We start from the raw sequence: 1,152,126 nt of genomic DNA on the forward strand, positions 1-1,152,126 counted from the left end.
ATCTCTGCCTTGTTCAGGTCAGCTGTTTCTGTGGTTTTCACCAGCCTGGTCTTGACCCCTTTGTTGATCACTCCTCCTTCTCTGCAACTGCATTCCAGTTCATTTCAGTGTTTAGCTGTGGTGTAGGCTTCTACTTCCACCAGCTGCTGGATGAAGGCTATAGGATAGCATATAAGTTAGTCATCAATCTCAATATCAGGGTAGGACATTTAATGTAGCCTCTCCTCTGTTGGTTAGATTGTTAGTTGGTGTCGTCCTTGTAGATCTCTGGACATTTCTCTAGTGCCTGATTTCTCTTTAAACCTATGTCTCCCTCTATTATGGTGTCTCTTATCTTGGTCTCCTCTATTTTTCCTCATCTCAACCTTCCTGCTCCCTCATGTCCTCCTCATCCCTTCTCATTCTCCTAGTTCCTTCTCCCCTCCCCCCAATGCTCCCAATTTGCTCAGGAGATCTTGTCCCTCTCCCCTTCTCAGGGGGACCATGTATGTCTATCTTAGAGTCCTCCTTGTTTCCTACATTCTCTGGCAGTGTGGATTGTAGGCAGGTGATCCTTTGCTCTATGTCTAAAATCCATATATGAGTAAGAACATACCATGTTTGTCTTTTTGTGATTGGGTTACCTCGCTCAAAACAACTCTGAGATACCATCTTACTCCTGTCAGAGTGGCTAAAATCAAAAACACCAATGACAGTTTATACTGGAGAGGATGTGGAGAAAGGGGAACACTCCTCCACTGCTGGTGGGAATGCCAACTCATATAGCCACTTTGGAAATCAGTATGGCGCTTCCTCAGGAAAATGGGAATCAGTCTACCACAAGACCCAGCATTTCCACTCTTAGGCATATACCTATAAGAAGCACATTAATACAACAAAGACATCTGTTCAACTATGTTCATAGCAGCATTATTTGTAATTGCCAGAACATGGAAACATCCTAGATGCCCCTCAACTGAAGAATGGACAGAAAAAAATGTGGTACATTTACACAATGAAGTACTTCTCAGCAGGAAAAAAAACACAATGGAATATTGAAATTCGCAGGCAAATGGATGGAACTATAAGATACCATTCCCAGTGAGGTAACCCATTCACATTCTTAAGGAAGATAAGAAACAGGTGCTGGCCCCATGGCTATAACAAACCAAACAAACAGCCTGTGTTTGCTCTCATCCTTAGGGTCTTTGCTTTCTTCCTAAAGATTTCATATTTGATTATGTTTGACTTATTTCACAATCATATTTTATGTCCTATTTTATTTTTATGGACTTTAGCCCCTTCTGGGAGACCTTGAAGCAACCCTTAAATCTGCTTCCAATATGCCCCTGCCAACTCACACTCATTCAGCCACTCTCCAGCAACCTTCTCCTCCCTTACGGAGGGCTCCAACCATAACACATGATGAATTAAATCCACAGAGTGATTAGTCATCCCAATTTTTCCAAAAATATAACTTTATTAAAAATGAAAGTCCTTCATCCCATGAAACTCTCCAGCCGTTAGCAAAGCTGGACAGTAAGTTAACTCTTTAAGTCTTTAATTTGCTATGTATTTCCAATACTTATGCCCTGTAAATGTGGTTCCTTCTAGCATGAATATTTGTCTCACTTCTCACTGACAGTATATAGACCAAATACACTTCTTTTAATTTACCAAGACCCTGTCTAAACAGTCATTCCTGGGCAAAGCCTCTTTGTTAGCATTCAACAAGAATTCTTTGCACCCTACTGCAAGGAACACTGAAGTATACTTTTTCATAGATGTCACCTAGTATAGATGTGATCTGGTCATGGTGGTCTGACCTTCCAGACAGTGGATTTCCCAAGAGCCAGTAGTGTGTTCCTCCATTACTGTCACTACTGCTCCCAGCCCATGTTTGTCTATTTCATGAATAAATAGACTGGTGACTTAGCATGTATGTTTTCAACCAATTGAACTTTTCTTTAAAGTCAAATCCTAAAAGTCACAAAGTAAGACAAACAGACAGGATATGTACACTAGAGCTTAGGCATCTTGTAAGAAAATAATGAACAATTAATTAAAACTTATTATCCAGAATATCTACTTACCTCAATCTGGGTGGTATTGTCCTGCCCATCATCCAGTAGTAGGTCAGTGAAACCTCTGGACTCTGGTGAGTCTTGTCCCATACTGGCTCTGTTTGTGTCTACTGCCTTAAAAGGGTCCAAATTTCTTTTCCACCTGTGGCTGTATGCTTGTGAGTCCACATCCACCCCATCTTCTCCTCGAGGAAAGGTCTTTGAAATATCATACTTCCAATCTGTAAGAGAAACATGCATGTTACCTCTAGGTGTGACCCATGTAGTTAATACCTATTAGAGTAGAAAATGTACCTAGGTTGGTTATTAGAATAGGAAACAAACCTTTTATAATAAAACCGAATTACATGTCGTATTAGACATGGTATGGAAATCTGAGTATTATGGTTAAAAAAAAACGAAATGTGCCCCCAATTCATATATAGGATGCTTGGCACTAGAGCTGAGTGTCTTGCTAGAGGAAGGGGGTGATGGGGTGTGTCTTTGAAGTTTACACTTCATCCCAAGTTTCCTTCTTGCTCTTTCTGCTTCCTATCTACTGAGAGATGAACAGCTTCTTACCACACATGCTCATAGCGCCATGATGCTATATGCAAGTGCATGGGTAAACTTGTATGGAGAACCTCTGAAGCAGGACTCAAACAAGCTACGTTGCTCCCTGCCCCCAGCTATTTGATTCCAAGTGACATAAACATAACTGGTGTGCTGAGTACAGTACAACTACAAGGTACACCAAAAAAATGAACCAATGATTTCTGTGGTGATGGCTAAGCAGCCCTCAAACAATCAGCTGTACACAAAGGCATTTATCTTCCCTCTACATGTACACACACACACACACACACACACACACACACACACACACACACACACAGAGAGAGAGAGAGAGAGAGAGAGAGAGAGAGAGAGAGTGCAGGGGGAGCTGTTCTGAGAAGGCAAGTTAGAATCCTAAATTAAGAATGAAAGACAGGCATTTTCAGCTTATTTTAAAATAAATCACACAATGAATGTGAGAGCTTTGCTGATTTTACATGTCTTATACAAGGCTGTAAAGACACAATATGGTTTAAACCATAGTGGCATTTTCCTCCTGTAAATGTACTAACCTGCTTGTAGTTTACAAGCCAGACTTGGTTCATTGCCTGACTCATTTGATAAGCAACACTCTCAAGGGGCATCACAAATGTGCTTGTTCATTTGCACTGTCCTCACCTTGGGAACTTGTCAGGGTGGTAAAGGATGACATTGACAGGCACTTACAGAAATGGTTGGGACAGCAAGGAGATCAAATCACAAAGGTATTTTAAAGCCATCTGCAAGGACTGGCTCTGCTGACCTCGATCATTCTGCTACTACAGGAGGGAAAATTAGATTTAATCATGACTCCTAGTCTTTCATTTTAGTAGGTCAGTAGGGGACGGAATACCACAAGGATTGAAAATTCATCCAAGCAAGAGGAATCGCCTTCTACCCAAGCATTACCAAAAGATAGGAATCTGTAGCCTTTATAACTAATCTGGTATAGGTTCACAAAGGGCCCAGAGAACATTGATTTAATCATGGATGTGATGTTCCCCTCAATACAAGAACATTTTGTGAAACCTAAAGGTGTTTGATGCTGAGTATTATTGAGCAAAATGCAGTATCAGCAACTCATGACTTCAAAGCCAATAGGCCAACACCACCACCATTTTTCAACAACCACAATGGTTGGGCATGCCTTGCTTTCAACTCAGGAAGTTCCCGATAATCCTTCCAAACAAGTCAGGGCAGTCTAGTTCCCTTAAGACCTAAAAGATATTTAAAGTCTAATGTGTAGATGAATGGAGTCCTAAGAGAAGCCTTACCTGGCAATAATAGCATATTCATTGAACTCCATGAAGAACAATGTGTATCAAATTCACCAAATTTCCACCAGGATAAATCTTGGATCCAGAAAATGGAAGGGCTGTGGTCCAATTAGTGAAATTCCCACCAAAAGGGACCCATATGCTTTGTGAATGGTTTCCCAGCCTCCCTCAGTCGCACTCCATGCATTGAATGTTCAAGATCATTTAGTTAGTACTGTTGATTCCATCGTGGAAAATATTTATTTGCAATACCCTGTCTCTCCCTGATATTTGACATCTATATTCACAACTGACTGAATAAAGGGACATAATATGAATGTATGATAGAAAAGCTATAGGTCCAGGCAAAATAAGTAAGATACCAAGGCTGAAATGCTTTCTGATCTGTTTGCTGGTTCTGAGTCCAGAGTAATTTATAAAATTCTCTAAGTTTTTGTTACCCTGTATTTTAAGCCACATCAGACATAGTTACCTCAAAAGGCAAACATCTTTTCTTAAGGATGTGTCTGGATATAAGAACTATGGTACTAGCCAAAGCTACATGAAGCAATTTGTTTGCCTCAATTGCATATCCAGCCTCATTATCGAAAATATATGAGGCAACCTACAACAAAGCTAAACAATAAAATTCGCTAACAACCACAAAAGACCTTCTGTCACAAATCTTAGGCTAACCTCAGAGATGCCCATCCACCTCACAGGTAGCATGGTAGGTCTCAGTGAGCTATAGCAGGGGAAGCTGTGCCAAGTCTGCCTCAGCCCTTTCCATTCCCTCTCTTTCTCCTGCCTTTCATCAGTTCCCTTCTCCTCCCTCTTCTTTCTTTGAAATTCTTTTTTATTTTTTTATGTGGTAAATTTTGCCAAGGTATATAGTCTGGTCTGGGGCTCTGCTATCTTCCTGCCTCAGCTTCCCTAGTGTTTGGTAATAAGGTTGCATATCATTGAGCCCAGCCTCTTGTTAAACTGGTTGGGTTCACTTCTCTGATATTAGGGTTACAGCATAAACCAACTCTTCCCATGAGCCTCGGCAGGTCCACTAGCCTTGTTCTGGGATACAGAATCCAGGTACGAATAAGAAGATGGAACATCTATCAGTGCAAGAGTCCCTTTCATTGATTCTATTTCTCAACCCTGCTCAGGTGCCATTTATCATTCCTTTCAACCTTTTTAGCTGAAGAATTCAAATTAGAAGGAGCTTCAGAACCATGGAAAGATAATATCCATATTTCTCATTGTAGTTGAAATCTGATTAATGTGTTAAGTTTTTGTTTATCACTCAATTTCACTCCTTTAAAGGATTTGGGTGACAGTAGAAAGAGCAGACAGGCTTTTGGTAAAACAAGCCTATATGATCACATGACTTTGGAAATCAGGGCTCCTGATAGTCTTGGTTTCATTTTTCTCATTGTTTAGTGATATCTTCTGATTAAAGTGTAAATTGCTCTTAATACTTTAAAATAGTTCATTTTTACTATCATATATTCATTATGCATATTAGTTGGGTTAAATGTGATATGTCATCTATTGCTACAGCATGTAGAGACCCCATCATACAGACATCATGACCAATCTACAGCCACACAGCACTGTGTTGGCAAATGCTTGCTCTTACTAGAATCCATTTCTGCAAACTGAGAAAGCCAATTCTTTGCTCACTCTAATTGGATTCACAAAAAGTAAACAGACCCTGAGGAAGGCCTGAGAAGTTTCCTAATGAGAAAATTTGTGAGTTTAAGGTCTGGACTTGCAAAATCCTGTTGGGTTGCAATTTTTAGTGAATTCTATTTTCTCTGATAACATTATAAATAAGCAAGGATACTCAATCATGCATATAGAGTGCATCACTCTAGGCCCATAATTCAGCTGGTAGATGGCTCAAGATGGAAGTATGAAATGGGCTTGGATGCTAATCCTATTTCAGAATGCATTTTAGAGAATATAACATAAATCAAAATGGATGCTTTACAGAAATAAAGGAAGGAAAACCAGAAAAGTTAAGTTGGGTTATCTACATGGTAATTACTTATCTGCATTTCACAGGCCTTCAAAATGCAAGCAAATATCTTAAGTTATTCTTTAAATTGGCAACCAAACAAGTCATTCAGAGATAAGACAGAGGGAACTATGGGACACAATGTTTCCCTTCCCAGCTTCTGTGAAAACACACACAATAGGACAGTCTTTTCAACACTCTACCGAGCAGATTATCTGTGGTCTGCCTACTGCATGCCACTTAGACCATCCATGGAAAATATTAAAAGAGAATTTACACCAGCACTCCTTACTTCTGTAATTACTCAGCTCATGGAAAGACTAATTCTATTCAATAACTTCCATTTGGATATAGGGAGAGAAAGTTTCACAAATACATATTTCTGTTATATCCAGTAAGCAAATTGATATTAGTAATCTTTAGATAGTTTATTAGGTTGAAATAGTAGAGATAGTGTCATTAATGAAAGTATTTCATTATATTTCCAGTAAGACATGGCCTTGAAGAGACAAGAAAACTGAAAGGACTAAAACAAACCTCAGAGCATCCTCAAGATGTTCTATATAATATCTAAAGTCCCTTCTATGCCCTTGGGCTGGCTCATATTTATATTGCCAAATCAATGGCACTTGGGATCATTTTGGAAACAAATCTTTTGGTATGCCTGTGAGGGATTATATAGGCTTAATTGGTAAGGCTTGGAGACATCCTTAATGTGGGTGTGACAACAATATGTGATAGGGTCTCAGACTGATTAAAGGGGCAAAGCAAGGTGAGCACCGGGACTCAGCACCCTCTGCATCTCCACAGGGGGTGTAATGTGACTAACTGTCTCCTGCTCCTGCCACCATAAGTTCTCCATCATTATTGATAGCATCGCTGGAAACACAAAAGAAGATAAACTCTCCCTTCTTTCTTAATTTGCTTCCATTTTGTCCTTTTTTCCAAACAACACAAGTATTAAAAAAAAAAAAAACTCTCTTATGCCAGGTAGTAAATAGGTCAAGAAAGTGGTACTGGACTGAATATATCTATTTTATTTTGCATCCTAATGAATTTGTTACAATACTTTAAAAGTAACTGACAGTTGTGTATTGAAAAAAATTAACAGCCTTTCTTGACTACTGTACACAAATGATATTCATAATACATATACATCAAACCACCAGAAAGTAATTGTATGAATGGACATGAATTGGACAAAGCTAGAATTCATCATGACTGTTTCTATTAAAAAGGTTCTCGTTATGTACTTTATATGTGTTAAAGTATGCACATGCTTCTCTCTCCCTCTCTCTCTCTCTCTCTCTCTCTCTCTCTCTCTCTGTGTGTGTGTGTGTGTGTGTGTGTGTGTGTGTACATGCATGTGAGAAGTTGTGTGTGTTTGTGTGTGGGTGTGGGAGTAGAAGACAGAGGCTGACATTATATTTCTCAATTGCTCTTCAACGTATTTTTGAGGTAGATTTTCTCACTGAATCAGAGCTCACTGATTTGGTTAGACTGATTAGCCAGCAAGTTCTAGAAATCCTCCTGGTCACACATCTCCATGGCACTGGCATTACAGATGTGAGCCATTGCATGCACCTTTTTATGCAGGTCCTGGAGACTGAAAACAGGTGTCACAGTTATGTAGCAAGTAATTTACTGACTGACTTGGCTAGCTCTGCAACTCAATTCTGTACTTTACAAGTGAACCATGCCATCACGGTGAATTCTCTGTAGAAACATTCAGACTTTCTGCAGGAAGCATATTTTCTGGCTGTAAGCATCTGAGAAAAGATTGAAATATTGGGCTAAAGTAGACTTCTATGTTACCTTGAATCTCAATTTATTTCAGAACTGGATAGGAAAATTGTATTAAATTAATTATATCCTTGGTTGTGTCAATAATGAACTCACTGATGCAGTGGATTGGAGGTTTTGGCTCATGGCATTATTCAACAAGGTAGCTACAGAAGATCAAGTTCAAAGCATGTTCTATCTAGATGAATTAAAGGTTTTGAATGGGATCTAGCAGTCATATTTTATATAAAGTCCTCAGGAGAGACTCTCTGCCTCTGGATGTGCTAATGGTTCCTTACTATCCACACAAGTGTAAAATACAGAAGGCTCATGTCCTGAATATTCCTCTTTCAATTCTTTCAACAGCAATGTATTTTGTTCCCACTACAGAGAATTACTCAATGACCTCTTTATGAACAATACACACTTTATATTAATGGCAGTCAAACCCAACCCCAAATCTTCAGGAAATCTTATATGTCTCCCTAAAATCCCAGCTCAAAATGACCCTTATAAATGGACTAAGTTTTCTTCTGTAATATAGTCACTCCTTAAATACTACTATTATACCTCTACTTGTGTATAGCTTTGTATAGCAAGTATTTAATACAGTCAACCTGATACTTGCTCCCTTTAGAAAGGCCTTGAGTATGCTAGGTCCTTGCCTGTCCTCTGGAAACTTCATGGGGGAAATGTTTCCAATCAGTCCCTGACACAGTGCATCAATGTGCCTAGATTACTTCAGTAAATTATTTATGCTCAACACCTGCCTTCATGTTGGGCATATTGGATTTGAGTATATGCTAGACAAATACTAGCTACAGGAGCAGACTTAAAAAAAACCTAAAGAATTTTTGTTAGCATAATTTGTCTATGGAGGCAACTGTTTTAAAGGCTTAATCCCCAATGTCAGCAATGTTTAGGGATGACTGGATCAGGAGACTCTGACCTCATTAGTGGATTATACTACTGGTGAATTCATAGTTGAATTAAGTATTAAGAAGTGGTAGAAATGGTAGATGATAGCATCTAATTGGATGAAATAAGTCACTAGGGGCATACTCTGAAGGGCAAAACTTGCCTATGAATGCTTGGAGTCCCCAAACTCCATCTCCTTCTCTGTCTCTTACGTTGCTCTTATACCTTCTTTCTCTTTACCTCCCTCCTCATTCTTCCCATTCTCTCTCAAAAATTTTCCTCTTTCCTCCTCTTTCTGCTTCTAGACAACATGAGGAGAACAGCTTTGCTCTACTATACTCTCTACTGTTACTGTACATTAGCATGTATTACTCATTTGTGCTTATAAACAACAAATAAGTATTTTTTGTTTGGGTTATTTCTCACCAGAGACAGTGCTCTTAAAATTTATGTATTTCACCTTTGGCGACTTTCTTAGGATTTTTATCTATGTTTGTGCAGCATCCGAGAAAGGGTAGAAGAAGAATACATAAAGACAAAATCATCTGTAAAAGCTTTATTTTTAGTAAATATGTGCTTGAGACAAAGCCAGATTATGTTTGAGTTGAGGAAGTTCTACAACACTGTGCCTACAATCATACCTCTATGTATACCAGACATGGTAAATATAACATGCCATTGAGGAAGGTATACATGATGTTTTAAGATTCAGAATCAATGAAGCAGATAAAAAGAGAACAGTTTTAAAGTAGAGGGGGGAAGTAGGTAGAGGAATTCTCCAGTTATTAAGTTCAATCTGGGGCAGGAGGAAATGAGGACCTGTGGCCAGGCATACAGTCTCTATGTGCTGCCTCTTTCTCTTACTGAAGCCCATTGCTGGATTCCATTTGAATGAACAATATTTGAAAATTAAGGCCTAATAAAAAATGAATTAGATTAGAAAATCTAATTATCAGGAAATTTATCTAAAATATACAATGAGTATATATAATGAACACCAGATATTTTATTACTTTACTGTGAAATAAAATAATTAATAGACATACTAATTTCATAGATATAGAAGGCAAATTATATCTGGGCAATAAAACTGAAGACAACTTTATGTGTGGGTAAGCTAGTCCACAATGCAATCACAATACTTGGTAGGTTAAGGCAAAAGGATTGCAAGTTTGTAAATGACTAAAAACACATGTTGAATTTCAAGCTAGCCTGGTGTATAAGAACTTATTTAAAAAAAAAAAAACTCACAACATTAGGATACTTATTGAAGTGTAAAATATAGAGTAAATCTATACTAATAGTTATGAAATAAAAAGCTTTGTGAATTGTTTCTATCAACTTCCAGATAATAATTAATAATACTAATGTACTGTTATTCCATTTTACATATGAACACATTTATGTGCATGTACAGGTATGTGTTCTACTGAGGAAATCATTAGAGATAGGTCTAGAGACTCTGTCTTAACTGCTATCCAACATTTGAGAAATCTTTCATAGGATCAAGATATCAATATTTTTCACAGGTTAAATGATAAACACCATAAAATAATCCAAAATATAAGGTAGGCAACACATGCTATTGAAATCAGCCAAAAAAGGCAAACAACCCTTCACATGAATATAGTGGGGGAAGAGAGTCTTCCATCTTGCCAGCTATGATAATACAGGAAGGTGAGCCACTTCTAGTTTAATCATAAGGCAGAAATAGTATATGTAACCAATAGTTTCAATATTGGGAAATACATTGAAAGATACTCTTCTGATTATTGAGAAATGAGGATTTCTAATTAACTAGATAATAATGGTACCCCTCATTCAACATAGTAAATTTCAGCATTGACTTTACTATGAAGATAATTTTCATCAAAGAGTAAAAGTAGACTTATTCAATAACTTAGGGCATTTTCTAATCTTTCAAATGCATTAGTGGGACAGGGGAAATAGGCTCATTTCCACTTTGGTTACAACCTATAGATAATCTATAAACAGGTAAAGAGTACCTGATTAAATAAAAAAAAAGTCCATGTTTCTAGAAAATCCTTGTGTTTTTCCAGAATATGTTAAATCATAAGCCCCAGAATAACAAGGCCATTTTGGTCTGTAACCTCAACCATCAGTAGTATGAGATTATGTGCATTTACAGTCTTTTTCCTTTCTTCCAGCTATAAAAGCCTAATATACTACTACTATATAAATACCTTGTTAACATATTTTATTATATTGGGGGATTCTACTAGTCCCTATTTGATTTCAGTTTTATTTTTGAAAGTATAAATGTATGTAAATATTTATATATGAAATAAAATTAAAACCATGTGTTAATAATACCTTTCCATTTCTGTTCATCATTAGGTATTTTAAACCCCTGTGTTTCCTGTGCTATGAATGACTGATTATCAAATGAAGGCCAGCCACTAGAACTAAATCCCAAGGCATGAAAGGAATGACTGCCAGCAAAGGAAACAAAAGATTCTGTAAACAAGGATCAGTCACGGACAATGACACCTCCTGGGAAAATGTAAACTTCTGAACCAGAACAAGCCAGATGGAATCTATTGACATAATGGTACCCAAGGTCAAAAATGATGTCTAAATGCCCTGGGCCCAAGTTTCAGAGGGACTTCTACTAAATTCAGGCTGCCAGATGTCTGTTCAACTCAATCGCATCCCATGTTGTTATCACATCATTCTCCATGTGTGAAAGGAAAATCCATAATGGCCCAGTGTAGAGCTCAGAGTTACTCAACCATTGACTACAGATGTTATCCAACACATGCCTTTCTACTTGTAAATTGCATCTGATTAACTCAGGTAAATCATACCAGTGTCATTCCAAATTTATACAGGTTAAATATCCTTGGTAGATTTTAGTGGATTTAAACATTTTCCAATAAACTTAGTTCATTAGCCACAAAGTTTATCTTTGTCATTGATATTTTTCTAAATAGTGTACTTCTAAGTTTATAACTACATGGTTTCAGGAAAGTTCATCAACTTGAGTGACCATTTAAAGATAGTTTTAAGAGCTAGAACATAACATATATTCTTAGACTCAAACTTGATGCTACTTTTCTGAAATTTGGCTATATGATTCTGCAGTCAAACCTGAATAACTTCTTCACTCATCACTTTCTAAAAAGAAAGCAATATTTTATGTTATTGAAGAACTAAATTATGGGGTACTCCCTGCCTGACCATGGAGAACACATATTAAGATCTCAAGCAGCTACCTGAATTCATCAACACTACCGAACCTTATAATGAAATGCCTTTTCTATCTTTAATGTTATTTATCAAATACCGTGACCCTAACTTTTGAAGTTCTTAAAATCAATATTAGCAATTATCTTTTTAAAAATCCAGTTTAGAACTATCTACCTTCTCTTAACATCTCTAAATAGTCAGCAAATTTTTGTGGTCTGGTAAAGCAAGGTTACCAAAGTTAAGGACATGATTCCACCCAGGTTCCTTGTCAGATCATGACACAGTTGAGATGACCCACACTACTGTCCCCTACCACCTTGTTATTCAGACAATCTTGGCTTAAAATTCATAGCCTTAACTATTTGGGTAAGTTAAATCATTTCTCAAGAAAATTAGAACCTGCCCTGAAAATTTTGCACAATTTCCTATACTTTTCTCACCTCTTTTTTTATAGATGAGTTCCATTAACTGAACGATCAGAATTATAGTGGTATAATTTTAAAGTCCTTTGAAAGGTTCAGAGAGATTAGTGCAGCAAGAGAAAGCAATTTTCCCCAAGTTATTCTACTTCTCACATTTGATTCATATATTTAATGAAATAAATCTTCACACAGCCTTAGAACCATAAAGCAATGGACAAAGGCACTTAGCTTTGATTTTTTTCCAAATAACTTTACAAAGAAGCTTTATGAAAAAAGAAATCAAAGGATGTGTGCTTCTGAATAGCAAAGACAACTGTGAAATGAAGGATCCAGAATGATTTATTAGTTACAGTAAACAGCCTGTAATTATGTGAGTCAAACTGGTACATTGCTTTTACACTTCAACTTGAAATACTTTACAAAAAAAAAAAAAACTGCTCTCAATATTTACAAGAAAACACATCAAAGTTATTCATTTATCTGATCACATTTATGATTTACTCAAGATAATATAGATGAAATATTTAATATGACAAGTTTCTTTATATAAACCTATGATTTTTATTTTAAAAACAAATCATCTATTTGTCTCATTCCTAAGAGTTGGAAAAGGCCAAACCAAATGGTATGTCGAGGAGCAGAAAGCTGAAGATCTGTATAGATGGAGTCACGAATTTTTGTAATTCACAAGCTGTGCCATACCCTTAATACTTTAGTTTATGTTACTGAGTTTCTGAAGATTTTCCCACTGTTAGTGGAAAGAAAAATACTTATATTTTAATTTCAACTAGCATTCATGCAAAAACTCAGCTATAAAATGAATATCCAAAAAATGCCTAAAATGCTGAGTATCTAGATTTTCCCATTAATCTTCAGAATGGCAACTCCTCATTAAATTGCATATTGCCTAGGTTTAAGATGATTACAGAATATAACTAAAATTGCAAATAAACTACAATCAACAAAATCACATTAAGAAAAAAAGAAATCAAGACAGTAAAACCACTAATAAAGTTAAATTTAGATTTTTTGTGATCTACTCCTGAAATACATAAATCCTTGTCAGAGTATAAAATTTTGAAGATGACATCATATATTAAATTTTTCCATTTATCATATTGTTATGAGTTGGGAATATGCTAAAATTAAAGTCTTTGAGTTTAATTTTTGTTTCTGATACTTCAGATATAATTCTACATATTTACCTTGAGTCAATATTCCCAAAAAGAAAACAGCAGTAGGTTATTTAATTTTGAGAGCAAATTTTATAACGTACAGATAGACAAAAAAATACTAATGTTAGTGGAAAAATATGGCAGGAAATTATTAGTAAATCTGAGAGAGGACTAAAATTCTTATGCACTATTGGAACGTTCTCATCTTTCAGGAAGATATGCATAATAGCAATTTTTGCATTCTGTACTTTTTAGTTATCAACAAGGCCACTGAACCCCCCAAAATTCTAAGAAATACTCAGCTCCCATGGCAGACTACTACAAGGATTAGAGTTATAAAAATGATGAATATGACCTAAAACCAAGCACAACAACACTAAATTCATTGACCACAGTCCACAAGAAAAGTGTGCACAATTATCTGATACAAGAGTCTAAATTTTGAACAAGATAGAATGAGGGTGGAATAAAAAGAATAGAAAATGAATTTAAGATTCTCAACTATTCGACCTACTTTCTCTCAACAGTAACTTAAAAATAAATACAAATACATAACCAGACAAAATTCAGAAAACCAATGTGATGGTGGATGTCTACATTATAATTTTACATTATTTGGCATCCTGATATGGATGCACAGTGCTCCAAGCTAAAGTCAGAGGACTAAGTTAATGTAGAAATATGCTATGGAACTGTGATATACACATGCCATGAGGAGCTAGCAAAGTACGGAAAAATGTGAAAAAGCAAAACAGAATATTGTATGTGTTTGTATTCGGCACAGAAGTGCATAAAATAATTCAGGCAGTTATTTAAGCTGGAGATAAGGGTTTCTGAGACAGTGGGTAATATGAAATGTATTCAGCCTTTGAAAATGCAACAAGCTTTAGGTATTTAGATACTCTTCCTTCCTTCTTTCCTTTCTTCCTCCCTCCCTTCCTTCATTCCTCCCTCCCTCCCTCCCTCCCTCCCTCCCTCTCTCCCTCTCTCCCTCCCTCTCTTCCTCCCTCTCTCCCTCTTTCTTTCTTTCTTTCTTTCTTTCTTTCTTTCTTTCTTTCTTTCTTTCTTTCTATATTCCTATCAAGGGAGATCAACATTACTCGTCCTTCCATTTAACGTTGAATCCTGGGTGATGATTTTATTGGAGTTTAGTTCAATTAATCCGGGCTGAAAAATAGTTACCATCTCAAAAGAAAGCTGAAGAATAATCGTGTGTGTGTGCGCGCGCACACACACACACACACACACACACACACACACACACACACACACACACACACACAGACACACACACACACACACACACACACACACACACACACACACACACACACACACACACACACACTCCACTTCCTACTTTAGATGCCATAATAGTGAGAAACACTCCCAAACTTCAATATATGAAAATTACTATTTATCTTGAATGCTAGTCCCACTCTAAAGTAACATTCCAACTTTTCTGCTAGAATAAATGAGTATACATTAGAGGGTTTTTTCATTCTAGAGTCATAATTTTCTTTCACATTTCCCCTGAGGAAAGGCAAAATTAATGAAGACAAACCTTCAAGTACCTTGCTTACAGAGGATGGCATGTGAATAAAGAATAGAAAACACAGCATTATGTTCTTCTGCTAGTTTTCATAATGTCTCTCATCTCACAACACACATCTCAAGAGTGTTTTAACGTGCCTTTTGTTGGGAATTACTTGGCTAAGTGTTACTTGGCAGACTAACAAACAGGTGGATTATATAATTATTTGTTAGGTCATCAACATCTTTTAATGTTATTTGGAATGCTTACAGAATATTTTTTCTTTCCTTACTCATGGATCAAATATTTCATGACGTTTAATTAAAATTAAATAAAAAATATTCTTCCAGTTTGTACAAACATTAAATTTGTTAACCTCTTATTGTGAGTTTCTTTTTAGATATCTTGTGTTAATTTTCTATTTATATGTAAATTTCAGCTTTTAAATTTGGATTCAGGTCTACTCTGAGAAAGCTTACCCTCTATCGCATTTAAATTTATGGTATATGCATCATGAAGGACCTCTCACCAGTTCCAGATCATGTGCCGATATCAAATGCTTGAAAAAATTCAACATACTCTGTAAAATGTTTATCAAATTCCCCCTTAATTGCAGCATGTTTTTTTCCTTCAGTTTATTGTAAAAGCATTCATTCACCCATTTATGAATCAAGTTATTTCACTTGCCTGCTTCAGAGACACTAAGGATGTGCAAGAATGATACCAAAGAGGCTGCCATCTCCCTGCACAGGCAGGAGTGACCAATCTGCTGAGAAGGAGGGAAGCCTGAGAGGGAGGGAAGGGAGAAGGACTGGGCAAGCAAGGGAAGCAAGCTAAAACTGCATCAGCAAGGTGTTGTATAATACAGACATGGAGTTGAGTCTTCTTCCCTCAGAGGGAGTTTGAAAGCCATCAAGAAGATTTAGGAAGGAAAAGGCATGATCCAGGTGGTTCCTGCTTTTAAAAGATTGCCTCATTAATCACTTCAGAATGGTCTATAAGAGTATATGTTTCTAGAACCTTAGGCTTAATTGATCAAAATAAAAAAGCAAAATGTTTTCTCCTCTATACATGCTCAGCGATCACTCTAAAGTACCAACAAGTTCACTCAATGAGGTCACAAATTCCCATGGGAAATAACCCATGTCCACAATTTTACACTATGAAAACAGGATATACAAATTTATATCAAAGTATGGAAAGGAAGAACAATGTAATCTAATGTATTCCAGACCAATTATCATTTTTTACTCCAAGAGAAATATAACAATAATTATAAATAGAAGCAACATAATTATTCATTAAAATTGAAGACAAGAGATGAAATACCTCAACTGGTATAGTGGCTAAATGATCACTAACAGAGACCATGTATGGTTGATACTTCTACCAGAAGTCTGACAAAATATTCTACTTATTGGTGGATTCATTTCTCTAAAAGTTTATAAAAACCAAGAGTGAGGGCTGTTTCCTGTTCAACAATAAGACACATTTGTAACAGATTTTAAAGAAATTTCTATTGAATGAATAAGGAAACATGGTTTCAGAAAAAAACTGACAGATACAAGATTGACTTTTACAAACATGAAAGGTAAGTTAAAGGTGATAAAGCCAAAAATATTCCATTGATTAAAATTTATTTTTAATTTTTTTCCTGACATAAATCATAAAAGTATACTTATATTAGTGCCTCAAATTACAGGATGTATCAGAAACGAAGTGTTCCTGAAATTCTTCGAACACAGCCCTTCTTGGAGATTCGGAGGACACACACAGACAGATCTGATGGCAATACTTGAGAAACATTGATGCTCATAGAGTATGGAATTATATTTTCTGTCTCTGTAGACAAAGAGGGTTCTTTCCAAACACATTGGATACAAGAAAACATAAAATGGTTGTGGATATTGAATTTGGCCCTATTCTCAAAATGGAAAACACTAATGTACACCTTGGAGACTTGCATATACCACCTCTGAAAAGTTCTTTACCATGTAATCCTGAATTTATTTTTTCAGAATATATCTTGAGTTACATAGGGCAACATTATTGCTCAATTTTCCCAATAAAGGAGATCTAACTGCAAGTGGGTAAAGAACTTCTGCAGCCCCCTCCCCTTGCCCACCTCCAGCTTCGGGTGGCATGATCCTTGAGCCCAGGGTTTCTGATGTCAGGCTCCATTTCAGTTCCCACAGAAAAGGTAAGGGGCATTCAGCTTCATTATTCTCTCCTTGTGGGGATGATATTATTATTTTATTATCTCTATCCCAATCCATGATCATCTACTGTGGCTTGCAATGTCCACCTTGGAGATGGAACCATAGCGGGAATTAGGATAATTAGAAGCAGAATTATCTTTGGAATGTGAATCACATCAACAGAGGAGGTACATATGGGAAGCTCAAGATAGTACTGTTTGCTTTTCTAGCCTGATTAAAATTGAATTGACAACTCACATGAATATGTTGCTTTTGGGCAAATTGCTAGACCCTGTCACAATAGTAAACTCATTACCTGACAGTTAAGTCTTGGATTTTGTAATGTAAATTCTGGGAATAATTGGAATGATGGACTAGGTAAGTAAAGAACTAGGGAAAAATCTAGGGTCCATTTCCCAAATAGTTACCTAATTTACCCAATAGAAGGAACTTGGGTGTTAAAATGCAGTTCTGACTCAGCATGCTCAAGATCAACTTAGGAGTTTGGCACATGGCAAAGCCCTGGAAGATGCTGTTGGCAGTCTAGTCTAAAGGCCACATTTTGAGCATCCAGACTAGAGATAGATTAAACACAAGACTTCAAATAATAATGAGAATCAAACGACAGCTCTGGAAGCAGAAGAATGCAGTAAGAAATAAAGCTGCATAATTATTCTGGGCATTAGGGTCTCTGTATGGCCTAAAATTGCTGGAGAAAAGTAATTACCACAGCACTTAAAAGCTTACCTTCTCAGAGTACACTGGTCTAGTCCAGTGGCCACTTGATCTTTACCTTCAAATATCAAATTGTCATTTAGCCGAAATACCAACACAAATAATAGATGTTAGAAAGCCATGCATATTCCTTTAGGTATGCTCAGTGGAAGAGAACACTACTTCTTCTTGTTTGTTTTATACAAGATAAATAATATGCTTTTTTCTTACGTTAGCTAGGTTAGTCAGAAAAATGAGTTGGATTTCAACTATTGCAGAACTGATTAGTATCATATATACCATGGTCATGTATTAATATCAAGTGATTCACTCAATTCAGGATAAGGAATTAAAACATTCCTTTTGATTAAATGTGGGTTACCTAAAGAGATATACTACTTCAGGGCAGTATTATATCATTAAATGTGATATTAATACGTTTACACCAAAACTTTCCTATCAAAATACCAATGGCATGAGACTATGCTAATATTGGAAAGTCAATGACTCCTAAGAGGCTTTAGAAAAATGGTTGAGTGAACTTCTTATACATACATATATATATATATATATATATATATATATATATATATATTTTTTTATTTTTTTAACCAATAGCTCATCCCAACTCCCCCTTCACTCCCCAGGGAGGGTGTGTCAAATCATCTGGGGCAGGGCCTATCCTCTCCCTCATGTGTCCAGGATGAGAGAGCATCCCTCCACATGGAATGGACTCCCAAAGTCCATTTGTACACAAGAGATGAATACTGATCTACTACCAGAGGCCCCATAGATTGCAGAGACCTCTCACAGACATCCAGGTTCAGGAGTTCTGGATCAGTCCCATGTCATCAGTCCTGGGTCCATGAGCTCCCCTTGTTCAGGTCAGCTGTTTCTGTGGGTTTCACCAGCCCAGTCTTGACCCCTTTGCTCATCACTCCTCCCTTTCTGCAACTGGGTTCCATGTGTTCAGATCAGTGTTTATCTGTGGGTGTCTGCCTCTGTTTCCATCAGTGACTAGATGAAGGCTCTAGGTTGGCATATGAGGTAGTCATCAATCTCATTATTAGGGAAGAGCAATTAAGGTAGCCTGTCCACTATTGTTTAGATTGTCAGTTGGTGTCATATTGTACGTCTCTGGAAATCTCTCCTCAAACATATAATGACTCCCTATATTATTGTATCTCTCATCCTGCTCTCCTCTATTCTTCCCCTGACTCAACCTTCCTGCTCCCTCATGTCTTCCTCTCCCATCCTCTTCTCCCCCTCTCTTTCTCCCAGCTCCCTCTCCTGGTCTCCCATGCTGCTAATCTGCACAGAAGATCCCCTCACCTTCCCCTTCTCTGGGGAACAATGCATGCCACTCTTAGTGTCCTAGCTGTTTCCTAGCCTCTCTGGCAGTGTGGATTTTAGGCTGGCAATCACCTGCTCCATGTCTAAAATATATATGTGAGTGAGTGGATACCATGTTTGCATTTTTGTGACTGGATTAACCCACTCAGGATGGTTTTTTCTACTGCCATCCATTTGCCTGAGAATTTCAAGATTCCATTATTTTTTTCCACTGAGTAGTACTCTATTGTATAAATGTACCATATTTTCTGTATCCATTCTACAGTTGAGGGGCTTCTAGTTTGCTTGTAGGTTCTAGATATTACAAATAATGGTGCTATGAATATAGGTGAACAGATTTCCTTGTTGTATGAATGTGCATCTTTTGGGTATATGCCTAAGAGTGGAATTGTTGGATCTTGTGGTAGACTGATTTCCATTTTCCTGAGGAATCTCCATACTGATTTCCAAAGTGGCTGTACAAGTTTGCCCTCATACCATGAGTGGAGAAGTGATCCCTTTTCTCCACATCCTTTCCCGCATAAACTGTCATTGTGCTTTTGATTTTAGCCATTCTGACAGGAGTAAGATGGTATCTCAGAGTTGTTTTGATTTTCATTTCCCTGATGACTAAGGATGTTGAGCACTTTCTTCAGTGTCTATCTGCCATTTTAGACTCCTCTATTGAGAAATCTCTATTTAGTTCTGTACCCAACTTTTTAATTGGATTTTTGGTGTTTTGGAAACTTGAGTTCTTTGTAAATTTTGGAGATCAGCCCTCTATCAGATGTGGGGTTGGTGAATATCTCATCCCATTCTGTGGGCTGCCGTTTTGTTTGTTGACTTGTCCTTTGCCCTACAGAAGCTTGTCAGGTTCAGGAGATCCCATTTATTAATTGTCGATCTCAATGTCTGTGTTACTAGTGTTATGTTCAGGAAGAGGTCTCCTGTACCAATTTGCTCAAGGGTACTTCCTACTTGCTCTCCTAAGTGATTCAGTGTGAACAGATTTATGTTGAGGTCTTTGATCCATTTGGACTTAAGTTTCGTACAAGGTGATATCTGCAGTTTTCTACATGCCAGCATCCAGTTATGCTAGCACTGTTTGTTGAAGATGCTTTATTTTTTCCATTGTATAATTTTAGCTTCTTTGTCAAAAAGCAGGTGTTCATAAGTGTGTGTGTTAATTTCAAGGTTTTCAATTTGATTCCCTTGATCTACCTGTCTATTTTTGTACCAATACCAAGCTGTTTTCAGGACTATGGCTCTATAATAGAGCTTGAAGTCAGGGAGTCTCCAGAAGTTCCTGTATTGTACAGGGTTATTTTGGCTATCCTGGGTCTTTTGTTTATTTTCCATATAAAGTTTATTATTGTTCTTTCAATGTCTGTGAAGAATTGTGCTGGTATTTTGATGGGGATTGCATTGAACCTGTAGATAGCTTTTGGCAAGATTGCTTCTTACTCTGTTGATCCAACCTATCCAAGAACATGGGAGATCTTTCCATTTTATGGTATCTTCTTTAATTTCTTTCTTAAAAGACTCAAAGTTCTTGCTATACAGGTCTTTCACTTTTTGGTTAGTGTTACCCCAAGATATTTTATGTTGTTTGTGGTTATTGTAAAGGGTGATGCTTCTCATGCCTTTATTTTCTGTATATAGTAAGGCTACTGATTTTTTTGAGTTAACTTTGTATCCTGCCACTTTGCTGAATGTGTTTATCAGCTGTAGTATTTCCCTGGTAGAGTTTTTCAGGACACTTATGCAAATTATCATATCATCTGCAAATAGTGAAAGGTTGACTTCTTCCTTTCCAATTTGTATCCCCTTGATCTCCTTTTGTTGTCTTATTGCTCTAGCTAGAACTTCAGGTATAATAATGAAGAGATATGGAGAGAGTGGCAGCCTTGTCTTATCCCTGATTTTAGAGGAATTGCATTGAGTTTCCCCCCATTTAGTTTGATGTTGGCTGTTGGTTTACTGTATATTGATTTATTTGCTACTTATGTAAACAAGGTGCTTGTTTTGCAGCAATGTGAATGAACTCATCTGTTGAATGTAGGTTGCATGATGTATTTCCTTGTAATACTGTGTTATGCATTCACCAAATGTATAAAGAAGTTGTCTTTTATAGCAGATAATTTTATTCATTTTGATGTAAAACTCTGCTGCTTATATTTGAATAGGTAAGTGTGGTAGTTTCAAAGAAAATGGCCCCCATGGAAAGTGGCTTTCTTGGAGTAGGTAGGTCCTTGTTGGAGGAAGTGCTTCACTGTGGAAGTGGGCTTTGAGGTCTCCTATGCTCAAGCTTTGTCCAATGTGGTAGAAAATTCGCTTCATGTTTCCTGTGGATCAAAATGTAGAACTCTCGGCTCCTTCTCCAGCACCATATCTTCTTGCATGCCACCTGCCATGACAATAATGGACTAAACCTCTGAAACTATAAGCCAGCCTCAATCAAATGCTTTCCTTTATAAGAAAGGGTTGCTGTACTCATGCTGTCTCTTCACACCAATGAAAACCCTAAGATAGTAACAAACAAAATAAGCCAATCTGTTATTGTCTATCAAAACTTAGCCAGTGAGCATTATTTCTGTTTCTTAATAATTCAACAATCACATTGCCAGTCCTTTCAAGGACTAGAAGCATTATTGTCACTCAGTGGAACTCTATCCAGCAACTGTAATGCTAGTATGGTTTTCATTCAGTGCTAACTGGTAGCAATTATTTCTTTTACTGATTATATTATTTTAAGTACTTGTTGTTAGATTGGCAGATAGCATTCCTAGTTGTTTTGTAAACTAATAAAAAGACCCATATTTAATTAACCACAGCAGAGAAATACAGAGGAAATGCAACCAATCTTACTGTCATTCAGCAAAACCCACTTCAACCTGCAATGCTGTACAGACATACTGCCTAGTCCTGGCGAAATTTTAATGAGAAAAGAGAGGTAAGGAGTGAGTATGATTCCAAGAGAGTTCTTTGAATTTGAACTTTCTCTTACTCAATCATGAAATCATGTCCAACTGGGTAAAGTTTACGACTCAACTATAATACAAACTCCATAAACTGATACAAGAAGAAAATCAACTGCAGATGTCAGTATCAATGCTTGTATATTGCTCTCTGAGATTCTGTTTCTTTATTTGTAAAAATATATGTGAATTATATTTTCTTTAATGTCTAAGATGTCAAAAAGGAATTGGGAGAGGCCCTTATAATATTATCCAAAGTGCATTGCCTCATCAATAAAGCAAAGTAGGTTTTAACTTAGTTTAAAACAGAAAACATGTATCATCATTGCATAGTGCATGATTCATACACAAGTAAGAAACAAGCAGCACAGCTTCCGTTCATAATACTTTCTAGTGCTTTCAGCACCGAAAGTTTTCACATGCCCATCAACCCTCTGAAATCAATGGCTGGTTTGTATTTTTAGACATTTGGTCTTAATGAACTAATTAAAATCCTGTCAAGTCAAAATGATAGATGCAACAAATTTTATGAAACCAAATTAATGGGCTGAATGTTTGGCTGTATTTGGAGATGGAGAATCTAAGGAAATGATTAATGTTAAACAATAAAGTCATAAGGTTGGAGCCAACCATACTAGGTTAGTGCCCTTATAAAAATACCCATCTCTGCCTCTCTGCCTCCTCATCTAAATTTATATCAAAGAAAGGCCATATAAAGGTAGAACATCAAGAAACAAACTGGTTACATTCAGGAAATATATCCTTGCAATTAAGTTTATTCGTTGACACATTGTCTGTAGCCTGAGAATTATGGGTTACTAAATGTCTACCTTGTGAGGCATGGCCTTCTAGATATATTTTTAGAGCAAAACAAGCACGCTAACACACTAGACAACATTAAGGTAACTGATCCTTTTCTATGTGTTTAACATTTGATTAATTTTAGTGAAGAGTACTCAAGAGTTTAAGACTTCCTCCCAGAAACAACTTTCTAGAATCTGTCAATATGCCAAAGCCATCAACTAAAATAAACATACTACAAAGACCCATTGATTTAGTGTGAAAAAGATGAAAATAAAATCATCTTGCTATTAAAAATAAGAAGCCATGTCATCAAATTGACATTTATATTCCTCTCTTGTATGTCCCATGTGTCAGCAGTTTAGCAAAATATAATTGAAATAAGAGGCATGAGACACTATTAAAATCATCAAAGAAAATTTGAATAGCTCTTAAGTTACTTTGATATTACTTCAAATGGCACAGAGAATATGATTCTTCCCAGGAAATGGAAACATGTTTTCTTAAAGAGAGATTTTTTCATGATAAATATTCAACAGGAGAATAAAGCAACCAAGTGCCGGGATCCTAAATAAGATGGATTATCAAGGTTTAGAAATTTCTCTGCAGTAGACATTCCAAGTGGTTACTTTAATTTAGGAACTGGGGATAGGAAAATCACATTGGCACAAAGTGAGAAACTTCACATTCACCTGGTTAAAAACTGGTTATCTGTTATCTTCTGATTATACTAGTGTGAATAATAAAACACATTTTACCTCAAGGCAGGCTCCTATAACAAATCATCTAAGACTTTGAAACTTCTAAATAAGAGATATTTATTTCTCACACTTCTGGTGACTGGGAAGTCCACAGGGCAAGTTGCTAAGAGATTCTGTGGCTTCAAACATCTCACTCTGTTCTTCCTAGATAGAGTTTCTCCCTAGATCCTCACATTACAGAAAGTCAAGTTTAGTCCCCTCAATACCTTACAATGACGTTTCTCATGAGACTGCCAAGATCACTTACTTCTCTTAATATCTTGTGATTTAAATTTCTGCATAGACACTGAAGAGCAAACTCCAAGCAGCTCAGTTGATAATTTAATTTTTTTAATGCATTGTTGAAGGAGAGTCACTAGCTATAAGAGCCTAAGAATACACCAGCTTGGGCTCTTTGGAAATGATTTACGGTGTCCATGTCAAGTACAGAAATAAGCATAGGACATAGTAAATTGCCATCACACATGGATAGCATAGGGGCTTTCATCTCCAACTTTTGAGTTTCCAATGTAAGCATTTTGAAAATGTTATGAATAAAACGAGGATCCCATAGTAAACAAAGTTTCAAAAAGGTTTTTTTGTGTGTTTGTTTGTTTGTTCCAACATCAATGTATTTTATGTAGAGAAACTACTGTTATTCTGGAGAACCTGGTAGTTGGTGGTACTTTCTACCCACAGGCATACACACATTTATGAATGTATACATACATGTAAACAAATGAATGAAGGAAAAGGCAGCCAATGTCACCATGTCCACTCCATCTCGTTTGCAAAGAAGGAAGAAGTAAATAATTATCCTATGAATTTATTCACGACAACAATTTCTAGGTTCAGTAGTCAATGATATGTCCTTGCAATCACTCAACTGTATCCCAATTCTGCAGCTTCCTTCACTATTTACCAAAGAGCAGATCCAATAAACTTTTAAAATTTCTATGTTAATGTTTTATGGGAAATTATTATTATTCACTTCTCTTAAGATCTTGTATAAAGTCCCCTAATCACACTCCCTTCAGTTTCTGGCCTGCATTCCTTTGAAAGTTTTTCTCACCACATACATATTTGCTATGATGTTACTTCCTGATACAGTGAGCATCAATTTATTTTTCCTTTGACTCAGAGTCAGGGAAGGTGCAGCCATGGGTATGTGAAACATGGCCTTTCTGTGACTTCATATTTCCGAGTTGATATTGCTTTCTGCCAACATTTGAGCCCACAGACTGGCTGACAGCCCTGACCTAGCCACACAACCCACTAGCTGGTTGAGGAACTAACAATTTGCATCCCATGGTGCAATGAGGAGCTTGTACTAAGTTGATGTTGAGGATTGTGGAACTACATTAAAATCAGCCACTTACCTACTTCTCCTTAGAAATAAGACATGCAGCCTACTTAAAAGAACATTCCTGTAGTGTAGGCTAATTGACTTCTTCTTTGGCTTCTCAAGAAATCAACTATTGATATTCTGCATCCCTTTTATTATCTTAAACTTAAAGCATTCAAAAGTTTGGTACTAAAAGTTTGGGCACTTAAATGTAAATATCCAACTTTTACATTTTACAAGTTCATCAAAGGTAACTGATCATTATAGTTTTACCCAAGACTTGCTTTGAGAAAAAAATAAAGTGTTCTAATTTTTAGTTATCTTTTGCATTTAGTCTGTTTCTGCCATCTTGTGAGTCTCATTCATTCTCTTGCTGGCTGTTCTGAGTGAGGATAGAGTGGGGCTCTCCCAGGGAGCTCAGGCCCCATGATGATAGGGCTTCCACAGACAGTACTTATTAATGGTTGTTCTCTGCCTTTATGGCTGAAGGGCTACCATTCCCAAACCACTTCCTCTCTGCCTGGTAATTTTTCAGCAAAGGGAAATTCCACTATTGAATTTTTTTTTCTGTCCTGGTCAGTCAGCTATTTTCCTAAAGGCAAATATGAGCTCTTTGCCTCTGACCCACTGGATAGTACAAAGGGATTTTGCCAAGTGATTTTGCTTACTAACAGCAGGTGATAACAGCAATAAGAAATTTCCATTTAGAAATGAAGATGCCTTGAAAAGACAGCCGCCTTCTTCTACCAGAAACTTCTATGGTAAAGACAACAATGACATAATCCTTGCACTGTCAGTAAGTGCAGGAGCAATGACATTGTTTCTCTCTGAAGATGTAAATTCTCAGTTCTAAGAGGTTGTCAGAAAGTAGAACATCTCCATTAACTGCAGATATGATTTTCACAAAGATACCGTAGCATGACTGATGAAGAAAATCAAAATTAAAATTCAGACTCATTTAACTAATTAGGGTTCTGGCTATAATTCTAAATTTTCACTAGTGAACGGAAAGAGTCCATGCATTGCTCGTTACACAGAGGTAATGAAACTTAAGCAAATATATAATATCACTGAATACAATTTTAGTATTTTTTCTTAATTTTGGTTAGTCACTGTATGTAAACATTGTTTTAAAATGTATTGCTTCATAGATGGTAGAAAAACATCTACAGGACATTAATTAACACAGAGTCTTTAATCAATCAATTAAATGCTACTTCCTTCCTCTTTACTGGAACATTAAGTAAAAGTTCAGGCCACTGTGATGTCTCTCTTCAATTGTAGAAGTGTAACTCTGCCTCTGCATCTCTTCTTTCCTTAATTACTTCATTCTTGTCCACTGTTGATAGACACATCAGGGTAATATTCAGTGACATGACCAGAAGGTTCTAGAAGGCTAGTGCTGAGACTGATGCTGATAATCAAGGCGATAATCATTTATGTCTCAGTGCAGCATCTTATAGCCAGAAAGAACTGCTTCCCAACACTCCATGCAAGTACTGAAGATTCTTCCCTCAGTGTCTTGTTCACATATTTCCCTATACTTAGCATGCCTCCCTTTAACTGTTCTGCTTCTTAGGCTCCAGGTCAGGATGCCGGGCTTGATTACACATTCATAGGAATTTTTTCCTTGTCATAGCAATTAACATGCTGACTTATATCAATGTAATCAAACCTTCCCTGACTTTGTGGATGGACTGAGTCAACTTGTTACTATCTCAATATAAGACATGCCACTACATTAAATTCCAATAATGTTTGTCAGGACAGGAATAGGTAGGAAAGACATATGACAAGCAAAAGTCCAGGACAACATAGGTTTTCCTAATAAACCCTTGATTGTGGAAACTCCCAGTGCATCACCAATGCCTAGGTATTCATTTTTCTTTATCTAAATCTTTCTAAATTATGAGAAGTGACTTCTAGTTCCTGTCCTAGCTGCCAGGGAATATTCACCTTTTCTCTTTTGTCTATGAGACCACAGGACTCTCATTCCATCCCTTCACTTTGCTTTTAAGGTTCATTATGTTTAATTATTTTTCTGTTTAATTGGGGAGTTACATTTCAAGGTACATGGCTCTGAAGGTCAGAGGACAACTTGCCGGACTTGATGCTTTCCTTCCACTGGGTAGGACCCAGACAGAACTCGGGTCTTCCTGCTTGAAAACAAGCACCTTTACCTGTTAAGGTATCTTCCTGGCCCTTTAATTTGTTTATTTTGTGGTTTAGTGCATAACAATCTTTCTGGCCAAAGATGAAATGATGACCCAGGGTAATTACAACTTATCTATACTAACAGAGAACCTAGATCAGTGACTAGAACCTCATATATAATTAATTGTGAAGCTTAGGTTTAGCTAATGACTTTCATCTCTTGGAAGTTCACTCTTCATTAATGATTAGTATATGAAAACATCAGCTCATGATTCCTCAGCCTCTACAGCACGTTAATGAAAAACGGCCAATAGATGAGAAGCAGAATATACAAAAATGATGGATTGATATAATTCAACAATTTTGTATACAGAAAATAACCACAAGTTATTATACTATGCCTGAACCACACACTTAAAAAACAGTATATAAAATCCATGGGGAAATGCCACTACTCTCTGCTAATTAGAAAGAGTAAGCCAAAGTAGTTTAATTGGCAGAATTGGGGGGCATAATTACTCCATGTGCTCCACAGTTAGCAATGGCTAAGTCTAACAGATTAGGAGAGAGTTAAGCAGAGTGTCCTATACAAATAAAAGAATTAAATCCATATCAAGAAGCTGAGTTTTCCAGGCTTGAGTATCTGAGTTCAATTCCCAGAAACTACATAAAAAATCCTGGCATGTTGATCTGCACTTGCAATCCCAGCACTGAGAAACTAGAGACATCAGAAGCCCCCAGGCTAGGCAAAGAACCTAGCCTAATCAGCAAAATCCAGGGCAGTGAGTCACTCTCTGAAGATGGGTGGGAGCTCAATGGGTAAGAGTGCTTGCTATGCAAGCATGAAGACTAGTGCTCACAACCCATGTGTAAGTCCAGGATGGCACAAGGCACTGCTAACGCTAACCCCAGCATTGGTGTTAACAGAGATAGGAGGATTGTTTGTGAATGAATGGAGCACACTTGCCATCCAATTTAGGAACCCCCCAAATTACTGGCAAGTTTCAATATCAGCAAGAGAATGAGAGATATTTAACAGACGGCAATATCTGACATCCTCTTCTGGCTTCTACACACAAGCCCATGGACACTCATACCCTTGCATGCTCATTCATGTACACACATGCTTATGCCCATGTACACACACACACACACACACACACACACACACACACGCACAAACCAACACAGATGGCACCTAAGGTTGCCCTCTGGCTTCCGCATGCATGGGCCCACATATGCATCTGCACATACACACAATTCACAATCACATACACACAATCCACAATTAAATACACACTCAAATACCCAAAATAATGTTCATACAACAGCTAAAAAAACACACACAAAGGTATCCATCTGCTATATTGCTTACTCTTCTTTATCTCATATTAACTGACCTGAAAATGTTATTGTCCTTTGTCAACATACTCATTGTTCCTGAACTTTAAGTAGAAAACGGCTCATGATTGTTATTTTGATTAGACAAGTGATACATGAAACACATGAGGACTATCATGAACAGAATGCCACTCTCAATACAACAGCCATTCCTTACCTGAAAAAGCTAAAAAGACAAAAGCCAAAGGCTTGACCAACCTGGAATGCAAAATGCTTCTGGCACTTTAGATAACAGATTAATTCCTAGTAGGAAACAATGCAGCAAGTGTAGATAAAATTTACCCTGGAGTGGAGGAGATGTGGTGGGAGGCAGAAGCCATCTAATGTATAAAAATGGGAACAAAATTTAAATGCTACCAACTCCCCTTTGTTTAGATTACAGTTTTAGGCTCTTTCTGTAGCAGACTTGCACCTTGGCGTGCTCTAAGTAACCATGCAGAAAGTTAAGGTAAATAAACCTTTGAATTGCATGCAGCCTATTGTCCTTTGACTTTGTATACTATGGATTTTTCAAAAACAAGGTGTTTCAAACCAATTGCTGTTTACCTTTATATTTGTATCTTGTTTCATGGCCCGTCTTAACTGTTATAAATGCTGTAACTTACTGTTTCAAGAAAGCAAATGCTCTTCTGTCAAATTATCCAAAGTATATTAGGAGGATAAACTACTTACTATACTAGCTGCCGTAGTCACCAATGTTAAAAAGAATCCACAGCAATTTCTCCATGCTATGCTGGAAAACTATAAGCTATTCATTTTTTCCTCCAATATAATAGCACTGACCTTCCAGTAAATTCTCACCTTTTGGCACATGTTCTAAAGAAGCTTTGAAATAACAAATCCCAAGGTTTGGAAACTACTACTTTTGGACAATCTCAGCAATACATATCTATCCATCAGCTCTCTATGATTCACGAAAGTTGACTTCCATATCCATTAGAAAGGATGGTGTTGCAATAAAATGTCAGTAAGGCTAGTAACATACTTTGAAAATGAGCATTTTCAGTTCAAACCACAGTTTGGTTTTTGTGGATTTCAAATTCCACTGAACAGAAACCAAAACATATGTATTTGATTTCTTCTTAAGGGTTGGTTATGGATGAATGGAAGAACCAGAGAAAATACTTGCACAATATTGACAAATAAATATATTTTCCTTCCATAGTGTTCTGATGATCCTTTTGTTTTACAGAAAAACAGGTATGCCATACTGCAGCTTAGATGAACAACATAAAAGAGAACCAAACAACTGGCAAAGGTTACCAGCTATGTGTACATTGAAAACTGTGATTCTAATTGAATAAGGCTGTGAGGTCCTTGGGCTATTAAAAATGTCATCAGCAATGAAGCTAATTTGTGTCTGACCAGGACTTTTACAGTAACTGATTACTTACAGATGCCAAGTCCTCCAGGGAACTTTTGCCAGCTGTTGCCAATTTGTAGATTGGCAGCCTTGTCCTGAGCATGTTGACTTGATTGAGACTGCATTCTCCTGTCCATTGCAAGATGCTAGTATTTAATCAATAGGTTTATAGGACACCATCTCTATCAGTTAAAGATGTTGCCTTGTAATCTTCTCTACATATAATGCCACAATTTACAATACAGGAAAAGACAATGACCCAGCCAAAGGACTAGCATCCTGCAAATGCTAACAGTCCTTTGCAGTTTATTGAATGAGATCTAAGTAATACTTGCTCTATCCAGAAAGACATTCATCTTTAAAAACAGTGAATCTGTGAGGTCATTGTATCTAATCACTTGTTCAAAGGATACCTTCTATCATGAATTGGCTCCACCTTCCTTTTGAACAGGATGATCACAAAGAAGTTCATTTCTTCTTTAAGTCTCCAGCATTGTAACAAAATCCTGCCTAGGATTTCCTAGAGTCCTGTTGACTTCTAACTTCAACTTGCTATTTGTCCTTCTATCCATTGCAGTTGCAAAAGCAAAGCCATGTGACAGCTTATCAAATATCTACTGTAACTATTGTCCTCCTTCAGGCTTTACTGGGCTAAATATGCCAAGTTCTTTAAGCATGTAACAGTTTTCCTTTTTAACTTTTTGTATCATTTTAGTTGTTATAAACAATTGATTCTAGGGTAGTATGTATCCTCTGAGAACATGTCAACAAATAATAGTTGCAACTAGGAAAGATCCTTTGACGTTTCCAGAAGCTTAACTAATCAATATAACATGATACTTTTAAGTCAGGCATGATGGCACTTGCAAAGATCCGACAGAGGCAAGAAGATCATAGGAAGTTCTAGGTCAGTCTAGATTATCTAGTGAGTTACAGGCCATCCAAAGACTTAGTGAGATCACATATTAAATTCAAAAGTTTACCATAGTGTCTACCAATGCAACATGATACATTTTTTGAAATGGTGAATTTTTTCAATGAAGAAAAATCTGTTTAATGAAATCAGAGAAAGATAGACAAAAAGAAGAAAAAAGGGAGGATGTTTTTGAATACTTAAATTTTTTCCTGTAAAAACAATTCTTTCTTAGCTATAATGTTAGTGGACATTAGATGTTACTTGCTTTTCTTGATATGTTGGAATTTCATTCACTGGTGGTATACTTGATCTAATACTAGTTGGATAGTTATTAATTTAATATAGTCTACTCTTTCTTAATGTGTTTACTACAATTATCAGTACTTAGGCTGTTTTCTCTTAATATGTTTATTTTCCCATTTTGAGAATTGTCTTGCCTAAAAATAAGTAATAAAGTAATAAATTCTAAGGGTCTTTTGTGTTTGAGATCAAATAACTGAATAACATGTTTTATTCATTAATTATTTGTGTTTCAACTGTTCACATTTTGGGACCTACAAGACATGATTTGTTCACGTCCTTTTCTTCCCTCTTATACTATCTCTTTCCTGTCTCCTGAGCACAGCCTTTGAAAATCTTTTTTCACTTGAGAATCTCAATTAACTCATTCTAATCATTTATCTGACTATTTTTTGCTCAATAATCCTATATATGATTTTGTAACCTAATCAAAATTCAAAATTAGGGCACTAATACACTGTTGAAAAGTGTGTACTAAATAAACAACCTCCTCAAAAAAAAAAAAAGCAGAAAGTGTGACAGTATTGTAATGGTTGCATTTTCCACAAGGGAAGATGCTTCAGCTGACTGTAAAATCTAAGCCATAAAACAGGTCTTTCCATGAGGTTGCCATCTGTCAAGACAGATGAAGACAAGCTGGGATTGATGCTGGGATGGAGCTCTCAGACCTCCAGAATGTGACTGGGCATGTACCAGCTGCCAGCATCTCACTGCTGGGGCTTTAGGACCAGGTTCCCAAGGTTTTCCTTTTCTTCTGCATTGTTAGCTGGTTCATGGAAAGGATACTCAGAAGATCTTGGGGAAAACACTTAATACAGTCAATTCCTTTCTCAGGGATGTCCTCTAACCCACTGAGGACTAACCTGGCTTGGAGTCAAATCCAACATGGATGAATTCCGTGCCATGGTCTTACTTTTGTTTAACCATATAATAAAAGATTGAAAGAGATACAAATTACAAATATGCCTGGTAAATACATCAGACAAAAGAATTTAAGAAATTCATTCCTTTTAACAGATTTCAATTACTTGTTGACAATGGCTTTTATTAAAACTGTAACCTTTGTTATATGACATGTACATATTCATTGAGAGAGAGAGAGAGATTACCTTGATTAATGACATATTAGTATGACAGCACTCTGTAACCATGCATTCCTTTTATGTGAAATTATGATGATCCCAATGTGACTAAAATAGTCCATCCCACTTTTCCCTTATTCAAGAATATTATTGACATTCTCCTTGTCCCATTTTACTAACATCGAAAAAAAATCATCCTCCAGAATAGACAGTAGGATCATATTAAAAAGAAGGGCATTGCATACCCATCCAAGGGCTGCTGGGATAAAATTAAATTAGGAACTTCATTCAAAAACCAGGGCAACGAAGCACAGAGTTAATGATGGTTGTTCTAGGGCATGATTTTTACCATCCTGATCTAGCAGAGTCATGCGTTTGGATGCAGTTACTTAATCACCTAACAAAGGAGGGGGAAAATCAGTGTTTCTTAGGAAAATGTGTTGCACTGTCCAGCAGTTGTTCAGTCTCAGCATCCCCCACCCATTGGTTTCCTGTCTCACCTAAGCCAATGTGTTTTTTTGTGGTCTCATGGCTCTAATTCTGTTATTTCAGATGTAGGTGTCATGTGGGAATTGTCTGGTCTATGGACACTCATATGATACACCAAGAAATCCAGCTAGTAAGTTTGATTCAAAAGTCTGATAGCAAAGCATTTTGGTGGCTGCCTGGGGAAAAAGAAAAAACATCCTATATTGTCAATAGAAGGTCTGCACTGGGGCCTCTGTGTACATGTTAAGGCTGTGACCTTGAGGCTTCTGTGGGGCTCCTAACGTGGGAGCAGGTGTATCTAAATCTTTTTATAGGCTATGGGGGCACTTTTCCTCCTATCTGGTTGCCTTATCCAGCCGTTATTTGAGGGATTTTGCCTTGTCTTACTTTATCTTATTTTGTCCTGTTTGGTTGATGTCTCTTGTTCTGTTGGCTCTTCTTTTCTGAAGAGGAACTGGAGGGGCAGTTGTTCTGGGAGAGAGGGAAGGTGGGGGTAATTAGGAGGAGGGTATTGAGGGGAAACTGGGGTTACAGAGTATTATATGAGCGAATAATCTACTTTCAATCATAAAGAAAAAGAAGTGAAAGTAAAAACCAGCCAATAATTTTTACTAATTTCTCAGACCAGCCTGGAAAATGGCCTGGCATCAGTGGTGTGTAATTCCTTCTTGGAAGCACATTCACTCTGTCTTGGACTTCTGCAACTTGAATCAGCCAGGTCAGGAGTTTTGCTGCAGAGTGGTAAAAAGATTGCTAAGAATTCCAACAATCTCAGGGCTCATCTAGTTTAAAAGTGCCTTCAATAGGAGGCCACTGAATTATGTGACATTTGTTGTTCTGAATAATGCAAATTAACTAATGTTGCTCTGCAACTTTTAAAACCTACACATCAAACATTGTCTCAGAAAGGGAGATTAGCAAGCAAGCAAGCTCTCTGTTGTCCTCTATTTTCAGAAAGAACTTCTGGAAAGAAATGGGGGCAGCAGGATGAAGCAGATGGCACCATTAACCAAAGAGCAGAACCTGCAAAGTCCAGGCTTGACTACAGAGAGAGTTGGAGGTCCCTTCCTTAGATGTTCCCCAGGGAGGCAGAGAACTCACCAAAAATGTCAGGTCTTAGCCAGTCTGCAAAGGCTTAGAAATAATGAAAAATATGGATTGCACTCAGAAAGTACAGGGTCTAGTGGACCATGGTGGCATGCAGCAAATATGTAGCATTGGGATGACAGGTGCTTACAATAGTGGAGTGTAACATCATGCCAGAACTGCACATGCCATCAAAAGATCAGACACTACAATGAAGATAGCACTCCGTTGCCTGTGCACTCATTATTTTCCCAGTAGCAACGAGCTTTTAGTTCCTTGTAGTGTGCTGCTCCTTTGGAGTAGGAGTTATTTCTGCAGTGATGAAAGATGGGAAGCTGTTTAAAGAACTACGTGGGAATTGGAAAAAAATCCAAGCTTGCAACTTTGTGCTCATATAAAGTATGAATAGTAAAAACCTGGATATCCTTTCCTCCTCCAGTGCTTATCCACCTATAAACCAACCAACTGACATCAATAGAAGTGCACTTCATTGATTGCTGACTCTGATCCCAGGACTTCACTGTTTGTAGTTCTGCTGTCAGAACTATTCCCAGAGAGGACTACTTGATAGCCTGACATCAGAGACATGGTAGGAGTGGTCAGGAAATTGGAAAGCTGCCAATTATGGCCTTTCCATTCTCTTTGGGAGCAAATAAAATAAATGTTTACACTAAACCATTTTCTAAACAACTGATATTATTTTGAAAGTAAAAGTTTCTATTGTCCTGTTTTATTTCACCCAATAATTACTTGACCATTTTTGCATGTATACACTTGAACACCATTATATGTAGAGAGAGATACAACGTATCTGCCTTCCCAATAGACAAGAATCCGATTCAATTTCTTACGTTAATATGGCTTGTTAACTTCAACAAATTACAACATTGCTCTCACCAAATTATCACAAGAGCTCTTCAGATATTTTGGGAAATATCCTCCCAGAATCTGTGTTAGAGGGTCCCATATATAAAATGCTAGGGGATAGCTATAATAACAAGAAGTGCTGAGACTTTTGATGTCTGGCAGAGTGATCTATGTCTAATTTCATTATGAATACTTTCTGGCATGTCTACCTCTGAAATACTGTAAAGCCCAAAGTATAGAGTTGCCTACTGGCACAACAGAGAACCAAGTATCCCTCAACATGGAGAGAGACATTCTGAGTCATAGCCTACCACTTCAGGAGTGGTGGGGGGAGATCAAAGAATACATTAATGAATACAAATAGGAAAAGAAGAAGTTAAATTATCCTGACTTGGAGACAATAGAATAATATGCATAAGGGATCTCAGAAACTCAACTAGTTCACAAGAGATATTTAATCTCTAACATGGCTTCATTAACATGGCACATGTGTTAGCTAAATGGATACATAGAATAGGGAAGTTCATGCATTATATTATTCTACTTAAATTTGAGCTATCAAAAGTTTCTACACCAAAATCAGGGTCACTAAACAATGCCTAGCTGAAAAGACTTCCTGCAGAGTTTTAACTGATTATGTCAAAAAGCTTTAGACTTTGTTACCTTGGAAAAAATTTAATTTTAGCCCTGTCTCAAAAATGAATTTTGACCATGTCTTGACTTATTCCTATTAGAGACAGAATTCTACCTCAGGAAGTTTATCTAGACTCTGTTCTTTCCTTCACTGTTAGGATTCCCAGGGAACAATAACACATCCAAGTATTGTAAATGCAAGATTTCACATGCAATCTTCACATCTTCATTTCCTTAATTTTTAAATAACTTTGTGAGCTTGAGTATTTTGCCTGAATATATGTATGTACTCCATATGTGTACCCACTGCCTACAAAACACTAGATCTCCTGGAACTGTAGTTACAGATGATTATGAGCCTCCATGTGATTGCTTGTAATCAAACCCTGGTCCCCCATGGAAGACCTCTTAATAGTTGACCCATTTCTCCACCCCTTTGTTTCTTGAGCAAATTATTTTTAATACAAAAAATGTTTGCTAAATATCAACTTTCTATCAAGACCCAAAACAAGCAAATACAAACCTAATTTATAACTTGCTTAAGCACATAAATAATCACTAGTCATACAAAAGAGCTCCATTTATAGTAGAAAAATGTTTTCAGTATCAATTGCTTTGAGAAAAGGAAAAGGAGAGGTCATGATTATATAACACTTTAGTTCAAATATACAATTTCCAGAATAAAAAAGGGGGCCTGCAAATTTGGAGAGAACTGCTTCTCTGAAAGTTCATAATCCAAGAAACCATGTGTCATCATTTGAGGATCCCCAGTGTGATGAAGGCATCCTCTATGCAATGCCATCAAACTTCTACTATGAAGTCAGGAAAGTGGGATAAGGCTGATCAAATTGACTCTATCCCTGGGTCACTGCAAAGCTCCTAGAGCAAAACTTTCACCAAGATCACTGTGTTTCATGTGCCACCCAAACATCAACTGCAGAATACAATTCTCTGCACCATTTCACTCATTTAAAGGAAAACAAGCATCATTAATGAAATTGTCTCTGATACCTAACATTACCTCTGGAATGTAACCCACTAATGTAATCTCACTAACTCTAGAACTGACCATATCATATTACAAAAACTTCTATCATTCTTGGAAATTTATCTGTTTTGCTTCAGTTCTCAATGCAATTTTTCTCAGTTCAGCTGTATGAGATTTTACTAATGCCTTTTCTCTTATAATACATTATTAATACAGCACATTCTTCAGAAATTTAACAGAATGTTAAGAACATGCAGTGTTCCAGCAAAATGCACACAGTTCTACAACAACTCAGCTGTGGCCAACATTGAATCACCATGAAGCTTGTTAATACACGCATACAAAATGTACAGATTGTATTTAAATCTTGAAAAGAGACATAACAGTATACATTACCTCTACCCATTTCTATGGAGCCAAGAAAATAATTATTTCAATTGAGACTATTCATTGGAGTGAAGAAAACACAGAATACTATTCAAAGCATTGAATAATTCCTTTGTAAAAATCAACTAGAAAACATTTAAGTAATAACATCCAAGTGAATTCAAAAAGCCTTAAATAATCAGTAGCTTCTAGAATTGTTCAACAAAATGTTAGTGCAATTTAACACAACACACTACAGCCCCAAAACAATGACTTATTGACTCTCAACTTTAAAAGGGGTTAAAATAACTTGTTAACTTAAATCATCATTAGTTTTCATTCCCCCATCTCTAGAGACAGAAAGCTATGTGCATGGAACATTTGTAAACCAATTGATCGTGGAAAACATGACAGCTGAGAAATGAAGCCATAAAACCATCATGATGTTTAACATGACACTTTCATTGAAATGCATTGGGAAAATAAAGAGGTAGAAATGGAACAACAAACAACAACAACCACAAAAGAAAAAGAAGAAGAAAAAAAAAGCTCCCCCTCCAATTGCTTGATTCACATTTGGAAGGAAACTGCCTTTACTTGGAGATACTTTGTAGTTTCAGTAGATGTGAAATAATATTAATTGAATGCCACTCACCTTGAGAACAATAGGAGAAAGCATTTTAACTTTACAAAGAATAATATACAAGCAGGAAAATGGAGAGGACTGAGAGGAAGGCAAAAAGGGAAAAACCACCATGATGATAAGATCCCCCCTTTGAAGAGTCATGGAGTAGGAATACCCGTAATTCACTGCAAGAAGAGAAAGTGAATGCTTCCACTTCTTCAGTGTGTGTTACCACTATATAAATCACTTCTCCAGAATTCCCCTTCCATAAGTGGTACTCATGAGGCTGAATGCTGTAGGGCACTTTTGAGAATTGTTAGTAGAGGCACAACAGTCTCAGATATATGCTACCTCATGACATAGAAAGAATATGCAGGAACTTTAAATTCTAAACATCAGGAAGAGAAAAAAAAGGAGTATTTTCATAAATTATGACAATGATTCTATAAATTTACAGGTCACAGAATTTGAGATAAAATATTGCTTACACTCAAGACAGTCAAGTTTCCAGGTCCTGTTCTTGTTTCTGGGTATTTCTATAATAGTTCTGGCATCCCATTCCACAGAAAATTCCTTATAGCTGATATGTAGACCTTATGTTTCAAATGACTGATTGTGATAAATTCTTTGGCTGTTCAACTCTACACTGAGATAGATTTCAGATATTAATTTTCCTAAGTTTAATTCAAGCAAGTACCAAGGAAAAAGAACATTTCAAAGTTCTTAAATTAGATATGAACTTTTAAGTTACTTTAATTATAAATTTAATGAAAATCTGGACATCATCACTCTAATGCTGTTTTCCTTTCCGTGATGAATTACTTTGTAGTAATTTCTCATGGAACAGAAATGTAGACTTATTCTTATATTCAAGTTGTTCCAGTAGCAGTGTATTTGATTTTGCCATTTGTTTTTAACCTGAGAAAAATCCACATGTTGCCATTGAAAGAAGATATTTACGTCATAATATTGTAATAAAGTGGCATAATTGATGGATTTTTGTAAAATTGTATACATAAAATCAACCATAATCAACATGCTAGTTGAAATACTGTCCAGAAAAATATTTCATGCAGCTTCCCCAGGGTTTTGAAATCTCAGATATTTTTCCTTTTACAGGTTTAACATCACTGATACACAAAAGTTTAAACGTGAAATATTTCAAAATTTCCAAGATGCTGCAATAAATGGAAAATTCCACACCTGATCATATATAGTGAGCTACAGTTAAAATTTTAGTACCCTCAAATTGCTGTTTTGAAATCAATATATACAAAGCTATGTATATAGAGTGTACATAAAAATGGAAGAATTCTGTGTGCAAATTGAAGTCTTAGCCTCAAGGTATCTCATTAAAATTAAACAAATATTTCAGAGCCTGAAGAAATCCACAATTTAAAACATTTTAGTCCTAAGCATTTCACATTGGCATTACTAATCCTCAATTAAGAATTTGAAACCAATTGACCACATGGCAGGATGATGACAGGATTGAGTTTAGCCTGGGCAGCATAGCAATTTGGAAGCCATTCTGGATTTGTGATAAGATCCTGTCTTAAGAAACAAGAGTCTATGCCCCAACTCACAAACTAAGCAATAGCCGAGAGGCTACCTTAAAAGCCCTTCTTTGATAATGAGATTGTTGACTACCTTATATGCCATTCTAGTGCCTTCATCCAGTAGCTGATGGAAGTAGACACAGACACCCACAGCTAAACACTGAACTGGACTCTGGAATCCAGATGCAGAGCATGAGCAAAGGGGTCAAGATCAGGCTGGAGAAACCCACAGGAAACAGATGACCTGAATAAGGGGTTGCTCATGGACCCCAGACTGATAGCTGGGAAAACAGCATAGGACTGTTCCAGACCCATTGAAGGAGGAAGTCAGTTTGGAGGTCTGGAAAATCTATGGGGCCACTGATAGTGGATCATTATTTACCCCCAGTACACAAATGAACTTCAGATGCCCTCTCCAGGTAGATAGATAGTCTCTCAGCCTAGACACACTGGGGAGGGGCTAGGCCCTGCTCCAAATGATATGACAGACTTTAAAGATCCCTCATGGAAGGCCTCACTCCCTGGGGTGCAGAAAGGGGATGGGATGGGGGGTGAAGAGGGGGCAGGGGAAGAGAGGAGGAAACTGAATTGATATGTAAAAGAAGCTTGTTTCTAATTTAAATTTAAAAAAGAATATAAAAGAAACCAGAGTCTATGTATTTTACATGTCTTTACAGTACAGTGGCAGCAAAAAATTTCTAGTCACAAAAGAAAAACATATAAAGAACTCAGTGATCTTCTAAAATGTGACACTAATCTTTTATAAGTTGTATACTTTCTCTTCTCAAAAAAATAATTTCAATGCAGTTGCAGTTGAATGACTAAGAGTAGAAATGCACGTTGGTCATAGTTTCCCTGAAAACCTCTAAGGTCTTCACACTTGAATAAAGCACACAAATCTTTCTAATGATGCTAAATTTTCAGATTGTTTAATAAATTAAGTTGCCCTCTTTGAAGACCAAGAAATCAATGTTTAAAGTTCACGCCAATGATGACAATAACCAGGGAAACATTATCTAAAATTGATCTTTTAATTAAGGAGAATGGTTCTTGGTTGCACCTGTTCATCACCAACTTAAGTTTTCACTTTCTGAACTGAAAAATGGGGATAATTACATAGGCCTATGGCAATATGGCTATCTATTAGTAAGTCCTATGTATCAGTCTAGTTATACTCAAAATATTCTTCATGAATCAAAAGCTCTCCAATACTACCGAGCAAGGCCACATGTGATCTATGCACACTTTAAGAGCTGTTTCCATTCGCTATCTGATTATAATTCTTTTTAGCATATTCATAAGTGTAGATCCATGGATGCCAAGAACTGCCACTTTTCCTAGTGCTTAGCAGGTGTCATGCTATTTAACTATTTTTAGGACAAAATTCTGGGACTGGGAAGCAACCCAAAAGATTTACATACTCCATTTCTGTTGACATAGTGCAATGGCAAGAAGGAAGAATACAAACTTTCACCAGTTATAACCAGGTGGCTTGGTTTCCTTGGAGATTAGGCATTTTTGCAGCAGAAGAGAGTCTATTACTGATGACTGCAAACAAGAATGCCAAGAGGAAAATGTCTGAAGTCTACTCAACATAAAGCTAGGTAACCCTAATAACATATGATACACAGAACACATAAGGAATCAGGTGAATACAATTTGCACTATTTTTGAGAAGTCAGGCATTATATATCAAGTCATTTAAAAAATAATGGACATCAGTTAATTTAAGCGAATTACCAAAAACCACACTTTACCATATCCTGACAAGAACAAATGGCAGCTGTGAATCCTATGAAGAATAGGCAGACAGTCATCATTTTGAACTGATACTGAACATGCTGTAAGTCTTTTCCCGTTTCCTCATTCTGAGCCCACTACTTCCTTGGTCATCCACACCTCAACCAAACACAGTTACAATACAATCTTTGCTCAAAATATCACAAACTGATATCATACTGGAAACATTTGATTTAAAAAGCTTGGGTGTCTGTAAAAATGCTCCAACCTTTTTCCTCCCTAAGGTTTTGGAAGGGCAGAGACTATCATCTTCATTTTCTAATGCTTTAACATAAAAAAAAAACACCCAGTGTCTTCTATCTCCCTAGAACCCAGAGGGTTTTGAACAACCCATAATGTTGACAGCAATAATCCTACTTTAAATCATGTTGTAATTATTTGCACCTTTCAGTGATTAACTCATACCAGAAATTTCATACATTTTGTGAAATTTGTATATTTTCATACACAGAAAATAGTCAAAAGGTATAGATTTCCCAGATTCAATATATATGGGACTGGCAAGCCGGCTTAGTGAGTGACTGTAACTGGAGTTGACTCTGAGGACTTGCGTTTGATTCAGGTAACCCACATGATGGAACATGGAGAGAGTAAAAACTTCTGCAAGTCGTCCTCTGACATGCATAGGTGCTCCATGCTATGCACATTCTCACCAGTCAGATAGAAGGGTAAGAGTAAATGACAAGAGATATGGCCGTGTTCTCATTAAAGACAAGGCTAGGCAGAAGATCTAAAGTGAATGTCTTTAATGGAAGGAAACTATCAACCCTACTGCTAAGTAATAATCATCGGAAAGCAAATGTTTCTTTAAAATAATTCCAAGTAAAAATAGACTTTAGAAATTGGAGAGATTGTGATTCAAGCGAATAGGAAAATTGATGCTAGATAGATAAAAATCAGATCTACCAGGAAGAATGAGAAGAAGGATGCATGAAATAATAAAGAAATGGCTGAATGTTTTTAAAATAGTTCCCCTATTAATGTATCTAAAAAACAATGTACATAAAGCAAAAAATAACGTACTATGAGACTAATAATGAACCCTAAAATAAAACCTCTGATCATTACTATGGGAAGGGCATACAGGGAGAAAGTGAACTTATGTATGCATAAACTTCACTTTCATAGTTAATCAATGCATTCACCATGGAGTTTAATCCATTATAAATGCATGCAGTAAGTTGTTAACCAACTGAAAAGGAGCAATAGATGAGAATATAAATGGGACATATAAAATAGAACACCAAAAAAGTTAATTGCAAATATGGAAAGAAGAAAAAGGGCAAGTAAGAGCAAGTATACTGGGACACAGAAAACTAGCAAAAGTGTGGACTTAAGCCCACTACAGGTATACCAATTGTTAAATTTAAGTGTACTCAATATAAAAAAATAATAAAAGGCAGATATACAGATTGAATTTTAAAAAAAGAATCAACTATGTGTTGTTCATGGGTGCTCACCTTAGATATAAAGATGTAGATAGGCTAAAAGACAGAATAGGAGAAAAACTACAGTATACAAGACATTGGGATTGGGATTCAACCTGCAATTCAGAATAAATATGGTCAGGGAATAATAGATAAATGACATTTCATCTAAAAGGGACAATATGCTCAATATCTGTGTATCTATAAGAAAAAATAATGTAAAAATGCAAGTATCAGAGGGGGGAATTATATTTTTTTTTCAAGACAGGGTTTCTCTGTGTAGCTTTGGAGTCTATCCTGGCACTCGCTCTGGAGACCAGGCAGGCCTCGAACTCACAGAGCTCCACCTGCCTCTGCCTCCTGAGTGCTGGGAATAAAGGCATGCGCCATCAACGCCCAGCAAGAGGGGGGAATTATTGAACCATACATGGATATACTAATATATCTTTGGTATTTGTTTTCAACTAGTAAAACTAACAACACTATTAAACAAGTAAATATAATCACCCACAATAGAATGCATACAAGCTTTTCAAGTATATGTGGGGACATTCGATAGAATATCCTATATGTTGGCTATGAAATAAGTCAAATATTTTGGTAATTAAACCATGAAGTCTATATTTTGAACATATAGAAATACTTTAGGAATAAAAATTCATGAGGGTCTATGAAGAAATAAGAAGGGAAATTTGAAATGTTAGACATAAAATACAGTTAATATAGGCTTCAAGGGGAAATTTGTTACTTTCAGTACTTATTTATGAAAGAAAAGTAAATACAGAAATTTGGCAACACATGCTTCCAAGGAAGCTGGAACAGAGAAGCCAAATAAACAAAAATAATAATAATAAATAAAGGGGCTAAAAGAACTTTCTTCTAGGGAAGGCAACCTATTTTAACAGTGATATTTAAAACAACAATTTTAACATGAAAACTTTGTAAAATACATAAACAGGAAGCCGGTCCCTCTGTGCACCTAATTACACTATAGGATGACTTAAATAAGGTAATGGAAATCTGAATTACAAATGAGCAAATTTGATTAGAAAAATCCTTGCATAGACTCTGATGCCTCTTAAATACAGCAAAATACGCAATAACTGCTCTGATTCTGCATTTATTTGAATGATAATCATTTAGTCTGTCTGTAGCCACTAAGCCATTAAATGAAGGACTATTACAGAGCAAGCAGTGGTGGGTTTAGTGGGATGCTTCAGACCCACTGAAGTGAGGAAGGAGAATTTTGTTTTATGCAGCCTCCATCAGTGTCTCAATACTGCACAAATATTCTTCTGAAAGAATGAAATTTAGCATTGGATTTGAGAATAACACCATTCATAACACAGGATAAAAACATAAATAATGGTTCCTTTAACAAAATGCTTTAAATGCAAGCCTTATGCATACCAGTAAAATGTGAGTTGAGAGGAAAATCTTTGACATCCACTAATGGGATAGCTTTATTTCAAAAACATGAAAGAGAAATTAATAAAATGCAGGTGTAAGGCATGATTTCAGTAAGAGATCTTATGGAACTGAGGTAGTTCCAGATACAGAAATGTACCACTAAAATGTTTAGATAACCCTCTAGGGGAGGACGAATTATCGTACAGTTTCATACATAACATTATACTTGGATGGCATTCTACCATTCATCCTTTCTCTCTCCACCCCACCAACCCCCCTTCTTCTTCCCAACAAGACCCCCTCCTGCTTTCATGTTTCTTTTTCCACATCATTTAATTAGGGTTGTGTATATGAGCACCTGTAGAGCATTATTTATGTGAGCAAGGGCAACTAGCCAGTAACTGTGCCACTGAGGAACACGACTATCTCCATGTCAACCTTAACTTCCCAGGACAACTCGAGGAGGACTGAGGTCTTAGAGCTCCTCCCACAAATTCTGAATTTTCTTAAAGATATGGGCTATGTTGGTATTTTTGTTTTTGATGATACCAGGAATAGAATCCAGGGCCTTTCACATGCTGCACAAGCACTCTACACCTGAGTCACACTGACAGAGAAACTGCAAGATGGTGAGGACTCAAAGAGTCTACAACAAATACAGCTATGTCTGTATTGGTCATTTGTATTCTATCACTTTTGTCTCTCACTCTGTACAACTGTCCATCATGTACCAAGTCACCCAGACTGACTAATGTCTATTATTAATCAGAAAATATCAAATCTCCAATTAATACATTTGAGAACAAGTATCTTATGAATGGTGCTAACACTAAAATTCTGGGAACAGTAATGTACAATGAAGGTAAAATGAGAGCCACACTTGAAATTGAGAATTTATAACAAGCATTTTTAGAGATAGAAAGAAACATCAAATTATTTTCATTATTTGAGGCTTCACCCCTACTGACTAGTGTTCATGGTACTGGATGATACTCTGCATGCTGCCAGAGAAGGAGGGTAAGCATTAACAAAAATACAAGTGCTGTGATCTATAATGCTGCCCTGCCTGAATGATACTTTGGTGCAATAGTGGCATAAATGTGGGAATAACCAATACCTGTCTGATTGGATTTCTGCTCACTCCATAAGATGGAAAACATGCTCAGATGGCCAATAACCTGAGACTAAATAGGCCAGAGACCTATGGGAAAACCAAATACTATTGTTCCACTTAAGGAATATGCACAGTATGTCTTCTAATTCTGATTTTTTTTTGTGTGTGTGTGTGTGTGTGTGTGTGTGTGTGCGCGGGCGCATGCGCGTGCGTGCGTGTGTGTATTCTCCTAATTGTGCTATACCTGTAGATCAGTCTCTTGCTCAGTCATCATCAAAGAATTTTCTTTCTGCAGTAAGGGATGTAATCATCAAACCCCTGGCCTTGTGGTATAGATAGGCAGAAAACCTGTAAGAGCCAGATGGAAACACCAGTGTCTTCTACACACAACAGAACTGACACACAGAGGAACTCAAGGGTTTGTGGCAGCAATGCACAGGACCTTCAGAAATCTAAGCACCAAGGGGTTCCCAGAACTTACAAAGGGCAGTAGATATGAGCTCCCTAGCATAGCCAATATGCCATCCCTAAATGCCAATCACTTATAAAGGAAAAAAATAGTTTTCTTGAAATTCTCACTGGGAATATAAACCACACTTAAGGACAGGCCCAATGCTTAGCAATAGATGGCCAATACAAAATTAACTTAATGGTAGTTTTTGGAAATGTTTTTAATGTCCTGTTGCTTTGCTTGGGCTTTTTTAAAAAAACAAAAAAAATCTTTACTGGTCTTCTGCATGTATATTATGGCTTCCAATTTTGTGTTTATATGGGTTTTGTTTGTGTGTGTGCACACTTGAGTGTGAATGTGTGTGTGTTTCTCATGCTTTTTCTGTCTTTTTAAAATTCTGGTTTTTGTTATTTTCTTTTTCTTTTTGTCTGTTTTTTTTTCTAAAGAGAGAGAGAGAGTAAAAGGAGACATAGAACTGGATGGGTAAGTGGGTGGGGAGAATCTGAGAGAAGATAAGGGAGAGGAAACGATAATCAGACTATGTTTTATAATTATTTTCAGTAAATAAAAGACAGAATATTGTCATTTAACATGTAACCAATATAGAAAAGATATGATTAGTGTAATATTTTTGTATTCCTTAAAAACCTGTCTGCTCCAGTGATTGGAGGCCCTGTGTTAGATTATCATCCAAGTATTAACCTTCCCAGTTGATAAAGGCTCCTCATAAAAGTCACTGTTGGTTCTTATTTTTATTTTCTGTTGCTGGAGATTTTGTTCTATGAAACTGAAAACATAAATAAAATCTTTACTTTCAAGGAATTTGCAGCTTAGTAGAGGCTGCCAAAAAAATCAGACAGAATTTTTATTAATGAACCAAACAAATGTATCTTTATTCATTAAAATAATACGGGAGCCCCTAGTGATGAGCAGGCCTGGTGTATATGTACATTGTGTCATGTTTACACTGCAAGTAATCTTACCAGCACTGTGCTGCCTTTTATCAGTGAGTAAACTGATGTTTCACTCTAGGTGAAGGCAGCCTGGAAACAGAGTCTGTTAACTTAACGTCCTGCTTTGTCCCTTTTTCTAGATGCCACCAGCAAAAAGCAACAACAACAAAATGGCATGTAGAGAGATGAGCATGAGAACATACTAAAGAGTGAAAGTTCCAGATCTGCTAGTGCAGACATATAATCCCCAGCTTTCAGGAGGCTGAGGCAATAAGATTACAAAAACAACATGGGAAATTTAGTAAGATCTATTGTTTTCTTGAAATTAAAAACAAAATTCAAATGGGAAATGAGCTGTAATATATTTTAGTAGTATGATACTTGCCTAGAATATTTGAAGCCCTGTATTTGATCCACAGTAAAAATATAGATGATAGACAGACAGACAGATAGGTAGACAGAGACAGAAACACAGAGAAAGAGACAGAGAGGGGAGGACACACACACACACACACACACACACACACACACACACACACAGAGAGAGAGAGAGAGAGAGACAGACAGACAGACAGACACAGACACAGACACAGACAGAGAAGGAGAGAGAGACACACCAGAGATGACCAAAGTCTATCTTCAGGATAGAAAAATGTGTTGAATAATATTGAATAGGATGACAGAGAAAAAATCATTTGCAAGACAGTATGTTTTATTAATTGCTTTAAAAGAAATTGTCTTAAAAGATAAGACTATATATTCACTCCAATGGAATCAAATCTCTCTCTTAATTTTTCTCGTACTTTCTGCCTGATCCTGGGTCTGCCCATCCATTTTAACAGACTCATTTGGCTTTGTTTCACTTGCTCTAAACTGCCAACGTTTCTATGGTCGAGTCACTTTTTACTGTGATTTACCAGCCACACTCCATCCCCTCCCACTCTGCTAAAAGTTCTCAGCTACCATTTCCTTCCTGGACTCCTTGAAACAACAACCAAAATGTGAAAGGCCATCATTTTGTCAGCAAAACAATACATTCACTACCGTATCCAATTTCATGAAATATCAAGAATAATGATAACCGAAAGTTTTAATCTACTCCAGTGATCACTTAAAGCATGACAATCATAATCCCTTTCATGAAAAATAATTTAAGTGTTCAAAAAAGATAGAAGATTGACAGTTCTGAAATTGAAATTTGAGATATTTTTCCCTTCCAATATTTATGGCTTAAGCCAAATTAAAAAAAAATCTATTTGAATGCTAACATTCATAGAATGACTTGAAATTGGAACTTTTGTTCAGACTGTAACCAAAATTGGTATTTTTGACATTCCTATTCTTTTTGTTTTATTGTTTAAAAAATGAGCTTATTATTGACTTCCTTCTGTCTCATCTTCAATTGCTCTACACAATTTTCCTTAACCAGCAAGGGAATATACAATCACATACACAGACACTTATACTAACAGACTCTAAAAGTCATACACATCTAGTGTCTAGATATGCTCTTTTGCTTCTGCCCCCATTATAATGCACAAAGGTTCCTAGTTCTCATCTGTCCACCCCACTATTCTGGTTCAGTCACCACCAGTCCTGTCCTGACTGTCCACAGCAGCTTCAAAGTCATTCTATTTTCCTTGTTCTCTCCTCCAGTTATTTCCTATGCAGAGCCTCAATTCTACAGTCACATAAATATCCTAAAATATCTGGAAGTATTTATCAGAAAAATATAGAGAAATTACAGAACTCTGAATTGTGTGTGTGTGTGTGTGTGTGTGTGTGTGTGTGTGTGTGTGTGTTATAAAATCAAGCATAAGGATACAGAATTTATAAATACATTTTCTTTTACTGACTCTCATTCATCTCCAACAAGAACAAGTTAAACTGTTTGATATTTAATATGTATTCCTCAGTCCTGTTCTCCCTTGGAAAATGTGACCAATCTAACAACTAGTCAATTCTACAGACTTCACTTACAGCTAAATATTTCTCCAATACCCAGTTTTAATAAGCATACACTGAAGCAGTTATTTTACCAAAGCAATCAGACCAGATGTTTATACATTCAGCAAGTCTTTGTTTATTCTCTGAACAAAACTTGCAGCAGTACTCTGATTGAGCATGGTGTCCTCTGGGGTCGAGTGCTAAATGTAATTTCCTGCATTTCGCCTCCTATTAGTTTTAGGCAGCCAATGGCTGTTTGATTTTAGCTGTTTTGGTTTGGTTTTGTGATCTCGTGGGAAGGATCTATATAGTATTTACTTAGTTACAGCTGAATGAATTTAGGCAGCTGACAGCCATAACTTCTGTGGGGTTCTTAGGAAACCAGCATTTCCCAGAAAGGTCAACTAATGAATAACTTGCTCCACAGCCTACACAGCAGCTGCTCATGAAAACCCACACAGACCAGGTGACATTTCTTGGCAACTCAAGGTTTTGACACATCCGTTTGTAACAAGGAAATTCTTCTATCTGGATCAGACTCTGGTGTTGATGAGAACATCACACAAAATGAGCCTCTGGCCTTGGCAGGGACATGACTATGAGCCACAGGGAAACCATAGATAATAACTTTCATCAAAGGCAGAAACAACAATTTAAATCTGTATGTTTGAGTTGATACAGTAAAATCATTTGCATATGACTCCATTAGCTGGTACTCTATATATGTCAGTGCAGTAATATTGTGTGTGTGAGAGAGGGAGAATTTTATTTAATTTTTACTAATTAGTGAATAGTAAAATTCTCTTTATTTGTGAACTTAAAGAGAGACTTCATTCTGCTTTCTAGGTTCATACTCATTTGGAATTTTCAAAATCAATAAAGCTTGAACACACAGAATTGATTTCTGTAAGTTTATACCAAGATTCCTAATGGGGGTAGCAGACTTAAAGTGCCCCCTCCAAACACAGTATGATCCTAGATCCCAACATGATGGTGGTAGCACATGGAGCCAGGGAAGGTAAATGGTTCTGAGATCAGAGTCCCTCTTGTGGTGTTAGGAATTCTATCAAGGATTTCCCATAGAACTCTGTGCCTATTTCTGGCATATAAGTACATAATGGAAGTCCACTGTCTCCACAAAGGGAGATATGCCTCAAAATCGTGGAACATGTTGGCAACAACATCTCACATCTCAGACTTCCATTCCCAGAACTTTACAAAGATATTAAGCTGTCCAATATGTGCTATTATGTTGCATTAGATTAAGCTTAGCCAGAACAGCACAACAGCACAGCTGTAGAAATATCTTAAACTGAAGGTATCTAAGTGCAGACATGTCTTTGTAAATACACTGCCCCCTTTGTTTTTAGTCCAACATGGCATCCATTGCTTATCTATGGCCTCATAGTTGAAGTTACCACAGGTTTCTACAGATTCAATTTTGCTCTTTACTAGCTACATCACTCTAGACATACTACTAAAGGGATTCCTGTGAAGAGTTATGATGTCAGTCTTCCACTCAGAAGCCACTAGGTTCTGGGCTTATGTAAACTCCTCATGATAAAGTCCTCACTTTGGGCTCTCAATGATCCAGCACCACCCGCCTCTGTCCTTTCTGTCTCTTCTCTGCCTCACTCCTTCTGCTCTGGCCACTCTGAATCCCTACTATTGTGTGACCAGGCTGGGCCCACCTCATATTCTGAGCTTTTTGGGTTATTTCCTCTTCCCAGAATTCTGAGACCTAGACAAGCTGAGCTATCCTCACAATTTCTTTTCATTTTTAATTGCTTTCCCTGAGCATTTAAGCTAGGCAGCTGTTAGTGTGACAAAACACCCGAGATTATCAATTTCATAAATAAAAATGCTTATTTTGTCCAAGATATTCAGAATTTGCTGACTATAATGCTTAACATTCTTTCTCTGGGTGTAGTATGTTAATCTTAAACTTTGGTGTATAGAATTCAAAAGTATCAGTGTACCCTGTGTGACCCAGTATACTCTATTGAATGTGTGTATGTAAGTGTGTGAACATTTGTGGGTGTGCATGGATGCCAATCTCAAGTATTTTCCTCTAGTTCTTGCCATCTTAGTTGATGAGGCAAGGTCTTTCAAACAAACTGGAATTCAGCATTTTTTAGACTGGCTGTCCAGCAAGCCCCCAAATTTGCCTATCTTTGTACTCACTGCAACACTGGTGCGAGTGACACACATGCACACCCTAAGCTTTTCTGTGAGTGGTAGATCCAAACTCAGTTCCTTGTGCTTGCAGAGAGCACTCTAACCTCAGAGACAGTTCCCTGGCCTGTTAATTAATGTACTTTAAAATCTACTGTTGCGTATTGCAAACAAGACACATGTGTGCTATCCTTCACTATTATATTACATGAAGAAAGTAAAATTTCTCTGTTACCACATCCTGAAGTGTGTGCACTCACTTAAGGAAACATCCCCACTACCAACTGAATTGCCATTTTCATTTAATAGCCACACAGTGTCTCTACAAATGCTAGGAAATGAATATTTCTTTTATGTCCTAACATAGGCATCATCTCTTTTATTTTATCCCCCTGACAGTAACTCTGAAATGATAATCTCATTTACCACATTTCAATTGAGGTGAAGGGTGCCTCTCTGATTTACCCCCTACTGTGGGCATTAATTGTTTTAGGTTTTCAAGAGGGTAACCCCTTTTAATTCTAGAAGAAATGCAGATCCCTCTGCTCTGACAAGCCATGGAACTGCTCATGTCAGAGCAGATGTTAATTCTTTCATCTCTGCATATCATATTTTTCCCTCACTAGATTATTAAAGGTCAAGTTTTCAACTAGCTTCAGTCCTCAAACACTCAAAGACTAGGACTTTGACAAGTAGAATGCTAGGATAAGAATCTAGAGTATTCAACAACCTTACAGAATACGTATATGCTGTAGCTTTTCTATAAAAATTAAATAACAATGGGATGCTTTGTTGTTTTAAAATATAAATTATCAAGAAGCTGAGTTTTTTTGATATAACAGCTACCATTATTTAACTAAATCTGTGAAAAGAGAAAGTTGAGGTATTAACATGGTTCCACAGCAGAAAGATTTCCAAGACTATAGCTGGCATCCCAGTCAGTGGCTTCTCTTATCAGAGCAGAGATTAAAGTAACTACCACACACGACAGCATTTTCTTCTAACTCTAACCATACCTTTGCAGTGAGACCATCTAGTAGTATTTGTGGAGAAAAATCTTGTCCTAAAAAGAAATGTGAGCTTAGCAAGTGCTGACTCTTACAACACGAAGTAAAACAGGGTATCAGAATCATTGTTGGACTTTAGGTTGGGCTCAGGGATAGGTTTGATCTTGAGACAGAAAAAAACTTCCTGCAAATCTTTGCTCTGTATGCTCTCTTAAAATTTTTATTTCTCCATTTTTCTCTCTTTTGATATGTGATAAATAATAACAGTAGAGATCTGGGGTATTAGAAAAGAACATGTCACTTAATTTTGAGTATAATCTGATGGTCTCATCATGATGTGCTTACTAAATGTACTCCTTACTACACTGTAAACACTAAAGATACCCTTTGAGTATTGATTTAATAATGAATTATTACACAAAAAAACAGTTAGTTCAAAGTTCATGTCTTAAGAAGAATAAGTTTATTTTACCACTTCATCCTTTAATGTTATGTAAGTACCTACTGGGCAAACAATCTCATTTAGGCATTAAAAGGAATAGCATGCTCTGTAACATGAAATACCATTATGTCAAGAGCTAAGTTTGATTCGAAAGACATCGAGACACATCTGTAACAAGCCTTTCAGCTTTTTAGGTCTTGAGTGGTGCAGCACTCAAATATGAATGAAATTTGCCCATGTTGTCAATGAATTTTAATGTTAACAGCATGCCCAAGCCAGATCCACAGACAGATAAACTAATCCTGAGAGGAACAAAGAAAGATTCTAGGAAAGAGGCAGTATCAATGTTGGATTCAATGATATATGTATTTCTTCCAAGAATTATGGCCATAGCATAAAGCATGGGTGTTGTTTTAAGGAAAGAAATGTTGAGCTCTCTGAAATATCAATAAGTAGAGAAAGGGGGTTGCCTCAGAAAACACTAAATGACTTGTCTAAGGACAGAGAGTGTAAGTCTGGGCTCTCAGCCTGTTGACAGAACAACTGCACCATAATTAACCAGCTTCCCATTGCTACTGTAACAAACTACTGAGAACTGGCAGAATGTCTGAAAAATCCCTGGTTTATTAGCATTTAGCTTTAGAGGACAAAAGACAAATTTGTGTCTCACTGAGTTAAAATCAAGGCTTCCTTGGGGCTTCCTTCCTTGCCCTTCTCAGGCCCCTAAGGGTATATGCCTTCCTCAGCTGTGACCACCTTCCTCCATCTTCAAAGACAGCAATCTAGCATCTTCAAATGATTGGACTCTTGTTCTCTTCCTCTTTCACTTGCAAAGACCCTTCAGATGATGCTGGGCACAACAGATGCATCAGGGCTAATCCTTGCATCTCAAAAATTCTGATTAACAAATCCAATTTCTTCTGCAAACCTATGCATCACAGCATAGGCAAGGCTCTGAATAAGGTATTAATATGAGAAATGGGACAACAGCATTTTTCTCCCCAAGGATAATTAAATGTGGATGTGCCAAAGATTTTAAAATGTTTAGACTTTAAACAACAAGAAACTTCCTTTCACCCATCATCATTTGAACTACATTTTAGGGCACTCCTCATTCAGACAGCAGCAATTAATGGCGGTGGGAGATTGAGGCAGAGGATTCAGCTAGGCATAGGCAGATTCAGTTGAGCTGCCAGGAAAAAATTCTTTAATATGCCACAACCAATTCATGATGATGTTGACAGTCTTTGCAAAATGGAAAGCATTTTGTCTCATCCATTCTTATCCTTAATCGGCAGAGGGAATTGGAGTAGTGCACAGTATCAGATCCAATTTGAATTCAAGTTTTCTCGCATGGTCTTGTCCCAAATTATAACAAGGGATTTGGAAGCTGGTGTGAAAATACATTTCCAGTCCTCCGGAAACATTTCAACACAACAGAGAATAGCATAATATAAATCCTTTCTATCTGATTGCAGTGAATTGGAGGCCTTGTCACATTGCCTGCATGGAGTTTGTTGGAGTTAGAAATGGGCTTTTTTTCCCACTCCCTGAAACTCTGTTAATGCATGACTATCAAGAGGCAATTGAGTTTACTCTAAGGACATGAGTGTCCTTGTGAAGCACAGACAAGATGACAGAGACACATTGTGAAGTCTGAAGCAGGTCCAATAACCTGAAGGCAATATAGGTCACAATTCAAACTGTTCACAGTAATGGACTGTACCAATACTGTCAGCCCACAGTCATCGTTCATGTCATTCAGGCCACAGTGGGAAAATAAAAGACCAAGGCTGAGAGAACTGAATTCAGACCACATTTGTGACATCATCAAGGTTGACCATTGAAGAGTGATGACAATATGATACCCACCTCTGAACAAATTGACAGTTGGCCAATGGCATGTCTTTCATTACCAGAACTACTACATGACTTCAGTCTGTTATGAACCTACCAGGATTTTTTTTAACTAGTTCATCAGACTGTCTTATTAACTCCAAGGGATATTGACAGAATGACAATGCAATTACTAAGCTATCAGTGGAGATACAAACAATAAAATGAGTACAGTGTCCACAGGATCTAGATGATAGCATTACTACAAATGTCAGAACAACACACAGAAATCTGAATGCCATTATATTTATTTATTTACTTACTTATTATTGAGAAAAGATATTTTCATAGAACATACTCTGATTATTGTTTCCCCTCCCCCAACTCCATCCAGAGCCAACCCACTTCCCCACCCACCCAATTCTGTACCCTTCCTTTCTGTCACTAGGATACAAACAGGCATATTTTAAAAATAGAATAATAAGATGCAATTGGATAAAAACAAAAACAAACCAAATTAGGACAAAACAAAGAAATAGAATAGAAAGAGTCAAAGGAAATGTTCAAGAAACATATACAGATGTAGAGATGTACACACTCACCCACACAGAAATCCCACATAAACACAAAATTGGAAACCATAATATATATACAAAATATCTATAAGATTAAAAAAAAAGGAAAAATGACCTGGAAAAGCATTATGAGGCAAAGAACTCTGAACATGCCATTGAGTTGTTTATATTGGCAATCTACTGCTGGCCATTATCATTTTTAAATGAAAAGTTGCTGATTCCAAGAGTTCACAGGAACAGAAATACATATCCAAAATGTATATTATCTGGCATATCCTGTGAGAAGCCATGGGAGTTACAGCAGGTGACAACTAGTGTTCAGATACCCACCAGAGGCTTGTTTCTCTGGTGGAGGAGAATCCCATCCAGGTAGGCTAATGGGACCACTAAATCTGGAAACTGTTGCTCCTGTCTGTAATTTCATATATGCAAAAGCAGCTATGGTGTCTCCCCGATACCTGCATTGTAGTGTGTAATCTCATTTGATATGTATATGTAATCTCATGATTGCATCTCAATCTTATGGGTACACACACACACACACACACACACACACACAGACACACACACACACACACACACACACACACACACACACACATATATATATATATATATATATATATATATATATATATATACATATGATCAGGAAGATTACTATTCATTAAACTGGATAATTCTGAGATATATATAACATCTACTAAGATAATGTTCATAACTAGATCTATCGTCCCAGGAGGATTGTAAGTCACTCTTTGTTGCTTTTACTCAAACAATACACAATTAGATCATTTTTACCTCAGAGCAAGTTCAAACTAAACTGAATATTTCTGTAAATGGATCATAAGTCAAAAGCTTTACAGATATGCACAAGGTCAGAGTTGCAGATATCTAACCAAGGTTATTAACACAAAGCAACCTAAAACATCATGCCAATTCTTCCCTTGCCAAGTCTAGTTGATACAGACCCATGTCTCGTAGTAGCTTGTCTCACTGGGCACTGGGCCCCTGGCCTCAGGTCACAGTCTTACACCAGAAACCTTGAAACCTTGTGTTGCCATGACAAATGGCTCTGTCCTTAATCTTTTATACAAGGAATGTGCTATGACCAATGAGATGTAATTCTTGAATTTTTTTCTTATTGCCCCAAGACTCCTGTGGGGAAAAATGTATTTAAGCGAGGTGGACAAAATAACAAGTCAGGATTAGAACACAGAATTGAAACAAAGGAGAAATAGAAAGAATTAGAAGAAAATAAGAGGACAGAAAAATAGACAGAAGAATAAAGGGCATGACTTCAACAGCATGTCTTTGAGTTTATTCCTTTCCTCCTCAGAGTAGAAAAAATCTAAATCCAGTTTGCTATTCTGTGTAGTTTTTCTTCTATCCCTGGGAATAGCCTTGAGAGATGGTGTCTGAGGCTACTAATAATATCCATGTGAATTACTTCACATTCTTGAGTTTTTCAGTTCAACTTGGAGGAACAACAGACTCTTTAACCTGGATGTGATCTCCATCTCTCTAAAATATGGAAGCCAGAGGAAATTATGCTTTATCGGGTTCAAACCACTTATTTCTTTGCTCTCCATTATAATAAAATCTCTCCAAAGAAATTCTATATCCACAGGAAAAAAATGTATCAAACCTATTCAGAAATATGAAAACACTCAAGGCTAGTACTTATCTTGTGTTTTTATATTCTTAAGAAATTTACTATGTGGTAACTTCTGCATGGTTGCTATGAGAAACTGGATGCACATCCCACATTTCTTAGAGGAAGGCAGTAAGAATTGACAACAAACCCTTTTAATTGCACAAAAGGGGTCATTTCAATAAATTTGGATAATGAGGCTTCTGATGGATCTCCTTCAAACTAAGGCACAACTCTCTGTCTTTAACATCTGCTTGCCAAATAAGTTGTAGAAATAGGTCATTTCTTAGAAGAGGTCACTTGGGTTTAACACACTCCCTTAAGAGTTTCTTCTGATGAGTGACACTATATATATAAGGGGAAGTGAGAAAGATCTCACCAAAGAGCATGTGACTTAGGGACGTTTGTCTGGTCTAACAAATTACAAAGCACACCTATATTATGTGGCAATGCTTCTGTGCTACGGCATTGTATGAAGTAGAACTAGCTTGGTGGCTACTGCTTAAAATAGCTTTTCATTCTGATAAAGACATTGCCTCATTTCCAAGAGAAAAAAAAAAAAAAAAGCAAAGACAAAGACTTCCAAATTAGAATTTGAGGTTAATCCCTTAGGATTTTATGAGGTTGCAGAGAATGTCTGAGAAATGCTTCAATTTGGCAGCTGTTGGTGTGAAGTTGCCTGCTTTTAATGAAAAGAGCCTAATGTTACATGGCTTCTGTAAATATGGAAAGTGTTCTGTTAATAAAGAAAGAAGCAAAGGAAGACTAGGAGCAGAATATTCCTGGCCAAGGACATCAATGTGAGTTGAGCATCTGTAGAAGGGAAAACAAGCCAAACTCAAAATCTCTATAACTTATATAAACAACTGACTGGGAAAAGGGCTTTTGTAGAGATATAGTGGTTAAAAAATATAACTATTTAACCATAGGTGTAATTATTCACAAAAGATATCCATTATTATAAATATGTTTCACATTCCCCTATAAATAAAGAAATTTTAAGACTTACTTATTTAATTATATGTGTATAAAGGCTTGTCTGCATGTATGTATGTGTTCCATGGTACCCATGAAGGTCATAAGAGAGAATCCTATCCTCTGGGACTGGAGTTACAGGTAGCTATTACCTACCAAGTGGACACTGGGAACTGAACTGGGTCCTCTGCAACAGCACAAATTGTTCTTAACTGTTGAGCTTTCTAATCATGCCCCTTCCCTATAATGGTTTAAATTTAACACCTAGTCAACTAAGGGTGAAATCTATGATTTACATTGAATTAGAAGAGAATAAACTGGTTCCAGCAATTTCTGGTAATACTTTTGGAAAGCCTAAAATTAGGATTAATGAGAAGTGTTTTGAGTTATGGAAAACAGTAATTGAAATTATAGAACTTGCCATTCATGCAGAAAAACTTTTGGAATTGCACAATACAACTGCAAACAGCATTCCAAGAATAATTTAGGAAAATAAACACAAACAGAGGCAGGTGAACATTTAGGTTTTTAAGACATGGTAGAATGGGGCACTTGGTGCTGCCGGGAACAACATGGTTTTCAACTGTGTTTACAGGCTGGCATTCTCTATAATGTGCATCTTTTCAGAGGTATCTTCTAACATTCTACTTTGAATTCCTTCCTTCCTTGTCTGGCCTCTGGAAAAGATGCAAAATGTCTGTAAAGTTACTACTGCCATTACAAAATGGTAACTGTGTATAGTTATTAAATCTTGCCCAGAGTTTGAGATAAACAGTACCAGGCTGCTGCCTTTGTTCCAAACTCTCCCTTCACTCTGGAAGCTGTAAACTAAAAGCCAAAGATGCCTTTTTTGTTTGCCAGGTTTTTTTTTTCTTCTGTATTTCACAAGAATGCAGAGGAAAGCACGGAAGTCTTGCATGTAAAATCAGTGAATGTAATTTATTAAATGCAAACGCCATCCAATTTGTTTGAATTGCAGTGAGAATGAGTGTGAGTGGAGCTCAGGAATGCAGGAGTGTGACAGATAAAAGTTAAACGAAGGAGGAATGAACCCTGGCTCACTAAGTGAACTTGTATGACTACAATGTTCAGTTTTTGTGATGTTAATGGTAACAAAAGGAGGCCATCTTTCTTTGGTAAAGATGCTTTAAGAATAAATATGGACATATTAGTCCACTTTGTGTCATTATATCAAAACATCTATGACTGAGTTCCTCATGAAGTATAAATGATGAGGATCTTTTGGCTTATGACTCTCCTGGCTGAAGGATTCAAGGAGCAGGTGAGGGCAACCTGCTGGCATGACAGCATGATGAAGTAAGACTTGCTACTTTCACAAGAGAGGAAATGAGTGATGCTGGCTCTGTCAACAACCTGCTCTTCTAGAACTAACTTGGTTCCCTGAGAATTGTGTGAATCCTCTTTAAGGGCAGAGTATCCTGAACTAATTAGCTTCTGCTACATCACACCTCTTAAAGGCTCTACCACTTGATCCCATAATACTGGAGACCTTGCTTCCAGGACATGAACCTTTAAAGAACACAGAGGCCACATCCAAACATCAAACTGAGTAAGCTATCATTTCCTTTCACAAGCTTGAACATAGATATAAATATATTCATTATGTAAGATGTCGACAACACCAGTGGATTCAGTCACTCCAATAATGACCATAAGTTTTTGTCATGTCCTGCTGCATTGGCCCAGTAGAAGGCTGGAGTAGAACCTGGCAAATACTGGCTCTTACTCATCTACTGTACTGACTTATTATTCCCACATATCAGCATGTGTCCTTTTCCCAAAGGGAGAAGATACTGGAGAAAAATCTTGGCCCTTTGGAACTCTGTTTCATTACCTTTCAGGAATAAAATATCACTGAACTATGACACAGTCTTAAACTTCTGCTAGATAAAATTTTGGAACCATATGACATTTGTTTTCCTTTATTATTTCGGGATAGTTGTGCCCCCAAATACTAATCTGATGAAATGTTGTCATCAATGAGAAAACTCTAATATGAGTTTCCACTCCTTGGTGGACATGGCTCCCTAAGATTCTGTCTTTTACAATACTGCTTTCTATAGATTTTATTACATTTTTGGAGAGAGAGAATAACCTCTTGCCTGACTCAAACAAGTATCAATGTCAGAGACAAAGACCTTTATAAGAAGTCATCTGAGAAATGGCTGTCCCATCCATTCATAAGGACAGTTCCTGACAGAGATATGACAGGAAAAGCACTGAAGTCTGTTAATTAGCTAGCTATGTCAATCAGCAGGTTTGTACCAATTTATCCTGCCCTTGTCTTTCAATCATTTGAACCTTTTATTCACTCCTCTATGAAAAGTTGAAGTCCTGTATAATCCTGCTTTTCAATTCCAGGAGTATTGTTAGTTGTTAGTGTACTCCACAGAATGCTGTGCTCAGGAAAAAATGGCTATCAATGCTCTTCTTCATATCCATTCTCTCTTAGCTATCAAGTCTTACTGCCACTGCTCATCTGAGGATCCTCATTACTTCCTTTCCGAACGGTTACAACAGTTTTTTTTTTTTTTTAAACAAGGTGTCTAGTTCTGTTTCTTCCTGTCCATTTTATTCTCCACATAACTGCCAGCTTGATCTTCTCTGACCGAACTCTGATTACAACACTCCCCTGATAATCAACTTTCATTAATGTCTGATTGCTTATCCAGCAAAGGACCATGGCTGAAGTTTTACTTCAAGGCCATGCAAAACTTCGTACTTTTCCAAATGTCTCTTCCTATGTATCTAGTAACTGAGATGTTTGCTAGTGAAAAATCTAGCTCCTGTTCCCTGGAATTCTTTAATTCTTTTCACTTTAGTTACAGCTCCCAGCCTTCCTACTGTGCTATATAATGGAAGATAAGCAACAGCTATTATACATAATGCATTGCAATGTTTCAAATATGGGCATGGGGTTTTCACATCGGGAAGTCTAGGATTGCTGTTATGCAAAGTGGAATTTTGAGTTTTAATAAACAAAGGTTTGGAGAACAGACAGATGTGTTAGTGATTATTACCCTGTTCCTAAAGTCACAATGGCAATGGATGCCATCCAAAGACAACATGACACCCCATAAGCTCACTGAAAGCCAAATGTGTGCTGAGGACTTGGTAGCTACCAATAGTTGGCCATTGCTTCCCTCACTGTCTCTTTTTCTCTCACAAGTCAATTTGACCAACAATTTTCCCTCAACCAGAGAAAAAGTCTTGTTAGAGGAGCACTCATATAGATGGCAGGGTTTCTCAAGAGATTATGGCAATAAAGTCCACACTATTATGTATTTATTTCCCCTTGTTTTTCTAACTTATATTCTGTAAGTCTATGAGTACGTCACAAAAGTTAGGAAGGGATGGATGATATCAAGATGGATGATATCAAGACAAAATATGTCCTAATGGAACTGAAAGATTCAAGGAAAGGCAGATTCATAAACAACTTATTATAATATGATAGTCGTTATAATATCAGGCTCTGACACCCATGGGAAAATAAATGGAGATGAGAGTGAATAAAGAGATGACAAATTATGGAGATAGCCTATGAATTCTAAAATCCAATGTAATGGTAGTCTGAGAAGTTGCCCAACCTAAGGTTCAGCAAGACCAAAGTTCTGACATGGTCTGAGAGTAAGACAGTAGGAACAATCTGCAAACTATGTTGATGCAGGATTAACTGTGAAAGAATACAGGGACAGCTCCACAGTGCTACCCTCAGCAGCCTGGGGAACACTCCTAAAATTTTAGAGACTTTGCCTCAGGCTAAATCAGGATTGGCAGCTTTGACTGATGCTGAAAAGACTTTCAGGATTAGCTAAAATGATGAAGCAGAGCTGATGGCTTCATTAAAGACCTTTTAGTATAGACAAAAGCATGAAGGTTAAGAGACAAAGAGATGCACACACCCAAAATAGACAAAGAGGACACACCCAAGAACAAGAGTGTGGGTTTCTCAAGGAAGGAGATGTACTTAAGCACAAGGTTTGGGCTCCTCCAGGAAGAGTCACATTCAATTGCTCTTGCATAACTGTATATACTTTTGATGAATCTCAAGTTGCTAAGAAACATCATTTTCTTTTTGATCAGAAAGATGACTGACATTCTGATATCAAGAGAAATTACAGAGGGAACCATAATTTAAGAAAGTAAAACCAGATGCCACTAGAAGTGCAAAATGACTTTAGTAGACACCCTTTCCCTCAGAATGAGGTTTCTGGGAAGATCTCCAGAAAATTGAAGGCTATAGCCAGGAAGAGAAAGGGCCCTTGATTAGCATTATTTTGGGATTATGTGCCTCTGCTGATGAGAGGTTTCAACCCAGTTTACAGAGTAAGGGTCCCCTCTCATGCCTGACACTCCAGTACTCCCTATCTTGTGTCCTGCATCAGTCAGTTATCACCTGTGACCTGATAGATAATGTAGAACCACATTTGTGAGCATGGGGAGTCTTTCACTTGCCCCTCAAGCAGAGAAAGGTCCCATTTTGTAAAAGACAATCCTGATGACAGCTGTAGATGGAATAAAGGCATAGAAGACGAAAAAGACGGGATATTGCCCATCATATCCAAATCTCAAAGGAAGTAGAAGGCAAATGCAGCAAGCATTCCCAAAGTCAATAAGAACATTGACACCCTCCAGAAAAATGGCAAAAAGTGCTAAGTGGGGATCGGCAAGATGGTTCAGCCCATAAACTTCATGAGCACCTGAGTCTGTCATTGTGGACCATATAAGAAAGAAAGCACAATGCAACTGTGTGTAATTGGTGATGTAATCTCTGTACTGGAGAGAAAGACCAAGAGGATCTCTGAGGCTTGATGGTCAGCCAGTCCAGCCAAACAGTGAGCTTCTGTTTTAATGGCAGTTACTATTACAGAAATTAAATAAAGAGTAACTGAATATGAAATAGCATGACAACTGACACCTTCCAGATGCAGCGACACTCAAGTGCATGCATAGTCATGCATATTTGAGCACACACATAAAGTGCTAAGATGAACAGTTACTATTTAGCATATATTGAATATTTTCAAATTCCATCCATGTATTTGAAATTAGATATATTTCTAAGGACCTTTTCATTATCTTTCAATAGTCCCATATCTCCTTTATAGATGAATAAAGTTTCATAAACATTGAAACCATTTCTACTTGACCTATTCTGTCGAATTTCATAGCAAATAAGGGGAGAAGTGTAAGAAGGGGAGGAAACTGACATAGTTCACAGCAGGTACCCATAGTAGAGTTAATACACCTTGGACAACTTCCAATCACTAGGAAAATAGAAAAGAGCTATGTCTACATGATGGGGGTAAGCCAATCTGAGTTACCCATAGTATACCAGTATATAGATCTCACAAACATATTGTTAGGCATTTTGTAAAGCAGACATTAGCAAACTGTGACACATGGGCAAGATCTACCACCAACTCATGTTTTGTGTGTGTGTGTCATCAAAGCTTTATTGGAACCCATTCATACCCATTTGTTTTTATAATGCTTAGTACTATTTCCCACAGCAAAGGCAGGGCTGAATAGTTGCAACGAGACTGTCCAGTCCCCCAAAGCCCAACATCTTTACCATCTGGCCTTTACAGAAAACATTTGTCAACCCATGCTGGAAAGTATGGAATGAGCAAAACCCATCTCGGCTCTTAGAATTGAGGACACTGGAGTCTTTGAAAGGGAAGAGATGTTGTAGTAGTCAGAGAAGAGCAGAACCTACACAGGTTTTTGAGTACCAGAGGTATTCGGCTGCTTTTACTAAGCTTACAATTAAGGTTTGTGCTTGCTTATACAAGCAATTCATATCTCAGTAAAAATGGTGCTTAAAACACTATTATACCAGGAAGACGGCTCAGTGGGTAAATGTGCTTGCTGCCAAGCCTGACAACAGAGTTTGATCCCAGGAACCCAAGTGGTGAAAAACCAGAATTGACTCCCACAAGAAGTTCTCTGGCCTCCACACAAATGCTACCAGATCATTGCACTAAATAAGCAGTAAAACGAAACAATACAGAGGTGATTCACAAACCAAATTACAAATTCCACTAAGCCATTTCAATAGTCTCTTTTTGAACATGAAATGAAGATCATGCTATGTTTACCTGATTTACAGCAGATGCTGATAAAATCTACAGATAACAATTTGTCAAAGCAGCATGCAAGAGGACCTGTTTATTGCATGTGATTCTTGCCAAAACCTTCATTGTTTTGTATTAGTATTTCTCCTATCTTTTTTGTGCTGGTAGAGATATCTAAGTGGTTACCTCAATGTTCTTAAACGTGCTTTTCGAAACCCAGTTTCTTTGAATATCATGAATGACTCAATCTGTTTATCAGCTTAGTGCACTTAGGGAGGTGATTCTTCATTGACATTATCATAAACTCCACTTGAAAATATTGTAGGCAGGTCAATCACACCATCACACCCATGTTTAACATCCTTATAGGTGCTAAGCAAAGATAAATATTCTCTTGCTAAGAATCTATAGCAATGACAAGATATCCACAACAACAACAACAACAACAACAAAAATAAGGTTGCCATCTTCCATGTTCCCAGAAGTGTCCCTCAAGACTTGTAGCTCTCTGGTTGAGTCTTACTGTCCATAATTCTCTCTAAGATAAAATGAGAGGAACTGGAGCTCATAAATCTTGAGCTTTTTCATGTGCTGTGCTTCAACATGGAAACTTTCCAAACTAGAAAATGTTCCTTTCGCATACCACCTGGCACCTTCCAGGACAGTGTGTAACTCTAGCTCCAGCCATCAGCCAGCTTGTTAACCTGTTGTGATGCACAGGAGCACCCGGGTGCTGGGGAAGTATCAGAAGCTTTCAGTCTTGCAAAAGAGCACTGGCTTCCCCACAGGAGTTCCCACTATGAGTAAATTTTGAGGTGGCACAGGAACAAGCAGTGCATGTGTCCAAGCCAAGGAGAGACTAATCCCTCTCATAAATAGCCAATGATTTGTAGAACATGAAAGTGAATTTTCTAGTATTCTAAGCCATTTAAAGTGTATATATATATATATATATATATATATATATATGCATATATATACATGCATATACACACTTACTTACATATGTATATATATAGGGATGTATGGATGATGGATGTGTGGATGGATGTATGGATGGATTTCTGGGCAAGGAGCAGCTGTAGAATATTAGCAAGAACAGGTTTGATTAGGAAATACTGGGAGACATAGGAGTCTACAATTTTGAAAAGCATATGAGTCATTTTCTTTGAATTTTTATTCCAAAGTTTATCATAATCGAATTTAAAATTATCATATATGGACTTAAAAAATCAAGTGCTCAGACTAGAAGAAATATTCTTCCCAACAGAAGAGCCACACAAACTAACTGCTCACCACTTATAACAACTGGGCAGTTCTTAAATATACATACAAGTAATATTATAAGACTGAGCAGATTATATATATTAGCATGTAACAATGACCAATTTAAAAAGAGGCCATTATTTGAAAGAGAGCAAGGAAGGTTATATGAGAAGATGGAAGGAATGACAAGGAAGGGGAAATGTTTAATTGCATTATAGTTTTAAAAATAAAGGGGAAAATAGAAAAGAAAAACAAATGAAGTTTTTGGAACACAAATGAAGAAAGAAAATTATTTAGTTCAGGATATAGATTCCATAATTATAGAACAGGAAGGTCTTCTATGATCTGTGTGAGTTTATGAAGGAAGATTCTAGACAATGACCTAGCTATGTACTACCTTGAATAGGAAGCACATCTAAGCTACATTGATGTACTGCTTTGTTTTCATCTAACTAACCCAATCTTAAATGAGAGGTATAAATTGTGCACCCAACCCTTTAATCAATGAAACACCTAGCAAAGTCCAGGTGTCTTGAGTGGGCAATGGAAACACAGCCACCCCATAGCTGTGACCAAGGGCTATCTTTGCTTTCCAGTCTTGGTGACCAGGATCATTGTCACAAAAAGAAAGCTTACATCATGAACATCTGTCTTGGTCTAGAAAAAAAACATGATCAAACACATGTAGAAGGTGTCCTCTGAATATAGCTAAATAATCACCCATAACTAATCACCGATCTGAACTGGAACCCTGATGCAGAGAAGGACCAGTGAAGAGCACAGAGGTCCAGACCAGGCTGGTGAAACACACAGAAACAGCTAACCTGAACATCCAGGAACTCTTGCTCCCCAGTCTGATAGCTGGAATACCAGCATGGGACTGATCCAGACCCCAAGAACATGGGTTTCTGTGAGGAAACCTCAGAAATCTATGGAACCTCTGTAGAAGCCCAGTATTTATCCCTAGCATAGGTGTGGACTTTGGGAGCCCTTTCCATATAGAGGAATACTCCCTGAGCCAAGACACACAGGGGTGGGCCTAGGCCCTATCCCAAAGGATACGAAAGACTCTGATGACACTCTATGGAAGGGCTCACCATCCAGGGGGAGCAGAAAGGCTATGTGACAGATAAGGTTTTAGTTGGGGGTAGGGGAGGACAGGTGGGAGAAGGGAACTGGTATTGTCATGTAAAACAATCCTGTTTCTAATTCAAATAAAAAAGTTGGAAAAAAACAAAAAGAACCTTAGCTTAATGGCTATACCAGCTCAGCTTTGCCTAACAAAGTATACTGTAAATTTGCCACCATTCTCTACTCTTACATTTCAAAGAGTTTCTTCTTCAAATCTATCATCAAATATTTCCCAGTTTATCTTTGACAAAGGGAAGTCATTTATATGACTCTACTGGTGTATTATATTTTAAAAGACAATCACAAAAGACAGTTGAACATGAAAAAATTCCTCTCTATAATTTTCCCATCACTAGCTGCTTGACCCAATATCTCAGAAGTGATGTATTTTAACTAAGTTGTACCCAATGAGTTCAGAATATTTGGTTTGGAAAGTTTATTATTGAAGCATGTTCTCAAAGAATGTAATTTTTATTCCCATAACAATCTAACTTTGGGCTTTGCAACACTGTACAATGTCCAATACGAGATATGAAGGTAATCTGTCAAAGACTGCATTTGACCTAAAAGACTGTTAGGTAAAAGCTGTCTTTTGATGTCTGTCTTGAACAATGCATATGGTGGGTATCTCATCATGTAGAATCAAGCTGAATCCTAAAAGCAACAAATAAAAAATGTAAGAGAAATTATACAATGCCAAATTACATGCTAAACAAACCAAAATTAAGCAGAGGATGTGAAAACAAGCCTGTGAAAGTTGATGTTTAATGTTTGTTGAAACAGCTTTGGAACCCTGTCAGAAATGGCTCACTGATAACTCTAGCTGGCTGACTTAATGGTCTTTGTATATAAGAGCGGAAAACTAGAAGGTAACATAAGTTCAAGATCAGAAATGACAAATGATGCCAAGAGAAAGACAAAGGAGCATGCAGAAAGGCAGAAGGAAATAGACAGAAAAGTGAAAAACACAAGGGGCCTTTGGAAGAACCTGGAATAGAAGTAAACCCAGAGCAAAATAACAACCCAAATTGAGCTGGTGCTTTGCCAAAGCTCTTTTTTTCACAAAACAGTGGTCACTCTTTTGGCAAAAATAATGAATACTCTGTCAGCAATGATGAAATAAAGAAGGATGTTGATCTGAACCTGCCATGATGGATAAGCTATTTGAAAATCATTCAGTGTGCAATATCAATCTCTGTTTGTTCAGCCAGAAAAGTTCCTCAGGTCAGAAGTTTTATAAGATCTCATTATTTACCTTAAAACAAGCTCTCTCTCCCTCTCTTTCTCTCTCTCTCTCTCTCTCTCTCTCTCTCTCTCTCTCTCTCTCATATATATATATATATATATATATATATATATATATATATATATATATATGGGATTTTATAAAACTCTGTTTCCTGGATTGTTTTCATCCTTGAAGCTACATTACTTGATTAATGTCACTATATGATACCATATCAAAGTTCATTCACAGAATTTGGAAAACCGGCAAAGATTCATAGCAAGGTGGAAGAGTCAAACAGAGAGACCAAGGACCTGGCTTTGCTTCAGGCCAGATTAGCTGATCTTCCTGAAGGGTGAGTGATCAACTGATAAGTGAGTTGGTAACACTCAGTGTAGACCTCCATAGAACAGAATGGCCTGAAATATATACTCCATGCTTTTTGAAGCTCTCACATATAGAAAGGCAAGTCTGAGGGCAGGATATAGATCCCGACATCACAGAGTAACTCTTCTGCTTTCAAACTACATTTGCTGTAGACAACTTTTAAGCACCAAGCGGCACACTAAAAATATGTTTCACAATGATTACATGCAGCTTTTAAAATGCCTATTGATAGGAAAGCCCAGACTGGTGTGCACCTGTACAACCACGGTTGACCCGAAGCTAAAGGATGGAGAGGAAATCCACTTTGGTCCACAGCTAGTCTTGGTACCAGGAAAATAATTACTGACACAAAAGAGAGAGGCATAGAAGAAGGAATGCAGGACATGAAAAATAAGAGATGAGGGAAGCTGGTAGATTCTTATGACTTACAAGGAGCTCCGGCTGACTTGCAGGGGTCTCCGATCACTCTCAAACCTGTGTCAAATACTGCAGTTACACTCATGGTTAACCCGGTCACCTGAAAGAACCAGATGCCTGGGTCTTATCACTTGCAGAAGGAAAGTTGCTACTCCTCCATTCAGCAGGCACAGGGCCATCTCTGACTTTGCTTTCTAAGATACCTTGATTTTATCTTGTTTAGCAGTTCCTCAGACACAGCCAACACATTTTGCAAAATCAGCACACACCTCTTCTTCTCAGAGTAACTATTGCCCTCCCTTGCCGTGTATTTGGAACAGACCCAGCATTCCTGAAATAAAAATTCAGGATACGTATCAGCTTCTTTGCATTTCATTGATAAGAGTCAACATATCCTCTAAGTCAGCAAATATTCCTCTTGACAACCATGAATTACAGAGCTAAAGACCTTATTAGTGGTTTGCAGAGAGCTCAAGTGGAAAAGAATCCCAGCTGCTCTTCAAAATGGGAAGATCCTATCCTTCTGCAAACTGGTGAATGTTTGCAACTGAAGTTCTTGACTATATTATCCTCATTGGAAAACTAGTTTAGTACACTTTGTACTGAAATCATCTTTCAAATTCAAATTTTGAAACTTGGGTCTAAGAAAAGTACAATATCCCACATTAAAATGCATTAAGGGCATTTTGTAAAAATCATTTATTGAAAAAAACTTGAAAAATGAAATCCTAAGGGGGAAGAAGAAATGAAGAGTGAATACAAACAGATTCCAAATGCTGCATCTTTCTGGACAAAGGAGAGGTTCTCCTGGATACTCCAGAAGGCCAGCATCCTAGGAAAATTTCCTGGCTTAGCAATTTCAGAATCACAGTTGCTAAACACAGTTCCATCTACAAAGCAATGTCTATCACTGAATCTCACGAGTGTGAAAGAAGCACTGGAGGGTGATAGTGTAAGGTGTTCTTGTCACCTATCTCGGAGCACTCTCCTACAGAAAGTCCTTTCATATCTGAATGGAAGCACAGAAGTGTCATTTCTGACTCCCTGGCTCAGTTCCACGATGGCCATGACTTAGACTCTGCTACAGTTGAATATCCCTAGATGTTTGGAGTTAATGATGTGCTTGCCACATGATCTTATTGGAAAGTGCTAGATACTTTAAGAGTAGAACTGACTGGAAAGTTGTTATATCGTGGGAAGGTATGCCTTTGATTCTCTGGGACCCTTCATAATCCCTCAGTAAACCCTAAGGCAATGAGGCAAAAAAATTCTGGACTAGTTTCCAGTATCGAGGGTAATGTAAACCTTTCCCCTTTACTAGTTAACTTGGGTAATTGGTTTTAGCAATGGGAAGCTAGCACTGGCCCTGATTCTACACAAAAAGGGAAATTCATCTTAATTATCTTTCTGTGTATGTAGAAATAGTTTCGAAATCAGGAAAAATAAAACTGTCTAGAAGCACTTTAGAATGTGCTTTCATTTTTAAATTATTGTTAAAATTTTTTCAGTCACTTACAAGAAGGTGAAAACGAATGTCAACAAAATAATTAAAGCCTCTTGACAATCTATTTAGACATCTAGATAGCTGAAATGGAATGAGACCACCCCACTTACAGAAGGTGACTCTAAAACCTCTTTTCACTTTGGCTAACTCTCCAAAATAAAAACTTGAGGCTTTCTTATAAACCAAGGTGACTAACTGGACTTGAATTATCTGGTAAACCATGATATCCATTGGAGAATGGGCCCTTTGGTGTTCCTTTGGGTTTGTTTTTTGAGATAGCGTCCTAAAATGTGGCCCTGACTGGCCTTAGACTCCAAATTCTCTTACTGGTTTATACCACCAAATCATGTAGAAGGGTTTACAAAAACTGTAAGAGGCACCACAATCTCTACCTCTTTAAAGGCCTCTACTCTCTCTGAGGAAGAAAATAGACTTATTGGTCCCATACTACTTGTCTCTCTCTAAATGAAGCAAGGTCCTGTGAGTTAAGCCCTACCCAAGCCCGAAACTGTGACTCCTATCACAGCAAAATCTATCTCCTGGTAGCCCAGGTTATAAAGGTGGTATGGGTGCTCCTTAATTCTGCTTACTCCTCACTTCCTCCCACACACACACATTTAGTGATGAATATTATTTGCATTGTGAAAGTTAATATTTGTAGAAGCCTAATCACATCCCAACACCAATTTCTAGTTCAATATGCAAAGGTAAAGTCACAAATAGTGTGCAGTGCCTTGCATGAATCTGCCATTGCTTCTTCCCCCACAGCTAAACGCCCTTCACTAGGGACTATGACTTAAGACCTAGTGACTTTGACCTTTCCGTTTTCCATGGAGACATTCCAACTTCTTGCTACTAAAGAGGGCCAGATGAAAAGTAACTCTGCACTGCTGTATTTTCCCATCTTAGAATCTTGAGAGGGTGATTCAATCAGTTTTTTCCAGTAATACCTTATTTCATTTATCAGCCAAGATGATCCCAGCAGAGCAGTTACCTAGACTCCTGCTGGCTGATGAGTCTGGTAGACAGACATCCCCTTCTGCTTCACTGTTTCAGGTCACTTTCTAACCACATAATACCACAAACTATAAAAATCTACTGTCTGTTCAGGGAAGAATGATAATTCATATCAAACCAAGCTGGAATAGGAGCCTTCTCATGTGGACCCTAGGCTAACTCTGAATATACTCACTATTTTCAGTCTTGCCTTTATTTAGTATGATAGGAAGTCACCAGCTCCAAACTTATGGCTCTGCTGTGTCAGTCTCTAGTGTCTTCCATCCAGTGTTATATTAACCAGGTACAATTGTATTTAGTGTCAGATTTTCTGTTCTCCAAAATTTGCATTTTGTTTGCATTTGTCCTATATTGAAAATAGAGAAAAACACCAAGTTGACTTCTGTGATGCTGCCGCCAGCCAAGTGCAACCATGTGGATCCTTCCTGCTGCATGGGCACCCTGTAATCCCAGCACACAGGTATAAGGGTTTACTGTTTATCGAGTAAACTCCACCACAATAGTCACTCAGAAGTCCTTTGAAGGCTGCATGCTTTCTCAGATCATGTGTGGGAAGTAGCAGGCCATCCCAAATGGATGAGTATCATTTCCTCAACTAAGAACTGCTCTGTAGAGGCTGTGAAAGCCTGTTTGGAAATGGAAAGACAATGAACAGAAAACTGTGATCCCAACCATCCCTATTGCTATCTTTCATTCAAGAGTGGGGGATGTCTGTTTAAGTTGCTGACTTGTTTATTAAAATATAATTGGACATGAAATTCAATGAGAAAATATTCGCATATGCCTTATTTTCAATGATAGGAAGGTAAATGCCATTCCACAGCATCGCAAGCAAACAGAAAAAGTGCAGGCCAAACAAACACCTTCTATCACTGAGTCCATTGAAAGGAGTGATTGCTCTCCACCTTCCTTCCTCTGAGTAGGTCTGTCATTATGCCTCTCAGAATGTCCATCCAAAGCCCACTTAACACAGAATTGTGTGACTTCTGCAATGCCCAGGCAGCTTATAAACTCTCTGGCTTGCAGAATTCCTAGCCTTCAGCTGTCTGATGGTCCCACTGAGCCGCAATAAACCTGACAGGCTTTCCTGCAGGACCTGATGACACTCTCTGGTGCTTTGATGTTAAATACAGCTTGCTGGTGTCACCACTGGAGCTTAAGTGAGTTAGCTGTGTTGGTGCCAGCAGGACCACAGATTTAGATGCTATACAGCCACAGTGTGCAGACCTTTAACTGTGCCCTGACTTTGAATCCATTTTCTGTCAACTTCTCAAAAACGCATGGGAAGGTGAGAAATACAAATGCATTGTCATAGGAACGAGCCATTACTGTATCTCTAGAAGATGATAACAAAGTGGGTTCCAGAATATTTGTATGGCTTCTCAGGAGTAAAGCAATAGTGAAATCGTGAGCTCTGACTCTCCACCGTGCCACAGGTAAGCACATGGACACCAATATCATTAAAAAGTAAATACAGAAACCAGGGGCCTGGGGAGATGGCTCAGCCATTAAGAGCACTCACTGTTCATCCAGAGGACCTGAGTTTATTCCCAGCACCCACACAGTAGCTCACAACCCTCTGTAACTCTAGTTCCAGAGGACAGAGGACCGCATGCTACCTTTTGGCCACTGCAGGCTCCAACATGCATATGGTATGAATAAGCTCATGCAATCATATGAGCACACACATAAAAGGACTGAATGCCTACTATTTTAAAAATATAGAACCCGAATCAAATAAAGCAATTGAATTTCCTTTCCAAAATCTATTACTCAGTAGGAAAGAACAAAGATGGACACAAATTTTCTATCATTCAGTTAGATTTCCAAATGGCTTCCAAATAATAACAGAGGTTAACTAGATATGGAGATCCTGTTTTCTTTTAAAGGGCTGTTCTTGTAACAGACTATAGAAATGATCTTTGAAGGTATACGTTTTTGTTTTTTTGTTTGTTTGTTTGTTTGTTTTTGAGACAGGGTTTCTCTGTGTAGCTTAGGAGCCTATCCTGGCACTAGCTCTGGAGACCAGGCTGGCCTTGAACTCACAGAGATCTACCAGCCTCTGCCTCCCGAGTGCTGGGATTAAAGGCATGCAACACCAACGCCCAGTGAAAGTATAGGCTTTTAAAGGGCTCTTTTTTCTAAACACTGACACTCATATTACTGCTTAGCCAGATAGCTTCCAGTTTAATTGTCAAGATTTTCATCTACAAATTAATAAAAGTATTAATGGCTAACTAATAAAGTTTCTTGCTAAGGATCTGGTGATCTGTAATCACTAGGTATGTCGAAATAACTACTAATTAATATGAGAAATGTAAAGGAACAGGAAAAAGAATGTTTTGTTAAATAATAACTAAGGAAATCAAGTATATTTATCTTATACACACATACACATACACACAGACACAAACACACACTTGGGGGTTGGGGCAGAGATCACATGCTAGTGAGATTTACTCAGTTGCTTTTTTCACATCTACAGACTGCTATGAATTTTCAAAGATGTCTTACCCTGCCTCAGTGTGAGGAACCAAATGCAATGGGATCACAGATCACTTGCTACAGAGTCAGATCAAGCACTCAAGGATACAGAAGGGTAGAGACAGCCTTCTGAGCTATGCACGACAGCTTGCCAGTCTTTGGTGATTTATTATACCTCAGGAAGCATGGGGGAGGCCTGTAAGTATTCATTTGGGAAATCAATGCACTGAGCACATGTCCCAGGGAATGCTTGGGTAAGTAGTACATTTTGAGCAGGCTCAGCTTAGGGTCATAATGTAAAAAGGGAAGACAGTAGACACATTCAGGGGCACGCTTAACATCACTGAGCACAGATTTCACAAGTTAACAAGGTAAAGAGAAGTATCTCTGGGTAGGGTCAGTTTGCTTGATAATGTATTACATGACAATTATAAATGGACACTTCACAGATGTATTAAATTGGAAGTTTGCTTTTAATGGCATCTACCTTTTTTAGCAGCTACTATACATAGCAGATCATAGAATTTTATCTGTTAGATCAAGTGAATCGATTTCATTTAATGTATGTGAATAATAACAGTGGACAGCCATTGGAATAACATGGACACAATAAAACATTACATAAGTTCTTTGATTTTTTTTATTCTTACAAAACTTTGCTGAAAGCACTGAGTTGCATATAAATGCATTTATGTTTAAAAAATCTAGGGCTGGAGAGTTGACACAAAAGTCAAAAGCACTGGTTGCTCTTTCAGAGGACCCTGGTTCAATTCCCTGCACTCATATAATGGCTCAAAACCAGCTATAATGCCAGTCACAGGGTATCTAATGTCCTCTTCTGGCATCCCTGTGAAATACATGCACAGCATGTACAGGCATACGTGCAGGCAAAAACACCCATGGCCCCTAAACTAAAATGAATAGTAAGGCAGTTTGGACAGACATTATTCTGTGTGAGTATTTTCTGACATTGGATTTAAGAGGAATTCTAAGTCTCATCTGGGATTGGGGTCAGTCTGTTACTGAGAGGAATCTGTTCAGGAATATATGAAACTGTTCTGTTCTTCAGTGAAGTCTGAGCCCAGCGCCACACTTTCTGCTTACCACTGATAATCTGCAACTTCCTGCTCATAGAAAATAAAACACTGAACAAGTTATAAAATGACCCAAGAGATTTCTTATACATGAACCAGCCTTGGCCAAAGAGCATTTGGGATAAGTTGAGAATAAACAAAATAGACAGACTAGATTTTCTTTGAAATCATGTGTTGTCTCAAAGGAAAAAAAAAAAGTTGAAAACAGCTTTGCGTTGGAGAGGCTCAAGTCAGTTATTTTTTTTTAAGCCTCAAATATGTGAAGTACTATGTCTGTTAATAAGGAAATAGTTCCATGAGTCAGTGTCTGAGCTCTCATGGCCTTGAAGCCAGTCCAAACTGGGAAATTCTGGCACTTTAGATCAACTTTAGGAGCTTTAAAAACATGTTTTAGTCTTTGAATCTCTGAGCTGTATTTTGTAACCAAAATCCCCAGTAAGACCTGGTACATTTTCAGACATCCCTGAGCGAGGTGCCAGTTGTTTATTCTCTGTTCTTGAGTGTGCCCCATCCCATACAATTAAGACATCAAGCACACATGTTTCAAGCCATTCAAAACTTTATTAAGAGGAAACACAAACAGTGATGGTCACATGAGGGGCCTCCTCTGGCCACTTCTACACAGGTGGAGTCCAGGAAGCTCAAATCTATTTGAATGAGGGCTCACAAAGAGACATTACTTCAAATCGAGGCTTCTCCCTCAGATCCCAAGTACCAGGGCTTGAACAAACAGCCAGTAAATAAAGCCATCACTGAAGTGTGTCTAATTGCCTCTATACCAACATACACATAACTCTGCCCTACTGGAACAGCTCCATAAAGGATAAGTTATGACAAGCTTTTAAACACACTGGCAAACTGTCCCTCAATTCACAGTGAGGCGGCATTAGTCTAGCCCGAGGGACTCTGCTAGCTTGCAGAGTGTCTTTGTGTAAATTAGAATCAGATGTCCTCTGGGTGGGACTTTTAGCATTGTCTGGACTGCTCCTAGGGCACTGTGCTTGGCATATGGAATGTTGGCTAGACTTTAGCCTCTTTCCTTCCTTGGCTGACCAGGACTCAGACCACATCAGCCACCCCGAGTCACTCCACTGGTCTTTTTAATGATAGAGAGCAATCTCAAGAAAGGAAACCATAGGTAGCATGGGGTCTCCAACAGGAGAAAATATAGCTAAGTAAAGTAAAGTCCATAAGGCATGCTTTGTTTCATGACATAATGACGTATGAAACCAAACCCTCAGACTGTACACTCCGTGAAAGGAAGAACTAATTTACAGATATCTAAGTCTGTATCTTTACTTTCCAGAAGAAGAGGAGGGCTCATTGGATTTGTTGTAGTTGTTGTTGTTTGTATTGTGATAGGGAATGTGGACAACTGAGATTTGAAACTGATCCTCTGAAATATCTACATAATTACACATGGTCTGTACTTTGTCAAATGTTTCATTAGTATCTTATGACCATTTTATCTCAAATTAACACTTAAAATCATGATTTTCAAGAAGGGTCCTCTTTTCCCCTCCACTCCTGCTCCAGCAGCACAATGTGATCCACCGGCAAGGAAGGACGCCAATAAAGTGTCCGATAAGATAAGTCTTATAAAATATATAGGTTTATGATAATTAAGACTGAGCTAGCAGATGAGGAATCCTAGTCATTGGCCAAGCAGCATTGTACCTAATATGTCTCTATATTATTTTGTCCATCCACGTGGCGGGCAGAACTCGGGCGGCTGGCAGAGACAGCCCACGTGGTGGTAGGGCTTGGGCGGCTTTGGCGCAAAGATATTTCATAACATCAGACTATGTGGGAAACAGATGATAGGTGAATCCAACCATCCTTTTAAAAAGACTCATGGAGACAATGCATATGATACCATTTCTCTGCATTCTTTTTGTTTCTTGTTTATCAATTGAGTAGATTAAGCACCAGCTCAATTTGTTAATTGCTTTCCTTAAAACAATTAACTATTAATTATAGTCACTGTTTTTAGTCTCCCAAGCTGCAGATGTTTTTATAACAGGCTCCCAATGACATTTGGCAGTTTAGAATATTCTGTCATCAAGCTACATTATTTTAGCAAGTGCTTACATGCAGGATAATGTCCTTTCTTAATAAGGGTTTTGTAAAAATGAAAATGAGCAGAACACTGTAAATGTACAAGCAATGCCAACTAAAGCCAAAGAGTCTGTTAGATGGACTTTTATTTTCACTATTCTGGATAAGAATCTTACACATTACATTGATGGAAAGGAAGTTTTCAAAGGACACCATTACGAGTAATTAGGAATCTTTTTTTACAGCTACGTCATGTTTTATTTCCCTTTAGTTTGTAGCCACACTGCACGGTTCAATAACATTATATTTAATAATGGGCCACTTTAGTATTTTAAGTTTCCATTAGCAACACGGCACTCCTCACTTGTTATCCAAGTGCATCAAGCATGTTTGGTAGCTGACCAGATTGTCTCTGGGGAAAATATCTCACAGAATGTTCAGACACTGTAATGCACATTCAGCTTGATACAATGATGCCCCTAGGTGTCCAAACTCCACTGGATTCCGTGTACATGGATCTGCTTTTTAACTATTTTAAAGTGCCTGTTAGCATGTTTCCTGCCACTCTAAGCTACATCCACCTTATCTATGGCCTTTCAGGAAATATTATTCTTTGAAGAAAATGTTAAAATATGCTACTTACTCTCTCCTGCACTATACTTCAGGAGCCTGGCCATAGCATTAGAGTATAGGAAAGCAGGAACTACATTTACAAATTCTCTGACGTGTCCTCACACATGATTTTGTCCCCAGCCATACCAGGGAAAGCCTCTATCTCCTTTGTGTTAAATATCTGGTAGCTCAAATCTTTCTTTAATTAAAAAAAATAAGACACATTAATGTCCTTAGTTCATATTTGATTTATTTCATGACAGGAAAAAATAGTCTGCCCAATATCCCTTATGCTCATTGCTGCTTCCCCTCATTTTAGTGGCCTTCCTTCCACAGCCCATAGTAAATGCGGTGACCTTGAACTCCACTCATGAGCTTCTCATCACCTGCTCAAGTTGTTTTTCAACTACTGTTAATAGCAGCTATTCGAAATCTTTCTAAGATAGCAATGTGGACTTTCCAGCTCTGCCACAAGCCAAATGTGTGTCTTAAAACACTCATCTCTTGATCTCTCACAGCCTGATCTTGTGTCTTGAAAAAATGAAGGATAACATAAAAGCATCATTGCCTCATGCTGCTCATCTAAACCCAGCAATTGAACTATGTCAGCCTTCTGAGAACAACAGTATTTGAAACAACAACAACAATAATAATGATAGCCTCTATCTTAGGACCATGTACAGGTTAATCAGTGGCTGAACTAGAGTATGAAAATTTATCTCTCCATCTAAAGGACCTCAGGTCATCACTGTGCTGTACATCTGTGTGGAAAAGAGGAAGCACTTCATGAGTTTATCCATGCCCTGACAGAAGTACAGCCTATTTTCTATCAGTCACAGGAGCGCATGGGCTAGGAACTGTACAGAACAGGTTCACTGCAACCATGTGGCCAGGAGCAGAGCAGGAATCAAGGCTGTGCTTTTCCTCTGCCATCCACATTTTAATTGTGTGAGCTGTTCAGAAGAAGCTGAAACAGGATATAGGCATTTTCATTTTATTGTAATCTGTTAAGATGAGAAGATTTTAGATATCCATTATAAGAGTTTACTTGGCTGCTGACACAGACCAGGGGCTTTGGAGAATTACACGTCTCTAAGGGACCCATACCTTATCTGAATCCCTTTCTTACTCCTGTGAGAAAACACAAACAGTAGAAATGTAAAGACAGCCATTGAGACCCAGACTGAATAAGCACACGTAACAAAGAAAAACTGCATTCCCGTTTCATCACTAGGAGTTAACTGGGTATTTTAAAGACCTGTAAAACCATTGTGGAGGTGTGTGTCCAAATTTCAAAAGAAATCTGTAGCAGAGTAAAGAACATAATGGGAGTTGGGGTGACCTTTTAAAAGATTTTTGACAGTACTGGTGATCAAACCAAGTCCTTGAACATACCAGACAAATGTTGATGTTGCAGATCATAACGTATCAAAAACTCCCGGAAATCTCCTTTTGTCGGTTAGGAGGCCTGGCTGCACTTCAAGCACTCAGGAGCCTACAGACAGCACAACAGAGCCCTAACTATTCTTCAGCACTATCTGGAACCCTGTTTTTGTGCTTCAGTGGCTAGGCTCTCAGAACATGATCCATCTCCTATAGCGACACTGCCATAGCAGAGAACAGGAGGCCAAATGAAAAATATCGTTATCCAGTACATCCCATGATTTCCAAGAAGAGCTGGAGCACTGTAGTATAGATGATAAAGTGATATAGATGATAAAGGGATATAGTGACCCACACATGTCATCTCAACATTGGAGAGACTTTAGCAGGAAGATTGTTATGAATTTCAGGCTATGTAGCAAATTCCAAATCAGCCTAGGTCACGGAGTAAAGCCCTGTGTCCAAACAAAACTAAATTAAGCTAAACTAACTTAAATGATGAGAAATGATTAATGGTCACTCCTACATATGAGCCAATTATAAGGAAGTCTTCAAATAATTCTTTTGGTAATACTTTATTGTCAAGCACCCCTTTTTTAAATACTTGAAAGATTAAATGAAATAAGTGTTAGAAAGTTTTATTGTCATTATCTACAAGTGAAATTGTGAAATGCAGTTTCACTGTGTAGTCAAAACTAGGTTGAAGTTATGCTATGTAGCACATGTCAACTTCGGATTCATTCTCCTGCCTCAGTGTGCCTCATGCTAGGTTACAGGTGCACAACACCAACTGTTTCTACTCTATGTAATTTGACGTCATGATAAACATACTAAAAATCTACATGTATAGACAAAAGGGCAAAAAAAGGTATTTTGTGGGTTTTTGCTGTGATGTGTCATAAAAATGAGAAATCTTGTAGAAGAACAGGCAAAGTATGGAGAATCCCAGCTGTCCAGGCTCTGCGCATGCAGTTGAAATCTCAGTAGAGTACCAAACAAGTGAAATGCCACAGGGCTGAGCATTGAAGGATTAAGAGCCTGTGATTGAAAGAAACATGTGGAATCAGTTTGAGAAAAATAAACTAAGTTGGAAAAAATGACACAAGTAATAAACTAAGATGGACTCAAAAATGATAGACTTTTTTTAAAAAAAGGAAGGCAAGAAGCAAAAGAAAAAGCTCCAGGGAAATACTTTGAAATGCAACAGGCACAACTCTAAAAGCCAGAGAACTTACTTACATAGAACAGGCCCTTAATACTTGGCTCTATCTCTTATTAAGTATAACAACATCAAATTATTAAGTCCTGATCATGGTCCAAAATATGCTGAAATAGTGTATACTTGATGGTGTCCTTTCATGAACTGACAGCAAAAAAAAAAAAAAAAAAAAAAAAAGGCATGGTAAGAAATCTCTCCACTAGCAATCACAGAATTGGGTTTGATCTTGCTCCTCTTCCCAAAACTTTGGCTTCAGCAGGGATATCATCTTTTCTAATTTCCATATCTATAAGATGAAATAAGATGACTTCTAATGTCCCCCAGGTTCTATCTGTAAATCTGTAAGTCTAATATCTCCCAACACCTCCGACAGTGACAAAGGTTTTATTGAAGCTGACAGTCTACTTTTTCATCATCACAGGAAAATATAATGTAAGGTATGTGGAAAATTTGGAAGCAGTATGGGGAGTTGATGTAGAATATTATTATGCAGCCAAAGCTGGCCTTGACCCACTCTAAAACCTAAATAGATGCCATATAGATGGCATTAAACTCACTGTGATACACTTGTTCTAGTCTCCAGAGTGACAGGTTTACAGGCACAATCCACAAGTCCAGATCAAAACACACAAGAAGTTTTATAGAACACAATAATACCTTCAGAGAACTACAGATATTTAATTTACACTTGTTTCAAAGCAAATTGGAAACCATTTCAAGTTTAGCCAGGCATCAAACATTAAAATTAGGGGGCAGTGGTATTGACTAAAGATATTTCAAAGGGGTCATCTTTGAATTTTTTTATTATTCTATGTAGCAGACACACTTCAGGTTTTACTACTATGAGTCAACTATTGAAAATATTTTTCGTGTTTTATTTTATGTCTTCACGCTGAATTGTATACCCACACTTTACAGTTCTAAACTGGTGACAAGTAACACTGGCCTTATCTGCCACCTAACTTCTGCCCAGAGGAAAGTCCAGTTCTGAAGGATGGATAAGAACTGACTAAGATATCATTGACAATGGTGGCAGGAGATGTGGAAACCAGATTGTGGTTCTGACTCCATCATGCCTCTCCCAACACCAGCTCCTTCTTCCAAATGGGGAAGAAATAGCAAGGAAGTGGAACATTGAGAAATGGTGGCTTGCAAGTTTCAAGTGACAAAAGATGAAAAGGGAGGTACCACTTCTATGCTCAATGACAGACATCTTTTGGTGTCTCATTTCCTTTTCTGGATATTGAACATAAAAATATCTCCCCCATAAGGTTCTTATGAAGACTGAATGAAAAAATCCATTTCAAAAATTAGACATATATATTGTAGGCTCAGTGCACCCACAATATCTTAGTACTTAAGTAATTACAGACTGCACCTACTGTGCCTAAGGTCTGAGATGGCTATCCCACACAGACCATGGCCATCTATAGACTTTCTTTTCTTTATCATTATTCCCTAGACAATACACAGTGGAAACAATTTATATTGTTTGGCTATATATATTGTAAGTATTGTAAGGATGACTTAAAACACATGAGATGCTGTTTTCAGGAAACATGCAAACACTATGGAATTTTGTGTATGGAAAGGAAGCAGCCATAGTATTCAGTGTCTACAGGGGACACTGGAACCAACTCCATCAGGATACCATGGGCTAATTGAACCACATAAAATAATGTAGCTGTTCAAATACTTATTATCATAATATCAGGAACATTACTATTCCCTCAACAATAAAGAATGTGCAAACATGAGAGAAATTGACATTAAATCAATAAATCTATTGACAAGTACACAAATGAATAAAATTCTCTAAGCATCCATATATATCTTAATCTCTGATTTTCTGCTTTTTGTTTTGTTTTGTTTTGTTTTGTTTTTTTGAGACAGGGTTTCTCTGTGAGGCTTTGCAGCCTATTCTGGCACTCGCTCTGGAGTCCAGGCTGGCCTTGAACTCACAGAGATCTGCCTGCCTCTGCATCCCAAGTGCTGGGATTAAAGGCGTGTGCCACCAATGCCTGGCTTTATTTTCTGCTTTTGCAGACATTGGTACTACACAATAATTTCCAAAGATTGAAGGTTAATTTGATAGTATTCAGGTACCAAAGGTTTTTGGCTAATGAATATATGAAACATTCATTTTATTCTTTACATTAAATACTTCTTAAAAGAGGTGGTATTAGAACTACCAAATATAATTAGTACCATCCTATAGAATCTTCCAGAAATACTTTAAACATTCACTGGATAGCACTTGGGGATTATAGCATTTGGCTTGTAGAACCATGCCTTGTTCTAGAGAATGTTACTGAAGAGCCTGTCATCATTGGCATCGTTCTTATCATGATTTACGTATCTATTTGAAAGCAAGCCTCTCTAAAACAGAAATCATGGTCTATTTTTCTTGATATCCCAAGTATGTTGAATATATTACTTGGCCCCAGAAATCTTTATTAATGAATTAATAACTCCCATGAATACAAGAATGAATAATAAACTATTATAAGACAGTGAGTCACAAAATGTAGATCTGCTGGTCATAGTCTATTCCACCCTGGCCATCTGGCCATTCCACTGATCTATTGCCAAGCTGTTGTCAAGTTTGATTTGTGACTTCAGTAAAATATTTGCTGGCTTCTAAAGCCTTTATTAATCTCCTTCTTTCTAAATTGTGTTTGGATCACATACTGTTGAGGTGAAATATCCTTGAATGAGTTGTACTGTCTTATAGAATTTAAGATTAACTTGGGCTAAATGTACAGGAATCTAATCACAGAAAGAAGCTTTCTTTTCTACTTTCAAATTTTCTGTGTGTACCTGATAATGTGTGTGTAAATATGTGTAAAACTGTCACAGGATATCATACCAATGATATCATGTCAATGGTGTCACCACCAGCACTGAAATTTTGATTCAGGCACTTTCAGCTCTTGTTACAACTAGTTAACTCCTTGACATCTCCAGTGTTTCACCTCCTCCTCTTCCTTTTACTTCCCCCTCCTCCTTGCCCTGCTTTTCTTCATCTTCCTCTACTCTTTTTAAAATGTGAATGGATATTTTTGCCTGAACTATCTGCGCATCAAGTGTGTGCCTAGTACTGTAGAGGCCAGAACCTCTTTGAACAGGAGTTAGAGATAATCGTGAGTCACCATGTGGGTAATAGTAAGCAAGCCAGTTCCTATGGGACAGCAATAGTGCTCTTAACTAAGAGAAAGCAATTTCTCAGTCCCTACACTTCACTTCCTATTAATAGAAACTGAACTGTTAAGTAGTCACTTCAGCTACAACTTCATGACAAACTGATATATAAATCAGAACACCAATGGATGTATAATGCACACTATAGGAACAATTATAAACAGTGCTCTTCTAGTTCATTATTTACTTGATGACAACTTTATATTTATGGTAAAATAATCAAAATATCTCATGGTGTTCAAAAAGTCAAAGCTATGGAAAATTGATGGGTTTAATCTAACACTGGCCAGCAAAAGAAGAGTGAGGCTATCTGTTTGTAGGAAGAGAGCTCACTGCCCTTTCTTTAGAACAACACTTTCCTGGAAGTAGAGATAGGTGTATAGACAGTATTCTAGTCATATTGAATTAGCTTTACAAAATACTTGAGATAGCTTATAAGAGGAAAAATTTACTTTGCTTCACAGTTCCAGAAGGTAGAAGTGATGGATGCCTGGTCCTGATGCTTTGGCCTGTGGCATCATAATATAACATGGGAGAAGTATATGGTGAGGGGGCCCTGTTCATCTCACTGAAGCCAAGAATAAACTAGAAAATAGAAGACACTTTAACGACATTCCTCAGTGATTCAAAGTCCTTCCCTTAGGCCACACTTCCTAAAGGTTCCATTACTTTTCACAGTCTGGAGACCAAGATTTTAGTGCAGGGGACTTTGAGAGCTGCTCAATATCTCAACTATATCAGGAGGCTTAATTAAGGAGAACTGAGAAGAATAAATAAGTTAACACTCAGATGATGAATTACCAAGTAACCAGCTCTTTTCTTTACACTGAGCTCTGAGTGTTCTTAAGGGAAGACAGACATCTAAATTTCCAAGTTACTGTCTCACAACTGGTCTCACTAGGAGAAATGTCAATATCTTAGTATGATACTATTCTGATGCATGTTGAAACTTCCCCAGTGACAAGCAAAGGGTAAATCAACGTACCTCTATTAGGGCATCCCTCATTTGGCCTTTAATTTTCCATATCAGCTTTCCCCACCAGAAAATTACCAGTCGTATTTTGTTTCTGTGATTAATAACTGCTTTTCACAGTATAGAATGCACCAGTGAACTATTAGGTGCTTCTGATAATTATGCAAACTATCTCAATATAGAAAAATAATTCAACATATTGGGGAATACTATGCAGTATTTTCATAGCATTTAATTTCAATTTATATACATTTTAAGACCAAACTGTTATAAATTGATCAAATTAAAAAATTTTCATGCTTCAAATGATTATATAGGGATTAATGTTGTGAAGAAACAATTAAAATACTATTTGAAGAGTAAAATGAACTATTTACATACTGACTTTAAAATATTTTATACATTTATACTATATATATGAAAATATGAACAATAAATACATTTAAAAATTTTACACTAGTTTATATTAAAGAGGTTGTCAAACTTTTATAGCCAACATGTATACATTTGGAAGCCCAGAACTGAATCTTCTAGTGGAAAATTGTGCATATGAACTTTAAAATGAGTGGAAATATTGGTTGTCAAATTCTTTTTATGGATATGCAAGCAAGAGAATGGAGAACATGATATAAATTGGTTACTTCTTTCTCATTGAAAATATTCTATTATAAATATCACTGTCTTTGATTAAGGCATATTCAGTACAGTTAAAAAATTAGTTGTGCTATACATGTCTAGAGATTCATTTAATGTTTCATCTTCTCTTTCTACATACTTATATTTTACTGCTGAGATGTACTTAGTTGGTTTGTTCTGTTTTGTTTGGAAAACCAGAGATCACCAATGTCATTCATATTTGTGGTTTCCTTTCTCTAATAAAATTCAGAGAACTTCAATACTCTCCATGTTGGTAAATCATTTTGTTAATTGTCCAGACTGCCAAGGAGATGGAGACAGGATAAGAACAGGATTAGCAAGGATGGAAGTAGCTGGTAGAAAACAAAAACTTGGCAAAGATGATTTTTGGGACACAGATGGATTCAAGCCCATGCTTTTTTTTTTTAAATATTTATTGGAAGGAGTAACCTTTAGATCCTGAATGGAAAGAACAATGGAGATATCCCACTGGCACTCAAGCCCAGATTTAGCCTACTAGCTCTCTGGAAAATAAAACTCTCACTCCTTCAATAAAGACAATTTAATAAACAGATGTCCAAGGAAATAACAAAAAAGTGTTCACAAATTTTTGAAGCTGACTGCTTTTAATTATTGATTAGCTGGATATAGTATTTCTTAATAAGAAAGACAGAAAAAAATATAAAAACCCTATGTCAGGTGACAGACAGACCACATGTGGCTGTTTTTGCGTGTATGTGTGTGTTCACTGCCAAGCATACTTGGCTAAGAAACTCAAGTGAGGACTTGAAATCCAACTCATTTGCCTCCCATCAAAGTCTGATCTCCCAGACACTGGGGAAAAGGAGAGGGTACTCATACTTTATTAGTAAAAAGATGTACACAAGCCGATAGCACTGTTTCTCCCAGAGCTCTCATACATTCACATCTCACCTTCAAAAATACACTTGATGTATACTCTGCCTTGAAAACAGACACAAAATCCAGCCAGGATTCCCAATCTTCCCTGGCACCACTTGGGCCCCAGCTACTGTATCTTATGCCTGACATGTTGCAAGCTCTTAACTAAGTGCCCTGCTGCCACTCTTCCGTACTTACGGCTAATGCTCAGCACAGCCAGAATGATGCTGTGAAAGTGTCAGCCAGGTCTGGGCATTCAGCTGCTCAAATACCTCAGTAGTCCCCATCCCACCCTAGCAAAAGCCAAGGCCCCTACAGGGCTCTAGCACCTGTGTGATGGACCACCCTCCATCTTGCATGTCTCAGATTAAATCCAGCCTTCTCCCTGCACTGATCATGTTCCAATAATACTTGCTTCCTTTTTCTTCCCTCACCATACCAAGCCTGCTTCAGGATGAGGACATTTGCACTGACTATTGTAGCTTCATGTGCCTGTAGCCCAGATATCTATGGATATCATTCACTCCTACTTTGGGAGGGAACTTCAGCTAAATATTGTATGCCTGCAACTGACACCCCTGCTGCAAGCATTCTTATAACTGTATTTTTCCTGCCTTTTTCTGGCAGTGTTGATGATCACATCAATTGTACTAGGGAAGTGATCTATCACTGTATCAGATATTTTCGGTATTTACTTATTTATTTATTTATTTATTTATTTATTTATTTATATTTCTGGAGTCTTTCTCTAGGGTAACACCCTCCCGTACTCAGTCATTGCCTAGTCTATAAGCTTCTGGCTTATGTACATCTCATTATTGTGCACACAAACAATTCCAGAGCCTATACCCACAGCATTTATCATGCCAAATCAGGTGCCAGACAATCAGGGTCAGCCCCTGTGTCTAACCCACTGATATATCAAAGCTGTTAATCAGCTGACTCAGTCATTTCTTCCGTGGAAAACAATACAGCTCTTACTTACATTTCCTCTCAGCTGTCACTGCCTCCTGATGGGGCATGATGCTTTGCTTATGGGCATGCATAGTGCTGCATCCCCCATTATCTGGGGAATTGTAAAATAATAATGCATATTTTATGTCAGTTATTTCATATATTGACCTTGCCACTCGTGAATCATTATAGAAATCTACATCTTTTAACACACACACCCAAAGGGGACGTGGGGGAAAGAATGTCAGAGAGACAGAGATGCACACTTCACTGTCTCTGTTTTATTTTGCTTTGTCTCTTTCTAGCGTGGCGTATCATCTGCATTAGAATTGGTCTGTAGACTTACACTAGACTGTAAGTAGTGTGGAGGCATGGATTTGGGGATATTTTTCCACAGTTGTAGCCCTTGGTGCTATACAATGATTACTTGTTGGACAAATGAATGATCTGGGAACCAGCTCAATAAACAGTCACTCCTATTTGCCAGCTATTGTCAGAAAGATTGTCTTAAAACAACGTATTCAAAACTCAGAATTGTGATATTCAGAAGATAGGCAGCAGATTAACTTGGTTTTGATCGAGAGAAAAACATGAAAAAGTACATAACTTTCTGTCACTTCAGGTCATTTAGAGGCTAAGTAGCTCAGATGGTAAAGTGCTTGAGTGGATGAGCTTGGAGGAGAGCCCTAGATTTGGTTTCTTGAACTGAGTCAAACGAGGTGGTGATTCCAATACTTGAGACGTCAAGGCAGGTAGGTGACCCTCATCTGTGTAGCAAGGGTGAAAGCATCCAGGAACTACATAAACTCTGTCATAAACAACAAGTTCATCCAGGAGTATTCACAAGAACTGTTGACTCCAAATCAGCACATCATTGGGGGTATTACTGAGAATTTTATATAGCTGTTTGGTGGTGGTGATCTAAAACCAAGCAGTATTAGGACCATAAAATTTGGCCAAATATCACCAATTCTACAACCTTACTACACACTGTATGGGTCTATATTTGTATGAGTTTCCCTGTTTTAATTATACAGGATGTTGTTTTGGTCATTTAGGCAATTATTAGCTATATATATTATTTCACAAAATTTGAAAAGCTAATGATAAGACTAAAGTACAGATAGATGCAAGAAAGAAGATAGATACAGATAGATAGAAAGAAGAAGCCTTTAGCCTCTTCTTTCACAACATCAATCAAAATCTCAGCAAGAAACAGCAATATTTACAAAGATTTGTTCCAAACAGCAAATTATCTAAAGGCTTAATATCTCAATAAACTCAAAGCAGCAGATGGCTAGATGCTTAATCCATGTTTATTTTGGCTTCTAATTGAATTATTTCCATTGACTGACCTCTTTGATTCATAGTTGTGGCTACACTGAAAATAATCTAAGGACCTGTCCACACACTAATTAGAATAAACAGAGGAAAGGAAATTAGTTTTAACTATCAACAAGGCAAAAAGCCAAAAAAAGAAAAGCAAAAATACAATGACACATTAGGTTGTTTGGGGTGAACTTTGTGATGGTGCTTTTGTCTATTTATTTCAGCCAGCCAGGAAGTTGTACAAACCACAGGCTACTTCATGATCCGAGCTGAACCAAATACTATCACACAAGAATGAAGCTGAAACACAATACTAGTTGATTTTGCCAGGACTTCCCTGGGGCATCATTTCATTAGTACACTACATGTATGTTACTGGGGATTTTAATAACCTCACTTGGACATGAAGACACACTGCAGAATCCTTTCTTATTACGAAAATTTTTATTTCTTTCAAATGAATGGCATGATCTTTCTGGATGGAAATCGAATTAGACAATTGTTTGTTCCTACTTTTGTTTTCATCATCTAAAACATATAGTTCATTATGTTGTGGTGAACCCCAACCATAAAATTACTTTCATTGCTACTTCATAACTATAATTTTGCTACTGTTATGAATTGCAATGTAAATATCTGTGTTGAGACTCACAGGTTGAAAACCACACATCTCGAATATCAAAACTGAAATCCTAACTTTTCTAAATGGTTGCTTAGAAACATGTAACTCAAATATTACAATCTTAAAAATACCATTCCTCCTCACACCAAACAGCTACACTGCATTCATGTGCCTTTCTTAGTTCCTCTAGCCTCACTTGCATCTATCTGTACTTTAGTCTTATCATTAGCTTTTCAAATTTTGTGAAATAATATATATAGCTAATAATGAAGCAGACAGATGAGATGGCACGTCTTGGGATAGAATTAGTGAAGTTCTTTTTGGTGGACCTTAGAAAACAATAAGTTAATTTGACTAATTTGAAATCCACAAAAGTTAATGAATTTTTCATGTCATGATATGTTTATATATCTAGACGATGTAAGACTTTAATACAATCATATTTTAATCACCTAAGGAAATAAAGCTGATGAAAGTTTAATAGTCTGTTATTGGTCTAAGAAACATAAAGTTGAAAAAAATCTGAAACTGCTAATCCAGAGATTATACTAAAAATACTAGAATGTTATTACAGTATTTATGTAGTTCATACACAAGTTTTTAAAATAATATAAATCATCTGAGAAACAGTATTCATACATAGTACAAATTAATATTCTTCTATCTTTTCACATTTGGCAACAATGTGAAAATTATTTGAAGATTTAAAAAGTTCTACCTCCTTTTCAATAATGAGAATTTAATTATGCCTTCAAATTTTGTACATATACATATATTTAAATATATATTTATAGAAAAATATTACTTCTCTCTACCATTTGTGTTGACCTGGATTTCAGAGATTACTTCTGGGGCTGTTTAGTGATGTTCAAGAGGAGTTGTTCTTATATCATATGTTCAATCAAAAAACCCTGTACTCAGTTTGTAGAGACAATGGCTTAATTAGGCAGCAGTTGGTACATTAAAGGCCAGAGTGTTTAACTAGCAGAACATTAGCAGTTCCAGCAGCAGATGGAGGGCAAGTAGGTTGTGTGGTCTACATAAACACCTGATTGGAAAGAAAATTGGACAGTCTGCTAACTTATTTTCAACCCCTTAAGTATTTAGTATATCAAGGAATTATGCAAATTTGAATAAGCATAATGCACTACTGATGAGAGTCAACTTTTAAAGAAAACTTCAGAGAGACAAAGTGTCCTGAAAGAACTCAAAGGAGCCTGGAGTTCACTGCAGGGGAGTGATGGTAAGCATCAGGAGATAGACCCAGAAAAAGTTCCTCCACCAAATCCTAAATGGATTCATATGAGTAAAGGTCCAGCTTTTGGCCTCTTTCTTTTCTTTCTGTTCCAAAGTAGATATAAGGACTTCATAAAGGTAGTAAAACACCCAAGGGCCAGAAGCTTATAAAGAGATCCATGCCAAGTGGCTATATTATTATTGTAGTTGCTTAAGTATTCATTTAATTCATTCATGCATGTGTTAACTTAGTATGTGATAAATGAAAGTCTGCCATGTGTCATGGGTTGTTTTAGGTCAACCATGACTGAGAACAAAGAAAAATACAGTTCATTATAGAAAAAAAATTAACTCTAGAACAAGTAAAACTAATACAGCACATCTACTTTCCTACAGTAGCCATTGTATGGGGCATGGGGCGGGAGTAATTAAATACCATGTGTAACTTCACAAAGATAGGCATGCAAACCTACGAACATGAAGCCCAGGTCTGTGTCACTATTTAAACTATGAATTGTGATTTCCTGGCAGTCTCTGATTCTTTGCCACTTTTTAGTGCAAATTAGCATTTTTATTAAAATAGAATTTTAAAATCTCCCTCCAGTATTTTCCCTTCTTCCAGGTCATCCCATTTTCCTTACCAGGCCCCATCCCAAACTACTGGTCTCCTCCCCAATTGTGAACTTTATTCACACAATTGGTTCAATATTGAATTGGTTCAATAATTTTCCTACTTTTGTTACGGATATATAACAGTGGTAGAGAGATTTTTTTCTAGCATGTGAAAGTCCTTGGCTTTCATCCAGACTGTCACACACACACACACACACACACACACACACACACACACACACACACACACACACACCCCTATCATTATTCTATGAGAAAAATAATTGAAACAAAATAGTCTACAAAGAAATGTGAGCAAATGAATGGCCTCTCCCCCTACTTTAGCCCATGAAAATGCATGAATCTCTGTGATTCCAAGATTGTGGTTTCCAGGATCACTTCACACTGTCTTATATAAAAGTGTGGGAAGGAAACAAACTGCCTTAAGACTGAATGAAACCAATGTCATAATGGAAATGATGACCAGGCAGTCCTTGGTTTTTCCAGGGATTCCTGCAATCATGGAGACTTAAAGGACCTGTCTTCTTTTTTCACACCATGGAGAACCATCATTTGCCTAGGTGTTTTAGATGGTTTCTGACATTTCTGTCTCCTGTGTTTCTGCAGTCTGTGAGGCTGTGTCTAAGCTGGTGTTTCCTTTAAGGACATCTTGTGGCTGCTTCTCTAACCTCATTACATTACACTCCTGCCAGGTCCAGCTTCTGAGTATTGAGGGGGATTCAAAGGAACTCAGATGTCAGCATAATTGGCTCCCAATGGTTCAGGTCATTCACTAAACCAAATATTCAAGGCAGCTTCTTCAAAGTTCACTCAGAGGCATCTGCAAAGGACAATTTCTAGGAAGACCTGTCATTTTAGTTTCTGACGGGCTGCCACTTAGAATATTATTAAAATGACTATAAAATTCCAATTATAGCAATTCTGTCACCAATATCAGTTTCCATTTGTATTACTCACATGTCTAAACAGTATCCCTAACCTCATTAGGGTTGCTTCTTTTCAGAGGGAACCATTATTGTTTTGATCAAAGATATATCATTTTGTACAGAATTTCTACTTGATTTAAAATAAGCCTCAATTGGTGGTTTTCTCAAAACACGTAGGACTTTGAGAATCAGCATTACAAAAATGAGTGTACAGCAATTTGCTACCTAGGAGTTAAACAGTCCACTCCTTACTTTATTGTTCTTTCTTCTATGTCAAGAATACCTAACATTTATTACGACAAACACAAAGAACCCTAAACAGTGTTAGTACTTGTTGGTAAATCATAACTCACTATTAACAAATCATGCATAACAATCACAAACATTGTTGGATCAAAATTAAAACAGTCCCAATAGCCATAAGAATATATGTATGTGTGTGTGTTTCTCCAATAGATACACCTTTATATATTGAAGCTTCATTCCTTTAAATCAGTTTTTATTATAGAATTTTATGGCTTAATGAAATAGGAACTGCCTGAATTAAGAAGTCAGCAATCAAAGGGCTGGAGAGATGGTTCAGTGAGTGAAGTCCCTGACCCACAAGCATAAGCCCTTGAGTATGAGCTTCACCACACATATACATTACTATCAGGGCCATGTCTCAATTTGTGATTCCTAGGGATTGGGAGATAGAAAGAGAAGGATTACTAGAGCTTGCTTTCAACTAGTCCTGCCACATGGGTGAACTACGGGCTCTGTGAAAACCACTATCATGGAAAATGTAAGCCATGATATTAAGGAAGACACATAACATCACCCTCTGGTGCACACATGTACACAGACATGATCTTATCCATATCGCACATACATACAGAAAAAAAATCAGAGGAATCAATAGTCCTATTCTTAACTCATGGTTCAGAAGTGTCCCCAGAAGTGCCCTTCTAAGAGGAAGGGGTGGTGGAAGAAAGCTGGGATGGAGAGACTCCTGCCCTTTCTAGGCTCTCTTTGCTTCCTAGCCTTCTCCTGAACCAGCTTCCTCTGTCACATGCTCTCGACATGATCTGTGGTGCTGCTACAGGCCCAAAGCTGCAGAAGCAAGCAAATACATATGGCACTCCTTAAGCCATGAACCCAAGGAAATGTTTCCTCTTTTTAAATCAAGTATCCCAGCCCTTTGTCAACAGTATAGCATTCAGTATTTTTGGTTGGAGTCACAGGTGTAATGTTACATGAGAAAGCTTCATGAGTAAACTTCAAGCACCATTGGTGAGTGGAATTATGGTCAACTTTTATTTATCTGCAATGGATGGCAGTATCTTATAGTTTCCAAGAACAAAACTTAGGAACTAGACTGCATGGGCTTGAATCCAGTTCAGTGTCTACATACCTAAATAATTTTAAACAGACTTGAGCAACTCAAATTCCCTTATCCACAGCTTCATCACTGGCATGGAAACAATAAGAGCACTCACTGTTTAAGTGGCTGTGCAGTTTAACTAAGAGCCCTTAAGCACACTGAAAGAGAAATGTCTACATATTAACTCTTACAATTTTGAAGTATTTATCAAGTGCCTTTTAGGTATCAGGAACATATGACCTTGGTGTGAGGCACTTCCCTCTATAAATACATGAATTCATTAAGAGAACATTCTAATATGAGAATAAAGACGAGCTACCTTTGTTTCATAAAGTATCTTAACATATTCTATGAAAATGTAAAGTCAATATTTTTTAAATCAAAGAAGCAATTTCACATGAAATATCATTTGGTCATTTGCTTTGTTGAATACTTCAAGGCAAAAATACATTCTTTGGTTATTAAACTTGAGTTTTAATTTCAATCTGTGCTAAAACAGCTAAGTCAAATGTATCTAAAAGTAAAGGAGAATTTCCTTAATCATGCCTAGCTTTGTAATGACTCCAGAGGTTGCCAATCCTGAAGGTGGCAGGTCTAAATAGACTTAATATCTCCAGTTAGGGAAGATGCAGGAAGCTTTTAAGTATGAGGCAGTGCTGGGGACATAAGGCTTTCATCTTTTAATCCCTGCAGGAGGTACTTGAGAAATAGGGAGCACACCTCAGAAAATAACATTTTGTGTATTAGACTCTGTGGCTAGGCCACTCCAAAGTCTACAGGGCAATTCTGTAAATGTGAAGGGCAATCATAGCAGATTGTAGAAGAGAAACAGAAGAAAAGGGAAGGAAAGGAAAGCACTCAGAGAAAGGGAGTAAAATCTTAGGTAGGAGGGCATCTTAAATAAAGATGCAGAAAATGGAAGCTATGAAATAATGTGCTTTCACTTAGAGATTACACAAACTACCATGCAGCGGCAGTTGTGGATTGTTGCCGAGAGAGTGGAAAGCCTACCCAATCATTTTTAGAGGAGAATAAGGTGTATTGCCTTTTATACTAACTTCTTAGGGAGTTTTTATTTGGGGGTAGGTTGGGGTGCATGTGTGAAGGTGTGTGTGTGTGTGTGTGTGTGTGTGTGTGTGTGTGTGTGTGTGTGTGATGTTTATCTACTATACAGACAAAACCAATCAAAAGATAGACAACTGAAGATGGATGTGATAGATAGATAGATAGATAGATAGATAGATAGATAGATAGATAGATAGATAGATAAAGAAGCCCAAGGCAGTTGGTGAGGAAAATACAAGAGCAGGGACTGGTATTTTTGGTAAGAGAATGAGAGTTTGCCTAGCATGACATTCTATATTTGACCCCAAAAGTGAAGATTTAAACAAAAACAAACCGAAATCAAGAACCAATCACAGAAGAGGATCTAGCATGAAAGAGTCTGAAATATTAACTCAGTTTCAAACTGAGTTAAGAAAAAGACATGGACCATATTCAAATGCACACACATCTAAATATATTGAGCCAGTATCCGACAGAGTTAACTGTGCTACAAACTTTTATGATTATATTCATATACACAGTTGAGTTTTAAAGTGGGAATTAGGTGCCCAGCAAGAATGCCTGGTTAGTAAATTGCTTGTCATGAAAGTATGAGCAATGGAGTTTGGGTTACCTAACACACACAAAGACATGGTGATGTGCACCTATAACCCAGAACTACAGAGAGGAGGACATAGAGATAATCAGATCCTTGAAGCTTATTGATCAACCAACCTAGATGAATCAGTGAGTTTACAGGTCATTCAGTGAGACACTTCATCTCAAAAAGACAAAGGTAGAAAGTGACCAAAGAAAGATACCTGATGTTGACTTCGGACAACATATGTATACCCATGCACACATGTACACATACTCACACCATAAAGGACATAGACTATACACAAAAACATACTACACAATATTGAACATATCATACATACAAGCACATATACACATGCAATATACTATACACAAAGAAATGTTTAAGTGACAATTTGATGTTTGATTTACAAAATAGTGAGTACTCTATAATTAAGGTTATATATATAGTTAGGTCAAAAGGAACCCAGAACCATCCCCAAATTTGAAATTGTAGATTCATTTGTTATAAAGACTCAAATTGTTTTATGAGAAACCAGAGCCCCATAATTCCAAATGTCACTAGGAGAAAAGCCAACTACTCATTGAAGGGGAAATGGATATCAAGTTTAAAACCATGTTATATTTTAACCCATGCACTTGACCTGGAATCAGCAGAATTGCTCAAAAAAAGATGCTAAGAACATGAGACAGTGAATAAAGAGGCCCTAAGACAAAAATATTGGCTTTCATTGCTTTTGTCTCCCACTATGCTAATGGAAGGAAGAATGAATAAAACAATGAACTAGTGAATAAATAAAGACAGATATGAAGTGTGGACCGTTTATTAAAAAGTTACAATAAAGTATCCTGAAGTGACTGCACCCACTGGAACCCCAACTCTTGCCACCTACTCTTCTAGTCACTGTGCTAAGCCTTAATCATTTCATCATTAAATATGGACAAGTCTAAAAACATATGACACATTGTCATTGTTCTAAGATTTGAAAGGAAAAATGTTGACAAAAACTTGGGCCAAGTCCTGTAATCAATGAGCATGCACTTTCATTGTAAGGGGTGACCTCTGATACTGCCACCGAGTTTACAGCACAAAGCGTTTTGACAAGCTGTAGATGTCCAAACTGAGTATCAATTATGTCTTGAACTTGAACTATTCTGAAGTTGTTATGTCACTGGCAAATAGTTGTGATCAAGAATGAGAAAGTTACAGACAGGGAATGGAAAAGAATGCAAATCAGAAAAAATGACTGACTTCACCTCATAATATTGGCATAGCGGTGGCCACTTAATAAATTCCCTTTCCAAGTCTGAGCCATTAAATGAGGATACATTTTGAGGGCACTAGGACGCAATTTAATTACATGACTGCGGCAAGTCATTAAATGAGACCCTTGTGGTTTGAAAACAATTAATGAGTCATTTAATGAATTGGATACTAGTATATTTGGAAGGGCCCAAGTGGCTTGAATGAGTTAATGCATGTCCCCCAGTGCATGATTAATGACAGAAGGGACACAGCCATTTAGAGAAATAAAAACAACTGGCAATGAAAAGATAAAACAGAGGTTGTCACAATATAAATTTAAGGAATATACTTAATCAAAAGGGGTGTGTACCACTCTTAGGGATCACTCTCACATGTTTTACAATGGTGGTTAATTCACATGGGAAGAGATGATCATCAGTCCTAAATACTTTTCAATAAATGATTCAAAATTTGCCATCCATTATATTATCATACAAAGATTTCCTTAGGGTATATGGAACTTTTTTCTTCAGACTTCTGAAAAATCAAACCAAAGGCCGAACTTCTAAAATGTTTAAATCCCAGCTCGCACATTGTGGCTCACAATCATCTGTAATTCCAGTTGCAGAGGATCTTATTCCTTCATACGCCCTCCAAAAGCACTAAGCACACACATGGTGCACATAAAACATGAAGGCCAAACATTCATAAACACAATAAAAATAAATGCTAAAAATGTTTAAAAGGTATTTTGTTCAAATTACAAGATGATAGTGACAGAAATATACACTAATGAAAAACTTAAGATCTTCCAAGGAAAATCAAGCGATCTTGAATTTGAGTTACATACCCCAAACCTTGTTATAAATACTCAAATTGTTTTATGAGAAACCAGAGCCCCATAATTCCAAATGTCACTAGGAGAAAAGCCAACTACTCATTGAAGGGGAAATGGATATCAAGTTTAAAACCATGTTATATTTTAACCCATGCACTTGACCTGGAATCAGCAGAATTGCTCAAAAAAAAGATGCTAAGAACATGAGACAGTGAATAAAGAGGCCCTAAGACAAAAATATTGGCTTTTGTTTTCTTGCTTCATATTTTAGGAAACACCATACAGGAAGAAAGATAGTAACTCTGAAGGTTTTCATTAGCTGCTCTCTCACTGCTTGTATCTCCTATACCAGTGGCTGTCAACCTTCCTAATGATGTTCTGGCCCTTTAATGAAAATCTTCATGTTGCAGTGATGCCCAGACCACAAAATTATTTTTGCTGCTACTTTATAACTGAAATTTTGCTATTGTGATGAATCATAATGCAAATACCTGTTTTCCAATAGTCTTAGGAGACCACTATAGAAGGGTCATTTGACCCTGAAATGGTTCATGACCCACAGGTTGAGAACCACTGTCCTAAGTAAAGGGATCACCCTTTTCTTCATTATGGATACTACAGAAATTTGGATGCAAAGATTCTGGAATCTGGCTAATATTTCATGAGATGAAATGAGAACAGGGCATCCACGTACGCTAAGAACATCCAGGTTTAGAGTGTAAGTGAAAAATGAGGCATTTTCTAAAGAGGGCCAACATACTCTGATAAGATTTAAGAGTTTTTGACTTTATGAAAATGATATACATTCAAGAGATACTGCCTTTCAAAGTGTAAGTGAATTCTTCATCACACAGTAATAATAATAGCAAAAATAAATTTTGAATTCGGGTCTTTTCTGGAGTAGGGATGTGCAAAGTAGACCTGACACTAAATGATGGGCAACAGCTACCAGCCCCAGCCTTCAGTATGTCATGCTATCAGAGGAAAAAAGTCTAGATATAACTGGTTTTCACTAGGTAAAATGTATTCAATACATTTTCTAACACCTACTTTTTATGTCTATGAACATGTGTAGAGCTCAGAGAACTACGTCTTGGGGTCATTTTTCCTCTAATACCATGTGGATACCGGGGATTGAACTCGGGTCACCTGGCTCAGTAGTAAGAGCCCTTACCCAAAGATCCATTTCATTAGCGTGTGCTGTTCTAAACTAGGATTCAGTCAGAGAAATGTCACCTCCATCCTACATCTAGGAGGGGGCTATTTGTGGGGGTAAAAGTTGTCTACTTTCTCATGCAGTGACTCATGTGATACTAATTCTTAAAATCAAAATGCCTTGTGAGGGCCACTTCAAAATAGTATGACACCCAGAAATAGGTAGAACTCATGCAAGTCATATCTAACATGTGGAATGGCAGGTTAATTTAAACCTAAAAAATATAGGTGGGGAAAACAACCACAAAATAATTTTCTCTGCAACAAAAACAAATAGAGCAATGGGAGATATGAAATGGAATTACCAGCTTAGAAAGACCTTAAAGCATTGAAATCCCATGAACTAGAAAAGAGGATGGCTAACTGAAGTATTAAATAAGTCCCAATGGCAGGCCATATGTAGAAAGGTTAAATTAGAAATGAGTAGTTTCCTAAGATGTTTGCAGAGGCTTCTTTGAAAGAAAACTTTCCCATAGGAATGTACCACAAGGTAGTTTACTAAGTTTCTTGAAAAAAATTTAAGTTTGGATATCTAATATTTGTGAGAGTTTTATAAAGTCAAGCATCCCAAGTGGTTTGTTTTAAAATTTTAAAAAATCAGGAATATTTTAAATATTCCAGGCTTCTGTTTTGATTTGAAAAGACACCATAAACAGTAAGATGTCAAGAGACTGATGAAAATATATATATAATCTTCTTACTCTATTGCCAACATATTCATATGTCCATGCCATAAAAATTTATAGCTTATAAAGTAAAATTTCTTATTTCTAACCATTTGAAAAATCACTTTAGGATCCCATTCTCAGTGTCTTCACTACTATATTTTCCAATTCATCACTACAAAGCAGAAAATTGATTCTGATGGCACAGATTACAGCACTGTTGTTCAAAGCTTCACCCTGGGTATATGATGGAATTATATTAAAGGGTTTTTTCTATGCCAAGGATGCTAATCTATGCTCAAGACCAAAGAAGAGCACAAGGAAAATTGTAAGCAGGCTGTTGCAACAATGCCAGGAACAGAGGCTCAGTGAAGTAATGTTCATTTTTCTCTCTAGGTGCAGACAGCAAGAAAAGGTAAGGATATGGTTTTGCTTCATGAGTTGAAGCATGAACCATTCTCATTTTCCTATGAGAATGGAAGCTATATTCTTATAGGCAAGGATACAGGTTCCATATATTTAATTTCTCTTCTTTATTGGCAACATCCTTGTGGCATCGACATGTCTAGATGCATGGATAGTTGTGAAGTTAGTTTTCATTGCCAATTTACCTGAATTTGGAGTCCCCACAGAAACACACTCTTGAGTGTGTCTATGAGAACGTTTCTGAGGGAAGACACACCCTGAATATTGCCAGTACCATTCCAATGGATTGAGTCTTGGATTGAATAAAAAGGAGGAAATGAGCTCTGTCTGTCTTGCCAACATCTATCTGTCTTGTCATCTTTCCTCAACTCAGATGCAATGTGACCAGCTGCCTCACACTCCCGCTGCCATGCCTATCCTCTCATGACAGCTCATGCCCTCAAACTTTAAAGCAAAGTAAACTCTCCTTTAAGTTTTTTTTCTGCCAGGCATTTTGTCACAGCAAGGAAAAGGTAGTCAATGCAGTAGGAAAGAAAATCACCATAGGGAAGACACCTCCTGCTAAGGACACAGCATGCTGTGGACACAGAGCAACTGAGACGGAACTGAGATGGAATCATCTGTCCAGCTGGCAAGAGTTCATAGAACTGGAGAATTCCATCCAGGCATCTGTGTGTGATGATGGGGGGCATCAATAGCCTTACCTAGCTGTATACCCTGCACACAATGAGGGCTCTTTGGATCACATGTGTCTGCAGGTACAATGCTATCCTTACTGGTTCCCACTGAGTGGACTGGAGGGCAGTTCCACAGAGAGAATACATGCCTGTTACTGTGAACCTGGTCAAAGGCCTGTAGGTGGTGCAGTCACTAGCCTGTGTACCTTGGGGGAGGAAGTATTTACTTTTACTATATTACTAAGTGGTCACGTGGTCAAACTACCATCTATGTATTTATACTTGTACACTTAGGTTGCTGCTCTTGTCAGACTTTTTCTTAGAATCTTCCTCTTGCATTGGGCAACATTAACCCAGTACTCATTGGGCCTGAGTACTGAGAATAGCAACTGCTCCATGCCCAGCTCTGAAGAGGCCATACTGATAAGAAAGTAAGCCCTGGGCCTGTATGAGAAAGGGGAAGTGGTCAGTAGGTGTAGACAGGGAACAAGAAAGGGGAATGAGGGTGAATATTATCTCGACACATTATATACATATATGAAACTGTCAAAATTCCACGGGGGTAAAGAAAAATCATCATTGAGTCCTGTACTCGATTGTAAATTATAATTCTATAGAAGGAAAGAAGAGAGAATTGGAGAAGTAAAGGGAAATGCATGGAAGTAGATATAAGAATAATAAACACAAATGTCAGTTGTCAAGAACAACTGGCTGTCATTCTCTCTTTCCCCCTCTTTCTTTCCTCCATCTCCCCTTCTCTCTCCTCCTCCCCATTTTGCTTTTTCTCATCTATAGGAGTTTTTACCTCTGAATACTACTAACTTTATTCTGTGAACACAAAATTCAATGATCAATTAATATGCAGTGGGACTCAAACACCTTGCAAGCTTGTCTTTGAGTTCTTGATTGAATTTGCATTTTAAATAGGATCATCAATTTTTTTAGATTTCTTTCAATTTAGGCAATTTATGGTAATATTAATTTAGTTATTCAAGGATTAGATATGTTTTGAATTAGCTTTTTAAAAAGTTGCAATGTAAAGCAAAAAAAAGTAACTGACAGGAAAAATCTGAGTTTAAAAACTTTAAGTTGAACTGAATAGTAGTTACACTTTTAGGGGCAGAATTCTTTTTATGCTCTGCAACCTTGTAATGCTTGAGGGTTTGAGTGTGTCAAGGTTTGAGAAATAGTGTAAATTAAAGTGGGTGATTTGATTTTCACACTTTCATTTTTAGAATGGCATAATTGTCCAAAGGTACATTTAAGAAATATCAAAGACCCCCATACAAAGCTTCCATTTACAGACTTCCTTCTTCCAGATGATAAACATTGAAATTCCTCTGCTTAGTGCAAGATTCTTCCAGAAGAGTTGCCACTGAACACTCTCTACCTTGTCTCTGAAAATAATCCCCAGTCTTTACTTCTATTCAAGCCAGATCTTCCTCGTGTTCCACAGACAAGCACTCAGCTTCTATGATCTCATGGCTCCTTCACCTGAGATGCAATCTACTTTTACCTCTACTTTGCTGCTATCATATCAACCCTTTTAAGCTCAATCCAAGTGTATATTTATTTCATTTTCTCATGAAGCATTATTGTGTCCCCCCCCCAGGTCCCCAAAGACAAATTCTCTTTCCTGCATGTGTCGGTCTCAGTCCTTTGACAACACAGACCTTTGTTCCAGGACATAAAACTATAGGTCCCCAAGTGAGTGCATACAGGCTGCGTTGAACCCCACTGTGCACAGGACTTTGCTACCATGCCTCCATGTTACAGTCTTTACCAACAACTGACTCTATTCTTACTGACCACCATGTCAATGATTCATAGACACACACAGAACTCAGTTAAGACACCTTTCATTTCTTTCTCTTTTTTAAACAATATTTTTTTTTATTTTAGACTTCAATCCCATTCCTGTTCACCCTCCTGCTCCCTCCACCTCCCCCCATCCACCTCCATCCACCTCTCAGAGAAGGTGAGGCCTCCCATGGGGAGTCAACAAGGTGTCATATCATCTTGAGGCAGGACCAAGGCCCTCCTCGGTGAATCTAGGGTGAGCAAGATATCCCTCCATAGGGAATAAGCTCCAAAAAACAAGTTCATGTACAGTTCATTAAATCCTGTTCCCATGTCAGTTGTCCCATAAACTGTTCAAGTCATACATCTTGATTTATTTGCATTGAAATAAATCAATTTATTTGATTTATTGCATATCAACCACATTCAGATGGCCTAGTTCAGTCCTATGCAGGTTTCCCAGGTGTCAGTCTGGAGTTAGTGAGCTTGCACTATCTTAGGTCTGCTGTTTCTCTGGTTATCCCCAAAATGATCTTCACCCCTTTGCTCATACTATTTCTCCTTTGACAGGATCTTTAACAAATGGTGCTGCCATACTGGATGTAGACATGTAGAAGAATGCAAATAAATCCATATCTATCCCCATGCACAAAACTCAAGTCCAAATGGATAAAAGATCTCAACATAAATCCAGCCACACTGAACCTCAGAGAAAAGAAAAGTGGGAAGTACCCTTGAACTCATTGGCACAGGAGACCACTTCCTGAACATAACACCAGACACTGAAATCAACAATTAATAAATGGGACCTCCTGAAACTGAGAAGCTGTTATAAGACAAAGGACATAGTCAACAAAACAAAATGACAATGGGAAAAGATCTTTACCAAACCCACATCTGACATCTAAAATATACAAAAAACTCAAGAAACTAAACATCAAAATACCAGATAGATAGTCCAATTTAAAAAATTGGGTAGAGAGCTAAACAGAGAATTCTCAACAGAGGAATCTCAAATGGCCTAAAGACAAGTAAAGAATTGCTCAACATCCTTAGCCATCAAGAAAAGGCAAATCAAAAAAAACTCTGAGATACCATCTTACACCTGTCAAAATGACTAAGATAAAAAACACAGATGACAGCTTATCCTGGAGAGGATGTGTAGTCAGTGGAAGGAACACCCTTCCACTGCTGTTGGGAATGCAAACTTGTACAGCCATTTTGGAAATCAGTATGGTGGTTTCTCAGAAAACTGGGTATCAATCTACCTCAAGACCCAGCAATATCATTCTTAGGCATATACCCTAAGGACACTCAATAATACGATGAGGACACTTGTTCAACTGTGTTCACAAGAGCTTTATTCATAATAGTCAGAACCTGAAACAACCTAGATGCTCCTCAACTGAAGAATGCAAATAAAAAATTATGTGGTACATTTATACAATGGAGTACTACTCAGTGGGGAAAAAATGAAACAAAACAAAACAAAACAAAAAAACAATGACATCTTGAACATTGCAGGCAAATGGATGGAATTAGAAAAAAAATCCTGAAAAAGGTAACCCAAACACAGAAAGAAAAACATGGTATGTACTCACTCATAAGTAGATATTAGACATAAACCAAAGGATAACCAGACTACAATACACAACCTCAGAGAAGCTAGGTAACAAGAAGAACTCTTTGGGTTTTGTTTGTTTGTTTGTTTGTTTGAGATGGGGTTTCTCTGTGTAGCTTTGGAGCCTATCCTGGCACTCGCTCTGGAGACCAGGGTGGCCTTGAACTCACAGATATCCACCTGCCTCTGCCTCCTGAGTGCTGGGATTAAAAGTGTGTGCCACCAACGACTGGCAACAAGGAGAACTCTTAAGAGAGACATCATGGATCCCCCTGATAAGGGTAAAATACAAAGGTAAATTGGAAGCTTTGGGGATGAGGTGGAGAAGGGTGGAAAGGGGAAGGGAGGAGAGCAGGGGAAGGGGAGGAGAACAGGATGGAATGGGATGGTCAAGTTGGAGGAAGGACATAGAGGGACAGCAAGGAAAGAGAATCTTAATAGGGGGAGCCATTATGAGGTTAGCAATAACCTGGCACTAGGGAAATTACCAGGAATCCACAAGGATTACCCCAGCTAAGACTTTAAGCAGTAGTGTAAGGGGTGCCTGACCTGGCCTTCCCCTATGGTCAGACTAGTGACTACCCTAATTGTTATCATAGATTCATCATCCAGTAACTGATAGAAGCAGATGCAGAGATCCACAGCTAAGCACTGGGCGGGACTCCTTACATTTCTGAAAAGGGGAGTTGTTTTCTACATTATCTAATTTTCTAATTGCTGTGTTTGTTTTGGTTCATGGTTTCAGAGGGTTCCTTCCATAACATCAGTGGAGGAATGGTAGAAAAGCTCTCTGATAGCAGAATGTGAACTGAGGTTGCTCTGCCTTAGCAGCTAAGAGAGAAACAGGTAAACTATACCAAAATCTGGGGCAGTCACCAGGCCTGCCCCAAGTAGACTAATCAATCCCAGTGTCAAACTGAAGGTTCTACATCCTCAAAACACAAACAAACAAACAAACAAACTGCACCCAACCAAAGAGGACCCTGTAGAAATCAGTACAGACTTATATTACTACAATTTTTCTCCACATTAAACCTGTATTGCTCAATTAAACTTATTCACATTTGCCCATTATAAGTTACTTCTAAATATAAGTAAACTTTTTCTCAAATGCTGTGCATGTTTTCCAGTACATTCCATTTCCCTGTCTCTAGGACTGCACTCTTCCTTGAAGCCTGTTAGCAATTCCATTTTCTGAGAGCACATAGTCAACTAAGCACCAGTGCTGTTAAATTAGTTAGAACATGATTGGATAGAACTATTTCTGTTGGAAAGTGTTATACATTTCCATTACCACTGCTAAAGTTACTTCTCTGCCAGCCTTAGCCACCCAGAGCATGTCTGAAATTAAGAATATAAAAACCTGTAAGAGTTCCAGTATCAAGGAAAAAGGCTTGCTGGTCATTTATGATGTGTCTTGGTAAGAACTGGGAAACATGTCCAAGAACTTACTCCCAAGCTCTTTTCTCTCTGGACTTTTCCAGGAGTGTCAGATAATGCATAGTCTTGTATGGTAACTGAATCTTACTTAAGGTGGATTTCTTTGTGATATTAAGAAACAAATTAGAGTTTTTGCCATATATTTTTCTTTTAGTTTGTATCTCTGTTGCTGTGATAAAGCATTAAGCAAAGGCAACTTGGGTAAGAGAAGGTTGATTTTTAGCTTACAGGTTACAGCTCATTATTGAGGAAGCCAAAGAAGGAATTCAAGGCAGGAGTTTAAAGCAGAATTTACAGAGGAGCACTGTTTACTGACTGACTTCTAGCCTCATATTCATCCACCATTTTTATAGAGCCCAGACTCAGCTGCCCACAGTTTTGGCACTACCCACAGTGCACTAGTTTGCCCCACATTAACCAACAATCAAAAAAATGCCCCACAGACATCATCACCAATTGAGGAAATCCTTCAGCTGAAATTTCATCTTCCCAAGTGTGTCCAGTTAAAAACAAAACTATCCCAGACACACATCATATTTTGGGGGAGGATGTATTCTTGAGACCTGGCTTCATATAGTAGCCCAGGATGGTCTCACATAGTATTCCAGGCTGGCCACAAACTCGCAGTAATTCTATTTCCTCAGCTTCCCAAGTGCTGTGGTTTTAGGCTTAAGCTACCACACTTAGCTCAATATTAACTATTTAATGGAAAGGTAAATTTTATACAATGTTTCCGGATATATTAACAAAAAAACATTGACAGATTATGAGGGGAAAATCATGTGTGAAGTGACATTCAGTTAAGGAAGGGATGCTTCACTAGTGGAAAGAAATGTTAGATTTGAATTATTTCCAACTAAAAGCTATCATCTACAGACACTGCTGATACAATACACAAATCTGCTGATTGCTTAGCACAATAAGCAAAGGATGAGCCAGTGTTCCACACTGTTATCCTTTATGCTTCCAGCACTTCTTGAGACAGTATCACCCTAAACCTCTGTAGTGAGGAACACTGGGAGTTCCATAGACAAACATTAGCATTGAACTATGGTCCATTTTGGCATATGTGATAAAAACACAGCACGGACACCCTTGTTTTGATCCCATATGGACCCTCTTGCTTGTCTTAGGAGATTTTCTGTCAAAACAACTCTTTGGCATCCTGTAAACAGCCAAGATGTTTTGTTAAGAGTTTGTGCAATCATTTGCATCAGCATAAAGATTAGACATGTGGAAAGGGGGAAATAGCAAAACAATCCCAGACTCTTTCCCAAATACTGGTGACCTCCAAGTAGACCCTGAGAAACATTAAAAAGAAATCACAGGATGCAACAAAGGAAAATTTCTGCACTTCAGTTGATGTATTTCATTGAAATAAATCTATGTCCTATGACCAATGCCCTTTATTTTTGGAAGACAACACCCTAGATGGACATCATGGACACTTACTCAACTCCCCGTCCAACCACCCTGCTTTCAACTCCCTTCCCAACTCTCCCTCACTCCACCCAGTGCCTCAGCTCAAAATCTGACATCCCCTTTCCCTCTGGATCATCCCAAGGCTCCAAAACACATTTGTCTAGGTGTGGCTAAAGTACTTTTGCACTTACTTAATGACAAAATTGTTCAGGAATCTCTTTTAGATATATATAAGCAAAAACACAAAAATAAGTACATGAAGTTCTTAGGACAAAAGAATGAACCAATGACTGACCCCTGGCTCTATTGGCCTGATTATCTCTCTGTGAGGCCATAGATCCTGGGCAAATCAAGATGCTAGGCTGACCTATTGTATCCTTTAACAATGCTGTTACCCCACACAGTTGTGTTTTCTTTTCTTCTGGGTGCTCATCATCATGGTCCAGTCATTTTTACGTTGGGGAATGGAATTGACTGTGATGTCTTCTGAAAATATTTCTCTACTCAAGCTAAATTACCTCTGTAGAAAGACCCCATTTATGCCCCAGAGTATTTAAAGGGTAATGTCCCAGAACATTTCTCCTCAAACATGGTGGATGTTCTGAAAATTAATTCATTGTTCATTATTCCAGCAGTCAAATTATTCTGGAAAAGTGTCTCCCATTCAGTTGAGAACTATTAATTAAATGACTCAGGTACACCTTGGAGATAAGAAGTAAATGAGACACACAGAAATTCCAACCTTCCTGGGGCTTCCACTAAACAAAGGACAAGCATAAGCAACACAGATGCCAGTTCTATTGAAAGAGAACATAAATCAAGTGTTTCTGGGGATAAACAAAGCAGGAGGAAGGTATTGATGATGTAGAATCTACAATGAAATGTAAAATATCCAAGTTCCTCATTGTATTTGAACAGTGGCTACTTCAAAGTCTTAAAATATCATAAAATTCACCAGTTGGATGCAATTTGACATCCATGCAGTGATAGTCTACATTCTACTTTTTAATTTTCATTAAAAATGTTTAACCTGTAATTACTAGACACCCTCACTTATAAAATGATGATGTGACCACATATGTGGTTAAAAGGATGACTATTCCCTGTGAATGTGTTGATATATAACTCAACATTTCATGAAGTCCTACTTCCTTGATAAGGGAAGAGAGCATTATCTTTCTGTCAGCCGTGCTACCCTTCTCTTTGGGGTACACTAACGATGATGATGTCTCAACTTCCAATGGAATCTACACCTGACTTCTCTCCTCATTCCAGCTATCATATGGCACTAAGTCAGTTCCTAATGGTGAGGCATAGTAGGCTGGTCAAGATCTTGGGTGTTTCATGCCAAGCCTTGGTTTGTACATCTGTTTACAGAGAATGGTAATAGAGCCTACATCACAGGGTGATTGTGTATATTATACAACATAAAGTACATAAAGCAGCATGGAATCTAGCACATAGTCACCACTAAAGTATAGATAATAAAGTTCTCTCTCTTTATAGCAACAAACAACAAACAGCACCCTGAAAAAATAAATTCAGCATAATGTCAATTAGTAGAAACAGTAATTTTTATTGTAGCATATCAACATTCAGTTATTCATGCTAAGAAATTACCTGAGAATTTTATACATGATTTTACAGTTAATTTATCATCTTTAACATTGTGTATAGGCAAATAACAAACACATTGCTTTCCAGTTTCAGCATTACTGAAATATTCTAGAACTTTCTACCTTCGATCCCATGAAATCTCTTTTGCCCTTATATTTCCTTAATAGAAATCACATGCCACACATTATCCATAATTCCAATCATTAATACTAGCCACTTGAATTTGATGCCAGAATTGACTTCTTTGTTTAGTTTGTGAAAAACCTCACTAGTAAACCTCACTCACTCAAAGGGAGCCTTCCCACTTCCTTCTTCATTACTGTGTTGTTGTATGTAATCTCTGACCAGGAATTACCATCAAAAGTTATGTGTTTTAATTCATCTTTGATCTCAAATTGCTTTTGGAAATGACTCTAGGAGTATTATTATGAAAGTAAACTGAACAATATATTTATGATTGCATAGGAAAAGATTTGAAATCCTTTATTACATATTTCTTCACAATGAATCTTAAGATAACATTTTTTCATCTTATTAGCAGTGAAATAGATATGTGTCTAAAATGATTAATAAAATACTACATCATTCTATTAAATAAAATACAAATTAAATATTGTTGATAATTAAATGTAAATAATAACTATCCAATAAAATATTAAATATTAATAAAATTTTTAACTTGATATCAAGTGATACAATAACTAAACAGATTGTTTCTTCTCAATTTAATGCTGAGAAAAATCAACTACATAATTGTTAATATATTGTAAAAATGAGACAACATAGATTTAGAGAAATTGAATTAACTTGTTCACAGGTGTTACAAGAGAGAAGAAATTGGCCCTACTATAAATTCTGAATTATCTGACTCAAAATCCTTTGCAAAATTATCCTATTTCATCTGTAACAATCTACAGGATAAAGCAAATTTACTACCATATATTTAACCAAAATTACTGAGGATGTAATCAAATGAAAATAAACAATTTACACCAAAAAGTTTACATTTTAAAATATGCATTTTCTGTTTTAACTTGTGAAATAAGTGTAAATGTGCCTCAACCTGTTGTTCCTATACAGTAGGCACGTTTGAATAGCGTATGAAAAATAATACATATAACAAGGTAAAAAAATAATAAACTGGTACAATGAATAGAAATGTTAGTTATAAAGAGTTTTAAATAAAACAAAGTTTGGATTAAATAGAAGGGATACTGTTTTCATACTTACTGGCCATAGTCTGTCTTCACCCAGTAGCTGAATAATTATTTAAATATTAGTTAAAATGGTTGGTATATTAGTCATCTTTTTATCACCGTAACAAAAATCAACTTGTAAGGAGAAAATAATTATTTAGCTCAAAAGTTTGAAGGTTTAGTTCTTCATTGGCTAGCCCCATTGTCTTTGAGTAATGTGGCTTCAGGGGAAAAAAAAGTGCACCATTTAAGGAAGCATGTGGCAGAAAAAAACAAAAGCTTTTCACCTCATGGCTGAGAAATCAGAGGAGGAGGGAAGGCTATAGTATCACCGGCCCCTTTAAGAGTCATTTACATATTACTGGGGGGAGGGGAAAGAGAAGGGGAGAAGAGGAGGGGAGAGGAGGACATGAGAGAGCAGGAAGATATAGTCAGGGGGAGAATAGAGGAGAACAAGAAAAGAGATACCATAATAGAGGGACCCATTATAGTTTTAAAGAGAATTCTGGCACTAGGGAAATGTCCAGAGATCTACAAGGATGACCCCCACCTAACAATCTCAGCAATAGTGGAGAGGCTACCTTAAATGCTCTTCCCCTATAATGAGATTCATGACTACCTTATATGCCATCCTAGAGCTTTCATCCAGTAGGTGATGGAAGCAGAAGCAGATGCCCACAGCTAAACACTGAGCTGAACTCTGGAATCCAGTTGCAGAGAGGGAAGAGAGATGAGCAAAGGGGTCAAAACCAGGCTGGAGAAACCCACAGAAACAACTGACCTGAATGAGAGGTTGCTCATAGACCCCAGACTGATAGCTGGGAAACCAGCATAGGACTAATCCAGACCCCCTGAACGTGGATGTCAGTTTAGAGATCTGGGAAATCTATGGGGCCTCTGGTAGTGAATCAGTATTTATCCATAGTACATGAATGGACTTCTGGAGGCCACTACACATAGAGGGTTACTCTCTCAGCATAGAAACACAGGGGAGGGTCTAGGTCCTGCTCCAAATGATATGACAGACATTGAAGATTCCCCATGGAAGCCTCACCTTCCCTGAGGAGCAGAAAGGGGTTGGGATAGAGGCTGGAGAGAAGCAGGGGAGGAGGGGAGGAAGAGGGAACTAGGACTGACACATAAAAGAAGCTTGTTTCTAATTTAAAATTGGTCTAATTACAATTATAAAAATAATAATAATAAAAGAGTCATGATCCCAGTGACCTGAAGACCTCACCACCATATCCTAAGCACCAATTTCTGCTAGGATCATACTGGGGAGCAAGATTTTACCACTTGGATCTTTGGGACACATTTAAAATCCAGACTTCAGCAAACGTATGTTTTCCGATGGTATATTTTAACCCTTTCTTTTGTGTACATTTATAGAGATGCATCAACTACATGAGTTATATGTAGTGGGTGAAAGACTCTTTTTCCAAAGATATACCTATGACTTGCAGAATTGCTCAGTGCCAAGGTCTCTGCAGCAAGATTATCCAGAAAGACAGCTAGAAGAACTTTCAGATCTATTCGTAATCACCAATAACACATGAACGGTTTCTACAGTCCTTGAATAACCACTTTACATTCTCAGTGAAGTGTACAAATAGTACAAATAGTACATTGAAACCTAGTTGAAACATTTCAGTATTTATTTTTTAGAGATTATCTCTATTACTTGAATTCCATGTGTATGTGTATGTGCGCACCCACATGCATGTGAGTATGTGTGTCCAAAGACACCAGAGTTATCAGATCCCATGGAAGCTGGAGTTATACGTGGTTGTTAGTCCCCTGGCTTGAGTGCTGGGAACTTGAGTCTAATCCTATGGAAGAATTCTTAACCACAGAGACACCTCTCCAGCCCCTGACCCTTCAGGATTTTTAATGTTGATGCATTTGGAGAACATTTTATTAGGATCAGTATCTTAATACAGGACACAGGTTTTTTACAATGTATGCACTGGCTGGTAATGAAAGTGTGAACTTGCATAGCTGGCAGAGGACTTAATCATCTTGGCATTGCTGTAACTACCAACCAGCAGGGCTGTGACAGAAGTGCTGCACCTATTAGGAAACCCAGAAAGGATTTAACATCAATGAAGTGGAGTTGTTCAGCATGTGTCCAGAAGCCTGAAGCTAAAATTGTGGTTTTTTCCAAAACGATGTGAAGTAACGGCAGAAGCCTGCTTTATGCTATAGCCAAATAGATTGCTCCTGGCAAATGCCCCACTTTTTAAAGTTTCTATGATTTCTAGAGCTTCCTGACATAGCTGAGGCTTCAGTGAAAGGTAACAGCCTTCCACTAGAAGTTTCTTATCATCAGAAGTACACAGGATGCTATTTACTCGAAATACTACTAAAGAACCTGTCCTTAAGCTGATGGACCAGATCAAGCAAAAACTTGGATAGTAAACATGATTTTAAAATGCTATTTCAATGTTTTTCTAAGACTGTGTACCAGATAGTAATATATCTTAGTACATGAACACCAAAAATATAATGAATCATCACAAAAGTTCAAATAAAAGGATATTCCCAGACAAAACAAATAGTGCTTTTCTCCAACTCATACATTTTAGTCCTTTATTTTAAAGTAATTTGTCACATTGTTTATGAGTAATTGTTTTTAATTGGCCAGAGTCTGATGTATTTAATCAATTTTTATATATTTTCAGATTCATTGAGTTCACTTTTTTAATCTTAAAGACACACACACAACACACACACACACACACACACACACACACACACACACACACACACACACACACAAATCCTATATCTTCCAAACCCATGACCAATAAAACAGGAAGTTTCCCTTTCTCTGCCATCCAACATTTAGTTTACTTACTGCCTTGAACTGAATATTTTAAATGCCTGATAATTTTTAATATATGAACTAGGGAAATTACCAGACGCTGTTCTTTAAAAATAAAATAGAAAAGAGCCATCTTTTGCAGAGACAAATAATAAGAGCATGGAAACATTGAAGGTGGATTAAACCAAAGCCTTAGATTTTTAGGTTCCTAAATCATTAACTCAAACAAAAATGCCAGTTTCACTGACAAAGAGTGCACTGCTTACTGTGCCTCTCCAAGGCTGTTTAAGGGGAAAGCAATGCTCATCTGTAACCTGGGATGCCTGTCTGATGTGCTGCCCCTCATAGTCTGACAGATCATTTCTGAGCAGCCCAGCTCTCAGTTCCTAAGAAGGAAATGCAAACTGCTCTGTGTCCTGGACCAGCCCAGCAAGGGCTTCTATACTGTAGCATCATCTGGCAGCTGTTTCTCAATTATTCCCAGAACTGAAGATTGTTTTGAACTGAGACCTACACAGATGTCTTTGTCAATACAATTTTTGAGCAAACAAACAAACAAAAAATATCCAATATTTATCCAAAGAATGCCTAGCTGTCAAAAGGGAGTCTAACACAACAGCGCATTTATATCTTTAGCATCCTGGATTCATGAAAAATTGAACTATGACATGAATACGCAAGTATGCCAGAGATAAGTTCATTTTAATATCTAAAATAACAAAATCAACTCCTCCTTCCCTCAAAAAATAAAAGCAACAGACCAGGGCTTCTGTTCATTTCTTTGTTCATGTTTGTTAAGAAGGAAACAAGTTTGTACAATATTTGAAGTTGGTGAGATAGATTAGCAGTTAAAAGCAATTGTTCTTACACAAGACCTGGGTCCAGTTCCCAGAACACATTATTGCTTACAGCCACTGTATCTCCAGTTCCTGGAGATCCACTGCCCTCTTCTGGATGTTGTCAACACCAAGAACATCCATGATGTACTTACTACGTACATCTAGGCAAAACATTTATAAGCATAAAAATGGAGAGAGAGCCAGAAAGTTAACATAAAATAGAAACCACTCTTGTGGAGTGTGTCGATCTCCTCACAGCCTACTTCTATTGTTCTTCAAGGCAGAACTAAATAGTTGGAGCCCCAAATAGTTCATATCCTTACTTTAGATTTGCAAGAATAAAGGACCCAGAAATGGATGGCAGTTAAAAAAGATGCAAGATGTAAGCCCATAGTAAGTTTAAGGCTTACTCTTGGCAGGATGTAAATAGAACCTACAAAATTCTCTTTCCTTTGCTTAAGAAGTTTTTTTAAGACGAAAAGAAAAATGAATTCACATTGAAGAGGTGTTGTGCAATGTGGGCATTTTAAATGCTTTTAAAGCATAGTGCATAAAGCCCACAAACTTTCTTATTCACGATTAATGAGCCAGTTTCAAATTCTCAAACTCACAGTAAACACAAAGAAAAAAAACAAAGCAAACAGAGACTGCATTCTCCAGCCTCACAATTCTACATTATTCATTAGATTTCTGTTATTGTAACAAAAACATGTGATAATAAACTTACTATGAGGAAGGGTTTCTTTGGCTCATGGTTTTAGAAGTTCCAGGCTGTAATTGAGCAGGCACAATGGTGGGAGTATGTGGCAAAATAAGTACTTTGCAAAATTAAAGCAAGAGAAAGTGTCTGAGTACCCAGTTATTCTTCCAGGGCAGACACTTCAACAACCAGGAAGCTGTTCCTTCCATTTCCAGTGACACCAAGGTGGGACTAAGCTGCTAAGATATGGGATCCACTACTTTGCTAAATGGACATAACAAACTGCCTTCTAAATACGTATCTCCATACCCAAAGATTAGTGTCCCTGACAGATTTGAACAGAGGGACAATCTTATTCATTGATAGAGATTAATACAAAATCTTACAACTGATCAAAATGAATAGGACAAGTGTCTGTGAAGTGCTAAGGCTCAGATGAGACATTTATATCTCACCCTCTCCCCGAAACTCAGAGAATAAATCAGAAAAGGAAGCACAAAGTTTCTTGAGCCACAGGGTAGGGAGAACTGGAACGAAACAATGTTTCCTCCAGATGTGTGCTCTCCAGTAGGTTGACCATGGTCTATTGCAGGGACCCACACCCAAGGGTATGAGCAGTGTATAACTTTTTAAAAAGAAGATATGAAGTTGAGAGGGGATTTTGAGTGGAGATGTGGTGAGTGAATATGATCAAAATACTCTGTATATACTTAGGATTTTCTCAAAGACTAAATAAAGAATATTATATTTTTAAAAAGAAATGGGCCTTGGAGGAGCATTTAAAATATAAACTGTGTCATTACTGTGGAATTTGTTGCAAGCCTTAGAGACTGAATTGATGCCTGAAAAATAGAAGCTATCTAGGACACAGAGAGAGACAGGGGTAGGGAGGGAGAGAGAGGGCAAGAATGCACATATGCACACCTGTGTATGTGGGGACAACAGGTTGCGGTTAGGTGTCTTTATCTATTACCATTCACCTTATTTTGTGCCTCGGAATCTCACAATGAACCTTAACCTCTCTGGTTGACTAGATTGCCTGGCCAATGAGCTCTGAGTATCTACAACCTTTTTAACACTATTGTTATAGGTGTATAGGTGCATGACTTCAGATTGTATTTTTCCTAGATTTTTTTAATTTAAATTAGAAACAATCTTATTTTACATATCAATTCCAGTTCCCCTTCCCTCCCATCCTTCCATACTCCCCACCAATCCTCCATGGCATCCCCCTTCTGCTCCCCGGAGGGTGAGGCCTTCCATGGGGTATCTTCAAATTCTGTCATAGCATTTGGGGCAAGGCCTAACCCCCCCCCCCACCAAGTGTATCTAGACAGCATTCCTCTATGGGGAATGGGCTCCCAAAGTCCCTTCATACACTAGGGATAAATACTGCTCCACTACCAGAGGCCCCATAGACTTCCCGGGCCTCCTAACTGACACCCACATTCAGGGTGCCTAGTTCAGTCCTATGCTGGTTTCCCAGCTGTCAGTCTGGAAACCATGAACTACCCCTTGTTCAGGTCATCTGTTTCTGTGAGTTTCCTCAGCCTGGTCTTGATCCCTTTGCTCACCCCTCCTCCCTCTCTACAACTGGATTCCAGAAGTTCGGCTCAGTGCTTTGCTGTGGGTCTTTAGACATTTCCCTAGTCCTAGATTTATCTTTACACCTATAATGACTCCCTTTCAGATTGTATTTTATTTTATTTTTGTTTTTTGAGACAGGGTTTCTCTGTGTAGCTTTGGAGCCTGTCCTGAAACTAGCTCTTGTAGACCAGGCTGGGCTCGAACTCACAGAGATCTGCCTGCTTCTGCTTCTCTTGTGCTGGGATTAAAAGTGTGCACCATTGCCTGGCTAGCTTTTACTGTTTTAGTATTTTTTCCTTTAGAGTGTGTATATATGTGTATGCGTATGTGTCTATGTATCTATGTGCATTTGTGTCTCACTGTGTATAAGTGTGTACAGAGGTTGGCATGCATGTACCACAGTAGAATTGTTGAGATCAAATAACAACTTGAGGAGTCAGAAAGGATCAAAGCCAAGTCTTGAGGTTTGGCAGCAAATTCCCTTATGCCATCTGACTCATTTTTGCCAGCCCCACACCTAGCTTTTTAATTGGGCATTGGGGATCAAATTCAGGTGCTTTTATAACAGACACATTACTGACAACCATTTCTCCATCCCCCAATACATATTTTTAAATGACTAAACAAATATTGGTTGCATAAAAAGCTGTTTCTTAATTGAACGGATCTATGTAACACATTCATATTTACACTACATCCATCTCAAGGCATACACTTTGATGAATATATACTGATCGCAGGAATATTCATAAATGTTCTAATTGCTGTGGTGGCCAATGCCTGTGATCTCAGTACATGAGGAACTGATGCAAGATGATTGTGAACTCAAATCTACACTTGGTTACACATCAAGTTTAGCTCTATGACTTTGAATTACCCTGTCACACTATGATAACTTGAGTGGTCATATTCATTATTAATTTTTTGTCATGGTAAGTTATATGAAAATTAGGTATTTTGTAAAGACATTATCATCTTCTTTATATAAGTTATCACTATTCAATATATGTGTTATATTTAGGATTGAAGAAAATGGTCTAGCATTTCCCTAGAAGTCTGAAATCAACACTACCTACTACTATTTAATGTGGTAAACCTACAAGTAACATCTTTGTGTAGAGGAGCAGAGGAAGGAAGAATACCCTCTATTGAGTTTGGAGTGCAATGAATCTATTAGTGTGAAGCCAATTATCTTAGAATTCTGGAGTATAAATGATGAGCTCTCCCTATAGTGCTGGGACTCACGGGAGCTGCAGAAAAGGCCAAAAACATTGGACATTTGAACTGAGGCTTAAAAGATGTCAAAAATCACAAAGCAAAAAGGCAAGGCAGAAGAGCATCATAGAACAAAATAACCAGAATAGATATTAGAGAAGACAGTACATGAGGCAAAACTCAGAGCATTTAATGGGAGCAAAAAGCAGACTACATGCATTGAGGTTGAAAAGGTTACTTGCTCACTGGGCTAATTAAGAGGTTCAGACACCTCATAGTGAGTAGGGAGACAAAGTCTATTCAAGGATGGGATGTGTTGCAAAGTGAGATTTCATTTGAAATGCCAAGAATAGCAATGAAGCAAATAGACACTGACTGAAAAAAGCAAACTGTTAAGGGGCCACTGCAATAGGTAAGTCAACATCAATCAGAACACAAGGCCCCAGGCCCTATAATAACAGAGAACAGACATACAAGGAGAATAAATCCATGCCATCATTGTTCCCCGTTTAAGGAAGATTGTGCTGTTGGGCAGCATGCTTCCAAGTCTCTGCCTGTGATCAGTGTGTAGATAAAATGTCTCCAAGTCACAAAAATAGTGGTCTAGAAACAAACCAGCAACTAGGGAAGGATTTCATAAACAGTGGAGAAAACCAAGTGGCCATCACTACTATTTGCAAATGTTACCTGAAATGCTGAGAAGAATGTGTAAAATAATGAGTGATGCTTAGTGAAACTATAAGTGATGAATTCCTGTATGCCCACTTTGCCATATTGCAATTAAAAAGGCTTTCAGGAATCTGTACATTATTGATCTAAATGGGAGGAGTATAGACAGATAAAATTTAATTATGATTTAATTTAATTTTAGCTCACATTGTTTGTTTGCATAATTAAAACATAAGGCCTGCATGTTCTTAATTGTGCTAGGGAAAGCTGAAATGGAAGATAAAATAACTATGACTCTAGTGAGGGTCTGCCTTGCTTGACAAGCTGCAATCTGTGTGACATAGGGTGTGAGTCCTTTTTCTGTGAGCTTTACCATACTCCATAGTAAATTAAGTGATTCACAGATTTACAGTTTAAATGACAGTTTACTGGAACAATCCATGTGAAGTGCATGGAATAACACCCGACATATAGCAGCATTCAATAAATTATGACTACTATGTGACATATAGCATTATTTAGTAAATGACGATTACTGTTGTTTGTTCCTTTGATAATAAGTAAAGTTAGTGATGGTAGGAACCATGCTAAAGGGCCCTAGTTATTTTGTACATAGCTGTTTTTCCTGAGGATTTTCAGTACAAAAAGTAAACACAGCATCTATTTTATCTTTTGTGTTTATCATCAGAGTCTAATGTAGCTTGAAAGATGAATTAAACAAGATACTTTACTACTGAAATGTTTCATTGGACAATGACTAAAAATTCTTCAGAACTAGAAAGATTTCAGGACAAGGTGTTTTGATTTCTCATTTGTTCATTCATACCAGGGAACTTCGTCCTTTCTTGAATTTGTGTTTTCTCACATTAATTTTTTGGTTAGCACACAAAGGGGACTCATCATATGCTTGCATTATTATGCTTTGTTCACATGAGTTCCCCTCACCTGTTGTCTAGCTGATTTTCTTTCTTTCCAAGGGAGTCCACACTTCTGCTATCATGCCACATGTATGTCACTGCCCTTTCCTATCCCCCTCTGACCTCCTACCCCACATGGTCTCCTCCCTATTTGCATGAACTCTCTTCCAGACACACATGGTTTTAGTATGAGGGAAGCAGGTAAAGTGTAAGAGAGCCAGAGCTGAGATGGCAGAAGGCAAGATTGCAGCCTTGAAAAAAGCTGCAGCACGGTAGTGTTTCGTGTGACTGATGGCTCTCGAACTGCATGCCAACCCCATGTCTAAACCCATCACAGGTCACTGACCTCAAGCTATGTTTAATAAGAAGATGTTGACACACAGTGTGTGTGTGTGTGTGTGTGTGTGTGTGTGTGTGTGTGTGTGTGTGTGTGTGTGTGTGCCTGCGCCTGTGTATGTATGGTCTCAAACTTTTGAATATGATGCTATCATGTTGAAATCTAATACTATATGAGAATTACTGTAGTTTAAAGCAGTTGAAAAATGATGTAGTTCTGAAGAAAAGCATGCCAGTGAGTCTGGTGGGATAGCTCAGGCAAAGAGTCCATGCTCAAGTCTGGGGTTATATCCCTAGCATTTATGGGGTTGGGAATGTTGACTAGAAGAGGAAGAAAGAAAAAGACAAGGGAAAAAGGCAATAAAACATGTAAAACACACATCAAAATGTATAGCTCCCAAAAAAAGTGTCTTGCTCATAAAGTATATTGACAGATTTTTAGTTATAAATTTCAATATACCCATTTTAAATAGCATGCAATAAAATCAGTCAATAATATTATTGAATACTTTTTACATAGAGATGTTACCATGAGATGATTCTATTATTTAATGTACTCTTATACGTTTTATAATGGAGGAAATTGCAGTTAGAATACTTGAATGATTTTCTTGAAGTTACACAACTATGAGAGGCAGAACAAGAATTCAGTTCCCGTTTGTTGGGCTTGGTTTGTATCTATGATCATTAACTTTGATGCTCTGGACTCTACTCCCCAGCACTGAGATTAAAGCACATGTACCCCCCTCACCTAGGCTTAGGAGGAGCCAGGGTTCACAGCCAGGGTTCCACACATGCTATGTAAGACCCTACCAACTCATCTACATCCCTAACCACTAAAATATGAATGTGAAAGAAAAATAGTAGAAAATAACCATTTTAGGAACTTCAAAGGCTAATCGTTGTTGTTAAGTTAAAATTAAACCAGATATTAATGGTCCCAGTACCTCTGCCGAATTAACTAATCTGACTCAAAAGAAGAGGTATAGCATTTGAGTTTTACTAATTTCTGCAGTAAGATATCACTCTTGTACCAAATGGTCATTTTCAATTTTGCATATCCAAAATGGTATTTACACACTGATGTATGTTTTCTCCATAAACAATCATAATAATACAGACTGCAAGATTCTAGCCTGAATTCTTCATTTTGAACTCAGGCACTATAAAAAGGCAGAACAGAGCAAGAGGAATGAAAGACCAAAGTTTAAACTCTCTGTGCTGCCCAGTGAGTTCAGGACAGTTTTAAAAGTGTAATTTGCCCAGGGCTCTCTGCACTTGTTCTCCTAGGAGCTGCCGAGACTTCACTTGTCCTAAGGCTCTGACTGTCTGCCAAGGTAGTTTTCAAAAGGTAGACGAGGCTGGAATGTACAACCAAGGTTGAAGGGTGTAGAACTTGGGATTTTATTTAAACTGTTTAATAAAAACAAATTAACTTTCCAATAATAATTTTAAAAAATCTATGCCCTTTGCCTACATCACACTTGTCAACCAAGACGCTTTGAAGTGAATAAAACATTATTAGTGAAGACTGTCATATCTCCCCTGGGATGTTTCAGCAGTACTTCTGTTTCTCTAGATGTCAGAAACACCCCTCACATGGTGACCACCCATGTGTTTTCCACAGATTGTCACTGATCTACTGTTGGGCAAAAATGACCCTGAATTGATAGTCACTGACTTATCTAAAAAACAAAACAAAACAAAAAACAACAACAAACAACAATAAAACCCCCAGCCACCCATCATGTATGGATCTTTGCTGCCCTTTGAGCTATTTTGACTGTTGTGAAAAGACAAATGGGTGTTTTAAGTTGACTCTATTTTAGGCAACTATGCAGAGACTGGACTGGATGCACTTTATGTGATGTCACAGAGCTGTGTAGCATGCTGCTTTCCTAGCGACGTCCCTGAGTGGTAGAGTGGCATTGCTATTGGTTGACTTCATGCAAGTGGCTGCTGCTAGACTGGACTTAACTCATGGATAACAGGCTCATCTCCCCATGAGCATGGCCCAGGCTGATGTCTGGATTCTTCTACGCCCCAAACACCTGCATTGGCCAGGTCTCACACAAAACACATAGATAGTAGCTTGCTGCACCTGCTAAGGAGCCAAGCTGAAAAAGAAGCCCTGTGGGGTAAGTTTGTACCACAGAGAGACAAAAGGAAGGAAGGACAGGAAATAAACTGATGTAGACAGAATTCTCCTCTAAGACATGGTTATCCCCATACCAAGAGGCAGCTTGTGGAACCACATGCTCACTTACCGTCCATTTTCATTAAATTAAGGCAAGCCCTTATTCCTCATTTTAGTTTCAATCTTGCTGTCTATGATGGTTGGAGTCTGTAATGTTCCCAAAAGGCTCATTATTTACACACTTGTTCCTGAGCTAGAAGCTATTTGAGGAGGCCATGGGGCCCTCAGAAGATGAGGACTGCCTAGCAGGATGGGTCCATAGGGCCAGTCCTTTGGAGGTTATTCCTGTCCCTGGTTGCAGCAGAACTCTGTCTTCCGGTCCCTTGGAATGTGAACTGAACTGTTCTGCCACACACTCACAACCCTGATGGACTAAACAATTTAAACTATGAGCCGAATAAACCCTTCCACTTTTGAGTTGTCTCTGTTGAATATGTTGTCCAAGTAACAGAAAAGGAATGAATGTTCTATTGTTTCCCAGGCTTGACACAATCTCCTCATTTTTTTTTTTTTAACAGCCTCAAGTTTATTGTTCCAGAAATCCCAAACTAAGGTAAATTAGAAGGAAGGTAATGAGACAAGGGAACAGAAGGAGGAGTGAAATCCATCAAAGCAAAGCAATGAAATCTAACTGCACACATGTTTAAGAGAAAGAAACATCCACATTTTTAAGTTTCTATCAAATAAGCAATATAGGAATAAACAGAATCACTTCCAGTACTAACTGTGACACACAAGCTAAGCACAGAAAGATGTTATTCATTTTAAGCCCCACTGTGTCCTATAATATATGCTTTAATAGTATATATCTCATGGATTTCTTGAGCCTTTAAAACTGCAATCTTATTTTTTTTTTACACATTGTCTATTACTATCACTAGACTTTACTGGACAATTGAAAGAACCCATTTCAGAGCAGTTACACAAATGGCTGTCTTGAAATGGGTCCAAGATTCAAATTACTTTCAGTAGTTCAAGTCTGTAAAATTAGTGAAAGATATTCTCACTCTCAGCTTGCTGATTTTTGTATTGCTTATTTTATTGTGTGAGCCTAAGAATATGAATAAAAACCTACTGTAACATAAAGAGAGCAAGAAATATTTTAACAGGCAGATTCTTTTAGTTGGTAATTGACTGTTAATAATCATCCCGATTCCGAAAGACCTAGCAGAGGGTGTTATTTTGTATAACAATCAAAGTAATAAACTTCCACCTCCTCAAAATGTTTCGAATATTACCATGCCTGGAGCTAAAGCAGGGGTATTACATGAGTTCTAGGCTACAAGTGAAAAACTGTCACAAACACACACACACACACACACACACACACACACACACACACACATACACACACACACACACACACACAGTGTAGTGCAAAAATGCTGCATACAAAGTCTACAATATTGTTCAAAATGCAAAAAATTCTCTCTCCCCCTCCTTACATCCTTCTTCCTCCTCTCTCTCTCTCTCTCTCTCTCTCTCTCTCTCTCTCTCTCTCTCTCTCTCTCTCTGTGTGTGTGTGTGTGTGTGTGTGTGTGTGTGTGTGTGTGTGGAGTATGTTAGTGTTTTCAGTATCTACCCTGTGTTTTGATAACCTGACCATCCATCCTACATTCACTTTTTACATCTTACGTCATCTATAGTTAGCAATCCATGAAATGGTCACCATCCTTTTGTTTCCAACATCCCTTTACATTCTTCACTACCCAATGGCTTTTCTTGTGCTTTTCAATGTTTATGGACACCAGAATCATTTTCAATGCAGACTCTGGCTCACTGGGTTTGGGGGGACTTTTTTGCATCCCTCAAAAGCTCCAAAGTGAACTTGAAGTTTCTGGTTCAGGTAAAACACATTAAAGAACCAGACTGTTAGATGATTAACATTCCATAGCCTGATTCATACCCTCTTTCTAAATTTGAATATCCGGGCTATTTCTTGAGTAAACTAAATCATCATTAGCATCTGTTAGCCTTCAGTCAAGATTGGTTAACCAGGCTTCTTACGAATAGTGGGAAAAAGCTGAAGGAAGCTCTGTGTTAATCTCCTTGTCTGGGTCTTCCACACCATCTGGGACTACTCTGTATGATTATAGTCATATATTCCTATGAGGACATGAGATGCACAGTGGCAACCAAGTGTGTTCAGAGGGCATGGTTGTAGGAAGTAGAAACTTTGTCATCAACTTTTAAGTGTGACTACTTTTAAAAACACTGAAAATTCAATAACTATACATTCTTTACTTTGAGTCAAATGAATGTATTATGCATTAAATGATAGTTAAGGTATAAGCCATAGGCTGTTTTTGTCTTATTACTGTGGGTGATGACAATGAAGCTATAGAATACACACCATGGACTTGATCATTACTGGAAAGAGTTATTATTTCTCATCCAAACCCTCACACATGGTACTATGAGAATATCACTACTTATAACCCTGGTCAACATCATGAAATATTTTGTTTGTATATGTCTTAGCCCTGTTTATGTAGATATGTGTATATCTGTGTGTATTCACCCAATTACTATACAATCCTTTATTTTTTAATACTTTAGTAGTAATAAATAGGTTTTATTTTACTCGGAATGTTGTAGAGTTGTGTATTTGAATGTTTTCTATATTGTTGGCACTCAATAGATGCTTGTGAAATAAGTTCATTGATAAGGAAGGTCTGCTTCATTTGAATGTCCCATTTCTATGATTCAACAGGAAAGGACAGTGAACTTCCAGGAAGAGTTCACCCTTTTCAAAACTTTGGGTCCAGATACTATAGTTTGAGAATCCTACATAAGCCTCAAATTACTTTCTTGTCTGTAACTTGAAAATGCATTAACATTTATGCCTTTCTTAAAGTGCAGAATGCAGAGTGTTATATTTGAAATGTGTACTTTGGCTGTTCTTGTAAAGAATTCAGCAGATAGCAATGCAAATGCTGATTATCTGTTTCAGAGTCTTCCCGTGTGAGGTAAGCAGTGGTTGTGCTGGCATCAATTAAACTGGTCTGTCATGATGAAAAGTCCAGGAGATACTAATATTTTTAGCAGATTTGATTTGTATTTTGCCTGCTAATTATATTACCCTCTAAGAAAAGACCAGTGGATCCAAAGTTTTAGAACAATCACCAATAAACAACACGGCCAAATTCACACTGAGCATGTTGAAGAAGGAGAACTTCTAATAAAGACTCGTCTTAGTTACTGAAAATGACTTCAAGGTAAAATACATGTTTAATTTTCCTTATTCAAACAGTGTGAGCATGCACATGTGTATGACGAAAAGCCTATCAGCTAGGCAGGTATAGTTTTCCCCTGACTAAGATAAGGAGTGTTTCAAATTTAATCCTGAGGAACAAAAAAACAAACAAACAAACAAAAATAAAATAAAATAAAGGAAAAAGCAGAAGGATTATGTCAGTGAAATAGGGCAATGGGGTTAGCCCTGAACGCCATAATCTCCTGCCCTTTACTCTTATTTAGAAGCTGCCTAATTTATTGATGAAAACTAATAATAATAAATTGATGCCGATTACTAATCCCTTATTAGGTCTATTGAATTACTCTAATACAATTTAGGGATCAAGAAAATGTGGCTTGGAAAATTACAATTAATTCTATTGAGAAATGAAGCATCTGGACTGCTCCCAACACCCGAATCACAGGCTGAGCACACAGCCTTTCAAGAGAAAGGGTGGAAAAAATGGCTTCTGCTATTTTTTCTCTTGTGAATTCTATCATCAAATGCACATGTTCCTTATGTTCCTTTAATTTCACAATGTAGTAGGATAACATATAATATACTACATTAGAGTTGATTGTGTTGAAGTATTCTTTCATTTTAAAACCTTGACAATCATATCTGCTTCGTTTGTGTGAGAGAATACAGACAGACAGACAGACAGACAGACAGACACACACACACACACACACACACACAGAGAGGGGGGGGGAGAAAGAGAATTCATGCTTATACACATGATTACTGTTTAATAAATCAGAGCAATCAATTCATCACATTGAAAGGAAACATGCACAGGACTGACTAGATGGTTAAGAACACATGCTATTGTTCTAGAGGACCTACATTCTGTTCCCATCACTGACATCTGATGACTCAGCTGTTACTCCAGCTCCAAGAAATCCAACAGATGCTCTTCTGACATTCATAACAATTGCATACATCTATATAGGTAGCACAGAGTCACACTTGCAGACACAAAAACATGAGCAAAATTAAGCCTTTCAAAAAATCAGGCAATGTGATTCTTTTAATTTTTGTTTTAGATATATGGGTGCTTTGCCCGCATGTATGTCTTTGCACCACATTTGGAAGACAGGCAGGAGGACTTCCATGAGATCAAGGTCAGACTGAGCTATATAATGAGGTTTTTCTTTCCAAAAGAAAAATTGATACTACAAATCCTTATATTTAAACAAATCCATGGGTCCTTGATGGTCATTGAGAATTAAAACTTCTACCAATAAATATGATATAATAGGAAATCAATAAGGACTCATTTTTCACTCACTCAAAAAATCTTAGTTTGCAGTTTATATTTAGAACAATTTCACAGCATTGCCTCATTTCATAGCAATAAAGTCAAGTTGTCGCATTGGAAAGCTTCTTTCTTTGCTGTAAGTGGCCTCATATAAACAAACCAAACAAATCCCCTGCTAGCTGTCACTCAAACCCCTAGAAGCAAACCACTTGGTGGAATTCAGATGTAGCCAGAACAGCCTGTAGATGTAAAACTCACAACAAAGAGTAAAGAAATCCCAGGCGACATCTTTATCAGGACATTTGAAATCCCTCTTGAACCACGATGATGTTTACAGATTTAAGTTAACAGAGAGTACTTTCACTGAGTATTGTTTTTAGCTAATTCCTCCCAGTAATTTAAGGACTACACCCTCACACACAACCTGAATTTCATTCACATAGGAGATATCTTATAACCCTCTTTGCTATTCAACAGATCTTTGTGAAGGTACCCCATGTACAGAGCCCTGAGAGAAGTTCCTAGTTGTCTGATTCTCTCTTGAAAATATCCACAATTCACCTGAGGAATTAGACATGAGAGACATATACACAGTGAAAAACCTCCAAATATGGCAATAGATGATGTCAACCAACTCAGATGAGGAAAGGCTAAAGAAAATGTCCACTCCACAGAGAAAAATCAAAAGAAACTTCTAGATCCAGCATGGTGTGACTTGCTAGCACCCACAAAACTTGACTAATAGAAAACAAAACACAATTAACACATGTGAAGGACTTGGCATACTCCATAATGTCATTTAGAGCACTGTGTGCTATATAGGGCCAGAGTTTGGTTGAAATACATTGAGCTTCAGTTAGGAAACAACACTAAGAGTGGTAAAGAGTCATACAATTTCCTGGAGGGGTGACTATTAAGGAACAGAGTTCCAGGTCCTGAGATCCCAGATTGTGACCTAGTAGATCTTAGTGCTGGCTGTGAACTTGCACTTCTGATAAGTTCCCGGGGTAATGTTAAGGCTGGAAATTGAGAAGCACTGAGTTAGTACTTTCCTCCAAACACCAGCACAAAGATGGGGTTTTCAAAGTGTTCTCTATAGGTCTGCACAAACCAAGATATGCTGTTACCTTCCCAAAGTTGGGAAACAGTGCTTTTATAACAGTTTTGCTATCTCGAAAATCAATTGTTTGAAATAGTAAGATTTCAATAACCACCAAATATAGAAAGTGAATATTTGGCACAATAAGCTGAAAAATTCTTCATTATTTTCAAGAAGTACATGATAGAAAATACAAAAAAGTAACCAGTACATTCTTTTTAGACATATTTATACAACTATTGAAATCAGCAAATTCTGTTTGAGATGGTTTATCAGTCTTATCATATTACTACCTGACATAGGGTTCAAGAAATGACATGGGGTCTCTGTCTATGAGACTTTCCCTATAATGCCATTCTTTCTACAGTGTGAAACTTGACAATGGATTCCCGAGAAGTAAGTAATTTTAGACTATCTACAAAATAGAGTTTGGTGAGATGAATTAAGTTTTTCCTTTGGGAATTAGTATGGACTCATTAAAAAAGCAGTTATGTTGTGTGTACAAAAGGAGTTTGCATATGGGTTTAATCCTATAAAGAAAAACATTAGTTATAAAGATGATTAGACTACACCATTCTAGAAACACTGTCCTTTGAAAAAGTTAAAGACTCTAGGAGCAGCTGATCCAAATCTGAGACTTCATTTTCTGTTGTCCACTTTACAGATCTAATCACTTCAGAAAGCCCTGTGCCCCTAAGAGTTGATTCTTGACTGTCCTACAAAAGATTAAGAGTCAAAAGCTTATCACCAGAGTGGCATCTTGGGAGACAAAACAAGCAAACAAACAAACAAACAAAAAACCATTAATATCATGGGACCTAGTGGAAACTCTCTAGATCATTGAAAGTGGAATACAAAGTGGCTTGTGGCTATAATCCACACTGCCAGAGAAGCTAGTAAACAAGGAGGACTCTAAGAGAGACATACATGGTGCCCTGGAGAAGAGGAAAGGGACAAGATCTCCTGAGCAAATTGGGAGCATGGGGGGAGGGGAGAGGGAACTAGGAAAATGAGAAGGAGATAAGAGGAGGGGTGAGGACAACATGATGGGGCAGGAAGGTGGAGTTGAGGGAAGAACAGAAGAGAGCAAGATAAGAGATACTATAACAGAGGGAGGCATTATAGGTTTAAAGAGAAACCAGGCTCTAGGGAAATGTCTGGAGAGGTACAAAGACAACACCAACTAACAATCTAAGCAACAGAGGAGAGGCTACCTTTAAATGCCCTCCCCTGATAATGAGATTGATGACTAACTTATATGCCATCCTAGAGCCTTCATCCAGCAACTGGTGGAAGTAGAAGCAGATACCCACAGCTAAACCTTGAACTGAACTGGAATCCAGTTGCAGAGAAGAACTGATGATCAAAAGGATCCATACCAGGCTGATGAAACCCACAGAAACAGCTGACCTGAACAAGGGAGAGCTCTTGGTTCCCAGACTGATAGCTGGGAAACCAGCATGGGACTGATACAGAACCTCTGAATGTGAGTGCCAGTGAGGAGACCTTGGAAATCTATGGGGCCCCTTGTAGTGGATCAGTACTTATCCCTAACATAGGAAGGGACTTTGGGAGCCCATCCCACATTGGAGGGATACTCCCTGAGCCTAGACAAAAGGCAGTGGGCCTAGGCCCTATCCCAAAGGATACAACAGACTCTGAAGACCCCCTACAGAAGGCCTCACCCTCCCTGGGGAGCAGAAAGGGTATGGGATAGGTAGGGTGTTAGTGGGAGGAGGGGGGTGTCAGGGGAGGTAGGAAGAGAGAAGGACCTGGGATTTACATGTAAAATAATCTTTCTAATTAAAATAAAATTTAAAAAAATGGCTTGTGGGACTGTGGTCACTTTCTTACTCATTACTTTCTGGCCTCAGAGTGAGTGTTTTATTCCAACACAAGCTCCCACCATGATAGTTCTCTCACCACAGGCCAGAGTAAGGAGCCAAGCAATCAAGAACTGAAAGCTTCCAAACTGTGGCCATAAATGAACCTTTCTGCTTTACCAGTTTTAATTATCTCAAGTATTTGCTGTAGTGACATGAAGCTGATGAAAACACTCATTTTCTACTGTAGTCTTACCTCTATGTATCAAGACAAGGAGGAATAAATCAAGAAGGCTAATGGTATCTCCTCTAAAAATAGCTTCCCTGCTACTACCAGATTGGAATGACTCACCTTCCAGAGCAAGAATCAAGCTGATATTTACTTTTTAGGGTGGTTGCCATGACTACACCAAACAAGAAATGAAAGGTTTAACTCATGAAGTCTGGGGCTATTTGCAAATTTTTGGCATGGGCAGGACTGAAAGCTTTCACAATAGTGTCCCTTAGGTTGACTGACACTCACAAGAAGACTATCTCCCTCAGGTCCCAGTGAACACCTGGATTTCTTCTGGCACAGATTTAGTGTTATACTTTACATTGCACTCGCAATAAATTGTCCCTATTCTGCACAGCTTGGTTTAACATTTCAACTGACAAGAAGTCACCATAACAGCTTTCCTGAAGTTGTAGCATTCATTTACTGCCAGTTGTGAATATTTTGTGTTTGGTACAACCACTCAAATCCTAATAGAATAATTGCAAGTGCCTTCTTTTTTTTTTTTTTTTGTAGCTAAGAAAAGTGTTTATTATTTGAGATCTTGTGACTTGTTTAACAATATTTCAACTTACTCCAGGGTTACTATAAACCAAGGACTTCTTTAATGACACACATCATTAAATTCACTGTCACCATAACTTTTTTTTTCTGCTAACACTTTTTTTTATTAAATTATTAATATTTTCACATATACTTTCCCTCTCCCTCTCCCTCCCCCCACCCCCATTCCTTCTCCCCCACCTCCAACCTACCCCCCACCCCATCCACCCGCCACTCCCCAGGCAGGGTAGGGCCCCCAACCAGGGTTCCACCAAGTCCACCAAATCTTCCTGTGCTGGGCCTAGGCCCCTCCCCATGTGTTCAGAGACAGAGCGAATCCCTTCAAGTGGGATGGGCTCTCGAAGTCCCTCCCACCCACCAGGGCAAAACGCCAGTCCACCTCCCTCTGGAGTCATTCATGATTTCTAGTTTCCTTGGGGTAGAGGATTATAGGCTGGTAAACCTTTGCTCTATGTCTAAAAATCCCAGGAGTGCAGGGGCCTCCCCATTGGCATCCATGATCAGGGGGCTGGATTAGTCCTGTACTGTCCTCCCAAAGAGCATCTGGGGTCGATATGCTTTCCCTTTTTCAGGCCAACTGTTTCTGTGGGTTTCTCCAACCAGGTACAGACCCCTTCGTTCTTCATTCCTCCCTCTCTTCAACTGAGTTCCAGATTTCAGCTCAGTGTATTTCTGTGGATGTCTGTCTCTGCTCTCATCAGCCACTGGATGAGGACTCTAGAATAGCATAGAGAGTATTCATCAATCTCATTCTAGGGGAAGGGTTTCTAGGCCAACTTCTCCTCCACTGCCCAGACTGTCAGATCGTGTCATCCTTATAGGTCTCTGGAGATCTTCCTAGTTCCAGATCTCTTCTCGGACCTATAGTGACTCCCTCTGATATGGTATCTCTCATCCTGCTCTCTCTCCTCTATTCTTCCCCCAACTCAATATATCTGCTCCTCCATTTCTTCTCCTCTACTCTTCATCTTGTGCTCTTATTGTGGCAGCACCCACTCCCCTACCCTCATGCTCTCAATTAGCTCGGGAGTTCATGCCATTTCCCATTCCTGGGGTCCATTTATCCCTTAGAGTCATTCATGATTTCTAGTTTCCTTGGGGTAGAGGATTATAGGCTGGTAAACCTTTGCTCTATGTCTAAAAATCATATATGAGTGAGTACATACCATGTTTGTCTTTTTGTGATTGGGTTACCTCACTCAGGATGGTTTCTTCTAGTTCCATCCATTTGCCTGCGAATTTCAAGATTCCATTGCTTTTTTCTGCTGAGTAGTACTCCATTGTATAAATGTACCACATTTTCTCTTTCCATTCTTCAGTTGAGGGGCATCTAGGTTGTTTCCAGGTTCTGGCTATTACAAACAATGCTGCTATGAACATGGTTGAACATATGTCCTTGTTGTATGGACAAGCAGTATTTGGGTATATACCCAAGAGAGGAATGGCTGGATCTTGAGGTAGATTGATTCCCATTTTTCTGAGCAACTGCCATACTGATTTCCAAAGTGGTCTTACAAGTTCACACTCCCACCAGCAATGGAGGAGTGTTCCTTCTTCTCCACATCCTCTCCAGCATAGGTTGTCATTGGTATTTTTGATTTTAGCCATTCTGACAGGTGTGAGGTGGTATCTCAGAGTTGTTTTGAGTTGCATTTCTCTGATGGCCAAGGATTTTGAACACTTTCTTAAGTGTCTTTCAGCCATTTCAGATTCCTCTGTTGAAAAATCTCTGTTTAGTTCTGCACCCCACTTTTTAATTTCATTGTATGGTGTTTTGGTGGCTAGCTTCTTGAGCTCCTTGTATATTTTGGAAATCAGACCTCTGTCAGATGTGGGGCTGGTGAAGATTTTTTCCCATTCTGTGGGTGGTCGTTTTGTCTTACTGACTGTGTCCTTTGCCTTACAGAAGCTTCTCAGTTTCAAGAGGTCCCATTTATTAATTGCAGACCTCAGTGTCTGTGCTTCTGGCGTGATGTTCAGGAATCGTTCTCCTGTGCCAATTTGTTCAAGGGTTGTTCCCACTTTCTCTTCTAAAAGATTCAGTGTGGCTGGGTTTATGGAGAGATCTTTGATCCATTTGCACTTAAGTTTCGTGCATGGTGACAAGTATGGATCTATCTGAAATTTTCTGCATGTTCGAATCCAATTGTGCCAGCACCATTTGTTGAAGATGCTATCTTTTTTCCATTGTATGGATTTAGCACCTTTGTCAAAAATAAGGTGTTCGTAGGTGCGTGGGTTAATATCTGGGTCTTCAATTCGATTCCATTGGTCTATCTGTCTATTCTTGTGCCAATACCAAGCTGTTTTCAGAACTATGGCTCTATAGTAGACCTTGAAGTCAGGGATGGTGATGCCTCCAGAGGATCTTTTATTGTAAAGAGTTGTTTTGGCTATCCTAGGTTTTTTATTTTTCCATATAAAGTTGAGTATTGTTCTTTCAATGTCTGTGAAAAACTGTGTTGGGATTTTGATGGGGATTGCATTAAATCTGTAGATTGCTTTTGGTAGAATTGCCATTTTTACTATGTTAATTCTGCCTATCCAAGAGCACGGGAGATCTTTCCACTTTCTGGTATCTTCTTTAATTTCTTTCTTTAAAGTCTCAAAGTTCTTATTGTACAGGTCTTTCACATCAATTCCAAACAAATTTACAAAATAAATTATGACATTAATTTTTTTTTTACCACTGAGTCAAAATTTATCCTCAACAAATCTTTGCTTCTTCAACTAGGACATAAATGGTTCTAGAACAGAGATATTGAAACAATAAAAGCAAAATAAAACTTAAAAATTGTCTTTCTTCTGGAACTTTTTCATTTAACATTTTCCAACCACAATTAAATGCAGACATAAATGAGATTAAATGAGACATACAGAATGGAAACAAAAATAAGAAAGAACAGACAGGCATTCATAAGAATGAATGAAAGTCTATGAAGAAGAGCCTAGCAGCATGTTTTGATTTACAACCTTCTTTGAAATATGCAGTGGAGTTAGCCAACTTCAAATTTACCTTGGCCAGGCAAGGTAAGAGCTTCTTGCTGGATTAGGATTTGAAGACAGTCCCCAAGCTGTAGGTTGAAATTAATCTGGATTGAAGTCAGTTCTCTTCTTCCACCTTAAGTTCCCAGGATCTAACTGGGATCATTAGGCTTGTGACACAACAGCTTTTACCTGCTGAGCCATCTTGCCTGCCTTACAATTTCTCTTAAACTACAGTGGGTAAAGGTTCCTCACCAGTGTTTTCCTGGTGAGCTAAGGGAAAATATGTGCTGCACACAGATTCTGGGAAGGTCTCCAGAACGATGTCAGTGGGAGTAACCATGCTGTTATTATTCAAAGTGCTCTCTGACATATTTTCCTGTCATGATCAGTTCTTTAATGATAGCAATGACATGAAGAGTTCATATCCAACCAGAAATGCTCAATTCTTCTCCATAGTAGAATGCTACTATATACCCATTTTATGCACACGTTACCAAATTCTTTCTAATTGTGTAATGCCATATATGCATAACATATAGTACAGTTAAAGTTCCCCGCTCTCCTTTTGTAATAATTTATTTTCCATAATTTTATGACGCCATATAATTTAGAAAGTCTGTTATAGACTGGAACTTTGCATGAGTTAGGAATAAATGCATATGGTATTGCTCAAGGCATAATGATGGACAGTTAAGAAAGCATGTCTTTACTACATTTTTATTATCAAGGCTGCTATTTGAGGTCATCTGTTCTGGAACTGTTAACTTGTTTAGAAATCTTATAAATTTAACTCAGTAAGAGTATGATAGAGAGAAACACAGTATGTATTCACTCATAAGTGGATATTAGATGTAAAGCAAAGGACATCCAGGCTACAATCCACAACCCCAGAGAAGCTAGGTAAAAAGCAGGACCCTAAGAGGGACACACATGTAGGGCTCCAGGAAGGGAAAATAGTTAAGATCTTGGAAGACTGGGAAAGGCTGTAGAAGGTAGGGTATGGGGCCTGGGAACATGGGGTATCAAGCAGACTGAGTTGGGGGAGGTATGGAGCGGGAGAACAATGAAAGAGATATCTTGATAGAGGAAGCCATTATGGGGTTAGGGAGAAATTCTCAGGAATCACAAGGATGACCCCAGCTAAGACTTGTAGCAGTAGTGGAGAGGGTGTCTTAACAAGCCTTTCCCTTTAATCAGATTGGTGACTACCCTAATTGTCATCATAAAACCTACATTCAATAACTGATGGAAGCAGATGCAATGACTCAAAGCCAGGCAGTGGACTGAGTACTTGGAATTCAGTTGAAGAGAGAGAGGAGGGATCATACGAACAAGGGAGGGCCAAGAGAACAATGGGGAAAACCACAGAGACAGCTGACCTGAGCTAGTGGGAACTCATGGACTATGGACTGACATCTGGGAAACCTACACGGAAGTAAACTAGGCCCTCTGAATGTGGATGACAGTTGTGTGGTTTGATCTGTTGCGGGAGGAGCCTGGCATTGGCACCAGGACCTATCCCTGCTACCTGAACTGGCTTTTTGGAGCCCATTCCCTATAGTGGGATACCTTGCTCAGTATTGATACAGGGGGTAGTGGCTTTGTCCTGCCTCAACTTGGTATGTCTGACTTTGTTGACTTCTCAAGGAAGGCCTTATCCCCTCTGAGGAGTGGATGGGGAAGGAAAGGGAGGTGGGGGGGGGAGGTGAGGGAAGGGAAATGTGGTTTGTACATAAAATGAAAAATAAATATTTTTATATAAAAATAGAATCAGGGCAGGTGCTATCGAGGAAAGAAAAGAGTATGATAGAGAGTACTCCACTTGTCAAGATGTCATCATGAGCAACATCTGTCCCAAAAGCCCTATAAACTTCCTAGGTTGACTATGCAAACTGAACCAGATATCCTCTAAATCTTTCCGCTCTGAAAGCTTAATGCTTTAATTGGTGACCCACATATTGACCTATAGAGTAAATTCTTGAGTTTTCAATTCAGGATAATTGCTTCTTTTTCTACAGTCAAATAAATCATTTCTTTTAAATATCAACACAGGCATTTTGTGTGAATATTTTTAGTATTTCACCACAACATTATTAGCCATCAACCTGAAACCTATTGCCATCTCTGAGTTTTCTGAGACAAATTTAAAGATGATGAAAAGGGAAAGGAAAGGAGAGTTGAGAGCCACACATTTAAGTTCATGGCAAACATAAACTGTTATGTAGCTCAGGTTTAGTTAATAAAAGTGTGTGTGTGTGTGTGTGTGTGTGTGTGTGTGTGTGTGTGTGTGTCTGTGTTCATCCATATCAACAGATGACTTAAAGAGTTCCAATACCTTGACTATTCAAACTCCATGAATTTTTGTGTTTTTTGAATACCTAAATGTCTATTTTTAAATAAATGAATTAGGTGAATATTAGGTAAAACCTTTATCATCTCTGAAAGAATAGTCAATAAATAGAAAACCTTAACCCCTGGCAAAAGAATAATTGTGTGCATGTATGTATGTATGTATGTATGTATGTATGTATGTATGTATGTATACTGACATATATATATATATATGTGTGTGTGCATATGTATGCATATACACATACATAGATATATACATAGAGAGTGCGCCTTCTGTGTATGTGCATATACATATACAAATATAATATGTGTATGGATATATAATACATATGTATATGTATATACAAAGGACAACTTCTAAAGAGCCAATCATTGCACTGGAGAATCAGATCACCAGCTGAAATATCTGTTTAACAACCCACTACAGCTTCTACCACTCAGTTTGTCCTATGCTGTCAGTCAGGTTCCTCTGTGTTTCTTATTGCAGATCTCATAACAATCTTGTGAGCTGCACATTATTGCAATTTAAGAGAACCAGGAAAGTGAGCAGGAGCAATCTTCCCAAGGTCACTGAGGTTGTAACTCCTGGTCCTAGAAAGTAATCACAGCCCTATCATGTAAGATTTCCATGAGCTGACCCAAACCCTCCTCCTTTGTTTGAATGTCAAGGTGGCACATTTTTAAAAAGTATTGCTTCCAAGAAGTTACAGCTGAAACTTGCACTATCATGAGTCATCAGAATCCACTGGTCATCTCCACAATATAATTTACATTGGTTGTCCCTTTTCTCATCAATCAACAGAATGTCTGAGCTCAGCATCATGCTTATTTTTCTCTTCATTTCCCAATTGCAAAATGATCATGAAAATAATTCAATTTGGCACACATTAAATATAACTTATTGAGAAAACCCCAATTGTACCAATCTTTATATGCAATTTTCAAAATGAAATAAAAACTTGAGAAAGATGTCACTAGTGTTAAATGCAACATACTCAAGGTGTGAATTACAAATTTAAGAGTTAAATGACTCTCTAGAGTAACTGAGGCTTTTGATAATTTTTAGAGCCTTCTGAGTTTGTTTGTTTTCTATATGTTCTGGCTGCAGAGAAATTGCAAAGAAAACAATGAAATTTACATACTATTACAGTTTGGATCTTGAATCCCCCATGGGCCATTTGCTGAAGAGCTAGCTCCAACCCCATGGCATTACCTGGAGGTTGCAGAACCTTTAGAACTCGGAGCCTGCAGAGATTAGTCAGCTTACCAAGGACATTCTCTTAATGAAGGTATTAGGAACCCCACTCTTTTTCTCTTTTTCTCTTTTTCTCTTCCCAATCACCATGAGAACATGTGTGAATTTTGAATTAAAATCATCTTTATGTGGTGGTGGTGGTGGTGGTACTAGTGACTCAACCCAGGATATCACACATGCTGGGCAAGTGCTCTGCCTCTAAGCTACATGTACAGCTGTCATCATACTTTTCATTTTAAGACAAGATTTCACTAAGATGTGCATGCTAGCTTTGAACTTGTTTTGCAGACCAGGCAGGACTTAAACTTACACTCATGCCTCAGCTTCCTGATTACCTGAGAGACCAGGATTAGCTTGTCCCCCTCTCTTCAGTTTAATCAGTGCAGGTATTTCTTACATACATGGTAAGTTGAATGACACACAAAAAATTACATATGAAAAGTAAACATGATTGTCAAATTTTCTTAAATACCAGTCTGAAGGTAATTGTTATCTTTTATGAATCTAAATTTCACAATGAATCAAGATGTCACAATCAATCTATGTATTTTGAAAAGGCTCCTTTAGGGAAACATAGATGCTCATGCATGTTTCTGTGAGTGTGTGTGTGTGTGTGTGTGTGTGTGTGTGTGTGTGTGTGTGTGTCTGTGTTCATCCATATCAACAGATGACTTAAAGAGTTCCAATACCTTGACTATTCAAACTCCATGAATTTTTGTGTTTTTTGAATACCTAAATGTCTATTTTTAAATAAATGAATTAGGTGAATATTAGGTAAAACCTTTATCATCTCTGAAAGAATAGTCAATAAATAGAAAACCTTAACCCCTGGCAAAAGAATAATTGTGTGCATGTATGTATGTATGTATGTATGTATGTATGTATGTATGTATGTATACTGACATATATATATATATATGTGTGTGTGCATATGTATGCATATACACATACATAGATATATACATAGAGAGTGCGCCTTCTGTGTATGTGCATATACATATACAAATATAATATGTGTATGGATATATAATACATATGTATATGTATATACAAAGGACAACTTCTAAAGAGCCAATCATTGCACTGGAGAATCAGATCACCAGCTGAAATATCTGTTTAACAACCCACTACAGCTTCTACCACTCAGTTTGTCCTATGCTGTCAGTCAGGTTCCTCTGTGTTTCTTATTGCAGATCTCATAACAATCTTGTGAGCTGCACATTATTGCAATTTAAGAGAACCAGGAAAGTGAGCAGGAGCAATCTTCCCAAGGTCACTGAGGTTGTAACTCCTGGTCCTAGAAAGTAATCACAGCCCTATCATGTAAGATTTCCATGAGCTGACCCAAACCCTCCTCCTTTGTTTGAATGTCAAGGTGGCACATTTTTAAAAAGTATTGCTTCCAAGAAGTTACAGCTGAAACTTGCACTATCATGAGTCATCAGAATCCACTGGTCATCTCCACAATATAATTTACATTGGTTGTCCCTTTTCTCATCAATCAACAGAATGTCTGAGCTCAGCATCATGCTTATTTTTCTCTTCATTTCCCAATTGCAAAATGATCATGAAAATAATTCAATTTGGCACACATTAAATATAACTTATTGAGAAAACCCCAATTGTACCAATCTTTATATGCAATTTTCAAAATGAAATAAAAACTTGAGAAAGATGTCACTAGTGTTAAATGCAACATACTCAAGGTGTGAATTACAAATTTAAGAGTTAAATGACTCTCTAGAGTAACTGAGGCTTTTGATAATTTTTAGAGCCTTCTGAGTTTGTTTGTTTTCTATATGTTCTGGCTGCAGAGAAATTGCAAAGAAAACAATGAAATTTACATACTATTACAGTTTGGATCTTGAATCCCCCATGGGCCATTTGCTGAAGAGCTAGCTCCAACCCCATGGCATTACCTGGAGGTTGCAGAACCTTTAGAACTCGGAGCCTGCAGAGATTAGTCAGCTTACCAAGGACATTCTCTTAATGAAGGTATTAGGAACCCCACTCTTTTTCTCTTTTTCTCTTTTTCTCTTCCCAATCACCATGAGAACATGTGTGAATTTTGAATTAAAATCATCTTTATGTGGTGGTGGTGGTGGTGGTACTAGTGACTCAACCCAGGATATCACACATGCTGGGCAAGTGCTCTGCCTCTAAGCTACATGTACAGCTGTCATCATACTTTTCATTTTAAGACAAGATTTCACTAAGATGTGCATGCTAGCTTTGAACTTGTTTTGCAGACCAGGCAGGACTTAAACTTACACTCATGCCTCAGCTTCCTGATTACCTGAGAGACCAGGATTAGCTTGTCCCCCTCTCTTCAGTTTAATCAGTGCAGGTATTTCTTACATACATGGTAAGTTGAATGACACACAAAAAATTACATATGAAAAGTAAACATGATTGTCAAATTTTCTTAAATACCAGTCTGAAGGTAATTGTTATCTTTTATGAATCTAAATTTCACAATGAATCAAGATGTCACAATCAATCTATGTATTTTGAAAAGGCTCCTTTAGGGAAACATAGATGCTCATGCATGTTTCTGTGAGTGTGTGTGTGTGTGTGTGTGTGTGTGTGTGTGTGTGTGTGTGTGTCTGTGTTCATCCATATCAACAGATGACTTAAAGAGTTCCAATACCTTGACTATTCAAACTCCATGAATTTTTGTGTTTTTTGAATACCTAAATGTCTATTTTTAAATAAATGAATTAGGTGAATATTAGGTAAAACCTTTATCATCTCTGAAAGAATAGTCAATAAATAGAAAACCTTAACCCCTGGCAAAAGAATAATTGTGTGCATGTATGTATGTATGTATGTATGTATGTATGTATGTATGTATACTGACATATATATATATATATATGTGTGTGTGCATATGTATGCATATACACATACATAGATATATACATAGAGAGTGCGCCTTCTGTGTATGTGCATATACATATACAAATATAATATGTGTATGGATATATAATACATATGTATATGTATATACAAAGGACAACTTCTAAAGAGCCAATCATTGCACTGGAGAATCAGATCACCAGCTGAAATATCTGTTTAACAACCCACTACAGCTTCTACCACTCAGTTTGTCCTATGCTGTCAGTCAGGTTCCTCTGTGTTTCTTATTGCAGATCTCATAACAATCTTGTGAGCTGCACATTATTGCAATTTAAGAGAACCAGGAAAGTGAGCAGGAGCAATCTTCCCAAGGTCACTGAGGTTGTAACTCCTGGTCCTAGAAAGTAATCACAGCCCTATCATGTAAGATTTCCATGAGCTGACCCAAACCCTCCTCCTTTGTTTGAATGTCAAGGTGGCACATTTTTAAAAAGTATTGCTTCCAAGAAGTTACAGCTGAAACTTGCACTATCATGAGTCATCAGAATCCACTGGTCATCTCCACAATATAATTTACATTGGTTGTCCCTTTTCTCATCAATCAACAGAATGTCTGAGCTCAGCATCATGCTTATTTTTCTCTTCATTTCCCAATTGCAAAATGATCATGAAAATAATTCAATTTGGCACACATTAAATATAACTTATTGAGAAAACCCCAATTGTACCAATCTTTATATGCAATTTTCAAAATGAAATAAAAACTTGAGAAAGATGTCACTAGTGTTAAATGCAACATACTCAAGGTGTGAATTACAAATTTAAGAGTTAAATGACTCTCTAGAGTAACTGAGGCTTTTGATAATTTTTAGAGCCTTCTGAGTTTGTTTGTTTTCTATATGTTCTGGCTGCAGAGAAATTGCAAAGAAAACAATGAAATTTACATACTATTACAGTTTGGATCTTGAATCCCCCATGGGCCATTTGCTGAAGAGCTAGCTCCAACCCCATGGCATTACCTGGAGGTTGCAGAACCTTTAGAACTCGGAGCCTGCAGAGATTAGTCAGCTTACCAAGGACATTCTCTTAATGAAGGTATTAGGAACCCCACTCTTTTTCTCTTTTTCTCTTTTTCTCTTCCCAATCACCATGAGAACATGTGTGAATTTTGAATTAAAATCATCTTTATGTGGTGGTGGTGGTGGTGGTACTAGTGACTCAACCCAGGATATCACACATGCTGGGCAAGTGCTCTGCCTCTAAGCTACATGTACAGCTGTCATCATACTTTTCATTTTAAGACAAGATTTCACTAAGATGTGCATGCTAGCTTTGAACTTGTTTTGCAGACCAGGCAGGACTTAAACTTACACTCATGCCTCAGCTTCCTGATTACCTGAGAGACCAGGATTAGCTTGTCCCCCTCTCTTCAGTTTAATCAGTGCAGGTATTTCTTACATACATGGTAAGTTGAATGACACACAAAAAATTACATATGAAAAGTAAACATGATTGTCAAATTTTCTTAAATACCAGTCTGAAGGTAATTGTTATCTTTTATGAATCTAAATTTCACAATGAATCAAGATGTCACAATCAATCTATGTATTTTGAAAAGGCTCCTTTAGGGAAACATAGATGCTCATGCATGTTTCTGTGAGTGTGTGTGTGTGTGTGTGTGTGTGTGTGTGTGTGTGTGTGTCTGTGTTCATCCATATCAACAGATGACTTAAAGAGTTCCAATACCTTGACTATTCAAACTCCATGAATTTTTGTGTTTTTTGAATACCTAAATGTCTATTTTTAAATAAATGAATTAGGTGAATATTAGGTAAAACCTTTATCATCTCTGAAAGAATAGTCAATAAATAGAAAACCTTAACCCCTGGCAAAAGAATAATTGTGTGCATGTATGTATGTATGTATGTATGTATGTATGTATGTATGTATACTGACATATATATATATATATGTGTGTGTGCATATGTATGCATATACACATACATAGATATATACATAGAGAGTGCGCCTTCTGTGTATGTGCATATACATATACAAATATAATATGTGTATGGATATATAATACATATGTATATGTATATACAAAGGACAACTTCTAAAGAGCCAATCATTGCACTGGAGAATCAGATCACCAGCTGAAATATCTGTTTAACAACCCACTACAGCTTCTACCACTCAGTTTGTCCTATGCTGTCAGTCAGGTTCCTCTGTGTTTCTTATTGCAGATCTCATAACAATCTTGTGAGCTGCACATTATTGCAATTTAAGAGAACCAGGAAAGTGAGCAGGAGCAATCTTCCCAAGGTCACTGAGGTTGTAACTCCTGGTCCTAGAAAGTAATCACAGCCCTATCATGTAAGATTTCCATGAGCTGACCCAAACCCTCCTCCTTTGTTTGAATGTCAAGGTGGCACATTTTTAAAAAGTATTGCTTCCAAGAAGTTACAGCTGAAACTTGCACTATCATGAGTCATCAGAATCCACTGGTCATCTCCACAATATAATTTACATTGGTTGTCCCTTTTCTCATCAATCAACAGAATGTCTGAGCTCAGCATCATGCTTATTTTTCTCTTCATTTCCCAATTGCAAAATGATCATGAAAATAATTCAATTTGGCACACATTAAATATAACTTATTGAGAAAACCCCAATTGTACCAATCTTTATATGCAATTTTCAAAATGAAATAAAAACTTGAGAAAGATGTCACTAGTGTTAAATGCAACATACTCAAGGTGTGAATTACAAATTTAAGAGTTAAATGACTCTCTAGAGTAACTGAGGCTTTTGATAATTTTTAGAGCCTTCTGAGTTTGTTTGTTTTCTATATGTTCTGGCTGCAGAGAAATTGCAAAGAAAACAATGAAATTTACATACTATTACAGTTTGGATCTTGAATCCCCCATGGGCCATTTGCTGAAGAGCTAGCTCCAACCCCATGGCATTACCTGGAGGTTGCAGAACCTTTAGAACTCGGAGCCTGCAGAGATTAGTCAGCTTACCAAGGACATTCTCTTAATGAAGGTATTAGGAACCCCACTCTTTTTCTCTTTTTCTCTTTTTCTCTTCCCAATCACCATGAGAACATGTGTGAATTTTGAATTAAAATCATCTTTATGTGGTGGTGGTGGTGGTGGTACTAGTGACTCAACCCAGGATATCACACATGCTGGGCAAGTGCTCTGCCTCTAAGCTACATGTACAGCTGTCATCATACTTTTCATTTTAAGACAAGATTTCACTAAGATGTGCATGCTAGCTTTGAACTTGTTTTGCAGACCAGGCAGGACTTAAACTTACACTCATGCCTCAGCTTCCTGATTACCTGAGAGACCAGGATTAGCTTGTCCCCCTCTCTTCAGTTTAATCAGTGCAGGTATTTCTTACATACATGGTAAGTTGAATGACACACAAAAAATTACATATGAAAAGTAAACATGATTGTCAAATTTTCTTAAATACCAGTCTGAAGGTAATTGTTATCTTTTATGAATCTAAATTTCACAATGAATCAAGATGTCACAATCAATCTATGTATTTTGAAAAGGCTCCTTTAGGGAAACATAGATGCTCATGCATGTTTCTGTGAGTGTGTGTGTGTGTGTGTGTGTGTGTGTGTGTGTGTGTGTGTGCGCGTGTGTCCACGCTCATGAACAGAAGGTTTGAAAAACTAATGGCAACATTACATATGCACACATGCTATTGAAAATCAATTGGAAGCCCATAATAAGAACAATTTTATGTTTTTGTTTATTGGCTTACAAATTATTCCCAAAAAGTGATAAGGATGAAAACATTATTAAGTCAGTGGTATAAGCTATTGGTATTATATTACTAACATGGTATAAGTTAGATAAAATCCACATATCAAAGCATAAAAATGAACTGACTTACCTAAGAATATGCATTCATGTAAATATATGGAAAGGGGTTAAATTTTCAACATTGCTGTTTATAACACATCAAAAAGAAGATTCACATATTTCAATTATTTCTTAGAAGCCAATGACATCCTATTGTACTGTGTAAGCTTGCAAGAGTCAATCACCTCCCTAGAGTACATATGGCACAATTGTTAAAAGTCTATGGGTTCACATGAAGAGTAAGGTTCCACATATAGGGTGACATTTCTAATCTAAAATTCAAAAATCTGATGCACTGTAAGTCTAAAACTTCCTGAGTGATACAAAACAAGTGGAAAATTCCATACAACAAAACTATATTTCATGAATGAAACAAAAATTTTGTCTACAAATTATTCTCAGTCACAATAAACCTCATTATATACTATATATGTAAATATTACAACAACAAAATATAGGATGCCCAAACATTCTGGCACCAAGTATATCTCATTTATGAATTTCAAAACTATTTGACTCTTTGTCTTGGCTTATACTTTTGAAATCTCTTCAATGTTCCTATAAAGTTAAAAAGACTAAATCCTGCTTTCGTTTTTATTGTTGCTTAAATAAACAAATTATAGATTAAATATAAAGATTATAAATTTCAAATGCACTTTCAAACAGGTGGAAACACTTAAGGATTGAAGTTAACAATACAGAAACATTACAAGTATATGTCGTTCTTATCCATTTTTTATAAAAATAAATAAAGCATTAAACAGTTGATTTTATAAGAAAAGTTAGGATTTAGATCCTGGACATTTTAATGAGAAAAAAAGTTGTACTGATTAACTGAATCAGAAGTTAATGTTTTAACCAAAATGTAAATGATAGAGTAAATGGTTTTATGCTAGTGATTTTTCCCCCAGGTTAAATATTGAGACTCTAAAATGAATAAAAAATGAGAGAAACAGAAAAAGAGGCCTGTGGCTCTGATTTATAAGGAAGTATGTGACAAAAAAGCTCACACAATGATGAATAATCCAGAAAATTCAGCAGCAAGCTGAAGGACCACGGTAGACCAAGGCACATTTATATTCTCTGTTAACATTTTGACATGTCACACAAAACAACATTCATTGATATTACATTGTGTTGTTTTGGTCTTTGCAAAGGTTTACACAGCTGAAATAGCACAATAATTTATGGAAACAGATGCAACCACCTTATGGCAAATCCATAAATACTTTGGATATGGAATCACAACCTGGACTATACCTTGTCATTTTATCTTTTACTTTCTTTTCAACTCATTCTTTTGTGTCCACTCCAGTACACACACACACACACACACACACACACACACACACACACACACCACACACACACACACACACTAACACACAGGCATAAGCACACAATTCATTTGCTGAGAACACAGAATGATGACCCAGTTATTAAACAAAGCTATCTTATAATGCACCCTAACCAATGCCTCCAGATGAGAAAGGTTTGTGGTTATTAACATTTATTTTGGCTTTTAATCTGAAACTTGAATTATCATGAGTCATTTCTTGTTTATAAACTTCAACCTACTGTGGAATGTCTTATTGGGTAGCACATTACAGAGGTGACAATCTGTCCTTTCAGTCCTCAGACCATTTCATAAAATGACTGTTGACAAAAAAAACTGCAACTCACCTGGATGGGAACAGTAACTCCTTTGTAAAAGTTCTAGTTTCTTGGTGAGAAAGCCTTCCTAAGTTTCATAAAAGATTAATTTCTTGATTCCTAGATTCCATAAGTATTAGAAGGTTAGAAATGACTTTTTTCACATTATCTGTTCTCCTATTATGCACCAGCCAATGTTTGTTTATTATAAAAATCCATATTCACAACTGTCATAAAATAATTACAATGTGGAAAAAATAGACTAAAAATTAACCAGTGAAGAACAACAACTCCCTCATATTATTGTTTGAGTTCTTAAGGTCTCTATTGCATTTCTTTCTAGGCACTATGTTTTCTTGAGGGGGGGTGGATCCTGAGAGTAAATACCTTCTACATCCTTTCAAGCCACCTCTAAGCTCTTCATCATGTCCCAACCACAGAGTGGTGGACCACAGTGAACTGATAAAGCACAGCATTTAGTCATCTTTCCCACAGTCACTTCTGGAGACACTCCTTCCAACCAACCTCAGTACACTTGAGAGACTTCCTTTAGGAAACAACTTCAGGTGACATCAAACATGATAATGTCTAAGTCTGAATCACATTTTTGATCAGTTGTCACACAACAAACACAATGTCTCAAACACAATCAAGATTTTCTTGAAGTCAAGTTGCATTTGGGAAGAGCTGTGATTTTGTTCTTAGATGCATGGGTCAGAACCCTGCTTCCAGTACTTTGAGCATAGGAGCCCAGCCTGCCATAGGCTGCTTCCCCAGAACCAGTCCTCTATTCCAACTCCACTCACTTCTCCATAATTATTTTCCCAGAGATGTTTCCAAAATGCTTAGCAAATTCTTCCTCTCATGTTCGTGTTCTCTCCCATGGCCTGGCAGTGACAGTCCATCCACTGTCCCTCCATCTTTGCCAAACAAATGAACACATAATATTTCTGCCCAGGAACTCCAAGTTTCCTTGTACAAATCTGAGTCCTCTGGGTCACAAGCATCTTCCTCCTGGGCTTCTTCCTCAGTTTACCTCTCTCAGATCACCTTTCTTGGACTTTCAACCACTCTACTCATGCTGTCTATTCCTTCTCACTGCTGTTTTCTTCTTCCCACAGTGCATTGCTGACTCTGATTCTTGATCTCTTTGAAATCTCCCAGACCTGCCAGCCCTGGGAAAGTTGGTAGCTCCAGTAGAATGTCTGTACCATGAGTGTCCCAATTCTTAATACATCTGAAATGGAGCCATTGCCTGGTCCCAAAAGCACCTAGGAGCCAGGTCAGGTGCTCATCTGAGCCTTTGTCACCATGTTCCACCTTCACAGCACAGTAGTCTGTCTGTAATGCACTCTGTCTCCAAGTTCTCTTTCCTCTCTGCTCCTGCACCTAACTCTAACCTTTACAAATAGTGCAGCAGAGTTGGTCACTGGACCATAAAAATATGCCACAGCTAAGCTGTCACATGCAGGACAGCCTTCAACACCGGGCAAATACTTCTTCCGTCCTATCTTCCTACTCCTCTGCTTGGCCCTACACTTAAGCAATGGCACTTTACTAACAGTATACACTGTGTCCTTCTCTGACCTGAAGGTTCTTCCATTGTTTCTTCACCATTCAATTTCACTCACCCAGACATGCCTCCTTCTCTATGAAGCCTCCTCTGATTCTCTCTACTAATTCTCATCTGTCCATTTTGTGAAGCCTTATTATCACACTCACACATGTACACACACACACACACACACACACACACACACACACACACACACACTCACACATGTACACACACACACACACACATACACACATGCTAGAATACATACATACATACATACATACACAGAGAGAGAGAGAGAGAGAGAGAGAAAGAGAGAGAGAGAGAGAGAGAGAAAGAAAGAATACACATCCTCAGTCTCACAACATCACTGTTATTGACTTTCTACAACTCTGCATTAAAACAGGAACTGTGCCAAAGGCTTCTTTTATCTATCTGTTAGATTTTGATACTATACTTGCCTCTTTACTATAATGATTCTTATGCAGTCTTCAAACAGGAAAAGCATGAATGACCACTGTGCCTTCATGTGACACATTTTCTCTGCCCCACCCCCAATTTTGTTACATTTATGGGTGTTTTGTCTGCACATCTATGTGTGTACTACAGGTGTTCCTGGTGCCCAGCAAGGCCAGAAAAGGGCATCAGATCCTCTGGACTGGAGCTACAGACAGTTGTGAGCCCCCATGTGAGTACTGGATATTGAACTTGGGTTCTGCAACTAAGCCATTTCTCCAGCCCCAGAACTTATATTTTCACTATTGTATTACCAAAATCCAAACAAATGACTCTCTAAGGTTAAAGACTATATCAAACTGGTATGGGAGACACCTGTATGCTAGTTGAGCTGGCACTGCTTCATTGTGCTCAACTCCATGAATGCACCTATCTCTGCTATTTATATATGAGAGGATTAACTCACCTTAAACACAAAAGACTCTGCACAGTTCTGGAGAATAGGAAAATAGGAAACCATACTATTAGACTTGAATTCATTTTTATTTTGACATGTCTTGACTTCCATTCCTGGATGGAATCTTAGAATTTCTGGCTTTAGAACTCCTTCCTTTCCAGATAAATTCACTAAGATGTAGGTAGAATGTAAGACCTCCACATATTCAGAGCATTACCCAAGAGTTCACTTGTTACCCAAGGGAATTTCACAATCTCTAAGGCAGTGTATTATCCCAGAGGCAAGTTTATGAAAAAGATCAAAACATCATTCTCTTGCTTCACATTAGGTGATGCAGCAGAATTTTGTTGTGTCCTCAGTCTATGCCAAGAGGAGACAATTTCCAGGAGCCTTGTATCAGTTCTACAATATGAACTTGTTAAAAAAAATAAGTTGATTGTTATATTAGTAGATATTTTATAGGAACAATGAATGGTCTTTGAACTCAAATCTCACCCTAGGCTCACTGCATAAGGAGTGGGTGCTGTGAATAACAGAAATTCTTTGCATTCCAGAAGTCACATGCATCAGAGTCTACTGGAGTACATCAGGTTGCATGGAATTCATTATGTACCTGGCCATGAACACCTGTGATTCATGTGAGGTTTTCTTCCGCCTCCACCAGTATCACTGTACATGAATAAAGCTAAAGTCGGTGTGACAGGGCTTTATCTCTGCGGCATTAAACATGGAAAGACTGATGATTAATATTTAATTGTTAACGATGAAAATCTCTTCACTGTTCATCATTCTGGGTAAAGTTTCATATCTCTGCCTGTTTTACATTTTTTGCTACATGTTTTAGTCTTTATGGACATACCATTTCCAACTTCTTGTTTTTCTATGGAAACATAACTCTGTTGGTTTGAATGAGAATGAGCTCATGTGATTGAATACTTGGACCCCTTTTGGTGGAACCCTTTGGGAAGGATTAGGTAGTGTGGCCTTTTTGGAGGAGGTGTGTCACTGGAGATGAGCTTTGAGGTTTCCAGAACCTCTGGCTATTCCGAGTATGCCTTCTCTCCATCTCCTATTTGCAGATCAAGATGTGAATTCTCAGTTGTTCCTGCCAGCATGTTTTGTTCTATCATCATGGACTCTAACCTTCTGAAAATGTGAGCCAAGTTAAACACTTTCTTTTGTAAGTTGCCTTGATTGTGGTACCTAAGACGCCAACCAAACCTTCAGAAAAGGAAATGTTTCACAGCATCCTTCATTAAAACATGAACTGGTGATTTTGTTTTTATTTTAGAAATGAAAAAATGAGGGTCTGAGGGTTTATATTTTTGCTCATAGTCACAAAGCCAGTAAATGACAAAGCAAAGATGCTGACAAAAATCTACCTAGTGTCAAAGCATCATGTAAGTAAATAAAACAATTGAATGTTGCTATCCCTAAGAATTTTTCTTACCATGCAAGCTCCTGCACCACACTTACTGGACCTTGTCACTCTGTCAGGTCATGGATGACTAAATAGTTTGGTCCTCTAGACTCATGCTGACAGGCTCCTAGAACTACATTCATCTTTTAGACATTGTTGATTTTGATTTGAGATCTTCCGCAAAAGTTCATGGGCTGAACTCTAGTCTCTAATGATATGATGCGTAAAAGTTTGGCTTTGGGAGGTGATTCAATCATGATTAGTCTGATTTCATCCATGAGCTCATTCATGGATGGGTTCATAACTTAATGCTATCTCTATGAGAAAGGGATAGAAAACTTAGGAAGCAGGACTTACTTAAAAGGAGTGGATCACTGGGGACAGGACTTTGAAGGTTATATCCTGTCGCATAAACTTCTGTCTGTCTTATTCTGATTCCTTTCCTGTGTGCCATTCATTAGGTGAGCAGCTTGACACTACTGCATGTTCCCTGCCATGGCATTCTCAGTCACCACAACTCTCAGAATAATTACCTCAAGTGAGCAAAGTAGAAAACATTATTTTTCTTATGTACAACAATAAGGTCTTTCCCCTTTTAGGTATTTACTTTGGCATTGTGTCACAGAAATGAAAAGCTAACACAAACATGTCCATCTTCCTTACATATCACATTGACCACACATTTCATGTAAGATGTATTTTTTCATGCACTAAAAATATAAAATTAAATTGAGTTAATAGAAGCAGTTTAAAGAGAAGTATACAGATGGAGGAAAGATGAACTAGTATGAAAATTAAGCAAATTGAACTTTATGAAGGAATATCATATCATACCATGAAAATGTCATACTTTGATTATATATCACCTATAAATTCTAGCATGTGGAATTCTCTAGACTATTTCTAAAGGAAACTTTCTTTCATCATACGAAGTGTGTGAAACATTTAACTTATGAAGGTAAAAGGCTTCTTATTGGCTCATGGTATGTCTATGATCATTGCTTTTAAGCCTCTGTCAGTTAATGTTGAGAATGCATGGGAAGGCAACAACACTAACCTTGCTGTTCCATAATAACAGGAAAGAAGGAGAGCTCACTCCCAGTGATACAAAGATGTCCACTAAACTCCACTTAACTATCCTACCACCTCCTAGTAGCACTACCTTGACAACCAATTCTATAACAAATGATTCTTTGAGCACCAAATTGTTGAAACTTGTAGTCAACCTACAACAGTATTCTAATAAATACATTAACATATTCCTCCATGCATTTTTTTTTTTTTTTTTTTGGTTTTTCAAGACAGGGTTTCTCTGCGTAGCTTTAGAGCCTATCCTGGTACTCACTCTGGAGACCAGGCTGGCCTCAAATTCACAGAGATCTGCCTGCTTCTGCCTCCTGAGTGCTGGGATTAAAAGTGTGTGTCACCACCACCCAGCTCCTCCATCCATTTTTAAAAACTATCGGCTCATTTTTTTATAGATGGAGAGATGAGTCAAAGAATCTATACAAAGAATATCTAATAATTAAAGTGATGAGTTTGTATTGAGAACCTATATATGTATATATTTATCTTATGAAAATATCAGATATCTGGAAAATCCAAACAATGGTACAAAATAAACAAAATAACTGAGCACCAGATATGGAGCAATGACTATCTGCTTTTTCTCCCTCTTTCTATATGCATAAGATTGAGAAACTACCAAAAAATGCTACATCTTTTATTAAATAGCTAACTGTTTCTTCCTCATTAGCTTTGAGTGCTTATGGAGTCAATTTTTTAGGGGAAATAAAATAGTGATACAAATTTCAGAGCAAACTAAAGAAAAATATTAAGCACAAGGAAATATTAAATATTAAGAGTTGTATCAGATAATTTAATATTCATGTAGATGTCACATGTTGTTCAAGATTTGAATTATGTTAATAGTCACTGAGATTGCAATCTAACCAATGAACTAAAACAATTAATTTAACAAATAAATTTCCTTTATATATCCAGTTCTACACAAAGTATCAAAAATACAAATAAAGTTTTAAAAGAGTAGAGCAAACATGATTTCTATGCACAAAAAAACTTGTAAATCAATGGAACAAAAAGTCTATAACATTCAATTAACTACATTAAGAACAATAGAACTGAAAACTTTGATATATTTAAAAAGATTCATCCTTTGGGAAAAAATAACACCTCAGAATTGGAATCTGATGATTTAAAATACTGAGAAAATATGAGATTGTCTATAGATGGATTTGGAACTCCACAATCCCCCTGTAGTAATCCCAGAGTAAAGCAGATCCAGAACTCGTTCTCTCAGGGTATATACATATTAGTGTTCTTTCCAATGGTGTGACTAAATATCTAAACAATGCACTTCAAGGAGAAAACTTTTAATCTGGCTCAGGGTTTCAGAGTTTTTACTGTCCATTTGCCTGTCCCTACTGTTTTATTGGCCAATGAAAAACAATACACCACTGTAGAAACGTTTCAAGGAAACCTATTCACTACATTGTAGCCAGGAACGAAAGCAAGGAACCAAGGAACCAAGGAACTCTTCGTGGACATACGAACTCATTTTCCTCAACTATCCTCATTTTCCAACTAGAAGGACCAAGGTTTCAACCATAAGCTTTTTGAAGACTCTGGGGAAGCAGCATAGTAAGTACAGACAGAGTTCAGAACAGAGTCAGCTAGAGGACATTCTCATACACTAGGAGGGTCCTGTGTCCAGAACAGAGAAGAGATATCAAGCAGATAAAAATATCAGATGTTTGCAGCACACAATTAGTGTGGAGGATGGGAAGAACTTTGAAGAACATTCCAAGAAAAACAAAGGCAAAGATGAGAGAACAACCTCTGAGCAGCAAAAACAGGAGGCTGAGTGCAAGGGAGATGCTCACCATAACTGATCTAACATGGACAAGTGACTCCCACTGAGGATCTTGAAAGAGGCAGTATCTCTTATTGAGTGCAGTTCTAGAGATCTTCTCCACAGTTACTGAAAGCAAGTGCATTTGAAAGGCAGAATAGTTCTTAGCATTTATCTTTCAGACTCCTAGGAAGCTGGTTATACAAATTCCATATGGCTCAGATGGAAATCATTACAGGAAATTAAAATCTCGTCATTTTGTGACCTTTGAAATGTTATTTAAATTTATTTATAAAGCTCAGAAGTTGAAGACTACTTTTTAAAAAACAGTTAACTAGATGTCTGGTCCTTCTTCCTGACTTGTGTGATCACATCATTCATAAGCCCATCTTTAAAAAAAAAAAAAAAAAAGTATGTCTTCCCATCCAGGTACCAACCAGGCCCAACCCTGCTGAGCTTCCAAAATTAGAAGACATTGGGTATATTTCGGATGTGATAGCTGTAGACAAAATCAAGTCTTAATTCCTTAATTCCAATTTATCTTGCCCAACATCTGATTTGTATTTTATATTTTGGATATTAACATTTAAACCCAAGTTATCATGTTATAGAAACTGTGATTAAGAAAATTGCCTAAAATATGTAGAAGGCATAAAAAATCTGCCCGATAAATCTGAACAAATATATTTCTATTAAACAAGAGGAACAACACTGGTCAGATTATATCATTCACCAAAATTTCAAAGACAACTTCCTGTCTCTGAAGTCAGTGATTCAGTGGAGGTCAGTCCCAGATAGTCTCTAACCCCAACAGTTTATAGTCAATCACAAGCATAGGAATTACACTTAGGATGATACCTGATATGATGGTGTATAAAGTACTTTGTCATGAAGTTTCCCTCTAAAACTTAGGTCTGGAAGAGAAACACGAGCACAAACACGCACACACGCACACACACACACACACACACACACACACACACACACACACACACACACAATTTCACTGTGCCAGAAATCAATTATCCAAATAACAAAACAAGAACGAACGAGAGAAAGAATAAAAGAGAAGGAAGGCACAAAGCCAAAACCTGGATGAGAGATTACTCTGAGTGAAAGCAGAATTTTAGGAGACTTTGTGAAAAACTTGAGGAAGAAGAGGAGCAGGAAGTGATGAGTTTGGACCTAGAAATATAAAATAGCACTAGGTTGCCAAATGTCTTAATCATTACTTTAAATGCAACAAATATACATGAAAGCATTTCCAATATCCAGCCTGATGTGCAATTTAGAAAGACCTTTCCAGCTGTAAAATGAGTCTGGCATGTGTATTAATCTTTATTGCTAACATGTTTGGATTTAGAATCACCTAGGAAATTGGTGAGTCACTCCTTGGGATATATCTGAAGGACATTTTTCAGAGATTGGTTGAGTGGTTGTGACAATCCCTGAATGTTGGTTGCACCAACCCATAGGTGTGGAAGCCCACTTGGAATAAAAGGGGGGAAATGAAGAGCCAGCAGGTTTCCACCATTCCCTTTCTCTGCTTCCTGCCTGAAATAACATGCACTGCTTCACTCCACCACACCCTCCCCACCATAAAATTCCAAAGTCTCTGAAATCATTGGATGAAATACACCCTTCCTTTATCAAGTTATTTATGTCAGATATCCTGATCACAGTGACAAGAAAGCCAACTGTTCCCAATGGATTGCGGCAAGACAATTTTGGAGGCGAGATACACTTCTTCGGAAGTAACCCAAATAAGGATAGTGTCTGAATCTGGGAATGGAGGCATGCCATCGGAAGTCCTATTCTGGAACATAGATCAAAACAACAATCAGCTTCTTAGTGTCTGGGCCTGCTGGACAAATGTCTATTCTAAAAGCAACTTGACAAAACTGAGATTGCACAAATTTGGCTCCCTGGGTAGAGCTGTTTTGCAATGTCCACACAATGAGACTATCATCTGCAGAATGACTTTGAATCATGCTTGTTTTTAAAATATCTGAAATGAAAAACAGATGTTAAAAAGATAAGGAAGGCAAAACAATAAAGAAATAAAACCAGCTGCCCAGCTTGACCATTTACTCCTGATTACAGCACACTCAGTCTACTGTGTGTGGAGGACACACATAATATGGAGGAGGTGGAGTGTAAGTCATGGTACTGATACGAAGGACACATTTGAGCCTTTAATAGGAAATGTTTGCCATCTAAACAGAATCACAAATGTATTGTCTTTAGAAGGTAGCAATGTGACATGTCTACTTTCTTTCAATGTAAATTTCCTATAGAACTGAAATTAATGAGTAAAAAAATAAGAAGAACCCTAAATCTGAGGTATTTACTATTTTCACCAGACTTGTTATTCGTGTGTGTTTTATGTATGTGCACATGTGTTGTTTGCATTTATGAGTGTATTCTATGTGTGTATATATGCATGTGTGTGAGTATGTGTGCAGGTACACATGCTTATGCATAGATGTGTATGTGGTTGCAGATACCCATGGGGTTAGGATGCAGATGCCAGAGGTCAACATCACTGTCAACCTTAGTTTTGAGACAGGGTTGTTCACTGATCTACAGTTTGCCTCAATATTGGCTAGACAGCAAACCAGCCCTCCATCACTGAGGTTATAGACATGTACCATTGCTTTTGCATGGATGCTAAATATCTAGACTCTGGTCCCACTTTATCCTGTAAGACATCTTCCCAGCCCTAGGATGAAGTTCTTCTGTTAGGAGAAAATAATTTTATTGTTGTCTACTCATTGTATATAACACTGGGTTCAATGGAATGTTTGTTTGCAAGTATGATCACTACCATCCACACATACAACCTTTTTATTTTTTCTTCTTTCTTCTCTTATTATGTCCCTTCTTCCCCTAGACAGCTTCACCTTTATTTTCTTGTCATATATCCATTCATAGTTTTATATACCTATATAAAATCTAAGGTCCACAAATAAGAGAACAAATACGATAACTGCCTTTCTGATCTCACATTAATTTGTCTAAAATGATAATAGCCAATAAGATGTAGGAATATTTTATGTGGCATTCTCTAAGTTCAGGGGGATACAGTAAAACTGTCATCATTCCCACCTCCCATTTGGCTGGAGTTTGCTTTCTTTTGGGGGTAATTCCTGAGTCAGAAAAGAATGACTTTCCTTGGTTGTACTGGGCATTAGAACTCACCTGTGATTCCCTCTCTGTTTCCTAAGAATTACTTGGGAGCTATGGTGAGTTTGATGATGTAATCAGGAAAGAGCACCAGTCCTCCATCTTGGGACATTCTTTCAACAGAAAACAGTCACTGCCAAGTGGACACTATTAATAATTTCTGATGAGCTGTTGTGGCACTTGTTCTGTCTGTTAGTTGTTATAGGAAAGAAACTGCTTAGTTTCCCAGCTATTTAAAGCTTGAATTTTTAACAAATGACTCAAAATAAACCTAAAATACCAATAATATTATATTTTATAAATGGCTATAGGAAAAAAAACAACAAAAAACAAAGAGCCTATAAACATAGCGAAACATCTGAAGAGCAAGAACAAGCAGAATGGGCTTGCCCCATCAGATACCAAGACTTATTCTAACACTATAGTAATTCAGACTGAGTGGTATCAGCACAGTGATAATTATGAGTTTCCTCCCTTTATCTTTGAAGTTTATTTCCTTAGCAGGGATTACCCAAGGAATTATCTTTTATAGCAGGACATTGACTGGCCTAGGAATCCAGGAATTCTAGCTCCACATGTAAGATGAGTAACTCCTGCATGTAAGGAACAGATATAAGCAAGGACACACGGACCACTCTTCTCACAACAGCACTAATTATCCAGCCATGAACAATTACATAAACTACAAAGAGAGAATTAGCCCAGAAAATTACAAATAATTTCCAAAAATAAAAGAAAAATTAGATGGCATTCATTACCCAACTCAGCCTTAACCAAAATGGCTTCATAATATTATACCCATCAAAACTTGTCATATGAACCAATGTAGCCACAGTATTTTGATATGATAAATACATTTCCTTATACATTATAGATGTTGAAATGCCTTCATACAGTATTTTCTGACCTCAATGAAAGAAATCATGAAATCTTTGTCAAAATTTATAAATCAAAACAGACACAAATATATAGTCTGAAAAACATATTCTATAATGTTAAATTATAATGTGAACTGGGCAATAAGAATACTTTGAAATGAAAATGTAAAAGAGATTAATTTCAGTTTTATTAGCCAACTTTATTTACATAGGTTATAAGATGTTTACAGAATTCTTTAAGCCTCTGTGTGTGATTAAAAAAAAAAAAAAAAAAAAAAACTCTTCAGTATTCTTCCCTACTTGTACTCCAAACAAGAGCAAAATCTCAAACTTCAAAGACACAGTGGCAATTCTTTGAGTTCAATCTTGGATTCTTGGAATTACTGGGTAAAAATGCTAAATTATGAAACAAAAATCAACAGTCCACATTCTCAAGACCTATGTAGTAAATAGGCAGAATTTAAAAGCAAAATTAGAGGGCAGAACTTCTAAAATAATTGTATATATTTAGTATGCACTAGGTCATATTAATAAGACACAGACAAGCAATAAATAAGGGATTGACATTACTTTTAATCAAAAGTTCAGGATGCATTTTTCCATAGCAGGACCCCATATGTACTGAGAATATTATTCAATATACCACAAAATTATCTCACATGAGCTTGATGTGAGTGCTTGCTCACTGTAGATTGCATTTAAGTGGTCTGTATAGAGATCTTTCTCAGTTTATTGAAGGGAAGAGCAGAAATGGAGAAGTTGCATTCCAAAGACGGCACATGTAACACTGGGCTTGTGTCCAGTATGCTTACTATGCTTACAAGAAGGTTCAGAGGTCAGACAACATAAGTGCATACTAAATCAATACATAGTTTTCCAGGGTTGATGGCAGTTTCAACCTTGAGGGGAATGGGGCAAAAACACACAAAGATTCACCATGAGCTTCACCCACAATACATCTATATGACTGCTTCTTAAATTTCACATTCAAAAAAGTCAAATTCTCCCTACCTTATGTCTACTTCAGGAGAATAAATATTTCATTAGTTGTTCAAACCATAGTTCTGAACAGAGTTTGGTACTTTTATAAACAGGCATACGGACACACAGAAACCCAATATTTCCACCCCCAAATTGTCACTGCATACTGAAAGAACCCCATTCCAACTAAAGCTTGTTCTATCCTCACCCAAATAATTTACACACATGAAACTACATTAGTTTACTTTACTTCTCCTATCACATAATACCCAAGGAATATGCAAAAATCACCTTTAAAGATCCAGATTTTTACCCTATTTATCCACAAAGCAGTTTCTCAGTATCTTATGTATGTATATAATCTTCAGTGTTGCTTGCAAGGTAAACTCCTGTGCTATTCAGATTTTAAAGCAATTTTTTCAATTAAGTTTTAAAAAGTAGGTAAGAAAGAAAATGAGTAATATGATTTCGAAAACACTTTTTAGAAACTCTGTGTCTCTGCTTTTGTTGTCTTTTCTTGACAAGATTAAGGGACACTTGCTATGGTAACAGAAAATGAAATAGTGACAACAGCAGAGCTATTACTCCTGGATCTGCTTGGGGATCCACAGGAGGAAGAATTAGAATCTAGACTTTTAAGTATCCTTAGGATACCCTTTGCTAATTTCAAACAAGCTTACAGATTCTGTTTAAATGCAAAAACCTAGATAATCTTTCCATCATACTATCTTTTTCATTAAACAGTGAAAAATACAAGTCACCCAAAGAACAAATAGGAAGTGACATCACTGTCTTTCTAGAAACACAAAGTGGTATATTCTATGTTTGTATCTTTTCTCTGTTAGTATCCTGGCCATACATATCATAACACTCTATACATGGTAAAAAGAACCATGCTAACAAGGTATCCTTACTAGACTACTATTCTGTGGTGGCTTCCTCATTGTTTGGGGGTCAGAATGAAGGCACTCTACATGAACCTCAGTGGAGAAAGGCCTTCCAAAACAGAATGCTTTGGAGATAATTAAAATTGGGGGTTCTCAGAACAAAAGGACAGCTTGGAATTCATCAGATTAATACTAAACTGAAAAGCAGCTTACTAATGCATAACTGAATGTACTGTGGAAATTTGATAAGATTTGCTTCTTTCCATTTTCCAAAACAAATACAAGATGGTATTTTAAGTGAGAAAAGATCTTAGTCCATTGTCTGTTTCTGTAACAGAATACCCAATGCTGGCTAATTTAGAAAAGGGGAAAGGTTCACTTCGTTGGTTCTAGAGACTGAAACTCCCAACAGAGCAACATAAGCTTGAAGCCTTTGGGGAGGGTATCCTTGGGTGTCACAACACAGTGGAGAAACAAAAACTTATGAGGAAGAGGTGAACACTCAGGGACAGGGCTCAATTTACAACACCCTGTACTTGAACGAATCCTGCCCTGGAAAACAACTCCAATCTTCTAAAATGCCTAAGTGTTCTTAAAGGGACTACCATTTTTCAATGCTGTTTACTTAGGGACCAAATTTTAATGTGTAGTTTAGCTACAACAAATATCAGGGACAAAGACAAGATGAAAACAAGGTACATTCATAAAAAGGTCCAGGTGAGAAAACCTGTATATCTGTTGAGGCTGAACATAAAGTGGACTTTGAACTCTTCTAGGAGCCTCACATTTGACTAGTAAAGATTTGGGCTGGAGATGTAGCTCACTGTGGAGAGCACTTGCCTAGCATGCATGAATCCCTGAGTTTGATCCCCAATACCACAAATAACCAAGAACTAACAGGTCATAAATCTACAACATATGAGGAAATCAGTTTCAAAGAAGTACCATTAAGAATTCCCACAGAAACAGCTGACCTGAACAAGGGAGGAGATCATGGATCCTAGGATGACAGCTTGGAAACCAGCATAGGACAGAACCAGTCCCGCTGAACGTGGGTATCAGTTAAGAGACCTGGGAAAACCTCTAGGGCCTCTGGTAGGGGAACAGTATTTATTCCTAGTGTAGGAAGGTACATCAGGAGTGCATTCCCCCTAGAGGGATACTCTCTCAGCCAGACACACAGGGGAGGGCCTACTCCCTGCCCCAAATGATGTGCAGACTTTGATGATTCCCCATGGAAGACCTCACCCTTTCTATGGAGCAGAAGAGGGAAGGGATGGGGGTTGGTGGGGGCCATGGGAGAATGGGAGGAAAAGGGAACTGGAATTTATGTATAAAATAAGATTGTTTCTAATTTAAATTTAAAAAAGAATTATTGTGCTAGGCATTGGTGGCATGTGCCTTTAATCTCAGCATTTAGGAGGCAGAGGCAGGAAGATTCCTTTTTGTTTGATTTTGTTGTTGTTATTGTTTTGTTTTTAAGTCAGGGTTTCTCTGTGTAACAGCCATGGCTATCCTGGAACTAGCTCTGTAGACCAGGCTGGCCTGGAACTCACAGAGATCTACCTTCTCTGCCTCTCCCAAGTTCTGGGATTAAAGGCATGCACCACTATCAAGTGGCCTAGAAGATTTCTGAGACAGAGGCCAAACTTGTCTACAAATTGAGTTAGAGGGCTGTGCAATGAAACCCTGTCTCTAAACCAAAAAGTAAACAAACAGAATTTCTGAAGTGCAAGGGCACTCTGTTTCCTGTGCAGGGCACAGATAGTGTGAAGAAGCATTATCAGTGACCTCTTCCCCAGGAAAGCTACCACTACAGGTTTTATAAGATTAAGTCTCCAAAGCCTCCACGATCAATGGCAGGTGGTCTTTATTGTGGATAATCTTTGTGTACAATGTGAAGATTTGTCTCTCAGATTGGTTTAATAAAAATCCAAACAGCCAATAGCTAGGGCAGACAGACCTCTGGGTAAAAGAAGGGTTGAGACTCAGAGAGAAACCAACCAGATAGAGAGGAAATAACATTGGCAGTACAAAATAAATGTAATAAAGACACAAGGCAGAAGGCAAATTAACATAAACTGTTTAAGTTATAAGACCTAGCTAGAAACAAGCCTAAGCTATAGGCCAAGCTTTTATAAAATAATAATAAGTCTCCATGTCATTATTTGGGGGCTGGTTGGTAGGACAGAAAAATCCATCTACAAATGGCACCCAATGTCCAGCCATGCATATCCACGTAAACCCTGTGAAAGCTTTAAAAATGGTTCTAAACACACAAAAAATGAGCTGAACATGGCTTTCTAGTCATATGTCTCTCATGCTGGCTGCAGAGCAGAGACACATCTCATGATTTTTATACTGTATCCCCTTCTTTTCCTTTAGAAAGAGATCCTTGAATGTGACTCCTTTGATTAGCTTTTTCTTGGCCATGATGAATAACAACTTGTAACCAAAGGCTGTGACCAATAACAAACATCTATACCCCATCCTATGACCAAAGCCATTCACCCCACCTCTTGGAAATATGGGTTTTGTGTTCTCTAGACTGCTTCCTGTTTACTGGGGGTGCTAGAATCTTTAGGAGACCATGGGAAAATACAACAATATGCTTTTACACATCTGTGTAGGTATGCTCATGCCTATGTATACATGTGTATATGCAGCACTATCTATATGCACTGTGTTTGAAGATAGAAAGTCAGTAGTAATGTGAATGAATATGCAATCAGAAACAAGCAGTACAGGAGAACAATGAATGAACTTTACAAGTTTTACCCACTGATAAGAAGAATTAAAGAAGCTGATCCCAGCTATAGGGAGGCAGCGGCAGGTGGATCTCTGAGATAAAGGGCAGCCTGGTCTACAGAGCGAGTTCCAGGACAGCCAAGGCTACCTAGAGAAAACCTGTCTGAAAGGACAAAGAAACTGAAAATAATTTTTAAATAGTAATACAAAAAAGTAGAAGGCTTAAGGCAAGTAGGAGTCTTCCAGAGCACTGAGGAAGTTAGGTAGAACTAGATCATATACTCTGCCTTTAAATTATTGTCCTATGAAGCTAACTCTTAATATCCATTTCCATTTTACTGATTGAAAGCAATTTATTTTAAGAATACTTAAAAATCTCCTGGGGCTGTATTCAGGTCAGTAATCCATCCTGAATTACAGCTCTATGCTGTTCCATTCAGTTCTGCAAGTATTTATTACATTCCTATATGTTACATGCTGTGGCAGGGTCAAAAACAATGACAATGAACCCTGACTGCAGGGACCAGCCAGATGGTCTAATAGGATATATGATAGAGATGCACAGTACGTACAAAAGAAAACTAAATAACCAAGAGACTGGCAAAGCCCTTAAAGTGCTTCACAGGAGGCAATAAGTGGTTGCATTCATTTCTGGGGAAATATTGTTAGAAATAAGCTAGTAATAGAAAGTAGAATGTGTTTGGAGGGAGATAGGATTAGTGAAAAAAGAACAAGAGGGATGGCAAGAGGTAGGAACACGTGGTCCTCACTCGGGGAACATTTGGTGAGAATTCAAGAATATTGAATGTGATGGGTTGGGCCAGTGGCTCAGGCCTTAGGTCATGGTCTTCACAAAAAGTGGAAAACAAACTGAAATCTTTAAATCTCAAGATCACAGTTGTAGGTCAATCCACTTGTCTATAAAAATAGTGGTTCTGTAATAGCTCATAACATTTAGAAAGAAAAAAATGTACGTTTGCTACATCTCTACAGGGGCAGAGAAGAAACTTTGTAACACATTGCATTTTTAATTTCATTCAAGCACATTCTTAAGGATGAGAAATCAGCTTTGGTAACATGCATTTCTTAACATATGGGCAGCTTATAAATGATATGATTACAATGGTTAAAATCATGTTTATTATATAATAATAGTTGTAAGACTCCATGCAGACATCCATGAATGAAAATCCTACTCTAGACCACATTTCAGTGGCAATCCAAACTTATGTAAACTCAAGTTATAAAAAGCTTTCTCAATTCCATATGTTAAGAATTTTATGGAAAGTTATGAATCATTTCTGGAGAACATTAACATACTGGTCCAATAATCTGAACCCCTATGTCCTAATATGTTGGTATAGATAGTAATGCTAACAGAAACTTTAGTCCCAGTAAGTCAACAGGACAACTTACAACAAATGCTACAAATTAGTAATATCACTAGCTAAATTGTCTGAATCCACTGGAAATGAAACATAAACAGAGAAAGAACAGGTAAAATACAAGTAAATGACAGATTAAACATGTCCCTAGAACACAGAAATAATAGAAATAAGAATAGAAGAAATTAGTGGTTTCTCTGCCCTCTAGTGGCAGTAAAATCAACCACAGTGTTAGAGAACTAAAAGCACAATGAAAGTCCCTGTTATGAAATCAGATGTTTTTTCCTTCACTAAAATGCCTGTAATAAAAACCCTGTCTGATGCATGCCAAATTTTAACTTCTGGATTCTTGTATGGATATTTAACTTTCAGACCAGTTATCTTACAATGGAAAGTAGTTTGTTTTTCTTCTGTGACACCTTGCCCTGTGTTATATATTCAGTAAGCTAAAAGAGCTTACTTCCAAGGTGATTTCATAAAACTCCATGTAGAACACTGTTTGGTTATTTCAACTTGTAGTAAAGTCTCTGAAGAATTGACAATATAGTTAATTCCTCCACCCTGATCCTATGAGTACAAGGTTTCTAAGAGTTCCACCAGAAATAGTGAATTCCTTTACAATGCTGGCGTATTTATCTCGTCAACATAGGTATGTCATACTCCCCAAAGCAAAAGCTTTCCATAGCTGGTCAGTCTTAAAGTGCAATGAATTTCACTCTCCAGATGAAGCCTTAGAATAGCAAATTTAACATAGGTGTCAGTCATTTTTACCCTGGGTATTATAAAAATTAAAACTGCTAGTCTTTCTTTTATTTATTTTTGCTGTGAAAGCATTATTTACTTCCAGTGCCAAACAAGTTTTTAAACAAACAACTTGAGATGCATTTGGGACTCCCCCCAACACACATCTCTTTTGAAAAATTGCTTTACATACTTTTTTACTCCAATATGCTCATGAAGATGACACCTGCATCTTTTAAAGTGCTGCTTTCTGAAGAAGTAAAAGTAGTATCATTTTTTCAACTACTGAAATACATCAAGGAAACAAACAGTAGTGTGCTGATATAAGTTCTAGATGGCTAAGACCTCTGTCCATTGATTTTTTTCTAGGTGACCAAGAAACAAAATCCAGGGAGTCTTCATTTTAATCTCAGCTTTATCTTGTGGTCCTTGTGGCCCCTCCTCTTCTACACACACACACACACACACACACACACACACACACACACACACCTTTCCAACCTTAAATAGGAGCATTGAGTAAGTATCTTCTTTCTCTGTTAAAATGTATTCTGGTGGTAGACACTCTGCTTGGGCCATCCAATGTCTCTCACGGTGGTACAATCCTATTCAAGGCTTTTGTAAATGCACATCCTCACCTGGAATCCCCAGGTGTCCCTCCCAGACTTCTTTCTGTGATTCATCTGAGGTTGACAGCTGGGTACCTTATACATACTTCTGAGGATCCATTTATCACCCTCTCTAATTAAACACAGACATACAAAACAAAATAAAACAAAAGTGATAGTTCTAACTAGGAAGTTTTTCTTTCTTTTTCTCTTCAAGTACTCTTTGCTCTCACCCCCTCCGGGAGTCTACAGGACTTTAGACTCTTGCCCTGGTGTTTCACTGCCCATTGGTTTCTTTACTGATGGGCAGAAACCGGGAGCAAGCTGTAGAGAGCCACATTGACAGGGTGGTCTCAGAGACAGGCAGGTTAGCCAGTCCAACTCACTCTTAAGACACTGTTCACTGCAACACGCCTCTCCAGAGAGGTCACCAGGACAAGGGGTGCTGCCAATTGCCAGGATTTGGAGGCCCAGCCTCCTCCCAGTTCAGTGTCAAGGAACCCCAAGGAATCACTGGCATGTTTGGGCCTGTCTGTGAAACTGAGAGGCAGAGGACAATGGAGCCAGGGCTGGTCCTCACAGGCACGCCCGCCCCATCTTCACCTCTTCTACATCCCTGAGCCCTGCTGAACCTAAGGCATTCCACTTCCTAACCCCACACCGAGATAGCTATTGGAGATATTCTGAAGAAGGAATCTGCATTCACAAGGCATTTTCTATTGGCAGGGGGAGACCTGCCTTCCCTGCCTGTCATTACATCCCCCATTACCGCTTCTGAGGCTGGTGCAGAGGCTCTTTCTCCAAGCGTCAAGGAAAAAGAAGCCAGAGGGGAGACAGCCTGGTAAGACCAAGCTTCAGGGCTAGGTATCCACCACAGCTGGTTCTTACACTGGGGCTTCCTTTGGCTACTTGGGGCAGACAGGACCACCCCCTGGTGCCCAGGTGGAGAAAGCACCATAGCCTCGGGGACGTCCTGGTCTCCAACACCTTCTTTGGGTCAACACTTGCCCATTTTGGGAAACTCGTTTTCCCATAAAAACAACTAGGATAAGTTTCCCAAGGGCAGTGAAATTGGTGGGTGTGGATTGGGAATGGGGTACCAGGGCACCAGAAGGATCTTCAGCTGCACACAAAAACAATCCAGTAAAGTGCTTCTTACCAGTGATTTGATGTCCAGGCTCCCCGTGGGCCAACTGGAATCGGTCGGTTAAAAAGTGACAAAGTAACATAACTCCTGCGGCAGCCAGATCAGCCCTCGAGAACCTCGCCATGCCTCTGTCTCGCCCTCCCTCCCCTGCCCAGCGAGGGCTCCGGGGTTCTCCGTGGGGATAGCAAGAGGTACCGAGCTCTGCGGCTGGGTCTCGGGTGGGATCCCGAGGCCTCGGTCGGTTTCGATAGGCTTTCACTCCCAGTAGCAGAGAACAGCGGCGAGCGAATGAGGGGCAAGGAGCCCAGCCCTCTCCGGACTCCGGGGGCTCTCCCCTCAACTTGCCAACCTCGCAGTCCTCAGTCGGTACAGTATCACCAAGTGCGGCGAGGAAAGGTCACTTCAGCCAGAGCCCGCAAACTCCCGGGTCCTCGCAAGCAGCGCCACCCAGGCTCCCGCGGACGGTGACTTCCGAGCGCCCGCGACGCGCTCCACTGGATTCAAAACAGATCTAATTCCACAGCCAGCACCGGTGCCATGCAGATCCAAGAGGGCGCCGAGCACCAGAGGAACTTTCCCAGACTTAGGACTGGTCCCGGCGGGTGGTTGGGGTTCGCGGGAGGGAGGGGAGGTTAGTGGAGTCTGGAGAAACCCCTCCGACAAGTTTTTCTTCTTTGCTTCGCCCAATGCTGGGCGCGCGTCCTCACGGGCAGCGGAGGGATGGGCTGCCCAGGAGAGAAGAGCCTGGGAAGGTCCAGGCTGCAGTGATCAGAAGAGAGAGAGAGAGAGAAGGAACAAAAAGAAAAAAAAAAATGTTCTTTTTAAAGAAAAAGAAAAACGAGGAAAAAGTGAAGCCGCAAGCTGGTGAGAGGGCTTCTGTGGGCTAGAGAAGAGATGGATCCGAACAGCGCGGAGCCCCAGGAGTTTGGTGGCAGAGGCGCCGCCGCGCTCCCCCACGCTCCCCCGCGCTCCTGCTCTACACTTTGGGGAGGGAAGGAGGCTTGCCATTTGCCAGATCCGCCGCGGAACCCTCCTCTCTCCTCCCTCCGCCCTCCGCCCTCCGCCCTCCTCCCTTCCCCGGGTTCCTCCAGGCTTCTCCCACCTTCCTCCTTCCGAAACCAGCAGCAGCCCGCACCGACCTGTCCAATGGCTGAGCTTTTCTCGTGGGCGCCAGAAAAGTCTCCCACAGATAAAGCCCAGGAAGACTGGCTGGGGGGAGCCAGAGGGCCACTGCGGCCCCACGAGCCTCCAGGATCTCGAGGACGGATACTCGGGGCGGTGGCAGATCCTGATGGCCTGGACGCCATCGGCCCGCCCTGTTCGCACCCTCTGTAGTGGGGGTCAACGCTTTCTGCACCCACCAGGCTCCCCAGTCTTCTTGGTGCCAGCCTCCTGTTGGAGGGTGAGACCCCAGCTGGCGCCCACAATCTCCTGGGTTCAACCTGGGCGCTAACGGGTTAATAACATTTCATCCCTAGCAGAGGGCTGGTCTGGCAACTGCTGGGGTGTGAAAAAAAAGAAAAAAGAAAAAAATCAAACCTGAGTCGCTTTGGTTTCTGACATTCAACTCCCCCACCCCACCCCCATCCCAGTAAAAAGCACTTCTACCCCAGACCCGCGCAGAGGGTGGTGGAAGGTGGCTCTGCGCTGCAGGGTCCAGCGGCCACCACTGCAGTTTGGTAAAGTGTCCGCCGGGAAAGCGAGAGTTTAAAGGAACAGGAGGCCCATTGAATTTCCTATGGGGACTTTAAAGGGCTTTCACTAGCTAGTTTGTTTTTGTTTTTTCAGCTTGCTGATCTGCTTTGGCGTTAACCCCTTCAGGCCCTCTCATCAACTTACATTTTGTTTTGCATACAGTTCACCACCTTTTAATGGGGATAAACAGAGAGAAAAGAGACAAGGCATCCTTGGTGAAAAGTACATGCTATAGAGCACTCCCTGTGCTTGGATTTCGATTTTCCCACAAGGAGCAATTGGCTTAAGCTTTAAGCCTCGGGTCTCAGGGCATCAAATCAGGAGGATTCTATACCGAAGCTCATAGAAGGTCAAAATTAGCCAAGTGAAGTTCATTTTTGTTTAATTATCTCCTAGCTCGAAGAACAGAGGTGTTTCTTGAAGACGAAAGGAAAACTAAACTAACACACTTGAAAGTACTCTGGCTTCAGACTAGCCTTGTTGCCTGTTCTTTTCTTTGCCTTTTCATGCTCTGAAGACTTCATGGATATTATGGATAGATTCCTCAACTTGTCACACAATCTCCTGGAAGTGGGCCGAAATAATTGCAAAATTTAATACAGAAAGTTTTCCTTTCCCCTGAGAAACATAAACAAATGTTTTCCCTAGAATAAGACTCAGTTCTCTATTACAGAATAAAACATACTTGTGAACGAACGTTTAACTGCTCCACTCCTACACCTTTTGTTATCCCAAGATGCTTAACAAATCCTGAGAATTTCTCTCTGAGTGGGTTGATGTTGCCCAGCTAACCACACTTAAGAACTATATTTCTCTTATTACTGCTCTACCGAGAGTGTTTATAGTTCTAGATTACATCTCAATCTGAGTACCTAGAATATTTCCATGAAGTTTACAAGTGTGATCTTCCAATGGAAACTTCACGGGACATTAATTGATAGTGACTTTGCTTCCTGCACTTTGAACATCTGATACTCTTCACCTTGACCACCACTACCAAAAATTCATGTCAGAGGTTAGGACAGAAACCCAGACAGAAAGCTTCCTCAGTCATTTTGTACAACTCCTGTTCTCATAATGGCCAAAGCTGCAGGGAACCCAGGAAGATCAGAAAGAGTTAGGTCTTGGGTCCCCTGCTTTCACAGTAGGAGGAAACAAAATAGAAACTGGTTTCCTACTTCTTTGAAAAGAATCAAGCTTCCATCTCTATCATTTTCATACTTTGTCTCCTATTGTTTATGTAAATTGGTAATATTTATTTTTCTTATTGTTTGCTGTCTGTGGCCATGCTATAAATATACATTTGCCAGTCAAAATTGCTTGCTACAAACTGAAAGGAAACAAATCTCTATATATATAATATAAAGATAATTTGGTCAGTTTGCATATGTTAGTCTGTATCAGGGGTGCTATTTACTTACAATGTTTTGGTCCTATCTGAATCCTATTTTGCAAAGTTGTGCGTATCTATGTCCACTTGCAGTAGGTTTGTGACAGATTGAGTCTATTGATATGATAGCATCCATGAAGTCTTCAGAACATGGAATCACTTGAGCAACAATCTTCTGGTGAACCTAGAATACAATCAAAAAAATATTAAGTTTAGTCCTTCCTTAGCCAACAACTATAGGAGAATCTCAAAATGCTTGAGAGGTGAGCATCTTTGATGACATGATATTCAGAACTAAATCAAAATATAATATATCTAGGCTGTGGTTCTTTAAGTCTCCATCAAAAAATACTTGTAAAATACGTATTTTTGCCTTCTCATTACAGCAATATCAAATGAAGAAAATGTATCACACAATATGTCTTGAGTGTAATCATAAGAGTTGAAAACACATACAACTGGCTAATTCTAGCTTTTTTTTTTTTTTAACCTAAGAGCTTTCCTAAATTGAAACTAGGCTGAAAGTATGGTTGAGGAAACATCATACACATATGGATTAAAAACAAAACAAAACTTGGGATGCAATGTAGGCTAAGGATTATCGGCACTCCTTAAAATCGTTCTCAGGAAATAATTGTGCCCTTTTAACGTTATTTGTTGAAACGTTCTGCAACTGCCATCTAATGAAGGAACAAAGCTAGTGGGTATTTATTGCAGTCTTAAGCTATGACCTCTCCTTAGGTCAGTGGCATTTCCTCTTCCTCCTTATTTGATAGGGCCAATTTTTTTGAACTCTGCTCTGCAATTACAAGACTCATTTGTTCATCTTGGCTGACCTGCTCTCAATGTCAACTTGACTTTTATTGTACGGTTGGTGGTGTTTCAGCTTTCTGGGTTTTTTATAGTTTTAGGCAGTAAATTTTATGAATGGAACATTTTAAATTCAACAAGCATTTAAAATTTTACCTAGAAGCTGAAAATTACTCTTTGTTGATAGAACATTTACCATGCCAGAATACTCACTGCCTGCTAACCTTATATACATGTTACCTTTACTATTCTTGATGAAATTAATATGATTGGGTTTGGCACATTTTTGTGAAATAATACATTAACATAACATACACTTATAATTTTCAGAATCTTAAATTTTTAAAGGGATTTTGACCAATACATAGCAGTATACAAAATGAGCAGCTTAAACAGCAAGATGGAAATGAACAAAATGGAATAGCCAACTGTTTAAAGACAAAGTGTGAGAAACAGTGCAAAATGGAAACATACACCTTATTTAAAGCTATTAGAATCAAAGGAGAATTAGAGATCACATTTTGGGGGAAAATGCCTGGCACTTAGTGAGCTATAAAATGAAGTAACCACATTAAAGATGTGTGCATAGTACATAAATAACAACACAGTGAAAGGGGCCAACAAGTTCACTGTTAATTAAGTTATGTGGAACTTTCTGAACTAAAGACAAATACCAGTAGTACAGGAAACTTGTTTCTTGAGTGCGTACCTCAGGGGAAGCTGCACTCCTACAGAACCCCTAATGGAAGTCTCAACTGCCAAAGTGTGTCACAAGGCTTTGTGCACTTGTTGCTAGGGTGCCCTGAGTCACAGAAGCACAGTCTCTGCCAGAACTCAGCCCTGTGTGTATTTCTTTCCTCATCTTCATTTCCTTTGTTCCAAGTTTTCTTTTTACTTTCATATCTATGAATTCTTGATGTCTAATTCACACAGCTTAGGAGTTATCCTCTTAAAATACACAAATCAGTGGGTTTTAATTTATTCCAAGGTGGTAGAACCAAAACTATCATCTAATTCCAGATGGTTTTCATCATCCAGCGCCCATTTGGAGTCAATCGCATTCTCCTCCCCCCAACCCCGGCCCTAGAGAACACTAATCTACTGTCTCTGTGGCTTTGTGGACAGATGTCTGGGGACACTTCTGTGAACAGAACCATCTATGGACTTCTGTATATGAATTCTTCAACTTAGCATAATGTTTTCATGGTCCAGCTACATGTGGCATGCATGTATCCGAGTTTATTGCTTTTGATTTCAAAGTAGTATTCCATGGAATGAAAACTGGATGACATTTACATACATCAGTTACTTGGATTGCAGTTTTCACAATTACACAATTTGTGTGGTTAAAAGGGAACTATGACTATTTCATAATTAACTTTGTGAGCAAATGATAAACTCTTTTCCAAAGCAGTGACAACTTTTTGCATCATAAATAGCATGGGAAAATATAATTTCTTCTTGTTATACCCCCATTTATTTATTTACTCATTTGTTTATTGTACACTGTGCATGATGAATGTGAGGTGGTGTGCACAAGTGGGGGTTGGAGAATGATTTAGTGGAATCTGTTCTCGCCTTCACTTGGGTTACAGGGTTTGAACTCAAGTTTCCAGGCTTGCATGGTAAATGACTAACTACTGAGCTATCTCACCATTCTTCAATCTCTCTTTTTAAATTGGTGGTATCCAGGATGGTGTGAACTGAAATTCACTCTCATTTCGATTTGCATCTCTCTCATGACTGACTAATGATGCTGAACGTGTTCTCCTCTGCTTCTTAAGCATGGATTTAATTTTTGTGAAGAGTAATTCATGTCTGTCTTCCCCTTTTAAATTGTACCATCTTTTTCTTGTTGCAATGAGTCTAGTATATGATCTATAAGATAGATCTTTTTCATTGATATGATCTGCAAGCATTTTCTCTTTGCATGTCATTACACTTATTTGCAGTGCTCTTTGTAAATTTTTTATGTTGGTGAGATTAATATATATGTTGTTATTCTTGAAATCCATAGGGATGGGAAAATAGTTCAGTGGTTTAAAATGTTTGATCCACAAATGGGAAGATGCAGATAAAAGTTTGGATCCCCAGAACACAATTAAATGAACAGTGTGTGTAGTGGTTTGCCTGTATTTCAGATACAGAGAAATCTCTAGAGCAAGCTGGCTAGTTAGGCTAGCAACATCAGCTGCTGCATTGGCAAGCTCTGTATTCAAGTGAGGGCCTCTGCCTCATTAGATAACCCCAAGGAAAACTCAGGGTTAAGGTCAGTGCCTCCATATACATCTGCATATATCTACACCAACACACACACACACACACACACACACGTGAGCACCCAAAACTATATACACATATCACACACACATACCCAAGAGAGACAGAACAACAATAAACATTTCATGCTCAATCAGATTTACACCCATGTTTTGCTATTTCCTAACTTTATCTTTTACATTTAGAGAAGTGTGTTGTTCTCAGTGAGTTATAAAGGAAGAGGCCAAAATTGTTTTTTGCATAGGACTATGAATAGTTTCATCCATGTGTTGAAGAAAATGGCTTTCCCACTGAATAATCTGGGCATGGACGACAATGATCTGATGTGAGACACATACTCATTGCTGGCCTCTCAGTTCTAGTCTCTTTGTATCTAGCACTACACTATTCCAATTGTTGTAGCATGTTAGGAAGTGCATGAAGAAGGAAGTGTGTCTAGTTTGACTTGTAACAGTGTTGTTGAGCAATTCCTTTTTTTTATTCTGGACCTTTTCCACTTTCACACAAATCTTGTTTGTGCATGCAATAAAGGCAGTCACAATCTTCACAGGGACAGCTTTGCATATGTAGGCAATTTGGACCTGATTGCCATCTTGACAGTACTGAGTCTCCCAGGACATAAATGTGTGGTATTTCTCTGTTGCTTCAGGAACTCTTTCAATTCTCCCAGTGTTTTATACTAGGCTATTTTATGTTTTTGTTCTAGATGTAGGAAAATTCTACTTAGTTTTTTACTATTTCTTCTGGAGTTGATGCTGTTAAAAATGAAGTCTTCTAAATTTAATTTCTGGATTTCTAATGACTACAGGGTTAGTTTGCTAAGGTCATTGGAAGGAAATACCATAGACGTGGGTGGCTGAAACATGGGGTGGATGCTTCTTGGGGCCTTTATAATAGGTCTGTGGGATTTCTCTCTTCCTGTCACCCACATGGCCTTTCCTTTGTGTATGGACTCTCTCTCTCTCTCTCTCTCTCTCTCTCTCTCTCTCTCTCTCTCTCTGAGATAGGGTTTCTCTGTGGCTTTGGAGGCTGACCTGGAACTAGTTCTTATAGACTGGCTAGTCTCAAACTCACAGAGATCCACCTGCCTCTGCCTCCCGAGTGCTGGGATTAAAGGCATGTGCCACCACTGCCCTACTCTCAATTTGTCTAAATGTTATCTCTTACATTTATTATTTCCTTCTTTTGATTACATTAGTGTTTATTTCTAGCCATTTTTTAACTGTGGAAAGCTAGGGCATGGGTTTAGATATTTTTTGTTTTTAATGTTCACATTGGTATAATTTACCTTCTGTTTGCATTGAGTTTCATTAAGTTTTGACATGTCAGGTTTTTATTTTTATCAATCTCAAATCTACTTACTCTAACTAGTCCTGACTGTGAGATATTAAAATCTCCAACTATTGTTTTTCAATTGCATTTTTGTCTTTTTTTTAGGTGCTATCAGGTTTTGGCTCTTATATTTTGTAAACAATGTCTCTCCTGGTCTCTTGGCCACTGTTTACAAGGTGCATCTTTTCCCATCCTTAACCTTCACTTTATATGTATCCTGAATCTGACTTTTGTCTCTTCTTCTCTGCAAAAAGTTGGTATGTAATTATTTATGAGGGAGGACTCAACACTTACAGTTTTGCAATTGTGTTTAATATGTCTTCTTGTTTGTATATAAGTTTTATTTTGTTTAATGCATAATCTTCCAAAGTATCAATTTATTCTTCACTGATTCTTTTACTTTACAAGTAGAGTTGATTTCCTAGTGGTTGTTCTAATTATTTTACAACTAGTCTTAATTTATAGTGATGTAATTTGAATTAAACCAAATTAAATTTCATGTTCTAAAAAAATATCCGTCTATATAATTCTGTTACCCAATGCTGCTTTTAAAATGATTATGGGTTTATTCATTGTATAGCCATCAACACATTTTTTAGGTATTGCCAAACATACTTGTCTTTTAAATATTATAGAAGTAAAACAGAACACTCCTCTACTGAATTGATGTTTATTTATGCAGTCATCTTTATTCATGCTTTTTCCTATTCATGTAGGTTAGTGTTAATATCTTCTCTTTCTTCATTTCAGTCTGAAGAGACACATGTCATTTTTCTTGATGGACAGAAATTTGAGCAGCATTGCTTATTGTAAATATGAAAATGCCTAAGTTTCTCATATATAATTATTTACAAAATTATATTTATAGAAAATTTCACACATTATATATTCTCTTATAGCTCTCTCTTAATTACTAAGCCATTTCTATTAATCTGTGTATCTCCACGTGGTTTAGGCTTACCTGTGATGCCTGGGCCTCTTTCTTCCTTGGCAGCTATATGGTGTCTCTCCCCCGACTGCTTCTCTGCCTTTCCCCTTCCCAGAATTCTTCTAGTCTGTTAGCTCTGCTTATATTTCCTGCCTGACTACTGGCCAATCAACATTTATTCATCAACCAATAAGAGAAACATATATTCACAGCATACAGAAGGATATCCCTCATCAGGTATAAGAATATATAATATAATATATGTTATATATATTATATAGAATATAAGCTACACACACTCATACATGTGTGTGTGTGTATATTCTTTTCCCAGAACATTTCTGTTGCCATAGTTTTAAGTGAGAGTTTATGATGACCTCACCCTCAAACAGCATTGAACTGTTTCAGAAGCCATAATTAAATATGTGGCCCTCTGTTTTGACATAAATATTTTGAAAATTTTAAAATCCCATATGGTTATTTTAATGTCCAGGTTTCCCTTTGAAGCTAAACTTTTCCTTTTTAAAATTATTTATGAGTTGGAGGGACATTCATGCCACCATACACACATGAGAGTCAGAGGACAGCTTTGTGAGTTGGTTGTCTCCTTCTTCCTTTATACAGGGTCTGGGGATCAAACTCAGTTTGCCAGACAAAGTTGAAAATACCTTTTCTAGCTAAGTACCATTGCTGGACTTGTTCTGAGGTTTTTAGCATGTGCATTTCTCAGCTTAGTGGTTACCAACTCCCCTAGGCAGTCACAAGGTTAAACACTTAGTGTAATTATTTCTAACAAAGAGCACTGCAAACACCTCCTGCACATGCTGCATAAGAAGAATGCTTCCAGTTCTGGCAGCTGTAAGTCAGCCAGCTGTACAGTCATCCTGCAAGCCTTCAAACAGGGCAGAGGAGGACAAGATATTGGGTAGAAATCTTTGAAAGAGCTCTAGATTACTCAGCTACTTCCAAAGTTTGTCAGACTGTACCAGGACTACACTGTTATTCTTTCTGGCTACTGACCTGGAGAATAGGACTAGTAGGCAAAGTCTCCAAACTCTCACTATTCCTATTGAGATTTGGCTACTTTTTCTTCCTGTCTGGAAGAACATTTCTTGTGTTTCTGTAAGCCTTTGACTAAATCCAAAATTCTGCAAAACATGAATGTGATAACTTTTCCTGAGTGTTTTTACAGGAGATAATTTTTGGAGATTGTTATTCCATTATTTCTGGTAAAAAATCACCCCTGCACCTTCTTGATTATCATGAAAATATTTGGGATTTAGAAATAAATCTAAAAAAAACTAGCTTCACAGGGTAAAATATATATTTTGTAAATTTATTTTTTTTTAATTTTAATTAGAAAGAAGATTATTTTACATGTTAATCCAAGATCTCCCTCCCTTCCTCCCTGGCCTGCCCCCCCCCCCATCTAATACCCTACCTACCCCATACCCTTTCTGCTCCCCAGGGAGGGTGAGGCCTTCCATAGTGGGTCTTCAAAGTCTGTCATATCCTTTGGGATAGGACCTAGGCCATCCTCCTTGTGTCTAGGCTCAGGAAGTATCCCTACATGTGTTATGAGCTCCCAGAGTACATTCCTATGCTAGGGATAAGTACTGATCCACTACAAGGGGCCCCATAGATTTCCAAGGTCTCCTCACTGACACTCACGTTCAGGAGGTCTGAATCAGTCCCATGCTGGTTTCCCAGATATCAGTCTGGGAACCAAGAGCTCTCCCTTGTTCAAGTCAGCTGTTTCTGTGTGTTTCATCAGCCTAGTATGGACCCCTATGCTCATCACTCCTTCTCTGCAACTGGATTTCAGTTCAGTTCAAGGTTTAGCTGTGGGTGTCTGCTTCTACTTCCACCAGCTGCTGGATGAAGGCTATACAATGGTATATGAATTAGTCATCAATCTCATTATCAGAAGAGGGCATTTAAGGTAGCCTCTCCTCTGTTGCTTAGATTGTTAGTTGGTGTCATCTTTGTAGCTCTCCAGACATTCACTTAGTGCCTGATTTCTCTTTAAATCTATAATGTCTCCCTGTATTATATTATCTCTTATCTTGCTCTCTTCTGTTCTTCCCCCAACTCAACCTCCCTTCCCCATCATGTCTTGCTCACCCCTCCTCTTCTCCCCTTCTCATTCTCCTAGTTCCCTCTCCCTTCCCCCCATGCTCGAAATTTGCTCAGGAGATCTTGTCCCTTTCCCCTTCTCCAGGGGACCATGTATGTCTCTCTTAGGGTCCTCCTTGTTTATTAGCTTCTCTGGCAGTGTGGATTGTAGGCTGGTAATCCTTTAGTCTATGTCTAAAATCCACATATGAATGAGTACACACCATGTTTGTCTTTTTGTGACTGGGTTACCTTGCTCAGGTTGGTTTCTTCTACTGCCATCCATTTGCCTGAGAATTTCAAGATTACATTATTTTTTCCACTGAATAGTACTCCATTGTATAAATGTACCACAATTTTTGTATCCATTCTACAGTTGAGAGGCTTCTAGGTTGCTTTCAGGTTCTAGATATTACAAATAATGCTGCTATAAATGTAGTTGAACATTTGTTCAACTTTTTTATATGAATGTGCATCTTTTGGGTATATGCCTAAGAGTGGAGTTGCTGGATCTTGTGGTAGACTGATTCCCATTTTTCTGAGGAATCTCCATACTGATTTCCAAAGTGGCTGTACTAATTTGCCATCATACCAGGAGTGGAGGAGTGATCCCTTTTCTCCACATCCTTTCCAGCATAAACTATAATTGATGCTTTTGATTTTAGCCATTCTGACAGGTGTTAGATGGTATCTCAGAGTTGTTTTGATTTGCATTTCCCTGATGGCTAAGGATGTTGAACACTTTCTTATGTGTCTTGCAGCCATTACTCATTTTTTACTTTTAGACATAGAGCAAAGGATTTCCAGTCTACTATCTACACTGCCAGAGGAGCTAGGAAACAAGGAGGACCCCAAGAGAGGATATTATCTTGAAGAAAGGGAGGGGATGAGAACACCTGAACAAAGTGGAATCATGGGGCATGGGTGTAGAGGAAGGAGGTGGGAAGGGAAGAAGGGGAGGGGGGAGGAGAACAAGAGGCCTGAGAGAGGGGAGGAACAGAGGAGGGCAAGAAAGGAGATGCCTTGATAGAGGGAGACAGTACAGGTATGGAGAAAGGTCTGGCACAGGGGAAATGTTAGGGGATCCACAGGGATGACCCCAACTAAGAATCCAAGCAGTGGTGGAGAAAATGCCATTGATGCCCTTCACCTATAATGAGATTGATGTCTACCTTGGTTACCATTCCTAGAGCCTTCATCCAGTAGCTGTTCGAAGAAGAAACAGGCACCCACAGCTAAGCACTGAACCATACTCCTAGAATCAAGTTGTGAAGAGGGAGGAGGGATGAGCAAAAGAGCCAAGATGGTGCTTCAGAAACCTGCAGAAACAGTTGACCTGACCTAGTGAGAGCATGGAGACTCTAGTCATAAAGCTGTGGAAACAGCATTGGACAGAACCAAGCCCTGTGAATGTGGGTGCCAGCTAGGAGGCCAAGAATGTCTATGGGACCTCTAACAGTGGAGCCAGTCTTTAACCCTAGATCACAAATGAACTTTGGGAGCCCATTCCCTATGGAGGGATACTATTGCAGCCCAGATACAAAAAGGAGGGCCCAGGCCCTCCCCCAAACAATATGACAGACTTTGAAGGCCCCTGGTGGAGGCCCTCACTATCCCTGGGGAGGAGTTGGGGGATGGGTTGGGGGATTGGTGGGGAACATGGGAGGATGGCAGGGGAGGGAATGGGGGGATGGATATGTAAATATGAGTAGTAATTAAAGAATTAAAAAAACAAGACAAAAGATAAAAAAAATCTGTCATATAACTGTGAGTTTACAACCTCTAAATTCTGTACTTTGGGTACAAGTTTCCAAGTGTTTTGCATTTACTTGATCATACTAGCTTTTATTTTGTGATTACTATATTTAGGATTAATCTCAAAAAGTAATTTATTTTCTTTGTTTTATATAGCATAGAAATTCGAGAAATACATTTTCTAGGGCCTGACTCAAGCATATCTTTTGAATGCAATGTGTGAAGGATAATTGATGCCAAAATCCTATCAGGACATGCTTGCATGGACTGCCACAGAGGGCATGGGTGGCAGTTACTTTGATAGCATCTATCCATGGAGATTGAATGTGAAGGTAGAAGTAGCTGAGGAACTTCATGCTTAAGGGTGTCAGAAGGATATTCATGGAAGCAGAGAAATCTCGATGTTGCAATCTGAAACTGCAGGAGGTCTCTGAAAAGTTGTGAAGGTGGGGTATGTTCTGGATAAGGATGTGTACATTCAATAGACTGCATCTATCATTTCAACCAACTGAGGGTCTTTCCAAAAGGAAAATAAATGTGTCTATAATTAACATGTACAGATTTTCTTAACATGATTCTTGAAGAAGTACAATATAATAGACATTTATGTAACATTTATATGTAAGTCAACTTCAGTTTATATAAATTAGATGTGAAGATGTTTGTAGCCTTTATATACATACCAAATCACTTTATACATAGGACTTAAGAATCAATAGACTGGTATCTTAGGGTGGGAAGGTCCTGTATATATCCCCTGATGACTGTATTAGCTATGAATTATTAAGTATAACTGACACACGAAACAAAGTATAGAGTTTCTGGAGACAGCTTGTAAAGATAATTCTAAATACAGGACATAGAGATACACAAATCAAATATGATTAAAGTATTTCCAGAATAATAACTCTATAATGATCGCTTCTCTTTTCTTTCTTTTTTCTTTTCTCTCTCTTTTTTTGTTGTTGTTGTTTTGTTATAATAAATCTTTCCACCATAAGCTGTCTGAGCCCCACCACCACGTGTGTGCTTTACGACACTCGCCTGCCTGAGTTAGGCCCAAATGAATACACAGAAACTTGTATTAGGTTTAATGTTGCTTGGCCAATGACTAGGATTCCTCATCTGTTAGCTCAGTCTCAATTATCATACATCTATGTATTTTATAAGACTTATCTTATCAGACGCCTTATTGGAGTCCCTCCTTGCTGGTGGATCATATTGCACTGCTGGAGGAAGAGAGGAGGGGAAAAGAGGGCCCTTCCTGTTTCTCCTTCACTTAAATATGAGTCTCCTTGCTATGTTACTTCCTGCCTGGATCATCATTTCTCTACTACATTTCCCAGAATCCTCTTTGACTCCTAGTCCTGTCTAACTTGCTGTCTCATTGGCCAAACAATATTTTATTTAACAATCAATAAGATAAACATACACAGTACATTCTCCATCATTGTTTTGTTTTGTTTTTTTTTTTAGATAGGGGATAGGGTTTCTTTGTTAGATTTGGCTGTCCTGGAACTTTCTTTGTAGACCAGGCTGGCCTCAAACTCACAAAGATCTGCCTGTCTCTGGCTCCCAAGTTCTGGGATTAAAAGTGTGCACCACCACCACCAGCTGCTTTCTCTTTCTAAGTCATGCTCCAGAGTCTTAATGTCTTGTACTAACCTTATAGCCTATCCACTCAATCTTATACACTCTATAGTCTGGACCAAGATCAATAGTGACAACTGGAATCAGTATCTGAGTTTTTATTCTGAATATATTGTTTTATGTAAATGTGAATCTAGAATTCATTTTTACATCTTACAGGGTTTAGTTGCTTTGAGGAAAGCAGGGTATATAGGTAGAATATTATCTCTTATGATTTGGGGTTTGAACAAAGATTTTTAAGATAGACAATATGGAAATATAATAAACATGTTCTCAGAAACTTAAAATCTAGAAAGCAAATAAATAAATGGGGGCATAATGAACTTGGCATACCTTGGAAAATAAGTCTTCAAGAATATTTAGGAAAAAGGACAAATATTTTCATATTGACCCCAAGAAGACACAAAGTAACACAGGAAATATTTTGTATTACTACTCATCTAGCATTGCCATTCAGCTGTCAGTCAGGTTTTAAGAAGGTTTGAAGGACCTGGTGTCAGACTGAAAATTGGACTAAGTTATAATATATAAGAATGGATAATGATTGCTAGCATTTTGAAATCCACACGTTATCAAACATTAGTTTTGAAAAGGAAGCCTCATGGATCTTGAGAGATTGCTCAGTGGTTAAGTATACTTGCCACTATTACAGAGGCCAGGGTTCTATTCTCAGCTCTCACATGGCAAATCACTACTGTCTATAACTCTCTGTCACTGGTCTATGTGAACAGCAGGCACACATGTGCTACACTGACATATGTGCAGACAAAACACTCATACAAATAAAAATGTGAGAAAAGAAGCCCCACAAAACACATTTTACACACACACACACACACACACACACACACACACACACACACACACGCACGCATTCAGACTATATTGTTCTTCACTAAATAAGTTTGATAGAGCAAAACAAAAAAAACTGTGACATTAGCCCTTTACAATAGAACCACCTGGAACTTTCTCTACTAGTCTCACCAGCTAAACTTGTTTCATCCACAGATTTCTGAGCCACACCCTACCTCAGGATTCTGTTTCAATGATGTTGAGTTGGGTGTAATGTGGGAAACTAATTTTTTAATAAGCTCTTTAGGAGATTATATGATGCAAGTCATCCTAAGGCCAAGCATGCATATCATGCATGTGTATAAACTTTATGGTTTTGAAAACTCTCTCTCTCAAATGTCAGTGATGAATGATAATGAGTTTAAATGAAAATCTACTGTATAGAATAATACTACTTCATATTAAAAGACATCAGTCCTCTGATGGTTGTGTCTCTGGTGGGTTTAATTTGGATTACCCAGTAAGAATCATAAATTAAAAATGGAATATAAAACACATTCCTCTGAGATGAAATCCCCTTACATGAGGAGGAGTTGCTGTTTGGAGCTGAAAAAGTAACAGCTGAGTTGGGACCAGCTATTCTCTCTCTCCTGAAATAACTCCTCTTCGATTACGTTTGTACATTATATTATTAGTTCTTTTGGTTTAAAAACAATAGTTTCTGTCATAGAGGTTTTTAGAGGCATTTGTGGGAACGTTGCTTACACCCTACTTTATATAATAAGTAAAAAATTATTATATATAATGACATATTACTCATGTATCCATATTATTTTAAGGAGAATAATATTTCTACCATAGGAAAAGACTAGCCCTTTAATTATAAATACAATCTCTGATTGTATCTTACATATACTATATGAAAAGAAAAAATCTACACACAGATATGAATTATTAACATTTTAGCTTAAGCTTTAATTATGGAAAGTAATTATCACATTGTTCACAGCTCTATCTAAGAAAATACTATAATTACATTTCTAGTGTAATGCAAGAAATAAAATAAATATCTTGTTTTCACAAATGCTCATTTTTGCCCTTGCTGTAAATATGTTTACTTAAAATATTTTGCAGGAATTAATACAAAACATATGTTATGTAAATTATGGTGATTTTTTCCTTGCTATAGATTTGTTTATTTAAAATATTATAGGAATTAATATAAAACATGTACTGTTCAAGCTGTATTAATTTGCACTGTATCATGCTTGTGTAATTTACATTTCCCAAAAATTCAAGGGTTAAAATATTTAGATTGACAAGGGAGAAAGGATTATTCTTTTGGATCAATAACAATGAGTGAATGAAAACTGAAAGTGTCATAGACATGGGCTGTAAGATAAATCAATTTGAATGTTATAAATTTTGAGAATCTTTCTTTTGAGCCATTTTTATTTGTGGATTACATTAAGCTGTATCCTTGGTTTTGAGCTATAACACAGGAAGGAATCCTCGGGCACATTGTGTTTGCCCAAATTCTGACAAAGCTTGACAAAGGGAACTATTCTGAAGCTACATTGTGAAGTTTCCACCATCACACTCAATAAAACAATAGAGGTACAGTAAAGGAAACAATATCCCTTTTTACTGCCTTTCCTTCACAGTTCAACTCACAGGCCAATCTGCCTAATTTGGGAACATCGACAAAATTAGTAATGGCTTACAAATTCGTAAGTGAGGAGTTATGTTTTTAGGCTGCATTTTAACACTATGAATGTTTGGCAAATCAGCAGATCACAAGGGAACACAACTCTAGAAAAACACATTTTGGGTTAGTTCACTGCCCCACTCTGTCTTTCACTCTTGTTCTTTCTCTTACTATGCATATAATACTTTGTGAAAATTCATATTTTAAATACCAAAGGGTTATCGTTTCAAAGAACCTACTATTTATTACCTCAGCTATATGTCTTTAATTTTTTTGTTTTGGGGTTTTTTTCCAAGACAGAGTTTTTCTCTGTGTAACAGTCCTGGCTGTCCTGGAAATCACTCTGTAGACCAGGTTAGCCACCAACCCCTGGCTATGTCTTTAATTTTAAAAACAAACAAGAAACCCATGCAATCATTGATCAACAAGTGCACAGCAATGAAACTGGCTGGAAAGGTCAACATAGTCAATATAAAAATACTGTGAACTTTTGTGAATCCCTGGAGAGTTTCATCATCTCTGAAGTTAGGTGTTAAGGATGCTGGATGGAAAAGAGGACATGGATGTTTAACTTCCATCACAATATTTTATTTCATTTTATTTTTCGAGACAGGGTTTCTCTGTGTAGCTTTGGAGCCTATCCTGGCATTAGCTCTGGAGACCAGGCTGGCCTCGAACTCACAGAGATCCGCCTGCCTCTGCCTCTGCCTCCTGAGTGCTGGGATTAAAGGCGTGCGCCACCAACGCTCGACATCATAACAATATTTTAGTTATTCTGTTTTACAAAACACAAAAACACAAAGTACTCTTGAGGTACTAAGAGTTAATGAGGGCTTTGCTTGTGATAGAGAAGTTCTCCACCATGAGCATCATCTAAACCACTCAAATATTCCCAAGTTGTTGGTTGTTTGATTGATATGGTAGAGTAGGTAATGGCTTCTCAAATATCTCACTAGATTGATTGCTTATAATCCCTTCGAATATGTGATAATTTAAGCCACTCAAAACAGTGTGATAACCTGGATTATTTGGATGGATGTAGCATAATCACAATGGTTGTTAGAACAGGGAGGCAGGGTTAGGATTTGTAGCAGGATGCTGACAGTGGAAGTGAGAGGTTGGGGTCATGAGTCAAAGAAAGCAAGCATCTAGAGAAGGGGCAGAATCCTTCCCACCAGGATGCTGTACCTACTAATAACTCAGCTTTGCTCAGGAAGACCCATTTTACTTTATGTCACCTACTTACTTGTTTGTTTATTTGTTTATTTTGTTTTTTTGAGACAAGGTTTCTGTCTGTCCTGAAACTCAATTTGTAGACCAGTTTGGCCTCAAACTCACTGGGATTTTGCCTCTGCTTCCTCTGCTTCCTCTGCTTCCCAAGTGCTGGGATTAAAGGCATGTGCTACCACTCTACTTCTGACAGTTGTGTCTGAGTTTTCCACATATCTCCCTGTGGCCTTATTCCAAGTGTCTTCACAAGCTGCCCTGCCCTGCCTTGTCACTGCCTACTAACTGCAAGGCAGCCAGAGAGATCTGTTTAACACACACATCAGACCATGCTTCTTCTGCTGCTGCTCTAGATGATCTGTCATATTGTCCCCCAATTCCCAGGGAGCATAGCTTCAACACTGGAAGACCCCAAATCCTTATACTCTTTCCCCTTAATGTTACATTTCAAGCACTCTTCTATATTTCTACCCTGCCCCAGTCCCTCTGGTCCTTTGGTGTTTGCTTCCCCACACACTAGTCTTGTCATGAACTCAGGATCTTAGCCCTTGCAGATTCCTCTACCTGGAATATTATTTTCCACATATTCATTGAGCTCTCATCCCTCTTTCTTGAAATCTCTGCACACATATCAGCTCTCTGATACCTGTTGTTTCTGTATCACCTAAAGTCTCAGAAACTCTGACATTATTTTCTTCAATCCTTCTAACGCATCTTTGTTATTTTTCCATAGCCTTAACTTATTTGTATACTAAATGCTTTATTTATTCATTTTACTGGCATTATTTCTTCAGTGAAAATATCAATTAACTGTGATTTTACAAAATACTAGGTGAGAGGTAAATTGGAATAAGTTATTTAGTTTTGCTTTCCTTATACACAATCTATATTGTTACAATTCTTATGATCTGTCCCAATTACTGAGTACCTTCTCACTGATATTTGAAGAATAATTCAATAGATGTAGTTGTTAAATTAGGGCACTGTGTAAAAACAAAAACAAAAAATCATTATGACATAGAATAAAGAAATGAGAAGTTAGTCTGTATTTCCATTTATATCACTTTTTATATCCACAAGAGAGTCATAAAGACATAAAGACGTATTTGGCTACAGTGACTACAAAACAAAGACACTTGTCTGAAATGCTATTTTCTTAGTGACTACTATTTTAACTGCCTTGATGACTGTTATTTTTTAAAACTATATAGGTGTAAAATTCTATCCAAAGTGCACCCTTCTGTGTGTACTATGAATTTCTGACATGGTGAAATTATTGAGTGATATCTCTCAGCAGATACCCCATCTGCACACACACACACACACACACACACACACACACACACACCATTTTGTTGGATAACATGCAAATAGCTGCTTATTTCATTCTTTATTTACTTATGAGACAGGGTCTCATTCACCCAGTCTGTCCCCAACTCATTGTGTAACAAAGAAGGATTTCCTGATTCTCCTGCCTGTTGTACCCAAAAGCTAGAATTACTGGCTCTTGCCACCACCTTGGTTCAAAATCTGTTTTTGGAAATAAAGGAAGCATGGAAATCAACCATTTGTAAGTAAAAGTCCTGGTGATTATTATTAGAATAAAAGGGCTTGATTTATAAAGAGTCCTTTATTTATTAATATATTATTTGCAACAGGGTGCAATAGTATAAAAGTCAAAAGCTTATCTGCTTAATTAATTTTTCTCTCTCCACTTATCAAGTGTGAGTTGGCTTTTATGTATATATTTTCTAAGAGTCTTTATCTACTCATGAAATCTGACATGGGGAAATTATAGGGCACATTCCTGTAGAGATCTTTTGGGAGACTGCTTGCCATTGTGGGGAGAACTGCCTGCTTCTTCATCCTTCATTGTTTTCTGCTGTATGTGCACTTTTACCAGTCATTGCATGCAATGATGAGGCCCATGGTTACAGAAAAGAATCTATGATGAGCCCCGTGGTTATGAATAAGAAGCCCAATGCATGCTTTAATGCTACTCTGTGTGTTTTTGATGGCCAAAAAGGACTGCCCCCTACCCATTTCCCATTCTTAAAGCTCTATTTTCATAAGTGCTATCATCCTTTGATAATTAGTGTTAGCTATAGCAAACATGTGAAATGTTAACAGTATGGCTCCATGGTGCTCTATTCTGGACAGCATTGAGGGGAGTATCATGGACACCTTAGCCAGGAGGCTGAGCATAGTGGTTCAGCAAGCTATGTAATGGTGCTGTATGGAACAAAAGTCTCATTCTAGTGAATTACAATCTCCCATGGCCTTTCTGCAGTTCTTATGTACATGTTAGAAGCAACACTGATGCTATAAGATTCTGGACACCTTTTGAAATCAGAGAGCATGTGGCTGGCATGCAACTTTTTGATCTCATACATTGAATTAACAAAGACTGGGAAATTTCTCATATAAGGTTCTAGTTTATTGTTTTACTTTTTTTCTATATGATTGACATTACCAGCATACTAAAGAAGACTATGTGTGTGTTTGTGTGTTATATATACATATATATGCAGAAATACTACATGTGTGTATGTTGCTATGGATTAAACCCAAGACATTGCATTGGGTGATAGCCCCTATCTAAGTTGACTATAGTTTAAAGCAGAGGTTCTCAACTTGTGGGATGTGACTCCTTGGAAGGTCACTTATCAGATATCCCACATATCAGATATTTACATTATGATTCATAGCACTAGCAAAATTACAGTTTCAAGGTAGTAGTGAAATAATTTTATGGTTGGGGTCACCACAACATGATGAACTGTATTAAAGGGTCACAGCATTAGGAAGGTTGAGAACCACCAATTGAAAGATTCATTAGAAAAAAACATTAAAGAAATGTCGTCACATAAATACAATATCTAGTCATGATTATTGGTGTTTTCTTGTGTGAGTTTTAACAGGGAGATGTGAACAAAATCGTTCTCACCCAAGATAGAGAACCAAGCATAGACCAAAAAGAAGGAGTTCAAAAAATCCTCCCTTGGTGAACAGTGACATTACTGGGGTCCTTACAGGCATGATAGTGAAACATGAGGACACAACAGCCACAGAAAAGCCCACCGCAACATAAGTGATAACTCACTGAAACTGTAGGCCTGGCTCTTGGCCCATTTTACAGACAGTTCAACCAGAGCATCCTTGGGTGCTTTGGCCAATCAGTCAGTCTCTCCATTCCACCTGGTATTGACTACCTTTCTGACCTTGGAGAAAGGCCTTGTTGGTCTTGATAGCTGCAAAATCCCTGGACTTGTGACTTGTTTACATTCAGAGTCTTGCAAGGAAAGAGTTACATTCTGAAGAAACAGCTACACATGATGGTTTAAAACTTGGAGATAAATCTCCCCTTTCATTATATGCAACATTCTCTTTTAACACTAATCAAACATTTGGAGAAAGCAAATCTTTCAAGGACATCCATTTTGTTGGTTGTTTGTTTCTCTTCTCTGTGACCTAACCTGACAAAAAAAAAGCAAACGTAAGAGAGGGAAGTCTATCTAGTGCACTCGAGGATTAGAAAGGATTAGAGGCAGGGGTGGTTTTGTAAATAGAACTCATCTCGGTGTGTGGCAGAGAAAAGGGACTGTGATTACTTACGGGCTCCACTTTTTCCATTTTGTTCAATCTGGGACCCCAACCCGTAGGATGGCAGTGCCATATTTTGCGTGTGTCTTCCCCGATCAATTGATCAATTAAATACATACATAGACCACCCAGAGGTGTGCAGAACCTGTGGCCTAAATTTATATTTTTTAAAGGAGGTTCATTTTTATTTTATGTATACGAGTGCTTACTTGCATGTGTGTGTAGTCTGTTTGTGTTACAGTGCCCACTGAGTCCAGAAGAGGGCGCTGGATCCTCTGGATCCATACAGTGAGGGAAGGTTGTTAGCAGCTACATGGTTCCTGAGAACTGAATCCAGATCTCCAGATCGTCTAGAAGTTCATCCAGTGCTCATTAAGTGCTGAGCCATCTCTCCACACTCCTAGGTTTATCTTAATGCATTTAAGTTAACACTCAAAGTCACAATCACTTATCATTACATCACTTATCATTTGGACACCTGACACATCACTTTGGCTTGAAAAGTCTTCTCTTGGCCTCCATAGGATTATTGCAGCCCCATATTGCAAAATGCATTAGTTACTACTTCAAAGCTATCCATAGACTTAACAATTTCAACAGTCTTTAAAAATACAGTGGTTTTTTGTTTGTTTGTTTGTTTGTTTGTTTGGGGTGTGTGTGTTTGTGTGTGTGTATGTTTTGTTTGTTTTGTTTTTGGAGAAAGGGTTTCTCTGTGGCTTTGGAGGCTGTCCTGGAACTAGCTCTTGTAGACCAGGCTGGTCTCAAACTCACAGAGATCTGCCTTCATCTGCTTCCTGAGTGCTGGGATTAAAGGTGTGTGCCACCACCGCCCAGCTAAAAATACAGAGTTTTAAGATTTAAGCAATCTCCTAACTCCTTAGAACATAATAAACAAGTTGCATATTTCCAATGTCCAATGTCACAGAAGATATGCCCTATCCCCAAAAAGAAGAGAAACGTAGCAAACCTCAGATCAAAGCAAGTCTGAAACCTAGTAGGGCAAACACCAAATCCTGCAGTTCCAGGCCTGGGATCTAGGAGTCTTTATGGTATCACCTGGGAGGCAGCAGCCTAAGACTTGTTTCCCTCTGATTCTGCCCCATGTACCAAATGTAGCACTTCCCTCCAGTCTGTTCCTCTCCATGCCTGCAGCTTCCCCCAGCATGGTTCTGAAATTTCCAACATTCTGGTGTCTTTACTGCAATTTCTGTTTCACCTTAACAACCTTACACAACTGCCTTTTGGCTTCTCCTCTCATGGAATCCAGCTCTGTTACACAATGACTTTTTGGAAGCTTGATGCAAGTTTTTGTAACTCCTGCAGCGCCTATATCTGCAAAAACAGTACCATCAGTATTAGACACCTATACTCCTGTGGTACCTATGCCTGCAAAAACAGTACCATCAGCATAGACACTGATCACCTCCCAAGTTCTGCTGTCAGATTGACATGTAGTCTGGCTCCATTCTACCATAGCTGCAATGTCTTCCTTGTACCCTGGTGGTTTCAGGGTGTAGGGAAAATGTCCCCAGGCAGTTGTTTTCCAGCAGGAACTCCCTCTGTATCATCCATCATTTAGTTTCTCTCATTTCAAATGGAATAGATTTGTACTCTGGGACTCTCCATTGTTAAGGATCTTGCATTCAAGGCATCTTTCTCCTTTGTGGCCCATTTTTTCTTCTTAAATATTACTTCCTTTGTGCCTTGACCTCTCCTCAACTTAAACCAGGTATGAGCTTTACTCATCAAATTGTACACTTATGCCTGCAAGTTTATCCAGGTTCACAGCCCTTTCCTCAATAAATCATCCACTTTTAATGTTTCTGTTCATCATTATGCTCTTTTTGGTTAACCTGAGTAAATGCATTAAGCATCAACAAGGTCAGAGTCTAGATGCTTTGTTGTCATGAAACAAACAAATTCATTTACCACTTTGAATTTAACCTTATTCAAGTTGCAGGGCATGGGTGATACATAGGATGGTTACCAGAATATAACAAGAATAGCTCCCAACTGAATTTTTATTTCTCTATAAGGAGAGAGGCCTTCACTGCCCACTATTCTCTGGGCATCCCACTGGTCTCAACAACTACCAGAATGGCCTTTTAAGCTCTGTTTATAGTACTCTATGGCTTCAGTAGCTCATAAACCCCAAGTTTTCTCACAAATCAACTTAGAAGGCTCACAAGTGTGAGGGTCAGTTACTGACAGACCTGGCTCTATTTCTTGCTTGCAGGGGTCTGTATTTGATGCTTTCCTTGTGGAGATGAAATGTCTGACAAAAAGCAATTGATAAAAGGAAGCATTAATTTCACTTCACAATTCAGACAGATGTAGTCTATTATGTTGGAGAAGAGCCTTGTGGCCATAGCATCTTGGTCTGGGGTACTGACCAGGAGGTAGAGCAAGAAGAATTACTTGTTGTTGCTTTTCTTTCTCAGTCTAGGACCCTATGGCGTGGACTGGAAAGTCAGCCATTCTCAATGAACCGCCCTGGAAACAACCTTACAGGCCTATTTAAAGGTGCTCCTAATTAATTTGGTTTCTTAATTACACTTAACCACCCCAGGCACCTCCTGTCTTTGGCACTGTAGTGGGTGACAACCATCAACACTTTTTAAAAAATTTGGATTACTTTAAAACAGATTTAGAAAGTCATGTGTTGCAGGAATCCAGCTAATGACGTCACCTGCAACTTCATTGTTTGCACATAATTTCTGACGATATAGCCAAACCAACAACACGTGGCTTAATAAAGCACAATTAACCTCTCATTGGATAGGTAATTTCTACTTAGGCTGATTTTATAATTTCATGGAGAAATTATGTCTTGTTCAAAGCCAGAGATAATATCACACATCACTGATATTCTAAATAATTGACAAATCATAGTGATTTTTGCTGTTTCTTATCAGTGTCTTAAAATCTGCAATCAGGTCTTCTTTGTGGGCAATGTGTCCTGGAGTGTCTCACATACCCTCTAAACATAACCTCATTTGTGTGTAAAATGTAGGTGACAATTCACACCCTACTTCAGATGCACATTACGAATTACATATAGCACATCATACTGCAGCTGAGGCAATTGGAGGAACAGTGTTATTTTCTATTTAAGATATGCTTGGGTAAGGATCCTACGTTTATTACTTCACATATTTAAAACCTTGGTATACACTGTTAAGAATTACTGATGAGCTACATCTTTGCCCATGATAGCTGAGATAATTTTCTTCAAGCCATTATACTCTTTCTTTTCACCAAATATCAACACGTGTTCTACTCAGACTCACCCAAAGAGCCTCCTCCAACTACCTGCTCCTTTCTTCTATAGCCATGAATGTCCACAACTTACTCATCTTCTTAAAACCTGACTTTTTCCTGTCTCCTAGAACTCATTCATGTTTTTCTTTTGATTTTACTGGATTCACAACGGATTCCTTAATCATCTCTGCTTGTTAATCATCCATTACTGAACCCATCAGTAATGTGAGAGAAGGTCCAGTGAAGAATGTGAGCTTTCCTTAGAGTAACCACTGCCTTCCCTACACTCATTATTTTCATATCCACACAAGAGTTTGTATCCTCTGAGATTTACTTTCTGTGGCTTCGGGTCCACACACTCAACAGAAGTTGGTAAATGCTCTACAGTGTAATGAGACATTAGAGGGAGACAGGAAGAAATCAGAACTTCTGCTAGAGAAGATTGTCATGCTGTCTATTTATAATTGGGTTTTATTGTTAATGACTTGCTGTACCTAAATCAAGCATTAAACTTTATGTAAAACCATAACAGACACTGTTTATGCATGCATTTACTTGCCCACACATGGTTCAATGCTGACTGCAGTTTCAGGCATCCACTGGGTTTTTCTTTCCGTGTGCCCCCCAAAGATAAAGAGAACACAACTGTAAGTTGATTTTCAGACTCACGTTTTATCTATCCAATACTGCTGGTGCCAGAGGTCAGGCTAGTCTAGCAGATGAAATGAAAAGACTCTGGAAGAAAAAGGAAAAGAAATAAGTGTTTGAGATATTAAAGATAGGGAAGGTACTCTCTGGGTCAGAGAAGGGAAGAAACAATTAGGGAAGGATGAAAGAAAATATACTTTTAAAAAACCAAAAGTAAACCAAATAGGAACGGAAAAATTCACATTGTTCACATTGCTATTGACTTTTGTGTTTCAGTAGCTGCCCTGTATGTGCCCTTGAGTATTTTCAGGGTTTTACAGTGCTGGGAAAGGGGAAGACATAGTTTTAGATGAAAACTCTCAAATCCTATTTTTCCCATGGTTTTGCCCCAATAAAGGACAGTAAGAATCCAGAGCTTTCAGCACCATGTTGGAATTTTTATGCTATGTCTGCCATGACTTCATAAGGCTGCACTGATGACCTGTAGGAAATACCAACATTTCCTCAATGGTCAGGGACATATATGGAAGGATAACTAAATTTGCTTTTTATTTTCAAGGTTTTTTAAAAGAAGTATTTTGGATTCCATTTAATTATTTTCATGTTTTAAAAACAACAGTTTAGTTCAATGTAACATGATATTAATTTTAATTAACACCACAGCAATGCTTAAGCCCATCCCTTATCTAGTATAGCCCAGATGCTTTATATATGTTCTCTTTTATACAGTGAACCTTATCTAGCACTCAGCAGATGTGTTCCTAATCCTCACAACAATCTTGAGCAGCCGTGTGTTCGCACACATTTTGTAAATGAGGAAACATGAGTGCATAAGCAACTTGCTTAAAGTTGATCAATGAGAGCGAAGATTTTAATCCCCATAAACACACACACACATTTTTCACTGTGCTATTTTATGAAGTCAGCATTTTTAACTATGAAGTTCCTAGAAACCTCAGGAGACTTAAATAATCGCTGTAAAAAAAATATGCTTTATACCTTTGAATCCTCAACATTTATGGTGGAGGTCAACTCAAGTTTCTTTAGGTCTATCTTCAGGTGTGCAATGCCTGAAGATACCTCTAGGTGGCACTAGCAGGCCAAACGCATAGCAGAGAAAAGGGCATACAAGAAGGAAGAAAACAAGGGAGAAAAGAAGACAGATTTTTTGTTACAAATGACCAGAGACTCTCATTTCGTGAGCCTACTTTCACACTTAGCCTATTTATGAAGATGTGCATGAACACTACGTACACAGTAGTCAAATATATTTCTCCTTTTCCCTCGGAGAGGTTTTAAAAGGAAAGCTTTCTTTTGTTAATTCCAAAGACAAAATTTCAATGTTCCATTCCTGTGCTTAAAAATGCTTTTCTTTTTTAACTTAACCAAATATAGACTTGTTTAACTCTAAAAGGGGTCTTATTAAGATGTTGGTTTTTTTAACTTAAATTATTTTCAAAACTCTCCAAATGTTTTAAATTCACAAGTAGCATTCTTGACAGCAGAATCGCATGTGGTGTTTTCAGTTTCTGTAGTCTTCATAAAGTGATAACGACAAAAGTGGAATAAAATTAAAGTGATTTTGAAGCAATGATGATAATCAGTAGACAGCAGAGTAACTGACCTGCAAGTTCCTCTGTGTGACCACTGAACGTGGTTACCTTCTGACTGTGAAAGTCTGAACTCAAGAGTTCTCAAGGTTGCTTATGGACACTGGTGTATGATTTATGAAATTTAAGCTTCTATGGAAGATGGACATTTGACAAAAGAGAACCATGTGCGACTACCTACTTCAGTCTCCTTGCTTCAGTTTCTCAGAGGCCATCTGGAGTTCCTTTTAAGTACATCTTAGCAAGATTTCAGTGACCTTCAAACCTAAGGGGTGTAAGTTTCACTCTGTTCACCATTATCCTCTTTGTTCAATTATAACTTCATGTATACACATACCAAATGTATCTGAAAGCACATGCCTTTTTAGACAACTTGGGGAAAAGATACGAATAGGTAAAGCAGGTACGCTGGCTGACACCTATAATCCCAGTTCGTGGGAGTCTCAGGCAGGAAGAGACCCCAAGTGTGAAGCTGGCCTGAACTACTGAGTGACAGCCCCATCTAAACAAACAAACATAAAAGAAACATTCGGGTATTCATTTTCAAGTAATCACACACTCTGGAGGGATGATGAGGCAAGGGCACTTTGTGTTTGCTGATGTACTTAGGACAGTGGGTGCCACCCACCGTATCATCAGACTTTAGGGGATCATAAAATACATAACAACAAAGAGATAATAAAATAAGGAAATGAAGGAAGAAAGAAAGGAGAAAAGTCGGAAAGGAATAATAACACCAAAGGGTTTACAACTGGGGAACAATTACAGAGTCTAAAAATATGGTCTGCAGCACTCTGTTTATTAAGTGATAGAGTTGATCTGGCTAGAGATAGGGCTCAGCTGTTAAAGTTAGACTCGAAACCATAAATGTATATGAAAGAGTTGAGAGAGATATCTGAATACCTCCTATACTGGTACTTTTAATGTTTTCTCAATAGCACAGTAAACAAATATATATTAAGTACCTCTGATGCACTCATGCAGAATCAATGTACAAATGATATTGAAAAAATATATTATAAGTATTTATAATATATTATAAATAATCTTAAAATGATAAGTATCTTCCAGGAGTGGATGATAAAAGAGGAATGATCAAAGTGAACTTAAATAGGACCATAATATTGCTAAAGTTTGCAATGCATTATATGATATTAGTCTTGGTTCTTATAAATAAGCTGCTTATTGAGCATTTTCAGACATCACTAGGCACTTACTCTTTAAGATAATCTAAGGCCTCCAAATGCTTCTTCTAAAAAAATCAGAAATGCCTTATCCCTGGTGTTCTTTGGAGGCATTAAGTTTTTCTGCTTTGGTTTCCTAATGGTGCTTTTCCCTAAGGCTGCCATCCTCTAACAAAAGCAGACTAATCAAGCTGCTCACTGTCCCTGAAATAAGCTGAACAGCATCCCTAGTTTTGGCTAAGTGCTGGGAAAATATTTTCTTAATATCTGGGCCATGACAGCAGCCGTCCTTGGGAGCTTGCTTCAGAGTGTGGTGATTTTATTGGCTAATTATGTGATTTCTTTGTGTGTGTGTGTGTGTGTGTGTGGTTGTGTATGTGCGTCTTTCCTCCTTCGTTCCTTCGTTCCTTCATTCCTTCGTTCCTTCGTTCCTTCGTTCCTTCGTTCCTTCCTTCCGTCCTTCCTTGCCTGTCTGTCCTCCTTTCTTCCTTCCCTTCCCCCTTCCTTGCTTGTTTCCTTTCTTCTTTTATTCCTTTCTCTCCTGGTTTCTTTGTTACTTTTGATGTGGATTTTTTTGGATATTAAACAATGACAAAACATGAATTAGGGTGGAAAATTATTTTGTTTTATGAACAAGCAACAGCTTTTACTCCTCAATATAACAGTTAAACAAGGAATTGCCTGGGGTGGGGCATGGGACTTCACAGTGATAATTAACATCTGATTTATTAATTTTTCTATTATTCATCAAAGTTTGGATTCAAATACACAAATCTGTGCTCAATTCTTCATTCCTACCTCTGAATCATCGGCTTGAGGTTTTACAGTACATCAGATTTATTTTTTGCCAGATAGTCCCTAAGCCCACTTCTTTTCTTCTTTTATATTGTAGGTGCTGCACCAAAAACATTTAGTAATTTTCACCAATAACTTGACTTCAGACCTCATAATTTCCATCCTCATGGCTCCCCAGCAGTGAGGCTGGAAATCTCAGCTGGTTTTCAGTATATTCCAGAATCCAGAAGAAGTAGGCTCTAATGCCAGCGAAGGTATGGACTTGCCTATGAGCCTATGAGTGAGGGCAAGTAGGCACAGGGAGGAGAGGGGGGAAAAGGAGACAGAGAGGGAGAGAGAGAGTTCGCTTTCTTCTTTCACATCCTTTTTATATGCTGCCAGCAGAAGATGTGGCCCAGACTAAAGGTGGAATGTCCCACCTGAAAAAATCAGGATTAAAAGTAGTTCTTCTCCAGGCTAGCCTGGTCTCCAGAGCGAGTGCCAGGATAGGCTCCAAAGCTACACAGAGAAACTCTTTCTCGAAAACAAACAAACAAACAAACAAACAAAAAGTAGTTCTTTAACTTCAAGTGATTTAATCCGTACAAAATCTCTCACAGGTGTACCCAGCTGTTTGGGTGTTAGTTAATTCCAGATATAGTCAAGTTGCCAACCAAGAATAGCAATCAAAGGGGCTCACAGTTTTTGTTGTCATTGTTCATTTAATGGTATTGTACACCACCTTGGGTGAGACAGACCTTATTTTAGATCACACTCCCAAACCCCCAAAGGTAGACATGCTCTTTGGAATAATGATCTTGAAGTGGAAAGAACATTTGAGGCTTTGTGGCTGGAGCAGAGGGAACAGAAGGTGGAGTGGTGTAAATGTATAGATGTTCATGCAAGCCGTTGTAGAAAAACATTGTTTTTGTTTTTAGTTTGCAGAACCTTTATATAGGAAACAATTAAAAAAGGTTGGGGGTAGGGGAAAATCAATGGAAACAATCAAATCCAATTAAAAATTTAAATGCTACAACAAGCTCATAAAACTGGAAGAAAAGCAAGAACACAAGGCCATTTGTATAGTGTATATTTTCAAGACCTGTTGATGCCTATAGTGAGAGGTCCGCAGAAGAGAAGATAATGCATTCAAGGTGAAATTTTGGATTAGAACTGGGGACTCCCTGATGAACTACATGTGGAGAGGAAGAAGAATTGCCCAGGAATTTTATGTGAGTCACCAGGTGACCATAGGTTCTGTGCTGTGAAAAAAAGCTAAGCCAGTGGGCAGAGACCACTGCTGGTCTCAAAGGCTCTTCTTCCAATCCTTTCTTTGCTGGTAGCAGATGAATTTTATTAAAAATGGCAGTCCATCCAACCAAAGATGTCTTTGTCTGTTCCTCTTTGTAGCTCTGAGTGTAACTGGAGAAGGAGTTGTCTATAATGAGATATTGCTACAAATGCTATGTAAGATTTTAAAAGTAACTCATGTGCTTTCTTTGTCTTTGAAGCTGAACAAATATTTATCCTTCTATTCTCATATGCATATTTACAAAAATGTAGATTCATGTTTACCTAAAGGCATGTCCAAAGATGATTAAAACAGCAGTCTCATAAAATTAAAAGTTAGATAAAGACTGACATGTTCATGAAGAGGAGAATTGACAAACAACTTTTTGAATATTATATAGTCAGTGCCTTATGATAGTAAAATATGCTGCCCAGATATATTTATTTCCTAAGAATGTTGCTGAACATAGAACAAAATGTAGTATAATGCTCACAATTCAATTTATAACAAATATCCATAACTGACATACTGTGTGGGAAGTCAGATAATAGTTACCCTTAAGAGAAGGAAGGGACAATGACAAAGAAGCCCTGGTGATGTGTTTGGGAAATTGGGAATGTTCCATAGCTTGATGCGAATGCTGTTATATTGGTTTCTGTATTCATTTTTGCATTTTCAGCATTTATCAAAGTAACAGGCATTCATTCAATAGTTTGTTGCATAAACTAAGTTGAATAAAAGTCAGAAAGCAGGAGTTCTGCTAGGAGAACATGGCTGATGTGTATTTCAGTCATCCATAATAATAATTTGTAGTTCTCTGAGAAGAGAAGTGGTTATATTGTGTGTTGGATATCTTCTTTAAAGTAAGGAAGTGATTGTTAGCCATAGGTATTTTCTAAGTTTCAAATACTTAAATCAGTAGGTTCTTAGTTTCTAGAAAAATTTCATTTAGTGTATTACTTTCCTAGCAGTAACTAATTAGGTAGTGATAATGAAATTGGGTACACTTGATTTTATGTGGTATTTACCAAGGCGGGAAATGATTGTCTCTGTATTTCAGAGAGGCAGCAAGAAAGTGACTCTGAATGTTTTAGGATGACATGCCATATGAGAAAAATAGAAGCACTTAAAAATGTCGCTAAAAGAACAAGTCTTCTGAATACACAGTAATAGATCCTAAGGAAGCAATTGAAATGCTTGGCTATGGTTACAACACAGCAAATGAGAGCTAAAACATTGCCTGTATTTTAATGCATTCAGAAAAACAAACAAATAGCAAAGATAAACACTTCCCTAAGAATCAGCAAGCCAAAAAATTTCAAAGTATTTCAAATTTCTGCAATGTGAAAGCCAGGATGTGTTGCAGATAGAAGCAAAAGGGGTTTCCAATATTCTATTAAAGGATATTTAATATTCTATTAAAGGGGTGGGTTTCAAGGGGAAAGGGAAGAAAACAAATTTCCACTTCTACTTTCTTTTCCTGACAACTACATGTCTCTTGACTTTTTGTTTGTAGGAAAGGAGTGGGTTGCCTTTTCTCTGGTGAGGTTGAGCAAGACAGACTGTATCTAAACTTTGAGCTAAACTTTGAAATATATTCTGCTATTAGCACAATGCAAACAGCTACACTTCCCACCAAGGCAGAAAGACATAGTTGTACATAACAACAGAGATTCCTAATGTTCTCTTACTATGGACTGCATTTAAGACATAGTTGTATGCAACAATGGCGATCTCTAATGTACTCTTACTGTAGAGTGCATTTTTAGCTCCAGGTAGAACTAGTCCCATGAGGATGCTCTCATGAGGAGGGACAGATGACTTAGTTATTAGTTCAACACAACCTATTAAACTAATTGAGGAATAACCAACAGAATGCCCTATTTTTATTGTTACTTCAGAATACACATTGTGAGATGCTCCAAATCATCCCAGTTTATACAATTTATCGAGGCAGACTGGGTTTGTATCCTGCCTCCATAGAACTTGTAATCTGTGATTTAGGGGGAATCATTCAACTCATGTTGCTTCCAAGTAACAGAGGAGTAGGAATATGCCTCAGAACCATGGAGAATATTTAATTAATACATGTAACAGGAGTTTCATGTTGACTATTAAAAAAGTTTGAATACATGCTAGCTATAATTGTGGGGGTATTATTACTTCTATATAACTAAGAGTAGAAAAACTCAAGACTTACAAAAGTGGCCCTAAGAAAGATGAACAGACAGGTCATAACTGAATCCAAAAAGTCAAAACTTACCTTGGGGCAATTCTAGTTCAGCATGAAAGACAGGATTGTAATCCAGAAAAACTTTTACCACTGACCCTTCTAGGATAGCAAAGTGCCTTACTAGCGTGGGGCAATCTCAGTCATGCTTGGTGAGATGGAAGATAGTGGACATTCTGCCAGGCTTTTGAAGGGAGTTGAATATACTGTGAGGCTTGGAGCCCAGATGATTGGAGGTTCTGGGGATAAGGCTTGGAAGCCAGGTGATGTGAAGTTCCCAGGATCAATGAGGCACAGCAGAGAACCCAGGGAAAGCTAGTATAGTAGATCTCCAACATGTACTTCAATGCTGGCAACTCTGACAAGGATAAAAAGCTGTAACAACATTTGCCAGACTAAGGTGATCTTTCAAGGTCACAGCAGGTGCCTCAGGCACTCCACTGGAAGCCTTGGGATTTGAGGTCCAATCTTATTATCTACTCAACTCTTGCTTCCATGATTCAGCTTCTACCAAAGACTTTAGGTTAAGGACCTATGGAATGAAAAGCTCCCCACCAAGGGTGAAATTGCAAATATTTAGATTTAATGAGTTTTGATGTTCACTGAAGCTTGTGACAAACTGTGGAAACTTGGGCAGTTTATTTTTATGCACTTAGGGCGCAATATTCTCATTGATTATATATTTCTGCTGTACTTAGAATCAGCCACGGGGTAAAAGGCAAAAGTGAGGTAGAAAGCCTGGCCACAGTCCAGCATCAACCAGTGAGCTCCATTATTGGTTTTACATGTCAGGATGTCTTACTCATATGTAAAAGAAAATATTTTGTTCTTTAAAAATGCATGTTCATAAAAATGAGCATATTGTACAGCTGTGAAGTCTTCTTTGGCAGGATCCCCTGCCTCTTCTGTTCTGTACATAGTTCCTTGCTGCCAAGTTCTTTGATTTGATGTCACAGCTGTGTGCATTGTCATTAGTGAGGACTGCTGTAAAAAAAAAAACTCATAGCTTCAGAGACTTCAATGGCAACTATTTCTTCCTAACTGCTTATAGGTGGCAGCTCCTTTTCTCATTATGCACTCCTGATATGGAGAAAGGGAAGGGGGTGGGAGCAGGAGCAGGGAGAGTGAGAGAGAGAGGGTAGAGAGGGAAGAGAGGGACCAGAAAGAGAGACAGAGACAGAGAAAGAGACAGAGACAGAGAGGGGGGGAGAGGGAGAGGGAGGGAGGAAGAGAATATGAATAGCAGTTCTCTCTGGTCACTTCCTTTAAGACACTACCATCCTTATCTCATGATCCTACCTTCGTGACTTTATCAACTTCATCTAAATCTAATCATCCCTAAGTTCAGGTATGTGTGTGTGTCCTTGCATGCACATTTTTGTATGTACTCTACTACGTTTATGAAAGTATTTAGAGATTTTTTTTCTTAGTAGGGTAGAGAGGAATGTATTGGCTAAAATGTATCATTTCCCTTAAATTATAAATCAACTCAGCTCTTTAAGCCTCTCCCACTTTTCTCTCTTAACTTGTTTTGTTATTGGGACTGTTGTATGATACTATCAAGCACAGGGACAGACTGTTACCAAACACTACCAGCAAAGCCAATTCTTAGAGGACATATGCACACACTGGTGTTAACCTCTCACCATGAATATCTACAGGCCAGTGTTTTCTGAAATACATAAGATGGGTGTTTTCATAAAATCTACAAGAAAGAACCCATGACATATTTTATAGAGATACTGTGCTGGACAGTTCTCTATGTAAACTTGGCATAAGCTAAAATCATCTGAGAGGTGGGAACCTCAATTAAAAATGCCTCCATAAGATCAGCCTGTATGCCTAGAGGGCATTTTCAGAATTATGAATTAATAGAGAAGGGCCCAACTATTGTGAGTGATGCTATCCTGGGGCTAGTAATCCTGGTTCTATAAGAAAGCAGGCTGACCAAGCCATGGTAAGCCAGTAAACAGCACTCCTCTGTGGACTCTGCATCAGCTCCTCCCTCCAGGTTCCAGCCCTGTTTGAGTTCCTGTCCTGACTTCCTTTGATGGTGAACAGTAATATGGAAATGTAAGCCAAATAAACCCTTTCCTCTACAACTTCCATTTTGGTGATGTATTGAGGAATACAAATGTAATCAGAGACAGGTAGGTTATTAGCTGGTAATTTATTAGGGGATATATTCACACAAGGGAACCAGTGACCAGGTTGGCACTCCAAGTAGATCGGACCCAGAATGCTCCCCACTACAGCCTCAGCCCAGAGAGAGAGAGCACGTGTGCAGGCCCTCCTTGTTCTTATCTACACCATGTTATGTACCTGTGACCATGCCCATTTGGGTAATCAGGGTCTCTCCCTATAGTCATGGTGTTTTGTTGCAGCGATAGAAACCCTGACTAAGACATGCACCAAAGCCATAGGAATGAAAACTCTTTTCCCTCCACACACAGCAATGTAGCAAACTCAAAGGCAGAAGAGATGAGTTCCTTCCTGCTGTGTAAACTTCCATACTTGGGACATTGCCTGAAGGTCTCATTTTCCACTTTCATACAACATGATTGGATCAATGGGAGTTTAGGAGAAGGAGCTCTCTGCATGCTTCATGACAAGAAATTTGATTACTCTTGGCTTTGAACCCAAGAATGCCTCAATCAATGATACAAATCAATAAATAAATCTTCCTGATAGTGCTGCAATTTGTATATAATCTATCCTAAAGAAATACAGAAATATTTTACTCTGATTTATGAATATCGAATCTACCCTGATATATAAATATTACTTTCATTTGATAAATGTGTAGTGTCATTTAAGCTAAATTATATTGATTATTCCTAGTTTGTAAAAGTGACCAAATTTATTAAGTAACTATTTCAAAATATTTATTTATCCAAAAGAAGGGTTGAGCATATTGGAGGCCTTATGAGTGTCTATAAGTGCCATTTTCTTATTTCCAGAATATAAGGTATGAAAGACCCCCCGAAGAGGTACTTTTGTAGAGGGAGACCCACACCCAGGAATCAGCGAGGCCACGAACTTGGATGCAAAAACAAGAGGCTTTATTGGAGACTCGGGTACCCGGGGCGACTTAGCTTCTGTGTGGCTAAGCGCGCTGAGCCAAGGGAAAGGGGTCCTTATATAGGGAAAAAGGCGCAAGCTAGGAGCAGGGATTCTATTGGATAATTCTAATGAGGCATTGTACAGAGCTATTCCCATTGGTCAATGTATATGAGGCGCTATACAGGGTTATTCAAATGAGGCAAAGTACAGAGTTATTCAAATGAGGTGAAACATAGAGTCTTTCAAATGAGGCGAAATACAGAATCATTTCCATTGGATGGTTCAAATGAGACACAGAGCCATTCCAGATCAGCATATTCTCAAGGTCTGGTGTCTGGTGTCTGGTACAGCAGACTCAATTCCCCCCCCCTTCCTGATGGCTGACCTTGGGGGCGGAGACCTTGGGATGGAGTCTTTCTCTTCGGGCGGGGGCTTAGGGGCAGGGCTCCAGGCTGGCCCACCCGGTGCTCGTTCTCGGGCTGGCCCACCCGGTGCTTGTTCTCAGGCCGGGCGTGCGGCGGGTGGCGGGGAAAGGCTGCCGGGGGTGGGGATCGGGGAAGCCGCCAACAGGAGGAAGAGGAGACAAACTTGAGAAAGAAAGGGCTAAGGGACAGGGGTCTTTCAGGTAGTGATGAATTACACATTTCTTTGAGAAAATTTTAGGGTGCTATGAGTTTGCTGGAGCATACTCCCAATCTTACCAATACCCCTTAGATTTTTCTTGTACAAACAGCAACCATGGCGGTCACACAGAAAGCTGGATTCATAGTTCCTTCTCAGAGAATATGCTCAGAGAGAGGAAGACTGAGAACCGAGCTTACATATTTTCTGTGTCCTTCCTGCTTCTCAAGAATTTTGCTTCTGTAACTCATCTCAATGAATTATAAAAGTGCCTTCCAGTCTCCCACAAATGATGCTCAGTTCCAACAATTTAACCTAATTGTTTAATGTGAATATTAAGCTTTTATTTTAATTTTAACCCAAATTAAAAAATAAAAAAACATTTTTATTAATTCTTTCAAATGATGCATTTTGATCATACCCTTCATATCTATGTCTTTGGTTAGTATCCCCTTTCCTCCTCATCTTCCTTCTTCTTCTGTTTTAATTTTTTTAAGAAGAGAAAAGATGTCCTGATCCTCTGGTTCTTAGATCTTTCTTTTGTCTCTCTAAGATGTCCTCTGATCCTTAGGCATAAAACTTATATTGTAAATGTATTCACTGGGGATCAGCACCCCATGGTAAGTTGATCTCTTCATTTTGAGCAGCTGTGGTTTTTCTGTAATGATCTCTCTGTCTGATGCAAAGGAAGAATCTTTGATGAAGGGTGAGAGGTACAATTCCCTGTGGATATAAGATAAGATTTTGAGTGCACTTATAAGTTTTTAACACATATATTTATTGTGAGTATCAATGAAGATGGTTCTTTGGCAGAGTGTGAGATGTGTATGAAACAGGGGATACAAATGATTGGGAGAAATGCTGGCTGCTTGGGGTTCATGGACAGAAGATATTTCTCATTCTAGTGTCTTAAGTACATAATTTTAACTTCATAACAAAAACCCAAATAAATATTTTATAAGCACACTGAAAACAAGTTAAGTTCTTTACAGGAACCGCCATATCAAAATGAGAAGGCATGGTAGTTATTACTCTTTTTGAAGGCTACTAATGTGGAACTATCAAAGCTCAAAGTGTGGCAAACATTTCTGCTAATGGAAATCAAAAAGGTATTTCAATCATGACTTTTTCAGATTTAATATTTATCTTGTTTGGCATCTTGCTTCTCTTGTTTTAAGATTTTTACTCACTTTCCACATTTGACCAGCAATGTATTTAAATTCTTTAAAAAAAGATTTATTTTATTTTATGTGTTTGAGGGATTGCCTGCATTTTTGAATGTTCATCACATTCACACCTGGTGCCTGCAGAGGCCACAAGTAGGTCTTGGATCCCCTGGAACTGGAGTTACTACAAATAGCTGTTGAGTAACATGTGGGCACTGAGAATCTGAGTCCTCTGCTAGAGCAACAAGTACTCATAACTGCTACGCCATCTGTCCACTACACTCCCCATCAGCCATCTCTTCTGAACCCAAAGGCTGAGGAATCTGTGAACACTCCATAGTTTCAGGAAGGTCATTTGCATAATTCCTCACAGTCTGGTTCATTTCGTCAATCAAGTTGTGAGTTTTGCATATGATAATTCACAAAGAAAATCAAACTTTCTCAAATGTTGGGTACTAAAGGAAGATATATCATTTGATGCATTCCAAAAGCAAAGAAGCAAAGGGTCTTTCTCTTCTTTTCTTGTCCCAATGTCAGCTTGGTAAAGAAATGATTTTAAGAACATTGTTGGATTCAAAAGAAAACACCAGATAAAAGAACCCGGTTATTGTAGTTGCTGTAATGCATTACAACTCTAGAAAGTCTTCCATGTGAAATTTCAAAGTCATCACATTTATAGTTGATTCTTTATGTTATGAATAAGAAAAAAAAAACTGAAGACATTCAAGAACTTACCTACAATTAAAGACTCAGAGGGAAATATAGTCTCAGAGTGACCCTGTCATATAGATTTTTTTGCTGACTTGACTACAGGGTAGAGAGAATGTCATATTCAATTATGGAAATGTGAATATTTACAAAAGGTTAATCAATTATTTTACTACTTATGGTACACATCTGTTTTCTTTTGAATCTAGATCACCAGAGGTTTACATTAGGAATGCTTAGTCCCCAGGTACTGATGGTATTTTGGAAGACTACAGAGCCTTTAGATGATGGGGCCCCACTGGCAGGAGTAGCTCAGTGAAGGCAAGCCATTGAAGGTAATTCTGGGCTCCTGTCTCAATCTCTCTGCTTTCTGGTCTCCAGAGAACAGCCTCAAACATACTTCCCCCAGCATGAACCGAGCTATCCTGCCAAGTCTTTCCCACCACAATGAATTAACAAGTCCTGGAAACATGAGTCAAAACAGCTCTTTCTTCTCTTAGGCTGTTTCTGTTGGGGAGTCTGTCCATAGCAACATCAAAGCAACTGATAGAAAACTGAATATCTCTACTCTTCCCAAACCCATGCAGTGACATTTAATAAACCTCAATGTGATGGGATTAGGAGGTGGAGCCTTGGGAGGTATTCCTTCACAAGGGTAGAACCTCTGAGGCCAGAGAACAAGTTTCTTCAGTGTTCCCATTGTGCTAGGACACAGCAAGAGGACAGCCATCTATGAAGCTGATCTGCCAGTGTCTTGATCATGGACTCATCAGTCTCCTGGACTTCGTGATATACATTTCTGTTTGTATAAGCCCCTCAGCCTGCTGGGACTAGGATCTTTTCCTGTTAACATATAGGCCATTCCAGGGTCTGTGCTTAGGTCAAGTCCTGTGGCTACAATGCTTTCCCAGTAGACATTTTGCCAGAGACACCACAGAAATTATGATTAGAGACTGAGTTTTCCAGACATTTAAGAAAACATGAGAACATAGGGGAAAATGCACTTTTCCAGGTTGGCTGTGTCCCCCAAAGAGCTGATATCAAAGTCTTGGTCTTTAGCATGTGGCACTATTGGGAGGCAGTAGAACTTTAGAGAGCAGGCTCTTATGAAAGGAAATAATGTTACTGTGGCTATGTTTCAAAGTGGCTATTGCTACCCCATCCCCTTCCTGTTCTTTGCTTTTACTTCCCTACCATCACGAGGAATACACTTTCTCTGCCAGCCAGGTCTGCAGTTAAGTGCTGTCTCACCACAAGTGTAAAAGGCCAGTCAGCCATGAGCTGGAATGTCCACAGTTATGAGCCCAAATAACCCTTTCATTCCTTTAGAGTAACTTAGGCATTTTGTCCGAATGACAGAAAAGTAAATGTTACAATATTGTATTAACTGGATGAAAAATCCATGCAATCAAATTGATAAATATTTAATCCCGTATCCATAAAATGTAACATTTTAGCATCCTGTCAAATGTAGCTTGGTTAATAGCATGATTCATGAACTATAAAGCAAACTTTACTATCAGGACCAGGCACATTTTAAATGTGTTTGATGTGCTATTAAACACTTCCAAATGGCTATAAGAAACCTTAAGACTCCTACCTCTTCCCATCCCACCTAGAGACAACTATTCATGTGTCAAATGCCACTTCCCAGTGAGGCTGCCTACTGCTCTGCTTCCTCTAGGCTAAGCAGGCAGAGTTTGTGTCTCTTGGTTCTGGTGATAATTTACTCACAGGAATGAATTAGAGTTCTCTGTTTTGCTTGTGCTTCTATATTCTTCATTTTTGTATTTACAAAATGGGGCCAGGCCAGGTAAGATAGTGGGTGGCCTGTGGGAGTTTGATGAATGAAACTTCTTTTTAGTTCAGGACCTACAATTCGTCCAGTATGGTGCTAATTTTTGGAATTTATCTATGCTTAGACTGAGATGCATTTGATCTTGGAAGGCATACAGCTTTTTCTGGACCCTTTTGCATACTTTAAGTTTCTTCTGACTGAGTAAGCCCTAGTGTGGAAGAAATATATTCAATCACTTAACTTTTCATGAAGGAATGACTAAGCTGAAATTTCCCAATATGTCTTCCTGCCTTCCCTACTTCATTCCTTTTTCCTACTTCCAGAGCATAGTAAAATGTTTTCTCTGTGTTGTACATTTGAACCCATCAATAAAGGATTTTTTAAAAAAAAAAACAGAAGCATTTCAGGTGCTGAGAAAATGTCTCAGTTAGTGAAGTGCCAGGTAAGCAAAGAACCTGAGTTATTATCCCCAGAAGTCAAAGGCTTCAGAGGTTGGGATTGTTAGACAGGATTATTACCCTCTGAGACAAACAGCTGCTACCCTCAGGGTTGGGAGTTCCGCCATGCCCACTTGCAAAATATCGCCCCATGTGGAGTTGTCTGTTTCCCTCATTAAGGGGTGGGAATTGTCATGGGACCCTAGGGGCTAGAGTATATTGGCTGTCGAAAACTAGAGGAATGGGGCTTTTTCTATAGGGCTGTGGAAAGTCATCAACCCTTCAGGGTAAAGACTTTCTGGAGCAGCCTTTTGGAGGAAGTGCCCACACTCTTGTAAGTAACACCTTGCCTATGCTCTGTAAATAAAGTCCAATAAACTACATGTGGTTCAGCTGTGTGAACTTTTGTGGAACTGTGTCTCAGTTTCATACTAGGAATTTAGGAGGAAGTGTAGACATTATTTGTCTCTCCCCTAGGAAGGAATTTTAACAACAGGTACACAACATTCTCCTGTAATCCCAGCATGGAGTCTGCAAGCAACTCTAGATGACTGGTGTGGCTCCAGCCACCTTCATTCACTGAATTATCTTGTGGTCCCTAGAACCAATTTTCTTAAGGGTTCTTTAGATTTTTAAAAAGTGAATAAAAGAGAGAGATGAGCACCATACTCATTGTTCTCTTTTCTGTGGAAACAATGTGACCGAGAGTCACTGATGTTTAAAAATTACCTTAAAAATGATGGTCCAAGATGTTCTGTCATTTGAAACTTACTGTATTTTTCATAATTCTCTAATTTTTGTCTTTTGCTTTAGTGTGTGTGTGGGGGGGAGTAGAGGATGCTTATCCTAGCACCTAATATCTTTATACTCAGACATTCTTGATTAATTATTGCTAGATGCTGCAGATGTCGGGCATAAACTGGATCATTTAATGTATAATTGCACCTTTTAGATGAAGCTCAGATCTATTGCTGTGATTTTCCATGGGTTGCTGCTGTTCTGTGCCTGAACAGAATTCAGTCCCAGTCATCCTGTGACAGGAGGTATGACTTCATGGATGAGGAGAAAAGTGGAAACCAGCCTGAAGAGAAAGTATTCTTATAATAGAAGGGAAGGTGCTCCGAGGTCCTTAAAAGGGAGAAAGCTGTTAAGTGACACCATGAACAGCTATAAAAAATAAATTCCATTTCACAGGTGGTGAAACTGACAGTCGGTATGACAATAGGTAATGGTCCACATAGGAGTAAGTTTTCAAGAAATGCTCCACGGTCTTGGAAACCAAGTGCTGTTTATGTGCTGCAGCCAACCTCGTGAAACATGAATGTTTATCTCTGAGCTCTGTGGAAAATTAGAATACTGAAGGTATAAAAGGGAAAACAAGAGAAAAATCCAAAGCATAACTTTTGCTTTGCCTTGAACTTTACAGTTTTAGCATAAAACTTACAAGATGTGCTAGCTTTCTGTAAGGTTGTTTTTAGAAACAATAGCAACATTGTATAATTTGATTGTTTTTGTGTGTGATAGGATTAGACTTTCAGTATGGAATTGCACAAAAAACATTATCACCAAAATGAGCAAATTCTTTCATTGATAATATATAAACGTGTGTGTGTGTGTGTGTGTGTGTGTGTGTGTGTGTGTGTGTGTGTATGTGTGTTTAATATGCCTGGTAGTTTTGGTGCTGTGTCTCCTCCTGGAAATCTTTTTCCAGTGAAAATGACAGTCGACCTGAGAAGTGCATCAGAGATGCCCTGCAGATAAAATAATTCATAGAGCTGTTTTCTTGTTGTTCTGGAAAGTTCAGGAGCACTAGCATAAGTGAAAAGGCTCTACTCAGGGTTGTTTTACATTTTTCATTTTATTTATTGTGTTCTAGACATTAAAGTCTAGATTATTATAGTCAAATTGTCAAAAGGTCTTGAAACCTTTTAACACACACTCATTATTTCAATCTAAATCCACATACACACTAGTCCTTATGATACCCCTGACACTGGTCTCATTGCTATTAATGGTCCCATATCCTAAGCTATTTATCACTTTACAACCCGAGTTCATTTTGTAAAATGAGCATAATAAAAACTGTGTGGCCATGAAACTTCCTTGCTAAAATAACCTTCCTGGTTTTCTAGGAAATGCAGGCTACATTCCATGTTCCTTATAAAGACACACTGTCCTTCAACAAATTGCTTTGAGTCTTACTTCTGATCTTATTTCTGTGTTCCTATGTGTTCTCATTCTCTTGGGTATGTTACTAGAAGTAAAATTGCCAAGTCATCCAGTAACTTCATATTTAGTAATTTGAGTAACTGCCAGCGTTTTCCAAAGCAGATATAGTATTTTATGTTCTTCTCAGTAATGTGTGGGAGGGTTCTTACTTCTTGATATTCTAAACAATATTTACTATTTTGGAACTTTTTTTTTATTCCAGTCAATCTAATTTATAAGGAGTAGTAGCCCCTGGTTTTGGTTTGCATTTTTTCTGCTGAGTAATTATGTCAGGAATCTTTTCATGTGTTTATTCACCATTTGGATGTCTTCTTTGGAGGAGTTTATATAGAAATGCTCAGTTTCCTTTTAAAATGACATTTTTAATTTTATTGTTATGTGTCAGATTTCTGAGCTAACATACCAGTTTTCAATTCCTAAGCATAGGCTGAATTATGGTCATGATTCAGGGACTCTTCCCAACTTCCATCAGGTGTCCATGAGGAAGTCTATAGGTAGAGAGAGAAGGGGGGTTGTTGCTTGCTTTGTCTTGAGACAAGGTCACACTACTGGTTTCTGGTGGCCTAGAACTTGCTATGCAGCCCAAGCTGGCTGCAAACTCATAGAGATCCTCTTGCCTCTACCGACTGAGTGCTGGGATTAAATATTTGCACTGTCATGCTTGTGGAACTTTGGTGGTAACGATGATGATTTTCTACTGCTGGGGGAATTCTTGGTATCTTTCCATTGTGTATCCTGTAAAATACAAGTCTTCACTGTCAGGGTAGCCAAGATATTCCCCAGTCCAAGAGTACATCTGAAAAATCCTTATCTTCTAGGAAAGGGGAGGCTTGCAACTCATCTGCCTTAGAAGAAGAGTGGTCCTCTTGCCTCCCTGGATACAAGTAAAAGCCATTGCTGGGGAAGGAAGAATGCTATGTTCTGGTTTGCTAGATGGGTGACATAAATCACAGGAATTTATTCATTCATGTTATGCATAATGGAAGCCTAAAACTAAAGTCTGTTGAGGTTTGATTACTTTTGAGGCTTGTCTCCCTGGCTGGGGGTTGTTTGCATATTGTCTTTCTTCATGCCAGTGTGCATGACATCCATGGTGTCCCTCTGTGAGACAGATTGGATTAGAGCCCCTTCCAACTAACCTCATTTTTATTCAATCACCTCTGTAAAGGCACTGACTTCAGATACAGTTTCATTCTGAAGTCTTAGGGTTTAAAACTTTCATATTCAGGGACTGGAGAGAGGGCTCAATAGGTAAGAGTTCATATTCTGCTGTTGCAGAAGACTGGGTTCATTTCACAGCACCCATGTCTAGCAGCTCACAATTGCCTGTAAGTCCAACTCCAGGAGGATCTCAGACCTCATGGCTGTGGTCATATATTGTTTTTATTTTTAAAAAAAGTTTGCTTGGGGATCAGAATGCTACCATAAGCTGTAGAGGCCAGGCAATGGTGGTACACAACTTTAATCCCAGGACTCAGGACAGGACAGATGGATCTCTCTGAGTTCAAGACCACACTGCAATACCTGAGAGTGAATCAGTTTAAGAGAGTAACAGATCTCATACCTTTAATCCAAGCACTAGAGAGGTATATAAGGAAGAATCAAAGGGTCTCATGTGATATTTAGTTTCCAGTCACAAGGAAGACAGGATTCCCCCTTCCAGCCTTACTAGAGGGAAGAGCTTTCTAGTGGCTTGGCTGTTTTGCTTCGCTGGACTTCAGCTTGAACCCCAATAACTGTCTTTTGTTTTAAATATTTTGTGTTACACATGGCCACATACCCACATGTAGACGCACATATACATACAATTAAAATACTAAATATTTTGTAGCATTGACATTCAATTTTTCAGAAGGACACAATTAAGTTCACAACAGGGTAAAATCTCTGATCCTTGGAATGATCAGAGAATTCTCATCTAGGATCTCAACTGGTGCTTCAGAAATGATCAGGAAATGCTAGAGTGGGGTTAAGAAATTTTCCTCCTTAATTCCAGTGTTATCCATAGCGCTGAGATCCAGAACAAGACCTTGAACTCTCTCTACTACTGTTCATGAGACATAGTAAAGCACCAACCTCTCTCTATGCAGTAGGCAGGTATAAAACAGTGTTGAATCCTTTCAATCACAGCTAGTGTTAATGTAAGTTCTTTAAGTCTACAAGCACTTCTGATGTTTATTCTCCTATGAATAAAGACACTGGAAATGGAGTAATTTGACTCCTTAATCAGCTACTGGGCTCTCTTTTGTTTACTTTACTGCATGGAGCAAAACTGATATCACTAAAAGAGCCTGCTGGATCACCTTTACTCCTGCATCTACTGTCAACATTCCAAATATGCAGGTGATCTCCCCAACTCTAGAACTGTTTTGAGGGCTGGTGTGGAGTTGGGTGAGATTAAGTTTATTATGAAGGCAAATATTAGTGACTGTGGCCCAGGAACATGGATTCAAATCACCCTGGTTTCTATATTCCAGTGTGGTGACAGATTGATGAAGTCTTCATAATAACAGAGCAACAATAACTAAAAAATCACCAATCACTACATTTTCAAATACATTGGTGTAGAACTTAGATAGATGGTGTGATAGGTGTCAACTAGACTGTATCTGGAATTAATTAAAACTCAAATGACTCCAAGAGTTCTGCTGATAGATAGGCAGAATATGGGGACCGAGAGAATTCTGGGAAGAAGAAAGGCAGAGTTGGAGGAGATGCCATGAGATGCAGAGTGAGCAAGATGGCAAGCACATAGATGATGTAAAGGAGCCATGAGGCAGCACATAAATTAATAGAAATTGTTAATTTGCTATAGAGCTAGCTGAAAACAAGCCTAAGCTCTCGGCTGGGCATTTATAATAATATTAAGTCTCTGTGTGATTATTTGAGAGCAGCAGCTTGCAGGATGGGGCTGATTGGCTGTCCCAACCAAAAACAAAAACCAAACAAACAAAAAAACAAAAAAAACCCCACCTACAGGCAAGTTCTGATTGATGTTGTCCAAAATACAATGATTGTCAGGCAAATAGCTATGATTGGTCAAAATTTAGGAAGTTACAAGAGCAGTTGAAGAGCCCATATGATGATTAGGGACAGGAGAAGGAGTGACATGGAAGTAGAAGTGACAAATGCCTTATGAGCTATAAAGGCCTAATAGAGACAGTGAGAGAACTTGCAGGTCTTGGTTGTCAGGATTCCTGACAAGACTTCAAAAATCTCAAATGCTAGAGCTAGAGCTCTATCACTGGCTGCTGTGAATGGCCAAGGGTCTCCATACCTGAGGTCCACATAAGACAATGACATTTGTACCAGATAAATCTAGGGTCTCTAACATTAGAAGGTGCCACTTATTGATACTTCCTTGTGCCTTCTGTTTCCCTGACACTGTCAGGCACCAAGGAAAAATAACAGCTTCCAGAGACCAGCATCTGAAGGGCATCTTGCCTATTTAGTATTTCCGTCCTGGTAGCTAAAGAACTCTGAGTTAGGGAAGTATCAACACTCTCATACTGAATCTTGTACCAAGTGGGATACAAAAGTTGACTGACTTGATGTAAAAGTGGGGCATGAATGGTGAGAAACATCTTCTGCAACTACTCCCAGTCAAAGCCCAAGGTAAAAGCAGGCAGCTGTGCAAGGCATTTGAAATCCGTGGTGCACCAGCAATAAATGTAGAATGCTGACAGAAACATGGAATCCTAGTACAAAATGGAAGCTTCTCCAATTTGTGGGAACTCTTTTTGAGCACACAGAAATAGAATCATAGGACTTGTCTTAATACAGTTTGAAGAGGCTGAAGGAAACAAAAGTCCCCTAAAAAGCCAAAGGTATCTGAGGAACTAGAAACCCATGGATTGGACTACAAGTGAGGGAGCAAACCGTTTGCAAGATGAACTAGAATTATGGAGATATTGGAAACTTCCAACTTATAATGACTCACAAGATCAACTTGAACTATGCACTAGGACACTGGATATTCCCTCAAGACTGCCTTAGCTCAGGTGGCTTCAGTTTCTTCACTGACTGGGGAGACAGTTTGGAGCCTGCTTGCTGTTTCCTTGTCAGTGGACTGAAAACTGTCCATTTTTTAAAAAAAATATTTTTTATTATTTTGAGAATTTTATGCAAGAGTTCTAGTCACACAATTTTAACCCCTCTCTCTTCTACTTGCCATCCCCTTCTCCTGCTTGGATTTCTGAGCTCTTCTTTAATGATTATTGATACATACACAAACACACACACAAATGCACATACACAGACACACACAAACAAACATACAAATGCACATATACACACATACACACCCAAATGTGCATACACACACACAAAACCTAATGAGTCTATTTAGTGTACTCACATGTACATGCATTTAGGGTTGACCATTAGGGATTGCATAACGTATTAGGGTTATTTCCTCTTAAAGAAAACTGATTATTCTTCTCTCAGCAGTCACTGATTGCTTGTAACTCTGCTGAAATTATGGCAAAGGAGAAGAGACATCCATTTTTAATTATAAATATCATTAACTCTGGTTTGTACTAGTCCTTACAAGCTATCACTCTCCATCAGCAACAACAAACTACCAGACATAAAAGCAAGGAAAACAAGTCAGTCTGTCATGAGACACTCACAAGCTCTACTATCAAAATAACCCAGACATTGAATTGTCAGTTACATGCATATTAGCAATCTAATTAGACTGAGGGGAGGAAGACCTGATCTCTCTTTGTGATCAGAAATTTCTTTAGTGGCACATGAGTGGATGAAGCAGGGTGAGGGGACAAACACACCTGAAGTTAGACTAGTTGAGGAGCAAGAATAACACTACCATCAGACTGACTATAAAACCCATAACTTATAATAACTTGGAGTAGCATCTGTAGTTGAAAAATATTTCAACAACTCATTATTCATTGAAAATAAATATAAAATAAAGACCATTTTCAAGCGGAAGTCAAGAAAACTTGTTGCCTTTAGATATATGCTTGTTAAGAAAGTCCGACAGATGTGTGTGTGTGTGTGTGTGTGTGTGTGTGTGTGTGTGTGTGTGTGTGTATGTATGTGTGCTATGGTTCAACATTGGAATTAAGAATGCTCCAAGAAATAAAAATGGTGCAAAATCATGAAAACACATGATTTTTTCGTACTTTGTAATTGTTCTAAAGGATAATGCAAAAACAGTGATGTGATCTATAAAGTTTTGGCACAAGAGATTTATAAAATATTACAAAACAGCATATAAAAGGGAAGAAATGTTATTTTAAGGTTCTCACCATGAAATGACATTTGAAAGTTGCAAAGTGGATGATACACATTTTAGACTCTACAAATAACACTTGAAAAAATATAATAATTTACTAAAATAAATAAAAATCTTTAAATAAAGGGTTCTATTATCTTTTAAAAGCTTGCACAATTAGTGCAGACCTATTGCTGTTACAAAATAACTGGTGTGATTGCAAAAATTCAAGATTTTTTATACATTGTTAATTTTCAAAACAATGAACTCATTTTTTCAAGCTGTAAATTCTTTGAGGATACGAATAGTAACTCAAACTAAGATTAATATATTAAAGGATTGTGTGGGAAACACTCGATGTCTCTATGCATGCTCCCAGCCTTTGTAAGCATCAAACTACAAGCTTAGGAGTCCTCCAGTTTAAACAGAAAACAGTAAGATGAACCCTCCCACTTATCACTCCTTATTCTGGCAGCAAAGTAATACACTTGCATTATAAAATCACTTCCCAGGGTATCATCTTTCAAACATACCATCAAAAATCCACAGACAATGAAAAGAGATGAGAAGCTCCTGGCAAAAAAGAAATTTCTATGTACTAGTTTTAACAAGAAAAAAATACCATTGTTGCCATTTTCTTACTATTGTTCTTTAAAAAAATAACTTCATTTTTAATGATGCCTTGGATCCAAGAAACAGAAGGAAACTACTCTTGTCCTTCCAGTGACCATGATCCTATTGAATTCCAAAGAGAGAAAGCTGAGCTTTTAATTTTCATAAGCTGTGCTCTATTTTCAGCCTCCATATGTACACTGAGTGCTTTGATGTGATTCAAAGAAGCACACTGACCACTGACCCTTCCTTTACATGAACTGGTCTGTCCACATTTATCCTACTCTTAGCCCCATGGAGGCATCATCCTCTGCAGGGAAGTGAGCAGACACAAGGCTGGTTTTCTGAGACCGTCTCTCATCCTCCTCTTTTTGTTTTGGGTTCTGTTTCTTGATGTTGCAGTAGATCAAAGTGCCTCCAAAGCTGCAGCTTTCTCATTGTCTTTCCAGTCATGGTGTGATAGAGGCTGACGAAGAGGAACAAGAGTGTTTGAAGCAGCTACAATACTATCTATTATGCATCAATCATAGACAAGAGCTGAGTTGTGTAGGAAGAATATGTACCCATTGTGAAAGTCTCCTTTGTAATATCAGACAAAAATAATCATTTGGAGCCGGGCTTTCCTAAGGAAGATAGCCTCTCTGTGATGTGCATGTCCAATGTGGTAGGTGGGTCTACAGTTAAGGTATGGTGCCTCAAATGGGAATTAAATTGCAAAACCTTGGAATATAGGATACCATGCCCTGAAACAGCTGTCCTTTGAAGCAGACATAAGATACTTTATAGTTATCAGACAAACAGCTAAGGTGCAGAAACGCAAAGGCTTCAGAACTACAGCAGAGTCTCCCAAACAGACAGCTGCTGAAAGCTGAACATCCAGTGCTCTTGGAGGTCCATGAAATGTGTTTGGAGAAATCTCTAATTTGTGTGGTCCTCATTCTAGGGCATACCTTACTCTTCAACATTTTCTTTTATGAACATCTACAATTTTAAATGAAGATACTAAACATTTAATTCTAGTTAATTTTATAACATAACATTAGTGATTATGAAGATAATTATCAAATGTTCTTGAAAAGAGAAAATCCAAGGCCTTTTTCTAGTAACAAGTTTTTATTTCATCCCTTTCTACAACCCTGTTACTATCGTTATTATCATTCTATATCTATTAATAGTTTGTTTCCATTATCATTATAAAATTCCCCCAGAGTTTAGCTTTTAGTCTGTATGTGTAGGATAGCTTTTTAGATGGTCTTGAATATGCTATTTACCTATGTAGATGTAATAAATGCAATTTGAATTTTTCTTATATGGTATGCATATATATGTAGGGAGACACCCTAGCCCCGCCCAATAGATTAGTTTAGATTCTTCCACACATTGTAAGACAAACTCCCATTTCTGGAGTTCTTACCTTCTACACTGATGCTAACAAAACAGGTAAGGCTGGTTCTAAAGCAGGTGAGGTAAGTAAAGTAGTTCAAAGTCCATATACATCTGTACAGAAAGCAGAATTATATGCAATTCTTATGATGCTTATGGATTTTACGGAACCTCTTAATATAGTTACTGATTCCCAATATGCAGAGAGTGTCATCTTGCACATAGAGACTGCAGAATTTGTCCCTGATAATACTGAACTAACCTCGTTCTTGCAGTTACAGGAAACAATCAGAAACAGAAATAACCCACTGTACATTACACATATCAGATCCCATACGGGTCTGCCAGGCCCACTGGCACAAGGCAATGACGAGATCGATCGTTTATTGATTGGCACTGTGCTAGAAGCCTCAGAATTTCATAAAAAGCATCATGTAAATAGCAAGGGTTTAAAGAAGGGCTTCTCCATCACTTGGCAACAAGCCAAGGAGATAGTGAGAAACTGTCCTACTTGTTCCTTTTATAACCAAACTCCACTGCCAGCAGGATGTAATCCTAAAGGCCTTCGGAGGAATGAGATCTGGCAAATGGATGTCTTTCACTTTACAGAATTTGGAAATTTGAAATATGTGCATCATACCATTGACACATTCTCAGGTTTCCAATGGGCTACTGCTCTCAACTCTGAAAAAGCTGATTCCATTATTACACACCTACTGGAGGTGATGGCAGTTATGGGCATACCGGCGCAGATAAAAACTGACAATGCTCCAGCATATGTCTCCACAAAAATGTAACAGTTCTTCAAATATTATAACATTAAGCATGTCACAGGTATACCACACAACCCTACAGGACAAGCAGTCGTTAAAAGGTCTAACAGGACACTTAAGGAGATGCTCCATAGGCAAGCTGGTAAGTCGAAACCCCCCAAACATAGATTGCATAATGCTTTATTAACGTTAAACTTTCTTAATGCCAATGACAGTGGACAGACAGCTGCGGAAAGACACTGGACTACGGAAAAAACCAACCAGTGTATTTCAAAGATGTGCTGACCTCGGTATGGAAACCTGGACATGTGTTACGTTGGGGTAGCGGTTTTGCATTTGTCTCCACAGGAGAAAAAAATCTTTAGATACCATCAAAATTGATCAAGATTCAAGTTGAGGAAGACAACTCTCTCGACAAGGATGACTGACAGGTATTTTCTAAGGAACCCCCCTCTAGAAGCCAAAGGACACTACATGTATGGATACTTAAGGAAAGAACGTAGCTATAACCATCCAACAAAAGGAACGTGCCATACGGTAAAATTTACAGCTGTCTCTTGAATAACTCTATGTCTATTCATTTCCTAGTCCCTATTCAACTAAATTGATGCTGGATTTAGAGTTAGATTTGGCTTTCCTACTCTAAAATCCAAGCATGTTATTTAACAACATTTAAAAGTTTCTATGTTATATCAAGAAGCCAATTGCTGTAATACAGAATAAATAAAGAATAAGAGGACTATCTTTGTCTTTTCTTGGCTTTTTCTTTCACACCCTCTCATAATCGTTGTTCGTCAAGGTTTGCCTTTCCCGGTACACATACATGAACAAGCGAACATTTCTCTGATGACACTTATGTTTGAGTCCCATACAGCCAACAAGACCCAGCCTGACAGCAATCCCTACATGCTCCGAAAAAAGAATTGGACTACACCTCCCCGACTGCACTGGATTCAACTCACTCCATTTCGATTGACACTCCAACCAGAACCTCGAGTAATGACTTCAATCAAGTTGAGGATTTCAACGTAGATCTTCAATCAAACAAATCTCATCTAACATGGACTAGACATAACTCATTAGAGACTTTCCCTGTACTGGCATTTTTTTTTCCCACAGGGCTCCCACATGACTATCATCGTCCCATTTCAGCAGGAAGTAACCTAGAAGATGCTACGCCCCCGTTCCCCATTATTGTGTATTAGGGTAGTGTAAGTCTAGCTAAGAATAACCTTATTGTTTAGAGTTGGGATTGGTGACATAAGGGAGCTTCTTAAGGGGCTGCATGTGGGGACCCAGGCCCCCTTTTGTTCTGGCCGCGCTTGCTGGGTTCTATAACCTAGCTCTGGCCTGTGTTTTGCCTTGGTGTCTTCTTGAATAAAGAGACTTTAATCCTAACATATATATATGTACATTCATTTGTGGGCACATATGTGTGTGGAGGTATGAGGTTGATGTTTGGTGTCATTCTCAATCACTCTTTTCTGCATTCATTGACATGGGATCACTTAATGAATCCTAAAGATCATTAATAAGGCTAATCTGGCTAGCCAGCTTGCTCCAGGGATCTCCTGTCTTTGTCTTCTGAACACTGAAATTCCACATTGACTGACTGCCATGCCTGCCTGTCATTTGTGCTCCTGTCCTCACACTTGCTCAGCAAGCATCTTAGCCATTTCCATAGCTGCTTATATAAATACACGTTTATGTTATTTCAGCTGCAAGTGGTTACTACTTTTCAGGCATACTGATGTAAATTATTAATATTTCTGATATTAACATGACAATAATGTTAAATTTTCATAAGTCTGCTTTAATTAGGCATTAAATTGTTTAAAAATAGTTTTCATTAGCAGGTTAATAATGAATATTATTAAGAGATCTTCATAATAATACAGTTCCAAATATTATACATTCAGTACTCTGAACACATGTACCTGAAACAAAAGTCTGTGAGGAGCATCATATGCCATTCCTGAATGTTTTACTGCAGAGTGGTTTTCAACAAAGTTAGTCACATGAACTTTCCATCACAGTTTCTCTTGGTTTAGTATGTCTAATACTTCATAAGAAAAAAAAATGAAGACAATGTGTGAAGAAGGGCTGAAAGAATTTTTACAAACCAGAAAAACTATATTTTCCTGACACATTCTTCCTCTGTAATTATAGCCCCTGCTGCTAATACCAATATCTTAAGTTTGCATCCTTTATAATCATCTAGGCAATTCAAAACTTACCTCCAATGCATGTAATACATGAACAATTAAAGGCAAACAATGGCAGTTCTCATATAGCAATTCTTCACAGACTGAATGTTTTTATATACTTCATCCAATTCTACTACAGCAGCTCTAGTCCCATTGTGAAGGAACTCAGACATTGGGGCTTTCGGTAATTTTAACAAAATTAGCTTATTAGGATGGGTTCCTTGTGGTCATTTTTGTTCTCTCATAATAGAAGACACCAGTTCCTCAATCTGGAACTGCAAGGGGGTGTCATGTGTAATGGAGGCCTGTAGCACAAACAATGCAAAAACCAGAGACAGATATTGAGGGTCACGCTGAAGATCAGAGAAGCAAGGCATCCAAGCTCTAGGGATTTTTCACCTGTACCAATGCTCAGACTTAAGGGTCAATTTTGCCACCTGTTTGCATCTCCAGATTGCATTGTTCTCCACCGAGCCTCAGAGTCCTAGACTGCTGCCTCTCCTCAATGTGGCTGGAGACAAATTGCCTAAGACTGACTTCTGACTTTGCTTCTACCTTACATACCTCTCTAGTTCTGGGATTAAAGGCATGTGATCCCAAGTGCTGAGACCACTTTTGGGAACTGTTTCTCTTTAGACTGAATCAATTTTGTGTAGTTCAGTGTGGCCTTAAACTAACAGAGATTAGAATGCCCCTGAGTCCTGGGGGTAAAGGTGTATGCCACCACTGCCTGGCTCTATGGCTGTGCCTAGCTTTGCATTTTGATCTTCTGTAGCTTTATTAAATCAAACAATATATCACCACAGAGATCACCTGAAAGCCAGGATACCTTAGAATGAAGCAAACTTGTTCATTCACTCTTGTCTAAATGACAAGAGATAGTTTTTCTCTTGTTGAAGTCACAAATACTGTGGTATTTTGCTATGGAAACTGGAGCTGAGGAAATTATTAGTTTGTGTTTCAGTTGATATTTTTCGTTTCTAACAACAGCAGCTGCCTTTGACCCACTTATGGGGGACAGGGGACCTATTAAAAAGAGACCAGTAAGTTCACAGTATTAAAGGCAAGGCAGAATAATCAGAACCTGCAAAGGTTTCTCACATTTACACTGTGTCAAACATGCAGTTAAAACCATGTTATCATCCTTTCAGGGATTTCCACTAAATGCCCAGCCACTCTACAGGCTTGTGTATCTTTTCTCACAGCACTGGACCTCTTCAGAAAGAAATTAATTGTTCTTTGAGTTCAACTGAGTTGGTATATATAGTTTAGGACTTGCTAAAATCACTTTCAACAGGACTTTCAGCCAGAATTGTACTTAATTTTGCTGTCTTTTAGTTTTATTTCAGCACAGTTCAGGCATTCTAACTCAAAGGAGAGATGGTGGCAGAACACAGTTTAGGTAGCAAAAATCTGGTCCATATGCTTCTACAGAAAGTGCTTTTATATACCATCTTTGTTAGGGTTTCTGTTGCTGTGAAGTGATGCCTTGACCATGGCAACACTTATAAAGGAAAACATTTAATTTAGGCTGGCTTACTGTTTCAGAAGTTTAGTCCATTATCTTCATGATGGCATGCAGGTCATCATGGTACTGGAGAAGGAGCATAAAAAGTTCTACTTTGTGATCTGCAGGCAACAGGAAGTAAATTGAGTGCCACACTGTTCATAGCTTGAGCATAGGAGACCTCAAAGCCCATCTTCACAGTGACACCCTTCCTCCAACAGGGCCACACCTACTCTGACACAGTGACACCTCCTAATAGTGCCACTCCTTTTAGGGTCCATGTTCTTTTAAACCACCATACATACTGGGCCATCCTTCAAGCCTTTATTTCTACCATTTGAAATGCTGAGTTTTTGCAACACATGATTTTCTCAATTTGAAAGGAAAATTTTTAGAAACTGCATATATAAATAATATTTGTGTAAAAATACCTAAATTGCAAAAAAATAGTGCATTGCCACTACACTTTTCATGTATTTTTTAAGTACCATGACCTAAATCTACAACTCTGAATAAAGCATTCAGATGATGTGAGATGTTTTTGCATCCACTGTCTTCATTCAACATTTTATTATGAGATTGACAGCATTATTGAATGTAGCTGAACTGCATATATTTTCATTCTTATGCATTATTATACTTTATTTACATCTTTAGTGCATATGAAGCTGACAGATGTTTGCATGTTTGGTGGTTGCATGGATTAAAGTATGAGTCTAATTTCTAAAAGAAATTTGAGCATGTGCTGACCCATGGGACATGCACATGTTCACTGTCAGCATGAAAGAACAGCTTGGTTGATTCTTTTCCTTGTCAGCATTTCCTATATGTGATATCCTTGGGATTTGCTGAATGTCTTTGTGAACTCAAACCATTAACTAAAACATGCTGCAGACTGAGAAACTGGGTTCTGGAGCCTACAAGTTACAAAATAAAAATTGCAAAAATGTTAGATTTTTTTATAATTCTTCTCTTGTCTTGCATGCATTCACTGTCTTTTCTTTCTTTTGCATGCTCTCAGAAAGGGACTAAACACTTTGATATAATTTTGTGTAAGAACCACCACTTCAGGAACTTATTTACCTCTCAAAAGTCTATTTCTAAACACTACACATTGTTTTTTTTATAGGTTCATCATATTAATTTTGAGTATACAAAAACATTCAGTCTAGAATACAAGCTTTTGGTATTATCAACATTTTCAAAATATGAAATTCTCTGGTCTCTATTAATATGAATGTCAACCTAATATCACTGGTTTCTGGTTGTAAATTTAATTTTGAGTTTTCTGACAACTTCAAAGTTTGGAGATTTATTCACATATGTCATGGCTCCTTATTTTTGTGAATTTTGTAATGGTTATCAACTTTTCTGTTTATTTTTTTCTTGTGGCTTTGCAGTGTTCAAATTCTGTGTTTTAGTCACTCATTGGTTTCAAATAAAATTTCCCACTCTATAATTTTTTCTTCCATAGCTTACGGATTTCTTTTATTGAAAAGAAAGTTTTTAAATTCAATGTTAACCAGATTTTTAATCTATCCTTTCATTCTTTCGTCTTTTTTTTTTCTTTTTGGTTTTTAAGGACAGGGTTTTGTGTGGCTTTGTACACCAGGCTGGCATCAAACTCACAGAGATCTGCCTGTCTCTGCCTTCTGAGTGTTGGGACTAAAGGCATGTGCTACCACCAGATTTTTAATCTATTTCTATTGTTGGTAATAACCCTTAATTTGTATTTTACTCTCTTTGTCTCTGTCTTTCTGGTGTGTGTGTGTGTGTGTGTGTGTGTGTGAGAGAGAGAGAGAGAGAGAGAGAGAGAGAGAGAGAGAGAGAGAGAGAGAGAGAGAGTTCTCTTATGCCATGGCTAATGTATAAAAGTCAGATCACAACTTTCAAGAATTTGTTCTCTCCTTCCACCATTGTCAAAAAAGACTCCAGTTTTGCAGCATGGAACTGAGATCTCCCTAAAGATGACAAAGTGCCTGTGTCTGGTCTTTATCACTATTGGGTTACTAGGAACTTCCAAGTCCATGCTCCCCCACTCAGGCGGAACCTCATGGCTACCATGGCTTGGGACTGAGATATGCTGGGCCACAACACACCATATAGGTCTTGGTGGAACTCTAGTGGTCAGGTTAGGAAATAAGTCCCTTTATCTGCTGATCCATCTTACTGCCCTTTAGGGAGAGTATCACAGAGCTTGCTGTAAAATTGTGCCATGCAGAGATTATACAGGGACAGGGTTACCATTTCATAGCAGCTGGGAAGCAGCAAGAAACAAGACAGGATGTACTTGGAACAAGGTAAACTCTTTTTTGTTGTTGTTGTTGTTTTGTTTTGTTTTGTTTTCGAGACAGGGTTTCACTGTGTAGCTTTGGAGCCTATCCTGGCACTCTGGAGACCAGGCTGGTTTCGAACTCACAGAAGTCTGCCAGCCTCTGCCTCTGGAGTGCTGGGATTAAAGGCGTGCACACCAAGACACACCTTCATGATTCCTTATGTTCTCCCCCCTCCTCTCCTCCCCTCCTCTTTCTCCTAACTCCCCCCCACCCCACCCCCGCCGCATGCTCCCAATTTGTTCAGGAGCTCTTGTCCCTTTCCCCTACTCCAGGGGACCATGTATCTCTCTCTTAGGGTCTTCCTTGTTTCCTAGATTCTCTGGAGGTGCAGATTATAGGCTGTTAGGCTGTTAATCCTTTGCTGTATGTTTAATATCCATATATGAGTGAGTACATACTGAAAGGCTCAGGCATTATGCTGGCCTGCCCCGTTACCTGGTGGAACAGGCAGTACCTTGGTCAGCCCAAGGTTCCATGGGAACTAAGTCTGCACACAGGTGCAGAGGACCCCTTTAAAAGATAGGCCCCTGCCCATTTACCTCTCTGTTCCCTCTCTCTGTTCCCTCTCTCTGTTCTCCTCTCTCTGTTTCCCCGCTCTGTTTCCTCTCAGCTTCCTTTCTACTCTCTCTCACCTATGTGCTCTCTCTATGGCGACCCGCCATGGCGGTCAGCCATTTACCCCTGTTCCTCTTCTTAGTCTCCCCATTCTGCCGGGCCTTATAATAAACTTATAGTCAATATGTCTGTCTCAGCATTTCTCTTTTCTTCTTTTTAAACAAAAGAATAACACATACCACTTTTGTCTTTCTGTGCCTGGGTTACCTCACTCATGATGGTTTCTTCTAGTTCCATCCATTTGCCTGTGAATTTCCAGATTTCATTGTTCTTAGCCACTCAGTAGTACTCCATTGTTAAATGTACCACATTTTCTTTATCGTTTGGTTTAGGAGCATCTAGGTTGCTTCCAGGTTCTAGCTATGACAAATATTGCTGCTATGAACATAGTTGAACAGATGTCCTTGTTGTATGAATGTGCATCCTTTGGGTATATGCCTAAAAACGGAATTGCTGGATCTTGAGCTAGAATGATTCCCATTTTCCCAAGAAACAGCCACACAGATTTCCAAAGTGGCTGTACAAGTTTGGATTCCCACCAGCAATGCAGAAGCATTCCCCTTTCTCCATATCCTCTCCAGCATAAACTGTCTTTGTTGTTTTTGATTTTAGTTATTCTGACAGGAGCAAGATGGTATCTAAGAGTTGTTTTGATTTGCATTTCCCTGCTGGCTAAGGATGTTGAGCACTTTCTTAAGTGTCTTTCAGCCATGTTAAATTCCTCTATTGAGAATTGTCTATTTAGTTCTGTACCCCACTTTTTAATTGGATTGTTTGGTGTTTTGATGACTAGCTTCTTGAATTCTTGTATATTTTGGAAATTAGCCCTCTGTCAGATGTGGTGGGTGGAGGAGGTCATGAGGGATCAGGAAGATTGAATCAGGGAATGAATATAGGAGAGCAAGAAAAGAGATACCTTAATAGAGGGAGCCATTATAGGTTTAAAGAGAAATCTGGCACTAGGGAAATGTCCCCAACAAGAATGACCCCAACTAAGAATCTAACCATAGTGGAGAGGCTACCTTAAATGCCCTTCCCCTATAATGAGAATGATGACTACTTTAAATACCATCCTAGAGCCTTCATGCAGTAGCAGAAGCAGAAGCTGAGATTCACAACCAAGCACTAAGCCCAACTCCTAGAATCCTGTTGTAGAGGAGGAGGAGTGATGACAACACTGTCAAGACCATGCTGGGGAAACCCACAGAAACAGCTGACTTGAACAAGTGGGAGATCATGGACCCCAGTCTGACAGCTGGGGGACCAACATAGGACTGAACCAGGCCCCTTGAATGTGGGTGTCAGCTAGGAGTCCTGGGCAGTCTATAGGCCTCTGGCCGTGGAACCAGTATTCATCCCTAGTGCAGGAATGGACTTTGGGAGCCAATTACCCATGGAGGGATACTGTCTTAGCCTAGATACACGGAGGGGAGGGCCTAGGCCCTGCCCCAAATGACTTGACAGACTTTGATGATCCCACATGGAAGGCCTCACCCTCCGTGGGGAATGGATGGGGGATGGAATAGGGGGGTTGGTGGTGGGCTTGGGAGGGTGGGAGGGAAAGGGAATTGGGATTGATATGTAAAATAAGATTGTTTCTAATTTAAATAAAATTTATAAAAAAGACACACCTTCAGCATCTTAGTTAATTTTTTATTTTTTTATGACAGAGAATCAACTAAATTATCTAGTTAATTTTGTGTTACTAGAACAAAATGCCATGACCAAAGGCAACTTACAAATGCATCTATTACGACTCACAATTCTAGAAGGGAAGTCCACAATGGTGAGGAAGGTGCGGTAGTAGGCCACCAGAGTAAGACACTGAGGAATCACATCTCCAACCACATGTAGAAAGCAAAGACAGCAGGGGAGCCCTAAGCTCTAGTCTACTCCAAGTGACATTCATTCTCTAGCAAGGTGGTGGTGATCTAGCAGAGGAGAGCAAATGTTCAGATGTGTAATGCTATGAGAGACATTTTGTATTCCATTGCACTCAGTGATCCATTTCTTCTATTTATACCAAACTTTATCAGTGCAATTGAGAAAAACAAATGATTCTGAGTTCAAATGAGATCTGGCCTCTTAAGGCTAGTATGCCTATGGATGCCCCACATACTCACATGCAAGCAAATATTCATACAAAGTAAAAATAAAAAAAAGAATCCAGAGAAAACAATAACAAAAAATACCATGGCATTTCTTTTATTGGTTTTACTACATTGATATATTTACTCCCACTCCCTGTGATAATGTACTGGAAACAAATCTCTCTACAAATATTTTGAAAATCTCAGAGGGTTATTTCTAAATTTCTGAAGATTCATTCATATTGTTTCCATATTCTTGGGGGGAAATGTGTTTTTCAGAGCACTTAAGTCTTCCAGAGTGTTTAACAGCTTGTTTCAGTATGAATATTTAAGTGTCTACTCTGGGATTAGCATTGTTTACTTTGTGCATACTTTAAGTGATCAATGGTTATTTAGTCCTTTAATTCAAGATGTGTTGGGAACTTCATTTCATTGAAATTTCAGGATGTGGCTTATAGGAGTTAAGTCTTTCCACTGGTAAAGAAGAGCAGGTACCTTCATTTTCTTTCTCCTAGGTATTAACCCCCTACAGTGGTTTCCTAGATACATTAGCAATAAGCTTCAAAACACTTTGAAGTTGATGTAGAGAAAAATGAAATAATGTTAAGAATCACAAGCCTGGCATTAATTTGTCAGTGAAGTGCAGTTGAAGTTTTCCTTTTCTTTTTTCTTTATTTCTTTTCTGTTTAAGAAGCCTTTTGGGAAAGAAATTCCTTTAGTCCTCTTACACTTCAATATACATTTCCTCTGAGTTTTATTTATAAGAATGAAGTTTGATACTGTGAACTGTAAAAGACATTTCTCTGAATATAGTAGTTTGGGTTTATTGTGTTATTCTGCCCTAAATGCAGAAGGGCTCTTCTGTGGGAGGCACAAAGTGGTTGTTATTTAGAGGCAAACTTGAAACTTACTTTATGGTGTGATAAACACTGGGAAATGATTGAAGCTCAGGAAGATGAAAAGAGAAAACAAATAATTGCAGTGTTTTCAATGTACCATCTAAACACAAAAGAATGAAATGGGCAAAGATGATGTGGCTCTGTTTGAATTCTATGTAACATTTATATGGCAAGAAAGCGTTATTAAAAGGCATTTCATTATAGGCATCTGCTAGTTTTCTTCCAGATAAATACACTTTGTCTTATTCATAATCCATCATTATTCTGTGGAAATTGGCTGTTTCTAGTCAGAATGCACACATGATAAACCCCCATTAGTACTTTTTTGACTTATGGATATTATAACAAAATTCTTTATAGGAAACGATTTCAACATTGATCTAAGCCAGTGTCATCCAAGAAAACCCATTGCAATGATAGAAATGATCTTTCTATTGTCCAGTAGAGATGTCTCTACTGAACTCTTGCAGTGTTAGTTCAATTGAGGCAATATATTTTAATTTTTCATTAGGTTAAATTAAGTCGACCTTCACATTAAATGGCTACCTGTAAATAGTGACACTACAGCATAGTATGCAGGGCATTATTTATGTTTATGAAGTAAATTATGTAAACTACATACAACACTGTTTTGTACATATTTTCACTGCGTCTAGCATTTACAACTGGTATTATTGTTTGCCTAAAATACATTTGGTTAATATGATAATTACATGAGACAGATTACTAAAGAGACCTCTTACATACCCAAAGAATCAATTAGCATTAATCATTGTGATCCTTTCTGCTGATAAGTCCTAGATTAGAAAAAAATGTAACCAAGCTTGCCCTTAAGCTGAGTTAGACAGAATGTACACTCTCTAACTTGCTTGTCAGCTCCTCTTCCTTTACCCAATTTTGCAATCACAGTGGTGCAAGCTTCATCTTACACTAAATGTTTTCAGAAGAAGACACCTGCACAAAAAAAAGTAAATTACCTCAACATCACATTAAATTCAGAAAAATGTGCATGAGTAATTACCAATTCTTTTCTTTCAACTTCATAGAATTTCCACATATGTTTAGAATATCATACAAAAATATTAAAATGTTTTAAGATGAATGCAACAATTCCCTGCATGAACAAATTAGTATTATTGGTTGTAGCCTCATTTCTATTTTGTGTTAATTTTCTGTCTTCAATGTTCTGTGTATTATGAATTCTCTTAGTATTTATACAAAAATAGATGAGTTTAGGTTAGATAATTATTTTCTTTTGAAAATAATTGTATGTTGAATACACTTTTTATGTAGCAGCCTTAAATTCTTTGCTGAATCCATGAACACAACTTGTAAAGTATACATATGTCCATAGTCAACTAATAACAACTCCTCCTTATGTTCCCTCTATAAGCTTTTCTGGGGTCAGTAATTTTATTGTTGAAACAAAAGAAAAATTTAGAAAAATAATTAATAGAGAGCTAAACTATACAAGACATTTTAGAAGGTGGCTCAAAAGATGGATGACTCCACATGTAAGAGTATTTGCTTGTTTGCCAGAGAACCCAAGTTCATCTTACAACTCCCTGTGACTCAGCTCCAGTGGATCCAATACCCTCCCCTGGCATTATGGGTATCCGTACACACATTACATATATGTACCCCAAACACATGCACATAAAAAATAAAAATGAACCTTTAAAAGTTAGGTAAATAAAATGTAAGATTAACTCATTGAAAGGCCAATAAAAATGATAATTTTGACCAGGCTGTAATCTCACAAAACGTTATTAAAATTTATGCAGAAATTTATCTTTCCTGCCTCAGTTACTTTTCTGTTGAGATGATAAAATTCCCTGACACTTGTAATCAAAGGAGAAAGGACCCTTGAGGTATATAATTCAAGTCCATTTTGGCAGGGAAGCTGGGGTAGCAGGACTTTGAAGCTATTGGTCATGTCATACCCACAATCAGGAGATAGACAGAAACAAATGCATACTCAGTTTCTTTTCTCCAGGCTGGCATTTTGCTACTAAATGGCACAACCCGCAGTTGAGTAGAACTTACCATCTCAGGAAATGACAGTGATATAAACCCAAACCCATTCGTAGAGACCCATCTCCCATGTGTGTCTAGAGTCTGTTGAGTTGACAATCACTAGTAACTATCAGACTTTCTAAATCTAGTTTCATCCAAATAGTTCCATCTATTTGAAGCTATGCTGCAAAGATCTATTTTTAGCTTATATTATATAGTAAAGACTTTCAGTCAACCTTGGTTGCTTCCATCTTCTTTAGGGTGACTGGTTTAGCATGGGCAACATATCTATTCTGACAAATAACAAGTCATTGATGGAAAATGTTTGCTGACATGTACGCTAGAAAGGAGATCTGGAAGTGCTGAGAAGGATTTTCTGGTTGTTAAAACATGGCACACAGGATAAGAGTCATACTTTCCTATCTTAACCTTACTCTTTACACATGATGAAGCCATCATATCATCTGTAGTGAAACTAAACTTAGAAGAGAGTAATGAAAGTTGCAAACAACCCAGGTTTTTGCTGAGATAGCTGAACAATGAAAACCCTAATTCATGTAAATTGTGCACAACTAATTATCTGATAGACATATTTAAACTATTAAAGTGGAGATGTTACATTTATACAATTCCATGCCTCTTAATTTATATTTTGACATTTCACTTCTATGTAAAAGAGTCATGATTACTTGAAAAACATTGGTTTGGGATTAATTGTCATACATTTTCCAAGTGCAAAAATAACTATTGAATAGGGTTACCAGGATTTACCCACTCTCATGAGAGTTCGAAAGGAGTGAGCTTGTATTGTTTGTAAGATTTAGCAAAAAGATATAACCTTTAATAATTTTTTATATTTCAGATGTGAAGCAATCTCAACATAAGATTTAGAGAGAACATCTGAGGCCTATAGAAAAGCTTGCCCTATCTTGCTGTCACCATCTCCCTGATGTACTCACTGATGTATTTTAACCTTGCCTTGATTTATGACTGTCTTTGTTTTTGCAAAACCATAAAACCTCTTCCAATAACACAAAATTTGGGATAACCTAAATCTATGTTCCCATCCCATGGTCACTCCAATTTGGCTCTTGAATAAATTATATTTTAGTACCTTAAAAATAAATAATCAGCATAAAATAAATGGAACAAAAGTTGATTAGGCAGAATATTTTATTGAAGTACTCAGAAATACATTGGAGACAAGCATCTGTCTGTGATTCCATGTAACATAAAAATAATCTTCAAGTAGCTCTGCTTCAGTATGTTGTAATCATACTAAATTTGAATATTTTCATTATTACATCATATAGGATCAATTTAGTGAAAGAAATTTTCTATAAACACGTATTGGATGAAACATGGTTTGATGTTATGGTTTGAGATGATGAGACACCGTTTCCAGGCTTCCTGGTGTTGCACCATAAAATGGATTTGAGAAAGAATAGATGGAACTCTAAGGAAGAAACATAAGTTTAGAAGGTTAGAGTTCTTTAGAGTAAGATAGGAAACTTCTGACAGGATCATGAAGTATATTTCTAAGTGAATGTCGCAGTAGTGATAAATCAGAGTACCCTGAGCCTTGTTCTAGCTCACACTACCAGAATCTCTGATGTGGGGTTACATCAGGTATGTTTGCAGGACCCTGTGGGCATGAGTCTGGATGCCACCCCTCACTTATGGGAGCATAGAGAAATTCTTTGCAAGAAGAAAGCTAAGAGAATATAGAACACAGAGATTAAAACAGCCTTAAAAAGACATAGCTATCAACTTGTATTCATGTTCTTTACAGAAATTCTGATTTAAAAATAGAGTTTCAACAAAAGCTAAACCCAGCTACAAAAAAAAAAAAAAAAAAAAAAAAACTTTCTTACAGACAATGGAGCAGGTTGAACACTGAATATATTTGGATAATATCAAGAACACACTGCTACATCATTAGGTATGATACCATGGGTATATTTTAAATGTGTCCTTACCTCTGAAAGATACAACAGAAGTTTCATAGTTAAATTACATAATAGCTGTGATTGGCTTAGGAAATCAGGAGAGGGTTGGGAAACACATGTGGTAAGAAAAGTGACAAAAATGGCTAAAATGTTGAATGTATTGGATGGTGGCTGAAGGGTGACTGGCAGGTTTTTTTGTTTTGTTTCACTGTACTCCTCAAACAAAAGTACTACATGACATTTCTATAAGGGCTTTTGAATGATATTTTAGATAAATCTATTTTCTTTTATGTCAAAGAACTTAGAATATAGTTAATTTATTTTTCTAAAACAATAGAAACAGATGTGAAAGCATTTCTTCTCTGGTCACATTTAATGTCCTAAAAGTTGAATTTTAAAAAGACTGTGGAAAGGAAACAAAATAAAATTCTAAAGTTTTGCTTTGAGTGATCAGTTGTAAACTGCAGTGACCCCTGCTTAAAAGCATTGAAAAGTGGGTTCTGGGAAGCACACACCCAAATACTATAAAGGCTGTCTTCTCAGAGAAAGTAAGGAATGTGGAAATAGGAAATAGTTGCTTCTTAGCAACTATTTACTGACTACTGATTTATTGAGATACTAACATTCGTATTTTCACATCTAAAGGTTTTCATTTTAATTTCTTATAGAATTAGCACTTATCAGACAATAAAACATTATCTAAGTTGGGGGTAAAAAAGATCCAATTTTCTTATTTTCAGTTATGTCTTTCTTTTTCAATTGATTAAATATTGCATGTATATAGGTATTTATTACCAGTTGAGTAGGGATATGTTTGATTTCCTCACTGAACCATCCACATAAATCCCTTCACAGTTAGGGAAATTTCTTCTTTCTTTTTCTTTTTTTCATTTCTACCTAAACAAAACTAAAAGTGTGCATTTCATACTTGCTGAGGCAAATAAGGAAATGTAAAATTCCAATATTTTTAGTCTTTACCCACATCTACAATGTCCTGAAATGTTAGAAACCATCTGGCCTGACCTTTGGTGCTCATTTCAATGTCAAGACCAAAAATTTTAAGAAATTGTTGATAGATCATTTAAAAAAAATTAAGCAGGAGGGCTGGAGAGAGCTGGCTCAGGTCTTCAGAGCATATACTGCATTTAGAGAGAAGCCAGGTTTGGCTTCAGTATCGTGTCTGGCCCTCAAAGACACCCGTAACCAAGCTCTGGATGTACTTACTCCTGTCTACACCTGCACTCAGGTCTATGTATTCCCCACATACACCTGCAGACATATAACACACATAAAATACATCTTTAAACATGTAATCAAGAAAACAATCCAAGATTTCCATATACTTAATATTGAGGCTACAAATAAGCCAATAAAACACCCAATGAATAGTTACTGGGAATAGCTGACTAATACTCCTCTATGGATTAAATTGATGTTTTCCAGGTTTACCAGCTCTCTTGGAGAATATACAGTGACCACAAAGCCATTTAACAGTGAACTGACTTTACAAGCAGAATCAAACTGTCCTAAATAGAAAATATCACTCACTTTAAGAGCCTTAAATTCCTTTTTACACCAATTGAAATAGTTCACTAGAACATTTCTCTTAGCCATGATACAGAAATGGCTCCAAGTGTGTGTGTGTGTGTGTGTGTGTGTGTGTGTGTGTGTGTGTGTGTGTGTGTGTGTGTGTTTGCTTCTGATCTGAATCAATGTGATCAATGTGCTTTACCTTGCCACTTACCTCTGTTTTCTCTGGTTTGATGCAATTCCCATAAACTGGATTGACAAAGGCACAGTTGCCAACCCCGTCAGATTTCCTTGAAACAAAACAAAACAAAACACGATAACAACAAAAACAGGGTACAAAGACCCAAGTGATAGTGAAAGAGTACTGGTTGTTTTTTGTCCTTATACAGTCTTGCTGTGTTGCCCAGTCCAGCCTGAAACTCCTCTTCCTTCTCCTTAATCTTTAGTTGAGGGAACTAAAGGTATGGATCACCTTATTGGTAATTAATAAATTAATACATATTAAGTGCTTCATGGTCCATATTTAGGTCACTGTTAGGAATTTTTGATAGACATGTTGTTTCACCAGCACACTTACTTTCATCAATATTACCATAAAAATTTTTTTTGTCTGTAGGATACCAAGGCAACCACATTCTTGAAAACAAATATAATTTGCACCCTTGAGTATTTATATCCAAATAGATTCTGGCAAATAAAAGGAGCCAAAGTTGGTTTCAATGTTGATTTCTTAAATATTGCTCAAGTCATTCTAACAATGCAACATAAGAAAGAACAGTGTAATGTGAAACTGTATTATGGGAAGCCTGCCTTGGACTTCCTTAGACGTGAAGTGCCAAACCACATCCTGAACTATGTCTTCTGACAGTGTCTTTTGCAGAAATCTGTAGTCTGTGAGTCCACATATCAAGTAGTTTAGCCAACAATCTTACAGTTGAGTGTTTGAGGGTTTGGCTTTAATTATTTTTTAAATATATATATAGTGTGTGTGTGTGTGTGTGTGTGTGTGTGTGTGTGTGTGTGTGTTGTGTATTCACATTTGTGTGGGTACATGTATGTGTGATGCCCATGCACTTGCATGCACTTGTTTGAACATTGTATGGTGGCCTGAAATTGATATAGGAAGTCCCTTTTGATGACTCTCCGCTTTCTTTATTGAGGTGGGGTCTTTCTATTGACCCTTAAGCTCACTATTTTGTCTAGTTTATCAAAGCAGCTTGTTCCTGTGACTCTCTGTCTCCCTATTTTCCAGGCTGGAATTACAAGAATGTTGCCATGCTCACCCCTCTATATAGATTCTGGGGATCTGAACTCTAGTTCTATAGTTTCCATGGCAAGTCCTTTACCCATGGAGCCATCTGTTCAGTCTCTTGAAGAGCGTTTCACATGAGTATTTCTTTTTTTTTATTTGAATTACAAACGAGATTGAATTACATGACAATGCCAGTTCCCTTCTCCCTCCCTTCCTCCCCTACCACCCCCCAACTAAAAACCATACCTATCACATATCCTTTCTTCTAATCTACCCCTGACTCAACCTTTCTGCTCCCTCATGACCTCTGCATCCTTCCTTTTCTTCCCTTCTCATTCTCGTAGCTCCCTCCCCTTATTACTTTTCATGTTATTGACTAGATCTGTACAATTCAGCATAATTGAAGTGAACATTTTCTTTTTATACTTCCTATTCTTGTTGAAAGACAACCATCTCTGGAACAGCTGAATAAAAAATGGCACTTACCACAGGAAGAAAAATAATACAACCAATGACTTCTCGGTTACAAATAGAGTGAAAATCCCAAATACATGTATACACAAACACACACACACACACACACACACATACAAAAGTGAGGGCAATTCTGGAATGATTACTATTGTTTTAACAGCAACCAAGAGGAAAAAGTATAGGCTTTGATATTATACTTTTTGCCTAATCAAGGTACAATGTTAGTTAGAAAGTTTGTCAGTATACACCCCTAAATACTAAAGGAAAAGAGGAAGCTCTTACTGATATTCTGTTCAAAGTTTACAGAGGTTAGACCTTCTATTACCATCTACTAAAACCACATAGTCCTTTCCTAAGCAGCAGCAGCAGCAACATTGAAAAGCCTAATCCGGATGAATATGTTTGGCTGGAAACACATTTCCCCATGGTGTCAATATCATCTAAACCCCATTATGGCTTTTTAAACCACTGGGTTGGATGTGACATAGATCAAAGGTTTTACTGTTAAATGCTACATTTTGGTAACTGATAAATGTACCTATTATAGCTTTTTATAGGTCATAATTTGAAAAAAAAACAGTTATAAATCTACCCTTAAATAATTCAACAATTTATCTGTTAATTCCTTAACCTAAAATGGGATATTTGTTAATTTCTCTATTTAACCTGGATAAATTCATTTTGAATCTTTGTGTTTGTTGCTTCCCAAACTGGTCCATGGTACATTGTCAGAGCAGTAAATTGAGGGCATGTACCTAAGTAGGGGCACTCTCTAACTGGTGACTGGCAAGAGAATAAAGGTGGTTTTGAAATGTGTCAAAATGCTAAGGTAAGAACTGGTCCAGGACAGATTGAACATGACTTAGCAAGTATCAAAACAGAGTAGAGTGAGGAACTAGGAAATGTGAGACAGCCACAGACAACAAATACTGAAAACAAAAATACAGTCCAAGCTCAAATAGGGAATGAAACTCAGGAGTAGTAAGAAGCTTAATTCTAGTGCTAGACAGGACAGATAATCCAGAGACTGGGCAAGTGACTAAAAACTAATGAAACAGGCAGGGTAACACAAATGATGTTGATATAAGGCAATGGCTTTTGGCTTTGAACTGATTAGAACCACAGACACTCAAAGATTGACAGACAGAAGTGAGGAAAGTTGATAAAATCCCCAACCATCTAAATATGTGTAAGGAAGCAATTATTCTTCTGAAAAGATTCTTAAGTCTTAAATGATTTAACATTTTATTTTTTTCTGCTAAAGTTAAATATGTGGGTGAGGTCTGGATTTCAGGGGTTGGATGACTACCAGAAAAGATGATAATATGTGCTATGAGAGTAATAACAGGAAGTCAATGTGTGTGGTATAGGAAAGTGATTGTAAATTCTCATGTTTTGAAGTTCATTTTTCTTAGCAGCCTCAAGGTATTTGTTTTTCAACCAAAAGTATGGCTCCTATTCTTGAGAATGCTTGGTTCTTTTGCTTAAATATTGATATCTTTCCTGTTAATACAGTAAACATCACACATGCTCTACAGATAATGCTAGTAAGTTAGTTAATTCAAACACTGTACAAAACTTTTTAATGTTGATAGCCCAAACAATAATCTAAACATTGAGTATTATTAATGTTAATCTGCAAATATTGCAAAGGGGAAATGAAGAAAATGAAAAGAAATAAAATCAAAACCCATCTATGTTATAGCAACAAACATAACTGTGGCAAATGTTTATATTGTTTTAAACAGCATTATTAGGATATAATTCATATGCCCTATAATTCACACATTTAAAATCTTTGTGTCTGTCTGTGTGTGAGATAGGTAAGTCTGCACATGTTCATGTGTAATGGGAGGTATGCATGTATGTCTCAGAGTCTCTGTCATTCACTGTTGGGTACACTGGGCTAGCTGGTACACAGCTTTATAGATTGTCCTGTTTCACCTCCAATTTCACTGAATGAGTACTGGAATTACAGACATGGGCTACTACACATACCTGGCTTTACATGGGTGCCAGGGATCTGAATATAAATCTTTACACTTGATATGTAAGCATTTACCCACTGAGCCATTTTTCTAGTCCCCAATTCACACACACACACACACACACACACACACACACACACACACATATGATTGAATGCTTTATAATAATATTAATTTCATTAAATTTTAGTTACTAATAGGATTATGGTAAATATAGCTAACATAAATTTGTCAATGTAACCAATTTGCATCATACAATTCACTCTTACCAATTACATTCCTAATGTTATGCAACTGTCAGTATTGTCCATTCTCCAAAATGTTTCCATTACTTCAAATTGAAACTCCATAACCATTAGACAGTAACACGCAACTAATTGCTAGTGTGTTGGGTGAAATTATCCTGCTATTATAAAACATTAGAGTACCAAATGAATAAATCCTTGACCATGATGAAAGGAACAGAAAGGAGACAGTGACACAACGGTTATTCTAAATATTGAAGACTGGCTCTTGGCAGGCAACTGGGCAGGAGTGACAGGAGAAGCCCAAGTTAAACCACCTCATGTACTATAAATTTGTCAACTAATATTTTATACACTGTTGTACTTTCAAAATTTGTTTAATTACTTTTGTTATTAGCCAGACTATCATTTATAAAATTTATTTACATTATTGCCATTTTTTTCTCAGGCATGGTTTAATATCTTTGTTAGCCTTGGTTTTCTCCTTGTCATTTGCCTGTCCTTTTGCATGCTAGTGGAAATAGACTGGCTTCTGCGCCAAAGGCAGTAAACAACCAGCCCCACTACTATTCCACTTATACAAAGATGTGATATTAGCATCTTTGATATATACTATGTTTATATTATCATCAAAGATATATTTACTTGAAAAATATACTTAGGAGCTAGGAAGACAGCTTAGTTGGAAAAAAAAGCTTGTCAAATACATATGAGGATCTGAGTTCAGTTCCTACAATGCATGTGATAAGGTTTTATGGTAGATACTTATAGTCCAGAGCAAGGCAGGCAGAGACAAGTGGACTCCTAAGCTGACAGAACAGCCATTCTAGGCAACTATGCGAGTCCTAGGCAGTAAGAGAACCTGGCTCCAAAGGAAAGAAAAAATTGGATGGTCTTCTTTGGCCTCCATGTACAAGCATGTATGCGCTGACACGCACATCTAGACATATGCTTGCACACATGCACATATGCACCCACACAGATATATGTAACAGTGCATTTTCTGAAAATAGGCTTAGAAAATGCTTAGGAAAGCCTAGCTCAAAAACTTAAGTACAAAATTTAAAACACAAATCATTTCAGAGGCCATTGATCGTTTTTCCTGTTAATCTCCAAGTAGATTATATTAACAGACTTTCCTTTTCCTCCTCACTGCATGCAGGACCATACTTTCTTTTTATCTACTTCCATTTTTTAATTTACTTTCAGGTTAACATGTAAAGTAATGAGTTTGATCCTAGCATCTTTGCAAATATGTTATTATACTTTCATCTCATTTTCCCCTGACTCCTGTTATCTCTCTCCCCATCTAGTTGGTTACCTCCTCCCGTTTCCTATTACATGCATTCGATTGCCCTCCCATTCCCATTTCCATTAAAATGCCCCTTGCCTTTTTATGATCACATCTCATTTTGTGATCTACAAGCACATTTATAAACACAAAGACAGATATACCACACACACACCCACACCTCCCCCCCACACACACTTTTAAACTGAAACTCTTCATATAATATAAACATTATTATGGCTTGTTTCATTTGACATAATGATTTTTAGTTTCATCTATTTTCCTGCAAATGTTATGGCTTCATTTTTCTTTATGGATTCAGAAAATTCCATTGTACATGTTAACCACCCTTTCTTTATCTGTTCATCTGTGGAAGGACATGTAGGCTGGGTCTAGTTCCTAGATACAGTGAATAGTATAGCTCCAAACATAGATAGGAGTTATCTCTGTGGTATGGTGATTTACAGACAATTGACACATAACCAGGACTTACATAGTGTCATATGATGGCTCTCTGTTTAGTTTTCTGGATAATCTCAATGCTGATTTACATAGTGATTGCACAAGTTTATATTTTTGCCAGTAGTCAATAAGGAGAATAATACTTTCAGAAGTTGATATAATACAGACATGAAAATAATTCAAAGCAATTACCACAGTGATTTTTCTATTAAAAGTATTACCTGTGTACATTGTGTGATAGAACTAGCTTCCACTAATATGCTAACTTCTCTATATTGTTTGTGAGAATCCAAATTACCAGACATGAATTCTGTTTGTTCCCATGTGGGAGGGATTGCACTATGGCCATGTGCAATCTTTAAGATGCTGGAATTATGATGATTACTATACTATTTGTCATTATTCCTTTTCTCTTACTGAAATGCATCCAATGCTTATAAATTACAGAGTTCTCTATAAAAGTATATTCTCAAGATTAACTCAAAAAAAATCAGTAGTCCTACTATATACAGATGACAAATGGGCTGAGAAAGAAATCAGAGTAACATCGCTCTTTACAATAGCCACAGACAACATAAAATGTCTTGGGGTAATGCTAACCAAACAAGGAAAAGAACTGTATAACAAGAACTTTGATTCTTTAAAGAAAGAAATCAAGGAAGATACCAGAAAATGGAAAGATCTCCCATGCTCTTGGAAAGGTAGGATCAACATAGTAAAATGGCAATCTTGCCACAAGCAATGTACAGATTCAGTGCAATCCCCATCAAAATCCCAGCACAATTCTATACAGACAATGAAAGAACAATTCTCAACTTTACATGGAAAGACCCAGAATAGCCAAAACAACTCTGTACAACAAAGGAGGTATCACTATCCTTGACTTCAAGCTCTGTTATAGAGCTCTAGTCCTGAAAACAGCTTGGTATTGTCACAAACATACACAGGTAGACCAATGGATTTGAACTGATGATCCAGATATTAACCCACACACCTATGAACACCTGATTTTTCACAAAGAAGTTAAAATTATACAGTAGAAAAAAGAAAGCATCTTCAATAAATGGTGCTGGCCTAATTGGATGCTGACATGTAGAAGATTATAGATCCTTATCTATCACCATGCACAAAACTGAAGTTCAAATGGATCAAAGACCTCAACATAAATCCAGCCACACTAATCTTTTAGAAGAGAAAGTGGGAGGTAGCCTTGAACAAACTGTTATAGGAGATCACTTCATGAACATAACTCCAGTAGCACAGACACTGAGATTGACAATTAATAAATGGGACCCCCTAAAATTGAGAAGCTTTTGTAAGACAAGGACACAATCAATAAGACAAATTGGCAGCTCACTTAATGGGAAAAGATATTCACCAACCCCACATCTGACAGAGGGCTGATTTCCAAAATATACAAAGAACTCAAGAAGCTAGTCAGCAAAATACCAAATAATCCAATTAAAAAGTGGGGTACAGAACTAAATAGACAATTCTCAATAGAGGAATCTAAAATAGTTGAAAGACACATAAGAATGTGTTCCACATCCTAAGCTATCAGGGAAATGCAAATGAAAACAACAATGAGATACCATCTTGCTCCTGTCAGAATGGCTAAAATCAAAAACACCAATGATAGTGTATTCTGGAGACGATATGGAGGAAGGGGAACACTCCTCCATTGCTGGTGGCAGTGCAAAGTTGTGAGGCCACTTTGGAAATCAGTATGGTGGTTTCTCAGGAAAATGAGAATCAGTCTACCTCACAATTCAGCAATTCCTCTCTTATACATAGACCCAAAGGGTGCACATTCATACAATAAGGACATATGTGAGCCTAGCCTTTAACAGCTGAACCATCTCTCCAAACCATCCTGAGTGAGGTAACCCAGTCACAAAAGATAAACATGGTTTGTACTCACTCATATATGATTTTTAGACATGGAGCAAAGAATTACCAGTCTATAATCCATACTGTCAGAGGAGCTAGGAAACAAGGAGGACCCCAGGAGAAGATTGCATATTTCTTTGAAGAAGGGGAGGAGGGCAAAAACCCCTGAGCAAAGTGGGAGCACGGCAGGGGGAGAGGAAGGAGTTGGGAAGGGAAGAAGGGGAGGGGAAGAGAACAAGAGGACTGAGACAGGGGAGGAATAGAGGAGGGCAAGATAGGAGATACTTTGATAGAGGGAGATAGTACAGGTTTGGATGGAGGTATGGCATAGGGGAAATGTTAGGGTATCCACAGGGATGACCACAACTAAGAATCCAAGCAGTGGTGGAGAAATACATTGCTGCTCTTCCCCTATAATGAGATTGGTGTCTACCTTGGTAACCATTCCTAGAGCCTTCATCCAGTAGCTGTTTGAAGCAGAAACAGGCACCCACAGCTAAGTACTGAGCCACACTCCTGGAATCCAGTTTTGGACAGGGAGGAGGGACGAGCAAAGGAGCCAAGATGGTGCTGCAGAAACCCGAAGAAACAATTGACCTGACCCTCTGAGAGCATGGAAACCCTAGTCATAAAGCTGGGGAAACAGTATTGAACCTAAGCAAGCTCTCTGAATGTGGGTGCCAGCTGGGAGGTCAAGACAGTCTATGGGACCTCTAACAGTGGAGCCAGTCTTTATCCCTAGAGCACAAGTGGACTTTGGGAGCCCATTCTCTATAGAGGGATACTATTGCAGCCCAGATACAGCAAGGGGGGCCCAGGCCCTCCCGCAAATGATATGACAGACTTTGAAGGTCCCCTGTGGAGGGCCTCACTATCTCTAGGAGGGAGTTGGGGGATGGGTTGGGTGGTGGGGAACATGGGAGGATGGGAGGGTGAGGGAATGGGGGCATGGATAAGTAAATATGAGTAGTAAAAAGGAAAAATATATATTGTCATTTTTGTAAATATTTAAGGTGTGCAAAATGTGCAGTGAAAAAACAGTATAAATATGTAGACAGTAGGAGAAGTTTGAGGGAACTGGAAGGAATTAAACAGCACAAGGGAATGATATCATACATTTATTCACTGTGTGATAGAAGCATGACATGTGGATGCTAGAAGCCAAATGTAAGCAGGACAGTCAATTCCACAGTCACACTCTCAAAAGGAAACAAATCAGGCACTCGGAAGCACAGGCAACATTTATCATGTGAAGCTTGCTACTGTCATCTAGCATGAATAAGTAACAAGTTCAGAACATTATTTTAAGAAGGCAGCAGGAGGTTTTGCACAGTGTTTTAACATCTTTCAAAATACAATGCTGAGACTACGCCAAGACATGTTTTAGTAAGAAGTTATGGCGAAAAAGCAGCTGACAAAGGATGAGGAGAGGTTCTTTAGAGTTCAGGAGACATTTCATCTGTTCATGCTTATAGTATTTTTTAAAGTAAACATCAGGAGACGGGGCAAGGTCTCAGTGCTTGTGCTAGCTACAAAGCATGAGGATCTGATTTCAAATCCTCAGAGTGCATGTAAGACTGGAAGTGGTGTTACACTGAAATCACAGCACTCCTACTGTGAGATGGGAGTCAGAGACAGAGTACAAAGATGCTGGTATAATGTCACTGGTCAATGACAGGATACATGTCTTAAATATGTTAGCAAGTGAAGTCCATGAATGCAAGGTTGTCCTCTGACATACACATGCACACCATGGTCTATGAGCACTGGCATTCACACATAGGTACACATGCATTCAAAGATAAAACAAAGTCAACATCAAAAATGCAGTACTAACTCTAGTATGAGAAGCCAAAGGTAGAATAAAATTGCATGATGCCCTAAGATTTTAAAAGAAGGAACAGAATCCAGTGAAGATACCTTTCCTCAGTGAGCTACATAAGCTGAAGTCATCTGAGATTGGATAAAGGAAAATGAGAAAGTTTTAGGAGGAGAGAGAAAGAATCCATTATCAATTGTTGGCAAATATGGTGACTTTAATTTTTTTAAGAAATACTCTGTGTGCGAGAAAGAAGAAAGTGAAAGAAGTCAGGGAGGGGAGGGGGAAAGGGGAAAGAAAGAAAGAGGGATGGTAAAGCCAAATTCGATAGAAGAGAAGGCAAGGAAGAGGGCCTGTTTGAAAACAGCAAGATAAATGGGGGATAATTTCAATGAGCTAGAAGTTTTCATTTCCAAGTTCTTAAGCACAAAATATTTGGTAGAAAAAGTTCAAAGTGAACTACGTTTGCAAACACAACTAGAAGTGCTATAAAATGTAGAGGAAAAGGTTCATCATCTAGGATCATGGAACAAAAAACCAGAACACCAAAGTTGCTGAGCTCACTCAAGTGAGATAGCAGCTGCCATATTTCTTTCTCATCTTTTCATGCAGGAAATAAAGATGCTGACCACAAAAACTTGTGACTGTTTAAAAGCAATCTAGGCACGATGGAGCACTTTCATGGGAACATCCCCCGGAATATGGATGCAATTATAGTCATACAGCCAATCCAGGTTCCTGTAACCCAACCTTCAGTGAAGTGGGGCTGCCAGTGAGAGTTTGGTCATCACTCCACTTCTCAAGTTCAGTGTTAGCAAATTCACAGGCACCTAACTTAAACCAGATGCAAGGCAGGAGGCTCCCTATGGACATGAATTTGAAAGTATACTATAAAATATTTCCTGACCTGGTAAAATTACTAGAGGATAGTATTTAGATGATAATTAGAGGGAACTATCAAGATTTATGAAGAAAGAGATCATCAAGAGTTATCAAAATATTAGCTGCAACCTACACATCTAATAATCCCAGCATGATTAAATAATGATAGCATTGTACAGCCCTGTCAATACGTTAAAGAATATTTAAACAAATAAAGCAATATTTCTTAAGTATGGCCTATGAAAGACTGTGTCTGAAGACCCCTTCCAGGGATCTTTCAGTTCAATACTACTTCCACAGTAATGACATAATATTATCTTTTATTATAACCGATTTTAATTTGTTTTATTTTCACTAACAGTAACTGTAATGGAGATGTACCCTGATGATCTCTAAGCACTGCTCAGGGCAACGGTATGGAAATGTACAGTGTTTTCTTACCATGTGATAATTTTTAAGAAGTTGTTGGATTTTAGTAAAGCAGTAACTCTTGTTAATCACATCAACTCTCAATTCTTAGGTACATACCTGCCTTGCCATGTTGTTGAAAATATGACTTTGGGAGCCCATTTCACATAGAGGGATACTCCCTCAGCCTAGACACATGGGGGAGGGCCTAGGCTCTATCTCAAAGGATATGACAGACTCTTAAGAGTGTCTGGAAGGCCTCACTCTCCCTGTGGAGCAGAAGTGGTATGGGATAGGTAGGGTGTTAGTGGGGGCAGGAGAGAAGGGGGGGGGGGAACTGGGTTTGACATGCAAAACAATCTTGTTTCTAATTTAAATAAAAATGGAGAAAAATATACATAATAGGCACTTGGAGGGGAAATATACAAGTACAGAATACAGACATATGTTACCCTTTGGGAAGGAATTATAAGATTGTGTTGCATGCTAAACTGTCGTGGCCCAGCATGTCTCAGCCCCAAGCCACAGTATCCATGAGGTTTCCTAATGGAATTTTCCTGGTCCCTGACACTAAATTAGCAACTTATTTCACAGAACAATGTTTATTATGAAAGAATGACAGAAAAAAATATGAATTTTCCATGTAGCCAAACTTGCCCTCAAATTCACAAGCATCTTCCTTTCTCAGCCTCCTGAGTGCTGTAATTACAAGTGTGGGACTATGTGCCTGGCTTTTCAGTAGATTTTTGTTAGCTACATCTTCTGAGGATATTTTTCTCACCTTTTCCTTCTATAAGTGTGATGATTTAAGGTTATACTGTGTTTAAAATTCAGTTCTCACAACATGCTTCTGTTTTTATATGCACATTATATATTTTACTGTGTATTTTAATGTTTCTTTTGGTAATATGTAAGATATTGTTAAAATAAACAAAATACAGTCTTAAATATTTCTTAGTTTATTATAGCAAATTTTGGTAGATATAGTAAAAACCACATTAATTAAAGCTCTTGGGAGTCCTCAATAACATTTGAAAGTGTAAAAGCTAGACCAGTTGTCTGGTCTCTGAAGTGGCATTTCTTGATTTTTGTCTCCTAGAATTCACATGATAGGACTTCAGGAAAAATGGAGCCTCTATAAGCTCTGTAATTTATCTTTTTTCTTTCTTTCTTTCTTTTTTTTTTTTTTTTGGTTTTTCAAGACAGGGTTTCTCTGTGTGACTTTAAAGCCTATCCTGGCACTCACTCTGTAGACCAGGCTGGCCTCAAACTAACAGAGATCCTCCTGCCTCTGCCTCCCGAGTGCTGGGATTAAAGGCATTTATCATATGATTCACCAACAAGAGAGGGCACCAGTGGAAAACATCCTCTATAAGTCTTATAAAATAAATAGATTTATGATAATTAAGACTGAGCTAACAGATGAGAAATCCTAGTCTTTGGCCGAGGAGCATTTGTACCTAATATAAGTCTCTGAGTATTATTTGGGGCCCTAACTTGGCGGGCAGATCTCGGGCAGCTGGCAGAAAGTGCCCATGTGTCAGGAGGGCTCAGGTGGCTTTTGGTGGAAAGATTTATCATAACACTTTCCTGCTGTGGAATAACACTGTTCTACACTGTGAAGACTGATGATCCCCTGACCTATGCACATATGAGCAGCAGAAATTGCATGCAATATTTTTTTTTTTAAGGATCATGAAGTTTAGAGAAAAACATGTTGAAGGTGATGAGGAGAAATGGAGAGATGGAAGGGGAGATATTGGAGAAGGATATGATGATATTTCACATATAACTATGGAATTCTCAAGAAACAGGAAAAATGTAATCTAAAAAAGACATCATTTGAGAAAACAAAGAAATATTCTCATTCATTTCATACAAATTTCCACTAATATTTAGAGTTATTATTTCATTTTTCTGATGATCCTTTGTCTTATCAAGGCATTAACCTATGAAAGTTTAGAAATTAAAACCAAATCCCAGATGGTCCTTCTGCACATACAGTTTGAGTAGCTCTGTTTTACAGACTGTGTTGTCTAATATTAGGAAGTGGTCATTGTCCTGGCTGACTCTACTTTTCATTCAGTTTTTTGCTAATTACCTATTCTGAAAATACTCCTCCCTTCCCTTGTGACATCTTGAAGTCCCACACATGTGGCTTCCTGTCACCAGAATGGAGTAGATTCCTCTGTAAATTGCTGAATATGAAAATGCACTCTAATGTCCTTATTGAATTTTTTAGTCATACAATGTTTGATTGAAAACTGATTGCAGTGTTGAAGTTAATTATCAGCCTCTGTGATTTCCCTCAGCAATTACCCAGCAACTCCTTTCTTTGAAAAGTTTGCAGACAATTAGTTTCAGGTTGACAACAGTATGTAAGGAAAATAAGTTTTATTTCACGATGAGTTTTGAATATCCTCAAATTACTTTAAACACGTGCCATTTTGAATTTTTAAAATATACTTAGTTAGAATGTAGATGATGGGAGGCATCTATACCTAATTTCAGTTTGTAACACTTAATATAAAAATTAAAAGTAATAAAGTAGCATTTACTTATAGTTTTTTGAAATAATTTCTTTACAAGAAACATACAAAGGAGTCATAGGCACAGCAGAACACAGTTAGCAATAACGTAGATTGTTCTAACTCTGTGCATTCAATTCCCAGTTAATTGCATCCATTTCTTTTCCTATATGACCTGTGGATTCCTCACAATGACCATCTGTGTGGCTTCTGTTATTAGACAGGTTCTGTATTCCTGAGATGCTCTCCCTTTGTCATCTCATCTTCTGTGATGTCACCCCCTCACCAAATTCTTAGTCAACCTCACCATCCTATTGCTATTATCCTTAAAGCACTATGCCTTCCCAGTACATCCTAGAAAATAACTCTATGCAGTTGATAAGTATTTATTGCAGCATTGGGGTTGCTTGATTTACATATACCTCCCTCACTAGGATGTAGTCTATTATTTACTTTGAGAGTGTATAGTATTTGTGAATATTGTATGATGTTATGCATAGTGCCTATGTGTGTGTGTGTGTGTGAGAGAGAGAGAGAGAGAGAGAGAGAGAGAGAGAGAGAGAGAGAGAGAGAGTGCATAGAGGATATAAGGTTGTTAATATCCTCTGTTGATGCATTTACTTATTTATTTATTTATTTATTTATTTATTTATTTATTTATTTATTTATTTGGAGAGCCTCTCACTGAAGCTAAAGCTCACAGTTTTGAGGAGGCTGACTGTCCAGAAAACTTCCTGGGTCTTTTCTCACCAGTAGGAGGATTCCAAGCACAACTTTCCAAGACTACCTTTCTTAAAGTTCTAGGAGTTTGAACTCAGTTTGTCATGCTTACACAGCAAGCACTTCTACCCACGGATCTCCCCATTCTTATTGTTTTTTTTTATATTTTTCTATTGTTATATTCTCAGTTTCTAGCATAATTAAACATATATTAGGTCCATAATAGATGATTGCTAATAGTACATGAAAGAATCTTCTGAGAGTTATGATTTTGTGATTCTTCCTCCCCTCAAAGATGAAAGTAATGTGATCTCAGAAGGGCTGTTGTCTTTCTATCCTTTGATTCATTAGTGTGATTGAAATTCTAACTCGGAAAATAGACTGCCGACATTGTATGAGTATCTCCAAGGATGTTTCCCAAGAAATGATGTGAATGAAAATTTGCAAGACAAAATAAGTCTAACAAAGCAGTCACTGAGGAAAAAATAAAACTTCAGCCTTCCTAGTTTCTAGTGACATGAATAAATCTCAGTTAAGTTCTGGTGTCTACTCAAGAGTACTGGATATACTGTACTACTGACAAAATAGCTCATTTGCCCTCTGTGCCTTTCTGAGTTTCATTACTTAATAGGAGTGTTTCAGGTTCATTTATAGCACACTTGTCTAACCCAGTTGTTTGGTCAGGTTAAAACAAATGCAACCTGGAACAATGTCAGGTTCTAAAACATCATCTTTCTTGTATGAAAGATTTCCAATGACAAACAGAAGACAACCAAAAGTGCTGAAAAATGAATCCAGTCTAAGGACTACCTCTACTAACAGAGATAAAGGAACACTAATAATCATGATTATCTTTAGAATGACTAATTAGAATATGGGACTTCTAAAAAATAAAATGGTCTTCATATTTTATTGCAAATACTTATTTGTCTATCTATAGTCATGCCTAATACTAATATATTAGTATAAGTTTTAGATACTTAGCAATAACACACTAAGATGTGCACACACTGTGAAGCTTTGATATTTCTATACTGATATCATACTGATTTTATATGGTCAAGTAATATCTTAAATGATTGGAGAATTGTTTAAACAAATGTGAGATAGGAAGTTAAAATAGAAAATCATTTTGAAATCATGTAAAATTCTATTTTGTTTTATAAATATGTCTTATAGTCTTAAAATAAACTTTATAAAATCTTCTAGAAATCATCTTTTGATCTAAGAAAAACAAAACAGGGATAATATTATTTTTATAAATTACAGTAATAATTAATTTGCCAGATGTCAGTGTAATTTCAGGGCAAAATCTGTCACATATTTGACCATCCAAATTAAATAGTTTAATACGAAGACTGTATCATTCTCGCCAACACATCAGTTGATTTCCTGCCTTCCTAAAATGCCAAGATTTTTGTTGCTCGGTCTTTTTCATAGATTATGAAATTTTGGACTTGTATTTTTGAGACTCTCTTCATTAAAATTCTAATACAACTCTAATCAAGGATTGAATTTGAAGCTCACCAATGGCCAAAGGACACACATGTAAACATCATCTGGCATTCCTTTAAATGTCCTTTTGGCTTCCATAGAATAGAATGAAAGTCAGTCAAGATTAAAGAAAATTCTTCAAGAAAACAGGGACATTCAAGACTTTTCAATTATCTGCTAGAATTATTACATGAATAAATCATAGAGAAAGTGTAGTATTTATAATATGAAATCTGAACTCCAATACCCAAGGAAAGACAGGGTGAAAAATTAGATATAATAAACATTTGATAGAATGAATCCCTTTGCCATTTGTTGAGTTTAGAGGTATAAATATGAGTGTGAAGAGGTGGGATTCACCTATCTTGATGGCTGGGATCTGTTATGTGAGACACAGAAAAATGTCAGTGAGCCCAGTAACATCATGCTTGAGGACAGTGGTTCCTTTATCTCATGATGCCTTGGGAATGATGGCAGAAGATACCATTGTTGGATTTGGCCTTGATGAAAGTGTTCATTTTCCATTTTTTATTTTTACAATGAAGGAAGAAATAAATGAAAAATTTCTGAAAATTTGTTCTTTGTCCCAGCATTTCAGGAAATTTATTCAAGTCCATTTGATCAATGAATGTTTTGTGTCCACCACTCATCCTATATTTTGGTCTTATTTAGCCTAAAGAGCCCAGTGTTGGGAGATATTTGATTACACTGTATAAAGCACTGCAATTGTTTAATAACAAGCTAAATGGGCAATGCTTAGGTAGGATTTCTAGGCATAGAGGACACTGGGAAGAAGAAGGATGGACTCACCAGCTGACAATGAGGAAGCATGACACATAAGAGAAATGTTAACAAGCCATGAGCCATGTGGGAGCATATAAATTAACATAAATGAGATAATTTAAGTTGTAAGAGCTTGTTAAAAAGAAGCTTAAGATTTTGGCCAAGCTTTCATAATTAATAAGATGTCTCCATGTGATTATTTGGGAGTTGGCTGGCTGGACAGAAAAGTCCACCTATACAATGTTTTCATTTTGTTTTTTTTTTCACAAATTTTATGCCCTATCATTTTTTATTATAACTATTTTTAGTGAAATATTTGTTTTGTGTTAAGCAAGATGTAAGACAACTAGACATCTTTTTCCCTACTTTTCTCCCAGAAATTTGTCACCAAACAGAACAAAAACAATGAGTCCTAGACGTTTGTAAACAGCAGCTAGTTATAGAGCAAAATTTAGGTACTACAGAAAAATTTGGCAGGTGTCTTAATTAATAATAACCTATAAGTTAGATTACTTTTTAATCTTTTCAACATTCCACAACTCCTTGAGGGACTCACAACATAAAGTCATAAGTAGGACAATACTGTGTCAAATGAAAGGCACCTTAAGAGTTGAAAGGATTAATGCAGTTACATGTCAACCAGGGAATTCCTTGGCCCCCAGAGAGCTAAGCTTAATATCTGATTTAAACCAGGCAATTTCAAAGTAGGAAGAGAACTTTTAAATGATTTAATTCACATTGCAGCTGTTGTAACATCAGTTGTATAAAGGAATAATATAAGCAGTACAAACACCGTAACTATATAATTTCGTTTCATACTAATGTATATTAGAAAATGTTGTGAGTTGATTATCAAAAAGGCTGGCCCCAACCCTCATGGGAGAGATAGCCCAACTCCCTACCATAGGCAAGGGAGAACTGGCCCTAAGGCATAGGCATAGGGGAACTGCCTCCTTTGTCTGAGGTGGGTGGCATTAGTGACTGGGACTGAACAGCTCAGCTACCAGCCAGGCCCACAGGTAAGACTTGGGTTGGCCCACCCTAACATCTACCCCATCTAGGACCTGCTGGAGCTTGTGAAGGGACTGGTCCTGTGGCACCTTGTACTTGCAGGATCTCTTTGACTCCCAGCAGGTGTGGGAAATCTGAGGGGAGTTCTGGTGAGGATCCAGTGATGATGGTGTACCAGAAACCAGAGACCTTGAACTAGACCAATGACTAATTGCAACAAACATTTGCAAGAAAGGCTGATTGGACAATAGGGTATACTGTGTGACACAGCTCCCAATGATACCAGAGCAAATGAAGAGTTTTGGGGAAAATGGGAAAGATGGACAAGCAAAGTGAGTTTTGTTTGTTTGGTTTGGTTTGGCTTGTTTGCTTTGCTTTGTTCTGGTTCTTTTTTTTTTTAAATTTTCTTTTGGGGGGTTGCTGCAAGGGTGATGGGAGGATATGCGGCGACTTGAAGCTGAGTGGAATTAAGGTGCATGCTGTGAAATTCCCAAAGAATCAATAAAGAAATTACATTAAAAAATAAAAATTTTTAAAAACATGGTTTAATTCACTTTGCAGCTGTTGTAATGCCAGTTATATAAAAGATTAATTTAAGCAGCATAAACATTGTAACTATATGTTTCCATTTCATAATAAAGTATACTAGAAAATGTTGTTAGTTGAATATCAAATCTATGATCTTGTGAATATTTTAACTAATATTATGAATATTTTAACTAATTAAATAATATTAACTCTACTAGAAAAAATTTAAAATATGCATCAATAGCCTACTTTTTGAGGATAACACAATTGGCAGGATAGTTCAGTTTCACAATCTGACATATAAGAAAATGCCAGGTATCAAAATAGTTTATTTCTCTATTGTCCAAGCCTGCTTTCTTTCTAATTTGGGGATGGTCTCATCAGCAATGTCAGATAAACTACCATAGGCAGAGATTTCTGTTCCTCCAGGTCCTGCCAGGTCCTGCCACCCTTCTCATCCTCAAATAAACATACAGATGCTATATTAATTATTAAACTGTTGGTCGGTGGCTAGGGTTTCTTAATGGCTAGCTCTGTCTTAATTATTAACCAATTTTTATTAATCTAAGTATTTCCACGTTGTCTTATCTTACCAGAGAGGGGCCCAGACCTCTTACTCCTTTGGCAGCCACATGTCATCTCCTCTTGGTAGACTTTCTCTGCCAACCTTTCCCAGAATTCTCCTCCCCTAGCCCCACCTATCTCCCTGCCTCTATTGGCCACAGTGTTTTATTCATCAGCCAATAAGAGAAACACATATACAAAAGGACATCCCCCATCAAAGCTATCATCAAAGTCTGATACTCTGCAATCTGCTTTAATTCTTATTCTTTGTCACTTTATCTCCTGTATTATATAAACCCCTGCTTCTTAAAGTCAAGTCTTAACTTTGTCTCACCTGAACTTTGGAATAGACTTTTGTCAATAGACTGCCAGGCCTCTTCTTAGTCTCTTTCACCTAGTCTCACCTGTGACAGTGATTTTAAGTGTAATCTATTGGGGTTGGGCTCTAAATAAAACACACATACACTCACACACACACACACACACACACACACACACACACACACACACACAGAGAGAGAGAGAGAGAGAGAGAGAGAGAGAGAGAGAGAGAGAGAGAGAGAGAGAGAATTAATAAATTAAAAATAAAAAAAAACGCCCCATTTGGTACTAGAGAGTAGACCTCTTAGAAGAGACAGAAGATAATACTTTCTTTTCTTTTAAGAACAGAGTAAACTGGCATCTCTTTAGTTGGTGTTCAAGCCCTTTAATGTCTCTGCCACATACATTTTAAAGAGTAATTTATTCGGTTACCTTCCCATATGCTACAATCCACTGCACCATTTTTGAGCCCACAAGTTTCCATATTTTCTTTTCTTTTCTTTTTTAACTCAACAAGACTTCTTCTTTCTTCAGAGCTCAACACAAATGCTACCTCCTTTTTATAGCCCTCTTCATGCATGCATTTTAGTTGCCAGCTCCCATGTTACCTCCTCTTTATAGCCCTCTTTATGGGTTTGAGTTGCAAGCTCCCCAGATTGTATCACCTTTAAGTCATACATCAAGACTTGCCTTAACTACTTCTCTCTCTAGTGCAAATAGGGTGTAAACGAACAACAACTTATGAGCTGTGAGAATATGCTTTCTTCCCTTTGGGGCATCTATTTTAGATCTTCTTACCATTATACAACAAGAAAAAATGCTAGAGCTAGAATTAAGGGAAAAGTATAAAGGAACAGGATGCTTAAGTGTCTTCTTTAAATATAGATGAGGAAAAAGAATAGGGACATTAGAAAATATCATTTACAGCTCAATCAACCCTGTTTTTAAAAACCCTGTTCTCCTTTGGAAATTCAACATTGAGCAGGGCACTGGGGTTGGGAGTTTGCTTTTCCTGTCCTCAGGATGTGAGAATGGGCTTTGTGACTTACAAATGGATGCAAATGTGGACTGTTGGAGAGTGCATAGGTTTACTGTGCCTTATAACCACCTTTGTCACTGTGCTAGTGGCATTCTGGTTGCTAAGGATAAGTGTTCATTTATGGGACCTGCACAGGGTCACAAGAGACTCCCCAGCTACCAAAGGTGCTGAATGCCTTGAGGCAGAGAGTAAGTGAGGTTTTGCTTAGAATAAATATTCATTGCTGGGTTCAGATTAGGCCCATCAGAAGATTTTATACTTGAATAGTAGCTAAATTTCTGCCTTTAAAAATTCACATTAGTATACAAAGTGTTTGCACTGGGAATGGGTATGGCAAAGAAAGTGTAATACAATAGGAATAGATATATTATTTCAGAACCTGTGCCATTCATTCAAGAATCTCAAGGAAGTATCCTGGATGTTGATGGGCCAATAGGCAAATACAACTGGTCTGTGATAGGGGATCTTGAATGTACCTGTTTGTTCATTTTTTTCTTATATGAATTGTACACAGGTATAATCATCTTCATCATTCTTTCTCCCCATTTCACTCTTGTAGGATTATAGTTTGTATTCTATCAATAAACTCAACAGAATCAAACAAGTACCCTTCATGGTTGAGTAATCTCTCCAGCCCTAAGAACTCTTCATAAATGTTTGTGCATTTGAGTATGACTTGTCTACAATCACATTCCTAAGAGCAGCGTTACTTCTATTCAGCGGTCGCTCTGCTGCTGTTCATACTGTTATATGCTAAATGTTTTAAGTCCTCTAGTTTACATGATTAAAGTGATGGGATTAGGAAGTAATTAGGTTTATGTGAGGTCAAAAGAGTTGAACCTCCTTAAATTAAGGGATTAGGGTCATTTTAAAAGAGGGAGAAACACTTGACTTTCTACTGTAGGTCCTGTGAGGACACAGGAAGTTGGTGACCATGTGCAAGGAAGATAGAATAGGTCTCATGGGAAACACTTTGATCTTGAACTCCAAGAATCCAGTTTGAGTTAATCATAATATAATTATAATCCTATAAATTTTTAAAGAAACATTTCATGTCTAAACTTTTGTAGCAATTTTCTACAAGTAGCATGTACTTTTTATTTCCCTCTTTAGGTAAATAAAATGTTTATTTTTAAATCTTGATTTTTTTACTAAATTAATACAATATCTGTGGGTTATGTATGCTGAGGTTGGATAATAAACTATCATTGTTTTTATCCTTTTTACAATTTAAATTAGAAACAAGTTTGTTTTGTATGTCAATCCCAGTTCCCTCTCCCTCCCTCCTCCCTTGCACCCCCTACCCTTAACCCAAACCCTTTCTGCTCCCCAGGGAGGGGGAGGCCTTCCATGGGGGATTTTCAAAGCCTGTCATTTGAAGCAGGGCCTAGGAACTCTCCCATGTGTCTAGGCTGAGAGAGTATCCCTGTATGTGGAGTGGGCTCCCAAAGTCCATTCGTGTACTAGGGGTAAAAACTGATTCACTACCAGAGGCCCCATAGATTAACCAGATCTCCAAACTGACATCCTCATTCAGGGAGTCTGGATCAGTCCTATGCTGGTTTCCCAGCTGCCAGTCTGGGGTCCATGATCTCCCCCTCGTTCAGGTCAGCTGTTTCTGTGGATTTCTCCAGCCTGGTATTCCCCAACTTAAGCTGATACAGTTTAAAATAGAAAAGGAGTAGACACAACCTGGCCATAGCTGAAGAAAGGACCAATTGCCATCTGTGTACATGTACCTTTTGATCTTTAACTATTGGTGCAGATTTGATGCTGCCATCTACTTTCTCTTACTGGGAATCAGTTTTTCATTATTTCCAGAGTCAGTTCTCTCCTCCTGACATGTATTTGGGGACCAAATTTAACACAAGTTTCTGAGGCCAATATTTTTACCTGCCGAGACATCTCACCAGCCCCTCTGAACAACTATTGAAGCCCTAGTGACTACCTTCTTGTCCATTCTTACCACTATGAGACCTTAGCTATTCTGTATGGCATGTGTGTGTTATTGGTATGCCCCAAATCTTCCCCACTTGTGATTTGACCAGACAGGGCAGCCTGACTCACAAAGTCTAATTAGAAGTTTTTCATTTGGAATACATACATGGGAGCAGGGGAAAAAAGATTTCATTTCTTTACATGTCTGGGGAAAAAAAAAACAAATAAATAGCATTCATTCTCTAGTGGATGGTTTTGTTATTGGACAGAGAATAGAATATGTCTAGAGACAGAATCACAAAGATGGCAAGCAAAGAGCAGCAGAAATGATAGGCAATGAGAAGTTTTCTCAGTCTTGCTGATCCTCCACCTCATTTATTTTTATCCTTGAACCCCAGCAAAAACCCTGGGTCTTGAACTAAATTCTTCATTTTGATTAAGATAGCTAGTTCTGCTTTCTTTTCCCTGCAATCAAAAGGGCAAGTAGCTAATACAAAGGTCATGGAAACCATAACAAATTCCAGGAAATGAAATCTCTAACAGCAATTTTAAGAGCCTTTTCCCTGTCCTTAACATTGTCTGAGCACAGTCTCCATATTATATTTTAAAAGAAATTAATTAAATTTTTCTTTCAAGTTACTGAAGGGTCTCTTGTGCCACAGATTCTTTTTATAACATTTAATAAAAACCTTAAGTCAAGGCTTACTTCTAGAGGGTGATATTTTTTCTTGTTTAAATTAATTTTTGTGTACATTGGATTTTGGCATCATTTTCAAGTAAGCTATTGTTATTTTATTTAATCATCTCTTAGACAAATATTTCATATTACTTCAGGGCAAAACAACCTGTTGTATAATTCTATAGCAATATCTTTGTTTTATTAGATCTAAGTAATTTTGGGGGTTGTCATACCACCCAATAAAGCATAAATACTCACCTATTATCATGTATTGGGTACTAATTATGCAAGTAATGTTATGTGCTATGGCATAAAGACATGCACTAATATGAAAATGGCTGTTGCAAAATCATGTAATAAGTTATGTAACAGCATTGGTAAGAAAAATGTTTTGAGTAACTAATATTGACAAGATGGAAGAACATATTGGCATGATATCAAAACCAAATAGGATTGAATAGCTTATCTCTCACTCTGGTCTGAAACCCACCACATGCACTAGGATGACTAGTCAGTGAGCTGAGGGATTATCTGGATCTGACTCTTCAGCTCTAGGGTTGTACAGACCATCTGCCACACTGGGGTCCTTAATGTGAATTCTAGGAAATGAGTTTAGGTGTTCCAGCTCATTCGGTGAACATGCTTCTGAGAGATCTATTTCTCCACTCTTCAACATACTCTTTATATCTTAAGTTAGTATCTACATTTAAAATTTTGTAAGTTTAATAAATAAAATAGTTGGTATTATAGAGGTTCCTTAAAAATAATTCCATGAGAACCTGGGGTCATGTCTCACTTGGAAAAGTGCCCACCATGCAAACGTGAAAAAACTGAGTTCAGATCTCCAATAGCCACATATAAAATGGATGGAAGACAGATGGTTTCCTAATGTTCATTGGATAGCCACCTTATTTGAATTTATTTGAATTGATGAGATCCAGGTTATGGAAATACCATATTTCAAAAGATAATGTGTTGTGGAGCAGCTCTTAAATCCAATCAGAAAGAAATTAGTTCATGCAACTATTGAACCAATGAGCAAATCTTGATTAGTTTGTCAGGAGCCAGCCCTGGTTAGATATAAAAGTCTCCTTTACAAGAGGCCTGGCGACCTCCATGCTTGGCTAACCACCAATTTAGTCAAACATCCCACCCCCTCCCCGAAGGTTAGTGTTCTGAGATAAACCACAAGAATTATCCCAGACACCTGCCCAGGCCTGAGGGCATTAAACACCCATTCCCCCCTCCCTTACTTCCTCTTTCTTTACTTCCTCTTTCTTTCTCTTTAAGAACTCTTTGCTTAAGTTCAATAAACAGACCTTGACAACCCATTGCTTGGTCTGGCTCTTTCTTTCTCGCCCATTTATTTTCTGGCTTAGCCCCCTGGAGACCCTCGAATTATCAGCACCCCACTGGACGGGACATTGGTTGGTTGTTATTGCAACTTGAATGGTTCATTGCTAGGTAAGACTATTGAATAATTTTCTTTCTTCCCTAGTAGTGTTGTGCAAAGTATCTTCTGGCACTGTGACAATTAACCAGGAAAGATGATGCTTCCAAGTCAGTTCCAGCTTGATTTTTTTTTATTTCCTACTGAAGGGACCAGCTTCCCTTTTGGCAGCCATAATGGCCGAACACGTGCTTCTATGACCTTGTCCTAGAAACTAAAAAGTCAGATGCCTGCCTCGTGACAAGGAACCAATCAGAAGTTAGCTGGTGGTGCTATGCTTTACGACCCTGGGTGTGCTTTACGGACAAGCGCACAGCAATGACGTAGAGAGCATAGCAACCACCCTGGGAGGGCCTATGGGCCACAACAACCAGTTGACCAATCAACACAGGGCAAGCCCTCCAAGGCTGAAGGCACACCAATCGTGAGCCTGTGCATACCCCTAGACACTCCCCTTACGCTGCCCTATAAGATCTTTCGGGAGCCCCTAGGAGACGTCTTTTCTGGCCATCCGCCATGGCGGGTGGGTGAAAGACCCTAGCTAACATGGGGTTAGCTTGTTAAATTACAATAAAGCCTCGTGCAGTTTGCAGCAAGCTCTCGAATTCGCCTGGTGATTGGGGTGACCGAGAACGTGGCCTGGGACCCCGGATACTTGAGTTTTCGGGGGGGTCTAACACTACAACATAAGTAAGTATATGGTGTCTTCAACAATAAAACTTAACAAGAAATTCTAGTGGGTAGATAAGACAATTGCAATAGCTTGTATATATTGGAGTTCATTGAGACCCTGTTGATCAGCAACTTGAAGGGAGTCAACCCTTACCTGGAAATGTGTTTTTATTTCCTGATAGCCTATGACATCAGAGATAAGCATCACCAACATCATATATGGTAATTAAGACAGAACACTGTTAACTAGATCTCAAACCCTTGGTTGTGTAGGTCATGTGCCCTAGAGCAGAATCTATTACTATTGCTCTGGTAAAGGAACATAGTAATAAATTGCTCCCAAACTTCCCTAAATACCCATCTTTTAACACATAGCAGCTCTCTGTCCTCATCAGAGAAGTTACTTTTTATATTAGATGGTGATTAATATAGAGACACACAACTAGCAAAATATAGAGAATAAGATACTGTGGAGTAGCCAGTTGGGCACATTATCGTATTCCTCCCCAAAAGATTGAAGATTCATCCTGGAAGAGGGACTGAAAGATTGGAAGAACTTGAGGTAGTAGGTGACTTCTGTGAAAGTTTTCTCCAAACATGACACATCCTTGACACATGAACGCATAGCAGCTGTGATGGAAAGGACTGGACCTGTGCAAGGTCAAGCCAGTCTAAAACCCAGCAAAGGTGAGGAAGGGATTGCCAAGGCAAAGTCCTTCCCCTCACTGAAAAACTACAGGTCATTGATGACCACTGGAGGAGAGAGTCTGTTTTCCTTCGGTGTTGTCCTTGATAAACTGTCCATGTCCCATAGATGATGCTACACAACATTTTCACTGACAGCACTGAATTAATTCAGTAGATTTTAAAGAGAATATATGAAGTTCTGAGGGATAAGTACTGCTGTATGAGAGGAGCTGAAAGGTGGATTTGATTAAAAGAACACATTATACTCATATATGAAAATTTTTAAACAATAAAACTTAAAAAGTAAGTGCAGAGTTAGAGAAGAAGTCACCTAACATGGACCTCTGGCCTCTCCACACATGTGCCCACATATGCAAGGCACACCTACACACCCATGTGAATAGATACATAGCAGTGCCCACACCCATGTGAGCATATAATACAGTACCCACACAAATAATTTCATGAAATATCCAAAATGTCAAACTAGTTAAAATTACAGAGATTATATGATCATTTGGCCTAAGTAAAAGACAGTCCGTTCTCTAGCCAGGAAAGGCGAGATGGAGAGACAGAGAGTAAGGGATGAAATTGTTAGACCCCCGGAAAAACTCAGGTATCTGGGGTCCCAGGCCACGACTGCGGTCACCCTAATCACCAGGCAGATTTGAGAGCTTGATGCAAACTGAATGAGGCTTTATTGTTTTTTAACGAGCTAACCCCATGTTAGCTTGGGTCTTTCACCCACCCATCATGGCGGATGGCTAGCAAAGACCTCTCGAACCGGCTGCCGAGTGATTTTGTAGGGCAGCGTAAGGGGAGTGTCTAAGGGTATGCACAGGCTCAGGATTGGTGTGCCTCCAGGCTTGGAGGGCTTGCCCTGTGTTGATTGGCCAATTGGCTGTTATGGCCCATAGGCCATCCCAGGGTGGTTGCTATGCTCTGTGCGTCATTGCTGTGCACTTGTCTGTAAAGCACACCCAGAGCCGTAAAGCATAGCACCACCAGCTAACTTCTGATTGATTCCTTGCCACGAGGGAGGCACCTAACCTCTTAGTGACCAAGGCAAGGTCATAGTGAGCACGTGTTACTGTCATGGCTGCCGAAATGGGGGGGCTGGTCCCTTCAAAATAAAGGAGGAGGTGAGGGCAGGAGAAAGGAAACACGGTTAAAGAAGGGCTAGTGGGAGGGAGGGAAGAAGGAAAGGAAAATGAAGGTAGAAAAGGAGGGAGATAGAGGGGAGAAACATTGGTAAGATGTATTTCATTCTCTTCTTTCTTTGTAGTTTATATCAAATATTTTAAACAAATCTTCTTGGGGGTAGGTGGCTTTTGTCATGGCCTGGCATGTCTCAGCCCCAAGCCATGGTAGCCATGAGGTTCGGCCTGAGTGGGGGAGTGTGGACTTGGAAACTCCTAGCAACCCAACGGCGATAAAGATCAAACACAGGCATCTTGTCATCTTTAGAGAGCTCTCAGTTCCATGCTGCAAAACTAGAGTCTCTTGTTTATTCAGCATCTTCTTGGCTGTTTCCTAACCATGCTTCCCTGGCCACAAGGCCGTTTCTCTCTCCTCCAGTGGCTCCTCTCTGGTCGCTCCTAATTCTCTCTGTCCTCATTTGTTACTTACACACCTAGCCCTCTGCCCGGGTGCAGGCCTATTCAAATGTTTAGTTCTGTAGAGATGTAAACTAGGGGACATTCCCCACTGGGGCCATGCTATTCAATACAAATCAGGTAGCATCTGCTATTCAATGCAAAGCCTGAGCTCCTGTTTACTGGAACCACTGGAAATTTACTAATGGAATTTTCCTGGCTCCCAGCAAGTGGCACCTTCAACTCAGACTTGAAATTCCAGTTTGCCAGCCTACTCTAAAGGTTTCTAGTTTGCTAGGCCAACACCCTACTCCATCACACATTACACACACACACACACACACACACACACACACACACACACACACACACACACACCCCACACACATTCACACACACACTGGAGACTTTCAATTCATACACATATATATGTATTCCTACACACACCTACCCACAACCAAGGCTTCACGTAGATTTGTGAGTCTGCTTCTGCTTCTCTTTCCTATCCGTTTACAAATATTGCCTGGTAATATCTAAGAACATATTGAACAAATTGAAAAAAAAATGCTTCATGAATATAAACCCATTGATGAGAATAGATTTAAAATATATTTTTGATAATGCACACCATAGTTTTATTGCACATCCCCCTTAATTCATGACACATTGAAGATGGATATTTGCTAAACCAAATGTTTAGAGTTGGAGACCTGAGAGAATTTCTCAAAGTAGGACATAGGAATAATTCAAGGAAAATGGCTTGCCATCCATTGTTCTGTGACATATTGGTGTCATATGTCTAAATGACCTTAACTAACTTGGGCATCTAAAACAAGCTACATCTCTTAAAAGTGAGCCCTTATCTGATGAAGTCAGCTCTGCTTGCTGTTTGCGTGACCTGTGAAGCTTACACCAGTGAAGGGAAGAGGTGTAATAGGCTGGAAACTCAAAATATTCTTGATAGCTCTGGGCATTGTAAGAAGTTGTAAGTCAGGCATGAGGTCTGCTTTCCAGTCCAGCAGATCTTAGCCTCTGGCCTGTGTGCTACTTGGGGAATGAGGTTATTGACCAGGAATATGAGTGCCAAGAGGCCAGCCTCTGTGCAAGCTAGAAAAGGGTTTTTCCTACAGTTCTGAGGCTTTCTCTGGTCACCATCCAGGATATAATATAACCTGATCTTTTCAGTCTGAAGGACATCCTGTTTTCTTTCTTTTGTGCCATCAGAAATGATCCAATATAGATAAGAAGAAAACTCTTGATTAGAGAGTAGTTGCCGCTTCTGCTAGGAAAGGAAGCCCAAAAGCATGATAACATAAAAACTCCTTCCACATGACAAAGGGTGAAAGGAAAGCAAAAGAGATGAAATGTTTCAGGAATTTTCTTGCTGGGTTGTTGCTATCAGAACCAAAAGGCTGACTTACCTCACAGGTCCTCTTCTGTTTGCAAGGCAACACAAAATGGCCACTGCAATATGGGTCACCAGGAACCCGAATCCAATACCCAGTAGAGTCCATATGTCTGGAATTTCAAACCCATGAAAAAGATAAACATGATTCAAAAAACTATTAACGATCCCAAGCCTTTTTTCAAGTGTAATGTTACCTACAATTCTGTGTGTACACGAATCCTGCACTAGAAGGGTTAGACCTGATGTGGCATCGATTTCCTGCCCATCCTTGTCTGCACCTGAAAAAGAAGAATCATGTGAGAGTTGAAAACAAAACAAAGACAAAAAGGAGAAGCCTACTTAAGCAGAACTGTAGTGGCATTAATGATGGTCAAGAAATCTGGAGATATGAGACAAATGAGAAAAGTGGCTAAGAAACCAAAATATTAAGCCAAATTAAAACATTACACTTTACTATGTTTGTATAAGAAGATTTTGTGGATTATCTTGTGGATTTTAAAAAGTGGATCTTGGCTTTTGCATATTTCACTTTTTGTTTGCAAATATTTACTCTTTTTTTCTCCCACTTGTATCCATTCTCATTTTATCTTATTTGGCTCAAATTCAACAGCTCTCATACTGTGTCTGTCTTTATGTGTTCATGTCTGTGCATGAGGATGGGGACCAGTAGACAAATATCAATATTCCTTTGCTTCCATTCACCTATTTTTGAGATAGTTTCTCACTGGCCTGGAACTTGACAAATAGGCTCAGCTGGACAGCTAGAGAGATCCAGGATCCACCTGTCTCTGCCTCCTCAGTGCCAGGATTTTCAATACACCACCAAGCTCTATTTTTTGTTTAAGGTGGGGCAAAGGCATTGGCAAACACATTATTCCTTGCTCCTCCATCCTTCATATTTTTGGTAGTGACTAGATTGAGTTCTTTCAGATAATATAGTAATTCAAAGAATAGATCAGCATACATATAAACCAGAATACAAATGTTATTTCTTATAACAAACAGATGTTTCTTTAATAAGTTGGATTTGCAATTAATTTAGATCAATATCATTATTTGTACCTTAGCAAAAAAAAAATATTCAGATCCCACCAAACTTTCATCACCTACTTTATTCAGCAATATAAATGGTAAAATGTCACACTGGAATAGATTATCCTCAGAACACCAGAATCTGGAACCAGATTGACCTTCTAAAGGGCAATTTGTTTGTTTGTGACATGGTCTCTCTCTATGTAGCACTGGTAGACCTGTAACTCATTATTTAGACCCCACTAGCCTTGATCTCACAGAGATACACCTGTCTCTGTCTCTCAAGTGTTGGTACTAAAGGTTGGTGCCACCATGTCCAGGCAAACATTTTTATTTCTGAGTAACTTTTTCCTGGTATAATGAGTTCCCAAATGAGAGTGGAAGCTAATATCCATGTTCTTATTTAGCAGAAACGATGAAATAGAAACTAAGGTGGTTTGGGCTGGATTTCCTGCAAGTTTATTGTATGTGCTACAAAATTTTAAAATTAACTTTTGAATATGTGTTTAAAGCTGTGTGTCAGGAGCATTGCTCACTGTGCTGCCTAATTTTATGTCAACTTGACACAAACTAGAGTCATTGGAGAAGAGGGAGCCTCAATTGAGAAAATGCCTCTATAAGATCAGGGTGTAGGACATTGTTGAGAGAGCCTACCCTATTATGAGTAGGGCCACACCTGAGCTGGAGATCCTGTGTTCTATATAAAAGCAGGCTGAGCAAGCCATGTGGAGCAAGTCAGTAAGCAGCACCCCTCCATGGCCTCTGTCTCTAGGTTCCTGTACTGTTTGGATTCCTGTCCTGACTTCCTTTAATGATGAATAGTGATGAGGAAGAATATGTCAAATAAATCTTCCTCCACAAGTTGCTTTGGCCATAGCTTTATTACAGCAATAGTAACCCTAACTAGAACACTCTGTAAACATATTTTCTGTAACTCTCCCTTTTAAATTTGAAAAGTTAGATGTGTGAAAGCAATTCCTTCTCAAAAACTGAAATAATTAAATTTAAAAACCCTATTTACAGGTTGTAGAACATCATTAGATTGTTCTCCTTTGTTAATATTCAGTAAAAGTAAAACTCAAACACAATTTGATAATTCTGAAGTTTCTAAAATTCAAATGAAAATAGATATATTGAATTTGGAGTATTTAGTTTCTATTCTCAAAATACTTAAGATTGTGAGTCTTTTATGTTCCCTTCTCAGTCCTCATTCAACAGTATGAATGCTACTAGGCAATCTTTCACACGTGTGTGCTGATGTGACTTATAGATACTTTTGTGTTCTGTCAGTTCTGAGATCATTATTAACTGGATTACTTCAGACTCTGAAAGTTCCATACTCCTGGTGTCAGTACAAAATCTCTACTTTAAGCAAATACTACATATTTAAACTGAGTTCAGTTCTGTGGAAATATCTGAGAATGCAACTTTAAAAAAATATGGGGAAAAACCAAAGCACATGGAGAGATAACATGGATGAGTCTCATCAGCTGTCTGAATGTTCATCATCTTTCTGTGACTGCTGTCCATCTATTTGCATATTTAGTTAGATTTACATACAACCTGGAGAAGAGAATGGGGAGGGGACAAAAGGAGAAACATTTACTGGGTTGCAGAAAGAATTCAGGACACTTAATGTGTTTCCCAAAGGAAACCTTCTCTATGGACAAAACAGTGTCTGAAGTAATTATGGAAATTTGATCCCTAGACTTCTGTAACTTTTCCATGACAGGGTGGTCCTCTGCTTTTGAACCAGATTCTGAAGACAACATTAATACCATGACAGGATGGTATCTGCCCATCCTTCCGACAACAGCACTGAAGTAAGTTTCCCTGTTGCCTCTCCTGGAGAACTGCAGTCAGAAAGTGAAAGAAGAAAATACCCTCTGTTCTAAACACAGGAGAGTGGACTCATTTCCTCCAAGCTTACCATAAATCCCTGTTTAAAAACCATGAGGATGTTTTTAAAAGAAAATATCAGCATCACTTTCATCATCATTTTTATGGGAGTCTTTCTCATTACGGAGTCAGTAAGACTAGAATAACAGATGAAAAATGAAACAATGTCTAATACTCCAGGATAAAGACTGTGAATTTAGTGTTGTAGGGGTGATTATATGCTTGTCAGAGGTGAAGGGTTGAGGCCCTTGTGGGAGAAATGAGGCAGGAAAAGTGGACCCATTGTGGGAGTGGAACTAGCTTGTTTTGGTTCATGGCTGAGCACCAAAGAAGAACCACCCAGACAGGGACAGTCTAGTTACAGATAGAATCTGGGTGTACTGTCTAGTGGCTTGGCAGGCTTGGGACTGTTGCATAATGGCCTGAGGCTAGAGACTTGTTCCAACAGGGAATAGGACAAAGATTCATCATACACCTTGACAATTAAAGACCAAAATGTTCCTCAGAGGAAATTATTCAGCTACTCTATGTCTAGGCAAGAGGGAAAGCAAACACGGTTTTACCTGTTGTGCACTGAAGGCCATGAGCTATGCTAATATAATTTATACAATTCTAATTGAGGATGCTTGAATCTTGACGTCTCTCCCTGCTTCTGTTCTTCCCTCCCTTCCTTTGTGCATGCATAGCTCCCTATTTTTTTCATGCCAAGAAAAAAGGAAATGGGTTTAAATCTTTGAATTTTTAATTATGTTATTTTTAAATGCAGTCATTTTACATCCATTTACTGTGAATAAAGGTGGACATATGAATATATATATACACACATACATATATATAATTTATTTAGTTTTATACATCTGTTTTAACAGTTACTTTGCATATATATGTGCATTCTGATGTGCATATATATATATATGTGCATATATATAATCTATTTATTGTGTGTGTGTGTGTCCATGTCCTACATTTTAATCTTCTTCTTACAACTCTTAATGTTCCTATGACACAATTATAGTGAGCATCATAGGTAACTGATTCCCCCAAACCCCCTGACATTAAACTCTGTAGCTTTCCTTTGGTTTGGGTGGAGTGGGACCCATTTGATCACTGGCAATGCCATGTTCTCCTTACAATGCTACGGGCATCAGCGTACAGATTCCCAGCCAGCAGCGGTGGGTCTATAGATAGATATGAACAGAAGTCTATGCAAGTACTTGGTCACAGAGAGTTACACTTTGATGACTATTTATCCTTGCAGACTTTCTTTCTCAATTCTGATATGAAACAGGAAGCATGCTTGAAGCCCTTTTGCAAGCTCAGAGAGTCCCCTTGGTATTGTTTATCTGGAAAGGCCATTCTGAGGGTGGGGTTGACTAACAGGAGGCAGTCTGTGAAATCTCTGAGAGACAGGGAAATGGTGATTAACTCTGCAGTCTCCTTTCAGTTCAAGGTTCAATTCTCCACAGTTAGTCTTTTGTATTTGAGTCAATAAATGTATTTTTCATCTTGACCACTATAATTTCAGATTTAATTTTTAATTTTATTTATGTGGGTCTGTGTGAATATCTGACACATGTTTTCTGAACCCACAGAGGCCAGAAGAGGGCACTTAGGTCTCTCGAACTGGGATCATAAGCACTGTGATCCAAGCTTTGTCCTCTGGGAATGGGCAAGAGCTGTGTGCATTTTCAATATATCGCTAATTAGATCTGTGATTTAGCATTGTAAAAGGCAGGCCTGTGTGCTTTCATAAGTGTTTTTATACTAACAAGTTAGAACTATTAAAGGAAATGAACACCTGCCACTTTGGCTAGGAGGATCCAGGACCACTCCACATTTATAGTCCACACTTAGCATATTACAAACTAGGACATATCTCTCATTTCATCCTTCACAAGATGAAATCATGGAGAAAACGAGTTTAAATCCCTAAGAAAAGCATGTTGAAAAACTATCCACTGTGGCTTCTCAGACTGTTTTGTGGTGGCCACACATGTTTTCTTCCCATAGCCTATCTCAAGTTAAAATACGGAGTGTAGTTAATGCAGTAGTGCTTGGTACTATACTTTGTATTTGTTAGAAAATCACGATTCGGAGAAATTTCTGGTTTGGGTGGTCTGAACATATCCATTTGTCTCATTAAACCTTACCTGGAACATCTGGAAATACAGAAATATATAGCACCTGTAGGGCTGGGAAGATGAGGACAGAGAGAACACTGTATACCTGGTGAACATCTGCTGTTTCCTGGCTCCATGGCTTTATGAAATCCAGACTCAACAGGCTCATTCATAAAAATCCACAATGAGAACTTAACAGACTTTGTAGGAGAATTACACACAGAAAATACATGTGAAAGTACACTGCTGCTTTCTTCACCAAGCTGTTACACAAAAGGTATTTTGCTTTTCCATATTCATTCTAGTCATGACTCTTCTTCACTGAACTTCTGTTCCTTGTCCTAACAGTCTAGTCTTTTAACTAAATCCAACAAGTGTTGACTCCATTCCCTTCAGGGATGTTCAGTGAAGATGGAAGAAGAACCAAAACCATTGACACATCTTTTGATTTCAAGGGTTACCCAAACTGTCCCCAGACAGTTTAATATAGTAACAATTTTTAAGATTCTTGATGCAGGTACACAGGCAAGGAAAAGAGGCAGGTATGGAATATATTTCTACCCATTACATTGAAATTTCTCCCACAGAGAAAATGGAGAAATTTTTAGGGCTTTTCCTTAAAGTAAAGGTTTCCTGGATAATGGGCTGGGACTGTATCAAGAAAATGGGTGTCAGAAAATAGAGCTAATTGCTTAGCAAGGCACCTTAGCATTGTAGATGAATTTACTGTAATAGAACATGAGAAAGCAGGAGGAGCCACTGAATAATCTCAGAGACTCAGAATGCTGCAACTCCATAGTGAATTCCAGTGATTAATTTGCTTGGACTAATTTTCCCCATGAGTAATTAGCTCCAGCATGTTTTCCAAAATTTATAAGTATTAGGCGGAGCACACCTGAAAGAAAAAGATAAACATCCTGCTTCATTCATGCAAAAGGGTCTGTTTTCTTATACAAAGAGTAGAAAGGGAGAAATAAAATATAATTAGATTCTTTCAGCCACAGCCAACTCCCTAATCTTCTTAAATTGTAGTAAGTCTTCTGCTATTAGCAGATTCTAGCTGAGGTGTCACTGGAATAACTCATTTCTGGGTGTGCTTGGCAACACCCATTCATTACTTTCCCACACCTGAAACACAAACTCATCTTGTCCTTCTTGTCATTTTTTTTGTACACACCCCGGCTATTTGTCACAGTGCCAGGATAAATAAGGAGCAGCTACACACTTCCTAAGCTTGAGTTCATAGACTGATGCTATGGGACTTAGCAGAGGGTCTGCTCTAGCTATTTAAATGAATTGGGTTGTTGTCTTAAGAAGTAAAATCAAGTTTAGCTTATCTATATTTGTTCTAATAGATTTGAAGAAAGCAAAGGGAGTTCAGAGACAGGGTTACCTCATAAGATATTATCTGAATATTCAAATTTAGAAGATAGTGTATATGACAATGAAGTGTCATCCAATACTTGCCATAGGTCCAGTAAAATTGAGAACACACTTATTTGTATGAATTCTAATTATTATGAATCAAAAATTATCTTCAACTTACTTTCAAATGTCACATCCCATCAGGAAAAATAAATTAAATAAGAGTTCTATGTTTTAAAATATTGGAGCCGGGAAGACAGTCCAGTTGGTAAAGTGCTTGTTGCAGAAGCATGAAGACTGGAGTTCAATTGCCAGCTCCCCTGTAAAAAGCCAGATATGGTGGTGCCTGCTTATAATCCCAGCACTTTGGAGGCAGAGACAAGTGAATTCCTGGGGCTAGTGAGAGACCCCATCTCCCAGAGCAAGGCTCCTGTGCAACACCTGAGGTTGACCTCATGTCTAATCACTTTCACCTCCTAAATCACTTATGTCCTTCAGCCTCATTGCATTCCTGCCCTTGGGCCTGGCTAAAGTCCCCTGTCACCTTGGTATGGGAAGAGGTCCAAACTGGCTTTCTGGTCTCCAGACTGATGTCACATTGTATAATTTCTCTGACTCTAAACTTTTACTGTTTCCAGTGCTTGTAGAGTCCTGCAAGATAAGATGGCTCTGTGCAAAAGCCTTTCCTGAAATGGGCTGCACAGCTTTGCTCTCAGTTTTACTTGGGCTCATAGCTCCTATACATTTGTTCAAAGTCCATCCATTGAGAGATGCTCTTTTATACTCTAGTACTTTCCATGACCTCTTTTGTCAATGGCTAGAAGATGGACTCCTTTCTTTATCCACCTGGGTAGCTAGCATTTTCTCCTTTCAGGCCAGAGACCAATTGTTACTGACTTCCAGAGACTTTGTTATGTCTTAGCTTGACTTAGACATTTCAAGTTTGGAACCATGGTGCCATGATAGCACTTTAATCACATAGGACTGCAGTGGTCGGTTTCCTGTTAACTTCTTTCAAACTAAATTTATTGAAGGAAAGGCCTATATGTATTCACTCTTATAGGAACTAACTAGCAGCATTCTGCATGTAAATGTTTGCTGAAAATATTCATTACCATCACTATGATAGCAGCTAATATTTGCTATTAGAGTTATCAAACACTTCTCTTTTGTGCATCAGAATAGTGTTTAGAAGCCCCATCTACAGCATTAGCATCTAAGAGTCAAATGAGACACTGGCCCAAGCACTAAGTGACAAGTCCAGCTCTCAGAGTTTCAGAGCCAGTGGTCGAACAGTGGTACCTAATAGTTATTCAGGTGGTATTAACTCTTCTGTTCTGAGGGCACCATCTGAGAAACCCCTTTCAGAGAACAACCTTTGAGGTTAAAGCTAACTGTTCCTAATTTAGAGAAGAAATAAAAACAGCCAGAATTGTCTTTTTATGCAGTGAGTTTAGGTTCTTTAATCTACTTGAAGTTTTGTCCTCATTCCGTATTAAATCTAGTTCATCATAAAACATTTTTTAGATATTGTTAGATTCTGTTCTTTGGGGATGACAATTCAAAGACGCAAAATGTGTGCTCCTGTGTGACTTTTATTGCAACTTGAACTTGAATTGAGTCAGGCTGCATAGCATAGCATTTCACATGTAGGCAGGAAGCATGTTCATAAATTATTTCAAATCCTTATAATAAATAAAGAATCTTAATCACTTCTGAGTACAGGGAAGATAAAATTGTTCTTCTGTTTCCTATGTTCAAATAGGTGTGTAGTGAGCTGTCATTGTTGATGCAATAGTATAAAATATTTTTAACTTAAAAATAATATGAAGTTGATGTTTTACACTTTGTGTTTCCCTGGCTTTCTTTTTGCTGTTATGAAGTAGTAAGTTCCTGGAGTTTTATGGGAAACAAAACAAAACAAAAAGAAAAATGAAGGAAAGAAGAAACAGCAATAAAACTAAACAATTCACAAACTGGATAATTAAAAATGGACTAGTGTCAGTAATAACTAAACTCTTTTAAGACTGAATAAGGTGAAGATACACATGTTTGCTCTTGGATGTAATTATAATATGAAATAATTTGTGGGTGCCTTTTTTTTTTGAAAAATTCCTACTCCCCATGAAACCCAAAAAGAATTTTCCTTTAAAACACATATCTTGAACTCTTGGTTCCAGCAATACTTTCTGTTCTACACACTGAAATATACATGAACACATGAACACAATATGGGGGTGTTAAAATGGAGAAAGAATGAGCCACGAGCTGCTTAGTTCTGGAAGGAATTTCACTAGCTGTATTGCAAAGCCTGGACTAAGAACTGTAGGAGTCTCAGACTTGCTCTGACCTTTTAGTAAAGAAGGAAGGTTTTTTCTTGTAAAACATGAATAAAACCCCAACTCTTCCCATGACTGTATACCAAACTGAGGAAGAATTCCAAGCTCGACATTCTACTTTTTTTGAGAAATTATTGAACACTTTCTGTTTTTTAGCCTTGCTATATTTCCTTCCCTTAGTTTCTAGTAATCTCATTAACCACATTAGTTTTCTTTCTTACATTTGTTGTAACTATATATGAAAATGCGATTTTATTGTACATACATGCATAAGTAAAATACAAATATTTATACATTATATATATACTCATATATTCAATTTATACTAAATTGTATGAGCACAATTCTGAAGATCTGACTGGGGTGGATGATTTTTCAGAGACAATATAAATGTGAATGCAATTTAAGCAGAATATACATGGAATGGTTTCATGACAACTGTGGTAATGAAAGAGCCTTAAACATGTTTCAAATCAGGTATCTTGATCCTTCAAAGTCTTAAGAAGGGATGGTCAAATAGCATCCTCATCCAGTGTGTGCTGTTTCAGGAAGAAACCAGTGTTTGCTTGCTGTTAGAACATCACACAGTGTCATACACAAGGGAAGAGGGACCGTATGACTATTTATGAATGGGAAGTCTGAAGCAAACTGACTCCAACCTGAATGTAAAGGGCACAGCCTGCTGTGAGATTTAGTAAACATCGTCTTATCTCTTGATAAGTAGTTCTAATGCACAGGAAAAGGCAGGCGACTTTGTATAAGGAGCAAAGGGCCTTGTAGGTAGGAAGTGACCCACTGTTCTAAGAACCAACAGTCCATGTCCAACAGTATGTTCACCTTCCCTCCCCAGAAAACAGTTCTGGTGGCTTTCTTCTAAGTCTCCTTGAACAAGTGTCAACTTAAGTTTGTCTAAATATAAAATTAACCCAAACGATTTTCTTGTTTTTGTATAATCTTTTCAGATCTCTTCTGGTATAGATCATTTGCTTTGAAATTCCCTCAAATTTTTAATAACTGTCTCAAATTTTTAGTAATTCCCATATATATGGATATAAACACACATGGATATAAACAAATATGCCTCTAAATAAAAGAAAAGTTGAAAGTTAACTACATTGTTTCAGAAGGCTAAGTATCTTTGTTACACAAATCCAAATAACACATCCAAAGATCGTAGACTGATCTCTCTGGGAAATGTGTAAAAATTCCGTATTAAATATGTTGGCTTTCAACATTCATGTTTACTGCACTTGTGGATTTAGCAATATTCAGACAGAAAATATTTGGGAAAAATCCATCTGAACTTACATAGACATTTTGTCATTATTCCCTAAACATTTATAGTATGATAAAAATTTACATGGTATTTACACTGTACAAGTAATTTTAGTGATATAGAAATGGTTTAAAATATAGCCAATATTATAGTATATATACAAATACTAAACTATTAACATAAAAGGCTTGGAAGTCTATAGAGTTTGCAATACACATGTACATCACACTTCTATTGAGGGTTATACATAATATGGTCAGATATAGATTGCGTGTACCTCACAGAGTGGTACTTAGATTCTTTACATGTCTTTCATGGACAGATTACCTGCAGACCTCTTAGACTTCACATGCTAAGACAAAGCAAAGAATAATGGTCTTTACTATGCAGTAACTGAAGAAGAAACACTGTTGATGACCATGTATACATAGTTGGGATCTTTGGGATAAGATTATAATTGCTAAGGCACTGATGGAAGAAAAATAACCCTCTTAAGTGCTATTTTCTGAAGATCTTTTAATTTTTAAGGACAATATGTCATTTTGCTCTGTTGTAAATACTCTAGGTGTAGAAGGTGGGAAAGAAACTTTTCTTTAAAAAGCAAAGCAAAGTAAAACAAACACTCATGTTACAAACAGACTTTGTCATTTTGTCGTCTAAGGTTTCTGCACTTTCTGTCATGATCAGCCTTGATAATGATTTTACCACATCTCATATACAGAAAAACAAGCACTTCTTGTTCAACTAAAAATGTACATACTTGTATTTCCTGAGGGTTTTGCAGTGTTTGTCAAGAAGCAGATTCAAATTTGTAGGCAATAACAACTGGTATTTGGCAAATATTGCTTTTGTTTGTGTTGCTAAATACTTGACTTTTTATAGCATGTTATATTGGTGTATTTATAACACACAAACATACTGATGTAAATAGTGAAATATATTTGCATTAGTTTCACACATATGATTTGCATATTTATATTAATGCAAGATTTTTAAAGCTTACATTAAATAATTCAGATATTTATCAGACGGTATATACCACAAATCATGCACTAAAATGCCTTTTAAAAATTATTGTGGTGCTTTCAAAAATTTATAGTTATGTGTTCAAAAATATTTTGGATGATCTAAGGCTGTTTCCTGAGTGTTGGAATAGAAACACAATTAACAACTTCCCTGCGCTCATGAAATTTACATTTTATTGAAACAAATATAGATATAGGTGAGAGTATACTATGAATAAATATACAAGTGAGTATGTGCTGACATAATCAGGGTACAACTGAACACTAGACTGGAGATTATGAACCCAGAATAGATGGCTCTTTCAAATATTTTTCTTAAGATTTATTAATTTAAAATTTTTTTTATGAATACTGGTATTTTCCTGTATGTATGGCCTGCATGCATGTGTGTTCAGTGCCCATAGAGGTCAGAAGAGAATATACAATCCATATTACTGGAGTTACCAGTTCTCATTTGGGTTATAGGAACCAAACCCAGGTCTTCTGCAAGATAAGCAAATATTCTTAACCACTGAGTATCCTCTCCAGGCACATTTTCAGAAGTATTACTATTAAAAAGAGATGGATCTGCTGAGGACCAGCCAAGAAAGTTGGTTGCGTGGGGAAGTGGGGAAGTGGGGGTAACCATGTCTTTTTAAGGAGCTGGCTTCAAGAGTACCCTTGTAATTGAATGGGGAAGCTGGTTCCTGATAGACAAAACCAGCACAAAGCAATTCTTGGGGAAAGCTGAATGGGTCCTAGAGCCCTTCCCCTAGTAGACAGGGTCTTTTCAGAAAGATGCTGTGGAACATGACAAGTGCTGGCTCGTGTATAGAATTCCTGATAGAATTACTTGGCAGTTCTTTGATAAAGAGTATCTTAGGGGAATTTGAAGGAAAGCCATTGGCAAAAGTGGCCCTGATGGGTGGGAGGCATGCCCATCGTGATAAAAGCACAGGGATAGTTTCTGACTCTTAGACAAGAATGAAACCAGAAACCTGAATGTGTGTGCAAGTTTACCACATACATGTGTGCGTAACATTGCCCTGTGAATGTGTGTATAAGGTTACTACTCTATGGGTAGCATTTTGTGCTTCTCACTTTTTATTAGAGAATTACATGACTATGGTTAGACATTTGTAAATTGCACTAGAAGTGAAGCTCTAAAGATAAATGGTAACAATTTCTTCAGCTGTTTCTTGTGGTGTAGGCTTGAAACTTGCTAGACAGCCAAGGATGGCCTTATACTCCTAATCCTCCTGCTTTCACTTCTCAAACACTTAGAAAATAGGCATGGACCACCACAGTTGGATTCTGAACCTCTATTTTTAAGTAAATTGTATGTGTACTTTTTATTTATTTTACTGTTACAGATAATTTCTCTAGATTTCACAGACAGCACCTTCATACTGCCTCCCAAATAACTGTCTTTTCCACGTCCTTATGTCCAAATTCATACCGAACTATACACACATACACACACTCACACACACACACACAAACACACTACATGAAGTTATGCCCACTACTGAGCCAATGGTGCATGCATATTAATACTAGCTTATTTTCAATTTTCTGGAGTTAAATACCCAGTTTATATCAATTTATATTAGCTTCTTAGTCTAATTTTATGTCTAATTTTGGAGCTTTTGAACAAATCCTAAGTGCACTCACAGTAGAAAGTCAGGTAAATGAAAAGTATCCCTTTTCATTTGGACAGAGAAACCCCCAAAGGAGAATGTTAGAAAAGGATTTCCATGGTGCTTTCCCTTAGTGCCACCTTGGACTGGCTCTTCTGTCTACGATCAGCCAAGCATCCCTGACTCCATTTCTTCCTCTGCTCAGGACCCTCCCTGATTTTGGTACTCTACAGCATGCATGAGAGGTTACCATGTTCATGGTCAGTTTTCAGTTTGTTTGGATTCAGAAATCAGTTTCAAAACTTGTACATGCGATGCTGTCAATCATACATTTACTTTTAATTTTACTTTTCTTCATTCCCTTTCAGCTCCCATATATCTCCATTATAGTCTAGCTTCCAGAGATTTTCTGATCACTCGCTATATTTTCTGTAGAAGCTGTTACATCCCAGATGTCCTCAAGAAATAGTAATAGAAGAGGGCAATGGAATACATATAATGTTAAGGCAGGATGTACTCTCAGGGAAAGGAATGGAAACCAGCCTAATTCCAGGATATCAGCTAGTAAACCAAGGATGGGTGGAAAAATTGTTTCCCCTGATACAAAGGGAGTAAAAGTAATAAGTATAAGTAATTCTATGGTGTGTCTCTATTAATCAAGACCATTGGTTACTGGTGTTTGCTTAAATTGAAATGCTTAATAATAATGTTATTTTTTTCTGAGACAGGGTTTCTCTGTATTGTTTTGGAGATTGTCATGGAACTCACTCTTGTAGAACAGGCTGGCCTCAAACTCACAGAAAAGCACCTGCCTCTGCCCTCTGAGTGCTGGGATTAAAGGCATGCACCACCAACGCCCACCGAATAATGCTATTTTTTTAAAAAAGCTTTTTTGATAAAATATAAAAAAGTTTATGATAAAAGTGCAAAAAGAAGCTTCCCAATGTTATACAAACATTATAGTCTTATTGCTTTTTGGTGGTGGTATTTGTTTTAATGATGCATCAGCATACAAACTTTGGCTCCTTTGGAGATTTTAGGAATGAGTCTTGATGTGTTGCTGAATTTTTCTAAAAATATAGTAAAATAGTGATTTTCAATACAATAAGAACACAAGAGTCACACTCATCAAGCTGACACTGAAGGTCTAGCTGCTTTCCTCTGCCTTGCTCTGGAATACCTGAGACCCGTGGACTGCTCATGGCCCAGGATCCCATTTGGCAGGATCCAGTCCACCCACAGACTACCAAGGCACTGGTACCAGTCGCACCTCCACCCATGGAACTTGGTGGGCTTGGGCCTGTTTCCAGCTGCCTTCCTTCCTCTGTCCTCCTATGGGATGCCTGAGGTTGGGAGACTACTCACAGCAGTGGACCCCAATTCGGCGGGATCCAGTCCACCCAGAGACTGCCAAGGCCCTAGTACCAGTCATGATACCATCCATGGGAAGAGGAGAGATATCAGAGTATTGGACCTGTTTACACCTACCAGAAAGGAACCTTGGCACCGTACCTAGCAGGAGAGGAACAGATTCCTTCTACATCCACCTGAAGAATCAATGGGAAGAAGACAATATAAAAACACATTCAACAACAGAAAAACAAATATGACACCACCAGAGACTAGGGACCCTACACCAACAAGACCTGAACATCACTACACAAATGAAACAGAAGAAGATAACCTTAAAACATCTTCAGGAAAATGATACAGGTCCTAAAGAGGATATGAGAAAATCCCTTAAAGAAATGAAAGGGGAAAAAACCCCCCAAAAATACAAGAAATAAACAAATCTCTTAAGAAAAGCCAACAAAATACAACCAAACAGCTGAAGGAAAGAATTCAGACACTTCAAGACCTGAAAACTGAAATAGAGACAATAAAGAAAACACAAACTTAGGGAATTCCGGAAATAGAAAAGCTGAGTAAATGATCAGGAACTACAGATACAAACATAGCCAACAGAATTCAAGACATGGAAGAGAGAATCTCAGGAGTTGAAGATACACTAGGAGAAACAGCCTCATCGACCACAGAAAATCTTAAATCCAACAAATCCCTAACATAAAATATCCAGGAAATATGGGACACTGTGAAAAGACCAAACCTAAGAATAATAGGTGTAGAAGAAGGTGAAGAAACCCAACTCAAAGGTGTAGAAAACATATTCAACAAACTCATAGAAGAAAACTTTCCCAACCTAAAGAAAGACATGCCAATGAAAGAACAAGAAGCCTACATATAATCAAATAGAGTAGACCACAAAAAAGGTCTCCTCACCACATAATAATCAAAACCCCAAACATACAGAATAAAGAAAGAATATTAACAGCATCAAAAGAAAAAGTTCAAGTAACCTATAAATGCAAACATACCAGAATTACACTTGACTTTTCCATGGAAACTCTGAAAGCCAGAAGGTCCTAGATAGATAGATATTCTACCTACACCTAGGAGACCACGGATGCCAGCCCAGACTACTATACCCAGCAAAGCTTTCAATCAATGTAGATGTAGAAAACAAGATATTACATGAAAAAAAAAACAGATTTAAGCAATATATATCCACCAATCAAGCCCTACAGAAAGTATTGGAAGGAAAACTACAACCCAAGGAAATAAACTACAACCAGAAAAACATAGGCAATAGATAATCCCACTTTACCAACAGCCAAAAGAGAAATGGGGTGGAAATCCACACACAATTCCTCCATCACCACCAAATCCAAAATAAACAAGAATGAACAATCAATGATCATTAATACCCCTCAATGTTAATGGTCTTAACTTGTCTATAAAATGACACAGCCTAGCAGAATGGATAAGAAGACAGAATCCATTCTTCTGCTGCATACAAGAAACACACCTCAACTTCAAAGACAGACTGTACCTAAGAATTAAAGGTTGTAAAAAGATTTTCCAATCAAATGGACCCAAGAAACAAGTGGGGGTAGCAATCCTAATTTCCAACAAATTGGACTTTAAACTAAAATCAATCAAAAGAGATGAAGAAGGTTACTTCCTGTTCATCACAGGAGAAAACCATCAATATGAAGTCTCAACTCTGAATATCTATGCTCCAAAAACAAAGGCATCAATGTTTGTAAAAGAAACACTACTAAAACTCAAATCACACATAAAAACTCACACTCTTATAGTGGGAGACTTTAACAACCCACTCTCACCACCAGACAGAAACACCAGACAGAAACTTAACAAAGAAACAAAGGAACTAATATAAGGTATGGCTCAATTGGGTTAAACAGACATCTATAGAATATTCCATCCAAACACAAAATAATATACCTTCTTTTTAGCACCACTTGGAACCTTCTCTAAAATCAACCATATACTTGGTAACACAGCAAACCTCAGCAGATACAAAAAACATTAAAATAACCCCCTGTATCTTATCAGACCACCAAGCTTTAGAGTTAGAATTTAACAACACAGAAAACCAAAAACTCATGGAAACTGAAGAATGCCCAATTGCACCACTCCTGGGTTGAGGAGGAAATTAAAAAGAAATGAAAGATTTCCTGGAATTCAATGAGAATGAGGACACAACATACCCAAACTTATGGGACACTTTGAAAGCAGTGTTAAGAGACACTTAGTTCATAGCATTAAGTGCCAACATGAAGAAACTGGAGAACAGTCACACCAGACAATTAACAGAACAACTGAAATCTTTAGAATACAAAGAAACTAACACACCCCAGAGGAGTAGAGGCCAGGAAGTAATCAAATTGAGGGCTGAAATCAATAACATAGAAACTAGGAAAACAATACAAAGAATTAATATAACAAAGAGTTGATTCTTCAAGTAAATCAACAAGATAGACAAACCTTTACCGAAACTTACCAAATGACAGAGAGTGAACATGCAAATTAATAAAATCAGAAATGAAAAGGGGTACCAGACACTGAGGAAATCCAGAGAATCATTAGGTCATACTTTGAAAATCTGTATTCCATAAAATTTGAAAATCTAAAAGAAATGGACAATTTTCTGGATAGATATCACTTACCAAAATTAAATCAAGGTCAGATATGCAATTTAAATTGACTTATAACACCTAACGAAATAGAAGTAGTCATCATAAGTCTCCCAACCAAAAAAAGCCCAGGGACAGATGACTTTAGTGCAGAATTCTACTAGAAATTCAAGGTAGAGCTAAAACCAACTCTCCTCAAAGTATTCCACACAATAGAAGCAGAAAGGTCATTGCCAAACTCTTTTTATGAGGCTTCAATAACCTTGATACACAAAGACACAACTAAGAAAGAGAATTACAGACCAATATCCCTCATGAACATTGATGCAAAAATCTCAATAAAATACTGGCAAATAGAATCCAAGAACACATCAGAGAAATCATCCACCATAGCAAGCAGACTTCATCCCAGGGATGCAAGAATGGTTCAACATATGAAAATCCATCAAGGTAATCCACCATATAAACAGACTGAGAAAGAAAAACCACATCATCATCTCACTAGATGCTGAAAAAACTTTTGACAAAATCCAATACCTATTCATGATAAAGGTCTTGAAGAGATCAGGGATAACAGGAAAATACCTAAACATAATAAAGGCAATATACAGTAAATCACAAGCCGATATCAAACTAAATTGAGAGAAACTCAATGTGATTCCCTTAAAATCGGGAACAAGACAAGGCTGTTCACTCTCTCTATACCTCTTCAATATTTTCCTTGAATTTCTAGCTACAGCAATAAGACAATAAAAGGTAATCAAAAGGATAGAAATTGGAAAGGAAGAAGTCAAACTTTCACTATTTTCAGATGATTTAACAGTCTACATAAGTGACCTGAAAAACTCTACCAGGAAACTCCTACAGCTGATAAACACCTTCTGCAAAGTGGCAGGATACAAGATTAATTAAAAAAAAATCAGTAGCCCTACTATATACAGTTGATAAATGTACCTAGAAAAAAATCAGAGAAATAACACCTTTTACAATTGCCACAAACAACATAAAATACCTTGGCATAATGCTAACCCAAAAAGTGAAAGATGTGAAAGATGTGTATCATAAGAATTTTGATTCTTTAATGAAAGAAATTAAAGAAGATACCAGAAAATGGAAGCATCTCTCATGTTCTTGATTAGGTAGGATCAACATAGTAAAAATGCCAAAAGCAGTCTACAGATTCATTGCAATCCCCATCAAAATCCCAGTACAATTTTTCACAAATATTGAAAGAATAATTCTCAACTTTATATGGAAAAACAAAAGACCCAGGATAGCCAAAACAACCCTGTAGAATAAAGGAACTTCTGGGGCCATTACCATCCCTGACTTCAAGCTCTATTATAGAGCTATAGTCCTGAAAACAGCTTGGTATTTGGCACAAAAATAGACAATGGAATTGAGTTGAAAACCTTGATATAAACCCACACACCTATGAACAACTGATTTTTGACAAAGAAGCTAACGTTATACAATGGAATAAAGAAAGTATCTTCAGCAAATGGTGCTGGCGTAACTGGTTGCTGGCATGTAGAAGACTGAAGATAGATCCTTGTCTATCACCATGCACAAAACTTAAGTCAAATGGATCACAGATCTCAACATAAATCCAGACACACTGAACCTATTAAAAGAGAAAGTGGGAAGTATCCTTGAATGAATTGATACAGGAGACAGTTTGCTGAGCATAACACCAGTAGCACAGACACTGAGATCAACAACTAATAAATGGGACCTCCTGAAACTGAGGAGCTTCTGTAAGGCAAAGGACACAGTCAGCAAGACAAAACGGCAGCTCACAGAATGGAAAAAAATATTCATCAACCCCACATCCAACAGAGGGCTGGTCTCCCAAATTTACAAAAAAACTCAAGAAGCTATACCAAATAATCCAATTAAAAATGGGGTACAGAACTAAATAGATAATTCTCAATAGAGGAATCTAAAATGGCTGAAAGATACATAAGAAAGTGTTCAACGTCCTTGCCATCAGGGAAATGCAAATCAAAACAACTCTAAGATACCATCTTACTCCTGTCAGAATGGCCAAAATAAAAAACACCAATAATAGTTTGTGCTGTAGAGAAAGGGGAACACTCCTCCACTGCTGGTGGGAGTGCCAACTTGTACAGCCACTTTGGAAATCAGTATGGCGATTCCTCAGGAAAATGGGAATCAATCTACCACAAGATCCAGCAATTCCACTCTTAGGCCTATACTCAAAAGAAGCACATTCATACAACAAGGACATGTATTCAACAATGTTCATAGCAGCATTATTTGTAATAGTCAGAACCTGGAAGCACCCTAGATGCCCCTCAACTGAAGAATGGATAGAGAAAATGTGGTACATTTACACAACAAAGTACGACTACTCAGTGGGGGTAAAAAAACCAATGGAATCTTGAAATTCACAGGTAAATGGACTGAACTAGAAGAAACCATTCTGATCGAGGTAACCCAATCACAAAAAGACAAACAGGGTATGTACTCACTCATATATGTATTGTAGTCATAGAGCAAAGGATTACCAGCCTAAAATTCACACCACCAGAGAAGTGGGAATCAAGAAAGACTCCAAGAGAGACATACATGATCCCCCAGAGAAGGGGAAAGGGACAAGATCTACTGAGCAAATTGGGAGCATGGGGGAAGGGGAGAAGGAGCTAGGAGTATGAGAAGGGGAGAAGAGGAGGAGTGAGGAGGACATGAGGGAGCAGGAAGTTTGAGTTGGGGGAGAAATAGAGGAGAGCAAGATAAGAAATATCATAATACAGGGAGTTATTTTAGGTTTAAAGAGAAATCAGGCACTAGGAAAATGTCTGCAGATCTACAAGGTTGATACCAACTAACAATCTAAGCAACAGAGGAGTGGTTATCTTAAATACCCTCTCCTGATAATGAGATTGATGACTGACTTATATGCCATCCTGTAGCCTTCACCCAGCATCTGCTGGAAGTGGAAGAAGACATCCACAGCTAAACACTGAACTGAACTGGAATCCAGTTACAGAGAAGGAGGAGTGATGAGCAAAGGGGTCAAGACCAGGCTGATGAAACCCACAGAAACAGCTGACCTGAACAAGGGGAAACTCTAGGTTCCCAGAATGGTAGCTAAGAAACCAACATGGGACTGATCTAGACGCCATGAATATGGGTTTCAGTGAAGAGACCTCACATATCTATGGGTCCCTTTGTAGTAGATCAGTACTTATTGCTAGCATAGGAATAGACTTTGGGATAGAGTGATACTCCCTGAGCCTAGACACAAGGTGGTGGGCTTAGGCCCTATCCCAAAGGATATGATAGACTCTGAAGACCCCCTATGGAATGCCTCACCTTCCCTGGGGAGCAGAAAGGATATGGGATAGGTATGATGTTAGTTGAGGGTGCAGGTGAGGCAGAGGGATTTGGAATTGACATGTAAAATAATCTTTTTTCTAATTTAAATAAAAAATGGAGAGAAAAAAGAACACAAGAGTCTTTAAAACAATTGCATGAAGTCAATCTTTCCATCACTTAAGAGTGAGGAAGGCAAACATAATTGCTCAGCCTTCAACTAACTAAGTTTCCTCATCTACCAAACACACAGAGATAAAAGCTTGCAGTGATATTGCAAACACCCACTCATTAAATGCATGTAGGTGCTTAGAATGACACAGGTGGGTTGCTAGCTTCCTAATATCATAACGTTTATATCATACATATTTAGTAAGCCTTTTCAATGTACAGTGCTCATTGTTAGACTTCTAATGCCAAAAGTGACTGACAGTTTGTTTTTTTAAAAGTGTTTCAGATGACTGGTAGAGTAAATGTTAACAGACTGAAATAGACAAGGCGAAGCCCTGTATCCTAAAATAACCTTGATGCTTGAATATCAAAGGGAGGAAAAAACATAGACTAGTGACTTGGTTGTGGTAGGTCAATAAACTAGGACCTTTACACTTTGCCAATTAAAATATCTCCAAGATAATAAACCATTTGCCTTCCAAAGTAAATCCCTGGCTCCATTGATTCTTCATTTTTTTCTTTTTAAAATAAGACCCTGATTATTTTCTTGGCTTTGCCCTGGAGACCCCCATGCAGTAATAAGAATGTTATTAGAGGAACACAACCAAAAATACCACAGAGTGATTTTCACTATGGCCGACATTATACTACAAAATAAATTATAGAAAATTAGAGTGGGTGCTAAGTTGGTAAACTGTAATAAAAGATACAAATTCAGGATCAGAAGGAGAATGAACTGGAGAGAAATAACTCAACTTGTGGTACAGTAGCTGCTGCTCTTTATCGTTACCATCAAGTACATCATAAGCTTTATGCCTTAGATATTCATAATTAGAAAATGGAATATAAATGGAGGACAATCTGAGTGGTCCTTTTTGCCTGTTACTGCAACTCATTATGTCCCTAATTCTTTCAGTTATCCCTGACAGCCACATCTATCCTATCAATTTCTTCTGTAAATTGATAAGGAAATCAACAATATATCCCAAATATGCTTGTTAATTGGCCCTGGGTATATTAGGCAGTACTAGTATGATTATATGATTCTCAAAGCTGTTCTGATTTTCTCTTAAAAATATAGTTACTCATACCCTACTCAACAACCAAAATACAGAAGTCACCAATAGTGTGAATTCAATGAACATGTATCACAAGAATATTTCAGTAGAACAGGATAGCTTCCAAAAAGTATAAGAAATACATCTTAAATTAGCTGCTTATTCTACCAAGGTTTTCTTCTTCAAAATTAGGTGAAAAGAAAATTTGTTACTCAGTGTGAATTTCCTCCTGGGTTGAGAGTTGACTGAAGAAATGTGGATAATGACATTGCTCTCATTCAAAGCCAGCCTTTATATCCATTTCCATTAGTGCATACCTTGTACATTAGTGAAGTGCTGACAGAATAAAATGGGCCTTCACTCACTCACGGCTTTGAAAAATGACTGTGGCCGATTAGCTATGTTCTCCATATATCTTATTTATAAAATGCACTAAAAACTCACACTTTAGAAAAACATTTTTCTCTCCCTTCTCTTAATTTTAGATTAGTCTTTTATCCATCAGATGTCCATGTTCCCAGTGGACGGGGCTGGCTAGGCAAGTGTTAGTCCTGCCAGGAAGATGTTAGTGCATTTAGGAGGTGATAAATCACTTTGTCATTTTAAGAAAATCACAAATACATTTTCTCCCACAGAAGACAATATCAGGCAACAAATACATGGCTGAGTACTTTGAGTGTTGAATATATGAGATGGCACTCATCAATGATAACCCTGCTCACTGGTAACAAATGGCCCAATTACAAAGCTAATACTCATGATTAGAGCTCTTCTTGGTTATTCACATGGATGGCACTCTGATGGGCTCTAGGATTGTTTCTCAGCATCAACATTCCGGCCAAATTATCTTCCTATCATCAAGTACCAACATCTCTACCAAGGATTTAAAATACATAGAATAGGAGGAAAATGGACTACTGATAAAAAGAAACCTTTAAAGCAACCTCCACAAGCATCAAAAATGAATAGCATCCTAGAGTACATACAGACTTTTAGAAAATTGTCCTAGGTTTAGTTGTTTCCTAGAAGCACTCGCACGTGTGCGCGAGCACGCGCGTGCACAAACACACACACACACACACACACACACACACACACACACACACACACACACACACACACACAATCATGGGGGGAGTTGCATAAACTAATGAGTGTTCAAATTGAAGAAAAAGTGAACTTTAAATTTCCCTAAGCAGTTTATTCTACTCCTATGCCTATAGAAGATACTTATTTATCTCATCATTTTTCTAAAAGCATTTGTGTTGAAAGGCTATTTAAAACAGACTTCCAGGCAATAGTCTTACATGACTTCCATTATATAAAGTAAATAAGTTGAATTATTTAGCTCTTGTTAGTCTGTTTGGGTGCAGGAATGTGTCCCGGCTATGAATTGAGGAATCATTATGGAAAAATGTGTATTCTCTCCTCCTCAGTATTTTGTCAATGACTTTTCTTGTTACTAGAACAAAACCCATAGCAAGAAACAACTTAAGGGGATGGGGAGTATATTTGGGCTCGCAGTTTGGGATGGAGTTAATCAATCATGGTATGTGAAGTATGGTATTTGGGGCTGTTCTTTGCTAAGCCAGTGCTGGCATGACTCTGGTTTTCCATCTTGCTTAAACAGGGAGAAGATATGAGGAATTAAGCATGAGCATACTACAACTCTCAAGAATATCCTCACCCCAGATGCTCCTCCTTCAACTAGCTTCCACTTCCGACAGTATCTACAACCTCCCATACAATATCACTAGCTGGAGACCAGTGTTTCAAACACATGAACCTGTAGAGACCTTACACATCTACACCTTAAGAAGCACCCTCCAGGGTGCACAGTGATTTTTACAAATGAGATTCCAGTGATATTTCTCCATACTGGCTTCAGGATAAAACTTTAACTGCTCATTGGAAGATACAGGAACCTTCATGACCTAGATTCTGAATGCTTTAGCACTGTCCTTCCACTGTGCTCTTACAGGGGCCCCTTAGTTAGCACCAGGCTACTTATGATTTATCACATACATTTTTTGTGCATTTCGTTCCTCCTCAGAATAGGTTACCATATTTGGTAACTTTTAATTTATTTTTCAAGTTTAGCCATCAGATAACATTAAACAAAAATAAAATAAAATAAAGGTAGGTGGATGCCACCTAAATAGAACATACCAGAGGCTTGCTTTTCCAGTTTCCATGGCAGCTGGAGTATCAGTGTGATGCTCTGCTAGAGACAGTCTGTCACCTTGACTATGAATTTGGAGGAAGTGATGCATCATGGCCAATCCCATTGGCCACTATGATCCTAACATTTCTTGTCAGCTGGTGGGTACTATTGCCATAAGCTTAGCTCTATGTCGAGTAGCAACACTACCAGTGTGCCTTTCTGCCAATTCTGTGCCACAGATTTGGCCCTTGTTCCTGGATTCACTGTCCCCAAGTCTTGTTCTCTAGCCTTCTGAGGACTGTACAAAAGTTTATTTTAAAATAAATCTTTCCTAGCAAACCAATTTCCTTTGTTTGAAACTAAAAACATTTATTGCCTTGCCCAGCAAGACCTATTCTCTGATGTCATCACTTTCTACCGTCTATTATACTCATACCTCATTATATTGTGACTCTGTCGCTCATCTGTCTCTCTGGCTATATTAATCATCTTGAAGCCACGATAATTGCCTTCTTTATGTTTCTTTTTTCCCAATATCTGTCAGACATTGTGGTAAAAACAGTACTTGGAAAGTGTTTGTTTATTTTATATGTAGGAATTGCTTAAGGAATAACTAAATAATTGTCTTTTTGAAGTAACCATTTTCTACATTATAGTTTTTCTCCTAAAAATAATCTCACTACTGGAACTTGCTGATTTAGAGGGCTTTCTAAAGCCACACTGTTGGGTGGCCAAATATTTAGTCTTTTCCTGATTCTCAGAAGAGCATTTTAAAATACTTTTTATTTAAAAAGTTTTTTTAATTTCATTTTACATACCAACCACAGCTCCTGCTCCATTCTCTCCTCCTGCCTCCTCCCAACTTCTCCCTACCTAACTCCCCCATTCGCTCCTTAGAAAGAGTGAGGCCTCCCATGGGTAGGCTGACATATGAAGTTGAGGCGGGACCAAGCCCCCACAGGGAATGGGCTCCAAAAACTCAGTTCATGCACTAGGGATAAATCCTGTTCCCACTGTCAGCTGCCCCACAGACTGCCCAAGCCATAGAACAGTCACTCACATTCAGAGGGCCTAGTTTGGTCCTATGCATGTTCCCCAGCTATCAGTCCAGAGTCAGTGAGCTCCCACTAGCTTAGGTCAGTTGTCTGTGTGTTTCCCCATCATGATCTTGGCCTCTTTGTTCATGATCTTGACCCCTTTGCTCATATAATCCCTCTTCCTTTTCTTAGACTGGACTCTAGGAGCTTGGCTGTGTATCTCTGCATCTGCTTCCATCAGTTACTTGATGAAGGTTCTATGATGACAATTAGGGTAGTCACCTACCTGATTACAGAGATGACCAGTTCATGCACCCTCTCCACTATTGCTAGGAGTCTTAGCTAGAGTCATCCTAGTGGATTCCTTGGAGTTTCCCTAGCACCAGGCTTCTCCCTAACCCCATAATGTCTCCTTCTATCAAGATTTCCCCTTTCTTGCTCTCCTTCTCCATCCCTTCGCCAACTCAACCATCCTGTTTCCTTATGTTCTCCTCACCCCTGCCCTTCTTTCATTCCTCTCCTCCACACTCGCAATATATTCAGGAGATCTTATCTATTTGCCCTTCCAAGGGCATCCATGAATGTCTCTCTTAGGGTGCTCCTTGTTACCTAACTTCTCAGGGGTTATGGATTGCAGCTTGGTTGATTTCCAAAATATATAAAGAACTTAAGAAACTAGGCATCAAAATACAAAATAATCCAATTAAAAAATGGGGTACAGGTCTAAACAGAGGATTCTCAACAGAAAAAACTCAAATGGCTGAAAGACATTTAAGAAAATGCTCAACATCCCTAGCATTCAGGTAAATGCAAATAAAAACAAGTCTGAGATACCATCTTATACCTGTCAGAATGGCTAAGATCAAAAACAACGATGACAGCGTATCATGGAGAGGATGTGGAGTAAGGGGAACTGTTGATGGGAATATAAATTCATACAGCCACTTTGGAAATCAGTATGGCAGTTTCTCAGAAAATTGGGAATCAACCTACCACAAGAGCCAGCAACACCACTCTTGGGCATATGCCTAAAGCAAGCACACTCATACTATAAGGATATTTGCTCAATTATGTACATAGCAGCATTATATATAATAGGCAGAACCTGGAAACAACCTAGGTGCCACTCACCCAAAGAATGGATAAAGAAAATGTGGTACACAATGGAGTATTACTCAGCAGTAAAAATCAATGACATCTTGAAATCTGCAGGCAAATGGATGGAACAAAACAAAACAAAACAAAACAACAACAACAACAACAACAAAACATCCTGAGTGTGTGAGTGTGGAGGAAACCCAGACCCAGAAAGACAAACACAGCATGTACTCACTAATAATTGGATATTAGATGTAAATAAAAGGATAACCAGAAGAATTTTTGATGGTAGTAAGTTATAAATGATCCCGACATCTTCACAGGTATCCTAGTCCTAGTTACTTAACTCATTGATCTAATCGTCAGGAAACAGGATGTGCTAATTTCCTGACCATGATAATGGCTTAATAAAATTCTTCCAAGTAAAATGGTACTTGAAATATTTAAACTTGCGACCATTTGTTTATTTTTCAATAGAGGAAAGTAAATGAAATGGTTTTATGTGAAATGTTCCATTATTGACTTTAAATATTTGAATCAGGATCAGGAATGATCCTTCAATTTGAATGAAGGGTTCTAGAGATAATAGAGAGTTTTGTTTTCTAGTGCCTACCCACTGGCCTGGGAAAATATCCCTATTGCAGTCTTTGCTTACTTCAGTTACTGCTGTCAGGATTGATAAGCTGAATGACCTGTGCTTATAGATTTAGCCTAATAGGAAGTAAAGAAATCTGACCCTAAAGACATTGAGAAATGTGTAAGAACTGGCTGGAAATCTGGGATGTTAGGAATTAAAAAAATTAAAAGAGCTGAGAAGGAAATATGCTTTTATGCAGAACAATGAAGAAAGGGGGTTCTCTCCCTGGTCCCACAGCTGTCCCTTGTCTACAAGATAGGAGCATTATTGGACTTAATTGTTCATCTTTATATCTTTAGGAATAAGCAAAATACTTCATTCTTTAAGAGGTAATTAAGCTATAACAAATTTCATTAATCCTTATCAAGTAGCTTAAAAGTTGCATTCTACAAGTCGACTTGGCAATTTATTTCTACTACTTATTTGATGAGTTAAAGAGACCATTCATTTCCTTCCACCTTATCCTTTGCAGTAATTATCTTTTCAGTCAGTTTCTGTTTTACTTTCAAGAAATGCTAAATAATGTTTTTTTTTTGCTTTGCAACATGTTTAATATTGTGGCAATAAACTATGTCTGGGTTTTAAGTTATATCCCTGCCTTCTGTTTCAGTCTTTGATTTGGTAGAGGACCTTCATTGTCTAGGTTCGGCCAGCACTAAGTAGCTCAGGTTGTCCTTGAACTTGAATCTCCTACTTCAGCTTCTTCAGTTGTAATTGCATGAATATACCACCAGGTCTGTTCAATATGTTTAAGATTAATAGCACTATGATTATGGTTTCTGATAAATGTTAAAAAGCTTAATTTTTAAGCAGTGATGGCCAGTTAGACACCTGGTATAAGGGAAACTCCCAAAAATCTACAAGCTAAGGCTATGACCCTAGCTAAGATTTCTATTAATAGCAGACATGTAGTCTGAACTGGCTATCTCCTATGACCAGGCAAAACTTCCAGTAGAGGGATTGGAATACTAACCCAGCTTCATGGCCTTTTACCTACAGTCTGTCCTGCCTATAGAATATGCTGAGGTAAGGGTGGTACAAAGAATGAGGTAGTAGCCACCAACGACAGTTACAGCTTGAGATGCACATCATGAAAGTGAGCCCATCACTGGCAATACAACTTCTTTTATATAAATCTTCTCTTTTGTCATTATGACTGTCCTTGTTCACTTCCTGTAATACTTTGCATGATATCAATAGTGTCACACCAATTTGCTCATTCTTACTTTTGGTCTGCAGTGATTATTCTCTTATTTCCTACTACTTCCAATCAGTTTGTGTCTTTAAATTTAGTGAGTATCTGTTATAGATATGTTTGAGATGGTCTTGCTATTTGTTTTCCATTTATTGCTTAAAAACAACAAAAACTTTCCTTCCTCCTCCATAGCCTCGACCTCTGCTGATGTGAGTGTCCCCTCTGTACCCACATGATTCCTACCCAACTCCCACCATCACCCCATGGATCTCCCTGAGTCCTGAAACACCTCATTCTTCCTTCCCCCTCCACCTCCTTGACCTCTGCTGAGCCCTGACCTCTGCTGAGCAAGGAGAATACCAGGAGAGGCAAAACCATCCAGAGCTGCAGACACTGAAGTCTTGCATCACGTATACCACCGGGTGATAAAAGGAGATAGAGAGACCCCACCTGCACCCGCTGGAAGAAGACGTGGGAAGAAGACAGAATAAGAACATACTCAACAACAGAAAGACCAATATGACACCACCAGAATTTCGGGATGCCACAAAGGCAAGATCTGAAAAGCGCAACACAGAAGAAGAAGAAGAAGAAGAAGAAGAAGAAGAAGAAGAAGAAGAAGAAGAAGAAGAAGAAGAAGAGAAGGAGGAGGAGGAGGAGGAGGAGGAGGAGGAGGAGGAGGAGGAGGAGGAGGAGGAGCCAGAATTTAAAAACCTACTTTATGAAGAATTATAGAGTCCCTTAAAGAGGAAATGAGAAATTCTATTAAAGAAATAGAAGGAAAAACAAAAAAATCAAGAAATAAATAATTCTCTTAAAGAAGCTAAAGAAAGCCAAGAAAAAGCAACCAAACAAGTGAAGGAAATAATAAAACAGTTCAAGGCATGAAAGCTGAAATAGAAACAATAAAGAAAACACAAAATGAGAGGATGCTTGAAATAGAATGTCTGGATAAGCAATCAGGAACTAAGGATGTAAGTATAACCAGTAGAATACAAGGGATGAAAGAGAGAATCTCAGTTGTTGAAGACTCGCTAGAGGATATACAGTCATCGACCAAAGAAAATCTCAAGTCAAACAAATCCCTAACCCAAAATATTCAGGAAATATGGGACACCATGAAAAAGCCAAAACGTAAGAATAATAGGTATAGAAGAAGGTGAAGAAATACAGCTCAAAGGTACCAAAAACATATTCAACAAAATCATAGAAGAAAACTTCCCCAACCTACAGAAGGATATGCCTGTGAAAGTACAAGAAGATTACAGAACACCAAATAGACTGGACCACTAAAAGAAGTTGCCTCCCCACATAATAATCAAAACACCAAACTTACAGAATAAAGAGAAAATATTGAGAGCAGCAAAGGATAAAGGACAAGTAACATGTAAAGGAAGACCTGTCAGAATTATACCCAACTTCTAAATGGAAACATTGAAAGCCAGAAGGTCCTGGATAGATGTCCTACAAACACTAAGAGAACATGGATGCCAACCCAGACTACTGTACCCAGCAAAGCTTTCAATCACTATAAATGGAGAAAACAAGATATTTCATGACAAAAATAGATTTAAACAATACATATCCACAAATCAGCCCCACAGAAAGCTCTGGAAGGAAAACTTCAACCCAGCAAAGATAACTACACTCACAAAAACATAGGCAATAGATAATCCCACTTTACCAAACATCGAAAAAAAAGGAGGGCGAAATCCACACAAAATGACACCACCAAAAATAAATCCAAAACAAACAAGAACCAACAATCAACAGACATTCATATACCTCAATGTCAATGGTCTTAACCTGTCTATAAAAATATACAGGCTAACAGAATGGATATGAAGACAGAATCCATCCTTCTGCTGCATACAAGAAACACACCTCAACTTCACAGACAGGTGTTACATCAGAGTAAAGGGTTAGGAAAAGATTTTCCAATCAAATGGGCCCAAGAAACAAGCTGGTGTAGCAATCCTAATATCTAACAAATTAAACTTCAAACTAAAATCAGTCAAAAGAGATGAAGAAGGGCATTTCATACTCATCACAGGAGAAGTCCATCAGGATAAAGTCTCAATCCTGAACATCTATGCCCAAAATACGAAGGCACCCACATTTGTAAAAGAAACATTACTAAAGCTCAAACCACAAAATTGGGATTTACAGACATCTATAGAACATTCCTTCCAAACACAAAAGAATACACCTTTTTCTCAGCACCATATGGAACCTTCTCTAAAATTGACCACATACTTGGCAACATAGCAAACCTCCATAGATAGAAAAAATTGAAATAATCCCCTGTATCTTATCATACCACCAAGCTTTAAACTTAGAATTCAACAGCAACACAAATTGCAGAAAACCAACAAACTTATGGAAATGAATAACACCCAATTGCAACATTCCTGGGTTGAGGAAGAAATAAAAAAAAAGAATTTAAAGACATAAAAAAATTAATGAGAATGAAGACACAACATACCAAAACTTATGGGACACTTTGAAAGCAGTACTAAGAGGAAAGTTCTTAGCACTAAGTGCCACATGGAAAAAAACTGGAGCATAGTCACATTAAAGAATTGACAGAACAACTGAAAGGTTTAGAACAAAAAGAAGCAAATTCACCATGGAGGAGTCGATGTCAGGAAATAATCAAACTGAGGGCTGAAATCAATAAAGTAAAACTAGGAAAACATTACAAAGAATCAATGAAACAAAGAGTTGGTTCTTTAAGAAGATCAACAGGATAGACAAACCTCTATCCAAATTAACCAAAAGGCAGAGAGAGAGAGTATGCTAATTAACAAAATCAGAAATGAAAAGAGGATATAATAACAGACACTGAGGAAATCCAGAGAATCATCAGGTCATACTTTGCAAACCTGTCCTCCACAAAATTAAAAAATCTTTAGATTTTAGGAAATGGACAATTTTCTGGATAGATATCACTTACCAAAATTAAACCAAGAACAGATAAGTAGTTTAAATCGACCTATAGCCCCTAATGAAATAGAAGCAGTCATCAAAAATCTCCCAACCAATAAAAGCCCAGGGCTTCACTGCATTATTCTATCAGAAATTCAAACAAGATCTAATACCAGTATTCCTCAAATTGCTTCACAAATTAGAAGCAGAAGGGACATTGCCAAACTCTTTTTATGAGACTACAATTACCTTGATAACCAAGCCACACAAAGATATAACTAAAAAAAAGAGAACTACAGACCAATAGCCCTCATGAACATCAATGCAAAAATACTAAACAAAATATTGGTGAGTCAAATCCAAGAACACATCAGAAAAATCATCCACCATGATCAGGTAGGCTTTATCCCAGGGATGCAAGGATGGTTCAACATATGAAAATCCATCAATGTAATCCACTATATAAACAAACTGAAAAAGAAAAAGCACATGATCATCTCACTAGTTGATGAAAAAGTCTTTGACAAAATTCAAAATCCCTTTATGATAAAGATCTTGGAGAGAACAGGAATAACAGGAACATATCTAAACATGATAAAAGCAATATACAGCAAACCAACAGCCAACATCAACCTAAATGGAGAGAAAATCAAAGTGATTCCTCTAAAATCAGGAACAAGTCAAGGCTGTCCTTTCTCTCCATATCTCTTCAATATTGTACTCGAAGTTCTAGCTAGAGCAATAAGACAAGAAAAGGAGACCAATGGGATAGAAATTGGAAAGGAAGAAGTCAAACTTTTACTATTTGCAGATGTTATGATAGTCTACATAAGTGACCCAAAAAAACTACCACGGAACTCCTATGCCGATAAAAACCTTCAGCAAAGTAGCAGGATACAAAATTAACTAAAAAAATCAGTAGCCCTACTATATACAGATGATAAATACAACGAGAAAGAAATCAGGGAAACACCACCCTTCACAATATCCACAAACAATATAAAGTATCTTGGGGTAATGCTGATCAAAAAAGTGAAAGAGCTGTACAGTAAGAACTTTGAGTCCTTAAAGAAAGAAATTAAAGAAGATGCCAGAAAATGGAAAGATCTCCCATGCTCTTGGATAGGTAGAATCAACATAGTAAAAATGGCAATCTTGCCAAAAGCAATCAACAGATTCAACACAATCCCCATCAAAATCCCAATACAGTTCTTCACAGACCTGGAAAGAACAATACTCAATACTCAACTTTATATGGAAAAACAAAAAACCTAGGATAGCAAAAACATCCCTGTACAATAAAGGAACTTCTGCAGGCATCACCATCCCTGACTTCAAGATCTATTATAGAGCCATAGTCCTGAAAACAGCTTGGTATTGGCAAAAAATAGACAGATAAAGCAATGGAATTGAATTGAAAATCCTGATATTAACCCACACATCTATGAACACCTGATTTTTGACAAAGAAGCTACATCTATACAATGGAAAAAAGAAAGCATCTTCAACAAATGGTGCTGGCACAACTGGATTCATACATGCAGATGATTGCAGATAGATACATATCTATCACTATCAACAAAACTAAAGTTCAAATGTATCAAAGACCTCAAAATAAATTCAGCCACACTGAACCTTCTAGAAGAGAAAGTGGGAGATACCCTTGAAAGAATTGGCACAGGAGTCTGCTTCCTGAACATAACACCAGTAGCAAAGACATCACTGATATCTACAATTATTAAATGGGACCTCCTGAAACGAAGAAGCTTCTGTAAGGGGAAGGACACAGTAAGACAAATGTCAGCCCAGAGAATGGGAAAAGATCTTCACCAACTCCACATCTGACAGATGGCTGATATCCAAAATAATGCAATGAACTCAAGAAGCTAGCCACCAAAACACCAATTAATGAAATTAAATAGTGGGATGCAGAACTAAATAGAGAATTCTCAACAGAGGAATCTAAAATGGATGAAAGACATTTAAGAAAGTGCTCAAAATCCTTAGCCAACAGGGAAATGCAACTCAAAACAACTCTGAGATACCCTCTTACTCCCATCAGAATGGCTAAAATCAAAAACACCAGTGACAGTCTATGCTGGAGAGGATGTGGAGTAAAAAGGTACACTCCTCCATTGCTGGTGGGAATGCAAACTTGTAAGATCACTTTGGAAATCAGTATGAAGGTTGCTCAGGAAAATGGGAATCAGTCTATCTCAAGATCCAGCAATTCCTCTCTTGGGCATATATCCAAAGAATGCACATTCCTACAAGGACATAAGTCAGCTATGTTCATAGCAGTGTTGTTTGTAATAGCCAGAACCTAGAAGCAACCTAGATGCCCCTCAACTGAAGAATGGATATAGAAAATGTGGTACATTTACACAATGGAGTACTACTCAGCAGAAAAAAACAATGGAATCTTACAATTCGAAGGCAAATGGATGGAACTAGAAGAAACCATCCTGAGTGAGGTAACATAGTCACAAAAAGACAAACATGGTATGTACTCACTCATATATGAATCTTAAACATAGATCAAAGTATTACCAGCCTATAATCCACATAACGAAAGGAACTAGGAAACAAGAAAGACTCTAAGAGAAAAATACATGGATCCTGGAGAATGGGATGGGCAGGATCTCATTAGCTAATTGAGGGTATGGGAGAGGGAGCTGGAAGAATGAGAGGGGGAGAAGAATAGGGGAGAGGAGGAAATGGAGAAGCAGAAAAGTTGAGTGGGGGGAAGAATAGAGGAGAGTAGGATGAGAGATACCATAACAGAGGGAGCTATTAAAGGTCTTCAGAGAGATCTGGCACTAGGGAGATTTCCAGAGATCTACAAAGATGACACCAAGTGACAATGTAGGCAATGTTGTAGAGGCTACCTTGAATGCCCTTCCCCTATAATGAGACTGATGACTGCCTTGTATGCCATCCTAGAGCCCTCATCCAGTGGCTGATGGAAGCAGAGGAAGACACCCACAGCTACACACTGAACTGAACTCTGGAATCCACTTGAAGAAAGGGAGGAATGAAGAACAAAGGGGTCGGGACCAGGCTGGTGAAACCCACAGAAACAGGTGACCTGAACAAGGGGGAGCACATGGACCCCAGACCTCTGAATGTGGATGTCATTGAGGAGACCTTGGCACTCTATGGGGACCCTGGTAGTGGATCAGTATTTATCCCTGTTGTAAGAAGGGATTTTGAAAGCCCATCCCACATGGAAGGATGCTCTCCTGGCCTGGACACATGGGGAAGGGGTTAGGCCCTGCCCAAGATGACATGACAGACTTTGAGGAAACCCCATGGAGGGCCTTACCCTCCCTGGGGAGCAGAGTGGGGAGATGAGGTAGGGAGCTGGTGGGTAGTTGGGGAGAGGGGAGGGAGGGAGAGAAGGGATTGACATGTGAAGCAAGCTTATTTTTAATTTGAACTAATAAAAAATAAAAATAAAATGACTTATCTTTTTAATGCCTCATGTATGAATTCTCTGGGTGGGGTGTTTTTTAGAGTGATAAAAGTTTTCCTCTGAATAGTCTTTGACATCACCTCCATTATTGTTTTCATTGACTTGTACTTGTGCTAGGGAAACAACTGCACATCCTTAACTATCAACTTCTGATTAGGGAGCATTCTTTTTTTTTGACTCCTTATTCAAATTTCCCTTCTGTTACTTCACAAGCATAGTAAACGTTTAATTGTGTAAGCACAACTACTTAGCAGAATCTAGCATTTTTCTCTTATCTTCTCTTTCAGTCTACTTGTTTTTTTTTATTAGCAGTCAGTTTTCTTTTAAGCAAAATGAGAGGAAAAGAAAAATAGTCTTTCATATATTACTCAGTCACCTATCCTGATGCCTTTGTCTTATCCTCATAGATCCAAGTTTCTTTCACAAATTTTGAATATTTTCTTCTGCTATTCTAGAACACATGGCTTTGGTGAGTAATTTCTCTGGACTTTGTTTATCTGCAAATGTCTTGCATTTGGCATGAGCATTGAATGGTGTTTTTGCTGGAAAGATTTTTTTCGTTTTGTCACTTGAGGTGCTGGTTGATTGCCTTTTGGCATCTATCATCTGTGGTGGGAAACTAGCCTTCATTTATATTGTGAATCTCTGTCTGTGTTGTATTGTTTTTCTTCTCCAGCAGCTTCTCAGCCTGTTTTTTTTTTTTTTTTGTACTCCAGCAGTTTTCCTGAGATCTGAACAGATAAGGTTTTCTTTGTATTTATCTTGCTTGATGTTTCTTGAGTCTCCTAAATTTATGAGTGGGTGCATATTATGAAATTTGGTCAATTTTGGTCCTATATTCTTAAATAAGTTCACATTCTGTCCTTGTCTTAACCAGGACTCATTAGAAATATTTAAATGACTTTATATGTAATTATTATTATTATCTAACAAGTCCTCATATCCACTAACATTACCTCCTCAGACTCCTAATTCTTTCCTCTGCGTAATTCTTTCTTTTTGGTGTCAACTTTACAAATTCCAGAAGCCCTATCTTTAATTTGTCAGCATTTTTTTCCCTTTGAGTTTTCAGTGAGGGTAATTTCTATCCAATGCCACAGAGGATTTTTTAATGCATCTCTCTTCTTACCTTCATTCTATTATTTTATGGCAGTTCCAGGGCGTCCATAGTTTCTCTCTCTGCTGAGATACTGAAAGACTTTATAAAAGACAGGTTTTTTTTTTCTTCAAACTCATTTCTAATCCATGCATTGAAATCTTTGTTAAATGCAACAATGGGATACTTTCATTATATTGACCTCTCCCCACCTTGGTTGGGGTCATCTTTTTCTGCATCTCTACGAGTTTATTTACTTGGCCCCCGAAGATTGTGTGCTAATACACATCAGTCACTGCTCTCTGAGGAATATATATATTGCTTTCTATCTGAGAGTTCAATGTCTGGTCACTTACATTGAAATCTATGAAGGGTGCAGTTTGCAGATATGTGGGAGTGAACCTATAAAAACCAGAACTGCTCCTATCTCCTCTGACTTAGCAAGATACTGTCTCCCATCTTATATCTCTAGAAAAGAATTTCAAGGTTTAGTTTTCATCTTTGTTATATTCCATATTTAGAGATGCATGCTATTGGAACTAAAAAGATATTAGCAAGATACTTATGCTTTTATTAATTAACTAAATTAGCTAATTAATTTTGAGATAGTACCCCACTCTGTAGCTGAGGCTGATCTAGAACTTGTAGCCAGCCATCCTCCTGTTCTAGACTCTTGGATGCTGAAAGTACAAGCATGAACCACCTTGACCACTTACAAGATATTTCTACACTATTTGTGATAGGCTTTCAACCTCCCACAGTAATGCCTGGTTTACATAATTTTTGATCTCATAACAATAGTTCTTGGGTATCTTTGAATAGCTTTGCACTGTGTCTATAGAGCCTTACCCACAGACTTCTAGATCTTTCCTATGAATAACTCTAATTGTTGTTAACTTTGCAAAATCCAGAAATGTCACCTGCTCTAAGTTATTACCTACATGAACACAAACTTTCTATGACTAGTTGGGAAATCATCACTACCCCGAGACTCTGAAAGCTATGGGGGGTGGCAATTGGCAATTTCTCTCTTCTTAGGCATCACAGTATTGTGCTACCCAGAATCTAATGTCAGGAACAATTGCTGCATACAACATGCTCAGTCTCATGACTGATTCCAATGAGACAGTAGGCTGTAGTGGTTATATTATGACATATGTTATGACATTCCAGTCTCCTAATTATCTGTGGTTCTGCTTTCCAAAGTTTCATTTACATATTGTCAACCATGGTGAAAAATAGCAAATGGAAATCTATGTGAAAAGTCATTTGCTAATTGTGAATCTTAGATTGTTATGAGTAGTGTGATGAATTCCCAGGCTCTGTGCCTCCTGAAATGTGATTAGAACTTTGTTTCCTTAATCCAAAGTACATATGCAGCCCACTTGTCAGCCTCAAACTTGCCCTCTGAATTGTCAAATCTGCAGTCTGATGTTGTAATGCTCAGTTCAATCAACCAATAGTGGCAACCTAACACTGTTCCACGAGGTCTGTAGCATTCACTTCACTTTGTTTTCATGACATAAGCATTGCATCATATCACACCATCATCAGAAGGGTAACTATCTCACTGCAAGATGAAAGAGCAAACAAAACTCTTAAAGTACATTGTTATAGCTGTTGTACTTCATTAGTAACTCAATTCTTACAGTACCCTAGCTATAAAACACCTTTAATATAGGTACATGCATAAAGGAAAAGAAAGCCTATATAATTTTCAGTATTAGTTGTGTTTTCAAGCATTCACCAGGTTATTTGAATGAATAACCTTCAGATAAAGAGAGACCAATGCATTTGGAAGCAGAGTTCTCTCTATATATGTATATGCAATAAAAATTGGTGGGGGAAAGGGGCCATAAATTTGAAGGAAGTCAGGTTTAGTATATGGGAGGGAAATGGGGAGGAAGAAATGTAATTATGTTCTGAAAAATATATTAAAAATAAGAAAAACATTCTAATACTTTGTACTCTTCAATAAAATACTGCAACGACCCTTCTTCATGCGGGTATTTTTATTACACAGGTTATTTATATATCATGCTAAATCCTGCTTGCTTTAAGAGTTGCATGATTTACTGAGAAGTTATATATGTAACTTAGATGACCATATGTTCTGTTTTACGGAGGCAGTATTGCCTAGTTTGTTCTGGCTAAATGTACCTCCTTTCACTGCAAACACGTGCTGGTTTAGAAAACAAATTGTCACTGGCTTCACTTACCTGCCTATCCCCACTCATGCTGACACATCCACTTTAATTGCTCTCTTGTGGAAAGATTTATCGCCCTGAACTTCCAAAGAGACTGGGCATAAGAGACACCTCGAGGCTGGAATCACTCTATTAGGTTGGTTGGAAAGTGATAAGTTTAGAGGAGCACTTAAAACACAGTAAAGATGGCATATCTTATCTTAAGGTATAAAAATTAGATCACTGTTAGGTCAATATCTCATACCAAGAGAGTTTGAGAAATACTGCTATATAAAAAGAAATGCAGATGTAATTCAATGCACACTGAAGGTGTTGCTACCATCTCTCTTACAAAGCAAGAGATGGTCAAGAAGTTACAGAAATTAAATAAATGTTCTGCATGCAGAGTGTGACTTCAGACCCTACTACAGTGATACAAATTTATTTTTTTACTGCTATTTGTTTTTTTGACTAACAATACCACAAATTGTCTAATGCATGTTTCTGGATCACCTGAGGCTCTTTCCTAAATTTCTCCCAGATTCCAAAACTGCTCTATGTGTCTTTCTTTGCCTGATTATCTCTCCTAGGTCACTTAGTGTGCAACAGAGGACAGTTGTCCGAATTACATGCTCAGCACATTTCCTCCTTCCAAAACAACAACAAAATGCATTTTTCTGCCTCCTTTACTTCCCAGCCCAGTGAGGGAAAGTCTACAGAAGCAATTGCATTCAATACACAGACCAACTTTATGAAAATAATTATTATTTTCAGTATAATTTTTAGAAGCACCCATTTGTTTAACACTGTTCTGAAAGCTGGGACAAAGAAGTAAACAACATTTAGTCACTGTCATTGAGAAACCAAGAGGCTAACAGAAAACCATTTAGGAGCTACTTTGAACCTAGAAGATTTCATTTTATACAACTATTCTGGGCCATTGGTTAACCAGAAAATTGCAAACAATGTAGATTAGATGATGACGGAGTCAGTTGACCTGTTAATCTCATCCAGCACCACATGCCAGCATTTTCCCTAATGAGCTGCTGAAGATGGAAATGCTAAGCTTTGGATCATCTCGGGGTCAATAAACAAAGGAAGAAATGGTATTATATTTTTAAAAGCAAAGAAAGTTGGGGAAAACTATATCAGTGTTTAAGATTGCAAAACCGCCTCTTCTTATTTACATGGACAAATAGATTGTAAGGCACCAACAAGGAGAATGAAATGGGGAATTTTGGAATATATTTGTGTAGCCAAAAAGCCAAGTTGTTTATTGTATACGTAGGAGTTATGGAAATTACTTTAATAATACTCCTGTCTTGTATATTGAATTTATAGATAATCATTTAAGATTTTATAGGACAGAAAGACATCATTAACATGAGAAAATAATGAAAGTTATTTAATGAGGTCCTGAAATTAGGCTTATCACACGATTAAAGCTGGTTATGACAGCCCGTGCCTACAATTCCAACACTAGATTACAAATTCTATACCAATCTGAACTACAGAGATAGATAGATAGATAGATAGATAGATAGAGAGAGAGAGAGAGAGAGAGAGAGAGAATGAGAGAGAGAGAGAGAGAATGAGAGAGTGAGAACTATCTCTAGCAAACTAACAAAAGAAAAAAAATGTGTCCTACTCCAAGCTCTAAATTTTTACAGGTAGTATCAAGCAACTATTTTATGGGCTGTGTTATTTTAATCATCTCACAGAGAAATAAATGGTCATATGAATTCTTTCTTTTTATATCAACCAAGAGGCTAATGATGATAGTTAAGAATTAAAAGGATAAAAAAATTAAAAGAATTAAAAGGATGCTATTTTTAGTTAAATCAGACTGGTATTCCTGCTTTGCAGCTTATTGTGGTCTGATTCAGGAAAACTACAAGTGTCTGATATGGTGGGAAAATCGTATTTCTACTCATTCTTTTTCTGAAGATTAAATGAGAAAATGGTAGTTTAACCCAACTATTCAGCCACAGTGATCATTTCTATTATTAGATAACACGCTGCCATTAACAAAATTATTCTGCTCTTGTTATGAAATCTTATGAGTTAAGTTTCCCTAATCAGGGTCATCTATAAGACAAGCCTCATTTTTCATAGCTTGTACTTAGGTGCTGGTTGCCAATGAGTGTACAGTCATAGAAGTTAGTTCTTATAAAAGTGTAAGTTTCTTGTGATCTGTTTGAATGCTTCCTACTCATTTCTGATGGTGACAAGCAAAACATTTGTGTGTATATAACCCTTTTAATAAAGCAGAGAGATATGCACTGGGGTTAGCATGTCCAGAGGCTGAAAATAAATTTCATGTGTGTTTTCAAAAATGAATAGTGATTAATTCTAGTGAATTCATGAAAATTGCATCCCACAGGGTCCCTGAGTCCTGGACTTCATGGGCGTGTAAGCTTACAATGTATTATCTTTGTATTTTCTCTGCCTTGGTACTCAAGAGCCTGGAGAGGAGAAGTCTGGAAGAAAGCAGACAGCACAGTCAAGGTGGGAGACTGAGGGGTATCTAGTAAAGGATGTGTGACACAAGGGCAGGTGAAGTTTAGGTAAGGGTACAAAGACTGGAGTCCTGTGCCAAGGGACAATAACAAAGGGAACATAAAGGACAATAGGAGGTGGTGCTTTCCAGAACCAGACCTGTAGCAGAAGAGGTATCTCTCAGAATACAGTTCATACAAGGGAAGAGCCAACTCGAAGGGGCTTAGGAAGCAGGAAGTTGGAAATAACACTATCCTCCTTTGACCTCTGAACTCTACTAGTGTACCCCACAGACTGCATCCTGTTAGAAGTCAGAGGGCAAGAGGCCTCCTCTCAATATAGGCCAGAAAGGTCAGCCGTCTAGGTGTAGAGCATGGGAGCACAGAGGTAGAGAAAAAGGAGTGAAGAACACAGGAATGGTATGCCCATGGCAGGGAACAGAACACGTGATAATTCTATACATAATAAATAAACTTTTTTTAAAAAGCAGTCTTGTCTATCATTTAATTTAATCTATTGGTGCATAGAGTGGGAGGCTAAAGTTAGAAGTCAGAAAGAACACTGACTTTTTCTTCTAATGTTTGAATTAATAACTCTCATTATAATGTGTTGAAATTACTAGATGATTTAGTCAAATAATTAACTTTGGGTAATTGAATGAATAATGTGTACAGTCTTATTTACGTATGCTTAAATAATTTTTATTTTACCCAGATTACTAGTAATTACCTTATTAGTTGATAAGCAACATTGTTTTCCTACAGCAAAGTATATACCAATGAACTCTAAGGTGAATATTTATTTCTGCCTATGCGGGTATTAAGACAGCTATGTTCAAAAGAGTCCATAATTGCTACAATGACTACATCACACTGTAAGTCATTTTTAACAAGACCATGACGGCAGGAAGTTGTGTATTCTTCTGGGAAATGCCATGTACACACAAGCCTGTGTGATCTTTTTATACACATTTCTCTTATACCCTCACTCTAATCCAGTGGTTCTCAACCTGTGGGTCATGACCCACTTGGAGGCTGAATATTAGGTATCCTGCATATCAGATATTTACACTATGATAAATAACAGTAATAAAATTTGAGTTATAAAGTAGCACAAAATAATTTTATCATTGGGGGTCACCACAATATGAGGAACTGTATCAAAGGATCCCAACCTTAGGAAGGTTGAGAGCCACTGCTCAAACCATCACTTTTACTAGCAATGTATGGAGGACAACAACCTTGCACGCTTTCATTCTCTGCCTCTAAAGCTAAGAGAAGCAACCCCCAACTTCAATTATTCCTACCATCAGCACTGCAGAATGTGAGTTCTTAAAATGTTCTAATTTCTTAACAGTGTTGTATCTTCCTTTAGAAAGAGGTTTGTCCATAGTGTGTGTGTGTGTGTGTGTGTGTGTGTGTGTGTGTGTGTGTGTGTGTGTGTGTATGAATATGTGTATGCAAAGTTAACAGTTAATGTGTCAAAATGATAGCTAATGTCATATTTTTTTCATTTTTTCTCTTGTCATTCTGGTGAATAAATTTCAAAATTTCTGGTTTGTTTCTCATATCATTCATTTTTCTTTCATCTTCCACTTGGATTTAGTAGCAGTGTAAGACAGTCAGATAGACTAAGTTTCAGACAAAAAAAGACTATATTCTTCACTGCTTAGGTAAGCTGTTTGTTTAGTTTTCTTTCTGGTCCCGTGATAAAAAAAAACAAAAACCAAACAACAACAACAAAAAAAACACTGACTAAAAATACCCTAGGAGAAGGAAGGATTCATTTGGCTTCACTTGCAGGTTATAATCAGGGCAAGAACTCTAGGCAGAAAACACAAAGGAATGTTTTCTCTGGCCAAATCACTAAGATCACTGACTTCCTTACAAAGTCCAGAGATGGTTCTGCCTTCAGTAGGCTAGGCCCTTTTAAATCAGTTAATAATTAAGATAATTCCTCACAGATGCCATGGGCTACTCTGATAAAGGCAGTTGCTTTTTAAAAGGTGATTCTAGTCTGTGTCAAGTTGACAATTACTGCTACCTAGGTATGCTTCCTAACTACAGTCTCATGCTAATCAACCTGCAAAATGAGAGATATCAAGTCTAGGTCAAGTGGACCAAAATTGTTCCTACTTTCTAGCTCTGGGTATCAGTGAGAGGAAGTGATAGATGGCTTAATGTATTTTCTGGAATACCTTGACATCTTGTTTCTTCAGTACTTAAAGTCAACATAAGGCAATACATTAAAAAAAAACTGTTGCTGACACAACGCATAAAAACAAAGTATCTGCTCTCTCAATCAAGATATTTCTTTCACTGCTCTCCTCCTCCATCCCTCTGCCAACTATGTGAAGCACTACTTTCTTCTATGACATCATTAGTAAAAGTTAGCTTCCAAAATTAAATAAGTATAAATGGAATAAAGATGCTAACAATATGGGTAGGAAACAATTATCAGAGGGCTTCATAATGGATGTGTAATCAAGATGAAAAACAATTTTCTTCAAAAATAGACCTCTGAACTCTAGTATTCCAAAAAAACTTTTGTCTTTAAAATTTCATGTGGAAGGCAAAATATATTATATTATAATTTCCCCATTTCCTCCTTTTTGCAGTGTAATACCACAGATAGAGCTATTTCTAGATTCTAGAGAAACTAGGAAGTAAGATAGTTCAAGAAACAAAATGAAACTAACACTTTATTTGCAGTGTGACAATGACCCAGAGATAAACAAACTAGAAGTAGATACTCCAAAAATAGTGTGCTGTTAGGAGACACCATAAAATATCTGATACAGAATGAGGCCAGGTGAAAGGCATGCCTGCAACAGTCAGCTCCTCTTGCAATGTTTTAGTGGGATGTCCTGTTGATGTATACTTCCAAAAAATATATTCAAACATTCTTTTCTTTGTCTTTCTCCTATGGAAGGAGTCTAGGGAAAATGGGCTTTGGTACCTGCTATGGGCCTGCAATAACTACCAGGAACAGACTAACAGACTACAGTTGAGAATTTCCTGGGGAGGAGATGGGTGAGAGCAGGAGGGTGGGCTTCATAGACCATGGAGAATAGCTGCAAGCCTATGCCCTGGTGGGAGCGGGGAGGAGTTGTAACTGTTTCAGTTTAATCTGCACAGCTCTGCTGTGGGCATAATCTCCATCAACACTGTCACTGCTGTAATATACTGCGCGTATGTTCTGACATACATGATATATATATATATATATATACAAACCACACTGTGACTAGGAGGACAACAGTCACTCAATGCTTAACTAATGGAGACCAACTAACCTGGCCTGTTGAGTTAAAATAATATATCTCCTGAAAATAAAAAGTGTTTATCTGCTTCCGGGGACATATTATTAGAAATGTGATGATAGGAAATATTAGCGTGCAATCACTGTACATTTATGTTATCTGATTCAGTACCTATTCTCCATGAAATAATCTGTATTTCTTTTTATGATAATAACAAAGGAAAAGACTGGCAACGTCTGTTAATGACCCCAAGCACTGAAAGAAGGGTGAGATTCATATGACTCCTCTAACACCATACAGGGCACCTAATTGTGAAGAGTTAGTGCTATGCACTAATTTCTCAAAATGCATGCATTGATCTGAATACACATTGACTGTGAGGCTAGGGCATTTTCATGACTGCTGTCTGACATGTTACCTGATGGGACTCTGCAGGCATTGCAGGCATGTCTGCTGTATTGCACTTTCTTCACCCCCTCTGAGCCACTTTCTCTTCAGGACTATTCTGAGAGGGCTGCACCATCTCACAAGCTCCAGGGACAAATGCAGACATGTTTCTTTTATGTACATACTGGTTTGCCTTCTTTGAGGCTTCGACAGACATCACTTTAAACGGTATCAAGGCTGGTTTTCATCAGTGTATAGCTTTTGAAAGAAGAAATATACTGCTTATTTTTTATTTCCTTATATGTTTGTGTATCTGAAAGTTTGGAACATTTTTCACTTCTGTTTATGATTTTATTTTATTTATTTATTTACTTTGTATTTAGTTGTGTGTCCTATGGAGTCCTGGCTGGTTTCTTTGTTTTTTTGTTTTCTTTATTTTTTTTCCCTAAATGAAGAAGTTTGAAAGCGGAACAGTCACAAGGCTTTAAATTAAAGCAAGAAAACAAAAACAAAAAAAAGCCATTGCAGTTCCTCTGGTCACCCACATAACAAAAAGGAAGCAAAGCCAAGAAGTTTGCTGACATGCCTCTAATGGGTTGAATCTGAGCTTCCTTCACCAGGACTCTTGCCAAACAGTTTCCACAGACAGTCTGTGGGTTGTGACCTCATCGGAATCTGAGAGCAAAGGCTAAAAACTACACCACAATAATTGCAAACAAACCCTTGTTTTGGTGAAAGACTGGTTGGTAGATTTTTGGAAGTGGCTGGAAACATGCTTGCTGGAGAGTTTAATAGGATAGTAGGTCTCTCTTAAAATCAACAGTCTGTCCACACATTCTTTTGAGTCCCTTGCTTCCAACACCAGCATCTTCTGTGGCATTAAAATGTCTTATACACTACTTTGACATTTAATTCCTGTCCATCATCTCTATGAACGTTCGATCAATTAATTTCGTTTTCGTAGTTAATCATCTGCTGCTCCCTTAGGCAGTGTTTCTCTGACTCTGCATTTCTAACACTGCCTGGAACTCTCTTTTCCAGTCTAAACATTCTACCCTCACCCCTCATCCCATCTATTTTGTCCTGTGCCTTTAACCGACAAAAACGTTTTACAAACCATGGAGAGAAACCAAAAATGAATAAAAAGTGGCCTGTAGCACGTGACCTTATAGCCTCTGTTCAACTTGTACGTTTTGAGACCTTGTGATTCCTTTCGTTGACTAATTAGAACTCAGGCTTTGGCATTTCTCCTGAATTCTTGTGTCAGTCATGGGATTCTATGACTCTTTCTCTCCAGAGAGTACCTCAAACGTGTTTTGGGCACAGCAGCTCCTTCCAGAACTGCATACCAGTGCTCTGAGTCAGCCACAGGTGGTTCCACACATGCCTGCTATGTTTACTATTTTCCCTACTTTAGCAAGTGAAAAGACCTCTAGCAAGTCTAAACCAGAATTTCTGTAATGGAAGTAGAGCAGCTAGGGTCCCAAGTTGACTGTGATTCTGGATCAGGTAGCTATGCATCCAGAACTGTCATTAATGTGGGACAAAACTTTCTTTGACTCAGCTACTTTTTTATGTTGCTTAGAAAATTTATTATACAAATATATTTCTTTATACTAGATTTAGTATGTAAATACAGTGGAATAGTGTCTCATTCTCTTGGATACCATAGAAAACTTTTCCTTGACTCTAGGAGAGAGGATACCACTGCACATAAGGCAAGACTCCTCCTGTCCATTTACATTACATGGCCTTTTGGTCTAAGTTATTTTCACCAGCTTTACCTGATGCTAATTTTTTCAAGTAACATTTTTTTGCATTTATTTTACATCCTGGCCTCAGTTTTCCTTCCCTCTTCTCACCCCCATCCTTCCCCCTCTGGCTTCCCTTCTACCTCCCTTTCCACCCACTCCTCTGTCTCCATTCAGAAAGGGGCAGGCATCACATTGGCTTGAACAAAGCATGGCACATCAAGTTAAGGCAGGACCAAGCTCCTCTCCTTGCTTCAAGGCTGGGCAAGGCAATCCAGCATGGAGAACAGATCCCCCAAATCCAGCTAAGCTCCAAGGACAAGTCCTGATCTCACTGCTGGGAGCCTCACAGAGACAAAGCTACACAACTGTCACATACATGCAGAGGGACTAGGATGGTCCCATGCAGGCTCGCTAACTGTTTGTCCAGATTCCAAGAGCTCCCATGAGCTCCAGTCAGCTGTCTCTGTGGGTTCTAGAATCATACCCCCACCCCTCTACTTCCCCTACCCTGCCTCCAGGCTCAGACAATCTCTCGTAGCTTTCTTCAGGAGGACTCCTAGAGCTCAGTCCAGTGCTTCCCTGTTGATTTCTGTATCTGCTTCCATCAGTTACTGGATGACAATTAGGGTAGTTACCAATCTGTTTACTCTCCCCCTCCATCCCACCCCCAACCCACCTCCCTCATCTAGCCTGCCCAACCTGCTCCCACACGTTGCCATCCCTCCACCCCATCACCACACCTGCCCCCAGTTTATCCAGGAGATCTCTTCTATTTCTCCTTCCCAGGGAAATTCATGCATCGCTCTTTGGGCTCTCCTTGTTATCTAACCTCTCAGGGGCTATGAACTGTAGGTTAATTATCCTATACTTTACTCCTAAAATCTACTTATGAGTGAGTACACATCATGTTTGTCCTTTCTAGGCTACCTCATTCAAAATGATAGTTTTCTAGTTTCATCCATTTGCCTGAAAATGTCATGAGGTCATTTGTTTGTTTGTTTTTGTTTTACAGCTGAGTAATACTCCTGTAACACATTTTCCTTATTCATTATTTAGTTGAGGGGCATCTAGGTTGTTTCCAGGTTCTGGCCATACAAATAATGAGGCTACGAACATAGTTGAGCAGGTGTACTTGTGGTATGATTTAGCATCCTTTGGGTATATGCTGAAGACTGGTATAGCTGGATCTTGAGGTATTATATTGATACCTATTTTTCTGAGAAACAGCCGTATTGGCTGTACCAGTTTGCACTCTCACCAACAGTGCAGAAGTGTTCCAAGGGGCACTCTCCAAGTAAGGACTCCACATGCTCTCCAACATAAGCTGCCATCAGTGTTTTTGATCTTAGCCATTCTGACAGTTGTAAGATGGTATCTCTCATTTTTTGTCATTTGAGATAGTGTATCATGTAGTTACTGATATCTAAATCTTAAAAATTATTTTTCCTGTGGCTTGATCAATTTTTCTGTATACATTCATTTTGAGGCTATGTGTTTATATTAAGTTTATGAGAAATTGTTTTAGAAACTACTTTTATCTCCACATTATTCTTTTTATTCCAGTTCTCTTTAAGGAAATTTGATTTACTTTGTATTGTTTAACACTCTATCAGCTTTGTTTTGATTAGTTTTGCTTTTATCATTTTTCCTTAACTTTTCTCAAACTTGTTGTATGTACCCATTTAAGTAGCATATAGCTGAATTGGCTGAAACAATAATACAATGCCTTTATTAGAAAAGCGATTTGGGAGCCAGCAAGAAAAATCAGTGGGTAAAGGTATTTGCTGCATATCTCTGATGACATAAGTTTGACCCCAATATCCAATTGATGGTGAAAGAAAGAAAAGACCTCAGGAATTTGTCTCTTGATCCCGCATGTTTGTTTACTATGATACATATGACCCCACATCATATTCATTCTCTCTCTCTCTCTCTCTCTCTCTCTCTCTCTCTCTCTCTCTCTCTCACACACACACACACACACAAATGCACACATACAGATTAACAGTTTTCAAGGACTAAGGATACATCTCAGTGGTGGAGTGCTTGTTTAGCATGCACAAGACTCTGGGTACAACTCCCAGAATCTGAAACAAAAATTGTAATGAAAAATATTTTTATCTATTGAAAGATGTTACATTTTAATATCTCTGAGGTTTTACTATATCTATTTTTGATTTATTTTTCTGTTTTAATGTCATATTATGGATTGGATCTTAAATGTTCTGTAAAAGCTCATGTGATGATGGCTTGGTCCCCAGTTGATAGCACCACTGAGAAAAAATGGGAAATTTCTGAGTGCTGCCTAGTTTGGGAGACTAAGCCATTTGTGACAAACTTTGGAAGGTATATGAGGACATTAATCCCCTCTGTTTCCCTTTTGCTTTATTACCAACATGTGCTGAACACCTTTCCTCTGTCACATGCTTCCACAACAATTTGCAACCACAGATCTACAAGCAACTTGTACAAGGCAACATGGACCAAACCCAGAAACTGGCCCAGATGAATCTTTGTTCTATGTGTTGATTCAACTTAAGTATTTTGTCACCACACACACACACACACACACACACACACACACACACACACACACACACGCACGCACACACATATACATGCATGCACACTCATGCACACACACACACAAACACTCCCCAAACAGAAAGCTGAATAATACATTTTATGCACATGCGTTATGTTCATGTATGCATGCATATGTTCACACATGTGTAGAGGAATGCATTGTATGCCTCAATCGATATCAACTTTAGGATGTGCCTTGCCTGCTTTTCCCTGCATGTTCTCCAAAACAGAAGCTGGTTTGAATACCAATCACAGCTGCTGTGGGGCTGTTTAGCCAAGCTCTTCTGCTTGTCTTTTCTAAGGCTGCCAGTCTCTAGAAGCCCTAGTATCCCTTTGTGTTCTTATAACTATGACTAATTAACATGCTGTTTGTGAAAACTTTGTGATTCAAGGTGTTTTAGGTGTATTCTCATCATGCTGCTCCCTGCCGCCTGTTCCTGCTATATGATTATCAAATGATGCTGAAGCAGATTCTAACCCCAAGTGCAGTCTTCCTGCCCTGTACTTCATTATGCTTCATACACCTGAGCATCAGTGGAAGACTAAGATTCATAGATTGTGATATTTTTCATAAAACAAAGAAGCAGAATAAGAACTTATCAGTGTGTGTGTGTTTTATTCCAGTGAATTATGAACAGCAAAGATAATAAATCCTCACTTTTATCAACACATCCCTTTTATATCTATAAATCATGTTCCCTCAGCACAGTGAAATACATAAACACTAGCAAAAGGACATTAATGCAATTTACTTGGCTATGGGGAAATTCTTAAAGCATCATTTTAAATTCTAACAAGTGGAAAATCACAATGTATGTACAGCCTTATTTTTTAATTATTGGAGTCTTTATTCAAGGTAAACAAATTCTCATTCTGACCCTGTAATAAGAAAGGTGTTTCTTAATTTTATCTACCAAGTTAAAGTGTATTTATGAGAATATGTTGTTATGTAAGTTAGATTTCTCCCTGTACAATCAGAAAGCATGCTATGCCAGTTCTCAAAACTGCAGGACAGTGGTGACATCAAGACAAGTTTTTTCTAGGAAGTGATCAACTGTGTGCTTTAACTTTGTGTTTCAAATAAATTCAAGACTTGTATTTTGGAACTTAATATCAAGTTGTACATTCCTATAGATTAAATTTTTGGCCATTAATCACAGTCATTATTTCACCTTAAACTCTGGGATGGCCACTAGTCTCATGACCTCATTCATTCTCCTTGTGAAAGCAGAAAAATAAGCCCTTGCTTGAAGAATACACAGGGACTCCCCTCCATCTCAGAGTTGCAGACAGACAATAGATTTAGCATAATAGCAAACATAGACCATTGCTTTCAGGGACTAAGAAGAGTCCCAGCAGAGATTCAAAATTAAAATGCATTGAACTACTTAAGTCTGTCAACATTTCACTGGTCAGAGGTTAAGTTCAAAACATCTTACCCCATTTGCTGGATTTTTCTTCTGTATGGCTGAGCTCAGCCACCTAGCAACAGCACAAAAGCCTCCACTGTGACAAAGCTAAACTCATGCTGGCTGATCAGAAAGAAGCTGTGTGGGATCAGGACATAGCAAGATAGCCTACTATCCCACAGCTACCAGGGAGCCTGGTTTGGAAATTTTTGAAATTTTAACAGAGTAATGACTTTTTGTCAGATTCTTAGACATTCAGGTCTCTTAAGTGTCCCCACTGGGCTTTCTCTCCAATCCCAGGCATAAGAGTTCCTAGACACACACACACACACACACACACACACACACACACACACACACACACACACACACACACACACACGCAGAACTGAAAGAAAAGATGTCATTACCAATCAAATTCACCCATTAATGCTTCCTTGAGCTCATGTGCAGAAAACTGGTGAGAACTGTAGTATGATGAAGAACTTCCTATGCAGCTACCTGAAGATGCATGAAGGAGCTGTGTGAACCCTGATTCTTACGCCATGGACAGCTGTCTCTTTTCTGTCTTTTAAAGCATATCATTTGGCAGTAGATACTTTCCCAGAAACAAACTATCACTTTCCTTCTCAGAAATGTCTACTTAACAGTCAGGTCATAGCAGAGACCTTGGAAAACATCTAGATCACAAATCCCTGTCATCCATGTCCAGTGAATGGAATCTGGGCCATGTCCTTCCTAAGAGAATGCCATCCTTGAAAGGCGATAGGCCATGCAAGAGGGGCAGAGATGCAATTGCCAAAGGAACTCAGCTTTCTGCTCCAAAGCTCACTGAGCCTGCATGGGAAACCAGAATGTTATTTAGGACCCTAGGCTAAGTCTATAAGCATCCTGTAAGACTCAAGAGAGGCACAGCAAAAGAAAACTAGGCAACTGTACTTTTTTAAATTATTTACTTATTTTATTTATGTACATCGGTATAAGTGTGTCAGATCCCCTAGAGCTAGAGTCACAGACATGAGTGAAATGTGGGTGCTCGGAACTGAACCTGAGTCTTCTGAAAGGGCAGCCAGTGATCTTGACAGTTAATTGTAATTTCCATTATCATGGCTATGTACATATGATAAAATCAGACATCAGCTCCCAAGTGAGGCATGGAGGAGGCTCCATGTCAACGGCATTCCTAATAAGCCTTGATTGGCCCACCGGGCCTGGGGTAGAAAGTGTGTAATGCTCTCTGATAACAAGGAGAAAACTGAGGGATAGACATGTCTATCTGGGGGGATACATTAAAGCAGAAGTTGATTTGGCTTTCACTGCAGTTGATTATCTACCTACCTATCTATCTATCTATCTATCTATCTATCTATCTATCTATCTACCTATCCTCTCTTTCTATATATAAATATCTATAAGTATTTTTGAACAATCACTTTTGTAACTGACAAAACAGCTGCCCGTAAAACAAAATTGTAGAAATTAAAATGCGGACTCTCTTCTTCACTAAAGCAAATCTCTTTGAGATCACCAACTATTTATTATGGTTCAATATGTGTCATGGTCCTGTACACAGTTATTCACTCTCACTTCCAAAAATAGGACCTTAATAAATCTACTACTTAGAATTTCTGTATTTGCTCTAATAACTTTGGAACTTTCCTATGTCAAGATTTGTATTTTCTACTTTTAAAATATTACTCAGTGGTATTTCAGTATACTACATTGAACCCTTACATCTGTTTTCAATGGAGCCTTATAACTTACTAGGGACAATAAACAGAGTTGTGTTTCTATATCTCAAAAACATGTCAGTTTTAATTCTGAGGATTGAGTTTCTTGAGTTAGTATATAGTTTACCTTGAATTTTCTAATTGATGTTAGCATTTGGTTTTTCCAGACAATTCTGTTGTTTTTTCCTACTGTGTATTCAGTTTCTTAAGGATATTTCAAAGTTGCATGCCCACAAGCTGTGTATACAATGGTTAGTGTAGCTATCATTACACTGGTTTTGTGTACATTATTTCAACAGCACATGAAGCTAGGAATTCAGTAGGTTCATTGACTAATGTTTTGTTATTGATTGAACTGCTTTCAGACACATATTAATCATTTATATATTCTTTTTTGAGAATAACCATTGTCTAGTTATATCATTTTTGTTGTTTGTAATTTTTTACCTTTAAATTCTGTTTCTGGTGTCTTTCACTGTATTACAGTTTTAATTTGGCGAAACAGCTATTCATGGAAAGAGGTTCTTAGGGCTGCTAGTTGTTTTTATGTCTGCTTTGAAAAAGATATACTTAAAATTAAAAAAAATAATCTTTCATTATTTCTCTAAGAAGTTTGTTTCCCTCTTTATATCTTTAAAAAGTTTGCAACTAATCCTTATGTATGATGTCAGAAATAATTATAAGCAATATTAGTATATAAATTTTAAAAATAATTTATCACTGACTAACCTTTTTTCCTAATAGTAATTAATGGACTATTCAACTGATTCACTCTCATTAACTTAAATTTTTATCTTTTATGCTAGTTTCATGCAATTACAGTACCTATATAAGTAGATTGTTTTGTTCTAATAATTATTTGTCTACTCCTTTCAGCTTCCTAATATTTATTGTAATATTCTGGCTTTGGGGGCTTTTAAAAATCTTAATTATGGCTTTTAGTTTCATGCTATGTGTCCAGGTGAGCATTTAAGTCCTTTTATTTGTTTTAAAAATTGAGTACAGACACAGCATGCTGATTAGATTTATTAGCCAGACGAGTTAATTGATTTCCTTCAGCTCATTGTCATAGGGAAATGAAAGCTGAGACTATTAGAGAATGGTTTTTACACGTTTTTTCCCATATATTTTTTAAAGATAATCATTGAAATTTCTCTGTTTGTACTTTTTAGCTTTGTTTGGTTAATTATGCTATTTACCAACCTTGAAAATTGTAAATATTGTTCCTGTTTTTCAATAGAATGACAGTTTTCTTGCTCAATGATTACTATTATTTTTGAAAGTCAGCCCAGTCTTGTATATTTATTTGGTGTCTAGTTACTATGCCAAGCGCTTTTCTCATTCTAATTAATTTGTCTAGGCTGTCAATGTCTGCAAAATATTTGTAGATTACCTAACAGAGCTGTCTCTGTGGGTTTCCTCATCATAATCTTGACATCCCTCGCCTTGCTCATACAATCTCCCACCCTCTCTTCAACTGGACTCCAGAGCTCAGCCCAGTGCTTGTCTGTGGATCTCTGCACCTGCTTTCAGCTATCCTATAGACTTATGTTAAGTTCATATCATATCTTCAAGGCATATCAAAACACTCACATGGTACTTATATGTAATTATTCACAATATACTCTCTAGATTGTTATTTTCATCATTTTAAAAAGGAAAAATGGATGTAATAATTCTTGGGACAATTAGTCAATTTATAAACTTCTCTTTAGATTTCTGTGGGTGAGGTCTTTCCTATACCTGGCCCAGTAGATGATCTTCAACAACTCCCTATCCTCATTGCATTCTCCTGGGTATGTATCATAGCTTATGTAATGGCTTTGCTCTAGGCAGACACTTAGGTTATTTCTGATACGTATAAGTTATTATAAACCAGCAATGAATAGTCCATTTGGCAATGTTATTTTCATTTAACAATAGAAAAGTTCCAGGGATAGAATTGTTTCATTAACATGTAAATGAATGCGTAACATTTTAAATTTTTATTTCTCATGGAAAACAATGGGCTTCAATCTGACACTAATATACAGACTTTAGGATGCCCAGATAGCTGGCGTAAAAATACAAACTGAGTGTGACTGTAAGAGTATTTTGAATCAGTGGTCTGAGTAACAAAGACCTATCCATATCATGGAAGCTTGGCATCATCAGAGCTACTGAAGGACTGAAGAGAAAGAACAACAAGCAGGAGGAAAGTATGCCCCTCTCTTTTTGAGAGCGCCATCTTCACCAGCTCTTGATATCAGAAGTCTTGGTTCTCTAGCCAAGATGTGCATTTCCACCAATCCCAAGGCTTTCAGACTTGCTACAAAAGGTCAGCTACTATGTCTTTAAACATCAGCTCTGCATATTCTGCTTCCTCTGCAGGGTCTTCAAGGATGCAAATGTTTATCTTCCACCTCTGCTACTTCCTCTGACTCTTTTCATTTTTACTTTATTTTATTCACTCCCGATTATTTTCTCACTTTTCCAGTCATAATATTTTTGCATTTAAATCTATAGTCACTCAAGAACTGATCATTTTTATTTCTTTTAATTTACTTTTCCCAAAGTTTTAACAATTCCAAAAATATAAAGAATTTTGTTTTGTTTCAATTTATCCTTAGTATTTTATTGTCTATTTTTATACACAGACTTTGAATGTCTTAAAGTGTTGTACATGCTTATGTTTAAATAATCCTACATGCTTAGAAGTACTTTATTCTCTTTGGAAATAGAGTTGTTTGTTTTTAATTCCTTTTTGACCAATGACCCCCCCCCCCTTTTTTTCAATAAAATAAGGGTAAAGGAAGGAAGGGGCATGTGTTCCTAAACTGAGTTTTTAAGCAGTGGCTTTGTGGAAATGAAATTCATGTTCTCACTGTGGCAAGGGTCAGATGGCTGAGGAAGAATGGTATTCCTAGTTTAAGAGCACCCTCTTCTGTCATTGTAAGAAAGTTATAATTTCTGATCACAGATGAACATGTCATGTGCTTCTCAGTATGTTGTCTCTAGTGACTTAGAAATTCCTTAGTCGTTCAGTTGTGCTGCTATTGGGCTTATCATGACATAATGAATTCACATCTCAGTACATTTAAGAACATACTTTAGCATAATGGTGTATTCTGTGAAATTGTAGATAGGTCATTTGCATAAATGCAATCCATTCATTCATTCATTGCTTCATTTATTCTTTTGGTTAGCATACTATTCAAATAGCTGTTGCCACATTAGGTATGTGCTGTGTGCTTATATTGGAAAGATAATGAAATGTATGATCTTTATTACCCATGAGAAAATGTAATCTATCCTCAAACATTGCCAATCTTAAAGATAATAAAAGAGATGCTCTCTTTTATTTTTATAAAGTTGCGCACATGCGCATGCATGTGTGTGTGTGTGTGTGTGTGTGTGTGTGTGTGTGTGTGTGTGTGTGTGTGTGTGTGTGTGTGTGTGTGTGTGTGTGTGTGGTGCATTTGGAGGTGTGCAGGTCACAGGACAACCTTATGGAATGGATGGAGTGGATTATCCCTCCTTCCTGGGATTGGACTCAGGTGGTCACGATTATAGAACTCTTGACCGCTGATGCATTTCCTTAGCTTTCTTGTGTGTAAATTGTATGATAGACTTTTTAATGCAGGGTTGTCTAGGAATAATACTTAAAATGCCCAAAGGTTTTACCAACCCTTTCCCAATTGATGACATTTTATTCTATTTAAAAAAAAAAAAAAAGACACAAATACGCCAAGCATTAACTTCTAGCATTTTATTAAAGTTTCTTCTTTTGTCAAGTAAGGGCTTGATTACTTTGGTCAAACTACCCACAGGTCTCTACATTATGACAAAGCAATGAAAATGTAAAATTGTGTGAATGAATTTGCTGTGGGTATAGAGTTTTTTTGTTTTTCCTTTGAGAAATTGTGAATTTTTGACTTCTATATTTGGTTCATATAGTGTTTGATATATAAGAACTTTTGCCTGTTTTAGCATTTTATAGTGCTAATTTTAATTTCACAAGGTTTCCATTAAAATACATTTATAATATAATTTGGCTATTTGCTTTTATATATATATATATATATATACAAAACTAATATATAATATATATATATATATATATATATATCACTAATTATGTTCATTTCTATATGCCCAATTGTTTTCCATGATTTTTCAGTTTTCTTCTTGGCATGTTTCTTATTTACAATATAAATTAGATAAAATTATATATTATATATATACATAGTATGTATATATTATTTTTATGGTATGTGTATATTATGTACACAACTTCCAATTTAACATAGTCTGTGTTTTATATATAGTCTGTAATCATTATTTTTATAATAATGGATGGTAGATTTAAACATATTCTTTCTGGTTAGTTTCCACTAAGCAATTTCATTAGATGCCCATATCTAAATCTTCTTTTTGCTCATTTTTGTTCCCATACCCATTTTCTCACTTGAACCTGATTCCTGCTGTCTGGGATGTACTGATGGTCTTAGTGTACTTGAGTGACTTGCTTACCTTCACTAGATTAGGAACAATATACTTATTATGTACAAAGCACGTAAATACCACATAATTATAATATGATATAACTATATTATAATGTCAAAAATAAAAAAAAATATTATAAAATAGGTAAAAGTGATTTTGAGCAATTGTTCATAATCATTGTCCTTAAAATTGTTTTCTTTGAAAATGGTATATGATTTGCAAACAATGTATTAATATACTATTTGCATTGTTCCACCTATTTCCTTCCTGAAATTCCATATGCTTCTCTGTCCTGTTATATCTTGTTCCCCACCTTTGAGCTTTGCATTTGAGGGAAATAAATTCAGTTCTTCTCCATCTGGATTTCAATTGGCAAAGTTTATTTAAGTACATGAGGAGGTTGCCAAGAACGCAAAGCTTTTTGCTTGCTCAGCTGAGACTATCTAAAGCCAGGGAGCTTTCTAGCTCAACAGGGTTGAAAAGGACAACATTACAAACGGCCTTACTGTAAACAGTTGACATTAAATAGCATCATCCACTTAGCTGATTTCCAATCGACATCATATGGCAGCCTTCTCAGTTTCTTTGGGGACATCTTAGCAATTAATATAATACATCCCATCTCTGAATCAACAGTTTATGATAAATTTTCATGCTAATATGAGAAAAATTATAATCCTGAGATGTGAAATCAATTACATAATGGATTTAGGACACAAAACACGTTAAGAAACTCACTTGAAATTCAGTTTCATCACACTTAATGTTACACACACACACACACACACACACACACACACACACACACACACACACAGGTATACATAAAGAGAGGGCAAGAGAGAGAATGTGTGTATGTACACAAGCTTCTGAGTGGGCTCCCACATGCTGCTGCATGCCTGTGCAGGTCAGAGAGCCACTTCAGAGAGCCAATTCCCTTACCATGTTGGTCCCAGGGTTTAGGTTCAACTCAGGTTCTCAGTCTTGGCTGCAAAGCAACTTGGCTTTCTGAGCTATCTCATTGCCTGTGGGATTGTATTGTTTCTTGTTTGTTTGTTTTTAAAGTTTTTATTGAGTTTGTGCTTTGAGAATTTCATACATGTGTAATGTACATTCTGATCATTATAATCACTTCACTAATCTCCATCCCATTTTGATACTCCCAGCATATGTGTGCACACACATACACATCCTTCCCATATCCATGGCTTTTGTTGTTGCTGTTTTTAGAAACTCAGAAGGTTTAATCAGGATCATCCCTGTTATCATGGGTTTGAAACTATCCACTGGAGCCTGGTGGGATCACTAATGCATACACAACTAAAGACAGTGAGGACCCTGCCTCCAGAATTCCTAATATGTCCACAATCAGGGCGAAAGACCCCCCTAATCTCCTCCCAGAGATCGAAACAAGCTTCCTATTCTGAGTGTTGACTCGAAAGGTTTTAAGAATTTAAATAGATATTATTGAGTGGTTTTTTAGATATTTGTATTTTACTATAATTTGAATATCACAATTCAAAATTTGAATATGAATTCAAAAGATTTGCAATAAGCAAAGTAATATACACAGTGCTCTTCTAGATTAAAAAGTCATAAACACAAATATAATGCAATATGCATCATTTCCTTTGGAGTTTGTGAAACTTTTTGCACAATTCCCTACAGGCTGAGAAAAAAAAATCAGGAAACTTTGATATGCAATATGAGTAATTCCCCAAAGAACTCAGGAGGTCTGTTTTTGTTTATTTTTGCTCTGAGTATGTAAATAGACTGTTATCTGGGCCTTTAATCTTCTCATAAACATCCATGACAAGTCAGAAGACAGCCTTTTTTATGAATTAATTCTATCCTTTATTATTATGAAAGGCAAATATGGGATTTCAAATAAAAAAGAATGGAATTGCAGACACTTAGCTGCATGTGAAATTAGAGAACTGTATCAGAAAATCATCTTTTGAACTGAGTGTGGAGGCTCACACAATAAATCTGGCCCTTGGGAGGCTAAGGCAGGGGAATACAGCAAGTTCAAGATCAACTTGGACCACAGAATGAGACTCAAAAGCACCAAAAAACCTTTGAAACCATGTGAACATCAAAATCAGGTAACAATATGCATTTTTGAAAATGGTGCATCTTACGTGCTAGAAAATGTCAAAAATGTGTAAAATTCCATCAAACATACAATATTTCTTGAAGTATAGTCACTTTTTTATCTGACAAATACATAAAGTTGTATATTAGTTTCATAATCCACTATTTTCACCTGACTAATCATATACTGGTTTATGGTTCTACTGTCTCAAGCCTTGAAGCCAATAAGTAAGTAAGTTAGCTGACTTAAATGTTAAAAAAAATTAAGCAACATTCTTACCTACATACAGGACCAATCTTCTCTACCACACAAGTCCCACCATTTCTGCAGTAATGTATTGGACACTCTGAAAAAGATGTACCACACAGACCACAATTAATTAAAAACATTTTTATGAAGAAGGGGTATGTATTCGTATTAGCTATTGCATTAAACTTCATCTGAGGATAACTGGCTTATCAGTTACTAAAAGCAAATAATTCTTTCTTGTGCACCCTTCTCACTCCCAATTTGACCAGTGGTCCCTGGTGGTCTAGATGATTCTTACCCTTTGTGTGCCTGAGTGAACTGAAAGAGAAGATGTTTCTGCCATGCTTAGGCACAATATATTTATTTATTTGTTTTATTTTGGTTTTTCAAGACAGGGTTTCACTGTATTGTTTTGGAGGTTGTCCTGGAGCTCAATCTGTAGACCAGGCTGGCCTTGAGCTCAAAGAGATCTGACTGCCTCTGCCTCTTTAATCCCTAGTGCTAGGATTAAAGGTGTGTGCCACCGATCCCTGGCAATATATTTATTTTTTAGATGTCTGAGGGACATGTCGTTTGTCCACAGTAAAAGTTTGTGTTTACTGAAATATTTCTTACATACCTAAGGAGTCACTCAATGATGGCAGATTAATATTCTGCATGGATGGTCTTGTACCCCTGTGCATACATATGGCTTGCCTTTGTGTCAATGCAGATGCTGACACAATTTACTTTGTCCTACTTACCCAGGCACTACTATTTCATTGCAAGTGTCATTCCCTAGTTCCCATTTAGAATGGGCATCTATTTTCAAATTTGCTCTGCTTACAGGTTAAATATTTCAAAATAATTAAGCCATATATTCTCACATACTTTCTACTGCAGAGGTGCTTTGTGCTTTTAGCTCTTGTGGTACATGAATTGACTCTGTCTTCTTGATGCACCAAGGCAGGCCAGTGTTTCTGTTCCCCAAGGGTTCCCAGCTTGCTCCTCCCATCTTTCTTTCAATACAACCACTCTTTCAGAATACCATTCTAGCCTGCTTGGGCTATTGTAGCTGTAATATCTGTTGGAAACCTCTATCACTTTTAAGTTTTAATACAATAATACAATGTTGATACTGGCCACCTATTAAATGTCTGACATTGAGTTAGGCCCTGTGAATGTGACCAGTAATAATACCCGCAACTAAACACACTTGGTGAGGCTTTTGTTACTGGAGCCAGTTCTCTGAGTTGGAGTCTCAGCTCAACTAAGTTGCTGTGTAACATAAGGAAGGTTAACTTCTCTGCGTGTTTCCTCTTTACTAAACAGAGGTAAAAGAGAACCCTTCTTCTGTTGTGTTGAGGATTTTAGAACACTTCTTGATGAAAGATATGTAGGTATGAGCCTGCTGTCATTGATGTTCCAGGATTACAGAGGAGGCAAAAGAGTTAGTGAGGCATCAAAACACTGTCTAAAATAATGCAGCATCTTAGATGGGCAGAGAAAATTGATAGGAGTAATAGGGATGGGACCTTATTTAAATTAGGGCATCATACATTACACTCTGTACCCACTTATGTTGGCAATCAATCACACGCTTGTGTGAAGGTAAACATGAAGACTGCTGAGTTTGAGAACTGAATTCAGTATGATTGAAGAATGGAGGTAGGGAGTTCATCCTGGTGGGATTTGTGATAATTTGAAAGTCAGATATACAGGAGTTTAAAGCATATAGCCTCATGGAAGCTAGGATATTAAGAAGGTACCTGGCACTCCTCATGCTTAGAAAGAGAACATCGGCCATTCTACCAAGGAAAGAGAAACATGAAGAATAAAAATGACCCAGTTAAAGGTCCTTTGTAATAGTCTGCAAAGAAATGGTTTCTGCCTAAAGGAAAAAGCTAGGGTTGGGACGGAGAAGTAAGAGCTGTATGGATTTGTTAGCATGTAAAATTCTGAAGTTGAAAATGTTTTGTGATTACTTGGAAGAGTAGACAGTGATGTTCCAGTGTCTGGCTGGGACACTGGCAAGCAGATGGCTTCATTTACCTAGCTGAATGACTGATGGGGTAGGGAAAGAATGATGCTGTGTTAGGTTGGTTAAGGGATTCACTCCATGATTCTCCATGGCACTGAAATCTGTAGGCTTAGAGATATGAATTTGAAGCTTTCTTTATGGTCATTGATAAAGGTGCCAACAGGACATACCAACAGGTGTTTCCCAGATTTAATCGAGTGAGAGACAGAGAGGGCAAACTTTTACTAGGGACAAGAAAATGTTATTTATGAAGAGAATTAAACAAATAGAAAACTCATGCAGATATTGTGGATTAAAACAGAATACTGGAGAAAAAAGGTGGTTTGAGAAAGATTGTCCAGCCAACCACAGAACACTCCAAAAGCATTAAAAAAGGGGGAATGAGAGAGAAAGAGAGAGAGGGGGGAGGGGGGCACAGGGTGTCTGAAAATTCCATGTGTTTAGAATCTAGTGTTAAGTGTCATTTTGGGTTTCCAAATATTTCAACATTTTCCTTTCCCAGTAGTGTCTTTCCCATCTTGGTCTCTCTTGGTTTTATTTAACTAGCTAGAGGCAATAGAATTGGCAAGGGGAGTAAAAAAAAGCCATCTTTCCTTCTGGTGATGGGCCTCCTCGAACAGACAGAATTGAAATTTCCTTCAAAAACAAGAAACCAGATGCTCTGAGAAAAGCAGACCAGCAATCAACAGGACACAAATAGATGCAAACCTTTCCTACTTATTTCTCCTAAGTGCAGTTTTAGTATCTCTCACATAATGATTCTTGTTCTATTGCAAAAAGTAAAACCAACTAAACAGAAAAAAACAAAACAACATCCAAGTGTGATGCTGTCAGGCAACTCAATCCACTTGGCAGCCACTTCCCTCTTCCTTCAGGAGTGACAACCATTCACTGTGATCAAAACAAATAAAGCAGCCTTGCTGCTGCTCATCAGCATGGTGCTATGGGAACCTTCGGACATGTTTCCTTATGGGAGTCAGAGGACTACTTCGGAAAGAACATGGGTGCTGGTGGCATGCTGGTGGTAGTGGTGAATGCGTGTGTGTGTGTGTGTGTGTGTGTGTGTGTGTGTGTGTGTGTGTGTACACGTGCGCTCGCGTGCGCACGCAATGCATGCCAGCATGCATGTGGAGGCCAAAGTATAAGGTCAAGTGTTCTTCCACAAGTATCATCTTCAATGGCTTTGTTGTTTGTTGTTTAACTCTTGGTTTTAGTCAGTGTCTCTAATGGGTCTTGAACTCACCAACCAGGCACCAACCTGTCTGCTTCCCTAGGACTTAGATTAGAGGGAATCAGCATGCCAGGCTTTCATTTTTATTTTATTTATTTATTTTTGTGTGATCTCTGGGGATCAATCTCTTCTTGGGCTTTCAAAGCAAGCTCTTTTTAGACTGAACTCTGTCCCTAGCTTCAATTCTGGTATTTTCACAGAGCTGCAGATTTTTTCCCTGGGAAGGTTTTATAAATTCATAGTAGATCATTAAATTGAAATACAGACTATTTTCATTTTTAATCTTCTCAAAGCAATTTTGAACACTAAATTAAATGAGAAAGGGGATGGATATGGTTTGTTAGGAATGAAGAGGCCCATTATTTCTAGGACATAATAGAAGAATCCATGAGAGCATATTACAATGAGCACAAGGCCCCTTGTTCTTTGGCCACAGTGACCCCTCACTGGCCTAACCCTCTGTCCTTGGTTATTATGATACTGTGTCTGGAGGCCAACACGACTCACTGATACAACATTTGTGGGGGAATTTATATTTTATCCCATTCTGGTGTATTAGTTTGAATGAAGAGTCACACACATAAGCACAGATATAATCTTTACCCTTAAATATGCAACTAGGTACCTATTTATTACTCTGAATAAAATAGAGTTTTGAATCTGGCATCTGCTGCATTACATTTTTCCAGAAAGATGGATAGCTACACAAGCTCTGAGTTTAGCTCTGTGTCACCTTGCAACAGGCACTCATGTCCTGTGTGAGTTTGGGACTTTTGAGTGCATAATTTTCATCTATAATATCTATCACCTGTCTGTCTATCTATAATCTGTCTATATATTATCTCTCTGTATAAAAATAAATATAACATATAGATATAAATATAGATATACATACAAATAGATATATGAGAGTAGAAAGATGGAAATATTAATTAGATCATTTTTACACTAGTGAGTGACACATATAAGGCATTAAATAATTGTTCTCACTCATCTCTGTATTTGTTGGAGGAGTTTTGTGAATGACCAGGAAAATAAACTGCATTTCCATCACTGTGTATCTCCAGCTTCTCCTCATCCCTTCTCCCATTGTTCTAATCACCATCAGAAGTATTTGAAGGCCTGCTGTGAGACAAATACAACCTAAACAGTTTGGCATATGTTGCTTTTCTTAGCCCTGGGAACATTGTGTCAAAATGGAAGCTTCATGGGATTAACCAAATTTATTTGAGTTGTTAGCAAAGAAACACATAAACTATAACTAAATCTTGGTCATCTAATTCAAAGAGCTGCTTGTTTAAAAATGTCAAATATTTTCTTATTTAGTTCAGTTCCAAAATGTAGTGTCTATGGACTGTAAAGACAAGAAACATATGTATAATATCTGTATTAGGTTTAAAGAGATGTATGGATTCTAGAGCTAATTCAGGATGTTAAGCCCAGGTGATAGATACTCTTTCATATACATACAATGTGGTGTGTTTGTGTGTGTGTGTGTGTGTGTGTGGGTGTGTGTGGGTGTGTGTGTGTGCGCGTGCGCGCGCGCGTGTACACGCGCGCGCGCGCACATGCAACTGCTTGTTTATATGTGTATGGCTTTGAAGAAGTCATGTATTAGCCTTGTATTCCTCAGGAGGCTCCATTTATATTGATTTTAAAATGGGATATATCACTGGGACCTAGATATCACCATTATCTGGTAAGATATCTGGTAAGCTAGTCCTAGAGAAATATGTGTCTGTTTCCCAGCACTAGAATTACAAGCATGCACCACTATGCCTGGACTTATTTTTGCAGTAGTGCTGTGGATTGGAACTCAGATTTTCAGACTTCCATGAAAGCACTGCACTTGTCTCTGGAGCCTCTGTTTTCTGTACCTTAAAGACCCATCACAAGGGCCATAGGAGGGATTACTATGTCTCAGACACTTTACAGAGCAGCAAGATCCTTGCTGGGAAGTTTTAGTGCTTTGTTTTTTTTTAAAGCCATCTGAAACTTTATGAAGATATGTTATCATCACATTACATATGGCATTAAATTTTTGATGTCTCAATGTACAATTTTATATTTTGTTGTCATTTTCTAATTCTCTTGGCAGAATTAGATATCACCATAATTACAGCATTTCTTTCTTTCTTTCTTTCTTTCTTTCTTTCTTTCTTTCTTTCTTTCTTTCTTTCTTTCTTTCTTTCTTTCTTTTGTTTTTCGATACAGGGTTTCTCTGTGTAGCTTTGAAGCCTATCCTGGCACTAACTCTGGAGACCAAGCTGGCCTCGAAGTCACAGAGATCCGCCTTCCTCTGCCTCCCAAGTGCTGGGATTAAAGGCATGCACCACCAACCCCTGGCCCAATTACAGCATTTCTTTAGCACAAATTTTGCAAACTGCTATCACTGTACATAATTAGAAAAATCACCTCCAGTTTAATTTCAGTTGGAAGAATCTTGGTATTTTGTTTCTGTTGCAAAAGGAATCACAAGGTGAAAATATTATGGTTTTCTTATGCTACTGACAAAATTCTTTGAAATATCCTCAGAATGCCTGAGTTTGATGTTCTTAATGACCAAATTGAACTGAACCCTGAGGTGTGCAAAGCCAGATGCTGCTCACCATCTGCTGTGAGGCTGCTATGGTGAGTACTGGCTACTGCAAGGAGAGAGCTTCATAAGGCTGGCCTTAAAATCAGCTGATGTTTGGAAAAACAGAAATGTATGACATACATTACCAAATCTGTATCGTGGGCCTGTCTTAAAGGCATTCTTCAAAACACAGGCATTAACTATCATATTTGATAGAAGAGCTCAAAGTATACAAAATGTAATTAGAGCAAACAGAGTATGGATTTTATTTGTGACAATGGTTTCACTAGCTGTTTGTGTCACTCTAACCCAGAAGCTATGTCAATGTGACCTGCACTCTTTGAGTAGACTGTAAGTGATTGGTACTTGAATGAAATAAACAGTGTCTATCAGCCAGTATGAGTGGTAAGTCTTCTGTTTCTCTGACCTGATTTTTAATTGTACACTGTGTCAGAGCAGGCAATAAATCATAGCAAAGTTTGATTTGTGCTCATAGATGGATGTCCTGAAGAAAATCTCGCCCTCACATGGACATAAGCAAGGTGTCAAGAGTTCTAAAGAACAGAACTATATTATTACTACATTATTAATCTTTTATTCATTTTTCCAAGTCTCACTGTGTAGTTCAGGCTGGCCTCTAACTCACAATCTTCCTATCCCCGCATACTGAGTGATAAGACCTGAACCTCATCATGTCTGGTCCCCCTGCTTCTTTCTTACTATTTGTCAATAGACCAACAGGCTTCTTTTGTGGTCTAGAATGCTTAGTAGAAGAATCAGGGGAAACAACCATGGTTTTGTAGATTGTCCTTGTACATTTTGAATATAGGACTAGATCTGATGATGTATTTATTTCCTATTATACTCAAAAAAGTCAGAACTGGGTAAATAAGGCTTTTGTGAGCTACAACTGGTTCATGCTGATGACATATATTTCATAATTCCATGAGTGTCTTTAAAATATAAAGTATATTTTACCTATATTTGCTATAAAATATTTCCAAATTAGTAAGAAATAGTATCAAATATATTTTCATTACTGATTTATATTATCTTTCACTTTTGACAGAATTTAATACCCTTAGTGATCTATTACTTTAGAAATACCCTGTATGAAATAATCAGGAGAGAAGATAACAATGACTTATACCATGGGGTTTTACATAATATATGATAGAAATTTTTAGAGCAGTTTTTATACACACAGGACAACTGTACATTATCAGTTCTTATGGTGTATGAATGCTCCATGGTTGGAAAAATGAAGAGATTCAAAAGCAATCTACAATTTAATATACTGAAGGAAAAATATATCATTAACTTATGTTATCAAAAAGTAAAAAAGTATGCAATTTCATAAAGATACTAACATTATATTGTAGGCCTCCCTTATTACAGAAAAAAGGCAATTTTCATATATTATTAAATATTAAGGATCTCAAATTATAGTCCACTAAAATTGTATATTGTTTTTCTTTGTATTGTTCTGTATGAGTGGTGTTTGTTATTCTGTGTTCATGTGTGCTTGTGGTTGGTGCATGCATGTGTGTGTGGAGACCACATATTGATGTTGGGTGTCTTCCCTTTTCTCTCTTCAACTTAATTTTTTTCAGATAGTATCTCACTGAATTCAGGAGCTCACTGATTCAAGTTCCAGTTCCTATTTCTGCCTCTTCAATGTTAGAATTACAGTCAACTGCCGTGACCAGACTTTTAGCTGGATGCTAGGGATCTGAACTCAGGTCTTTATGCCTACAGGAATAGTGCTGCATTGACTGAACCATTTGCCCGATTCTTAGTTTTCATCATTTAGTGAACATGTTATGGAAGAATAGAGTCCATTATTCATTTATAAACTTCTTACTAATCTAAGATAGCAACATTCTTCTTGTCTCTATAAGTTCATGTCTATCATTATTTAGAAAACCCACTTTTAACATTTTATCACCTGAAGATTTAGTTAATAGGTCATATTGCAAAGAAAAGTTGAAAGGAAAAGGAATACCTGAGCAGCTGGACTCATCGAGTTGGAAGTGCTCACAGTGGGTAACACCATCACAGCGTTGGTGAGCTGGGGTACAGCTGCCGGAAGAGTTACACATCAAAGCTCCACTGGAGCAGCTCTGGTTGGCTGGACAAAAAACATTGATCATGGTAAATATGAGGAAGGGTAACAAGTACTTCCTTGTTTGATTTAGTTTCTCCTAATGAAATGGTTGTCTTCTTACCCTTTATTTTTTCATATTTTATTTTAGAAAACAGTTTCTTGATAGTTTTCTTTATTCTGGGCTGAGAAATAGCTCAGCAGTTATGAGCACTAGCCTCTCTTCCAGAGGACCCATATTTGATTCCCAGAATCTTCATGGTAGTTCAAACCGTCTGTAACTCCAGTTCTAGGGAATCTGATACTCTTTTCTGACCTCTGGAGGCACACTTGCTGTCAAAGCACCCAGACATATAAAATACTTTTTAAAAAGTCTTTATTCTGGAAGAGTTCATACATGTGTAGAGTGAAACATAATTACATTCCACCCACATTTTCAGCCCAAATTTCACCATATCCCATTTGACACATGCCCTTCCCAACATCATGTCTTATTAAAAACCCACTAAGTCTGCCTAGTGTTGCCCCTATGGGAGTGGGGCTTCTACTGGAATATGAGAATCCTCCCAGAGTCCACATCCTCAAAGATGAGTGGTCTCTCCTTTTCCATAATTGTCAACTGTCAATTCCTTCTCAGTAAATAGAGAGTCCTAGAAATCATCTGCCCTATCTATGCCATTTTCAACTGGCTTGATCTTGTGCTGGTATTGTGCAGGTAATCACAGCTGCTATGAGTCCATGAGTATACCACCTATGTCATGAGAAAACTGTTCTTTTAAATTGTAATTTGAATTAAATAAAAATTTTCAGCAAAATAAGAAAACATTGATGGAATAATTTCTCAAATATTGCCAGGGACTCAATTTTATGTCTCCCTACAGTGGGGTCTTAACCCATAACTGGATTGTATTTCTAGATAGAGACTTAAAGAAAGAAATCATAGCTAAGAGAAGCCATCAGGGTAAGACCCTAATCAGATGCTGTTAAATGTCCTTATGAGAAGAAATGAATAGGGAGGGAGAGGGATAGGGAGACAGAAAGAAAGGGACAGCAGGGATGGGGAGAGAGAAAGAGGGGTAGAGAGAGAGAAAGGGGAGAGGAGATAAGAGAAGGGAGGAGGAGGAGAGGGAAGGGAAGATCAGAGTCTGCATGATCAGAGGTAAGGTGCTATCTTCTGGATTCTTCCAGAAGATGATAAATACTGAAATTTCTTTGGATCTTCAATTTCCAAAAAGCTTAAAAGCTAGAAGTGGTCACTGTATATATGTTTGACAATAACTGTTTACAAAAACTTAGTATGTAGCATTCATGTGCCTGTTACGCACTGGCTTAGCATGATGGATGCAGAGAACTTCCTTGTTGAGATTTCTAGGGAGAGGTAGACCCAACTTTACAGCATATGGATTAGAGGTACTATGCTCACAACGCCCTAGATTGTCAGGGAAATAATGTGTTTCTTGAACCTCATAAGAACACTCTGAAGTTTGAAAAGCATAGATCCCTTCTGTCTCAGAGGGAACATTTTCTGTGGGTGAAAGAGTAGTACTTTAAGAGACAATCATTTTTGAGAAACAAATAAAATAGTACAAAGAGATCAGTGACAGAAACTTCTTCTAGAACATTGACATTGAAAAGGGATATAAGATTAATGGATAAGGTTATTTGTTCTTAGTGTTTAGCACAAGTATAAATGTTGCAAGAATAAGGACTCTGAAGTGTTTGCAATTTTATGTAGAAATATCAATAGCAGTTGTTATTTGATGGCCTTTTACTCTAACAAAATCAAACTTCCTAGCTATCAGAGTGCTTCCATGAATTTATGGTGAGATAAATATTTAAAAGTAATTCACATAAAGTGCTACACTACCAATGAAAATGTAACTTTTAAATAAACTGAAGTATGTATTTTCATTGAGAATCATCCCTTCCCAAAAAAAAAACTAATGAAAAAAACAACAAATACAGTTAATCTATAGGTATAGTCTTGCTGTGAGGCCTAGCACTAGCCTAGAACTTGTGGTCCTTCTGCCTCAGCTTCTTGAGAGCTGGGATTGCAGGAGTGTTCTACCATGTCTAGCTTGACATGATTTTAATTATACAGCAGGATAAAACAAAAATAGGAAGATTCTCCTTGCTGGCACTCTGACAGCAATCTATATTTCAGGAAGCTTTTGTTCTCCCAGCAATTGTTCCATCAATCAACATCTACTCCTCTCCCTCTAGAAGAGGTATTCCAATGATACTGCATGCCATGACAATAGTGATAAGGAGCTATTTCTCAGATAAATGGCATAAACTAAAAGCTGTGAAAGTTAGTATCTGTAGGACTGGCCAGAGACTGTGAGTTTACAGAACAATTTCTTGAAGCTGGAGTTTAAGAATTCATTAGGTAAAGGACTGAGTGGGAGGAAGAGAGGATGGTGAGAAGGTGTTAGTGAGCAGATTAATGAGAAGAATGACTAGTCTTTTGTAGCACGGTAGGATAACTAGGGATGGCAATGATTATTTCATATTATCTAGCAGAGTGTCAATGCTCTCACTACTAATAAGTGCTATATATCCCAAGTGATAGATTTGCCAACTGTCCTGACATGAACTTTGTATGTTGTGTACATGTGTGGAAATGTCACACTGTAGCCCACAAATAGGTATGGTTACTATGCAACAACTGAAATATATATATATATATATATATATATATATATAGATAGATAGATAGATAGATAGAGAGAGAGAGAGAGAGAGAGAGAGGTGGTGTTTGAATAAAGGAAGATGATCATTCTAGCTGAACTCATGCTTTCTTCACAGTTTGCTGTGTTTCTGCTGATCCTACCCATTGGCCAAACTCAGCCATACACTGGGCTACAAGTTAAAGAAGTTCGTTATATATGACCCATCCATGTTAGAAAGAAATATGAGAAACAGACAGAGGTAAAGAGAATTGACCTATTTCTCACTACTAGTTGATGTTTTCCATGAAAGTTAGTGACAATTTTGGTGATGTGAAATGAATCTCTCTCCTAAGATCACTCCTTATCAATATTTGTTATAACTGGCTATTAATTATGTCAGCTATAATATCAATATTCTTAGTACTTAGCAGTGTGAATTATAGCCTGAATTAGCTCTTCTTATATTAGTCAACACTGACTTACTCTACATTAAAATAATGGTAACTAAATCCATTTTATAGAGGTCTGGGAAGATCATACAAAATTAATATGGTCAAGTACATAAAGCACACTTAATAAATTATTATTTTTCGCCATTAACTTATTTTAAAGTTTCACTGAACATTAAATGGTTAAGACATTTCAATAAGAGTTATGGTTAGATTTAATTCAAGGACAGAATGCACATTTGTACTGGCTGAGCTAGATTTGCATAGACATTAAGTCATATAGTTTTCATTCTTTGCTGTTAAAAATGCTGAGTGCCAGGACACAACAGGGGAGTTGCATATTTGAACTCACAGCAATTCTAACACATGCATCAGACCTGTACAAGTTCAAGGCAGACAAAACCCTAGTGTAGAAAGTTGGAGTAAGCAAGAATCCCACCATGATTGGCATTTCATACGTTCTAAGAGAGGGAGAATCAGTTTTCCTTAATGATACATCCCCTGGTGGGTCATCCACACTCCAGGGCAAAGATTATCTCCAAGACTATCTGGGAAACACAAACTGCACTTTCTGGGGTGTGGGGATAAAGAAGAAAACTCAAAGTTGTGTGGGTAGAGGAGAGGGTGAGTACGGGAGGAGTTGGAGGAAGATAGTAAACATGTTCAGAATAGACTGTATGAAGTTCTCAAAGAGTCAGTGAGATATTGTAAAAAAGAGCAATACTGAGTTCCTCTACTCTGCCCCCCATTTTCCATTCCTTCTACTAACCCACTCTTCTGAAACTAGGGAATCCCACAGACTAAGTATATGTTCCTGCATGTCCTTAGTTTCTTATGCAGCAATTACAGCCTACAAAGGGATCTACTTTCACAAAAATCATTCTGAAGAACCATTCATGTGTTGTTTATTTTAAAATAACATCTACCATGTGAATGAGTTTAAGATACAAAATGACTTATGTTACTTAGGATTACTTTAGTAAGAAAGAATAGCAATCTCTTAAGATAATGATAGATTGGAATAAATGTGCCCACAGATGTTAAAGCATGATGTTTGAGAAACGAATATGGCAAAAGATAGATTCTTCTCATCCAACATTTAGATACCCAATTTTTCTGTAAGCTTTATAGCCTTATTGGGACTGATTTTGGAGTGTTTCTTCATTGCATGGTTATTTATTGTAGAGGTTATAGAAAATCAATATTTTATGTCATTTCCTATAATCAGTACAATATTCTTTGCTTTATAAATGCTGATAAATACTAACTGAATTTGTTACTTATTGCCTAATTCTAAAAGGATATTTGTGAATATTCATTAACTATAATGTGACAGAATATAAAATCCATAGAAACTAAAGTGTACTTAAAAATACTATATGCATTATTTATACATATAGATAAACATGCAAACACATTGACATATATTTGTTATTTATAAATATTTCTGACTTTTTAATGAGGTAGAATATACTATATTTCCTGTTTTATTTATTTGAAATATAATTTGCTTACGATTATATATTATATTATGATTTAACCCTTTGGAAAACTCACTCCATCCTTCCCCTGGGTTATTCAGTTCTATAGATGGTTTAAGCCTTCCTAACTTTTAGCTCATCTGAATTACCTCTTAACTTATACTAATTGCTTGTCCATCTGTAGGCTTTATGCCAAGTAAAGGATACTTTTGTAAATATCAATTTTTAAAACACATTTTAAGATTTTACTCTTTAGACATACTTACACGGAAAGAATTATGTTTTGTATTTTTGAGACAGTCTTTCTACATAGCTCACCCGGCCATGGATTCACTACCTTAATGTCTCTTCTTCATAAGGCAACTTCCTATTTTTTGAGCCTGGATCATGCCCTGGAAAGCATTCTACATCCAATACTGCCTTGGATGTATATTCCTGATACTGATGTTGTGTTGAGTACATTTTGACATACATTTTTGTTTGTTTGTTTTTTGAGACAGGGTTTCTCTGAGTAGCTTTGGAGCCTATCATGGACTCGATCTGGAGATCAGGCTGGCCTTGAACTCACAGAGATCTGCCTGCCTCTGCTTCCCAAGTGCTGGGATTAAAGGCGTGTGCCACCAACGCCTGACCCATTTTGACATACATTTTATTGGTTATTGTTTTGAGCTTTAGTGTTACTATTTTTTACTTGTTTCAGTTCTGCTCTCTCGTTTAAAACAAATTCTTCCCTCTGCTCTTGACTATAAGTGCTAAGTAGAGCATCTTACATTTACTGGAAACTCAACAATAGATGTTGTTATGAACTGATATTCTAGCACCTTAGGAAGGATTGCTCAATACAAAGTACTGCTTCAACTTCAGAACCAGCAATTTGGTCAAGGGAGACACATATACTTAAAAACATAATTTTTATGTCCAACTTTACATTAAAATTTGATAATAAATCTCACAACTAAATCGAATGAAGCACCTCAAATACTTTTCTTGGTTGATTGTACTTCCAGAAGGGAATGTTATGTGGCATAGTTGACAAAACCTCTGTAAGTGCCATATGATCTTTATTCCTTGATCACAAAAATTAACAGTTTGCTTTGAATAGACTGTGAGTTAATTGTTTTCATTCTAGTGCAAGGGATTTCCCCACTTTATTCTTTTTTTACAGTTTCAAGAGAAAGGTTTAACTAAGGTGTTCCAAAAGATACTGTGTATGACTGTATTAATTAAATCAGATAAAAATGAAACTTTTGTAGAACTAAATTACATTTTTAAAAGCCCTGAATGACCAATATTGCCTTTGATGCATTTTTTTTTTTTTTTTTTTAGAAACCTTAAAACTCAGAGGAGCAGGGTGAGAAAGAAATGTAGATCGATAGCAATCCTAATTGATGCTTTGGAATACTATGCAAACTTTCTAGCAAAATGATGCTGTAGATCATAGTTTAACATAGTCCCAACAGCCCAGACATGGATCGCTACCAAATAGAAGAGAAGCTCAAAAAGGACTCACAGATAAGATCAGTGTGAACACCAGCAAGGACCTGCATTAAAATAGGGCTAGAAAATAGAGAGTGGACCACCCAAAGCTGCTGGTTTCCATGACCTATAAGTAAGAATAGATACTGTGTTTTACACATGATGTAGCCTGAAAACAAGAGTTTCCTTTTCTGCAATCACTCATGAAGTCATTTTAAACCAAAGCTCACTAGCTTAGAGAAAGCCATACTCATAAGGAATTTAGAGAGGGGAGTAATACCAGAATTAGTTTTAGTGCAGTGGACTGTTTCTATTAATGCACATAATATACAAAATTGAATTAATTCGGAGTTATGTACCAGGGAGTAGACTAGTTTGCAGAACTATAGGGCTTATTTGGTTTACTCCCACTGGCTTTCTCCAGGGACACCACAACCTCTGTTTCAGCTCCATCAGTTTTTTTGTTGACTCCTTTGTCTCTAGGGGTTAAATTATATCTGTCTTGCATCTTGACTTTTTTTTTAAGGGAAGACACTTGGAAAACAGCAGTTAGGAGATCACTTCAACTTTTTAATAGCATTAGATAAAAGTCCCATGTGAAAGACACTCCATAAAAAGCAACACCATTATCTTCTAGGGCAAGAAATTGAAAGCAAAATAATACTGTAGAGACCTTGTTACAGTATCTCCGGTCTTTGAAAACTCCCACAAAACTTCCATCTTGAAAGTTTACCATTTTGTTTTTATTCCTGTACATAAACACTGCCCAGACTGCTTCTTCTTGTTTTTAGTTTGCATGGAATCATCTGGGTCATACAAAACTTTTTAATTCTGCTAACTTATTTCTTACTTCTGCTAACCTATTTTAAATTTTAATTCTTGGAGCCAGTTGGATCTTAAGAGGACAGAAGTGATGGTTTTCTATCCCCTACAACCATGTCTTCTCAGTAGCTTTCAATGTTTGCTTTGTTAGATCAATTTTTAAGCTAGCATACAAAGTAGTGAGTATTTAAAATACTCTGTTAAATCATCTACATTTATGTGCATCTGTGGCTTTGTGCAGTTGTGAATACAGGTGCACATGTTGGCCATAAGAGGGCACCTGGAATTAGAGGCCATTGTGAGCTGCCCTGTGTATGTGCCAGGAACCAGTTAAGCGTGTTACACTCCCTTAACTGCTGAACCATATCTTAGTCCCCCAGCTTGGGCTTTATAGTAACATTTTATATGTGTTTGTTATTAATTGTTCCCCTCACATCCCTTTCTTCTTGCTACAGTCTTTTTTTTTGTTGAGCCCTTTCATGCCTACTTCCAACATTACCTCTTCTGATTTCATGTAAACAGTGCTTGTTTTTATTTATTATTTATTATTTGCTTCAGGTGTTCCTTTAGAGTTTTTTGTTCCTTTAGATTTTATCTAGTTTATTTTTTATTATTTTTTCTTATCCGTACCTGCAGCATCAATTATCATATGCTAATATCAAAACCCTTCTATGTCTTGTGTTTCTCTTTTGATCTCTGTGCATACATTTCCAAACACATTCTGAACATTTATTTCCATGTAGATATTCCACAGGTGTCACAAACACAGCCTCTAAAATGAAGTCATGATCTTCCAGAGAAACTTGTTTCCCCTATTTCCACAGCTGTCACCATGGCACATGAACTGCCCTGATCCCAAATATGGAACTTGAGTCATTCTGAATTCCTTTCTTTTCCTCCTCACATAATAATATCATAAATCATTCATAATCTTTATCATATACCATATTTTAAGAATCTCTGTATATTGAAACTGTGACATCTAACCAATCGCTCTCCCTCCAGCATGACTAATACTGATCCACAGTGAACAAACACTTTCGTTTAGTCCTGGCACGGACCGTAGCATCACAATTAGAAAGTGCCTCATGCTCTGTAACACAATGCATTTATCCCTGTTCTGTAACTTATCACACATTACAACCCCTTACATATTAGTCTTCTTTATCAGTATAGTATGCATCTTCATGCTGAGACAAGTATATCCATCTGCATCTAACCTGTCTTAACTAGGGTTACTATTAATGAAACACTATGACCAGAAGTAACTTGGGGAAGAAAGGGTTTATGTCACTCATAGTTCCATGTAACAGTTCATCATCAAAAACTGTAAAGACAGGAATTCAAACAGGACAGGAATCTGGAGACTGGAGCTGATGCAGACTATGAAGTGGTGCTGTTTATTGGCTTTCTCCACATAGCTTGCTCAGCCTGCTTTACTGTAGAACCTAGGACCACCAGTCCAGGGATAGAACTGCCCACCATCAATCACTCAGTAAGAATGTGTCCTACAGGCTTGCCCACAGTCTGATCTTAGGATTTTTTTTTTAAATTGAAGTTTCCTCCTCTCATATGACTTTAGCTAGTGTCAAGTTGACATAAAACTAGCCAGCACAATGCCCTACACAAGATATAGTATCAATGGGGCTTCTATTGAAGGTCTATGAATAAACAATTGAATTATAATTTACACAATGGCATTGTAACTTAATAGCAAAGCCTAGGAAGAAAATATAGTGCCTTGAAATATTTGGTGAACTGTGTTCATTAATCACTTCTTGCTTTTTGTTGTAGCATTCTATTCTTCTGCTTCTAATGTGGATTCCCTTCCAGAAAAGCAATAAGGAAGTAATCAAACACTAAGTTTCCAATGAATACTTGAAATCATAAGGACACAGCATTCTTCTTAGCTTCTCTTTAACTAGCATTCTAATCTTAAACTCAAAAATCAGATGACTATGTTGAACATAATATTATTTCTGTTAGCCAAATTACATTACAGTTCTGATGGGAGCAGCAATAAATAATTGGACAACATTTATCTTTCCTTACTCACCAATAACAAAATATTATAAGACTTGACCTTTTATAAAATCACAGATAGAAAAAGAAGGAAATAACAGAGTGGCAAAACAATCCTCAAGTTTAGGTTAGAGAAGTGGTTTTACTAATGTGATACTAGAGCCTTTAATTCCCAGATGTTATCTCCCACCTTTTCATTTGTTTTACTATGTTCCCAATAATCATTTTTCTAGATGCCTAACTGATTACTAAATCCCCTTATACTTCATTCCTTGATTCTTTCATATGGCTCTATCCCTAAATGGCTTTTCCTCACGTAAAAACTATGATTGTTATTATATTTTATGGAAATGAAAAAATATAATTTAGAAACAAAATAAAGAACCAGGTAAATAAATAAAAGTATATTAGTGGCTTTTGAACTTCACCATCATTGGGTAATTACCCTTAACTATAAGCAATTATTTCTCAACACCCCCTCTTAACTCTGAAATAAACTACACTAAGCAAAAATGGTTAATGTTGAATGCAAAGTTTGGGATTTATATGCCCTGGGTCCAACTTTTCTAGTCTAGTAGGTTAAGTATTATTGACTTTGCTATATGAATGAGGAAATGACATTGGCAACACTAAAATATTTTCCTTGGATTTCAATTTAACACAATACAGGCACTTTATACTAAAATATTTTTTCATACAATGTATTCTGACCATGGTTTCTCCTCCCGCAACTCTTCCTAGATCTTCCCCACATCCTCATATGATTTCATTCTCTCTCTTCATAGAAAACAAATGAGCAAACAAATTAGAATTATTACAAAATAAGAGAGAAAAATGCAAGAAACACACATATACACAACCAGAAAGGAAAAAGCATGAAAACACAAAATATTAACCATGATAATCAAAGACCAATAAGGCAAAAAAAAGGCCAAACAAAACCTGTGAGACAAAAAGTCTACCAATACCATTGAGTTCATTTTCTTTTAGCCATCTATTACTTGTCATTGGATATATCCTTACATGAGGCTAATATACCTAGTGAAACTCCACTAGAGAAAATTATTTTTTTTCCTGTGAAGGCAGATAAAGATAGCACAGAAGTTAAATATGAGATTAGGGAGAGGGACAATCTTCCAAGGAAGAGGAAATATAATATTCAATTATAGAAAAAAAATGGGAGACTAAAGCAGGAGGATCCAGTGGGGAGGGTGAGGAAAGATGCAGGGTAAGGAAGGGAATACAGGGAAGGACAGCTAACACTAAGGGACATTTGAGGACTCATATGAAAACAGCAGGAACACTCAATGATAGAAAATGTATGAATGTACTTTTCAGTCCATGTGTGTGTGTGAGTGTGTGTGTGTGTGTGTGTGTGTGTGTGTGTGTGTGTGTGTGTGTATGCATGTGTATGTGTGTAGGTTATAATCAATTATTTGTCTATAGGCCTTGATTTATGCTATCTTTCTTAATATTTCAGATAGAAATACATTATAACTGCCCATCTTTAATACATTTCCAAAAATGTGTTAAAAAGATAACATACAGAAACATGAACTAGAGTTAAATTGATGAGAAAATAAGAGAAAGTTAACAGAAATTAGTGTGACCACCAGTGGACACTTTCCAAAAATGTTCAGCAAGAGCCACAGAGTTTGTTTAGCAACATAAGACACATACATGCTGTTACTGATGATATGGTTATGGGGATAATCTAGAAACCTTTACTTCATCTGTCAAGCTTTACATTTCTAAACAAAATTTCTTCCTGGAACATTGAGTTAGTGAAAACAACTCACCACAGCTGGATTCATCTTCATTAAAGTAGCAGTCAGCAACTCCATCACATAAGAGAAGAGATGGGATACACTGGCTTTCAGAGCACTGGAATTCTGCATTACTACAGAGCTGAGGAGAGGGCCTGGGAGAGCAATCTATTTCATCAGATCCATCTATACAATCTTCCTTTCCATCACACTTCTCTGAGGCAGGGACACACTGGACTGTGTAGATGCAAGCAAACTGGTCTTCTTCACACAATGATGGCTGAGGTAAGGTCGGACCTGAAAAAGAGAGCAAGGCATGTTGATCCTGTTTGTTTATGTCTATGTCTATGTCTGTGTCTGTGTCTAGGTCTAGGTCTAGGTCTAGGTCTAGGTCTAGGTCTAGGTCTAGGTCTAGGTCTATGTTAATGTCTATGTCTATGTCCAATATTGAATCATCCCAGGGAATACTTACTGTTTTATAACTGTATAACAGTTCTATTGTGTGAATTATCAATAAAAAGCCAGGTAAAAATACAAGGGAATTTATTAGGGAAAAGCCTTACTTACAGAGCGACCTAGCCAGATGGCAGGACAGCAGTAAGTACAGCAAGCCGAAGATGAAACAGAAGAAGGGGAGGCCACGTGAGCGCCCCTCACTCTTAAATCTTCCCTATAACACCCTGACCACACCCTTGCAGGTGTGGTCAGGCACACTTGTAGCCAGCCGCTAGCAGGCATGGCTACAGTGTCCCCTACACAGTTCAAAATTTAAATAAATTAACTTGTAATTATGAAATATTTATTGTATAAAATCTGTAGATGTGATAAAAGAATATGCCTTATCTACTCTCAGAAGCTATATTCTTTAAAGAGGGCATTTCTAGGGACTGGTGAGATGGCGCATTAGATAAGGGTACTTGGTGCCAAGCTTTATGATCTGAATTTGATCAACAGAACCACAAGACAGAAGGGAAGAAACAAATCTATCAAGTTTTGTTATAATCTCATACATGTACATGTGCACAGAGATGCAAAGAAAAAATAAATGCAATAAAATATTTAAAGGGTATTACCGATGTGCTGGAACAATGGACATGGAACGTGGAAGGAAGAAACTTTTCAGTGTCTCTCCCCTAGACATAGAACTTTGCTGGACATCTTGAAGGGCTAATGCAATTTAAGAACTCACCACAGCATTGTCACAAGTCACCTGTCAAACACAATTCAGCTGGACCCCAATCAGTTCCTCTCACAATAAGTTTTTTTTTTTTTTCCTTATCTGTGGGGAGAATTTCCTGGGAGCTTTCTCCAGTGAACTTTCTCAGCAGGCATATGCCTCCTGAGTTGGCCTTTTGGGAACCCTGATTTAAAGCATAGGCAACTACCAACACATTTCTTGTTTAAAATTAAACCTCCTCTGAATTTCTTCTCATTTTTTCCACTGAAATATTTTTGATTCAGAAAGAACACGAAGTTTCATTTCTCATGGGAGTCTAGGTAGGCTATGGGCTTGAGGCACTTTTCTGTTAGCTCAATATTTCTTTTAAGTCTCTTGTTTTAACCTAATATAAATTCTTCATTTTAGTACAGAATATCTCCACCCTGCTTTTGAGATAAATGAGTTTTATCAGTGTTCAAATAAAATTGAAATTCCTGTAAAAAACACTTTTGCTTACCTTTAGACCCAAGAGTAGCATTTTGCATGAATATTTTAAGAAATTTTTACAATTAGGACATTTTTCTAAAATAGAAAATTTAATGAATTGATTATGGGATATGACTTATGGGATCATGCAATTATTTAATGTAACATTTCTCATTTCACTTTGTCACAACTGTTCACTTTTACACACTGAAAACCCTAAATAAGAACTTGAGTTCCTACTACAAATGAAAGAAGACAGTTTCATGAAACTGCATTTCATGGTTTCAAATACATAATATTTGAGAAAAGGCAAGACCATGGAAACAGTGAGTTCTGTGAGTGCTAGAAGTTGGAGAATAAGAAGGAAGGGACATTGGTGCTTTTACATCAGGGAAACTACTCTATGTCATCTAATAATCACCTGTTTGTCAAAATATACTTTATTGTCAACACCAACCAAGGTCAATGCCAAGGTGAACCCTAATGTAAAGTATGAACTTTGGGTGATAATGAGGTGTCAGTACAGAGTAATCTCATTGACTGTAGCAAATGTACTTAAGATGCTGATGATTGAGAAACATGAATTTATATATGGGAGTGTAGTAAATCCCTTTACATTCTACTTGTTTTGCTGTGATACTTCAACCTCTATACTCTATAATTCATATATATGTATAGTTATGTATACCACACAAACATTCTATATATACTGATACAAGTATAAACGCCAACACCAGTGTTAAGCTTTATGTGTGTATTTGTGTGCACAATTACCAATATGGAACCTTTATTTAGCCTGTTAATCATGTCTAATAATTCTGTCTTGATATATCTGTATTCTGAATCTCTGAAAGCTCTTGGAACATAGTGATCCATCTTAGAAGCAGATAAAGTGTGTTCTTGTCTAGCTCATTGTTCCATGTCTCACTATGTCCAAAAATTTGCTTAGTCAGATTAATTAAACTAATGTCATTGAGGTTCAAGGACAGTGTATGCATAAGGGAAACCATGTCAGATTAATTTTAACTATAATGAGTGTCCTTGGAAATGCTTTTCATTAGAGAGCTACTTCACAAGAGAGCTCTTACAGTGAAAACCTTGGCTTATAAAAGGAAAACAGTATATTCTATGTTGACAGTGTTCTTTTGAACCTCATTGAGTATAGTTAAAATAGAAAGTTTTAAAGAGGTAATAAACAAAGAGAGATATTACTCAGAAATGTTTGTGGATATATATGAAACAGACAGAGACACAGAAGCACAGTCACACACACACACACACAGATTGAGAGAGAGAGAGGAGAGGAGAGGAGAGAGAGAGAGAGAGAGAGAGAGAGAGAGAGAGAGAGAGAAGTGTGGAATGTTGATTCAATTTGACATGATGCTGTACATTATATGAATTAAGAGTGTTTTCAAGCTATGATGCTCTAAAGGTATTCTACAGTCATCATGGGGTCTGGATGTGTTACATGATGGTTTCCCAGGGATCCATCTGAGGACCAAGAGCTCCCACTTGTTTAGGTCAGCTGTTTCTGTGGGTTTCACCAGTCTGGTCTGGACCCTTTTGCTCATCACTCCTTCTCTGCAACTGGATTCCAGTTCAATTCAGTGTTTCATTGTGGGTATCTGCTTCTACTTCCATCAGCTGCTAGATGAAGTCTCTAGGATGGCATGTAAGTTAACCATCAATTTCATTATCAGGGGAGGGCATTTAAGGTAGCCTCTCTAATGTTGCTTAGATCGTTAGTTGGTGTCATCCTTGTGGATCTCAGGAGACTTCCCTAGTGCCTGATTTCACTCAAACTATAATGGCTCCCTCTATCCTGGTATCTCTTACTTTGTTCTCCTCTATTTTCCCCCCTACAAACCTTCCTGCTCCCTTATGTCTTCCTCACCCCTCCTCTTCTCCCCTTCTCATACTCCTAGCTCCTTATCCCCTCCCCTGCATGCTCCCAATTTGCTCAGGAGATTTGTCCCTTTCCATTTCTCCAGGGAGCCATGTACACTCTTAGAGTCCTCCTTGTTTCCTAGCTTCTCTGGCGGTGTAGACTGTAATCTGGTAATCCTTTGCTCTATGTGTAAAACCCATATATGAGTGAGTTCATACCATGTTTGTCTTTTTGTGACTGGGTTACCTTGCTCAGAGTGGCTTCTTCTAGTTCCATCCATTTGCCTGCGAATTTCAAGATTCCATTTTTTTTTCTGCTGAGTAGTTCTCCACTGTATAAATGTACCACATTTTCTCTATCCATTCTTCAGTTGAGGGGCATTTAGGTTGCTTCCTGGTTCTGGCTATTACAAATAATGCTGCTATAAAGATGGTTGAACAGATGTCCTTGTATGAATGTGCTTCTTTCAGGTATTTGTCTAAGAGTGGAATTGCTGGATCTTGTGGTAGACTGATTCCCATTTTCCTGAGGAATTGCCAAACTGATTTCCAAAGTCGATGTACGAGTTGGCACTCCCCCATCAGTGGAAGATTTTCTCATTTCCTCTCTTAGGGTCTCTATCATCTTTATGAAGTTGTTTTTAAGGTTGTTCTCTTCTGCTTCATCTATGTTGGGATGTTCAGGTTTTGCTGTTGTAGAAACCCTAGACTCTGGTGGCATCATATTGATTTTTCTGTTGTTGGATGTGTTCTAATATTGTTGTCTTCCCATCTCTTCTTCCAGTGGGTGCAGGTGGTGTCTCTTCCTCTCCTTGTGTGTATGGATCTAAGGTTCTCTTCCGGTGGATGCAGGAAGGTCCATTACTCTGATGGGTCTCAAGGTGAGGGCTCGCAGGTCTGAGACACTTGCTCTCCAGGTGGGTGGGAGCGGGACTAGCCCAAAGATGTCAACAGACTCTGGGTTGCTTGGTCCTCAGGGGCCTAGTAGACCTGCTTGCAGACCCCAGGACAGGCGTTCCTAGAGTTGTCAGGCAGAAGTTGGGCCCAAGGCAAGTGCCAAAGTAGCTCACCTCTGCCCTGTGTGGGGGCAGGAGTATCCCAGTGATCTTAGCAGACTCAGGGTTGCTTGGTCCTCAGGGGCCAAGTCAACCTGCCTGTAGACTCCAGAAAAGGAGTTCCCGAGTTATAAGCTATGATATTTCTCAAAGGGAGGATCACAAATTTCTAGTGCTTTGAAATCTGCAATTATAATTATACAATAATCTTATCTAGGCTGTAGTTGATTTATCCTTTGTATATTAGAGCTGATTCATGGATGTAGCAAATGAGGTTACTTGCCTTTATTTATGTCCCTAGCAAATATGTTTTTGTCAGTAGAGAGTAAAGGTGGAAATTGGCAAGTGTTATCTTGAAACTGTATACAAGGGGCCATTCCCTTGACTCTGTTGCAAGCATGTGACTAACAACTATGCTGTGCCCCAACAACAAATGGGCTAAGAAATGCTGCTGTAGACTTCAGTTCTTTGCTGTATGAGCTAGTGTTAAGAAAAGGCATTCTGAAGCAAAATAAAATCTAGAACTATATAGTGCCATCAGAAAACTGCAATTGCTCTTCTGCATTAATACCTGAACAGAGTCTTTGCTCCATCAGTGCTTTGATTTTACATAGAATTTGTAAATTCTAAGTTGAAGAGGGAAAATGTTTTCATTTCCTTTGAGAAAATTGTGGCATCTAATTACTCAGGTAGAATTGAGGGCATGAGTTCAATATATATTTCTCTGTTGATAATAATTCAATGCTTTAAATATTAATTATTTAAATTAATGTATTGCCTAATTTACTATTTGCATTGCCTGAATATACTATAATAATAATGAACAGAGAAGAAAAATATATAGGAATATTTCAAAAAGCTATTTTAATACTCTCCTCCCAATATATTTAAATAAAACTAGTCTTTTTCAACTGAAGTGATAATTTATATATAGATTCTGGGGACTCTACCAATTGTTTCAGAGCAATCTGGAATTTTCCATAAACAGCTTTGACAAATAATGTCATATGTGAGGTTTTTAATTTTATGATTTTTGTATTTATGAGTGTATCTGCATGTATATCTATGAACCACATGCATGTCTAGTGCTCACAGAGGGCAGAGGAGGGCAGTAAATCTTGTGGAAATGAGGTTCCTGACATTTGTGAGCTGCCATGTATGTGTTGGGAATTGAGCCAGGACTTTTGGAAGAACAGCCAGTGATCTTAACCATAACCATTGAACCTTCTTTCCAGTCACCTATATGTGAGTGTGTGTGGATATACATATATACATACATATCAGATTTGTTTTCTAAAAGATCTTAGAAGGGATGAAGGAAATATGTCTTTTAGAAATAACCAATGTTCCTGTGGTAAAAAGTTTAGTAACTGTCATTCACTTCAACTTCAGTAGCAAACAAAGTTCCTCTGTTTCCCCACATACCACTTAATTTTGAGTTATGCAGGCCAGTTCCAGTGTCCCACATTGTGACTGTCTTTGTCCTCTTTATAATGCTGTTTCATTTTTCACTAATGTTTAGTCAGCAGTAAAAATATATTCTTCACAGCAAAACCATTAAATAGTGACCCTCAGTGGGACATTCTTGTGAGTTTCATTGATGTTCCTTGCAAGTCCATGATGCCCAAGGATAACATGGTGAGTGTTATCTATATGATGAATATGTTTAGTGAAAACAACATTGGGTTGAAGGGAAAATGCACACAAATATTTTTGTTCCAAAAGTCAAAAATTAATTTATTTGTAAATATGACCATACTTGATGACTTAGTATGGATACTTATTATAACATAAAGGAGATCAGTTATAAATTGGTTATTATATTAGGGATATTATATCAATATTAAAATATATGAAATTATATGAGGGGTGTTATAATTTTTTACCATAATTCATAAAAACTCTTTGCTTGAGATAACTTTGGATTTTTGGATGTATGTTAATATTTCCCCAAGATCCCTTCGTAATGTAAACAAATACTAACTTAATTTTTCAGAGTATTCATCTGTCTACCATAATGAATTGAGAGATGGCCAATGAACCCTTATTCCAGAGTAGGGTAGTTATTATACTTTTTGTTCCAATTACTAATTACTCAAACATCTTTTGACAATTAATAACTACAGAGAATGTCATCAACTTTTCTATGTTTACCTAAGTACCCATTTTAAGACCTATTGCTTTGATTTTTTATTCTGCATTTTCTTACTCTGAATATACTGTTGAACAACTTCTTTAGGTTTTTATTCAGTCCCCTGAATAAAACACACACACACACACACACACACACACACACACACACACACACACACTTACTTTCTAGTGCTAATTTTATGGTAAGTTCCAGAAAGGCAAATCTCTCATCTTTATTACCACAATAACTGAAAGGATCTTTTATACAACAAAAAGAAATCTAAATGAAAAAATAAGTAAAAATTATATGAAGTTGCCACTATCAAAAGATAAATATGGCTAATATCATTGCCTTTGAGCTTGGCCTCTGGAGCATGTCTTTCTATCTCCTTGACATCACTATGAGTATTCTCCCATGGTATCATTATTTACTATCTCAAAATAAAGAAAGTACCAGTTGGAAGCATACATTTGGCCAATCCTAAATTGGTATTCATATATGATATTCTCAATAGTTAAACTAGCATAATGATTTACACACTACTTTACTTTGGTTTATACATCTTGTCTTCTAATTTTCATAATCACTCCTGAAAATGATGTAACATTTACACCAAATGATGATGTGTATTGACAATAATAAATAAACTGTATTTTAATGGCAAATGGGGAGATAGAACAAGAGTAACCTTAGTCAAATATATGAATTCATACAATAAAAAGTAGAAGAAAATTCCTGACATATTCCAGTCAACTACTAAATTAGTTCCTTACCCTTTAACACAAATATTTTGTTATCTATGTCTATAAAATGACCCCTTCGAAGTAGACCTCTTGTTTTTTTTCCTAGAGTTCTTGTCTCCATAACTTTAGTCCTGTTGAATGACTAGCTAAGAACTCTCTGCCCTTTATCTCCTCATGTGAAAATCCTTCTTTGATTTCAAGGGCAAAGCCAAAACTGGCTTCTTCAGTAAGTATCCATAATCTTCTCCATGGGAAGTAGCATTCTATTTTAGAATCCCTACCTTTTAAGTTTGCAATTCCCTTGTGTGTACTGTGCAATTTAAGACATTCATAGTTTGTTGTTGATGGTCTAGTTTTCCTGTATTAAAATATTCTCATTGCCATTACCCCATTTTGTTTATTTTCAATATAGCAATAACAAGTGAATTTGACTTTAAGATTGATTGGGAATCATACACTCGAGTCAGTAGAGAGAACACACATATGGTAGGAATTATAGATAAATTTAATATGTTTAAAGCAATTAGAATGCATGAAGCAATTTTATAGTTTTGTATCAACTAGTGGCTCATAAATTGGCCTCATTTTAAACTGCATGGTGATGAATGAACAAAATGCTCAAAGAAAAAGATTATCAGTCAATCCTAATTCACTTATTGGTTTATGGGAGATTATTAGGCTTTAAAGCTATTATGGGGGGTTCATAAAGCTCTTGCTGTCTGTTAGTAGGTGGCATTCTGCTTTACTTTTCAAATGGATTTCTTAGACTTCAAGATAAGAAAATAAGAATCATAAACTTTAATTAGAAGTGAGAATCATGCGGGTTCAAGGGGTCAAACATTCTTCTTTTGCTCAACTTCCTTTGGGGAAGCCACCTGCCATGGCAGGGTTGCTTGCTCTTGCTTCCCTGCTGAGCATTAGGCAAGAGGGAATTCAGACAGATAAGTGGAAGAAATCCAAGTGACAACCATGGAAAAGTCACCCCCAGTGTGAAATGTACTCTATCACCTGAATTTCACAAAAACCTCAGACTAGGCCCAGAGGTAAAACACAGATCATACAGAAATCTATCTGTCTTCCTCTTAAAGATGAATGGTTTAAAATGACCAACATAAATAAATAAATGAATAAATAAATAGGCTTGAAGTTACATCCTAATTGAAATTATTCCTTGGGTTTGCTTTGTAGGTTGAGAGAGAGGAAACAAGAATGTGGCCTCCATTCAGGAATGGGTAGAAACTTATTTTTCAGAAGTCATAATATAAAACCAAAACCAAAACCAAAGCAGATACCCTCATGAGATTCCCTAGTTTCCTGTTGCCTTGGATTACTCTAAATTCTCTCTTATTTTTTTGGCACCTTGATCATTAATGACAATTTATATTTAGTAAGTTGAAATAAAAGGAATACCCTGGGTTAATATTTCTTTTCTTTGGTCTTAGGTATCTTAAGGGTCTATTTTCTTTATATTTAACAAAAACAAGTTAGTTGGAGAATAAAATGTCCATGTTAGACACACAAGACAGCCTTCTGAGATTTTGGAAGTCATCAGCAAAGCTTGATGTCTGCTGTGCTTATGTAGTGGATAGGACACCAGACAGCATATTCTGGTGAGGATATTAATCAGTGGATGATTAGATATGTATGGCCATGTATGAGTTATTCTCAGGCTTAAAAATATCATTGCTCATTTGCCTACTAAAATGGCTAATGTAAATGTTTATGAAGGGAAATTATAAATCCTGCATGTGATCTTTCATGGATTCGAAAAGTCAAGCCAAATGGGCAGTAACTTGGTTCATTGAGGATTTGAACCCAGTGCTTGATTTTAATGTGTACCAGGATAGAATCTAGTGGCACTGGGTTCCTAAGGTGGGCATACCAAAGTAGCACAGTCTGGGTGGTCTAAATAATAAATGTTTAACAGTATGATGGCACCCATCTGTAATCAGAACACTTGAGAGTCTGAGGCAGGAAGATCATGAGTTCAAGTCCTGCTATGGCTCCATTGTAAAACCCTGTCAAAAACAAAAACAACAAAAATCCACATGTCTTTATTTACCAACAGGTTCAGAAGCCAGACATTTGAGTACAAGTCTTTCTTAGAGGTAGGCTCCCTTTGAAGGCTCCATGGAAAAAGCTGGTCCATTCTTTTTTCTTACATTCTTGCTTTGCTAAGTACCCAGGTAAACTATAGCTTGTAGATGGATTACTTTTAATCTCTGCTTATTTCAGGATATAGAATTCTGTGTGTCCATTTCTGTGTGACTTTTCTTATAAGGACACTGGCCACATTAGTTTAGAGGGTCTCACCTACTCCAGTTTGAGATCATCCCAGGTCTCATTATGTCTTCAAAAACCTCATTTCTAAGTAAGACTAAATTCTGAGGGTTCTGAGAATGATGTGGATTTGGAGTGTTTCAGTTTTATTCTGATTCACTGTGATGAAAAACAAACAGACAAACAAACAAAACAAAAACAAAAATCTAATTAAAAACAACTTGAGGTGGGGAGGTTTTATTTAATTTACACTTCCAGGCCACAACTCATCATTGAGAGAAGTCAGAACTGGAACTTAAGGCAGGAACCTAGAGGTAGGACCATGGAGGAACACTGCAGGCTGGTTCACTGGCTTATACTCAGCCAGGGTTCTCCTACAACCTAGGACCACACAGCTGAGGAAGCTGTGCCTGGATACACCAACTAGTCAAGACTGTCCTTTACGGACATGCCCATGGACCTTGATCTATGCAGTTCCTTAAAGAGAAGTTTCAAAGAGAACCCACCTCTAAGGAGGTCTGGAACTCAAATATCTGGCCTTTAGAACTGTTGGAAAATAAAGATCTGTGGATTTTTATTGTTTCTGTTTTTGACAGGGTTTTACAGTGGAACCCCAGCAGGCCTTGAACTCATGATCTTCCTGCCTCAGACTCTTTAGGGTTCTGATTACAGATATGTGCCACCACAGTATGCAATTAAGGTTTCTTTACTCAGATGGCTCTTGGCTGTGTCACATTGACAATAAAGGCTCCCCAGGATGTTGGGAAGACATTTTTCAGACCAGCAGAGCTGTGACATCTGGTGTGGAGACATGTGCCTCCTACCTGTGCCTCAACCTGCACTGGTATGCCCAGATATCCACCTACTCATTTGACTCCTAGTGAAACTGTGTAGAACTATATCACAAACGGTATGGGATAATCCATTCATTGTTCAATACTACACCCTCCCCTGCAGTTTTGGAAACATCTGTGCCCTCACAACCTTCTAAAATGTTTCTTCATCATGGAGAAAAAATGTGATCCTCTTTAGTCAAAGGAGGGAGAAGAAAAAGAGAAACCACCTCCCACTCCTGGAAATGCACAAAAAGAAAACCTATTCTATTGTTTACCCAGGTTAGGTGCAGAGCCCTCTGTCTCTTGATTGCTGCAGGGAGTATACAAGGGAGGAGGGATCAACTCTCCTATTCTCATGCCCTCAAGGATGGCTCACCTGCACCCCGGATAACACGGTCAGCTTTAGTGTGCTGCTCAGGTGGGGTACATGGCTCGGCCGCAGATGGTGGGGGGCAGGGCTAGTTCTCTTACTCATGTGATACCAGGGCCAGCTCTTTCACCTCCCACAGTCATAGATAAGGAGGGTGGTGGAAGTGTATGCTGAGAGACCTGCACTTCCCTGGCCTTCCCTATGGCCCGTCCATTTGTATGCATCATTCTGGAGTCTCTATGCCAAAACTATCCTTGCCTCCTCTGCCACCAAGGAAGGTGTTTTCTAGGCTGGGGAAGGGTTTGGTCTTCAAACTCAAGTGGGAAACATGAATTCTCTGTGGATCACAGTCTCCACCCCAGATGAAGCTGGACCAGGCCAGAGGGAACCTGGTGATGCCACCCTTGGCAGGCATCACTGATGGGTGTTGAACTCCCAGCAGGGGCACCAGGTGCTCTTTTGCTTGGGCACTCTTAGAACAGGCCTTCTGGTTTGAGTGTGGGTGAGCCAAATCTGAAAGCCTGAGAGCAGGAGAACTATCCCAGTGTCTTGCTGCAGTGTTTTGGGTGAGCTAGCCAAGGCAGTGCTGGAGAGCTTGCCCAGGTAGTGACAATGAGGGAAAGCTGGCACATTGGCTAAAACAGCTAACACCCAGACCCAGAACCAGGGTTGAGACACCTCACCCCAACATCCATCTCATCTATTGACTGTTGGAGCATGGTGAAGGAACTGCACCTGGAGATCCAAAGCTACAGCATCTCCATGACAACAGGCAACAACAGAACATCCAAGAGGACCCTCAGTATGGATACTGTAGCAGAAGCCAGAGGCCTCTAACTAGACGAATGACTCAGCAATGAACACTTAGAGATGAATGGGATAGAAGAAAAATTTTGTGACTCAGTGGGCCACACTACAGCTTCCATAATGAGATTTTTCTTCTTCATCTCCTCCTCCTTCTCCTGTTCCTCCTTCTCTTATTCTCTTGTTTTTGTTTGGTTTGGTTTTTGTTTTCTCTTTTAATGTTTTTTTTTGGGGGGGGGAGGGAGAGGTTACAGAGGTTGAGGGAAGATGTAATGGGATGAGGAGATATTTGGGATCAGGATGCATGATGTGAAATCCACAAAGACTCAATAAAAAAGAATTAAAAACATATTCTATGAAAGTGAAAGCATTCCCTGGTTCAGTAAGAGTTTGGGGGGGTTTATTACAAAAGCAGAAAGTTATCCAAGTTAACATCATGTCTTACTGAGGTTTGTCCAGACTGTGCCAACTGAGGGAAGAACAGAGAAAGTAGTCTAGACATTAGAACAGTTTTTTGTTTCCCCTTTGTGAAGGGCTAAGATATGAATCAATACTGGAAGGAATTAAGAAAATACCTGTCTCCCACTTCTCATAGCAAGTGCTCACTATCCAGGTCCTATATTATAAGGATATTTGCATTTCATAGCTATGTTTCAGTGGAAAACTGTATCCCACTCTCAGGATTTCTAGCCAATAAAATATATATTTTAGAGAGGAGTTTATTGAAAACCATCAGTTTATAAATGTTACATAAAACATTCATCCCTTACTCAGCAGAACTGGTAAACTCTTTTCATTCTTTCCTTTTCTCTCCCCCTTCCCTCACTTCTTCCTATCGCCTGTCTCCCTCTGCCTTGCCTGCTCTCTTGACAGGTTCTCATTCTGTAGCCCAAGATGCTCCAAAATTCAAAATCCTCCTCCTGTCTTAGCCTCCCTGGTGTTAAATGCCACAGACATGCACCGCTGGCCCTGGTAGGAAAGAAGTTTTGTTTACTTATTACCAACTGCTGCTGAGTTGTCTTAGCACATACTTCTCAGGAATTAAATCTCGTGCTATCATTTTTGAAAGTCTAAAAATTCTGAGTTGTCTACTTCCTGGAAATTTAACACAAGGAGAGGAATGTTACTGGTGCAAAGCATCTCCATGACCTATTCTTCCATGACATAGATATTTCTGCCACATAGTGATAGAAGAATCAGATAACTGAAAAATAAAAGACAGATCATCCACAGAGCTTATGTCTAATGCTTCCCCATATAGTAAAGAGCTGAGTCTTAATCAATCTTCATATTTCTCAAAGTTTCAAAGGGCTGGGTTATTATTGTTTGAAGTAACAATGAGAAAATTTGACTCAAAGTAATGAAAGTAAATCCATTTATGCTATACCTTTTAATATTAATTCTAATACATAATTTTAGTTGGGGAAAGATTAAAACAATGATTTAAAGTTTGGAGCATGACTTAGAGATTTAAAAAAATAACTTGTCTAGTATGCACAAGGCCCTGGGTGTAATCCATAGCAACACACACACACACACACACACACACACACACACACACACACACACACACTAATGGTAATACAAATAAATAAAGCAATGATCTTTTAAACATATAACTTCATTTCCTATACATTTCTTCACAATTCAAAACAAAATTGCTTCAAGTAGACATTTAAGAGTATAGCAAAAAAATAATACCAAGAAAAAGATACTATTCACAATTTTCTCAGAGTCATATATTATTTTGTGTGCTCTTTCAGACAGCACAGATGGTATCTGTAGAATATTAATGTGGTTTCATATTTTCTTTGTCATTTTCTATATTTAATAAAAAAGCAGCACAGTCTTCCATTGATATTAGTTATGTCCTTCACATTCCCAACATATTATGAATATTTTCTTCCACAATATATTTTCAATGGGTAATTCACATGCTCCACACTTCTCTAAAATTTTCATTGTATTACTAAAATCACATGGAAAGATATCTCTACCAGCACTGAAAGATCAACATTTCTTTAAACTGCTTTAGTGCAGTGTTAATTTGGTGCCTAACTGTCACGAAAATTTCATGGCCAAGTTCATGGGAAGAGAGACTACCTCTTGATATAATCACACATATTCATTACTTAGGAATGGGATTCATTTAGAAGTAAATGCTATTCATCTGAATCTCCCAGTTGCTGTATATTTAGATATGAAACTAATGTCTGCTCCTATTTTCTGAAGGAATCACTTACCTCCAGAAGCACACTCAGGGGTAAAAGTGATGTCATCAAGAGCAATAAAGATGTCTTCCTTTTCACCCAAATCAGCCTCAAATGCCACCTTGAATGGACTGTTACTAGAGAGAGGTACATGTGCGTAGGTCCATCCAGTGTTTTTATTTTGCATCATGGACCACATAAGGATGTTTAGTCCCGATTCCTCAATGATATACACCTAAAACAATAACCAGAGAAAATAACTTTTGTGGTTGGATGTTAGAGGTATATTTAAGCATCTTCAAAATAATTGATTTGGATTATTCAAGTTCATTTACTAACCAGAGTAATATATACAAAATCTTTAACATTACAACAGAAAATCTCCCTGCATTAATTACATCAATATTCAGCATTAAACACTGAAGCAAAATGACTGACATTCGTAAGAAACAAGACAGAACACTTTTTATTATAATATTATAGTTAAGGTTTTTGACAGATTAACTCTCCAGTACTTAGTTACATGATATCTATGAAGAGTGACATCTATGAAGAGGTTATGCAAGTATGAGCATCCATGCTTAGACAACAAAAGATTGGGCTGCTTTAGCAGCAATTATGCTTCCAGGAAAAGCATGTAAAGGCAGAGACACACTGTTTAGCTTTTCCTGACCTCCAATGCTATATCTCACAGACACTTCATATTACTGCAGCATGGAAAGAAGGTCTCTGTGTGTTGTTGGATTCCCAAATGGACACAGCAGGATACCAGAAACACTTTGCTTGTTTCATTCAGTATTTAGCTCATTAAAAGTAGTGTAGGGAAGGCATGAGTGAGAAGAGAGCACTGCTTGAGAGCTCCAGCAACTCTCAGTTGTTCTGTGTTTAATCACCACAGATGGGTCAAAGAAGAAAAACGAAGATTCAGCTTCATGCTTAGAAGGGCATGGTTTAGCATAGCTTAACTTAAAAAAATACTCCAATCTCCTTTCACCAAAAGAAAATATCCACAATAGCAAATATGTAGATTTCTCTGGAAAATAAGAGCTTAATAGAAGTTCACCTAAGTAATAAAATATAAAAATAACAGCAATGATGTCAATATTAATAAAAGTTTAACTCATTTCAATATTTTATATTTGATTAGCTGCTGCTGGTATGTGAGTATAAGGTAGGACTATTAACTGCCATCATGAACTCTAGAGTTGCAGAAATAGAGATCTAATAATTAAAAATGCACAAAGCACAAAAGTATACTGTTGGTTGTAATATACAAGGAGCTTTGACATCACCATCACACTCCTTACAAACAATAAAGGCATCTATCTGAACATTTGAAAATGAGCAACTCTTCTCAGATACTCGGAGATACAGGAAAACCACTTTTTCAAAAATGAAAGAAGGACAGGAAGTAAGGTGGGAGGAAGATGGAGAAAGATTGAATAGCAATTTATGGCCACAGATGTTAAGGACAAAATAGAACCTAAGAAACAATTGTAAATGACACATCCCAGGACACAGTCTCACTTGAAGCAGTCAAGCCTTGATTCAAAGAACCTGAATTTTGGAACCAGGCGATGGTCTATTCACAAAAATCACCTATTTGAAAGCCTGCCTTCCACCCTTCATGGGACCCACATCGAAAGGCAAAAAGTCATTCCCAAAAGTTTCCCTGTGACCAATACACATTAAGTGACAGGAATGTGATATACTGCACACACCACATGCACATGTGCTCCCAAACACACACACACACACACACACACACACACACACACACACACACACACACACACAGGGGAGTATGCCTGAATAAGGATAAAATAGTAACAAGAAAAACAAACTGAATTTAAAGCTCTAGGATTACAGAAATCCGTTACCCACACTACAAACAAACAAATGGGGTTCTGTATAATAACAGGAAAATATACCTGAACAAAAGCTCATATTTAAGAAGAAATTTCTCTGGATACTCAAAGGTAGCATATACCCAGAGCAAACACTAAACAGATTAACCTCTTCTCATAAAGCCTCATACTAAAGGACTGTGTGCATCCAGTTGCTTGTATTCCTTATATAACAAGCTGTCAGAAGAAAAGAACAACAAAAAGCATATACATGACATACTACACGGCAAAAGACAGCATAGCTTAAAGAACTGGAACAAACCTCAAATCAGATTTTGAGATGGGAAAGAGGCAGGTGGAGAACTTGCTATTTTAGCTTTAAGCAGCATCATCCAACAAGAAAAGATATACAAGGTCAGATGAAAACTCCAGTAAAGGCAAAAAGAGACTGTTACAAATAAATACTATATCAGAAATGAATAATGTCCTTGTTGGATTTTATGGACTCAACACAGTAGAGGAAAGAATTGGGGAACATGAAAACAATGTCAAAATTTCAAGTGGAACCACCCCTAAAAACCAAACAAATGAAAAAATAATAGTAGAACAGGCTACTTGAGGGCTATGGACTGACTACTTCTCGCATGATATACATCAAACCAAAGATCTGGGAGGACTTGAGAACATCTAGAAAGATAAAAAGCAGCACAGGCATTTACCAGCACCTAGACAGTCAAACTCCAGAGATGCAAAGACAGAGAAAAAAACTTGAAGAACCCTATTGGGAAAATATCCTTCAATTTTCAATGAGGAAGTAAAAGGATACAAGGCCCTTCTCTGTGGATTCTTGACTATGCAAGTCAAAAGGGGGCTGTAACATAGAACATGAAGTATTTTTAAACACTAAAAGATGTCAATAAGAAAGCCTCTGCACTCCTAGGAGGCCACTGGTATTGGATTAGTATTTTTCCCTGGTTCAAGAAGATACTTTGAGAGCCCATCCCATGTGAAGGGATGCACTCTTGCTCTGGACACATGGGGAAGGACCTAGGCCCAGCCCAGGATGATGTGGTGGACCTTGTGGAGCCCCTGTTGAGGGCCCTACGCTGCCTGGGGAGTGGAGGGTGGATGGGGTCCGGGGTAGGTCAGGGTTGGGTAGGAGAGGTGAGGGTGAGGGGAGGGAGAGGGAGAAGGAATTGACACGTGAAACAAGCTTGTTCCTAATTTGAACTAATAAAAAAATAAAAAAATTCTTTGTCAAGTCAAATGTTATCAAAGAATAATAAAACCTTGTTCAGATAAGTAAAATATTGAGGAAAATCTTTGTAGACCTAATTTGCAAATAAAGTTAGGAGGATTTTTCTTATCAGATACAGGGAAAATAATACAGGCCAAAATATAAAATGGATAAAAAGTAAGACTGTTATAGAAGAAACAAATTGAAACTTGAATTGTTTGTTGTTTTTATTCCTCTTTAGTTATTCATTCAGATAAGTTGATGCAGATAATAAGAATATTCTTCTATGTTGCTTTAGCTTTTGGATATGAGAAATCAATGATTGTTACAAAAGAAATGTAGGGAAAGTTGAAAGCATTCTATTATGAAGTATTTAGAATACCTGGGAAACTGTACAACATTATTTGAAAATGACCTTGGATTTGTTTTAAGTGCACATTGACAACTTATGAGAAAACTAAATATAATTTGAAAAGCAGAACCATTGATAGACTCAGAGTAGAGGATTTCAACCTAGTAAAATGCTGAAGTAAACCAGAAGTGAAAATACAATGGTGAGTGTGGTAGGGAGAGGCAAGCAACAGTATGGTAGCTATTTATTCAAGTATCAATGCTTGCTTCAAATACAAATATACCAACTGAAAGGAGGCATTTTCAGAGGCAACTAAATCTTAAGATCCAAGTATATGCTTCTTTGAGGGAACCCAATTAAATATTAGGGCATAGATAGATGAAAACTAATAGGATGAAGGAAAAATAAACAGTGATAACACTAATTGAAAGAAATGTAGAGAAGCTGTATTAATGTTGGGCAAAACAGATTTCAGAGAAAGAAAGATTTAACAGGGATAATGAAGTCATTACTGTAGACTCAATGTTTTGTCCTTATAGGCAAACATGTTGAAGCCCCAAGGTGATGCTATTCAAGTGTGCAACCTTTAGGAAGTGATGAGGTCCCAGGAACTGCCCTCCTCAATTTGATTAGTACCTGAGTGATGGAAGCCTGGGGGAGTTTGCTGAGAATTTTTCTCATGTAAGGACAGACTAGAAATAATATTTTCTACTTACAAACTGGTTACTCATTCTAAAGTCTTTTGTTATTGTAGCCCTAATGAAGTGAGACAAAAGTAGATCATAAAAGTTTCCTTAGTGTATGTGTATCTAACAACAGCATATCAAATACTTGAGGCAAAAGCACATGTATCTGCAAGGACAAGGGAAAATAGTCTATTATTATAGCTGAAGACTTGGACCTTTCTTTACCAGTGATTGACAGATCAGAGGAGGACAAGGCAGTCAAGACATGTTTGAAGTGAAAAACATCAATCAACCCGGTCTCATTTACATTTATACAATGTTTCATTTAGCAGCAGAGTAAGATACATTCTTCCCAAGCTTACATATAAATGTCACTAGAGTGGATGGCATTCTGGAAAACAAAACACACTATAGCCAAGTCAAATGAATGGAAGTGATACGGCTCTCAGAACACAGTAAAATTAAACTAGAAGACCATAATGGGTAGATAACACTTTGAGCAAAGAAGTTTCAGAGTAAACTAAATGATGTTTCAAAATAACTCAAACTGGAACCATCAGAGTTTAATCACGTTTGAAATCTAGGTGTAATGAATGGGTCATTTTTGAAACACACTTAAATCAGCACTCACTAAGAGAAAAATCATTAATCAAAATAGAAATTTACCTGTTAAAGAGTTTGAATGGATCAGTAACTTTCCAAACAATACAAAAGCCCAAGCCAGCATTAGAAATGAAAACTACACATCAATATTTCTCATGAACATTAAAAGGAAAAAATAACTCAAAATTACTAACAAATAAAATCTAACAATATATTAAGAATAATCCAATGCCACAAGCAAAGGGAATTTATTCCAAGCATATTAGGCCGGTAAAAATTCAATACTGATTCAATATATCAGTATATCAATATATCATATCAATAGGCTATAGACAAAAAGTCTTATATTCACACATGTAAACATATATATGGGATGGAAAATACTGACATAAACTCTCAGGAGTCCTGGAGAACCAGAAACAGCCACCAGCACACACAAACAGTAAGGACTTTTGGAAATTTTATATAAATAGAAACTGTTTGGTGAAAACACACAAATAGTATTGATGCACTTTTGAACAATCACAAGTGAGAGAAACAATCTCCACTATCAACAACAACTAAAAAGGGGTAAACTTGTCTTGCAGAATTATGGAATCACTCCAGGAGACAGTGCCTTAGGGACAAGCTAATAATGAATCAATGGGCTCCAAGTACGCTGCTTCAGTAACTTGTCTGAGGAGCTGATGAGAATAGCATTTGTACCTGGAACATACTGGACAGGTAAATCTGGTGGAAGTGATCAGTCTCAGGAGTTTCCAAGTTGGGCAACAGAATCAAAGAAATGAGGCAATGATTCTTGAGATTCCTGCAGTTTGTAACTTCTCCAACAAATAAACAACAAAAATTGTGCATCAAAAAGCTAAAGCCACCAAAATCATAGTTCCTCTTTGACATTAGAGTGATACAGACCTAGAGGTCACCCATAATGTGCAGTCACTGCCAAAAAATGGTATTTATTGCTTTGTCCAAGGAACTGGAACATATACATAGTAACATCATCCAAACAAGTTTCATCTATACACAGGGATCTAACCAAATACTTTTGGAAAAATATAAAAGAGAATTTTTTCTTTTTATAATTTAAATTAGAAACAAGCTTCTTTTACATGTCAATTTCAGTTCTCTCTCCCTCCCCACTACCTCTGGCCCCCACCCACCCCCTATTCCAACCCCTTTCTGTTCCCCAGGGAGGGTGAGGACTTCCATGGGGATCTTAAAATCTGTCATATCACTTGGAGCTGTCATATCACCTAGACCCTCTCCAGTGTGTCTAGGCTAAGAGAGTATCAGTCTATGTGGAGAGGGATCCCAAAGTTCATTTGTGTACTAGGGGTAAATACTGATCTACTACCAGTGGCCCCATAGATTGCCCAGATCTCCAGACTGACTTCTTCCTCCAGGGGATCTGGAACACTCCTATGCTGGTTTTCCAGCTATCAGTCTGGGGTCCATTAGCAAACTCTTGTTCAAGTCAGCTGTTTTGTGGGACTCTCCAGCCTGGTCTTGACCCCTTTGATGATCACTCCTCCCTCTCTGTAAGTGAATTCCAGAGTTCAGCTCAGTGTTTAGCTGTAGATGTCTGCATCTGCTTCCATCAGCTACTGGATGAAGGCACTAGGATGGCATATAAGGTAGTCATCAATCTCATTATCAGAGAAGGGCTTTTAAGGTAGCCTCTCCAGTATTGCTTAGATTGTTAGTTGAGATCAACCTTGTAGATCTCTGGACATTTCCCTAGTGCCAGAATTCTCTTTAAACCTATAATGACTCCCTCTATGATGGTAACTCTTTTCTTGTTTTCCTCTATTATTCCCCTGACTAAATCTTCCTGTTCCCTCATGTCCTCCTCTCCCCTCCTCTTCTCCTCTTCTTTTTCTTCTAGCTCCCTTTCCCCTCCCCCCATGTTCCCCATTAGCTTAGGAGATCTTGTCCCTAAAAGAGAAATTTTAAATTTAACAGATTATAGAATGTCAAGGTAGAGACTGATAGTAGAAGCAAAGGGAAAATGAAGAAGTAGAAATAATTCCTTCTACCTATATCAGGCATCAATCAAATCTAGAGAGTACACACACACACACAAAGGAAGATTTTTTTATAGCTTTTAAGCCTAGCATGATTGCATGATTGTCCAGATAAAACCTTCACTAATAAACTGATTATCAGAACTGACCCAGATTAAGTACAAATGTTAAATGAAGCGAGTGAAGCAAAATGTCTCTGGGGTCAAAAAGGAGAAGAAGTCATCAGGTTCCCAAGAGAACTTATGAATTCTAACACTGGAATGTGAATGGTTTCCTCTTAAGAAGGACATAACACAGGAAAGAATGGTGGAGTTTAAAATAGAAGGCCAGCTGAGGGTGTAACTAAGTTAATGATAGAGACCTCAGGAAAAAAATACACATCTGTCCATACATTGATCTTGGGCCTTTGGCCAGAACTGTGAGAAAATGCATTGCCAGTGTTTAAACCACCTAGTCTGTAGTTATTTTGCAATGGTCCCTAGCAAATAAATACACATATCAAATTACAAAACAACCTACCATAGGGGATTTCATAGAATTGAGTGGTGAGAAGATAGGTGGAAAATAGTTTTAACCAATGTTAATATGACATGTTAATATGATATGCCAGGTATTTTTATTAATATGATTACTAAGTAATACATGTATCCTTTATGAAGCATATCTAATATTCCAGCTGGTTACAAGAATCCACAGAGTCTGGTCAGTAAAATCTTGCCGAAGGTCTTCTTTTAGTGGTGGTGGGAGGTTAGATTCAAAGTATGAAATTCACTGTTAATCATAATAGATGGATTTTTAAAAAAAAAACTAATCAATAAAATATCCAATTCACACAAAGCAACAACATTTTCAAAAGGCAAAGAGAAACCCAAGAAAATGCCCTAGTGTTATGAAGAAGAGTTGCAATGCATGTGAGAGTCATTGTCTTGAGTCTTCTAAGTATTACCGACATAGCTTTGAAATATAAGAGCTGAGACTGATAAACACACAAGCAAAACAAAACAAACACACCAACAAACATAGGCCCAGTATAGGTAAGGAATTTGACATGCATTTCTCCTAAATAGGCAAAACAGGATACAAAGAGAAAGAGTAGATGAAATGGTTAAATGGTTTGATTTATCTCTGTTTTTATCACTCATTTATGTATCCTAGCCATATTAACAAGGAACTATGTGCAACCATTCCTTCATGCACTTCAAAGAAAATGTGTGTGGGGGGGCATACAGAGTCAACATATAATAATGGGGTCCTATGAAATCTACAGAAATAAGACAAAGGGTTCAATCAATGGTATTGAAATAATGGCTGCTATGTGGTGAAAAAAATTGCTGAGATTCTAATCTATTGCCATTTCTATGCAAGAGCAAAATGTAAGTAATTAGTTAAACTCACAACTCAAAATTAAGGAATAATAAATAAGAACATTTTACTCTTTTATGGAAGGGCTTGGTAAGCAAATATCAAATCCATAATATATACAGAATATATAGAATGCCAGAGTTCACCAACTAAAAATGTAAAAGAAAAGTTTCTTTAGCTTCCAATATGTTAAATAGTTCTTTGAAGAAGTCTTACTCAGCCTGGGACCCAGACTTCTAAGCAAAGCTGATTTGGGTTATTTCTCAAGGTGACTTTGTACCTAGTCCATTTATAGTCAGGTGTAAGAAATACTTTCTTTTGCAAATTCCCACTTCTATGTCTTAACAATGTGACTTGATTTTAATTTCCAGCAGGAATGCTCTTCAATTGGAGGTCACTTTTCTCTCTTTATTACTCTGTGAAGGGGAAGTCTGTGCAGAAGGTCAAATTAGATTAGCTCCCTCCTCTTGAGTGTCAACCTCTGCATTTGTGTGCTCCTTACTGTCTTTTGTAATTTATAATTTAATAGCGGTTTGCAGCAATGTTTGTCTCTAACATTATTTTTCTGTTATATGCAAGGGGAGATACACAGACTATTCCAGCATCTTATTTTCTATGTCAGGTGTCAAAATATCTCTTTGTTGTCAAATCCTATACACCCAAATTTAACAAACTTAATATGGGCCTATGATTCTTGCCATTTTATAGATGATGGGTGTGTGCAGATACATTCCCAGATTTATCCTACCCAGATCACACATGTCTCTGTCAAACATCGGTTTAATAAAACATGCCAGATTAACACATGAGACATTGATATTATTCTTGTTAGGGTTATAGAATCTATTTTCAAAATTGGGCAATTTACCAAAAAATGCTTTGGATATCCAATTTAGGGCTGAGGACTCCACAGTCACTTTTTCTTTGTGTCTTGACCAGATGTGAGTCTGTGTTAGTTAGTATCTACTGCATAAAGGAGATTCTCTGGTGAAATTTGAGAGACACACTAATCTATTGTTATGAGAAGTCATCATGAGTCATTTTAGTACTATATGCTATTAGCAGAGGAACGGTAGTAAGCTCTTTTTTAGGACCTATGGATTGTCTAGTCATATGTTTTGGACTCCAATACTGTGGTAGCTATGGGTTCTATATTATGGAGTTGGTTTTACCTAAATCCAAGCAGAAAGTGGTTAATTATTTCCATAATATTTGTGCCACAGTTACACCAGTGTTCATGTCTTGCCAATCAGGTCTTTATTGTATCTGGTTGGATACATACACATCTGGCTAAAACAAATCCCTTCTAAAGCTCAAGGACCATTGTGAAAGATGAGATGGAAAGACTGCAAGAGTCAGAGGTAGGGGATGACTAAAAAACCCAAAAACACAACAGTATTTTAAGTATTTTATGAACAGTTTCACATAGGAATTCACAATGATTGTGACAATATCCACACCTTATACAAGTTCAAGTTCAAGCCAGAACAATCTCTACATGGAGGGGTGACTTGGGCATGAAGTCCCATCCCTAGCCAAGGAGCTGTTGGTAATTGATAACTGCTGGAGAGGGAGAGACAGTTTTTTTATAATGTATTTTTTCTTTTAAATTTCATTTTACATTCCAACCAAAATTCTTCCTCCCACCCCTCCTCTCAACCCTTCATCCCCTCCAGCCCACCCCAGTCCACTCCTCCTCATAGGTAAGGGCTCCCATGAGGAGTCAACAAAGTGTTGCACAATAGGTTGGGGGCAGGGCCAAGCCCCTCTCTCATGCATTAAGGCTGAGCTGGCAGTCCACAATAGGGAGTGGGCTCCAACAAGCTAGCTCATGTATAAGGTTTGATCGATGGAGAGATGGCTCAGTAGTTAAGTGCACTGACTGCTCATCCAGAGGACCCAGGTTCAATTTCCAGCACCCACATGGCAGCTCACAGTTGTCTGTAACTCCAGTTCCTGGGATATGACACTCATGGCCAATGCACATAAAATACAAATAAATAAATTTTGAAAAATAACTAAAGATTCCGCCGATCGACCGAGGAACTAGGTGAGTGAGTCTCTGCCCGCTCCCGACTCCAGCCCAAAATACCATACACCCTGACCACCCCCACCCCTGCCTGCGCCTTCGGACTTGGGTTAGACACGCCCAGGCAGGGAGTTGCTCCCTTCGCCCCGAATCTGCTAGCACCCCACTCTTCCATTCCGCCAACCGACCAAGGAACTAGGAACTAGTGAGGAGACTACCAGGAGCATCAAGACTATCCAGAGTTGTGGACATTGAATTCCTGGCCCCCACACACCACTAGGCCACAAGAGGAGATAGAGAGACCCCACCTGCACCCACTAAAAGAAGATATGGGGAGAAGACAGAACAAGATTTCACTCAACAACAGAAAGACCAATATGACACCACCAGAATCTAGGGACTCCACTCCAGCAAGATCTGAAAAGCCCAACACAGAGCATGAAGATGAGATGGACCTCAAAAATTATCTCAGCAAGATGATAGAGACCTTTAAAGAGGAAACAAGAAAATCCCTTAAAGAAATAGAAGAAAAAGCAAACAAAAAATTAAACGAATTGGAGGAAAAGACAAACCAAAAAATCCAAGAAATAAATAAATCTCTTAAAGAATCTAAAGAAAGCCAAGAAAAAACATCCAAACAAGTGAAGGAAGCTCTTGAAACAGTTCAAAGCATGAAAGCTGAAATAGACACAATAAAGAAAACACAGAATGAGACCATGCTGGAAATGGAAAGGCTGGATAAACGATCAGGAACTAAAGATGTAAGTATATCCAATAGAATTCAAGAGATGGAAGAGAGAATCCAGCTACTGAAGACTCGCTAGAGGATATACATTCATCAACCAAAGAAAACCTCAAGTCCAACAAATCCCTAACACAAAATATCCAGGAAATATGGGACACCATAAAAAGGCCAAACCTAAGAATAATAGGTGTAGAAGAAGGTTAAGAAACACTGCTCAAAGGTACAGAAAACATATTCAACAAAATCATAGAAGAAAACTTCCACAACCTACAGAAGGATATGCTTATGAAAGTACAAGAAGCTTACAGGACACCAAACAGACTGGACCACAAAAAGAAGTCCCCCGACACATAATAATCAAAACACCAAATCTACAGAATAAAGAGAAAATATTAAGAGCAGCAAAGGAAAAAGGCCAAGTAACATATAAAGGCAAACCAATCAGAATCACACCCGACTTCTCAATGGAAACTCTGAAAGCCAGAAGGTCTTGGATAGATACCCTACAAGCACTAAGGGAGCATGGATGTCAACCCAGACTACTGTACCCAGCAAAACTTTCAATCACTATAGATGGAGAAAACAAGATATTCCACATCAAAAACAGATTAAAACAATGCATATCCACAAATCCAGAACTACAGAAGGCTCTGGAAGGAAAACTCCAACCCAACGAACATAACTACACTCACAAAAATAGATAATCTAATTTTACCAAACACAAAAAGAAACAGGAGGGCAAAATCCACACGCAATGGCACCACCAATAATAAATCCAAAACAAAGAAGAACCAATGAACAATGGACATTAATATCCCTAAATGTCAATGGTCTTAACTTACCCATAAAAAGATATAGGCTAACAGAATGGATACGAAGACAGAATCCATCCTTCTGCTGTTTACAAGAAACACACCTCAACTTCAAAGACAGGCGATACCTCAGAGTAAAAGGATGGGAAAAAATTTTCCAATCAAATGGGCTCAAGAAACAAGCTGGGGTAGCAATCCTAATATCTAACAAATTAGACTTTAAACTGAAAGCAATCAAAAGAGATAAAGAAGGGCATTTCATACTCATCACAGGAAAAGTCCATCAAGATGAAGTCTCAATCCTGAACATCTATGCCCCTAATACGAAAGCACCCACATTTGTAAAAGAAACATTACTAAAGCTCAAACCACACATAAAACCACACACACTTATAGTAGGAGACTTCAACACCCCCTTACACCATTGGACAGAACCACTAGACAGAAACTTAACAAAGAAACAAAGGATCTGACAGAAGTTATGACACAACTGGGTTTAACAGATATCTATAGAACATTCCATCCAAACACAAAAGAATATACCTTCTTCTCAGCACCACATGGAACCTTCTCAAAAATTGACCACATAGTTGGCAGCAAAGCAAACCTCCACAGTTACAAAAGTATTGAAATAACCCCCTGTATCTTATCAGACCACCATGCATTAAAGCTAGAATTCAACAGCAATACGAATTATAGAAAACCTACATTTTCGTGGAAAATGAATAACACCCAATCGCACCATTCCTGGGTTGTGGAAGAAATAAAAAAAGAAATTAAAGACGTCCTAGAATTTAATGAGAATGTAGACACAACATACCCGAACTTATGGGACACCCTGAAAGCAGTGCTAAGAGGAAAGTTCATAGTACTAAGTGCTCACATGAAGAAACTGGAGGAAAGTCACATTAGAGAATTGACAGAACAACAGAAAGCTTTAGAGCAAAAAGAAGCAAACAAACCAAGGAGGAGTAGACGCCAGGAAATAATCAACCTGAGAGCCGAAATCAACAAAGTAGAAACTAGGAAAACAGTACAAAGAATCAATGAAACAAAGAGTTGGTTCTTTGAGAAGATCAATAAGATAGACAAACCTCTAGCCAAACTAACCAAAAGGCAGAGAGAGAGCATGCTAATTAACAAAATCAGAAATGAAAAGGGGGATATAACAACGGACACTGAGGAAATCCAGAGAATCTTTAGGTCATACTTTGAAAACCTGTATTCCACAAAATTGGAAAATCTAAAGGAAATGGACAGCTTTCTGGATAAATATCACTTACCAAAATTAAATCAAGATCAGATAAACAGTTTAAATCGACCTATAACCCCTAATGAAATAGAAGCAGTCATCAAAAGCCTCCCAACCAAAAAAAGCCCAGGGCCAGATGGCTTCACTGCAGAATTCTACCAGAAATTCAAACAAGAGCTAATTCCAGTACTCCTCAAACTGTTCCGCACAATAGAAACAGATGGGATATTGGCAAACTCTTTCTACGAGGCTACAATCACTTTGATACCCAAGCCACACAAAGATATGAATAAGAAAGAGAACTACAGACCGATATCCCTCATGAACATCGATGCTAAAATACTCAATAAAATATTGGCCAATCGAATCCAAGAATATATAAAAAAAATCATCCACCATGATCAAGTAGGCTTCAACCCAGGGATGCAAGGATGGTTCAACATACGAAAATCCATCAATGTAATCCACTATATAAACAAACTGAAAAAGAAAAACCACATGATCATCTCACTAGATGCTGAAAAAGCCTTTGACAAAATCCAACATCCCTTCATGATAAAGATCTTGGAGAGAACAGGAATAACAGGAACATATCTAAACATGATAAACGCAATATACACCAAACCAATAGCAACATCAAACTAAATGGAGAGAAACTCAAAGCGTTTCCTCTAAAGTCAGGAACAAGACAAGGCTGTCCACTCTCTCCATATCTCTTCAATATTGTACTTGAAGTTCTGGATATAGCAATAAGACAAGAAAAGGGGATCAAAGGGATACAAATTGGAAAGGATGAAGTCAAACTTTCACTATTTGCAGATGACATGATAGTCTACATTAGTGACCCGAAAAACTCTACCAGGGAACTCCTACGGCTGATAAACACCTTCAGCAAGGTAGCAGGATACAAAATTAACTCAAAAAAATCAGTAGCCCTACTATATATAGATGATAAATCCAATGAGAAAGAAATCAGGGAAACATCACCTTTCACAATATCCACAAGCAACATAAAATATCTTGGGGCAACACTAACCAAAAAAGTGAAATATCTGTACAATAAGAACTTAGAGACTTTAGAGAAAGAGATTAAAGAAGATACCAGAAAATGGAAAGATCTCCCATGCTCTTGGATAGGTAGAATTAACATTGTAAAAACGGCAATCCTGTCGAAAGCAATCTACAGATTCAATGCAATCCCCATCAAAATCCCAACACAGTTTTTCACAGACATTGAAAGAACAATACTCAACTTTATATGGAAAAATAAAAAGCCCAGGATAGCCAAAACAACTCTTTACAATAAAGGATCTTCTGGAGGCATCACCATCCCGACTTCAAGCTCTACTATAGAGCCATAGTTCTGAAAACAGCTTGGTATTGGCACAAAAATAGACTGATAGACCAATGGAATCAAATTGAAAACCCTGATATTGACCCACGCACCTATGGATACCTTATTTTTGACAAAGGTGCTAAATCTATACAATGGAAAAAAGATAGCATCTTCAACAAATGGTGCTGGTACAATTGGATTCGGACATGCAGAAAATTTCAGATAGATCCATACCTGTCACCATGCACAAAACTTAAGTGCAAATGGATCAAAGATCTCACCATAAATCCACACTGAATTCACTCATCCTGCTCTCTTTCAGCCACACTGAATCTTCTAGAAGAGAAAGCGGGAATTACCCTTGAACAAATTGGCACAGGAGACCACTTCCTGAACATTACGCCAGTAGCACAGACTCTGAGGACTGCAACTAATAAATGGGACCTCCTGAAACTGAGAAGCTTCTGCAAGGCAAAGGAAACAGTCAGTAGGACAAAACGACCACCCACAGAATGGGAAAAGATCTTCACCGATCCCACATCTGACAGAGGACTGATTTCCAAAATATATAAGGAGCTCAAGAAGCTAGCCACCAAAACACCAAATAATGAAATTAAAAAGTGGGGTGCAGAACTAAATAGGGAATTCTCAACAGAGGAATCTGAAATGGTGGAAAGACACTTAAGAAAGTGCTCAAAATCATTGGCCATCAGAGAAATGCAACTCAAAACAACTCTGAGATACCACCTCACGCCTGTCAGAATGGCTAAAATAAAAAAAAATACCAATGACAATCTATGCTGGAGAGGATGTGGAGAAAAAGGAACACTCCTCCATTGTTGGTGGGAGTGCGAACTTGTAAGACCACTCTGGAAATCAGTGTGGCGGTTGCTCAGAAAAATGGGAATCAGTCTACCTCAAGATCCAGCCATTCCTCTCTTGGGTATATACCCAAATAATGCATGCTCATACAACAAGGACATATGTTCAACCATGTTCATACCATGTTCATAGCAGCATTGTTTGTAATAGCCAGAACCTGGAAGCAACCTAGATTCCCCTCAACTGAAGAATGGATTGAGAAAATGTGGTACATCTATACAATGGAGTACTACTCAGCAGAAAAAAGCAATGGAATCTTGAAATTTGCAGGCAAATGGATGGAACTAGAGGAAACCATCTGAGTGAGGTAACCCAGTCACAAAAAGACAAACATGGTATGTACTCACTGATATATGAATTTTAGACATAGAGCAAAGGTTTACCAGTCTATAATGCTCTTCACCAAAGAAACTAGGAAACATGAAGGACTCTAAGGGATAAATGGTCCCCAGGAATGGAAGTGGCATGAACTCCCGAACTAATTGGTGGCATGAATGTAGGAGGGGGGAGGAGCTGCTACAATAAGAGCAAGAAAAGAGGAGTAGAGAGTAAATGGAGGGGCAGAAACATTGATTTGGGGGAAGAATAGAGGAAAGAGAGCAGGATGAGTGATACCATATCAGAGGGAGCCACTATAGGACCAAGAAGAGATCTGGAACCAGGGAGATCTCCAGAGACCTACAAGGATGACAGGAGCTGACAATCCAGGCAATGGTGGAGAGGATAACCCAAAAGCCCTTCCCCTAAAATGAGATTGATGACTTCTCTTTATGCCATCCTAGAGCCCTCACCCAGTGGCTGAAGGAAGCAGAGACAGACATCCACAGATATACACTGAGCTGAAATCGGGAATTTAGTTGAAGAGAGGGAGGAATGAAGAACGAAGGGGTCTGTACCAGGTTGGAGAAACCCACAGGAACAGTTGACCTGAACAAGGGAGAGCACATCGACCCCAGATGCTGTCAGGGAGGCCAGTACAAGACTGATCCAGACCCCTGAACATGGATGTCAATAAGGAGGCCTCTGCACTCCAGGGAGCCTCTGGTGGTGGATTAGTATTTTTCCCTGGTGCAAGAAGGGACTTTGAGAGCCCATCCCACGTGAAGGGTTACACTCTGGCCCTGGACACATGGGGAAGGGCCCAGGACCAGCACAGGAAGATTTGGTGGACTTTGCAGAGCCCCTGTTGAGGGCCCTACCCTGCCTGGGGAGTGGTGGGTGGATGGGGGGTGGGTTGGGGGTGGGGGAGGAGGGTTTTGTGTGAGGGGAGGGAGAGGGAGAAAGGACTTGAAATAAGCTTGTTCCCTAACTAGAACTAATAAAATAAAAAAAAGACAGTACCATATGAAAAAAAATACCTAAACTGTTTTCTGGCTCTAACATATTTCAATGGATGGCCACACACACACACACACACACCAGTATGCTGGCAACAATAATTAGACTCCATAAATTAAAGAAGAATAATAACCCAATGTTGAGGGACTATGAAATTGGGGGCTAGATATGGGAGGAAGTGGAAGAAGGGATTAATATAATCAAAATATAATACATGGGATTCTCAAAGAATTAACCAAATAACAATACAAATATCTTACCTCATTTTAACTGTGACTATTGCAATAGTATTTGCATTACAGTAAAGAGATGTCTGAAGCATAGCAATATGTTTATTGATAATTACAGCCATGGTGCATTACTTTTATTTCTGCTTAAACTAGTGAGAATTGACCAATTTAATTAATCAATATAATCTGGCTTTCTTGCAGATCTGTTTAGAGAGCAGATACCTGCTATGTATTTTCAGCCATTCTTATGTATAACATGCTATGGGGCCCTTTATACATATCACCATCTCTTCTCTTAACTATTCACTAGTATTATTCCCTAAAGCTGGCTGTGATGGGCAGAGTCACACTGCTTATGAAAGCAATAGATACCAAGTTCAGCATAAGAAACGGTGTAAGAAGATGGCTGCCTTTGGGAAGTCAATTAAAACCTACCAAAAAAAAAAAAAAAAACCCTCTTAAAAGAGCACTTATAGCAACTCTCAACAACTTTCATAATAACACAAAATTCACTTTAATCTTAAATAACAATAATAAAAATAATTTAAAACTCTGATACATATGTTGACCCATCTATCTTACATGAACTCTGTCCATTTAAATTCGAATACATATCCTAAATACAAGTCCATTTTCCTCTTAGCAGCTTTAGTGTTTTGAGTTTTGTTTTGTTTTAATCTCTATTTTCCCCTGTAACATGATAAATAACAGATCCAGAGACAGATATTTGGGTACAAACTTCAAGCTGAAGATCAGAGAAGCAAAGCAACCAAGCCACTAGCTTTTACCTCTACCTCAGGCTGAAAGGGTTGATCCTGTATCCATGAGCTCTCACCAAGTCTCAGATTGCTGCCTCTCCTTGGTGTGACTGGAGAATAAATCCTATCCTCAAAGTGGCTGGAGAATGAATGACAGTTTTGAGACTTTGCTCCTGTTTTAAATACTTCTCATGAGTCCTGGGATTAAAGGCATGAGATCCCAAGTACTAAGATCATCTTTATGTGGGCTGTTTCTCTTTAGGTCTGGATATATTTCAGATATATTTAGGCCTTGACCTAACAGAGTTTCATCCACTTCTACCTCCCAAGTGGTGGAATTAAAGGTGGGTACCACAATTTTTGGCTGCTATAGCTAACTAGTATGGCTGGCTTTTCTTTCTGCACCCTCAGGCAAACTTTAATAAATCATAAATAATATATCAACACATTTTCCCACTTCTCTATCCACATGCCTGGAATGTTCTGCAGCAGTAGCTTTAGTTACAAAATGGGGTGGCTCCTTGAATCTACAAAAGTCTATGAGAACAGACAGGGCCTGTGGAACAGCACATATGCACAGTCACTTTGTAAATAACAGCCTTGCTGCACTAAATTCTAACCTAGTGCCTGATTAATACGTGAATGTAAATCCAAGGTGTATTGCTTCCATTACTAAGAGGACTTCATCTTTGTATTTCATTGGGTCATTATTCATATTATTCACCTTATATATAGTTGGTGAGGAGAGTTGTGAAATGTGAATTAGAAGCCCTTCTTGCCTCAAAGTATCTGCCTGTAACAGGTGTCTCTGATGCACAGTCATCTTGGCTTTAAGACAAAAGATGAATTGGAATGAGTTGGATCCTTCTATTATTTGCTACTTTGAGGTTTATGAGTCTGGAACATCACAGAGAATAGAGATCTTCTTGAACTAGCTGACAGTAGAAGAATTTTTAAGGTCTGACTATTCTCTAGGCAGTGGTCAATATGACATGCTTTAGAAAGTCACTGAAGGCAGATTGCAGTTGACAAAGAAGATGTAATCTTGGCTCTTGTCTTTCAACTGTTTATCCAACAGATGACTATATGAAGCTACTAAAGAAATGAACGAAATGTGTTTTTTCATAGAAGACTAGGCAGAACAAATATATCCATCATACCTTTCACACTTTCTATACATGATGTGTTTCTGTGGGAACATACAATGAAAGAGAAGAAGCTTCCAGAATCTGCACAATATCATAAAATTATAGGGTGATAAAGATTAGTTTCCCCACATCTACTGGCTCTGTTGCCTGCTTTTCACTATTGTGTTTTTCCAGGATTCATATTAAGAGAGCTGTTTTCATAGCCTATTTAATGTTTGCATATTCATTATTGAAAAATCACTTTTACATTCTGTAAATAGTTATTGGAATCTAGTTCTTTAGAAAAGGCTTTGTACATTCAGAATGTGACATATTATAGTTTTTAATACAAACTTGCTTCAAATCATAAATTTCACAAAAACTTTCAGTAGTTTTTGACATGAAGTAACCAGCTGATATTATTATGTTTGGTATTATTCTTATATTTTTCTGTGCTACTCCTATTTTTCTGAAAGGGCAATCACAATCAGAATATATTATATGAAAAACTATTTTCAATAAATATATACATATATGTAACTGTCCCCCTGCACACTGTTAAAACATTTGCTATAGGTCAATGAAACTTGGAAAATGAACACACACAACCTTAACAGATTGATTAAGTAAGCACCCATTCAGAAGTTTCTCAGAAATGTTAACTTCATTACCAAGAAGAATGCAAAAAGAAAGTTCACTGAGCCAGTCTCAGTGCTATTCATGTGCTCATGAGTAAATCTATGAAATTGTAATAATCATCATAACAACAATTTCCATGGCTTCTTGAATAAAAAGATTTACATGGTAAGTGAATTTTAATTCTGTAGGCTTTAATAGAAATTGTTTAGCTCTATGAATTCAAATTTAAAATAAAAGCTATTTCATAATGGCAAGGTGATTACTCTGAAATATGAACATTAAACCTCTAAGATGCCATCCAAGTGTTTTTTTTCAAATCATCTGACATCAAAGAAGGAAATTTTAAGGATTAGCTCATTTTTTTCTCCCTCAGCAAATATAAATACCTATATACTTCACAAAATGTTACAAAAACTAAATTTTATTTTTAATAAAATTTTTACATGTAATATGTTTTGATCATATTCTTTTTCCAACTCCTCCCAGACCCTTTGCGCCTTCAGGAACATGCATCTTCACATTCATTCTCCCTTTGAAAAATAGGAAGAATCAAAAGAAAAACCCAAACTAAATAAGACAAAAACATGGCAAAACAAAACAAAGGGAAGTTTCTATAGGTTACACAACATGCTACAAAGAGTACAGATTTTAAAATGTATGTATTAATTTCCTTTGATTTCATTACAATGAATATGGAGAAATCAGAATGTTTAACCATTTTTACTGACATTTACAATCTTGTAAGCCAGAGCTAGGAATCGGAGCTACTAAAGCTCAATAGCATCAGAAAAAATAATTTCTTTTCCATTAGGGCTCTAAGGCAATATGTATCAATAGAAGACCTCTATCATTTTAACAAGAGATTTAAATTTTATATGTGGACATGTGGCTGAAAGGTAGAAAGAAGCTAACATGATTAAGTTCTTCTATATTAACAGTCAGAAAATAAACAATAATCAGTTAAATAGATACTAGTATTTTCCTATAATTTCTTGTCTTTGTATCAAATTATTCTGATGACTTTGTAAGTATTTTAATATCATTATCATTATCCATTTACTATAAAACTGCTTTTGAAGGGGTCCTAGTCTTTTAAATATTTGTTTTTCTCATGCATCCTTTTACTTCAAAGTCTAGGATAAGTTGGAGCAGTTTATTTGTACTTCATAATTTAGCATAAAATAATGTTTACCTTATCAATTGTATAAATTTATACTGGTTGCTTTAGTTTTTATATGATGAATCATGTTAGCATGGTGATACAATTTAGCCATGATTTATTTGAAAATAATCTGAATATGTTGTGAAGGAATGTTCTATGTGCTATTGGTAGTTATTGTTTTTTCAAAGCATTTTGATAGACAATGTTAAATCAAGCCATGCAGTCTCTTGCTATGACTTCTGATATCATCTAACTTGTTCCTTTGAAGCAGAGAAACTAATGACTCTTCCCATTTCATATGTTGAATTCTATCCCTGGGAAATGTTATTTGGAAGTAGGAATTAGGGAGATCAACATCACCGTGTAAAAACTAATACTTCCTTGTTTCATTGCTAGGCATGACCCTTTCATTAGCTAACTACTCTGAATATCACTGGCTCAAGTAAAGAAGGATCCAGGAACTAAACAAAGCAGGTCTCCTTGTCTCTGTCTCTTTCTGTGTAGCATTTGCAAGCGTGTGTGTGCACGTGTGCGTATGCGTGCATGCACGCATACATGTGCACATGCATAGTAGCTTATTTTTCTCCCAAGTCTCTCTCCTCCTGTGGGAAAGATGCTCTCAAAGATATCAAATAATCCTAAGCCTATCATACACCTTGCAACTTCAGAACTCAGATGAGAATAAATCTCATATGCCAAATCAAATAGAAAAGAGCAGATTACCGAACAAACGACACTGTGTCAATGAACCTCATCAAGATAGTTCAGAAAAGAAGGGAGCTTCCCTACCACCAACACCACCATCATCACTACCACCTATCATGTGGACTGCCAATTCCTCCTCAATATTCTTTCTATAATTACTTGAAGACTGTCAGAATACAGAAATACATTTCTATACTACTTCCCTCTAATTAGTAAAACCATGAATCACTCAACAGAAAGGCATAAAAAATCATGACCGACAACATTTGTAATTTAGAGGCTATTTACCAATACATAACTAAAAGCTAGATGCTATAAAGTTGGGTACCCCAAGCATATGACTAAGTACTCACAAAAGCATGGCTGGACCTTTGTTCTTAATGGAGGAAGATACAGAATCATGCTGGTAAGTAAATAAAATCTGTTTGCTTTCTTAGCAAATCACCACGGAATAGAAAGACAACAACACAGGATGGCCAGGAAGTTGGACTGCATGGAATTTATTACAACCATAAGTTAGTGTCCCAAATTACTATATATTGTATGTAAAAAATATGAAAAAAATCCTAAGGATCAAGGTAATGGACTAACTCAGGTGCCCCTCAAGTGTTAGAATGGACTTTCATTTCTACTGGTTTCCATTTGAAAACAGATACTCTCATAGAGTGGGGATAAATATTCCATTTTCTTTGCATGCCAGAGAGATTCTGTCAGTGATTAGTACTAATATGTCTTGTCTTATGTTTTCTCTTTCAGGCTTCTTGGATAGATTATAGTTGGTAAGTAATGGATGCTAGATTTTTGACATAAGATTTTCTAATTGTATAATCTAGGAAAAGTAAAATTTGCATTTTTTCTGTCTTAATTTCCTTATTTGAAATCTTGAAAGATATACCTCCCACGTTAGGCGAATGTTTGAACTAAATTAATAATATATACTGTGTATAAAATATCTGGAAAGACAGGAAACACAATAGCTGTCACCATTTCCCAGAGACAGTGTTTGAATTAAAGACAATAAAACTAGTCATGTTTGTCTAAATAATTAATTGCTTGGTCATAACCCTGGAGTTGTGTTCTAACATACACTTTTAATTAAAGGTAGAGCTCAAAACTGGTTAACCATTGTTTTAAAAACTCATTAATCTTTGATGAAATTAGAAGTGTAAATACTATCACCTCTCTTAAGGACTGATGCTTTATACTTGGAGTACATCTAAATTTAAAATTTAAAGGTTGCTTTGCCTTTTTTGCTTATGGTAGAGATTTCTCTACCTTTACCTCTTATATCACATTTCTTCATTGTCCTTAGGCAAGTCCTTATTTGTAAAGGGCATGTACAATCTACTCAGACTCTTTTATCTCCAGGAACTCTTTAAATAGACACCATAACTGAGTTCAGGTGGCAGTCATCAATGAGTTTAATCTTGACTTAGATGGAGATGAATGACACAGTACTGTATGCCAAAGTCCCACAGCCCCAGGTAGAGATGAGAAATTAACGATGCGACTGTCAGTAGCATGTTTACAAAAGGGTGGCAGCGGCTGAAATTTATATGGTGAATATTTCCATTGACACAAATGTATCTCCCTCCATACCTTTAATATCCCCATCATCTTCAGATCCGCTATGTAGAACCAGAACCGAACAGTACATATCCCAAGGCTTGCAGGGAAGAACTGAGAGGTAGTAATTCTTGCACTAGTCCCTTGTTTGGAGACAGAAGAGTTGACATATAGGAAATTCCGACCACTACCTAGAACATTGAGAAAAAGTTTTGCTTTATATTTTACTGATCAATACACAATATGTTTAAACCCTGCACATATATCATCATGACCCCAAATGCTCTCCTTTGAATTTATCTCTTACAAGTTATCTCAAAATAGCAATTAATTTTTCTGAAGAAAAAGGTGTTGCTATGGTCATGTGATATGCAGGATTCATTTTACACAGAACTCAACATTGTGTTGATTTTGAGGTTGTAGTATCTTCCTCCAATTCATTCAAACCTTTCCATTTCAAGTCATAGCATTTTGTATGGTATGCATAGTAGACAGGTAGAGAGTAGGCACTGGAGAATGATTGCCATGGCACCTTATTTTCAGTTGTTGTTATGTCTACATTTGCCAAAGTAGTAAGATATAGCTACAGTTTCAGAAGAATGTGATTCTGAGAATTACTACATAATTTGTTATTTGATATATGTGTGTGGGGGGGTTACCTGTGTAGGCATATGTGGAAGATGCAGGTTAATAATATATTTAAGCCTCTGTCTTTCTCCACCTTAATCCTTTTTAAAATTTTGCTATTTTTATTATTTTTTAAAATTAGTAATAACCTTGCTTCACATGTCAATCCCAGCTCCCTCTTTCCCCTCCTTTCCTGACCCCCACCAATGCCCCAAGCCCACCCATCCCCCCTCTGCTCACCAGTGAGGGTAAGGCCCTTCATGGGGGATCTCCAGAGCCTGTCATATCATCTCAGGCAGGGCCTAGGCCCACCCCCATGTGTCCAGACTTTGAGAGCCTCTCTCCATGTGTAATGGGCTCCCAAAGTCTATTTCTGTGCCAGGGATAAACACTGGTCTACTACTAGAGTCCCCATAGATTACCTAGGCCTCCTCACTGACACCTGTGTCATTCAACTATGTTCATAGCAACTTTATTTGTAATAACCAGAACCTAGATGCCCCTCAACTGAAGAATGGATAGAGAAAATGTGGTACATTTACACAATGAAGTACTACTCAGTGGAAAAAAAAAACAATGGAATCTTGAAATTTGCAGGTAAATAGATGGCACTGGATGAAACCATCCTAAGTGAGGTAACCCAGTCACAAAAAGACAAACATGGTATGTACTCACTCATATATGGATTTCAGACATGGATCAGGGGATTGCCAGCCTGCAATACCACCTCCAGAGAGTCTGGGAAATAGCGAGGACTTTAAGACAGACATGCATGGTACCCTCAGAGAAGGGGAATGTTACAGGATCTCCTGAGCAAAATGGGAGCATGGGGGGAGTGGAGAGGGATCTGGGAGAAAAAGAAGGGGAGATGAGGAGGGGAGAGGAGGACATGAAAGAGCAGGAAGGTTGAGTCAGAGGAAGAATAGAGGACAGCAAGATAAGAGGTATCATAATAGAGGGACCCATTATAGGTTTAAAGAGAAATCTTGCACTAGGGAGATTTCCAAAGCTCTACAAGGATGACACCAACTGGCAATCTAAGCAATAGTGGAGAGGTTACCTTAAATACCCTCCCTCTAATGAAATTGATGACTACCTTATATGCCATCCTAGAGCCCTCACCCAGTGGCTGATGGAAGCAGAGGCAGACACCCACAGCTAAACACTGAACTGAAGTCCTGGAATCCACTTGCAGAGAGGGAGGAGTGATGAACATTGGGGTCAAGACGGGGCTGGTGAAACCCACAGAAACAGATGACCTGAACAAGGGGTAGCTCAGGGACCCCAGACTGATGGCTGAGAGGCCAGCATAGGACTGATCTCTCCACCTTACTCTTGACACAAGGCTTTTAACTGGATTTGGACTTTGTCCATTAGGCTAATCTGTATGTCCAACAAGCATCAGGGATCTGCATGTCTCTGTGACCAATAAATTACAGACAGATGCTACCAGTCTGGTTTTTAAGTGATTTCTTGGGATCTGAACTGAGGTCCTAGTGCTTACACAACAATGTCTTTACTCACTGAGTCCTAAGGAGGATACTAAGAGAGAGATACATGGGTCCCCGGAGAAGGGGAAAGGGACAAGATCTCCTGAGAAATTTGGAAGCACAGGGGGAGGGGGGAAGGAGGTAGGAGAAAGAGAGGTGAGAAGAGGGGTAGATGAACATGAGGGATCAGGAAGGTCCAGTTTGGGGAAGAGCAGAGAAGGAGAGCAAGAAAAGAGATACTGTAATATAGGGAGCCTTATGGGCTTAAAGAGAAATCTGGCACTAGGGAAATCTCCTGGGATCCATAAGAATGACCCCAACTAAGAATCTAAGAGCTACCTTAAATGCCCTTCCCCTATAATGATATTGATGACTACCTTAAATGCCATCATAAAGCCTTCACCCAGTAACTGATGGAAGCAAAAGCAGAGATTCACAGCTAAGCACTGAGCTGAACTCCTGGAATCCAGTTGTAGAAAGAGAGGAGTAATGAGAAAAGGGGTCAAGACCATGCTTGGTAAACCCATAGAAACAGCTGACTTGAGCAAGTAGAAGCTCATGGACCCCAGTCTGACATCTGTGGAACCAGCATAAGACTGAACCAGGCCCACCTGAATGTGGATGTCAGTTGGGAGGCCTGGATAGTCTATGGAGCCTCTAGCAGTGGAACCAATATTTATCCCTAGTGCACAAATAGGCTTTGGGAGCCCATTCTCAACGGAGTGATACTCTCTCAGTCTAGAAATGTGGGGGAGGGCCTAGTTCCTGCCCCAAATGATGTGACAGACTTTGATGATTCCCCATGGGAGGTCTCACAGTCCCTGAGGAGTGAATGGTGGGTGGGATGGGGGCTTGATGGGGGGGTGGAGGGTGGAGGGAGAGGGAAATGGGATTGGTATGTAAAATAAGATTGTTTTTAATTTAAATAAAAATTAACTTTAAAAAATTTTTAAGATTCAAATTTTCATTTCTCTGTATACTAATTTTATATCTTGTCAAAAGCACCTTTGGTGGTACTTTGAACTTGAAGAACACATTACAACTAACTCTACCCCTCCTTCAAATGCTTGCATATCATCACTTCATGGGTCATGAAGGTAAGTACTGTCAAACAGCACACTCCCCTTTAAATTGACCCAACTTCTTCACATTGTTGAACACTTGTCTTCCCCTGTGTCAGTTAAGTTTTAGGGAAATGATTTATTTTAAGGTCAGACCCTCTAAGATAAGACTATTCATGGCTGAGAGAACTCCTATTCTTCTATGTGAAAACCTGGTGGGGCTTTCAGAGTAGATGTCTCCCTAAGATGGCTCCTCTCTGAGTTTCAGCTCCTCAAGGTCTCCATATTGAGCCCACAGCTAATAGACAATCATGGCTTAGATATCCTACCCTGTTCCCACACAGGTTCCTACCCCAGATTTTCTGTCTCAACATGTGAGACCCCATGCGCATTCTTTTGTCTCTCATGGAAGGAGAGGCTATTCCTGTGCCCTCAACTCTGGTGGATCCATGGACAGTAGAAGCTTTTCAGCTGCACAACTTGTTTACTGTTAAAAGGATGGGCAGTTTTCCTCAAAACTCCTGACATGCTGGGTAAGAACTGGAAATAACCTGCATCTATTTTTAAATGTTCCTTTCTGAAAATCTTTTATGATGCTTTCCTAAGGCTTATTTTTTTAATCCATCAAGAAAAAATATCTAGCAAGGCAGGGTGGCACACACCTGCTATTTTAGCCTAGGGAGGTTGAACCAGGAAGATTATAACAATTTTGAGACCAGTCTTGGCCTCAGAGTGAGATCCAGTCTCAAAAACTCAAACCCATTAAATACTGTGAGTCACAAAACAGACAAAGACAAGGGCACAACAAATAGATGTGTATGGAGAAAAGGTGGCTAACAGTGTTTGGAAAGAGATAGGGGAGGATAGAGCCAGGGTGAGAGTAACCAGAATGCATTATGTGAAAGTGTGAAATTATCAGGGAACAAATGTGGCAAAAACAAAATTACATTCACCATCAACAAATAAAACTAAAAATATAAAACTATCACCCAAAACAAAACAACATAAGAAAGCAAAGCAAAGCAAAAAGGAAGAAGAAATACTAAGGGATATGACCCAAGAATCATCTTAGTGAAGTTTCTTTAGGATAAAAAGTAGGAGTTGAGACAAATTGGAAGTTGTCTTCTCTCCCAGAGTCCCCTGAAGAGCATCTCAGATGATGCTAGATTAGAAAAAATAAGCAGAGTATTTTCCTTAAGTCACAAGAAAATATTTCTAGATTAAAAGATATTTTGTTTCATCATTTGGAAACAAAAGTTGAAAGTGGCTCACACAGCCAAGATATACCTTGACTCCACATATAACTTCGGCAAAAGACAGTGGATTGTTCTTTGAAAACATACTTTAAATCCATGCTGTCTTTAACTAAAGAACACAAAACCTCTCATCTTGTTGCCTTTTCATTACATGAGGTTTTCCAGGCCATTATAACCACATAATCTTATCTTGAATATGAAAAAATAACTGGTTAATATGTTTGGATAATGCAATTCTACGTTTTAAAGTTTAGCTACTAAACAGTGTAACATACAAAGTAGAAATGAATATAATTCAATCTCAAGCTTGATTTGTCATTAAGTTCTAGTCTGACATGGAAAGTCAAATATTTAGGTCCATGAGAAAAGCAGCAATTACATTCATTGATGCAAATGTAATCAAGTTTATGGGTAGGGACTGAAATCTGATTTAAAACATTGCATATTTCAGTATATTTAATCTTCACCCTATATACAGAAGGATCCATGTGTGGGGCCATCCAGTGGGTCATGGATAACCTACTGGATAACCTACTGTGTTTCCCCAAAGGAGAGTTAGCCACCAACTACCAATAGCATCTCTGCTGGACTGGGAACTCCTAAGCCTCTCTTCTATTCATGCTTAAATTCTGATTTGCTTCTTCTTGTCAGGTTGTACAAGTAACCACAGCTGTGGTGACTAAAGTATACAGCAGCCATGTCAAGTTCAGAGGTCAGCATTTCCCAGTTCTCTTCCACATCTGCTTGGTTCTTTTATTCTTCCAGACCCATTCCACAAAATTCCTTAAATATTTAATAAAGGGAGGTTGATATAGATGACCAATCCACAGCAGAGAACTGACTTACTGATACTTACCACTTAGTAGTCTGCATTAACCACTGCCCCTTGCAAGAAGCTTCTCTGACCAAACTTGATAGCACAAATCCATGAGTATACACAAGTATTTAGAATGCAGTTTGGCAGCACATTTAGCAACACCATAACAATCAAGGGCTTTTGACCAGAATAATAGTGCCAGGTATGAAATCTCCTCTGCAAATCAGGCCTCATATCCAATCACAAAGTGGTTGGTTACTTCCATAACCTTGCCATGCCACTATTGTACTAGTGGGCACATCCTGCCAAACAGGTCAGTATTGTAGCATGCAGGGAGCATGAGTAGGAACAGTGACATCTTTTATCTCTTGTTAGTCTAAATGAGCCTCTTCTGGCACATTCTCTTCGGTACAGAGAGTATTCCTGATAAGTTTAAGGTTGATTTCTCTATGTCCTGACTATAAAGCTCCAAAGTGTCTGGGAAGTGGTGGCACACTCCTTTAGTCCCAGCACTCAGGAGGCAGAGGCAGATGGATCTTTGTGAGTTCTAGACCAGCCTGGTCTACAAGAGCTAGTTCCAGGACAGCCTCCAAAGCCACAGAGAAACCCTGTCTGGACCCCCCCACCCCCGACCAAAAGAGAAAAGCTACAAAGTGATTAATGTCCTCCGTAATAGTATCTTCCAATATTCTCTCTCTCTCTCTCTCTCTCTCTCTCTCTCTCTCTCTCTCTCTCTCTCTCTCTCAGTTAAGTTTTACTTGGGGACAGGTGGACCAGGAAGAGAAGAGTGTTAGGGATGGGGTTTCACTACAGCACAGGACAAACACTGTTTTGTGAGATTCAACAGCAAAACCTGCAAGCAATTCCAATTATGAGTTAGGGGGCTCTAGTCTGAGTTTTCAAAGTATACTTCAAGTAGTTTGTGATAAATTACACGCTCAGTGTGGGTTTTATAAAGTCTTACAGGAGAACACAGAAATCAGAAAGTTGACTACTGGCTGAGGTATTGATGCATGACTATGTGAAGATGAGCCCTGTTTCAAATGAGAAAGGAGCTTGCAGTTCTGGGAAACTATTGTAACTCATGGCCATATCTAAATTGACTGTGAAAAGAAACAATTTGTTCAATTGTCACATTTTTTTCTCAAATACTAAAAGGTAGAAGGTTGCTTAGACTTCTAAATTATTGACAAAAGTATGCTATCCAGAAATGTACTGTGTCACAAAGTGATAATGCTTTACTGAATATGCTTTCAGAAGTAGAGCCATCTTTATCTAGGAGGCTGTGGATACCCTCACTTTCTAACATTTACCAACATACAGTTGTTTACTGGAAACTAAATATTAATATCTAGAAAAATCCTTAGGCAAAGTTCAGTATACACTCCCTATACAGTTAAGATTTTGTTATAGAAGAAAAATATGAAGCCCTCAATTCTCAAGTGCCAGGACATGTTTAGAATTTAACAGGAAATCACTAAACCAGTTCATTTCCCTTACTTACATGAAGCGATGTGGGATGATCAATAGCATCCTTGCTGGCAGTAATTGTAGAAGCAAAATTCTTTGATTGTTTGATCTAGAGATGTCTAGCAGTTTCCTGTCATCTTAAAATCTCCTTACTATTCATATAGCAGATCTCAAGACTCTCAGCTGACCTCATAAAACTGTCATAGTTCAATTAAGTATGAATTACTTCAATTAAGTGTGACCAGGGTGCAATGTCCTAAAAATATTTCTAAAATTTTCTCTTCTCATTCTTCCTAAATATTTTTAACACTTTAAATTAAGGACTTCATCTCTGCTTTATGTTTTAAAAATCCTAAATTCTTAGTGTAAATATTCTTATATTTAATGACTAATTAGTTACCATTGGGAGTGGAAGCAACTTTTCCAAGTAATACTCTACTCTGATTTTAATAGTTAAAGAATTGAGCACAGTTATGAAAACTGTAAATCACTTAATATCAAATATACATAGTATGCATTGAACATTAAAGTATGCTTTGTTCACATGACAATGATAATTTCTGATTGTAAGGGAAACAATTTATTAGATACTTCACACTTCATGGCTAACCTTCTGTGATCAGAAAATAAAGAATCTAAATTGTCTTTTAGATGTGAGAAGCTACCATCTTATATTTGAAAATGTTTCATTGAATTATTGTCTTAAATGGCAAAAATTTGACATTTCTTTTTCAAAGGATAGTTAATACTCATAAAGGAAACTCTATTTTTTATAAGACCTCTGCCACAAGAAAAAGAATTCTCATTTGTTCCCCTTTCAAATCATAAAAGACAATTTCCCACATTAGATTATCTGAATTCACTCCTTGGTTTGAATTGAAGGCAATTTTCTTCTTTTTTTATTCTCCTTTTAATATAAATCTACCTAATGGTTTTTAAAAGCAGTCTGTAATATGCCTCTCCTTCAAAACAGTGAATTCTCCCTGCCTCAAAATAAGATGTTTGGCCCGACATTCTGTATAATTTCTGCCTGCTACTTACTCTAAAATAGAAGGGTGCATATTGACTATCAGGTGAAATGCCCTCAATCCCTTTTTGTATTTCCATTTCCCACCTCGGTTTCTGAGCTACTGGCAATTTGTTTCTGCAGTATTTCAAGGGTGCAAAATTCAAACAATTTTGAACACAAAAATTTCACCCAAGTTTTCAAACTGGAAGTCTTAAAGCATCTTGAAAGTCAAGCAAAATTTGGTATAGATAGGAAAGAATGGCTGTCACTGTCTTATTTCTATTTGCTTTTTGAGCAATACAATGACTAGATTCAGGATTTCTTCTGATTTTTTCTAAAGTGTACATTTAGTGATGATTCCTTTTTGAGAGTGTTGAGATAGAGTACACTTTCAATAGAATGTTTCTTTTTAATGTCACTAATTTATACCATATATTAGTTCTTTGGAATTTTCATTATGGCATATTTTAATTGGCCATCTGTAGGGGACACCTTAACCACGCCTGCTAGGGGATGGCTACAGGTGTGCCTGACCACACCTGTGAGGGCATGGTCAGGGTAATGTAGGAAAGGTTTAAGAGTGAGGGGTGTGCATGTGGGCTTCTCTTCTTCCATTTCATCTTCGGCTTGCCGTACTTACTGCTGCCCTGCTGGCTGGCTAGATCACTCTGTAAGTAAGGCTTTCCCCTAATAAATACCTTTATATTCTTACTGGGCTCCATATTAGTAATTTCCCACATTATCTGCTTGTCAGGAGTGGGATTTTGCAAACCTAGGCCCCATTTGGGAATGCCCGCAGGTCCCACTGGGACAGTGGACTAGCCATCTCGGGAAAGCTCCTCTCCCCACATGTGTTCCCAGCTTGCAGCCTACCCACAAGTGTGTTCCCGCTGCCGCTGAGCTGCTCAGAACAGTGCACCCAGCTGGGAGAGTTCTACAGACCTCCCCACGGTTTTACCACCTCAGTTTCTAGCTGTGTGCACACTGAACCGGCCACATTTGTGCAGCACGTGGAACAGAAGTTGGATGATAAGCTTGGCTCTATGTCCAATACGCTAAATACAGAGCTGTTTGTTACTTAAGAAGAGATGCAGTGTATTTATGATAAGATAAACAGGGAAATGCTCCGTGTCTGGGGCATTAGAGGCTAGGCTGTCAGAGGACCGTGATGAACTAAAGACTATGTGTAGCCAACTAGAAACTCAGATAGGCTCTGTGTCCCAGAAATTAGATGCAAAGGTGCAAAACACCCAGGATAGGGTTGAAGAATTGTATAATGCCATTTAATAAATTGTGGATGTGTCTAAGGCAGCAGATCACAAATTTGAGTCTAGGTTTGGATGTTTGGAAGATAATTTACAGAACAGGGATGACAGATTAGATAGGTCCATTTGGTCAATTGCTGAAGCCTCCACCTCAACAATATTTAGAAGGCAATTTCCATGCCATCCAGATGCTGTCTAAGGACGAGTATATTAAAGACCTAGATAAATGTGTAGAGGAGCAGTTAGAGCAATTTACAGATTCACTAGCATGCTTGGGATCCTTTATGATGCAGGGAATTGAAATTTTTCATGAGGATATTATTACTTGGCTTAAAGATCATTGGGAAACCTCAGAGACAGAATCACTCCAATCTGAGGCACCTACTCCACCCAGGCATCATGACTACTCTTCTAAGGTTGTTACACATACACCATTTGTGTTCCCAGCAGCCCTGGTAGAAAATCTAACTTCTAAGAAACACCCTCAGGGACAGATGGCAACCTATACAGCTGAAGACGATTAATAATATTAAAGAATCAGTTGCCTCATATGGTCTCCATAGCCCATATATAAAACAGCTATTACATTCGTGGGCAACCTTTAACAGGATGATGCCCACAGACTGGGGATGATTGGTGGCAGCTGTACTTGAGAATTCATGCCAAATCCAATGGAAGGCTTTGGTTAGGGATCATAGTCATAGATCTGAAAGACTGTTTTTTTCACAATACATTTACACAAGAAAATGATAGAGATTTACTGTACCAACTCTTAATAATTCACAGCCAGTTGGGAGATATCAGTGGAGAGTTTTGCCACAAGGAATGCCAAATAGTCCTACTTTGTGCCAGCACTTTGTACAGCAACCTTTGAAAATAATTCATAAGAAATTTTTACAATCTCTTGTTTATCATTACATGGATGATATTCTTTTATGAGATTCTAATAAGAAAACTCTGGAAAGTATGTTTGAAATGGTAAAGGAAGTTATGCCTTGTTGGAGGTTACAGATTGTCCCAGAAAAGATACAAAGAGGAGATTCTATTAACTATTTAGTTTACAAGATAGGCTTATGAAGAATCAGACCTCAAAAGGTACAAATTAGAAGGGATAGTTATGAAACTCTTAATAGTCTTCAGAAGCTTCTAGGGGAAATTTCTCAACTACAGACGATTATTGGTGTAAAAGGACATGACTTAAAGCATTTAAAAATGGCCCTTAAAGGTGATAAGGACCTAAACAGTCCACAAATATTATCCTCTGAGGCAGAAAAAGAATTACAATGGCTAGAAAACAGAATATTGGATGTGCACTTAGATCAGATAAACCCTGATTTAGACTGTATCCTGGTTATCTTGCCATCCAGAGAATATCCTTCTGGGATTCTAATGCAGAGGGAAGACACCATATTCGAGTGGATATTCCTGACACATAAACAGAATAAAAAGTTAAAGACATATATAGAAAAGATTTCTGATTTGATTCTAAAGGGCAAATTAAGACTTCATCAAATGACTGGAAAAGATCCTGCAGAAATTATAGTACCTTTAACTAATGAGGAAATTTCCTTCTTGTGGAAGGATAATGAATATTGGCAAATAGCTCTTGCTGACTTTTGGGAACAATTAGCAACACTTATCCCAAAACTGACAGAATTAAATTCATAAAAAAGACAGTCTGGAAACTTCCCATTTCTGGAGTTCTTACCTTCTACACTGATGCCAACAAATCAGGTAAGTCAGGTTATAAAGCAGGTGAGGTAAGTAAAGAAGTTCAAAGTCCATATACATCTGTACAGAAGGCAGGATTATATGCCATTCTCATGGCACTCATGGATTTTACAAAACCTCTTAATATAGTTACTGATTTTCAATATGCAGAGAGAGTCGTGTTGCACATTGACTACAGAATTCGTTCCTGATAATACAGAATTAACATCACTGTTTATACAATTACAGGAAGTATTCAGAAACAGAATTAATCCTATATGCATTACACATATCAGATCCAATAGTGCCTGCCAGGCCCAGTTGCACAAAGCAATGATGAGATTGATCGTTTATTAATAGGAAGTGTGCTAGAAGCCTCAGAATTTCATAAGAAACATCATGTAAATAGCAAAGGTTTGAAAAAGGACTTCTCCATCACTTGGCAACAAGCCAAGGAGATAGTGAGGAACTGTCCTACTTGTTCTTTTTATAATCAAACTCTATTGCCAGCAGGCTGTAATCCTATGGGCATTTGGAGAAATGAGATTTGGCAGATGGATGTCTTTCACTTTGCAGAATTTGGAAATTTAAAATATGTGCATCATACCATAGACACGTTCTCAGGGTTCCATGGGCTATTGCTCTTAACTCTGAAAATGATAATTCTGTTATTACACACCTGCTAGAGGTGATGGCAGTTATGGGTATACCTGCACAAATAAAAACTGACAATGTTCCAGCATATGTCTCCACAGAATTGGAACAGTTTTTCAAATATAACAAAGCATGTCAACAATATACCACACAATCCTACAGGACAAGCAGTGGTTGAGAGATTTAATAGAACACTTAAGGAGATGCTCCATAGACAGGCTGGGAAAACTTATCCTCCCCCTAAACATAGGTTGCATAATGCTTTATTAACACTAAACTTTCTTAATGCCAATGAGAAAGGACAAACAGCTGCAGAAAGACACTGGACTATGGAAAAAACTGCTGAACTGAATCAGCCAGAATACTTCAAAGATGTACTGTAGGGGAAGCTGTAGCCATGCCTACTTAGGGGCTGGCTACAGGTGTGCCTGACCACGCCCTCACAAGCTTGCTTGGGCGTGGTCAGGGGACGTAGGGACTGCAGTTTTTGCTTTCGGTCTCTCTTTTGGGCTTGTGTACAGACTGCTGCCATGCTGGCTGGCTAGGTCACTCTGTAAGTAAGGCTTTTCCCTATTAAATACCCTTATGTTTCTACCTGACTCCGTATTGGTAATTTCCCACTATAATGTACTAACTCTGTATGGAAACTATGTCATGTGCTACGCTGGGGTAGGGGTTTTGCATTGGTTTCCACAGGAGAAGAAAATCTTTGGATACCATCAAAGTTGATCAAGATTCAAGGTGAAAAGGAAAAACCCCTCGACAAGGAGAAATGACAGGTATTCTACTAAGGTAAACTAAATAGAAACCTCCCAAAGGAAAGAAAGTGTTTTGTTTTTATCTTCACAGGAAAACTTATCTCCATAAGTCAAAGGACACTGCATGGATAGATATTTAAGAAGAGAAGGTAGCTATAACCATCAAACAAAAGGAATGTGACATATGGTAAACTTTACAGCTGTCTCTCAGAGAACGCTATTTCTCTTTATTTCCTAGTCCCTATTCAATTAAACCAATGCTGGCTTAGAGGTGGATTTGGCTTCCTCCTCTAAAATCCAAGCACAGTGTTTAACTTCAGAGTTTCTGTATTGTATCAAGAAGCCAATTGATGTAATACAGAATAAGAGAAGAATTTGGGGACTGTCTTTTGTCCTTTATTGGCTCTTTCTCTCAGGGTGTTCATCCTATCATAATTGTTATTCTCCCATGGTTGCCTTTCTCAGTATACATACTTACACAAGCAAACATTTCTCCACCAACATTTATGTTTGAGTCCCACACAGCCAATAAAGAGCTGCCTGACATCAATGCCCACATTCCCCAGAAAGAAAACGGGCCACACCTTTTTGACTGCACTGGATCCAACTTGCTCCACTTCAACTGACACTCTGGCCAGGGCTTAGAGTACTGACTTCAATCAATTGGAGGATTTCAAGGGAGATCTTCAATCAAGTGGATCACATCTAACATGAACTGGATACAATCCATTGAAGATTCTCATTATACTAACATTTTCTTCCTACAGGACCACATGAGGCTATTGCCATCCCATTTCAGCAGGAAGTAACTTGGAGGATGCTATACACCTTTAGCCCCATTGTGGTCACTAAGGATAGTGTATACCCAGTTAGGGATAGCTTCCTATTGTTTATGGTTGGGATCGGAAGGAGGTGTTCAGGCTTGGACACCTCCTTCAGATGACTTTAGGGTTTAGTTTAAATAGATAGGATGGGACATAAGCAGATTGTTGTATCTTCTTATATTTCACCTTTATGATTGTTAATTTTGATACTTTACACTGTTAAGTTTTAATCCTCTTTTAGACTAAAAGGGGAATTGTAGGGGGCACCTTAACTACACCTGCTAGGGGCTGGCTACAGGCTGTAATGGCATGGTCAGGGTGATGTAGGAAAGGGTTAAGAATCAGGGGCATGCACGTGGGCTTCCCTCCTTCCGTTTAATCTTCTGCTTGCTGTACTTACTGCTGCCCTGCTGGCTGGCTAGGTCACTCTGTAAGTAAGGCTTTTCCCTAATAAAAACCCTTATATTTTTACCTGACTCCATATTGGTAATTTCCCACATTAGCTATCTAAAGAAAACTTTCCATAGAGGCATGCTAATGAAAGGTAGTTTCATCTCATTTCTGAACTTATTGATTTAACAGGTGAAAAAGGCAGCTCTATCAGATGAAAGATGATAAACAGATGTTGTTGGCTGACACTGGCAACAAATATACAGGAAGCAGTATTCTGAATTGCTAGTCCTCATACTGAAGGGCTAAAGAACCAATTTATGTGCCACTTATGTATCAAAATGTGGGAAGGATGCATTGGCCTACTAGCATTTCTGTAACGATCTCATTTTCCAACTTGAGAATATAAAGACAGTTTTCCTGTAGTCACACAAGGAAACACTTGCATTTCTTCATGTAAATGATAACAGTAACTTGTAAGGGACCCACCTTCATTTAGATTTCAGATAGATTGTCCCTGGAGAACAAGCAAGAATAGCATCACTATTCTCTTTTATATCTGAACATGATGTCTGATTCTTGTCCTGACTGTGGAGTTAGCATACACTTTGAGGAAGTTTGATCAGTTAACATTGACACTTGAGGCACAGGTCTGATTTAAATCTTGACTTTACTATTCTTTGGGTGTGAGATCCTGATCAGCCCTATTTAAATTCTCTAAGACTCAGAAGCAATAAGAGATAATTACCATGGGTACTTTTCTCTCATGAGGTTGTGGAAAAAATTAAATGCTATACTACAAGCAAAGTGCTTAGGACACAGTTGGAAATTATAGCTATTCCCCTGGGAAATTTAAAGAAGAGATATAAAGTGATTCCAGCAGTGGGAATAAGTTCATAAACCATTCATTACTTATAAGTTAGCTACTATGAGCATGTGGTGTGTCTTCCATTTTTACTAGAGAGATCAATAAGATCTAATAAGCCAACTATCAGCCACTCATCATAGAATCCTACAATTAAGGTAAGAGGTTATTTTCAGAATGAGTACAGGGCCATGCAAACTGGGTTTAAATCCAAATATTTATACTGATAACTCTGTAACCTTGGGACATTATCTCCATGCCAACTATGTTGCATAGCAATTACCTCTCAGTGAGTGATAATACTAAGAATGCAGATGGATTATGAAGGATTAGTGTAAGTATGAAACAACACATTCACATTGATAAAGACTGGAAAGGCTACATAGTTCAATATGTGGAAGATGGTAGGTAAAAGTGGGCCTCACTGGGTTTGAGCCAAGTCGGTTTTTTTTTTTTTTAAACTTTAATTTGGAAACAATCTTTTTTACATTTTTTATTTAAATTAGAAATAATCTTATTTTATATATCAACCCCAGTTCCCTCTCTCTCCCATCCTCCCAAGCTCTGCACTGACCCCCATACCATCCTTCATCTGCTCCATAGAAAAGGTAAGGCTTTTCATGGCTAATCATCAAAATCTGTCACATCATTTGGGGAAAGGCCTAGGCTGAGAGAGTATCCTTCTATGGGGAATAGGCTCCCAATGTCCATTCATACACTAGGGATAAATATTGTTCCATTACCAGAGGCCCCATAGACTTCCCAGGCCTCCTAACTGACACCCACGTTCAGGGAGCCTGGTTTCATCCTATGCTGGTTTTCAAGCTGTCAGTCTGGGGTCCATGAGCTTCCCCATGTTCATGTCAACTGTTTCTGTGGATTTCCCCAGCCTAGTTTTGAGCCCTTCACTAATCATTCCTCCCTCTCTACAACTGGATTCCAGGAATTTGGCTAACTGCTTAGCTGTGGCTCTCTGCTTCTGCTTGCATCAGTTACTGGAAGAAGGTTCTAGGATGGCATATAAGGTAGCCATCAATTTCATTATAGGGGAAGGGCATTTAAGACAGCCTCTCCACTATTGCTTAGATTCTTAGTTGGGGTCAACCTTGTGTATCTCTGGACACTTCCCCAGTGCCAGGTTTCTCTTTAAACCAATAATGGCCCCCTCTACTGAGGTATCTGTTTTCTTGTTTTCCTCTAGTCTTCCCCAACTCAATCTTCCAGGTCCCTCATAGCCTCCTCCTCACTCTTCTTCTCGACTTCTCTTCCTCTTAACTGCCTCCCCCCCATGCTTCCACTTTGCTCAGGAGATCTTGTCCCTTTCCCCTTTTCAGAGGAATCATGTATGTCTCTCTTAAGGTCCTCCTTGTTTCCTAGCTTCTTTGGAGGTGTGAATTGTAGGGTGGTAATCCTTTGCTCTATGTCTAATATCCATATATGAATGAGCACATACCATGTTTGTCTTTTTGTGACTGGATTACCTCACTCAGCAGGGCTTCTTCAAGTTCCATCCATTTGCTGTGAATTTCAAGATTGCATTGTTTTGTTTTTTTTTTCTGCTGAGTAGTACTCCATTGTGTAAATGTACTACATTTTCTCTATCCATTCTTCAGTTGAGGGGCATCTAGGTTGCTTCCAGGTTCTGGCTATTACAAATAATGCTGCTGTGAACATAGTTGAACAGATGTCCTTGTTGTATGAATGTGTATCCTTTGGGTATGTGCCCAAGAGTGGAATTGCTGGATCTTGAGGAACCACCATACCGATTTCAACAGTGGCTGTACAGGTTTGCACTCCCACCAGCAATGGAGAAGTGTTCCCCCTTTTTATATCCTCATCAGCATAAACTGTCACTGGTGATTTTGATTTTAGCCATTCTGACAGGAGTAAGATGGTATCTCAGAGTTGTTTTGATTTGCATTTCCCTCATGGCTAAGGATGTGGAACACTTTCTTATGTGTCTTTCAGCCAGTTTAGCTTTGTCTGTTGAGAATTCTCTATTTAGTTCTGTACACCACTTTTTAATTAGATTGTCTGATGTTTTAGTGACTAGCTTCTTAAGTTCTTTGTATATTTTGGAAATCAGTCCTCTGTCAGATTTGGGGTTGGTATGTAACTATAGCTCTTTTTGCCAGCTGCCTAAGTTCTGCCACCACGTTAGGGCCCCAAATAACATACAGAGTCTTATATTATTTACAATGCTGCTGGCCAATGATAAGGATTTCTTATTTGCTAGCTCTGTCTTAAGTATCAACCATAACTATTAATCTCCGTATTTTAAAAAAGACTTAGATTGGCTGGGCATTGGTGGCACACACCTTTAATCCCAGCACTCGGGAGGTAGAGGCAGGTGGATCTCTGTGAGTTCGAGGCCAGCCTGATCTACAAAGCGAGTACCAGGATAGGCTTCAAAGCTACACAGAGAAACCCTGTCTCGAAAAACAAAATGAAAAACAAAACAAAACAAACAAAAAGACTTAGCTTATTGAGGATGCCATTCGCATGTGTCCTCTCTTCCTGGGATCACATGGCGACTTCTCCCTCTACTACATTTCCCAGAATCCTCCTAGACTCCTAGCCCCATCTATCTTGCTTCCCTACTGGCAAACAGTGCTTTATTTATCAACCAATAAGACAAACATATACACAGAAGGACTTCCCCCATCATCTCCTCTTTTCTGTCTAAATAAAAAGAAGGCTTTTAATATTAACCCAGTAAAATATATAACAAACAGTTATTAAGTAAGAACTATAGTTACAATATTTTGTTCATTAACATTTAGCAAGATTTTTAAGAAAATATTCTATTATCTATCCTATCTTTGTGAGTCTAAAGTCTTATATGTAGCTTATCTTTTATAATAACTAAGGAAAACTATAATCATAAGTATCTGTCTCCAACTCCATCAAAGAACACAGAAGGATAATATATAAACTCTAGATCTGACAGATACATCTCAATACCTGGACAGTCACCCAAAGTTCCTCTCTAACGTTGGGGCATCTTCAGCCTATAGGCAACAGTGTGTCTGGCAGACTTCTCCATGAAGCAGGAATCCTTCAGGACTGTCTTGTTGTGCAAGTTCAGCACTCACTTTCCTGTGGGTCCTGCATGTCCAGTTTATCAAACAGTCCAGACAAGAGCAGTTTCTTGCCCAAATGGCTAATCTTGCCATGTTAAAGGCAAATGCCATATTAAGTTTCTCCAATGCCCATTCACCTTTCTGATGTAATTGGTGTACCAGAAGCAACTATGTCTCACTGTCATGAAAAAATGCTACATATTCTGTAGGTCTTTGAAAGGTTTGAAGAATATCTATCCATCGCAAATATATCTCTGTATATATCTAGAAAACCTAACTAACATAATTACAAAATCCATACCAATGCAAAGTATTCATTTCTATATCGTATTCCCCCTTTTTTCCTTTAAAAAGATACTAACTGTGATCATTACCATTTATAACAGCCATTTTAAATGAAAACAAACATTTGTAAACAATATTTGGGAATTTGGGCTTTGTTCATTCCAAACTACTTCCTGCTGATTGAGGGGAGATTTCCATACCATGGGGATCATGATAAAACACAGAAACCTGGCCAGATCCTTGTTTTTGTAGCTTGTAAGGCTGTATCATCGAAGCTGTTTTAGATGTTGGATCACCTGGGACACTGTTTCAGGGGGTCTTGCTTTATTAAACCATAGTCTGGAAGGAATCCATAGCTTTAAATTTTCTGTGGAAACATAAGCAAAAACTCTTTTCCCAAATAACCTGTTGTTATTTTTCAATTTAGAAGTCAAAACAATTTTAAAATATATAAATTGGATTAATTTAGCAGCACTGATAGTCAAATGTTTTTTAGTAGTTGTTGTTCCTTCCCCAGCAATTAAACAATTCAAAGACAATACAATAGCACAAAGTATCCAGACTGTGTGTTTTCCATCTTTACATGGCTTTTTTATTACTCTATTTCTTTTATTTTTAATTTTTCCTTTTATGAGACAGTGTTTCTCTGTATAACTTTGGCTGCCCTTGAACTCACTCTGTACAGCCGGCTGGCTTTGAAATTACAGAGATCTGCTTGCCTCTGCCTCCTGAGTACTGGGATTAAAGGAATGTGGCACCACTGACCCCCCCACCTTCCTTCCCTTCTTCCTTTCTTTCAATTACTTTATCCTGTTTCTTTTCTCTCAAAAGCCTATGTATATTTTTAAACACAATGTAAATCTTTAGAGGTTTTACTTTTTCCCTCTAAATCTGTCTTTACTGCATATCTTTATCTTTTTCTGGCCATGAGCCTATTTTCTCCTAAACAACATTGCTAAAGCTAAAGCCAAGACTGTTTTAGTTGCTGTCTTTCCAAGATGGCAATGGTATATATACCGCCAGAATTGAGAGCTGTGCTCCCTACCTTGGTCTATGTTCCCATCAAGGAACATGCTGCCGGTTTGGAGATGTGGTCATTGCCATTGCCAGCTGCTCATACACACCATTCAATTGTTAGAAGGGCCTCTTAAAAGAGCCCTGCAGTTTTTCCCGCTTATGCTGAGTCAGGAAACCTCCCTTAAGGAAGCTGCTTGAGTCTGCTTGTCTCTAGCAAAACACCTGAGAAAATGCTGCTACCAAGAAGTTGTGCTTGTCTCTGTTATTTTGCTTCTAAAATCCCTTTTTAAGTTTTGGTGAAGTTTTTATGCGGATATTCCCTAAACCACATGGGCGACATTTGTAACAATAACTCTTTTGCCAGGCGCCTGAGTTCCACTGCCATGTTAGAAACCCAAATAACACACAAAGTCTTATATTATTTACAATGCTTCGCCAATGACTAGGATTTCTTATTGGCTAGCTTTGTCTTAAGTACCAACCATAACGATTAATCTATATATTTTATAAAGACTTATCTTATACAGGACACCAGCTGCATGCATCCTCTCTTCCTGAGATCACATGGCAACTTCTCACTCTACTACATTTCCCAGAATCCTCCTCAACTTCTAGCCCAATTTATCTTGCTTCCCTATTGGCCAACAGTGCTTTATTTATCAACCAATAAGACAAACATATACACAGAAGGTCTTCCCTCATTGGTGAATATCTTTTCCTATCCTGTGGGCTGCCATTTTGTCTTGTTGACTGTGTCCTTTGCCTTACAAAAGCTTCTCAGTTTCAGGAGGTCCCATTTATTAATTTTTGATCTCAGCCTCTGTGCTACTGGTGTTATGTTCAGGAAGTGGTGTCCTGTACCAATCTGTTCAAGGGTACTTCTCACTTTCTTTTCTAAGAGGTTCATTGTAGCTAGATTTATGTTGAGGTTTTGATCCATTTGGACTTAAGTTTTGTGCATGCTTATAGATAAGGATCTATCTACAATCTTCTACATGTTAGCATCCAGTTATGCCAGCACCATTTGTTGAAGATGCGTTCTTTTTTCCATTGTATAATTTTAGCTTCTTTGTCAAAAATCAGTTGTTCGTAGGTGTGTAAACAATCTTATTTTACATATCAACCCCAGTTCCCTCTCCCTGTAATCCTCCTATGCCTTCCACTGACCCCCCAATCCCAACCCTATCCACTCCCCAGAGAGGGTAAAGCCTTCCATGGAGGATTATGAAAGTCTGTCATATCAGGGCCCAGGCCCTCCCCCATGTATCTAGGCTGAGTGAGTTACCCATCATGGGGAATGGGCTGAGTCTTATTGCATCTTAGTATGCCATGTTCAATTGATACATAAGGGAGGTCTACTCTTTTCTGAAGGAAAATGTAGGAACAGTGGATATGGGAGAGAGAGTAGGTGTGTGGGGTGTTTGGAGGAATGGAGGGAGGGGAGACTGTGGTAGGATGTCGTGTTCGCAGAAAAATAATGAGAAAAAGGAAAGGCATTAGTATTATAAGGAGCTATAATATAAACACCTTCATCATGTCGAATTATTGAAGTGAAAAACCTCTAGTGAAGCTCAATCCTGACAGCAGTAAGCACAGATTTAATTGGTCAGTAGGATTCATTAAAAAGAATTGCCTAACAACTTTGACTGTAGGAAAGAAAAACATGATGTAAAATAAAATAATGTTGAGACAAGAGAGCCTTATATTCTGGCAAAATTGAGAAATCATTATTTGTGGGTACTGTGGATACCACAGTATTTGTGGCATCATGAGAAAATGAATATATTATTTTATCTATTGGATATACCATGTTGATGAACATAATGTATTACTATGAAGATATTACATTAAATTTGCTTAAAATATGAGAGTTTTATCTGTTTGCCCTTTACACATTCTATCATTTTCATAGAACTTTTGGCATGTTGGAAGTTAATATGTCACCTTTCTGGTATCTAACTGCACTTGTATAAAATCATAAGCAAGAGCTTGCTGGTCTGCAAATGGATCAAAAAGAGAAATCACTTCACTTTTTCTCTAAACTGTCCCTATGTTGTATTTACTTGGCACAAAACACCTTGCCTGTAAGAGAGACTTCTCTATGTACATAATTCAAGAACAGTTACTGGTATGTAACAGAAAATATTGTGAACCACTAATGGAATGGCAGAAATATTTTAGTCACAATTTTAAAAAAGAAAAAGAAATCATGAATTTTTCATTTAATTCAATATGTCAAAATGTTATCATTTACCCATGTGATCATTATACAAATCATTAGCAAGATATTTTATATTTTTCATAATATGGCTTTGAAACCCAGTGTGTCTTTTACTAGTGTAAGACAACTCAGTTTGGACTGGCCATGTTTCTTGAACTTAATAGCTTCCTGTGTCTGGCACTGTCTCATGACAGTGTAGGCTTCAGGGAATTGGTTTGAACAATAGTTTGGCATTCCTAGTGGTCATCATCTCTGGTAAGATTTTCAACATTTCCAACACAGAACACATTTTTACACCAGTTTTTGAAAGGCTTAAATGAGTCACATGCTCCAATCTTTTTGCAGTTTCTGACTCTTAATAAAGTTTTAGTGATGTTAGCTCTCTCCATCCTTGATTTCTCTTTATTGTGTCTGAAAAATATTTTACTTACATGAAAATAAAAGACATCTAATCCACATCAACACATAACTCTTTGGTAACTACAGGAAAATGATGATGATATTTCAGTGGCTATATATGGAACTTGCCACAACCCTTGTCTTACTCTTCAGAAACTCTTATTTGACCTTTTTTTTCCATTGAATTTAACCCCTTCCAAAAGACTGTTCCAGATTTGTAAATTCATACTGCTTGACATTTATATTCTATTTACCCTTTACTACCCGATTAGCCACAGGATGGCAGAGCATTTCCTGATCTGTCCAACACCTATTCCAAGTTCTAGAAGGAGGTCTGGAAAGGTGAATTTCAACAAATACTTTTCAAATAAGTGAATGAATGATTAAACAAAAAGTTGCAACATGACAATGGATATCATTTTATTCATAGAGTTGTCATCGGTAGATTCTTTTCTATTTAGTCAGTATTTCAAAAAATGGATAGAAACATCACTTCAGCCATTCATGTCTACATTTTCACACCTCAGCCATTAACTTTTGAAAACTCACTATTCTTGATCTTGTGTGTCTTGTGTGTCAGATAACCTTCTTTGGATTTTCTGAATATTCAATTTTTGTGAGAACAATTTTTCTTGTAGTATGCCTTTGTAAATTGAATTTGGGCCTAACTTGTCAGCCAAGATAGTCATATATACTGAGATTATTTAAAATGCTGCACTGAGTACTCAGATTTTTAATTTTTTTTTACCTTGAAGGAAAACATTGTAGTAACTCTTATTATGTCTTGGATCAACCATTATAAGCTAAGCTCAACACAGCCTTAAAATTAAGTTATGTCCTTCTATTCTCCTTTGTGGCCCATCAATGATCCTGACTCAGAACAAAGCATGTGTGAGAGAAATATGGCACCTAGATCTAAGAACTCCATTGAGGTCAGCACCTTTGAAAGCAAAGGATGACCTTGTGAAACTCTTTCAAAGATGGATTTAGACAAAGTCACCCATTCCTTTCACATACTACTTAATCTGCTGCTCAAAAGGGAGGATGGTTGTTAGGGAATCTTGCTCATGTTTATTGAAAGATGCCAGGAATCAGGGTTTTTTTTGAGGTGTTGCCAAAAATTTAAACATTTTAAAAATGTACTCTTTTTCTTTTATTGAAAACAGATTGTTTTCCAAGCAAATATTCTAAATGGGGTCTTCCTAACCTGACTCTTTTCAATTCTTCCATATCTCCACTTCCATGTAATCTACAACCCTTTGGTCTTTTGTTAGAAACCAAATAGACATCTAAGGAATTACAGTAAAATAAGATAAAACAAAAGAAATCAGAATCTGACAAAACTATCAAACATCTTTCATTGTACTGTGTGCGCCAAGATCTCTCACTCTCTGCATATTTTCTGTTTGTGGGTCTTCTCTGTATTTGTTCACATCTGCTAGAGAAGGAAGTTTCCCTTATGATGGTCTAGCAGGTACTGATCTATCAGTAGAGCAGAATATTGTTAGTAATCACCTTACTGCTATGTTTCTTTAGTAGAACAATGGTATTTTTTCCTACATTGTTCCTAGCCTATCTAGTTTTAGGTTCTTGGTCACTCTAGCTGCATTGGATCTAGGTTTTTAAGTCAAACTGAGTGGGTCTTAACTCAAATCAGATACAGGTTGCTTACTCCCACGAGCTTTGTCCCACTATTGATTGTACCAGAATATCTTGTAGTCAGTTCACAATTGTAGATAGAAGTGTTTGTAACTGGGTTGGTGTTTACCTTTATCTTTGGTTGTGTGCCAAGTACTTTCCAGTACCATGAATACTAGTACAAAGGAGTGAAGACTTTAGGTAGGTACCAGTTCAACTTTTCTGTGTTCAATGAGTTGTGGAGACATTGTCTTCAGTAATAGAACCTTACCATCCATTTGTAGAGAACCATCAATAATAGCTTTGTCAACAGTCTGGATTGTTTGGAAGTTCCCATGGAACCTCCTTGGCCAATTCTTCAATTTAAATGTAACCCATTTCCAGCAGTGGAAGCTTCATTTGATGATTAGAAATGTCCCATTGGAATTCTGTATAATTCATTATTTGGCAACTTTATTTAGATCATCTTCATATGTGTATCTTATCAGAAGCTCCTACTGTATTATGTTTCCATATGATCCATCAAATGACCCTTAGTTTATTTGTCCTTCCCCAAATTCCCTTCCTCACCCTCTCTTCCACCCTCATCCTTATTTGGTCCTTCCATTGTACTCCTGTTACTGTCCATAGGTATCTCTTCTAATTACCCTTCCCAAGGAAATCTATCACTTCCCAGCAAGTTCCTTACTGTCTACCCAATCTCTCTGGTTATATGAGTTGTAGTATGCTTCTCAATGACTTAAGAGCTAACATCCACAAATATGTGAATATACACCATATTTGTCTTTCTTCATCTGAATTACTTCACTCAGGGTGATTTTTTCTAGTTTCTTCTGTTTACATGGGATTTTTTTTCAGATGAGTAATATTCCATTGCAAAGATGTACTACATTTTCTTTATCCATTCATCCATTGGTAGACATATAGGTTGTTTCCAGCTACTGAGTATTATGTACAGAACAGCAATGAACATGGTTTAGCATGTGCCTCTTTAGTAGGATGGAACATCTTTTAGGTTTATGCCCAAGTGTGATATGGATCCTTGGGTAAATCTATTCACATATTTTTGATGAAATGCCAAACTCATTTCCATAGTGGCTGTACAAATTTGTACTGCCAACAGCAATGAATGAGGGTTTTATTTATTGCATATTCTTGCCAGCATGAATGTTTATCTTATTGATCTTGGCCTTCCTGATTGGGGTAAGATGAAATCTGAAATTATTTTTGATTTATAGTTCCCTCATTGCTAAGGATATTGAACATTTGTTTAAGTGCTTCTCAGCCATTTGAATTTTTATTTTGAGAATTTCTGTTTAGATCTATAACCCATACTTTAATTGTGTTATTCATTTTCTTGAAGTCCAGTTTTTTTGAGTTCTTAAAAAGTGGCTGTTCACAAAAAGACAAACATGGTATGTACTCACTGATATATGAATTTTAGACTTAGAGCAAAGGATTACCAGTCTATAATGCTCTTCACCAAAGAAACTAGGAAACATGAAGGACTCTAAGGGATAAATGGTCCCCAGGAATGGAAGTGGCATGAACTCCCGAACTAATTGGGGGCATGAGGGTGGGGGGAAAGGAGCTGCTACAATAAGAGCAAGAGAAGAAGAGGAGAGGAAATGGAGGGGCAGAAACATTGAGTTGGGGGAAGAATAGAGGAAAGAGAGCAGGATGAGAGATACGATATCAGAGGGAGCCACTATAGGCCTGAGAAGGGATCTGGAACCAGGGAGATCTCCAGACACCTACAAGGATGACACGATCTGACAATCCAGGCAACGGTGGAGAGGATAACCTAAAAGCCCTCTCCCTAAAATGAGATGGATGACTTCTCTTTATGCCATCCTAGAGCCCTCATCCAGAGGCTGATGGAAACAGAGACAGACATCCACAGATATACAATGAGCCGAAATCGGGAATTTAGTTGAAGAGAGGGAGGAATGAAGAACGAAACCCACAGGAACAGTTGACCTTAACAAGGGAGAGCACTTCGAACCCAGATGCTGTCCGGGAGGCCCGTACAAGACTGATCCAGACCCCTGAACATGGATGTCAATAAGGAGGCCTCTGCATTCCAGGGAGCCTCTGGTGGTGGATTAGTATTTTCCCCTGGTGCAAGAAGGGACTTTGAGAGCCCATCCCATATGAAGGGTTACACTCTGGCCCTGGACACATGGGGAAGGGCCCAGGACCAGCATAGGAAGACTTGGTGGACTTTGCAGAGCCCCAGTTGAGGGCCCTACCCTGCCTGGGGAGTGGTGGGTGGATGGGGTGGGGGGTAGACTGGGGGTGGGGGAGGAGGGTTGGGGGTGAGGGGAGGGAGAGGAGAGGAAGGGAGGGAGAGGGAGAAGGGACTTGAAATAAGCTTGTTCCCTAACTAGAACTAATAAAATAAAAAAAAGGTGGCTGTTATCCCTCTACCAGATGAGTTGCTGTTAAAAATATTTTTTAAAAAATATAGCTCACCGGGCGATGGTGGCACACGCCTTTAATCCTAGCACTTGGGAGGCAGAGGCAGGTGGATCTCTGTGATTTCAAGGCTACCTGGTCTCCAGAGCAAGTGCCAGGATAGGCTCCAAAGCTACACAGAGAAACCCTGTCTTGAAAAAAAACATATATATATATATATATATATATATATATATATATATATATATATCAGCTTTGTCCAAATGATAGTGTCCTTTGTTATAAGGAAGCTTTTACATTTCATGAGGTCATATTTATTAATTGTTATTCTTAGTGCCTATATTATTGTTGTTCTCTTCAGAAAGTCTTTTGCCTGTGCCAATGAGTTTCAAGACTACTTCCACATTCTTTTCTTTCATATTCAATTACCTGATGCTATATTGAGGTCTTTGATTCATTTATAGTTGAGTTTTGTGCAGAGTGATAGGTGTAGGTCTATTTGCATTCCTGTAATGTAGCCATCTATTTTGACCAATAGAATTTTGAAGATACTGTCTTTTTTTCTAGTGTGTTTTCCTTGCTTCATTATAAAACACCAAGTGTCCATATGTGTATAGATTTATTTCTGGGTTTTTAATTAGATTTCACTGATTAGCCTATTAATTTTTGTGTTGCTGTTTTTACTACTGTAGCTATGTAGTACGAGTTGGGATAAGGAATGATGATACCTCCAATAGTTCTTTTATTTTTCAGAATTGTTTTAACTAGACTTTCACATTTTTCCTTTTTCCATATGAAGCTGAAAATTGTCCTTTCATGGTCTATGAAAACTGTATTGGAATTTTTGGGGGGATTGCAATGAATCTTTAGATTGCTTTTTTTGCAAATTACCTTTCTTTTAATGTTGAGGTATGTCCTTTGTATCCTAATCTCTATAGTACTTTAATCATGAAGGGCTATTAGATTTTATCCAAGGCTTTTTCTGCATATAATGAGATGATCTTGTAGTTTTGTCTTTCAATATAGTGGATTAAGTTGTTGATCTATATATGTTGAATCATCCCTGCATCTCTGGATGATTTCTATTTGATCATGGTGGATGATCATTTTGATGGGATTTTGAATTCAGTTTCCTAGTATTTACAAAGAATGTTTGCTTATATCCTCAAAAGGGAGATTGATCTATAATTCTCTTCTTTGCTGTGTCTTTATGTTCTTTAGGTATCAGAGTTACTGTTGCATCATAAAAAGAAGTAGACAATGTTCCTTCTGTTTCAATTTTGTGGAATAATTTGAGAAGAACTGGGATTAACTCTTCTTTGAAAGTCTGGTAGATCTTTGTGCTTAAACCATCTGGCCCTGGGTTTTTATTACTTAGGAGACATTTAATTTCAGCTTTTTTACTAGGATTTATAGGTATGTTCACATTGCTTATCTGATCCTTATTAACTTTGGTAGGTAGCATATATTGAGAAAATTACCCATTTCTCTTAGATTTTCCAATGTGATAGAATATAAGTTTTTGAAGTTATAATTTTCTTGATTTTCTTGGTGTCTGTTGTCCCCCTTTTGGTCTCTAATTTTCTTAATTTAGATCTTCACTCTCTATGTTTCAGTTAATTTAGCTTAGAGTTTGTCAATCTTATTGATTTCCTCAAAGAACCATCACTTTATTTCGTTGATTCTTTGTTTGTCTGTATTTTTATCAATTACAGCCACAGTGTGGTTATTTCTTGCCATCTACTCCTTGGGAACAATTTCTTCTCTTTTGTTCTATAGATTTCAAGTGTACGGTTAAATTACTAATATGAAAGCTCCCCAATTTTTTCATGTAGTCACTTAGTGCTAAGAACTCATATATTCCAAATGCCTTCATTGTGTCCAATAAGTTTTGGAATGTTGGGCTTTCATTTTCAATCATTCTAGAAAGTTTTATTTTCTTTCTGATTTTCTGTATTGACCCATTATTTTCATTCAGTAGTAAGTTATTAAATTTCTATGTACTGGTAAACTTTTGGTTGATTCTGGTGTTTTTAGTTTTAGTCTGTGGTGGTAAGATAGGATTCAATGTGCTGTTTCAATTTTTTCTGATGTTGAGACTTTCTTTGTGATCAAGTTTAGAGGTGTTGAGAAGAAGGCATATTTTTTGTGTGTGTTTCATTGAAGTCTGCTGTGTATATCTATTAGGTCCATTTGGTTTGTGACTGCAGTTAGCTCCAGCATTTCTCTGTCTAATTTGTCTGGATGATCTGTCTATTCGTGAAAATTGGGTATTAACGTCTCACTATCACTTGTTGAGGGCTGAAATGCAGCTATTGAAGTATTTCTTCTATTAACTTGGGTTTCCTTGCATTTGAGGAATAAATGCTAAGAATTATAATATTTTTAGTCAATTTTTTTCTTTGGTGACTATGTACTGACATTACATATCTCTTTTGATTAGTTTTTGTTTGAGGCTATTTTGTCATAGTAAAATCACTGCATTATCGTGTTTCTTAGGTCTATATGCCTCAGATATTTTTTTCCATCCTTTTACCCTAGAGTGATGTCAATCCTTGAAGTAATGGTGTGTTTCTTTAATGTAACAGATGGTTAGATCCTGTTTTTGCATATATTAATTTATTCTTTCTTTATATTGGGAGAATTGAGATAATTGAAGTTGAGAGTTATCAATGAGCAGTGTTTGTTAATTCTTGTTATTTTGTTGTTGTGGTGTGTTTTGTTGTTGTTGTTGCTTTGTTTTGTTTCCCCCCATCTTTTGATTTGCTGGTCTGCTAGTATTTATTCCTTGTGTTTCTTTGTGCATGACTAGACTCTTCATGTTGAAGTATTCCTTCTATTGCCTTCTGTAGCACTGGATCTGTAGATAGGTCCTGCTTAAATTTGGTTTACCATGGAATATCTTTCTTTCTCCATCCATTGTTATTGAAAGTTTTACTGAATATAGTAGTCTTGGCTTGTATCTGTGGTCTCTTAGAGTTTGTACAACTTCTGCCTAGGCTCTTTTGACTTTTAGAGTATCCATTGGAAAGTTATGTTATTCTTATAGGTGTACCTTTATATGTTATATTGTATTTTCCCTTGCAGTTTTTTTTCATTATCATGCAATTTGGGAACTTCTTTTCTTGTCCAATCTGTTTGTTTTCTGTATGATTCTTGTACCTTGGCAGGCATCTCCACCTTTAAGTTGTTGAAATTTTCATCTATGATTTTCTTGAAAATATTTTTTGTGCATTTGACCTGAGTTCATCTCCTCCCTGTATTCCTATTATCCATAGATTTGATGTTTATACTTATTTTAATTTTATACAATATAATACTTAGATGAATTGATATGCATATAAACAGTGAAAAGCTTACTATACTCAATAAATTTAATGTATATCTCATCTTATGTGGTTATCTTTGGTATTTGTTTCATAAAGACAACTATATCCTTTTATCCTTGTAAAATGTCCATTGAATAGTACAACATTAAATTGTGCTTGTCTTTTGAGACATCATAAGATGTCTCAATGTATGTATCATGTGTAATTATGTACACTTTGCACTTCCTTGTCCCATACCACATTCCACTATTGTGGCTACCTCTTCTATGATATGTTTCTAAGTGTTTCTTTTCTTTATTTTTGTCCTTTTAGATCCTACATATCAGAGATACTGTGTAATAAGTTACTTCCCATATCTGCTTCCTGTCCTGTAGTTTCATCCATGTTTTTATAAATAAGAACTTCTTTTAATGCTAAATGGAATTCCATTTATACACCACATCTGCATCATCTACCTATATATTTACTTTTTTCCCAAATGGCAATTATTACCATTTAAAACACTATACTAGTTTTTAAAATATCAGTGCTTGGTATTGATTTTCTGTGTTCTAGTGCAGAGATGTTGGGATAGTTATTCATTCTATAAATATCTTATATGTAAATAATATATTGTCTCAATATTGGGTCTAAAAGGTAGTCTTGTAAGCAAATTACGGTGTACTAACTTACTATTCTTGGTAAAGTTACCTCTATTCCTTTGAAAGCCTGTTTGTATTTTACATGTGTGATCTCAAGTATACACTTGTCTGCATTCCAGGATGTAATTATGTCATGCTCATTCATTACTAGGAAGGTTTTCAATTTTCTGTACAGCATTTCTTTTCTTAAACCTAATAGTTAGATTGAAAACGGTGCTTACTGGAAGATAGACATAGGATGAGGCTATGTTCCCAGCTCTTATAGGTATTCTAAGTTTTGTTTCTTAGTGAATTCCTTGGAACTGTCTTGATATTTGTATAAATCTGCTAGGGAAGTCACAGTGATTATATATTGAAACTAAACACTATTCTTCTGTAGACAAGAGGGTAAACTGATGCTTACAGTTCCTCTTTATAATTAAGAAATGTCTTTAAATGGTTCACGAACAAGCCTGTGATGAATGTTGTAACTGTCTTACTTACGTTTTTAAACCAGCAGGTGAAAAGACCTATAAATACAACCTTAATTAATAGCAACACTGCAATGTTTACAGAAAGGCTAAAGGCCCTTTGAATATGTTCCTATAGGTCCTTTGAATATGTTAGTCTTTTTCTAAAAAATTGTATTTACCAGGAGGTCAAAATTAAGTAATGTTCTTAATATTTATCTGCCAGCCCATTGTCTCAGAGATGCCTAAACAAATTTACTTAGCTGGATTCTTGTATCAAGAAAATATAATCAGGTTGTTTTGAAAAGAGCACTCTGAAAATATACTGCCTCATGTACTGATTAGCAGGGACAATAATCAAGTATCCTATCAGAAAGATTACATTTTTCATCTGTGGATAGCAGAGTTACAGACAAAATTACACAAATAACCAGACTAAAAATTCTCCTATGGACTCAAATGTACTCACACAAATCATGGAAGTTCATGAGAGGAACAAATTACGCCCATTGGTAGCCCTTACTTATTTTATTAAAAGCTTCTTGGTCACTCATGTGGGACTTCTTGAATTCTGAAGGGACCTTTCTAATACCTCTTGATCTACTCTCCACCTTTCACAGTTAAGTTTGCCATAGTTTTGTACTATCCATAACAATAGACCACTAGGAAAATCACTGAAGTTTTCCAGTACCTTCTCATGATAAGAAAATATATCTGAGGGTAGGTCTAAATAGCTCAGCTGTTTCTATGTCCAGGGTATTGCCTGGATCACAGCAGCACAAATGAAGAACATCCTATTTTTCACATCATCTCAAGTAAAAATTAACCTCTACCCAACCCCAGAAATTATTATCTGATTCAGGATACTTCCATCAGAACTATGTTTTTTTAAAGCATTTCACAACTTATAAGCAGATGTGTACCACATTTTAAATGAATAAATATAATAAAATCATATTAATACAAAAACATTTCTGAATTTTGCTTTTGTTTTAGTTTTTGAGGCAAGGTTTCACTATGTAGCCTGGGCTATTCTGGAATACTCTGTGTAGATGACCTAAGCCTGAGCTCATAGAAATCAATCAGCCTCTGCCCCACAAGTGCTGGAATCATTAGTATGTGCCACTACAACTAACATAAAATAGTTTGAAAGTCTAATACATGAAGGACAATATAAATAGCTATAAATGGTTGCTCATACTATATGTTAGTTACTTTTCATATTGCTATAACAAGAATACCTGATAAAAGCAACTTAAGAAATAGTCCAATAAATATTATATCAATGAGAAATGTACTACTTGAATTTTTTAGTATCAGTAAACAGGATAAAGGACAGTTTTTTCCTTTCATCCTAGTACATTGGTAAGTTCTGGTACAACCTTTGATATTCTTGTGTTTTTAGATACTACCTTTTAAATTGTTTTCATCATGGTTACTTTCTTGGTTCTCCACATTGATCTCCAGTCTGACATTGAGATCAAAATTGAGGAAATGAAATATTCAAAGTTAGAAACACACCTAGGCCCTATCCCAAAGGATACGACAGACTCTTAAGACCCCACCCCCATGGAAGGCCTCACCCTTCCTGGGGAGCAGAAAGTGTATGGGATAGGTAGGCTGTTAGTTGGGGAGGGCAGAGGAGGAGGGGAGGCAGAGGAAACTAGGATTGACATGTGAAACAATCTTGTTTCTAATTTAAATTAAAATGGAGAGAAAAAACAAAACAAAAAAGAAACACAAACTTAGCCACTTGATTCACTCACTCCCCTCCTTACAGCCTTGGTTCTAACAGGATTTTCTTGGTGGCCTATTTTCACTAATCAATGTGCACTGTGATCCTACCTTGATATCCAGGTAGCATCCACTGTCCTTCCCAATCATACTAGCTATGGCTTTTATCTGTGTCTCCATCCAGTTGTAACAAGCCATATGTTTTATTAACCATGTCTATCTATTACCTTTTCCATCCTTCAAGAATGTAAGCTCCATTATGGCAAGGTTCTATTATTAATCACTGGTGTATCAACAGGAGCTAGAGTTGTTCCTGATATTTAATACATGAATAAATGAATATTCAAAAGGACATAAAGGATATGAGATAGGTATTTATTTATTTCTCATTTTGGTTATAAACAACTAAAGTATATATCATTATACACATGTCCTTATGTGAACTTTTTATATAACTCATCAGCCAGAATGATTTCTAACCTGATTTAAGAAAATCCCTTTGGGTATTAGTATGCAGGTTCTACCTTTCAGTTTCACACAGTTCACTCTGTTTCCTTGAAAGGATTTATGATTTTCTTCTTATATTCAAACATTTGTTCTACCTGGAATGTATGTCTACTTATGATACAGTATGTACCCCTCTGGCTAGATGATCAGATATGCCACTGTATTAAACAACACACCCCTTCTCTATTGAATCAAACTATCCACTCTTGGTGACATACTAAACATATTAAATTCCAAGTGATCTTAGGTTCTTGATTCTCTATCCTGCTTAACCTATGACCTAGTGTACACTAATTTCTTATTTTTTTTAGTGGAGACAAATCTTAGGGTGAAAAGAGTAGGAAATAGAACATAGTCAAAAGGTAATAATATTAAAAGTAAAGATTAATTTGAAAGCAAACAGGGAAAAGACATAATTAATAAGACATATGTCTTGGTACACATTGCTGGAGACAAGGAAATAAGTCATACTATGAGTAAACTTCATGAACACTTAATCTGAGTAGAATATATACAAATAAACCACAGTGTTTTTTTTTTTCTGATAATACACTTGCTCAGCCAATCTTCCATATATTTCCTTTGAAATATCATTATCATGTTATCCTGTGCTTTGCTACTGTTCCTATGTGTTCTCCAGTAAAACAGACACCAAATCTCTGCATATGTATATAAACATGCATACTTAAGTACTTAAAAGGTGACAGACAAGGAGACAAAGAGAGACAGATACAGGGAGACAGATTTTTTTTATGAAGTATTGGCTTGAGAAATCAGAAGGATGGTGAAGCTATAATTCTCAGAATGGGCCCTGAGCCTGGAGTCTCAGAAAAGCCAATGGCATAGATGAAGACCAAAGCCAACAGTGAGGATTCCTTACCTCATTGAAGGACCTGGTCCTTTTTTTTTTTTTTTCTCTTTTCAGAATACCAATTGGCAGGAGACTATATTATTGCAGGAAATCTCATTCATTCAGAATTCAAAACTTAAATGTCAACTTATGCCTATAAAACCTCATGTTAACAAATGAAATGAACCTCATTAAATACATCAGGCTACTTTTTTTTTTTTTTTTGGTTTTTTCAAGACAGGGTTTCTCTGTGCCTTTGGAGGCTGTCCTGGAACTAGCTCTTGTAGATCAGACTTGTCTCGAACTCACAGAGATCCGCCTGCCTCTGCCTCCTGAGTGCTGGGATTAATGGCATGCGCCACCAATGCCCGGCTATCAGGCTACTTCTTAACCATTAAAAATGATACACCTACAAACACATGACTTTTGACAAAGAAGCAAAAGCTATACAATGGAATAAAGAAAGCATCTTCAACAAATGGTGCTGGCATAACTGGATGCTGGCATAACTGGATGCTGCAAATAGATCCACATATATTGCCATTCACAAAACTTAACTCCAAATGGATCAAAGACCTCAACATAAATCCAGCCACACTGAACGTATTAGTATATAAACTAGGAAATACCCTTGAATGAATTAGTACAGGAGACCTCCTCCTGAACATAACACCAGTAGCACAGGCACTGAGATCAACAATTAATAAATGGGACCTCCTGAAACTAAGAAGCTTCTGTAAGGCAAAGGATAAAGTCAGCAAGACAAAACACCAGCCCACAGACTGGGAAAAGATATTCACCAACCCCACATCTGACAGAGGGCTGATCTCCAAAATATACAATGAACTCAAGAAGCTGGTCTCCAAAACACTAAATAACCCAATTAAAAAGTGGGGTACAGAACTAAATAGACAGTTCTCAATAGAAGAATCTAAAATAGTTGAAAGACACATAAGAAAGTGTTCCACTTCCTTAGCCATCAGGGAAATGCAAATCAAAAAAATTCTGAGATACCATTTTACTCCTGTCAGAATGGCTAAAATAAAAAACACTAATGATAGTTTATGCTGGAGAGGATGTGGAGAAAGGGAAACACTCCTCCACAGCTGGTGGGAGTGCCAACTGGTACAGCCACTTTGGAAATCAGTATGGTGGTTTCCCAGGAAAATGGGAATCGGTCTACCACAAGATCCAGCAATTCCACTCTTAGGCATATACCCAAGAGAAGCACATTCATGCAACAAGGACATCTGTTCAATGATGTTCATAGAAGCACTATGTGTAATAGCCAGAAACTGGAAGCAACCTATATGCCCCTCAACTGAAGAATGGATAGAGAAAATGTGGCACATTTACAAAATGGACTACTACTCAGCAGAAAAAAATAATGCAGTCTTAAAATGTGCAGGAAAATGGATGGAACTAGAAGAAACCATTCTGAGCGGGGTAACCCAATCACAAAAAGACAAATGTGGTATGTACTTACTCATATGTGGATTTCAGACATAGTGTAAAGGAATACCAGCCTACAATCCACACCACCAGAGAAGCTAGTAAACAAGGAGGACCCTAAGAGAGACAATACATGGTCCCCTGGAGAAGAGGAAAGGGACAAGATCTCCTGAGCAAATTGGGAGCATGGGGGGAGGGGAGAGGCAACTAGGAGAATGAGAAGGGGAGAAGAAGAGGGGTGAGGAGGACATGATGGGGCAGGGAGGTTGAGTTGGGGGAAGAACAGAAGAGAGCAAGATAAGAGATACTAAATAGAGGGAGGCATTATAGGTTTAAAGAGAAATCAGGCACTAGGGAAATGTCTGAGCTACAAAGATGATACCAACTAACAATCTAAGCAACAGAAGAGAGGCTACCTTAAATGCTCTCCCCTGATAATGAGAATTGATGACTAATTTATATGCCATCCTATAGCCTTCATCCAGCAGCTGGTGGAAGTAGAAGCAGACACACACAGCTAAACACCTAACTGGACTGGAATCCAGTTGCAGAGAAAGAGGAGTGATGAGCAAAGGGATCCATACCAGGCTGGTAAAACCCACAGAAACAACTGACCTGAACAAGGGAGAGCTCTTGTTCCCCAGACTGATAGCTGGGAAACCAGCATGGGACTGATCCAGACCCCCTGAATGTGGGTGTCAGTGAGGAGACCTCAGAAATCTATGGGGCCCCTTGTAGTGGGGCAGTACTTATCCCTAGCATAGGAATGGACTTTGGGAACCCATCCCATATGGAGGGATACTCCCTTAGCCTAGACACAAGGGGGTGGGGCTAGGCACTATCCAAAAGGATATCACCAACTCTCAAGACCTCCTATGGAAGGCCTCACCTTCCCTGAGGAGCAGAAAGGGTATGGGATAGGTAGGGTGTTAGTTGGGGGGGCAGGGGAGGAGGGGAGGGAGAGAGACCTAGAACTGACATGTAAAATAATCTTCATTCTAATTAAAATAAAAACAAATAAATAAAAAGAAAAATGTATATACACCTAAAACAAAAGTTAAAGAAATGGATGTGAGTTACATAGGAAGGGTTGGAGGAAGAAAGGAGAATAGAAAAAAGTTGTCTTCTTAAATAATAAATTATAATAAAAGATTCTAAGTGTTTTTCAGCAAGGATCAGTAGTATTTAATATGTAACAAGTCATCATGTCTTTAGAACCAAAATGTCTAGTAAAGTGTGTGGTTCTATCCCTGAGGGTTTTTCATAATTTGACATTTCTATTATTTTTCTTTTTGTATTTATTATTTTTGTTTGTTTTTAGATCCCAACCATAGTTTCCCCTGTCTCCTCCCCTCCAAGCCACTCCTACCACCTCCCCTCTTTTGTAGCTTTATCACTTTACACTCCATAATTTTATTGAGAGATGTGATTGTGTTGGGAGTTAATTAGATGTCCTTCAATTGAAGAACAGATTTAAAAAGTGGAACATTTGCCTAATGGACTATTACTCAACTATTAAAAAATGACATCATGAAATTTGCAGGCAAATGGATATACCTAGAAAAATTATTCAGAGCAAGGTAATCCAGAACCAGAAAGATACACTTATGAATGGATATTAGCTGTTAAGCAAAGGCTAATCACACTACAATACATATACCTAGAAAGGCTAAGTAACAAGGAGCGTTCTAGGTGGGGAAAGATGAAACTCTCTGTGGAGGGGAAATAGAATATATTTTGCAGGTGGACTGGATTGTGTGTGGATGGAAAGAGGAGGGAACTAGTGGAGAATGGAGGAACAAAGGAAAAGATGATTCAAATTAATTGGATATGGAAGTCTGGTGCAGTGGAAACTTCCTGGAACCTATGACATGGCTAACCCTAGCAAGTACTCTTAGTAATGGTTGATGCAGAGCCTGACCTGGCCATCTTCTGTAACAAGGCAAAGCTTACAAGGGTTGGACTGGGACATCAACCCAACTACATCCAAGAGAGGGAGTCCATGCCCTCTCTTGCCTGAATAAGTGCCTGGATAAGAATTCGAAGCTAGGTATCTTGTAGACCTATGCTAAAACCAAACATGACTGTCCCCCTCCAAAAAAAGTCAGTGAAATCATTCCTAATCATATTCTGCTATACTCACATAACAGTATCTAGCCCAAGCATGTTCAGAGGGGCTTCATCCAGAACCTGATGGGAGCAGATGCACAGACCCACAGCTAAATATTAGATGTAACCCACAGAAGATGGGAAGGAAGGATTGTAGTAACCAAAGATTATCAGGAGAACACAGCCCACAGGTCAATCAAGCAGTGCTCCTAAGGGCTCATGGACAGTAAAGCTAATATCAAGGAGACTGCATGGGTCTATGTTAGGTACTCTGTATATAAGTCGAGGTTGTTTAACTTGAGAATTTTTAAAATCCTAATAGAGGGAGTTGATGCATCTCTGACTCTTTTGCCTTCCCTTAGGATTCTTTTCTTCCAACTACATTGTTTTGCCCAGCCTTGATGTGAGGGTTTGTGCCTAGTCTTATTGTAACTTGGGATGCTAATTCAGTTGATATCTCTGGGAGTCCTGATCTTTTCTGATGGGAAACAGAGGAGGAGTGGACCTGGGGGAGAGGAGAGTTGGGGAGGAGCTAGGAAGAGTAGAGGTAGGTGAGTCTGTAGGCAGGATATATTGTGTGAGAAAATAAAAAGAGAAAACAATGTTTAAAAGTTGTCTTTATTTCTCTCTCTTTCCCTCCTTTTTTTTCTCTTTAAATTAAGAAAAAGAGTCAGGGGCTTCCTTGTGACAGTGACAGCTAAGTATGTTTATGATTTCTGTAATTAAAACATAAGGAACAATTCTTTCACTTAGCTTTCCCAGCTCTACCCTATAGGAACATTCACAGCCCTTGCTAGGCTTCCCTATGGCTGTTAGATTTACCTGGTGTGTGATCAGAATCTTCGCTCAGGGCTTCTGCAGGAATCGTACTGCCAATGGCCCAATCCAGGTCATCTTCAGGATCTTGGGTCAGACCACAGCTTACAGTCCAGTCTCCTGATGTTTCAAAATTACAGCTTCCTGCTGTGCTTATGTAATATCCTAGTGAAAAAAAAGATATTCACAAAATCTTTACAAAATGCCTACACATTCCACAATTGGTTTGTTTCTTAATTTTGAAACATTTTGGTGTGCATGGTGTGTGTGTGTGTGTGTGTGTGTGTGTGTGAGAGAGAGAGAGAGAGAGAGAGAGAGAGAGAGAGAGAGAGAGAGAGAGAGAGAGAGAGAGAGAGAGGAGTGTTTGTTTTGCATAGAGTGTGCTCATGCCATGGAGTGTGTGTGGAGGTCAGACAACAACCTCTGGTGTCAGTGCAGGTCTACCTTCTTGTCTGAGACAGCATCTAATTCTGTTTGCAGCTCCCTGTCCCAGGGTAGTGGGCTGGGAACTTCTGGGATTTGTTCTGCTGTGTCTGCCTAGCCTCTTGACGCTGGAACACTAGGAACACAGAGGCACACCACTCTTCCTGGCTTGACATAAGTTCTAGAAATTTCACCTCAGGTCTTTCAGCTAGATGGCAAGTGATTTACCCACTGAACCATCTCTAGAATGCATATATTTTAGTTATTTATATATGAATTCTATACAACTGAAGTATGTGCACTAACTAATTGGTGATGTCTCATTTATTCTGTAATGTTCTCTCAAGAGATCTAGAAACTATGTCAGCATGGTGCCATTTACATGTTACATAATTATCTGGATTAAGTACTAACATTTACAGGTGACATATAAAACCAGGCCTATGCCCAAACAAAGTGTATAACATTATGATGACTTGGACCATTCTAGATGAATAAAAACACACTCCATTGTCTAGATGCTTTAGTGTATCCAGATTCGCTCTGAATAGCATAGGCTGTTAGCAAGGCAAAAATGCTTACAAAAGGAGAGGTACCTGAGCAAAGCAGTAGACCATGCTGGGCACAAACCATTCTGGATATTATCTGAGCACATATCCAGGCTAGCTCCTAAGCAAAGAAAGCAGGTGTCTTCTAATATTATTGACTGGTAACTCATTCAAAATTAAATAAATTTTTCACAATGAGAGACATTAATAGGTGAGAAGTCCACTAGTCACTTGTGAAGTGTTCTAAAACAATGTCTCAGTAGCCAGACTTTCATCTGGTCTCCCTTTTGATCCAGGAGTTAGTAGTATTTTGAGCACATTGATTGACATGTGTGACTGTCTCATTTCTAATTTGAATTAAAAAAAATGGAGGGAAAAAATCTGTTACACAGACAGAGTGAATTCTTCCGTTACTTAACCAGTATGCATAAGCTGAGATAGCCACCAGCACTTCCTTTCTTTTAAAAGGATAGTTTCTGTTATCCCTAAAATTTCTTCTTGTCCATATCCTTTTCTTAATAAAACACCAACCTTAGCTAATTAAAGCTTAAACAGCAAAACATTCTGTGTAAACGTTAATCGGATGCCAAAGACAGAACACAAGAATGAAGGCTCTTTTACACCATATTGAGTTCCTGAGAGAATTTCTATAAACAATTATTTTAATTGTTTAAGAATTGTTTACTTTTATCCTTAGAACCAATAATTTTAATCATTCCTTTCTTCTATTAGTAAATTATTTTAACTCACTTGAATGACCACAAAATCTATTTGTTTTATGTGTTTAGTTATTGACTTTACTTCTTATGCATGTAATGATAGCATTCTATAATACAGAATAGGATTATATTATGCATACATGTAAAAAAGCTCACCAATACCAGCATTTAGCCAACATGTCATCAAACATTCGAAACCTTCTTGCATATACCCAGGACTGCTGTTAGACTTTTACACACAGGTTCTGTGCTGTTTCTATTTCCGTGTACCTCACTCCCTGACCCGTACATCTAATGCTCTGTTCTATTGCCTTACCCCTAAGATAACCTTGTTCTTCCTGGCTCAACCTACCTACCATAGGACCCTTTCAACTTTCAAGACACACATGTGACTAGGATATCTTATTTTTTAATAATATTTCTTTCTTAATTTAATTTTTTAAAAATTTTATTTAAATTAGAAACAAGCTTACATATCAATCTCAGTTCCCTCTCTCTTCCATCCTCCCATAGCCCCCCAACCCTCCCCCCCAATTCCATCCCCATCCACTCCCCAGGGAGGGCGAGGCCTTCCATGAGGGATCATCAAAATCTGACAAGTCATTTGGGGCAGGGCTTAGGCCCTCCCCTGTGTATCTAGGCTGAGAATATCTCTCCATGGGAAATGGGCTCCTGAAGTCAGTTCAAAGAATGCATACAGAAAATGTACATTTACACAATGGAGTACTACTCAGTGTGTGTGTGTGTGTGTGTGTGTGTGTGTGTGTGTGGGACAAAACCAATGGAATCTTGACACTTGATGCCCTTCAACCGAAGACTAGGATATATTTCCTACCTGTTATTTTCTCCATCTTAAAAGAGTTGATTTGTGTGTGTGTGTGTTCTAAAGTGAATCTCTGCCTTTTATCCTGACTCCTCATCAGAGCTTTATTTCTCCTCTACAGCTCATGTCCTTTAAAGTCACACATTTCCTTGTCTTCTAGTGTCATAGTCCCTGACCATTTCTTTATCACAGCTCCCACTAATCTTCCACCTTCATTTTAAAAGCCATGTACTTAGTTAGATTTTTCACTCTGTAGCCTCACTTGTCCTACCCAAATACTTATAAGTAGGTGTCCTGCAAATATTCACACATGATGAAATACAAACTAACAAATTCAAACATTTCTGGAACATGCCATTTGGAATATGCAAGCATCACTTACAAACCATTTCAGTGTTCTCTCCAAGTATGCCCTCTGTGAGATTTCCATGTAATATGACTCATCTGTTTTTGTAAAGCTCAAATATCTAGAGTCACTATTGGTTCTATATCCTTATTTATATACTCAACATGTCACCAGTAACTGGATATTTTCCCTGTGAGATTTGTGCATCCCCTTGTTTGAAGTTTCATGACAGTCACACTGGTTCAAGCCCATGATTTATTTGTAGAGATTATCTTTAGCATAGGCTTCATCCTACCCACCTTACAAATTCAAGCCACATTAATCATCCTTAACACTGTTCTTAAGTTATTTTAACTTGGTTAAAATAGTCCATTTTTCCACACAGTGTGAAAACACCCTTACAAATCCTAGCTTTGAATATTATAACATTTACTTGTATAAAAAACTTTTTAGGATGAATCTGTCTCATCTTAGCAATTGTCTCAACCTCAACCATGCGTTACAAGATCGTCTCTCTAAAATAAACTGACTGTATAAAACATTGATGCTTAGACCTATGTCTATACTTTAAAAAATACGTGACCAGAAGTTGGTTATTCTTTTTCTTAACCATTCTTTCTATGTTTTACTTACGATAAAACCTTTCCTTTATTTTTATTGTATGTATATGAGTGTTTTTGTCTGCATGTACATCAGTATACCACATGTGTGCAATAAGATAGAATATAATCTAAGCAATCACTAGAGCCTTCATCCAGTAGCTGACAGAAGCAAAATCAGACACCCACAGCTAAACACTAAGCTTAACTCCTGAAATCCAGTTGCAGAGAGGGAGGAGTGATGAGCAAAGTGATCAAGACCAGGCTGGAGAAACATAGAAACAGCTGACCTGAACAAGGGGAATTCATGGACCCCAGACTGGGAAGCCAGCATAGGACAGACCCAGATCCCCTGAATGTTGGTGTCAGTTAGGAGGCCTGGGCAATCTATGCAGCCTCTATTAGTGGGTCAGTATTTATTCCTAGTATACGAATGGACTTTGGGAGCCCATTCCACATAGGAGCCCATTCCACTCTCTCAGCCCAGACACACGGGAAGGGCCTAGGCCCTATCCCTAAGGACATGACAGACTCTGAAGATCCCCCATGAAAGGCTTCACCATCCCTGGGGAGTAGAAAGGGGAAGGGATATGGGGTTGTTAGGGGGCAGGGGATGAGGGAGGAACAGGGAACTGGGATTGACATGTAAAACAAGTTTGTTTCTAATTTAAATAAAAAAGGAAAAAGAATCTATATTAATCATTCTGTATAAACATCAACTCTAAATAGATCAAATATCTCAAAATAAATCTGATAGATTAGAAAATGGGAACTCCTTTAACTCATTGGTACAGGAGAAGACTTTCAGCAATTAATAAATAGGAACTCATGAAACTGAAAAGCTTCTGTAAGGTAAAGGACACCAGCATTCAGACAAAGCAGCAGCCTATAGAATGGGAAAATAGTTTTACTAACAACACATTTATTATAGAGCTAATATGCTAAATATATAAAAAGAACTCAAGGAACTAGATATCAAAAAGCCAATAAACCAATTCAAATATTGGATACAGATCTAAACAGAAAATTGTCAACAGAAGAAACTCAAGTAGCTGAAATGAACTTAAAGAAATGTTTAACATTAGCCATCAGGAATATGCAAATCAAAACTACTTTGAGATTCCATCTCCTCGACTGCTGGTGGGAGTGCAAACTTGTACAGTCATAATGGAAATCAGGAAGATGTGAATAGATCTACCTTAAGATTAAGCTATACTACTCTTGGTCATACACCCAAAGGATGTTCCTTTCTACCCTAGAGACATCTGTTCAACTATGTTCATTGCTGCTCTATTCATAATAGTCAGTAAAGGAAACAACCTACATGTCCTTCAAAAAAAGAATGAATAAAGAAAATATGCTACATTTATACAATGGAGTAACACTCAGGCATTTAAAAATGACATCATTGAATTCACAGGTAAATTGTTGGAGCTAGAAAAAATAATCCTAAGTGAGGTATCCCAGACCCAACAGATAATATGGTTTGTATTTGCTTACATGTGGATATTAGCTATAAAGTGAATGATAACCAAACTGCAATCCATAAAACCACCAAGGTTAGATACAGAGTAAGCAAGTAGTGGGGACAGGTAGCTCCTATTAGGAAAGTGAAATAGGATAGATACTGTGGAATATGGAAGGAGAACTGAAATGGGAAAACACAGTGGAGAGAGGAAGGGAAGTGGTGAAGTATGGAACACAGGGAGAGACAGCTAAAATTTAGGGGGGATTCAAGAGTTAGTATGGAAACATCATACAATAGAAAAGTCCTAAAATATATACATATATAAAAGGAATTTAAATGAAATTGTCAAATATTGGAGAGGCAGAGTCCCAAATGGTCCATTTCTTATCACCAAATTAATCTTCCAGTACAGGAATTGGATTACATCTAACTGAGTTGTTGGATGAAGAGATATTCTGGCAATCTCCAATCAATCAAAGCTGTTATCAAAACTATAGATTGCTCTCCACAAACTGAAGGCAAGGCCCCATTGCTGATGATACTACACTACTCATTGAAGTTAAGCTGTGACTACATAGGCCCTTCACCAATTGGTTCTATCATCTTTAGCACAGGAAGGTACTCTGCATTGTACCCAAAAAGAAATTTAAACATCAAGCCAGACACAATTCTTTGATCGACTATGGTGTCCTTTCTTCAGGTTATGCTAGGACAATGGTGGCACAAAGCTTTCGGGAGTAACATAACAATGTCTGATTGATTTTAGGTCCATTCCATGAGATGGACCCATACCCAACACTGACCAGATGACCAAGAATCAGACTAGATAGCTCAGAGACCTAGGGTAAAACTGACTACTAATGTTCTAATAAAACAAACAAACAAACAAACAAACAAAACAATAGCAATAAAATGACTCCTAATAATATTCTGCTATCCTAATAAATCCGTGCCTTATTCAGCCATCAGCAGAGAAGCTTCCTACTACAGAAGATGGAAACATTTATAGAGACTCACAGCCAGGCTTTATGAGAATGAGAGACTTTGGAACACTTAGTCCTAAATGGGGTGTCCCAACAAATACTTCTCCTTAGGGCTTAGGTAACCTAGCAGAAGAGGAGGTAGAAAAGTGTAAGAGCCAAAAAGTATGAAGGACATCAGGAAAACAAGGCCCTCTAAATCAATGTGATCAAAGTTCATATGAATTCTCAGAGACTGAGGTCTCATACACAGGGCCTTCATGGGTCTGTACCAGTTCCTTTTTATATATTTTATTGCTTCCACCATGTATGCATATTTTATGTGACTCCTGAGTGTGTGAACAAGTGGGTCTGTTTCTTGTGCCTTCTAAAGGCATTCCATTCTGTTTGTGTGTTTGTGCAATTCTGTGTCTATTTTGTCTAATTCTGATGTGTTAGGTTTTGTTTTATCTTATTATAATTTATTTTATTATTATTCCTAGAAGTCTGGTTTCTATCTAGAGACAAAAAAGGAGTGAATGTGGATGGAAGGAGATGGGTGAAGAAACTGGAGGATTAGAGGGAGGGGAAATCATAATCAGAGAAATTATGAGAGAAAATTAAATGTATTTGCAATAAAAGGGGAAAGCCCATAAAAGCAAAACAAAAAGGAAATATAGACAATGATAACAGTTGTGGAAGAGATACACCTAAGAAGAGTTTTACTTCTTAAACCAGAATGAAAAATGGGTTTCTTTACTTTTTCTATTTTTTAAAATAATTATCCCTAGTTCTTGAACTGGCTTTTTGGAGCACATTCTCTTTGGAGGGATACCTTGCTCAGCCTAGATACAGGGGGTAGGACCTTGGTCCTGCTCCAAATGATGTGACAGACTTTGCTGACTCCCCATGGGAGGCCTCACATTTCTGAGGAGTGGATGGGGGTGAAGTTGGGGGGAGGTGGGGGGAACAGGAGGAGGGGAGGTGGTAGGAACTGGGATTGGTATGTAAAGTAAGACAAGATTGTTTTAATATAAAAATGATAAAAATAGAATTGTAACTTTATATTTAAAAGCAATTCCATGTTTATATTTTACAGATATGTTTTGTCCTTGTATATTTCACTTGTAGGAATACATACTGAAATACTTCAGGGATCACTGTCCTAGGAACATGACTTTCTCAAGCCTTTGCAAAGGTTGCTCATGGAGAGATGCTGATGTTGAAGGCGTTGAGAAATCCCCAGGTGTGCTTTCTGACAGTGGACATAAGTTTTAAATCTGTCCCAAGGTAAATCCAAAGTGACTTTCTGGGTGGCTTCTATCAAAACCCTCCCTATGCTGTTTGTATTGAGATGAGGTCAACATCCTTGTTATACCAACTGATCCCACCATGTCAGTTATGTGCTGGGACACTCTGATCTTTACATACACATAACAATTACTTTAAAAAATCAATAATGGGGTCAGACCAGTTGTTTCTCATTTTCTTTGGTGAGCAACATCTGAGATGAGCATGAGCACCTGACTGGTTACCTGTGGTGTGATCTCCATCTTGTTTGGTTTTGTGTCTTACAGTTTATCAGTGCAGCTGCTATACCAGAGACTGAAGCTTGGAGGTAGGACTCTAAAGTGGGAAGCAGGTATTTTATATTCTATTGTATCTTTAGCTGTGTTAAATAGTTGTTTATTTTATAACAAAAGTCACTCAGCCAGATATATTTTTAGGATCATTAGACCTTCATCATTGAAGCAGGTGGTGGCCAAACACATGGGAATTGAACTCAGGGCAGATAGTTCAGAATAAGACTGCTAAACTCCAAACTGTATCATTTGGGGATGTTCTGGAAAGGGAGGCAAGGATGGGACGCTTCCCCCATGTGAACTTCTGGTGGCTATGAGTCTATATCAAAGCCATTTTGCTGCACAACCCAGGAATGTAATTGGGACCTGCAGGGTATGAAGGAATATATTGGTCTGTACCCCTTTCTACCAGGCAAGGTTCATTTGGGATTTTTAAATATTAACCTTGAAGATCTCCATCTTTCTATCATTATTCTTGAAAATATGTGTGTATTTTCATTCTTAGGATGTGGCTGCAATGTTCTGAAACATTCCATCAGTAGCTAGCTCTGTAAGAAGACAACTAAAAGACAACTATTTATGGATGACATTGTTAAGCTAGACTTACTATTAGACTTACAGCTACTAGCTCTTAGATTTAATCCTCTATGACATAGAAATTAAGAATTTCACATCAGTCTTCCTTCAAGCACCAAAAACCCCAACTTACAATAGTTTTAAGTGACATCAATGAACTATCTCATTTAATAAGAGTGGACTTTTCCAGTTTTAGGTATTTTCAGGTTAGGCTTTGAGGTAACTTCAGTCTTCCCTTTGGGCTAACCTTCCATCTTCTTTCTCATTCACACTTACGAGAGAACCACATTCTTTTTGGTGTCACACACACTCACTATACAGAGAGGAAGCCAAAGGAGAGAGGTATGATTTCCTGGTCTGGACTTTTTCCTCATGAAGCATATTCCTTCCCCAACTTGTTATGTTGGTTTCTTCAGCCTCTTTCAGCTTTGTAGAAGTTTGGATATGTTTTAGTTACTGTTGTCACAATGCTGCCACAAATAAAATGAACATTCTACTTTGATAGAGTGGTAAAGAATGGAGAGAAACCTACTCAGTACCACCAGGATGGCTGAGGCTGAAATTGCTGCTCCAAGCATTTTTAATGCACCACATTTTTCCATTTCATGTAACATCAAATTCATCCTTGAATGAGCTATTTAATTTTCAGGTCTCCTGACCCACATCATACTAATTCTCAGGGTGGGTTATATGTGAGTCATTGGGGGGAATTATAGCTGTTATTGTTTGTTTAAAAAGTTATTCATTATTTTGCACTGTCACTTTAATTGTTTTGTAACTTTGAGTTATTGTAATCATCTCTAAGTAATGAGTTAGTACTTCTGAGTTGAATTGTATTTGTGGTAACCAGTTCAGTAGAATTCACTTTAAGATGGGAGATAGGAAGGATTTTATAGTTTTGGATCATGAATATGTATCATATTTTTCAAAATAGCAGTTACTTTAGAAGAACTCTGTTCAGCTGATGATCTTTGAATTAAAGTAACACATTACTGATATTCTTTTACGCAACAGCCATTTTCCCAATGATATATTATTTAGCCACATGGTAGTAAATACTTATCAACACAGAAATATTTCCATAGTAAATTCTCTTTATACCTCATTTTCACATATTCACCTGATCTAATCACATCACAATGCAAGGTACATAAATATCTGTGTTACTTCAGGGGAATAATACTTTAATTCTTGTAAACTTATACTGATCAGGATACAAATAATCTGGATGAGTGAGAGATAATAGTATGACTGGACAATTATGTGTCCAGTTATGTGTATACCTGCTTTAAAAGAGGAGAGAATGTATCTGTCCATCATAGCACTTCACACCCCTAGCTGAGATACTTCTACAATGAATACAGGTGATAAACAAAAAGCAGCATTTTAAAACTAATGATAGATTTCTTTAAGTTAACTGTCCCACTTCTTGCAAACTATGAATTTCTGCAATATTCCACAACATATAGTTACACTGAGTCATGAAGAGCAGCTGTGTTTCTTTGTTGTAGTAAAAGAAACACAAAAGACACAAAACACATGAGACACAAAATGTGATTGAACACCAGCAACAATCCATAAAAAACACAGGGATTAGGTATAGAGTAAGGGGTTATGGAGAACAGGAAAATCTCATTAGGACAGGTAAATGTAATAGATAGTTATGAATGGATGAATGGGTTTAAAACTTGTGAATGAAGGAGGAATTGATGTGGAGAAGGGCTCAAGGGGAGAATACATGGAGAGATGGCTAAAATTAAGGGGCATTTCAGGGATAGTATGAAAAGCTAATACAATAGAGGCTTCCTAAAATATATCCATATGTGAAGGGAATCTAAATGGAATTGCCAAATAATGGGGATACTGAATCCCAAACTAGCAACCTCTTGTGACTAAACAAAGCTTTCCAGTACCAGGATTGGGTTCTATCTAATTTAGTTGTTGTCCCATGTAAATAATCCAAGCTGCTTGCAAGACTATGGGTTGCTCTTCATAAACTGACATAAAGTTCCCATTGCCATAGACAACACTTATACAACTCATTGAACATGGAGGAGTTGAGCTAGTGACTACATAGAGCTTTCACAACTACAATCTAGTGTCCTTGGTACAGGAAGATACTCTGCACACTACCAAAAGAAAAATACAAACACCAAGATAGCCACAAACACTGTAATTAACAATGGTGTCATGCCTACAAGATACACTAAGACTATGGCAGCACAAAGCTTGTGGTTGTTATGGGCTATGATTTTAAGGAGTTGCTATTTAATAGATAATTTGCAAGTTTCTAAACATTCTAGAGATGTATATTGGTGATAGTTAGACAACGATATACATATGATTAATTTCACTACACTATATTTAAAATGATTTAAATGAAAAATTTTCTGTTATGCTTATTTTACAAAAGAATTGAGAAATAATGAACACAACCAAAAGGATTAAGAGGGGAAACTGAGTACTACAGAATCTTTGTCACTATTAGATCTCAGAAATGAAAATTACGCTGAGTTAAACAAACAAAACACTACTGCTCCAAACAAAATGACTTCTAATGATATTTTGCTATACTCATAGATCAGTGCCTTATTCAGCCATCATCAAGAAGCCTCCTCCTGAAGCAGATGGGAATAAATACCTAGACTCACAGTCAGACGTTATACAGAGAGTGAGACCTTGGAACACACAGCTGTAAATGCGATGTCTCCATCAAATCCATCCCTTCAGCATTCAGAGGAATGCTGAATTCATTCGAGGAAGCAGAAGGAATCAGGGAGACAGAGGAAATAGAAGACACCAGGGGGGAAAGGCCCACTAAATTATCTAAGCAAAGTTCTTATGAACTCATAGAGACTGAAGCAGCAAGCACAGGGTCTTCACAGGTCTGTACCAGGCCCTCTGCATGTATACTGTAGCCTACAGTTTTGTACTGTTATTGGAATCCTAAATGTGTGAATGAATGGGTCTCTGATTCTTGTGACTTCTCTTGGTGTCTTTTATTTTTCTGTTGACTTATCTTTTCAAACTTGGGTATGACTTTTTTATTTTACGTTATATTTTATTTTGTTACATTTTTTTTAAAACTATAAAGAAATCTGTTTATGTGGCATGCTGTCTTCCATAATATCATCATTAGTTCTCAACTCCCTATGGTACAGAGTATATACTCATGTATAGTTCTTTTATCTCTTTAAATCTAGACTAGATTGTTAATTTACTTGACAATAAGAATGGTTTGTGTGTGACATTTGGAACATCTACAGAAAAGCCAAATGAGCTTTGGTTAGATTTTCCATGGCTCTGGAATGGGGGTTCTAGAAGGATCAACTCTATAAGAAGGCTTGTATGTCCTGTGTGGTGGCCATAGTATGTAAGTTCAAGTCATATGTGTTAACCATGGAGGATGAGATATCACATGTAGTAAGACATTGATACCAGTGAATTAGTTGTCCACATTGAGAGAGGAAAAAGCTGTCACAGAGCTGATTATCTAGTTATCATTCAGAATCTACCCGTTATGCTGAATTATCAACTCACACAGTGACCAAATATGAAGCTGTTGCGAGGCTCACTTGTTTTGGGGAATCTTACTTGTGGCAAACTATAATTGTGATAGATATCCTGTATAGTATCAAGACTCCTTGTTTATGGGCTGTATGTAACTCAAGTTCACTGGTAGAGTATTAGGCACAAGACTCTGATTACAACCAATAAGTGTGAAAAGAGACAACAATGAAAAGATTCTATCTGAAAGCAGGCATAGAAGTACAGGCCTGATATTTTAGAACTGCAGAAGTTTAAGGCCTGAGAATAACAATGTGAAAATCAATCTGGGTTATTTTCAAGCTCCTCATTCACAGAGGAGGGCAGTTGGATTTGGTATAGAAGTTTAGCAATTATATGCACAGATAACACTGGATTTAAGCATGTCTACTACTTTTAAGTTATAAGCCTTTTTTTTTTTACATTTATAAGAGTCAAATTTAAAAAAAAATGAAGGGAGCCTTCTCGTGCTAATGCAATATAAGTGATAAAAATTATATTTACTTCTCGTGTTTTTTTCTATCTGATCTATAAATCAACCATTTTCTGAGAGAAGAATTCTGAAAGAAATGCAGTTGATAAAAGCAAATGTGGAATGGAGACAGCTAGTTTACTGTCTTGTGGTTCTGATCTCTTTTGTTGTTCTGCAGAAACATATGATGGTGACTTTTTATAATGTGATTTCATGGGGTTTTCTGCACAGAAGTAAAAGCGATGAGACGGTTACTGTTTGTATATTCCGGCAGAACATTTGGAAGCAATGCTCAGCAGTATGAATTTAGTTTTATGAATGAAAAGAGCAATATTACTAGTATTAGTATCATTAATCTTTGTGTGCACATGAGAGGTGTACATATTCATATGTGTGGATGTGATTGTGCATGTCCCATGGGACCTGTGTGAAGGTCAAAGGGAAACTTCAGATGTCCCTGAATTTCATTTCACATGTTGGAAACAGGGTGCTTTGTGCTTTCCCCCTATGTATGTCAGGCTGATTGGTCTGCCTGTTTCTGAAGATTCTTCTGTCTTTGCCTCCCATCTTCTCTTAGGAGCATTACGAGTAGAGACGTGTACTACAATTGTTAGGTTTATGTGTCTTCTAAGGATTCAAACACAGATCTTCACACTTAGGGGAAGTGATTTCGGTACTGAGACACCTCCTCTCCAGCCTGCAAAAGAACATTTGTTCTGATCCACCTGTGCCACTGGAGAAAATACAGATGGACTAGGCCACACAGTGGCAGGCAGATACACTCACCACAATGAGCTTCATCAGACCTGTCAGAGCAGTCCGACTTGTAGTCACAAACAAGGTGAGATGCAATGCACTTCTTGTCCTGGCACAAAAAATCTGTGACTTCTGAGCAAGTCTCAGTGGTTTCTCCAACTATGCAAAACAAAAACAATAACAGCATTGAGTCATTATTGTCAATACATTTCAAGACAGTTAGTTGCTACATAGATTTCCCATTACAAAAGTTAATGATTTTTGATAACTGCCTGATGTTGACTACTGGACAGCCACCTATCTTTCCTTCTACCTACAGTTACTCATCCCATCACACAACACCTGCATTTTCATTAAATAAATGTGCTGTAAAGCAGCCTACGCATGTAGTCAATACATACAGACCACTGTCACAACCCACCACTATCACCTTGTACCACCCTGCCTATGCCAACCCTTATTACACCCCTTTGTGACCTGCTACTAATAAACAGGGCAATGGGTTTGGAACTACACATTGAAGTCTGGTGGGCTCAGCAGTGAGTAAATAATTAAGGGTAGTGGTTCCCTTTCTCCTAGAACTACCAATAACCAATAGTTCATAGGAAAGGGGCACAGCATATATTTCAATCTTTTAAAGGCCTATTGTTTTCATTTAAATAGACTAAAAATCTGGTTTATGTGTATCAAATATCCTTTGGTGTTGTTGGATCTGTCTCATTTTTATATACCCTTTTTCCTAAGCTTTGTAGTTAAATTAAGCCCTCTGCTGGAAGGTTTCACAGTATATCACATCTATTCTTTATGTTCCTGGTCCTCTGCATGCATTATCTCCACTCCTGGTGCAGAAGTTTTCCTTTATGCGTTTCAAATAGTGTGCTTCTGAAGCACAACTCAAACAACTTGTTTCTAGTTCATTTGTCTTGGCCATCTTTCTCTTAGATCTTATGCTCTTGATTTCATCTCAGGTAAGAGCAGTTTGATTCCTATATTTGAATTATTTCCACTTCCCTAAGCATTATTCATAGTTTTTTCTCTACACTCTAAGCTCTGGTGAGAAGTTTTCATTACATTCCACTGGGCCTAATACATCCTTTAATATATAATTGGTGACTAAAAAGTGCAGGTTATAATAACTGAACTCATAGGGCTTCCATTAAAGGGGAGTTAATAGATGTTCATAGAATCTTCAAAGATTTTATATTTTTTAAATTCCACTGTCATAGATACATAGACAAATGGTATTTCACAGATTAATAGTAGGTTAAAGTTCTAAAACGATTTACAAAATCACCTTCAAAAATATAACTAAACAAAGGAATGTCATTATCACATAGACCAGTGGTTCTCAACCTCCCTAATGCTGTGACCTTTTAATACAGTCCCTCATGTAGTGGTGAAATAATTTCAAACATGAAATTATTTTGTTGCTACTTCATAACAGTAATTTTGGCACTGTTATGAATAGTAATGTAAATATCTGATATGTAGGACATCTGATATGTGACCTCTGTAAAAGGGTCTTTCCATCTCCAAAGATGTTGCAACCCACAGTTTGAGAACTGATGACGTAGATGATTATAGGCTGGCATGCCTGGGGTTAGGTTCATTTACTTAATTTTAGGTTATATTCCACGAGTAAAAAGAACAAAAACCTTTTGTAGATTCCACTTTAGTGAATTCCTATTACCTTTGAGCCATTTTATGCTACAATAGCTAACACCTGTATAACTTCCACGAACAACTACTAATGAATTAGGACAGTGCAAAGATGAAGAAGGAAGGAGAGGCAGTCTAAGACTATAGTCAACAGTTCAATTATGGGCTCAAAGGTCATGTTAACCAAGTACTATAGAAATGTTGCTACATTACCCTAATTAACTCTAGTGAGAATTTGTAGTGAATCCAACATAGTATATAAATACTCTTCAGTATGCAAGTCTATGCAATTGAAATTGTTTTATTTTTTCCTTGCCATAGGATATGAATCTATATAATTACTCCATGGGGGAAATGTGCTTTGACTTTTAACTCTAAATAACTAGTCCTTTAATTATTAAAATATGAAAAATGCACTAATCTTTAAATAAGGCTATTTTTCTGCAATATATAACTATAAAGATATTAAGACAGAGGAAGTCAGAATTCTGCAGTTCAGTGAATGAAATCTTGTCTAGGGTTTCTGTGGAACAGAAGGTACACTGGGGACAAATAATTTTAAAAAGGAGCCTTCAAAATCCCAAGCAAAGTATCTTTTAATATAAGGAGGTGGGAAATGGAAAATCTAGATATTTAGTGAGGATATACCTTGCACATATGTAATCATAATCCATATCTTTAGTCAACCAAAGCAATAAGAAAAATAGCTATTGATTTGGGAGACAAACATGTGAAATGAAAGATACTCTCACATATCCTATAGTTGATAATATCAGAAATGGTAGATCATTTCTGCTCAGAATAAAATTTAAAATGATCCAAGTAGCAGCACATGGCCTCTAAATAAGACAAGACTGGGTATAAATCCTAAAATGAAATTAAACTATTGAAATTGGGAGTCTGCAAATGTGTGCAAATACATTTCTGAAGTATACAAGTTACAGGAAAGAATCATAAATTTTCTATGATCAATATACAAGTAACTATTATAGGGATAAAATTATAAAACATAAGTTTCTTATAAGGTAAATACTGTTTGTACAAACTTGACTAATACTGTAAGAAAACACAAGAGGAATGAGTTCCCAGCTTCAAGGCTACTACTCAAATTGTGCTAGTATATCTTCCTACAATATGCGCAGGTACAAAGACCCTCCACTTTACCACCTTTTCTCTATCACATCTCCAGCTCAGCTTGTACACATCAGAAGTAGAGTTTATTTTTTTTTAGAGGAAGAAGATATGTGAAGCATTTGGTGTGGGTAAGTGACATTAGATGATCCATGATTTGAGAAATCAGAGATCCTGGGTTTAGAGCAGGGAACATGACCGGCTTGTCATGTCTCTAGCTCATAGGCCTCTTAGTCATATAAGAAGGGTCTGTGGGTCATGTAAGACATAATTGATTAAAGGTATGTACCAATTATGACCTATGAGTTCCATGTGGCTGAGGATAGCTATGACTGGAGCTCAGCAAAAAATTGCAAACTTGAAATAATATGAGAAATATGACAAACCTATCTTGATAGATTTCAAGGGTGAAATTTGTAGATAACAACTCTGTTAACATATAAAAATAAATCTTAGGCTTTGGACTGCATGGTTAATCTCATAATAGACAATTATGTCAGTGAGACTTTTTGTCACTTTGACAAAGACAGGGGAGAAACAAGACAAGGGAGGAAAAGTTTCTTTCAGATCAAGGGTTCAGAGGTTTTGTTTCATCATCAGCATTGAATATGGCCTGACATAGATCAGAAGCATAATGACAGAGCAGAACTGCTCACTGGAACACAGTCAGGAAGCAGCATGAAACACAGAAAGGATTGCTCAGAAGACATCTATCTCCATGATATACCCCAGAGATCCACTTCAAACCAGGTCTCTTTCTGGGAATGCTATCATATTATGCATCTGTGAAGACTGTTCTTTGATTAAGTCAGAGTTCTCAGGATCCCATCATTTCTCAATGATAGTATCTACACAGAGGAGAGCACACCTACAAAATACAAGCCTTTCCTATATAGACTGTAATAACTCATCAAATGAATGCAATAGGATTATTCCACCTTAAATTAAATTTTCCATCAATCACATTCCCTCAAATGCCAACAGGTATATAATAAAAACTCGATGAAGAAAGGTCTTATGAGACTTTGTTGTTTGGGCTCTTATACACTGTTCTTTCAGGGATTCATTAGTTACTTCAGTTCTGTTATCCATTATTCAGGATCTTTAAAAATAAAGGTCCCTGAATTTTTGAGACAAAAAGTGGTTTCTTGTATAGACTCTATAATCATAACTATGGATGATTGCCCCTCCATGTTAGTCTTGCTTGAAAAGTGGGAAAAGGCTATAATAATAAACAATGGGTAATAAAATAAAAACAACTTTTTCAAGGAAATAGATGCTTCTCTAAGAATGTAAAACCCTAGGATCCTTTAGACTTTTTGAACTATGGAGCTTTCCTGAAGAAAAGGGCTTTACAAATGCTGAGCAATCTGTTTCAGAACTTTTAATTAGTCCCGTTTGATTATTAATTTTGTAGTGTGGTCACTTCAGTATAATAGTATATAATTTTTAATTTACTTGCAATTTCAGGGTCAAACCATGATCAACTTATAGTTTTTCCTGAATAAAAATGATACAAAATCTTCCAATAGAACTACTACAATATTATTTTTGATCCTTTCAATGAACTTTCTTATATTTGAAATATGAATAAAATTTGAATCCAAAAGTGTCGTTTGATAATAGTATTTCAGTCAGGTCCCTAGATGTTAATAGTTTACTGAGGAATGAGAATGAGTTTTGAAACTGTGACACTGACATATATTATGTTATATTTTAAATTTTACAATTATTAACAAATGAATTGCAAACAAAAAGAAAATTTATAAAAAGGTTAATTAAATCTTCAAACTTCTCTGAATATAATCTACTCAAATTTTATGATTTAATTAATCTTCTTGAATCTCAGCTTTCACATCTGAAAAATGGACATTCTATAATCCATGTGTGAATCAAATAGGTAAATGGGCATCAAATGACCTAATGCATAAACAAATTTGATTATATACTTCAGGTTAGATAAATGTTTTATCACTACTGTCTTTCTACATTTCCTTCTGAATTTTTATTCCTTTCTTCAACTTTCCTTAAGTCTTTATATCTTAAAAATGACTTCCTCTATGATTTAACTAAGATAGACACACAGAGTTGACAAAAAAAACCACCCTTAACTTAAAAAAGTGCTAAATGTCCTGATCCTTTTTACTTCCATCATTGGTCAGAATAATTGCCAGCACAAAACATTGTTTACAAAAAATATTTTAAAAAACTCTTTACATTTGGATTTAAAAAATATTTAGTAATTATATATTATCTTTCAATAATAGTAGACAGATTCTCAGTAATGACTTCAGATAATGGCATCGCTGTACTTGGTGAATGTTCATCATTTCAGAAAGCACTGATTGTCGGAATGTCAACATTAGCAAGTTGAAATAGAGATGTGCTCTACAGCAAGCAACATTGTTATCAGTGTGATTATGATGAAACAAGACTTGTTAAGTATGGAACAATTTCCTAGAAATAAGCGTTCTGCCTTCCCAGGGTGCCAGAAACTCAGGGAATTGGCAGGCCTCTGAATGCCAAGGCCTTAGTGCCCAGTTGAAGTCCTCAATGGTTCTGATGAGGGAAGAATTTTTCCCTCTTTCACATCGTTCCCTGCTTATTGGAAAGCCACATGTGGTAATCAGAGAAAGCTGAACTAATTCTAACTTCACTTTAATGTGTTTGTAATTTTTAATATATAGGAGATAACTTTCCATTTCTGATTCTACTCCCCAAAATATATGCAAGCTTAAAACAATTTACATAAAGATCATCTAGAGATACATTAGCAAGATTCAAAAAAAGAAATTAGTTGGGGATAAAATTACTAATTTCTTAATACTTCCATTTCTTTTTCCATCTTTAATTGTTCAAAATACATATTAATCTTACTATAGATTAAAAGAACCTTTTTAATACTTTGGATGATGCTTATATTTAAAGCAATTAAAAGGATAAAAGCTTCATCTAGCCAGATGAATTCCTGTGTGTCTCAGATAATCACGATAATCACCTAATTCCACGTTTGAGTTTCTACCAGAGTGGGACAATTACGAGAATTCTAATTAACCACTGAGAAATCAGCAACAAAAATATATCCAGGATGTTCCCTTGAGCAGGGAACAATGGATTAAGAAAGAAATATGTAGATGATGCAGCTAGGGAAGCAAAATGTATCAGAGATTTGCAAGGGAAAAAATTAAAGAAACACAAGGCAGAAACTCTCAAAAGACTAAATGGGGTCATCAGGCCCCAAAATACAAAAGTGACACATCCTCTCTCATACATATCTCCTAGCAGAAAATCTTTGCTTTTTTGTGTTTCACTTGTGGAATCTGGGAAACTATAAATGGACTGGAGGTTATATATTTAGGGGGTTGCAGAACATAGATGAAATGGAAGACATAACTGGGAGTCTTGGAGGAAGAAAGGTTTCATCAGTAGTAGAATGATTGGGATGGAAGAATGAAGAGGCAGGGGAAAGGTCAACCAAAAAGAAGTGTGTGTGAAGCTCTGACTTAGAAACCTGTGATCCTGAAATTCAAGTAAATCAGATAATGAGAGCATACAGTAGAACAAACATGAAAGAATATCAATATGGGGGAGTGGATCCTAGGAGTTGATGATTTAAGCCAAGAATGGGAGCAGAAGAGTTGAGAAATGAAAGAACAGAGAGTAAATTAAGTGATTCTAAGGTCATATGAAGAAGCTGTATGAAGCCCACTTCCTTGTAAGAATATTTACAGTATAATTTAAATATCAGAGTTTAAACAGAAATAACCTACCTGGGTGAACAATGCTCCTCCCAGAAACCTATAATATTAAATGAAAATCTTAGTGGCAATTATAGGTTATGGTTACTACCCTATGAGCTATATGTCAGGGAGGTTCCAGAGGCATTCAAAACAACACAAGCTATTGCCATTGCTCCTAGTTGCCAACTATAAATACCTAGTAAGATCCTATTGCTAAAGACACCATACATGTTGGTTGTAACAGGTAAAGGAATAAATCTGCAACTGACCAGGAAATTCCCTGCTGGATGGTTTTCAATTTTCTGGTAGGTGATTTGTGGGTTACTCAAAAGAGGAAGGGAAGATATCTTTGGTCTTACCTACTGCTGGGCCACACTTGCTACATCACCAACTTGTGAGACAGATGGGCTCACTGCTGCAATAATGATAGGACTATTTATGGGACTAATATTGCTTTGCCCTGTGCCAACTTTCAAAGTATTACACTGTAGATCTCAGTAACCTCAGGATGGGATTTTTTCTTTCTGTGTTTCATATTTAAAAAGCACTCATGACTTCCCTTTGATACATTCACATTGCCTGCATCGTCCCTCTTGTATTTTGGGCCTTTGGTATGCAAAAGATTGCTGGAACCCAAGGGCTGAGATATTGCAGTGGGCTGTGGGCAATAAACTGCATGAAAGCAATGCTTCGTAAGAGTCTGCTGTAGGGTGAATGAGATTACATGAGAAGGCTGTAATTCATGCAGTTGTGTTTTGATATAGAGATTATTAGGGTAAACTGAGGGCATTAGGTCAGGACTAAGATGAAAGGTGACTAGTAGCCTCATCAGATGAGGGAAGAAATGCCAAGAAATGCAAGGACAAAGATAATGTGGTAAGTGGATGAAGATGGACAAAAGTAAGCTGTGGAAAGAGATATCAAGAAGATACAAATTTGCTGATATCTTAGGCTTTCAGCTCTTTGAAGTGAGAAAATACAATTATATGGTTTAAGCTAATTAGACTTAGGGTTTTTATTTTGTTTTTATTATGGCAGTCATAGTAAACTAATACAAACATTTAAACATGGAGACATGTATCTTAGTTAGCTGTCATAGTTGTTACTACGATCAAAAATAACCAAAAATAACTTAGGAAGGGAAGTATTTATTGCTCCATCACTGAGGGGAGCAGGCACAGGAACTTGGAGCAGCAACCTGGAGGTAGGAACAGAAACAGAGACCCTAAAGAATCAGTGTTTATCCTCATGACTTGCTATCATGCATGCTAATAAGCCTGCTTACTTATATATAACTCAGGACCACCCATCCATGATTAGTCAACTGCAAAATGCCAATAGCACCACAGAAATGTCTGGTAAAGGATGAATTAGCAAATCTCATAAAAAAATGGCCCAACAAGGATAGAAGTTATAATGATGTGATTTAACCTCAGTGTTAATCATAGAGGAATATAACAAATGTTTTATTTTACCTATGGATTAGAAAAAAATCTTTTTACAATGTTAACAAACATCACTGTTTGTGAGGATTGGAGGAAATAAATTGTTTTTGAAATAAAAAGAGGTCTTGCTAGAAGTGGAAGAACTATAAGAAAGCTAAGTGTTTGGAAATGTACAGATAAGGCAATTCCCTAAGTCTATGGAAAAGCAAGCAGGAAGCAACCTCCATAGACATCCGATAGAAACAGAGAAGATTGGAGATTTTCCTTCTTCGACAACACATTTGGTTCTCCATCCCTGCATGCTTTAGATCCACAAATTCAGTTAGGGGAATATCCACATCTCTACTGAACATTTTTAGGATTTGCTGTCTTGTCATCATTTCCTAACAATACCGTGTAACACTGTTTACCTAGCATTTGCATTGCATTAAGTATAGGTAATCTAAAGAAAATTTACAGTATATGGAAGACATCGACAGGCAGTGGGAACACAGCATGCCAACTTGAATGAAGGACATGAGCATCTGGAGGCAGAGGTAGGTGGATCTCTCTGATTTCAAGGCCAGCCTGGTTTACAGAGTGAATTCCAGGACAGGCAAAAATACACAAAGAAACTCTGTCTCAAAAAACAGGGAAAAAAGTAAAAGAAATAGAGTAATAAAAGAAAACCACATAAGATGGAAAATATACAGAGAGTCTGGATACTGTTTGCTATTGTGTTGTCTTTGAATTGTGTGACTGCTGAAAAGGAGTAACAGCTGCTAAAGAATTTGATTATAAATGCTGCTGGATTAATCCAACTTATATATTTTAAAAAATGCCTAGACTTTATAATTTAAGTCAACGTTACTTTGGAAAAGACATTCTGTTTTCGTTTTCACAGAAAATGAAAAGCTTTGGATTCCTTCCAGACTAATATGGTTTGATCAAGCAAGACTCCTGAAGGAGTGGCCCAGGTGATTCAACATCCAGAACAGCTGAGATGATGCAGCCTCAGACTACCACAAACAGGATTTGCCCAGGGTTTTGGGATTTCTCAGAATCCCCATGGGATTGACAGCGCCCTCAAACAGCAGGATTTATGATTTGCCAGTTGGAAGATATTAGTAATCTCCCTGGAATTCTGGCCATTCCTGATGTCGGTGACTAGGTTGAGTATGGCAGATAGGTAGCACCATGAAGTGCATCACCTCCATGTACAAAGGTGACAGAGGGTTTAGAGTCTGAATTGTCAAGTCTGTATTTGAAAAATGCCCCATAAGAAGTATCAGGATACTGCAATGAAAAAGAAGCAGCTTGAATGCCTTGTTCTGTCATCAATAGAGTGGAGTTCCAGCAGTCATCTTTACTGTTAGCTAAGTCCAGTACTCACTACTGTTAGAGGTTCTAGGACCCAAGACAGGTCTGTCTGAATGTATAACTATGAGGGAAGAGAGTCTGAGGCAATATGTCCAGCCCTTAAACTCTGCTCAGTCATCTTTTCTGTATTCAAATGGTAAAGCAAAGACATCTGCTTCCAGAAATTGGCCACACAAAAGATGGACAGGATAATATGGCCCAAAGAGACAAGATGCACGTAAAAAACACAGTTTAATTTAGTCACGCTTTTTGGTCTCTGATTTTAATATCATCCTGAAGCTGGTCTGCATTTCTGATTTTGGGTTCCACAAGATTCACTGTGTCCTTAAACAAACTGTCCTGATACTTGATGTTATTGGTAATTAGAGTAGACCTAATTAAAATCAAGATTCCCAGCAATTATCATGAGAATGCAGGAAGACTTCAAACCTAAGATTAAGCTAGTGGAAAGAAATATAAGCCACACTTAGTTTCTTTCTTTTTTTCCCCTGAGCTTCCCTCTGACCTTTTAATCAACAATCCAAAACACTTCATTCTGCAGCTCTTTGAGGCAATTCTCAAGGCAATTTGTGTGATTTATTTGGTTCAAACTCCCTCCAAGTCATTGTTCTGTATTCAACCTCCATAAATAAGATCACATATGCAATAGTGTTAGTCTGCTCTTGGTACCCATTTATTGTTTAGTAAACAGTATCAATAGTTTCCTTTGTTGGCTTCATTGATAGCTATACAGTATATATTTTGTTTTTGTTTTTGTTTTTTTTGTAAAACAATGAAGCTCATAGCCAGCAAACCAATAAGTAGACTGGGTCAGTTTAACAGAGCACAGAGTTTGTGCTGATGTCAGCATTATTCAGTCTCATTATGACAGGGGTAGTTCTAAGGCACAGCCTTGGAAACCAAGCTCTGAAACACATGAGAAGTTCTCACAAAGGAATCTGGCACTGTTCAGTTCATGCCTTATTTGCATCCTCTGTTCTCTTGCTACATGTGTCAACTATTTGATTGTAACATGCACCCCCAGTCCTTTTTTAGTGTGTGCAGGTGTGTGTGTGTGTGTGTGTGTGTGTGTGTGTGTGTGTGTGTGTGTGATATGTGAGCATTAGTGCAGGTATGCATGTGCTGCAGCACATGTGTGGAGGTCAACCTCTGTAGGTCTGCCCTTATCTTTCCACTTTGTTTGAGATAGGGTCATATTGTTGTCATACAACCCAGGAAGCTGGTCTGTGAGCTCAGAAAATTCTGCTGTGTCTGCCTCCCATTTCCTGCAGGTCTACTGAGATGACAGATGTTTGAGCTGCAGGATAGTAGCAGATTTTTGTAGGTTCTGGGGATCTAAGCTCGGGTCTTCAAGTGCTTTTTTTTTTTTTTATCAAATGAGTCAATCTCTAGTCCTGTCTCCCTAGTCTTTGGGATACTACAAGCCCATAGTCTATAATTCGACAGCCTTAACCTAGTTTTATATTATTCCTCAACAAAATTTGTTTTACCCACCTACCTTGCTTTTTAGAGTAATAAAGTTACTGGAGTTCTTCTATGCATTGGTAATTTTAGTACTTTAATCATCTTCATAATTTTAATGATGGTTTAACAGTTGTGTTGCATGATTTTATTTCCTTTTATTATAGCAGCTTGTCCCAAACTTACATTCCCATAAGCCTCCTTGTCATTAAAAAATATAAGATATCAGCTACTGTAAAGATGCTGTGAGATACATATGTATGTATGTGAAATACATATGTAATGAACATAGCAAAAGAAAATGTGAATGTTAGATCTGGTTTAATATATGCATATGCATAAATACAAAGAGATTTTGGTGTACTTAGTTTCATCATGGGTGGTCTCATGATATGATCTTCTAGAGTTTCACATTGTTTTTGAAATACACCCTAAGCTTAAATTTATTCTACATTGTAACCAGTCATACAAATATTTTAGGACTGGGGAGCACATCTTACAATTGACTAATGGAGAAAGAAAAAACACATAAGAATAAAGTGAAAATTTTACTGAAAAATATCAATATTATTTTGAATAAAATATAGTCCAACAAAAATAGAAGCACAGTGTTGTCTATGTAATGGTCCTACTGATTCAATGATGTGTGGAGTAGTTCATTAGACTTGAAACAGTTCTAATTAGAAATTACATGAACTGAGGATAATGTTAGCATTCTGATTTACAGTGCCGTCATTTGAACCTAGAACTATTTCAAGGGCTATTTAAGTCTTACTAAAATATCTGCTCAAGTAATTATTTTTCTTAATATTACAAATGAACTAAGTCATATCACTGGGTTTTGATTATAATCAAATATAACAATTTTAATTATAATATTCCATTCATAATTATGCTATACATAAATTACATCTTCAAATGTAGACCTTTTAACATTAAAATGCTAATTTTTCTCAATTGAAAGATAAAGCAATATCTGATATCTTCTCAGTATGCCACAAATGGTTTACTTTAACACAATATTAAACTAATTAGATCCATCCATGGTCTTGATTTTGTTTTAATTTAAAATAGCTGATTAAAGATACACTGAACTCAATCAAATAGTCCTCTGTTTACAATATGGCTCTAGGCCAGGATTAATAATTATTTTCTGATTTTAGAGAAATTAAAAACTATGATCCTAAGTCTTAAGATTAACAATGAGGATGTTTGACCCTAACAATGTGGTCTCTTGCTTCCTGTCTCAAACCAAATCCAGCAATAAACGCAGGTGAGGGCACAGCTGGCAATGACTGGAGCAGAGGGCAGATGCTGCAAAGGCCAACTCTGCCTCTTAGTTCACTGTGTCAACTGTGTGCACCCTGAGTCTTTCCTCACAGGGTAGAACTGGGAATGCTGAAAGTCTTTTTCTTAATACAGATAACTAAATCTTAATATAAGTTACTATGTGCTGACATCTTTACACTGTGTAAACCTATAAAGGGTCAATCACTCATACTAATTCATTCATTAAGCAACAACACTCCTTAGAATGGGACCTTACAAGCAGTAATGTGTTTGTGTACCCCAGATCACAATGCTGGACAACTCTTTATCAATCTTAGCTCTTTGTACAAAAATGGCTTTCTAGCTGTTGTAACTATAAATAATGTGCCCTATATTATACAAGAAATGGCACTGCATTTTCAACAGGATTGGCTAAGTTGTATTTTACTTAACCATAATCCACAGGTTTTGAAAAATCAGTATTATTCACTAATCTCTTCACATCCAAAAACTCTAAGGAGACTGGTACTGGTGGGTTTTGAACTTGCCATGAGGTCTTTTCCAACACATAGGCAAGGTCTAGAATGATAGCAATATTTGAATAAAACAATTTGAGTAAAATCAATCTATAGCAATGGGGGTTGCAGCCAATATTTCAAAGTTTCATTTCTCCAGTGACACATGCTAGTTGTTACAACAAGCTTGGAGATCTTACTCATGTGAATTCATCTAAGTGAAGAGATACATGGCTGAAACTATATTCTGAAAAATAAATATCTTTGTCAGATATAGTAAGAAGTTATAGAAAATGTGGTATTTATTAATCAGTAGCACTATGTTCAAGGCTTGCTTGTGCTACATATTGAAACACAATCTCAAGAAAAAGCTATCATCACCACCACTAGCAAGAATAAAACTTTCCAAGACCTGGATTTCCTCAAGAGTTAAAATTTTCATCCATCCTTTTATTAGAATATTTTCATAATCTAAATATGATTGACTCTAACAATAAAGATTACTTGAATATTAAAAAATTAAGCTTGGATTTGCATTACCTTAAATGACTTGAGCTAATATTACAAACCATGAATGCTAGAAACACAGATATGTTTGATGCTCCTTTGACAGGTTTGCAGTGTTTGAGAAAAACAAAGATTCTGTAGGAGAGTATTCCTGATGGCCATAAGTTATCAACTCTCATAACTGATGAAGTTCCTGAGAAGGCATCATGCTAAGTTAAGAGAGAAGAAAGGGGTTGGGACTTCCCATGGTCCATCTCTGGTTTCTCAAGTATCTTGCTATACTGTTGCCAAGTGTGTCCTTTTCACTAGAGAATAAACTCCAAGGAAGACATTATTCCCTTGACTGTCAACTGTGGAACAATTGGGACAATTGGTGAATGTGAAGTTAGAATGAGTCTCCATCAGTGCTGGACAGATTTCCCTGGCCATGCCAATCCTGTTTGTTATGAACCCTAGACTTTGCTTGTTCTTCATCACCTTAGGTTGTAATACATTCATTTCCTGGAACTCATTGCATAGCTGACACTTCTGCTTTATTGGACTCAGAAAACTTAGTAATCATTCATACTGACCACCATTTGTCATATGCTCGGTAGCTGCTTTTTACCTGCAGGTAATCAATGTGATTTTTTAGGAGTATCTTAACAATGGGGAGTTACCATTAACTATTAGAAGGAAAACCAATCTGGCTAATTTTCTATGCTTTGCTTTCAGAAGTTGTGAGGATTAATTTAAATGGTTATGCTGCCCATCATTTAATGTTGGCAGAATAGTTAACATGAAGTATTAATGCTGAATGCACACGATATATATATATGTTATGTCCTCAAATCAATCCTATAGGGTAGGTGCTAATTTTATTTCCAACAGTTAAATAAGGACAACTTTATGGGATTTGTTCAATATTCTCCAGAGCCAAAATTACACTTAAGAAATCTCCCTCTACCATCTCCTTGTTTAGTCCCCTTTCTGGGAGAGTCTATTTGTACATAGAAAGCACAGATTTGAATGAAAAATTCTATATGCCATTCTATACACATAATTATCTCTATACCATTATTCTGTTCTAGCAATGTGTTTACTTAAATCTTCCCATCTCAAGGTTATTCTTTCCATAAATGTCTTCATGATTGACTTCTACTTTTATTTAGAATGCCCAACTGCAACCCTCAAATTGAGTGTTTCTTACTACTCTAATCACTTTCTTTTTTATGTCATTTATGACACCTGTTATCACTGAATGGCACAACACTGGATGGATGTTATTTTAAGTACCTCATACTGCTGCCAGAATAAAAATTCTTGAAAAAAGATGTTTTCTTATTTTTTATATTTTATAAAGATTTGAATAAAGGGGTCAAGACCAGGCTGGTGAAAACCCACAGAAACAGCTGAACAAGGGGGAACTCATAGACCCCAGCATGGGACTGATCCAGACCCCCTGAACTCTGGTGTCAGTGAGGAGGCTTTGGCAATCTATGGGGCCTCGGGTGGTAGATCAGCATTTATCTCTGGTGTAGAAATGGACTTTGGGAGCCACATGGAGAGATGCTCGCTCAGCCTGGACACATGGGGGAGGGCCTAGGCCCTGCCTTGAAAGATATGAGACTTTTGAGATCCCCCATGGAGGGCCTCACCCTCCCTGGGGAACAGAGGGGGGTTGGTTGGGGGCGGGGGAGGAGGGGAGGAAGAGGGAACTGGGATTAACATGTTAAGCAAGCTTCTTTCTAAATTAAATTTTAAAAGGAAATAAATAATAAATTAGTCATAAAAATACTTGTACAAATAGTCTCTATAGATATATTTTCAACTGTTTTTCTATCCATCCACCTTCCACTTATAAACATCACTTTTTTATTCCTACATTACAAAGTCACAAACACTATAGATGTTTATTATTAAGAGTAAAAGTAATTTCTAATATTTTAATAGGGTGAGATGTTTACTTTTTCCACTTGGCATCATTTTTCTCTACTCTAGTATTTATTTTAAAATAATATGATACTCATACATTGAGCAGAAACAGAACTTACTACATAAACAGAATGTATAAATTATACCTTAACACCAAATTCTATTGGATTCTGTGTATAGATTTATTTATTTATGAACTTTATACACAGCAATCACACTTTGTGATCTCCCAATTTCAGGGTAATCAAAGGTGATGCAGGGCCGATCATCATGCCACCCGTTTTCCCTTCAGATCACTTATTTTTTCCAGGAATAGTCAGGAGTCTTTATAGGTTTTGAGAGGTAAAATGAAAGGCATGAAAGTGTAACAAAAGAGAACGTCTTCTTCAGATTAGGTGCAAAGACAATGTACTAGACATCTAAAATTGGTGCTACATTCTCACATGGTCCTTCACATTATTTCATTTTTTGTAGTCAGGCTTATTTGGTGGGTGTGATAGGATTGACTATTCTGAATTTATGGAAAAATAAAGTAGAAATTTTTCAACTTAGTATATTGTATTGACTTCTGGAAATATTTTCTATTCCCTAAATATTATCATTCCTTTTTCCTGCCCTGGAAGCTGGCAATGACTCACTTGGAGTTTTATATTTTCTGAAAATGATGGAATAATTTATAGAACTATTTATGTTTTACAGTGCGAACCTAGGTTTGTTGGTGTCTTGGAGGTAGTTTACAGACAAGTCCTGGAAATAGACTATCCAGAGGTAACACATTGGCAGTGTGTGAGGGGTGATAAGAATCAAGAATGATGCTATGAAATGGGAAATTAAAAATCCATATGCCGGAACATTAAGGGACACATTCATCCCTGTTATGAAGAGATATGCATTGAATCTTGCAGAATTTTCTTCAAACTGAGTAATCAATAGATTGCCAAGCATGTGGAAATTGGGGGCTTAAGAAAATCAGACTGATTGTTGATGCAGAATTTTTCACTACTAAAACAATTTTTAGCCTTTTGCTGTTGTTTGTATGTTTTTTTTAAGATAACAACTATTAAGACACCAAATGTTCCTAATATGCTTTATTTAGTTAGTAATTGAATCTTCATGTGCATCTTATGAAATAGGAATGCCATCACTGGTATTTTACAGGTAAGAAAAATAAGGCAAAAAATTACGTCACTTGCTTTTAGATAAGAAAAAGAGAACACGTGTGTGTCCAGGGATCTTCTTGCAAAATTGGGTACAAATGCTACTTAGCATTAATAGTAACGTCTGCATTAGGTGAATGGTTACAATTAGGAAATGGTTATACTTATATTGTAATTAGTTGAAATGGGTATCCCTGTGAATTAAGAACTTTTATAACTATAAAGCTGGACATTTCTTTCTTTTTCAGTAATATTCTTTTCCTCTATCTTATGAATGGATGTTGAACTTTATAAGCTTTGAATATGGATCATTTTTAAAACAGCTAGAATAAGAATGGGCTGTAACTTTATCATCTTTTGCTGTGTGTTACTTGTTTGCTTCTATAGTAACTTGTCCAAAAAGACACATATTTCATGTTGTAAGCTAGAACAAACTACATAATAGAGCCATTCTTCAGGTTTATTTAAAAAAATGAATTTGATCCCTAATCAATGTATTACTAGGAAATTTACTAAGTAATTATTTAATGAAGGACAATTAAGAATATCTTCTCTTTATTATTGTGCATAACTGTACTTTTATTTGTTGAAGCATCAGATCCTAAACATCTCCAAGTCCTATTAGGACGTCTTACACACCCAGAGCTATGTGCTCCCAAGATCATAGGGCACACGTGAAGAGACCGCCATTCCTGTACATATGTCAGGCAACTGAGGAGCACCTGCCTTGTCTAGAAATAATAGTGGGAGAGGAGCAGAGTTTTAAAAGGTTTGTTTCTGATGAACCAGACAAGTTTGAAGCAGCAGTACTCATAAGATGGACAGATAATATCAGTCATACCAAAGTTGCTTTTTTGAACTCCCTTGGTGAAATGATACTTTAATATGAGAGCAACAGTGAGATTAATTCACATACAGGATTAGTTCATCTTCCCAAGAGGCTTGTGTCTAAGTGTACCGGAGCAGAAAGCCACAGGAGTGTCTTTCATTGGCAGCATGTATCACACAGGACTATTTTGGAAGTAAAACCAAAGAATTCCTCTTAAAGAATTTTGCAAACTGAAACTGTGCAAACTTATTTATAATTATTTTTGACATTTACTAGATAGTTCTGTGAAGAAAATCTGTAGCTAGACTTCACAGTTAGACGTGAGAAAGGATTGCAGAATTCTTTGATATTGTTTGAATGCAGGTCTAATCTTGGAGCAGCATTTTAAAATCCCCTAAGCATAGCTCCCACCTCAGGCTCTGCTTGATGTGAACTTAAATTTATTTCTCATGCATGCATTAGCAGCCAGTTTCTATTCTGTTTTATTGGCTTTTTTTGTTACTTTTATCTAAAGATGTGTATATAAATCTCAGACTTTACATTTTATATTGTGTTGTAAATACATTTAAAAGAGAAAACTTCTGCATGGCAGAAACTTGATGGTATGGAAGTGGAGTTATTTTTTTGCAAATGAACAACGAGAAAGTATTGCAACTCAAACTATCTTAATCCCATTTAATGTCCCATTGAGACACTAACTTCCAATGCTGTTATTAGAAGGTAGAATATTTGAGGTTGTGAGTGGATTATGAGGATAGAGCTGACAACATGGAATTAATATACAAACATAGCCTTGGAGAGAAAATTTTTCCTTCTGCCATGTAACCCAGCAGAAATGTTCTGTCTCCAAATGTCCCATGAACTGGCAAATGGTTTGGGGTTCCGGGCATCTAGACAAGTGAGCAGTTAGTTTCTGTTTTCCTTAGACACAGAGTTTATGACACAAGTTGTTATATTAGCAAAATGAATTTAGACAGATATTACTTTTTAAATAGGTTTTTAAAGTTTACAGCTATTAAACTACACTTTTCAATTGATTTGTGTGTACAGACAAAATTCATAGGATGAGAACACTTTATAAACAGTAAAGATGAAAGCAGCCACACTCTAAGTGTGTTTCTGAATAGGAAGGCTTCACAGACACTCACCAGTTGTGCAGTTCTTGAATTCAATATCATCAATTGCAGCTCCACCTCCTAGATCCTTTGTTCTGATGCCTTGAAAGATGATCTCAAAATTCCTCAATTTTCCCAGCAGGATGGTGGCCTTTTGCCACTGATTATCAGGGTTTGGCGTGCTTTGTTGCCATACTTCTGACAGTCCTTTGTCTGTCTGAAATTAAAGAGACTCACATAAGTGGAATAAGTAAAGGCTTTAATAATGAGAAGAATTATTGCATGGCACAAGATCTCTTTATTTTGGAGGGGGAGGGTTTTCGATGCAGGGTTTCTCTGTGGCTTTGGAGGCTGTCCTGGAGCTAGCTCTTGTAGACCTGGCTGGTCTCGATGCTGGAATTAAAGGCATGTGCCAACACAGCCTGGCCTCACAGAATCTCTTAGCCAGTGACCTATCCCTGCACCAACCACCAGGAGAGCTGACCCAAAACCTTAAGATAAGAGACACCCAAGCACAGGAAAGCTGGCCCCACCCCTCACTCCACCCTGGGAGATCTGGCTCTGCCCCTAAGCTGAGAGGAACTGGCTCTGCCCTTCAGCTGAGAGGAGCAGCCCAGGTGGCCTAGACTGATCAACTCAGCAGCCACCTAGGCACACATCCAGGACTTGAAATAGGCAAACCCCATCATCTATCCCATCTTTAAACCTATGTGCGAAGGGACTGATCCTGAGAAACCATAATCGCAGGACCGCCATGACTCCCGACTACAACAGGATATCTGAGAGGAGTTTCAGTGAGGGTCCCGTTATGGTTTACCAAAGCAGAAGCCTTGAACCTGACCAAGAACTCCTTATACAATAAACATTTGCTAGTAAAGCTGTTTGGACAAAAGAGTATATTACATGATACCTAATGTCACTAGATGAATGAAGAAGTGATGGTGAAGTGGGAAAGATGGAGAAGCAAAATGTTTTTCTTTTAAAAAATTATTTATTTTTACCTTTTATTTTTTAGCTTTCCTGCGGGGGTGCAGATACTACAAGAGGGAGGGGTGAATACAGAAGGACTGGGAGATGAGTGGGATTGGGATGTGAAATTCCCAAAGAATCAATTAAAAATAAAAAAAACAGAGAAAACAAAAACAGTGGAACATCCATGCTGTTGTTTATCTCACCTAAAACCATCTACACATTTTCACAAAACAAAGCAATACTGGTGGGATACTGTTTTGGCAGCCAGGACAGGCTAACATATGGTTGCTTGATCTTGCTGGGGCTACTCTGGTCACTAGGTAGGAGGCAAGGAACCAATCAGAAGTTAGCTAGTGGAGCTGTGCTTTAGGACTCTCAGTGTGCTATAAGGATACCTGCACAACAGTGACAGAGCATAGCAACTGCCCTGGGAGAGCCTATGGGCCATAACAACCAGTTGGCCAATCAACACAGGGCAGGTCTTCCAAGCCTGGAGGCACACCAATCCTGAGTCTGTGCGTACCCCTAGATATTCCCCTTATGTTGCTGTATAAGATCCCTGTTTCCTGGTTTCTCTAGGTCTTTATCCAGCCATCCACCAAGGAGGATGGATGAAATGCCCTAGCTAATGGGGTTAGCTCATTAAACAGCTGCAATAAAAGACTGCTTTTGCATCGAAATGGTCCTCTTGGTGATTTGGGGGTTCAGAATTTGGGCACAACAGTGAGACTAGCAGTGAACATGTTTTAGCATGTGCAGTTAAATCCACCTGTCCTTGAATTTATGCAAGATTCCTAGCATTGATAAGAATCTGAAAGAAATTATGGGATTTCTGAGTTTATAGTTCTGGACACCTCTTTCCTACTTTTTACACATTGCATCTAATTATTCTGGTAATACATTCCTCCTAAAGAGTTTTGTTCATTAACACAGAGAAAGAAAAAAGAGGCAAAAGGATTAATGGGGAATCAGTTATTTCTGTGCAGCAAGTTGAACATGGAAAGAAAGTGATACTGGTCCACCTGAGTCAGATTTCAAACATTATATTCTTGCATACTCACAGTATTTTTTACTTTTCTAAACTATAAATATCTGTGAACCAGATATACCAGTTTCAGAATATAATTCACACAGGTGTGGGCCTAGGCCCTATCCCAAAGGATATGACAGACCCTTAAGAGCCCTATGGAAGGCCTCACCCTCCCTGGGAAGCAGAAAAGTTATGTGATAGGGTTTTAGTTGAAGGGGGAGGGTGGTAGGGAAGGAGGGGAGGGAGAGGGAACTGGGATTAACATGTAAAACAATCTTGTTTCTAATTCAAATAAAAAATGGAAAAAAGTTAATTTTAAAGAGATATGTGCAGTTATTTCCTTAGAATATTGAAGGTTCAATAAGCAATGTAAAAGGCTAAAAATGTGAATGGTTCAGAACAGTACCATGATCTAACATATTCCATAACCCTAATGGACAAATACAAACAACACCCACATTAAGCTGACAGACAAGCCAGTTGGGACTCAGAAGGCTTTGCTTTTGCAAGCTGCTTTGTGGTGTTTTGGGTCTAGCTTTCCAGAGAACTTGAATCAACAGGATATTGATGCCCCAGGCATTGCCTGTTCTAGTGGAGATGGGAAGACCTGCCCACTGTTGCTTGTTTGCATCCTGTACAATAAAAATGAAGACAGAGAGCTGCAGGAGTTCAGCATATCTGCTTGGGGTTGTGAATTTAAGGAGCTGGTTCATGCTCCTGTTGCCTCGACTTCCCCTGCAGGATGAACTGTACCCTTGAAATGTGAAACAGAATAATTGTTTTCTCTCTATGTTGCTATTTTCAGGTTATTTATCATAGCAACAGTAAAGAAACAGCAACAGGATGATTTAATAGATCACAATAATGGATGAGTAGCAAAGGAGAAAACATTAACATCACATTGCACTTATGGTTAACACCCCAATAATCAATACTACTTGCTGCCATTTCATTACTTTTCCTCAATGGATTCACAATAAGAATTTGATCTCAGAAGGTGGTAATGAAATAATGCAATAGTATTTAATAACAGACTATTTAATAGAATGGCATCTAGAAAATCATGCAGGATCTCCACATGAATTTATAATGTACAGATATGAAATACACGACTTATTTGCATTTTACGGATATAGGGAGATTTACAGAGAGAATATATAAAGAAAGGACCCAAAGGATTTATGTATTTATATTTTCTTGATTTGGAGATTTAGCATGTATGTCTAATACCTCATTCTCTGGAGGCTAAACAGATACTTGATCCAATTGTTATTTTTATTATTGTTCTATTTATTTGTACTAGAGCCAATTGTTCTATTTACTTTTATTAAAGGCAACAAACAGAAGGTGGAACTATGTATCATTGATGTAAAATTAATTTTGCTAAAACAACTAGCAATTTATGGATAAATCTTTTGATACTATTTCCTAATATATTTTGTCCCCAGAGACTTGTGAAATATTGCATTAAAGGGGATACGGTGAACACATAAATTCCATTAGGAATTCATATCTTTTTATGGCTAAAGAAGTTCAAGGTTAATCTTTGACTCTCAGTGATTATTTAGTGATTGAGAATAAAAGGGATGATAAAGTAAATTAAAGATTAAACTGAGGGGAACTGTCTGACACTTAAGAATATCAGAGACAGGGATATTGATGAAAGCCTGTCTTAATTCATATATTGTAACATTTTCCCGAGCATTCAATTCTGTAACTCATACAATACCCTTGAGATGTGCTGAGCCTGAAAAGGGTTTTCAATAAATAACATCAAAGAAAGTCATGTGATCCCTTTAGTCAATAAAATATGAATCATTTCTTAAATCATAGCTAGGATTCTATTAAAAAAGACAGAGACTGAACAAAGTGTTCACTTTGATTTTTACATAAATAAAAATAAGTTAATTATATTGAGAAGCTTCCATCTCATTAGAACATCATTCTAATATATTCTAACACTTTATGTAGTCTAACATATATAAAAAGTTTGAATAGAGCTTCAATTTTTATTACCATAATTTTCAATTAATAAGGCATATTTCTTTTTATGTGTCTTATGTACTCATTTGTTTATTCAGAAAATATACAGTGCATATATATTTCACAATTTCAATGTTATTTTCTTGAATAAAATGCGGGAAAGATGGAGCCTACCCTGTGGAAGGCAAGTAGTCTAATACAGAGTTCATAAAAACAAATTACTATATTGACTCCTTCTCTGACAAACACATTTTTACATGGTGGATATGTTATCAATTCTAAGTTCTTTACTTCTCTACTAATTTATTAAAGTCTTAATTCCAATTCTTTCTAACTTTGTATGATAAATGTCACTCATATCCATCCTGTAATTCTGCCAGTAACTGGCCATGGGAATAACACTTATATTCATGTTGATTTTAATTCAAAATTCCTAAGGAAATAATTAATTAGAGAAAAGTAAACGCATATACACTAATAGGTTAAATTTCAAAAGTGGAAGAAATATTTGCTGCCTATATTTTAACCTTTCCTTAAGTTATGAACTGATTACCTTGTCATGTACACTGCACATGAGGCAATAAAGGTATTTGCCCCCATGACTCACTTGAATCTTTGTTTTATGTCTGAAGGAATGACAACGAAAAACACTAAGAAGATAAAGCCACTTCCCACTTTAAACTTCTGTTAACAGAGAAATTAGCTCAGTGATTCAGGCGGGCATGTTTGATGTAAATATTCAAAGTTTCATGAGATAATTGGATAGTTTACCCCAAACCATTTGAGAAATAACTCTTTTTCTTCATGGATGTCTTCATCTTATTTGAAAGGTTTTTTACAGAGTCTAAGTCACTTATTTATGTACCCATCAATGCTATATATTTTAAGTCACCATAACTTTTTCTTTGGCACATATTTTAGCAATATCTTTGTTTTCTGCTAAGAAAAATTAGTTCCTTGTATATAAACTATTAGAAGACTTAGAAAACAGAGTAATGGTAGATGGCAGACTAGCTGGGAATTTCGGGTAATAGGAAGTCTCACAGTAATAGGATGACAAAGTGCCCATTTGTCATCATTTATACAAATAAAATAAGAAAGAACCAATAGATTGAATAACCCAAGATCCCTGATTGGTCTCTGTAGTCAAAATACTGTAAAGGGGCAAGTTTAGCAAGAAGGATACTACTTGGTCAGTAACCACTCCACCACAACCAAACACTTCTGAAAATCCGTCTGGTCTCCACTCCCACTTGAGTAGAGAACCTACATTCCTATCTACACTAGTTTGCAATGAAGTTCCCTCAAAGCTTTCTTAAATGAAGAGAAACTAAGAAAATTTGTCACGAAGTTGTGGTCTTGTGTTTTTTGATGTGCTTGTCATTTCTCTGTGGAACAGAACATTGAGGACAACCAATCACACATTCATGACAAATAGTTATAGCATATTTTGGTGGAGGGAATTGAACATAGAACCTGGAATATTTTAAACACACGATCCATCCATGACATGTGTCTCTGACCCATATATCATTTAAAATATTTGAAGAATCATTGTTCTACCATGTAAACACACTCAAGTGCAAGTGCCAAGACACTAGACAATTCAAAGCTGCACTGGTATCAAAGATATTGTGATGGCCAGTGGTTTGTGAATATAGGAATGTAACTGTATAGGTGAATTATGGTAGGTACTTTTATGACAGGGAAACTTAATTATAAATACATTCATATACAATACAAAATTCCTATACAACACTAAATGCAATGGTAAACATAAGACACTGAGCATCTATCAAAACCCATGTAATACCAGAGCATTAAGTAAACCTTAATGTATTACTAATGTGGGTGCATAGTGCAAATAATTTACAATCTAAAAAATCAGTCTAAATGCATGAATGGTGTGTATAACAACCTCACAGACACAATAAATCTGTACATGCATATATTAGTAAGAAAAAGAAAAATCATTATACATTGGAAATATACTATAGTAAATAAAGTTTATAAAGAGACATGACTTAGTATGGAAAATTCACACTAAAATTTTAAAGGCATAGGTAAGGAATGGGAGAGGAAATTTCTTGATATTTGGATTAAAGATTACAAATAAGATACTGGAGAAGATCTGAATGATTTGTGTGATAATGTACCACATTTAGACATATTATGAACTTATATTTACCTCAGTCTAAGGAGATAATGACAAAAATAATTATAGTTATATATATATATATATATATATATATATGTTTGTGTGTGTGTGTAGAACCAAATATGTATATTGCTATACACAAAACTTTTATCTTTATATCTTTTATCACTACCAAGTGAAAGGCCACACAAGTAAGATCAGAACATCAAGGAGAATACTTGCTGGTCAGATCTTCATTGTAAATCTTATTCTCCAATAAAAGGAGATCATATCTTAGTGGGACAACAGGGACTAGACCTTGACCAACTGCATACCAAAATTTGATGTGTCTTATGATGCCAGAAAGTGAGAATGTAGCAAAATAAAGACCCAAATGTATGGAGGAAATGTCAAAGGGTTAGAAAAGCAAAGTAGAAGAGTTACAGCCCCTAGAGTGTGAACAAACTGAACAAAATAAATCACATTGTATTGTTTTATAATGTACAATAACAATAAACACAAATAAGTTCAATAGATATAAATAAATTACACATTGAATGAATGAATGGGCAAAGCAGACAAACTTCCTGTGCGAAATATTTTGAAAAATTAACAGAGATATTCTACTGATGAGGTCATGCAGTTTAAATTCTCTCCCCTCAACACTGTGGTGCTGAGAAACTGCAGTGTAAATGCCAATGGACTGACATTATACAAATTACTTGGCTAGTGTTTTTCAAAACTTCAAAAATCACCCCAAACAAGAAAAGTCTCAGAAGGATGTGAGGAAGGTATACATGCCACAACATTTAAAAAAATTGAATGTGAAACTGAGAAATTATATCTTAAACATGAACTTTAGGTAAAATCTTGGATTATTAATTATGATAAGTGTAACCAGTGATTTAAGACAATAATAAATGAGAATGGAATATATAGACAACTCCTGTACTCTTTTTGCCAAAATTATATAAATCTAAACATTTATATGATAAAAGATCACTTAACAAGTTTTAATATTTTGCTTATTTACATGTTATATAATATTTATTATTAATATGTTTATGTTGATCAGATTAGTTGCTATGATCCATGAAATCAACTCTGTAAAGCCAGGAAAGTAATAACTATTAGAACTACTGATCTTCACTCAATTTAACACAATAAATACAGAGGGAATACCCTCCAAATATTCTAATTAAGTGAAATGTATTTAGTGTATCCAGTGTGTTCATAAATTCTTTTTGACTTAACCTTTTTTAAATTCATCAACTGGGAAAACTTTAAATATTTTTAAACAAGTATAGTAATGACAAAAGGATAATGAAATCAATGATATCCCCGAGAGTCTAGACATAGATACTATGCAGGAATAATACTGAATCTAAATGACAGTAATATAAAATTCACTTCATAAATATGTGGACTGAATCATCTCATAGAAGCCAAGACTAATCCTTGTTCCTCAGGGAAAGACTAGAACACAACACAACTCAAACTCGTATAGAGGATTTTACTAGCATGAAGATCCTCTACAGTTATAATAAAATATATTTTAAAATATAAAATAATGATTAGTATTTAGAATAAGATGTTCATTAAACAGAAACCATTCTTCAGGGAACCGCCATGGAGGGTCTTACCCTCCCTGAGGAGCAGGGGAGGTATGAGGTGGGGGACTGGTTGGGGTTAGGGAGAGAGGAAGGAGAGGGAGAAGGGATTGACATGTGAAGTAAGCTTGTTTCTAATTTGAACTAATATAAAATTAAAAAAATTAAAAAAAGAAACTGTTCTTCAAATCATTTACGATGAGAACTGGACTGGAAAGATGGTTCAGTGTGAAAGAGCAGTTACAGCTCTTGCAGAGGACCCAGTTTGGTTCCCAAAAGCCCATGAAGCAGCTCACAACCACCTGTAACTCCAGTTCCAGAGATTCTACTGCCTTCTTCCTGCCTGAATGGGTACCTGCATGTCTGTAGTGTACATACATGCATTCAGACTTACTCACATGCACATAACATAAATATAAATAAATCTTAAACAAAGGGTATCAACCAACTGAAGTAAGCTAATATAGAAAATTAGAATTCACAATCATTTGCTAATCTGTAGATATAATCATGTTTAATGGTTTTATATATATATAAGTTAATAACATTTCACATTAAAAAATAAAATGGAAACCAAGATCAGTTAGTGTACCTAAAACTGTTATGAGATAATCTGCTCAGAAACATCTTGAAACTACTAGGTAATATCTGAATGTAAATATGGAGTTAGCGGATCTTGTCTTTTTAAGATGTGGGAGGCAAAGCAAGGCACCCTTTGTTTGAATGTATGGCCACAGACACTTCATGAACTATTCATTTATGTTTTTTTCTGAAGGTATTTTAGGCAGAATATATTCCCTTTCTTGCTGGAATGGCAAGCCTATGAAACCAAAATTTATTTCCTGAAAATATTTTTCCCAGGTTCATGCAACCAAAATAAGACTCTCAAGTGAATTGGGTAGATAATAAAAATATAAAAAGCTAGAGTTGCACAAATCATTTCTTTAGATCATGTTATTTTAACCCAACTTGTTGTGTTATTGAGGATTGCTAAATATAGCATCATAACTTCGCAGGTATATGAATACATTTATATTTTCTCCTATTCACACAAATATAATATATGTATCTCCACACATGCATAAATATGTGGATTTATCCTTTCAAAGCTGACAAATATCCCTCAAAGGGTCTTCCTTTGACATTAAGAACATTCTTAACATGTTCTAGAATAGTCTCAATGGTCTCACACGACATTCATTTGAGCCTTTCCAATCGCCAGACAGGTGTTAATTTCTTCTTCACCTTTATATTCCATTTTTATGGTCAGAATCAATAACATAAATATGACAAATGTGCTTAGATCTTCAAATATAGTTGGAAAGGGTTTTCTTTTGCAATGTTAAAAATGAGTCATCATATGTTGAATTTGCACGTAAAAAAGCCAGGGACCTGAAATCTGTGGCCATTCAGTCATTAACTCAAGGTGTCATCAAGACATTCATTGACCAGAAATGTCAGATTCTGGTACACCGTCTTGTAATACAGCAATTTCCAAGTATCTTATGAAGATGAGGTAGATTGTGTGTAAATAACCAGTGTACATTTTCATTATCAGCATAACTGACATGTCTATTTAACAAAACTAGCCTATAACTTAAACCTTTCCCCCCCTTTTTAAAATTTAAATTAGAAACGAGTTTGTTTTACATGTCAATTCCAATTCCCTCTCCCTCCTCCTCTCTTACCCCCCACCAGCCCCCTATCACATCCCCTTTCTGCTCCCCAGGGAGGGCCTAGGCCTTCCCCTGTGTTTCTATGCTGAGAGAGTATCCCTCTATGTGGAACTGGCTCGCAAAGTCCATTCGTATACTAGGAATAAATATTGATCCACTACTAGAGGCCCCATAGATTGCCCAGGCCTCCTAACTGACACCCACATTCATGGGGTCTGGAACAGTCCTATGCTGGTTTCCCAGCTATCAGTCTGGAGTCCATGAACTCCCCCTTGTTCAGTTCAGCGGTTACTGCCGGTTTCTCCAGCCTGGTCTTGACCACTTTGCTCATCACTCTCTGCAACTGGATCTTATAAATCAGAGTTCCTAATGTTAGACCTTCAAGCTGCACTGCTGAATTAGAAGATGATCCAACCTCGTGTTAGAAAGGTTCAAATTGATGACTTCTCATTCTTTCTCTTTCTCCTCTTCCCCTTCCTCCTTTGATTTCCTTCTTGTGTGTCATTGCTTTAGCTAGAACTTCAAACACTATATTAAATAGGAGAAAATACAGTAGATAGTCCTATATTTTCCCTGATTTTAGTGGGAATGCTTTGTGATTTTCCCATTAAGAATGATGTTGACTGTGATTTGTCATAGATAGGTTTTACCATGTAGAGGTATGTTGCCTCAAATTCTGTTCTCTTTGGGACTTTTATCATGAAGGTATGCTAGGATTAATCAAAGATCTCTTCTGCATCTTTGACTAATCTTAGCATACTTGTCTTTAAATGCATTTATATGATGTATTAGATTTTATTGTATTTTTATGAATGTTGTATTATTTATGTGTTTTGAATCATCCCTGCATCTCTAGGATAAAGCCAATTTACTTGTAGTGGATTATCTTTTTCATGCATGTTCCTATTGAGTTTTCAACTTTGTTGTTGTTGTACTTTACATTGTTTTGGGTTTAGAGTAATATTTATTTCATCGGAATTTGTAAGTATTTCTTCCATTTATTGTACATTGAATAACTGAACTTAAGGTCTTCTTGATAAGAGGAAACTCATATCTGGTATTGTAAACCTAGCCAACTAACCATGGTTGGAGGGGCCATACACCTAACAGGAGAAATTACTACTGCCATTTTCCTAAATCAATAAAATTTCTTACTGTATTCTAAGCACTTATTCCTATAGAGCAGTTGGCAACAGATAGGAATGAATACAGAAAGCCACAGCTGCTCAAAATGTAGAGAATAAGAAATGGTGGGATTTTCAACTGACACATCTGCAATGCAATCCCTGAACCAAAGGCTCAGGGAAAATCACTGAAAAGGAGCTGTAAAGACTGTTAGCTCAAGATGCTCAGAGTATTGCCTGAGTTGGAATTGTGTCTTAGACACGACAGGGAAAAAGTACCCATGAAATATCAACCAGTGTGGTTGCCTGATTAAAATCGCCATAATGATAGCATCAGTTTACGTGCCAACATGTTTCGAGGAAATCCCACATGGCCTCATCCATAGATGAAGAACTACAGATGGTTGGGGCACAAAGGTCCTTATGCCCACAGAGCACTAGAGAACCAGGAATGTTAAACATGCAGAGGCCTCTCCTCAAAGGAAGAATTACCTGTTTTCCACCAAGAAGGCTGGGAGTGCATAATGTTAATGACCTAATAATCTTTTGGCTATCTGTGGAGCTCTTAGACTACTATCTTTAGATCCCAGTTAAGGGAACCCATCCTTATGGGAGATGTCACATGTATTCTATGGCCTGCTGACATCTATGTTATTTTGGCCAGAGACCACACTAGATTTTAGGCCTTCTCCATACAGAAGCCACCCTCAAAGTCACATTTACTTTGTAAAGGAGTTTCTGAGTAGTCACACATTAAGCTTTACTATAATCCTGGACCTGGACTAATGCTACCTGGAAACTTTTTCCCAAACTGTTCTATGTTTTAAATATGTTGACAATAAACCACCTGGCATCAGACTCCCCAAGTCTGATCTAGGTAGATGAAGTCAATCTGAACACAGTTTTCAGCACCTCCTTTCAAATTGTTGCCTACCTTGATACCTGCAGGGTCTTCTTCAACAGGTGGTCAGTGACTACTTAGAGAGCTAGAATCAGTTTCCTTCAGGGACAAGCTTTCACACAGACTTCCCAATCCCAAGTGGCCGTCCATGGACATATGTATATACTTGCCACACACACTAAACTGACTCAGTAAGTTGTATGCACATGTGTGCATACATATGTATATGTACATAGGTGTAATAGTAGTTATAAAGAGATCCTGAATTTGGCAGGGCTCATTGGGTACTGCAGGGGATAGAAGGGGGCAGAGGGATGGGAGTAATGTAGACACAATGCTCACCTAAAAAGTCCACAACAAAAACATTTAAACATAAAAGGCTCAGGGACTATGCCCCGGCCTCATTCTCTACCCAGCTTCTTTTTATCTGTCTTTTAATGTCTCACTACTAAATTGGGACATTTAAACAAAATGTTCTTCATTTTACCATACCAAACAAAGTTAATTCCTACTTACATTTTAGCTTAATCAACATTTTCTCTTGGCAGCTTTCACTGGTTGCCTCAACAAGGACATAACTACCTAACAGATAATTCAATACTACACTGTATTTCCTTTTTTATTATAGTGTGGGTAAATACAATCTTCCCTGCCATGATTAATTAACAGATATCCTCTTATATTATTAGGCAAACATGAAATTATGGGGAGAACCAGATAAATATTACTAAGCATAGTGCCTTGTACTTAGTAGGTATTCAATAAAAAGTGGCATGCAGAATGAATATATCCAGGACATATGTGTGTCTGAAAAGGGACAACAATTGCATTTATAAATTAATGTGTAGACTATTAAGTGGTTTTAAACTATTCATAAAAATTACTTTCCTTTCCTTTTCAAATATTTCATGAGTCTTGGGGTAAAGTTTAAGGTAAAGAGAGAAGGATAATAGGAATGTAATAACTAGAAACTTGCAATTAATGATTGACATTTTTCTTTTTTTTAATGTCGCCCTTTTGAGAAACCATTTTTGGAATGTTCAGAGTTGTTTCTGTCTCACTCATGTTGCACACATTTGCTTTCATTTTAAAAACTCCCTTAATTTGGGATTTTGCAAAATTACACTGGTTGATTTCTTCAGGAGTTTATGTTCTACAAACACAAGGACTTTTCCTACTCCATGAGAGGAAACCCATGCCTGACACTGCTTGAATAACTGACAACCAGAGATTGGATAACCCAGAGACCTAGGGTAAAACCAAATATTGCTGGTCTAGAAAAGTATCAATAAAATGACTCCTAATGATATTCTTCTATATTTGTAGATCAGTGTCTTATCCACTCATCATTAGAGACGCTCCACCAGCAGCAGATGGGAACATATTCAGAGACCCACAGTCAGACATTACAAGCAGAGAGAGAATCTAAATAGAGATACATATTAAATCCTTCCTTTCCAATCTCAGGTAATCCCACAGGAGAGAAGGTGGAAAGATTGTAACAGCCAGAGAGGATGGAAGATACTAAGAGAACAAAGCCCTCTGAATCAACTAAACAAGTTGCTTATAGCTCACAGAGACTGAAGAAGCAAGCACAGGGCCTACGTGAATATATATACACATACACATATACATATACATATACATATACATATACATATACATATACATATACATATATATATATATATATACAGGTTAGCTTTTTTATGGGACTCCTGACTGTGAGAATGGGTGGGTCTCTGACTCTTGTGCCTGCTGCCCCTGGGACTTTTATTCTCCTGTTGGATGACTCTGTCCTACCTGATAGGATATTTTACTTCATCTTATTATATTTTATTTTGTCATGCTTGGTTGTTATCTCTTAGAAGGCTGTTCTTTAAATGAGAAACAGAAATGGAAGGGGAGAGGGATCTGGGAGGAATACTGGGAGAGGAAGCTATAATTAGTATGTATTTTATAAGGTAAGAACTTATTTTCAATAAAAGAAAAAATGAAAATGTGGTAATATATTGTTTATGATCTAATAAAGCTACTGGATATCAAAATGCAAAGCTAGTCACAGCCATAGAGACCAGGTAATGGTGGCACATACCTTTAATCCGAGGACCTACGAGACAAAGGCAGATGGATGTCTGTGAGTTTAAGGCCACTCAGGGCTACATTAGAGTGAATCAGTCTAAAAGAGAAACAGGTCACACAAAGGAGATCTCAGCACTTGGGTTCCCATGCCTTTAATCCTAGTTCTAGAGAGGTATATAAAATAGGACAGGGCATTCAGTAGTCAGGCTCAGAGTCCAGCCACGCTGAGAACAGGAGAGCCCTTTCAGCCTGGGGTAGAGTTAAGAGTTAGTGGCCAGCTGCTTTGTTCTCAGATTTTCAGCTTGAAGCTTGAACTCCAGGATCTGCTCTGGGCTTTTATTATTCATGTTATGAAAAAAGACAAGGATTTTCACACTAAGTAGTCATTTGTTTAAGCAATACTTGAATGTTTAATTTCATTTTCTGAACTAACATGTTATTGTTAGACTAGCTAAAGTCTGGCTCAGAATTTCTCTGAGCAACTATTGGATTTCAGATTAAAATATATATGTATGTATATGTATATATATATATATATATATATGTATATATTATATATTGATTTGCTTCACCATATTTAATATTCTTATACTTACTAATTTTAATGGATTTAAATTGTATAGGTAAATTTGAATGAATGTTAAATTAACACTAAGTGCAGTGGAATAATCATATTTTACACTCCAAAGATATGGTGCTCTCATTGTTAATAAAAGCTGATTGGCATGTGGCAAGGCAGGATTTTCAGGACAGAGAAAATGCAGGGGAGAAAAAGGGCAGAGTTGGAGGAGACGCCCTCTGATGCAGAGTATGTACATGAAGTAAACAAGCCTCAGGGAAGCACATACATTAATAGAAATGTGCTTTTAAATTATAAGAGCTAACTAAAAAATGAGCCTAAGCTATAGACTGAGAATTTATAATTAATGATAAGTCTCCTTACTGAGTATTAAAAGCCTCTGTGTGGTTATTTGGGGAGCTGATGGTGGGATAGAAATGTCCACCTACAGAAAAGGTCACTGAAGATTATTTTTCTTTAACAGTTAGGTAACTTTCCTAGAACATGCAGTAATTGATCAGTCTCAGGTAGTGCAGTTTGTTAATGATATATGGTTATGTGGATTATGCCATGGAGCTGCTGGTCTGACAAAGTACCCTTCAGAATGACTCTTGGAAGATCTTTGCTGTACTCTGTGTAGAAAGGGGTCACTAACCCAACTGAAATCCTCATCTGTAATATTCAAGATGATTTCCTACTTAGTGCTCAGTGACTGATTTCCTTGCCTTTCACACTACATTTGGTTCCTGAATAAAAAAAAATCGATGAATGTAAAGAACAATGGTAAAATATGAGAATGAAAATTCCCTGGAAAGCACCAGACAGGAAGAATAATCCAAAAAGGCAGCAAGGTCAAAAGCAAGATGTCAGTTATGAATGATGGTGTCTGTCCCTTGGCACACTGTCACTTATGAAAGTTGATAACCAGTCAATGCAAACAGAAGGACAGTGATGAAATTATGGTACATAAATCAGCTCACTCAGCTTCTAAGAGAGAAGAGAGAAATAATGAAAAAGAAAGCACACATGCATGCATGTAAGGCAGCAATGGCAAGAAACTGATAGCACCAGTGTGAATTTTTTTCCAAATATCTCTTCACAAAGTATCAACTTTATACATACACTGTTGCTATTTTGGAATAAGATTCTTTCACAAGTATAAAAGTAAAAATCTCAAGGCAAAGTATCTGTAAACCAATGCGATTTAACAGAGTAAAACGTGCAAAGCTGTCTATCTATTCAGAACTGTTTATATCTGGCATTAATAAAAATTTTCTTGCTTTAATAATTCACTGGGCTGCCTATGGTGGGAATCCTTGTTCAAACTTGATGCAGGGGGAAGGGGCTTGGTCCTGCCTCAACTGTATGTGCCAGGCTTTGTTAACTCCCCATGGGAGTCCTTGTTCTGAGGAGTGCATTGGGAGTAGGAGGTGGGCAGTGGGAAGAGGGGATGGAGTGGGAACTATGGTAAATGAATAGAAAATTTAAAATAAAGGCAAAATTTCACTGGGCATGTGAAAGTAGGCATTGTCTTGTATTTTCTTGATAATAGAAAAATCAAAATGTCTATCATTTTTCTTTTAACTAATAATGAAATAGGTAGACTAAACAACTACTTTAAAATTTAAGGGTAAAGTAGAAAAGACAATAGAACAATAATAAGAGAGATAAACTTACATGTTGATAAAAAATGAAATTTGATAAAAGCTTATTGAATAAATCTTAGAACTCTAACTTCATTTTACACTTTAAAACACACAGATTGAACATTAAATTTGTTGCAAGTACCCTTCTACTTGTTGATACAATATTATAAAAGAAGAAAATTAAAACCAGCATTTCTTTATATATACTCAGAAAAGGGCATAGTCAACTTCTTCGCAAGGAAAGAAAGGGTTACTGCAAGGGCTATTCCTAGCAAAGAGAACCATATTATCAAAGGGTGTGGAATATTTAAATGTTTTAGTGTTTTGGAAACCCCAGTAACCAGATATAGTGAAAATATAACATCTGAATTAGAGACATTAAGTTAGGAGACTAGGTCCACAGTCCAAGGTCACCTTATGTGGGTATCCCAGTGTCATGGTTGTGAGTGATCCAAATGGTTGCTGTTAATTGAAACGGGTTCCCTGGTAAAGCAGCAAGTGATCTTAAGTGGTAAACCGCCTCTTCAACCTTACTTGTTTTTAATTTGAATTATTGAATATTTTCAAGATAATGCTCCCTTACACTTCAATAGTAATCCATAATATAGTAATAATTTCAATGTAACCTGTTACTGTTTATGTTTAATAGATGAATGACTGCAAATAGTCTCATGTGGATTTTGCTAATTTTGACTTCAAGTGAGTTATAATCTTAAAAAATGCTTGAGGTCTTTTTGGAATTTAATTTTATTCATAAGGGAGAATATAGGCCATATACCACCCAATACAATTGTGATAATGACTCATGTAAAGAATTTGAGCTTCTGTGAAGCTTCTGATGATGGTGATGAAGATGGAGATGAGACAGAGATGAGAAGAACATGGAGGACTTGAGGTCACCCTGAGACAGAAAGAATAGTAATTTGGGGAATAAAGTGACAGATTTTTGACAGTGGTTAATGTTTTGGAGTGGTAGAAATCAAACTTGGAGTGATTGCCTGTGAGGTAATGTTTGCTGTGGCAGCTGCTAAGAATCAGAGGTGAGAAAAGACAAAGGAGGAAGTCAGATAAACTTAAGTGTAATCTTCATGTAGAAGGACCTAGCTTGAGGAAACCAATGCCACACAGATCATCCGGTAAAGGTGGCACATATAGCACACATATATCCTAATTGCAGAATGTCACCTTCAGTGCCAATCTGACAAGAATAAATGTTGGAAGCAGAAAATGACCAAAGGCCAGATTGCTCCTTATTCTGTCAGTAATGTGGGGATGTTGACCTTGAACTGCTCATTCTTGTTCTGAATTCCTATACAGTAGAGGAGGAAAGGAAATAACTGTAGCCAATTTGATATTTTGTCTTATTGCTTTTGCATATATAGGTCTATGTAGCACTCACAAGTATCTTACTAGATTGAGTTCTGCCATGACACATTATATGTCTTACTTCTCACTAATGTGCTATCAAACATGCTTAATGCAGACATGCAATACAGAGGATGCTCAATAAAGTGTGATATATTTGAAACTTGCTTTGCATTAGTTGGTTGTATGTAACTTTAATATAGGAATAAATGCAATCAGATAAGTGTTCCAGATAAGCATAGGCAATACTAACAACAGCCCTAAAATTATCTATCACTAATAACCAACAAAGAAGCTAAGGTTCTGAGTAGATAAGAAACTTGAAATTGAGATCACACAAGAAGGAGCATAAAGGTAGAGCAGAAACAGAAGCTATATTTGTTTGAATGCACACTGCTGCTACAGTGTTGAAGTGGAGAACCATATAAAAGGCCACTGGCAAGGCCTGACCGTGTAATTCTGGGCCAAGGGTAATATAGACTTCTCTTTTAAAAGGCAATAGCAACGTTCACTCTATTTTTTTTCCATCTGGATATTTAAACTACTGAGCCACCATAGTAAGAATTGAAAATGAAGCTTTGATTTGGATTAGCCTTTAAATTTATTATGTATATAAAAATTATGTGAGCCAGGAACATTATGGTATATTGTAAGAAAAGAACTGTGTTTGTCCTTTAATGCCTTGGGCAAAAACAATGAGACCCAAGCACCCATGTGTGGTGAATTAATTAGTAACAAGTAGCAAGATGTATTCCAGGGACCAGAACACATGGGAGAAAGAATAATTATTGAATTTATTAATCCAATACTGTCCCAAGGATTGAAAAGGAGGTACTGGAGTATAACAAGATAGAAATATGTGAAGTTAGAAGGTTAGAAGGAAGCCCACATGGTTAAAATAGGTGAATCTTAGCCTGACATGGGCCTATCTGTTGCCTACAGACTTCATATTCACTCATACCTACACTGATGGGCATTGGGATAACTGGAAAACAGAAGTTAATTAGACATTTAGGAGGGATTATTGAAATGAAAACAAGATGCTATCCATAGGTGTGAGTTGCCCTAGTTTCTTCTCATTTATCAAAGACTTGACAATACCAACAACATATGTGGGCTCAGAGGGAAAATGTCAAGATTCATTATGAAAGATGGGTAGAGACAACTGCATTCTTTAGTAAATATTTCTTAACCCTGACATTACATGAGAATGACAAATGAATTAAGCTATTTCATGATTTCCCAACTTAATTCATTGGTATTTACTGCATTTTGAGCTCAGTAAAGCGAAACCAGCCATCAATCTACAATTCTGGCATGCTTTTAAACACCATGAGTTTCATTTACTTCATTGGGAATGGCAATTGTCAAATCTATCTTGAAAACTTTGTCAGATATTGGAAGTCACTTGTTCATAGTTCCCAATATTAATTCAGGCACATAGATGAAAAGAATGGTCTACTTATATATGCCCATATATAAAATTCCTCCAGGGCTTGTATCTCTTGATTTCTCTTCTGTCCATGCTCAGCAACTGAATGAGTTGTCTCATCTCCATACATATGAAGACCCACTACTGTGTCCTCAGTACACCCCTTGTCTCCTTTGGACACTCAGACTGCCTCATATTCTATATGTTTTACAAACAAGATGACTTGGTGACTTGAGACTTATTCTATTGAAGTTAATATAACCATCATCATTTCCACAGATGTATCATTGTAGGTTATTTTATGTATATGTATTTGTATAAGGTTATTTCTGAAACAAAAAATTTAACACCCATAATTCCAAAATTGTGTCACTTTGTGTTAAAATGAACACTTGCCTATAGAAAATAATGGTTGTATTTTATTGAGGAATGCGACAAGTGTATATAGTACCCTACATTAGTGCTTATAGAAATAGCACAAACAATTAGAACCTCCAAACATTTTGTATGAAATATTGAGCTTCAGCTCATATAACAATATTGAGATTCACAGAACTTCCTGATAGGAATGAGTACTGTGTTTCTGTTGCTTTCTGTCCTCCAGTTCTATGTGTCACCTTCAAGGGTGCAGTATAAACTAGAAATCTGTGAGGCCAGAGTGAACATGTGTCTCTAAAGATACAGACTAGGGACTTTTTGCTGGTAAGGACAGCAGTTATAACCATATGTGAGATCAGATTGCTTCCTGGTGGCATTGCCCTCAAATGGAACAGAAGCAACAGACTCTAACTGCTCCTCTTGGGACACACTTGGAGTACAAAAGTGAAGCATGAAAGAAAATGTTCTCATTATTCTTTACTTTGCTCTCTTGTTTTGAAATTTTCAGCCCAATTAGTGAAGATTCATAGTGAGGGAAAAAAAGAAAATATAAGATAAACTTCAGGAACAAACATTCTAGGCAGACAATGAAATCTATCTTAGAAGATTATATAATGAGCAATTGTCTTACATTGTCACAGTAAGCCATGGAACCATGACACACCACATCTCATCTTTAAGTACAAAAGTGCAATTCTCTTTTGTTCAGTATGATGTACATCTGTATCTCTAAATCAATAATAAAATTACTACATTATGTAAAAATACTGTGGGGAGATACTTGCCTTGCTGTACTTAAAACATATTTAACATTGTCTCTAATTAGCCTTCATGCTTTTCTATCATGTCTTCTACAAATATTGCTGATCTGACTTTAGTATCTGTGTTGCTATGCTTGCTTTCTACACATGAAATTTTAACAAAACTTGTTTATTTTGATGATATCTTAGTTATTGTTTGGTAGGAAAATCATTTTTCATATACTGACTACTGCATTCTATAACAAAGGTATTTTACTGATCGTAAAGGTGCAAAGATATTACACAGTGGCACTCCATCTCAGAGATTCAGAGTCAATTTTACTAAGTATTATTAATGTCAACATGAAGTAGAGAAATAAGAACATATAAGAAACATAGCAAACACAGAATGTAGGGGATGCTGTAGCCATGCCTGCTTAGGGGCTGGCTACAGGTGTGCCTAACCACGCCCTCACAGGCGTGGTTAGGGTTATGTAAGGAAGGTTTAAGAGTGAGGGACGCTCACATGGTGGCCCCTTCTTTAGCTTTCATCTTTGGCTGTATTTACTGCTGCCCTACTTGCTGGCTAGGTTGCTCTGTAAGGCTTTTTCCTTATTAAATTTCTTTGTATTTTTACCTGGCTCCGTATTGGTAATTTCCCACATTATCTGGTTGTCAGAAGCAGGATATTGTAAACCTAGGCCCCATTTGGGTATGCCCCGCCCGGATAGCGGACTAGCTGGCCTGGAAAGTGCTCCCTCTCTCCAGAAGTGCTGCCACGTGCAGCCTACCCACTGCACCACACAATCGCATTCCTACTGCCGCTGAGCCCTCAGAACAGTCAGTCCAGCTGGGAGAGCTCTACAGACTCCCCACAGTTTTACCACTGCTGTTTCTAGCTGGCACACGAACTGGCCTGGATTGCGCCTACTTGTGCCTGGAGGCCTCCTGCCCTTGAGCCAAGTAGGCCTCAGGAGAAGGCCTCAGCTTTCAGCAGGCCTGCGGCTTCCCCTGGGCGTTGTGGTGAGAGTTCTGAATCCTAACCACTAGACTAAATGGCTTTTGTCTCTGAAAACTTCCTCTTGGAAGCAAGCTGAGGACTGTGCTCATTACTGAGATCATTCATTACAGTTTGTTGTGTTTTAATTACTTTTTGTTGCATCATCAAAAACAATTTCTACGGATGGACCCAGTCATATGTGCCTTCCAGCCTTCTTTCTAGCATGGACAGACTGATGTTTGGCTCTGATATTTGAAAGTTCTGTACTGAAGCCAACCTTCCAAAACACTGTTCATGTGAAATATTTTAACCCAACTAGGCTAATAGTGAACAAGAAAATGAGGGAAAGAAAAAGGCAGTTTCATTCTGTCTTTGAGAATAAGAAATAAATTATAAACTGTCAAAATCTATTTGGGGAGGTATAGATAGTCCAATACACTGAGAATGAGAAAACACAACTATAGTTTAAGCCTGTCAACATGACAAGAATACACAGAATACAGTGACCATAACAGCAATTAGTCATTTGCTCCAGGTAGCTATATTTACAGTAATAAAACATGTCTCTTATACACTGGAGCATGGATTGCCTGTTAACGTTCTGGAACCCTAGAGAAATTACCTATAGACACAGTAATTTTAGGACTTGATATTTATAAACACACATGCTTATTTCATGAAGACATCTAACCAAGAATTCAAAATGGTCTCTTAGGATTTCCCATCTTTTTCTACAATGATTCTAAATGACTGTGTATAACTGTAAATTAATGTCTTTTCTCACTAAGAATTATAAAGACAGTTCTTAGAATAGAGGTTCATACAAGGGAAGCAAGATCATCCTAAAAAAGACTATATATTAACCCAGATTCAATGTTAGAAAAACTGTGATATGAATAGATGGGAGTGGTTGGGATATAGACTACATTCAGAAGCCTTGAGTTGGGGGCAGATTATCTCCCTGTAAATTGCATTTAATTTAACTGCAATAACATCTCTCTCTCTCTCTCTCTCTCTCTCTCTCTCTCTCTCTCTCTCTCTCTCAGTTGAGCCTGCGCATGAGGAGATTCAACATAATTCCAAAATATTAAAAGATTATAATGATATTTTCATTTCCTCTAGGAGTTAGTGAAATTAATTGATGAACAACTACTACTTTCTCACACACATATAATTTATTTATGGCTGGAAACTATACTCTTCCTTCACTTATATATTCTTTAAAAGTTCAGTCATTATTTAGTGAATGAGTATTAATTTCTCTATTATACATTTTGTTTTTTTACATAAGTTCTGTTCTTTATTTAGTGTTTGTGTATGCATGTGAAAGAGAGAGAGAGAGAGACAGAGAGAGAGAGAGAGGGAGAGAGAGACAGAGACTGAGTGACAGAGAGAGATTCTCTGGAGGCACAGTTATAGAAGGTTGTGACTCTGGACATAGGTTCTAGGAACTGAACTCAGATCCTCTGAAAGAGCAGCAAGTGCTCATACCAATGAGCCTTCTCTCCATCCCATATGCTCATTTTTAATGTTTGGGACTATGGTAATTTGAATAAGACTGGTCCCCATTGGCTCATATATGTGAATGCTTGGTCATTAGGCAATGGTGCTACTTGACAGGAATTAGGGGCTGTGGAATTGATGGAATAGGTATGGCCTTTTTCTATGGAAGTGGGTCACTGGGGGTGGGCCTTCAGTTTTCAGAAGCCCAAGCCAGGTCCAGAGTTTTTCTTTCTCTCTTCCTGATGCCTAAGGATCTGGATGTAGAACTCTGGGCTTTCTGCTTGTGTCATGCTGTGATTCCTGCTGTGCTGATAATGGATTAAACCCCTGAAAACTATAAGAAAGTCCCAATTAAATGCTTTCATTTATGAGTCCCCTTGCTCATGGTGTCTCTTCACAGCAATAGAACAGTGACTAAGACAGTGAGTCATATGTGAACAACACAGACAAAAACATACGATGACCTTGTCAAACAGTTTATTTCTTAGAGACACCTTTTTTTTTTTCTCTTCATAGCATTATGTTATTAGAGATTTTTTTCTCAAAATCCCTTCATTGCTTCCACTCACTAAGAGACTATTCTGGTGTCTCTCTGTTTTGCTTTGTGATTTATTGTATTGCTGTTTTGAGAAAAGGTATCATTAGGAAGTCTAGGCTGGTCTTGGAGCAGCCATCTTCCTGCTTTTACTTCTCAATTGCTGTGATTACAGGCTTGATTACCATACCAAGCCATGTCAAGGTAACTTTTTAAAATATACTTATCATGTTGTCATTTGCAGAAATAATTTATTCCCTTAGACTTCTTTCTTAGAAGAGTAAATCCATGAATTGAAAGTGGACAACTAAGATGATCTGGTAACCCATGTGTGTTCTTGTGAAACACTCATTTCATGTAGGCCCCAAAGGTAGAAAGACATGCAATTGCTAAATATGCTGATTAATCCAATTATCCCAGTGACAGTATGATAGTACATTGTTTGTAAAACTATAAATTATCATCTGAGCATGGTGGTTTAGGCCTATAAATCATATCACCAGGAAGTCTGGCTCAAAAGAACTCTCCTAACGAGTTCAAGGCCAGCCTGGGCAACAGGGTCTCTGCCTTCCATAAAAGGAAAAGCACAAATCCTTTTTATCAATAGTCACTAAAAAATTGAAGAATATCTTAAAACTCCCAAATTGTGCCTAACAACTCAAAGGGGGAATTCTAAGTATATCTATTGCATGAAGTTTACATAATGACTTTCATTTAGATAAATTAAAATCTAAGGGCATTATCAGAGCCTAAGTGGCCAAACATCTTTGTGGTGTCTGATTAGTGTGTATGTTCCTGGGTACTAGTCTAACTGGGTGGTTGTTGATGCTCTTACCATACCCTCTCAGGTCTCAGATCTCTGCCTATCTCCTTTTTACCATTCTTTAAGTTTAGCCCATTAAGTCACCAGATCTGGTAAGCTGACTTCCATGCTCAAAGTACCTACTTTGGGGCCTGATTCTTTCATCCAAAGAATAAACGTGCTATTTAGCAAATAAAGTGTTATTGTTTTTGCAAGAATTCATAGTAGTCGATCACTAATTCCTTAAAGAAAGCCAGTAAATCCTACAGAACTCTTAAGAGCTCTCTCTCTCTCTCTCTCTCTCTCTCTCTCTCTCTCTCTCTCTGTGTGTATGTGTGTGTGTGTGTGTATGCATTGTTGCTATTATTTGTTTGTTTGTTAGCTCTTGGGTAGAGGAACTTATAACCAAAACAAAGGAGAAATTCTGGAAATTTGAGTACTCTAGGATCAAGGAGACCACAGAGAATGCTAGGACATATGTGAAAGATCTGAAAGTCCTATTCGTGAAAAAAAAAAAAAAAAAAAGACTGTCATCTAGCCAGAAATAAACACTGTGTATGCAGCAGGTGATGGAATGGAGGATGCCTTAGTCACTGTTCTATTGCTGTAAAAAGGCACCATGACAATGGCAAATTATAAAAGAAAGAATTTAATGGTGGATAGCTTACAGTTTCAGAGATTTAGTCCATTATCCTCATGGCAGGGAGCATGAAGGTATTAAGCCAGACATGGTAATTCAGAGTTCTATGTCTGGATCCACAAGCAGCAGGGAGAGAGCCATTGGGCCTGGCTTTGACTCTTGAAACCCCTCAGTGACACACTTCCCCCAACAAGGCCACAACTACTTGAATAAAAGGGTTATTCCCTAAGCATTCAAATATATGAACCTAGGGGTCCCATTCTCATTCAAACCACTGCACAGAAATCAAAGAAAAAATTAGACTGGTGGAGGATGACCTCCTCTATGCTGTGACTATGTTTTTCTTTGATTGGTTGATGAATAAAGCTCTTTCTGCCAATGGACAGGCAGGATATAGCTAGGCAGGAATTCCAAACAAAGAGACAGAAAAGAAGAAAGATAGAGAACAGATGCTGTGTAGCCTCCAAGGAGTCAAGCGACCTGGACATCACTGGTAAAGCAAGGCCATGTGGTAACACACAGATTAATAGAAATGAAATGATAGTTAAGAGAGAGCTAGTCAATAAGAATCCTAAGCCAATGGCCAAACAAATATATATAGTCTCTAAGTGGTTATTTCATAAGAGTTGCAGGGACCCAGTTGGGTGGAAAGAAATCAGTCCAGTGGGACCAAGACTAGATGGAGAATGAAGTCTCCCATTTGCAAATGGCACACCAAGATTGGCAAGAATTTCCACTTAAAGTGTAAAAAACAACTTCTTGGTAGCCTTAAATTTTCAAATAGACTCTGTTTGCTGGCAACAAACAGATGCGCTGCTCCTCCCACCACAACATTTGGGCTTGAGCACTACATTGCAGATTCGTGCTGCAGGAGTCTCCAAGCTGCACAGCATGTGTGGCATATTAGCGAAGCCTGCTTAACATTTTAAAAATGCTGCTGTTCATAAAAGGATTTTAGATACACAATAATGACAAATTCAGATGAAAAAGCCATCTAAATGGGTCTGTGTGTTTGAAAGATGTGCATAGCTTAGGAGAGAGAGCAAAAAAGATACAGACCATCATAGATTAAAACAGTAATTAAAAAATGAACTGAGGTCCTTAAAAAGAAATAGAGTAATATAAAGCACATAAAGATGGCAAATGCATAGAGTCTGGATTATGCATATTATTGTGTTTTCTTTGAATTTTTTGACTGTAGAGAGACATTTGATTCTAAAGGCTGCTAAGCATAACCAACTTTTATATCATAAAGGTATCTTGATTTCAAAATTTGACTCTAAGATATGTTGCTTTTAAAAAAAAGGTTCTGCTTTTGTTTCCACAGAGGATGAAACCTATGGATTCCTTCAAGGCTATGATTTGATCAAGCAAGACCCCCTGAAGCAATGGCCCAGGAGATCCAACATCTTAAACAGCTAAGACAATGCAGTCTCACAAACCATTACAGCCAGGATTTGGCCATGAACCTGAGTTTTCTCAGGATCCCTATGGGACTGACAGTACCCCCAAACAGCAGGAAGCAGTTTGGAGAGAATTATTCCCAAATTCCCAAATATTGTTTATAAATGTTTGTTTTCATTTAAAGGGGGTTCATTATAAATGATGGATGATCATAGTCAATCTCTTTCTATGGAGAAATAAGGGAATATGATATAAAAATAAGAACTTTGCATTGGTATAGATTTTGTTTTATTGATACAAATTTAAAGGCAATTTTGTTATACGTATATTTCTACTCTTGTTTAAGTAATATGTTTATGCATCTCATTTAAAATGTAATATATAATTAAAATATTAATTAGTAGATAGTCATCTATAACAGTCAAAACTTATAGTCATATTAGTTAGGTTTTCTAGATATACCAAGATATATTTCAGATAGATAGGTATTCTTCAAAAACCTTTCAAAGATATACAGAATATGGCATTTAAAATGGTGTATTAGGGTTTTTCATGACAATGAGACACATCTGGCAGCACCAATTACATCAGAGAGGAAGATATGTATGTATTGAAGAAACTCATTATAGAGTTTGCTTTCAATATGGCAGATATAGCCATTTTTACAAGATTCTGATCTTTCCTAGAATACTTGACAGCATGCTGTCCAAACTGGACAAGAAGGTAACAAAGGAAAATGACAGGATGATCTTTCAAGGTTCCTGCTTCATTAAAAAGTCTGCCAGACACTCTTGGCCTATAGACTGACGATGGATGGCCCAACATTACAAAGGAATTTGGGTGACTGGTCAGGCAGTGAGATATCTCTGTCAATTCTAAAGTTTATATTATAACCTTCTGGGATCTTTGATGGAATTGAAGATATATAGCTAGCTACAGTTGTTTTCGTTAGTTATATTAAAAGACAAACCAAATATAAAACTTTAGACTCAAAAATAGGATAGACGATAGAGTATTTTCTTTAACTTTTGCCAAATGTAAATAGATTAAATTTTGTAACTGTAATTCTTACTTGATAACTATTTTTGTTATATATAATTTTATTGTGTTAAAGTTAAAACCTTCCTTTTTATTTATACATAAAAGGGGAGATGATGGGGGAAGTCCTTCTGTATGCTGTGACTATGTGTTTCTTTTTTGGTTGATGAATAAAGCTGTTTTTCAGTCAATGGAAAGGCAGGATTTAGCTAGGCAGGAATTCTGAACAAAGAGGCAGGGAGAAGGAAGATGCCAGAGACCTTGAGCCAGAACAATGACTCAAATGACCATGGCAATGAACACTTGTAAGTAAAGATGAACTAAAAGGTAAACATTGTGACTCAGTGGGTCACACTGCAGCTTCCACAATGAGATTCTTCACCTTTTTTGTTTTATTTTGTGTTGTTTGATCTTTGGTTTTTTATTTTTTTGTTTTGTTTTGTTTTGGGGGAGTTGGCAAGGGCAGAGGGAGGATTTGAGGGGATGGAGATGAATGGGATCATAATGCATGGTTTGAAATCCACAAAGAATCAATAAAAGCTAAAATAATTTTTAAAATGTCTGTTTTCTAGACTTGGCATTCATAAGAACTGCTACACGATCCATCTAGAGAAGTCTATAATGAGCCTAAAAATCCAACTTTATCGTGGGTACAAAAATCTCAAAAAATATTCACTATACTACTAGATAAAATGTAAAGCACTGTGTATCTATCTACCTGTTTTTCTGCCTGTCTCTCAATCAAAAATATATGTATGGAAAAGGCATAAAATATTATATTTGAAAATAATTACAAAGGATTATTTAAATTGCAGTGAAATAGAATAGAGGCTTAAGTATGCATGTTATAGCTATCTATTAGCATCTGTCAATATCTACATTATTATAAACACAAATTGTTTTCATCCATTTCAAAATAATATCATGAACTATGGATTCCATAGCTCTAACTGCAGTACTTAAATGGACAGAGATACTTTAGGATTATAAAATATATCAAGATTAGATGTACATATGATGTTTTTCTGTGTGGCCATCTTTGTACTTTAAACACACCACTATTTTTGTCTTACTGAAGTATCTTATTACATTTTTTCTGTTGCGCCTACCAGGTACCTTCATATCCATTTTCTCTCCATTTCTGCTGTTTTCTCTTCCTTAAGGTTCAGAAATGAAATGAGCTCTTTTATTAAGAAAATGACACTCCTCCATTGCTGGTGGGAGTGTGAACTTGTAAGACCACTCTGGACATCAGTATGGTGGTTGCTCAGAAAAATGGGTCAGTCTACCTCAAGATCCAGCCATTCCTCTCTTGGGTATATACCCAAATAGTGCATGTTCACACAACAAGGACATATGTTCAACCATGTTCATAGCAGCATTGTTTGTAATAGCCAGAACCTGGAAGCAATCTAGATGCCCCTCAACTGAAGAATGGAAAGAGAAAATGTGGTACATTTATACAATGGAGTACTACTCAGCAGAAAAAAGCAATGGAATCTTGAAATTCGCAGGCAAATGGATGGAACTAGAAGAAACCATCCTGAGTGAGGTAACCCAGTCACAAAAAGACAAACATGGTATGTACTCACTCATATATGAATTTTAGACATAGAGCAAAGGATTACCACCTATAATCCTCTTCACCAAAGAAACTAGGAAACATGAAGGACTCTAAGGGATAAATGGTCCCCAGGAATGGAAGTGGCATGAACTCCTGAACTAATTGGGAGCATGAGGGTAGGGGGGAAGGAGCTGCTACAATAAGAGCAAGAGAAGAGGAGTAGAGGAGAGGAAATGGAGGGGCAGAAACATTGAGTTGGGGGAAGAATAGAGGAAAGAGAGCAGGATGAGAGATATGATATCAGAGGGAGCCACTATAGGCCTGAGAAGGGATCTGGAACCAGGGAGATCTCCAGAGACCTACAAGAATGACACGATCTGACAATCCAGGCAATGGTGGAGAGGATAACCTAAAAGCCCTTCCCCTAAAATGAGATTGGTGACTTCTTTATGCCATCCTGGAGCCCTCACCCAGTGGCTGAAGGAAGCAGAGACAGACATCCACAGATATACACTGATCTGAAATCGGGAATTTAGTTGAAGAGAGGGGGGAATGAAGAATGAAGGAGTCTGTACCAGGTTGGAGAAACCCACAGGAACAGTTGGCCTGAACAAGGGAGAGCACATCGACCCCAGATGCTGTCAGGGAGGCCAGTACAAGACTGATCCAGACCCCTGAACATGGATGTCAATAAGGAGGCCTCTGCACTCCAGGGAGCCTCTGGTGGTGGATTAGTATTTTTCCCTGGTGCAAGAAGGGACTTTGAGAGCCCATCCCACGTGAAGGGTTACACTCTGGCCCTGGACACATGGGGAAGGGCCCAGGACCAGCACAGGAAGATTTGGTGGACTTTGCAGAGCCCCCGTTGAGGGCCCTACCCTGCCTGGGGAGTGGTGGGTGGATGGGGTGGGGGTATGGGGGTGGATGGGGGTGGGAGAGGGAGAAGGGACTTACATGTGAAACAAGCTTGTTCCCTAACTAGAACTAATAAATATATATATATATATATATATATATATATATATATATGAAAATGAATAATGAATAATTATCCTGCCCCCAAAAGGAATTAATTTAAAAACATAAAATGCATTTTAATTCAGCACTTTTGCTGGGATAACTGTGGATGCGCATGATGGTTGAAGAAAATACAACAGAGGAACTTCAGGACATCATGAATTGATAACTTCCTGAACTGAGTACACAGTCATGTTGGGCCACCAATGTCAACAGAATCAACAGGTAGAATCTTTTTATTACCATATGATTTCTTAGAGCCCATACATTATCTTTCCACGTTCTATTGTGGGATGGGATATTTGATTACACTGTGTGAAAATGTGTCACTGTTTTGTTATGATTGTTTTAATATAAAGATAAATCATCAATAGCTAGGCAGGAGAGGTTAGGTGGGACTTCTGGGCAGAAGGAGAACTCTGGGGAATGAATCTAGGCATGCCAGAAATGCCAGCGAGACACTGAGAAAGTCAGACATACACAATGGAGGAGAGTTAAGAAGCCACGTGGTAGAACATAGATTAATATAAATAGGTTAATTTGAAAAAGAGGAGGAGTGGAAGAGGAGGGGAATATAGGGGGAGCAGGGAATGGCTGAGAGGAGAGAGGGGAAAGTGCAGTCTGTGTGTAAAATAAATGAAACAATGTTTTTAAATAAAATTTAAAAAAGGGATGGGTTAACTTAAGTTATAAATCCAGTGGGAGAAGCCTAAGCTAAGGCCAAACTTTCATAATTTACAGTAAGTTTCAGTGACATTATTTGGGGCTGGTGGCCCAAAAGAAAGCCCAACAAGAAAGTCCAGCTACACACATCTACACATCCCCATGTCTCCTAGACCCACACTCTTTCTTTAACTATCTACATCTTTTATCTGTCATCTATTTGTTACAGTATTGTCGCTTCCAAAATGGAATATGAATGGCACCATGCAATTGTAACTTTGAGGCATCATCTTTGGCTCAGAATAGTTCTTTGAAAATCCTATTTTGTGCTAGATATCAATGATTTGTTTCAGTTAATTACCAAATTATACATCATGGCATGAACTTAAAACAGTTTAGCCATCCACACATTGAAGTACATATGGGTCATTTCTCATTTGAGCTGTTTCTGAAAATTACAATATGCACATACTTGTACAATATTGGGTGAGTATTTCTCCAATGTAAATGAGGAGTATGTAAACTAGCTCATATTATGGTAGAATACTTAGTGTTTATTGTTTCAAGACATTAAGCATTTTATTTTCTCACTAATAGTGCAGTATTGACCCAGAATCTCTGCAGCCTACTGACAATTTGATGCTGGCTATCTTTATGAAGAAACTTTGAGAATTTTAGTGATGTTTTACTAGTAAATTACTTGATATTTCAGTTAATTATACTGAAAACCCTTTCATATTTTTACTTGTTTCTAACATCTGTATTCTTCAGCATGGGATGTATTTTTTCTCATTTTCTGATTGAATTATTTTTAATTTCTACTACAGAAGGGGGTAAAATATAAAATGTATAAGTGTGAATAGTCTTGAGATGCTCACATGAATTCCCAGCTCTTGTTCTGCATTTCATCTCTCACTCCTTTGCCGCTTCTGAAGGGATCACATACATGGTCCTTCCAGTATCCGTTAAATAATGAATGGGATGTTCAGGCAACCATGACTATATACAGTACTGTCTGTTTAATTTTGTTCAGCACTGAATAATGTCTAAATAAGTCCTTGCTGTAGTTTTGGTCTCCAATATTATGATCACTGTAATGGTAGAGCATCATTTTATAAGCTTAACGAACAGTTTCATCTTTCTTTTGTATGATATCTATTATGTCTTTGGTCGATTTGTCTACACTTTAGTTATCTGTGGGACTCCTTTAAAGATGTAGTAGTAGTACACGATGGTTAAAAATGGATCATTGATCCTGACCATTGTGATTTCAATTGGCTCACTTAAATCTGGGAATAAGGATAAAAATCAATATAGGTGAGAATGAAGGCCAGAGTCATTTTTATAAGGATGTAAATCCTTCCCCTATTTACACATTAAAAACAATGTGTATGAATGGAAGGGAAAAGTGAAAATCAAGGTCATACAAAGAAAACTAGAAAAAAGTCATCTAATGTCACACCAAGCATTTGATTATCTTCTTATATTTGGTGCTTCTGTGGGGACTGGCCGAATAATAGCAAAGTGAGGATGAGCATTTTTTTTTTCTACAACAGAGCTCCTAAATGACTTCGGTGCAGCACCATGTCATATTAATGTCATTCTGCCTATGAGATATGGTGATGATTTGAACATTTGTCATATGTGAAGAGGAGGATAATGACTTTTTCTGATGGAAAATGTCAATAGCCCATTCTTCCTTTGCTTTAAAAACACTCATTTTGTTTTACCTGGATATTCATTCATCACGAATAACTGACTCCTGATAACATCCTGCTTTTCCAATATCATCTTGTAATGACACCTTTAGCCAGGTTACAGAAAATAAACAGCAACAGCTTGTGCCCTAAGCTCAACACCTAACAAATCACATTGCGGCTCAGTTATCAGTGAATGCAGACACTAGGATCCATGCACACCCACCTGAACAGACGGGATGTAAGAACAAACATATGGGGCAAACGATGTCATTAAAGGGAATTTTGGTCATTTTAGTGGACAAAGAATAAAATTACTATTTAGAGAGCATGAAGTCACATATTTTGAATGATACATGTATTGGCAGTGTCTCATTTATTTGAACAAAAGTACCAAATAGTCTGGGTTTACTTACATAATTTTTATGTTCATCTTCTGTGAGAGATAAAATTAAAATTATGGTCCCTTTAATGATTTATAGCTTCAAAAATATATCCTTGCATATTAGTATTATATCTGGCGAACCTGAAAACTATTTGTCTGAAGGGTATGAGTATGATAAAAATATATTGCATGAAATTCCAAAATATAAAAAGGAAATTATTTGTAGTTCATATTAACAGCATCATTTTTCATATGCAGAGAAGGTACTATGTCGATAAAACTAATTTCAGCCAAGATGATGAGTGGGAAGCAGCATAGCCAGGACTCAAATCCATGTCTCTCTTCAGCTAGCTGTCCAGGGACCTTTTCTGAAATCCAGGATCCTTATGTCCTTCTGTTAACTAAATACTTCTGGTCTTGGGAAATAAGGCACTCAGCCACAGTATTATAAGAGGCAGATTTCATAAAGAAGGTAAATTCTTCCCTACTTAATAAGTATTGTTCCAACTGTTTCTCTTGAATGAATTCTTTCCTTCATAAAGAAAAAAAAAAAAAACTGAGGACAAACCCTTAGCTGATACCAGTTGTATTCACAGGAAATGTAAGGCCAAGGAATCAGTAGATTTGCTTTGTCTTCTCTGTGTATGGATAGGTCATATATTTTCATGAAGGTATTCATATTAGAATGTACAGATGGCTAAGTGCAATAGTTTTTATCTTGACCCCAAACCTCATGCTGAAGTCACTATGGTTGACTTAAATTTTCTGAAATGCTTCTTTAAAAATAAAGTGGGCTGTGGATAAAGTGCTTGCCATGCAATCACAGGAATTAGAGATTAATCCCTGGACCTAAGTGAGTAATTCATGGGTGGTAGTTTAAGTTTATAATCCCAACACTGGTAGGGTAGAGGCAGATAGATGTCTTGTGTGAACTGGCCATCTACCTTAACTTAGTTATTGAGCTCCAGGACAGTTAAAGAATCTATCTCAAAAATATAAATTAGAGGGCGATAGATATAATTGAATTTTGACTTCCAACCTCCACATGTGTGTGGACAAACACACACTCGGACATGCACACACATGTGCACCCTTCCATATGAGCAAACACACATGAATAAAAATAAAGGTAATTATTTCACAGTGTTAGGAAAATAAAATGTCTTTGTGGTGAATTTTGTCAATCATTTTGAGTGATACATTTACCATGTACTGATTTTACTTCTTGATGTCTGTGCTTGCTTTAGTAAAATGTTCTCTGGTTATTTCATATTATCTAAGATACTTAGGAAAGTTGACCACATATTTTTAGCTGGAAAGTTTGAAAAAAAAATGTTCATTTCACAAAAAGCAGCATGTATCAGAAAGTCTATTAAGAAACAGAATGTATGATATATTAATCAAAGATAAATTATCTTGGTCAAAATTCTGGCCTTAATCATTTTACAAAATATGAAACACTTTAGTAGTTTTGAGCTATCTATTTAAAAGGATCCTGTGGGTTTTTCCAAATAAGGTTTATTCATATGATATGTATAGAGTCATAATAAAGAAGTAGAAATGCATTCTGAAATTACTGATGTGCATCTGCAAAAATAAAACTGTTCAACATCTCTCCACATCCAAGTAAACACTGTACATTGCCAAAGCTTCACATACATGCTCCAAGCATATTTTGTTTGCAAATGGATACATAAAATGAAAGTGGAAAATATTTTCTTTAGTTTTGATTATATATGTTCTTAATTTAACTGCTGAGATGGTAACAAACAGAGCTCCTTTGCATAGTTTCGATTACCAAAGAACATTTGATTTCATACTTTATGATTTTCATTGTGTGCACATGTATATTAATATCAGTACAATAGAAAATGTTTTCCAATTCTAACGAGACCAACCATGTATTCATTTCAATGCTGTACCTTCTGGTTTGAGAGGTTTTTTTTGTTTTTTTGTTTGTTTGTTTGTTTTTGGTTTTTCGAGATAGGGTTTCTCTGTGTAGCTTTGGAGCCTATCCTGGCACTCGTTCTGGATACCAGGCTGGCCTGAAACTCACAGAGATCCCCCTGACTCTGCCTCCCAAGTGCTGGGATTAAAGGCATGCGCCACCAATGCCTGGCGGTTTGAGAGTTTTTAAAAAAGGAAAAAAAAAAAAAACAAGCAAAAAGCCCAGAAAAGAACACATTTTCTGAACTTTATCTCACCATCCCAGAATCAAATTCACCTGTAAACTGGGTAAGATTTTGTTTATTAAATGATCCACAGTCAAGTAAAGAGTCAAAACAAATTAAAAATCACCCTATACACTCTTGTAGCCTCTGATTTCTGGTGAAAAGAAATCCCTGAATTCACATGAAGTTTCTTTCATCTTCTTTTAACCTTGAGTCGCATCATCCTTTGAATTGCCTATAGTCAGAGTAAAACCCATTCATAAATCTCAAGTACCCCCTAAGCCTCCTGACAACTGCTGATCAGTACCAAAGGTGAAATTAACCCCATGGCCTGTGTGTACACACTGAATGGCAACTAACTTGATCAGCATTGGAAATCTGTGCCAAGACTTCAAAGATGGATTCACGGAATGTCTACTGATAAAGCCTTCACACACTTGATCTTGTCTATGAAGGAAATTCATCAATAGGGTTATATTGATTACTTTACTCCAAGTGCTTAAACAAACCTCCTTCCAAAAGCAAGTTTAGGGAGGAAGGGTTTGCAGAGTTTATTTTTGACTCTCAGTTCTAGTACAGTCTGTCACTCTAGGAAGCCACAGAAGGCAGCTGGTCACATTGTATCCAGAGTCCTGAAATAGAGAGAGATGAATGCTGGTACTCTACCCATGGGAAGGTGCCACCAACATTTAGTGTAGGTCCTAACACTTCAGTTAACCCAGTCTAGAAAATCCAACTCAGACAAGCACACAGTTTGTTACTTAGTGTATTCTAGGTCCTGTTGACAACTGATATTAACTGTCATATTGGTTCTACTCATAAAAGAGAATAATAATTCAGAGAGGTCCACTTTTAATAGTTTTCTTTTCTTAATCCATGAATGGTAAATGTTGATCATAAGATGATGCAGAGTTTTAAATTATCACTACAAAATAGTTATCCCATATGGAATGTAGATTCTTCACTGCACAGACAATTCCATATTATGTTTAACAGTCTTCCTCCAATTTATAAATTATTTTATGATACATCCATTTATTTTTGTTAATATTTACATTTAACATCATTAAGTTTTGAAAATATACCTCATTGTTTTTCTAATAACTAAATTCATTTGATAAGCAACTTATAATTGGGGACACACAAATAGATTACACATGTATCCTGCCTTAAGATAGTGTAAGAAAATCAAGAAAGATGCCCAGTGTAGTAGTTAGCTGTAATTGTCAACTTGGTACATTAAAATCACCTGAGGAAAGTCTCAAGGAGGGTGGTAGACTTTTGGAGGATCTATAGGGGATTGTCTTAACTGTATTGAGTTGGAAAGACTCACCAATTATGGATGGCAGTCTTAACTGAATTTGGGTCCTGGAATATGTAAGCATAGAAAAAGAGGCTAAGCATAAGTATGCATACATACATTCTTTTCTCTACTCTTGACTGTGGATGTGATGAGTCTAGGCATTTTAAGTAACCATCATAATGACTTCCCTACTAGTGGACTTCAGCCTAGAATCATGAGTTAAAATAAGATCTTTCTTTCATACATTAATTTTTTATCAGGATATTTTATCATTGCAACAGAAATAAAATGATGACAACCACGATCTACCTATTCTAGGTTATATGTGCATATGTATTGGTGGAGAAAAGAATAGAAAGTAAAGGTATCAAAAAGCACAGATAACTTAAACAAAAAACAAAAGCCATGAATGACAATTGATAAATCTGCTTGGTGACATGTAGTCAAGTTTCCTTGATGAAAATCGTTTGTTAATGTTCTGTTATATTATCCTCCAAAATTATTTAACCTGCATCCATCCAAATTTCAAGGAAAATGTTTAAGAAAATAGCAGAGAAACTGAAATTTGTCTTTCAGATCAAGCAAAAGTTCAAAGTTAACTCTATTAAAATGATCATTAAGGATTTAATCTTTCAATTTATTCTCTTTTGGTTTTAAAAGTAGTTTTAGATATTTATTAGTTTTAGATATTTCATGATTTTATTGCTCAGAGATATACAAACTCCTAATTTATATGTATAATTTGATATCTTACAATTGATGCATGAAAAGTTAATATATATATATGTATATATATATATAAAACTATCTTAAGTGTAAGATGAATGCTTATCACTATTTATTATATAATATTTCATATTTTTAACATTTGTCTGATAATTGGAAAATTATGAATTTAGTGGATTATAAATTTAGATACTTCTAAAACTCTTAATTAAGGCATTTCTTTCTTCTATTTATCCAAATTCTACTCATCTTTCAAGACCCAACTTAAATACTTATTTCTTCCAATCCACCTAATTCTATATACATTTTAACCATTTATGCAACCTTAGTATGCTAGATATTTTATTCTATAAGTGGTGGTTAATTGTGTACTATGGTGTATTCTAGAGATTGGAAAAACAGACAAGGCATAGAGCATTCTTTTATCTTTTGGGTTATTTTAGTTGTTCATTTTAAAAGTTTATTTCTCATTTTACATACAAGCCTCAGATCCCCCTCCCTTCTCCATCCCCCACCTCTTCCTCTTCCAACTCCCCACCTACAAGGCATATACCATTCTTGTGTCTTATAAGCCACTAAAATATAAAGAAGAGCATCTTCTTCATAGGCAGAGGTCAGGAAGTATAGTGATGTTGGGAAGCAAAGACTCCATTATATAAGTATAGTTGATAATCTGGACCTACCATTGGAATCCATTTTCCATGATAAAAGTATAGGAAGTCATGAGACACATTTTGCATCAAAAAGACGAGAACTATGAATGAACATCCAGTTTATACCAGCCAAGTACTTATAGCTTATCACCGAGAGATTGGGTATCACACTGCTGCCCTTTGAAGCAGAGCCCACTCTAAACTTAGAATGTCATCTAACCTGCAGAAGACGTGAAACTCATTGAATATCTGTTTGAGTATAAGAATGGAAACAAAGATGAAGAAAGTTAGAGTCAACCTGAAACTTCCTCTCAGAGACTAGCTATCTTAAATGAAGGGACTGGTTTTCAGAAAGAGTCCAAGTTGAGACTGTAATAGTTCAAGCTTTGCAGCCTTTCATATCCTTTTAGTCTTTTACTTTTTATCTTTTTCTTCATGGCCTTGACAAAGCATGCTGTGAACATAAACAGTGAGTCATTAGAAACTATGGATAAATACAGTCCTCCAAGGAATATGCATTACTTATGAGTATTCCTTCATCACAGAAATCAGGGTTCTGATCATTCATTTTAATTAAGATTACTCCAAGAGTATGAATAGGAGAGTTTTGTTTCTCTTCCCTTAAGAAGAATTAATAACACGATTTCTCCTATGTTAACTACTTACTCTGATAAAGTCAGAGCAAGAGAATCACAGAGCCTTTCTACCCCAATGCTATCATCTATAATTGGTCATATCACCAGTCACGTATCCCCATCTGAAGCAGGGTGTGAAACAATTACAATGATAAGACATTTTACTCTATTTTGGCTAAAACATGTATTGCAAGCTCTATAGAAAATGAGCTGAATAGATACTGAAACATAATTGATGAAAATAGATAAATTACACAGAATTAGTATTGCATAGGAAAACTATTTTAATTTTTCAGGCAGTGTCCTAGAAAAACTGAAAAGGGATAATAAAGTCATGTCTTCCCATGGTGGTATAAAAATATGCAACTATTATTGGTAAAGAAGCAAAATTTGAATTAACTAATTCTTAGCATTCCCAGAGAACAACTCTGTAAATAGTTGTATCTGTGAATGTAAAATGGATAAATGCATGGGAAGCTACTGGTCCATTATGTTTTAAATGAGATAGCCCGGAATAGTTTTTCTTCCTTTCATGCAGATTATGTGACAGATACAGAGCAGTGGCTCATTCATCTATTTTATTTTCTGGTATTTTGTGGTTTTGTTTTTGACTGATTCATAATGCTTCCACAATACGACATCTGCTGTGATGTTTTAATACATGATGCATTACACAATAAGAAATGAAGGAAGTTACCATGTGTATCACTGTCAACATTTTTTGTGATGACAATAATTTAAATATTCTCTTCTAATTGTTTTGAAATAAATGTACAATACAAACACCTCACTGTAAAAATAAAATAATAGAAATTATCTTTCCTTATTTCAATTCAGATTTTACCCACTGGCCCTTCTCTTGATTCTCTTTCCCCTTTGCATAGTTGAACCATCACTTAAAAATGGCAATTATCAATTCATAAGGCCAATGTCCCTCTAAACTTAAAAACCTCTCTGGGATTCTTATATAGGGAATATTAATTTTCAAGAGGTTGGCAAAATGAAATATAGGTTTTCTTTTCATTACCTTAAGTTAAAATTTATATTTTTTCAATTAGAGAACACAGGCAATAGATAATTGGTATTAATAATATGTGACTGTCTTATTTATAGTAAAAGCAGATATTTTACCACAAGACAATACTGTGAATATCTATAACTATCACTCAAGCTAGTCACCATGTGAAATATCTGTATCATTATTCATTACATCCTATTGTGTAAGCCTCCATTCAATTTTAGAAGATAAATTTCTAAAAAAATATTTTCATAATTGGTGATAGTTCATTCTTATTTATCAGCATTGGCTTATAGCTATAAAATAATTTATTGTTGAAAGATTAGGAATGAATGAAGAGAAGTGATTTAGATATATAATATTATGTTACTAAATGACAAACTGAATAAGAAAAAACAAAACTATTCTTCTCACAGGCAAATATATTGAGTTTACCATCACTCATCATTCACAGGAACTGAAATATTTTTCTGTAACCAATAGGTTTATATAATTATCTGTCAATTAAAAATTTGCTCAGAAAGAAAACCAAGAAACTAATGAAGTTAATACACAGTAGTCACTTCTTTCCTGTGTAGAACAGACCTGTGGGTTTATTAATATGCAGAGACAGAAATCTCCAATTGGTATGAATTCAGAGGCCCTGGAGCACATTGATAGATAGTCACATCTCTGCCCCCAGTTATCAGGATGTTCTAAATTATAAAGGCAGATAGTGACTGTATCTTCCTTAATTGGTCTAAACCTTATTTTTGAGACAAGCTTTAATCAACTCTGAATCTAGACTGGCTGGCCAACAATCCCCATGGATTTTGCTTCCACCCAAATAATACTAATGTAATAGGCTCAAATTGTCTAACATCCTCTTTGAGGGTTGGTACTGGGGATCCTAACTCAACTTCTCTCCTTGAACTACAAGCACTTTATTATTGAGCCATATCCTCAGTTCAATGGACAGGGATCATTATCTTGTGACAAGGAATGTAAACACTGGGCATGTTTATTACTCACATGGATATACATTGAAATGCAATTATTTATTTATTAGTGTTACTAAATTTATAGTCACAATAGCATAAGCTGCATATTAGTGGATTGCATTGTTATGTTTTCAGAAATGATTCTGAAGTAGCAAATGTAGTACTGGTATGAAAATTTAGTTTAACTAGGATTGAGGCAACTACACAAAGAACTATAGGAAGCTAAGGAATGCAGAGAAAAGGAGAAAAAGTCTTCCCCAGGGAAAAGTTATTCAAGACTAAATTGTCATCCCTGAAAACATACATATTAGTAGTATTGTCCAGATTGAGTAGGAGGTCGTATTTCTGTATTTAGGAATACACACGCACACACACACACACACACACACACACACACACACACACACACACGTAGCAACAATTAATGGGAAAGAAACCATACATTTGAAAGAAAGCAAGGAAGGTATAACTGATGGTTTTATGCCAACTTGACACAAGCTAAAGTCATTTGAGAGGAGGGAAACTCAATTAAAAAAGATGATTCCATAAGACTGGTGTGTAGGCAAGCCTGTAGGAAACTTTCCTAATTAGTGATTGATGTGGCAGGGCCCAGCCCATAGTGGATGGTTGTATGCCTGGGCTGTTCTTGAGTTCTATAAGAAAGCAGCTGAACAAGCTATGAGAAGCAAGCCAGTAAGCAGCACTGTTGCAGAATATTTGTTTACACCGCGTGAAGATGTGTTACTGCAATTGGTTTAATAAAGAGCCAAATAGTCAATAGGTAGGCAAGAAAGAATATGCAGGAGTTCTGGGCAGTGAGGAACTGAGAATTAGAGTCTGGTGTCGTAGGAGTTAGTAGCGAAACACTGAATAAGTCAGGTATATGGTTCAGAAGAAAGGTAACTGAGCCATGTGGCAGAATGTAGATTAACAAAAACAAGTTAATTTAAGGTATAAGAGCTAGGTGGGAAAAGTCTAAGCTAAGGTCAAGCTTTCATAATTAATAATAAGTCCCCATGTCCTTATTTGGGGACTAGTGCTTCAAGAAAGTCTAACAAGAAAGCTTACTACATTTGGTGCTTAACACAGAGCATGTAAATATAAATAGGGCCTGGGAAAGCTAAAGAAAAAATCTGAACACAGAGTCAGATGCAGCCTCCAGATACCCTCTGTCTGTCAAGCAGGCCAGGTATTTGCAGCATATGGAGGTGTGGCTCCTATAATACATCTGAGAATTTGTGCAACCTGAGCACTACTAGGGCAGGAGACTAGACACAAACACTTGTAGTATGGGCACAGATGTTTCCCAGAGCTGGAATGGGTAGACATGGCTGAGATGGTTAAGCCATGAGGCATGGAGTCAGCCTCTAGCCACCAGCATCGTGTGCTAAGCTATCTGCACAGCAAAAGGGCCTAGCTACCACCCAGCTATTGAAGATTTGGCTCAAGTGGTCAGAAAATGCTACAGGTGTTTAGTAAAGCAAAGTTCAGACAGAAAAAAAAAAAAAAACCTCTAAACAGATACACAATGCTTAAAACTGTGCTCAGATGCTAAAGACAGAAAAGAAAATGGATATAGACAGTCATAGAAAATAGTTAGATAGACAGAAAGATAAAATAATTAGATAAATAAATGGTTTAAAATAATAAAGTGAAGTCTTTAAAGAAAGAGTAAAGTAATACAAGAACATCGTGTAAGCATGGAAAACACACAGGGTATCTGGATCCTGTATTTTGTTTTGTTCACTTTACATTTCTTAAATGCTAATGAGCAAAAAACTGGCTGCTGAGAGGTATTGAATGTGGAAAAAAACTACTGAAATATATATATAATATATATATATATATATATATATATGTCAGAAATGAGAGAATGTGGTGTATTGGGGGAGAAGTTATGCTTTTGTTCCACAGGAAACAAAAAGCTATGGAAACAAAAATATATGGATTCTTCAAAATTAATGAAGATTAGATTTGACCAGGGGAGACCTCCTGAAAATCTTGGCTTCAAATATGAAGGAAGAAACCAAGAAAAACTGTAAGACAGGTGACCTATAAGCTGATCCATCAACATGGGAACATCTCTGAGACTAGATAAGACACGATAAATTTTGTTGGCTACACAGTCCCCAAGACAGTTTAGTTATGCAGTCCAATGGACTTTTATCCGCTAAAACATTTTTTATGACTTGTACATACCACACATACCACACATTCAACGCTCATGTTAATGACAATATATGGTATCTTTAAAAGATGTGTGATTTCAGAAAAAAATAGCACTAGACACAAATAAATATGAGTACCCCAGGTTATGCAGCCTCTCAAAATGGCTCCATTGTAGTTTCCTCAAAATTCTACATCAAGGACAACTTCAAAGCTGCCAGCTGATAGGGTACAGCATTACAGACTCCTCTAGCCAGGACTTCAGATAAGCCGGCACTTTGCCATCACATGAAACCTGGACAACAAATGATACAGCTAGCTCTCCCAAGACTTAACCATTATTCCAAATTTCTCAGGATTTCCTAAAGATGCTGTCACTCCATGACAACAGTCTAGAGAAGATGATGTCCACATCCCCAAGAGGTGGGGTGGATGGTATTTGGTCATTTGATGGGTTCTGAATGTTTGTCCTTGTTTAGGAGGATTGGTCACAAGTTACTGTTGGTCATGGTCAGAGAGGAAACTAAGCAAAGCAGGTTAGAATCAGGGATTTTTGTCCTGAAAAAAAGGGGGATATGGGAATGATAAGATAAAAGAGCAGATTATTAAATCTACTTTAAACTAAAAAAGCAACTACTAGTCTCAAATATTTTACATTGATATAGATTTTTGTATATTAATACAAATTTGGGGTTACTTTTGTTATACTGTATATATTTTTTCTATTCTTGTTTAAGGTATTGAAACTATAAAACTCATTTAATAATATGATAGAAATTTCTAGGACTTGAAAGCTATCATTACAAACTGTTTAGGATAATGAAAAATGCAGATCAGTACTTAGTAACCTATTACAATCAAACTTGCTGTCATTTTAGGCATGTTTTCAAGGTTAGATAGATAGGTGGTCTCTGAAAACATCAGAGATCTATAGAATATGACATGTAAGATGTTTTAATAACATAAGGTTTTTCATGTAAGTGAGATATTTGCTCGTGGCAGCACCTATCTACTTCAGAGAAGATGATGGACATCCAAGAACCTTCATCTGGAGTTTGCTTTCATTTGTGACAAAGTTAGCCATTGGGAAAGAAACTACCCCTGCCCAGACTGCTGACAACATGTTGTCCAAACTAGACAAGCAGGACACAAAAGAAGACTACTACTGAACTTTGCCAAGGCAAGGAAGGTAGGACACTTCTTTAAAAGTTCCTACTTCACAAAAAAAGTTGGTCAGGTATTCTAGCACTTTGGACAAAGATGCCCTAACTTTACAGAGGAACCTGTGGTGACTGTCAGGCAGCCATTTATTTCTCTCATTTCTATAGTTTTGTAAGTATTACTCAGCTAATATTACATCCTTCTCAGGTCTCTGATTTGGTTGAAGAATAAAAAGTTATAGTTTTATAGTTTTCCTTGTTACTAAATTTGGAAAAGAAGCTTACAAAAGAGATGTAAAGTTTATAAGGTTGAGAGACATAAAAGCTTATGCTGTTTATCTAATCAAATGTATTAAGGTCTAAAAAGATATTTTTAGGTTGGTAATATATTTTATGATAAAAAGTGGTTTAGGTATAAAACATTGGATTCAACAAGCAGTCCAGACAAGAGCAGTTTCTTGTCCAAACGGCTATCTCTGCCATATTGAAGACAAACTCCATAACAAGTTTCTTCAATGCCCATCTTTCTTTCTGATGTAATTGGTGCGGCCAGATGTGATTCAGTGTCATGAACAGTCCTAAGTTAACAAACCATTTTAAATGCCATATTCTGTAAGTCTTTGAAAGTTTTTGAAGAATACCTACCCATCTTTTATTTCTGTATATCTAAAAAACTAACTAACATAATTATAAGTTCTGTTCTTGCATCCCTCAATGATGAACAGTAATATGGAAGTATAAATCAAAAGAACCTTTTCTCCCCAACTTCCCTGTTGGTCATGCTGTTCCATCTCAGCAATAGAAACCAAACTAAGGGTATATGGGGGGGGGGGTTGGATTGAAAAAAGAGAAAGGAAACTGATGTAATGGTATTACAATAACAAAAAATAACAGAAAATTGGTTTTGACTAATTTATGTTCCAAAATCCACATGACTATAACTCCAATCATTGCAAAACCAAGTTTCCTTTCTCTAGGTTCTAAATATCCTTTATGTCTACATTCTATACACCCCTTTTCTAAATCATGGGATAAGTGAAGCTGCATGAACAATTCAGTAGAGATATGGAATGCAAACAGTCTGATATTGCCAATAGAAATATGTGTATGTAGATTTTCTCAGGTTAAGGTGGTATGGAGTGTATAATAGATGAGGTAATTGGGGATCTGTGGGCAGAGTAAGTGTCTGCATTTAAATCATTTGAATCTTATGTACAACTGAAGTTCTGCTGACTAGAAGAATAAAGAAAGACAGAATGATGAGCCACTTACTAAACAAAGGACACTGGCCTTTTTATTTGATCATTTGATATACAGTACAACCCAGTGAACAAAATCACTGCAGGTATTCTTCACTGTCCTTGAGGAACAAGTTCCATGAACTTTGGGATACCAATCTCATATTTATTCATGTCCTGTTAACAAAATGGTACATCTAATGCATACAAGATAGAAACACTCCCCATATGTGTTCATATCATATCTGATGTTCCAAACATACCAAATTCAATGCAAATTATATGTAAATAGCTATTATGCTACATCATCTAGTGTACAGCAAAATGAAAGCCTGTGAATGTACTGGAGAGATGATTCAACTATGAGTCATCTGTTGGTCTTGCAGAGGACCCCAGATTTGTTGTTCAGCACCCACATGTTGGCTTGCAACCATCCCTAACTATTTCCAGGGAAACTAATACCTCTTCTGACCTTCATAGGTACCAGGAACACATGTGGTTCATATTCATACATGTAGACAAAAAGCTCATACACATTAAATAAAATAATTTTTACTTTAAAATTTTAAAAATCTACATATGTTAATATAGATGCAGTGGTCTTATATAATCTGAAGAGAAACCTAAATAGATATATACTATTTTTTTTAGTGTTTCACTGAAATATACAGATGAGAAACCCATAGAGAGGAAAGGCTGACTCTATTTCTATTTTTCATGTAGAAATTTCCAAACAATTTCTTAGAAATTGAATAACAAATTAGAAATCAGAAAATTGAATACAATCTTTTTTTTTCTTAAAATGCCATGTGAATGGACTTAAGAAATATACTTCTCATACTCAAGCCACACAAAGATAAGACTAAGAAAGAGAACTACAGACCGATATCCCTTATGAACATCGATGCTAAAATACTCAATAAAATACTGGCTAATTGAATCCAAGATATATCAGAAAAATCATCCACCACGATCAAGTAGGCTTCATCCCAGGGATGCAAGGATGGTTCAACATACGAGAAACCATCAATGTAATCCACCATATAAACAAACTGAAAAAAAAAAAACACATGATCATCTCACTAGATGCTGGAAAAGCCTTTGACAAAATCCAACATCTCTTCATGATAAAGATCTTGGAGAGAACAGGAATAACAGGAACATATCTAAACATGATAAACGCGATATACACCAAACCAAGAGCCAACATCAAACTAAATGGAGAGAAACTCGAAGTGTTTCCTCTAAAATCAGGAACAAGACAAGGCTGTCCACTCTCTCCATACCTCTTCAATATTGTATTTGAAGTTCTGGCTATACCATTAAGACAAGAACGGGGATCAAAGGGATACAAATTGGAAAGGATGAAGTCAAACTTTCACTATTTGCAGACGACATGATAGTCTACATTAGTGACCCGAAAAACTCTACTAGGGAACTCCTACGGCTGATAAACACCTTCAACAAGGTAGCAGGATACAAAATTAACTCAAAAAAAATCAGTAGCCCTACTATATACAGATGATAAATCCAATGAGAAAGAAATCAGGGAAACATCACCTTTCACAATATCCACAAGCAACATAAAATATCTTGGGGTAACACTAACCAAAAGAGTGAAAGACCTGTACAATAAGAACTTTGAGATTTTAAAGAAAGAAATTAAAGAAGATACCAGAAAATGGAAAGGTCCCATGCTCTTGGCTAGGTAGAATTAACATAGTAAAAATGGCAATCCTGCCAAAAGCAATCTACAGATTCAATGCAATCCCCATGAAAATCCCTTCTCAGACATTGAAAGAACAATACTCAACTTTATATGAAAAAATAAAAAACCCAGGATAGCCAAAACAACTCTTTACAATAAAAGATCTTCTGGAGGCATCACCATCCCTGACTTCAATCTCTACTATAGAGACATAGTTCTGAAAACAGCTTGGTATTGGCACAAGAATAGACAGATAGACCAATGGAATCGAATTGAAGACCCAGATATTAACCCACGAACCTACAAACACCTTATTTTTGACAAAGGTGCTAAATCTATACAATGGAAAAAAGATAGCATCTTCAACAAATGGTGCTGGCACAATTGGATTCAGACATGCAGAAAATTGCAGATTGATCCATACCTGTCACCATGCACGAAACTTAAGTGCAAATGGATCAAAGATCTCTCCATAAATCCAGCCACACTGAATCTTCTAGAAGAGAAAGTGGGAATAACCCTTGAACAAATTGGCACAGGAGAACGATTCCTGAACATCACACCAGAAGCACAGACACTGAGGTCTGCAATCAATAAATGGGACCTCCTGAAACTGAGAAGCTTCTGTAAGGCAAAGGACACAGTCAGTAAGACAAAACGACCACCCACAGAATGGGAAAAGATCTTCACCAGCCCCACATCTGACAGAGGATTGATTTCCAAAATATACAAGGAGCTCAAGAAGCTAGCCACCAAAACACCATACAATGAAATTAAAAAGTGGGGTGCAGAACTAAATAGGGAATTCTCAACAGAGGAATCTGAAATGGTGGAAAGACACTTAAGAAAGTGCTCAAAATCCTTGGTCATCAGAGAAATGCAACTCAAAACAACTCTGAGACACCACCTCACACCTGTCAGAATGGCTAAAATCAAAAATACCAATGACAACCTATGCTGGAGAGGATGCGGAGAAGAAGGAACACTCCTCCATTGCTGGTGGGAGTGTGAACTTGTAAGACCACTCTGGAAATCAGTATGGCGGTTGTTCAGAAAAATGGGAATCAATCTACCTCAAGATCCAGCCATTCCTCTCTTGGGTATATACCCAAATAGTGCATATTCATACAACAAGGACATATGTTCAACCATGTTCATAGCAGCATTGTTTGTAATAGCCAGAACCTGGAAGCAACCTAGATGCCCCTCAACTGAAGAATGGATTGAGAAAATGTGGTACATTTATACAATGGAGTACTACTCAGCAGAAAAAAGCAATGGAATCTTGAAATTCGCAGGCAAATGGATGGAACTAGAAGAAACCATCCTGAGTGAGGTAACCCATTCACAAAAAGACAAACATAGTATGTACTCACTCATATATGATTTTTAGACATAGAGCAAAGGTTTACCAGTCTATAATGCTCTTCACCAAAGAAACTAGAAATCATGAAGGACTCTAATAAATGGACCCCAGGAATGGGAAGTGGCATGAACTCCTGAGCTAATTGAGAGCATGAGGGTAGGGGAGTGGGTGCTGCCACAATAAGAGCACAAGAAGAAGAGTAGAGGAGAAGAAATGGAGCAGCAGAGATATTGAGTTGTGGCAAGAATAGAGGAGAGAGAGCAGGATGAGAGATACCATATCAGAAGGAGCCACTATAGGTCCGAGAAGAGATCTGGAACTAGAGAGATCTCCAGAGACCTACAAGGATGACACGATCTGACAGTCCGGGCAGTGGAGGAGAGGATGGCCTAGAAGCCCTTCCCCTAGAAAGAGATTGATGACTACTCTCTATGCTATCCTAGAGTCCTCATCCAGTGGCTGATGGAAGCAGAGACAGACATCCACAGAAATACACTGAGCTGAAATCTGGAACCTAGTTGAAGAGAGGGAGGAATGAAGAACGAAGGGGTCTGTACCAGGTTGGAGAAACCCACAGAAACAGTTGGCCTGAAAAAGGGAAAGCATATCGACCCCAGACGCTCTTTGGGAGGCCAGTACGGGACTGATCCAGCCCTCTGATCATGGATGCCAATGGAGAGGCCCCTGCACTCCTGGGAGCCTCCGGAGGTGGACTGGTGTTTTGCCCTGGTGTGTGTGGGGGACTTTGAGAGCCCATCCCACTTGAAGTGATGTGCTCTGTCTCTGGACACATGGGGAGGGGCCTAGGCCCAGCACAGGAAGATTTGGGGGACTTGGTGGAACCCCTGTTGGGGGCCCTACCCTGCCTGGGGAGTGGTGGGTGGATGGAGTGGGGAGGTGGGGGAGAAGGAATGGGGGTGAGGGAGAGGGAGAGGGAGAGGGGACCTACATGTGAAACAAGCCTGTTCCCTAACTTGAATTAATAATAATAATAATAATAATAATAATAATAATAATAATAATAATAAAGAGAAAAAAAGAAATATACTTCTCACTCCTAGTTCTTCACCTTTGAAATGAATAACTTACACTAGAGAATATTGAAGGACTTGCCAGCTCTAAAATTTCCCTGTTCCACTAAGCAAGACAAAGCAGCAAAGTAGTTTAATTATGATCTTTCTGCATTACAGGGTTGCCCTATCAGGAGAGCTCTCCTAAAATACATTATTTTTCTCTGCTTCTGGTTTGAATATATTATGTGGTCTATCATGACTGCATAATGGATAGTCCTGAATGCTTTCAATTAAATACATTTAAATTCCCTAAAGTACACAGTAATCTTGATTAAAAAAAATCAACAGTTTATTACAGATGGAGCACTTCCAGAAGGCAATAATGTTCTTCAGAGAGCAGGTGCATTCTATTCAAATCACTAGTTGAAAAGATGCACAAGGTTGTTTTTTCCTTTGAGTCTGGCAGACTTCACTGTATACATGATCTATGAAGAGCGAAAGAAATTGAAGAATTCCCCCCTCCAAGATTGAAGTGTTCATATCCATACCCTAGTTGTCCTTAGTTAATCTCATCAGAAGAAAAAGATGACTAGAATAATAAGTGAAATTATGAAAGAAGAACTAAATATATTTTTAAGTCAAGTGTGCTTTTTTATGTTAAATATGACATGATTTACTTTCAATTTATAAAAAAATCATAATTTTTATACACAGATTAAAAACTCCCAATGCTTTTCCAAAAGCTTCTTCATTTTTGCGTTTTTTTTCTTTTTTCCATCTTTTTTATTTGAATTAGAAACAAGATTCTTTTACATGTGAATCTCAGTTCCCACTACCTCCCCTCCTCCCCTACCCCCACCCCAACTAAAACCCTGCCTATCACATATCCTTTCTGCTCCCCAGGGAGAGTGAGGCCTTCCATAGGGGGTCATCAGAGTCTATGATATCCTTTGGAATAGGGCCTAGGCCCACCCCGGTGTGTCTTGGCTCAGGGAGTATCCTTCTATGTGGATTGGGCTCCCAAAGTCTACACCTATGCTAGGAATAAGTACTGAACTACTACAAGAGGTCCTGTAGATTTCTGAGGTCTCCTCATTGAAACCCACATTCCTGGGGTCTGGATCAGTCCGATGCTGATATCCGAGCTATCTAGTCTGGGGGCCAAGAGCTCCCCGTTGTTCAGATCAGCTGATTCTGTGGGTCTCACCAGCCTGGTCTGGACCCCTTTGCTCATCACTTGTTCTCTGCAAGTGGATTCCAGTTCAGTTCAGTGATTAGCTGTGGGTGACTGCTTCTACTTCCACAAGCTGCTGGATGAAGGCTAAAGGATGGCATATAAGACAGCCATTAATCTCATAATCAGAGGAGGGCATTTAAGGTAGCCTCTCCTCTTTTGCTTAGACTGTTAGTTGGTCTCATCTTTGTAGATATGGAGACCTTTCCCTAGTGCCTGATTTTTCTGTAAACCTAAAATGTTTCCCTCTATCATGGTATCTCCTTTCTTGTTTTCTTCTATTCTTCTCCTGACTCAACCTTTCTCCTCCCTCATGACCTCCTCACCCCTCGTCTTCTTCCCTTCTCATTCTCCTAGCTCTCAACCCCCTCATCTCTTGCTCCCAATTTGCTCAGGAGATCTTGTCCCTTTCCCCTTCTCCAGGGGACAATGTATGTCTCTCTTAGGGTCCTTCTTGTTTATTAGTTTCTCTGGTAGTGTGGATTGTAGGCTGGTAATCCTTTGCTCTGTGTCTAAAGTCCACATATGAGTGAGTACATACCATGTTTGTCTTTTTGTGATTGGGTTACCTCGCTCAGAATGGTTTCTTCTATTTCCATCCATTTTCCTCCAAATTTCAATAGTGCTGCTATGAACATTCTTGAACAGATGTCCTTGTTGTATGAATGTGCTTCTTTTGGGTATATGTCTAAGAGTTGGATTGCTGGATCTTGTGGTAGACTGATTCCCATTTTCCTGAGGAGTCACCATACTGATTTCCAAAGTGGCTGTAGATTTGGCACTCCTACCAGCAGTGGATGAGTGTTCCCCTTTCCCCACATCCTCTCCAGCATCAACTATCATTGGTGTTTTTTTTATTTTAGCCATTCTAACAGGAATAAGATGGTATCTCAGAGTTGTTTTGATTTGCATTTCCCTGATGGCTAAGGATGTTGGACTTTTAGGTGCCTTTCAGCCATTTTAGATTCCTCTATTGAGAATTGTCTATTTAGTTCTGTACCCCACTTTTTAATTGGATTGTTTGGTGTTTTGGAGACTAGCTTCTTGAGTTCTTTGTATATTTTGGAGATCAGCCCTCTGTCAGATGTGGGGTTGTTGAATATCTTTTCCCATTCTGTGGGCTGCCATTTTGTCTTACTGGCTGTTTCCTTAGCCTTACAAAAGCTTTTCAGGAGGTCCCATTTATCAATTGTTGATCTCAGTATCTGTGCCACTGGTGTAAGATTCAAGAAGCACTCTCCTGTTCAAATTAATTCAAGGGTATTTCCCACTTTGTCTTCTAATAGGTTCAGTGTGACTGGATTGATGTTGAGGTCTTTGATCCATTTGGACTTGTTTTGTGCATGGCGATAGACATGGATCTATCTGCAGTCTTCTACTTTCCAACATCCAGTTACGAAGCACCATTTGTTGAAGATACTTTCTTTATTCCATCAGATAAATTTAGCTTCTTTGTCAAAAATCAAGTGTGCATAGGTGTGTGGGTTAATATCAGCGTTTTCCACTCTATTCCATTGGTCTACCTGTCTATTTTTGTGCCAAAACCAATCTGTTTTCAGGACTAGAGGTCTGTAATGGAACTTGAAGTCAGGAATGGTGATGCCTCCAGAAGTTCCTTTATTGTACAGGGTTGTTTTGGCTATCCTGGGTCTTTTGTTTTTCCATATAAAGTTGAGAATTGTTCTTTCAAGGTCTGTGAAGAGTTGTGTTGGGATATTGATGGGGATTGCATTGAATCTGTAGATTGCTTTTGGCAAGATTGCCATTCTTACTATGTTGATCCTACCTATCCAAGAGCAGGGGAGATTCTTCCATTTTCTGGTATATTCTTTAAATTCTTTCTTTAAAGACTCTTACTATACATGTCTTTATTGTTTTTGGTTACTGTTTCCCCAACATATTTTATGTTGTTAGTTGTTATTGTAAAGGGTGATGTTTCTCTGACTTCTTTCTCAGCACATTTATCTTCTGTATGTAGTAGGGATACTGATTCTTTTAGTTAATCTTGTATCCTGCCACTTTGCTGAAGGTGTTTATTATCTGTAGGAGTTCCCTAGTAGAGTTTTTGGGTCACTTATGTAGATTATCATATCATCTGAAAATAGTGAAATTTTGACATCTTGCTTTCCTATTTGTATCCCTTTGATCTCCTTTTCTTATCTTATTGCTCTAGCTAGAACTTTAAGGACAATATTGAAGAGATATGGAGAGAATGGACAGCCTTGTCTTGTCCCTGATTTTAGAGATATTGCATTGAGTTTCTCTCCATTTAACTTGATGTTGGTTGTAGGCTTGCTGTATATTGCTGTTATTATGTTAAGGTATGTTCCTGTTATCCCAGATCTCTCCAAGACCTTTATCATGAAGGGATGTTGGATTTTGTCAAAGCCTTTTTCAGCATCTAGTGAGATGATCATGTGGTTGTTTTTTTTTCCTCAGTCTGTTTATATGGTGGGTTCCATTGGTGGGTTCATATGTTGAACTATCCTTGCATCCCTGGGATGAGGCCTACTTGATCATGGAGGATGATTTCTCTGATATGTTCTTGGATTTGATTTGCCAGTATTTTATTGAGTATTTTTGCATCAATGTTCATGAGTGATATTGGTCTGTAGTTCTCTTTCTTAGTTGTGTCTTTGTGTGGCTTGGGTACCAAGGTTATTGAAGCCTTGTAAAAAGAGTTTGGCAATGACCCTTCTGCTTCTATTGTGTGGAATACTTTGAGAAGAATTGGTGTTAGCTGTACCTGGAATTTCTGGTAGAATTCTGCACTAAAGCCATCTTGTCCTGGGCTGTTTTGTTTGGGAGACTTTTGATGACTGCTTCTGTTTCATTATGGGTTATAGGTCTATTTAAGTTGCTATCTGTTCTTGATTTAATTTTGTTAAGTGGTAATTTTGTGTTCTAGAGCTTTCAGTTGTGCTGTTAATTCTCTATTGTGATTATTCTCCTGTTCCTTCATGTGGGCACTTAGCTCTATGTACTTTCCTCTTAGCCCTGCTTTCAAAGTGTCCTATAAGTTTGGGTATGTTGTATCTGCATTCTCACTGAATTATAGGAAATCTTTAATTTCTTTTTTATTTCTTCTTCAACCCAGGAATTGTGCAATTGGGTTTTAATTTCCATGAGTTTGTATGTTTTTCTGCAATTCGTGTTGTTGTTGAATTCTAACTTTAAAGCATGGTGGTCTGATAAGATACAGGGGGTTATTTTTAACTTTTTGGACCTGTTGATGTTTCCTATGTTGCCAAGTATGTGGTAGATTTTAGAGAAGGTTCCATGTGGTGCTGGGACCACATGATAACAAGGTATATTGTTTTGTATTGTCTTTTAAGCCCAATCAGGCCATTACTTCTATTAGTTCCTTTGTTTCTTTGTTAGATTTCTGTCTGGTGTTCCTTTCCAGTGGTAAGAGTGGGGTGTTGAAGTCTCCCACTATAAGTGTGTGTAGTTTTATGTGTGATTTGAGTTTTAGTAATGTTTCTTTTACAAATGTGAATGCCTTTGTATTTGGGCATAAATGTTCAGAATTCAGACTTCATCCTGATGGATTTCTCCTGTGATGGGTAGGATGTGACCTCTTTCATCTCTTTTGATTGATTTTAATTTAAAGTCCAATTTGTTGGAAATTAGGATTGCTATCCCCACTTGTTTCTTGGGTCCATTTGATTGGAAAATCTTTTCCCAACTTTTAATTCTTAGGTACCATCTGTCTTTGAAGTTGAGGTATGTTTCTTGTATGCAGCAGAAGGATGGCTTCTGTCTTCTTATCCATTCTGCTAACCTGTGTCTTTTTACAGGTGAGTTAAAACCATTAATATTGAGGAATATCAATGACCATTGATTGTTCATTCTTGTTTGTTTTGGATTTGGTGGTGGTGGTGAAATTATGTGTGGGTTTCCATCCCTTTTTTCTTGTGGGTGTTGATAAAGTGGGATTTTGTATTGCCCATATTTTTCTGGTTGTAGTTAACTTCCTGAGACTGCAGTTTTCCTTCCAGAACTTACTGTAGGGCTTGATTGGTGGATATGTATTGTTTGAATCTGGTTTTGTCATGGAATATGTTTTCTCCATCTATATTGACTGAAAGCTTTGCTGGGTATAGTAGTCTGGGCTGTCATCCATAGTCTCTTAGTGTATGGAGAATATCTATCCAGGACCTTCTGGCTTTCAGAGTTTCCATGGAAAAGTCAGGTGTAATTCAGATAGGTTTGACTTTATTTGTTACTTGACCTTTTTCCTTTGCTGTTCTTAATATTTTCTCTTTATTCTGTATATTTGGGGTTTTGACTATTATGTGTTGAGGAGACCTTTATTTTTGGTCCAGTCTATTTGGTGTTCTGTAGGCTTCTTGTACTTTCATTGGCATATCTTTCTTTGGGTTGGGAAAGTTTTCTTCTATGATATTGTTGAATAGCTTTTCTGTTCCTTTGAGTTGGATTTCTTTGCTTTCTTCTATACCTATTAGTCTTAGCTCTGGTCTTTTCACGGTGTCCCATATTTCCTGGATATTTTGTGTTGTGGACTTGTTGGACTTAAGATTTTCTTTGGTTGATGAGTCTATTTCTCCTAGTGTTATCTTCAACTCCTGAGATTCTCTCTTCCATGTCTTGTATTCTGTTGGTTATGTTTACATCTATAGTTCCTGATCATTTATCTAGCTTTTCTATTTCCAGTAGTCCCTCAGATTGTGCTTTCTTTATTGTCTCTATTTCAGTTTTTAGGTCTTGAAGTGTTTCCTTGAAAGATTTGTTGATATCTTGTATTTTTTGTTTTGTTTGTTCTTCCATTTCTTTAAGGTATTTTCTCATATCCTCTTTGAGACCCTTTATCATTTTCATGAATATGTTTTTAAGGTCATTTTCTTCTGCTTCATCTGCATTGTGATGTGTTGGTCTTGCTGGTGTATGGTCCCTAGTCTCTGGTGACATCATATTGGTTTTCTTGTTGTTGTATATGCTTTTTTTTATTGTCTTCTTCCCATCCTTTCTTCCAGTAGGTTTAGCAGGAGTCTCTTCCTCTCCTGGTGGGTATGGGTCCAAGGTTCCCTTCTGGTAGATGCAAACAGTTCCAGTACTCTGATGTCTGTCCTCTTCCCCTGATAGAGGCAAGACTGGTATTGGGGCCTTGGCAGTCTCTTGGTGTGCTGGAGCCTGACAGCCGAGTTCAGATCCTGTGAGCTGTCAACTGTGCTTTTATGATACCATTTATTGTTAGAATGGGTACATAGTATTGTTGGTAGTGTGTTTGCCTAAGATTCATGAGACCTTGGATTCCCTCCCCATCACTGTATAACTGAGCATAATAGCAGCACTTGGGAGGTGGAGGTAGGAAACAATAAGTTCAAAATTATCCCCAGCTACATAATGAGTTGAAGGGGCCTTTGATGCAGGAGACCCTGTCTTAAACAAACAAACAAACAACAAATATTCTTATAGTATTCCTGAGTACTTTTAAAAAATGTTTTGTTTAAATTTTTCAGGGGTCAAAAAATAATGCATTTAAAATTAATGAGAATTTAAAACCAAATGTCAATGGTTCAAAAGGCACACAGAATAAGTGATGTTATAGAAATACACCATTTTTAGGGTGAATCATTTACTACAGCCAGGAAAGGCCATAGTGTACTGACTGTAGATGTGCTGTGCACTTCATGTCTAACAGCCTTGATGGAAAGCCAGAAAGCAAATTGATCATGGAACAATCTAATGTTATTTCAAATTACCTGATTTCAAGCCCTTGATCATACCCTTACTTGTGATTTTAGACTTTGCATTTAATTCCATGGGCCTTACTCAGTAAAGATGAAGGCTGTATAAAAACACATTTCTACCACTTTCCATAGTCTGACTCCCTCTCACAAAGGATGTGTCTTGGGCCAAGCAGTAAGGGACAAAATGCTAATGATCTTTCCATCTGTCTAACTGTTTAACACTATGTAATTTTGTTTTAAACATCATTAATACCCTTGCAAAGTTATATTTACATTATTTTAGAGGTTTGTTTGTTTGTTTGTTTTACTATCTAAACACAACACTAGTAACCATAGATAATAATCGGTATTATTTTCTGAGTAGACTAGTTCTTCATATTATTGTTAGTCACACATTGGCATAAGACACAAAAATTATGGTTTCCATGGCAAATTACATGTAACTGGTAGTAAGAAATATGAGGGAAAAGTATAAAATATATTATCTCTAAAGTGGTATGGATATTCATTAAATGCTTTCTAAGACAGTAGTTGTGTTGTGGTTACCCTGTATTACTTCATTATTACAGGAATATTGTAAAAATTATGAAAGTCAGTTAAATAAAACTCCCATTTCCTATTCTTCTTGTAGAACACTTTTTTTTTTAAATATAGACATGCCCATATTGAAATGCCTGCACCATGAATACAATAATAAGGTGAATACCATTGCTGTGTTATTACTGTGAAATTCCTTTCTTCAGCCCATTATTACACCAGGCCTCATACTTCATGTTTCAGAATGTTATGCTAAGACTTGTTAGAAACAATACAGGTGTTAATGCTCAGTGAATAACTCATGTTAGTACTCATTGTCATTGCTGTTAGCTGAAATAAGTACAACACCATGTACACTGTGTCACCAATAAATTAATGTGCAATAGTTAGATGTGTTTATGTCTGACTGAAATCTATACTCCTGGTTTAGATTATAAGTTCTGAGTGCCATAAACATATCTTATCCCTTCCTGCCACAGTGATGAGCCTTAACAATGACCTAGAAAGGCATTCCTTTGCTTCATCATTCACTCCCTGAATATCTTAGGTGGCAAGCAAATCCCCCAAATTTCAATAGCTTGGTCTCAAGAACTGACAAATTATTTGTAGAAAGAGAACAATCACCAATCACCAGCTAGTGAGCAGGAATCAGTTCTAGAGTCCAGATGAACACTCAGGAGAGGAGCCTTGGGAAGTAAAAGTGGTAAGGAAGCTTTTATTCAAAATTCTCTATCTCCTACTTGTATTGCCTTGGTGTGGAGCAAAAGTACGGGGCAGGGGTGTTATTTCTGAGGTTCAGAAGAGGAGACTGAGCCAAAGGGGAATAAACTCATGAACTGGGAGTATTGTTTTTGTAATGAGAAAAGAAAGAAAATTCTGAATCCTACCCCTGTTGAGTTTGCCATCTGCCTAGCAGGTTTTCAGACTCAGGGAGAAGGTAAACTCCAGCATGGTTCCACACACAGGGAAGCCTAAGAAGTACTTTGTAAACAGGATCAAAAACATTCATCTTATTATTCACCAAAGTGAGGCAATTTCCCCAAATTTTGAATATAAATTAAATACACTCTGTGAAAGATTTTGCTCCTTCATCCTTGAAATTTCTCAAAACAAGTATGTACTATTTATTTGCTTATGGTTTTTTTATTTGTTTATTTCAGATGCAAGTGTCAAATACAGGGTCTTGCACATTCTGGGCAAGTGCTTAGGCATGGAGTTACAACTCCAATTCCCTAACAATCCCTCCTCAGTTTGGGTGGAAGCTTTATTATGTCTTAAGGTATTTTTGATTTAAATCTTGTTCATTGATTAATTTTTTAACAATCAGAGACATGTATGCAATGCCTTCTCATTGCATTCTTCCCTGTACTCTCTCTTATCCTCCTCCCATTCCTACCAATTCACCCCTCCTCCCACTAAGACCCCATTCTGTTTTCATATCTTTTGACACCTTTTAAAATTAGGTTTGTGACCAATTGGAATGAACAGTGTCCACTTGCATGGGGATGGACTTGAGCAGGAATAATCTACCAGTGGCTACATCATTAAAGAGAATAATGTCCTCTCCTCCAACATCCCCAGCCTCCTTTAGCTCTCTTTGGTGGGGTGGAGTATCCTGAGTCTTTCCCAGTAATGACTGAATATTTAAGAGCTCAGTCCTATACAGGCTCTGAGCAGCTAAGTCTTGTGAGCTCATGAGTGCCACGGCCATGCTCATAAAAGTTTCACAGGCTTTCTCACTATAGTCCAGCTCAATAAGACTATATGTATATTTTATTTGTTTTGAGACACCAGTCTTTAAAAATGCTATTAAATACCCATGGAAACCAGTTAGAGGAATCATAGGAGGTCTAGATTACTTTATAAGAAGACCAATACCTCTAAAAAGCTTGAATTTCATTTTAGTATATTATTAAGTTTTGTCCTATAATGTAAAATAGTTGGAAGTAAGTTTCTGTTAAGTAAATATCAAAAGCAAAAGTTACAGAGGACAAAATCCTTCACACGCTAGTCACCAAATAATACAGAACCACATTCAAAAGAGTACTAGAAAATGCTCCTTTGAGAACTTTAAGTTTCATATAAATTTCTACATTCAAGTATAAGAATAACACTGTGGTTATTTGCTGCATGTGTCCTCTTAGGCTGCTTTTTATACCTCATTATAGCATGGCCTACAGTTCCCAAGTCTGTTCAGGTTTCCAACAACGAAACAAGAGCCACAGAGTTGTAAACGATTCCGATAGATGAGGTCTTTGACATTCAGGTCCGGTCTTTTCTATCAGCACTGGGGCACTTGAGCAAAGCTCATGTGTTAAGAAACAGCAGTGGCTGCTAGAGCATGCTTTAAACCAAGATTTCTTGGAATGATAACTAGATTCTTAAAACACATAAATCACACAACACACACACACACACACACACACACACACACACACACACACACATTTCCTTTCAACTGCTGCTTTAATTTATTAAAAAGTAAAGGTGTTTTAATTAGGTCTTGTTAATATTAATATTTACCTTGCTGTTTTGTCCCCAAACTCTGTCACTTTATTATGCTAAATTAAAACTCTGATGGAAACATCCAATTAATAACCAGGAAGGAAATGCATTCATATGTCACATTTAATAAGCAGTTCAGTGTAATCATACCTTTATCATACTCTTGAGCAGCTTAGTTCTTTGTAATGTATTCATGAAGCCAGAATGTCTATTATTAGTACTCAATAATTACATGAAAAAGAGAAAATGAATAGTTGCTTTCCTTTCAAATGTACAAATGACCTCTTTTGTCTCATTGAAAAAGACAAGAAAGGAAACAGTAAAATGAGAGAACTTAGATTAACTCTGATAAAAGGAGGTTCTGGGATTGTGGCATGGCACTGCACTCCATGTTCGCATGTTACAGCTAATCACGCTTCATAGGGTGTGTGGCCACAGGAGCTGCTCCTTGAGAGGAATGAGGTTTACTTTGGCCAGGCCAGGACTCTGTCCTCCCTGCAGGAGCCTCAGAAAGCCCTGCAGTGTCCTTAACCAAGAGCCTACCTTAATGAGGATCTGAATGGCCCCTGTGGCTTTTTTAGATATGAAGTACCAGAAGCTCATAGTGCAGGCTGCGCTGGATTCTTGCCAAATGGCACTCTTCAAGTGGGCTTTGTCACCTCGAAGGCCCACTGGGGTGGCCTCTAGATACATGAAGTGACCTAGGAATAAGGATGGAATTTAAATAGGACCAAAATAAGATCAAAAGAACAATTTTTTTTCTGTTTGCTTGTTTTTTGTTTTGTTTTGTTTTGAGACAGGGTTTCTCTGTGTAGCTTTGAAGCCTGTCCTGGAACTTGATTCATAGACCAGGCTGGCCTCAAACACATAGAGACCCACCTGCCTCTGCCTCCCTAGTGCTGGGATTAAAGGTGTGTTCACCATCACATGACTTTAGTTGAGGTGTTTTCTTTTTTATTAATCCAGTTCATGTGATTTAGCTGCCAACAGCATGCTCATCTGAAATGGAGAATAAATCTAACAGCCTTGTCTCTAGCTAACTGGCAGAACAATTCTCAACAGCGTGTGCTTATAATAAAGTGCTTCACACTATGTAGACTAAGTCATCTGACAAGGTATTTATGCCATCATATCCACAAGGCATGTATTGGAGTCCACAAACTATCCAGTTATTATAAAAGAGTGCAGATTTTCATGAAATCAAAATAAGAGAAGATTCAGTCACCTGTTGAATATGTAAATAAAATTCTGGGAATTTTAATGTATAACATGAAAAGAAAGCTATTGCTTTCATTCTTATGAAAGTATCTAATGCATATCACATATGTCAGTATGTCAGATGAGTGATCTTTGAGTCTGTGGTCTAACTCACCAGATCCTTTTTATGTGTCAGTGAAATCTCAATATTGAGATATCATTCTGCCATTTTGTACTGTTTAGGACTTTATAGTCTTTTTTTGTCCTATTAATGTCCTTGTCTCATTGAGTGTTGCACTTGACATTTGACTGTAAATGCTTACTATAAAAATAGTCCATGTCTAGCACCCTTACAGACGTAGTTTTACAGTTATATTTTCACAATTTCTCAATAAGGTTTAATCTCATTACCTACAGGCTTCATACCATTCAACCACACAACCTGTGTTACATATACTGAGCAAACTTCACAGTCTCCACCTAATAAACTCTGAAGCCGAGCTTGTGAAAAACCAAGCAATTTGCTAATGATCAAATGAGTGTCCAAATTCAGGGTAATCAATTACAGATGAGTATGTTCTTCTTAGGAAAGTTGTTGGATAGAAGCAAGTACTATCATTTAACTACAGTTACTGAAACTGAAATTAATGCAAAATTGTGACTGTCATTATGGGCTGATTTGCCTCTGCCATCTCCCAGCCCCTAATTCAATTACCTATCCTTATCATGATCACTGTTTGGAAATTTTACTATTTACTTATCTGGTGAAATGGGTAAAGGTGATGTTATTAAAGTGGACACTAGTCAATATACCTGGGATCTAACAAAAAAAGAACTATGGAAAATACTATGCCATACACAAGAGGAGCTGACCTGATGGAGCATGGCAAGCTATCATCTGTAAGTGGGGAACTTGTGAGGCTATTGGAGCCTTGAGGGAGGGGCATGGAAGACTTGTTTCTTCTTCACAACACTCAGAAGGAACCCCAGTACTGCACCAGCTTTATCTTGAATTTCTGACTTCCAAAACTAAGACAGTAGTAGTGTCCATGGTCTCAGCCACCTGTTCTAGGTGTTTTGGTACAGCTGTCCTAGGATATAAACACACATGCTAAATGGCTAAACAGCAGTCTCTCTGCTATTGTCTCTTCAGCTGCTGCTGATGATAATGAGATGGACTTTAAGAACTTAAACAGCTGGGGATCCTGATTGGGACTGAACCAAGCCCTCTGAATGTAGTTGACAGTTATGTGCCTTGACCTGTTAGGTGGGGTGCTGGCAGTGGGGCCAGGAATTATTCTGGGTACATGAACTAGCTTTTTGGAGCCCATTCCCTATGGTGGGATACCTTGCTCAGCCTGAATGCATGGGGGGAGGAGCTAGGTCCTGCCTCAACTTGTTATACCAGACTTTGTTGACTCTCCAATGGAGGAGACCTTATGTCTTCTGAGGAGTGGATGGGGGTGGGGAATGGTGGGGAGGTGGGGGAGGGGAAACTGGGGCTAGTATGTAAAATGAAAAAAATTAAATAAAAAAGAACATAAATAGGGTAATAACAACCTAATAACTTACCATGTTCATTTCCAAGTGTGTGGTCTTTTGGGGGTCGTTGGCTTTTATGAGAGCCAATTCCTGAAACCCAATCTGAATTTTCAGCTAGGGAGTTCTTCCAGCCACACCAACCTTTCTCAAAAGTGCAGGAGCTACCACACTCATTTTCATCAGTGTTATCCCCACAGTCATCTGCAAAATTGCAGCTTTGCTCTGGACTGTAGCATCTGCCATTCTGACATTCCTCATAGCCATGTGGGCAAAAACCTGGAATAAAACAAAAATGGATTGACAGATTCTTCCATTAATAGTCCAAAGGCCATAAGAGTGGATTAGTTATAATGTACCAAGGACTACAGTTTGCTTAAGAACTTGAGGTTTCTGACCCCCATTTCTCCCATCTAATTTGTTTCAGAGGTTAGGTTCACTCACAAATGAAAATAACATGGATACGAAATTTCAGAAAAAAAAAAAAACCACTTTGTACACTCACCTCAAATTTGATCTCATTTTAATATAAAATCAGAAAGTATCTTCCTTTCTAACTTTTGTTTTGTTCTTATGTTCTTGGTTTTTTTGTTTTGTTTGTTTTGGTTTGGTTTTTGAGACAGAGTCTCTCTCTGTAGTCTAGACTGGAACTAACTACACTGCCCAGGTTGACCTGGAAATTTCAAAGGAATCCTCCTTCCTCAGCATCCTTAGTGCTAGTATTACCAGCAGAAATCATCATACTTTTCTCTTCCTTCATAAGTTCTAGATGCCCGTAAGACAAGCTCTTAAGGTCACACTTAGCTATATTTCCAAAATGGGTAATTCCGTGACTGGAAGGAAGTTGCATATTGGTTGAAAGCTGGTGTAGATAAAAGGAGTTGAGTGATGTTTCAAGCATGTACTGAAAGATGATCTAGAATCTCCTGCAGAAACTTCTCTTATAGCCTGAATCTTAAGTATCTTCCAACAGCTTGTTTTGGAAACTTAATCACCAGAAAGTCGGTATTGGAAGGCTGTGGCAACTTGAACAGTCAGCATTGAGTGGGAAATTCTTAAGCACTAGAAGTGTGATCTTGAAGGAATTTTTAGGATCCCTTCTTCTGTCACCTTTCCTTTCTTGACCCAGAAGTAAATAGTTATGTGCTCCCAGTTTTAACCGACCTCAACCTCGGCATAAAAGTAATGGAGCCAATGAATCATGAACTGTATCCCCTACAACTCTGAGTCAAAAATTAATGCTTTCTCTTTATAATTTGATTATCTCTGATATTTTTATAATGACAAGGAGTATGCTACAATAGTTTCATATGAGGACACTGCTGGTCATGAGAAAAGAAGTAGAAGATGGATGGAAAGTGACATAGAATTTCCTGGGATAAAATCCTTGTCCTGGAGGCTGCCAGCCATTTCCTGCTGTCTATAGTCCCGGAACACCAATGTGAAGATGCCCAAGTCAATAGGTTTCATTGTACAGAGCCTTTGAAGATAAATTTCAACTATGCATCCTGCTTCCAAAAGAACTTCCTTCCATGGATTAATTTCCGAAATTTTTTTGTTTGTTGTAATGAATTAAAGAGTTTCTATTTGGTTCATTTTAGTAGATTGGTGGTAAGACAAAAGGCTTTTAATATTTAAAGTATGGAACTCAACTAATAACCACAAAGAAAGTGAAAATACTTATATTAACTTTCTCACTAATAGGTAAGAAAATCAAAAGTTACAGATGTCAAATGAATTGAGACTTTTTCAAAAACAGAGTTGCTATTTCGACCCGACTCTCAAGTCTTCTAGATTATGTTGTGAATCCTCTGGCTTAGAAAGGACAAGGAGTTGGTGGCACACGCCTTTAATCCCAGCACTCAGGAGGCAGAGGCAGGCGGATCTCTGTGAGTTCTAGACCAGCCTGCTCTACAAGAGCTAGTTCCAGGACAGCCTCCAAAGCCACAGAGAAACCCTGTCTTGAAAAACCAAAAACAAAAAAAGGACAAGGCTGCCCATCACAGGGCTGCACTACTGAGGACTAGGAGAGCTGAGGTTGGTAGAAGCATTGCTTCTGAAGCACTAATTAGAAGCTGATAAATTAATACATTATTTCATTTTACAAAAGCTGGCACTTACATTGATTCTGCCTATTCCAACTTATTCAGAGAAGAAAAATAAAACCCATGAAGAACTTAAGAGATGATTTTTCTGAAAAATAACTGAATCAAACCACAACTGCATCCTTCCAAGTTAAAGAAGAAAATCTAGACATAGTTCTCAACAGAAAAATAGTAAATTTTTAACATCACAAAAATTCACTAGAGCTAATATTTTGGGATAGTAATACATTTTCCATTTTTAAAGCAAAGTAACTACATAGATAGGGTACAGTCATATAAACATACAAAACTATAATAGAGCATAATTTCTAGATTAATAAAGAAAATATTACTGCTATAATCCATTCATAAGATGATTCACAGTAATCTTGTGGAGTTCAAGATCACCAAAAGACCACTCAGACTCTATCAAGACTTTAATCAGCCGATTAATTTAAGCTGCAGCTGACCACAGCCCCCTTGATGGGACTGTGACCCAGCTAAAAGGGGAGGAGAACTTTAAAGGCAAAAACCACAATTCATTGCTGCAGACATACACTTCTGTGGGTGTGGGATAAATCCCAGGGTCTTTTTCATTTGTGGAATAATTTAAAGGGTATAAAATTCCTGGAATTGTCTTAAAAGCTTCAGGTTGCTGAGGGATGGCCACAGTCTTGTAAAAATGGTGCCTTTATCAAAATGGAATCCTCAGCAGCTACATTCCCCACTAGCTCTGGCTCCTATGAACCAGACTGTTGGTTCACTGTTTTGTAGCACTGAAGGCTGATATTGAGCCTGTAGGGTGTACAAAGTTAATCTTAACTTCGTTCACTCCCCTTTTTATATATGAAAGTGGCCAGTTTATGATACAAGGGCCTAACGACCACAAGCAACAAGATATACTTTTCAGCATATATATATATATATATATATATATATATATATATATATATGTATGTATATATATATATATATGTGTGTGTGTGTGTGTGTGTGTGTGTGTGTGTGTGTGATATTTGGGGAAGGACATAGGCCAATGTTATATTGAAAAAAGAAGTTCCAGAGTCTTGACAAAACATGAAGTTTCAGATGACTAAGATACATACCAAATGATCTTTGGTGCTATGATTTATTCTCTTTAACAAAATAAACTTTCCTTCCATGATGGTGAATGACTAAATAAACAAATAAACACAATGCATACATACAAAGCACATATTTGCAAATACATATTTGTAAAATTCAGAGACACATTTTTATGAGTTTAGTAATCAAAGCTGTTAACAACTACTGGCTTCCCCGACATGTTTTCAGATTCTATGTGTTCAGCAGTTAAATGATCAGGCAGTTCTCATAACCTTTATGTCAGGGACATATTGTATAGGAATTTATGACTATGTCTAGAGAGCAGTTTTATGTCTCTGTGACCAGAGACTGGTTTTTCCAAGATAGGTTTAGCAATTAAAGCATAATTATAGTTTAGTTGCCCACTACATTCTGATTTTGATAAAGGACAAGCAAAATTATAAACTAATATTATTTACCTATTTCCAAGTTATATCATGTGAATATTGTTTGCCAAAAGTAAAACAAAACAATAAAAGTAATGTTGTCATAGAGCATTGGTTGCTTACAGCTTTTATGATTAAATTCATAAAAGTGTGCTTCTTTGATGCTTACAAATATATATTTACATTTATGTGCTTTACATACATTTATGTTTATTCATAAATTAGTCATTCACCATCATGTCAGGGAAGTTTATTTTATTAAACAGAATACATCACAGCACCATAGTTCCTTCTGTATGTATCTTAGCAACTGAAACTTCGAGATTCTGGTACTTCTTTTCTGAATGTACCAATTTGACATGTAGTCTTCTCCCTCTACTAACAGTGATTCTATGCTTCTAGTTACTGATGCAATGGTATTTGGAGGAACTCTATGTAGTTATGAAACATATTTTGGTATTCAACTTGATTGCTTACAGTCTTTAATTTTCAACTTATTTCCTTTCATTTGTCTTTCACATCCCGGGCTTGGAGTGCCCTGTTAATCCCACAGATTCAAGGAGAAAGATAACTGATCTAAATCATGACCGGATAAATTAAAGCAAGCTTTTTCACTCAAGTAAATAGGCTATGTCTCATTAAGCTGGGGTTTAAGAGGTCAGCATTGGATATGGGGAAGATAAGGATTTTATAGCCCAGGAATAGGTGGTTTCCAAATGGATGACTTGGCAGGAAAAAGGCAGGGTTACAGAAGCAGAACATAAGCATAAGTAGGTGGTCATAATAACCTTCTAAAACAAGGCATGGTTGCAGGTTGGTCATAACAACATTGTCATAACAAGGTGGTCATAATGCTTGCCACTTTCTGGAATGGGCAGTATGGAATCATTTGTAGTTAAGGTTACAGTTGGGCATAGACAAATCTTTGAGAAACAGAGATTTAATATAAATAGGAATGAGCTTAGTTTGTTTTGCTCTGAGATAGCTTTCAAGCCTAAGATGGAGGCAAGCTGGTTTATTGTACATCATTTTGGCTAAGGGACAAGAATAAAACCATGTACAAAAATGTACTTAGATATAGGGAATATTCTCCTTAGACAGCACAAATCCCTAAAGCAGTCTCTTCCCCTACTCTGTCATTTCGTTCTACACTTGAGACACACATTCCCACAAATCTCTATTATGCAAAATATACAGCTTTTCAAGGGGTTCTGGTTCATATACAGTGTCATCTGTCTCAGCATTTGGCCACATCTGGAATAGGGCCAAATTAACTCTGAATGATCCCACAGCATTAAGAGCAGGGGTTTCATACATATAATATTTAATCTAGTCAATCATAAAATATTTCAGCATATTCAGTCAATTGTTGGCCTTGCCATTAAAATATATTGCATCATATCTGCTATCATTATTTTGGTAAAAGTCAGTATTGCTTTTATGGATTTTATTACCATTTCCTGTCTGATAACTTCATCTCTAAACTTACCCCAAATGTAATAATGTACGACCACGGATTTTTTTCAATATAATATAAAGGTATATCTATTTCCATAGTAGCCTCCATTATTGAAAACAAAGTCTTCAAAATGGACTATTAAGGGCCAGGTAGAATAAAGTCGAAAATGAGTGTCAAAGTTATGTGTGTGCACCAGAAACTTTACAAATGACCAAAGAAAGTGGCATTATAATTGTCTTAGTTCTAGTGCTGCAATGAAACACTATGACAAAAAAAGGAAGAAGGAGAGGAAAGTCTTTATTTGTATTTTGCTTCAACAACCACTGTTTATCATCAAAGGAAGTCAAGATAGGAACTCAAACAGGGCAGGAACCTGGAGGCAGGAGTTGATGCAGAGGCTGGGGAAGAGTGTTGCTTACAGGCTTACTCCCCACGACCTGCTCAGCCTGATTTCCTATAGAACCCAGTAACACGAACCCAGAGATAGTATCACTCACAATGGGCTGGGTCCTCCCACATCAATCACTAATTAAGAAAAATGGAGACATTTACTCAATTGAGATTCCCTCATTTCAAATAACTCAAGTTGACATACAAACTAGCCAACACAATGACAAAAGGCTTAAAGAGGTTTAAATGTTATAATAATTAAGAAAATATGGTACTGACTTACAGAGTTTTAAGATAATTTTCTGGATAAGTCATAGACAATTTGACCATCAAAGTAAGTAATGAGATAATACCTGCTTATAGCTAGAAGGAGAAAGAAGGCATGAAACTGTCTTCAAACATAAGCAAATAGTGTTGCTAGGCAAATATATTAAACTATTTTTAGCAAATACTGAAAATAGGAATTAGAGGACTATAGTCCTTTAAAAGAATGAAATGGTGCATCCTATTGTCACTCAGAGGTTTTGCTCTGTGGTGCTTTCCTGGGCTGAATTCTGGAAGTATAAGTGAAACAGAAAACTGAGGTATCTGTGTCTGCAGACACAGGGGGCAGAAGCATTTTAAATTTGTAAGACACAACTATAGAGAAAAAGGACTGTTGAAGATAAAGAGATGCAGAAATATGCTCAAGTCTTTTGACTGAAATTCAATTTACATATGGATAGGGAAGAATTCACAAGGAAGAAAGGTATCTTCCAAGACAACAATAAACTTGCAGCTATAAACAGAAATATTTCAAGTATTCACAGAAAGGCAGACATCTTTAGGCTTCTACCATCTTGAACAAAATGGCCTTAATAAATACAAGGCATTCAGTGGGAACTTCAGAAAAGCTATGAGTGGTATAATACAAAGTAAATGTACGAAGAAGTATTTTTCACATTTAGTTGAGCAAACTATAATCCTCAATCCAAAACCAGTACCTGTAAATAAAATTGTATTGAGACAGATATGCCCACTTAATTACATATTAAAATATAGATATTTTATACAATAGTGATAGAGTTGAACAATTGTAACCAGGACAATAGGCCTGTAATGTAAAAAATTGTAGTTTTGGTAATCCACAGAATAAAATTTCCTGAAATCTGTTGTGATTTAAACCTCACATTAAACCTTTAGAATACTCATCAAATAGACAAATCAGAATAGTAAGCAAGTTAACTGCTATCTAGGATGAAATTCACACACACACACACACACACACACACACACACACACACACACACACACACAAAACTTCAGTACTGAGCAGGCCAGTACTCACAGTCTATGAATAACTAGGTAAATGTGAGCTATATATAGCTAGCAGAAAAATCAGTCATGAGAAGGAAACACAAAAGTGTCAAGGCACTAGAAGATAACACAGTTGAGAATTGTTCAAAAGGAAAGACATTTCAGACAGGAGAGAGTTTTTACAGTGACTATAGTTAAAAAATATTCCTTAAAATAGCTAAGATTAAAGTATTCTCACTATGAGAAATCACACATATGTGAAGCAATGCACACAATACTTAATTGCTGGTTTAAATCTGCCATTCCACAATATACACACAATTATGACATCAAGTTTTACACAAGTATATATACAACTTTAACTGCAACACAGCTGAAAGAATAATTTTAAGGATGATCAGAAATTGATAGGTATTATGGGGTTATTGTGAAGTCAAACCAACTTTTTGATTGTGCTTTGTGCTCATTTTCAATTATATACAAAATAAATATAACAAAAGACTAAAAATCATCCATATTAAAAATTTCTGACATTTGTATGTGCTTTCAACACACATTTACCCAAATGCTGAAAATACCACATACTTGAGTCACAGAATATAGGAAAATCAAGTTACTATATTCCTGGAAGTTTTATCTCCACTGGCTAATATTTATACTACTGAAAATTGTTATGTGAACTATTAGAAGAATAAAGTAATGCTCAATCATACCTAGTTATAAACTATATGAGCTACAGTATTGACTCGCATTGTTAAGACATACCCTTGAAAGGACAATACTCAACATTTTGTTTAAAACAAAAGACCCAGGATAGCCAAAACAACCCTGCACAATAAAGGAGCTTCAGGGGCATCACCATTCCTGACTTCAAGTTCTACTATAGAGATACAGTAATGAAAAAAATTTTGGTATTGGCACAAAAACAGACAGGTAGACCAATGGAATTAAATTGAAGATCCTGATATTAACCCACACACCTATGAACACCTGAGCTTTGACAAAGAAACTAAAATTATACAATGGAAAAAAGAAAGCATCTTCAACAAAAGTTCTGGCATAACTGGATGCTGGCATATAGAAGACGGCAGATAGATCCATTTCTATCACCATACACAAAACTTAATTCCAAATAGATCAAAGACTTCAACATAAATCCATCCACACTGAACTTCTTAGAAGAGTAAGTGGGAGGTACCCTTGAATGAATTGGTCCAAGAGACCACTTCCTAAACATAAATAACACCAGTAGCACAGACACCAAGATTGAAAATTAATAAACTGAGAAGCTTCTGTAAGGCAAAAGACACAGTCAACAAGACAAAACAGCAGCCCACAGAATGGGAAAAGATCTTCACCAACCCCACATCAGACAGAGGACTGATTTCCAAAATATACAAAGAACTCAAGAAGCTAGTCACCAAAAAAACAAATTAATTCATTAAAAAGTGCAGTACAGAACTAAATAGAGAATTCTCAATAAAGGAATCTAAACTAGTTGAAGGACACTTGAGAAACTGCTCAACATCCTTAGCCATCAGGGAAATGCAAATCAAAACAACTCTGAGAAACCATCTTACTCCTGTCAGAATGGCCAAAAGCAAAAACACCAATGAAAGTTCATGCTGGAGAGGATGTGGAGAAAGGGGAACACTCCTCCACTGCTGGTGGGAGTGCCAACTTGTACAGCCACTTTGGAAATCAGTATGGCAGTACCTCAGGAAAATGGGAACTAGTCTACCTCAATATCCAGCAATTCAACTCTTAGGCATATACCCAAAGGATGTACATTCATACAAAAAGGACATCTGTTCAAATATGTTCATAGAATCATTATTTGTAACAGCCAGAACCTGGGAGCAACCTAGGTGCCACCCAACTGAAGAATAGATAGAGAAAATATGGTACATTTACACATTGGAGTTCTATTCAGTGGGGAAAAAAACAATGGTATCTTGAAATTTGCAGGCAAATGGATGGGACTAGGAGAAATTATCCTAAGTGAGGTAACCCAGTCACAGAAAGACAAACATGGTATGTACTCACTCAAATATGAACATAGAGCAAAGGATTACCAGCCTACAATCTATACCTCCAGAGAAGCAAGGAAACAATGAGGACCCTAAGAGAGACATACAAGGTCCCCCAGTGAAGCAGAAAGGGGCAAGAGCCCCTGAACAAATTGGGAGCATGAGGGGAGTGAGGGAGGACAAAGAGGAGGGGAGAAGAGGAGGTGGGAAAGAACATGAGGGATCAGGAAGATTGAGTGTGTTGGGGCCATTGAGGAGAGCAAGAAAAGAGACACATCAATAGAGGGAGCCACTATAGGTTTAAAGAGAAATCTGGCACTAAGGAAATCTACAGACAAGGATGACCCCAACTAGGAACCTAAGCAACAGTAGAGAGTCTACTTTAAATGTCCTTCCCCTAAAATGAGAATGATGACTACTTTAAATGTCACCCTAGAGCCTTCATCCAGTAGCTGATAGATGTAGAAGCAGAGATACATAGCTAAGCACTGAGCCAAACTCCTGGAATCCAGTTTCAAAGGTGGAGGAGTGATGAACAAAGGGGTCAAGACCAGGCTTGAAAAACTCACAGAAACAGGTGACCTAAGAAAGTGGGAACACACTGACTCCAGTCTGACAGTTGGGGAACCAACATAGGACCAAACCAGGACCCTGGAACGTGGGTGTCCACTAAAAGCACTTGGCAGTCTATGGGGCTTCTGGCAGTGGAAACAGGATGTATTCCTAGTGCACAAATGGACTTCAGCAGTCCATTTCCCATGGAGGGATACTTTCTTAGCCTAGATACACAGGAGATGGCCTAGGCCCTGCCCCAAGTGACCTGACTGATTTTTGATGATCCCTAATGGAAGGCCTCACCCTCCCTGGGGAGTGGATGGGGGATGGGATGGGAGGTTTGGTGGGGGCCATGGGAGGATGGAAGGGAGAGAGAATTGGGATTGATATGTAAAATAAACTGTTTCTAATTACATACATACATACATACATACATACATACATACATACATACATGACATACCCAGTTGTGCAAGGATGGCATGAACATCATGGAGTAGCCAACCAGTTTCTGATTGGATCAAAGTCCTGCTCCACAGGATGAAACCCATAGATGGCATTATTCATGAGCCAAGAACTTATGGCTACACAGGTCATAGGCTATAGGGGAAATATGCAATTATTATGTTGCTAAATATCATAGTATTAAATTTGCTCCTCATGAAATACCTATATATCAAGGCATATTTCAAGCTTCATTGTAGCAGCTTCTATTTGTAATTGATGGTGATTAACAGAGACTACACAATGTTGAGGCCTACCTACGATCCCTGCCCAAGTTCTGGAATTGTTGTAGAAAAGGGGGTAGGAAGAGTGTAAGAACCAGAAACATCATATTCTGGACACAGCATGGCAGCTATACATATATATAAGATATAGAACTTTTGTACAAACCTGGGTAATTCAGAACCCCATGCCTCTAGATACACACAACTCATCCTAGTTGTGGAGAAGTTGAAAACTGTAGCTTTTGGCAGAGGGAGAGACTGTTTTCTCTAAGAGTATATATAACCCTGATTAAGTCAATCCCTTTCAAGTGGAACACCAGGAATCCAAGAATGTTTTTACAACACAAATTGGTCTTGAAGGATTAAAGTCAATAAGACACAAAGTTGAGTAAGTAGAAAAGGAGAGGTGCATCTCGGCACAGTGATGAAAGGAGTGAGCAATTTAAACAGAACATGGAAAGAATTAGTTAAAAGAATAAAAACCACATATATTTTAAAATAGCAATTAGAAATGTAAAATTTTGGGTTAATTTAATAGAGTATCTCCCAAGAGTAAAACCAGAACCTATAAAGGAATCATGTAAATTAACAAAATACAACAATTTTGTTATAAATACAACAATTCAGAATTATTAGATACTTAATTTGCTTAAATGAATCTATAGTTTAATATCCCAATCAACTTGCATTAGGTGTTTTTGAGAAGTTGGATAAATGATCCTAAAAATATATATATATATATATATATATATATATATATATATATATATATATATGGAGATGCAGAGTTCTTAGCTCAGCTCAAAATCCGGCAGATTTATAGTATCTGATATCAGGATATCTATAAATCTCTGTGAACTAAAAATAAATAAATAAGTAAAAGTGTGAGTTTTGTCTTCATGCTTGAAATAATACTTTGTGGATTTGAAAGTACTTTGATATTTTATAAACATTTGAAAAATGCATCTGAAAAATATAAAAACTTAAAAGTTAGAAAACTCTTCAAATGTTTATGAATTTCATCCACATCATTAAAATTGTTCACAGACTATAAAATCTCACTTTCTCTTTTATTGTTGTCTTCCAGCCAAGGACCATTACATAGACACCCCAGAGTTAGACAACATAGGTTTACCAGTTGTTGCAGCAAAGGTACCATACTTGTGGGACACTATGAAATATTTAAACAGAAAAGTTTTTGAAAGGGTCTTTGGTTAAGTTACTTAAAGAAAGGTGCAGAGAAGGAGTTTAGCTTGGATTATATTTTATGGAGAAGAATGAACAAGTCTACGACTAGGTCTTCAAAAATCTTCTTCAACAGGGGCAGACCTAGAAAACACTGAAGTTGTGATGGGTTTGACTTCACTTCTCCCAAGTCAAGATATGGAGATGTTTAACCATTCTTTTGGCCAATAAAATGCTCTTATTCAGTTATACCTACAGGACATTTGTGTGTGCACGAGCGCAAGTGCACATGTTACTAATTTTAACACCTGAATCTTGATGTGGTTAGGTTGATGCTGATATCCTTGGACACTGCATACTGAATCAAAGAACATGAAAGACATGCTCTGTATGTCAAGCAGTTTAAAAGTAACAAATAGGTTCCCCAATTGTTCCAGGCCAGGTCCTGGACATTAAGGATCACTTTTTCTTTCGCACTATGCTGTTGTATACATTTGCTCAGAGAGATGGATAAAGCAGCATATTCTTCATATAATGGAGAACAGAAACAAAACCAGTCAGAACTTCTGTTTACTTTTTAAAAACTAACTAGCTACTGCACACTGAATTATTGCTTTTAAAGACACACAAGCATATTAAAGGTCTTCATATTTGTGATTTTTAAAATATATTTTATTTACTTTCCTTAGGAAGTTTTACACAATTTAAAAAATATATAGATAAATAAAGATGATAGGTAAATAGAATATAAATGATAGAGATAGATGGGTGATAGATAGACAGACAGACAGATGCTGAGACTCTATTACTGAAGACAAAGCACATTTTGGTTGCAGAACAAAGGAAAGTCAAGCTGGCTTGGGCTGGGTGCCTCCTTCCTGCTCTCTAGCATTCACAGTGCCAGAAGGTGTTATGCAGGCTGCTGAGGGAGCAATATCATTAACAGTCTTACCCAACTGTGAACCCTATGAGCTACAAGACTGACCTGTCAGGCAATATATTCCCAGTGCTACAGTGTGTCAGGCCTCACACTATAGTAACCAAACACCTTCTGACAGAATTTCAGGGTTGTTACACAGAAGGAATTCATGCCTGGTATTGTAAACCTCATCCAAAGTCCTTGATGTACAAGGATGGTGGTCATAGACTTTACCAGGGAACTGGATATTGTTGTTTTGACGTACAATTACCTTCTAAATGTTTATGCCCATAGATAGTAGCACTTCCAACCTTTGGAGAGAAACTTCTGTTTGCAATGGGCAATACTTAATGCTGAGACTCATGACTGATCAAAGTGGTGAGAATAAGTGCCCGCTTAGGTGTTACCTCTCTCCTTCCCCAAACAAGTCATCTATATTGCCCTTCCTAGGCTCTGGAATCATTGCACAAGAGGGAGCAAAAGGAATACAGGAGCTGGAGGATAGAAAGATGTACCATTAAAAGCTGTCTTAAATTACTGCCCGAATAATTTCATAGCAGCAGCAGCTACTTACACGAGAAGTGTGAAAGATCTGGCCCATCACATTTTATCAGGGATATGGGAGGAGCTCATTGGGTCCTACCCTTCCCTGAGAACATATATAAGTTAATGGTTGCTGGGAGAAGGGTGATAAGGTGGTATAGCCAATGATAAATTGCTCATGGTCAAGTTAATAACCCCTCAATCAGTGCCCATACATGCAACCATGATAAAATGAGTGGGCTACAAAGACAGGAAACTGGAAGGAGACGTGATGGGAAAAAGGAGTTCAGTGGGAGGAGGAGGATAAGAATGGAAATGGGAGGATATGAGCAAATTAAATCATGAAAATATGAAGAATAATTATTAGCATAGAAGGTGATATACAAAAAGAAAGACCATAAAGATGACCATAATCTTGAGATTGGTTTTCAAAAGGGAAGAAAAATGTAATTTGCATTCAAAAAAAAAAAGAAGAAGAAAGAAAATCTAGGCAAGACAGTTTGTTACAAGCTTCAAATAAGAAAGGACCAGTATGCTCTCCCAACTTCCATCCTTGCTTACTCTTGTAATATGACTGATTGTTGAGTTAAGATCCAGTAGCTTTCTGCTGTCTTAGGTTCCCTGGGCATTGTAAACGCCATTAGGTATTCTTTCCATAACATCTATTCTCTTCATTCTGAGTAACATCCATCTAAATATACAGAGATCTTTTGTAGTCCTGATCAGCATGACAAAGTATATGCTAACAGTTACTGCTCATAGTAATTTACAAAGATGCTTTCATGGATGAAGATGAAGAGATGGCTCAGCAGTTAAGCACTTGCTCCTTTTGCTGTGGACTTGGGTTTGGCTCCCAGCATCCACATGGCAGTTCCAAATAATCTGATGGATGCTATCTTCTGGCTTCCAAGGGTACCAGGTACACAAATGGTGCAGATATACATGAACACATATTTATACATAATGCCTTTAAAATGTTTTTTAAATGATTTATTTTTAGCATTTCTAAAGACTTTTTATTTATGTGTGTGCATTTATATATCTCTGTGTGTAAGCTATGTTGTGTAGGTTTGTGGAGTTTAGAGGAGGGCACTGAATCCCCCGCTGATGGAGATACAGGTGGTTGTGACCTGACATGGGTGTTGGGAACCATTCTTGGTCTCTCTAGAAGAGCAGTGAGTGCTCTGAGCCCCTATTCCACCATTTTTAAAGACCTACTTTGTGTACCTAACATTTAACAAGTATTTATATGTATGATAATAAAAATATACTTCTAATTCTGCATTGGAAGAAAACTGGAACTAGAAATCCAAAGTTGCCTGCAAAAATAAATGTCCCTTAATAATTTAACCTGGAGTGAAGTTCTAATGCCTCAACTATAAATAATTTATACACACCGAGTTTACAGCTTATTACATTTACAAAAGTAAATGAAGAATGGTGGGCTTCAGAAATCTGAAATTCATGCATCTAGAATAAAAGGAAGATGCTTCAGAATCTCTTTCCTTTCAAGTAACTTAAGAATATAATAATCGAACTCTGTGAGTCTGAGGCCAGCCTGGTCTCCAGAGCGAGTGCCAGGATAGGCTCCAAAGCTACACACAGAAACCCGGTCTCGAAAAACCAAAAAAATAATATATATATAATAATCTTTCATAGTGTTTCATTTTACCTGACAGAGGCTTAGTGTATTTAAAGAGAATTGCTTTTGCCATAGATACTTCAAATAGAGCAGCTGCTAGCAGGCAGAGCTTGAGCCTGATTTAAGGATAAAGCCCAAGATAAAAATCATTTTAGCAAAAATTATATCTTGTGATTTTTATAGGACAAAATTTATTGATTTTCCTTTTCTTGTTTTTTTTTTTGTTATCCAACCTGACATATAACTCTCTCATACGTTTTCTACTACTTTATGACTTTCTGTTTCCTTTAAAAAAAACATTTAAACCTTTTATTCAACTGAAATGTACTTTGGGATTCAGAATATAGAAGAAAGGATTTTTAAAGTTAAAATAATGAGAAATGGAAAGGAAAGGACTTTGCTAGTAATTTATATCCCAAAGGAGGGATGTATATACACACACAAGAACAGCACATGCATTCCCATTAGACTGTATACACTAATGCTAGCATATTTGTTTAAAGTCTTGAATAGATACACAATACTGAATGATTTCTCTAAAACTCAGACCATTAATAGAGATCAGAAAAACATTTTAAATCCATTGTTTTTACACCAGTACTATATACAGCCATTAAATAAGTGTTTGGTTTATTTAAAAAGCAATAATTGATTAAGGGACATTTAAACAGCAAATTAAATAGGGGTGAGTAATTAATTGAGCATAAGAAAGAGTGGGGGAAGGACACTACTGAGATTTTCTTAATTCTTTTTTATGACTGCTCACCTTCCTGCCTAGCATCCCTTTTGGCACTGGTCTGGCAATTCCATATAGATTCCAGATAAAATCATAGAGCACTTCATTTACTTATTTCTTTTTCTAGACTTAGGTGATAGGTTTTACCTGATTTTGTAGAGTGGACTAGTGTCAGCAAGCACCATGGGTGAGAGAAACTTGCTTCTACTGATGCTATATATTTGCTGGACAAATAAGAACCATTAAAAATGAAGGAGCTGCATAAATCTGAAGAGATAGCAAAGTAAGCAAGCAACAGCCTTCTGAGAGAGGGCTGACTAGACAGTGAGTCAGCATATTTTGTTGTTTGACAAAAATGACAGCCATGTACTTCAGCTTGATTGAAGTATTTGTCAATAGAAAAATTAAGAGCTAGACAGACAATTTTCAACAACTATTTACTATAGGAAAATAGAAAATATTATGTGTTTTTCCTTTGTTATGAAAATTCACAGCAGTTATCTAGTTTGTTCAAAATATATATTTCCAATTATTTAGGCAATTTTTTCATTATGTCAATAGAGAAAATTCTACAGTCACAATTTCAATTCAAAATGCTTCTATAGAATTTGGCCCTATAATAAAGCAATGTCCATTTGTAAGCCTTGCTGGCCCAGTTTAAACAAATTTTACTTAATGGTACTAAGGCACTGACCATGTATAGATACATATGCGGCAATAGTATAAATGTATTTAATAATAGTAAATAATTTGCAAAGCATATATAATACAAATGTGGGGAAATAAAAGAAATGAGACTGTTTAAGCTAATTACTATAAGTAGGAATCAAAACAAATCTGTATTATTTTATTCATTAATACCATTTGCATTTGTTCAGTATATTTTAAATTAGTTAAATAAATTATGCTTAAATTAATTTCAATTGAAGTGTTTTCAACTTTTTGTACATGATTGGTGGTGGTATAAATTTTTTATAGCAGAGTTAGATCAGAGGCTCCTTTCTCTTTGAATGTTTATCATCTAGTTAAAGCATTTTTTAATATTTTGTGTGTAAGAAATGTATATACCATATACACTACAAGTGTATTAAAAATAAATAGGAAATACAGTTTAAATTACTGTTAAAACTAGTCATAATTTTGTAACTATATATCATGAGTTACATCAGGCACTTAGGAACATTACCTATGTTACATATATTATCTTTATTTTTGATTATGGAAATTAAGAATAAGCAAGCTAAAATGGGTGCTTGTGGTGGTGCATGCAGGTTAAGGAAGAATGCTTTCCAGGCCAAACATGGATATACATCAAGAGGTGGGGGGGAGCAGACAAAGTAAAGGGGTGGTGCAGAAAGAAAGGAAGGGAAGGGTAAGCTAAAGTGAGATTTCCTAAGTTATACTATATAACTATCTCTGATTTCAAAATTCCTAACATTATTATATTTACCAAACACATACAAAATAAAATAACAGAGAGACAAACATCTATTGAATGTTTATTATATCAAGCAAGCCTTCTACTAGAACATACTCTAAGTTACGTTGCATTAAAATCATTCTATGAGGTGGAACCACTGACATCCCAAGTATCTATTATCTTGTTCTAGAACTGAAACATAGATTTCATGCTACCAAACCACTAATGTGAAAAATCTATTTGTATCCAAAATATTCCAGGACAAAGATAAAATTCTTATTCTCATGCTTTATTGCTCCATTTTATTTGAGTAAGGATCCGAGAAGAAGAGAGAAAGGATTTGAAAGCTCTGATTCAAGCCTCAACAGCTGATACCTTCATGAACAGAGGCTCCTTGGCCAAGCCTTGCCAGGGTGAATCTTCTATGCTTGAGGATGAGCATGTTAGGGGCAACATGAATAGCACAACTAACTTCTTCATTCAGACCATGTCATCCTTTTCAATCAAGAACTACTGTGTGTCTTCACTTAAAGCATGAGCAGAGGTCATACATATTTTAGATAATGCTAAACAGCATTTCTAAAAGATAGATTGAGTTAATTTCATTAATATTGTTATCTTTCATTTGTTTCAAGAAGAATTGCTAATTTGTGATCACAGAAAGCCTTTCTAATATGTAATATTTTTTGTAATTTCAGAGACCATAGCAATCAAGGTGAGCTTATATAGATAGGATAAGGTCTTCCTATGGCATGGCTAAGGAAGTGACATTTAATTAGGTAACTAAATACACTGCAGGAAACAGTTGTTCAAAATAAGGTGACCCATATTCAAACACAATGTTCTTAGAGAGGAGAGACCTAGGGAATCTCTTGTTGCTGGATCCCAGTGAGGATATGATTATTGTGGGAGAGAAGAGTAAGGGCAACAGACAGGCTCTCCTGGTACTACTGGACACTGGAATGCCTTCAGTCTTACTTTGAATGAGGAATCACTGGTATCTCTTGCCAAGGACCATAGGGAAACAGATGAGGTTAAAAATAAATCTTTGGCAGGCACACAGAGAGTAATCAGTGGAGACTTGCATACAAGAGGAGACTGTTAGAATATCTTAGTTGGGCAGTGAAGCAGGTTCAGACCCAGGGTGGTCAGGTGTTAAACAAGCAGCACAGGTAAGGAGGTGAACATCTAAGAAGTGTAAGCTGATCCCATCAGAATTGTTGCAGTCTAGGTGGTGAAAAGCAGTGAAATTGGAATTTTGTTTTCAAGTATTGAAAAAAAACATTTCATATGATACATTTTGATAATGTTTTTTTTCTGTTCCCAAGTTTCTCCCAGATTTTTTATGACAGTCTGTATAAATTGATGATAGAAAGTAAAAGGGGTCAGGAACCACTTTTAGAGTTTTGGCATGAGACAGGCTGAATGGATCAATCATTTGCTTAAATGGGGTAGAGCAAAGTCTGAGGCAGAATCAAGATATATTTTATTTGCCAGAAGAGAAATGTATCTTATCAAATAATATAAACATGTTGTTTTGCAGAGCATTGACTTGTATTATTTTATATGGTTCTTTCCACAATTCCGTGGGAGGTGCAGAGACTAGGATCTTTTTGTACAGATTGCAAAATTGAACTTGAAAGGAGACTAAATGATCTCCAAGACTATAAATGAACCAAGATACATAATCGTAGCAAATCACACATTGGCAAATATTGACTGTCCTGCTGTATTCAAGTGTTCTTTCTGGAGAAAAATAACACTGAAATTTCCTTGAAGTTTACTGCTTACTATATATCTGGTGTGTTGATAGAGTGAAAAATACCTCCCAATGATTTAGAAAATATTGAAAAATGGATCAAAGTTTGTATCAATGTAGTAGTGACAACTAAATTTTCTATTGAAGTATTTGATGATTAAGAGCACAAAATTAAGAGATAACAGGCAGGAAAATTAGTTTTTAAAGATCCTGTATAATTTAAGATAGTATGGTATATCATTAAAGGTCACATTATTTTGATGGATTCATAGAAATGTCAAACAGTTTAGTACACTTTTGGTAATAAGACAATGTTAATTACAGGAAGCAAATCTGTCTTGTTAGCTACTTTTAGGACTAAATGGTGCCATATTAAATTAAACTCACAGTTCTTAAGTGACCCAAAGCCTGGCTATAATCTGTTCCCTTAACATTTCTGTATAATGTTTTCCCTTGTGAAAATAGTTATTAATCTAATTAGTGTATCAATTTCAAGCCTGCTTAGGAATATGGATGATTTATCAGATATTTTGCAAAAGAACATATCACTATTTAATTTACTATATCAAAACAAATTTAGATGAAGATGTGTGTGGTTAAAAAAAAAAAACAATGAAACATTTATTAACAGCCATCAAAGCATGAACTAGTTCCAGCCTGTCTCTATGATACTGGCTTTCTTTCAGTTTCTCACTACACCATGTATCTATTCACACAAATGTGTCTCAATTCCCTTAAGTACACTGAGCTTTACACACCTGAGCCATTTGATCACATTCACCCTTGTGTTGGGTCAAACTTTCTTTTTAACTAAACCTTACCAGTTTCACTCATTCTTTGGAAAAAAAATATCAAAATGGTGGATTCTTGTGTAACCAATAATGATGGTCTGTTTCCCCCTCTCTTTTCTAGGGCCTTTGAATACAAAATGACAGACACCCTCACCCTAAAAACCAGATGATAAGGCAGAGTTAATCAGAATCTAACATCTTTTCCTCATCTTGAGAACTTGACTGTATTTACAACTAGAGCTAAGAGTATCTTGAGGCAGAGTTTTCTGACAACCCTGTGAAAGCTGTTAATCTCCCTAGTTTTCCAGTACCAGTCCTCCCATTCATTGTCAGAGGAGATATACTAAGTAGACCTCCTAAGGAGGCAGCAAGTTGAGTACCCAGAGTTATCCAGGCAGAAAGCCTCCTTAGGCCAGCATCTCTGGTATCGCTATTGATCAGTTACAGATGCTTGGAGTTTAGCCAGAATTGGGAAATTTTAGCTCCAAGGGTAGTACGAATGAGACAGCTCTTGCATTGCCTGTAGTACTATGTGCCATTGAAGACACCAGGTAAATTGAGCAGATTTTCTGATCCACTTGAATAAAATAATCCGGATGATGTCCCAGACAGAGTGATTAAGTAATGAATTTTTTTGTGGTAGGGGGCACAGCATGATTAAATTTTAGACAAGCCTAAATTTTCCAGTTCTGCTTTTCTACAGAAGTTGGCATGAAGTTAGTTCTGAACAGAGCAGTTAGTCACTTGCTCAGAAAATTATGAAGATAAGCCAGAGACACATGGAGAACTCTCTACCCAAACTGGATAGCTGGACTGAATATTTATTAGAATTAATGAGTGATTCCCAGAGTCAGATCTGAATCTCTTTTCCAATGAGCCTGTCTTTCTTTGTTAGCGAGTATCAGTATGTTGCTACAATGCGAATAATTATCCCTTAAAGGAGTAAGGTGTCACTGTGTTGTTAATAGATTTTTACTAGGCAGTGTAGTAATGCTAGTGAGAGTCCAGGTTGACAATGGCAAATGCCTCTTGTCTGGCATGAAAGTGAGCACACAAGGGCATTACCAATGACTTTGATGACAGACCTGTGTCCACTGGTGGTATACTATGGGAGTCACAGCATCCTAAGTTTCAGAACTATACCTATCATTACTATATTTAATGAAAATTAACTGTACACTTTTAACTGGATACATTGGACTGATATGTTAAGGTATTTCATCATTCAAAACAATAGTTCTACTGCCTTGAAAGCCTCCAGGAAAGCTGTGATTTTCTCTTTCTACTCCTGAATATTAAACTTTTTATGATAAGTATAAGAATCCTCAATGATGATTTGTCAGGCACCAGTCCCACTACAACTTCTCTTGAAGATGCTCTCACAATCAGGGAAGTCCCCGGGGACATTTGATGAACACTCAGTGAATGAAGAAAAAGTATCTATATCAATTACTTGTTCAGCAGCAGCTGCAAGGTACTTGCCACAATCAGAAAGACCCTGTAATGTTTGATGAACACTCAGTGTGCCCAGGTAAAGTGTCTATGCCGACTGCATGTTCAGTAGCACCTGAAAGATGCTTTCCATGACCAAAAAAGGCCTCATAACTTTCTATGAATATTCAGGGTACTTAACAGAGAAAACTTCTATACCAACTGCACATTCATCAGCATCAACCTTGGTGAATAACTAGAGTATGAATGGTTCCTATCTACATGACAGAGTGACTTTCTTTTCTTATTTTACATTTCCTAATCTACTGATTGCCACTCACATGTTCAAAGGAAATGTTTCTCTAATACTCCCTGCTGTCCCCTGGCCTGGTTCATTCTATTTTAATTGGAACATAATTCATGATTATTGACCTGTAGGAGTTGGAGAAGCTTGAGATATATCCTTAGTCTCCCTTTTCCTTAAAGGACTATCAAATTGGTATCCTTTGATGCAGCCTTATATTTTGGAGAGTCAGATGTGATCTGAGAGTAACACAATTAACTTCATAGTTGAGTAGAGGAATACTGACCACGACAGAAGATCCTAAATGTACACAAGGGCATTTGCTTTAAACAACATAGAAAGCTGTCCATTTGCCAAGCATGTAGACTTTATTTTATTTATGGATGGCCTGGCTTTATCCCAGAAACCTTTTAGCTCACAGCCTTTGAAACCTATTACTAAATTTAGTGGCTTCCTCAACATTACAGATTGATACTGGCAGAGCATATCCCAAATTTAATCATTTTTTTTCCGGGAAAGAGATATCATAAGGGACTTTGTTCAAATCATAGAGAAAGCATGAAGCAGCTTTGGCTAGGATACTCCATGGATTGTAAAGAATTTACTGAACCAGAGGAATCATCGCTGTTTACAGTGGAGTCCCCGAAAGACAAACCCAGAGCAGTAAGCTGTCTGGTATGGAAGAGTCCATTCCCAACAGCATCATAGTGGCTACAAACAAGAAGCTACATGTGGCATGGCTTAGGTGCTGCTGTCTATCTAACAATAAAGTCTTACTATTCTCACACAGGCATAGGCAAAGTCTCTTCATATTTCAGTCTAAGTCAGTGATTCTCAACCTGTGGGTATTGACCCTTTGGGATCAACTGACCTTTTCACAGGAGTTATATATTAGATGTACTGCACATCAGATATTTATATTATAATTCATAAGAGTAGCAAATTACAGTTATAAAGTAGCAATGAAAATAATTTTATGGCTGGGGGATTCACTACAAGATGAGGAACTTTATTAGGGGGTTGCAGCATGAGGAAGGTCAAGAACCACTGGTCTGAGTGTTTACAGAAGTCCATGGGTTATACATCAGATCTCAGCAGTACAGAGACATTTAACACCCAGAACTGACTCCCATGGTGCTGAGGTTTGAATGTCTCACTTCTCTCTTAGGAAGTAATAAAGAAGTCACTCATCTCTCCCAGGGAAGAGTTAGTCATATGACAGTTCCTCTTATCACCGTAATATATTTAACTGCCTGGATGATTAAGTCTACAAGTGTTCAATACTAAGAAACAGTTTGGCATATTCAACAAAACTGTAGTGTAATTTCAGTGTTGCAGCTTCTGCCTAGAACTTGTTTAAATTCGGTGATGGCTGGCTTCTTTGTAGAAATTATGGTACAAGAATGTATTAGGTGTCTTTGTTTTCACTGTGGCCAAATATCTGATAGAAAAACAATAAAAAACAAACTTAAGGAAGGAAAAATTTACTTTGGCTTGTGATTTCTGAGGGTAGTTTCATGCCATGGTTTCTTGGTCTTGTGTTCTTGGACAGACCATGATGGAGGTGGCTCTCCTGACATTCAGCACCAGGTTGGGGATGCCAAGGCAGCCAGCCTTGAGGTATGAGTAGCTGTCTGGTTGCCAGTCTCTCTGATATGAAGATAAAAATCACTGTTGAAATAACCAGCCTGCATCATACAAGCCAATTTAGTGAAATTCCTTTTGAATGATGCATTGATGCCTATATTCTGCTCTCTAGAGAACCCTGACTAATATAATCCATTAAAGCCAATGTCACATGATTTTAGATTATGTATTAAGATTTAGATAGTGATGATGTCTCACAAGGATCTTAGACTTCGTAAGAACTGGTGACACTTAAGCTGAGTGATGGTTTAGTCCTAAGACCATTTATAGGTTTTAGGAAAAGTATTGGTATAGAAATAGGTTGTCTTTGGAGCAAACAGAATATATGTAGAAAGCAAATAAAATGAAACATAACGAATATTACTGTATCACAAAACATTTTCCTAGTGCCCATAGGCATTTAGAAATCTACTTTGTGAGCTGTACTTTTCATTGGCGCTAGAGCTAAAGAAGCCTGGGGGACATCGTGGTTTATTTAGATATGCTTCCCTAAGTATATCAACGTGTATAATTCCCTAAGTGGGTAAGTGCTATGATTCTCAGTTTATTATCCACATAAACTACATGTCCTAAGAGGAGAGAGAAGGAAAAGAGAGTGTATAAGCAAGAGGTAGGTTAAAGCAAAACTTATTCCTAGAGTTTTACTGCTAAAACAAATAATATTGACCATCAAGAATAATGTTGCCATGACACAGAATGGTGCTCTCATCAGTTGCAGGCTTCCAACCCACTTATTTCTTCAGCTGCTTCAGTTATAGTTTTGGTATCGAGTATTTTATGGATCCTCATTTTTCAAACTCATGAGGCTTACTGCAACTTTCTGTTATGTACTCACTAAAACGAAATATTTCTCTACCATAAACATGTCCATCACTTAAGGGTTCTTTCAGAGTTGAAAATGAACCACAGTAGAGCTTCAAGCGGGTTTTTATCTGGAGAGCTATTGAGTACAGAAGAAAAACTACTCTGTGCTAATTGTGAAGAAAAGAGCTCCTGTTTCATAAAGATAGAAGGGAATTATTCCCTTAATGCAAAGCTGTCTTTCCTATTTATAACACAAAGCAAGTGTTTTGCTCACAGCACTGACTTGTAGAAAGATGGCCAGAAGCATTCTATTTGGAATCTACAGAATCTAGGTAAAATGGAAGCGCTCGCAGCTCTGCTTGAGAGGGCTGTCAGGAAAACTGTAGTGGTTTTCATGTGGTACAATTTCTTTTTCTAGTTTTTTGAGACAGGGTTTCTCTGTGTATCCCTGGCTGTCCTGGAACTCACTCTGTAGACCAGGCTGGCCTCAAACTCACAAAGATCCTCCTGCCCTCCTGCCTCTGCCTCCCAAGTGCTGGGATTAAAGGCTTGTGCCACCACCACTTGGCTTTATGTGACACAATTTCATTTCAACACATTTCAGTGGTCTCTCTCTCTCTCTCTCTCTCTCTCTCTCTCTCTCTCTCTCTCTCTTTCTTTTTGAGTTTCCTTTGTGATTTCTTATTTGGTATGTGATTTCACTCACAAGGATGGGATTCTAATTTGGAGGTATCTAAGATTCATTTCTGCTGCTGCAATAAAATATCCTGACCAGCGTAATGGGGGAAGGTGTACTTGGCATAAAGTTTTTGGTTATAGGCCATCATTGAGGGAAGTTAAGGCAGGAACTCAAAACAACTAGTAAGAATGCATACATAGTTAAGAGCAGAGAGAAAATAATCTTCCCAAGATGCCTGCTTGCTTGCTTCCTTGGATATATATATATATATATATATATATATATATATATATATATATATATATATATTGTATGTATGTATGTATGTATGTATGTATGTATGTATGTACGTATGTATGTATGTATGTATGTATAAAGTCGGCTAGGGCTAGTTGTCAGATCATTGTTTCTGTTACTGCTATCTGCTTCTTCCCTCCAACTAGTCTAGGGAGTATAAGTCCATGTGAAGAAAAAAGTTAGACATAAAACTAACCAAAAATGTGGAGAAAGATACAGTAAGAGCTTTAAGACATAACCATTCCAACAAACTGCAAATTGCAACACAGAAACACAAAAACATTTCAAGAGTAAGTCTGCCAATTAAAAACACTGGAAAGCATCATCAACATACATGGTCAAGCAGGAGAAAGAATATGAGGAATGGAAGACAAGCTCAAGGAACTATTACATTCAGATGTCAATAAAGTAAACAATAGTTGAGTATAACCAAAGCTTTCAAGTTCCCTGAGGCATGAGGAATTCTTTTAATTCTTAGCCTTTTGCTAAGAATCTACAGAGTAGAAGAAACTGAGATAAAACTCTGTAATGAAATTATACAATAAAATCTTCCAAATATAAGGAAAGATACAGAAAATGCTAACACTGTAGAATGAATATACAAAATTAAATGCAGCAAAAGGAAAAAAGGCAACTTACAAAGGCAAATTCATCAGAGGAAGATCAGACTTGAAACTATGAAAGAATAGAATGGCATATCTGAAGTCCTGAAAGTAAATTATTGTTGAAACAATATATAGGAAATGATAAATAACATGATAGAAACAGAATAATAAATCTAGGAAAGTATCAATCATCCCATTTCAGTAAATAATTAAACTTCTAAGACAAATAAGAGAGAGAAGAAAGAACAAAAGTGTGTGAACTAACTACAAAAACATAAAGTTATATGATTCAGCAAATATTTCTAACTAACAAATATGATTGTTAATAACATTGATTCACTAATTAAAGGACAGAGACCTTCACCTCCCTCCAAAACCAAGATTCAGCTGTTGTTGCTTTCCATGAACAGACTTCACTGGTAAAGAATCACACAGATATTTTTAGGATTACAGGATAGAATAGCATAGACCAAGAAAACAAAAGAAGGAAACACATGTGCATAGCCATTCTTATAGTCAAGAAATAAAAATTGTATAAACAGCCCCAAAATACAAACTTCACTATATTTTAATAAGAAATCTCAGTCCATCAGGGTATACTAAATTGAAGTAGATATTTCTTCAAAAGCTGGTGCATCTAATTTCAAAAATCTTGAAGACCTTGATGGATTATAAGCACATATAATTAATGCTTCTCCATATATAAAACCTCAACCTATTCTGATACCTGGTAAGATAATAAAATTTACTATCCTGTGCTAATCTACCAAAAACCTAAGAATTGCTTTGAATATATTCAATGTTTTGTCAAATACTATAACTTAAATATTGCTCTAGCAATTAAATAATTCTTTAATCAATTCTTCAATACATTGATCCATGATCAATTACACCCTGGCCTATAATGCAAAGGATAACAACATGTTTGACTCTTCCTCCTTTCTGTGTCATGCTGGGGCCCTGATAATCTGATGATAATCTGATTTGACTTTCTAGGAGAACATATTATTTTGGAATTTCTTATTTGCTTATAATTGATGTGACTTTACAAAATGACATATTAATTTATGGTGTACTCCAGTAAAATTGCAAATAGCTTCTGTCTAGAAAAAGCAAAAACACAACAAATGCTTTCAAAAGTTGGAGTTTATTGCTCTGTGGCATATTAATAAGATTTTCCACTAACTGCAAAAATAGCCATTCAATTTTACCATTGTGAACTGGATACATTTTAATATCTTAGGGTTACCACTAGATAATTTTGTTATTTATTCATTAACATTCCCATGAAAATTAACTTTTTAGCTATTGCAAATATTCTTCTAATGATTGAAACAATCTATGTTCCCATTTTAATCTTGTTTTATACTGTTGCTAGATGGAAAAATTTCAGTGCAAATCTCACTTTGACAGTTGTTTATTAAAACATTTAAATTGTCATCACCTTTAAGATAACACATCTTATAATTTGGTTTCTATAAACTTGTTTAACTGCATCAATTAAGACAATCCTTTTGAGATCTCTCTACACTTATATATGTTCATTTCCTTGTCTACTGATTTAGCCTGGATTTTGAGTATGCTTTTGAAAAGGAGTAGTGAGAAAAAAAAGGATTTGGTTAAACATGCTGTTTTCTAAAAGGGTTATAGATAGGCTTTGTCAAGTTGGATAGGTTCTATTTTCAACTTGTTCACAGTTTTTGCTATGACTTGATTGTTTGTTATGAGTTTATTGATATAACTATGTAAGTTTTTTGTAGTCTGTTGATATCATGCTCATGGAATTTATTTTTCTATTGTTGCACTGATTCTTCGACATGGGCTAAACTACCCTTGGTCATGGTGAATGATTCTATTCTTAATATAAAGTGTTTGGTTTGGTTGTTGATATTCATTGAGGATATCTGTATTTATGTCATGGACAACTTTGGCCTTTATCTTATCAATATCTGGTTTTAATTTTATATGCTTCTAGGTCACAAAGATTGAACTGTGATAATCCACTCTGTTTAAAAATTGACATGATTTCTTCCTTAATGCTTTGTATAATTCACCAGGATGTGCAACAGAACTAGTACTTTCTGTTTTGGAAAGGCATTAACTAGTGATTTGATTTAATTTCTTTAATAAACTTATTTAGTATTATCCTTTCTTTTGACAGGCTGATTTTCAAGAAATAGATTAATTTTACCTAGAATATCTGATTGGGAAAACAAAGTTGTTGATAATATTATTTGATTATGTCACTATCTTATTCTGATATCAATATTCTACACTAGAACATTTGATAATGTGTACTGGATGACAGAAACAAGTTTCTCACTAAAGGAAAAACTAAAGGAGGTAAAGCACCATTATTGAACATAACTGAAATGTTCAAATATTCTTTCAATGGGTGCAGAGACACTGAATATCTTTATTAAATAGGATGAAATGCTTATGTCGGGTGGGATTTTATGAATTCTGCCTGATGGCTTACTTGCTTAGCCTTCTCCACAATTTAGTGTTGGGGTTACTAGTACATATAATAACTTCCAAAGCCGATCTAGACAATTAAAGAAAAATAAAAAGCATATAAACAGAAAAATTGCAAAATTGCAATTTTGCAGGAGTTAAAGAAATGGTTCTATAGTTAATAGCATTCACTGTTATTGCAGAGGACATTGATTCAATTATAACTATCTACAAAATCTCATAAACATCTACAACTCTAGTTCCAATACCCTCTCTGGCCACCATGGGCACTATACACATGGTATACACACAGATATACAGGAGAAAAAACACATATGGAAAATAGAAATAAATAACCAATAGAAAATATGCCAATTTGTTTGTGTCCATATAACAAATAATAACTAAATGTAATTTTTATTGTATTGATCCCAAGACAGACACATGTTCACACATAAATGCTAATACTTTCATCTGTCAACCAGTAGATACCACAAAATGTACCATACAATAGTGCAAAAAAATCAGTCTTGTTTTGAATATCAAACTTTAGCAAGACCTATCTTGAGTTTGGGGGTTTGTTTTTAAATACTAGGAAGTGTGCAATTCTGGTATTACTGAATAATCCTCTATTATTAAAGACAAACAAAATTTAAGAGCAGAGATTAATTTTTGTTTTCAGGGAAGAAATGGAAGAGCTGTTTTGAGCTTTGGGTTCTACAAGTTAATTGTCAAATAAACACACCAAAATATGTACATATAGATGTTTCATAATTTTGGAAAATAACACTTAATAGGTACCAGGCATTTCAGAAAAATGTTTCTCACTTTTAAGTATATTTATCCTGAATGCTCATGTTGTCTCTTGTTGCAAGACATTAACAATAGCCTCATTTATAAGATGATATAATCAAGAAAATAACAGAGAATGAATATACTGTACTTTGTGGGGAAAGCTATTTATAGGTAAGGCATTTGGCTAATGTGCTTGCAGCAAACTTGGCCTAATTCAATACTGGAAAATGGAATGCACTGCAGGGATTTGCTAAGCATTTTTTTCTTCAGATTAGAAGCACGGAAAGCCTTGTAATATATGCAAATAATATTTACGTGCTTTCCATCTTTAATGTTACAGTGTTGAAGCAACACAGTTACGATACAAACCAGATTGAATTTTATGAATATTTTATTAAGATGTAGTAGCCATGCCTTCTAATGCATACCTGACATTAGTTTTCATTGTCTCTGATTCCATATTTATTAGCTCTTGCTATAAAAAAGAAAGGACTTGTACAAAGTAAAATTGATTGCAGTTGGAGCCTTTTTAAATTTTTTTCTTTATTCTCTCTCTTTTTAAAACAATCAACAATGGAAAAACTACTGAAAAGTAATTATTTTGATTTTAAAACAAATTTTAGGAAACAAGAAATTATTACACTTTAAATTATAGGAACAAAAACATAGTATTATAAATTACAGTGAAATTTATATAACAAATGATACAAAATATATGTAATTATTTACAAAATTGCAGTCATGTAGAACCTGCTATCATTGGACTACATGTTAATTATTGTTTTTTATGGAAACTTGGTCAATATTAAGGCCAGTAATAGTGGACAGAAAAGCATAAAAATACAATGAGAAAATTTTTCTGCTGGTCAGTAATAAGTGAAAAGTGCTGTGGAAAATCAGTCATTTCTCAAGTAAAAATTGCTTCACAAGGAGTTTCTTTACAGTGGGCCAATCAGTAGAGTTGTGATGGTGAATACTGATTATAAATTTGATTGGAGCAATAGTCTTAGGAGATTGGTAAAACACAACTCAAGGCATGCATGTCAGAGTGTTTCTGGACAGATTTAGATTGTGAGTGCTCTGTCCAAATCAGTTCAATAATCTCCTAGGGATTCATAACATGTAGCATTTAGATCAGGGGTGGAGCCTTGCTGCAAGAATTCGCTTTCTGGAGGAGCCACACCTTGCTCTTGTTTTTTGTGTTCTCTCCCTCTGGTTTTTGTACAATAAAAGCCTTCACCACGAGTGGTGCTGTGGAGAAATTCTGCTTCTCACACCAGGAGCCCAGAAACAGACTCCAGGGGACCATGGACTGAACATCTCAAAACCACAGGCCATATTTAAAATTTCCTTTCTTAAGCTGCTATCATTAGGCATGGTGACAGAATAATTAGAAAAGTAAGTACTGTTCAATTAGAAAAGTAAGTATGTTCAAGCATATGCCCAAATTGATAGGAAACAGTTCTATGCGATGTAGGAACAACTATATGTGTGCATAGTAGAGATTCATTTGTGCAGTTCATAGAGATTGGAAAATAAAGTTAGACATAAAATGGGTTCAAGAAATTCAATACAACCTAATATTGTGGTTTACACAAATTAGACAAATATTAAAAAATATTTACTGGGGATATGAGGGAGCAGAAAGGTTGAGTCAGGGCAAGAATAGAAGATAACAAGAATGGAGATACCATAATAGAGGGAGACATTTTAAGTTTACCGAGAAATCAGGCACTAGGGAAATGTCTGGAGATCTACAAAGATGACACCAGCTAACAATCCAAGAGGAGAGGCTACCTTAAATGCCCTCCCCTGATAATGAGATTGATGACTGATTTATCTGCCACCTGATAACTCTCATCCAGCAGCTTGTGGAAGTAGAAGCAGACACCCACAACTAGTCACTGAAATGAACTGGAATCCAGATGCAGAGAAGGACAAGTGAAGAGCAAAGGAGTCCAGACCAGGCTGGTGAAACCAACAGAAACAGCTGACCTGACCATCAGGGAACTCTTGTTCCCCAGAATGATAGCTGGGATACCAGCATGGGACTGATCCAGACCCCAGGAACATGGGTTTCAGTGAGGAAACCTCGGAAATCTACAGGACCTCCTGTAGTAGTTCAGTACTCATCCCTAGCATAAGTGTGGGCTTTGGGAGCCCATTCCACATAGAGGAATACTCCCTGAGCCAAGACACACGGGGTGGGCCTAGGCCCCATCCCAAAGGATACGATAGACCCTGATGACACCTATGGAAGGTGTCACCATCCAGGGGAGCAGAAAGGATATATGATAGGTGGGGTTTTAGTTGGGGGAGGAGTGGTAGAGAAGGAAGGGAGGGAGAAGGGAACTGGAATTGTCATGCAAAACAATCTTGTTTCTAATTCAAATAAAAATTCTGCAAAAAAATAGTTACTGGAGAGGACTATGAATGATCTCAACACAAAGAAACAATTATCTAAGGAGATATACATGCCAATTATTTTACCTACTTCATTTTATGTTTATTGTAAGTTCATATTTTATTCCAAATATACATTCAATAACTATTACTCACTCTATATGAAAGAGTTGTGTGGAACTATGATAATGAAACATGTCATTTTAAACAATAGATATACTCTAATATAGGAATCTGGTATATAAAATTTCAAGAGACTGGACCAGTACAATGGTTCAGATGTACAGCAGGGCAGAATTTGGTGGTTGCATCTGTGTTACAGCTGAATGGCAACAAGAAACTAATCAAACCAAAAATTTTCCAAAGTGGAGGACATTTAAATTCAGCAACATAATGGGGAAAGGGATAATTTTTCTTACATGTGATGTGTGCTGTCTGGAGTGGAAAACTCTGTCCTTAGCATGCTTTGCCTGACCAGGAAGAAAGAGTGGGCCTAGTGTATAATGGCCAAGATGACATAACATGACATGACATGTGCATACATGGTCTTCATTGGTTACAAAGAATGTCTGTCCTACGTCATCTTTGAGTTAACATTCCCAGTAATATTCTGGACAATATAGAATTATTAAAACTAATCCTTGAATAATATCAAAACCAAACTAGAATATTCTTTCTCTGGTTCTTTTTGTTAATCCCAATTTTCACTGCAAATGGACTCATTACTTTCCCTCATAGCTTCAAGTTCCTTCAAATAGAGCCTGTCACTTAATCAAAATCTATAAGAGCCTTTTGTTTTCTAAGTTGCAGGCTTCTATACCCAGTGCTTAACTTATTTGTCCTCCAGACAGTCCATCGCGAGATAAGTAAAATGCAACAGATAGAAATTCACCGTCTTACCAACCTACAAACTTTGCCTAAGAGCCCAGAGAGATTCTGTGTTCATTATAATTGTTTACTCTCTCTCTCTCTCTCTCTCTCTCTCTCTCTCTCTCTCTCTCTCTGTCTCCTCTACCTCACCCCTTCTTTCTCTGTCTCTGTCTCCACCTCATAGCCACCAATGCATATTATGTCTACCTATTACTTTTCAAATAATACATTTCACTTCCCTGAATTTCCTCCATTCAGACAGGCATTATCAATTATCTGGAATAGTTCATCATCATATGCCCTTCCTCTAATTAATCCCACATGCTACCATCTCCTATTATCTTTCTAATTAACAAATAAATTGTGTCACTTTCAATGACTGGAATGCTTTACTATTCTCCAGAGTCACAACACTCCACAGATCCCAAAGATAAAAGCTCACATTCTTTAAAGATGGCATTTAAGATCTTCCACACTAGAAACTTATGCTATCTTTACAAAATCTAAAGGCCCATAGGAAAAAAAAAACCCAGCATGTCCTAAAATTTACAATATCTTTCTACATTTAACTCTCTGAATATTCATTTCATTATGGAGTGGCCACTTCCTGCTTTTTTCAACCATTTTTTTTTTCAAATTCAACTGCAATATTGTATTGACTTCTGTGGCACTTTACTGTCACAGAGAGAAAGACATTTCTTTTATTCTCTGTCTTCCAACAGATGCTACATGCCCTGTATAAACACTGGGAAGTGAAATTAGTGATTTTAATTACTTCCAACTGCCCCTACGTCATATGTGCTGTGCATGCTTTCAAATAAGTAAACAAAAATCAATACAAGAATGTATCAATTATCTTGTTGTTAAAGAGGCAGGAAACCTAGTTCAGGTAAAGCTTAACACAGGTAAGTTCCTAACATTAAAGGCAACTTTAAATAAAAATTAGAAGATGGGAGATAACAATAAAGATGGGATATATACAAAAGTAAAAATGGCAATAAAATGAATTCTTTGAAAATAGAAATACAATTTCTAAAACTTTGTCTATAGAGTATGATAGATAACTAAAGTAAGTGTAAATAAGAGTCAAATCAATAGTAATACAAGATATTATTGCATAGTCTGTAAATTTTAAAAAGACAATAAAAGATTATCATGAGAATGCTTATAAAATAAACATACATTTGAATACTTTGGTGGAATGAATGCATTTATTCCAGATTTCTACTTATATTTCAAGAGGAAACAGAAAGATTGATAATGTATATATTTTATATGAATCAAATGCATAATCAATAACTTTCCCACAAAGATTATTTGAGGGCAGAATTTAGCTTTTGGTTTCTATCTGATATTTATTAAAAAAGAATAAGGATATACTTTTCTATGAAACACAAGAGGATTTTGACATATATTCTATGGAGTTAATACTAATACTAACTTAAGGAGGAAAAGACAACGCAAAGAAAACAAAATTATAGGCCAATATTCCCCAGGAACCCAAGGCACAAACAAAATCTTTCACTAATTTATAAGTGAAATTTAATGATATAAGATATGATAGTCTTTGACCATTTTATATAAAAATGCAAAGACTTTGTTCAAAGTCAATGAATATAAATAACTCTATAAACAAAACAAAAGAAAAACAAGTGTTTCAATAGATGTAGAAAAAGATCAAAATTGTAACAAAATTAGTATTTGCAATGGAAATAAAACAAAAAAAAACACTAGACTATGTGTTAATAAGGGTCTTGCATCATTTCAACCACATCAGAAAACCATATGTGCTTTCGTTTTATGAGCTTTTGTAGTCTAGCACTATGGAAGCTTGGAAACTGGAACTATGACATTTGGATGCAGAACATTGTATGATGATTAGTTATAATGAGGATTGAAAGCACATGCAATCAAGAAACTTGTCTTTAATCAACAGAATCAATTTAATCATGAGAATTTTAATAAAAATATATATCATAAATTCTGTGGGAGAATTTCTTATCTTTGAGTAACCTTGTGGTAAATGAAAGAATTATTTTCCTTCTCACTAATCCATACCCCTATTGTTTTTCATTAACATAGTCTAGGTAAAGATACAGACGCAACTTCAAGCAGTATAAAAATTTGAACTTAGAGTATAAATAAGTCTAAAAGCTCAGAAACTTATATTTTGAGGGTAATCTTGTGTTTCATGGACATATGGTCAATCAGTGTAGTTATCTATTAAGTAAGGTGAAGCTACTTTGGTAATAAATTTCTGATCATGTTGAGGTTGATAAAAATGGAGACAATTTTCACTCAAGACAATTTCTGACTTGGAGTTTTCTGGTTTGAAGTTATTATTGATATTTAATCAATGGTGACTATGAATGTGTTATATGTCATGACAACATTTCTTCTAGTCATTGGCATTATAAGCCCAATTCTGGTATTCCAATAGAAAGTGTGTGATGTCAGAGTGCATGTGTTCCACCCTGTGACTCTTACATAGTGGACTATTTTCATACCATGTCTGGGACTGTCAACTGCCCTCTTTATGTGTCTTCTGGTTCTGACTTATAATTTTCAGCTGAATTCAAAACTTCTCAGAACATATGCCATTTCTAGAATGATCTCCTTTGATCCTATGGCTTGATTATGGCTAATTTCTAATTTCAATTTTCTTTTGACAACCTAAAGAAACAGTTCATATACAAGAGATTCATGGATTTTTCCAACCATGACCAAGTTGCACTTGAAAAACTATTTTACATGATCCTAGGTATTCAAGGTATATGAAATAGGTATAAAATCAAATGTTTTCTGATAGCCATAAGGAAATTTATTCTAAAGCAATTACTTGTTATGCATACAATTATTAAATAAAAGCACATTTTGGTGCTAACTAGGTGTATATGCTTATTTAATTTTACATAAGTAAATGAATCTTGGATGAAATTTGGATACCTTCATGATTTAGAGGATTGTTACCATGTCAGAGATTGTTAGAAATTTGTCCTAATACCAAGACAAATTTTGTTTAATGATTTTTTAAAAATGAAACTCAAGTTAGAAACTCAACTGTTAAAATACATGAACACACTACAACCCATTGATATACTAACTTTCTAATTAATATGCTCAGAATAGATGATATAAAATACTTTAAAATTTTGTATTTTGTCACTAAACTATTATGATTCTTCATAGCTAAAATCATTTTATATTTAGTGAAATCTCTGCCAGTTATAGCATACAATAGTTATGGATCTGCATTCAATTGATTCTGGCAATTTGTTGGTGCCATGTGCTGTTAGGACAAGCAAAGTGAAACTCTTCTTTGTTATGTGTTCTGAATCAAATATGCAGGGAATTCCTGTACGATCATAGCCATGCACTGTTGGAACCACCTCACATTAATTATGTGTTTTATTTCATTTAATTTTTGGTCATGTGTATCCAGAAACCTTTTCCTGTTGCCAATTTCTTCATGACACCCATTTTCATTTATATGATCTTGTATCAGTTTATGATCGACAGTTTAAGCAGCCAAGTCTTAGATTATAGCTGATGCTCAGGTCTGAGGCACTTTCAAAAAACAATTCACACCTACTGCTATCTGCAGGACACAAACTGCTATCTTGGAACATGAAGCTGATGGACTGTAAAGGACTGTTGATTAAGCTGAGTCTCTATGATATAACCTACCAGTTAGCAACATCTAGACACACACACACACACACACACACACACACACACACATATAATATATATATAGTATATATATATTATATATATATGTGATATGCATATGCCTAGTTTTATCGATAGAATATATAGGAGATAACAGAAATGCTTATATAATAGTAAATTAAAATTTAACTCTCTTTAGTACATTCCTAGGTTTTTCATAACACAGAGCAGCTTACTTTAGCATTGGTACTACTGGGATTCATACCAATCACCAAAATTTAATGTGAACATTTATCAAGTAGACTGTTATATTCAAAATTTTAATTTATCTGACATGGGTTATAATATTAACATAAATTGAATTGAAACTATATACACTGGTGAGGTATAATATTAGATCTAGGATATTAAAAATACATTCTCTATTACAAAACACTGAATTTCTGGACCTGTACTTTACTAGATTATGCATACTGCCTAAATTACTAAGCCATTTAAAAAGCAGTAATGCATTTATATATACAATTGGAAAACATTTAAAAAGTAGCTAGTACACACACATATTAAAGTGAGTTTCTTTGTAAAGGTGATAAAGAAGGCAAAATTATAGCCCTTTCTAAATAGCAGCTCAAGCAATTTCCTAGGGCAAACAGTAATTTATGCTAAGTGAACAGTAACATACCAAATTCCATTCAGCTCAATTGCTTTTTTGCCATCCAAGATGAGGAGAAACAGACTAGTTACCACTTGTTTTGACTTGATAAGTATATGTTCTAGCATCTTTTGTGAAAATCTACCCAATAGAATAGGCCAGTCTTCAATATCCAAGCTGACCTATATTTTCACTCCAAATTCTGGGTACTGGCTAAACAGTGTGAAATTGCTGTGATAGCATCCATGAGGAACTTCCTCCTTTCTCCTTCATGAAATTTTATGACACCTCTGCCTACGAAGTACAAATGCAAAGGAAGTTAAAAGCTTTTCTATATTATTGCATAGTAAATATTGTAAAAAAATACTAGTGTGTTTTAGGTGATGTAGATATATCTTTCAATCTAAATAAAATAACCAAAACACATGAAAAAGTAAAATAAGATATTTTATGAAGCTTGAGTATTAAAAGTAAGATATGTTCTACCAGGTAAACATTAATTCAGAAATCATTCCATAACGTGTCTGTATGTATAAAATAAACATCTTTCAGCTGCATCTCTGGAAGAAGCCTCCAAATCCACAGAGGCTAAGCCAGCATCCGGAATGCCAGATAAGATGACCTCTCACCCCACCTGAGCTGGCCCACCGTAAATCCAACTACTCCTACTCACGATATCACCATAAACTGGTCCACACCTCTGGCAGAGGCCAGGCCAGCATCCTGAACCTCAGGCAAGTCTGCCTCCACCCTACCCATGCTCACCCATAATAAATCCAACTGTCTCTCCTTTCCTCATCACTACATACCTGCCCACACATCTAATGGAATGGAATCCTTCCACTTCTTCAGAGCTTCAGAGGCCAGCCCAGCTCCCTGAAAACCAGAGGCCAGGTCAGCATACTGAACAACAGAGACTAAGCCATCTCTCTGAAAACCAGTCAGAAGCCTTCTCCTGAACCAGAAGCCAGGTTTGTGTCTGAACCCCAAAGAACCCTCAGCCAGATCAGAGAACACATACATACATAACTAGAACTGCAGCCCAAATTTGGGCATCAATCCCCTGCTGGACCAGAAGCTATCTAGGCCTTCAGAAGTTCAGCCCCTAATGTGGGCAGAGACCTCTACTCAACCACAGGCCACAGAATCTAGAAAACCATAGAGAAAACAAACACTGAGGAAGAAAATACTCATCCAACAAAAACAAATCCAGAAATAGGCAGCTAGACCTATATTCATTCCAAATTCAGGAGGATAAACCCAAGTGTAAGAATACAAACAATAACAGTCATATTGCATATTGCAACACAGCCAAATCACCAGAAAATTATCTTAAAACCAACTTTATGATGATGATAGAGGTCTTTAAATAGGAAATAAAAAAATATCCCTTAAAGAAATCAAGAAAAAGACAACAAAAAATTGAGGAAATCAACAAATCCCTTAAAGAATGCCAAGAAAGCCAAGAAAAATCAGCTGAAGGAAACTATTCAAATCATAAATATTGAAATAGAAGCAATAAAGAAAACACATACTGAGAAAATTCAGGAAATGGAAAATCTGTGTAAGTTAACAGAAACTACAGATGCAAGCATCACTGTTGTGAGAAGTTTGTATACTGCGTGAAGTCATATTGCTATGATTGCTTTAAAAAAAGAGCTGAATGGTTAACAGCTAAGCAAGGGGTACAGGTGGGAATTCAGGGCAGAAAGAGGAAGTAGAAGGAGATAATTGAGGTGCAGATGAGATACCAAGAACACTTGGAGGGAATAATTCATACAGAAGAAAAGAAAGGTAAAAAGCCACATGGTAAAACATAGGCTAATAAAAGCAGGTTAATTTAAGTTATAACACCATGTTAGAGTCAAAACCTTCTCTTTTATTTAGACAAAAGCAGGAAATATGGAACATTTCTTCACTGTGTAAAGAAATATTGCTGTGATTAATTTAATAAAGAGCAAAATGACTAGTAGCTCATCAGGAAGTACAGGGGAGGCTTTGAGGCAGAGAGAAGTAAGAGGAGATGATTGAAAGGCAGAGGAAAATAACTAGACATGCAGAGAATCAGACATATAAAATGAAAGAAAGGTAAAAAGCCACATGGTAAAATGAAGATTAATAAAAGCAGGTTAATTTAAGTTATAAGAGCCAATGGGACAAGCCTAAAAAAGGCTAAGCTTTCATAATTAATGATAAGACTCCAAGTCATTATTTGGGGGTAGACTGGTGGGACAGAAGAAGACTCATTACAGGTCACAAACAGATGAGATAAGAATTCAAGAGAAAGAAGAGAGAATCTTGGGTGTTGAAGATACAATGGAAGAAATATATTCATTGGTCAAAGAAAATGTTAGATCTAAAAAAAAAAAACTAGGAATATTAAACATCCAACAAATCTGGAACACCATGAAAAGACAATACCAAGAATAATAGAAATAGAAGGGGAAGAATACCAGCTAAAAAAATCAGGAAAATATATTTAACAAAATTATAGAAGAAAATTCCCCTAACCTAAAGAAGGCCATGCCTATAAATGCACATGAAGCATACAGAACACAAAACACAATGGATCAGAAAAGAAATTCCATGTATCAAATAATCATGAAAACACTAAATATACAGAACAAAGAAAGACTATTAAAAGCTCCAAGGCTAAAAGATCAAGTAACATATAAAGGCAGACCTATAGGAAATTTTCTGACTTCTCAACTGAAACTCTAATAGCCACAAGGGCCTTGAAAAATGTCTTACAGACTTTTATGAGACTGTGGATGCCAGCCCAGACTGACATACACAAAAAACTTTTAATCACCATAGATAGAAAAAATCGAGATATTTCTTGAGAAAGCCAAATTTAAACACTATCTATGCATAAATCCAGTACAACAGAAGGTACTAGAAGGAAAACTCCAACCCAAGGAAGATAACTACAACCATGTAAACACAGGCAATAGATAATCTTATACCAGCAAAGTCCAAAGAAGGAAAACCAACGCTCAGAAAAACACACACTACTACCAACACCAACAACAGCATAATAACATGAAAAAACAATCAGGAGTCATTAATTATCTCCAAATATTATTGGGCTCAATTTGCCAATAAAAAGACACAGGGTAACAGAATAGATATGAACACAGGATCTGACCTTCTGCTGCATACAATAAAGACAACACGACATCAAAGATAGATGTTACTTCATAGTAAAAGGTTGGCCAAGAGTTTTCAATTAATTGGAACCTAACAAGCAACCAGGTATAGCTGTGGTAATATCCAACAAAATAGGATTCAAACCAAAATTATTTAAAGGAGATGGAGAAGAACATTATACACTAATTAAAGAAAAATCTACCAGGCTGATGTCTCAATTCTGAACATCTATGTCCCAAATAAAAAGGCACCCACGTTTCTTAAAGAAACATTACTAAAGCTTAAATCACACATTGAACTATATACATGAATAGTGGGGGACTTCAATACCTCACTCTCACCAATTTCCAGAAATTAAACTGTGGAATAATGGAACTAACTGATGTTACGATTCAAATGGTCTGAACAGGTATCTACAGAACATTTCACCAAACACAAAAGAATATACCTTCATCTCATCACCTCATGGAACCTTCTCTAAACTGACCACATACTCAGTCACAAGGCAGATACAAGAAAATTGAAATAACCCATGTATCCTATGAGACAACCATGTTTTAAAATTGGATTTCAACAACAAAATCAAAAGCCTATAAACTCATGGAAAATGAACAACTCTCTACTGAATTACCACTGGGTCAAGGAAGAACAAAGAAATTAAAGACTTCCTAGAGTTCAATGCAAATGAATGTACAGCATACCCAAACTTATGGGACAGAAGAAAATATTGCTAGCACTATGTATAGCACAGGAAATTAGAGAAATCCATACTAGTGACTTAACAGCACACATGAAAGATCTAGAACAAAAAGAAACAGATACACCAAGAGAAGTAGAAGGGGGAAATAATCAAACTCGGGCCTGAAATCCATAAAACTGAAACAAAAAATGCAAAGAATTGATGAAATAAAGACTTGATTCTTTGTGAAAATCAAGATAGAGAAACCTTTTCCAACTAACTAAATGGCAGAGACCGAATTTCTAAATTAACAAAGTCAGAAATAAAATGGAGGACATAACAACAAACACAGAGGAAATCCAAAGAAATTTCAAAAATTAGTACTCAACAAATTTGGAAAATCTAAAAGAAATGAACAATTTTCTCAATAGATATCATTTATCAAAGTTAAATCAAGATCAGATAAACAATTTAAATAGATAGATAACCCCTAAGGAAATAGAAGCAGACATTAAAAGTCTTCAAACCAATTAAAGCCAAGGGCCAGATGGTTTTAGCACAGAATTCTACCAGTCTTTCAAACAATTGATAATACAAATACTCCTTAAATTATTCCAAAAATAGAAACAGAAGGAACATTGCTAAATTCATTTTATGAGACCACAGTCACTCTGACACACAAACCATACAAAGACTCAAAAGAAGAAAAAGATTACAAACCAATATCCTTTATGAACATAGATGCAAAAAATGATCAATAAAATACTTTCAAACTTAATCCAGAAACACAGAAAAAAAGACCAGCCACCATAATCAAGTGGGCTTTATCCCAAAGAGGCAGAGATGGTTCAACAAGTGAAAATCAGTCAATGCAATCCGCCATAAAAAACAAATTGAAGGAAAAAAAGAAAAAAAACATGATTATCCCATTAGATGATAAAAAGCCTTTTTAAAAACCTAACACCCCTTCAATATAAAAGTCTTGGAGAGTCAGGACAAGAGGGACATAACCTAAACATAACAAAAGTAATATAAGTCAAGATGATAGCCAACATGAAATTAAATGGGGAGAAACTCAAAGCAATTCCACTAAAATCAGGAACAAGACAGGGCTGTGTACTCTCTCCATATCTGTTCCATATAAGATTTGAAGTTCTAGGTAGAGAAATAAGACAACCAAAGAAGATCAAGGGGATACACATTGGAAAGGAAGAAGGCAAATCATCATTATTCAGACGTGATATGACAGTATACTTAGGTGACTCCCAAAATATTACCAGGTAACTCCTACAGCTGCAAAACACATTTAGCAAAGTAGCTGGATACAAGAAAAACTTAAAAAAATCAGTAACTCTGTTTTATACAAAGGCTAAATGGACTGATAAAGAAATCAGGGAAACAACACCCTTCACAAGAGTCACAAATAATATAAAATATCTTGGTGTAACTCTAACTAAGCAAGTGAATGTCCTGTATGGCAAGAACTTTAATTCTTTGAAGAAATTGGAGAAAATCTTAGAATATAGAAAGAACATGCTCATGGATTAGCATGGTTAATATAATAAAAATGACCACCTTATCAAAAGCAATCTATAGCTTTAACAAGTCCCAATTAAAATCCCAAAAAAATTCTTTATGGACCTTGAAAGAGCAATGCTGAACTTTTCTGGTGCCCACATCAGAGGAGCAGCAGGTGGCAATTAAAGATCAAGGTGTCAACCCACCTGAAGGCGATTCCCTGATGGATGAATGTTGGTTGCACAAAGCTGAGGCAACAGACCCCAAAATGTCTTTTGCTTCTGCTGTCCCTTTATATGTTTGCTGCTGTTATCTTTCTCAGGTATCTGGAATGATTGAATTCAGTGTGGGGAGATTCCAAACTGCCTGTAAGGTAATGTGTTTATCTCATGGAGACATCCCATTCTACTGGGCAATTTTACCTGTGGATTATTGTAAAAAATTATTTCTCCCTAAGTTTTACTGTCTAACTGGTAATGTTAATGTTAGCTTATATAGAGTTTTAATGACTAAAAGTAAATACAAAGAATTATTACACAGCAGGGCGTCTATGAGGTTCTTAGGAGCTGCATAGTTAAATGGTTAAATCCCAGGATCCAGGCTGACTCAAATTTCTTTATAATATTATTGCTGAAAGATGCAGTCACAGAGTCACAGGTTCCGGTGTGCATCATTAGTTGAAACAAAGCATTTTTTACCTGTACTCTGTAGGAATTTAGCAGAATCACTGTATGGGATAGATATTAGAATAAACAGCTTTTTTCTAAGAAGTACCTTGACCTTGAAGAATCCTTGTGGAAAACAGTGATTGTTTTGCTGAGGGGGCCTTGTGGGCCATCACATGATTTTGGTTACAAGACACTTCAGACATACTTGAGGCTATTGTATAATTGTATATTGCACACAATGCAAAATAAAGGACTAGAGTCATGGGGGCATGTGATGTTCTTCAGTAAATTAAGGTTAAGGACCTTGGTATGAGGAAATACTTTGTGTAACAATCAATAAATAAATATGCCTTTGTATGGTTTTCAGGGTCCAGTTGAGTCTAGTCAGTCCATCAGAAGAGGTTAGACCTTCCTTTTGTCACATAGGCCTTAAAGAATACAGAAGAATGGAAAATAAAGAAAGAAACCATCAAGAGAGAGTGTGTGTGTCTTTTTTCCTAACCCCCTCAAATGGAAAACTCTAGTAGATGCCAAGGCCATGGATTCCTTTCAAGCCCTGTGTTGCCTGGAGGCTGGCACCCCAGGCAGTGATAGAACTTCATATGGAAAAACAAAAAAAAATCAGGATAGGATAAATAATCATGTATAACAAAAGAACGTTCTGAGGTATCTCCATCTCGGATTTCAAACTCTCTACTACAGGGTTAGTTATAATAATAAAAACCACATGGCATGGCATAAAAAGAGATAGGTGGAAAAGGGAACCTGAGAATAGCTTTGAATACTTTGAAACAGGAAACAACTTCCTGAATGGAACACTAGCAGCACAGAAACTAAGATTGAAAACTAATAATGGAACATCATGAAACTGAAAAGCTTCTATAAGGCAAAAGATACTATCAATAGGACAAAATGGCAGCCTAGAGATCTTCACCATCCCCGCATCTGACAGGGGGCTGATTTCCAACATACATAAAGAACTCAAGAAACCAAACATTAATAAACCAAATAATGTGATTAAAATGGATTACAGATCTAAACAGAATTCTGAACAGAAGAATTTCAAGTTACTGAATAACACTTAAAGAAATGTTCAATATTTTCAGCCATCAGGGAAATGCAAATCAAAATGACTTTGAGATTCTATCTTATATCTGTCAAAATGACTAAGATGAAAAACACAAGTGACAGCTCATTCTGGAGAGGATTTAGAGCAAAGGAAATATTCCTCCATTGCTGGTGGGAGTACAAACTTATACAGCCACTTTTGAAATGGATATGGCATTTTCTCAGGAAATTGGGAATCAATCTACCTCAAGACGACTCTTGGGAATATACTCAAAGGATGCTCAATCAAATTACAAGGTCACATGCTATGTACATAGCAGCTTGATTTGAATAACCAGAACCTGGAAACAACCTAAATGCCCCTACATTCTAGAATGGATAAAAAAAAAGTGACACATTTATACAATGGAGTATTACTAAGCTGTTAAAACTTATGACATCAGGAAATATTAAGGCAAATAGATGGAACTAGATAAAAATGATCCTAAGTGAGGCAACCTAGACCCAGAATGTCAAACATGCTATGTTCACTCTTATAAGTGGATATTAGCTGTAAAGTACAGGATAATCATGATACAGTCCACAGACCCAGAGAGGCTAGGCAACAAGGAAGACACTTGCATCTCCCTGGGAACTAGACGAGATTTCATTGGTAGACTGTGGGCACCTGGGGATGAGAAAATGAGGGATCAGGTTGGGGTGAGGTAGGGGGAGAGTGCTGAAAAAGCCAACTGGAAAGTAGGCCAGTTAGAAGCACAGTATAAAGGAAACTCCCAGGAATCTACAAAGATAAACCCAGTTAAGACTTCTAGCAAAATGGGATATAGAGCCTAAACTAGCCACCTCCTGTGACAAAGCAAACTACCAGTGGAAGGATTGGGATACCAACCCAGCCATGTAACCTTCGACCTACCATCTGTCCTGCATATGGGATGTGCTGGGGTAAGGGAGGTAGAGATTTCAGGAATGGCCAACCAATGAGTGGTCCAGCCTGAGACCCATGCCACTAGAGTGAGCCTACTCGTGACATATTTTGGAGTACCAGAACTCAGAGACTGGAAGCATCAGGCATCTAGGATAGAACCAAACACAACTGAAGAAAAAAAAATGTCAGTGTGATGATGCCTAAAGATATTCTGCTATATCCATAGATCGGTGCCCAGCCCAGTTGTCATCAATGAGATTTTTATCCAACAACTGGAGGAAAAAGATGCAGAGACCCATAGTCAAACATTAGGCCAAGCTCAGGGAATACTACTGAAGAGGAGGAGGAAGGATTGCAGGAGATAGAGGGATCAAGGGCATCACAAGAAAATTTACAGAATCAACTAACCTGGCCTAATTGGAGCTCATAGAGACTGAACCAACAACCAGGGAATCTTCATGGGACTGACCTAGACCCTCTGCATATATGTGACAGTTGGGTAGCTTGGTCTTCTTGAGGCAGTCCTAACAATGGAAGCAGAGGTTGTCTCTGACTCTTCTGTTGGATTCTGGAACCCTATTCCTCATACTTGGTCACCTTGCTCAGCCTTAATATAAGCTGATGTGCTCAGTCTATAACTTGATATGCCATGTTTCATAGATATACATGGCCTACCTGCCCTTTTCTGAATAGAAAAGATGTAGTAGTAGATGTGGGTGGCAGAGGGAAGGTATGGGGAATGGACAGGAAGGAGAGGGGGGAGGGGAAATTTCAGTCATGATGTAAAATAAATAAATATAAATTTTTGTTTGATTTTTCAAGACATGGTTTCTCTGTGTAGCTTTGGATCCTGTCCTAGAACTTGCTTTGTAGACCAGGCTGGACTTGAATTCACAGAGATCTACCTCCAAAGTACAGGGATTAAAAGTGTGCACCACCACCAACCAGCTAATAAATATTTTTCCTTTTCTATTTAAATTAGAAACAAGCTTCATTTACATGTCAATTCCAGTTTCCTCACACTCCCCTCCTCCCCTGCCCCCACCAACCCCTCTTCCCATCCCCTTTCTGCTCCCTAGAGAGGGTGAGGCATTCCATGGGGGATCTTCAAAGTCTGTCATATCAGACTTTGATATAGGAGCAGGGCCTAGACCCTCCCCCATGTGTCTATACTGAGAGACTATCCCTCTATGTGGAATGGGTTCCCAAAATCTATTCATGTACTAGGGAAAAATACTGATCCACTACCAAAGGCCTCATAGATTAACCAGACCTCCAAACTGACATCCTCCTTCAGGGGGTCTGGAACAGTCCTGCGCTGGTTTCCCAGCAGCTGTTTCTGTGGGTTCCTGAAGCCTGGTCTTGACCTCTTTGCTCATCACTCCTCCCTCTCTGCAACCAGTAACAAAAACACAAAAATGGTATGTACTCACTCATGTATGGATTTTAGACCTAGAGCAAAAGAGTAGCAGCCTACAATCCACACTGCCAGAGAAGCTAGTAAACAAGGAGGATCCTAAGAGATATACACATGGTCCCCCACAGAAGAATAAAGGGACAAGATCTTCTGAGCTAATTTGGAGCTAATAAATATTTTTAAAGGAAAAGAAAAGAACTTTCATCTTCTCTATCCACACCATTCACAGCTAAAATTTCCATTAACCTTTGTGACTCTCAAGAATCTTTTAAAATATTCTAAGTTTAAATTTTGTATTCTTTGGTCTCTTTCTTTGTGTCTTTCACCCTTCACTGTTTATCATGTCAATCTACCTCTGGATCTTTATTATGACTTTTCCTCTGTCTTAAACTACAGACAATAAGTTAAATCACTACAGTCAGTAAACACGTATTTTGCAGCTTTTATAAGAGCTGTTTTTTTTTTCCAAGGACAAGATGTTCAAAGATCTGACATCTGCTTTTATTAATGTAGAAAGAAAAGTAGATATACTCTGCTTTTAGGAAAATTCTCCCATATACAGTTTAATTTCATAATGTCTCCAAAAGAGGAACAAAGGGATGGAAAAGTGAAAAGTAGCACAAAACACTGACATCCAAGCATTGCTGAAGACATTCTACATTATTTCCTAAATTAGATTTCACATGGCTCACACAGATTCTTTCAGTCCTACATTTTACAGAATAGAAAAATTAGAATTAGACAAGTGGATTTGGCACCTCACACAGCTAACAAGCAGTGCCGAGATCCAAGGGCATGTCTATATCTCAGGACACATTCATTTTACACTCAACATATGAGACATACAAGACATTATCATGCCACATGCAATCAGAATTTGGAATGAATTGCCATGCCTCCATCCTTATCAGAGAGAAGCAACATTTTTAGCTATAGGCAAATATTTCAAGGAAATGAGTAATAGATACAACATTTCATAACCATGTTTATGCTAAGCCCTAAGCGTTATTACTGTGAATTGTTATAAACAGCCACATCAACAAAGAAAAAATAAGGGTTTTCAATACATACAGAAAAAAGTAAAAAAAACAAAACATAGCTCAAATCATGTCAAATATGTGATTTACCTAAATCTGCTTTACATTTTTATTTAAAGACAAAATATTTGCAATGTGTATACCTAAAAGAAATTTATTGTTGAGCTTTATTTGAGAAAAGCAAAAGTTATTAAACCCCAAACCATAAATATGTACTCAAAACTTATTTCATGCTTTCATTATATTAGACTTTATAAAATATCTACCAAGAAGATGAAAATGTAGTGATTTAGTTTACATCAGGGCATTTCAAAGAAGAATAGTGGTTGCCTTTTTAAATACTTTTTCCTTTAGCAATTACTGAAACTGCTATTAAATAGCTCTCAAATAAGACTTCAAATTTTCAAGGGATCAAAAACACACCTCATTGCTAATAAAGTCATCATTGGTTTCTTTTGATCCTTGCTTTCAGATTCGGTCCAGTTCCATCTTCATGAAAAAAAAGTATGCTGTCTTTTTACTTTACTTTTTTTTTTTTTACTTTTTTGGGGGTGGTGGTAGTTCCTTTGGCTTACAAGTTATAGCTCATCACCAAGGGAAGACAAGAAAGGTATGCAGGGAAGTCCCTGGATGTAGGGACTGATGCAGATCCAACTAAGACACTGCTTACTGTCTTGCTTCCCATGACCTCTCAGCTTGCTTGATTTCCTCCTTTCTTTCTTCTTTGTATTTTTCTTGTAATCAAGGAATTGAAATTTTGAACTACTTTGAGATTTTATCTTACTCCAGTAAGAATGGACGATCAAGAATAGAAATGACAGCACATACTGACAAATGATGGGGAAGGGAAACACTCATTCATTGCTGGTGGGAGTACAAACTGGTACAGCCGTTATGGAATTGAGTGTGGAAAATTCTCTGGATGCTGAGAAATGATCTAGCTCAAGATGCTGCTATACCGCTCTTAAACACATATTCAAAGGGCCCTACATCTTCTTACAGAGATACTTGTTCATCCATTTTCATTGCTGCTCATAATAGGCAGAAATCAGAAAGAGCCTAGATGTCCATCAACTGCTGAGTGGATAATAAATATGTGGTATAGTTACACATTGAGATATTTAACCATTTAAAATGAAATTGTTCAAATTACAAATAATTATTGCAAGAAATTAGTCAGTTTGCAAGTAAACAGATAGAGCTAGAAAAAATTCATACTGTCTAAGGTAACCAAGACCTCAAAAGACAAATATTGTAGGCTATCTCCTGTATGTGGATGTTTACTTTTAAACTTTCAATATATGCGCTACAATATGAATAACTACAGATGTATGTACCTAGTAAGTAACCAGTAGGGAAAATGTGATCTTCCAATGAAGAGGGGATAGAATATAGTGTTTTAGAGACATAATGGGGAAACTAGAGTAGGAGGATTAAATAGGGAGGAATATGAGAAAAGAGTAAAGGAGGGAATATGGAGTGAACAACAAGCACTAGAGGCATTTTGAAGGACCAAATGGAAACCCAGTACTGCTAGAGCTTCCTAAAATATATAAGAAGATGAGAAGAATTTAAACAGAGTCACCACATAATGAGGGACACAATGCTCTAAATAAACATCTATGCTGTCAAGTAAAGCCTCCAGTGCCAGGAATTATGCCATTTAACTCTCTTAATGCAACTTTCATTAAGATCAAAAGAAATTCAGATTTTTATTTGGTTAGGATGCCAACTCCTCTTAAAATATTAGGATTCTGAAGAATCCTCTAAAGTCACAATGAAGTCAGTATTCATATGAAAGCTCCAAAGTTTCACTCTTAATGGGTGTGTTTATGAATTCATCGATCTAATTTCTGAATGTAGTTAATCATATGCTAATAAATTACAGGAAAGTAAATAATATGCCCAATCATTTTATCTTATCCATTTACATGCATGCATTATAATCTCGGGAGCTATTAAAATGTTTGGCTATTTCATCTCCATTTTCAGAATGCTTCTGTGAGCATAGTCTCTCTACTGTAGCCATCCCAACAATTTATACCTGCTTTATCTAATCTGCTTTATCTGATCTGCTTTATCTAATTTCATATGGTTTAATATAGTTTTCATCAATATTTTAACATTTTTCTTATGTTCCATATATTTTCTCATGTGTTTATTTTCTAACACCATTCAAAACACTTCCTATGTGTGTTCATTTTGAGGGGAAAAAATACCCAAGGCAATTTTGAGTGTCCCATTTCCTTAGTTATATCCCAGGTATTGAGCTCCCTGATTGACAATTCATTCCTGCTGAATAACTCACAGCCCAACTCCACAGTCCAGGAGATACTGTTTCTTCTTTTGCATGACCTATGACCTGCCCTTGCCATCCCCTTTGCCATATTCCTCATCTAATCCTACTGTGGTATGTGAACCTTAAGCTGAAGCAGTCATTTCCTCAGATGAGCACAGCTGTGGTTTTAAATTCCCACACATCTAATAAATATCTCCAACTAGGCATCCTATAAACACACTCACTAGGATTTTTTGTACGTTCTCAGGATTTAATCATCACACACCAGATATTATAGTCTTTTTCCTATTTTCTTTTGCCTCACTGACTTGTTATGAAGAACACAGTTTCTTTTCTAAATGCATATTTTTATTGAGTGTGTGCCTGTGCATATATATGCATTTCTATTCTTGATATGTACATGCATATATATGCGTGTCTTATATCTGCAGAGTTCAGAATCATGTGCCAGACTTCCAGGAACTAAAGTTAAAGCTAGTTGTGAATCATGTGGGTAATGAGAACTGAACTTAGATCCTATGCAAGACCAGCAAATGCTCTTAACTGCTGAGTCATTTCTACAGCCTCAGAATATGGTTTATTATTAGTTTATATTGACCAAAACTTATGTATAAGTATGTGCACATGGTGAGTGTGTGAATGTGTGTGTGCTGGTACAAATATGTATGTATGTACATACATTGTATATGTAAATTTGTACTTGTATGGAAGCCAAAAGTCAATGTCAGGTCTTGTTCCTCAGGAGCCACATACGTTGTATTTTTGTGTATTTGGTTTGGTTTCTTGAGCCAGAGACTCTCACTGTTCCTGGGCCTCATTGATCAGGCTAACCCTGATCAAAATATCTTTCATCATTTAAATAATACATGCCATTTTTATGTTATACCACCAGTGTGTAAATTCATGGTGTTTACTGTGTTCTCATCTTTTAATATTGCCACTGTATGTATTATATTAAAAAATGCTAACTCAATGAGTTCCAAAAGTGTTTTTCAAGAAATCGCTAGATATTTTAGAATAAAAGGATATATGGACATTTGAAATCATAAAGTATTCCATTATATACATTCAGCTATTCAAATAGATACATTCATTGGTCTACAAACAATAAGCAATTACAGGCTGTCCGTGATTTGTCTTTGGTTCGATAATCTTTTTTTCCCCTTTTTATCATGGGAGAATGTAATTAACATTCCACGGGAACCATACCAAACACTTCACAGTTTGAATTTAACCTGGGGAATCAATGCATGGAGTGGTACTCTCCTGATGTTGGGAGCAGTAGCTCTCATCAGCTGTGAAGTACAAGGTAAAGCATCTGGTTCACCACAGTGAACCCTGAGGTTAAGCTATGAAATTGAGCAGCTTAGATGTATTAAATGCACTATTTACTTGCATTATTTTCAGCTTACTCATAGTTTTATTAGAAGGTAACCTCCTTGTGCCTGAAAAAGCACACAACTTGAAAAATGTCTAATTAAAACAGAATACCTCTGTCTATTTTTTTAAGATATATGGTAATATTTGCTTAAGCCTGATCTGATTCAATGGTGTCTTCCTCTATTTGACTTATCTAAAAAAATGCCTGTCTAGACAGAGAACTCAGGGCTTGGAGAAAACTGGGAAGCCTTTTGTAAGTAACAACTCAGAAGATGCATTTTAGTTTAAAGACATTTTTTTCCTTATGAAGCAAATGCATTGTTAGGAATGTACTTCACTTGCATGCCATTTCCTTACCTTCTGCCCTACAACCTACAAAAACCCAAAGCAAACATAACTGAAAACACACCTGTTGGAAGGGGAAGAGCCGATTCTTCCCTTGTGGAGAAGTGAGATGGCAGGCAGCTCTTTGTAAGTATAATGTCATCGAGGGCAATATTACCAGGGTAGCCTTCCCCAACTCTGCCTTCAAATTTGAGTTGAAAGTCTTCATCACTAGACAATGATAATTCTTTTCTCTGCCAGAAATTGCCCTGTTCTTCAGTGAGATTGAGGAGTACCTTTGTGTGGTTCGTGACTGTCACCTGGAGCAAGATGAGGGCCCCAATGCCAGTGCCATGCATGTGATAACTAAACATGATCTGTAACAAGAACAAGAAGTTACAAAAGATGAGTATAATTATTTCCACTTCGAAAAATATTTTAATATCCTCTTCTTTATTAACAGATATGGAAAGCAAATTAAATGTGGATGTTCTATTGATTCCTAAGCACTTTAGCACTGAATGAAGGTAGGATAGATAGTCTTGAATTATATGCAGGGAAGATAGTATAATAAAGTTGAATAGAAATTCAGTAGAAAACTGAAAAGTCTTTATTTTTCGATTCCTAAAGTAAGATTCCCCAAGGTTAAAGATTTCATATTTTCTCTAAAATCCTCATGTTGGCAATTAACCTTCAATGCCAAAGTACAGGGAGTTGGGAAACTTTATGAAGCAATTAAGTCATTGGGGCTCTATCTGCACTAATGGACTGATGCCACCATAAGAGTGGCTTCATTATGGCCCAAATGGGTGTTTTCATATTAAATGGCGGAGGTTTGTTTTGCTTATCCTACCACATTTTTATATTAGAAGCAAATTTTTATTTGTATAAGATCCACAGGATTCCATACAGCAAACCCTTCAGAGTTGATATTACTTGGGATGCCCAACAAGAGGCACCAGCAGAACAGACCCTGGAACTTCTAAAACTAATAATGGTACTATTTCAAGGGATTCATATTCCTATGTTTTAGAGACAGAGTTTGCTAGAGTATCAGTCCTGTGACACAGTTGAAGAAAGTGAAGGAAAATTCTGGGGAAAAGAAGAAAGTAGGTTATAAGCAACAGTGATTCAGAGCTTTTATGTTGATAGGTGCCTGAGAGAAAATTATTATAGAAGGCATCTTTATACAAATAGAATACACTATTGAAACACCAACATTTGTGTGTATGGTACTCTGAAGAAATAGAATGTATATGACTAAAAAGCTAAAGATATGATTAATTAATATGTGTTGTGGATTACTACAAAATCCTGGACTGAGAGGAGAGGCATGTCACATGAACAATTAAAATTCCCTAGCTGATGAAATCTCCAAGTATTTTTTTTTATAAAATTATCTTCCACTGATTGATTTTTCCAAGATGAATTTTATGATGGTTTTTCTTAAGATATTAAAACCCATCTAGACTACTGAGTTTAGTGATGAATATAAAGAACTGGACTAAGCCCATGAAGCATCAATCAATACTAGGAATTCAGGATCAGCTTTGTGACCTACTGCAGCCACAGGCATCCCCACCCATTGTTCTGATTTGCATTCTTCTCACTTATATAAAAACTATGACACACATATTTTATATCTCTTCCTCAAGGTATTTTTGAGTCATGCCAATTGCTTAATATGAAACACCACCCTCAACTTTCTTTCCAGGGAGACTATTGATGGAAACATAAACTATCCCAGGGCAATAAGAAAGAATTAACATTTGCAAACTATTAAGTCTTTTAAAGATTTTTATATAAAATTTCCATTATATTGGTATTTAATTTTTCCCATCAATTTTGGTATTCTCCCTGCTACCTGTCTTTCATAAATGAAAGAGAAAAAGCAATTTAATTTTATTTGATTAAAGCTATTACATAAGATGAAAGAACACATAATTTTTCCAAAAATTTGTCATCATTTTGCTTACCTCATACAAATATTTGTCATCCTAGAGACCCAATAATTCTCAGGATGACTTTTTCTTTCCTATTTTATTCAATCTAGATCATAAATATTAATGAAATAAGCCATTTCTTAAAAATTTGACACTTCCAGGTATCTCTTAATATTCTCAAACAGGTGATTTAAATAGGAACAACTACAGTTTGGTGACCAAAGGCACATAAAGATTGATGAGATTTTTAGTTACTATGCAAAACAATTATTTTGAGCATTTTGAGCATAGGAAATACTGAAATAGAAAAGCTTGGAAGTCAAACTATAATTTTACATATTTCATACTTTTCTATTTAATTAGATGTGTATACTACAACTAACTTGCAATTTTGAGATTTTTCTAGCGATAGATAGAGCTAAATTTATGGACATAGTCTTAACATATATGAAATCTTGTGTGATTGGCTTTTAATTTTGAGGAAATGTCAGTTCTTTGCAAGACAGGAAAACCATGTAAAAGGATGCTTTATTAAGATTCAATTTGGTACCAAATCAAAGTGTAATCCTGTTGTGTGATTTCTCACTTCTGCTCTAAACTTCTGGCCAAGTCCTCTCTCTAAAACTCCCATCCAATTCCTCGTGTGTAAACCTCACTGCCCAGCTGAGTGCAGAGATTGCTCTGGGAGAGTCCAACTGTGAAATCAGCTTAGGATAAGACAGAAAATTCCCTTTGATGAGCTAAAGGTTTGCCATGGGTTGAGACTGATGGAGATGATGACTGCTGCTGAAGGTAGATCCATAGACAAATCCTAGGTTACAGCTACCTCTGCTGTGTACACGGTACAACAAAGAGCATGGTTTTGAAGATCATAATGGTTTAGATTGTATAACTTTCATCTAACCTGACAAAAACTTCTTTGAATGTAACATACTTCCTTTCAGTGTTCAAATATTGGTGGGCATCCAACACAGTGTATGTATGCTGTCACATAATTTTAATGTTACATATCTCATATTACAAGTAAGTAGGATATCTACTTAACATTCTCTAATAAGCAAGGTAACAGGGGAATCACTTTTAAGAACTACCTTAAATTACATTTTATAGTTACTGCCTTAAATTACATTTAGTTATGTTGATTTCTGTAGCTGAGAAACCTTAGACATTTATTCAAATTTTTATAAGCTAAGGATGAAGTCATGTTTTTTTTCTTGCCTATAAATTTTCTTTCTTGTTTTAAAGACCAAATATACTCTTCCCCTCTCTGGAAAGACTTCTCCGTCTCTTTTAAATGCCTCAGAGTTTTGGATATATTATTTATATATTGTCTATTATTTATTTATTTTTCTTAGTGGTGGTCATGAAATTGTCATAGTTTCCATAATCACTAAATTCCCGGGAGGGGGAACAGCATTTTACTTATTTTGTATTATATATAACTGTGAAAATTTAACCATGGCATTTCCCCAGTCATCTGTATAGTACACTCATAGGAGAATTCCTTTAATAGTTCTAATAGCCGTTCCCATTTGTTCTTTTCCCCCTCAAATATGCTGAGTAAGTTTGAAAACACATCTTCTCTCAGCCCAGGAATTCTGTTTTCTGTACGTGATCTTTTTCAATAGTTGTTTTTAAGATCCCTGAGTTTCTCCGAAGCCCCATACCTTGCAGTCTTTGCTTCTCCTGCTTATAACTGGGCTTGAAATTCTGGCTGCTTTCATGGGCTGCTGTGGGAAAAAGCTTTTGAGAAGAATGTAATGACCAGAAGAATTCCCAAGGGTATGGTCCACAGCTGGCTCTGTACTCGTAGCTGGGATGTCGCTAGCTTTCAGATTCCAGTCAATGTCCTCATCCTGATCCTGCTCCCAGGCACAAAGGTCAAATTCGAAGTCACAGCGCCCACTAGAGGTACCTGGAAAAATTGCCAATTCAGGTTGGGAGGAAAGAAAAACTACCTTTCAAGCAACTCTTTTTTTTTTCTTTTATTTCCCCTAAATCTTTTTTTATTTCTCCCCTTTTACTGAAAATAGATTATTTTCTTAATCAGCTCACTCTACCTCTCCTGGTTCTTCCTTACCTCCCCTCCCCTCTGGATCCACTCCCTTTCTGTCTCTCATTAGATAGAAATAAACAGGCTCCTAAGAGATGACAACCAAATGTGACAAAATAAAATATAATAAGATAAAGCAAAACCTTTCATATAGAAGTTGGAGATGCAACCCAACATGAGGAAATGTCCCAAGAGTCTGAGACCCACTTGTTCTCAGAGTCAGGGCTCCAATAAAAATACTAAGCTGAAAGCTATAACATGCAAAGGACCTGGTGCACACCCATGTAGGCCCGGTGCTTGCTACTTCAGTCTCTATGAGCTCCTATGTGCCTTGCCCAGTTGATTCACAGGGTCTTGTTCTCCTGGTGTCTTCCATCCCCTTTGACCCGTACAATCTTTCCCCCTCCTCTTCTGCAGGGTTCCCTGGGCTCTAAGAAGAGGGAATTCATAGAAACTTCCTTCTAATGCCTTATCATCATACCCAAAGATCAATGCATCATTCATTCTTCTCTGTGGTTTTTCTACTTGCAGTGTATAGGATTTAACACAAAGACTCACAACACAACTAGCCATGGTGCAGAGAATAACAGATTTCAGAGTGCTCAGACTAAACGGAAAAATTTACTCCACCACTGCCCCCTTAACAGGCTCAAGGACCACTGTGGAAGATACTGCTAAAGGAGTGTAAGATCCTGAGGTAGTAGATGGTTACCAGGAAACAATATCTTTGGTACAAGGCAGGGAGCTGTACATATGAATTTGCAGCAGTTGTAACAGCATGCACAAAAACATATGCAAGGCAAAGTAAAACAAAATCCCAGCAAGCGGTAGGGTAGGATGGAGTGGGTGTGGAATACAATTCCACGGCTAGCCATGGAACACTTGGCAATTGTCAGTTTCTGGGAGAGAAAGAGACAGTTTTCTCTTGAGAGCTTAGGCCTTGGTAAGTGGAACACTCTCTAGTGGAAGGTCACACATCCAAGAACATCTGAGCATCACAGATTTGTCTTGAAGGATGTAAGAATAGCAGCAGCAAAGAAAACTTGGCATCAGAGGGAAAAGGAAGGATTGAGGAGGAATTGGAGGAGCTTGAATATGATCAAAACACATTGCATGAAACTCTCAAGTAAGTAATACAAATAATTACATAATCCATTAAGAAAAAGTTTTAATGTTGTACACCTTTTCTCCCTGAAATGTATTCAGTCAGTGAAACTATTTCTTTTCTTTCATCTTTTTTTCTTCTGTCTTAGTAAAAACAGTTTAGGAATGCTATTATTATGTAATAGAGTTTCACTTGAGAAATGAGTCTGAAACAAAATTATAATTTATCATTTTAATTGTTTAGAAAAATCACTTAATCTAGGCATGGAAAATTTGTGGTATTTTACATAAAAGTAAAATATGTATAATAACTTGAATTAGTTATTGCAGTAAGTTGCAGAAATTAAAGGTTAAGTTGTACTGAATGCCAAACTATCTCCCAGATATTCTTTTGAATATTTCATTACTTTTATTGTTTAAGATACTTTTTCTTTCATTCCCATTTTTATGGAAGTTACATAGACATCTCTTAATAGTTACATAATAGGCCATAAAGTTAACAATGGTGGTGAAGATGCTCCATAATTAATCCATATGCTACAATTGGCCATGACTTACAAATTATTTGCTTAGGACACATAAAAAAATCTTTAAAATTTTTTGATAAGTATGTTGTTTATTGTTTTCCCCTTTACTTCCCTCCTTCTAAACTCTTCCACAAGCCCCCTTGCTCTTTTTCATTAATTATTGTCAATTACATATGCATATATGTATACATATGAACACTTTAAAGACATTTTAGTTTGTGTAGAACTAGAGTATTATTAATTTGCTCAAGTGTAGCAATATATATCATTTAGAAGTATTTTCAAACAATAATTTCTCATTAATACATACTTAAATATTAATGAATAATGAAAACTTCTGAAAGAATAAATATATGTGAGGCAGTATCAAGAAGCTGAGAGTGCTTGAGAAAAACTATTGCAGCATGTCTACCTGTATTCAAACAAACATCCTGTGAAGAAAGCTTATTTGGACAACTGTTTGAGTTATCCTGAGGCTATTATATCTACATGAGAATGTGAATGATTTTGTCATCAAAACACCAGGACCCATCCTCTCCAGCACACTGGCCAAAGAAAAACGAACAAAAAACATGAAGAAGGTGCAGCAATTTCCAGATAAAGAATTTACTGCACACCACTCTTAAAAAGAATTATTTCTATATAGCAGCAAAGGAATATATTTTATTTATAGATAAATTCTCATCACTAGTCAAATAAAGTTTAAATTAGTAAACTGTGTTTCTATAGGTTATGATGGGAAGATTGTGAAATAAACAGGTTTATGTTTATTATCATATCATTTGTAATGATATAAATTTTGTTGTTACATTTTATCATTTTGGAGACAGACTAATGATTTTTAGATCTTTCCTTTCACCACATTAAACAGACAATCCTATGGTAGCTGTTCAATGTCTGAAGACACTTTGGGTTGTCTTATTCTGTGGTTGCTTTGACAAAGCACAAACCCAGTACCATTTTCTTGTTCCCAGTTGGAAGTAGAATCCTCCCTAATATTGTTCTATAATCTGATTTCTTAAACTGTCTTATGTTTTATTAACCTGTTTTCATAAAAAAGGAATTGTGATTCACAAAAGTATTTGCATTCAAACACACACATATACCCTGGGTAAAATATTGCTAGGTACATGCTCTACTACTGTGCTAAATTCCCAACCCCACTTTTTTATTATAACAAAAGACTGGCCAAATTTGGACTCAGTTTGGAGTCATGTTTTCATCTTTTCACTTGCGAATATCTTTAAAATCTTTTTGCCTGACTGTGATCTGGTTGATTGTCCAGAGATTGTCTCTGAATCATCAAATGATCACTCTGAATAACTGTGAGGTGTGTCTGGTTGACCTTGAGAGCTTTCTGCGACCCATGAGATTTCTGTCTTATCATCAAGTAAAACTTTCCCCTTAAATAATATAATATTGTTACCTTAGAGAAGGAATTGCCTGGGGGAGCATATATTTTAGATCTCTCTGAATTGTTATCTATTACCTAGAAATAACTTCTGAATACTGGCTCTATTTCCTTCTGTATTACATCTCTGTGGATTCAACTCTATCCCACTATGTTTAGGGCTTATAAATGTCATGCACTCCTTAATTAAAAACTGCTTTTTATAGTGTGAGTCCAGATGCGAATCAAAAATTTGATGGTATGGGTTCTAATGGCTAGGCTTACAAGTTGAATTCTCTTTTTTTTTTCTTCTTCTTTTCTCATACAGTATATCCCAACAGCAGCCTCCCCTTCCTCCACTCCTCCCAGTTCCATTTTTTACACCTTTTCTTTTCTACTCTTATCTTCACTGTAGGTATTTCAATGTAACACTGTAAATTTTTTTTGAGGCATTATAATGTTATCAAGAGATACCTCTAGAGAGACCAGCCTTCCTCCACTGTGAGGGCCTGCCAACACCTGTCCACAGAGTGTTAGGCTGCAAAGCAAAAGCTATTTCCTTAGACTCTTTAACTACCCTTTAGGGATGCATCTGATTTTGTGAAATTAAATACACTTTTATTCAATTTGAATTTGAAAAGCATTTTAAAGCACATATGTAACTACCACAGCATCTTAAAACATTTAAATTTCTAGTTTTATTGAACATTCACCAAGTAATAAACCCCATTTAATATTAATATATAAATTTATAATATAAATAATAGCCTAATTTGTGGTGAATGTTGTATTCAATTTCCAAATATTTATGCCTTTATTTTTTTTACCTAAAAACCAAAATCTCACGGAAGTATTTTGAAAAATGAATCATCAATTGAGTTTTTATTTGTTTGTTTTGTGTTTGTTCCATATACAAATATCTTTTAAAACAGTAAGTTATGTTGTGTAAGAGAAAGGTACTAGTTCATATCTTCATTGTATCTTTTACTTTAAGCTTGCAATTATTTTGACTCAGAGGTCTATGTTAAATTGATTAGTTACTTGTTCAGCTAACTTTAAATCTTAGTCGATATTTTAATTATCCATATGCCACTATCTACACTACTACTAGGCATATTTCCATACCATGGTTTATTAATTTCTTTTACCCTGTGTAACTTAGTTTCTAATCCATCACTTTAGACCTATAATTTTATTCATTGTAATTCTTTCATCTTTTGTGATATCTATGATTTAACCTCAATTTTTGCATCTTAATATTTTTTTCTCAAGAAAGATTTGAACTTTTTGGTCATGGAATTACTCTTTTCTAACATAATTCCTGCTTAGTTTCCCTTATGAAGGCAACTGCTATTTTTATAATTCTTCCTTATCTAATTCCATTCCAGTCTGTCTCTTTATACTCATACTGCCTTTTACTCCTATTTTATACATATCCTCTTTTTATGTGTTTAATATGCACAGTGTATATTAACTTGATTTTTCCATGTGAAATTGCAATAACTACATTTTAGATGAATGAAATCATTCCAATATTTCCTACCCTTGTTATTTCAGAAGTCTCTGGAGAATAGTACAGAAAGTACTATTGGTACTATTGGCTACTCTTGGTTCTCTCAATATTGTTTGATGTAGAAAACCTTTACTTGAGGTCCTGCAATGTCCGTATTCCAATTTCTAGTGCATAATGGATAATTATTGTGAGCTTTTATAATGAGGTGGAATTCCTTCTCAACCTGTGAATCTCCAGTTACAATATTTGAACAATCCCAACAGCAACAGTCCAGGGCACAGATCATCATCATATCCCAGTTACTATTGTCTTCCTATATGTACTGCTAACCCCCTTTGCCCATTTTGGTTCTCACTATTACAATTGAAAACAGAGCTCTCTCCTTTCTTTATATAATATTCTTCCTTACTTCAAGAGAGTAATTACCTTGGGGAAAGTATATACAACTTATTTAATTAAAACTATCAAGAGAAAACTTACTCTTGAAATGTTAAATACCTCTTTAAGCTATTAAAAGAAGAAATGAAGTTATTTTACACTGACCATTGGAATTCAGAAACTATGTGCTCATATGTAACAAAATTTTTGTATGCATAGTGAGCTCAATAGTTTTTGTCAACTAGACACAAGCTAGATTAATATCAGAAGAGGATCCTCAAATGACAAAATGCTTCCACTAGACATCCTTAGGCAACTGTGAAGGGCATTTGCTGGATTAAAGACTGATACTGCTAGTCCCAGCCAACAGGGACATATTGGCTCCCATGGGCAGGTGGTCCTGAACTATGGTAAGAAAACAGTCTGAGCAAGCCAAAAAGAGCAGTCAGTAAGCCATGTTCCTCCATGACTTCTGCATCAGTCCATACTGCCCAGGCTTCCTGGAGTTTCTGCCCTGACTTCTGTCTCAATGGAGTGGGACCTGAAAGTTGAAAGCCGAAATAAACCCTTTCCTCCCTAAACTGTGTTTCATGATGGTGTTTGATCATAGCAATACAAACCCTAAGAGATAGTGAGAGTACATTTGACTTAAAAATACATTAAAGGAGTATATTTAGAGAATATGCAAACACAAAAGTAAAATTTTCATGATGAGCAGAGTAGTTTTGGGCTTTTTTACTTTGTTTTGTTTTGTTTTTTTGGGGGGGAGGGGGCATTGAGACTGAGTTTCTCTGTGTAAGAGTCCTGGCTGTCCTGGAACTCACTCTGTAAACCAGGCTGGCCTCAAACTCCACCTGCTTCTGCCTCATGAGCACTGAGATTAAAGGCATGCACCACCACTGCCTGACACAGAGTAGTTTTGATAAGCTCAATAACTTATAGAAAACATAACATAATAATAGAAGTTTGACTATCTAGAAAATTCAAACAGCCTCAAAATTTTAACAATTTGTATGACTTTAATTGCATTGTCTTGTTTGTGTCTAAGAAGAAGTATGAGATGGTATATATAAAAAATATGGTACTATACATATGTTTCCTTATTGGTTGATGAATAAAGCACTGTGGCCAATGAGGCAGAATGATAGTTGGGTCTAGGAGACAAGGGGAATTCTGGGAAATGTAGGCAGAGTCAGTCAAGTTGTAGGATGCCAGAGGAGTAACAGGTCCAGACTCTTTCTCCGGTAAGATAAGACCACATGAAAACACTTAGATTAATAAAAATGGGTTAATAATTAAAACAGAGCTAGTCAATAAGAAACCATACCCAAGGGCCAACAATTTCATAAGTAATATAGTGTCTGTGTGTTCATTTGGGGCCAGGCAGCTGGGATCAGGATCATGGGAAAGAACTGCTCATAACAGAAGTTTATTGTGGTAAACATCAAATCATATTTCTAAGTTTAAAATATGAATGCATGAGTTAGGTGTAAAGCCAGGGTAAGTATAGCAGGAACTAGGGTTAACAACATTAAATATGAAAAATTCCAAATGTAGTTTGTATTAGTTTCTAGAATTAACATTTAGTAATTGCCAATTTCCTTCATTGTTATTAACTCAGATGAGGTTTCTGAATCCTCATGTCATTGCTGTATGTATAACTAGGAACAGTGACTACTTTAACAGAAGAGCATCCTTTGTTTCTGGTGACCATCAGGTCCTTCCGCTGCCTCTGATTCTTCACTTTTGTAAACATTCTCCTTTTAAATACTGCTGGTATTTGGCAATATTCATGCTATTCCTGTTGTCTATTCTCTCTATGCTATTCACCTACTGATTTTATTTTATAATCATCATGTATGGATAGAACACAATTACATATAATATATACTATTATAAAATAGTGTGTGTGTGTGTGTGTGTGTGTGTGTGTGTGTGTGTGTTTTCCTGGCATCATAAAAACTACAGAAATGCCCACCTCAAGCCCCAGATCTTTTGGTCAGCTCTTGAATAGCAACATTTCTAACAATGATGGATATTGGATACTTGTCAAGCTATAAATCGATACATAATATTGTGAACTTTAAAGCTTCTTTGCCCTTCGTTAACTAAGGATAGTGGATGAAATTGCCAGTAATCCACTCACTGAAGCCACATATTCCCTGCAGTTAAGTAATTCTCAGATCTATTAGGTCCTCCTCCCAATGTAAATGAACTTTACTTTCATTGAAAGTACTTAACACAGTGGTCTCCTTAATAGAATATCCAGATGCCTTTCTGTGACCCTCTATTTCTAAAGTTGTCCCCATCATATACTGTCTGGGTACTGTCTCTAAAACTCAAATTTGATGGCACTTCTCTTCTGCTTATATTGTCTAAGTGGCTTTTAAAGCATCCATTTCTTTGCATTGGTTCACATTACCTGTTTGTCTCATTTGATTTATATCTGTCTGTATGGTACTCTAAAATAGAATGTCTCAGCGTAACTACATCAATTCACAATAATCTCCTTCACTTTTGCATCTGTTCAAGTCACTCTGTAATTCCCACCATCTGGAATTAATATCTTCTATTTTTTTATATACCACCTCATACTTCTTCTTAGACACAAACAAGACAATGCAATTGAAGTCATACAAATTGTTAAAATTCTGAGGCTGTTTGAATTTTCTAGATAGTCAAGAATTACCAAGATCATCGTGGTGGCATTATTATTACTAAAATACTTCAGTATTTCTTAGATAGTTAATGAAATTTTTAAAAGTTCAAAACAACCAATGGGAGAAATAAGGAATTATAGAGGATTATGGTGATATGTGTAAGATACAATCAAAGCATTCAAAGATACCTTAAGTGATGTATTCAGAATATGATAAAAGGTACTAAAGACAAGTAAGCTCAACTTTACCAATTTTCTAAAATTTAGGTTTTATTATTAAGAAGTAGAACATTCAAGAAATATTACTATCAAAGGACCATAGTAGAAAAATACCAAAACATTAATTTAGCATTAGAAAATATTATTATAACAAGGGTACATGAAAGACAAGGAAACATTTAATGTAAGACTGTGTGCTTTCTCTAGAAAAGCATTCAAGTGGGACTTAATTGATCTTCCACACTGTCTCCCAAGTCACAGAAGTTATAGAAATGATCTCTTTATTGGGTGGACATTATTTGTCAATATATATATAAAGACAATTTGGAATCCTGAGGCTTGGTGATCCATATTCTTGTCCTAGAGATGTTCTTACATTTTAATAGAATGGAGTAAGTGTTACAATGGAAAATTTTAAAAGTAAGTTTGATTATCATAGAGTAAAAATAAATCCTTCAGAATAATCTTCATGTCACTTTCAGTTTTAAAGGGCTTGAAGTAACTTTTACCTGGAAGCAACCTAGATGCCCCTCAACTGAAGAATGGATACAAAAAAATGTGATACATTTACATTTACATGATGGAGTACTACTCAGTGGGGGTGGGGGGATGTGGTAACCCAGTCACAAAAAGACAAACAGGGTATTTACTCACTCATATATGGATTCTACACATAGAGCAAAGGATTACCAGCCTACAATCCATACCAGTAAAGAAGTTAGGCAACAAGGAGGACTCTAAGAGAGACATACATGGTCCCCCAGAGAAGGGGAAAGGGACAAGAACTCCTGATCAAATTGGGATCATGGGGGGAGAGGGAGCTAGGAGAATGAGAAGGAGAGAAGAGGAGGAGTGAGATGACCTAAAGGAGCAGGAAGGTTGTGTGTGGGGGAAAGCAGAGGAGAGCAAAATAAGAGATACCATCAGAGAGGGAGCCAGTATAGATTTAAAAAGAAATCAGGCACTAGGGAAATGACACCAACTAAGCATCTAAGCAACAGTGGAGAGGCTAACTTAAATTCCTTTCCCTGATATTCAGATTGATGACTAATTTATATGCCATCCTAGAGCCTTCATCCAGGAGCTGGTGGAAGTAAAAGCAGATACGCACAGCTAAACACTGAAATGAACTGGAATCCAGTTGCAGAGGAGGAGTTATGAGCAAAGTGGACAAGACCAGGCTGGTGAAACCCACAGAAACAGCTGACCTGAACAAGTGGTAGCTCTTGGCCCCCAGACTGATCACTGCGAAACCAGCATGGAACTGATCCAGAACCCATGAATTTGGGTGTCAGTGAGGAGGCCTCAGAAATATATGGGGCCTCTTGTAGTAGCTCAGTACTTATCCCTAGCATAGGAATGAACTTTGGGAGCCCATTTCACATAGAGGTATATTCCCTCAGCCTAGACACATAGGGGTGGGCCTAGGCCCTATCCCAAAGTATATGACAGACTCCTAAGACTCCCCCCCATGGAAGACCTCAATCTCCCTGGGGAGCAGAAATTGTATGAGATAGGTAGGGCATTAGTGGGGGTCAGGGGAGGAGGGGAGAGAGAGAACTGGAATTGACATATAAAACAATTTTGTTTCTAATTTAAATAAAAAATGGAGAAAAAAGAAAGTTACTTATAAAAGACACGATTCTATAATTCTTCATAATTTGATAATCTTAATTTTACAAATCTCTAACATATAAAAATTAATAGTCTTTGTACTATGTCTTCATGTTTTCATTATTTAATTAATTGGTTTTATGTATTTAAAAAATTGATAAGAAAAAAAGAAGAAACAGAAGTCCTCAGCAGAACTAAAACAGAGTATTCAAGAAGTATGGCTATCAAAATTACTGTAGGTAGATTCTAAGAACATACATAAATATAGAATAGGCCAGTTACTTGAGAAGCACACAGGTATACATTAAAAAAACACAGATATTTTGATTTTTGTGACTATTAAAAAATGCAACTAATAATAAACCTTTTCTAAAAATGAATTTTCAAGGCTCAATTAGTCTTACTGGATATTTCTAGAAAATATTCAGTTCAGACAGATTGTAAGGAAAGACAAATGCCCCTGTGTTCAGATGACATAATTATCTACACAGAAACTCTAGAATGCATACATTCTAGAAACTCAGAAATTACATGCATTGAAAGAAAATAACACATAAGACCAACATATAAAATTAATTTCATATTATGATACCTGGCAATGAACATGAAATATTGTATACCACTTATAATCTTTCAAAAGTGAAAGTAGTAGGTATAAATCTATTAAATACTGATAAGATTTGTATGCTGAAACTAGTAATCACTGATGACAGGAGTCAAAGATTAAAGTAATGGAGAGAACTATGCTAATGAATCAGAAGATAAAACACATGGGAGAAATAACTCTTCCAGATCCTTTCCCTTATTTAATATAATTCTGAACAAATTAATATTTTTATATAAATTGTAACACTCTAAACTATAAATTTAAAGATGGGGTAGTGTAATAATAAAATATGTATTAAAGTAAAGGATACCATTACATAGTTTTAAAGCATAGCAAATTAGGAAGTGTCACTATACAGTTTTCAATTCTCCTATAGATTCAATTACGAAGATTGTATTAGGCTAGTACAAAGATAGATACCTTGTGATAGTCAGATTTACATGACTGTCACCAATCTAATATAGAGCAGCTCTTAAAACTGGGTGGTTTATTCTGTCACCCAGATCTGAAGGTAGGAGTCCATTCTCAGTTGGCTGGGCTGCATTTAGCCCACCTTTAGTGATGAAGCCCATCATGATGGGAGTACATGGCAGAGAAAGCCATGTAATTAATGATAATCAGGAAGCAGCCAGGGGAGAAAGAGGAAAAGGGAGAGAACATTTTGCAGTGTTCTAGGGAATATCACCCAGTGACTCAATTCCTTCTAGGTTTATGCTTTCCATATACCATTGCATTCCCATAGTACCTTGTTGTGTACAAAATACTTAATTTAAGAACATGTAGAAATAAACAGACCAGGTGCATTACTCAATGTAGCTCTAGCCATTACAATCAATTATTTTTGACATGGATGTAAATGGCAAAGTAATAATGAGAAAAGCAATTAAATGGAGGGCAGTTTTGATACTGCAAGAGTAATGGGTATTTAGAGGAAAATGAGGGATATTAACTTCAACTTTATACATTTTACAAAAATAAACAAAATGGGTCATCAACTTAAATATAAAATATATATGATGAAACTTTTAAAAGAACAGAAGACAATTTTAGAGGCTAGGACTTCTTCCAAAATTTTCCTAGGTAAAACCATGATCCTGAAAAGGAAACATTAATACATTGGACTTCATAAACATAAAATTATTTGATGCCCAAATCTCTGTGCGAGGAATTAAAACATGACCAGGGTCTTGAGGGTAAAGACTTTTCACAAATATATCAATAATGAATAAATCAGTCTTTAAAAAGTTGTCTTGTAGAAATATTACTTAGAAAAGACAAAAAGATTGTTTCCAGGTTCTGGCTATTACAAATAATGCTGAGATGAACATCATTGAACAGATGTCCTTGTTGTAGGATTGTGCTTCTTTTTGGTATATGCACAAGAGTGGAATTGCTGGATCTTGTGGCAGACTGATTCCCATTTTTTCTGAGGAATTGCCATACTGATTTCCAAAGTGGCTGTATAAGTTGGCACTCAAACCAGTGGTGGAGAAGTGTTCCCATTCCTCCATATCCTCTCCAGCATAAGCTGTCAGTGGTGTTTTTGATTTTAGGCATTCTGACAGTTATAAGATGGTATCTCAGAGTTGTGTTGATTTGCATTTCCCTGATGGCTACGGATGTTGAACACTTTCTTATGTGTCTTTCAGCCATTTTAGATTCCTCTATTGAGAATTGTTTATTTCGTTCTGTACCCCACATTTTAATTGGATTATTTGGTGTTTTGGAGACTAGCTTCTTGAGTTCTTTGTATATTTTGGAGATCATCCCTCTATCACATGTGGGGTTGGTGAATATCTTTTCCCAATGCATGGGCTGCCCCTTTGTCTTGTTGACTGTGTCTTTTGCCTTACAGAAGCTTCTCAGTTTCAGGAGGTCCCATTTATTAATTGTTGATCTCAGTGTCTGTGATACTGGTGTTATCTTCAGGAAGCAGTCTTCTGTACTAATTTGTTCAAGGGTATTTCCTACTTTCTCTTGTAATAAGTTCAGTGTGGTTAGGTTTATGTTGGGGGTCTTTGATTCACTTGGACTTAAGTTTTGTGCATGGCTATAGACATGGATCTATCTGCAGTCTTCTACATGCCAGCATCCAGTTATGCCAGCACCATTTGTTGAAGATGCTTTTTTATTCCATTGTGTAGCTTTGGCTTCTTTGTCAAAAATCAGGTGTTCAAAGGTGTGCAGTTTAATATCAGGGTTTTCAACTCAATTCCATTGGTCTACCTGTCTATGTTTGTGCCAATACCAAGCTGTTTTAAGGACTATAGGTCTATAATAGAGTTTGAAATCAGGGATGGTGAGGCTTCTGGGTGTTCTTTTATTGTGCAGGATTGTTTTGGATATTCTGGGTCTTTTGTTTTTCTATATAATGTTGAGAAATGTTTGTTCAAATTTTGTGAAGAATTGTGCTGGGATTTAATGGGGATTGAATCTTTAGATTGTTTTGGCAAGATTGTCATTTTTACTATGTTAATCCTACCTATCCAAGAACATGGGAGATCCTTCCAGTTGGAGAGAGAAAATGTGGTACATTTACATAATGGAGTACTTACTACTCAGTGGGGAAAAAAAAGCAATGGAATCTTGAAATTCATAGGCAAATGGATGGAACTAGAAGAAACCATTCTGAGAGAGGTAATCCAGTCACAAAAAGACAGGCATGGTATGTACTCACTCATATGTGGATTTTAGACATAGAGTAAAGGATTGCCAGCCAGGAAAGGATTCTCCATGCTGCTGGAGAGTCTGGTAAACAAACAGGACCCTAAGAGAGACATAAATGGTCCCCTGGAGAAGGGGAAAGGGACAAGATCTTTTGAGTAAATTGGGAGCATGAGGGGAGGGGAGATGGAGCTAGGAGAATGAGAAGAGGAGAAGAGGAGGGGTGAGCAAGACATGATGGGGCAGGAGGTTGATTTGGGGGAAGAACAGAAGAGCGCAAGATAAGAGATACTATAATAGAGGGAGACATTATAGGTTTAAAGAGAAATCATACACTAGGGAAATGTCTGAAGAGCTACAAAGATGACACCAGTTAACAATCTAAGCAACAGAGGAGAGGCTACCTTAAATGCCCTCCCCTGATAATGAGATTGATGACTAATTTATATGCCATCCTATAGCCTTCATCCAGCAGCTGGTGGAAGTAGAAGCAGACACCCACAGCTAAACACTGAACTGAACTGGAATCCAGTTGCAGAGAAGGAGGAGTGATAAGAAAAGGGGTTCATACCAGGCTGGTGAAACCCACAGAAACAGCTGACCTGAACAAGGGAGAGCTCTTGGTCCCCAGACTGATAGCTGGGAAACCAGCATGGGACTGATCCAGACCCCCTAAATGTGGGTGTCAGTGAGAAGACCTTGGAAATCTATGGGGTCTCTTGATCAGTACTTATCTCTAGCATAGGAATGGACTTTGGGAGCCCATTCCACATGGAGCAATACTCCCTGAGCCTAGACACAAGGATGTTGGACTAGGCCCTATCCCAAAGAATATGATACACTTTAAAGATCCCCTATGGAAGGCCTCACTCTCCCTTGGGAGCAGAAAGGGTATGGGATAGGTAGGGTGTTAGTTGGCGGGGGGAGGGGGGGGCAAGGAAGGAGGGAAAGGAGAGGGACCTGGGGGAAAAAGAAAAGAAAAGAGAAAAATAATGAAGAAGCATTTTAAAATATATTTATAAAAACTATGTCAGTGTATCTCAATGTTATTATCTTGGAATGAAAAGAGACAGCCTGAGGAGGCCATCTACATTTTTTTCTAAAAGTGATAAAATATAAAACTAGAAAACAAAATATAACTCATAGTTTTCCAAAGCTAAGAATGGTGGGAATAAGCATAACTGTATAGGATAGACCAGCAGACATATTTGAAAAGATAGAAACTACCAGCGGTGGTAATGATTAAAAATTAACACATATAATAAGATACAAGAAAGCTAAACACACGTGTTAAGCCATAATCACTGTGTTAGTTGACACTGTACTACAGTTGTGTTCTGTTACCAATGCGAGAACTACATGAAGGACATAATGACTTCTGTGCTATCAAGAATAGATCCCAGTAAATTCACATTATCTCAAAATTAAAAACAAATTGATATAATTTTATAATTATTGCAGAGTGATCTTGGTAAGAATTTGTGATATAATCATTACATTTGTAGTTTTTTATTTCCTTATCATTTTCATCAAACAATAATAATAACATGAAAAACTTAATAATTTTGCTAACAGTGCTTTAAAAGTAGGTTCTGGGATTAGGGAAATAGTTTAGTGTTTTGGAGCATAGTCTCCTCTGGCAGAGGACCTGAATTCTGTTCCCTATATCCACAAAGTGATTTGCAAACATTTACAATTGAACTTCCAGGGGATCCAATGCTGCCTCCTGACCTTCGTGGGCAACACAAACAGGTGATACACTTATAGATATGCAAAGCACTCATAACAGATAAAATAAGTCTTTAAAAATATCTCTACATGCCGGTTGTAGGTGGTGCATGCCTTTAATTCCAGCACACGGGAAGCAGAGGCAGGTGGATCTCTGTGAGTTTGAGGCCAGCCTGGTCTACAAGAGCTAGTTCCAGGTCAACCTCCAAAGCCACAGAGAAAGCCTGTCTTGAAAGCCACCCCCCCAAAAAGATGAAACAAAATATATCTCTACACAAGGTTTATTTGTTTGCATATGAAAATATTTTAGGACATAGTATTTTGAAAAACTTCCCCTGATAATGTCAATCTTTTGAAAACTTAAAATGAATTTTACAAATACAAAGCGTTTGAATGATGAATAAAAACACCTCATACATAAATTTCTCTTCTCTATTGACTGTCTGAATGCAAAATTTGGACAATACTACTCTAATGCATTACACAAAATAGTGCATAAGGAAGAGCAGGTATCAGTGCCGATAATTCTGAATAGACAGTGAAAGGTTTCTAAGCTGCAAGCCACTCACCAGCAGCCTTCAATAATGACTTCCTAAGGCTTAGGGTAGCTGATCCTTCACAGGAAACCTAGCTTATTAACATCATGATACCTGACCTACTTTCTAACATAATCTCCCAAAGAACGTAAAAAATTCCAAGTTCATGATTAATAAAGTTTCTGAAAACACGCCAGTGTTTTTAGGGTGATATATTACCTTTATACAAGCCAATGTTGGGATTAGTGTTTCAACATGACTTAATTGTTTCCCTTTCTTCTCTCCAGACATAATTTGCACTTAACTGTAACTGCCCCCCTTCTTGGCATGTGGATACCAATGCATCCCCTTCCTTTACTACACAAGCACCTCCAAAATCATTCATGCCATATCTTCTTTTCTTTGACTACCAAGGCCAGGTATATTGGAGTCATCAGTGTATAGCATGCAAATAAAGGCAAAAGAAGCTTGGTACTAGTATGTCAGGTATGTTAATTACACATTATTTGCTTAGTCTTTTACATGAATTTTGACTGAGTGAAACATCAGGTTTCTAACATTTGGTGTTTTGGTTTAGTTTTTTGATTTTGTAACATGCAAAAAGATACATATTGAGTAAGAATCAAATTTAAGGCACTGAATTTAGATCATACTGGACTATAAATATGCTTTAAGAGTCTCTCTTATGATGTTGGACTGCTCCAAGTCATCCATTCAATTTCTAGGGCACAAAGCTAATATTCTATAGTGCAGCACACTGCACTACTAAGTTAAGGTGGCTCATATATAAGACATATTAAGTATACTTTGCTTAATTATATTTTCAATTTACAGTGATTTGTGGGGGCACAGGTCCAGTATACATTTAGGAGTATCTTACAAGTATCAAGATTTTCAGTACCCAGTCTAGTGCACAAAGAAATTCACAGGGGGCACTCAGGAGTGTCATATTCAATTTTGCCACAAATGACACAAATTTCAATGCAGTGTTTCAGATGGAGCATGGACCTGGATGTAAGAAAGGAGTTATGCAGAAATGGATATAATCTACTCTGATTAACAATAAATATAAAAGGGGGCTAGAAAGATGACTCAAGCTGAGAGAACTGGCTACTCTTCCAGAGAACATGGGTTCAATTCCCAGAACTGCATAGTAGCTCTCAATCATCTGTAACTCCAGATCCAGGAAATGAGATCTGACATCTTGGTGGGCACCAGATATACAGGTGGTACACAGACACACTTACAGGCAAAATACTATACAGAAAAAATTTAAAAAGTAGACGTATCATTGAACTCAATCTCCTACTCCCCAACCCCCAGTTGATGCTCTCACTAGAAAATTAGAGAATTCTAATTCATGAATGAGAGTCAAGATAAAAACTACCCAACAGACCAATAAATTCATAAATGATAACTATCTGGTGAAATTGTCCTTGTGCTGCAATACTTGAAACAATATGTAATAATATGAATAATGCTTGGCCATCAAATTAAACATAGTTAGGCAAAATATTTAAACATATGTACTTTTCTTTACACTACAAATTATCACCCTATTCAAAAATAAATGAAAAACTATGACTATTATAATGATTTACATTGAGGTTAAAGTCTTTTCTAGTAAAATCATCCTTTGCTAGAAAAAAATGTAACAGCATATTTGGGTAAAAAATATTCACTCTACCCAATGATTTTGGGGGTATCAAGCCCTAACGTGTGGTCTTGTCTGCCTATGTGACAACTTATGTGAGGTGTGAGGGAGAGGGTACCTCTCTCTCTCTCTCTCTCTCTCTCTCTCTCTCTCCTCTCTCCATCATGGTCACTTAAGTGTTTGGACAGAGCCGGTGGCAGTGAGGCAGCCTGTGATTGGTGCTTTTCACCCTTGGGCAGAATGTCTGGATGAAAGCACCTGGGCCAGTGGCAGCATCTAATTTGTTCTGCATCATTATTTATCCATATCCTATACTTAAATAAATTCTTAAGACCTTAATAAATACACAGGAAGGCAGTGTGATAATTCAGCTGGTAATGATGCTTGCTACCAATCTTGGCGACCTGTGTGAGTTTGATTCATTGCACCTGAAAGGTGAAACAAAAGAACAAACTCCATCAAGCTGCCCTCAAACTTCCATGTGTACTTTGCAACATACATGTGTGCACTCATATATGCTTTGCACACATAGATGAATACACACAATAATAAATAAATATGTAAAATTATATGATTGCTGACAGGTAACAGTATAAAAATGGCTATTTTAATTATTGTTTTCAAACATACTACATATCACCTCGCTTGAACCAACAATGCTTCCCATTTTAATTTAAACATAATTTCTCAATAAAAACTATCATGAATACCACATTTAGTGCCATGTTCCACTACTCTAAACATTTACATCCTAATTTTCCATATTACAAAAGCACCAGAACTTTAACCTAAATGCATATGTGGCAGTGCAATTACTTTTTTGTTTTCTAAATACTGTTATTTTACTCATTTTATTTGTTTGCATTTCTCACTACTAAAACAACCATTCACAATTTAAATTCTGTAAGAATAGAAAACTCATGTCTATATCACAGTGCATTATCTCAAGTAAACAGAACAAACCTGTTACATAATGCAGAAATGTATAAATATTCTCTTTTGAAACATTTATGAAAATAACAAATGAATCCATATTGCTAATAAACAAGCACTTAGTGAATTTTGGCTCCCGTTTTCCTATTTATTTTGGCCTGTCTATTTTGTTGTAGGTTATGCCTCAGGGAGCTTCTGCTCCAAAAAAGATCAGAAAGATACGGAGCAGTCCTGAACTCTCTCCATATCTGTCAGTTTTAGGAAAGAATGTTATAATCAATTCCATCAAATTTGATAAGTAGGCCAAAGTTTACTTAGCAAGAAAATACTAAGAGGAAAAAACCTTAAAAAATTAGGAAGATTCTCCATAATTTCTTTTACAGCAAAGATGCAAACACCCTCAATATAATTATTAATGTGTCTAATACAACACTGTGTAAAAAATAATTGTTCATCGTGACCATACGACAACACTTATGTGTTTGTAAGCCACATTCAGCACTCGACAACCATGCAAGACAATTCATCACAACAGACTGAAGAGGAAAATATTTTAATATCAACATATAGAGAAAAAGCATTTGTCAAAGTCCTTCCAAAAACTCTCAGCAAACTAGACATAAATGGAAATGTCCTCATCTTTATAATAAACTGCATCAACAGACAGTATATTTGATGAGGAAAAAACTGTATGTTCTATTACTGACATCAGAAACAAAAACACCCTCATTCCCTTTGAATGTTAGACAGGATGTAATAGGGCAATGAAACTAGAAAAGGAAGCAAAAGCAAAGAAACAAATAAAATTGCCTTTGTGACATATGACAGACTATGTAAAAAAAAAAAACTAAAAAATCACCATCAATAGATTCATGGAATTAATAAGCAATTATAACAAGGTGGTGAGATTCAGATAATATAAGTGAGTTATTTGCTCTTCTAAACATTAACAAGAACCCAATAGAGTTTGAAAATAATAATATAATAAAATACTATTGTGTGAGTGGAGCAAAATGTATACTAGAGTTATAGGAAGAAAACTACAAAAATGTGTGACAGAAACAATAACTAAACACAGAGGGTTAATTTCCATAATCATAGATAAAAGAATACTAAATACTAAAATAACCAGTTTTATCTTTACATTTAATGAAATCCCCAATGAAATGTCTCATGGCTGCTAACAACCTGATAATAAGTTTACACAAAGAAGGAGAAAGGCCCAGTAAAGGAGAACCAGGGTCAGTGACTTCAAGCTTTGTTGTGAAGAATGGTCACCAACTCATCAACACAGCATACTTTAGCTTTAAAAGAAAAAAGAAGCAAATAGCTCAGCCCACACCTCTAGCAGAAACCCCATCCCCCAAGAGGCCAGGGCAACATTGTGAACCCCAGGTAAGACTGCCCACCACTCACTGCCCACCTGCACTCACACAGCATAACTCCAAATGCCCATCCTCTCCTCATCACCACATCCCAGTCCACACCTCTGGTAGCAACCTTGAACCCTATCAGAGAGAGGCAAGGCCAGAATCCTGATCCCTAGAGGACAGACCAGCATCCTGACAGGGATCAAGCCAACTACTGAAAACAGGCAGAAGCCCCCACCCCACCAGAAGCCAGGCCAATATCTGAACTCCTGAGGATCCACAGCCAGATCTGAGGCCACACACATATATAGCCAGAACTTCAGCCCCAAACTTGGGCATCAGCCCCATGCAGAAGAGAGGACATCCAAGCCATCAGTAGTCCAGCTACTAAACTCAGGCTCATATCCTCACTTAACCACAGGCCACTGGATCCAGAAGATCAGAGAGAAAACAGAAACTGAGGAAGAAAACACCAATCCAACAAAGACAAAACCAAAAATTGTTACCTAGACATGAAGTCACTCCAAATCCAGATGCCTGAATGTAAGTATGAGAACATAAACAACCACAGCCAGGGAAATACTACCAGAGCCTAGCCATCCCAACAGCAAGACCTGAATATTCCAAATCAACAGAAGCAACAGGAAACACTCTTAAACCAACTTTATCGTGATTGTAGAAGTTCTTAAAAAGGAAATGGAAAAACTCCCTTAAAATATAGGAAAAGACAACCAAAAAAATTGGAAGGAATCAACAAATCCCTTAATGAATGCCAAGAAAGCTAAGAAAAAACAGTTGAAGGAAACTATTCAAGACATGAATATTGAAATAGAAACAATAAAGAAAACACAAACTGAGAGAATTCAGGAAACGGAAAATCTGGGTAAGTGAATAGGAGCTACAAATGTAAGCACCACCAACACAATTTAAGAGATGGAAGAGAGAATCTGAGACAATGAAAATACAATAGAAGACATAGATTCATTGATCAAAAAATGTTAAATCTAAAAAAAGAAAAAAAAGAAAAAAACTCTAACAAAACATCCAGGAAATCTGGGATACCATGAAAAGACTAAACCTAAGAATAATAGGAATAGAAAGAGAAGAATCCTATCTCAGAAACACAAAATATATGAATTTTTTTAAAATCATAGAAGAAAATACTCCTAACCTAAAGAAGGACATGCCTATGAAGGTATAAGAAGCTTACAGAACACCAAACTGATTGTATTGGAAAAGAAAATCCCTGCATCATGTACGAAAATGTTAAATATGCAGAAGAAAGAAAAACTAGTAAAATCTGAAAGAGAAAAAGACCAAGTAACATATAAAGGTAGACCCATAAGTATTACATCCCACCTCTCAAGTGGGACTCTAAAAGCCAGAGGGCCTGGAGAGATGTCTTGTAGACTCTTGTATGCCAGCCCGATCTAATACCCAGCAAAACTTTAAACCTCCATAGGTGGCAAAAACAAGATATTTCATGATAAAATCAAATTTAAATAATATCTATCCACAAATCCAACTCTATAGACGGAAAACTCCAATCCAAGGAAGACAGCTACACACACATAAACACAGGCAATAGATAATCTCACATCAGCACTCTTGGACATATACCCAAAGGAAGTTGAATCATACCACAAGGACACTTGCTCAATTATGTTCATAGCAGCTTTAATAGTAATAGCTATTAGAACCTAGAAATAACCTAGATTTCATTCAACTGAAAACTGTATTTTTAAAAAAAAATGTGGTACATTTACACAGTGGACTATTGCTCAGCTCTTAAAAACAATAACATCATGAAATTCCAAGGCAAATTATGGAACTAGAAAATATCATCCTGAGTCAGGTATCTCAGACCTAGAAAAATAAACATTGTATGTACATGTAAAGAAAAGGATAACATGCTACAATCCATAGACCCAGATAGGCTGGTTAATAGGAAGGGCCCAAGGGGGACACTCCATTCTCCCTGGAAAGAGGAACTAGAAGAGATTTTGTGGATGGATTGAGGGCGGGTGAGGAATACATGCTAACTCCTATGACTCGGTAAAATATAAATAATTATATTTTATAAAATTGAGAAAAGCAAGCCTTAAGGATGGCTAAGGAATTTTCTGCCAAATCTAACAACTGGAGTTCAATGTTCAGAACCCACGCACATAGTGAAAGGAGAGACCTGAATCCTGTAAGATGTGACAATCCTCTGATTGTTACATATACACCATGACTCATGTGTATGTGCCTAAACACATGCATGCACATACATACAGAAAACCAATAAATAAATAAATACAATAAAATTATTTTATGGGTGAAGGACTTCATTGTAGTTTTTTAAAGATGCACAGCATCATTATTTATTTAGGAAATCTAATTCAAACCACAGTGAGATTCCACTTGAACACAGACATATATTAAATGAAAACAAGTCAATCCACTGCTTCAAGATTTGCTTATAACTCTTCTCACATATGCTTATCTGTGCCACACTATTTACAGACATAACTCCTACTTGTGTATGCATTTGTGTTACTGATGTGTCCTGTGCATCTATGTGACTACACAGAGAAAACATTTTCTATTTAACAGAAGTATGTGGTATATGCCTACAAGAAAATTTTTTTTTTAATTTTTTGGGTATCCTTACAGAATTCATATGTTGCCTTGCATATAACTGACTCATAAACATTGATAAACTTGTTTTACACTCCAATTTTCACAATTTTTCTTGATATTTAAACTGTTATAAAAATTTCTACTAATATTTTCAAATTACCTGAGTATTACCTTAACAAGGCCCATGAGTCTTGTTATGAAAGGTTTTATGACCCTTTGGCTGAAAACATTTTCTAATTTTATTGTGTTTCTGTGGCAAGGACATGGGTTATTAAAGTATCTTTCAAATTCTATCCAGTGGGAATTTTCCTGTCATCTAGTTGAGTCCACCCTATTTCCAAGCACATATTAATATCTTTTTAATGTAACTAAGGTTTTGAAATTAGCTTAATGTTCAAACATACAATTTTCATTATCTTTGTATGCATATTCTCTGCCTGTTAAAAATGAAGCTATTCAGTTGTGTTACTCATTTACTTACAACATGGCAGAATTCAAGTATTTTGATAGTGCCTTCTATACTATTTGTTCTATACCATTAGTAAATTTTCAATTAACATATTAAGAGAAAGTCTAGTGTTTCATGCCTAAAATCCCAGCACTTTTGTGGTGTTTTAGGTATAAGGAACCTGAGTTTGGTGACAGCCTGAACTGCACAGCAAATTTGAAGTAACACTCTCAGCAGTCCTCTGAAATGATTGATGAAATGCAATAAATTATAAGGAACCAAAATTATAGTTATTTTCCTTAGACCCTTTCTAGCAATTGTATTAAATTAAGCATTTGCAGATTTTAGATGTACAAATCAGTGTTGGGGACTATTTCCAACATTTTAGAGATGTTATTCAAATGCTAAAGGAACAAGTGATTTTCATTTTCTAATAGGTTGTGATTTCACAGTTTATATTAATTTACATCAAATTAAAGCAACAGGTAAGTTTGTATTATAATTGTTATTTTCTACTCCAAAACCAGACTTCTTGCATGCCCAAAACTGACTTCATCATTCTTTATGCTATTTTTAGATGGTGCACTTCTAACAAACAATGATGCTTCACGAGTTGTAATTTGTTTTAGCTGTGATATATGTTAATGGTGTACTTAGTATTCTCAATAAAAAGGTAGACTTTTAAGCCCAAAGCCTTAACTGACTGTCAGCCAAAGTTCTGAAGTCAGTTGCTATGGTGATTTTTTTTAAATTGTTTCTTCCTATTCTTCCTGATCTAATTAGAACATCAAAGTTTATAGCATGTGTGGGATAGTAACAGCACTCATAATTCCTTCAGCAGGTTCTAGCTACTCTGTAATTAAAACATAACATTTAAGACCAGTAGACTGGGGACACATTAGAATGTTTATACTGTAAAATAGAAGCAAGCAAAGCTACAGAAAAAGGGATTCTGTAATTAGAATCAGGTCAAATATGTTTACTTTTTGTTGGCCATTTGTACTAAGGAGTTGAAAACAATTTCCCTTTTCCTGTGTGGTCTCTGCAATAAATTTAATTTACATGCTTCTATGTTCTGATATACACAGGACTACTAAAATATCAAGGCATTTAGTAAAGTGATCACCCCAAAACATATTCTGAAAAGCAGGCAAAATATATCTTGCCTATAATCTCAGCACTTAAGAGGTAAAAGAATGAGGATCACAAGTTCTAAGTCAGCCTCAGCTACACAGTAACCCTGAGGACAGTTTGGTTCCATGAAATTGTATTTGAAGAGAGCCAACAAATCTAGTGTAGGTTATCTCAGCTGTTCTGAGTGTAAGAGGGAAGAAGGGAAAGAAGGGAAGAAGAGAGGGAAATACAGGTGATGAAAAGGGGAGAAGAAATGAGAAGAGAGAAGTGAAAACCTTTAGAAAGGATTCCCCGCCTCCATGGATGTTTCATATAAAAGAATATTCAAGAGAGAAAGTTTCAACATGTGTATAGCATATTATTGAATTTCATAAGTAGCAAAATCCTAAAATATTAATATTAATATTATAGCATGTATTCAATTAGGAACAGTTTATTCAGTAGTAAATTGATTTTTTGAATACTGAAAATACATAAAATTATATCTTTTAAAATGACAAAGGCTATATTACAAGTCATTTTCAAAAACATATCTGCACTATTTAAATAATTATTTGATTAATTAGCATGTTATTCATGCTAATTAAAGAAAATGTATCATCATTTGATACAAAATTTAACTGAAATTCAGTATATTCAAGGATAGATATAAATATTAATAGTTACATATTAATAAACACAGCATTTATGGTTACCCAAATGTTTTGTTTGGTTTATACACATATATGTTTCTTTTTACATGTTCAAGTAGCAAATATCTATGTAACATAAACAAAAATTCTACACCAATAATTAGAGGGAGAGAGAGAGAGAGAGGGAGAGAGAGAGAAATGTATGAGCATAGTGTATGTACATGTTCATGTGGGTGTGTACACATGTGCAGAAGTGTGCCTGAGTACATGAGTGGAGAGGCTGGAAGTCAATGCTAGGCATCTTCCTCAATCACTCTTTACCACATTTTTTCAATAGAGGGTTTCTCATCTCATCGAGCCCGGTGCTCACTATCAGGTTAGGCTGGCTGAGCAATGAGCTCCAAGGGTCCACTTGCCTCCACCATCTAGTACTGGTTACTGGACCTGTGCTATTTTCCAGTTATTTTACATGTATGCTGGGGATCCAAACTCAGGTCCTCATGTTTGCATGGCATACACTTGATAAACCAGGCAATCTCCCAGCTCAATAGCTTCTCCAAAAGAATCAGTTTTTAATATTCTTGGTTGGTAACTTTAGCAGAGAGACAATGGATCATAAATCAAAGTACTCAGGTGTTTAGTGATCGATCCGCAGTCAGCAAGGCCAAGGTTTTCTTTATTCAGATATACCAGCCAAGCACAAGCCAAAGGCAGCCAGGCCAGAGAGAGGAGAAGGGAGCAGGGAAAAGAGGATCTCCATTGTGCGAGGTCCCTTAAGAACCCTTCCCGGGTCACCTTAGACTTCCCCTCACCACGCCCTTACGGGCGTGTCCCAGCACACCTGTCCGGGCTACTAGGAGGCGGGACTACAGTGTCTCCCTACACTCAGGTACCAGTACCAACTTAGTATCAGTTGTATTAATTTTGATGAAACATAAACTAGTCTCGTAGGTAGCTTCACCTATAATAAGCACTAGTAATATTTGTTTCATTGTCCTTTAAGGGTTTCAATAAAGATCAAGTAGAAATGAATAAATAAAGGATTTAAACATTAAAAGTTTTATGCAAGTATCAGTTCTCATACTAACGTTGCTATTGAAAGTACCTTTAGTTTCAAGAAGTAAACAATACCTAAGTATTGCCTTCCAGCTCAGAACTGATAACAGTAGAATGACCCATCAACCTTCATTTTGACGATCGTACTCACCTCATTTACAGTGAAATGAAGCAAACTTTTTGTGCCACACGATGTTGCAGGATTACCTGAATGAGTACATGCAGCCCATTTAGCTAAGGGCTTTTTAATAGGTACTGTCTAGTATGAGTTGAACCCAAACAACAGCTCTACAGAGTTAATCTGCATCTATTAGGATAGAACACTTTGTTATTTTAATACATTTTCAGATTTTAAGAGCATTGTTTTGCTTTTTATAAACATATCATCCATGATTAGCCATGTAAATAAATGTCAGCCTTTTAAAATTAAAGTGGACATGCTTATCAATCCACATAAATTGACTTTGATGGGCGCTTAGCTTGTTTTCCAACCAAACTGTTTCATATGGTAAATAACTATTTCCCTACCTAATTTCCAATTTAACTCCAATTACCTTATATCTTCATGCAAAAAATAATCCATTCATCAGTTTCCCATAAGTTGTGTTCAAAACTTATGGGAAGGGGAAAGGAGACCACTTATATAGTTAAAACACTATGACTGATTTGCACTGAGGTTTACTTTATGTTTCAATCATGAACAGCAGGTAAGGCCCTGAAAAACACTTTCACTTACCACAGATGAACATGGACTCATCTGAATTATCTGCACAGTCATTCACAAAGTCACACAGCTTGTCCTTTAAAATGCAGTGCTTGTTTGCACACATGAACTCATCGGCAGTGCACTTTCTGTTTGTGTTAAGCAATGGGGCACAGTCTTGAAAGGAAATGTCATCTACTGCCACATCTCCTATGTAGCTGATACCACGTTTTGCCCTAAAGACAATCTAAAGAGATAAATGAATAAGAAAATCCAATTACCATCATGTTGTAAAGAAGTCCAGAACACAAACATCCAGATTGACTTTCATAACAAATACCCCAAATGAAAGTGACCTCCATAATGATAATGGCTCAAAAAGACTGAGCATCATTAGAGTCTGTACTATACTCAGTGCCTGAGAATATGAGAGAAGCAATACTACTGCCCAATACACGTATAGTTAGCATATAGTCTGTAGACTCCAGATAGGAGCCATGTACCCACTTCTGCTCCCTGTGCTGGCTCTCAAATCCTAAACAAGACTATTTTCTTCTTAGATACACAGATATACACACAGACACACAGACACACACACACACACACACACACACACACACACACACACACACAGATGAGGTGTGTGCATGAGAGTGTGTGTGCATGATTGCCATGGTTATTAAAATAAAACATTGGTTTAAAATGGGGTTCTCTCAGTGTGTAGGTCATGAGTTACATACTTTGATCTTTCTAAGTCTAAAGAGAAAGTAAACATGAGAATGAAGAATCATGAACAATATGTTTGCTCATGACTGTATCTTCTCAATGTATGTAGCACAGTGGATGCTCAATGCATTGTTACTGATGTAATGGGTAAATCATAAGGAAAAGCAAACGTTTACATGCTATCCATACTTCTAAGATTCAATCAATATGAACAGAATTTTTAGCCAAATTTTGATATATGACATTTGAGTCTTAGAAAAAACTAAATTCATAAGTGTTTGACATGCTTAAATTGCACTTAAAATTATTTTGAACATAATTTCTCCATATCAACATTCTATACATAGAACTGGTAAAGAATTTGCTTCCTAGTATGAAAATCTATGTCTGATAGGAGCATCCCCATTTAAATATTCTCACTGAGATATTTTGTCTCCATTGAATGTCCATATAAGTTGAGAATCTATCTTCCTTCTAATGATGTCTTATAACATGGGAAACCATTAATTTATTCTCAGTCCTTTATTTCGTAAGTTGAACTTCCTGCCCATATACTAAACTAAGTCCATATGCTTAATAAGAAAACTAGAGAGTAAAATAGAGGGCAAGAAATATATGGCATTTATTCCACATGACATTCCAGGAAACTGGGCACAGTGAAGTATCAAGCCCTTATACATATAGATCAGGTAGAGCTGCCATTGTTGAAAGAGGCTGGCATATCACAAGAAGGATCATAGAGGTATCTGCTATCTATTCACAACAACAAAGCCTACTTGTGCTATACAAACAAGAGAGTAAAGGCAATATTTAATAATGATCTTATCATTTGAGTATTTTCAAATTCACAGACCTCAACTCCACATAAGACAAAGAAGCAAACATTCTCCTACATGAGGAGAATGAGGCTGCTGCTCCATTTATCTTAATAGCCAAGATTCCCAAACAAACTACAGATATCCCGATTCTTGATAAGCTCCCCCATGAAAACAAATACCAAGTATCATCACATTGTGATATCCATTTTAACACTGTAGTATTTGTACTACCTGAAATTTTCTTTAGTTGTTGGATATGTATTATTTTATATATAATAAAATCTAAAGACATATACACCATCATATGCTAATGTTCTTCTGACATATTTAATTACACAAATCTATTCAGTACAAGAAGGTTCAACCATTAAATGAAGTTTCAAAGATGGCTTTTGCAGTTACCTTTACAAAACCTGTATTATAATCTCTGACAGTCAAATCTCAGAATTGGGGGAGGTGTTCTTTCGATGTGAGAAGCTTGCTGAGAATATAAGACTATTATCACTCAAATTAAGTGTATCTAGAAGTGTAACTGTCTAATTGGGAAAAAATTATGGCTTTCTAAAATAGTAAATTTTTTATGGAAAATGCCATATGGGGTGTTAAATGTTCTGCATTCACACAGCACATTGAGTTGGGAATGGGAAGAGATGAGGATAATGAGAGAAAGAAAGAAATTAGTATTCAAGACAAAAATTAACAAAACTCCATCTCCACAAAATCCCTTGGGTTACAAACCTCTGCATATGAGTGGATGCCTAAGAATACTTCCACTTTCTTCCACTGTGGGCCTTGCTGGCCACTCTGAGCCCACACTTTGGAGGTAGCATTGCCCTTTTTGATGAGTACCTGCAGAGATAAATTAAGTAATAGGTTTTTAAATATTTACTTTTTAAACACATGGAATTTTTAGGTTTTTAATACCTATGTGTAGTCCCTAGGAGAAAAATACAAGACATTTTTCATTAGATATCTTTGTGTTCTTTTATGATCACAAAGCACCATGTGCCATAGGGTATCTCAAAAGCTCTGTATGATGCTGTGATAAAGATATGCATAACTATATGTCAGTCAAGGCCTAACATATCCAGGCACCATTTCATTAAGAATTCAACTCTACTGGCTTTATGAAAAGTGTGGTAGCAGCAGCAGCTGATATTTTATATATTAAGCAATTTACAAATGATTGAAAGGGAAAGTATTAAATTACTTGGTAGGACATTCTTTTGAGAATGGCTTCTTCAGCCAATTCATTTTAGCAGACATTTATGTCATAATATGAGCCCATCACAGCAGCATAGGTGAGTGATAGTGCAAATACTAGCCACACTGTATGCTCCCTGCTCGAGGGTCTTGAAATAAACAAAGGTCTATTGTACTTGATATAGTTTGTACTTTAGTGTCTCTTAAAGGTCTGTATGAAATGGGTTGGTTCATAAATGGTTTCACTTGGAAGGAGTGAAATCTTTGAGGGTAATCCTAGTAGTGCCTTTTAGGTCACTGAGTTTGTGGCCTTAATGAAGATCATAGGACTCAGTACCATTTTCTCTCTTTCTCTTTTCTGTGGATTTGCTCCACAGTGAATTCTTTCCATGGCATGTTGCCTTACCACAAGCCCCCAAAGCACTGAAGCTAGTCAAGGAGACTACAGACTTCAAAGACAACACCAAATAAACCTTTCCTCTTTATAGGTGAACTGAAGTCTTTATTACAGGGCTAGCATAGTACTGTACTCACTGTGATTGAATCCTTAGATTACTTTTATTAGGAAGTTGTAATCCTTGTGAGTCTTCACTTAGAATGATGCAAAATAAGCCTCCAAAAGTATAACTTAACATATATGCTACTGAACATCTGTGATTCTAGTACTTAGGAGACTAAGGCAGGCAGATCACAAAGGCAAAGCAAACCCAAACTATGGGAAATGTTTGAGGCTACCATGGACAAAACAGTGTGAGGATTCATCTAAAAACAAAAGTGAACACACACACACACACACACACACACACACACACAAGACAGCACACACACACACACACAATGAGAGGGAGTAAGAGAGAGGAAGAAAGAAAGAAAGAAAGAAAGAAAGAAAGAAAGAAAGAAAGAAAGAAAGAAAGATTATTAGGAACAGTGGTGATACAATTCTTCTGTTAAAATCACTAAGATGCTTCATTTTATAACATTATTTTTGGGGTTGGTTGGAGACAGGGTTTCTCTGTAGCTTTGGAGGCTGTCCTGGAACTCACTCTGTAGACCAGGATGGCCTTGAAGTCACAGAGATCTGCCTGCCCTTGCCTCCCCAGTGCTGGGATTAAAGACATGCAACACCACTGTCAAACATAGCATTATGTGTGTAATTTTTACAACACAACAAATATTTCAATCGATAAATTTTAGAAATTTTAGAAATCTATAAAATTTTAGAAAACTTTTAGAAAAGAAACAGGCTCATGAGATAATTAAAAGAAAAAAGTGCTTGATCCACAGATGACAACCACATTTCAATTGCTACTGTCCAGAGCAGAAAGAGATAGAAAAGGCCTGAAAGTTGTCCTCTGATGTCCACATACATGTACTTGCACTCACATACCATACACACAAAAAATAATAATAGATAAAAGACATAATTTAAATCTACATTTAAGGGTTTTGTTCTTTCTAAATAAATTCACATAAATTTAATTTACACAAGTAGAGTTATCACAGTAAATTATTGCCAGAAAATAAATAGTATCAAATTCTTGGTCTGTGAATATTTATCTAATTCAGAATGTTAAAAGAATGCTCAGGATGATCTTTGTATGATTGCTACATATATAGAAGGATTACCAACTATGGAAAAATCTCTAAGTGATATACTAATAACAAAATATTTAATGTCATTTTGTATAATCATGAACAAATATAAAGAGCATAGGCAGTAGTGCTTAACTATTTGGTAATTGGTTACTTATTAATTACTACTATGGAATATACTGAGTTGATCATGTTTAAGATACTAATGAAAACACTAAGTAAATTATAGTGAATATTGTAATGACGTGTGTGTTTGTATGTGTGTGCATACATGTGCATACACACTCCTATCTTTCATGTCCACCTTTGTTTTGGGATTTTTGTTTTGTTTTGTTTTTGATACAAGGTCTCTCACTGAACCCAAAGTTCATGGATTTAACTAAATTGGCTGGCAAAGTCCAAAGCTGGTGCTATAGGAGAGTTGCTGAATATGGGTGTTCTATACGTCTTCTAGGGATCTGAGGTCAATTCCTTCTGCCTCCATGACATAAATTTTGTCCACTGGGAATTGACACAACCCCCCCAAACAGTGTTAATACCAATGTCAAACAAGTGTAAATCATAACTTCCTAAGATTGTTTAGGAAGTTTTAGGTTATTAAACAAATGCATTACTAAATATATGCACACAAATACACTTTCTTTTTAAAAATTTATTTAACTTAGAAAAAAATCTTATTTTACATATCAATCCCAGTTCCCTCTACCTCTCATCCTCCCATGCTCCTCACTGACTCCCCAATTCCACCCCCATCCACTCCCTAGGGAGAGTGAGGCTTTCCATGGATGATCATCAAAGTCTGTCATATCATTTGGGGGAGTTCAAACTTGTGCAGCCACTTTGGAAGTCAGTATGATGATTTCTCAAGAAAATGGGAATCAGTTTGCATCAAGATCCAGCAACTCCACTCTCAGGCATATAACCAAGGGATGCAGATTTGTACAACAAGAACATCTGTTCAACTATGTTCATAGCGGCATTGTTTGTAATACACGAATACACTTTCAAATAATGTTGACTAGAAGACTAATCTGCCATAAGACAAGGTGAGCCTTACAAAGATAATCTTGTAATTTTTCTATTATAAAAAAACCTAGATACCCTTTAACTGAAGAATGGATAGAGAAAATGTGGTACTTTTACACAATGGAGTACTATTCAGTGGAAAAAAACAGTGAAATCTTGAAATTCACAGGCAAATGGATGGAACTAGAAGAAACCATTCTGTGCAAGGTAACCCAGTCATAAAAAGACAAAGAGGGTATGTACTCATTCACATATGGATTTTAGACATAGAGCAAAGGATTACCAGTCTACAATCCACACTGCCAGAGAAGCTAGGAAACAAGGAGGACTCTAAGAGAGACATACTTGGTCCCTGTCAAAGGGGAAAGGACATGATCTTCTGAGCAAATTGGAAACATGAGGGGGGTGGAGAGGGAACTAGAAGAATGAGAAAGGGAAAAGAGGAGGGGGTGATGAGGGAGCAGGAAGTTTGAGTTGGGGGAAGAATAGAGGAGAGCAAGATAAGAGATACCATAATACAGGGAGCCATTATAGGTTTAAAGAGAAATTAGGTGCTAAGGAAATGTATGTAGATCTACAATGATGACACCATGTTACATTAAATCTTTCTGCCAAAAGCCACCGAGCTCCACTGTCACGTTTGGACTTTACGCCAGCCTCCTGCCTGAGTTAGGGCCCAAATTAATACACAGAAACTTGTATGAGGCTCAAATGCTGCTTGGCAATGACTAGGATTCTCATCTGTTAGGTCAGTCTTAATTTTGATAAATCTATATATTTTATAAGACTTATCTTATCGGACACCTTCCATTGGTATCCCTCCTTGCTGGTGGATCACATTGTGCCACAGGAGGAAGAGCAGAGGGGAAAAGGGGCCACTTCTTGTTTCTCCTTGCTTAAATATGAGTCTCCTTGCTATGTCACTTCCTGCCTGGATCACCACTTCTCTACTACATTTCCCAGAATCCTCTTTGACTCCTAGTCCCATCTAACTTGCTGCCTCATTGGCCAAACATAACTTTATTCAACAATCAATAAGATAAATATACACAGAAGTACTTCCCCCATCAACACCAACTAACAAACTAATCAACAGAGAAGAGGCTACCTTAAATGCCCTCCCCTGATAATGAGATTGATGACTGACTTATATGCCATCCTATAGCTTTGATCCAGTAGCTGGTGAAAGTGGAAGAAGATACCTACAGCTAAACACTGAAATGAACTGGAATCCAGTTGCAGAGAAGGAGGAGTGATGAGCAAAGTGGTCAAGACCAGGCTAGTGAAACCCACAGAAACAGCTGACCTGAACAAGGGGGAACTCTTGGTTCCCAGACTGATAGCTGGGAAACCAGCATGGGACTGATCCAGACCCCATGAACATGGTTCTCAGTGAAGAGACCTCAGAAATCTATGGGGCCTTTACTAGTAGATCAGTACTTATCCCTAGCATAGGAATAGACTTTGGGAGCCCATTCCACATACAGGGATACCCCCTGATCCTAGACACATGTAGGTGGGCCTAGGCCCTATCCCAAAGAGATGACAGACTCTGAAGATCCGCTATGGAAGGACTCACCCTCCCTGGGGAGCAGAAAGGGTATTTGTTGGGGGGGAGGTAGGGGGAGAGGAGGCAGAGGGAACTGGGGTTGATATGTAAAATAATCTTGTTTCTAATTTAAATAAAAATGGAGAGAGGAAAAAACCTAAGAAGATAAGTTATAAAGCAAGATATGTTTCTACAACTTTAAGAAAGAAGTTTAATATTTTCCAGACAAATTCTAGAAAAAAAGTCCTAAAATATGAGGTGAACAACTCAAAACAAATATAAAATAAAACCTACTCCTTTCTCTTGTGGAAAAAAAAAGGCAAGTAGCCTAGCTTCATCTTATTTTAAGTACAATGAACATGGGCTCCTTAGCAAGACAAATTTAACAGTATTGAAAAGGATAGTCTTCATCCACATATTGCTTCTAGCAGGACTGTTTTAAAACTATTCATTGTCATCAAGTCAGATATTTAAGAGTTAATGTTAGGACATGGCTACCTGCAAAATAATGACTAGGCAAAGACTAGAAAATAAAATTGATTCAGATTGAAATTTTTTAATACATTGACTATCAAGACAAAAATACTCATTATTATAGCGTAGACAAAAGAAACATAGTCAATAACCAGAAACTGATGACATGTAATCATATATAAAATGATGTAAAATGAAACATAACAAAAGATACACATGGAAACTTCCTGAAGTAGGAAGTTTAAACATTCCATTTTAAAATGTCTTCAACCTGAAGACATTTTAAAAGTTACTTGACTGCAGTCTTTTAAAATACTGAGGTCCTAGAGGTATACAGAAGAGTAAGGAAATATTCATATGAATGGTACAAGAGAAATGATGGCTATTGTGTGGCGGTATTAAGACCTATTGTTGATGAAGAGATGGGAAACAGGGAGGAATGAAGTGCCTTTTTTGGGGGGGGTTGGTACAAGGATGTAGGGTAGACATGGAAAGACTGGTAATTGAGTGGGGTTGGGATATATGATGTGAAATTCCCAAAGAATTAAAACATGAAAATTAGTGCAAAAGGAAAGATCACTATCATATTTCCTCTAAGTTTCCATATGAACTCCTACTATCATCCCAGAACATATTCTTATGCCTCATTCTGATGGAAGAAGTAATAGATAAATATTAATGGCATATTTGGTCACCTAATAGGAAGTCACACTTCCTGAAAAATCAACTCAGGCATGGATATATAAAATTTGGTCTTAACGGGGGATTGAAAATTCAGAGTACATGGGTAATCCTGACTCCATAGGTTTGTCATTATAAGTGAAAGTCACATTACCAACCTATATACAGCTTCCAAGTCTGCCTCAGTAAGCACTGTGCTAACAATTTTGTCATGTCACATGGATAGCTGATAGAATGGACAATGACAACTAAATGATGCATCGTGTCCATTTGCCTTTTGTTGATGCTTACTATGGACATTACCAAGTAATAATAAAAAGCAATACTTAAAAAATACTTGTTGCAAAAGATATAGTGTGCAATAAACCAAAATGGAATTGCTAATTGATGGACATAATGAAATTGTAACTGAAATTTGTGAAATGTTTATTAAGCTCAGCAACTTAAGTATTTTTCCATAAAACACAAGTTGAAAAACCTATTGGAAAGTGGAGCATTACTACAATCTCACACAGGATACCAGATTATAGTATTGCCAAACCACACATAACAGGTCCACTTGATTATCCTATACTCTCAATGTTGATGCTGAAATCAACATGTCATGCCCCAGTATAAAATAACATCTCACAAGAACCTCAACCTCAGGACAGAAAATAATCATACATTGCAGAAAAAATGAAACCACTTTCCAGCCCCAAAGTTCAGCTCTGGAATAGCTTTTTCTATAGCATATTATTGTGATGCTAATGAAGTTTCCACCTGTTTTAATAACACTACAAATTATGATGTATGCATTTTATAAAGAAATGTCCAACATCAATATTGACTATACAGTACCTGGAGAGAACCTACTGTGGCACCGTTCATATATGTCCAGAACACCAAGGTACACCTCGGTCCCATGAGTGAGATGACGGGAGTGAGAATATCAGCCAGGTCACCAAACTTCCCATTTGAACTATCAGCATACAGGTACCAACCATCTGTGGCATTTCTAGGAAAAATGTTCATCATATACAGAAAGACAAAAGTCATAAAACATAACATAACTTGACAATGTCCATATTTTATAGTTACACAATTATTTCCTGTTAGTATATTGCTTTATGACAGAGTTAAGTTTTGCAACCTTCACCTATAATAGTACTGTGTTCTGAATTCATGTGCCATGTAATATCCATTGACACATGAGTATAAATTATTGCAAACATCAAACTGATCAACTCTGTAAGAGTATGATTGGTTTTGTTTTTATATAATGATTGTCGTGATTTAAGAAAAGCAGCTCGCTGGGGAAAGATTCCATGTAGCAGGGTTCAAGCAGATGGTTTTTTTTATTCGGGAAAGGGTCATAAAAAGGGGAAAAGGATGGGGGCGACCAGCCTCCAGAGACAGGAGTAGCAGGAGAGAGAAAAGAGGTGGAGAAAGAGAAGGGGACAGAGGGAGGGAGGGAGAGGGAGCAACAGTCAGAGAGAGGGAGAGAAAGAAAGGGAAGAGGATGGAAGGTGGGCAGGGCCCTTTTAAAGGGGTACATAGTGAATATGCACAGGTGTTGCTCTCAGTGGCTGCATCTGAGGGCATATCCTGTTAGAATCCCAAGGACAGACGAGTACAGATGCCTGAATACTAACAATGATATAAAAATATCTTGATGTACTTGTAGAAATTATCTTCAATTGGGGAAGATGTGGCCTTGAATCCCTGAAGACAATTAAAGGAGAATAAAGGCAAATACACAAACACACAGACCATGGATAACAACAATAAAAATGGCCAGGAGCATAACTCATAGGTCTGAAAGGTTTCAGTGCAAACTTATTCCATCTTTATTAATTTAGTTAAGTTTCTTGTCAACGTATCCAATAACCTTATTGCTAATTTAAAAATGAATTTTTTTCTTTCCCATAACCAGGTTCAAAATAAATGGTAGAAATAATTAAATAATAATGTTATTTTCCCATAAAGGCAAAATTTATGCTCCTATCTTTAAAAATTCCATAAAGAGAAATAAAAACACAAAAGACAGACTAGGTTATTACACAGCTGTTCGAAGCATTATATAAACAAGTGATTCTTCACATTTTGAAGAGAAGCTCTCCATAAAAAGTGTTTATTTTCTTGCCCCTTCCTACTTTACCTATAGTTCTTGATAGCATAAAATTAATCTTACTGCTTAGTAAAACCATTTTCTTTGTGAGTTTTATCATCCTTTGTTTTAGAAACAAAGGTCTAACAGGGAGTAGATGGAAAGGAAGACAGATTTATTCACTCAGTGGCCATGTATTTACTGAGTGCTCTGTCTTGTCAGAAATGCCAGTGGCATCCCAAGGAACCGGAACTAGAATTGCCTGCAAAATACTTGATTTGGTTTAGCATCTGGCCTCACCTTTTACAAGGTACACAACTTTGAACAGGGTGTTTAAGTTGTCTGAACATAGGCTTTGCATTTTATTCAATAGGTAGCTAGCTTTCTTTGTGGTATTAATAAGAACTAGAAATCAGTAAGTGGAATACCTCACCTGACCTTGCCCACTTTAGATAAGTGGTAAATAGCAGCAGTGATTCATGTTTATGTTTCTGTCATAAATTTCTTCTAATGAAGAAAGCAACTTTGTATTCTGTCTTTCAGGGGTGACAGGATTTGTGTCAGACACATTTACTTAAAATTGATGGATTGAAGGTGTGGTCCATGAGGCACCTAAATTTATAAGTAGAGTTTCTGGGAGGTGATGGGATCCTGAGGGCTCTATCCTCATCTGTGGAATAATTCAATTATGGATTCACAGTTTAATGAGCTCGGGGACATGATGAAACATTAATAAGTAAGGACTAGCTGGTCCAGGTGTATAGGACTAAGGGATACATTTTTTGATGGCCTTGAGTCTCTTGCTTCCTGAGTATAGTGGGACAAGCAGCTTTGATCTACCAATACCATGTTTGTGCTCCCTGTTATGCTGCTCCACCTTGACTACCATGGACTTAGAACTTTTAGATTATTCTATGATAAAATGCTATAAAGTTAAACAACCCCAGATAGCTGTTTAAATAAAAGTTCACATATTTAAAATATCATATATAGTCCATTTGTTGATAAACATGGGTAGAAAAGCATAAGGTATTCTTTTCTTGGTTGTTTCATTGCTTCTTTTGCATACCTTAATGTATATAACCACTTTCACCATAGTTGAAACCATTTTTTACCATGAATTACAATATATTCCCTTAAATTGTTTATAACAGATACTTTGTTATAGTGGAGGAAAGCTAACCAATACAGAATTTGTGAGTTAAGGCAGTTAAGAGACAAGACTATTATATGTATTTGTCTGAATTATATCTCAGTTAAAACACATTTCCAGGATTAATCCTTATATGTTTAATACCCCGGTGCACCAGCACTACCAAGAATAGAGTGTAAGGGTATATAAAAGCAATGAAACAACCAAGTAAAAAGTCCTTATGCTTTTCTACCCATGTTTATCAACAAATGAACTATGTGTGACTTATTTAATATGTGAAGTATAATTTAAACAGTTGTCTGGGGTGGTTTAACTTTGTAGCATTTTATCATAGAATAATATAAAAGTTTCTCAAGTCTTTTGTCAAACTTAGTACTACTATTAAGTTATGGCTTGAAATGACCATTCTTCTTTAAGTTATTGTTACTACCGTAAGTCAAATTCTTGAGATTTCTTGCCCAGTATTATGCCTCCTTATTGGTTTACCTACTTTCATTGTTGACTCAGTCCACCTAGTATTCACATATCACCTAAAATAATCATTCATTAAGTTTAAAATGGAATTGTTATCATGTTCAGGAAGCCTTTATTTTTAAAGCCAGATAACTGCTTTCAACTGCGTAGCCTTTTAAATTCATGGTAATGGCTCAATAAAAGACCATATAACTGAATTGCAATGGGGGGGGTAAAATTTTTGAGAACAGTAAAAACATTTGTGAATGTGTATTGAGTAAAAATTAATTTAAACAATCTCACTGTGTTTCTGGCCAGTGTTGCTTCGTGTGATGCCATGGAGGCCTTGGTTCTGAATATACATGTGTCCTTTGCTTATCACAACAATAGAAGGTCTTCCAAAGACATTGCCATAATTCTTTTCAACACACACACACACACACACACACACACACACACACACACACACAGAGAGAGAGAGAGAGACAGAGAGAGAGAGAGAGAGAGAGAGAGATACACACAAGCACCAAGACAGAGACAGAGAGTAGGAGCTATAGCTTTCTTTCTATACTTTATCCACAAAGTCTCATTTTTATCTTATAAAGTAAACATAGTATATTACCCAAGTTTAAAAGATCCAAGGACATTAAAAAAATCCAACTCTTGTATGAACATGCACTAATAAATAAATTTTAAAAAATCCAACTCTTTAATAAAAGTTCAAATTCTCTTAATGCTGAGCTCTTATAAGCTTTAAAAAAAAATAGGACAGAGAAAACATTCCTATTTCAAAATGGAAGAACCAAGGCATTGAAAGGGATAATGACACCAGAATGGAACCAGTACATATCAGGAAGTGAAATAAGCAGCAGGAAGGTAAACTAAGACAGTAATTGTCACAGAAAAGGAAGGTCATTGACATAATAAACCCAACCATGTAGCTTTTTAGTTTTTAGAACCCCTCTGTGGGAGAAATATGGAAGACTTTAGAACTTCATGCTAAGAAATACATTGCATACTGTAATCAAACTTAATTAGCTATTTTAGTATAAGCATGGAAGAAAGGAATACTACCAGGAACATGGATAGTAGACAGAAACAGAAATAGTAGCCTCTGTAGGGCTTCAGAGGCAAACAGAGAATAGACCTTTATTTGGATTTGAGCTAGGAGCTATCCATATGACATTTTGGTAGGAATATGGCTGCAGTCTTCCCTTGTTCTTAGAATTTGAGTGATGTTAAATTTAAAGACAATAAGGTAATATGTTTGAGGAAGGAAATGTGTTTGGGTTACCTTGAGTTTTCAGACAAGGAGAGAATGCAGACAAGTAAGTTGCTATATTCTTTCTTATATAAATTTTATTTAAGTTAGGCACAATCTTATTTTACATATCAATTCTTAAAGAGACTGCTGCCATTCAAGAGAAACCTGATGCTCTCTACTGAGATAACAGGAAAGTGTTCTTCAGCATCAGCACCCAGAATTTGATACATCTGTCGTCTAAGGAGGCCAGTTTACATACATCTCCATCTTGCAGAATTTGGTGAACCATTCATATACTACTGAATTTGAAGGAATAAAAGCTGAAAGACTGATGGTGTATGGAGAGCTTCTGGGGGCAATTACACTCTCTGAAGAGCAACAGAGTAAAGCTACAATGTTAAGTGCCAGGGGAGAACCCCAGCACATTGGAAATGTCAGGTACATGCGACATCCTCAAGGAGGCCATGGAAATGAAATGGAGCTAGCCTCTACCTAAATGGAAATCTGTGTGGTGCTGCAGGTCACAAGCTTGAGGGGTAGGGGCATCCAATACTTTGGGCTTTTTTTTTTTTTTAGAAAACTCTCATTGTACATATCAGTCCCCAAGTACCATCTCCCTCCCATCCTCCCATGTCCCCCCAACCCCTTCCAACCCCCCAACACTCAAGGATAGTGAGGCCTTCCATGGGGGATCATAAAAGTCTGTCAAGTCATTTGGGGGAGGTCCCCTCTTAAGCTCAGCTGATAACATTACTAACCCCATATAAAGGATGTGGAGCTGTAGGATTTAGTGTTTTCCCTGACAGCTCCATTTTGGTGTCATAATTCTTTGCAATGCCTTGGTTTTTCCATTTGAAGTGGGAATGTTTTCTCTGGCCTTTTTTTTTTTTCCGAAGTTTATACAGAATTAGGAGAATTTGAACTTTTAAAGTGTTAGAATTTTTAAATTCCATGGATCTTTTAAACTTGGACACTATACTATACTTACATTAAAAATAAAAATGATCCGGGTGGTGGCAAAGCTCTCAGGAGGCAGAGGCAGGCAATGGCAAATCTCTGCAAGTTTGAGACCAGCCTGGTCTGCAAAGCTGCAGAGAAAGACCCCCGTCTCAAAAAACCAGTGAGAGAGACAGACAGAGAGAGAGAGACTTTGGGGACAAGGGGTGGAAAGCTACAACTAATGTGATCTCTCTCCCTCTCTCTCCCTCTCTCTCTCTCCCTCTCTCTCTCTCCCTCTCTCTCTCCCTCTCTCTCTCTCCCTCTCTCTCTCTCTCTCTCTCTCTCTTTCTGTGTGTGTGTGTGTGTGTGTGTGTGTGTGTGTGTGTGTGTGTGTGTGTTGACAAAGGAAGAATTGTGGTGGTTATTATTATAGTTTATTTTCTACTACTATTATAAAACACAATGACCTAAAGCAACTTGATAGGCAGTTGTTATCACATCTTACAGTTCCATATCACAGCTGAGAGCAGTCATGGCAGAAACTCAAATGGACAGGAACCTTGGGGCAAAAGCTGATGCATAGGCAAGAGAGGAGCGATGCTTATTGGCTTATTCCTCCTGACTTGAACCTATTTTCTTATAGCACCTAGGACCACTGTGAACCCCTCCTGATCCCCATCAATTATCATTCAAGACAATGTACCACAGACTTCCCTGCAAGCTAATCTGGTTAGGGAAAATTTCTCAATTGAGATTCCCTCTTTTCAAAAGCGACTCTGGCTCATGCCAAGTTAACATAAACTAACAAGCAAAGTTAGTTTTAGTCATCAGCTTGACATAATATTGAGGGAGCTTCAATGAGGGGTTGTCTAAATTAGGCTGGCCAGCAATTAAAATGAGAAGCTCTACCTTGAATTGGGCAGTACTATGTCACAGGCTGGGTCCTGTATGACTGCAAAAGCCTCAGTGGTCTGGACACCAACACACAAGAATCCATTCAATCATATTGTCTTCTTTTGATTGTCAAAGCAATGTGACTAGATTTATTGAGTGCCTGATGCCTTGACTTCCCTGAAATGCTGGACTATAACCTGGAACTGTGAGACCAACAGGCCCTTCCTCCCATAAGTTACTCTTGTCATCAACTTACTTATTATCATAGTAACTGGAAAGAAAACAAAGACAGCAGCCAACCTTACACAAGGAAATACTTGATAACCCTCATAATCACAAATCTTCATAAATCCATAAGAAACAGTTAACCAAAAATCTGAGGAATACCATCTTCTCCAAAGAAACATGGCATAAAATAGATGCTTACTGGGCAGACATCCAGATGTCAAACCTGGTAAAATATCTATGAAGATTTCAGTGAAGCACTAATTAAGTTTGCTATGTGTGTGAACCGGGGGGGGGAGTTAAAGCTAGGAAGTGAACTTGTACCCACTTAAAGTCTCTTCTCTGTTACTCATGGAGCATTCATCAAAGTCATTCCAGGCATAGAAGGAAAATAGGAACCTGCTTTCCTGGTGCCCAGGGAGGAATGGTGGTGGAGGGCCACTGGAGAGAGGCCACAGAGCCACCAAGACATCTCTCCCTGAGAAAACACTCACAGAAGAACATGTGTAGGATATTTATATTTCAAAAGGCAGTACTGAATTCTATTGTCAAAAATAGTGAGACTTTATCTTTCAAACTGAAAATGCAAAGTATTATAAGATGAAACTGGAAATTTACTAAACTGTCTTCTTTCAATTTAATCTGTCATTTAATTTCGTTTGAATCAAAGAAATAAAATGTACCATTTTCATTTGGTCAGAAACAAGGATTTCATCTTCCTATTGGTATAATAGTTAGTGGTAACAATTAAAACATTGTTCCTTCTAAAGGGTTACTGAATTACACATTTAGAGGAAAAACATAGAAAAATGTTCAATAGCTCTCTGTTTCAGATGTTGGGAAATTTGCTGTGAAAAGACAGAGGTTTAACTTTTACTCTATGCATGATCTTATTCCAACTAATTTACTTTCCTCTTTCAGGCAAAAATAAATCATAGGCAATATACAAATGAGTGTGCAGTATATGATATGTTCCAATAAACAGTATTTCTAAAACTCAGGCAGTGGGTTAGACAAGGCCTACGGGCTAGTTTTTACTGAATTTCTGGTTCCAGCTCTATTCTATCAACAGATGCTGTGATAATTGCCAGTGCTTGTAACAGAGACACAAAACAGGGCATATACAAATGCCTTATGGATGTTTCAGAAAGCAGATTCTGAAACTGAGAACATGAAAATAAATAAAGAAATTCCTAGAAGACAGTGAAGTGCAGAGATGAGTTTGTCGCTGCCTGAAGCCTTGGCTGACCACCAAATGGAGCACTAAACAACACTGGAAAGCAATATAAACATTGCAGGGATGTTAGCAGCTTCACACTGTGGAGGGGATTAAGTTTATTCTTTAAATCCAGTAATGTTAAACCCCTAAAGAGCAACAGTACATCTTAGATGCACATGAGGTTTACATAACCTATTCCTGACAATATTTGCTTTTTAATCAAAAGCCACTAAACATGCAATAATATATAAAATGTGATGATTATGGGCTGAAAGAAAGTAAGGAACACAAACTCACATTTCAGACATTGCTTTAGAAAATCATACAAAAAATCTAAAACACTAAAAAAAACATTCAAAAATTATAGAAAATATGTTAAGAGACCAAGGGAATTTTTTGATATTACTGAATGAATACAAGATAATCTTGAGAGGAAAGTGTAAATTCTAGTATAAATAACTAAATGAAATTCATGTATTAAAAAGTATGATAATTGTATTTCCCTGGTGGCTAAGGATGTTGAACACTTTCTTATATGTCTTTCAGCCATTTTAGATTCCTCTATTGAGAATTTTGTTTAGTTCTGTACCCCACTTTATAATTGGATTATTTGGTGTTTTGGAAACTAGCTTCTTGAGTTCTTTATAAATATTGGAGATCAGCCCTCATTCAGATGTGGGGTTGGTGAATATCTTTTCCCATTCTGTGGGCTGTCGAAACAACTCTGAGATACCATCTTACTCCTGTCAGAAAGGCTAAAATAAAAAAAAATGATAACTTATGCTAGAGAGGATGTGGAGAAAGGGGAACACTCCTCCACTGCTGGGTGGAGTGCCAACTCGTACAGACACTTTGGAAATCAGTATGGCGATTCCTCAGGAAAATGGGAATCAGTCTACCACAAGATCCAGCAACCCCACTTTTAGGCATATAACCAAGGGATGCATATTCATACAACAAGGACATATGTTCAACTATGTTCATAGCAGCATTATTTGTAATAGCCAGAACCTGGAAGAAACCCAGATGCCCCTCAACTGAAGAAAAGATGGAAAAAAATGTGTTACATTTACAAAATGGAGTACTACTCACTGGGAAAAAAACAATGGAATCTTGAACTTTTCAGGCAAATGGAACTAGAAGAAACCATTCTCAGTGAGGTAACCCAGTCACAAAAAGAAACACAGGGTATGTACTCACTCATATATGGATTTTAGACATAGAGCAAAGGATTACCAGCTTACAATCCACACTGCCAGAGAATCTAGGAAACAACGAGGACTCTAAGAGAGACATACATGGTTCCCTGTAAAAGGGGAAAGGGACAAGATCTCCTGAGCAAATTGGGAACATGAGGGGAGGGAGAGGGAGCTAGAAGAATGAGAAGGGGAGAAGAGGAGGGGTGATGAGGACATGAGGAAGTAGGTAGTTTGAGTTGGGGGAAGAATAGAGGAGAGTAAGATAAGAGATAACATAATACAGGGAGCCATCATCGGTTTAAAGAGAAATCAGATGCTAGAGAAATGTATGTAGACCTACAATGATGACACCAAGTAACAATCTAAGTAACAGAGTAGAAGCTACCTTAAATGCCCTCCCCTGATATTGAGATTGATGATTAACTTACATGCCATCATATAGCCTTCATCCAGCAGCTGGTGGAAACAGAAGCAGACACCCACAGCTAAACACTGAACTGAACTGGAATCCAGTTGCAGAGAAGTAGGACTGATGAGCAAAGTGGTCCAGACCAGGCTGGTGAAACCCACAGAAACAGATGACCTGAACAATTGAGAGCTCTTGGTCTTCAAACTGATAACTGGGAAACAATCCCCCATGAATGTGGATGTCAGTGAGGAGACCTTGGAAATCTATGGGGCCTCTTGTAGTAGATCAGTACTTATCCCTAGCATAGGAATGGACTTTGGGAGCCCATTCCACACAGAGGAACACTCCCTGAGCTTAGACACATTGTGGTGGGTCTAGGCCTTATCCCAAAGGATACAGCAGACTCTGAAGAATCCCTATAGAAGGCCTAATCCTCCCTGGGAAGTAGAAATGGTATGGGATAGGTAGGGTGTTAGTTGGGGGGTGACAGGGGAGGAAGGAAGGGAGAGGGAACTAGGATTGTCATGTAAAACAATCTTGGTTCTAATTCAAATAAGAAAATGGAGAAAAAAGTATGATAATTGAAGTTATTAAAGCATGGTCTGGATTAAAGCAATGATTGTGTAAAATCAAAGGAGGAATGAGTGATCATGGAAATCTATCAGTACACTGTTAACTTTAAAATCACAGAAAGACTGACAAGAAAAATCAGCAGCTCAGAGATATGTGAGACTAAAAACACACCAAGGGTGAAGTAATTAGACTTCTAGAAGATGGGGAAAGACCAGAAAACATATCTGAAGAACTTATGGATAAAAAAAAATCCCAAGTTTCTCAGTTTCAGGAGGTCCCATTTATCAGTTGTTGACCTCAGTGTCTGTGCTAACTGGAGTAATGTTCAGGAAGCAGTCTCCTGTACCAATTAATTCAGGGTATTTCCCACTTTGTCTTCTAATAGGTTCAGTGTAGCTGGATTTATGTTGAGATCTTTGATCCATTTTGACTTAAGTTTGTGCAAGGCGATAGGCTTGGATCTAACTGAAGTCTTCTACATTCCAGCATCCAGTTATGCCAGGACCATTTGTTGAAGATGTTCTCTTTGTTCCAGCGTATAAATTTGGATTGTTTGTCAAAACTCAAGTGTTCGTAGGTGTGTCGGTTAATGTCAGGGTTTTCAACTCTATTCCATTGGTCTACCTGTCTATTTTTGTGCTAATACTAAGCTGTTCTCAGGACTATAGCTCTGTAATAGAGCTTGATGTCAGGGATGGTGATGCCTCCAAAAGTTCCTTTGTTGTACAGGGTTGTTTTGGCTATCCTAGGTCTTTTGTTTCTTCATATAAAGTTGAGAATTGTTCTTTCAAGGTCTGAAGAATTGTGTTGGGATTTTGATGGGGATTGCATTGAATCTGTTGTAGATTGCTTTTGGCAAGATTGCCATTTTTACTGTGTTGATCCTCCCTACCCAAGAACATGGAAGATCTTTCCATTTTCTAGTATCTTCTTTAATTTCTTTAGACACTCAAGATTCTTATGGTATAGGTCTTTCCCTTTTTTGGTTAGTGTTACCCCAAGGTATTTTATGTTGTTTGTTGCAATTGTAAAGGGTGATGTTTCTCTGATATTTTTCTCCACCAATGTGTCATCGGGATATAGTAGGGCTAAGGATTTTTTTTAGTTAATCTTGTATCCTGCCACTTTTCTGAAGGTGTTTATTAGCTGCAGGAGTTCCCTGGTAGAGTTTTTCAGGTCACTAATATAGACAATTATATCGTCTGCAAATAGTGAGAGTTTGACTTCTTCCTTTCCAATTTGTATTCCCTTGATCTCCTTTTGTTGTCTTATTGCTCTAGCTAGAACTTCAAGGACAATATTGAAGAAGTATGGAGAGAGTGGAGAGCCTTGTCTTGTCCCCGATTTTAGTGGAATTGGATTGAGTTTCTCTAGATTTAATTTGATGTTGGCTGTTGGCTTGCTGTATATTGTTTATTATGTTGAGGCATATTTTTTTAATGAATATAGCATGATATCATTAGGAATAATTCTTTTTTTCTCTCTTTTTATTATTATTAATTCAAGTTAGGGAACAGGCTTGTTTCACATGTACTTCCCCTCTCCCTCTCCCTTTCCCTCCCCTTACCCCCATTCCTTCTCCCCCACCTCCAACCTACCCCCCACCCCATCCACCCACCACTCCCCAGGCAGGGTAGGGCCCCCAACCGGGGCTCCACCAAGTCCACCAAATCTTCCTGTGCTGGGCCTGGGTCCCTCCCCATGTGTTCAGAGACAGAGTGCATCCCTTCAAGTGGGATGGGCTCTCGAAGTCCCCCACATACACCAGGGCAAAAAGCCAGTCCACCTCCGGAGGCTCCCAGGAGTGCAGGGGCCTCCCCGATGGCATCCATGATCAGGGGGCTGGATTAGTCCCGTACTGGCCTCCCAAAGAGCGTCTGGGGTCGATATGCTTTCCCTTTTTCAGGCCAACTGTTTATGTGGGTTTCTCCAACCTGGTACAGACCCCTTCGTTCTTCATTCCTCCCTCTCTTCAACTAGGTTCCAGAATTCAGCTCAGTGTATTTCTGTGTATGTCTGTCTCTGGAGGCATATTCTTGTTATCCCTGAGTTCTCCAAGACCTTTATCATGAAGGGGTGTTGGATTTTGTCAAAGTCTAGTGAGATGATCATGTGGGTTTTTTCCCCCTCAGTCTATTTATATGGTGGATTATAAGGCAAAGGAGACAGTAAGCAAGATAAAATGTAGCCCACAGACTGAGAAAAGATATTCACCAACCCCACATCTGACAGAGGGCTCATCTCCAAAATATACAAAGAAGTCAAGAAGCTAGTCTCCAAAACACAAAACAATCCAATTAAAAAATGGGGTACAGAAATAAATAGAACAATTCTCATTAGAAGAATCTAAAATGGCTGAAAGACACATAAGAAAGTGTTCAACATCCTTGGCCATCAGGGAAATGCATATCAAAACAACTCTGAGATACCATTTTACTCCTGTCAGAATGGCCAAAATCAAAAACACCAATGACAGTTCATGTTGGAGAGGATGTGGAGAAAGGGGAACACTTCTCCACTGCTGGTGGGAGTGCCAACTTGTACAACCACTTTGGAAATCAGTATGGCAATTCCTCAAAATAATGAGAATCAGTCTACCACAAGATCAAGCAATTCCACTCTTAGGCATATACCCAAAAGAAGCACATTCATACAACAAGGACATCTGTTCAACAATGTTCATAGCAGCACTATTTGTAATAGCCAGAAACTGGAAGCAGCCTAGATGCCCCTCAACTGAAGAATGGATAGAGAAAATGTGGTACATTTACACAATGGAGTACTACTCAGCGGAAAAAAAAAAAAAACAATGGAATCTTGAAATTTGCAGGAAAGTGGATGGATCTAGAAGAAACCATTCTGAGCGAGGTAACCCAATTGTAAAAAGAGACAAACATAGTATGTACTCACTCATATGTGGATTTTAGACATAGAGTAAGTATTACCAGCCTACAATCCACAGTGCCAAAGAAGCTAATAAACAAGTAGTACCCTAAGAGAAACATGCATGGTCCCCTGGAGAAGGGGAGAGGGTCAAGATCTGCTGAGCAAATTGGGAGCATGGGAAGAAGGGGGTACCTAAGAGAATGAGAAGGGGAGAAGAAGAGGGATACAGAGGACATGAGGGAGCAGAAAGTTTGAGTCAGGGGAAGAATACATGATAACAAGAATGGATATATCATAATAGAGGGAGACATTTTTGGTTTACAGAGAAATCAGGCGCTAGGGAAATGTCTGGAGATGTACAAAGATGGCACCAGCAAACAATCTAAGCAACAGAGGAGAGGCTACCTTAAATGCCTTCCCCTGATTATGAGATTGATGACTGATCTATATGACATCCTATAGCCTTCATCCATCAGCTGGTGGAAGTAGAAGTGGTGATTACCCACAACTAATCACCAACCTGAACTGGAACCCAGATTCAGAGAAGGATGAGTGAAGAGCATAGGGGTCCAGATCAGGCTGATGAAACCCACAGAAACAGTGGACCTGAGCATCGGGGAACTCTTGCACCCCAGACTAATAGCTGGGATACCAGCATGGGACTGATCCAGACCCCAGGAACATGGGTTTCTGTGAGGAAACCTTGGAAATCTACAGAACCTCCTGAAGAAGTTCAGTACTTATCCCTAGCATAGGTGTGGAATTTGGGAGCACATTCTACATAGAGGAATACTCCCTGAGGCAAGACACATGGGGGTGAGCCTAGGCCCTATCCCAAAGAATACAATAGACACTGATGACACCCTATGGAAAGCCTCATCATCCAGGAGGAGCAGAAAGGATATGTGATAGATAGGGTTTTAGTTGGGGGGGGGCGCGGTAGGGGAGGAAGGGTAGGAGAAGGGAACTGGGATTGTCATGTAAAAGAATCCTGTTTCTAATTCAAATAAAAAAAAGTTGGAAAAAAATTCCAAGTTTCATGAAAATGAGGTACACATTAGAAATTCTTAACAGCGTAGACACAACATTGTCAAAACATGGTGTATCAAAGACAGGGAGAAAAGCCTTGTACACAGACAATGAAGGGGGCAGAGAACATCAGTAGAAATCAAAATAAATGTCTCTTCTAAAACCATCAAAGACATCATAATGACATGTTCAAAGTGTTTTAAACAGACTAAACAAGAATTCCCCATAGCTTTCAAAGTTAAGGAAGAAATGGAAACATGCTCAGGTTTCCTTAAATGCAATAATTTACCAGCGAGCTTCCCTATAAAAAATTAAAAGTAATATGGCCCTCATGAACAAAGGAAAAATGACATGAGCTAAGTTTTGACATACAAAAATAGTTAAGAAAACAGCCCAGAGATGTAGCTAGCAGGAGGAAAAGGGGAGTAATGTGGGAAATTACTAATACAGAGCAAGGTAAAAATACAAGGGAATTTAATAGGGAAAAGCCTTACTTATAGAGTGAACCTGGGGCAGTCCCAAATGGGGCCTTGGTTTACAAGATCCCACTTCTTACACCAGTTAATGTAGGAAATTACCAATAAGGAGCCAGGTAAAAATATGAGGAAATTTAATAGGGAAAAGCCTTACTTACAGAGCAACCTAGGCAGCTGTCAGGGCAGCAGTAAGTACAGCAAGCTGAAGATGAAACAGAAGAAGGGGCCACCACGTGAGTGCCCCTCACTCTTGAACCTTTCCTACATCACCCTGATGACGCCCTCCCAGGCCTGGTCAGGCACACCTGTAGCCAGCCCCTAGCAGGTGTGGCTACAGTTTCCCCTACAGGGGATGTTTTTATTTTACTATAGACAAGAAAACAATGAACTTTGCAAAAAGAACCTGTCTGGAAGAATAAACAATAATGAAGCTACTAGAGCCCATGTCTACAAATTTTTTCCTATTCTAACCATTCTCCTGTCTTTAGTCTTAATAAATCATGGAATCATCTGGAATACAAAATATTGCTCATCAAAAGTGAAATATGCAAACTGCATCTGGAAAATTGATATTGATATGTATTGAGTTGTGACTCAATGTCTTCAATGTTCAAAAATAATCAGAAATAATTCTGTATAAAAATGAGAATATAGAAAATGTTCCATTTACCTGCAATTATAATAAACAATGCATGTATTTTTTAATCATCCCACTCCCACAGAAATGAGGTAATGGTTTTCTCATTTCTTGTTTGAACAACCTGAACTTCAGATTAGTCTGGTGAGCAAATTCTAATTTAGTTCTTTTGCATTTTAGGCTTAATTTTCTGTCCAATATTTTTCCTCCCCAGCATAAAACTGTAAAATTTAATTAAAACTGTACCATAAGCCCCAACATATTATTCTAATTTTCCATTTAGATAAAAAGCTGTGCCATTTACTTTTCAGTAAAAATATTTTCCTTAAGAAATTTTCATCTGCCAATATAATACCTGATCCACCCCACTAGTTATTAATGTATCAGTGAAACTGTATCTTCTGAGAGAATGTGTCAAATTTCTATTAAATTTTCCCATCTCTTTGGTTAAAAAGTTATAGCTACTAGCTGTGCTCAGAACTGTTCTTACATGTCTGATATAGTCTCCCTTATGGCTGTCAAATGGCACATAGAAATTGTTCCCAGTAGAATCAAAGCATATCCCATAGCCAAGTGTTAGATTTGAACAGAAGAAATTATTGAGGATTCCTCTTAATTAAACATAACAGAATACTGATGAAAATCTATTTATTCACATGAGAGTTTGCTATTTCTATAGCTATTGATAGTCCTGCTCTTCTGACATGGCAGATGACAACCTGTACTTTTCATTTGCCTTATGTGTACATATAACCTGCAATTTGTAAACTCAGTACAGGAATTAGTTACACTAGCTAATAAGAACATTGCAGGTAAGAACAAAAGGACTACTTGAACACAAGCACTATCATCTGTCCAATCAGCTTGGTAGTCAAGATGACTACTAAGTGACTGCCAGACAGATCGCATGCAGTGTGTTTAGTGTCAATGATGTGATGACTCATGGCCCATATGGTTGAGAGTCATATGCCCTCCACTAAACACAATGACACATATTTAAGACTTATGAAGAGTTGGTTTCTAAAAATTATCTTTCAATTTATTTAAATCTTGAATAGCCAGGAGTAACTGAAACCATGAGAGCCTAAATGAGTAAAAATGGGTACTACTGTCATGAGTAACAGTCTTAAAAATGTCTGTATATTGTACTTAAACTCTAGGATATATATATATATATATATATATATATATATATATATATATATAGTCTGTTATAGGTTTTTACACATTAAATTCGTTCCATTGCATGACAAATACTGAAATACATTGCTCAGCTTTCTGGAGTAGACTTTATTAAAAATTCCATACACTGGCTCTGTTTCTTATGACATGTGCCTAGCTATTATGAGTTCACAGCAAGCTGTACCTTTGTACATCAATTAATAATTAAGAGACAGGCAAATCTAATCTGGTTGAGGCAATCCCTTAGTCAAGGCCTTCCTGTTAGATGACACTAGACTCTGAGAATTAAAGCTAAATAGGACATCCTACTTTGTCAACACACAAACACATCCCTTTACACCATAACCTTTGAATTCATTGTTCCCAAGATCTCATGTTACTAGTAAAATACACAATACAACCTTAACAACATTTTAATGTCTGTAAGGTTGTTTGTTATTAATGACCTCCCAGTTTTAACACCTTTAGTCTTTTCTCTTTGTTCTCAGTAAGTCTTGTCAAAGATCTTCCCATTCCTCTTTCCAATGACTTAAGTTTTGAGTTTTGATTATCCTTCTTCCTATGGAATTTACTTCATTTATTGCTACTCTGGAAGAACTTCCCAGCATGCTAACATAGTGGTGATTCTACGACATGTCAGACAGGATCTAGACTTCCCTTCCTATCAGTGTCCACCAGCTGGTAGGGGCTTTTGTTTCTGCATTTTGTTTGTTTGTTTGGTTGGTTGGTTGCTATTTTCAATTGAGATAACATGATTATTGGTTTTCAAGTTGATTGTAAAACTGAAAGAACATAATGGGAATGGGGCAAGAAATTGGAAGAAAGAGCATTTGCCACCACTTCTAGGCTATTTCAATTGTTACATTATGTTATAGAGGTATGGTAATTTTATTTGCAAATTTTTGTTATTTTTATGAAACAATTTTAGAATATAATGTGTTGTACAAATATTTTATTTTATCAGTTTTTTGTTACTAATTTAGAATATTTAGAATATTAAAAATGAAAATTACATAATTTAAATCCCAAAATATTATTGCATATAGTCAGTATACACTTGCATCTATTCATATTATCTATCAAACAACAATAAAGATATTGACACAATCCTTACTTCCATCTACATTTTCTCCTTTTAGTAAAATTTCCTTTTTCAGGAGACTCTGATAACAAATTCATTTTTTCATTGGTTGGAAAAGAATCCTTGTTTTGCCTTAAAATTTTGAGAGTAGTCTTGATAAATATAGAATTTAGCATTTAACCCCAACATAGGTAACTTATTCAAGAATATAAATATTTGATTCTGACCAGCAAAATGCCAAAGATAAAAACACTCAAACTTGCAATGAATTGAATGAAGCTAGGCTTTTGGTTGTCTTGCTGTGTGCCATGATCTCAGCCTTTCAATTATTCAAGCTCCTGGGACATTTTATGCTCTCCACCAAGACAATTTAATTGTAAGCCTCTTTTCCAGTCTGCCTTACTCTAAAAATATTATGCTCTAACCTTGTAACAGTCCTGCTTCTCTGGGTACTTCCATTACCCAAGTAACTTCAAGAGTTTCTTAAAATCTATCTATATCCCCTCTCCTTCTTTCTCTCATCCCTCTCTCCTTCCATCACTCCTCTCCCCCATCTTTGCTTCCTATTTGTCTTGTGGGTATCTTTTCATTCTTGTCCTTATCAGCTCTCATGTAAGAAATATCCTTTTGGTAAATTCTTCATTCTGATTTCAGTAGCTTCTCTTCCAGAAACCCAGACACTGAGTTTATTTCCTTCCTAAGCACTTGCTCTTATTCTACTTTCACAAAAGATACTATCATTTGTCATTATTCTCTGCTGCTATAAATATCACTTTGAGTTTGATAAGTAAAATTTTTCATAGCTACTTACAGTCAGCTCCAAAGCTCAGCCTGCCATAAATCTCTTTTGCTTTGTTAGCTATCAAGTTTCTAGCCTTGTGCTTAATGGGCATTCATGTCCATTTTGGTCCTTATATTATGTTTTAAATGGTATCCAATGTTTTATTGTGATATATAAATGTTAGTCTCTATATATGCTTACTTGTATAAGTTATTTTTATGAACTAGTTAGTATACACAATGTAGCTATTAGTTATTAAGTGACAATTAATGTTTTCAACAGCAATATTTGAAGACTATAAATATTCTTGATACATTATAAGATGATATATGTAGCAACAATGTTCATATAGAATATAACTAAAGAGTTAAAGAATACTCTTTTATTTCCTTTGAGACAGATATATATAATATATATATATATATATATATATATATATATATATATATATCTGGCTTGGAACTTGCTATGTAGGCAAGAGTGGACATGAACTTCCTGTTATCTGTCTCTGCCTTTAGAGTGCTGAGAATAAAGCCATGTGGCATAGCAACACAGCTTCAAAAACTTGCTTTAAAAATATCAATAATAATACAGTGATCAAATATCTAGATTTTTTTTGGCCACAAATTTTATTATCCCAGAAACTTGATCACTTTTGTTATCATACCACAAATAAAATGTCTAAGTATTGTTGGTACATAAGAAAAATATAAACTCCCTGTTTTAATATGATAATTGTAGAATTTTAATAACTCTAATTATTCTATGATGAATAATTATAATGAGAAAATTGTAATTATTGCATAAAATGAAAACAATTATCAATAAATAATAAACTATACCAATTAAAACAAGGCTCACAAATTAGTATGTTTCTAATAAAATCACTAATATTGCTTCATTTTATTTTTATTAATTATCATATTTAAATCTGACTTCATTTTGAAATTACAATGTTATTTGCAAATATACCACATAATATCGAAAGCTAAAAGATACATACACAAATATTTGTCACATGTATATAGTTTATAAGATACTTTATTATTAATCTATTCTGGTATAAACATCACTTCAGATTTGCCTAGTAAAATTTTATGCAACTCTTTTTAGTGAAATTTAATGCAACTCTTTTTAACTGTCTCAAACTTTACTTTTCTATCCTTTCTTTGTGCTCTTTGTCCATTAAAACTACATATGAACATATAAAGCATGTATTTGGTATGTGTGATATACATACACATATATGTACAAATACTCTATATAGTGACAACTAAGGAAAATATGCATAGATACTATGGGAAGTCAAGAGTTCGCAACCTTATTATTATTAGAACAAAAATTTGATTCTATAATCTAGATGCCCATCAACAGATTAATGGAAAATAATGTCTCTCTCTCTGTGTGTGTCTCTCTCTCACTCTGTCTCTCTGTCTCTCTCTGTCTCTCTCTGTCTCTCTCTCTCTCTCATACACATACACTAGAGTTTTAGTCACAATGAAAATTATCTCTTTTTTCTAGAAAAAAAATGGATGGAACCAGAGATCATCAGTCTAATGAAATAAATGAGTTGGAAAGACTAATATGCTTATATGCTTTCTCTCAAACAAAGAATACACATTTATCTGTATGTATACATATACACATATGCATATGAGGAGAGATATTACATGGGAGAAGACATAAAACAAAGAAAATTAAAAGGAATAATTATCCATCGGGATTCAGCAGAGACATAAAACTGAGAAAAATCATGGACATACACATGTGGAAGGTGAATAAAAAGGAAACATGCGAAAGCTGTCAAGGTAAGTCATGTAGCCTTTGCAGCCATTCTTGTGTGGACATGATACAAGTAGATGTATTTGCATTATTTGCTTTAGGTGGCTGGGTAGTTTTCCAAGATGAATACAAAAATGGCAATATTTCTATTATCAAAATTTTCATTTAGTGGAATGAAATTGGACTTGGTGCTCTGTGTCTGACCCTGGGGGCATGTGCTATATATTTCAGATCTAGGTTCTGCCTAAACCAGGCTCATCAGACAGAAATTTTGTTAGCCACCTATTTACATGTGAAGAAACTAAGGCTACACTTATCTCTGGGTATAAGGAAAAATATTTAGAATGCAGTTAAAAATAACACTGGTTATCTAGTCCCAAGTGGTAACCCATAAACTCATGTATATATAATCAGTACTAAATAGACTCAGGTGTGTGTGTGTGTGTGTGTGTGTGTGTGTGTGTGTGTGTCTGTCTGCATCTGTGTGTCTTTGAATAATAATAAAAGAAGAGGCCATGATATTGATAGGGAATGCGGGGAAATTAGAGGATCTGGTGGGAAAACAAAGAGGGTTTGGGAATGATGTAAATAAAGAACTCATGTAAGAAATTCTTTTTCTTTTTTAAAGAAAAGTAATCTTTCCCCCACCAGTAGAAAGCTTACCTTCAGTGCAAAAATGTGAATCCCTTGGTCCAACCCAGACCTATTTAACAAGAAACTTCATGGTATTTTAACCAAGTTTATAAGTAAATCTACAGCATAGCTAAGAACCACTGCAAAGCTGGGGCTTGATTGTGCAAATCTTTAGTATAGGCATTGGACACTAAAGACTGAGAACAGGAAGACCTCATGTTCTAGGCCAGCATTGGGTATGTAATGAATACTATACTCCCACTAAATAAAATAGAAAACTGGGTTTAGGATGTTGATAGCAAGAAACCTAGCCAGTGACCTAAAGCAACGAGCTTGCCTTAATTGGGCTACAGCAACAAAACAAAATTATATGAACAAAAAGTTTTGTATGTGAAGGAGATAACAGGCAAGAAAGTTGGGTCATTGGATATTTTGTAGACATGTTTTCTCTCCAGATTACTCATCATTCACTCTTTTCCTACATTCTTTCTTTTGGGTCAGAGTCACCTAAGTGCAATTAAGGCATGCTATCAATCTTCCAAATGTTTTGCTTTCAGAAAATGAAACTCATAAGAAGATGCAGGAATTTGTCTGAGAACAGACTTTAACATCAAGGAGAACCTGATATAAAGATGGTAGCTCCCATTTTACCAAAGGAAAGGATAAAAGATGATAGCCTACTGTGTTTGAGCCTTTTTGTATTTGGCTGTCAATTAAGAATAATGTCACTGAAAAGTTCATTGGAGAGCTGGGCATTGTTGGTGCATGCCTTTAATCCCAGCACTCATGAAGCAGAGGCAGGTGGAACTCTGTGAGTTCGAGACCAGCCTGGTCTGCAAGAGCTAGTTCCAGGACAGCCTCCAAAACCACAGAGATATCCTGTCTTGAAAAACCAAAAAAAAAAAAAAAAAAAAAAAAAGTTAATTGGATTGATTTACTGTGATTACATATGAAAGACAGCACACAAATTCAAACAAATAGTCAACTCTCAAGTAGTATCACTTCATTTCTAGATTGTTTTACTATATTAAAACAGCTAATATTTAATTACTGTTATTCTCTGTAATTTCTTTAAGTCTGGAACAATATCAAAGAACAGCTATCTACATATATATCATATTCGATTTATAAACTGAAACTGCCCTAAATTTTCTGAAAGTTTCTTAATGTATTCATTATTGTTAAAAGTTCCCAGGGAAGCCATGAATTAGGATGGGTCCCAGGTACTGGACCAATAGACACACACATAAACAGCTTCCTCAAAGCCATCTAACTTGCCGGCATAAAGGATACAATAAGCCAAGATTTAAAAAATGAATGGACTGTGAGCTATAGGAGATCAAATTGCTGTCTATGATTTATTTTCCTGTAAATGCTGTCAGATCTCATTGGTAAGGAGTCTACAGAACCATTTCTATTCTAAGACAGCTGACTGATCCTTAATCTATTTTTGTCCTGCTTGCAAAAACCACTAGGTTAATTTACCCACATTGTTTGTTCAGTTATTCCTCAAGATTGGCAGTAAATATGAATTAAATAGAATTGGCATTAAATAGAAATTTCCCCAATATTGCCTGTTCTGTTATTTCTCAAAATTGGCATTAATATGGATTTTAAGTATTAAAATAATTTATTTTGTTTCTATTGACATTTACTGATACCCAATTCATAGAAAACAGTGGTTGAAGTAATGGAACTACTGTAATATCTCTCCATTACAGACACATTTAGATTCCATGAAAACTGGTAAGTTAGTTTGCTTTGGCATCTGTTTTACAAAACACTTGCTGAACAGTATGCCCAGTCATTTTTAATTTTAAAAATGTATGATACTTTATTTGTTTTGAAAAAATAATATATTTTGATGTTTTCCCATCTCCCAATTTTCACCACCTCCATATGCACCCAACTTTCTTATTTTTCTCTCTATTTCATTATTTCAAACACAAAAAAGAATCAAAAAGTAAATTAAAATCAATTAAAAACAAAATCAAAACAATCAAAGAACAAAAACAACAAAACTGCCAAAACAAAGCAAAAAAGCAAAATGAAACAAAAAGTCCACAAAAATACCATTGAGTTTGTCTTTTGTTAACCAATTATTTCTGGGCATGGAGCCTGACCTTAACTGTGGTTAATATAACCAGTGAGATCCTGTTGCATAAAATTTATTTCCCCCTGCCAGTATTAAATGAGCATCAATTCTAGACAACTTTTATTTAGGAATAGAACTATTCACTCTCAATCCTGGGACTATGTCTGACTTGAACCTGTACAGGTTTTATGCATGCTACCACAGGCTCTGCAAGTTCATATGTGTATCCAACCTTTTGTCTTTGGAATACAGCATATCCTTGGAATCTTTCTGCCTTCCTAAGCCTTGGGGTAAGAGGTTTGGTAAAATCATTCTATTGAGCACTGAGTTGGTCCTGAGCCTGCCATCCTCCCATCCTACTTCCAATCCCAGTGAACTCCAACTCTTGGTGCAGACCCTGATCCTCCCATCTCTTTCCCAAAGTCCCTCCAGCTTTCCTCGTAGTCCAACTCCACTTCTTTGTGCCACCAGAGACCTGAAAAAATTTCTCTACCATGGATCTCCTAGCCATCACTCTTGCCTGGGAACAACTGCAGCCATAGAATAGATGAACTGCTCAACTACAACAAAAGCAGATGGGATACCTACACCAAGAAACACCCCAAATATCATAACTCCAGATGCCTAGATGTCAGCACAAAATCAAAGACCTGAACTGTAAAGACACATGCATCCTGTGGAGTCCAGCAGCCCTATTGTAATAGGTACTGGGAAATGCAATTTAGCTGAGCATAAAAAAATGGCTTCAGAGTATCAATTATAGATATGTTCAAGAGCCTTAAAGAGGATATGAACAAATGTCTTAATGGAAACACAAAGAAAGAGTAGGGAATAACTAAAGAATTTCATGACATGAAAGTAGAAATAGAACCAATCATTCAAGAAAACACAAACTGATATAAAACTAGAAACAATGACAACAACAACGACAAAAAACTTAGGATGTTAAACAAAAACATCAGAGGTGAGCTTTCCCAACATATTGAAAGACATGGAAGAGACATTTTTTCAGACCTATGATTTTTTTAAGAGTGAGTTTCATAAAGTTGAATGGGTTGACACTGTACTTAATCTGTAGCCCAGGAGGTAATGAAATTCTATCACCCTGCCCAACCTCCTAAGTGGCTGGGATTACAGCCCTTTACCATCAGATTTGGGAGGACTACATTCTTATTTTACAAAAGTAGTCAATATAATTTCTTTTACAAAGACATTTAAATAAATGTTTTAATAAATATTATTGTGTCAGTCCATAGAGATAAATTTGCCTTTAGATATATAAGTTAAATATATTCCTAACCTCCACCTTCCATCATTTGGTTATTTGGTATTTAAAGTGGAAGAAAATACAATGTTTAAAATAAACTAACTTAAGTTTTATCTGCTCCATTTGCTAACTGAAGTAAAAGAGCTTTTCATGAATTGTAAGGAGACTAAGAATTTGAAGAGCACAACTTCTGTGTGATAATCTCCCTGGAAACTCCCTGAGATGGGTGAGGTGGGGGGGGGCATTACACTTTATTTTGCATTTCATTATAAGTGGAGAAGATGGATTCTATAAGATTAATGTAACAGTACTTAGGAGAACAGGACTGTACCAGGTAGATGGCATTACTAAATGCAAACTACCTTTGCTCCTGGTTTCTGGTTTCATTTGAATACCACATACTCTCAGGAACAATTTGTGTTCCTAATGCCAGAGATGTGTAGATGGCTGTATTAAAGCCACATCATCCTGTGGATAAGTATCTCTTTATTATTCAAAACACAGTCACCACATTCACACAGTATTGTGCCATGAAGAAAGTGCATTGTTCTTTCAAGCTCCTATTTCTGTTGCTGACTGAATATACAATGGTTGTAGGAGGAAACAGACTTCCTTTCTCCCCTGTGAAAGCTCACATTTTATCTACTGGGATTTATGTGTACTTTACTGTTAACTTTTGTTCAATATACTTTAATTCCCCCCAAATCCATAGAGAAGTAAAACTTCAGCATAATATATTCATTTTAAAAGGGCAGAATTTAAAAACCCACATATATAGTGATCCTTGGTGGTTGGAAACAAAACGGATGGCTAATGTTTGTATGAAGGTTTTCAATATATATATATAATATATATATATATATATATTCAATTATATATATATATATATATATATATATATAAAACTTAACAAGGACAAGTGAAGAATGTGCCCTTTAAAGTAAGCTTATCTAAGATGTTGAATGCAGACAGCAGTTAAACATAGATTCAGCAAGCCGGTAAGACAACCGATCAAGCCAACCCAAAGGAGGTGGGGCAGAGGTAATGTATCTTCCTCTAAATTGGGATCTGAGAAAATCTCCCCTCTAGTTCCTCTCTCTCCACCCTTATCTCTGTCTCCTTTATCCCTCTTCCCTGCTTCCCCACCCCTCAAGTTCTAGCACTGCTCTGATAAATCTTTAAGGCATTTGGTTACAGGTATTTACAAAGTATCTTTCATGTGCTACTTTGTCCTAGAAGAAGACAGATATTTATAAGTGGATGACCAGGTTTCCCTCTCACAGGAAATGGGTTGATACTGACAAATGCCCTTGTGGCTAGAATCTGAACCTTGTCCACTCATCAGAAGAATCATTTCCTATGGGAGAGTTAGTATTGATGTGTTTAGTCAGACTCAGCAGAGCCGGCAACTGAAATTAAATTAAATTACTTGCCCGGTAAACATTCTAAATCTTAACTATATAATTTCATTTCATTTCTGGATCCTGATTACAACAACAGCAACAACAACAACAACAACAACAACAACAACAACAAAACAACCTCCCAGTTATCACCTGAAAATTCAACTCTATCTAGTTTAATTATTAAACAGCACTCAGTGACTTTGATCTGTAATATTTGGGGGATTATTCTTGTTAACTTTCCTTGGATATCTTCCACCTATATTTTTTGTCACAGGATATTCTGCTGCCATAAAAGTAGGATGCCAACTTCGGAAACAAGAGTTCCCATTACTTCTTTCCCTACAATGATAACTTTCTGCTTTTCATGTAAGAAGCCACCTTCTTTCTTGAGAATTTCTCTTTTGAAACCTCCTCCCATTATGACTGAAAGTAAGTTGGTGCATTGAAATTGAAGTGCAGAGTACAAATAGAGCATGACATGATTTGCCAGGATCTCAGACACAGTCCTCCTGCTTCTGGATAGAACTCAATACTGGAAGAAGACTATTCCTTATCAGATAGTCCTGACAGGGACTTTACTCATGTAATGTTGACATTTCCACTATAATGATCTCAAAACATGGTTGCATGTTGAACAATGAAAAAAAAAAAAAACAGGAGAATTGATAGACCATGTCAGGGTTCCCAATGGGGTGCTGTACTCATAGTCCTAAACATGCCTCAAGTTCAGCAGTAGTTCCTGCTGAAACTATTCCCTTATCAGCTCTAGATACCATTTTGTACTAGATACTCCTTCACCGTGCTATACTCTTTTAGGCACCAAATAGCTAAAAACACAAACCTCCCTTTCCAAGAGTCTCTCATTAGCAGGGTTCTAGCTTAAACTACAATAAGAACACAAGAGCCAGGAATGGTGGAACAAACATGTAATCCCAGAGTTCAGAGGTGCAAGTAGGTGGAACAGGGTTCAAGGTCAGCATCGCTGCACAGAAAGTTTGAAGCCACTCTGAGATAAGTGAAATACTGTCTCTTGAACATCTATGAATCCAAATGTAAAAATTTCACATACAGATTTATAAATAAAAATAAATAAATAAAACATCAAGTCTGAAAAATGGAAGAAAAGTCACATGGCTTCTTGGATTTGAAATCAAGCACAGTACACAAATAGGAAATAAAGGACAGAGAAATAGACAAGGCATAAAGACAAAAGATGAGAGATCTATTGTCAGAAAAGAAAAAAATACACAATCAAATCACTTTTGAAAATATAGAAAATATTTAAGTCTCAATGTTTGTAAGATGACAGAAAAATAAACATATACTATACTTTTGGCAAAAGTGATACATTTGAGAGGGTAACATAAGTATTTATAAACCAAAAGTCTTAAAATGTAAGCAATTACCATTTGTATAAAATCAACTCTTTTTTTATTCCCTCAGTTTATGCTATGACATATATATGATGATAAAACCATATTATGCAATAAAGCTGGTTAAAATCTCCAAGGCAACTCATCAATAAAACAGTGTAGACATGATTTACTAAATTATGTGACAGTCATTTGAGAGAATACTATCAACTCAATAAAGGTATTAGTAAATTATTCATTCAAGATTATGATTGAAATTAAAAATATTAAGTACAAAATACTACTAAAACACATGTGTATATATGTACAATGCAAAGATAATGGTGGTAGAGGATAGCAGATGAAATGTTTTTCTTTCTTATTTATGTTTCCTATATATAAATGAATTGTTATTCTTATGCTAAAAGTCAATTAGTATTTTATGAATATAACAATTAAAAATTGTAAACATGGGCTTATGAGATGGTTCAGCGTGGAAGGGAGCTGCTGGCAAGTTCAGGGACCTGAGTGAAATCAGTTCCCAGTACCCATATGGTAGAATGAAAAAACCAACTCCCACAAGTCTTTCTCTGAACACTGTACATGTACACCCTTAGTCCTCAACATATAAACACACAAACATATAAGAAAATGAAACACCAATAACAGTATGAAATTACTGTTGGCATTGTTCTGATTAATTTGTTTTAGACATTAGGGAAATCCAAAACTATCAAGCTGTACCATCCCTGAACAGTGTATTACCAAAGGAATCCAACCTAGCATAACACAGTGATATATGCACATTTTTATTAAGACAACACCATCAAAAGATGACTGCCTAAAGAAAATGTGGTATACATACAATAAAGTTTTATTGGCTATACTGAAGAATGAAATTATGTCTTTTGCATAAAAAATGGCTGTAACCAGAGATTGTCATATTGAACAAGGCAAGACAGACTCAAAAGGGTGAATAGTCACTGTTTTCTTAGTTATATGAAACAGTTATTTACAGAAATATCAGACACAAAACAAAAGAAGGACTATCTGTTAAGAAGGAACAAGAGAAGGTGGTGCCAAAGTATATAAGATACATATAAGGAAACACAAAATTTAAACCAATTTTCATGTACCCTTATTATGTACCAATAAAGGAAAAATGAGAATATTTTCATGAGTTATTAAAGGCAAACACACAACCAAGTATAGTTTGTTACCTGGGGTGTCTTCTAGGGAGAGTAACTGCTCGCAGGCAATAGACAGCAAGTTGCACTCTGCACACATACACAGTGGGCCCACACTAAAGATACTATTTTAGAATATGTTCTTCAAAAGAACATAAAGGATATATAAACCTAGACAAATGAACTGTAGGAGTGCTGGGCAGGAAAGATCACTGCTGTAACTCCATGTCTTTGTCAATCATTGTTACAAATGATTCATATAATTAAAGTCTTACCTCAATATCTCAATAAAGACAATTAAGTTGATTCTACCTTCCTATGACTGGGGAAAATGGTTTTCATCTACATTTGTTCAACTACACTGACTCTACAGGAATTGATTGTGTTTACTTCATTTAAAAAATCACATAATGATAATAAATTTTAATTCTGAATGGAATTGAAACTATGATTAAAAACCCATTTTAGAATATATTCAAAGGATGGTATGATCTTTGGTAACAGCACAAATTTATACATCTTCTTATTAATGTATTCTTAAATCTTTATATTATCTAGTAAACATGCTAGCAAATCTCCCTCTCACCATGCATTATAATTGTAAATATAGTATAGACTCTTTTTTTTTTTTTTTTCCGAGATAGGGTTTCTCTGTGTAGCTTTGGCGCCTATCCTGACACTCGCTCTGGAGACCAGGCTGGCCTCGAACTCACAGAGATCCACCTGCCTCTGCCTCCCGAGTGCTGGGATTAAAGGCGTGCGCCACCAACACCCAGCTAGTATAGACTCTTAAATTACAGAATTTTAAATCACTGAAGTTAGCTTTGTAAAAACTACCTATTGATATAAAATACTTCTGAAGTGAATGAAAATCTGTAACTTAATTTACTTAATTACACAGAGTAAAATAACAGGAGAATATAACAATGGCAGGCAAAGGGAGTAGCACTATTAGGAAGTGTGTCTTGTTGAAGGAAGTGCTTCACTGTGGGTGCAGGCTTTGAGGTTCAAGTGTTTCTCAGTGTGACACTCAGTCTACTTCCTGCTGCCTTCTGATAAGATGTAGGCAGGACCACATCTGTATGCATGCCTGTGTGCTCCCCAGCATGACGATAATGTACTGAACCTCTGAAACTGTAAGAGAGCCATGCCAGTTAAATGCTTTCTTTATAAGAATTGCTGTGATCATGGAGTCTCTTCACAACAATGAAAACCCTAAGACAAGAACTTAACCTCAATATAGTCTAACAGAAGGTATTTCTTTCCTACTGTTTTAAAAGTGTAATTTGGCTTCTCATTCATCCCTTCAGTAATTAGCAGGAATAACACTTGCCAAATAGTATCAAACAGTTCAAAAACCACCACAGTCAATTCAGATTTTGAATATTTGTGCTATTTATTACTGTAAAATTGTTTCTAAAGGCTGAAATTTAACTATTATTCTAAATGTTGATATAAATGCTTCAAAATCTACATTTAAATATAATCTGATATATATGTGGGTACACATGTGTATGCATGTTTCATGTGTTTTAATCGATATATATATATACATATTCAGTAGAATATATATATGTATATATATATATTCAGTAGAAATGTACATACAAACTACATAGTTATATATGTTTTACATATACTGTATTGTTATTATGAAAATACATACTTTTATTTTAAAAGTCCTTGACAATTTCAAAAACTTCCACTTGGTTTCTGGAGCATATTTAGAAATGAATAACCTGGAAAGCATTAGTTTTATGCTTTGCTATTTTTTTATTCAAATATCATTCAATGTAATGAAGCATGAAGAACTTGATTTTGCCTATGGCCATGAGTCCATGCTCATGGAAAATTTCTAATAATTTACTTATTTAGTTTAGTTTATTTAACCATGTGATGGACATTCAGTAAAACAGAACAGATTTGGACACCATATTGTATGGTATAAAAATGAGTATAACAATTCTGGTGCTTAGCTATGAACCAATACATATGGTAAAGTAACATTTCCTGAGTTGACAGTCAGGCTACTTACATTAGTTGGGTGGGTCAGAGCAGGATTTTGAGATCAGAGGAAGTGACAAACTGGGAGAAATCATTCCAGAACACCTCCAAATCCACACCATACAAAGCATGTTCAAACTCCAGAGAATTATGTGATATTCAAACCCTGCATTAGTCAATGTCCTGCTTTACTATTCAACTAATTGTAATTTCCAAACAAACTCACATGAAGATAAAGCTTCCATACAAATTCCCTAGTAGTTTCTGGAGAATTAAAGGATATAAATTCATCCTGTATTGCCCTTTCCCATCTCCCTCCTCCTCCCCACATCCTCTTCCTCCTACTCTTTTCCTTTGCTTTTTCTCGCCTATATCAGTCTCCTCTTCTTCATCCTCCTCAACAGACTATTTTACCTTTTCAAAAATACTAAGAAAATAACTTTTCTGCTAAATGTTCTTTCTCTTCTCATACTATAAAGGAAAATGAGATTTCACCCAAGGCCAAATTAATGAAAATAGGCAAATTTCAGGTGATTTTTTTGTTAATTTTGTATTTTATTATTTTGTTGAATTATAGCTAAGAATAGTCCTTTTTTTCTACCTTGTTGCATTCTTGGGAGACACCTTGACATCTGTTAAGCTGAATGCAGAATATATGCCCTCACCTGCTATATATGCTTAGCTTTAAAAAGGGCAATGGCTGTCAAACTCACTTGAAACAAATGAACTAGTTGTATCAAATGGTGACCTGCTCCAGAAAACAAACAAAAAAATAAGAATGCAACATTAATTTTAGATCACAGAATTCATTTCAGGTATGCAAAAATGTCTGCATACTTTTTTAATAAACAAAATTCACTTTGAAGTATCTTCCTGTTAAGCATGCCACTTTATTTTCATGTCAAAAACCACACATTTTTATAACTTGTCTAGGATTTCAGTACACAGTGAAAAGCTCCCATAGCATGAATTATCTAGGCTTTTTATTACCTCATTAAGTGTTTAAAGTGGAAGGATATTTTGAAATACATGGAACAGGTCTTTTTTACCTCTTTCACTTGCCTGAAAATGATCTTTCCTGCCCAGAGCCAGAAGTCATCTTTGCCTTGGGGAGTGGGGTATAAGGGAAAGATAATTGGCACAAACTTTTTATATTCTCAATACAAGTCTTGAAAATTCTTTCAAGATAATTGCTTTGAAAACTGCCTTTGTGTTTCTAGAGCCACGCACTAGAGAAATGAGAAAAAAAGAAGCAGTTTATGAATGGATAAAATAAAACTGAAAAAGTGGAGCTTGAAGCCGATTTACTATACTCCATAGAATGGGCAAAACATCCTCCCTTGGCTGAGGATGGAGCCTGAAGAAAAACAGACAGAGAGGCGAGGAAAGATTTTGGATTGAGGTCATTGCCTTCTTCAAGGCTCATTGTCATGTGAGTATAGAAATTTAACAACATCTGCTAAGTGTTGTTATTTAAAATGAATTTAATTTTGTGCTTTATCTCCTTGTGGAGACTTACTTTGGGCCAGACAGCCAGAAAACAATGCAATAGATTGGGAAATGTAGTCCCTGGGACTCCTCCAGGGTATTGTAGCTTATTTAAATTGGGAGGATGGGGATAGATAGAAACCAGCTGCTGGCTTATATAATATATTGACATACTCCATTTGTACTTTCACTATTACTATGTACAGTTCTAATTTAGAAACAAATCATTTTTCGGAAGAAAAGCTATGAAAGTGAGCTCAGAAAACAAGGGAAAACTTTTAACCTAAATGACCAGATGCTAAAGATACAATGATTTCCCTTGAATACAAGACTACTTTGACAAAGTGATGAGGGATGGAATAACATGTTTTCTTGAAGCAGCAGCCATAGACACTGAGTGGCCTTTGGCCCTTAACTGTGGGAACTGTAACATAAACAGGGGTTCCCTCTGTTGACTTCAGCAATGTTTCCCTGAACTCAAACTGAAAAGGGAAGACAGGGAGAACTTGTGGGCTGTGAACACTGGGTACACTTGTGGAGTCTAAAAGAGCACAGATGTTAGCTACTGGGCTCCGGAGAAAAAAATAAGTGATGGAAAGTTACAAAATGACACTGCAAAAGCTCATTTAAAATGGTGATGAATGCAATGATAACTCTGCCAGCCTCCTGAGTTCTTCCGCCACATTAGGGCCCCAAAATAACACAGAGTCTTATATTATTTACAATGCTGCTGGCCAATGACTAGGATTTCTCACTTGTTAGCTCTGTCCTAAGTATCAACCATAACCATTAATCTATATACTTTATAAATATTATCTTACCGGGGACACCAGTGGAATGCATCCTCTCTTCCTGGCCATCACATGGTGACTCAGTCTTCACTACATTTCCCAGATTCCTCCTTGACTCCTAGCTCCACCTATCTTGCTTTCCTGGCCAGCAGTGCTTTATTTATCAACCAATATGACAAACATATACACAGAAGGACTTCCCTCATCAGATGAAGATGAAATATAAAGAGGCAATGAATAAGAAAGTCTCATGGGAAACAAGCAAATTACAGGTTAAAACAGGAGTGTAAGGGAACCAGGAAAGGGCCTGTAAAGATGGAAAAGTATGCTCCTAACTATTGGTGAATTACATTGTTGATGGGGGAAATACTTCTGCGTATGTTTATAAATAAAGTACTTGCTTGGCCAATGAGACAGCAGGTTAGGCTGGACTAGGAGTCAAAGAGGATTCTGGGAAATGTAGTAGAGAAATGGTGTTCCAGACAGGAAGTGACATAGCAAGGAGACTCATATTTAAGAAGAGGAAAAAGGAAGTGTCGCTCTCTTTCCCCTCGGCTCCTGCTCCAGCGGCACGATGTGATCCACCAGCTAGGAGGGACGCCAATAAGGCGTCCGATAAGATAAGTCTTATAAAATATATAGATGTATGATAATTGAGACTGAGCTAACAGATGAGAATCCTAGTCATTGGCCAAGCAGGATTGTAACTAATACAAGTCTCTCTGTGTATTCATTTGGGCCTAACTTGGGCAGGTGGCTGGCGTAAAGCTTACACGTGACAATGGGGCTCAGGCGTTTGGCAGAAAGATTTATTATAACATTTATCATAACACATTGTCACCTTTAAAACAATTTATATGCTTACCTGAGTCAAACCATTTATTTTTCCTCTGCATTTTTTAAATTGGAAGGACTTATTCTCGCCAGGTCAAATCAACATTTCAAACAGTGTGTTAGACTCTGACTACTATAAACAGGCCATGATTTAAAGTATCCAGAGTAATTGTACATAAATTAAGTAACTATAAAATTTTTAAGGTGGGAAAGGTTTCTTTACTAAGTATAGTATGTGAGGAATAACACCTTAGGGAAAATCACATTTAACCATTTTAAATTAGAAAGCATACATTCCCACTGAATCCACCTCTGTCACTGTAGTTTTTAGCTTAATCTCTATCATTCTATTTATCAATAGGACTTGGGAGTCAGAGGCTGGGGTGGTAACCTGCTAGCACAGAGAGGTTGAGGAGCAGCTAGATGAACATTCCCTCTTTCCCAGCATCTCAGAAACAGTGGCTCTTCCATAGCCCCAAAGCAAAAAGTAGCATCACACTCAAAGTTCCTCCCTACTACTTCCTGTGTATCTCTCTATCCTTCTTCCAGACTCTCATCTGACTCTTTATGATTATTTTCTTTCAACTCATTGCTGACTCTAACTCCTGACCCAATGTTGATTTTATTTAATAAATGCTAACACAAACTTGGGGTTTACACTGTGATTGAAAATCCCTCAAAAATACATATTTTAAAAATCACTATAGAGACATGTACCAGCAAGTGATGAATTCATCACCCGACCATTAGAAATTCCATATCAGAGTTTGGTTCAATTCTCTAGTTAATGTTTAACATTTTACACTTTAACATTAGGAGATACTCAAAGGGTATCACATGTGAAAAATGCCTAATATTTAAAGTTATACACAAACAGTAAGGGAGCATAAAGAAACAAGAAAATATAGGAAGTGCAAGCTTTGCAAAGGACAGGAAGTCATAGTATTTGAAATTGTAGGGATTTTGTATTTATTGGGTAGATGAAGATGGAGCCCACAATAACAACTCTTTGGCAGGTAAGAGGAAATTCAGAGGATATTCTGGAAAAGGACCGGTGAGACAGCTTTTCTAGAAAAAAAAAAAGGGGGGTAGGAGGATGAGTTATCTTATAATCTTAAAAGAGTGGATTAGGTAAAGCATGCAAAGAAAATAAAAGATGATGCAACTGTTAATTTCAGGGTAAAGAAAATGTTCAAATCATTTCACACCCAGCTATAGATTTTTAAAAAAGGCACAATATTGATGAACTATTATAATTAAATGGAATCACCATGTATAGGGCACACCCATATAATGCCAGCACTCAGGAGGCAGAGTCAGGTGGACTTCTGTAACTTGTGGTCAGCCTAGTCTTTTTTTTTTTTTACTGTTTAAGAAAACTTTATTAGATTTTAATTCTTGTTTTCTTTCTCTCCATTTTTAATTTAAATTAGAAACAAGATTATTTTACATTTCAATCCCAGTTCCCTCTGCCTCCCCTCCTTCCCTACCCCCCCAACTAACACCCCACCTATCCCATACCTTTCTGCTCCCCAGAGAGGGTAAGGCTTTCCATAGGGGGCCTTCAGAGTCTGTCATCCTTTGGGATAGGGCCTAGGCCCAACCCTTTGTGTCTACAGCCTAGTCTTTATAGCAATTTCTAGACCATCACTGTCAAGTGAGACCCTGAACCATATGAAACAAAATACACAAAAACCAAAATCAAATGAAATCATGTACTAATATATCAGGAAAATTGGGAAGAAGAGCAGCAGACTTGGGGAAATAGAATCACCATTTCTGTTAAGAAAAAATAATATCCTTTTAGAATGAAGTCATGGTTGTAGAATATGAGAATATATTATTTTACAAATATGAACAAACCAGTGGCTAATAAAAATATAGATAAACAACTGAATAAATGAAAGTGTCTTAAAACAGATTAAGGTCTCTCCAGCCAATTGGGTTGGGGATACTGCAAATGGGTAGACTTTGTCATCATGAGACTGTCAGTTTTCTTTTACATTTTTTACTTTGTATATGCAGCCACTGTGGTGAAATTAATTTGTAAAAGGTAATGTGTAAAATAAAAGGGAAGCCAAACGAGAGGTTGGTTGATATAGTAGCCATAAAGATTGCCTCCAAAGGTATGAAATATTCAAGTAGTTCCAAAAATAAGATATATTACATGAACAAATGGTTTAACAATGAATACAGAAAAAAAAAAACATGCTTCCATCTGGTTTGCTCTTGCTCTATCTGTCTGGGAGAGGAGACATCTCTTTGATGGTGCACAACACCACCTCAGTGCTGTTTCATTTGTCCTCCATATAAAAAGAGCCCACTCACTGTTTTCTAATCCCTTCCATTTCTACTTTCTCTAGTTAATGCACTGTGTTTTACATCTTTGCTTCACTGAGGTATTCCCAATGAGAACTAGGCTCATATTTCATTCATTTGTCATTACCCTATTAAAACCATGCTTCTCCAACAACAGGCACTGTATCTGCTTACCTTCTCTCAGCTAATATCGTTGTAAAAATTTAAACTAATTGAAAACATCAAGAACTGAGTACATGTTAACAAATTATGGAATTTAGCTAAGTAAAATCAAATTAGGATACAGATCATATTTAATCAAATGGTTTACCAAATACTGGACCCCTCTCCAGGGAGGGTTAAGCCTCACATGGGGGATCATCAAAGTCTGTCTACGTCATTTGAGGCAGGACCTAGGCCCTCCCCTATGTGTCTAGGCTGAGAGAGTATCCCTTTAGGTGGAATGGACTCCCAAAGCCCTTTTGTGCACTAGGGATAAACATTGGTTCCACTGCCAGAGGCCCCATAGGCTACTCAGGCTTCCCAACTGACACCCACATTCAGGGGGGTTGGTTCATTCTCCAGCTGCCAGACTGGGGTCTATGAGCTCCCACTTGCTCAGGTCAGCTGATTCTGTGGGTTTCCCCAGAATGGACTTGACCCCTTTGTTCATCATTCCTACTTCTCTACAATTGGATTCCAGGAGTTCAGTTCAGTACTTAGCTGTGGATCTCTGCTTCTGCTTCAATCAGTTACTGATGAAGGCTCTAGGATGGCATTTAATGTAGTTATCAATCTCAATATAGGGGAAGGGCATTTAAGGTAGCCTCTCTTCTGTTGTTTAGATTCTTAGTTGGGGTCATCCTTGTGCATCCCTGGACATTTCCCTCTTGCTAGATTTCTTTTTAACTTCATAATGGCTCCCTCTATTACAGTATCTCTTGGCTTACACATATTTTCCCATATTGCAGTAGAACTATGTTCCCATGGACATAGCACAGGACCCATTCATATCCATCCAAACACACATTTTCATTTTTGTTTTGATAAATAGCTTTTATTCCTTTGATTACAAAGTAAATTTCATACTTTTTGCTTTAATATCCATTTGTCTGGCAATATAGTTTTTGGATTTATGACTTTTTGCATCTACTATGGTTGGTCAAGATGAAGGATTCCAATCACAAGATGGAGGCCAAGAAGATGACTGTTCATGGGGACATCACCTCTTAACTATGAATTCCCTGAGGTATCTGCTAACCCTGCTGACCCAGATAAGTGACTGACATGAGTTGTTCTTGAGAACAAAAATGATACCGATCTCTTGGATGCTCTTTAACTGGAAGTAACCTGTTAATAACCTTTAACAGGGAATAGTGATGTTACAAACACAGTATTTATTAGTCAAAATGAGGAATGTGGTTATGAAATATTAACATTTGTATCCAGACCTCATCTGTACTACAAAAGAACTCATAAAAACAGAATACCTCCCAGTGATTGATGAGAAAAGATTACAGAAATACTTTATTTTTAATTATGTGTGTATGTTTCTGCATGAGCAGTTTAAGTCTCATGGTGACAAATTGAGGGCATGTGGTCCTCTGTCCTTATAGGTGGTTATGAGCTGCTAATTGTGTGCTTCAGGAAATGCACATAAGTCTCCAGTTGCTTTTCTAGCACTGTATGAGCAATCATAACTTTTCTTCTCATGTTTACTGTAGCTCTGTTCACAATGGTCTACAGACTACATCAAGCTGAATGGACCTGGAAGACTTTTCATACATGACTTTCAGGCACTAAGAGAACACAAGGACTTCTTATCAAGTGTACTCTCAGCATTTCTGATTTTGGTAATTTGCATGATCTCTCTGCCTTTTTATTAGTTTGGATAAAGATTTGTCTATCTTGTTGATTTTCTCCAAGAACCAACTCTTTGTTACATGATTCTTTGTATTGTTTCTTTGTTTTGACTTTATTGATTTCTGCCCTTAGTTTGATTATTTCCTGGCCTCTACACATCGAGGGTAAGTTTGCTTCTATTTGTTCTAGAGTTTTAAGTTGTGCTGTTAATTCTCTAGTGTGACTATTCTCATGTCTCTTCATGTGAACACTTAGTGCTATGAACTTTCTTCTTAGTATTGCTTCAAAGTGTCCCATAAGTTTGGGTATGTTGTGTCTTCATTTTCATTGAATCCTAGGAAGTCTTTAATTTCTTTATTGCTTCCTTGACCCAGGAATGGTGCAATTGCATGTTGTTCAGTTTCTATGAGTATGTAGGTTTTCTGCAAATTGTGTTGTTGTTGAATTCTGATGGTCTGATAAGATACAGGGAGTTATTACAATTTTTTATACCTGTTGAGGTTTGCCATGTTGCTGAGTATGTGGTCGATTTTAGAGAAGGTTCTATGTGTTGCTGAGAAGAAGGTATATTCTTTGGTGTTTGGATGTGATGTTCTATAGATATCTGTTATTACCAATTGAGTCATAAATTCTGTTAGTTCCTTTGTCTCTTTGTTAAGTTTCTGTCTGGTGTTCCTATCTAGTAGTGAGATTGGGGTGTTGAATTCTCTCACAATAACTGTGTGAGGTCTTGTGTGTGATTTGAATTTTAGTAGTGTGTCTTTTACAAATGTGGGTGCCTTTGTATTTGGGGCATAAATGTTCAGAATTGAGACTTCTTCCTGATGGATTTTCCCTATAATGAATATGAAAAGACTTTATTCATCTATTTTGATTGATTTTAGTTTAAAGAATAATTTGTTAGATACTATTAGACACTGGGATAGCTACACTAGCTTGTTTTTTGGATCCATTTGATTGGAAAATCTTTTCCCAACCCTTTATTCTGAGGTAATGTCTGTCTTTGAAGTTGAGGTATGTTTCTTGTAAGCAGAAGAGGGATAGATTCTGTCTTATTCACTCTGTTAGCCTGTGTCTTTTTATAGGCAAGTTAAGACCATTAATATTGAGGGAAATTAAGGACCATTGAGTGTTAATTCTTGTTTGCTTTTGATTTGTTTTTGGTGGTGTTATTGTGTGTGGATTTACCCTGCTTTTTCTTATGGCTGTTGGTAAAGTGGGATTATCTATTGCTTATGTTTTTATTAGTGTAGTTAACTTCCTTAGATAGGAGTTTTCCTTCCAGTACTTTCTGTAGGGTTGGATTAGTGGATATGTATTGTTTAAATCTATTGTTTTGTTGTGGAATATCTAGTTTTCTCCATCTATAGTGATTGAAAGCTTTGCTGGGTATAGTAGTCTGGGCTGGCATCCATGATCTCTTAGTGTTGTGGAATATCTATCCATGACCTTCTGGCTTTCAGAGTTTCCATGGAGAAGTCAGGTTAATTCTGATAGATTGCCTTTATATGTTACTTGGCATTTTTCCTTTGCTGCTCTTAATATTCTTTCTTTATTCTGTATGTTTGGTGTTTTAATTATTATGTGATGAGGGGACTTTTTGTGGTCCACTCTGTTTGCTGTCCTGTAGTCTTCTTGTATTTTCATTGTCATGAAATTAGGTTGGGAAGGTTTTCTTCTATGATTTTGTTGAATATGTTTTCTGCACCTTGAGTTGGGTATCTTCACCTTTTTCTATACCTATTATTCTTAGGTTTGGCCCTTACATGGTGTCCCATATTTCCTGGATATTTTGTGTTAAGGATTTGTTGGACTTATGATTTTCTTTGGTCACTGAATCTATTTCTCCTAGTGTATCTTCAATACCTGAGATTCTCTCTTCCATCTCTTCTATTCTGTTTGGTTATGCATGCATCTGTAATTCCTGATTGTTTGCCCATCTTTTCTAATTCCAGCATTCCCTAAGACTGTGGGATTTTTGTTGTTGTTGTTGTTGTTGTTGTTGTTGTCTCTATTTCAGCTTTCAAACCTTGCACTGTGAATTGTTTCTTAAAATTTTTCATTTGTCTTTTCTTACATTTCTTTAAAGGACTTTCTCATTTCTTCTCCTAGGGTCTCTATAGTAGGTAATTACCAATACGGAGTCAGGTAGAAATATAAGGGTATTTAATAGGGAAAAGCCTTACTTACAGAGCAAACCAGCCAGCCCGTGGTAGTCTGTACAGCAAGAAGCAAAGAGAAACCGAAACCGAAAACGCAGTCCCCCTACTCACTCTGACCACGCCCTCACAAGCCCTCAGGTACTCCTGTAGCCACCCCTAAGAAGGCGTGGCTACAGCTTCCCCTACAGGTCTCTGTCATCTTCATGAGGTTGTATTTAAGGTTGTTCTCCTTTGCTTCATTGGTATTGGGATGTTCAGGTCTTGCTGGCATAGAGTCCCTAGACTGTAGTCATATTGTTTTTTCTGTTGTTAAATATGTTCTTATATTGCCATCTTCCCATCCTTCTTCCAGTGGGTGCAGGTGGGCTCTCTGCCAGGGTGAGTCAGCCTGCCTGTAGATCCCAGGCCTGGAGTTCCCAAAGTGGGAAGACAGAAGTCAGGCTCAAGGCAGGGGGCAAAGCTCACTTCTGCCCTGGTTGTGGGCAGGAGTAGTCTAGGGATGTCATCAGACTTGTGGTTGCTTGGTCAGCTTCTGGGGGAGTTGACCTGCCTGCAGATCCCAGGCCTAGAGTTACCAAAGTGCCATCTACCTTATTTTTGAGACAAGTTCTTCCCTAGCTTGGAACTTTCCAAGTAGGCTTGCCAGGTTGGCCAGAGTCCCACAAAGTTCTGCCTGTCTGCTTCTTTGACATTTTTACTAAGTGAGATATCTCATCAGCCTCAATACTTTAAAAAAATATTAGCAGTAGTTTTCATGCTACAAGTGTAGCTCAATGTCAGTATGTTTGACTAGAATATTGAAGGCCATAGGTAGAGGCAAAAATAAATAATAAATAAATAAATAAAAATACTTTAACAAAGTCCCAAGCTTCTCACAGAGAGGAGATATTAAAATTGCACATGTTTTACTTTAATGCTGTTAACATCTAGTTTCAATGGTAATCTCAAAATCATTCCTTACTTTTATTATGTATGTGTGCATTTGTATGTGTGTGTATGTGTATCTTTAATTTTGTGTGTACATATGTGCATGTCTGCACATAGATGCTTTCATAAAATGGTGTATCTGTGGAAATCACAGCACAACTTGTGGGATCTGGTCTGTCTTTCTACAATTTGTGTCCTGGAGACTGAGCTCAGACCCTCATGGTTAGCAGAAAGTGCCTTTCCCCACTGAGGCATCTTGCCAGCCCCATTTGCTTTATAAGTTTTGTTTTCCTGGTTCAGTGTGAAAGAATACACTCAAACCTCTTGTTCATGGACACTCCATTCATCTCTACAGCAGCACTGATAAGGTGGGTCACAGCAATATTTCCTAAGATACACTTTGAAAATACATAGCCACTTACTTTGTGTGATCCACTGATGGTCTGTGGTTTTCTTCCCCATGATGAATACTTATCCCGTTACCGAGTCCCCACCTGAATGTATTTGAGTCATGGAGTAAATTTGCTGGATTCGGCTGGTACCATTTACATAGGTTTCTCTTTTCAAATGTACAAACTTCCAGAACTTGAATAAAACAGAGCAAAGACAAAATTATCTAAATGCATTGAACCTGCCAGGAAGACGCAATTTATACTCTGCAGCTCTTTCTTATACTGGATTTTAAAACTCATGCCACAAAGTATGTGTATCTCTATTGTGTATCTGTGTCTGTTTGTATCTGTGAGTGTGTGTGTGTGTGTGTGTATCTATGAAAGTGTGTTTGTATCTCTGTGTGTGAGTGTGTGTGTGTGTGTGTGTGTGTGTGTGTGTGTGTGTGTGTGTGTATCTGTGTGTGTATCTGTGTGTGTATCTGTGTATGTATGTATGTGTTCCTGTGGGTGTATGCCACAAATTTGTGTGTTGCTTCTCAGGTGCTGTTCTACTAATTATTTTGAGGGAGGATCTTGCATTTATCCTGTTATTTATGGATTAGGTGAGGACAGCTGGCCAGCATGCTTCAGTGAATCTTAACTTTCCTATCTCTGAATCTCTGGGATTCAAGACTAAGCAGTCACACCTGGCCTTTCTGTGGGTTTTGGACATCAAACACAGGCTCCCATGCTTACTGGGCAAGCAATTTAGCATCTGAACCATCTCCCTAGTTTCCATACTGTAACTCTTAAGCACTAACAAAGATTTAGGCAAATGCTTTATATAGTTATAAGGAAAGTATTTAAAATTGAGGTTCATTTTTATTTGAATCTCCATAGAAAGTAAAATATGGGAATTAATACATATATTAGTAGTGTGCTCTGTTTAAGAAGTGAGATGTTAATTATCTCCTAGAGCATGTATTTTCCATTTCTGCCCAGTTGGCATTCCTGCTGCCTGAATGACCTTCAAGCTCCAACCTGTTGACTCTTCTTTGTCCATGGTAATATATGGCTTAACTTCAACTTAGTCCCTGAAGATGTCAGTGCAAATTAAAAATCATTAGATTTCAAAGCAATATAATTTACAATAACAGTTATATTGGTCTTATTACCTTTAAAGTTTTAAGATTCTTGTAATGAGTGTATTCTGAAATAAGAAATTAGAACTTCAATGATTTTCATGTGAAAATGCTTTCTAAATTTTCTGTCTTTCTCTCCTTTTTCTCTTCCTTATCTTGCAGAATGTGTGCATGTATCCATCTATGTTAAAATCACTATTGCTTGAGTAAAAATAAAATCAATTCAAAGAGTTTTAAAGTGTACTATAGAAAACATGACACTGACTCATTTTCTGAATGCATTAATAGTCATGGTATGCCACAGTTGAATACATTAAATATATGCTTATATAATTATTATCATGATAAGTATAAAATATCCCTTTTCAAAATGTACAGAGATTCATGGTATTTTGCTGTTAAACTAAGACATTAATATATGTTGTGTGTATTTACCTTGTGAAGAGATTTAGGGCTCAATAACTGTTCTTTACATTGTTGACATAATAATTTTCACTTGTAAAATAATTCACATAAAATATCAATGAACAGAATACAAGGTAGAGATCTGCTATACTACATGTTACAGTCAACAATAATATATAATAAAAATGAAAACATAATTAAATGAAGGTGTCATGGTACATGTTCATAACACAACTTTTAAAAATACATATTAGAGATCTTAAACCTGTAAATTATAAACAATTTTATTATAATATTTCCTCTTACAAAGATATAGACAATGAAGATCATATTCTGTATCTGGAAATTTTATGTATTCAGATCAAAGGGACCCTGTGTTATAAAAAATGAGTAAAAATCTGTTGATTATTTTCAAATAATTTATAAGATGTCATGTATTAATAAATGGCAACACCAAAATGGAAAAGTTGAAAATACCATGTATTGTGTGATATTTTGTTTGTTTTCTGACAAATAAAGCTTGCCTGGAGACAGAGGGTGGAGCTAGGCACTAGTTAACCATTGAGGCCAGCAGTGGTGGCTCATGCCTTTAATCCCAACACTCAGGAGGCAGAAAGAGGAAGTGATAAGGTGGGCCAATGACAGGCTCTCATGCCTTTTGGATGGAGAAATGAGATAGGAAGGAAGCAACTGGCAGCTGCTCTAGGTTCTCTGATCTTCAAGGCTTTTACCCCAAAATCTGACTCCTGGTTTTTATTCATTAAGGTTATTTATACTAATGCTTCATACAATTTGTACTTCTAAAAAATATTCATTATGTGTACAAAGTTAGGTTTTCTGTAAACCATTAGATCTGTTATTGCACACATTATTTTGTGGCTCCCCATGAGAAAGTCTGAATGCCACATCTTCCATCTAATTATCTTCCATTTGTAATGCATAATATGATATAAATCCCAGGACACCTTGAAGCAGTTACAGACACCTCATTTACGGAATGCACCAGCTTTGAATTTAAGACTAGTTTAGTCTAGATTTGTGGTATAGTTACACAGTAAGAATTACTTTGTTTCTGTTTTAAGGGAAAAACTTTTACTCTTACTAGAATGCTTAAACACTAAACTTCTTGACACACGGATGAAGACAGATGAGGGTTTCACTATGCTTTGTGTCAATGGTATGTTTTTAATTATTAATATTATGAAGACTTGTCATCAATACTGCCGTGTTGTAAATTTACCTACCAGTCACTTAAAGCACAGAAGGAAAAGATACTGCAAAGTATTTGTTCTGTCTGACTTTGTATTTCACCTCTTAGGCCTGTGTTAATTTTGCTTCTTCCATCTGAATCTTTGACTGCAAAGTTCAATTTTAAATTCAATATTCTGTCATTGATCCACTTAAGAAGATATATGAATTTGTCTGCTAATAATGAGAACAGTATTTTACCAAGACAGGGACACATCTCACATGTACTAAAATTACTCTTGTTAAGAATGCAGAATATTTTCTACAGTATTCTTTATTTTTGTGGGCATTTGCCTAAAGAAAAATTTGAAATAGTTAATCCAATTAAAGTATAGTATAGTATCCCATATTAAATAACTCTCACTTGGTAATACAGGAATGCCTAAGAGAAGAATGCATGCAGAAGAGGTACAATTTATGAAAACAGTAGTTTTATATTTAAAGTATTCAATGGAGACATTTGCCTACTCAGATCAACAGAAAAAAATGTATGTTGAATACTGTAGCTTAATTGTTATATAAATAAATCATATATGAATAAACTTCCCTAAGACATTTTGAAAACTCCCTGACAGGCTGCAAAATGCTGAGATTATGCTAGCATGTATTTTTCTCTGTTTTGGAACTATCAACAAATTCCCTACATTATTATTCATTTTTGTGTGCATTTGCTTAGGGAAAAAAATTAAAGAGTTAACCAATTCAAGTCTACTATAGCGCTCCATTCCTAAGTACTTCTCACTTGATAATATAGGAATATCTGGGCTGGGTGTGGTAGATACAGAAGAGGGACAGATCATATGAACAGTAGTTTCATATCTAAAACATGCAGGAGTGAGGAATTCACCTACCACAAGATGACTCATCTGATTTGTCAGGGCAGTCATATCTGAAGTCACATTGCTGAATCTTTCCAACACAGTGACCATTAGATCTACAGACAAATTCATCATCTGTGCAGTTGTGTGGAGGCAAGGTCACTGGAACTGAGGGTTCTGGTGGACTTGGAATGTCTATTGGCAAATCACCTTGAGAAATAACACAGAAGCATCACATAGCATGCCTTGTAGTTTTCTTAAATGTTTTGCAAAATTGACATTTCTAACTATGTTATGCAGTTTTATGAGGACTATTTGATAGTATTTACTACTGTGTTTAAATCATTCTGAAATGATTGCCACTTAAATCAGGACCCTGTCTTTGCAAAGGCAAAAAAGACTGAATAATTTTTAATCATAAAAGTAGGTGAAAGATTAGTGAACCTGACCTACTGATAGAATGGAGACACTAGTCATAAAGCTGGGGAAACAGAATTGGACCAAACCAAATCCTCTGAATGTGGGTGCCAACTAGGAGGCCAAGAGAGTCTATGGGACCTCTAACACAGAGCCAGTCTTTATCCCTAGAGCACAAATGGACTTTGGGAGCCCATTCCCTATGGAGGGATACTACTGCAGCCCAGATACAGCAAGGAGGGTCTAGACCCTCCCCCAAATAATATGACAGACTTTGAAGGTCCTTGGTAGAGGGCCTCACTATCCCTGGGGAGGAGTCAGGGGGAGGTTGGGGTGGGTTAGGTGGGGAACATAGGAGGATGGGAGGGTGAGGGAATGGGGGGATGGATATGTAAATATGAGTAATTAAAAATAATAAAAAAATGAAAAAATAAATTCAGTAGTTGAAGTGCAAAAAAAGTTTTGATAGATGACAATAATTAAAAAGGAAAGGTGACTCAAATTCAAATAACAGGAAAGTCCAAGAAAAAGGCTTGGAAAATGAGTAGGTGCCAAGACAGTGGTAGGTGCTAGCATCTAGAGCTAGAACAAATGTCTTAGTGAACATTTAAGTATAATGCATTAAAAAGTCTGCACACAGCTTTATTCTTTCACACTTCCCATGAATCTAATCTTTGTTATTTTTGTTGATTCAAACTTTCAGGAAAGATATCAACCAGAAGTCATTAAAAAAATTAAACAAGTAAGTTTATATCTTCTTATATCTAAAAGAACACATTTATAGAAGTTTAATAACTTTGTATTAATTGTTTGATAAAACATTCTAGTGACAGTTTTGTTTCATGCAATGGTAGATACAGCAAATTCTAAAGCAAAATATGGTGCAAAAGAATTTCCACTACTGGGCAATGGTATCAAATGTACACTGCATTAATTCCACAGGGTCCATTGATGATAGAAAGGATGACTCTCTGCATCCTGGTCCATTTAACCTGCACCTACCCACAATTCCCAAACTGTGGTGTATGACAGGCTCACTATCATAAGAAAATGAAGGGATGGATGAGCAAATGAATGTAAGAATGAACTTTCTGGAGCTCACAGACTCTAGACAAGCTGGGGATACTGCATAGGATCCAACCAAGCTCTCCGCATGCAGGTGATAGATAGCTTTGCATCCTGGTCATTTTGGGGACACCTGGCAATGGGATCAGAATCTGTCCCTAGTCCATGAGCTGGCTTTTTGAAGCACATTCCATATGGTGGGATACCTTGCTCAGCCTTGATGTGTGTGTGTGTGTTGGGGGGGGGGGTCCTGTGGTAACTGAATGGGCTAGACTTTGTTGACTTCCATGGAAGGCCCTTACCCTTTCTGAGGTGTAGATGGAGATGGGTTAGGGGTGATGGGGGAAAGGAAAAAGGGATGGGAGGAGAAACTGTAATTGGTATGTAAAATGATTAAAAAATAAAATATAAAAATAAAACATACAATATGAAAATGGAAAATAATAGAGTACAGAAACAAATAAGTGAAATATTTTACTGCATATTAGAAGACATGGAGGAAAACATATAGAATATGGAAATTAAAAAATTCTTGGCAAGGTGAAGCCAAAGTTAACTTTTTGAAAATGACAAGTCTATCAGGTCAAAGAATGAAAAATAGAAAGGCTTTGTTGTCAGTGATATGACAATTTGTGTGATGGGAGATGGGCAGACTAGAATGTTTTTCCTTGCTTCAAATACTCTGAAAGTTTGTTGAGTCATTAAAAATGGAAACTGACAATGGTAGATACCAGCTGAAAAAGAGTCACTTGAGACAAAAATTTAAGTCTGGAATAAATCCAAGAAGCTGTGGAGAAATAACAAAATAGAAAATTTCCATTTCAATATATATTACTTCTTAGCATTACCGTGGAGGATTACTGGAGGTAGCTTTGACATGGAAAAAAACCCAGTCAGTCTCATGGTTTCTGCTATATGGGAAACTAATAAACCAAAGCAAAGATGCTGGGGAACAGTAAACAAAAACCTGATCTATGTTAAACATCTAGGATCAATGGGACTGGGTATTATAGATATTGTTGAAAATTTAAGAATGCCTCATACTTCATTTCATACCTGAAGTTCTAAGACAACTATGAACTAAAGTAGAAGTATATGGCAGATATCAGAGTAAACCCTAACGTTTTAGACATGAACACAATAATGGAGAAAGTAATGCATATGAAGAGATAAGTGATCCACAGTGAAAAACATAGAAAAAGAACATCCCAAAGTTATAACCTGTTCCTGGAAACTTAGCTTCCCTGCAAGAAAATGTATCTGGGAATTATTGAGTAAACTTATGCTTCTTACAGAAATTCCTGCCCTAAAAGAAGAGAGTAAATGAGGAACCAGGAACACACACTCAAGTTCTCTTTGCAAGCTCACTAATTCTTTGCTATTGTTTTTCCAGGAAATGCACAGAACAGTGAAGAAAGGGCAGAAATATTAGGTATCTGAACTCAGGCTTCATGTGAAGAAAGACGACAGTCAAAGAAAATGTGTTCTGACTGATGGGGAAGGCCCTTCTGCGTATATGTTTGTCTTATTGGTTGATAAATAAAGCACTGTTGGCCAATAGGGAGGCAAGTTAGGCAGGACTAGGAGATAAGGAGGATTCTGGGAAATGTAGGAAAGAGAGGAGTCTCCATGTGATCCCAAGAAGAGAGGACGCATGCTGCTGCCATCCTCGATATGATAAGTCTTTATAAAATATATAGATCAATGGGTATGGTTGATACTTAAGACAGAGCTAGCAAATAAGAAATCCTAGTCATTGGCCAACAACATTGTAAGTAATATTACTCTCTGTATGTTATTTGGGGGCCCTAAAGTGATGGCAGAACTCAGGCCGCTGGCAGAAAGACTTATCGTTACATTCTGACCTTAAATAGAATAAAGATTAGTAATATCCTTAATAATTAGGTTACTGTTACAATGTGAGCTAAAATATAGAAGATATGTAAAAGAGAAGTAAGACATTTGTAATAAAAAGAAGAATTTTCTCTCTCAAGATAGGAATTCAATATTAATAAATCAAGAAGAACAATTGTAGCAGGTAGCAAGTACACCCTCCTGCAGATGTATATTCCTGTGCTAGCATTACAATGAAATCAGAAATTAAAATTGTCATCTACCATTAAACTTAGATGAATCCAATATCATTATAAATTTTGAGAACAATTAAACAATAAAATGATTTAGTGTTTGAAATGTTGATCATTTTAAAGAGGTTAAAAGTCAGTTTTAATAAAAAAAAAAGCCACTAAGCTTAATAAAAATTTATTTCAAGGTAAAGTTAGTCAAGATTATTGTAACACCCCAAGTTATCAGCAACCTTGGCTTATGTTGCCTCCAGGTAACTGCAGTTTGAAAACACTACATAGAAAATCTCAGAAACAGTCTATAAGTTTTAAATTGCCCGTGATTCTGAGAAGCAGGATGAAATTGTGCATTATTTTGTTTTTCCTGCTTGGGACATGAATCACTCGTTGTCCAGCCTATCCATACCATATAACCTACTACTCATTAGTCATGTTAGTAGCCATCTCAGTTATCAATCTGTCGCAGTATCATTTACATCACAATCACACTTGTATTCAAGTTCACCTTACTGTATTTAATGATATACCCAAAACACAAGAATAAGATATTGGCAATTCAATTGTGCCAAGGTAAACACATAGAACTATCCTTCAAAGTGAAACTGTTCAAGTTACTGACCTAATAATGAAAAATAAAAATGTGTGCTTAAATTGCTAATATCTACACTGAGAACAAATTTTCCATTTTTAAAGCACTATAATGAAAGAAAAACCTGTTTAATTTTTTGCTGTCACATGAAAAATTGAAAAAGTAATGATAGAAGTGCATGATAATTGTTCAGTTAATATGGAGATGATATCAAATTTTCTAGGAAAAGAAATGAATAGAAAATGTGTTCCCACTGGAAACACTGTTACATTATCTAGCACTAATCCTGACAAAAGGATTCCCCGAAGTGAAGGAAAACAAGGCCTTTATTGTAAGAAATGGATGGTTACACAGATTCGGGGATAAGTGTGGACCAATATCATGCAAATCACTGGAGTGGGTATGCTTGCCAATAGAGAAGTTGTTGACACATTTGTGGCTGAGCTGATGAAGCTGATTAGGCAGAAAGAAGAAACTCAAAGCAATTTCTCAACTTTGATAAAATCATGCTTTTTTTTTTTAGAAGCTTTCTAACAGGTCTATGTTTATTAGAGTGCAAAAGCAGTATTCAGGCATAAAACACAGGAGAAATGACCTTGCTATAATATGGCAATAGTGCAGCGTGCATAGTTAAACCAGAAAGAGTGTGCAGTTGAGAGCTCACATGTTCTCAAACAAACATGAGAATTATCTGCCAAGATCCCAACTACATTATTAGAAATCATGGGTGACAACCATTCCATTCATGGAAAGGTTCCACTAAGGCTTTATTCCAAAAGTGGAATGCTATTTGAAACCAGAAAAAAATGGTAGAGAAAACTTTATTAGATAATGTATCTGGCCATCCAGAATCCATTGTCCATGAAAATAAAAATGAACCAAAGGCTGGTCATCCAAACCACAAGCAGGTATAATAGTATTTTTTTTCAAAGAGATGAATAAACATACAAACATGTTAATTGAAGAATGGGAAGCATTGTTAGCATCATTTGCAGATAAAGACTAAGACCCTCTACATTAATTAGATGAATTAAAAAGAAAGAGATGGGGCCAGTAAGATAGCTCATGTGTAATGTGCTTATATAGGCATAAAGACCAGAGTTCATTCCCAGAGTTCATTCATTTTTAAAAAGTCTGACATGGTAGTGTTTGCCTGGGATTCCAGAATCAGATAGATAGAGACAGGCAGATTCCTTCCCTAGGACCCACTTGCTAGCCAGTCTATCTGTACTGGCAAACTATAGGTTTAGCAATGGACCTTGTCTCCAAAGATAAAGTAGTGGGTGACCGGGAAAGACACATGACACTGACCTCTGGGCCCCACATGCATAGGTACACATGTGTGTGTACAAAAGTAATCAAACAAGTTTGCACAAATGAAAAACAATAACTTCTGACAGCACTACTCTTCCAAAGAATGTGAAAAAGAAACAAACAAAAATAGAAAATTCTTCATCTATATAGATCTGAGCCATCAATCATCTGAGTTTGACATAAAATAGATATCTGCTGAGGCTCAGTAATCCAGGGTTACTGGAAACAGATGATATGTCAGCAGATGCCAGTATCCCAGTCCTCACATCTTTTACTTCTTCTCACATCTGTTGGGTCATCCATATTGTTACATGAGCAGGGATAGTGCAGTATCATAGGTGTTTTGAAGGGGGAAAAAGCATGATCATTTTCATATAACTGGGTAATGTTAAACTTTTCTATTTTAAATTATTACTCTCTTACCAGGCCCAATTTATAAATTAAAATTCATCAAATATACAAGTAACATTATACAGAATGAACAGGCTGTATTTGCATATATGTGTGTGTACAAATTGCACATATATGTATAAATATGTATTATATATCTATATTAACAATAAAAAATAAACCATGGATTTGACAGAGAACATGTGGGTATATGGAAGTTTGGAGGGAGAAAGGGGAAGAAATAAATTAAGTAGTTATATTATAATCTCAAAAAATAAAATAATTAAAATGTATCATATATATCACAATATGTCATATATCTACATTAGCTATATTCACATTTATATCAATATACCTATCTATCTCTTTGCTTCTCTGCTGTTATAAACGTCATGATTAAAAGCATCTTGGGGAGGGAAGAGTTTATCAGGTAGAGTTGACAGCCCACAATTAGGAGGAGTCAAGGCAGGAATCTGGAGCCAGGAACTGAAGCAGAGACTATGCGAGAATAATGTTCCCTGCCTTACTTCCTCTGGTTTTCTTGGTTGCCTTTTCTGTAGAGTTCAGGACCACCAATCCATGAGTGGCCCCATCCAAAGAGGATTGGACCCTCTTATACCAATCATCAATCAAGAAATCTTCTGTAGGTATGCCGAATAGCCAGACTGGTGAAGGCAATTTCTCGATAGAAGTTCCCACTGCCTAAGTGATTCTCATTTGTGTCAAGTTGACAAAAATTATCCAGCACACTCTATGTAATTGTCTATCTCTCTGTATGTAGTTCAGTAACTCCTAAGGTTTCAGGCATTCACTGAGACCCTGGAACACATTACTTGTGGATATAGACAGATTGCTATGGTTTATGAAATAATTTACTAAATGTTACAAAACCTTCTGTGTCCAGATTGCTTTCATATGCGTCACTGGAATATCAAGGAAAATTTCTTTGTATATCATCTTCCTGAAGTGTTTAAAATAAACTCCAACCAGAAATGAACTTAACCATGAAATGGGCTTAACCTGAAAATAGTTCATTCCTGCAGTTTCGTTGAAAACACACAGTACAATTAAAATTCATGAAGGAAGAAGCATTGAAAATTCTGAGTTGGATATCCGGTATCAAGAATGTCATCCATTAGGCAACATACTTGTTTAGGTTCATATCAGCATTTGCCTTATTTAAATCAGGATGTGATGGTATGATCCAGTTCTCTAGTACATGTTGGTCCATATGCTAGATATTATGGCTTTAGTTTAGGATCTTAAGTGTGGAGCTGATTACCACAAAGATCCATATCATTTGTACTGAGGAATGTGCTCTAAGCTCTACTCTGGGCATCCATTTGGAAATATGTTAATTTCAAGAGAGACCCCTAATTTGTGTTCCAAGATCAGGATATCCTAGAAGAATAAAAGCTTAGATGGCAGTTGGTCATAAATGCTTTCTTTTACTTGGCATTGCTTTGCATTATACATATTTATAAGAAACTCTACTTATAATTAATCATCTTGAATTCATATATAGATGCTAAATTTAAACTCATACAAGCTATCCTTGTATGATTTGTTATAGGTCATACATCTAACCACTGCTTTTGATTTACTAATTTTATTTTATTGTTTTCTGATTTTGGACGTGAGTATTTCATGGCACAAGAGATGTCTAATGAACCAAGTGTCATGCCACGAACTTTGTACAAGTTCAGATATTTAGCCACTCCAGACATAAAAGGCTACAAAGCAATTGCTTCAACTTTACATCCTCACTTTTTGTAGGTGAATTCATGAGAGCCTGTTTAAAGGGGTGTCAAGGATTTATCAGGATACACTCACAGATATACAACAAGGTAACTAGCTGTCATGGTCTTCCATTCTGCCTGAGGTGGTGGACCAGCAATCCGGTCTTCAACCACTGCAGGAGAGAGAGAGAGAGAGAGAGAGAGAGAGAGAGAGAGAGAGAGAGAGAGAGAGAGAAAGCACCCGTCTTTCCTTTTAAGAGGTCACATCCGCAGACAAGAAACACCACCTCTGTTGGGCAGACAGCCCAAGGTTATGGGTGGAGAGAATATCTACTATACTTTCCTCTTTTGTCTAAATAAGAAGGTTCTAAACTTAACACAAAACTATATACAATAAGAAGAATTATCAAGTATTATCCATGAGAAATAAAGGGTAATAACATACACAAAAATAGAACTACAACCAGGAAGAACAACATCAAGCAAGAAATGCATACTGAATGTCCAGGCTATAGGTAGTTGGCAAGTAACAGATATTATCCCGATAGCTGTCCTATCCTGAAGAGTCTAAGTCTTATACCTAATATACCTTAGCTAAGAGAGAATAGCAACTGTGACCATCTAGTGTTCAAACCCATCAAAGACTTGAGAAGGAAAATAACATTATCCAAGTAAGCAGAAAGTGCAAGTAAGCAAATTCCAAAGGATACAAGAAATGACAGAAACAGTTGACTAGCTGAACAGTCACCTGAAGTCTTTCTGTAACGTTGTGGCAACCAACTCTGGCTATAGGCCTAGAATATCTGACAGACCATTTTCAGAAGCAGGAAAATTTAAAAGATTGTCCTACTCTGTCTTGGCAAGGTTATGTGGTTGCTTTTTCTTGTACTCTGCTTGTCTAGATTGGACAGCATGCTTACTATCAGCAGTCAAGGCAAGAGCAGTTCTTTGTCCGATAGACCAGTTTTGCCAAGAAGAAAACAAGCTCCATATGGAGTGTCTTTAGTCCCCACCATTCTCTCTGGAGTAGATCAGTACTGCCAGGAGCAGTCATGTCTCACATCAACAGAATTTTAAATTATTAAAACATTTAAATGCAATACTCAGTAGGTTTATGAAGTGTTTAAAGATTACCTATCTATGTGGAGTACATTTCTGTGCATCCAGAGAATCTAACTAACATACTTGAAATTCACAGGTATTTTCTTTTATGGGGAAATCCAAACCTACCAAGTGGTCATATTATTGGTCATTCTCACTGTGAGAATGAGAGTGTCTTCTTATCTGCATTCTTTCCAGCATGTGTCATCATTTGTATTTTTGATTTTGGATATTCTAAAATCTGTGTAGTATACATCAATATTCTGATTTGCAATTCCCTAATGATGTATGATAAACTTTCATTTGCATTTTTGTCCCATTTATAACTGTAAGGAAGGATCTGTTCAGATTTCTTGCTTATTTTAAAATTGTAACTGTTTTATTAGCATATATTAATTATAAAAATAGGTTTCATTGTGGCATTTTCATACATATACATGTATTTCAACCTTTGCCCCCTTCTCACTCATTAATTTAAAATCAGGGTTTATTACCTAACTCTGAGATATGGAAGTTCCCGGGATGTTTTCAGTAACACTCTTTTATCACAAAGGTCTTTTACAAATGCCTGTCCCAACATGTGACTTATTTTATTTTGCATTTTTCAGTATCTTTCAAAGATAAAAAGATTTTAATTTTAATGATATCCAGATAAGTAATACATTATTTAATAGTGCATGCCTTTGGTTGCTGTACTTAAAATTATCTTAAAACCCAATGTCTTCCAGATTTTATGTTATCTTCTATGCATTTTGTAGTTCAGCAACTTTTACTTGTTGGTTTTCAATCCATTTTGAGTTAATTTTCTGTGAAGGACACATGATCTATGTAGAGTCTTGGTGCTCGGTTTTTCCCAGGTCCTTTGAAAAAAACAGGGTCATTCCAGAATGTAATTTCAGGCTTAGCCAAAACAGCAGGGGGAATCAGCCTTGGACTCACCACTCCTAGCTTTGCAAAAGCCTCCTTTTATTGTTACACAAATTACACCTCTAGCAAGCCAATTTCTGAATAGCAAAACCTCTTATCTGGAGTTGTTTGAAAGAATCATTTGCTTAAGCAACTCTCAGCCATGAGATCTGGTTTGCCAGGTTCTCTCAAGACTAAATCTTGCAAATGTTCTGAAATTCCTTCAGGAACAACTCAGATAAGTATCGCTGACTTTAAACAAAAGGTAGATAAAAACATAGGTGCATTGCATCCTGCCAGATGCAAAGGCCCTGTGGTATCTCTCACTACAGAGACTCAATCTTTTCCATGAGATGTTCACTGATTCCAGGCAACAGGATTTGTTTAAAAAGACACTTTCCTCTATAATATGTCCTTTATTTACGGCTCTCTATTCTTTATTGTTTGTTCTTTATTTGTCTGTTCTTTCAATGGTACCAGCTGGTCTTGAACACTGCTGTTTCATAGTATATCTTCAGGTTGTGTCATGTCCATCCTTGCTTTCGTTCTCTAGTCTCATTCGGGAGAGCTTTGTCCTGAGTAGCCTCAGCACAGGATTCTCACAGAGATTACAGCAATGTTGCCTTCCCTTCTGCTCTTTATAAGGCTACGAATCCCAGCTGTAGGTCCTCCTGCTTCATAGGTTAATCTAATCCAAACTGCATCCCCAAGTCCCATCTGTAAATATCATCAGACAAAGGATTAGGATTTCAGTCTATTAATTTAGGGTGGACACAAGCATTCAGTTCCTTGAAAATTTTGTGGGTTTTGTGTTTTGAACTATAACTGCTAAGAATAAGACTAAATTGGTGGTAATAATAAATTGCTTCTTTAAAAAAATAAACATACACAATAGGAGATCTTCAGTTGAAACAAAACTGCAGAGGCAACAGACAAACGGCTGTTTTCCAGCCCCATGGAGAAGCAGAGATTAGTTTGCTTTGATCTGATCTTCTTCCACATCGCTAAGCCACAGGGAAACCAAACCACCTGCACATCTGTCATGCGGAAGATTTCCTAAATTGATGGCTCAGGCTCCAGATGGACCTAGTGTTCTAACTCCTTGCTCTGTGAGTTCCTTGCAACAAATATGATAAACTTCAGGCTACACTAATGCATTCTTTTTAATAAAACGGATTTTCTAGCTTGTTTTATGCTAGAATTCTCTCCCTACAGCCATCCCCACATTGGTCATTAAGTAAATAAAATGACTATCTTATCACTCTGAGTCCATGATAAAGTTTACCAGCTTTAGATTTAACTGGGTGACTTAATTTGCAGAGCTGTTATTCATGTCTCTAGAGGCAACAATGTATATGTTAGAAATGCCTTTCATTTAAAGTCCTAGAAGTTCACTTGAGCTTAAATTTAATCAATCTTCACATAATTGAGAATGTAGAACTACCTGTACCTCTAGGGTCAGGGCACAGGTATTTCCTATGACACTAAACAGAATAGACTCAGAATGAAAGAGCTCCATTTAGTATGATCAAAATAGTAAAGTGTCTGCTTAAACTCTGCTTAAGTAAAGTAAAGTTTCAGATGCAGTTACTGGCCAGGTGTGGTGATGCATACCTTTAATCCCAGCACTGGGGAAGCCAAGTCAGGCAGATTCCAAGACTTTGAGTTGTGCTTGGTCTACCTAGCAAGACCCAGGTCAGCCAGAGCTATATAGTGAGGTCTGTCTCAAACAACAATACCAACAAGAACAACAACAAAAATCCCACTGTTTGCAATTGATTCATAAAATTACAATATAGCTTTTGGCTGCATATTATGACATGGCATGCAGTTTATTTTCCTATGAGTGATAGAAAATCTAGTTTTCTAAAATATGTTTGCTTTATAACACGAATCAAATGAAATTCTCCTATCCATAGGTGTTCTATAAGTGTGATCAGAAGCAGGAAGGATTGGGATAAAGGTTGTGCATTTCCTTGGCACTTTTAAGACCAGAACAGCAGCCTTCTCCAAATTAGAAGCAGTTGGTGAACTTCAGCCTAGTAGAGGGCAGCCTCTCACAATGACGCTTCAGCAGATCTTCCTGGAACTCTCCAAGGAATAGGACATGGATGTTTCTGAGGATAAACATGGTCCCTCAGTGAAATGAAAGCTCCTCCAACTAAAACATCACCTGCCTCTGCCCCATGGATGCTATTTCTCTCTAGCAATTTAAAATAGTTTTTATTTTAATACTGCAACTCTATTGTAGATCCATAATTTATGTGATCATGACATATAAGATGCCAATAAGGTTGGGAGGGTAAAGCACTTATAAATGGTATTAGAGCCATTGAGCTAGCTCATTCTCTTTTCAAAATTGCTTTTTTACTATTGTTTTAATGCACATTTATTGTACACATTAATGATTTCACTGTGATATTTCAGAACTTGTATGTATTGAACATAGGCTACAAACGGCCTCTGTTCTGCTCTTCTCACTTATAGTCACCTTTATAGTCATTAAGGGCCTTCTACTTCTTTTGGTTTGTGTGTTTACACACATAAGAGAAAGCATGTAATACTTGACCTTGTGTATTTTACTTTATTTTACTCAATATGATCTCATCCACCTCCATTTATTTTCCTAAAAATAATAGGATTTCCAATTTTTGTTTACAGGTTATGATACTCCACTTGCACACAGACACCAATTTTCTTTATCCATTCACGTGCTGATGGGTATCTAGGCTGATTCCATCTCTTATCTATTGTGAATAGTACCACAATAAACATAATCATGTATGTGAAAGAAGTAACAGGTGACAAAATTTCCGCCTGAAATCTAAGCACCTTTACATTCATTTTATAATTTACTGTGAATTTTTGAATTATTTTGCTGTGTTTGCATCATTTCTACCATAAACTTTCCCCTCCCCAACTTCTTTCTTTCATGTCCTCCACTCTCTCTCTCAACTTCATGACCTCTTCTTTAATTAGTATTCTTACACACACACACACACACACACACACACACACACACACACACAGAGTCTACTTAATGTTCCTTATATGTATATGCTTTTAAGGCTGATTTCTTGGAACTGGATAACTTATCAGGAGTTCATCCCAGGAAAAGAATACATCTCTTTCTCTTAAGAGCCATTAATTACTTGACTGTAGCTCTTAAGCTAGGGGTGGGGCATTGTGAGATTTTCTCAGCCACTTCTGGATGTCAGGTGATGCTGACATTGTGCAGGCCTTGTTTAGGTGACCATGTTGTCAAGATTTCATGGGTGCAACTTCCTGTAATATATAGGAAACATCATCTCATCACAGATAACCTAGTCATCTGATTCTTACAATCTTTCTGTCTCTATGTCTCATGTTGTTCTTTCACTCTTAAGTGTGGAGGTTGCTTTTACATGTGTAGACTGCAGATTCTAAGTTTGAAACAATCGTATTCATTTTTAGTATTTAGCATTTCTTTCAATTGGAGCTAAACAAATTTAAAGGCTTTACCTTTAAAGTAAGTTGCTAGTTATTTAACCAATTTTACTCTTAGAAATCAGTAAAATTGATAAATTGAACATGTAATTGTATTGTCTCATTTTTTCCATATATACATAAAATGTGGATATTATATATTATATTAATATAGCATAATATATTACTTTACAAGGCCATAGAGTATACTAAAGAAGATAAAGCTAGAATATGTGAGCTTATAATCACTATTGCAAATTTCCTGATTTTACTTAGAAATTTTATATTTAGTTGTAAACTTTCATAATAATATATGTTCTTCTGAAGTCTCTACATTACTACAGTTTATGAAAGAATTAATACAAAGTCAGTTTCCTTTAATTTATTTTATAAGTTGTTTATAATAACTATTGTTATTCTAAAACAAATATGAGAGATAATTCAACCTGCTCAGCATCATGTCAGTGAGGCAGGAAGCAGCAGGCAACCCCCTAAAGTGAAGGCAGAGGGACCTTTATTCTTCCTGTGCATTTGTTCACCCTGAAACACACAGGAATCTGCCAACAGATGGGAGACTTCAACAGTTACAAATGTAGTTGTTGAAATGTTGATGCTAATGAGTATGGATGCCAAGAATCACTCCCAACCATTTCAAAAACAAAACGGCCTATTGATTGTGTAGCATGATGATGTATGTGAAGGGAGGGTGAACATTATAAAATTGTTACTAATTATGAATAGCTAGTATATTTTTATTGATTTAACATTGTGAAATGTGAAATCTATTTAGGAATGATTCCCAGGGGAAAATGAAGGGCTAACAAATGCCTTAACTACTGATAATTAGGTGATATCAACATTCTGGCAGTTTTACTAACATAATTAGAATGGACACATTGACATAAAATAAATATTGAGTATGAAACAGCTGCTTTGTGTAGAATTAAAATTGTTGTTAGCAAAGAAATAAATTGTTAAACATATAAGAAATTATAAAATAAAAATTAGAAATAAAAAATTTCTTAATGCTACAAAACAAAGTATTAAAAAAAACTAAGCTAATGAGCACCCTACTTGGTAAAAACTAATGAATACTTGGAGCTGAAAAGTTGGCCATGCAATACTGCTATCTTGGAAGGGAGTCATGGTAGAGATAAGGGAACAGACAAAAGAGATGTGGGAACTCTTCTAAGTTGCAGTCAGCAGAATATGCCAATGGACAAGTATAAAGCTAAGTCTAAATTCCAACTGAATTTCAGACTCAGCTTGTTGGATTAAAAATGGTGTCATGAAAAGTAGCCAGAAAACTATGGAGAAAGAAAGGCTGGAATTAAGGCAAGATAAAAGAATAATTACCCTTCTAGCAACTTCTGCAAAACAACAGGTGATACAGAAAGCATAGGTGTTGTAATCCAGGCAAACCTGGCCCTGCCTCTCACCCACCTGGGCATGGCAGGTGTGTGTTCCCTAGATCTTTAAAAGAAAGACTCCACCCACTTATGTTCTTTTTCACTCTCTCTTTCCCCCGGTTACCCTGTGGAAGACAGGACTTTTCCTGCCTCCCTCTTCTCTTCTATCTCTCTCTATCTCTGTGTTTCTTTACCTCTTTTGTCTTTCCTTCTCCCCTTTCCCTTTCTAATAAAACTTCTCACTTAAGCTCTGTCTGCCTGGCATGTTTGTCCTCCACTGCGGTCACCCTCGCCTGCTATGGAATCCGCCAAGGTCCCCCTCATGCATTATCCTAACAATATGCACTTTAGAAATTAGTTCAGTGGTTTGTATTTGTATTTTTATTCTACATCATAGTATTACTGATCAAAAATACGATAGTTTAGCAAGTACTTAAAGCAAATTGATGACTAAAAATGAACCTACAGCAATTCATCCCACCTTATCTAACATGAGAACAGAAGAAAAATGACTAATAAGTATAAATAGCAACATATTATTAAGACACTTTTGTTTGTGTTTATTGAATGAAAGACTATGACATTCTTTCATGGAACATTCAGCTTCAAGGGGATTTTTGGCTTGGATTAAAAGTCCCGTTTGTTATGAAGCTAACACAGAGCCAAACAGTTCAGACAGGTTTTAAAGTTTCATATTTGTCTTCCCAAACTTGAACTAGAAAATTGGGACTAATGGTCTGGAACAGATCCTTCCCATCGCTGCCTCTGCCTCTAGCAACTCTGCTCTGGCCATCTTGGTACCATTAGCCACAGAATGAATTTAGCAGAATAATTGGGGGATCTAGAATTTCAGTGATGATTCACCCTACTTTTCTGTGTTCCTTTTTCTTCTTCAGTGTCCCCAAAGCCACAATGATTCTAAGTACAAACTAGGAATTCATGTAGGGAAAACCTCTGGCCATTAAAACTGGGCAAATTTAGACTGCAATATCTTTCCTACCCTGAAGTTTTACTGTCATCTGGGTCGCCTGTGTTCTGAAAGTTAATATTTCACTCTTGTAAAGTAGAAATCATTGCTTTGTTTTGCAGGGTTAGTGTATCTGATTATCAGTGTGCTAGTGTTCCACATCATGGGCTCAAGACACAGATCTATCTGGGTATTTTGTCTTTTCATTTCTCAGCATAAGGCTAGATAGTAAACTTACTGATTCCAAACTTGCTGATTCTACTCTCAACACTTAAAAAAATATAAGATTGGTCTGGGACTATAGTGAAGTAATGACATACTTGCCTAGCATGAATCAGGCCCCCATCCCATCCCTAGAACAACATAAAAGGACACAAGTTTATACAAAGCATACATTCTTGTGCTGTATTATAAAGGCTATTTACAAGTTCCCTTCTGGATAGGAATTTTTACATTTTCTGACCTTACCAGTCTTCTGGTAGCTACTACTACCCCACTGCCAGGCTTAACTACTTGGATGTGGATAAACATATGCATATCATACCCTACTACGGACTGTGAAGGGGGAAGTCCTAATACACACACACACACACACACACACACACACACACACACACAGACACACACACGGTTGATTGGTTGATGAATAAAACACTCTGTGGCTAGTGGCCAATAATGCAGCAAGATAGGCAGGTCTGGGAGATGAGATGAGAATTATGGAAAGTGTAGGCAGAGAGGAGTGGCAATGTAGCAAAGGAGTTGAAGGTCCAGAATTATCTGGTAATCCAAGACCACGTGGAAATACATAGCTTAGTAGTTATAGGTTAATAATTAAGACAGAGCTAGCCAATAAGAAGCCCAAGCCATTGGCTACAGTTTCATAATTAATATAAGTTTTTGTGTGTTCATCTAGGTCTCAAGGACCAGAGGACCTACCTGGCCAGAAAACTCATGCTTACCAGGCTGTACTTTTTCTACCTTTACTTCATCCTCTGATTTAACAACAGACATCCCAGACAGGACTGTGGTCCTTCAACTCTGGTTCCATAGAGGTAGGGGACATGGAATGTGAATTAGGACTGATGGGAGTTTTGCAGAGGTCTGAATAAGAAATTGATACCATTCTATTCTTGTTCTAAGTTAACTCACATGCTTGAGAACTAGAAGTAGATTTTGTAGTTATGTGTAAATGAGCACTATCTTTCAAGAAATTCATTTGATATACAATAGGGTATATTTTATGTGGAAATATTTGATACTTAAATAATAAAACAGAATACATAATAAAGATATTTAAAATACATAAAGATGAATACTGCTCTGTCTATCCATTCCTTCAACAAATTTTATTATTATCCCCACATTCTACTTCTTGACTTGTGAACTGAACTGGATGGAGTGAATAAATATTAGGTAGGAGGCCTTTCTTTACAGTTGGTGAACATAAAGGCTCACCACGAAAAGGGGAGTCATGAAGCCTGAGGGAGACAGTCATTTACAATTCATGAGCCCTTAACTGAAGCTGATTTTGCTCTGAATGAGATGGGAACCTTAGGAAGATTTGATGATAGTGTGGGGATGTTCTTGTTATCTGTTTTAAAGGACCTGTTGGGCTGCTGTTCTAAGAATAAGATATGAGGTTCAAGGGTAGAAGCAGAGAGATCACTGTGTGGGAGACTTCTTTGTATTGTCACTCCAAGACTGTCAATGGAGTTGGACCTTGCATCAGAGGGTGGAGTCTACATTCAGGAAACTGGAATGAACCATAGAGTTTTCTGGCTGACTCAGAGGAAGACAGAGAGACTCAGAAAGGCATAAGGAGGGACTTGGAAAGAGCTGTAGGCCCATCAAATCTGAGAAAGTACAAAGGAGAGCAGCTGATATTTTAGTAAAATAAAGTTTAACTTTTCTGCAGTGAATCATGATCATTTCTAACATGGACTTTTGAAAACTCCAAAAGGATGATGGGACCCCATAATGACGATTCCACCTGAATTGTGCTCACACCACTAAGTTGAAAAAAAAAAACACCCAAAATTCATCTTTGGACTACAAATTGCTGAAGACCACTTCAAGGTGGTTAGTAAAGATGGTCCAGCATCAAAGACTCTCCAGCTAGAACTTAGCTAAGCTTTGCATTTTCCCATCATACCAAGACTGGACAACAGCTAGCTCTCCCAAGACTTGATCTTAATTTTTTTCAGGGTCAATTAAAGATGCTGTTACTGTTTTAAGGAGTAATTTTAAGAACATGATTCCTAAGAGGGGGATGGTTTTTGGTTGTTTGGTGGATATTTGTCATTGTTTAAGGGGCTTGGTCACAAGTTGTTATTGATAATGATCAGAGACAAAACTCAACAAAGGAGATTAGATTCAGGGATCTCATTCTGAAAAGAAAAAGGGGGGACATAGAAATGACAGGATAAAAGGTTAGGTTATTGAATCTACTTTGAATTGGTATGGGGTTTTGTATACTGATGCAAATTTAAGGTGATTATTGTCATATATATATATATATATATATATATATGTGTGTGTGTGTGTGTTGTGGTGTTGTGTGTGTGTGTGTGTGTGTGTGTGCACGCTAAGGATATATATATATATATATATATATATATATATATATATATGTATATATATATATGCTAAAGATATATTTTGTATATTGACACAAACTTAACTTTTTTATATTGTGTATATAGTTCTATTCTTGTCTAAGGTATTGTTTCTATGCAGTTCATTCAAAATGTAAAGCTTTAGTTCTTAAAAACTATTTAGGTTAATAAAGAAAGACAGTTTAAAAGTTAATCATTTATAACAACTAAACTTATAATCATGTTAGGTATGTTTTCAAGGTAAAAGAGAGATATATTTTAAATAGATAGATTGTCTTCAAATACTTGAGAAACCTACAAAGTGTGGCAGTTAAAATATTTTAATAACATAAGGCTTTTCATTATGGTAAGACACGTCTGTTCTTGGAAGTACCAATTTACTTTTAAAAAAAGATGATGGACATAGAAGAATCTCCATATGGTTTTTGCCTTCAATGTGACACAGCTAGCTATTTTGACAAGAAACCACCCTTACCTTGACTGATGACAGTATATTGTTCAAATTGGATGAACAGGACACAAAGGATGGTAGCTACCAAACTTTGCCAAGACCAGGTCGGAAAGTCCTTCAAATTTTTCTGCTTCACAGAAAAGTCTTTCAGATATTCTAGGCCTCTAGGTTGAAGATGGATACATCAATGTTGCAGAAGAACCTTGGGGTGACTGTCCTGAAAGCTAAAGGTCTTTGTCATTTCTATAGTGTTGGAAGTTTGCTCTGAACCCCCTGTTTACTCAGGCAATATTATTTCCTTCCAGAGTCTCTGATGGGGTTGAAGACTACATAGTTATAGTTACATTTCTGTTCATTTATAATAGAAAGTAAGTTAGTTCTAAAATGTGGGACTACCAAGATAGAAAAAAAATAGAGTATTTTCTCTGAAGTTGCCTAATATAAATGGACTGGACACTGTGGATGTATTTCTTACTTGATAATTGTTCTTATTATATATAGTTTTATTATGTTAGAGTTAAAAATCTTTCCTTTTCATTTAGATAAAAAGTGGGATATGTTGTGGGAGACTTGTTTGTATTGTTGCTCCAAGACCACCAATGGAGTTGGGCCTTGAATCAGAGGCTGGAGTCCACATTCAGCAGGCTGGAATGAACTGTAGAGTTTTCTGGCAAACTCAGAAGAAGATAGAGTCAGAAAGATGCACAGGTCCTTTTGATCTGAGAAGGTGGAGAGGAGGGCAGCCAACATTTTCCCCCACCACTCTGTGGATCTATCAGATGTATACCCTAACAACTGACTCCTGAGCATTGCTTACTAATAAAACAATAAAAAAACATAATAGACCATTTACAGAGCAAATGGAATAATCCATTGAGGGACAATGGTGGCTTGAGGGAAGAGTGTATGAGTGAGTTGGTTCTGAAAATATCTGAATTAAAAGATGATCTCAGGGATATGAATATAGAATGGGCACACTTACTAAAATATGGATGCTGATGAATCTGTCTTCTTACTGGCCTCCCACAAAAGGATTTGGCTTTGTATAGTGTTCTTCAGAATACCGAGACACTAATGACATCAGCCAGTGCTGCTGGAATGACTACATGAGGAGGATCCTAATTATAGATAAGGAAGTGGGGTGGAGCCCCACTTTCATACATCGATGCCAAGCCTGAGTTAAGATATCAGCAATCCAGCTGGGTGTAGTGGTTCATGTCTTTAATCCCAGTGCTCAGAAACAGAGGTGATCTCAGACTTTGAGGCAAGCCTGGTCTACAGAGCAAGTTCCAGGGTAGTGAAGGCTAAAAGGAGAAACCCTATTTCAAAGGACAAACAAACAACAACTAAAAGAAACCAGCAAATCATATGCTCTTTGATTCTAGTATACTCAGCAAATGACACTGGTCTCCCAAGTTATTTGATTAAAAAAAACTCCTAGTTGGAGTGCCATGAAGATGTTTATGAATTTCATTTCTAGTTTTACTAGTTTTACTGGACCACTGTGTACAGCAGAGTAGGAGCATCCTCTTTTCCATACTATGTTCCAAGCCTCGGCTGTTCTAATTTTTAATGTTTTCCCTCATTATTGATCATATTTCTTATTAGATATTGAACACAAGTATAGAGTTTAGGAGAAGGTTGCAGGTGGGGTATATGTCTTGAAGTAGTTTATTTTCAATAGACATAAATCAAATATGAGGAAAGAGAGAGTCAACTGATGCCAGCAAACTGCATGACTGGTCCAAATTCGGCAGCAGGATCCTACACACTGAGCCCCAGTGGCAGTTCTGCCTCCATCCGATGGCCCAGATTGGAACTCGGCCGAGGAATCCAACACACCGGACACTACAGAGGCCCTGGTGGCAGTTCCAACCCCATCCGCCGGCCCAGCGGGACCCAACACACCCAAATACTGCCTAGGCCCCAGTAGCAGTGCCACCTCCATCCACAAGAAGAAGACAGACATCAGAATATTGGATCTGTTTGCATCTACCAGAAGGGAACCTTGGCCCCATACCCACCAGGAGAGCAAGACACTCCTGCTACACACACCAGAATAAAGGATGAGAAGAGGACAAGGTAAAAGCACATTCAACAACAGAAAACCCAATATGACACCACCGGAGACTAGGAACCATACACCAGCAAGACCTGAACATCACAATGCAGATGAACCTGAAGAGAATGACCTTAAAAACATCTTCAGGAAAATGATAGAGAACCTCAAAGAGGGCCTCAAAGAGGACATGAGAAAATCCCTGAAAGAAATAGAAGATAAAACAAACCAAAAAATACAAGATATCAACAAATCTCTCAAGGAAACAGTCCAAGACCTAAAAACTAAAATAGAGACAATAAAGAAAGCACAATCTGAGGGAATGTTGGAAATAGAAAAGCTGGGTAAATGATCAGGAACTACAGATGTAAGCATGACCAACAGAATACAAGACATGGAAGAGAGAATCTCAGGAGTTGAAGACACACTAGCAGAAATAGATTCATCACCCCCCAAAAAAACTTAAGTCCAATAAATCCCTAACACAAAACATCCAGGAAATATGGGATACTGTGAAAAGACCAAACCTAAGAATAATAGGCATAGAAGAAGGTGAAGAAATCCAACTCAAAGGCGCAGAAAACATATTCAACAAAATCAAGAAGAAAACTTTCCCAACCTAAAGAAAGACATGCCAATGAAAATACAAGAAGCCTACAGAACACCAAATAGACTGAATCAAAAAAAGAAAAGTTTCCTCAACACATAATAATCAAAACACCAAACATACAGAACAAAGAGAAAATTTTAAGAGCAGCAAAGGAAAAAGGTTAAGTAAACTTTAAAGGCAAACCTTTCAGAATCACACCAGACTTTTCCATGGAAACTCTGAAAGCCAGAAGGTCCTTGATAGATATTCTACCTACACTAAGAGACCATGGATGCCAGCCCAGACTACTATACCCAGCAAAGCTTTCAATCAATATAGATGGAGAAAACATGATATTCCACGACAAAACCAGATTCAAACAATACATATCCACCATTCCAGCCCTACAGAAAGTTCTGGAAGGAAAACTGCAACCCAAGGAAGTTAACTACAACCAGAAACATATAGGCCATAGATAACTCCACTTTACTAACAGCCAAAAGGAAAAAGGGATAGAATACCACACATAATCTTGCCACCATCACCAAATCAAAAACAAAAAAGAATGAACAATCAATGGTCATTAATATCCATCAACATTAATGGTCTTAACTACCTTATAAAATGACACAGATTAGCAGAATGGATAAAAAGACAGAATCCTTACTTCTGCTGCATACAAGAAACATACCTCAACTTCAAAGAGAGATGGTACCTAAGAATTAAAGGTTGGGGAAAGGTTTTCCAATCAAATGGACCCAAGAAATAAGCGGGGGTAGCAATCCTAATATCCAACAAATAGGACTTTAAACTAAAATCAATCAAAAGAGATGAAGAAGGTCACTTCCTACTCATCATAGGAGAAATCCATCAGGGTGAAGTCTCAATTCTGAACATTTATGCCCCAAATACAAAGGCATCCACATTTGTAAAAGAAACATTACTAAAACTCAAATCACATATAAAACAGCACACACTTATAGCGGGAGACTTCAACACCCCACTCTCACCACTGGACAGGAACACCAGACAGAAACTTAACAAAGAAACAATAGAAGTTATGGCACAATTGGACTTAACAGATATCTATAGAACATTCCATCCAAATATTAAACAATTTATCTTCTTCTCAGTGCCACATGGAACCTTCTCTAAAATCGACCACATACTTGGCAACATAGCAAACCTCAACAGGTACAAAAAAATTGAAATAACCCCCTGTATCTTATGATACCACCATGCTTTAAAGTTAGAATTCAACAACAAGAATTACAGAAAACCTACAAACTCATGGAAATTAAGTAACACCCAATTGCACAATTCATGAGTCCAGGAAGAAATAAAAAAAGAAATTAAAGATTTCCTAGAATTCAATGAGAATGCGGACACAACATATCCGAACCTATGGGATACTCTGAAAGCAGTGCTAAGAAGAAAGTTCATAGTGCTAATTGCCCACATGAAGAAACAAGCGAATAATCACACTAGAGAATTAACAGCACAACTGAAAGCTGAGCCAATACACCCTGAAGGAGCAGATGCCAGGAAATAATCAAATTGAGGACTGAAATCAATAAAATGGAAACTAGGAGAACGATACAAATAATCGATATAACAAAGAGTTGCTTCTTTGAGAAAATCAACAAGATAGACAAACCTTTATCCAAACTTACCAAACAACAAAGAGTGAACATGCAAATTAGTAAAATCAGGAATGAAAAGGGGAAAATAACAACAGACACAGAAGAAATCCAGAGAATCATCAGGTCATACTTCGAAACCTATCTATATTCCTCAAAATTCGAAAATCTAAAGGAAACAGACAATTTTCTGGACAGATTTCACTTACCAAAATTAAATCAAGAACAGATAAGCAACTTAAATAGACCTATAGCCCCTAATGAAATTGAAGCAGTCATCAGAAGTCTCCCAACAACAACAACAAAAAAGCCCAGGGCCAGATGGCTTCGGTGCAGAATACTACCTGAAATTCAAAGTACAGCTAATACCAATTCTCCTCAAAGTATTCCACACAATAGAAGCAGAAGTGTCCTTACCAAACTCCTTTTTATGAGGCTTCAATAACCTTGATACACAAGCCACACAAAGGCACAACTAAGAAAGAGAACTACAGACTAATATCCCTCATGAACATTGATGTAAAAATTCTCAATAAAATACTGGCAAATCGAATCCAAGAACACATCAGAGAAATCATCCACCACGATCAAGTAGGCTTCATCCCAGGGATACAAGGATGGTTCAACATATGAAAATCCATCAATGTAATCCAACATATAAACAGACTGAGGAAAAAAAAACCACATTATCATCTCACTAGATGCCAGAAAAGCCTTTGACAAAATGCCACACGCCTTCATGATAAGGGTCTTGGAGAAATCAGGATAACAGGAACACACCTAAACATAATAAAAGCAATATATAGCAAGCCAACAGCCAACATCAAATTAAATGGAGAGAAACTCAATGCAATTCCTCTAAAATCAGGAACAAGACAAGGCTGTCCACTCTCTCCATACCTCTTCAATATTGGCCTTGAAGTTCTAGCTAGAGCAATAAGACAACAAAAGGAGATCAAGGGAATACAAATCCGAAAGGAAGAAGTCAAATTCTCACTATTTGCAGATATGATAGTTTATATAAGTGACCGGAAAAACTCTACCAGGGAACTCCTACAGCTGATAAACACCTTCAGCAAAGTGGCAGGATACAAGATTAACGCCCCCCCCCAAAAAAAATATGTAGCCCTAGTATATACCGATGACACATTGGTGGAGAAACAAATCAGAGAAACATCATCCTTTACAATTGCCACAAACAACATAAAATACCTTGGGGTAACACTAACAAAAAAAGTGAAAGACCTGTACCTTAAAAATTTTGAGTTTCTAAAGAAAGAAATTAAAGACGATACCAGAAAATGGAAAGATCTCCCATGCTCATGGATAGGTAGTATAAACATAGTAAAAATGGCAATCTTGCCAAAAGCAATCTACAGATTTAGTGCAATCCCATCAAAATCCCAACCCAATTCTTCACTGACCTTGAAAGAACAAATCTCAACTTTATATGGAGAAACAAAAGACCTAGGATAGCCAAAACAATCCTGTACAATAGAGGAACACCTGGAGGCATCACCATCCCTCACTTCAAGCTCTATTACAGAGCTATAGTCCTGAAAACAGCTTGGTATTGGCACAAAAATAGACAGGTAGACCAATGGAATAGAGTTGAAAACCCTGATATTAACCCACACACCTATGAACACCTGATTTTTGACAAACAATCCAAATATATATGCTAGAACAAAGAGAGCATCTTCAACATATGGTACTGGAATAACTGGATGCAGACATGTAGAAGACTACAGATAGACCCAAGCCTTTTGCCCTGCACAAAACTTAAATCAAAATGGATCAACATAAATCCAGCCACACTGAACCTATTAGAAGTGGGAAATACCCTTGTATTAATTGGTACAGGAGACTGCTTCCTGAACATAACACCAGTAGCACAGACACTTAGATCAACAATTGATTAAGTGGGACCTCCTGAAACTGAGAAGCTTCTGTAAGGCAAAGGACACAGTCAGCAAGACAAAATGGCTGCCCACATACTGGGAAAAGATATTCAACAACCCCACATCTGACAGAGGGCTGATCTCCAAAATATACAAAGAACTCAAGAAGCTACTCTCCAAAACACCAAACAATCCAATTAAAAAGTGGTGTACAGAACTAAATAGACAATTCTCAATAGAGGAATCTAAAATGGCTGAAAGACACATAAGAAAGTGTTCAACATCCTTAGCCATCAGGGAAATGCAAATCAAAACAACTCTGAGATACCATCTTACTCCTGTCAGAATGGCCTAAATGAAAAACATCAATGACAGTTTATGCTGGAGAGGATGTGGAGAAAGGGGAACACTTCCCCACTGCTGATGGAAGTGCCAACTTGTAACAGCCACTATGGAAATCAGTATGGTGACTCCTCAAGAAAATGGGAATGAGTCTACCACAAGATCCAGCAATTCCACACCTAGGCATATACCCAAAAGAAGCACATTTATACAACAAGAACACCTGTTCAACAATGTTCATAGCAGCACTATTTGTAATAGCCAGAAACTGGAAGCAGCCTAGATGCCCCTCAACCAAAGAATAGATAGAGAAAATGTGGTACATTTACTCAATGGAGTACTACTCAGCAGAAAAAAACAATGGAATCTTGAAATTTGCAGGAAAATGGATGGAACTCGAAGAAATCATTATGAGCGAGGTAACCCAGTCACAAAAAGACAAACATGATATGTACTCACTTTTAGAGTAAAGGATTACCAGCCTACAATCCACAATGCCAGAGAAACTAGTAAACAAGGAGGACCCTAAAAGAGACAAACATTGTCCCATTGACAAAAGGGGACAAGATCCCCTGAGCAAATTGAGAGCTTGGGAAGAGGGATGAGGGAGCTACGAGAATGAGAAGGGAAGAAGAGGAAGGATGCAGAGGTCATGAGGGAGCAGAAAGTTTAGTCAAGTGCAGATTAGAAGAATGGATATGTGATATGTAGGGTTTTAGTTGGGAGGGTGGTGGTAGGGGAGAAAGGGAGGGAGAAGGGAACTGGGATTGTCATGTAATTCAATCTTGTTAGTAATTCAAATAAAAAAAATGATAAAAAAATGAGGAAAGAACAAGTTTAAACAATTCCAAGGAATAGTTAAAAGTATAGCTTAAATGTAATATATCAGTGTCCCTAGAGATAAATGAGATGCTAATGAAGTTTAAAAACCACAATGTGACTATAAACAACTTAGTAATTACTATATAGAAATAATTATTTTCATAATCGCTTATGTCTCACAAAGAACATGAAACTGCAATTTACTGTCATATATGACTTCCTGTCCTGTATATGATAAATGAGGAAAATAACAGATTAAAACATCTTTCCTGCTTCAATTTTAAGACTACTTACTAGCAGAGATTTAAAATATCTTTTCCAGTGTCAATACATTTAATGAACTGCAAAAGTGAGGGCCTTTAGGTTATTCCTGAATATGAAGTATAGATCTCCTTGGTAACTCTTCCAAATAAACAGATTTGAAAATTCTCATGTATTTGAAACACTGTGTCTTACCTGGGTACAGGGTACAATCCATGAATGACAGGTCATCAATTGCAATATCTCCAGTGAAGCCATCTCCAACTGAAGCCACTATCAAGATCTGAGGTATAAAAGAAAGGTGTTAAATGGTGAATGTAATCATAGAAACCTATGGCTGAAAAAGAAGTCACAAGGCTGAGAGATGGCTCATTCAGTAAAGTGCTTGTTATGTAAGTATGAGGTCCTGAGTTTGACTCCTTACACACACATACATAATGGGTGGTGTTGGGTACCTTTAATCTCAGCATTGGGGAGGTGGGGAGAGGAGGATTTTAGGGTCTCACTGGACAGATTAGCCTGATTTGTAAGGTCCAGATCTCAGTGAGAGAAATATTGTATCTCACAGAGGTGGATATGGTTCATGAGGATACCATCTACACACACACACACACACACACACACACACACACACACACACACACACACGGGGAAAGAACAATGAAAACTCTTTGCTTTCCTTGGTTACAGGAATTATTGATTATCAAGCCTATTTTAATGCTGAGTCTCATTCTATCTCTACTGTGTCCTGTGTATCTTGGGTCCTAGAAACCTGACTGGGGCACTAAGGGAATGAAGAAAGGGCAGAAACACAGACACAAGCACAAAAAAGCTGGGGTCAGGGCCACCGTGTACCCTCTCACAAAGCAGCACCAAATACTCAGCAACTAGAAACCTCAGTGCATTTGCTGGTAGCAGCAGTCTCAGACTGTGAACATCCTGGAAGAGGAAGCTGTAGTTGAAGGTTTTACACACACTGGTTAATCATTTGTAAATGATTAACACTCTATCAACATTACCACTGAGACCTGAATAAGGTTTTACCATCTTCTGATGCCAACCTGGAAGAAAGGCTTTGTCAATTTCCTATGGGTCTGAGATGGCTTTGGTCCTTGTCAGTCATACATATTCACTTGGGGTTTGTCAATTCCCCACATTGCATCTGATGATGTTCAATTGTCTGAAATCTCTCTATGCAGATCCACTCACTTCTCTGTAAATTTCCTGTTCTAAGACAACGTGATTGCCTTGTTTCCTACTGACCTTTAGGTATCTGAAGTCTGTCCACTCTCCCCTCTTACAGTTTTCTCCTTTGTGTTTTCCATGAAGAGTTTATCTACTTCTGAGGTTAAATGTCCTCACACTTCCAGAAGCAGTCTGAAGTATTTTTTGACAAGAATCTGAAGCTTATGCATCCATATGGATCCTCTTTGGAACCACATTAATGACAGCAACTCACATGACTAATTTGCTGTTATAGAATGTGTAATCCCACCAAAATCCCAGGAAAAACAAAGAAATACTAGCAAATCACTATAGTCTATGGCAGATCGTGATTAAACTGAGACTTAGTGTAATAGAATTAATCATGATGAATTATTTTAATACTTATGCAAATGTGTGGCATACTTCCTCCGCATCTTGCCATAATTTAATAAAAAGTACTGTGAGAAACCCAAAGTTTTAAGAGAAAGAACATTCTCTTTTCCACTATTAAAGGAAAATACATTTCCATTTCATTTGCCCTTCACAAATTCTGAATGTGGAAGCTGAACTTTTATTTCACTCTCTTGTCAAATTCTATCCTGTACTGAATGTTATCATGCCCCTCATCTATTGATAAGCCTGTCCCAAAAGGGGAGTTTGAAAGGTCAAATCTGCTGACCACAAACCTCGTGGTAACTTCCCCAAACTTTTCTTTGCTTTGAGTTTTGTTTGTTTGTTTAATGTTTTTCAGGCCAAGATACCATTAAGTTTTGTCAATAGGAGAAAGATTTAAGGATTCAATTAATATAGTTCATCTGATATTGCCTGAGAAGAACTTGTGTACCTGATAAAATGCATTGTTTTCATTACCATAATGATCGAACAAATATGGCAAGAAGTTGCTCTACGGGAGAAAATTCATGTACGGGAGAAAATTCATGTCTGGTAATGCAACTCAGTAAAAAAAATTACATGTGTGTGTGTGTGTGTGTGATGTGTGATGTGTGTGGCATGTGTGTGTGTATGGGGTGTGTGTGTGTGTGTGTGTGTGTGTGTGTGTGTGTGTGTGTGTCCATGGCTTCGGAGGTCTTAGGCCCTAGGCAGAAACTTAATGTTATTGTTTAACTAAATTGACAGAGTGACAGTGCATGTTTATGACTTCAGACAAAGCACCACTTTCAGGTTAATGAGAGATGATTCTCTTTGCAATGATAATCATGAATGCTGAGAATGTTGCTGGTCAAGGGGCTGAGAATGCATGACAGTTGGATGTCCAGCCCTATAAAAGGCATTTATAACATCCCCTCTAAGGTTCATGGTACATTGTAGAAAATAAGATAGAAAGAATATAGGGAGAAAGTCTTTCAAATACACTTCAGGACATGGCATAGCCATTGCATCCATGCTCACACAACAACTTAGGTTGCCTACACTGATCCTGCACTAGATTGGGTCTGTCAACTGTCAATCATAGATGAAAGAGGACGGAAACTGGCTACCAATGGATTCTGGTGGAGGGGTAGTAAATGTTAATTGTTTTCAGTTCAGTTATGTAGTCACCCAGGCACCTTCCTCATACCAATAGACAGTTCCAAATCATAGCCACACAGACAATACTAGTTAAAATCAGGGGGTCACAAAAATTCACAGCGTGAATTCGGGAAAGGGACACTTGGAGGAGGAGGGAAGGAGAGCAATGGAAGGATGATAAGGTGTCCAAGAACAAGGTGTGAATAATTATAATATACTGCATACATGTACAGAAGTGTCAAAGAACAAATCTAATAATTTTTCAAAGAAATACTCCTGGAAGAGAAAACAAAATGCAGAAAATATATTTAGGACCCACTCCTACAAATATTAATAAACAGAAATCAGCCATTGTACTGGGCAAAAATTACTACAAAAATTGCACATTAAAGAAAAGCCTAGGAGCTGGGCGGTGGTGGCTCACGCCTTTAATCCCAGCACTCAGGAGGCAGAGGCAGGCGGATCTCTGTGAGGTCGAGACCAGCGTGGTCTACAAGAGCTAGTTCCAGGACAGTCTCCAAAGCTGCAGAGAAACCCTGTCTCAAAACCCTCCCCCCAAAAAAAAGAAAAAAGAAAAGAAAAGCCTAGGATTAGCTTAAAATAGGAAATAATAAGTTAATTACTAATAATAAGAGGCTTAGATCAATGTGTACACAATATGGCACAATGCAGAAAAGTGAGCCAACAATCAGTTCATCTCAGAAGTAAGAAAAGGAGAACTCAGGCAGAGAGCAACATACCATGATTCATATACACATCTCATGCTTGTAATTAGCGTAGAAATGTGCATGGAAAGAAAATTAATGCTAAGATACAATATTTAATGGAGAAATATAGTTGTAGCCCATGAAAACATCTACGCAGTAACACACACACACATAACATATATATATATATATATAATATATATATATATATATATATATATATCATACATGGCTTCATTCTAGGATAGACACTCATAGACACTCATCTGTTGTCTTTGTATAGTCACAAATTAAGGAACTGGCAATTTTAATTGAAAAATCACAGGAATTTCATGTGACCCAGAGTGTGCCACAGAAGGTAAACATCACACTTGTGAGCCTGTTGCTTACATGACTTGTTTCTGTTAGAGCTCACTTTATATAACCTGCCAAGCATGTTGGTGTTGCCTTTCAAAGAAGACGGGCAGCTATTACTGTAACACATAATTGAATCATACATAACATTTGTCAAAATATCAATATGTTAAGGACTTAAATGTGAACATTCTTGAGAACTAATGGGCAGTAGTTTCAAGTTCCAGTACAAAAAAAAGTCAAATTCTATGTCTTATGGATAGTCTTTCCCAATAACTGGTCAAGCAAATCATCTGAAAAAGATTTTTATTTTTCTTTTGGTTTTTCGAGACAGGGTTTCTCTGCGTAGCTTTGGAGCCTATCCTGGCACTCACTCTGGAGACCAGGCTGGCCTCGAACTCACAGAGATCAGCCTGCTTCTGCCTCCCCAGTGCTAGGATTAAAGGCATGTGCCACCAACGCCTGGCCTAAAAAAGATTCTTATGGGATAGTCAGATGACTCAGCAAGCAAAGGCTCTTGCCACCAAGCTTGAGAACCTAAGTTTTCTTCCCTGAACCCACATCTAGAAGGAGAGAACCTACTCCTGCTAGTTGTATCCTGACCTCCACACACATACCTTGGTTAGCACTCCTCCCACCCAGCAAATCCATGTAATAAATAAATGAATAAATAAATAAACCACCACTTAATAACACACCATAGCCCTAAAACTAATTTTTAAATATTGATATAAACTACCTCTGCCTTATATTTAATTTAAGTATATAAAAATTTCTAAAATAATCATGAGTAATCTGGAAATGAGTATTCTCTGCATACAAGGGTATGTATGCATATATACATACAAACAAAGTATCTCTGATCTGGAAATTCCTCTTTATACCTAGTGTTGCTTCTAGAGTGAATGGAAGTATATTGAAATATTAAATGTTATATGAAAGATAGTATTGCTTTCTGGAAATCAGGGAAGCAACATTTTATGTCTACATTGCATTGCACTTTATTAAATGACTTGAAAACCCAGTTCAATGTAAACTATGGCTTCCTTAACTTACAGATCACAAATATGGGGGATACAAACAATTGGGAAAGAATTTGGCAAAAGACTTCTTGATGTGTATAACCATAAATTAATTCAAAAACTAAGGTGTGGTATGGTATAATTGAGATGTCTTGGCAGCAGTCACCTGTGTTGTTTCTTATGTATTCCTATATCTCTGAGTCTAAATACACACACAGCATGTGATTTTTTGTTTATACATGTCCTGGTACCATGTGATACCTACAGACACTGCCTGATGCACCATAGCTCAGATTCAAGACTACTGTATATCACAAGCTGCAGTGTTTTTTTACTAACATACACTGGAGCTTTTCTGCTCTTATAGAAATGCAATGTTTTAATGACAGATGAGACATCATATGCTCCTATCATCTCTAACATATGGTATTTTCAGAGCATGTCATCTAATCATTCAAGTCATGTACAAAAACACACCACTTACTAGCTACTAATAATTTTCAAAGAACAAACATTTACATTACCCCTTATTTTTTCAATAGTTTCCAGTTATTTTTCACTTTGATTTTGCAGAAAACTAAAGCCCCTGTAAGTCTGATTTCACTAAAAATTTGTGAGGACTTGTTCTCAATTCTGACAAAGACATCCAGAAAACTACTTAATACATAACACCTAATCTGTAATTCTGGTGGAGTCCTTAAAGTTTGGTGTAGAATATGAAAATTTGCCCTATAATACAGTGGAGAAGATTTGTTTAGGTCAAAGTAAGAGGGCTTTTAATCATTCTTAGAACTGTTTGTATAACCCTAAAAGTAATCCCTATAAAATAAAATTCAGATTTGATCTGACAAACTTTATGTTTATAAGTCTATCTCTGGTTGGCCTTATTGAACAGGCAACCACTGCAGAATAATTGGAGCTTTCAATTATTACACTGGATATGAAAAAATTATCTTTAAATATGGACCATGACATGCATCTAAACTGTTTAAGAAGCTAGGCACAGATGGATAACAAAAATAAAATTGTGATACTGAAAGATTAAATGAACTAACACAGATAAGTAGCCCAGTAAAATAAGATTGCTTCAAAGAAAAATACGATTTCTACATAGTTTGCCTGAGTCCTTAAATAGGTTAGAAAAATGGTAAATATTTTGTTAGTCTTCAGTATTCAGATGGAATTTCTTCTTAGGTAATGCTGAGCTATATAAAATATGGCTTTTTACAGGGTGGTGGTTTTTTTTTTTTTGAATCAGGAAAAGAAATTATGTGTCCACATGGTTCTGTGGTGTTTCCATGGTAACCAGAATGAAAAAGAGCATCTACCCTTTTCCTTTGAATATCTTATATATAATACACAAAAGATTGAATGGTGGCTCCTGGGCTAGACCCAGATCATCAAGATTTAGCTTAACCTAAAAGTTTTTCCCAAGTCAAATAGGTCACCAATGTTTTAAAGTGGTATATTTCTAATACTGTCCCTTGGTTGTCACAGACTCTACTCCTCCATTGCAGACCACTGATTATCTTATACTTGATGTATGTCTATCATTCATGCACTTTGTCTGGTTCTCAAAAGCATCCAAATCTGGAAATTCCTTCAGCATGTTAATTCAGAAACCAAAGTGTGTGAGATTTTTCCCTACTTCTCAGGCAACAAGTATATGCCACATGTCATATACAAATGTTTAAAAAATGCAGATTATGCAGTAAAATCCCATAGCCAGGGAAGCACCTTCCACCATTGCCCATTCCCAAAATGTAACATGATGAGAGACACGTGTATACAAGTACAGAGTCATACATTAGGAGAAACATGACATTGAGAGATTCTTGTTATAAGTTGCTGGCATAACTACCTATTGTGGAAAGAAAGAAGAAAATAGGGAAAAACTGAGTGGGAGAGTTATTTTTTATGTAATGGATGCAAACATCGAAAGAGCAAAACCATTCATGAGGTACCTTTAATTGTTTCTCACAATATCTATAACTGAATTGTTTAAGTCAGTACACTCTCCCTTGTTTTGATGGTTATTCCTGGTTGTCAACTTGATATGTCTGGAATAAACTATAATCCAGAGATGAAGGACACACCTGTAATCCAGGTCTTGAAACAAGAAGACAACATGCTTTTAATCCAGCCCTTGAGGCTGGATGATACACACCTTTAGTCCAGACCTTGAAACTAGAAGGCACACCTTTAATTGGGGCCACATTGCCTGCTGGAAGTCTTTAGGACCATAGAAGAAGGAAGGGTTTGTTCTTCGCCTGCTTGCCCTCATCTTGTCAGCACATCCTTTCCTGCTGAAACACCCAGCCTCCTGGGTCTCAGCAGCTACTAGATTCTTGGATTTTCCATTCACTACGAGCTATTGTTGGAAGTCAATCTGTAAGTTATTACAATAAACTCTCATACACGTGCGCGCAAGCGTGCAAGCGCGCGCACACGCGCGCGCACACACACACACACACACACACACACACACAGAGAGAGAGAGAGAGAGAGAGAGAGAGAGAGAGAGAGAGAGAGAGAGAGAGAGAAATTCATTCCACAAGTTCAGTGACTCTAGAGGACCCTGCCTAATATCTTGCCTTCTTTATTGTCTTGGGACCAAAGGATTCGCTTTGGTCAGGGTCTCAGGGACTGCAGGCAGCTGTATCTTACAGAGTTTCTCATCAACAACAACACCTCTTTTCATCAGTGTTTTCTGCTGTGTTGAAGGCAAAGACAAAACAAGGTCATATAAAGCTTAGACATGCCTCTTTATATACAAAATGTGTTCCAATTAGTAAGTGACATGGCACATAGATACACAATCTTCCTTCTAAGTCAGAGGAAATGTATTTACTTTTGGCGATTTTAAGTGAATCAAAAAGCCGGAGTTTATTTCAGCTTCCTTTGTCACTTTAGATGTACATGAAGGGTAAAAAAAAAAATTGCATGTGGTTTGCTTTGATTTTACTTTTTATTCCTTCACTTCCCTTATATTGCAGTGCCTTTCTGAAACTTCCTAAGTGGATTTTGAAAGGGATAAACGTTGATCAATTTGAAACTAATTTGCTACTTAAAACTCTGCAAACCCACATGCTATTTTAAAGCATCCTCTAGGGACCAGTTTTGTGGAAGCTTCTCACATCCCATCCATTATTTGAATGAAGACAAATAACCCTCAGTTTCTCTGAGTCCTCAGAATTTATACAAAGCATATTTGACTGCTGGTTACAATGAAGCATTTAATTGAAAAAAGTCTGGTCGATAGCAGGGAAAAGAAATGAAACGGAGGTTTAGAGCTATTGACTGAAAAGTTCAGAAAGTTGTGTTTTTCTTAAGAGTGGCATAATGAGGTATACAATCTCAACAGAATATAATGTGCTATTGTGCTATTGTTTGGATGATTTTCACACAAATGCCAGAATTGAATTCTCCTTTAAGAACCATATGTTTTTATTGATTAGATTTGTTCTTTGACAATCTCATATATGTATTTAGTGCATTATGATTCTTCGTCTATCTCTCTCCCACCCCAACCATTAACTCTCTCCCTGAAAGTTCCTTTCCCATATCTTTAAATGTTTCTTTCAATCAACAGAGTCAATCTTCTATACCATTAAAGATAATATTTAAAGAAACAGTAGAATTATAGTATATTATTATAAATACAAAATAAGCCCCTTTTTACCAAGATCCTTAGATGTTTTCTGTCTCTTTGGGACAATTTAAATGAAAATGTCTCCATAGGTCAGATGCTTGAACACTGTTTTTAAGACTCTTTGGATATGTTTAGATGGTGTAAGGCCTTGCTGGAAGCTGCATATCACTGGGGGCAGACTTTGAGATTTAAAAGCCTCTTGCTGTTACTTGCATGCTGTTTGCTTTCTGCTTATACTTAATAGGGCGTGAGCTCTCAGCTTCCTACTATAGCCTCCATGACTGCCTTGCTGCTCCACCAGGCCATGCCAAGCCTGCTGATATGCTGCTCCACCATGGTGGTGATGGGCTCTTCACCCTCTGGAACCATAAACCCCAAATAAACCCTTTCTTCTCTAAGTTACATTGGTCACGGTGTTTCATTGCAATAATAGAAAGGGAACTAACACAGCTTTCTACTTAGCAATTTAAAACTAACTCAGACTTAAGTACAGAAAAAAAAAAAACCAACTGGGAGGTAAATGGTAAATCTAAATCCTTTCAATAATCATCTGTTTTAGTTTGCTTTTTGTTGCTTTGATAATCATCATGATCAAATCAGCTTGTGGGGAAAAGGTACAGTCCATTGTTGAGGAAAGTCAGGCAGGAACTCAAGGCAGGAACCTGGTGGCAGGAACCACAAAGGACCACAGATTTATTGGCTTGTTCCCACTGAATTAGGCTAAGATAGCTTTTTATACACCCAATGCCCACCTTCTTTGGGGAGAGGCACTGCCCAAGTAAGCTAGGCCCTCTTAATCATACCTCCTCCCAAACATGCCCATAGGCCAATCTGATGAGGCAAGTCTTCAGTACATCCATTTTAATATTTAAGGAGTAGTTTCCTTCCACTTGGTTTTGTTTTTTATATTTAACTTGTTTTTTGTTGTTGTTGTTGTTGTTGTTGGGGCCGGGGTAGTGTTGAAACAAGTTCTCACTAGGCCATATGGGCTGGCCTGGAATTTCGTCCATCATGCGAAATGTCCTCTGGTTCCTAACCCTTCTGGCTCAGCCTCCTGAGTTCTGGGATAACACCTACGTATCTGTACTCCAGACAGCTTCATGTACTCAGAAAATGATTAATTTCTACCATGAGAACATGGCATTGCTCTTGCTCACACTACAGTGTGATGAATAACACTGTATGTGTGACACTACTGTCACTTAAGGCACTTGACTACTGGTCATGGGATTGTACCTCAGACTGCTAGCATAGATGAGCATGACCTGTATGCTAGATGTCCTCCCCATAGAAACTCATTTGCAGCTTAAATTCTAAAATACCACTCTAATTAAAACAACTGTTGCTTTTGAAACTAAGGCTTTAATGACACTATGGTCATAAAAATGTCCTGGCATGCCATTTGAAATGCTTCTTTGAAGAATCCATCACCATAATCATGTCCCTTTGAAAGATTTACTGCCTTAAAATATAAAATCTGATTTTTAACCTGGTTTGTGTAAGAAGGGACTTTGAGATACCATCCCACATGGAGGGATACTCTCTCAGCCTGGACACATGGGAGAGGGCCTAGGCCCTGCCCAGGAACATATGACAGACTTTGGGTAACCCCCATGGAAGGCCTTACCCTCCCTGGGGAGCAGAGGGGGAATGAGTTGAGGGGCTGGTGAGAGTTGGGGGAGGGAGGAAGAGTGAGAAGGGATTGACATGTGAAGCAAGCTTGTTTCTAATTTGAACTAATAATAAGTAAATAAATAAATAAATAAATCTGATTCAATCTGACTTTTACCAAAAAATGAACTATAAATGTAGAAAGGCTATATTGCAACTAAACCATTGATCCCCAGAGTGACATTTTACAGTTATTTGGTCATTAATTTAACATATGTTGTTGCTTAAGATAGGCTAAAACAAAACAAACACTAGCATAACCCAAAGTTATCAGGATGGAATGAGGGACTATCACAAATTTTGGAGACCCTTTAACTAATAACTAAAATGCTTCCTTTAAATTACATGGAGGGAATCAATAATCCTAATTATAGAAATCTACAAGAAAAGCAGGGCTAGAGAGATGGCTCAGAGATTAAGCCCTGGTTATTCTTGTAAAGGATCTGGGTTCCCAGCACACACAGGCAGCTCTGCAACCCCAGTTCCATAGGATCCAATGCCCTCTTTTGGTCCATAGGAGTACTGCATGAATATACATACATGTAGGTAAGAAACTCAACATGTAAAAAAAATCTTAAAAAGCATGTCAATAGTAAAATGTACTAAACATTTTATACAGTGGAAAGTCTTTCTAAAAAAAACTCATGCTTCATTATTTTATATTTTCATATACAATTATGAGAGTATTATTAGTAAAATTATTAAAGTGGTTATTCTGTTGAGGGTCATTAATTTCTTAATTTTTTTCTTAAGTCTTTGTGTTTTTGTGAAATTGCAAAATGTAGCATTCAGGCTGCCAGGATGAGAGAGACTCAGCTCTGTAGATGTAATTCCCTTGAAAGGTTACACAGTACCCACATGTTCAGCCCTAAACATAGGTACATACAGACAAATAAAACTAAATGGATATATATATATATATATATATATATATATATATATATATATGCACAGGTACACAATAATGTATAAAATATGCATATAAATATGTGTAACAATAAGAATTATGGAAGAAGTCAAAAGTTTGAGAGGGAGTCTAAAAAGAGATACAGAAGAACTAGAAGCAAAAGGAAGCATGGACATGATGTACTACAGTACTCATGTATGAAATTCTTGGAAAATAAGCTTAAGAAAAGGCATAGCTTGTAGTATATTTATCTTCCCAGATGGAAGTTTTTGACTTTTTAAGAAAAACAAAATCATTGTTTCCTATGTCATTTCAAAAAAGAATCTTGAGGCCAGAAACTACCTGTGCAAATTAAATTTTCATTATAATTGCTCAATGTTTGACTCTTTCAAAAAATTTCACCAAATAAGGTGGCAGATCTTCTGGTTAATCCCACTTTGTATAACAGAACTGCTGATGCTGGTCTCAATCTACATGAAATTTAGAAAAAATAATAGAGTAGAAAGAAAAGGTGGCAAACTGTTAGTCAACTGGTTATAGTTCAGAGTCACATCTTCACATTGACCTAGTGATAGAGACTGCCCCTTCCTACCTAACCAATGAAATTGCTCACTGATGCTTTTTCTAAACTCATGCTGTGTGTGTGTGTGTGTGTGTGTGTGTGTGTGTGTGTGTGTGTGTGTGTACACATGTGCAAATATAAACCTCAAATATTCTGACAAATGAATGTTTTTATAAACTGAGAAAGCAAAGCCATTCTTATGTAGACCTCACTGGCATTTGCTGACTCAATGAAGGGCAGTCCTTTGCTCTGGTCATACTGAGTCAACTATATAAGCCACAGTCACTCCAGCATCACCAGATACAAGATAAGCCTGTTTCCATTTTAGCTCTGCCCAAGGGGGTCCAATCAGCCTCAGGCATTAGGAAAACCAGCTTTTACAGCACTAGGTAAGAAAACCCAGATCAAATTACATCTGGGACTCAAGCACACACACCTGCATTCTGAAGCACAAGGAAATTAATGTTCAAAAGAGTCTTATTCCACCTGTGAAGCAACTGTTCCCAGGTATACTATCCTTGGTGTTCCAGACCCAGAAATTTCTCTAGAAATGGAGTACAAAGCAAAAATGTAAACTTACAGATCTGAAATGAGAAGCAATTGTAAATGTTATTCCCATGCTTATCAAAATATGACTATTGAGACAAGAAATCTACTTGAATAAATTTAGGTCACAATATAATTTATAATAAGATACAGCAAGGAAAGGAAGTGTGCAATGTTTTAGGCACTGACAGCTGCAAGCTGATGTGAGCAGTTGTCTACCAAGCAGAAGAGAGAAGCCCACTGAGTCTTCTCCTTATGTAGAACTAGACCCAGATAAAAATCCTATTAAGAAAAGCTTTGATTAAGACTATAATACATTAGGAATTGTTGTACTTTAGCTGTTTCTCATTTAGTACATTTAAGTTGGCATCTTTTAAGATGCTATTTAAAGACAGAATCTAGACTTTCTAATGCTATTTAAGAGATAGGGTTGAATGAACTGTCACATTTCCAATCCTTCCCATGGTATATGAAAAGAGGATTCCCACACTGACTGTGACACTCAATTTAGACATTGTTTAATCTAATAGTTCCCAAACATTTTACCATCAGAATTACCAAGGTCTTTTATTTTTAATTAAGTGTTAAGGCACTCCCTTAGGCTTCCAAATATGGAATGTACAGAGATTGAGACTGCATAGTTTTTAAGACTCTGGCAGTGTATTAATCAGGAAAACATCTGGTCTGTGAATCAAATTTATGGATCCTTTGACTGAAAGGACAAGGAAGGTAAGGAGGTACAGGGTCCACTGCCTGGAAGCTAAGACAGCTGTGTACACATTTGTGTTTGCTCTCCTGGAAGCTCTGACATACATGTAGATTAGCTCTGACAGTAACTGACAGGAGAAAGGATGAGAATGCCTCTTAAACTACTTTTGCAACCACTCAACCCTGCTGTATGGGGGAAAAACACATCATGCACTGATTTGTTATTAATTTGATTCCTCCAAAGAAAACTTTGCTCGCCATTATTCTAGACTCTCATAGTAAGCATCAGAAGCTGTGACAGAAAGTGATTTTTTTTTGTTTTTTTGAGACAGGGTTTCTCTGTGTAGCTTTGGAGCCTTCCCTGGCACTCGCTCTGGAGACCAGGCTGGCCTCCGAACTCACAGAGATCCGCCTACCTCTGCTTCCCGAGTGCTGGGATTAAAGGCATGCGCCACCAATGCCTGGCTTCAGAAAGTGATTTCTAATTTGGTGAGTTCCCATCAGTTTCAACTCCCCCAAGGCTCTAACCTGTTTCTTCTAGATCCCCCCCCACCTATGCACAGATGGACATAATGCTTCATCTCACTCTGAACTCTCAATACTTAAGAAACCTAACACTCCAGTATTCTGTTTCATGTTGAAACAAATTTAGAACAATCTGGAAAGTTTAATATAAAATGTACTGAAAGCTGCTTCTCATCCCTAAAATTTCGAAGGAATTCCAGTACAATATGCAGGTTCAATGAGAGTTGACATAAGTCAACTCAGGTAACCGTCTCAGCACTTCTGCCCTGATGCTCCCAGATCACTGACACTCTGGAGGAGGTGCAGAGACATAACACAATCAACTGTCAGCAACAGCTGCACCACAAATGTCTGTAGGGCTTTTGTTTCCTCTCACTGGAGGCTCAAGGAGACATAGTCACAAGTATTTTCCCAGAAAGCAAACTCCAGGGACCAGCATCAAGGGAGGTACAGATATGGTTGAATGTGTATGTTCACTGGCACAATCAGCTAAGGCCATATCAAGTTACTGTCTGATGAGTCCAAGTGATACACAAACCGTGTTATGTGAGTTATCTGAGGGTGTAAGGGGCAGGGTTGTATGTACAGACAGTGTCTGCAGACAAAGGGCAGGAAATAAGCAACACCCTTGGCTTTGGCACCAAATCAGAGGGCCTCCAGTTAGCTGGGACTCCGTTATGAGTCTAGTATTCCAGAGACTCAGGTCTGCTCAAACACCTGCAGGACAAGTTGGTGCTTCTCACTTTCCATGCATTTAGTGACTCCATCTGAACAGAGATTGACACCTCAAATGAACTTTGGTACATATTGTATATTAGTTCTAAAAGCCACTCCAAAACTCTACAGATGCCCAAGTCTCTGATACAAAGTGGAATAGTCTGACATGCATATATTTTCCTACATATTTTAAACCATCTCTAGATTATTTTTAATCTTATATACAATGTTAATGTGTATAGCTTTTATATGGTATTATTTTGACATTAATGAAGAGAAACAATTCTTTATCTGTTCAATAAGGATAATTTCCCAAAGTATTTTCTATGAGTATTTGGTTTAATGTATTGCTGTAATTGCTCAGAATAGTTCGGGAATTCTTTTCATCTGAAAAGCAAGACTGAGATGTGTTCAAGAAATTAAACATGAAATGTTTAGTCTATATTTCATTTAGCAGAAAATCTCAGTAACAACTAAATTTCAAAGCAACCCCAACATCTAAGTATACAAGCAAGTACACAAGTAGGGCTTGGTTTGGAGGAACATGTTAGCATGTGTACATCCTCTCTTGATCCTCTAGATCCTCTCCTTTTCAGTGCTTAGAGATCCAGTGTATGTGAACTACAATAAACCAAAGCTTACTTTCCACTAAATCCTTAAAAATGAATTTTACATAAAATTATGTAAGCATGAAAAAACATAAACAAATTGAGGAAGAAGCCAATGTAAGAGGAAATGTAGTAATGCACTCATGTCACCTGCGTGGTGCAATGAGCTGACACCAACACCACCTAACAGTTCTTAAAGACACAATGCGGCCATTCTTGCTGATATAAGTGGTAGTTCACAACACCGTTTTACATAAGAGAAGGAAAGGTCATACTACTTATTGATGGTGTTTTTTTTCAATTAATTTAAAGGGGAAAACATTCATGTGTATTATTTCACAAGAAACTAGAGATAAAATTGGGCTGTAACTCTTAAACCCTCACGTTCATATTCTTCTGCTTTTCCTTTATCCTTGTGTTATGTCTGTTCCCCAATATATTCTATGGAGCCATTTAAAAACAGCCGGCTTCAACCTTACCAGAGGACTACTCCCATCTCCTAGATTTCTGTGGCAGCAGACAAAAGTAGGTTTGTACTTGATAATTCTAAAACTAGATGGTTAGGAATAACTCACATGATTTCCATTATACCTTCATTTAATAATCAGCATGTTGTGACATCAAATAAAGAGGGAAAAGACTGGAGAGAATCCATTGTCCATGTGTACAGTATTTAAACAGACTTGGGCAAATCTAAATGCTTAGGAGTGTTTAAAAGCTGGAGGGATGGCTAAGTGGTTAAGAAAGAGCACGGGGCTCTTCCAGCAGTCCTGAATTCAACTCCTAGAAACCACATGGTAGCTCACAACCATCTATAGTGGGATCTGATGCTTTCTTCTGGCATAAAGTTGTACATGCAGACAGACCACTCATACATAAAACACACACGCACACACACACACACACACACACACACACACACACACACAAAACAAAAACAAAAACAAAAACAAAAACAAAACAGTGGTCTCTGTGCTTTTTTTGGGCAGCACAGAGGAGCTGACACTGCTGTCCAGGGCACAGGTGAGCCAGCCCAGGAATATGGAAGATATGGTTCTACCCCTCGTCTGCCATAAGGCAGCATGGACATTGGAGAGATAACCCACACACACCCATCACCACCTGATGCAAATGGAATAGCTTGTCCTGTGATAAGAGCACACAATGTGCCCCCCCCCCCCCGCTAGCTACATACATTTGGGATAGCAGGCCCTGCACCTTGCCTAAGCAGCACAAGAGAGCCAATCCTGTTGGTGGAGGTGCAGGTGAGTCAGCCCCAAAGTTATAAGCATGGTAGAACTGTCTCCATTACTCATCTGTCATGTGGTGGCATGGGTGGAAAAGAGATGCCCTCCCCCTCCCCATCAATGCCTGAAGCAGGTAAGAGAGCTGACCCTGAGGTAATAATAGTCTGAGAGCTGTCTCTGTCCCCTACCAGCTGTAACACTTAGGCAAGTAGGCCCTGCACCTTGCCTGACAGCACAGCCTCCTGTTGGTGGAGGTGTAGGTGAGCTAGCCATGATGTTGTGAGCATAGGAAGGTTGTTCACCACTACTCATCTGCCATGTGGTGGCATGAGTGGAGGAGAGATGTCCTCCCCCAGCCCATCAATGCCTGAGGCAGGTGGGAGACCTAGCCCTGTCCATGTCAGCTGCAGAACTCTGGAGAGTGGCCCATAAGCAATGCCTAGGCAACAGAGTAGAGGAGGCCCTGAATGTGTAGGTGTGGGGGAACCAACCCTGAGGGCATAAAAGCAAGAGAACTGGCCCAGCCTCTTGCTCCTCACTGCAAGGGGTTAACTTGCCAGGGCAATGAGGAAGAGCAAGCCCTGGTGGTGATGACAAGGAAGAGCTGGCACGCTGAAAAACCCTGCAACTACCCAGGCCCAGAACCTGGGTTATGTGTTGCCCCAACCCCAAATCCACCCTATCTATGATCTGCTGGAGCATGTGAAGGGACCAGTCCTGCAGACCAAAAGCTGCAGGATCTCAGCAACACAGGGCAACAGCAGGATAACCAAGAGTAGTTTATTATTTATGATAATAAAATGCATCTGAAACATATCTCATAACAGTTAAATATGAATAATAATTTAAAAGAAAATCTTAGAAGAAAGTTCCTACAATTATCCAAAGAAAGAACAAAATTGAAAATAGAAATTATATGTAAATGTGAAGAATCAGACATGGGTTCATCATTATTTAATATTTCAAACTGAAGGGAACTGACTTCCGAATTCTTCTTATTCTCATGACCATAACTACATTATGCTATTCTTCATACTGAATATAGAATGAAAGTTTTATTTTAACAGACTGGAAGTACAAAAAGTTACTATATTGGAAACTAGTAGAAAGAATATTTGCTTCCTACTAATTCCTACATTCTATTTTTTTCTAAGCCACCTAATATTTATAAAAGCTTGAGTCTGGCGCCTTAGACCACTCTGCCACCCTGACATGATAGAATTCATTTCATACAAGAAAATTTTAGTTTAATGTCATAATAAACAACCAAACAATTTTACAAAGTGTTTGTAGATTCTTTTGAGGCATGGTCTCACAGCCCTAACTCAATGAACATCTCAAATATGCTAAATTATAACTATTAGTATAGTTTTCCATCTGTTTTCTGTTGACACAGAGACATATGCCTCATGGTTCTAGAAGCTATGAAATCTCAGGTCAAGTTATCTGGATATGGATTCATAATTGATCACTTTATATTGGGCAACTAATAAAAGCCTCATCCCTGAAAAAGACTAATTCTCCTTCTCCCAACAGTCATTAGTTGCCTGCAGTTCTTTCTTGGTCAGGGTTTCTATTGCTGTGAAGAAACACCATGACCACAGCAATTCTTATAAAGGAAAACATTAATTGGGGTTGACTTACATTTTCAGAGGTTTAGTCCATTATTATCATGGCAAGAAGCATGGCAGAATGCAGGCAGACATGTTGCTAGAGAAGGAGCTTAGAGTTCTACATCTTGATCCACAGGCAACAGGGGGAGTCTGTGTGCCACACTGGGCATTACTTGAGCACAGGAGACTTCAAAACCTGCCTCCACAGTGACACACTTCCTCCAACAAGGGCACACATCCTAGTAGTGCCCTTTCCTATGACCAAGCATTCAAACACATGAGTCTATGGAGGCCATACATATTTAAACTGCCACATCTTCTCAACACAAAAAGTGTTGATTGCCTTCTTCCTGTACCAACACGATAGTGCATCATACCATAAGAGAATAAATGCTATGTGTGTGGAACCTGTACAGCAGCATGAGTACAAGTGTCCACCTCATCATGTCTGAAGGAAGAAGATAATAGACAAACTTTTTAAACCTACCCGCTCTTCAGGATAACTAATCCACTCCTTTGATTAGGATATCATCCCTATATGAATTGGAGCCCTCAAATTAATCATCTCACAATGGTCCCATCTCAATATCGTGATGATGATAGAGTTTGCATGAAGTTTGAATAGGACTATTAAAGCCAAATCTATTCATAGGAAACTTTCATAGACAGAAACTAAGTCAGAAACTGTGAGGAAAAAAATCAATCTATCAAATATTCAAACTAAACAGTAGTTGTAGACATACCACAGTATTTTCCAACAGCCGAGAAGTTTAGAGTTATACATGCTGGGCCTATATTTTTATCATATTTTAAATATCCCCCTATCTTCCTTCTCTGTTTTTAATATTCCTGGAAAGTGATTCAGGGCTGTATAGTCATCTGTCACCTTAACTATGTCATAATTACATTCACTAGTATTATTGGGTCCCACATCCTGTTGTGAGGTTTTATATCATAGCATAAATAAAAGATCTCCTCTAACAATTTCAAGTTCAAGTTAAAGAATTCAAGATGCTAATAATGAAAGAACATGTTTCTAAAACAAATAACTACACAATAAAGAAATATGGAAAGTGTGTTTAGGAAAGGAAAAATATTCTTTAAAAGTATTCACTTCCATTCCAAGAACCTCATCTCTTACCATTCATAATCCAATTTTAGTTGGGCAAAAACTGATAGCACTGCTTTGAAAACAGTTTTAGGAAACTGTCCCTAAAGCATCCCACAAGCAAGTTGTAAGAGAAAGAGTGTTGATAGTAGCAGGTAGTCAAGGGTTTACTCTAGACATAGAAATTCTATAGAAGACATTAGAATAAAAATCACCTGTAATTTTCTTCTATTGTGTGTGAAGGAGTATTTTACTTAAATCTTTATTAAAATACATTTTAACTGAAATAGCATTACATTTTACCGCCTCCTATCACACCCTCCAGCCCCACCCAGATACCTCCCTTGAAATCCTCCCATGATTTCTCACTCTCCATTAGTAGCCTCTGTTTGACTGTTAATAGATACATGTACACACACACACACACACACACACACACACACACACACACACACACACACTATTGAGTTTCAGAGTCTGTATTTGTTGTTTGTAAATATATAGTTTCAGAGTGGCACTGGACATCTAATAAGAGCTTCATTCCCAAGAGTGATAAGTTCTCCTTTTCCCCAAAGTCAGTACTTGCTTGTAGTTCTTGTCAACTAACAGAGTTTGTACTAAAAAAAACAAATCTCTAATCAGACACTAAGAAATAAGAATATGTCATGTCCCTCCTCTACAGTGAACCAGTATGTTCCCTAAACAGTTCTGGGAGGAGGCCCGCCTCAGAGTGTAAATTGGTATAGATCTCTGTGTTCTAACAGATAGCAACACAATCACTTCTGTTGAATGAGAAAAATGTTGAAGGCACAAATCAAGATAAAGCAATCATCTGACAAAGAATTTCAAAAGAGCCCCAGACCCTCTCCTCAGTGAACACTACGTGACACATCCATTTCCACTGAAGATAAAAGCCAGATTCATGTGTCACCAGCATCAGCAAGAGGATTTGGTTCAATGTGTTATAATTCTCTAAAAATGCAGAGGAAAGGCAAACCTGACATATTTCATGTGATGAAAACAACATGGCTCTGTAGAGACAAACCATTCAGGACATATTTCATCCCATTATTCATAGAGAGTGAGCAATACATCAGAGAGAAGCTGCCGTTTGTGTTGTGTGTGGAGAGAGTGTGTTGGTCTGATTAGGATTATTTGTATCAGATATGGAATGGTGTGTAGAATTTTCAATGAGATAACCAGTCATGATGTTTGACACACCTTTCCACCTTTACACTGCATGTTTACACAGTCCTTGTAATATGGAGGTGAGTGGAGCTGGTGCTGGCAGACTCAGCATGTGTATACAAGTCTCCAAAGGGCAACTAAATCCCATAGAAGAGGTTTCAACACAGCTGTCTGCCAGCTCTGCAGCCTCAGCCTGACAGAATCCACCAAATCATACAGGACCGCGACAGATGCAAGAGGCATCACACACTTTGTTCTCCTAAATCTAGTGAGAGATGGGGCAAAGGGATTTGGCAAAATTCCTCGGTAGAAAAGACTGAAATGCTGGTATCTGTGAAAGAAGAAGGGGAAGGAGGATAGGAAGATAGGAAGGAAGGGAAAGGTAGATGGGTAAACAGAAGGGACGGGAGGGAAAAGAGAAATGAAGATAGCTTCAAGCTCAAAATAATCCATAAACTGACAAGATCTAAAACACATGATAATTTAGCATATTCATGCTTATACTTAGTGTCTACTTACAGGGTTTTTTGTTTTGTTTTTTTGTCTATCAATTGGCAAATTACCAAAGAATCATTCCTGATACCTGCAATCTTTCTCTCCTCTCTGACTCTTATTTTATAAACACTTGAATATTGTCCTGGGTATATATTAATTTCAAATTTTTCTGCATATCTCCAATGAAGATAACCCTTAGCAACATCCCACTTTAACTACAGAGGGTTTAATAAATAGGTTGCATTTAATGTTACAGAAGTCCTAATAAGTTCAGGAGGATTAAAAGAATAGATTTAAGATACTGGACTTGTTTTCTGTAGGATTACTAGCCATTTTTATCTTTGTTTTTGCAGTACTGCTTGCTGTTTTTGTATTTTCTGTTTTTGAAACAATATCTCACTAGTTAGGCAACGATGGCCTCAAACTTATCATTCCCTGCCACTGCCTCATATGGGATGGTGTGTTGTCACCATGTCTGGTTAACTAGTCAGACCCAACTGAGTCCTATCCTTCCCTGCTTACTTATCTTTGTAAAATTGTCACTTTGCATCTGTTTTTTATAGATATGATACAAGAGACTGTGATAACATTTTGAAGCTGAACAACCTCTGAGAAATTAAAGGTGGTATCCCAAGATTGATGGAGAAATGCACACCAAAACACACATCTTTGAGCTCATGTCAGAAAATTCCATCTAAAACTTTTCCATGTAAGCTCTCTTACACTATCCACACTTGGAAGAAAAATGTTATGCAAAGTGACATAAAATTTATGCAGTCAGCACTTCTGTATATAATTTCAGGGAAAGTGGGATGAAACTAACATTTGTTAAATATGGTCCTGCTTTATTTACAACGTAACTTAGCATTTTTTCATCTAGCAGTATTAAAAACATTGCAACACTGGTTTTTTTAGGCATATCCTTTGCATGAAATATATAAAAGTATAATAAATTAATTAAAGTGTTTTTCCATCTTTCACTGTAAAATTACCTGAAAACTTTCCTTTACTATCACTATTGAAGCAGGTTTCTACAATGCAACAGGAGACTTTCTTTTTTTTCCTTTCTCCATTATTTAAGTTAGAAACAAGATTGTTTTACATGTCAATCCCAGTTCCCTCTCCCTTCCATGCCCTCCACTAACACCCTACCTATCCCATACCATTTCTGTTCCCCAGGGAGGGTAAGGCCTTCCATGGGGGATCTTCAGAGTCTGTCATATCCTTTGCAATTGGGTCAAGCCCCCCCCCCCTCCCGCCCAATGTGTCTAGGCTAAGAGAGTATCCCTCTATGTGAAATGGGCTCCCAAAGTATATTTCTATGCTATGGATAAGTACTATCTACTACAAGAGGCCCCAAAGATTTCCCAGGCCTCCTCACTGACACCCACATTCATGGATCAGTTCCATGCTGGTTTTCCAGTGATCAGTCTGGGGACCAAGAACACCCCTTTATTCAGGTCAGCTATTTCTGTTTCACCAGCCTGGTCTGGACCCCTTTGCTGCTCAGTTCTCCTTCTCTTCAAGTGGATTACAGTTCAGTTCAGTTCAGTGATAAGCTGTGGATATTTGCTTCTACTTCCATCAGATGCTGGATAAAGGCTATAGGATGGCCTAAAAGTTAGTCTTCAATCTCATTATGGGGGGGCATCTAAGGTATCCTCTCCACTGTTGCTTAGATGATTAGTTGGTGTCATCCCTATAGATCTCTGAACATTTCCCAAGTGCCTTATTTCTCTTTAAACCTATAATGGCTCCCCCTCTTAGGGTATCTCTTATTTTGCTCTCCTCTATTCTTCCCCCTACACAACCTTCCTGCTCCTTTATGTCTTCCTCACCCTCTGCTTCTCCCCTTCTCATCCTCCTAGTTCCCTCTCCCCTCCCCCTATATGCCCAGTTTGCTCAGGAGATCTTGTCCCTTTCCCCTTCTCAGGGGGTCGATGTATGTCTCTCTTAGAGTCCTCCTTGTTTCCTAACTTCTCTGGTGGTGTGGATTGTAAGCTGGTAATCATTTGCTCTATGTGTAAAATCCATATATGAGAGAGTTTGTACCATGTTTGTCTTTTTGTGACTGGGTTACCTCACTTGGGTTGGTTTCTTCTAGTTCCATCCATTTGCCTGTGAATTTCAAGATTCCATTGCTTTTTTCCAATGAGTAGTACTCCAGTGTGTAAATGTACTACATTTTCTCTACCCATTCTTCAGTTGAGGGGCATCTAGGCTACTTCCAGGTTTTGGCTATTACAAATAATGCTACTATGAACATCCTTGAGCAGATGTCCTTGTTGTTTGAATGTGCTTCTTTTGGGTATATGCCTAAGAGTGGAATTGCTGGATCTTGTGGTAAACTGATTCCCATTTTCCTGAGGAATCACCACACTGATTTCCAAAATGGCATTCCCACCAGCAGTGGAGAGTGTTCCCCTTTCTCCACATCCTATCCAGCAAAAGCTATCATTGGTGTTTTTGATTTTAGCCAATTTGATGGGAGTAAGATGGTATCACAAAGTTGTTTGGATTTGCATTTCCCTGATGGCTAAGGATGTTGAGCACTTTCTTATGTGTCTTTCAGCCATTTTAGATTCCTGTATTGAGAATTGTCTATTTAGTTCTGTATCCCACTTTTTAATTGGATTATTTGGTATTTTGGAAACTAGCTTCTTGAGTTCTCGGTAAATTTTGGAGATCAGCCCTCTGTCGGATGTGGGGTTGGTGAATATCTTTTCCTATTCTTTGGGCTGCCATTTTGTCTTGCTAACTGTGTCCTTTGCCTTACAGAAATTTCTAACTTAGCCAGAAAGTTCTCTGCAGCCAAGGATAGCTATGGATGTGGTCCAGCAAAAAAAATCATGAACATATTTAACACACTATGAGACTTTTTGACCCTTGTCTGAAGCTGTGGTTATCCAGTGTGAACTTCACTGATAATAGTATCACATTAAAATGCTAAAGTTTGGGGGCACCTTTTCTTCAAAAGTCCCTCTCCCTATCCTAGGTCTACTTTGTGCATAATTACATTCTTCAGGGGAAAAAAGAGAAGTTGGTGATAAAATGAGGTACCAGTAAAGATCAGTGGATTCTGTATCATTAGGCAACCAATACATTGGAATAAACTGGGTTATGTAACACTTCTGACTGAATTCCATGAACACAGAATCCATACCAAGGATTTGTTTTTATAGGACAAAAGCAAAGGGAAGAGAGATCCCATTCAATATACAAAGGCATGTTCTATCTACAAACAGGAATGAAAATTGCACAAAGCAAAGATCCCAAACATGGTGGTACTAGAGCACACCTGGGTGGAATCCTTGGTGAGAAGGATTTTTTTTTTTTAGAAAATATTCTCTCTCTCTCTCTCTCTCTCTCTCTCTCTCTCTCTCTCTCTCTCTCTCTCTCTCTTTCTCTCCCTCCCTTCCTCCTCTCCCTCCCTTAATTCCTTCCTCCCTCCCTTCCTTTCTCCTTCTTTTCTATCTATGGGCTGCAGGATATGGGGATTCTTTAGAAACTGGAAAAGGGCATTGTATCCTCTAGAACTGGAATTACAGGTCATTATGAGACACATGAGATAGATTTTAGAATGCAAACTCTGATTATCTACGAGAACAAAAAGTTTTTTAAAGTGTTGACCCATAACTCCATCCCTCAGATTAACCTTAATTTAAATAAATTAAAATAACTTGTTCTATTATTCAACCACAAAAGTAGCTGAAAATAACATATAGTAAATACATGAGAAAATTACTTTTCACTATATGCCTAGACTACCAATGTGAGTAACACCATGACATGTAAGTGATGGTGCAGGCAATAAAGAATTCATGGCTAGAAAATTTCCTGTCATAATGTCAGTAGTATGCTGAATGTATGAGTTGAAACATCTTTAGAAGTGAAACTTTGGGATATTTTTTTGAAAATAGCTATGATAAAGTTTCCTTTCTCTCTCATTTAATCCAACAACCTCTGCATTTGAATCTGTCTCAAATGCCTTTTCTTTTTGACATGTGAATCCCCCAGGCCCTTCCCATGAGATGTCATTGTGCTGAACTGATTTTTCATGGAAATATGCTGATGGTTCAGTACCAGGAGAAAGTAAGATGTCTCATCTCAAAAGCATGCTGGAAACTATCGAGTTCTGAGAAACATTGAATAACTTTGGTTTAATGCAACAAGTCTTATTGAATACATTAATTACCAAGAACTTAGAGTAGTAAGAATTCCCTGAAGGAAAACAACAAATCATGTTCAAGATGACTTTTAAGTCTGTCAACTAACCTATCAAGAAGGACAGTACTTAGTTGTCAATTCTAGGGTCACAGATTATTATGTCGGTTTGGTGGCAATAAACAGAACACATGACAACATTAGCATAAGGAATAACAGGTTTGTAAGCACCATGTCATACCTATAGACATTTCTAAGTCTGCATCAGCTAAAAGAGAAAATCACTCCTACGAATGGCATTTGTCATAACCTACAGTACTTTAAATAAACTATTCCTTTTGCAGCATTTTATATGATTTAATAATTAGTATAGCATATTATTATAATATTGGATATCAAGTCCTACAAAATTTAGACACATTTCAAAATGTACTGGGATGTTTCAGATGTTACAATATATAAATATTGGTGTTCTCTTGGGTTTTTATAACAATTTATTATGCTTCAGAAAATCTGAGAATACTCTGCAAAAATATAACATGGAAAATACAAAGAAATTTTCATGTCATTCATTTTTTGTTTTTGTTTTTGTTTTGTTTTTTTCAAGACAGGGTTTCTCTGTGGCTTTGGAAGCTGTCCTGGAAAGCTCTTGTAGACTAGGCTGGTGTCGAACTCACAGAGATCTGCCTTCCTCTGCCTCCTGAGTGCTGAGACTAAAGGTGTGTGCCACCAACGTCAGGCCAAGTCATTCATTTTTAAAGTTAGATTTTTAGGATGAATGAGTCATTTTCCATGTCTCATGAATAAATGTAACTTTTTCAGACAATTGGGATAATGACTGGATTAGACAAAGTAACTAGTTTCCCCCACTAATTAGTGAAATCGTTATTTGAGTTGCTGTATATTAGATAAAGACATGAAATTGTTCAAGACAATGCTACACTTTCAATGTATAACTTTTTACTATTTTGGTTTTCATATCTAATGTATAATTTTTAATTTTTTTTATTAGTTCAAATTAGGAACAAGCTTATTTCACATGTCAATTCCTTTTCCCTCTCCCTCCCCTCACCCCCACCCATCCTCCCTGACCCCCGACCTACCCCCCACCCCATCCAACCTCCACTCCCCAGGCAGGGTAGGGCCCTCAATGGGGACTCCCCAAAGTCTACCACATTATCTTGGGCTGGGCCTAGGCCCTTGCCCATGAGTCCAGGGCAAGAGTGCATCCCTTCACATGGGATGGGCTCTCAAAGTCCCTTCTTACACCAGGGAATTTGAGTTGCTGTATATTAGATAAAGACATCAAATTGTTCAAGGCAATGTTACACTTTCAATGTATAGCTTTTGACTATTTTGGTTTCCATATCTAATGTGTAATTTTTTAAATCATATGGGTAATAAAGAAAAAATAGACCACAATGTCAAGATCACTGAGGAGAAATCCAGAAGACCTAAAACAGTCTTTCTTCCTCAATGCCTGTAAAACTTTAAAGAAAATAACTTCATTTCCTTTAGTAGACTGAGGGAGAGGGGTCAAATAACACCTCACTGCTTATTAATATTCTAACTCTATGATGGGTCTTCCATTGAGAAACAAAGTCCATCTCCTGTACAGATTGATAACAGCTGAAGACTACTCAGCCTTGTGTAATTTACCACATGAATATTTTTTCTATTTTTCTTTCATTGAAAACAAAATTCATATAGTATATTCTGATTGTAGTTTCCCCTTGCCCAGGGAAATGATTCTTCGGGATCATTCCCACTTCCTCTCCCATCAGAATCCACCCATTTCTGTCTCTTCTTAGAAAGCATATATGCTTCTAAAGAATAATAAGATTTGAAAAATAAAAAAGAAGGACATAACTAACAGGAGAAAAAAAAGAGATCCAAAGAAATGTCAATGACAACTGCTCTGAGGACCAAGAATGCTTGCCACAGAGGCATTTTGAAATATTTTAGAATAAAAATTAACAAGTGTAAAAATCTTCATGTTTCCTTTCTTTTAACTGTTTATTGCTTTTTTCATTTATTTACTTACTCTATGTGTCTGTACTTTCACATGCATGGTGATAAGAGGACAGCTTGATGTAGTTAGTTCTTTCCTTTTACTATGTGTGTCCCAGGGGTAGAATTTAGGTAGTGAGTCTTGAAGGCAAAATCCCTTACTTACTGAGCCATCTCACCAGCTCCCAAAATCCTTAATTTCCAAAGAACATTTATGTAAGTTTTATGAAAACATTAGTTTGATCACAAGAAAAGAGAAGACATACTATTGTTAACTAGGGGTAAATTAAAACTATTATTTTAATGTAAATATAAAATTACACAAGCCTGTCAAAATAAAAATAAATTGAGAATATTTTAGGTAAAATTCACAACTATTGAATTTATAATACAAAGAAACTAATAGTACCCAAATATCAAAAGTAATAATTTTTAGATTCTCTGTCTCTGTCTCTGTCTCTGTCTCTGTCTCTGTCTCTCTCTGTCTCTCTCTCTCTCTCTGTCTCTCTCTCTCTCTCTCTCTCTCTCTCTCTCTCTCTCTCTGTGTGTGTGTGTGTGTGTGTGTGTGTACAGATGTGTTAAGTGTGTGTCTGTTTATATGTTTGCACTTGAACTACAGCTCATGTGTGGAGGCAGAGGATAGACTTGTGTTTTTGTCCTCCATCTTGTTTGGGACAAGGACTCTTGTTCACCACTGCATAAGTCTACTTAGCTGGCCCATAAACCTTTGAGAACACTCTGTTCCTGCCTCTGATTTCAGTATAATAGAACTGGGAATATTTACAATTTCAATTACATTTGCTATGGTGTCTGGCTTTTAGATAGTTTGTGGAGATTTGAACTCAGTAAGCACTTTGCATACTAAGCCATCACCTCACCTCTTTCAAAGGTATCAGAACTGCTAAATCATCTTCTTATAAAAGCCAACCATTGTTGCCATAAACTAAAGAATTAGTTTAGCAATTTAAAATTGCTAATAAATTAAATCACTTGTATACAAAGTGATAAAAATCAAACTAATGTACAAAGAATAGTCCTAACATCCTACTTACCAAATATGACTTCATCATCCAGTCAAACTATTATTCAACTATTATTCAACTCTTATTGAACATGTGAGTTACAGACACTGTACTAGGTAATAGAGTAATAAAACCAGTGTAAATCATAACTCTAATAAAAGACTTCCATCTGTAATATATAAAATCTCAATAATAACCCAATTTTCTGAATTTTACAAAGGATTGCAAAAATACACCCTAAACACATATTCACTGGGCAACTAATCTCATGAAAATGTGTTCAACATAATGCCACAGCAATGCCAGTTAGCCACAATTATATGCTTCCATTGTCTTTTTAAAAAGCTAAATTTAAAAGACTAATGATATAATGGGCATTGTCTTAGATCTGGAACATCCATATACTGTTTATAGGAATGAAAATTGGAGAACTTTAAAAGCAAGTAAGAGTCTTCTAAAATGACAAGCATACATCTCTCAAATGCAGGTATGTCAGCCAATCATCTCCATGTTATTCCCCTATGGAAATGAGTCATTGTTTATATAAATACATGTACATATCTTCTCAGATAAGATTTATTTATAATAGGCCATACTGTAGTCACCAACTTAATGCATACACTGTGCTTTATCCAAATGAATTATTGATACATGCTGATGCATAAATAAATTTTAAATAATTATGCCAAATGAGAAAGGCAATTAAAGATTTCATGCACTCTGATTCCCTTTATATAAAAATTTAAGATTCGCAGAAAGCAATTGTTGGTTGTTAGATGCTAAAAAAAGTCTGGAAGATGTTTCATATGGGTAAGAGGCAATTCTGAGACATGGGTTTATGTTCAGTATCTTGATTCTTATATTGACTGAAGTGTCCAACATATATGGTCAATTATGTGTCAATTACTCGCCTTTAATCCCAACACTCGGGAGGCAAAGGCAGGTGGATCTCTGTGAGTTCGAGACCAGCTTGGTCTACAAGAGCTAGTTCCAGGACAGCCTCCAAAGCCACAAAGAAACCCTGTCTCAAAAAACCAAAAAAAAAAAAAATTCAGATGGAAATTTCAATAAATTATCTGTAATGATTTGTAGAGTCTTTACATGGTTACACAACACATAGCATGTCTGTTTATTCCAACTGACACAGACAGGCAACACAGGGACCCCCACACCTACCATCCAATCCGATCCTATTCATTTTATTTTAAGTGAGTGATCCAGAAATGTCTGTGAAATTTTCTTTTAAGCAAATACTTCATGAGAACCTGCTATCTGCTGGGAGCCAAGTTAGGTAATTTCCCTTATGATATTACAGTTAATGAAAACATTGATTCTTTCACGCTTCTCAGAATAGAAACTAGGACTAGCTGCTAAGCAATGGAGAAAAATACCTTCTTGATTAAATTGAACTCCACTTGAGCTACCTTGACCTATCAATTCAATATGCAAAATATACACTTTTATTATTTCTTGGGTGTATTTCATTAAAAATAAAAGTCTAAAAGAACTTTTCACTTAGAAGTTCTTTTATTAGATGATAGGCTGGTTGAAATCAAGGGGAGATCTTTCTATGTAACCTGCTGTGTTCAATTCCCAACTTTCACGTTTGGGTTCATAGTGAAGGGTTCTTCAATAAATTCCCTGTGCACTCCCTATGAAGTTGCTTTCTCAGGGAAACCAGTTATTAAGTAACCTTCACAAGAAGAGTTAATACCTTGAATAAGAGTTTGGTCTAAATTACAAATTACCTAGCTAGGTATTAAGAATTATTTAACAACAATGACTGCATTGTTCCATGCCTTTGTGGCAGCCAGAAAGATATCACCCTATCTGTAGAAGAATAAATCTCATGCTTTCAATTCTCTGAATAAATTGCCAATCCCCATGTGCTCTTTACCAACTGAGTCACAGTCAATGTGCAGTTGTAATTGTTAGCTGCTCTGGAGCTATGTTTGTGTCTATAAAATAATTAACACAATCTAGGCATTTAGATGGAGATAATGATTTCAATGTTGGTAGCTGAAAGAGATTTAGCAAATGAAAATATAAACTCAGAACTTTTGAGTCATGGATAGATACAATGTTCCTTACAGTACTTTCTGTATGGATCTCTTTGACATGCAGGAGAAAGAACAAATACTAAAGCGCCTATATACAGGCTTCTTTAAGAACTGGTAAGAAGAGGAATGGCAGCCACTTGGCCATTTACCCAGCCCTGTGTGGTCTAAGTCCCGATTCTGCTACTTACAAACTTTTAACCATGGGCAAATGAGGACTTCTCAGACATGTTCTCCCTTACTCTGCAGAACTTCCCAGGGCGGGGGGTGGGGGGCGCTCTGAAATAACTTCCGAAAATTGACAGAAAAGCCAACATAAAACAAAACAAACAAAAGTCTTCTACAAATTTGTAAAGAGACACATGTGTATTTGGACTTGTTAGTTTGGCTTTTAGAAGACATGCTAAACTTAGAATAAAAAAAAAAAAAAAAAAAAACATTCCACCGGGTTTAAGGTAATGTGGAGTCAAACTGGAGATCTTCCTGAGAGAAGCCATGCGTTATTTAATACGGCGTGCACTCTCTTTGGTACAGTTTCACACTATGTTACCGTTCTTCAGCCTCCTTCACGCTGATTTCCATAGTAACTAGATGAAATGACTTTTTAACCAGCAACATATATAAGAATCCCCTTGTTAGAGGCCCCACAGACTGCTCAGGCCTCCTAGCCCGCATCCACATTCAGAGGGCTTGGTGCGGTCCAATGCTGGTTCCTCAGCTGAACGACTAGGGTCTCTGTGCCCTCCTTAGTGGAGCCAGTGTTTATCCCTAGAGCACAAATGGACTTTAGGAGCCCATTCCCTATGGAGGGATACTATTGCAGCCCAGATACAGTAAGGAGGGCCTAGGCCCTCCCCCAAATGATGTGACAGACTTTGATGATTCTCTCGTGGAAGGCTTCACTATCCTTAGGGAGTCTTGGGGGGTGGGTAGGGGGCATGAGAGAATGGAAGGGCAAGGGAATGGGGGGATTGATACGCTTCTAACATAAAAGGATATGGTACATTAAAAAAAAAAAAAAAGAATTCCCTTCCCCTGTATCCTCACATTTGGTTTTGTTTGTTTGTTTTGTGTTTTGTGTTTTGTGTTTTTTTATGGCTATTACATCCCAGCTAGTAACTCCTGGACCAAGAGGTAACAAGAAACAAATGAACAGCACCAGAACTGGTAACCAAAGGACTCTTAAGTCAACATACCATAGAGGTACCTGAACATCCATATTTACTATAGTACAAGTCACAGTTGCTAAGTAATGGCATCAGTTTAAGTATCAGTTAATTAGATAAAGAAACAAAAACTATGGCATATACATAATGCAGCTTTTTTTAGCCACAAAAAGAATAAATTGTGTCATTCATAGGAAAACTGAGGCAACAAGAGATAATTATATTAAGTGAAATAAGCCAGTCTGAAAAAGTCAAATATTGCATGCTTTCTCACATTTGTGGATTCAAGATTTTATATACATAAGACAAAATAAATATAAAGGAGAAGAAATGACAGGTTACAAGGAGTGGATGTAGTTAAAGTATATGCCATCCTTAAAATAAACTGTCTTTATGAAGCCTAGAACTATATGCAATGTATGAACTCCAATTAAAACTAAACACAAGTGAGAAAATAAAGAATGCACTTTGCCTGGATTTCAGCTGCTCACCTATAAAAAGTTAAAATGCCAAATTATGTGTTCGAAAGCATATATTTATGAGTTTTCAGAATTCACAGATTATGCCAAGCTCTTCTTTCTTTTGATGTTTTAATTTCAGTGAATAAGCACTTAACACTGGAGGGACCTGCAGCTGTTTCCAGTGTCAAGCTCTCATCCAAGGAGACGATAAACATACATTATTGAGGTAGTCATAGAGCAAAGCAACTCAAGGAGCCTTGGCGTACCCTCCAGGAAATGATGGATTTGTTTCAAAGTATCTTTGATACAATTCCACCAGCTTTTAATTCAAGAATACAGTAATATTTCACATTGCTTAGACATGAGGAAGCATTTCAAATATATATTATGAAACCATTATCCTACCTGAAAGGGCTGCCTGCTGGAAATGGGGAGGTGTTTCCTTATCCATCTGTCGCCTTGATCCCCAAATATCTGCCACAGCAGCTGTCCCCTGGAATTGCTCCAGATTCTCTGGTAGACAGCCAGCTGATAAATATGCTTTCCAAACATGTGGTAGTACAGGCGGAAGGTGCAGCTACTTGCTTCAGTGGCGTTAAGGATCGGGCTGAGTAAAATAGCTTTGTCTTGAAAATCCTGTGGCCCTGATGTTTCTATGTAGAGGTAATGTCCTTTGGCGGTGCCCAGTGTGTTATCCTTCATCGGGCCTGTATTCAGGGTTGAAGTAGGACCCTGGTTCCTGGTCCAGTCAAAGTCATCTTCCCTACTTTGCTCCCAGTTACAAATTCCATTTTCAAAGTCACACTGTAGTTCAGGTGCTGAAAAGGGCATTAAAGAACATGAAAGGAGTAGGGGGTGTGATTAAGAATATACATTGATACTTGGATCACACAAAGGAAAGCTGTAGTAGTTTTTAAATGTGACACAAAACAGTTATGGAAAGAGTAATCCCTAGACATCAAATAATATTTAATGGAGTGAAGATGAAATGTTTAGATCACTATCTTTTAAATATTTTTAGTGTTCATTCATTTTCATTTCTGATAATATAACCCTGAGCTTGTGATATAACTTAGAGGTAAAGCACTGGTCTATCATGCACAAGGACCTAGGTTTAATCCCCACTGTAACTATTACCATGACCTCAGGCAAATGATCATGGCTGTTTCATCATAACATATTTTTGACTGGGTGCATTTGAAACTTAGCTGAAAGTGCTAACCAGGGAACATTAAAAGACAAGTAAACAAAACCACTAAAGCTTAGAGTTCACATATGAACCGTTGATTTAATTGACCCAAATAGTTTTAAAGTCTTGCACTGGGATTCTTATATTGCCTTTGGTGTGTGCACTTGTGTTTAGTGCATAGGCTTGTATGTGTTCCTGTTTTGTATGCATACATGCAGCATGAGGAACGTGTGTTTGTATGGAGGCCAGAGATGGATGCTATGTCGGATAACCAGCTATTCTCTTCTATCAACTTCCACCTAATTATTGTTGTTGTGTTGTTGTTGTTGTTGTTGTTGTTGTTGTTGTTGTTGGTGGTGGTGGTGGTGTGTGTGTGTGTGTGTGTGTGTGTGTGTGTGTGTGTGTGTTACATATGTGTGTGGTTAATGCTCACATCTGTGCATGAGGGTACTCATCCCTCATGTGTATGTAGAAGGCAGAGGAGGACATCAGTGTTTCCCTCTGTTATTCTTTGCCTTCATCTTTAATGTGGAGTTTTTGTGGCTGAACATGGAACATGTGAGCTTATTGCTGTAGGCTACGCTAGCAGCCAATTAGCCCCAGTGCTTCTTCTGGCTCTGGCTCTTTCCATGCTGGGGTTATTGGTATGCAGGGAATCATGCCAGCATCAGGATTTTTATGTAGGTGCTGGGATCCAAATACGTGTTCTCATGCATGCACAGCAAGTACTCAACTTCTGAGACATCTCTTCTGCTCCTTCTGGCACTCACTGATGAGCTATACTGATTGACCAAGGAGTTCCATCTCTATTCTGCCACCTTAATTTCACCCTATGGTACTGATGGCTTGCAATGTAGGTTCTGGAAATGAACTCAGGTCCACTGGCAAGTACTTTCCCCTCTGAGCCATCAGCCCAGTTCCTATATCAGGACATTTTAATAATCTCCCTCAATGATTCTAATAGAGCTGGGAGTTGTTATTCTGTAACAATTCTAAATAAGGATTATCTGAGTATAATGGAAAAGTTGCTTACATCAAAGTGAAAAGTCTCAAATAAATTCCAGCTTATCAGACAAAACCCACATATTTCAAGGTACTCAAGAAGATTCTGATGAGGGGTTTGCCCAAATCAAACTCTAAAAGAGTATTTTTCATTTCTTCTCACTACAAATCCAAATGTCTCTACACAGCCACGACCAAATCATGGTCCCCCAATAGTAACAGTGCAATTTCTTTCTCTATGTGAAACCACTTGGTACGTTCCCATATCCCCATTTAGTCTAAACTGTTTTATCTCAGCCCCAACTATAATGGCTTACAGTTCTTCTTCATTCATTTTCCCCTTATCATACATTATCTTTCCTGTATGTACTAAATACTTGTGGCTTCTTCCATATCTAATTTTGTGTACTGTTACATTATGTATGTTATTGACTCTCCATTGTGTCTCATCAATGGTATTTTTCTTTTTCATCTGATATTTTTATTTCATCTTGTTTTATTAGTTGTACATAGAAATTATACAAAATAATGCATCTCATTGTGACATTTTCATACATGCATATAACATATTTTTATCTTATCTACTACCTTCTATTACCATTCCTTGACATCTGTGGTATTTGAATGGAAATTATCCCCATAGGCTCATGCATTTGAATGTTTGGTTACTCAATTGGCAGAGCTGTTTGACAAGAATTAGGAGGTGTGGCCTGTTGGAGGAAGTGTGTCACCAAGGCAAGTTTTGAGGTTTCAAAAGCCCAATTGCCAATGAGCTTTCTTGGCTCCCTATTTGTGGATAAGTCACCTCTTACCTATTACTCTAGTGCCATGCCTTTTTGCCTGTTCTCCTACCATGGTAATAAGTTCTCATGCTCTTAAATATAAGTCCTCAATAAACTCTTTCTTCTATAAGTTGCCTTGGTCACGATGTCTTGTCACAGCATTGGAAAAGTAACTAAGGCAGAAGTTGGAAATAGGCTATTGCTGTGACAGACATGACCATGCTGGTTTTTTGGAGACATGTGGAAGATTTGGAGACTTTGGACTAGGAAAGTGGTTAAACACTGTAAGAACAGTAATGGGCCATCCCAAGAACAGCTTCGAAAACAGTATGGTGACCCAACTAAAGAGTTTTCATAGGGAAACAATATTAGCAACTGATCTAGAATTCTTGTCATATTTTGTAAACAATGGGTCTGCTTTTTGTCCTTTTCCTAAGAATCTTCCTGAGGCTAAACTGAAGAATTTAAGACTAATTCTGTGGCTGAGCTTTCAAGACAGCCTATTTTGACTCTGCCCTGTGGTTATTAATAATCATGCTTATGCAAATCTATAGAAAAAGGGAGCAAGGAAGACAAAAGGAAATAAAAAATGTACATTTTTCAGGTGAAAAGGAGCCAAGGCTTGTACTGAGAGAGATAATGAATCCAGATATGAAAGGGAATAAAGGGAGTCATTCCTTCAGGACAAGACCCCATACAGCTAACCTTCCAACTCATAAAAAGGAAACTTTATGCAACAAAGGAAATTTTATACAATTCTAATTCAGAGATAGGATCAGGTTGAATTCCAAGCAAGCAGCCCAATTTAGCAGCATTGGCCATGTGGTTCAGGCTTTAGAGTACGAGTAAAGGTGTTGTGAATCTTCCTCCACAATTAAAGAAAGCTACTGCGACCAGGTATGGTGTAGGGAAGTCCCTGAACAGAGGCCTGGACAGTGAAGTTGTAAAAGTGAAGCTTAATTTGGGTTCAAGACCCCCAGATGTAAGAGGTGCCAGAGGCAGAAAATGTCAGCCCAGGAGAGCAGCAGATAAGGAGTGGAACTAGCCCAAGATAGAGAGGTGTGTTGTAGTCAGCAAAGGTGGAATTGCAGAGCCATCTAAGCCCTTTGATAACAGACATAGCACTACAAGATTTGGAGTTTGTCCTGCTGGGCTTCATTTTTGCTTTGACCCAGTATATCCTCATTATGACCCCATTCCTTGCTTTTAGAATGATAACTTGTATTCTGGACCATTGCATGTTAGAGGTGTATGGTTTGCTGTTTGACTTTACAAGGGATTAGTTACAATTAAAAGTGTTCCTAGAGCCTCAAAGAGACTTTGGACTTTTAAATTGCATTGGTTCTGTGGAAGACTACGGGGAATATTGAAGTTGGACTAAATGCACTTTATATTATGATGGGACCACAAGCCTGTTCCGGTCATGGGGTGGATTGCGATGCTTTAAATGAGACTGAGAATATAGGCTCATATATTTGGATTCTTGGTCCCTAGCTGATGGAACTCTTTGAGAAGGATTAGGATGCATGGTCTTGTTGGAGGAGGTATGTCATTGGAGGGGTTGGAAGCTTCGAGGTTTCAAAAGATTCATTCCATCCATAGTTAGCTTGCACATACTCCTTCTTATAGGTAAAAGTATGCTAGGACTCACATATGCTCCAGTGCCATCACTACCTGACTGCTCCCATGCTCCCCACCAGGATTGTCATGAACTCTCATCTGAAGCTGTAAGCACACAATAAACTCTTTCTTATATAAGTTGTCTTGGTCATGGTATCTTACCATAGAAATTGAAAAGCTTACTCTCTCCCTGATTTTTTTTTCTTCTTTTCTATTAGTCCCCATCACATGCCACTTATTTATTTTTAATATTGGTCTATGTGTATTTGTGGGCCCAAGTGTACCTACCTGCACCACATTCATGCAGTAGCCTGTAGAGTTTAGAAAACGTATTCAATCCTCTGTAACTAGAGTTACAAAGAGCGGTGAGGTGTCATGTGGTACGGGGAACTGAACCCAAGTCCTATGTAATAGCAGTAAGTGCTCTTTACTGCTATACCATTTCTCTAAACCACGTTTTTCTATTTTCCATTAGATTTTACATGTGGCAGAAAGGATGGCATACTTGCCATTCTAAGTCTAGCTTATTTCATTCAATATGATGGCCTTTAGTTATATAATTTTTCTGTATACAACATGAGTTTGTTTTTCTTTGTGCCTGAACAATAGACGATTGGCTATACACACAACATTTAATATGTCCATTTATTCCATTGATGAGTATTGTGAGTCTGACTCCCTAAGTTGCCTCTCATGACTAAACATAGTCAAATGTATAACAATGGCAATTAGATACTATCTTAGACTCCCTCAGTTACATACCCAGTAGCAGTGTAGCTGAATCATGTGACAGCTCTATTTTGGGGTATGTTGACAAATCTCCATGCTGATTTCCATAGTAACTGCACTAATTTATATTCCCTTTACGTTACACATAGGGAGTTTGGGCTTTTAAACTTCTGACATCATTCAGTCAAACTTAAAAATAATCTACAAGGACCTCATCAATCAAATACTCTATATTTAGGTTAGTATTAGAATATGTTCATTTTTCAAAACACAATGATCTTGTTGATGCCCGATATTTGCTTTGGAAAAAATGGGATGAAAATATACATTTGTGGGTACTGGGCTGAGGAGAAAAGAGTTAGAATTTATAGCGAGTTTCACATCTTAGCTCCATTTACATATTAATAGTTAAAATATAAATATCAGCTCTCTTCTAACTATTCATCTTGGTGATGGTTCTCGGTGCCAAAGGTGAGCCAGCACCCTGAACAATAAATAGAAGTGCGGTTGAAACAAAGCAGCTAGGCAGGAACAAGCCATCTGAATGTACAGCCCTGAAGAGAAGCTCAGACATAATGAAAGGAGTCAGTGAGCAGATGACAGCGGCAAGACGGGCTTTCATCTGATGGCCCCTCAATCATGACTAATCAAGCCAGCTGTGATGTGAACTGGGGACTTTCCAGGTACTCCCCAGGTGTCAGTCTTTGGCTGTGAAGCAGAAGGGGATTGTCAAATTGCTGAGTTTTTGACGTAAAACTGACACTAAAGCCAACAAGTTTTTACACTGACTGTTGGCACACTGACTCCACATTCAATCTTCGTTCCAAAGGAGAATACGGGGAACTCCACCATTCAGTGGAGGACCACATCTCCAAGCACCCTAAAGGAAACAGAGCATGAATGTTGGGATGTGCAATGCATACTATATTCAATAAGGTAATGTCTCCACGGATGCCACTATTATTTCTCTGCATCATTGAACAGTGAAGAATATGTTAATATTATGATTATATTTATTTACACTATGATATACCATACTTAATTATACTAATATTAGGATATTTGAAGGCAATTTAGAAAAACTCAAAAAGCTAGAAATAACTTTCCAAATTTGCAAAAGACTAAATTAGATTTTAAAACAAGTTATATATCATGAGATTACTACAACCAAAAATCAATGTTAACTCTATCCAATCAAATAGAAGTTGTATAACTTTCATGAGCTAGATGGAAATTTGGACTTAAATATATTTTTTATTAACATGTATATGAAAGGTCATATACATGCAAAGCTTTCCACAGTGACTTAAATGGAAATTGCTATCTGCATGTTTCCTGTGAGGGTACAGAACAGTCCATGGTTTCATTTTGGTTTCTAATGATTTTTCTAATTTATGAAACACATGTTTGATATTTATAAATTATCTTGAGACATGATAGGAGTCTAAGAATGATGTAAACAGTTTTGTAACAGACTTTTGAAAACAAAATAATATGGCTAGTGGCTAATTCATTTTCAGATGCAAGCACATCATCTGTGGGAGCCTGGTTCAATAAACTGCAGGCCAGACCATCAGAAGATAACACAAACTTTTTGCAGTTTGAAACCTGATAAACAAATCTGAGCCTTGGAACTTCACTGCTCCTGAACAGACAAACAAGCAAACAAACCAAAGAGGCTGCCAAGTCAGTTCAGCCAGGAAATGCACTTGCCACTGTGGCTGATAACTTGAATTTGATCTCAGCACCCACATAGCAGAAGGGGAGAACTGATGCATGAAAGTTGCACTCTGACCTCCACTAATACACTATGATATGCATAATCATTCATTTATGTAACATAGAAGCATAAATGAAAAAACTAAAAATCCTTACCAATAAAAAGACTGATATGTTTGGTTAATTTGATCAATTGACCACACAGTATTCATCAATTTTTCAATTATATTTGAGTCACTAGCTAAATTCCTAAAAAGTAGTGAACTAATTAAGATCAATACTTCCAAAGTATATGAGAGGAAGTACATAGCACCCTTTCTCTGGAGAAAACAAATCAACCCCAAATAACTTACCACAGCCAATCTCATCTGTGCGATCTCCACAATCATCCACCAGGTCACAGAGCTGATGCCTTCCCACACAAGCCTTGGTCTGTCTACACCAGAAGTGATCTGGCTCATCACAACTCTCAACAGGAGGAGGAAGAGCACAGTTTTCAAAATGAATGTCATCAAGAGCAGACACCCCACTATAAACTGCCAGACTGACTTTCTCTAGTGACAGGTAGAAGGGCTGAGTGAGGCGTCCTAGCTGGACAGTTGCCTCTGACCACTGGTGGCCTTGGTTATATAACACTCTCCAGAGGGCTGTGGTATCCTTGGAATATTCTAGATGTAGCTGCAACTCAGCTGCCCCCACTGACAGTCCATAGTTATAAAACCTGAAAGAAAATCAACATAAGAAATGACTAGACAGTTGAAATTTGTACAACTTTGAACTTCCATTTACACCAATTACTATTTAATTATGGTAATGGACATATTTCATTCCTACAGTAACTGTAGCTGCCCATTTGTAAGAATTTATCTGCTGAGATACACACTGAATGGCTTTCACAACTCAGGAAGCCTCTTACAAAACACAGGGAGACTCCAAATTAAATTAAAATCCAATGGCAAAAGGGAAACCCTCCTTTCATCTTAAATAAAATAATCAATGCTGATAATACACTCTGACATTGAAATTATTTTAATTTAATGCAGTAGTCACTATAAAGTTTAATCAAGGGTAACCCTTGAATATCTATCAAGTTCAGGGATATGTCTGCACCATCATCCTACTAGGATAATTTAGTACCATCTAATACTTACCAGAAAGACAGTGTGCACCCAGGCCCTGTCTGGCTGAATGTGGGGCTCCGAAGTTTAGCAGTTTGAAACAAGCTGCTGCTGTTCTTCAAAATGAACATGAAACGCCCTGTAGGGGATTTAAAAAAAAACAAAGCATTAATTTTACCTACGAATTCTGTGAAACAACAAGAGTTTGTCTCTTAACACTATGCCAAGTAAGTTTCATGTCCCATTAAAATTAAAATTATACAATGAAAAATCAATACTGATAGCAAAATTTGTTTTTGTATTTACATCTACATTTAGATGATGTCAATAGCCTTTGATAATTTCAGTTTATGCAGGCAAAAATATATCAGTTCCAATACTATCACCCATAAAGAAACCATTTCTTGCAGACAGCACAACTGATTGTCAGTGCCATCCTATATGCTGTGGTCTTCCTCCTCTGAGGTCCAAGCAGCAGTCTATAGAAGTGTGTAAAGCATCTCTAGAGTTTTACCTCGAGCTGTACCATGAGTGTGATCTCCAGGTGGGGCTTGTTGCTCAAAATCAGCAGAAAGACTGCTTTGGGAGCTCCATACCCAGTCAAAATGGTCACCGTCACTAGCTTCAAACCACCCACAGCTGTTTGCTTCAAAGTCACAATCAGCAACTGAAGAAGAGAAATAAGACTTTCTTAGACAGCTTCCACAGAGTCCCCTGCTTTGGGTAAGCAATGCTCAATTGGTTATGGCCTCATTGTGCCCCTTTAGGTACAGAATCACAGAGTAAAAAGGTCTTTCCTAGCCTGAAAACAGGACATGCTTTGCATACTGGAAACAGAGAAGAGGCAGAGTTTCAGAATTTCAATTTTCCCAAGCATTTTTTTTCTGAGACACACCATCGCTCAGCCACATTGCTTAAGGAATTATTAACATTTGCTACTTCACCCTGATAATGTGTCATATCCCCTCCTTCAACAGTATTGATCTCACAGAAGTTAAGAGTAGAAGATGACTACTACAAATAGAAGAGAAGGAAGCAATGGGTGTAGGTTGGCCATTGTTTTATAAGCTATGAGTGGGATAGGGCAAGAAGTCTTGGTCAGCTATTGCTCCACATTTTAAAAAGACAAAAACGAGTTTTGAATACTCTTACCACAAGAAATGAAAATATTTAAGGAGAGAGAAGTGATTTCCAGTATTTTAATACCATTCAATGCATATGTATTAAACAATGAATTGCACCACATGAGTATATACAATTTTTAATGTATCAAAGAAAAATAATTTTAAAAGAAGCAATTTTAATAGAAAATGTTATTAAAACTCAAATGTGCTTTTCTACCATTTCTCATTCCCAAGTTCTTATGCACATTTAAAAATTTTAATTATTTATAATGTCATAATGAAATTAGTCTCAAGGCTAGCCATTAATAGCACATATACCTTACTGGAATAACCATAGACAATTATGCATGTCATAACCATTTCTGACTGAGAAATGCAATACTCTTGGTGTATTTGAATAAGTGAGGTTCAAGGATTTGTCACTGCTTCTGGAGCATTATTGACTTCCTCAATTATCTCCACTCTAAGCAATGCATGCACAAACAATACTGCAGTCACCATTTACTCAGAGTTCACTTGCAGGCAGCTTTGTGCTAGGAGCAGTTCCATTTTTAACAGAAGGCCTGTTGACACACAAATTCTGAAACTTATGCTTGTCTTTTCTGTGGCTATGGATAGAAAGCTAATGACTCTGCAATAGCTTTTAATTATTGTGAGAAAAATTACCTGAGTGGCCTATATTAATTATGTTAATTACAATTACATTTGTTGCCTCTGGGGAGAGGGTGTTAGGAGATACTTGGAGGGATGACAAATAGGTTCATCACTGTCAGTTTTGCAGCCATTTGCTGGGTAAGAAGAAGAATAGGTGTGGAATCCAAGAACACCTTTGACAGTAAATATCCAGACTCAGACGCTTTCTCATTTTGGATTCACTATCTAGAAATTCTTTGGTGGTTTGACTGATGCCATTTCAGTTTAATGAAAGGAATAATCACAAAATATAATAAAAGACAATTTTGAATTAATAATTTGGGCATCACACAGAATTTTAAAAAACCATAGGGGAAAATATGCCCTAATGTACAATGATGTTGAACACACATGCTTTCATCGTAGCCACATAGGCAGATGCCCATGTTGAGTTTAGAAAATGGTAGGCAGTGCTTGTGAACAATGGTTTTGAAAAGTTAGGATCTGGGACAAGAAATATGATGACTCAAGGGTTAAGAACTTTGCTGCTCTTCCCAAGGACCTTGGGCTGATTCCTAGCACCCATATGGAGGCTCACGAGTCTGTTAGCCCTATTTCAGGGGACCTAACCCACTCTTCTGGCATCCCTTGGTACCAGGAAAACATGTGGTGCATAAACATTCCTGCAGGAAAAGTACCTATATACATAAAAATTGAAATAAAATAAATTTAAAATTAAAGTTAATAAAAAGGATCTATTAATAAAAGGATCTATTGCTCATTCAAATGCTACCACTGTAGATCACAAATACCTGAGGCAACAGCCATTGATTCTGTGTTGAAAACATCTTGAAACACCTGCCATCTTACTTAAATCCCAAGAAATCCCCCAGAGATATCATTGTACTTTTAAAATGTTTTATGGAATTTCACCGTGTGAGGGGATAAGGTGGCACGTGCTGCCTGCATATAGCAATCAGAAGACAACTTGCGAGAGTCCAGTCTCCTCTTTTGGTAATAGATGTGAATGAACAGAGACCAGAGAACTGGTCAGCATGCGGAGAGTAAGAGTCCTTGGAGTGCTTTAAGCCTACATGAGATGATTATACCATGTACCTGCCCCTTAAGGCTTCTGGGAAGAGGGGACAGAAAAATTATAAGAGCCCAAGGTGGTAGGTATTATTAAGAAAACAGTGTCTTCTGGACACTACAGTGCAGATGCACGAATGAACTCACAGTGATTTTGACAGCATGCACAAGACCTGTGCACACTCTAGTTAGACAAAATCTCAGCGCAGAGTGGTGAAGGTGGACACAGAATACACCACTAGCTGAAGAACTTTTGGGGACTTGAAAGCTCCTGGGACATGGAGAAATAGTTTTCTTTCACAGTGTGAACCCTTGTATATTGGCTGCACTCCAGGGCAAGCCCCACAACCAAGAGAAGTTGGGCAAAAGAAGCTGCACTCAATGTTTTTAAGAATGTTCACAAAGTCAAGTGGGTAGTGGAGTTGGAGTAGATCTGGAAGGAACTGTGGGGAAAGAGAGTTAGTGAATAGGATAAATGTATATGAAATTCTCAAATATCAGTAAAATATTACTTAAAATAACAGTTCTTAACAGTTACAACATGCCAGGTGTTAAACTACATAAACAAATAAGTCTAAAAGATTGATTCAATATTTATTTAAGGTTTTTTTTTCTTGTAAGGACTGGATAGATGGATCAGCAAGTAAAGTGCCTGTCACATAAAGGGCCTGAGTCTGAAGCTTAGCATCTACATACAAATTTGTGAAAAGAAGTAAGTAACTGTAACCTCAATCCTAAAAGGAGGGTGTGGGAGACAGGTGCATCCCTTTAAGGCACTGGTCAGCCAGAGCAGCTAAAACAATAGGTGGAACTTCAGAAAGAGAAAGAGATCCTGTCACAAAAATATAAGGTGGAGAACAACCAAGAAAGACACCTGACAATGATCTCTAACCTGCATACATATATGTACACACCCAGATGTATATTTAACATATGCATGTATATACATCACACAAACACACACACACACACACTGTAATCCCCTCACATGTATATATGAGAGAGAGAGAGAGAGAGAGAGAGAGAGAGAGAAAGAGAGAGACTAGTCCTCTAGCTTTCCTGAGCTTCTTGAAAGTTGCATGAAGAATAAAAGTTGAGTATTCCAGTGTGGTGGATTATGTTCATTGAGGTCAGGCTTTGACTAGGCAGTTATTGTTTTAATTTTTAAATTCATTTATACTGTATCCCCTATTTTAGAGTATGTTCTCTACTTTTGTAATAATTTCATTTCAGATTTTATCATGCCTTCAAGTGATTATATGCTTGAAGTTAAGATAAGTTTGAAATAATTGAGCTGTGAACTTCATTAATAGTTAATATTCATTAACTATTTAAAATATAATATATAACAGGGAGAAAAGATTTGCAAATGAACTAACTATGAAATAAAAAAGAAGTCCATGTAAATGAACAGAAGGAGTTAAATATTCTAAAGGAAAGCAAATGCATAAACAACCAAAAAGCATTTGCTCTTCAAGATTGCTGCACTTTAAACAACAATGGTTCATGGCATTATCATGCATATATTTTAATAACTATAAATTTATGTTTATTTATCAGTAAAATAAATTGAAAACAAAAATGCTCCTATTAAAAACTTATTACTACAATATGGTTTTAAAAGAATCCTGTGATATATCTAATACAGACTATGAATAGACAATTCTCCATGCATCTCATGCTTTGGAACCCACCTATGATCGGATACAATCATTGCCTACCCCTGTCCAAAACTGTCCTTTTAAGGACAATTAAATAGCAAAACACTTTACTCTGCATAAGGAAAATAACTATCCCACATAATAAAGGCAAAATTTTCATAAAACTCAGTAATAAACAGGTTGGTGCAATCTATTGTTAGAGAAAATGGATGGGGAAGGAAAATCTGGAATATTGGTGAGGAAGCAAGCCTACAGCTGTTCATGCAACACTCATACAAGGGGACAGCAAGAGTCTTGAGAGCCTTGAGAAAAATAAATGCCTCTATTTTTTAAATAGGAAAGGGGATGAAAGCAAGGAAGAGAAAAAACATACATGATGAAATTAGATATCTTTTCAACATATAGCTATAATTTTCAATGAGATGAGAAACAAGTGAGATGCTTTAGGAGTACAAGTGAAAAAATCTACTTAAAAACAATATATTTTATTTTATATGCTAAATATATGAAATATATTATATTTATGAATACATATATCATAAATGGTTATATATATACATCTTATAAATGTATATATATATATATATATGATATACAAATGTATAATATAACTTATAAAATAAGGATACTGCAAAAGTCTAGACAGGAAGGAATACATGGTACTGTGAACCTAGGCAAAATCTTATGTCTAAGTACACTATAGGCCCTAGAGGATATTCCATTACTGATGCTTTTCCAAATAGACATGTAGTTACTGTGCAATCTAAGTATTTATAATTGTACACATGGACTAGTGATGTTCTAGCCTTGGTCAAAGATTAATTAACCAATAGTGGTTAATATAGATACTTGTGGATGGGTAAGGTTTTGAAAATAAGTGACTGTTGAGTACTTGATGGGTGCTAAATATGTATCTATGTCAAACTCCTCTAGGGCCCAGGGAGTATTACAGTAGAGGAGGAGAAAACACTTTAGGAGCTAGAGGACAGGGCAAGGAGTGTAATGAAATACGGTCTTTAGACTATCATATGGATGTTGCAATAATGAATCCACAGAAGCTGTGGCTACACACACACACACACACACACACACACACACTGACATGAAAGTAGAAGAGAACTATTTCAGAAGGTATCAGGAGAATGAAAGAATAAAGGATGGAGAGGTAATAGGGAGATCAATATAATTGCAATACATTGCAAACATGTATGAGATTATCCACAAAGGAAATGATAATTGATAAATTTCTAGGCTTATATTACATACTGAACTTGAAACAAAAGATTATCAAAACATGAAAATGGAATTTAATGCAACAACAGAAAGTCTCCAATATGAAATGCCCTAGATCTGACAGACTTTAAAGGTCCAATATAAGTTTTCAAAAAAATTATTGCATAAAATAAAATTTTAAATGTTTTAAAATGTATTCAATAAAACAAGTATTATCCTGATCCCAAAACTTGATTAGGACACAGAAACACACACACACACACACACACACACACACACACACACACAGAGAGAGAGAGAGAGAGAGAGAGAGAGAGAGAGAGAGAGAGAGAGAGAGAGGTAGGAAGAAAGAGATGAACATAGATGTAAAGTTCTTCTGTAAATTATTTTCAAGTTCAATTTAATAACACATAAAAGGATCATACACTATGATCAAATTGGTTTATTGGTTTAAATTCAGGGATACAAGGACAATTAAATGCAAATAAATCAACAAATACAAATAAAGCCACAAACAATAATTACATAACCATCTTAATAGACACTGAAAAGACTTGGCAAAAGTTAGAATTCTTTCATGATAAGTGCCCTGAAGAAAACCTAGATAATTTAAGGCTCACACCTCAACAGACTAAAGAATACACACAAACACACACACACACACACACACACACACACACACACACACACACCAAAAATTCATAGCCACTATGGTTTTTAAAATCAGAAATAGGACAAGGATGTCTACTCTTACTGCCCCTAATTTAATTTAGTACTGATACTTTAGCCAGAGCAACAAGACAAGAGAAAATAATAAGGGATAAAAATCAGGTGAGGGAGAAGTCAAATGTGACCTTCTTTTCAGACAATAGGATCCTCTAAGACTCTAAAGATCACTGAAAGACTTTCAGGTTGAAAAAAATTAAGCATTACAGCAGGATACAAAGTCAATAAACACAACCCAGATGTTTTTCTTGTTTACCCATCATGAACCTGCTGAGAAAGAAACCGAGGAAACAAACCATTTACAATAGACTCAGAGAACAGAACAGCTATTCTTACAATGGTGATGAAAGGCCTCTACATAGAAAACTATAAAATAACAAAGAGAGAAAATAAAGATGACACACCAAAATAGTCACATTCCTATATCCATGACTGTGCAGGATCAACATTTTTAAAAATGTCATTTACCAAAGTGTCCCACAGATTTGGTATAATCTCTATCAAAATAAAATGATGTTTTTCATAGATATAGAATAAACAAAACTAAAATATGTATTGGAGTATAAAATACCCTGAATAGCAATCCTGAGCAATAAAATTCTAGGATTATTTCAATACCCTATTTCAAATTATCCAACAGAGCTACAATAACTGAAGCAGCATGACGTTGGCTCCAATTCCAGCATATGAGTGTGTAGAATTAGAGCAGAAAACCCATAAAGCCCACACAGCTTTATGATGAGCTACTTAGCCAAAGTATCTAAATCACATATTGGAAACACAACTTCAATAATTGTGACTAGCAAACTGTTATGCCCGAAAATACAATACTGAAAGTAGAATGCCATTCCTCCCCAATATAAAGATTAAGTCAATTGGATCCAACTCCTCAACATGCTAGAGAAACACACAAGAGAAACTTTTAAAATGTGAACACAAACACAAGAACTCTGTATAGGACTTCAATAGCTCAGGAAATAAAAGCAAGGACTGACAAATGAGATTTCACCAAGTAAAAATCTTGCACATGCCAGTCCCAATGATACAACCCTTTAATCCAAGCACTCAGGAGGCAGAGGCATGTGGCTCTTTATGAGTTTGATACCACTATGGTCTATTTAGTGAATTCCAGGCCAGCCAAGACTGCATAGTAGGACCTTGTCTCCAAAACAAGCTGCATAAAACAAAAAACTGATAATTAAGAGACATGAGAGAAAGTATTTGTCAGCTATTAAACCAGAAAGGAGTTATTATCTAGGGCATACAAAGAATTAAAAATTTTAAACACCATTAAAAACAATCAAATCAATAAAAGAGCAAATTTACTTAGGAGACATGCTAAAAAAGAAGAACAAATGGTTAGTAAATACAGGAAAACATGTTCACCATATTTAGCCATCAGAAAAATAAAAAATTAAACTACATGGAGACTCAATCTTATCCTAGTCAGAATAATTAAAATCAAGTAATACCCTGTATCTTATAATTCAGTTTAACCCAACTATTCTGGAAGTCAGATGAAGTTTCTCAAAAACAAAAAACAAACAGGTACAATATAGATACCCACCACCCTAGCTGTTTACATCACTCTTAAATAGCCAAATTATGAAACCAGCAAATTCTCTCTCTCTCTCTCTCTCTCTCTCTCTCTCTCTCTCTAGCAGTATCAAAGAACAAAATCATATTATTTCATGGAAATTGAGAAAATGGATAGAAGATCAGAACCAGGAAATATACATTACAGGTTGAACCTAAGAGGTCACAGGAAGCAAACTAATGCTGCAGGAAGAGAGGAAAAACAGAAGAGATCAGGGTGGAGAAGAAAGGGGGAAGAGAGGAAAAACAGAAGAGATCAGGGTGGAGAAGAAAGGGAATATAACAGAGGATAAAAAGACTCAGTATGGACAAAGCATGTTACTTGAATGATACAAACACCACAATGAAGTCTACTTTGTGCAATATCTTAAATATTTTAAAATATAAAGTGGGATGATACAAAGAAATTTTCTGTTCATATACTGGTATAAAATGGCATAGCTCCCATGGAAAAGCATGGCAAGTCCTCAAAAGACTTAGCACAATTTGAATCACAGAGCTGAAGCAGTAATTCCAGTTTGGGCTATAGACTAGAAAGAATTCAAAGGATTCCATGCACAGTTATTTGTACACTGATTCGCACAGAAGCTTTATTCACAACAACCAGAAGGTAAGGTAACTCAAGTTTCACACAAAGAAGAATGAATAAACAAAAGGAGGAATATATGTACAACGGCTGTTATTCATTCTTTAAACCAAATTCTTCTTTTTGTTTTTTTTGAGACAGAGTTTGTCTGTATTGCTTTGGAGGTTGTCCTGGAACTTGCTCTGTAGACCAGGCTGGCATCAAACCCACAGAGATCTGCCTGTCTGTGCCTCCCAAGTGCTGGGATCAAAGTCGCATGCTACCAACACCAGGCTGTTATACATTCTTTAATAAAAGGAAATTCTGCATATGCTATAATACAAATAAGACTTCAGGACATTATCTTACATAAAATAGGTGAGTTACAATTGAAGGATACTATATAGCTCATTTATATGAGGGACTTATAGTACTGCAACTTCTATAGAGAGACAACAGAATAGTAGTTGCCTGTGGGTAAAAGAAATTTGTATCATTTATATCTTTTAATAGGTAGAGTTTCAGAGAAATTGATAGTTATTGGAGATGGGCGGTAGTGATTGTTCTGTAACAATGTGGATAAGTTAACACTGCTTAACAGCACAGTAAAGATTTCCAAGATTACAATTTGAGACAAAGAATAATTTAATTCAGGCTGACTGTAGCTGAGAATGACCTTGAACTTCCTATTCTCCTGTCTCTACCTTCTTAGTCCTGGGATTATAACTATTGACAATCATGGTTATATGCAATGTACTCCACTATTTCATTCACATCATCAGCAATTAAAGTTTATATTTTATATATTCTATCATCATGAAGAAAATCACAAGTGGGAGAAAACAAAATTAAAGTCTTCATATTCCATTCCTGATATAAAGACAGAGGCTACATGAGAAGGAACAGACAACTCAAGGAGAGTGAAGAAACCCTAAACAGTGAGCAAACACACAAAACAAGGACCTTGGTGTTGCAGCCACATGGAACCGAGTTACGTTAACACCCTGAAGAGATCAAGGACTAGTTATTTTTGAAGTATCAAGATGAAAGTCATAGCAACACATGTTTTGATTACAACCTTATGAAGCACTAAGCTGAGAAGCAAGTCACATTACCCTGGGCTTCTGGTGTCCAGCACTATGGGACAGAGCTGTCCTACCGTGTAGGTGAACTGCTTCCAGAATCCCTTCCTCTCTCCTTCTCACCTGCTCATTCCAATATCCCCGAGTGTTCAAGTTACCAATATAAAATGGCATGGTTATTTCTCTAAAACCTGAATACAACCTCCAACATGCTTGAACCATGTGTAATTATAATACAAACATAATATAAATATATTTAATTAGGAATGATGGCAACCTCTACACAGTTTTAGTGCAAGCATGAAATTTTGATTCACATATTCTTGATCTGCATTGAGCTGAATTAGTAGATGCCTGACCAGTGGATGAAAGAGCCAATTTTCATAAATGAGTATTGTATTCAGTCATTACTTTTGTAGTAGTCAATCACATAGAGTGAAAGACTCATAGATGAATAGAAAATAAACAGTGCAGTAATGATGGCAAAATAATTGGCAGGTGCTGTCTTCCAAATTCTAAAGATAACACCTCATTTTAGCCTGGTTCTTATTCTTTCTATTACAGAGGACTAGAAATGAGTCTGTGCAGCCAACATTTTATTTTATTCCATTTTAGTTACTTGAATGATTCCTTTCCTTAAAGATTTCCAGCCAGTAACAGTATGGTGTGCCTACACGGTACTACCTTTGAATCCTACAGTTTTTCTGGTACTACTTGAACTTGGAATATATATCCTTTTAGCTTTGTAAATTCTCAGAAATATGCTTCAAGTGTTTCTTTAGTCTCTAGATACATGCTCAGTTCCTTAAAGAAATCAAAGAGAAGGTCAGTGCTGCTTGATAAAGATAACCCACAATATAATTGAGAAATGAAATGGATGTAATAATTAAAATAATTTTTAATATGGAGGTATGTACTATCATAAAATAAAAGTCAGCCATTAAATGGTGCTAAAGATATGAAAGTACTAGTTAGGTTGGGCTGGAGTTGGACTTTAAAAATGGTTAAGTGCAAAATAAGTGGTTTGGAGGTAGCTGAAGGACATGCCATGTTGCATTTTAAAGGGTCCTAAGAATTGTAGTGAACCTCAGTACTAAATTAACCTATCCCTCTTCTAATTATCTGGATAATTGGGTTTTCACTAAGAAGTACAAATTATCAGAGATCATTTACTGAGTCTGATAAAGAGATCATTTATTTTACAAAAACCTGATGAGTAAAAATTTGATTTGTCATGGAAAGAAAAAATAACTCTTAAAAGTAAATCACTAATTTCTGACTGCCCTGGCTCTTTCTTATTACCAAAGGAGGAAATGCCACATTTTTAATATTATTGTAATTTTCATAGGTATTTTCTACTGTACAGATAAATTATAAACTACTTTCCACTTCAGAATAAATAAACATTTTTTCTTCTCTTGTACCATTTCCTACAGCATGTTTTAGTTATTATTTATAGTTACTGTTACTACTTGCTTGTAACTACAGTAACAAAGTAACTGTAGTCTCTTTTAATCACATATACAGAGAGCAGTGTTTCTCAACATGTGGTTTGTGAACCCTTTGGGGGGTTGCATAAAAGATATTTATTTACACTATGATTAATAACAGTAGCAAAATTATAATTGTAAAGTAACAATGAAATGATTTTTTTTGCTTGGGGTTCACCACAGCTGAGAAACTGTATTAAAGGGTCACAGCATTAAGAAGGTTGAGAATCACTGCTCTAGAGCCTCTCCATGGATTCCTCACTGAAGGATCAAATTCCTTCTGCATATGCTATATAAACTCAGCATCATGATGAAAATAATCAAAATACAGTGACTACAGTTTAAGAAGCAATGGGCCTATTTTAAGACTTTTTATTTAAATGTCACAGGTGTGGGGTGGTTTCATTATTTGAGTTAGCTGCAAATTTAATTTTTCCTAAAGACTCAGTGGAGAATCTGAGTCACACTTCAGCATCCAGCTCTGTCTTGAACCCTGTAAGTGGGAACTACTCTGCCCCTCACTCTCTCTGTACCTCTCTTGACTTAGCTGCAAAGAGAGTAATAAATACAAATGTGCTCCAGTGCAGTCAGGTAAAAGGTATGAGACGAACACACGAGTACTCTGTTACTGAATCATCTTTTCAGTTTGTTCACACAGATACCTAAAAGGCGAGTTCAGATGAATCTAAGAAGCAAATGCTGCATCATCTTCTCTGCTGGTTACAGTTTAGAAAAATTGATGTTAAATGGGAAAGGATTAATATGCTTTCTCTACCTTATGCATGCATTGCTAACTTGAATATGAAAATCAGATGGGCAGGAGCAGCAGACAGGGAGGAAGAGGATCAAACTGGACCAAGTTTATAACAACAACAAACAAACTACTTATAATTCTAATCTGTAAGCTTTAAAAGGGAAGAACCATTATCTTGATGGAAAAAATATCCCATTTGAACTCAAAGTAATGATACAGAAAAAATATTCTCCAGACAGCATTTAGAAGTGACCTTAAAATATAATTTATATAATCACAGAAAATTATTTTTTTTGTCTTTTGAGACTGGCATTCTCTGTAGCTTTGTGTGGAGATATATTACTTATGATTTATTAAAGCTTACCTGAGGATTCAGAAAGCAAAGTGAGTCACAAGCTATAGAGGTCAGGCAGTGATAATACACATCTTTAATCCTAGCAGCCATAGAGCTAGGCGATGGTGGCACACACCTTTAATCCCAGGACTCAGGAGACAGGAAGATGAATCTCTAAGTCCAAGACCACCCTGGGCTACTGGAGAGTGAATCAGAGCTCATGCTTTTAATCCCAAGGTTTTGAGAAGTATAAAAGGTAGATGCCAGCTGTTTCTGTGGGTTTCACCAGCATGATCTGGACCCCTTTGCTCATCACTCGTTCTTCTCTGCAAATGGATTCCAGTTCAGTTTAGTTACTAGTTGTGGGTGTCTGCTTCTACTTCCATCAGCTGCTGGATGAAGGCTATAGGATGGCATATAAGACAGTCATCAATCTCATTATCAGGGGAGGGCATTTAAGGTAGCCTCTCCTCTGTTGCTTAGATTGTTAATTGGTGTCATCTTTGTAGATCTCCAGATCTTTCCCTAGTGCCTGATTTCTCTGTAAACCCTTGGTCCCCAGAATGATAGCTGGGATACCAGCATGGGACTGATCCAGACCCCAGGAACGTGGGTTTCAGTGAGGAGACCTCAGAAATCTTCGGGACCTCCTGTAGTAGTTCAGTACTTATCCCTAGCATGGGTGTGGACTTTGGGAGCCCATTCCACATAGCCAAGACACATGGGCGTGAGCCTAGGCCCTATCTCAAAATATATGATAGACTCTGATGACCTCCTATGGAAGGCCTCACCCTCCCTAGGGAGCAGAAAGGATATGTGATAGGTAGGGTTTTAGTTGGGGAGGTGGTAGGGGAGGAGGAGAGGGAGAGGGAACTTGGATTGACATGTAAAACAATCTTGTTTCTAATTCAAATAAAAGAACATCTGGAAAAAAAAAGGTAGAGGCATTTAGTCTGATAGTTTCTAGCCATGTTGAGGAGAGCATAGCAGTCTGAATGAATCTGAGGAGCAATGAAGTCGGGGGCAGTCTGATGATCATCCCTTTGGTATCGGCTGAGGTAAAGGTAAGACCTAGTAGCTGGTTGCTTTGCTTTTCCCATCTTCAGTTTGAATCGTGAACTACAGTATCTGTCTCTGGGTCTTTTATTTATCTTGTTACAGCTTTGGAACCTGTCCTGGCACTCGCTCTGTAGACCAGGGTGGCTCCTAACTCACAGAGATCCACCTGCCTCTGCCTCCCAAGTGCTGGAATTAAAGGTGTGTGCCACCACCCCCTGGCCATAGAAAAGACTCTTAATAGATATCATGATTTTTACCTCAGTAAAAATTTCAGATAAGATCAACCACTCACTTTCTCTTCTAATTTTGGTTTTCCTGTTTTAATCTTATCTTCAGACTGATCAAAATACTACTGGTTACTCAGCAGATTTTACCTGTCTGTGGAAATACATACAGTTCCTCCAATGTGATCATTGACTTCGATAAGTGAGAATTATTGGGCCTTCTCATTTCTTGGCTTTATGTTAGGAATGGAGAACCCTTACCAATAGCAACTTTCCATTAGGGTATTTTTTTCAATTATATCATTCTTAAAGGTTTTTCAGGCTAGAAAAAGGTGTACAGATTTTAAACTTTAGGACTAAAAGGAGAAAACAAGAATCCTTTTTACTCAAGAAAACCTCAACAGGCTTTCTTCTACCAGGATTCATTTCCAATGTGAATTAATTTAAAAAGGAAGCTGAACACGGTTAGCAAATTTATGCTGAAATCCATCTCCCCTGACTTTTTATTTTTTTCTGCTTACAGAAAACAAAATAACATAGAGACTAGAAAACTGGAACTCATTTTCTAACAATTACTGGTATAAAAGTTACAGTTTTATATAGAAACATCTTGCATAAAGCCTTTCAGCTGATAATTAATTTAAAATATCTCCAATCTTACCAGTGGACTTCTCAGAACATTTTTTCTAGAAAATATGTGTGTGGTGGGGGAACATGGCCCTTAGTCAGTGGTGTAATGCTGGGATGCAAGCTTTCTCTCAAGGCATTTAATGAAAGGCACTCACAGCATGGCTGCTGGCAGGTTATGATTTGGAGAACACATGATCAGCATCTAAAGCTGACAACATATATCAAGAAAACAGATTGTTCCATTTTGAGGGCTGCTAACTCACCTTTCCTCAAGCTTCATTGAGTTCTACTCTAAACAGACTGTTTGCTAGTTTATTTGTTTGTTTGTTTGAAACAAAGAGATGTAGAAAATAAGACAACATTTAGTTATTTTTAATTGCTTATAAAATGGTCTGAAATACAAAATGTCTCTCTGTCATACAGAACTGTTGAGTAAATTCTAGTTGTTTTCTCATTCCATATACCAGATTATGATAACATGCATGCCTTTTCATCCAATATGGACATGGTAAAACCATCTGTTGATGTTATTTGACACATGAAGTCTTCATTAGTGTGAACATATTTTCTGAGCAATACTATGCAAAGTTGCAGTATCTGTTTTAATATGATATTTTGTCAATTAATTGAGAATTTCATAGAATGTATTTTGATTGTAACCTTCCTAAATCCTTCTGATTTCACCCTCATACCTCTATTCTCTCCCCACTTTGTGTCCTCTCTTTATTTTCTTTAATAGCACATCTTCTCCAGCTTGTGCTGCCCATCTGGAGCCTGATCAGTGTTCCAGTACCAGGAGCCACAACCTTAAAAAAAAGACCCTCCCTCCCCAGAAGCCATCCTTTTTCAGTAGCTCCTTGGGTCGGCATGGGAGTTCATGACTTCTACACACCAAGCTAAAAAAGTATACTTAATTGAGGGTTTTTCTTTAAGATTTACTTTATTTTTAATTCTCTCTCTCTCTCCCTCTCTCTCTCCCTCTCTCTCTCTCTCTCTCTCTCTCTCTCTCTCTCTGTGTGTGTGTGTGTGGTGTGTGTGTGTGTGTGTGTGTGTGTGTGTGTGTGTGTGTGCGTGTGTGTGTGCGTGTGTGTGTGTGTACCTGCAATGGTCAGAGGCATCAGTACAATTGAAGTTGGAGTCACAAGCCATGGTGAGCTACTCAACATGGGTGCTGAAACACAAACTCAGATATTCTGTGTGAGCCTTCCGAGGCTTTAATTGCTGAACTACCCCACCACCCCAGGATTTAGTAAAACTATTTCTTGACAAAAGAAGAACTTCTGAACAGTATCTTGGCAACAATGAAAAGTGAAAGCAAATTTAAACTTTGGCTTTAAACAGTGAAAAATTAACTCCTTCCCCCTTTAATTTTATTATGAGGCAGCTAATCGGTGTAATACAGTGGAGATGTGGCTATCAACAATTACTGAGTGCCTAATTAATACTAAATATTAAGCCAAAAACTGATTCTAAGGGGCATGTTGACCTAAGCAAATGACTAGATCCCTTCAGAAATGACAGTAATCATGTGCTCATTGTCATTGGCCTATCAATAAATAACCTGTATAGGAGCAATGGACTATACAGAACACTACAGTTATTTGGACAAAACCTGGATGCTTACTGTTCTCTGCCAGCAACATCCATTCACCCACTTGCCAGAGGTTGTCCTACTGAGATTCATTTTGGTTTGAGTAGTTGGTGTATGACTGTACCTCAGGGTGGATGAAAATATACAGAAGAATTTAGCAAAACTCCATATTCAGTGTGGTGTTTCACTCAGAGGTGTCAGGGGAAAAGACAATGAGAAGAGAGTAGTGGTGAGGGAAGGAGAAGTTTCTTAAAAACTTGTACACTTAAGTTGCAACTTAATTTTACTGTAAATGAATATAAAATTTTGAATTAAATTATCCAAAGCTACCAACATTGTGTAAAACTTCACAGTTTCTACATATTTACACATTTATTTTAAAAATAATTCTCATTTATAAAAACGGAATATATAAAATATATTCACCATGCTTCTAAATTCTGAACATAATCCAGAAGTACTAGAATTCTAAATTTTTAATATGTTTAATAATTTTTGAAGTAGATCCTAAAAGAAAAAGAAGTCAAATTGGGTTAGTGATGGCTATAAATGTGAGAAAATTATATTAAATTTCAAAAAAAAACATTAATATTTGAAGTTCTATAACAGAACCATATTGTTCCTTTCCCAGTAGGATTTCTGTTTATAACTGAGCTCCTGGTGGCAATGTCTTTTCCTCTGTACAGGCAAGCCCCACGTTCTAAGAAACTTGGCTTCTCTATGGGAAAATCATTATGGTATCTTGTTCAGAGCTAGAATCCCAACCTAAAATCCATGCCAGTCTCTCTTAACATCCTTACTGAAACAATAAGAAAATTAGACTCCTCTAAATCTTCACTGAACCTTTACCTCATCTTAACTCAGTGCCAGAATCCTTAATGAATGATCCATTTTTAAAAAGGAATGAAGCATTAGCATCTCTATGAATAAACAGATTCACAAGAGAAAATTAACATTCCAGAAAATAGCAAGCAAAGAAATCAAATTAAAACTTTGGAGGTTGAGAGTATGTTTTACTAATTTTAAACCCAATTCACTATGATTATTGCTCAAATGGTATTCCTTTTATGTCTATAAATCTACTTTTCATAAACTTGTGATATATTATATAGCCTTGGGGTTTTATAAGAGAAAGAAAGAACATGATGGTGGGATGGTAGAGAAGGGGCTAGATCTGGGAGGAGTTGAGTGAGAGAGGTGAATATGATCAAAACATGTTATATAAAAAATTTATATTACTAAAGGAAAAGCATTAATGGTTATTTTTAGGACATAAATCCTTGACACTCCAGATAGCATGCACTGTGTTTCCATGTGGCAATTTAGCAGTCTCAAAGAGTGGTTTGTCACCCAAGAGTGAGTCTCTTAAATTGGTTGAAACTTAATATTACTCAAATCAACCACAAGACTGACTCTGGAAAAATCTCATTCTGGGGCCAGGATAATCTTGAAAGGTCAGAAGTGCTGTACAACATGTGCCTAGAAGAGCGGGTTTTAGAGACAGTAGGCAAATATGATGGTTATAAATTTATTGTGTTGGATTTAAAACCACCATGCTTTGAAATTGTAATAACCTTTGAAGAGCTCAGTGTCAGACACTGTAGTGGAAGCAGTTTCTTTCTTTCATTTTAGGATGGATGTTCTAGTTGAGTTTTGCTGTTTGTTTAGGTACCTGCCCTATAACTGTACACAGTGAAAGGAACCCAATTATAGTTCTCTTCCATCATGAACATATTGAAATATTACATCCTTTATTGACATGGGCATCCTGGGAACAAAATTCTCATTTATAAGTTGGATACAATCAAGTAATCCTAGCAAAGATCTTCATCTAATGGCACCTTCAGAGTCAGCTCCTGTGTGAACATAGTGAGATCGCCTACTTGCTCCTTCTTTGCATTCTCAGTTCTAGAAATGATTTTATTCTCTGTTGTTCTTTTCTACTTCTTTTTGTAGCTATCTTCTTTTTAATACGTAATAATTCTTTACAGTGTATTTTGACTGTTCAAATTACTTGTGTCGTTTTCTATTTCCTGAAGCGGGACTACTGATAATAACATCTATAAAATGAGGAAATAATAGTGCTTACCTCTTGGATTTGTTTTGATATGAAAGATTTGTAATCACACTTCAGGGTAGGCTTCATGCTCAGCAGTAAATGGCCAACACAAAACAACCTCAATGGTATTATTTACAGGTTTATTGGTCTCATATTTCTTTGGACATCTTTGGTCTTATTAGTGTTTTGTTTCTGTATTTTGGTTTCTGATTTTGTGTTTTTGTGGAGAGTCTTTTTTGCATGAGTTTCTTGTTTGTTTGTTTTATGAAAGAAAAAGAAAGAGTGTAAAGTTGGGTGGGTGGCGTGGTTGGGGTGGTTGAAAGGATCTGGGAGGAGTTGAGGGAGGGGAAAGCATGAACAGAATATATTGTATATACATATTTTTTTACTTGAAACGATATTTTACAAAGTCTTGGAACTGTGGACATTTGGTCAGAGGCAACTATAGAAACATTATTTATAACAGGAGTTTCCATACATAAACTTTAGGTAGTAAGAAAAATGAATAGAACTTTGTGAAATTACTGCTTAAAAAGTCTATCTGGATAGATTGCATCTTCCAACTTTCCTGAGTAGTTATTTGTGGTAGTTATTTGTGTATGCTTCTATCTATTGAGCTTTGTCAAGTCATACCATTAGGTGCATTCAAAGTATACAATCTGGTTTCATGGGATATTCGTGGCAGAACAGGTGCTCCAATAAAGCACATTATCATGTCTACCATCTCACACTAATAGCCTTTGGAATTTGAATGGTGTGTGTGTATGTGCATCTGTGTGCCTGTGTGTGTGTGTGTGTGTGTGTGTGTGTGTGTGTGTGTGTGTGTGTGTGTGGTGGTTTATATGAGCAAATGTAAGATCAATTAAATGTATTCATTTGTTAGAAATCATCACTACACAAAATCTTTAGATTGCATATCTTATTTGCTTCCTATATCATATGCCTTACAACATCTTCCAACTTCTTCCCAGATCTTAATATCCATAGATTTATTATTTCTCTCTAGATATGACCTTATTTTCTAATTTATTACATATATTACAATATCACATAGTTCATCCTTGTTAAGGCAAATGACAGGATCTCATTTTAAGGCTCAGTATTATGTAATATCTTAAAAAATAAAAAATAAAAATTTTTTTAAAAGCTCAGTATTATGTCTGTTTTTCATCTTATGGCATTTTATTTCTTAATGGACACAGGTTATCTTCTTATCTTTATAAACATTGCTGTAGCATGACTGGGAATATCCAGACTTACCTGATGGTGATTTCATTTCCTCTGGGTAGTTTCCCAGAAAGGGAATAACAAAGTCACATGATGCTTCTTTTAATTTCTTTAGGAATCTCCACATTGTTCTCCATAAATCTTACAACCTATATTTCTACCAATAGCACTCAAGAGTATACATCAGTATACATGATGTTGTCATATGGTGATGATTAATGGCAGCAAGCTACTTTGCATAGACCAGTTAGCTATAGTATATCTTGTTTAGAGAAATGCCATTCAAGTCCCTTGCCTATTTTTAACCAGGTTGCTTCTCTGTTATTAAACTAAATGTGTGCTTTATAATTTTTGAGTGCCAACTCCCATGATATAGACAGTTCACAATATATTTTCCAATAATCAGGAGGTCTTTTTATTTAGTTGTTCTTTTCCCATGCATGGGCATTTCAGGGTAAAGTAGTCATACTGATTCTTTCTAATGTTTGTAGCTAACATCATTATCTTCTTGGAAGTTGTTTGTATCTAACATCATAATCTTCTAGGAGTTTTATATCATCTGTGTAGGACTTTTACAGACCTGATCATTTCATTAGACAGTACTCAATGACTAGTATAGTTTATACATTCAGAAGGCAAATTTAGACACATAAAACCTGGCAGAGTGAGTCGAACCTTCAGTCAAGATGGCCTTCACACATTCTGTTTGACCACTTGGGTATGAAACACAGATCCTGCTAAATGAAATATAGCCTGTACCCTCTGGAAATGCAAACTGAGCTTCAAACTAAGATCAAGAGGATGAGAATCATTCTATCCCCATCACCAATTAGATGGAATGTTTAGCTGTTTCAAAAACACTCATATTTATAAGAGCCAATGTAAAGAAAACTAACAAAAGTGGAAACTCAAAAGGAAAAGTTTTGAGATTTCAAATATAATAAGGCAGCCACAGTGCATGGTTCTACTTGCTGTTTGCAGTGTTGTTATACAAATGGATGCAAAACACAGCAACTCCACCAGAATGATATGAAGTTCTGCAATTCTCTATATGCTGGAAACACTTCCAGAAGCTTTGGTGTACAGGGTCTTATGAAGGTTTAGCCAATCTTCCCCACAAATATAACAACTACTTGTTTGTGATGGGCACATTTACAAATTCCCTTGCCCAGTGTCTCATTCAGCTTCTGCCCAGGTGAAGCTTTAACTCATAAGGAGATCATATAGTAATATGGCAGACATACTGTGAATTAGTGGGAATGGGGGTATTTTATTTATGGAAAATAATTAACACTTCATAAATAATTCATTTAAAATCAGCCCAGCTAGATATATGGTTGAAGTAACTAATTTGGAGTTGACAAATAAAAATAATTCTGTCTTATGTCACAAGAAGAGTTATTCATACATGTGACCAACTTTTCTCACGGACCTGCTGAGTTAACTTAAGTTATATTTAAATTTTTTCAACACTCTTGCTTCTCAGGCTGAAATAAGGATAACAAAAGTACCTAACATTGAGAAAGACAAAAGGGCCTCAGAAGCAAGGTCATCATGGCCTTTTCCACCTCCCTGTGTGAAAGTTGAACACGAAAGTTTCTGTGACATACCTGTGTGGTAACAGATTATGAGATTTTCAGTCTATTCAGAGCCTAACCCATACCAAAAAAGAATGAATGCTACACAGAGACCAAATGAAAACCTGTGAACCAAATGAAATCAGTTTCCCTCTTGATTTATTGCCATTACATCATATGTTCTTTTGTTCAATCACATCTCTACATAGCTGTTCATTCTTTTTGGAACCTAAATACAACAGTGAACAATTATTCATGGGTACTTATGAACTCCCCTACATCACATTAAACTTTGTTTCCTATGTTACAATAAATTTTCTATGCTTTTATTTTGTTAACCTGCCTTATATATAAGGGAATGTAATGTATAGAGGTAGAGAAAAGTATCAAACCTTCCTTTTCGTACACCTTCAATTGTACTGCATTCAATGTCAGTTTTAAAACTTTCATATATCCAAATTCTTGTAATACGGCCATAATTTAAAATATGATTGATTAAGCAGAAATAGGTAATACTAATTAACTCTTAAAAACTCATCAATTATTAACTGCATCATCACAGCTACTTCTTTGTATTCCTCATTATTTATGAGAAACACATGCACACATGGTACTTGGAAAGGTTTACTATGCACATAGGATTTACATTATCATATGTATAATGTTACCACACAGAATCATGTACTCTGTAGTATGAAAGATGTTTCGAGTAGGCTAGAGAGAGGGATCATCAGCATCAGTCAAGAGCAATGGCTGCTTTTCTAGAAGATTCAGGCTTGATCCCCAGCACCCACATTTCAGCTCACAATTTTCTGTACTCTAGTTCTAGAAGACCTATTTCTGTCTTCTGGACTCTGAGTGCACTACACACACATAATGCACAGACATTCGTGTCAGCAAAACACTCATATATATACAAAGTAATAAATAACTTGAAAGTATTAAAGCCATCTACAATATAGTGTTTATACTTAAAAAAAAAGAGTATTCACAATTCCTACTATATGGAGTTAAAGTATGTGCCCATCATGAATAGATGGGTAAAGAAAATTTGGTATTCATGCATAATTCAGCATCATTTAACCATAAATAATAATGATATTCTACAAAAACTCACAGGTAAATAGGTGTAACTAGAAAAAACCATCCTGAGTAAGGTATCTCAGACCCAGAAAGAAAATGTGGTATGTATTCACTTATATGTGGATATTAGCTGTTAACTCAATGATAACCAAACTAAACTCTTCAGAACCACAGACATTAACTATAGTGTGAGAGACTGGGGTGGGGCAGATATAGCTCATTAGGAAAGAGAAATAGAATAGTTATGGATGGATGGAGGAGTCTTGGGAAGGGAGGATCAAGTGGGGAGGAAGATAAAAGTGGTACAGGAAATAAAGATGGGTAAAAACAAATACAATTAAGAGCTATTTTCAGGGTTGTATGGAAACCCAATACAGAGGATGCTTCCTGAAATATATGTATACATAAAGGCAATCTAAATGAAATTACCAAATAAAAGGGAAGATAGAATACAAATGGGCATTTCTTCTCACCAAAATAAAGCTTCTAGTACAAGGACTGGGTTACATATAATAGTTATTGGCTAAACAGACCCCAGAGGAATTCCTAAACAAACAGGCTGCTGTAAATGCTATTGGTTGGTCTTCATAATTGCTAACAAGACCCTATTACTAATCTACACAACTCAATGAATATGGAGAATTCAGGCTGATGCCCACATAGCACCGTCACAACTATATTTTAGCATCTTTGTTACTGGAAGGTATTCTCTATGCTACCAAAATATAACCATAAACACCAATGCATGCACAAAGCCCTAGGTCTGCAAATGCTGTCAATGCTACAAGATATGCTAGGGCAATGGTGGTACAAAGCTTTGGGAGAAGCTAGCCAATTTGACTTTAAAACCACTGGACAAGATGGAACCCATACCTGAAACTGCTTGGGTGACCAAAAACCTGAGACCAGCTAGCTCAGGGATCTTAGAGAAACCAAATTTAATTGTCCTGCTAAAAGAATTCAGTAATAAAATGGCATTCTGCAATATCCATAGATCAGTGCCTTGATTAGCTGTCATTAGATGGGCCTTCTCCTGCAGCGTATGGGAACAAATGCAGAGATCCACACATAGATATTACACAGTAAATGAGAGACACTGGAAGACTCGGACCTAAATGGGATGTCTCCATCAAATTCCATTCCTTAAGGTCAGGGAATGCTACAGAAGATGAGGCAGAAAGAGTGTAAAAGCCAGAAAGAATGGAAGACATCACAAAATAAAGCCCTCGAAACAACACAGTAAAAGTACATAAGAACTCATGGAGACTGAGACAGCATGCACAGGACCTGCCCAGGTCTGCAGCCAGCTTCTGTGCATGTATATTACAACTTACAGGGTAGCATTTTTATGAAATTCCTAAATGTGTGAACAACTGAGTCACTGATTCTTGCACCTTTTCTTATGCTCTTTTCATCCTGGTGTTTTGTCCATTTATGACTTATTAGCTCTTGTTTTATCTTATTATTATCCCTTAGAAGTCTGTTTGTTTTCTAATGAGAAAAATAAAAGGAAGGGATCCAGATAGGAAGAGAGGTGGAAAAGAACTGATAGGAGTAGAGGGAAAGAAAACTAATCAAAATACATTATGTGAGAAAAAAATCCATTTTCAACAAAGGAGAAAAAGAATGTTAAATTATAGATTATAGAAAATAATGGTTACCCATTATTTGTATCAAATGGATAGATATAGTTGTGATTAAGCTGAGTGAATAGGACAGACAAACAAGTTCTATATGTTTTCACCAATATGTGGATATTTAATATAAGCCAATTAGAGTATATGGCACAGATTGCTATAGGCTGAAAAGGCTGACTAAAGGAAGAGAGACTGCTTAGATAATGACAACTAAGATATACTCAGGTAAAAGTAGCAAGTTATAATATTTTCTATAGAACAGTGGAGTGATTATAGTTGATCATAACCTGTTACAAGAATTCAAAAGCTCCAATAAGTAGGAGGTAGATGTGTTAATTATCCTGATTTGTTCAGTATCCATGTATTGAAACATACACTCATCCATAAATATATGCATTAGTTAAGTGTTAATTAAAATTTAAATATTTAAGGAGATAAACATGCTAACTACCCAGATTTGATTTTTACACAGTATATGTACCTATCAAATTTTGAAAGTATAACCCACAAATTTTAAATAAAAATATTCACTTTCAAAATTATCTCTTTAGTCCAGATAGCAACAGAGAATTGTGTATTCTATAGTGTGTGTGTGTGTGTGTGTGTGTGTGTGTGTGTGTGTGTGTGTGTGTGTGTGTGTGTGCTCAGGCTGGTCCTGAAGTCAATGATTTCCAGCAGTTGTCCTGTCTCAGCTTCCAGAGTAGCTAGGAAGCCACATACACAAATTCTGCCATGAAAGGCTCACAGCTGAGTAATATTACTCATGAATTTTCTCCCCCAGTAGGCTGCATGACACTTTCTAGAACCATGAATTTTAGCCAATTTGGAAAAATATTTCACTTCAGTTCTAGTTTGATTGTTCTATGGTCTATGACCAACGTGTGCTGCAGAGTCATTAACAATAGGGTTTTACTATCAAGTTGTATTGGGCTATCAAGAATAATGGTAATAATCTGAATTATTTGAGTCACCATAGGACCCTCCATGGCCAACAACTCCTATAGAGAGAGAGCCCACACCTGTCACTGGGATTTTTGTTAAATGACTCATAGCTATTGGGAGAACCATTATACTTCCTTGCAAGAAGCATCTATATTCAAGCTCTCTTTTTCATTGTATTTTAATCACATTTAGAATAATATTTCTGATTGGATTTAAGGTCTATTACACAGAAAGGAACTCTTTCCTGGTTCTGTAACCCTGCTGAGATGTCATAGTTCCTAAGGTCTTACGACCATCATTTTGCTAAACAATTATATTGTCAAACATACTTCTACATACTGTTTTATATCTACAATTAGTTCTGGATCCAGCTTTTATCTGAAAAACTTCAGCAGTCTGTGGTTGATGAAGAAACATATAACTGGCCAAGGTACCTGGAATGAGCAACAGTGAAGTGCTCTACCCGGACTATAACAACACTCCATTTCAAGGTTCAGAGAAGAAGGTCCACAAAGAATATAAAAGCCGAGATGGGGAGATGTATTAACAAACATTGTCTTCTGTACATAACAGGGCCATTACACTCAGGAACTCAGCACAGCCATTTGTATCTGCAGAAGACTTGCTTACGATTGGACCCCCCCTCAACATTTCATCATGGTTTTGGGTGGGGCCTATGATACCCCACCATTAGAAGAGGGACTGCTGGCAATTAATGCTTGTTGTGGGAGGGTTGATAACTTTCTTGGGTCTAATGAAAGATAAGTTGTTCTCGCTCTGTAGAAAAACTTTTGACCACACTTAAGCAGGTAACTCTATACTCAGTGCATCACACACAGAGAAAGAAGATATGATGGAGCAGGTGAGACTCGTTGAGAAGCATGCTAGGAGAATAAGATGGGAAAATATAAAGAAGGGAAAGATAGCTTTAAAACAACAAAATTCATCCTGTAAATAAAATTACTTCTTAACCTTAAAAATATATCCAGTATATCCACACCCTGCATTAAATACTGGTGACTATAATATACTTCAATAAATAAAAGCACATTGCTTGAGTGTTTAAGATGACAATAACGACAAGAAAATAAGTCTTACCTTTGTTTTGTAAGCTGGTACTTTGAAGTGACTTATAGGAAATTTCACATTCCTGGGATATACTGATGTCATCTACAGCAACAGTAGCATTTGATGACAAAACAGCAGCTTCTAAAATTAACTGTTATTGCAGAAAGATAAGGTTATTAAGAATATAACATAGAAGTAAAATCTCAAGATCATCTTATATCAATAAAGAAACTCATTTACACCTGTTCCATTTTTTCAGTCTAATTTTAGAAAACTGGCCTGAGCATTCAAATTATAAAGTTACATAGTCATAACTGCTTTGACAGCCTCTTATATAACCTTAATATGTTAGGTAACCTTTTTTAGTAAAAAAGTTGCAGCATTCATCACTAGTGAAGGGCATGCTTCCCATTGGAGCCATTAAGCATCATATACATTTAAAATGAGCTCTTTGGGGTAATCAACTGTGTGGTTTACAACTCAATTTAATTGAAATATGAATTCATTGTAAGGGTTTGGCTGGAGTGATTCATTTCCACATCTGAATATTTAAATATGCATATACATTATATATAAATTTAGAAACATACTTTTATGTGATAAAGTTTACAATCATTAACCATGTCTAGCCATTAGTTATGTTCATTTACTAAAGCAATAGGAGGCATCTATTTAATTTCATTCCAAAACTCTAAATGGTGACTTCACATATTTTTGTTTTCTTTCCTGTTAATCACTCACATTCTATCATGCTTATTACGATACAAAGGGAATGAAAAGACTGAGGGAGAAAAACAGAGAGGGTGGGAAGACAGGAACAGAAAGAAGAGGGCTGGAGAAGAGATGAAGGGAAATGGGAGGGAGCAAGACAAGCAAATGAAGGAGTGAGAGACAGAGTTAGATTATTTCTAGAGCCCTGAGGCCAAATGATACAATATTTAGACATACTTGGTAGCTATAGCTACTTCTTATCTTCTAATACCAAGATCCTAGCAGTTTACTTATTTTGTGGCCCAGAACATGCTTGCTTCTCCACATCTGGCATTTGAGACATTATTCTGACTGTGGTTTTGTGTTGCCTTTGTACATGGTAGCTAGCTGTACAAAAAATCTCCGAGCTACTTCTCCTAAAAATAGGTCACACTATCACAATGTAACAGTTGACTTGTCCCATAACCAAAGGAAAGATTTCTACATGGAAGAGCCAGAAAGATTCTGAATGAAGAGGCCCAGATAAGCTCCTTTTAATATATTACCTTTAGGTCATATTTTTTGTTCAATCATATTTCTGCCTATCTGTCCATTCTCATTGAACCTAAGCATTTAAACACAGTTCACTTTGGATTTTTAGGAGTTAATTTCTATGACCTATATGAAATCAAACTTTATGGGTACCCTTTTTCTGCTTTGCTTTTATTATCCTAATTTTGTATTCTCCACCAACCACATTTGGTTGATATCCTGAAACAAAATTAGGTTAAACCCTGATAATAGTTTCTGCCAAGGATGTTGTCTTGAAGAAACAGAGACTGCAATCCAACAAAAAGCAAGGGGATATGAAAATGGAAGTGACGTTGGGAGCCTTTGGGCATTAAGGGAGTGTAGGATTTTAAACAACAACCAATTAATTGGATCATAAATTGAAAAGATCAGTTGCATGAGTTAGCACAATCTTAGTAGATACTAATGGAATGACATTATTCAAAAGAAAAATAGCCTAGAATATAGGAGTAAGCCAATTTCTTTGCATCTATATCTGACATTCACATATTTAATGTTGGTTTTGATAGTAAATGCATAATGTCTATGGAATACTATCCTTATTAATAGTCTGTCGCTATTAGCTACCTTTCTATCGCTATGACTAGAAACTATAACCAAAGCAACTTATAGAACAAAGAGTTTATTGGAGCTTATAGTTTCAGAAGGTTAGAGTCCTGAGCATGGTGACAGGCAGGCAGGCCTGGGGCTGGGGCAGCTTCTGAGAGCTTGTAGTTTGATCTACAAGCACGAGACAGAGAAACAACTAACTGGGAACAGCAAGTGGTGTGGGCTTTTTAAACATCAAAGCCCACTCCCAGTAGCAAATGTCTTCTATGCTACAACAAAACCACACCTCCTAATCCTTTCCAAGCTGTTCTACCAGCTAGGGACCAAGTATCCCAATATATGTGTCTATGGTGGCTATTCTCAAACAAGAATTAGCATGAATTAAGCCCATTTCTTTCCATTTATACCTAATATTCACAGATTTAATATTGCTTTTGATAGTGGATACATATCCCCTATGGAATAATTTCCCTTTTAACATATTTTCTGTCTCTTTGAGCTCATATGGGAAGAATCTCAGCATGTATTTCTAATTTTTAAAAGTTACAAAAAGATCACTAGACTGGAGTCATTTAATAGTTTAGATTTCTATGTATATTTAATAAACAACTACATATGTAAGCAACCCCCAAATAGAATGGAAAAGAAATTAAAATAAGGCAGTATGTTTGAATACAGGCTCCAATGGTAGATAATAGCAGTGAGGAAATACATGTTTTATATGCAGTTTTCAATATTTAACCATGTGATACAAAACTTGAATGCTTTGTAAAATTATGATTATAGTTGGCTTCTTTGACATCTTGGATAAGGAATTTGATTTTCACACAAGAGGCAGAAAATAAAGTCACAGATTTTAGAAAAGAGTTTGGCATAATGTATAAAAGCACTATGATTTAGAAAACATTAAGACTATTAACTAATTACAATGTATTTGAGGCAACTTTTAACTTTAAAATGACCCTTTTATATTTTATTATTACATATCATTTATAATATACAATTAATATACAATTAATGACAGTTAAAATAAAATATGTAATAGTTCAGATCCAGAAAAAAGATAGTTATCACAGAGAAAAGACAGAATGTAGGAGGTACCACTCTGTTCTTGAAGAGAAATGTGTTTTCCCTCTATATATGTAACTGGTGGGTCCCAGCTAGAGTTGAAGTAGAACAATGATATAGATCATGAAGATTTGGATATTCCCTTTTGACTAAACAGAAACACCTAGTGATTCATGGCACAGCAGTTAAATGCTAGGCTCACAACCAAAAATTAAAATACACTTTTAAACACACCTGAAAAGTCAAATAAAACTGATATTCAGTTATTTACAACCCCACTGGTTTACTTCTGTGCAATTAAATCAAGACCATACTTTGAAATAGTACAATGACACTATTAATTAAAAATCACCCACTTTAAAAACGGTTCTTTAATCTTACAGTACATAACTATAAATAATTATCAGCTCATGTCTATTTCTAACTCTATAAAATTTTTGGCATTGTGTGTGTGTGTGTGTGTGTGTGTGTGTGTGTGTGTGTGTGTGTTTGCATGTTTGCCATGGCACATTGGTGGAAGTGAGAGAATAATGTGTACAAGTCAATTTTCACCTTCCAAGCTGTAGGAATGGTATTCAAGTCCTCAGGCTTGGCAGAGTGTGTCTTTTCCTCTGAGATGTGCCATCACACCAACCCATTATCTTTAATCACTGTCTATATCAAACAGATCTTCTCTGTTGTGACTAAAAGTTGTTGCCTTTTGGAACTACATGATCTATGGTTAACAAATATAGAACAGTTAGTTTAGAAGAAATGTTTCAACAATGGAAAGGGAAGCTAAAATATTCATTTTATAAGATCCTCGAGTAATCTGAAAACTCAATTTTCTAATTAAACATAGATGCATTTCCCTTTGAAAAGTATTTTAAGACCATGTGATTATTCTTTTATCCAATTATAATTATTCTGAAAACCACAAAATATCTTGCTTTCAGAAATTATAACTCATAAATGTTAACATTTAAGTGATTAGTTTATATATCAACAAAACTAGAAGCTTTCCCAGAAAAATGCAAAACATAACATCTTCCCCTACCTTGTTATATTGAACAACATGAAGAAAATTAATTACTGAACTAACAGAAAATAGAATCTGTCAGAAGTAGAAAGAAACTACTTGAAAAACAATGGCTGTATCCATAATAGGAGGAATAGCTATTTCTTCTCTGTGAACATGGCACAGCTTTTGTACTCATTTTAAAGAGAAAGAAAAAGTTTAGAAAAGTAACTGGTTAAATGCCACAGGGCCACTGGGTAGAATGTCTAGCTTAAGTTATTATTAGTTGTACTTATACACTATTGCATCACTTAGTGGAATAAAGAGATCTCTGTTCCTTAGCTTATGATTTACACCCAAACTACTGATTAACTCAAAGTTTCCTAAGGTCCTAAACAGAGAAGACTGAGGGTACAGCAACTCCATGCAGAAGATGTTCATGCCTATGTTATACATCTTACCCTTCACTGACTCTTCAGGTAAATCTATGAAATTGTTATTGATCAATAACAATAACTTATAAAGAATGGGTATCAAATCAATCACTGTGGGAAGTATAAAAGTGATTTTCAGATAAAGCCCAAAATAAGACATAACTATGTTTAAATAGGAACTTACACATTAGACTAACAAGAAAATCAAGGGACAGTACTCAGATTTAACAAAACCACATGGATATTAGAATTTAGAAAAGTTACAAAAAATGAAATTGCCAACTGAAGAAATATGTATTTTTTTGTGAAAAGCTCAGCATTGTAGCTGAACAGGAACAAACCAAGTTCAAACAGATTGGAAAGAATATAATTAACTATTTGACCAAAATTCTTCCAATTCTTCTACCCAGGTGATGGAGAGATTCCTGAAAGGCCCTTAAATTAATTTTCTGACAGAATCAACAGAAAGTCTAATCCTTTCCCAGCAGGAGAATGGAAGTCCTAGAAAATAAGGGTGATTATTTCCTAGGAAACTCAAAGCAATTTGCTCCCTGTTACGGTCTCCAATTCACATCAAAGTAGCACTCTGCATCCAAATTTCATGCTTCAAATAAAATACACAGGTCTCTTAATCCAGAGCCTTTCTTCTTTCCTGTGTTTAGACTGGATTGGATTTACCTAAATAAATAGGTTCAGAGCTTAACCATATGTAGACAATGATCAAACCCAGACAAAGGCCACCATTAAATGATCCAGCCCACTAAACTTAAGTGTCCAAACCTTGGAGTGCTGCTAAGATACTCACTTTAAATATCCTCAGATTTGAATGCTAGGTAGAATACCTATGGGTACGCTATCATCTTTATTTGTTGTCAATACATGAGCTTATATCTGGGTGGAATCTTCATACATAATTTTAGGATTTAAAATGCATAGTTAGAGAAATAAGATTAAAAATAATATAATATCAACATTTTCTGATATAAGTGACAAAAGGTACAAACAAGACCAAAGATGCATCATTCTGAATAATTAATGCTTATATATGAGCAAACATACTGCTGACACTTATTTCAAGGTATGATTGCATGTATATTTAATTCTCTATTTCTAGCTATAAACACTTTATAAATATATGTCCTATTGTTGTAGTGAATAAATTGTTTACAGCACTGCAGTATACATATTTTATATACTATATGCATATATACAAATGTACAAAACCTGTACTGGCCTATGTACCAAGTTATTGTAAGTCCACAATTCTTATCCGAAGTCTATGGGGACGGATGGGTTCAGGATTAGAACAGGTTGGAGTTAAGAATGTTAGTATAAATGTGCTTCGTTTGGGTATATGCCTAGGAGTGGAATTGCTGCATCTTGTGGTAGACTCATTCCCATTTTCCTGAGGAGTCACCATACTGATTTCCAAAGTGGCTGTACAAGTTGGCATTCCCATCAGCAGTGGAGAAGTGTTCCCCTTTCTCTAATCCTCTCCAGCATTAACTGTCATTGGTGTTTTTGGTTTTAGCCATTCTGACAGGTGTAAGATGATATCTCAGAGTTATTTTGATTTGCATTTCCCTGATGGTTAAGGATGTTGAACACTTTCTTATTTGTCTTTCAGCCATTTTAGATTTCTCTATTGAGAATTGTCTATTTAGCTCTGTACCCCACTTTTTAATTGGATTATTTGGTGTTTTGGAGACTAGCTTCTTGAGTTCTTTGTAAATTTTGGAGATCAGCCCTCTGTCAGATGTGAAGTTGATGAACATCTTTTCCCAATCCACACAAGAACATCTGTTCAATGATGTTCATTGCAGCATTATCTGTAATAGCAAGAACCTGGAAACAACCTAGATGCCCCTCAACTGAAGAATGGATACAGAAAATGTGGTACATTTACACAATGGAGTACTACTCAGCCGAAAAAAAAAAAATGGAATCTTGAAATTTGCAGGCAAATGGATGGAACTAGAAGAAACCATTCTGAGCGAGGTAACACAGTCACAAAAAAGACAAACATGTTAAGTACTCACTCATATGTGGATTTTAGACATAGAATAAAGGATTGCCAGCCTGCAGCCCAGGCTGCCAGAGAAGATAGTAAACAAAGGGACCCTAAGAGAGACATATATGGTTCCCTGGAGAAGGAGAAATGGACGAGATCTCCTGAGCAAATTGGGAGCATGGGGAAAGGGGAGAGGGAACTAGGAGAATGAGAAGGGGAGAAGAGGAGGGGTGAGCAAGACATGATGGAGAAGGGAGGTTGAGTTGGGGGAAGAACAGAAGAGAGCACGACAAGAAACAATATAATAGAGGGAGACATTATAAGTTTAAAGAGAAATCAGGCACTAGGGAAATGTCTGGAGAGCTACAAAGATGACACCAACTAACAATCTAAGCAACAGAGGAGAGGCTACCTTAAATGTCCTCTTCTGATAATGAGATTGATGACTAATTCATATGCCATCGTATAGCCTTCACCCAGCAGCTGGTGGAAGTGGAAGCAGACACCCACAGCTAAACCTTGAACTGAACTGTAATCCAGTTGCAGAGGAGGACTGATGAGCATAGGGGTCCATATCAGGCTGGTGAAACCCATAGCAACAGCTGACCTGAACAAGGGAGAGCTCTTCGTCCCCAGACTGATAGCGGAAACTATCATGGGACTGATCCAGACTTCCTGAATGTGGGTGTCAGTAAGGAGACCTTGGAAATCTATGGGGCTCCTTGTAGTGGATCAGTACTTATCCCTAGCATAGGAATCGACTTGGGAGCCCATCCTACATGGAGGGATATTCCCTGAGCCTAGACACAAGGGGGTTGGCCTAGACCCTATCCCAAAGGATATGACAAACTTTGAAGACCCCCTATGGAAGGCCTCACCCTCCCTGGGGAGCAGAAAGGGTATGGGATAGGTAGGGTGTTAGTTGAGGGGGGGTTATTGGTTGGGTGTTAGGGGAGGAGGGGAAGGAGAGGGACCTGAGATTGACATGCTAAATACTCTTTATAATTAAAATAAAAGAGTGTTTGTATAACCTAAATATCATTTCTTACTAGTTGCACTATAGGAAATGAACAAGACAGAGTTAAAACAAATTTATAGTTAAATAAACTGTCCAAAGACCTCACATTGATTTAAGCCAGGTAAGGTTTTTAACTCTTAATTTTCCTAAGGATACTTCTTTCCAAGTTCAATTTCAGAAATTTCTGATTTGAGATTATAGACTTATAATGATGAAATATGGTGGTAAAGATTAAAGGATTCCTCCCTTTGAGTCTTTTCAGTTATCTGTATTTTCTAAAACCAATTTTTGCTACAGTGAGCATATATAAGGATTAAAGAAAGACAGATGAAAGAACACAGGAGAATTCCCACCTGTTCTTGGGTGAATTAAACAAGTGTAAGACTCAGCAAAAGTCCAGTGTCAAGGATTTTTTGGAAAGAAAGCTACGACATGGTTCTAAATCACAGGTATGGGGCTGACTATGTGGGATCAGTAGTGGAGAATCATGTTAGGAACTATCACTATCTGAAGTCACCACATCACAAAAGAACACAAAACCATCAACCAATCTACAACCTATTTAGTAAAATTTTGGGCAGTGAAGTGTAGTATCAATTGTCACAGCAAAGCAAATCCAAAACTCAAACACCAAACAAGTAATGTTAGAGAGATTAAAGTCTACACTTTTTGTTGAAATTCTTCAGTAACCATTGGGGAGAACTTCCAGTCACAGAAAGGAGCAGCAAGCATTTTGGCTCATAATATTTCTCAGATAGCTAGACCTATCTGTGATGATATATTATTTATGATTTAATAAAGATTTCCTAAAGTATCAGAATACAAAGCCACACTAGTTAGCAATGGAAGATGGGCATTGTTGGCACACACCTTAATAGCAAGACTCGGGAGACAGAGGTAGATGGATCTCTGTGAGTCCAAGGCCACCCAGGGCTACACAAGATTGAATCAGTCTAAAATAGAGTTAGAGCTCATGCTTTTAGTCCCAGCTGTAGCAAGGTGTATAAAAGACAGGAGCCCAGTGTCTCTGAGATTTAGTCTCCAGCCATGTTGAGGAAAGGCAGCAGGCTGAGGCTTGGAGGAGAGCTTGTGAAGACAGGATCAACCCTTTCAGTCTGAGATAGAGGTAAGAGTTAGTGCCTTGACTGCTTTGCTTCTCTGATCTTCAGCTTGACTCTTGAACCTCAATATCAGTCTCTGGATTTTTATTTTCATGTTATACCTATCAACAGTTATTCTCTTTTCTTCTCAATGTCAGTCAACAACAAACTCTGTTAGGTTGTTTTGAAGAGCTTCTGTCTAAATAAAAATGATATACTGAAGCAATGGAACATAGAATACAAATGTTAGAGACAAAGAATAAATTGACCTCATTTTTTTTGTCCTGTCACTGACAATGGAAACTAACATTGAGATGAATTCATGGGTGGTCTTTGTGTCAAACACTTCTCCCAAAAGAAGCCATCAGTACTGTTTTATACATTAATGTTGGCATTAAATCAGGAAATATCTCTAACTAGGGAAGTATCTAATTATTTAATCCAAAGTTTTATTCAAAAGAACTCCTGCTTTCAAAATATGAAGGAATCCTACATATCCACTATTCCTGAGTAATACAGAATAGTATTACTCATAGTAACCACCACAACAACAATAATAGCTCTTTTCTGTACAAGTGACCTCATGCTGGATACTCCATATTTTACATTTATTTATAAATATCTATCTCTTATAATGCTCCTATAAAGTGAATAGTCATTAAGTTAATGTTTGTTCAATATTTCTATGTCTATTGGAAGGAAGTAACCCACAATAAACATTGCCTGCTGCTATTTTTTTCTGATGAAGGGAACAACAGTTAACTAATGAGGGATGATAGAAGAGGGCACTGAGGAGGCTAACTTATCCCCCTTTTCTATACCTGCTTCTTTTACAGGGGAGGTTTTTGGTTTCTAGGAGACATGTGACTAGCGTTGACCTTCAAGTTGACAGGATATAGAATAACATGGGAGAATGGCCCCTGGGTATGTCTGTGGGGGATTATCTTGATTATGTGGATTAATCTTGGAACACCTATCTTCCAAGTGGACAAAACCGTTACCTAGGCAGGGATTCTGAACAGTATAAAATGGAGGAAGCAATCTAACCAGTATTGCATTATCTCTCTCTACTTTTTGATTGCAGAAGCCATGTGACTAGCTCCTTCAGGCTCCTATTGTGATTTCCCTGCCATTTAAGTATAATCTGGAGCAGTGAATCAAAATAATATATTTCTTCTTTAAGTTGCTTTTGTCAGAGTATTTTATCACAGCAATGGGGAATGAAACTAAGATACATGCACAATGGTACTATTTATTGCCAAGAACAATAGGCTTTTCCTACAGTGAGAGCCCAGTTTTTCTACAGCAGTTAGTTACTATCTGTGTACTATTTGGTTCAAGTACAAATACTATTTTAAACATACATCTGTAGGTTCTAATAGCATCTTCTCCAAAATATTTTGTTTTCTATTTGATTTATACATTTATCTCAACTTACTTTGCAGCAAACGTTTGATGAATGTGTGTTATTTATCAACTCCAGTCCCAATGATCAGTCTCCTGTACTATACCAGTAGGAGAAATAGAAGCATAGAAGGCGTAAACAAGTCCTTTGTAATCATATATTTGGGCTTGAAACCGAGGTTTCTGAACCTACCTACACAGCCAACATTTTCACTATGGTGTCCCCAGAAGTCCTTTGTTTAACATCACTATATTCTCTCAGATTAGGAAACAGAAAGACACAGGACAATATTTGTAGTCACTGAGATCAATGAATGTAAGGAATCTCAGAGCCCCTGACTGGGGTAATGTATTTTCAACACCACACAATTTGATCTAGTTTCTATAATTGCATCATCTAGAAGAAAGTCACAGTCCAGGAAGGTGGGAACTACTGCATCTACTTAGTGAGTGAACTATAGTCAATAGTTTATTATTGAATAAGATAACTATACCAAAGGTTAACAAATGTCCTTGTGTTATTAAACAAGAGCAGTAAGATAAAAATGTAGGCATAATCCAAATCACTTTTGTCTACCCCAGATATACCATACAAGCAAAATATTCTTTTGCTTCACTTTTGACTATTTTATAATATTTCCAATGAACTATGATTATTATCATCCTCCTTACCCTCTGTTATCCTTCATCCTTTCCCTATAAACCCCACCTTATCAGCTTGGTACCACACTTGGAGAAAATGAAATCTCTTCCCCTCCAGCAACCTGATTCATTAGCTCCTCCAAGAAAAGTTGGGCCATTATAGGCTCCCCTTCTATCCATGATGGATGCTGGTGGTCCCAGCCTTATGCAGGTATCCATAGCTGTTTTGCATCCATGGTGGCAATTGCTGTGTCATATCTAAGTGGTACTGTTTCATGACATTCTTCCCCACCTTCCAGCCCTGAAATTCTTTGCAAATTTCTCTTTGCTCAGCCATCAGATGTAAGTTTTATTTCTGATAGTTGTTACCTTTGCATACATAATTCAGAGCAAATAGGTCAAAGTAGCTGTCTGCTTATCCCTGAACATTAATACCTTATTAAAATGGCAAATATTCATTGGATATATTATTTTGTTGTCCCAAATGATCAGTATGAAACATATAGCTTCTAATGAGCTGCATTAATTGCTAGCATGCTTACCTGGAAAGGAAAAGTAGACTCTTCAGCATCTGCATGGAGATCGACCTTTGCTTGTCTCCACTGAGTTTCAGGGAACCTGGTCACTTCACCCTGCTTTAGCAAACTGCCCTTTAATGATGTTCTTGTAAAAACAGAGAGACTGGAGTGCTCAGATAAATGATACCAAAACAGAACCTGTGGAGAAAAGTTTGGAATTATATATCTATTCATTTAACTACCTAGTGTAATTTGTCAATAATTTAAAATAGCAGGCCATTAATAGGATTGCACATGGCATAACCAGATTGCCCTGACATTCAGTCTTAAATGGAATGTCTCTGTCAAATCCCTCCCTTCAGGGCTCAGAGAACCCTGAAGGGAAAAATGTAAGAACCATAGGAGATGGAGAAAACCAAGAAAATATGTTTTATTAAATCAACACAATCAAAGTAGATAAAAACTCATAGAGACTGAAACAACCTGCACAGGGCTTGCAGAGGTCTGCACCAGATGGGGTCCTAGAGTTAAAAGAAGTGGACATATGCTTCCAGTATATGTCCTAGAAACTATCTCTGATTAATAACCACCTGTAAAAGAAAGTTTAGTTTTCTCCAAGGGAGTCTCACTAGAGAAATGAACTACACTTAAGGGTAGGTTACAGCAACAGCAGATCAACAGAAAACAAACTGAATCTCGTTGGAGGTTCCTCATCTTATAATGTTGTCTCAGGGCTTCTTTTTTCTTTTAATTTTAGTTTTATTCTTATTTTAACTTTGCTATATTTTATTTATGGATTATTCTCTCTTTTTAGCCTTCAGGTGCTTTGAGTGAATATTATGGCTCCCCAGTTTAATGTTTTTAAGGGATTCTAGAGTGTATGGATGAGTGGGTCTCTGGGCACATATCTGTTTCTTGTGCCTTTTCCCCTCTTGTTTGTTTGTTTTGTTCTATTCCAATGTGTTAGTTTTTGTTTTGTCACATTGTATTATATATTATATTTTATGCTATAAAAGCCTGTTTGTTTTTAAATGATAAACAAAAAGGGGGTAGATCTGGATAGGAGGTAAGAGGAATGTGGAGGAACTGTGAAGAGTAGAGAGAGGGCAAGACTAATCAAGATATATTAAATGAGAAAAATGTTTTCAATAAAAGGAAAAGAGAAAATAATGAGCCAGTACTATGACTTTTGCTTCTGTCAAAAACCACTGTTCAATACCCATGACCAACTCATTTTCTCTGTCCTTCAGACACCCACATACATACCCCCTAAGTACATATAATAATTTCTTTTAAAAATAAAATTAAAATATCCCAGGATACTTCAATAAAAAACGTGACTGTTTTTTCTGTCCTTAAAATGTGCAATTACACAAAATACTAATTACTTCCATTGAATCTTTTATATTTCTTCCCTTTGAAAAATATTTGGGCACATGTATAAGTGGTTATTTTTAGCATTTGTCAAAATTGTATCAATAAGTTAGATAAAAATGTGCCCCAACAAAATAAGTTTGAGGATATGTCTTTGCCAGCATAGCCATGTATCCTCCAACTCTACCGAAAGAGAAGTTTCCTTGATCCCTACCCTACAACTTCTTATAACTCTGGGTTGTACAAATCATGATTCAAAGTTACAACATTGGGAATAGTTATGTATGCTATTTTTATTCAAACCCAAAATCAGTAAAAGCTTTCTCTGAAAATTAGTTTTTTCAATACAACAAAATTATAACAAATAAGTTCATTAATTTTTCTATTATGATATTATTGATGAAAAGAATGCTGATGGGATATTACTCATCAATAATTTAAGGCACATAAAATATCCTTTAGGAGGTTAGAAAGTTTTAATCATTTTACTCCTTAGTCATCATTAATAATGACAGCATCCTAGGAGCTGGAGGCTTAACTATGCACTGACGAGAATAAAGTGAGTTCTCTGTTTGCCTATAACATCAGTAGCTCTAACACAGAATCAGAACTCAATTGTTCTACCAACACTCTCAGGCACTTTCTCAGGACCCGGTACTGAGTAAGGAAAAGATGAATCCTTTCAGTCTGGGGATGATTAATTCTGCATAATATTTTTTCAGAACTTCCACAAAATGAACTTCAGATGCACAGTGATTTTTCATCTTACCCATTACCATATAGAAAGCACTAAAGCTATAGAGACATCTTAAAGAAAAATGAAACATTCAAAGAGGAGTTTTTGCTGGAAAGAAGAAGATGTGTTTTAAATGTTCATTTTTAGTTCTTCAGTTCAAGATACTAACCACTCTGTGTCTCAATTTGTCGTTTTTTCCTGTGTAGATGTGCTTGCCAAAACATCGTTTCTGATTGTCTATTTTATCTTAGATTTTGTTGCCATGCTTACCTAAGTTCAGACCTTGACAGGTAAATTAGAAATGTAAAACCAAAGGGAAGCATTTAATTAAATACCTTGGAAAGTGAGGACTTGGTCCTCAATGGCAATTAAATTTTAGATCCCTGCTGTAAGACTCACCATGTTCCCAGCTTGTGAATATGCAAAAGAGAGCTTTAAACCTGGTTGTGTAGGAGAAGCTTATACCCCATCAGTATTTTGAGCTGTCAAGCTGTCACTCAGCTCTTCACTAGTGTGAAGTCATTTTAATAGTTACTAAACATAAATGCCAAGGAGATCCATATTCAACAGAACAGGAGCTTATGAGTTATATTTAAGAGAATTTTCATTGTAGAGATATAAATTCTTGAGCTTAGTACAGACAAAACAACCTTCCAAAGTCTCTCCAAATTTAGTACTGTTTAGGAAGAAGTCATTGAACAAAACTTAAAACAGCTGAGATTTCAAATAGATACTCATGAAGGGTGAAAACCCAAAGACTCTCGATCTGGCATGCATTCAATGGTAAACCATCATGCTTAAACTCAAACTCATGAGGCATCTCTTAAATTCCTTGCAGACCCGTTACAGCAATTTGTGTGTAGTAGATATTCCATTAACACACTGAAGGAGAAAAGGGGAATACATGGACTGTATAGGGGTCTTGTTTCTGTAAACATTTAGAGGGGAAAAGGGGGGAGCAATAGAAAGGGAGAGAAAATAATCAGGGGGGAGGAAAGGAAAGAATCTATAACAGATAATGCTTAATGCCCTGAATGTCCTTAGGAATCTAGTATATTCAGTGGGAGTGGGGGAAGATGAGGAACACTGGTGCAATTACAAAGGTATAACAGGTTGTAGATGTTTAAACCTAAATTAAAAAAACAGCAAAGAGAAAATGTATGTAATACTCAGCATCGTAAGAGCACAGGAGCCACAAGGATCTACTACTGAACACAGCAACAAACCCAACACAGGAAATTTCCCAACACTGTAGAATATCGCTTTAAACAGAGTGCAGTGAGTGCTTAAAATTATTCCATTATAGACAGTCAAATGCATTATTAATATAAAGACCCACTTTTTTACATTTGGTTTCACTTGGGTATAATTTTTGTGGAATATATCTATTCAAGGCCGAGTTATTGTATTAGAGAGACCTTCATTTGATAACAAAAGCTCCCAAAGAGCAGAGTATTGGTGGAGATTTGTAATCAAAGCACTTGAGACACTGATATAGAAATAGTAATTTTGAGGCCAGCTCATGCTACTTAGAGAGCTTTTAAAAAAATCCTATGGAACAATTTCTTAACTGACAATGAGAGAGAAAATTTAAATTCAGCTTATTTTATTCTCTATAATTGTCTTGTAGTATTTATTTTAATATGGATGTGAAGTTAGGTACTATAGCAAATACCTATTATCCTAGCACTCAATAAGCAGAAAGATAAAGAGTTCAATGTCATCCTCAACTATAGAGTGAGGTCCAAGTCAGGCTGGCTACATGAGACAGTGTTTCTAAACCGGGGAGGGGGAGTGGAAAGTTGGCTCAGGGATTAAGAAGACTGTCTGCTTTTCCAGAGGATCCAGGTTCAATTACCAGCACCCAAATGACAGATCACAAATGTCTATAATTCCAGTTCTAGGGTATCTGATGCCTTCTTTTGGCCTCTGAGAACCAGGCAGATATGTGATATAGAGATATACATGTAGGCAAACTACCCATATGTATGTCTCTTAATGCATAAACATGTATAGACAAACAAGCATACAAGCACATGTACATATGCAATTTAGTACAAAGGGGAGGCTCCTTTTCAGGTGACTGACACCAGTAAGCCAGTGAGCTAGATCTAGTGACTCTGCTACTTAAGTCTATAAACAACACCCTGGAACCTTACTTGGAATTCAACGCCATTTCCTCCATCTCTCTGTATTCGTTTTCATTCAGTTTTAATCTATCTTCATTCAAAAACTTGCCTCAAACTCTCTATCTCTTTCCTCATATCTCTTATAGTCTTTGCCCCAAGGTCTTTCTTTGTTTATTTGAATGAAAACATCCCCATGGGCTGCAGCATTTGAGTACTTGGTGGCCAGTTGGTGGTGCTGCTTTGGGAGGTTTAGGAGGTGTGACCTCTCAGGAGGGAGTATGTCACTGAGAGTGGGTTTTGGCAGTTTAAAGCTTCATGCCACTTCCTATTTGCTCTCTGCTTTATGCTTGTGGCTAAAGCTGTAAGCTTCCTGATGCAGCTGCCATGACTACTGCTCGCTGCCATGCTTCTCCTTCATGATGGGCTCTTATCCCTCTGGAAGCATAAGCCCAAATGAACTCTTTCTTCTGTAAGTTGCCTTGGTGTATCATTTTATCAATGCAACCCTCCTTCATGTCCACCTTTGGCCTGGTTTTCTCATGAGCATTTTTTGAAAGAGAACATTGTGAATGATGTTCAAACAAAGCCACTTTTAAATAATTGATGAATAGTTGGAGAATTAATTAAAACCACTGAAGGCTCAAGGTTCACATTATCAGACTTTCTGTATTTAATGGCAAAATTCTAAAAGGAAAACATTGTGGGTTTTGTGCAGCAACAAATGGATACTCAGAAAACATTAATGCTCACATTAATCTCCTTCATATTTCATATTTTCCAGCTAATTATAACCAGTAACTACATTTCAACATCAATGAGAAATGATGGCTTCTGGTCTGCATGTGTTCTGTTTGTCCTATCTCCTTTTTGGAGGAAATGTGCCAAGTTTCCACTAGTGGCTGAAGTGACTTTTGAAGCTTCTAAATTAAAGTCCACACTGTGAACAATGACAAGCTGCAGGAACAATGCACATGTTGGAGCCATGTGTTGCCTTTATATAAAGTACAAGGTAATTCATACAAAATGACCCTAAATTGTGCTATTAGAACAGGTGACTCAGAAGAAAGCTCATGTTCCTTTAAAGTTTTTTTCGAAAACTGGCCTTAATGGTATCAGCCTGATATGACTGTGTGAGGGAAAATATCACATCATTTCATAAGATGGAGGCTTTAATCATATCAAAGTGCCCAACTTGGGTTATTTTATTGCTTTCCCACATTATTTTATAATGAAGAACATTTGTTCCATAAACAGAACTATTATCAATATGTTCTGAATCAGAGAATGAGCCGGATTCTCCAATTACCTAAGAAGATAGGAATTTGGTTTTGTTGCTTACTTTGTAATTTTTATGAAGGCAACATATATTACCCTACACTTATAAATAAGGAAATTTCTGCTCCTCCATTGCCTCCTCTCCTCCTCTCATTCTGGCAGCAATAGAGGAGAGCAGGATGAGATTTGCCATATTAGAGGGAGCCATTATAGGTCTGAAGAGAGATTTGGCACTAGGGAGATTTCCAGAGACCTACAAGGATGACATGAACTGACAATCTAGGCAATGGTGGAGAGGATAACTAAATGCCCTTCCCCTATAATGAGACTGATGACTACTTTTTATGCCATCCTAGAGCCCTCATCCAGTGGCTGATGGAAGCAGAGGCAGACATCCACAGCTATACACTGAACTGAACTCTGGAACTTAGTTGAAAAGAGGGAGGAATGAAGATCAAAGGGGTCAGTACCAGGCTGGTGAAACCCACAGAAACAGCTGACCTGAACAAGGGGGAGCACATGGACCCTAGACTGCTGTCTAGGAGGCCAGCACAGGACTGATCCAGACCCCTGAACATGGATGTCATTTAGGAGGCCTCTGCACTCTAGGGGAACCCTGGTAGTGGATAAATATTTTTCCCTGGTGTAAGAAGGGACTTTGAGAGCCCATCCCACATGAAGGGATGCACTCTCAGCCTGGACACATGAGGGAGGGCCTAAGCCAGGCCCAGGATGATGTGGTGGACTTAGGGGAGCCCTTGTTGAGGGCCCTACCCTGCCTGGGGAGTGGAGGGTGGATGGGGTGGGGAGTGTGGAGGGTGGATGGGGTGGAGGGAGGAGAGGGAGAAGTGATTGACATGTGAAGCAAGCTTGTTCCTAATTTGAACTAATAAAAATTAAAATAAATAAATAAATAAATAAATAAATAAATAAATAAGGAAATTGTATACACTGAGAAAAAGCCTTTGAATGAGAGCATTAACTATTTGTGTCTCTGGCCACAAATGGCCTCCCTGGCAATCCACAACTAGTTTCTAGCCTAGGATGTGATATCACGTAGCCCAAATTCCTCTCCATCTCAAAGTTGGGTAAAACTGAAGTTGATGCATACAAAACAGAAAACCAAATACTTCTGCAAGTCTACAGTGGATCTTTGAAGTACTTTCATTTTCCATTTAAATGGGGAACCATTAACTCAGTATCTGAAGCCACTGTTTATAAAGCCTTACTCTGAGGTCAATATTAACCATCAGGAATGAGATCTATCTGCAAAACATCCACTGCAAAGCTACACAGTTTACCAAAAACACAGAAACATTTCCTCAACAGGAATTGATGGAAACTTAGTATCCCAATGGCTAACAATTTATGGTCATCAACAAGCAAACAGTGATAAAAATTGCAGGACATCTTCAAAACTAGCACACAAACACACACACACACACAAACACACACACACACACACACAGAGAGAGAGAGAGAGAGAGAGAGAGAGAGAGAGAGAGAGAGAGAGAGAATCCTGGGCTTTTCAGTGATAGTCAGTGAATCCTAAGGATGTCATGTATTCTTAATACCTGTTTCCAAACACATGAAATGAAGGCAAAATTAATACATCCCATTCCTTTTCTCTTGATGAGTTTTGTGTCTGTAACTTAGTGCATGACCTTGAGTTAAAGCTAGGTTAGCTTCTAAAGTACTTTATAAAGTGTGGAGAATTGCTCCTGGGGTTTCTAAAAAAATCTATATTATCCTATCACATAGGGTTTAATTAAAATAAAGGAAAGGTAGAAACATGTTGAGGGCATTTGGATAAGGTAGAAATGGAGGGGAGATAAGCAGTGACTTTAATTTTCATTTCCACAAAGATATTGGGGGGGGGTAAAAAACAAAACAACACAAAAGACAATCTGTTGAGAGCTCCAGGCACTTACACTCAGACCTATCTGAAACTGAAAACATAATTAGATTTATACCTCTGGATGATAAGCAATTCATCATCAAGGATGTCTGAGTAAATGGCTACAACCCTGTATTTAGTGGCATAAATTTATTGTGTGCTTCAGTATTGATCTGTTCATTATTTTCTGATCTGTAAAGACTTAAAAATGAACTGAACTCTAGAGACTTAGAGGCATGTTAAACCTCTCCAAAGGATAGAAAATAAACAAGATGAACAGACACTTCTGATATAAGAGTTAGGTATTACAGAAAGCCAAAAGCCTGTTTAGTAAATACCTATTGTGTTAGTTACCTTTCTCATTGCCGTGCCCAAACACATAATAAATGCAACTTATGTTCAGAAAGGGTTTATTCTGATTCATGGTTTCAGGTTATAATGTATCATGATAGGGATGTCATACAGTGTACACAGCCTTTGTTTAGGGCCACATCCATGCCATGCCAGCTGTTTTCCTTAAAGGATCTACCATGATACTGGCTGGCATGCTCCAGATCTGTGCTTCTCCTTTTCAACTTAGGGTTTGCTTTCCTAGATCCATGTAATAGCCTTTCCTTCCCTTCAAGGACTATGTTGCATGACAAAGGTGCATGTGGTACCTGAGTATATTGCTTGTGTAGTGAGGAAACAGTGAAGATGTTGCTTGGCTTGATTTCACTTTTGTGTTCTTTCAGAACCCCATTCTTTCAGGATGGGGCCTCCCACATTTGAGCTGGGTCCTCCCCAGTTTCAGTGAAGCCTTTCTGGAAACACTATTACGGCCATATCCTAAACTGCCTTTCCATGCTAATTCTTAATTCTACCAAGCTGATTATGAAGATTAACCATGACACCTACTGTATGCCAAATAGGGCATTGCTTAATTAAATTTTCATACTTCTGGCCATGTGAAGGAAGTACACTAGTGCTTATCATCTCAATAGAGACACTGTCTCCAAAGTCGTGGTCAAACAATATGTACCACAGTTGGAAGGGGCAAACCAGAGATTTAAATCCCTGCCCAAGTATGCTTTCTTCTCTGTTGTACTGAAATGGAATGAAAATTTTACTGCTTGTTGTGTGTTTCACAGCAATAACAACCTCACTGACTCACTGAAAATACAATTTCAACAAATGTAATGTTTTCTGCATATATTCATCCTTTCTCACTATTTTAGCTTTCTCTCAACAGGCACTTACTTAACTGATTTTATTCTACTCAATTTACACTCTGGAGCAAAACAAGTAGTAAATTAGGCAAAGTACTTCATTCACTTTAGATTATTGAAAGGCCATGTGAAAAAAAAATGGAATGTAATGAAAGCTACAGCAAGCCTCATAACAGAACAGTGTTGTTGATGGCTTGCAGGGCCTTTCAGAAGGTTGGAGTATTTCATGCTGAAGCAACTCCAATAAACCTCCTAAAGCATCATGAAAATGATGAGAAAAATGCAGCAGGCATTTGCTATCAATGCAGTCTGAGTTCTGTAACTACAGAGCAGTCAAGGGAGGCTCAGAAGAGCTGGTTACCTGGCATGGAGTAGAGGCAGTAAGTGATTTGCTAAGGATAGGACTTCCAAGCCTGGCCAGCCCAGTAGATTGTTTGGGTGCAAAATAAATAAATGATCCTGGAAAAAGAAACAGAAACAAATGCAAAGTGAGTTGCCAGTTCTGGTATACACTTATCACTTTGCCACCTTGGCCTTCCTCAACTGTAACTCGGGTAAAGAAAATCACATTTTCCCTTATTTACCATTAGGCCCTGTAAATAACCAGAGAATTTCATATGGATGACATTAAATTTCTAAAATAAAATTTAACTGATAAAAGACAAGCTCTGAATCCAAATTACCTAAACAAACATTTTTATTGCTTTAACTCCTGTCACAGAGTTTGAAATCAAATTAAATGAAGCTTCCAAGTTTACAATTAGATATTCAACATGCCCTTAGGAAATTCTCTTGGGAGTTTAGTTTCTAAGTCTCTTCAAAATGTACTGAAGGAGATGCAAGCATGCAATGAGTCTGGTTCCTCTTGGGGCTTACATGTTTGACATTGTTGTCTGTGCTGGAGGGGATGAGCGCTTAATTAAAGATCTAATCTGAACATTAACAAAATAACTGCTTTTAGATTTTAACTGACATGGACATACTCACAGCAAATGCGCAGGGGATAGCATCTTTTTAGCAGCTTGGAAGATCACACACTCTGAGCTGCATGAGGGAGAGCTTCCTTGAATATTGAAAACTCACAAGGAAACCTATGCCAAACAATGTCAGTGTCTAATCCTGCCCTTTGATAATCACAAAGTGACAGGCAGAATACAACACCAACGGGGTCTCTAGGCAACTTAGAGCGCCAACTGCTTTGACTTGGAAAACACCTCATTCGCACAGTAATTTTCCTGGATTCGGGTCAATGCTGATGATACTAAACAGGGGGAGTTCATAATCAAAATGTACTGTTTCATAGACTGCTGTACATATTTATGCAAGCATTCGACTCATGTCACTTTTGCAAAGCCAAGTATCTGTTTCAGGCCATAGCCTGGAAATTAGACTGTGCATGTCCTAAGAATGGAAGGACTAGTCTGTTAGTGAATATAGGCAAACATATGAATACATAAGTACAGAGTAAGTGAAACAAAATGAAACCAAACAAGTTTGGTCAGAGAACAGAACAGCTACTGTTACCATAGTGTTTAAAAATCAATGTTTACAATAAAGAAAGAGGATAATCCAATGATCACATGACTATCACAAAAGAAGCTGAAAAGCTATTTGACAAATTTCAACTCAAATTCATTTTAAAAAATAATGACTATATCTGAGACAAAAAGAATGTTACAGACAACTGGTTTGAGCAAACATTCCCCTCAAAGTTGATTTTTTTGGTATTTCCCTGGAGATTGATCTACAAGGTTGACCCCAACTAACAGTTTAAGCAATAGTGGAGAAGCCACCTTAAATGCCCTTCCTCTATAATGATATTGATGACTACTTTATGCCATCCTAGAGCCTTCATCCAGTAGCTGATGGAAGTAGAAGCAGACACCCACAGCTAAACACTGAGCTGAACTCAGGAATCCAGTTGCAGAGAGGGAGGAGTGATGAGCAAAGGCATCAAGACCAGGCTGAGGAAACCCACAGAAACAGCTGACCCAAACATGGGAGAGCTCATGACCCCAGACTGATAGCTGGGAAACCAACATAGGACTATCCCAGAACCCCTGAACAAGGATGTCAGTTTGGAGATCTGGTAGTGCATCAGTATTTATCCCTAGTACACAAATGAACTTTGAGAGCCCACTCCACATAGAAGGATACTCTCTTAGCCTAGACACATGGGGGAGGGTCTAGGCCCTGCTCCAAATATGACAGACTTTGAAGATTCCCCCATGGAAGGCCTCACCCTCACTGGGGAGAAGAAAGGGGATGAGATAGCGGGTTGGTCAGGAGCAGGAGAGGAGGGGAGGGAGAGGGAACTGGGACTGACATGTAAAACAAGCTTGTTTCTAATTTAAATTTAAAAAGGAAAAAGAAAAAGAATGTACACCATCAGAACACTACCCCCATATTAACCCACACACCTACAAACACCTGATTTTTGACAAAGAAGCTAAACTTATACAATGGAAAAAAGAAAGCATCTTCAACCAATGGTGTTGGCATAACTGGATACTGACATGTAGAAGATTGCAGCTAGATCCATATCTATCACCATGCACAAAACTTAAGTCCAAATGGATCAAAGACCTCAACATAAACCCAGCCACACTGAACCTCTTAGATGGGTTTACATTTTTAAAACAGTTCCTATCTACTGGCCCATGTACTGAGGGAGGAAACTGCCTGAGAAACACATAAAATAGGACTAGAAAGAGATGAGTCAGCATTAAACAGTGCTTACTGCCATTTCAGAAAGTCTTAGTCTAGACTACTACTGTCTCCAAGAATTCCTCTATTCTGACCTGTGCACTGGTGGAGGAAACTCATTGAGAATAAGCACATAAAAGGGGTGGCTGTACACTTATTTCCCAAGGTGACGAAGGACCCAGAATGGTAACCAAGTACCAAGAAAAATATTATAAGCATTGGATAGAGCATAGAGAAGTGAAAATGTGTATCACTCAGGACTGAGACATAAACAGTTCAAATCTCTTCAGTGAATTAATAAAATGTGGTTTGTCCACACAATTGAATATTACTCAAGAACTAAAAAGGAGGAAAATCACTTTAATTATTAGCATGAACAAATTTAAAATCCATGGTACTAATTTAGGAAGGCCAAAATCCAGAACCTATATAGTGTCTGACCTATTTACCTACCACTCTTTAAACAGATAATAAATTCCAAATAGGTGTCAACAGGTGACAGTGGTTGGGTAAGGGAGCTGTGTCAACTACAAAGTCACATTTGGGGGAATGGAATCATTCTATATCTTGATTTGTTTGGTGGATACAGAATTGTATGTGTTTTAAAACTCACTGTTCTCTTTACTAAAAAGACGATACTATATTTCAGGATTCACACAAAAACATGAATAATAAATCATAATTTATAATGTGTAGGAATGTCTGTGAGCTAAATACATACAAACACTATGTATACATCTGTGATCTGTGTATGATTTGGCGAACATACACAAAGGGGGAGGTGACCTATGAGCAGCCTGGTTGAGGTTTTAACAGAGCAGTTAAGAATGGGCAAAGAGCAAACAAGGAAAGAGAAGAAAAAGAAGACCAGTAGTCTACTACAAAACCACACCTAAATACCCACACAGTACAGCATCAGGCACTCTGCTTTTTGCAAAACTATACATAGTTATGTGCATGTGTGTGATGAAACAGTGGCAATTAGTTTTAAAAGCTGTAACTTAAAAAAAATTAAAGCTTCAAAACCAAAACTGGGTTAGAGCACTGAGGCATTGTAATGGGACTCCACCCTGTTCCCATGGAAACTTCCATTTATTTGCCTTATTCCTCTTCCTCATCCTGGTTCTCCTTCTCCTCACCTCTGATTTAAAAATACTACTGGGTCAGATTAGGTGGCTCAGTGGGTAATGGAACTTGCTGCCCCAGACCTGAATAGGATTCCTGAGTAACTGATTCATGGCACAAAGAAAGAACTGATTCCCAAAAGTTGTCCTCTGACACCTAACCTATACAAGTGCATCACACACACACACACCTCACCTCACCTATACTTGTTTTAGTGCTACTATGTTGTGGAATATTAGTTTGAAATGTGTTACATTCATTTATGTTGTGGAGTATTTGTTTAATGTGTTGCATTCTTTCATGTTACATTTGTTTACTTCTGTAAAACTGTGTTATTTTGCCTGTCAAAACAACTGATTGGTCTAATAAAAAGCTTAATGGCCAATAGTTTGGCAGGACAGAAAAATAGGCAGGGCTCCCAGGCAGAGAGAATAAATAGGAAAAATCTAGGCTTGAGGAAAAGACTAAGAGGCAATAAGAGGAGAACACCAGAGGCCAGTCACCCAGCCACACAGCCTGCCACAAGTAAAAAGTAAAGAAAGATATATAGAATAAAGAAAGGTAAAAAGTCCAGAGACAAAATGAAGAAGAGAAATGGGTTAATTTAAGTGAGAAAAATGGCTAGAAACAAGCCAAACCAAGGCTGGGTATTCATAAGTAAGAATAAGTCTCATGTATTTATTTGGGAGCTGGGTAGTAGGCATCCAAAGAGAAAAACAAAACAAACAAACAAACAAAAAACCACAACTACACCACCACCACAAATATTCAATGATACTAGTACTGAGATCCAACACTGGTGTTTTCCCAGAATCCCTGTTTGAACAGCCATTTGAGCTCTTACTACATGAAACAAACAAACAAATCAAAACATCAGCAAAGCATAATTCCTATTTAATGTCTCAGAAATCTTTCATGAGTAAATATGGGAGGACTTTATTTTCCCTATATTGTAGCTAACAAAGCTGAAGTACTTTTATACAATATAATTGCCATAGCACAGCCCTGGATAGTGCAGTCTCACAACCCCTGGTCATGATGAAGTCACATCAAACCACAACATAGCTGTGCACAGATTCCCTTTGGAAATCTCAGCTTCTGCTCAGGCCCTCATGTTCTGCCACTGATACTACATATCCTGTCCCCAGATTTCATCCAGATAGCCTTCTGCAGCAAATATGTTTCATCGTAGTCTTCAATTGGCTTTCTATTATCCTCTACAAATTTCAAAGCCCTGAATATTCTCTCATTTTCTCTCTTTTGTCATGTATAATCAGATGAATGTCTCAAATAGAAATCCTAACAATAGTCTCATCCCCCTTCATGACGTTTTCCCAGTTGAAGCCTGTCTCTTGTACCCTTCCTTGATTTGCTGCCTCCTTACAGATCCTTCTGTCTTCTTCCTTGGCTCCTTGTTTCCCTTCAGAAATGCCGTACTCATTCTCAGTTAAGCTCCTCCACCTCTCTTTAATCCCATGCTCCAGCCCTTACAACTTTCAGCATATATGACTGCTATCCCTTGCTTGACATATTAACTACCAGGCTCTGCCAGCGTCAAATACAGAGACCATAGCTTCTCCCACCATACACCTAGCTCTGATCCATTCTATTGCCTTGGGTACTGAAAAAGGAACAATACATAACAGCTAACAAAGAAAATCGGTACTCATATCTATTTCAAACTTTAAACTTAAGTCACCATGGACAGAATATTAAAAGGCTTACTAGACCAATAAGATTTGTGTTTAGCATTCTTCTTTATAGATCTCAAAGGAGAAGTACTATGGTGCCCAGTGAGTATGAAAATGATCTAGACTCCCAACTGTATGATTACAAAGTTAATGTAATATTAGGTGTGTGTGTGTCATGCCATAGAAATGTAAACAAAACAAAGAACTAGGGAGCAAAGCCATTATGAGTGCCTGAGAGTATCACAGAGCATTTTTAGAATATTGCTGGTAGTTTTGGTTCCTTGACTTTACAATGATATGTAAAAGTTGTAATGATGTTTTGTAGTATATAGTCTAAAGTATTTTCAGGTTTTATAGATACTGCTGAATCCTTGTTCTCTGTTTCCAGATAGAACATGAGACTGTTTTTTCTTCCTGTTTTGCAAGACTTGGAATGTTTAAAGGAAGGAAGCAAGCCTACTGTAAATTCATCAGAAATCTTATCTCCCTCTTTACATCATCACTATAATATTTTTTTAAAAAAATACAACAATAAATTGACAGTTGTCACAAGACTGCTCCTTTCAGGACATAACAATTAGCTACTAATTACTAATCAGGCCAGGAGGGGTTAAGGTAAGACAAACCAAAGCTCCATTTAGTCTGTATTTAGAACAAAACTGCACCGCATCAGCATCTCAACATGAATGAAAACCCCTTTAAAAGAAGCAAAAGCCTTACCATGGTTTTTGCTCTCTGTGCCACCAGCCTCAGGAAATTGGTGTTCTCCAAGGCTCAGCCCTTCCCCCACCTCCCAGTGGGAGTCTCCTGTGAGAAATGGTTCCCAGCCACAGAAGCCAGACTCGAAGTCCCAGGTGAGGTGCCTTGCTGTAATGTGTGGAGAAGGAAACATGAATACATGATGATGGATTTGTCTTTACCAGCAGATATTTTCACTTTTTAAAAGAATTTTCTCTAAATAAAGACCAATCAACTACCAAGAATTAAAAACAAACACACAAAACAAAACTGTCATGAACTACTGTAACACAGGAATGGAGTTCACTCCCTCCCTCAGCTGAAACCTATTCCTCCTAGATAATCTTTCCTTTCTGGGACTCTGGACACGCAGTTTAGAAGTTGTGGTTATTGATAAAAAGTAACTCCCCCAAAGGGAGTCTATTCTGTGATTGACACAATCATAAAGACCTATAAACTACCTATGGCTGTCTCCTCCTTGGCCATTCACAAAATGTTCTTTGGTTAAAATCTGTGAGCTTAGCTAACTGTAGACCAACTCACATCTCTTTTAAGTCAGGAAGCAAAGTGTAAAAATAAGACATAAACTATATACTTCATCTCCAAATTGTGTCCTGAAGTCCTAAAGTCTTGGCTGTGGCCTGAGCCTTTCCACTTATTCCCGAGAGATCTCCCAATTCATAGAAATACTTCCTCTAAAGTAAAAATCCTCTAGTACAAAGTGACAACATTTCTGGCTTGGTTCAGAACTGCCTCCATTATTTCCCTGCCTTCTGAACATAATAATTAATACCTCTTGTTTTCCGCCTTACTTTCCCTAATTGGGTATTATGCTCAATATTACCTAATTTGGGGACTATATGTTACATATTATTGCCCAAAGGAAGAAGGTCCATGTAAATAATTCTTCTTGGTGTAGCAGCTGGCTGCCACAGATGCAATCGTACTAACTACTCTCAGGGCAATGTGTGCAAAATGGAGTGTGTTGCATGATCTCTGCATCTCCAAACCTTTGGGCAACTAAAAAGGTGCAAAACATCAAGATAAAAATGATGATTTTTGTAAATGTTGAAATCATCTACAGAACAAAATTTGGAGTCATGTCTTTTTTCATCAAAATGTTTTATCAGCCAAAAAGTCAGACTAGTGAGATGGCTCAGGGGTACTGTGCTGTGATGCAAGCATGAGGGCTTTAGTTTGGATCCCAGCCCACATGAAAATGGCTGCATGCCTCTGCAATTGCAGCCCTAGTCAGGTGGAAGAAGGCAGATCCATGGAGCTGACTGGCCAGTCTGGGAATTCCAGATTCAGGGAAGAAACACTGTACTCAAAAAAGAGTAGCATTTTGTGAATAATAGGATCAGGATGCTGATAGAAAAAGCCTGAGCACCTCAACAACATGTCTTCAAGATTCCATCTGGACATCAATGCTACAATTTCTCTTGAATTAAGATTTTAGACAAACAAAACAAGGAAACAAGGTAGACAGCAATAGAGAAAAACAGTATACGAACCTCTAGTTTCCACGCATCCCCAAGCATCTGCACGCACACAACACATATACATAGACCACACCCAAACAAAATAAATGCATAAGTAAAAAGTAATGTCTAAAAAAGACATAAAAAATAAAAATTAATGTCTAATATTATGCTTTCCACAGAACAATAAACATTCACTATTCTTTGGAAATTAAAATAAATTTGTAAAATCTATCACCATAAAGATTTGGGAAGGAAACATTGTATAATCTCTGTGAAAACATAGTGAACCACTCAGGTGTTTTCATTGATGACATTTTTTATGGTGCATTTACAAGGAATGATTTTTTACAAAATAAATATTTTACACCTTACCTGCTGTATAGTATGAAAATCTAATTGTACTCCCTTATATTGAAGTTTTATATTAATAATGTATCCACTAAATATTTCAACAAGTTTTGGCGAAGTAGTAAATATCAGGAAAAAAAAAACTAAGGTCAAAGATATAATGACAATTTGCCATAAGTGGGACAAACGCTATACATGTGTAAAACTTAAATAATGTATCTCTGCCATAAAATAAAGTAATTTTGATTATCTGGTCACTTTCACCTTGCTATAAACATGTTATAATCACAGTTTCAAAGAAATTTCTCTCCTTGTTAATTTGTTAAGGTAATGTTTTCAGGTGTTGATGAAGCTTTCTCATAAATATTTAACTGTAGTATAATATAGGCAAAAATGAATTTCAGTCATGAGGATGTGACTCATAAAAGTAAAATATTTATGAATCTTTTGTGTCAGTTCTTAATGCTATATGAGAAAATCTTCTATGGGAGCTGATGGGAACATCTTATTTAGTGACTGTATATTGGGTTCTAATAAGGGTAGATCGTAAATATGAGATTGATATTTGTGAAACCCACAGTGACCACAGCTCTAACCTCACATACAGTTGAGTACAGCATACTCTCTATCACAAGATCATCTCAGTATCCACAAATATTTTAAAGTTGAAAAAAAAAACTCTAGAGACAGTGCAATAGTAAAACAAAATGCATTGCTCAATATCCTTGATCTCCATGTCTTTCACTTAAGTTTTATATGTTTAACTCCCCAAATATTTACAATTCATATTAGCATTCTATTAATGTGTTTATTAGGTAGCACAGGTCCACCTCAAATTACCATTCTCCTGCCACAGACATAGAATTAGAAGCAGGTGTATTAGCATTCTACAAGATTTCAAATACCCTACAACTGAAACAAAAAAATTCCCCCCAACCAAACTCCCCCTATTATTTTGTTTTCAACACAGACATGTCTACCCTCTTATCATTTTGAGAACACAGTAGAAAAGATTGTATAAAATATATTTGACAACCTACTTTCTTTATAATTTTCACCTACAAAATTAGGAGGCATTATTTATGTGGCAACTGCCACACATCTGCAGAGCTTACCACCTTCTGAAGCCATGGCTTCATGTCCATTCAACAGTAACTTCAACTGTCTCTTCTCCACCCCAGCTTGGTAATGACTGTTCTGCTTTCTATGTCTATGAATCTCACAGGTCTAGGAGCCTCATCAAAATGGAATCATGTAACATTGATTCCTCTGTGTCTGACTTATTTCACTTTGCACAGCATATCCAAGTTTTATCTATCTCAATATTAGATACATTTTTATGTGACAGCTTCTTACATAGGAATATGGTGACTGTCTTAGGGTATGCTTGACAAACATCCTATTTTAATCATTTTGATAGAAATATCTAAAATATTCACTGTAAATGGAAGAGAGGGTGACACGACAATGAAGGGGAAATGAAGGAAAGAGAAAAAGGAGAGAAAGTGGTAGGAGAAAGGAAAGGGAGAGGGAAGAAGATAAATGATCCAGATTTTTTCTCATCTGTCACAATAAAATCCTCTTCCTGTGTCCATATGATACTATACTTAAATATGCATGCCAAGTGTATTGATGCATAATTGATGAATAAATTTAAATATTTAAAGATATGCAACACAGAGATTGCTATATGCACATTGTAAAATGCTTATGATAAGAAAGGTGGGTATCACATCATTTGTGACATTGTATGACCGATAGTAACACTTAAATCTGTTCTCATTATTGCTTTAGTGAATTTCACATCTTCCTTATCATTGAGGGTAGTGACCATTCTGTAATTGGATCATCTGTGTCCTTGTCCTCACCCCCTTTAAACACTGTCTTTCCGTTGCTTGACATATTTCCATACAGGTGTAATCACAGAGTATGCTCCTTAGCCAGTCATTTCACTCCACAGTCATTCGTGTTACACACACTAGATGTTCCTGTGTTTCTATTCCTCCATAAACTTTATATAAGTCTCGAATTACTTTTAATCTATTTTTATACTGGCAGTGGATTACATTGTTTTATTTTGTCTATTGTGCAGAAAGTGGCAATGAACATGGTGACACAAATATATTTGGATAGTAACTTTGTTTACTTTATACAAGATCATAGTAAATGTCAAAACCCTGCTTTTGTATTATAATGGAGTTTTTAAGTGAAATAATGAGTGCCTAGTGGTCTCTATTGTTGGAGGCCACAAATTACTTTGCCTTTAGTTTTTACGTGAGTTTTAATATGCCATCTGTTTATACCCAGAGCTGTCTTCATTTTTAGAATCCTCTTTCTCAAGGTGGTTCACAAAGCTCAACACGCAGATGAATTATTGGGGGCCATGTTAAACTGCAGCATTTGTTTCTGTAGGGCTGGTATAGGGCCCACATTTTGTCGCTGTGATCCAGGTGCAAGGTGAATCTGCTGTCAAAGTCCACAAAGTTCAGGACAAAAGCAAAATACCAGCAAGCCCAGTGATGCTTTCCATTCACTTGCCTTTGACAATCCACTGAGTACAAGCTTAGTATGCACTTTCACTTAAAAAGCACCTGAAAGCAATGGCTCTAAAGAGCATCTATGTAAGGATGTCTTTCCAGAAAGTCACACTGTGTATAGATTATCAACTGGAAATCACCATAAATTAGTATTTACAAAGTTTCTGGGATATCATAAATATTTCTGCAGCTGCACAAATTACATACACCATGCTGAGGGAGATGGGACCTGAATTCAGATCCCAGCATCATGTACAAAATTAGGTGTGACACTGTGCACCTGTAATCCCAAGCCTGGGGAGGTGGAGACAGGTGGATCCTTGAGGTTGTTGGCCAGCTAGTGCAACCAAATAAATGAGATTTGGGTTCACTGAGAGATGTCTCATATGGAGTATAGCAACAGAGGGAGACACCAGACTTCAACCTCTTTTCTCTCCCTCCTGCATGAATATATGTACTCAAACACCACACACACACACACACACACGAAAGAAAGGAAGGAAGGAAGAAAGAAAGAAAGAAAGAAAGAAAGAAAGAAAGAACAGAAGAAAGGGAAAGTGTATGTACATATTTAAAAGCATATAAAGGCATTTTACTTCTGTTATAATCCTAGAATTTTATTTTTAAAATTTGAATATAACTCAAACTTATGAAACAGAAACTTAAAATAAGTGTAAAATGTTTCAATTACATTTTTAAAAAGTAAGGACAACTTCTCCTTTTCTATGAACATGTATTCATGTGCACAAAAAATATTATACTTCAGTGATGGAAACACTGAACTTAAAACAATGCTCCTAATTCACTGTAAATAGCTTCCCCAGAGCAAGTGTAATTCTATTAGTTTTACTGTCACTATGACAAAATACCTGATGAAAATAAAAAGGAAAGTATTATTTTGACTCATAATTTCAGAAGGTTTCAGATGGCTGCTTAGTCCCATATACTAGCCAGAAGAGCATGCCACAGGGACTAGTTAGATAGTCTCCTTCCTGTCTCACACATCCACAGAGGAGGAGACTATGATAGTTACTTGGTTTTCTTTTTTATTCTATCACTCCTCCCTCTTCCCATGAGTTGGTGCCATTCACATCCAAGGTGATTCTTGGCCCTCAGTTTACCGGGTATGGTAACACCTTCACAGGTTAACCTCACCAATCTCTTATGTGATTCCAAATGAAGCCAAGTTGACAAAGAAGATTAGCCACCAAAGGAGCCAGAAAAATGTTAACATGAGATAGTCAGTTAGGCATCAACATATATGAATATATATATATATATATATATATATATATGAGACAAGCATAATATAAGTATATATTTATGTTATATCACTATCAAGTAGCTCTCAACTAAGCACACAATTTTATATTGGACAAGTGAGCTTAGAGTGTTTGGAAAATTAAGGCAAGTAAATAGCAGAAGTTGCTGATTGGCACAGATAATCTGTCCCTCCATTCACCTAAATGAACTGATAGAACTATTCTGAGATTGATTGCATTAGAAAAAAAATGACAGACACTTAATTTGTGAAATTTTAATTGACAAAATTGTACAAAATTATTAGGAGACAAGCTTCCAAATGAACAATTGAAAAAGGAACATATTTTCTCTCAGTATTTGAAATTAAAAATAATAGAAGCTCTTAGAAATGTGTACTTTCTTTGCCTTACAGAAGCTTCTCAGTTTCAGGAGTTCCCATTTATCAATTGTTGATCTCAGTGTCTGTGCTATTGGTGTAATGTTCAGGAATCGGTCTCCTATACCAATTAATTCAAGTGTATTTTCCACTTTGTCTTGTAATAGGTTCAGTGTAACTGGATTTATGTTGAGGTCTTTGATGCATTTTGACAGACAAAATGGCAGCCCACAGACTGGGAAAAGATATTCACCATCCCCACATCTGACAGAGGGATGATCTCCAAAATATACAAAGAACTCAATAAGCTAGTCTCCAAAACACCAAACAATCCGATTAAAAAGTGGGGTACAGAACTAAATAGACAATTCTCAATAGAGGAATCTAAAATGGCTGAAAGACACATAAGAAAGTGCTCAACATCCTTAGCCATCAGGGAAATGCAAATCAAAACAACTCTGAGATACCATCTTACTCCTGTCAGAATGGCCAAAATCAAAAACACCAATGACAGTTCATGCTGGAGAGGATGTGGAGAAAGGGGAACACTCCTCCACTGCTGGTGGGAGTGCCAACTTGTACAGCCACTTTGGAAATCAGTATGGTGACTCCTCAAAAAAATGAGAATCAGTCTACCACAAGAATCAGTCTACCAGCAATTGCACTCTTTCCAAAAGAAGCACATTCATACAATAAGGACATCTGTTCAATGATGTTCATCGCAGCACTATTTGTAATAGCCAGAAACTAGAAGCAGCCTTGATGCTCCTCAACCAAAAAATGGATAGAGAAAATGTGGTACATTTACACAATGGAGTACTACTCCGGGAAAAAAAACCAATGGAATCTTGAAATTTGCAGGAAAATTGATGGAACTAGAAGAAACCATTCTGAGTGAAGTAACCCAATCACAAAAAGACAAACATGGTATGTACTCACTCATATGTGGATTTTAGACATAGAGTAAAGGATTACCAGCCTACAATCCACACTGCCAGAGAAGCTAATAAACAAGGAGGACCCTAAGAGAGACATACATGGTCCCCTGGAGAAGGAGAAAGGGTCAAGATCTGCTGAGCAAATTGGGAACATGGGAAGAGAGGGGAGTGAGCTAGGAGAATGAGAAGGGGAGAAGAAGAGGGATGCAGAGGACATGAGGGAGCAGAAAGGTTGAGTCAGGGGAAGAATAGATAACAAGAATGGAGATATCATAACAGAGGGATACATTTTTGGTTTACAGAGAAATCAGGCGCTAGGGAAATGTCTGGAGATCTACAAAGATGGCACCAACTAACAATCTAAGCAAAAGAGGAGAGGTTACCTTAAATGCCCTCCCCTGATAATGAGATTGATGACTAAATTATATGCTATCCTATAGCCTTCATCCTGCAGCTTGTGGAACTAGAAGCAGACACTCACAACCAATCACCAAACTGAACTGGAACCCAGATTCAGAGAAGGACGAGTGAAGAGCACAGGGGTCCAAACCAGGCTGGTGAAACCCACAGAAATAGCTGACCTGAGCAACAGGGAACTCTTGCTCCCCAGACTGATAGCTGGAATACCAGTATGGGACTGATCCATACCCCCAGGAACATGGGTTTCTGTGAGGAAACTTCGGAAATCTACAGAACCTCCTGTAGAAGTTCAGTACTTATCCTTAGCATAGGTGTGGACTTTGGGAACCCGTTCCATATAGAGGAATACTCCCTGAGCCAAGACACATGGGGGTGGGCCTAGGCCCTATCCCAAAGAATACAACAGACTCTGATGACACCCTATGGAAGGCTCAACATCCAGGGGGAGCAGAAAGGATATGTGATAGGTAAGGTTTTAGTTGGGGAGGTGCTGGTAGGGGAGGATGGGTGGGAGAAGGGAACTGGGATTGTCATTTACATCAATCCTTTTTCTAATTCATAAAGAAAGTTACCAAGCACGATTTCTTAGTCTTTTCCTTCTTTGATCAAAGTACACATATGTGCATGCACACACATGTGCACACTCACATACTCACACAAACACATGCACACACACACACACAACACTAATCATCACAACTTATGTAGAAAATAAAGATAGTTAGTAATTTTAGTAGCATACACCAAGCATTAAATTAACAAGAGATGCCAACAAAGGAAAAATGCCAATAGTTTCAGAGTGAGAAAGCACTTTCATTTTGTCTCAAAGAAATTAGAATTTTCCCCAATATAGAAAAGGCCATTTAAAATCCCACAGTCACAAATGAGAGCATGCAAAGGAAACCAGAGAAAGGTGACTTACCAGAAGCCTTCGAGTCTTTATCATTCCCATTAGAGCAGTCCTTTCCAGACTTGCACACTGAAGAGTGGGTAAGGCACTGGCCACTTGTACAAGTGTACTCATCTATAGAACAAAGCTGTTGGGAATGGGTCTGTCCACAGGTGTAGACCAACAGCTGATCAAGCCCAATAAAGCTTCTCTGTCTCAAAACTGTGCCTTCAAAAACAACCTTTATGGAAAAATATGATTAATTTATGGATGTATACTCTTAAAATACAAAAAAAAATATAGGAAATCCTGAAGAAGGGTCACAGAGATCAGTCACTGAGGAAAACACCTTTTTAAAACACAGCCAAATGCAACTGATGGCAAAATTTGATTATTGGTTGACAAATACGATCTACATTCCTGACAATGATAAGCACATAGGATTCATGAAGGTTTCTGGAAAGCCAATAAAGAAGAACTAAATATCCATGTAGCCACTTGGATATCCTTTTACTGCAAACTCATCACTCGAGTATCATTTTTACAATATTCTTTCTTTTATTTTCAAAAAAGGAAAAACATTGTCATTAATTCATAGAGCTATTAACTGTGTCTGTTTTATAAACTACTATAATTAACACGTTAAAACCTGCAGGGAAATATCAGGAAAGGGTAAAGAAACATAGCATAAGATTAAGGATTTGAAAAGAACCACCCTTAAAAAAAATCACACCACAGAAAAGAGCTAGTTTTCTTTTTTTTTTCTTTTTCTTTTCTTTTTTTTTTTTGAAACAGGATTTCTCTGTGTAGCTTTGGAGCCTAGCCTGGCCCTCGATCTGTAGACCAGGCAGGCCTAGAACTCACAGAGATCCGCCTGCCTCTGCCTCCCTAGTGCTGGGATTAAAGGCATATGCCACCACCCTCCAGCCAAGACCTAGTTTTCCAATAAGTAAATGTCACCAATTAAAGGCAGTGGATCCTGTTTCGTCTAATTGATTTCCTGGCTTTTCTGGAGATATACAATGTTAGTAAGGGACCCAGTCTTTCACTGCCAGTCAAATGCAGGACAATGTCAATGCATTAGGAGTCCTTGAGGTCTTACTAAGAACAATGGTTAATGAACTGAAAGAGGATGTAGCAGAAACAGCTCACTATATGGCAACCAATTTCCTTTTGTCCAACTCGGTAGCCACTTATGAGTAATTTAAGTGAATTGAAATCAGATCGGAATCCGATTTCTGAATCCCATTAGCTCCATTTCAAGTGTTCAGGACACTCACAGGTATTGACAGAGTTTATCCAGAAATGTCTTTGGAACTGAAGCATTCTCTTTTTGAGGGAGGAAGAAGGCTCAAAAGGCTCAGGAAGTAAACCTCACAAGCCTGAAGAGCGAACACAAGATTCACTAGATTATAAAACCTTCCTCCTATGAGATTATAAAATCGGTGACCAGCTGCTGGAAGAAAAGGCTCTTCCACCTACAGAGTTGCCTGTAAGAGGCTGACTTGTCCATCTGTCTGCCATTTGCAGAGGATCTAGAGTTCAAGCTTCTGTGTGCTATCATCCCAGCTGGGCGTGGCTTTTGGTGATAGAGCAGGCTGGCTTTGAGATATCCTTACTCCTGTGAGATGGCTTTCCTCCACACCCCTGTAGATCTGTTCCATAACTACTGGTCCGACAAGTTACTTTGATGAAATTCTTATTCTGGTCTGTTCTGCCACTGGTCCACTTTCCAGGGAAAGTAGGGTTTTTCTTACCAGGAAAAGTTACATAGCAAAAGATAATTTCTCTGTTACCATTTAAATAGAACATCACTGAACATCATACAAAAGATCTGTCAAAGTATTCGTAATGAAGATTGGCCACATTCAGCCTCACCCAGTTTAAGGGTTCTGCCTAGATTTCACCTTTGCAAGGACAAAAAAGTACATATTTCTTGTTTAAAAGGTACTTTGGATCAAATGTCAGAAGGGAAATACATTTAAAGTGTTTCTTCAGAAGATAATATTCAATTCAAATCCTGTGTTATGAGAAAAGTATGCATGCTGTTATATCAGTCTCCCTTAATCAATAGCACATGTGTACATACATTATCAGGCCAGCAGCTATGTCTTTTCAGAGCATCCACAGACCTGATATATGATTCATTTCAGGTCTCAAAACTGACGAGTTTAAACTTTGATCTCCACACTCTGCCATTTCATATTCATATTTTCATTCCATCTCCTCTGCAATAGAATCTTATAACTTCAAAATGTGCTGTCTTTAAATTTCACTTTATTCTATCTCTTTTTTTTTGCAAAATCACAAGGCCAACTTCACTTTGTGGAAAAATAAACTTACTGGGGAATATATCCCTCAGAGGTTGTAAATATCAGCTTATAAAATGGTACGCTAGTGTCAAAATGTTAACCCAAAGGAGTGTAATATAAACTTCAACTCATAAGCCTGTTATAAAAAATACTATGCTTCAAAAATTCCAGGATTAAGGCATATGGAATTCTAAAAGTCCACATGGCTAACCTCAGTATTTGGGGAGAGGTGTATAAACACAGTAAGACCATAAACAATGAAGCTAGTCTTGTAAGTCACACATACAGTCAATCTTATCTTTCTTATTCACTCTCTTACATGAGCCTATATGCTATGTACAGGAAAGAATCTCATCAGTTCTTCAAAGAGATCATCTACCAAGCTTTATAGAAATGTTTCATGTGTATAATGGTATAGATAGTAATTTCATCACCTGAGTTTCAGCAGTTTACTAAATATCTACATCATGAAGAAAAATGTTTGCCTCGAGCAATGCTGGGAGCTGGGAAGCACTAAGCAAGAATATACAGAGAATGAACAGGTCTGAGTAAGAATGGGCCTCTAGCACAGTGGTTCTCATCCTGTGAGTTGTGACCCATATTAAGGTCGAGTGACCCTTTCACAGGGGTCACCTAAGACTATCTGATAACACAGATGTTTACATTGCTATACGTAACAGAAGCAAGATGACAGCTATGAAGTAGCAATGAAAATATTTTTATGGTTAGAATCACCACAACATGAAGAACTGTGTTAAAGCGTTGCAACGTTAGGAGGGTTGAGAACCACTGAACTAGTAGGTCCTCTGCTCACAGTTAGCTTGGCTTGTTAAGGACCTAATGCAGAGAAAAGAAAAGCTAAGTATTATCCCCAAAGATACACATCTACCTTTCCAATTTAAATTTAACAGAGGATGATAAATTATATATTAGCAAAGTAAAAATGTAAGTTGTAACCAAACTGTACTTTTATACCTTAAATATCTTCAGACCTTCTGGTATTAATACATCTGCCTTCGCCCATGTGTTGTGAGTTGATGTATTGAATGTCCAAGTCATTTTTTCTTCCTTTGATTTGAAATAGAAACATGTTAGTAGTTTCCAAAATGCTCTTCTCATGTTTATATACGTGCTCTCCTAATTATGTTTAGTGGAGATTTGTGTAACTTTATGCTCTTAAGTACTGGGAACTCTAAAGTACTTATGTAATAATGAGATGAATAATTTTGAAGGAAAATAAGAAGTAATCATATCTGTATAATAAAACTATTTTAAACATCTCCCTTTGTTAATACCTGTTAATTGCACACATTAATAGGATTTGGTGTGGAATTTTCATATATGCATACAGCATACCCTGACCACACATCCATTTTTCCCTCCTATCAAGAACAAATAAGTAATTGCATTTCTGAACTAAAACCGCAAAAAAAGCAACTGGTAGAATCTCCAGCTTCTGTGCTGATCTGATAACAATGTATAATATTACTGTGATACTACTGCAAGGAAGACTCAATATGGTGTAAAAATACATAGCTGCACTTGTAGACCCATCTTGGTTTTTGTTTATTTGTTTTTTAATCTATGGGTGACATGAATCTAATTTCTACACAACATAATTACTGTCAAAAGACTAAATTCATATATTTGACTCTTCTGGAAATTTTGCCTCAGGACCTTTTGCTTTTTTTAATACCATATTATGCCTTAGACTTCTGTGATAATCACTTGTTGTAGCAATGAGGAGCAATAATTATTACTATGTGGTATGAGCTAAGATCTTGAGATAAAGTCTATACCTTGCTGCATATCAGAACTAATAGTTTGGTCATCGTATTCTAGGACCATGCTTCCATATTCTGAATCAACACTATGTTTCTTCAAATATTAGCAAGCATTCAAGTTATTTTATCGTTTACCTGGGGGGAAAACCCAAATTGTTCATGATATAGGGAGGCATTATTTCTCATAAAATCCTGTAGTGCAAATGTAGGATTGGCATAACTGTCTCGGCCTGAGCTTTGACAAGTCTTGCTTGCTTCTAGTATGAAATAAATTAAAAAAAAAAAAAACAAGAAACATTCACTTCTAAGTCTTTCGGAAGATATATGTTTCCAGGCTCTAGGCTTCTGCCTCCTCACTCAGTTCTATTTATCTCAACCATGTCTAAGATTTTCTTAAAATCAATCTGTCTGTAAGTGAGTGGTCTACCCTTTCTGATGTCTATCCCAGATTCCAAAGCCTCAAATGCTTAAGAAGTTTTTTCAGATCTACTAAAGTGTACTTCCTGTCCTTTTTCATTCCTATCTACTCCTGAGATTTCCACAGGAGTGAGGACTCATATGTGATTGGAGGTGAGAGCTGTCATGTCACACTGAGATGAATTAGTTTTAAGAAATTAAGACCAACAACTTATTTCATCACTATTTCCACATAGCTTCAGTCATTTAGTATGAAGACACTTTTAAAAATGCTTTTAATGACATTGTGTGGCAAATTACAACCACCAATTCCCACAATGATGATTTCAGGAGAATAATTTAAAGCAATTTTCCTTTTCCCCCCAATTGACTAATTGATTTCCCTCTATCTGAAGATAAATGCATTTACCACTTGCTTAGAACAGAGTCCTTTGAACATATGAATGTTTTTCCATATGCTAACTTAATGTTATATTATGAATGAGATTGAGATTTTTCTACTATATTTTTCTGTTTGAAAACACTAGCAATAATAAAGAAAGAAATAATTTTCCCCCAGCTAATTGAAGGTAGCTTTCCCAGCTTGATAAAGGTTTTCAATCATGTTTACCTTAAAAAATAATCATTAATCAGTAAATCGATCAATAAATTTAAAAGCTTCTTTGCTACACCATATCAGGTTAAAAATGCCTACTTACCAGTCAAACACTGCTCATTACTGCTATTCTTAAAGATGGCAGATTTTCCCTCCCTCCCAGTGAAGATGTCAGAGGTATCACCCCAAGTTGGATTTTTAAAAATCTACTTTTGAGCACATCTTATAATAAAATCATGGAACTTGAAGAATATGTTCATTTAACAAAACTTATTATACCCTTAAAATTTTATCATACAAGAGCATCAATACTTTCTAAGACATTCCATTCTGATTCAGCCTTTATACACATTGTTTAAAAAACAAACATGTAAAAGTTAAAGACCAGTTCCCACTATCCATAAATTATTATCACTAAACTTCTCAAGAAGAAAGTGAGTTGCTATGTCTGTTGTTTTATAGTTGGAGAAGGGAGTTCTAGACTCTGAATAGCTAGAAAACAGGAACTGGATTTCCAGAATGAAGAACACAATTGTCTTCACAGAAGACAAATGGTGGTTTTCATCAGACTTATTTGAAAGGTAGTTGAAAGTCTTGTTAAGTGTGGGATCAAGCATTGACTTTTGACTTATATGTACTCTGAGGGAGAATCTTCACTCATGATCAACGAATGGTAAAGAGGGGGTCAGAGAAAACATGTACACTTTCAGAATAAGGATATTCCGAGGGGTCGATGTACAACACTACATATTTCACCAATTTGAGTTGATACACAGATTTTAATTCTTTAGAATAAGCCCCTCTTGGATGCCTCAATGTAATTCACTCTAATTAGAAAAGTATATGGCACCTTCAGGCAATTTCCTAGTCTTCTCCAAGGCCACTAACAGAAAGATACCATTAATTTTTATTATTATGTATACTGACACTTTGAAAATCTATCAGTGATATTCTTGGTGTATTAAAATAATTCTGAGCCGGGCATTGGTGGCACATGCCTTTAATCCCAGCATTCAGAGGCAGAGGCAGGCATATCTCTGTGAGTTCGAGGCCAGCATGGTCTACAGAGCATGTGCGAAAGCTACACAGAGAAACCTTGTCTCAAAAAACAAAAATAAAATAAAGTAATTCTGAAAAATAAAACAAATTTCTACTTAAATGCACTGTATATGTAAATAACTATTAATAAATTATTTGCCATGAAATATCATGGGACCATATTTTAAAACATTTGCAACCATATTCTGAACTCAGTAAAATCATTTTAGAATTTTTTACTATTTCTTAGTCAAAGGAAATAACTGAAAATCTGAAATATTAATGATGCACGAATGGCACCATAGCATATAAAGATAAAGACTAACTTGGTTTGGAGTTTGTGAGGTGTTGTTAGTATAGAGTTTCTTCCATGTATGGGGAAATTTGCCAATGTGGCAAAAAAATGTAAGAAAATAATATATATGCTATTCTCCCAGATAGTTTATTAAATTGACTGAAATATATTAAACTGATGAAGTGATACTGGATGACAAATATTACTGCAAATATGTCCCAATAACACATTAAAGATGGAATTATGCAAGTTGCCAATGGAAAAAAGACACAATTAATAGTCCTATCCAGCTGTGATGCCAATGGACCACAATAATAACTAGAATGTTAAAATATTCTAAAAGGTGCAATAGTGACACTTATATCTAGAGGTAACCAACAATTACCTAACTGGACTTAAGGCAAATTCAATAGAAGGTAACTCATGTCTGGCCCTGTAAATTGAGCCAAGTACCTACAGCTTTAAGGCCATAGGACCTAGAGAAGAACCTAGTATCTCTGTCCTTAACCAATAAAATCTCTAACTGCATTCTAAACACACATTGTCATATCCACAGAAAGGCACAGATCTAACCCTCATCAAAGAAGCATCCTTTTCCAGGCAAAAGAGATAACTACAGAAAGCCACAATAAACAAAGAGTAGAGGTCAACTAACCACGTGGTGTCTGTTCGCAAATACTACATTTACAACACAACTCCTAGACCTACAACTCATGGAACATCAAGGAAGACAGTGGGGTATGACTGTAAGAGATTGAGTTAAAACTGTTTTAAATAATAAAAAATATATAACAGGAAGAGAAATATATAAAAAAAAAACCAAAGGACCAAGTATCTGCTGTGAAATGTCTCTTTTATTTAGAAAAAAAAAGGACATGAAGTAGGTTTTGGGGGAAAGTTGGGCAGAGCAACAGGTGGATAAATATGATCAAAATGGTGAGGACATGTTATATGAAATTCTCTAAGAATTACTGAGTATCGTATTTTTTTTTAAAAAGGATACTAGGCTTTATATCTCACCACAGTAACAAAGGAGAATGTATTGCCCTGTGCTATAGTATACTGACACAACTTTAATATTTTAGAACTCTGTATGTACTTCTTCAAGGAGGGAACAGAAGAACGAAGACCAGGTATCATGAGAACAGTACAGGAGGCAAAGGAAAGGGTAAATAAAATGGATTCCTTCCCTGTTCTTAAGTATCTTTCTAAAAAGCATCCTTATCTTTGAGGATTAATTATCTTGACACTTCAAGCTTCTGAAAGAAAAAGAGCAGAGTAAAGTGCTGGTGACAGGTATTCTGTGCTACCAGACATGTACAGGTAACAAATACACTTATCTTGTAAATATGTCAGGAAAAAGCCATGGTGAAATTTCAAATGTATTTATCCCAAAGCACCCTGAAACAAAGGAAACTCATTTGGTTAATCTTACTGTCTCTTCGGTGTTGGATATTCTGCAAACTGTTTTCCATTTCTTAGATGATGGTAATTGATCCCTGGTTTATTTTTATTCCCATCAATAAGTGGACTCTTCATAGCAGTGGAAATTTTCAGAGTATATCATGAAAATATGAATTGTGGCTAATTTAACTCCATTATATTTAGGTTGAAAAGTTATGGATTTGTTTAACTCACTGGCAAAACCACAATGTTCACTCTACACAACAGCATCTATTTTAATTCAAGCCAAATGATTCATTTGTGTTTAATCAGTAACTATGAATCTTCAAATCTGCACTTCCTGATCGGAACAAAAAATTTGTTTTCATCATATTTATGCTTTTAATAATTAATGTAGATGTAAAATCTAAACAGATTACATCAGAACTCTAAAACAGAACTAGTGATATATAGTCCCAAATATCTTGTTTCCATCAAGCCTATAATTTCTTAAATATAGGTTCACAAATTTTATGCACATGTCACAAGTACTTTTGAATCTCATAGTATCTCATAAAAATTGAGTTCTCAACAAATTTTAAATGTATAACAAATAAAGTTAGGATAAAGGTTACCTAAATCTAGTGCTGGATAAATAACTTAGTAGTTAAGAGCACTTGCAATATTTCCTACTGAGGATGTATCAAGAAAATTATTGGAAGGCAACCATGTTAGAGAAAGATAGCAGACAAGAAAAACAAAAACCCCAGCAGGCTCAGTTTGCGTACAGTGCAGACAGTATCTCACTCATATAGCACACTCCATGGATGCACACTATTTTTAAATGGCTGTCTTATATTCTGGTTCTTCACCATTGGTTACATTTTATCATTGCTCCTTATGATCTTCCTTAGAGGAACTCTGATTATTCCTTCCCTTGTCCCTTTTGTCAGCTTTAAGAAATTACAGCCTGTACCCCAAAACATTTAACAGCATTTAAGCAGGTTACAAGGAACTAGGAGTTAGACAGACCCCTGACAGGCAGACAAATAGGGAAATAAACCACAGTTGGAGAAGAAAGATGGCAAATTTTATGACCTTTTTCACCCTCATGACTTAAGACAAAGGGCTGGTAGGATTTTTCTTGCATGGTAGATCCACCCAGCCCTTCAGCAGATGACTGCTCTAGGTTGGTCAAATAAACTCAAGACTTGAGCTAAACCTCTGTACCCAAACCTGTGGGTGTAACAGCTCCCCTTTATTTATTTAAATTTATAAACCCTAATCTAGAGAAAGAAGACCCTCATGCTAGCCCAACAAAGACTATTAAAACCCTCAGCCCTGCAGGAATGGCTCAACTCTGCCCTTGCTCTGTCTTGTAGAGGCATTTCTCTCTGTATATCCTGATACATATGTTTCTTCACCTTTAATAAAAAGTGGTTTTCCTCTATTATACAAAAAGGCATGCTTTCTGCTCTTGCAGAAGACCTGGGTTTGGTTACCAGTATACATACAGAAGAGAAAATTCTGACAAACACTGTAACTCCAACTATAGGGGGACCCAATACCTCTTCTGGTTCCCGAGGGCATTGTCCATATATGCTACACATGAAGACAAGCAGGCATACATATACATATAAATAAGAACACATAGAATTTAAGAAACAATTTATGAGGTCTATATATGACTGAGAAATAGAAAGGTAAGTATTTTTATTTTTTATAAGAAAGAAAACTATTTTACATGTCAATCCCAGGTCCCTCTCCCCCCTCTTCCCCTGCCCCCTCCAACTAACACCCTACCTATCCCATACCCTTTCTGCTCCCCATGGGGTGAGTATTTCCATAGGGGGTCTTCAAAGTCTGTCATATTCTTTGGGAAATGGCCTAGGCCAACCTCCTTGTGTCTAGCCTCAGGGAGTATCCCTTCATGTGGGATGGGCTCCCAAAGTCCATTCCTATTTCTAGAGATAAGTACTGATCCACTACAAGAAGCCCCATAGATTTCCAAGGTCTCCTCACTGACAACCACATTCAGGGGTTCTGGATCAGTCCCATACTGGTTTCCCAGCTATCAGTCTGGGGACCAATATCTCTCCCTTGTTCAGGTCAGCTGTTTCTGTGGTTTTCACCAGCCTGGTATGGACCACTTTGCTCATCAGTCCCCTTTCTCTGCAACTGGATTTCAGTTCAGTTCAAGGTTTAGCTGTGGATGTCTGCATATGAATTAGTCATCAATCTCATTATCAGGAGAGGGCATTTAAGGTAGCCTCTCCTCTGTTGCTTAGATTGTTAGTCAGTGTCATCTTTGTAGCTCTCCAGACATTTCCCTAGTGCCTGATTTCTCTTTAAACCTATAATGTCTCCCTCTATTATATTATCTCTTTCTTGCTCTCTTCTGTTCTTCCCCCAACTCAACCTCTCTGCCCCATCATGTCTTCCTCACCCCTCTTCTTCCCCCTTCTCATTCTCCTAGTTCCCTCTCCCCTCCCCACATGCTCCCAATTTGCTCACCTATGAACACCTGATTTTTGACAAAGAAGCTAAAGCTATACACTGGAATAAAGAAAGCATCTTCAACAAATGGTGCTGCATAACTGGATGCTGGCATGTAGAAGACTGCAGATAGATCCATGTCTATCACCATGCACAAAACTTGAGTCCAAATGGATCAAAGACCTCAACATGGACCCAGCCACACTGAACCTACTAGAAGATAAAGTGGGAAATACCCTTGAATTAATTGGTACAGGAGACCACTTCCTGAACATAACACCAGTAGCACAGACACTGAGATCAGCAATTGATAAATGGGACCTCCTGAAACTGAGAAGCTTCTGTAAGGCAAAGGACACAGTCAACAAGACAAAACGACAGTCCACAGATTGGAAAAAGATATTCACCAACCCCACATCTGACAGAGGGCTGATCTCCAAAATTTACAAAGAACTCAAGTAGCTAGTCTCCAAAACACCAAATAATCCAATTAAAAAGTGGGGTACAGAACTAAATAGACAGTTCTCAATAGAGGAATCTAAAATGGCTGAAAGACACATAAGAAAGTGTTCAACATCCTTAGCCATCAGGGAAATGTAAATCAAAACAACTCTGAGATACCATCTTATTCCTGTCAGAATGGCTAAAATCAAAAACACCAATGACAGTTTATGCTGGAGAGGATTAGAGAAAGGGAACACTACTCCACTGCTGATGGGAATGCCAACTCATACAGCCACTTTGGAAATCTGAAAGGTATGTATTTAAGAACAGAAATACATATATTAAATGGATCTGATATAAATGCTAAAATTTTTTCTTACCGTATTAGTGTACAGTCTCACTCTCAGGACACTGTTTTCCATAGTGTAATAGAACTGAAGATGGCAGTTCCTGTCCAGGCAGTGATATACCGAGCTGTTTAAATATGCACTGCTCTCTATAGGACTAAAAGTGGAAGTATGATTGTCCCTTAGCCACACCATGTAACCTAAAAGTGAAGACAAAAGAAGCAATTTAGGGAAACAATTATGTGGTTGTGTTTGTTTGTTTTGAACATAATTTTTATGGACTCTTTTTTTCCAAGGCACTGGGGCTGGAGACATGGCTCAGTGGTTAAGGACACTTGCTGTTCTTCCAGAGGTCCTGAATTCAATTCCCACTATCCACATGGCAGCTCACAACCATCTATATCCTATTTGTTTCTTTTATTCTGTGTATATGTGTGTGTGCCCATATATGCATGTTCATGGTGTGGAGATTGTGTGTGCACAGATAGAGGCCAGAGGTCAATTTCAGTCATTTTTCTTAGGCACTGTCACCTTCTTTCATGAGACAGGATCTATTCTGAGATACTTTAAGTACTCTGCATGCATATAGCTTCAGTCAGTACTAGCCTTGCACATTTACACAGTATTGGGAGGAAAGAATTAACTCTCTTTACAATTCCTGCCTGTCCTCATAGAAAGATTGTAAGAATTTCTTTGAAAGTCACAAAGCAAAGGTTAAAAACTCCATAGAAAACTGAGTCTCAAACCATAGAACCATAGAAATGTATTTAGCTCATAGCATGTAACTTCTATATCAGTCAACAGAGTTACTGTGTTGTAATATTACAGGGCTCCATATTATTTAAGAACAAATCCCTATAGGAACCCAAAGGCAAGACGAAAGACCAAAGCAAGGGTGCAAAAAATAATTAACTTCAGACATCGCCAGCTATGATGGACAGTAAGTTATCTAATACTGAGTGGAGTGAACTCAGTAACTCAAACTTTTAACTTTTTTGATACAATATATCAAGACTTTTTGAATTTGTTATTTGGAAAACCCTGAAAGGCATAGTGAAAGACTAGAGTCGGTTTGAAAAGAAAAAGCAGGTACCAGACATGACACACATAAGTCAGGAAATCTTGGAATCCTGACACCGGAAATCTGATATAAATAGACCTAATATACAAATATAACTAGTAGAAAAAATAGACACATATAACATATAGTGGGATAATCTTTCTGAACAAAGAGAACATGTGTCTGTTTTACCTCACCTGCCTAAGGCACCTTCTGGTTGGTATAATAAAGAGCTGAATGGCCAACAGCTAGGGAGGAGAGGAGAGGCAGGATTTCTGGGGAGAGAGAGGAACTTGCAGATGGGGGTGGATTGGAGAGGTAGGGGATTCATCAGTGAGATGTGGAGGAAGTTTGATACACAGTAACATGTATCAAACCACGTGGCAGAACATAGGTTAACATAAATGGTTAATTTAAGTTGTAAGGGCCACTTGTGAATAAACCTAAACTAAGGCCAAGTTTCTTTCTCATTATTTGGGATCTGGCCATACAAAGATAGACCTGTTATAATAATGTGTTGGTTAGCTTGTGCCATCTTGTAACAAACTCAGACACTGCAGGAAGAGGGACTCTAAATTTTGAAATTGCCTCCATCAGATTGGGCTGGAGGCATGTCTGAGGGGCTTTTTCTTGATTGATAAGAGATGTCGGAGGTCCCAGACTACTGTGGGTGAAGCCATCCTTAGGAAAGTGGGCTTGAACTGAGCAAGTAATGTGGGCAAACCAGTAAGCAGTATTCCTCTTCCCTACAGGTTCCTGCCTGGTCCTGTCCCTGCTTCCTCAGTGACAGACTGTAACCTGAAATTCACATAAATCCTTTCCTTCCCAGATTGCTTCTGGCCATGGTGTCTTATAACAGCAACAGAAAAGCCAACTAAAACAGGGAGAATGGGCAGAAAAATGGAAAGCTTGGGGATCAAAAATAACACTGTGCACAAAACAGTGTAACTGAAATCAAGGTTGTCTTTATGGGTTTTATTCGTAGACAAAACACTGTTGAGAGAGGAATATGAGCTTGAGGATACTCAGAGCACTTCTAAATCAAAACAAAAAGAAATTAGTAGGGAAAAGGAATATAAGGAGAAAACTAGAAAAGCAATAAAAGCAATGTTTGAAGCAGTTGTAATAGAATTTCTCCAAATCACAGATTAAGACCCATAAAATACCAAGCCATATAAATACTTTTTTTAAAAGCACAAAAACCAATACCCAAACCAAAGAAAAAGATTTAAAAATATAACAAAGGCCAGAGAAGAAATGTGTTACCTATAAAGAAAGTAAAATTTTAAAAAATGTGTCTTCTTATAAACTATTAAATTAAGAATAAAATAAAAAGAAATACTTATGTTCTGATCTGAAAATGATTCTTAGGTATCATGGCTGGCAAAAAGTTGCTTTGTGGACACATCTAAAGAGAAGAGCTGGTATAGGAAAAAAGAGAATCTTGTCCAAAAAAAGAAATGCAATATTCAGAAATTCATCAAGGTAGTGGTGACATTCCTGAAAAGTACAGAGAATAGAACAAACACCACACTCAAAAGAAGTAAGCCATGACAAACATAGCTGCAACCTTGTATTGCCCAATAATGAAAGAGGAGCAGCAAACACAGCCTCATCAAAAATGAAACTCAGGAGGCCCTGGTGAAGATACTGGTAATCCTAGCCACAGGAGAAGCCCAGAGTTCTCACGATCTTCCAATAGAGATTCAGGTTTTACTGCAACAGTGACTTCTGCAGATAGATAAACAGTAGGCATAGCCTTTTCCTCTCATCTGTATAACTCTGGGTACAATCTTCACAAAAAATCTATTGGGTAAAAGCCAACTAACTATCCTCCCAGCTTCAGAAAAAGAAATAAACATAGGTCAGGAGTCTGAATATAACTTATGATGTCATCCATCCTGGGATGATCAACACTTAAAAGATCTGGAATGTATGATGACATGCCTGGTGGTTTTAAGTCTGAATAAATTTCAGTGCTGTAATTGCCTCCCATATTCCAAAAACAGTTGGAAGACAAATCCAGCTGTAGATTGGCCAATCTAAGAGGTAAAATCCAGGGAAACTTGGGAAGGTTGAAGAAACTGCCAGTACACAGACCGCAAAGCTGAATTTGTCCAGCAGAGGCCCCTTGTACCCAAAGAAAGGAAACTACTAAAGTCTGGTGGGCAATGGACAGTTGTACAATAGAAGTTCAATACCACTAAAATTCTATGACAGACAAGAGTACACCAGTCCAACTAGTAGTCACGGGTCCCATTGCACACAGTTGATGTGTATATAATAAATTTTTGAAGAGATGAGTAAGGTTGACAAATCTATTACTCTATCCAAAGCAAACAAAAGAGACAAAATCTGACCCAAATCAGTACCACAGAGATGTTACTAGGATTCCAATGAAATCCCTCAGATCTTTAGGCAACACTTGAAAAACTTATATTCCAAAACATTGAAAACATACAAATAAGGTAAGGAAAGCAAATGATAAAATTATAATTATGATCTCCATAAGATATGAACTTAAAAAATCTTCAAAAGAGCTTAAGCTATAATTCAAGGAAAAATAATACATAATATATGAAATTTTCAAGCTGTTCCTCAGCTTCAAGTAGATGAGTGGACAAGGTGGGTGCAACTGGAATGGGAGAACCAAAAAGGGAGGGGAAGGAGAGAGGTAGGTGAAGGGGACATCTCAGGAGGTACAGCTAAAACAAAGGGCCATCTGAGGGATTGTAAAGAGAACTGTGGAAGCTTCCTGTAATGTATCTACATATAAAGGCCATCTAAATGAAACCACCAAATAACAGAGGAGACAGAGACTGAACTGGATATATCTTGTCTCTAAATGAAGGGTTAAGTCTAATTGAGTTCTTGGCCAAAGGGGTTCCATGTGAAGCCACAAACAACCTAAATTATTGCCAAGGCTATTGGTGACTCAGCACAAACTGGTAGTAAGGCTCCACTGCTGACGACAATATCTACACAACTCATTGAACACGGAGAAGTCCAGCTGGTGCCTACCTAGAGGCTTCACCCTTATGGACTACATAAGTTCATGGCACTACAAGGCAATCTGCACATTACCAAAAGATAAGGCTAAACACCAAGCTATAAACCATAGGGTCTACAATGGTGTCCTGCCTGCAATATACTGATGCAAAGGTGGCACAAAGCTTGCAGTGACCAATCAATATCTCAATTGATCACGACCCACTCCATGAGGTGGAATCCATACTCATTGCTGTTTGGGTGGCCAAGAATCTGAGATTAGAAAGGACCTAGGGAAAAAACAAATACTACTCTTCTGATAAAGGAATGGAGCAATAAAATGACTCCTACTGACATTCTGCTATGCTCTTAGATCAGTTTCTTGCTCAACTATCATCAGAAAAGTTTCCTCCTGCAGAAGATGGGAACAAATAAAGAAACCGAAGCCAGCCATTGTGCAGAGAGTGAGAGACCTTGGAAACCCAATCCTAAAAGGATGTCTCCATCAAATCACTCCCCTCAGAGCACAGGGAAACCCGAGGAAGAGGAGGCAGAAATAGCATAAGAGCCAGAGGGCATGGAGGACACTAAGGGAGCAAGGCCCCTTATTCAACAGGACTGACACACCTATGAACTCACAGAGACCAAGGCAGCATGCACAGAGCCTGTTTGTGTCTGCCTATGGGGGTCCTAGAGCTTAAGGAGGAATGGACATGCCCCCATCCCTAACCAGCTCCTATCTCCAATTGAGATAGCCACTTGCAAGTGAAAAGTTAGTTATCACCAAGGGAGTCTTACTGGGAAAACCAACCACTTTAAAGGGTAGTCCAGCAATAGACAGCAGGCACATAAGAACTCAATAGAATCTTTGGAGGTTCTTTGTCTCATAATGCTAAGTCCGGCCATTTAATTTTTAACCTTATAGATCCTTTGTGCACATATTATGGCTTCCATTTCTGGGTTTTGGTTTTTGGGTTTTTTGTTTGTTTGTTTGTTTGTTTGTTTGTTTATGGTTTTCCTGTGTGTGAATGTATGGGTCTGTGTGCCTTGATTTCATTTTGTTTTTGTTTTGGGGTCCTTTTTCTTATATCAGTTTTATCTTATTCAAGTTTGTGTTTTGTTTTATTTTATTATTACTTAGATATCTGTTTGTTTTTCTAATGATAGGCAGAAAGAAGGTGGATCCAGATTTGAGGGGAGGTGGAAGGGACTGGAAGGTGTAGGATGAGGGAAACCATAATCAAATTATATTGTATGAGCCCTTTCCGCCGACTCATCACAGACCAGAGTCCTCATCCAGTAGCTGATGGAAGCAGAGACAGACATCCACAGAAATACACTGAGCTGAAATCTGGAACCTAGTTGAAGAGAGGGAGGAATGAAGAACGAAGGGGTCTGTACCAGGTTGGAGAAACCCACAGAAACAGCTGGCCTGAAAAAGGGAAAGCATATCGACCCCAGACGCTCTTTGGGAGGCCAGTACGGGACTGATCCAGCCCCCTGATCATGGATGCCAATGGGGAGTCCCCTGCACTCCTGGGAGCCTCCCGAGGTGGACTGGCGTTTTGCCCTGGTGTGTGTGTGGGACTTTGAGAGCCCATCCCACTTGAAGGGATGTGCTCTGTCTCTGGACACATGGGGAGGGGCCTAGGCCCAGCACAGGAAGATTTGGTGGACTTGGTGGAGCTCCGGTTGGGGGCCTTACCCCTGCCTGGGGAGTGGTGGGTGGATGGGGTAGGGGGTAGGTTGGAGGTGGGGGAGAAGGAATGGGGGTGAGGGGAGGGAGAGGGAGAGGGGAATTACATGTGAAACAAGCCTGTTCCTTAACTTGAATTAATAACAATAATAATAATAAAAAGAGAAAAAAATATTGCATGAAAAATATTTATTTTCAATAAAAGAAAGACAGAAATAAATACTAAGGAATTTTTGTTTTTTAATAAAAAATTTAGTGTGTGTGCATGTTTGTGTGTGTGCGCGTGCATGTGTATGTGTATGTGTGTGTGCGTGCGTGCGTGCGTGCGTGCGTGCGTGCATGTGTGTGTAGGTCTTTGACAGAGGCCAACAGATGATATCAGGTTCCCCATTGCGCACTGCTGTGAAACATCACAGGTGGGTACTGGGAACTGAGCTCACATTCTTTATAAGAAAGCAGGTGATCTTCGCCTTTCACAACTGAGTCACATCACCAGCCCCCACTTTAGGTTTTATTAAATAAATTTAGTATGTGTGTATTAATATTGACTATTAAGCCCATTAGATGTCTTAGCAAGTAAAGTATGCATGCACAGACTGCATACAATAATAAATATATACAATTTTGAATTCAGAATACATATTTAAAAACATGTCAGGTAAAGTTTCTAAATCAGTATGAAAAAATAAAAAGCAAGTAATAACTGAGAAAGCGGTCAGGGTGAGAATAGTGGAGAGACATGTAACTTACATTAGAATAACAGAAGGACACTCAGCACTGCAGTAATAAGAAGAGTGACTGGACTTGATAAAAGGTTTTGCTTTTAATTTATATAAACTAATACATCTGGACAATAAGAAAATATTAAAGTAAAAGGACCAACAGCTAATGTAGCATAGCTTTTCTTTTACAGGGTTAAAATCATTGCTTTCTCTTTCAGTATTTATGATATAATAATGTACTTTTACTAATATGTATGCTTATCAACTCCCCTGCCTGAAAGACTTGATACTCATCACAATAAAACAGAATTCTAGCACTCATATACAAACTATATTACATTTTATTTGTTACCTTCATCATTGCCACTTTGATCCTGCCGGGGTGCAGAGTCCAGTGAAGGGACCTCACTTGCTTTTGTGCATATCCAAGAAGTTTGCTCAGCAGGTGCCTCAGTTACCAAGGCACACATGTCAAAGTCAAATCCGCAGGTCTGGCACACTAGAGAAGAGAGCAAAGGGCCTTGGTGGATTCTTACAGTCTCCTAGAGGGAGTTCTCAACATCAGCTGTGGGTTATCATAAACTAAGGGGACTTCTGCAGAAACACAAGGGCACATTACTAGCTTGAACTTTTGATTCATTAAAGCCCTGGACCCAGGCAAGTGTATCCAGCCTTCTACAACTGGGACATGATGCTTTCTTCTGCAAAGTTCATGCTGGAAAACTACATATTGTATTACAAAAAGATATCTCATACTATTTTAAGCCATTTTTATTTGGCTAAATTCATAGCAATCCTGGGGTACATGAGTCCTATAAGCCAGACACAGATGCAAGAATACCTAAGCCATTCTATTTTGCAAAAACTTTTCATTTGATAAAATATGGATTTTATGTAATAAGAACCATTGGTTTAAAATTATATTTCTAGTTTTTCTTGCATCATAGCTATAGAATAATTTGTAAAGTTTCATAACATTTCTCCTTAACTACTTCATGGAGTTATGTACATTAGATTACCATTCATCATCAAACTCAAATTTTAAAGGAAAAATATTGTATATGATTATAAGAAAATATTTAGTGGTATGACTTTACAGAACATCATCTTAAGTAGATTGTTTAATCTTACTCACTATTCTATTAAACCTCAGACTTTGACACCCTGCTAAAACTAAGATATTAATGCCAACAAAGGTTGGCACATACATGCTCCTACAGCTAGTCTCTGGGTTTTATAAATTGTGTTCATAACAACAAGATGGGCATCTCAATTGGACACTTACGTCTCAAGTCTTCATCTGCAGAATCAAATGTGTAGCGTTCCATATGTGAACAATGTAAGTCCTGCTTGGTTTTCGACACTTCTTGACATGGTAAAATCTCATCTGTTAAATATATAGAATTGTCAAGCGAGATGCAGCAGCCCTTGGAAACACATCTCTCTCAGAATGTCAACATTAAATAAATAATTCATAAATATAAATCAATTCAATAAACACTTGCATAGCCAGAATACAAAGTCATAATCAAAAAAAGAAAGAAATTGGGAGACAGAGACAAAGACAGAGAAACAGGGACAGAGAGAATAAAGCACCTATGCCACTGAATCTATAGTTTAATCAGATGATGGTAGTGCCAGTGAAGCCTCCAAACCATCAATGTTTTCACAGAAGCAATCAACACAAATATTGAAATTAAGAGTATAGGACTTTAACTTGTTCAGGGAACTAATTAAGGTAAATGGCATCCTCTGTCACTGGAAATGGGCTCTACTCTTGAACGAGCGTCTCTGAAACCCTTTCACATTATGGCTAGTTTGGTGGTAGAGATTATACTCAGAAGTAGACTTGCTTTCCCCCTGTTCCTACTGCTACTTGCAGAAGAATTGTACACTCTAATCATACTGGAAATACTGAATTTGGCTCTCTTGACATCGGTGTCTTTCACCAGGCCAGGTTGCCATACTCATCAGGAAATGGTACAGGAACTCTTAGGTCTTTGAAATTTTGGGCCCTAGCTGTTTCAACATTCACCTTCATGTTATTTCTCAGTTTCACAATTTCTTCTAATTTTGTTTTAGTTCCTGGAAAAGAACTTTGATAAAAAATGTGAACTATTGAGTCTTCAACTTACTTAAGTGGTACTAATTCTCACAGATTTCAATTTGTTTCCTAACTTACTCTCGAACTTGTCCTGGTGATAAAAGACACAACTCCATTTCTTTACTGCACCATGATAACCTCTGATTATACCAAATTATCCTTATAACTTTGAGTGGCCCACTTTGCAATGGTTGCCTAACATGTATAGCTCACTTGTTTTGGTACCTCAACTCTAACAAGACAATCATATATTTGTTAGTGTCATCAGTGAAAATGGGCTGCATATATGATGGTAATCCCATAAGATTATGCCACCTACTGACCCTGGAATTGTCTTCATTTATTTTAAAAATACTCCATGGTGTTTTCTCAGTGGCAGCTTTATCATTCCATCACCTGTCAGCCTATGGTCCTACAATGTCTTCAATTCCTCTCATACTCTGTCATGTCTTCATTTCTTTTCTTACACTTGTTAAGACAAGATGCCTTTCTCTTTATCTCCTCATGCACTTCCAATCTCTCAGAGAAAAACTAAATACAACCCTGTCTCTGGTCTGCCCTGTATTTGTACAGCTCACCGACATAAAGAAAGGACATAATATGCACACTGAAATAAGCTCATATTTGTGACTATCCAGTTCACTGCAGCATGAGACTCCAATTCTCTTCTCTTGAGTCTTAGACAACTGTTCCTATCCTTGTTCTTTCCTGCTGCATCATCATTGTCAATTAGTCATTTTGCTTCCCCCTTCATTGAGAAAACAAGAGAAATCAGAAGAGACCTACACAAGCCGCACTTCTTCCTGCTGAGTGATCCACATTTGTTCTTGTCAGCTGCCTATGCTCTTCTCTGGACACCCTTTTCACTCATACAGAAATTTCATTCTCCACATATTTAAGGATTCACTCCAGGAATTTCATCCTCTCTTCTCCAAAGCCACATGTTCTCTCTCCTTAAGAGATCATTCCCTTTGGTACCCAAACAACAGCATTTCATCCATCTTCAAGACTCAGACCTTCAACTTATTTCTGAAGGCTATGAAAATTCTCATGAATTCCGGGTTTGTTTTTTTGTTTTGTTTTGTTTTGTTTGTTTGTTTGTTTGTTTGTTTTTTTGGACTTTTGATACAGCGTTTCTCTGTATTGTTGCCCTAAATGTCCTGGAACTCACTTTATAAACCAGGCTGGCCTCAAACTCACAGAAACTCATGTGCCTCTGCCTCCCAAGTTCTGGGATTAAAGGTGTGTACCACCATTACCTGGCTAAATTCCAACTTTTTAAAATGCTTACTCTTGAACTTGTCTTAGTGAGACATTTTTTCCTAACATAAAATTTCTATGATATAAAATCCACTGCTTAAGCCATTTGAAGCTGTCCACTTCAGTGTCATTTTGTATACCTGCAGCATTATACAATTAAAAATCACTATGTATTTCCAAAACATTCCATTACATTAAATAAAACTCCATATCCATTGATGGTAAGGCTCTATTCTCTCCACAGTCCTCAGACACTGTTTTCTGTCACTGTGAACACACTCTGTACTTTTCAGATAAATGAAGTGATGTGGCAATGGTCTTTTGGATCTGACTTCTTTTGCTTAGCATGTGTTCATATTGCCTCTGTGCTACAGCAAGTATTATATTTCATAGCCTTTTCTTCCCAGCCTTCCAAGTTCCTGTGGAAACTGAATCTATCAAGGCTGATTTCTGAAATGCTGTTATTTATACTCTTTTCAATCCTCAACAAACTGGTCAATAACATCAGGAATACTTAGTTGTTCCCTGTTCTTGATTTCTGCAGCTTAACTGGAACAAGGGACAGGAAGATGGGAAATGGATTATTCTCTAAGCTCAGCACACAGTTTTCTCTTATGTGACCAGATTTTCACATGGAGCTTTCACAGAGGCTCTTCTATTTCAGACCTTATCTGGACTCTAAGATATCCTCCTGCCATCTTGGTTCTTTCCCTAGGACGATTTAAAAGTACCTACAAAACTAGGCCATAATCTAAAATTTGTTTTCCTCTTCCCAAACTTTCTCTCTACAGATGTCTTTTCAATCATAAATAACAACCAACTTGTCCTTGTACTTCAAGCATCAAGTGTGCAATCTGACATCTCTTTCCTCCTTTCTTCTCCCTTCCTCTCTTCTCCTCTCTTCCTCAATGTTACTCACTCTTCTCTCCACTTCTCTTCCTCTTTCTTGGCATACTCACCATCAGAAAAATTTCTACTATATCTGTAAAACACATACAAGACTCCATCAATATTATCAGTTCTGGCTGAAAGGACAGTGATCTTCTTCTGGATTTTAGTAGCATTTTTGCTTGAATGGTGGTGTTATGTAACTCACACCGAACATAAATTCAAGTCTTCCTGACTCTATCAACCTCCCCAAGTTCTAGAAGTACAGGCATGTGCTTCTATGGCCTGCTGTAATGATGGAAACAAAGGTGACATTGAATTCCTGACCCTCTTTGGAGAGAAGCAAATCTTTTCAAAAGATGCCCTTCTATGAGGGAGACAGAAAAGTCCTTGTCATGATCTTCACCTAGTAAACCAAGCTTACTCCCACAGGCTCTTACATTTGCATATCTTGCTAATATGCACATGTCTTGTTCACTGGACCATTTGGCCTTTCTGTTCAATTACTATCTATGCAGTTAAGGTCAGCATGGTGTCCTGTTTAAAACTTTACTCTCTGGCCCTTGCCCTCTGAAACTTTGTCTCAGTCCTATGTTCTCTTGTCCATCACTTGGCATGAAATACATTTACTTATTTACATACTGTCTTTTTACCCCAAATAAAAATGCAAATTCCCTGATTCAATGAGTATTACTTGTCTTTTGCTATTATTTATCTGAATGCTTAGAAATACATATTGGCAGAATACAGAGTTAAATACATATTGATTTCTTTAATAAATGATAAATGACTAAAGAAATCAGATTGAAAGTATGTTGGGGTCTGTAGAAATCATCTCATATTTTATTTGTTATAAAGTAGATCAATTGGTAATAGCAGTGATTTATCAATACCTACATAATCTGGTTTTTCATAATGAAAGTTTGAGAATGATGAATATGCAAATCATCCTGAAAATAAGATACATTGAAAATAAAACTGCACATGCAATTTAGAAAATTATGACATTGAGTGAAGCTAGGATTCAACAATAACAATTACCATGAAATAATTAAAATGGTAATTTTGTGGATTCATATCAGTGTTCCAAATCTTCCCTTTAGAGCTATTATCAATGGGCATAATTCAATGAAATGTTATATATTATCTCTGATTTAACATTATTTATACAAGAATTTAAAGCTGTTATAAGAAAAGGCAGCAAAATATTCAAATGCAAATTGCATTTAATTGGGATGTATTTTGTATGGATAGGTATTAAACATTTATTTTTTTTTCAGATTGACCACTTTTAGTGTTATCCCAACCAAATTTGTAACCACAAATAAATTTACGTTTAGATGTGGTTTGCATACATTGGCAATCAGTAAATCTCTAGAAAGCTCATTTTGTTTTAATATGTTCAATATTCTCCCCCCCATCTTCCCCACTCCTTCACTTACATTGTTCTGCCATCTCAATTTACATAAATTCTTCATAAAGGTAGTTAAAATCTCTCATCTTCAATAGTAGAAAGGTTTGCCAACCATCCCAAGACATCTAGACTAATGAAGTCACATGTCTAAAGAGAGCCATCCTTCAAAGCTTATCTTACATAAACAGGTTGTGTGCAATTGGCCAGTAATTCTTATTCATTAGATAATGAATTCCAGGTCTGTTGCAGTGAAAGTTACAATTGACATCCCATTTTGACCCTAAAGGCTTTAAATAACTTTTTGTCAGTTTTCTTTAATTAATAATGGATTTAAATTAATAGTTGTTGATTCTTAAAAGGTTTCTGGAAAGCTAACGGTTTAAAAAGATAAGTAGGATTTTAGTTGCTTAACTGGATAATATTTATGCATCATGAAGATTCTAATTAAGCAATGATTTGTACATTGGTGTCATTTTACAAATGACACTGAAGCAAAGTCCTGAAAACCCAATCAAAAATATTCACAGAATTTCACAATATTCTGATTATGAGCCACAGCATGCAATCATTATAAAAATTATAATCATCAATTTATTCAAGAATCAATCAGTGTTATTCAAGAATCACTGATTAAATACATTTATTTCAGCATAGTCACAAGCCTTGATTTCTATTTTGTACTTGCTGCTTTGGAAGAGTCTAAGTTGGTATTTCTTCCAATAAATGAACCATAAGTTTTATATCTTGGAAAGGGCAACAACTCTATAGAATGTTATTCTTAGAAGTGGAGGAAATGTCTGAAAGATTTCCCTAATACTATAAGAGAACTTAATTTTATTGTTTCACTAAAGAATTAAGAAATGATAAAAGTAAATATAATTATGTATTCCTATGTAGTTGTTATTTTACAGTAAAAATTAATAAACTCTTACTAAAAGAATAGGGTTTTTGTCCTCTGAACTTATAATTTACTAAGGTATGCTTAATTTTACCATCTGTACTTTTCAACTTTAAAAAGCTACCATTGTTTTATAAATGTATTTTAACATATTTCTAATAAATTCAACATTTGTTTCTTCTTGATATCCTTTGTCTGTGTTTTGTAGCTTTCTAAGTACAGATCAGACTCATATTTGTATATTTAAGTTTTCTTCTTACTCTACTACATATGGAGACATTTGCTGAACCATTGATTTCCAGTGGCTCATTGCTATTCATGAATACAAATTTGATTCTTCTTGTGACCTTGTCACCTGATACCATGACAAGTTAATTTTCCAGTTCTGGAAACTTTTAAAAACTATATTCCATGAGACTGTTTGAACACATCATCCAAACAGGGAAGTATACTTTATTCTATTCCCATCGTGTGCCTTGCTTATGTGTATTACTCTATGGGACCACTTAGGACTTTTGGTAAATTGTTGAATAAGAGTGATGAGTGTACAACCTTTCTTGGTTCCAGTTTTAGGACAGAGGAATATTCTTTCATCATTATGTTTAACGTTAGCTGTAGGATTTGAGGACATTTGTCATGTTAAATAAGTTGATAGTTCTTCATAGTAATTTGAATTTTGTCAAACAATTTTTCTGGACCTATAGAGGCGATGGCATGGTCATTTCTTCTTCAGTTTGTTTGCATGGTGTCACAAACTGATTGCTTGACAAATATTGACCCAGACTTGCAATTCAATTGATTCTGTTTTATAATGTTTTACTGAAAACCTCTGTGTTCTGTAGGAACACCAACCATTAAAGGAGGATAATATAATATTTTGTGGATTTTGTCTGGATTTGTGTTGTACAATGTAGTCCTTTCAGAATGAAGGAGAATATGTTCTTATTTTTATTTTCTACACTGAAAAGAACAAATACCATGTTGTTTTGATAAATATTCAATGTGACTTGCAAGTGAAATAATGTTGTCTTAGAATTTTCTTCCATGAAAAATGTTCACTATGATTTTGGTGAACATAAAATTCTTTAGGTTATCACTTCCTTGTTAATGAATTTTAATACTTTTCTTTGAAAGAATCTACCACAAATGAATTATTACATACAGTTATTTGTAGTATTCTATGCTATTAGTTTAATGTCTGTAAGATCTTTCTTGTTAGCCTGCATTTCACTGATGATATTGGTAATCCATGTCTTCTGTCTCTTTATTTTTATTTTGGATAATCAAATACAATCATTAGATATATTTATTTGTTTATTTATTTATCTATTTATTTATTTCCCCATATTGAAGACTTTGGTTTCTATGTTGAGTTCCTGGTCTGAGGCTGTTCCATACAAACGTTGCGTTCTACTTTTTTTCTAGCTTAGCCATTATATTAAGTTGGTTGTTCTTCCTTTAATCTTGCAGTTAATGGTTTTGCTCTAGCATTGTTTTTTATTTTATGCTTCTGGTCACAGATGGAAGCATCATCAGCATTTCCTTTAGAAAGGCCCTTCTGGTAATGAATACACCAATGATAAAAACAGGGAATAAAGCAGACAAAATAGATTTTGAAAGACAATAGAAATTTAGTATTAAACAGGTAGATTTTCTGAAGCAAAATTACATACTTAACTCATAAATTGCCCCCCCCCCCACCGCCTATCCCTATTTCAGGAACCAAAGGAAATCTTCAGAAGAATTTGTGCTCCCTAGCAATGAAGGTCATCCATGTAAGAATTGGCTGAGCAGTAACAGCGACAAAAATAGCCTCCCTTCGTCTCTTTCTTTTTCCAGCCAGCCCCCAAATTGAGATGTACAGAGTCCATCCATAAGCCAACCAGCATGAGGGAAACATTAAAAGCATCTCTTTATCCTTGACTTTCACAAGAACAGGAACAAGTTAAGTACTTATGCCTTTATTTTATAAAGTCATGTAACCTTACTTATCTGTTTACATCTGACTAAATGCATCCCTAAAGCCAGCTACATCTGACTAAATGTATGCCTAAATCCAGCTTGCATCTGAAAGGGTTTTCTGATGAAAATGCCCAGAAGACATCCCTTTGCCTTTGCCTCCATGTCTCTGATGCTCCCACTCAATCCCACCTTCAGGACTTCAGGAAACTAAATCACTGACTCTCTTTCATTGGAATTCTGTTCCTTGTCCAAGAATCAGGGATAACCGGGACTCACATTTAAAATCCTAGTTCTGTTTTTAAATGTGGCCTTGTTCATTTCACAGAAACTGTCCTGATAACCTAATTTAAAATGCAAGCCCCATCTTCAGTGATCCTCATCTACTAGGTCTGGAGGGAAGCCCAGCACCAATCACTCCCACATGTGGTTCTGATGATTAACTATGTTCAGTCTGTTCCATTACTGCCTGGAGTTGGCTGCTCAATCCCACTGGAAATTTAATGCTTTGTAATTTAAGCACCTTTCACATTCCTGCCATTTACAGAACAGAGCTGCACCCCAGTGCTCATCCTCAGCAGTCACAAGCTAAACTCTGTCCCTACTACCAACCCACCCTCATCCTGCTGGGCTTTCCTTCCAAACCTGCAACTATGCCAGATAGAAAACAAATTTGTTCTTGGTTTTTTTGTATTTGCTTCATTTATAAAGAAAACATTAAAACCATCTGGGCCTTTTTCTTCAAAAACCACAATAGGTATCTTTACCTGAATTTTCAATTTCTTTTTGAGAAGACAATGTCTTTTATAGCTTTCCTAAAGGTGACCATCTTTTTTAACACCCCATGACATAAGGTCTACACTGAGCCACATTTAACTCCCAAATCTTGCCATTTCATAATTACTTGTCTCTCCGTGTATAAAATACATTATTCCCGCCGGGCATTGGTGGTGCATGCCTTTAATCCCAGCACTTGGAAGGCAGAGGCAGGTGGATTCTCTGCAAGTTCAAAGCCAGCCTGGTCTCCAGAGTGAATGCCAGGATAGGCTCCAAAGCTACACAGAGAAACCCTGTCTCAAAAAAATATGTATTATTCCCTGCCATCTACTTTATCAAAAACATGCCTTGCATGTCTGACATTCACATTTATTGAAGAACTCAGTCTTAATTTCTAAAGTCATCTTCTCTAATTCCAAACCCTGCAATGGTATATTAATTTAACATATAAAGCAGTTTTTTTAAAAAAAAAACAAAACACAAAAACCTTGAAATATATATGTGATGACTGGTGGTTAGTAACTTTCGATTCTACCAAATCTGAAGTACATTTTAAGTAGAATGCCTTATTGTGTTTAAAAGTATAGACTTTGGTGTTTTTCTATCTGACCCCAGGTTTCTCTGTAAGGTTTATTGAATGTTATCATCTATTTACTCTCATTTTTGTTTTGCTTTGTTTATTTCTTCTTTCCAGAGGTATTGAAAGAGTGGTCACTACAAAATCTTGCATTTATCTTTTGAATATGTATTATGCCCCTTCTACCATAGCCTTTATCCCAGAATGGCAATCACAGGAAGTTTGCTTTAGTGTCTACAACTAGCAATGGGGACAATGTTCACATCTGAAATGATAGTAGGTTCTTATTACAGGCAAGTTTGACTCCCAAGCAACATCCAATAGTGTCCCTATAGAACATTTTAATATAAGTATATTATCAAAGGCTGAAGCCCAGTAGCAAGGAAAAATTCCATCCAATAGCTGACCTCCTTGCCTGTTTTCTTCTGAGGATGATTAATTGGACTGGCCAATTAATACATCTAGTTAGAAATCACTTTCATAGATGCGAATTTCTGAAGGAAATAAAAAGAACACTGAAGAGGACAAGGTCAGAAATAAATGTCTCATTTAAAAGACTGGCTGCATGTTTAATTTAGGAATAACATACCAGGTAACAGAAGGAGAGACTACGAAGGGAGATTGGAGCTGAAGAGCAGTCAGCAGTGGGGTAACTTAGCCTACAATTCTGATAGACTACAATTCTGATAGACTGCATCCTTCTGGTCTCATCAATGCCAACCTCTTCTTCTGAAACATCTTTGAGGTTGATAATCTAATTATTTACTTATAAAGCTAGGTAGAGTGAAATCTATTCCCCTGAATTATCTATTTTAATGAATCCAATGAGGATTTCTTATTTGATACACAGTGAACATTGCTAATACAGACCTTTATGTGTCTCAGTGTTAGAAGGACTATTATAGATTTCATAATCCTACATACCTGCAACTTCCATCAAACCAGAAATAACAATCATCAAATTTTACACACAACGCAAACATCCATTAATAAAATCCTTGTTCTATCATAGGAAAACCAACATATCTCCTTGGATCCTGAATTAGTATCATAACTTCCATATATTTGAACTAAGCTCAAATATGGAATCTATTCTTCTATGGTTGGTTTGTATATAAGTTGAGTCTACCAGAAGTTCAGGTGTTTGTTGTTTGATCCTCAGTGTACCAACAGTACAAGCTGTTGGGGCTATTAAGTGATGGATCATAGTCAGGGAGTCATTCGAACAAATGGTGAAGAGCATCAAAAAGAATCTAATGTAATTCTTGTAGGATCCCAGTTAGTTCTCATGAAAGGATTTTAGAAAAGAGCAGAAAACCGTTTCCTCCCTCTTGAATATGCTTTTCTATGATGTCATACACAATGAAGTATTTATGCCATGAAATCATCACTAAAGTCAAGAATTTACTCTTGAACCTCTAGAGCTATGAACTAAATTAACTTCTTTTTATTATATTGTACCTATACTCAAGCATTTCATTATAATAACAAAAAATTAACTACTAAAATAGCTATTTTCAGCTATATTAAACCACAATGCAGTAAAAAGGTAATGTAAAATAATATGTATATGCAAATATGATCCTTCTTCACTTATTTTATTAAATTTTTATCCCAGTGAAATTATAATTTTAATACTGAAATTTCCATTGGAAAACTATAAATAGGCAATTGAATATTGTTTGACTAGTATAATTAAGAAGGCAATATTGGTTTGACATAGGTAGTTTATCAATGTATTTTGTTTTGTTCCAAACAGAGGATAGATTACAACTACTATTTTCTTCCAATTAATGCCTTGCAGTAGAAGATCAAACCTGTTCTCTAATGAGGCCATTTCCAGTGTGTGGAAGCCAGTTTCCTACCAGCCTCCTGGAAGGCATAGAGCTCTCTGGTTTAGATTTAGCTAGCCAGTGAAAACAACACTAAGAGATTAAAAACTAATACTAAATCATCCCACTTAATCCTTTATAGGATCAGAGTTTGTGAAACAGTCTGTCTTTTCTTCAAGTGCAAACAAGTCACTGTTAAACAGCATAGTAGAGCAATGAAAAGTAGCCACTATTAAAATGTCACAGAAAAGCAGAGCAGAGGAAAGTCATTGCAATGCCTAAGTTTTCAGAGAATAAGAATCAAGATAAAAGGAAAAGCTCTTACCATCTGCCAGCAAACAACCTGAACTGAAAGATATATCATCCACAGCTATAACTTCCTCTTGTCCGTGAGTGGCAAGCATATGAGCTTGAAAAACAACCTGCATGAGAAATGCAAAACAAATCTGTTGTAGAATATTATTTTAAAGTGTGTTCCATTTGTTTATACTCTGGAACGTTTGTTGAATGAGGTAAAGCTGTGTTGCTTTTGTTTACGTTGTATTTGTTTAACTCTGTGAAGCTCTGATTCTTTGCCTCTCTAAAACACCTGGATGATATGGGATAACGCTTTGGTCACTGTGAAGATTTGTCACTTGTATTGGTTCAATAAAATGCTGGTTGGCCAGTAGCCAGGCAGGAAGTATAGGCAGGGCTACCAACTAAGAGAATTGTGGGAAGAGGGAACGCAGAGGAGCAGTTGACAGCCAGACACAGTGGAAGCAAGATGAGAGTGGCTTACTGAGGAAAGATACCAAGCCACGTGGCTAAACATAGGTAAGAAATATGGGTTAATTTAAGTTGTGAGAGCTTAATAGTAATAAGGCTGAGCAATGGGCCAAACAGTTTGTAATTACTACAAGCCTCCGTGTGTTTATTTGGGACTAGCTGCAGGACAGAAACTTTCATTTACACCTGATGGCCTAATAAAGAGCTGAACAGTCAATACTGAGGCAGGAGAAAGGATAGGTATGGGGCTGGCAAGCAGTATAAATAGGAGAAACAAGGAAGAGGAAGAAGCAAGAGAATAAGGAGAGAAGGACATCAGAAGCCAGCCACCCAGCCATGCAGCCACCCAGACACGTAGCCAGGCATGGAGTAAGAGTGAAAGTAAGATCACAAAATTGAGAAAATGAAAAAGTCCATAGACAAAAGGTAGATGGATTAATTTAAGTTAAGAAAAGCTGGCTAGAAACAAGCCAAGCTAAGGCCAGACATTTATAAGTAATAATAAACCTGCAAATGTGTAAGTAAAACAGTGTAAAAAGACAAGCAACAACACAAAGCAAGGAGCACAACTGTCTCATGATGCTATAGAAGAGAGCCTACAAATAAGATGTGTTGTATGCCACTTCCTGGAAGTACTCAGGTACCACACAAATTCCAAGGAAAGGGGATCAAAGCAAATATTTTTAAGAATAAGACAATGTAGCCATCACTGTACTGAAGATATCTGGTGTGATTTGGGGCCCATGTTTCATGTAGCTTCTCTCCTACATCCTCCTTTACATTTTGAGTTCCCATATATGCCCAATATGTGTTCACATAAGTTTCATCTTAATCTCTGGACCTTGGCAATTTGTCCCATTTTTACTTGCAATTCTTCTAATTTTATTCACAGTCTTGGATATATGATCTACGTGTTATCATCTTGTACATTGCTAGCCATTAGTAGAATCATACTTGGAAAAATGACTTAGAATGAGTGAATTTTATGTCATGATGTATAGGCAACCCAAGTCTACATAGCAGGAAATATCTATGAATCATAGAAATCCTGAGAGAAGCCACTTCATTTTCTAACTATCTAAATCAATAGAAAGTTGGTGGACGATGGAAGCTTTATTTCAACCTCACCAAGGAATGCCAATGGTGCTATGGCTTCATTCAAGTGTGTATTAAACATGAGCAGATTGTTCAACCATTTTTTTTATTACATAAACACCGTCACTTCAGAAAATCAGTGTCCCCTCTTGGGTTAATGAATAATATGGATTCAGCAAAGAAAATCCCTGTCCTGAGTTGCATTCACTTTTGATCCTATACAACATGCTATTAGAGAATGCACGATTCCTAATTAAATATCTAATAAAAGATGTGTCCCACCTTGAGTAACCTAAAATGCAAGTCTAAGAGAGTCATATTCCCTCCACAAAATAGAAAAACTGAAAGATTTCATAGAAGCAGAATCATGTTGTAAAGATCCAGGAAAATGTTGTTAAATAAAGGTGATTTCTAAAAAAAAAAAAAAAAAAAAGCAGTATGCTCCTCAGATGTGTTATATAAAATAATACTTATAAAAATAACCCATAGAGGTCCATAGCAGTGGCTCAGTGTTTAAGAGCAATGTTTACTCTTCCAGGGGACCCTGGTTTGGTTCCTAGCACCCACACAGCAGCTCACAAACATTCCTGTAAACCCAATTCCAGGGACCTAACAACTTTTCTGACCCATGCAGGCATCAGGCATGCAAGTAGTTCACAGACACGTACTCAGGCAAAACACTCATACACATAAAATAAAAGTAAAAAAAAACAATAAATATCCCATATGATACTATTTATACCAGGAAAACAAGTTATACTTAAAACGGTAACTGAGATTCAGTTCAGTGGGATAGTATGCCTTATATGCCTGAAGCCATAGTTACTCCCCTCAAAACTCATTTAATGTCATGCCAGGCACATGGCTTACACATTTAATACTAGGCTTTGGGAGGGAGACACTGGAGGCTCAGTAGTTCAAGACTCTCCTCAGTTGTGTAAGAAGTAGGAGCTTCATGAGACCCTATATTAAAAGAAAACTATAAGCCAGATAGATGAGAGCAATAACTGATCTTCCAAAGTACCAGGGTTTGATTCCCAGGAAGCCTGGTGTTAGCTCACATCCATTGGAGACGACTCCAGTACCAGAGGATCCAACAACCTCTTTCCCTTAACCACAGCTATTAGTCATGTATGTGGTATGTAGTTACACATGCAGGCACTCAAATAACATACTAAATAAGTAAATTAATTAATAAATAAACTTTTAAGAAATAAAATACAAGATTTAATACATTATTAACATTAAATGTTGTTAGCTACTGTTACTGTAACAGATACTAAATTATGAAAGCTATTCTAGGAATTATGCTTGTAAATACAAACCTCAATTTTTCTATAAATCATTCCTTTATTTTTCTGAGAATTTTTTCAGATGTCTGTGCTTTCTACCATATGCCAAATCAAGCATATCCCCACAGTCACCATATTTAAAATGAGAAATAGAAATAAATATCCGTTTCATCACTAGTCTCATTTCTGCTTCTCCCTCTCTCCCTAAAAGACCACCCATCATCAGAGTTGAGCTGATATCCAGCCTGAAGAAACACATATTTTACTTCACAAATGTTGGCCACTCTCCTGAGCTCTCCTCCGATGTCTCGGCTGCCTGCCAGGCATTTCCCCTTAAATGAGAAAAGTTACTTCGAATTCGTAAGATGCTACACTTTCTCCCCAAATTGAGCCTCTCACTTCACTCATTTGCTGACAATGAATCAGACTGCACCTCGGCGATGTTCAAAAGTCCAAAATGACCTTTAGAATCGCTTTCTCCTCAGGTCTCATGTCTAATCAGCCAAGACCTATTAAGTCTATGTCCTTTTTAGCCGTGTTTCCATTCCTAATTCCTAGTGCCTGATCTGTCCAAGCAGCCTTTAAATTAGCTCCCTGCCTTAATCCTCTCCTCATTAGAGTTTGCAATAGATATTATATGTTTATTTGGCTCAGTTAAATCACAGGCTAACTTGGTATAACTGAAGAAAAGTTACTATGAAAATTGGCTGCCATTTGAGACCCCAACCAAGCCAGGGGGACACTTTTCTTAAAAAAAAAAAAAAAAAAAAAAAAAAAAAAGGGACAGTTTCTCTAAGGGAACTTTACTAATGGGTTTGTGAGGATACAAACTACAGAGTCCATAAAGCTTAATTAAATGGCCCCACTAAATAGATTTAAACAAAATATTTTTTCCAAGAATGCTGGTTATAATCTCGAAAAAAAAGCTAAAGTAAGTAAAACCTCAGGCTAATGAGAAAGAGCCAGGTCCCACGAAGGACTAATGTCAGAGGCTCTCCTGGCTTGTGGTAGTGCCATTTCTGCAAATAATAATGTAGAATAATACTCCTTGCTTTACCCAAAGCTTTTTCAAAGATTTTTCCTAACATCTATGTTATTTGGATGGTATTCAGAATTTTCTAAAGAAACAAAGGAGCCCCAGAAAAGGAGAATATAGGGGAAAAAAGAAGCCAGCTCATCATAAGAGAGGTAAAGAGTTAGGAAGTTTACAACATGTCAGAAGGAAGGCATACCCTGCACTGATTCAACAATAAAATGAGACAATTTTTTTCTTCCAGTTATTTTTAGAGAAAATGACCTCTGAATGGAGACAAGAGGTCTACTCTTAGGACGCTTGATATAAATGTTGGAGGAAGCCATGATATAAGATCAATAACAGACTGGAATTAACAGTAAGTTCATGACCAGAAACTCTTACAATTATGGAATCATATAGATGTTACATAGATAAATGTTAAAAAGACACATGTCATTAGAGTTACTTCATAGTATATGTTCAATTATTTTCCAATCAATCTCTTTTGCTTTCCTTGTGTTTTCAGACATTGTCTCTGTACATGGACCAGGCTAGACTTGAATTTAGATTCTCCTGTCTCAGCCTCCAAGGTGCTGGGTTTATAAGCATGTGTCAGCACACCTGTATCTTTTTTGTTTTCTTTTCCATGTGAAAAAATATTTACTGATTTTTTAAGTAACAGAATTGATTGCTTATAGAGGTTCAGGTTTTTATTCACTTCTTCTCAAATTCCATAGATAGACATAATTTAGAAAATTCCTATAGTTCAGTGACTAAGTAATCGATATATGAAATCTTCTATATGTTCTAACATGCTGTGTTGATGTGATAGGTTATCAAACTATGTAAAGCTCAAAGCCCCAATGTTAAAATGGGTGAAGCCATCACTCTCCCTCAGAAGGTCACTTAGATTGTGGCACAAAGTACTGAGCACAATTCTTAACTTCAGTAAATGTTCTTCTGTGTTAGTTGCTACCATGCCCTAAATGTTTTCAAAATGTCTATGAAATTCTGCCGTCTTTGTTTATAATGTCAACTGCTTGTTTATGGAACAGTACATCCTGGGAAATTAAAGCATTTCAATTTTGTTAAGGGATAAAACTACACAAAGGACCCTGGGTGACAACCAGCTACAGGAGATTTCCCAAAAACTCACATTCACCTGGGATGTGGCTGTCACTGACTGAAATAAGCTATCTCAGTATTTGTAAAGAAAGCATGTGTGGCTTTAAACTATCAGAAGTCAGCATGGAGGCGAAATTGCAGAGAATGAAATCATCCCCAAAGGTTTCTAAGTTGCGGAGGCAGCAGATATAATGTAGAGGTGCTGATTGCAAAATTCCTAAAATAGTCTTCTCAAAGAAGCTCTGCAGGAACGAGACAGTGGATAAAGATGGTCAGCATTACTAACGCAACACATTTCTGCAGCCCACTACACAGCAGTAAGTGAACATCTGCTCACTTGCTGTCAGGACAGAATTAAATGCATCCTTAGCCTTAAAGTGTGGGTACAGCCTCAGCATCCCAGGGGCCATGCAGTCTTCTTTTTACAAAGCTTTTTAAGTTATAAACACTATTTTTCCATCAATTTAAAGTTTTTAGGGAAACATATTAATATACCCAGGAAGCATGTATGATAATTGAAGTTACTTCTGCATTAAAAAAAAAAAACTCCCATGAATACTCTGTGTCCCAGACACAGCTGAATTGCCTTAGAGTGATATTTTCTGGAATTTCAAGTTTTATATGTATCAGGTACACAGTTTGAGCAACAAAATCTATGGTGTTTGGAAATGGGCACCTGAGGTAACCAAAGAACTAATTTTGAAAGGTTTGATTGACAAGGTCCAGCAAGTATCACCTTTGCCCAGCATCCAAATCTGTCACCCTACTAACAGAAATCTTGACCTAAAAGATATGGACAACTAAATACTAAAGTTGTATTAAGTTGGCAAAGACAATTTAAGACTTTATTAGTACTCATGGTTTCAAAGTTAAGAAAAACAAGTAAGTAATGACTAAAACATGAACCTAAATCATCTGTCAGTAAAATTGGCACCAGAGAGAAGGTCATGGGGCAAATTGCATCCAGTTGAGGTGGCTCACTCTTAACAAAATCAATCTTGGCTTTTCTGTGTTGCTTAGGCAGACACAGAGGACTGAAAAGTGCATAAGAAATATTCTAAAACTTCCTCTAGCCCTGAATCTCATGTCAACTGTCACAGCAAACATTAGTCTGCAGGGGAACTCACTACACACCATATCTAGCTAAAGCTACTGAAACACCAATGACTAAAACTTTCAAGTACAGTGATTTCATGGTATCAACTAAGAAAATATGTCACTCATGTAAATGTCATTTAACATTGGGGGGGGGGATCAAGACAGGGTTTCTCTGTGGCTTTGGAGATTGTCCTGGAAATAGCTCTTGTAGACAAGGGTGGTCTTGAACTCACAGATATCCGGCTGTCTCTGCCTCCTGAGTGCTAGGATTAAAGGCATGGGCTGCCACTGCCCACCATGTCATTATTAAATGGAAAAGAGAAAGCATTTAACACTTAACATTTAAATGTTAACATTTAACATTTTGACAGGAATAGATACCTATCATTCATCCGTGCCTTTCCTCTTAGTCATTCTAAATTAGCTGAAGGTTAAATTAAATCTAATTCATTCCTTAAACCTAAACAACTTAATATATAGCATCAAATTAGATAATTTTATATAAAATTGATTTTAAATGATAATTATTGATAAGAAAATGGGGGCAGTTTACATCTCTCAACCTTCCACAAAGAAGCTTCTATTAACACTACATTGCCACTAACACAAAGACCCACAAATGGTCAATGTGCAGAGAATAAAGGACTGTTAAGTGTCCAGCTCTAAATGGTACATGTATATCAACCCACTTCCTTCAAGACTAAGGGACCATCGCGGAAGAGTACATGGAAGGATTTTAAGAGCCAAAACTAGTGAATATCTTCAGCAAAAGTTTTTGCTGGGTATGACAGGGGTTTTGCAAATGTCAACTCATAGCAGCAGGGACTTCATGCACAAGATCTACACAAGATCAAGTCAGCCAAAACATCAGCCCCTCAAGAAACACCACCCCTACCTGAGGCGGGTATTGGCAACTAATGGCTGCTAGGGAAGGAAGAGCCATTTTCTTCAGGGATCTGGTCTCTGAGAGTGTACCCATGCTCCAGCAGATGGTCCTACATACAGGCAGCATTAGTAGTCCCAGTTGTTTTTTTGTTGTTGTTTTAAGCATAAGAAGTTGGGAGTAAAAGGTGTGAAGGGGATAGTGGAGGAATTGGCAGAGAGGAAATAGGGGCTTATGTTCAATCAAAAGACATTACATGCATGCTTGAAATTCTCAAGCAATAAAAAAGCAAAGATAAAAATAAGATTACAACTGATTGCTATATTATTCAAATAATAAATGACAAAGGAAATACTTGGGCTAAATTGGTCCATAAAACAGGTTTAGAATGAAATTTTCTTCAAATATAAAATGCTTTAAAATACCTCTCATCTTTAACTGAATATTTTTGTTTGGCCATCTCAAATGTTAAAACATGAAATACTTTCCCACGAAGTCTTGTAATAACCATTATATTATAATTTTTGCCATGCATAAGTTTTAATTGGCTGCATAAATAAGCTTGTCTTTTATGGGCTTGCACTGGATTTAATTCATAAAGTTATTTAGGAAAATAAAGGATGTGTTGAAATGAGCTTAACCACGAGATGAATATGAGAATTATTCTATTTCAACAGCATTAGGAATTAGTATGTAAATTAAAATCTCCTTACTCATTACTCAAAATTATCCCCTTCTCTCAAATGCATGAGAAAAGTTAGAGAGGAAAGTGATTCTCTGGAGGAAGAAGTATAAAGAAAGAGAAGTAAAATAAGTAAAAGATGAAAATAAAAGGTTTAAGAAATTGAAGAAACAATTTCATGGGATTTTATAGAATTATAGTTAACTAATACATCACTGTATCTTAAAATATATCACTTTAAATTCAAAGCACAAAGTCAACACTTCACAATGAAAATGTCTATTATCATGACTAGCCATTCTAATTTGTTGAAGACATGAAAATTATGGGAAGTCCCAGTCCCTGGCAGATGAATTGGCTATGTGATTTTTTTAATTGTCTTGTTCTGAAACCTGGGCTCTTATGGGTTTTCCTCCAAAGTCATAGTTGGAGATACAAACTTACCTGGAATTGCTGTGAGCTCCGGATTGTGATGACATTTCTCTCCCACTGACTCTGGAGTACCTCTGTTTTCTGCCATACATGCTGGATTGGACTGTCACATGTGGTTTGAAGGCCTGCTATCAATTTGTCATTCCGGTGACTGAAGAAGTCATAAAATGTAATCTGTAAGGAATAAGTGGTATCCAAATAACTACAATAAAGTAATTGCCAAGTGTGTCAGAACTTGAAATGCTTTGTGTTTTCAAATACCTGACAAACTTGCTGTTCATTAGTTGGAAGGAAAATTCTGCTTCTTAGGTTTGAGGAGATGGAATTCACTCTGGAGGCCAATGTGAGAAAATGTGCTGTGATGAACAAGAATTACCAAGTTAGACTTAAGCTGATCACTGGAAACCTTATTTTAAGCCCTAGAAGTGACTCTGATACTTATACCCATGGAGTCAATATAGCTGTGTTTAAAGGATGAAAAATTAAAATACACTAGTGAATTGACATATTTTTACGTCTTATATTGTCCTTTTATAATATTATTATGGGCAACAGACCAAATAGAAATATAGTAACATTTGACACAAGAAGTGACAACTCCATAAAGAATTTATCCAGATAAAGACAATATTGGGATTAGGCAATGAGAACATTATTTTCTAAACCTTTGTTCCAAAAAACTTAGGTGACATGATTGTAGGTTTTTGCAGAAACACCAGGAAGAGCATTGCATCCTAATATTTTCTCACTTGTTGTGGTAATAACAAATATACCACTGTTTGGAAACTAATAAAATACACACCAAGTATTCTTTAGACTGTCAGTGAGTGCCTGATGTGCTTTATCAGGGTTATCACAGTTGATACAGACACATCTATTATGTGACACTCTGTTTGGTACACTGATGCTTGTCAAAAGAGAAGAAAAATAGTGTTGACAGTGATTATGATGACCTATCTATCCAAGTCACTCACTGGTATTTTAAAGCATACTGGAAGTCAAATCTAATTGTCACATCATTGAGTCGATCAATACTGATATTATGAACCCTACCAAACCTCATCTTTTCTGGTATTCTGGTGGAACAATTGGATACCTATTTATCTTGCTCTTAGAGCAGTAAACTGATGCAGAGAAAATTACTAATTAAGAAGCATAAGTGTTGGGAAGCCCTGCTGTTCAGAGGTTTCAATCTATCACAGTCTGATAGCTTTTGCCAAGGTCGGCAATATGAAGGACTCTCTCCCCAGTGAGGCCCTTGTTTGGAGGATGTCCTAGACCCAGATGCCTGACTTATCTCTAGTGTAACCCTTGGAATAATTCCCTGCTAGAGGCTTTCCCCTCTGTTGACCACATGAGAACTACGACTTGCACTAGGAGCTTTGCTATAGGACTCTACTGCCATATATGAAGGATTATGATAGGAGCATGCTGCTTAATGTAAATTAGGGTTTGTCCCCAGGTTTCCCAATCCTATATATTTTCTATTCTCTGGAACAGAATTGAGTGATGTTGCTGAACTCATCTCCCAGGGGGCTATCTCTATCATATCCACAGCCAGCTGAGCCATGTTCCTGCTTCTGTTCCCTTACCACCTAAAGGACAGGCAGGATACAGTGTTGGATTTAAATAAAGTATTAGCTCTGTTAATGGAATTCAATGGGATTTAAATTATTACATACAAATATATTCCCAGACCAGCATATCAAGAAAGGGAAAACACACACACACACACACACACACACACACACACACACACACACACACCACATGCACACACATACAAAACCACCACCACCACAACAAAAAAATAACAAGAATCAACAAACACTGCTCTCAACATCAACAGTCTCAATTACCAGATAAAAACACACAAGCTAAAAGAATGGCAGCAAAATAATAATCTATCCTGTGCTATCCAAGAAATACTCCTTATTAAGGATAGATATCACCTCAGGGTTAAGGGTTGGAAAAAGGTATTCTAAGAAAATGGACCTAAGAAAGAAGCTTGTGTAACTATAATATCTGAAAAAATAAACATCAAACTAAGACTAATTAGAAGAAACAGGAAAGGACATTATATACTCATCAAAGGAAAAATTCACCAATACAACATTGGAACTTTTAATATCAATGCACCAAACACAAGGACATCCAAGTTCATAAAAAACTACTATACATTATAATTACATATTGACCTTAACACATTGAAGGTGGGAGAATTTTAAGATACCGCTAATGAATAGACAGATCATCCAGACAAAAAAGAAATACAAAAATGCTCCAGGTAACTGGAGTCATAAACCAAAGGAACCTAACAGATTTTTGCAGAACATCTCACCCAAACACAAGACAATATACCTTCTTCTTAGCACCAAAGTGAACTTTTTCCAATCCTGACCACATACTCTGACACAAATCAAGTCTTGGTAGATACAAGAAAATTGAAATAATATGCTGTATCCTATCTAACCACCAAGGATTAAAGCTGGAAATCAACAACAGAAAGCTCACAAGCTCTTGGAAGCTAAACAGCTCATTTATGATTGAAAATTGAGTCAAGACAGAAATTAAGAAAGAAATTAAAGACTTAGCAGAACTCATTGTAAATTAATATACAATGTACTCAAACTTATGGAACTCAATGAAAGCAGATCTGCGAGTCAAGTTCATAGCACTAAGTGCCTTGTAAAAAAAAAATGGAGAGACAGCTCACCTGAACGTTCTAGAACAAACACAAGAAATCAAATCCAAAAGGAGTAGATGGCAAGAAATAATCAAACTCAGGACTGACATCAATAAAATGGAATCAAGAAAAATAACAACAGAAAACAATACAAAAAATCAATGCAATAGTATCAATTCTTTGAGAAAATCAATAAGATAGACAAACCCTTAGCAAAATTAACTAAAAGGTGGAAAGAAGATCCAAATTAACAAAATTAGAGACAAAAGAGGGGACATATCAACAGACACCAAAGAAATACAGAGAACCATAAAGACATACTTTAAAAGCCTGTACTCCACCAAATTGGAATACCTAAAAATAATATTTTTTCAGTAATATGCTACCTTCTAAAGTTGAATCAAGATCAAATAAGCAATTTATACAGACCTATATACTCTAGTGAATAGAAGCATTGAAGCAGTAATTAAAAGTCTACCAATCAAAAAATGCACACAACCAGATTATTTTAGTGCAGAATTCTAGTGTGCTTTCAAAGAACTAATGCCAACACTCCACAAAGTATTTTACAAAGCAAAAGAAAATTAATACTGTACTATTTGTTTTATGAGGCCACCACCATTACTCTAATACCCAAACCACATAAATACCCAATAAAGTAAGAAAAATAGAGATCAGTTACTCAGATGATCATAGATGCAAACATTCTCAATAAAATACCTGTACACCAAATCCAAGAACACATTAAAAACATCTTCTCCTATGATGAGGTAGGCTTCATCCCAGAGATGCAGGAATAAATCAATATACATAAATCAATAAACATAATCCACCAAATAAACACACTGAAAGAAAAAAAAAACATGTGATAATCTCACTAGATGTGTAAATGGCTATTGACAAAATATAACAACCCTTCATGATAGAAATCCTGAAAATTAAGAAACAAGGGATATACCCAACATAGTAAGGCAGTTTACAGAAAACCCAGAGTTAACATCAAGTTAAATGAAGACAAATTAAAGCAATTCCACCAAAATCAGGAACAAGACAAGCTTATTCACTCTCTCCATTCCTATTCATTATAATACTTGATGCCTTAGCTATATCAATAAGACAACTGAAAGAGAGCAAAATCAAAGTGTCATTATTTGTAGATATGATTATTATGCAATCACTGGAAAAGATCTACCAGGAAAATCCTACAGCTGATAAACACTTTCAACAATAAAGCCTGATACAAAATTAACTCACAAAAATCAGTAGCTTCATATTTACAAATGACAGATTGAGAATGAAATCTGGAAAATAACACTTTTCACAATAGCCTCAAATATTGTAAGGTATTTTGTGGTAAAGTCTAACCAAGCAAATGAAAGACTTGTAAGATAAAAACTTCAAGTCACTGAAGAAAGAAATTGAAGACATTATTGGAAGATGAGAAGATCTCCCATGCTCATTGATCAGTGAGATTAATGTAGTAAAAATGACCATCTTCCCAAAAGCAATCTACAGACTCAGCTATCCCCATAAAAATACCAACACAATTCTTCATAGAGCTTAAAAAACAAATTTCAGCTTCATGTGGAAATAAAAATCACCAAAAAGGATAGCTAAAACAATCTCAAACAATAAAAGAACACCTGGAGGTATCACTATTCCTGATTTTAAGTTGTATTACACAACTACAGTAATAAAAACATGATATTGGCAAAATCCAGACATGTAGATCAATGGAATCAAAATAAAAACACAGTTGTAAGTCTACAGACATAAGAACAACTGATTTTTGTTTTGTTTTGTTTTTTTAAACAGCCAGACACACTGGAAAAAAAGACAGCATCTTTAAACTAATCAAACTGTTGGTCAAACTGTATGGCTGAATATAGAAGAATCCAAACAGATCCATACCTATTGTCCTCCAGAAAACTCAACTCCAAATTGATCAAAAATCTCAACATTAAACCAGAAACACTTAACCTGATAGAGGAAGAAATGGGGAATAGCCTTGAACTCAATGGTACAGGAAAAGACTTTCTGAACACAACACTGTTAGCATAGGCCCTAAAATCAGTAATTAATGAATGAAATTGAAAAGCTTCTGCATAGCAAAGGACACATCATTCAGACAAAGAGGCAAGCTACAACATGCTCTTGGTATGTTGGGGAACTTCCAATTTATGACTAAATTTTTTTTTAATGACAGCTCATACTGGAAAGGGACACACTCATCCATTGCTTGTTTGACTACAAACTTATGCAGTCACTAAGAACACCAGTGTTGTGGTTCTTTGGGAAGATGGGAATGGATATACCTCTAAATCCATCTATATTACTGTTTGGTATATACCAGAAGGACATTTCATCCTACCACAGACACATGCTCAATCATGTTCATTGCTGCTCTATTCATAATAGCCCAAAACTTCAAACAACCCAGATGTCCCACAACAGAAGGATGAATAACGAAAATGTAATACACTTACACAATGAAATATTACTCAGCTGGTAAATGAAAGGTAGCCTTGTAATTTTCAATTAAATTGATGGAACTAGAATAAAATCATCCTGAGTGAGGTAACCCAGACCCAGAAAAGACAAATGTGATATGTATTCACTTATATGTGGATATTAGTTGATAAACCAATAATAACCAAGCTACAACCTAGAACCACAGAAGTTAGGCATAGAGTAAAAGAATAGAGAGCAGATAGATCTCCCTTGGAAAGGGAAATATGACACTTCTAGATGGACAAAATGTGAGGAAAACCTGGAAAAAGGGAATAGTCAATAGTCTGAGGAAAGAATATGGGGAGATACAGGTAAAATCCATTAGTGGATCATATGAAAACATAATGAAATCGAAGCTTCCTAAAATATATGCATATATAAGGCATTCAAATGAAGTTGCCTAATAATGGAAGAGACAGAGCCTCAACTAGACATCACTTGTCACCAAATGAAGTTTACAGTACTGGGAATGACTTATACCTAATTGAGCTGTTGGCCAAGGGGATCCCATGGGAACCCACAAACCATCCAGGCAGTTGTAAATACTATAGGATGCTTTTCACAAACTGACAGGAAGGTTCTATTGCTGAAGACAACACCTACACTACTAACTGAATGTGTAAAAGTCAAGCTAGTGCCTGCATAGAGTCTTCACTCCTATGTTCTAGCATGTTTGGTACATGATACTCTACATGCTACCAAAAGAGAAACATAAACAAATACAGCTAAAAACCCTTTGATCTACAATGTCACCCTGCATGCTCAATATTCTAGTGCAGTAGAGACACAAAGTTTGTGGATGTAAGTAACCTATATCTGGTTTGACTTAAGGCCCACTGCACAAGATGGAACCCATATCTGACCCGCTTGGTTGACCAAGAACCCGAGATTATACAACCCAAGGATCTGGGGTAAAAGCAAATACTATTATTCTATTAAAAAAAAACATAGCAACAAAATGATTTCTAATGACATTCTGCTATACTCATAGAGCAATGCCTTGCTCAGCCATCATCAAAGAAACTTCTTCCTGCACCATATGGAAAAAAATACAGAGACTCACAGCCAGAAATTATACAGAGTGACCTTGGAGCACTCAGCCCTAAACAGGATGTTGGCAACAAACTCCTGTCCTCGGTGCTCAGGTAATTTTGCAGAAAAGAATGTGGAAAGAGTGTAAGAACCAGAGAGGATGGAGGACACCAAGAAAACAAGGCCCTCTAAATCAACATGAACAAACTTCATTTGAACTCAGACACTGAGGCAGTAATCCCAGAGTCTGCACAGGTCAGTACAGGTCTGCATGGGTCTACATGGGTCTGTACCAGATGGGGTTCTAGGACTGAAAGAAGTAGTCCTATACCCCTATTCCTCACCCATCCAGAAGCTGTATCTAATTGACACCACTTAAAATGAAAATTTAGTTTCTCTCACTGGAGCAACAAACTGCTCTAAAGGGTAGACCACATGTCCATCAGTAGATGGCCAGCAGAAAAAGAACTCAGTGGCATCTGTGGAGGTTCCTTGTCTGATAATGTTGTGTTAGGGATTATTTTTTCTTCTAAATTTTTATTTTCACTCTTATTTAAATTGTATTTATTACATATGTAATATGTTTCCTCTTTTTGTGCCCTACAGGTCCTTTATGTATATTTTATGGCACTATGTGTTTACTTAAATTAGTATTAAATTGTGTTTTTATGAGATTCCTGAGCACATGAATGAGTGTGTCTCTGTATCTATATTTGGTCCTTAAGCCTTTGTGGGGAGGGCACACTCTTTTCCTTCTGTGTGTTTGGAATGTCCTATGTTGTCCTATTCTGTGTGTTAGGATGTGTTAATTTTGTTTTATCATTTTTATTTTATTATTATACCTTAGAATCCTCCTTATTTTCTAATGAGAGACAGCAAAATGGTGGATCCAGATGGAAGAGGGGGTGAGTGAGGAACTGAGAGGAGTAGAGGGACAGGAAGCCATAATAAGGATATATTAAATAAGAAAAACAATTATTTTCAATAAAAAGGAAAAAAATCATCCATGATATATAGATGAGAAATTATTTTCATCTGTTAAGAAAATTATTTAAATTAATTATATTTACTTTACATTTTTAGAATTATTTAGTTTATTTTATATATATAAGTGTTTTGCCTGCATGTCTGTATGTGACCACGTGTATGCCTGGTACCCACAAATGGTATCAGAATCCTTGGGATTATGGATGGTTGTGAACTGCTTTTTGGATGATGGGAACACAACCTTTAGGCATCCTCATCTCTAAGTCTCTTTCCTGTGTCATAGCCTGTGAAGTCACTTCAATTTAAACATGACAATCTTTAAAATAGAATTTAAGATCTGCATGTGAGGGTGATCCTGCCCTGCATGTTTTCTTGTCTCATGTGATGTCACTCAGTGCAATATTTCCATTTCATCCACATTCCTGAAAATTTCATTATTTCATTCATATAGTGCTGAATAAAGTTGCATTGTGTATAGATACTGTAGTTTAATATCCATTAATCAGATGATGGATGAGGTAAAGATATCAATTCAGGACCTAGACCAAAGTGGAAAAAATTGTCAGCAATTTGGATGAAAAATTCAAGCACATAGAGAAAAAATTCATGAAAGAAGTTGAGACTCTGAAAAAAGACAAAAAAATACAAATGTTGGACATAACAGTTTATCAATCAAATAAAAAGCCATGAAAAGTATAATTGACAGGTAAGACAAGTAGAAGAATGAGTTTGACAATAATACACTAGGACATAGAATATTAAGTTCATAAAAATCCACATCTAGAATACATTTGAGATGAAACCTAAAAATCCATAGGGGAGAAGAAGATAAAATAGTGGTAAATGGCATAGACAATGTATTCAATAAATTTAAAGCAGATTTCTAAAACATAAAACATAAAAGGAGAAGTGCATAGGTTCCAGATAGACATGACTAGAGAAGAACATCTCCCTGATATATTATAGTCAAGATATCAAAATAGAAAGAAAGGTTAAACTACTAAAAAGCTATAATGAAAGAATTCTAAGTTACCTACAAGGGTAGATATATAACAGTCTTTGAGCAGAACCCTAGTAGCCAGGTGAGCATGTAAAGATACATTTCATTCTCTGAATGTAAATCACCAGTAACCATGATTGTCAAACCCAGTACAGCTATCTCTCAAAATTGATGAAGAAATAAAGATATTTAAAGATAAGAAGCACTTCACATAGAGGAAAAGACAGTCTCAATTATGAAAGTCCAGGAAATAATACATTTATTCAAAGTAATAAACGAATAAAGGAAGATCAAAAGAAATCAATCACATCTATCAAAGAAAACAAGCCAAACCCATAAAACTCATCAGGGAAACATCTGTCAACCCAACTAATTAGAATGTCCAACAAAGCCACAAGAAATAGCAAGCCCTTTTCAATAATATTAACTTATAACCATACTTGACTCAGCATTCAAAAAATGCAAACTACCTGACTCAAGGGAAAAAAGAAAGATAGAGGGGGAGGGAGAGAAGGATTTAAGAAAGGAAGGAAAGAAGGAAAGAAGGCAAGGCAAGATATAATTATCTATTGTCTCCAGGAAGTACACACTTCACTGGTAAAGACAAAACAAACAGAGTAAAAATGTGGAAACAAAATAACCAAGCAAGTGGGAACAGATAAAGAAAGCTGGTACAAATATGTTCATATTTGTTATATCAATCTAAACCTAAATCAAGCCAGAAGAGATAAAGAAGATTATCATTTATCAAAAAGAAGAAAGTTCATCAAGAAAATACAATTTTAAGTATTTATACACTGGATGATAGCTCTTATGTTTGTGAAACACTGAAATGCCTGAAAGATCAGATAGGCCCTGAGATAATAATAGTGACTCACTTTAATACCCAACTGTCACATTAAGATTTTCCAAACTAAAAGCTAACAAAGTTACAATCAAACTATACCATATATCAAATAAAGATATAAACATGATATGTAAACACTTGGAAGATGTCATCAGTATGTCTCTCTTCTTCTATTAAGGAAAATGTGTCTTATCTATGCTACCTGAAACAATACCTAATACATACAAGAGTAAAAAAGCTATATAAACAAAAGTTGATGTGTGAGTGAGTAAATGGGGTTATGCAAAGAAAAATTGCCTTTATCAAAATTATACAGGCTGGTGGCTGACAAGATGGTTCATTAGTTAAAGGCACTTGTCACTCCAGTCCAGTGACTTAAGTTTGAATCCCTGAAATCGTGTGATCTCCAGAAACATGCTATGGCAGGTAGACCAAAATAAATATAGTCATGCACACACACAATAAAATGTTAAATTTACTTTCAATTAGTTATTTGAGAGGTCTGTACAATGTATTTTGATCATAGTCCTTCCATTCTCCTAACTCTCTCCTAATCCACTCTCTTGGACACCCACCAAACTTTATGGCCTCTTTGTTTTCCTTTAATCTATAGAATCCAACCTATGCAGTCTATATATTCTTTGATGTGTAGCCTTCCAATGTAAATGGATCAATGTAAAATGAATCATGTGGTAAACTCTTAAACAAAATTGACTCTCCCTCCCTGAGCAACTCTTTCTCAACCAGTTATTATTCTTGGTCACTTTCCTTCTGGATGCTTGGATTTTCTGGTTAAGTTTGACCAGGTCTTGTGCATGCCGTCACAACTACTGTGAGTTCACATGTGAAACTGACATTCTGTGTTCAGGCAAAAAAATCCACCACCTTGTAGCCCTTCACTATCTCTGGCTCTTATACTCTTTCTGGCCTGTCTTGGTTCTTTGATACTGTGAAGAGACACCATGACCAAGGCAACTTATAAAAGGGAGAGTTTATTAAGGACTTGGTTGCACTTTCAGAGAGTTACTCCATGACCATCTTGGGAAACAGACAGGAAGATAAGCAGGCATTGCACTGGAGTAGTAGCTGAGAGCTCACATGATGAAATAACAACCATGTTATACAGAGAGAGAGAGAGAGAGAGAGAGAGAGAGAGAGAGAGAGAGAGAGAGAGAGACAGAGAGAGAAACAGACAGAGACAGAGACAGAGACAGAGAGTTAAGAATGAGTGAGCTTTTGAAATCTCAAACCCAACCCTCAGTGGCACACCTCCAACAAAGCCACACCCACCTAATCAAACACCTTTACAAATTGGGAACAAAGTATTTAAATATATGAGCCTGTGAAGACCATTCTCATTCAAACCACAGTGATTCCTGAGCCTAAAGAAGAGAGGTTGTGATATAGATACCTATTTGGCTTCAACATTCTGAAGTCTCTATGTTAATCACCATCTATTGTAAATAGGAATTTCTTTGGTAAACATTCAGTGGTTAATTAATCTATGGGTATAATGCTATGTCATTAGGAGTTGTTTTGATAATATGTCCATTCATGTGAATAATAGTAGTAGGTTCTCCTCCAGTGCCTGACTAGCCACAGGTTTTGGGCCCCTGTATTGATGCTGATGTGGATTCCATCTTCTGGAGTGCAACTTAAACCCAATCAGTGGGTGGTTTGTTATTCCCATGCTATTCATGTCACTATTGCACCAGTGAGCATGTCTTGCAGGCCCGTCATTATTGTTGCTCTCAGAATCCACCAATTTTGTAAGTCCAGAGATTGCTTTTATTTTCCAATAGTACATATAGCACCCTCAAACACCGTGAATGTTAGCCAGTGGAGGTTAAATTTGCAAATAACTATAAATTTGACTTATCTATGCCCCATCATTCAACCTCGTGCTATCTTTATCAGTAGTTTCTTAATGTCAAGCTCTGGTAGATAACCAATAACACTGGAAATGGCATAATATTTAGTGTCTGTGGAATCTTAGTTGTCAACAGAGGTAATTCATTTATGACATTTATTATATATTATGACATGTGTGAATATAGGTATTTATATATGTAATGTGAGTATAAACAGTGATCTCAGGCTTGTGAACCTTAAATCTCTCAGATGCTCCCGTATACCATATCTCTCCCATATTTCTCTTCTCTTTTTGATGGCTCATGAGACTGCATTGGCCCACATTAGTGGTACAGGGTAATCTTCTAATTTTAATGTCAATTAATTGGTGACCTTAGCTACATTTCCAATGTCCTTTTACCTGTACCTTAGCTAATAACTGGGCCATAGGAATCTTGAAAAAGTGGGGCTCTTTAAAATTCTGCTGACTAGGACCAGGTAGATAGTAACTTGCTTCTCTTGCTTTTTATGTAACATCTTAAGGTATTGGCCAAAGTTTACAAAGAATAAATGTAGTGTCGGTTACTGTTCTATGTTCTTGACTAATAGGATGTAGAAAATTCATATGAGTATTCTTCATGGCTGTGCTCTAAGAGCACAGGCAGATATTTGACACCTACTGAATTCTTCAAACCAATCTGGCGAAATTCCCTTTTACGGTGTTTGATAGTTTCTTTCTAATTTATTACTGGTTATCATTCAAAAGTATACCTTTTAAGTTTTCTATTATATTTACTATAATATACTGTTACTGAGTTTATATATTTCCAATGAGTAAGATTGTTTTTCATTTATGGCTCTATTAATTTGAATAATATAGATCTACATACATTTAATAAGCAAACAAAACATTTTCCCATAAAGATACAATTCCTACCTGATGGGGCAAGTACTTTTGTATATGTGTTTGTTTTATTGGATGATAAATAAAGTACTGTTTGGCCAATGAGGCAGCAAGTTAGGCGGGACTAGGAGTCAAGGAGGATTCTGGGAAATGTGGTAAAGAAGTGGTGATCCAGGAAGGAAGTGACATAGCAGGGAGACTCATATATAAGCAAGGGCTAGAAGGAAGCCTTCCTTTCGCTCTTCTTCCTGCTCTCTGCTCTGAGCCGCCATGTGATCCCAGGATGAGGACGCCAATGGAAGGCGTCCTGCATAAGACAAGTCTTATAAAATATATAGATTTATGATAATTAAGACTGAGCTAAAAGATGAGAAATCTGTTACTTGGGACCTTAATGTGGCGGTGGACAGAACTCAGGAGGCCTGGCGGAAAGCTCCCACATGGTGGCCTGGCTTAGGCAGATGGAGTAAAGACTTATTGTTACAGAATGGTGTCAGTGATGACCCCACACCCCGAGGTTCCCAGAGGAAGAGGGGAACCTGCTGCCACGAGCTGCCTTCCCATGCCTAGCCAAGCAGCGGCAGAACCTGGTTACGAACTTCCATGTAAACTTCACAAAAGCAAGTTATACAGAAAAGTATTTCTACATTGCAATAAAGAATCAAAGCAAGTATCATTTTTAGCTCTCATATTTAAGTTATTTGACTGCTTGATTACTAAGGTTGTATGGTGATGTTACATTGATGCTATATCAGTTAATTTATATATCTAAGCTGTCATATCTAATACTCTCATTGACAAGTACATCAATATGAAATAAAACAAATGGAAAAATAAAATGATATCCTATTATCTGATACTCAATTGCTGTCAAGTTTGTTGAGGAACTATGAAAACCTAATGTAGTTTATTCTCTTCAAATGCGTAAGTATACAAAATGTGTACATACATATAACATTAGGTTGCCAATCAGAATTTATGATAAAAAATAAGCTTTCCTAAAAGTACTACTTGAAGCAAAAAGAATTGTTAAATTCCAAATATGCATGCTCTTGAAATACTTTGGTACACTTTAGCTACCATCATACCTCTATCACTCCCAATTCCTCATTAGATAGAACACACACAAGACTGTCAACTGTGAGGGAATTCAGATCCAGAAGAGAAAATTAGAGAAAGAACAGTAGCAGTAAGAAAAATCAGCAATATTCATGTGACATAAGACATGACATCCTCAATATACACACATAGCCTTATCTTTGTTTTCGAAAAACTAATACATTTTATTTATAGCTGATGTCTATATCATTCTTTGAATAGATCAGCTACCTCCACCAGGCCTTCATGTGATTCTTCACACACATGTCATTTCTGCCCCCCCTTTGGCCATTGACATATGCCTTTAAAGCTCTTTCTCTAAGGTGCTCACTTTTAGGATCAGATTTGGCTCTAGTTCAAGAGCAATTTACTGTAATCCATAGTATACCTCTTTCTCTCCATAAATATTTGCATTATTCTCAAACATACATACCAAAGAGAACTAAACAACACATACATGGAGTGACAGGGAAATGGCTCAGTGGTCTAGAACACCTCCCACTTAGAGAACATGGGTTCCATTCCTAGCACCCAAATTGAATGGCTCACAAACCATCTATAAATTGAGTTTCGGGGAACCTCATATTCTCTTCTAGCCTCCATGGACACCTGCATGCATATTTTTTCTAAAAATTTAAAGACCATGGCATGATGACATATAATAACAGCCTTATTACAGGTCAGAATATTGGCCACAGTGTCTTACACAACAGACTTGAAGAATATAAGCTTTTCAGTTGTGGTAAGAATAATCACCATATATTAATATAAGTACACAAAAATGTGCACAATATATATTAGCTGATTTAGTTTTCTAACTTTGAAAATCATACAATATCATATTGAGAACTGTACTGGTGGAAAACATTTATTTTATCATATTTACACATCCTATTTGTACATTTATTCTAAGAAAGTGATGTGATTCCAATATTTATTTTCCTTAGCTAAGATTTTCAGTCTGTAGTTTTACTCACCTACAGTAAACTAAAACAAAATAAATATTAGGTCAAAAATTCCAAAGTCAAATAATTGTAATTTTAGACAACATTTATTGTGGTGGTTAATATGAATTGTCAAGTCAACACAAATATAGAACCATCTTAGAGATTAACCTTGAAAAGTGTCAGTCAGGGTTATCTTGATTTCACTAGTTGAGGTAGGAAGACCCACCCTACATAAGTGGCATCATATCATGAGATGAGTCCTAGACTAAATGAAAAGGAGACAAAGACAAACATCCATTGCTGTCTCCTCCTGGCCATGGATATGGGATGTTCAGCTGCCTCAGGATCCTGATTCCCTGCTTTTTACTATCACAATGGACTTTGACTTGAACTGTGAGATAGAAAATAAACTTAAGATTCTTGGTCAGAGTATTTTATCACAGGAACAGGAAAAATAAAACAGTATAAGATTCTACTTCATTATTGTTGTTCATCTATCAAATATCTTTATATATGGGAAATGTACAGTACTTCTCAGTATCAGTAACCCTCTGAGATCTTAGAATCCATCCACCATTGATAAGAAAGAACTACTGTACAATCAAATATTTTCTTTTATGCAATGTACAGATGAGTCTTAAAATATCTTGACAAAGCTGATTGTTATATAGAATTGGGCTATAATCCATTTATGTTAATGGCTACAGTTCACATTTGTAACAATCATAATGACAACATATTTTGATACTATATACTGGTTATACTGAATTATTTTCTTAATTTTTCTTAATTATTATCATTGTGTTTCTAGAAGAAGAGTTACAATTTTTACTTAGTTTACTTAATTTGTCTTAGTTAGGGTTTCTTTTGCTGTGAAGAGATACTATGACCAAAGAAACTCTATAAAATGAAAAAAATTAATTGAGGTGGCTTACATTTTCAGATGTTTAGTCCATTATCATTATAGTGCAACATAGTCTTGTGTAGGCAGACATGGTGTTGGAGCTGAGTCCTAAATCTTGATAGGCAGGCAACAGCAAGTGGTCTGAGACACTGGGCATATATGGGATCTCAAAGCCTACCTCCACAGTGACATACTTCCTCCAACAAGACCACACTCACTTCAACAAGGCCAAACCTCCTAATAGTGTCATTGCCTTTGGGGGCCATTTTTGTTCAAATCAACACACTCTTCTATTTCTAAAATGTCCTCTGTCAGACATAAAATTCCTCACTGTTTATTGAACATACTAGGGGATAAGAAACTATGCCCTACTGACAAATCTCACTGACTGACTAAATTCTATTTTGTTTATTTTTTATTTATTGTTATTGTGTATATGTGGGCAAATGTATGCATGTCATAGCATGTGTATGGAGGTCACAGAATACCATTTAATTCCCTTCTTCTATTTTAGGTTCTGAAGATTAAACTCAAATTTTCAGACTTGCATGACAATTGCTCTTATCCATTGAAACACCTCACTGACCCCACTGCCTAAATCCTTAAATTCTTAGTGGGACAGAACCATGCTAAGTCCTTCAATGTTAGTTAGGTCTATTTCCATAGTACAAAGCAAACTAATTGGGACATAGATTGTACAGCCCCAGAAATAGAACCCTTAAACAAAAAGCAAACAGAAGCTTACAAGAGATGAATCATTGTATTGAAATTTCTTTGGGTAAAAGCAATACCAATGCTACCATACAATATCTTCCAGGCAGATGTATTTACAAACAGACTTTATCTTTGTCCCATTGTAATATTTTTAAATGCATGCATAAAGACAGAAGAATGGTTGTTGAATGAAATACTTTACTCTTGTCTCATAAACACAGATATAAGGTTTGTTTCTATGTCAGTAGATTTTGAATGTTCTCTGGGGAGAAGAACTATGCTCTTTTTCGTTCTATTGTTGGGCCCTAGAGAAGTATTAACATAATACATATGCTCAATAAAGAGCTTCTGAAATAATATGAAAACTAAGAAATCAACATTCATTTTCCTGATTTCTATATAAACAGCTATTCAAGCCATAAAAACATGATTTATATAGGGATCGTGAGGGATTTCTTCCTATTCTTCTTTGGAGTCTTCATTATAAAATAATTCAACTCACTGCCTATATCATGCAGCCTGCCTATTCTTAAAGCATGGACGTTTGTTTTCATCCTTTGGAAATAAAAACAGCAACATGAAGCAGATTGGTAGATGTTGGAATTCATTAAAATGAAAAAAAAAACCTAGAGATAAACAGAATGATTACAATAAAGGATATTTTTTTTTTGCCTAGTCTTGTTATACAGTGTTTGGTTGATTCCCCTGGGAGGCATGCTCTTTTCTGAAGGGAAATGGAGGAGGAGTGGATCTGGGTGAGGGGAGCAATGCTGGGAGGACTAGGGCAAGGGGAAGATGTGATCAGAATGTATGGCATGAGAGAAGAATTTTTTAAAAAGAGTATAGAGAAATTTAAAACAAAAATTTGAAAGCTCAAATCTCTGAACATAAACAACAGAGATAAAACTTTTGAGGAGTAGAAACAATGAGGAGACACTGAGAGCAACTGAAATTCCTCCAGACATTAGCCTAAGAATTGGCTGTACTTTCTGGTAGTTTGTGTGGCTAAAACTCTGATAGAAAGGCTGATGGCTGGCAACTGAGAAAGAGCACTAGGAGAGCAATGTGTGAAACTAAGAAAGAAATCTAGACAGAAAGCATGAATAAGGATGCCTCATTGTCTATGAAGAGCAAGTGGAACCCAGAAAACTAGAAAGAGGTATTTGAAGAAAAGATGACTTAAGGGAGGAGGTTAGTAGATTATGGGTAAAAATGAATCAGATATGTGAAATAGTAGGGGTAGAAAGGCTTAAACAGTGCAGAATATGGGATTATCAAGGAGATTGCATAATGAATGGATGGGTAGCTCAAAGGAAGAGTGTATGGAAAAGCCACACAAAGTCTATTATCTCACAATCCAATTAAAAATATAATTAAAGAAATAGCAGAATGTATGTGACATGAAAGACTGTGGGGAATGCTAGAGGTTAAAACATTAAGTATAGATACTGGGTTGGGATTGAAGGAGGAGACAGTTGGTGGGTTAGACAAATCTAAGGATGTGTACAAACAATTTATGGAAACCAATTAGTTAGAACATTTCAGCATATAACTTTTAAAAAAATCAACAGTTCGACTCAATATACCCTGCATTGGTAGACAATGTGGCACCCAATTAAATTATATTTAATTAAATTATAATATTATAGTTGGCTATTAAATTATAATACACTACAAGGCATGAAATACCTCTTTGTAAGTAATTGTGTAGTGTGGTGGTTTGAATAGGTATGGCCCCCATAGTCCCATTGGTTTGCATGCTTGGCCCATAGGAAATGGTACTATTAGAAAGTGTGGCTTTGTTGGAGTAGGTATGGCTTTGTTGGAAGAAGTGTGTCACTGTGGAGGAGGGCTTAGAGGTCACATAAACTCAAGCTACTCCCTGTGTGGGAAACTTTACTTCCTGTTCCCTACAGAGCAAGATGTAGAACTCTAAGTTCCTTTCTCCAGGACCATGTCTGCCTATATACAAGTAAGTTCTGATGATAATGGATTAAACCTCTCTAACTGTAAGCCTACCCCAATTATATGTTTTTCTTTATTAGAGTTGCACAGTCATGGTGTCTCTTCACAGCAATAGAAACCCTAAGCAGGCAGGGAGATCCTAGAAGCACCCAAAACATCATGGCTACCCTAACCAAATGGTGAGACCCCAATATTGAAGATACCACATGCTTTGACTATAGGAGAGAGAATTTAGACCAAATAGGAAACTTCCTCACAGATGGATAACTTTTATAGTTCTAGGGATTACTATACAGGATACAAGCTGGAAAAACAAAGACATAATAGTCTTATCCAGCACTGGACCCTGCATGCTACATTATCTACCTACCAAGCAAGAGATGTCCACTAGTACAACAGTATCATATTTGTGATTGGATAATTAACCATTTTCTGATTAGACTTAAGGCCTATTCTACATGAGGGAAATTCTTGCCTGGTACTGTAATCCTTCCCAAAATTCCATAGTTGGGGAGGTTATAGGCTCAAGGATAGAATCTGATGTTGTTATTTTACTAAATGGTCATGCTGCCAAATTGACTTTTAAATACCTGAGTACTCTTAATTTTAGTCAGAGAAGCTTCTTTGGTATTGGGTAGCCAATGCAGAGACTAATAACTGACCAAATGTTGATACGAGATTGCAAGTGCTGAATCTTTAATATAACATCTTTATCAATGACTCCATCCTCTACCAAGCCTCCAGGAGCATCACAAGAGAGTTAAAAATTGAAAAAAGCTGGGGAAGAGTGCTATGAAATATATTGTCTTCTGTACATAACATGGTTATTGCACTCAAGAACACACACGGCTATGGTTATGTGGACAAGATCTACAAGAGGTCAAGCCAACTAAAATTCCAGCATAGATGAATGCAGAAGGTGCTATCCAGGCCCCATCCCTAATTGAGGATCTGGTGGTTGATAGTACTCTGGGAAAGAGATGGCCTCATACTAAAGACGTATGAGCTGCACAAACTGAACTTAGTGGATTGTCACACACAACAAAAAAAAAGACATGAAATTGAAAAAAGGATGTGTTGGTGATACAGGGGGATTTGGAGGTGAAATGGGGTAGATATGTGTACACATGTCATATGAACACACATATGCAATTGTCAAATAATAAACACCTATTATCAAAAATAAATTCTAGCCATCTGTCTGTCTAATAGTCAATCTCCTTGTGTAGGGAACAGTTTCAGCTACTAAGACCAAAAAACTAAAATATTATTTATATTGCTGTCCGAACGAAGCAGGAAATTGTGAAAAATTGCATCTGTGTAAGTTATTAATCAGCTTAAGAAATTACCATTTTCTGAACATTATGAGAATACCACATCCATAATCTCTTTACTATTGCTACCTCTAATGCCCAGGAAAATATTCTATAATTATTTAAGGACAATTCAGGAATATGTAATATCATAGAAAATACTACCAACAGAAGACAACTTAAAACTGCTGTCATAGTTAAGTAAAATGAGATAAGAAAGACAGTTTGGGAACAATTTTAGAATTCAACACATATTTGATTTAAAAGCTATTGGGTAGTTTTATCAATACACAGAAGATGGTAGTAAAAACATAATCATAAAACTGAAGGTAGATTTATGGAAAGCATCCAATTTAGAGAAGAGAAGAACACAATGTCATCTAATAATGTGATATATAACTGTATTCATGACAAGGAGGAAAGGGGAGAAGGAGTGGGGTACAAAGTATTGTTTTATATATATATTATATATATATATATATATATATATTTGTATATAATAATATATAAACAATAAATGATCACTCTCCAAAAGTGGCAAAAGATATGTATTTCATATTAAAGAAGCCTAATTGGCAGACATAGGATAAAAGTTAAGAGTCTTATACTTAAAATAAAAAGGTATGTATGTAATAAAAAGTTATTTAAATATGTAAATATCAATATGAAAATAGAAGTGCAGAAGGCACTAAATTTTTTAAAGACCATGAAAAATTCTGAATCCATTAATAATGTGCTTTTATAAGTCAATTAACTCAACATAAAATAATTTCAAGAAAGAAAACAAAATTGTCATGAGCAGGAGTACCTTACATGTCATACTGAAGAAATGGCATCAACATAAAAGCAACATTAGAGACAATTTTATACTTAGAAGTGATAGAAACACTTTAGATAGGAATTTTAATTAGGAAACAATTTAATAGTATTTGAAAAATAAAAACCTATCTGTTGTAGTTATCTATTTTGATTACAGATGTAATACATGTGTCAAATATAGAAATATTTAAATACTAACTGTTGTTTAATATTGCACATGTCTCATAATGTGTGGATTTATCTCATGTATGAATTGAGCATATTAACAAGATATGTAATATCACCACATAAAGTCATTCCCAAATGAGAAAACTATAATCTGTGACATGAATAAAGATACTAGATTTAAAAAGTGATTGTTTATGTTTTGACAGCCTTGTATTTTTTATTTGTATTGGATTATGCATTTTTAAAGATTTTTAAAACTTTGTGTATTTGTGTTTATCTGAGGGTGCACCTGTTGGTGGTGCTCAAGAAAACCAGAAGAAGGCATCAGATCCCTTGGAACTAGAGTAACAGGTGAGTGGCGAGATGCCTGATATGGGTGCTGGAAATGGAATTCAGACCCTCTGGAAAGCAACATGCACTGTTAACTGCAGGGCAATCCCTGAGGGCCTGGATTCTACCTATTAAAAGAATCTATATGAGATACCTTAAATATCACCAAATTCAGAATTAGTTAAAACTTTTTGTATTTTTTTTGAGATTATAATATAATTACATAATTTCTCCTTTCCTTTTTCCCCTATAATCCTTCCCATACACTCCACCATGCTCTTTTAAATGCATGGCCTTATTTGTTCATTAATTGTTGCTACACACACACACACACACACACACACACACACACACACACACATATATATATATATATATATATATATTACTCAGCCTATATGATGTTATTTGTATATGTTTTCAGGGATGATCTTTTGTGTTGAGTAACCAGTTGGTGTGCTCTTCCCTGGGGAAAAACATTTCTACCACTTGCTGCATCCCTTAGTTGCTTGTAATTCTTTGCACAGGATTGAGGCTAAACCCATCATAACCTAGTGAGGTTACTATATTGTAGTAATAGTTGGTCCTATTTGTGAAACTGGTCCCTTGTTGCAATAAAGTTGGTTTGCCCCTAATAATAATTAAAGGTTCTAAACAAAAGCATTTTTACATCATAGCCAAAATGTATGAAATTGCATCTTGCTAATAGCACTAATATCATCCCCAAATGGGAATATCTGCCTTTTGTTGAACACAAGACCATCTATGATAAACTTTAGCAACAATGTATCACTTAGTTCTTAAGTACATACTGCTCTTAAATTAATTCTATGAACTTAGATTCAGTATCCCTTCTCTTAAAATTCGCAGAACTGAGATACAAAAATAGCTAGGAAATAAGATACCCATTATAATCCACAAGTTCACAAGTCTAATGTTTATGTTTATGTAAATCTTAAATTATTTCCATAGTAATATCCATCACTGAATATTTAATTTAATGAAAGTATCACCCATTTCTTCTATAGGGCATACTTTAGTAATATCAGAAAATACATTAAATATTATAATACTGGCTGAATGAAGTTATTTAGATAATGAATAAAGGACTGAATGAAAGTGTAGCGCCCCCCCCCCCCCGAATATCCCAAAAGCTAGGGGGCAGTCCATAGAGCTTTTCTGGTAGTTCTGAGTAGGCAAGGGAATACTCTTTTTATACACTGTGAAGATGTGTCACTTGGATTGGTTTGGTAAATAGCTGAATGACCAAGAGCTAGGCAGAATTTTTGGTGCAGGGAGGATGCTGGGAAGAAAAAGGCAGATATGCCAAAAGATGGAGAATGAGCAAGACATGCAGGAGGAGAAGCAAAAGCCATGAGCTACATGGCAACACATAGGTTAATAGAAATGGGTAAGAACTAGTTAGGAACCAAGCTAAGCTATAAACTTAGTATTCATAATTAATAATAAGTTTCCATATCATGATTTTGGAACTGGCTGATGGGACGCAGAAAGACTTGCAATAAAGCACTACAAGACAGCAAAGAAATTAGCCCAGCCAAAAGTAAAGACATTAAACCATCTAATCTGTGTTAACCTGTTCAGATCTTTAATTTGTCCAGTGTCCAAAGGGCTTGCAGAATCCCAACTGTTAGCTAAACAGACCTGTTGGGGTGCCAGGAATTTGAGCACGAAAAGTTGTTGTGCTACATTTAAAATCAGAGATATTTTAAGAATTAAATAGTATATAAACTTCATGTAAAAAATGCGAAGGGGTACAGACCCCCTGAATGTGGGTGTCAGTGAGGAGACCTTGGAAATCTATGGGGCCTCTTGTAGTGGATCAGTACTTATCGCTACCATAGGAATGGACTTTAGGAGCCCATCCCACATGGAGGGATACTCCCTGTGCCTAGAACAAGGGGGTTGGCCTAGGCCCTATCCCAAAGACTATGACAGACTTTGAAGACCCCCCTATGGAAGGCCTCACCCTTCCTGGGGAACAGAAAGGGTATGGGATGGGTAAGGCGTTATCTTGGGGGGTAGGGGAGGAGGGGAGGGAGAGGGACCTGGGGTTGATATATAAAATAATTTTCTTGCTAATAAAAAAAGAAAAAGAAGCTTAACAAGAAAATAAATCCTAAAAAAAAGGACTCTACATCTCTAATCAATTACATGGAACAAACAAAAGGTTAAACCAATAAAGAAATAAAGATAAAAGGAAAACAGTATGTTCAAGGACACAAACCTGTTTGATCATTATGGAAATCATCATGAGGACTCTAGAACTGTCATATTATACAGCTATTCTTCTCAAGTATATAGACTCAAAGGAATACATAGCTATAGATGCCCATCTATGTTTACTGGGGCCCTATTACCAATAGACGGGCTATAAAATGGGCCTAAGTACCCATATATGGCTGAATTAATTTTAAAATGTGATGAATATGAACAGTGGAATTTGATTTGGCCATAGAGTGGTGGAAAAGTATCAGGAAAAGGGGTAGAATTTAAGATATCCTGTTAAGTAAAATAAGCCAAATTCTCAAAGTCAAGTAGGCCAGGCTCTCAGCCACATGTGGACTTTTTGGTGAGGGACAGAAAATGAAAGACAAGGATAGAAGGAAAAGGGGTGTAGAAGGAAGGGAAACGATGTGGTGACTGTGATGCACAGCAATGTCATAATCAAGTCTTTCTTGAGATAATTAATTCTGAGTAATTTATATATTTGATAACAAAATAATTGCATAGACTACAAAATATATCATATAACTGAAACAAAAATAAATTTCAAAGCTTTTACCAGATATGTTGCCATTGTGGTCCCAGAAGGGAGGTGAAGGACCAACCACCCCACTTCTTCTTTCCCAAGGCAGTGGACTCTGATCTTGTGTCATGCCGCAGAGCCCATCCTCAAAGTCACACCTTTCATAGCTCTGGCCTATTGGACAATAAAAAGAAATTACTTTTCACAACTTCCTTTCTCTTGTATTAAATAATACATCGATTCAGATTCTAAGAGGCTAATGGAGAATGACTGTGTTTCAGAGCTCTAAGTCTACTCATGAAAATCCTTTTGTACATGACATTTTAATAAATTACCGTCACACAAAACTGTGTGCACTCAAAGAGAAAGACTGTTTCTCAGAGCCATAGGACTTGGGGTATACTGTGAATTTGAGGTCCCATTATCTGAGTGACTTGACCAAATCCTTTAGCCACAGGCAGCCTTTCCTTCACTTGTAGGATTAGAACATCAACAGCCCAACTTGTTCCCTTCAAACTACTAATCTGAGGATCTAATAACATTATATGCATAACAATACTTTACAGTCTCAGAGTACCATAAAACACAAGGGTTACTGTTACACTAAAATCTTCATCTAAGTATTGCTTTGCCTGACAGCAGAATTTCAGGTTTCAAAAGAGCAATCATAAAGCCTCCCTGATACACACACACACACACACACACACACACACACACACACACACACACACACACACAGACAGACAGAGAGAGAGAGAGAGAGAGAGAGAGAGAGAGAGAGAGAGAAATAGTTGCTTAAAAAAGGCCTAAACAATGACAATACCAATAGACATGCTAATACAGAAAGGTAAAAATCTCACAGGAGTCCCAGCCCTAGATAAAGAGGTACAGGCAACTAATGACTGCTGAGAGGGAGAATTTGTCTCTCCCAAGGGTGATCCCCTTGATTGGTTATCCAGTACAACATGATCAGCCTTAAAATCATATACGTACAAACAACAAAAACAGATTCATCAGGTACTTTCTGCATTGGTTGGCATGGATATGTCTTCCAGTTATTTCTCTGTCCTTCCATTTGTTCTGTTCATTCTGTTTTATGAGATTCATTCTGGTGAGCTATCTTTCATTTCTGCTCTGGGGAAGAGGCTAACTCCAGTAACATTGTTTCAGTGTTAACCACAACATAGAGCAGCATGCCTGCCATAAAGTTCAGAAGTATTGTGTACATTGTAGTTTATGTTTGTTTTCAGCTTTTTAAAAAATAGTTTAGGGTCAAATGTATCAATTGTAAGTAAGGAAGTAGTGGGAGGACTAGAAAAGGAGGAACACAGGAGTGAAGAATGAGAAGGAAATTATATAGAGTAGAGGTAAGATTCAGTAGACAAAACATTTTATATTAGGTTTAGAGAAAGAAACAACAAAGATTTTTACAACAAAAAAACAGGAGCTGGAGATATGGCTTAGCAGTCAAGAACACTGGCTGTTCTTCTAGAAGACTTTTTGTGGTCTCCAAAGTAAATCAGAAAGTCTAGCTTAAGGTAAGAAAAAATAGAGAGAAAATAGTTTCTCTAGTGTGCTGTCATTACTTTCAGGGATCTATTAGCTAATGTGATCAGAGAGAGAAGAGTCCCACATACCATCATGACTTACTTTTGAAAGGAAGATTGACCTAAAGTTATTAAAATTCCTGTGTAATGAGTCATACTATAATGGGCACAATTTTTTTTGTACAGTTAAGTTTGAAATAATTTAATGTTCTCAAGTGGTTGCTGCACTTTTGAAGTGGTGTTTCCTATGGTGTTTGAAAGTACTTGTGAGTTTACTATTTGTACATTTTCTGTGGCTTCAAATGCCAGTCTATTTAAATAACAAAAATATTGTATCCCATTGTAGTTGTTTTTGAGATTTTATATTGTTTCATGTATGTATTGTGCATGCAGTGCCCAGAGGGGCTAGAAGAGGGCATCAGATGCCCTTAGGATTAGACTTTAGACATTTGTTACTGCCATATTGGGGATTGAACCCCAGACTTCTGGAAGAGCAGCCAGTGTTCTTGACTGCTTATAAAAAAATCAAGAAATGCAAAAGTTTTGTTTTGTTTTACATTTTCCTTGGATTTAACATCTTAAAGTTTCAAAATAAAGTGATTTAAAAATAAAAAAAACAAAGGGACTGAAGAGATATCTCAGAGGTTAATAGGACTTCTTGTTCTCGAAAGGTCCTGAGTTCAATTCTCAGCAACCATATGGTGGCTCACAATCATCTGTAATGAGATCTGGTGCCCTCTTCTGGCCTGCAAGCATGCATGCAAGCAGAACATAATAAATAAATAATCTAAATAAAATAAAAAGAAAGTCAACTGTCTATGGTATGTACCTTTGGAATTGAGCATAGCCTTTTGGTTGAATCTTAGCATTGGGACAAATATTGGTGCTTTAATCATAGCAGGGGCATTTCTGGCTCCCTTTCCCCTTCAGATACTGAAGAAGACTGACAGAAAGAGAAGGATCTGAGGACATGGGTTTTGGTTGTTGTTGTTTCTTTCTTTCTTTCCTTAATATGAGTAGGCTAGTATTCTTTATTCTACTGTGCAACATCAGGAGATGTCATGTTCTAAACTTTAAATTTCTCAGATGTAAATAGCTTCCTTGGCTGCAAGCTTCACAGTGATGCTTGTCCTTAAACCACTACCATCCAACAACCTTAGCTCTTTGCACAGTGCTTTCTTCCCTAATTGGATTAGCCACAGTGAGCATTAATATGCTTGCTGGTTTTCAGATAATACATGACAACTCAGTGACAAAAACAATGATTTTCATTTAGTCACTTTTTCAGATGTAAATATGATTTAGTCATAATCATGTATATGGTGCATTTTCTTGACATCTTTTCTGAGAATGAACAGGTAATGTAGAAACATCTCTTTTTTAATTTTTATTTTATCTTTACCCATAGCTTGCTTATTTTGGAGGACTTTGCTAAAGAGCAGTGTTCTGTTACACTAGCACGAATCCTCAGTGCTCACTAAGGTCATCTGCCCTGCAATAAACATTCTCCGTACAACAGTTTAGATCCTCAGCAGCCCCAGGCAACTGGCATTTTCTGAAGAGGAATCTGAGATGATTTCTTCTAGGGATTAAAGGTAACTTTAATAAATTAGGACAGCTATTGAGGATGGGTCAAGACTGGAACTCTGTCTTGTTGCTTCCAGTTCCTGAAGCCCTATTCTGTGGCCTAATTAGTTTAGTTCTTTATGATGTTTTCATTAAAGTTATAGAAAAAAGTCACCAATTCTAGCCAACCTAAGGAAACCACTTTTTATAAACATTTGGCACCATTCTATCCCAAAACAACAATATTAGTCTATGAATTATGCCAAGTTAAACACATGATTTCACAAAATCTTTGACATATTTAGGTTATATGATTGCACAAACACTGAACTAAAAATGGAGTCAGTTGTATAAATGTACAGCCATACATCACATTCCCACTACTCAGCAGAGGACCGAGTGCAGAGGCAGATATAAAGTGGTTATTACAATTAGCATGTTATATACAGACAATAGACTATAACATCTTGGTTTATGCTAGGATATGCACAGAACTCTGAAATCATCTAACAGTACGTTTCTCAGAACATGTCCTTGTCATTAATCACCATAAAATTGTGTGTTATCCACTCACAACTCTGAATATATTTGCACAAATGTTTCCATTTTTCAGATTTTATTTTGGTTTCCAATTAAAAACTGTTCTTTTAATCTCTATATTTAAGTATTTGTGTGCATAAATGTGCACACATTCTCACAGGTAAAAAATGTTGTTTTAATACCACCAGATTACCTTCAACCTTCAGTACAATTGTTCTGTTTGCAAAGTTGTTTGTTCCTTTCCACACAGAGGTAATGATGATTTCTGGGCATGTTAAAGCTAGAGAAAAATAGCTAAATAAAACATCTTTCCCTTCTGAATAGTCTCAATGGGGGTTCTTTTTGTTATAAAGTGAATCTAATCAGCACACATTTTCAACTAATTTTGTTTGAAAAAGCAATCAAGAGCTACTAGATTATTCAAAGGCATCCAAAATTTTCATAAGTATTCATTTTCCCGCCAGTATAGAATTGCACTTCCAAACCATTTTTGTAAATTTCATAGAATTCTGGATGTTTTGTTTTCTAATTCAATATATGACTCGACATTCAAATCTTAAACAATCTGCTGTATTAAAATCCGCCACTATGCAGATTGTTACTAATACAGCTACCAATACATTGTGTGGGTTAAATCACATTTGGACAAAATAATGAGCAACGAAGTACACAGGCAATTCTAGAATTCCTGTGTGTTTTTATTCAACTTATGAAACTCATCTTTTCGCTTTTACTTTTATGAACCCAAAGGTCAGACCTCCACTAGTAAAAGAGGGAGAATGCCTCCATGTTGTGTTTTAAAGGATTCTTGGAAGCCCTGATTACCTTATGAGTCAGCTTTCACAATACCAAACTTGATCACTAAGGAATTTCTGAAGATTCTCTCATAGAGTCAATCTTTTAGAAAATAATACAAAAAATATCCAATTATCAAAGTTGGTTTCAGTCATGCTTCTGAGAAAATGGGAAGCAATACATTTTTAGTTGTGACAAAAGTGGGGAGAGTCAGATAACCCAGAACTCAGGAGGAATTCAGGAAAGTATGCTTGGGGTACATTATTAAAATACAATGGCCTCAGAAGAAAGAACACAATGGAAGAATGAGGATAGCACTAGCATAAAAAAGGAGATTAGGTGGAAAACATCAAAAGCAAATCACATTTCACAGTTTTCCTAGGCTTCAGTCAGAAAAGCTCATTTTTCTCTCCCTAAAAGTTCTCAGAAGCACAATTGTAATCTTCGATGAGTTTAGATAATGGAAAATATGTATTGCCTAAAATTTATCATTTTAAGCATATGAGCCTGTGGTGTTTATTTTTTACTTTGTTATATCACCATACATTTTAGAATGCTTTTCATTTTACCACACTGAAATTTTAGACTCATCAAACTACCCCAACCCCCATTTCTTACCACCCCAAGTTCCTGGATGTTGTCAGTCTTCTCTGTTTCAATTAATTTGACTACTCTGTATGGAATCATACAACACTTGTTTCGTGACTAACTTATTTCATATATCATATTGTCTTCAAGACTGATTTATAATATGTGTCAGAGTCTCCTTTTGTCAGAGGCTAAATATCAATGGGATGCACACACACACACACACACACACACACACACACACACACACACACACACTCCACACCATATTTAAACAATCAACTGTCCAAGGACACTAAATACCTTTGGGCTATTATGAATAATAGTGCCATGAACTTGAGGAAACATACATGTTCAGTTTCCCATTATTGTTTCTCCTGGCTATGTACCCAAAAGTGAAATTCACAAATAATGTAGCAATCTTGCTTCTACAGTTTTGAAAAATTGACATTTTTTTGTAAGAATTTACATCCCCATAACTAAAGTGTTATCTTTGTTTCTTCCAAGATTGATAAACTGAGCCCTACTTTAGAGCTTTAGTCAATCTATCTCGAGTTAACTTTCTGAAATCACTCACCCAGCTGCCACAGACCACTCCTGCCAGGTATGAGAGTCCCTGGAATGAGGGTCCTTGAAGAATAGGTGGGTAAGGATTTGGTGGTGACAAACAGAAACAAACACAGAGGCAGTTTGAATCTGAGTGTATTTTGCAGTTCTCAAAGAAGGTTTTTTATAGAGATATTTTCTCAGGGGATGTTTTTGTTAAACAAACCCAAACATATGACATTATTGTTACTTGGCACAGTGATGCAGAAATCCAAAACATAGAATCATCCAGGGTTAATCAAAACACAAAATTGTCCTTGATTAATCAAAACATAGGACTTTCCTTGATTAACATAGGATTATTCAAGGCTGGTCACATATTTCTTAAATCAAATTAATATATTTTTATAGTCAGTTATTTTTTAACATCTATTACCTAGTTCTTGTGAGTTTTTGAAGTATTGAGCTATTTTAACTATTTTAACTCTTTCTTATTAAAAGCCTTCTTTACCAGACACTTAAGCCCACTCTCGATGCCACATGTACAGCCATAAGAAATTTTATTGTTGAGAAAGTTTTTAGTATTTGTACTTATATGAATGACATGAATGATTTGGAAAGTACTGGTTTTTCCTGAGATGAGGTTATGGCTAGTGACCCCATCTCAGGGGTTGGTTTCTTATCTATGTCTTTTGTTTAAAATGTCAGCATAGGCTTTTAGGAACATTTTGTTAATGTGGGAAAAAAGGAAGAGAAGAACAAACATAAATTGCCACAAGAATCACAGTCCAATATTTTTCTCTGGCTGAGAGTTCCACAACTGTTTCCAAGAGACCTCCTTCTTTTGAAGTTATCGCCTCAGTCTGTGGAACTTATCACACAGACTCTACTGGATTTGTTATGACACCCAGCCAATCAGTTAACCAATAGTAACAAACCTGAGATTATTTGGAAGAAAAATAAGGCACATATAAAGAAAATTGCAGAAAATATTTGGGTGATAAATAAGGCACATATTGACTTCAATTTTATGGAAAGGAAACATAGGTTAAGACAGATTCATGCACATATTCTAACAGATATAAGTAGTGGGTAATTTCATAGAAAATTTGCTGTATTTTATGATATCCTCTCAAGTTTACTGACACATGAAATTTAAGTAGCATTCCTGTTTAAAATATAGTAGGAGTCAGAACTCTAGTTTAGAGCTGTGGGTTGTCATTGTCTATATATGCAGGTTGCTTATCTTACATCTTACTTTCTTCACATTGATAATAGGAGCCAAGTGAATTAAGAGATTATTCCTCTATGGTAATAGTTTTAAGATTATTACCACTCACTCATAAAATCCAAAGGACATGCAGAGATAGTAATTCTGCATTACACTGGAGATTCTGTGCACTAATACAAAAGATAGATGGTTTTGTTATTTGTCATGGAATGGACAATTTGGTTGCATAAAGTTATAATGATAAGCTTGAATGATATATACATAGTCAAATAAAGTGAATTTTAATTGTTTTCTTTTAAACGCTTTCTAAAAAGTACAATTCTCTTTGGTCATTTGGGTCTCAAATCCAGGAATGAGGATCAGTTGAGTTATTATGAGGATCAGTTGAATTATTTTGTCTAGCAAACAGAAACTATGATTTAGACCTAAATTCTAAATTTCAAAATTAAAGAAATGATTCTCCATAGTCCCTGTTTGTGGCACTGAATGAAGCCAAAAGGAAATATTTCCATTGTGTGGTCGGTACCACCTCACTCCATGTTCTGCTGGAATTCATGGTTATACATGAGCTGGGTGGAATAATTACAGGCTTAGTCTCTTCTCTCTGTCAATGTCTCTGTCTCTGTCTCTGTCTCTGTCTCTCTCTCTCTCTCTCTCTCTCTCACACACACACACACACAGAGAGAGAGAGAGAGAGAGAGAGAGAGAGACAGAGAGAGAGACAGAGACAGAGACAGAGACAGAGAGTCTTTGGGGATGGAAAAATACCTCAAGGTTAAAAGTACTTGCTGTTCTTGCAGAGGACCCAGGTTCAGTTCCCAGAACCGAGGTGGTAGCTCACAGCCATCTGTAATTCTAGTTCCAGGTGCTCTGATGTCCTTTTTGGGATTCTTCTGGCACCAAGCATTCACATAGTACACATATATGCATGCATATAGGCAAAACACTTATGCACATAAAATAAAAATAAATAATTTAAAAAGTAATGACCTTTTTCATCAAATGACCATTTCATCAAATAATAGACCCTTAGAACCTATCAGTTGGATCGTCTCTCCTTCAAGTCACTCCATCCCTTTATGCACATGATCAGACCTGGGTTTGTACTCTGAAGCTCCCCATGACCCTTCTGAAAACATTGAAGATGGAATCTCAGTCTTCCTGCCCATCACTTGAGTCTCGCCAGACAGATTCTCTAAGAATATTCAGGGAAGCTGATATTAGCAATAAATCTTGAAAACTTAATAACTGTCTTTGCTTTTCTCATCTCCTAGTGTCACCCATTTCTGGTTACTGCCTCTGAGAAAGTTAGAAGAGTTATAGTAGAAACGTAAGAAGGAATGGATGTTGTTCAAATGTGACTGTATAAAGATTGTTTGAGCCTGCCAATAGCAAAGGAAGGTCTAGAGGATGCAGGTGTAGACTTAATGCCATATAACTAGATTAGGAAAAAATATTGCAGTTGGGAGCAAAGCCAGGAGAGATGGGAACAGGAATGAGGGAAGCACACTGGAGATTTGGGCTTGAAAATGTCAACAAAAGACTTTGTCTTTAGGAACCACATAGGGAGCTAAGTAAGACTGTGTGATGAGCAAGCCACCTCTTGTCTACTGACAGGCAGGAGGGGAACCGGGCTCAAGTCTGTAGATAAACTACTGTGTTCCAAAAAACACCAGCACAGAAGAACCCTTTGGCTCTGGTCACTGCTGGAAGATGAAATCCATTAGTGACAACCATGGATAGGACAGGAAACTTAGATGAGAGAAGCTGTGAGTGCTGCAAGACACATAAGCATGGTAGCCTTGAGCAGGAGCACACAAAGGGAGTACTAGAATTCTATTCTCAAATAAAGTGGAACACACATATTTCTTTTCACCCATACATGCAGGTATGATGAAGGACAATTGCCAGGTCCTAAGCATTGGCAGGAATGGACAAGGAAAAGAAAATCTATTTTAGGTATTTTTGAAGAAAACAAATGGAAATGTATATGAGAGAAAGGGAATTCTGTTATTGGGCTGATGTGCCTAATACTGCTTTGTTCTCATTTTTAGAATAAATACAATGCTAATTGTTAGACCCCCGGAAAAACTCAGGTATCCGGAGTCCCAGGCCACAACCGCGGTCACCCCAATCACCAGGCAGATTCAAGAGCTTGATGCAAACTGCATGAGGCTTTATTGTTTATTAACGATCTAACCCCATGTTAGCTTGGGTCTTTCACCCACCCGCCATGGCGGATGGCTAGCAAAGACCCCTCGAACCGCTGCCAAGCGATCTTGTAGGGCAATGTAAGGGGAGTGTCTAGGGGTACGCACAGGCTCAGGATTGGTGTGCCTTCAGGCTTGGAGGGCTTGCCCTGTGTTGATTGGCTAATTGGTTGTTATGGCCCATAGGCCCTCCCAGGGTGGTTGCTATGCTCTGAGCATCATTGCTGTGCGCTTGTCTATAAAGTACACCCAGAGTCGTAAAGCATAGTGCCACCAGCTAACTTCTGATTGGTTCCTTGTCACAAGGCAGGCACCTAACCTCTAGTGACTAAGGCAGGATCATAGCGAGCACGTGTTACTGTCATGGCTGCCGAAATGAGGGGCTGGTCCCTTCACTAATAAAAATGCTTCTTATTCCCTGAATGTGAATGTCAGTGAGGAGGCCTCAGCACTCCATAGGGCCCCTGGTAGTGGATCAGTATTTATCCCTGGTGTAAGAAGGGACTTTGAGAGCCCATCCCACATGGAGGGATGCTCTCTCAGCCTGGACACGTGGGGGAGGGCCTATGCCCTGCCCAGGATGATATGACTGACTTTGAGAAAACCCCATGGAGGGCCTTACCCTCCCTGGGGAGCAGAGGGGGATTGTGGTGGGGGGCTGCTGGGGGGCTGGGAGGAAGGGAGAGGGAGAAGGGATTGACATGTGAAGCAAGCTTGTTTCTAATTTGAACTAATAAAAATGCTTCTTATTCAATAATATAAAAATACTGTTTTATTCTGATTATAAAAATGTGTCTTAGAAACATAAATATGTTGGGACCTTTTTGGGGTCTGCTGATCATCTGGTGACTAAAGGTGACCCACTATACCCTTGGGGTCAGCTGACCATTGTGACTAGGAATTTACTTCCTTGTTTCCCTCATTAGGACAATGCCTGTATGCAAGAATGCAAACTATCTGCCCATCCGTATTGCCAGTGACTTAGGGGCATGAACCTCTCACCTGAGTATTTTTCCACTATGGCTGCTGTCTGGTATATAAGTCTCCTCTCCTTTGAAATAAACCGCATTCTCCTTGCAAGAATGACCCACTGTCTTGTCTTTATTCAATCCTCAGATTCCCTCGCCTGAACCCGTGACAAGTTGTAGCGCTGGCGCTACATAAATATATGAAGATAAAAGATCAAAGGTAATCCCAATGTACAGATTTTTCCACATAATATTTCCATACAGTGGTATTCCATATTTTAGACATAAATATTGATTATAATTGTTATGTAATTATACAGCATATTCATTCCCTCATTTTAAATGGCATAAAAATTGACAAATGTATACACAAATACCTACAGTGTACACTGATTTATTTAAACATTGACTTAATATAACAATAATTTATCTCTACCTTTATCATAATTGATAATGTTGTGAAGTGAATAATAATGTTTATATAAATTTGTGCCTCTTAGAATAAATTACTAAATATGAAAGCACTATTTGGAGAGTATAATATTTCTGTAATTCCTTTTAATATCACTCAAAGTAAAAGTTCAAAATAGTTCTACCCTTAAATGTAATATATGTGTTCTCATACCTTTACCAACAATGTATTCCCTATGAATTATGTATATATTTCATTTAAAAGTTATTGACAGCTTTGTGCTTTCAGTTCTTATTTATGCTTCCTGTGCAATTGATCACTTCATTGCATGTGGTCATTTCTCTTTCCCTGTGACCTGTATTTTTAGAATATTTACTCTGTAGGAATTCCATGATGGAATGCTTTTTAGTTTTTAATTTATGGACCTGGAAAATAATTGTCAGATATGCTGCAGACATATTTCTTCTTTTATTTTACCCATGATGTTTTTGATGCCCTCAACATTTGAATTAGATGTTCTAACTTACTATGATTTTCATCTTCTTACTTTGCACATAGAAGGCCTTCCCTAGTCTACTGTTTCTTTGGCACTGACCTTCAACAAACACATCATGAGGATTTATTACACAGAATAATGGAGGCATTTTCCTTGACTTTCTGAATTGATTATCAAAGGCTGACAAGATGTCTCTGTGGGTTGAGCCCTTGCAGCCCAAGCCTGATAACCTGAGGTCCATCCCTGAAAGACATGTGATGTAAGAAGATAACTGACTCTCAAAAGTTGTCCTCTGGCCTTCACACACACTTTCTGCTGCATGCACACATGCATGTATGCATGTGCAAACACACAATAAATAAATGAAGAATAATTTCAAACTATTAAAAACGGTTGCTACAAAGCAACAAAGATTGTGTTTTGTTGTTTTAGTTTTCCTTATTTGGGCTACCGTTTTCAGTCTGTAAAATGGAAAACATAGTACCTCCTGCTATTTGGGTACAATTACTGGGAGGAAGGTGCTAAGAAGTACTTGGCATAAGTACTGAACGTGTATCAACTGGAATATTAATTATTACAAGTTTTTGGCTGATCTGGGATGCCACCATTCTATGATAAATATATTACAGACATGATTCCCCTTCCTTTAAATTTTGTAAACATTCATTTATTTATCTGTGAGCATATGTGTGAGCATATGCTTGCCATATCATGTATATAGAGATCAATGGGCAGCCTTCCAAAGCTGGTTCTTGTCTTCTACCATGCGGCCACCATGCTTAGTGAACAGTGCTTCACTCATTCGGCAATCTCAACCTCCCATTCTTATTTCTAACAATCTTGTTTAAAATTACTAACTTTCATAATATTGGAGTGATTTATAGAATGCATAGCTATGAGCCTATTCAAGAAATTATTTTTCAGCCACAACAAAATGTGTGTTTCCCATTAGTTATTTTTTGCTTATTATCTTTCTAGCTATTATTGGTGACCTTGGAAGGTACTTTGACATGTTCCAAAATTTCCCTTGGTTGGGTTTTCTACTAGAATGAAATTAACATATAAATTGATTCCAAGAAAATGTACCTGATCATGTGACTGAAGCACCCCATTCAGAAGACTCTGAAAACCATCTAATTTTTCTAATTTGCTTCACACAAGCCTCCAATTCTTAATATTAGATGATTTAGTTGTGTAATGCTATTGTGCTCTACACTTTTGTGTGCCTTCTCCCTCAAACTCAGGTGCTGAATCTCAAAAACACTGAAAAGCAGAAATTATGGGACATAATTGACAAGAGGAATCCTTGTTACATAATTAGTGCTCTAACAAGAAGAGACGTTAGAACTATGTAGATGGAACAATGATCAGCAAACCAGGAAGAAGGTTCTCACTTGACAGTGAACCTAACACCTCTCTGTGGCTCCCCAAACTTCAGGTATATGAGAAATAAGTGTCTGTTATGTAAGCCACCTCGTGTGTGCATTATAGCATCCTGGCAGACTGAGACATGTCACCAGGACCAATTAGACTGTTAAATATTTCTGTTAGTCATGAACACTTTGCATCTAAAGCAATAGCAAAGGAAATTCCACACATGAGAGCTCACATTTCTTCTATTTCTGCAGTATTTCAAAGAATCAATTAGTCTTAAAAGTAGTTAGCTCTGAATCTATTGATGAAACACTTTAAACACTTTTATACTTAACCTTATCTGGTTAAACCCCTTAAATTTAAAATTGCACTTCAAAGACAACTTCTTATTTGCATATTCATTTATAATTTTGGGTAGTAATTGTGTTTTAAAACTTGTTCCTTGATGCAAAAATGCAAACGGCAGTACTTATAACCTTAAAATATTGTGACAGTTCATGTTAAATCATAAATATGAAAATAAATTCCTACTCCAAAAAACTTGCATGAATAGAAATGTTCTTAGCATAATACATAGTAGGAAAGAAAATAAACTGCCTAATGAACTAAATACATCTTTCTCTTCTGAATCATGAAAATGTGAAAATGTAAAAAAAAAATGACTGTGTGTACAGCAAATGTTAATGTCACCTGCTGATATATAAAGATATCTTCTAAAAAGTTTTTTTTAAGTTTGCATTAACTGACAATTTCCAGTGACAGGGGCCCATTGCAAAGGCCATAAATACACTACCCATTAACAGTCAACTCTATTATTTCCTTTTACTTGATTTAGATATAAGTTAGAGTAATAAAATAATTCTATGGGATTTATTGCTAAGTAAAAGTAGGCAAACTAAAGCCTTTGTACAGGAAATAACACTGAGAAATTACTAGTAAAGAAACTATGGCATCTTTAAGTATATTCAAATGGCCCTGTCATTATAAGAAATAAACCAATTAATACAGAAAGAAAAAGAATGTGACCAAGTGTTGTCAGGAAGGTGGTAGACGAGGCAGCATCTCACAGCATCTTTCCAGTGACCATCCACAAATGCCCAACTGACAAGTGCCATATTTGAATGGAAAGATGAATGTTTTCACTCTATGTTGCCCTTTGCCCAGGCTAGTATAGCACCACAACAGAAGGTTCCCTCAGATCCCAGGGTAAAGAGACTGAGAAACCCACTTTCCAGCCTTTAAAGATCTTTCATAGAAGGATCATTCTTGTCTTACTACATGGGAAGATTTGGAGTATCTTGTCAACTAGATCACCAAGCATCAGTTAGATGCAAAGAACAGGAACAGTGGTGGGGCTCACAGTAACCAGTGTGCAACTCTAGAGGCTGCCCTCCCTTCCTTCCAACAAAGGCATCACGCTACAAAGTCTTACAACTGTACTGATCTGCAGTGAGCAAGTCTGTATGTCTGCTAGACTTGAGTCCCCAGTCATGTTCCCTGCCAGCCATGTCCTCTCCTTAAGGCATCCTAAGATCAAAAAGCCCAGTATAAGTGAACAAGTATCTGAGACTGCCTCCCTCTTTCCTGACCCAGCCAGTCAGCAACACAACTGCTCCAAATCTTGGTATTCTGATTAAGGCCACCATAGGCCTAAAGGCAAAGGCATATCTAAACTTAAATGTGAATGAATCCATTATATTCAGGAATGTATATGTACATACATATACATAGTTCATATAACACCAATTAATGAAAAAGGCCATTAATTTATAACAGAGTAAAAGGGAGTATATAAAATGGTTTGGAGGGATGAAAAGGAAGGGGGAATTAATGTGATTCTATTATAACAGCAAAAACAGAATAAAGATAAAAATGAATAAATGTGGAGCAGCATTCTCTGGACTTACCTCACCAAAGTGGCTTATCAGTGACCTTGAAAGTCTTGCTCATATTCACTGTCCAACACATAACTTTCTTTGCTCAACTACAAATTACAAAGTACATTGTTGTCCTACCAGGGAAAATAACTTAAAATACTGATCTGCCAAAGGCTATAACAAAGCCCAGTTGGTATTGCTACATGAGACAGAATCTAGCCAGGAGGTCTTACTGGGTCAGTTCCATTCAACATTAGTGCACAGGAAGCAGCCAAGCTCAATATTATACCAAAGTCAGATGACACACTAGCAGAATTCTGTGCTGGACTCAATAGTGAACACCTATTGCCATCTTCAAAGGCCAGCAGAGCTGGCACTTTCCTACATGCTCCGGCATCAATGTAAGGATACAATATTATGAAACCTGTCGAGTACATGCAGAACAAGCTCTCAGATAGATCCAACATTATGTTACAAAATAAATTTATGAAAATCAGTTCAAGTGTCTTTTTACATCATACTAGCAAGAATCTTGAAATCAACAAAATAGATCTTGGAAATTTCACAAATATTTGAAAATTGAGACTGCTTATAAATATCCAAGATTTGCAGCTGGAGAGATGCTTTAATGAATAAAGTGCTTGCTGTGCAAGTATGGAGATCTGTATCATATCCCCAGTATGAAAATAAAAGCCAGGCACAGCAGCCTGTACTCATAGTTGCAGCACTGGAAGTTACAGGAGTGTGTCTGGGCTTCACCGGCTAGTCAGTCTAGAAAATTGGTGAGTTTCAGGTTCAGTGAAAATTAGACTCAAAAAATAGGATGTTGAAATTTGAGAAAGATACCTGGCATCAACCTCTGGCCTAGATACCTATGCATACACACATCATAAGCACCATCACACAGGCATGCATGCACATGTACACACAAAAACACACATGCACACATACACATTCACACACACATATACTATTTATTTCAAGTAAACAATCTACCATTATACATCAAGGAGCTAAAATGAAAGAACAACAAAAATAAATGCAAATTAGCAGAAAGGAGACACTAAAAAGAAGATTTGAGATGATTTATGGGGTTATGGCTCCCATGGTACAAGCAACAAAAGCAATAATCTACAAAATGGATTACTTCAAACTAAAAAGTTTCTACATAGCAAATGAAGCAATTAACAAAGTGAATAAACAATCTTCACAGTGGGAATAAAAGGTGCAGATCATATGACATGCAAAAAGAATATTCAAAATACATAAAGAACTCAAGTAACTCAATAGCAAAAGAGAAATATAATTTGAAAATTGACAAAGGAACTGAAGAGGCATTTCTCAAAGAAGTCCTACACATACACAAATGTATGCAAAATCAGATTACAGAGGAATACTATTTCATACCTATTGAGATTGGTTGTTTACTAAAAAATAGGGTAAAGGAGTTAGCCTGGTACTGCAGGTCTATAATTCTAGGTGCTAAGGAGGACCTGAGGCTGATGGATCACAAGTTGTAATTCATGTCTCAATTTTCAGTTACCATTTACCACAGAAGAGAGAGTAAACAGGTAAAAGAGAAGTATTAAGATAAATAGGAAGAAAAGGGATAATCTGTACATTTCTGATGGGAATGTGGTTTAGTACCACCATTGTTAAAATTGCTATAAAACTAAAAGTATAACTACCATGTAGTCTGCAAATGTCACTCTTATGTATGTATATAAATAATTTAAATTAATATGTCAAAAGAATACCCCCATCTCACCATTATTGCACATTAATCAAGATAGACACCTAATCACGGATGAATGTATGAAGAAAATAGAATGTGTACACTATCATATTCTATTCAGACTTACAGAAATTATATTATTGCGAAAGTTATTATGTCATTTGCAACAGAATTCTTAAGCTGGGGAACATTGTGCGAACTGAATTAAGCCAGCCATAGGAGGAGAAATATCGCATGGAGCCACTTCTGTGAAGGATCTAAACATTTTGAACTCTGAGAATAGAATGATGTTACTAGAATTTGTGGGTAAGATGGGGCGTTACTACTCAAAGGATATAAAATTTCAGATAGAGAAGGAGTAAATTTTAGATCTATTGCATAGTAAGATGACTGTAATCAATAATGCATATTTCAAAATAGCAAATAAATGGGAAATAAAGTATTTTATAACAAAAAATAAGAGAGGTAATTAGATGTACCAAACTAAGCTTAGCATCGCATCACAACTTTTTGTGAGTGAACTTGCTTGTCCATCATCCTGGGCACAATACTCTGCCCAAATTTTCTGTACAAAAAAAAAAAAAAAAAAAAAAAAAAAAAAAAAAAAAAAAAAAACTTTACAGTGTCTCTCATTTTTATTTCCAGGTTCTTATCCACATTTTAAATAAAACTTCCAAGTGGAAAGTTCTCAGAAAATGACAATGAAAGGTGAAAATGTCAAGAGGTGGCTTATCAATTTAAACATTTAAAATGAAACATGTTTATTCGACAGATCCAGGACTTTGCCTTCTTCCAAGACTGGCTTATTAAAATTTCATGCAGCAGAGACCTTTCGCACTCAGCAGCTTTCTCCTGCTTTTCCCCACATTAACCTTTTCCCCAAAGCAAGAACATACATGGTATCACAGCAAGGAACTTAATCATAGGGGGACATTGCGCTTCCTGTCAAGCCAACAGAGTGGTTCCTCTCTGCTGCCTACAAAGGATAAGAAGGGCTTCGCAGACAGACCTGAGCATAGGGCAGCATATACATATTTAGCCTCACTGGGAAAATTGGACAGATACAAATGGATCCTTGTCCTTGGTTGTTCTCTATATTTAATAGTTACTAGATATGAACGAAATGAAAATCCCTACCTGGGAGGAAATCACCACCTCTTCTATAGGAGAAAAATTGTTCAGTAATCTTTTTCTTACTTTTTGATGCAATTATGACTGACTGTAAGAGGAAGTCAATAGCAAGAAGAAATATCGAACTATATTTTCACAAAAGAAAGTGATAAATTCTATAAGGACTGATGGCTACTTATCTGAATAAAATTACAAAATGGAAACTTGAATAACATAATGGGCAATAATAAAAATCAGTGGTTCTGATAATTGCATCAATGGTTATATGAACCAACAACAAAACAGAAGCAATTTTGTAAAAATGTCATTTGCAAAATAGATTGTATTAAAGAAGGATACCACTCTCCACGTGCACAGTATCGTGTTCCTTCAAGATTGTGGACTGTGGTAGAAAGGTCACATACACATTTGTCACCTTCTGCATCCTCCTTTGGTACATTTTTTTCCTGTCATTAACACTATTCCAATAAGCAATGGAGCATGTTCCCACCTGTTCAGAGATTTCACTCATCTTAAAAACTTTTATAATAAAATAAAAATTCAAGTTCACGAATCAACAAATAGTTTACCCCAGACTTTAATGCTCATCATACTCTCGAATCTTCTCTAGCAAAATACACAAGCTGACATTGTGCTATGCATATTAATTCGTTTGGCAGTAGTGTCCCATAAGTGAAAATAAAACCTCTCATCCAAACTAAAATTAATTTCCATATTAAATCTACACTTTAGCTCATAATTTCCATCCTAGCATTTTGCAACCAAATTAATGAGTTTCTTTGAAGTTTTGCTTCACTAGTCAAACATAAATGCTAAATTTCTGTTTACTATTTCTTTACAATCAGCAAAACCATTTTAAAACCCTTTCCATCGAGTTAAAATTGTAGTGATGTGATATTATAACAATTTTATACATGAATCTTATTTATTAAATACCATATTTTCACCCTTAGAGACTCGAAAATAAAGTCACACTCTGGGCAGAAATCTAGCTGGATCCTCAAGGCTCCTCACAAGCCTCTGTCTGAGGAAACACAGAGAACTGGAGTTGGAAGGAAAATGACACTTACATTGTTCCTCATCGCTGTTGTCCCCACAATGGTCTGTGAAGTCACACACATGGTCAGAAGACAATGGGACTCCATTACTGCACAAAAAGGCCTGGACTCCTTGCTGACCCAGTGAAGAAATGAGAAGACACACAGTCCAAAGAGAACAAAAAGGTCCATTAGCTGGGAATACCGACAAGGCAGTCTGGAAGAGGAACATCCCTTGGTGTTGGCGATGCAAGTCAGACACTGACAAGAAGAGAGCTCATAACTGGAAACCTTTGTTTTCTCTGTTTTTCAGATGTGTTTCCTGTGAGTGTAACTCGTTCTCTAATACAATTCTAAACACATGTCCCTGGCAGTAACTCACTCTTTAAGAGGAAGGACCTTGGAAAATATTTAACTTGAGTAATTACACCACATCAGAAGCTAGCTGAACATAGCTGTTTATGACCCTGTGTAGAGTTTTATGACCTTGCTATCTGCTGAAAGAAAAACCTAACAAAGAGAAAATACACAAACTGGGGGAGTACAAGAAAGTTGTAAACTTATGTAAAGATTGTCCATCTCTTACATTTATCCCCTTTCATGTAAATTTAGCACAGTATTATCAGACCAGATTATAAGAAATACTGAATAAAATGCTTTATTTCCTTTGGGGGTTGCAAACAATTCAAGACCTTGGGCATACTAAACACATGTTCAACCACCAATCTTTGTGTTTTGATTTGCTTTGTTTTGTTTTTGAAAGACTATCTCCTTACATAGCCTAGGCTGGCCTTGCGTTTGCAATCCTACTGCCTCAACTTCCCAAACACAAAGAACAAGAATAGGAGAAAATACAGACAAGCTTGGTGTCAGGAACTTGAATTCAGACATTCCACTAATGAACATAAGTAAAAGTTTCTTCTAATGTATACCAGCTCACCTGTCCTTACACCTTAATTGACTTTTAAAAATAAAGTGTGTGATTTGGGATGCACACTCAGAATTTACAGTGTACCGAAGTAGCTAATATAGAGACATTAAATGAAGAATATCAGGAGGGGTCACAGACATTTTTATGAAGTCCACTATTTAAGTATCCCTTTACATATAATTTCTTGGGGTTCTTGACTTTTCTTCTTTTCATTGGCAGGGACCAGAGGAAATTGTCTCATTTAATCAGGATGGCTTTGAACTCACTATATTGCCATGTTTGACCTTGAACTAACTATCCAGTCTCTATCTCCTAAATGTGGGATTTAGAGGCATATGCCATCATGCCTGGCTCTTAGAGTTGTTTGCAACTACTTTGTTTTAAAATTTCTGCAGTGTAACTGAACTGATAAAGACAAAGACAACTCCCAAGCCAGTAAGAAGCAACTAGAAAATACAGAATGGGAATACCAAGTTTTAAGGATAGAGAATAAGCTTGTGCATACTTTTCTTAATGTTAACAAATAAGCTTTGATGGTATTCTAGGACAAGAGCAAATGTGTATACACGGTGTGAGCATTCAAGACTCTCAAGGGAAGGGAATCCCTGTTTGTGCCTTATCAGTGAACATTTTACACATTCTACAGCATTTAAACCTTCTATGATGCACTCCTTCAGAAATGTGTATCCTTTTAATTTTATATATGATGAATACTGATCAATACTTTCTCTGTCTCTTCTGTGTTCCTCTTTCAAATTCTGATTATCTTTATTGTTTTCTATAGTGTCTCATTTTCTGATCAGTATATGCATTCTTCTCGGCCTTCTCTTCACTTCTATGACATCAGGAATTATCTATTTGCTGTTGTATATACTGATCTATACCTGTGATCTTGATACTCTTCTCCTTCCTGTGTACACACACATGCATGTTCACACACATGTGTGCAAACACGCATACACACACACTAATTGATATGTATACTTATATCAATGATTAAACTTATTTTCTCTCCCCCACTGAATCAACCAGCTATTACCGCTGTGGAATATTAGTTGAAAACATGTTACATTTGTTTATGCTATGGAATATTTCTTTAATGATGCAAAGATATGTTGCATTCTTTTATGTTGCATTTATTTAACTCTGTGAAGCTGTGTTAATTTGTCTGTCTAAAACTTCTGATTGGTCTAATAAAGAGCTGAATGGCCAATAGCAAGGCAGGAGAAAGAATAGGTGTGACTGCCAGGCAGAGAATAAATAAAAGGAGAAAAAGAGGAAGGAGAAAGAAAAGAAGGGGTCATCCACTCAGCCACACAGCCAGACATGGAATAAGAAGGGAAGAAAAGATACTCAGAAATAGAGAAAGGTAAAAGCCCAGAGACAAAAGATAGATGGCATAATTTAAGTTAAGAAAAACTGTCAAGAAACAAACCAAGCTAAGGCTGGGCATTCATATGTAAAATAAGACTTCATGTGTCATTTATTTGGAAGCTGGGTGATGGGCCCCCAAAGAGCAAAGAAGCAGAAGAGTAAAAACCAACCAACTAAAGTTACTCTGTTTCATAGTTCAGTGAATAATTCCTTTGCCAAACTGTCCACCTGAAGGATATGTATTTTTCACTGGGTTATTCTCATCTATTTTATCTTATTCATAAAATGTTGTGTTTTCCATGTGAGAGTTGTAGACTATCTTCATTTCTGTCATTCAAACTATGGTAAGCTCCTCTTAACTCATCTTCTGTTCTTTAAGTCCAGTGCAACTCTAAAGTGCAAATGTTCGTACTTATTTTCCTCTAAAATAAGTCCTGGAGGAATAACAAATAAAAATTTTCCTATTTAGTGTCATGTGTGGCCTCCTTTCTCATGCTCTGTTGCAGATTTGTTACACTGCCTCTGAGTATGTCTCAAAACTCCAGTTCCCTTAATCTCTTCAAGTCAATATTCATTATTGACTTATTATCTTAGGAAATCAATAAGGGTTGAATTTGAATGTCCCCATATGCTCATGTTTCGAATGCTTGTTCCTTCAGCTATTGCCACTATTTTGGGAAGCTACAGAAATTTTAGGAGCTGGAAACGAACTGGCAAAAATAGGTCACTAACTAACTGGCAAAAATAGGTCACTAAAGGCATGTATTTGAAGTCTATATGTGTCCCTTGGTTCCTACCTTTCTCATTGCTTACTAGCCTGTTCTGATGTGAGCAACCTCCTCCACATGTATCTGCTACCATGAGGTTAGCTGCTCAGCTACTCCTTCAGTAATGTAATGGTCTGAAACCAGGACTCAAAATAAGTCACTCTTTTCTCCTAAGTAATTTTTGTCATGTATTTTGTCGCAGCAATAGAAATTAATAAAGGGATTTTTTAAACAAAGTATCTTGGTCAATTTTCCAAGAATAGATTACGTTTCATTGCTAGATCATCTCACAACCTTCAACTCTCATTCACTTTAGCATCTCTCTGTCCAGTACAGTCACTGTCTACATAATTGATTCCCTCTATTGGTGTATAAGAATTAAATATGTTATACATTAGAACTCTTGACTTGCTCATCCTACCTGTCTTCCTAAATGTCATGTTCATTCTCTTCATTTGGTAACCATGACTGATACTCTATTACTCTGTATTTGAACTTTGAAAATATTAGATTCCAAATATGAACTATCATACAATATTTTTGTTGCTTAGTCTGAATTATTTCACTTATATTATCCTTCCAATTGTATCAAATGGCAAGAGACTAGAATTTTCTTGGAACTTAATACCTGTCTGTTGCAATTACCTCACCAACAGTTTTACTCATTCATCAACAAATGGACACAGGTTGCTTCCATATTTTGTTGACTGTGACAAGGTTAGAGATATTATGTATAATATGAGCCCTGTAGGAAATGAAATATATATATATATATATATATATATGTGTGTGTGTGTGTGTGTGTGTGTGTGTGTGTGTGTGTGTGTGTGTGTATCACATACACATGGAGAGAGACATGGTTGTGTGTCAAGTTGACAATGGGTGGACTTGTGATGGCTTTTCTTGGTTATCAACTTGACTACTTCTGGAATTAACTAAAACCCAACTGGCTGGAGACACCTGTGAGGGATTTTTCTTAATGAAATCATTTTAAGTGAGAAGATGCACTTTTAATCCAGACATTTGTATATGGAATGATCCACCTTTAATCTGGTCCACAATTTCTCCTGGCAGCTTACATAAATGATATGAAATATGTGAGTTCTCTTTGCCTGCTTGCTATCACTCTCACTGATAAGCCTGTTCCTTCACCGGCTTTAGAGCCTACTTCTTTGGGATTCTGGCATGTACTGAAGACCAACCCAGACATCCAGCCTTGTGGACTGAACAGTTACTGGATTCTTAGACCTTTCAAACTATATATATATATCACATATATATATATATGAGAGAGAGAGATTCTAGCAGTTATATTTCCTTAGAAAATGCTGACTAACACAGATTTTGGTACCAGAAATGGGACTGTCAATCATGAGTGGGGTACTAGCTGGCCCACCAAGCCATAATATAGGATGTACACAGAAGCAATACATTATAAAGTAGAATTGGACTACATGCAATTAGACTGAACAGGTCCTGAAATCACAAGCAAGTTACATAAAGAAGTTGCCCTAATGTCTATGGCTTCTACACCTATTACAATATGTTCTGCTGCCAAGTATGCACTTACAGCCTCAAGGATTAGGTCCTATGATAATTGACTGAGGAAGAGAAGAGTAGAGCCTGGTTTAATGATGGTTCTGCATGATATCCAGATATCACCCAGAAATGGACAGCTGGGACATTTCAACCCCTTTCTGGGACAACCTGAAAGACACAAGTGAAGGGAAATCTTCACAGTTGGCAAACCTCCATGCAGTACACATAATCATATACTTTTTTTGAAAAGAAGAGTGGCCAGATGTTTAATTGTTCACTCATACATAGGTTGGAGTCAATAGATTGGCTAGATGGCCAGGGACTTGGAAAGACTGTGATAGGAAAATTGGTGAGAAGGGCATCTGGGGAACAAATATGTGGATTGATCTCTTCAAATGGGTGAAGGATGTGAAGATACTTGTGTCCCATGTAAATGCTAATCAAAAGGTGACTTAGACTGAGAAGCAGTTCAATATTCAAGTAGATACGCTGACCCATGGACAGTCAGCTTCTCTCCCCAGCCATTCCTGTCATTGTCCAAGGGACCCAAGAAAAAAGTGGCCATGGGAACTGAGGTGGGGGTTATGCATGGGCTCAACAAAATGGATGGCCACTCACTGAGGCTGACCTGGCTACAGCTGCTTCTGAGTGTCAGATTTGCCAACAGCAGAGACCAACACTGAGCCCCAGATATGGCATCATTATCTGGGTGGCCAATCAGCAACCTAGTGATAGGTTAATTATATTGGACCACTTCCTCCATGGAAAGGAAAACTCTTTGTCTTTACTGGAGTAGATACTTGTTCTGCTTGTGGATTTGCCCTTCCTGCATGTAATGCTTTGACAAAACCATCATCCATGGACTTATAGAATGCTTTATCCACCATCATGGTTTTCCACTCAGTACTTCGTCAGAACAAGGAACTCACTTCACACCCACAAAAGTGTGACAGTGGGAACAATCGTGGAATCCATTGTTTTTACCATGTTCCCTACCATCCTGATGTAGCTGGCCTGACAGAAAGATGCAATGGCTTTTTGAAGAAACAATTACAATGTGTGCGTGTGTGTGTGTGTCTGTGTGTGTGTCTGTGTGTGTCTGTGTGTGTGTGTGTGTGTGTCTGTGTGTCTGTGTGTGTGTGTGTGTGTGTGTGTGTGTGTGTGTGTGTGTTAGACACAAAGACAGACAAAGAGAGTTGGAAAAGGAGTTCTTAATTGGTCTAAGTAATGAAAACCCAGAGTCAGATATAGAGGAAAATACTGAGAAATCAGAGAGAAGGAGCAAGCCACAGCACATTGTATCTCCTTAGTCTCAGCAAGCAAAAGAGTGATTTCCTGTTTCTCCCTGCTTATATCTTGTTTCTGCCCAGCTACCTCATGTCCTGTGTGTCTGTACACACCTCCAGACCTCTATGATTAGCTAGTGACAATCTCCATTCTCTAAGCCTAAGATAGGCTTTATTTGTACAAGCAAGATATCACCAGTGGGAGTCTCACTGAATTAGTCAATTTTAACTGCTCCTGTCTGTCATACATCAAATGACAAATGTATAAGTTATATGAGCTGACAGAAATGTTATCTTGCTTCATGATTAATACCCTTTTTATTCTCCTGGTATATCATTAAATATGCTGAATATACCCCTTAAATGAAATTTTAAAAGAACAAAGTAAAGACCAAGACTGGCAAGATGGCACTGCAGGGAAAGGTGCTTTCTGTACAAGTCTGCCAGCCTGAGTTCAATCTCCAGAGCTGTCAAAAGCAAGAGAAAACCACATCCAAAAACAAAAAACTGCCCTGTGGTACAGGCATGATAACTGAGCAGGTAAGGTTGTTCACCACCAACCCTGAACACTTGAGTTCTAGCCCTAGAATCTACAGAGTTGGAGGAGAGAATCAGGTCCTACAAGTTGTGTTCTGACGTGCACAAGCAGATGGGGCACATGTATGGGCACACACACAAGTGACCCATACATTCAAATGAAAGAATAAAAAAGAAAAATACAAAATGTGATAAATACACATAACTAAGAAAAATAAAGGCTTTATTTAGATTGAAGTTAATTTCCCCTTTTAACACATGTTTGCTACGTAATTAAATTTTCTCTCTGTCCACACAGGAAATGGGGCATGGTAGAGACTTTTTCATCCTTGTGTCTCCATTTGGTAGCACATGTCCTGAGCAATTTCTATTTGTTTGAACAACTTGATTCAATTGTTACCTGAAGGAAATTTATTAGACATTACAATTATTTCACTTTTTGTGGAAGTATACAAGCAATGTTGCTAAAGATACAACATTTTTACCAAGACCAGATGAAAGGTTTGTGTTGGTTGTTTACAGTGTTGCTTTTCCATTTTTAAATCTTTTGTTATTTTTCAAGCTCTTACTGAATTTGACATTTCAGTTTTATATAACAGAAACATTTGCATTTCACAACACAAAGTCAGTAAAGGATAATAATGTGTAGAGTCTATTTTATATTTTTCTCTTTTAAAAAGAAAAGAAATTTGAGGAGAAAAGAAGAAAATAAGCGACAAATATAGAGTTAATGAACTAGTTTATTATTAAAATAATACTTTAGGGGAAGCTCCATAATTAATGCTAAAATAATTACTGAAAGAAATTCTGATGAGGGTATCCCCTCCACCCTGACCTCTGCTGAGGTGAGTATCACCTCTTGTCCCAACTGACTCCCACCATCACCCCTTCCTTCATCTTTCTGGCCTTCTCCTGACATAGAGTGGACCTCCCCAGACAGGGAGGATCTCCCTGAGTCCAGAAACACCTCATTCTCAGTTGCCCCTATGCCCTGACATCTGCTGAGTGAGAATACCAGGAGAGGCAAGACCATCCAGAGATGCAGACACTAAGTCTTGGCCCACATATACCACTGGGTGACAAGGGAAATAAAGAGACCCCACCTGCACACACTAGAAGAAGAGATGGGAAGAAGACAGAATAAGAATACATTCAACAACAAAAACACCAATATGACAACACAAGAATCTAGGGACTCCACACCACCAAGATCTGAAAACTACAACACAGAGGAAGAAGAAGAGTGGGACCTTAAAATCTACTTTATGAAGATGATAGAGTCCCTTAGAGAGGAAATGATAAAAAAAAACTCCTAAAGAAACAGAATAAAAAACAAACAAAAAATTCAAGAAATACATAATTCGCTTAAAGAATCTAAAGAAAGACAAGAAAAAACAACCAAACAAGTGAAGGAAACAATCAAAACAGTTCAAGGTATGAAAGCTGAAATAGAAACTATAAAGAAAACACAGAATGAGGGGATGCTTCAAATAGAAAGGCTGTATAAACAATCAGGAACAGTGGATGTAAGCATAACCAATAGAATACAAGAGATGGAAGAGAGAATCTCAGTTGGTGAAGACTCACTAGATGATGTGATATACAGTCATCAACCAAAAAAATCTCAAATCCAACAAATCCCTAGCACAAAATATCCAGGAAATATGGGACACCAAGAAAAGCCCAAACCTAAAAATAATAGGTACAGAAGAAGGTGAAGAAATACAGCTCAAAGGTACAGAAAACATATTCAACAAAATCATAGAAGACAACTTCCCCAATCTACAGAAGGATATGCCTATGAAGATACAAGAAGCTTACAGAACACCAAATAGAATAGACCACAAAAAGAAGTTCTCTAGCCACATAATAATCAAAACACCAAACTTACAGAATAAAGAGAAAATATTAGAGCAGCAAAGGGAAAACGCCAAATAACATATAAGGAAGACTTAAGAATTACACAAGACTTTTCAATGTAAACACTGAAAGCCAGAAGGTCCTGGATAGATGTCTTACAAACACTAAGGGAACATGGATGCCAACCCAGAATACTGTACCCAGCAAAGCTTTCAATAATTATACATAGAGAAAACCAAATATTCCATGACAAAACTATATTTAAACAATACATATGCATAAATCCAACCTTACAGAAAACTCTGGAAGGAAAACTCCAACCCAAAGATAATAACTACACTCACAAAAACATAGGCAATAGATAATTCCACTTTACCAAACACAAAAAGAAAAAAAAGTGTGAAATCTACACACAAATGACACCAACAATAATTACAAAACAAACAAGAACCAACAATCAATGGACATTAGTAACCCTCAATGTCAATGGTTTTAACCTGCCTATAAAAAGATACAGGTTATCAAAATGGATACAAAGACAGAATCCATTCTTCTTGTGTATACAAGAAACACACATCAACTTACCTCAGACAGACATTACCTCAGAGTAAAGGGTTGAGAGAGAGCATGCTAATTAACAAAATCAGAAATGAAAAGGGAGACATAACAATTGACACAGAGGAAATCCAGATGGATCAAAGACTTCAACATAAATCCAGCTATACTGAATATCCTAGAAGAGAAAGTGAGAGATACCCTTGAACTACTTGTTACAGGAGACTGCTTTCTGAACATAACACAAGTAGCACAGAAACTGAGATCTACTATTAATAAATGGAACCTCCTGAAACTGAGAAGCTTCTGTAAGGCAAAGGACACAGTCAGTAAGACAAAACGACAGCCCACAGAAAAGATATTCACCAACCCCACATCTAACAGAGTGCTGATACCTAAAATATACAATGAACTCAAGCTAGCCACCAAAACACCAAACAATGCAATTAAAAAGTGGGATGCAGAACTAAACATAGAATTCTTAACAGAGGAATCTGAAATGGAAAGACACTTAAGAAAGTGCTCAACATCCTTAGCCATCGGGGAAATACAAATCAAAACAACTCTGAGATACCATCATACACTGGCCAGAATTGGTAATATCAAAAACACCAATGTCAGTCAATGCTGGAGAGGATGTGAAGAAAAAGGAACACTCTTCCATTTCTGGTGGCAGTGCAAACTTGTAAGAACATCTTGGAAATCAGTGTGGTGGTTTCTCAGAAAAATGGGAATCAGTCTACCTCAAGATCCAGCAATTCCTCTCTTGGGCATATACCCAAAGAATGCACATTCATATAACCAGGACATATGTTCAACTATGTTCATAGCAGTGTGTTTGTAACAGCCAGAACCTGGAAGCATCCTAGATGCCCCTCAACTAAAGAATGGATAGAGAAAATGTGGTACATTTACACAATGGAGTACTACTCAGCAGAGAAAATCAATGGGATCTTGAAATTCACAGGCAAATGAATGGAACTAGAAGAAACCATCCTGAGTGAGGTAACCCAGTCACAAAAGGGCAAACATGGTATGTACTCACTCATATATGAATTTTAGACATAGAGCAGAGGATTACCAGCCTACAATCCTCATCAACAAAGGAACTAGGAAACAAGAAGGACTCTAAGAGAAGAATGCATGGTCCCTGGAGAAGGGGAAGGGGCAGGATCTCCTGAGCTAATTGGAAGCATGGGAGTAGGGGAGAGGGAGCTGGGAGAATGACAGGGGGAGAAGAGGAGGGGAGAGGAGGAAATGGAGGAGCAGAAGGGTTGAGTCAGGGGAAGAATTGAAAGCAGCATGAGAGATACCATAACAGAGGGAGCCATTATAGGTTTGAGGCAAAATCTGGCATTGGAGAGATTTCCAGAGATCTACAAGAATGACACCAACTGACAATCTAGACAATGGTGGAGAGGCTACCCTAAAAGCCCTTCCCCTAGAATGTGACTGATGACTGCCTTATATGCCATCCTAGTGCCCTCATCCAGTAGCTGATGGAAGCAGAAGCAGACACCCACAGCTAAACCCTGAACTGAACTCTGGAACCCAGTTGCAGAGAAGGAGGAGTGAAGAGCTAAAAGGTCTGTACCAGACTGGTGAAACCCACAGAAACAGCTGACCTGAACAAGGGGGAGCACATGGACACCAGACTGATGTCTGGGAGACCAGCATAGGACTGATCCAACCCCTGAACATGGATTTCAATGAGAAGGCCTCAGCACTCTATGAGGCCCCTGGTAGTGAATCAGTTTTTAACCTTGGCATAAGAAGGGACTTTGGGAGCCCATCCCACATGGAGGAAGGCTCTCTCAGCCTGGACATATGGGGGAGGGCCTAGACCCTGTGCAGGATGAGATGACAGATTTTGGGGAACCCCCATGGAGGACCTTACCCTCCCTGGGGAGCAGAGGGTGGATGAGGTGGGTAGCTGGTGGGGGTTGGTGGGAGGGGAAGGAGAGGGAGAAGGGATTGACATGTAAAGTAAAAATTTTAAAATTAATTTTTAAAAAAAAGAAAATCTGATAAGGAGAAATACTATCAAAGACGAAAGCCACATTGTATTAAAAGAAACAGTCCCCCTGAATGTGGGTGTTAGTTGTGGGGCCTGGGCAGTCTATAGGGCCACTGGCAGTAGGACCAGTATTTATCTCTAGTGCATGATTGGACTTTGGGAGCCCATTCTCTATGGAGGGATTCTCTCTCAGCCTAGATACAAGGGGGATGGCCTAGTCCCTGCCCCAAATCATGTGCCAGACTTTAATAATCCCCCATGGGAGGCCTCAGCTTTCCTGAGGAGTAGATGGGGTGTGGGGTGGAGGGTTGGTGGGGAAAATGGGAGGGCAGGAGGGAGAGGAAACTGGGATTGGTATGTAAAATAATATTGTTTTAATTTAAATAAAAATTTAAAAAGAAACAGACCCTTAATATTAAATTATGAAATAGAAAGCATGATGAAAGGATTTCAATCTGAGAAGATTGAAAGTTAGTAATGGTATTGCTTCACAAAGGAAGAAAAAGAATTTGTTAGAGAAAAATTCCTGGCCTGTTTAAAAATCCAGTTTAAGATTTCCAAGAATTATGACCATTCAAATAAGAGACTACCATGAGACATTATCTACTATGGGCACAGCAAGTCGATAATGGATGCAATGAAATCAACAAACCAACTGTGTTTTATATGTACACCCTGTGTGATAAAGAAAATACAGCAGCTACCTATAAAATAAAAAGATTAAATTCTAAAAATAGACACGACAAACAAGAGGCTAACTGAAAATTAGACCTGAGTAATCATTAAAAATATAATCATTGCAAAGATAAACAAAGCAGATGGTATAAACAGAGCATAATAAAAATTGACACAGAATTTAGTGAGGTGAATATAGATATGCATAAATGATACAAAATGAAGCATGAGCAAGCATAAGAAATATGAAATTATGTAGCTTAAGAAGCTGAAACACAAGATGACAAGATTTAACATGTGACTAAAAGAAGTTCACAAAAACGCTATGTGAGACAATGAGGAGAGTTAATGTTTTAAATTTAATTTCCCAAAATGAGGACAGATACAAACTTGATGTATCAGGGTACATGATAAATAAAAATAATTAAGTTAAGCTAGATTCTGTGTAAGCAGACACATTCTAAAGACATGAGAATGTCTTAAACACAAAAAAAGACAATACACATTACATACAAAGAATACTGTATACACAATTAACATTTCAACATCAGTTATGTGAACAAAAAGACAGTGAAATAATGTCTCATTGTGAGAAGAAAAAATATCAGTGGACAAACACTGACCAGTAATTCCAATCTTTATTCAGGATAACTAGTGACTTAGAAAATTGGCTGCTGAACAGTAACTTCTGGACATGATAGGGTGTCTGCACTCATGAGATCACAGCAGATGGGTTGCCTACACAAGACCTACCAAAGATCAAGTCAGCCAAAGATGTGGGAGGGGCTCACAACTTTCTCCCCACAACTGAGGAGCTTTGGCAAGTGAAAGCTACCTGGTTAAGGTGAGTAGTTTTTTTCTTCAGGGAACTGGTCCAAGTTATATTGCCCAGGCTCCAGTGGATGGCCCTACACCTATGAGGATAGCACTGGTTAGCTTCAGGGGCTATGAAAAAAGACATAGAGTTGGGAGGGAGATGTGGGAAGAGTGGGTCTAAGAATAGTTGAGGGAAAAAATGCAGGATCTATGTGATCAAAATACATTGTATACATGTATGAGAATTTCAAAGAATGAATTAACAACTAGAGAGCTTATTCCCAACAGCTTCAAAATAATGAATATATTTAAAATTAAATCCCCTGGGAAACTACATAGGAATAAAATGCTAGCTCGTTGAACTAGCTTCCATCTACTTCAAAAACTCAGTGTATCACAGATGAGTCCTGGTAGTAATGGTATTCAGTGCCAAGTGAGGAGGAAAAAATGAGCCATTTAAAAGTGTAAAAACAGAAAGAAAACAAGAATTAGTCATATGGTTTTAAACAGATGCAACGGGAGTGTGAACAATCTGCTTCTGGGATGTACTTGAGATGTGGGGACCTCTTTAAGTTTAGTCTTGAGCACTCTTACCCATTTGTTGATTGGATGCTTGCACTCTTCAATGCCTAGTGTGGGGGAATCATATTGCATCCCACTTACTTTAAGCAGCTCCAGTGGCAGCGTCATTGGTGTCTCCCAGGTATTTAGTCTCTGTCTCTAGTAACCATTCTCAAGAATAAAAGAAATGTTAGCCAGCTTTGATTCAAAAGAATACAGCCTGGCTATGTGATGGCATTACATTAGGGATAGTCTCACAAGGTGATTCAATTAATCTTCCACAGGCATTTTTGTTGTAGTCTTATACTCAAGAACCTTGCCTTATTTAGTTACCACATGGCACTGCATTTGCCCTTGTCCACATCTTTCTTTAAAACTTCAAATGATTTACTGAATGTTCTACCTCTTCCTTAGAGATACAAGGTATAAGATGGACCAAATGGTCTTCTGGTTTCACTTAGCACAAGTCTCCATAACTTCATGAAAATATCAGGTGTGTGTGTGTGTGTGTGTGTGTGTGTGTGTGTGTGTGTGTGTGTGTGTGTGTGGTTTATCACTCAATTTCTGCACATGTAGACGTCACCAAGGGCTCTAGTAAACATGGGAGTTGATAGTGCCCAGATTCTGCCAGAACAATACCATGTTTGTGATGGGTGCACACAGTGCCTTGTTCAATAATGAGATCATTGAACCCCTGCAAAGGACAAATGGAGTGCTTGTGTCTTAAAGTAAGAATTAGGGCTGGAGAGATGATATACTTAGTAAAGCCTTTGCTGCAAAAGCTTAAGAACATTAGTTCAAATTGCTAGCTCTCATAGAAAAGCCAAGTGCAGTGGAATTCTCCTGTAATCCTAGCACCAAAGAGGCAGAGACAGCAAGATCCATATCTCCAAAGCAAACTGGAGCACAGTCAAGGAAAGCTCCTGATATCCACCTCTGACCTCCACATACTCAATGTACAAACAAACCCATGTACATGAGTACACATGCATGAACATTTGCAGACACATATGCTACACTTACACAGACATACAAACACACACACACACACACACACACACACACACACACACACACACACACACACACACACACACACAGAGAGAGAGAGAGAGAGAGAGAGAGAGAGAGAGAGAGAGAGAGAGAGAGATTAAGGAATATTGTCGTCTTAATTGAAAACAAAATATTTCTAGAGCCTGCTTGATAGGGTAAAGAAAGCAATATATTTTCCATGCTGATATTTGTATAAAAACTTGATTATTTGTTTTGATACAAAATCTGCATCTGGAGGCACAGCTGTTATAAGAGTCCCAATCTGATTATATTTTCAATATCTCTCCATTATTTTCCAAGGCTCATCCATCTTCTTCAAAGGACAAAATGGCAAGTTAGCAGGGACAAGGATGAGTGCCAATGGCAGGTCTCATTTCTCCACTCCCCAGGAGTGCACCTTTCCTATGTTGCACATAGCAGATCTGAGTATGCCTCTTAGAAAACCTTGTTTGAAGTGTTACCTCTTGCTAGCAATTGGAGTCTTCCATTTCAAAGGGTTTCTTACTATTCTGTAAGCAACTAGGTAGGGCAAATCACTGTGCCTAAAGTCTTATTGTAAGCAATATGGATTATGCCAAATGCTTGTTTTCCTTGGGGGAAGCTGGATTTTTGGTGCATACCAAGCAGAATCTGACTACAAGAATAAACCCTACTATGGGTACAGAGTTTCTAAGGAGTATTGCTGGTTGTAACATTTCACATGTATTGTCATGACTCTTTACTGGGCAAATGAGGCTGGACTATGTGACTCCAATTAATGAGAACTCTACAAGTCTGTTCCTGGTTTCCCCTAGATTTTGCCTCATGTTCCTCTTCCGTTTTGTAATCTTGCTCTGTATTCTGTTATAATAATAAAGTTTAACAGTGCATGCAATGGTATGCTGTGTTCTTTAACTCCTCTATTAGTCAGTTTGCAATGCTATAACTAACAAATACCACCATTATTCTCACAGTTCTAGGGGATGAGATGTCCAAAACCAAGGTGCTGACAAATCTGCTACAGATCCACTTCCTGATTTAAAGACAACTTCACTGTCCTAAAAATAATGGTACCTTATGATATTCAAATGTTCTTCATGACTTAAAAAGGGAAGATAGTGGTAGAAAAAGATCATATCTTTGTATATCTTGTTATAACGGTATTAATCTCATCATGTACTAGTTCCCTCCCAAATTCCCTGCCTCCAAATACCATCACATTAAGATTAGGCTACATCTGGGAAACCAGCATGGGACTGATCCAGACCCCATGAACATGGGTGTCAGTGAAGAGACCTCAGAAATCTATGGTGCCCCTTGTAGTAGATCAGTACTTACCCCTAGCATAAGAATGGACTTTGGGAGCCCATCCCACATAGAGGGATACCCCCTGAGTTTAAACACACAGGGATGGGCCTAGGCCCTATCCCAAAGGATATGACAGATTCTGAAGAACCCCTATGGAAGACCTCACCCTCCCTGGGGAGCAGAAATGATATGGGTTAGGTAGGGTGTTAGTTGAGGGGGGCAGGGGAGGGAGAGGGAACTGGGATTGACATGTTAAGCAATCTTGTTTCTAATTTAGAAAAATAGATTAGGCTACAGTGTATGAGTCTGGGACAATACAGACATCCAAGCATATTTCCTAAAAATTCATTAGATTTGAAGATGGCCTTATGGATCTCCCAACAGAAAATGAGCTTATCAATTGCATTTGCATATTAATAAATTAATAATTAATTGCAGTTGCACAATAAATCTGTGCCAACATCCCACTTACCAGTGTGAAAAACCATGTGATAGTTTTACAGAATGACTGAACTCACCGGGAAGTGTCCTAAAGTACACTTATCAACCAATGCTCTTACTTCCCATCACTGATCAATGAGCAATGGTGTCCTTCTGGATATGAAGGGGTATAATATCAACTGAGAACCAGCTTGATAATGCAAGAAACTGCTGAGTATTTCCTATATTCCAATAAACCTCTCCATTCAGAAGACATTGCTATTCACCCAGGCAAATCACTTGCTGTTTATGTATCAAAGTACGGTGTATTTCAAGAGTGACCCACCCATTTTAGTGCTGTGCACTTCAAGGTTTGTTAGCCACTACTTAGATACTTTGCATACCTGACTTGATTGCATATTGTATTATGGCAACATATTAACCTTGCCTGCAGTCATTATTTTGTTACTAAGTCAGTATCATTTTGAGTTACTCTCATCTCTATTACACACAAAGTTCAAATAGATAGTCCACAAGAGCATTTTGTAAGAATCCTGAAGGTCTTTTCACGAGGAAATCTATAAATATTTGGCAAATATAAATATTGTCTTCTAGACAATCTCATTTTGGAGCACATAGAATTCAAGGAAGCAAACAATAGCTATAATTCCATGGTTAGTTACCACTTGATATTAACTACTAAGCCTTCTACTCTAATAGTCTTATTTACTACTTCTTGAGTTACTACCTCTTCATTATAGGTATCTCAAATATCCTATACACCAGGCTCCACAGAGTCTAAGACTTAACTAAGTAGTCATAAAAATTCTACATGGCCAAAACTAAAGTATTTCCCTAAATTGAAAGTTGTTTTCTCACTACCTGAACCAAATTAGGCATCCCCGTATACATTCCCCATTTTTAATTGATTGGTTGATATGATTTGGCAAACGTTGAAATCTTAGTTTTATCACTCTGCTCTTCACAGTTCTGCCTGCTCTGTAGTAACAAGGTTGATGGGGTGAAACCTGAGAAAAGCTGTGTCATGAGGGAGATAACAAATGCACTGAAGAGAGAGACAGGGCTGCCTCTTCACAAGGGAAGCTCAGGAGCGTTTGGAAGTCATAAATACCTTCCACTGCCCAGACTCTCTCCAGTTCTTTATTCAGATCTTAGGCTAACACACTTTCATAAGCAATTCTCTAACTTCTGCACAGAGTTTTAATGAGTCTTTAAATTCAAGCTATTTTTAAAAATCAACAACTTGCAAAAACAGATTCAATCTACAAGTAAAATTAGGTTGTTTGGGGGAGTCATAAAATTTTCTGGTCCTTTGACCATGCCTCAGCACAAGAATTTAACAGCTTGAATGTGACATTTTCTTTCTTTAAAAATGGCACTCACCCTACGCAACAAGCCCTATGTCCTCATTCTCAATCTTTTACATTTTTTGTGTGTTGTTTTTGTGCAACTGTTTTGTTGTCGTTGTTGTTGCTGCTGCTGTTGGTAATTGTTGTTTGTCACATTCATCCCTCTCGTCCCTCCGTCATTATGAAGCTATTCAGAGTCATTATGGGGTTTTGCTGCTTTTTGGCTTCTGATCACTAGAATCTATCACCCATTCTCTATTCTCAGAGAGACCTTTTATCCTCATCACTAATAATGAGCATAGCCCTGTGACCACAACTCTAGCCTACAATGACCAAAATTGAACCTGGCCATGCTGATGTCCCTCTCACAGGCACTATCTTTGTGCTTTTAGCAAAGTGTTTCCTCTGAGCCTTCTGACATCCCTCCATATCTCCCCTTGCCAGGGAACGTCAAGCATTTTTTTTTATAATTAGTGTTGCTTATCCCCTTTAATCTCAGTTCTCTTTGTTCTTAGCTCGAATTTAAATCCTATGTTCCATAAGACTTCTCTGAAGTCTGTGGATTTGGCTACATACAATTATTACCTCCAAAATCCAGATACATAGTTCTCTTTAAGCTCTAGATGATATAGAATACCTAACTCTTACAACTTCTGTGGTATATAAACACATTCTTCCATATTCAAGCCCAACGTGCCTACAGTCAAGTTATGCTGATTTCCCACTAAACCCATTGGTTTGTGAAGGAAAAGTCCCTGAGCCTATTACAGCAAGGGGAAATGGGTGGTTCCTGAAAGGATACTCTTCTTCCAAGCTCCTCCCTGTTCTTCATCTCTTTGCAGAAAAATAATGGCTGCTGAGAGGTCATTCATGTTTCCCCAGGGATGTGCCCCTGATAAGTTATCCAATCCCAAGTGATCATCACTAAATACATATACATATGAACAACACTAAGTGGATTCAGTAGATTGTATTTATATACACATATGTATATATGTATACATATACGGATGTAACAATAATAAAGAAAAAGTTATGAATTTGAGAGTGAATCAGGAAGACATGGCAAGAGTTGGGATTGGAATGGAAATGCCTGAATGGGCAGAGCTAACACATGGAAAAGACCCCACATTGACTCAGCAACCAGTTGAGGCAGACAAATGGCAATCAGGAGAGCAACTGGCACAGAGCACTCAGGACATGTTCCTATATCAACTTGAGGCCCCTCCAGAGAAAAATCAAGTGTGCTCCCCAAATAATGATGCAAAATGTCCCATGATTCTTTAGCCAGCCCACCTCAAACTACTCTGTACCAATCCAAAGCACAGGTGAAGCCTCCCTTTCTTCCAAACTTGATCTTTGTTACCCTTCTCTCTGCCTTTGAGTTTTTGTTTAGGCAAGGTAACTGACTCATTTGTAATGATGAATACATAGCTTCTTTGGTTCTCAATTGGTTGGTATTTGACTATTTTCACACCTCTGAACCCCTATCTCATTTTGACTGTCATCATACCTCTGGAGGGAAGATATGTGTAGGTGCATTGATGACCTTGAATTACACATATTTGAAGTATGACCTGAAACCCACATTAATTGTAGGAGTTAAAGGCCCTGTTACTTAGGAAAGTGATAATCACCCCTGGAGAGAAACAGGCAACACAGTCACCTAGAACAGATATTCAGCCCATTCGATTTCCCATCCAGCTTCTTAAATACATTCCACTATAGGGGACACACACACACACACACACACACACACACACACACACACACACACACACACAAGAGAGAGAGAGAGAGAGAGAGAGAGAGAGAGAGAGGCAGATTGTGAACCTCTCCATACTTCTTAACAACATCTCATGATATTCAAGCTCAGATGCTTCCAAACATTATGTAGAGCAAGGATCTTGAGTCCCTCCCATCTGTTTGTTCTTGTTTGTTTGTTTTCCCTAAGTTTCTGGATGTAAAGCATTATTGGCTAGGGCTCTTAACTTAGCACAGCAGAACTGTCTTGCTTAGACATTAATGTCTCTAGAGAAGCAGAAGAGATGACTTAGTGGTTAAGGTCATTTGCACAGGACCTGGGTTCAATTTTAGCACTCACATGGCAGCTTAACTCCAGTTCTGAGGGATACAATGCCCTCTTCTGGCATCTGTGGGAACTGTATACTTGTGATGCACATATACACATGCAAGCAAAATAACCAATATACATAAAAATAATATACATGAAAAATAATAAAAAAATAAATGTCTCTTGAGCTCTTCAGCAGTAACTATTTAGCTCCCTGCTCTCACCATACTGAGGTCTACTCTAGTAGCTCACATTGTAGACTGTTTTAGCCTTAACCTTCTGACTAAGGGCCCTTATTTCCCCATTAGCTCTCTGTAAAGAATCAACTCTACTTAGCAGCAATTAGCCAACTCTACTGTCTTTAAAAAAAACTTTTATTGACTCTTAGTAGATTTCACATCAAGTACCACACACACATCTTCCATCCCCTGGGATTTACCCTTCATCCTTGCAAGCTCCTCCATAAAACAAAACAATTTTAAAAGAAAACCCAAAAAATGAAAGAAAACAAACATAACAACAAAAAAAACAGAAACAGAAACAACAACAAAAACAGAAAACAAGCAACAAAACAAAAGGAAGAGAAGGTCATCATGGGAGCTGTGGTGTGACCCTCTGGGCCTCCTCTTGGATATCCTGTTGTTGTCTTGTGTCATGGAGATTCTGCAGTTTTGGATCTGTAGATTCTGTTCCTTTACAAGCTGCAACAGTTCACAGATGAGGTGAATGTTGGGGTGAGCCAACTCATAGCTTGTTTCTGGACCTGGGTGGTAGTTAAGCTGGTCAACTTGCCAGCTTTCCCCATTGTCACCATCTGGGGAGTTCTCCAGAACTGCCTCAGCCAGCCCACCCAATGAAACCTGCAGCAAGGAATGATCCAGTTCTCTTGCTCTCAGGCCCACACTCACAGGACCAGAGCCAGTTCTATCATCTTGCTCAGGCATGCTGTAGGTCCCTCTCTCTTGATTGTTATATGGGGCATGTGGGAGGCTTGAGGGGGCTCATCTTCCCTGCTCTCATGCCTTCAAGGCTGTCTCACCTCATCCCCTACCACAGGATTATCTCTAGTGTGCTGTTCTGGTGGGGTACAGGGTCCACTCTCCTATGTGCTGCAGTTGATGAAGGGCAGAGCTAATTCTCCTACTCCCATGACCTAGGAGAAAGCTCTCTCACCTGCTTCAGGGTCTAGGAGGGGGTAGACAACTTTTCCTTACCCATGCCACCACATAGTAGATAAGGAGAGGTGGAGTCAGCTCTGCTGTTCTCACACCCTCAGGGCTGGCTCACTTGGTTCCTATGACCCCACCCCCGTGGTAACACAGGCCATAGACATCAACACAGATTTCAGCCATAGGAGGACCAGACCCAGACATGGCCCTGGTGGCACTACAAACCACCCAGATCAGTATGGTTCTGGTAGCAGCAGCATCCTCAGACATCAGCATGGTCTCAGATGGCTGACTATACCCCCGGTATCCACATGGTCCTTGCCCTGGGAAACACAGGCATCAACTCAGACCCTGGTTGTTGTAGAGCTACCAGCCCAGACATGGCCCTCAGCAGCAGCCCTGTCCTAGATGACACCATGGTCCCAGTCAACAATGCAGGCCATTCAGATCAGCATAGTCCCAGCAACAACAAGGCCCCTGGACACCCACATGACCACAGGCCGTGACCTAGACCCCAGGCAACCCTGTGGCCTCTGGTGGCAACATGGACCATAGACATCCACATAGACCCTGGCTGTGGCAGGACCACAGACTCAGACATGGTCCTGGGCTACAGTCCAGGCTCAATTGTCACCATGGCCCCGGGTGGCCATGCAGGCCACTCAAATTAGGATGGTCCCCACAGCATCATGGCCTTCAGACACCACCTGGCTCCAGGTGATGGCCAAATTACAGGTCTCTGCGTAGCTCTGTGGCAACAGGAGCCACAGACATCACCTCATGCCCTCTCAACTGCTTTAGGGCCTCAGATCTAGATTGAACCTTGGCAGTAGCCAATGCCCCAAAATGACCCTGGACTCAGGTGACTAGCACACCATTCACATTAGCCTGTTGCTCAATACCCTCGCTTCTTCAGATCTGCCTCCTCCCCCAGCCCATGAACGGCTCCACTTCTCTCTCTCTTCCACCTCCCCATCCTCTCTGTATCCACTCACTACAATGGCATCTCATTGCCTAGCATGAGGGCAGTGAACTTGGTTGAGACCTGCCCCTGCCAGCTGTATAGCATTGCAGGTAGCTATAGCTGTGCCCTGGCCCAGGGCTAGAGACCCCAGATGGCCAACTCTACTGTCTTTTAAAGCCTCATTTTCCCTGTTCCTATATCTTAAATGCTCTGCCCATTACACCCTAAATGGCATTTATTTCCCACTACACTACAGATAAAACCTTTAGTGACCAGGATGCTACCTTCTACCAGTGGCTATCTTTTTTGACACACTCTTGAGGATGGATATGATTTCCCTGCCACGTGATAAGGGTATCAGTCCCCTGGCTCCATCTTACCCGCTGCTTATGAAGAAAAGCACAATACCCTTTGTGATTAGGGTTACCAGACAGTAGATGTGAAAGTGGAAAATTAGAAAGAAAGAAACATTGTAATTTCCAATTCTAAACCTGTGATAAAAAGCTGGGGTTGAAGAAAGAATTGCATAAGAGAATATGGGATCAGTTTTTCAGTAACACTCTGTTCACTATTTAGATATTCTAACCAACATAATGAAACAACATTAGAACAATTTTTGTTGTATAACAGATAATTCTTTCCCAAGCTAAACGTAATTTTTATCTTGAAGACTTGAAAAAATGTGCTGACAATTTTATTCCCCCAGGCATAGAGCATATAGTGTGAGGTTCATATTCCTATTTGAAGAAGAGCCATCCAGAGGCTCTGGAGTAATCAAAATTGTATGATCACTCAAACTGCTAGGTTCTATTGCTTCTCTCCACAGTAGCGTGGGTGTTCGTTATTATTGGTTACTGCGATAAAAGACAAAAAAAAAAAAATACAACCCCATGGAGAACTAGCTGTGCAGATATGAAGAGAGTATAAGAGAGGTCAGATTGTCAATAAATACTAGTGTCCTCTTTTCAAAATATTTGTGAGCCCACAGCCAGACTGTTTTTGTCCCCTACATACTTACACTACATCCATTTGTTTTTCCTGAAGAGGGAGAAAAAGAGAGAGAGAAGCCCAACATACTGTGCCTGAGCAGCTACTAGGAAAAGCAAATGCCTGTTGTGAGCTTTTCTGGGTCTCTCGTACCTCTTTGGTGAGGAGCAAATAGACTACCCCTGGTTGAGATCCAAGAACAAAGTCATGCATTACACCATATATCACTGATTAGAAAAGGACAGACACTGAATTCATTTGTATTTTTGTTTAGTCTATACATTTTTGTTATCTTCTGATTTTCTTCTTTCTCTAGAACCATCCATCTCTGTCATTGTCCCCCAAAGCAACAAGTGTACATATGTATTTCATGATGTCTCATTTGTATTTGTTCAGAATTTGGAAAGTCTTTTTTTGCCATATTAATCTTCTATCCTGTCTCTTAGCTATACAGTCTCTTAACATGTCAGTGTCCAACCATCCCCTCATTTCCTGAAAGTAAGTGTGTGTGTGTGTGTGTGTGTGTGTGTGTGTGTGTGTGTGTGTATGCACTCAGGTGTTCATGCATATGGGCACATTTATGTGTGTAAGTATGTGCACAAGCATGCCATGGTGTAGGTGTAGAATTTTAAGACAACTTTGTTTTTCCTCACCTTGCACCATGTTTGAGATGGTCTCTTGTTTTGGGGGGCTGCTTATGGCAGACAAGCTGACCTACAGATTATGGGGATTTCTCTTTCTCCACCTCTCCTTTCACAAGTCACATGGTTCTACTCCTGGATTTTATGTAGGTCCTGGGATTCAAATTCAGGCCCTAGTGTTTGTGTGGCAAGTACTGCTGCCCTCTGAGATATTTTCCTAGCCCTCGTGTCATCATGTGTATCTTCTGCTAATTCTTAAACTCTGTTTCCTGCACTTTCTGATTAATCAATTCACAATAAAAATCAGTAAGCTTCTGGGAATTTTACTGTTTAAGGTACTTTACTAACAAAATATTACACAAAATATTACAACTTCATGCATATAATTTTGGTATTTCTGGCCACTTGCAATGGTTAATTTCCTTCATGATGGTCTTGTCTTGCAAACTGGACTTAGTTAAGGCTCACAATGGATGAAGAAATTGTTAGAATATTAATATTAGTAATATAAAAGCTACTTTGCTGTCCTGTCCTTTGATTCTAGGAAGGGGCTCCACTCAACAGCCTCAAAGATGGGTGAGGGTGTGAAACATGTGTGACTGGAAATATGTGTTAGCCCCAGAGTTGTTCAGGCTTTTAGCTGAATGCCGAATGCAATGGCAAACCGGTGGATAAGTGTTATGTTTCAACAGAAGAATTGAACAATAAATTAAATAATGATGTAGACAGGTGAAAACAAGAAAGGAAGTGGAGTGAAGAAGGAAGGGAAAGGGAGGAGAATGAGGGAAAGAAAGATATAACAAGGGAAAAATGAGAAAGGAGAACTTGAAGAAAACAAAGCATCTTAATGAATACATGGTAAGATTCTCTCCCAAAATGACAGCAAGACAACTGCAAGCTGAGCCCAGGAATGAAGATGTGTAAGAGTCACCTTCCCTTCTAGTTAGTCATCCATGGGTGGTTGATGTAAAAAGGAGCAAAAAGGAAAAGAAAAACTGACCATGAAGACACTTAAAATGCTAAATATCTTTAAACACAGGGGGAATGCAAATAAAATCAAGTGTAATATCCCATTTCGCATTGTTTAGAATGGCTATCCTCAACAAAACAAAACAATATAGAATGAAAAAAGAAATGCTGTCAGGGATGGGAACGCTTCTATGCTCCTTGTGAGAATGTAAATTAGTCTGGCCACTGTAGAAATCAGTACAGAGGTTTCCCAAAAACTAAATGCAGATTTACTATATGACCCAGCCAGAGCTCTCCTGGGTGGGCACAGCTGTTCTGATTTGAATCTGAAATGGCTCCCACAGTCTCATGTTTTCAATGCTGTCTCCAGTGGATAGTGTTATTTTATGAGGTTCAGGAAATGAAAAATGTTAACGAAGTATGTCACTGGAGATAGGGCCTTAGAGGTACAGTTTCTGTCTGCTCCCTCCCTGTCACTGCAATGGAAGGAGCATCAGGCACATGCTCCTCCCACCATGAACCTCCACTCCTTCTACCTTGAAAGCCTGAGCCAAACTAAAGCTTCCCTCCCCTCCCTGGCATGCATGCTTAAATCAGGTATTTGGACACAGTTCTGTGGCTCTGTGGTGTTTACATCTTGCCATGTGGTTTGTAAGTCTCTGAAATCGGTTTGAAGGGGAAAAACTGGAAGAGTTTGGACTTGTGCTGCAGGGAACTCCCAGAGTGTTAAAAAGAAAACTAACTGGTGATTCTGATGGAAGTTTAGAATGTGGTTAGACATGTGGACAGTAAATAATAAAGACTGCTCAAAAGGCTTCAAATGGGAACAAGGAATCTACAGTGAATTGGGCTAGGAATCATTCATGACATCCAAGAAAGAATCTGGCAGCATCTTGACCATGTTCTGAAGCTTCGAGATGTAATTTGGAAGTAATAGACTAATTAATTAATTATTAATTTGACGGAAGAACTTTTAATTCAATATAACATGGTGTCCATGAAAGAAACAGTGCTCACCTCAAAGGAATAAAAGAGATGGTTTATCCTGCAGCCAAAGGTGAGTGACTATGGCACAGAAACATAGACTTAGGTTTCCCTAAATGCCATGTTCTAATGAGGTAGCAATTCTGTGGCATTATTATAAGAACAAAGCAAAGAATGTCAGTTATCAAGACACTTTTCAAATACGTTGGTGGAAACATCATACAAGCAAGTTACAGTAATTTGGGAAAGTCCTTGTTGCAGGCCTTAGATGCTACCTGATAACATTCTTAGCTTTGGAATCAATGGAAATTAGTTGTCTGCTAAGTCAATATGTTTCAAAAGATTTCATCCAATAGTTACAAGGAAGTTAGATCATAGATGGGCAAAGAACAGCTACTAAGGGAGCTGAAAATAGCTTGATAAATCCAAATTAGGCTTCATAATTGCAACCTTCCTGCCATCTTGAAGTTCTAGTACTTATTTAGAATGTTCAGAGGCAGGTGTGACTTTGGTGACAACAGACAACAATAATCCACTACTCAATTCTTAAAGTCAAAAGGAAAACTGGTTAATGCTGTCACTGTGAAGAAATGATACACACTTGATACAGATATATGTAACCTCATTTAAGAATCACACATTGCATAAAATATTGAAAAGTTGTGCTCAGTACCTCATTAAATGTATTATTTTCAAGTGTTAGTGTGAGTTAAAAATAATTTTGAAAACAGAAAAAAACCATACCCAAAAGCATAGTACATTTACAAAATCTTTACTCAGATATTCTAAATAATTTACAAGCATATCATACCAGCTTTCTCTCATTTTTGAGCTGAAATTACACATTCACACCTTGACTAGAGCTGCATTCATCCATGTGACAATTACTGAACATCTACTGTTTGTCAAGGTCTCTGCAGAATGGTGGGCACACAGTGAATATGTTATGTCTTATGCATGGAAATAATAAATTCTCAATAACTGCAGGCCTATCTATCTTGAAATATGTCCTAATGGATTTAATCTTTGGTTAGCCAGTTTCCCATTACTGGGGAAAAAAATACCTGAGACAAACAACTTGTTAGGAGAAAGGGTTCATTCTGGCTCACAGCTGTGAAGGCTCCAGTCTCTGACTGATTGGCCCTTTGTTTTTCTGTGAAGGAGCAATATGTCATGTAGGAAGTGTATGGTACAGGAAACTGCTTGGTATATGGCATCCAGAAAACAAATAGAGTAAGAGATTATAATCCAGCAGTTCCCTCAAAGGCCCACTCCAAATGACCACAAACCAACTAGGCACTACATTTTAAAGTTCCCGACATCTCCGAAGTGCTCCAACAAGCTGAGGAACAAACCTTTAGTACAGGTCTTGTTAAGAGATATTCCACATCCACACTACAATAATATGTTTAGAATTTACATTCAACTCTGTTGAAGGGTTAAAGAATATAGACAGCACTGGCTACAGTGGTCATATCTGTAGGTGTCATTACAAGGAAGATAATGACCTGGTATTTATCTTCCAAAACTCCCCCCCCCAAAGAGAATATGAAATTGCAAGTGAAACATGGGGGTTTGAAATGAGTTGAGGTAGACTGTGAGGGGGCAATTTTACTGAAATGAATTTTATGCATGTGTGACATTCTCAAACAATAAATAAAAATATCAAAAATAATAAAAATATAAATCTCCAAGCTGGGATTTATAAATGTCTCATTTATCTTATATGATCCTTTATTATATCAAGTATGAATAAGTACATATGACATTTTCAAATAAAGAATTAAAATATTAATTATTTTAAGAATTAAGAATAAAAAATTTTATTTTTCAAATAAAAAATATACTACCTGATAAAATTTAAAGAAAAACCTGAAGTCAAACCCCCTATTAAATGATGATTGTGGCAATAGAGGATTGAAGTTACTAAGAATCAATTCTGGCCCTAAGGAGCTACACGTATGGCATCTAACTTACTTTTCAGTGATGAAATACAGTCTCCAAACCACAAATCAATCATAGGAAGGAAGTCTGGCTTCATCACCATCAATGCTTCTATATAACACATCTGTTTAAGTCCAGACCTCACTTTGTCTCCTTGAAATGAAAGCCGATGGATGTATTCAGTTATAACAATATGCCCGGGGCAGGAGTTTCAGAAACTTTTGAAAGCTTTAGCTCTACTGAGTGACATAAATGGGACTCTGCACATGAAATGGGGACAGCTATTGATACCAGGAATTCACTGCACTAAACGAAAAGGCACAAAGTTTTCAAAGGGATGGATACTTTGAAAACCTTCTTGAATAAGACTCCTAAACATCTCCCTTCACAACGAAATGCTCCAATTTTCTTTTTCTCTCTAATTTGTTTAAATGTTGAGTAGAGATTTCACACTCTGGTCCTTAGGATTTAGAACCACTATTGGTGTGACTTTGTTTAAAAAGGGTCAGTGTACAATGTTTTCCTATTCAATCCATATCAGTCTAGGATTTCTTTCCATCTATAAAATTAGCTTGGCATCCATTTGTAAGTAGCAGGACTATAATTGGTGCCTTCAAATCAGTTTAGGCTTCCCAGAATGTAAAAGCCCGAGGAAAAGACACAAATGCTGAGTTTATGCAGTCTTAAAGCTCATATATGTTTAAATGTGTTTGTTACTCCTTGCCTTGTGAGAAGCTCAAGGTCATTATCATAGTGTATTGCAACAACCTCCTGTTTGCTCCCACTAGAACTGAGAAGGTGGTTGAGAAGATGACTGTGTGTGTGTGTGTGTGTGTGTGTGTGTGTGTGTGTGTGCGCGCGCGCCCGCGGGCGTGTACAAAGGCTGTATATACATATGTGGGTGTGTGTTTGCAGGCCAGAGTTCATTGTATGTCTTATCTTTGAGATAGTACCTCTCATTGAACCTGAAGCTATTGGCTGGCTAGAATGACTAGCCAGCAAACCCAGGCAGCCTTCTGTCTATATCTCTCTAACACTGGGATTCCAGATGTGTGCAGCATCACCAGCTCTTTATGTGAGCTCTGGGTACCAAACACAGGTCTTCAAGCTTACACAGAAAGCACATTTTCTACCAAGCATCTCCCCAGCCCCTGAGAACTTCTTGACCTATGTGTCCACAGTTCATAGCTATATAACCCAGGAAAAAGTAAGGTCACAAGAAATAAACATTAGGAATCCCACAACTACAGACCCAGAGTTGACATCAATGAAGAAAAATGTTTATAATAGTTCGAAGCAAGGGTATTTGTCCTTAAGGAAGCAAGCATTCTGAATTTATCTAGTCTTTCATAACCTCATATATAATTGGAACTAAATGGGAAAAAGTTTGCTTAATAAATCCACAGCTATTTAGAACCGAATGTTTTCAAAGTCCCGAAGAACTCTAAAGTGCAGGATGTGAAGACAGTAAACAACTGCATCCATGGTACTACTCTGCACAGTAGTAGTACCCTCCCTCACTGAGCATGATCTGAGGGGTTTCTGGAAGTACCCTCCAATAGCTAGAGGTAATGAACAACAGCTAGTAATTTATATAACATAGTCACATTCTGACTTAGAATATTGTATTTAACTTAAAAGATATTTTCAGAGCCACGGGTGGTGGTGCACACCTTTAATCCCAGCACTTAGGAAGCAGATCTGTATGTGTTCTATAAAGGGACTTCCAGGACAACTAGAACTGCTGTACATAAAAACCCTGTCTTTAAAAAAAAAGATATTTTCAGTGTGTGTGAAAAAATAATAAAAAAGCAAACAAGTACTTCCACATCTAAAAATTTCTCTAAGGAAAGACTAGTTATCCTGAAAATTTTATACAGGAATTTCATGCTAGATTTCTAACATAGCAATAAATGTGAAAAATTTAAGAAACACAATGTATTTATAAGTGCCATCACTGAGAAAATTCAAGGCCAGGCATGGAAGTTGAGGCAGGAGGACTATGATTTTGATATTACCCTAAACTACATAGTGAGTATGAGTTCAGCTTGACCTAAACAGCAAACCTCGGTCTCAAACATAATTTTCAAGGTGCAGATCAAATATTGGATGCAGGCTACTTTTTAATATCTTGCTAGGTAAGCAATGGCCTTCACACATATTTAAAGTATTATAAAACAATAATAACAAAACAAAACAATATAGACTGCATGCCATTTGCAAGGTTAAAGAAAATATATCCTGCCTAGATCGTTACAGAAAGTTTGTTGACTTTTGCTACAGATCTGCAAAAACCAATATGGAAAGACATTTGCACAATGGCTAATGTACAAGAAAGTATGTGAAGTGGTTTGCCTCATAAGATGCTGTAAATACATGTGTGTATATACACAAAAAGGTCTAGAAGATGGTGGGCAGCTTGCTGATCAGACCATAGTTGCTCACTAGGGAGGAAACTGTAATTTTAAAAAAAATATTTTATTCAGTTATACATCAATGCTCAAAACAATGGCCATGCATCATTTTTTATGATCAAAGGTAGTTTTCATTGTAAAAAATGGAACTACCTAAAGAGAGAATATATGTTATATATATGTGTGTGTCCTTCATATGCATATATTATTCTTCACATATATTTTACTCATTGTTTCATTTATCATACAGACATAAATATATATGTACATATATACATATACGTATATATATATATATATATATATATATAATCCAAAATTAAACTTGAAACAGGGTTTTATATGCAGTGGCTATTTATCTACATTGGTATTAGTGGCTATGAATTTAAATACAAGATAAAATCAAGAGACTATAATCTCTCAAAAGTTGTTTAACTCTTTTTGGTCACCTAATAGTTATCAAATATTACTCATTTTCTAAAACTTTTCAGATATCAATTGGATCATATAAAATTGATTGTACTCAGTTGCTGGGCTTACAAAATATATATGCACGGTTCTGTTTATTATGATCCCAATTATTGTTGAGGGACCCAGGCCCCAAATAGCATTTCTGTGCTGTTTTCTAGCTTCTTTAGAGACCAAGGTTTAGCTATCTCCACAGCCTTTGCATGACTTTGTGTGTGTCTTTTCTCACGTGTTTCCTAGAACTTCCGGACACCCAAACATGCATGCAAAAAAAAAAGTTTCAAAAACTTTCTTTAAAAGAAAAAAAAATTGTCAGAGAGTATTTTTCTTAACTGAAGAAAGAGGCATCTAAGTTGGTCAGGAGACAGATGAGCAATGAAGTGTCAGAAGCTGAGAGAAAAGTGATGGATCCACTGCTGAGAAAGATCAATGGTGCCCCAGAGGGAGAGAGGGAACACAGCCAAGACCACCCCCAGGCCTGCCTGAACTAGAGATTTCCCTGAAAAATGAGTCGTGAGCTGCAGGCTGAAGACTGAACCTCAGAGAGACGAAGGCCTGAAAACAAGCAAACCAAACACCCTGACACAGTCAACTCTCAGTTAAAAACAAAAACAAAACAACCACAAAGAAAATCCCTCTCCAATCTGTGACAAAATGACTTGCATTGTTTTCCTGCAATACGTGATATGATGGGTTCTATAAACCACACACACATCCTCTTCAGCCCCAAATCTCCAGATAGTGCCGCTACTCCATCCAGGTTCAGTTAAAGGAGCAGATTAAAAATGAACCTAGACTCTGGGGAACAGGTTTATGTACTTGCTGGATAATAATTTACTTTTAAAAACAGGGGTACGGTTTCTGAAGAACGAAAATACCATTTAAATTCAACACACTGCCTGCATTGTCAGGGAGCCTGTATGTGCAGAATCCCTTATGCTACCGCCTTCCAAAGAGTGCAGAGCCTGAGCAGTGTTCCCTGGGCTCTGAGCTCACCGGTAGCATTTCAGAGGAATAATCAAGTCAAAAACATGCAAGCTTCTGCCTCTGTGTACATAGGGACAATTTCATACTCTGATTTAAAACAGCAAAGAAAAGTGCTGTTTCCAGAAGAATTCGCATAAACTACTTCATTTGAAGTTGAGGCTCTAAAAGGCACAATGTAATCCATGGGATTTCTATGCGTTTTAGTTGCCAAATTTAAATGGAAAGAACCATATTAATGAAAATCCAAGCAGTTGAAGTAACCCTGAGTTAATCCATATTTAACAAGTATTGACAGGCGCTTTTATATTAAGAAGTCAATAGTTAACACACCATCTGCTGCCAGTTAAGTGAAATTAATTCAACTGTTAAATTACAAATGTAAGGACTGAGTTATAAATGTGTTTGATTAAAGTGGACCATGGGAAGATTTTTCTTTTTGGTGGTGTCTGTTGGACCCAATTTGATCTCACTCCAAACACAATGCCTCAGTGGCAGTGCCTCTTCCTTCCTCTGTTTTGCTACATCAATGTAATTACACTCTTTGCAGAGAACGGGTAAATTGAGAAGCAGCACACCTGAGTGCATGTGCACCTGTGAGACTCCAAGGTTAAAACCACTAACACCATTCATTGTCTAGGCTCATTTTCAAACAAGAAGTAACCGTATAAATCATTACCCTATATGGTAAATGCTTATTGTAACATACAGTTTTCAGATTCATAGATTTCTGCATCCAAGTCCTGTACAATGAATGACACTGATATTGTTATTGTATTCATTTATTAGTCAATATGTAAAAATTCATTCTGAATCAACTTATAAAAATGCCTAAGACTCTTAGTTACACATCACAGATATTCATTGATACCTGTCTGATAATAGGATTAAAAATGAAATGTATATGAATGGCAAATACAAATAGAGTAAGAAGATAGAAGCAAAAATTAAAAATCAGATCTCAAAAAAATTGTCACTATGGACAATAGATGGGAAATTTGCAGATGACTTGGCAGAAAGGGGGATGATTAAAAATAAATTACCCTTCAGAGATGCTGAGATTATACAGTGCCAGGAGCCAGCTCTGCATTTTAGAAACAAAAATAATGATTATTTAAGCTCTCAGTATCCAACAGCACCCTAGCCTCTACTATTAATCCCAGCAATGTCCTCCACTCACTCTATAGGAGACATAAGATTGGCCTCCAAGAAGTTCTACATGTTCTCAGTTGCTTCCAACTGGATTGGTCATGAGTGAGGGGATAGTCAACTGTCACTGGTATTTAAAGAAGGCTATAATCTTTGTCTAAACTTGTCTCATCAGAAATACCTCCTTTCCTTCTCCACTCTGTGCCATGATCCAGGAGTTTGTGCCCTAAGAGATGCTCTGTCAAGTTCATCCAGGTACCTGAGGTGAACAGGAAGATGCAGCAGAAGACACAAGTCAACAGTAAAGTTTTTCTCCTTACCAGGGTCTAGGTTAGTAGGATACATCTCATGATTAAGCAGTATAATAACTGTTTACAAACAGTTGTAGTTACGATGAGCTAGCCCTCTATTCCAGTGACTATTACAACTATTGTTGCTTCCAAACCGAATAATTTAATTTCTCCTTGGCTTCCCCCATAATCTGGCCACTGAAACTCTTCATGACTGCTAACTTCTAGTTTCTCACATCTTTCTGTTGACCTAACACTGTAAACAGACCCTCAAGGGAAAACTGCTTATCCTTTTGCTTTAATGTGACTCTTATTACCTACCTGCCCAATCTGATACATTCTGTGTCTAGAAAGAGACAGATCAAACAGGCAGAAAAAGAAAATAGACATAGGAACAGAATTTACAAAAACTATATTAAAAAGAAAAATATGATATTAAATCTAACTAATTTCAGTAAGAAGAGGAAGCCAGAGAACCAAGAAAACACATATTGAAAGTTTGATAAATTAAAATAAAATATAATAGAGATGATAGAAAGCAGAGCAAAAGAACCTTCTAGAAAACAGATGAGAATGACCAAAATTAGGGATGTGGAAGGGAGAAAAATAAGGAAATTGAGCATGGGTCCAGTACATCCAGCCTCCCTCTAGTAGGTATCCCAAAGAAAGAAAACGCAGGGGAGTAAGAAAAAGTCAGAGCAATGCATGAAGACAAAAATGTAAAGATGTTACACACAAACCTCCAGACCAGAAAGACCCCAAGGTAGCTCAGAGATCACTGTGAAATTTCAGTACTTAGAACTTTTCCAGAATAAATAAACAAGTGTAAGGAAAACTAGTGATAAATGCAGTGTAATAAGGAATTTATAGTGTATGAACTTAAGGACAGAAATTGTTTTCTTATTTGCTATAAAAGAAGGTGCATGCAAATTAGATAACAGAATTATATCCAAATTAATTTCCTCATGTATTAACCATGTTTAAACTCACCACACAATATGACCTAACTTTCTGACTGAAATGTATTGTTACTCTAACCATCTCTGTAATTTATTGTAATTTAACTCAAGCAAATCAAAGACTTAAATTCTATGTTACTATGCTATTATATATGGGACACAGAAAAATCTGTTATGTACATCTTCAGTGCAGTAAAAGGTCACCTTCAGGCAAAACAACCACTGTGTTTATTTAGCTTTGGCATTTAAAAAATTACAGCTACCAACCTAGAACTATAGTTCTACTTTGAGATCAACTGCCACTGTTTTCTTAACCTTTTCATAGCTAAATCATTAAGTGTATTTCAAGTAAGGTAAACAACTTTAGAGAGGAATAAATAAGTGATGGACAAGGGGGATAAAAGAAAGGAGACTTTTATATCCATCAGTTTATTGTGTTCTCTTTAACAGTAAGTGATTTTGCCAGGCATTGGTGGCACATGCCTTTAATACCAGCACTCGGGAGGCAGAGGCAAGCAGATCTCTGTGAGTTCGAGGCCAGCCTGGTCTCCAAAGCGAGTGCCAGGATAGGCTCCAAAGCTACACAGAGAAACCCTGTCTCAAAAAACCAAAAAAAAAAAAAAGTAAGTGATTGTTCACACTAGTCAGGAGTCCCACATCAATTTAAAAGAACAATTAAATTAGCAATTATTAAACAATAACTGTAGAACAGATACCACACCACAAAACAATAGGAATACAAGTGTGATGGTTTTCCAGGAGCTCCTAGGTCAAACAAACTTAAGAAAATCAACAAGAAATGGATATCCAGTATGCTAAGAAAGCAACTGCGACAGTAAGCCAGGGTGAGCTTCCCAGGGAAAGCTGATAGATAAGGCAGAACCTGGAGTAAGAAGAGAAAGGATGATTATATCAATTTAGGATATTCCAGAGAAGGAAATGGAAGATATCAAAAGCTACAGCTAACCTCACTTGAGGAACTGGGTCTTGCTTTAAAGTAACGTGTCATCACTATTCCACCTAATAGCATTTAATGATAATTATTTAAAGGGATTCCTGGTATATACAATACATGGTTCCCATTTTTATGGACTAAATGTGACCTACCTTCCCAGATGAAGTTGTTCTTTGGAGGTGAGATTTTAAGAGGTAATTGGGTTTAGATGAGGTCATATATGTAAGGCCCTGATGGCAAGATCACTCCTTACAGGGGAAGCTATCAAAGTTCTCCTTCCTTCCCATCACTCCCAATAATGTGAGGACATAGCAAAGAGAGTAGCTAGGAAGAATGAGAGGAACTTAACCCAAACCGAACTGGTCAGCACCAATGATCTTGGAGCCTCCAACTCCAGAACTGTGGATTTTCTTGTTTAAGGGTCAGTTTCTTAAAATGTGGGTCATGAGGGTTGCAAAAAATATTCAGGAACAGTAAAGGGTTTCTGAATGCTCAGTGTTCAAAAACAAATTCAAAATTAAATATTGATATGTGCGCCACTGACTCCAGCTTCATAGAAAATGCTAAATTGTAGCTTGCTAATGAGAAAGACTTATAACAACTTCTGAAACAGTACGTCTGTGTGTTTGCGTGAAGGAAAATTCTCATCATAGATGGCTACAAAGTTGAAGTACTGTTCAACTCTAAAGTAACTTAAAATGCTGTTTATTGTGGTATCAAATATGTAGCCAGACTTAATTACTTACGTGAAAATAAAAACATATCCATCTCATTTTTATGAAAGTGGACTTTTGTTTGTTACAGATGTAGACCAGATAATTGTTTTAAAATTAATCTACTTGTAATTTATTATAGCAAATAGTTTGTCTGTATATCTACTTTACAGACCTGTATGCCTGGGAGTTACATAATAATTCATGGGTGAAAAGAGGTCACAGCTGAAAAACATTTCAGAGTCCTGATTTAAGCCACCATTTCCATGGCATTTTGTTATAGTTGATTAATACATTATTTTAGATTATACTCAGAAGGCAAGATAGGACTACAAAACAAATAAATCAACCAAAAAAATGTAGAATCCCAGTGAAGAGTAGGGGATGCTCTCCAAATGTCCTGGTTGAACTTTATAATCTTAGAAGTGACTAAACAACTCTATGACAGTATCATATCTTTTGTGGAAATAATAGAATCATACACATTTTATGGAGTACTATGTTAACTGAGTGTAATAATGCATGTAGAGACCTTTTAAAGGTTCAGGGAAGTAGTCATTACTTTAACATTACAAAAGTTATCACCTTATCATAAAGTTACTTAGCCAATGACTAGCTGATGTAAGAAACACATGCAATTTCTTTCTCAGCATCTTTGCTCTTCCTTCCTCTGGAACAAACTCCCACGAGAAATTCCCATTCCTAATCTCTTTGAATATTTAGATCCTAATTTATTTGTCACTGGGAGTACTCCACAACTAGTGGGAATTTAAATAAGATCTTTATCCATTTTCAATTATAATTTCATGAAGTAGTTGGTGGTGGTGATGGTGGCAGTGTCAGTGGTGGGAGCAGAGGTAGAAGTGGTAATAGTGATGTAATTCAATTTGTTGAGCATCCAATATAAAACCTCAACCTCATACCTGTTATTTTCTGATCCTTTAAAAGGACTACACATTCATTATTGCACTCAGTTTACACAACTCTCTGCAAACTGAGTATGATTCTCTGATTTCCAATCAAAGATATGATACGGTCATGGAGATGCTTAGTCACTTCTAAGATTATAAAATTCAACCAGGACGTTTGGAGAGCAGCCCCTACTCTTCACTGGGGTTCTATATATTTTTTGGATTGTTAATTTGTTTTGTGATCTTTCCTTGTCTTCTGAGCATAATCTAAAAATAATGTATTAATTAATTATAACAAAATGCCATAGACTGAATGGTTTAAATCAGGACTCAACAAGTTCTTCTGCTGAGCTACATTCTGTAGTCTCATGGCCGCGAGCACCTTTAGGGACTTGGTACTACATGAATTTGTTTGTTTATTTCCAAAATTTTATTACCTATCTCTGTAGCAGGCTTTCCTGGACCAGCAGCCCCCAGAATTATGATATGGAGATGTATTATTAACCATGAATGCTCAACTTTATCTTACACTTGTCCTACAAGGTCTTATAATTTAATTTAACCTGTTTCTTTCCATCTACATTTTGCCTTGGATCTTTTTACCTCTCTATCATTCAGTATGTCCTACTCTTCCTGCATCCTCTGTGTCTGACTGGTGGGCTGTCCCTAGGGCTTCTCCCTTTTTTCTTCCTCTTTCTCTCTTCTCTCTTGAGTCTAGATTCCTCCTACTTATTCTGTCTGCCTGCTAACCCCACTTATCTCTCCTCTGACTAGCTATTCACCTTTCAGCTGTTTATTAAACCAATCAGGTGCCTTAAGCAGGCAAGGTAAAACAGCAACACATCTTCACAGCATTAAACAAATGCAACATAAACAAATGTAATACATCTTTACATTGTTAAACAAATACATCATAAACAGTAATAAACACCCTTATATAATTAAAGTAGTGTTCCACAACATAAAAGTAACAAATCTTTACATAGTTAAAGTAATATTCCACAACGTATCTCTTCTGTCCTATTTTGATCTTATTACTGTGATAAACGTCATGACCAAAAGAAACTTGAAGAGGAAAGGGTTTATAAGGCTTAATGGCTGTTGTCCATCAATGAGGGAAGCCGAGGTAAGAAGCCAACTAAGGATAAAGGGACCTTGAAAGAACACCATTTACTGACTGTCTCCATGGCTCGATTGGCTTGCTTTCTTATACAGCTCAGGACCACTTTCCCAGGGGTGGTAACACCCCAGCATGCTGGGCCCTCCCAAATGAACTATCAGTCAAGTAAATCTTCCCACAGACATGTTCAAAGGCCAATCTGGTGTAGTAATTCCTCAGTAGAGGTTCTCTCTTCCGAGAGGACTCCAGTTTGTGTCAAGTTGAAAAAACTAACCAGCACAGCTTCCTAATAAACAACTCTCAGACTGAAGATATTCCTTTACCTGGTGCCTCATTCTAATATGCAGAAGAAATAGTATCTATCATCCAGGAGCAACTTGGGAAACATTTTGGACAAATGACTGAATTTGGATTTTAAAAGTATAAGTAAAATACATAGAGTTGAATTATTTCACAAGGAAGTTTGCATCTATGTGGAATGTAATCTGTGGAGTTGACTTTAAGGAGAAAAATATTCTCTCTGGAATCGTGTGCCCTCAAATCTAGTAGCTGATCCCTGTGCAGCATTAGAATCTATCTTGATCATGACAGATGGTTCATAACCTTGAAACTTTTTCATCTCACCAAGTAGTTCCTAACTAGGGACAATATGACCCCTTTGGGTATATTTTTCATTATATTTAGTTTTGGCTGTAGGGTATTTTTTGACAAATATATACATATATATAATGAATACTACCTGGAGAGTTTAGTTGGCACATGAGCCTGAGAATGAGAGATTCTAGATGCTCTGAAATGCATTGGGAAAATTCTTCACTATGAAGAATATCTCTGAGTAAAAGTTTACAGCAGAGACAGTACAGGGCTTGTCTTCAGGGCATGTTCTGCTGGGAGTCTGAGAACATGGGCTCCCATTCTGAAACAACTGTATCTGTTTACTATCTAGCTAGGGATTCTCTTTCCTCTGTGTCTTAAGTTCACATTCAAAAGAGAAATGTTTCCTTTCCTACTCCTGATCATTCTTACTTAAGAAACATCTCCTGATTGTATATCTGATGCTTTTAAGTACACAATATGCAATGACTATCTAAAAAATCTGGTTTCTCCATATCAATAGACTTCCTAGACAGTTAAGATGACAAAATAGACAACTTAATCATTTAAATAAATTTTTGAAACAAATATCCTTAATCTGTACTAATTGGTAGCAATTGGGCAGATGTAGACAGTAGAAAGAGGCAATATAAGTAGCTACTTTCACTAAGTACCTATTTTATATTTATCTCCTAAGTATATATGTGCATTAGATAGGGCCATATATTACACAAACATAAATGAGACTTGATAATTGCATTAAATCCACTAAGAGATATAGGTCCCTTGTGATTCTACACACAACACTAGGCAATTTCTTGCTGTAGCTTACTTCTTTGAGTATGGTTTTAGAGTAAACAGCAACTGGTAGTGAGAACAAAAATCAGGTTTGTTAACTATCCAGTATTATAAATATAATGTCTTTATCTAACAATTCTTTGAAAGACATCTAGCCAATTACAATGGATTGAGTAAATTTTGAGTTTTCTCAACATTGGTATAAAGCTGTTGGATGAACAGTATTCATCCAGGCTTCTCTAGTCCTAAGGAAAAATGAATCCATGAAATACTAAAGCCATGTCTCAAACCTAAGTGTCACTTGTCTCCTGGGCTTTGGGAATTGCAGATCAGCATGTGTGAAATTGAGAATCATGAATGTTATCTTGAAATTAAGATAAATCTTCAATCTGTTCATACTTGACAATAATAATCAGTGTGCAGAACAGCATAGAATACAGTTTGTGAGAAACTAACAGACAGCATGTTATCACACATGCTTGGGGGGAACAATGACCTTAGTGTTTGTATACGGCCCCTCAAACAAACACTTAAGTGGTAAGAAAAATGACTTTTACCCAAGAAAAAAATATTATTTGAAGAAGTAAAAAACTTGAAAATTAAGAATCATGTTCAGGAGGTGACATTTCTTTTAGCTGGACTACAGAGCTGATAAAAAAGAAGCTAAATATAAAGGTGCTACGTACTGCCTTGCAGCATTTATTCTGGGGACTTGTGATGGGGCCTTAACGATCTACTGCTGCAATACCCATGGACAAGCAGAAAGTCTCCTCTGTCTGTTTTTAGAAATACTCAAACATGATTCTAAAACAAAGTGGTTGTCTAGCAAATCTCAGCACTCATTTACATGACACTTTCCATGTTTGTCCCACCCATTACCCTACATCCTACCCATGAAATGGTGAAAAGAGTCTTTTCAACTGACAGATAATAATTGCACATTTAGTGGAGTACAATGTCATGTTTTGACCTATGTGTAACTTTGTATCTAATAAATCAAGCTATTATCATACCTGTAGCCTCAATTGCTAGTCCTTTATGTATGTATAGTGAGAATATTTAAAATCTATTCTTTTAATAATTTCATTTTCTATATTAACTACATCCAACATGTTGTACCATAATTTTATTATGGTTTGTTTCTTGAATATTACCAAAGGCTTCTGCACTAAAGGCTTAATCTCTGACTTGATACAATTAGGATCTAGTAGAACTTTTGAAAAGCTAGGCTGTAACATAAGAAATTTAAGTCACTGCCTTTGGAGGGGGGATATTGGGATTATGGGCCTTTCTCTCTTCCTCTTTTTCTCCTTTTTCCATTTCCCCCTTCTTCCTCCTCTCTCTTTCTCATCTTTGTTCAGTCACTAACTGTTCCTCATAATATTCTTTCCCACAACAGGACTAAAAACAACAGAGCCACCACAATGTGGACTAAATCTGTGACCCACATAATCCTTTATGTTCATTATCTCAGATCGTCTGACATAGTCACAGAAAATGACTAACATAAGACAACTACAAAAAAAATGTATTCCTTCTGACAAAACTTGTTCCATTTGACCACCATCACCCCTTACCTCATACAGTGCTCCTAATCTCTAGGATCTCCCATTCTATCCCTGATTTCCATGAGTGCAATCCTCAAAGTGAGCCTGGGAAACACCATGATAAATGAAGTAAGCCAGACACAGAAATACAAATACTTACTAGTCAGTTATATATAGAATCTTAAAAAGAATCATCTGTTTAAGTTACAAATCACAACCAACTGCCTCTGCCTTAACCCTTTTAATGTTTTCAGGAATGCATAGAATAAAATTATAGTTCCTCTGTAATCTGGACCTGGGCAACACTTCTGTCACTCATTCTATTTCAGTTCACAAAGACCACTTTTATCAGCAATTCCTGATGTTGAGCCAATTCTGATAAATCTCTGCAAAGCTTCTCATCAGCGGACTGAAATACACTTTCTAGAGACATGGTACCTGCCCCCAAAAGAATGTGATAGCCTGCTGAATCACCCAACTGTAACTGTCCTTGACACCAAAGGTTATGTGAACAACACACTAAACTCTCCAACATACAATCTGAGCAAACACAAAATCCCCCACACTCCCTCATTTCCTTGTTTTGCTTTCATCATATCCTGCATTACAATATGGTCTTGTCTTATTTTCTGCTCTGAGCATTCATTGTTTTTCTCCTTGGCTTGGAGACAACCTCAGATTATCCTAGTTTTCCCAGAACTATGATGCCATGCTACACATGTTGCTAACTATTTCTCAGATGAATTGGCAAATATAACATGGACTTATTTCTCTCAATCCTATTATACACAATTCATTAATAATATAACAAACAAAACTTTTTTTCCCATAAGAGGAATGTAGATATTTTGCCAACTAGAAAAGAAAGGTTTGTCCCAAATGTTTGCAAATAGCTAAGATAAACTTTTCTAAGAAAACAATTACCACACAGGAAGAAATTGCAAGGGTTGCAATTGACAGAACCAGAAAGATAATCATCTATGTAAATATAATTACTGAAGAATTTCTTAAGAGTTAATACTTTTTTAGAAAAAAATCATAGTATCTGAAGATTTCTTCTATATTAATGCAGGGTGATGGTAGAATAATTTAGTCAGGTGAATGTTGCCTGTTTTAGAATATAGAAAAAAGTTACATAATACTCAACACAACCTTGCGTTTACATGTGTATGAACTTTGTGTATCACAAACTGAGTGGCTTAAGCCACAGAAATCTGGTGTCTCACAGCTCCACAGGCTAACATCCCAAAGTCAAGGTGCTGATAGAGCCAACTGAGTTGTTGGTGCTTCTTCCAGTTGTTGGCTGACTACTTGTTTCCAGACTATCATGAATGGAGCAGAGGTACCATCACTTGCTGCAAATGAAAAGCAGGGCAATCTGCTAAACACCCTCCCCCCTGTATTGGTGAAGAGACGAAAAGAAAATATAAGGTAAGAGAAGAGTAGAGCAGGGAGTGGAGAGCAGTCCTCAGCACCAGAGCTGGGTTATGTTTATAATGGAGATTGCTATCTAGAGAAGGTGCACAGGGCAGTCAATAGGCAGCAGGGCTAGGGGTTCTGTGGGAGTAGGGATTGCTACCTGGAGATAGTATGCTGGAGTAAGACAAAATATATTACTTTTCAATTCTGTGCTAAGTAAGGCATGTATTGAGCCATAGAGGAATTATCAATCATATATCCACCAAAGAATTTTCATAGGAATTGATTGGGTACATGAAAATTCAAATTATGTAACAAAGATAATCTAGCAAAAAAAAATGGGAAAGCATGTTTCACCTGACTTAAGGATTTACTATGATACTAAAGGACTTCACATGAATTAGGAAAATAAATGGATTATTGATGACAATAAGGAGCCCAGAAGCAGACCCCAATTTATGAAAAATTGATAATTGGCAAAGGAACACCTGGAAAGGGAAAATGTCACTTAACAAGAAATATTGGAATATGGGTATCTAAAGTATATAAGTAATCTCTATCCCAGTTTCATGCCATATATAAAACCATGCAGGACTAGCAAAATGGCTCAGGGAGTAAACTTACTTGTGGCAATGTCTGATGACCTGAGATTGACTCCCTGTGTCCCCATAGTAGAAAGATAGAGCCAACATTCACAATTTGTCTTCTGGCCTCCACAAGTGGGCCGGGGCACACGTTCTGCCCCACAAGATGTAATTTTTTAACTTGAAATCATGTGGAGATAAATCAGAAGCCAAAATGCAAAGGATATCATCCTAATATATTAAACAGAAAGCATAAAGAAATCTCTTTCAGGGTAAGGTTAGAAAAACTATTAGCAAACTGAAATAATAAGAAAAATTACAGGCTACACTCTCCAAAATTTAAAAACTCCTCATTAGACGATGTCATTTAGAAAGTTCACCACAGGCCACCAAGTAGAAAAATACTCATGACCATGTAGTTAATGAAGGTCTTATAAACATAACACATTTGGGTACTTTCACAAAGACACATGACAAAGGAGTAAGTGGTAACACTTGAAAAAATGCTCAATATCATTTCCAACAGGGAAATAAATTAAAGCCATAAAGCATTGCTAATGGAAATGTAAAAATGCTACAAATACTTTGTAAATATGCTTAGTATTTGTTGCACAGCTAAACACACACTTGGGCCTAACAGTTATGACGCTTCCAAGTATTTATCGAAGGAAAAATGAAAACACATGCCAACCCAAAGGACTTGTATAATAACATTTATGCCAGCTTTTGGATGAGAGCTGAAAACATGGTCTTTTTAACTTAACATGAAAAATTCAGCTGGACAGGCCATTTTCTGGGTCATGACACAATGTCAGGTGACTATCACTGGTAAAATAGAATGATAAATCACCTTATACTGTATAATAAAATACTATTTTTCAGTGCAAATGAACTAATTACTAGCACATAGAGAAACATGAATGAATATCACAGACATTATTTGCATAAATGGAGACAGAAGAAATGAAGACAACTGGGGTAGGATTCAACTTACATGATGCTCTAGAGCAGGTAAAGCTAAGAAATGGTGAAGAGACATCAGAGTAATTACTGCCTGGCCTGGTGGGGTGAGGGTGGCAGAAATGCCTGCCTTGGATGAGACCTGAGAGAAATGTCTAGATGGATGAAATGCATAGCATAAGTCAACTGATGATATAAGGCACAATTGAAATAGAAAAAATATAATTCAATTAGTGATATTTGATAATGGTATCTAAATGTTAAAATGTAATACTTGTTGCTATTTCACTCCATATATAAAAGCTATGCAGGGTCATCAGGATGGCACAGTGGCCAAAACCACTTCACTGTCAAGCCTGATGGCATGAGTTTGAGCCCAGAGACCTATGGTGAAGGAGGGCGGGTGATAGATTAGATGAGTATGAGTGAGTAGCATAGAATCCATATCCTTATTTTGCATTTGTTTGCTATGAATTTTGTATTACTGCATGATGGTTATTCATGCAGTCAGCTCATTTCCCTCATGATTTCTCTGTACTTGGTACTCTTCTCATTTCTAATGATAATAGCATGCACAGAACTTGCATTCTAGTGAAACAATAGAAGAATGGATGAATTAAATAATAGACAATTATGTGGTGGAGTAAAAAAAACATAAAGCATGGCAGATGTTCATAACAGCTTTATAAGAAAAAGAGACAGTAGTGAGAACAGGTGAGAGACAGAGGTAAAGGATGCAATTGTAAAAAGAGTGAGGAAAGACTCACTGAGAAAGCAGTATAGGTGGTAAAGCCTGAAGAGCATAAAGAATAGATCACAGTAGGTAGGTAGCAGCAGGAGCAAAGGCCCCAAAGTTGTGACACTCCTGTCATGAAAGAGCAGAGAGATAGGGAGGAGCACAGATCACTGATGAACCTCAGAGGCCAGTGTCACACCTTTGGCTCTTAATTGTTATAAGATATGAAGCCACTGAGGGATTTGGAACAGAGTAGTGCCTTGGTCTTATTTACATTTTAATAGAATTGCACTGGCTCCTGTGTTGAGCATAAATTTAAGATGTCCAAGTTGAGAGCAGGAAGAACACTTAGATAAGAGAGAAAGCAGATAAGAGAATGTTGGATTGGACCACGGCCATGGCTGTGAAGTTCGAGAAATAATCAGATTTGCAGCATGTTCTGAAGTCAAAGTTGCAAATTATTCCAGGGATATTAGAGTAGGAAAGAAATAGAAATGAATCAAAGATGGAACTGCTTTTGCAGAAATGGGAAGAATGCACGAAGGGGAGCCTTGTGGAGGCACAATCCAGCAGGGCAGGGGCATCCTGAGAGTTCTCAACACTTGTTCCTCTGAAGAAGGGGCACCTGATCAGACACTCCGTGAAGCATTCCATTCCTTACAAATGGACTCTACAAGACGCACCAGGCTTTATTGAGTCACGCCAAAGTGTGTTTCCCAAAGGAGTAACAATAGGAAATATAGAATGGAGGAAAGAAATTGCACCTCTGCCCCACAGAAGGAAAGGAAGAGGCAGGTAACTCTCAAAAGCTAAGTTATAACCATCTATGTCCTAAATATAGCTCAAAATAGTCTATGTAGATGGGGAGAAAGAAATTGGGTAAAAGCAATTAGTACAAGAGGTGGTGGAGATTCGAGTACCTTGTGGAGAGGATTCAAAAGGGTGAGCAGGAGGAATGGTGGATCGAAGGGAAAAGGAAGGATGGAATGAGGATGAAATCAGCAATGGATATTTTGTACCATTTTAAACACTTTTCATGAAATGAAAACCAAAAGCCCTTTTCTTAATATTATATGCAAGTTTGCCTGATGTTTGTTGAATTCCTAAAGGCACCATTCCACTCGCTTATCCTCATCATTCTTGGCTAAGAATGATGCAGTCATAACTGACAAAGAAGATGATTATAGAAACATGGAAAAATAGAAGGCACTTAATGAGCCATTGTGCCACTGGATGCTATCAGACCTTTCCTACAGGATCTGGTGTCTGTGACAGGTTATTTTATGCTAAATCACCCAAGTCAGCTGTTCCATTACTTGACACATAGCACATGTGACCAGAAGTATTTCCCATGTACCAATGAGTCTCATTGTGACAGCTGGGTGCTAGTAACATTAGTATACATGGTATATGCTATAGTATAGTGTAGTATAGTATAGTACAGTACAGTGCAGTATAGTGTAATTTGAGAACCCACTGCTTTTGTACCTGAATGAACAGGGGGGAAAAGAACTCATTTTTTTATCTCTTGGTCCTCCTACACTCTAACTACCGAAAGTAGATTCTCTGAGAGAAGTGGGAATCAGCTTCAATTTAAAAGACCTATGCGAACTCATAAAGTTAAACACTAAATCTGTGCACATGATCAGAAAACATTCGAAGCATCTATGTGGCCTTTGCCACTGCTTTGCCATCCTAAGTGTAACACAAAAAACTTAGATATGGAGAGCAGAGGGTGGTTTGGTGGTCTGCTGGATACTGTAGGACAACCCAATCTATCAACATCCCACATCACAGTCAAAGTTAATTTCACAGCCATTACTAATACCTTTTCTATATTCATGTTGTAACTACTTTACCTGAAATCCCAAAACTGGGTCCCCACTGCTACATTTATGTATCAGGTGCCAGCAGCAGCTAGGGTTGTTAAGCATGGCCAATCACATTCCATAATACTCTGAATTTAAAACATTTGAAACTAATTTAGTGGTTATGTCTAGCATTAGATTTTTAAATGCAGCAATAAACTCCTATTGCTTTCCTGACTGATGGAACATATAATACAATTATCTCTGTATATTCTGATGTCAAAATGGATTCATTACATACTATACATAAAACATTTTTTGAAAATAGAGCAGTTTCTGTCAGATATTTTAAATAAAATTTCAAACCCAAGGTCATCAGAGTGCTTCAAACACCTTTTAGAATTAATCAAAATGCAGGCACCTTCTCTAAAGTGATTTGAAGTCTTTTTCCAAATATACAAGTTGTCTTGAAGCACAACTTAACATTGTGCAGACTGAGTGATTATACAATTATCTGTGACAGCTGGAGCTCAGGGATACACCAAGCAAGACCTGCACACCGCCAACTCTGGGCAGACAGGAACGGGAATAAAATTGGACACAGTTGAGGCAGCTCTCCTTTATGTCTTATAATGGAGCCCCAGGGTTTAAAATCCGCTGAGAGCCCACCCAGTGCCAGGCTCTCAGCTACATCAATTTACATACTTCGTCTCCTCTAACTTCAAAGAGGCAACTAGAACTCAGAGAGGACAAATCGTTTCCTCATAACTCCAGATGAACTGTGTTCAACTCTCTGACACAAAGGTTTCTCCCTGGCAGAGCATATTTATGGTTACACATAAATGATTTACCTCATTCTTGAAAAAGTTGGGTGATGTAAGCCTACATGCCAATGTGTAACAAGGAACAAACACATCTGCCTCATTCCACCATAAGTTTTAGAAGGTGTATCTAACTGTGGGCCAGTGCTCAACCAAACCATAAATGGTTTCATCAACTTCAGAACCATCTCACTTCCCTCTGTGGGCAGAGGCATCTAAAGGAAGATAAGGATTCAATCACACTTTTACATACATAGAGAGGGCACGAACTAATTCTTGCAATGTTAACCCAATTCCTATCATTCTCCCAACAAGGAGAAGCAGATATTTGTCCCAGGGATGACTCCGAGTCATTTACCTACAGATGAATAGTTCTGAGTCATTTACCTATAGGTAAATAGTTCTGTAATCTATTTAGGTGCAATTGAAATTAAAATTCATTTTTGCTTGATCCAAAGAAATTACTTTTTCTGACATAAATTCAAGATATTTACTGCCACTTCGTATTCTTGGAGAGCAATAATGAACCTCCCAATTCCCAGGCTACAGACAAATGCTTCCTTTGGTTTCTATCTATAGTGAAAAATACATACTACATCATTTGAAGACTCCATTTTCAGCTAAGCACTTTAACTCCAGTGCCTCCCCTATCTCTCTGCTACAGAACTCTGTGGTTAAGTTTTACCAGTGATAATTTCCCCTGGGCATCTTCACTGGTGGATGCACAGTGAATAACTAAGGTTAGAGAAGAAAATAATCCACCAGTGAAGATGTTTACAATATTATGATTGGGAAGTTAACTGTGACTCTCTTATTACACATATGTCTCAAATCAAAATATTATTTGCAGATTGGCCAACTTTAAATATTATATATACATTTTACAAAGAAATTGTTAAATTGCACATCATCCCTTCTCTTACAAACTGGAACTTCTGAAATTCTAGGATGTATTAAAAAGCCTACTTCATTCATATATATATATATATATATTATATATATATATATATATATGGGAATTTTTTGTTACAACATTTCCTTCATCTTAATAAGATTCTCTGCAATTCTCAGTATGCTCTTTACCAATGAACATTCATTCAAAATAAAACGTGTAGATGTCCACATACAGTTAATCTGCAATGATTGTCAAATGTGCTCCAATTGATTTAATGCCCATTAAAATTCTATTTTGAAATATAAAACACTCCCACAAGTAATAAATAAATGATCAGCTACCTAACACAACCAGAAAAAACACATTGATTATAAATTATTCAAAATGAAATAGCGTCTCAAGCAAAAAAAAAAATATTTAGATCATTTCTAAGAATAAGTAAATAAGAAAGAATAAATATCAAGGTTTGAAGTGGATTTGTCATGCTTGGAGTGGTACAATGTTTTGAACACCTAGTTAGGTGTTACTGCTCAATAGAAAACAATACTGGACTCCATTTGCCCTGACCTCTGCTGAGGTGAGTGTCTCCTCTTCTCCTGCCCGACTCCCACCACAACCCATCCTTCGATCTTTCTGGGCTTGCTCCTGGCATAAAGTGAACTTGCCAAGACAGGGAGGATCTCCCTGAGTCCAGAAAAAAACCTCACTCTCAGTTCTCCCTTTGTCCTGACCTCTGCTGATTGAGGAGAATGCCAGGAGAAGCAAAAATCATCCAGAGCTGCAGACACTGAAGTCTTGGCCCACATACACCACCAGGTGATACAGAGACCCCACCTACACACACTGGAAGAAGAGATGGGAAGAACACAGAATAAGAACACACTCAACAACAAAAAGACCAATATAACACCACCAGAATCTAGGGACTCCACACCACCAAGATCTGAAAACCACAACACAGATGAAGAAGAGAAGGACCTTAAAATCTACCTTATGAAGAAGATAGAGTCCATTAAAGAGGAAACAAGAAAATCTCTTAAAGAAATAGAAGAAAAACAAAAAAAATCAAGAAATAAATAATTATCTTAAAGAATCTAAAGAAATCCAAGAAAAAACAACCAAGCAAGTGAAGGAAACAATCAAAACAGTTCAAAGCATGAAAGCCGAAATAGAAGCAATAAAGAAAACACAGAATGATAGAATGCTTGAAATGAAAATTCTGGATGAATAATCAGGAACTAAGGATGTAAGCATAGCCAATAGAATACAAGAGATGGAAGAGAGAATCTCAGTTGTTGAAGACTCACTAGAGGATATACACTCATCGACCAAAGAAAATCTCAAGTGCAACAAATCCCTAACAAAAAATATACAGGGAATATGGGACACCATGAAAAGGCCAAACCTAGGAATAACAGGTATAGAAGAAGGTAAGAAATACAGCTCAAGGGTGCCGAAAACATATTCAACAAAAACATAGAAGAAAACTTACCCAACCTACGGAAGGATATGCCTATGAAAGTACAAGAAGCTTATAGAACAACAAACAGACTAGACCACAAAAAGAAGTCCCCTTACCATATAATAGGTGAAACACCAAACATACAGGATAAAGAAAAAATATTAAGAGCAGCAGAGGGAAAAGGTCAAGTAAAATATATAGGAAGACCTATCAGAATTACACCCGACTTCTCAATGGAAACATTGAAAGCCAGAAGATCCTGGATAGATGTCCTACAAACACTAAGGGAATATGGATGCCAACCCAGACTACTGTACCCAGCAAAGCTTTCAATCATTATAGATGGAGAAAACAAGACATTCCATGACAAAACCAGATTGAAACAATACATATGCACAAATCCAGCCTCACAGAAATCCTGGAAGGAAAACTCCAACCCAACAAAAATAACTACACTCACAAAAACATAGGCAATAGATAATCCCACTTTACCAAATGTGAAAAGAAAAAAGAGGGCAAAGTCCACACAAAAATGACATCACCAACAATAAATCCAAAACAAACAAAAACCAACAATCAATGGGCATTAATAACACTCAATGTCAATGGTCTTAACATGCCTATAAAAAGATACAGGCTAACAGAATGGATAGGAAGACAGAATCCACCCTTCTGCTGTATAGAAAAAAACAAACAAATCTCAACTTCAAAGACAGACAATACCTCAGAGTAAAGAGTTGAGAAAAGATTTTCCAATCAAATGGGCCCAAGAAACAAGCTGGTGTAGCATTCCTAATATCTAACAAATTAGACTTCAAAGAAAAAAATCAATCAAAAGAGATGAAGAAGGGTGTTTCATACTCATCACAGGAAAAGTCCATCAAGATGAAGTCTCAATTCTGAACATCTATGACCAAATATGAAACTAAAGCTCAAACCACACATAAAACCTAACACACTTATAGTAGGATAGTTCAACAGCTGCTCTCACTACTAGACAGGACCACCAGACAGAAACTTAACAAAGAAACAAAGGATCTACCAGAACTTATGACCCAACTGGGTTTAGCAGACATCTATAGAACACTCCATCCCAACACAAAAGAATATACCTTCTTCTCAGTGCCACATGGAACCTTCTCTAAAATTGACCACATACTTAGCAACAGAGCAAACCAACAAAGATACAAAAAATTGGAATAACCCCCTGTATCTTATCAGACCACCATGCTTTAAAGTTAGAATTCAACAACAACACAAATTGCAGAAAACCTACAAACTCATGGAAATTGAATAATGCCAAATTGTACAATTCCTGGATCGAAGAAGAAATAAAAAAATTAAAGACTTCCTAGAATTTAATGAGAATGAAGACACAACATGTCCAAACTTATGGGATACTTTAAAAGCAATTGCTAAGAGGAAATTTCATATCACTAAGTGCCCACATGAAGAAACTGGAGAATAGTCACAGTAGAGACCTTGAAAGAACAATACTCAACTTTATATGGAAAAACAAAAAACCCAGGATAGCCAAAACAACCCTGTACAGCAAAGGAACTTCTGGAGGCATCACCATCCCTGACTTCAAGCTCTATTATAGAGCCATAGTACTGAAAACAGCTTGGTATTAGCACAAAAATAGAAAGATAGACCAAATGAATCGAATTGAAAACCCTGATATTAACCCACACACTCATGCAGAATGGAAAAAATAAAGCATCTCCAACAAATGGTGCTGGCACAACTGGATTCTGACATGCAGACAATTGCAGATAAATCCATATCTATCACCATGCACAAAACTTAAGTCCAAATGGATCAAAGACCTCAACATAAATTCACCCACACTGAACCTCCTAGAAGACAAAGTAGGAGATACCCTTGAACTAATTGTTACAGGAGACCACTTCCTGAACATAATACCAGGAGCACAGACACTGAGATCTACTATTAATAAATGGGACCTCCTGAAACTGAGAAGCTTCTGTAAGGCAAAGGAAACAGTCAGTAAGACAAAACAACAGCCCACAGAATGGGAAAAGATCTTCACCAACCCCACATCTGACAGAGGGCTGATATGTAAAATATATAATGAACTCAAGAAGCTAGCCACTAAAACAACAAACAATGCAATTAAAAAGGGAGGTGCAGAGCTAAATAGAGAATTCTCAACAGAGGAATCTACAATGGCTGAAAGATGTTTAAGAAAATATCCTTGGCCATCAGAGAAATGCAACTCAAACCAACTCTGAGATACCATCTTACACCAGCCAGAATGGCCAAAATAAAAAACACCAATGACAGTCAATGCTGGAGAGGATGTGAATAAAAAGGAACACTCCTCCATTGCTGGTGGGAGTGCAAACTTGTAATACCACTTTGGAAATCATTATGGAGGTTTCTTAGGAAAATGGGAATCAGTCTACCTCAAGATCCAGCAATTCCTCTCTTGGGCATATACCCAAAGAATGCACATTCATACACCAAGGAAATATCTTCAACTATGTTCATAGCAGCATTATTTGTAATAGCCAGAACATGGAAGCAACCTAGATGCCCCTCAACTGAAGAATGGATAGAGAAAATATGGTACATTTACACAATGGAGTACTACTCAGCAGAGAAAAAAAATCAATGGAATCTTGAAATTCACAAGCAAATGAATGGAACTAGAAGAAACCATCCTGAATGAGGTAACCCAGTCACAAAAAGACAAACATGGTATATATACTCACTCATATATGAATTTTAGACATAGAGAGAGGATTACCAGCCTACAATCCTCATCAACAAAGCAACTAGGAAATGAGAAGGACTCTAAGAGAGGAATACATGGACCCTGGAGAAGGGGAAAGGGCAGGATCTCCTGAGCTAATTGGGAACATGGTTGTAGGGGAGAGGGAGCTGGGAGAATGAGAGGGGGAGAAAAGGAGGGGAGAGGAGGAAATGGGGTAGCAGGAAGGTTGATTTGGGAAAAGAATAGAGGAGAGCAGGATGAGAGATAACATAACAGAGGGAGCCATTATAGGTTCCAGGAGAGATCTGGCACTAGGGGGATTTCCAGAGATCTACAAGGATGACACCAGCTGACAATCTTGGCAACGGTGGAGAGGCTATCCTAAAAGCCCTTCCCCTATAATGTGACTAGTGACTCCTTATATGCCATCCTAGGGCCCTCATCCAGTGTCTGATGGAAGCAGAGGCAGACACCCACAGCTAAAGCCTGAACTGAACCCTGGAACCCAGTTGCAGAGAAGGTGGGGTGAAGAGCAAAGAGGTCTGGCTGGTGAAGCCCATAGAGACAGCTGACCTGAACAAGGGGGAGCACATGGACCCCAGACTGATGTCTGGCAGGCCAGCACTGATCCAGACCCCTGAACATAGATGTCCAACAGGAGGCCTCAGCACTCTATGGGGCCTGTGGTGGTGAATCAGTATTTACCCCTGGTGTAAGAAGGTACTTTAGGAGCATATCCCACATGGAAGAATGCTCTCTCAGCCTGGACACATGAGGGAGGGCATAGGCCCTGCCCAGTATGATATGACAGACTTTGGGGAACCCCCATGGAGGGCCTTACCCTCCCTTGGAAACAGAAAGGGCATGAGGTGAGGGGCTGGTGGGGGGTTGGGGAAGCGGGAGGGAGAGGATATTGATATGTGAAGCAGCCTTGTTTCTAATTTGAACTAATAAAAAATAATCTCTTGGGAGAAATAGGAAACAATATTGAAGCAAGCCCATGTGTTTATATTAATTTTCTTATATTTAATTGAAGAAGAATAATTCTGAAGTCATCTATAAGAAGCTTGAAAATTATTTATCCTGAGGTTTTATGTTAAAATAAATCAGCTCCCAGGAAGCTAATATATAGCATATTGTAATGAACCTTGATACACCTAAAGATATATTAAAAAAGAAAAGTGTTTAGAAATAAAAGGAAAGAAAAAATCCCAACATATTTTAATCAATTAGCCCTTTAATATTTTCTCTCTTTCCTCCTTCCCTATTCTACTTCTACTCTGTTCTCAACTTGGTAAATAGATGAATGATGATAGATAATTGATGATAGATAGATAGATAGATAGATAGATAGATAGATAGATAGATAGATACCTAAGGTTTTGTGAGTTTAGTTGGGTTGGAGTTTTCCTTCCAGTACTTTCTGTAGGGCTAGATATGTGGATATGTATTGTTTAAATCTGGTTTTCTCATGGAATATCTTGTTTTCTCCATCTATAGTGATTAAAAGCTTTTCTTGTTATGGTAGTCTGGGCTGGCATAGTAGTTAGTGTTAGTAGAACATCTATCCAGGACCTTCTGGGTTTCAGAGTTTCCATTGGTAAGTTCAGTATAATTCTCATAGGTCTGCCTTCATATGCTACTTGGCCTTTTCCCTTTCCTGCTCTTAATATTCTTTCTTTATTTTGTATGTTTGCCGTTTTGATTATTATGTGGTGAGGGGACTTTTTATGGTCTACTCTATTTGGTGTTCTGTAAGCTTCTTATTCTTTCATTGGCATGTCTTTCTTTAGTTTGGGAAAGTTTTCTTCTATGATTTTTTTTAATATGTTTTATGCACCTTTGAACCTGGGTTTCTTCACCTTCTTCTGTACCTATTCTTAGGTTTGGTCTTTTCATGGTGTCCCATATTTCCTGGATATTTTGTATTAGGGATTTGTTGAACTTAAGATTTTCTTTGGTTGGTGAATCTTTTCCTCCTGTCCATCTTCAACACCTGATAGTCTCTCTTCCATCTCTTGTATTGTGGTTTTGCTTGCATATGTAGTTCCTGATCAGTTACCAAGCTTTTCTATTTCCAGCATTCCCTCAGTCTGTTTTCTTTTTTTTCAGTGTGTGTTTTCTTTATTGTTTCTATTTCAGCTTTCAAGTCTTGATTGTTGAGTTGTTCCCTTCACTAGTTTGATCTATTTTTTCTTGGTTTTCCTTACTTTCTTTAAAAGATTTGCTTATTTCTTGCATTTTTTTGTCTTTTCCTATGGTGGTGTCATATTAGTTTTTCTGTTGTTGAATGTGTTCTTATACTGTTGTCTTCCCATCTCTTCTTCCAGTGGGGGCAGTTGGGGTCTCTCCCTCTCCCAGTGAAGATGGGTCCAAGGCTCTGATGGCAGCAGATTTTGGATGGATTGGTCTGTCCCCCACTCTCTGGGAGATTCGGTGGGCCAATAGATAGATACATGGGACAGTAAGATAGATAAAATATCCACAGACACATAGAGAGACACATGATAGAATTATAGATAGAAACATTTTAAATGGATAGAAAGATATATGGATGAAAGAAAACTCTAAAGTCTGGAAATACTGTACATTTATCATATATGAGTGTGCTAAATGATAAGTCATAAGCCTGTTGGTTTAATCCAGTGGTATGGGATAGGTTATGTGCTACCCAGACCATAGTTCTTTGATTATAATTCCTTATCATGTTATGAGATGTATAGGTTCGTTTAAAAATGTGGTAATGAGCTGGAAAGATGGCTCAGCTGTTAAAGGCTAGGCTCACACCAAAAAAAATATTAAAAAATATAAAAATGTGATGTTAACTGATGCATATAAACCTGTCACATGTATTGGGTATGATGAAAATCATGTTCATATATGATGAGCACTATAATTTTTCCCAATACATATAAACACTGACTGATGTTTCTTTGGGAAAACTAACTTTCCCATGTGCTTTGGGAGTGGCTTAACAACTCCTGCATGGTGGTACATTAGACTTCTGGGATCTAGGCTGATTAGAGTTATTAGAGTATGAATAAGTGATTAACTCAGTTTCTTCCATTATGATATAAAAAAAGCTTATTGGAAAATCTAAGAAAGAAGTATTCTCACTCTTCTGAAAAGTTTATAGAAATATATTTCTCCTTCATGATATTGACAAGACAGCAAGGAGCCCTGGGGATTCCTGGCAGTATAATTAATTAAGCAAAGAAAAATGAGAATAAAGTTGACACTATCAAAGAAAGATTGGGAAGACATACTCTGTCTTTGATGAACTAAATTAGTCTCTATAGATGAGGACCAAGGAAATTTTGCATCTTTTCACTTCCTTTTTGTGTAGGCAAATTCGAAATGGCAGTTTTTACATAGAACCAAATCAATTCAAAATGACATTTTCCATTTTATCCCAAAATATTTAGTGTCAACATTTACAAAGACAAAAAACTAAAAATAAAAATTTATAGGTTTATACCACATCCACTCAGTAAAAGAAGAGGAACCTGGTATTATTCAGCAGGCATTTAACAATGGAAACAAAATATGTATGTCCCAGTTCTTCTGGCTTGTGACAACACCTCTTATTTATATTGCACATCCATTTTGGGTCTTCTTTGTGTTTACCTCATTCTGTGAGCATAATTAGAGAAAAAATAAGAAAGTCACATATCTACTCTTAAAGTTGTACATGTAATTTCCATGGAGAAATTCCCCCTGAATTTCTCCAGAACAAGTCATGTAAGCAAGCCTGATATCACATAAGCAGTCAAGGAGGGCATGTAAATAATTGAAAATAATAGATGATATCATATGCCCTACCAAATGTTATTACTGTCTAACAAAAACACATCTAAATGAAACATCTTAAAAATATCAAATAATGAAACTAAGAAGAAAAAGGAGTAATATCTTCCAAAAGTTAAAAGACAATAATTGATGACTTAGGATTCTATCCCTAGTGAAGATATCCATCAATGCCAAATGCTACTATCATGTCCTCTAGGTTCACGTACTTATCATGACTGGTAGAATTTTAATTTTATTCCTTGTGAAGTTAGATTTCATTATTTGTAACTACTATATTTTTATTTATTCATTCATTCATCAATGAGTTGAGAATGTATCTATGATATTAAATATTGTGTATAATGCTACAGTGAAGGAGGGAAGGAAAATAACTACAATGTGCTCATTCCAATTTCTTTCAATAGAAAAACTTGCCATGAACATATTTGTAGAAGAAATCTAAAACCGCTGATCTGATAGAAGAATGGATAGGAGTGTTAAATACCAAGACTTGAGATTAAGGGTAGGGAAAGTGGAAATAATTGAAGAGAAATGTTTCAGCTATACAACATAAATATATTACACAGATCTACTGCCTATCTGAGTTAATTGTCGTGGCCCAGCATGTCTCAGCGCCAAGCCACAGAAACCATGAGGTTCGGCCTGAGTGGGAGAGTGTGGACTTGGAAACTCTTAGCAACCAGATGGCGATAAAGACCAAACACAGGCATTTTGTCATTTTTAGAGAGCTCTCATTTCCATGATGCAAAACTGGACTCTTTCCTTTATTCAGCATCTTCCTGGCTATTTCCTAACTATGCTTCCATAGCCACAAGGCCATGTCTCTCTCTCTAGTTGACCTCTTTCTCTCTAGCTCCTCACTAACTCTCTGTCCTCACTTCAGGCCTATTCAAATGCTTAGTTCTGTAGAGATGCAAACTAGGGGACATTCCCCCACTGAGGCCATGCTATTCAATAGCAAATCAGTTAGCATCCACTATTCAATGTAGACCAGAGCTCCCTTACTGGAACTGCTAGAAATTTCCTAATGGAATTTTCCTGGTCCCCAACAGTTAATAACATCCAAAATGTTGCTAAGGTCTATTTAAATGCTTATTTTCACAAAAAATAGTCGTGTCACATGTGAAAAAAGGAGAGCATGAATTTTGGAAATGCTGGATATGTTTGTGGAATAGATGGAAGAGAGGGTTTTATGGGTGTATATTGTTGCCAAACTCATCAGGTTGTCTGCATTAAATGTATACAACTTTATAAATGTCAATCATGACATATAAAGCTGTTTTCAGAGTTCACCAGAAATAAACTCTGGGTGAATTCTATTTCTAGGATGGTAGCCTAGTTATTTATTGACCAGTTCTTTCACAAACAACTATAAACTCTGAACAAAATGTAAAAGGAAAACACTGCTTGGAGTCATGCCAAGCTATCAAATCTAAAACTAATAAAATTCTAGAGCCTCTTTGCCCTGAGGTTCAGAGCACTTCTGTTTATGCTTATGTAGCTCATGAGGTGGATACTAACAAGTGCCCACTTAAAACATGTTCATATTAGTGCAGGAAATATTACAGCAGCAAAAGCATATCATAGATATATGCCTTAGGACATCTCCAGGAGAAATGTATGTAGTAGTTGACTTTCCAAAGTTCTTTGAACAGCATATTTTTCTTTCATTAAATTTCTTCTAACAACTCAGAAACTAGACCTAGTCAAAACATAAATTTGAAAATTATTTTCTTGATAGTACAGTGTTAGACCCCCAGAAAACTCAGGTATCCGGAGTCCCAGCCCAGGACCACAGTCACCCCAATCACCAGGCAGATTCGAAAACTTGCTGCAAACTGCATGAGGCTTTATTGGTGTTTAATGAGCTAACCCCATGTTAGCTCAGGTCTTTTACCCACCCGCCATGACGGATGGCTAGCAAAGACAGCTTGAACCAGTGCCGAGAGATCTTGTAGGGCAGCATAAGGGGAGTGTCTAGGGGTACACACAGGCTCAGGATTGGTGTGCCTTCAGGCTTGGAGGGCTTGCCCTGTGTTGATTGGCCAATTGATTGTTATGGCCCATAGGCCCTCCCAGGGTGGTTGCTATGCTCTGTGCGCCATTGCTGTGCACTTGTCCGTAAAGCACACCCAGAGCCATAAAGCATAGTGCCACCAGCTAACTTCTGATTGGTTTCTTGCCACGAGGCAGGCATCTGACTTCTAGTGACTAGGACAAGGTCAGACAAGCATGTGTTCAGCTGTAATGGCTGCCAAAATGGGGAGCTGGTCCCTTCAATAGCAAAGCCAATGTAACAGAGTAAATAAAAATCTCCATAAAACAATCAATGTAACATGAACAAGGATAAAACAGAATGTAGACTAAAGAATTAGGGTCACATAACAACTACAACAATTTTTTAGATGTTACAAATTTCTTAAATATATCTAAGAATATAATTATATTAAACATTACTAAAAATTTAAAATACATTGATTATGCTTTCTTAATGAAGAATAATTATAACTTTCTCTTTTCTTTGGATTATACCATATTTTAATGATTAAGAAGCATTTACATAATACCACAGAAATATGAGGGAGATCAAAAATCTACACTGAGTTAATAATTACTAATAATATATCAAATAAATATATTTTGTATAGACAAAGCCTATTAAACTTACACTAGATATTTTTGTTTTATACACTGGGTGTTAAGTCTGTGCTGATGATAAACTATGTAAGAAATAAGATTAACTCAGTAATTGGGAAAAGTCACAAATTCTCTAATTTCTTTATATATAAGTTAAGTGAATTATATAAGCAATATTCCCTCTAGTATCTAGAAGATTAGAATGCCATCCTGTACATTAATAATAAAGGATGAAAAGTAGAGCCACAGAGTATGAATTCTAAAATCCAACTCAAGTCATGTCTATGCTTGTTATCAGAACACTTTAGCAAGTGACTTCAACTCCTTTCCCTCTGTTTCTTCAATGTAAACCAAGAATAATAACAGGACCTGAACTATTAGGATATGGTAGGAAATAATGTAAAACATGTATAACATTTGTAAAAGCATGAATCAAACAGTATTGGTAAAGTTAGCAAATTCATTATAGTAATAGTATTGAATGAAGCTGTATCTAAAGTAGCACTATTTCCTAATAATAAAATGTTCTCTTTTGAAAATTGCCCAAATTACAGGTTTATACTAACAAATATCATTAGCCATTCTTTTGAACATTTAGAACTTAACAGTTCTCCTATACATAATTCTATGTTATTTCCCATTCCATCTATATATATACATGTTACATTGCAGATAATAAAGTGAAGGATAAAAGATTGGTAAGTTAGCCAATGTCACAGAGCTACCAAGCTAAATAAAACTAATAATCCCTTAGAACACTGCGATAACTTAAGTTTTCCAATTTTGACCACAGAAATATATCCCATGACATATTATCAACAACATGATTTGACAAGTTTCTCATTTATATGTATGTGAACTTGGGTTTGGCATGTGGGTCAGTTGAAACCCAGAGAATGTGGCAAAGTGGGTGCCTATGACTTCTGAGGTGAAATTTACCAGGTAACATGGCTGCTGATTGGTTCTTCTGAGAGTTTTATATAGGGGAATTCTGTAAGAACCTGGACTACTTGGAAACTCTACTGAAGATGTTATGACAAAATCCTGACCTCCCCAGTTAACCCATCTTGTCAGCAACAGCTGTCAAGAACCAAGAGTAAAATTAAAGCCAACTTGGAGACTTTAGACCAATGAATTAATCAGTTCACTATCAGAGGTTCAACTGCCAGCATAGCTCACAGAAGAATTACATAACTGAACTCTGCATGATGGCCCCAACTATTCAGTGCATGAGGTATGATAAAATGTTTGATGTTTTAAGGGGGTTGTTGCAGAGCAGTAGTAAGTGGAATACACATGAGTAAATGGGTTTTCCTGTGCTGTCCATCAATTTTAGAGTTTGCTTTTGTGACAGTATTCTAGGTATTATTGTTCACAAATGAATTCCCAATCCTTTCTAACTAAAATCAAATCTGAATTCTTTGTTGAAAACTTAACATTCTTCTCTCTCTGCCTAGAAAACTGACTTATTCCAAATGTTCTGCATTTTAAAGTCATTCTAGCAAGGTGTAGAAAGTTAACTTCTGAATCAATCAAAACTTAACAAAAGATAGCAATTGAGTTCTAAATGCAAATAAGGGCACTGTGTTTGCCCTAACAAATAACTATCATTTTAGTGAGATCAAGTTTTCTTGCTTTCTGAAATAAGTTTGCCAACTGAGTTTACTATGTTAAGCTGGCCAGAATGCTAATGAAGGAAATCAGTATCTACTGCAGATTCTGAATGGTGGAATTTTTTCTGGAAAATTTTAGTAGTAAAACTTTGAGATACAAAGGACTGAGAAATGTGAAAATAGTTCATTTTCCAATATAAATGTAACTTAAAATTCTATTTCCTGTTGGTGTCTTTAATTTCTTACCATAAAATAAATGAGGGGATTAGCAATAAAATATCCTTTATTACATGTGAGATCTGAGAGAATGAACATTTATTTGCCATTTGAAGAGGAAAATCAATGGAACAGTTAAGGCCAAAGCATGTTTTGAATCAAATTTTATCATCTGTTCAAATATAACATACTTTATGAAATTGAAAGATGTTTAAATCAGAAATAATTTATAGAAATATTTTAATGTGAAATCCACAGTAATGCATAACTAGAAATTCTAAGCAGTATAATCTTTATTTAAGGCTTATTCATTGAAACTTCTTCTTCTCAGGCCTTTTGTTTAGATAGGACAAGAAAATGATGCTATTGCTTTCTGGATTCCTACCTCACCTTGAACTAGAAATCTCCAAGAACTGTGCATCATTTTAATGTAAAAATGAAAAATGGGACCAACAGCACGGTGGAAACACATAAAGAAATTGCTCTGTTACTATTCCCTTGGCTAGCTTATTATAAGCCTAAGAATTATGAACCCAGTCTAAAAGCACTTGGCAAAGGATTTGAGAGGCAGAAATTGCTCGTGACAACACTGTAGATTTAGAATCTGGATATCTGTTTCAGGTAGCACAAAATAATTTTACTTCCAAGTTGTAGGAGATAGAAAGACCCCTACAACTAAACTGGTATGTTATTCACCTTTATCTTGACCCAAGTCCATATTAGCATGAAGTTAAAGATCTTTTCGAAAAGGAAATTCAAACATATCCTAAAAATGCCCATCATGGAGCTGGAGAGATGGTTCCATGGTTAAGAGCACTGGCTGCTTATCCAGAGGTCCTGAGTTCATTTCCCAGCAATCATGTAATGACTCACAACCATCTATAATAAAATCCAGTGCCCTCTTCTGGCCTGCAGGCATACATGTAGTCAGGACACTGTATGCACAATAAATAGATAAATCTTTTCTTTAAAAAATGCCCATCCCACTAAAAGCAATCTACAAATTCAATGCTATCCACATCAAGATTCAGTACAATTCTTCCAGACCATGAAAGGACAATTTTCAGCTTCATACAGAAGCAAAAGCAAAACAAACAAACAACAAAAAGATAGCTAAAGTAATCCTGAATAATAAAAGGACTGAGGGATGTATCACTATTCCCAATTTCAAGCTGTACAATAGAGATACATTAATAAAAACAGCATGGTATTGGCACAAAAACAGACATATTGATCATTGGAATTGATTGAATATCCAGACATAAATCCATATACCTATGAACATCTGAGTTTTGACAAAGAAGCCAGAAATACATGCTGGAAAAACGACAGCATCTTAAACAAATGGTGCTGATCAAACTGAACAGCTGCATGTAGAAGAATCCAAATAGATCCATAATATCAACCTATATGAAGTTCAACTCCAAATGGATCAAAGACCTCAACATAAAGCCAGATACACTAAACCTGATAGAACTGAAAGTAAGGAATAGCCTTGAACTCATTGGCATAGGAAAAGACATTCTGAACAGAACACAACATAGTCACTGAGATTTATAGTTAATAAATAGGACCTCACAAAGCTTAGAAGCTTATGCACAGCAAAGGACACTGTCATTTGGATAAATGCACAGCCTATAAAATGGGAAAAGATTTTTACCAACTACACATTCAATTGAGGTCTAATATCCAAAATACATAAAGAACTCAAGAAATTACATAGCAAGAAAACAAACCAATTAAAATGGGGTACACATCTAAACAAACTTTAGATGTCAATAGAGGAAATGAGTGGCTGAGAAACACTTAAAGAGATGATCAACATCCTTATCCATCAGAGAAATGCAAATCAAAATTACTTTGAGACTTCATCTTACACCTATCAGAATGGCTAAGATCAATAAAACAACTGACAGATTATGCTGAAGCGGATGTGGTTAGTAAGGGGAGCACTTAATCCATTGCTGGTGGGACTACAAACTTTTCTAGCCAGTATGGAAATCAGTATACCAATTCCTCAGGAAGATACAAATCTATCTATTTCAAGATCCAGCTATAGAACTTGGGCATATATCAAAAAATATGCTTAATCCCACCACAGAGAACCTTGTTCAACCATGTTCATTATTACTCTATCCACAATACTAGGAACTGGAAACAACCTAGATGTCCCTCAACAGAATAATGGAGAAAGAAAATGTGGCACATTAACTCAATGGAGCATTACTCAGCAATTTAAATATGATGTTACCTAAAATTTTCAGGTAAATGGATGAAACTAGAAATAAAACATCCTGAGTGAGGTATCCCAGATCCATAAATTCAAATATGGTAATTTGCTTAAATGTAGATAATGGCTGTTAAGACAATGATAACCAAGCTATAATCCATATAACCCAGAGGATATTTATGGAGAATGGACGAAAGGTTACAAATAGATCTTTCTAGGAAAGGGAAATAGAATAGGTAAGTATGGATGGAGAGGGGAACAGGACAATCAAGTTGTGAGAGGGAGTGAGAGAGGGGGATAAGGGAGGGAATGGGGGAGAGACAACTAAAATTAAGGGATATTTGAGGAATAGTATGAAAACCTAATAGAGTAGAAGCTTCTGAAAGTGTATACATATATTAACAAGATCTAAATGAAAATTTCAAAATAATGAAATAATAATAATAATAACAATAATAATAATAATAGTCCCAGCTGGAAATCTCTGGTCACCAAACAAAGATTCCAATACTGACACTGGGTTACATCTATTTGAGTTGTTGGAGAAAGGGGCCCCACAGAAATTCCCAAACAACCCAGGCTGTCGTAAAGACAAAGAAGTTGCTCTCCACAAAGAAACAGCAAGGCTGCATTGTTGAAGACAGCATCAACACAATATATTGAACATGGAGATGTCCAGCTGGTTTCTAAATATAGCCTTTATCACTATGTTCTAGTGTCTTTGATACAGTATGGTACTCAGTGTACTACCAAAAGAGAAACATGAAATACCAACCCAGACACAACCACTTTGATCTACAATGGTGTCTTTCCTGCAAGTTATGGAAATCAATGGTGGTATAAATCTTATGGGAATAACCAATCGATATCTGATTTGACTTAAGGCCCACTCCATGAGATGAAACTAACACTGCTTGAGTGACCAAGAACCAGAGACTAGATAGCTCAGGGTCTAGGATAAAATCAAATACTTCTTGTCAAAAACAAACAAACAAACAAACAAAAAACACACTAGTGGAAAAGAATGCCTCCTAATGGCATTCTTCTATACTCATAGAATGAAGACTCAGTCCTAAATGGGATGTCTTCTTCAAATCTCTCCCCTTGGGGCTCAGAGAACCCTGTGGAAGAGGCAGAAAGAGTGTAAGAATCAGATAAGATAGAAAACAAGGCCCTCTAAGTCAACTAAGCAAAGCTCACTTGAAATCACAGAGACTGCAGAAGCATGCACATGGCCTGTACAAGTCTATACCAGATTCTCTGCACATAGATATGGCTTCCAGTTTAGTGTTTTTATGGGAATCCTGAGTGTGTGGACAAGTGGGTCCCTTGTGCCTTATTGTGCCTTTTCTTGGGCCCTTTTTCTTGTCTTTGTTTGTCTTGTCCAAATCCAATGTGAAAGGGTTTTTTTTTTTTCCTATCATATTTTCTTTGGTTACATTTTATTATTATTCCTTAGAAGCCTGTTCTTTCCTAATGAGAGAGTGAAAGGCAGTGGACCCAGATCAGAGGGAAGAAGGGGAGGAACTGAGAAGAGTAACTGGTTGGGAAAATCATGATCAAGCTATATTATGTGAGAAAAGAATCTATTTTCAGTAAAAGGAAAAATTAAATAAAATTTAAAGGGGAGAAACAAGAATTATAGCACATGAGATAGGTGATATTGGAGACAGACAGCAGATGGAAAAGCAGTAACTGACAGAACAGATGACAAACCAACTTCCTACAAAGAGTCTAACAGTATGAAAAACAAATTACAATGCAAAGCAGAGCAGTGGAAAGAAGAGAGCAGACTGCGTAGGCAGAAAGCTGGCATGTGGGAGGGGTTTAAATCTGACTTGTTAAAGTCACAGTCCATATTTCTAATGCCTATAGTCCTGAAGGGAGGCAAGCTTATCCTGTAAAGATGTTGAACATGAGACTCTTAAGACTCAGAAAAAAAAAAAAGAAGACCCAAAGATAAGAATGAGGGTTATAGGGAGTAGATCAGTGAGTGTGTATTGTTGACATGAACATGGCTATGTCAAGGACTCCACAGCCTCAGACCCATGGCAATGGCAAGGCCTTCCCTTGGTCAAAGCGTGGATGCTGACAGTGTGTACAGAAAGTATCAACCCAGCTTCCCCATGGATGAGATCTGCTACATAGATTAGCTAACCCCCTCTCCATATATATATATATATATATATATATATATATATATATATATATCATCCTCCTTCTGGTTCAGTTGTGTATAATAAATGCACTGTGTTTCCAGGCTGTTGGTGTATCTCCATTAAAGCGTGCCACCCAACCAATCCCAGTTTTTTCTGTATGCATCTGCTATTTCTTCATTCTCAGTTACCTCAGTCAGGCCATGCCCAAAGTCATCAAGTCATTTATGTGCTGGAGGTGGGGTGTTAAATCTTATTATACATTATTTCAAAACTAAAATGGGTGCTGGTTTATATATAAGTATTCTAATTTAAAGTCTATAAGGCAAGCGGTTAGATATTCAGATGGGGGTATGAGCACAAACTAAAGTTGTCATCCACAGGCAGAGCTGATTCCTCCCCCCTTAGTTCTCCTGTTAGAAAATTCCACTAAAGCAGCAAACACTGTGGTTATGTTAGGATAGCCCCTTATTTGAGATCAATGAGCTGTAGAGTTAAGTCACAGTACAAAATATATTTACAGGAATGCCTAAATCACTATTGACAAATAATTGAAAACTATATCATAACGAAGGTAATACATAAAACTGACCATGTCACTACTACTAGAGACATCCTATAAAATGCTTAGGAGCATTATCCTTAGGTATCTGCTTATCAGCAATGTCTTCATCCATAATACTCATTAATACTCATTTGGATTGGTGTGGTGCTGATAGCTTAAAAACAAAGAAATGATGACTACTAAATGTTTAAAACAAGTAAGAAACAGGAAAGGGCAATCAAAGTAAATAAAGCAGCAGGGCATTGGTGGTACACGCCTTTAATCCCAGCACTTGGGAGGCAGAGGCAGGTGGATTTCTGTGAGTTCGGGGCCAGCCTGATCTCCAGAGCGAGTGCCAGGATAGGCTCCAAAGCTATGCAGAGAAACCCTGCCTCGAAAAAACAAACAAACAAAAAAGTAAATAAAGCAAGCCTTCAATCAACAACAAAAAACTCCAATGGATATTTTAAAACTATGATGTGCTTGTTTAGACAAATATGGAAGCAAATTGCAACATGAAAAAATAATTGAATGCTATATTTGAAGAATTTAAAAGGAATAAAGTATTTTTAAATGAGCAATTTAATTTGTGATTCAACAGAAGATGTAGCAAAAGATGAAGTATTTCAATCAAGGATTAAATAAATCACAAAGAGAAAGAAAATGAATATAATTCAAATGATATGACAGACTCTGAAGACCCCCCCATGGAAGGCCTCACTCTCCCTGGGGCGCAGAAATGGTATGGGGTAGGCAGGGTGTTAATGGGGGACAGGGGAGGAGGGGAGTGAGAGGGAACTGAGATTGACATGTAAAACAATCTTGTTTATAATTTAAATAAAAAATGGAGATAAAAATAAAATAAAAACTGCTCCATTTTTTTTCAGAGTAAAAAAATCAAACCATGTGCCCATCAAAATAAATGGAAAAAATCTCACCAGTGCAACACTGTAAACTTTCATTATATCATGAATATTAAGATGTCTGAAGTTTTCAGAGATTTGACCCCTGACACTCAGCAGTACCCATCCTTGAACTGGTCCACATTCTCTCTAGATGATTTTTTAAATTTTTTTTTAATTTTCCTGAATTTACTACAGACCTATACTTTTTAAAATAAATTTGGGGCAGAAATACAACATAGTACAGGTAGCCAGCCCTTTTTGGTATAGTACAAGAGAGCCTTCTTTGTTATAACAAGGAGAATTTTGAAATCAAAGCCTCAAAATCTGCTTTATCATGATGAAAGCAAATTTATAAAATGTGTCCTGAAACTACAGTACTCCCTGTGGGCTTTATCAGATAAGAGCTAAATGTACTGATTCAGTACTTTGATTGACAAGTTGTCTAGGGAGTGTATTCCCTACAAGGAGTGTTAACTAATGCTAAATTACATTCTCCTAACAGACAGTAAAGCTTATAAGGCAGAACTGATTTTCCAAAGATATGAATAAAATCTTTTATAGTCTGTAAACTTTAGTGTTTGTATTGAGCATCTTAGAAACAGATCGATTACATCTTGACCTTTCTGTTGTAACAAGTGTGTAATATGGAGACAATATTCAAGTTTTCCCACATTTTATTTCTATGTCAATCAAGTTATTTTAACACAATGAATACCTTTGCCAGAGGTAATCAGTGGTTCCCTCTTCAGAGTTTCAAAGATATATTAGAACTATCATGAAAAGGTGATTCAAATTGCTGAAAATATTCCCTTTTTTATTTTATGTTGGTTTGTTCTTGTCTTTTGTTGAGTTGATTTGTTGGTTTTGGTTTAGGGTTCTGTATCATTACCTGAGCTTGCTAATTGTGGGTGGTGAGCAAGAATTAATCCAGGGCTTTGTATATACTAAACAACTATTCTACCATAAATAAATGCAGTACCTGTGGCCCATAATTGCTAGTATTACTTTATGTGTTTATTGACTATTAATTATTTTAGTTCCTTCTAATCAATGATATCTTGGGAAGGGCAAATTGCACCCATATTCTGTTCTCAGAATCCTTTACAAAGTAGATTACAGTGGTCTTTCCATCTTAGATTAGAATCCACCCACACTCCCACACAGATGATTGCCTTTATTCAAATAAGACTTGGGCTTTTTGGCTACTTCCTTCTTTCAAATCAATTATTTATAAACAAAGACTGCCTCCTGCAACTGTCTGGGAATTCATTCTCTCTCTCTCTCTCTCTCTCTCTCTCTCTCTCTCTCTCTCTCTCTCTCTCTCTCTCTTAAATTCTACAATTCTGACTGATTTCCATGTGGTACAACCCCCTGAAACAACTTGAAAATGTTACAGAACATCTTCTTAATACACCAAGCTTCCTTCCACTTCACTCTGTATGGGAGACTGTCTTATCATTCTCTGCAGTCATGTTCTACAAAGTCAGTAATTAGAAAATACTGAAAATGCCCAAGAGACACACAGCAATAAATTCTTGTGAAGCTCTAATCACAAGTTCCCTCAGCTAATTCATGGGTAGTCTTGTTCTTGTCTTTCTGGTTAGATGCTTTTAAATCCTTCTTGATTCCTTATATATTTAGTTGCCTGGTTAACTTTGAAACAGATAACCACTCACACTGTAACTCACACCTGAAGGAAACTTATCTAATGTGCAGTTTCTTCTGATGAGGAAGACATCAACAAAAAAGACAGAAATGAAAAACAAAACAAACAACATGGCCCTAAATACAGCTCACAAAGTTACTTGCTTATAAACAGTGCAACAAGAAAACAGAATGTTGACTTATGCCACCTCACCTGGGCCATTCAGACTTCCCAATACTACATGTCTGTGAGTGATGCCAAAGCATTGAAACTTTGTGAGTACACATAAATCAGTGAGCAAACTGTGGCACATGCTTATTATCTCAGGACTTGGAGACAGAAGAAGACACTGAGTCAAAGGTCACTCTGAACAACACAGGAGGACTATGGCTCAAAAAATCTGTGAAGAAGGAGAAAAGGAGGAGAGGAAAGAGGAGGAGAGGGGAGGAGTGGAAGGAAGAGGAAACTCAGAAGGGAGAGGAGGAGGGGACAAGAGGAGGAGGTAGAAGAAGCAGAGGAAAAGCATAAAGAGGACACAGAGACAGAACAAGAGGAAGAGGAAGACCATATCTCCTCTCTGACTGCTAAAATCCATCTTTACATTTTACATTGTTTTTACTTCCATTAAACAATGTAAGCCAACATTTTATTTACTCTGATTTTTCTTAAAGATTTCATAGTCATCTTTCCATCTGATGTTTCATTTTTAAAGATTTTAACAAAATGTGTTTTATTTTTCATTGTCTAGTGTCTCAACTTTATTTATGTATTTTAGGAAAATACATAAAAATCACAGGTCAGAGTATGACATCTTGTGATGCTCTAATCTTTGGAAGCTATCTGATTTGGTTTTGCCCCAATTCATTTTCAAGTTGCAAACTCTTCAACACATAAATGAAATGTTTGATCCTCTATAAACTGCTTCCAGTGCCTAAAGCCCAGAGTATTCTATGAACTCACACTTACAACTTGGAGTCCAATCTGGAGTGGAGTGGTAAACAAGCTTCCATCTAGCTGTCTCCTTCTCAGTTCAGGTAAAAGACAGTATATACCTAAAACTAAAATGTATCCCCAAAGATAGTGAAGACAGAGTCAATAAATACCTAAAATTAAAATATGTGCCAAAAGATGGCTTTGAATTATCTGATCTCCTTATATTAAAGATATTTTTCTTAACTGTAGATGAGGGAGTGCACTAATCTATTAAAAATCTTTAGATCAGGTCAAAAAATCTGCTTTTGCATCTGGAATAACTCTTTTCAAAGTACCTGGCCTAACTGAGTACACAGGGTAAAATAAAATATTTTCCACACTAAGTGTTCATCAAAAGATAAACAGAAATGTGGAAGACATACTTTCCTACTTACCAAACTATTTATGTGTAAAGGATCGAAATAGGTAACTTTGGGATAATATATATTCAACCCTGAAATATTAACCTCTACAGGGTGTGAAGAAAGAGCCCTTAGGTGAAATGCTGCTGACATGAGCTCCAAAATTTTCTCTGCAGCTCCTGGCTGTGTCAAAGCTTTCTCCTGACTTCCTTCCTTCCTCTGACACATGGCTTATCAACCTGGTGTCACTGCACTTGCCACTTGAAACCTTGGGAAGCAGCCGCATATCAAAGTTCAAATGTGTGCTGTTACATCTTTGTTCCTTGTGTCTGCACTTTGGCCTAATAATCCCCAATGAGAACTGTAAATCACAGGGAAGATCAATTTGAGGATAAGGCTTCAATTGGTGTTGTTAAAGATAAGAGAACTCCAAACAAGTTTGATAGTGGCTTTACAGTTGTTGGGCTGTACATGTTTCTTATTGAAGTTGCCCTTGGCTGCTTATTAAACTAGGGTTTTCTGTTCTTGTATGATTTCCCTCTCTGATGAAATTAATTGTCCTCTTTGCTGCTGACAATGCAGTCTTGCTATAACTATGTAATTACTCCTTAGAGTTTAGTAGCATAGAGAAAACAAAAGCCAAGTATTTGAATTAAGAATCTGCAGTATTTACTCCATAAACTAGACAAAACTTGTAGGCACAGAACCAGAAGGACAACGAACCTAAAGAAGTCATTCGTCTCTCAGCCTCAAGACACTTTCCTACTGCTGTGACAATAATCTCTAAGAAAACCAGCTTTATCTGGAAGGGTGGTGTTTAGGTCCATCATTTCAATGTTTTAGTCTATAATTGCTCAACTGTGTGCTGTTCATAATAGCAGGGTCAATGTGTTGGACCAACATACTCCCCCTCACCATAGTCAGGAAGCAAAAAAGATTGGAAGGGCCCCAATATCTTTCCAGGGTATGCTCCCAGCAACCAGCTTCCTTCCTCCACTTTTAAAGGAAGCAACAACATATCCCAGAAAAGCTCTGGCCAGTGACCAAGCCTTTAGTTAGCATTTGTACCTTTGATGAACATTTCAGATGAAAACTACAACAGGAACACAGGCATTGGGGTACTACTGCTGGCTCCTACTGGCTCACAGGACATTCAGAGAACACATTTCCTCCCAAACCTAACTCCAGTGACTTCCTGATGCTAGCTGGAAATTTCCATGGCAGAATACATGCCCAGCAGATCAGCCAATGCAAATCAAGATGCTTCCTTTTCTTTCCTTCAACAATTGATGGCACCCCACTGTTGAGGGTTCATACTTTGGAGTAGTGTATACAAATTGTGTATAATTCAAGAGGAGATTTTTTTTGATCAACTAAGGCTTTACTAAAAATTGTATTAAAATATGTTTTCTCTTTCCCCTTGAAAAATCTTTTATAAATGACATTTTCTGTATTTAATTTTTTAACAAATTTCAAGAAATCTATTCAATATTTTATTATTTTTGAAATCTCTAGAATGTCTGCATGTATGGTCACTTTTTAATTCTTTAAACTTCTTGCCTGTAACTTCTCTCATTTTCTGACAAATCTTGATGATATCTCACTTTTTCATTAATTAAATGATTTTACTGTTTACAATCATATTGTACTAAAAAGCACTTTCCTCTGGCTTAATTCCTTCCTAGCTAGACTGCACACTGGGTTGGAAACAGCCACATTTTGATATTTAATTGTGTGTGTGTGTGTGTGTGTGTGTGTGTGTGTGTGTGTGTGTCTTGTGTCTATGTGTGTGCAATGACAACTCTTTCCGCTAGCTGCCTGGGTTCTGTCACTGCTTTAGGGGCCCCAAATAACGCACATGGATTAATATTATTTACAATACTGCTGGCCAATGACTAGGATTTCTTATTTGCTAGCTCAGTCTTAATTATCAACCATAACTACTAATCTATATATTTTTATAAGGACTTGTCTTACAAAGGACACTGGCCTTATCCATTCTCTCTTCCTGGCGATCACATGCTGACTCCTCTTTACTATATTTCCCAGAATGGTCCTTCTCTCCTAGTCCCGCCTATCTTGCTTCCCTATTGGCCAACCATGTTTTATTCATTAACCAATAAGAGAGACATATACACAGAAGGACTTCCTCCATCAATGTGTGTGTGTTTGTGTTCCTCTGTTCTGTGCCAGGGCACTTGAAGACCATATTGCAGCTGGGGTGGTGATCAGTAAGCTTCAGTGATCCTCCTATCTCAACTACCAGACCCACCCTCCCATGCCTAAGTAACGGCACACATAGCCACCCCCAGCTTTTTACATGAATGTAGAAGATCGAAGCCTGTGCCCCCATGCTTGAACAGCAAGTATGCTTGCCCACTGAACCATCTCACCAGCCCACATTTTGATATTTAATGGGCATTTATATGTTTAAGTTTTATTCACATATTTTAAAATACTCAGTTTTAAAAGTGACCATCTCTATATTATTGTTGCTATGACAGTCCTGTTGTGCTGACTGTTAAAGTTCCTAAAAATTCCTAATATTTCTACAGGCTCACTCTCTTGGTTCCTGAATACCCATATTGCTTTTAGATATGAGACCCTGATTATTGACATGCATCCTCTGGTGGCACTTTCAGCAGTGATTTGAGATAAAAAGGAAACCACCACTGTAGGCTCTGCTTATTCTTTTACTTAAACTTCACGTGTAAATGACAGTCTAGCAGAGTTTTGAATTTTAGGTTATAGTTTCTAAATATAGTCTTCATTTGGAGAGGCTCTAAGATGAAAGTGTGCTACCAGCACAACTGTCAATCTTTTTCAATAATTGTCTTTTCTCTCTGGTTGTATTAAAATTAAGAGTGTCTCTTGTGCCAAATATTCTGTGTGTTCATACTGTGGCTATATGGGATCTGTTTTATATATCCAACTGAAGAATCAATGCGTTCTGATTCTTGTCATTTTATTTAAAAAATATTCTCTATCCATTATCTCTGAATTTGTCTCTCCTCTACCATCTATCATTTTCTTCCTGGGTTTCTAAAGTGTTATACATAGCTATGCCAGTACAGCATCTAGATTTTTTTATATACCCCAATCCACTATTTCTTCATAGCTGTGTCTAACAGTCTTTGTCATTCTATCAGATAGCCAACTTTAATGAACAAGGCTAGTTATGTTTTTTCTTTTCAGTTTTTAATTCATTGCTTCAATTGTATTTTTATTCCTCGAATGATTTAGACTTGCCATGCATATACTTAGGGTGTGTGTGTGTGTGTGTGTGTGTGTGTGTGTGTGTGTGTGTGTGTTCTAACCAAGAACAGAATGGCTGCTAAAGAGGTACTCTTCTGCTGAGCTAAATAACTACATTATTTTTTTTAATTTTCAGATTATATTTTCTCCTGTTATTATAGGTGCTATTTGTTAATAATTGTTCCTTTATGGTGTGGTCTGTAATCTTTTTAATTATCAGATTACCTGTAATGAAGTTTGTAGGAATATAGCATATTGCTTAACTCGTATATGAGCATGACATGGTGAAGTCCTTCTTTCTCTGGGATTCTGAATGATCTGCCTCCACTGCACTGTGGTGATAAATTATTTATTATTTAATAAAGCTTGCCAGAGTGTTTAGGATTCAAAGCCAGCCACAAGCCTCAGAGATCAGGCAGTGGTGGTACACACCTTTAATCCCAGGACTCAGAATTAAGAGGTAGACAGATCTATCTCTGTTAGTTCAAGGTCACACTGACTACATGAAATTGATCCAGTCCTAAAAGATACTACTCACACAATCATGATCTCAGCACCTGGGATCACATGCCTTTAATCCCAACACTAGGGAGGTGGAGACAGGAGTGATATGGCTGGATGGAGAAAGGAATAAAAGACAGGAGGAGACAGGAACTGAGAGATTTTTGCCTCTGAGGATTTGTGGAGACAGGATTGCTATTTCAGCTGGGTAGAGGTACTAACTTGGCTGCTTTGCTGCTCTGATCTTTACCTTGAAGGTTGAACCCCAATATCTGTCTCTAGGTCTTTTAGTTTTCATGCTACACTGCACTAAAGGTAAGCTTAGAAAGCTTACCTTTAAAGCTTAGCTTGGGTCCTTCATGAGGAGGACTCCCTGTAGCATTTGATGTCACTTCCCTGTGTGTATCAGCGTTTGCCTTCTTTCATGGGGTGAATGCCTTCCCTAGGAGTTTAGATCATCTCTGCTTCTCAATATACAGAGGATGGATGTAGCTATACACAACTTAGTGCTACAGTTGACTGTGGATACAGGAATGTCTCCATCTACGATGTTGTGATATGGCACTTGCATATTAACTAATAGAACTGTTTAAATGTCCTTTTTATTGAAAAACCATGATGTCCTTCAAATAATTACTGTATTTTTCAATAGAATTTGTAGAAAGCATCACTTTTTAAATTTTTTTCTATCACCACTTATTCCTTCTTTGAAAAATAAGTACTTTTTCTTAAAAAAAATTCAATTGACTTATATGGACTTCTATGGGGACAAAAATTCACCTATAGCCACTATAGACCTGAAAATCTGTTCAGTTCTTCCAAGCTATACTGAATCCATGAAGAAGTCACACTCAACTGCAAAAACTGAGATTGTGGGTCTGGAGAGATGGTTCAGAGATTAAGAGCACCTGATGCTTTTGTAGAGGACCTGGGTTTACTTACCAGGACCCATATGGTGGGTGATACTCCAGTTCCAGGAAATTTGACACCCTCTCTGGCCTTCACAGGCACTGCATGCATATGGTATATATACATATATGTATACAAATACATACACATATAGGCAAAACACTCGTAAAACAAAACTAACAAATCTTTTTTATATATAAAACTATGTCACATATGCTAAGATGCATGTAAGACTAGACTGAAAAGGAGCCACTTTTGCCAGGGAGAGGATAAAGCCTGTGTGAGAATCAGCTCTCTGAAACAAATGCTAAAGTAGGAACTAGAGGGTAGAAGCTCCTGGTTTCCCTATACTACCATGCCTAAGAATTAACGTTTTGTTTTTAGTAACTGGTACTCAAAATTCCTACCTCTCTTGGTAGCAGGAATAATTTCTTCCTGCTTGGGCCACCACCATGTCTCATTTCATTTGCTTGCATTCTATGCCAGTCAGCTTTGCTTCACTGTTAAGAATCTTAAGACAATCAGCTTTAACCAAGGAAACAAACGATTCGCATCTTCTGAGCTTTCAGTGCATGGCCACTTGGCCCTGTTGATTTGGTGTTGGTGCAGTATAGGATATCATGATAGGAGCACATCAAAAAGGAAACTGCTTCCCTTGTGGTGGCCAGGAAGCAACAAAGAGAGAAGGAATCAAAGTTAGAACTTTTTTAAGGATACATCCCAATGACCCTTCTGACTGAAAACGAAGTCAGATTTTAGAAGTTTCCCAGTCTACTAATAGTACTCCATGGGTGACCAAGTCTTTAATATATGAGCCCTTGTTGGGGTGGGGCATTCAAACTATAAGCCATAGCACAATCTGAAGAATTCTATCATGCTGTTGTTCTTCATTCTCTTTATATCCCAGTAGTTCACACACTATAAATGCAAAAGCTGTATCTGTTTGTCACTCATGTAACATTCCTAGAATCCATCAAAATGACTTTCATAGAATAGCAATTCACTGTTTACTGAATCAATGAATAGACCAAGTTAAAAATGTATTTCTTTTTAACAGAGTAAAAATGATAGCCTTTCCCATTCCATTCTAAATGTCTTTTGACAGCTTAATATTTTATGCATAATACAGTAATGATAAAGATATGTTCTTGAGTGCTTTCTGTTTCTCTTTATTTTCTTCATCTATGCTGCTATTATTGAAGGGCACAAACCCCCACTGCTTCTCTTTTTCTTCTCTCCTTTGAGCATGAACAAGCACATACTTATGCCTAGGTAAAGACTTACTAGATGCTAAAGAGGCTCAACATGGAGTCAGGCAGAGTTGCCATCCCTGAAAAATTACCCCAAGGTCTTCTTGATGCACCCCAGATGTCTTCTGAGCAAGTCATGTAAAGAAACTGCAAGGCAGGGAAAGAATGGGAATTTCTGGCTCTCTAAAAAGCCAAACAATAGTTCGGCAGGTATAAATCAATATCTGAGGAAAGCAAGAAAACATGAAGTGAAAACAACAGTGAGGAAAAAAGGTTTAAAATGATGTGATTAAGAGGTAAAATGAACAGAGGAGAGGAAAGTCCGAGTGTACAGCCAGGGCTGAACTAGATGCTACATGGTCAGAACCAATGCTGAAATCACACCTCACAACAGCCAACAATTTCTAAAATCTTAGTCTCCATATTTCCCTTTGCAGAAAAGTGTCTACCTTTGGCTACAGCTTCAGGGAATTGCATTTATGTTAGGACACCGAAGAGAGCTGACACTGCTATTACTGCTGCTGTTATTATGCTGTATATCTACATTGTCAGGGTATATTTAGTCTGTAGCTGACTGCCCTCATCTGTAAATGTAAAAAGCTAGACTCTCTGGCATCTTAACTCACCTTGATGCTAAAAAAATATCAAATAAGATGATTCATTTGAAAGTAGGGCACATGTACTCTAAGCTTGATTTAAATAAAGAGAGATAAAGCAACGGGTCACTAAATCAAGAAACTTATTTCCTGTGTAAAAGGAGTGTCATAAAGTCTGCATACAAAAACATACTTTTTTCCCTTTTTCCTTATTACTGTCAACCCCAGAACTTGCCCTTTTCTTCTCCAAATCCTATAGACTTCCCCTCCACCTCCGCCCTCTGGCATAGCAGCAGTCAGAGAGTTCACAGACTAGAGATTAAAACCTCCAGAGTATATGGAAAGTGTTCCTAGGCAACAAGCTCCTGGAGTAGGTCAGGCACTTGAATAAGGAGGAAGATTCTGATGATGACAAGCACTTGCTCATGAATTGACAGGAGTCATCAGAACTAAGAAGGCAAGTGGCTATCTGGCAAGGGAACAACTCCACAGCACTGCTACAGGTACCCAGACATGTAGCTCCTAAGGTCTGAAAAGCAAGTTGATATTTCCTATACATGCACTAAAAGATGACAAAAATAAGACACAATATGGTATAAAAAAGAGGAACAGAGATGTATGGCACAAAATCAGGACTGGAAAAACAGGGCCAGTGTATACTAAGTCATCCATGGTCACAAATATAGTAAATAATGTTTGTATGTATGGATTGGTTGGGCATGATTTGTATATTTATATTTATATGCATGTATGTGTGTATTAGTTTTATATATATATATATATATATATATATATGTAATTTTCAAATAGATGACTGACAATAAGGTAATTATATGTAAAATTGAAAAGCTCTCACTTGATTAGTTAGGCTCAGTCACTTGACTAATCATAAGATTGTCTTTAAGTTTCCATATTTGGAGCTGGAGAGATGGATCAACATCTCAGCAGTTAAGAATACTTGTTGCTCTTCCAGAGAACCAGAGTTCAGCTCTCAGCACATGCACTTGGTGACTTACAACCAGGATAATACCCACTCCACAAAATCTGGTGCTCTTGTCTGGTCTCAAAGGGCACCAGCATACACAAGTTCACTTGCCCTCATGTGCACACATATATATAAATACTAAATTAACCGTTAGAAATAAGATTCATTTAATCTTGGGCTATATATAGGACTGAAATTAAAAATAGTACCTAGCATAAATTTTCAGTTGTCATATTAGGTGGCAATACCTAAATGGCTTCTGAGGTGGAAGGAAGAGATGTAAAAGACACTAAAGACAATTGAGAAAGCAGATTTTTAGTAAATAGTTCTAAAGTGTAGCTATATAGTAACAGCTGAACCACATAAACAGTGGGGTCTCCACATAAACAGTGGCCACCTTCTGGCTATGTCCTCACATGGCCAGAAAATGGAGAGGAAGCAAGCTTTTGGGTGTTTGTTCTTAAATCTGACGTCATGAGAGATCTGCCCTCATGAACTTTCCTAAACTTAATTATCTCCCAGAGATTCCATCTCTAAACAGTATCACATTTGGGTTCAAGTCTTTAATATATGAATGTTATATGAATCTTAGGACCCAAGTTAGTACATCATAGTAATAAGATGCCAACTAAATATAATTATGCATAGAAACAGACCATGATCTCAGTTCATTAGCCTTCCAGTTTAGCCATACAAAGCCCTAAGATCCCAACCTTTGTATCAAGGACAGACTTGAATATTATCCCTCTATATAGTGATTGAAATCATGTTTCTTCAAGAATATTACCAAATTACATAATCCCTGATTCCCCAAGCAAATGTAAACTTCAAAACAATTAAGTCAAATTTTTGTAAAATTTTAATTAGCAGTGATCGTTAAAGTCTTATTCTAAAGAATATTTCTTTTGGAACAAAACAAAACTCAGTAAAATATGAATGAATATGGTTTAAATTGGAAAATCATTCACTGTGTAATAGAGGCACCAAATGGATTTGTAGATGGAAACTAAATGAGCTGGAAATGAGGGGGGGAATACACTAGGGATCTGATTCTTCATATAATATTTCAAGTGTCTGATAGGACTGAATTGGCCATCCTGTCAATATCTCATTCAATAGAAATGCCAGCATAGATGGAAATTCTTGAAGAGAAATTCATATTGTCCATGCTATTAATTTCACTCTTACCACAAGAATCCAAGGGCATCTGTTAGCATTCCACACATAAATGTACTCTCCACCTGCAATCAAGTTATCAGCCAAGCCCCTGGATGATTGAGGCCATATCTCAGTAGGACATACCTTTCATTTTTGAAACCGAGTAATAATTCAACATTATAGAAACTGAGAACAAACAATGGCCAATCTTACTTCAACCAAGATAACACTGTGCATATTTTTCCATCTGTCATTAAACACTGTCCTTCTTAAATGTAATTTTATGTTATCAAATCCTGTCCTGTCTTTGGATACACCACTAGGGTTTTAAAACAATTTATGTATCATTTTGTTTATCCCTAAGTTCTGTTTTTTTTCCCAAAATTTTAATTAAATCTACCAAAAGTTAGTCCATGCAAACAGTTTATGTTTTGTTGTTGTTGTTTTATAATTATCACAAGGTTAACTTTTCAGCAAGAAACATTTTCTAAACTCAGCTCCAAAGTCTGGAATTGCTTTGTATACAATAATAACAACAATAAATGTTTGCTGTGTTGGTGGGTAAAATGTGAAGAAATTCTTTCGCCCTTAATATTTTTTGCCTTAGTATTTTTCCCACCGTAAGAAAAAACTAAACTGAGTTTAAAATTATAACAATTTTTCAGATGAATTGGTAAAAATCAGGGCTAAAAAATTAGGAAGATATAGTGTCCTAGATATGAATTATTTAGTTGGGATTCGGAAAGACTCCAATGATTCTCTACTAGAAAGAAAATAAGTTTCAAATGTAGATGTGTAATGATCAATTTTTTCTAAACTAAAACTCCACTTCAATGTTTCAGTTTCCAATGCTATCTTAGCCTCTTTCCTCCTGCTATAACAACATACTCCACCAAAGCAACTTAAAAGAGAAATGGTTGGTTTGAGCTCACAGTTTCAGTATATAGTCTATCATGGTAGAGATTCCAGGATTAAGTCTATCATGGTAGAGAATGTATGGAAGCCAGAGCTTGAAGTGGATAATTACTTTACATCCACAGTCAAGAAACAGAGGGCACTAATTGAATACATAACTCTCCTCATCTGTTTCTCTATTAACACAATACAGGACTCCTATTAAATGGTCTCACCCACAATGAAGAAGGTCTTCTCACATCCATTAAAATAATCAAGATAATCCCCCACTGATTCGTTCAGAGGTATGTCTCCCATGTAACTCTAGACTCTATAAAGTTGACAATATCACAAACAACATTTAATTATATATGACCAACATAATGTTATAAAAACAATAAGGTTGCATCTCTATGTCATTCACAAGCTCTTCCCTTAATTTATCAGTTTAGCAAGCATGGATTCAGATATATCATGTACCATGCCCTTTACTGGTATGTGAGTTTCAGAGATGAATACATATAACAATTTCCATAGAACATAGTTTGCAGTATCTAAGAGGAATAGACATACAAGAAATATTTTGATAAGTGGTAATCTTGAGGATTCTATATCATTGTAGCTTACTCCTCCCCACCTTCCCAGTAGTGAGCCAGATCATGATCATTCATTTTGAGTTTCACTGCTTATAAGCAATTCATCTAAGTGTATTTGTATTTCACCTATTTTTTAATGACCTTACTTAATTCACTATAGGATTCAGATGGCCCCCAAGCCCATACCACACACAAAATCTTCTTGAAAAACATCTACCACTTACAGTGCATATTAGTACCAGTGTTAACAGAAAAGCCAAGGTCAACAACAGAGTAATGTGTATGACTTGTTAAGTACCAATGTTACCATTTACATCTTAATCATTTGTTTATAATTAGGACAAAGTAAAGATGGCTGAGTGTGATAAAAGTGTATTATATGCAGATGGAGAAACATCAGCAAAACTCTTAACCATGTACAGTTAATACACATGAATAAAAATTATGAAGACTGGAAAAATTGTTCCATGGTTCAGAGTGCTGATTGCTCTTGCAGAGAACCCTACTTTAGGAATGACATTAGGTAGTTCCCAAAGTCCTGTAACTCCGGTTACAGAAGTTCCAATATCCTCTTCTGGCCTCCTCAGTTATCTTCAAAACTGTGATTCACATAAACTCACACAATTACAAATAATTAAAACTAAACAAATAAATCCTTTTTTAAAAACTATACAAGTTGCAAACAATGGCAGAAAGAAAAATCTAGAGTTGAAATTAGTGTTTGTAATAGTAAAAATGGCCGTCTTACCAAAAGCAATCTACAGATTCAATGCAATCCCCATCAAAATCCCAAAACAATTCTTCACAGACCTTGAAAGGACAATACTCAACTTTATATGGAAAAATAAACAGGATATGCTGGACGTTGATGGCACACGCTTTTAATCCCAGCACTTGGGAGGCGGAGGCAGGCAGATCTATGTGAGTTAGAGACCAGTCTGGTCTACAAGAGCTAGTTCCAGGATGGCCTCCAAAGCCACAGAGAAACCCTGTCTCCAAAAACCAAAAAAAAAAAAAAAAAAAAAAGGATAGCCAAAGCAACCCTGTACAATAAAGGAAATTCTGGAGGCATTACCATCCCTGACTTCAAGCTCTACTATAGAGCTATAGTAATGAAAACAGCTTGGTATTGGCACAAAAATAAGAGACAGACCAATGGAATTGAATTGAAGACCATGATATTAACCCACACTTATGAACACCTGATTTCTGACAAAGGAGCAAAAACTATACAATGGAAAAAAGAAACCATCATCAACAAATGGTGCTGGTATAACTGGATGTGGACATGTAGAAGATTGCAGATAGATCCATTTCTATCATCATGCATAAAACTTAAATCCAAATGGATCAAAGACCTCAACATAAATCCAGCCACACTGAACCTCTTAGAAGAGAAGGTGAGAGGCACCCTTGAATAAATTGGTACAGCAGACCGACTCCTGAAGGTAACACCAGTAGCACAGACACTGAGATCAACAATTAAAAAATAGGACCTCCTGAAACTGAGAAGCTTTTGTAAGGCAAAAGACACAGTCAACAAGACAAAATGGCAGCCCACAGAATGGGAAAAGATATTCACCAACCCCACATCTGACAGAGGGATGATTTCCAAAATATACAAAGAACACAAGAAGCTAGTCACCAAAACACCAAACAATGAAATTAAAAAGTTGTGTACAGAACTAAATATAGAATTCTCAACAGAGGAATCTAAAATGGCTGAAAGACAATGAAGGAAGTGCTGAACATCCTTAGCTATCAGGGAAATGCAAATCAAAACAACTCTGATATACCATTTTACACCCCTCAGAATGACTAAAATCAAAAACACCAACAACAGTTTATGCTAGAGAGGATGTGGAGAAAGGGGAATGCTTCTCCATTGCTGGTGGGAGTGCCAACTTGTACAGCTACTTTGGAAATCAGTATAGAAATTTCTCCAGAAAATAGGAACCAGCAATTCTACTCCAGAATATACCCAAAGGATGCACATTCATACAACAAGGACATCTGTTCAGCTATGTTCATAGCAGCATTATTTGTAATAGGCAGAACCTAGAAGCAGCCTAGATGCCCCTCAACTGAAGAATGGATAGAGAAAATGTGGTACATTAACACAATGGAGTACAACTCAGAAGAAAAAACAATGGAACCTTGAAATTTGCAGGCAAATGGATGGCACCAGGAGAAACCATCCTAAGTGAGGTAACTCATTAACAGAAAGACAAACACGGTATGTACTCACTCATATATGGATGTTAGACATAGAGCAAAATATTACCAGTCTATAATCCACATCTCCAGAGAAGCTAGGAAACAAGGAGGACCCTAAGAGAGACATAAACTGTCTCCCAGTGAAGTGGAAAGGGACAACAGACCCTGAAGCAATTGGGTGCATGGGGGTGAGGGGAGGGGGGAGAGGAAAGAGGAGGGGGGAGGAGAACATGAGGGATCAGGAAGATTGAGTGGGGAGAGGAATAGAGGAGAGCAAGAAAAGAGGCACATCAATAGAGGGAGCCACTTCAGGTTTAAAGAGAAATCTGGCACTTGGGCACCTAGGATGACTACAACTGGGAACCTGAGCAATAGTGGAGAAGCTACGTTAAATGCCCTTCCCTATAATGAGAATGGTGACTACCATAAATGCCTAGAGCTTTCATCCAGTAGCTGGTGGAAGCAGAAGCAGGGATCCACAGCTAAGCACTGAGCCAAATTCCTGGAATCCAGTTTCAGAGAGGGAGGAGTTATGAACAAAGGGGTCAAGACCATGCTGGGACAACCCACAGAAAGAGCTGACCTGAGCAAGTGGGAACTCAAGGACCCCTGTCTGACAGCTGGGGAACCAATATAAGACCAAACCAGGCCCCCTGAATGTGGGTGTCAGTTAGGAGCACTGGGCAGTCTATGGGGCCTCTAGCAGTGGAACCAGGATATATCCCTAGTGCATGAAAGGACTTTGGGAGCCCATTTCCCATGGAGGAATACTCTCTTAGCCTAGATACACAGGGGAGGGCCTATGCCCTGCCCCAAATGACTTGACAGATTTTGGTGATCCCTCATGGAAGGCCTCACCCTCCCTGGGGAGTAGATGGGGGATGGGATGGGAGATGGGTAGGAGGGAGAAGGAATTGGGATTGATATGTATAATAAGATTGTTTCTAATTTAAACAAAATTTATAAAAAAGATTAAATGAAAATAGAAAAAAGAAATTAGTGTTTATATTTAGTCATACTAAAGAAACTGTTAAAACATGCATCTAATTCCAACAATTAAACAAGGGTAGTAGGCAATTTTAAATTGCATATAATTCTCTTTGAAGCATGGCATATACTATCTATATATATTTTTAAATTGGTAAAAAGTATAATCTAATTCATATTATTATGAATAATAGTTGTGTTTGTTAGCCTTTTGGTCACTTGGCACAAGCTAGAGTCATCTATGGAAAGAGAATCTCAATTGAGAAGCTGTGTCCATAAAAATGTCCTATATATAATAGGCAGTTCTTTGGGGAATTTTCTTGATTAATGATGTGTGTGGACAGGCCCAGGCCATTGTAGGCACTACCATCCATGGATAGGTGGTCCTGGGGTATATAAAAAAGAACTAAGCGAGTCAGGGGTGGGGAAGACAGGAAACAGGGTTTCTCCATGGCTTCTCTTTCATTTTCTGACTCCATGTTGTTACCCCAAGTTCCTGTGCCCCAAGTTCCTGACTTCCTTCCATAATAGATGCCTTAGTTACTTTTCTATTTCTGTGATGAGACACCATGATCAAAGAAACTTACAGAATAAAGAGTTTATTGGGGACTTACAGTTTTAGAGAGTGAGTCTGGGGGGCATGGACAAATGGTGTTGGGGCAGTAGCTAAACCATACTGAGATATAACCACCAGGCAGAGAGAGCTAACTGGGAATGTCATGGACCTTTGAAATCTCAAAACCCACCTTCAGAGACACAGGCCTGGTGGGACAAGGACAAACCTCCTAACCTTTCCCAAACAGTTCCACCACCTGGGGACCAGGTATCTAAACATATAAATTATTTGTGGCTATTCTTACTGAACCATTATAACAGACTATAAAATTTAAGCTGATATAAACTTTCTCCAGGCATTGCTTTTGGTCATAGAATTTTATCACAGTAATAGAAACCTAACTAAGAGTCAGCCATGGTAGCATACGCCTGTAATCCTAGTACTCTGGAGGCAAAGGCAGGTGGGTTTCTTTGAGTTCAAGGCCAGCTTTGACTACATAGTGAGCACAAGAACAGCCAGGACTACGTAGAGAGACCCTGTCTCACAAAAGCAAACAAATAAACAAAAAAAGTCTAACTAAGGCAGTAGTATAAGGCAATAAGAGAGAGATTGTAACTGAATATATTCTTTCCTAAAGCACAGAAGGTGGCAAAAGTTTAGGAGGTAGAGCCCAGATGAAAGAAATGGGTCATTAGGGACATGTACTTAGAATTATCTTGGCCCCTTTCCAATATGCCTCTATTTCTTTTGATTCATGTCTGCCAAGTGGGTTGCATCATTTTACTAGTTCTTGAGCCATGATGTGCAACCTTGTCTCAGGCCCACAGCAACAGAGTCAGGTAACCATAGACAGAAACCTCTAAAACTAAGCAAAATAAATCACTCCAGTTTCTCTCGCAGATATTTGTCACAGTCATACAAGTCTAACTCTCCATGTAAATACAACATAAAAACTCATCTCTTAAAGAATGTATAATCCTCTCCCAAATTTTTCCACTGCAGGAAGACCTGATCAACAAGATCAAGCAAATATAAATTTTGATAAGGGAACTGTCCCTCATAGACTTCCTCCAAATATGATTTTTGATTGGTTACATGAGCCACTTAATTTTATAAAAAGAAGAAACCTAGAATCCTGTTTTTATTTTGTTTTTATTTAGTGTTCCATAAGTAAATCTTGAAATGAGACAGAGGTGAGGGAGGGAACTGATCTATAGACAGGAATGACAATTAACTTCCTTAAATACCCATGCAAGCAAATGGGATACCTAGAATATTACAAACACAATAAAATAAACAAACAAATCCAGCAACAACAAAAGCCCACCAATATAGAATTCTAAAATCAGTGAAATTGTCTCTAAAATCTTAAACAGAATTTAGGACACTCTAGACCAGCAAAAACGAATGAGTTCCACCACCACGTTAATGAAGGAGTAAGTGAAGATAAAAACAATGGAATCTTGAAATTTTCAGGCAAATGGATGGAACTAGAAGAAACCATTATGAGTGAAGTAACCTGTAATGATAATTCTTTCCACCGGCCACCACCACATTAGGGCCCCAAAATAACACACAGAGTCTTATATTAACTACAATGCTGCTGGCCAATGACTAGGACCTCCCACTTGCTAGGTCAGTCTCAATTATCAATCATAAACATTAATCTATATATTTTATAAAGACTTATAGAAGATGCCAGCAGCATGCATCCTCTCTTGCTGGGATCACATGCTACACTACTACATTTCCCAGAATCCTCCTTCTCTCCTAGTCCTGCCTGACTTGCTCCCCTGTTGGCCAACAGTACTTTATCAACCAATAAGACAAACATATACGAAGAAGGACTCCCCCTATCAGTAACCCAGTCACAAAAAGACAAACATGGTGTATACATTCACTCATATATGGATATTAGACATAGAGCAAAGGATTACCAATCTACAATCCACACCTTCAGAGAAGCTAGGAAATAAGGAGGACCCTTATTGGAAATAAGGAGGACCCTTATATATTGTCTCCCAATGAAGTGGAAAGGGACAAGATCTTCTGAGAAAATTGGGAGCACAGGGGGAGGGGAGAGGGAGTTAGGAGAAAGAGAAAGGAAGACGAGGAGGGGGAGGAAGATATGAAAGAGCAGGAAATTGAGCCGAGGGAAGAGTATAGGAGAACAAGAAAAGAGCTATCTTAGTAGAGGGAGCCATTATAGGTTTAAAGAGAAAACTGGCACTAGGGAAATGTCCAGAGATCTACAAGGATGACCCCAACTAAGAATCTAAGCAAGAGGGGAGGAGCTATCTTAAATGCCCTTCCCCTATAATTAGATTGATGACTACCTTATATGCCATCCTAGAGCCTTCATCCTAGTAGCTGATGGAAGCAGAAGCAGAAGCCCACAGCTAAACACTGAGCCAAATTCCTTGAATCCAGTTGCATAGAGAGAGAGGAGTGATGAGCAAAGGGTCAAGACTAGGCTGGGGAAACCCACAAAAGCAATTGACCTGAACAAGGGGGAGTTCATGGACCAGAAACCAGCATATGACAAAACCAGTCCCCCTGAATGTGCATGTTAGTTTGGAGGCCTGGGCAAGTCTATGGGGCCTCTGGTAATGGAACAGTATATATCCCTAATGTACAGATGGACAATAGGAGCCCATTCCCCATAGAGGGATATTCTCTCAGCCTAGACACATGGGAGAGGGCCTAGACCCTGCCTCACATGTGACAGACTTTGATGATCCCCCATGGAAGGCCTCACCCTTTCCGTGGAGCTGAAGAGGGATGGGATGGCGGTCAGTGGGGACCATGGGAGGATGACAGGGAAAGGGAACTAGGACTGATGTATAAAATAAGATTGTTAATAAGATTGTTTCTAATTTAAATAAATATATATATATATATATATGGTTTTTTGAGTTGACAGAACAAATTATTCAAATAGCAACATACTCAAATATTCATTTGAAGCTTTTAAAATTCAAATGTACTATGAATATGATTCCATATTATACAAATGATCCAATATTATGTAAATATGTGTAGGAATATGTATACATATTATTGTTGGTGAGTGCAATAAAATTATACAAGGATGGGAAACAGAAGTTAAGATTATTTTGTTATTAATAAGACTCATATTTATTCTTGGCCATGAAGCAACGTATTCATTTAAGAATAAACTTAGATTAATTATACATGTAGTTTGTAAACTCAGGGGTAATCACAAAAACATAAAACAGTAAAACAATAAATGAAGAGCTGGGAGATAGTGCAATAAGCCATAGCCATATCCTTGATAAACAAAGTCAGTGAGACAGAATAAAGACCCTAGAAATAGATGCATAGTAATATGATCAACTGGTATTTTTGTTAGTACAGTGGGCTGAAACCATGCACTGGGCAACAGTTTTACAACTCAGCTACATGGTTAGCATAATCAACCGATCTTTAACAAATGAGTACATTCATAGAGTCAGAAAAGACAGCTTTTTCAACCACTTGTGCCAGAACAACTGGACAGCCACCTGCAAATAAATGAATCTAGACGTAGGCCTTACTTCAAAAAACTTAACTAAAGCTAGGTGGTTATGAACCTAAACCAAAGAAGATAGCACAAGATGGCGTTGGTCTGGCAATGACTCTTTAGCTAGTTTACTAAAAGCACAATCCATGAATGAATGATGAAGCAGGGTTTCTATGAAATCATTAAAGTGTCTGTATAGAGAGTACTGTCAGTAGGATGAGAAGACAAGCCACCTATTAGAGGAAGAGTACAAGAAAAACATCTCCAAGATTACTGTTATTAGAATGAACAAGAATCCCTAATACTCAACAAGTAGATTTTTAAAAATGAACCAGAAGCATAATAGAGATCTCACCCATGAAGACACATACAAAGAGTAATAAACCTGTGAAACAATTTTTAGCTCAGATTCCACCTGAGAAATGCTAATTAAAATAACAATGAGAGTGGCAAAACTCCAACCACCAAGGACAAAGATGCTGGCAAGAATGTGGAACACCAGTAGATGGATCCTACATTACTAGTGGGATTGCAAGATTTTACAGCTAGTTTGGAAGACAATTTGACAGTTTCTTACAAAACTAAATACACTTTGCCATATGATCCAGCAATTATGCTCTTTGGTATTGGCCAAAAGTAATTGAAAAATTATGTTCACATAAAAAAACAGAATGTGGATAGTTATAGCAGATTTGACTGAAGTTGTCAAAATTTTCAAGTGTTAAGAGAGAAGAGATAAAAAATAGAAAGAGCATAGATGCTTAAGGCACAATACAATTACTCTGCCCATTACTACAATAGCTGATGCATATTTATAAATTTGTCCAAGCATATGAAATGTTCAATACCAACAGTAGCCCTTATATGCATCACTTATGGTTTCTCCATAGAGCTTGATCAAATATAAAAATAAAAAACCCACATTACCCAAATATGGCATGTTGACAGTTGGGGCAGCCATACCTGTGGCAAGTCAGAAGTATAAGGAGAATCTCTCACTTCTATTCATGATTACTGTAGGCCTAAATATGTTCTAAAGGATAAGTACCTTTAAAAATTTATGGGGAATGATATAATGTTAACAAAAAACAGAGTTGATGTCTGAATGATGATTCACAACATGGTGGAGAACAGCCTCTTCAAAGAAGTATCTTCAAACCATCATCAATAACCACAACATAGATAGAGATGAGTAGAATTATTCTTGCTATTGCAAGCCACAGGGAATTATAGATGATATAAAATTCAATGTTTTTACTTAAATTTTAATAATTCTTTGATAATTCATACAGAGTATTTTGATCATCTTCAACACCTCAGTCAGTTCCTCCCAGATCCAATGTCACCTCCTACCAACCAAATTCAAGTCCTTATCTTCAAAAACCCCTCAAGTTCAGTTAATATTGCCCTACTACTCCTAGGTGTGTGGCCTTCCCTCAAATGTAGCCTATCTTGCAAAGAGAGAAGGACCTTATTTCATTATTCTACATGTGCTATCATCCAGTTTGAAAAGCAATTTATTGAAGTTTTTGGTCTCTTTATCAAGAAATAGTGTCTACAGTTGTACATACGTATACCTGGGTCCTCTTTTTTTATGTTTTTGGTTTTTCGAGACAGGGTTTCTCTGTGTAGCTTTGGAGCCTGTCCTGCAATTAGCTCATGTAGACAAGGTTAGTCTTGAACTCATAGAGTTCCACCTGCCTCAGCCTCCCAAGTGCTGGGATTAAAGGTGTGCAACACCACTGCCTGACCTGGGTCCTCTATTCCATTCATCTGTGTCTGTTTTTAGGCTAATACCATGCAGTTTTTCTAATATTGCTCTATAGTCTAACTTAAAATCAGGTATGGTGACACCACCAATTACTCTTTTTGTTCAGGATTGCTTTGGTTATCTGGTGTCTTTTTTTCTACCACATGAATTTGTTCATTTTTTTGTTTCTTTGAAGAATGGCTCTGAACTTTTGGTTGGTAATGAATAAGTCTATAGATTTCTTTTGAGAGAATGGCCATTTTCACAATATTCTTATGATCCACGAGGTTCAGAGTTCTTTTCATCTTTTAGTGTTTTTTTCAAATTTGTTCTCCGGGTTTTTTTTTTTTAAATAGCATTTATCATAGAGGTCTTTCATTACTTTATCTAGGTTTCAACCAAGGTAATTTTGAGGCTACTGTCAATGGAATTATTTCCCTGAATTTTTCCAGTCTACTCTCAATGGTATACTGAAAGCTACTGACTGTTGTATGTTACTTTTGTATCCTGCCATTTGTTGAATGTGTTTATCAGTTCTAAGGGTCTTCTAGTGGCCTTTAAAGTCTCTTCTGTATAGAATCATATCTTCAAATAATGATACCTTAACTTTTTTTTCTATTCATATCATTTTATTTACTTCTCCTTCCTATTGCTCTAGCAAAAATCTTCTAACATTATATTGAATGGGAGTTGAGGCAGTAGATACCATGACTTGATCTTCATTTTAGTGGAAATAATTTCACACTTTTCTCTAGTTGATATAATGTTAGATGTTTGTTGTGTCTAGCCTTGGCTTTGTTGCTATACATATCTTCTATTCCTATTTTTTTTCAGAGTTGTTATTTAGAAATGTCAGATTTGTCAAAAGGGTTTTCTGTATCTATAGAGATGATTGCATAATTTCTGCCCTTGAGTCCATTTATGTAATTCATACTGTGTTAATTTACATATTGTGGTAGTTTGAATGAGAATGGTTCCCAGAGGCTCATAGATTTGGAGGTTTGGTCAACAGGGAATAGCACTGTTTGAAACAACTAGAAGATGTAGCCTTGTTGGAAGAAATCTGTCACTGGAGGTAGTTTTTAAGGTTTCAAAAGTCTGTGCTAATCCCAAGGTCTCTTTCTCAGACCATAGAGATCTCAGCTACTTCTCTAGCACCATGTCTATCTGTGTGCCACCATGCACCTCATCATGATGATAATAGATTAAACTTCTGAAACTGCAAAGAATCCCTAATTAAATGCTTTCTTTCATTAGAGTTTCCTTGGTCATGGTGCCTCTTCACAGCATTAGAACAATGACTAAGACAGAAGTTGGTACCATGGAGTCAGATATTGCTGTGACAGCTCTGTGTTGCTTGTTGGCAGAATGTAGACTTTGGACTAGAAAAAGTTAACACTTTAAGCAGGGTAAGCAATAAAAATAGGAGCATAAAAAATGGTGGTGATAAGAGAACTACAGCCTATGATGCCCTGCCTCCAGAGGTTTCAAAGGAGAAGTAAGTAGCCTGCAGACTGTTCTTGTGATATTTTTGTTAAGATAAGGCTGCTTTCTGCCTTGTCCAAAAACTCTGCCTGAAGTAAAATTGAAGAGTATTAGATTAATGGTGTTGGCAAAGGAGTTTTCAAGAAAGCCTATATTGACTCTGTCAGGTGATTAGTAGTCACTCTTATGCATATCATAATGAATAGGAGCAAACTGAACAAGGAAATACACAAAATGTACAGTTTGAGGAGAAAGGGAGCATCAGGAAGTATGTTGTTCAGTGCTAACAGAGATAAAATGTTTAAACAAAAGCCTGATGCTATGTGAAATAAATGGAGTGGTGACCAGAAGGCAAGACCCTCCCAATCAAGATTTCAAATTATAAAAAGGAATTAAAGAAATACATAAGCAATCAAGGAAACCACCAATGGAAAGCTAAGGCAAATATAATTGAAAGAGGGAGACAAATTCCAGTGCCAGCAAATAACAGAACTTGTCAGCTTCAGCTACTTGCATCTAGATTTAGAGTCAAGGGTACAAGAAAAGGGTTATGGATCTATCTGCAACTAAAGAAAGCCACTGAGGCTGGGTGTGTGTCAGGGGCATCCCTGCATGGAGGCCCAAAGAGGTCATTCTGTGAAGCTGTGAACATAAAGTCTAGATTTCACTGGAGACGCCAGAGTCATTAGATACCTGTCAAGGAAACAGTGTGTGGAACCAGGCCAAGAGAGAGAAGTGTGTTGTAGGGAAAAAAGCTGAAAAGAGTTGGAAATCTGAAGAATCCTTTAATATCAGACATAGAAACGCAGATTTTGGAGTTTGCCCTGCTACTTTTTGGTCTATTATTTCATCACTATGCTCCTTTTACTCCTTTATGGAATGGTAAAGTATATTTTGTGCCATTTTATGTTAGAAGTATGAGATCTTTTTATTTTGATTTTATAGGGGTTTACAGTTAAAAAATGGCCATGTGTCTTGGAAGAGACTTTGAACTTTGACTTTTTTACCCAACAATCTGGTGGCCTTTTGTCTGCTACATCTTCTTTGTTAAAAAAATTTTCTTTATTTATATTAGTAACAAGATTGCTTCACACGTTAATCCAAGCTCTCTCTTCCTCCCTTCCTCCCCTGCCCGAGACTTTGGAGATCTCCCATGGAGGGCTGCAACCTCCCTGGAGAGTGGAGGGGAGATGTGGTAGGGGCTTGAGGGAACTTTGACTTTTAAATAGTGTTGTAATTGACTTTTTTACTTTTTACTCTTCAGGGGAGAAGGAGGCCTGAGATTCAGGCCCATAGCAGCATCAGAGGCCTGAGCCTCAGGCTTGAAACAGTATCAGAGGGAGGCCTGAGCCTCAGGCCTGGGAGCAAGGAGTGACTGCCAGGTGAAACAACAGCAGTGGTTTCCAGCAGTGGCCTCCAGAAATTATCACAAGACATTCCTCTGAGAAAGAATACCTGTGTTCAGCCAGCATCCACTACCATCTCTTAGTTAAAGATACCCTGCTGCTACAGTGACCACTGAACCCTCAACCCCACCTACACCTAGAGGAGCAATCACAGGAGCTGTAGCCCCACCTGCACCGCAAGGAGTAACCAGTTGAGCATTGGGCCCACTTCCACAAGGAGGATCATTCATCAAAGCTCTGCTCTACTTGTGCCTGAAGGAGTGGTCAACGAAGTTACAGCCCCCAACTATACCAATTGGAGAAAGAGAGAACCCCGGAAGCACAAGATCCACCTATACCTATTAGAGGAAGAGATGCCTAGACAACAAGGTAAGAACACACTCAATAATATAAAGAGCAATACGGCACCACTAAAAACTAGTGGTGCTACAACAGCAAGACCTGAACATCCCAATGCAGATGCAGCAGAAGAAAATGTCCTAAAAATAATTTTATGAGGATGATTGAAGCCCTTAAAGAGGAAATGAAAAAATTCCTTTAAAGAAATGAAGGAAAAGACAAACAAAAATTGGAAGAAATCAACAAATTCCATAAAGAAAACCAAGAAAAAGCAATGAAACAAGTGAAGGAAATGATTCAAGACTTGAAATCTAAAATAGAGGCAGTAAAGAAAACACAAACCTAAGGAATTCTGCAAATGGAAAATCTAGGTAAATGATCAGGAACCATAAATGCAAGCATGAACAACAGAATACAAGAGATGGAAGAGAGAATTTGAGTCATTGAAGATAAGATTAGATTCACCATTCAAAGAAAATTTTAAATCCAACAAATCCGTAATACTTTTTTTGGGGGGTGTATCACCCAGCTCTCAAATAAATACATGGAAATTTATTCTTTCTAATTAATGTCCAGCCTTAGTTTGGTTTATTTCTAGCCATCTTTTCTTAACTTAAATTATTCCATGTCCTTTATGTCTCTGTGTTTTTAACCTTTTTCTGTTTCTGTATACCTTTATTTATTTCTAATTCCATGGCTTGCTGTGTAGGTGGATGACTGGCCCCTGACATCTTCCTCCTCCTTCTCTTTTTCCTTCTATTTATTTACTCTCTCTGCCTGACAGCCCCACCTATCCCTCTCCTGCCTAGATATCAACTGGTCAGCTCTTTATTAGATGAGTCAGATATTTTAGACAGGCAAAGTAACTGTTTCACATATAACATGAAATAATGCAACAAATTTTGCACCATAAAACAAATGTTCCAACATATAAACAAATGTAACACATCTTCAAGTAATATTCCACAACAGTGTTGAGACTGTGTTATATTATGGGAAAATTTGAAGTTAGACTTAATACATTTCCCATTATGATATGGCCACAAGCCCACTGGGAATAAGGAATGAAATATGGTGATTTGAATGGGAATCGTCCCTATAAACTTAGATCTGAATCCTTGATCACCAGGGAGCTGGAACTATTTGAACAGATTAGGAGATGTCATATTTGTCATAATGACTCTTGACTTATAGTTTCTATTGTTACAATGAAATGCCATGACCAAAAAGCAAGTTGGGGACGAAAAGGTTAATTTGGCTTATACTTTGACATGATGTTTATTTATCACCAAAGGAAGTCAGGACAGGAAGAACTCAAGCAGTTCAGGGAACTAGAGACAACAGCAGATACAGAGGATATGGAGGGATGCTGCTTACTGGCTTGCTCTGTCTGCTTTTTTAGAGAACTTATCAGCCCAGTGATGGCACCAAGCACAATGAGTTGGGCCCTCCCCCATCAATCACTAATTAAGAAAATGTCTTAAAGCTGGATCTTATGGGGTCATTTTCCCAATGGAGTTTCCATCCTTTCAAATAACTCTATTTTGTGTATCAGGTTGGCATAAGACTGGCAGCACAACTCTTTTCATTTCCAATTATCATTTTAGGTCTTCTGTTTTTTGGTTAGTTCGGTTGCAAGCATGGTAATCTTTTCAAAAATCTTTGTTTCATTGACATTTTGAATTATTTCTTTGGTTTTCTTTCCATTTCTGCCATGATATGCATAAAATCTTTGTCTCTTTTTCTCAGGCAGCCAGGAAAATGGCAGACATTCATACTGAACATGTTTACCAAAAGTAGCCCACAACCTTTAAAAAACAAGAAGCAGATCCTCCTAGGAGAAACCAGCAAGGAGAAGTTCCATCAATACTTCAAGAACATCAGTCTAGGCTTCAAGATGCCAAAGAAGCCATTTAGGACATTACATAGACAAGAATTGCTCCTTCACTAATGTCTCCATCAGAGCTCAGATCTGACTGATGCCATGACCAAGGTGGAAATTAGAGGACTATTGTTATTCACAGGGACTTTCTAACTACATCCAAAAATAAATCACTTTGAGAAGCTCTACAAGAACATGTCTGTGCACCTGTACACCTGTTTCAAGAATATTCTGATTGGTGACATTGTCACCATAGGATTTCCTCAGTGGTTTTGATTTTAAAGTCTATTTTGTCAGATGTTAAAACAGTGGCCCTTCCTTAATTAAGGTCTATTTGCTTGAAATACATTTTTCTGTTCTTTTACCCTAAAGCAGTGTCTATCTTTTATATTTCTTGGAGGCAACAAGTAGTTTGGGTTGGCAATTTTCTTTCAGACATTAAAATATACTTTTTGGCCTTTCTAAACTTCAATATTTCTGTTGAAAACCTACTTTTATTCTGATGAGTCTGTCTTTATGGGTGACGTAGTGATTCTCTCTTGCCACTATTAATATACTTTCTTTGTTTTATATTTTTGCTGGTTTTAATATAAGAGATTTTTATGGTGTGGCATGTTTGGTATCCTAAATACATCCACTCTGGACTGACATCTCTTTTCTTAGCCCTGGGAAATTTCCCATTATGACTCTTATGAAAATATTTTTATGCCTTTAGAAATATTCTTCCCCTTCTATTCCCATAACCAACAGATTGGTAATTTCCTAATGTTTGTGAATATATAAGAATTCTCATTTATACCCTATTATTTTTCTATCTTTGTCTTTGTTTGGTTTTTCTAATTTCTACATTTTGAAAAGATCAGCAATTCTGTGTTCTTGATCCACTTTATTAAATTTTCTATAGAGATTTTTATTTGGTGTATCATATTTTTTCATTTCCAGAATTTCAGATTGATTTTTCTTCATTGTTTCTATTACTTGAATTCATTTTTTATATCTTGAATTACTTTCTTTAGTCCATTTAGCTGTTATATTTTCCATAAGGAGCTTTTTGTTTTCTCTCAGTTTCTTGAACATACTTATAATGATTCTTTGTAGTTCTCTCTGGAATTTTGTCTCTATCACTCTCAATGAATGTCATTACTCTAGGCTTAGTAACTTTTAGAAGAGTTATAATGTTTTGGATTTTCATAACTTTTACTTTGATGCACTGGATTTCTGGATTGGTGGGTTATTTCATTGTTTGACTTTTTAACAGCTATATTTATTTTCAGTTGAAGCATTTGCAGTGTTCAAGTAGGAAATGGATGTGATCGAGTTGAGACTTATAGTTAAACAAACAGTTCCTAAGTCTAGTAATTCAGAGTACCTGGTGCTCACTATACATCATTCTCTGAGTAAATATTAACAATTAACCATGCCTTGCCGTATGTTATTTACAACAATGGCCACTTCAATTTACATAACTATTGAAGAATAAACAACCAAGGATAGTATGTTGTATACTTGAATTTCATTTAACAAAATTAAGAATGAGAGAGAAGTAGACTGGGTAAGAATAGGGATGAAAAGATAAAAGGCCAATATTGGTAAAGTTGCTAGGAGAAAGAAAGCTGAGATACTGTTACAGTCTCAGATTCTAGAGATCATTAAAGTTATGGGTGTTTATTTAGGAAGTAAAAATAACAGTGGAAAAGGAAAAGATATAGGAATAAGGGGGAAAGTTTTAGAGATGTCAATAACAAGTTTGGTAAAGAATGCTTAATAGAGTACACATCAATCCTAAAGCCCAACTTATAAATTTATAAAGAGCAAAAACATGCAGACAAAGCAACAAAAGATTTGAAATGAAAAGCAAATTCCTATGCAGTGAATTGATGATACCATTGCACTTGGTTGTAAGGTAAAGTTCTCTGTCCAGGGACTTACCAGAGTAGGAGCCAGAGTTGGGGGTCTCTGGTACCTTGAGGGAAGCCAGCAGTAGAACCTGACCCTCACATGCTCTTCTTCCTCACCCTCTCCATGTTATTGGCATTTTTATTTCAAAGAGCTATAAAGAACTGTTACTATTTATCAATTTGTGTGCTTCATCTGAAAGAGGTAATGGAAAATTGGTGGGGGAAGTCCTTGTGTGTATATGTCTCTCCTATTGGTTAATGAATAAAGCACTGTTCGGCCAATGAGGCAGAAAGATAGATGGGACTAGGAGTGAGGAGGATTCTGGGAAATGTAGTAAAGAAGTCTTGTGATCTAAGCAGGAAGTGACATAGCAGGCAGACTCAAAATATAAGCAGGGACAAGCAGGAAGTTGTTCTCTTCCTCTTCCTCCTGCTCTTTGCTCTGGAGCCGCTATGTGATCCCAGGAAGACTGGACACATTCTGCTGGCATCCTCCATAAATAAGTCTTATAGAAGATAAAGATTAATAATTGTGGTTGATACTTAAGACAGAACTAGCAATTGAGAAATCCTTGTCATTGGCCAGCGGCATTGTAACTAATATAAGTCTCTGTGTATTATTTTGGCCGTAGCGGGCAGAACTAGGGCAGCATGGTGGAAAGATTTATCATTACAGAAAGTGGAGACTTCATTGCTCATCACAGTACACTGGGTGTGGCCTGGGACAGATTAGGAATTCTGAAAAGGCTCTTATGAAAGGAAAAAGATGAGGGGATGGGGTACGGAGGGAGATGGGAAGTTGCTTGAAAGCACTGACATTTTAAGTTTGATGTCAAGCAAGCAAACATTGCAAAAGTTGGCCAAACCCAAAGAGATATCAAATCAGAAAAAACCACAAGCCTGGTTGGGTTGCAAATGGAACTGAACTGAACTTTATATAGTTCCTACTTCAGCATCTTTGCCTCAAAAGCAAAGGCACCCAGGAAGTACACACACACCTACAGGACCCAGAACTTTACACACAGCTCCAAGAATAGAAATGAATTCTTCCTTTTGGCAGGCAGGGACAGAAAAAATCAGAAAATAAAAAATAAATAAAAGGCCAAATATCAGCAATTAAAGCCGTTTATAATTTAGAAAGAAGAGCTCTGTGGCAAGAAAGCAATATCACATAAATAAACAACGATTTAATGTGTTTTACACCTGACATTATAGAGTTCTTACATTAAAAAAAAGAGTCATAAGTATCTCTGAAGGAATCACTGTAAAGTATGCAGAAGTCTCTGTGGTTACATTGGGACCACATACCATGACAGAGACTTTTCTTAGTTTCCTGGTGTTAAATCTATTTTGATTCCCCCATTCAATACCTTTAGACATTAAACATCTTGCAAGATTCCAGATTACAGGAAAAGCAACATAGATTATCCAATCAAATTTACCTGAATGTGTACCAGGTAAAGTCTAGCCTATAGTATCTTTGGTGCCAAAGAATTCATCCTGAGAGTGTGTATCATTTTTCATTTCTACAAACCAAGAGCAGTGCAGAGCAGATTGCATCTTCTTTTTCAATTCCAGCTGTACTCTCTTAGTCCTTGCTCCCATCCCTGCCCTGGAGGGTATCTGGATCAATAGATTTTTCGAAAGACAATAAACTCATATACCCATGAGTCCTTAGAGAGCTGGTACATTTCTGAGAAAAATAAGAGTCAGCGTATGTTAGTAGCAAGAGCCAACCTTAGCTTAACATGGCAAGTATTAAAAGAGGTTGGGTGAAATTAAATAGCTGGCTGTTCTCAGAAGAAATCTATTGGGGTTGTACACATATTAGGAAAGTGTGGAGTGGTACTGGGGCTCTAGAGTTTGGCGTTTTATTATGAACTGGATAAATATTTGACAAACTGATTGATGATGGTCACCTTAGGGCTCAGGTAGGAAATAATTTGACACATAAATAGACTTCTCACGAGTGGCTGGGTCATAGGGCAATGGTAGGAGGGATTCACAACACTGGCAGTAACTCAAAGGTCAAATACAAAAGATTTTGGACCTATTTCAAGGTGACAGAAAGAAATATGAAAAGATAAGAGATTCACAAAGAGGAGACGTATGAGGCTCGTGACTGTAAGTTTAGGGAACTATTGAAACAAAGGAGTAATTTCTAAGAGTAATTAACTTTCATCTGAAATGCAGAAATAAGAAAAGACCAAATGAAAGCCACATAGATTTAAGAACAGAAACAAGGTAAACAACACGATGGTTTGTTTATAGGGTTCCAAAATCAGAAAGGCAGCATTCTCCTTATGCCGGCCTTTAGTTTGCTCATGTTTGCTGTAGTTCTTCTACATTTCTTAACTTCATTACCTTACAATCTTGAAGCTGCCATTTATACCCATGAAGTTTACTTGTTAAAGTTTACTCATTTCAGAATAACAAAAGAAAGTTTAAATATTAGACTTGTTGTGATTTTTAAAAATAATTTTTCTAGCATAGGACGACCTCATGACACTGCACATTTTTACTTTCTGGATAAATGGCGCTCAATAGACAAACGACTTTCTACCATTCTTCTAGGCTACTGCAATGAGTGTCTTCCTATATAGTAATGTTTGTTTCTGGTCACATTCGCTGATAGTACCAGCAGGAAAACCTTCAAAATATATATAAGACCCGAAGAACAAAATAATTTCTAAGAAGAGTATTAAGCTCTTGCTGTCACTTTCTTGGTTCTGGGTTCTCCACACAAGTGTGGACCAGAACCAGACAGTGATGAGTGAGTGTGGGAAGTCAAAGATCATGATTTCACATAAGCAACTGCTCAATAAGCCCAGCTGGCAGCAGCAACTGAGATCAATGAAAAGCCATTTGACAAAGTTGGGGGGAAAAAAAGAAAGAAATGGGAGACTATATCCAATCTGTATTCCCAACAAAATAGACAGGGTTCTTGCATCACTTATCAGAAACCTAAAGACAACCACTCTGTCTTCACAAAGAGAGAAGATTGTAAATACCTGCACAGGTTTTGTGGAAACTGAAACTGAAATTTTCTCAGCAAGCAGTTAGCAGTGCTGTGGATGTAGAGCAATCATATTACAAGCAAGTATGTGGAAAACAGGGACAGTTCAAACTTGAACATCAATAATCACACAAAATACTGCTAGAAAATTAATGGTGCAACATTTGAAAGGAAGGGGGCATTTCAAAATGGTAACTGCAGTTTGGTTTGAAATTTTTATAATTTATATTATTAACATAGCTGCAGCTTCTTAGATAAAAATAAAATGAAAATCTAGATTTAAAAAATTGTGTTAGACTAGTCCTAGAAATATTTCATTTTAAGTATAAATTTAAAATAATTAACATGAACCTTCAAATTCATTCATGGTAATCACACAATAATTTTTAATGTTTTCAAAGATGTAAATGTGAAAAGTATCAAATCATATAATTTTAAAAATCAATAAAATAAACTAAATTACAAAATATGACCAAATTCAAAAGTTTGAAGGTGGAAGTAAGTTGAAAATAAAAGCATAAAACTACACTGTTTTTACAAACACAGATTCAAAAGTGGATATATACTGAGTTTCCCCAGTTACAATCATTCCATATTCTTTAATAAAAGCAACTTGCTTTTCACTATGGAACTAACATCTACTGTTTTGATATAGTCAAGAGTGGATTTTAAAACATTGAATCACTTTCTCCTGTAATCTACAGGTGAGACTGTGAATGTCAGGAATAATTGAGATTCTGTCTCAGATGGTGAACTTAGTAGTGTTTGGAAGACTGGACCCAGCAAAGCTTATTCATTCCCACTGAGGCAAAGCAGAGGCCTGGTGCTACTTCATCTGATGAACAGCTGATCCATCTAGCTATTAGTCTCCATCCCTTGCCAAGCCCCATTGTGAAAACTTTTCATTAATCTGTGAACTCTTTCATATCAATTATCCTTCCCATTAATGGCCCAATACTTTAGGTTTTCCAGATTAGTTTCTATTGATTGCAAGTGAAATATTATTGTGTGAAATAACATTAAAAATACATGTATTCCTGTGATTGCTAATGCTGTTGATCATAAAATCATGAATTACAAAGATGAAATACAGAAATTACTCAGAAAAATCGTATATTCTCACCATGAAAAACATTAGGTACTGGTTAGAGAGGTTAAACTGACTCTAGAGAGAGGGACAACTGCTTCTTTACTGGGAAAACTACCCCTCCATAACAGGGACAGTGTGATTTAAGGCAGGGAATTCAGGCAGGAAAGATGTAACAAGACAGGGGAATTAGACAGCCATAGGAACTCAGCTTGAGTACAATGAAAAAGAAATTGCCTGTGAATGCAACTTAGTATATTCATTATCAATGGATTCAAGATCCATTAGTTTTCAGAGACTAACTTTTTTAGTTTAAGATCAAACTTTCTTATGAATTTTAAAAGGGGTCAAATGTCATTTCGAATTGTTTATTGGAAAAACTAAAGTATATCTTTGGTAAATTCACCTTCATCATAACATATTAGCCTGAATAATCTGAAAATGTCTTACTAAAAACTGTGATAGCATGGGCATAGTAACCTTTCAAACTGTTTTTCTTAAATAGTCTTTATTGTAGTAGCAATAAATATCATTTAATTTTCCTTATTTTCCAGTTTTCAATAATAAAGAGTAACTTTTTGTTGCTGTGGTAAAATTCCATGACTAAAGCAACTTAGGGAAGGAAGGTTTGATTTGGCTATGGTTTCAGAAGAGTACATACTGGAGAGGGGCTCATGCCAGCAGCTTTCAGAGCCAAAATCTAAGCAAACACATCTCCAACAACACATAGAAAGCAGAGGGATCAAATGGGGAGTGAGGAGAGGCTGTGAACTCTATAGAAAAAATGAGTACCTGATGCAAAACTGTGCAGACCTGAGCTCAGTTCCAAGCAGCTACATTCAATGAAATAACTTTCAGGCATAGCAGCATGGGTTTGTAACCCAGCACCATCGGGGATGGAGACAGGACTTCATGGCAGCATGGGTCTGTAACCCATCACCGTTGGGGATTAAGACAGTTCTTGCCAACCGCCAGCTAGCCCCAGGTTAAGTCTGGTCCTCTGTCTCAGAGCATGACACCTGACATCTTCCTCTGGCTTCCACATGTGAACTCAAGCACATACACAGATGCATACATCACACACATATGTGCTAAAGTAGAACACTGGAAACTGCATTATCACTATGGCCTGATAGAAGTACTGTTACTGTCTTTCTTGCTTTAAGAGTATACATTTGTCAAGTTAAAAGACTCTGGAAACTATTATTAATTTATAGACTGAAGTCAGGATAAGAAATTCAATTTCTATACTATCTTAGCCTTGCAGACTCAAAGCAAGTTTCTTCAGAGATATCATGTCATCTACCTTCTACTGAAATCCATTTTCTTCTGAAACAACAGGGCCCTGAAAATAATATTGGGTAGAAAAGTAATTTTATCCAAGTCAAAGAATAGATGAGGACTGTTTGCCTCTGAGTGTCTGCATAGATGACATTTAGACAGTGTGTTGAAAACTAATTGGACAAAATGGTTCAGAAAGTCCAAGACTTTCATTTAATAACTATTCCCTCCACAACTGATTGGAGCAGAAGGTGAGATGGGAGTCAATGGCAATTGGAGTGACAGCTCAAAAGTATTGCTCAATAACCAAACCACAGTGTGTGTGTGTGTGTGTGTGTGTGTGTGTGTGTGTGTGTGTGTGTGTGTGTGTTTTAATTTGGAGAAATGTCTTTCTTCCTACAAAAATGAAAAGTCATTATCCTTAACTTACAGAGACATATTTAGGGCACATAGTTGTTAAAGTTCATTTCAAAATTCATGGTGGCCAATCTGAAATTCTTCTGGCTTTCCATGCTTTGGAACCATCCTCAGAGCACTATGCAGCTCCCACAGTTTACATGTTCTCACCAGACCAAAATCCTAAGTTCTTACTTTTACTATTATTCATCCATAGCTCCCACCCGCAGAATAAGAAACATATCATTTGTGTGGAGCTCCAAAACAATGAGATCCTGGCTGAAAAGGAATTCCATGTGCACTTGAGTAATCCAGAACAGGGCTTAGGTAGCTTGCTCTATGTGGGGTAGGATAGGAATGGTTTTACGCTATGTGGGGCATCAGTTTTTGCCGAAACTACTCAATTCTGTTGCAATCTGAAAATATCACAGGCAACATAGAAATAAATAGATATAACTGCTCTAAATCAAATTTATTTACAAATACAGAGAATAAATTAGGCTTGTGGGCTAATATTTTCCTTTGAGTTATTATAGTACTGTAGCATTCATCAAGCAGATTTAAGCTGGATATTGAAGCTCAAATGAATTGGATGTGAATTCTCATATTTCTAAAAGAACTACAGAATATAATAATTTTACTTATTTTTTGCTACTACACAAGAACTTTAGCTTCTTAGATAGCTCTAAATTCTCTGTAAACAGATATACTATTATTCCAAATAAACAAAAATGTATATCTTTCCTTAAAGTTTAGTTTTATGGAAAAAAATATTTGTGGCACAAATTAAAAAAATATAGATATATGTGAATATAGATTAATATTAAGATGCAATAGAGTAGATATAGATGAGCTCGGCTAAATGTCAATGGAATATTATTCAGCCTTTCAAAGGAATTTAGTACTGATAAATGTGACAACTTGGATGAGATTTGAAGATGTTATTCCAAGTCAGAGTGGTCAACACCAAAGGTCACACCTTACATAATATTATGTATTACCTATGGTAGGAATATCCTGTGGGATATCCACAAGTACAGAAAACAGATAGACAGACAAAAATGTGTCAAGGCACAAATCCTATCAATGGCTACCACAGAGCCAAATAGGAAATAAGTACAGGTCTTTAGGCACTAATGAACAAAGTAGAACTAGATAGATGTAGCAGTTTAAAACTGATGCAAAAACATTTACTGTTCCTGAGTTCTTCTCTTAGCATGTTTATATGTAGTGAGAATCCTACTTCAGTTTTGTTTTTAAAGCCTATTGCCAATTTTTATTTTCTTTCCAGTTAGGAAATTTTGATTCTATGAATACAGATCAATTGGAATAAACAAAACATTTATCTGGTCATCAATAACTAATGAAGCTTCTTTTCCCTCCAGTATGCATGGAATCTGAAAATTACATCAGAGTATATTCCCCTGATAACAACCTGTGTGCCATACCTAGAGGGCAATGGGGACATTTGTATACTTTAAAGGAAAATGAGTTATTGTGTGCTCATGTTTCCTGAATGAAAATGTTCAGAGAAACTACTATTCACTGCTGAATTCATATGAAGAAAATAAGAAGCAAGTGGTTAAGAGCACTAGCTGCTCTTCCAGAGGTCATGAGTTCAATTCCCAGCAACGATATGGTGGTTCAAAACCATTCATAATAGGATCTGGTGCCCTCTTCTGGCCTGCAGGCATACATACAGGCAGAACGCTGGGTATATAATAAAAAATAAATAAATAAATAGATAAATAAATAAATAAATCTTTTTTAAAAAGCAAGAGATGAGATGGGTCAATATGAAGAGTTAATATTTGAATATAAGTATTACCACATAATAACTTTACAGTTGATGGGTAATTGCATTATATAATTCTAGCCTTTTAAGATATGTGCCTAGTGACATCACTGCTAATGTTGATTATGTTCATTGGACTCTGTGCTGTTCACACAGTGACAAAATCACATGACTGTATTTCTCAGATCAGACCCCCACAATGATATGATGAATGGCATATACCAACAAATGAGATGTGAAGTAGGGAGTAATATGTGTTCATCTGGAACTCAGAGATGTCAGGATAGCCTAGAAATTCCTGCCATATAGTAAGAAAGGAAAATGGAAGATGACTTGGGACCTAAAAGCACAGGATTCTCTACTTAATACTCAGGAAAGAGGTTGTGAATGAGAAATACGGGAAACTGGGGAGGGCTGGTGAAATGGTGTGGTAGTGTAGATAGAAGTTTCTGCCCTGCCTGATCCCACAGCTGCTCAGTCCCAGATAAACACACAGAGGCTTATATTAATTATAAACTGTTTGGCCCATTTCTGAGACTTATTACTAACAAACTCTAACAAATTAAATGAACCCATAATTCTTATCTATGTTTAGCTACCTTTGCTCAGTAAGGCATTCTCATCTTGCTTCCTCTGTGTCTGGCTGGAGACTATGTCTCAGTCTTTCTTCTCCCCAGAATTCCCCTAGTCTAGTAGCCTCACCTGTACTTTCTGTCTGGCTACTGGCCAATCAGCGTTTTATTAAACCAATACCAGTGACAAAACTTTACAGTGAACAAGACCATTATTCCACATTACAGTAGGTTAGGATACTTGCCATCAAGCCTGATAAACTGACTTTGATCCCTGGACCCACATGGTAAAAGGAAAGAAACCACACTAGCAAGCTGTCCTCTGACCTCCACATATACACCATGGCACATTCCCACAAACACACACTAAATAAATAAGGTAACAAAGAAAAAGAAAGACAACTGAGGAGTGGATAGTAAAGTAAGGAAAGACTGTACGGATGTCAGTAGAGGCAAGGATGGAAAGTGACTTCAAAAACTTCAAAGTAGTGAGAGGTTATATATGATTCCCATCCTGCCTGATGGCCTAAGTTTGATTTCCCCAAGACTCACATAGTAGGAGGAAACCTACTCTCAGAAGTTGTTCTCTGGTCCCCCTTCACATGTTACTTCGCATATAAATATGCAAACACACATACACACATATATAAATCTAATAATAAGATCATTACATGGTGCAGCATGCAATGGAGTGACAACTGCTCACATATCAAGCAATCTAGAGACAAAAATTACTTCCTAAATCAATAAGAGTTGCATTTGTGATTTAAGTCTGTTTGAGTTTACTTGACAACACTCAGCACTCGGACCACAGGCCGAGGGAAGGATGGTAATTGGTTAGTCCAGACGGAAGTCTGTGCCAACAGCTGTTGCAATGGTTAAGGTGTTGGGGAGGGAATGTGTTTTAAGAAGTTAATATTACATTGACTGGTTTTGTTTTCTTTTAAACTGATAGGCATTTCTGGTACAGTGGAAAGCAGACGAGTGAAGAGAGGAGGCACTGAAGAATTCAGTGAAAACATTGAAATCTCAATTTCCCCTTCATCGAGCACTGGGTCACCATCAAGAAGACCAGAAGACAGGGGACTTCTGAGCAGGGAAGCACCATGCTGTGCACTGCTCTACATGCAGGCCCTGGCATAGAAACCGATATTCTGTAACTGGGAAACAGCAGTAAAAAAGCAGAGTAAGCATCACAGGTAACTCCACAGGAACTTGATGAATCAGAGAAGCTGTTAAGGTTTTGTGTTGTTAGGGATTTATCCTAATCCAATCTTGAGGGCTTTTTTTGTACAATGACCTGAATGGGATAAGGAGAAGATAAAACCAAACAACATTAAACACAACAATGCAATACTTAGAAATTCCAGAGAAGAGCCTGCTGATTGGAAGTCTGATAGTGACAGTTTCACCAACAGGCAAGGATAAAGAATGTGGGGATGCACCCTTAGTAAATGTCCATAGGTATTTTTCCTTAGTTTTTCCCAAGGGGCTGTGGATTGCCTAGTTTAGAAAGCAGTGTGTGCAAAGGAGGAATTTATTTACCTGACCCCAATACTGAGCATCTGGTGTTGTGAAGGTCAACAGCTAAGGTATGATGGGTGTTGAGTGAGCAGAACAAGGAACAGAATGTTTGTATTGCAAGCAGCCACATAGAGAAGGGAGGATTATTTAGGCCAAAGGTTATGATACAAGTAAATTCTACCATGTAGAGGTTTCAAAATGTGTTTAATATAGTGACTACATTAAACAGAATCACGATGTTGCTCATCTCTCCACACAAGCTTCAATTTATTAAAACCACATAGTCTTTGTATAGATTCTGAAAGTTATATTTTCTGCTATTTATATTAGATGCAAATATAATTAATAGACCATGTGAATAATTTTTTATGAATAGTGACTTTTACAAATGATTGCTTAATCAATCAACAACCTAAGGAACCCTGAGAAACACTGACAAAAATCATCTAATACATGCAAGGAATATTGATTTTAGATACAATGAAGTCAAAACCCTCTGTAGAAACTGTCCTAAAAACTGACAGACAGGCAAGCACAAGGAAGCTTAGAATTCTTTTTTTTCTCCATTTTTTCTTTAAATTAGAAACAAGATTGTTTTACATGTCAATCCCAGTTCCCTCTCCCTTCCCTCCTCCCCTGCCCCTCACTAACACCCTACCTATCTCATACCATTTCTGCTCCCCAGGGAGGGTGAGGCCTTCCATGGGGGGGGTCTTCAGACTCTGTCATATCCTTTGGGTTATAGCTTAGGCCCACCTCTGTGTGTCTAGGCTCAGGGAGTATCCCTCTATATGAAATGGGCTCCCAAAGTCCCTTCCTATGCTAGGGATAAGTACTGATCTACTACAAGGGACCCCATAGATTTCTGAGGCCTCCTCACTGACACCCACATTCTTGGGGTCTGGATCAGTTCCATGCTGGTTTCCCAGCTATCAGTCTGGGGACCAAGAGTTCCCCCTTGTTCAGGTCAGCTGTTTCTGTGGGTTTCACCAGCCTGGTCTGGACCCCTTTACCCATCACTTGTTCTTCTCTGCAACTGGATTCCAGTTCAGATCAGTGTTTAGCTGTGGGTGGGTGTCTGCTTCTACTTCCATCGGCTTCTGGATGAAGGCTCTAGGATAGCATATAAATTAGTTATCAATCTCATTTTCAGAGAAGAGCATTTACGGTATCCTCTCCACTGTTGCTTGGATTGTTAGTTGGTGTCATCCTTGTAGATCTCTGGACATTTCCCTAGTGCCTGATTTCTCTTTAAACCTATAAAGGCTCTCTCTCTTACAGTGTCTCTTATTTTGCTCTCCTCTATTCTTCCCCCTACACAACCTTCCTGCTCCCTTATATCCTCCTCACCCCTCCTCTTCTCCCTTTCTCATTCTCCTAGTTCCCTCTCCCCTCCCCCCATGTTCCCAATTTGTCAGCCATCTCTTGGGTGAGGAAGTATGGAAGGCTGAGAAGCTCTGAGAACTTTGCTGCCCAGGTACATGGGCTCTCCAAAATACCCACACCTACTCCCAAAAATGCAAGATGTTCTGCTTACCTCACTTGTGACCACATTAACCAGCTTCCTGTGCAACAGGGACCACGGCTGAAAGCACCGTACACCTGACTCTGTTCAGAAACTTTTTCCCAGGTAGACAGACAGACAAGGGCTGAAATAGGCTCAGCAGTAGACTCCTCACCTGCATTCACAAAGTCCTAGGTTCTGCCCTAGCAGAGGGAACATTTGCATCTCAGCCCACAGCAGACATGGAACTTCCCGTCCAATCAGCAGACAGGTTGGAACTAGAGACTTGTTCACTTCCATTTATTATATGCTACCTATCAAACAAACATGTCAAGATGTACAGAACAGTGTAAACACAGACCATTAACAACACAAGACTCAGAACACACTGCAGGGAAGGCAGAGATTCGGGTGTTATCAAATAGGAACTTTATGGCAGCAATTCATGTATGAAGAGCTTGAATAGAAACATTGCTGATGGAGATAAATGCAGGTGGGAATTGTCATGGCCTGACATGGATGAAGTGTAAGGTTACATGTAGGGGGCCGTTTCCTGCATTGCTCCATTACAATAATGGTGCCTAAAGACACCAAGATGTAAATTACTTCACAGGCGCTGGGTAATCTCCATTCCTTTGATCTCTGCCTATCCCGTGGCTCATTTGGCCTGAGGAGCTGAAGCCATTCATAGGGTAACACGTCCCAGGCGGCTGGTCAGCCTTTATAAGGGATGGTTTTCTTGGTTCAGTGTCTCCGCTCTGGTAAGCTTATGCTCTCCCCTCACAAGATGCATTAAAAGCTTGTCTGCAGAAGGATCCGAGTGTCCTGTGTGTATTTCTTGCCGGCCGAGAAATACAGTGCGCGCGGGACAGTTACAGCAATCAAGACAACAGGGATCAGAAAGGAAAAATGCAAGTAGATCAACAGAGAACAGACAGGCTGAACAGCCCACACTAGCCATGACAGTTATGGCCAACTGAACCAAAGCAACTCCAGAGCCAAAAAGAGGTGTTTCCAGAAAAGGTCACTGGAACATTCACAAAAATATACCTAGAAACTGTATTTATGAGATTTGCCAATGTTACCTCAAAAGATATCATAGACCTAAACATAAAACACAAAACACTATAAATTTTTCCAGGAAATAAGTCACAGAGAAAAACTCAAATAATAATCATGTGTTGGTGATGGCTCTTTAGCTAAAATAACAAAAGGGTAATACATGAAGAGGAAAATAATCCATCAACCACACTTGTATGTATTTAGCCCAATGTGTTGGGCTAATCCACACAAAACTCACACATGAATATTTATAGAAGCTTCATTCATTATTTTCCATCACTGTAAACAAACAGTTTTTTTCAGTAAATGGATAAGCAAACATCATACAGTGGTGTATTATCCAATAATACAAAGAAATGAGATATCAAGAGGCACACAGACAAGAAGACATATGACAAACTATTAACATTATTGTTTATTTATTTTGGAGATTTGAGACATGTTCTCAATGGTAGATTAAGCTGGCCTTCAATTTAGTTACCAAGCTGGCCTTGAGCTCACAGTGATGCCCCTGTTTCAACATTTGGAGTGATTGGATTTCAGGCATTTGGAATACCATCTCTTCTTTTTTTAATTGAATTTTTCTTTTTTTATATTTGCAGTGATTACATTTATCGAGGCCACACAAATATATGATCAGTTGTAATATGGTAACCAAATTCCTGAGACAAATGTGCTTTTGTTTTTTTTTTAAATCAAGAACATTATAGGGTTAAGACAGAGTCCCATATATAATGTAGTAGTCTCAACATTTTTTTTCTTAAGTCTTCACTTTAGATGCTGTTATTTCTAACACAGAGAAGCAGGCACAGTCTTTCAAATGCTCAAACACTGGAATCTTTGACTTGCCAACAAGAAGCCAGCTATTTAAAGGATTTTTAAGTGAACAACTTACAAACCCCAGGGGTGGAAAAAGCCTAAGAACACACACATGTGAACATTAACAACCATCACAACTGGGGCTGAAGACTATTCATGCTAGTCTTCTAAAACAGTATCTCAAAGAAGCATAGTTCAAAATAAAGGCTTTAAACACACACACACACACACACACACACACACACACACACACACACACACACACACACACACAATCAAAACCCATAAAAGCTCAAAATGAGAAAGTATTCTATTACCATACTCACCATACCATCACTTAATCCATTTTTGGAGTACAAATACCTAAAGGAGGACTACCTGGATAAATTTGAGGAATTACACCAGAATGTGTACTGTTCACTTGGAAGCATTTGTTAACAATTTTAACTAGAGATTTGGACTTGTAACATGCAAGACACTAGCATTCTGCACTGGTGGGCACATCATCTTCATGCTCCAATGACTACAATTCTTTCCTACTGAAAATGTGAAGCTGCTGCATTACTCAAATACAGTTTTATTGTCAACTGGCTCAATATGCATGCAGCAATATTGCCAGGAGCTGTGTGTTTAAGTGAATTTGCAGTATGAGATGGTCAGATCAAATTTTTGTCAGCATTACTGTCTAAAGAAAATAATGAGCTCATGAACAAATAACAAAGAGATAGACCATTAGAAAGAGCTAATGTTGTAAAGTGCCTGGATAAATTCATTCTGAAGGCTGGCACACTGCCTGTTGTTGAACATTTTTATCACATTTTCAATCCAGCAGCTCCAATTACAACAATCACTAGAAGAGAGTTTAGAAAGTGGTTTTTATTAAAATTTCCCATTTTACTGATACACTATCCCTTTCAACAATCTCTGTTGATTTCTAAATTTTACCATCCCTGGTTATAACTGAACAGATAATTTGAGAAGCATGGTGAATATCCTTTTACCTGTAATTAGTTTTGCCTATTAGATTTACCTATGCATAAAATGAAAAGTCTCAAAATGAGATCTTTTTCTCATTTTTTCAAATTTCTTGGCAGCATTGAAATAATGAAGTGTTGATAATTTGAGAAGAAAACAAATCGAATGGGAAAGATTATGAAAATATGCTAGTGAACGAAGGAGCTCTGAGTATAGAAAGGTAGTAGTATCTACTTATGGTCCTCTAACTCCAGACAACGATACAGGAAAAAATCTATCCCATGTATTCATTTTATGAGTGCTTGCTACTTGCAGAGTCCTCTGTGTGCAAATATGGTCAAACTCAGCATGGCTTTTAACAGGATCTACTATGTACTCGTATGGTGATTGGCATATAAAGTAACACAAATGTCAAAGAACAAAATGATGACTGCGTTTAGCATCCTAGTTGGCTTTAATTTTTATTCTAGTCAGGCCATATATTCATAAAACAGAATAAATAAATATCCCAATAACCTGAACAGAACCAAAAAGAAAGTAGAAGCAAAAAAAAAAAATTATTTTCCTCATGTACCCTGAACAGGAAGCTAGAGCAACAGAAAAGCAATTGACTGGTCAGCTTTGGGTTGCTCAGTTTTCTCTGTGTGTAAAAGGATGGAGACAAGAGGTACTTCCCTATCATGGAGGTGAGAAATTGGGAGCTGTTACTCTAACCTAATTTCTTAGAAGGTCAAATAAGACATTTACTTTCAGGTTCATGGAGAACTTTTTTGTGAGTGGCCACACTTTAGTAGTAGCCTGCTCTGAAATTCATTACAAAATGAAGGCCTCTTTTAATTTTTATTTATCAAAGTTGTTGTCATCCCAAATGAAGACACCAATTTCCACAGCCTTCAAGGATCTTGCAAAAGACATATTCAACTATTCAATCGCTCTAAGTATTAATTTAGAGACATCAGGAATGTGGCCTCCTACTCATTTAAAAAGAAATTTACCCTCGGCTATTTAATTCTCACTTTGGAGATCAATGGATTTTTGCTTTCTATAATTCTTCTATCAGAAATATTTCAAAAGAAGAAAATGAAAGAATAAGAATTTCAAAAGGATCAAAACTATATAAAATACAAAGAACAAAATCTACTAAATTCTATTCATTTTAATATAAAGATTGATCCCAGGAAATCAGAGAACTGGGTTCTGCTGCCTAGGCTCACAGGGAAGACATAATGGGAAAGCTTGAAAACAGTGCATGAGAACAGTTCATTTTCAATACATTCTACCAAGGGTGGGGAACCAGATCTTCCTCATTCCTGGAAAAAAAAATGTCTTCTGAGACCTGGCGAGATGGTTCAGAAGTTAAGAGGACTTGTTCTCCCAGAGGACCTGGGTTCAGTTCCCAGAACCCATATGGTGGCTCACAACCATCTGTAACTCCATTTCCAGGGAATTTGGTGCCCTTTTCTGACCTCCATGGTTACTGGGCACAGACATGATACACACACACACACACACACACACACACACACACACACACACACACACAGGCAAAATACCCATACATATAAAATAAATTAAGTAAATCTTCTTATACAAAGAAAAACAGAAATATCTTCTTTATCTTTGCCAGTTTTAAGGGATCTTTTTATGTCTTCCAGAGATTGCTGTAGCAAACAGATTGATTGGTGAATAAAAGAGGACAATAAGTACTTTCATGAGTACATCCTTGTAAATGTCACGGGTCTGGTTTCAGTTTCAGCTCTCAGCCCTTGTCTTTATCACTGCAATGTTCTGAGGTTCTGATAATTTTGCTCAATGATTTCTCAGGGGACATCCTATTTCTCCTAACAGCAGGTGAGTCAAACCCGGCCTCTATCTTTAACCTTTATCTCTTGAACTGACCTTTTCCTATAAAATAAATCAAAAGCAAATACTGAGGGCTTAGGTGTCTCCAGGCCCTTTTCCTTATGACACTCACTCACACCTAATTCTCATTACCACCCCTACATTTTCCTCAACTTGCCTCCTTCAGTAACTCTCTGCCTGCTGTTTTTAGCACAGGGCTTATCCTGCTATAAATGCCAAGCCTTCTAATGATATCAGACTCTGATCCCAAAGTACACATTATTTTATAATTCACATAGTCCCACACATTTACAATTGCATTTTTCATCTCATTTGCATTTCTGAATGCCTCACATGGAAATGGACAATTAGGAAATGCCTTGTAACTCACCTCTCTCAAGGTAATTCCTCCTGGAAGCCATTTTATTTCTTGCAGGCAAATCCAGGTAAATGGTGGCCTGATTTAATTAGGAAGTCAGAATCAAATTATGTTGCTCTTTTTAATAAATAAAAATTTAAATATATCTGCTAACATATTATCAAATAAAGGAATTGCAATTCTACTTATATTCAAAATTGTTCAAAATCCCTCTGTTATTTTTATTCCCAGAAATAGCTAATGAGATAAAGCTACTGTTCTTGGGGTTTTTAACCTTGGTTTTTGTTTTTGTTTTGTTTTAGGTTTTTTGGGATTTTTTGTTTTGTTTTGTTTTTAACTTATCACTATTACTTTTTTCTTCTTGGGTGTAAAATGTGGGCTATCTGATAAGACACCTCATGACCACCTATGTGTTGGTGTGTTTATCTGTGCATCTGTGTGCTTATGCCAGTTGTGCGTGCGTGCGTGCGTGCGTGTGTGTGTGTGTGTGTGTGTGTGTGTGTGTGTGTTTATGTGCATGTGACCATGCATGTGCAATTTGTGTAGGACACAAAATATAATTCTACAGTAGCCTTGTCCTTTTTATTTGAGCAAGTTCCAAACATATGTAGAATAACCTACAAAGGCATACATAGTAAATAATTTACTTAGAAGTAATTCTGTTGAAGGGGAGAAGTCCCTCATAATCCTAGCCTCAACATAGTTCATTCAGGCCCTTTAACTCCTGATTATGAATTTTTTAAAAGATTTTTTATTTGAATTAGAAAGATTATTTTACATGTCAATCCCAGTTCCCTCTCCCTCCCCATCTTCCCCTGCCCCCACAACTAACACCCTACCTATCCCACACCCTTTCTGGTCCCCAGGGAGGGTGAGGCCTTCCATAGGGGGTCTTCAGAGTCTGTCATATCCTTTGGGATAGGGCCTAGGCCAACCCCCTTGTGTCTAGGCTCAGGGAGTATCCCTCCATGTGGGATGGGCTTCAAAAGTCCATTCAGATGCTAGGGATAAGTACTGATCTACTACAAGGGGCCCCATAGATTTCCGAGGCTCCTCACTGAACCCCAAGTTCATGGGGTCTGGATCAGTCCCATGCTGATTTCCCATCTATCACTTTGGCAACCAAGAGCTCTGATTATGAATTTTAAAATTTATAAATCTGTTAGAAATATTCTCAGAAGTGCTTTGAGGTGCTACCTCTAATAACCCAATAAATGTGAAAATTCTTTTAAAATTACACAAGAACAGCTGAGCATTAAAACTTTTAATGATCAGAGTAAATAATTGTCACTTCAATTAACATTATATTGTACAAAACAAATATAAGCCTCATAATGCTCTTGCACACATTTGACAAATACAAAGTAAGACACCCAGCAGCTTATTACTTAGAAGGACACTGAAGCCTGAAGCACATGTATTAAATTTGGGCAGTCTTGGTGAAAATGAAAACCGGCTTCCTCATTATACACCCTGACATCCTTCATCTCAAACCAAATGAGAGAATAGAGCAAGAGAAACTAGGGATATTTTCTGCATAAAGAACCATATAATCCTTCACCTCATCTGGATAGAGATTTATAGTTTTATTCCAATGACACAATTCTGTGTCATCTGAAAATTCTTCAGCCACAGGCTGGAAAACATGCTTATTTTCTGTGTAAACATTATGTGCAAAAAGACATACTTGTTTTGACTTTCATTTAGGCCATTGTTCTAGGGCAATGGTCCCCAAGCTTCCTAATGCTACAACCCTTTAATACAGTTTCTCACTTTGTGGTGACCCCTCAACCACAAAATGACATTTGTTGCTACTTTACAGCTGCAATTTTTGCTACTGTTATGAATCATGATGTAAATATCTGTGTTTTCTGATGGTCTTAGGTGACCCCTGTGAAAGGGTCATTCAGCCCCCAAAGGGATCATGACCCACAGGCTGAGAACTGTTGTTTTAGGGGTTTACATATAGTGCTTCCTGAAAACTTGAATTTTCCACAAACAGGACTCAGTTAACGAGAATGAAATGACAATGTATGGTGACTTGGGAAATTGTTAAAATAACTAACATTCACTATTTCTGGACTATCCCAGTTAAAAATGAGACTTTTACAACCCAGAGGTGGGACTGAAGTATTAATTCATGAAAATTTTGTAAACCACACAAAAATGAAACAAAGAAAGAGAATTACAGACCAATCTCCTTCATTAACATTGATGCAAAAATACTCAGTAAAATAATGGCAAAAGGAACACAAGAACACATCAGAAAAATCATCCACCAAAATCAAGTAGGCTTCATTCCAGAGATGCAGGGATGGTTCAACATATGAAAATCTGTCAATGTAATCCACCGTGTACAAAAACTGAAATTAAGCAATCACGTGATCATCTCATTAGATGCTGAAAAAGGTTTTACCAAAATCCAACACCTCTTCATGATAAAGGCCTTGGAGAGATCAGGGATACAAGCAAGCAACATACCTAAACATAATAAAGGCACTACACAGCAAGCCAACAGCCAAAATCAAACTAAATGGAAACACAAATAGATTCCACTAAAATCAGGAACAAGACAAGGCTGTCCACTATCTACATCTCTATTCAATACAGTGCTTGAAGTTATAGCTAGAACAATAAAACAACAAAAGGAAATCAAGGAGATACAAATTGGAGAGCAAGAAGTCAAACTTCCACTATTTTTAGATAATTTGATAGCATATGGAAGTGAACCCAAAAATTCTACCAGGGAAATCCTACAGCTGATAAACACCTTCAGTAATGTGTTAGGATACAAGCTTAACTCAAAAAAACCAGTAGCCCTCCTATATATAGATGATAAATGAGCTGAGAATGAAATAAGAGAAACATCACCTTTCACAATAGCCACAAACAACATTAAATGTCTTGGGTAACTGCAAAAAAAAAAGTGAAAGACCTGTATGACAAGGACTTTGAGTTTTTTGTTTGTTTTTGTTTTTTCGAGACAGGGTTTCTCTGTGTAGCTTTGGAGCCTATCCTGGCACTCGCTCTGGAGACCAGGCTAGCCTCAAACTCACAGAGATCCACCTGCCTCTGCCTCCTGAGTACTGGGATTAAAGGCGTGCGCCACCAACACCCGGCAAGGATTTTGAGTTTTTAAAGAAAGAAATTAAAGAATATATTAGAAAGTGGATAGATCTTCCATGCTCATAGATAGGTAGGATCAACATAGATAGTAAAAGTGTCAATCTTACCAAAAGTAATCTACAGATTCAATGCAATCCCCATCAAAATCCCAGCACAATTCTTCACAGACCTTGAAGAAATAATATTCAGCTTCATACAGATAAACAAAAAAAAAAAACCAGGATAGACTGTATAATAAAGAAACTTCCAGAGGCATTACCATCCCTGACTCAAACTCTACTATAGAGCTATAGTAATGAAAACAGCTTGGTACTGGCACAAAAATAGACAGGTGGACCAATGGAATTGAATTGAAGACCCTGATATTGATCCACAGTCCTATGAACACCTGATTTTTGAGAAAGAAGCTAAAATTATAAAATGGGGAAAAAAACACATCTTCAACAAATGGTGCTGGCATAACTTGATGTTGACAAGTACACGAATGCAAATAGATCCATATCTATGTCCATGCACAAAACCTAAGTCCAAATGGATCAAAGACCTCAACATGAATCCATCCACCCTAAAATTCAGATAAGAGAAAGTGGGAAATACCACCATTGAGTGCATTGGCACAGGGGACCACTTCCTAAAAAGAACACCAGTAGTGCAGACACTGAGAGCAACAATTAATAAATGGGACATCATGAAACTGAGAAGCTTCTGTAAAGCAAATGATACAGTCAACAAGATAAAACAGCAGCCTACAGAATGGCAAAAGATCTTCACCAACTCCACATCTGACAGAAGACTGATCTCTAAAACATATAAAGAAACTAGACATCAAAATACCAAATAATCCAATTAAAAATGGGGTACAGATCTGAACAGAGAATTCTCAACAGAGGAATCTCAAATGGCTGGAAGACACTAAAAAAGTGCTCAACATTATTAGTCATCAGGGAAATGCAAAACAAAACACCTGTCAAAATGACTAAGATCAAAAACACTTATGACAGCTTATGCTGGACAGGATATGGAGTTAAGGGGAACACTCCTCCATTGCTAGTGTGAATGCAACCTTTAACAGCTGCTTGGGAAATCAGTATGGTGGTTTCTCAGAAAACTGGGAATCAATCCACCATCAAGTCCCAGCAACACTGCTCTTGGAAACTGTGGAAGCAGATGTGGACATCCACAGCTAAGCACTGGGCCGAGCTTTGAGAGTCCAGCTGAAGACAGGGAGGAGCATTAATATGAAGAAAAGGGTCAAGACCATGATGGGGAAACCCATAGAAACAGCTGACCTGAGCATGTGGAGCTCAATGACTCCAGACTGACAGCTGGGGAACCTGCATAGGGCCAAAATAGGCCCTCTGAATGTAGGTGACAGTTGTACGGCTTGGAGTTTTTGTGGGACCACTGGCAGTGGGGTTAGTATTTAGCCCTAGTACATTAATTGGATTTTTGGAGCCTATTCCCTATGGAGAGATACCTTGCTCAATAAAGATACAGACTGGAGGTCTTTGGTCCTGCCTCAACATGATGTGGCAGATTTTGTTGACTCCCCATGGGAAGCCTCACCATCTTTGAGGAATAGATGGAAGGTGGGTTGGGGGGATGGTGGGGAAAGAAGAAGGAGGGGAAAGAAAGAGAACTTGGATTGTTTTGTAAAATAAAATAGATTGTTTTTTAAAATGTCAATATTCTTATCTTGAATATTAAGAGTATGGGAAGGCAATCCTCAGAAAACTCTATCAAGAAAGTATATATGAATATAAAATATATATGATTATATTATAGAAAAAGACAAATATAATATTAGGGATAGAAATTCACAATAAATATTCTGAGACATAACATATTATTCCCAGAAGTGTAAATTAAACATTAATTTCTTACAGATAGAGTGTGAGGCAAAGAGCACTCATATATAGCTCCTATGGGAAATGGGCTTATTATAATCCTTCTGGAAAGGACTCTGTCAATAATTACCCAAAATAATTTATTCCTGCCCCCTTTCCAAGACAGCAACCATAAAAAGATATACATACAAAATTAATAAATTCTCTAATATAGAGCTATAGTCCTGAAAACAGCTTGGTATTGGCAAAAATAGACAGGTAGACCAATGGAATCAAATAAAAACCCTGATATTAACCCAAACACCTACGAACAACTGATTTTTGACAAAGAAGATAAAATTATACAATGGAAAAAGGAAAGCATCTTCAGTAAATGGTGCTGGCATAACTGGATACTGGCATATAGAAGACTGCAAACAGATCCATTTCTATCACCATGCACAAAACTGAAGTCCAAATGGATCAAAGACCTCAACAAAAATCCAGCCACACTGAACCTCTTAGAAGAGAAAGTGGGAAGTACCCTTGAATTAATTGGTACAGAAGACCACTTCCTGAAGATAACACCAGTAGCACAGACACTGAGATCAACAATTAATAAATGGGACCTCCTGAAACTGAGAAGCTTCTGTAAGGCAAAAGACACAGTCAACAAGACAAAATGGCAGCCCACAGAATGGGAAAAGATATTCACCAACCCCACATCTGACAGGGGGATAATTTCCAAAATATACAAAGAACTCAAGAAGTCAGTCACTAAAACACCAAATAATCCAATTAAAAAGTGGGGTACAGAACTAAATATAGAATTCTCAATAGAGGAATCTAAAATGACTGAAAGACGCTGAAGGAAGTGCTCAACATCCTTAGCTATCAGGGAAATGCAAATCAAAACTACTCTGAGATACCATCTTACTCCTGTTAGAATGGCTAAAACCAAAAACACCAATGACACTTTATGCTGGAGAGGATGTGGAGAAAGGGGAACACTTCTCCACTGCTGGTGGGAGTGCCAACTTGTACAGCCACTTTGAAAATCCGTATGGTAACTCCTCAAGAAAATGGGAATCAGTCTACTACAAGATCCAGCAATTCCACGCTTACACATATACCCAAAAGATGCACATTCATACAGCAAGGACATCTGTTCAACCATGTTCATAGCAGCATTATTTGTAATAGTCAGAACCTGGAAGCAACCTAGATGCCCCTCAACTAAAGAATGGATAAAGAAAATGTGGTATATTTACACAATGGAGTACTACTCAGCAGCAGAAAAAAAAAAAACAATGGAATCTTGAAATTCATAGGCAAATGGATGGAACTAGAAGAATCCATCCTAACTTAGGTAAACCAGTCACAAAAAGACAAACAGGGTATGTACTCACTCATTTGTGGATTTTAGACATAGAGCAAAGGATTACCAGCCTACAATCCACACCACCAGAGAAGCAAGGAAACAAGGAGGACCCTAAGAGAGACATACATGCTCCCCTGGAGAAGGGGAAAGGGACAAGATCTCCTGAGCAAAATGGGAGCATGGGGGAGGAGAGAGGGAGTTAGGAGAAAGAGAAGATGAGAAGAGGAGGGAAGAGGAGGACATGAGGGAGCAGGAAGGTTGAGTCAGGGGAAAAATAGAGGAGAGGAATAAAAGAGTTACCATAATAGAAGGAGTCATTATAGGTTTAAAGAGAATTCTGGCACTAGGGAAATGTCCAGAAACCTACAAGAATTACTCTGACTAACGATCTAAGCAACAGTCTAAAGACTACCTTAAATGCCCTTCCCCTATAATGAGATTGATGACTACCTTATATGCCATCCTAGAACCTTCATCCAGTAGCTGCTGGAAGCAGAAGCAGACATCCACAGCTGAACACTGAGCTGAAGTCCTAGAATCCAGTTGCAGAGAGGGAGGAGTGATGAGCAAATGGGCCAAGAGCAGACTGGAGAAATGCACAGAAACAGCTGACCTGAAGAAGGGGGAGCTCATGGACCCCAGACTGATAGCTGGGAGACCAGCATAGGACAGATCCAGATCCCCTGAATCAGTTAGGCAGCCTGGGCAATCTATGAGGCCTCTGGTAGTGGATCAGTATTTTTCCCTAGTATATGAATGGACTTTGGGAGCCTGACCCACATAGAGGAATACTCTCTAAGCCTAGACACAGGAGGGCCTAGGCCCTGCTCCACATGATGTGACAGACTTGTAAGATCCCCCATGGAAGGCCTCGCCCTCTCTGGGGCACAGAAATTGGATAGGATAGGGGGTTGTTGGGGGCAGGGAGGAGGGGAGGGATAGGGAACTAGGATTGACATGTAAAACAAGCTTGTTTCTAATTTAAATTTAAAAAGGAAAAAATAATAAATTCTCCTCAGCATGGTGGCACACATTTACAACAGTGGCACATAGGAGGCAGAGGCAGAAAAGTCACAAGTTTGAGAGCAGCACAGGCTCCATTGGGATTCCTAGGCTTAGTCTAGACCCCATTAAAGCCATTCTTAGCATGACCTAAATTGCAAATAAACAGGGAGCATTTATCATAGAAATTCTGGACAACAGGTTATACATGACCAAGATGCACGTCATGGCTAATAAAAAGAATGAGTACAAAGTAAACGATTGAATTTCAAATTTTGAAACTGTTAAGTGGAAAAAGAAAACAAAATGCAGAAAGATATATAAAATGTTTAACCATTCCCACAAGCATGTATGCAAGTATTTTGTGCGATTTGTCATGAAGAAGAAAGACAGCTGTTACCAAGAGAAAATGAAGAGAGGATCAAGGACATTTGAGGGAGAGGGAAGAAGCAAGGCCTAAACTGAAAAGGGAGAAGGCATAATGTGATAATATAAATTTACAGGACGTAGGCATGTGTCTATTTATGTGTCGAATCTAACCATTAGACAACAAGGGCCATTTTAAACACTGATCAGACACACTGATTAAGTCATTGTGGTTAACTGGGAAATGGGCTCATTTTAATTAAGTGTAGTGACCTACTCCCGAATTTCCCCCATCAACAATTACTACCTGTGCAATTTTGCACAAATTAGTAACTTCCCTGAGCCTCACGCATCCTCCTTGTGTCTAAAATCAAAAGTCATCTGCTTTCACGGGATTGTTACCGGGGTTAAAGTTAGAAAATGCATTAAGTTTTAATGGATTATAAATTTCAGAGCACACAACTGTTGTTATTGTTGTCTTATAATTAGTCATAAAGTAGATATACTTTATTTTGACATTTCCACAAGCCATTCACATTGATGCTACACAGAAATTATTCACTCTTTCAAAGTAAGAACATTACTGGTGCCAAAATGGAGAATAGTGGTAAAAATCTTAACCATATGAGTAGATTTAATTAATGATGAATTTTTCCATTAACTGCCACCATCACCACCATAGCCTACATGTACCCTGAGTGGTAAGCTGAATCTAGGCCAGCCTATATTTTTTCAGAGAGCTCTGTACTCAAAATTTGCAAACGGCCATAGTAATGATAGAGCCAAATAATGAGCATAGACTATTTTATGGTTCTGCATAACTGCTTTCTTTGTCTGTTTAAGCACAAAAATCAAAAATAACAAAGACTGATAAACTTTCCACATATCACTATAAACACTAGGTGTAACCCCGCATTGACCAACTACTTAGTGAGTGAAAGTTTCCATTGTCCTCTCTGTCTTGGTCCCCATCTCATGATCCATGAAGCAGCAGTATCAGCATCAACTAAGAACCTGTTAGGACTGAGTCATGAAGAATCTGCATTCTAACAAGATTCTCTGAAGGATTCTTTTGTGTATCAAAGTGGGAAAAAAGGAAAAGACATGTCTGGCACTGTTGTGGAAGGTTAAATATCATTCATTTGAACATTAATGTCTGACCTACGGGAGGGCACATCAGAAGTTGGTTTTCCTGAGACTGTTTGAAGGAGTCCTTGTGAGTAAAATCTGAAGAAGTTGTGTCTGTGTGCACAGTATGTATGTATGTGCAGATAAGGAATGCAGTTGAAAAGGAGAAGCTATCTTCCTACTGTAACCTACAAAGGCCTGCAGACTTATTTCTAACTGCTAGGGAAAGAGGTTTCAGGTCAAAGCTTCATTTCTAGTCCTAGGGCAGGCACACTAGCATACAAGTAGAGTGGCTTTGCTTCTGGGTGGCAAAATGTCAGAGCAAAGGAAAAGGCTGTGTTCAGATTCTGAATGGAACAGAGTATGAGGATGTCATCAGGTGGCTTGTAAGAGCAACCACTGTGAAGAAGAATCTTCAGGCTATCTGCATGGGTTCTCAGTGTCTCTGCACCAATGGCTGTTCTGACAGCCCTGGGAAACATCAAGGAGCCAGCATCAAGGAGGAAGTTGTGAAGCACGGTGAGGAACAATAGTTGTAGATCAGAGGCGGAAAGCTTTACTCTCAAGACACTTGTGGGATTTTGCCCAAGCACTAGCAGCAGGGCCCCTAGGCTCCTTTCGAAAATATGATGTTGAATTGGCCAATACAGATCAGTGATTCTCGAGTGCTACCTCTTGGGACTTATGCTACCTGGAGAAATACATTATTATTCAGCATTTCTTAGGAAAAGGAGTTCTTCTAAAACACTGTCTAAATTCAGCTAAGTCATCATTTCTCATCAGCTTCTAAATTTCTACAAGAAAGGAGTTTCTATGAATTCAATTTGCCCATTTGAAAGCACAAATATTGTAGACTGATTTACACATTGTTAGTGGTAATGTTTATTGTTAATGGAAAAATCAGCTTTATTTAAACAAATTTTCCAGGATGTAAAAAAAAAAAGTGTTAATATATTATCTTGTTTTAGACTGTTTTTTTTTTCTTGTTCCAGTTACAATGAAAGCATGTTTCTTTTACAGACAACAGATTTTAAAAGATGTTTTCTGCAGTCCTAATTAAATTTGGTAATTATATAATCATCTCTCCTCTAAGGGAGACCAATGTTGCTCTATTTTTTTCTCTATTCCTTGAACCAAATTTGACAACTCAAAAAAGGAGAAGGCAGGGCACAAGTGTCTATTCAGTAATAAGTAAAAGAAATTGAGTCTTTGTTTATTAGGAAATTCAATTTGAGACTAGGAAAAGAGTATATTCATCACATAATGATGTGTTTATCACCCTTGCATAAGCCTGTTCCCTTTAAATTCTTAGCTTTTAGGCATCAGATGTTCTCATTATAGCTAGGAAAAAATTTTTAATTGTGTGACCCAACACAAGGCCTTGAGCTCTTTACAAATCCATTTACGGTGTTTTCATTCTTCATACTATGCGTAATGGATTCTTAGCTGAGCACAAATGGAACTATGAAATGGCAGGGAATTATCTATTATTCTAGCATTTTAGACACTGACTAAATGATCAAGAAAAAAAAAACAGAATCCTTGTCCATGGAATATTAGCTCAGAAAGATGAAATACAAAGATCTTGGGTATCAGTTCACTTTCTTTTCTCACACAATGTCCCTTAGGCGCAGAACTTAGTATATGTTACAACCAATTTTCAGTATTAATTGAACAAAAGTGCATTAAGTAACTACTGTATGGTGGGAAGTGACACAAACAGCATGAGGCATGAACAAGATATGTAGTAATTTTTTCAATGATTCTAAATCTTCCAATATCATTTTTAGTTGATTCAAAGGAAGTAACTACCAATGATAACTAAAATTTAACCTTTATTTTATGTGTATATATGTCCATGTACCACAAGCATGTAGTGCCCATAGATAGAGGCCAGAAGAAGTCATCAGATCCCCTAGACTGGGATTATAGAGGGTTGTGAACGGCCATGTGTGTTAGGATCCTCTGCAAGAGGATTCTGTGCTCTTAACTGCTGGGTTATGTCTCTCCATCCCCTACATAAGATAATTTAAAAGACACAAGATAATATTCTAGTTGGTCGAGCATTGGTGGAGCACACCTTTAATCCAAGCACTCAGGAGGCAGAGATAGGCAGATCTCTGTGAGTTCGAGACCAGCCTGGTCTACGAGAGCTAGTTCCAGGACAGCCTCCAAAGCCACAGAGAAACTCTGCCTCGGAAAAAAAAAATTATTCTAGTTGGATAGAGAAAGCAAAAACATAACACAAAAGCATTCACCTGAAATTATAGGCCAGAAGCTCCTCAACTCCTTCTTACTGGACCCACTTCCAACCCCTGAAAGGGTTAGCTGAGGATTAGCAGAAGCGTGCCTTTTGTCATGCTCCCTTTGCCTTCACAACAACAATGAGACAAACATTTAACTGTGGGGCATAAAATATTAGTTCCAAAGACAGACAGCAGTGAGTGAATTTGAGAGAATAGCTGTCTTGCCACATTTTGGAAAAAATGAAAAAAAAAAGAATACCAGATTTTTTGAATGCATTACTATTCCAAAATTAAACATGAACATAAATTTTGTGCTATATCATGCTTTTGAAAGTAGTGTCTACCTCAGTAGAAGCTAGTGGTACCCTCAACATCTAATCCAGATTTCAAATTAATAAAATTTGAGTGTGAAACTACTGGAGTATGATGCATGGAATCAATAGAATGCTGTGTTATGATGAATTGTATCAATGACCCTTTTTTCATATTTCCATTATTAACATATTTTATTCCTATACATGTTTCTGCTGGTCAAGGCTTTACTTAATGATATAATAGGGCTATATCAAATTTTACGGTCATGAAAACTCTATGAACTTCTTGTATACATTTATATGAACCCCTGGAACTCTTCCTGCACCATCACAACATGTCTTTATAATACTATGCATAAGAGATGTGAGAGAGACATGAAGAAAAGCCAAGTTCTTGAGCTGAGGCATCATAGACTTACCATCTTCTTACAAACATCCAATAGGTACATCAAAAACAAAAGATTCAAATAAGAAGCTATCCAAAGAGTCTAACTGACTATACACTCATAAGAAATAATAAATGAGGGTTGGAAAAATGACTCAGCAGTTAAGAGTGCTGGCTACTCCTCCAGAAGACCCAGGTTTGATTCTAAAGACCCACATGTGTCTCTCAACTGTCTGTAACTCCAGTTCTAGATCTGGTGCTCTCTTCTGGCCTCTGTATATACCAAGCACAAATGTAGTTTGTACAAGGCATACATGCAGGCAAAACACCAGTATACATAAGATAATAATAAAACATTTTTAATCATTTAAGTTATCATTTAAAGTCAAGTGTAGAGATATTTTGTTGCACACTGTGTTAGTCTACTGTCTAATTCTACAAATGTCTGAGGTGAAGTAGGTTACCAAAATAAGACTTGCTTTGACTCACAGTGACAAGATTTTAGTTGGTGACTGAGGTGATGAGACTTTTGATTTTAGCCCACTGGTGGAATAAGGCAGCAAATCACAGCAAGAGGGGTGGCCTAGAAAACTGATCATCTCATGGATTAAATACAAAATCCAATTTATGTCACAGAATTAAGTTGGTAATAGAAAATCACAGAGTGGTAATGTTGCACTTTCAGTATTTCATTGTCATAAAAGCACATCACAAGAAAATGATCACAGAATGATCACACTACATTAAAACTGTGTCCAACATATGTAGAAAATAAGGTAGTTTGTCTATAAGGTGTGCAGCACATTTATAATATTCTGTCAAGGGGAAGAGTATATTTAATATAGATGCTACAATAGATTTTCACTCTAGAAGTACATAATCTCAACAATTAAAATTTTTCCTCAAAGAACATATTTTCATATACTATTCATATAATCTAAAGGACATCTTCAAATTAAAATGTAGCTATAGGAAATTACTACAATGAAATATATTTTCTCTCTGTTCCACTCATTTGTTAAAAGGACACTATGCCATGGATGATAAATTCTTTAGTGAAAATTCATCTGACTTGCAAAATACTTTAGAATTTTAGGCACTTCAAAAGAAGAAATAAGATAAATGCATACACAATGAGCCTAAGAGTAGAGCCCTGTCTTACTATGTCTTGACACTATTAATTGTGTTCCTACTAATGCCACGGTAAAAACAACCACAAGAAGAATCTTGTTGAACACCCAAGGAGGCTCCACACTGCTTCTGTGTCAGGTATAAATACTATTTCCCTGATCCCATAATTGGTCACTGGGCTTCATGTGGAAATGAATCATTTGAGGGACATAATTCTAAAGCATCTCTGTTGAACACATTCTGATTAAGAATTCATCACATTTGAAATTAAAATGTATTTTATCAAGCATTTCATATGTGTTGTCTTTTACATCATTTCCACACTCCCCTGCCCCACAACTTCCTCTCAAATTCATGACATCTAAGCCTATAATTATTGTTTTACACACACACACACACACACACACACACACACACACACACACACACCCTTACTGTGTGGTTCCATTTAATAGTCTTTGCATGTATGTGTGTTTAGAGATAAGCACTTAGGATTGGATAACCTATCAGGGGCTCATCTCTGAAGAAAACTGATTCTCCCAATAGCCATTGATTGACAGTCATCACTTTTGAGTTAAGAAATTCAGTGTTGTTAATTCAGCTAAGACACATTTTAATGTTGTCTACACTAACAACACAGGATAATTATAACTAATTGAGATTCCTCCCTACTGTATATATAAATGAAGTCATATTTTTCAAACACCTTGGGAATCAACCAATAAGATGTGCAACACATGACCACCCATGGAGCAAGATTTTAAGAAAGCTTGAGATTATTTTCTTCACTCTACAAACCTACCTTTCTCATTTATCTTGGATTGCAGACATTTTCCATCAAAGAATCATTCACTTTGCTTAAAATCTGTTCCAATCTAAAACCCCCTGAAATAATTTTTAACTTCATGTAAAACTAGCGATGCTGACCTTTAAAAGGTATCTAGTAATAATGACAATTTAATGAAATGAAAAACTCCCCTACACAATTGTAAGAACCAGATATGAGACTGAAATAGCCAGGCAGAGCATGAAGTCTTGCTCATGTTATTTTTTAGTTGCTTAATACAGTGTACATTTAATATTTTATACTTTTATAGGTCAGATGTAGGTCACTGGTATTTCTGGGTAATGTCATGGAGTTGAGTTAGACTAATTTTCTTTCTAAAGCTCAAGGGAAGAATTTCTATATTTTAAGAATTACTACTCAGGTGTTAGAGGCCATCTCACTGTCTGGCTCAGGAGTACTTTACTCCATCATCAATGAAAACATCTGTAGGTCACATCCTATTTGCATCCTTCTGACATCTGTTTTTCTCTTACTTCGAAGCCTTAATGACATCAGCTTAACCCAAATCACCCAAAATAGTGACATATTAAAGATGACTGTTTTGTATCCTTTGCAACCATAATTATATTTCTATGTTGTCTTGTACATGGCCACAAATCATACAGATTAGGATGTTTTGCTACTGAAAATCATAACTCTGACTATCCTGGGCTTTTTAAGCTATTTTTTATTTAAGTTAGAAACAATCTTATTTTATATATCAATGTCAGTTCCCTCTCCCTCCCATCCTCCCATGTCCCCCAATGAACCCAATCCCATCCCACTTCTGCGCCATAGAAAGGGTGAGGCCTTCCATGGGGAATCATCAAAGATTGTCACATCATTTGGGTCAGGGCCTAGGCCCACCCCAGTGTGTCTAGGCTGAGAGAGTATCCCTCTATGGAGAATGGTCTCCCAATGTCCATTTGTACACTAGAGATAAATACTGTTGCACTACAGGTCTCCTAACTGACACACACATTCAGGGGGCTGGTTCTGTCCTATGCTGGTTTCCAAACTGTCAGTCTGGGGTCCATGAGATTCCCCTTGTTCAGGTCAGCTGTTTCTGTGGGTTTCCTCAGCCTGGTCTTGGCCCCTTTGCTCATCCCTCCTCCCTCTCTGCAACTGGATTCCAGGAGTATGCATGCCTCAGTGTTTAGCAGTAACTTAACAGCACACCTGAAAGCTCTAGAACAAAAAGAAGAACTCACACCAAACAGTAGAATGCAAGAAATAATCAAACTGGGCTAAAAAACAATAAAATGGAAACAAACAAAATCAATGCAAAGATTCAATGAAACAAAATGTTAACTCTTTTGAGAAACTCAAAAGGATTAACAAACTCTGAGACAAATTAACTGAAAGGTGGAGAGAAGATCCAAACTAACAAGATTAGGAATGAAAGTGTGTACATAACAATAGACACTGGGAAATCTGAAGAATCATAAGGACATAGTTTAAAACCCTACTTCCATCAAATAGGAGAAATCTAAAAGAAATGTATAATTTTCTCAATATATACCAGTTGCCAAAATTAAATCAAACTCAAATAAGCAATTTAGACAGACTTATAATCACCAGTGAAATAGAAGCAGTAATTAAAAATCTACAAACCAAAAAAAGGCCCAGGGTCCACTGGTTTTAGCACAGAATTCTACCAGACTTTCAAAGAAGAGTTAATACCAATACTCCTCGAATTACTCCATAAATATATAAACAGAAAAATGGATTTTTAAATATATATTTATACAATATAGTATTACTCAGTAGTTAAAAGATAAAATCATAAAATTTGCAGGTGATTTTGGGCCATTTGAAACCTAATACAGTAGAAGTTTCCTAAAATATACACATATATGAAGAAAATCTAAATGAGGTTGCTAAATAATGGGGGTGGCAGAGCCCAAACTGGATGTTCTGTCACCAAATGAAGCTTCCAGTACTAGCAGCACTGAGTTACATCTAATTGATTTGTTTACCAAAGTGGATCCCACAAAACCCCTAAATAACTCAGGCTGTCACCAAGACTATAGGTTGTTCTCCACAAATTGATGGAAAGGACCATTGTTGAAGACAACACATACACAACTCATTGAACATGAAGAAACTAAGCTCATGCCTGTATTGAGTCTTCACTACCACATTCTAGCATCTTTGAATCAGGAAGATATACTGCATGCTACCAAATGCCAGACATTATGCAGAGAGTGAAAGAACTTGGAACATTCAGCCTTAAAAGGGATGTCTACATCCAATCCCTCCCCACAAAGCTTAGGTACTGTGCAGAAGAGGAAGTGTAAAGAGTTTAAGAGCCTGAAGGGATGGATGGCACCCAGAAAACAAAGCCCTCTAAATCACTATGAGCAAAGCTCATATGAACTCACAGAGAATGAAGCAGTATCCACAGAGCCTGCATGGTTCTACACCAGATGGATTCCTGGAGCTGAAAGAAGTTTACATATGTCCCATTCCTAACCCATAAGCTATCAATAATTGACAACCATTTGCAAATGAAAATGTAGTTTCCTCCTAGGGAATCTCACTGAAAAAACAAATGACTCATAAGGGTAGGCTGTATAGTTGGCAGTAGACGATAAACAGAAAGCAAACTCAATGACTTTGTTAAGGGTTCCTTGTCTCTTAATGTTGAAGCATGATTCCTCCTGTTTAAAATTTTATTTTATTAACTTTTTTAAATTCAATTTTACTTTTATATATTTGTCTTTTTATGCTACAGGTTTTTTACATAAATATTATGGCTTCCAGATTAGTGTTTTTGTGGGAATCCTGAATGTGCAAATGTGTGGCTTTCTGTTTCTAATACCTTCTCTCAGCCTCTTTTTCTTCTGTTTGTTTTGTCCAATTGTGGTGTGGTATTTTTGTTTTATTGTATTTTTATTAATAAAATAACCTAAACCAATCCTCTCACATACTTAATCATTCCTAGATTACATATATTTAGTACAATTTAAATTATATGTAAATGGTTGTTGTGTTGTAATGTTTAAGAAATAATTACAAAATATAAATCTGTATGTGTTCCATAAATGAAAACTTTCTGAATATTTTCAACTCATAGCTGGTAAATATATGGAATGTGAACTTCAAGCATAAGGAGAATTGACCATGTGCTAAGCCAGACCTCATCAAGGTCTTGCCCTCTGGCAAGTGCTACAAAAGGCCTAAAACCCAAATTCAAATAAAGTTAAGATCACTGTCTCCAAGTCATTCACTGTAAGCCAGGAAAATGGAGGAATGGGAAGTCATTAAGCAATATACTACATTCAATCATACACGGACAATTATATTCAGGGTGTTAGGCAACTATGAAACTACCAGCATAATAAAACCTCAATTTCTAAATGCATCCTTACACAATAGCACAGATGCCAGTTATATATGAATAATGTAAATAAAAGACTTACTTTTCATTATATTTTAAGTAATGTAAATTTAAATTTAAATCACTATAAGATGCCGGTAGCTCTCATATTAATAGTGTAATTCTCAACATTTCTGTCACTGCAGAAATGTCCATTAGAGAGCATTGCTCTATACAGAGATCAGCATGATGTGTCTATAAAAGGCCAGAAAGCTATCTCCCCAGCTCTACCACACTGCTACTACTCAACAATTGGTATGTCATTTTCTCGTTATGAATGCAAGTTCCATAATGGCTGCAGATGTAACTCAGTAGTATGTGGCATACATAGCATGTGCAAAACCCTCTAGATTCAGTCCCAAGAAAAGGCAGATGCAAAAGGAGGAAGAAGGAGGGGGAGGAGGAGAATAAAGAGGAGAAAAACTTTCATGGATTCCATTTCCTTACATGTTGACTATATTAATCTACCAAAAGTTATCTTTATCAAAAAGTAATATATGACTATGTTGCCTCTCTCATTGTACTTTAGCTGATAGATATTCCATATACATTCAAACAGTAGGAAACAGCAACAATTCATTTTAATATCCATATTTATGTCATTACACCATGTTTGCCCATATTATAAAACAAATTTTCATAATTCCATTATCACAAAAAACTGTAAAAAGAACTTACATTGTGCCATTAAAATAATGTACCTGTCTAGCAGCTCTATCTCTAGTTTCACAAACATGACAGGTCATCTTCTTATTCTGTTCATGCTTTATGCAGGGAATTAACTTGCCAGTTGAAAAACACACAAGTTGCATTGTTCTTTGTTCTGAGAAGGCATAAACTAAAGCATCTCATAATTGTATAACACTTAAATTGATGTCAGTTGCATTAGTGCTTTGTACACCTTGTATTTGTTTACATAAATCTGGAAATAGCAGCATCATAACCATACTTTCATATGGAAAACATGAAAGGTGTATTGATGAGCTTCCTGGCTACAGCTGAGCAAATGCCAATGATTTTTCTTCCTGGTCCTTGCTCGTCATCTATTTTAGTCTAACTACATAATGAAGCATGATTATTTTTCTAAAAAGATAGCTTTATTGGTATATCATTGATATACAATAAATTTTAAAATTTGGCTATATAAAATTGCCCTGTCATATCTATGAGTATCATGTGTAAATATTTAACCAACCATGTATTTAAAATTTTTGGATAAAAAAGCTACATCTTAATTTGTGCAGACTTTCCGCCTTCTCATTATTCCCTGAACTATGTGGCAAAACAACTATTTACATGTTAGTACATTTAATTGGATTTTATAAGGAACATGGGTGTGATTCATAATACATAAAAATACATGAGAAATTTATATGTTATATTCAAATACTACATGATTTTATGTGAGGCTCTTGCACATCCTTAAATTTGGGGAGACACCAGGAATCATGAATCCAACTCCAGTGGATACTGAAGGATGACTGCAATTTAGTGTGTTTTGTATTTCTGTTTTGCTAAATGAAATAATCTTCTGTATCCTTGGCTAGCCTTAAACTCATTATGTTCAAGATCAAGAATGATCTTAAACTTTTAATCCACCTGTGTCTACCTACTAAATGTTTAGATTATAAGTGTGCATTATTATGCCCAGTGTTTATGATCAAACCCAGGACCTCACGCATGTTAGGCAAGCTTTCTACTAAGCTGCTTAACAAGTTATAATGTGCTTAGAGTCATTAAGTTGCCATTACAATCACTATAGCCAAGAGAGTGAATGTATCTATCATCCCCAGCAGGATTCTTTATCCCTTTTCAATTATTCCCCTCTTGTCCATTTTGGTCCCCACTACATCTCCAAATATGACATAAGGACTCCAAAATGGATCTTATTGACCATGCCCTTGCATTATCCCCTAACGAGGGTGGGCTCAACTTCTGAGTGGTTATCACCAAAAGAATACAGCGAAAGCAGCAGTATATACATGGCTACAGGTATGTGACATTTCTATATATATTGCAATGTCTGTTTTGTCAGAAGAATCTTTCTTTTGCTTATTTTGAGAAAGTTAACTATGACTATGTGAGTAGCCATCTTGAACATGTCATTAGCCAAGGAACTAAAGCCATGCCATCAGTGCAGCAGCTCACATAAAACTGCATCCTCCTGGGAACTACAGGAGAAAAAAAGTTATTCTTCAGATGGGGACCTTATTCTTGCCAACACCTTCAAGTATTACAAAGGATTCATATCAAATTTGCCCTAATTACTAGCCTATGGAAATAAGGTATTAAATGTGGGTATATAAGCAGCTGATTTGAATATTGTATTATACAACAACAGCAACAGCAAACTACTATATCAAATGTGATGATTAATTGTGGGAGGACTTTTGAGTATTGAATTACAGCAGCAGCTAGGTGGAGAGTCCTCAGGGCTAGGCCAGTATTCTCCAAGAGCAGAATCTTGACAGTGCTCTGACTCAATGTCTAATATGTAATCCAGTTCCTCCTACAGCCATGATTCACAGACGCAACACACAGAGTAAAATGGGAGCAACATGCCTTCTGTTTCCCCCAGTGACTCATTAACAAACATTTATTTCCTGTTCCCACAATTGTGTGTTCTGCTGGTCTAATATTCTTTGTTTCAGACTTTAGTATGCTTAAACAATACATATAACAATAATTCCATTGAACTAAATGTGAAAATCTCCACTAGACCACTTTTGGTGTGGGTCTTCATGCCTCTGGCATCAACAGGCAAGTCAAAAGTAATTGAGCTTGCTAAGGTGACTAACCCTTACTATCCAATAAAAATTGGAATCCTTTTCAAGGGATGTAAGGAATATTATGTCTCAAATACCAGAGGTCCATAGGGTAACTTTGAGTATCCATGCTTCTTTATTTCAGATTTTGGACCCCAAGAGCCACCTATTAAAAACTAGACCAACTATTGAGAAGTAAAGGCAACATAAAGAGGTGAGGACTTCTGGGAGTCTCTAGGTCATTGCAGAGAAGTATTCTTGAAAGGAACTGTGGGATCCTGGACCCCCACCTCTCTCTCTTGCTTCCTGACCATGTGGTGAGCACTTTGTTCCACTACAGGCTCCCTTCTAATACCATCCAGAAAACCTTACCAGAGTCTTGAAGCAATTGGTCCAAATCAATCATGGATTGTACCTCTAAAATCATGATGCAAAATTAAGTTTTTCTCTTGATAAGCTGATCCTCGGGTGCTTGATTAATGTGAAAAAAAGTTAACTGGTACACTTATCATGTGACTAAAGCCAGCAAAAATGGCAACAACTCATTCAAGTCAGTATAGACTCTTCAAAAGCCAAGATTTGGATGCCCCATTGAGGCAAACAACTATCACCAGTTTAGGCATTTGCTGAAGACAAACATAGGATGAAGAGTTAAAGAAGTTAATTATAAATTTCAGCAACATCTAACCAGTTAGGGATCATCTCCTCCTTATTTTGTTAAGAATTGTATTCAAGTACAATGGCCACTTTCCTTTTGTTCTTTCCTCTCACTGTTTCATCAAATAATGTAAGACTTTACATCACCATGTTCTAGTTATAGCAGCTTAAAGGCAGATTAAACATTACTGAAGAACTTTTCTGCTCTTTTAGGAATTAGCATATATTCAGTCAAACACAAGCTATGATGTCATGTTAGCCATAAATTTACTAATAGTTTTATTTAAAGAAGATTTCATTTGAAATATGTTTTGCAGATAAGAATAGAAATTACTCGAGTGCTACAAACAGATTCTTATTTTTAGTGATATAGCCTCCATCTCTTTTCTAAGATTTTTCCCTTCAACCTATGCTAAAACTTCTGCTCCATTCAGACTGTACTTCTCACTCAATAGGTCACAAATCCAAGGATTCTAATAAACCATGCCAAGTCTAAAATCCCTCTCCCTTGAGACTTGATCAAATTGTTACACTTGTGATGACTTAGCCTGCATTCACCAGAAATGGTTTCCACTTACATATCCCACCAAGGATAGGGTTTACCTCCTAGATGCTGTGAAAGCAGCAATGTGGTCTCTATGGGCTCACTAAAATATCATAGGGTGTCAAATAATACCTGCAAGCTATTGATCAATATTTGCCTCCAAATATAGTCTTCTTTGCTAGTTCTAAAATGCAAGCCTTCATTGAAATCAATTTACATCATCTACATGTGATAATGATTAGAAAAAGAAAAACTGAAACAAAGGAAGAAATAGCAATAATATCGGATATTTTCAGTGGCATGCAGTGATTGATCCCCCCCTCTTTTTTGGTTTTTTGAGACAGGGTTTCTCTGTGTAGCTTTGGAGCCTACTCTGGCACTTTCTCTGTAGACCAGGCTGGTCTCAAACACACAGAGATCCACCTGGTTTGAACCTGCTTTTATTTTTTCCTTTTATCTGATGACCATTTTAATAATTTCATATCAAAACAAACCCTGATTTATATGAGATAACACTAATTCATAGTTACAATTGAATAATGTATATAAACTCAATATTCAAATTTGTACTGGTTAGTTTTTTTTTTTTTTTCTCAACCTGACACAAAGTAGAGTCATCTTTGGAAGAAAGTACTTTGATTAAGAAAATGTCTCCACCATATTGGTCTGTAGGCAACTCTGTGAGACATTTTATTGATTGATGATGGATGTTGGAGGGCCCAGTCTGATGTGGGCAGTGTGACCCCTGCATGCGGTCATGGGAGGTTTAAGGAAGATAGCTGAAATTGAGCATGGGGACAAGAGAGTAAGCAGCATGCTGCCATGACCCCAGCTCAAGTTCCTGCCTCCAGGTTCCTGCCTGAGTACCTACCTCAGCCTCCCCCAATAATGAACAGTGGCACTGAAGTGTAAGCCAAATAAGCGGCTTCCTTCCTAAGTTGCTTTTGATCATAGCATTTTGTCATAAAGATAACAGGCAAACTAGAATGATTTTCCTTACATATAGATTTTTTTAATTACCTAAAATCCATGACACATAAACTATTAAATATATATAACCTTAGAAATTATACTACCCTAAATCTTCAACTTATGCTTCATTTTAGGCCATATTAATATCCATAATTAATATATATTGAGTTCTGACTATGGAATGATAATATTTAGGAACTGAGGATAGAAAATAAGAGGGAATGGTCATTGTCTTTGAAATTGCACCTGCACTGTGAGCTAGTACACTTTCCTAAGCAGCCCGGTCACATACCTAAGTAAATCATTCCAATACAATATTTTACAGTACAAAGAAGCAGACGGCACAACTTCACTGACTTAGTGCTTACGTTATAGGGAACATTATGGGGAATAGATTGCTTTTCAGGGTCTTATCAGAAATATTTCCATAGAATTCTCTTGGTATTAAAAATATACCACCTTGCCAATATAAGCCCTACATCAGAATATATATGAGAATAAATACATATATTCTGTATATATTCAAGATAAGCTAATTTCAGAACAAAATTAGAAGTAAAAAATTCACACAGTTGTCATGTTTGTGAAAGCCTGTAGGAGACTTGCCCCTTTCTGAACAGAGAAGGAGGAAGAGTGGATGGGAAGGGAGTAAGAGGGGAGGTAAAGAAGAGGGGATGGGAGGAGAAGAGAGATTGGAATCTGTGATCACAATGTAAAATAAATGAAAATTTTTAATTAATAAAAAATTCACACAGTTATTCTTCTGTTATTGTACTCCCACCACAGTCCTATCTCTTCACAGTATGGAAGGCCCATAAATCCCACAAAATGGCTGATGATATTAAATTAGGTTAAGAAAAATCCCTTATTTAGATTTGTTAGTTCAGCATTGTAAGTCAAACAACCAGACAAGTGGAAATGTTTCCTCATATACTGACAATTCAAATCTTCCTGAATAAGAGGAATAAGACTACATATCCCAAAGATCTGTATCAGCAGCTTGCATGGTCTGATGTGCTTTGTCATCTCCAAAACCCATTTTGAAGTTTAATCCTCATGGTGAGGCATCAACTGCACCCCAGAAGGAGGCAGCTGAGGAATAAACCCCAAGAAGTCCAGGTAAATGACATAAGTCTCCCTGCAATTTCATTTCTATAACTACACTGTATGATGTTTTTCATATTCTCCTTTGGAAAATCGGTCCTAGTGAGGTCAGATCAATTTCAGAAGAGGGGAACACATAAGAGAGCCACCAAGAAGATTCAGCCTGAATAGAGATGGCTCAGATAATGGGGAAACATTGTTCAAGGAGGACAAAGCTTCATCTATAACAAATTAACTCAAGATCTCTTGTACAACATGGTGACAGTAGTTAACAATTTTGGATTATTTGCTTAATGTTGCTAATAAACAATGAGCCCTATGCTAAGTGATGAATGTGGTGATTATCTTTCATAGTGTATGAATAGATAATGTTATAAACTACAAACATGTATAATTTTTATTCATCAACTATATCCTGATAAAGCTATAAAGTCTGAGAGAGAAATACCTTAATTATTATCCCTCACAGTGAGAATATCAAAGGTGATTTAAGCAAACCTAGAGGGAAAAAAAGAAAATTGGAAAATGAATTAAAATAGTAAGAAAATGCACTTGTTAAATAAAAACAAAAGTTCAGGCCAGCTGAGCTTTGGGTGACATTAGCTCTACTCATCATATACACAGAGCCTCGCATGAGAGGCCACACTAGAACTGCCACATAAGCCACAGTCACCACAAAAGTGTAAGGAACCAAAAATATTGACCTATGCCATTAAATTTGGTGGCAAATTTTTGTACAAAAATAGGTAGCAGAAATATCTTATGTTTCCGAAGCAACAAGAATACCAAATGTTGCCGGGCATTGGTGGTGCACGCCTTTAATCCCAGCACTCGGGAGTTTGAGGCCAGCCTGGTCTCCAGAACAAGTGGCTCCAAAGCTACACAGAGAAACCCTGTCTCGAAAAACCAAAAAAAAAATAATAATAATAATAATAAAATGTATGTTGTAACATTTTATGTAATCTTTAAATGAAAGAAAATAACTGTCATTAAAAATCTAATGAGAGAAAAGATAGAACAATAAAGATACCAACTCACCTAAACTTGAGATCTAGATCTGGGATACTAATTGTCACAGTGCTCCTGCAACAGCAACTACATTAAAAAAGTAAATAAATGAATCAAATCATGTTGTCAAGGTACTAAAAATCTGTGGATAATAAATAAGCAAAATTAAATAAAAAAAACTGAGAAAAATTAAGGATAAATATGGAAGAGGGGAGACATCCTGAGGGAAGCTAATAATACCCAGATCTGCACCACAACACCTTCCCTCCCCCCAAAATGAGCTAATTTCAGCTGCAGCCAAGATCTGGTGTGTTTAAGCCTGTCTAGGCATGCCTTGGAAATGTCTCAGAAGTGGGGAAGATTGATGGCTGGAGGGAACTGAAGCAACAGTGATGTACTCACAAGGTGTCTCTGCAGTCTGAAGCTAGACAGGAACAAAGGAATGGAGGTCAAGCGTTTCTCCACAAGCAAAACTGAACTTGGTTGTCAATACTTCAAAAATGTAAGCCTGCTTCAAGAACACTCTCAAGATCCCCCTTAAAGGGAGAAGGGAAAGTGGAGCAGAGCTGATAAAGAGCCACCTAGGGAATAGTAAGGGGAAGGAAACAGAAGAGTAGGGAAGAGGTGAGAGTGGGGGAAGGGTGGCTAAGACTAAAGATGCCTGTAAAAACTATGTGAAAACCTACTATTTCTTAAACTTTCAAATACACATAGATACATATACACTCATAAACAAATACATTAAAAAACAAATGAGATTGAATGGAATTACCTGACATGGCTACCTGGAAGATAATGTTTCAAGGGGAAAAAAAATGGTTCTCCTTAAAATAATTTGCCAGACTTTTAAGACATCCAAGATGTAAGCCTGGAGATGTGGGCTGTGTTTAGTTTCTTCCCTGAGAGGAAATTTTGCTTTATTTAAGTGGCAAGAAGGAAGCTCACAAATCCCTGATTCTCCACAAAAATAAAATTAAAAAAAAAGCCTAACATAGGCAATGAATGATTGCTGAAAGCAGGAGAAATAATTTTCCTTAAGAGTGGAGCACACCAATTGCTTATCCAATACCAAATGATCAGCCCTGAAAACATATGAAAGTTACAACCTTATCAGACTGAGCAGGTTACGCGTATTTAGGAATACACATACATAAGTATAAAACAATGATAAGTTAAAAAAAATAGGCCATGAGTTTGAAGTAGAGCAGGCTCTGGAAGGAGGAAAGAGAAGGGAAATGATGTAATTGCATTATAATTTTAAAAAATAAAAGAATTTTTTCATTTTTAAACCAAACATTTAATTAAATGTATTTCCTGAACTTAGGAAATCCTTAGAAGAGATAAGTTTTCTCCTGCCAATTATTGTGTATAGCACAATATGACAAACATCATACTGGTCTAGGAACCAAAAGATCTGCTTTCTAATCTGAACTCATCTCTAGGCTCCTTTTGTGTTTATATAAAATATCTCCTGTCTGTGGTCATTAATAAATGTTGGGTGTATGAAAATCATAAACATTAATGTTTCCCTTCCTGCTTGCTGGAATTAAGTAAACTAAAGAGTATGGAACACATCTTCATTGAAAAAAATGTCCCTCGGATATCCAGACTCGAGCTCTCTACACAAAAAAAAACGTATTTCATTGATTTTGACTCTGTAAGTACAGTAAAAATGTGTTTTCACCATACATAGATTTGAAAGGTATGGAAATATTACCAGTATAATATATTATGAATTTCTACAATATGAGTAAAGCAGTATATCCACTAATTTTAAAAACTATTATGAAAAGAGCTTTGAAGAAATTGACTCCCAAGCTATGTAAACACTCTACATTCTGAACTCATGCCAACATTTTTGATCCTTTACTATTTAAAATGGTCACTCATATTCAAAAGTCTTTGATGCAAACCTATCCCTGGAATGATGGCCACAAATTATTAGGATTGTAGTTATTTTGTGAACTTTAATAACAGTGACATAACATGCGGGAAAATGGGAGCAAATGATGTGACTAAACAGACCTTGCTAAACAGTTGATGCTCTAAAGTGTAATTAGCTGCCTCTTTAGCAGATGGCATGGGGTTATCCAGTTATCATTGGAAAGCCCTTTCAGATCACGAAGACTTGATAGACAGCAGAAGTTTACAGGTGTCATCTTCTTACCAGTGAAGCCTTTGCTGATCTTTGCCCTCAGTCTTGGTGACAGCATAAATAAAGAGTGAAACACATGGCCAGTAAACTGCTTAATGGTGACATTTATAGAAAGCATCATGAAAATGATCTTTCAATAAAAATCATCCAGAAAAGGGGAGTCACTTAGAAAAATTCAAGCCATCTTGAACATCTTCTTTAAATTTAAACAAACTGTGTTACTTCATGCTTTCATGACTACAAAAGAGATATTTGTAAATCCTGATTTTTTTGCCTCCAACAGCAAAAGGGAAGCACAAATTAACAGGCTATTAAGTCCAGTTAAGAGCTCCCTGCCACTGTTATCTGTAGAAACAAACAGCATTCACATTTATGATTTTTAAAAATTCCAAAAGTCAGGAGAGCTGATGAAAGAACTCTTTGAGCCACAATTATAATTTGAGATGAAATAAGAAATTTTGATACACATGATAACACACGTTTACATAACAATGTAGTGAATGGATTGTGCCTTTTGGTGTGAATAGCTTGTTGTGGTTGCTGTTGTGTTTTTAAGGGATGGGTTGCATGAATATGCTCTGTTGAGATTAGAATACCAGGCTTTAGAAGTAAGCACACTTGAATTCCAAACTGAGCTCTAAAATTTACTGCCTGTAACCTGAACACTAGACTTTGTTGTCAGTAATTTTCAAATGGAACTATAGTTAGACTCCATGCTTCTCCTCTAAGAAATGAACAGCATGGTGTAGGTGCATATACACTGCTGAAAGCACAATATTAATTGACAGTGTCTTAGTCTATGTTGGGCTAATACAAGAAAATAGCACACATTAGAAAAATTATGAACAATATTTATGTGTGTCAGTTCTAAAGGCAGAGAAGTCCAAAGGTGAAGGGGTACATCTGGTGACCTTTCATTTGTAAGCTATCTTGCTGTATCATGTGGACTATTTATACTTTGTGAATATATGTTACTGTTGTTGGGTTAATAAATAATCTGACCAGCCAATAGCTGCACAGGTGGAGGTTAGGGAGGACTTGCAGAATAAAGAGACTGTGAGGAAGAAGAGAAGGAGTCTCAGAACCAGGAAGAGACACAAGAGAAGGAAATGAACTTGTCATATTGAGAAAAGGTATTGAGCCACAGTCAGAGCATAGATAAGAAATATCTACTAATTTAAAAAGTAAGAGTTAGCTAGTAACAAGCCTGAGCTACTGGCTGAACATTTATAATTAATATTAAGCCTCTTTGTGGTTATTTAGGAACAGCTGCCAAGACACAGAGAAACTCTGCCTACAGTATCATATGATGAAAAATATCCTGTGGCAAAAGAAAAGATGAAAGAGAAAGAAAAGAGCCCAATTTCCCTCTTTTATAACTAACCCATCCCTGTGATTGACAGCCTTAATTGATTATCAAGACAAAGGTTCCACATTCTAATTACCTCTTCAAGGATTCACCCTGAAAAATTGCCATTAGATAGTTAAATTTCACAACTGATTTTTGAGAAGAAAACTACTTCACTATTACTTGACATGGTGATTGAGGGATAAAGTCACATAATCCCTAATTACCTAATGTGTCCCTAACAAAATGCCTTCAATGCCAAGCAGATAAACTAAACTCCAAACTGTGTATGTCCTTACAATATCTTCAGAAAATCTTTTATGGAAAAAAAGCAAGCTCTGTTAAATTCTGTTCTAAGAATTGCTTGTTGCTCTGTTTTTCAGAAGCTTCTAAGAACAGGTTGTGCTGACCTTGGGGCAGGGCAGAACTCCAGAGAAGAATCCACAGTTCCACAGCTGTGGAGTGAACAAAGTGAAAACAGGAAATTGGGGAGAAACATCTGAGTGGTCACCCCTTGAATCAGTCACCATCAGAAGATACACTTTGTATAAGGCTGCATGCTGGTTAGCAAAGATCCCCAGAATCTTGTAGACAGCAACTGGAGTTGCTGCTCTAGTCACACAATGGTGGGTATTCCTGGATGCTGATACCAACAGGACTTCTGATAGTAACAATGTCTATAGCTTGTCAGCAGCTGCTTCTCCCAGATCATCTTCAGATATAGATGATGTAGAGGCCATCACTTCTTCTGTAAATGTTCTATTCAATTGGGAAATAATGGTTGGTATTACTTAGGTGCTGTACGGAATGTAAGGACATCCTCTTCTGCTATTTGCAGGACACCAAAAGTTCTGAACTTCGTGTGAATTTTCACTTTGAGTTACAGGGGAATCAAGAACAACGCTGTGTGGTTCCCCCTCTCTGGACGGTGTCAAAGCCACAGCATTTTTACATTACTTGACCATGTTCAGATTCTTGTTTTTACAGAAGGAGGAGGTGGTTCTGAAAACAATCCACTGTAGTTACTGAGGGATAAGTGTATATGGTGAGTTAATCTACCTTAAATATGCTGCACTAAAAAGTACACTGCTACAATTCTTAATGCACTCAAAGGCAGAGGATGAAGAATGACAGGGAAACTGAGGTAAACAGTTGGTGTAGAATAGTTTAAATGAAAGCAAAGTTGCAAGGGGTATTTTAATGTTAAGAAACAGTTCCTTCCTTAGGCAGAAGGAAAGCCTTTAGTCAAGAGAGCCTTGGGTTTATCCAGGCAGGTTATTGATTGCTTTGACCTATTTGTCTCACCAGATTAAAAATAGATCCTAGGAAGTCAAACATGGGAGTTGGAAGACCTTGGGCTAACTTCACAGCCTCAGTTTCCACATTTGCAAAGGGTAATGTATTTCACAACTGCCTTAAAAGTTACACAGGATAAGGTATAAAATCTCTAGTATTAGCCATTAGTCACTCAAACAGTAACTGTAATCCCAGTCTTTCAGTCATCAGTATGCTTTTATAATCCATGAATGATGAACATCTCACATTTGCACCCTAGAGAAATACCAAAGACCCCCCCCACCTTGAGAACTTCATTCTCAAGGGTAACTCCAGATCTGTTAAAAACAAAAGTACTTAGAATATCCTGGAGGAGTAATCTGAAGTTTTAGCAATGAGGTGACATACAAAAATATATGAATATGACTTTAAAGCATGCTTACTGGGGTATTTTATTCCATAAAAAAATCTTGACAACTCCTAAAGAATGAGATTCCTGTTTAAATCCACAGTCTAAACGCTGCTGCTTAAAAATGAAGTCTAAACCCTGATGCTTAAAAATGAACAGTGAACATGACAGAAGTAAAAATGTCCTTTTATAAGTGACCTGTGCCTTCCCATACAGTGTCTCCTGTGAGACATATAAAGTATCTTAGATCTTCCTTGCTTTAGGCAGGGGCATAGAGTTTACTGAATGCTCCTGGAAGGCTTACTTCACTGTTCAGAATCTCATTGCTCATCATTGGTTTCTATGCATGGTCCTATCATAACTGTTAGTGTGCAAGGCTGCTTGCTGCTATAACAGTGTGCCAAATGTATGAACATGTATTTATTCCCTGTGCTAAAATAATCTCTTCAGCCTCAGAAGTCTTGGATCTATGATTTAAAAACAACAACAACAAAAACCACCACTTCAACCCAAGTACTTCTAATTCACCATTCTGAGAATGCCTTTGAAGTATTCTAACACAGTTTTTATTAGTCAAAATATTCTACCTCCCTTGTCCATTGTGTACCAATGAAGAAATAGCATTTAATTCATTTATTCTCCTGACAGATGCCTACTTCATTATTAGCCAAACTACATTTTTATTTCATTTTATTTTATTTATTATTACTCCTTAGATGCCTGTTTGTTTTCTAATGAGAGACAGAAAGGGTGTGGAGCTGTTCAGAAGGGGAGGTGGGGAGGACCTGGGAGGAATAGGGGGAGAGGAAACCACAATCAGAATACATTGCATGATAAAAATCTGTTTTCAATAAAAGACAAAAATGATAAAAGGCTACATTTTTACCATTTTTCCATAGGTTATATTCTCTATTGTTGATTTACCCTATCCCCAGAGCACAGGGTCTCTGTTAAATCTGAATTCTGCTCCATCATCCTGGATGATGTACTAGATAGAATATACCAAATGAATAAATAAGCAAGTGTCTTTCCTGAAGACAGTGGTCAGCATGCTCCCTGCCCACCCTCTGCTCCCCTGCAGTCCCCCAAACCTAGTCTGTGTCACAGCATAAGCCCCACCGGAACATAAGCCCCACTCAGTGTTCTCTCCTAACTGCATTTAACTGGAATTCGGGGAATGGTTTATGTGATTTTCTTTCCACCACACTAACTGATGCCATCCTCTAACTATGTGTCTGATTGCTTTGTGTGTGACAATTTCATTTCTAAGCAGAACTATTATCATTTCTATCTCCTTCCCTTTTTCCTATGGCATAGAGAGTGCCCGTGCTTCTCTAAATTGAAGTTTCCTTGGACCATGTGATTATACTAAAACCCTTTCTAATTCCAGTGAGCTGAGATTATGTCAAGGGCTGAAGGTAAAGTGGACTGTGTAGAAGAGTGGGAGAGAGAAATCTAAGTTTCCAAATGACATTCATTTGAGGCATTCTATTAATATGCAAGCTGTAAAGTGGTTGTTTTGCACTGCAGGTAAAATGTATTCATATTCTGAGCATTGGGGAAATTTCCCTGTAAAACATAAGAAATAGCCAGCATACCAATGAAGCATCTGTCCTTTGAGGACTGCCTAGCTTGAAAAAAAAAAAAAAAAAAAAAAAACAAGACAACAAAATGAAAAATTGCTTGAGGTAAAATGTGTCAATCTTTTATGTCTTATGGTAAGGACATTAAAGGGCTTCTTACCAGACATAAAGAAAGTCTTTTAATGCAGACAGAATTTTGTAGTCACCATCAATGATGCAGTCTGAAAAACAAAAAGAAACATGTTAGCATTAAATGTAGAGCTCCCAAGACTATTGTGTTTAAGTTCTTTCTTTGGAAAGCTACCTGCAGTTAGTAGTTCATTATGACTTCAATCTGTATTTCCTGGGTACCTCCTGTACCCACCTCTGGGTTCTATAGGACTACCTTTGTAAATTTGAATCACTTACCGAACTTCTTTGTGGTCAGTTCCCTCTGTGGCTGAATAAATAAAACACCAATGCTGTGCTCTGAGTCTGAAAAGTCCTCCATGGGACCAAGTTAGAACATTGACTTCCCATCTGGTGGTGGAGTTTGGGGAAGTTAAGGAACTTTTGGGATATGAGGCCTAGGGGTCTAGCTGGCAGAAAGATTCCACCAGAAGTTCGCCTTTGAAGTCAAAATACACTTCCTGTTCTGGTTTCTATGCTTTTTCCTGCCAGTCATCATGTGAAGAAGCAGTTGCTTTCTGATACTGCCACTATGGAAAGGTTAATACTTCCCTCTGCACCTTCACCACAATGGACTGAAATCTCACAACACCATCAGCCAAAAGCTTTCCCTTCCTTAAGTTATTTACTCTGAAGAATTATCATAGAAATCACAGATGATACATACTGATCTCACAGGTCATTGTAGATCAAATACAAACCTCCAGAACAAAGGCAAACATCTGATTGACTACATTTAAGTGGATTATAGCACCTCTTGTTAATGGTTTTTGTTGTTTTTTTCCCATGACTTCCTAGATTTTCCAGGCAAGGCACTCTGCTAAATATGCTAGAGGATCAAAAAGAGACATTACAAACACAACACTCATGGCTTGCCTTTCAAATTTTTTGCTATCCCAGGAGAAGTGCACTGAAGTTATGCAATAAAATGTCATATAAGACATATAAAGTATTTTTGAAAATTAGAAAAGGAACAGATGACATTCCTAAGCTTCATTATGGCTCTTATATTATCATAATCCCACCTGACTGAATGGCCCCAGAAAGATTAGAACCATTGCTACTTCATCTTTGACTCATTTTGCCACATACAAAATACATTAATAAAGAAGGGCTTCCGTCATCTGTCTTAATGATGGCAAAAAGCTTTAGATTCAGATTGTGAGCAATTGATCTCATGCTGAATATCCATACAGAAAAGAACGTCTAACAAATAGTGGAAAGTGCCAATTAACTCAAGCTTCTTTGGTGGAAAAGGGGCCAGATACTGACATTTATTTTCTGTAAGAAAATATTCTAACAGTTGCCAGTAGGAAAAATTGGACAAAAGAATAGGATACCATCTAAGTCTTCCGTTGTTAGGAAGAAATTTCACTAGAAAATCTTTTCAAATTCCCCTGAGTATTAAATACTTACTAAGACTTATAGAAAATACTTCATTTCTGCTACTGGAGTGGTCTTACTTGGTTCATTACTTAAAATGAAATCAGTACATTCTAGCTATGAATTCTTTTGGCATACACTGAAGGTATGCCAAATCTAAGAAGCACATTGTAGGTACTGTTGCATAGAAGAGTCTTAGAACAGAAACTTGGTGAGAAAGTTGGACTACGAAATCTATGGCAGAGATTTTTCTGGGAGACCACTGTATGTAGATTGGTCATGATACATGGCTTTTAAAACAGAATGGTTTGAGAAATGCTTCAGAAGGTAGGAGTATGCATTGCTCTTGCTGAGGACCTGAGCCCAGTTCCCAGCATCCAGATCAAGCAATTCACAGCATCATGGAACTCAGATTCCATGGAATCAATTGCCTACTTCTGACTTCACATGTATATACCTACACACAGACACAGACACAGACACAGACACATGATTGTTACAAATACAAACTTAAAACATAATACAATTTTGACGCTTAGAGAACCAAGTTGATAAATCAAAAATTGTTCTGTCCTGCAGAGGCTTTCATTAAAGTATAACCAGTTAGTAATATTTATGACACCATACACTTCTATAAACCAAAACTTGCAGGTATTTCAATGGAATTTCTCACATTATTTGGTTCATTTTCATTAGGAATGCAGAGTAACTGAAATATTGGGCATTTGTTTTTCTGAAATCATGTTAAACTTTTGTATCTTGCCATTTGGGAATTAGTACTCCAAATGTCCTTTACCAATGTATAGTGTTTCTAAAAACAGGCATTAACTACATCATCTCCCCAAATGTAGGGATGCTGTAGCCACACCTCCTAGGGGCGGCTACAGGTGTGCCTGACCTGCGAGGGTGTGGTCAGGGTGATGGAGGGAAGGATTAAAAGTGAGGGATGCTCAAGCGGCAGCCCTGCTTTCACTTTCATCTTTGGCTTGCTGTACTTCTGCTACCCTGCTAGCTGGCTAGGTTGCTCTATAAGTAAGGCTTTTCCCTATTAAATTCCCTTGTATTTTTACCTAGCTCCATATTGGTAATTTCCCACATTATCTGGTTGTCAGAAGCGGCATCTTGTAAACCTAGGCCCCGTGTGGGACAGCCTGAGGGTTCTACCAGGATGGCAGACTAGGCTGGGAAAGCATTCCCTGTCTCCACAGGTGCTCCCAGCTCGCAGCTGACCCGCTGCACCACACAAGTGCATCCGCACTGCCACTGAGCTGCCCAGAACCTTCGGCCCAGCTGGGAGACTTCCACAGACCTCCCCACGGTTACTGTTGCAGTTTCTAATCGCTGCACAGGACCTTCTCAGACTTTGGCCCACCGGCACCAGGAGGCCTCCTGCCCTTGAACTGAGTAGGCCTCAGGAGTAGGTCTCGGCTTTTAGCAGGGCCCTCGGCTTCCCATGGCCGTGGCAGCCGTAAAGCTGCACCTCTCTCAGTGGTTTCATCTGCAAGGCCATTCACTCCCTAAGCTAAGTGCAGCCGCCTGTGTGACCTCAGCTCCACCACTGCCAACATCTTGCCTGACAAACTGCTGCCAAACACCGCACGGACTGACAAATGCCATGCGGACTAACTATACACCTGTGCCACCTGCTGATCAAAGATAGTTACTGCATCTGGCGTAGAAATCAGGTAAAATCCTGGCGGAATATTTATCACTTGCTAAAATTGGTAATATTTTTGCTTATAACATGAATTCAATGTTTGAGGAGGATGCTAATCTGCCAATTATCAGCCTATATGCAGTAATGGCAGTTAGCTTGCTGGTACAAATAACATTACCAGCCAGAGTCCTCAGGAACAGGGACAAAGATAACCTCACCACCAACTTACAGGAAATAACAGCTTTATGCAATGAGGTTTTGGAGAACAGATTAGGTCAGGCCACAATTGTACAGCAAGTGGAATAGAAATTGGATGATGAGCTTGGCTCTGTGTCCAATACACAAAAGATAGAGCTGTCTGTTACCCAAGAAGAGATGCAGCACATTTATGATAAGATAAACACAGAGAGATCCTCCATGTCTGAGGCATTAGAGGCTAGGCTGTTAGAGGACCATGACAAACTAAAGAATATCTGTAGCCAACTAGAAACTCAGATAGGCTCTGTGACCCAGAAACTAGATGCAAAGGTACAAAATACCCAGGATAGGGTTGAAGAATTGTACAATGCCATTCAATCAATTATTGAAGCATCTAAGGTAGCAGATCACAAATTTGAATCTAGGTTAGAATGTTTGGAAGATAATTTACAGAACAGGGCTGACAGATTAGATAGGTCCATATGGTTGATTGCTGAAGACTCAAAATCAGCAAATCATGATCTTGAATCTAGACTCCAATACCTAGAAGCTTATACCAGAATAGAACAGGGACCTACAGAATAGTTCCAGGGCTTCTTACAAAGGTTAACTAGGGCAGTAGAATTACAGGTAACAGATCCAGAAACAAGACAATCAATTATATATAAAATATTTTATGAAAATGCAAACCCAATATGCAAAAGAATACTTTTGCCTTTAAAGATCAGATCAGCTCCACTAGAAGAATTGGTTTTGCATGCAGCCAACATTGACTATAATGTGCAAGATACTGGATCTTGGGTTAGAGAAGCTATCTCCAAAGGTTTAAAAAGGCAACAGGAGATTAAAAGTTCTAGAGGTGAGGACACAAGGGCTTGGGAAGGAGAAGCACCTTACAGAGGTCAACATAGGTACCAAGATGACTTTAGGGTTTAGCTGAAATAGACATAGTTAGGATGTGCTATAGCAGATTATTGTATCTTCTTGTATTTCACCTTTATGATTAATAATTTTGGATACTTTACACTGTTAAGTTTTAACTGTCTTTTAGACTGAAAGGGAAATTGTAGGTGTGCCTGACCACGCCTGCAAGGGCATGGTCAGGGTGACGTAGGGAAGGGTTAAGAGTGAGGGATGCTCATGCAGCGGCCCTGCTTGCACTTTCCTCTTTGGCTTGCTGTACTTCTGCTGCCCTGCTGGCTGGCTAGATTGCTCTATAAGTAAGGCTTTTCCCTATTAAATTCCCTTGTATTTTTACCTGGCTCCGTATTGGTAATTTCCCACAATACCCAAACCCCATTTTTTAATGCAATGCAAATGTAAAAACATCTGGGAAGAACCCCAAAGGCAAAATTAATGATGATGACTATGATAATTAAAAACTGACAAGACAAAGTTGGCAGTATCTGCTTGGCAAATGCCAATCACAGGAGCTTGACCTTTGAGGACTAAAGTCTTGTGATGCTGAACACTTAGGATTAGGCTGTGGGAGTTGCCAAGAGAGAAATTGCTGGATATGAGACCCCCAGAGTTTGAGAACAGCATGCAAAACAGTTCTGCATACAAAGCTAAGAGAACTAATGAAACACCTGCCTGAGCCAGCCCTCTATTCCAGGATGGCAGAGATACAAGAAATGAAAACAGTCTCTCTTTTATTCAGATTTTTTAAAATTTAAGTTAGAAACAAGCTTAATTCTAGTTCCCTTTCCCTCCCCTGGCCCCCAGCAACACCCTATCACATCCCCTTTCTGCTCCCCAGGTGAGGTCTTCCATGAGGGATCTTTAAAGTCTGTCATATCATTTGGAGCAGTGTCTAGGCCCTTCCACCTGTGTGGATGAGAGAGTATCTCTCTATGTGGAATGTGTTTGCAAAGTCCATTCATATGCTGATCTACTACCTGAGACCCCATAGATTGCCCAGGGCTCCTAACTGACACCTACAATCAGGGGGTCTGGGTCAGTTCTATGCTGGTTTCCCAGCTATCAGTCTGGGGTCCATGAGCTCCCCAGTGTTCAGGTCAGCTGTTTCTGTGGGTTTCTCCAACCTAGTCTTGACTGCTTTACTTCTCCCTCTCTACAACTGGATTCCAGGAGTTCATTTCAGTCTTTAACTGTGGGTAGGTGTCTGCTTCTGCTTCTATCAGCTACTGGATGAAGGCTCTAGGATGGCATATAAGGTAGTCATCAATCTCATTATCAGGGAAGAGCATTTAAGGTAGCCTCTCCACTATTGTTTAGATTGTTAGTTGAGGTCAACCTTGTATATCTCTGGACATTTTCCTAGTGTCAGATTTCTCTTTAAACCTATAATGGTTCCCTTTGTTATGGTGTCTCTTATCCTGCTCTCTTATATTCTTCCCCCGATTCAATCTTCCTGCTCTCTCATGTCCTCCTCTCCCCTCCTTTTCTCCCCTTCTCTTTCTCCTAACTCCATCTCCACTCCCACCATGCTTCCAATTTGCTCAGGAGATCTTGTCCCTTTCCTCTTTTCTGGGGGATCATCTATGTCTCTCGTAGGATCTTCCTCCTAGCTGATTAAAAGTACAAGCAAAGTACTATTTCCATATGCCTCTGGGGATGAACCTCACCCTACGTAGTTATGAAGGGAGATTCAGACATGAGTGGACTTCCCAGAACAACACAACCTATTGGGAAGAATATGTCATATACTAAGCTTGCACATAATTTCCTCACAGTGACATATTAGCCTCCAAATAATTATTAAATGCATGAGAAAATAAGCCATCTTCCAAAGGAATAAGTAGAGAATTGCAAACAATATAGTTAGATCCCAAAGGATTCTAACACTAAAATGCACAGTATATAAGTTAGCCAAGAAATCCAGTTTTTAAAGAATAAAGATTAAATCACAGGCAGGCAGGAATCAAGAGAATATTGAAAATGACAGAGGAGACATAACAAAGAACCAAGGACTAGAGAGTCAAAAATCTTGAAAAGAAGTGCAGAAATTGAAGCTTAAAACTCCAGGGATGAGATAAACAGTACAAGAAACAAAAAACAGAGAGATACTGAATAAAAGGCATGCAGAGAAGTTAGGCAAGTGTAGAATGAAGAAATGAGATAATTTTTAACTTCAGGGAATAGAATAAGAATATTTACATGTCCAACCATTGTTCCAGATGAAAATAACAAAGATGAGGACATGGACAATAGCTAAAGACTATCTCATGCTGGCAAGATGGCTCAGCCAGTTAAGGCACCTGCTGCCAAACCAGACAACCAAAGTTCAATCCCCAGGACCCACAGTGAAGAAGAGACTGATTCATATGAGTTGTGCTCTGACCACAAGATGAATTCCATGGCACATGTGTATGCGTACACACACACACACACACACACACACACACACACACACACACACACACAAATAAATAAATAAATAAATAAATAAATAAATAGGTAGATAGATAAATGCTAAAAATTGTACCAAAGAATAAGAATTTTCTTTAGATGATAAGACATGGAAGTACTCAAGCAGGCTTTTAAAAAACAGGAAAACTGCAAACTATATACATAACAGTAAAATATTTGAAAATTAAAGACACAGGTAAAACCCTTTAGGAAGTCATGAAAGGTCAAAAGAATAAAACAAACAGAAAGATCAAAGGGAATATGAGCAGAATAAACTTAGTGAAATCAAATAGAAATATGATGTGTCAACTGTGACATCAGCAACTCACAACAGCCACACTCTGAAATGAAGAGGGTGAAATAGACTCTTTATATAAATGTAAGCATGGCACAGGACAGGAAAGGTAATGAAAACTATTAGCAATGTAAAGGGATAGAATAACAAAACAATTATTCAAACTAAGTAAGCATACTTAAAAACAAAGAAGTGAATCTGTCCCAAGGCTGATCTCCAAAACATAAAGAACTCATGAAACTGGATATCAAAATACCAAATAATCCAATTAAAAATGGGGCACTGATCTAAACAGAATAGTCTTAACAGAAGAATTTCAAATGGCTGAGATACACTTAAAGAATTGTTCAACATCCTTAGCTATCAAGATAATGCAAATCAAAACAACATTGAGATACCATCTTACTCCTGTCAGAATGGCTAAGATAAAAAACACTTATGACAGCTTATGATGTAGAGGATGTGGAGTAAAGGGAACACGCCTCCACTGCTGTTGGGGGTACAAGCTTGTAGAGTCAATTGGAAATCAGTATGGTGGTTTCTCAGAAAATTTGGAATCTACCTAAAGACCCAGTTATATGAATCTTATGCATATACCCACAGGATGCCCAATCATACCACAAGGACACTTGCTTAACTCTGTCCATAGCAGCATTATTCATAATAACCAGAACCTGGAAACAACCTAGATTGCCCTCAACTTAAGAATGAATAAAGAAAGTATGGTACATTTACACAATGAAGTATTACTCAGTGGTAAAAAACAAAATGACAATATGAAATTTCAGGCAAATGTATCGAACTAGGAAAAAAAATCATCCTGAGTGAGGTGACACAGAACCAGAAAGACAAACATGGTATGTACTCACTCATAAGGGGATATTAGCTGTCAAGGATAACCAGGCTACAATCTACAGTCCCAGAGAGGCTAGGTAACAAGGAGATCCCAAAGAGGGACACATGGATTTTCCTGGGAAAAGGAAATAGAAGAGATCTCCTAGGCAAACTGGGGGACAATGGGATATGGTAACATAAGAGAGCTGATGAATGGGTTGGGGGCAGGATGGAGGGAGAGAGTAATGAAAGTGATGTCTTGATGGGGAGGGGGAGCAATTCAGGGTTAGGGGGAAACTTGATGCCAGGGAAACTTCCAGGAATCCACAAGGATAATCCCGGCTAAGACTCCTAGCAATAGTGGAGAGAGTGCCTGAATTGGCTCTCTCTGCAATTAAATTGGTGAGGGGAGGTAAAGGGAAGGAATGGAAGGAGAGGAGGGAGGGAAAACTGGTTGTGATATAAAATAAATGAAAGAAATTAATTAATAAAAAAGAAAATAAATACTTGTGAAGTTTGAAAAAAAGATGTTAAATAGCATCACATGGCCACCATGTTTATGAGATTAAAGACAAAATGAAAAACATGTATTTTTTAAGTATATGTCATCTTCAATACCCTGTGTTTTAGTTAGGCTTTCTATTGCTGTGTTGAAACACCAGGACCAAAAATCAAGTTGGGGAGGAAAGAGTTTATTTGGCTTACACTTCCATATTGCAGTTCATCACTGAAGGAAGTCAGGACAGAAATTCAAATAGGTTAGGATCCTTGAGGCAGGAGATGATGCAGAGGCCATGGAGAAGTGTTGCTTGCTAGCCTGCTTCACCTGGTCTGCTCAGCCTGCTTTCTTATAGAAGACAGGACTACCAGCCCAAGCATGATACCACCTACAATTGGCTGGATTTCCCCCACCGTTAAACACTAATTGAGAAAATGCCCTAAACTCAGTCTCATGAAGGCATTTCCTCAACTGTGACTCCCTCCTCTCTGATGACTGTCAGAGTTGACACAAAACCATCAGTACGCCTTGTGATTAAGAAATCTTTCTCAAACATGAATCATGACAGAAAAACATAAACTTGGCTCCTTGAAAGTTAAGGTTTATTCATCCAAAGATATGTCTAAAGACAATAAAATGCAAAAATGGGACAGCAAGATAGCTCAACAATAAAGGTGCTTGATCCAGTGACTGATCTCCATCTAATTGAGAGGCTCCATGTGAGGGAAGGAGAAAGCCAATCCCTTCAAGGTGTCTTTTGGCAACCACAAACATGCTGTGGCATCCATGTGGGTGAAAACACACATGCATATACATACAGTATCATACCACATCACAATTTTAATTTAAAGAAAATTCAAAATCAAATACCAAACATAGAACACATCTTAATTGAGATAAGACAAAAAATAAACAATTCTTACAAAGCAAAAATACACAAATAACTGAACAAGCAAAAAGAAAAACATAGATGTATAATAAATAAATGAAAACATGTCCCTTCTCAATTGTAATCAGAAACTATCTGACCTGCCTGCAAAATACATTAGGGTAATGGTGGCACAGAATTTGTGAGAGTGGCCAACCATTGTCTGATTTGACTTAAAGTTCACTCCACTAAAAGGAATCCATACCAAATGCTGCTTGGGTAGTCAAGAACCAGAAACTAGATAGCCCAGAGACTTGGGGTAAAACTAAGTACTATGCAGCAAAGAAAATAAAATATCAAGAAAATGACTCAATGATATTCTGCTACTCATCTACCAGTTCCCAAATAACTGACTCAGGACTAAATGTGAATTATAAATGCTTGGCCAATAGCTCAGGCTTGTTGCTAGCTAACTCTTACACCTAAATTAACCTATAATTCTATCTATGCTTAGCCATGTGGCTCATACCTTTTCTTAGTACTGCATCCTCATCTTGCTTCTCTGCATTTGCCTGTGACTCTCTGACTCTACCCTTCCTCTTCTTATTATCCTCAGTTTGATTGTCCCACCTAACTTTATCCTGCTTTGCTATAGGTCAATTTGCTTCTTTAATAGCATTTGAGTGTAATACATATTCACAGTGCAGAGAAGGATTATTCCACAGCATAGACCAGTGTTTTATCCAGTCATCATCATAGAGGCTTCCTTCAGCAGCAGATGGGAACAAAGGAAGATACCTACAACCAGATGTTATGTGGAGAGAATCCAAATTGAAGGGCTCCATCCAATCCCTCACCTCAGAACTCAGGGAATCCCATGGAAGAGAAGGTGTAGAGATTCTAAGAGCCAGAGGGGAGGGAGACATCAGGAGAGCAAGGTCCTCTGAATCAACTAAGCAAGGTGCATATGAGCTCACAGAAACTGAAGCAGCAAGCACATGGCCTACATGGTCCTCTGTATTATAGCTATTACCTTAGGATATTTATGGGACTCCTGACTGTAAGAAAAAGTGGGTCTCTGACTCTTGTGCCTGTTCTTGGGACTCTTTTTCTCCTGTTGGGTTACAATATCCAACTTTGATATGATAATCTTTGCTTCATCTTACTATATTTTGTAATGCCTTATTGTTATCTTTTAGATGCCTGCTCTTTTCTAATAAAAGACACAAAGGGAGTGTATCTCAAGAGAAAGAGAAGTGGGGAGGAACTGGGAGTAGTAAAAGGAAGGAAAACTCTAATCAGGATATATTGTATGAGAGAAGAAAATCTTAAATTAAATAAGAAAAACACTTAAAGAAATGTAAAACCAAATACCAAAACTAGAACATATTTTGCAATTGAGATAATATAAGGCAGAACATACAAACAATTCTTACAAAGCAAAAAGAGAGAGATAATTGAGTAAGCAAAAAGAAAAGCACAAATGTGTAATAAATAAATGAAAACATGTCCCTTCTGAACTACAATCGGAAACAAAAAAAATTAAAAGACTTTTTATGTACATCAGATTGATGGTAATTTGAAACTCAAACCGAGGCAAGTATTGACAAATATTAGCAACTATAAATTTTAGAGTAAGGGAAATTAATTAAAGGTAAGAAAAACAAAGTGTCATTGTTATAAAAAAGTCTCTTCTATCATGTTATTCCACTTGTGTGCTAATAACTTTGAGTTCCTCCAACAGAAGGTTACTTTCAACAGTCAAAACACCAAAACAACTGCAAGTTAGCCCAATGTTCAGAGAAGAGAATAGACAGCTAAAAAAATGAACTATGCATTATGAAAATAAAGAAATCGCTTCTCCCTATGATCAAGAATAAATCTACAAACACAATAATGAATAGCCTAAAGGTAAATTCAAGACAGGGGAGAAACAGGTTTCTTTCCCTGCCTTCATACAGCAAAGGAGACAGCTCCTTTTTTGTTTTAGATCATTTTACTTAATAAACTTATTGTAAATTCTTTCCATGTCTGTCTGAAATGTATGTAAATCTTCTTAAACCCTAAATAAACTGCTGTCAACTATGCAACTTAATGAGTTTCTCAGGGAGCTGAGAGCCATCTATTTGAAATGGAAATACAGAAAAAGGTAAATCCTGACTTCTGGTTTCAGAGGGAGGTTGGGATGTCAACTTAGATGGGCACTTCAATTCATAACTACCCCTATAATGAATATATGAGAAGTTTATTACTCCTTTATATAATGCTGATCAATGAATGCAGATGGCTCCAATTATCAATCAAATATAGGAAGAACATGTCATGTGATGATGGAGTTACTAGCCTACGTACATATATGTAATGAGCTGTATTTGTGAGGCTGTAAAAACAGAGGACCTTTCTTCTTGTCAATGTGGAGAATTGTGATATGCATCAGACTCTGATGTACTATTTAATCAATGTAAAACTCCTTCTCTTCCTCCTTTTCCTCTTCCTACTTCCCCTCTTCCACTTCTTCCTACTCCTTCTCCTCTGCTGCTACTACCTAAGGAGAAGTTAGAAGGGGTACTGGAGTTTTCAAAAGAAAAGAACCAATGGAAGTTTGTACAGAGACTGAATGAATTGACTGACACTATTATAGAGCATGGCATGTCAATCTCAGCAGCCATCATGAAGGAAACAAGGGAACAGCCAGGCTTTCTGGTTGCATCCCAGAGATGGGGGCTGACAAGAAGACACACAGGAAAGCTGATGGTAAGTCACTTTAAAGACCATCTTCTGGCAAAATTCACTCTTATTTAAGGGAGGTCTATCTCCTACTATTCTGAGCCCACCAACTGATTGGATGGTATATATCTGCTTTATGGAGAACACTCAACATTACTCAAGTGTCTACTAACCTAAATGTTAATCTCAGGCAATAGTTTTTTTACATAAACATCCAGATTGGCTGTGCATGCATCTAAGCACCCCATTGTCCAGCCAACTGGACATATGCAATCAACTATCACTTATAAGAGATTTGTCTAATTGCTGTGGCAGAATAGCTGATGACTGAAACAATGGTTTATCAAGGCATGGTGTCTAAAGTGGCTGTGTGTGGCAACAAGAGTTTGAAGCATGGCTTCAACATATATATATATATATATATATATTATATATATATATATATATGAGCATGCCTGAGAAGGACTATAACCCCCAAGGCTTCTCCTTGTGTCTTACATTTGTGAGCTAGGGCTTACATCTGAAAGGTTCCACAAACTTCCCAAAACATTACCATCTAAGGGACAAGAACTCAAACAATGAGCCTGTAGGGGTCATTTTATATCCAAGCCACAGCGATCACTACATATGTCTCTTTCTACTTTACACCAATGTACATTCTTCTTAAGTACATTAATTTCTAAATTTTAACAAGCCCACATCTCCTCGTAACACAATTCAGTGAGCCTATACATAACCCAAATCACATTGACAGCCTATTCTCTGAAAAAAAGATACAAGATTTGTGAGTGATGTTAATATTTTTAATATACTATAACTTAAATATTAAGTAATAGATTTAAGAGCACTTAAATGCTATGATATAAAGTCAATATATCCCAAGTTTAATAATAGGGGGGTAATAGAAGAAAACAGATACTACTACATACATGTGTATATATTGATAACAAAATGAGCAAGAATAATAGAATCACAGTCTTTGTGGTATCAAGATACAGCTCAGCATAAGATCACTTACCTAATATTCATGAGCCCCTGAATTCTTTTTTATATAATTTTATTTAAATTAGAAGCAATCTTATTTTACATACCAATCCCAGTTCCCTCTCCCTCCCATCCTCCCATCCCCCTCACCAACCTCCCCATCCCATCCCCCATCCACTCCCCAGGGAGGGTGAGGCCTTCTATGAGGGATCACCAATATCTGTCAAGTCGTTTGGGGCAGGGCCTAGGCCCTCCTCTGTGTATCTAGGCTAAGAGAGTGTGTCTCCATGGGAAATGGGCTCCCAAAGTTCATTCCTGCACTAGGGATACATCCTGGTTCCACTGCCAGAGGCCCCCCACATTCAGGGGGCCTGGTTTGGTCCTATGCTGTCAGACTGGGGTCCATGAGTTCCCACTTGCTCAGATCAGCTCTTTCTGTGGGTTGTCCCAGCATGGTCTTGACCCCTTTGTTCATCACTCCTCCCTCTCTTAAACTGGATTCCAGGAGTTTGAGCCCCTGAATTCTATCCCTTCCACTGCCAAAGACATTGCAGTCCTCGTGGCTGTGCATATCACATGATCCTAGCTGATACTGTTATATGCCTTTTCCTTTAACCCACTCTGTTTTCTTTGTCCCATTTATGTAAGAGATGTATAAATAATTGGCTTATATTTCAGACATGTTCTTCCTTACTTCCTACTATACAATTTCCTTTTGGAAGTCAGAATTAGAAAGCCCAGCCAAAAGTTCCTTCTTGGACCATAAGCTCAGGTGAGTGAGGAACCCAAATATGTCATAGTTGCAGTCTTAATTCAATGAAATCTTATTGGTTGGTGTCCTGGTAAAACCATTTCCCTCTCTGGACCCAAGACTCACAAGATTAATAGAAAATAAAGTCATGGTAATATAAAGTAAAACTTTTGTTAGAAGGTCATTTGGAGATCATTAATGATACTAATCTCATTTCCACTCCTGGTTTCTTGGACCTGTCAATCTTGACCCTGAGAAAAAATCTGTCAAGTGCTAGCTGGCTTTCTGAAGGACTTTAGTCTTCCATTGTATAAACCCACGTCATGATACAGTGAGTCTTCAAAAGGCCTTTTCAGAATTCTATCTAGACAACTTGTTCAGGGAGATGAAAAATCTGGCAGGACCAGTGAAGAGCAGGATCACAGACCCACTACCATATTTCATTGTCAGGAATGTGGCTGCAATGTAGACTGCTGTGGTGCAAAAGAAGTCATATTTTAAATCCACAGGTGCTGGGTTTGGCAAATACATTGTATGCATGAAAGTCCAGTCCCCATACAGAAGGTCTACTCTAGTGATGAAAACAGTCCATTGTAATAAACTGTCCTCAGGTAGCTGGCTGATCATTTCAGGGGGTGAGGTCTTGTCAGGAACCAGGTATCCATCTTTTCTGTCAGTATATTGGACACTGAACAATGGCTATAATTCAGTTTTGTCTTGGTAGGTGAATGTGTGTGTTGCTGAATTCATATCTACTTTGTCTTGCCATGTTAGCCACTTTGTTCACAATCCCATTGGGCAATGACAGGAAAATCTAGAAGGGAAGGATGACTGATATAACCACAGAATGAGCCATACCCTCTACTTAATTATTAAAACCCCCTTCTATTAAACTTATTCTATTGTGGGTATTCATATGTAACAAAAAACTTTATTTACCAGTTAGAGAAGTCTTACCTACACCTTGCCTGCCATATTTTTATTTTTGTTCCTCCTAAATCCATGGACATCTGGCTAAGCCATTGGCCACAGCCCACAATTCAGCATATAATTACATGTCTGGTCCTTTCTCCTTCCAAGAAAACTGAACAGCCAGATGTGCTGCTTGACTTTCTGCCCAGCTAGAGTTTTTCATCACTGTTGTCCTTCAGGTGAGTTCCAGGAATAAGCTGGCTAGATGCAGCTGTGCACTTGTGGCTAGTGCCTATATATCATCCATGACCATCTGCAAACCCTCTGTCAGCTGATCATAGGACACTCTTCATGGCCACAGGTGCAGCCTTAGTGAGAAAAGAGGAGCCAGCTGCAGTGGAGACCATAGGCATTTGGATCCCTTTTTCATGTAGTTTGCTTCTGCCTTCAGGGTCTACTTCAGAAAATCAAACATATAACCACTTTCTGTTGTAATAGAGTGCCTCCACAGACATCCAATGGTAGATAAATATGTCAGGATACACTGTAATTGGCTTGCCTATGGCTAAGAATTCAGCCAGCCCTTACTGTCCAATAACAGACAAAAAGCTGCCTCTCAAAAGATGAGCTATACACAGAAGAAAATAGGACATCACTTCTAAATGTTAGAAGTCTATGATTCACTTAAAGGTACAAACAGTATACCAATTTCCACTGACACTCCCGAGACCCCATTGGCTGTGCTGAATCACATGATCTAAGTAGCAGAGTAGCTTGCTGTGGACCTGTTACAGGACTTTGTGTTTTGACGTGCCCCGTTGCTTTTCATTGCCCACCAGAACTTGATAGAAAGAACTCTTCACTGAAGACACCACACACTTTGGTCATAGGACAAGGAGAAAGTAATTGGAGCATGCTGGAAAGGTTTTTCCTTGATGACAAGTTTTCATGACAGCAGAAGGTACTGTGTTGGCTGCTGGAGGAGACATCCTTCACACCCTCTAACCTTGCTGATGCTACTGACACATCCTGCTGCCACCCCAGAAAGAATTCTCACAAAGCTGCCTCCCTCCCTTCTCTTGCTGATTTCACCACCTTGCTCACTACTCCACCATGAGCAACACTGAAAAGAATGGAGAGTCCCCACGTATCATGTATTTATGCCACATGTCACCAGAGACATATCTTTAGCTGCATGCTAGGCTTTCTTTTTGATGCTACATTGGTGTCCCACTGAGAATTCCTCAGTTATGTGGGGTTTTCCTTAATTCAAGTTCATTTGCATATATTTTCACCAGCACTCTTAGAGGCAAGTGGCAGCAAATAGAAGTTTTCTTCTGTTGTCTAGCTCTTTGTCCATCTGTTTTACAAAAAAAAAAAAAATTACACAGAACTGTCAAGGTGGCTCAAGGAGTAAAGGAGATTTCTATCAAGCACAATGACCAGAGTTGGACTCCCAGAACCCAACAACCATGGCTTGCATAGGCCCCTGACACAGGTACACAAATTATGATATAAAATCATGAACAATAGCTATAGTTGTGATGAAAGATATAGGCAATCAAAGGAAAATGTCATGTCCTAAAAGAAAATACTTAATCAGATACTGAAAATACTGTTTGAATGATCTGTGACATATCGTCAGCAGTTTGGGAATGAACTATGGAATTTAGTGGCTTTTAATTTCTCTTAACCTTTTGACACATCTATCACTGAAGGGCAGTGTGTCCTCACTTTGTTTCTTCACTTTATATTTGGGTTCTACAAGTGCTTGAAAAACTTACAAGACAGCACTCTTTCTGCGTATCTCTGAACATAAACCTCAAGAAACTGTCAGTTTCTCCTGCCATTCTCTTAGGCACCTGGTCTATAACTACAATGCTAAGCTGCAAGCAACTATCAGTAGTCCATTAAGAAGTCCAAGGGAAGAGGAGCCAAACCCCAGTTCCACAGCTGAGTTCCCAGGCATGGCAGGCATTCTCGTGCAAAGGGCATCTAGAAAATTGAGCCACTAGTTGCCATTCTAGCAATCCCAGCTACCATGAGGGCAGGTAAGTACTACACTGTCAAGTTCCATCTAACCTGTAGATCCATAACAAATTATATATGTACATGTACATATATATGTATGTGTATGTTTTGTTTATGCCAGAAGAAACACAAACACAGAATTTTGTAAAAATACTTTAAAGTAAACTTAAACCATACACAAACATTGAAAATAGATAATAGTGGTAAGTGACAGATGTCATCATATGCAGAGCTTAATTCTGAGAAGCTCCTATGTTCTCATTGTAAATAAGATGGTCATTGGAAGTTAAAATATTTTCCCACACTCAGGACTTTAATGACGAGTGACATTAAGATTCAAATGCAGTCCTCCAGCTGCTGACTTGGAGGGTTTGCCAATTGCTTGTGCCCCTCTACACACAGCCTGTGCTTGAAAGGCATTTGTCTCCCTGAGAAGGCCTGTACCTAATTGGCATTCTTCAAACGGTAACTCCAGTGCTAATCAAGGCAAAGGAAACTCGAATTAAAGTGGAAGGCAAATGCATGTCCCCACTGTAAACATTTATTTTATGATCAAAGTTCTTTCCATGGCCTTAAGTAACAGTATTTATTAATTACTGGCAACCACACTCTATCCAACATCTGGGTAGTACCATCAATTATACCATTAAGCAAGGAGAGCTGGCATCATAAACTTCCACAAACACATAAAAAACAACAGCCAACCAAATCAAAGTTTTAAAGTTGAGCAACATAAACAGGCTGTGAGAATATAAACCTGAGCCACCTTTACAATTCAAACAAGAAATAGCTACCTGGCATCCTAGAAGTGACCATTTGATTTTTCCATCTCTATTGCAAATTGACATGGGAGGTATCCTATGCAATGTCCATTTTCTTCAGAGCTTGCATTTCATCCGTACCCATTAAATAGATACCAACATAAACTGAAGGAAAGGGAAGAAGGGAAATGCCCAATGGAAGAGGCTAGAAAAACTTGACAAAGTGAAGTCTACAAAGGAGAAGTGTATACAGACTAAATCTCATATGCTCAACCAAAACACCTGAGCCTTGCTCACCCCTACATGAAGCCAAAGAACTGGGGAGCTTCCTGCCTTCTGATTTTATTTGGGAAAATAAAAAAGAATGCCCCCTCCATCCCTTTTTTGCATCCTGTTTTGGTAGATGAGAATAAGGTTAATATGTAAACTTATAGTTCCCGTTTACTGATGGCTATAGTCCAACAATTTCATCAGTTAATAGATAGTTTCCAGGAATAGAATGATGACAATTTCTTTTTCATATCAAATTTCTCTCTGACATAAACTTTTTAAGAAACAAAGATAGATGCCTGTTTTCTGGAGATGTTCTTTGCTGTGATTTCTCTGATGCTCACACATAACTGTGTCGTTGTCTGTTTCTAAGAACAGTCGCTGACTGGACTTCTTCCAAAGACCTTGCATATTAAGTTTGAAACAGCTCTAAAAAAGTGTTCTGGAGATTTGGAGGAGGGTGAGTATTAAAACTCTGAAGAGAGAGAGATGGCCCCCAGTTAACTCTGTGTACAGGTCTTGCAGAGGACCTAAGATCTGTTCCCAACACTGAAGTCAGGCTCCTCAGAACAGCCTATTAACTCCAGTTCCAGGAATCCACTGCCCTCTTCTGGCCTACATGGGTACTGCACATACACAATTAAAATTAGTAAAAACAATAATTTTTAAGACAATATTGCATTTTTATTGTTACTTTCATTCTGAAAAGAATCTTTTGGGGGAGAAAGATGGATACTTATTAAACTTCAAAAATAAAATAATTAATACAAAAAATTTCTGGGAGAAAAAAGGTACTACCGCCATCATATGATATGTTTAAACTCCAGCCCCAGCACTTCAGAATGTGACCACACTTGGAATACAGGAGGAGGAGAGGGAGAGGGAACTGGGATTGACAAGTAAAACAATCTTGTTTCTAATTTAAATTTAAAAATTGAGGAAAAAAGAAAAAAATTTAAAAAAAGGAATACAGTGACTTCAGATGTTATTGGCTAAAATGAGGTTGTTCCGGACTAGGGTGAGTCCCTAATCCAATGTGAGTGATCAATGTTCATTTTCGAAGAGGAAAGGATAGAGACACGTGAGAACCTTGCAGTGTGAAATAGCCAAGTATAGAGCAACATGAACAGCAAAGATGCTGGCCACCAACAGAGTCTAGGAAGAGAAAAAGGAAGATCTTACCCAGAATTCCATACCAAGGCCTGAGGATGAGCAGTGGACAAGCATCTGAACCTCGAGGGACGCATCCAGAGGACAGGGCATACAAATGCTGCAGAAAGCCTGAGCTCTGTGGAGGACCCAACTGCTGTGCCCATGTCTCACCATCCTATCTCAGTAACACAAACGGGAAATTAACCAAAATGTGTTCCTCTTCTTCCATAAAGCAGAGATGAAAGGTCTGAAGTGTGGTTTCCCCGCTGCCCACATCTAACCCATTATTAAAGTTACAAGCACCATTAACTTTACAAGGAGTGTTTTCACTCCTTGCCACCTTCCCCATATCCACCAATTTGTCAATTGCATTATTGCAGTGATTTTTTTTAAGCAGGTATATCTCTTGACTTATTTTACTTTATGTCCGATTTCCATGGTGCAATAAAAAAATGGTCCTATTAAATATAAAACACATCATGGATGAACAATCCCATGTCTTCTCACCTTTTTCCATATGAAAACCTAAGCCTTTAAGAAGCCCTGGGATCCTATGCAATAAGCCTTCCTGCTCCTCTGTGACCCTTCCACTGTCAGCTGCTGTCTCTTTGTAGTAGTGCATTGACTGCCTTCATGGCCCACAAGCACACTGAACCCACTTCCATCTCAAGGACTACTCCTCTGCCTAGAACATACTTCCTAGATATTTGGTGACTCACTCCATCGTGGTCTACAAGATTCTATCAAAAGATATCCTCATCAGAGTGGCTTCCCTAACCCACTACAACTCATCTCTCTTCTCCACACTTATTTTTCCAGCTTAATTTTCCCAATACATCTGTACCTGTTCCATCTAAAATATGGATGACTCATATATGATTCTTCTCCTGTCAAGTTTCACTCGAGTCAAGGACTTTGCCTGATTGTCTCATCATTGTATGATGAAGACAGAGCCTAGAATATATTGCCCACTAAACAGATTCTTGTTCTTCAGTGGGTAAAGACGTGATTGTGTTATCTGATGGATCTCCTTTAAGAGTAACTACGAGATCTAGAAGAGAGGTCTGCATGGGCTTACTGTGATGAAATAAGCCAGTTAAATAACTGAAAAGGAAAGAAAAAAGTCTTCAAATAAATGGGGTGTATGTCTTATGACCGAATCACACAAACATGGCTGAAATATCTAATTTTAGTTATCTATTTTTTGAGAAACTGACATGTTCTTTGCACAGGTATTCATAGCTCTGGTTATAGTTCTTTCCAAAGTAGCCATGTCAGACCTAATGTTTGAATCACCTGAAGCTTCTATCAGCCCTGGTAGAGAGATCTCTGAGTAAGTTCAGGGAAGAAGCAAGATACCAAAACTGAGGCTCCCATCTGAAAAGGCCAGGAGAAGTGGCAGGACCTAGCATATCTGATGTCCTAGAGGGGCAGTATGCACACCCCGTAGGACAGGGCCCACTTTTATGCAAGGAAGGCATGAGGCTAAGAGAAGAAATCATGTCCAGGAGTCCTTCTTGTGCCTCTTCATGAACAACTGTGCTCCTGTTCGTAGACCTCCTTCTCCCAAACATCTGGCTACCTCACACCCATCACCATACATAAACCTCTAGCCTAAGACTGGAGATTTGAGTTCTGCCTTCCTATCTCCTATCTCCAGGTCTTTGTGTTTGGAGTGAATCACTCATGTCAACTTGCAAACAGCTTGTGGGACTTGCCTACTCCTATAATTGCATATATCAACTTCCATATTTTATTTCTATCTGCCTTCCTGTGAGCACTTCTGCTTTATTGAAGAACTCACCATACTATAATGTAATACTTTTCTCTCTCAGAGAGCAACTAACATTTGCAGTGATCTGATCATTAGTGATCCCAGAGTTCCAATCTGAAAAAGTAAATCCTCTACCAAACTGACTTCATATTAATGTCAGAAAAATAAAAACTATTTCAACTTCTCAAACAAATACAAATTCAGAAGTAGTTCTCTCTCAAATTCAGTGCTCAACAGAAACAAAACATTTTACATAGTTGATAGCACTTATTTATTAAATTGCCTAGGATATAAATTAAACCTCATCAATAATGTAATTTATTTTTCTCAAGATCAATTTGCCTTTTCCTGTGCTCCTTGATAACTATGCATATAGAAAACAAATGTGAGTCCCTTGCTGTGCTGTCTTCTCATTTTCATTAGATACATAAGGATGCCTAATTTCTCTTTAAAATAATTTTGAGAGCCATGCACTTCAAACTCATCAAATTGTATATATTAAACATGTACAGCTTCTATGTGTCAATCACACTTCAATGTGCTTTTTTAAAGAAGCATGCAAGGGGGAGAGGTGTAAAAGTTGCACTTAGGCTCTTCAAATTAACTCTGAACATTGCTAAAAGAATAGTGAGCAACCTTTAAAAATAATAGCTTCGGCCAGGCCTTGGTGGCACATGCCTTTAATCCCAGCACTCGGGAGGCAGAAGCAGGTGGATCTCTGTGAGTTCGAGACCACCCTGCTCTATAAGAGCTAGTTCCATGACAGACTCCAAAGCCACAAAGAAACCTTGTCTCGAAAAACCAAAAATAGATAAATAAATAAATAAATAAATAAATAAATATAAAAATCATAGCTTCAAACCTTGCAATTGTGCAAAACAACATAAAATTCAAGTAACTGGCTAATCATTACAGGACCAATTGATAATAATTTAAAATTTTCTGTTGTCTGAAGTTAATGTTTAAACTTGTCAAGCACACTACACAATGGCCTACATCACAAATCTAGCAAGGCATTTATAAGTTACAAACTGATGGGATAAATTGTTCCCTTGCCTCCTGGATTGCAATGTTGTTGGAAGTTGGTATTTGGGGGGAATTGGGACTTGATGAACTTTAAGATGAACTGAAATATGGGTGGTTGCATCTAATGAATCATTGTGACTGAGTTTCCTCTCCTTCCTTCTTTGAATAGGAAAGTGAGCTCAGTGAGTGTCATGGTTTCTGTCCATCAAAAGCTTAATGAACGTTTACAAGGCGAGTGGGAGTGGGTGATTGCTTTGATGATGAAGTAAAAGGCTCATAACAGAACAGGAGCTATCCAGTAGCTTACCAAGCATCCAGAAACACAACCTTTGAAAGCAGTTTACAAAATAAACTCAGAAGCGATTGAAACACTACACTACACTGCTCCACCATACTGCCCAAAAACCTGCACCCCCTGATACACTCAGAATGTCACCTGGAGCTATGGACTTCCTGCTCTTAGGCAGGAACGGAAGTTTTGATTGAGTTTCTAAGAAAAGAAATTCAGGACAAAATAAAAATGCAGCAACTTCACAATTTTACATCACAAATTGTTTTCTGAGTTTTCCTTTCTGGGTGTTCAATGACTTAACTCACAGTATCACGACTTAACAATGGCGGAAAATGTATTCTATTCCTGACTCTCTATTTCCTGTCATTTTCTCCTTTCTGTATTCTACCAATACTGTAGCCACATATTTGCATTTGAGGCATTTCAATTGCAGGTAACAGAGATACCATTTCAGGCCCAAGAGCAGGGAAGAAAATCTCTGCTAATCACACAGCAGTTAATCTGAGTGTATGTCACATGCCCCCTGAATATCCTTAGGGAGCTGGAAAAAGGACAAAAAGTCTCCTTCCTGATGCAAATGCCTCTCTTCACTGCTACTGATACAAGAACAATGTGTGTTAATGAGTGTGATAGCATTCAAAATAACATGCAGACATGGTGAACAGGCTCCAGATAAAAGTCCAGCATGCTAGAACTAACTCAGCATGGCTGAAACAAAGCCCAGCTGGCATTTAAAACAAATTTTAATTCCCAGTAGACTTTTCAGAGGCTGACCCAGTGAACTCATACTAAATGTGTTTAAACAAACACATAATTCTAGTAGTGGTCTCTTAAATATAAGCAGACTAAATGCAACCATTAACATCCATATTCTCTTCTCTTTTTAACCTGATCAAGAAAAGCATCAGAAAGACTCCCAGTCAGGCCACACAGCTGCTAAGTGTGCCGTCACTCAAATGTTCACTCTCCTTGAGAGGTATTGGAACTGGGAAAGGATAGCAAAATGCCAGCTGAGAGGGCTATCGGCTGACCAACGAGACCAAAAGGCTTTACCTTTGAGATCCTGGTTTTGCCACTGCAAATTATTTTTAGGCTGTTCTCCCTACCTCTGGGGTCTGTCTAGCTTCAAGTATTTCAAGTATTTCAACCCTCTCTGTCACTCAGTTTCCACATCTGGAAAATGGTTGAACTTATTAATCATGTAGGATTTTTATAATGACTGAGTTGTTTCTTATTTAAAAAACAAAACAAACAAGGTAGCAAATCATTGTCGATGCTTGTGTTGGTGTTTAAATGGATCAGATGTTCTTTCTGCTACCAATACTCACATAGTATCTGACCTAAGGTGACAGTTTAACAGCCTGTTAGTTGAGTGGTCATGGGCAAGACATTTAAATTCCCTGAGACTATAAGAAATAAAAGTGAGTATTAGAGCAGGGCAGGGAATGGGGATCATGGACACAAGACTGCCAAAGGGCCATTCTCTAGTTGGATTCTTTTCTCCATTTTATTTTCCGTATCTTTGAATATGCCCATAGGAAAATTTAAACAAACCAAAACAAACAGAATTATTTATTGTATCCACCTGTATATCAATAACAGCAAAGGGCTGAGAGACAGTACATCAGTTAAGAGCATGTGCTGCTCTTGAAGAGGACCCAGATTCCATCCCCAGCACCCACATCAGGTGGCTCAAACAACCTGCAACTCCAGTTCTAGGAGATCCAATGGCCCCTTTTCACTTCCACAGGCACTTGCACATACAAATGCACAAACATATACTTACATACACACACACATAAAATAAAAATGGTATTAGTAATAGCCTTCTTGCAAAACTGTTAGAAACATGTGACATACAGGCATAGCACACTGTAAAAGCTAGACAAACAGTATCTCATATGTTTATACTTCTTTTTTAAGTTTTTTTCTTTTTTATTAGAAAGAAAATTATTTTACATGTCAACCCAGGTCCCTCTCCCTCCTCCCCTCCCCTTACCCCCCCAACTAACACCCTACCTATCCCATACCCTTTCTGCTCCCCAGGGAGGGTGAGGCCTTCAATGAGGGTCTTAAGAGCCTGTCATATCCTTTGTGATAGGACCTAGGCCCACCCCCTTGTGTCTAGGCTTAGAGAGTATTCCTCCATGCGGGATGGGCTCCTAAAGTCCAATCCTATGGTAACGATAAGTACTGATCCACTACAAGAGGCCCCATGGATTTCCAAGGTCTCCTCACTAACACCCAAATGCAGGGGGTCTGGATCAGTCCCATACTGGTTTCTCAGCTACCAGTCTGGGGACCAAGAGTTTTCCCTTGTTCAGGTCAGCTGTTTCTGTGGGTTTCACCAGCCTGGTATGAACCCCTTTGCTCATCAGTCCTCCTTCTCTGCTACTGGATTTCAGTTCAGTTCAATGTTTAGCTGTGAATATCTGCTTCTACTTCCACCAGCTGTTGGATGAAGGTTATACTATGACATATGAATTAGTCATCAATCTCATTATCAGGAGAGGGCATTTAAGGTAGCCTCTCCTCTGTTGCTTAGATTGTTAGTTGGTGTCATCTTTGTAGCTCTCCAGACATTTCCCTAGTGCCTGATTTCTCTTTAAACCTATAATGTCTCCCTCTATTATATTATCTCTTACCTTGTATACTTCTTTGCTAACTTATGACCTGTTACAACACCTGGAAGCAGAAACGTAGGATCCCAGGCACCATGTTCTTCAGGACATAGGGACTGAGGACCAAGTTCTGAGGTCAGAAAATAAATATATTAAAAGTCATTAATTACATTTAAAGGGGAAAAAGTGAACTACCAAATCCTAATACTTTGACAAACAAACCATGATATCTCTCAACGTCATGCTTTCATTTCTACCCCTGCAGCACTAGTTTTTGCTATCATGTATTAAAAATGTCCAACAAGCCCTGTGCTGGCTTAATACAACGAGGATTTTGCATTTTATTTCTAAGTTGTGTATAACTCAGTTGATTTTTCTAGAAGATGGAAAATTGTAACAATAATCAAAGCATACCTGAGTATACTCACTGAGGAAAAAAACAATGCTTACTGAAGCTTTATATAGAAAATAAATCAATAACCACAAACATTAGAGAGGAAATATATGCAATATGTACAGACTGAAGAAAATGCAAAAAGTCTTGCAGCAATAACAAATAATGTAAATTTAAATCTATTTGAGTAGAAATAACATTAAAAGTAAAATACACACGGCCAGCATAAATCTCATTGTATTTTACTCAAGAACACTATAAACAAAACTGAACTGTGAAAGAAAGTTATGTCCTTTAAGAATATGAGAACATACATGCCTGAAAATGTGACTCTGGACATAGGAGGATGCAGATTACTTCCTGTCAACTATACTGGCAAATACAGTAGAGGTGGAGATGTTTTGGCACCTGGTAAAAATATGCTAGTAGTAGCTCCTAAGTGCCTGAAGTACACTTGTGTTAAAATCTAAAAATGCCATGCACATGTCCCAATAAGAGAGCTTCATGGTCCAGCCCACTGATGCTTCCCCCACAGAATGGTAGGTGAGGAGGATCAGTAGATCCTCAGCTGAGATTCCAGTCATGTCTGTCCACAACTCCTCCCAGATGTCTGTAATTCTCCCTAAGTTTTGCATTTTCTAGTATTCTCAGCAGGGATAGGATATATAAAGGGGGAGAAAGGTTCGCTGAAGTGGGAGTATTAGCCTGTACTGCTGTAAGGAAATCATCACATGGTGGAGTGAGATTTTTCAATGGTAGATTCTTTGGGGTCACCCACTCTCCAGTAAGTTTAGTAAGTACCTATGTTATGTAAGTAAACCCAGTACCCAGTTGCACTCATGTAGAATTGGCATTTCCTCTGTCATTGGTATCTATTTGGGGTGCATAGATATTTGCTCCCATCTCCCCAGTAGAAGTTCACAAGTGGCTTAGACAAGGCACTCTGTTCAGTTCCTAGCACTACAAAAAATAAAATAATAATAATAATAATAATAATAATAATAATAATAATAATAATAATCCAGAAATACTTTGTTGTATATAATTAAAACTAACACTTTAAAACATTTTTTAAAACTTATGGAGTCCATCCAGCTCTCATTTGATTGCTCTTAGGTCATTTCACATACTCTTTTAAAATAGTCTACGTATGTTACTGAACTGTCAGCTCTGTCATCTAAACCATGTAGCATAACATGTATTCCTAAAGCAATCATATAAAGAGAAACACTCTTTCCAATGTCAGTATAAGACGTTAGGCATGTGACCAGCTCATTTTCAATGTTTGCAAAGATGCTTCTAAAGAAGAGTCATTTTGCTATTACTCTACACTATAGCCATATCCTTGTAAATAAAATCATCCTTCTAAATTGCCAGACCCGGGTGATGAAATAAGTACTAGCAGGTTCCTCATTTATGGATAAAAACCTTCAAAATACAGGCTTTGCATGCTGTTTTCCATTTTTACTTTGAATATAACTGTGGCAGAGCAGGGATAGAGGCAGGTCTGGAGATGTGTGCCTGCTCTGGCTCCTCACTGCTCTTGCTGAAGGCTAATCACAGACCAAGAAGTAAGGGCACACAGAGTGCTCAAACCTGATTGTGTGACTTCATGACAAGAAGGCTCTGTTCAAAATCCTGTCCTAAAATCTCCCACTTTAACTCAGCTTCTCCATTGTAACATGGGGGTGAATCCAAAGAGACTATAATGCATATAACCTTCGGCTTCTCACAGGAAATGGATCAAAACTACCATTTCAAAGGGACATGATCTCCATTCCTTCACCCAGCTAGAAAATGTAAACCAAAAATGCAAATGGTAATTTTCATGAGTTTCAGTGGAGCTAAAGAGAAGTAGGAGAAAAACTTAAAGACTATAGAATTGCCATTGCCCTTGCAGTGTCGGGGAGGGGTGGGGGATGATTCTTTTTCATTCATTCACTGTGTTGTTCATCTATCTTTTATCTCTTTATTTTGTTTTTCTTTCTTCTGGTTAGGCTAGGTATAAATTATTGATTTCAGGTTTTTGTGAAGAATCACTGACACCGGCTGTGAAATTTATTTTCTTCCTTCTGCTTACTATAAGTTTCATTTGCTTTTTCTCTGGCTTCTTAAGAAAAGTGACCTCACTTGTTTCAGAAATTTCTTCTAATAAAATGGTTTTATGTTTTGCTTCCACAGTTATTTGCTTTACAATGTTTTCTTTTTACCTGACTCACTGACTCAGAGTTTATATAGAATTGGGTTAGTCTTCAAATATATGAAAATTTCCCAGAGATTTGTTAGATTTCAGTTAAATTCTATCCAGCTAAAGACAATGGTTTTCACAGATTGACTACTAATGAAGTCATTTAAACTCTCATTATCACCTAGAATATGTCACATGTTGCCAAATTATTCCTTTGACTTGAAAGAATATGTGTACTCAGCTCTTGTCAAGAGGGAGCTGCAATACCAATGGAATTGGTTGAGAATGCTTATGAAATCTTCCATAGCCCATTGATTACCTGCATAATTATTTGCCAGATTCCTCAGAGACAGGTATTCAAATTTCTAATTTCACTGTTGGACTTATTTATTTCTTCAGTTCCATCAGATTTTATTCCATGATTTTGATGTACCACATTTGGTAAGTAAACATTTCTAGGTTGTATGTCATTTTAATGAAATAGTAATTTATTCATTAATTTTTTTCTATTAATTTTGTTTTCTAGTAATAGAGAATAATTTGACTAGTATTAGTAAAATGGAGTCCTTTAGTTTTATTCTATTTGTCAGTGTTTAAATTGGATTTTTGAAGGCAATATGCAAATGGGGTCTCCCATTCGCCATCCTATTTGATCTTGTTTTGTTGGAGTATAAATTCCATGTATGATTTACTGGATTTCTTAGCTTCATCGATCTAAACTTTCATCAAATTTAACAAATGTTCAGCCATAATCTTTTCATGTATTTTTCTGTCCACTTATCTTTGGAGGCTAAAATTGTACATATATTAGGCACTTGAAATTGTCTTGTGGTTATAGCTTATTTTGTTTCTGATTTTTTTTTTTTTTTGGTGTTTCAGTTGAGGTGATCTATCCTCAGACCTTCAACTCCACTTCTTCTGTACGTCAATGTGATATTAATCCAACCCTGTGTATTTTTCTAATCATACATATTCTAATTTTGCTATCTAGGTATTTTGTCTTCAGATCTCTATTCAAACTTTTGAATATTTGAATACTCAAAAGCGTTTCATAGTCCAAATTTCTGAGATGTGAACCAGTATCCTTTGACTATGAAATTTCCCAGCCTAATGAGAACAGTCCTCTTTTAGCCTTGTTTAATTGCAATCTATGAGTAATAATGCTGATATTGCTTTCCCAGGCAACATATCCACTGTTAGCTCAACATACACATATCACTACTCTACAAACTCTCTGGGGGTTAGTGAGAGATGTCAAGGCCTCTTTTTTGAGCAACAATCTTGTTCCACAATTCTGACCAGGGACTCAATATGATTTGAACTCTCAACTCCTCCTATTTTTTGTCTTGTTTGGTTGTTGTTCTTGTCATTTGTTTGATTGTTTGTTTTGAGGAAATGTCTTAGTATGAGCCTAGGCAAACCATGAACATGCAATCCTCCTGTCTCAGCCTCCTGAGTGCTAGGAAGACAGGAGTAGTCCACCATAGCTAACCTTGCCTCCATTTCTTGAACTCAAAGTGTCTACTGGGTTCTGCATGAACTCCTCACCACACACTGTAGCCTAGAAATTCTCCTTTGTCCACAATAACAATCACAGGTCTCATTCCATGTGCTTTCCAACTCCAACACATCACAAACTAAAGTCTGATAGCTACAGTTTTGGCTTCATATAGTTTACAGAACTTTTCTTCAGGAAATTATAAACTATGCTTAACTTCCAAAATAACATTTGCTCAGGACAAGTGATGGTAGAATTTGCGTTTTTCTAAGATGCTAGATGGAGGCTCATGGATGGATGCTTCAGTTAGGAGAGAGGACAAATAAGAGTCATCAAATGAAAGTGAGTCGTGTGTGTGTGTGTGTGTGTGTGTGTGTGTATGCGCGTGCGTGAGTGTGCTCACATACTAGGTATATATACTAGATAAATAGAAAGATAGATAGATGATAGATAGATACATAGATAGATAGATAGATAGATAGATAGATAGATAGATAATAGATGAATATAGATATATTTTCATTTCACAAATAATCCTTATTTATCCTCCCAGCAATTAAAGCTCTAGAAAGTTTTGGAAAGTCTCAGGGAGGGAATTCGCTGGCTGCACTTGACTGTTGTCTCTGAAACTATAATCTCTCTATCTGACAATAGCTGTGGAAAATCTCCAGGAAATGAGACATTTGCTCTTTGAAAGGTTTTCCAGTCAACAATCTGCCCATAAGTTGTGATTGAAACTTAAGACGACCTTCTACACACTGGTCATATTTACTGCTCTCACAAAACACTTTCAGGACACAATCTGGCTTCAACTTGCAAGCTGTTTTTGTAGGGCTACAGACAACAGAATCTTTGCAACACTTCCAAATTGGATTTTAGCTCTCAGGACTCTGCATTCACTAGTCCTTTGACATAAACCTTTCTGATCTATGCCTTTGACTACACAGAACCTTGGAACAAAAGGTTTCGAGGGAAGATATTTTCCTTCTGTTGCAACAATAAAAATGGTTCCAAAGGAAGGTAAAACATTTGTGGATAGAATGATGGCTGTATAAAAAAATGTTTTCCAGAATTTGAGTTTTCCTTAAAGTATCCTGCAAGTGTTTCAACACCTGATGGTTCAAATAAAATACCTAGTGATTACATATTTAGAGATGAACTCTGTGCTTTTCATGAGGAATAGAGAAATTAAGTAAGTTAATGAATTTCTCGTTGCTTATAGGCTAGTCATATAATAAAGCAACAATTATAGGATTGTTTTCTTTCCACCAAATATCATAGTGTGCTGAACTGTTATACAACATTTTAAAAGGACAGATCATGTAATTAATAAGACTTACTTATTATTTATTTTCCCTTAAAGCTTACCATTGCTTGCCTCAATCAATCAACCAATCAATCAATAAATAAATAATAAAAGAATGACGTTTAAAGTTCTTAAAGTCATTGTAATACAAATGGCATGTTTAGATCTCTGTTGTTGAAAACTTTCACCATGCCTCTAATAAAGGATTCTTAGCAAACTTTCCTTTGCAGTATTCTAATTTAGTAAGATGTCATCTCTCACAAGTCCTTTATTGCTCCTATAATCTTGGGGAGGGGCCTCTGTGAGTCTTGTAACTGTCATCTTTCCCTGACATATGACATCTGTGTCCTCCTTTAGTCTTGTGAGCCCAAAACCACCTTCCTTCCTGGAGGGAATCAACTTGAAGGAGATTGCTACACAAAAGTAGGACATAGCTTAATGGAATTCGATTCAGAATTGATCTTACCAGGTAGAGCCACATAAAAATGTTATTTATTACTCTCAATTATACATTGGGTGGTTTAACTTGACATAACTTCAAATGCTGAAAAATATAGGTGAAATATTTCCAAATTAGTCTAGGACTATATATAAGCTTCCTTAAATGTTCTAAGTACTGGATGTTAACATGTATGTGTCCCGTAAAAGTGTAGTGGGAAAATATTTGTCAGTATTCCTATTTACATGGGTAAATAGCTACTCAGATGGGAATGAATGTAAATAGGAAATAGCCATCCTCATAAACTCCATATGTATAAATGAGCTTTACATCTATTTTAATTAAACTATTCCTTCCTCAAGTCAGTCTCAAAGCCCATTTTCAGAAATGAAATTGCCAAAAGTTTCCTCAAGTGGCTTAAGGAGACAGAAGGAACAAGTCTAGATTTCTCTCTACAAATCTGGGTCACTCCAGGGGGTCAGGAAAAGCAGAGACTTAGCTTCCAGGCTTGCCACTGAAGTCTTTAAATATAATTCTGGACATTTAACATATGCATGGGTCTTCAGGAAGCTTAGGTAGTTATTCTTGTAGCATTTATTACATAACAACAGGTTTTAATGATGCTATGCTCTGTTTCCTTAATTATTTATGCATGCTACTTCTCAGGGAAAAATTAATTTTACTAGTTCTTTGAAATTTTCATACAATGTATTTGATCATATTCACCCCACACATGATTCTAGAACTCTTTCTATGTCCATCCCCTTCCATACCCATAAAAGTTTGTGTCCACATATTTTAAAACACATCAAGTCCATTCATTTGTGCTGCCTATATATACTTGGGTATGTGAGCCAGTGAGAGAGCTCATCAGCTAAAGGTGCTCACCACTAAGCCTGATGATCTGATTCCTCAGTGGAAAACCAGATCTAACTTCCACAAGTTGCTCTCTGATATCCACACACCCACTATGGTACTTGTGTGTGCACACTAGTACATTCATACACACATGTGCACACATGCACACACATGCATACACACGCACACACACACACACACACACACACACACACACACACATACACACACACACAAATTGTGGTGTCTCCAAAATAAAAGGATAGAACTAGTTTTCCAACTTAGTTAACAGCTAGTTTGTAGTTAATAGATAGTTAATACCTGGTTTTCAGTTAATAACTACTTTAGTTAATAACTAGATTCCCATTGTTTTAAATTCAAGAACAAATGATACGATGTATGAAAACTATTTTTATTAATTTACAATGTATGTAATGATACACGGTGATAAGGTGAATGTCATTAGTCTGCATCCATTCCACTTATTTTAGCAATGGACTTAGTTGCTGTTATTTCCTTGTGATTTCTCAATGTAAAGCAAATATTTACATTTTTTTCATTTTAGGCACCATTAGTTAGGCACCACAGATCTGTTGGTTTCTCCCATTTCAAAATTCATTATTTTAAAGATCAATGGACAAAGGTAACTAGTTTTTATATGTTCTTTACTTTTTGTCCTAGCCCTTTAATGATAACAGCTTGAGGATAATAGAAATAAAATAAAGGCTGATGATGTAGCTCAGTTGGTAGAACACTTTGTATAGCATTCATAAAGACCAGGGTTTGATCCCCAGTACTGTGTAAACTGTGTATTGTAACATGGACCTAGAATCCCAACACTTGAGCTGTGGAGAATCATATAGTGGAGGTCATCCTCAGCTACATAGTAAGTTGGAGGCCTACCTGGCCTGCTTCCTCTTAAAATTTCATGTAACAGAATGTGACAGTAACAAAGAGATAATTTCCTAAAATAACATTGCTGCTGGCTATGGTAGCTCACACTTTTGTAGTTTCAGGACACTGAAGCAAGAGCATTGCTATGAGTTTAAGGCTAGTCTGGGCTAAAACTGATTGCTATTTCAATCTGTCGGTCAGTAATCAGTACTCAAGTGATAGGGGATATCTTTTTGTATGCTGTGAATAAATGTTTCTCTTATTAATTGATAAATCTGAATAGTTGAATGAAGCTGTTTTGGCCAATGGACAGGCAGAATTCAGCTAGGTGGGAATTGTGAACAAAGAGACGGGGAAAAGAAAGACATAGAGCAGTAACCATGTAGCCACCAGGGAGGGAGGATCCCAGGGCATCACCAGTTATCCAAGGCCAGGTGGAGATATATAGCCTAATAGAAATGGGTTAGTAATTAGGAAAGAGCTAGACAGTAAGAACCCTAATCCATTGGCCAAACAATTGTAACTGATATTAAGTCTCAGAGTAGTTCTTTCATTAAGTGGTTGCAGAACCCAGTGGAAGGAGATAAACCGGCCCATGGGACTGAGATAGACAGAGAAAATCTCCCTTTACACTGAAGTATATCCCTTCAACACATCATCTCACATAATGGCTTTTGGTGCTGATTATTGATTTTAAATTGATTATTTTTAATGCACAGCTAATCTGCTGTTTCTTTGTATCACAAAAGATGTGCCCAAAAGGTTCTATTAGAAATATCAACAAAACATATCCATAAACAGAAACAGAAACCTTTCTGTCTCTAATAGGATTTACCTACCCAACTCTGGAATCATAATTACTACTCCAGTAATTATTGATATACCTCAAAAGGATGTAGTTCAATAATAAAAACAACAGATGTATACTGGAATACTTAATGAGCACCAAAATGTGCCAAACTTGTGATAGGGACATTATTTATCTAAAAGAAATTATTATTTATCATTATTATTTATTATTTATCTAAAAGAAATCATTATTATTATTTATCTAAAAGAAATCTTCTAGTGTCTGGTCCTTCACTCATTAAGATACTGACAAGAAGACATACATTTAAAACACTCAAAGACGCAAAGCTAACGAGACTCTCAGTTCAAATTTCTTCCAGAGTTTAAGTTGAAAGCCTAACTCTAAGCAGTCTCTCACAAGGCAAGTTTGGTTTTAGAGTTTCAGTGGTTTCAGTTTTAATGCTGAATAATCCAACTGTGACTCTTTCCTGGAATAAGCACCAGGCTACACACTTCAGGGTGACTCATTGTAATTTCTATCCTTCAAAATACTGCTGTATAGTTCAGAAAATTTAAATGGCATGTGTTGCTTCAATGAAAATAGAATCTACTGTGAGCATCCCTCACTTAGTTTCCCAAACTCAGTATGAACATTTTTTAAAACATGAGTGTGTGTGCGCGTGTGCTCACACACGCGTGTAGCAAGGGATAGATGCATTCCTGTCAAGGTAGGGAAATCAAAGAACAACCTGAAGTTTTACACCCCTCACTTCCACAGTTTCATTGCCACAACAAAGACTTCAGGGGATTCTCCTGTCTCTGAACTACATCTTGCCCTGGGAGTCACAAAACCAGGGTTTCAAACTCTAGTCCACATGCCTGTGTAATAAGCACTTTAACCATTGTGCCATTGTGTCTTAAGAAAATCATAGAACATATGGTTAAATGTCTCTTTGTGAAATTTTATAAATTTCTGGAAGGCAGTAGACAGTTAGTAGATTGTTCTGGGACTTCTGCTACTCCTGACTGCTTTGTGTAGCTTCCCCCACAGACATACACAATTCTCTATAAAGGTATCTTTCAGACCATTTCCACTAAACTCAAGAAAGATAATAAATATGCACCTGTATATAACAAGAGCATTGAATGTAAGTGTAATAATCCATGTGCTTAATAAATGTACTTGTTTCTTATTGTAAAAATTCAATGGTGTAACTAATGAACTATAAATTATTTGAAAATGTTACTAATTCTGTAGCATTTCTATCATCTCTACCACCATTACAATACTAGCAGGGACTGGAAAGATGGCTCAGTGGTTAAGAGTAAATACTGTCCTTACAGGGGATTCACTTCCTAGCACTCAGGTTGGGTAGCTCATAGCCAACCATAACTTCAGCTCCAGGGAATGCAACACCCACCCTCTCCTACACTCTGGCGACGCCTGTACTCACAAATTTACTAATAAAATAAATCTTTTTGTTTAAAATACAAGTAATAGCGGCTGGAGAGGTAGTTTAATGAGTAAAATGTTTGCTATACAGGCACACAGACCTGAATCAGATCTCTAGCACACAAGGAAAAAGCCAGATGGTACACAGACCTGAATCCAGATTCCTGGTACACATGTAAAAAGCCAGATGTGGAAATGTGCCTGTAATGCCAGAACTGCAAAGCAGAGACAGGAATATTCCTGGGGCCTGCTGGCTGGCTAGTCTAGTCACTCTCAGAGATCCTTTTTTCCAAAAAAAAAAAAAAAAACAAAAAACAAAAAACTTGTGGAGATCAATAAAGGAAAAAACAAACATCAACCTCTGGTCTCTACGAATTCGAGCATGGTCACAGACCTGCACAAATGCACAAATACTAAGTAACATATGTAAATATTTGTTTGAATGTTTTGTTTATAATAGGGTTTCTCATAGTTGAAAGAAAATGGAAACTACTACAGTAATCCTTGAGTAATTTCTTTCCCCCTATGATGTTAACTAACAAAGCAATGTCACCACCACACATATCCCAGCCCACACCAGAAGAAAGAAGCTCACTTTACTACTACACACATCTACTAACCCATGTCCCACTACAATATGCCAAATTATCTAATGCAAGTCATTCAACTCTAATATTAGGAAAGAGAAAAAAGTCCACAAACAAATGCAAGAATCTTCTAAAATATGATGCTTGACCACCTACACCAAAGATACCAGTGCAAGAACTTGAAAATCCAACCCAAAATAAATTTAATATAATGTTTAACATGGACTTCCATCTTATATCTACTATGAAATGTTGTTACTGATACTAAGAACCTGGATAAAGAGCCTGGATTTAAATGGTGTTGTTCGTTTCTTCCCAACAATTAGGATGTGCTTTATCAGAGTTTGGCAGCATAACGTGAGGCCAGACTATTTCAAGCAAAATATCCTAGAGCTGCTTTTTAATTAACATTACTGAAGATGCTCAAAATTCTATACAATGGTAAGGGACACTACAGAACACCAAAGCTTTCATGATTTGTAGATCTGTGTGCTTTCTGTAGCCTTTCATTTCATTTGTCTTCTGAAAAGACATGTAAAAGGGGACTTGTCCTGCCACAAAACAAAATGATTTCAAGATCAAAGTATATTTTTACTGCTTGGAATTGCCTGGATGCTTCATGCATCAGCACAAGTGGTTAATTTTGATGAATACTGGATTAATGCCCTTTCTGTCGTTATTTAAGGAACATAGTGCAGATCATTTGTTGAGCTTTGGCCCGTGAGATTTCCCTTAGTGTTTTCTCCCAACCAGTAGAAAGGTATTCACTTTGCAGCCAGCCCCACCTGCTGCTCTCTGCTCCATCATCCATCATGTTGTCTAATGTAAGTTGTGTGACTTCCTTTCATCTCTTCTAGCAGAATAGTCATTTTCTGTTATGACACTGAAATGTTTTCCAGACACATCCATGTCCAACTCTGTACTGTCAACTGACGGAGGGGCTTTGGAAGAAGAAATTGAACCACGACTGCTCTGACTTCATCAGTAAACTAATCAATTTGACAAATTTGTAAACTGATGGTATTATGGAGAGATGGTAGGAAATTGGGCCTGGCTAAAGAAGTAGTCGCCAGAGTGTGTCCTGGAAGACATGTTTGTCACAAGGCACTTCCTCACCATTCTTCTTCTCTCATTGCCCAGTGTTCCATGACGGGGGCACTTTGCTCTACCAAATACTGCTTCCTACCATGATGCTCAACCAAGCCTCAGGCCCACAGCCATGGGGCCTGAAAACCCAGGACTGAAACCATGAGCCCAAACGAATCCTTCCTCCTCTTTAATCTAGTCAGGAACTTGTCACAGTGACATGTGAGTGAGTGCACATGCTGATGAGAATCATATGAAATTTTTTTTATAAACAACTGACCTTCAGTGTGATTTAAAACATTTCATTTCCCTAAGTAGTCCTTATGCACACACACACACACACACACACACACACACACACACACACACACACACACACCTTCCCACATCTCCTCAGCCTGAACACTGGGCTTTAACACCATCCTTTAAGTCTGGGGAAGAAAATCTGGTGACACCATTATCAGGGGCTTTTGCCAAGCCTGTCTACAGCAGCTTCCCATATTTTTATCCTTCATTCTCGTTGTTTCTCAGTGTTAAACATATATAAGTAAATGCTAGTTACAACATGACAGGATAAAATTCAGTTTTATCAAATCTAGTCAAGATAAAACATCATAGACTTTTTCTACTTTGGGTATCATAGATTAAACAAAAAAATAATTGATGTCAAAAATAAATGCTTATGGTCCATATAAAAGCTTAAAGGCAAAGAAGAGGATGCTATGAAACAGCTACAAAAATATTATTCACAACATTCTTGGGTGTTATGGCATATTTTTTTAAACACAGGCAAATAGGTCTCTGTCATTCCTGTAACCTGATCACCTAGGAAGCTAAGGCAGTATTTTGAGATCTAGACCAGTCTGAGCTACATAGTGAGATCCTATGTGCATGTATCAAATACATTCATACATGTATCAAATACATACATGCATACATGCATGCATAAGAATAAAATGAACCAAGGTTTAAGATGATGAAAATATTCAACCATCAGAATAAAACATTCTAAGTTCAAATTCCTTATAAAATTAGACAATTAATTGTTTACTCACAAATACAATGTGTTTTTATGTTTTGTGTTTAGTTTTCTACTAGATGTAATCAAAATTTATGCCAGCTATCACTACTTCTATTAATTTGTTCCATATAACCCTGTACCTTGTACCTAATCCAGAGGGATACAAGGGAAAACCATCAAAATACAAAAGTCAATAAAGCAAGAATGTATTTGTCTGTAACACATTTCTTATTTTTACATAAAACATGAACTCTTTACTTGATGAATCCTTGATGGAGAATAGTTCCACAAGCTTAACTGAAAAAAAAAGTCCAAAATTCTCTCCAAAGGCCTCCCTGCCTTCATGACCCTTTCATTCTATGTGCCTAAAACATCAGCACCATGTGAGCAATGGTAAGGTCTGCTGCCAACTCAAACAGTGGATAGCCTACCCAAATCAGGAGTAAAGTAATTGAGTACTGCATAATCTTTAATGCAAGAGAAGTTTAACTTTCGGTACCCTATAACAGTAGTGAAGGACCACCAAAGACTCTCAGAGAATGCACACATGGTCAGCTGTCAATCCATCAGTAGCACTCTAATAATTACAGTCCTTGCAGAAAACCCCAAGCTAGGAGGGGATATTTTCCTGGGGCTGAAGATTGATCAGTTGTTAGAGGATATGCTGCTCTTGCAGAGAACCCAAGTTCAGTTCCCAGAATCAGTGTTGAGCAGAACCCCCTGCAACAAGAGTTCCAAAAAGATCCAATGCCTTTACCTTCTTTTGGCATGTGAATTCATGCATACACACACACACACACACACACACACACACACACACATTCTGAAAGGGTAAACATATCTAGAACAGAAGTCCAAGCTTCTGACACCAGAAGAAAGATAGATCTCCCAGGAGATGTTATCTCTGGTGACTGGGACCCCAGCTCAATATGCACAGGCACATTGTTGGATTTTTTTTATTTATCATTTCTTTGAGGTTTTTAAACTTCTATGAGCTAGATAGAGTCAGAATTTCTCTCACTCCAAACAATAGTAATATCAAAATAGGAAATAATTCATATATACAATATATAAATATATATATATATGTGTGTGTGTGTGTCATTTTCTCTTAATGCAAGTGAGAAATTGGACTCAGCACCAGGCCTTATGGTTCAGAGCTCCAGTAATAGTCTGATCTAGAATAATATTTAGTAAATGTGTAGCAGTCAATGGCAGGTAGAAAGACCCACTTGTAATGAGGTTCAGGACATAACCATCAGTCTAGACTTCTAAAATGCAAAATCCCCTAATGCAGGAACAGGTGGATGTCCAATAGGGAAAATAACAGTTGGAGTTTTTAGTGTGAGTGTTCATAACCACAGACAGAAATTGCATACTCTGGGTCTTTGAAGTCACTCTTAAGACAAATCAGACTGAAAACTCCTATTGCCTTTCAATAAGATCCACCTGGAAAGACAGAGGCAGCAGACATTCTCTCTAGGACATGCCCCAGCTGGAGGCAGAAATGAGTTCAGCAGCTGCCTTGACACACCTCCATTTAAAGCCAAGGATATTTTGGACATTACTTACTTTGCTTCTAATGATTTTAGGGTCTGGTAGCTGGAGTCAGACATCTCTAGTCATATTATTTCCAAAAATGATCGCTATTCTCACTTACTTTGATATTTTTCTATTTGAGAATATACCACAGAATTGCTTCTCAGAGCATAGAATACCTCAGGCTCCCTGTGGCTTTCTTCTACACATGCCCAGATTCCTAGTCCAGAAATTTTTATTGATAGGCTTGGAGTAGAGTGCGAACATGTACATTTTTTTCAAACTCCACAGGCAACTCTAATGCAAAGCAGGATGAAGAGGTACCCATTGCAGTAAAAGCAATAATGGATAACCTGTTTTGCCTGCTTGCCATGGACCAGATATTTAACTGAAAGATGGACACGCAATTAGTTATTTGCTCTTCATCATAAGGTTGTATTGCTGACACTATTATTTCATTATTTTTTAAGTTAAGAAATATGTAAAACAGGTTCAGTGATTTTTCTCAAAGTCACAAGTCACATCAGAAATGTATGATGAAGGCAGGGTTTAAACCCAGACAGTTCTAGTTTCTCTCGCATCTCCATCCCACCCAACCCCGTGTGTGTGTGTGTGTGTGTGTGTGTGTGTGTGTGTGTGTGTGTGTGTGTGTGTTCCTTATACAACACAACAACAAAAAACAATTTCTATAGCCCTATAGCCTGCGCAGTACCTTATATTTCAATTCTCAAAAATCTTAACATTTAAATAACTTCAAATCTAAATAAGTTGAGCTTGGATAACCATTGCATTAAATTTTTATGACTTCTCAGGATGTCTACACTCTTGTCAATGATAGAATTCTGACTCCCTACTACAGCATTCACTGAATATGCTTCTCTTTACCAGGAACTGGGATGTGTCCATGGTTACATAAAATTAGTATGAGCTATATCCCCAATAAAAGAGTTGACAGTTGAGATCATGAGTCAAAGCACATGACTTGTTAAGGAATTACAATGATTTCATAAGGAATTTGAGTGTATGTAAGTGCTCTGGGGTGTGATCAATTTGCATATTTCAAAGAAGAGAAAAATGAGTTCGAAGATGTGGGAGAAAACACTACCGAGAAGAAAATTGCGTAAGTAGGACTCAGAAGATCAGCTTCTGAAGTGGGAAGACAGCTGTGTCCTACCCATATTAACACAGTTACAGTCTCCATGGGACAAGACCTGGAATAAGATATGTAGAGCTAAACATCCCCACATGACTCTAGTGTGGAGCCAGAGTAAATGATCAGTTCAATTTCTAGTGCCTTGTGACTGCCTTATTAGGGAAATTAGGAAAATTCATGAAGTTAACAAAATGGAATTCAATAATAGGAGAAAATTTTCAAAGTTACCAAGTGGCCTTTACGTGATACACAAAGAAAACCTTCATGAGAGAATTCTACATATAGTGATGGAGGACTACTGCCTTTGAATGTCCTGATGCTGAAGCCAACTAGAAAGCCCAAGGAGAAAATGTAAATTAACAGATGTAGGGTCCTGATAGGCCAGGGGCTGCCAAAGCGGCAAGGACTTTAGGAGCTAACTTCTCTGAGAAAGGGGAGGTATTTAAAGTTAAGGCCCAAAGCTGTCATTGTGTTTTCCCTGGAGCCATTGGTTTGTTTATGAGTGTGGGCAGAAAGGCCAGTGAAATGGTTCAGTGGGAAAAGGGCTTGCTCCCAAGCCTGAAAACCTGAGTTCAATCCTCATAATCCATATGGTGAACTGACTCCAGCAAGTTGTCCAAATTGTCCTCTGACTTCACAGTGCATGAGCACATCCACACGCATGCATGAATTCACGTACACATGCACAAGCACACACACACACACACACACACACACACACACACACACACACACACACACACACACACATACACACACACACTGAGAGAAAGAGAGAATAAATAATTAAATAAATTTAAAAATAAGGACAAGAACTAAAACAACATCTGTAAATCAACTGAATCCAGCTGGGATATGGCAGCATTCTTCCCCTATGCTACTTGCACAGCAGAAGCAAAAGTGAATTTTCTGTGTAATGATGCTGCATCTCAAACAACCCTAGCATGTTCACATAGAACAGCTATGAGGATAGTCATCTCTTGAAAGAGGGGATAACCATGTTACTCTATACTGTAGTTTTGAGAGTTGTAGGGGAAGTCTGTCTGTAAATTATCTGGCACACCAATTCCCGACACCAGAGAAATCTAATAGTGATTGATGAAGAAATATGTAGCCAATTAGAACTCAGACACAGACACTTTTCTTTGCCATTGCCTAGGCAAGAAACCAAAAGCCAGCAAAGACAACAGCTCCTCATTAACAAAATAGGCACAGCTTGAAGAGTACTTAAACCTTACTTTTCTTGTCACCCTCACTATGTCAAATTACAGTCTGTTCTGTTTATAATTAAACAAAATTTCTGTATATAGCATTACACCCTAAAGTTTCATAATCAAAAGAAAAATAATTATCCTTTCTCTATGGGTGTTCCTTAATGACTGAAAATGGAAATGCATTATCTGTGCTTTCAAAGTCCCTGTATTGTTCAGCTCATAGAACTTCATGATACAGTTCTGGGAATAAGAATTAAATGTACTTCAAATTTATTAAGTGTTTTAGAAGCAATTTTCCCTATTACTATATATTTAAATACAAATCACTAGCCAAGAAGATGAGGCATACGAAACATAGGCACCAACAATAGCCATATAATTTGAAAAGAATAAAGGCTAAATTAAGAAATATCAGTTACATTTTACTTATGATACTTAGTCATAGGTTTTTTAATTTCTTAATTAATCCTTTGATAATTGCATACTATTTTGATCGTATTCACTCTTCCTCCCCCAAATCCTACAAGATCTACCCCCTTCCCTACTTGTTTAACTTTGTGTCCTCTTTTTTTGTCAAATCTATCAAGTCCAATCTTGTGCTACTCATATCCCTGCATACATAGTCAACCACTGGAGCTTGATCAACACTCCAGGGGTCACACCCTTTAAGGAAAACTAACTCTTCCATCCTACAGTAGTTATCAGTTGCCAACTGCTCCTTCTACAGGGATGGGACTTTGTGCCTAACTTTCCTCTCCATGCTGAGATTTGGTCTCACTTGAAGTTGCACAGGTCATGCTGTCACAACTAGTGTGAGTTCCTTTGTGTAACTTCCATGTTGTTTCTGGAAAACAGTGTTTTCTTATAGTCAGCTATCCCTTCTGGCTCTTATTATCTTTCTGCTCCCTCTTCCATAATGATTCCTAAGCCTTGAGAATGGGGGGAATATGATATAGGAGAATGAGATTACTTCTTTTCCATTAAATAAACAACTGTGGGCAACTATATAAGCACTTCATTAGCAGCAACACATCTGAGAAGAAACACTCAGAAAGGTGGGAGAACTATGATTGATTGAGCCATAACTCTTTATAATTCTCATTCCGTAGTTATAATAAAGCGTCTCAAGAAGTAAACTGCCCCTATAAACAATGATGTCATTGTGCTCCACATGATGAATTTCTCTTTCCCTAAGGATAAAAGGAAGACCCATCACATTAAAGGAGTGCCCATCAACCGACAAGACACACAGACACAGTAAAAAGGATGTGACAACTGCATGTGTTGCAAGTGTTGAGTAGAGCATGTTATTAGAGACAGGAGGTTTGATGGCAGAAAAGTAAAATATTAGACACTTGATTTTTTAAAGTTTTTAAAAAGCCACTTGATATTAAAATTTATTCTGAAACTTGCATACATATGCAAGTTAATGAAAATCTATCTGAAAATATGAGATCAAATAACATCAGAAGATAATCTTAGAGAATGATAAATGGCTATAAGTTACTTTAAACTATCATTGGCTAAAAAGGAAACCATGGCCAACCTACTTTAGAATATTGTAATATATAATATGTGACAATTTTATTGACATTGTCAATATATATATTTAACAAAAATATAACCAATGATATAATTGTCTGTGAGTTTCCACTCAAATTACCAATCTCGTAAAAACACACTTTTGACGTTTGAATGAACTGCTGTTGAAGATGAGGGACTGGAGAGATAACTCAGCAGTTAAGAGTATTTGCATCTCTTGCAGAGGAGCTGAGCTCCATTCCCAACATGCATAGCAAGCAACTCAGCTTTAACTGTAACTCCAGCACCATGGAACCCAAGTTCTCTTCTGATGGGCACTGCACTCACATGGACATACCACACATATTAACAGAAATAATAAGGAAAACTAAAAATTTTAAATAGATTCCAAAGAAAACCAAGCTTAAAATTATCATCATCTTCATCATGTATGTAATATTCAGGACCAAAGTTTTGTAGAAAAGTAACAATCTCCCCGTATTTATTTTAAGACTATTGATTTTACTTTTATAGTATCATAAATTCATAATATTTCCTTGAATAATAATACTCTAAATTTGTGTGTGTGTGCATTTGTTTTAACTAGTATTTAAAATTATATCAATCTGAACCTGAGTGACCTCTCAAATCATTATAGTAACTCTAGTCTCAAATCTAGTTTCCCCACACATATTTATGTATGTTGTTCTTGTTTAAAGGTCTCTACATTTTAGCTCACATATATTTATTATGTGGTTGAGGAATGCCATGGTGAGTATAAATTTCATATGAGAAAATTATTGTCCAAGGATAACCTACACAGTGTTTGAAGAATAAAAAAGGGAAATTTCAAAACTTGTCATTAAAAAATCTTTAGTTATTAAGTTTGGTGTTAATAGAAAATATGTTGCTATAGTATTTTAGTATTGGAAAAGGGAGAGTCTATGCTTTTAATGTCATGCTCATTGAGAATTTGATGTATAGGCTCTTATATGAAGAAAAAGGAAGGATAACTTTAAAATGCTGTGAAGCTATTAACCTATTTGAGAGGAAATTAGGCTGAAATCACTTAAAACTAAAGTCCTTAAGTCATGGATTTAAGAAAGAGTATTCAAAAGTAGACAACACCAATTTTTGCTAATGTTTAAGTGGAAAACCTTACAAGATAGAAACCAATGTAATCAATGTCATTGAAATTTAATATTCATCTCAGCATCATAAACAACTGCTGAAATCGACCAAAAGATTAAAGAGAGCTATACTCATTCCAAAAACAGCCACAATAGCTTTAAAGACCCTAATTACCTATGAAAGTGCAGAAAAAAGACAAATACCCTAACAGGAGAAATATGCAAAGAATGTAAGGAATTTACCAAAGGAAAAATATAACAGTCTCCAGTGACTGACTTTTCAGTGGGGCAATCTGCTCCAAGAAGCCTGTTGAAGCAAGTTGTAATAATAGGAATGTAAAGGGGACCAGGCAATGGGGTCAGTTACTTCCTAGGAATCAGTGAAGTGCTTGAAGTTTATAAACACATGATTTTGTGCCTTTTGTAATAGAAACGGCCAAATTGTTTATAGCAACAAAAGATGGAAATGAGTGAGTTGATGGGATGATTTTCCCATAATCCCCAGCATTGAATATTTGGTTCCAAGTTGATGGCACAGTTTGGGGTTGCTGAAGTGGTATGGGATTATTAGAGAAAGAATCTCACTGAAGGCATGTTTTGAAAGTTTAATTATTGGGCTATTTCAAGTTCACACTGTCTGCTTAATGCTTGTAGTTCAAGATATGAGGTCTCAGCTTCCTGCTCCAGCCATGATAACTCCATTCTGCCATAATTGACTCTTATCCCTCAGGATCCATAGCCCAAATACATCCTTTTTTTTAGGTTTTCTTAGTCTTGATGTTTTATCACAGCAACAGAAAAGTGTTTAATACAGTTGACAAAAGAAAGGGAAGCCATCTTATCAGCTCACCTTAGCTGAAAGACAGTTGAGGGCTGGGAAAGTAGCTTAGTCAGTAAAGTGCCTGCAATATGGGCATGGGTGAATTGAGTCTGGGTCCCTAACAGACATGTAAAAAGACAGGTACATTTGTTACTCACTTGTAACCTCAGCACTAGGAAACTGAGACAGCTTATTGGCTACCTAGCCTAGCAAAATCAATGAGCTCTATGGTAGACCCTGCTGCAAAACATAATGTGGCAAGTAACTGAGGAAGACATCAAACACAATTGATAAACTGACAAGCATACTTTATATTGAAATATAGATTCATATTTACTCACTTTATAATAATAAGCACTAATGTGTACCAGCTTCCTATCACTTTAACAAAGCACTTGACATAAGTTAGTTACACAAAGATACTTCTTGCTTTCACTCATCGTTTTATAGATTCTGGTTCATGGTCAGTCTGCACTGTTGCTTTGAGCCTGTGGTGAAGCAACAGGAGTGTGTGGTGGAGAAAACCCATTCACCTCAGAACATAGATGTAAAATAGAAAGGGCTGAGATCTTAAAATCCTTTCTGAGACATGTTCCTGATGATATATAATGACACCCCCACCCATACACACACTAAACCTCTTAGAGTAGTCACCACCTCCAAGTAGGACCACAGTAACTCTTAGAACCATATATCTAAAAGGCATGTGGACCTCTGTGGATCAGTCAAAATCTAAATTACAACACTGGTTTCATTATAAACAGGATAGATAGTTTTCATACCAGAGAGAATAAATCAAAAACCATTAACCTATATAGCAAAAATGGAAATTTTAAAACCTTTTTAAAAACATAAAAATGTCATGCATGAATATAAATGAAGATGAAAAATGAGTTGTGGAAAGTTTAACAAGTACACACAAATCAAAGCATCAGATAATAATGTTCTTCTGGAAATGGTCTACATCAACTGCTGCTGTAGCATGGCTTTTTCCCTCCAGAGATTACTTCTGCCTCTCCCAACCCAGCTTGCAAGTAATCTATGGAGATGATAGAGTGTCTAGGATGTCAAACATTATCTGAAAGCAGGATTCCATAATGCAGCTTCTGTGAAGTTGTCATCAAGGATAGGGTTAGGTTTTTGAGGTGATACAGCTGTTTGGGGTCACTCACAATCCTATATATATAACTCCTATGATCTGAAAGTAAGCCCAAACTCATTGATGAACCAGGTTGTGCTTTGGTGGAATCCTTAGTCTTTTCTTGATGGTCCATCTGGGATGAAGAGACTTTTGTTCTTAGCATCCCAGGAAAAGTTAATGCAGCTACCAAGTTCAGGAAGTTTAGAAAGCAGCCACGTGTTTCTTGGGAAAGCACAGGAAGAGCATGCAGCTTTTGCTGGAATCTCTGTCTTTCAGCCACAATGTAAATCATGTAACATAGGGTGTGCTCCAGAATAACAACTGATAAGATAAATATGTATAAAGGTATCACTCCTCACAGGATCCCTAAAACTGGATATCCTCTGGAATATCCTGGTACATTAGCCAACTGACACTTTTCATCATTTGAGAAACATTAAGTGATTTTTCTATTATCTGTGCCTTTTTCCCCTCTCATGTAACATGGACTGTCCTGGAACTCATCGTGTAGCTTAGGGTAACTTTGTGTTCCTGATCCTGCTGCCTCCATTCCCAAGTGCTGGGATGACAGGCATGTGCTGTACATTTGGGTTATTTGTACTACTGAAGCAACTTAACCAATTCAAAGATCTTGAATTCATAACATTTTAGTGTAATTAAAGGTGATTAGTCCATCAAATATCTCTTACCATAAAGCTTCTTAAGGTAACTAACCGACCCCTCTAGAAACTAAATAATCAGCTCCTTATCTATGATTACTTCCATAGACAATGTTTGTATGTCCTCTTATAATTATACTTCATTTTATTTAATTTTGTGCTACTAAAAACATATGCCTGTTGTATGAATGTGCTTCTTTGGGGTATATGCCTAAGAGTGGGATTGCCGAACTGTGGTAAGCTGATTCCCATTTTCCTGAGGAATCGCCATACTGATTTCCAAAGTGGCTGCACAAGTTTGCAGTCCCACCAGCAGTGTTCAATGATGTTCATCACAGTATTATTTGTAATAGCCAGAACCTAGAAGCAACCTAGATGCCCCTCAAGAGAAGAATGGATAGAGAAAATGTGGTGCATTTACACAATGGAGTACTACTCAGCAGGGAAAAAAAACAATGGAATATTGAAATTTGCAGGCAAATGGATAGAACAGGAAGAAACCATTCTGAGTGAGGTAACCCAGTCACAAAAAGACAAACATGGTATGCACTCACTCATATATGGATTTTACACATAGAGCAAAGGATTACCAGCCTATAATCCACACCAGCAGAGAAGCTAGGCTGAACAAGGAGGACTCTAAAAGAGACATACATAGTCCCCCAGAGAAGGGGAAAGGGACAAGATCTCCTGAGCAAATTGGGAGCATGGGGGAAGGAAAAGGGAACTAAGAGAACGAGAAGGGGAGAAGAGGAGGGGTGAGGAGGACATAAGGGAGCATGACGGCTGTGTAGGGGCAAGAATAGAAGCGAGCAAAATAAGAGATACCATAAGAGAGAGAGCCGCTATAGGATTAAAGAGAAATCACCACTAGGGAAATATCCAGAGATCTACAAGGATCTATAAGGATGATACTAACTCACAGTGGAGAGGCTAACTTATATACCATCCTAGAGCTCTCATCCACAGCTGATGAAAGTAGAAGCAGACACACACAGCTAAAAACTGAACTGAACTGGAATCCAGTTGTAGAGGAGGAGGAGTGATGAGCAAAGGGGTCAAGACCACGTTAGTGAAACACCCAAAAACAGCTGAACAAGAGGGAGCTCTTGGCCCCAGACTGACCACTGGGAAACCAGCATGGAACTGATCCAGACCCCATAAATGTGGGTGTCAGTGAGGAGGCCTCAGAAATATATGGGGCCTCTTGTAGTAGATCAGTACTTATCCCTAGTATAGGAATGGACTTTGGGATCCCATTTCACATAGAGGGATACTCGCTCAGCCTAGACACAAGAGGGAGGGCCTAGGCTCTATCCCAAAGGATATGACAGACTCTAAAGACCTCCCCATGGAAGGCCTCACTCTCCCTGGAGAGCAGAAATGGTATTGGATAGGTAGGGTGTTAGTGGGGGTCAGGGGAGGAGGGGAGAGAGAGGGAACAGGGATTGGCATGTAAAACAATCTTGTTTCTAATTTAAATTTAAAAAGTAAAAAATAAAAATATATGCCTGAATAAACCACATATGAATTGTACCATATTAGAGCCACACTGTGATTTGTGTTGGTTGACATTAAAATGCTGCTATTCAAATAGAATAATGTGGAGCCATCCTACCATATGCTATGCTTCATAAGGGTCTCAGCGTGGCATATGTTTATTTCTTGTTTATGTATGAAATCAAAGTCTTGGGATTAATTACACAACATCACATATGTCTTGATAAATTAAGTTTTCATCATCGGGTGCCTGTTAATATTTAAAGAAACTTCACAAATGTATCACTGTTCACACCTTCATTACATCTGCCTCTGATCAGCCCTTGACATTCTTGAGCTTTGTAATTATGGATAAAAGAGTTTATGCAATAATATATTAGCATGTGTGGTGACGGGATAATTATTTCAGAAAGGTTTAGTCAAAATCGTGCTGCACTTAAGAAATGTACTAATTGGGGGGCTGTCATACATTTCTAAGGCATTTGTGAGTTCAAAAGAGAAGAAAATTAACACTGAAATAGAGTACTTGTAATTTTGAATGTCCAACTACAAAAAATTAATGTGAATCTTTAAAAATTCTTTTCTGACTGGAGAAATGATTAATGTCATTGTAAATTCCACTGACCCTCCTCTGTGAGATGGGATATACCCTTAAATCTTCTGGTGCATTATGTATTTGTCTCTAACCATGCCTTTTCCTGATGAACCGTAACCACACTGGCTATGTTGGTTTGAGCTGCTCTTGGAAATAAAGCCTGGAGCAAGACCACGGGAACAGTGACTTATTTTAAAGATGATACTATGAAATTGTACCAAAGGCATAAAGCAAGGGCTGTGGCTAAGCTACCTAACTATCTCTCTATTCAGGCTGTGTGAGTCATTGGAGTCTTATTAAGAACCCTCTGGGGAGCTGGGGAGAAGCCCAGGATTGTCCTCACAAAGTGATTGCAAGTCACTTGTCCAATTCCCACAGCGTGTTAAATGAGACTTCTCCACATCCTCTAACATATCTAAACTTCAAGGTTGCATCTGCTTGTAACCTTGCTAAATTGCTTTTCCAAGTCTTGAGAAAGCAGAGATAGCTGAAATACAAGAGCATACTGGGCAGGGAACTGTCCACCCCATGAGTACTGAAGTTCAGTACCCTGAAGAGAGATGGCAATTTTCATTACATACAGTACATGCCATACAGTCCAAACAAAGATTATTGAAATGTTTTTTAAAAAGCCACTTGATGCATTTATACAACTGATAGAATAATTTGTTGAGGATTGGTGAGGTGGCTCATCAGACAGCAGGATGTATTGTTCTTACAATGACCTGTGTTTGGTTCCCAGCACTCATGTATGCAGCTCACAATTGCCTGTAATCCCAGCTCCAGGAGATATGAGGTCCTTTTCAGACCTCATATGCAGAAACCCACAATCAGACACATACACATATATTTTAAAATAAAAATACTGAATGCAAAAAGCCATACTATAAGGATCATAACAGAGAAGGGGGAAATGCTAAACACGTTTAAGATACTCTGTAGGCAACCCAGTATAAACAATATGCATGCAATAAATCTTAACTTAACCTGATCCTTCTAGAAAACTAAAGTTCTGAAATGACATGAGACTTATTTTGGTACTCCTAAAATAAATTTAATGCTGTGACTATTCAAAGCCTTTCCATGTAGAAAGAAATATTATCACATGAGACATTCCACACTTCCATATAAGCCATAATTTATAAGATTTGTGGAGATTACACTGCTAAGGAACAGATTAATGCAATATTTTCTATTGGATCTGTTGTTCACATATACATGAAAAAGAGATTTCTGTAGCCTATAGCTGTGGGTAGAGTGCATTTATTATTTGACACTAAACACACACCCTTCTCTCCATCATTTTCACTCCACTTCAATATCTGACCTCTAGGCAGTAGAAGCCCACAATGACAGAAACACCAATCACTGAATGAATTAACTGAGGTCTTATTTGAGTTTTCATCTTTTTTTTCTTTTGCAAAAATAGCATCTCAGACCATGGTCTAATAAATAAGGAGGCACACTAACAATATGCATCACCTAGCAGGCTGATGCAAACAAATTGTGAGTTCAATTCCAGGGTGTGTTACATAGTGAGACCCTGTCAAAAGTAATTTTTTAAAAAGGAAATTAAAAATAGAATTTTCTTAAATAATGTTCTCAAAGGCATGCAAATAAAGATGGAAATATTTATTGATGTGTTCTTCAAAATGATAATTGAAGATGGCATCCATGGTTGTATCTATGTTGCTGTAGCATTGATAGCAACTGAGAAATGTACAGACAAAATTGATAGGGATTTGAAAAAAAAAGAAGTTGCCCCCTCATGGAGGAAAGGCCTTCTGTGGTTGGTTTGAGCTCATCTGCACTCTCAAAATTAGTTTCTAGCAGCAAAATGGTATCCTTGCCTATCATCTGACTCCCGGCAAGTGCAAAATTGAGAGGAAAAGCAGCAGACACTCATAAGCATGGAAAGGAAAGGCTCTCACTTCTCAGCACAGTGGTTCTTCAAGAATGATCCAGCCCAGCAGTGGGGCCATCACCTGACTAGAAACCAGGAACAGTCATGCAGCACAGTGTTCACCTCAAGTAAGCACTAACTCCAGGTGACGCTGGTGCTTGGGAAAAGCCATCTTAAAAGTCACATCTTAGAAAGGACAGAATATGAGAGCTGGACTGGGGAAATAGCTCAGTCAGTAAAGTGCTTGCTATACAAGGGTGAGGACTTGAGTTTGAATCATCAGAACCCATGTAAATCCAGACAGGACAGACATGGGTCTTTAATCCCAGCACTCCTGGCACTCGTAGGGGTAGGGTAAGACAGGACATAGACAAAAGAATTCCAAAGAACTGTGTGGGCGAGTGAGCTTGGAATATTCATTGGAGAACAATAAATCCTGTTGCAAATAATGTAGAAGGCAAGGACCAACTTGTAAGGTTGTCTTCATACCTCTATATGTGGGCAGTAATGAGCTCATACCTACACACACACACACACACACACACACACACACACACACACACACACACACACACACACACGAAAAAACATACATTGATTAGGACAAATAATTTTCAACTGCCTATCTGCTTCCAGTAATGTTTGTAAGCCTATATCAGTATTCAGGTGGGACTATAGTCACAGGAACACATGCAGACTAAGGAGGTTTGAGTACCCTATAGGCTCATGTATTTGAGTACTTGGTCTGCAGCTAGTGGCACTGTTGGGGGAAATTATGAAACCTTTAGAAGGTACAGCCTTGCTCGAGGAAGCACATTACTGGGGCAGGTTTCCCTCCCTCCCTCCCTCTCTCCCTCTCTCTGTCTGCTTCCTGTTTGTGGATGAAATGTAACCAGCCAGCTTCCTGCTCCTGCAGCCATGCCTCCCTCCATGCCATATCACCCTGTGATAAGGATGGTATCTCTCTGTAATCAAAAAGCTAAGATAAAACCTTTCTTTCGATTTGGTCATAGTATTTTACCACAACAACAGAAAGTAACTAATACATAATTATGGAAATAGACTTGATATACATATCAGCATGTATTGAATTTCTTCCCTTATTTGGTTTAGGAAGAATCAGTGTCACTAAGGAAGAAGTAAGTAGAACTAGGAAATGGACATGAAATAAAACTCATCTCATTCTTTCAGCAGTTTTCCAAAGGTTCTTCCTGTGATTCCATCAGATTAACCTGGATGGTAACAGGATTAAGAAAACTGTTGTCATTCTTCCTTAGAAAATAGAAATGACCCAGAATGACTCCACCAAATACACACACACACACACACACACACACACACACACACACACACACACACACAAATACAAGTGCTAAAACTAAATACTTGAAATGCTACTGAGGAAGACATTGAACAAATGTAACTAAGGTAGATAAAAATGAAAAATAGTAGGATTTGGACAAAGCAGCAGGTGGTGGCAATGTGGGCACAGTACTGAGTATCATAGAGCTCCAGAGTTCCAGGCTCTTTTACTTACCTGGGGTTTGGGGTGGACGGAGTTCTCATGATTGACATCTTGCTTCATGCTGCTTTCACAGGAGCCTTGGCATTACAGTTTTAGCCCACAAGCTCCTTTCCAAGGTATCCCACCACCTCTGGCCACTTCCTCATCCTGTTCTCATTCTTGAATGTGCTCTTTGTTAGCATGTGTATCTGTCAAGACTTCTCAATGGAGAGTTACTTAACTTTCATTGCTTTCCAGATACTTCCATACCTACTCAAGCATGTGAGTGAGATTTCCAACTTGCACTCAGCAGCCTGTGGAAGGTTTTAAGCTCACACACAGAAAAGATCAAATAGATTGTAAAGGAAAAGATCATCTTCAAGTCAAGTAAAAATCCTGACTTTTCTCTATGATCTACATGTTTGTTGTCTCATAACTACAGCTACTTCAACATAATTCCAGGTGTGCTACTGTGATAATTTGGCTTCCTAGAATAAATGTGTGAGCAGTGAACCTTCATTGTCTAGAGTCCTAGAGACCAAAGCAAAGCATTAACTACTGTCAGCTGCAGACACTCTCACAGAGATCTAGTCTTTGTTATTATTATTATCCAATTTACATACCAACCACAGTTCCCCCTTCCTCAACTCCTTCCTCTGCTCAACCCACCCACATCCACTCTTCAGAAAGGGTAAAACCTTCTATAGGGAGTCAACAAAGCCTGGCACATTCTGTTGAGGCATGACCAACCCCCCCACCACACACACACACACACACACACACACACACACACACACACCGAATCAAGGCTGAGCAAAGCATCCCACCATATGGAATGGGCCTCAAAAAGGCAGCTCATGAACTAGGAATAGAACCTGGAGATCTATTCTTGCAAAGGAATTCTCAAATGTAGATATTTCAGATAGAATTATTAGAAGAAATGATCTAATTATATGTGCTCACTTTATATTCAATGGAAGAAATTTTTACCTCTTTTAAAGAAAATACACATCCTCTCCAGCATAAGCTATCTTTGGTGTTTTTGATCTTAGCCATTCTGCTTGGTATAAGATGGAATCTCAGAGTGGTTTTGATTTGCATTTCCCTGATGACTAAGGATGTTGAGCATTTCCTTTAGTGTCTTTCTGCCATTTGAGATTATTCTGTTGAGAATTCTCTGTTTAGATCTGCACCCCATTTTTTAACTGGATTATTTGATGGTTTGATATCTAGTTTCATGAGTTCTTTGTATATTTTGCAGATCAGCCCTCTGTCAGATATGATTTTGGTGAAGATCTTTTCCTGTTCTGTAGGGAGCCATTTTGAGCGTGTTCTTTGCTTTGCAGAAGCTTCTTAGTTTCAGGAGGTCTCATCTATTAATTGCTTCTTTTAGTGTCTGTGCTACTGGTGTTCTATTTAGGAAGTGGTCTCCTATGCCTATATATTTCCCACTTTCTCTTCTGTGAGGTTCAGTGTGGATGGATTTATATTGAGGTCTTTGATCATTTCCACTTGAGCTTTGTTCATGGCAATAGATATGAATCTATTTGCATTCTTCTACATGTTGGCAGCCAGTTATACCAGCAGCATTTGTTGAATATGTTTCCATTTTTCTATTTTATATTTTTAGCTTCTTTGTCAAAAATTAGGTGTTCATTGGTGTGTGGGTTGATATCAGGGTCTTCAATTCAATTCCATTGGTCCACCTGTCTGTTTTTATGCCAATACCAAGCTTTTTTCATTACTATAGCTCTACAGTAGAGCTTTAAGTCAGGGATGGTGATGCCCCAACATGATCCTTTATTGTACAAGATTGTTTTGACTATGCTAGGCTTTTGTTTTTCCATATGAAGTTGAGTATTGTTCTTTCAGGGTTTGTGAAGAATTGTGCTGGAATTTAATGGGGACTGAATTGAACCTGTAGATTACTTTTGACATGATTGACATTTTTACTATGTTGATCCTACCTATCCAAGAGCATAGGAGATATTTCCATTTTCTGGTGGCTAAGATCATAAACATTAATGACAGCTTATGCTGGAGAGGATGTAGAGCAAGAGGAACACTCCTCCATTGCTGGTTGGAGTGCAAACTTGTACAGCTGCTGTGTAAATAAGTATGGCCATTGCTCAGAAAATTAGGGATCAACCTACCTTAAGACCCTGCAATACCACTTTTAGGCATATACCCAAAGGAGACACATTCGCAACACAAGAACATTTGCTCAACTATGTTCATAGCAACATTATTTGTAATAGCCAGATCTTGGAAACAACCTAGTTGCCCCTCAATTGAAGAATGGATAAAGAAAATATGGTACATTTACACAATGGAGTACTACACAGCAATAAAAAACAATGACATCCTAAAATTTACCGGCAAATGAACAGAACTAGAAAATACCATCCTGAGTGAGATAACCCAAAACCAGAAAGACAAATATAGTATGTACTCACTCATAAGTGGATACCAGACTTAAAGCAAAAGATACCCAGCCTGAAATCCACAACCCCAGAGAAGCTAGAATAGTCTTCCAGAAACGGATGGAAGCAGATACAGAAATCCACAACTAACCAATGGCCAAGCTCCTGGAGTACAATCAATGTGAGGAAGGGGCAATAATATAAACAAAGAAATCAATACCATGAAGGAGAAACCTACAGAATCAACTGATCCACGCTATTACCATGCCTAGATATAACTCATTTCTCAATGAAACACAAAATTGTGCTTCAAGACATGATAAAAAAAATTCTATGTGATTAAACAAAATAAAAGTACAAAGCTGGGCATGATGGTTCACACTAGTAATCTCAGCACTGAGATGACTGAGGCAGGAGGATCATTTGTTAACACCAGTTTGAGCTCTGTAGAAAAGAGCAAACATACCTGAAAAGTTAAATACATAATATGTGCACATATATACATAGCATACATACACACATGTAAACATACTGTTAAGGAGCCACACTAATCCTTCAAGCATAACTCATATACATTAGAACATGTAAAATTCTTTGATTTGTGATGGACCTGTATTAAGATGGTTTCTAGAAAGGATACACACTTTTCCAGTCTTTAATATTACATGAGTCTTAGGTGTAGAAGTTGTTTTCCAGATGTATACTTTGGGAGTTGGTTCCACAGAAAAATCCACAGATCAGGGAATCAGCCATGAAACCATGTTTCCTAGGAATATTAAAAGATACACACATAAAACCACACCAACATGAGTGCCTAAACATGAGCCAAACAAGGATAACCGAAGACATGTGAAGGTGAACAGGGGAAAGACCACAAAGCCTCAGCCCTGTACAGAGAACGACAGGCAAACTAAGGAGTGCTGAGAGCAGGAAAAAGAGTTTGCTCTAGGGAAAAGCACACAATTGTTTACCCAGTACTGAGTGGTCAGCCCTGAAGACTTGCATACAAGTCACACCATACAAACTGAGTAGCTTATATTTAGTGGGAAAATACATGTATGTGTGCAAGTGTGTGTGTGCATTCGTGTAACATCATTAATGAAAAAAGAGGCCATAAATTTCAAGAGAGAGCAAGGAGAGGTTATGGGAGGGCTTAGAGAAAGAAAAAGGAAGTGGGATATTATGCGATTATATTAATCTCAAAAATTAAAGGAATAATTTTAAAATAGAGTGCACACCCCATTCTTAATGCACAGGAAGACAGATGATTGATTTATCTTCCTGTCAAGTCAATTGAATTCAAATAAAGTTTCTCTTGAGTGAAATACTTACTAGTTTCCCTCAAAATGGACTTAATTAGCTAAGTTGACATTTTTCTTTTCTGTATGATATCCACAAAAATATGAGTTCAGGGACATTATAAAACTATAGATCTAAAAGTGAAACACTATTTGAATTCAGCTTAGAGAGTAAATGCCACCTGCCCGGGAGAGCCATTTGAAAGTGTGCAGCTCTTATTTGCTTTGAACTGTAGCTGTGTTTTTCAGGCAACATTAGAACAGGAAACTGTAAGTCTTTTGCCTTGCAAAAAAAATAAGAAATACATTTTCACTCTTATGGATTTCAAACCCAATCTTTTTTCAAAGCCAGAAAACTCTGCCTTTAAACACAATTTGTGATTGTTCCCAGAATATGAGGGAAGGTATGGAGGAGGGAACGGTATTGTTCCTGTCCTGACTATTATTCTCCTTCTCCCACTAACCCTGCTAGGAGTGGAAAGACTCTCAGGAGCATTCTTGATAAACATGCACAAACTCCACAGAAGAGTAAACTTTTGAAGGTTCAGTTCAGTTCAAAGGCATCTCCAAATGATGATTCTCTGACAGTGGAACAATTGGGGGAAGATTAGGACAGTAGTTCTTAGCCTGTAGGTCACAAAGATCACTGGAAAACACTGAGGTTTGCATCACAGTTCATAACCTTAGGAAAATTACAGTTATGAAGTAGGAACAAAAATAACTTTATGTTTGGGGACCACCACAACATGAGGAACTGTATTAAAGGATTTCAGCATTAGAAAAGTTGCGAACCACTAGATTAGGAGGTATCACTTTGTTGGAAGAGGTATGTCCCTGGGTATGTGTTTTAAGGTTTCAAAAGCCCACACCAGGCCCAGTCTCTGTGTCTCTGCCTCCAACTTGCAGATTAGATGTAAACTCTCGGCTACTGCTCCAGCACTATGCTTGCCACCATGCTCTATGCCATGGCGATGGTGGACTCACCCTCTGAAACTGCAAGCAAGTCCCCAGTCAAATGCTTTCTTTTATAAGTTGCTTTGGTCCTGTTGTTCCACAGAGCAATAGAAAAGTAACCAAGACAGTTCCCACACAGTGAGGCTATTTTGGAAAGCTGTAGAAGGTAGATCCTTGATAAAGGAAGTGCCTCCCTGGGAGGTGTCATTGTAGACTCTATGTGCTTTCAGCCCAAGATCTTAATGTATGTCTGTCTCCACAATGAAAGGAGCTATTTGCAGGAACTCTATTACTCCTCCCATGGTGGACTAGAAATGTAAGCCAAAATAAACCTTTCCTGCCTCAAGTTGCTTCTGTCAATCAATGAGTCACTGCAATGAGAAAAAATGGCTGGGTATACAAAGCATGTGATCTCCTAAAGTTAAATATGTAAAATCTTGAGAGACAATCAATGCTTACTTTTTGTAAAAATGAACATGAAAACTCGTTAGGACAGCTTTTCATTAATTTGTTGGGATTACAAAATCATTTTCAAAGTTGCAGAGTGCTCTTGACCTAATTTATTAATGAAACTGTTGCCTGTCTCATTAAATACAAGGCAGAAAATTTACCAAAACAACACTAATGAAAGACAATAGTGCTGGTTTCATCCAGGCAAGAATGTGTCTTCCTTGGTGAATAAACATTGTCTTGCACAAAAATCATGTTGCAACATTAGCCAATGTAACATCCTCCTTTGTTGAAAGAATATTTTAACTGAGCTAACACAAATCCTACTGAAAATGGGGACCTCCATCCCTTTCTAGTTTTCCACCTCTTTCATCACTGACACAGACACAAAGACACACACATACACCAGCATTATCACTATCTTACTCTACAGGACAGAAAATAGCAATAATCACTTTGCTTTTGGGCTCTTCTTATTATGGCAACTATGTTTTCTTTTCTCCTTCATGTAGCTTTCCATATTTCTCTACACCTTCCTTTGGAAGATCTTAGGTCCAGAAAGAGATTATTTTGAGGAGCACTGTGGTTTTGGATTGCACTGTAAATTTTCTCTGACAGTGACAGTTATACTTGCCAGAAATGCACTTAGGCAACAGGACTGCTTCAGTAGTTTGAGTTTATGCAAACCTATGTAATTGCTGATGATGGAGGAAAGATAATTGAACTTAATATTTGATGAGAAAGACAAAAAATTATGAACCTTTTTGTCTTCTCTGGGCTGAGTTGCCAATTAGCAGGATTTGGAGCTCAATGCCACAATAAAATGGAAAAAAACATAACAGTGGCCAGTTTCATCAAAATCTAGCAATGAATGCAAATGGAATTGGATTAAAACAAGCAAGGTAAGCAAATAATTGGTTTAGAGAATACAGTCAGGCCAAAACCTAAATATGCAGAATGTCCCCATCATAGCCTAAAAGACAAGACTAAGATAGCACAGGTTGATGAAGGAATGCAGTAACAACAGGAGATACCACACTGCCTAGGAAGCAAACACAATAGATTTTTTTTGTTTCCATTTAAACTAATACTGACCACTGGTCCCAGCTTTGTCTATGCAGCAGAATCAAGGATGCCTGCCCAGCTTCTGGACTCGAGATGCTACAAAATTGTCTTGGCCAGCTGATGAGAGTTGCCCTGGGCATGTGGAGCTCAGATCATCTTTGTCATTGTTCTTGGACTGGTTGCTTATTTTTCTACTTCAGTCAGGGAAGTCTTTAAAATTAGCAAATACTCATCTCCCATAATGAATACATTCCATACCTAAGTCCCCTTCATTGAACATCACTAAATCTCTCCAATTTCAAAATGAAGGATTTGTTCTTTAGTGCTGTAACATCCAAGACAACAGTGTTGTGATGTGAATGGAAATTAAAAATAAATATAATTTAAACATCATTATATGATTTAGATTATAGAAATATTTCCCCTAAACCAAATGGCATTTCAGTATTTTCATATGTAAGCATCATAAATTTAGATATATGTATATTTGATTATATAATTTGAAAATTTTACTAAATGATAGCAAAATGTTATTCTTGTTATTATATAACAGTGAAGGCCCTTATTGGACTGAGTGTGTGTGTGTGTGTGTGTGTGTGTGTGTGTGTGTGTGTGTGTGTATACATGCTTGAGTATGGTATACATGTATTCATAGATTTATATGTGTACATGTGTGTTGGGGAGTGTACATGTGTGTGGAAGCCAAAGGTTAACTTTGTGTGTCTTCCTCAAAATCTCGTACTTAACCTGAAGTTCCCTAACCTGGCATTGACTAGATGGCTAGCAAGCTCAAAGGATCTACCTGGGGTTGCAGACTGGCTACCAAATCCAGCTATTTGAACCCAGGACCTTATGCTTTCAAAGCAAGCACTTTACCAACTATAAACAGTACATCCCCTGGACTTTTGATTATTTCTTCCCAAGTGATATGAAAGGTCATAGTCACAGTATAATAACAACTGATGTTGGAATCCTGATGCAGCTTAAAAAGACAGGAGGCAGAGAACAGAATCTGGCCTCAACAGATGGAGTGTTTATTGCAAAGATCTAGGGACAGACAGAGCGGGAAAGGTGTGTTTGCCAAAGGAGAAGGGAATACTTGGGTTTGTATAGTGGGTTTATGAAACGGGAAGTTAAATTCAACTTCTGGAGCTACATGAAAGCTTGAAGTTTCTCCTCCTGGGACTTGTTCGTCCAGACATAGCCACTTTATCTTTAGATATTCTTGTCCTGGCTATCAGGATATGGATGACAGTGGGTGACTGAATTTGGAAATGGCAGGGATAGAGATTTGGCAATTTATTCAAGTTTTATTCTAACACATAATATGTGAGAAAATACACTAGTAAGGTCATGGGTATAGCTTAGTTGTTGAATACATGCTTAATTGTGTGGGGTTTTGAATTTGATTCCCACACAACAAACAAAACAAGACCTTGGTAGTTGTAAATGATAGATGGCAGTGATGGTAGATAAACAGTAGATGATCATATAGATGTAAGTATATGTATTCTATGTCCATCTGATTCCATTTTATTCTGCTTGTGTTCAAGCCAATACACAAAGCATAAAATATATATCCCCTTAACAAGCAGTTTCCATCTAATTTTGCACTAAATAAATTATGGGCTTATAATTGCCCAAAATCTGAAAAAGAAAAACTTACTGAGATAATTGGCCATCGGGCTATTATATCAAGTTCATAATAACTGTGGCCTCTTATTTCCATCTGGAACACTATTCTACTTGTTCATCCCAGGTCCACTTTCTCACATAGGCCTCTTTCTATGACTTTCTATCACTTTCTATGACTCCCTGGGAAGCCTCAGCTATTACGGCAAAAATTAGGTATGAGTCTTCTCAATGAACCTGAAGGCCTGCTAAAGATCTCTGGGCCTTTCAGGCTCATGGATACAAAAAGTGACCTCAAGTTCAGATCGATGAAACAAAACATGAAATGTATAACTATTATTTTCTTTCTTCACTGTCTCAGCTTTCTATAGCAGATAAATTCAGTAATTTAATGGAAATTTATTTATCCTGCTTCATAGATCAGAAGTCCAAAACCAGCACTAATGGTCCAAAGTCAAGGCATCAGTAGGTCCACACTTCTTCCAAAAGTTCTAGGAAAGAGTGTATTTATTCCTTGCCTCTCCTGGCTCCTGTTGACTTCAGGATTTCCTGGCTGGTTGCTACATCATGCTCTCTGTCTTTGGACACATTACCTTCTCTTCTTCTTGATGAGTATGTTCCCTCTGCCTTCTAAGGACACAGAACTAGTTTTCATCTGAATAGACTAGGATAACCTCTCCATCTTAAGATACTTAATGTAATCAGATTCACAGTAGCACTTTCTTATACATAATACCATTTCAGGCTTCAACGATTCGACCTCCATATGATTATGAACCACAAGCTTATTAGATTCCCATTATACATTCATTCTAAATTATCATTTCAACCCCTCCAACTGCCACAAGAGCCCATATTCCATACTAAGAGGTGGCATCATTGTAGCAAAGCATGACAAATGTTTCTGCTCCCCATTCAAAGATCTGAACCCTTAGGAAATCCCTCTGGATGATCTTCTCATATGGGCTACTTTGGCATCGCTGGCACAGAAATACCTAATGACATAATTTAAGGAGCAAAGGCTCATCATGGGTCACAGTGCCAGAGGCTGGTAGACCATCTTCATGGGGGCAGCTGGTAAAATGGCTATCCAGTGCAGTGGGAATATGAGGTGGCAGCTGTTCATGCAGTGGCTTCCTCCAAGAGCAAAGACAACAGCCTACAACCAGAAGCTAGCTAACCTTCTAAAGCCTGCCCCTGGTGAACTATTTCTGCCAGCCAGGCCCTACCTCCTAAAGGATTTACAACCTTCAGATTAGTGCCACGATCTGGGACCGCATCTGCTCAAAACCGGAACCTGTAGGGGGCACTTCAGATTCAAATTATAACACACAGTCATATTAAGGCTTTCACGACAACACCCAACTACAGCCACCGCATTCTGACAGACAAGTCTAGATTACAGGCCTCTCTAACAACCAGTGGATCTCTATCTTCACAATCCTCCAGATCAAACAGTTTGAGATAAAGACCCATCTTACTTCTCTAAACCAGTTCCAACTAGCTAGACAAGCATTTACCAAAGGGCTCTCTCCGTGAATTGCTCTAATGTAAAATATCCTTAAGTATTAACAAACAAAAGATTGTCAAGACAACTGGAAAACTCAGAGCTAAACCACACGGAACACTCAGCATGCTCCAGTTCTACTGAAGACTCAAGTGGGCTGATCATAACCAGAGGGCCATGGAAATCCTTTCTGAAGGTGTCATTTCATGCAACAACAAAAATGTGGGGAATATAGTTTGTGAAATTCTTTTATCTGGACCCTAAAAAAATGTAGTAAAAATAGGACAAGATGATTGTAATAAAAAAAAAAAAACTCGAAAGATGTTAGAGAATTGTACGCTTGTAAGCATGGTCTCCTAGAGGAAGAAAACATGGTGCAGGAAAAGCGTGAAATAATTCTGGATTCATCTCTCTCCCTGCTGAAGAATGGTGCTAATCACACTCTCCCAGGGTTGCTTAAGCTGTCACTCACTTACTGCCACTACACATGTGTGGTATTGCCTCTCTACAAAGTATAAGAATGAGCCAATTCTATTGGTTACAATTTTTTTTAAAATATACTCTATATATTATCAGCACATAGGGCTATGGTGGTCCCTGAAAGTATTTAGAGATTGAAAGTATTTATGTGACAAAAGAGGAGAAAAGTTTTCCATGGTATTGTAAAGCTCGGTGAATCTACTTGAAAAGATGTCAATCAATAAAACTACAAGAAAACTGATGGCTAGCCTGTCTGCTATGCCTCTACAGCTTTTGATTTTAAGATTATGCTGCTAATCAATACAGTCAATAGAAAAATAATTACAGGGAAATTACAAACATTTCAAAAACCTTTTATATAATGGTACCCTGCACTACTTGAAGTGAAAAAAAATCTGATGGAGTTTTTCAGAGACATTCATCCTGGGGTACTTAGGACAGTGGGCTCTGTAAGAAAGTGACATTGGGCTCTTTTGCCTTAGAATTCTCAGTAGATGCACTCAGACACACAAGGCAGGGGTGCACAAGAAAAATGTGGTGTTATTTTTCTTCTATCCACACATATACAAAGAAAAGCATTTAGTCACAAAGGTGAGACGAGAGGAATCTGTGTATCAGACAGGGCCAGCTAAATCATTTGTAAGGTCCAGTGCAAAACAAAAATGCAGGGCCCTTTTCACAGCACTGAGAAGCACTTTTCTCCTTTCTTTCCCAGCCTCATCCCTTGGGAGGCTGTGGTGGTTTTTCTTTCGTTTTTAACTAGGTATCCTCTATTGCACTAACCCAATCCCAGCCCGGCCTGCTGTCTTGTCCAGCCTCTTGCTGGAGGGTGAAGGTGACAAGCAGTGGCTAAGAGGGACAGGGAAGCAGATGTCTGTGAATCCAACCTCAGGGGTCACATAAAGTGAACCTCACATGAGCCAAGTCCCCAAGCCCACAGAACATATTCCATTGCCCCATCAGACTTCACTTACCAAGCCAGATTCAAAGGGAGAAAGTCATTACGGGCAGCAACATGGCAACAGCAGAGCATTAAACACAAGTGTTCTGCAATCACAATGGCCACACATTATGTAAAATGTCCTGCTATCAGAGTACGGTCCCAGCCAAAAGCATAAATGATGACAAGTGTGACCTGGCAGAGCCAGTGCAGATGGCCATGCTGGCACTTCAAAACCTTCCCTTCCATGTTTTAAATTGTTCAGCTTCCCAGAATGAAGCCAATAAGACTCAACAATAATCAGGACACTGGGAACTTTCTAGGAGGTTTGGAGTTGGTTCCTTGTCCCTCCTTACTAGTGTCCCCTTTAACTGCCCATTTTGCTATTACTATATAACTGAATCTAAGTGTTTACCATTTCTACATGTTATTCACACTAATAACACAGAGACTCATAGACTTTGGTCTAATTTCCATTGGATTTAACTGTCATACTACTGAAAGATAATAAAGAAGGGAATAAAAGAAGCTTCTGTATCTGGTACATATTTATCAAGAAGTTGAAACTTTATTTCAGAACTAGGGTCTCACTGTCTGACCATGCCGGTCTTGAATTCATGGCTCCACAGATATTCTCTCATCAGCTTCTTGAGTAACTGAGACTACAGGCTCCTGCCACCTTACCCTATTCAGAATTATTTCTGCCTACTCCTCTCTGTCTTCTGAAATACTTCTATAATTGCTTAATTTTGTGTCTTCTGGTGAAAATTTGCCATGCAACATTTGAGATTCATAAATTTCAGAAATAGGACAGTTAGTGTTTTTTTAAATCTAAGTTTCCTTTGCCAAACTCAGAGAATCTAGAGCACATTAAATAAGTCATCAAAAAGATTAAGTCCCCAAAGCTAGAGGAGACTGAAGGCAACAAATGGCAGCTAACGAGAATGGCAAAGTTGTATTACAACTTCCCACGGCACTTTCAAACTGATGAAGTGATTTATAAGGTTCTGACAAGGGAATAATGCGGCACCAAACACTGTCTTATTAGCTATAAAGCATCTAATTTTTGAACAGATGTACTATCCCTATTCAAACACCTCCAGGGGCTAATTCAGAGCCATGGGGTTTAATTTGAGAGAGGAAGAGCATACTCTTTTTCTTCATAATATCATCACTTCAGCCTACACTGCAGCTTCACTGTTTGTGTCCCAGTGGTGAAGGGAGGAATGCTTCCCAGGGCTCTTGTCTCTTATTATTTCTAACACAACTGCAGAGATCTAGGATGATCAAGAGTCCAAAGAACATAAAAGCATATTGAATCACAGCTTCTTAGGGAGAGGATATCCAGCAGGAGGTGGCGTGCCTGATCTTTGCAGTGATGGATGCCTGACAGCTCACAATCCTTAGAAAGAAAAGAAATGGCATTCTGTTGTTTAGAATGAGCTCCTCAGAGAAGCCTGGCCTCCTCTAACTTCGGAGCATGACACAGACAGTACATAGAATTGATTTATTTAATAAAACTCATATACCAATAAGGACCTATTAAGATGAACCTAGGGCACCCATAATATGTGCGTCAGAGTAGCTGCAGTTGTTGTACAGCTGTGCCTCCTCCATCAGCTCACTGAAGGAAATGTGAGGTACTGCTGATCACAACATACATCTCTAAAGGCTAATCTCTGCAGATTCTTATCTCCAGACTCTGATACGAAACCATTTATTAACTTTCTAGACCCCATGAGTTATACTATCACATTGGCTGCAGGGAATGTTACAGACCCCTTCATTAAGACACTTAAGATAAAGAACTTTCAGGTCCATGTGTATTGCAAAATTAAGCATACAAAACACTTTTTCTTTCATAATCACAAAGTCACATAATGATACCACTAGCCACCAGGGAAATGCAAACCCCAAACACAGTGAGACACCCCTTCACAGCGAGAATAAAAAAGTCAGAGCCCTGTGGAGGAGTATGTGGAGAAATTGGAATGCTTCTGCTATGGTATACTCATTTTGAACAATAGTTTGCTACTTTTGTTTTTATGTTATAACCCTTCAATCCACCCTTAGATACATTGCTAAGAGATATTAAAATACAGGCTGGGTAGAAACTAATATGAAGAACATTGCCTGAAACATTTGCATGCGATAACCAAAACCTGGAAACAACTCAAATGCATATCAATGGATAAATGGATAAATAAAATGGTACATCCATGTCACAAAATATTATTCAGACGTAATGAAGTGATGGAAGAACTTGAGAGATGGCTCCTTTAGTAAAGCTCCTGATGCATAGTGGAAGGATCTGAGTTCTAAGATTCCTATAACCTATGAGAAAGCTGAGAGTGGCGCCATATTCCTGTGACCCAAGCACTGAGGAAGGAGACACAGGCAGATAGATCCCTGGAGCTCACTGGCTAGACACAATAGCCCAACTCAGGAACTTCAGTGTCACAGAGAGACCTTGTCTCCACAGAATTAGCTAAGCAGGGCTCCCAGGAGGTCACAGAAACTGAAGCAACAATCACAGGGCCTGCAAATATGTTATGATTGTTCAGATTGACATTTTTGTGGGACTCCTAACAGTGGGAGTGGAGGTGTCTCTGACTCTTTTGCCTGCTTATGGCACCCTTTTCCTCCTATTGAGTTGCCTCATCCAGCCTTGATATGAGGGTTTATGCCTAGTTCTTGCATCTTGTTGTACTGTGTTCAGTTAATATCACTGGGAGACCTGCTCTTTTTCTGAAGGGAAACAGAAGCAGTGGACTTGGAGAAGAGGGGAGAGGAAACTGGGAGGAGGGGCGTGATATGAGGCTGTGGTCCAGATGTATTGCATGAAAGAAGAATAGGTAAAAAGAAGAAATAAAGGGACAGCTATCAAAGAAAGACATGGGCTGTAATCTTAGGCCTCCTCATGCAGTTCACCTACACTTGTACACACACCACAATACACACACACTATGCATGTACACTAAAACACACTATACATGCTCACTACAACACACACACACTATACATGCACGTGACAACACATGCACACACACACAAATACACACACACACACACACACAAATACACACACACACACACACACACACACACACACACACACACACACACACACACACACACACACACACACGGAATAAAGAACAGAGAAAATACTATAACATACAGACTTTGAAAATACGTTCCATGAAAAAGCCAGCTACCAAATGACTTCATTCATATAAAAGCCCAGGCTCTTCTGAAGCGATGGAATGATCTAAGCTTGATCATGGTGCTAGCTGAATAGAATCATGATTAACCAAAACCATTAGCATTTTAAATATTTGAATATCTGACTGTGTGACTTGTCTGACTATGTGGTATATAGACTGCTAGTAAAACTGTTAATCACTAAACAAAACAAAATCGCATAACCTGTTTTCTTTCTTATGGCATCTATCAGAGTTAACATTCTGTTCAAGTCCAGTGAATGTATTTTATAGATTGCTGTCACATCCTCATTTAGTTCCAGTTCTATCTTCATTTGCTTTTATGGTGTGTTTACCCCTCTCCTACCTGTCTCTACCTCCTGTCCATCCATTAATGCTTTCATGCATTTGTCTTATATCTTCATGTGCTAGGTCTATATGTGTTCCACAAAGATGCATATAGTAAAGGTTCAACTCCCAGGGAGGTGTGAGTGGAAAGTAATGATAACATTAGGAAGTAGGGTATGGTGGAAGGTTTTAGGTTACTGGGAATATTATCTTAAAGGGTACAATAGGACCATAGTCTCCTCTCTCTCTCTCTCTCTCTCTCTCTCTCTCTCTCTCTCTCTCTCTCTGTCTCTCTCTCCTTCCTTCCTTCTTTCCCTCCCTCTCTCCCTACCTCTTCCTCAGTCTCTCTCCCCAGTCTTAAGGGGAATTTTTCTCTGCCATGTGGTCCTACTATGATAAACTACAACAGGTCCAAAGTAACAGGAACAATTGATCATGGGTTAAAACCCCTGAAACTGAACTACAATAAACCTTTCTTCTTTATAAATCAATCATCTATCATTTGTTATAGTAACAAAAATTGAATAATACAGCACCTAATAATACCGTAGTAAATGTTTACACTGTCTTATTTTCTCTTTTGAGTGATATCTGCTATGAATAGAATATTTGTCTAGCATACATGAAGCCCTTAGTTCAGTTCCCAGCACCTTACAAACCTGGTTGATGTTACACATCTATAATTCACTCCAGAAATTGGGCCAGATGGATCAGAAGTTCAAAGTCATCCTTAGATAGCTAAAATCAAAAACACCAACAACAGTTTATGCTAGAGAGGATGTGGAGAAAGGGTAACACTCCTCCACTGCTGATGGGAGTGCAAACTTGTATAGCCACTTTGGAAATCAATATGGCAGTACCTCAGGAAAATTGAAATCAGTCTACCACAAGATCCAGCAATTTCACTCTTAGGCATATACCCAAAAGAAGCACACTCATACAAAAAAGACATCTGTTCAACTATGTTCATAGAAACATTATTTATAATATCCAGAAGCCGGAAGCAACCTATATGCCCCTCAGCTGAAGAACGGATAAGTAAAATGTGGTATATTTACACAATGGAGTACTACTCAGCAGAAAAAAAATAGAATCTTGAAATTCGCAGGCAAATGGATGGAACTAGAAGAAACCATTCTGATTGAGGTAACCCAGTCACAAAAATACAAACATGAGCCTTATCCAGTAGCTGACTGAAGTGGAAGCAGAGACCCACAGTTAAGCACTGAGCCGAACTCCTGGAATTCAGTTGTAGAGAGAGAGGAGTGATGAGCAAAGGGGTCAATACCAGGGTGAGAAAACCCTCAGAAACAGCTGACCTGAACAAGGGGAGCTCATGGTCGCCAGATTGACAACTGGGAAACCAGCATAGGAGAGAATCAGGCACCCTGAATGTGGATGTCAGTTAGGAGGCCTGGGCAGTCTATGGGGTTCTGGTAGTGGAAGTGTATTTATCCCTAGTGTAGGAATGGATTTTGGGATTCCATTCCCCATAGATGGATACTCTCTCAGCCTAGACACAGGGAGAGAGGCCCTATGTCCTGCCTCAAATGATGTGACACACTTTGATGATCACCCATGGAAGGCCTCACCCTCCCTAGGGAATAGAGGGGCGATGGGATGGGGAGTTGGTGGGGGGCATGGAAGGATGGGAGGGAGAGGGAACTCAGATTTATATGTAAAATAAAATTGCTTCTAATTTAAGTAAAAAAAATCTAGAAGACAAAAAAATTCATCCTTAGTTACATGATGAGATCAAAGCCAGCTAGAGAATTATGAGATTGTGTCTCAAAAATTATTGGCTAAATTGTTATGATTATCTTATAATTTATAATATTGTAAAGTTTAGTTATACTTTGTTCTTTTAACCTGTTTTGAACCAGTCAATTTGAGCGAAACCAATCTGTAATATGTTATAAACCAAGTTTGAATTTTCTTTCTAAAATAAAGCAAATGTAATAATCATAACAAAATATTACTTGCTGAGTTTCAACTAATTGAAAATCTCATCTAAGATAATATTTTCTTCCCTTTGTGGCTAAAATTTATGCAATTTTTATTAAATCTGTATTATGTCATAGAGGTCTTTACGCTAGAAACAGTGTGGCTAAAAGATTATCAAACATAAAAGGTTTTGAAGCCACTAAGAAATTACAGGGGTTACTGTCAGTTTACCTGAGGTCCCTGTGCACATCTCTGGAGCCATTAAATATAATATAGTATGTATAATTATTTTTATACATGTATTGTGTATGTGTGTTACACAAAACTTAAATTCAACCTGTTAGGAAAAAAATACAAGAATATTATTTTTGCCAATAACATTGAACATCTGTTCTACCACACTTCAATTTTTGAAAATCAAACATCCCTTCCAGCAACCTGGCAGAAAACAAGAAAATCTCTGTGCTTCCCAATGGTAAATATGAATAAAACAATATTTATTACCACACTTTCTTCAGTTCAACAATTTCAGTCTCTTGTCTAATTTCAAGAAGGCAAGAGTCAGAGTCTCCTGAAATGATGTAATTGATTCTAGTTGCCAAGGTGACAACAATCTCATAACTTTGATTTTTTTTTCACTCTGTGTAGTAAAGATTTCATGATTCAGTTGCTTGTAGAGTGTGAGGGATAGTCCACCAGTGAAAACCCAGGAAAAACGCTCCCCCTGCTGGTTAGTTGCTGCCTTCCTCAAGCTCATTTTCTTACCTGGTCCTTTTTTGTTTTTTGTTTTTGTTTTGTGTATAGATTTTTCTATTAAACTTTTTCTTTTGTTTGTTTCTGTTGTGTGTTTGTGCATGCCTGTGTGCATGTATATGTGAGTGTGCATGCATGCATGCATATGCATGTGTACAGGTGTGCTAGCGTGCATATGGGGAAGTCAGAGTGTAATTTAAGGGAGTTATTTCTCTCTACCATGTAGGTCTCAAGTCATGCAGCTTGGGGACAGACACCTTTACTTGCTGAGCCCTCACACTGGCTCTCCATTTTCTTATTGAAAAATAAATAAATGAACTAAGTTACCAAAATTACCCACAGTAAATGAAAACAAAGTAACATAGTATATTCTAAACTCCTTCTTACTAAATTCACACGCTTTACCAAAGCTTCCTCCCCAGGAAATTCCAAGGCATTTAATGGCATTGACTAGCTCATTTTCACTTTCTTCCATCATGCCTTACAAACTAATCTGGTGGAAGTACCATTTTCCTCTCACTTCTAAAACTATGACTAGTTCACCTTTATTTTGATTACTGACTAGAGATTCTCTGACATAATAGACTACTTCCTAAAACATTTAGAACACTAAAATCAAAATGTGCACACACAAAAACAGCCACTATGACCCCTTCATTTAAAAATTCAACTTTAGCTCATTAATGAATACCTTCCTTTCTTTCCTGTCTCTATCTTCAATGTGCCCAGCAGGAAAGCCTCCCTACATTATGAAAACACCCCCAAATACAGTGTAATAATTTCACCCCCATTCATGAATCTATAGCTATTTTCAGATAAAACAATGACTTATTTCCTCCATTAGTTTTTAAGAAACTTGTAAAATGCTAAAATTAGATGCAAGGTTAACATCTCTCTATATAAGAATTACTGTTCTGTTACTGTGATAAAACATCTTGACCAAAAGAACTTACAGAAAAAGGAGTTTATTTTGGCATATGATTCCAGAGGGACAATCCTTGATAGTAAGAGAGGTCTGGTGGCACATGGCAAGAGCAGGTCACTAAGGGCTCACTTCTTCCAACCACAGTTGGGGCAAGTTAAGAACTCTCACAGCCAGAGAAATACTTCCCTCAGCAAGGCCATACATCCCCCAAACAGCACCACCAACTGGGGACCAAATGTGCTTATGGGGACATTTCTCATTCAAATCACCAAACATACATTGCCCTAGATAGCAGGGTGAACTGGAGACTAAAAGGAGTCATATCATCCCCTCCAAGATGTAAGTACTTATTTCTTCTCAGAGTTGGCACATATTTGACACAGTACCTATACAGGGGCTCCTTACACCCCACTGATACTTTCCCTATGTTCAGAATGTCTTCTTTCTTGATTTCATCATTCCACTCCCACCCTTTGCTCTGGACACAGTAAGAGCATGCATAAAGCCTGTTTCACCTACTTTAACCTGGATTGCACTCCCTGGCTCTCCGAATCTGTAACTCTTTTAAGTGGTTTCACTATGTAACTCTTGTTCATTCTCTAGTAACTTTGTAATTGTGCTTTAATAGCCATTTCATAATATTTGTGTCATTCCTGTTGGATTGACTTCAACTAGATTGCACATAAAGTGTGTCTGTCTTGTTTCTTGATGCGTTTTTCATCAGTACCCTGTACTCTGTGAGCACAGAAAGCCTGCTATGCATTTAGCTGCTTCCCAATCAGCAGCATCACATTTGACACAGGGAAGAGCTAAATGTTTAATGAATGATGAATTACAAATTCTGTGAAAAAAAGAAGCATCTCATTTCTCCTTCCTTCAATTAGACAGCCATTCAAAAATATTTATGGGTTTTAAAATGATTTTGTTAAAATATTCACAATCTAATTTTATCTAACTTGGAAAACAGATCAAGTGAAAAAGGATTTTGCTCAGTATGTGTTGTGCCATAGTTTGAAAGTTGGAAAGCCTGTATGTCTCTATGGGAAAGTGCAGAGTTTATCACAAAACATTTTGGAACCATATAAACAAAAAAGAAATAACAAAAGAAAACCCAAAGTTTTTAACTCCTGGGAACTGTCTATCCCAAGGGAGATGGGGCCTAGTTATATGCACTCAGTTTACAAGCCACAAAAGACTATTATGTTTTGGTGGTGTTCTTAACATTTTATTTATTTGTTTTGTATGTTGGGGTTAGAACATGAATGTGTAAGTCCCAAGATAGAATTCAAATCTTCAAAGTTGATAGCAAGACCCTTTACCCACTGAGCAATTTCACCAGCCCGTGTTGCTTTATTGTTGGTTTCTGGGCAACAATCTGTTTCTCTTTAGTGGCTGTAAACATGGATTAGTGCATCAAGTTAGACTCAACAATGGTAAGCAGCAAAAGACCTCATTTGACACTGGGAAACACTGAGAATACAGTTTAGTGGTAGAACATGCTTGGGCTAAGACCCAGCACAGAGGGGGAAAAGGACTTCAGTTAGTTTAAAAGTTGGAATCCATCAATAAGAAGCAAGATAAACTACTGTTTCTTGACTTTAAAAACCATTAAAAATTATCTAGAAAGTTGTTAGGAGAAGATGACCTGAGGACCCCAGACTTGGGTTTCATTACACTGTGTAGCTTACTCAGTTCCCTAAGTAATTTTATGTAAGACTACTTGGAGGTACTCATCTCTAAACCTAGTAAGAATATATGGAAGCAGTATTTCTGGAGTAAATTTTAGAAATTGGAAAACTAAATTCCTTACTACAGGTTGCAGACATAAGTAAGAAAAGGAATAGCAGAAAGCCAAGAAGAAAAGCAGCAAAAGGAAAGACTAACAGGGGCACAAAGCAGTGGAAGGGTGGACTATATGATGTTGTAGAATCCAGGGTACCCAGACCGGAAATTACAAAGCATACTTCTTTGTAATTGTTAGCTTGAAGTCTATTGGCCCTAAATAAATGTCATCTTGAAGTCTATTGGCTCTTCAAACACTGTATTTAATTGCCTTCTAAATTCTTGATTCCATAGTTCTTGATATTTATATGAGTCCCAAGCCCAGCTGATAATCAGATTCAATTCATTCAGATTTGTATTTTAAATATAGATTTAAAATAAATTTTTCTTCCTGTCCTTGCCTCCAAAAACATTTTGATTCCATGAATCATAGGTGAATTATAGGTGAACTGAAAACAAAATAAATGAAGTTAGAGAGATAGATGTCTTAGTCAGAAACATGTTTGCTACACAAGCAAAAGGACCTGAGTTTGGATATCTGGCACCCATGCCAGTAATTCCAGACTTCTGTCTCCCAAGTGCTGGGATGACAGGTGTATACCACCACACTTAGATCCCCTTGCTTTTATCTCTATTTCTTAGTTAATCACTGGGTCTTTCTTACCTAACATGGGACTCTTTTTTTAAATGAAGCCAGTGTTCCACAGGGCAGTGGATATGGTCAGGCCTAAATCCTTTATAAAGGTTCTTAACAAAACTATTGGGGAAATGTGGAGTTCATATGTGTTCCAAGACAGAAAGCTTGACTTGGTCACTTCTGAAACCTAGTATTAACAATTCAGTGGCAGTCTAAGATAATGCCTTTCCATAGCATGCACTTGCCATATCACAATCTTAAGACACGGAGCAGTGGGTTCTAACAAGAAATTTCAGATAATCCTCTGACTTGACAAGATTTGGAAACCCTACTTTTTATCAAATTCTAAAAGTCTTTATATTTAGATAAACTAATCGATGGTGGAAGAGGGGAACAAAAATTGGCGAAGGCAAGGGGAGAATATAAGGTAACCAGTAACCGTGCCCTGGCTGGTTTACATGTCAGATTTATACAAACTGGAGTTATCAGGCAAGAAGAAACTCAATTGATAAAAATGCCTCCATTAGATTGTCCATAAGTGAGTCTGAGGGGGCATTTTCCTGGCTAATGGTTGATGACAGATGTGGTAGGGCCAAATCTGTTGTGAATGGTACCACCCCCAGGCAGGTGGTCCTGAGTGTTTAAAAAAGCTAGCAAGCAGAGGTCCTCCATAATCTCTGCTTCAGTTCCCACTTCTGTCTTGTGTTCCTGCCCTTAATTCACTCAGTGATGGGTTGTGACCTTGGAGTTGTAACATGATATAAATCCTTTACTTCCCTAAGTTGCCTTTGGTCATGGTCTGTAGGAGGCCTGGAGGTCCTTCTGCTCACAGATAAACACTAAAAAAACTGGAATGTTAAACACACAGGGTTTTTCCTTCAAAGGAAGTGATGCATAGCCTTTTAAATCTTCCCAGAAGGCTAGGAACAGCCAAGACCACACTGAATCCTCTCCCAGAATCTAACCTAGTTTTTCTCAGTCAATATATAGAACCCATCTTTATGAAATGTGTCACATGTACTTTACAAAGACTTTCAATGTAGTCAGATCTGATTCTTGTTTAGCTTACTTTGTTCCCTGAGTAGATTTATGTATACTTTATTGTACATACGGACTGAGATAGTTATCACAGAAAAGTTTTCACCAAATTGTGCTGTGCTTAAATATACCTAAAATCAACTACTCAGTGTCAGACTCCTAAAGTTTGAACCAATACTGGCTACTTAGTTGTGTTGAGGCAAACTACCTTCTTGCCTCCAGTGGATGATCATTCTGCTAGCCAAGATGATCACAGAGACCTCCAAAATGGTCTTTATCACCATCAGCAATTGAAAGCAAACTAAGACAGGTCATTTTTTAAAGAGAAGCAAACAGAGCCATCTGTGGAGGCATATGCCTGAGTTCAAGATTAGCTTGGAGTACAGAGTAAACCCAGTCTTGGAAAGAAGGGAGGAGAGAGGGAGGGAGGAAAAGAGGGAGGGACACAGAGAGAGAGAGGGAGTGAGAGAGAGAGAAGGAAAATCTGGAAGGGAGACATAATCATGATCTGATCAACATATTATGTAATACAGACTTGAGTGTACTAAACTAGTGCCTTCTATGCAAACAACAAGAAAAATACTATTTTTCCAAGAGGTTGAAGTAGTACTTAAGTATGACCTTTGCAATTAATCATCTTCCATCTGTCCATTTCACCATTTCAGTGTACGATTTGCACTGGCTGACAATAAAACCATAAAAGTATTGCTGCTAAATAAAATGAAAAGATTGACCTATAAAGACTGGAAAATGGAAATTGCATCCTTACTAGCATAATCAATGAGTGCTACCACACCTGAACTCGGAGCTCTGCCTTAGGATTCCCAGCAGCATAGGTCAGAGATTTTGAATTCTCAAGTAAGACTTTGACTTCTGAAGAGATCTGTCAGCTCATTGGAAGAAGTGTGTTCTTAAATCTGTGTTAGAGAGCTTCAGACCCGGAGCAGCATCAAGAGAGCCATGAGCCCCAGACCTTGGAGTAGTGTCAGAGGGAGGCCCCAGCCTCATGACCAGGAGTAAGGAGTGCTTGCCAGGTGAAACGACACAATGGAATACTGCTCAGTGGTAAGAAACAATGACATCCTAAAATTTGCAGGCAAATGGACAGAACTATAAAAAACCATGCTGAGAGAGGTAACCCAAAACCAGAAGACAAATATAGTATGTACTCACTCATAAGTGGATACCATACATAAAGCAAAAGACACCCAGCCTACAATCCACAACCCGCCCCCCCCCAAAAGCTAGAATCCTCTTCCAGAAACAAATGGAAGCAGATGTAGAAATTCAAAACTAACCAATGGGCCAAACTCCTGGAGTACAATTGGAGTAAGGGAGGAGCAATAATATGAACAAAGAAGTCAAGGCCATGATGAGGAAACCCACAGAATCAACGAATCCAAGCTAATGAGCAATCACTGACTCAGGTCTGACAAATGGGAAACCTTCGTAAGACTGAGCTAGACTCCCTTAATATAGGTGACAATGGCGCTGCTGAGACAATATATGAGGCCACTGGCAGTGGGTCCAAGATCTAACACTAATTAATGTACAAACTGACTTAGTGGAGCTCATTCTATATTCTCAGCCTAGACACAGAGGTGGAGGGGGTGGAGAGGTGCCTTGCTCCTGCCTAAACAAGATGATGGAACAGACTTAGTAGACTTCCTATGGGAGGCCTTACACTCTGTAAGGAGCAGATGGAAGGTGGGGGGGGGGGAGTTCGGGGACAGGGAGGAGAGGTGGAGGGGGAACTGGGATTGGAATATAAAAAGTAAATTAATAATTTTTTAAATCTGGGTTAGAAGAAATTTATTCCAAGTGCTTTAAGAAAGATTGAGAAGGCAGTGGGCCATGAACTTTAAAACATAAAGAAGAATACCATTCAGTGGATGGCTATTTTTAATGCCAAAACCTCAGTGAAAGGAAAGGAAGGGGCACACAGACATTGAAGGTAGGTAGATCTCTCAGGCACATGAGATGGCTCACTGAGTAAGAGAAATTACTTCAGTAAGTTGTCCTCTGACCTCCACAGGTTCTATACACTGTGGACACACACACACACACACACACACACACACACACACACACACACACACACACACACACACACACACACCACACCACAAGCTATCTAAGTAGGTAAAAACATAATTTGTAAAGATTTTTAAAAATAGGAGGGAAGACTTTGTTTCTCCCATAGAATGGTCTGCATCACATTATAACTCAGAAGACATTGAGAAATGATAAAGCTGTACCCCTAAGTTACTAGCAATTAATAATCATACTTTTGCTTAAAAAAAGAAAAACACAAATTCCTACATTTTTGCCTAGAACCATGCATGGAGTCAGGACCAGCAATCTCCACACAGATCCAAGCAATCTCAAGTAACTGTGCAGTCACACTGAGAAAACAACCTTCTAGAACTGACACTTCCAAAAATCACTTGTGGACTCTGCTCCCACTGTGTCAGCTCAAAGTAGTAGAAGTTGCTGAGTGACTGACAGATGGTTGACCAAAGCTAAAAGAAAAATACTTTCTTGGAGATCAGGCTACCCAAGTGTGCTTCTTCTCCTTGGAGTCTGTTAAAATTACTGGTTCCTGTAACCACCCAGGACCAAGATCTCAGCCTTAGAAGAAGGATGTGGGTATCTGTATTGAATAATAAAGTTTAAAAACTTCCACCCTAGCTTTTGTGCATGCAGATGGAAGACATCTCCACAGACGCTGTATCATGAAGACTGAAGTTCTTCAGTCTTAGAGAGGACTGTTGGAGCATTTCTCAGGAGCAGAGCCAAGACTTCCTAGAAAGCAATTTCAGATCTTTTCCACCCATACAATCAGAAATTAACTGAATTTGTTGTGTCATCACCAATGAATAATTGAAATTCCCCCAACACCTTTGAGCTCTCAGAAATGTCCTGAATTTGTATCAGATGGCACTCTAGACTTCTACTTCCAAATATAATCACCTCCTGTGAAAGCCATGAACACTCATCCCCACAAGAGACTTTTCCATTCTCCTAATTAATTTTTCAGTAGAAAAAAATACATGCATTTAAAGCAAGGTCGTGCCCAAAGTGGCATGGCTAATTCAGTAAATATGTCCACAAACTCTAACTTCTGGGCCTCTGATAAAGCCATAACTAGTTCCTTCTATGCCAGGTGTGCTTAGTCAAATCAAGTTTGTTGTTGTTTTTTTTTTTTTTTTTTAATGAAGGGTTTAACCTAGGGGGCTCTGAAAGCAAGCACTTAATTCTCTACTATGGCTTTTCAAATACTAAGAATATGCTACCCTATTCTCAGAAAATAGCATGGTGTCATTTGTTGATTTTTTTGCTTTGTTTTAAAGAAGAGATTGAGTTTAACTTAGTTTGGGATTTGACTTGGCTTTAAATTTGTTGTTTGTGGAGCTGTGTTTTGGTTGAAGGACACACCTGCTGATGAAGCCAGCCTCTTTACCCAATTCTTTGTTTAGGCATCACTTTGAATAAGGGTGAAACATAGGTCTTTGCTCAAAACAACACGCAACATACAAAGGCATGCTTGTTGATCTTAAGTGTCCCTTGACCCTTGTGGCTATAATGTTACATTAAATTCTGGGACAGCTCTGTAACAATCAGGAACCTACACCTTCATGGAAAGAGTTCCTTCCCAACATTTTGTGACAAAAATACTACCCAGATTTCTCAATGTGAATTCATTCTGACTGTAAAGGAATTGAGTCCAGGTAGCCCAATATAGATTCAACCTTGACATTACACAAGCTAACTTTATATTCAATGAGCTCAAAAAGACAGGCAAAGCACTCCCTTACTGGACTCTCTTGATGGGTGAGAAAATAATTACAGTCCCTGTGTTTTTTACTAGAACATGTCCACATGCTAATTAATGCTTGAAACAATCAACTCCTTTCCTATGATGAAGACACAGATTCACTCCAGTCCTCTCTGAAATGGAATATATAGGATGAAGATGTGTGACTGTCTGAGGCAGTCTTCCTAGCCAGGGGCAACAGGACTAAGCAAGCAAAGATGAGTCCTAAAAGGACACCATATTCAGAAGGTGACACATATCTTAGCACATATGCATTTGTACATCTCCATATTGGAGGATAGAAATGGGAGATTAGGGCAGAGAAGAGAGTAGATTCAAAGCTATGAGTAATTACATATATTGAGCATTCTACACACTGACTAGTGTGAGTAAATGTGTGCACACACAGGTAAAAATTGGAAACAGCTTGTGTGGGGGGGGCAGGTCACTCTGAAGTGCTGTTTCTTAGGAGCCCCTACCTTGTTTTTTGTTTTTTGGGTTTTTTGTTTTTTTGTTTTTTTGGTTTTTTTTTTGAGACAAGTTCTCTCATTGACCCAGAGTTTTCCAAGCTAGCTAGGGTAGCTGGCCAGCAAGCCCCAAGGATCCACCTGCCTCTACCTGCTTAGAGCTGGGACTAGAAGGGAGCACTCACAGCCATGCCTGACTTTTGTGGATCAAACTCAAATCTTTACCCTCAGAATGCAAGAACTTTACCAAATGAGCTATCTCTATAGTCCTGTAATGACTGGTTCCTAAACTTTATTCCCTCGGTGTTGTTAATGTTAAAGAAAACCTACAATAAAAGAGTCATTACATGGCTAAAGATGATGGAAAATATATACAAAGTATTTAGCTGGCTATGGTACAGGGCAATCTGTTTATTTTAAGAACAAAAATGACTTGGATTTTTAACTTAAACACATCTGTGAACAAAGGCTTAAGGAATATATAACTTGTACAGCCATGGTGAATTTACTACAAAACTATAAAATTTGGAATGCTTTAGGGATGATAAATGGTATCTATGCTGTCTTGAAGTATATGTTTTTTCTTCGCTGAACTTATATGATTCCATCCTTTCATGCCTGGAATCTCTCAGTTCCACGCTTTTACGTTTGTATAGTCTACACTGCTATCCCATAGTTTAGTGCCAATGAATCTGAGTCATCACTCTTCCTTAGCATCACCTAGAGAGTCCCTCTATAAGGCAGTCCAGGTGAGCATCAACCAAAGTTCATCTAAAACTGAAGTAAAATATGTTCTGTTGCTGTAAAAAGATGATGGAAAATATATACAAAGTTTTAGCTGGCTATGGTACAGGGCAATCTGTTTATTTTAAGAACAAAAATGACTTGGATTTTTAACTTAAAACTGTGAATAAGGATATAAAGTTTGTTCTCAGCCATGGGATTTTTCAAATCAAAATTGGATGACTACTATATGAAATATGTGCATGTGTATGAACACACACACACACACACACACACACACACACACACACACACACACACACACCCATGTTGGAGAGAATGTTATCAGAGTTCATGAAAGTCAGAAGGGCTAGGATATTCATATATTCCTTCCTCCATTAAGCATTTCTCATCTGATGATAATGTCTCAGTCTTCTTTCCCATATACACATTTTCTGTTGGTTGTACATTTAGAATGTATCTAGAAAACTGATGCTTCTCATCACTTCTGTTTGTACCTCTCTTTTCAGAATAAGAAACAGGAAGATGGGTAGAAAGGAAGCCCTGTGATGTGTATATAGTTGCCACTACAAAGGGTGAAGACTATAGAAGGCAGGGAAATAACATGTGGAAGGAAAACGGAGAAGGTATACTGTGTTTTGACCAGATTTATAGTGCTTGAGTAATGCATTAAATATTTCAATTCCATTTAGACTCAGTGCACTGTAAACCTTTGAGTAACAACCTTGCTCCTTATTGGACTCTATGAGCTTTGGCTTAGTAAAGTCACTGGATAGTCTCACTTAGTAAGTTTTAATCATTACAAGGGTCTGTAGTATTCTCCTTACATAGAAAAATATAGTTATACATCTATTCCTAATTTCTCCCCTGAACACCTAACTTGTTTTTTGACTGTCTGTACCTCAGACACTATCCTAACAGTCATATTTTGCTACCATTCCTTCTAAGCCTTCTCCCAGCCTTACAGTCTCTGCAAGCAGCCTTCATTCACCTAACTGAACAGTAGCTACATTGTCTCCTTTGATGGTCATTAACTTGACAACTACAATCACTTCCACCTCTGTACTGTAACATCAATAGTGTATAAATGAGGTCCTGGCCAGAAACAGATGGCACACTTGAACTTGAATAATGGTAAAGAAGTGAATAAATATATAGCATCACAAAGAAAATGGGGGAAACTCAATAATATCCTATATACCCATATCCAATGAGTCAATATGATAAGGAATGTTTAACTGATGGAGGAAGCTACTTACAGAAAGCTACTGTGAATGGTAGATATGACCTCAAGTCACAGCAAATCACACATCCTGACCTCACTCTGTCATGCCTATGATGTCCAGCCCAGGTGTCTCATTATCTAAACCTAACAGGAAACTAGAGAGTAACATATCCCTTAGATGCCATTTAAATTGATTAACTTTTGAATTGAGATGCCTTAGAAAACTAAGCTTATAGAGAAGAAATGGAGGATATCTCTGGGTAATCACCTCTTTTTCTCCCTTGTTACTTCACTAATTTAAGGCCCTATTGCCCTTAACATGGTCTATTGTATTCTAAAGATTTCTTGTATACCAAACAATCTTGCTTTCTGCTTTGGAAGAAGGCATAATCCAAGGCTTGTCACTCTATAAAAATCCTTCAGAGCAGCCAAGAGTAAAAGCCATCAGCACAAGAAATGAAGAGATATAACAGACTGGTGAAGAAGTAATTCTAAGCTATTGACAGTGAGAATACCTAATGGCCCAAGATGATCCACACAAAAGACCAACTCACCTCCTTTCTCTATTTCTATGATATTCTCTATGCATTCAACTTTTAAAGCCACCAAAAGAAGAGAGTATCACTTGGTATTTAAAACTAAAGGCTAAAGTAAGTAGGGAAGGGCCATGCTGACCAGGCCCTTCCACATACTAGGCAATTGCACCACTGAGCTACCACTCCCTGGGCCTGGTATAAACTCACATTAACTTAGTCACAGATGTGTGACTGAGTTAGCATCAGACTTTGATGTCCATCTACCATCAATTGTCTCAATTTCAAGTGTGAAGCTCTCATTCAACAGTGCCTCCTAGTTAGCCTTTGACTGGATCTGGTGCTTATCTATTCCCTATGTTTATAAAGTTGTCACCAATTAATTAGACAGGTTTAAAACTAAACTTAGATCTATAGCTATATCCCAAAGGTAGAGTACTTACATGAATCACATGAAGCACTGGATTCAATCTCCAGCATCACAAAAAAAAGTGTTTTCTGTTTTGGCACAAGTATAAAACAGTAAGACTTTTCTTCAATTTCATCTAAAGTATTTGGGCTGGAGAGATGGCTCAGTGGTTAAGAGCACTGACTGTTCTTCTAGAGGTTCTGAGTTCAATTCCCAGCAACCACATGGTGGCTCACAACCACCTTGAATAAGGTCTGGTGCCCTCTGCTTGCATGCAGGTAGAAGACTGTATATATAATAAATAAGTAAAATCTTTTTTAAAAATGTATAACACTACTTTGTATTTGCACCATTTCTCAAGAAACATCACCGTGGGTTAAAGCCTTACAGATACAGTTCATATCTAAAGCAGCCTTTCCCAAATCTCTGAGATGACAAGAAAATGATCAGGATGATGGATTAACTTCAGAGGAAAGAAATGGCCCTAATGTAGCCTGCAGCACTACAGAGAAATTGAGCTATCCATTTGTCCCTGGTATGAATCAGTACATCTTCTAGAAGACACGCCCTTTCACAGCATCTCTTGGTCCCCAATATCAATATATCATATCCGCTGCTATCCTGAGTATCTTAACCACTACCCAATCCTTAGGTAGCTAAGTCTCTGACAGAAAGATTAATGAATGTGCTTCAGCAAGTGTCTAAGAGACACAGTATCACAACTGATAAGTCTTCCAAAAGAAATAAAGCCATATATCAAAAAGTAGTTTTAGATGGATGCACATCATAGAGCATCTACTCTGGGAAGCCCTACTGGAATGCCAGTGTTTGGCTTATCTGGAAAGACCATTATGCTCTGTTCTCACTGCTTCTTCTCCCTTTCTATGTCCTTCCATATCCATTCTATGTTTCACCAGGTCCTCTACTTTTGGACCTGAGAAAGTCCCCACTGTTGGTAGAAATTCATTTAATGTTTATTTTGACATAACACTTCATTTTTAAAACAAATTTTAGAAAATCTTAGGACTTTTAAATGCTCCTTTCTATGGCATTCTTCCCATCATTAGTCAAAATAGATTTCAGAACTGAGTGTGATGGCATACAGGTATAATATCAGCATTTGAGAGACTGAAGCAAAAGGATGGTGAGCTCTACATCAGCCTGGATTTGCATGGTAGACCAGTTGGCTTTTTGTCAACTTGACATCTTGGAAGAAGGAACCTCAAACTGAGAAATTGTGTCTAACATATTGGCCTATAGGCATGCTTGAGGGGCATTTTCTTGACTGATGATTGACATGAGAGGATTCTGTCTACTGTAGGCAGTGCCATCCCTTGGCTGGTGATTCTGAGGTGTATGAGAAAGCAAGCTGAGGGCAATCCCGTAAGCAACAGGTCTCTGGAATCCACCTTAATTTTGGCTTCTGCTTCCTGCTGTAACTTCCCTCAATAATGAATTGTGACCTATCAGCTAGAGTAAAACCTTTCCTTTCCCAAGTTGCTTTGGGTCAGTGTTTTGTCACAGTAACATGGAAACAAACTAGAATACATGGTGAGATGTCATTGAACAAAACAAAACAAATGCACTGCTGCTATTATCCCTAAACTGTTACTAGTCTGTGTCACTAATATTACAATTAATGCAGGTTTCACCAACCTGTTGAATCTCCACAGATGAGAGTCCAGGCCCACAGGCATCACACTCATTAGAACACATTTTCACACCTGACGCAGCACCCTCCCCTAAACCCTACAAGTGAAGGAAATAAAAGCAGCATTGGAAACCAGCTGCAAAAATGGAGACCTGAGTTACATTACCCTAAGTCCATTATATGCCTGTAAGTCATTTGCAGAATGATCAGCCTAATTATGACTTTCAGGAGTTATTCAAGTGAAATTGAAAGCACATTTTCTGGCTGGGAGAAGTATATGATTTAGTGAAAGAAAGTGAATGAATAAAAGACCTAATAATATGTAAAAAGAAAGCCTATGTGCAGCTAAATGCAATTGCCTGTCCTTCAGCTTTTAACTCAACTCTTGGTTCATAAGTTGTCCTGATCACAATCAATGCATTCCTTGCTCTCAGATCAATGTAATAATTTCTTTCATTTGATACACCCTGTTGTTGGGGCTTTGTGTATGTGATGGATTATTTGATTAAGGCCTGTCTCTTGCCCTGGCCTATAATCACTAGGCATGTAGATCCCATACCAGCTGTTTGCTAACTATCTAATCTTGTGCCTGGCACATCCTAGTGTCTCTCAATACCTATTTCTGAATAAATTGCTAGCTGCAAAATGGTTCCATTATATTTTTGTCATGCAAAGTTTTGCTCATGGACATCTTGAACTTTCCAACCACTGCTATTCACCAGTTATTAAGCCTCTAGAGGCAAATTTAAACCACACCATATACTTTCCTTATTTGTCAGTTTGCAAGTGTCAAATGGACCTGTCATTTCCATTATCACCAATTCAACTGTGTATGTGTGTCTGTGTGTATGTAATTGTGTGTAGACTGTACACAATTTTCATGTCTGGTACATTAGTCAGAATTGCTGGAGAACCCTAATTAATAAACTCTGACGCTACCTGACCTCTCTCCACTGGGATTACATGAGCACCAAAATAAAAATAAATTTAAAAAAAAAGTCTGATCAATGTATTACACCTTTACTTATAGTGGTTTTTCCAGTGATTGTTGCCACATAACAAACCATCTGTATTAGTCACTCTGTCATTTCTGTAACCAAAATATCAGACAGATATAACTTAAGAGATAAAGGGCTTAACAGATATCTATAGAACATTCCACCCAAACACCAAAGAACATACCTTCTTCTCAGCACCTCATGAAACCATCTCTAAAACTGACCACATACTCAGCAACAAAGCAAACATCAACAGATAAAAAAATTGGAATAATCCCCTGTATCTTATCAGATCACATGGCTTAAAGTTGGAAATAAACAACAACACACATTCCAGAAAGCCTACAAACTCATGAAAACTGAATAATGCCCAACTAAATCACCCCTGGATCAAGAAAGAAAGAAATTAAAGACTTCCTAGGGTTCAATGAAAATGAATGCACAACATACCCAAACTTATGGGACACTCTGAAAGCAGTACTAACAGGAAAGATCATAGCATTAAATGCCTATATAAAGAAATTGGAGAAACCCCATACTAGTGAATTAACAGAACATCTGGAAACTATAGAACAAAAGAAGCAAGCTCACCCAGGAGAAGTAGATGCCAGAAAATAAGCAAATTAAGGACTGAAATCAATAAAATAGAAACAAAGAGAACAATACAAAGAATCAATGAAACAAAGAGTTAGTTCTTTGAGAAAATCAACAAATAGGCAAATCCTTATCCAAACTGACCAAAAGGCAGAGAGAGAATATCCAAATTAACAAAATCAGAAACAAAATGGGGACATAACAACCGACACTGAAGAAATCCCGAGAATCATCAAGTCATACTTCAAAAACCTGTATTCCACAAAATTGGAAAACTTTAAGATGAACAATCTTCTAGATAAGTATCACATACCAAAATTAAGTCAAGAACATATAAACAATTTAAATAGACTTATAATTCATAAGGAAATAGAAGCAGTCATTAAGAGTCTCGCACCCCCCCCACACACACACACAAAATAAAAGCCCAGGACCAAATGGCTTCAGCACAAAATTCTACCAGAACTTCAAAGACAAGCTAATACCAATACTCCTCAAATTGCTCCACACAATAAAAACAGAAGGAACATTGCCAAACTCCTTTTATAAGGCTATAGTTACCCTAATACCCAAACCACACAAAGATAGAGAACTACAGAACAATCTCCCTCATGAACATTGACGCAAAAATACACAATAACATACTGGCAAACTGAATCCAAGAACACATCAAAAAAAATCATCCACCATGACTAAGTAGACTTCACGCCAAATATGCAGGGTGGTTTCAACATAAGAAAATCTGTCAATTCAATCCACCATAAAAACAAACTGAAAGAAAAAAATATGATATGATCATCTCATTAGATGATGAAAAAGCCTTTGACAAAATCCAACACCCCTTCATGATAAAGGTCTTGGAGAAATCAGGGATATAAGAAATACATCTTAACATAATAAATGCAATTTATAGCAAGCCAATGAATTAAATGGAGAAAAACTCAAAGTGATTTCACTAAAGTTAGGAACAAGATAAGGCTGTCCACTTTCTCCATTTCTATTCAATATCATACTCGAAGTTCTAGCTAGAGCAACAAGACAACAAAAGGAGATCAAGTGGATAAGAATTGGAAAGGAAGAAGTCAAACTATCACTTTTTGCATATGATATGATAGTATACATAAGTGACCCCAAAAACTCTACCCCAGGAACTCCTACAACTGATAAACACCGTCAGTAATTAGCAGGATATAAGATTAACTCAAAAAACTCAGTGGCCCTTCTATATACAAATGATAAACTGGCTGAGAAGGAAATCAGAGAAAAAAATCACCCTTTATAATAGCCACAAATATAAAATATGTTGATGTAACTCTAACCAAATAAGACCTGTATGAAAAGAACTTTAAGTCTCAAAAGAAAGAAATTGAAGAAGATATCAGAAAGTAGGACAATCTTCCATGCCCTTAGATAGGTAGGATCAACATAATAAAAATGGCAATCTTACCAAAAGCAATCTACAGATTCAATCCAATCCCCATCAAAATCCCAACACAATAATTCACAGACCTTGAAAGAACATTACTCAACTTCAGATGGGAAAAGAAAAAATAGGATAGCTAAAACAATCTTGTACAATAAAGGAACTTCTGGAGACATCACCATCCCTGACCTAAAGTTCTACTATAGAGTTATAGTAATAAAAATATGTTGGTATTGGCATAAAAACAGACACATGAATCAATTCAGTGGAATTGAATTGAAGACCCTGACATTAATCCATGCACATATGAACACCTGGTTTGTGACAAAGCAAAAAAGGTACCATGGAAAAAGGAAAACATTGTTAACAAATGATGCTACCATAACTAGATGTCAACATGTAGAAGGATGTAAATAGATCCATTATCTATTGCCTTGCACAAAACTCAAGTTCAAGTGGGTCAAGGACCTCAGCATAAAGCCAGTTACATTGAACCTGATAGAAGAGAAAGTGGGAAGTACCCTTGAACGCATTGACACAAGAGACCACTTCCTAAATAAAACCCCAGTAGCAAGACTCTGAAAGCAACAATCTATAAATGGGACCTCCCAAAACTGAAAAGCTTCTGTAAGGCAAATGACACAGTAAACAAGACAAAATGACAGCCTACAGAATGGGAAAAGATCTTCGCCAACCCCACATTGGAAAGAAGGTTAATCTCCAAAATATATATATAAAAAAAAAACCAAGAAACTAGACGTCAAACATCAAATAATTCAATTAAAAACCAGGGTGGAGAGCTAAACTGGGAATTCTCAGCAGAAGAAAATCAAATGGCCAAAGGACATTTAGGAATTGTTCAACATCTTTACTCATCAGGGAAATGCAAATCAAAACAACTTTGAGATACCATCTTACAGTTGCCAGGATGGTTCAGACAAAAAATACTGAGGACAGCTTATGTGGGAGAGGATATGGAGTCAGGAGAACACTCATCCACTGCTGGTGGGAGTGCAAACTTATACAGCCCCTCTGGAAATCAGTATGCTGGTTTCTCAGAAAACTGGAAATCAAACTACCTCAAGACCCAGTGACCAACAAGGACTCTTGCTCAACAATATTCATAGCAGCGTTATTCATAATAGCCAGGACCCAGAAACAGCTTAGAAGTCCCTCAAATGAAGAATGGATAAAGAAAATATAGTCCATTTACACAATGGAGTATTACTCAGCTGTAAAAAATAATGACATCATGAAATTTGCAGACAAATGGATGGAACTAGATAAAACCATCCTGAGCGAGCTAACCCAGACTCATAAAGACAAACACGGTGTGTACTCACTCATAAGTGGATATTGGATATAAAGCAAAGGATAACCAGACCACAGTCCACAGCTCCAGAGAAGCTAGAGCCTTCTTCAAGTAATGGATGGAACCAGATGCAGAGATCTATAACTAAGCACCAGGCTGAACTTTGGGGATCCAATCGAAGAGAAGGAAGAGGGAATATATGAACAAAGGATAACAAGGTCATGATGCATAAGTCTACAGAGACAACTGACCCAGGCTTATGGAAACTCATGAAGTCTAGACGGAGAGCTGTGGAGACTCCATAGGACTGAACTATGCCCTCCTTATATGGGAGACAGTGTAAAGCTTTGGCTATCCCTAGTGCATGAGCTAGCTGGTTAGAGTCCATTCCCTATGATGGGATGCCATGCTCAGACTTAACTCAGCAGAGAGGGCTTGGTCCTGCTCCAACTTAAACTTTCTTGACTCCCCATGGGAGCCCTTACTGGTTGGGAGGAGTGGCATGGAGTGAGCTAGAGAGGAGGCAAGATGAGTCAGGAGGAGAGGCAGAAGGGAGAACTTTGGTTGGAATGTAAAATGAAAATAAAAAATAAATTGATTTTTAAAAAGATGGAATCTCAATGTATAGTTATTTGTATTTCCTTAATGGCTAAGGATGTTGAATGTTGAAGTGTTTCTTTGCCATTTGAGATTCCTCTGTTGAGAACTCTGTTTAAATCTGTACCTCAATTTTCAATTGGATTATTTGGCTTTTGACATCTAGCTTCTAGAGCCCTTTATATATATTTTTATATTAGTTCTCTATTGGATGTGAACTTGGTAAAAAAAAGGGGGGGGAATCTTTACCCATTCTATAGGCTGCTACTGCAAAAGTGTCCTTTGCCTTACAGAAGCATTTCATTTTCGTTTATTAATTGTTTATCATAGAACCTACACAATCGGTGTTCTGTTCAGAAAGTCTTCTCCTATGCCAATGTGTTCAAAGCTATTCCCCACTTTCTCTTCTATCAGATTCAGTGTGTCTGGTTTTATGTTGCAGTCTTTGATCCACTTGGACTTGAGTTTGTGCAGGGAGCTATTTGAATTCTTCTACATACAGACATTCAGTTTGACCAGCACCATTTGTTGAAGATGCTGTCTTTTTCTAGTGTGTATTTCTAGCTTCATTATAAAAAAAATCAGATATCCAGAGTGAGTGAATTTATTTCTGGGTCTTCAATTCAATTCCATTGATCAATATGTCTGTTTTTATGCCATTACCATGTGGTTTGTATTACCATAGCTCTGTAATGCAACTTAAGATCAGAATGGTGATACCCCCAGCAGTTCTTTTATTGTTCAGGATTGTTTTAACTCTCCTGGGTTTTATTTTCCATATGAAGTTGAGAATTTTCCTTTCAAAGTCTGTAAAGAATTGTGATGGAGTTGTGATGAGGATTGCATTTAATCTGTAGATTGCTTTAGGTAGGATGGCCATTTTTAGTATGTTAATCCTACTGATCCATGAACAAGGGAGATATTTCCATTTTTCTGATATCTTCTTCAATTTGTTTCTTCAAGGACTTGAAGATTTTATCATACAAGTCTTTTTATTTGCTTGATTAGAGTTACCCCCAAGATATTTTATATTTGAGGCTATTCTAAAGGTGTTGTTTCCCTGATTTATTTCCCAATTTCTTTGTCATTTGTATATAGGGAATCTACTGAATTTTGTATCCAGGTACTTTGCTAAAAGTGTTTATTTGGTGTAGCTGTCACTTATGCACACTATCATCTGAAAACAACAATATTTTATCTTCTTCCTTTCCAATTTGTAGCCCCCAAATCTCCTACTGTTATCTTATTCCTCTATCTAAGATTTCAAGTGTTATGTTGAATATGTATTGATAGAGTAAACAATCTTTTCTTGTTCCTAAGTCTAGTAATACTGCTTTGAGTTTCTCTACATTTAATATGACACCGGTTATAGGCTTGTTGTAAATTGCCTTTATTATGTTGGGGTATGTCCCTAGAGAGCTAGGACTTTTATCATGATGGGTTTTTGATTTTGTCAAAGACCTTTTCTGAATCTAATGAGATGGTCATGTGGGTTTTTTTTTTTTGGTTGAGTTTGTTTATATAGTGCATTACATTTATTGATTTTCATTCCGGAACCATTCCTGCATCTCTGGAATGAAGCCTAGTAGATCATCGTGGATGATCTGTTTGATGTATTCTTGAATTTGGTTTGCAAGTATTTTATTAGGTATTTTTGCATCTATGTTCATAAGGGAAATTGGTCTGTAATGTTCTTTCTTTGTTGAGTCTTTATGTGGTTTGGGTATCAGGCCTCATAACTATGGCCTCATATATTGAATTGGGTAATGTTCCTCTCTTATTCTCCAACACCTATTCATTATTCAAAAAACCTCAGTAAACAGGCATCATCATATTTACAACTGAAATCCCCACACATTCACAAAAACAACCTGTATTACTAGGAACTCACACTGTTTTGACATGCACAGCATCATTGGTGGGAGGAAGTGGGGAGGAATGGAGGAAAGAGGGGACAGGGAGTATTTCACCTTTTAAGAGATTTTTTGGGTCTTTATAACATGTTGCCCTGAATTTTAGTGTTTGTGGCTCCTTTAAACAAACTCCATCATGCCTAGTTTTTTGCATTCTGTCCAAATATCTTGTTTACTTGAAGGTTAAGGTTGTTGTTTTTTTCGCCTTTTATTAGACCTACATTGTACACCTGACAACCCCTATATAGATGGAGATGAATATGGATCACCCCAAGCAGATAGACATCATATCTCCATCTTTCATTCAAGTCTTGTCCTGTGCTTATGAATACAGCGGTGATTCTCTGCTGGGAAACCTCAAGAAGCAATGCACAAGATCTGTGTATGGATGATCTCGGGCTTGTGTTTGGGTACAAAGAAGGTGTGAAGCAAGAGCAGCTACAGTGAGCTCAGGGAGTTGTATGTCTTGAAGTCCTTCTGGGAAGGAACAGATGAACCCACTCCTGTCACTACGATCACATTAACCATTAACGGTAGCACACAGTTGTGATTTTAGTTAGGTCCTGTGAGCTGTCTTGAGTTTCTCTTGCCAATTCTAGTACTGTGTTTGAAAGAATTAGTCAGTTTGCTACTGGAAAGGTGACCCCTGGGGTAATATCCAGGCTAACAAAACAACAGGGGAAAGTTCTGCTTCAACACCTCAGGTAATGGACCAGCGGCAGGTGTTCTTAATCTATAACCTCAGGGACTGAGACATCAGGCTTCAGTCTCCCAGCAAACCCCTCCTCCCCCACAGCCTTCCCACCTCAGCAGACTCCTGGGAAAGACCCAGTTTGCTGGAGAGTGCATCTTGCAGAAGGAAATTAAAGAGAAGGTATAACCAAAGTTATTGTAGTCTGAAATGTCTTATTATATTGTGATAATATAGTCTGTAGTCATATAATTGCTCATATTTTTTATTCTTTATTAGTATTCAAGATTGAAGCAAACAGGTTGGGCATGCTAAGCAAGCACTATATCACTGAGTTGCCCAACCCTTGTTTTAAATCTTTACTATACAACCATTGTATGTATCTATGAATACATACAATGAAAATAATGACCTAAAATGCTCTTCTAATTCTTTGTGTCAGGAACATTCAAAATCCTCTCTGCTAGCCACTTGGAAATATCCAACTCTTTATGGTTAACTAGTACTGCTGCGCTGTAGAATGTCAGAAGTTCCTCCTGCATCCAACTGCAGCCCTCCACTGACCACCCACCCTGTCTCCATCTCTCTGGATGTTCCCTTCGTAGCCACTGGTAACCATTATTCTATTCTCTCAACTGTGGTATCAACTTGTTCAAGCCTCCACAAATGTAAAAATATGCAATATTTTAGACAGAATTATTTTAGCTGTTATTGCAAAATAAATGTTGCTTAGCCAGGTTGGGGCTATGGCTCCAAGAACAGAGTGCTTGCTGGCAGGCATAAAAATATGAATTTGGATCCCCAGAGACCACGTAAAAAGGCAGACACTCCTGTGTATGTTCATCCATCTTAGTACCATAGAAGAAGAAACTAGCAGAGATAGTAGACTAGCCGAATCAGTAGCTCTGGGTTTGGTGGGAGACTCTGCCTCAAAACTCAAATAGAGATCAATTAAAGAATATATCTGATGTCAGCCTTTGGCTTCTCCATGAACACACACACACACACACACACACACACACACACACACACACACACACACACACGAACACATTCATACAGACTAAATTTTAAAATGTTACTGAGCTATAATTTCTGCTTAGTTTGCTGTGATAAAGATCATGACCAAAAGCAGCTAGTGGAAGGAGCACCTTTTTTTTTTTCCTTTTTAAAATTTAAATTAGGAACAAGGTTGTTTTACATGTCAACCCCAGTTCCCTCTCCCTCGCCTCCTCCCCTGCCCTGAACCGACCCCTATCCCATCCCCTTTCTGCTCTCCAGTGGGGGTGAGGCTTTCCATGGGGATCTTAAAATCTGTCACATTTGAAGCAGGGCCTAGGCCTTCCCCGATGTGTCTGGGTTGAGAGAGCATCCCTTTATGTGGAATGGGCTCCCAAAGTCCATTCATGTACTAGGGATAAATACTGATCCACTGCCAGAGGCCCCATAGATTAACCAGACCTCCAAACTGACATCCTCATTCAGGGGCTCTGAAACAGTCCTATGCTGGTTTCCCAGCTAATAGTCTGGAGTCCATGAGCACCCCCTTGTTCAGGTCAATTGTTTCTGTGGGTTTCTCCAATCTTATCTTGTTTTATCTTTGCTCATTACTCCTCCCTCCCTCACTCTCTGCAACTGGATTCCAGAGTTCAGCTCTGTGTTTAGCTGTGGGTGTCTGCTTCTACTTCCATCAGCTACTGGCTGAAGGCTCTAGGATGGCATATAAGGTAATCATCAATCTCATTATCAGAGAAGATCATTTAAGGTAGTCTCTCCACTGTTGCTTAGATTGTTAGTTGGGGTCAACCATGTAGATCTCTGAACATTTCTCCAGTGCCAGATTTCTCTGTAAACCCATAACAGCTCCCTCTATTATGGCATCTCTTATCTTGCTCTCCTTTATTCTTCCCCTGACTAAATCTTCCTGCTCTCTCATGTCCTCCTCTCCCCTCCTCTTCTCCCCTTCTCTTTCACCTAACCCCCTCTCCCCTCCCCCATGCTCCCAATTAGCTCAGGATATCTTGTCCCTTTCCCCTTCTTTGGGGGACCATGTATGTTTGGGAGGAACAGGTTTATCTCACCTTACAGATTACTATCCATGACAAAGAGAAGTCAAAGCAAGAACTGAAGCGGAGATCATAGAAGAATGCTGATTGCTGACTTGCTACCCATGGATTGCTCAGTCTAGACGTGGCACAGTCCCCAGTAACCCGGGGCCTGCCATATCATTCTAGTCTGGGCCCTCACACACCAATCATTAATCAAGAAAATGTCCTACATACTTACCTACAGGAGAATCTGATAAGGGCATTTTTTAAATAAATGCTCCCTCTTCTCAATTGACCCTAGTTTGTGTCACGATGAGAAAAAAAAAAGCTAATAAGTATAATTGATTCCTTGTCAACTCAACACATAAATATATCACTATTAACCTGTAACCTTTCCCTTCTTGTTTGTCACCAGGATCATATTAAATATGGATCATATACAATATAAAGCATAGTATAGTAAGAGAAGCCCCACAGTCTTTAAAAGTTACAACACTTTAAAATGTTTTTTCCTCTTTAAAATATCTGAATTTCTTCAGCTGTGGGTTCATATAAAATCAAAAATAAACTACACACTTTCTTATTCCAAGAGCAAAGAACCCAGGTACAGTTACAATCTAACCAAAGAACAGCCAAATCCCATCAATGCAAATAGCTAAGTGTCCTACTCACAAACTCCTGGACTCCAAAGGGCTTGAGTAACTCTGCTTCTCCAGCTCTGCCATCCACATCACAGACATCCTGAATCATAACCTAAGTCTGCAGCAGCATTCCAGACCTGTCACTGTCCTTGGTTGCCATCACAGACCTGGTATCTCCAACATTCTGGTATTTCCACTGTGACTGAGGTTGCACTTTCACCAATAGCCTCTCCTGATCTTTCTGAGGGGATTCCAACCTGTCTCAGATTTTTGTCCTGAGTCCTTAAATATCAGGGTTTCTACCACAAATAACCCTGCATCCTTACTAACCACCTCTCTCAATGCCAAACCTCAGCTTGTTTCCTTAACCATCTCAATCTTTCAGCTCTCCTGCTGCCAAAAACACTACTATCTGGATTATTCTCACACAATACCAAGTCTGGCTGGCAGCTCAAGATGTAGCCTTGGCCTCCTCTGGACCACAACTCTGTGTGCTGATCCCAAGGAAACATTTCCCAAAGGTTTCATCTCAATACTGTTGATATCACAGCTTGCTAATGACAGCTGATTCTTCAACAAAACTGACTAGAAACCACAGATTCTTAATTCAAAATATGTCACATAAACCACTCTGATAGAGTCTTGAAGACTCTCAAACTTCCCTCTGAGACTTCCATCATCTGTATTTCTCTTAACAGTCCAATTTTCCAGGATCCAACAAAGCAGTCATTAACCTTTAAATACTAAGTGGCTTATTCAGACCAAAGTTCTAAATACTTCCACAATCCTCCCAAAAGCAACACGGCCAGGTATGTCACAGTAATAACTGATAATCCTGGTACCATTTTATTCCCTGATTTGCTTTCTATTACTGTGATAAACATCATCACCAAACACAACTTGGGAAGAGTTTATTTCCACTTACAGTTCACAGTCCATCATGAAGCTCTAGGAAGGATCCTGGAGACAGAAACTGAAGCAGAGGCCATGGTGGAAGGCTGCTTACTGACTTGTTCCCTTGGGCTTTCTTGGCTTGTCATTTTATACAGCTCAGGACTACCTGCTCAGGGATGAGTCTATCCACAGTGGGTGAGTCCTCTCTCGAATCAATCATCAGTCAAGAATTAAGTTCCATGGACTTTCCTAGAGGCCAATCCGATGGAGGCATTTTCTCCACTGAGGTTCCCATTTCCCAGATGACTTTTGCTTCTGTCAAGATCACAAAAACTAACCACATCAGAAGCGGAAACTGTGACCAAAATAAAACTTTCCTTCAGTTGTTCCATTAAGTATTCTGTCACAACACCAAGAAAAGAAACTGATATACTGGCTAGGAGCATGGCTGCCAATAGACAGAGGGTGGACACGCAGGAAAACAGGGCTGGTCCTAGGATGGGCTCAACAGTGAGCCCCCCTTGGAACAGTAAGACTTCTGGAGAAACTAGGCCTTTCCTGGTGTTTCTGCATCCAACCACTGGTAAGGAATGTGTCAACCATTCACTGCTGAGATTTCCCCTTTTGGAGAATTTCACCCTGGAAAGGTCTTTGCTGCTTAGGTGCTGAGGCCTTTGGGAAATGGCTGCAGCTGTATTCTGTATAAAATACAGCTGTATAAAATAACAAAGGGTTATTTTAAACCTCTCTGTGAGGTATGAGATGAAGAATACTTACAACAATCTTTGGGTGGAAATCTGTTTCACAACCTTGAATAAGAAAAAGGAGAAAGATCCGAAGTCGTCTCTCAACAGTTTAGTAACCTTGATGATTTCAATGCAGTAATGGTCTTCTACCTTTATCACTGAGCCAGCCAATTCTTACACAATACACAGGCAAGGGAAGCAGCTGTATTTTATACTGAGAAGGGAAGATTGGGACCAAAAGTGCACTTATTATTTTCTTCAGCCATTCCTGGACATCCTATCAAGAAAAGTCTTACTCAACACTCATACCTATGAAGTACTTACCATCATCACCCTTTCCAATGACGGCTATCACATCATGTTAATTAGTGAGTCAGAAACCAAATAATAAAGTATTGATAGTATTGGATCTTATCATTTGCATGTTTCTTCTCTTTTCCAGCAATGGAGAAATGATGTGTTTAAGTTAATACATTAACTTTAAAGACCAAAGTCAAAGGAGAAATACAACAAGCACTTTTCATGTTTAATCTAAAACACTCCCTAAAAGGAACTAAAAATAGCCTTATTGTAAGGACAATAAATTTGGTGTTATCCCTATTTCTAAGAGATGAGAAATCTCACATTCTGAATCATTAACAGGAGGCATAAAGTCATATAGTGCATAAATATGACTTGTTTTACCTTTTGAATTAGTAAAATTCAAGACAAATAAACTTGTCTTTAACTATGATGCTCTTTGAATGTTCTAAGGGCATGACCCCTCCAAATAAATATAAACACAATTCACTGTAAATGTTAAAATGACACAAGAAAAGCTCTCCAAATGATGTGGGGGTGCAAATAATTATGTGGCAATGTATAGAACCCTTTCAACAGTATTTATAAACTGTCTTCTTCACAATACGGGAGTTCAAGTATGGTAAAGGACACCATGTGAGTTTTTAAAAATAAAGTTCAACAAGGGCCTATGGGATGACCTGGGGACAAAGGGTGCTTACCACCAAGCCTGAACTGAATTTGATCTACTCATAAGGACTCATAAGGTAAAAGAGACAGAGACAGAGACAGAGACAGAGACAGAGACAGAGACAGAGGCACAGAGACACACACACATGCACAAGAACATGCACACAGTAGTTTAAAAACATGGCTGCACATACAAAAAATAAGGCAATAGTAAACTGAGAGATTAGAATTCACACACAGAAAACTACATGTCATTGCTTAAAGAAATGAAATATGTTGCCAGTACATAGAAAAGCATCCCTGTTCATGGATTGTGTGTGCCAATTTTTTAAGATGTCAGTAGTACCTAAAGTTACCCAAATATTTAGTACCATCATTATCAAAACCTCAATAATGTTTGAAGATATAGGAAAAATCTATCCAAAAGTTCACATAAAATCCTAAAGAACATGCGTAACTAAAAAGATAAATTTTAAAGGGGGAGAACAATGTTGGAGATTTTCCATTTCCTGATTTTTGAATGTTATTGCAATGCTACAGAAATCCAAAAAGTCTGTTACCAACATAAAAACAGAGTGTAACCTTCACATATAGAGTGTATGACTAGCTTTATGTCAATATACTAGAGCCATTTGAGAAGAGAGTTTATTATCATTTGAGAAAATATCTCCACAAGATTTTCCTGTAAGCAAGTGTGTAATGGATTTTCTTAATTAGTGATTGACATGTGAGGGCTCAGCCAATTATAGCTGGTGCCACCCCTGGGCAGGTGGTCATAGGATGTATAAGAAAGCAGGCTGATCAAGCCACAGGGAGCAAGCCAGTGAGCATCCCCACTTCATGATCTCTGCATCAATTCTTGCCTCCAGGTTCCTGCCTTGAGTTCTTAGCCTGACTTCCTGAATTACAGCTGCAAAATGAAATAAATATTTTCCTCTGAGTTGTTGTTGATTAAAGTGTTTTACCATAGCAATAGAAATCCTAAGACATGATTTTGACAAGGGAGCTGTGGTAGTTTGAAAGTAATTGGTCCCCATAAGCTCAAAGTAGGTGGCACTACTGGGAGGTGTGGCCTTGTTGGAAGATGTATATCACTGTGGGGGCAGGCTTTGAGGTCGCCTATGCTCATGATACCTCCCAGTGTCTCAGTTCACTTCCTGTTACCTCTGGATCAAAATATAGGACTCTCAGCTACCTCGCCAGCACCATCTCTGCCTGTACATCACCATGAAAATGATGGCTGGACCTCTGAACTGTAAGCCACCCAATTAAATGTTTTCCTTTATAGGAGTTGCAATGGTCATAGTTAATCTTCACAGCCACAAAAATCCTAAGACAGGAGCCAAGCCCACCTAAAGAGAAAAGGGCATTTCTGTCAACAAACAGTATTGGAAAAGCTGGATATTCACATATCAAAGAATGAAACCAGACCCTCCAGTTATACCCTAAACAAAAGTTTGTTCAAGGTGTATCAAAGACGAAATGCAAAATCATAAAATTCTTAGAAGAAAACAAAGTTTCCTGACAGCTATTTGATGATTTCCTGAAATGGAACAGCAGAGGCATAGACAAGAAGGAAAAAGTAGGTAAGTTAGACTTCATCACAGTTAAAACTCTGACACATGAAAATACAGAATTAACAAAAAAGAAAAAACCCACTGAATAGACCAAAATATTTACAAATCATCTATCTATAAAAAGGCAAATACTTAGGATATACAAGGGACTCCTATAGCTTGACAAAAACAACAAAATGATCTAAAAATAGCAAAGGATTTATTTCACAAGAAGAATTTATACAAATGACCAGAAAATACGTAAAAGGATATTCATCTGATTTAGCATTGTTCATTGTTATTATTAAATAAATACAAATTAAGACCACAAGATTCCACCTATTATCTACTGGGATATTTGTCATTGAAGTTCTCAAAGAAATACTTATACAACCATATTTCTGGCATCATTATTCATGATACCTGAGAGATGGAAGCAACCCAGGTATTCACTGGTGTTTCCAACTAAACAAAATACTGCCTACACATACAGTAAAATATTACTGAAACATAAAAACGCAAGACATTCTTATATACATGCTACAATGCTTGAACCTCACAGATGTTATTCTAAGTGAAACAGGTCAGTTACATAAAAATAAATAATGGATGTGTATTTATATCAAATACTTAGAACAACCAAATTCATAAAGATTGAGAATAGGATAGTGACTTCAGGGGTGAAGTGGAGGAGACTAGAGAATTGGAATTTAAAAAAAATAGTTTTAGTTTTGCATGATGGAAAAATTCCTAAAGACACATGTTGATGATGATTCCACAACAGTGTAGGTGCACTTACTGTGACTGAACTGTATATATAAAATGGTTGAGATGGTAAATGTGATGTTACCTGAGTTTTACCACAACTAGGTATAACACACAAAGTAAGGTCTATTTTCAAGTCTTAGAAAAATAAAATAAAACAAAGACAAACTGGTGTCTTTACCATAAGACTTCATGTTTTGTGACTGAGCAAGAGAGAAGTATTGTAAGGCTTTATGGCTTGGTAACAGAGGGAGGTGATGTGCACTGTTATTCAACCTTTCTTTGACCACATGTTATTTAATTGACAGGGTTTTCGTCTGTGTTATTGTTTCACAGAACACTTTGAAAAACATTGCCTTGGGGAAATGCTGAGAGAACAGAACATAATCAGAAAGATGACTTTAATATCCAAAAATGAATTTATTAGTGGTAGAGCTTGTGGAATATGGACGACTAGAGAGAGTCATAAAACTGATGAATGACAGAGCTGTGTGTTCCCTTAAAACACCCTGAAGTGCAGAAGAATAAGTTTTGGAAGACTAGCTCATAAGTTTAATTCCTTTGTAGCCCAATTAATTTTATATCCATCAGTTCCATTTACCATTTTCTTTTCTTTTCTTTTCTTTTCTTTGTGATCTGAGGGTTTCTATTGCTTTGACAAACATCCTGACCAAAAGCATTTACAGTTCCCACCCAGGTCATACTCCATCACTGAGGGAAGTCAGGTCAGGAACCTAGATGTAGAAACTGAAGCAGAAGGCATGGAGGAGAGCTGCTTAGTGATTTGCAACCCTTGGTTTGCTCTTTCTGCATTCTTATACCTCCAGGACCACCTTCCCAGGGGTAACACCTTCAATAAAGGGCTGGTTGCTTCCACATCAATCACTAATCAAGAAAACAGTTGACAGACTTGCTACAGGCTAATCTTATGGAGGCATTTTCTCAATTGAGGTTTCCTCTTCTCAAATGTTTCTAGCTTGTATTGAGTTGATAAAAAAATTCAGCCAGCATAGTGTGTGTGTGTGTGTGTGTGTGTGTGTGTGTGTGTGAGAGAGAGAGAGAGAGAGAGAGAGAGAGAGAGAGAGAGATTGTATGTGCAAGCATGCTCACATGTGTGAGTGCAGATGCAGTCACTCCAAGGTATGCATATGGAAGACAGCGTATCCTTGAGTGTCAGTCCCCACCCTCCACCTTCTTTGAGACCTGGTCTGGTGTTACCCATCACAGCATGTGCGGTGTAGCTGAACAATGAGTTTCCAGGGACTCTGCTGCCTCTACCTTCCTTCTCTTTATAGAGTACCAGGATTATGGACACACACCATCACACCTGACTTTTCTGTAGATTTGAACTCAGCAAGTGCTTTTATCCACTGAACCACTTTGTTCTGGCAGTATGGTGATGGAATCCAAGGCTTCATGCATGCTAGGTAAGTGCTCTACCACTGAGCTACAGTGGAGCCCTAACATACCATTTCTGTTTGACTTTCATGTATACACCTGTATACATTAGGCACATCACCTGTATTATTTAATTTAACTGAATCCTTCCAGTAACTCCATGAGAATTATTTTATAGTCACAATTTTCCAGATGAAAAAAATAATACTGAAAGAAATCACCATGACCCTTGAGGTCATGCAAAGTGGAATAAGCTTGTCACAAGACAAATACTGCATGATCCAAATTACCTCGCATACCCACTGTAATCAGATTCACAGAGGTGGAAATGTATTTCAATTAATCACACTTTATTGAGCTCCTAAGCTGAGCAAACTGAAAAGATATTCTTACTGCTATTTACCTATATCTTGCTGTTAGAGATCAGATAAACAAGCAAGAAATTTTAATATATAAGTACATTCCAAGACACAGTATCTCTAAGGAGATACAATAGTGTCTTCTTTGAGATACTGTAGAGGATTCTTATCTCACCCTCAGTAAAACTCATACATGTCTAGAGGGGTCCAAAGGCATAACCAGCTACCAGCTTTCCTGTGTATTCTGACTCACCCTAAATCATTCCCAATCCCATTGAATCTACTCCAGTCACACCATATCATGAGTTTCCCTAGTGTACCCAGAACACTTCCTACTTAACAACTTGGCACTTGGTCTTCTTATATCTGTATGTTCTTCTCCCTAACTGTAGACTTCTACCCACCTGCCATTTTTAAGTTTTGATGAAAAGATCCAAGACCTACAAGAGCCACCTCTGACCATGCTGGTGCAGTGCTTTGAATGTAACTCACAGATAATTTGTTGAACATTAAAAATGAATTTTGTGTATGCATTTGTTGACTTGTTTAGCAAGTACTTCACTTGCTAAATCTTACTTACCAAGACTGTAAGCTGAAGAGCATAAAGATAGCACTGTGTCCTCTTAAGTGAACCTAACATATATTTTAAAATCACAAATTGCCACATGGATAAGTATAATAATTATGACTATACTTGTATATAATTTAAATTTTATTTCATTGTTCCAATTAAGTTCATAAAGTTGATTATTATCATTTGAACCATAAATGACCACATCTGGACATACGTGAGAAGAGTCAGCTTTATTATAAGGTTATTGGAAAAGTGCTATTTTAATTGCTCTTTGCAGACCATCTTACAGTCCAGATAATTCCATATTCTGGTGATGTCTTACTTATTTGCACTGTGAAAGAATCTGCTGAAAAGAGAACAGTGTGCAAAACAATACCAGTCACTGGTATGTACCCCTGATATAAAGACAAAGGACTGATAGACATGGATTTATGGATTTGAAGCACTGTTACCACAACCTCATGAGTTGAAGCAAATTTCTAGTATTGCATATCAGGCACATATTGCAAATCAATAACATCTTCAATACAAAGACAAAAATTGCCAACTTGTAGCTGTTCCTATTAACAGATTCTTTTCAAATCTATAGAAGCAAACCACAAACTACACAATTTTCACACTACATCTAAATAGATTTCACAATGCAAATATAGTATTCCCTGTGCCCAAAGGAATGGTATTCCTCGCACAGAAGCCATTCTCTGTATCACCAAATCCTTGTCTGAGATTAACTCTGGCATTGAGAACTGTCCTCATGTCTTCTCAGCTCACCATGCATTTCTCATGCTTTAGCTAAAAGAATATGATTCAGACCAAAATAAAATGATAACTTCGGAAAAGTAATAACTTTTCATGGAAATTCTGAAGTAAGAAATCTTTTCCAACACTGTGCCAAACATGCAACATATTATCCATTATAAACCAGATAGTGTACATGCCATCCCAAAAAGTACTGACTGATTGACAGAATGCTGGTATGTAGCATTACAAAAGGAAGTAGGGACTCAGGTGTCACTTGGTGGCAGAGAGACAGAGATAGTATAGTTTTCCACTGGTTGTAATGAGAGTGATCATTAAACATCACATCCCCCCATGGAAGGCCTCACCCTCCCTGGGGAGCAAAAAGAGGATGGGATAGTGGGATGGTGGGGGGCAGGGGAGGTGGGGAGGAAGAGGGAACTGAAATTGACATGTAAAAGAAGCTTGTTTCTAATTTAAATTTAAAAAGGAGAAAAATTAAAAACAACAACAATCTGAAAAAGAATTAAAAAATTAACTAAAAATCATATTCCTTAGATTTGGGGAGCCCATTCCACATAGAGGGATACTCTTTCAGTCTAGATAAACTGGGGGGGGTAGGCCCTGCACTAAAAGATATGACAGACTTTGAATATACCCCATGGAAGGCATCACCCTTCCTGGGGAGTAGAAGGGATGGGGTGTGAGTGGGTGAGGGGACAGGGAAGAGGAAAGGGAGAGGGAACTGTAATTGACATGTAAAACAAGCTTGTTTCTAATTTAAATTTTAAAAAAATCACATTCTTAGGCTGGCAAGATGGCTCCATGAGTAAAGTACTTGCTATACAAGCATGAAAACCTGTGTTCAAATCTCCAGAACCCATGATAGAGTATAACTCTAATATATGATGAGATGGGAAGCAGAGATAAAAGCATCCTCAGAAACACCCATGCCAGCTAGTCTGGCATAGGTCATAGTGAGCAACAAGAATAAACCCTGTCTCAAGCAAGATGGAAGCCAAGGACTGATACCCAAGATCATCCCTTCACCCTCACACAAACATACATACACACTCACATCATACACACACAAATCACATAAAAGATACTGCACAACATAAAAATATTATTACTTTAAAATAAATGCATAAGCACAAAATATGTGTGCCTTGTGGTGTTGTGATTTTTGTATATATTTATGGATTTAAATATGATCTGTAATGATATATGTCAATGCTCAGTTTTTGTAATAAATGTCATCATTTTTATTTAATTTTATAGCTATGTTTAAATTAAAAATAGAATTCTTTTGTTACATTTATTTAGTGTGTTGTGCATATGTGTGTGCATATGTATGTGTGCCACAATGTGCATGTAGAGATCATAAGACAACTTGCAGGAGTTGGTTATCTCCTTCCACTATGTGAGTTTCAGGGATCGAACTTGTCAGCCTGTGCCATTACCTGCTGAACCATCTCCCTGATGTCCACAATAATGGGCTTTTTAACCATCTTTACCAGTACTGTAGTATGTTCTGTCTTCTACATTTTCTTTTGCAGCTACTACTGATATTCTTGTCAAAAAATCCCATGTAGAAATATTTTTAATCTTTTAATTCACTATATGTTAGGATGTTTATGTCACAGAAAATTGAACAAATTTTTGCCTGCTAAGATATAACAATTTTAATTAATGAAATCTCACATAACATTACTGCTTACTAATTTGATAATTTCAATGGTTTTCTGTGATGAGATATAATCAGCAGAAGCAGTATGGATTTTCTGTGTTAACTTTAACAATATTTTGCTAAAAGTGATTCCTATTTCAATGTGTTAATTTAATACTCTAATCATGATATTCATTGATAGAGAACAATATCTCTGTTGAATACTGAAAATAATATATTACTTTTGTAACGATAACTCTTTCCACCAGCCACCTGGGGTCTGCCATCACATTAGGGCCCCCAAATAACACACAGAGATTAATATTAGTTACAATGCTGCTGGCCAATGACTAGGATTTCTTATTTGCTAGCTCAGTCTTAATTATCAGTAATAACTACTTATCTATATGTTTTTATAAAGACTTATCTTATCGAGGACACCAGTGGCATGTGTCCTCTCTTCCTGGGATCACATCGTGACTCTGTCCCGTTCCTACATTTCCCAGAATCCTCCTTCCCTCCTAGTCCCACCTAACTTGTTTCTCTATTGGCCAACAGTGCTTTATTTATCAACCAATAAGACAAACATATACACAGAAGGACTTCTCCCATCAAACTTCTCCATCTTCAGTATTCATTGAAGTGGCAAGTTTAATTTAACTTCTGTCAACCTATAACTTAAGGAGATGGAGCACACAGAATTCTTATAAATTTCAGGGGATAGAGAGATGACCCAGTGGTTAAGAATGCTTGTAGCTTCCTCTATTGAGAATTCTCTGTTTAGTTCTGTACCCCACTTTTTAATTGAATTATTTGGTGGCTTAGTGACTAGCTTCTTGAGTTCTGACAGAGGAAATCAGCCCTCTGTCAGATGTGGAGTTGGTGAAGATCTTTTGCCATTCTGTAGGCTGCCGTTTTGTCTTGCTGACTGTGTCCTTTGCCTTACATAAACATCTCAGTCCCATTTATTAATCGTCTATTTCAGTGTCTGTGCTACTGGTATTATGTTCAGAATGTTGTACAAATTTGTACAAATATGTACAAATTTGTTCCAGGGTACCTCCCACTTTCTCTTCTAAGAGGTTCAGTGTGGCTGGATTTATGTTAAGGTCTTTGATCCATTTGGACTTAAGTTTTGTGCATGGTGGTAGATATGGATCTATCTGCAATCCTCTACATGTCAGCATCCAGTTATACCAGCACCATTTGTTGAAGATGTTTTCTTTTTTCCATTGTATAATTTTAGCTTCTTTGTCAAAAGTCAGGTGTTGTAGGTATGAGGATTAATATCAGAGTTTTCAATTCTATTCCGTTGATCTACCTGTCTGTTTTTGCACCAGTACCAAGCTGTTTTCATTACTATAGCTCTATAATAGAGCTTGAAGTCAGGGATGGTGATGCCTCCAGAACTTCTTTTATTGTACAGGATTGTTTTGGCTACCATGGATTTTTTGTTTTACCATATAAAGTTGAGTATTGTCATTTCAAGGTCTGTGAAGAATTGTTCTGGGATTTTGATGGGTATTGCTTTGAAACTGTAGATTGCTTTTGGTAAGATTGCCATTTTTACTATGTTGTATTTATCCCTAGAGTACAAACAGACTTCGGGAGCCTATTCCCCATGGAGGGATATTCTCTTAGCCTAGATACATGGGGGAGGGCCTAGGCCCTGCCCCAAATGACAGACTTTGGTGATCCCCATGGAAGGCCTCTCCCTTCCTGGGACTGGATGGAGGATGGGATGGTGGGATCAGTTGGGGGGGGTCATGGGAGGATGGGAAGAAGAGGAAACTGGGATTGATATGTAAAATAGGATATATATATATATATATATATATATATATATATATATATATATAATGCTTGTAGCTCATCAGAAGACCTGAATTTGGTTTTCAGAATCCGGGGGATATGGTGCCCTCTTCTGGCACCTGTGTATACATGTGACACTAATGCACACGCACACACACTAATAAAAAATAAATAGATCTTCCTAAAAGAAAGGGTATCAACAACATCAAAATCGTCTCTTTTGATTGATTTTAGTATGAAAAATAATCTGTTAGACATTAGGATTGCTACACTAGCTTGTTTCTTGGGTCCATTTGATTGGAAAATCTTTTCCCAACCCTTTACTCTGAGGTAACATCTGTCTGTCTTTGACGTTGAGATGTGTTTCTTGTATGCAACAGAAGGATGGATTCTGTCTTCATTTCCATTCTGTTAGCCTGTGTCTTTTTATAGGCAAGTTAAGACCATTGACATTGAGGGATATTAACTGGTGGATATGTATTGTCTACATCTGGTTTTGTCATAGGATATCTTGTTTTCTCCATCTATATTGATTGAAAGCTTTACTGTGTATACTAATCTGGGCTGACATCTGCGGTCTCTTAATGTAGGTAGAATATCTATACAGGACCTCCTGGCTTTCAGAGTTTCCAGGGGGAAAAAGTCAGGTGTAATTCTGATAGGTTTGCCTTTATATGGTACTTGTCCTTTTTCCTTTGCTGCTCTTAATACTCTTTCTTTATTCTGTATGTTTGGGGTTTTGGTTATTATGTGTTGAGGAGACTTTTTGTGGTCTACTCTATTTGGTGTTCTGTAGGCTTCTTGTACTTTCATTGGCATGTCTTTCTTTAGGTTGGGAGTTTTCCTTTATGATTTTGTTGAATATGTTTGCTGCACCTTTGAGTTGGGTGTCTTCACCTTCTATACCTATTATTCTTAGGTTTGGTCTTTTCAGGGTATCCCATATTTCCTGGATATTTTGTGTTAGGGATTTGTTGGATTTAAGATTTTCTTTGGTTGATGAATCTATTTCTCTTAGTATGTCTTCAACGCCTGGGATTCTCTTCCATCTCTTGTATTCTGTCAGTTATGCTTGCATCTGTAGTTTCTGATCATTTACCCAGTTTTTCTATTTCCAGAATTCCCTCGGTTTGTGTTTTCTTCATTGTCTATTTCAGTTTTCAGGTCTTGAATGGTTTCATTCTTCTGTTTGATTGTTTTTTCTTGGCTTTCCTTACTTTCTTTAAGAATTTTGTTGATTTTTTTGGTTTGTTTTTTCTTCCGTTTCTTTAGGGGATTTTTCTCATATCCTCTTTGAGGGCCTCTATCATTTTCATGAAGTTGTTTTTAAGTTCATTCTCTTCTGCTTTGTCTGCATTGTGATGTTCAGGTCATGCTGGTGTAGAGTCCCTAGAGTCCCTAGACTCCGTTGGTGTCATATTGGTTTTTCTGTTGTTGGATTTATTTTTAATACTGTCTTCTTCCCATCTCTTCTTCTGGTGGGTATAGAAGGATTCTCTTCCTCTCTTGGTGGGTAGGGACCAAGGTTCCCTTCTGGTGTGTGCAAACAGGTCCAATACTTTGATGTCTCTCCTCTTCCTGTGGATGGAAGCCCAACTGGTACAGGGGCCTGGATCCTGCCAGGATGGGATCTGCTGTGAGCAGTCCCCAGGCCTCAGGTGTCTCCAAGCAGGACAGAGGAAGGTGGGAAGGAAATAGGCCCAAGCTCATGTAGTCCTGTGGGCAGAGGAAGGGACCAGGACCCTTGCAGTCTCTGGGTATGCTGGATCCTGCCAGGATAGGATCTGCTGTGAGTAGTACCAGGCCTCACGTGTCTCCAAGCAGGGCAGAGGAAGGCGGGTTCAAATTATAATTTTTATTTAGATTCACCTACAATTCATTACTATTTATGTAATGCCGCTATGTAACAGGCAGCACACTAAAAAATACATCATAATGTTTGTAATATGTCTACCATTTACACCCCAGTCAGCTAAATTACTCCATCATTGAAACCTTTTATCTAGTTCCTGTTTGTCTTGTTTTGTGCATCTCATTGGTCTCACTGGGTTTTCATTCCAAAATATCTGTGTATTTTCTTAACCTCAAAAACTTTTTGAAAACAGAAACACTCCTGGGCACACTGTTTCTTCCCTTTCCATCCACACCAGCACATTGAAGATCTCAAACTGTCGTATGGTTTGAAAGTTAAGGTGACAGTTCTGAAAGTATTCCTCTAGCCTAACTGTGTCTCTAGACAATAGTTCTGTGCATCAATGGCCTACATGGCATTTAGCTTGGATCTTAATTCTTCCCTTTCTTAGGACTGGCTTCTGTTTGAATCCTTTCTCCAGCTCAGTTGAAGGGAGCTTCATCTTCATCTTTCCAGTTGTTTATGCCAACAATCTTTCAGTCATCTTCAACTTCTTTGTCTTACTTATTTAACAGGGTATCACTGGTCTGAAACTCATAGTTTCCCTGTCTTGATTCCCATATAATGTGTCTTTGAGTCCTCTTATAATTTCACATCCAAACAGAATCTGATTGCTTCTACTAACTGTAATAACTCAGGTCAAATCCAGCATTCTATTAGATTTTAGTCATTGTAGTGGCCTTCTATGTCAGCCATATCACTAACTGCTATAACAAGTAACAAATCCTAGAGGCTTAGCACAACAAATGTTTATTTTTGGCAATGACTGGGTGAAGGGACTTTGATATACTTGGCTCTGATATATATTCAGAGGCTCACAGTTCATTAGTACAAATCATTCACTTTCTCTGAGTTGAGGAATTGATGTTCTGCATCTGACAGAAAGTGAGTGGGTTTTCTCTGGCCAAGAAAGTAGTGTGTTTCATTTTGGCTCTTTGCATTTGTCCAGAGTCAGTTGCAGGATCTTGTCCCTCTAGGGAAACTGAAAAATATGAGCTTGCTGTGCACTAAGGGAAAAAGAAAAATGAGTTGAATGGCAAACTGCAGCAAGGGTTAAAAGCAACCATCATGCTGCTTCCTTGCTTACAACTGACTCATGGCTTCTATTCTCACTCATAAAAGAAACAAATGTGGTCATGGAAGCCTACCTATTCCAGAGCCAGTGTGTCTCTGACTATTTCATACTCTTCCTTTTCATACTAGTTTCATTGATGATCCTTGAACATTCCAGAACTGACTTTGTTGAAGTCTGCCTATAAGGTACTCCACGGCACACAAATCCGACTAACACATAAAGAAAATCATTTGTGTCACAATGCCTATCTTTGGATGATTTATCCCTTTAAAACCTTCATCATAATCATTTGAACATCTCACTTATAAACCCTGCAATGGGATTGTTCTCTGTCAGGAAACCATTCATGCATGTATTAACCTTTTAAACTGGAATTGGAATGGAGTCATTTCCAAAAGGTGATTTGGTTGTTGTTGTTGTTGTTGTTGTTGTTGTTGTTGTTGTTATTGTCCCTGAGTGATTTTGCATTTTTAAAATTATCAGTTAAATGGTGTCGGATATGCTTGTGTGTGTATATTTCTGTCTGTCTGTCCATCTGTCTGTGTACGTGTGTGCTCAGATCTTGGCAAGGTTTCAGGGTTGTGAATAGTAATGTTTGAACCAAGTAATCACTGAAAATCTAAGATAATCCAGAAGTTTCTTGTCGACATGATCTAGACAGCACAGACTCTGGGGACATCCTTGCTTTATTTTCTTTAATGACAGGAGCCATCTTTTATTAATAACATATGTAACATGTGTGCATATTAATAGTGAAAGATATGAACATCTAGGTTTCCCATGAACTGTACATTTGAAAAATCCTCTGTCAAGAGACACTGTGAATAGCAGGTTTTTCTCAGCACTGGGGAAATCAGTGATCTAAAGCCACTGAGCTGAGTTATAATCCTTCTCTGTTTTCATTTCATACTCTGTCATAGAACTTGGCACAAATACACCTGACTGGTTTCTGGGTACTGATGCTATTTCATTTTTGTGGGTGTTCTCAGCTTCACTGGACTTAGAAATAGACTTTTTACAGGAGTGTAAATAACAGTCCTCCTAAAGCCTCCTCCTCTGCTTCCTGTAGCTTCAAGTCTTTCAAATATTTTCAGTGGATCTATGGAAACAATGTGACTGTCCTTTAGCATATTGACATGGCCGTGCTTTGCTTTTCTTATGTAAAATCTAAAACATGTTGGTAGTGACATAGTTACTACCCATGAAACATCACCTTGAGTGTCCTGCCTTTTGCTGAGATTAAGCAAGACATAGAATTTCCTAATACAAACAAGGCACATTTAGACATAAAAATTAGAGGCCCAGAGCAGTGTCAAGAGAACCATGAGCCTCACAACCCGTAGCAGCGTCAGGATAGGTTCAAGCTAAGGCCCCAAGCAGCATCACTGAAAGACCTGAATCCCAGCCTGCAAGCTGTGCCAGAGGAAGGCCTATGCTTCAGGCCTGGAGCAGTATCAAAGCCCAGAAGCAACCTCAGAGGGAGGCCCCAGTATCAAATCCAGGAGCAGCATCAGAGGTAGGTTCGAGCTGCAGGCCCAGAGCAGCATCACTGAGAGGCCCGACTTCCTACCTGGAAGCAGTGTCAGAGGAAGGCCTGAACTTCAGGCCTAGAGCAGCTGTGTCAGAGGGAGCCACGAGCCTCAGAACCAGGAGCAGTGCCCCAGGAGGCCCCAGCCTCAGCCCCAGAAGCGAGAAGTGATCACCAAGTGAAGCAACAGCAGCACTTTCCAGCAATAGCTTTCAGAAACTATTGCAATAAGTTCCTCTGAGAAAGAACACCTGTGTCCCAGCCAGCATCCATTGCCATTTCTTGGTGGGAAATATCCTGCTACTATATTGACTCAAGCCCATCTACACCTGAAAGGTTTAGGCAGATACTTAGACAGCTTAAAAGGCCCTGTGCTGCGTGGCCACATCACAGCTATGTCACTTGTTACGGGCTGTGTGGGGACTCAGTGTGCATGCGTAGGCTCCCCCTTTTAAGCCCTCAACCTCATCCCCCTCCTCTCTGTTTCCGGTTGGTCGACCACTAATGCCTCCTCTCTTTCCTCTCTTCTCTCTTCTCTTACTCTTACACTCTCTTCTCTTCCTCTCTCCTCTCTCTTACTCTCCCACCCTGTAATAAACTCTATGGTTAATGTACTCTCTATCATTCGTGTACCATTGTGCCAGGTTCCATCTTTCGCCTTTTCTAATTTTTAAACTTTTACAAAATAACAAAACGGGAGCTGTAGCCCCACCTGCACCTCAAAGAGTGACCACCTGAGCATTGGGCCAATTTCCACCTGAAGGAGCATTCACCGGAAGCTCTGCTCTACTTGTACCTGAAGGATCAGTCAACAGACCCACAGCCCCCAACTATACCATATGGAGAAAAACAGAACCATTGAAGCACAAGCTCCACCTATATCCATTAGAGGAAGAGATGCATAGATGACAAGGTAAGAACACACTCAAAAGTATAAAGAACAATAAGTCACCACTAGAAACTAGTGGTGCTATGACAGCAAGACCTGAATATCCCAACACAGATGAAGTAGAAGAAAATGACTTAAAAAATAACTTTATGAGGAAGATTGAGGCCCTTAAAAAGGAAATGAAAATTTCTCTTAAGGCAATGGAGGAAAACATAAAAAGCTTGAAGATATCAACAAACCCCTTAACGAAAAGCACAAATCCAGCCCAACAGAAAGTTCTGGAAGGAAAACTCCAACCCAAGAAAGTTAATTACAACCACAAAAACATAGACAATAGATAATCCCACTTTGCAAAACACCAAAAGAAAAAAAGGGGGAGAATCCACACATAATAACACCACCACCAAATCCAAGACAAACAAGAATCAACAATCAATGGTCATTAATATCCCTCGATGTCAATGGTCTTAACTTGCCTATTAAAAGATACAGGCTAACAGAATGGATATGAAGACAGAATCCATCCTTCTGCTACATACAAGAAACACATCTCAATGTCAAAGACAGACTTTCCCTCAGAGTAAAGGAGTAAGAAAAGACTTTCCAATCAAATGGACCCAAGAAACAAGCTGGTGTAGCAATCCTAATATCTTACAAATTAGACTTCAAACTAAAATCAATCAAAAGAGACGAAGAAAGACATTTCATACTCATCACAGGAAAAGTCCATCAAGATGAAGTCTCAGTCCTGAACAACTATGCCCCAAACACAAAGGCACCATATTCATAAAAGAAACATTACTAAAGCTCAAATTACACATAAAACCTCACACGCTTATAGTAGGAGACTTTAACACCCACTCTCACCAGTAGATAGGACCATCAGACAGAAACTTAACAAAGAAACGAAGGAATTAACAGAAGTTAAGACACAATTGGGTTTAACAGATATCTATAGAGAATTCCATCCAACACTAAAGAATATACCATTCTCTCAGCACCACATGGAACCTTCTCTAAAATTGACCACATACTCAGCAATGTAGCAAACCTACACAGATTCAAAAAACTTGGAATGACACCCTGTATCTTATCAGACCACCATACTTTACAGTTAGATTTCAACAACAACACAAATTGCAGAAAACCTACAAACTCATGAAAAGTGAATAATGTGCAATTGCACTATTCCTAGGTCAAGGAAAAATAAAAAATAAATAAAGACTACCTAGAATTTAATGAGAATGAAGATAAAACATACCCAAACCTATGGAACACTTTGAAAGCAGTGCTAAAAGGAAAGTTCATAGCACTAAGTGCCCACATGAAGACAATGGACAATAGTCACACTAGAGAATTAACAATACAACTGAAAGCTTGAGAACTAAAGAAAGTAAACTCGACCTGGAGGAGTAGACATCAGGAAATAATAAAATTGAGGACTGAAATCAATAAAGTAGAAACTAGGAAAACATTACAAAGACTCAATGAAACAAGGAGTTGGTTCTTTGAGAAAGTCAACAAGATAGACAAACTTTATCCAAACTAACCAAAAGGCAAAGAGAGAGCATGCTAATTAACAAAATCAGAAGTAAAAAGGGGGATATAACAACAGACACTGAGGAAATCCAGCGAATCATCAGCTCTACTTTGAAAACCTGTACTCCACAAAATTTGAAAATCTAAAGGAAATGGACAATTTTCTGGATAGATATCAGTTACCAAAATTAAATCAAGAACAGATAAGCAATTTAAACAGACCAATAATTCCTAATGAAATAGAAGCAGTCATCAAAAGTCTGCCAACCAAAAAAATCCCATGGCCAGATGGTTTAAGTACAGAATTCTACCAGAAATACAAAGAAGAGCTAATACCATTACTCCTAAAATTTTTCCACACAATAGCATCAGAAAGGACATTGCCAAGCTCTTTTAATGAGGCTACAATTACCTTGGTACCCAAGCCACACAGACACAACTAAAAAAGAGAAGTACAGAACAATATCCTTCATGAATTTTGATGCAAAAATATTCAACAAAATACTGTCAAATCAAATCGAAAAACACATCGGGGAAATCACCCACCACGATCATTAGACTTCACCCCAGGGATGCAAGGATGGTTCAACATACAAAAATCCATCAATGTAATCCACAATATAAACAGACTGAAGAAGAAAACTACATGATCATCTCACTAGTTACTGAAAAAATTTAAAAACAAAATCCAACACCCCTTCATAATAAAGGTCTTGGAGAGATCAGGGATAACAGGGACATACCTAAACATAATAAAAGCAATTTACAGCAAGCCAACAGCCAACAGCCAACATCAAACTAAATGGAGAGAAACTCAACAGGTTTTCCCTAAAATCAGGAACAAGACAAGGCTGTCCACTCTCCCCATACCTCTTCAATATTGTCCTTGAAGTTCTAGCTAGAGCAATAAGACAACAAAGGAGATCAAGGGGATACAAATTGGAAAGGAAGAAGTCAAGCTTTCACTGTTTGCAGATGATATCATAGCCTATATAAATGAACCAAAAAACTCTACCAGGGAATTCCTACAGCTGATAAACCTTCAGCAAAGTGGCAGGATATAAGATTAATTCAAAAAAATTAGTAACCCTACTATATATGGATGATAAATGCGCTGAGAAAGAAAACAGAGAAATATCACCATTTACAACTGCCACAAAAAAGCATAAAATACCTTGGGGTAACGCTAACCAAAAAAGCGAAAGACATGTATAGTAAGAATTTTGAGTCTTTAAAGAAAGAAGTTGAAGATGCCAGAAAATGGAAGGATCTCCCATGTTCTTGGATATGTAGGATCAACATAGTAAAAATGGCAATCTTGCCAAAAGCAATCGGTAGATTCAATGCAATCCCCATCAAAATCCCAACACAATTCTGCACAGACCTAGAAAGAACAATTCTCAACATTATATGGAAAAACAAAGGTCCCAGGATAGCCAAAACAATAAAGGAACTTCTGGAGGCATCACCATCCCTGACTTCAAGCTCTATTATGGAGCTATAGTCCTGAAAACAGCCTGGTATTGGCACAAAAATAGAAAGGTAGACCAATAGAATGAAATTAAAAATGCTGATATTAACCCCCACACACCTGATTTTTGATGAAGCAGCTAAAGCTATACAATGGAATAAAGAAAGAATCTTCAACAAATGGTGCTGGCATTACTGGATGCTGGCATATAGAAGGCTGCAGATAGATCCATGTCTATCCACATGCACAAAACTTAAGTCCAAGTGGATCAAAGACCTCAACATAAATACAGCCACACTGAACTTATTAGAAGAGAAAGTAGAAAATACCCTTGAACAAATTGATACAGGTGACCACTTCTTGAACATTACACCAGTAGCACAGACACTGAGATCGACCATTAAAAAAAATGGGACTTCCTGAAACTGAGACGCTCCTGTAAGGCAAATATCACAGTAAATAAGACAAAATTGCAGCCCATAGATTGGGAAGAGATATTCACCAATGCCACATCCAACAGAGGGCTGATCTGCAAAATTTACAAAGAACTCACGAAGCTGGTCTCCAAAACACCAAATAATTCAATTTAAAAGTGTGATACATTGTGTAAATGTACCACATTTCCTCTATCCATGGAATACCAGCATGGGACTGATCCAGACACCAGGAACATGGGTTTCTGTGAGGAAACCTCAGAAATCTATGGGACCTTCTTTAGAAGCCCAGTAGAAGCCTAGCATAGGTGTGGACTTTGGGAGCCCATTTCATATAGAGGAATACTCCCTGAGCCAAGACACATGGGGGTGGGCCTAGGCCCTATCCCAAAGGATACAATAGACACTGATGGCACCCTTAGGAAGGCCTCACCCTCCAGGGGGAGCAGAAAAGATATGTGACAGATAAGGTTTTAGTTGGGGGGAGATGTAGGGGAGGAAGGGTGGGAGAAGGGAACTGATTGTCATGTAAAACAATCCTGTTTCTAATTCAAATAAAAGTTGGAAAAAAGAAAATAAAATATAGTGAGTATAAAAAAATGTGGGATACAGAACTAAATAGACAATTCTCAATAGAGGAATCTAAAATGGCTGAAAGATACATAAGAAAGTATTCAACATGCTTAGCATTCAGGGAAATGCAAATCAAAACAACTCTGAGATAACATCTTACACCTGTCACAATAGCTAAAATCAAAAACACCAATGACAGTTCATGCTGGAGAGGCTGTGGAGAAAGAGGATCACAGCTCCAATGCTGGTGAGACTGCCAACTGGTACAGCCACTTTGGAAATCAGTATGGCGATTTCTCAGGAAAAACGGGAATCAATCTACCACAAGATCCAGCAATTCCACTCTTAGGCATAAACACAAAAGATGCACATTCATACAACAAGGACATCTGTTCAACCATGTTTATAGCAGCATTATTTGTAATAGCAACCTGGAAGCAATCTAGATGCTCCTCAACTGAAGAATGGATAGAGAAAATGTGGTACATTTACACAATGGAGTACTACTGGGGGGGAGGGGGAGGGCAATGGAATCTTGAAATTCTCAGGCAAATGGATGGAACTAGAAGAAACCATCCTGAGTGAGGTAACCCAGTCACAAAAAGACAAAAATGGTATGTACTCACTCATATGTGGATTTTACACATGGAGCAAGGTATTGCCAGTCTACACTGACAGAGAAGCTAGGAAACAAGGAGGAACCTAAGACAGACACCCATAATCCCCCAGATAAGGGGAAAATACAAGATCTCCTAAGCTAAAGGGGATCATGGGGAGGGGAGAGGGAGTTAGGAAAAAGAGAAGGAGAGAAGGGGAGAAAGGGAGAAGGGGAGGGGAGAGGAGGACACGAGGAAGCAGGAAGATCTAGTCAGGGGAGGAACGGCAGAGAACAAGAAAAGGGATACCATCATACAGGGAGTCATTATAGGTCTAAACAGAATTCTCACACTAGTGAAATGTCCAGAAACCTACAAGGTTGATCCCAACTAACAATCTAAGCAATAATCAAGGGCTACCTTAAAAGCCCTTCTCTGATAATGAGATTGATGACTACCTTTTATGCCATCCTAGTGCCTTCATTCAGTAGCTGATGGAAGCAGACACAGACACCCACAGCTAAACACTGAGCTGAACTCTGGAATCCAGTTGCAGAGAGAGAGGAGTGATGAGCAAAGGGGTGGAGACCAGGCTGGAGAAACTCACAGAAACAGGTGACCTGAACAAGGGGTTGCTCATGGAGGTCTTGACAGTCTATGGGGCCACTGATAGTGGATCAGTATTTACCCCTAGTACACAAAAGAACTTTGGGAGCCCTCTCCACATAGAGGGATACTCTCTCAGCCTAGACACACTGGGGAGGTTCTAGGCCCTGCTCCCAATGATATGACAGACTTGGAAGATGCCCATGGAAGGCCTCACCCTACCTTGGGAGCCGAAAGGGGTTGGGATAGAGGGGCCGGTGGGGTCCAGGGGAGGAGTGGAGGGAGAGGAAACAGATTGACATGTAAAAGAACTTGGTTCTAATTTAAAGAAAAAATAACTATAATTTGCTTCAAGAAGAGTTAAGGGCTACTCAAGTGACACATAGTAAGATTTATATTGGTGAGGAACAATAAAATGGAATTTTCTGTAAAAGCAACAAATTAAATGGCAGTTTCACCCACCCCCAGCAGAAAGTCACATTTTTTGTTGTCTATCAGTGATATGTACAGCCTCTTCCCCACATAGCCAGGCATTATTACAAGAGAGAGCTAGTTAAGGGGTAGGGGACCCATAGGAGAGGAAGGAGGACAAGAAAGGATAGTGAGGTGTAAATATGACCAAAATACATGATATACATGCATGAAGCTGCCAGGGGGAGTCTCGCCACAAAAGACCACAAACCACATGATTTGTTTATATGAAAAGTCCATAATATGAAAATCCACAGAGAGAGAATAAACATTAGCAATTGCTAGGGCCTGAAGAAGTGTGGGGACCAGGAAGAGCTACAGTCAGAGCAGGGCTTTCCTTGGGGTAATGAAGAAGTTCTAGAAGATAATGGTCATGCTGACACAACCTTGCAAACATTCTTAAACTCCTAAATCATACAAACTACGACGACTTATGGATTGTTTGTTGTTGAAAAGTAAAGCTTACACTAGCTGAACTATATTTTACCTAATAAAACTTTCACATATAGACAAAGTAATTTTGGAAATGAATAGCATAAAATAAAGCCAATGTTTTTAGTGTACAGCTCCATGAGTTTTGACAAGGATGTTTGGCTGTGTGGTCTGTACAAGATAGAGAACTTTTTTAAAAATCCTTTTCCTCTGGGAAGTTAATTCCTCTATGTACTCCCATCCCTGAAACTTGATAACTGTGGCTCTGTTTCTTCCAATGTGTCATATAAATGAAATCAAACACTTCATAACCTTTTGTGTCTGGCTTCTCTCAATTTAGTGACTCACTTAGTGTTTCGACCATGTTTCTATGTGATCAGTAATTTACTTCCTTTTTGAGTTACATTCTATTATCTATGATGCCAAATATCCTATTCACTTGGAAAAATAATTGATGTCTTTGATTTCAAAATTAATTTCTAGAACTCTTTGACGGGTAGTATTAAGAGATTAAAAAACAAGCTACACAGTAAGATAAAACATTTTCCAATAATATGTCTGGTAAGAAACTTATATGGAGCCCTTATGACAATATATTTTTAAATTATTTAATTAATCAAATATATTTTTATTATTTGATTAGTCAATATGTCTAAGTATTTAGTTAATTAAATGTATTTGCTGAGTGAATGTGTGATCTTATTATCTCGTCTAGCCTTAAATAAAAAGTTTGTGAGAAAGATTATTCCAAATGAAATAGCCAATCATTGGCAATAGGCAATTTCAATTGTGTCCTAGATTTCAAACACAAAGTGATACAAGATTTGTGGTGGGGGTAGGCACATAAAAAGATTCTCCATATCACTAGTCATCAGGAAATGAAAATGTAAACCACTGTGCGATGTCAGTCTCCATCTGATACAACAGTCATGATTTTTCAAATGGACAAGACTGAGTGCTCAGCAGTTTAAACACCTGGGGCCTTCCTCCTTTCCTGGGGGAATGCAGATGCTTTCACTGGCATCGTTGGACACTAGTTTGGCAACTAGTTTCTTGTAACTTACACGTGTACTTACTGTAACAGGGGTGCTGTGGTAGGCTAGGGTTTGCTGAGTTCAAAGAATTGAATGTTGCAGACCCAGATAGGGAAAGAACAGCTTTGTCCCTTCAGGATGCAAGGGAGCTGGGAATCACCCTAAGGCTGACTTGGGTACTTTACAGGGGCCCTGGGACCTCCCCTTTCCACTATTGTCCTGCTTAGATACCCACCTCTGGGTTTTCCCCCTGTTTCTCCTTGCAAAGTCTTCTGGGAGCAGGAAACTGTCATTCAGGGAGTTAGCTTTTACCTTGTTTGGCTACATGTGTCCCTCAAACACTCCTTCAAATAACCCAACAATTCTGCTTCTGGTTATTTCTAGGCATGATGATTAAGAATTTAAAAGTAACCTAACTGTAAGATAAAATATTTTCCAAGCACTCAGGAGGCTGCATTAGGAAGACAAGGTCTGAGGCTATGGTTTCTAAACAGTAAGATTTGGTCTCTGTTGTGCATAACCACCACGGAGTTGGAAGCAATCCAAATGACAAATGACCCTTTGCAATGGAACAATAATTTCTCAATGCTAAATGACAATGTATGGGTATATATAAAATGCTCTCCAGTTTGATATATGCACAAGTCTTTTTTTTATCCCACGAAACTGTGACTTTAGTTCTACACTGTCCTTTTAGAAAATAAAGTTTATTTGTTTGTCTTTATTGTCTCATTGCAAAGAACAATAGTTTTGAAACAATGAACAGTGTTTTGGCAAGGAAATAGTGAGAAAAAGGACACTGGTTTCTATTGGGAAAATAGGTAAGATTGAAATATCTATTAGGCTAAAAAAAAAAAAAAAAAGATTTCAAGAAAGATTACTCAAATGAGACAGCCAGTCATCAGTACTAAGCAATTTCAACTGTGTCCTAGATTCCTAAAGCAAAGTCAATACTGAGCACAATAGCTCTCTGGAAGCCCGAGGAAGGCATAATTGACTACTGGGCTCTTACAACGTGAATCCATTTCCCAACACTAGGTGAAAGTTCCAATGCATTCTTAGGAAAATAGGCCAGTGGCCATTTTAATGACAGTATTGTTAGTGAGTCACTCAAGACTTCCAACTAGCTCAGGCATACATCTAAAATCCTCTGGTATTTAAAAAAAAAATGTATTACGGTTTGATGTTATTCACATCAGCCTCTTAATTTTTAACCGTTTAATGTTCTTCTATAAATTACTTTTAAACTATCATCCAAAATCTCAGTTCTTCATGATGATGTACTTGTAGCAGCCTACATTATGTATTGGGAAAGGAAAATCCCATCTCTGGCTTGTTGTAAAGGTGCTAACAAAACCTGCATCTAATCTGCTTATGGGATCCTAGGGAGGTGTTGTGCAATGGGGAGAAGAGGACAGGCGATGAAGCAAAGCTGATGCAAGAATGATCTCAACCATATTCAAGGACCATCAGAACGGCTTAGGGATCCAGGCTACTCATTGTGTAAAGTGCTTGCTTTGCAAGCAGGACCCGAGTTTGTATTCTCAGCACTCACATAAAAGCTAGATGTTGTGCCACACAATCATATCCCCAGTCCCAGGGAGGCAGAGACAGGAGAATCCCTTGAGATTGCTGACCAGCCAGTCTACCCAAAATTTCAAGATCCAGGGTCAGTCAGAGTGACCATGTCTTAGATATAAGTGACCCTGTCTTAAATGGTCTTTATCTTTTGTTCTTACCCACTTTCATGGAATAAAGCATACATTAAAAACAAATAGGTTAAATGTTTTTGTATGTATGTGTGCTTGTTCATATAAGTAAGTGGACACCTGTGCATTAGTGTAGAAGCCAGAGGAGACAAGGTGTCCTGCTCTACCACTTTCTACCTTATTCCCTTGAGACAGTAATCTCACTGAACCTGGATGTGGTCTGGTGACCAGAAAGCTGCAGAGATCTTCCTGTTTCCACCACCTCCAGAGTGCTGGGATTACAGGTGCCTGGAACCATGCCCAGCTTTTTACATGGTTTCTGGAGATTTGAACTCAGTTTCTTACACTTGTACAGCAAATGCCCTTACTTGCTCAGCTGTCTCCCAGGCCATGTCCTATATTTTCTTAATCTGTACCGTCACTTTGCTATGGAAATTCTTTCTAGCACATGAAACTGATCCTCTATACTTAGTATGCTTCCCTATATTACCCCATGTCTGTCTGCCTCTCTCTCTCTCTCTCTCTCTCTCTCTCTCTCTCTCTCTCTCTCTCTCTCTCTGTCTCTGTCTCTCTCTGTGTCTCTCTCTCTCTCTCTCTCTCTCTCTCTCTCTCTCTCTCTCTGTCTCTCTCTCTCTCTCCCCAACTCTTGCTGACTCGGTTCTTAAAACTAGACTTCATCCTCTGTGTGTGTGTGTGTGTGTGTGTGTGTGTGTGTGTGTGTGTGTGTGCACTCCTCATGCATGTAAGGAGACCACAGGCTAATATCAGGTGTCTTCCTCTATTCTTGTCCACCTTATATCTAAGACAGGCTCAATTCTGACAGCCCTGACATCAATTAGAATAAAGCAGATAAATTGTGGTTCTTATAAAATTGCAAGGACTCCCTTCTTCCCCCAGCCAGATGAAGAACTTTACACAGCAACGAGCCTGCATGTGTGTGGGGGGCGGGGGGCACTGAGCTGCAGAAAGTTAGTGCACCCACATCAGACTCCCAGAGACTCAAAATCTTCCATGACCAGGAGCACTAGGTATTTAAATGGCAGTGCTTGATGCTGCTTAGTTTTCAGAAGGAAGCAGACAGCTGACTGACTGTTTACTTGGACTGTACACATGACCAACAGCTCTCTGATAATGTCTCCCAAAGCCATCTTGAAAAGAAGTTCTGATTTTAAAAGGCACAGGAGCATTCAGAGTTACTCTTTAACAATTTGTCGTTTCATATTTTAGCTTCTGTAACCTAGCTGAAAATAATTGTACATAAGCAGTTTAAAAGTGAGTTACAAGTCATAAACCCTATTTCTGCGGTTGAATGCTCACATTATAAGGGCAGAATTTGACAATTTAGGCTAACAATCTAGTCTAGTAGACAACTTTTATATAGCAATCCAATCAACTTAAGGTTTCTCCACAGATAACACAGGGAAAGTTTTCTTCCATGGTTAACTTTCTTTTAGAATGCACTAGGTCAAGGCTGGAAGAATAGCTCAGTGTTAGAGCACTGGCCTAGTGTTCTAAGAGGCCTTAGAGTCAATCCTAAGTATATGATACGGGAAAGGAAGGAAGCCTGGGGATATGTTTTAGTAAGTGATAGTTTTGTTATACAACCTTGCAGCCCTGAGTTCAAACTCCCAGCAACCAATGTATAAAGCCTGGCATGCTATAAAAAGCCTGGAATCCTTTGTACGTGCCTATAAACCTAGCCCTGTGTTGTATGAAAACAAGAAGATTGCTGGCACTTACTGGTAACTGGCCTTGTTCCAGGTTCAACGAGAGTCCCTGGCTTAAGGTAATAAGATAGAGAGTTAAAGGGAACCCTAACTCCTTCACTTTCACAAATGGGTACATGTGTGCAAAAGACACTCGCGTGTGTGTGTGCGCACACACATACAGAGGCATACACCATACACAAGCATCACACATACAAAAGAAAGGAAAAGAAAAGGAAAATGGGGTAAAGTTAGAGATAGACATTGCCACAACTTCCTAGAAAAGTATTTTTTTATTTTGATACTTTTTATTACATTTTCATTTTGTGGGGGTGTCTGTCTGTATGTGTGTCTTTGTGTCTATGTGTGCTTGTGGATCCACATGTGACAAGGCATGATGTTAGAGGTCAGAGTACAACATTGGATCAGTTTTCTCAGTCCACCACATGAGTTGCTGAGTTTGAATGAAGACCATCAGGCTTGGCAGCAAGAGTCTTTACCAGCTGAGCCATCTTGCCAGCCCCAGGCCCAGAACTAAAATTGGATTTTCTCATGTAATCAAAAGATTTTGAAAAGTTGGACTTGGTGACATAGATCTATAGCCTTAACTTTAGCTACTTGAGAAGCTAAGGCAGGAAGATGACAAGTTCAACACCTGTCTAGGCTATAAAGTGGCTTCAAGGCCAGCGTGGGTGATTTAGTGAAAAGCCTGTATCAAAATTGAAGTTGATTTCTTTTTTTACAAGGCTAGGCATATTCAGCGGTAGAATTTTGCTTAGCATTCTTAAGACCATAAGGTCAATTCCCAGTACCGGGGAAAATGTTTTACAATTAATTTTAAATTCCATTTTTTGTTCTCAAAATGGCATTTAGAAAACAGAATCAAAAGACTGGCTCTTTTATAAGTAAAACACTGTCTTTTATGGGCTGAAGAGATTCTGTTCTATTTTTGAGGTGGTACCTCAAACCACAGGGTTAATGACAGTTTTTGAGGTCTGTAATTTGACATCCCCTTCTTAGTAACACCATGGCCTAGCTACATGTTCTTTAGCCATTTACTTCTTTTCTCTGAGGCTTCCTTTCACACCAGAAAGAAGAAATTTTCAATTGCTTCACTTTCATTGACTTACTTAGATACTTATTGGTACTGGAGATAGACCTCAGTGTCCCATGAATGCTAATACTCCCTGAGCTATATCCCCAACCCCCAAAACGCAACCTCACAGCTAAACAAATCAACTGATTTTATAAACTGGTTGCTCCAGCTATACAAAGGAGCTATTTATACTGTTCAGGGAGACTTGTCAAACAGACAGGTAACTGCTAAACCACTTAAAAGAACCATAAACATGTTCAGTCACTTTGTCTCACTTGTGGAAATAAAGAATGCCCTATAAACGAATGCAGCATGCATGCCTCTTAATCAGCCCATGGAATTATCTAGTCATCTCTCATACCAGGCACAGTCTCAGATTCTCACACTAATCATTTCTATCTCTGAGAGAGCTTGTGGTGGAGGAGTGCATGCAGTCGTATAAACTGATAAAGTTGTTTTTACCTCATGGCTGCTCCGATCTGACTCCACCTGTGCATGTGAACTAAAAATGTGACTGAATTCTGGCACTATTTCTGCTTCATTGGTTTCCAGCTCAGGTTTCTTCTATCCAGAAGTTTATTTTGTATTGCTTCATCTTGGCCTCTCATACCCTAGAGTACAACATTTTGAGAGATTTCTGCCCAGCGATTATAATTTTTTCCACAAGGAAGTCATGTCATGTTTTGACGAGTACCTCTTTCTCCTTCAGGTACCACTGCTATCCTTGAGGGTAGCTCATTTAAACACCGTTTGCTTGCCTTTTAACATCAATCGAATTGAGAAGTACTGTGTTTTAAACAAAATCACATTTGTTTAAACAACATGCTCTTCATTTAGGCTTAAGAGCCATTTTTAAACATTTAAGAATTAGTGCAAAATATACTACAAGATTTGCACTGAAACTTATAGTAAGATGAAGGGTGTTAAAAACAGGCATCCGAGTCTTGGAAGGTGTCTCCACAGAGATAGTGCAGGGAGTGTTTGCTGCAGAAGCAGGAGGACCTGAATTCAGACACCCAGCACCTAGGCCTTCCCAGCACCTAACCAAAGCCATGCCAGGCAGCATGACTCTGTAATCTCAGAATGGTGGAAGCAGACACAGACAAATCCCTGGAGCTTACTAGACAGCCAGTCCTGCTGAATTTGTAAACTCCAAGCTCAGTGAGAGATCCTGTCCCAAAACCCAGAGGTGAAAATTGATTGACAAAGCTGCCCTGACACAATGCCTCTGGCCTCCATATGCACCCATGCAGGCAGGCCCACCCCCACACATGTACGTATCCCCTCTCACACAGAAATCATGAAGCAGAGAATGTGGGTCTGTGTCCTGCTAACCATTAAGTTCTACAAGCTCCTGTTCTCTTTCTCTCTTTCTTTCCTCCCTCCCTCTTTCCTTCCCTCCATCCCTCCCTTCTTTCTTTCTTCCTTCCTTTCTTCCTTTCCTTCTTTCCTTCCATCCTTCCCTTCCTCCTTTCTTTCTTTCTTTCTTTCTTTCTTTTTATTAAATTCTTCTTAACTTATAAAGGAAGAGCCACGGCACAGTTACAATCAGATCAAAGAAAATCAAACAGCGTAAAAGTTCAGAATCAGGAGTTGGGAATTCTGCCTTCTGAGCTCCAAGGGCACCATTCCCACAGTTCTGCCACTGGCAACCATACACTTCATAACTGCTGCTGTCCTTGGCTCTCATCCCATAGTCCAGGCATCTAGAAAGTGCTGGAGTTTCTATTTAAACTGGGCTGCATCTTTACCAATGTCATCTTCTTAGGGACTCTGACCCAGTCACATTGGGCCAATCAACTTCTCTCCATAGTCCCATCAATCCTTGGGCTTCTACTGAAACTGAAGCTATATCCTTACCGAGGGCCTCTCCTCCCTTCTCACAGCCCCAAGCCCCAGTTGCTCTCCAGTAGGCCTCCATAACTTCAAAATCAGTACCAAAAATAAAAGTCAGAAGTTGGAGAACTGCACATAATTCTTCTTCTGCATTCTCTCATTTCCTGAATTAGCATTCCAGAAATCTTGTCCTTTTACACAGAAAACACATTCTGCTCTATTTATAGTCTGTGCCATAACTATTTACTAATATATATATATAACTAATACTAATATATAATATATGTAATATATAGATAAAGATTCATTTGCCAACACCTAATATGCACACATATGAACTCAGAGGTAAATATATATACTGAACAAAACACACATATATATATATATATATATATATATATATATATATATTATATACACATTATATATATATATATTCCACAAACATATATATTTCACATATATATGCTCTGTTAAAAGGAGTTTGGTAATCTCTAAAATCCAGATGGCTCTTGAAATTTCACAACCTAGTTCCCAAATAAGTATTGTAGTAATTCATGTGTGTCCCCCAAAAGTCACTCACAACCATCAGAATTCTTATTTTAGAACTGTTATAGTACATGCTCAGGAAATACCACTGAATCAGACTCACCCCTGCCTACAGGAAGGTCATAGAACCTATCAAATATGCTCTCTGGTATCACTGTAGATTTGCAAAGGATTGCAGAAGCCATCCACTCCATAGCAGGGAAGATGAAACACACGGGACTGAACAATGTCTGCACCATCATAGTTTTGTTTGGTACCCCATGGTTGATTCCTCATTAGAAGGGGATCTGTATTTGAATTATTTAACATACCTGCCTCCTCATTTTTATAACCCATAAAAAGTACACCATCACATAGTGATTTATAACAGGTCCACAAAAAAAGGACCAGCCTGACGAGTGCCGGAGGCTTCAGGACTCCTTTCATCTGAGCCTTCAGTAAGTCCCTTCCCCCATTTATTTCCACCTTCTACAGCCATACAGCCATAAGTGTCATTTCCCTGACACGATCTTGGAAGTGGCAAAAAAAATGGAATAATTTGTGCCTTGAAAGTAATCTGCCAAAGTTGTACTCCCCAATGAGACTTTCTTAAAGATAGGGACATTAAGGAGATCAAAATAAATGATGCTTATCTTAGTTAAAGTTATTATTGCTGTGAAGAAACACCATGATCAAAGGCAACTTTGGGGAGGAAAGGGTTCATTTGACTTATACTTCCATGGTACTTTTCATCTTTGCAGGAAATTGGGACAGGAACCTGAAGACAGGAGCTGATGCAGAGATCATTGAGGAATGCTGCTTACTGGCTTGCTCAGCCAGCTTTCTTATAAAACCCAGGATCTCCACAGGGCTGGCCCCACCCACATTGGGCTAGGTCTTCCCACATAAATCACTAATTAAGAAAATGCCCTACGGGCTTGCCTACAGCTGGATCTTATGGAGGCATTTCTCAGTTGAGGTTTTTTCCTCTCCCGTGGCTCTAGTTTGTGTTAAGTTGACATAAAACTAGCTAGCGCATGTCCTAGGGCTAGTCTTTCACCCACTGGAATTTCACAGGCATGAAGAGAAGGCTAATGGGGACAAGGTGAAGGTAGCCACCCACAAGGAGAGAGGCCTCTAGAGAAGTAAGCCTGTTAACATTTTGATCCTGGGGCAGGCTTCAAAAACATGGGGGGAAAATATGTGTTGGGCAGGGAATGTAGCCCAATGATAGAATGCATGTCTGGCCTGAGTGAGGTTCTAGGTTTCATCCATAGTACCAACAAAAGAAAATCTATCTATGTCTATACTTGTATCTATTTACTGATGTAAATTGTGTGTGTGTGTGTGTGTGTGTGTGTGTGTGTGTGTGTGTGTGTGTGTGTGTGTGTGTTCTGGTCTGTGTAGTATTTAGTAATGGTAACCTAGTAAATTAATTAAGGAACTTCCCCAGTTTTGGAGTCAATGTATACTTTCAACAAATGCAAACAACCTAGCCCATCTCTGCCTTACAACCTATCTCCATAGGTGCCACTGTGTCCCAATTTTCCAAGATTCTCCAGAGCCTATGGGTGATCCTCATACAATTGTTCTCTTCCAACAGGTAATTAGGTTTCAGTCATTCACCCTTCACTGAGTCATCCATCGTATTTCTTCATTTCTTGTGATTTGGAGCTCAGGGACCACTTGATGCCATATTAAAACATGAAATGCTGGTTTTTGAGGTTGCCCAGAAAGGAAAATGAATTTTACACCCTGATCATTTGAAACCAGGAATCCTCTGTGGTCTTGCAGGTCACCCATCAAGGGCATGAAGTCCCCAGTGTCTTGCTGTCTGTATGTTCTGTGTTACACTCCTCCTGGATTGTGCTTTTTTTGATAACCTAGAAATCTAGTTTTTCTTGAGTTCTGTAAGATGTCCTTGAAAACCCCATGGCAAATGCAGGACTCCCTGACTTATTTTTGGTCAGTCAGGAACACAGGTCACTACCTACATTTCCTACTTCCAGGAAGATAGTGTCAGAATTGAGTTCAACTGTAGGACTGAGCCAGTGTCAGAACTGTTCAGCATGGGGGTAAAACACTCACAAGCACAAATCTGATCACAAATGTGTGTGTGTGCGCGCGCGCGCGTGTGTGTGTGTGTGTGTGTGTGTGTGTGTGTGTGTGTGTGTGTGTGTGTGTGTGTTACTGCAGAGGACAGATTGTCACTTGGTGTCACAAAAGTAAGATTTAGTAGACTAGGCCTTGCTCACGGACACAGGGTTTTGGAAGAGAAAGGAGCACTCTGATTCCTTGGTAGATGTTGGGTTAAGCATAGAATGGACAGCACCTGTATTTAATCCATTTCTGATGGTACAAAGTCACCAAAGGAATTTAGCTGCAAATCTACCTTCTGTCTCACTGCTTCACGGTATACACAAGGAAACAAAAAACGAATATGAAAAAGGCAAGAATGTGCAGTCTTTGTTCTTTTTTATGGCATCCATCAGAGATAAAACTAAAACAACATGCTATGGTCAGCTCTCAATGTTAGATCAAGCTTAGATTTCAATAACCTCACTTCCATCCACTGGCCTGTTTAATTTTTTATTGTCAACTTGAAACAACGTAGGTTCACTTGGGAATCGAGAACCTCAATTGAAGAACAGCCTTGATCAGAATGCTCAGTGGCTGTATTTATGAGAGGTCATTTTGACTGATGCTGGATGTGGGAAGGCCTAGCGCATTGTGGCTGACACCATCCATAGGCAGGTGGACTTAGGCTATATAAGAAAATTAGATGAGCATGAACCAGTTAGCAAAACATTGAGTAACATTCTTCCATGATTTCTGGATTGAGTTTCTGCTGTGACTTCCCTCAACGATGGACTGTGACCTGAAAGTGTAAACTGAAATCAACCCTTTACTCCCCAAGTCGCTTCTGGTCAGTATGTTTTATCACAACAACAAAAGAAAACAGGAACAATTCCCCAAACAGAACATAGCTAAGAACATGGGCTTCCTTTTTTCCCAATCAACAGCTTTCTTCTCTCTTTCTATAAATCCTGCTGCTTCCCACTGATCCAGAGGCAGATTGGAGCTGTCATTCCTAACTTCCTTGGTAGTTGAGCACAGAATGGTGTGATGATTTTTCTTTTTGCAAAGACGGTGTCATGGTATCTACTCCTATACATTTCATGCAATGATTTCTTGATCAATAACAGTACCTTTGGGTTCCTAAAAATCCTTTACTAAAGCAAATGGTGAGCAAGATTTAAGAGCCATATACTAAATGCATGTTTGCATTGAAACAGGATGCACAACTCAGTATGGAATAATCACAGGTAGCTGAGTTAAACTCTGAGAACTGCCTAGAAGAGTAGCTTGGTTTCTACCTCATCCTAATCATATTAATCTTGTGTGTGCATCTGTGTGATGTATATTTGTACATGGAGATGTATACATGTATAAGACAGAGGAGGACACTGAATGTCATGTTCTGTCACTCTCAGCTTTATTTGTGGGTATGTGGTGAACCCAGAGCTAGGCTAGCAGCATGAAAGGCCAGCCACCCTCCCATCTCCTCCTCACATTGGGGTCACAGGTACATGGGGCCATGCCCAGGTTTATTGTTTATCTTTGAGTACAGAATGTCTGTGGGCCAGAAGTTGCTCTTCTGATTAACTGGCTTGAGTTAAGATGGTTGTTAGCACAACCTCTACCTTCATTATAATCCAGTTTGCATGCTAATGTCACCCTCCAGCACCATAACACCTGACAATTGCCATGCTTGAATGGAAAGAACCAGCCACAGAATGAAAAGAAGCAGTAGCCAATTTCCTGAAAAACTTCTACTAGTTCCCATCAAAGAATATTCCTCCCATTTATAAACTCATCACTCTCCCTAGATTCTTTGACCCTATATCTATACTCTCCTGACCTCAAAGAGTTGAGAAGTTGATTTGCCTGTTTGTCTGTCCTTTCTCCCATCATTGGCCATGAATGAAAATCTCCTTCTTTACTTAGTTGATGTTGTCTTGCTGCTTTGGCAATTTTGAAATTCCAGATGGAGGCAAAACCAGAACCAGCTCTGCATGATGTAGGTTATTTGTACTCCATATAAAATGTAAAAAGGGTGTAAAAAGACACCCTTTACATTTTATATGGAGTACAAATAACCTACAACCAATGGAAACCCTGCAAAAACCCTTTAACTCTACTTTTTTTTTCTAATACCTGCTATTATTGTGTAGCCCTTGGCCTCAAACTCTGTATTCTCCTTTGCCTTTAAAGTGCTGGCATTATAGGCAGATATCACCATAACTGGCTTCACTAGGGTTAGTGGTGATAAGGATGGAGGCACAGCTCCACACCCTCACTCCCAGAAGCCCAGTATCTCCCTTCACTGATGCCAAATACCAAGGGGAGCCAAGCCCAGCACGAGAAGAGCTATCCTTGCCTTCTCTCTAGGCATTTTCAGTAGTTAGGTTACTAGATGGCCTCAGATTGTTGGTATCTTATTCAAGAAATAGAGATAATCTCCCACAGCTATGCAAAGTAGCAAGAAAATGGATTTAGAGAAAAGCAATGGGACATGGCAGGACATGCTGCCAAGAGTGGCAATGGACCACATGAGTAGAGGTACTCAAGTACTCTGGTTATTGTTTGGGGTGGCTTCTTTTATAAGGTTCAAGAAAGGGAGAAGTTTGATTGCTAGGGAATATAGTGATGGTGGTTCTCTGTTTCAATTGACAGGTTTGGATTAGGTAAACCTTTGTTCATTGTACATGTCCCTTTCCATGACACATATGATTCTAATCTTGTGTGTTCACATTTATGCATAGGCATAAGATTGTAAACACAGGATTCACTCTGTAAATTTCACTCAAATGATAGAGTCTGCCTTACTGCAGATGTATCCAAAACCAGCCTAGGCCAGATCAGCCCACCTCTCTTGATTTCAGGATGTGTTCTAGGATAGATACTAGTTGTTGTGAATAGGCTGCTAATGGGGGTAGTTTATTTGTGTTCTTTAAAGTAGGTATGCTGCAGCCTGATATACATGGGATTCCTAGGTTGCTAACAGGTTTCAAGGTACAATGTTTGGAGAAGGGTATGTATGTGCAGTTAAGGATTTCAGGCTCACAAATGCATTATTAGAAGAGGGGTGCATACATAGCCTAAACCAAGGGGAGTCCCTGATTGCTAAACTATTCTCTATGCTTTTCTGACTCAACTAGAGCAAAAGAATCTCCCCCTTTGGCTAGTACAGTAATTGTTATCTGAGTTGTCATTTAGTGGAGTGGTTTAAATGGGAATGCTCTCCAGAGGTTCAGATGTTTGAATACTTGATCTCCAGTCGATGGCACTGTCTGGGTAAGGTAAGGAGGTATGAACTTGCTGAAGAAAGTATGTCACTGGGGTAGGTTTTGAAGTTTCAAAAGCCACACACCATTTCCAGATCACTTTCTGCTTCCTGCTTGTATTCTAAGATGTGAGATCTCTTGGGCTTAAGACACGGATCAGCAGTTAATAGTACTGGCTGCTCTTCCAAAGGACCCAGGCTCCATCCTCAGAACTCACATGGTGTCAAACAACCACCTGTAACTGTGGTATATATTATTTATGATTTATTAAAGCTTGCCTGAGGATTCAGAAAGCAAAGTCACTCTCAGGCTATAGCGATCAGGCAGTAGCAGTATGGTACACAATTGAATCCCACCTTTAATCCTAAGACTTGGGATTAAGAGGTAGATGGATCTCTGTTAGTTTGAGGCCACACTGACTACATGAAATTAATCCAGTCCTAAAAGAAACAGCTCACACAAAGGTGATCCCAGCACCTGGAATCCCATACCTTTAATCCCAGCACTAGGGAGGTGGAGAGAGGAGGATATGGCTGGGTAGAGAAAGGGATATAAGGAGGAGACAAGAATTCAGAGCCTTTTGCCTCTGAGAATTCCTGGGGACAGGATTGCCATTTCAGCTGAGTAGAGGTAAGATCTACTGACTTGGCTGTTTTGCTTTTTAGATCTTCAGCTTGAAGCTTGAACTCCAATAACAGTATCTAGGTCTTTTATTTATCGTGCTATATGTATCTCCAGTTCCAAAGGGATCTGATGCCCTCTTTTGACCTCCACAGGTACTGTACACACATGGAGCGCAGCTATACAAGCAAAATACATATAGATATAAAATAAATATCAAATAAACAAAACCCAGATATACTGTCTCAGCTTGCTGCTTCAGCCACTATGCCTATCTTCTGCCATGCTTTCCTATCTGACTGGTGATGGACTCTTACCTTTCAGGAACTGGAAGTCCAAATAAACCCTTCCTTATATAAGTTGCCTTGGCCATGGTGTTTTACCACAGCAAGGAAACAGTAACTAATATATTTTTTAAACTAATAGTGCCTCAAGCTAGTAGAAAGCATAGATAATTCACTTAGACCTGCCCAAGTATTGGGCATGTGAGATCTAGTAATAGGAGACAAAAAAAAATGCTGTGCTTAAGGCAAATCAGACCACTTTCTGAACATGCACCCCTGCAGAAAATGCTAGAATCTGATGATTTGTGCAGGGACTACACTACCTCCCTTGTCCTTCTTTCTGATGACTTTCCCTCATGCCTCAGACCACCCGATTATTTCTGTTATTACTATTTGCTTCTTTCCCACAATAGTAGCAGAGATCATATCTTGCCAGTAAGACTAACATAAACCATAAAGTAGAGTGAGGAAAAGAGAAAATAAAAACTGAAAGATATGTGCATCCTGTCAACAAATGCACAACACCATAGAAACACACACACACACACACACACACACACACACACACACACACACAACCTTTAACTCCTTAATAATGAAGCCAAAAACATTGAGACATTATAAAAATAAGAAATTCTACTTGGAACAACATTCAGTGACTTCAGAGAAGATTCAAACAAGCAAATGAATGAAGGAAAGCTGTTCAGGACCTAGATGAGAATATTAGCAATATGAAAGAGAAAGTCAGAAATAGATCATAAATTCAATATGGAGGAATAACTCAGCAACATTAATGCTTTCATTCAACATATGAAAACTGTAAACATAGTTTTCATTGGCAGTGGGGAAAATGACATCTATGTCTTAAAATGAAAGGGAATGATGTCTTGAAAAAGTCTCTGATGACTGAAAATTGTTCAGTGACTTCTAGAGGGTCCAATAGGAGGGATAGTACAAAAGCATCATGGGAAATTTTAGTGAATAGAAGTTATTAAACTCTTCCTAATGGTAAAAACGAAAGAAAGGTCTGGGGAAATGGCTTGGTGGTTAAGAGCACATATTGCTCTTGCAGAGGAACCAGGTTCAATTCCCAGCACCCACATGATGGCTTACAATTGTCTGCACTTCAGTTCCAGGGAGTCCAACTCTGTCATCTGACCTCCACAGCCATGCACATGGTACACAGACATATACAAGAGCAAAACACTCATACATACAAATAAAACCAAAGAAATAATTTTAAAAAAGGAAAGAAAAGAGAGGTACTGGTTTAAATGAAATGAACATTGATGAGTTTAATACAAGTTGTGCTACCAAAACACCAAAGCTCGGCTAAACCAACGGGACTCTCTGCAGGTCACCCAACATGAAGGGATCCCTAAAATGTCTTTTCTGTTTAACTGATTTTGACAAAATTTAACAACTTAGAAAGAAGGGATTTCAAGGGATCCCAACTGGGGAATCCTTTGTGTCAGTGCCCTAGGTAGTAGAATCACCACTTTTAAGTTAAGTTGGGAAAAAACTCAAAGAAAAATTCTTCTCCACAGCCTCTTTTTAGAAATCAGTTTTATTCAAATTAATTTTATTCTTTGATGTGGTAAATTTTTAATTTTTTTAATGCTGTTTCATTATGTTTCCCACATATAATTTCTTCAGCAGGAAGAAATTAGGTATGCATTACTCCTGAAAAGTTTTTTTTTATTATTTAGTCACATTAGTGCTTTCTTTTTTCCATTTCTCTTCTGTTTTGTCTTTTATCTACCCTTTTATTAGCTTAAATATTTTCCTTTGTAATTTTTTAATTCTAATTTAAATTTATGTGTATAGGTGTTTTTGCCTGCATGTATGTTAACCACTTGTATGTCTGGTGTCCATGGAGGCCAGTAGAGGGCATCAGATCCCTTGGAACTGGAGTTATGATTATTGTAAACTGCCACGTGGGTGCTTAGAATTAAACCCACTTACAGGAACAGCAGTTGCTCCTAACAGTTGGGCCATCTTTCTAGACCCGATCTAAGTCTTTTCTTATGCATTAATAATATTGAAAGTGCTGGCTTTCCATCACACAGAACTTAACACCTCATACATTCCGAGTTGGCGCATGTATATTCCCTAGAAATCCTACTGTTCAAATTAGAATGAGCCACAGCTGCTGGCAAATCCACACTGTCAGCTTTCTACCTGAGAAAAACAAATCAAAAGCAAGACAATTCGACCTTGGCTGATGGTTTCAGAGGTCTCAGTCAATAGATATATACCTTTGTTGTTAGCAAGAAAAGAAAGGGTCCAGGACAAGACACACCTTCAAAGGCTTCCTTTGTCGGTGATGTACTTTGTCCATGTAGATTCCACCTCCTAACAGCCCCATTCAGTGGATGAGATGATCACCCTCTTGATCCAGTCATCACTCAGTATTGCACAAGCTGGGGGCCAAGCCTTCCCCACGTAAGCCATCAAGAACATTTTATATTCAAGATACAACAAGTATCTTCAGGATACAGGCAACAAGAGGTCACAATTAGGCCAAATGAGAAAGGAAAAACTTAGAAGAAAGAAAACTAACATTGGATGAGCAGTGATGCAATGATAATTTATTCAGCTGATTTGCCAAACAATTACCGTGTGGGGCCTATGTGGATACTTGCTTGAGTTTATATTCTTGCAAGCCAGATGAACAACAAACAAGTATATAGTGTAAATGATGACTGTAACTAGTGACAAGGGCTCTGTAAAAGGTTCCAGCAAACTAAAGGAACTAAGAGAAATTGGAAGAGAATGGTACATCAGATAAAGTGTCCATCTGGTCATTCAAAGCTACTGATATTTAATCAGACTTTTATAAAGTGAGGCAACGCGAAATCTGGTTTCATCTTAGAAGAAATAGTATGTCCTTGTTATATGAATGCGCTTCTTTTGGGTATATGCCTAGGAGTGGAATTGCTGGATCTTGTGGTAGACTCATTCCCATTTTCTTGAGGAGTTGCCATACTGATTTCCACAGTGGCAGTACAAGTTGGCACTCCCACCAGCAGTGGAGGAGTGTACCTTTCTCCACATCCTCTCCAGCATAACAAGGACATATGTTCAACCATGTTCATAGCAGCATTATTTGTAATAGCCAGAAACTGGAAGTAGCCTAGATGCCCCTCAACCGAAGAATGGATAGAGAAAATATGGTACATATTTCACAATGGAGTACTACTCAGCAGAAAAAACAATGGAATCTTGAAATTTGCAGGAAAATGGATGGAACTCAAAGAAACCATTCTGAGCGAGGTAACCCAATCACAAAAAGACAAACATGATATGTACTCACTCATATGTGGACCTGCTTTATGATACATAGTAGTGACCATGCTTTATCAGAGCTGTTTTTAATGATGTTGCTCAGAATGGTTTCCTCCCAGATGATGACTGAGAAGCTAATTAAAAAAAAAAAATGGTGCCAAGTACCACAAGAGTAACAGAACTGCGCTGTTTTCTGGGATTTTGTTTTTTACTTTTGTTGTTGTTGTTGTTTGGTTGGTTTTTTGTTTTTGTTTTTTTGTTTTTTGCTTTTTAAATGGAGTGTGCTGGATGTCTCTACAATTCTGTTAAAATGACTGCAGAACCTGGAAAAGCTGTTGCTGCTATGGATGCATAACATATTGCCATTATTGATATATATATATATGTATATATACATATATATACATATATATATATGCTAATTGAAACTCAAATATGTGATGAATCAAAGGTGTTTCAGAGAGTGCTCACCTGTGCATGCAAATTTGATTTCATCTTTAGTAAGTAGTAAAGTTATATGCTTGCCAAAAAATAAGTGACACACTGGAAGTCACACAATTTCAATTTTATGTGTAACCTAGAAATGATGAACTTATGGGAACAGAGAGCAGAATTGTAGCTATTAGGCTTCAATGTGGGTTTTTAACAATGGGGAAATGATTGGCTTAAGGATATAAAACTACAGTTGGACAAGAGGCATGGACTCTGTGAAGTCTTGAGGTCTACTGAGAGCATGATAAATATGGTTGATAACAATATGCTATATTTTAAAAGTTGTGAGATAGTATACTTTAAGTGTTCTCAAAACAAAAATGATGAATATGTGTGATATAACATGTTAATTGGTTTAATTTAGCTATGCCATTGTGAACATACTGTATTGTGTATCATAATTGTGCATGACTTTATTTATGAGTTAAATAAATGAATGAAAAAAAAAGAAGGGACTTTTAGAGCCCATCCCACGTGAAGGGATGCTCTCATCTGGGACACATGGGGGAGGGCCGAGGCCTGCCCCAGGATGATGTTGTGGAATTTGGGGAGCCCCCGTGGAGGGCTCTACCCTCCATGGGGAGTGGAGGGGGGAAGGGGATGGGGGGATTGGGGGGAGGGGGAGAGGGAGAAGGGATTGACATGTGAAATTATAATTTGTAAAAATTAAATTAAAAATTAAATAAAAAAGAAAGAAACAGTATGTCTAACAGCAGAACCCCTGTCCTGAAAATGAGCTCAGTGAATGTGGGGACAGGAGGAGGCCAGGGAGCCTAGCATGAACTCAAGTAGCAGAAAATGTCAAGTGAAGCCTAAATGTAACACCATCATAAAGAGTTTAAATTTTTCTCTACTGCTGGGGACACATATGTGTGTCTTAATTCTAGTACCTCTATAAATAGAAAACAGACTGTTGTGTGGGATCAGAGGAAGAAGGTGGGCAACAGTCAAACTTTCATTTTCTGTTTGATTTAATGGAGGCTTAAACAATGAGCCAATTTCTGCAAGAAGGAATTTGTAGCCTTTCACACTGAGAGATGATGGTGAACTGCGTAAAGGTGGAAGGGCAAGAGATGGTGAAGGGGCCTGATTCAGTGCAGAGTTTAAGGATGCGCTGAAAGATGATAGATTTCACCGCAGACAGGAAAGGCAATACATCAAGAGAACTCCTCTTCCTCCTTATCTTCCTCTTCCTCCGCCTGACTAAGATTACTTTCTTTCTGTTGTCTGTCAGATAGAAATCCTAAATCCAATTCTTTTTGAGACGTGGTCTCATTATGTATCCTTGGATGACCTGGAGCTCACTAGGTAGACTACGCTTGCCCCAAACTCAGACAAATCTTCCTGCCTCCACCTTGCAAGTGCTGGGATTAAAGATTAGATCCTAAATCTAATTCCTTTCTTTAGTTTCCCTCACATGCATGGTAACCCTTGACTTCACAGGTGACTAGACAAACATTCAGAGAATCTGTCTCCCTGCTGTTGTAAAAAGGTCAAAGTTTAGACTCAGCTCTGCCATGGAAGGCCAAGTTGCCCTTTGCCCTAGAAACCTACCCCATTACCTTTCATGTAATATCATGTGTCTGTGATTCACTTGAGTGACACATGCTCAGACATCACTATGATGTTGAGTAACCACACGTAATAGCTTTAATAATGAGTCAACACGTGAATCTTGTGATGCAATTTAGCATCAAGTTCTGTTTCACTTTCTAGCTTAGCTTTTATCCTCTGTGGGAGGTAACATATTTGTTTAGAAACGCTTCCCACATTTGATTGGCCAAAAGTACATAGTTTTACATTGATTAAGTAGAATCAGTGTTGTATTTCAGCTCTTTCCCTCCACTTTTGAATGATGCTGAGACAGAGTAAAGCAGCCCCTTGCTATCTAGATAAGGCCTGGCCTGGAACTTGCTGGTAGGACTTAATGTCCTCTTGCTATACATAATCAGTGTACCAAGTGAGTAAGTACACTGTGTAACTGTGATGTCTTGATATAAAAATAAGACCATGGGGTTTATCTGGAAATGAACAAAATGTTGACATGGGCAAATGTTGACATTAATGATTAAACATTATTCCCTACCTGACTAACAGGAGTGAACACCATGCCCTGAACTGACCTCCTTCTAGATAACACATTTCTAAAGATGTGGGTACTTATTGTTTGAATGTGGGACATCTCCACAGACAATTCCCAGCTGGTGGTACTGCTCTGGGAGGTTGTAGAAATTTTGGGACATGAGGCCTGGCTGGTAGAGATGGGCCACAGAGAATGTCATGAAGGCTATACATGCTTCTGGTTCCAACTTGGATGCTCTGCTTTCTTTCTACAGAGTTGTGAGCAGTCTTGTCTACAAAAACCAGCCATCATGAATTTTGTAATGCATTGCCTACATAACAGACTTAAACTCCCCAAAACTGAACTAAAGTAAGTCTTCTCCTAAGTTACTTGTGTCATATGTTTTGTCGAAGCAACAAAGAAAGTAATTGCTATGCTCCTCACAGGATGAACCTTGACCACTTCCCTATTTCACACACTGAAGTACTAAAGTGACCTCAAAATGTGACTGTATTTGCAATATTAAACATATAAACTGCCATTATATTGTGCTTATCTCCTGGCCCAACATACCAAACCAAAATAGAGTTGCTTATGCCATTCTATCAAGTTAAAACTTTGAGAAAAGCTCCCCAAATAAATCAGTTTTTAAAAACACACAACTGGGTGGAGAGATGGCTCAGCAGTTAATAGCACTGGATGCTCTTCCAGAGGACCTGAGTTCAACTCCCAGCACCTACAATGTGACTTAGAATCATCCATTAGTTCCAGTTCTACGGAATCCAGAACCCTCTTCCGGTGCCCTCAGGCATCAATCACGTATGTGGTATGCTCACAATACAGGCAAGCAAAACACACATATACTAAAAGAAAAATAAATCTTTAACTTGAGAGAAAGAGCAATAGCGAGTTACAGCCACTAATATGAATAGGCCTAGTCAAACTGAGCAGGCATCAAAAGGAAGACCCCTCTGGATTAACCACTTCAAAGGAACTCACCTTCTGTACACTGAGGTCCTTCTACTCAGCAGGGGCTTGCCCTCCTCAGTCTCTTCCCTAGGGCACTTCATGTGACTCTACAACTCATTTCATCCTCATGTTAGTATTTTTTCACATATGGGTGTTTTGCCTCCGTGTTCTGTCACACCCAACAAAGCACCTTTTCTAAATCTTGAAGAGAGAAACTGAGCAATCTGTGGATCTCTAAGATAAACCGAATTTGTCCAAATGTGTTTATTATACCAGGATCTAGAAGCTCTACAGAGGTAATTCATTTGGAATATGGTCCTTAGAATGAATCTTAACTCAATCTGACCTGTTCTTGTAAGATAGATAAAGTCTTGGGGAAGACAGTATGATGACCCATGTACCAGAAGATGGCCATTTCTCAGACATGGAGTGAGGCCTTGGGAGAACCAACACAAGTACACCCTGATCTCAGATTTTTAAGCCTCCAAAAGCACAAGAAAAAACGATTCTTTGGGGAACCTATTCTGTGGGCACTTGCCATGGTAGCCAGAGCAGACTAATCCATTCATTACGAAGCATGGAAACCTGGATCCTGAAAGCAAGGATGACTCCGTGATGTGTGTGTGTGTGTGTGTGTGTGTGTGTGTGTGTGTGTGTGTGTGTGTGTGTGTCCTTTGTTAAAGGTTCCTAACACAAAACCACCAATGACAGTTTATGCTGGAGAAGATGTGGAGAAAGGGGAACACTCCTCCACTGCGGGTGAGAGTACAAACTTGTACAGCCACTTCGGAAATCAGTATGGCAGTTCCTCAGGAAAATGGAAATTAGTCTACCACAAGATCCAGCAATTCCGCTCTTAGGCATATATCCAAAGATGCACATTCATACAAGGACATCTGTTCAACCATGTTTATAGCAGCATTATTTGTAATAGCCATAACCTGGAACATAAATGCCCCTCAACTGAAGAATGGATAGGGAAAATGTGTTACATTTACACAATGGAGTACTGCTCAGAAGAAAAAAAATGGAATCTTGAAATTCACAGGCAAATGGATGGAACTAGAAGAAACCATCCTGAGTGAGGAAACCCAGTCACAAAAAAAAAACATAGTATGTACTCACTCATATATGGATTTTAGACGTAAAGCAAAGGATTACCAGCCCACAATCCACACTGCCAGAGAAGATAGCAAACAAGGAGGATTCTAAGACATATACATGGTCTCCTGGAGAAGGGGAAATGGACAAGATGTCCTGAGCAAATTGGGAGCATGGGAGAAAGAGAAGGGGAGAAGTCGGGGGAGAGGAGGACATGAGAGAGCAGGAAGATTTAGTCAGGGGAAGAATAGAGGAGAGCAAGAAAAGAGATACCATAATAGAAGGAGCCATTATAGGTTTAAAGATAAATGTGGAACTAGGAAAACGTCCAGAGATCTACAAAGTTGACCCCAACTAACAATCTAAGCAATAATCAACAGGTTACCTTAAAAGCCCTTCTCCGATAATGAGATTGATGACTACCTTATATGCCGTCCTAGAGCCTTCATCCAGCAGCTGATGGAAGCAGAAGCAGACACCCACAGATAAACACTGAGCTGAACGCCTGGAATCCAGTTGCAGAGAGGGAGGAGTGATGAGCAAAGGAGTCAAGATCAGGCTGGAGAAACCCACAGAAACAGCTGACCTGAACAAGGAGGAGCTCAAGAACCCCAGACTGATGGCTGGGAAACCAGCCTAGGACAGTTCCAGACCCCCTGAAGGAGGATGTCAGTTTGGAGGTCTCGTTAATCTATGGGGCCTCCGACAGTGGATCAGTATTTGTCCCTATTACACAAATGGACTTTGGGAGCCCTCTCCATATAGAGGGATACTCTCTCAGCCTAGACACATGGGGAAAGTCTAGGCCCTGCTCTAAATGATGACATACTTTGAAGATTCCCCAATGGAAGGCCTCACCCTCCCTGGGGAGCAGAAAGGGGATGAGATAGGGGGCCAATGGGGAGCAGAGGGGGAGGGGAGGGAGAGTGAACTGGGATTGACATGTAAAACAAGCTTGTTTCTAATTTAAATTTTAAAAAGGGAAAAAAAACAAGGTTCCTGATGCTAATGTTCTCTGTTATCACCAAAGTGATTCTCAAACAAATTTTGAGGAACCACACCCTCTTCATCTTATACCCTACCCAACAAGAGACAAGTTGAGATACAGCTATATCATGAAAATGTTCTGTTTTTAATTTTATTTTATTATTTTTATTTAAATGAGAAACAAGCCTGTTTCAAATGTCAATTCCAGCTCCTTCTTCCTCCCCTCCCCCACCTTCCATCAACCCTTCACCCCATCCCCCCTCTGCTTCCCAGATAGGGTGAGGCCCTCCATGGGGGGTCCCCAAAGTCTGTCATATCATCCAGGGCAGGACCTAGACCCTCTGCCATGTGTCTAGTCTGAGAGAGCATCCCTCTTCATGGAATGAGTTCCCAAAGTCCATTCGTATGCCAGGGATAAATACTGATCTACTACCAGAGGCCCCATAGATTGACAAGACCTCCTCACTGACACCCACGTTCGGGGATCTGGATCAGTCCCATGTTGGCCTCCCAGCCATCAGTCTGGGGTCCATTAGCTCCCCCCTGCTCAGGTCAGCTGTCCCTGTGGGTTTTACCAGCCTGATCTTGACCCCTTTGCTCATCACTCCTCTCTATCTGCAACTGGGTTCCTGGAGTTCAGTTCAGTGTTTAGTTGTATATGCCTGCCTCTGCTTCCATCAGCTACTGGATGAAAGCTCTAGTTTGGCAGATAAGGCATTCATCAATCTCATTACTGGGGAAGAGCATTTAAGGTAGCCTCTCCACCATTACTTATATTGCCAGATGGTGTCATCCTTGTAGATCTCTGGAAATCTACCTAGTGACAGATCCTTCTCACACTTATAATGGCTCCCTCTATTATGGTATCTCTCATCCTGCTCTCCTCTATTCTCCTGACTCAACCTTCCTGCTCCCCCATGTCATCCTCTCCCCTCCTCTTCTACCCCTCTTTCTCCCAGCTCCCTCTCCCCTTTCCCGGTGCTCCTAACCCACTCAGGAGAAACCATCCCCTTCACCTTCTCTGGGATAGCATGCATGTCTCTCTTAGGGTCCTCCCTGTTTCCAAGACTCTCTGGTGGTGTGGATTGTAGGCTGAAACTGAGAAGCTTCTGTAAAGCAAAGGACACAGTCAACAAGACAAAACGGCAGCCCACAGAATGGGAAAAGATATTCACCAACCCCATATCTGAGAGAAGGATGATTTCCAAATATACAAAGAACTCAAGAAGCTATTCTCCAAAACACCAAATAATCCAAATAAAAGTGTGGTATAGATCTAAATAGAGAATTCTCAATGGAGGAATCTAAAATGGCTGAAAGACACATAAGAAAGTGTTCAACATCCTTAGCCATCAGGAAAATGCAAATCAAAACAACTTTGAGATACTATCTTACACCTGTCAGAATGGCTAAAATCAAAAACACCAATGATAGCTTATTCTGGAGAGGATGTGGAGAAAGGGGAATACTTCTCCACTGCTGGTGGGAGTGCCAACTGGTACAGACACTTTGGAAATCAGTATGGCAGTTCTTCAGGAAAATGGGAATCAGTCTACCACAAGATCCAGCAATTCCACTCTTAGGCATATACCCAAAAGATGCACATTCATACAACGAGGACATCTGTTTAACTATGTTCATAGCAGCATTATTTGTAATAGCCAGAACCTGGAAGCAACCTAGATGCCCCTCAACTGAAGAATGGATAGAGAAAATGTGTTACATTTACACAATGGAGTACTACTCAGCAGAAAAAAAAAAAAACAATGGAATCTTGAAATTTGCAGACAAATGGATGGCACTAAAAGAAACCATCCTGAGTGAGGTAACCCAGTCACAAAAAGACAAACATGGTATGTACTCACTCATAAAGATGTTCTTAACGTCCTAACAGATCTGCTTGTTTGATATTTGTCAGGTACTTTATAAGAGTTAATAAATGATGTACTATATGAGTTATATATTTTCAGCAATGCATCAACTTCTTTAATTTTAAGTGAAGTCTACATAAAATAAATGAGAGAAAAATGAATGAGAGAAAAATTCTCAATTTACTTGTTTATTTTTCTAATGTGTAAGTGTGTATTGTTGCTTTTGTACACTACAAAAGTGCAGTGCCCATGGTGGTCAGAAGAGGTCAACTGATCCCCTTAGACCTGTTATTTGGAGCAATTGTTAGCTGCCAAGTAGGTGCTGAGAATTGAACCTGGGTCTTCTGTAAAAACAACCAGTGCTCTTAAGAGCCATCTCTCCAGCCTTTCATCTCATTTAAAACTCCAATTCTACCTAGGACTTCAATAAGATTTTGTAAACAGAAAATAACTACTTGAAAAACCACTCATACATTGATTGGAATTATTGCTGAAGCATAAATTGCGATCTCAAATCATTCCAGATTTCACTGAGGAGAAACAATGGGTAACATACTAGGGTCCAAACTAATAAGTAAGCAAAGATAAAGATAGGAGTCCCTTAGTTCTTTATTCCTTTGGTTGTATGCTACCTTTAACAGGTTTGGTGGGAAAAAAATAATCACAATACATTGGTATTTAAATGCATTTGCAGTTTATCTTACAGATGAGATTAGCTATTCAAAAGCATTCATAAGATAAGTAAGGTCTAAAAAAATTGAAAGAATGTGTGAATAAGCAGATTTACAGTTTTACATTTCATCTCCATTAAACTCCCTTGAGTCCTGGGGGAAATGGCCCCCAGGAGAGATGCTTCTCTGACAAAGAGCCGTTATCTTTCAACTCACTAAGGATAAGGGAATCATTTCTGCAATTGTGTCAAAGACAAAGCCATTCATTTTTCACCACTGCTTACAGTATAGCTTCTTCCATATCCGACATAAAATGTGTGATTTTACAATGGAGTATCCTTTTCTTTGATTAGCTTCCTTCTGGGTTTTGCAGGAAAAAAAAACAGAATGACATTCTGGCAATAAGAAATAACACTAACTTTATATTTTAAAAGGTACCAGTTTTATGATTAAAAACAATTTTATTATGCATGCCTATATGTTTACAAAGCACAAAGTCATAGGTATTTAATGATGAATCATTGTGCCAGATTATTGAGTTTCTTCATTTATTTCTATATTTAATTTTGTGTGTATGCACATGCTTGATTTTGCTTTTTAATTTACTGGACTATCACAAAAAGACAAAAATGGTATGTACACTCATATATGGATCTTAGACATAGAGCAAAGGATTACCAGCCTACAATCCACACTGCCAGAGAAGCTAGGAACAAAGAGGACCCTAAGAGAGACTTGCATGGTCCCCTGGAGAAGGAGAAAGGGACAAGATCTTCTGAGCTAATTGTGTGCATGCGGGGAGGGGAGAGGGAGCTAGAAGAAAGAGAGGGCGAGAACAGGAGGGAAGAGTAGGACATGGGAGAGCAGGAAGATTTAGTCAGGGGAAGAATTGAGGAGAGCAAGAAAAGAGATACAACAATAGAGGGAGTCGTTATAGGTTTAAAGAGAATTCTGGCACTAGGGAAATTTCCAGAGATCTATGAGTTTGACCCCAACGAACAATCTAAACAGTGGTTGAGAGGTTACCTTAAATGCCCTTCTCTGATAAAGAGATTGATGCCATCCTTATATGCCATCCTAGAGGCTTCATCCAGTAGCTGATGGAAGCAGACGCAGACACCCACAGCTAAACACTGAGCTGAAATCCAGAATCCGTTGCAGAGAGGGAGAAGTGATGAGCAAAGGGGGTCAGAACCAGATTGAAGAAACCCCAGGGACAGCTGACCTGAACAAGGGGTTGCTTATGGACTACAGACTGATAGCTGGGAAACCAGCATAGGACTGTTCCAGACCCCTGATCAAGAATGTCAGTTTGGAGGTCTGCGCAATCTATGGGGCCTCTGGTAGTGGATCACTATTTATCCCTAGTATATGAATGGACTTTGGGAGCCCTCTCCACATTGAGGGATTCTCTCTCAGCCTAGACACACAGGGCCTCGAGGGTTTAGGCCCTGCTCTAAATGATATGACAGACTTTCGAAGATCCCCTATGGAAGGCCTCACCCTCCCTGGGGAGCAGAAAGGGGTTGGGATGGAGAGTGGGGGTGATGCAGGGGAGGGAGAGGGAACTGGAATTGACATGTAAAACCAGCTTGTTTCTAATAATAAAAATTTATTGGATTATGTATTTTAAAGGCTTCCAATCACATGGGACTACAGTATAAACGGTTGTGAGCCACCATGTGTGTGCTGGGAATTGAGCTCAGGACCTCTGGAAGGATAGTCAGTGTTCTTAACCACTAAGCCATCTTTCCAACTCCCTAGCTATATGCCGGCACATGTATGCCTATGCAAATGTGCAATCCAAAGGTCACTGCATCACTCTCCACTTACTTTTTTCATAATATTTTTGCTCATTTTTGATAATTTCATACATTTATAAAATGTGTTTTGATGATATCCACTCTACTCCTCCCATCAACTTCACGCTGTTGCCTCCTCCTCCTTCCTCTCTCCATCAAATCCTTATAGTGCTTCCCATATGCACATAGATGAAGGACCACCCCCCAGAGAATAGTCGCCCTACCAGCAACTGCACCCCCAAAGAAAAATTACTCTGTCTCCCAACAGCCATCAACTGCCAATAGCTTCTTGGATGAAGATGGGGCCTCATGAGCCCCTCTTACCCAGGGTACAATGTAGATTCCATCCTCTGGTGCAGGACTTGCATAGCCAACCCCAGCTTCTATGAGTCCACGGGTGCAACAGCCATATTGTATCCAGAAGAGCACATTTCACACCACTTTTCTCCATCCTCTAGCTCTTACTTTCTTCCATGGTGGTCTGTGAGTCTTAGACAGAGTTTGATAAGGATGCCCCACTTAAAACTAAGCTCTCATGGTCACTTACTGCCAGCAACATTGAGATACAGGCCACCTTTTTCTATTTAAAGTTCTTCAACCTTAAAATAATTGATGATTACCAGACATGAAGTTATAGGCTGGGGTAACTTCAGGGCTGAAGGATAAAAACAGGCAGGCCCTGGAAGCTTGCCAAAAAGGCAAGCTTCAAGTTTAGTAGGAGATCTTGTCTAAAGTTAGTAAGGTGGAAAGCAATAGAGGACAACATTCAAGGACCTCCTCTGACCTCCACATAGGTACAGCTGTTGACATTCACACACACATGCACATGCATACACACCACACATATACACACAGGCATGATTAAACTTGAGGTAAGAAATGAGAAACACAGGTAGAGGTGCATTTGGATATTTTTATTTTTTAGGCATAAATTAAACCATTAAGAGGTTGTTTCATAGATTAAGCCAACTTTGCCTCTGACACAAAACAAAGCTCAAAAACAAATGACAAGAAATAGGAAACACTTAACTGACAAATACGAACACATTTGTTCTGCTAGGTTTCTGTTGACTTGACACAAACTGCAGTCCCCTAGGAGAGGAAAACTCAATGAGAAAAATGCCCCTACCAAATTGCCCTGTGAGCAAGACTGTGGGGCATTTCCTTGATTGATGATTGATGTGGGAGGTCCAGCTCACTGTCGGAGTTGCTGCCATTGGTGGTGCCTATAAGAAGGCAAGCTGAGCAAGTCAGGAGGGGCAAGGCAGTAAGAATTCTTCCATGGCTTCTCTTTCAGTTCCTGTCCTGAACTCCTTTGGTGAGGGGTCATGATGTGGAACTGTAAACTGAAATAAACCCTTTCCTCCCCAACTTACTTTTGGTCAGGATGCTTTGCCACATCAATAGAAAGCCTAAGACAAAGTTGGTACCACTGTAAAACTGAGACAACTGTACTTCATAGGAGTCTATATCTCAAGATACTTTAAGTGTATGTTTTATATGGAGTTTTATATTTGTGAACGGCTTTTGAATCATCCTTGAAATTTTCATTGTTTAATATGCTGCTCTAAATCTAAGCAGATCATCACAGAGATCAAGTCTACTGACTTGCAGTTTCTGCCTCACCTTTTCACTTCTGTTGGTGGGTGTATTATGTGAAGTATGTCCCCTGGCTCTTGTATCGAGGGTGTGGTCTTCAGCTGATAGCACATTTAGGGAAGGTCTGCATACTTACCAAAGTGTGTCCTAGCTATAGGAGTGGGTTCCTGGGAGTATGCTATTGAAGGTTAGATCTGCTTCCTGGTCCCCCCCTTTTTTTTCTCCGCTTCCTGTCCAAAATGAACTGAAAGACCTTTGCTACATGTTCCTGCCACCACAATGTTCTGCCTCACCACAAAAGAGCATCTCTGCTGCCAATGACTGAGGACTGAAATCTGTGAAAGTATGCTCTGAGATAAACCCTTCATCTCTAAGGTTTTCTATGTAGGACATTTTGTCAAAATGAAGGCAAGCAGCTCCCAAATAACACTATATATTAATCTAGTCACCTGAGAATGGTAGAATACAATCTATGGTATAACAAACTCCTTAAACCTTGTCTTCAGAACTTACATCATAACTTCATCCAATTATCAAATTTGTAACATGTAAATTGGCACAGGCTTCCTAGGAATAAAACGCTTTAAAATTGTAAGGTGGACTGTAACAATATTTAATAGTGTAAAATTCTGTATGCTAGTTTCATACATCCAGTTATGTTAACTTTTCTTGGGGATGCTTATCAAAAATTAGTTACCCCAGCTAGGGCATCAAGGACAGACCAAAGGAACAATACAATCAACCGTGGTGAATCACTGAGTTTACTGGACCTATTTATAAGGGAACATCCATGATCGCCAAACGCTGCAGCATAGAAAAGTCTCACCCCAGCACATGTGATGGCCTCCTAAAGCTGGGATGGAGTGCCCTTTCTGTTGACCTTCAGCACCTATTCATTCTAGCGAGCACTTCCTGGGATCACATGCAACGAGGGTAGACTACACACAGGTGGGAGAGAAGAGGTCAGGAGGGAGGATCTAATGACCTCCTCGCCTCTCCTTCTATAGAGAAAGTAAACAGTCTCTATTTTGTCGCAGTCATCACAGATGCTCCACTGAGAGCATTGTTTTCATAATGGTTATGTTATATCTAGAGAACAGCGTGCATGCCGGACGCGGGGCGGGGCGGGGGGGGGCGGCACAGACTCGCTGGGTTCAGCAATAACTGGGAAAGATTTCAGAGACATTTCCAAAGTCTTGCTTCTTCTGAAACGCTCTTGGGGTTCTACAAACAGTAAGGAGCTAAAATGAAGCAGAGAATGACATGGCAACCAAGTTACCTGAGACTAAGCAGGTGGCAAATTCTTAATGCCTGCAAATCATCAGAGGCCAAATGGCAATTGAGTGTGCAGAGCAGAGGAAAGCCTAGCTGTGGCTCCGTTGATCTGGTGAGTAGAGAGGGCCAGTTTCAGATGACAATGGAGGGCAGCAGGGCAGACCTGATGATGTTAGGACTCCCCACACACACACACCCAGCTGCCTGCACAGGGGTTTGGATGGTGGTGGCTTCCAGCTGTAAGTCCTTTCTTAGATAATGATGTGGAGTGGACAGCACTGAGAAGTCTCTGTAGAGAATGTGCTGTGTTCGTTGGAAGGGCTAGGTATTCCAGTTGGTACATCTTTGCTCTCTGCACTGAGCAGTACTACCTGAGATGCTGAGCAGAAGAAATTAAAAGACAACGGTGGAGTAAAAGGTTTTTAGCTGCTGACAAGGTGAACAAATGGAACTGACTCCCCCTTTTTTTCTATTTTAAGGATGTTGTCTTGCTTGATATAAACTCTTAGGTCTCTATGTATCTTTAAAACACTCACAAATTTCAGAATGAAAAATTCTCTAAGCATTCAAGCTGACCCTAAGTTTATACAGCTCTCAGAAAAGAAAAACACTTGGGTGTGCCTTTTTCTCATTTTAATCTATCCAGGGCAAGTAAGTGAAAGCATCACACTATTAATTTTGAAATGTGACTTATCCAGTAGTCCAGGCAACCTCCAGAAGGAAACCCAGGCAGGTCTTGAACTCTTTCATCTTTTTGTTTCAACCCTGCAAGTAGTAGGGACTATGGGTATACAGCATCACACTCAGCTCCCCAAATGACTCTTGCAAACTATTTTTTCCATAAATTATTTTATTGTTATTATTATTTGTTGTGGGTGCACTTGTCTGCGCATGTGTATTTTTGTGGGGGGTATATTGTGAGTGTGGGGGTGTAGTGTTTACATGTCATGGCTCCCATGTGAAAGTCAGAAGACAACTTCTTCTGCTCAGCATCTCAGGTAGTACTGCTCAGTGCAGAGAGCAAAGATGTACCAACTGGAATACCTAGCCCTTCCAATGAACACAGCACATTCTCGGCAGAAACTTCTCAGTGCTATTCTCTCCTTACAATGAGTTCTGGGGTCTGGACTCAGATCTTCAGGCTTGCAGGAAGCACTGTCATCAACAGAACCATGTTACTGGGTCCACATGTCTTTCAAAGTCAATATATCATCTGTAAACACCAATGACACCAAGTGATTTTTTAGGAACCACAAAAGCATCTTTGTGCTTCTCACATGTGTCCCAGAATACTTCATTCATTCAATACAATAAACCAAAAATTTTGAGTCCAAAGCTCTAAGACAAAAAACACCTGACTTTAAAAAAGATTTTTATTTACATTCATGTGTATATATGTGTGTGCCACATGTGGTGGTCGCCTTGGAGAACAGAAGAAGGAGTCACACGCTATGGGTGCTAGCACCTAAACTTGGGTGCTAGCCTCTGAAAGGGCTGAGGCACATCTTCATCCCCACACATGATCTTCTATAATGAATGGCCAACAAATGCTTGTGACTTCTCACATCGTAAAATTTCACAGAAATATTTGTTCAGTCATTCTAAATTGCAACAATGACTGGAATTATCCCCTCTGACTTAAAATTCAAACCAGCCTGTACCCACGCCATAGAATACAGAGTAAGTCTTTTTGCTCTTACTGCAGAGGGTGAATCCACTGGTTTATTTTTGAACAAGGGGAAGAATGAAAATGCTTTTCCTGTCCTAGAGACAGGAAACTACGTGGGGAGATGAAACATTTTCAAAACTTTCGCTTCTAATAGAGGCATCTACACATGAAGTTGGCATTTACTGTAGCTTACCTTTAAATTCTGTGTGGTCACAGCATCCATCTAAAGCAAATCTACAGCATACACAGGTGCAAAACATAATCCTGGCTGCAGCATTCTTGAAGACAATGAGTCATTTGTCCATCAGCTGGTCTATATGGACTTATCCATGCTCTACTGAAAGCTACATCACAGTCATTGATGGCCACACTTGCTTTCTATAGCAAAAAAACATTCTCCTCCATGCTGCCATTCACAATTGTACTGAGACACACAGATTTTAATGCCAGCTGTGTCCCTTTGGTGCACTTGGCTTCCTCTAGATGGCCACTATCTGAGAGAAAAATAGAAGAGTTTTTCTCTTCAAAGGGTGTATCTGATTAATCCTTTCGGCAGGCTAGCAGGAAACCACAAGCCAGGGGATGACTCAGATGTAGCTCAGTGGTAGAGCACTTACCCGGCATAAACAAAGCTCAGGGTTCAATTCTGATGCCATGTAATAAATAAATAAATAAATAAATAAATAAATAAATAAATAAATAAATAAATAAAAATACCAGTCTCTCCAAGGAATCCAAGAGAAAGTAGACTAACATCCATAGATGAAGCACACATAAGAGATAATCCAAACCTCTTTGGGTTTCAGAGGTTCCTGAAAATTGGTATTCTTTCAGTTCACTCATGAGCCCCTGACTCACACAGCCATGGCTTTTAAAATGGGTTTAGTTGCCAGGGGGTTAATTGACAACATTTTTCAGCCATATCTACACAATGGTGAGAAAACATTTGCCTTTTGACTATCCTATGAATGACTGGACTCTCATTTTCCAGTAACCTGTCTCTAAGGTTCCACACCTCCCCCTTAATTATAACTCAGGACAAGGCTCAAGTTAGCTCCTACAAGCAACTTCAATGTTCCCCCCTTCATGGGTGTATTTTCCTTTCCCAGGAAGCCTCCACACAGACACTTGTTCTCCACTCTTGTTTGGATTGAAGCACTCTCACTTTTTTTTTGATGGAAACTTGTCCCTGTTCGGCACTCACTGCTGGTTAAATATACAGATTGGCTTTCCTAATATTTGCCTTGCATCACCCAGTTTTACTGGACCATCTCCAGAGCATCAATGGATCATCCAGAAGCTTCCTACCCACGTATACCCACATGTCTAGGCCTTTAGAAATGAGGATGAGAAGTTCCTTGGCTAGCCTATAGACTGCCCCCCTCCAACTACAACTCAGCCTCTTCCTTGCCCCTCTTAATTGATTGACCTGAAAAGATGATGTTCTTAATAGAGCAGTACTATTGTTTTCCTAGTCTCTAAGTACAACTCTTATTAGTTTACAGTTCCAAATTAAACCAGTTTCCTATTAGTTGATAAAGATAATGGGGTACAGGACATTGCTACTCCAGAAATGACATTTGGTGCATTTGAAGAAAATGGCAGAAGAAGGAAGGTTACTTTGAAGTTTTATGACTTTCTGAGACAAAGCATAAAACCTGGGAATGATATCCTGATATTGTTCTGATGTAGGTCCTAAGACCTTTGGATAAGAGGTACTTTCTGGATGCCCAGAGGAGATGATGCAAATAAGAATATGAACAAGTTGGCATTGCTAAGTTATCCCCGACTTCACTACCACATTCCTGTAGATCAGACCCTCCCTACTTTTCTGAATCCTTTGGCCAAATGCTCAAGAGAAGAATGATTTCTTCTAGCTCAGTTTATAGGATTACAGCCACATCATACCAACGAAGTTCCACACATCACAGAATGGAAACATGAGGTGACTAGGCACATTGCACCTGCAGTCAGAGAGCAGAGAACGGACAAGAAATAGGGGAAGGCTAAGAAACCTCAAGTCTTAGCCACTTCTTACAATGAAGTTCTGCCTCAATGCTCATCCCAGTTAAGCACCAAAGTTCGAATACACGAACCTATGGGGGACATTTCACATTCAAACCATGACCCCTTTTTTCTCTAATAATTCTGTATAATTCTCAATATTCCTTATCAAACAGAGTTAAAATTCATCTGCACTCAGTGATACAGGCCCGGAATCCCGGGTTCTCGGGAGACAGAGGCAGGAAGATCCCAAGTTCAAAGCCTATATGGACTCCAGTGGTAGTTCAAGTTTGGCTCAGTCAACTTAACAAGATGTTATCTCAAAATAAAAATGTTTAAAAGGGCAGGGAATATAGTTTAATGTAGATTACTTGTGTACAAATTAAGAGACCCTAATAGCTGTAGTGTGTGTGTGTGTGTGTGTGTGTGTGTGTGTATCTGTGTATGGTATGTGTGCTTGCAAATGATGTGCAAGTATGAGCAAGCAGCGAAAGTATAGAATTCAGACAACAAATTTTGGGAGTCAATCTCCACCTTTACTCCTGTTTTTGTGGCAGGGTCTCTCTTGCTTTTGCCCTTGTAACCTCCAAGTCAGCTGGTCCTTGAGCTTCCAGGCAATTGTCTTGTTTCTGCCTCCCATTTCCTATAACAATAGTGAAATTACAGGTACCCCGTAAGACACTAGAAACTCAAATTAAGATGCAAAATGATAAATGTTTTTCTGATGTGAGAATTTCAGGCACAACTGAAAGTTCTAGAAACAGGATGATGATGTAACCTCATGCACTGAACAGATCCTGCAAATAAAGCTCTCTCCTTTAAGCAGATGGGAATTTGCAGTGCTTCTCCACCCCTTCACTCTAGTTCCTGCACACAGAAGGTGCCAGTTACCTTTGACTATGAACTGGTTTGGGATGAATAGACAATGCAACAAAAGCCACAAGACTTTTCTGAAAGTTGTTATTTTTGTAACTTCAATAGTTCTCTGTTATTACTTAGTCCTTTGCCACAAATCTCTCTAAACTATCAACCTTTGACCTGGGTACCAACAAGACACAACTTTTACATTGTAGCTTTCTGTCTTTCTTTTGTTGTTGTTGTTGTTTTTTTTTTTTTTTTTTTTGGTTGGAAGCCTAAACTCTAATAGCTGAGCCAGCCATGTCTCTAGCTCTAACCATAACTTTTTGAAACTAATTTGCTACCTGATTTTTATCATTGGGTTTGATAAACTTGGATTTTATTTTAATTCATTTTCTGCTTTGATGGTATATAGGAAAACTCACAACACCATGGAATGGCTTTGCCTGAACCCACCAAACACCACACAGAAGGACTAGACTAATTAGTTTCTGACTCTTAGTAACCAATAGGCTTGCTCTCCAGTTTTACATTAATCCACTTTTCATCAGGTTCTGAAATGGAGAACTTGAGTATCTCACTCTCTTTCTTCAAGCTGCCCTACTTGGTGATGACATGTTTCTTGCAGACATTGAACAATTGCTTTTTGCCCCTGTATTTTGCTAGCTCCTTGAAAAACAGTTATTTGCTGATCAAACCAACTTTGCAGCTATATGTTGATGTATTAAGCAATATATGACCCTCAACATGCTTGGCAATGCTCAGCAAAGGATGCCCAGCAAAGGGAAGTTTATGTAGGTCAGATGAAAATGACTCAGACAAACCTGCTAGTTTGATGACTCCTGCAGACAGTGGTTTTGAGTCCGGCTTCAGTAGCTAAAAGATCTTCTGTATTTATTTCTGAACTTCCGTGCCTGTCAGGGGCATAAACTGTTATAGCCTCAAAACCAGGGTTGAGGTAGGTTTAATGGCCAAGAAAAGCTAGCCCTGGCCATGACCAGCCCAGACATGACTACTTTCATGTCAAACAAGCATGTCTCCCCCTAACAGGGAAGGAGTCAACTAGGACTTACTTCAAAATATATGATGTTCTGGAAAAGAAAAGACTTTAAGATAAATATGTCAGTTGTTCCCTAGGATTAGGAGGAACTAGAAAGATGAATAGGCCTACCATAGACCATTTTTAGGGTAACAAAACTATTCTATATGATACTTTAGTAGTAGATATGCAGTGTACCATAATTTTATAACCTCATAGAATGTATAACCAAGAGTGACTCAATGTAGACTATGGACCTTGGGTGATGACATGTCTGTGTATGTGCAACCATCCTAACCACACTGATGGGGCTCATGACAGCAGAAGAGGCTGTACAGTGGAGGATTCTCTGGACCTTCTGCTCAGCTTTGCCATGAATGTAGTATTACTCCCCAAAACAAAGTATATATATATATATATATATATATATATATATATATATATATATATATATATATTTCCCAAGTAATGACTAAAGAATGTGTATGGAGAAAAGAAAGCAGTCTAATCTTTTTTGAAAAGTAGCACAATTAGCTGAACACAGTCTGCTCTGTGTCATATTCAAAAAACTTTGTGGGCATAATTATACTTAATAATTACAGCCTGGCTGTGGAGCAGTGACTTTTATAATTACTACTTTGCAAAAAATGGAAACAGACAAGGAGGTGAAGCAAGCAACCAGTTTAAAAGGCACAAAAACACAGGGACAGGTAAAGGCTGCCTTTTACTTTTTGGAAAACCAAAGAACAGGACTCTTCTTAAACATATTTTTACCTTAACAATATAGCTGAAGGCTGGGGAGATGACTTCATTGGTAAAATATTTGTCTTGCAAGTATAAGGACCTGAGCTTGATCCCCAGAACCCAGAAAGAAAGGAACAAAGGAATAAGGGAAGGGAGGAAGGGAGGAAGGGAGGGGGAGAGGGTGGTGTGTGCTTGTAATTCCATCCCAAGGAGGCCAAGATTAACATGTCTACAGGGCTCACTGTCCAGACATCCTAGTTGTTCTGTATGGTTCAAGAATGATCTACAATAGCCAAACTTTTGGTTTTAGATGAGTCTGTATATTAAACATGTAGCAAACCAAAGAAACAAAACAAAAAGTCATGATAATTCATCAATATTAGGAACACTAGTCTACTTAGTGAGCCCAATAAAGGATCCTACTGAGAGATTATCAGAAAGGAGGAGGAGGAAGTAGAGGAGGAGGATTGCTGAGGAATTACAGCTGTGTACACATGTGCACTATTTCACACCATACACACAAACACACAAAAGAATGTATAGGACTTGATATATTGGCATACATCCCTGTAGGTGGGATTTTCGTTGGGACTGCTGGCTCCCCATTAAATGACACGGAGATGTATTATTAACTATAAATGCTCAGCTGATAGCTTAGGCTTGTTACTAATTAGTTCTTATAACTTAAATTAACCCATATTTATTAATTTTTATATCTGACTACCTGGACAGTCACCCAAAGTTCCTCTGCAATATTGGGGCATCCATCTTCAGCCTACAGGCCTAGAATATCTGACAGACATTTCTGAGAAGCAGGAAATTTGAAGGGCTGTCCTATCTTGTCTTTGCAAAGTTTGTCAGTTGCTTTCTTCTGTGTTTTGTTTGTCTATTTTGGACAGCATACTGTGAGCAGTTGATCGAGGGCAATTTCTTGTCCAAATGACTAACTTTTGTCACAGAGAAAATAAACTCCTTATGGAGTTTCCTCAATGCCAATCATCTTCTCCGAAGTAGATTGATGCTGTCATGAGCAGACATACCTCATTGTCTTGAAAAGCCTCAGGTTATTAAACATCTTAAATGCCATATCCTATAAGTCTTTGAAATGTTCAAAGACCATTTATCTGTTTAATATTGAAAACATACTTAATATGACTACAAGTTTGGTTATTATTGATGACTAATTACTAAACTGTATTTTTAATTATACAGTACATTTTTAAATGAGCTGCATAAACACAATACCCCAAACAAGAGTAGAAACATATATACAGCATAACAAAAAACTTTAAATTTTCATCAATAAACCAAATCCATACCAATGTAAAATATTTTGAGATTAATAGTGTTTTTGGATTAAAATATATTCAATAAGCCACCCTTTTATCTCATTTCTATGCTATATACCCCCTTTTTTTCTTTCAGAAAGAGAGCCTTGAATCTAACTCCTTTGTTTAGCTTTTTTCTGACTATGACCAATAACAATTTGTAACCACCCCTTCAAATGATGAGAAATATCCATAACCCATCTCTTGGGAATATTGGCATTTTTTCTCTAGATTGCTTCCTGTTGTCTGGGGGGTGCTGTCATCTTTAGGGGATCCTGAAAAAATAAGGATAATGGTTAAGTCCTGTCTAGAGTAGTCTGTGAGGCTGGACCATCTCAGTCTGCAGTCTTGAAACTGTTCTGGATGCAGAACTCTGAGGAAACTGCAACAGAAGCACATCCCTAATCCCCACACTCAGGAAGCTTGAAGCAGGAGGATCACAAGGAAGTTCAAGGTCAGCCTGGGCTAGTGATCTTGTCACAGCAAACAACAAAATAATAAAATAACAAAACAAAGAGACTATAGCTCTATTCGGTGATCTTAAACAAGTTCTCATAATGTCTTGACAATTTATAATCTTTATACTACAGATTAATAATTACATTATACATGGGAAAACAGAATTCTCAACAGAAACACACTTAGTTTTTATGAATTCTGGGTGCGTTTTCCCCATCTATTTTTACTTTAAATCCATGCTTAGCTTGCATTCCGATAGAGCACTACTGCAAAATAATGCCCATTTTATGTTAACATAAGCAATCATCAACTAATTGCTTGTGTTACCAACATGTGACTAGATGCAAACTTGATGTAGCAGGTGTTTATTCACAACTAACCACGAAAAAAGCTGACGTCATTAGGCTATTTATTATAAAGAAAAGTTTCTTTGCATTTATCATTTTGAACACGTCAATGTAGTTAGGAACACATTGGGTAGTAAATAACCTTCTCAGAGGGTAGGGCATGATCTCATGTGAGGCCTCACAGTGTTGCTGGGGCTGCCGAAGTCCAATGATAAGGCAGAGAGAAAGGTCAATAGGGTTGAACAGCTCCTCATTGGTGGTACAGAGAAAGAAGGAACAGGAGAAAGGGAAGAGAATGGGAAGTGGAGCTGATTTTTATACCTTTGTGTTTTCCTCATTGCCAGGAAATATCCTAGCTTTACTGTCACTGATTGAGGAGTTGCATTTCCAGACATGACTTCCTAAGTTCCAACTTCATTACTTCATTACTTCACTTCTAATCCATATTTTACCTTCTAGCCTCAGTGCCTTTGCACAGCTTAAAATGTCCTTGTGCAAGGTCTAATGCAAGCCCTAAGCTGGCTGAAACACATTCCCAGACTGTATTTCACCAGTTGGAATTCGCTCAGTCCCTCTCTGTATTACCCATAAATAACAAGATTACTGCATTTGTTCTACTGCACAGTTATCTAAGAAGGCCCTTTCCCTGTCTCAGGGCTGTTATGTGAAAGAAGACACCACACATCACTCATCTTGGATAGGTCAGTCCTAGAATATCTACTGCAGTGGTAGTTTGAATGAGATGTGACCTCATAAATCTTGGGCATTTGACATAACATTTCGTGACTGTTAGTGGAGGATTAGGAAGGTGGCCTTTTTGGAGGAAGTATGTCTCTAGGGGTGAGCTTTGAGGTTTCAAAGGACGCCATTTTGACTTAGTGCTCCCTGCCTTCTGCTTGTGGGTGGAGATGTGAGCTCTCAACTGCTGCTCTGACCACCCTCTAGAATCCATAAGGAAATTAAACTCTTTTATAAGTTGACTTGGTCATGGTGTTTTATCACAGGAATAGGGAAGTAATGAGGATTGCAGTGCCTGAAATATAAACACGTTCTACAACCATAAGCTCAGAGTGAAAAGAAACTTGAAGCTTTGATGGAAAATGCCATAAACTCTGATAGGAAATGTCATAAAGAAATGTTGAATGGGGAAAAGGCATAGAAGATTAGGAGGAGATGCAAATGGGAAAGAACACTAGAATGCAAAATATTTCTCAAGATCTGCATGCTTTACAATGCTGAGTCCTTTACACATGTTATTGTCAAAGAGCCCTACCTTCTACCTAACTCTCATAGAAATGGAATGATAGATGGGCCATGGGAACAGGAAAAAAGATTCAATTACTGACCTAAGGCTCCACCTTGCTTCATTTCCTTCCTTTTTCTCTCTTTGGTCCCTTGTACACTTTAGAAATCAGGTCTGGATTATGAGAGTCTTAAAACTAAAGACTAAACTATTCCCTAAACAAGGGACCTTCCTGGTTGCAAGGTTGCTCTTCACTGTGGATTCTGAAAGAATGGCTGGAGGTCTGGCCACTCTCAGATAATCTGAACTATTGAAGTGGACAGCACCAATCCTGGCCTTTGTTTTGGCTATAGAACACAGAGAAACGCACGTTGATGACCTTTTTAAAAAAAATTGGAATGCATGAGTGTTTTCACCTACATGGATATCTGCACACTGTGTATATGCCTGGTTCTCATGAAAGCCAAAGGAGGGCATCAGAAGCCCTGCAACTGGTGGATGATTGTAATCACAGTTCTGTGAGCTGGAGAAAAGTGGATTCCCAAGGCTTGCTGGACAGCCAGCCTAGTCTAATTGGCAAGTCCAAGGTCTCTGTAGCTCCTCGGGAATGAAACCTGGTGTTACACACACACACACACACACACACACACACACACACACACACACTTACTTTTAGAATTGTTTTTTAATTCTCATCCAAAATGGTCAACACATAAAATTATTATAAAGCATCCATATTTCTTGACATTTTTTGAAAGCATCTTTCTGGGAATCGCAGTGTAGAAGGCCCGTGAAAACAGACTGTTCAGTAACTACACCATGCATTAGAGCAACCACAGAGAAAGCTCAATAAATTAATCAAAAGCATGTCTGCCATCCCCCTTGAGGAGTGCTGGTTAGAGAGCCACATGGAGCTTTCATTGCTTGTCAGCTGGCCCTGAAGCAGCCCCTGTTTCTTCTTAGTAATAACTCAAAGCAAGCTGCCTGTAAGAATCATTTTGAAAAGACTAATTTTTATAACTTTGATGCTAGGCAAATGTTTCCACTTTTCCCATTCTAATCAAAGCTCAAGAAAATATTGATGAACTACTGAGGGTGGTGGTTGGGTTTTCAATATTAAGCAACATGAAATAACAGCAAGTACTGATGTCATATATATTCTCTGTGGTCATAACACGAACATGTTGTAAAATCTACTTGACTTAGGGGAAAGTGTAGATTAGCTCAAGTTTCCAAAATTCCTTAAAATTAGCCAAGTGTAATTGTAGAGCAGACACATAAATTTGAGCACACACACACACACACACACACACACACACACACACACACACACACACACACACACTTTGCTCCTAGTGGTTAAACTGTTGCCAGGGGCACCATTCATATTGCAGTCTGAGTAAATGTTCCCACTTAGTTATTCATTCTCTTTCTTATTTACAGCCTCTTCTATCAAGTGGCCTCAAGGTGCTCCCATTTCCTAGTCCCCATATCCCTTGTCTTTCATACAAATTATAAATATAAGAAACAATTTTAGCCCTTTAAGATATAACTTTCTTGCATTTTAACAGATAGAGGAAATGTATATCTATTTTGATCAGATTAAGGCCTAAGGCCTAAGATTTTTGGAATTTCCGGTAATAGATGGCAATAACAAAATTTCTAAGGATATCCAAGCATCTCGTTTTTGTATAAATCCTATAGATGCAAGCACCTAATCCTCTTACATCAATCCAGCCCCGCCTTATTTTTTTCATAACACTTTTCAGTCCTTAGTCACTGTCAGTTTGCAAACTGTAAATGTGCTAACACACATGGAGATGGGTGGGGAATGAACCAGAAGGCCCAAGGCTTAAATCCATTTTTTTGGGGGGGGGGGGTTATAGCTTAAGTTGGTCTCAGCCTCCTGAGTGCTGAGATTCCAGGCTGACACCACTATACTTAGCTCACTGCTATCTCTTATCAGGCACTCCAGCCTCAGTTTCCCTGTTCTGGTCATTTATGCATTCCTTTGCTTCAGACAGAAGAACCCTCAACTGTAAACCCAGAAGGATTGTGATACCCTTTCATGCTGTGTGACAAGTTTTCACGAACAGACATTTGCCTTGATTCCTGTGGCACCCTATCAGTACATTTGGAACTGTGAAGTGTGTGTAAAGTTTTGCAGAATCCCATCTCTACAGAAATGGCCCCACAACTTGCTTCTTGTTCACAAAAGCTGGCATTGACTGAGCCCCAGGCTTTCATTACTGGCTCCCACCAAGATGACAGGCCTCCAGATGTTGTTTCTCCTCTTTCAAATTGCATAACACCTCTGATGCTTCACTTTCAATCAGCCCTAATAGGCCCTAATTGCAAACATTATCAATGCCAATGGTTCTACTTCCTGATAAATGAGCTGCTGCACAGGGTGTCCTGCCACAACACACAGATGAGCAGAGAGAAAGCAGCCTCTTCCCACAAATCACTCTTGGCACCTAAGATGTGGTTGGTGGCACCAGGCAGCCTCCCTGTTTCAGGCCACTTTGCTATGCCAGTAACAGATTGCCAACCAAGAACACAGTCTAGTGTTGCTCTATGGTTACTTTAGCAAAAAGACCCATTCTAAAATAGCCTACTTGGTTCATCTCCAAGCCACTGAAAGAGCTGCATAGAACAAAGGACATTCTGGTGGCTTCACGAGTTCTAGGATGAAAATTAGGCGAACCAAAAGGCTGTGTTTTGGCTACAGTTTGAGACCAAATGCTACCAGGGTCAAAAAGAGGATACACATTCACGGCCTTGTAATGATCATAGTTTTTACAAAGAGTTGGGTAAATTCTCTGATTAAAATGTTCTCCAAAAATTAAACATATCCTTACCACAGAATATATTCTATAACTGCCTCAAGCTTGAGCTTGAGCGATTAACCTCTCAAGTTCACTGACATGTTAATGTGTTGCAGATGATTTTAAGTAAATTGTAAGACCAGGAATGGGGTGTGCAAGCCAAATATAATAAACTTAGCCATCAGTGAAGTTTGGGGGAAGTGAAACTACTGCCTTTGATCTCGTTCATTTTACAGAATATGGACAATAAAGAGGAGAAAGTAAAAGCCAGGAAGGAAAACATCTTATTTTTCTGGATGAATGTGTAAGTCACTTCTCAGGGAGTCTCAGACCAGGAGAAGATATTTGTGTCAAGGTTAGGCTCTGAAAGAGCCACCTGCCTCTTCCCAGACTGGTTAATTTGGTGCCCTCAATGCATTCAGCTCCACAACATCCCAGAGCCTAGAGTCTTCTCAGCTTTGAAGTTGCCCTATGCCCTCCAACACCAAGATAACTAACCCCTAGGAATCATGTTTACAGTGTGTGCCACTGGGTTTCTTCTCTCACACCCTGACACATCATTATTGGCCCACATTTCTCTGTAGCCTCCCACCCTAGCAGTGGTTTTTCAGGGAGCCATTCTTTGGGCCTTTCTTATCCATGAAGACCAGCACCAAGTCTTCTTGATCATTGTGTCTCTAACAATCACTATGAGGCATGGCAGATTTTAGGCACAGCATAAATGCTTGCTGGATTGCTTACTATTATTTGAAAAAATAAATGCAGGTGCTTTGATGTACTTTTACATGGTGAGCATAACAGTAATAGGTTGCTGCCTTAACAAAATTGACTACCAGGGACATTTCCCCACCTCCTTCACCAAGCATACTGTCTCAAAACCTAGTTGTAGGTGTGGCTTAAAAGACAAAATTAAAATGACCAGGTGTGCTCTAGTGCCAACCCTGGGGAGGCTGAAAGAGGAGGATCCAGGGTTTAAGGCCTAGGTGAGCTAGTGAGACCCTGCCACAAAAACAACACACAAGCAAAGGGAAATCCTAAGAATAAACAAAAGGCCCAGAGCCAGGCAGTGGTGGTGCACACCTTTATCCCAGCACTTAGGAGGCAGAGACAGGCAAATCTCCTTGAGTTTCAGGACAGCCTTGTCTACAGAGCAAGTTCCAGGACAGCAATGGCTACACAGAGAAACCTTGCCTTGAAACACTAAAAAGACTTTTTTAATGGCCCACACTACATCTTGGTCTATTTTCAAACCAATCTACAATACTAAAAAGTAAGCTATTCTTTAGTGAAACATGTGGTCCTGTATATCTAAGACTACTCTTGCTATTTGTCGTTATCCAAAGGACTGGGGAAAACCAAAGGTTTACAGACTATAAGAAAAATAAGTAAATTGTGTATACTACATGAAAAACAGGCAGGGCTAGGACTGTAGCTCAGTTTATAGACTACTTCCCTAACATGCAGGAAACCTTCATCTAGTCCCTAGCACTATGTAAACTCAGCCTGGTAATGCTACCCTGTAAATCCCAAGGTGGAGGCAGGAAGATGAGGGTTAAAAGTCATCCTCAGCTACATATCCATGGACTCCTCAAGCCCATGAAAAAAGAAATTAAAGTATAGCAAGTATTTCTCTGTCCCACCAGCCAGAACCCAAAGCACACCATGGAGACTTATTATTAATTATGAAAGCTTGGCTGATGGCTTAGGCTCATTTTTAGCTAGCTCTTATGACTTAAATTAACCCATGTCTTTTAATCTACATTCTTTTATGTGGTTAAGTGATCTTTACTTTCCAATGCCTATGCTGCTTGCTCTCCATCTCCTGGAGCTTCCCCCTCTTCCCAGAATCCTCTGTGCTTGGAAATCCTGCCTACCTATTGGCTGTTCATCTTTTTATTAAACCAATCAGAGTGACACTTCTTCACAGTATACAAAAAGATTATTCCACAACAGAAAAGTAAAATAAGCAAGCACATAAGACTAAAATGAAGCCGGGCATTGGTGGCGCATGCCTTTAATCCCAGCACTTGAGAGGCAGAGGCAGGCAGATCTCTGTGAGTTCGAGGCCAGCCTGATCTACAGAGCAAGTGCCAGGATAGGCTCCAAAGCTACACAGAGAAACTCTGTCTCAAAAAAACAAAAACAAACAAACAAACAAAAAAGACTAAAGACACTAAAATGCAGAAACCTCAATGTAAGTAAACTGATTGCCAAGATGAGTTGGATAATCAAGAGAAAAATGCAAGCAGCATCCATTCCCACAGGAATATATTGCATCTCAACCCTTCCCAGCTGTTTAGCTAGGTCCTGGTAGAAGTAATTAGTGTTTGTGTCACTGGGTGGTGGGAGAAAGGGGAATATAGAAAATCTCTAAAAATTGGGCCAGTGGTGGTGTGTCCATATATAGAAAGTCTTCAAAATCCTGGGATGACTAATCTTTATTGTCAACTTGATTGAATTTGTCCTTGCCCAGGATACACGACACTTGGCATGACCTTGAGGTTGTTTTTGGAAAGGATTAACTGAAGAGCAAAGACCCACCCTAAATGAAGGCTACATGCTGTAGGCTAGAGTCCAAGACTGAATAAAAAGAGGGAAAAAAAGATAAAGCCACCTCAGAGTTGGCATGCTCCTTTCTCTGTTTCCTGATCTGTGGGGATGTGAGGGTTCCCTACTATATATTCCCACCACCACGAACTCTGCTATGCCTTTCCCACCAGGATGGGCTTAAACTATAAGCCACAGTAACCCTTGCCCAATGTGACTCTCACAGATTGTGTGTGACATGATAGTCATGGTACAGTATGATAACAAATAGCATGTGAACTTCAAGTGCTTATTAGAACACAAGGTTATCTGTCTTATCACATCTCCCATTTGAGGAACTCACTATTTTCTGAATTAGGGTGTAGTCAGCATATTTAGACAGAAATTGACCAGGAAGTAAAGCCCTTCCACTAACAGTCCATTGAGCAGAACTCATTATGTAGTGACTCTAAGTAGGGTATAAAATGGAGAGGGCATGTGTATACTGTGAAAAATGAACAGTCCTTTCAGTCTATTTTCATATCTACTGATATATTGGGTAAGAAATTCTGCTCTTTGATATGTGGTCTTACGTATTTACCTAAAGGAGCTGTTTCCTTTACAATTGGATTTAGCCCAGAAGATTTTAAAGTGTATCCCCAAGAATTACATCAGTATTTTTGAGCATTATCTTCACAACACACTTAAGATACTGTTGTACTTATTTCTATATAAATTGACAGAACGCTTCACAGTTTGAAACAGCAAATATTTATTATCACAGTTTCTGTGGTTCCTGAATGTGGAGGGCTATATTGGGAAATTCTGGTTCAGGTCTATCTACCATGAGGCTGCAGTCATGCTGTCAGTGGAGCCAGTGAAGGCCCCTCGCTAAGCCCACTCCCAAGGATAGGCAGGATTCAACTCTTCTCAAGTTGGGTTATGGGCTCAGCTCCTCACTGGCTTCAGTTTCTGGATGGTTTTGAGCCCTAGTATTTTCTTTTTGTTTGTTTGGTTATGATGTAACTCTATGACCAAAGGCAACTGTTAACAAATTTGAGTATATCCATGATCATTTATTAATCATAACACATCCATTCATAGAGAACTTTGCTGCCTGAATTAGGGGCTGGGTTATACTGGGTTCCAACCAACATCATTGATTAAATGGACCAAAATTTCCAAGATTCATTTCTTATTTTTGAATGTGTTCTCAACAGATTAGTTGGATGGAGATTGAATGAAGTGTTGAGGGCTTATCACTGTGGAGCATCGATTAGTGGTATCTCTGGAAACTTGGGCTGAGCTTATTCCAAATATTGCCACAATGCTAAAGGAGAAAGTTCCAGAAGATCTTAACAGGGCAACTAGAGACTTGGCCCAGAAGTGACATGCATACTTCATACTCTTAAGTCATTGGCCATAGCTACTAAATGTAGATTTCCAACTGTTGGACTAGAAGGACAATTGAATCATCTGCCCAGAGTCGGGAAAGCTCCAGATGTTAGCAAACATTGATGAAAAACTCTGCCTTGCCATCAAATGTTACTAGATAATATTTCATCTTCATTTACAACTTAAAGGTCAAACAGCACTATTAATGTAGTCAAATTGCATTTTATAATAATAACAATCAATATTCTTTCTTCGATGCCCTATAGATTCCTAGAATTTCCACCTAAACTGCTTGGACCAAGTCCCCAAGTGGGGAAAAGGCCAAATCTGGGCAAAAACTCAGCACTCAAAGAGTGTTTATGCTTCTGACAGACAGTACCTGGTGTTTCTTTTATGGTGTGTGTGTGTGTGTGTGTGTGTATTCTGTCTGTTGGTGATTGAATTGAAGGTCCTGAGGCAAACATTACATCATTGAGCTACATACTCAGGCTTCTTTTATGTCTCTTAATATTCAAATAAAGACATCAGTAGCTGCTAGGACTGATAGTAGCCTACCTTTAGAATCCTAGTGCCAGAAAGCCAAGGCAGGAGGATCTAGAATTTGATACCAGCTTGAATATACATAATAAGTTCAAAGTCAACCTAGGTAACAGGAATATCCAATCTCACTCCCTACCCTCCACCCCCAAATTAACTTGTTTGTTTATATTTCTTTTACTGTTTTAAGAGTTAGCATGCAAAATAATAGGTTTCATTACTTTTTTATATATGTGTGCCATTGTCAATGACTCTTTCTGTTCCCTGAATTATAACATTGCATATTAAATACAGATATTTGAGACATATAAGACAGTGAACTACAGCTAGCTAGATTCAAATGTCTTAATGGGCATACAAAGTTTTAGTCTTTAAGATTTTGGCAATAATACACACAGTTTTATACATGGTATAAAATATTTTTTAAATTTATCATCATTTTCTTAGCTACTTATCTTCTGCTGTGGCAAAACACAATGACTAAGGTAACTTATAAAAGAAAGGGTTTAGTTGGGCTTCCAGTTTCAGAGGGATAGAGTCCATGATGACAGAGCAAAGGCATGGTGGCAGGAACAGCTAAGAGCTCAAATCTTGATCCATAAGCAGAAGTCAAGGAGAACACTGGGAATATAGTCTTTTGAAACTTTAAAGTCCCACCCCCAGTGACACACCTCCTTCAATAAGGCAACACCCCCTAACCCTTCCCAAGCCATTCTACCAACTGTGGATCAAATATTGTGTGTGTGTGTTTGTGTGTGGGGGTGGGTGGGTAGGTCAGTCGTCAACCTCAGTTGTCATTCCCAGGAGCTGTTGTTCTTTGAGATGAGATCTCTCACTGTGACATGGAGTTCCCCCATTAGGCTAGCGTAGCCCTCTGGCCAGCACACCCCAAGATTCCTCCTGTCTCTGCCTCCCAGTACTAGGATTATAGGTATGTGATTTCTTGGAGTGGGTATCGCCTTGTTGAGGAAGTGTGTTGCTGTGGGGGTGGCTTTGAGGTTTCCTGTGCTTAGGATACTGCCCAGTGTTCAGTCAACTTCCTGTTGCCTGCAAGATGTAGCATACCCAGCTCCAGCACCACATCTTCCTGCAAGCTGCCATGATGATACTGGACTGAACCTCTGAAACTGTAATGGAGCCACCCAAATTAAATGTTTTTGCATTATAAGAGTTGCCATGGTCATGGTTTCTTTTTATAGCATTAGAAATCCAAACTAAAAAGCTACTGTGCCTGGATTTTAAGGGATCTTTTATCTCTTCAAATTTTAAACTTTCCCTCCCCTTGGCATCCTTTCACTTCTTACTTTCTGCTTTATACTTTTCCTTAGAGTATGTATCATTGTCATCACATTTTGTTTCCAGTATAGTGACAGCTTCCTAATAGCATGAGATTTGTTGTAGTTGCTGCTATATGCCAGCACCTAGACTATCAGGTGCCACATTGTAAGAATCAAATGATTCAAATATCCACTGTTATGGCTAGTATTAATTATTAACTCCAAAATCTAGAATCACCTGGGAGATGGTACACTGAGATAATGATGAAGGATAATCTTTATTAAGTTAGTTGGGGTAAGAGAGCCTCTCCATTATGGATGGCACCATTCCTAGGGCTGGAAACCTGGATTATTTAATTGGGAAAGGGAACTGAATTCATATATTCATCATTACTTCTTGACTGTGGCTGTAATGTGAATAGCTGTCTCAAACTCCTGCCACTGTGACTTTTCCACTATGGTGGGTTGAACCCTTGAACTATAAGCCTAAATAAAACCTTTCTCTATTGTTACTTTTGCCATGGTATTTTATCACAGTGATAGGGTAAGAAACTAAGATACCCATTCAGCAAAATGATTTTAGAGGAACTTGAATCCAAAAGGAAATTCCAGAAGGGCAAGACTTTTCCCTCCAGCACTATAAACCTCCAGACTTGACAACGAGCCTTGTTGCATAATAGCCTTTAAATAAGTATCTGCTGCTGAAATTCATGAATAAATGCCAAAATTTAAAAGAGCCACTGCTTTGGATTCTTACAATGTGCAGTAAAATATTTCCTCAGATAATACCTTCTATATAAGAGAGGGGGAAGAGGGAGGGAGGGAAAACGAAAAGGAGGGAGAGAGAGAGAGAGAGAGAGAGAGAGAGAGAGAGAGAGAGAGAGAGAGAGAGAAATTACACACTGCAAAAAAAACCAACTTATGAATTTGCAGAGAAGTCTTTTAAAAATCTCTGAAAGGCATAAAGGACAATTTGAAATTGCTCATCTGTGGCCTAGCCTATAAGTAAGTGGAGCCGAAGACTTACAGAGACTAGTCTAATCCTGCAATCTAAGAGCCACATGCTGAACTCCTTTGAAGAAATGAATTTGAAATCCCTGTGATATCACAGCCAGATCCTAAGGAAGCTAAAGACCCCAACTCATCTGCCTGCTTCCTGTCCTTCCATCAGCACAGAAAATGCTGTTGATCATAGCATTCTTTCCCTTGGCACTAGAATCTTCTTTAAGGACAAGTAATCTAGATATCCATTGATCATTATTACCTCCATGTTAACCAAAAACAAAACCGCTGGAGACTAAGAAAGCACAAATCACATTTTTTCTCCATTTCTTACAGAAAAATTACTGAGCCTAAACTTCAAATATGGCAAATCTAAAATGCAGAAATTAGATTTTGTTTTGTTTTGTTTTGTTTTGTTTTTTCTCTGTTTTTTGCTGTTGCTTGTTTTGTTTTGAGGCAAGTGTTCATATGACTGAGGCTGGCCTCAGATTCACTATGCACCTCAGGATAAGCCTGAGCTCCTGATCCTTGTGCCTTTACCTCAAGTGCTGAAATTACAGGCATCTGCCACAAAGCCCAACTAGTTTTCATTTCTAGAAATTAGTTTTCATCACTTCATCCCTTTTTATAGACACTGACCATCATTTTGGGATATATTAGGTCCAAACTTTTTGTGGTAGAAAAAGAGGATGGATCCCTTTCAAAAAGGAAGAGTACACTTCAACTCTTGGGTATATTTCCTTAGATGTTTAAGACCAAAGTGATAAATATCACTTATATTCAAATAACTCAAATTCCTAAGATTCTACAGAGTCACTGCTATATGGGGGAAAGTACTCTCAATTTGGAATAGGCCATTGAGAGATGGAAGAAAGCTAATAGATGCCTATTGGTAACTGTATTATGAAATGACACTTATGGTACTATACACTCATAAATAATTGGTGGTTACTTAAGGAGCATGATATGAACTCCATCTTTCAGATGTGACTAATTTCCTAATAATGAAACAGGCTCCATTCTAAACCTTATTTTTCTTTTTGGATGTACTTTTGTCACATTTTATTTGTCCATCAAGTTGGTACATATTTTTTATTTAATTTTTACAAAATTATAATTTCACATGTAAATCCCTTCTCCCTCTCCCCCCAGCCCCCACCAGTCCCCTCGCCCTCCCCCCTCCACTCCCCATGGAGGGTAGGGCCCTTCACGGGGTCTCCCCAAATTCCACAATATCATCCTGGGCTGGACCTAGGCCCTCCCCCATGTGTCCAGGCGCAGAGAGCATCCCTTCAAGTGGGATGGGCTCGCAAAGTCCCTTCTTACACCAGGGAAAAATACTGATCCACTACCAGAGGCCCCATAGGGTGCTGAGGCCTCCTGTTGACATCCACTTTCAGGGGTCTGGATCAGTCCCGTGATGGCCTCCCAGACAGCAGACGGGAGCCATGTGTTCCCCCTTGTTCAGGTCAGCTGTTTCTGTGGGATTCACCAGCCTGGTCCCCACCCCCTTAATCTTTATTTCTCCCTCTCTGCTACTGGGTTCCAGAGTTCAGTTCAGTGTTTAGCTGTGGGTGAATGCCTCTGCTTCCATCAGCCACTAGATGATGGCTCTAGGATGGCATATAAAGTAGTCATCAGTCTCATTATAGGGCAAGGGCATTTAGGATAGCCTCTCTGCCATTGCCTAGATTGTTAGTTGGTGTCATCCTTGTAGATCTCTGGACATTTCCCTAGTGCTAGATCTCTCCTCAGACCTATAATGGCTCCCTCTGTTATGATATCCCTCATCCTGCTCTCCTCTATTCTTCCCCCAACTCAACCTTTCTGCTCCTCCATTTCCTCATCTCCCTCCTCTTCTCCTCCTCTCATTCTGCCAACTCCCTCTCCTCTACCCTCATGCTCCAAATTAGCTTAGGAGATCCTGGCCCTTCCCATTCTCTGGGGACCATGCATTTTTCTCTTAGAGTTCTTCTTGTTTCCTAGTTCCTTTGGTGAAGAGGATTGTAGGCTGGTAATCCTTTGCTCTATGTCTAAAATTCATATGTGAGTGAGTACATATCATGGTTGTCTTTTTGTGACTGGGTTACTTCACTCAGGATGGTTTCTTATAGTTCCATCCATTTGCCTGCGAATTTCAAAATTCCAATGCTTTTTTTCTGCTGAGTAGTACTCCATTGTGTAAATGTACATTTTCTCTATCCATTCTTCAGTTGAGGGGCATCTAGGTTGCTTCCAGGTTCTGCCTATATACAACCAACGCTGCTATAAACAAGGTTGAACATATGTCCTTGTATGAACATGCATTATTTTGATATATGCCCAAGAGAGGAATTGCTGGATCTTGAGGTAGACTGATTCCCATTTTCCTGAGCAACCGCCATACTGATTTCCAAAGTGGTGTTACAAGTTTGCACTCCCACCAACAACGGAGGAGTGTTCTTTTTTCTCCACATCCTCTCCAGCATAGATTGTCATTGGTGTTTATTTTTTTTTAAGTTTCCTAAGTTTGTGACAAAGAAGCTGTCTTAGTTACTGTTCTGTTGCTGTGACAAAACACCATGATCAAGGCAACTTACAAAAGAAAATATTTAATTGGGTTAATGATTTTAGGAAGTTAGAGTCTGTGACAGTGGCATAAAGGCATAGTGGCAGAAGCAGGTGAGAGTTCATATCTTAATGGGAGACTGAGAGGGAACATTGGGAATTGCATGAGTCTTTTGAAACCTCAGGATCTGTCCCCAGTGACCTATTTCCTCCAACAAGGCCACATTTTGTAATTCTTCCCAAACAGTTCCACCAACTGGGGACCAAGTATTAAAACATATTAGCCTGGGAAAGGGGCATAATTCATCTGCATACAAGAGAATATTTAGCCAGGCATGGTGGTGAATACCTTTAATCCCAACACGCAGGAGGCAGAGGCAGGGAGATCTCTGTGAGTTCAAGGTCAGCCTAGTCTACAAAGAGAGTTCCAGAACAGCCAAGGCTATTACACAGAGAAACCCTGTCTTGAAAAACAAAAACAACAGAAGGAAGGAAGGAAGAATCTTTGAGGACACCAACATGTTTCATTTAGTAGCAACTGTCAGTTAACAGTATGACCTATCAGTAAAAGCCAGTCCAATAGTACCTATGCTTTTGCCAAGATAAGCAATTAGTAACTGATTCCAGATAAAACATGTTGAGCATGCCTAATCCCAAATTCAAGTTTATGGGTGCTGACATGGTGGAAGAAATGGAAAATTCCATAAGTCAAAATGAAAGTACACTAAAACTATAGTATAAAATTCAAAGCCACATGCACATGAGATATAAGTGAATTTCCTGATCAGTGGTGGGTACTATTCCCTACATAGTTCATGATCTACATACACACACGTATGGGGCCAGACTGACCCAAGACTTTCTCAGAGGCTTTGAAGAAAGCACAAAGGGAACTTAGTTCTGTATCCTTGTCCAGGAGCGGACTTGGCAAGGCTGGTCTGAGGCTGGAGCCAGTGCCTTGAAAGATTCAAGGATATTGTTTCTGAGGACCTGACTCTCTGTGCTGGGTTGTGGTTATCAATATTAAAACAGCTGTGTCTAAAGTATCCCGTGTTCTCTTTGCCAGAACTGTGATTTAGCTCTCGGCTGACCTTGGCTATTTTCCTCTAGCAAATAATATACAAGATAATGTATTTCTTAATGAACTTTTCTTTTTGGCATAAAACATATCTTATGCAAGACCTGCTGACCTCAGCTTTTATCTTCTCATCTTCTATCTTTTTTATCTTTCTCATTCCTAAGCACCTTCCCATCAGGACCCTGTCACTGAAGAACAAATTGCTGTTCCAGGTCTTTCTCTGTCTGTCCTTGTTGGTCTCTTGTCTCCTCCCCACACCACACACACACACACACACACACACACACACACACACATTTCCAAACACAAACTCTAAGATCCAACATTCTTGGTGCAATCATTTCAGAAACAGAATACCGAACTTGAATAAAAACTCCACATCATCAAACATTAACATCAAACTAGGAATTCATTAAAATCTCTGCCAAGACCTCTCCTTTGGAGGATATGTGAATGGAAAGGTTTTAACTTTACAGAAGAAAAGATTTAAAGATGTTAGTTACCAAAGAACTAAAACTTATAAAAATAGGACTAGCCAAAAGGAGTCAACAGTACAAAATGAAGTCCTATTCTGCCATCTAGAGGACATACACTCACAGTTAAAAGTGATTACCTCTTAACCCCTGAAACTTAACAAGAGATACTGTTTTTAAAAAAAATAAAACCAGAGGCACAGAGTTGGCTCAGCAGATGAAGTCACTTGCTACCAAGCCTGATGACCTGAGTTTGATCCCTAGGTCCCCCATGGTAGAAGCTCCTCCAAGTTGTTCTCTGACCTCCAAAAATGTGCTATGGCATGGGTGCACACGCACACACACACACACACACACACACACACACACACACACTTTATAAGGATGACTTTTCTGTTACTGTATGAAATTTCATTACAGAGAATTATTTCAAAACAGCAGTTTTTAGAAATCTCTGGGTCACCTGTAAAGCCAGTACTATAGAGACTGAGATGAGAAGATTATAACTGAAAGTTATAATACAGTAAATCCCAAGCTAACCTGGGCTACATAGGGAGACCTTGTTTCAAAAATGCAAAACAAGCAAATAAATTATACGTATAAAACTGAGTTTTTACCATTGTCAGATTTACACCTGCATCTGTTCTGGATGGCTTTGGCCACCTTCAAATGCAGGGGCTTATGCATAGCTTCACCTGTTTACATTGGCCAGATATGATCTTTGTTGTGCTTGCAATGTGATAGCCATAATTATTATTTACATTTAATTTTTCCCTCCCTGGTGTGAATCAGCCTGCCAAATACTGCTGTATATGGGGGCTAGGATGACAGTTCAGTTGGGAAAGTGCTTGCCTGACACTTGAGGACTTGAGTTCAGGCCCAGTACCCAGCAGGCCAGGAGAACTCCAGGTTCAGTTGCACACCCTGTCTCAAAACAAAAAGTGGAAAGTGACTGCAGAAGACATCTAGCATTGGTTTCTGGCCTCCTTTGCATGTGCACATGTACACACACACACACACACACACACAGAGAGAGAGAGAGAGAGAGAGAGAGAGAGAGAGAGAGAGAGAGAGAGAGAGAGAGAGATACAAAGAATGCTTCAATGGTTCTGTCCACCAAATGAGTCATTCCAGATTTGAGAATACATGCCCTTCAACAGCAGCCTGTGTTCTCTGAATATTATATGACAGTTCAACTCCTTACAAGTTCTTTGTTAGATATCAGATGACAAGAAAATGAGAAGAAGAGCAAAAATAAGGCCAACAAGAAAGTTGTATCCCTCTATATATTCTGTCATGGTTTACCGAGTCCCACCTGTTTCCTGCTCAGATCAGGAAGGAAGAAGAGGAGGAGGAAGAGAGGAAGAGAGGAGGAAGAGGGAGTGGGGAGGAAGAGAAGGAAGAGGAAGAAACAAAAGACTGAAGAAGAGGACAATAATGAGAAAGACGGGAATAAAACTGCTGGAACTTCTGACTGCTGATGGCCTACTCAATATTTTATAATTTACACTTCTTTGTTTTGGGTGGGGAGTGGGGATGCACACACCAAGGAGCATATATGGGGGGGCAGAGGATAACTTAAGGGAATCCATTTTCTCCTTCCACCATGTGAGTCCAAGGGATTGAATTAAGATCATCAGACGTGGCAGCATGCATTTTTTCCTGCTGAGTCATCTCAAGGGCCCTAGTCACCTTTATTATTATTTCATGTTAAACTGTTTTTGCAATTCCTTACATTGTAAACTTCATGCACCACTGTTAAGATTGTCTAACTTTCTTTAGCTAATTTCAAATAGCATTATAGACTACAATTTAACTACATTAACAGGATATTTGTATTACAATGTATACTGCACACATGCATGTAAGCCACACAGCTGCCTAAGACTCACTGGGATGCTTATGAAATCTGTCATATCTGCACCTATCCTGGTGCCCACTTTGGCTATTAAGCTGGTCTCAGTGCTCTCCAGCAGCTTTTGTTCTTCAATGTCTATCGTGCTTTGTAATTTGTTGTTGAAAGCCAGGCATTCTGTACTGGTAGACACACCTTCAGTGTGAAATTTTATACTCTTCTGTCTACGAGGTAGGCCATGCTCATTGATAGAGCTTTGATGTTACAGGCCAAATCCCTGAATGTCCTTGATTTGGCCTCTGCCATTGCTTTCTTCTTCTGCCTTCTCCTTCCTTCCTTCTCCTTCTTCTTCCTCCTTCTTCTGAATCCTTGACTATGTTTTGCAGCAATCAACATCTGTTCCTGGTAAATGGTGATTTCTTTGCTCCATTTGTTTTTGTTTCCAGTTATAGGGAAATAAACCAAAGAAAACCAGTTTGTGATATGACCTCTGTTCTCAGAGGAATATAAAATGGGTGGTTATTTTCAATATGTTGGCCTATGTTTTTGGGAAGGACAATTTCTAAGTTCTTTGCTGGACAAGAACCAGAAGTCCTCCCAAGAACATTTTAAGCAATGCAATCTAACTTCAAAGGACCTGCCTCAGATCCTGTGTTGGTATCAAGCTGACAGGATAAACAGCAAAGCTAAACATTGTGTTTGGTTCAGTTTTAGGTCAGAATGTTAATGTTTTTGACCAAAGGTAGTTATGAAACTACTGAAATAAAAAAAATTCAGACTATGCTTATTTCTTTACTGTGATTGGATTCACTATGTTGTCAAGGCTAGCCTGGAAATTTCAATCCTCTTAACTCTACCTTCTATGTATTTGTGCTTCAGGGGTGCCACCCCAGCTGTATTTTCAAAGGTTAAAACAGAGATATTTGTAAGCATTTCAGAGTGACAGGCCTCTGCAGCATTTATCTAAGTTATTCTAATATCAACAAAAACTCAGAAGTCAGATATTGGGGAAAAAATAAACAAAACCCTGATAGATCCAAAGAGCGGCAGAGGAATGATCAGCTGATCCTAACTTTGCAAGCGTCTCAGATCGAAAAGACTTCGAATCTCTCTAAGCCCCTCCCTATCTCTTCCAGTGCCTCCCTATCCCGGTCCTCCAAAATCTCTATTGCTAATTCTCGTCAGTCAATTGCTGACTCTGCCCTCTAATCCAAAGTAAACCTTATTAACAGTCTGGGAGTGTAAGCGTGAATAAATATCCCACAACAGGCCTGCTGCAGTTTTCTTTAAATTTCTACTCTGCACTCATCAAGAAGTACTTGTGAAAATAAACCCTGAACCCAGGCTCCATCTTTAGAGATCCAGCAAGAGAAAGAAAGGGCCTTGCAACAAGCATTTTGACCAGTGATTTTGGGTGATTCTATGCTAGTCATCTGCAAAGAAATAATGGGTTTGCCACTGGACTGCCTTAAGTATAGAGATTCTAGCTTAGGCACTCTGCTGTATTACATCTGTTGCTAATATATGGGAACTTGGGTACAGATGATAACACATTATTATAGCAATAATTATCATTTACTTCAATCCAGTAACTTCTGTACTCTGGGCATTCTTTTAAGCACCCTTCTGGTCTTAACTCATTAATATTTTCAGTAGCCCAAATGAAGGTTTCAAAAAAACTAGAATACAAAAGTATAACCTGCCCAAAGATTTACAACTTGAAGAAGAGCCATAGCTGAGATGCACACAGCCTGGTCATTTTAAGACGCTCTGAGTTGTCTAGATCAGTGGACATAACTTATTCAGTACTGACTTGACAACTTTGTAACCTTACCCCGTGGATCCCACTCCATGCTAATAACTATTGAACTTACAAATTCACTTTTTTATCATTTCAGTTTTACTTATATTGATCTTAGAAGCAACTGGTACAAAAGACTATGAATAGGTTTAGGATAGAATTTTGCTTTTCTAAAACTGCCCTTGAATTTACCTCTGAAATACTATCCTCAATAACTTTATGATACACAGTATGTAGAAAGTAGTAGATTTATACCACTATCACATAGTATCCAGTTTTTCATAATAGTGTATACAAGACAGGTACCAAGATCATAACCTAGGGTGATATACAATGCATTGTAGGGTTTTTTTTTTTAAGTGACTGATGGGGGAGGGCCAACCCATTATGGGTGGTGCCATCTCTGGGCTGGTAGTCTTTGATTCTATAAGGAAGGAGGCTGAGCAAGCCAGTAAGCAGCCCCTCCTTCTGCCCCATGGCCTCTGCATCAGTTCCTGTTTCTAGGTTCCTGCCCAGTTTGAAGTTCTGTCCTGACCTCCTTTGATGATGACCAGTGCTGTGGAAGAGTAAGCCAAATAAACCCTTTCCTCCCCAACTTGCTTTTTAGTCATGGTGTTTCATCTCAACAATAGAAACCCTAAGGCAGCTTCCTTTTCTATTTGTTTCCAGCTTCTACTAACCCAACCCAACCCAACCCAACTCCCAAATAATGCTCATGCATATACCTGTGTTCATGTTCACTACTCACTTCTGATACCCAACTGTAAGGTGGCTCCCTAATTCACTCTGAGTCAATCCTGGTGCTTCTCCAGCAGGCTAGCAGGAAAACAACTCTGTTCTGTGGTCAGAAAGCTTTAGACTGTGAACGTAAAGCTGCTGGCAATGGGATGTCCGCTGTAGGAAGGGGGAAATGTCAGCTACTGATTATGTTTGAATGGCTGCCATTTGCAATGAACAATATGAACACTTGCATGGAAACAGAGTTCTCTAGAATCATGAGGAAAAGTCATTACATTCTATTCCATAGTATTTGGAGGAAAGTGAAGTGGACTGCTTTGATCAGACTGCTCTCAAAAGTAACGAAGGAAATGAGACTTGAAGTCCAAGAAAAAGAAATGGAAAAATGAGAGCTACAGTACTATGCAACAGAAATGTTTGGTCTCACAGTACTGGAGGCTGAGTCCAGGGTCTCCAGGAGAACTGATTTCCTTCTGCTGCTTGTCATGGCTTCCTTCCATGCCCTGTCCGATACATTGCTGTGTTCTCATTTAACTTTCCTCCATGCATATTTCCGTGTCCAAATTTCCTCTTCCAGGGTACCAGTCAATTAGATTCCAACCTGCCTCAATAGCTTCATTTTGTAAAGTTACAATTAGTGTTTTTTCATAAAATAATACATTATGATCATGTTTTCCCCTCCTTCAACTCCTCTCAGAGCCTTTATACCCATCCAATTCCATGCCTTCTTTCTCGATCTCTTTAGAAAACATAAAGACCAATAAAAAATAAAACAAAAAAAAATCAGAAAAAAAGAAAAAGCGCGAGAAACACAGAGATGGAAGGAATTAAAAATCAAAAGACTAAGATCATAAAAACATGTAATCGGGAAACATAATATTTAAGCAAAAGACCCATAAGGTAGAAAATGCCAAAGTATTATGAGACAAAACATCTCCAAAAATACAACTGAGTTTGTTTTGTGTTAGTGTGGCTTGGAGCCTGCCCTTCAGTGTGGTTTGTGTACCCAGTGGACACCATTGGAGAAAACGGATTTTTCCTTGCCAACTAGTGATAGCTTCTGGGTTAGGGATGGGGACTACTGTCCAGTTACCCTCTCACACTGGGACCCTATCTGGCTTGGGCCTGTGTAGGCACTATGAATGCTGCCAGTTTCTGCAGCTTCATGATGCATCAGTCCGGCTGTGTCAGTTATCACTGTTTCTCTGTGCTTTCCAACACCACTGGCTCTTACAGTCTGTTTCCTCTTCTGCTTAGCTCCCTGAACTCTGGGGGCAGGATTTGAATAAGTCATTCCATTTAGGACTGAGTGATCCCCAGTCTCTCAGTCTCTGCACATTGTCCAGTTGTGGGTCTCTATACCAGTTCCCATCTACTGTGGAAGGAAGCTTCTTTGATGATGGCTGAACTGAGGGAGGCAATAATCTATGGGCATACCAGAATGTCATAAGGAGTCATTAGTTTGCTATGTTCCTTTGGAAGAACAATATTATTTGGTTTTCCCCTAGGTCCATGCCTATCTAGTCTCAGGTTCAACGACTACATTTTAATTTAATTACACTCATAAAGAACCTACCTTGAAATAATGTCATACTGAAAATTGAGCATACAAACTTTAGGAAGATGTATCTCATAGCAGTAGCTATAAACCCATCCCTAGCAGTCTTCTCACAGACCATCCTTATGCAGCTCTACTGGATGCTCCTCAGATGGTTTTTGTTTTCATCTTACATACAGATAGACTTGCCTATTAAAGCCAGTCAAGTAGTATTCAGATGTAAATGGCACATCTACATCACTATCACCCTTTCCTTCCCCCTAAGGCTGAGGGAACATCATCAAGGAAAGGACAGAAAGAACTTGACCATATAGGGAGTTTTTGAAATGCTGTCTACTGGACTTGACATGGTTGCCACAACCAATAATTCGCAGCAGCAGCGGCGGCGGCGGCGGCGGCGGCTATCTGCAACAAAACTGGGCCCATCAATATTACAGCAGGAATAGGAAAGGAATTCCTAAGACCCCACCCTTCCTTGAGGAGGCAAAGGTAGTTAATTGTTGTTGCAGGAGGAGTCACAGTCCTCAGGGGGTGTAGCCACTGGTAAGATGTCCATTTGATAGTAAATATTCCCCCAGCCATGCTCATACAAGAAACAATAATGAAATACAGCACCACAAACAGAAAAAGTCAGGGAAGCAGGGGTACTTTTCGGAAAGGATGGGTTTGATGGGAGGAGGGATAAAAGAGTATAACTGGCAAGATATGATCCAATTGTATTTACAAATCAGTTCAACTTTATCAGATAGTTACATACTCCTCTGCTGCTCCTTCCTAGGTCTTTTTTAATTTACCAGGAGGTAGTAGCACACGCCTGTAGTCCCAGCACTCAGGAGGCAGAGGCAGGCAGATCTCTGTGAGTTCAAGGTCAGCCTGGTCTACAGAGTGAATTCTAGGGCAGGCCCCAAAGCTAGGGGCCTGCCCTAGCTTTGGGCTTGATGCCTCCCCTCACCCCCAAAGTCTTTTAACTTAAAACACTTCAGGTGTCAAAACTCAGAGTTGCTACAGATGACTGGACATTCTTTGAAAAACAGGAAGTCCTTAGCCTGTCACTTCAACCTGCATTTATTACAGTACAAGTTATTAGGCACTGGTAACTGTCTTACATTTATATTTATCTCCGCAACTGGGCTGCATGTTCTGATGATGCAAATACACAGCTCTCGCCTCAAAGGGAATAAGAATCTATTCTGGAGCAAATGTGAGTGATTGTGACTCAGAAACACGGAAGCAGGATGGCCAAACACCATGAAGTTATCATAGTAGAACAAAGAAGTCATGTGTTACTTTTAAAGTACCTTGAAATATCTTGGAATGAAAATATCTTGTTGCAGGCACAAGAAAGAGGGGCATTCTACTGTGGGACTCAGATGTTAACAAATGACAGTCTTAGCTTTTGGGGTGGGAGCAGCTAAAAGTCAGTACATTCAAAAAAGAATCTTACCTGATAGTCTTGGGGTGAACAATGAATGGCTATTGAGAAGGCAGACAACAAAGATAATTTCCCTCTGACATTCTCTATAATCACTCAACCTTTAACCAGTTAATCAGATTTGTAGAATCGTTAACACAGCTCTGTGAGGAAAAGGCCCATCGTACCATTGTTACTATTGTGTGTCCAAAAGTTTAACAAATAAGTGGTGAGTATACTTTCTTTTAGCCAAGGCTGGTACTACAGGACTATACCCAAGCAGGTGTAGAAAGAGGTCCAAGTTCAAGTCCTGCCTCCTAGGACCAAGACCAAGGCAATCCTGGGTTAATTAAGTGAGAACCAAATTAAAAAACACTGGCTATAGCTCAGGGGTAAACTACATAGGTTCAATCCCCACCGCAAAACAAGTGTAAAACTTGAAATATCACAGACTTCAGGAAATAAGAGATGAATGGGAAAAAAGCCACACCCCCATCAGTTTCTGTATATCCTGGGGCATTCTGTGGTTTGGAGTGAATCAATAACCACCTGACCCTATCCTGGATGTAGCCTGACTACATCCTGTAGTATTCTTGAGGGCTCTTGATGAATGTGAGTCATAAGCATAGGAAACTATTTCTAGGGAGCTCTAGAATAGACATTGAGTAAATAATTCCCATTGTTGACCTCCAAAATTGTCACCCATGGGTTATGTAATGATGAATTCACAAATGAGGAAATTTTAACATTGGTGAGAAAAGAATAAATACCCAGTCTGTTGAGCTCCTTTCACCACACATAGGAAACAACTCCACATGTTTGGGGAGTCAGTGAGCATGTTATGGGTTAAAGAAGCATGCTGCTTGAACTAAAGCAATCTCTGCAATCAATGGTGGTTACAGGGAAGGGAGGTCCTTTGAAGAGACCTGACCACCACCCAGCCCCCTGCTTTAGCAGCCATGACAGGCTGCAGAAAAGACACAGCAAGATGTAGGCCTCTGACTCAGCCCATGTCTGACCTTGCCAGACATGCCCCAGTCACTAGGAGGTCAGACACCCTCCACGTGGCAGGTAATCAATCAGAAGTTAGCTGGCAACCTCTGGCTCTGCTTACCATAAAAGTGACCATAACAGTGGCATGCAGAGCATAGCAACTGCCCTGGGAGGGCCTATAAGCCATAGCAATCAGTTGACCAATCATCTCAGGACAGGTCCAACCCCAGAAGTGTGGAGAGCTGCGATGCGCTGCGCCTTAAAGATGGCACCGGTTTCCGCCTTCCACCATCCCGAGGGTGAGCGCTCTCTGGAATAAACAACTCCTTATTTGGCTTGGTCTAAGATTCAAACTTGCATCAGCAAATGCGAGCCTATCCGCCTTAGCCACCTGGCGTTCTGGGGTTGGCTGGCAAGAGTGCTTTTAAGCTGGCTTTCCCCGGGGTCAGAAGATTGTTTTTCCTGAGTAAACTGCTTAAGGAAGAGTCTCAGCGTTGCGTCTTCCTTGCTGGTCGAGACATAGAAGGGCACCAATCCTGAGACTGCTGTGGCTCCCCTTGCTTACTCCAGTAAATTCCCCACCTCCCTGTTCCCTGAGGGTCACAGGCTGATGTTACCAACCCCAGTGAGAGTTACATTTTTAACTTGTTAAAATTAAATGGCACTAGGAGTCTCTTGTTGAAAAAACAAAACCAAACAACCAACCCAAGAAAACCCAAATCTTTCCTACAAAGCATAAGAATTCCTCTAAAGTTTACAGCAGTGACAACAAAACATGGATATTAGACTTTATGTGGAGGAACTCACAAGTCTGAGGTCAATTTCTCTGCTTCAAAGGCTCCCCGTGAGAATTGGGCTGCTTTGTTTCCCTCCCCGTCTACCTTGATAGACTGAACCCTAAAACTATGCAGAAGAAATTTCAGTCTTCCTTTTAGTTGTCTCAGGAAACAGAAGTAACTAATACAGTAATGGTTGACATTAAAGTTCTTACCTCCCTATGTATTTAGGGATCTTAACATTCTCAAAGAATGTGGGGAAGGGCAGCATTAAAAACCACTAGTTAAAGGAATCTAAATAATGAACATACTACTTTCAGCCTATTCACTAAGCCACAAATGTAGGTACAACATATAGACATTCTCTTACATGCTTTCCTACTCCTTAGGTTCCCCTGGTTAGCCAGCTGTTTGGACCAAAGAGGCCAACTGGCTACATTCAGTCTAGCGAACTTCTCTAGGGAACAAAGAATTGTTTCTAAGAATCCAACAATGATGTGACTTTT

The 1,152,126-nt window shown here is 37.6% G+C and overlaps 2 protein-coding genes across 4 annotated transcripts in view; both read right to left on the reverse strand.

Moving 5' to 3' along the window:
- Positions 1–161,807, reverse strand: part of Plxdc2 (plexin domain containing 2) — a 401,026-nt gene extending 239,219 nt beyond the window's left edge. For all 3 annotated transcript variants that reach the window (XM_035442807.1, XM_035442806.1, XM_035442805.1), the window contains exons 1-2: positions 161,002–161,807; positions 2,073–2,284 (exon numbers count right to left, since the gene is read on the reverse strand). In XM_035442807.1, coding sequence (XP_035298698.1) covers positions 2,073–2,284; positions 161,002–161,113 — 324 coding nt within the window. In that variant the 5' untranslated portion in view covers positions 161,114–161,807. The remainder of the gene's footprint in view (positions 1–2,072; positions 2,285–161,001) is intronic.
- A 62,319-nt stretch (positions 161,808–224,126) lies between these two features.
- Positions 224,127–832,303, reverse strand: Malrd1 (MAM and LDL receptor class A domain containing 1). The gene is made up of 39 exons (XM_035442808.1): positions 832,105–832,303; positions 814,055–814,192; positions 791,434–791,528; positions 791,185–791,346; positions 783,108–783,204; positions 771,426–771,572; positions 764,641–764,807; positions 756,784–756,876; positions 753,530–753,737; positions 745,224–745,370; positions 739,343–739,440; positions 730,387–730,560; positions 719,371–719,491; positions 694,471–694,623; positions 693,990–694,095; positions 693,192–693,559; positions 686,203–686,615; positions 654,747–654,834; positions 628,459–628,635; positions 624,864–625,026; positions 584,704–584,860; positions 578,076–578,186; positions 575,827–576,040; positions 549,914–550,161; positions 546,389–546,680; positions 496,211–496,456; positions 493,985–494,142; positions 435,465–435,648; positions 417,361–417,489; positions 404,519–404,677; positions 367,402–367,559; positions 344,710–344,911; positions 330,746–331,009; positions 319,926–320,051; positions 312,122–312,188; positions 254,777–254,856; positions 254,592–254,688; positions 226,665–226,740; positions 224,127–224,427 (listed from the first exon to the last, which is right to left on the reverse strand). Exons 1-39 carry the CDS (start codon positions 832,301–832,303, stop codon positions 224,344–224,346), a joined length of 6,366 nt encoding a protein of 2,121 aa, XP_035298699.1. The 3' UTR covers positions 224,127–224,343.
- Positions 832,304–1,152,126: the final 319,823 nt, after the last annotated feature.

Source organism: Cricetulus griseus, chromosome 3, assembly GCF_003668045.3.
Source record: "Cricetulus griseus strain 17A/GY chromosome 3, alternate assembly CriGri-PICRH-1.0, whole genome shotgun sequence".
Classification (NCBI taxonomy): domain Eukaryota; kingdom Metazoa; phylum Chordata; class Mammalia; order Rodentia; family Cricetidae; genus Cricetulus; species Cricetulus griseus.

Bases quoted from the DNA above. Each gene is read 5' to 3' on its own strand.
- Malrd1 (XM_035442808.1), bottom strand. From the start codon at position 832,303: ATGTTCCTCTTCCAGACTGCCTTGTCGGTATTCCCAGCTAATGGACCT. The intron at 783,205-791,184 runs GTAAGTTTGTAT...TTTCTCATGCAG, and splicing joins GGAGCTCACAGCAATTCCAG to GTTGTTTTTCAAGCTCATAT. The intron at 628,636-654,746 runs GTAAGACACAGT...TTATTTCTCAAG, and splicing joins GGATTGTACCCTGTACCCAG to GTGATTTGCCAATAGACATT.